This window comes from Jaculus jaculus, chromosome 8, assembly GCF_020740685.1.
Source record: "Jaculus jaculus isolate mJacJac1 chromosome 8, mJacJac1.mat.Y.cur, whole genome shotgun sequence".
Taxonomy (NCBI): domain Eukaryota; kingdom Metazoa; phylum Chordata; class Mammalia; order Rodentia; family Dipodidae; genus Jaculus; species Jaculus jaculus.
Window position 1 is genome coordinate 21,465,076 of NC_059109.1, and position 1,153,433 is coordinate 22,618,508.

The 1,153,433-nt window shown below is 37.7% G+C and overlaps 2 protein-coding genes, 1 long non-coding RNA gene and 1 pseudogene across 44 annotated transcripts in view; 1 reads left to right on the forward strand and 3 right to left on the reverse strand.

Moving 5' to 3' along the window:
* Window positions 1–103,412: 103,412 nt before the first annotated feature.
* Window positions 103,413–589,989, reverse strand: Rims1 (regulating synaptic membrane exocytosis 1). 39 transcript variants are annotated; one of them, XM_045157093.1, is made up of 34 exons: window positions 589,497–589,989; window positions 503,317–503,397; window positions 421,920–421,988; window positions 386,061–386,274; window positions 382,592–382,603; window positions 331,089–331,429; window positions 326,570–327,429; window positions 264,990–265,057; window positions 262,488–262,598; window positions 260,846–260,945; window positions 256,457–256,580; window positions 253,457–253,503; window positions 250,220–250,332; window positions 247,285–247,415; window positions 245,779–245,950; window positions 245,508–245,661; window positions 244,186–244,257; window positions 239,844–240,000; window positions 238,947–239,069; window positions 237,364–237,426; window positions 232,375–232,464; window positions 223,107–223,190; window positions 214,642–214,713; window positions 209,800–209,970; window positions 208,657–208,769; window positions 204,891–204,920; window positions 194,806–194,918; window positions 186,013–186,179; window positions 169,916–170,124; window positions 115,868–116,006; window positions 113,347–113,459; window positions 108,864–108,965; window positions 107,883–108,022; window positions 103,413–105,723 (listed from the first exon to the last, which is right to left on the reverse strand). In XM_045157093.1, exons 1-34 carry the CDS (start codon window positions 589,661–589,663, stop codon window positions 105,505–105,507), a joined length of 4,941 nt encoding a protein of 1,646 aa, XP_045013028.1. In that variant the 5' UTR covers window positions 589,664–589,989; the 3' UTR covers window positions 103,413–105,504. The 39 variants fall into 39 exon arrangements, with proteins under 39 accessions (XP_045013028.1, XP_045013027.1, XP_045013030.1 ...); XM_045157092.1 differs by having other exon boundaries at window positions 169,916–170,151; XM_045157095.1 differs by lacking the exon at window positions 421,920–421,988 and having other exon boundaries at window positions 169,916–170,151.
* Window positions 180,574–181,498, forward strand: LOC101616197 (annotated as a pseudogene).
* A 430,984-nt stretch (window positions 589,990–1,020,973) lies between the features above and the next one.
* LOC123462706 lies at window positions 1,020,974–1,029,279 on the reverse strand. The gene is made up of 3 exons (XR_006638473.1): window positions 1,029,142–1,029,279; window positions 1,024,584–1,024,825; window positions 1,020,974–1,021,153 (listed from the first exon to the last, which is right to left on the reverse strand). It is a non-coding gene; the product is annotated as an uncharacterized LOC123462706 (long non-coding RNA).
* A 122,641-nt stretch (window positions 1,029,280–1,151,920) lies between these two features.
* Window positions 1,151,921–1,153,433, reverse strand: part of Ogfrl1 (opioid growth factor receptor like 1) — a 17,504-nt gene continuing 15,991 nt past the window's right edge. For all 4 annotated transcript variants that reach the window (XM_045156725.1, XM_045156724.1, XM_045156727.1 and 1 more), the window contains exon 7: window positions 1,151,921–1,153,433. This exon is cut by the window's right edge and continues 164 nt beyond it. In XM_045156725.1, the coding sequence (XP_045012660.1) occupies window positions 1,152,937–1,153,433 (497 nt within the window). In that variant the 3' untranslated portion in view covers window positions 1,151,921–1,152,936.

Consider the following 1,153,433-nt stretch of genomic DNA (forward strand, 5'->3'; position numbering starts at 1 on the left):
AATTTAGAATATTGGCAACTTTAGTTGTGAAGACATATATTATGATAAATACACCCATTTCTGGTATATTTCCTGTAACACGTTTTTATAAAACGAAATTAATGCTTCTAAAGCAAAACATTGCAATTTATGTTTCTGAATCTTTCTAAATTTTTGTGCCCTTTAATTTAGCAAATAATGGACAGACCTTCCATGATTAGTATGGATCACTGAAATTCTATATATAATAATATATATAATATAATAAATATATATAATAAATAATATAATTCTATATACAATAATAATTATTTTTTACAAAAAAGCATAAAAGTTGATGTATATGTGCTTGTGAAGTCTCCTAAAACATGTTACTTATTTTCTTCTCAAATACCATGACTATAGGACACATTATTCACAGTGGCAGAACTGTCCAGAAATAAGAAAGCAAAAGAAATCATATTAGAATTATTTTCTGTGTATGTGTGTGTGTTGAACTATTCCTATCACTTCCATCATTTCAAGGAAATTATCCTCTAATTCCATTTTATACTTTTATTGAAAAGCACATGCAGTAGAAATAAATCATCATCAAAGAGGCTTAACTTTTTTCTTAAGGTTTTTATTTATTATTATAATTTTTGAGAGAGAGACAGAGAGAACAAGAGAGAAAATGGGTGCACCAGAGCCTTTCAATTGCTGGGAATGGACTCCTGATGTGTGTAGCCCAATGTTCTACATTGCACAGTTGTGTTACTTTGAGTCTTGCTTATGTGGGATCTGGAGATTCAAACATGCATTCTTAGGCTTTGCAGGGAAGCACTTTAAACAACAAGCCATCTCGAAAGCCCTTAACATTTTTTAAAGAAAGACTTTATTTTTATTTATTTATTTATTAGAGATAGAGTTGGAGAAAGACAGAGAGAGAGAGTGTAAGAAAGAATAGGTATGCCAGGGCCCCTAGCCACTGCAAACAAACTCCAAATGCATGTGCCACCTTGTGAATCTGGCTTATGTGGGTCCTAGAGAATTGAACCAGGGTCCTTAGACTTTGCAGGCATGCAACTTAACTGCTAAGCCATATCTCCAGCCCACCCTTAACTTTTTTGTTATAACAGGACTGTGGACTCAGTGTTTAGACAACAGAAAATTGAAAATGGGCGATAGCTCATGTAACAACTTTACGTTTGTTGCAGGACCATTCAGGTTCCAACAATTTCACTGTTTTAAAGTAAGTAAAAATCATTATGCATTTCAATAGGATTCTAAAATTGTGGTATGAAGTAATTAGTGAAGATCAAAGTTAAGAATTTAAAAAAATGTCTACCAAAGGTGACCGAACAGTTTTGACATTAATTAATCTGTAATTAATCTTTCCCATGAAGATAAAAATGACTCCAAAAGCTGTTGACTATTACTAAAATATAGTGGAGTGTTGGTAGAAGGGTCGCATACTTAAGAAATGTGTTTCAAGTTGCCCTAAAAATGATCAAAAATGTTTATTTTTAAATATGCTTAATTATTCATCAAATTGTGTGACTGAACAGCAATATAAATTGAATGTGGTAAAAGCACCAAATACTCATTCCCCTGTAGAGTACATAGAATATGTTTAATGTTTTTTTTTTCTGCCAATATTTTAAAAAATTAAATAGTTGTAGAAAAAGCTACAAGAAGACATCTGGCTAATAAGGGAGAAGATTTCATTTATATATTTTTATTTCATTGGTGCTTTTACATAAAATATATTATTATGTTTTCTGACCATTTTAAAACACTTAGTCCACAATAAACATGACAAGCACTATTATTATCAGTACTAACTGAATAAATACTTGTTGAATATTCATTACATGCCATGTTCTCTGTTAGAATGTAGAAGATATACAGATAATCTATGTAGAAATCAAGGGTGTCAAAGCATACAACAATATCAGTATCATTTTAGTATACAGTTGAAATTTTAATTGGAGACATTGACTCTAGCTAAGGAAAAATATTCACATAGTGTGTTAGGTCAGCAGCTGTTGCAGTCAGGTGAGTATTGCTGGAAGAAATCACCTGATCAAGAGCAGCTTGTGGGGAAAAAAACTTCATTTTGGCTTCCACACTCCACGGGAAGCTCCATGATGGCAGGGAAAAACAATGGCATGTGCAAAGGGTGAATATCACCTCCTGGCTGAAATTATTTGGACAATAACAGTGTGACGAATACTGGCATGGGGAAATTGGCTGTAATACTGATAAACCCACCTCCCAAAATACACTCCGTCCAGGAGGCATTCAGAACACCTAAGTTTATGGGGGACACCTGAATATAACCACCACATTCTTCCCTGGCCCCCATAAACTGATGACCATACAGGATATAAAATACAATGCATTCACCCAACTTCAAAAGTCCCCATTATTGATATCAGTCCCAATGATATTCAAACATTCCCCATAATCCAATGCCTTTTAACTGAGCCATAATATCTTCCCCCCCAAAAGCCCAGTAAGACAAAGAATAAACACTCACTGCAAAAGATGGTATTGTGCCTAGCAGAGAAATATTCAACCAATACAAGATCCAAATAAGGCAAACATCAAATTCTGTAGCTTTAAATCCCACAACTCCAGTCAGTGTCAAATCTCCAAGTCCAATAATTCTAACCAGCTATAAGTTTATGGAGTTCCAATTCCACCCTTCCAGCTATGCTCCTCACAGTCCTGGAAAATGTAATTTGGGGCCAGAAGCTTTCCTTAGCAGCCACCTCACTGTCCTAGTAACTTTACTGGGTCCCTGTTGCAACCCACAGTTCATCCTCATGGCTCCATCTGGTCTCCATGCAGGCATATAGCAAACCTGTTTCACACTTCCCATGGCCTTTTCTAAAACCCAAGACCATATTTCAAATTCACTGACTCTCCTCCCTGCATTTCCTAGGCTCCATAGTAACAAGTGGGGTGCCAAATTTTTAATCCAGGGGCAATAAGGCAGACTTTGAAGAACAGGACACTCCTTCAGCATTCAGGCCCCTTCAAAAGACTGCATTCTTCCTTTCACCACAATAAAGGTCAGCTGGCCCAATCTCAAAGGTTGTAAGCTCTCATATAATTACAGCTAAACAGGAAGAAATCTCAGATCAAAGATTTCATTTCTGTGCCATATCTCTCTGCTCACACCAGTCCATTTCTATGCAATACAAACCTGCACAAGTTCTCAGGACATAGGCATGCCTCGCACACAAACTGCTTCTAGCCTAGTCCAGGCAAATCTCTTTCTTACCCTCACTAGCCAATCTTCATAGTCTATAGTTCTTACTGCATCTAAGTCTTTCAACTCTTACCAAAGTAGTCCATCAAGCTATACTTACAGAACTTCAAGGTTTCTCTTAATCCAAGGTTTCAAATCCTCCACATTTCTCTTGAAAATCAGCTCCAAAAGGCCAAAGCCACATACTCAGGGGTCTAGCAGCAACCCCACTCCTGGTACCAATTCTACTGTTGCAGTCAGGTTCACATTGCTGGCAGAAATCACCAGACTAAGAGAAGCTTGTGGGAAAAATGGCTTATTTTGGCTTACAGAACTGAGTGAAGCTCCATGATGACAAGGGAAAACAATGGTGTGAGTAAAGGGTGGACATCACCTCCTGGCCAACATCATTTGGACAATAAGAGCAGGAGAGTGTGACAAACACTGGCAAGGGGAAACTGGCTATAATACCCATAAGTCCACCTCCAACAATACACTGCCTCCAGGAGGCATTAATTCCCAAATCTCCATCAACTGGGAACCTAACATTCAGAATACCTCAGTGTATGGGGAACACCTGAATTAAAACACCACAGCACTACTGACTTGTGGCATATGCCATATCATGTTAGCATGAAAAATTGAGCTATGAGCATCTGTAAACTATATAATATCATTTATAACAATTTTCACATACACAGTCATACTGGACTTCTATATCATTTTGTGTTTTGAGAGTGTCTTTAAATATAGTTAAGTGTTAGGAACATGGAGGGGCCCAATAGCCCTAGGGATAAGTAAAGGTCCTGTAGAGGAACTAGTCTTTTTGAGTTGAGAAACAGTTGTGTCTACTTGGATGACCAGACAGTTATTTTTAATAGAACAGATCTAAATTGATCTTTTCCACAGATATATGCTCGTGCAAGTATGTCTTCCTGGCAGTCTTGTTTTATGGAGTACATGGTAACAGGATATTGGGAAAATGTACTTTTTATGAAATTTTTAGGATTAAAGTGATATCTATCATCCTTTCTAGTCACGAAAATTGATTACTTGATATGGGATTAAGAATGATAGCATTTTAGTCACTAATTGATTTTTTTGTACATAGTAAAAAGCTACTTTACAATATCATGCACTTTTAAGTTGGTCCTTGTTATTCCTGTAATTTTTTTTGGGGGGGTGGGGAGTTGAGATAGGGCTTTGCTCTAGCCCAGGCTGACCTGGAACTCACTATGTAGCCTCAGGGTGGCCTCAAACTCATGGCACTCCTACTACATCTGCCTCCCAAGTGCTGGGATTAAAGATGTGAGCCACCACACCTGGCTATGCCAGTATTTTTAAAAATCTTTACTGATAGGAATTAAATGTTGTATTATGAAATATCTTCACTGAAGGAAGGGAAGGCTTTAATGATTTAGTGACTTTTTTGTATAAATAAAATTTTAAGATATTTTAATGTGCGCATCTGTCTAAACCTGAATAAAATACATTTGGATTCTGACTTCAAGGTACAAGCACTGTGCTTGTCTTCAGGAAGAACTTGCTTAAGGAGTGCTGAACATAAGTTCAATAGGATAAGTACTCTGTGTAATAGTTTCCTGAACTAGAAAGCAAGTTATAAGGACTATGAAGTTTTACCTACATGGATGACTTTTTCAGTATCCTGGGCACAAGGTGAGGTTGTGTATGATGAGCCAACAGTGCATGATGAGGGCGGCATAATAAATAGTGTCGTTTCTTTTCCCTCTAAACTGGCAAAGGGCTTCAGCTTCTGGTCATATTTTCATTGTTTTTCCTTCTGCCTGGATGGACATGCATCATCAGCTTTAGGGTTGGAACATGTGATTAAGTGATAACAGTGAGTTATAATCTCATCTTTATCTTACTGCAGTGGTTGAGTGAGCATTGTGCATGTAACAGCACCAGAATCATGCAGACATAACGAAGCTTCCATTTTCAACATGAACACATGGTTCTCTTTCCATTTTACTTCCAGGTTGGGGAAAATATGAGGCTGTAAGGTACTACTGGCATGTTGCTTTCATGAATGAACTTGTGTGAAGCATGACTCCATAGGAAGGGTCTGAGGGATAGCTAGGGTTTTTCTCTGCATCAAGCCACTTCTGAACCTGTGCCCTTCAATGTTAGTTATATGAACTATTGCCTTCATTAATTGCTTTTTTTTTTTTGAGAGAGAGAGAGAGAGAGAGAGAGAGATGTTTTTGGAGTTGGTCCTCTGTCACATATACAAAATGAGCATGTTTTCAAGAAACACTGAGGAAACTCAAAAAGTCATCAAAGTAAAAAATAAGAGACTGTCAAAAGTGTAACACTAAACAAGACTTGTAATATTTCCTCTAAGGCTCAGGGGACATTTAGGAAGAAGAGACAGAGCGAATGTATGAGCCTCAGGGTGGGATGATATACTGAGAAGCATTGTCCTTACCACAAGAACTGACATATGCATTCATGAACCCACAGCAACTGTGGAAACCCAGACCGAGGAGGTCCCTCAGTGGAATAGGTGTAGGGAAGAGGGGAGAAAGGAGAAATGCCTGAGGGAAATATGACTGCTTTGCAATATACTTATATTTTTAAAGTTCCCAATAAACATTCTTATAGAAATTTATTAACAATAAGAGACATTTGATGTACAAAAAGTAGTAATATAGATTGAATATAATTTAGTAAGATACCTTATAGTTATGTGATTTTGTTTTTTAGAACTTTGATTTTATAACAATAAGCAATATTGATGTCAAAAAAACTAAGAGTGACAAAATAATAAATATATTGTCTATCTGTGTTCTGGTCTTTCTCCTTAATAACAGTCCTGAGTAAAAACCTAAATTAATCTCTGAAAACAAAGACCCTGTAGAGGAACCGAATCTCTACAGTGAAATTATCCAATTCAGTAGAGCTATGGTATTTGAACGCTGCCCCTTGTAACTTCAATATTGTCAGTAAGAGACCTCCCTAAGTTTAAGGATGAATTCTTTAGAGATCATTTTTCTAAGAAGCAAAGCTTTCACCACTTAATGGGAATTAGTGGCTTTACAATGTGATTCAATTTTCATTAGAGAATGATTTGTTCACACATTTGCCTTGAACATAGCACAATTTGACATGCTATTCAGACAAATTACAAATTGCACTGCTATAATTATTCATGGTTGCTTATCAAACCTGATGCCTAGGCATCTCAAAAGCCACATAAAATTAGGAAAAAAATGTTTAATTCTTGCTGGTTTATGTTCTCTCAGAAAGTATATGAGAATATGTTGGTCTTAAGATGTACTGTGCCTAGTCAAATCTTTGAGTCACTTGGTTATTTTCTCACTACTGGGACAAACATCTGATCAGAAGCAGCATGAGAGGAAAGGGTTTATTTCAGGTTTACAGATTCTCTGGGAAGTTCCATCATAACAGAAGAAGCTGGATCATTTCCATAGATCCATAGCAAAGACAGAACAAAATCACCCAACAGCCAGCAAACATGAAAAAAAAAAAAAATCACCCAGCAGCCAGAGCTCAAACTGACTCTCAACATACCCAATAAGGATCAACTCAAGATCCATTCCCAGTGACACACCTCTGCCAGCAAGCTTCTGTCCACTGGACACTTAAATTGGAAGCTTAACCTTAATCAAAAATCCTTGAAGCAATGGGGGACATACATTCACATGCAAACCACCACACCTGGTGATATGTATTTAAAGTCCAAGCAAAATCTGGAGTTGTAACAGGAAGTGTTTTCTTGCTCTTGTGGAGAAAACAAATTGAATCCTGAGCTGCAAGGCTGCAGATGAATTTTGTTTCACTTTATGTGTCTGGCTTTTGGGTGGCTTGCGAATTGGACCCCAGCCAGCCGGCTTTGCAAGCAAGTGCCTTTACTAGCTGAGTCATCTTCCCAGCTGCAACCCCCCTTCCTTTTTATTTGGATATGTACATGTGTGTGTGGCGTTTCATTTCAGTAGGTGTTTGGTACCTAACGGAGTCTGGTTGTAATGTAGAGGCAACATGAAAGTGTTAGGAAAAGCTGGATACCACTTTTTTTTAAAATTTTTAATGAGCGATTCACATTCTAGTATTTGTTTTTCCTTCTCTTGTACAGAAAGAGAACTTTGCCTTACTAGGAACTGAACCTAGGTCTTTACACATGCTAAGCAAGTGCTCTACCACTGAGCTACATCCCTAGTCCACAAAGAAGAATTTAAATTTCAAATACTTTCATGTTAGCAACAGTTGAACACAGATTTATCTTTCTTGGTCCTTGCTCCACCTCAACACTTCCAATATGGAAGAAAGCTAATTTCACATAGCCATATCCCATTTAATCTTGAATGGTCTTATAAAACATTTAATCTAGCTGCATTTAATGTATATTAGAGACTCAGAAATACATTGTTACTCAGGTGAACAAAATTATCTCATGTCACAATTAAACTATATTCTAGGTAGTTGAATTTCACTCTGTTTCATTTACCTTTATGCTGTATTGTTTTATTTCATTACCCCCTGTAGGTTTTGTTTACAAGTATGTTAACATGTTAAAAATATTATTCTATTCACAATAATTTAAGATAATTCCTCAAAAAGTGGTTTCCCAATTTTTTAATTAAATTTTATTTTTTTAATAAAAGGTTATACTCTTCTATCCCCTCTCCTCTACTCCTACTCTGCTGAGGGCCTCCCTCAATGGAGTTGTGAGTATTTACTATGGAATTCTGAGGGCCTCTTTCAGGCTCTGTGAGGGAGGGCCAAATCCTGTGACTCTTACAATATTTCTTTTTTAAAAATATTTTACTTGATAGAGAAAGAGGGAGAGAAAGAGAGAGAAAGAGGGAGAGAGAGAGAGAAAAAAAAAAATGGGAACACAAGGGCTTCCAGCCACTGTAAACAATCTCCAGATGTGTGTGCCCCCTTGTACATTTGGCTAACATGGGTCCTGGGAAATCAAACCTGGGTCCTTTGGCTTTGCAGGCAAATGCCTTAACCACTAAGCTGTCTCTCCAGCCCCTCTTACAATATTTCTGCCCCTCCTTCAGCAATGTCCCTTGAGCTTTAGTGGGCATGTTAAAAGTCTGGTTCAGTGTTGAGTTCTCTGTACTCTCTAGATCTCTGCTTTGAAGAGTTTTGAATCACCACAGCATCTGCCACCATCATCCTGGAGCTGGTTGTCGGGTTAGCCATGAGAGCAGCAATCTTGTAGCTGCTTTCTCTGCAATGTCTCCCTGACCCCTTGAATGTGGTAGGCAGGTGGCTATCTTTTCTTATCATATCTATGGATCCTGGATTTCCCCAGTATTCTCTGCTATCTGTAAAATTAAACAGATCCTCCAACCAAAATTGAGAGCAGTTGGATTAAAGGGGATAAGCACAGATATTTGAGAGGCTTTGGTGTGCATGCCTATTCTTCTTATCCAATGAGCAGTGGAGGTATGTTTAAGGCTATGTATTGTCTCCCTTGGAGTAATAACCAGCAAGATTGAAGATTAGTCTTCTACAGGGAGTCTGGCCTTGTATATGTCCCTGTTTATCAGCAAATAGGCCTTGCAGGTATTCCAAACATATCTGAGGCCATGGTTGTTCCCATAATAAATGTAAACTTGAATTATCATTGGCCTATCTCTTCAGTGCAACATTTTCTTCCAGATGGTAAAAGTTTCCCCTGAAAAGAAAAAGCACAGCATAACCATGCTACAAGAATTAAAGATTGCTAATGTTCTCGAATGGTTACATTTTGCAGGTCAGAACAGCATCTATATTTTCACATGTGTAAACACAGCAGATATTAAGTATAAACTGTCCTCCACAGAATCACTTTTGTACCAACTCACAGACTAAGTTTAGTGCGGGTGCCAAGACCTATTCCAGTAATCTTACCTTTCCATGGTGCCAAGACACTGTTTATGAAAGCTCTCTCAACTATAGTATTTATTGCCTGACCTCATGGGTGGGAACAAGTAGGAACCTCACGAATCATCTAATTAAGACATTTATTAAATTGATCATTTTCCTTGGTTTATTTGTTTCATTTTTTTAAATTCAACTTTCTCTCTAAATGTCACTAGGAGGAAAAATGGAACTCCACATAGGATATTACATGCTGATTGACTCATAAATTTAAAAAAAAATCTATTTTCATGATTAGCACATGTTTTGTACTTTGTCCCATACTAATTCTATCAACCTCTCATCTCATCTCTTGCTAGAGTATAAATATTTAGACACTAATATTTTCAATATTAGCAGTAATGAAAATACTGTCATTTATATTTTTGTTTTGAATATGAAAACACTGTCAGAAGCTCGTTTAGTTATTTTCCACAACAGTGCTCTGAGAAGGGTTCGCAAGAAGTACTTATGCTGGGTCTTAGCCATATGAGAAATTGTTCTTTTTATTTCTGTTTCAAGAATTCAGTTATAAGATTGAGTTGTATGCATTTTCAAAAGTCTCCTCCACTCAAGAAAATTTCATTCAGATGAAGAGAAAATAAGAGCTCTCACATGTGTATTCAGAGCTGCTTCTAATTACTTTTTAGTCCAGAAGGAACTATGTGTTTTGAGTAATAAAACATAATTGTCAAGACTTTGATAAGCAAACTTTAATATTTTGAAACCTGGAAAATGATCAGTAGATACATATTACTATTAAATTGTTGCCTCATCTTATTTTTATATTCTTGTTTGATCAATTAAGCTTTTAAATCTTCTTTCTATTATATACGTGGTGTTTTATAACTCATGTTTATAAAATGAGGTAATGTGAGAAATGTATTGCTAGCGGTATTATCCAATTTGTTTATAAATAAGATCTTGAAGTACAAAAGTATACTATTTAGTGATTTAAAGTGCTATGTCTGAGACCTGAAGTATGCGTCTCTATTAGAATAATTTTTCTTAATATATATTTATCCACTACAAAGAAAACAAATGCCAGATTTTTTTTTTTTTTACCACTTTTTGTATCTAGTTTTATGTGGGTGCCAGGAACTGAACCCAGGTCGGCAAACTTTGCAAGACTTCATTAGTCAGGGTTCCATCATTGTGACAAAAATCTGAGCAAACCAAATTAAGGGAGGAGCAATCTATACCGGCTTGCACATTGGTGGGAAAGGTGTGTTTGATCAGAGCACCTCACATCTTGGTGGCCAGGAAGCAGGGGGAGAATATCGGCTAGCTGGCTTTCTCCTTTTCTCCATTTTATTCCTTCTGGACCCCTGTCTATTGGTTGATGCTACCAACTTCCAGGGAAGCTCTTCCCTCTTTAACTAACCCTCCTGCAAATGCCCTCAGAGGCCCATTCAGAAAATTCAGAAATGTGATTTACTAACCAAAGCAACTTGATAGTCAAGATTAACCATAACAGTGACCAACTATCAATCATTACTTACTCATCTACACAGATGATTCTTAAAAGAATACTGGGAAATAAAAAAGGAAAATGAATGTCAAAGGAATGCAGTATAATTGCTCCATTTATTTAAAGTTTGAATACAGGCAAAATAAAACACTATATTGTTTATGGATAAAGAAATGGCAAAATAACAATGAAAAGCAAGAGGATGTGTGATGGAAACACGGGAATAGAGGTCAGCTCAGGAGAACGTGTGCTGGATTTGATCTTGGAGAGGCACACAGAAATTCAAAGATGCTACTCTTAGGATGTATGATGTATACATGTTGTTCATATATCTGCAAAACATATAAGAAGCAAGTGTAAGGGAAACATGAAAATATAGTGTGATAATATCTGACAATCAAAATAGAAGTAGGTGGGTCCAGAGAGATGAATTAGAGGTTAAGGAGCTTGCCTGCAATGCCAAGGGACCCAGGTTCAATTCCCCAGTACTCATGTAAGGCATATGCACAAGATGGCACATGCATCTGGAGTTCATTTGCAGTGGCTGAAGGCCCCGGTGCACCCATTCTCCCATTCTCTCTCTCTCTCTTTTTCTCCCTTTATCTCTGCCTCTGTCTATCTCTCTCAAATAAATAAATAAAATATTAGTAAATGAATGAATTTAGAACCTCCTTCTATTTTAATGTTTTTCAAGTTACTTGAGAGAGAGAAAGAGCATGAGAGAGAGACAGACAGAGAGAGAATGGGTGCACTACAACCCATTGCCACTGTGATCAGACTGAATGCACATGTCTTTTTGTGCATTTGGCTTAATGTGGTTACTGGGGAATTGAACCCAGGTGAGCAGGCTTTGCTAACAAGTGCCTTTTACCACTGATCCATCTGTCCAGTCCTCCAAAATTTTTTATGCAGAGAATATGTCCATGAATTTGATTTTACTTTGCTTTTCAAGAAGTAATAATGTGGGGGTTGGGAAGATGGCTTAACAAATAAAAGTGCTTGCCACGCTAATGTGAGAACCTGAGTTTGAGCCCCAACACCCATGTCAAAGGCTGAGCAGGGCCATGCATGCCTGTAACACAGGCCCAAACTGGACAGAGACAGGGGAATCTCTGGGGCTTGCTGGTTAGCCCATTTGACCAAAAATTGTCAGCTTTAGTCTCAGTGAGAGAATCCATTTCAAGGACATGAACGGAAAGGAATAGTGGAGGATATTCAGTGTTGTCCTCTGACCTCCCCACATGTATGACTGAGACACACATATGAATACCCATGTATATACATGTGGTTCCCTGGATCCTCCGGCCACGGTTCAGGGAAGGCATCCAGGCAACTGAGGAGAACAGGGTCTTGAGCGGCCCTGCGCGGGAAGGGCCGCACACTCGGGAGACGACCTCAGAGAGTAGTTCCGTGTATTCAATAGAGAAATGGGTTTATAAGCAGTTGAGAGCGGGAAGAGGGTCCTAAGGGGACTAGTGGGTTCAAAAGTTGCTAGCATAAAGCATATGTGTCTTCATAGTATGTCCTCACATGTATATAGGAGTTTGGCCTGCAAAGTGAATCAGAAACTCCATCAATCTTTGTTTCACAGACAATGTGAGACAAATATCATTTTCAAAATCAAAACTTGACATAAAGTCAAGTTCAGAAATTTCTGTCCCTGTTATATTTTTAGTAGAAAATAAAGCAAGATACACACACACACACACACACACACACACACACACATATGAATGAGTTTGTCTCAAGCCATGCAGGGCTATTCATTTTATAGAGGAAAAAAAACGAGTTAAGAGAAGTTTGTCCTTTGGAGAATCTGTTCTTCTTTGTCAGAAGATAGTGAGACCAAGGAGATGAACTACCTCTTGCACGTCAGCCATGTTCACAGCTGAATCTACAGAAGAAAGGGGAGAGGAGCAAGAGTGCTGATTCCACGCTGAAGCCGGTAATCAGCACCAGGGTGAAGACAGACCGTGACGATACCCAACACTTACTGAATCAGAGATCCAGAGGCTCCTAAGAGCTCATCACTGAAGTGGACTTAAAACTCACCCACCAGGGCTCAGGGAACTTTAGCAGAAGAGGGGGCAGAAAGATTATAACAGCGGCAGGTTAAGACAATACACCCAGAGGCATTCCCTTCCCCCACTAAGGAACTGACTGCTGATCCCACAAAGCATAACCCACAATCCCCTGGAGAATACCTGCACCCCACTGAGGATGGTCCCCAGTGGAATGGGGCGGGGATGAGGGTGGCAACACATGATATATCCATGCAAAATATGTTGTTAATAATAATAATAACAAAGGAAAAATAAATCGAATATATAGTTTTAAAAAAGAAAAGTTAAATTACAAAGCTACTCAGTCAGTTTGTACACTGTCCAGTGGTGTTTGGATAAACACAAAATGAATACACGCCAGGAAAAATATGGTGTATTGGAGGGTCAAAGGGACGTACGTGAGTGCTCCCTGAATTGACTGTAACTTGCAGGTTTCATTCAGTATCAGGCAGTCTAAGCTATGGGATTCTGAGTTTATGACAGATCTTGAGTTCTCATCAGAGCCTATCAGGAGTTGTTTGTTTATGTTATCAGAATATCTTTGGAGAAGCTGTGAGTCTCCTGTCTTCAAGAAGCTCCATTCAAGGTGCATAGTCTTCCCTGTCCCCAGGCTTAGCCTGTGCAAAGATTAGCTTTTTGCCAATCAGCTTTATCTCCACAAGTGAGCTTATAAAAAGTTAGAAAGTTAGTGTTGAACTAAACTTTTTTTCAGCCTGGTATCTGGCATTATAGTATAGAGGATAAATTCTATGTTAGAGACAGAGTTCAAAATTGGTTGTGTCTACTAACTACACCTTGAGCAAATCAATTTAATATTTCAGAGTCTTAAAATAGAAATAATAGTTCTTAATGTACAAATTTTTATAAGGATTAAATGAGATCATATACAATATAGTATTTTATACATTTGGCTTTTAGTAAGTGCTAAATATTAGACATTAATCTTGTGAGTAAAAATTACAAAACAAAACTAATTATACTCAATTTCAAACTTGTATTAGGTTTTAAAATATACTACCATATATTAATTGTACATATTAGTATGTTGTGATATTTATCTATATTTACTCAGCAATATTACTTCTTAAATGTTCTATAAAGAATATAATAGCCTAGTCACCTTTCCTAAGTGCCTTTTAATTTTAATGTCTAGTATCTCATTACATATGAAAAATATTGAAATCAGGTATACATAGTGCCATTTACTAACCTGTTAACTTTTCTGAGTTTCAGCTTTTGATTAGGCAATAATATGAATTAAAAGATTATACAGAAATGAAATGAGATGATTGATAAGAATGCCTGGGATATTGTGCATGTGCATAAATTTTCTTCATTTTCTATCTTTGTTAATGATATCCAACTATAGTACTGTAATGAGGAAAATTGTCCTTATTCTAGCTATGAGAGAAATTCTCGTAGTAGTACTATCATCATGGGAAAGACTCTTGAAATTCACAAAGCACAGTGGAAATACTCATGGTATTATACCTTATTGTCTGACATGTGCCCCATCTACCATTTAGCCTTTTATTTACTCAAAACAGTTAAATTTTTGAGAGATATTTACTTGGAAGCCAAGACAGTTATTTTTTCAGCTGAAGTCTAGAAAAATGTGTGTGTGTGTGTGTGTGTGTGTGTGTGTATGTGTGTGTGTGTGTGTTTTGAGGTAGAGACTCACTGTAGCTCAGGCTGACCTGGAATTCACTATGTAGTCTCAGGGTGGCCTCGAACTCATGGCCATCCTCCTATCTCTGCTGCCCAAGTGCTGGGATTAAAGGTGTGCACCACCATACCCGCCAAGAAAAATGTATTTTTTAAGAAAATAGTCCTTTGCTATAAATGTACAGAATATTTATTCATAGCCATATAAATATTTTCAATTTTATCCCAAAGTGAAGGTTAGATCACAACAAAAGTATTTGGCCTACAGGTAAATATTTATAATGGTTAATGTATGTGGGTTGTGATACACTAATAATAATCTTTGTCAGAGGTTTATGTTGATAGAGCGTGTCAGATACTGGTTGATCTGCCTCACCTGATTACATAACCAATGGATTCACATTTACCATGGCACTATTCATAAAAGCCAAGTTATGGAATTAGCTTTTGTGCCCACCAGCAGAAGAATGGATAAAGAAGACATATATGTATATATATGGAGTGTTATTTAGCTATAGAAGGAAAGGGTTTTACTGATAGTCCTCATGTTAAATAAATCATGAAACAATCCAGACTCATAAAGCCAAATTTTAGCCATTCTCCTACAAATAGTGAATCCATGTATTATTTTTTTTTTTAAAAAAAAAAACAGGACTGGAGAGATGTCTTAGCAGTTAAGGCACTTGCCTGCGAAGCCTAAGGACCCATGTTTGATCTCTCTCCAGATCCCACATAAGCCAGATGAGCAAAGGTGAGGCAAGCAAAAAGGTTGTACATGTCCACTAGGTGGAGCAAGAATCTGGGGTTTAAGTGCAATGGCTAAGACCCTGGCATGCCAATCCTCTCCCTTTCTCTCTTAAAAAAAATAAATAAATAAACTTACAAATTAAATAAATAAACAGGTAAATGCCAGTCTGTTGGGCTTCCCTCAAAAATAAAAGTTACACTTTGAATATCAGTATAGGCATTCTCACTAATATGAGGAATAATATATCTCTATAGCTATCTCAGAAATTCATTTTGATTAAACATTACTGGTTGTAAAGATTCATAAAATTTTAGAATGTCAACAATGACAGGGATCATAGAAATCATATGATTAATATCTCAGCCTTTCAAGTAGGAAAAGTGATCCCTTCAAAGCAAAATAATCTCTCCAAGTTACACAATAATTCAGAAGATAAGCCTGTACTTGGGATCTGACACCCTACCTCTCCTACTGTTTCCAAGACCACCACAGCACTTATACTTTAGGAGTCATTTCTAGAGATTGTTCTTTATACCAGCATATCTTATCTCATTTTCAAGTTGGGGTTGTACAATGGATGGATAAAAAGAAGGTATCACACATTAGATAGATGACCAGTATTGGCCTAGCCATAGACATATTATCTTGTTGCCAATTTCATCTGTATAAACTTTTATAGAAAGAGACCCATCATCTTTAGCCATGCTTCTATTAATGGCTTCAGATATTCTGGTGTGTGAACCTAAAGGATAAGGAAGGGAATGGATTAACAACAGAATTATATAACTACCAAAAAGAAACTGTAAGAATAACACTGTGAATTGTAATAGCAGATACTAATCAGATATCTGTTATTTGCAAGTCATAAACCAGGGGGTACTTAGTAGGATGGTATTATATATACGTAAGTAGAAGAATAGATTAATGAGGGTGAAAAGGCCCAAAGGGAGGTCGGGGAAGAGATTGAGCAAAGGAAATGTGGAGGGAGGGCTTATCAAAATCTAAGAAGATCTAAATAAATCATATGGAATCCTACTTTTTAACAATGGAACACTCAGGAGCCATAGATTACAGTAATACAACAGTGCCTATCTTTTTAGGTTTCCATAAATATTTGAGAAAATGGGACTTCCAGTTAAGATGGTGTCTGCCTAACCGTGCCACATCTCCTGGGGAAGGAAAGGCAAGACGTTGAGGGTTCATTGGGTCTTCTAAGGGTAAGAAGACTCTAACAGACCTCCAGTGGGAGGGTGTGGAGGAGAAACAAAAGGGAATCTGCCAATTCTCACACTCTCCAGTAGCCCACCAGTCCTCCAATCGCCTCAAGCAGCCACCCTAGTCATAGTCCCAGCCAAAGGTCCCTCCTGCACAAACCGCAGGCTAGCGAACCCAGGCTGTGAGCCCCCACACTCAGGAATACCCATCCACTTACTGTCACCCCTCACCCCTTTGCTCCAACCCAGGCCAGCAGGCTAGCATTCTCCTGGGGACCTCCAGCGTGAACACCTTCCCACCAACCACAGCCCGCCACCCCCATGCAAGGACCCAGGCCAATAGGCCATTGTTCCCTCAGGGAACCTCCACACAGGAACACCATCTCACTCACCACCACCCCCTCCACACAATTGTGCTGACCCAGGCCAGCAGGCTAGAAAACACCAAAGCATATAAACCACCACAAGATGGCAGAGATTAATCAAACCTCAGTGGCCTTAAATCACCCATCAAGAGACATAAGCTAACAGGGTAGATCAGAAAAATTAGATCCCTCAATCTGTTGTCTTCAAGAAACCCACCTCACTACTAAAGGCAGACACCCCTTCAGTGTGAAACGGTGGAAAATGATATCCTAAGCAAACAGAAATAAGAAACAAGCAGGCGTTGGTATACTAATATCAGATAAAGTAGACTTCAAACCAAACTAATCAAAAACAGAGAAAGAAGGCCACTTCTTCCTTATCAAGGGAATGATCCAACAAGAGAATATCACAATCATCAGTCTTTATGCACCAAGCACAGGTGCATCAAATTCACAAAACAAAGCCTACTTAACAACAAAACAGAAATAAACAGTAACACCATCATAGCTGAGGACTTCAATACTCCACGATACATCATTCAAACAGAAAATCCACAGGGAAGTGAGAGAGATCAACAAAACAATAGATCAATTAGACCTAATGGACATCTACAGAACATTCTAACCCAAATCCACAGACTACACGTTCTTCTCAGCAGGCCATCGACTCCTGAAAACACAACAACACACTTTTAAACAAAAATGGGTAGTAGACAAAATAAAAAATGAAACTGCAAAATTTCCAGAAATGAATGACAATGAGAATACACCTTGCTAAAACTTATGGAACACAATGAAGGCGGTCCTCAGGGGAACATTCATAGCACTAAATGCCTTCATAACAAAGACAGAGCGATCCCAAATCAATGACCTAACAATCCACCTAAAGAAGCAAGAAGAATTCAACCCAAAGAGCTCCACATGGAAAGAAATAATTAAGATCAGAGCAGAAATTAATGAATAGCAAACTAAGGAAATAAGAAAATTGATGAAACAAAGAGCTGGTTCTTTTGAAAAATAAACAAGATTGATAAACCCTTGGCCAATTTGATCAAGCAAAAGAAAAAAAAAGAGAGACTTCAATTTAACATTAGAAATGAAAAAGGAGAGATCACAACAGACATAAGTGAAATTGGAAGAATCATCAGGACTTCTTTCATAAACCTGTAGTCTGCAAAACTGGATAATATGGAAAAATGGGATAAATTCCTGGACACATACCACCTACCAAAGCTAAACTCAGAACAGATTAATCTCCTAAACCCACCCATTGAGATTGAAAAGGCTCCCCCAAAAGAAGGGTCCAGGACCTGATGGCTTCCCAGCTAAATTCTATCAAACCTTCATGGAAGACCTGGAACCAATTTTTCTCATACTGTGCAGCACAACTGGAAAACAGGGAAAAATCCCCAACTCCTTCTATTAAGCTGCTATCACCCTTATTCTAAAACCAGGCAGAGGTGCTACAAGAAAAGAAAACTATAGGCCTATTTCCATGATGAACTTAGATGCAAAGATCCTGAACAAAGGCTTCACAAACCGTATTCAATAACACATCAAAAGCATTATCCACCTTGATCAAGTAGGCTTCATCCCAGGAGCACAGGGGTGGTTCAACATATAGAAATCTGTCAATATAATACACCATATAAACAAGCTTAAACACAAATCCCACATGATCATTTTGATAGATGCAGAAAAGGCCTTTGACAAAATACAACATCACTTAATGATTAAGACATTGGAGAGAATAGGCATGGGTGGTTTATATGTCAGCATAATAAAGGATATATATATAAAGCTCCTAAAGCCCAAATAATAGTTAATGGGGAGAGACTGAAGGAATTCCCTTTGAGATCAGGAACAAGACAGGGTTGTCCATACTCACCTCTGCTCTTTAACTACTGTAAATCCTAGCTCAAGCAATAAGACAGAAGATAGAAATGAAAGGAACAAAAATTAGAAAGGAAGAAGTTAAGTTAGCTCTATTACAAAGTGACATGATTCTATACATAAGTGACCTGAGAACCTCCATCTCAGAACTCGTAAAGGTGATTAACTCCTTCAGCAAAGTAGCAGGATACAAAATTAATGCACAGAATTTAGTAGCCTTTCTATATGCAAAAGATAAAGATACAGAGAAGGAAATAAGTGACATTGTCCCATTTTCAATAGCAACAAAAATAAATAAAATACCTTGGAATAACATTAACCAAAGTTGTGAAAGAACTATACAATGAAAACATAAAAACACTCAAAAAAGAAATTGAGGAAGACTTGAGAAAATAGAAAGAACTCCCATGCTCCTGGAAAGGCAGAATTAACGTTGTGAAAATGACAATCTTACCAAAGGCAATATATAGATTTAATTCAATACCTATAACATCCCAACATTGTTCTTCACAGAAATAGAAAAAAAAAAAAAAGAAATCAAAGTTCATATGGAATGACAAAAGGCTTTGGATATCCAAGCATATCCTTAGCAAAAGAAACACCTCAGGAGGCATCACCATGCCTGATCTAAAGCTATATTACAAAGCCATAGTAATAAAACAGTATGGTGCTGGCATAAAATCAGGATTATAGACCAGTAGAACATAATTGAGGACCCAGACTTTGGGTCAAGTAACTACAGCTACTTGATATTTGACAAAGGCCCTAACAATGTAAGCTGAAAAAAATGACAACATCTTCAAGCAGTGGTGCTGGACAAGCTGAATAACCATATGCAGGAAAATGAAACTCCATCCACACATCTTTACATGCACAAAAATTAAGTCCAAATGGATCAAATACCTCAATATAAGATCAGAAACTCAGCTACCACTGGAGAAAAAAAAATCAGAGGGACATTCCATGATATAGGAATGGGAAAAGATTTCCTGAATAAAATACTAGTAGCTAAGGAACTTAAACAATCACTCAAACATTGGGATCTCGTGAAGCTGAAATGTTTCTTCACAGACAAACATACAATAAGTAGAGCCAGTAGATTACCCACAGAATGGAATAAAATTTTTGCTTGTTATACAACTGACAGAGGCCTTGAAAGGCCCAAGAATTCAGAAGCTCAGAAATACTATCACACTCCAAGGGGACCTTAAGCAGGCCCCCTGCATACCTCAAACTCCAGGCTTTACTCTCTGTTGGAAGCAAGTAAAGAATCCCTCTTCTCATTATATCAGAGCCCGCTCCTAATATAAAACTAGGTACAAAGGGCATGAGATAGCCCTCAAGGATGGGAAATGAATAATGAAGTGAACCACTTATTTGGTTTCTGTAAATAGCCTGCACTATAAGCCTTACACTATAAGCCTTAATAGCCCACACTATAAGCCTTAGTAGCTCACACCATAAGCTGTAGCAGCCTGCCTCAGACCACCAAGGTCATAGGAGGCTGATACCATACTCTGCTACCCCCACCTAAGGAATTGCACAAAGGCTGACCTCCAAGGTCATAGGAGACTGGTACCACACTCTGCTACTCCCACCCAAGGACCTGCACAAATGCTGACCACCAAGGTCATAAGAGAATGATTGGTCCACGAGGGGCTTGAACAAATTAAACTAATTGGCTTAGAAACTATGGGGTGGCACAAACTGACTGGCTAACACCCTGCGGGCTCCTGAGATTAAAAAAATGATTGGTCTAATGCACAGGCTTTGTTAGAAACCCTATAAAAACTGTCCTGTTCCTGCATTCAGGGCTCTGAAGTCCTCTACCCCTGTGAGGTGTACGACTGTGGGCCCCAGTGCGCTTGGAATAAAATCCTCTTGCAGTTTGCATCAAGACCGCTTCTCGTGAGTGATTTGGGGTGTCGCCATATCCGGGCAGAGCGTGGGGACCCCCTACTGGGGTTTTTTCCTTCAGCCTAATTTCTAGAATCTATAAAGAACTCAAAACCTAAACAATAAAAAGTCAAACAACCCACTCATAAAATGGGGCAAGGAACTGGACAGGCAGTTCCCAGAGGAAGAAATACAAATGCCAAGCACATACTTACAAAAATGTTCATCATCCCTAATCATTAGGAAAATGTCAATTAAAGCCCCATAAGGATGGAAAACATTAAAAAATCAAATGAAACCCAATGCTGTTGAGGTTGTGGAGAAATAGGAACCCTCATTCAATGTTGGTGTGAATGTAAGGTGGTACAACCATTATAGAAAGCAATATGGGGACTCCTTAAAATGTAGACTATTAGGGGGCATTTACCCTAAAAGCTCTTAATTCAGACAGATTTGCTCAACCATGTTTATAGCTGCTCAATTCATAATAGCTAAGAGCTGGAATCAACCCAGATGTTCACCATTACACAAATGGATAACCAAGATGTGGTATATCAACACAATGGAATTTTACACAGCAGAAAGGAAAAATGACACAATGAAATTTGAGGAAAAGTGCCAAGCCCAAGAGGCTAACATACCTAATAAGCATCTTGAGGACCTGACAACAGGGAGAGAAGGAAGGGTAATGGACCCAAATGGCAATGGTACCATAAAATTACACATCCTAAAAGACTGTGGTTGCAACTCCATTGGGTCCTTAGAGGGAACACCTGAATCACAAGGCCCTGTAGTGGGTAAGATGAAGACTAACCTTAATCTTCTCCTGTTTCTCTCTCTCCCTCTTCTCTATCTCCTTCATATCACCTATCTTTTCTTCCTTCTTTTCCTTGGTCCTGGTCTGTAACTCCCAGTACCAGCATGTAGCTAATATCCACAATGAGCTGTTGATCAGAGAGACCTACAAAGTTTCCCCAAAGTAGACAGATTTTTGTCAGAGTACTTTATGACCCACCAAAGATACCATATGCCATTGGTACAGAACATGGAGTGACATGGATCGAATCTGGAAGAAAGTCAGTCTGTTGACTGTTAGCTTATCTAGCACCAGAAGGTGCTACATGAGCAACTGGAGGAAAATGACCAACATCTGTCCAAGCAATTTGTGGTCTAAACTACACAGCAGAAAACAACCTGCCGTGATACTCACAGAAGCACAATAGTGACACAGAGCCATTTTGTGTAACCAAGTACTCTCCATTCAGCTATTAGATCCACTCAGTGGAATGAGCCAATAGCTGGAGCTGGGAAACAAATCAGCACCATATCCTAAAAGACGAGCCCACTCTCCACTATTAAGCTCCCACCAATCATGGGCTACAAGAGGGCCTACACCTATTAAATTTTCTCTAAAATAATAATGGTTATCCCACTTATCTGGTGTTGACTTCACTCTTAGTTTAGTTGGAGAATTTGCTTCTGTTTTTCAGATGGATGCAAATCCTGATGAGATAATTAGCCCAGCATATTACCTCACCAGTGCCCCAACTTAAGCCAAGAGTAATTGGGGAAATGAGCAAGAGTGCTACTTTCTTGGTGAACTTGGTACCAGCACAAGGGTGAAGGACATAGACACAGAGAACACTCAACTCCTACCAAACCAGATATCCAGAGACACAGAGGCTCCCAAGACTTCATCACTGAAGTAGACCTAAAATGAACCCAACATGGCTCAGGGAAATTTATGAAAGAGGGGTGAAAAGAATGTTAGAGCCACAAGTTGGGTCATTATGCACAGAAACGTTGCTTCTTCCCCATAACTTATGGCTAACCCATCAATGAAAGACCCACATTCTACAACAAAGAGGATCCCTGTAGAGAGGGAGGACAGGGAAGAGGATAACGATGGTACCAACATGACTGTATACACACTGTGTACATAACTAATAAAAAAATTGAGAAAGAATTCTTTGTATGTTGCAAGTGCTCATGAAACATACACTATTACTAACATCAGTAGTGTTTGTATTGAAGCCTATCAAGTCAAAATAATTTTCACAGTCTTATTACTTAATTGATAAATTGATATTATTTTAAATCTTGCATATGTTTATCTCATTTTCTCAAATGTTTTCAAAGCCAGAATAGACATCAGAGTTTTGAAAAAATAAAGAAATTTGGGCTGTGAAGATGTCTCAGAGGTTAATGGTGCTTGCTTAAAAAGCCGATAGGCCCAGGTTCAATTCCCCATAAAAGCTACATAAAAGCTGGAATCACAAAGTTGTATATGCATCTGGAGTTTGTTTGCAGTAGAACGAGCCCCTGGTGTGCCCATTCTCTCCTCCCCTCTTTCTCTCTTCTTGCTAATACAAATATATATATTCTAACAATAAGTAAATTTAAGTGATATTTTTCCAAAATCACACTGACCCCTCCATTCCAAATCTTGTGTGATATTTTATTGCATATGTGTATGTATGGTGAACAAATATATATGTGCATTCATGTTTTTGGGAATACATGTATGCCCATGTATGTGAAGGACAGAAGTTAACATTAAGTGTCTTTCCTCAACCTCTCTCTACCTATTTTTTTTTTTTTTTGAGACAAAGCCTCTCATTTATCCTGGAACTCACTGATGGTCTGAGACTAGCTAGCTAGCAAGTCCCAGGAATTCTCATGTCTCTGTCTCCACAGAATAGGATTATATATGTACATCATTACCTAGCTTTTACATGGGTGTTGGGGATCCAAAGTAAGTTCCTCAAAATGTATGCATTGAGCCATTTCCTCAACTTTCTCCCAAATCCATTCCCCTCTCAATTGTAAGTTGACTATGAGGGTTTTAAGATATCTGGGCACTAGGCTAGTATACAGTGTGTGACAGTTTACCAAATAATCACCCATATACATTGTCCCTTTTAATTGATTCCCTGAAGTGATTTTCCTAATGAATTTCTTTTTTTCAAATTTTAATTTATTTAATTTATTTTTTTCAAATTTTTATTAACAACTTCCATGATTATAAAAAATATCCCATGGTAATATCCTTCCTCCCCTCACTTTCCCCTTTGAAACTCCATTCTCCATCATATCCCCTCCCCATCTCCATCAGTCTCTCTTTTATTTTGATGTCATCATCTTTTCCTCCTCTTATGATGGTCTTGTGTAGGTAGTGTCAGGCACTGTGAAGTCATGGATATCCAGGCCATTTTCTGTCTGGAGGAGCATGTTGTAAGGAGTCCTACTCTTCCTTTGGCTCTTACATTCTTTCCGCCACTTCTTCCAAATTAGAGCCTGAGCCTTGGAAGGTGTGATAGAGATGTTACAGTACTGAGCACTCCAGTCACTTCTTTCCAGCACCATGATACCTTCTGAGTCATCTCAAGGTCACTGCCATCTGAAAAGAGAAGATTCTCTACCACAAGTGAGAGTACCATTAATATAAGGGTATGAACATTAAGAGAACTTCTTACTGGGAAGTTTGATAAGCATAGTATATACATTTAGCCTGACAGCAGCAGATGTTATACCCCTAGGGCTCATGACTATCCCCATTTTAAGTTTTCAGTATCAGGGATGTATTCCCTCCCATGGAGTGGGCCTCTAGTCAAATTAGATGGCAGTTGGTTTCCATTATGACAGACGTGCCATTATTGCACCTGTTGGCTCATTTGGCCTGGTTGGCCAAATATAAGGTTTGCAGTGTCCACTGTTGAGTATCTTCACTGGTGATTTCTCTTTCTCCCATTGAACTGCATGCAGAATGGCTTCTTCCAGCTTTCTGTCAGCATGGTCTACATGGAGGTTATCAGCTCAGTTCCAGCAGGATTTCTCAGTGGCCTTTCAGCCCATGTATGTGGAATCTTCAGCAATAGGGTCTTACCATCTATTCCTGGTGGGAAACCAAGGGCCTCAGCAATGGCCTATAATGTTTGGGGGGCATCATGGATTTCCCTGGCTAACAACTCAATGGAAGGTATCCCATCCCTGGCACTGAAAAATTTCTAGCAACAATCTATGGCTCCTGAGTATTCCATTGACCAAAAAGTAGGATTCCATATGATTTATTTATATCCTCTTAGATTTTGATAAGCCCTCCCTCCACCTTTCCTTTACTCAATCTCTCCCCCTGACCTCCCTTTGGGCCTTTTCAACCCATTAATCTATTCTCCTACTGACATATATGCAATACCATCTTATTAAGTACCCCCCTCCCTTCCCTTCTCTTCCCTTTATAATTCTTTTCTAGTTTACTTGCCTTTGTTACTGGGTTTTCTTCCTTCTCACATGGAAGTCCAATCATCTGTAGCTAGGATCTACAGGCCTTTCTTTTTAAAAAATATTTCTGTTTATTTATTTGTAAGCAGAAAGAGACAGAAAGAAGAGAGTCAGATAGACAGAATGGGTGCACCAGGGCCTCTAGTTGCCGCAAAAGAACTCCAGATGCATATACCACTTTGTGCATCTAGCATTATGTGGGTACTGGGAAATCAAACCTGGGTCATTAGGCTTTGCTAAGCCATCTCTCCAGCCTGACTTTCTTTTAATATCCTAAATCTTTTCTTTCCATGATCATCCAACACAGTATTGAACAGTTTACTAAAACTGATTCTCAATAAGTTGTAATTTTAGCATTTATAGTACAATAGAATGAAGATTAATTTTAAATGCCTGCCCTATTTTTAACTATTTCTAAAGTTAGGTTGATACCCTGTTAGACGTTTGATACCTTGACATTTTCCTGCTCTCTACACTTGAGACTTACAAATCAATTTTTACGTTAGGCACAAATGATGTTCAGAGTGTTTTTCATCTATTTCCAACTTCTAGCAATATTTCATCTCCCACTATTGCCATTATTTTCATCTTCATTAAGCTTAGGTAGTGTGTCAATTTTTCAACATCTCTGAAAAGTGTTAGTGGTTCTCACTATGAATCAGAACTCTGAAATGAAGGCTCTAACTGAGCACAGGAGTGGAAAATTAAGAGTGGAAATTAAGACTATGTAAGGTAACACTTGGAGAAAAGTTAAACAACACCTAAAAGCGAATTGCTAAATTATAGTATGTTTGTGGTTCAATGATTGGAAACTACTGTGAGAAAACGAAAAACCCTTCAAAATAATGGTACAGTTGAAGACACAGAAAATGAAGACATGAGTATTGGGCCTATCAGATTAAATTTATCAACGTAGTTAAGACCAGTTTACTTTTTTTAATCAAAAGAATTACTTCTTCAGTTTTGAAAATTCACTAAATAGCAAACTGTAGCCAAAATGCTGCAGTTACCTTTCATTGCTGGGACAAACATCTGACCAGAAGCAGCTTATACAACACAGAGGAAGTACCATTACTGGTAGAGGAAGCTGACTCACTTCCATAGATCCATAGCAGAGAGAAACCATCAAATATCCAGCAAGCACAAGCAGCTAGAGTTCAAACTGTTCATCTCTACACACTTAGTAAGACTGGACTAAAAGAACCCATCACCCCACTTCGCCAGTGACAACTCCTCCAGCAGACTGCTGGAGACTTAAGTAGGAAGCTTAACCTTAGCCAAGCATCCATGGTGCTATGGGGTCCATACACTTGCATTCAAACCACCACACCAAGGATCAGATAGCGAGATAGGGCTGAGTGCATCTTGGTTAGGTTTGTTACATTCAGTGTACCAAATGAATAAATCAGGGCAATTAAATCATAACCAGAAAGAGCCATGAGGCTAAGGCAGTGAAACAGCTTATGGCCAGCGGGATGCATAGCAATCAAATGCTGCTGTCCGACAAGCAACAGTTATTCCTGAAAGCAGGAGGTTCTGTACTGTATTGCCAGGTGTAACTCCTGGAGTCATTGTTTAGGCAACTTGAGGTCTGGGTCCTGAAACAAACAGAAAGCCAAAAATAAAACAAAAACTGGTACTCTGCTGTAAAAATGAAAAGGTGCCAGTTCTTCCTTGGTGAACCTGTTATCAGCACAAGGGTGAAGGAGATAGACACAAAGAACACTAAACTCCTACCAAACAAGATATACAGAGGCACAGAGGCTCCCAAGACCTCATCACTGAAGTAGAGCTAAAACGAACCCAACATGGCTCAGGGAAATTCACTGACGAGGGGGCAGAATGATTATTAGAGTCATAAGTTGGCACATTATGCACAGAGACATTGCCTCTTCCCCATAGCTGATAGCTGATGCATGACCCATATTCCCCAAGGAGGAGGGTCCCTGTGGAAGGGAGAGGACAGGGAGGAGGTTAAAGATGGTACCAATATGGCGGTTTACATACTGACTATATACATAACTAATAAAGGGGGGGAAACGAAAAGGGAAATCTCAGGGATGTATATTAAAATGGCCAAATCAAAACCTGTGCAGGGCTCCAGAAGACCAAGCAGAACTGTTTGTCACATCAGTTTGTGAATCGCTCCCTCTGAGCCCTTGTCACTTTTCACAGCAATCGAACTTTATTTCCCCATTGACTTTGTACCATGATGCTAGCAAATACTGGAAGGTTCCATATAAACCTAAAGTCATATAGAGTGACTCTGTTTCTTGATCTGTAGGGAATAGTGAATAAAACCAGATACCTTGGAAGGCTGTTTCTACCTCTTTTGTACAGCAGAAGGGTCATAAACTGGCCCATCGCTGTAAATTAGTTATTAAATGGAAATTTTAGAGATCTATTAGAGAAATGCCTCAAAAGGCACTAAAATATTATTCATGGGTGTCAAAATTGATTGAAGAAGCCTAATTAGAGAAATGAAACAGCCAGCCATGCTCCTTGCTCTCCAAAGAGGACATACCCATGTCTTCTCATGTTTTCAAATGTGTTTTCTTTGGATGATTTTCTATTCTGGTTCATTTAAGGTTCCCTTTTGCCCCTTATTCTTACCAAGAATTAGCCCTGATATTCTCTAAGGTCGTTCTTTTTGTAGAATGCATTCAACCATTGCCCGAGTCACTATAAATAGTTGAGTTTTACATGCCTGACAGGAAGAAACGCAAACAGGCCCACATTCTATAATTCAGTGTGCCTCCTCCAGCCTTGCAGGGAACTCTGGCCAACACTGAGTTCTTTCATATATTATTTTAAGTACACATATTTTCTGCATAATTCAGAAAAAAACATATTTTCAGGTACCCATGTGACAATTTTGGCATTTTACCACCCCAAATCTTACTAAACTTTTTGTTTATGTTGTTGTTTTCTCTTAGATAAGAATCGTTTTTTAAAAAAAACTTTTTGGCTTAAAAATCATGACCCTTGATTTTTTGTTTCAAGAAATGCAAGTTTTTTGGTAAAGTTCCAAATAGTAAATATGTTTGCTTTTGTGGGTCATTTGGTTTCCATTCCAATGATTCCACTGTGCTGTTGTAGCACAAATATGCCACACAAATGAATGGAATTGGCTATTTTCCATCATACTTTACTTTACATACACTGCCATTTGAATTTTATAATATTTTCACATGTCACAAAATATTATTCTTTTATATTTTCCCATCATTAAAAAAGATCAAATAACTATTTTTAATGTCTTAGTCCCTACATAAATATGTCACAGACCATATTTGGTCCATGAGCTATCTTTTTTTTTTTTCCCTCTGTTGGGAATTTAATTTTATCTGCTAGACACAGCCCATACTATCCAGAGAAACAACACTGTAGCAATATGCAGAATGTATTCAATTGATAAGGAAAAGCTTTGAGATTGCTAATAGTTCCTAAGGCCTAACAGCAAGATAGCAAGAAACCATTGTTAATACTTTCAACCTTTTGAGTTCTATGAAGGATGAGTGTACATTATCAAATTAATTTTTAAGCAACAGTTATGTATTATAACTGCTCACTTCATTATGGTGAAGAGGTTTTAGAATTACATTTTTTTTGAAATTGTTTACTGCTCTGTTTATTGAGTAATAAAGGAAAATTGTAAATAAATCAGTTACTTCCATCTTCATGTTTGTTCATTTCCAATGGTTCTGACTTCTGGGACAGAAAATCTTGATTTGCTGGCACCTTTCTTCTGACTTAGCAATAGAACGAAACCATCAAAAAGAGAGGATAGCTCAATGTAAGATGGTACTTGATTCCAGTGTGCTTATCCTAGTCATTCCTGTGAATAACAATGTGCATTGCATTTATAAATTTCCAGCTGGTCTTACAGTTCATGGACAACTGGCATGTTTATAAATTCCAAGGGATAACAGCTTTGAAAATATTACTAAACTGCTGCAATATGGCTCAATATAATGCATCAAAAACCAAGCCCATAGTGAAGCATCCACGCAAATGCATGCTTGTTATTACACAAATAACGAGAACATTTGGAGAAAACAGACTCTCTTAAAATAAGGCAGTTTGTTTTTGGCTGGTGTTTACTTAACCTTATGCAACTCACACAATACAGGATTCATCTTTACTCTATTCCCAATAAACAAGGAAAGGGCTATTTGAGTGTGAGCTCTGAGGAGATGTGTACACGTTCCCTAGTACTTGCCATTATTGTGGGGTGTTCTGTGGCAAAGCCAGATGTGTGATTTGTCTGTAATATGTGTCACTTGCTTTTGAGTAATGGATAAACTGTTATAGATTTCTCCCCTCAAAATGGGACAAATACTTTGAAGCTCATGGGTTTTATGTTCCCCTTACAACTTAGGTTGGCCATCTGCTTCCAACATTCAAGGTTTTGCCACTTAAATGAAGATAAACTTCAAGCATTTTATCCAGTTGCTCAGCCTCACGGTAATTTGTTTTTCCAATTAACTATGCTCTTTCATCTCCAACTTACACAATGGTTCATCTATCCCCCTCCCCACGTTCTCCATGTGTTTGAGCTACCAGATTACCTCAGGGCTGCCTGCCAACACATAAGTTTATCAGTGAAGGCCCAAGTAAAATTCAAATTGCCCAAGACTTCTCCTTAAACACACATGCACACACACACACTTATGCTCTTTTCCCCTCAAGTAATTAAAAGCATTTATAGTTGAGTGTCCTTGGCCCTCAAGGCTATAAGCTCATGCAGCATAGGTGTCTCCATCCTAGGCTGCTTTGTGAACATTAATCGATAGTGCAGGAATATCCATTGTTTCAGAATTTATTGTCATCACAGAAGGATTTAGACACTTGTTTAAAATCACACACCTTTAGAGACTGAAGAAAGGAATAGTATATGGTACTTTATACATGCCTTTAATTAAGCCATGAACCTTGATGGAGCTAACAGTAGAAAGTAGAAAGAGTAGGGGAATAAAACATCTATTTTCCATGCACAAGTGCTAGAGACTTTAAATCTTTTTTTCTTTACATATTTTGTTTTAGGTCAAAGATTATGTCTTTTGCATTTGTGTACAGGGATGGAAAACAGAGTTGCTTTGTTTGGCTAGGAATGTGTAATGGAAAGCCCATGGCTTTGAACATTTTAGTGACTTTCTTGCTTTAAATGGAAAAAAAAAATCACTAGAGAGATGATTTCACTAGGGAAGAACTGTTTTTAAGGATGCTAACTTTGAGCAGATAGTAACGGTGGGCAGTGGGGAAGCATTTTGTTTCTCACAGCTCTTTGGAAAACTCGGATAACTGTGACAACTCCCGGGCTGGCAGCTTTAGGACCCTCTAGAGACGATATACACAGTGCTGTTGTTACCATGGTCAGTCAAGAATGTTTGAGGGGGGCTGCAGGAAGATTCACATCCAAAGAAAAAGGAGCATGGAGAATTGGGTCTGTTGAAGAGGATGGAAGACATTGAATAATGGTTGCATTGAAATCAGCTTCATGCCCAGTAAGACCTTAGCCACTATATCCTGGACACTTTGAAGAGGCTAAAATTCTGCTACCATGAAAGAGGTCATTTAGGTCTTAAAAACTGATCTGTAATCATCTTGAAGATATAGGCCAGAATGTACAGTTATTTAATAAGTTTTATTTAATAAAATTTTGTCAAATGCAATTTGAATTCTGAGTGACCAGAATTCTTATTTTAGTGCAATTTTCTCATGCAAAAAGCTTCTGTCTACATTTCTGAGACCAACTCTTGAGATATCCATTAGCTTTGAATCTCTTCCCTTTTCCTTTAGCTTCAAAACAGAAGTGCACAAACCCATCCAAGAAACAAGCTCTGGCAATTTTGACATTTGAAAAGTAAATATTATACCCTTCTTAAAATCTGTACAAAGTGTTCTTAGTACTCAGAAAAAAGAAGTGCTGCGATGACTACTTGACATGTGTGGATTTATACTCCCCTCCCCACTCCTGCATAGTACCTACACCCGTCAGGGCTAGGTGTGGTGTGCTGCAGTCTGTGAGCCAGAGAATGTGGGCTTGGCCAGTGGTACAGTGTACAGTGGTACATCTGCCACCTCAAGTTCAGATCTGTGTGTCCATCTAGCTTCGGCATTACTTAGACACGATGGGCTAAGTGGTATAGCCTTTCACCACAGAAACACTCCACAGTGGCCAAGAAGTTGCCAACAGCTTAGTGCCCCATCTGTAAGTCCATATTTGTTTTCTGAAGTTCTGGGCCCGTCGGATACATTAAAATTTTAATTCAGTTTCAATTATTTTAAAGCTCTTCCCCACACCTCCCACCAAGGCAAACATGTTGGCAACTCAGCATATTGTTTTGTATGAAAAGAGACAGGCTAGAGAGATGGCTCAGCAGTCAAGTGAGGCTCCCGTGCCAGCATGAGGAGCCTGAGATGGCCTGAGTTCAACTCTCCAGATCCCATGTTAACAGCTGACAGTAGCCACCTGTGCTTGGAAACTCAGTCCCAAAAGGGAACAGAGACCCTAGAATCTAGAGTCTCACAAGTTCAGGAAACAGTAGGAATAGAGAATTTTGCTCAAAACAAGACCAGGAAGAAAAGCAATGGGGCAGGATACCCGATGTTCCCATTCCAGCCACCACACGTGAGTGACCCACACTATAGGCTAGCTTATGGGGCACTGCAAGGGCGCGCACACGCACGCGCGTGCACACACACACACACACACACACAAAGATACATCTGAAGTACAATTAATTCTGAAAGCTCTTAAATGCCTTTTCGTCTCTATTTCTTTGACCCTATGCCATCAAATGGTACAATAAAGAAATCGATTAGCCAGATGCATAAGATAATCCCCTTATACTTTGATTTGAATTTCAATTAGAGTATATATATGCAGTGTATATGCCTTTCCTCTGATTTTCTTTTCCTAGTTTTACTTTAACCATGCTTCTTTGGAAAATCGTGTTCATTTTCTTTTGATAGAATATTCTTACATTAATCATTTCATACATGACGGGAAACATTTTAATCCATTTACATCTGTATATTCTCATCAGCCATGAAAAGAAGAGTAGATAAAAGAAAAAAACAGGCATAAATAACAATGTTGAATTTTACAAATTTTCAGGTTTTGTTTTATAAGTTGAAAGTATCACTTTTTCTTTAAGAGTAGGAAGAGAAGAACCCTGTTTTCTCTGGCCAGCTGCTCAATTAGTTTTCTTTTCAGTGTAAAAACAACGTTGGTGTTTCAGTAGCACACAGGGCATCTGAGTTACTTTCTGGAGTGGGAATTCTATGCAGCACCTGGCTTCTGGGGTGCAATGGGGTCCCTATGCTGTCCACAGTATAATGCAAGAATCAGGTGGCTGCGTTCCTTCTCTTACTGCCCCTGGCCACATATCTCTGGGTAATATTATTAAGTAAACATGATTAGGGTGCTTGATCCAACCAGTTTCCAAATGGTAATGTGGATGACCATCTGTGAGCACAGCGGCATTTTCAGTGTGGGTCACTTTTGTCTCCTAAGTCTCAGGCTGCCTTTGGAAACATTGTGCTACACGGAACGGTGACACGCGAGGGGTTGAGAGAAATGCCAGCAAAGCCTGTGACTCTCTCCCACAGGGTAATGAGTAATAGCGGCTCAAAAGAGGGGAAACTTCTTAGCTTGCTTTCTCATTGTCTTTTTGTCCTTCCCAACAGTGCCCCTGATCTTGGTCTGAAGTTTCCCAGAGACCCAGAGCTCAGAGAGCTTCTCTGTCGCTGGTAGCGTGGCTCCCACAAGTCAGTTTGAAGGGATAGTAAATACCCACACCAGAATACCCAAAAGACAATGAGTAATGACAGGGAAGGCACAGAGTAGCCCCCCAGTGCTAACCATGGGTCAGGACATGCATGGAACTACAGCCATACATCAAAGGTGAGGCAGGCCATGAGTGTGTGACAGAGGTTATAACTTCAAATAAAATATAGAAATAGAGGAAGAAAAGAGATTTGGTAGAGAGGATAATTTATTTGTATAAGATGGAGACACTCCATATTGGTTTCAAAGTTAGAAATTAGCGAGAGTCAAACTGAATGTGGGAGAGAAGAAAAGTCTGCATGTTGCAACAGTAAGGCAGGAGAAATCATTAGACCATAAAGACAGCAAACTGTGGAGTTGCAGGAAAAGTGAATTAAATTATCAAAATCATAACTTATTGGGAAAGAGATTATCATATTTAGCCAGACATATCAGATGAGGGACATCCAGGACCAATTTAAATATTGCTTTGTCTCTTCTACCAGATATTATTTTAGAAAGTTCTAGTAGATGCTCTGGAAATTTGAGTCTCGTATTTATTTATAAATCCTTATGCTAAGTGCTGTGTTGTGAAGGCCCCATGCACAAACAGTTACTTTCCCAAGGGAGTCTCATGATTCTGGAAGAACCCAGTTTCTTCACTGTATCATGTTACCACCTATTCATGTTTGATGGAAAGTAGTCATCAAGTAGCTTGTTGAGGACACATTATTGGAACAGTACTATTATTTTCATGGGAAAACTTTTGAGGCATGATGGACTATTCTAGGATAAAAGGGAGAGGAAAAATAATATGTATAATTTGGATGAATTGAAGTTCAAGTAGAAATACCATCCTTTTATCTGATTTGTGAAGAGGGAACATGTGATAGAAGTTGATTTCATGGTTTTCCATGAGGTTCAAAGCAGCAAAATAAACATATGCTCATTCTTCAGGACAATTATCTGGTGATACTGATAATGATGTTTATTTCACAGATGGAAACATTTTCAGATCTGGAAATATAACAGTCAGAACTCAACAACAATATTGCTTAAGGAGAACTTAGGGATAACTTAACCCCATTAAAACCCAAGTAAGCCAACTCACATTCAAGTTCAGACAGCTAGTGTGGTCTCACAGAAGGATTGGCTTAGGAACTCTTGTTCAAAGACAGGACACACAGGTATGAAGGGGCATGAAAGACAGGGCATACAGTTTATGAATGAGTATGTAATACAGGGCACACAGGTTGTGAAGAACAGGTTATGTCTCTTTCACTGACTACATTGAAGTTAAAGAAGGTTTGAGACAACATCAAGAATATGAAGAGATCTGTATTTTGTGATACCTGCTAGGTCACAACAATACTTAGTTACCTAAAAAAGCCGAGAAGTATTATCTACACTAAAAGCAATATTCTCTATCCTCTTGTAAATAACAAGTTGTAATGAATTAAGGAAAGCTTATGTTTTCCAAAACTGGCGAACAAACCCTCTCATCTGTCATGCACTTACAATGTAACCTGCCAGTGTTGTGACCTGTTTTTTCTACCTCCCTACCTCTTACCCTCATTCCCTACCACCACCATATTTACACCTGGTTGCTGGTTGAAAGTGATGCCATGAAACCTCTGAGACACTGTTATGTTGGATAATACTGATTCCACCTCTATTTTAGGATACTTGCCTAGGGACAAGTCACCATTCTGTGGGGAAGAGCACAGGACATCTAGAGAATCCACATATAAGTGTTCCAGGTAGAAGTCGCAGCCAAGGTTCCAGTGAAAAGCTGGGTGTGTGAGAGTGGCTTTAAGATGATGCCAACAGCCACCTCCGTAAGGTGGAAGCTGCATGGAGACCCAGAACACAATGGCCATGCTGAGCCCAGTTTCTCTGCCAAGGAATGCATGATGGAACCAAATTATCACTGTCATTTCACATATTCAAGCTTTGAATTAGTTTGTTATGAAGTAAAAGGTAAGTAAAACACTACTCCTGAAAAATTAAGAACAATTACTATCTTTTTGTAAATATATATATTTATAGACAACTTCTATACTTACAGACAACAAACCATGGTATTTCCCTCCCCTCCCTTCCCCACTTTCTCCTTCATAACTTTGTTGTTTATCATGTCCCCTCCCTCTCTCCATTAGTCTCTCTTTTAATTTGATGTCATCATCTTTTTCTCCTATTATGAGGGTCTTGGGTGGGTATTGCTGGGCACTGCCAGGTCTTGGATATTGAGGCCAAATTCTGTCCTGACAGTTGTATGTAAGGAGTGGTACCCTTCCCTTGGCTCTTATGTTGGCTGTAGGTTTGTCATAAATAGCTTTCAAAGAACCAAGTTTTTGTTTCATTGATTCTTTGGATATTTTTGGTTTCTATTTTTAATTTCTGCCCTAATCTTTGTTATTTCTTCTCATGTATTGCTTTTTGGTTTGCCTTCTTCTTCTTTTTCCAAGGCCTTAAGGTGGAGCATTAAATTATTTATTTGCGAACTCTCTAATTTCTTAATATAGGCACTTAGAGCTATAAATTTCCCTCTTAGGACTGCCTTCATTGTGTCCCAAAGGTTTGAGTATGTTGTATTATCATCATCATTTGATTCTATAAATTCATTGATTTCCTTTTTGATTTCTTCAATGATCCACTGATCATTCAATAGTGTGCTGTTTAGATTCCATGAATTTCTGTATGCTCTGTAGCTTTTCTTGTTGATTTGCAGTTTAATCCCATTGTGGTCAGATAGAGTACAAGGGAATATTTCAATTTTCCTATGTTTGTGGAGATTTGCTTTGTGTCCTAATGTATAGTCTATTTTAGAGAATGTTCCATGTGCTGCTGAGAAAAATGTATATTCTGCAGCATTTGGATGGAATGCTCTGTAGATATGTTAGGTCCATTTGTTCCATGACATCATTTGATTGAGTAGTCTCTGTTCATTTTTTTGCAGGGATGATCTGTAAATTGATAAGAGTGAGGTATTTAAGTCATCCACCAAATTGTGTTTGATGTCATCTGTAACCTTAAGTCTAATAGTGATTGATGAAACTGGAAGCCCCCATGTTAGGTGCATATATGTTTAGGATTATAATGTCCTCCTGCTGGAGAATTCCTTTCATCAGTATAAAATGATCTTCTTTATCTTTTGTCACTAATGTTGGTTTGAAGTCTATACTGTCAGATTTTTATAGCAAACCCTGCTTGTTTCCTAGGCCTATTTGCTTGAAATACCATTTTCCATCCTTTCACCCTAAGGCAGTGTCTATCTTTTATTGAGAGATGAGTTTCCTGGAGGCGACAAATGCCAGGATCCTTCCTTTTAATATAGTCTGCAAGCCTGTGTCTTCTGGTTGGGGCATTGAGACCATGGATATTAAGAGTTATTACTGAACGGCATGCATTTATTCTCACCATTCATCTTATTTTGTAGTGTTTCCTGTTTTCCCTGTACTCATTTGTTTTAACTGTTATTTGAATATGGTTTATTTTTTCTTATTTCCTCCTGTGTGTGTGTTTTGCTTTTTCTTCTGGGTGAAGAATTCCTTCATGTATTTTCTGTAGACCTGGTTTAGCTGTGATAAATTCCTTTAGCCTATTTTTGTTGTGGAATGTCTTTATTTCTCCATCAATTTGGATAGATAACTTTGCAGGATAAAGTAATCTTGGTTGACAGTTGTTATCTATCAGAATTTGGAGTACATCATTCCAAGCCCTTCTGGCTTTTAAAGTTTGTGTTGAGTAATCTGCAGTTATTCTGATGGGCTTGCCTTTGTAGGTGACTTGCTTCTTCTCTCTAACTGCTTTCCATATATTTTCTTTGGTTTGTGGTAGTTTAATTATAACATGGCAAGGAGAGGTTCTTTCTAGATTTTGTCTGTTTGGTGTTCTAAAAGCTTCTTGTATCTGCATTGGCATTTCTTTCCCAATTTGAAGAAAATGTTATTCTATGATTTTGTTGAAAACACCTAATAAGCCTCTGGACTGAAAATTTTCTCCTTCTATTAAACCCTGAATTCTTATGTTTGATCTTTTCATAGTGTCCTGGATATCTTGAAATTCCCATCCATACCTTGGTATTTGCTTATATTTCTCTTGTTGGACTGTATTAGATCTGCCACCTGGTCTTCTAGTTTAGATATTCTGTTCTCTCCTTCATCTATTCTACTACTGAGATTTTCCACAGAGTTTTTTACTTCATTGACTGTATTCTTCAGAGCCAGGATTTAAGCCTGGCTTTTCTTCAGTATTTCTATTTCCTTACTCATGTCTTATCATGACTTCTTTATTTCATTAAGCTGGTTTCCTGTGTTCTCTTTCAGAAGTTTGTTTTCTTCTTTAATTCCTTTGTTTTCTTTTTTGATTCCGTTGATTTCTTCTCTGATTTCTTTGAGTGTAGATACCATCATTTTCTTGAAATCTTTGCCAGGCATTTCATCTAAAACAGTCTCATTGATGATCATTTCTGATGGATTTATAGTTTTTGGTGGGACTGTATTGTCTTAATTCTTTGAGTTTCTTGTATTATATTGTAGCAGCTTTTGCATCCTGAATTGATTTGATGCTTGAGTTTTCTACTTATCTGAGTGTTCACAGATGTAGCAATCCACCTCTATATATCCTTGAGATATGAATTCAAGGTTCCAGGTGATTTGCTGGCAAATTCTAAACTTCAATGGAGTAACAAACACAATCAATAAAAACCATCACATAGTATGCAATTGTGGGGATTAAAACAGATAGTCATATAAAGCCAAAATCCCAAAGCGTGTGTGTTGTTCTACACCCTTAATCTTGTCAGCTGGGAGGTAGAGATTTCTATTCAGAATTGGGTTCCAGGTCAACCTGGATCTGGATCATATCGTGCCCCTAATAATGACAGAAGCAAAAACCAAAGGCCCTATATATATAAAAGCACCAATAAGTTTCAACCCCCAAATACAGGTTATTTGAAAATGGTAAAGCCAACTAAGAATATATACCCCATATCCTGCCCTGACAAGGAAAGAGAGATTAGCTTTTGCAGGACTGTGTACCTGTAGCTTTTTGGTCAGTCACCTTTGTTACCTTTGGGTGTGGCTTCCAATCTCACCAATGTTGAGTGGCTGCCTCGATCCTTCGGTGTTGTGCTGCGCAGTGCAGCTGTACCTCTGATCAGATCTGCTGGCAGAGCTGCCCCTGGGGGCTCAGTGCTGGAGGTTCATGGTTCTAATGGTGGGGGAAGGGAGAGTTCAGACTTCTGGAGTTGCTAGCACTTTCAGTAGCTCTTTACTTGATAACAGCTGTCTTCCCTTCAGATTTCTTAACTTTGCAAGAAGGCTGATGAAGTTGAAAATCTATTGCTTGGTCTCTGCTGTTGCTGCTGCCTGGTGCTCCTGGTGGGACTGCACTGGGAAGGCGCCCATGGATTGAGGGCTGCCATCGCCTCAGTGGGACTCTGGCCATTTTCCTCCTTTCTGGTGGGTGTTGGTCTTTCCAGCTTCTCCACTGTATCTAAAAATAACTTATACTCCTTCACTTTTCAGAAGAAGAGTGTACTTTGCTGGGGTTTTGCTTAAATCCTCCCTAGGCTGGTTTGGCATGGCTCCTAAGTTGCCATCTTACTGGGAAGTTCCTACTATCCTTTTAAAAAGGTTTTTTTTTTAAATCAGATTCTCAATCTTACCATACCAACACAAATTGACTTCAAAGAAAGTATAAACATTAGCAAAACCATCACCTTCCAGGCAGAACTCATTGGCTAGAGCACATAATGAGGGTCAACAACTTTGTCTAAGCCTATCATGGAAAGCTGTGTAAACTCAATAAGTTACATTCACATCTTTGTATTTGCCTAAAAGAAAATAGGCAAGGTGACCTTTTCATCATTTCCACCTCTAAGTTCTGTCATTCTGTCTTTCTTGTGTGGGTGTTCAGTTTGCTGAAAAAGTCAGATTTGAGAACAGCTTTCTTTTGGAAAAGATGCTTTTAAAGTTAAGGGGAAAAAAAAAATCCTGCCACACTGTAGAAGTGGCAGCTATAAAAATAGATACAAAAATAAATTGAAAATTCATAACAATTGTGTTGCAAAATATGAGTTGAGACTGAATTACAAAGTAAAATGAACAAAGTGGGCTTTTGATTAAATGAGTAAGCCGAAGTATTTACAGTACGATAATATTTTGGAAATGACTAGTGATGTGGAAAAATAAATGAAGAAAAGACCATGTGTATAATTTAAAGATTGAGCTACATATAATAAAAAATTTAGGAATTATGATCTTATAACATAAGGCAGGGGTCAGATAGCTGGGTTAATGTTCAACTTTAACAACAACAACAAAAGAATACTTGTCAGGCATGGTGGCACAGGCCTCTTATTCCAGCACTCAGAAGGCGGTAGTAGGAGCCTCGCTGTGAGTTTGAGGCCAGCCTGTGTCTGTATAGTAAAATCCAGTTCAGTCTGGGGTAGAGTGAGACCCTACCTTGAAAAAACAAAGACAAGAAAGTGAGTACTAAATTTTGTGCTTAGAAAACACAAGATAACGGGTTCTACAATATGTCAAAACATTTGGCATCATGGAAAAATACTCAGGTAGAAAAACAAGGGATTTGGACTGGGCTGTGTAAACTGAAAGTACTTTATTTCCTCTCCCTTCAGCCTGCCCCCGCATTGCTCAGCTACATCAACACCATCCATTTTTGAAGAGCAAGAGTGACTCCTTGTTCCTCACGTACTTCTGCACAGATGGCAGTGATAATTCATCATCACTTTCTAAGTAGAGGTGGAAGACCTTAGCTGGATTGAAATTTAGTAAGTTGGAGCATTTTGTTGAAGCTCTTCAATTAACTAATTTTTGTTCACTTAGCGCCTACTCAGCTTGATGAAGAAAGGATACAGAGGTCCAAAATCTATAAGTGCATATTTCCCATCTTAAGAGACAGGTAAAAATTAAAAAAGGTATTGAGAGATAGACAAAATCAATAAGAATATTGAATCTTGGAAAAGTCTAAACAGTGTTAACTTAAAAAACATGCAAGCTGGGTGTGGTGGCACACACCTTTAGTCCCAGTACTCAGGAGGCAGAGGTAGGAGGACTGCCTTGAGCTCAAGGCCACCCTGAGACTACAAGGTGAATTCCAGGGCAGCCTGAGCTAAAGTGAGACCCTACCTTGTAAAAAAGAATGAAAGAAAGAAAGAACTGCAATGAGTGTAAGGTTCGCAATATTGGTAAAAATTGACCAATGAAGGGAGGAAGTCATCCTTAGCCATTCTCTTTCCCTACACCTGGCACAGGGTAAGTACTCAATGCCTACTTAGAGAAAAATTGAGGAAGCATTGCAAAACATTTGAAAAACAGACTGAAATCTGAGAGGAAACAGTCAAGCCCAGCTAGAGGAAGGGGGAATGGTTGGATGTCAGACTAACCAGATTAAGGAGACCTGACAGGAAGGTGATGCATCCATTTTATGCAGGATAAAAACGGAAATCAAGCTGCCCGCTGCTCTAGAGAGATTGCTCTGACAGAAGAATGTGAGGTGGGGCACAAAGAGAACCTGTGAGAGGTGCCATTGGTTTCAGTTCTGCACTTCCTGGCAGGCTTGTTTCAGATGTTTGCAGCTTGTGCTGAGCTGAGTAAAACACCCTCAAGCAAGCAACATGTAGTGAAGAGGGGAAGTTCCTGCAAAACATATGATGAGCCACATCTGGAGCTAGCATGGTGGTGATTCAATGTGGGTGGGGAATGCTGAGATATGGGCCATTCAGTTTAAAGCAAGACTTCTAGAAAAAAAAAATGTTTTAACAGAAGACATATAAAACACAGTCTTAAGTGCTGGAGAGCTGGCTCAGTGGTTAAGATACTTGCCTGCAAAGCATAATGATATGGTTCAATTCCCCAATACCCATGTCAAGCCAGGTGCACAAAGTGGCATATGCATCTGCATTGGTAATTTGTTTGCAGCAGCTAGAGGCCCTGGCACACATACTCATTCTCTTGTTTTTAAATAAATAAATAAATAAAATACTTTAAAAATGCAGCCTCAGACCTCAAAGGATGAGCCAATCGGAGATATTGCTGAACAATTGTAAGGGATCGCCCCTCTATAGGTAGTGATGAGTACAGAGAAGCAGGTTTTCCTATCAGGAGACAAAGACAGCTACACATGTAACTTTTCTAGTATATCTATATAGATATATAGATATAGATATAGATTAGATATAGATATAGATATAGATATAGATATAGATATAGATATAGATCTCTCTCTCTCTCTCTCTCACTCTCCATATATATATATATATATATATTTAAGAGAGCAAGAAAGAGGGACAGGGTCTCCAGCCACTGTAAACAAACTCCAGATGCATGCATCCCCTTGTGCATGTGGCTTACATGGGTCCTAGAGAATTGAACCAGGGTCCTTTGGCTTTGCAAGCAAGCACCTTAACTGCTAAGCCATATCTCCAGCCCATACACATGTATCTTTACCAGAATTAAGAAAGACAGAACTTACTTCAAAGCAAACAAGAGGCAAAAACTTTAGCTGAATAATTCCTGCACTAAAAATTTGGCAGCTTTGTTGACCTACTAAATATCTGGCACTGGGGATGAGAATATCTACCTGTGATTTTGCTGGAAACAAAGCAAGGTGCAATTGTATGGATGTGAGCACAGTGCTAGGTAGGGTTTGAGTAGACCTCAGTGACCTGAGACTTTAGGAAAGTTATTTTATCACTTTCTGTGCCTCCATGTCCTCATCTGAAATGAGAATAATTCTGAAAGCTTCTCTATAAGATTGCTATGGGGTGAAACATTCTTAGTTCTATGTGAAGTGATGAACTGGCATGTGGCCTAGAGGTAGTGATCAATAAATCTTAGCTACCATTATTATTAGACCACCTTTGTCTACACAATCCTTTCTGACTGAAGAAAGCCTAGTCATGACTGTTGTCTTTTCTACTGTCAAATGTGAAAGAAGTGTATCCTAAGTGGTACATTGAATAAGTGGTGGTATTCAGAAAGTACTCTCTTCCCAAATCTTTTTTGTAAAGATAGCCATATTTTCATTTTTACACTACAATGTTAAAAAAAGACAAAGCAAAAGAGAAACATATAGTTACTGAATTGGACAGAACAGAATTGTAAATAAATCAGTTACATTTTGCATTTCCTGTCTGAGAAACCTGAAAAATAATTTTCATTCCTATCTGAATGGATATCCGAAAAGTCCCAGGCCACACAAGGACAACATGATGTCGGTACCTAAAGTAAAATGAATCACTGTAGAAAAGAATGATGTCTGACAGTAGAGTGAGGATATCGTTTTGATTACCCAGTTATTTCCTATGTAAAAGCCACTAGTGTCTTGTAGAGGACCTCATCATTTGAAAAGCACTTCATCTTGCGTTTCCAAAGATTTAAATGGAAATTGGTGCTTTTGGGAAATAGTCATAAAAGGAGAGGTGGCTGTGTTTAAAAGCCTTGATCTATTTGCTTCCAATACCAGTAAGTCCTCCTATCCTATGCCACATGTCTGTCTCCCCCCAGAATGTAATACTAATCTTGCAATCATAAAAATAACTAAATCTTCCATGTGCCAATCATACTGAGTAGTCATATACAGGAATGGTTAATTATTATATACATATATATATATATATATATATATATATATATATATATATATTCATTTGCAAGTAGAAGGGGTGGGGGAGAGAGAGAAAGAAACAGAATGGATGAGCCAGGAGCTCTAGCCACTGCAAACAAACTCTAGATGCATGTGCCACTTGGTGCATCTGGTTTAACCTGGGGTACTGGGGAATCAAACCCAAGTTTTTAGGTTTTGTAGGCAAGTGCCTTATCCAGTGAGCCATTTCTCCAGTCTGGTTTCACAGAAGGACAAACTAAAGCTACAGGGATTATATCTCTTGATCAGATCTCAAGAAGGAAGGAATAGGGAGAGCCATTTTCACTTAGCCTTTTTGTTGCTCCCTCTCAGTCATTGATGCCTGCTTTGGTGGGTACCTACCATTGAAGAATTTCATTCAAAATAATAGAAACTTAATTAAAATGTAGTCGCAGCACTTGGAAATCCCTACCTGATCTTGAACAACTTAACACAAGATTCAGAAAGGAGACTTTGAGCTGCCTGTATGTCATGAATGCCATGTGTCTCACAGCTTCTGGATCTATAAATTCACTGGAAATTCAGTGTTTGGGGAATGTCTTTTATTCTTGGTTTTTCTTTGATGTGGTGTTTCTACTGTTTTGATACCACTATTTTCTCAGTTATACCATTGATATAAAATGGAAAGATTTTTCCTGTGAAAGACTCTGAAAATGTTCTATAGCAAGTAAAAATGGTGATATTTGCAATACTGTTTAACTACAAATGAATGCCCAGGGCCAAGCTGAACGATGTTCTTCATTACTACTTTTTGAGTGTCTCTCTGAGCAAGTGTATCATGTTGGTAATTATTCATTGTACTTTAGTTGCTGTGTGATACTAACAGGGAGAAGTCTCTCCCAGATGCATTGTTTACTTACTTATGCTTGGAATTCTAAAAATATACTTTCTCTTGGCTCATGGAAAAGTTTTTAGAAAATGGACATAATTGCATGACTTTTAGTCTCTCTGCTGAACAAAGTTGAAAAATGGCATGCAGACACTATTGGCCCCTTCTTTCCCATCTCATTCACAGCTCCTGTTATAGACATACAGGACATACAGGGAATGATATTATGAATGATTTGAGCCATTCAATTTTATTTTGCTTTCATCATATTACAAAAAGTAAGGATATGCTTGGCTTTCTGCAATTTTTTTTGTACTAGCATATGTTAATTGTACAAGCTAATGGGCATAGAGCATACTGTCATCATTTATGCTTTCCTCTTTCACTCTTTCCTCCTTCCTTTCTCTTCCTTGGTGTCTCCTTGCCTTTTTCAAATAATCCCTATTATGCTTTCATGTCTTTGAAAAGATATAGAGATTCTAGGCTGGAGAATTGGTTTAGTGGTTAAGGCTCTTGCCTATGAAGCCTAAGGCCCTGGTTTGATTCCTAGTACCCACGTAAGTCAAAAGCACAAGGTGACACATGCATCTGAAGTTCATTTTCAATAGCTAGAGGCCCCTGGTTTGACCATTCTCTCTCTGTCTCTCTCTCTATCTCTCTCTGTTTTTGTCTCTTTCTCAAATGAATAAATAAAATGTTATAAAAATATATTGATTTTCCTATGGGAGAAACCATGTATTTGTCATTCTGAGTTTGATTTAATTTGTTGAAAACAATTATTTTCATAACATCTATTTTCCTTTAGATGCCATGACTTCAGTCTTCCTAAAGAAAAATAAAATTCCATCATGTTCCTTTAGCTACTTATCTGTTGATCTGTAGCTTGGCTATTGTGAATACTGAAGCACTGTATATGGATGTGCAGTAATCATGGATGTGCAGTAAAAATGGATATGCAATAAACATGGATACAGTAAACATGGATAGCAGTAAGCATGGATGTGCAGTAACATGAATATGCAATAAACATGGATATGCAGTAAATATCCATATGCAATAAACATGGATGTGCAGTAAACATGTATATGCAACAAACACAGATATGCTGACTTGCAGTCTTTTGGAAAAATACCCAGAGATGGTATAGTTGGATCCTATGGAAGGTCCATGTTTAGTTTTGATGAGGAAGCCTCACACTTCCATAGTCACTATACCAATCATGAACAACTGTTCCTCTTCCTCCATAGCCTCACCAGCATGTGTTGGCCTTTGTTTTTGGATGATGGCCATTCTGACCAGGGTGAACTGAAATGTGAAAGCACTATTAATTTTCATTTCCCTTGCTGGCTAAGGGTTTTGAACATGCTTTTAAATATTTGTTCACCAGTTGTGATATGTCTTTTGGGAACTCTCTATTCTATTCATTTATCCATTTATTTATCAAATTCTTTAAATTTCTTATAGATTCTATAAGTAATTTCCCTGGTATATGTAACATCGGAAAAAGATATTCTGTAGAATGCCTCTGTATTCCCTGCAGTTTTCCTGTGGTGCACAGAGCAATATATATATAGTATATACACACACACATATATATAAATATATATATTTATATATATTGTGTGTATGTATGTATGTGAAAGTCAGAGGTCAATATTGGGTGTATTACTCTTTCACTCTGCCCCTTATTTTTGGACAGGATCTCTCATTGAACCCAGAGCTCACCAGTTGAGCAAGCTAGCCAGTTTGCCCTGAGTATCCTGTTCTTTGGCTTCTTGGTGCCAGAATTACAGGCACCCAACTATGTACTCAGCTTATACATGGATTTCTGGGGTACAAAGTCAGGTCATCATGCTTTTACGCCATCTTCAAGCTTGATGGGTCATTTCCCAAGCCCTGAAGTTTTTGGACTTTTTTTTTTACCATTGTTTTTCTTTAGTATTTTCATGTCTTCTATTAATGTCTTTGATCCAATTTGAATTGATTTTTTTTTGTACAGAATGAGAAAAATGGATCTAGCTTCAGTGTTCAACATCCAGTTTCCCAGCACTATTTGTTCTAAAGACTAGTGTGTTACTGGAACCTTTGTCAGGAATCAGATGACTACAACTGTGTGTTAAGTTCTTGTTCTTTATTATATTTGGTTGCCCTGAATCTCTTTTTCTTTGCAAAGAAAATGCAGTGTGTGTGTGCAGTGGAATACTATTCAAAAAAAGTATGACATCCTGCCACTTACGATGGCATAGATGAAACTGGAGATCACTCCATCAATTGAAATAAGCCAGACACAGGAAGACGAGTACTTCTTGATCTCACTTCTATGTGGAACTAAGACTTGCTCTCTTAATGATGGTTACTAGAAGGCAGGGAGAGTAGGGATGGGAGGTAATTGGGAAACACTAATTGATTAAAGTTAGATAGGAACAAGAGTATCTGGTATACTATTTCCCAGGTTCTTAAACTATGGGTTATGACCCAATATTGCGTCCTGTAAACCAATATGGGGGAGTCATGAAAAATTTGGCAACAGTAGATGGTGAAACAAAACACAATTCAAAATCAAATCCATACCAAATAGATGTTTCTGGCAGGACTCACCCATCTTGTATCCCATGAGTTCACTGCAGCCTGGCCTGTGAAGACACAACACACATACACTTTGCACAATTCATGCTACCATACCATGCTACACTAACAAATGCTTACTGATACATCTCCATTCAGATTTGAAACTACTGTATATTCTAAAGTGCAGTGAGGTTTTTATACACAAAGTTTTATACTCATGAAACATAATAGCTTAATTATTATAGAATCAATATTTTCCTAGAACCATTACTTTCAAGTGTAAAATTAGCTAATCTGATTAAAGAATATTTTATTTTAAAAATTGGTGTTTTAATTGCTGATATGAGTTTCATAAAAAATCATTAAGTGAATCATACTTATGATAAGAAGTATTATAAGCATTAGTAGTTATAAAATCAAAATAGCTCTGTTAAAAAACACTGAAGATTTTCCATGTAAAACAGTATCAAATATTGAGCCAAGATTTTTACTCTATGTAAAAATAAATACATCTATCTCATTGGCATATATGTTTTTGTTCATCGTTAACATATAACAAAATTTAGTATAAACCAAAAATTTATTTTTTATAGTTTGTTTATGACTTGTTATCAGTAAATATTTCATTCACATATCCATTTTATATATTTTTAAGTTTGGGGTTGCATAAATTTTTCTCAGGTAAAAAGGCATCATTAACAGAAAATGTTTTAACAAGTTTATACTATTGCACAATGGAGTGACTACAGGTCATATTATCAAAATGATCAGGAAAGATTATGAAAGTTGTCATCAAAAATGAATGATAAATGTTTGAGGAGATGGACATGTTTAAGCTGATTAAACTTTATGCAATATATAAATATATTAAAATAAAACATGTCACTCCAGTAATATGTACAAATTTATGTTTTCAAAGTATAAGTTAAAAATAAATTTAAAATCTTTAAAAAGTATAAATTTTAAAGTCATTTTGTAAAATTACCCAGGAAGGGCTAGAGAGATTACTCAGTGGTTAATGCACTTGCTTACACAGCCTAACAACACAGGTTCAGTTCCCTAGTACACACATAAAGCCATATACACAAAGTGGCACCTGTGTCTGGAATTTGTTTGAAGCAGCTAGAGGCCCTAGTACGCCTTATATTCTCTCTCTCTCTTTCTTGCTCCCCATCTCAGTCTCTGTGTGTGTGTGTGTCTGTGTGTCTGTCTGTCTGTCTCTTTGTTTGTAAATAAATAAATAAATAGATACTCATGAAATGATGATATTATTAAAATCCATAATGAACCAGGCTAGCTTGAAACTCACTATGTGTACCAGGGTTGCCTCAAATAGTTGACAATCTTTTTGCCTCAGACTCCTAAATTCTGTGATTACAGACATTATCCACTGTACTCAGCTTTGATAGATTTGGTAAAGGGGGCTGTGCATTGACAGAATCTAAATGAACAAAGTTTATTTGTGCCCTAAAGTTGAACCCCTGGTGAGGCACTGGTTTAATAAGTATACACAATTGAAAAACTTTTCAATCTTATTTGCTTTTTTTAAAAAATTATTTATTTGCAATCAGAGAGAAAGAGAGAGATAGAGAGAGATAGGAGACAGAAATAGAGAGAGAGGAGAGAGAGAGAGGGAGAGAGAATGGGCATGCCAGGGCCTCCAGCCACTGCAAACGAAGTCCAGACACATGTGCCCTCTTGTGCATCTGGCTAATGTGGGTCCTGGGGAATCAAACCTGGGTCCTTTGGCTCTGCAGGCAAATAAGCCATTTTTCCAGCCCTCTTATTTGCTTTTTAAGGAATAGTCTAACTGATTTCCCCATCCCTTCCTTGAGACTTTTCCATGCCTTGGTTGGAAGTATAAACTGATTTAAATTCTTCAAGATGAATTTTAATTATGATTTAAATTACGTTCATTCATTTCAGTACTTTGTGATTTTGTCAGTGACCTTCTTATTGCTGGGACAAAAGATCTGAACAAGAGTAGCTAAAGAATGAGCAGGTTTGTTTTGACTCACAGTTTTGAGGGAAAATGCATCATGGTAGGGAAAGCACTGCAGGAGAAGGCAGCTGGGATCACAGGAGGGGGCTGTAGAGAGAGAACAAGAAGGGCTGAACCACAATCCCACAAGGTCCACCCCAAGCGATATGCTTCCTCCAAGAAAGCTCCACCTCCTAACAGTTTCATAACCTATCAAAACAGTGCCCCCAAAGGTGGACTAAGTATCCAAACTCTAGTGTCTATGGAGAACATTTTATTCAAATCACCACAATGCTGAGGACTTATTTTAGCAAAATGTTTTTAAAATAATGGGTAGTAATTCAATAGATTTTAAAGCTTTATTTAATTTGACAAATCTCTACTGTTAGAGTTGTTTCTACAACATTATCATCACTCATTTTTCTTAGCTTGGTTCATTTTTGAATACAAGATTCTAGTTCAAAAAAGGAGCTGGGGAGTTGGCTCAGCACTTAAGGCACTTGTCTGCAAAGCATAACTACCCTAGTTCGATTCCCCAGGACTCACATAAAGCCAGATGCACAAAGTGGGTATATGCATCTGGAGTTTGTTTGCAGCAACTAGAGGCCCTGATGTGCCCATTCTCTCTCTCTCTCTCTTTCTCCCTCTCTCTCTCTCTCTCTCTCTCTCCCCCCTTGCAAATGAGTAAAAATACTTAAAAACAAAATTAAAGTTGGTCAAGTGGAACATGCCTTTAATCCCAGCACTTGTGAGGCTTATATAGGAGGACTGCCATGAATTCAAAGCCAGCCTGGGCTACGGAGTGAGTTTCAGGTCAACCTCTCTGCTAGAGTGAGAGCCTACTTCAAAAAAATCAAAATTAAAAAAAAAAAAACCCAAATAGAAAAATGAAGCAGTTATGATTTTAAGGTATGTTTATCTGTTTGATGATTTTGAAAGGCACAGGGAGTTTCTTGTGCTAGAAGCAAGGTTTCAATATTTATTAGAGTTAGCATAATGCAGGGACTGATCAAACTGAAATGAAAACCAAAAAAGAGCTCCTGGGAGTCTGTGCAAGCCAAGAGTCCACAGGGTGGCCTTTATAGCCACACAGGTTGTTCCATGTGTTGTATATGGTTTTGACTTGATCAGACTCCTTGAGCCCAGAAAGAAGACAAATGAGATAGAAAAGAACAGAGCCATTGCAGTTTTCAGCCAGTGTGTAGGTTAAATTCTTTTGTCAGCTTGATCAAATCATGAATCCAATAACAGACCTGCCCTCTTAGATGGATCACTGAAGGAGTTTCCTAGATGGATTGGTGGTAGATTGAAGACTTTTCCTCAGAGTGTGTGGTCCTTCTGGTGATGGGTGATAGGAACATGAGGTCTTTTGCCTGGCTAACCCTGATAGTTGTTGGTGCATGTGACTATGTACCTATTACTGCCATCCTTCTTAGACATTGGAACTGGGCTTCCTCAGCCTTCCAATGTGGTCTGAAGAGCAGCAGCTCCCCAAGAGTCCTCCAGGCTTTCACTGCCAGATGGGGACTGCTGAAGCATCCAGCCTCAAGGACTGAACAGCTACAGGGTTCTCCAACTCTCCAGCCAGAAGATGTAAGCAGATCTAATAAATCACCTTTAAAATGCATCTGCAGTCTATCAGTTCTGTTATTCTAAGAGAACCCTGATGAACACACCCAACTTTGGAGCCACTCCCTGGAATGCAGAAAACCATTTCAGTTCAGTTCTTTGTGTGTGTGTGTGTGTGTGTGTGTGTGTGTGTTTCGAGGTAGGGTCTCACTCTAGCCCAGGCTGACCTGGAATTCACTATGGAGTCTCAGGGTGGGCTCGAACTCATGGCGATCCTCCTACCTCTGCCTCCTGAGTGCTGGGATTAAAGCCGTGCGCCACCACGCCTGGCTTCAGCTCAGTTCTTTGAGCACAATTGAAGCAGGGGCATTTGCACTAATTGTGTGCAGTCTCTGCAGGGCTTATTCTTTCAGAACCGTCTTTGCAAGCTTCAGTATCTCAGAACAGCTTCTTCGTCTTTCAGAAATGCCTATAATGGAGAATAAATCTTCCTGTACAGCTCTTGCCAACAAACTGGGAGGTGAACAACTGCAAGTGAGCACATTAATTTGTAACCAAGAATCTGAAAATTTAACAGCTCATAATTGAAGACCACACAGTGAATTGAATTTAAGACTTACGTTCTGCTCACACCTACAAATGAAAACTCTCAAGTAAGACATTTAAGGATAGAAGGGAACAGAAACTGTCTGAGAAGAGACAGATGCTTTTCTAAGCTATCGCATCTGGCACATTACAACCTTGGAAAATGAACTTGGCTCTAAGCTTTCTGGTAGCCAAGAAAGGCAGCTGAGTTCTAGAGGCTTGCATTTTATAAATGCATCTATGGCTAAAACATTTCTAACTTAATAGAGTAGCAACAATTCGGTCTATGTATAGCAACATTGTAGATCCAAATTGGATCTTTAAAATATTTGGTTCTACCTTTGGAAAACTGATTCTTGGGCAAATTTACATGCAATTAACAATCTTGGCAAATATTTTGGGTTAATTCTCTACTGTGGGAATTATAAAGATATTTGTAAAAAGAACAAAGAATTGATTTACTACTACAATGAAGAAAATTTTGGAGTTTGACTAGATCGTCAAATAGCCTTGATTTGGATGAAGAGACTGAGAAACAGAGAAAATTTAAATAATAATGGCAACACACAAGAAACTAACAGGCTTTCTTATTTAGCATGCAGTTGGGAAAGGACACATTCAACCCAGATCTGTCTTGATATCTCTGAAAAATTCTTAAGAATATACAATCAAAATGGTTAGGGTGTTGCTTATTTTTAATTACACAAATATATAAGATAGAAATGTAAGCTATAAGACCTATTAAGCACATTACTGTCATATTTAAATGATCAATAAGAAGCTTACCATGGGCTTAAAATCTTAAAATAGACTAGAACACACAGCAGTAACATACAGAGGACTTCAGTCTAGGAAGACTACCTTTGGAGGAAAGAAAATTTGGAAATTGAGGTTACTAATGTAAGAAACTCAGGAAAAAGCTAGCTTCTTTCAAGCAGTTTCAGTTAGGGACAGAAGTCCCAAAGAAGGAACCAAGAGATGTCACCCCATATGCTGGCCCATCTTGGCAGGAATGGAACTGGTGTCTGATCCAGATTCATTTATGACAGCTATGGTGCTCCCTGCAGCCTGCGGTCTGATGTACTACCTATGTTGGCTGCCTTCTGAGGTCTACTCTCCAAATCTACAAACCACACTGGTCTTCCCCTTAAGTACTTGAATCTGATGAAAGAATATATTTCCAATCAACTATAAAGACTGTTTTCAACCTTTTCTTCTTTCTGCATCCCCTGTGTGTTCCCTGTGAGGTCTGCTTGGATCCATGTGAGTCTTGCTTTTCCCCTTACCCAGCCTGGCTGAGTGGTGGGGAGGAGGGCAGAGTACTATTTCTTGGTCTGGGTAAGTTTCTGCTCTTCTCTGCTTTGTACTTTGGGGTAACTTCTCACTTTAACTACATGTTTGATTTTCCACTGATCTCTGAATCTACTACATGTGCATTTCCCTTACAGTCTACATCTACCAGGTGGGTGTTTTCTCTAAATTCGGGGCCTATTACCTATGTGATTTCTCTATAAAGTTGCAGTAATCATGGGTATAACTCTCTTTTCTACTCACTTCTCATCTAAATTTCTTGGTCTCCCCTTTGATATTTTCCATCTGAAAGTGTTCCTTTAGCCACCACCATTTATTCTCTTAAGTTTCTTTCCATGGGGAAACTCAGGGTGGATGCTGTGTGTGTGTCTCTTACAAATCTCCCCACATAAGCACCTCGGTTTGACCTTCTATGTTTTTCTAGCTCTGCTCCAGTCATTGCTCTTGAACGAATTTCATGGGCAATGTTGAGCCTTCCACACAAGTGTGTGTTTCTTTTAAATATCTCCACCTAGGTCTCATCTCCCATGTGCTCCTGGCTCTGCTCCAGTTGGTTTTCCGAAAAACCTCCATGGCTCTTAAACGAGCCTCATGGACTGCGCTGTGACCTCCACATGAGCACCTGTTTCCTACTTCCCACATGCTCATGACTCTGCTCACACCATCTTTCTAGATTCAAATTTACCTTAAGTCCCATAATTTGCAATTGATCTCTAAATAAACTCTTGAGTCCACTTTTTATCAATTCTTTGTCAAAAATTGAACAGGAGGGCTGGAGAGATGGCTCGATGGTTAAAGTGCTTGCCTGCAGAGCCCAGCAACTTGGGTCCAGTTTCCAGGTAAAGCCAGATGCACAAAGTGGCACAAGCACCAAGAGTTCATTTGCAGTGGCTGGAGGCCCTCCCATGCCCATTCTCTCTCTCTTCTTACAAATAAATAAATATTAAAATAACAATAATAACAGGACCAAAACTTGGGCTTCATAAACTTAGGTGACCCCCTTCTCTCTCCTTGCACATAATTTTTTAAAAAGACTCACAAGTTAAAAAAAAGTTAATCCAAGCACCAGGGAGGCAGAGGTAGGAGAATCACGGTTAGTTTGAGACCATCCCACTACATAGTGAATTACAGGTAAGCCTGGATAAGAGCAAGAACCTACCTCAACAAAATTAAAAAAAAAAATTTTGAGTGCACATCAGACAAGCACATGCTGTGGGTGTCTTCCACAGGTAGGTGCTGTGTACAAGTGAGTCTCTTCATCCTCAAAGAGGTGGAAACACGAGAAAGCAGAATGTTTATTTTTTTTAATCAGAATTACGAAATATTGCATGCCTCATGACTATTCTCGCAAGAAATAAATTTGCATGAGAAAAATTAGGAAACAAACCCATATGGATGAATTGTTCCAAAAATAGATTTAGAAGCCCTATTAAAGAAGCTATTAACACTTGAATTCACTCTCTGATTGATAGAAGCAAGGAATGCAGAAGGAAGGCATGACAAGCAGCTGTCCTATGGCTGTTGCAAATAACAGAAATGTGCTTGATGAATTTCTTCAACAAAACACAAAGAGTAATTCATCATGGGGATCTAGAGGAGACTGAGACCTTTGGAGGGCAAGATCAGAAGAACCTCTGCATGCAGAAGCCACTGCCAAGGTGAGTCTTGCTCCCTGTTGAGTCCATGGAGTCTGCTTTCTACTTTTGTCTGTGGGACCCTTTTATTCCCTCCTTGCCTGTTGCCTTTTCTTGACTACATGCATGTGATCCGTGAGGTCTTTTTAGTACATGGCATCTCATTTCTTGGTGAAGTGTGCAACAGGGAATGACACATTTTGTTCTAGTAGGTGACTGCCCAGGTTCACCTCAGGAATCAGGCAAAAGTTTGGCTTACCGATTTTAAGAAAGATTTTCCAGGATTCATCCCTTTGAGTGAGTGGCTTTTGCTCACAGTCACTTTGGCAGAGCAGCCAGAACCATGCTCCTCATAGTAGTAGGCTATCTCATTGCATCACATGATATTCTCAAGTAAATTGTACTTAAGAAAATGTTATTGTGCCAATTGTCATTTACAGGTGATTAAGGAAGGCATTTTGCCTGTATGTACAAAGTTTTATCTAAAGTTAATGTTTAGAAATATAACAGCAATCACATCAATCTTTGTTTGTGGAGACAAGATTTAGTTTTCATTGCTTGCATCTCAGTACTGAGCAGCTAAATTTAAATTTCTGTGACAGAGAAAGAGTCAAAATGTTATATTTTTGCTGGTAAAGAGTTGTCCAGAAAGATACTGAATACCCAACATGCCACCATTCATAAGAGTGGCCATGCTCTTCAGGCCACTACTGGTACACAGTGTGGACATTAATTTGTTGAAGGAGGCAGAACCTATGCCATTCTGGTCCTGGGGTGTCTGTGTGGATCGAGGGTATTAAGAGAAACAATTGTATTCAAGAAAATAGCTTCACCATATCTCTGAAATTTATTATGCTCCAAAGCAAGGAAAAATTCTCAACAACAGTACACTTTGGAAAAGTGAGAATTACCCTAAAATAATATTAAAGTATAAATCAGTGTTTTTTAAAGCATCATCCTAATAACACATGAGAACTGTTTGCTGATGACTGGTAAAGAATAAAGAGCTTCCCCTGGAAAATAAATGAAATGTACCACCAAGCATTATTCGGTTTATGGTACACTTTTCATAGGAAGACTCTATGATAAAGAAGGGCATATATTAATTTGCATTCTGACATCTGTCACTCACTTGGCATCAACTCACTTGGCATCAACCAGTACTTTAAATAAGCTTGGTATAAACTCTGTGTATTACAAGTGCTCCTGAAAGCAAGTTTACTTATCCCCTAATCCAAAGTCATATATGGACATATTAATGACTCAACAATAACAAGAAAACAAGATTGAGGCATACCATGATAGGAAAAAGAAATCCCTTTTGCCTCATTTCATATTCCATTCAAGTCCTCAAACTAATCATTGACAGGCATTTGTTGTACAGCCAGTAAGAAAATATGATAACATATTAAAGCATTTGCAGCTGAATGTGGTCATGGGTACCTCTAATCCCAGTGGGGTGGAGCACATGAGGATCACTGGGGTGTCTGACTGAAACAGCAACTCTGGATTGAAGAAGGGGCCCATCTCAAGGAAGTATACAGTTCAGGGATAGAGAAAGGCACTTAAAGTTCTCCTCTGGTCTCCACACATGCATATGGTAGGTGTGTCTAGTGCCAACATGCATACACCAAACATTACATACCACATCACCCATAGTCTACCCACATGTGCACACAAGTGCACACACAAACACCACATAAAAACTAAATCAAATGTACACGCAACTAAAACTAGGGTACACTTATCCTTTAGTACTTGATTTATTAGTCAGTTGTGCTCCTTAGAAATATTTTTATATTAACAAGTGGATATCTATGTCATTTAATTCCAGAACTTTATGCTTTGTGCAATTATTATGTTATAGACTGATGTCACAATGCAATGAACAATGATTCATTGTGAATATATGCCATAGTACTGTTTTACAAACAGTAGATAAGCCAGCACATAAAATATGAAATCTTAGTGCCAAAGGAAGCACATGTATGAAATATTACAGCTGTTGCCAAAATGCTCTTCAAAAATGGCATTCATGCATATTTATTTCTTTTAATTTAATGTTTATTTTGTTCCCAATTAGTTCCCTTCCCACTTTCATATCTTTCTCTTTTTTTGTGGGCCACTAAGTTAAATTAAGGTTGCTTACATGAGCATGGCTCAGGGATTATTTACTGGAGCATGATCATATTAACAGTAGCCACATTACTAAATGACTCCCCCCCTTCCAGTAACCATTAACTGCCAATAACACTTTAGGAAAGGGTAGGGCATCATGTGTTTCCTTATCATTTATGATAGGCTTAGTGTTAGGTAGAAAACTACACCACGGTGAATGCGTGTGGATAAGGCAATGTTGAATCCAGAGCACTGTTCCACAGCAATATTCCATAGCACTTCTCCCTATCCTTCTCTCGTTATGATCATTCTGCCTCCTCTTTCCAAGATGTTCTCTGATCCTTGGAAGAGGTGAAATAGATGTCCTATTTAGGACTGAGCAGACAACAGTCACATATTCTTAGCACCTTGGCCAGTATAATATTTTCCAGCTCTATCTGTCTTTCTGCAAATTTTATTTTTTGCCATTTATAGCTAAATAAAATTCCCTTGTGTATCTGTACTGCATTTTCATTATCTACTTAAAAATTGGTGAATGATTGCATTCCCTAGCTATTGTAAATAGAGCTGCAATGATCAGTGAATGTGTAAATATTTCTCTAGGAGGATATAGAGTCTTTTGGGCATTTGACCAGGAGTGGTATACCCAGGTCATATGGTGATTTGATTTTTAGGTTTTTGAGAAACCACCACCCTAATTTCCATACTGGTGATGTCACTTTGCACTCCAATAGTGAATCAGGGTTCCATTTACCTTTGCCATTTGTTTGCTTGATCATAGCCATTCAGATTGGGTGAAGTAGAATCTCGAAGTTTTACTTTTTAAAAATTTATTTGCAAGGAGAGAAAGAAGAAAGAAAGAGAGAGAGAAAGAGAGAGAGAATGTGAAAATGGGTGTACCAGGGCCTCTAGTTGCTGCAAATTAATTCCAGATTCATGTGCCACTTTGTACATCTGGCTTTACATGGGTACTGAGGAATCAAACCTAGGTCATTAGGCTTTGTAGACAAATGCCTCAACTTCAGAGCCATCTATTCAGCCCTCAAAATTGTTTTAATTTGCATTTCCATGATGGCTATGAAACACTTTTAGAAATATTGATTAGTCATTTTTCTTTGTTTCTTTTGAGAACTCTCGTTTGCAGCCCGGCTCTTAGTTTTAGCACAGCCTCGTTATCACTGCATTCTCTTCCAAATTATGCAGATTTTACATTGTTTCACCCTTCTTCTCTCTTCCCATCCATCATTTTCTTCTAGTACATCTCTGGTTCAAACCTAGAAAAAAAATTCTTATCCTCTTGGCCTAATTTTTTGTATGACAGCTTTGAATTCATTTAACCATTAAATTTCTATGCTGTACAATTTTCTTATTAATAGTGTTAGAAAAAGTCCTCAAAGTAAATGGATTATTTAAAGCATGAAAGGTTTTGAGCTGTAGCAAGATGTTCAATGCTGTCACATACTGTGCCTTATTCTCCTTCAGCCTCTATTTGAGTGTCTGCATGTAAGAAATCTCAACTTTGCTAGAGTGATCTCTCTTAAACATCAGCCCACTCATGTCATTTCCTGTGTTGAAACATCTAAGGCTGATTTTCACAGTGATGTACAAAGTCAAATAGCCTCTGCAGTCTGTACAAGGTTCTCCATGGAGTGGTTCTTATTACATCCTCTCTCCATTTGCACTCCACATTCCAGCCAAACCAGTCACTGAGAGATCTCAGGAGGCATTAGCCTGTCTTTTAGAACTGTCTTTGCAATACTATTTCATCCTCGTGAATGTCATTTTTTCCTCTCCCTGTTTAGTGTGCTGCTTCTCATCTTCTTTGTTAGTTCAGGTGAAGCCTGCTGCAAGAAACTTTGTCAGCCCTATACTCTCACACCATACCTTACCCCATTAGAATTAGACTCCTTGTTCTTTCTAATTTTCCGTTCCCTCCTAAGTCCCAGTCTGAAATGCTGTACCCTAGAGCAGAGATTTTATGCTTCTCAAAATGAGGGCTGGAGAGATGGCTTAGCGGTTAAGCGCTTGCCTGTGAAGCCTAAGGACCCTGGTTCGAGGCTCGGTTCCCCATGTCCCACATTAGCCAGATGCACAAGGGGGAGCACGCATCTGGAGTTCGTTTGCAGAGGCTGGAAGCCCTGGCATGCCCATTCTTTCTCTCTCCCTCTCTCTGTCTTTCTCTCTGTGTCTGTCGCTCTCAAATAAATAAATAAAAAATTAAAAAAAAATGAAAATCTCAGCTGCCCATAATAAACACTCAATAAGTGTTTACAGAAAGAATGGACAGACGGGCTTATATGAAGAACAGGACATTCAGTTTAGTAAATTGGGGTACTGGGAGAGACATGGGGATGACTATTACTCAGTGTGAGATCTGATTTCCTCTTTGGTAATTTCAATAAAATCAATAGTTGAAAACAACTGAAAAGTCTCAATCTGCTTAAAAGAGAAAAGTCTGTCCCTCAATTTAGTTGCCTTCAACAATATTTTAGGGAAAATACCATCCTATTCCTTGTAGGTATAATGTGATATTACCACTGTGGTGTTCCTGTCTGTCTTCTTTTTTTGTTTGTTTGTTCATTTTTTATTTATTTATTTGAGAGCGACAGACATAGAGAGAAAGACAGATGGAGGGAGAGAGAGAGAATGGGCGCACCAGGGCTTCCAGCCACTGCAAATGAACTCCAGACGCGTGTGCCCCCTTGTGCATCTGGCTAACGTGGGACCTGGGGAACCGAGCCTCAAACCGGGGTCCTTAGGCTTCACAGGCAAGCACTTAACCACTAAGCCATCTCTCCAGCCCTCCTGTCTTCTATTCTCAATAATAAGTAAGGGAGACACAGTGAATGAAAATCAATACCATACATGCAGTGTTACCTAAAAACTGAGAGCTTTATGAACTGGCAAGCTTTCCTGCAGCATTAGAATGTGTTCAACTGCCCACAGGAAGACCATGTTGGCCAAAGAAAGGATTGCTTATATTTCCATGGAAGAAGAAAGGACAACACAGACATACAGAACTCACTGGCCAGTACTACTGATGCAACTGGGATGGTTGAAAAAAAACTCTTGTGATTATTAGTCTTCACTGGCAATGTGACTAGATTTACAACCAATGTGGAAATATTCCTCTGTGTATAATCAATGAGAATATTTCCAGAAACATTTAACTCAGCATGGAAAATATACTCTGAATGTGAGCAGCACTATCCCTTGGATTGGAGTCCCTGAACACCAGCATTCATCTCTCTCTGTTTCTTGATTGTAGACTCAGCATAACCAGCTTCCTCACTCTTCTGCTGCCAGGCCTTCCTTGTCACATTGAACTTTAGCCTTTTAAACTGCAAACCAAAAAGCTTCTTCTTTCTTTAACTTCTTTCCATGAAGGTATCTGATCATAGAAATAAAAAAAGGAACTAATGTAGAGTCCTATCTCAATTCTACTAAATTGGTATCTCTGGGGGTGAAGCCCACGAATCTAATTTTAACAAGTTTCTCTCTATATTATTTGTATCAGTAATTCAGCTCTGACTTACCCAGTGCTGTGGAGAGCAGAAGGAAGGGCCTGTATGTACAGATGGGTGTATCAGGCTATGCAAACACAGGAACCCTTCAGGCTCTGATCAGAAGCCATACTTCCCTGATTTTGATTCCATGCTCACAAAGCACCTTTTGGGAATTTAGTTTCTGTGTGATAGAACTACTTGGAAGCTGCCAATAAAGCCAATATGAATTGTTATTCTTTTTTCCATAACATTTCTAACTGAAAAATTAACAAATGGTTACAGTTATGCTTATCTAATTCCTTTTGAAGAAATGTAATATCGATTTCTATGAATGGAAACTCTCAAGATGGATCAATTATTTTATAATTCCTTGAAATATGTGATTCACATGTTAATATAGAGATATCCACTTGAAAGTCATTGTCTATATTTCTTTTTTTATTTAAATTGAACCTTTGTATTAAGTAGAAACTTTGTGTGGACACATCATATGCTGGTACCATCATTTCTCTCCTCCCTGCCCCTATTCCGCTGAGGGCCTTCTTCATTCCTGGTCACTTCCACCCGGTCTCCTTTTCCTACATCCTAAATGGTCTTATCTTTCTAAAACATTTATAACAAGTTTAGTCAAGAAGGGTTCAAAAATCATGTGGCTTTAAGAAACAAACTAGTTTCTATCTTTCCTACGGAGTAAGGATAAACTCTAAGACACTAATTTTCAACAAGGGATGATTTTGACCAACAGGGGAGATTTGGCAATCTCTAGTGACAATTTTGGTTTTCACAACTGGGAGCTGCTGCTGGCATCTAGATGAGTGAGAACAAGGACACTGTTAGACCTTTATCTTACAATGTACATGCCAGCTCTCTTTATAAGAGAATTATTGAATGCAACAATGTATGAGAACTTTTAACAACAAACTCTATTAAAAAATCACCTAGTCTCATAAATCAAGAAGCTGAAAGCTGAGATACCATGTCTTGAAGAAAATCATGAGAGTTTTTTTTTCTACTTCTGTATAAACTTCAGTTTAAGAAAATGCTACACAGATATTATAAAGGAGAGTAATTTTTTGTACTTGTTTCCAAGTGAGTTCAAATGTGAATCTTTCCTATTTTTCAAGTCAGATGATGATGTTATAATTGAGAAGCATATGCTCTGTGACATCACCTTCAGTGTGAAGCCTTTTAGCTGCACCATGAATATAAACCATGCTGAGGTGAAAATTGAATTCACTTTAAAAAATATATACTTATGGCAGCAGAGATATGCTAAATTAGAAATAAGAGATGAGAAATTTGGACTTAGAATTGGTTATGAGAAGTGGCCTACTTGGGGGGAGGGAGTCTTTTTTTTTATATGCAGAATCTGTGTTTCCCTTAGCACATGAGTTTTCCTTCACCACACATCTTGCAGGCCATATGGTGCTCTTTGGGGATGACTTTCATTTGATTTTCTCCCTTCTTTAGAAATATTTCTCTTCACTCTGTCAGGAAGTGCTGAGGTTGTTAAGGATCGTTTTGTCCAAATGCTCATCTTGTTAATAGAGTTAAGTGATAACTCCACTAGAACTCTATCAGAACAATATACGTTCTAGAGAAAGTAGAAGGGTAATCCTATTGACAAAACTTTAGAAACATTATATGTAGGGTGAATAAATAAATAAATTCATTCTTCATTTTGGATAGTTAACTTATGGAAAAATTAACATGTCTTTTGGGCAGTGTTGGATGATGGTAAAAAAAAAAAATTGGCAGAAAGGTGACTTCAGAATTAGGACTGGAAAAATATAATGCTACTTCCCAGGAAGTTACTGAATAAAGAAAGGGATTTGACAATGTCCAGGAGCACAAGAGAAAAAGGAGAACATGACTAATCACTGCTTACGAAAATTAAACCAAATCGATGGTAGAACTTAACTACCTGTTAAAATGTAGATGCCTATAGATAGACAGCAGGAGTACATCTAGACTAAATACAGAAAGAAGGACCACTCACTGTCCCAAAATAGAACCACATCAATTACTCAGAAAGCCCACACTTCCCAGGGACTATTTTCCACCCATAGGATGATTTACAGTCGTCCTAGGATGCAGCTCTTTAGCCTCACTGTGACATTCACTTGCTGATGAGGCTTGTTGAAAGCCCTCTGCTGTTTCCTTCCAGAAAGATAGCTGCACTGTGTATTGTGTTATAGTTACCCAAGACCTTTCCAGCTGCTCCAGGATGCCACATTAGCTGAAACTCCTGACAGGGAAGTTGCTTCTTCATCAGAATGCAGTCATTGTACCATGTTTAGTGTGTCAGACTCATGAAAGTAGTTGGGTAGCCTGTAAACCAGTTTTAACATGTGGTTGTAGACAAATGAGCAAAATTTCTGAAATCCAAGAATGTTGGAAAGGAATTTAAATCCTACTACAATGGCTCACTCTAATACCAAAAGGGTTTAAATTCACACCATATAGAAAATAACCTCCAAATGTCTTTCCCAATCTCTCTCCAGCTATCTGTTAAGGTGCATAGCAGTGTACAAACTCAGTCTACGTCAGGCCAGATATCTGCTGCCATCTTCCTTGATCTTGTAAATTCTTCATCAAATAATGTTCCTCCAGTCTGATCTATATTTATTTAGACCTTCACAGTCTTTTTTAATCCTTATTTTATATCCATGACATGGATCAAAAAAGTCCATGCCCAGGCACCTGATGAGCAATGAAGACCTGAAACTTTGAATGTGATTTGAAAGAGAAGAGCTCAATAAACCTCACTTTATAAAATTTCTAGCATGTACACACAGTAACAAGACACTCTGATGTTTTTTTATTTTTTTTTGAAGAAAGAAAAAGACTTCAATATGATGTCAGATCTTAATACAAAGGATTAGTATTTGGTTCATAGATCAAGGCAAATTATTTCATCAAATCCCCTAGAAAGAGGGATTTCATACTGTAAATTTGTTCTTGAAATGTTCTGTTTAGAACTGACTATAAAGGCTACAAAATCAATCCCTTTATGTCTTAATGGAACTAATCTCAGGACAGTAATCTAAGCATGCCCACAGGTTTCCTTCACATAGCATCATCTTAACAGTAAATCAGAATGTTCACCCTGCAAATGGTTAGCTTCTCAGGGGCAAACATTCAAATGAATCTTTGTATGCCAGCCCCTTTCAATCCAGAGGGCATTCTTAGCTGGTAATGGTCATAAAGATAATGGCCAGAGCCCAGGGTTTGGAGCTGGTGATAGGATTTATTCTGCCTTGTCAGCTGGCAACAAAGTTAGAATGTGAATGTTACTGTATGCACATGTCTGTATAGGTGTGTGGATTTTGGAAAACTTCTAGCCCCACTTATTTACACTGAAGAAGTCATATAATTTTATAGCCAAATATTACCTTATTGATCTATGTGGTTTTCTTTTACCTAAGTAAATTTACAACAAAAACAACAAATTAACAAAGGCCAAGACACATTAGCTGGTATTAAAGACTCTATTAATGAGCACTTTTCTACCCACAGAAAGTGTAGATTGTACTTTGTCTTTAAAATTATCCAATTATTAAATTGAGTGATACATATAACATCAATGTAGTTGGGTTAGGAGGGAAATGAATCCTGGAAAGAGGAGAGAGAAACTGGACCTGGAATAATTTAAAAAGTGAATTTAAGTGCACCCCAAAAGCCAGGAAGGAGAGGTACCAAAAAGCTAGTCTGGCTTACATATTAGCATTTCAGTCATGGAGATGCAAGAATGAATCATGTACGGGCTGGAGAGATGGCTTAGCGGTTAAGCGCTTGCCTGTGAAGCCTAAGGACCCTGGTTCGAGGCTCGGTTCCCCAGGTCCCACGTTAGCCAGATGCACAAGGGGGCCCACGCGTCTGGAGTTCGTTTGCAGAGGCTGGAAGCCCTGGCGCGCCCATTCTCTCTCTCCCTCTATCTGTCTTTCTCTCTGTGTCTGTCGCTCTCAAATAAATAAATAAAAAATTAAAAAAAAAAAAAGAATGAATCATGTATGTCCAAAGCCACATTGTTCTGGGCTATCTTAGACCCTTCAGTGACCACTTACCTGCTACCTCTTTTTCTGACTTTACATCCTGTGACTTCAGCAAACCCTATTGAAATGTACTATCAGATCCCCTAGTTTCCACCAATTTGAAAGCTAAGAATGTCATCACATAGCATCTAGAACCTATAGCAGAGACACGCCCACACATTGATGTTTCCATCAATATATGTAGAGTGCCTTGGCTTTTGATCTTCTTTTGTTCTGTAGCTATAAAAATTTCATAACATCGTAAATGTGGAATTTGAGGTAAATAACCTAAATTTGTGTTCATAGGTCATGGTCACATGCTGGGCATGGTTGAAGGCCCCGGATCACTGGAGGTTTAAGCAGCCTTGAGCTGTCAGGCATGACTAAGGGCCCTGTACCCGGAGGTTGCAACAGGCCTAGACCCCGATAATCACCTCGAGATGGGCAGTCTCTCTTCCCCTGGAGGTTGTAGCAAGCCTAGATCTTGCCCTACCCCTGACCTGAGGAGCCTGGACATCCTGATAAGACTTAGGTTTCGCTTTCCCCAGAGCCTTGTGACATTTGCTGCTTGCCCGGAATGTCCACATATGTAAATGAGGTGTCAGCTAGCAGCCTTCGCACAGCCAATGCCCCTATGACCTGTATGCTTTTCCTGCCACTACTTTGAAGTGACCAATCCCCTTATGACACATACCTACCTGTACCTCTTCCTGCTCTTTCACAAATGCGTGGAATCCCATTCCCTGACAAATAGCTGAGCTGCTCGCTGACGCTGTCTCCCAGGTGTTTCTTCCCATTGTACTCACACCACCCAAGACCCTGTTCCACAGTTGCCTGGACGTCCCTGGGAGACAGATGTGCAGCAGAACCAGAGTGGCCAGCAACCACAGTCACAGATAGATATTGTACTACAGAATAAATTATTTTTTATTCCCTTTGATGTGAAAGCTATGTTTTTGCATTAACAGAACTAAACATATAACCATGAGCTCTTTTTTACATGTTTGATTTTTTTTTAATTAAAGACATATACAAATAAATCCAAAATAGTTTAAAACTTTCTATTTTCTGCATTTAGCAAATTGTTCTGAACTATACAGTCTTATTTTATTTTTCATAAAACAAATATTTACTTATTTAATTGAGAGGGAGAGGGAGAATGAGAGTACGGCCATACAAAGGCCGCCTGCCAGCACAATCAAGCTCTGGATGCATGTGCTACTTTGTGCATCTGGCTTTACATGGGTACTGGGAAGTCAAACCCTAAAAGCAAGAGCCTTTTACTGCGGAGCCATCATCTCAGCCCTACATGGTCTTTCATAATAGAGGAAAATCAATTTAACTGTTACTTAAGACAATATAGTAATTGAGATCAAGGGCTACTCTGTAGCTGGATTGTCCAATTTCAACCCTAGAACCACGATTTAGGTGCTATGCCACAAGCAAGTGGGCTATAATTTGTTCCAGTATTTTTGTACACATGCCAATTCTGGGACTCCAGGCACAAGCCTCCATGCTTGGCTTAAAAACTGTTGTGGTTTAAATGTGAAATGTCCCTGAGAGGTTCAACTGTTTGAACACTTGTTCCCCAGCTGGTAGTGCTGTTTGGGAAGCTTGTGGAAACTGTAAGAGATGGAGCCTTGCTGGAGAAAGTAGATCACTGGGGGGGGGGGGGGGGGGGGGGAGGGGGATGGGAGGATGTGGTTTTATAACCGGGCCCTACTTCCTGTCTGCTCTATGCTCTGGCTATGGATGTGATGTGACCAGCTACCTCTTGCTCTTGCCACATGTTGCAGTCAGGTTTGCATTGCTGGTAGAAATCAACCAACCAAGAGCAGCTTCTGGGAAAAAGTGGTTTATTTTGGCTTACAGGCTCAAGGAAAAGCTCCACGATGGCAGGGGGGAAAATGATGGCATGAGCAGAGGGTGGATATCACCTCCTGACCAACATAAGGTGGACAATAGCAACAAGAGAGTAGTGAGCCAAACACTGGCAAGGGAAGGGGACACTGGCTATAACACCCATAAGCCCACCCTCAACAATACACTGCCTCCAGGAAGTGTTAATTCCCAAATCTCCATCAGTTGGGAAACTAGCATTCAGAACACCCAAGTGTATGGGTGACACCTGAATCAAACCACCACATTCCACCCCTGCCCCCCTAAACTGATAACCATCTATGATGTAAAAGGCAATGCATTCAGTCCAACTTTATAGTTTTTATCAATCCCAATGATGTTCAAATATCCCCATAACCCAAGATCTTCTAACTGAACCATAATCCCAAAAAATACCAAAAAAAAAAACCAAAAAAAAACCCATAATGGCACAGAATAAACATTCACACTCCAAAAGATAGCATTGGGCATAGAAAAGAATTACTCAAGCACTACATGATTTAAACAGTCCAACACCAAACTCTGTAGTTCCAAATCCAACAACTCTAGTTAGCAACAAATCTTTTAGTTGGATGACTCTAACCAGCAATAATTCTCTGGACTTCCAATTGGTGCCCTCCCCCTGCCCCCGCTAGGCTACTCACAGTCCTGGAAAACTTCATCGGGGCCAGCAGCTTTCCTTAGCAGCCATCTCATGGTCCCAGCATCTCTACTGGGTCTCCACTGCAATCCATGGATCATCCTCATGACACTATGGTGTCTCCATGCAGGCAACCAGCAAACCTGTGTCACACTGCCCATGGCCATTTCCAAAACACAAAATCATGTTGCAAACTCAATGACCCTCTCTTTCCTGCATTTCTTATACTCCACAATACTAAATATGGTGCCAATTTGTTAATCCAGGGGAAAATAAAGCAGATTTTGAAGAATAGGACACTTCTTGGGCACTCAGGCCCCTCCAAAAGAGTCTACATTCCTTCTGTTGCCCCAGCATAGGTAAGCTAGCCTATTCTCAAAGGTTGTAATCTCTCAATTGCAGCTGTACATGCAATATTTCACCCAAAGATTTTTCTTTATGTGCCACATCACTCTGCTCATACCAGTTCATTTCTACACAAAGCAACCCTGCACAACTTCTCAGGACACAGGCATAACTGCAAGCCTCACACAAACTGCCAGCCCAGTCCAAGCAAAGCTCTTTCTCATCTTCATAAGCCAAACCTCACAGTCCATATTTCTTACTGAATTCAGGTCTTTCAACTGTGACCAGAATAGTCCATAAAGCAGTAATTACAGCACTGCAAGGTATTTCCTAGGCCAAGGTTTCAAGTTCTTCCACATTCCTCTTGAAAACCAGCTTCAAAAGGCCAAAGCCACACAATCAGGTGTCAAGCAGCAACCCCACTCCTGGTACCACTTTACTGTTGCAGTCCAGTTCGCATTGCTGGTAGAAATCACCCAACAAAGAACAGATTCTGGGAAAAAGAAGTTTATTTTGGCTTACAGGCTCAAGAGAAAATTCCATGATGGCAGGGGAAAATGATGGCATGAGCAGAGGGTGGACATCACCCCCTGGCCAACATAAGGTGGACAATAGCAATAGGAGAGTGTGTCAAACACTGGCAAGGAGAAATTGGCTGTAACACCCATAAGCCCACCCCCAACAATATACCACCTCCAGGAGTCATTTGTTCCCATTTCCATCAGCTGGGGATCTAGCATTCAGAACACCTAAGTTTTGGGGAGACACCTGAATCAAACAACCATACCACCATAACTTCCCTTCCATGATTGTAACCATTAGGTTTGTAAGCGAAATTAACCCTTTTATTCTTTAAGCTGCTTCAAGTCAACATCTGGTCACAGCATTGAATAAAGGATTTAACATAGGATCCAAACTCAGGACCTCATGATTACAAGTCACGTACTTTACCAACTGAGCTATTTGCAAGCCCTTTTCTTCCTCCTCTTATGCTTCTTCTAAAACATATTTTATTTCTTTTTTGTGTGTATGTATGTGTCTGTGATGCGTGTGTATATGCATGTCTGCATGTGTGGATGTGCACATGCAAATCCATGTGCATATGTGTGTGTATGCACATGGAGGCCAGGAGTTGACTTAAAGCGTCCTCTTGATCTTATATTTGAGACATGGTCTCTCACTGAAGCTGCAGTTCACAGGCTTTGAGAGACTAACCAGAAAGCAATTCCCAGGGATCTTCCTATCTTTTCCTCTCCAATGGTGGTGTCGTTGTCCCTGGATTTTATGTGTGTGCTGAGGATAGGAACTCTGTTCTTTGTGCTCATAGAATAAGGACTTGAGTACCGAGTCATCTCCTGGGCCACTTTTCTTCCTCTTAATGACATTTTGTCAGGTAACTGATAAATCACATCAAAAAGAATCAAGACTCATATCTAAATCAAATCTTTTTGGTGAACTATTCAAATTTTATACTTCCTAACATTCATAGAGATTTTAATAAGGGCTCAATAAACACTACCACTGAAAGAAAACTTCCTTTCCTGTGATTTAAGTCTTATCATTCATAGATATTTCTTAGATTGTTTAACTATGTGCTTTTCTTTTATTATAAACATATTACAAACACTATGAAATTAGGATAATTCTTGGCTAGTCTTGCAGAACAAACTGATTGATACAGGAAAAATTTTTTTACATACATAATTTATCTCTATTTTTATTATCAATTTTAGGAGCAATTATTTCTTTCTTTCAGCTACAAAGGGAATATGGCCAATACCCAAAATGAGACAATGTGACTTACTTTTTAAAAAACATTTTTTTTAATGTTAATAAAGTTTTATTAAAAAGACAAACCAGAGCTGATAGACAGTCCACTTCTAATTTCCCTCAGGATGCTCACAGGTAGGATGAGAAGGCATCCTCGGGCATACCCCAGCAGGTGTTCCAACAGGGAGCTCTGTAGGCAATCTTTTTTTTTTTTTATTTAATTTATTAGTTTTCTTTTCAGTAAATACAGGCAGTTTGGCACCATTATTTAGGCTTATCTGTGATCTACCCCTTCCCATTAGACCCTCCTTGTTAATGAAAATGGGTCATGCATTGTGGCGTTAGCCCCCAGTTATTGGTATGATAAATGTCTCTGCAAATCATGACTCAACATGTGACTCTGACATTCTTTCCGCCCCCTATTCGGCAAAATTTCCCTGAGTCATGTTGGGTTCATTTTTGGTCTGCTTCAGTGCTGAGGTGTTGGGGGCCTCTGAGGCTCTGGCTCTCTGATTTGGTAGGAGTTGATTTTTCTCTGTGTTGATCTCCTTCCCCTTTGTGCTGGTATCTGGTTCACAGGAAAACATCACCCTTGCTTATTTCGCCAGTTGTCCTTAGTTTCAGTTGGGCCCCTTTTGAGGTATGTTGGGGCAGCTCTCTTCTTAGGATCTGTATCTATCTGGAAAAGAGAAGCAGATTCTCCAACGGAGAGTAAGTTAGCACCCGGAAAATTGAGATAAGACTTACTTTTTTGATAGACAGTATGGTAGGTTTAGGCCCTCTTATACCCCGTGATTGATGGTAGCTTGATATTGTAGAGTGGGCTTGTGTTTGGGTATGGTTCTGACTTGTTTCCCAGCTCCAGCTATGGGTCTAGTACCACTGAGTGGATCAGTTAGCCAAATCAAGAGCAATTGATTCCTCACCATGGCTGTGTACCACTATTGCACTTGTGTGGGCATCACATCTGGTTATTTGTTGCTAATTAGGTTAAACAATGTGTTGCTTGGACAGATCTTGGTCATTTCCCCCAGTTGCCTATGTAGCGCCTTCTGGCACTAGACACGCTGACTGGGGACTGACTCTCTCCTGGCTTCCAGCCATGTCATTCCATTTTACCCGTCAGCTGTGTATGGAGTCTTCAGCAATAGGGTCTTACCACTGGCCTTTGGTGGGTCATCAAGTACTCTGACAGAAGTCTGTCATTGTTTTGGGAAACCTTGCAGGTTTCTCTGATCAAAAGCTCATTGTGGATGGTAGGCCCAAGCTGGAAGTGGGGGTTACAGGTCAGTGTCCACTAAGAAATTGAGGAAAAAGATAACTAATATACAAGAGTTAGAGAGGAGAGAGATAGAGGGGAGAGGGGGAGAGGGAGGGAGGGAAGATGTACGAGATTTAGGTCAGTCTTGATTCTACCCTCTCCAGTGTCTTGTGATTCAGGTGTTTCCTGTAAGGGTCTAGTGAAGGTTCAGCCATTTGGTCTGTCTTTTAGGAAGTAAAATTTTATGGTACCATTGCCGTTTGTGTCCGCATTACTGTTTTCCACCCTTCGATTCCCTCCCCGCCCTCCCATCCATCTTATTGTCTAGTCCATGAGGTGCTTGCTGGGTATGTAAGGCATCTTGGGCAGATTCAGGTTAGGTGTTGCAGATGAGACTATGTGTGGATTTTTTTTCCTGTGATTGGGTAAGTTCACTGAGAATGATCTGTTCCAGGTTCAACCATTTTTCCTCAAATTTCTTTATGTTGTTTTTTCTTACTGCTGTATAGAATTCCATTGTGTAGATATAACACATCTTTATTATCCATTCTTCTAATGATGGACATCTGGATTGATTCCAGCTTTTAGCTATTACGAATTGAGCTACTACAAACATGGTTGAGCAAATCTCTCTGACTTTTGGTTTGAAGGTTTTAGGGTAGATGCCCAGTAATGGTATAACTGGGTCTGTTGGTATTTCTATAGCCAGCTTTTTCAGGAGTCTCCATATTGCTTTCCAAAGTGGTTGTACCATCCTGCATTCTCACCAACAGTGAATGAGTGTCCCTGCTTCTCCACATCCTTGCCAGCATTTATTTTCATTTGACCTTTTGATGTTGGCTATCCTTATTGGGGTAAGGTGGAATCTCATAGTTGTTTTAAGTTGCATTTCTCTGATGATTAGGGATGATGAACATTTTCTTAGGTGTGTGTTTGCCATTTGTATCTCTTCCTCTGTGAATTGCCTGTTTAACTCTGTGCCCCATTTTGTGAGTGGGGTATTTGTCTTCTTATTGTTTAGACTTTTGAGTTCTTTGTAAATTCTAGAGATAAGGCCTCTATCAGTTGGATAACCTGCAAATATTTTCTCCCATTAAGTGGGATTTCTATTGGCTTTGCTTATTATATGCTTGTCTGTAAAGAAACTCTTCAGCTTCATATGATCCCAATGGTTGAGTGACTGTTTAAGAACTTGAGCCACTGGGGTTTTATTCAGGAAGTCTTTTTCCATTCCTATATCATGGAAAGTACTTCCTAAATTTTCTTCCAGTAGTTTTCGAGTTTCTAGTCTTATGTTGAGGTCTTTGAGAAGTGTTCAATAGAAATTATCCTTCCTACTTTGGGTTTTAATCATTTTTCTCTTGGGCTAGTGGTAGTTGATATAATACACTCATGCAATTCTGGATACCAGAAGCAAGCCATAGTTTGTAGTCAGCCATGAAATTGTGGGAGTCGAGAGCTAGTAATTTATAATGTAACATGTTCTCAAACCATGATGTTTGGTAGATTAGATGTACTAACTGCATTTTTTGGCTTACGTTGTTTTTGATTTATGATGAGTTTATTAAGATGTAACCCATTACAAGCTGAGGGCCATGTGTGTGGTTCATGTGGTGTCAAAGGTTGTTAATCACCAAATTAAGTGAAGGAATGCCTTCCAGAAACTGTTCATAGATATTCATATCCAAAATGAGGATGCTGCTGAGCAGAACACCCACAATATCACTACTCACAGAGAACTTTTATTTTATTTCATTATGTTATATTATTCTATTATTGCTATTTTCTTTTTTATTTTTCTTTTTTAAATTTATTTATGTATTTTTATTAACAACTTCCATGATTATGAAAAATATCCCATGGTAATATCCTCCATCCCTCTACTTTCCCCTTTGAAACTTCATGCTCCATCGTATCCCCTCCCCATCTCAGTCTCTCTCTTATTTTTTTCTTTACATTTATTTTCCATTTCTCTTTTCTATTTTTCTTTATTTTGTATATTGTTTTTCTACAAAAGCAACTCTGTAGTACACTAGTACTTTTTCAAGAGATTTTGAAGGATGTTAAACATTTTCTTATGACATCCATCTCAAACTGAGTGTTTTGAAATCATTTCATTCTCTTCTTTCCTGCAATGCCAACTGCAGCTGCTAAACACCCGTGAGGAAGGGAGATGGTGATTTGATGGAGTCAGCAGCCATGTTTTTCCAGGCATGGTTTCAAGAAGTCTTTCCCGGGGCTGCAGAGGCAGCTGAATAAGTAATGCGTTGCTGCTCAAGTGTGAAGACCTGAGTTTGGATCCTCAGTTCCCATGTAAGGTATTTGGTGTGATACTGCATATCCACTATTCCCAGTGCTGAGGCTTCCTGGATCAGCGAGCTCTAGAGTGAGCCAAGTCCCTGCCCTTGAGAATAAGGTGGAGACCAACAGAGGAAGACACCTGATGTCACCCTCTGGCCTGCACACACATACACCTGCATCTTTTCATGCAAGTGAACCCACACATATGAAAACATACACACATGCATGCTACACACACATGAATGCACGCACCACAAAAATATTTTCTCTGCTATCTCTCACTTCCTCCTTCTTTTTTATTTCTTTTAAATTTTTGTTGCTTATTTTTATTTTTATTTTTATTTATTTAATTGAGAGCTAAAGACAGAAAGAGAGAGAGAGAGAAAGAGAGGGAGAGAGAGAAAGAGATAGAGAGATAAAGAGGGCATGCCAGGGCTTCTAGCCACTGCAGACAAACTCCAGATGCATGCACCTCCTTGTACATCTGGCTAATGTGGGTCCTGGGGAATCCAGCCTCAAACAGGGGTCCTTAGGCTTCACAAGCAAGCACTTAACCACTAAGCCATCTCTCCAGCCCTTTTTTATTTTTTAAAATGTTATTCATTTATTTGAGAGAAAGAGGGAGAGAGAGAGAATGGGTGCGCCAGATGTATGTGCCTCCTTGCGCACTTGGCTTATGTGGGTACTTGGGAATCGAACCTGGACCCTCAGGCAAGCACCTTAACCACTAACCCATCTCTCCAGCCCATCTTCTTCTTCTTTTGAAATTTTCTTTCTTATTATTAAGTAGAAACTTTGTACGGATATATCATATGTTGTTACCATCATTTCCCTCCTCCCTGCCCCCACTGCACTGAGCACCTTCATTAGTGGGATTGCTGGTATTCATCATGGAGTTGTGGATTATGATTCGTGAGAGCAGTAGTCTGTCATAGTATGGGGGAGCGATATCTCTGTGTCTTCCTTTGCACGCTGTGGCTCTTACATTTTTTCTGCTCCCTCTTGTGCAAAATTCTATGAGCCTTGGTAGGTGTGCTTTAAGTCTACATCAGTATTATATCTTTTTTTTTTTTTTTTGCTTCTTCTTCAGTGTTAAGAGTTGTAGTCATGTTATATTATGAGTCAATGACCAGGCAATTCTTCCGACTAGACTTTAACACCAATGTTTGTATTTTTCTCACACTATAGGCCTTCTTTTAACTTCATATTTAAAGATTTGTTACATTTAATTATTATTCTTTTTTCCCACATTAAATATACCTTTGAAAATGCAACACTAGAATTATAAAAAGAAAAAAAAATACTGTATATGATAATATTTTATTTGTTAAAAGGGCATTTCAATTTAACAGTGTTCTTGTCCAGCTTCTTCATAAGTAAGATAATCGGAAGACATTCACATGAATTTTTATTACTGTTACAGATTCACAGCTTCCCCACATTTCTGTGAATAGTCAAAGTTTAATCTGTAGTCATATCATGTAGCTCTGCCACCCTCCGGTCATGAGCAAGGCAATCATGCACAATTCTTCATGTCATTGATGCACACACACTTTGAGGATTTTAATATCTGGTTCAGTAATCATCTTTCCCCAACTCCTGCCATAAACCTGAAGGAATTTAATTTCTAAAGGAAATAAATCAGCCCATAGATGAAGTTCAATTTCACACAATCATTTTAAATCAAATTATCTCTAGTTTGTTATTAATAAATGCTATTTCCCAACTTGTTAAATTAAAAGCAATAACTTTGAGGCCCTCCTCTGTAGCCATACCCACTGCTGTCCCATCTATTTCCATTCAACTGTTCAATCTGCCCTGTAATTAGCAGAGACCTCTGGGCCTTTGATTGTTGTTTTTAATTCCAGTTACCAAAGGAAGGATCCTTCACTAGCTTTCTCTTTATGGCTTAAATATTATGATTGAGCTTCCTTAATTGTCTTTCCAACTCATCAGTCATTCTCCTCCTGCATGAAGACTTGGGAAACCTGATAAATGCTTTTTCTTTTATTTGAGTCTCAAAACTTCTCCTGTTGGAGTTTCAACGACGTGTGATCTCCAATGGCAGCCGAATTGGCTTGCTGCTTTGCACCTCTCATTCTTGGAAAGATGGCTTTCCCAAGGTTCCTCTCTTGATCTTAACACCTCGCTGTAACTAAGGGAACCTGCCCTTTCTTTCGAGGCTGACAGTCTGTTTCTTACTTCCTAGTTAAAACAAACAAATAAGCTCCTCTGCTTCCTTCTCCCTGAGTTTGCATATCACAGGAGCAGGTTACCTTCCTTCTTTCCTCCTTCCCTCCCTCCTGTTTATTTATTTATTTATTTATGCATATTGGTCCTAGTCCCATTAGATTATACTGTCCCTTGCCCCCATCCCCCTGAGTACCCTCGAAGTGGGGTTATTGGTATTCCCTGTGAGGTCATGAATGCATCAGTCAGCCTATGTAGGTGTGGCCAGGAGGGATGGACATACCTCAGGATACTCCCTTCTACCCTGTGACTCTTACATTCTTTATGCCCCCTCTTCTGCAATTGTTCTGAAGCCTTGAAGAACACATTAGAAGTCTCCTTTAGTGTTGATCGCTCAGTAGCCTCTGATTTTCTGCTTTGACGAGGTTTGGGTCTCCTCAGCCTCTTCTGCCATCTCCCTGAGGAAGTTCTCAGGTTAGCAGTGAGAGCAGCACTCACAGTTCATCTGCCACTTCCTCTGTAATGTTTCCTGGGTCCTGGCAGATGTGATAGAGATCATTCCTTTAGGGCTAGTTAGTTGACTTTCTTTTCTTATTGTACCCATAGGAGATGGGCCAGTATTCACTTCCATCTGTAAAAGGCCGATTCTCTAACCAAGAGTGAGAAAAGTACAGATCAAAGAGGGTAAGTAGAGACATGTAGAAGTGTTTTAAGGGGCATGCCCTCACCCTCTCTTTTTAGCCAAAGAACAATAGCAACTTCTCTCTGGGGTCTATGACTTTAAGACCCACTCAGTGGGAGGGAATTCATACCTGACACTGAGAACCAAGCCAAAAGCCTATGGCTCTTTTTTCTCTCTTTCTAAGGCTCCCTCATTTAACACTTCTGCTTCCCAAAGGTTTGTCATTTATTATCCTCTCTTTTAGTACTATATCAAGGGTTTTTTCCCATTCCTGATACATAAACTCACATCCATCTCTTCTGTGCTATTATTAAAGTTTGTGATCTATGCCTTTTTAAATTTTCCAAACAGTTTATGCATTGCTTTTGCCACCATGTAAACACAAACAAATAGGATCTTTTCTTTGTCTCTCCATGGACGAACTTCTGGAAAGAATACTGCCATCCTAAATTTACTCTTTCTACTTTTACACTTTGAATCTGTTATTTAGTCCTGTGACACCATGCCGTCCTTGTGCTCACATAGTCTGTGGTAATATTGGACACAACAAATAAAGTAACAGCTCTCTCTCCTTTCTTTCATTTGTTCATCTTGTGTCATGCATCACCGTTTATAGCCCCCAGGTTTCCTCTTCCCCCTCTACGTGGACACCTGGGTGATCCATCCGTGCACATGAATGGCAGGGATACAGGGGCTCACTCAGGACTTCCAGGTGTGTGTCCTTTTGAGCTCACAAATCAGCTCTAAACTCTCATGCAGTATCACCGCCTGGATGCATAGCACAGGCATCTGGGATCTCAAATTCAAAAGTTTTTTAATGGGAACCAATCTTCTGTTCCTCTAAATGCCTTCTTTTTCTATTTTCTCTTTGATAAGTCATTGTGGTAGTTTGAATGGATGTCCCCCAACAGATACAAGAGTTTTATTATTCAAGCTTGTAACTTAGATCTCCAGCCACCTGGCTGGAGGAGGGGTTACTGTGAGTGGATACTAGGTGTGTTTGGGAGTAGATCGGTTTCCAGAAAAAAGATGTGGAGAGTGCTGGGGTTCTGCTGTTATAGGTTCCTGAAATGTGCTTGCTTGTGCTGCTGGTGGTGATGGGTTCACTGTCTGCATGGGCCTGTGTAAGGGGTGGCCAGGTTCTTCTGCCATTATGGAACGCTTCCTCTATCTATAAGCTTCCATGAATCCCTTCCCCTATAACTGTGCCCTGTTTGGAAGTTCATCCCAACAACTAAAGCTGACCGTGATAGCCATTGTCTCTTCTCAGCTAGTGGGGCTATTCAAGTTGATTTGTATCTCATGTCCAATTACTTAGCAAGTTGCATTGCTTCTAACAATGCAGTGGTTTGAATGTAAAAGATACCTCATATGTTTGAATTCTTTTTTTTTTAATTTTTTTATTTATTTATGAGAGAGAGAGAGAAGCAGACAGAGAGAATGGGTGGGCCAGAACCTCTAGCCACTGCAAACAAACTTCAGATGCATTTACCACCTTGTGTATATGGCTTTATGGGGATACTGGGGAATCGAACCTGCATCCTTTGGCTTTATAGATGAGCACCTTAAGCACTAAGACATCTGTTCAGCCTGTGTTCCAATTCTTAATCCCCAGCTAATGAAGCCTTCAGGAGGTAGATCCTTGCTGGAGGAGGTGGATCACTGGGGGTATCTTGGGATATTATAAGTCAGCCCGGCTTTTAACTCTGAGCTCACGGTCTGTGCTTCCTTCCTGATGATGCAAAGGTGTGACACCAGCTGTCTGTTCTTGCCATGCTTGCCCCATCATGACGAAACTTTCCCTGTAAACCCAAAATAAAGTGTTCCCTCCAGTAAGCTGTTTCTGGTCATGTGTTTTGTTCCAACCATGAGAAGAAAATTGCCTCCAACAAATAGTTGTAGAATGTTCCACACTTTTTCTTCCTCTTCTCAACATTTCCACATTAATATAGACCATTTGCTGTGTAACTCTCTTTGGTGAGTGATTGCAAGTCAAAAATACCTTCAATAGACAAGGCCCTTGATGGTCCTGTCCCTGTTACCTCATCCACTTCCTGAATATGAACATCTGATGCAAACTCAGGCCAAATTTTTTCCCTGGAAATCTAAATTATTGATTCTTACAACAGGGACAAGAAGACCAAGAGTACGTAGTGATACAGGAATTTTGGGTTTCTTGTATGCCAAAGTACCAATAATTTGGGGTATTCCTGAATCCTTGTCTTATGAATTTGAAGAATGAAATCCACAGACAAAAGGATAAGGCTCACAGAGATTTTATTATAGCTTAAAGCTTTAGGAGGATGAAGAGAAGATTGCTTAGGTCTAGAATATTAGAGAAGGGAGCAAGTTGACATTCTTGCCCAGAGAGGCAAGAGGGGGTTTGAGAAACTCAGAGCTCAGTGCTGGGCTTTTATGGGGAGTGGCTGCCTGAGGAAGACCAGGCAGGCAGGTTACTCTAGACAAAGACCAGATTTTACAGCTTCTTTGTGCAATATGGAACAATATTTCCAGAAATCTTATATAGGGATCATAGTTTCTGTCATCTAGGAAGGGTGCAAGATTAATCCAGAAATCTTTCCTGGAAGGTTACTTCCAGGGAAGAAAGGAGATAAGGAAAGCATCCAGGTTTCTGTATGGAGGCCTAGTGACATTTCCTGCTTCTTTTCTTTCCTTATTTATTTATTTATTTATTTATTTATTTATTTATTTATTTTTTGCAGGGGGTGGGGCATTGAGGTAGGGTCTCAGTCTTGCCCAGGCTGACCTGGAATTCACTATGTACTCTCAGGGTAGCCTTGAATTCATGGCAATCCTCCTACCTCTGCCTCCTGAGTGCTGGGATTAAAGGTTTGCGCCACCACGCCCGGCCTCCTGCTTCTTGTCAAGGGGAAAAAATACCATTCATTTTTGTTCTTTTACCATGACAGCCTACACAATTTCTGTCTCCTAGAACTGATACATATTAATGTCATTACTTGTCATTTCTTAGGCTTCTGTGGTACTCCTGGTTCTTTACAAAGGTTTAGTTTTTTGACAATTTTTTCAAAGAAGTGAGATAACTGAACATTTTGCAATATATTCCCACTTTATAATTGATTTTGGTCTATTTACCTCTGCTGATTGAACACCAATCTTCCTTAAATTAAGATATAGGAATTCTAACCGTGGAATTAGAGTTTTCTTTCTGAAATACAAGGTTGGTCTTGTTTCTCTTTTTATATTATTCCAGAAGGAATCACTTTCCTGCTGCTGAAAATTCACTCTGGGCTGAAGAGATGGTCTAGTGGATGAAGGGCTTTTGTGACCTAGGTGAGAGTACCTTCAGGTCCTCAGACTCCACATCAAGACAGATTTGATCGTAAGCACCTATGATTCCAGCATGCCTACTGACAGAAAGGAGCCAGAGACAAGTAAATCCACTGAAAGCTAATAGGTCAGCTAGCCTGGTGAGCAGAGAAGTGACCAGCAAGAGGTGGGAGGCAAGAACCAGCACCTGAAGGTTCTACTCTGATCTCACATGCCAAGTCATGAACATGCACACGTGCACCAAAACAAAGGCTGAAGTGCAAGTATTTGTTTACACACATGTTGTCTTTGTCCACGGAATTCCTTCACAGCAGAGCGTGTTAGAGCAGATCCAGTCAGGGAGACACCAGAGACATCATTGTGGAAAGAAGGATGCTGGAACACAGGAAAACTCAAATTTCTCAGGTAGTTTCCAGGAGAAAGTACACACTGAGAAAATACTATGTCATGGGCTGGAGAGATGGCTTAGTGGTTAAGTGCTTGCCTGTGAAATCTAAGGACCTCAGTTCGAGGCTCGATTCCCCAGGACCCACATTAGCCAGATGCACAAGGGGGCACACGCATCTGGAATTCGTCTGCAGTGGCTGGAAGCCCTGGTGCACGCATTCTCTCTCCCTCTCTGCCTCTTTCTCTGTCTGTCATTCTCAAATAAATAAATAAAAATTTAAAATTTAAAACAAGAAAATACTATGTGATGACCCAAGAAACCAATAAAAGGATGGAAACACACCATGAGACATTTTCAAAACCAAAAGTGCATCCCTCACCTGGAGTTAGAGGATTAACAACAGAGAGAAGAAAATCTCAGTCCATGCCAACATGGAAAACAGAATGAAGAGTTTGTGACATTTCGATGGGAGCAGAAGGACTAATGGGTTACAGAACACCACCAGAGGTGATGGAATAAGAGCAAACGGACCCCTGGAGTTGAGTCCTATTGATAGAGCTTCGAAAAGAAACAACTCTCTGTTTTTCTGGGTTTTCTTTGCAACAATCACCAAGATGGCTAATGAGAAGGTCCAATATTCCCACAAATTATTACAAGCATTAATACTGTTTAGACCCCCAAATTTCTGTTAATAGTTGTGAGAATCAGTCTGTGCATATGAATGTGAGTGTATGATTAAGACATCAAGGAACAAAATATGTTGAAAGAAGGTTAATTAAAATGTAAGCTTGGCAAGGACTAAAATTTTGGACAGCTTTAAAACTTTTTAAATGTTGCCACTATAATATGCCCTTAGGCTCCTACTTATTTCTTTAATTGCCATCTGTTAAGTGAACAGTGATAATGTAATAGGATAGTTTTCCCCGAGATGTTTCTATTAAATCTGCTATCAAAATTCACTTCCTTGTGAATGTTTAATTGTATTTATTTACTTTTGATTTGTCGAGTATTGATCTTTCTAAGCCAACTGTCCTTGTTCTTTTACCTTACCAATATTTGCAGCCATATGTAAGCAGTCTCAATGTTCCTGTGATGTTGCAAATGAGAAACCCATATCACTTTTGCCCTGTGAAAAATCCTGTGTTGGACTTGATGACAAGAGGGAAAGGTACTTTTAAGAGCCCAGTATGGATCTAATACTTGTCTTTGCATCTTAATATCTGCCAAGTGTGAATTCTGTTTAGTCAGAAAGCACCATAATGTTTGCAGAAACTTCTATAGGAGTTGGTAGTTATGGAATTTTACATGATTTTCTCTGATGTTATACTTTAAAGCTTAAAATATTAACATGAAGCAATCAGAATATTTACCACAACTTGATGGTTAAGATGAAGTTTGTGTAATCACTTTTATATATCTGGGGTGGTAAATATGGAAAGATGGGTACATATTGATATAGCCTATTTTTCTAGATTAGATATAGAGCTCATGCTTCATGTACTGGAAACTTGTACTCAACAGAAATAAAATAAGTGCTGAGAAGTTACAAGAAAAATCAACATGTTAAACATTTAATATACAATAAAAGAGGTAGTCTAGCTACAGAGGGCATGAGTAATGAACTCATACAGTTATGGGGCTTGTGAAAATTCCCACCATAGGAAGCAGATTTGAATAGCTTATCCTTCGTGCCTTCCAGAAACCATGAAGGCTTTCCCCTTAATATGCACTTTTGTCATTTCTGCCCTAACTCCCAAGTCTTCTATTTCCCCAGAATACCAAAATAAGACCCCATTATTGTGGTTCAATTCAGTTCTACACCAACTGAGATATGGTTTGGAGTTGCAATGCTTTTTGCTCTACCTGAATTACTTCATTAGTTGGTGGGTTGAAGATAACCAGCTCTTAAGTTTATGTAATGAAATATTGTCTAAGACTTCATTCCCTATATAGGCTGTGGCCATTGGAGGTAAGGCACCATATTCATACTTTAGTAGTGTCCACCACAAGAAATTCTTAACATTCATTCAACACATATGTAGTCATTGGTTATATTTTTCCACTGGAGGAACATACTGAGGACATGAGCTGGAAAATTAATTGAAATCTCCCAACATCATAAACTGATAACTACTCATGAAAATCATTTTCTGACACTTAAATCTGTATGAATTTTCAAAGGCTGAAGATAAAAACAGAAGTGAAAGTGGTGGTGGGTATCAACCAGAAATAATTTTGTGTAGACCTCCATTAATTCTGATTGTTTTTCTCTATGAAAATTCATTCTGTTCTAAATATGATTTATAGGCTGTGAAGTACTCGAGAGCTACTAATGCATTGAGTTTTCAATTTAATTCTAATTTTCTGTCCTTTTTGGCCCAAACAGATATCCATTATTGTTTCTAATTACTGGGATTGCCATTGTTACTATTCATCTCTCCCTGGATCTCATAGAGAGGCATAAATGTACCACTGATACTAGATAAGATAGCCATCGAAAGATGTATATAGACAAATTGAAAAATGATAACATTTTAAGCAGAGATAAATTTCAGATAAAAATTTTATTTTTCAAATCTTGGGGGTTTTCAAATATCCAAGACAACACCACCATATACACCATGAGTGTATTGCTCAGATTAAATAAAAGCAAAGCACACAAATGAAGATGACAGTGGACATATTTGACAGCCATGTGGTCAGTATGTACACAGGGAGGAGGGCTGATGGGCATTACTTGATAGTAGGTGATGGCACTCCCAGAATTGGCATGCTGTGAGGTGTGCACTGCAATGGCTCTTGTTGTCCCTCCTCATTCTCACCTCTCCTCTCCCAGCTATGAGCAGTGAATGGACTTTTGTTTGCAAAAAAATTAATATGATATGTCTTAGAAATTTGTTAAATTTCCAAGAGCAGATGCTGGTTATCATTTCGAGAAACTGGTGTAGATGTGGAAACATTTAAGAAAAGTGTATCAGGGCTGGAAAGATGACTTTGTGGTTATAACACTTGTCTGTGAAGCCTAAGGACCCAGGTTCAACGCTACAGGGTCCCGCGTAAGCCAGATGCACAAAGTGGCACATGCATCTGGAGTTTAGTTTCAGTGGCTAGAGGCCCTGGTGTGCCTACTTTATTAATATTATATATATATTATATTATTTATATATATTATTATATATTATAATATTTATATAATATTCTATATATTATTATAGTATATATTACTAATATATATTAAGATATATATATATATATGTATATATATATATATATATATGTATATATATATATATATATATAACTTAGTTTTCATTTACTAACAAGTGGTTACACAGTAGGAACATAGAAAATGCTTTTATAAGCATTCATACAAATTTATTTAATAGATATCTACTGAGTACCTATGGCATGTTCAATGTTTGCTTCCTTATTTTTTTTTCTTCTTATCCCTAAATTTAAGCTTTTCTTACCCACAACTTCTGAGAGGGAAGCTGAGAATTTCATTCTTAATAAAACCAGCATGCTCAAATAATTAGACAGTGGCAGAGGCAGAATGGTGACTCAGAGCCTGTGCTATTAAATCAGATGCCCTGTTGCCTCATTCAAAATGTCATGCCTGCAATTATGATGCTATATCATGCGGCACAATTTTGCTCTCACATAGAAGGAACAGGAGATGAGCCTAATGAAAGCTAACAAAAAAGAAGAAAATAGGGCTGCAAAAGATGACTTAGCAGTTAAGGCATTTGCCTGCAAAGCCAAAGGACCCTGGTTCGATTCCCCAGGTCCCACATAAGCCAGATGCACAAGGAGGCACATGCCTCTGGAATTCATTTGTAGTGGCTGGAGGCTCTGGTGCAACCATTCTCTCTGTTTCTCCCTGTTTGTTCGCTCTCTCTCAAATAAATAAATAAAATATGTTAAAGGAAGAAAATAAAGTCATTCCATTTTTTAAATTTATTTAATTTTTTTAAAAATTTAATTTATTTATTTGAGAGAGAGACAAAGGCAGAGAGACAGAAAGTGAATGGGTACACCAGGGCCTCTAGCCACTGCAAATGTGCTCCAGATAAATGTGCCACCTTGTACATCTGGCTTAAGTGGGTACTAGGGAATCGAACCTGGATCCTTAGACTTTGCAGGCACATGCTCTAACCACTAAGCAATCTCTCCAGCCCAAGTCATTTTTTTTTTTTATTCTTTTAGCTTTATTGGGATGTGGTAACAACATTGACATACATAAAAGAAACCTGCATTGGGCCCAGATAAAATGCCCCTAGCCAGGTAACAAATATTAAGTTTAAATGTTCTACCACCATCTATGAGCAGAGACAATGTTCCCTCTCTAATATCATCTGTCAGTGGATTTCAGATTCTTTTCTTTTTTCAGAGGGAGGAAGAGGCAGAGAGAGAGAGAATGGGCACAACAGGGCCTCCAGCCACTGCAAATGAACTCAGTGCATTTGTGCACCTGGTTTACATGGGTCCTCGAGAATCAAACCGGGATCCTTTGGCTTTGCAGGCAAATACCTTAATTGCTAAGCCATCTTTCCAGCCTGATTGCAGATTCTTTACCACTGTAAATTCTGAGTCTTCTCACTTGTCACCATGTGAAACCACAGTGGCAAAGTCTGAGGAGGGAAGGCCACAGTGGTTAGGGTGCTTTGGAGACATGGTCTTGGCACCATAGAGCTTACTGGTGTTTGCTGAGATTGGTGGCCTGGGCTCAAAGCCAGTAGTGGGCTTGACAGGCTGGTGATGCCACACCCCATACCTCAGGTGGCAAGGAATAGGCACGGGGAAGGACCAACACCTATTCTGGAGGGAGGGAAACCAATAAAACATTCTACAGCAGTCCTGAGAAAGACCTGAATTATGCAACTGCACTTCCTAAGCTTTGTTCTGGAAAACCTGAGTAACCCCTGTCCATCTTCATACTGCAGCCCAGTGTGCCTTATTACCCTCATCCTGACCTCCTGTCATAGCCCCCACCCCAACTCAACATGGGTGGCGCTTCGGCCTTCTAGTTCAAGCTCCTCTTCAAGTATCCAAATGGTCCACATGTTTAGAGTAGATTGTGTTTAACAGGAACCAGATAATGCCCTCACAGGGCTAAAAGACTGGATTTGGGAAGCAAGGAGAGTATGAATGCTGATAGGCCCTGGGGTTAAGCAAAACTCTTCCAGTATATCCTATGTTCATTTCTGGAAGGATGAGTTTAACCAAGTCATTCTTTTTAAAAGTTCTCTACTTTCACAATGTTAAGGTAAAGGAAAAGTTTCATGGATTCATTTCTCTTCTAATTTTACCTCAACAAGTAATATGCTGCTGATAAGCTTTTAATGATAAACTCTGGTTAAAACTTTAAAATCACTGAAATAAATCATCTGACACTTTCTGTTGTGTAAACATAACATGATGGCTATTTTAAAATTATATATATGTGCATATATATATATATCATATATATATAAAATTTTATTTATTATTTATTTGAGAGAGACAGAGAAAGAGGCAGAGAGAGAGAGAGAAAGTGAGAGAATAAATGGGCATGCCAGGGCTTCCTGACACTGCAAATCAATGCTAGAAACATGTGCCTTTTTGTGTATCTGGCTTAGGTGGGAAGTGGTGCATCTAAGGGCCATCAGGCTTTGCAAGAAAGTGCCTTTAGCCACTGAGCCATCTCTCTGGCTGCATGATGCCTAATTTTAAACTACCTTTGCAAGATGGAGCTAGGTGAATACTGAGTAACAGAAAGCCCAAAGTATCCCAAGTAATATCCAACCAAAAAAAGGATGATGGGTCACATCCTAATCCAAATGTCCAAAGGTAAAGACAAAGTGAGAATCTTGAGGGCAGGAAGAGTCGAGAGACTCTTCACACATAAGGGACTTGCATCAGGCCAGTGTCAGCAGGCTTCTCCACAGACACCTTGCAAGTCAGGAGGGGGTGGGGGTGATCCAATCAAAGCGCTGAAATAAAAACCTGCCAACCAAGAAGGCTATGCCTGGCAAAGATTTTCTTCAAAAATGAAAGCAAGGCAGAGACATTTCCTGATGAATGAAAGCTGAGGGAATATGCCACCTCTTCACCTTATGAGCACTACTAAAGGAAATTCTGAGGGAAATGAAAAGGTGCTAATTAACACCATGAGAATACATGGAAGCATAGAACTCATCAGTGAAAATAAAGTAAAATTCAGAACAATATTGTAAGGGTGGAAGGTAAATCACTTAGATGGCTAGAATAAAAGTCAAATGACAAAACTAACATAAATAACTGTAAGTACACTGACTGCTTAGGGAATGTGTGATCTAAAGATGTAAATTATGACATCAAAAACATAAAATGAGGAGGCTGCAAGAGTAGTTTCTGTATGTGGATAACGTTAGTTGAGCAGTTGAAAATAGCATGTTTCAAGGTAGGCCTCACATGGAGAGGTGTGTACTGCTGGTTCTTCTAAATGGGACCCAGGATACCATTGTTGATTCCCTGTCACCAGCAGACACTTGCTACTTGAGAAGTGATACATTCTAGGATGAAAAACACTATTTTGAGGCATGAGAGATTTAGGCTTTGTACTATTTTTGGTACATAGAAGTGACTTCCTGGTAGATTCCATGGTATTCTGTTCAAAACTTAGGAGGTCCTGAAAGTTCCTCAGCTGTTGACCTGATTGCAGAGCCAGGGTAGGTCTTCATCCCCTGTAGTCAGCTGATTCTCTCAATCAGTTCTCTCAGGGGACAGGTCAGCCTTCTGACATCTACTGATAAGGAAAAACATGTAATAAATGAAGCGAAGAAAAATATTCCTAGAAGTGTATCTACGAGGATCTTTAATTTGTGGCGTCTATTCAGCTTTCCCAGCCAGAACCACTCCGCACTTGGCCACTCTAGACCTGTGCCTTCTGGAGTAGCGAGGTTCTCTGGCAGGAGCTGCTATTGGCAGTGTCTTTCATCATCATCATCTCTGTTCATGTACTGGCCAAGGCTTCAGCCAGCCAGGAGGAGGTGCAGGCCTAGGATGCTCAGGCACCCAGCAGAGACGTCTGGGAGATGAAGACTCCTCAGTGAGCTGCATGAAACTCTCCCAAGCCTCACCTCCCGACTACAGTAAAACCCACCACCACTCACTCCTCACTGGGCTGAAGCCTATCACAGTTCCTTGGATGCCCGCCTTGTTCTTTCCAGAAAATTCCATTACGTTGAGTAATCAACATCTTCGTACCCTTTGGGTACACTTATGTCTGCATTCCCCTAAATACACAAAGTGATAGCAAAGAGAAGATTGAGCACTCCCCTAACTGGGCAAGCACAAGTCTCTAAAAATAGAATTACTTAATGCATACCAGAAAACCTGTGGGGAACTAAAGTCACAGGAAGGACCAACCCATGCTTTTTTACTGGGTACTGGGTAAAACAAAATGAGGAAGAGGAGCAGCGGGGTCTGAAAGTTGCCAGTAGTCAGATATGGAACTGATGTTTTTATATTTAGGTCTAAAAAAGTATAAGATTCAAGCTTTACTTCAACTTAGTAGGTTTAGTATGTACAAGAGTATGAGAGCATAAGTTGATATATATATATATATATATATATATATATATATATATATATATATATGTTTGATATATATATAGTTGATATATGTATATATATGTGTGTGTGTGTATATGTATATCTATCTATCTACCTAGATAGATAGATATAGATATATCAATAGTAGCCATTTGTGATAAGGTATTGAAATTCATTATGCCATTCTCATTTGCCATTCTATTTTGGTACGCTTGAGATTTTCTATATATTTCTAAAAAGTCCAGCCCAACTACTGGCAAGACTTTCACCTCTCACCCAATTTACACTTCTTATTCTTTGCCAGGGTCGTTCCAGTTCATGCTCAGGAAGCCACTGCAGGGAGATGGGGAACTGATCAGATGATCACTCTCTCATTCCGTTTCCCCATATTTCTCAACTCCTCCTCCTCTCTCTGTATTGTTTCTGGCTCCTCCAGGGTTATGTTAAAAGTTGTGAAGAGAAGAAAAGAGCCCAAGGAGGTTGTCATGGAGCTTTCATGCAGGTATGAGATATCCAAAGGCTGAAGGCTGGGGCATTTACTTTCATGGATTCACTTTCTGAATCGTTTCATTAGGGAGACCTCTGCAGCCATAATCCCCATATATGTAGCACCATTGCAGGTTGGCCATCTTCAGACACCTCAATCCCACCTGCAACACACACACACCACACACTGGGGGAGAGAGAGAATGAGTATCTCTAGTCCTTTTTCTGCTAGAGATTATTCACTCCTCCCACAAAGCCCTCTGGGAACCCTCTTCGTGAACATGATGCAAGAGTAACTATGTCTATGCAGCACCCCCTGTTGGGGGAGGGGCACCCACACCAGGCATGAGGAAGCCTCAGTGTGTGAGCCTTGAGAGGCAGACTGGCTTTGTCTGGGGATCTGGGGATCTCTGGGGACCCACTGATTTCTGCAGTTCACCAGCATCCCAAAGGAATATAGGGTTGGTTTCGATTTTGACCTATGCCTGCTCCCTCATGAATGGCTCGCTAGGAGCTCCCCTAATGTAGCTTGCGGGAGACAGCTAGTACTGTTTTTCTCCCAAACCGTGTGACAATCTCCACTTCAGCATCCTCCTCAGAGAAAACCTTCCCTCCCAGGCGTGCCACAGTCAATCCTCTTTTTGTAATTATCACTGATGAAAAGTGTCGGGATAAATGTGATCAAATTGTGTCTGGATTATGAAATATTGCTGGTATCTCCATCTAGGACGTGGAGGGATACTTAACACCCTTCAGCCACGAATCAGAAACAAATTCACAGTTAGCTCTTCTTGCATTTGTAAGCATTTTAAAGCAATGCCATCCATAATCGTTTAGGGGGAAAATGCAAATAAACTGCCAAGTAGTGTTGTTGATTGTTTTGTAAAGCCTCTTAGGAATCAATAAAATCCCATTTCAGGTGATTAACATCACACCTTCTGTATGCACCACACTGACAGAAACAGAAGCTGCTATAGAAAAAGGATTGTAATTTATATCTACAATTTACTAGCCGCCAGCTATCTGAAATAGAACACTCCAAAGAAATCGATAGGAATTGGAAAAAGGCTACCTGTTACCATTTCTCCAATTATCACTTAGAAAGGCCTTTGTTGTGTGAAATCACAATACAGAACTGACCTTGTTTTCATTGTAGACAGAAAACAAGGATTAAAATAAAAGATGAGAGGGAAGAGGCCAGTGTCCAGCAATTAAGGTTCTTTTCCAAACAAAAGACCTAGTAAAAGTCCAGTCCTTTTAATGGCAAGAGATCCCACTGAGGAATTTATACATTTGTCATCATTCTTTTTACTAAAAAGAACTATACACCAGTCTGCATATAGGCCATGTTTTGTATTTGTCCTGAGGAACAGTCTTCTGTCAAGCAGTTATTTAGAAATTGCAAGACATTTAAGGCCTATTTAAAAATTCCTTAAGTTCTACCTGTCAGCCATGGGTTTTCAACCCCTTGCAGTACTCAGCTGCAGTTGGGCATGGTCCCTTTCAGTGCCATCTGGATAGATGCTCACTTTGACTTGAGGGGATGAAAGGATGAGGTGAACCATCTGACTCCTTTCCCCTCCTTGTGATGTATTAGAAGTTACTTGGCACACAGTCTAGTCTGGCTGGGAAGGCAGCATAATAAAAAAAATGAGAAACAGAGACCCTCGAGGCAAGCCCTGTTCTTGCAGATTGCTTCCACAGCATGAGGGACATGGCCAGGAGAGGACCACTCACCATGCAGCCCCTCCATTGAGGACAGGTTAAGCTTTAGATTTCTATTGAATAAAGCCCTTCTGTTTCAGAAACACGCCATCAACACGTAATAATAACAGTGACAATAATGACAGTACATTATCCCAGTGGATGGTCCAAACTCCCCATGACCTAGGTTAGGAGATGGATTCTAAGGGATTTGAACATCTTGCCCAAGATTGTGGCATTGCCACGGGAGGCATCCAGACCTGTAACAACCATCACCCAGGCATGTACAGTTCTAGCTGAAGTTACTGAGATTCTGTATGGCTTGCCTTACTCTTCCAAACAACTTCCAATACACAGGCCCACAGGGACTGTACACTGTGAGGCTACTACGTTAGTCATTCCTTTTCCTTCTGCCTACATCCTGAATGTCAGCAGAAGCCAGGAACAAGCAACAGACTCTTTTCCAAAACAAATGACACTCATGGTGCTGTTGTGATTTTTTTGTGTGTGTGTCTTATTTCCTTTGTGTATCTGTGAGCCCACTCCTGTCATTCTGACTCCCTGAACATCTGTCAAGTAAAAATAAGACAGCAAAGCTACCTTGTGCAAATAGAGATGTGACTTCTGACATTGTGACATGTCCCAAACAGATCCAATTCGAGATCTTTCCAGTCAAGAAGTCAACCCCAGAGGCAGAGAAGGGTGGAATTGTAAATATACCCAGGATGCTTACATTTCACTCAATAGGCTATTATATAGAAATCAATACAGTGTATGTGCAAATCAAATTAGATAATGTCTGTGAGCAGTTTGAGCTGTTCATTAACTCTAAAGCACACATACAAAAAAAAAAAAACAAACAAACATGAGACTATAAGACATTGAGGACTTGTACTGGGCTTGATCAAAGAACTTCATTCTGGTTGTGCAGCTAGGAGCTAAAGGTCCTTTTGTCTTTCTAGGCCTGTTTCCTTCCTCTCTAAACTGAAGCGTTTCTTCCAGTTTTAACATTCTAAGATTCAGCAGTCACATTTAGGGAGTTAAGCTAGATTTCTGGCACTGCTATTTTGGAAGGATGATTCTGACCTAAGCATATGCAATGCTAAATATAATGATTTCCCTGCAGTTCTGTCTCTGGTAGTGGCTTTTCTGTTTTTATTCTAAGCAGAGATGAGTCTGCTTGATTCAGAGCTGGAAGCCTGTGTGTGCTGGGTGCAAGCGGGCTGTATTGTCTATGAGGTCTAGAACTGTCTGCAGAAAAGCAGCAGGAATCTCAAGCAAAACGGGGATCTCTGTCACCTGATAACTCAGAGGTAAAGGCTGTAGAAACTGAGCAAAATCCATGAACTGTTGAGCTGAAGTACCTCTGTTTCTGCAGACCGCATTAACTGAAGACCATCTTGGAAATGCAGAAATATTTCAGGGTAAAAATTAGTAGTCTCTGGAGCAGTGGTCACTTGACCAGAGAGTCACTGTGTTCTGTGACTGGCACCAATAAGCCTAACCGAAATGAACCACTGCCGGTCAGACACACAACATTATGGTCTTATTATGACTGCTGGAACATTGTTTTGAAGCCGGAGCTAGAGTACTGCTGACCAGCCATGCATACTTGCTAAGCAGTGAGGACCAGGGCTGAGTGGCTCATCAGAAGTGGAAGCAGAAACTTGGTGGCACTTAGGGTCCATCGGCTCAGCAGCTACTGACAGTTTCTGGTCATGGCCTCCTGACCATGGCACCCAGGGATCTTGGAGGAATAGCAAAGAAGAGCCTCCTAGGCTGTCAGGATACTTGCAGATGGCCTCTCCAGTCATATCAATGAAGACACAGATGAGAGGGTGGCAATGAATTGATGGAATGAGAAAAGCCACCAAGGACTAGGAAGAGTATGCCATGCCCTTGAGAAGTCTGATACATAACCACAAGTTTCATGATGAGAGTGCATGTTTTTGTGACTCTGACAAACTAGGAGAGAGGGGCAGGAGAAAGGTGAGAGCATTCTACCCTGACTGCATTAGGGAGTACAAAAGGAAATGCTTCAGTAAAATTTAGATCATGAGCAGAGATAGAAATAAACTTTCCTCACTGCCATCTGTAAAAAGCAGGTTCTCTAACCAAGTGTGGGAGCAGCATTGATCAAGGGGGGTACACATGTGTAACTAGAAGACTTTTTGATGGGTATAACCTCTCTATTTAACCAGAGAACAGTGTAAGATCCCCTGTGTGGTTTATGGTTTTCTAAGACATAATCTTCTAACTTGGTTTTCATAGGTGATGGTGAATACCAGATCGACCCAAAACCCATCAGAATGACAGGAAGAGTCAAGTGCCTAGCATGAGACAAGCCATCTCTATCTCACCCACCAGGACCCAGAAAGCATTACAGAGGAAGTGGAAGGTTAAATATGACTGCTACTCTCAGAGCTAGCCAGAGACCCTTCTCCAAGGAAATAGAAGTAAACACTGAAGAGACTCAGAACTCATAAAACACACACACAAGAGAGAGAGAGAGAGAGAGAGAGAGAGACTGTGAGAAGTCAAAACTAAAGGAGACTTTTGTTTTGTTTTGTTGTTTTGAGTCAGGGGGTTTCACTTTAGTCAAGGCTGACCTGAAACTCACTCTTTGGCTCCTCACTGGTCTCGAACTCATAGTAAGCCACCTTCCTTAGCTTTCAAAATACTTGGATTAAAGGTATATGCAATACCTAAAGGAGTTCTGTAAAGGAGACTTCTCACATGCCCTCCAAGGCTCAGAGAACCTTGCAGAAGAATGTAAGAACCACAGGGTGTGAAGTGGTACTGTGAGGCCTTGTCCTTCCCACAGGAGGTGACTAGTGCAACCATAACCCTACAATGAGTACCAATATCCTTCTGAAAAGGGTCTTCAGGGGAAAAAGACTAGGGTACAGGGGACATAAAAAGATAACTGATAGCAACATGACCAATTTGTTATAATATGCTCATACATTAAAGTTCCCAATAGAATTACATTTTTGATTTACCTGGAATTCACTTTGTATTCTCAGTTTAACCTTGACTCACGGTGGCCCTCCTACTTCTGTCTCTTGAGTGCTGGGATTAAAGGTGTGCGCCCCCATGCCCGGCTCCAGTAGAATTACTTTTATAGAAAGAATCTCTGTTTGGTACATTTTAGTTTTCAAAGCATGCCCACAAATTAATCTTTATTTTTATTATCTTCTTTTACAGATGTGGGAAAGCTGCCATGTGGTTTATGTAAATCCTATAATGACTTACTTTCATTTGATGATATCAACTGACCAAGAAGCTTATCTTCGTGTTAATGTCTGTTTTTAATCTTTCAGCTTTGAAAGGAGATGTAGTGATACTTACATTGGGCCAGCTTATGTCATGTGGTAACTCACATAATCCCAGCATTTTGAAGTGTGAGACAGGAGGATTGCTAAGAGTTTGAGGCCACTTGGGCTATACAAGACTTTTAAAATTATTTTTAAAAATAAAATAACTTCTTTAAAAATATAGTTTTGGGATGAGGATGTAGCTCACTGGTACAGCACTTGCTTAGTAAGTGTGAGGCCTTAGTAAGATCTCCAGCTCTGTATAAACCAAAACAAACAAAAGCCATAAACCATTAGTTTTTTTTTTGTTTTTTTTTTTTTTTTTTTTTTGAGAGAGAGAGAAAGAAAGAGAGAGAGAAGAGAAGGAGAATGGATGTGCCAGGGCCTCCAGACACTGCAAATGAACTCCAGATGCATGCACCACATTGTGCATCTGGCTTACATGGGTCCTGGGGAATCGAGCCTCAAACTGGGGTCCTCAGGCTTCAAAGGCAAGTGCTTACCCACTAAGCCATCTCTCCAGCCCACAAACCATTAGTTTTTAACACCAAAAAATAACACCTATAACTATCATGATGATATTGATAATAAGGATGATAATTCATTAAATACTTGCCATATATTAGAAATTATGCTAAATATTTGCATATATTGACTAATTCATTTATTTTTAACTTTTTACTCATAATCTCCTGTGATAGTTACCTTCATGTGGCTGGGACAAACACCTAACAAGAAGCAGCTTATGGGAAGAAAGGGTTTGTTTCAGGTTTACTGATTCCAGGAGAAGTTCCATTATGGCAGAAAAAACTGGCTTGTGTCTATACATCCTTAGCAGAGAGAGGAAAACCAACGCCAGCAAGCATGAACAGCCAGAACTCAAACTGGCTCTCAACATACCTAGTAGGGATGGACTCAAGATCTTCCTGCAATGACACACTTGTGGCAGAGCTCTACTTACTAGAGTCTTAATATTAATCAAAAATACCAGAGCCAGAGCTGGGTATGGTGGTGCACACCTTTAATCGCAGCACTCGTGAGGCAGAGGTAGGAGGACTGCTGAGAATTCAAGGCTACCCTGAGATTACAGAGTGAATTACAAGTCATCCTGGGCTAGAGTAAGACTGTACCTCAAAAAACCAAAACCAAAACAAAACCCAAAAAAACAAAAAAAGAAAGAAAGAAAGAAAGAAAAACAGAGTCTATAGGGCCAATACATTCATACCACCATACCTCTACACACACACACACACACACACACACACACACAAAATATAGCATGGGCTGGAGAGATGGCTTAGTGGTTGAGGCACTTGCCTGTAAAGTTTAAAGACCCAAGTTTGATTCCGCAGTACCCATCTCAGGCAATGCACAGGGTTGTGCACGTGCCAGAAGTTCATTTACAGTGGCTAAAGGCCCTGGTACGCCCTTTCTCTCTCTGTATCTGCCTCTTTCTCTCTCAACTAACTAACTAAATAAATAAATATTTTTTAAAAATAAAATAAACCATGATCATAATCCTAAAATTTGTCTCCACTGAATTCTTCTTTCTAGCTGACTTCTTTTCTACTTTAACACCATCATTTTTCCCCCTCTCATTATTTAGGTCTTGTGTAGGTTGCATCAGCCACTGTGAGGTCCTGAGTACCATGGTCACTGTGTGTCTAGAAGACCATACTGTAAGCACTCATTCCCTTTTGTTGGCTGTTGCGCTCTTTTTGCCACCTCTTCAGCAAGGGTCCCTGAGCTTTGGAGGGTGTCATAGAAATGTGTCACTTCGTGCCAGATACTTCACTGTAACTTCTTCTCAGCACTTTGGTGAGTTTGAGTCACCCCAGTGGTTACTACCATCTGAAAAGAAAAGCTTCTCTTGTTAAAAGTGAGAGCTGTATTCATACATGGGCATCAACATAAGTATATAGAGGGTACTTTGGTGGGCATATATTGCCCAATTTAATTCTTATAAGTTTTGAAAGGCAATTAGCATTGTTTACCCTGAAGGATCTAAAAAGCCAGGTGTTATGTTTCTTGTAAAAGGCTACAAACTAGTCAGTGCTGGAACTTAGACTTGATTCCCTGTCTGTTACTGTGGTAGCATCATTAGCATGCATATTAATTACTAGGTCCTTGTTGCCTCACTCCCAATGTGGAACCTATCTCCATGCTTTGTCACCAAGAGCTCCGTGTCTTTTATAGTCCAGCCAATACTATACAGGGCTGTACATGATCCATCACCAGGCTCCAAGAAGTTTGACACAACATTGCATCAGGAAGTCTAGCCGCAAATACTGACTCAGCAATGGGCTATCTGTGATATCTAAAGCATTTAATCTTTCCTGGGTTCAGTTTCTTTTCTGTAAGTGTGAGCAACACCACCTACCTTATAGTGGTACAATACCCACGAAAACCCAGTGTAATCACCATATACATCATTGGCATGTAGTAAAGGTTTTCAAGTAGATAATTATGGTGCTTTTGCTTCCTGGAGGCTTTTTTGCTTGGCTATATGTCCTAGCTTACCTCAGCTTTCACTGAAGGAAAAGAAATTACTGAAATAATAACTGTGGACCCGCTGTGTCAGGCACTGTGCTGGCCACTTGCAGTAGATAAATATGTAATTCTTGATCTCAAGAAAGTTATCTGACTGGTAAAAGCATCAGATACCTCCAAGGTAGATATAACAGAATGTGATATTACAGGCTTGAATAGCATACAAAGGGAGCCTAGAGGAAGGGCTGGTTTCCCTGGTGAGCTGTCAAAGCACGTTCATGGATTGTGTTATGAGCAAGACACATCCCAGTCCTGCATCCCCTCCTAGTGGACAAGATGGCCAGGCAGCCTTTCTCTCTGGATGTTAATGAGCAGTGAGCCAGCATAAGGTAAGAATATGGAGAGTCATCTAGTCATTGAATTCTCAAGGTTTTTCTTTTTCTTTTCTGCAAGAAGAATGGTAAGACTTCTGTGCCCAACTAAGACACAAAAATTCAGGCCCATAGTATTGAAGTCCTGTTTGTTGACCCAAGAAGGAGCCCTAGGGGTCACCATCCTGATGCTCTCTGAGGGAAGATGGACATGATGCCTTCTTGTAGCTATCATTTGCTTTTGCCCTGGTCACGTTAAAAAAAAAAAAAAAAATGTCTTGCTGGTAAGATTCTGCTTTCAGCTCTACCAGTGAACCAAGAACCCAAACCACCCCAATCTCTGCTGCAGCAGTTTCCTTGACAACCAAAGCCCAGTCAGAAAACACACCAACCCACAGTGGGGCCATGCGAATCCCTGCAGCTCGACTTTTAAATAGTAAGTGACCACATCAGGCTTTTCTCCTGCGCAAATGCCAGCCCAGCTCTCATCATTTTGTATTTGTAATGCACCTTTCATCTGGGAAGCTCAAAGCAGGCATGCTTTCACAACATGGGTCTTGCCTTCGTGAGATGAATGTTATCATTATCCACACTGTTCCCATAAGGAATCAGAAATGAAAATTAAAAAAAAAAATGAAAGGGTAGCTTGGCGTGGTGGCACACGCCTTTAATCCCAGCACTCGAGAGGCAGAGGAAGGAGGATCACCTTGAGTTCAAGGCTACCCTGAGACTACTTAGTGAATTCCAGGTCAGCCCGGGATAGAGTGAAGCCCTACCTCAAAAAAAAAAAAAAAAAAAAAAAAAAAAAATCAAAGGGTTCTCCAATGGACTTTTTTTTGCCCTCCTCATCCTCCTCTCTCTTCCTTTAATATGTTTCTTAACCAATATCCTAGGTACTCCCTCGCGGTTACTCTTTTCAGGTGCCTCTGTAAATACCATATGGGAAGGCCGGAGTCAAGATCACAGAATTGTGTGAGTTTTCAGTCAGTGCAGTCCCTCCAATCCCTAATCACCACAACTCCATTGATCTACAGTTACCACAGTCAAACCTGACAGATGTCCAGGCAAATTGCTACTGTTGAGGTTCATGTTCCAGCTGGCTGGGATCTGTCAGCAAAGAAGGGAGGTCAGAGTTACTTCTCTTTGCCTGCACCTGTCTCTGAATCCAGCCACCGCTGCTCATGGCCAGGGTGATCCTGAGGATCTCCTCCCTAGTAGTAAGAAAAACACTGAGAATCCACATTTACAGATAAAACTTGCTAATGATGATCATTCAGAGCAGAGCTTCTCTCCACAATTAGAGTCCTGTAAGTCACATGAATCTGGAGTTTGCAGTGGCTAGATGCCTTAGAATAATACTCATTTTCCCTCTCTTTCTTTCTCTCTTCCCCTCTTTCTTCCTCACTTAAATAAATTTTTAAAAAAGTTAGAGGTGACTGTTGCTATGTAATCCAGCACTGGGGAGGCAGAGACAAGCCCTAGCTGGCTAGTTTAGCCTGGGGTGTGCTGGCTAGTTTAGCCAATCAGTGAATTCCAGGTTCAGTGAGAGATTCTGTCTTAAAAATAAGGTAAAGAATATAGAGGAAAATAGCTGACACAACTCTCTGGCCTCTGCACATACACACATGTGGATGTGTACCCCCACCTGCATGCCTACACACACATGAACATGCATACATATACACACGCATACCATACACACATACACATACAAAGGAAGAAGAGGAGGAGGAGGAAGGGGAGGATCGGGAGAGAATATAGAGATGTGAGGGAGTAATCTACCTGCACTGAAACTTGATTGGATGATGTCACTTACCCCCAGATATGTCTTCCTGGAGTGTGAGAATATGATCATGTTTGAAAGAAGGGTTTTTTTTAATTATAAGGTAAGGATCCTGAAATGAGGTCATCCTGATGCAGCGAGAGCCCAAATTCTGATGGCAAATTCCATTCTAAGAGTCAGAAGAGGAAAAGATAGGAACCATGGTGGTTTGATGCAGGTGTCCCCCATAAACTTAGGTGTTCTGAGTGATAGGTTCTCAGCTGATGGAGATTTGGGAATTAACACCTCCTGGAGGAAGTGTATTGTTGGGGGAGGGGAGGGCTTATGGGTATTTTAGCCAATTTCCCCTTGCCAGTGTTTGGCACACCCTCCTGTTGCTATTGCCCACTTGATGTTGGCTGGGGGCGGGGTGATGTCCACCCTCTCTTCATGCCATCATTTCCCCCTGCCATCGTGGAGCTTCCTAGTGAGCCCATAAGCCAAAACAACCCCCGGCCCCAACAAGCTGCTCTTGGTTGGTGTTTCCTGCCAGCAATGTGAACCTAGTTGCAACAGGGACCAAGGGAGGAAAAGCAAGGGAAGGCGGTGGCAGACACTGGAGTTATGCTGCTATGAGCCAGAGAATGGCCAAGTGAGTGCACAGGCTGGAAGATGGACGGAAGGATCCTCCTTTATTGCTTCTGGAGGGAATTCAGTCTTTCTAACATCACAAGTTCAGAGCTGAAGCCTCTAGAACTTTAAAGCAGTACATTTTGATGTTGTTTTATGTCACCAACGTTGGGCAATTTAGTGCAGCAGACTGAGGACAGTATCCCCTGAGCCCTCCCCACGGTCAGCACGGCACAGCCTGGAGCACCTCCTTCTTCCCTCCGTGCAGGTGGTGCTCAGCTCACCTCCGTCCTGTGTTGGGCTGCAGTTCACTGTGGTGACTTAAGTGCAGCAACACCAGTCCTGGGAATAGAGCAGTTTGCTGCTAGATAATGAAATAAGAATCTCTCACCAGAATCATGGAGGGAATGCATATACAGTCATTGTCCTCTTAAAGGAGGTGAATGAAAATTCAGAATCTACTCAACAAAATGAATCCTACTACTTGGTGTGTGTTTACGTGTGTGTGTATGTGTATGTGTGAGCGCATGTGCATGCACGTGGTGTATGAACTTGTATATGCACATGCACACACCCTATGCATGAGTGTTCAAAAGCCAGGGACTGATACTGGGTATCGTTGTTTTTAATTCCTCTGCCTTATTTCTATGAGCATCTCTCACTGATCCTGTAGCAAATCCATTCATTTATTTTTTTTTTAATTAAATTGGCTAACCAGCAAGCCCAGAAATTTTCCTGTCTTAGGCCACCGCTAGCCTTTAATGTGTCTCTTGAGGATCAAATTCAGGTCCTCATTCTTTGCACAGCAAGTGCTCTTACCTGATGAGCCATCTTCCTAACCTTTGACTATTTCTTTAAAAAAAAAACAAAAAACCTGGGCTGGAGAGATGGCTCAGTGGTTAAGACGCCTGCAAAGTCAAAGGACCCAGGTTCGATTCCCCAGGACCCACGTAAGCCAGATGCACAGAGTGGCACATGCATCTGGTGTTTGCAGTAGCTCAAGGCCCTGGCATGTCCAATCTCTCTCTTTTTCTATATCTGCCTCTTTCTTTCTCTCTCAAATAAATAGAAATTTTTTTAAAATCCAAAAGATGAGTTGGACTTGTTTAAAATTATGAGATTGTTTAAACTCTAAAGATATTGCTATATAATAAAAAGTCCACTCTCTACAAATTTGTCCTTAATCTTAAACTTTAGTCAAACATAACTGTAAATGATCCTCACTTATGACTTCTAAGGTATAGTAGTGCCCCTCAAAAGGTGACCTGACGGCTGTCTTACTAAAGCTGCACGAAGTACTGCTGCCATCTTGTGGTCGACCAGTGCTAGCACATCCCATTTGTTTTCTACTCCCTCTGCCAATAGGGGGATCAGAGCCTGGCACTAAAAATCCTTGTTTATCAGGTTGAGCTTTTGTCATTTAGCTGGTGTGGCAGAGTGAGATTTGTTTTGAAACACAATATTTAGGAGAACCATTCAACACAATTGTTGCTTGACAGCTAATAAAAGAGTGACAATTTACAAATACAACTTTCTCTAAAAGACATGAGAAAATATATTATTTTGAATTTCTAATTTGATGTTTAGCCCCTGCTCACTCTGCGATATAGTGGAAGATGAGAGATATACTTCTGGGATTCAGAGTGTTCTGAGGCTGACACTCAGACTCTGCTATCTTTGAGGGGACTTTGGTTTGGTTGTTTAATTCTTTATTAACTGGGCCTAATTTCCCCAAGAAAGAGGTTAACATAGCTCAGAGTCAAAGTTGGTACACAGAGACTATTAGATTGTTGCAGTCAGGTTCGCATTGCTGGTAGAAACCACCCAACCAAGAGCAGCTTGTGGGGAAAAAAAAAAGTTTTATTTTGGCTTACAGGCTCGAGGGGAAGCTCCACGATGGCAGGGAAAACAATGGCATGAGCAGAGGGTGGACATCACCCTCTGGCCAACATCAGGTGGATAATGGCAACAGAAGAGTGTGCCAAACACTGGCAAGGCGAAACTGTCTTTAACACCCATAAGCCCGCCCCCAGCAATACACTGCCTTCAGGAGGCTTTAATTTCCAATTGCCATCAGCTGGGGAACCTAGAATCCAGAACACCTAACTTTATGGGAGACACCTGAATCCAACCACCACTTAGCTCACTATCCGTTTCTTCTTAAATGTTCATATGGGATTTTCCAGACTGAATTCTTTCCCCCTTCCCCCCAGTAACATCTCCATTTCCCGAACCCCACTTGTATCAGGAGTCAAGGTTCTGGATCAGATCTGTTTGTCTTCTACCCTACATCTTCAAGTCTTCACCACTACTTGACATGAACACAAAGAATGTGCATAGTTCAACGCGTTCCTTGACAGGCCTTCTCCAAGGATGTCCCAGGGAAAGAAATGACTTCCCCAAGCACTTCTCACAGGACATCAACTGACCAGCTTAACTGAATGAATCAGAGATATAAATGGCCAGGATAGCAAACAGGTTTTGCCTAGATTTGGTTCTGAGTAGGCAAACCACAGGAAGGAAGGGAGAATCAGATTCTTTTTTCTCTATAAATTAGTCACTTTTTTGATGGGACAAAATAACTAGCAAGCTAAGGGAGGAAGAGTTTTTTTTTTTTTTTTTCTTGGTAAGGAAGGAGTGGCTCATGGCTGTGGGGGCAGAAACATGAGCCAGCTCATCACATTGGGTCCTTAACTCCCAAGGCTCCCCTCCCGTAACTAGCACACTTACTAAGAAATGGTGAGCACCAAGTATATTAAAAGGATAAGTAACACTCATGAGTTTTCAGATATAATAAAGAGAAGACTGTATGATTAGCTTTACCTATCTTTCTAATCTAGTCCCACCCCTCCTGCATGTGTGTGTGGTAGGCATGTAGGTAGGTGTGTTTTTATGTGTCTGGATGTGTGTACATGTATGTATTGTAGGCCAGACATCCAACATTGTGTGTCTTCTTCCATCTTATTTCTTGAGTCATGTTCTCTAACTTGAACCCAGAGTATACCCACTCAGGTGTTGCACTTAGCCAGCTTGTCCAAGGGACCCTGTCTCCACCTCTCTAGCACTGGGACTAAGGCAGGATGTGCCCAGCACTTACGTGGATGCTGGGGATCCGCACTTAGGTCCTAATGTTTGCATGGCATGCATTGCTCTTACTGAACCGTGATTCCAGCTTCTTTACCTGAGCCTTCCACACCCTGCAGCCTCCCTTCAGTTCCCTACAAGTCATTTATTGCCCTTCTTGGCCCTTGGTGACAGTTACCTTTGGGCTGGAATGTCCCCTTTATCTTATGATCCCCAACTGAGATTTTACTTCTTTTATTTATTTACTTAAAAATAGTTTATTTATTTATTTGTAAGGAGAGAGGGAGGGAGGGAAAGACAGAAAGAGAATGCAACAATGAATATGGGCATTCAAGGGCCTCTAACCACTGCAAGTGAACACCAGATGCATGTGTCACTTTTTGCATCTGACTTTATGTGGGTACTGGGGAATTGGACCTGGGGTCCTTAGGCTAGTTGCCAGCTAGTGCCTTAGTTGCTAGCTATCTCTCCAGCCACTATTTATTTATTATTTTTTACATAGGTTATAATCTTATATCCCATCTCCCCAGGTTCCTATTTCCCTGGGGACCTTCCTCAGTAGGTTTATTGGTGTGCACTTTGGGGTCAATAAGGCCCCAGTCAGTCTCTGGATATTTCTATCCACCCTGTGTCCCTTACAATTTTCCCCAACAATCCCCGAGCCTTGGCAGGTGTGTTAGCAGTTTGCTTAAGTCTTGAGTTCTCTGTAGACTATTCCATGTGTTTCGCCACAGTGCATGTTGCTGTTTCCCTGGAGCTGGTTGTCAGGCTAGCCCCGGGAGCTGCAGTTTCTGAAGGACTCTGGTAAATATGGTAGAGGTGTGGCACATCTTCTGGTGAGCAGTTGATTATCTTTTTATTTTGTCATATTCATATGTCATACATATGAATCTTGGATCTTCCCACTATTGTGTGCTATCTCCTTTCTTCCCAGAATGTTTTAACATGTCTCCTATTTGGGCATCTTAACCAGAAGCCAAGAGTTTACTTCTTTAAGAAAAAATTCATAGCTTCATCACACCACTGTCTCAACTCAGACAGTATCACAGATTCATTTAAGACATGTAAGCTTTTCTTTTTCTTCAGCATTATCTGTTTCATTACTTGGAAGCTTACCGACCTAAAATACATAAATAAATAAGAAATAAATCAAAACCAGAAATTAGTAGATGAGTGACTGGGATACATTCTGAGCAATGCAAGATTAAATTTTTCCTTGTGCAAACACCATAGACAATACCTACACAAACCTGGATGGTACAGCTTCTTCCCTACTAGAAACGGTATGCACTATCATTACTGACAAAAGGACTGTCCGTGTGCTCCACTCTTCCCCACTCTGTTATGAGTTGCAGGCATTCTGTTTCTTCCTCCTAACCTCATGAGTTTGTGACTAAGCCTCATACGCAACCTCCAGTATTGGTGTAGACTTTGGGAGTTGGCATCTTGTTGGGGGGGGGGTTTCTCACTTGGGGTGGAGCTTGAGGTTTATTAGTCCAACTCTGCTGGGTGTTCACTACCTTGTTTACTCTTTTTAAAAATAAATATTTAGTTAATTTATTTATGTGTGTGTTTGAGAGAGGGAGACAGGCAGATAGATAGAGAGGGAGACAGAATGGGTATGCCAGGGCCTCTAGCCACTACAAACAAATTCCAGGCACATGTGCCACCTTGTACATCTGGCGTACGTGGGTACTGGGGAATAGAACCTGAGTCCTTTGGCTTTGCAGATGAACACCTGAACCATTTAGCAATCTCTTCATCCCTAGCTTGCTCACTGTTGCTGCTACCTCCCAGCTGCTGTGGCAAGATGTGCTACCCACCTCTGCTCTGCCATGCCTGCCCTGCTTTGACAAAACTTCCTTTGAGACTGAAGCCAAAATAAATTCTTCCATATGTTGCTTTTGGTCAGACATTTGGTCCACCACAAGGAAACTAACTATAGCACTCAGCTTGGCCCTCCCTTTATTTTTCTGGTCTGTTTCTCCATCTATCATTCTTCCTGCCTTAGAGTCTTTGTACTTCCTGTCCACTGGATCCAAAAGCTCTGCATTTGGTGATGACATGGCTGAACTGGAAGTTCTCTACAACCAGGAAGAGTTCTGTGAGCAGTGGAGACCTGAACCATGGTGCCAGAAACCATCCATCCATATGAATACCAAGTGTTTGTGTGTGTGTGGGAGGGGGTAGCATTGCTTGAACTAAAAAGAGGCTCAGCTATGATTGGCATCTGAGTATCTCCTTGGTAATCCCAAAACACACATAATCCTTTAAAACACTGAAACCTGTCCCACGCTGAATCTTTAGTAATTTTCATAAAGCCAGCCCATACAAGGTGTCATTACATTATGGCCACGATATTGATACTGTTTGGTTTACACTTGGGAAAGTTGAAGATTTGCAAGTTATTTCCTTACAGCCTCTTATGGGCTCAAAATGGACCTATCATGTGGTATAGGAATGAGCATTATACAAGGCACTAATGAGTTCTCAGTCTCTCCCAGAAATGGTACCCTGCAAAGATGAAGTTTGATCCATTTTGGAAGGAAATATGTTAGATTTTAGGATGCCAAAGCTCTTCAGGGCCAGATTCTAAAATGAACAATTCAACTCCAAGACAGGCTTGTGATTTAAGCAAAATTGAGGAAATTGCTGGATTAGGGACAAGTCAGGTAAAAACTCTCAAAAATCAATGTAAATCTAAAACCCAAGGATACATCTGGGACCTAGCTCTAGGCTGTGTCCTTTCTTCCTATTGTTCCTCAGACCTGCTTGTGATGTATATATTCATGAAGTCTGAAAATGCAGGCGGTGACTATAGTCAAAGGCAGAAAGAGAGAGAGAGGGAGGTGAAATGCTTTAGAAAAGGTCTCAGTAAATGAAAATGAGATGAGTTCATCTGCTTCCTTTCCCTATTCTGTCAATCCTCATGGTCATGACAGAGTCATCAAGGCCATGCTAGGCAGGGTTTTCCTTAGAGCGGAATGGACTCGCTTCCATTCCTTTCCCACCCAGGAACAATAAAATCTCAGTTAATTGGTAAGTCAGTGCAGGACACACACATGCACTCACTCCCTCATTACATGCAGTAGTAGTCTTTACTGGGATAAGTCCTGCGGTTGAGTCAGTTTTGTTTTCCTGTGTGCTGTTACTTTTTAGCAGTGTGACTCTTTGCGGGCTGCCAGGTGTCTCTCAGATGCATAACTTGATGTGTCAAGAAGGAGCCATTAACAGCTCTTAACTCATAGGATGTTGTGAGAGTAAAACACAGTCCCACAGAATTCCTTTATATATAAATCATATTATGTTAATCAACTCATACTTCATGTAATGAGTTTTTAATAGGCAGGAAGCTTTTTTGTTAAAGCAGATCCTTTCTTTTGACTTTTATATTCTAAGCATTTAGTGTTTAGTACTTAAGTCCTAAATGATGTTAGCTAAATATAATCATATTATCTACCCTAGGATGAGAGTTCAAGAAATGACCAGATGGATTCAGCAAGACACTGAAGATATAGCAAAGTTGCTGTCTTTTCCATCACTATGAACTAAAAAACGAAAATCCCCAGACTCTTATTTAAAGAGATATTTATGACTTGCGGACTAAAGAAATGTCCAGCTATCTCTAGTTGTTTCTTATTTCAGTGGCACTCTTCTCTGCAGCCCTCACCCGTCAGATGTATCTTGATGCATATACTTTAAACAACTCCATCCCAACAGTTGACTATAAACTGAACACAGCATGCTTTCTCTCATATCATGCACACCAATCAACTGGACCAAGCGTGGAAAAGCCAGGCCATTGTTTTAAAACTCTAAATAACAATAGAGGTCAGCTCTACCATCTCTTTGGTTTTTCAAATGTACCATTTATGAAATTGTGCTTATTAATGCAGTTTAAAAATGCTTAGCAGTAGGAACCAGATCAACAATTATCTTAAAAGTTAACATAAAATTAGTGCTTACCAAGTGTTTCCTGAAGACTGAAAGTCACTAAAGGTATGAGGACACTTTATAGAAACCAGTCCTCAGGAAATTCAGAAAGCTATTTTGTTGCCTTACCATATTAGTTGAAAGACTTGTCTGCCTCTGTTAAAGCCATTATCCTGATGACATAGAGTAAATATATGTCTCATTTCTATTAACTTAGCCCACTCTAAGACAACATTCCTAAGGAAAATACAGGAAGAGGTCCCAGTTTGAATGCAACATGTCCTCCATAGCCTCAAGTGTTTGTGATTAAGCTTCCTTCTTAGTCACAAACAGGTAGAACTTTGCTGGAGGGTGCTGCGGCAAAGCCTTGGGTTTGATCAATCCAACCCACTGAGTATAATGAGCTGGCTTACTTACACTAACTACTCTTGCCCTGCAGCCAGTGTATGGCAGTGTGAGCCAGTTTCCATGACTAAACTTCTCTTAGAAACCATAAGCCTGAAACAATCCTTTCCCTCCCATACACTGCTTCTGGTCAGGCATTTTATCCCAGCAATGAAATGGTAACTGCCACACGGATATTATGATGGTCAGTGCAGGAGCCAGTATTTGAGGATGTAATACAAGGTGAAGTGATTTGGCAACTGGACAACAGAGCTGTCTGATTAGCACAGTCACACAGCAGCAGAAGAACAACCTCTGTTTCATTCGTACTGAGATTTATTGTTTTTAATAATGCCACTTTTCAGAAGTATAGTCATGTGCTCATTTAGACAGGCTGACAGAGTGAGAACTCATACGTGATGCAAAGTACCTTTTGAGCCGTAAGTTAAGACATATATGGTGCAGTGACAAGTCATTCAAATGCCCATGGCACACAGCAAATCCCAGCCTCCCCGTCCCATTTTATGGCTCCAATTTTTCACTAAAAACCCACATTTGGAAATCTGACAAGACATAGAACACAGATGGCTACTGACTGACATGAAAAGTAAATTTTATTAAACATGTTTACATACATGAGTTGGAAGTTTATTTAAAAGCACAGGGGAGTGTTAAGACAAGTGGTCAAAATAGAAAGATACTACCCAATTATAATTGGTTGATCGTTGGCCACTAAGACAGAACGGAATCTAGTAGAAGTGCACCAATGCTTCAGTTCTTCCTGCTCAAACTGGTGAGCAGTGGTCAACCTGTGCCCCACGTAATGATGGGCAGAGAAGTCTGACATGTGTAAATGATAATAAATAATTCACTTGGTGCAGGCAGTATGTCTATGGATTAAAACCTAGTGTGTACACAGTGTCTACATGTGTTACAGCCCCACATTGGAATCTACACCAAAGTATTTATCAGAAGGAATTTGGTCCATACTACATCACGTTTTCCAGAGGGTAAAAAATAAAGTCCATTCATAGACATTTCGCCCCAGATCCACGGAATGAGTCTGGCTAAAACCTGCAAAATGTCTATAACAAAAATGGATGGCTTAGTTTTCTTGGTTATTTCAGTATAGTAATTAACGAGCAAACTGTACAAGTACATGCAACATACAAGCTGGTCTATGTGGAACTAACATACATTATTAAATAACCTTTTGTTCTTGTCTTTTTTCTTTCTTTTTGTTTATTTATTTATTTTTTTATAAAACGTGCATGCGGCTTTGAACAGAGTTCCATGTCATGCTGACCTAGCTGTGTAATCACAAAAGTCGAATGACTCATAAAAGGTGGGAGACCACATCGATGCACCTGCAGAACCTGCAGCTTGTAGCACATACACAGAATGTCACAAGGGAAGTTCAAGGCCAAGAAAAACTCAAAGGAAGAAAATGCAAATTGAAATTTGATTCTGTATTATTTTTCTCCCAAAAAAGTAAGGTACTTTGCATTAAAAAACCAAGCTTTGTGCTTGCATTGACCTTAAAGAAATGTAAACTGAAATTCAATAAAAACATTAGTTTAGTGCAGAATTTTTCAACTGGAATTTCCAGTGGAATATGAAACAGCTCATACCATGCTCTCTTCAGGGCAGATGGGGGAGTCTACACTGAGGCATGGCTGAGAAGCCTGGGCGGAGCTGAATGTGTCTTAGGCTCAAATCCACTCTTAGTCACCATTGTGGGAAGTCGAGAGTATGATTTGTACACAGGAGCATGTTTACTTTTGATATCAGGAAGTAAAAGGCATTGCAAGGAGTTTTCCCAAAGCACAATTATGCAGTTACTTTTAGTTCCCAGCATTAGTTGCAGATCGACTTAAGTCTTCCATGCAAAACAATGGAAAACACAAATGAATTTTCTGGAATGCAAACAGAGATGTTCTTCACTTAAAAGTGATCCTGTGATTGCTAGTTTGGAAGGTAATTTTTGTTGCTTGGGTTTCCACATATGAGACTTGAAGAAAGTATGGCATGAAACCCAGTGAAGCTTCACAGGCATCGCTTGGTCTAACTGTTGAACACTGGATAATGCTACAGAGGTGGCTTCAGCCCTTTTCTTGGTGTATTTGGAAAAAGAAAGGAAGGGTCTCTGTCAGCATCGTGAAGCCGTTTGTGACACAGCCAAAAATAATAAAAATAAAAAAAAGAAACAGTGGAGATGACAAACATGGTGAGCACAAAGCGAAACAAAAACTGAAGGAAACAAGCAAACAAACAAGTACAAAGCAAACACACATAAAGCACACAAAAGAACGAAACCCGCAAGCATCAGCAAAATAACACTGCTTGTGATTTGTGCAGAAATGTGCCAGATACAACTTTTCACCGAGTGAGAGTTTCCAGTTTATTCAATTTGGTGTGTGCGTGTGTATGAACTTGAAGGTTCCTCTTTTTCTATCAGAAGCATCAGTGACTCTCACTACTACGTTGATTCTCACTGCAATTTGATAGATCAACTAGTTCTGTCATATGAAGCCATGTTTTAAACAATTGGGACATATTGAAAAACTACTACAGGCAAAACACAAGTTGATTGTCTGTCTCCAACAATGCTTTTGATCATGAAATATCTGGTTCAGATTATTATCCTGAAAGGTAGAGTTTTGTTGGAATGACTCTGGTGTGAGTTCACTATGATCGAATGCAGGGAGGCCCAGTTGAACTTTCTAGAGATGATTGGGATGCCCGACGCGTCAGGGGTGTGAGTGTGGGATCCACCAGGGAGGACGGTGGGAACAATTTGTACCATCCAATCACCATGCTGGACAGATCAAGTTCTTCCAACAAGATCTGAGCCACACCCATGAAGCATTTGTGGTCCATTCTGCCATAGTCTCCCCAGACAATCACCTGCAGACAGAAATGCAACAGAAACTGAACTTCTTTCTTTTTTACATTTGAATGGCTCAAAATTATTCTATGAAAGTGGGCAGTCAGTGAAGGAGAAGAAGCACAGGGAAGAGTTATTAATGAAGTGCCCAGAGATGCTCCACAATGATTTTCAAACCTGGTAGGTGCAAACCATGTTCCCTCAGTCAATAAAGGGTAATAACGATAAGAGCCATGTAGTAGACAGTTTCAGGTCCCTGAAATGAACTTCCAGACCAGGCATAGTTCTGGAAGAAGGGATTTATTGAAGCTTATAGAGCCAGGGGAAATTCTATAATGGCAGAAGAAACTGGCCTGCTTCACAGGTCCAATGAAAGAGAGAGAGAGAGAGAGAGAGAGACAGAGAGAGAGAGAGGGAGGGAGGGAGAGAGAGAGGGAATGAGAAAAAAAAAGTCAAAAGCAAAACCACACAGCACACTTTAGGAACTCTAGGAGGAACTAATGCATGTTGCATATCTTTAGATTGAAATCTCACACTCACTACCATTCCTTAAGCTCTGCCCAGTGACACTGCCTCCAGGCAGGTGGCTGCAGATCTAAACTATAAACTAATAAAACATGGAATACATTGGGGACCATTTGTTCAAACTACCACAAACCATATGAAGGAAATAAATATCAATATGTGTGTTTATGCATACATAAATTCAGCACTGTCCTTATGTAACTTCTGTATAATAAGCAATGGAAAAGGCTATGGTGATATAGAAGCTAAAACCTGTGAATCTAGGAGGGTGAAACAAGCAATCTGACTTAAGGTACCATGAATTACAGTGGAGCATGCAAAAGGAATGAGATTATCCCATTTCTTTTATAGTATTCACTTGTTAATGAAGGGGTAGGGAGAAAAATAATTGCAGGATGGCACCTTTGAGGAGTTGTCTGACGATCTGATTTGATCAGATGACTAGAAAATTACAGACTCACTGGCAGTTACTACTACTGGTGTCAGACAAGCTTTCCAGTGCACATGCTCCCAGGTCATCTGTAAGTTTGCTACTGAATCACCAGTTGGGGTAGTGCAGCCTGATTTATTTTTATTTATTTTTAATTTTTTGTTCATTTTTATTTATTTATTTGAATGTGACAGAGAGAGAAAGAGACAGAGAGAGAGAGAGAGAGAGAGAGAGAGAATGGGTGCGCCAGGGCTTCCAGCCACTGCTAACGAACTCCAGACGTGTGCACCCCCTTGTGCATCTGGCTAACGTGGGTCCTGGGGAATCGAGCCTTGAACCGGGGTCCTTAGGCTTCACAGGCAAGCACTTAACCACTAAGCTATCTCTCCAGCCCTGATTTAGTTTTTAATGCCCTGAATTACTTTGACAAATTATTCCATGACTTCCATGATCATCAAATGTAATCATTAGCTGGGTATAACAAGGCTTATGGCATATGGTAGTTACAAACTTTAAAAATTGTGAAGTAGCCAGGCATGGTGGCGTACGCCTTTAATCCCAGCACTCAGGAGGCAGAGGTAGGAGGATTACCACCAGTTCGAGGCTACCCTGAGACTACATAGTGAATTCCAGGCCAGCCTAGGCCAGAGTGAGACCCTAACTTGAAAAATAAACAAACAAACAAAGAAAAAACCAAAGTAATAAACTTGGCTTTTAACGTGTTGCTGAGTCCTGCATATGTCTCTTTTTTCTCCCTTCTTCCACTTTACATCTTGTGTCTCATATATTATTACTGTTTGTCTTGATATTGCTGCCTCTACATGTGTCATCTATCATCTCTACAAATCATTTTGTCTATCACCATCTATCTTCATTATCCATCCATTGTCATTCATCTATCATATAGCAATCATCTATCTTCATCATCATCATCATCATTATTTATCTATCATCTGTATTTATGTATGCATCATCTATCATTTAGCAAGAAGAGTGAATAGACGAGAAACAGGGTAAAGTTTGGTGAGGATAGACTAAAGGAAAAACAAAGAGAAAAAATTCTGCTAATACTATGTACTATTCTGTTATAAATTAACCACTTATTGTTCTAGTTGAGGATATAAAAAGGTTTGCCTTCACTGAATTTTATTTTCTTTATGACTATCAACACGTTCAACATGACAAACAGATATTACTATATTCAAAGGGCTGACAAACTCTTACCTGAAGAACTTTACCCTGTGGACTTTCATCAAAAACCAGGGACTGTTGATACAACGGATCAAGAGTTTTCCTTGCAATTCTTGTCTTCTTCTTGGCAATGCAGGCTCCATTTTCCAAAAGATATACTTTGACGTAGGGAGCTAAGTATAAGCGAGTAATGCTTGAGTTAGCTTGATTTTATCAGAGAATTCCTTATCAGCAAATTGGAGATTCTTATTAAAGGCTGCCTGGTCAGCTATTGAAACCATCTTGCATTTCCATTGCTCTATAAACCCCTCTCCTTAAAACCCACATATCACCACTATTGTCACGTTTCTCATGTCAGATCAACATTCACAAAGCGATCTTGTGATTTTTGACTTGCATGCATCATAGCTGACTTTGAACGCAAGTTTATATCTTAAAACTCATTGCTTCTGTTTTCGCTTGTGCTTTTAAATGCAGAGATCAAAATAACTGATTTGCCAGGAAACACCTATAATTAAACTTTAAGCATATCACAATATACTTCTTATTACTGTCTAACAAATAAATCCCAGCTCCATTTTTTTTAAATTATTTATTTATTTGAGAGGGACAGACTAAGAGAGAAAGACAGATAGAGGGAGAGAGAGAGAATGGGCGCGCCAGGGCTTCCAGCCTCTGCAAACGAACTCCAGACGCATGCGCCCCCTTGTGCATCTGGTTAATGTGGGACCTGGGGAACCGAGCCTCGAACCGGGGTCCTTAGGCTTCACAGGCAAGCGCTTAACCGCTAAGCCATCTCACCAGCCCCCAGCTCCATTTTTATAGATTCAAAGATCACAGAAAGTTTCCCGTTTGAGCAATCAGAAAGTGCCAAGTAACACACATACAATTCTAATGAGCCTTTTCTCAGCCTCTTTGCTCAGAGTGTAAAATCCAAATGCAGAAAGCTTTTCATGTTTTCCCTATTAAATACTTTGTGGCCCAAGTTTGGTTATGTTTTTCCCTTTTCCTTACCAGGTGTAGACTTGGAACCAGGCTTTTGTGTGAGGCTTCGTGCTCTGATAACTTCAACTTCTAACTGGCCCTTTTTATCCTCCATTCCAATCTGTATATCACCTGTATGTGGAGGCAAGGCAAAATGTCTCAGCTTTTCTGCAGGCATGAGATACTGAAGAAACAGAGGCCCATTAGCCTGTTCTGAATGTTCTCTATGACCATGACCAAAGCTAATGTTTAGAACCCCCTGCAACCCCATTTTTCCTTCAGTTTCCAAACCAGCTTTTCAAAGTTTTCTCATATTCACTAATACTGCATCGAAACATGGGTGTATGTTGCCAATATGAATATACTAGGTTGTGTTAATTTACATTTCTTTGTTTCCCAGGGAAGCCAAGGTTCACATAGTTCAGGCATGGCTTGATATATAATTAGACTGCATCTAGGATTAGTTAGAAAGTTCTCTACTTAGATCTTAGGAGTATTTGTTTCACAATTTTTATAGTTTGCATTCATGTTTTTTGAACTCATTTGTGAAATAGTCTAGATTAGTTTCCTCAAGTGTTTAGTGGGTAAAATGTTAAATACTAATGGTTACAATTCAATCAGGCTTCGAATTCTCTACTTTCTACAATATATATAAATTCTTTTTTACTAGGTCATATTTTTGTATAAGTGGTATAATTTAGCAATTCCCTATCATTAATTTTTAGAGATATATATACATGAATATACAGACATTTACCTTCTTCCCTTTAATAGTTAAATAATTTTCATTGTGTGATTGTGTCATATTTTATTTACCAACTCTCTGATTGGGGTTGGAATAAATATTTAGCTTCAATACATGTTTTAACAAGTGTTCTACATTAATAGTCAGCAGAGAAATGCAAAATAAAACTTCTGTCTCACCCAAGTCAAAATAGCTATCATCAAGAAACCTAAAACAAATGCTGCCAAGGATGTGAGGAAAGACATACCCTTACTCACTGCTGGATAGAGAGCAAACTAATATAGTGATTATGGAAATCAGTATAGAGGTATCACAAAATATTAGAAATAAGAAGCCCATACAACACATGACCATCAACAGAATGAGTGAATAATGAAGATGGGGCATACATAATGGAATTTATTCTTAGCAGTAAGGAAAACTGAATTATAAAAATTTCAGGAAAATGGCAAGAAGACCTGGAAAGAATTATGATTTTGGGTAAAACCTATGAAGGTGGAATGGCAGAAAACTAAGTATATGGAGGTGGGTAGGAAGGGGTGGGGTGAAAGGACACATGTGGCATGTCAAGATTAGGGGAGGAGCAATAAGGGGCGAGGGAGTTGGGGGAGAAGGGGAGACAAGAATCAATTAAAACACATTGTATTTGAAAATGCCAGAGTGCATGATACTTAAACCTCTGTATGCCAACTAAAAAAAAAAAAAAACAAATAAACAAATAAAAAGGTAAACTTGTATTGTTCATTATCACTTTTCTTTTCATTTCTCCTCTCTATAAAAACAATTAAACAGAATTTGCTCTTGGTGATTTTCTATGGTTCTCCTGGCATTTTTGTTAACTTTAGTTTTTTTTTTTTTTTTTTGGATACTGTTTCAGTATTGCTCACTGCCTTCTGCAATACAAAGGAACTGAACAACTGAGTTTTAAAGTTCACTCATTATAATTCCCAGCCCCCTACTTACTGTTGTTTATTAGTCTCACTAGGTTCTTGCTCTGCATTATATATGATACTTTGTCTGAATAAAATGAATATTTGTAAGTTATTTGTATGTGAATTTTCAGAATTCACTCTATTTTCCTTATCAGTTGTTTGTTTTCTAAAAAAGACTTTATTATTAGTTTCTTTTTAAAAAATAATTTATTTGCGTGTGTGTGTGTGTGTGTGTGTGTGTGTGTGTGTGTGTGCAAGCACACATGGTCTCTTTCCTTGGTAAATGAATGCCAGATGCTTGTGGCATTTTTTGAATCTGGCTTTATGTGAGTGGATGGAGAATGGAACCCAGGTCAGCAGGCTTTGCATGAAAACTTTAACCACTGCTTCATCTCCCCATCCTTTGTTACTAATTTTATGATTATGTTTTAGACTTTAGCCTTCTAGGTTTCTGTTTACTTTTTACTTTTAATGTTTATTAAATTCTTTATGAAGCACAGATGAAAAAGGTTTAAAGGGGCTGGCAAGATTGCTCAGTGGTTAAAAGCATTTGCTTGCAAAGCACATCAGCCTGGTTCAATCCCCCAGCACTTAGTTGACAGCCAGATGCACAAAGTGGCAAATGTAACTAGAGTTCATTTGCAATGCTAGGAGACCCTGACACTGCTCATTCTCCCTCCTTTTCTCTCCATTTGCAAATGAAAACCTTATAAAGAAAAAGTTTTAAAGGATCAGACTGCTCTGTAAAATGTGTCATTTCTGTGAGTTACTGACTTATCCACTTTCACATTGCTTATCTTCCAATTACATTGCGTTCAAATTTTTTTAAATGTTTATGATTTTTTTCACGTTTTTGTATTTTCCTCATTGCTAAAATAATTGTAAATTATTTCTACTTTTTTGTTTTTAGATATTATTGATTTCTAGTTTTGGTCTTCATTATTTACCTACTCCTTCTATGTGTTTGGTAATTTATGTCATCCCATTTTCCTAGAATTCATAGTTAAGTTATACTTTTCAGTTTTTTTAAAAAAAATCAATATTTAAATTTTTTTATACATTTTATTACTCTGTAACCTAGTCATGGCTATATGATCTTGGAAGACTGTTGTAATCACATTTCATTACTTGGACATAGCTTTCTTTTCTTTACTGAACTGGTGACGTTTTACATTTTCATGCTCGTATCATTAGTTTAAGCTTTGTTTGATATTTTCTCTTCCATGAAATCATACACATTACATATGCCACAGACCATTATGCTAAGTATGACATAATGCTACAGCAGTACACACTGCTTCCAAGTCCTGATGCCTGTGTGCTAAGCTCCTCCCTACACTTCCTTCCTGGGTGTCTTCCTTTTGAAGAGGCATTTATTTGCTGGGCATATTCTTCCTCTTTTCTTCATCCAGTTTAAAAGTTGACTTAGCCTATTGTGTTGAAGTAAACCCTTCTGTTGCTTGCTGAAGAATACTGAAATTTTGAATTACTGAATATTGAAACAAATATTTTAGATCTTTTCAAAGTATGTATTTATGCTCGCCTCAAGCATACTTGATAATTTTCCTAGATAATATATGCTAGATTTGAAATGCATTGTTATTCAGAATTTTGAAGGTAATGCATTATAATTTTCTGGCTTGTAGACATGCACACATATATGAGTAACTAAAAAAATCAAAAATCCCAAATCCAAAATGCTCCTGCAAATGAACTCTAGACATGTGCACCACTTTTTTTTTTGTCCAGCTTTATGTAGGTAGTTTGGGTTTGAACCCAGGCAAGAAGGATTTGTAAGCAAATGCCTTTAACGATGGGGCCATCTCCCAACCCCCAGATTTAGAATTTTTAGATTAGAGATGTTCAGTATACAGAACTCAAAATTTTTCAGCTTTAGTGGGATCCTTTGAAGTTCAAGATTATAGACTTTAACTGTAATGGTATCACATATCTTAAGTTTATTTTTCTGTTTTACTATTGATACTGAGCTGTTACATTTTTGTCAGCTGAGAAGTAGGTTATGATTTCATTAATGTTTTGCAATCAGTTAAACAGCTATACCAATATCCTCTTCTGAACAGTCCATCTTCTTTCCCCCATCCTATGAAATGCCAACTTTATCTTACATTTTGTTCTAATGAAGACTCTGACTTGACAAATTTTCTGGTAGTTCAAGGATTTATGACTGCGGTAGTTTGAATGTATGTGCCCCATAGACTCAGATGTTTTAGTAAGCTTGTAACTTGGGTCTCCAGTCAGCTGGTTGGAGGAGGTATTACTGGAACAGGTATTATAGGAACAGGTATTACTGGAGGAGGCATTGCTGGAGGAGGCATTACTGGAAGAGGCACTGCTGGAGGAGTCATTGCTGGTGGAGGTATTGCTGGAGGAGGCACTGCTGGAGGAGGCGTTGCTGGAGGTGGATCCTGAAGTCCAGCCCTAAGGAGTTACTAATGTGGATCCAGCCCAAAGGTATGCAGAGAGGTCTGAACTCTGGCTGAGTTTTTGTGCTTGTTGCAGTTTTTCTCTCTGCTTGCATCTATGAAAAGGAGCTAGCTTCTTCTGCTATCTTTGGAACTTCCCCTGGATCTGTAAGCTTGAAATAAATCTCTTCCTCCTCTAAACTGCGCCTGGTTTGGATGTTCATCCCAGCAACACGAAGCTGACTACAATGACTAATTTTATTTTACGTAAGGTCTTACATAAGAAAATCTATCTAGAAATTAAAATTTTCATTTGTACCCCCAGAACCCTGTAGCTGAAATGTATTTGGATTGTTATTATGATATTTTAAATGACTTTGTCAACCATACGGTTTTAGAAAAATGACTCTTACCCATTGCAGGGGTGGCAAGCGTTTGGCGGCCAACAAGCTGTGCGGGTCCGAGTCCATCAAGAAAATCACTGAATTGACTGTCAGCTCCTAGCCGCACTCCAGGAAATATTAAGCTGTAACATGAGTGTAAAAGCAAAAACAATGACAAATTAAAATTTCCTACAATTTTTCATGTAAGTTTATATTTAACTAATCCTGATAAGGAAACATATTAACTATTTAGACAATCTGTGATCTTACCAATTATTAGAATTTCCTATAAGTTTCAATACTGAGAAAAGGTTTATTATTTCAATTTGTGACTTGATGCTCAATACAGGAGTCAGCTTACAGCTTTTAGTATGCTAACTTCTATAGACATTTATAAAAATAAATCTACAAGTTTTAAAAACACATTTTAACATAAAATATGATCAATATCACATAGATATTTACTCATGAATATAATATTAAGACATAATATAACATGAAAGGTAAACTTTAAAACAGTGATGTGGTAGTTTGAATGCATGTGCCCCACAGACTCAGGTGTTTTATTAAGTTTGTAACTTGGATCTCTAGCCTCTTGGCTGGAGCAGGTGTTGCTGGCCACATAGTATGCACAGTAGCCTGATATCTGGTGGGGTCCCCACTGTTTTTCTGCCCATTGGTGCTAGTTGCTTTTAGTTTTCATGGGCTGTTTGTTTCTCTCTGTGTGGATGTATAGAAACAGGTTCTTCCAGCAGTGAGGGGACTTCTTTCTGGATCTGTAAGCTTGAAACAAGCCCCTTCCTGCTATCATTTTTCCTGGTTTGGATGTTCATCCTAGCAATGTATAGCTGACTATAGCAAGTGGCTAGTAATTTCTATAATAACTATTACAGTATAGTGCAAATTTTTATTTATAAAAGAAATGTTTAATTTATTCACCTTGTAAAAACTTTTCATTATATTTTTATTTATTTGAGAGAGGGACAGATAAAGAGAGAGAATTGGTGTGTCAGAGCCTCTAGCTATTGCAAATAAACTCCAGATACACGTGCCACCATGTGCATCCAGCTTACATGGGTGTTGGGGAATTGAACCTTGGTCCTTAGGCTTTGTAGGCAAGTACCTTATCTGCTAAGCCATCTCTCCAGTCCTAATTTATTCATCTTTGAATCACCTTAGATATTTGAGTCATTTATTCAGTCTAACTAATTGGTCATAGCATGTCTGTTTCCTTTTCGTGTTTTTGCATGTATATGTGTGTGCAATATTTGTGCATAAGTGTATTCTTAAAAATATACATGGATGTGCATGTGACAGTCAGAAATCAACGACAGTTGCCTTCCTCCATCACTCCTATTTTGCTGAAACGGGGTCCTCAATTGAGCCCAGAACTCACTGATTTAGCTAGTCTAGTTTGCCAGCTTGTTCTAGTGACCCGTTTTCTGCCTCCCATGAGCTGGGAATACAAGTGGCCATAGGTGGTAGGGGTCTGATCTTCTGGTCTTCATGTAGCAAGCATCACTGAGCCATCTCCTCAGCCTAAAGCATGTCTATCTTTTATGGCAAATAATTGATTGAAAGCCTGAATGTGTATCCTGTAACAGAGCAGAGACTTCTCTTGTTTGCGCTGATGTCACTGGGTAGTGAGGACAATGCTTACTATGCAGTTGATACTTGAGTATTTTTTGAGTGAATTAAGTTTGTTTTTAGGACTTAATTTTTTCCATCACAGTTTTATGCATGAACTTTCCAGAGTCAAGGGCAGTAGGTTAACATAAATATTATCCCATTTATATACAAAAATTAATAATCTATGAGACAGTGAGTAGTTTATTCATGGTGGAGATAAATCTAAATAAGATACAAATAAATCTAAATAAGAAATCAAATAGATTTCTTACATTGTGCATCAAAATATCTCTAGTCTTTGATTTGGATGTTATTTTATAATACTTCACCCAATTGGCATATGGTCACTTATATTTAACTCAAGAATTATTATACCTGATGAAGTGAGGCATTTTAAACTGTTGAGGCTTATTAGGTAATGTATTAGCTAATATTTACTCTATTAGGTGGTGGAAGCTAGTTAATGTTCCTCTGACAAACTTGCTTAAATGGACATAGAGATGTGCCCAGCCCAGGCTGGTTAAAAATAGATAGTAGAGGGCTGGAGAGATGGCTTAGCGGTTAAGCGCTTGCCTGTGAAGCCTAAGGACCCCGGTTCGAGGCTCGGTTCCCCAGGTCCCACGTTAGCCAGATGCACAAGGGGCGCACGCGTCTGGAGTTCGTTTGCAGAGGCTGGAAGCCCTGGCGCGCCCATTCTCTCTCTCTCCCTCTACCTGTCTTTCTCTCTGTGTCTGTCGCTCTCAAATAAATAAATAAAAAATGAACAAAAAAAATTAAAAAAAAAATAGATAGTAGAACCTTCTGGCTGCATAAAGAATTAGCATAGTTAAGTTTGTGTGGGGGGGGAGGGGGAGGGTATTGCTTTACTGAGTCTTCTATAACCCATGTCCTTAAGCCACATGGACATGCTGAGACCACGTACTTTCCCTCGGAGCTGTAACTGTTGATGCTGCCGTCAGTGGACTCCCGGCTGGGCTGTCTCACCATCTTCCTCATTTCGGCTGCCATTCCTGTTTCTGTGCTTCTCTGTATGGTGCTTTTTAACTTCTTATGGCCCGATTCTGACAGGAGAGAGTAAAAGAAGCCCTAAGTTTTATTCAGTCAGATTTCCCTTCATTAGCAATTGGTTCTGCCCATAGAATGGTTAATTGTCATTAAAAAATTAAATTTTATCAAAAAACTTTAATCAGAAAAATAATGGCCTAGGAGAATCATCTCCTGAATTAAGTCTCTCTGTCAAAGCATGCTTCTTCCCAGCAGGGGAGCCGAGGAAGGCACAACAGACCCCAGCTCCAGAGGTCTCCCGCACCTCAGTGAACCCATGGTGAATCCGTGAGTAACAGCTTCAACCGAAAGTCAGACTTAGTACTGAGCTGTCATGTAGAAACATAATAGCAAGTGAGTTAAGAGGTTTTTCGTAATCGGAAGTGCTCCAAATGTGTGGGAACACACCTAAAAAAAATAGGTTTAGTCCTAGAACTTAAGAAAGATGTTCAGATAAGAAAATACCAGTTCTAGCCTGTCATGCACCTTCAATCTTTATAAAGAGAAGCAGTAACATTTTACTTTTTAATTTGATGCCTTTCACAACACTTCAACATGCATGCTTTAATATGGCATGTGTGTTACTTAGTTTAATAGAATCCATGCTACTTTAATCCTAAGGTCCTTTTATTTCAGCTGCATAGCTTCTGGCCAGAACTTTAGGTATGTGGGTCTCCATTTATGTGGTGAATATAATTGATGATAATTTTTATTCATTTTTATTTCTCAATACGTCAATCTCTGGCTTATGGACCCAGAATGCTTTTGCTGTGCCACTCTGCTGTGGAAGGTATTATTTTCCTCAGACAGTCTTGCAGTACAGCTCAGATTGGTCTCTTCCTCCATAAGTGTCCCAAGCTGGCTTTGAACTACTTCTGCCTCATTCTCCAAAATTCTGGGATTGTTAGGTATGTGCCACCACTGACTCATTTCAATTCTTTACAAACACAGAACAAAACTCATTCCCACTTTTTAGCACCTGTGGAATGCATTAAACAGGAATTGATTTATAACATGGCAAAAAACCTCCACATCCATCCATACATACATATGTGTGTATATATATATATATTTTTTTCAGTATCCATAGGTGAGAAAAGATGTTAGGTTCTTATTTTATCCACACAGACACATTCTACAACATTTCTGGTTTGCTTTTTATGTTATATAATTTAATGAACAATAATATATAAAATGTTCAATATACACAACAGTATATGCACATACAATTTTTATCCATCCAATCCCTCATATATGTAGGTATCTCAGTACACCTTTTGACAGGTCATATGGACTAGAACATTTGTCTCATTTCTGTCACTGTTACCCTTTATAAATTGTCTAACCAAAAGTATAACAGATTAAATGTTCTACATACTAAGAATATATTCTTTTGATAGGTTTTTCATTATTCTACTGTTATCCTCTAATTGTCATTTTTTTGTTGAAGTCAACGTGTGTATATTATTAAATGCTAAAATATTACTGACATGGCAGACAATGTCCCCTGTGATTTCATTCTTCAAAAGACAAAAATGGTTAATAACCAAGATGGCACATTTTCCTTTTATTTACATTTGTTCACTTTGCTCCTGTGAACCACTTGCTCCTTTCTCCCCTTTGCCCTTTTCTCTTCAGCCTCTTCTGCTGTAATCTCTTCCAGTTCAAGACTTTTAGATATAAGAGAGCCCTAGGGACTTAACCCTTACATATTTTCAACACTTGCTTCCTTAGTGATCCCAGCCAGGGCTTTGAGGACTCTTTAAGGATCATCAGTCTTAACCTTCCTCCTAAGTGCTGTTCATTAATCCATTTTGCTTTGTTAGCTCATTTATAAATCTAACAACTTTCCAACATCAGCCTGTCTAAAACAGCATCTTCTCCACCTCCATCACTGCCTTACTGCCAGGCTCCTTTAGTGAAAGTTGCCTCCACATACTCAGTAGCTCAGGCTGAGGTCTTTGCAACCATCCCTGGTATTTCTTTTCCACACATCTCCCATCTGATCCATCATTTACGCTGCCACAAACTTGACCCCTTTCCTCCTCTGCTACACTAGACCTTCTTCAAAGAGTCATCACTCCACACAGCAGTGGTGATGTCCACCAAACTAAGATTGCAGCTTTGTGCTTTTTCACCCCAGAATCTGAATGTTAGCCACTCTACTCAATATCTTATAATAGGTCATCAAAATTAAGACATCCACAAGTTGTTGGCAGGTCTTGCACAATACCAGAGAGCCAGGCACGGTGACAAATGCCTTGAGAAGCTTGTGTGGGAGAGGAAGGCAGGAAAACCACAGCAAGTTACCAGCCAGTCTGGTCCTCGTGGAGAGTTTCAGACCTGCTAGGGCTACAACTCCAAACAAAATGGATGTACGGATCTGGCTCCCTAGGTAAGAGTACTAGTTGTGCAGGTGTGAGGACTCAAGTTCAGTCCCCAACACCCGTGTAAACAGCTGGATACAGCGGTGCTTGCCTGTAACTGGGGTTGGGGCTCTCTGGTCAGCCAGTCTAATCAAAAAAAAAAAAGAAAGAAAGAAAAAGAAAAAGAAAAGAAGAAGAGGCAAGCTCCAGGTTCAGTGAGAGACCTGGCCTCTAGGAAATGAGGTGGAAGAGTAATAAAGGACACAGAAAATTCTCCTGTAGCCTCTGCACATAGGTACATGGGGTGAGGACATCTGCATAAACACGTGTGTTCACACAAACACACACACCACATAACACACACACACACACACACACACACACACACACACACACACACAGACATACACCCCAAACAAAACAAAAAACATTTTTAAAATGTTTCAAATGATAGTCCTCCTCCATTTCGCAAGATCTTGGTTCATTCTCAGTCTTCCTTGTATTTTCTTGAACATTTCTGTCTGTCCTTCCTGATCTGGCCATGTTCCTCCCTTTAAGAATCAGGTCTCTGCTCCCATATCACCTCCTCGGGAAGACATTTTTTGATCCTCACTGTTTTTTGTTTTTTTTTTTTCTTGTTCTTTCTTCAGAATTCATCTGCCATGAAATCTTCACATGACTGACGCCTGTCTCACAGAGGGCAATGGAATGTCTAGAAGGCTGGCCTGTGCAGTGCCCACTGTCATCCTCAGAATATAGGGGATTGTCTTGACAATGGGACCACAGCACACATTCTCCTGTGCAATCTTCTCATTCCACTCTATATTTATTCTCCTTAATGATAGCATTGTTCCATCATAAGGCTATGTGCTTTCAAAAATAAACCACATCTTTATTTATGGGCATTCCAGTTGTTACAGATGAATTCAGTAGAACAGATTCCTGGATGTTGAAACACTAGTGATTACCATAGTGATTACTCAATTGACCACCAAAAAACAACATAGTCATTTACAGCCCTACCAACATTAATATGAGTGTCCCAAATTTTTCCACTGGAGACTCGAAAATTATCTTCCTTCTTTCCCCACTTTTGTTCTATGTCTCTCCCTCTTGGCTTGTCATTGTAGAACATGCTCATTTACGGAAGGCAAGAACTTTATTTATGGCTACTCTAAACGCTGCACAATTTAGTTTAGTTTGGTATTTATTTGTTTATATACTAAGCCTACTTTTCATATGTAGTTTATTTGTTGTGTTAGAGTAGTGTTTCATTCAGGCCGCTATGTTGTTTCAATATCATTTGAGGAATAGGGGTAGGCCCATCTTTATATAGGGTGAGACTCCTCATCCAAAATTCCAAGTTGAAATGCCTTAGTCTCTAAGCTGACAAAACGTCACAATTAAAAAAATACCACTCTTAGTCACATGTGATAGGTTGTAAAACAAAATACAAACACAGATGCACCAAAATATTGTAAAAAGCACTTTCAGGTTATGTGTATGGAACCTATGAAACATAAGTTGTTTAGATTTGGGTCCCTTACTCAAGGCATCTTAATATTTTTTTTTTTGCAAGTATTACATTCTCTCTCAAAACCAACAAATTCTGGTACATTTAAGTCCCCAAGTACTTCAGATGAGGGATGCTTAGTTTGGGTTACTGAAACAGTGAGTCAAGTAGAAAGGGCATGTGAGTTGACACAGCCAGGAAAGAATATAATTTCTTACTGAAAGCTGTAAGAATCGTGGTTAGAAAATTAGGGGAAAGTTTAAAGAGTTAGGTCTTACTGTGAACTAGAGGAGAAATGGTTAAGAGGAACCAGCCATTAATTGTATTTTCATTTACTTTTTCATTTATGTACTTTTATTTATGAGATAGAGAGAGAGAGAGAGAGAGAGAGAGAGAGAGAGAGAGAGAGAGAGAGAGAGAGGGAGAGGGAGCGAGCGAGCGAAAGAGGGAGGGAGAGAGGGAATACAGAGGGAGAAAGGCAGATATATATAGAGAGAGAATGGGCATGCCAGGGCCTCTTAGCACCTGCAAATGAACTTCAGATGCATGTGCCACCTTGTGCATCTGGTTTACATGCATACTGGGGAATCGAACATAGGTCCTTAGGCTTCATAAGCAAGTGCCTGAACTGCTAGGCTAACTCTTCAGCCCATACATTTCATTCATTTTCTCCTCTATGCATTCACTTTTCAATCCAAAAATTATTTACAAAGCACTTCCTATGTGCTACACACTGTTCAAGGTGCCAGGGATGTATTAACAAATGTTCTGCTGTCATGAAGTTTACATTCACTGTGTAGGCAAGGAAGACTCCAAACAAAGATATATTATTGGTGGTAATGAATGCTATGGAAAAAGTACTGAACAGGATACTGTGGGTGGAGCAGCAATGGTTTCACTTAAGGGAATATAAAGTATGCGCACAAGAAATGAAGAAATTTGCAGAAGCAGTACAGGTGGCTATGTTTGGGAGATTGGGCAAAATGACAGCCAGCAGTATAGATGAGACAGTCTTCTTGCAGTCCACAGGTCCCCAAGTTCATCTTCACTCATTCTAGTGTTGACATGGGTTCTGTCCCAGAAACTCTGTGGCCAGAGCTCTCAGGACTCTGGGAATCTGGCTGTATAGATGACAGTGATAAGTCGACCCTCAGCACCTTATTTCCCATGCATTTTCTATCAGAGTTAAATAGCCATCATTCACTAGGTATTTGCTTGATTAAGGGGCAGAAGCACTTTGGAAGCAAATATCCCTTGGGAATTTTGATGGTGATCTGGGCAACAAATAGATAAAATGGGGGAAATTCTTAGGGCAGCATTAAACTTTAATAGTTTTCAAAGTGCAAATGCTACATACATTCTTGGAAAAAATCCCCACCATTTTGAAGTTAATCATTAAACTTTTTTTTTTTTAATTATTAAACTTTTATGCTTGCTTTGTGAATCTGAATAACATATTTTAAGTTTCAAAGTTTTGTTTTAGTTCAGGTGGAAGATGATTAATGGATATAGCTGTGGTTAAATTAATCATATTAATAAATTGAATATTAATACATTTTCATTGATAAAATCTTTGGTAGACTAAGCACTAATAAAGCTAAACATGGATGGAAAGACAGGTTAGTGGTTAAAGCACTAGCCTACAAAGCCAAAGGACTGAGGTTCGAAGGTGGTGCATGGGTCTGGAGTATGTGTGCAGTGGCAGGGGCCATGACGTGCTCTATCTATCTGATTCTTTCTCTCTCTTTCAAATAAATAAATAAAAATCTTTTTAAAAAAAGTTTAAAAAAGTTAAACAGTTACTCATTTCATTTGTCTTATTTAAATTCATAAGAAATCTAATGTTAATTTGTAATGAGATGGTTAGAAAGATTATTGTTCTGTGGTTGTGGAGACTATAAATATGAAGAAATACAACTCCTGAAACAACTTCGTTCAGCATTTTCTGTGCCCAGTCTTCACGAGATGTTGGTGACATAGCAATAAACCAACTGACATAAATCCCTGGCCCCATGGGACTCACACTATACTAGGGAAAACAACTTGTAAAATCATATAAGTTAACAGCAAAAGCATGATTAGAATGCTAGTTTTCTAAATCTCAGTACTGTGGTCATTCCATTATACTACAGTATAGGAAAACATAAAAGTTTGGTCTTAATCAGTTAGTACTTTAACACAGTTTAGCTCTAGATATTCTCACATATATATTCATATAGGAATTCACAAACACATTTGTAAAATTGCTAAAGGCACAGTCTACAATAAGCATGAATGAGTAGTTATCTATACCTGCCTTTCTACATATGTTATAATTTTAAAGACATTACATATATTTGGTATAAAATAATTAGGAACTGTTACTAGTTGTAAAATGAGTACTTTGACTACAAAATGCTGTCTTAAATATTCTATATAGATTAGAAAATTGGTGTATTTTCATATTTATAGCAAGAAACACATGAAAAATTAATTTGATCCATAATGTGTGGGACCAACATTTTACTCAACTAATGTTCCAAAAGATATGATGTCTGCATATGGACCCTCTTTGTATATTAGGAGACACACACACACACACACACACACACTCAGAGACTTACTTTTGTATAAACTTATTTAACACTATCAACCCATAATATGAGCAGCATCATTCTGCAGTTAGAAATGTTACACCAAAGAATAGGAAAGGGAAGGACATACAGACATGCAATCAAGCTTGAGAACCATGGAGAAAAGGTTAGGGCTAGAGACAGACACAGAACGATAGGCAAAATATATCAACATGTGAAATCAACTCAAACCTACAGTGCTCAATTGAATCATCCACAGGGGACATTTAAATAGACACTGAAAGTATAAAATGGGTATGCTGGGTGGGGGTGCATGCCTGTAATCCCAGCACTCAGAAGGAAGAAACAAGAACATCTGGAGTTAAACATCATCCTTATCTACATAGCCAGTTTGAGGAAAAATGGAGATAAATGAAATGGTATCTCAAAAAAAAAAAGAAAGAAATATGAATACAAAGAATCAACACAGTGAAGTTTGAAACTCAGAAGAGAGTCAAGATTGCTAAGCTGGCTGAAAGGACAACCTGTTCACATAGGATGAAAAATATGTGAGTGAAATAATGAAGAAATCAGAAGTGTTTTCATGAGCCGAGCATGGTAGCATGTACCATTAATCCCAGCACTCTGGAGGCTGAGGCAGGAGGATTGCTGTGTTTGAGGCTAGCCTGTGACTACATAGTGCACTCCATGTCAGCCTATATGATAGCAAAACTCCACCTCAAAGAAAACCCCACCAGAAATAGAAGTATTTTCATGAAGTAAACCAAAGAAGAATGTTATTACTTAGAATCTTGGTGAGGAAGGTCTACAAGTGATGACAACATGTGATACTACAGAGATCAGTGGCTTCAAGATGAGCACTGTCAGGTGGAGTGGAGTCAGGAGGCTTTCAGAAAGGAGAGGCTAGTCAAGACTGCATGTGGGAGCAGGTAGTACAGATAGAGCCTAAGACTGTTTTGAAAAAAATAATTCTGTTATGATTGAAAGTAAGTGTAATAGGAGAAGTTATATTTTAGGCTGTGTGATGGCAGAGCTTGTTTCTATGTAGACAAATAAGAAAAAGAAACACATTATTAGGGACCAAATGGTAAATTCAATAATGTCTATTAACTGAAAAAGTATAAAGTAGGTGTTGCATTCAGGATCCTCTGAAATAACAATATGGAGAGAATGACAGGGGAAGGGACAGGAGGGGAGGGGAGAGGAGAGGGGAGAAGGGGGAAGAGACAAATGAGATCACGTGCTCTCCTGAGATGCCTTTAATGCCATGTGGTGTGAAGATGGCCTAGAGCAATTATGCCGTGTAAAATTCAAATATTCACCTTCCCTTTGTTTTGGCTCCTGAAGATGTATCTGCTGATTATTAAGATTTGTAAAACAGACTGACTGCAACTACATGAATGACATTATCTGGTATTGAAACAAAATAGCCACTATGCAGGCCACCTGTAAAGTCTGTCAGCAATGGACTTACTGGGAAACAACAGATTTGCATTGAAAAGACTTTTCTGGGACATGTTAACTGTGTGGATAGTGAATGACTCTATTTAAGGCCAACAGAACAGCATATTTAAAGTTTAGGAAATGAGAAATGCTAACCATTTTTTGAGGTAACTACATGTTCTGTAAGACCAGGTGTATGGTGAGTAAAGAGGGTGAGCTGTGACCATGAGAGCAGAAGCACGGCGAGGGGGAGGGGGGTTGTGGGGGGTCACTTGTAGCCTGTCATCTCGTGCTCCCAAGCGTCAGTATTGTCAGTGCTGTTCTTCACAGTCCCAAGGTCATAGTTTTCCTAATGCCTGTGTTCCTCATATACAATTGGAAGCACTTTATAACAACAAGACCTAATAATGCCACAGGCAACTAAGAGCTTGTTAGTGGTCCCTGACGGTATCTCAGTCTCTGTATAGCTCATATTGCTCATTTATGAAAAAAGCAGGATAATCCAGACTCACAAAGACAGAAACAGACTGAGACTAAGTTGGAAATACATCAGCACACTATGCCAAACTTCTTTTTAAAGTCAGATGCCTGAATAGCGTGCTAACCAGGTAGTCAGAAACTTTCATGAGACACTCTGCCCTCAAAGTGCCACTATTTTCTTTAGTATTTAAACAGATAAGCTAAAACGTTCTTTTAGTGTTGTGCCAAGGTTTAGACTACATTTATCCTAAGCAAGATAAGAACAACTTGTAAAAAGAATCATACTTCTGTGGTTTATTTTTAGACAACTGTATGAGAGTTTTTAGACTTTTATGGTTTTATACATTTTATCTTATTTATTCTCCAAATGATTCCTACAAACCAGAAAGTCTACTATTTCTCTTTTTCCAACCCATTTCCCAGAGATTTGTGATGAAAGAAATATCGTGGGCAAGTAGCTGAAAATAAAAACTATTCAGAATAATTTTGTAACATGGATGGAATAATATCCCTTGGTAATATTTTCCTTCAAAAGAATACTTCAAATGTTTCGTAGTGATGTACTTATCCTTTTTTGTCCACTCTCAGAATCCAAAGTAATAAAATGTTCTCTTTTACTGTGTATTGTGCATTTTAAATTCTCTGCCATGCTACTAGCAAAGGAGTATTCATGTCTACTGAACACTGATGCTGGCGTTTGTCAGATCTTTAATAGCTACAGGTATTCTCTCATAAGCAACAGGTATTTTTATGACTGACAATATTTCTGTTATTACTCAATCACTCTGTTTTCAGTAAAATGGTTGTTCATAAGAGACTGTATTTTCCTTTATCCCAGCTGACAAAAATGTAAACAACAGACTCCAAGGTCATTTTAATATGTTTTAAACAATGTGAAAATTTAACCAAATAAACCTGCCTAAAAATAGTTATGTAAACAGCATCACTGAAACACTCACCTGTACGATAGCTTGCTTTTGTCAAAACCAAGTGATAGAGGAGGATACATTCTAATGCTCAAACTGTTTAATTTCCCAGCCCCCACATTCCACAGTATTCATTAGTAACACCAATACTGGTAAAGAATCCATTCTGCATTCTGTCCTCTAACCACATATATTTAAGGTTTTGCCATAAATATCTCCCAATGTGACTGCATTTGGAACAGGGTGGCCCCAATTGCATATGGTTGTGTTTTTACAAGGAGGTAGATTAAGATGCACACTGAGGTACCCAGAGCACCAGCATATAGAGGTGCCATCCTAGGAAAAGGCAGGAGAAGGCCACTGGCTACAGGCCTAGGAAAAAGGCTTCCAGAAAGACCAGTTCTACAAATGTCTTACCTCAAACTTCAACATTCCCAACCTTTGAAAATTATGTCCTTGTGGCTTAAGTTATTCAGTTTGCAATACTTTGTTAAGACAGCCATAGTAACAAAATACTTGGGGAGTAGGTCACCATTTTAACATTTTAAAGTTGTCAGCTTATTTAATAAATGTGATGATTTAAGTTCAAGTTAAAACATGTGGTGATAGATCATCTCTATGGTCTGAGGATGAAATTCAGTACTCCTTTCTGGGACAGACTTGTCAAGCTGACTTCATTAAAAGTGACCTAAAATATTAACATGCATTAATAGTTCCATATACATATATACATACATATACATATATATACACATAACATCTCAGAATTATCTGCTCAGTAAATATATCCTGTTTTGTTCAATTTTCCTTTACTCTCCTTTACTGTAAGTTGTTATCTTAGATGAAGCTAAAGTTCATTTACTAAGTATAAATAAAATAGCTAGGTGTGGTGGCATACACCTTTAATCCCAGAACACAGGAGGCAGAGGTAGGAGAATCGCTGTGAGTTCAAGGCCACCCTATGACTACATAGTGAATTCCAGGTCAGCCTGGGCTAGAGTGAAACCCTACTTTAATAAACCAAAACCGAAAAAAAGAGGCATAAATATAGAATATCTTCTTCCTATTTGCTGTCGTGACTGTAAAAGACAATATATGCCAGGCTGAAACCCAGAAAGAAGTGAATATTTTATTGCACATTTCAGACTAAAAAAATATTTACTCATTGGACTATTGAAGGGATCTTTTCTTCTCTCCAGACTTAAAACATTGGCTAATGTTCCAAGCAGTGCCTGGACAGGAAGCAGTTTGAGGGCAACTCTGGAATCAGAATGTCTGGACCAGACACCAGCTCCATCACTCACTAGTTTTGTATCCACATGCTGCTCATTTAGCCACACTATGCCTCATTTTCTTCATTATGGATGGTATGAAAATACTTAGCTCTTAGGGTCATTTTACACAGATGATAAGAAAATGCACATTAAGTACTTAGGGCAGTGCTTGGCCCCAGTTAATCCAGTCTATTGTTACAGAATTCAATCTCAAAGTACTCAGCACAGATTGTGTCCCACAGTACAAGGATGCTGACGCTCCTTGCTCTACTCAAAGCACAACTTTCTGTGCATCATGCCTACTCTCACATGCTACTTAGAATCTACTACTCTTATGTCATAACATGCAGCTACTGCCCATGTTCCCAGACTCCATTCTCACCCTCCTCTTTGTGGTAGAACCTTCCACTCACAGCATGGGGCTAGCTGGCCACATTCCTCTTCCCCCGAATGCTGTTGTTGGCATGGGGGCCATGATGGTACAAGCTGCAGCAGCTAGTCTGAGAACATTTACTGAAGCTGGTAAAGCCAGTTCAAGATGATGGAGTTACCACAATCCAGGCTGGACTCTCCCCTTGGCAATTATGTGAGTGTTAATTTAGCCACGAAGGTCTTTATCTTGCCATGGCAGTTTTATTTTTCGTAAGTTGTGGTGAGGTGCATGCAAAATGTTTCCCGTAGGCTCGTGGATTTAACACTTGGTCCTCTTCTGGTGACACTATTTGGAAGATTATGGAACTTTTTGCAAGGTGGACCCTTGCTGGAGGAAGTATTTCACTGGGGGTGAGTTGCGATAATCCAGATCTTCTGCTTGCTAGTCTTTCTTTTCTCTCTCTCTCCTTCCTAACTCTGGTGAGATGTGATAGTAGTCTAGCCAGCCATGCCTTTACTGCCATGATAGAGTCTAACTTCTGGAACTGTGAGACAAAATAAACCCCTTTCCGATACTGTGTTGCTTCTGGTCACAACAACAAGAATGTAACTGTTACTGTCACAGTGGGTAGTATTATCAATAAAACCCAGTGAGCATTTTCTTTATTTTTGTACTAGAGCCTGAAAGGGAGCCTTGCCCATGCTGGTATGCAGTGTTCTACTGTGCTACATGCACAGTCCACTTTTTACAATCTCATTTTGAGATAATGTTCTGAAGTTGTTCAGGCTTGCTTAGAACATGTGATTCTCCTTCCTTTGCCTCTGGGTGTGGTGGCACATGTCTTTAATTTCAAGACTAAAGAGTCTAAGGCAGGTGAGTCACAAGTTTGAGTCAGTATAGGCTACACAGTGATAATACACACACACATACACACTACTATGAAGAGACTGTCTTAGTACAAAATTTTATCTCTGTTTGGAGCTCTACTTTGCTTAGGCTTTATAGGGCCTTCTCTGCCCTCATTTCTTCACTTCCTCATAAGGCAAGAGGAACCAAGAGTATGTGCCTACACTGATACACTGTCTCTCTTCTAATGACTAGATAACAGGGATCCTAGACATTTCTGCCTAAATGGTACTGACTCCACATCTGGGGATTGACCTAAGTATCTGTCTAGGGTCTACCGTCCAAAGGCTGAGTGGTACAATCAGTGTGCATACTTGGACAGAGCTGGAGCACATGCATGAGGACCCTCCAGGGGCATGATGAAGCCAGTGTTTGGAAGCAGAAGGTAGGTGGCTAATATGAGAAGGGGAGGTGAAGCAAGCACAAAGATGTTTTGTCAAAGTAGAGTCTAAAGGAACTTGGATTTGGCGTTTGACAATATTTGGTGTTTAGCTGATTGCTTAGGGCCTTGGGCATGCTTGTCTCTCATGCAGAAACCTGTCCCAAAGGTTCATAATACAATGATGCTGATATACTTGAAGGAGTTATCATTAGAATAAATCTGCTGCATATTTCTTTTTGAAGCTTTTATGAGATGAAAATGTTTAATAGATTTTGAGGATGAAAAGAAAATCCTTTAAAAGAGACTAACCCTATTGTTAGTTTCTCAGAACTCTCTAGCAATCCCTCTTTTTCTTCTATACCACCTGGCCATGGTAGCCTTGGAACTCTGGGTCTACCTTCTGGTATGGTAACTTCATATCCCTCTGGGCTAAGAGCAGGGAAGGTCAATTCATTCCAACCCACATCTCTGCACATCACAAGATGCCCCTCCTTCACAGAGAAGTTTCTCTCCTTTCTCCATAAAATCCACTCCCTGGCCCTTGTTCACTCTCTTCTTGGCTCTCCTGCAAACCCTCCCTCCCTCCCTCTTGTGAACATACCTTTTTCTCTCTTCCTCCTTTACTCTTCCTCCTCTTTCTCTTTCTCTCTTTGCCCCCTTTCCCCTCTCCATTACTAAAAAATACTTTAGCTTCAAGAAACTGTCCATTTTTGTCCTTTACTGTGAACCATGAAACCTAACACTTTATTCTGTTTCAGAGCTTATGCATAGCAAATGCTATTGTTTCTTTTTCCCTAAATTCAGTAATCTTCGGAATATATAAGGGAAGAAGGGGGTGTGTTACAGTAGCAGTTCTCTATAGCTCTGAAGAGTCAATCCTAACTTCTGTCTCTCTGATGGATGATATTCCATGCTGCCGTCCTGCAGACTATGAACCCGTAGATGCAGACAGACTTTTCCTCATGGAAGTGGGTTGGGACAATGACAGAACAGCAGAGAGAAGGTTGATGGGGCACAATCTGCATTTCTCAGAATCAAAGGAGGGCATGCTTATATACACTGCAATGCTTGGTTTCTGATTTTTGCATAATTATTTCCTTACATGTTTTTAATAGAACATGGAACTATTATTAGCAATATTTGATTTAAGCAGAGGTGCTAAGTAAACAGGGATAGCTGGGCCAGTCCTTTCAACATAAGAAAATTGGAAGTCATATAGTCTTTTTTTTTATTAATTCCAGAAATTTTCTGTGGAAGTAGAATTCAGAGGTACTAAATAATTCTCACCTCTCTTGTAACTTATAAAATGAAGAGATAAGAAGTACAGCCAGTCAGAGAACACCTTTACCCTGTTAACCATTTAAAATATTTCAGTTTCCATTCAGTGGCAAGATACTCCTGATTCAGTGGCAGACATTACAGACACTCACTAACAAACTTTCAGGGACCAAGATTCTGTAGAAAGTCAGCTTGGTCTGTATCTCTGGCATCAAACAATCTGAACTAACTGTTCTATCATCACACATTAGGAACACAGGTGCAAATCAACCTTTTTATACATAAATTATATCCTTCCCGGTCATGGAGTCAGTTGCCTAAATACAACCACACAATAGTGTGTGGCGTAGAAAAAGTGAATTCAAGTGTGAAAGGTGAGAACTACTCAAGGTGGCTATAGTCGCCCAAGACTACCATCTGGAAATGCTTCACTCTCATTTGTACCACTGAGTTGGGGCTGGGGGTGATGTGGACCCTTTTCATGCCACTGCTGTAATTTAATTCACTAACTTAATTTCTTTTCTTTTTCTTATTTATTTATTTATTTATTTATTTATTTTTAGCTTTTCAAGTAGGGTCTCACTCTGGCTCAGGTTGACCTGGAATTCTCTATGTAGTGTCAGGGTGGCCTCAAACTCACAGTGATCCTCCTACCTCTGCCTCCCTAGTGCTGGGATTAAAGGTGTGTGCCACCACGCCCCCTGGCTTCAATAACTTAATTTCTAAGACCCAACTGACATACATATTCCAGAGAAATGAAGAATAATTTTATTTTCAAAAGATAAATACTGAGTTGTCAGGAAGAAACTTTATAGTGAGAGGAAGGGGAAAAGTATAAAGATTAGTTAGGAGTTAAAATAGTGAATTTAGAACATATTAGCAGAATGTAAAAGAAATAAGGAGGTTGAACGAATAAAGGAAGGGTGCAAATTATATGAAGAAAATTGTCAGTACAGGGTGACACTGGCCAGGAAGTTCTTTCAAAGCGAAGAATTTCACTACTTCATTTTAGGGTGGCACTAAGGTCAAACTCCATGCCAAGGTTCAGGCATCGCAAGGATAACTGGCACATGTAGTAAATCTTGCTATTCTGACCTTCAGGTGAGCTGTGTGATACTGAGGAAGAATGAATGAATCCACACTGGGAAAGATATAATGTGCATATGAAAGGTTTGATTTGAACCCCTATCTCTAAGAAATTTGAGAAACTGCTGGAGATAAGTGCTAAAAAACAAAACATGAAGTTGTATACCCAAACACTGACAGAAAACTAAAGAAGTAAGATGAAAATATTTGGTGGTCAAAACGGGTCGATATTTGATAATAATATTGTTGGGGCTGGGGAGCTAGCCCAGCAGGTAAGAATGTTTGCTCAAGTATGAGGACGACCTGAGTTCAATCACTCATACAAAAAGCCAGGTGTGGAGCGGGGTGTGGTGCACACCTTTAATCCCAGCACTTGGGAGGCAGAGGTAGGAGGATCAGTGTGAGTTCAAGGCCACCCTGAGACTACGTAGTGAATTCCAGGCCAGCCTGGGCTAGAGCGAGACCCTACATTGAAAAAACAAAACAAAACAAAACAAAACAAAACAAACAAACAAACAAACAAGCCAGGTCTGGACATGCAAGCCTATTACATGCCTGTCAAGGGCAGGGCTGCAGGAGAACAGGAGGCTCCCTGGGGCTCCTTGATCAGTCTTATTGAGAAAAGGAGAGCTTGGGTTTCAGTGAATATTTCCCTCTCAGGAAAATCTGATTAAAGAGGGGACACCTGCCATATTCCTCCGGCCCCAGAACACATGTAAATGGGGCACATATGTCTGCATGCACATGCATGCATCACTTGCATAAACACATGCATCCAACTGATAATATTAACTAGCAGTATATATTAAATTATAGTAAGTATTTTTTATCCTATGACCCTCATCTCTCAAATAAGTAAGAAGTTACAATAAACAGTCTAATAGAAACCAAAAGGTAAAAGGTTTTCCCACTTGGTGGACTGAGATTTCCCACTCTAGAATGAATTCCCTGCATTTTAGGGAATTAGTTTAATTATTGCAAGTGTTGCTTTTAATGATTCCATGGCAGACTGATGAATGTTTTGAGACAGATCTCTAGGTATTAGTACAATGGAGATGCCATAAATATAGGGACAACAAATGACTCATTGATGAATATATTATTGACACCAATTTGACAGTGTTAGAAAAGTCAATTATTTTCTCTTTCTTTAGATTTCAGTTATTACTCTGAAGACATTGTCTTAACTTGACTATAACCACCGAGAGACCTGTCAGTTAGAGGGGTTAGCGATACATCATGAGTAACACAAGATTACTGAATCTGGTTTAGCTACACTTTAGACAAGTGGCGACAAATAAATGTGGTCAAGACTTTGGAGTGGGAGATTCTGCATAGCAAGAAGGTCCTGCCATCAAGCTTGGAACCTGACACTTTCTCATTGGAACAGATGAAAATGTAAAAGCATATCAAATGATTTTATGGGTGTATGACACAATACACTTTTACAAAAACAAAACAAAACAAAACAAAACAAAACAAAACACTGTGCTAAAAACTCAGAGGGCTGATAAGTGGGTTAGATTAACCTAATATAAAATAAAAATATATCAAAAACAGCACTGGGACTTTAAAAAACAAACTTCCTCCAAAGATTTTGTTTAAAGACCTGAAGGTGCAGTGAGGTGTTACACCCCAGCCCCTGATCAGAGCTCCTTACGACTGTGAAAATTAAGAGATTGGATCTTTCTGCTGTATTCTCTGGCTTCTACTATAGAAGAGATTTCTACCCTCATTTTTTAGAAAGAGGAGTCTCATTATGGAAGCCACTGGCTGTGCTCTTTATTCGTAGCATTGTTTGTTCAGAAGGGATATACCTTATCACACTCCAGTTACTCACATCTTCACAGGCCAAGTTTCACAGCCAGTGACTTCAGCATATCCCACTTCAGTTAGTTTTTACACAACAGGTCACAGGAACTACTTGGTGGCACCATATATTGTGTCCCCAGCATGAAGAGAAACCTAGCCATGGGTACGTAGTGCATAAAGAGAAATCACCCCAGGCTCTGCTATTCACCTTAGGGACAGGAAGAATTTACTTAAAACTCAATTCTGAAGTAGGAGAGGGAACGTCTATAGTGATTCCTGAAATTGCCCTTCAAAAGTACAAAAGAAAAAAAAAAAAACATGCACTTTATTTGTCTGGCATCTTAAACTCTTGGTAAGTGGATTGCAGCTACATTTTTGTGAAAATAAATTCACAGCTATAGTTCTGTGAAAATAAATTCACATCTGTTCAAATGTAAAGAAATGGCGAAGTTTTAAATCAATGTGAGTGGAAAAGGGTACATTTATTTTTGTGGGTTTGAAAGCATGGTCTCCTGTATGCCCATGAAGCACAGAACAGAAAACCAGACAGAACCATAAAAGATGATGATGAAAAGAAATACCTCAGGAATATATCAAACAATTCTGATGAAACTTTATGGTTAATTTTGTAAAACTTAAACAACAATGGGATAGAATAGTGAAACATCAGCTACAGAATGAGATGCTGCCCTCTAAGCTTTCTGTGGTCTTTTTAAGGACACCACAATATAGTACTGATACAAGAGCCAACGCACATCTACAGCATGTCCAACAAAGACTGAGCTCTGATGCAACAATTTTGAACAGGCTTCCAGAACCACTAATCTACCTGGATATCTTAGCTGCCCGTGTTAAAACAGCTGTTCAGACTGCTGCCTTGTTCCAACCCTGCATAAAGTGACCGTCTGTGAGCCCAAGCCAGTCTACACTGTGTTCTGGTTACACTGTCATTCACAAAATAATTATAATAAAAATATTAATATTTGTAAGATATTTCCTACTTCTTTATGTGGAAATAATGGTGAGAGGTATTGAATGATTTTGTTATAGTCAAAAGTCTCTATAGGGCTGGAGAGATGGCTTAGCGGTTAAGCGCTTGCCTGTGAAGCCTAAGGACCCCGGTTCGAGGCTTGATTCTCCAGGACCCACGTTAGCCAGATGCACAAGGGGGCGCACGCGTCTGGAGTTCATGTGCAGTGGCTGGAAGCCCTGGAGTGCCCATTCTCACTCACTCACTCTCTCTCTATCTGCCTCTTTCTCTCTCTGTCACTCTCAAATAAATAAATAAAAATGAACAAAAAAAATTTTAAAAAAAAGTTCTCTATAAAAAAGTAAGGGTTATCTCATTTGTCCTGGTGCTAGCTTAGTCTCTGCTGAAGAATCTGCTTCTCTTTTTCAGATAGATGTGGATCCTATGGAGAGAGCCACCGCATCATACCTCAAAAGAGCCCCGGCTGAAACTAAGAAAAATTGGCGAAACAAGCAAGGGTGCTGTGTTCCTGGTGAACCGGAAACCAGCACAAGGGTGAAGGAGATCAACACAGAGAAAAATCAACTCCTACCAAATCAGAGAGCCAGAGCCTCAGAGGCCCCCAACACCTCATCACTGAAACAGACCAAAAATGAACCCAACATAGCTCAGGGAAATTTTTGCGGAAGAGGGGGCAGAAAGAATGTCAGAGCCACATGTTGGGTCAGTATATGCAGAGACATTTATCTTACCCATAACTGTGGGCTAACTCCACAATGATTGACCCATATACCTCAACAAGGAGGGGCCAAGGGGAGGAGGTAGGTCACAGATGAGCCTAATAATGGTACCAAACTGTATTTGTTGAATACAAGACTAATTAATAAAAAAAGAAAAAGAAATGCAAGCCAAAAAAATAAATAAATAAAAAAGCAATGGTGGAACTAGGACATAAATCCAGGAGTCTTAGCTTCAAGGTTCTGCATGCTTTGCAGGTCCTGACTGGATGACTGTGAAATGCCACGTGTGTCTGCACTCTGATTGGATACGCCCTCTTGAATGCTGTCTACGTATTCAGGACATGCATTACCCCAACACATAATGTTTTACACCTCATCTTCTTCACCAGACCTTTCGCTTCTTCCAGCTCCCTAGTGTCATCGAGAGAGAATTTCCTCATCTCTTGTGGTATAAAGTTATCAGCCTTCAAATACATAGTGAGATTAAACACAAAGGTGTAAATTCCGTTATGGGAATGAGTTCTGAGTGTTAATTAGTTGTCATAACAGAGCTCTAGCGGAATGAAAGTCAGGGTGAGTCTTTGCTTTTTGCATCTTAGCATTTGTGCAACATACTTTTCTCAAGGAGATTTTGAACTTTTTTTTTTTCTTTTGCTAAGGTAGGGCCTTGCTCTAGCCTAGGCTGACCTGGAATTCACTATGTATCTAAAGGTGGCTTTAAACTCATGGCAGAGATTCTCCTATCTATGCCTCCCTAGTGCTGGGATTAAAGACATGTGCCATCATGCCAGGCTTGAATTTAATTGTAACAAAGGTTTATCAAAAGAATGACCCATGCATCTATTTATTTAATTTTAGAGAGAGAGAAATAGAAAGGGAGAGGGAGACAGAAAGAATTGGCATGTCAGGGCCTCAGCCACTGTAATTGAACTCCAGATGCTTGTGTCACATAGTGGGCACATGCGATCTTGTGCTTGTCTCACCTTTGTGCATCTCCATTACATGGGATCTGGAGAGAGATTGAACCTGTGCCCTTAGGCTTCACAGGCAAGTGCCTTAACCACTAGGCCATCTTTGCAGCCCTTTTAATTTTTAAAAAAATTTTATTTGTATATAGGGAAACTCATTTTGTAGGGGATATAAAATTTGATTCACTATTTATAGTATGGGTGAGCACAGAAATGAAATATCAGTTAACCAAGTTGTATGGGGAACCCCAAAACTTTAGAGGAGAGAAATAGTTGTGGGAGAGAAGGAAGGAGGGCAAAACAAAATTAAGAAAAAGAAAGGATAACTGCTTGCATACTTGTAAGTACCTTACTTGCTTTATGTCAAAATTTAGTTGCCAAATAGTTTAACAATTTCAATTTTTTTTTTTGGAGGTAGGGTCTCATTGTAACCCAGGCTAACCTGGAATTCACTCTGTAGCCACAAGGTGGCCTTGAATGCACGAACTCACGGCAATCCTCCTACCTCTGCTCCCGGAGTGCTGGGATTAAAGACGTGTGCCACCACGCCCAGCTCAAATTTTTAATATTAAAAAAAATATATATCTTCTTTCCAGGAGGCACATTTTCTCTCACATCCACTGGTATTTCACTTTCTGTGGAAGGCAGATTTCTCCCATCCTGCCGTCCTTCCAACTAAATTATTAACTTCCCCAAACCTCTCCTCTTTGTCTGTATTAAAAGAATAACATCATCCGCCTCCCTTACAGTATTCTTCTCATATAATTCCCCTCCTTTTCTTCTCTACCTTATTTCTTTAAGTTAATTATTTAAACTTCCGATTTACTTAATATTCTCCTTCCATAAGCTACAAACCAACCCAATGCACCCCTCACAAATACACACAGCCAATTTTCATATGCTATCCATTTTCTTGTATACCTGCATAAATGCTCATACATTAATTTCCTTAATATAAATGGATACACACATCAACTGTGTTATTATGGACCATGTGGATTCAGAGTTAAGAGAAGTTGACAACCCAGTGAGGGAGGAAGCCAGGTAAGCAAGTCTCTTTCAGTAGGATGAGAAATGTAGAACATGCCCGAGTCCTGGGTCACAGGACAAGCAGGCATTTCTGCTGGAGCAACTTTAAGAACTTCCCACAGAGGAGGGGGTGCTTGGGCTACATCCTGCAATTCCAGTAAGACTATTGCTAGTTAGGGGAGGAAGTTAAACCAGTGGGACAAGTATCCAGGGAAAGCTTTCCTGTAGATGATCACAGCAATTACAGCTCTAGAACTTTGCTATTTTCTCTGTCTTTAAATATGTGAAATCTGGACTATTTTTTCTCTATATTCACAATATATACCACTACCCAGATGTTAGAAGAAAGCTAGAGAACCCCAGCAAGGTTCCCTGACCTGTGAGGAATTCTGGAAAGCCAGTGAGAGAGTTCACGACAAAAGAGATACATAGCGAAGGCTATATGCTATGTGGTTCTTTCCTTGGTTCATTAACCTTTTCTTATTTTTAGCAAATTTTTCTTTCTTCTGCCACTTAAGAATGCTTTCTACCCCAAACCCACCTTTGATGCAGAGGTTCTGTAACCTTCCCTGAGCATCTTAATTCTCTTGATTGTGTGAATATCATCTCTCTAAAGATAACTTCCATGGTTTTAGCTCCAATCTCCTTGACTTTCCCAAGATTTGATTCTTAATGTCCAATTGTTTTCTAAACATTTACAGTAGGAAATTCCTACCATAATTCTAGAGAGTTTGCAGCACTTTGTGTGTGTGTGTGTGTGTGTGTCTTTATTCTTTCATATTTTACTTTGACTAAACTGCATTTCCTAGTTAGGTAATCAAACACAAATCCAGGCAGTATTGTAAAGGCATATTTGCAGATGCGATTGGAGTTCATATCGGTTGATTTTAAATAATGGAGATCATGTCAGGAATTTGGGTGAGCCTGATCTCCATGCCTCAGAGTGGAGGTCACCTCAACTAATGGACATTTCACCCATGGACTGACTGGACATTCAGCCAGTGCCTGCCAGCTCTAGCAGGCCCATTCCTCACAGCCTGCTGCATAGATTTCAGACATATATGAGCCAACCCCTGACATGACTAGTCTCTTTCAATATGTCTCCTACAGATTCTGATTCTCTCATTGAACTCCAGTAGTAATAGAGCCATAGAGGCCTCTTGGTAATTTCCCACTTTTGTGAAAGATATTGCTATTTTTCTTACTATTAAATCATGGATGGCATTATTACTGCCTCATCTTCTCTAACTTTATTCTTTTTGAATTCCAAATCCTCTTCACACACTGACGTTTTTGTCTTTCAGTTGGCTTTTGTATAGCTATGACATGTTAACTTTCATGGGGATGACATGATAGTCCCTTGCTCCACTTTTATAAGCTTCCCCACAGTTTCACATGTCATTCACAGGGATTAAACAATCAATTCTGACCCACTTTGTTGGGTTACCTTTCCATAAATTCTGAAAGAAACCTCTGTTCCAGGCAGACTGGTAACGTACCACTCCTTCTTTACCAGTATACTGACAGGCCTGTATCTGAGCCTCCCCTGCACTATCACCACCACTTCTGATACCTTACCTTATCCTTACCAATTCTTTAAGATTCTCTCCAGGTACCTATTCATGCAAATAGGCCTGACCATCCTAAACAACAGTGATGCTACCCCCTATCACCTACATTATTCTCTAGCAACTAAATCTGTAACTGCCTATGGCTGTTGAGTGGAAACACTCAACAGGATACACATAACAAACTCTTACTTATCTATGACTTTTAATGTAAATATATATGCTTCCATGTGTCCCCCCTCAGCACTGACATATCATAATGCCTTGTGAATAACAGTGTTCAGCTCTTGCTTATTTAGTAGTATTTGACTCAGCTAATGCTTATTTATTTATTCACGCGTTAGTGATTAGACTTTACTAATTGAAACACAGAACATTACCTTTGTATATATTTTCACGGATGCTCAGTGTCTCCAATTAATTCATAACTTAGGTGACAGCATTGATTCTATCCTATTGACTCTAGTCCAAGTTTTAAGTGAGGGAAAGAAAAGAATGAACTTATTTACTGCAGTAGGAAAAACAGTTTCTTATTGCTTGTAAATAAGCTCCAGTAAGAAGCAGGAGGACATTTCACTGAGCTGGGTAAGTGGATGGCATAAAACTAAACAGATGTTAAGATTCCTTTCAAGACAAATGACTAAAACTAAATTGGGAATTAGGGGAGGGAAGGAAATAAATCCCAAATGCATTACAGCCATCTTAAGTATATTTATGCTTCCATTCCATGCTTAAACCCAGCTAGTAAAGGTAAGCACTAACTGTTAAGATCAAAATTGCACATTGATTCCATAAAAAGTATTTGTCAGAACATAAATGGTATAAGCAGAATGCGAGGTGTGCAGAGACGAGTTGCTTTTGATACTTCATGAAACTCTAAAAATGCAAAGTGTCTTCCATCACTCTGAGTTAAAGTAGTGTTAGAAAAAAGCACAGGAACTACTGACGACTGTAGGAGCTACCATGAAGACTGTGTAGAGCTGCTGAGAAGAGAATGGTGTTTGAATACTCGAATGTGTCCTTTCCAAAGTGTCCTCAGAGTGACCTTGGCACAGACTGTAGTGATGATAATAAGACATTCCCAATTTTATCTGGACTATTTGTGACATCAGTAGATGGATGAATAGAAAAAGAAAAACAAAGTATAGTTCTAAAAGTTATCTCAAGACACAATATAAATATATTTTTTAAATTTCACACAATTTTTAAGGTGCATTTGTGTGTGTGTGTGTGAAAGAGAGAGATTGAGAGAGAGACAGAGAGAGAGAGAGAGAGAGAGAGAGAGAGAGAGAGAGAATTCTAACAAGTTACATTTCTCTGGTCCTTGCTTGAGCAGAACCAAAGAAAAAATTATTTTTTTGGAGACTCATGAGCAATGTAAATAAATTTCTTAATTTCTAAAAGAAGTATCTATATAAAGTATCTACATTTAATTGTATGTACAAAGGTTCTAATCTAGGGAATATGACTGATAGTTTTAGAGAGGAGTGAAACTGCTTGAAAGGAAATATAGATTTGTGATAGCATTAAGAATGCATTCTGGTGCTGATGAGTGTGAACACTGCTGAACTTCAAGTGAGGTTTAAAATCCTGAGAGTTTAGCTTTAGAGCTCATCTCATTTGGGCGGCCTGCTTCTGAAATAGGCCTGCAGTTCCCCCCCACCCATAAGTACTCCAGCCCTGCATAACACTAATTTTTTTTTTCTTTTCATTAAGTCATTGATAATTTCAAGCATCATACACCCTGGAAAACTGTTACACATCACTGAAAGCTGTGGAAAAAATATTGAAATCTTCCTCTTGATTTTAGCTTTATGATAAAGTTACAAATTAACAAACTCACATTAGGAATTAGTCAATATAAACATGGAGCACCGACTTACCTTCGTTATCTTGAAACAATTATGTATCAGCAATAAATTGTTCTCAGGAAAAGTGTACACCAAAGAAGCTTTGACCTGGTTTAAATAACTTGTTCTGTGACTGGATGGAATACCTATCAGAGCTCTCAGGGAACGAGCACTCTCTCTGTCTCCTCCCTTTTCCCTCCTCCCTCCCCCTGCTTCTCACAGACAGACACAAAGTATGATTAAATTGCTTCTATGGAGAGGGTGGGAGTCGTTTTTTGGTTTCCTCAGAGATTATTGTAGAAAAAAGACCATAAAGTCCAGGACCACTGAACAAATTTGTCATGGATCAACTCATAAATTTGAAAGCTACTAAACGTCAAAATTTTTAAAAAATAACTCTTTTACAGCCACAAAATCTTGAGCTATTAATAAAGACCTATTTAAATAAAATTACTTCAGTGAACGTCATAGCTCCTCTAATTCTGAAACACAAGAGGGAAAAAAGTTCAGATTTCTGCTATAAACCAGTGTAAAAAGGTTTTTGACTGGGATTATAAGAAGGTTCCTTATCAATTTTTTGCATTGTATCCATTTAGTGCTTAAAATTGACACACATCTAATGCACTTAGGCTACCACAATCAGCATAATTAAGATGTAAATATTACACACTCCTGAAATTCAGCCTCTCTCCTCATTCCTTTTTCCCTTCTTTCCCTTCCAACCTCCCTGCCAGGAAACAGGCAGGATGGGTAAGGGGCACACGTAACATGATTTCTGGAGGATGCATTGTGAGTTGGGGAAACAAGTGGATGAAGAAAACAACAAAAATAATTTTTGTTTGAAAAATTCTTCATATGCTAATAAAAATTTTAAAAATATAAAAGGATTACATTTTGGGTGATCAATTATATATATGTGAGAGGTAAAACAATATAAGTTAAAATAAATTTGCCTTATAATAACTGTAAATGATACTTTGCAATTTCAGTGAAGAATGTTAAAACGGATACAGCAAAGGAGGGGAGTCTGTGTACGTCAAAACCTTTAAAAATCAGCTAAAGAAGACCTGATGTGATGTGACGAGGAGTTTCTGGCTCCAATATGTGTTTTCCTGAATAGTCTGCTGACTTCTGCAATGTATACATGTAGAGAAGCATTGTTCACTGCATAACAGGAAAGAAAATGCAAACACCTGACCAAAGAAATAGCACTAATGATTGGCAGCAAAAAAAAAAAAAAAAAAAAAAAACAAGCAATTTTGCATGCTTTCTATCTTTCTGTCTGGTTCAAACAGTACTAAATGAATACCATATTTCGAAAGAGACATTGCCAAGAAACAGGGATACACACCAGATTCCTCTTGAGAAGTATTTAATAATTAGGGTCTTTGTATTTCAACTCACTTTTCTTCACTCTGTTTCTTCATTCACTTGGTTCCATTCTTGACTTACCCATTTCAGCGTCAATATTCAAAACAAACAGGAAAAGTGTTAAATCTGCTTAAGAGATCAAACCATGTTTTCTCAGAACTCTTCGGTGGCTTTATTAAAAAAATCTTTTTATTATTGTATTTTGGAAAGACAGAGAGAAAGAAAGAGGCAGAGAAAGAGAGAATGGGTGCACCAGGGCCTTTCACCCACTGTGAACGAACTCCAGATGTGTCCGCCCCCTTGTGTGCATGTGCATTATTGCACACTTGTATCACTGTACATCTGGCTATGTAGGACCTGGAGATTTGAACATGTGTTTTTAAGCTTTGCTAAACAATCTCTCCCACCCAATATTTTTATGTTTATTTATGAGAAAGAGACAGAGATAGATAGATAGATAGATAGATAGATAGATAGATAGATAGATAGATAGAGAGAAAGAGAGAGAGAGAGAAAGAATGGGTGTGCCATTACCTGTAGCCACTGCAAATGAACTCCAGATGTATGTGCCACCTTATGTATCTCACGTGGGTACTGGGAAATTGAACCTGGGTCCTTAGGCTTCACAGGCAAGCACCTTAACCACTAACCCATCTCTACAGCCCTATTCTATGTCTTTCTATTTTATGTCAGGTAAAACTGCTTTGGTACATATGAATGCGGGGCCTTATTGGACCTGGATCCCACTTCCTCTAAAGAATGTTCTATCATTACTCTTTGTACTCTGGAATTGGGTCTTATTTTACTTCTTTAACATTATTTTCAGCTTTCTCATCACAAATCTTATTCATAATCTCATATATATATATATATATATATATATATATATATATATATATAATGTATATATATAAAACATTTTATTTCTTTATTTGAGAGAGAGAGGAAGAGGCAGAGAGAAAGAAAGAACTGGCATGCCAGGGCCTCTAGCCACTGCAAAGGAACTCCAGACACATGTGCCCCCTGTGCATTTGGGTCCTGGAGAATGAAAATGGGGTCCTTAGGCTTCGCAGGCAAACACCTTAACTGCTAAGCCATTTTTCCAGCCCCATAATATCTTTTGTAAAAACGCTTAAAATATTTTATTATTTATTTGACAGAGAGAAAGGGGGGTTGTTCTGCACACCAGGGCCTTGAGCCAGTGCAAACAAACTCCAGACTTATGTGTCACCTTGCACATCTGGCTTGCATGGTATGGTGGTTTGAGTCAGGTGTCCCCTGATAAACTTAGGTGTTCTGGATGCCAAGTTCAGTAGCTGATGGCTATTGGAAATTAATGCTACCTGGAGGTAGTGTATTGCTGGGGGTGGGCTTATGGGTGTTATAGCCAGTTTCCCCATGCAAGTGTTGGGTACACTCTCCTTTTCCTTTTGTCCACCTTATGTGGGCCAGGGGTGATGTCCACCCTCTACTAATGCCATCGTTTTTCTCTGCCATTGTGGAGCTTCCCCTCAAGCCTGCATGCCAAAATAAACCTCTTTTTCCCAGAAGCTGCTCTTTGTTGGGTGATTTCTACCAGCAATGCAAACCTGATTGCAACACATGGGTACTGGGAATCAATCGAATTGGGTCCTTAGGCTTCACAGACAAGTGCCTTAATAGTCAAGCTAACTCTACAGCCACTGTTCATAAGACCTTTTGGGCCTGCTATCTTCTCCATCTACTGAGTTAGATCTCTCAATTTAGTTCTTCCAGTCACATCCCTCAGGTCCTGGGGTTGCTTCTCTCACAGGACATGACACAATTCCTAGCATTTAATCTGCTTTCGATGACCATCCTGCTTCTTTCCTTTTGTTACGTTGTAAAATTATGTGGGCAAAGACCCTATCTGTCCTGGTCATTCATGTATTTTCTAAACCCGGCACAACAACTAATACATTATCAGATTTTTTTAACAAGTATATTTTGAAAAAATAAAAGATAAAGGACTTGATCCTAAGTTTTGACCCCAGATTACATAGTGTAGACAAAAAACAAAGCAAAAAACAGACAATTTAATTTATGGAGAAAGTTTTGTACAGTGGTTAGGAAGCAAACTTAAAAAAAGAGTAATTTTTGAAAGGGTTCTACCTACTTACTTTTAACCCAATCAGAATACATAGATATGCTAAATAAGATATTTTTATCATGCATTTGCTTTATTTAGGAGATGGTTGTATTAAACAATTGGGGATAAAACCAGCTTGGGTTATATTAATTCAGTTTGCTTTCTTTAATTTTTTTTGTTTGTTTGTTTTAATGTAGGATCTCATTCTAGCTCAGGATGACCAGGAGTTCACTCTGTAGTCTCAGGGTGGCCTTGAAGTCATGGTGATCCTTCTACCTCTGCCTCCCAAGTGATGGGATTAAAGCCATGAACTACCAAGCCCATCTTAAAAATATTTTATTTCTATTTATTTATTGAGAAAAGGAGAGAAAGGGAGAGGGAGAAGGGGGGAGAGATAGAGGGAGAGAATGGGTGCACCAGGTCTTCTAGCCACTGCAAACGAACTCCAGATGCATGTGCTACCATTTGCATTTGGCTTACATGGGTACTAGGGAATCCAACCTGGGTCCTTAGACTTCACAGGCAAGTGCCTTAACCACTAAGCAATCTCTCCAGACCTCAGTTTGCATTTTAAAAGGTTTATTTTGCTGTCATTGCCTTTTCTCATGATATATGCATGTATTTTTTAAGTATTTATTTACTTATGCTATTTATTTATGTCACAGAGAATTGCTTTATGTGGGTCCTGGGAAATTGAAACTGGGTCCTTAGGTTTTGCAGGAATATACCTTTGCCACGGAGCCTTCTCTCCACCTCCTACATGTATGTTTTTGATTGTAATTGTATAGTTATTTTGTTTGTGTGTGTTCCTTGGAACCCGAGTGTGCTGTGTTGAGTCCATGGCAAAGGAAACTGGTTGTAGATGGGGTTTCAGTTGTTAACTGACTTTGAAACAAGATGCTTATTTAAGTGGAGGCATTAGAATCACAAAGCCTGAATAAGCAGAAGACAGGCAGAAGAATAAGCATGATCTGAGGTGAGAAAGATGTTTTCCCTTGCTGGCTGTGCAGATGGAGGTTGTCGGCCAAGAAACATGGGCAAGCCCAGAGAATGGGAAGCAAGAAATAGAACTCTCCTCTAGAGTTTAGGAAGAACTCCATTCAGCTAGCTCTTCCACTCTATTGGGATTCTGACTTCTGGAACTGTGTTAAGACATTTCTGTAATGTAATGTGATATAATGTAATGAAACACATTTCTGCTGTTGTAAGAAAGTTTGTGTTGATTTATAATAGCAGCAATAAGAGACTAATACAGAGCTAAAGAGATGGCTTAGTGGATAAAGCACTGGTTGTGCAAGAGTGAAACTGGACTTCTGATCCCCGGCACCCATGTAACTACTGGATAAGTGTGGCAGCTAGCCAGTAATGCCAGCTCTCAGGAGGCTGAAGAGCTTTGCCCGTTCTCTCAGAATCTCTCTCTCTGCAACCCCCTCTCTCTGTCTCTCTCTCTCTCAAGGGGAAAAAAAAAAGTATTCTTGGGACCAGCTGGCTAGGAAGACTATTAGCAACAGTGAGCTCTGAGTTCAGGTAACTGATCCTGGCTCAGTAAATAAAGGAGAAGAGTGACTGAGGAAAACACTGACATGAACTCTGCCCCACACATGCCTCAAACACACACACGACACTTACATAAACAAATAGAAAAAAAGACAAAGAAAAAGTAATAACACAAGCTAATACATATCCTTACCAATAAATTACCCTGAACATCACACTTTACAAAAAAGCATCCCCAAAATGCTTCTATTTCTAGCATGATCTCATTATCCAAACTGAGGAATTATCAAAGAAGCTTCTCAAACTGTAAACAAAACAAAAAATCCTTGCTCCCTAAATTCAAGATTCTGAGACTAGAAAGCATATTTCCTCAAAATGCCCATATCTATGAAATAGATAATTTGAAGTAAGAATGTACTTAGTCAAATATTTGCTAAGTATCTAAGTACATGAAAATGAAAGTCTTTATCCCTATCTTGTTTAGATATTGACTATATACAGAGATACAAACAGAAAAAGCACATATCTATATATATTATATATAACTACAGTATATTCATAAAACACATTGTATATATACACAAAGTTATATAAAATCTCCATTGTTAAGATGTTAAAAACATCTGTATTTACATACAAACATGAACACTGCTAAGATTTTTGGTAAGCTAAATTTTCTCCTAGATAAAGTAGAAATTGCTGTTTGGTGGGACACATTTGAATGGTATATGTAATGTACTCAGGACAGGATCTAATAACTTTAAGCTACTATGCTTAAAATGAGCTGATATTCTACACTACACAATGAAAAACACTGCTTTAGATACTATGCCTTTTCTCACAAATAAGGACTCTGACTCATAGTATGCATGTAACACATGCTTGAAAGCAGTCCCTAATCTTAAGACGATTTTAGAAAAAAAAGAACATTCTACTAAAAAGTTAGTGATAACATAAAAAATAAATTAGGTTTATGAGAATGAGAGCTTGCAATGAACATCGACATGATACTTGAGAGGATGCCTGCCATCCACTGCATGATATGAGTGCCAGGAAACACTGAGAGAGCTGAAGCTTCGTACCGCCTTGCCAGCAATGTTGCAGAGAAGGGTGCAATGTTGGAACACTGCTCAGTCAGGAGTCACAACTAACCATCCTTCCTTTGAGAATCTGGAACAGCTATAACATTTGAATGTCACTGGCAAACAAAACTGCGACTTGCAAGCTATCCTGATTTGTCCCAGTGACAATGAAGGGGAAAACAATTCAACAAACTCTGGTGTTAGAAACCTATGGAGAGCCTGTATATTATTCAGTCCCTTTGTCAAGGATCACATAGTTAAAAGGACATACATGTGTCCAGAAATTTGGCTAAACAAACATTTCTTATGTTAAGTCATTTTCTTCATGTCTAAAGATAACTTTTTAGATATACAGTCTTAGAAAACAAAAAGGGGTTATGTTTTTGAAACACAATATCATGTCCAAGCCCAAAGTTGACAGGCACTTTGAATTTTACTTATGTAGCATTAGCATTAATTTGTTTTACATACCCCTTGATGGAAAATAGGGAACTTTGGTTATTTTGCACATGAGTGAGTGGAAGGGTGTGCAAAATGTAATAAAGACATTCGCTAGTTCTAGGCTGGCTTTGGTGACACTGAGTGCTAAAATGTAGTCTAGTACCTTGCTATCAATTCTGCAGCTGGAACAGCTCTCTGAGAAGAAAGGCCACAGCAGACATATCTATTCAGCTCTGTGCTATTTGGAGAGGTCACTTTCTAGAAAAAGATAATTGTTTCTCAATGGTAAATAGCTCAACAGAGATGAAAGCTTGGCATGTGATGGCAATGGTTTGGAAGGAGCCTCATCTAGTAAGAAAGTCATGGCCAGACTCTTCAGAGCCTACTAAGGGCAATGGTGCACTGTTGAGGACCAGTTTATGGACTGAGGAAGCACTCAGGTAGTGGCTACAGCGTGAAGGACCAGGAGGTCATCATTCCTCCAAATTCCCTGCATCCTCCTCTCCCATCCCAAGCAACAGGCCTCTCCCCTGCCTTAGCTAGCTCTGTTGGTTATAGCCTTTCCTCATCTTTTCTTCTTACAATCTCACTGTCAGTGGAATACAAGTATCTTAAAATCAACACTCTTTCACGACATACTTAGTGACCTCTACTTCTGTGCACAGTCTCTTAAGAATAACATTTCCAATGAATTTTTTCCTTTATCTGTTTCCAGAGAAAGCCCTATAAACTGAACATTTTGCAAACTGGAATTTGTCTTGAATTCATGCAGGCAGTGTTTGGTAGTTAGAAATTCAGCAATCTCATCTGTCATTTCTAAATACTTCTTCCACATTTCATACAAATTTTCAGATTTCCTTTGCATTAGGCAGTTCACTTAAATGTTATACAGAATGATTCTCATAGCAAAGCTATGGCTGTATTGTTTTATTTAGCCATCTTACTTTTTTTTTTTTTTTTTCGAGGTAGGGTCTCACTCTAGCCCAGGTTGACCTGGAGTTCACTGTGTAGTCTCAGGCTGGCCTTGAACTCACTAAAATATCTTTACAGTCTCATTCATAGCTCTGTAAGTTTAGGATTAAGGTACTGGGTCAGGGATGGAGAGATACTTTAGTAGTTAAGGTGCTTGCCTGCAAGGCCTAAGGGTCCAGGTTTGATTCTCCAAGTACCTATGTAAGTCAGATGCAGAAGGTAGCACATGTGTCTGGAGTTTGCTTGCAGTAGCTGGAGGCCCTGGTGTGCCCATTCTCTCCATCTGTCCCTCTCTCTCTCCAATAAATAATAAATAAATAAAAATCTTTAAAAAGACTGTGGATCATGTTCATGGTGAGAATCAAGTGGTTTTCAAAAGATAAAGAACAGTTTGAAATTTAGACAAAAATATGCTTCCATATCTACCAAAGGACTTTAAAATAGAGGCTCATGATTGTTAAGATACAGTTCAAGAACAGTTTATTTTTTCACCTACTCCAAACATGTAAAACAAACCTTAGATGTCAAGCATTTGAGGAGCTTAGTGATGTGGAGTTCACCTGGTTCTTACTTCATACATTCCATGTGTAGAAAACGATTATTTTCCAAACATAGCCTTGAGGTCTTGGATCAAGGTAGAGGGGACATCTTATGGGAAATCACTGTGCCAGCTGGTTAGATATCTGTGGGGAATTCTTGGGTAGCTTAAGACATTCTTCTTCAGATTATCTTCAGATAATGTGGAAGGATTATGTCAGTTATTAAATGTAACCTCATTTAAAATTCTTGAGATGTCAAGTCAACAGTAGTTAGAACAGATACATATAATCATCTGATGATGAACACCAGGAGTCACTGTGCCTGTGGTAAGGGTTAAACAAATTAATATTTATAAAATAATTTGGAAGAAGAAGTGATGTAAAATATGCATATCTGTTTGTAGAAAGGGACAAGTTACAGAAGGCACTGAGCAGTAGAGTGAGACAATGAGACAACAGAGAAAAAGAGGGAACAAACACTGTGTACTTTGTGACATGATCATTTTGCATCAAACTCTCTTCTGTCTAGTCTCTACCAACAGCGTATTCATCCATTCAATATAATCTAGATGCCTGGACACAATTTTTTTTTTTTTTGGTTTGCCAAGGTAGAGTCTCACTTTAGCTCAGAGTGACCTAGAATTCACGATGTAGTAGTCTCAGGTAGCCTAGAACTCTTGGCGATCCTCCTACTTCTGCCTCCCTAATGCTGGGATTAAAGGTGTGTGCCCTCATGCCTGGCTGAAAATTTTGATTTATTTTATTTTTTAGTTTGGTTTAAAACAAAAACAAGGGCTGGAGAGATGGCTTAGCAGTTAAGTGCTTGCCTGTGAAGCCTAAGGACCCCGGTTCAAGGCTCAATTCCCCAGGACCCATGTTAGCCAGATGCACAAGGGGGTGCACTCATCTGGAGTTCGTTTGCAGTGGCTGGAGGCCCTGGTGCGCTCATTCTCTCTCTCTCTCTCTCTCTCTTTCTCACTCTCACTCTATTTCTGTTTCACTCTCAAATAAATAAGTAAAAATAAAAACAACCAAAAAACCAAAAACGACTATACTTCCTGCAATTTATATGACATGGAACTGAAGCTGAACTCCAAGGGTCAGAAAGACCAGGAATTTTTTTTTTAATTTTCTTAATATTGCCCATTTACATTCTATTGATGATTTGTAGATATGAAGTAATCAGTATATTTAACATCACTCTCTATGTTAAAGACTCATACTCTCAAAAGAAGCCAACACGGTTTGGACAAGTGAAGATTATTTCCAGTATACACCAGGCATCATAGTAAGATTCTAATGTAAAAATACCTCTAATCTCACATGCCTCCTAGGAGCCCAAGAGAGAGGGTTAAGCTGTATTATATTTATTTATGTGATAGGCTTAATCACAGAGTGATGGAGTAATATAAGAACTGGATCTATTTCCTTTTTTTTTTTTTCTGTTCAAACTATTTATTTATTTATTTATTTATTAGTTTGGTATTCAGCAAATGCAGTCAGTTTGGTACCATTATTAGGAGTGAGCCCACAGTTACGGTAAGGTAAGTAAGATCAGGAAATATTTAACTGAAAGAATATTTAACTGAAAGAATGGAAAACTTGGGGCTAGTTTTAGAATTTGAAATGATTTGGAATTCTGATACCGAGGCTACTCAATTATATTCACAGCACAAAAAATTATGTTAATGTAATAAAGAAACCACCAGTATTTTCTGACCTTATGTTAGAAAATATTTTATACTCTCAAAAACTTAGTCAATTATAATGAAATACTTTTCAAGTTATATGTGCTAGTTAGTGTGTTCCTTCTTCCACTGTGCCAAACTGATACACATGGTTATGAGCCTGGGCCTGCATTTTCTCATCTTCGCCTCTAGCATGAGGCAAGGCCAGTCACTGATTCATTCTTCCTAATAAGACATTACATACATGGCACATGAAAATTCAATAAGAACGCTTTATTTAAACCAGACCGATCTTTTCATTTCTTTCATCCTTCTCTGTTCTTTGTCCTCTGCCATAGTAGAAAGTGAATAGAATGTACAGACCCCTGGTACAAGAACAGGCACCCAAGGAAGAGATGGCTGTCAGACATGGACCCTGTCTCAATTTGGTAATGAACTTTCATTACCACAAAAGGACTTTCATTAACTTTTCAGCTTTTGTCAATGTTACAGTTAATTATTTTAGCAGCAAGTGTTACGTTAACTTATTCACAAAGGATCAGCTTAGGCCCTTGCCCTCTCTCCATCAAAGCCAACTTGTTCTTGCTGAGTTCTACAGGGCCCATTGTGGATAATGGCCTGGTGCCTTGCTTACATCCGCACCACCCTCTCTCCCACAGGAACAGCAGTCTCTTGTGTTCAGATCACATGAACCAAACAGAATCTCTCACATGTCTATATGGCTTTTCACTCTTGGCTTTCTTCACTTTCTCTTTCCAACCCCTTTTCATTCTAGGATTATTTTTTTTCCCATTTTTTGATTAGCACCTCATTTTTCTGAAAGTAGCTACATGTGCTGCAGAAAGCCAACACCATTGTTAATATTACTTATTACTTTGCAAGAAGATCCAACTTATTGAGGCATGATCTTCTCTGTGAACTCCCTTCCCCACCGGAAATCCTAGTGGAATTTATTAAACTTGCTAATGTCGAGCAAAATCACTTTTATTAAATGTGTAAGAAACAAAATTTTACTGTGTTTAGACACTGTGCATTTTTAAATAGCATAAGCTAAGCTAATCCATTTTGCCTCTGGGGCAGCAGAACAGCGCCATCGTAACAGGGTCAGACACTGGGGACAGTGTTACTTCCCAGGCCAACTTTGAGGACATACCCCACTTCAAGCCTAGCCTCTTCACTCATCTTTACAGTTCGAATTCTCTCTCTCCTTTTACTATATAAACTCAAGCAGGTTATTAACATCTCTGTATATTTAGTTTCCTGATGAGTGAAAGTGGAATAATGAAGTAAGACATATCATTAAAGAAGAAAATAATTGCCAGTTTAAAGCTTAAGAGTGCAGAATTATATATGAATATAGTTTTATAATTTTCTCTCTATAAGGACAATGAAGTACAAATTCTCTAAGTTTATACGTATAAGTTTATATAATGTTCTATAGAGAAGACAGATTAACCAGTGACAATGGATATTCTCAATTTTTATGATAACTGTACACTTAACTAGCATGCCTGAGTTTTTTAATTACACCCAGGCTGTGGTAGTTTGAATAGATGGCCCACAATATATTCAGATTTTATTGTTTGTAGTTTGCATCTGCAGCCACCTGGCTGGAAGCCATTTCACCAAGTGGATCTTAATGTGTGGTGGTGGGTTTCAAATTTCAATCTAAAGATATGCAAAGTGTGCCTAGGTGGAACTCCTGAAGTGTGCTATGTGGCTTTTGGCTTTTGGCTTGTACTTCTCTCTCTCTCTGCTTGGTCCTGTGAAAGCAGGCCAGCTTCTTCTGCCATTATGGAACTTTCCCTGGATCTGTAAGCTTCAATAAATACCTTCCTCCATAACTGTGCTTGGTCTGGAATTTCATCTCAGTGAACCTGAAGCTATCTGCTACAGAACTTGGTACTGAGGAGTGTACTAAGATGAACCTGACCATGTGGATGTTGATCTTTTGGAACTTTTGTTTTGGAGAAATAGGCATGTACTTTGTGATTGCAACTGAAGATGCCTTCTGGAGTGGTAAGCCAAGTTTTATGGACTATTATGATGACAGTTTGAGAATTCTAAGTGTAGACAATATTGAACTTAGAGGCTTGGCTTATGAGCTTCCCAAGGGGAAGGAAAGACTGCAGAGGACTTTGTTGTAATTGAGCTACTGGCATAAGGTCTGGCTGCATCCTGCTGCCCAAGCCCAGAGAGTTTGATCAAGGTTAAATTTGTAATGGACTGATGTGCTTGGCTAGACAAATTGGACTGAGAGATTTAAGATTTTAAGCTGGAAAACCTCAAGCAAGTTAAAATTATAGGCACTGAGACTGGTTTTAGGTTACTGAATCTGCTATTGTCAAACACTTTAGCAATCTTAAGGAAGATGGTCCTATTGCTTTACCATGGAAAGGATGCCTGAGGAAAGACTATCATAGAAATGCAAACACTTTTGGAAAGAGATGACTGGAGAAGGAACCTGCCTTTCAAGGCTATGATTTGTTTCTTCCCTGAATTAAGAATATGGCTGTGTCCTGCACAACTGGTATTGGTTTCAGAAGCATGAAAAATGCATGGAGTGGTCGTGAATTGCACATGGTTCCAGGAGCTGCTGCTGAGATGCAGCATGAGGCAGGGCCTGATGCCCTGATAGGCTGAAAGAGCCTTTGGAAGATGGACCGTGGTTTGCATGAGGACCTGAAGATGTTTTGGATATACCAGGATTGTTTAAGGGCTACCATGGAGTGCACTGTTAGCCTGGAATGGAAGTCTTCCCTGGCTACTCTGTCCAGCTGGAGGGGCAGAATTCGAAAATCTGGAGACTGTTAGTGTCCGGTTGTACTGAACTTAAACTGCAGAAGTTTGATGTTTGTTTGATGGTGGTTGAGTTTGCATTGTTTTAATCTCTCCTTGTTATACATTATACCAGTTGAAGATATTTACTCTGTGTCTTCATATGTTAGAAGTGTTTAACTTGTTATAGGTATTAATATCTTAAATTGGTCAAGACTGTGGGGTCCTTTGAAATTGAACTGAGTACAATTTACAATGTGTGATGGTTATAAATGTATTGGGAGCCAGGGATGGAATGTAGTGATTTGAATAGATGGCCCCCAATATATTCAGTTTTTTATTGTTTGTAGTTTGCATCTTGCAGCCACCTGGCTGGAGGCAGTGTCACTGAGTGGATCTTAAGGTGTGGTGGTGGGTTTCAAATTTCAATCTAAAGATATGCAAAGTGTACCTAGGTGGAACTCATGAAGTGTGCTGGGTGGATTTTGGCTTTTGGCTTGTGCTTCTCTCTCTCTGCTTGGTCCTGTGAAAACAGGCCAGCTTCTTCAGCCATTATGGAACTTCCCCTGGATCTGTAAGCTTCAATAAATACCTTCCTCCATAATTGTGCTTGGTCTTGAAGTTCATCTCAGCAAACCTGAAGCTGTTTGCTACACAGGCTATACCAGGTGAAGGACTGAATATGGGAGCAGAGAGAAATACAAATTATAACTGTATGACTTCTCTTAGCTTCCATTTTTCCCTTTAAACTCTAAAATTAATTAATATATTAAACCATAGTTTCTTGCAGCAATCTCACAGAATGTTTTAGAGGGTTAAATATAATAATACACTTCAGGGATTTTACATATGACCAGTCACATAATACATAGTATAGGAGGCCAGGTATGGTGGCACACACCTTTAGTCCCAGCACTCAGGAGGCTGAGGAAGGAGGATCACTGTAGGTTTAAGGCTGCCCTGAGACTACATAGTGAATTGCAGGTCACCCTGCACCAGAATGAGACCCTACCTGGAAAAAAAGAAAAAGAAAATAGCGTACACTTAGCAAGAATTATATGTTTGTTTATTTTTAATTTTTGGTGCAGGCTTTTAAGGGCCTTATTAGCTCAGGTGGCCTTTAACTTTTGGTCCCACTCTGCACCCTACTAATTTTCAGCACACATCTGATAAATGCTGATTTTACATGTATCGATGAGCATATGTGCTAAACCATTTCTTCATGTGTGTATGGATGGTTGTACATGTGTAGGCAAATGTGTGTTTGTGAATGTACTATGTACGTGGAGGCCAGAAGACAACTTCAGGGGTCATCCTCAGAAACATTGTTTGAGAGACTCTATCACTGGCCTAGGACTGATCAATTAGGCTAGACTATCTGGCCAGTGAGCCCCAGGGGTCCAACTGTCTCTACCTCCCTGTGTCTGGAATTATAGGCATGTGGCTCTACATCCAGCATTTAAAAAAAAGATTTAATTTATTTATTTTAAGAAGAGAGAGAGAGAGAGAGAAAGAGAAGACAGAATTGTCATGCTTGTTTCTCTATCCACTGCAAAGGAACTCCAGATGCATGCGCTCCCTTGTGCATCTGGCTTACATGGGTACTGGGGAATCGAGTCTGTGTCCTTTGGTTTTGTAGGCCAGTGCCTTAACCACTAAGCAATCACTCCATCCCACACACCCAGCATTTTTATGTGTTCTCAGATCCTAAAGCTTATGAGGTCAGTACTTTTTCTCCTGAACTATTGACTGAGCCCTACCATTCTTGTTAGGTGTTCTTAGCTACTGAGCAAATTGTGGAGTGAACAGTGGAGATGCTTAGCAATGTATAAAAACTGCTGCCAGCAGTAAATGGGAATAACATTAGGCACTTAAATTTAGTGGGAGTGGGGGTATTTGCTAGTTTCAGGGATCACTCATTTAAAATTTAATATCTGGGAAAAGAAAGAGTATGTGATATGGCACTGAAAACAGTTTGCTGTCCTGTATGTAACATCTGAAATATTTGTGCTCCTGTAAAATTGTATTTGTTTCTCACACATTATTTTCTGGATGGGAAGAAAGATAATTACTAGTGACCCAAATTTATGGAATCTTTGAGGAGTGCCTCATATAAACATGTGTATTATACTTAACTTTAAAAGGCAATGCCTTCGGGAAACTTTCCTCTGTAATACATTTCTAGACTTTCCCAATATGATCAAGCCCTTATTTTAAAAGCTTTCCATAATTTTGCACTCAAATCTGATGAACATGAAAGGGATTTATAAACTATAAAGTTCTATAAAAAGAGAATATTTCTATGCCTGCTGCTATGTGGGTTAGAAAATGAGTTTGTCAACAACTCCCAGGCAAGGAAATGCTTTCTGTTTTTGTGCACCATGAAAAGCACTCAGTACCAAGTTTTTATGGAAAGAGGTTCTTCTCAAGTGCTTAGCTAAAGGGTATGTAATGAGAGGTAACTGTACAAATATAAAAGCAGAAAGAAAGAACAGGAAAAAATGGCATTGCCTTTAGTAACCTTGCTAAACCATTTACAGAGGAAAAGTATGTGCATTGTCTTGTGTTATCTGAGGCAGGGAATCTAGGGCGTCCTGAATCTAAAGACAAAAGCTCAGGCAATGGTGTCCGGGAGATGTCTGTCTACCCCCAGTGCCATCAGCAGAAGGGAGATCAGATCCACTTTGATTTGGGCCCTCTGGTCAGTCAAGTCACATGCAACTTGGAAATTAAAGTCAGTAGCTGTAGTAAAATTCTCTCATTTGCAGCAACATAGATGGGCCTAGAGTGAAATAAGCCAGGCATAGACAGACAAGTATCTCGTGAAATGAGAGCCAAATGAACAGATAAAAAGAAAGTAGAACAGTGGTTTCAAGAAGTCAGGAAGGGGAGAGGTGAGGGTGGACAGAAGAAGTTGGATGAAATGTAACAAATTATATTTGCTTAAGAAAAATAAAGGCTAATGTTCTACAACATAGTGGGGCAAGTACAGTTCATCATTTCTGTATATATTATTAAGAATCATAATGGAAGAGTTTAGGCTGGGAGGCATCCCTCACTAGATAAGAACATTCTTAGTATGCACAAGGCCTCGGGTTTAATAAAAATCCATATATAACAAAGTGAATCTGTGAGGATATCAATGTTAAGAAATAATAAATTTTTAAGGAAATGGAAATGGTAATTACAGTGATTATATCATAACCTACTATATGTATTACTCCCATAAATATATAAAATTTTGATGTATAAGCTAAAAGTTGGGAAAAGCTATACCTGCAATTAAACTTGGGCCAAATTCAAACATTAGTGAAAAAATATGTTTTATCATATGGGTCAGTTCATTTAAGAAAATGTTAACATTCAGAAATTTATTCAGGATATTTGTCCTTCAAAAGTTAGAGTAAAAACTTTAAATATAAAGAAATTATATAATATGACATGAAGACTGATGATTTTCCCCAACTGATATAATGCTTCTGAGAGTTTATTTTGAAAAAGCCAATCAGGAATACTACAGGAGAAGACACTGGTTACTAAGCATTACATTAACCTAAGAACTGAGCTGACAGTAATTTTTTAATCACTCCTACTCTGGTTTGCTTTTTTTCACTCACCCACTCAATAACTTTCAAATATATATTCCATTCAGTTCTTTCCCTTCAATTATTTGCTGAGGATCACAGAATCGTATACTACTCTATAATTAATCTTCATGATTTTTTTTTTTTGGTCTATTTCTTCCAGTTTTTCCTTTTTAGAAAAGACTGGATAATTGCTGGAGTGACTGTCATGAAGTAGAAGCTGTAAGGAGAAACTGGTACTTTTACCAGCAGGTGGCTCACCTTGGCATTGCTTTTCTCTGGGCTTTTCTTTCCTTGTGGATTTCTAATCGATAGACTTTCCTTTTTGGAACACTCTCACATAAGAGGCTTTGCATCTATTTTCAGCATCCTCAATGGGGGAAGACAACCAAAGATTTTCTTAAATTATTATTATTTTTTTTACTATTTCAAATTCTGAAAGATTACAAATATTAAATTAAGATGTCAATTGATTTTTGACTTTTCTTAGCTATTGTATTTCACATGATAACAAAAGTATCTCAATACACCTTAGGTGCTTCCATATATGTTTAGCTTTAATCTTTTTCATTTGTAATTTTCTTTTTTAAATTTTATTTATTTTTATTTATTTATTTGAGAGCAACAGAGAGAGAGAGAGACTGAGAGAATGGGCACATAGGGCCTCCAGCCACTGCAAATGAACTCCAGATCCATGAGCCACCTTGTGCATCTGGCTTACGTGGGTACTGGGGAATCGAGCCTCAAAACTGGGTCCTAAGGTTTCACAGGCAAGCACTTAACCACTTAGCCATCTCTCCAGCCCTCATTTGTAACTTTATAATTATGCTATGTTTACTCTTTATAACTTATCAAAACTTTATATGTTGTAAAATATTTATTTATTAGCACACATAGGGAGATAGACAAAGACAGAGCGAGAGACAGAGTGAGAGCCAGAGCGTGCACACGCGAGAGGGGCGGGGGTGGGGTGGGGAGAATGGATGTTCGAGGGCCTACAGCCATTGCAAACAAACTACAGATTCATATGCCACTTGGTACATCTGCCATTATATAGGTACTGGGGAATCAAACCTGGGAACTTTAGGTTTTCCAGGCAAGTGCCTTAATGGATATGATATCTCCCCAGCCAAAAACTTTATATTTTTGAAATAAGAGCAAAATGTATAGTCCCATTGGTAAAACATTCTACGGTTTTGAGTTTTGACTGTGAATGTCTTCATTGCCTTGCTTTTCTAGAATATAAAGCCTCCTAAGCTTCACTAAGACTGTGCCTAGTCATTCCATGTGTCACATTCTTTTGTTATAAAAACGAAATCCTGACAACATAATTGGTTTTGTAAGAAGTATCACAATGTGCTGGCCTGATATCAGCAGTTTGTTTCTCAAATAAGAATTTACTAGCTTATTTGTATCCAAGGAGCCTAAGTCTTTATTCCCCACCCTCCCCAAAAGGTAGTCTTACATTAACATCTCAGAGTGCTTCCCCTAATTATTTTTATATGGCTAATAGTGCTTTCATAAGGTTAATATAACACATTATTTTCAAGATAATTACTTCATCAGTAAATGAAGTAAAAACAATGTTGGAAAGTATAATATTTTTATAAATCATCACATAGTATTTCTCAAAAAATGTAAATATTTAGCTGTGCATGGTAATGCTAGCACCTGGGAGGCAGAAGTAGGAGGTTCTCTATGAGTTCGAGGCCATCCTGAGACTACATAGTGAATTCCATGTCAGCCTGGGCTAGAGTGAGACCCTACCTCGAAAAAAGAAAAAGTTTTTAGATTTTCTAAATGTTACTTTATTTTACTTTTATTCTAATGGTAAAGCAGTTATCAACAACAAACATTTATTTACTGTGTCAGAAATCTTAAAATGCTAGTTATCTTTTCTTATTTATAGAAGTGTTGATAGTTAAAAGACAGTAGAAATAACTGATAAGATATGTCCAGACAGCTGTTCAGGTGTTTTTTTTTTTAAGTCATATATAAGCAGAGAGAAAAGGAAGAAACAAGAGGTACAGAAATAACACAAAAAAATCGCTTCCCCACGTACTAAGTAACAAAACCCAGCACAGAAGCAATGCCTTTAAAGCTGATCCAGTAAGAAAAGATCACAATGTTAAATAAAATGCCCTGATAATTAATGATCAATTACCACCTGAGTATGATTTTCTGACCAAGCAAGTACTGTACTCCACCAAGACATTTACATGGTATTCTTCTGCAATGAAGGCATCATTATGCAAGTTTAAAAATACCTGGCACATGGGTACTAGCCTTGAGTAACTTTGAAGTTCATGTTATGACAAGACCTGTTAAGATATTTATAAGCAAAGTGAATTTAAACAGTAGCACATGAGAGTAAAATTTGTTTACAGGATATAAAGTGCTTTTTCCCTTGATGGTAAGTTGAAATATGTAACTGGCATAAACAAAAAGATGTATGTTAACATCCAAAATGACAATTTAAGGGGGCTGGAGAGATGGCATGGTGGATCAGGTGCTTGCCTACAAAGCCAAAGGACCCAGGTTTGATTCCCCAGTACCCATGTAAAGCCAGATGCACAAGGTAGCCCATGCATCCAGAGTTTGTTTGCAGTGGCTTGAAGCCCTGGCAAGCCCATTATCTCTCTCTCTCTCCCGCAAATAAGAAAATAAAATAGAAAGATGACAACTTAAGACCTTTCTAGGTAGAATGATTAGCAACTATGAGGATAGAATGAATGAACCTTCCATACATACCTTGAGGCTTGATGGAAGGAAAATGTGGCTGAAATATAGCAATAACTGAACCAAATCAGCTAGTCATGAGAAATAAAGAATCGTTTACTACGACAAATAAAAGCAGGCATTTTTTTTTTACCTTTTCTGTTATGAATATCTCATTGGTTTTACATATGTGCAATACCCCTTTCAAAACCGTAAGTTAAATTTTACCCAAATAATTTCAAACCTATGGACATCTCTGTGACCTGAATAACAGCAATTTCATAGAAGTACATGGATAAAGTTCAGGTTGGAGCGAGAGGAGTATCTTATAAAGAACAAAGAACACAGGAAGTTCTGCAAAGGCTCCTTTCCTTCAAGCAAGTGTGTTTGTGTCTAGAACAGGAATTGTGCTCAGAGCCACAAATTAGTTGTTAAAAGAAAACACAGTCCCTGGTCTCCTGCTGGGAAAATTAGGATTGAAAACAATATTTCCAGTAAGCAGCTAAATTAGGGCTATTTTTTTAGGGCCAATATTGAAGATTTGAAGATTATTTTCTTTTCAGGGCATACAATCCATTGTGGATATTCACTGTGTCTAAGGAGAACTGATGCTAATAGACATACAAAAATATAAGCAAGTTAGGTAAGTGGAAAACAGACAAAGTCACTCAAGTTGGGTAAATTCTCTCCTGCTTCCAAACAAAAGACAAGGTAGGCATTACCATTATTCACCAAGGTCTAGTATGTCACAGTGACTGAAGCTATAAACCTTCTTTCTGAAGGAGCAGATACTGAGCATTTTTGGCTTTGTGGGTCATACTCTTCTCATGCAGAATGAAAATGAAGAGATATGGCTATATTTTAATAAAATGTATTCTTGGATGCTAATACTGAATTTCTTATAATTTTCTTGAGTTATAAAACTTGTTCCTATTTTGATCAACTTCAACTATTAACACACAAAAAAACTGAATTTTAAATAATTAGGCATTAAAATAAGACCAAACAAACAAAAGCAAGCTTTGACCCCTAACTTAACACAGGAAAGTGTGAGCAGCAAGGTGGAGGGAGGGAGCTGAGAGAGAGGCAACCAAGGTCACTCTTGCAGATTTTCCCAATTTGAGGTGAACACACTTCGAGCTTCCATATACACCTTTCAGTAGGTTCAAGTGCCATTGACTGAGACCAGGGTTCAGTTTCCACTAGATCCTCAAAGGTGACTGGGCAGAAAGAGCTTTGAAAACGCTTGATTAAAAATTAGTTAATTTCCTCACACTTTAGATGTGAAGAATTTGTATTCCATGAGCTACTGCATACATAATATATAAATTAAAATATTTGCTGGATTAACCTGCTTTCAAACCCATTTATGAGTGACATCACTGGAATCTGTTATTTGCCTATTTCTATTTTATCTGGTTCTTCAAAATTATTAGAATTGTGTTTTGTTGTTGTTAACCATTTGTATAAGTCAGGTACTCTGCTAAATTGTTTATGATCAATCATTTCATTTGATTCTTATTGTAATCTTCTGAAATAGCTAAATCTTATTATTCTATTCACAGGGGATACTAGGCTCCAAAATGTCTTTTATTTCTTGGCTTTTAGAATCTCCTGTAGATACCTTTTCTCCTTATACTTTACATTTAGTAAGCAGTCACATTGATTTCAATAGCTTTTTATATGCTGATAACCTCCAACTTTCCCTTAAAAACCTGACCAGCCAATCTCTCAATCTCCATGCAGCTGGAATTTACTAATGTGTCCTTTTCCTGATAAGCATCAAATACCTTAACCTTTAACTTTCCCTCCTGAATACCAACTCTCAGACACAGAGGATTTATTTAAATCCCCATCTCTCAAGAATCTGTCAAGCTCATCCCAAATCCAACTTGACATTTCCTTCCTGCAATTTTTAAAATAAAGAACCACAAGGACCTTGTTAGAACAACAACAACAACAAAAATGGATAAACCTCTGGATGTTGACAAGAGTTATTTATATAAAGTGTTATCATGCTCTGTATACACACACTCAAATGGGATTATAGTGAAGTTGTTAAGAATATATTCTACTTCAATTTCTAAGAATTGTGTAGCATTGCATTAGCCCATGCCTTTCTAAGATGGTAACACAAATAACAAGGTGTTAAGACTGTTTTTAGGACTAGAGAAATTAGTATATGTGAAGAAAATAGAACCTTGGCTTACATGTAGTAATTGTACTATTAATGATAGGTATTATTACTATTAATACAAATTCATAAAATAATAGACAGTAATATATTCATGCATTCATAATGAATTTGATATTTATTGATAATATTACATGAGTTTAGTTCTGGCATGCTTAAATACAAAAAAAATTAATAAAATGTTTTAAAAATAATTGAATGAAGATGCAGTAAAATTGGTCACCAGTTTAAACATGATAAAACTGGTCATGTGCTTAACAATAAGTAGACAAATTTCTCATACTGTTGTTAGTTACCCGAAATTTTACACCTATTATGAAACTGAACTCATGCTTAAACATTATCTTAGTATAGCCAAAATAATTATCACCACATGCAATTTGTTAAATTTTTGGTATTATCCTTTAAAGGCACTTAATAGTTTTACTTATTCTCCAAGTTTCAGATACAAGTTTATTATAAAAACGATTTCTGTTCAAATCAATATTTTTATCAAGCCAATCTAGAAGTACATCTACATCATAGCCAAAGTCAAAATTTATAGTTCAGAGCAAGGAAAAGAACAAAAACAGAGGAGCTGGAGTGTGTTTGAAAATACTAGTCCTTATTAGGGCATCTTCTTAGAAGATGAGGTACTATAGCTGAATTGAATCTCTATTAACAGTAGTGAATTCCTCAGCCAGACAGCAACAGTAAATAAAAGAACCCATGCTTACATTCATTTGATGGTTTTGCAGATGAGAGATTCATTTTTGGCACCATTATTTTACGCTCAGGAAACAAAGAACATGAAACACTATGTTCCTTAGAGTGTTTTTCTGGTGCAGTTAAATGAATCAAATAAATGAGGCACGGATAAGGAATTTAGATGTAAGCAAGATTTTGATCCCCACCAGCTTTGTTGTTGAAAATTTGTTTTCTTTTTGAGGGGAGATACACATTATTATTATTATTATTATTATTTAGTACTTTCTGGCTTCTACTGCAAATAGCCAGTAGGTCCAAGAAATTTTTTCGTAAAAGCTTCACAGACTACCTTGGCCCTTTTCCCCAACAGCTATAAACTTACTCTTGTAAAGGTGAAGCAGAGAATCTTCACAAAGCAGGACTGCACTTAAAATAGACAGAACATCTTGGTAGGCTGGACTGCTTGGAAGGAGTCCTAGGGTGGATGCATACCATTTCATTTTCCTGTGGTAAACACAATGTGCTCTCCTGGCAGGTACTCACACAACTTACTTTATGATTTGCTTTCCCTATGTGACTGAGGAAGAAAACTGAATCAAGATTAGCAGGAGATTTGATATTTCCAGAATTTTCTTGGCTTTATTATTGTCTAGGGACATTCAGAAATTTAAAATAATACTTTAAACACACTGGGAAGTTATGTATTTCTTTGAGGTGTGAGTTATGCTAATACCATCAGTAAGCCAAGGAGAATTTTGTTAGTTTCTATTTGTAATTTAATTTTGGAAAAGGCATTATATGCTTTGGTGATACAGAAACTGATTGATTTACTTTTTTGAAATCAAATACTCATGAATCTATCTCAACTTTCTTAGACAATTTAGATTTTTATTGATACATTCTTGTAAAATATTGAACTGTGTATAATTACTTTACTTTTTGACCTCCTAAATGCTTCATTTGTTTGATAATAATGAAATGATTATTTAAATTAATAGGGATAAATTGCCAAAGGAAAATTTCAGAAACACATTTAAAAATCATATTGAAAATAAGAATAACGATTTGCTCATGGCAATCTTGTTGGTTAGGCGAGATAAAGGGCAGAATCTCAACTTTCTCAAGCAAGGAAAATATTACTTATTCTACCAAGTATAAAACCAAGAAATAAATTGTAGTGAAAGTGTTGAATTTTCAAAACAAGTACTGTAATCCAGTTAGAGCTGGAGGTATAGCCCATGGGCAGAGATGTGCTGAACATGCTCCAGCCACAAGCTGTATCCCAGGAATATATTAATAATAATCTAATCCATACCATCTTTTATCTAAGGGTATTGAATATGGTATTATTATCTCAGGGAATATTAAGAAGGACTTAAAGGTCTGGTTGTGTGTGTGTATGTGTGTGTATTACAGAGAGAGAGAAATTATAAAGTGTAGTACATTAAAGAATGTTCACCAAATGATAAGTTCCTAGATTGTATACAGCATAGGAAAGAAGGGCTGGCCACTTGATCCCTCTACTTTGTAATGCTGATCTTCTGAAAAAGAATTTCTTAATAAGAAACCCCTGTATGTTTTTTTTCCCCTGGACCCATCTTTGTGTCCAGACTTCTGAGACAGTGGTCACAGCCTCAACTGCCCTACTGCAAAGACCCTATAGTCCGTTGCTTGCCTCCTATGCAGACTATCTCCTGACCTTCACTTGCTCATGACAAGATCTCTGCCCCAATTCCAAAGTGAAGGTCGATGTGAGATGCTGGTTAGAGGGAGCCTAAGGCACATAAAGAGGACAGTGAGGTGGACTTCTGCCTGAGCCAATTCCTGTGCCACACTGAGGCACACTGCAGCTTCACCTCAGAATACTCCAAGATGTCACTCCCCTTGCAACCATTCCTTCTCCTTGTTCATTAATTCTTTCTCTAGATCATGTCCCCTAGATCTAATTTCTATATAATTCCTTCCTTAGTAATTGTCCTTGAATGTGGGGCTTCACCTTTCACCTCGTCATCTGCAGAACCTATCTCTGCCCGAGCTCATTTCATTCCATTTGTATAGTGACTTCTCCATGTTGAGCCATAATTTCCTATTCCATCCACTCTATTTGTCTCCACTAGTCTTACCCACAGGGTCTTCCTCTCTGGTTTCCTGAATCTGCTTAAGGTTTAAGTTTCCAGTACAGCAACTCCCATTCTTCTCCTTTTCTAGTTAAGAGTACCCAATCATCGAGACAGCAAGGTCCCTTTCAGGGCTAAAGGCCTAGGCTCCACCCCAACTGTTTTCCCAACTCAGCTCTTTTATTTTAACTTGTTGGCAATACCAGAGGTTGAACAGAGGGTTTTGCCCAGGCTAGAGAAGCTCTCTACTTTTGAGTGACAGTATCTGGTATAGTCCTTCCTCCTCTCTCCCCTTTCCTCTTCTCTCCCTTACTACATTTTAACAATTACTTTAAATAAGGTCTCACTAAATCTTCCAGATTGACTTTGAACTCTGTGGTGGTTTGAACAGAATAGATGGCCTCAGTATATTTAGTTCTTTATTGTTTGTAGTTTGCATCTGCTGGCTACCTGGCTGGAGGCAATGTCACTGGGTGATCTTGAGGTGTGGTGGTGGGTTTCCGATTTCAATCTAAAGATATGCAAAGTGTGCCTAGCTGGAGTTCCTGAAGTGTGCTGTGTGGCTTTTGACCTTTAGGCTTGTACTTCTCTCTCCGCCTGGTCCTGTGAAGGCAGGCCAGCTTCTTTTGCCATTTATGAAACTTCCCCTGGATCTGTAGGCTTCAATAAATATCCCTTCCTCCATAACTGTGCCTGGTCTGGAAGTTCATCTCAGCGAACCTGATGCTGTGTGCTACAAACTCATTCTGTCACAGAGGCAGACATGAACTTGTTATCCTCCTGCCTCAGCTTCCCCAATAGTTGACATCAGACACTTAAACCTCAAGACTTGGCTCCAATATATCTCTTCTAAATCATTTGCTATAGACAAGCTATTCATGGAGTGGAATTAGTTTACTGAAATGTCAAAACACCTATGGCCTTGACCTAATACTTTTTCCCCTTCTCTTTTCCATAAAGTTGTTAGATTTTAAAAAAATATATTTTATTTATTTATTTATTTGAGAGAGAGACAGAATGGGCACGCCAGGGCCTCTAGCCACTGCAAACAACTCCAGATGTGTGTGCCACCTTGTGCAGTTGGCTTACATAGGTCCTGGAGAGTCAAACCGGGATTCTTTGGCTTTGCAGGCAAACGCCTAAACCATTAAGCCATCTCTCCAGGCCTGGATTTTTTAAATTTCCATAAAATTACTAATAATTTCTTGCCTCAGGGATTTCTGAAGAACAGAGGGAGCTCGAGGCAGTGACTCATGTCTTTGTAAATGCCCAACTTTAAAATAGATAACATTAAATGTGTCAGATGAGAAAGAGAGAAAGAGAAGACCAAGTGTATTTTTTTAAGTTCAAATTCTTCTACTTAGGAATGAATGTGGTAATTTTCAAGTTACTGGAATTTTTCTGCTTATTCATGTGAGACATTTTTTTATTTCAAATTTGTGTGCTTTACTGTGTTCACAAACATGGCTCCCAGATTGTGTGTTTTCAACAATTGACAGTGAAGTAATAGAGCTCAGCAGAGGAATGTCAAGAGGAAAAAAAATACTGGTGAATATTGAAATGAAAATGGGCAACTTTTTGGTACAGTCATGAGAGGAAGGATAGGAGGCTGGGCATGGTGGTACATGCCTTTAATCCCAGCAATTGGGAGGCAGTGGTAGGAGGAACGCCTTAAGTTTGAGGCCACTCTAAGACTACATAATGAATTCCAGGTAAACCTTGCCTACAGTGAGACCATATCTAAAAAAATCAAAGGGTGGGGAAGGAAAAGAAAGGCAGAGAGGAGACACATATTGAGAGAGGGTAAAATAAATTTCAATGAAATAATATTGGAAAGGGGCTGAAAAAATGGCTTAGAGGTTAAGGTGCTTGCCTGCAAATCATAACAACCTGGATTCAATTCTCCAGTACCTATGTAAAACCAGATAGCCAAAGTGGCACATGCGTCTGGAGTTCATTTGCAGTTGCTGGAAGCCCTGGCATCTCTCTTTCTCTACTTTCAAATAAATAAGAAAAAAATATATATATATATAAACGTTGGAAAGGTACAAAATATCTATTATTAAAGAAGCGAAGAAGTGTTTTTTAGCACATACTTTATTAGCACATTATATATGTATTTTTTTTGTATATTTTTTATTTACTTATTTGAGAGTAACAGAGAGAAAGAAAGAGGCAGACATATATAGAGAGAATGGACGCCCTAGGGACTCCAGCAACTGCAAACAAACTCCAGATGCATGTGCCACCTTGTGCATCTGGATTATGTAGGTCCTGGAGAATCAAGCATCAAACTGGGGTCCTTAGGCTTCACAGGCAAGTGCCTAACCACAAAACCATCTCTCCAGCCCTAGAACATTACATTTAACTCCAGCTTGTTATAATCATGTAACATAATTAAAAAGCTGGCTTTTTTTTTTTTTTTTTGTATTTTTCTTTTTTGAGGCAAGCCTAACAGACTGGCCTTTTTGTTCAAATGAGAGAGAGCAAGAGCAAGAATGAGAGAGAGAGATTTGGCATGCCAGGGCCTCCAGCCACCATAGTCAAACTCCTGAAGCAATGAGCCACTTAGTGGGCATGTGCAACTGTGCACTTGCCTCACCTTTGTGTGTCTGGCTAACGTGGATCTGAGGAGTTCAATATGGATCCTTAGGCTTTGCAGACAAGCACCTTAACTGTTAAGCCTTCTTTCCATACCTCCAGCAATATTTTTAATAATAAATGGATAATAATTATAGAGACTGGTAATATTTTCCTTCATAGACGTATGATCCACAAAATCTTATTAGTTTGTTAGTTAGTTAGTAAAACTACTAAGGAAAAATCCTTAGCAGTGCATGATAAACTTTTACTAGATGTCAAAACACAGTCATTTGCCCACTTCACATGTGTTGTAGCCTTGGGATGTGCAGATCTTACCAGGTTGTCTTTCCACTCCCTTAGCTAGCATACACAACTAACACTGGATTTTATGTTTGGCAATTTACACACTTTAACCTGTAGCTATTTGTTTCATGTATATTTCAATTGTGAAGTATTTTCATCTTCAAAATAATGATCTTATCCTTTCATTGATTATAGCCAATAAAGGGATGAACTTTCAGAAACACATATATACATTTGTGATTTAGGAGTGTATGTAGAAAAGCTCTACAAATATACCCACAGTTATTAGTATTATTCACTTAGATAAATTGTTTATATTCTTTGGATATTTATTTCTGTGAATTCAGCTGTGTATGCTGAGATTATTCAAATAGATTTATGGACTCTTTTCAATACTACCTTCATTTACAAGTAAGAAGAGAATTATTACTGAAGAAATATCACATAGCATACAAGTGTGGAGGAGACACATTGTCATGTCACATAAGTTGAATCACTGAACTAACATAAACATAATCTCCCTTTCATTCTCTATCCAGCCATGTTTTTCTAAAGTTTCATTCAATTAAAAATATTTCTGGACTAAAAATATTGTTTTCCTTTACTACTTCACACGCTTTCAGTATGATTCAGATACTCTTTGTTGAACAGAGTATTATCTGAGAAGCCAAAAAGCTAACTTGTATTGGTACCCAGATACATTGTTTGGAAATGCCCTTGTTTGTTCCATTATTCTAGTTTAAAAAAAACTGTAGTAATAAATATTATTTCTACTTTGTGCATTGGGCTATAGTGGTGATTTAAAAATGTTATTTATAGCTGACAATGGTGGCATATGCTTTTAATTCCACCACTTGGGAGGCAGACAGAAGGACTGTTATGAGTCCATGGCTATCCTGAGACTATATAGTGACTTCCAGGACAGACTCAGCTGGAGTAAGACCCTACCTTGAAAAATAAAAAATAAAAAAAAGTTGTAATTAAATATGCTATAAGAATAAATGCAGGTAATAGACATTATAGAAGACATGCTAAATGACACATTATATTCCTTAATATAGAATATTAATCATATATGAAATAATATAATAAAACAACAAATTTATATTTACTCATGCAGTAAATACAATTATATAATACATAGTTTATTATGTTTCTTTTTCTTGATGTTTTTAATCAAATAAAAACTTAAAAAATATATAATCCTCTCCTAACACCATCCTTTGTCCCCTCCTCACATCCCTCCACTCAAGCCCTACATTTTTCTTAGTATGAGCTCTTCTATATTGATGTCTTTTTTTTCACTCCTCCATCATCCACAGCAACTTGTTGGTGGGGCCAGTATTATGTAGATACTGATAGCTGTGACACAATCATTAATAAGATGACCAGTTTATGACTTTGAAACAGTTTTCTAAGCCACTTTTCTCCGATCTTTGGCTCTTGCATTCTTTTACTTTTTGGAATCAGAGAATCTTCCAACCCCAGTACTTCATCCTGTTCGCAACTGAGCTCAGCTTCTGCATAAAACTGGGACATCTCAAGTATATACTGATACTGAGTCCATAGCATCCTCATCATTTATGATTTCAATTTTGTTCTACATTGCCCAAGTATAAGAAATAACTTATAAGCTTGCTACATGTGCACCTTGAGGATTTGTTATTTTATTTTTAAAAATAAAACACTTTATAAAAATGTGACACTATCCCTTCCTACCACCTTCCTTCCCCTCCCTCTTATACAAACCCCCAATGATAACCCCTTTTACCCCTACAATTCCCTTTAATATTGAAGTCTCCTTTTTGCCTTGTTCCATCATCTGGACAACCTACTCTGTCTAATATCATGCAGGTCTTGTGCAGATAACACAGCCACTGTGATGGCATGAACACACTGGCCGTTTTATGTCTGGGAGACTGTTCCCTATCAATCCTCCCCATCCTTTGGCTCTTGCATTCTTTACTATGCTCTTTAAAATGTTGAAATTAATTTTATTTGGGTCCTAGGTACAATATACACATTTAAGTATATTGAGGCTATATAAAAATCAACAGGGCAAATTAAAGTTTATTTCTAAGTGATTCACGTTTTCCCAATTTTGAGACATCTTTGCATGATCCAGGGTGTCTTATGTTATCCTTCCAAGAAGCTGACAAGGAAAGCCTTGAATTAAAGATTGTTACATTAAGTATTTAGCTTTCATACTAAGCACAATAACCAGGTTGTTTTAGCAAACATCATTAATCAACTGATACTATGACACAATCTTCTACAACTGTGTAATCACTTAAGAGGGCACCCTGAAGTACCTCACTGGTCCAATGTTAATGGTTTCATTGTGTGGCTAAAACATTCACATCACTTGACTTGAAATCAGAAACCAGGAAGCACCCCCATAGTAAACAAGAATAACACAATCCAAACGAAATGCACCTCCAATTCTGTTCAAAAGAAACCCCACACTGAAGAAGACAATTGATCTTATCAACAAACACAGCAAAGACTTATCTTACTGGGGTCAAAGGCATGTTACCTAACATAGGCTTACTCACATATCCTATGATTTTTTAAGGCAAAAATCTGAAATAAATTGTTGTATGTGCTAATTTAACTTTAAAATGGCTTCAAATTCCCTACTTCTAGTTTATTTGTCAACATATCCGGAGTGAATATTTTAAATGGGTAATCTCCAGAATTCAGAATAAACTATAAGAAGAGTTTTACAAATCCTTTCTGACATAAGTAAAACTACTGAAAAAGGCTCTTACTACTAAAGAGCAGAAAATAGAACTAGCAGTTGTAAGAGGAGAAACAGGTACAGAAAAAAATTAATTTACATAATATGATATCAAACATTATAGCAATTTTATTCTATCATATTTTATAATATGAAAGTTATCAATATTTTTATCTATGCATATATGTTATATATACATATGTTTGTGCATATATGCGTGTATATATATATATATATATATATATATATATATATATATATATATACACACACACATACATACATAAAGTGTTTATATATTCCTTCAAGACAAAAAGCATTTAAGATTTATAAACATATATACACACAGATTCCTTCAGGACACAAAGCTTTTAAAGTTTGTAAGCAGTAGAAAATACTGGAAACATAAATTTATATTAAAATATTATTCTTTACATGAATTCACTGACCCATTTTCTATAAGTAAAAACTGCTTCTGGGTTTGCACTGGCACTGGAACTATAACAAAGACAGTTCAATTATATTCACACAGTACCCTGAAGACTATACTTCAAGTTGCACAACTGACCTCCTTTTCCATAAAAAAAACCAACATAGGCATAGCTTAAAAATTATAGCTACATGATTTATGGAACACTTATAAAGTAAGCAATTGTTTTTATTCTTGTACATGAACCAATTTGGATCTCCAATACTTCTTTGCATTTCCTTACATATTTGTAAACATGGCTTACATTTTCTACCTTAAGGAAAATCATTTGATCATTTTATAGATTATCAACCAATACCTATTTCAGAGAGATGCATGAAAAAAAATTATACAATTAACAGATTTCCCGAAACAGAAAAAAAGGCATTTTTTTGTTTGTTTGTTTTGGCAAATGGGGGCAGATTATGTGTGCAATCCTGCCACACATCTTAGCGTGACGGTCACGGCTTTAGTTTTTCTAGCAAGAATCTGAATGGCCACGTTGAACGAGTTGCTCACCTGTTTGGCTCAGTTGAGATGTGCTTCTACTCCTTCGAGACACTATGGCGACCACTTTGGCACTCAGGCTGGACCTCCGTTTCTTTCCACCTGCTCCAACTGTACCCACGGCCGTGTCCGACTGGCTACCATCATTATGCTCCAGTGTGTACATCTCTCCACTTACACTGGTGCTCTTCGTGATGGCTCTTCCTGAAGTCCCCATCCGTCTGCCTTGCATTTTGGGGGTAAATGAACTATATTTACAAAGTAAAAACATATATGCGTCCATAAATTACAGGTCAGCATACCTGAAACTCTAAATTTACTTTTGAAATTATCCAGGCATTTTTTTTTTAGGGGAAAAAAAAGCCAGTTGAGTCATAAGCCTATGGCTATATTTTCAAGTCATGTAACTCTCTCATCATATTTGTATTGCATAGCTTAAAACAATGGCATTTCAACACAGAATGAGCCATATACTTTTTTTTTTAAAAGAAAGTAAAAAGAAATACAATTCTCTACATGGGGTGGTAATTGTTGATGACCCATGACTATCTTAATTTTATTCTTCTTTACAATATTTACAAACACAGACTCACATGGTCCTCCTTCCTTGTTGATTCTTATATTTCTTCTTTTGAAGTACAAAGTATACATTAGCTAATGAATTATTTAATAGCTACCTTGATCTATTCTGTGATTCAGCATAAGTCATGATTAATACTACAAATGATAGAACAAAACATATTGGAGTTATATAATTTATTTGTGGTCACATAATAATGGGGTTTCAATTATAAACAAGATTAGTTTGAGTTCTGAGACATGGAAAGAAATGGTGAGGAAGACCAGGAAAATTTGTCCTTATGAATGTTCATGGATTATGAAATAAAAATTGAGACATTAGGATTGGAGAGATTTCTCAGCAGTTAAAGGTGTTTTCAAAGGCTGATGGCCCAGGTTTGATTTCCCACTATCCATATAAAGCCAGAAGCACAAAGAGGTGTAAGTGTCTGGATGTTGTTTGCAGTGGTAGGAGGCCCTGGTGTGCTGATTCTCTCCTTTTTCCTCTCAAATATTTTAAAATAAAAGAAATTGAGACTTTATTCTGATATAAGTAATTCCTATTTTAAAATTAAAAGAAAATAGTTGCAAGGAAATAGAGAGAGAGAGAGACAGAATGAGGGCGAACAAAAAGAATGGGCATGCCATGGACTCTAGCCACTGCAAACAAACTCTAAATGCATGAGCCCCTTGTGAATCTAGCTTACGTGGGTACTAAGAGAGTAGAACCTGGGTCCTTTGGTTTCGCAGGCAAATGGCTTAACTGCTAAGCCATTTCTCCAGCCCATAACTCCTACTATTATTCACAACTACAACACTTCAGCTGAGCAGCATCAAAAGTCAAACCTAGGGCCTTACACATAGTAGTCAAGCACTCTTCCATTTACCCATACCTCCAGGACTCAAAGTTTAAAGTCCTTTTAAAATCTCATATATTTTTGCTCTGCATTCTAATTAGCTTCTTTCAAACAGATGTGGATATTTTGTATGACCAATCCAAAACTATTTCCTTTGGAATATGCAATATTGACTCCAATAAACCATTTTTTTTCTGATATTATCATCATTTTCTTGTGTATCTTCAATAATTTACTTGAATGCATTGCCTAAATTTTCTATCTCTATTAAATCTACTGTCTGCTTTTGTACTAATATGTTTGATCAATTATGCTAGTGAGTATATAAAAATTGTTACCATTTCATGAATTTCAGAAACATAATATATATTCTCAAACACTTATATCTAAGATGATATCAATAGATTTTAATCTATTATCTGTATTATATATATTGTATATTATATATAATATATATGGTTACTGAAAACTTATCTTGATTACTTTTTACTTCACAAAATAAGGTATCGCTCCATTGCTTTCATAAAAATGGAATTCTATTATAGCTCTCAATTTGCATTTAACAATCAAAACACCAAAACCCTGTTGGAAAATTTGTAACAACATTCTTGAGGTTAGGGGAGAGTTTAAAGTTATAGAGAAATGTCTTTTTTAAAAAGTATATCTTGGGCTGGAGGGATGGCTTAACAGTTAAGTTTGCCTGCAAAGCCAAAGGACCCAGGTTCAATTATCCAGGACCCACATTAGCCAGCCGAGCAAGGAAGCGCATGCATCCAGAGTTTGTTTGCAGTTGCTGGAGGCCCTGGCACATCCATTGGTCTCTCTCTCTCTCCCTCTTCTTCTGTTAACTAACTAAATAAAAATAAAATATAAATTAAAATAAATCCAAAAAATATATTTCATTTTTATTTATGAGAGAAAAAAGAAAGACAGAGGAAGGGAGGTTAGGAAGGGAGAGAAAAAGAGAATATGGGGCCTCTAGCCACTACAAATAAACTCCAGATTCATGTACTACCATGTGCATCTGGCTTATGTGGTTCTGGGGAATCTAACCTGAATTCTTAGGATTTGCAGATCAGTGCCTTAACCACTAAGCCATCTCTCTCAGCCCAATAAATGTCTTTTTTTGAATCACATTTTAAAATCTTTTCTCCCATGGATATTTAAAAATAATTCAGTGCTCAGAAATATAGGCAAATGAGTGTTTTGCACAAAACACATTCACTTGATAACTATTACTGGGAGATTAAGTTGAGAAATAGGGTTAAGTGATTTGTAAAGAAATTTTGAAACATTTTTTCTTGAAGCAAGAAATACTGATTTAAATGCTTAAATTATTATAATATGAAAATATGGAGTATTAAAAATAATTTAGAGAATTATAATCATCAATGATATACAATCAGAAAATTTTCTATTTTCACTTCTTTCTGCCTAGCAATTGAATTATCCATACTGAGTTCAAAGTTTAAGTTTTTACCATAAATATACCTTCTTTACCTTTCACTTAGTCTACTTCTATTGCCTGAGAAAGGTATCCTATCACTAATGCTTGCCTGAGTCTGTGTTCAATACCTCCTTTATAAAGCTTGTTGGGGTCTCTTGGGCCTCAGACCTATTTGTTAGTTCTTTATTTTCTATTTTGTGCTAGGAATATTAAGAATGTGATGCTATACTTCAGTATATACCTGCCCATCTTTAAGTTGGTATGACTGTCTTCCCACTACTGAATGACTTGATATCTGAGTGAGAAAAGACAAAAAAAAAAAAAAAACAAAAAAACTCACTTTTCAAAACCAAGCACACAAAGACCCTCCTTTTTCCTCTGACACCCTTCCCTCCCAGCTACCAACCTTTGTACTAAAATCTCTCTTCAAGGAATGATCTCTGTATCCTCCCTGCCTCTGCACCTGCGTCAGGCTTCTTTCTACCACTTCATTAAAAACTTTCTTCAAACAGTCACCAATCTGGCATAGTGGAGTGCTCAAAAGATTACAGTTGTATTCACCTATAGTATATTGTCCAGTTTGGAATTTATCTTAGCAGTCTTACCCCCCCCCCCAGTGTATGTGCGTGCATGCGTGATCACATGAGTTCCCCAGATTATCCTTAGAATTAGCTTGTCATTCTGTTGGTTTCCTCTCTAATGACTTAATTAAAACTTAAACATTTCACATCAATGTTTTCTAATACTTAGGTCTTCAACTTGAAAATTTTGTTTTGAGACTGTGGAAGTCCCACTAAATGTGTCCAAATGGATGACTGAGCTGATTCAGCTGTGATGTCTGAGAAGGGCACTAATGGCCTCTCAGCACAGACTGCCTTTGCTTTGCTTTCCGATCTGCTTCTAAGACACAACCACACATCTGTTTCCTTTTAAATAATTTTGATTTCTGACATAGTATATGGATTTATTGTGTATGTAGTTCTGGTTCTTGAATAGTTGGCCTCTTTTTTTTCTTTGTTTGCAGTAGTGACAACCAACTTTATCTGCAATTGGATTTATGGATGGCAGATGTCAATGATGTGTCTAAAATTGGGTTGCAGGTGACAGAAAACTGGCTTGTTAGCCTTTTCTGCAGTTTATTTCCATGCTACTAAAAACTCATGTCAATCAAAAGAAACTATCTTATGAACAGCAATAAAAGAATATTCCTCTTGTAGAGTATGAGGCTAAATGCCTATGTTGATTTTGGCCCTATGGCAGAGTGGTAATATGTAAGTGTATAATAATTTTCACTAACAGTACCCTTCTCAATTGATAATTTAAAAGAAAAAGTTTTGCTTTGTATGTACCCTTGGTGGCTATATGAGTAGACAAATATTAGATCACAGGGTGTCTGAATAGAGATTCTGATTGACCTCTATAGAGTAATGCATATATTTATGATTCTAACACAAAGTATTGAAGAATCTCAATAGAAAAAAAATTAAACTTCTAATATGTTGATTCACACAGTGCTCAGTACTGCAATATCTCTATCACACCTTCAAAGGTTCAGGGTCTAATGTGGAAGAGGTGGCAGAAAGAATGTAAGAGCCAAAGGAAGGGCAGGACTCCATACAACATGCTTCCTCCAGACACAAAATGGCCTGGATATACATGGCCTCACAGTGCCTGACACTACCTACACAAGACAGATCATAAGAGCAGGAAAAGATCATGACATCAAAATTAAAGAGTTGAGATGGTGAGGGGGTATGATGGAGAATGGAGTTTCAAAGGGGAAAGTGGGGGGAAGGAGGGTATTACCATGGGGTATTTTTTATAATCATGGAAGTTGCTAATAAAAATTTGGAAGAAAAAAAAGAATATACATTTTTTTTGAATTATAAGAATTTTAAATATTTATTTATTTTCAAACACAGAGAGAAAGACAGACAGACAGAGAGAGGGAGACAGAGAATGGGTGTGCCAAGAACTCTTGCCACTCAAACAAACTCCAGATGCCTGCACTACTTTGTACATCTGGCTTTATGTGGGTACTAGGGAATTGAGCCTAGGGCCATCAGGCATTGCAAGCAAGTACCATAACCAATGTGCAATCTCTTCAGCCCTTGAATTACAACAATTTTAGTAGAAGACATGAAGTCAACAAAATTGAGATACCAAAGAAGTTTGATAATTTTAGATAAATAGGTTTATAAAAACCACAGTAAGATATCACTTTGCATGAGTTACATGGGCTTAATACAAAAAGTATATTAATGAGTACTGATAAGAATCTGGACATATTAGAATTCTTAACATTTCTCATGGGAATATCAAGTTATATTGGTTCTTTGGAAAGCTTTGGTAGCTCAGTTAAATACAGTAAACTTAGAGCTCCTTGGCTCATCAATTCCACTTAGAAGTTCTCATATGACCTAGAAATTTCACTCCTAGGAATTCAAGAGAATTGAAAACATCTGTCCATAGAAACACATATATGGATATTTAAATTAGCATTATTTTTAACATTTAAATGGAACCAACTGAAATGTCCATCAATTAATGGGGTTATAAATTGAAGTGTACCTGCACAATGGAACATTATCAGCCATAAAAGAATTAAGTATTGATAGATGTTCAAGTTAGATGAAGGTTAAAACAACCTATGTGAAAGAAGCCAGAAAGAAAAGCCTACATAAGGTATAATTCCATCTAAATGGAGTGCCTAAATGTCAAGTACAAAGAAGTAGAATATAGACATGTGATTACACCAGGCTAAAAGAAAACGAATCTGGATGATTGCTCCTAAGCATGGGTTTCATTGACGGGGTTACAGAATGTACACAATTAGATAGTAGTAATGATTGTTTGCACTAAAAATTACTGAATGGAACATTCCATGAATGAATCTTATGGTTTGTGGATACACCACAGCTTTTGAAATCAAGAGCTCTGTGTCTTTTCCTAGACTTTATCCCTGTGACATATACTGTATTGCACACACAGCTTCATTTTATCTAGGTTAGTTTTCTTTGGGATTTCTTTTTATTTATTTATTTATTTATTACAGATAGAGAAAGAGAAAGAGAAATAGAGATAGGGAGGGGAGGAGAGAGAGACAGAGAGAGAGAAAGAGATGGGCACACCAAGGCCTTCAGCTGCTCCAAATGAATTCCAGGTGTATGGGTCACCTTGTGAATCTGGCTTATGTGGGTTTTGGGGAATCAAAACTAGATCCTTTGGCTTTGCAGGCAAGTGGCTTAATCGCTAAGCAATCTCTCTAGCCCATTGGGATTTCCTTATGAGCATTTACCGTAGGGTTTTACATACTAAAGGAATTAGTATTACTTCCAATAATGATTGAAGATTATGATATGCCATCATTATAATATCATAAAAATAAACTATAATTATGAAAAAAAGTTGTGATATCAATAGTGTGTAATATGTAGAGCCAGACTTGCAAAGTCTACATGTGAAACTTGTTGAATACTTTCCATAGATTTAGGAATGCATGTGGAGTGGAGGCACATGCATGCATGCATGCACGTGCGTGCGTGTGTGTGTATACCCACAGAAACCTACAGGTCTATCATGACTTCATGGCAAAACTATAGATACATAATATAAGGTGTAATAAACAAATAAAGGTACAATACACAAATGTTCACAATACTGTTTACAAAACTGTTAAATTTAATAAAAATATTTAAGCTCTATGCTTACATTTGAATAAATAAGGTATTAATCATACTTTCAACTGGGTGATCAATATTAAGTAGCCATACCTGGTATTTAGCTAATTCCCAGGAATGATAACACAGAGACCAATAACTGATACCTAAGATGTATCAATACCTCCAAAATGTGTCTACTAGAATCAGTTTGGTAAGAAGTAGCAGCCAACACTGAGGAATGTATTCAAAGTAGATCAAAATATCGATCTGATCAGGCCAGGCCTTCAGAGTACTGGTCTCTATGTACTTTTCATTGAATATCAATCTCTCTCTCTCTTTCTCTCTCTCTCTCTCTCTCTCTCTCTCTCTCACACACACACACACACACACACGTGGTTATTTCTACATTAGGTTTTAAGCATTTTTCAGTATTGTGTCCCAGCACATTTAGTTACGTTGTTCCTGGGCCTAAGATGTATTTGTGGACATTTCTTGTCATGTGAGCATAGTAAATGTGATAGAATTTTGTAAATTCAATTTTTTATGGTTTGTCACTAGGAAATAAAACAATTATTTTTGTAAATATGACCTTGAGTGCAATGACTTTGCTGAATTAATTAAGTATAGCAGTTGCATTTCAGATTCTTTCGGATTTCAATATGCATAATCATATCAACTGTCAATGACAACTTTAACTCATCTTCAGTCTCATTTTTATTCCTTCGTTGCATTTTGCTTCACTGTTATGTTGTAGAGTCCAACAGTTGCTAGTGCATCTGAATACTGTTAAGTAGTAAATTTGTGAGTGGCTTCAGTAAGGAAGTGCTCTATACTTCACTATTAGTTACTCTTCGGATTATTTCAGATAACCTTTAACCTCATAGTAAGAAAGAACTTTTCTGCATTTCCTGAAATGTGATTTGTGTGTCTGAAACAGGGTTCCACATGGTAGCCCAAGCTGTCCTGGATCTCACTATGTATCCAAGACTAGCCTCAGACTATTGGTAATCTTCCTGCCTGAGACTCCAGAATCTAGTTATTTGACATATAAACCACCAAGCATGACTCAAAGATTACATTAAATCATAATGGTGTGATGAGTTTTACATATGTTTCTAATCTAATTCTATTAGTTGGGTATTAGGTATCCACTGAGATGAATATATGGTTTCTTTAAATCTGTAATGAATTGCATAAGTAGAATGTTAAATCAACTTTGTCACTTTTGTATACATGGAACAAAACCCAAACTGCTTTATTTCTAATGCATTCTCATATTCATATCTTCATTCCAGCAATCTCTCTCTCTCCATAAATTGAACTTGCTGAAGTTTTATTTAAGAGAGCTTTGACTATTTTAATAATAGTTGGTGACCTGGTTTTCCTGTCTCATACATAACATCCTTAGCAAAGTTACCCAGGGCAGACTGTCTTAAAAAATGTTCCTTAGTCTCTCTTCTTTTCATTATTTAGATCATTCTTTAAATGTTTTAAATAATTTACAAATTTTTTGCTGGGTCTGGAGTTTTATTAATGGAAAGGTCTAAAAATAACAATTGTAGAATTACTTGTTTTTTTTTTAAACAAAGATAAAGCTCTGTGATTTTCAAAACTTATCTTTATGTGAGTTTTAGTAAGCTATAATTTTCAAGGAACTTGTACAGTAGGGAATAGCTCTTTTGTGAAGGGCCAACTGGTGAATATTTTTTGCATGGTGGTGATAATGACTGTTGCAACTAAATCAACTTTCCTGTATGCTGTTTGCAGTTACAAGCCTGTGGTGGTTTGACTCAGGTGTCCCCCATAAACTTAGGTGTTCTGAACGCTAGGTTCCCAGCTGATGGAGATTTGGGAATTAACGCCTCGTGGAGGCAGTGTATTGTTAGGTATGGGCTTATGGGTGTTACAGCCAGTTTCCCCAAGACAGTGTTTGGCACACTCTCTTTCTATTGTCCACCTTATGTTGGCCAGGAGGTGATTCCACCCTCTGCTCATACCATTATTTTCCCTGTCATCATGGAGCTTCCCCACTGAGTCTGTAAGCTAAAATAAATCCTTTCTCCCACCAGCTGCTCTTGGTCAGGTGATTTCTGCCAGCAATGCAAATCTGACTCTAACAGTAATGTTGGTAATGAGGAATGGGATTGCTGACTGTATGGCTTTGGCATTTTGGAGCTGATTTTCAAGAGGAATGTGGAAGGATTTGGAACCTTGGCCTAAGAGACACCTTGAAGTGCTATAAATACAGCTTGATGAACTATTCTGGCCTGTGTTGGAAAACCTGAATGCAGCAAGAACTACGGACTGTGAAGTGTGGCTTATGAGGGTGAGAAAGAGCTTTGCTTGGACTTGGCTAGAAGCAGTTTGTGTGAGAGGCTTGCTGTTATGCCTGTGTCCTGGAAATTTGTGCAGGGTTGTAGTGTGGAGAAATGGACTGGTATGAATAGATGGATATGGCACAGAAATGAAATCTTTGGGCTGAAACTTCAGCCCATTCAGCTGTAATTATATGAGAGATTATAACCATTGAGATTGGGCCATCTGGCCTGCACTAGGGCACCAGGAAGAATATAGACTCTTCTGAAGAAGTCTGAATACTCAAGGAGTGTTTTGTTCTTCAAAGTCTGCTTTATTCCTTCCTAGATTAACAAATTGGCACCCTACCTGGTATTGTGGAGTATAAGAAATTCAAGAAAGAGAGGGACACTGGATTTCCAACACAATTTTGGGATTTGGAAATGGCTATAGACAGTGTGAAACAGGTTTGCTGCATTGCCTGCATGGAGACCCAGTGGAGCTGTGAGGATGAACCATGGGTTGCAGTGGATACCCAGTGGAGATGCAGGCATCACAAGAGGGCTGAGAAGGAAAATTGCTGACCCTGCATGAAGTTTTCCAGAACTGTGAGTAGCCTAGCTGGAGGGGCAGGATTGGAACTCCAGAGACTTGTTGCTGAATTATTGGATTTGGAGACTTGTTACTGACTAGAGTTGTTCAACTTGGAGCTATAGAGTTTAATGTTTACCCTGTTAAAATCTTGTATTGGTTGAATATTCTTTGCTAAGCTGAATGACATCTTTTGCAGTGTGTTTCCTCTGTGCCATTATGTGTTTTGGGGCAACATTTTTGGTATTATGGCTCAGTTAAAAGACCTCAGACCACGGGTACTTTTAAAGTTGGACTGAATGCTTTGAATTTTACATCATGGATGGATATCAGTTTATGGGGGCCAGGGATGGAATATGGTGGTTTGATTCAGGTGCCCCCCATAAACTTAGGCATTCTGAATGGTATGTTCCCAGATGATGGAGATTTGGGAATTAATGCCTCCTGGAGGGAATGTATTGTTGGGGGCAGGCTTATAGGTGTTATAACCAGTTTCCCCATGCCAGTGTTCGGCACACTCTACTTTGCTATTGTCTACCTTACATTGGCCAGGGGATGATGTCCACCCTCTGCTCATGCCATTGTTTATTGTGTTCCCCTGCCAGAATGGAGCTTTCTAGTCTGTAAGCCATAATAAACCCTTTTGCCCACAAGCTGCTCTTCGTCGGGTGATTCCTACTAACAATGCAATCCTGCATGCAACAAAGTCCACAGGCATAAAGGTGTCTCAAGTAACCTATAGCACAAAGTAAGCTAAAGTTAGATGCTGGCTATAATTTATTCATCTTTATTTGAGTTATAAAAGTCATAATTTTCTTATTTTTAAAAATATCATTTAATAATCTATCTATCTATCTATCCATCCATCTACCTACCTACCTACCTACCTACCTACTTACCTTTAATCCATCTATCCATCCATGTATTTATTTATTTATTTATTTTTATTTTTTGAGGTAGGGTCTCATGCTAGCCCAGGCTGACCTGGAATTCACTCTGCAGTCTCATGGTGGCCTTGAACTCAAGTGATCTTCCTACCTCTGCCTCCCAAGTGAGTGCTGAGATTAAAGACATATGCCACTACGTCTGGCTTAATTATCTATATTTCTAGCTTCCTTTTCTTGTCTCATGATAATGCATTCTCATATTTGTTCTAGACTATTTACTCAGCTTCATTTGCTTCTTTTTCTTTGTCATGTTGGGAACTGAAACTAGGTCCTTGCAAAAGGTTTGGCCAGAGATTTCCTTTCTCCGGGCGGCATGGGGGGCGCACGGGATGTGGGCTCGGTAGTGGCGGGCTGGTGCTGGGCACCGGCGCCTGGTACTGCGTCTACCGGCTGACCTGTGACCTGTGGTGAGGCTGCCATGGGCGGCGGCTGCGCCCCTCACGCTCCGCAGAAGATCTAACTGATGGTTCACATGATGAGGTCCTAAACGCAGAACAACTGAAGAAACTTCTCTACCTGTTTGAGTCAACTGAGGACCCTGTTATTATTGAAAAAGCCTTGGTCATTCTGGGTAACAATGCAGCCTTTTCAGCTAACCAAGCCATTATTCGTGAACTGGGTAGTATTTCCATTGTTGGAAACAAAACCAACAGTCCAAATGACAGTATTAAAGATAAAGCTTTAAATGCACTCAATAACCTGAGTGTGAATGTTGAAAACCAAATCAAGATAAAGATATATGTCAATCAAGTCTGTGAGGATGTCATCTTGATACCCCGAACTCAGCTGTGCAGCTGGCTGGACTGAGGCTGTTGACAAACATGACTGTTACCAATGACCACCAGCATATGCTGAGCAACTACATTACAGACCTGTTCCACCTGCTACTTAGTGGAAATGGAAGCACCAAGGTTTAAGTGTTGAAACTGCTATTGAATTTGTCTGAATATCCAGCCATGACAGAAGGACTACTCAATGCCCAAGTGGATCCATCATTCCTGTCCCTTTATGATGGCCAAATGGCTAAGGAGATTCTTCTTCGAGTACTTACCCTCTTGCAGAATATAAAGAACTGCCTCCAAATGGAAGGCCATGGAGCTAACCAGCCTTCTTTTGCTAAAGGGTCATTATTTTTCCTGTTATATGGAGAAGAATGTGCCCAGAAAATGAGAGCTTTGGTCTACCATCAAGATGAGGATGTGAAAGAAAAAGTGGTAACAATAATACCAAAGTTCTGATTGGTTGATCATATTTTTCCAGAGAGTAATGCAGCCTATAAGTTATCACACAGTTATTTTTTATCTTCTTTTAAAAGGATTGTTTTAGCCACTGAATTTGAACAATAACTACCATATTTCATCTTTAACACAGTTCAGGTTAGGCATCCCTGATCCAACATGATGGTCAATGTTTGGGATTTTGGAGCATTTCAGATTCGGGATTTTGGGACTAGCAAGTACATTCTGTGAAGATACTCCGTTCTCAAAAGCCCACGACATCTTATACTTGTCATGCTCTCCAAGCTAGTTTTGGATCATCTTGTTGGTACCAGATGAATATGATTGTACTGAACTATTATGTCACTATTTATGAACTGCCATAGTGATTTCCTCCACAAGAGACGGTGTGGCATGCATATGTATATAATCACCCTTCTGACTCCTGGAAGTGATGTGCAGTTACTCATGGGAAACTGCTGGAGGCCTGGTGGATTGGATGCCAGGAACCACCTGTTCTTTAGGGCACTGATCTCTGTCAGTCCACGTGCCAGCCACCCATACTGCCTTCAAGTCTGTTTCAATCATCAAAAACTCTTCTGTGATTTCTAATCAGTTTTTTTAAAAAGTAAACTTTTTAGGAAAAATGTTCTTCAAACTCACTTCTGTAAGTGTGCCGTTGTATAAAGATGTACATATAGAATACTGGGAATCAACCAAAATGTCCATCCATAGAGATCTAGTTACAATTATGTAACCACTCTTTGAAAAGACGGAAGTGAATCTGACTGTACTCATGTAGAAATATACCCATGAAATGGTGGTTTTTAAAAACACATTCTAATAGTATGTGGTATAATCCCATGTCTTTTATGAGCACTATTTACATTTCTATCTAGATGGAACACTTCAAGAAAGACACTCATGCTCCTGGGAGTGGGGTTGGGCTGTGGGATATGGCTTTTCTATGTATGTCCATTTCTATTTGAATTTTTTTACTATGACCATAAATTGAATATTTTAAAAAATTTTTTTTTGTTCATTTTTTATTTATTTATTTGAGAGCGACAGACATAGAGAGAAAGACAGATGGAGGGAGAGAGAGAGAATGGGCGCGCCAGGGCTTCCAGCCTCTGAAAACAAACTCCAGACATGTGCACCCCCTTGTGCATCTGGCTAACGTGGGACCTGGGGAACCGAGCCTCGAACCGGGGTCCTTAGGCTTCACAGGCAAGTGCTTAACCACTAAGCCATCTCTCCAGCCCGAATTTTTTTTTAATAAAAAGAAGGTTTGGCCAGAACTATACATACAGCTATACTCCCAGTCCATTTACTTTGGTTGCAATTATTGATATGCTTTACAGCAAGCCTACAACTCCCTTTTGTCAGTTCTAATCAACACATTTATTTATTCATTTACTTCTTTTTGCCCAAATTAAGCATTTTTGTTGTTCTTCAATTGTTCCAACTGAATTGTACTTTCTTCACTAAAAATTAAATATGCAGTTTGACTTATTAAAGTTGTTACTATTTTTGAATATTTTTGTTTATTTATTTGCAAGGAGAGAGGGGGATAAAGAGAGGGAGTGAGAAAGAGATGGAAAGGGAGAGAGGGAGGGAGGGAGGATGGGCAAGCCAGGGCCTCTTGATATTGAAAACGAACTCCAGACTCATGTGCCAGGTTTTGCATCTGGCTTTATGTGGGTACTAGGGAATTGAACCTCACACATCAGGCTTTGCATACAAGTGCCTTTAGTGGCTGGGCCATCTTCTCCACCTTAAAGTCTTAAAATTAGACATTTTACTTTATATTGTTTTATTTTATTATTATTTTCTTTTGGGATTTTTTGAGGTAGGGCCTTGCTCTCTACCCCAGGCTGACCTGGAATTCACCATGTAGTCTCAAGGTGACAATTCACAGCAATCCACCTATCTCTGTCTCCTGAGTGCTGGGATTAAAGACATGTGCCACTACGGTTGGCTAAATTAGACATTTTAAATTAGGCATTTTATTTGACCCTTTTTTATTTTAAAATATTTTATTTATTTCAGAGAGAGAAAGCAAGAGGCAGATAGAGATAAAGAGTGAGGGAGACAGAATGGGTGCCCCAGGGTGTCTAACAATTGCAAATGAACTCCAGATGTGTGTGCCGCCACGTACATCTGGCTTATATGAGTACTGGGGAATCAAGTATGGGTCCGTTGGCTTTGCAGGCAAGCGCCTTAACCGCTATGCCACCTCTTCAGTCCTTTTTCAGTGTCAGAATATTTTTATTTATATTTTAAAATTGTATGGATGTATGTATATGGGGTATGGGATTCACGGTGGGGTATTGAAATCCTCATTCAATCCCTATGCGGTAGTGGAGGGACCATGACTCAGGATATTCCTACCCACTCTGTGGTGCTTCCACCCCCTCTTCCACAGTTTTCCCTAAGCCATGGCAGGCCTGTTCATAGTCTGATTTAGTACTGACTTCTTTGTAGTCTTGGATTTCTGCTTTGATAGGTTTTGATTGACCACTATGTCTGCCACCATCACCCTGGAGCTGGTTGTCAGGTTAGCCTGACTCTTTCTCTTTGATGCGTTGTAATTATCTCATGGACAACTCATTTTAGGAAGGTGCCTTGCCATGGCAAGTAGCAGGAAGACTGGGCAGATAACCTTGATGTGTCACAAAAATCACTGAATTCCATTATAACAAATAATGGAATGAGGAAGTATATTTCTAAAAACAATGACATGCTAAGATGTTTTAAAATTATAATTCATAGCTATTTTATCCCAAAAGGCAGGAATAGTATCTAAGACCTAATTTCCATAAATAATCCTATCTTGATAAGATATTCCTTGAATGTTGTAACTTCTTAAGAATTTTTATTTATTTATGAATGTGAAAGAAAGAGAAAGATGGAGGGGGCAAACAGAAAAAAGTTGCTCATGATAGCACATTTGATGTCAGGAGCAAACCAGTACAACAACTGAAAGTTTACACAATAAAAGTTTCATTAATTTATTCTGAGATATTCATGTGTCTTTTGTGGTTAGTTGATTTCATAGGCAATGACAAAAATCAAGATTATTTAAAATATCATTTTGCATTTTCGTGTTGTTGAATAAGAAAACTTTAAATCATTTTTGTAACTGTTTGCAAGCATAACTATGAAACTTCCTAGAAGAAATTAAGTCTTTGTATTGCCTATAAAATTTTTAAATATTTAAAAGGTCCTACTCTCATTTAAAATCTCCAAATCAATTCAGACTCATTTCCTATACCTATAATTACATCAAATACTAAGCTTTATTTTAATTATTTGTTTATTTTCCAGGCAGAATCTTACTCAACCTGAAGGTGACTGGGAGCTCATGCAAAACCAAGTAGGACTTGAATTCAGTGATCCTCTTACCTCAGCCTCCAGAGTGCTATGACTAAAGGCATGTCCCATCACACCCAGCTCTATCAAAGGCTTTGTTTTAAGAAACATAGTTAAGCTCGTGGAAAATAACTTCTCTTAAACCTTTCTATATCTTTCAAATGAGGAATACAGACAAGTATAACTAATTTTGATAATAGTTATCTTGTTCTATCAAGGAACGATGAAAAAAGAACAAAGTTCTATTTGCATTGAACTGCCTCTTCAACTTTGTTAAAATATGTCTTGGTACAAAAAGTGAACTTTGGTAAAGCCAGAAAAAATAGATTACAAATCTGGCTATGGTTGGAAATTGCTGTGCTTCACAAATCATCCAATATTATTTGATGTCTAGGAGCAAGGTTAGGATTACATTCACATTTGATTTTAAAGTTTGGTATTATGGAAAATGCTTGAAATTTGTTTGCCTTGAATGACAGAGATACATGATGAGGGTGAAATACTAATAGTTATTTTATGAAAAATTCAGCTTCATTTTGAGAAGATAAAGTAGTCAGATATAATGTGATTTCTTTGGCTTCTAATATGCATTTTATTATCAATTATTCCACATCTACAAGTATATCCTGTTCCTATAGTGTGTTCATATGCAGGGGCATCTTTGAGGACAGTTTAGTCTCTAACCAACTTCAAAATGTAAAGTGTATGTAAACCTAAAGTTTATGTCAAAAAAAACCTAGAAATACTATCTTTGCTGACTATTCTGGGTTTATGCAAAGCTTTCATGCTGATTGTTGAGTAGTTGTGATGGATATTCTCCTATAAAGCCTGAAATATTTGCTATCTAGTGCTTTACAGAAAAGTTTTTGTGACGAGAAAGAAGTTATGCCGATTTTATAACATTATAAGGCTTCCCTACAGTTCTAACTCTGAGAGATTCTGAAGTTATCACTATAAGCTAAAACTGACAGTGGACTTTATGACACACATTTGTTAATGATACCAAAGCAGTTTAGTTACATGCCCAACCCACTCAGTTACGTTAATGAGGTGTTTTCTGTTACATGATCTAAACTGCAATCTAGACAATATTCTAGAATCTAGATACATTTTAAGCCAGGGTTAAGATCTAGTTAATATAAACAGTGTTGCCAACTCACCTGATCCTACCCCTGGGGCGCTCAGATTGCTCTGACATAAAGCTTGTGCTGCTGAGGCGTGAGGCACTGCTGGTTCGGGAAACGGCGGACACATCACTGACATCACTATCTGATGATTTGGCAGAGACGTTATCACAGCTTCTGTACTGATCTTTATGTGTGTTATACTAAAGATTAAAAACAAGAAAGGATGAGCTCCTTCATCAGATCACGGGACAAAAAACAGACCTAGATGGTGAGGTTAATGACTGCTTAACCCATACGAAATCAAAAGATACCTCTGTCAAAGTGGGAGCAGAATCCAAAAAACATCAAAGCAAAAACAAGATATTTGATTTCTAGTATAAAATCTTACACTTGTTCAATGGTAAGAAATTACTTGTGATGAGTGAACACATTGCATAATTTGGATAGTAAAATTCAAGAAATGATTAGTACATACCCTGATCCTGAAATTTTATCGCTGCATGTTTTCTACTACATCAGTTTCTTGTTTCTTGCTTTCCATTACTAAATGTTTTATTCAAATACTATTCACAGTGTAGATTCATTCTGTATGTCTGTACTTCCATAACTATTCTATTTACCTTTGCACTTTACTAATTAAAACCTTTTCCAAATCTTGGGAAATACATTTTTTTTTTCATCAAATCAGGCTGATATCAAGGCAGGGAGCATATGGCAAAGTTGAATGAAGTTAACAGGAGGAATTACTGGGCATTTTTTAAAAAAAATATGGTTTCATTAAACATTTTCAGATTTAAACTGATAACCCAGAATCAAAAGTAAAGTATGGATTTTTTATTCCTATTTCACTATATTATTATATTTAAACGTCTTTAACGTGGCTTTGGATTTCATTTTAAAAGATGTTAGGGATTATGAAGGACAAGGGAGAAACATACACACTGATTAAGGGGTGGATTACTTTATATTTTCCTCTGTAATCAAAATGAACCAGAGTAAATAGATTATATGCTACATATATGATTAAATTATAACAAACAGCAAGTTTATATAATTATGCATAATTAAATAAATCTACATAATAGTTATCTTCAGTACCAAAAGGAAGGATATTATACACTCTTATATAAATAAAACAAACATCACTACACCTAGCTAAAGACTTAGTTATTTAAATTTCACACTAAGCAATTAAGTATTAGAGTCATAGGCAATGAAGGTGTGGAACTATGAATGTTCATTCAGCCTGTCCTCTGTTTTTCCATGCTAAAGAAGTTTTAGTAAATGTGAACTGTTCTGCTAAAACATACTACATAAATTCATGCTATGCTAAAGTTTGGATTTTTATTTACAGAAAAAGTTTTAAAAAATAGTATTTAAAAAGTAATCCCAGAGAGGGTAATAATTTTTACTACACAATCACTTATATGAGAGTGTACTTAAGTATCAAAATACTTAAACACTAGATTGACTTCTTCCCTTCTTATGTGCATGAATGTGTTTTTCAAAGAATATTATAACAGGCACTGATGACATCCAATTTTATAGAATATCTATGAAATATTTGCAAAAGTTTTATCATTATTATACCCACATATTGCATTAAGGATATTCATATATGCTGCTATATTCAGAACTGAGATAGTTCTACAATTTCAAGTTTGCATTAAAATTAATATAGTTTAGATCATTCATTCAAATCAATGTTATACTTCAATCTAGCAGCAAAATCTATCATTTCTGATACTTTTATCCTCCCAGCTATGACTCATGTTAGCCACACAGATATGTGATTAAAACTTAATGTGACTGCACTGTATAATATAATAATTGCTAAGGCTCAGCAATGAGAAAAACGCCTAGATTTCTGGCATTTAAAACTTATAGTGACAAAAAGATATATGGTATAATAATGAGAATGTTTCTAAAAGTGTTATAGCAAGAAATAACTGAGTTAAAATACTCTAACAATTCATTCAGCTCTAGAAGATGTTTGAGCATTGCCTTGACAGCAAGAACAAATAATTGCTGAGATTAGGCAGTGACAATAATAGCACAGGATATTTGGATGTAAAAGCAATTATTTCTCCATTTAAATGTCCCTTTTCTGTAAGCCATCTCTACCTTTGGTTGCTTATAGACCCTTGTTATTCTGGCAAAGATACGAAATGAAAAATGTAATAAAATTTTCTATATTAGGATGCAGAATAATCAATCACTATGATACATTATTTTTTGATCCATTTTAGTTAAATGAAGGAAATAAACGACTTTATGTTTGCTTTTTACTACTACAGTCACTGTTTTTCAAAAACAGTTAAAATTTTAAACACTGAATTTTCATCAAGTGTGATTTTAAAAAAAAATCTTTTTAATAAGTTAATATTCTAGTTGAACTATATTAATTATATCTAGAGGGACAAAATATCCTCTGGAGGAAGTTATACTGAGGCAATGATGAGAGGCAGGCTATAATTATAGGGCTATTGCTTTTGCAACTAAGTAGGAACAAACACTCAGTAGCCACCAACAACACCAGTTTTGTTAGCAGGTCATGGCTTATAGAAGGGTAAGTGATAAGCATTCTTAATAAGGAGCATGGCTGACTGTGAGTTTATCCTCCATTTGTGACTCAATCATCATTGATAGATGCAAATCTGAAAAAAAATGCATAGTGACATATTTCAGCGATACCATAATAGTTTTGTGTCTTTTATAAAGTAAACTTAGTACTAGTTTATTTACTTTTTAACTCAGGATGGATATTAGGGTTATTTAATCTTTTAAAATGTGTAACTGGTTCTCTCAAGAATTCTCAATATTCATCTGGTAATCTTTAGTTTTTTTTTCTTTTCTTTCTTTTTTATCTTTTTATCTGGAGTAGTGTATGGGTGGGAGGGTGTGGTATATGATCATGTATGAGTTCTTGTGGTGCATGAACTTGCCTGCAGTTGCAACAGGGACACTTCAGGCCTTCCTCTCTAATTCTCATCTGCCTGTTCTTAGTTGAGCAGGAGACTCTTAATGATCTCTATCTTAATGACCTCTGAATTTGCCTTTTCTTTTTTTTAATGAGCTCTGATGACTCTTGAGTTTCTTCTCCCTACAGGTCTGGGGTTACAGGTGTGTTGGGATGACAGCCGTGCTCAGCTGCTCATGTGAGTCTCCCAGGCTTCCACAGGCCTTCATGCGTGCACAAGTTTTACTAACCCCTGAGCCATCTCTCCAGCCCCATCTCATAATCTTTTAAACTGAAAGAAGTCTAAAAATCTACTTCTACTAGTGTTTAATTAAAAGTATTTTGATAGTGGTTAAGCAACTTACAAATTTTTAACTAAGTGAAATATTCAATTATAGTGAATTGCTTCAAAAAAACATCATGTGCATCAATACACAAAGAAATATCCATAAAGGAACAGAGTTAAAAATTTAATATATATTTATGACAATACTGGAATTATGTATAGATAAAAGATCTTTGTAAACTAAAGAAAATGCCTTTTTTATAAAAGAATAAAGAACAAAATTCCAAATTTGAAGTATATGAAAGATTTTAGAACTAGATGAAACAGCTGATAAAACCATAAAAAATTTTAGCAATGAACAATTTTGTATGGCATAGCAGTTTAAATAAATTGAACAAAAATTTAATTAGATGTGTTAGTACACACTATGAACATTATGATAGTTGTGAAGATAAATATTTAACTTGACACGTAAAAAAAGACTATTGGCTATTTACCTTACATAATTTCCTCCCTATTATTCTTATCATTTTAATCTCAGATATACTGCTAGCACAGGTTATAACTTTAAATGCCATAACCACATCAATATGGTCTGAATGACAGCTAAATATTTGAAAGAAATGTCTTAGCTATGCTTTTCTCTCAAGTGTATCAAAATTTGAATATGCTTTTCATATTTGTAGGCATATATTTCAGACACATACTCTACACATTTTGTGCACACACACACACACACACGAAAGTGAAAGTGGGACTATATGCATTTTGGAATTGGACCAGCAGAGGGAGTAGGTCAGAATACATTACATTACTTTATACATCACTTAAGAGACTAACAAAACTGAAAGTAATGGGTTTGAAGATATTCAAATGTAATAATTATCTTCTTTAAACACGGAAAAGATGCCTAAGTAAACAGGGAGAAAAGATTGCAAAAGCCAATGTAAAGACTATTGGGAATGGTGGCTTGGACTCTAGCTGATTAGAGTATGAATGAATTTCAGTGGAAACAAAAAGGTATCTAAGTCTCAGATCAATGTAAAAAGGATCCTTACTAATTCTGTCAAATCAACTCCTTTCTTTGAGTCTCTGTCCTAATTTTGGTAAAAAGGTAAGCTAAAATAGATGTTTTGAAGTACTTCAAAGGTCTCTGATCCAGGGAACTGCACATCTTCTAAAATGGACAGTTATCACGTCTATAAGTACAGTGGTACTTTAGACTTTCTTATGAGCTGATTAGTGATGAGCCACTTGTTCATAACTATCTCAGGAAGCCTTCACAAATTTACCAATATTTTTAGTTGCCTCTTGTTCACTTCCCATTAAGACTGCCCTCCCCTTGAGGTTCTATTTAACTTTAACTTTTTGACGTACTATGAACATATCAATAAGGCATTTTTTGGATTTAATGAACTATTTCCACTTAGAATAAATTTCAGAAAACTGAACCTGCTAAGAAAAACAACTAGAAATTACCCTATCTTCTAATTCTCACTGTGTTTGTAGTAAAAATGAACAAAAAAGACATTCATGAAGAGAGAAATGTGAGCTGATTAGTTAAGCTACAGAGAAGATATACAGAGTTGAAACCAGAAATTCTATGGGAAATTAGACATGCAGACTAATATATATGGTCTTGTTTGTTTTTACTTATTATTTTGCTGTATTTATTTTATTTTATTTTATTATTTCCCCCTTTTTTTTGGTAAGTTGATGCAAATATTTTGAAGGTTGGTATCTGTGATAGTTGGATTAAGGTGTCCTGTATAAATTTAGGAGTTCTAAATGCTAGGTCTCCAGCTGATGGCAATTTGAAAATTAATACCTCTTGGAGGCAGTGCATTGTTGGGGGCAGGCTTATAGGTATTAGAGTCAGCTTCCTCTTGCCAGCTTTTGTCACAATCTCCTGTTGCTTTTGTCCATCTTATGTTGGTCAGCTGGTGATGTCCACCCTCTCATCATGCTTTTCCCTGCCATCATGGAGCTTCCCCTCAATTCCATAAGGCAAAATAAATCCTTTCTTCCCATAAGCTACTCTTGATCTGGTGCTTTCTGTCAGCAATGTGAATCTGATGCGACAGTATCCCTGAATATAACTGTCCCCCACAATCTGAGGTACTATGATTAAACTTCCCCAGATGGTGGGAGCCTTTGGGAGTTATACCTTGATGTAGGAAGTGTATAGCTATGGTTGGCTTTGGTATTGAGAATTACAGCTCTACTGTGTGTTCTCAGCCAGCTCATACTTGCTGTTTCCTCTCTGCTGCAGAAGTAAAATAAAGTGATCCAGGTCTTCCACCATGATTAAGCTTCACCTTCTATCAATAAGTCTGAAAGCCAGCAATGAGAAGGTAACTATTGCAGAAAAATTGGTACTGAGAAGTAGGGTCATTACTGTAATGAATCTGGCCATGTGGTTTTTGGTCTTCTGAAATATGTTTGGACTGAAGAATGCTTATAATGTTGTAAGCAGAGCTTGATGGACTATTCTGGCGGGAGTTTGAAAATTTTAAATGAAGAGAGAGTTGTGGAATGTGAAGCTGTGGATTATGAAGCTTCAAGGAAAAAGGAAAGAATGTCATTGGAACTGGGCTAGCTGTATTCTGCCCATGTCCTAAGAATTTGAGCAAGGTAGAATTTGAAAGTAATAGGCTGGAGTGCTTGATGAATCTATAGAACAGAAAGATATAAAAAAAAATGCAAAGTTTGCCACCGGAAAAAATGTAAGCAAGTTTAAAGTTCCTGGCATAGGCACTGGTCTAAGGTTACTTAAACTAAAAGTGTTAATAGGATTACAGCCATTAAAGATGGACCAAGTGTTATGCATTAGGACAATGGAAAGATTCTTTGAGGGCAAAACTTAACACACTGAAGGCTCAAACTAGTCAGAAATCAAAAGCTTTTGAAAGGTAGGGGCTGAAGGAAAAAATATTAAAGGAGTATCCTGCTCAAGGTCAAGTTTTATTCTTCCCTCACTAATTTGCCTATGCTGCCCATTGGTACTGGCTTTGGAAGCATTAGGAATGTAAGAAAAAGGGAAACTGAAATGCACAGGTTTCAGGAGCTGCTGAAATGCATCAAAGTAAAACAGGATTAAAATCCCACATGGAGACCCTATAATGCCATTGTCTAAAACTATGTAAATGAACCATGGATTTCAATAGAGACCCCAGGAGTTTGGAGATGCCAGATCTATGGGACGGATGCCAACAAAAGCTTAGAGTAGCTCTGGCTTGGATGGATTAGCCTGAAGATCAAGCAGCATAGTGAAGGGGCAAAGGTTGCTGAAGGTTTTTGAGCCAAAGGACTTCATCATAGGTCTGAGAATTCAGCTATGGGACTGCAGATGTCTGATGCTTTCCCTGCAGGTTAATGATATGATCAATATCCAATTTCTAACTATTATGCCTTTGTGCAATGGGAATGTTTGCTCTGTGCCATTGTAAGTTAGAAGTGTGTAACTTGTGTTTTGCTTTTACAGGGCTCACAGTTAAGAGATGGTTTTGATTCTTAGATGAGAAGGGACTTTTTTTGTTCTTGTTATGCAAGGTAGGGTCTCACTCCAGCCCAGGCTAACATGTAGGCTACTATGTAGTCTCAGGCTGACCTTGAACTCACAGTGATCCTCCTACCTTTGCCTCTAAGGTGCTGGGATTAAAGGTGTGTGTCATTACACCTGGCCAAGAATGGACTTTTGAACAGTGTTGGGATTGATAAATATGTCAGAGATATTTAAAGTCTGACAGGGTGCATTTTGCTTTGTTGAGATTGTCATAATGCTATGGGGTCCAGCTGCAGAAGGTGGTGGTTTGAGTGCCATGACTCCTAAAGCTCCAAGCATGTTTGATTAAACTTCTTACTTAGTCTTCTGCTGGTTGAGTCTTTGGGAGGTAAAACCTTTCTGTAGGATGTGTATTGATAGGGGTGGACCTTGGGATTGAGGAGTCAAGCTCTACTTCGTGTTCAGAGTCTGCTCATACTCGCTGTTCTGTCTGCTAAAGATGCATGATGAAGTGGGCCTGCCCCCTCCACTATAGTGAAGCTTCCTCTTCTAACTAAGCCTAAAATACACCCCTCTCTCCATAAGCTACTTTTATTTTTGGTCAGGTGTTTTGTCCCAGTAATGAGTGACTACTACACCCTCTGCTGCTCAGGAGGGAACTGTTTGGCACCTAATTTAAGGTATAACATCTAATATGTATCTAACATGCAAGACCTTGTGGGTTATAGGATATGTTTTGTCATGTTCTGTCATTACCTCTAAGTTTTAGATTAGTCACTGACAAAATCACTCACACAAATGTTAGTAACAAAAGATAAAGCCTCTGTTGTTTCATCTGGTATGAAATATTCTCAGTATGTATGTGTGTGTGTGTGTGTGTATATATATGTGTGTGTATATATATGTGTGTGTGTATATATATATATATATATATATATATATATATATATATATATATAAACTTAGTATGTATATATATACACATACATACATACATACGTACATATGCATATGCCAGCTCCAACTTTAATAAATCAGGGCATGTAGGCTTTACTTCAAGCTACATATAGTAATTTAATGTATATTTTATCTGTTTTGATTTCTTGTAGGACAATATGTAAGAATAGGCTTATCCATCTCAAATTATATCAAAGGATTAACTTGAAATTATAATGTTACTTTTGTAGTGGTTTGAGAAATTTTTTTTTTTTTTATTTGAGAGCGACAGACACAGAAAGAAAGACAGATAGAGGGAGAGAGAGAGAATGGGCACGCCAGGGCTTCTAGCCTCTGCAAACGAACTCCAGACGCATGCGCCCCCTTGTGCATCTGGCTAACGTGGGACCTGGGGAACCGAGCCTCGAATCTGGGTCCTTAGGCTTCACAGGCAAGCGCTTAACTGCTAAGCCATCTCTCCAGCCCGAGAAATGTTTTGAAATAAACCAGATAATATATGACAACTTATTTCATGAGGTATAAAATTCAATTATAGGTTATATTTTAATTAAATTTATTAGATATTAACAATTAATGCCAGAATATTCTTTAAAAATGCTGACATATACATTAAATGCATATTGTAATTCTTGGATTACATATTCTTCTAAGAGTATGAAATCAGTTCCATTTATTACTAAACACATATGAAGAAATCTTGTACTATTATATGAATCTTGTCATTCACTTACAAACCAAAATTATATTCAAGAATTTAATTACAATCTTAATATTTAAAATGTAATATTTAAATGATTTTAAGCAATATTAGCTTCATAAATTTTGTTTATTTCTGAAAATTTGACTAACCATCTTTTTGTCTTTATGATCAACTCTCTTTTTTCAAAAGTTACTATATACTAGTTTGTAAAAAAATATTTCAGGCAAGTTATATGCCCATGAAAATATCAAGAGGCTGGAGAAATTTTCAAGATGTAGTAGCAATTATACAAGACTAATAATCAAGTAAGACTATGTAAGTCTAATTACACAAGATGGTGATATAATTCAATACTTGCTAAGCCTATCTAATACACATACTCTACAGGGCAACTACTGTTTGTATACTTCTATCTTTACCTTGGAATATTGCTCGCGATCAAGTTCTTGACTAGAACCAGACCCTGTTGTCTGCTTAAATCGATGCACTTTCATTTTCATCTGTCTTGTTCGCTCCTCCACTACTAAGCTGGCTGCAAAAACACACAATGGAAGCCTATTAAAACACATGAAGTATTTTTTAGAAATTGACTGGCTTAAGATTTTAATGCTTTTGAAATATCTTCAATTAAATGAAATTTAGATACAACACATGGTTAATAAATTTAACAAAATGTAAAATACATAATACTAACAACTGTTAATTTAAAGATGGGCAAACTCAAACTATACAGGATGGAGAACACAAATGTTAGTAATGAAAAAAAGCTCCCTTTGCTTCATCTAGTGTGAAATATTCTTAATTCACCTCAGAACTGTGTACATGAAACCAAAGTTCATTCTTTAATCAACTGGCTGTTACTTGTACATAAATAAACAAATTTATATACTTAACACATCACACATATACTCACATGACTACATGCATGCACACATCCATTTGACATCCTCAGATAAACAGCAGTCATGAGAAAACTACTTAATTGGTATTATGGAGTATTCTTTAAGCACTCTTATTGTATTATGAATTTCTACCTAGAGCTCTTCATAGTTGTTTGCCAGCCACAAAAATCAACTTACATAGGTGAAGATTACATTATTTAACCTTTGATAACTTGAGTGAACCACATATAAAGTTTGTAAGTTTTGAAAATGAAATAGACTATTTTAGCTTTTTAACTCATATGTAAAGAAATGCATTTCCCTTATATATTCATTATGCTAAGCAACAAGTGTGATGGTTAGAGGTTGATAATTGCAACCTTCAATAAAATATGAGTTAGTTGAAGTTAGAATCCATAATTAGTAACTTAGCCTGAAAAACTATCACTCATATTTGTATTTTTAAAAATGGAGGTGGGGGAGCTAAGGATATAGCTATTACAAGGCATTCAAAGGTGTGTGGCTAGCCGGGCGTGGTGGCACATGCCTTTAATCTCAGCACTCAGGAGGCAGAGGTAGGAGGATTGCCATGAGTTCAAGGCCACCATTCCATAGTGAATTCCAGGTCAGCATGGACCGGAGCAAGACCCTACCTTGAAAAACCAAAAAAAAAAAAAAAAAAAAAAAAAAAAAAAAACCAAAAAAAAAAACCAAAAAAAAGTGTGTAGCTGTGCTGAATAAGGAGTAAATATTTTATAACATATGTTGTTAAGTTTCAAGGCTACTTAGCATTCCATGCTAAAGGGTGTGTGTGTGTGTGTGTTTGTGTTTGTGTGTGTGTGTGTGTGTGTGTGTGTACATGCATACACATGTCTGTATCAGAAAAAAAATGGTGACTTATGTACAATTTAACCTCTGATATAGGTAACCATGAATTGTGTGTGTGTGTGTGTGAACGTGTGTTATATGTCCTGGAGTTTCTAGAAAAATGCCTTAATGGTTTAAAATTAAGGAGAAATACTAATATATTAAGTCATCTGACTTGTTATCAGGAGTTGCAGGAGTTTTTAAAGACATTTGCTTACACATTTTTTCCACTGCAATATTTAAATTTGGTCTATCAGCTTTGGTGAACATCAATTTAGAAAGTAAGACAATACACAACCTTTATTGTGTATGCAAAGACAGACTGATAGTCTGCAGGTGAGTACATGAGTCTGAAATTTCTGCTCAAGTGATTTTTTTTTCATTCATTTTTATTTATTTATTTGAGAGCAACAGACAGAGAGAGAAAGGCAGATAAAGAGAGAGAGAATGGGCGCTCCAGAGCCTCCAGCCACTGCAAATGAACACCAGATGAGTGCACCCCTTGTGCATCTGGCTAACATGGGTCCTGGGGAATTGAGCCTCGAACCACGGTCCTTAGGCTTCATAAGCAAGCGCTTAACCGCTAAGCCATCTCTCCAGCCCTGATCAAGTGTTTTAATCACAGTTCTAGTCATATAACATCAATAACTATTGTGTTTTTGCTTTACTATAATCGGTAAAATAATACAGACAATGTTATTCTCTAACATCATAGTTATATATAAGAACTAAGCAATGATACACACTTGTTTTGAAAAGGTTGACTGCAGAGACAAGAAATAGTGACTATCATTACAAGTGACAGAAGGCCCAACAGAGATCTTAAGAAAATAATTCAGAAATGTGTTAGTTACTTGACAACATATAAGGATGCAAGGGACGCCAAAGCAAACTGCCACATGACAGTACTTAGGGACTGTAGCACAGTTGTTGAAAATGTGGATCATATTTACAGAAGGCCATAAGCAATACAGAAGCCATGTAATTATCTCTTCTCTTTGCTTTCTGTCTTTGCCCTAAGTAACTCTGGGTTATGTTATTTCTTTTAAAAAATGTTTTGAGGACGTCAAATGAGCTGTACTCAATTCTTACTATCACAATTAAAACATAACGTAATGGGATGTAGTCTCAACTTCTTAAAAAAAAAATAATGTTAGCTTAAATCTCCTTAACAAATGGTATTTTTAAAAAATGCTATACCATTTACCAGTGTAAAGATTTATAACTTTTGCTTTAGCACCTTGTTGTTGTTAGGGTCGATGCATCGCTACTGATTCACACTGCCCAAGAGCTCCTAGCCTGAGCCAGTGTGAACACCCCAGGGATTGGACTTTCTCAGGACAACACATTCTTTCTCCAAACAGGAATATTTCAGCCTATGAATAGCTTCATGCAAACACTTATTTTCAAAATTAAATATGACTTGATCAAATGGGAGTGTTCCACATTCCCTTAAACAAATGCAATAATTCAAATAATTTCACTGTTAAAATTTCTGAAAAATGATTACTATGATATATACTATTCTTCAGGAACTTGAGGACAACAAATTAACAGGTATGGATTCAGTTCAAATTCCTAGTACAGAACTAAAATGTAAACAATCCTATCATTTAGTTATCTACATTCCAAAGTCCGACAAGAAGGTATGTTAAACAAATTCTTGTAGTATTTCTCATTTTTTCCTAATGACATGTATTTAGTTCACATTCTGAAATAACAAGATAAATTACTGTGTTGATAAAAGGTTTTTATAACCATAGTTTCAGTGTCAATGTGAAGGCTCACTTTAACTTTGTTCAATATTTTGATTGTTTTTCATTTTATTTTTCAGAGAAATAGTGAAACAAATGGATTATACATGCAACTAGTGGTAAATTTATGGAGTAAACAGAGTATCACAAATCTGGACCAGGAGATATGATTCTCCTAATTGCCACGATTTATCTGAAGATTAATAATGACAAAAAGTTAAATGAAGCCTTAAAATGTATTTTCCCTCAATTATGTTAATGTAGGGAAAATTAACCAGAAACAAAAGATTTCGAATATTTTAGTTTTAAAATTATAATTATGGATTATCAATTTAAAGTTTTAATATTTTATCAACTTTAATAGTAAAATTTAGATATTATCCCTTACTAGGCATTTAAAAAAAAATTTTTTTTTAATTTATTTATTTGAGAGCGACAGACACAGAGAGAAAGACAGATAGAGGGAGAGAGAGAGAATGGGCACGCCAGGGCTTCTAGCCTCTGCAAACGATTTCCAGACACGTGCGCCCCCTTGTGCATCTGGCTAACGTGGGACCTGGGGAACTGAGCCTCGAACCGGGGTCCTTAGGCTTCACAGGCAAGCGCTTAACTGCTAAGCCATCTCTCCAGCCCACCTTACTAGGCATTTTATAGAATCATGTGATATCCTACCACGCACATTTTAGAAGTATTCTAAATGCTTGTATATTTGTAAACTAATAAAGTAAGTAAGAGGCCAATTGTTAGTCTTTTACAGAAAGATGATTATGACCCCAGAGGTTTACTTTTATTTCATACTTTTCATATTAGAGTCAAACAATTCATCACATTTCTATAATAATGTAGTTTAATTTAGCTTTTAAGAAAAACATGGCCCTTTTAGTGTAGTCAAAGACATAAGTGTTTAGTACATATTGTATTTCAATCATAGTTATAGATATTATCTTAAAAATTATTTGTCTTGTTTCTCAGGATGTAAATATCTATAATTTACAGAGTGATTTAAAAGTATCACTTAGTGTTAAAAGTACTCAGATCAATATTGCTTTTACTTTTTTCATATTAAGAACTTTGTTAAGAATTCTTAACCTATAGAAAATGTGGAAGTATATTGTTTATTCATAGATTCATTAAAGAGTTGTGATCATAGCTGGATAATCTACCATGAATCTGCAAACAATCTGACATTTGCAAATTTTCTTAATGTGTCAATGTACATTTTCTATGCTTGCCTCTTTCATATCACTTTAAAAGACAATGACTAAAAATGATTTTTAAGTTTACTTTGAAAATCCTTAATAAATGTTTGTTGACTAATGATTTACAACTGCTATAGTATCACTTCCAAAGATAAAGTAGGAACGTTCTTTGATTTATTGGATGTTTTTATTTCAAGTAAACATATATTATAAGTAATATACTTAGGTATAATTTTGTATAATTCTAATTCATTATTATCATATGTTGAGATAAAAATGTTATGAGATTCCATGTTTTCAAGCAATTTAATCCATGAATGAAGATAATGAATCCAATCTTGTAAAATATGATATGGTATAATTTTGTATAATTCTAATTCATTATTATCATATGTTGAGATAAAAATGTTATGAGATTCCATGTTTTCAAGCAATTTAATCCATGAATGAAGATAATGAATCCAATCTTGTAAAATATGATATGCTGCTGCTATATTTTAAGAACAGAAGCAATGACATTTCTGCTTGCCAACAGGCAATACAATGCGATTATGTTGACAGTTGAAAGAACATCCGTCCTCCAAGAGCACCTTTCAAAAACAGTCATGATAACCTGATTCCTACAAGTCATCTGGTAGAATGAAATTTATGAATCAGATACAACAATGACTAGCTAATGGCAGGATTGACCAAAAAATCATTCTCTGAAGCACTGGATCCTAGGAAGTAACTTCATTCATTGTGGAAAACCAGATATAAAAAGCAGTAAAATATAGAAAGAAACACTGGCATGAAAGAAAATTTGTATAGGTATGAGTAATTACTCCACCCTCACTTAGGTGAACGCCACATCAAAGTTTGGGATTTCCAACCCCAGGCATCAGTCAAAAATACCATACTCTGACAGAGCATTGAAAATCCCAGTTCTTGACATATGAGATGAGAAGAGAGGGCTCAGCTCTGGATGAAAGAACTACCCTGACCTGGCTCTTGTGTGTTACTTAAGGTTAAGGAGATGCTACAAATATAGGCTTCCAATTCTTCTTCCTTAAGTACTCCTAACACAGTCTTGACAAAGGGTAGCCAACACAAAGTTAGGTACCTCCAGACGGTGACAAAACCAGTTATGGTGGGGGTCTTAAATGGTCTCTAATATTTCTCTGACATAGCCATTATTCCAGTAATTCTAACCTGTCTTGAAAGGCCTCACATCACAATAACATGCTTAATTCAGGTTTGATTTTTGATAGTCTTATTCTGATTTTTTTAAACTTCATTTTATTTGTTTGAAGGAGACAGAGAGAGGGAGAAGGAGAAAGAGAGAGAGAGAGAGAGAGACACTAGGCACACCAGGCCCTTCAGCCACTCCAAAGGAACTCCAGATGCATGTGCCATTTTGTGCATCTGGCTTACATGGGTCCTTGGGAATCAAATCTGGGACTTTGACTTTGTAGGCAAGAGCCTTAACAGCTAAACCATCTCTCCAGCCCAATTTTGATTTTGTTTTCGTTTTTAACAATATTTGAGAGAAGCAGACAACACAAAAAATATACAAAAGCCTCCAGTTGGGCAACTTATTTCTAATTTCCCCTGGATTTTCCCCATAACACTCAGAGGAAGGGTAAATGATAGGCTGCTTCTTCTGGGTATATCTTTCAAATTAAGGATGAAAGTGTATAAACATCTGGAAGCTTCAATGCTGCTAATACTGTTATATAGGTAAACACACTTGACTCAGCAGAATGGGAAAAGTCAAAATTAAAACTAATGCACTGCTCTATGTGCACTGTCTCACCCTATGAATCCCTAGTTTAAAAAGGCTCCAATAATACATGTATTTATGGGTTTGATGCAAAAAATAAAATGGCATGGATAACACAGATATTGTGTTAACCTTCACAAACTCTTCCTCTCTCTCTTTCCTACTCCTTGCTTGCTCTCACTAGGTATGGAACCTGAGGCCGCTTGCATGTTAAGCAAGCATTTTACCAAGGAATTATATTCTCATATCCTGTACATTTTAAATCTAAATCTACAATAACAGAAAATAATTAACCTGGTACAAGATGCTAAAATATATAAAAATATTTTGGCACTAAAGACAGGTAAGAAAATGTGAATTCTGAAAATAAAAGTTAGTTTACTTATTTTAGCAAAAGTCAATTATATAATCTGCTCCTAACTTACAACTATAGTTCTTTTAATAAAAGAAATGACCAACTACAAATTATATAGTAGTGAAAAAAAGTGAAACAAAAATCCATCAACTCATGTTTTCACTTCTTATAATAATTCCATCTAATTATGATTACAGCCATTCTTCCATAAAATTTATTTTATGTAGCTTGAAATTTAGTTTTTGACAAAGCTCAGTAAGTACATGGGTAGTATGTTTGAGCATTTATTGAAACTTTGTACTTCAAATTACACCTGATTAGTGACAGCCCTTAAATCACTCCCAAAGATCTTGTTTAAATAATTATTACCAGTTTTACTAGGGAATGAAACACAAAAGAGCTATTTTCTTTTCGTTCCTGTTGAAATTAATTTAATTATTCGGGCTCAAATTGCCTTAACTTATTCATATGGACAAAATGCATTTCTTATAACAAAGTATATTTGTAGAAAAGATATTGTGATGTTTTCTTATGGTTCAAAATAGCTTCCAAAAGCCCAAAAGTTAATGCACTTATCTAAAGGAATATAAATCAAAAAATTATCATGACAATAATATTTGTTTTCTCACCTTGAAGTCATTTAATTTCTGGTTCAGTTTTGATCTTCTTATATCATTATTTCGATGCCCCCAAACTACATTCATGGGCTCTTTAAAACTGTCCAAGAAATGTAGCAGAGAGGGAAAAATAGGCTTACTTTTTGAATGAATAACTTAAAATAGGCCTAAAAGTACTCTGAGAAACCTATGATTACATGTTCTCTCAGCTTTCAAGATAAAATGTGTTACAGAGTACATGAAGTTGCCTGATCACTAATTTGTAATTCTTCAGCTAAATGTTCAAGGTCAAGGTTATGTTATCTATTCATATAGACTGAATTTGTTTGTTCTAGCTCCAAGGGCAATTTAAAGCAAAAGCCAGGTATAGATACGCCTGGCGGGATGGGGAACAACTGGGCCATTACGGGAAAAACTCAGTGGGTGTTTCCAGGATACTGATCCTGTGTACTGAGGGACATGCATCACATGTTATGGCGAAGAGGACAGAACATAGCTACAAAGTTAAATTCTAGTTCTTCCTCACAATATGTTAGGAATCCCACTTATACCTCGTGTTTCTGTGAAATATGTGTTTCTGTGTATGTAACACTAGGCACTCAATAAAAGCCACTGAACAGTTGGAAGGCCTATAGCACAAAGTAGATTTGAACATGGTCTCTAAAAGGAGACTTACTGCATACCAAGTGAATGACTGATAAGGTGTTCAGTCTTAAATATTTTGAAAGTTTTCATGTCTTTGTTAGAAAATAAAGGATATACATAGGTATATTCGCTTATTTACAAAATATCACGGATTGTAAATGGCATTTTTACCTGACAACTTATAGCAAGCCATTTGTCTACCATAATCACCTTAATCATATCTCACTTCTCTCTATGTGGTCTTAAAGCATTCTGAAAAGTTAAAATACTGGTCCTGCATAGAGCTATCAGTTGTCTTTCTCCTCAGAATGTTTCATTTTAACACTTGACAGAGGTGAATGCCAGGAAACTTCTCAGTCTCTGCAAAACTGGGAGCTTTATTTTGTACAACAATTTAATCTACAAATTATTGAAAAAAAAATCTAGAGTAATGAGCTTCTTGGCCTGTAGGGTCAACTAAGAATGACAGGTCCCCACTCAGTTACCCAAGGAACAAGAATTCACAATAGAATAAATTTTAGAGTAGAATAACTCCCAGAAGAGGGATCACAGCTCTCAGAGCACCTGGCTTCATATGATAAAAACGATGGCATTCTTCTTGAACTTCCAATTTAACCTTGAATAAGGTTTTTGTGCCTTTCTTTATTGCCTTTGAGACATACTGCTGGTGATAGAACTACACTACCTTAAATCCTAGAAGAAGGGTACTACTTTTTCTGCTGCTCCTGTTGAATGTACTGGCTATGTGCCTCTTTTAATGATTCCAGTCATGGGGTCTATTTTATGAAGCAGTTTTATATCCTGGCTCAAAGACTTGGCAGAGTGATGACACTTCTCAATCTGGGCACACTGACCTTATAAGTTGGAAACAGTTTGATATGATCTGTAGCAAGCTCATAAATGTTTATTCTTCATGCAGAGCTTCTGTTATAACACATGAATTTTTCATTTTGCCTTGTCAATCATGGATTTTGTTTAATACTACTATATATGGAAATGTTCTAAGTAAGGAATTATTGCTTTCTGTATTTTAGAGAAACAAGTTAGGTCATGACCCATTTCCAACATAAAATTCAAAGATATTTATTGTGCTAAAATTATCCTTCCAAATCTAAATAAATTATTCTGCCTGTTAGATCAAATACATTAGCTATTTTTTGTATTATCAGATATAAAGTTTTTCTTACACATGAACTAAAAATATAAGTTAGTCATGAATCTATGTGCAAAAATCAGTGATAACAACATCTATATCTCACTGAGTAGTATTTTATTTTTGCTGGTCTATGTTGCAAATCAAACCTCATGCTTGAATATGTGTAATATATGCCCCAATAAAATTCCAGTGTAATAAATTCTGAGAGAAATATATAAATGGTCATTATCTCCCACACTAAGATTCCTAACCTATCCTAGATATATTAAGGGTTCAGGCTAATACTAGGATATATATCAAATAATTGAAAGGAGTAGAAAATGAGAGCTCTTTTTCATCAACACTGACCAATAACAAAGAGAAAAGAGCTTTAATAGGAATGATGCTTCTCTCACAACTAACATGTGGGTTACTAAGAACAACAAGCTTAATCAATCTGATTTTAAATATTCAATGAATGTACTTTTAATGACATATATGATACCATACACTTAAGTATTAATAAATTAAACTGAGAACCTATGTTCTATTATTTGTCAGGCCCAATATAATTCTGAACAAGATATATGGTGGACAACTTACAAATCTGGGGTGAAGACTGCACCCAACTGAAACTCAACTGCAAAAATAGTGATCCAAATACAATAATGAAGAGGTCAGGATAGCAGGACAAATGATATCAATTTCCTATATCTCTCAAAGAGATAATATTACTACAATATTGAAGTCCACAGCAGTAATATTTAGACAGCTTCTTTCCAGATATCTAACTGGAGTGATAGGGGTGTAAGTTCATTAAGGTTTCTGCTATCTTGAAAGTTCAATCCACAAATTTTCTACTACTTACAGATATTGTCCTGAATAGAAAGTCAGAATCAAATAACTTATTTATGAAATCAGGAAAATGAAAACAAACAAATGAAAAACTACCTAGAAAAAATAATGAATGTCATGAAGTCTTATCACAAAATAAAATATTAGTATATAATACTACATATTAATTCCAAAGAAGATTATTTTTTTGTTACCAATGTAGATGAATAAAATTTGAAAACACTGTTATACTTAGTTTGAGAAATATTTTCCTGTTTAATTTAACCTTCATATGGCATAAAAGAATTAATGAGTGACCTACAATGTAAGTTCATGGAGTTAAATACCTAGTAAATTACTTTGCTCATCATTTCAATAAATAGTTATTTAATGAACGCATAGCATAAAAGAAAAGTAACACTATTAAATGGTTAAAAAGTTTCATTAATATTTACCTTTACTGGAAGACTTATATTTTTCTTGCTCTTCAATGAATTAAATGCACATAATGATGGAAACAAAAGAAAGAAATCAGCAAATTTATAGTTAGACATGGAATATGAATTAACACAATGGCATGAGTAATAAAAATGTGTGACACATAATGACATGAGAAACTGTAATGACAAACCATGAGAAAGTCTCAGTATGGTACCAAAATTAATATTAAAATAAATACAGGAATTTGAAGATTTAAAATAAAACAAAATATAGGGATAATAACTTCTTTGATAATTGAAAATCATGTTCTACAGTATTAATTTTTGCCTTTTTAGAATTGTATAGTTTAGCACCAATTTAACTAAAATGTTTTAACTTATATTAATCAAATCACATATTATAAAAGTTTTCTAAAGCATACTTAATATTTATACAATTTTGTTTTATAATATGTATTCCACATGACTTGAAATTTCATGTGATAAATTCCATTTTTACTGGATAATTGGGTACTTTATTATGAAAACTTCTGTAACATTTTCTCTCTGGAAAACAAACATTCCAATTTAAGAAATCCTCTCATCTTCTTTAAAGTAGTATGTGAAAATACCTTAACATATATTAAGGTATCTTACTTGGCTTATACAGACTATATTTCTTAGATAAATCATAAAAAGTTAAAACTACCTCCTTGGTATTTTATTTACAATAAATTAATGACACCTAGATATTTCTGAGGATAAACTCACAGAGCTTTAGGTGGCAAATCTAATAATGTCACATATAAAACAACTGGCACAGTGTTAACTGCTAATTTGTGAATGATCATTAAACATTTCATTCAAAGGCACCCAACTGAGCCCAAAAAGTCATGTGACTTATTTCAGAACAGCTTGCATGCTTTAGACACACAATTACGCTGCCTTCAGCCTTTTCTGTATAAGAATTATAGTGTAATACAATTTTGAAATAGACTGAATCTTCATGGATGATTTTGTTTTCAATATTCATACATTATTAAAGGTTACCTAAAGCACTGGCTGCTGTCTCAACTTCTTTTGTCTAAAAGTATGTATGCTAAACATCTTCTTGTTTTTCCTCTTCATTAAATTTAGCATAATCAGACTATTTGATAAATAAGCTAACATCTCAACTTTCAAAATAAACTTTAAATTACTCTTTACAAATTAAATAAACCTATCATTTAAAATGATATATTAGCCTTTAAAACTGTAAATATTGCTTTTATGGTCAGAAAGAAAGCAAATCTCTTTTACAAGGAAGAAAACCTAGGCAAATAATCAGTTTATTGATATACATCCTACAAACAATAATGTATCTACAGTTATCTACCTGTCCATTGAAATAATTATATAGAGAACTGTATTATAATTATTGCATTAATATACCAAAATTATATCACTATCTAGGAATCTAAACCAGTTAGCATGTTTGCTCTTACCAATCAGCTGTTGGGCAACCCAATATTTTTGTAAGAACAGTAAACCAGTTATTTGTTAATTTTTTTAAAGACCAAAAGAAGTCAAATGCAGTAGAAACTTAAGACAATTGCAAATAAACACAACAATCTTAATTTCTGTTAAAGAAATAAAGATTCATAGATACTACCAAAAAGGAATTGAATAACATAAGCTGATAACCTTAGGAACAGTAAAACTCTTCCTAAATAAAATGTATTAAATGTTATGTAGTTCATGAGTCAAACTACTTTTGAAAACATATTGTAAATTAAGTGCAATTGTCATGTGAATTATTCAATACGAAACAGATCAAATAAGAAGATAGTACGGAGTATCATAACCAAAAGTTCCAAAGTAGATATCATAAGGCACAGAAAAGAAGAACAATGAGATTAATAATACATGTTACTATCACATTTTTCAAAGCCTTGTTAGTATGACTTTAAGAACATGTTTCAGGAACCTTAAATGACCAAGTGTTTACTAATGCATTTGCAATACTGAACATCAAATTGACTGTCAGTATCAGTCCCAGTCATGCCCTTCTTCGCACCTCCCTTCAACCTGCACATATTGATGGCTTCTCTGAAAGATGAGTAAATATGAATATCATCAACCATAATGCTGATATTAGCAGTGACATCCAATAATCTAATCAACATACAATCCAATTAATTTTGCAATAGCAATTCTTAGAGAAGTAATATAATAGTGATTTCACTGTTTATAACCATATCCAGTACCCTTATATGCCATGGAGTGTTTTACTTACAACAAGAGGAAATGCAAAGAATTTTAGGAGCACAGGAATCTTGAGTATAGACATGACCAGTGACGCTTGTGCATAAGCACCCAAATTTAGAGCTCTTTCAGTTGTGCAACAAGAGTACATGAATGAATAATTCAAATAAATTTGTAAAAGTATTATGTCAATTTTAACAGAATTATTGTTAATTACAGTTTATGTGGCAGGAATTTTGAGTAATCTTCTTGCAATGTTCCCATAAAAGAGAAAAGAAAGTTTAGTAGACTTGAGGATTACATAAAGTAACTGATATCTTAAAAAAGAATTTCACAATGATCTTCTTTTCCTAATTGAGTACATGCATAAATTTATTTGAACCCTGAAAACTAAAGAATGATGAATGAATAGCATACATAACTTTTAAAAACCTTAATTTTATTATACAATTAGTATAGTATCCATATGTTGATACCACTTAAAATCTAAATCTATTGTCCAGAGTTTTCATAATAAACTATGTTACACAAGTCTTTGAAGCAATAAATTTAATCTAGAATCATTAACATTCCTGAGACAGTCAGTAAATCATTCAATTACTTGAGAAAGATGTACTCAGTATCCTTAGTATGGAATGGATTGCAAGTTTTACAGCAGCAACAACCAACACTATTGAAAGAAGAATCCATTATGTTAACCTTTCATGTATTACATGGTGATGGAGACTTCCAGTGCATGTTTAATGTGTTCACTGCCATTTGTACTACAACCCCAAATTAGAAACCATTTCATTCCTTAATAGGAAATATGACAGAAAATACTGATAAATAAATTACTTGTTTCATAGCAAATATAATATTTTAACCTAGTATTAAAACAAATTAGGTCAGACAATTAGGTTTTACTCTCAAATCTCTCTGTTTCTCTCTCTCTCCCTTTCTCACACACACATACACACACACACACACACACACACACATTATACACACTCTTGTATGTGCACATGTATATATTCTCTTTGGAAGATAACACAATGTATAATGTGATTAAATGAGATGATCTTTAGGAAATATGGACTGGTTAAAAAAGATAAATATGTGTTCAGAGATATTTTTAATCATCAAACATATATTAACATACAAGATCTTGCTAGTAAATTAAAATTAAAAAGTGTTAATACAACACTGGAATTTAATTTTAAATATGGTTTTAACAAATATAATGTTAGCTTTCTTTTGACACATTAAATCTTCATCATCTATCGTTATGCCTTTGAAGAAGTAATTATTACTCCACCCATTCTGTTAAATGATTATCTGAAATTCATTAACTCACTATTCAACAAAAACTGAATATATTCCATGAATCACTAAGACAGGGACAAAATTATAAGAAACTTAAATTCTCGAGTTTTTTTAAAAAAATAAAATTTAGAAAATTCTATATAAGATTGGGAAATTTACATCAAATCAATATTCACTTAACAAAAGGGAATGAAAAATGGAGAAATTTCTCAATTCCAAGGTTTTTGGACAATGATTTCTGCATATGGAATACCTTGTTCTATACTGCCGCTTCTCACGGGCACTTGTGGGAGCTGTCTTCCCCTGCGACTGCTGAAGGATGAGTCTGCTGGAGGAGACTGGGTTGGGCTTCCTTGTCGATGCATTCTGTAGGTAAACAGCAAAGCAGAGGTGAAATTCCAATACAGTCTGACAAAAATATGTACCTTTCTCTGTTACTAAAATAAGAATAAAACTACTCACTGGGCCCTTGGAAGCAACAACAAGCATTTTTAATGATGTGTGTAAAGGCATATTACAAAAAGAAGTTAAGAGAGACAGGGCAATGCTTGCCTCAGTTTGCATAATGAGTTCTTGAACTGACCAGACTCTAACTCACATTTCACTAACTTTCTATGCAGCCATGTATCTGGGAGAGGTATTTGAATTTGTATTGCTGTGATAGATCTAATCACAGCCTCTGGATCTTAAAATATAGAAAAATTATTAAGGCCTTTGCCAAACTGGTACTACTGAGTTCTTACAAATATTAGAATTACTGGTTACTGGTAATAATTTCTTCCTGCATATACATTACAAGTCACCAATCACTTGTACTTATATTTGCATAAGAAAAACCTTGATGGGCATTAAAAATAAGCCTGGACACATGGTATGAAATATGCTGATGTGAGGATTGATATTACAAATGAGAACTTGAGAAGCATGCAGTTATTTGACTCCTGCCCATAACTGAACTAACCTCCATCTGCTGGGATTCAAACATTTGTAACAGCAGAAAATTTAAATACTTTAAGGCTTTTGTGAACAGATATAGAATATTATATTAAAATTTCTTTTACATCATTTTATTTTCCAGAAAACTTGGAGAAACATCTTACCGAGAATTTCACATAATAAGTTGTATATGAATTATGGCACAAACAGATGAAAGGACATAACAAAGCCAAATTTAGTGTTCCAATGGCAGCCAACTGGCAGGAATTATAGAATACCACCAGCACAGTGAAGATAGATGCAGGTAATAGAGGATGCGGAGGGGTTTAAGTGCCACAAAGAAAAGATTCAAAACTATGGTGTCATAATGGGTGAAAGCTTCGAGTGCTCAGGAAGGCACAACACCACACCAATACCCTGAGGCAGGACATGAATGTTGGGCTGAACACTGAGTAGCAACCTTGTCAGAAGCGGAGAAGGCGGCGCCGACCCTCCAGGGGCAAGGTGATGCATAGAACACAGTGTTCTGACACTAGAGTGCTCGCTCGACCGTGAGCGAGTGGGATGTTTGCCCCTAGTGACTGGTTGATCAATCGCTCGTGGGGCTGCGTGTCCCCTTCTAGGGAGAACCCTAAATAAAACATTAGGGCCAAAAAAAGATCTTCAGTCAGCAGGTTCACATTAACTTTATACCAACACATTTGTCCAAGGAAAACCTGGTTAGTCTTACAAGTCAGTGATTTTAAAAGAACCAAACAAAACCATCACACAATCACTGAAATATAATTGAAATCAAACTGACAGGTCACTGTTGTTAACGTGAATGTCATCATTTTAAAGGGCCAATCTAGATAGGATGAATATAATCAAACCCTTATGAATTCCCCAAGATTAGAGAGTTTTATCTTTTCATTTTTTTTTTTAAATTGAGCTTTATCTCCAGTTTCTAAAACGTTGAAGAGCTCAGTAAAGATGTGTTACCTGAATGAGTGAATGTCATTAAAATGATGAATGCTGGGATAACTTAGAATGCTTGCCTTCTACTTAAAAATAATTGGCTACAGAAACCTGAGGATATCACAATGCTCACTGGTTTCCTAAAGCTAGTTGGTAGCAAATAGAAAACAGAACTGACATATTTGAGGTTTATTCTAAGCATATTAAAATATGTTAAATAATGCCTTATCAACTTAGTAGGTGGATATATGGGTAAATAATATTCTCTCAGGCATGACAGTATCTGAAATGATTATTTGTTACTATAAAGCAATGTTGTGAATTAAGAATTAAGAATTAAATTATATGTATATATATATTTTTTCACATACATACTTGGTTAAAGTACATGCATTTTCAGTATTATTTTAAATAAAATGTAAGATTGAAATGTGTATTACATATCATCTTGACAGAAAGAATTTAACAGTATATCATCCTCTTAAACCAATGATAAAAAATATACTTATTAGGTGTCTTTGAGTATCTTTAAAATAAAGCAATTTTCATAGCTAAACTGAATTTTGGTACAGGGTATCCCTTCAGAATAAATGAGAAAATGTTGAACTGAAGAGAACAGAATGGTAGACTTTAGATCTTGAATAAATATGCATTTTATCCTCTTGAGCTATGGACCAAGGCTTTATAATATTTTAATTCATTCCCTGAAAACTAGACTATCACTTCATTTCTCCATTTCAAATTATAGAGAAGCTTGCAAAATTCTACATATTAAAGTAGTTCACTAATTCTAAATTGACTTTCATATTAACTCATCTACATAAAACTGATTGATATGGGGAGAATTTATATGACCACATCATTTCCACCAGGAAAAAAAAATTATATCTATTACTCCTTAAAACTCATTATCACAGGGATCAGCTAGTTCAAAATCCATGATGTCAGTGCGATGTAAGAATTAATTTCTATAATTTTCCTCCAGTGATGTAGCATCTCTTGGATACTATGAGTAAATTAAAATGTTGATTCACTCCTTAATTAAATGTCTAAGCCCCCAAAGAATAACCTGCATGTGAGCTGAGACATACATATCTATGTGAACTTCATATTTCACAAAGCTCAATGTGAAAGATTATAAGAACTAGCAATTCTAGGAGCAAATAAATAGTTTTTGGAGGTGAACCGCGTAGAACACAAACACTGGAATATGTGATTTAGGGATCTATCTGACTGAGTTACAGGGAGGCTTGCAGAGCCTGGAAAGAGCTCATCTTGTTTGTCCTTTTACAAAAGGTCTCTGCACATGTTCCCGTAATGAAACACCTCCTGTTATTAGCCCATCTTTAGTAAGCACAAGAGCACAGACAAGAGGAGGCAGAATCTCTCTGCTTGCATAGGAGAAGAACATGGCAACAGGGCTGAATTACAGGAAAGAAGAATGGAGGGGGAGAGATGAAGAATTTAAAGGCATATGGTCAAGGTTTTGCAAAAGACATATTATAGAACCAAGTACGGTTTGTGTGAGGAGGCAAAGGGAAGAGAATCCAGAAATTCTAAGGCATAGTAATGTAAAGAGAATCAAGCCATATGAACCTCGATCTTTCCAACAGAGTGTTATGTGCTGTGAAGGAAAGGATAGAAAGAGAATGGAGAGGAAATAAAACCACCATGCTGGGGAACTGCAGTGGGAGCAGATGACAGCAGTAAGATAAGAGGGTCTCAGTGCTATTTTTTGCTGACTATAGTATGGGGCTGTGTATTCTTGCAAGGCTCTGAATGAATATGTGTTTCGATGCATGGATACAGGTATTTATACAAACATGCATGCCTTTGTTTATTTGTACTACAAACGCTGAGAAGCATATTATCGCTCTTTTATAATTGGAACATCTGAGGGTCAGGGAATGACTTGATAAAGGATGGTTATACTTATGGTGGTTTCTTTTCCAAACTGGTTCTTGCAGGGACAGCCTCTGATAGAGCTGCACAGTCTCTTTTGAATAGTAACAACACAACAAAAAGTATACTGTTAATCAGTTCTAAATAGCCTAGACAAAATATCCTGCAATTAGGATGCAGACAAACTGCCACTAGACTTAAACTCAGAAAGGCCATTCTCACAGCTGAATTCATGTGACGGTAAAAAGCTAGGCTTACTTTATGAGAGAGCAGTCTGAGAGAACATAAAACACTACTTGACCTGGCTCGGCAGAGAAGAGAGAAAAAAAATTCTGCCTTCTTTTAGTTCTAGTCACAGAATATTTCAAACTAATTTCATGGGAAGCTTTTACTCCTGAACACAAGTTTGGTGAGGGAAAAAAAGGGCTTAAAGTTATAATTTTACAATAAAATTTTCCAGAAGCAGGTGTCGAACTATGACTTCATTTTGGAAGTTGTTAACTCCTAACAATTAAGAGTCTATGTACAGTCTAGTACTATTTCCAAATGGCAGTGGATTTGCCTAGCAGTCATATGGCCATGGACTTAACTCCAAGCAGTGGAAAAAGAAGAATTAAGTGAACATGAAAGGAAAGTCAAGGAAAATGGAGAAGGAAGGAGAAAGAGAAAAGGGCAGGAAAAGAATCATTTTCTGAAGCATTTATACTGTGGTTTCAACTCAAATGTAAGTCAGATGTTAACTCAAAACCTTTTTGGCAGAAATGAGAGTGAATGTCACCTAGAAACACTAAGCCAATTATTCTTTTGTATTTATCGAGTTAACCATTCATTTGAGAGCCAAGAATGCAATTTAAATTCCACTTAAAATCAATGTAAAGTTTCACTTCCTTAAAATGAATCCACTTGTATTAAAGGTTAGTGTTTCCTGTTTTAATTAGCAGAGTTGAAATAAAGAAGGAAACGTAAATGGAGTGTTGTTTTTTTTTTTAAACAATCAATCTACCTGTCTCTCTGGTAGAACAGTGTTTCATTTTCTTCCTTGAACTTCATTTTCTTTTTTCTACTCAATACTTTTGATTCTCCTAGTTTCTCATTTCATTGTAAAGTAAATCCTCTAAAGAATCAGTATATGGACACTTATACAAGCATAAATTTCATCTCCATTTTAACCACATTCCCTGACTTGGCTCATATCTCATTCTTAGATCTCAACTCAGTGGTAAATCCTCTGGGAGAGTTTCCATGTTTTGCTGCTCACTTCCTAATTACTTAAACTTGACACTTGGCAGGGCACATATCTGTCATCTGAATTGATCTCTAAATTGCACAGATTCCGTATATACCAAGTCTACTGAGATAGCTTCAATGGTTTTTGCCTTTACCTTTGAACTTTTAAATGTATTTTCTGAAAAATTTTCACAGTGATCTATGATTCCAAAACTCAAAACCAATCATCCACTTCCCATAATTAACCCATCATCAATATCTCATGTCATGAATTTCAACTTCCAGAATATTACCAATTTTATTCTGAGCTCTTTCTCTCTTTTTTCCATCCTCCTATTTTTGTTCCCAAGAACTAGTAGTGTTTCCCCAAACTCAAAATATGTTAGGTGCTTTTTCACACTCTTCCCTTTAATGAAACACACTACCTTTCACCACCAGCTTTACCTATCAACTCAGTTCAGTAAAGAAACCTCTGTGATATATTTTCTAGGACCATCTTTACCCTCTACATTACTGTTTTAATTGTGCCTGCACATACCACTGGACCAGCTATGCACTTCAATGTATGCATTCATCTATGACTCATACATACTACTTTCAATAAGCATCAGAAAAATGAGAAAGTAAACAAAACTATATTATTTGAACTTTTCAAGTATTTCTATAGCTATACCAAAAGAAATGTCAGTATGTACAATCCAAATGTACTCAATCACTTTGTTGAATTGAGAAAACTATAAACAAAACATCATTAATATAACTTTTACATAAAATAAGCAATTATATATGGTTGTAAAACACAAGGATTGTAGATTACCTAGTTGTAGCAAAAACTCAAGATGATATTTTTCAGATATCTAACACACTCTCAAAATATTTGCTTATTTCCAGTTATACTCATTACACTTATTGAAATCATTTGATGGGATCTCAGAAATAAAATAATAAAAAATATCACAGTTCATATTATACATATATATATATACATATATATCAATAATAATCAGAAAGTTCATGAAGTGAACTTAATATTTATAGACTTTCTTCAAATTTCCCTATTCCATATCTTCAGAAGATTATCATATAGGAGTTGATTTATTTCCACAATATTCTTTAAGCATGCCATTTGTGTTTAGCAACAGGTATGTTGGGCGAGGGCAAGGGCACCCCTGAGTCTATGGAAATGCAAGATGGCACAGCACAACACCAAGCCTACCTTTCTGCATCAGGGGCAGTGCCTTTCCTAGTTTGTTTTTGGATGCTAGATCTTTCAGACTTTCTGGAGTGCCTGTGGAATGAAATGTTAAAGAAATACAAAATATATGATGAATAAAGCTGTGTTCACATTATACAATGATAAAAACAACAGATATGAAAAATGACAACTACCTCTCCTAAATGTTCTTGTCAGTCGGTACTTTCAAAAATAAAATAAAATAAATCAGAATGGGTGCTTGGGTAGAAGACACAAGTTGCCAACATGAGACATGAGAAGCTAGCATTGCATGAGTTTAATAACATCTATAGCAATGATCTCATACCAAACCATGCTGAGCAACTTTGCCACTGCTAATGAGTAAAACAAATTAGTGGTGAAGTTAATGATGATCAATATTACAAACAAAATGAGTTAGATGCTGAAAGACCACACAGAAGTGAGTGCTCATTCTTTTATGTTGAAACTTCATGCTACAAATGTTTTTATTTGTTTTTCCAACCTCAAGGTATGAAGAGAAGAAAAAATGCCATAGTGAAAGATGTCCACAGAAGTGACAGCAATTAAGTCAACAATTAACATTGCCTTTTAAATTATAGCCATTATGTATTGATAATTGTGTAGAAACTCTTAAAGCATTTAAAGTCTAAAATTTTATTTTAAAAAGTACACATTCAGAATAAATATTTAAAATCGTTTTCTCCTAAAAATGCTCTTCACAGAAAGAGAGAATGTTTCTTTAAGGCATGTTATATATGCATAGTTAGCTGAAAAAGCCTGAGTACTATGTGTATATTTATATAAAATATATGATAACTACAAGATACATACATGTATATAGTCAAATGGTTACACAGTTGACTAGGTTCATATATCCATCATCTCACACACTTACTTATAGGAATACTACAGATTTTATATAAGCAATATAAAATATTATTGAGTAATAACTCTTAACTTTAAACAGAGAAGCCACAAGAACATTTACTTTTTATTTCTTAGTGATTATCTACAACTTATGCATATTTCATTTCCCAATATCCATCCAATCAGTTTTGAGTCTAATATTTTAATTAAGAGTAAAGTGTTATGGATGCCCTACCAGACACTAGAAACATGAGTCAAAATACTAAGTCTGCTTGTACAGATGTACAAATATCTGTGGCTACTCATTTAATCCTTTCCCTTTTCTTTTGACAGGAACTGTGCATCCCACCTTCCTCAACTAAAGCAGGATACCAGCTGTGTGTTTGGCAGTGGCTTATTACTCTGACATCAGATGTGTGATATGAAAAATTGAATAAAATAGGGGAGGGAGTCTTATCTCACCATGTTCCCTTTCTAGTTGCAAAAGAAGATCTTGGATACTTGTAAACTGTATAAGTCATAAGGAGGTAGTTACTGACTTAAAAAAAAAAAAAATCTGTGAGCCCTGTAAGAAGGAGTCATCTCTGTTTGGCACAGGGAAAGAAACAGGCTTAGGGCCAGAATACTACATCAGAAATTAAAAAAAAAAAAATAAGAACATAAGTCTGGTTCCTTACCTTTTTCTACTACATATAGTCCCAGAAAGGAGCACAGGAGGTAAATTTTGACATACGTCCTGTAATGGTATCCTTGCACAAGAAGTGATTAAATTATGAAATCTAGTGCATGCATGAGAAGTCAGACAGATGGCTCTTCTGATGATTGTAAGGTAAGATAAAATGTTTATTTTCCTGATCATATTGTCAGCAGAGGATATCTTGGGATGTTGAAGAGTAGAGACATACAAAGTGCATTCTGAATCCATGAGAGAAGTTTGCTATGATGGTTGGGGAGGGAAACTTGTTCCTGTAGCACAGGGAAGGGAACTTAAAGCACAGAATGAATTGAAGGAAGAGAGGAGACATGTAGGAAAATCAGCACTGCAGGTCATGAGTTCAAAGTAAAAACCATGTCTTACTTATAGGTAATTTATGACTGGGTCCAACAGTGCACAGGACAACATCCCAGGAGGACAACAGATATAAAAAGCCAGTGAGAACAGATGAAGGAAAGCAGATGAGAATAGGGTTTCAGAAAGAGTTACAGAATTCATTGCCATTAGGATTTTATGTTCCCACAGTCCTTCATTCATGCAGCACGTACTTGGTGAACAAGTTTGTTTATGAGTGAGGATGTTTTCTATGTCTGGAATATGTCAGTGAACTAGACAGATAAAATCTCTGTCTTTAAACAATTTCTGTTTTGCCTGTGACAAGACACAAGTTCAACAACACAAATGACCTCATCTAGCACACTGTGTGGAATGGGAAAAGGGAATAAATTTCAAAAGGAAAAAAAGAAACAAGGAAAAACAGGACACAAGTGTGAGGTAGGGGTGGGGGTTCAGGCCTGGTCAGACTTCAATTGTATCTAGGGTGGTCAGCAAAGGATCACTGACAAGGTGGCATGTTATCAAAACTCAATGTGAATTTTCCTTAGTTTCAGCCAGGGCCCTTTTGAGGTATGATGGGGTGGCTCTCTCCTCAGGATCTACATCTATCTGAAAAAGAGAAGCAGATTTACACGTATATTTTCTACCCCAGTCAAAGTGGACCATACTTGAGGAAGCCCTATGGCAGATGTGCATCTGATTAGTTTGAGGAGCACAACACAATGAAGGACGTGGTGAGCCTTCATGCACACTTCCTTTCTCTGCACAACATGAGTGTTATAGACACCTTGTAGAACTTGCCTGATTTTCTTTCCTAAACTGAATTGAGATTGTTAACTTTGTGAAATTCAACTCTTCTTCCTCTTCTCACCTCCTCAAATTGACTGGATTCCCTCAAAAGACTGGTTTTGATAGTGGGGACAATAATGATGTCAATAATGGAAACAATGTCTAGTACTGATGAGTCTTTATTGGTCCTTGTATGGTCTCTTTCCTTGCATTATGTCACGTGATGTAACCAATCAAAATAAAGGGTGATATTCTTGCATGGTCTAACCTACTTAGCAGCAAAAAAACTGTTGTGATGCTCAACAAAGTGCCATAGTGACACAGTGCCATGGTGGCAAACCAAATGTTCTTGATTTGGCTAACTGATCCTCTCCGTGGTAGGGCACCCATAGCTGGAGCTGGGAAATAAGTCAGAACCATATCCAAACATGAGACCACCCTCCATTATCAAGCAGCCACCAATCGAGGGCTACAAGCAGGCCTACACCTATTAAATTCTCTATTAAAAAATAAGGATTATCCCATTTGTCTGGTGCTAACTTTACTCTCCGTTAGAGAATCTGCTTCTCTTTTTCAGATAGATGCAGATCCTAAGGAGGGAACCATGCCATCATACCTCAACAGGGCCCTCGCTGAAACTAAGAACAATGGACCAAACAAGCAAGTGTGCTGTTCTCTTAGTGAAACGGGCACCAGCACAAGGGTGAAGGAGATCAACACAAAGGAAAATCAACTCCTACCAAATCAGATATCCAGAGACTCAGAGACCTGCAATACCTCATCACTGAAGCAGACCAAAATGAACCCAACACGGCTCAGGGAAATCTTGCAGAAGAGAGGGCAGAAAGAATGTCAGAGCCACATGTTGGGTCATGATATGCAGAGACATTTCTCGTACTCATAACTGTGGGCTAACTCCACAATGCATGACCCATATACCTCAACAATGAGGGGCCAGGGGAAGGGGGTTAGTACATGGTTGAGCCTAATAATGGTACCAACCTGACTGTATTAACTGAGTCCAAAACTATTTAATAATAATATATTCATATATATATAATCTAAATCTAACTTATTTTCTATATTTCAAAGGTTAATAACTACAGAATTGTGGCTGCATACTAACCCTATAATACAAAATCCTACAATAATCATAGGGCACAGAGGAAGTTATTTAAACCTATAAAGGCAATCCAAATGTCAAATATACAATGTTATTTTTTAATGGAACAAAAGCAATGATAATAACCAAAATACTAGGATGTCTCTTCTTAAAACTAACTTATTTTCAAGTTCCATTTATTAGTATTATTCCTTCTTTTCATCAATTTAAGTATCAAAGTTTAATTAAAATATTAAGATAGGCAGTTATTAAAATCACTTTCTCAGTTTCTCTTCCACAACTAATTTTAATTCGAGCAATCCCCTGAAGATAGTTTCTGAACCCATTACAAATCTATTACAGCATACATTAAAGTAGTAATGTTAGTTAAGATTATTCTATTAGAAATTCCAAAATACTATGTTGTGCTTTAGGAAGAAAGATAACACAAATAGAACTCATTGTCTTTTAATTTTAGAACACTGTTATCACAATAAATATATTTCTGAATAAGTGGGTTGAGTTCCAATATGCCTTATGATGTCTTAGTATGGAATATAAATCTCTACCACCAAATTTCCTCAAAAGTGTGGTAAAAATAAATTTAAATAGGATCAAACAAAATGATGGACATATGCAGTAAAATGATTTAAATGAAGTTGATTTAATCTTTAGTTTTTTTTATATATAAATAAATATAGCCATTAAACAGATGATTTTAAATAGTATTTAGCCATATTTCATTAATTGAAATGAACATTTTTGATGAACACATAGTAGGCGGAACATAAAATAATTGACAAATAGCATCCTTCACTGCTAAGTGTTTCTATGCTATCTGTATGTATGTTGCAACAAACATGAACTGCATATGAAAAATGTGGATGCTTTGCTGATTCTGTAAATGTTTTCAGTGCAGAAGATTGCGTTAAATTAAATCTATCTCCTGGATACAACAGGGGAAGCCTTCTTGTAGACAATTAGATGCCACTAACTGACAGGCATGTGAAACTATATAAATTATGTCATTATTAAAAGAAGAGCTGCTTTAGCATAAATATACAAGAATCAACCATAAACCTGGTGAATTCATGTGAGAAAGTTTTGGAAAATAGGGTTATTTGAACAAGCCTGAGCTGCACTGAAACCCTACCTCAAAAAACCAATATATATGTTTGGTAGTTGAGTCACCCACCCTTAAAATAGGATTCATAATATAGATATTCGAACCAGAAGCTTTTCCTGTTAAAATACACCTCAGAGGGTATGTGGTAAAAGCAAGCATTGGCTTGAATAAAGCATTCACCATAATAATGTAAAGCCGAATTAAGTAATAATAATAGGTTTACCCATATATATGTATATATAAATGAATGAATAATTAAATTGTACACAGAAATTCAGAACCTGATATTTTGTGGGTATATTAATATGGTTTTTGTCCCTTAAGCGGTAGTCACAATTCTGTTTAATTTCAAGAGGTAAGTTGATCCATCTCATAAATTATAAAATTGTATCATGCCAGTGATATAACAGTCACATTTTACTAAAGCAGAGGCACTATCATCTGTTTTGTTATTATTAGAACGATTAGTTTTAAAGCCTTATCATTGTCACTAAAACTGTAACAAAGGTCCCACAATTTTAAAGTAAGAAACATTCCGTAGGGATCCAAAGTATGTATTTTAATTATAGTTCTTAAAAATACTACAACTTCTAGGTGTGGTCACGCATGCCTTTAATGCCAGCACTCTGGAGACCAAGGTAGGAGGATCACTGAGTTCGAGGCCACCCTAAGACTACATAGTGAATTTCATGTCAGCCTGGGCTACAGAGAGACCCTACATTGAAAAACAAAGCAAAAATCCTAAAAGCTACAAAAGATATTCTTAGATATAGACAAATGCATCTGCATGTTATTTCAAAAAAAAAAAAAAAAAAAACAGTCTATGGCATCACCTGAGAAAGTACCAAGAATGCTTCCTGTTAATACTGAACTGTGAAGAAAGGGTTCAGTAAATGTGGCATGGGAATGTTTTTGCACTTGTTTGTCTAAGGGAAATGAGAGAACAACTAACTGTTTTCTGACTTATTTGAGATTCCTAGAACATTCTCTTTAGCAACAACTTTTTTTTTTGTATTTCAGTGTTATCCCCACAATTTTAATATATTCTGATATGAGAAGACCAAGTCCTCATTGGAAAAGTTGCTTCTGCTTTTACAGTATTTTTACTACAGTTATGGGAAATGAGAAATTAATGCCTCAATCTCTGTTATTCATTGTACTCAAATGCAATGCCAAGATCAATGCACATAAGTAGGGCCTTCTGAATGAGGAAATAAATTTGGTAAGAGGCAGCATGTGTTCATTAAATTTTGTCAAGTGGTTGATATAAATATTTAAAATTTTACCATCAGTTGAAAGTCACTCCTCTCATTTTTATGAGTATGCATTATTCTTGTAGCTTAATAAAAGCTTATCATAAATGATTTTCTATTCTCCAAAGGAATAAATCAGAATATTAAGCCATTCATTCATTTTTTGTCATTTTTAAGATTTATTTTTATTTACTTACTAGAGACAGAGAGAGGAAGAGAGAGAGATAGAGAGTGAGTGAGAATGGACATACCAGGGCCTCTAGCCACTGCAAATGAACTACAGAGGCATGCACCACCATGTGCATCTGGCTTACATGGGATCTGTAGAATGATACCTGGGTCTTTAGGCTTCATAGGCATACACCTTAACCACTAAGCCACCTCTCCAGCCTCATTCAGTAATTTTTATAGCCATATATACAAATTAATTAGAAATAAATAACTATGTTCCTTTTAATAATCTTATAACTTCATTTATATTCCTAATGCTTATTATTGCATTTTCACACACATATGATTATGCAAAACTTAGGGACTCAGTACAATTAATTCACATGTCATTAACTGAAACTCATCACATCTCATGTATGTTAAGAAGCTACAATTATAAGGGTCAAGTTAATCACATTTAATTTCATTGCAAATGCATTATAATTAATTGTGAATGGTCAGCCATTATGTTAGACTAAATAACTGTCATGTTTTGGAATAAGTTCAATTGCTTATCTTTCCTAAAGGGAAATTCTATGCCAGCACCTTGCATTTCTTCATCATTGTCCTGACTTGTTCCACCAGAGTATTGTACACATTCATTGTAATACTACACATAATCTTTGTGGTATCATATAAAGTCAAGGCAAAGTAAGTATTTATTGAATGAACGAGTAGTAGTGTGGATCTGTGATTTTATTTAGGTTATATAATTATATCATTTCATATGACTCCTCACAACTTAATTTTAGATCAGAGATTTTATCATCCTTTTCTAATTCAACAAATTCTATTCTAAAAATTCATAGGAAAGCCATTTTAAATTTCAAACAAGTAAATATAAGTTGCATTGAGGCAAGTAAGTTAGGAATTAAAACACTCTAAAATATCCTGAACTTGCATTAAACATTAGTTTGTGGACTTTGCTAATATTTTTTAAGGTTTAGAAAGACCTTATTAAATTTAGAAAAGGAAAAGAAAAAAAGTTACAGAGTGCTCTTGCCAATGAGGAGGCAAAAGGGGTTAATAGCCCCTAATATTTGTCAAATACTAAATTTTCTTACAGTGTTGAGGTGTTCTACCAAGTTGAAATTGTGAAGGTACTTGAATCAGGTAAAGATGCATAAAACAATGAATATTAATGCTTCACTGAGGCATTAATTACTTCTTTACTCACATATGCAGTTAACATAAAAGCACCTGTATGAGCATGTATCTGGTGATTGCATTACTAGTTGCATTTTAGATATTCCCATTTCCTTATCTAACAAGTAGCACAAATGTGTACAATGAAATTCAGTTGAAGAGAAACATTTCCGATATCACAAAACCCTATTTCAATCATTCAGAAAATGTATTTAAAGATAAAAACTGTGTATATAATAAGCACCATTAAACAGGAACATGGAGAATGGAGAACAACCGATGCATGGTAGGTCCACATTACTGACACTTCTCACAGGTCAGAATGGAGTGAATTCTAAGCAATGATGCTGGTTTTTAAAAACCTACCTTTTAGACTGCCCTTCGTTTTCAACAATGGTTTGTTTAAAATCACAATATATAAAAAGTACAAGAACAAGAGTCTATTTTATGCCATGTTATAAATAAATCTATAGTCCTAATTTCCATTATTATCAAACTTAAACATAACAAAACAAAACTAGATTAAACTATCAACCAATATAACCAAGAGTAGACATTGTGACATATTTTAATTTTCTGAATCATTAGAAAATCTGTGTTTATCGCCATGTAGATATTTATAATGCATAAATGCTTTTAGGAATTCCAGTCACTGAAATTATTTCATATCAGTACAGATCTCACTGAGTGCTCCCTTAACTGCATTTAAAGCATTCTACTTTCTATGTTTTGCTTAGTTCTGTAAATATTCTGAGGCGTTTCTATCAGACTTGGATCAGCTGCTGAAGGAATCACAATATGTCTGGCTTGGCTCTGGCTCCTGAAATGAAACATGTCAATACTAACATTGCCCTTCATATCCTTCACTTGGTGGCCTGCGCACCTCGAGAAGCCACTTGTCTTTGAGGAAGTGACTAGTACCTGTCATTCTCCGGAGATGCATGCTGGATTTGAATCCTGGGGCTAGGAGGTCGTCTCCTATCTAGGGAGGGGGACCATCTACCCCTGTTTGCCCAGTGAACAAGACAGGAAAAAACAGGACATTTAGTAACTTCCAAAATAAAATGATATATGAAACAAAAGGACTGGAAGAATGCCCCAAAAGGCAAAATCGTAATTCCTCATTCTGCAAGCTCATCTTCACTTCTACAAACATAGATAAGTATATCTGTAACCTTAAAAGTAGGTAAAGAGAAAAATATATGGGAAGAGGTTTAGAATATGTCCATTAAGCTTACTTTTAAGAATATACTTGTGTGTATGCAAGTCTATATACATAAGTATGAACATAACTAAGTGTGAAGGATGTGTCTTTAAGAATCTTCCTCATGAATGAATAGAATAAGTTTAAATACCTCCAATACTTAACTGATTATCAGGTCTTGAAATAACTAGTGGTAACATGAAGTTTGTGAAGTTAATACAAAGCTTGTGACAGTTACGTGTAAGATAAAGTATGTTGTTATAATAAGAAATCTCCCACGGACACTTTGACAAGTTCATTTTTTTCTTTTGTAGAAAACTGCAGTGCCAATTACCAATGAATTAAAGTGGAAAATATTGATAAAAGAAATGGAAAATTGGCATTATGTTTGAAAATTTCTGTCAATCTATATTTGCAAAAGTTTCTCCAGTTCTTTAAGCAGTTGTGCTTAATTTCAAGATTTATAACAGCATTTCTTTTATACAACAGCCACACAAGTTTCTTTTATTAAACTACCTTGAGTTTCATTATTATGTATAACCACAATATATATTTTTAAAACTAGTAGAAAATTTTAGAGGAAATAAATCATTGAACAAGTCAGGCTTTTAAAATTTTAATGTTTTAGACACAAATTTATAGCATGAAAATTTCTCTAAATATTAAATCCCTTATATGTATGAAAGGACTCATTTAGGTATAAGACTTTATAATTATCCAGAAGAAATGAGGATTGACATTTCCATTATGAGAAATAATAATTCTTGCCATTAAAAATTAGATTACTGGATTTATTTGACCATCTGATCAAAGAAGCAGAAAGATTGTCAATATGATTAGGAAAATCTGAGGTCAGCAAATAAAACAGTCCTGAGAGCTCCCTAGAAGCTTTCATTGAGTCTGATTTATATGAACCAACCTGGCATTATTCAAGTTGGGCTCTGTGGAGGTATAATATCAAGACATGAACAAAAGAGAAAACTGTGTGGCACTTACAAATTTATTGCATGTTTATTAAATTTCAAACATTATTTTAAAAAAATTATGCACCCACTTGAAACTATTTAAAAGGTTAGTCTACCCAATCAGCACATTTGAAAGTGTTCCCTTGCAATGCACTAGCTTCATGCTATAGATAAACAAATGTTAGAGCAGTGTGTGTGTGTGTGTTTGTGTGTGTGTGTGCATATGTGCTCACATATGTGCAGGTATTTGTGTATATACAAGAATGCTTGTGTATATGTATGTGAAGTCACCTCCCATCCTTTTTGTTTGTTTGTTTGCTTTTGAGACTAGCCAGGGCGACCCAGAAATCTGACTATCTGTGCATCTGCAGCCAAGGGCTGACTTTTACGTGAGCCCTGGTGAACAATCTTATGTCCTCATGCTTTCAAAGCAAGCATTTTACCAACTAAATTATCTCTCCAGACTCTGAACATCTTTAAGATATCTGAAAAACACCCATAATACCATTTTTATATTGTTACACTCAGTTTTATTAAAATTTCTAATGATATTTTAAAACATAGTTAATAGCTTCTCTAATGTAATAATTTTCACTGGAAAAGATTATGAGTAACCTTGCTTCCTGAGACAAAATTCCAGTCCTTGTGTTTGACTAAACATAAATGTAAAAATAAAAAAAAAACCACCATCATTATGGTACATGCAGTGAAAAGCCTTAAAGATGGAAATACACTGAGAAATAAGCAACTGTAAACACAAACTATTCAAAAGCAAGTTTTAAAAACATTCAGTATAACATGCATTTACACTCAGAGTCCTTTTGAGTATGCTGATATGTGTCATCATTACAAATATCTTTGTTCCCACTTGTAGTGGGTGTGATGACAGCAGTATCAATCCTTACCAAAATTTGGCCCTAAAAGTGCCACCTATGTTTTAATGTCATGAATTTACAAGTTTTAAGTATACCAGCATGTTGTTCATATTTTCAACATATATGAAACTTTTTTTTACTATTACACAAAAGGACTGAAATTAAGATGCTTTTACACTTCTCTCTCCTACTCCAGGCATTGAGAAATTAACTGCAATATCTATTTTATATTATAGGCTACTATGGAAGGCCATGTTAAAATATTTTAAATAGAATATTTAATTAATTCAGCCCTTTCTTGATTTATTTTATTAAGTCAATCTAGTTATATTTTTTGTGTTTTCAGTAAAATATCAGTACTTTACTACAAGGTGTCCTAAATTCACTAATATAGAAACATATATTTTGTGAATAAATACTTTAAATTATTATTATTATTATTATTATTATTATTATTATTATTGTTTTTTGAGGTAGGGTCTCACTGTAGTCCAGGCTGAACTGGAATTAACTATGAGGTCTCAGGGTGGCCTTGAACTCATGGTGATCCTCCTACCTCTCGAGTGCTGGGATTAAAGGTGTGTGCCACCACACCTGGCTACTTTAAATTATTTAAGAGACAGTAAAAAGAAGATACCATAAATTGTTTTAAATGTGCTAGCATGTTTTTCATACTTTCAAAATGTATGAAACTTTTTACTATCACACAAAAGGACTGAAATTAAGACATTTCAGTAAATTAATAGTACTTCTTATTAGAAAAAATAACTAGAAAAATCAAAAAGTACTAAGAATTTCAGTCCTTTGATGAATATAAGAGATCTACCATTTAGAAAATATTTCTTGCTGTAAATTTGTGTCTAAAACATTAAAATTTTATAAGCCTGATTTGTTCAATGATATATTTCTTCAAAAATGTTCAACTAGATTAAAAAAATATTGTGGCTACACATAGTCTGAAACTCAAGGTAGTTTAATAAAAGAAACTTTTGTTGGTTGTTAGAAAAATAAATTCTGTTATAAATCTTGAAATTAAGCACAACTATTTAAAGAACTGAAGAAACTTTTGCAAATATAGATTAACAGAAAATTTTAAAGATAAAGCTCATCTAAAAGTAAATTATTAGAACTTCTTTCATCAATGAAAGAAACAAACATAACCTAAAGTAAGAAATTAACACCAACAATACACATAAAGAGACTCATTAATGTGATATAAAGTAATTAACAGGCCTTTGTCAGAATTCTTTACCATTAAATTGTGGTTTTGTTCTCTAGCACTGGTAAAATTAAAAGTATATCTTCATGAATAAATGTGTACTTAATTCACATACTTGCATATATACACATAATTTATAATTTATTAGCATGTTCTTAGAATTCAACTAAGTATATTATGAGGATATTTTTCAAATATATAGGTCATTTTATAAATCATATTAATCAGAAAGACTAGTCAAATAGTATAATAGAAACTAAAACCAAATAAGGGCTTGTCTAGAGGTCCTGGCAGGGTAGCACAGCTACTCATACACTCTTGACTGAAGAATTATTGTTCTTCTCTATGGAGCAAAGGTTATTCTCTTTGACCCAGAGTGCAGCTTTGGGAGGGATGCACATGGAGTAGTGAGGGAGGAAGGGGAAGCATGCCTAGCCAGTCAGATCAGCCAAATCAATGCTGGTGGTTAGTGGACTGAGCAATGTCACAACCAGATTGCCCTAACATCCTGAAATCAAATAAGATGACATTTTATACAAGCACATATTTTCATTGTACATTCTCATTTTTCATATTAGTCCTTCAATGATTATTGTTTTAAACTGACTTTAACTTATTTAAATTAATAACTGTATTCATAATTCAAAATAAGATTTGTGATTATTTCAATTCAACTTAGGTTCCTTTTTGTTTTGTTTTTTTTTTTTAATTTTTATTTATTTATTAGAGACAGAGAGAGGGAGAAAAAGACAGAAAGAATGGGCATGCCAGGGCCTCTTGCCACTGTAAAGGACTTCTGGATGCATGTGCCACCAAGTGCATCTGGCTTACGTGCGACCTGGAAAACTGGACTTGGGTCCTTAGGCTTCCCAGGCATGTGCCTTAACTGCTAAGCCATCTCTCCATTCCTGATTTTTGACGTAGGGTTTTACTCTAGGCAAACCGGACCTGGAATTTACTACATAAACTCAGGATAGCCTTGATCCTCCTACCTCTGTCTCTTGAGTGCTAGGATTAAAGTCATGTGCCACCATGCCTTGTGGAGTTCCTGATTTTCAGCTAGGCCTCTTGTTTCTAGGTGGAAAAAAATCATTCAAAAATCATTCAAGGAACCTCTTTCATCCACACTAACAAATCAGATACAGGTAACTAAGCCCATTCAGGCTCCCTTCTCCAAATCAGACTGGTAGCAAACAAACTTTAGCAGCCAACTGAGACATGAGACCTTCCTTAGACTGAGTTCAGTGAACTGGAGAATTTAGAGGTCAGTGACTAGCAAACTTATAGCCTTAAGGTCAAGGATTCTGTATCTGCACATTAGATTTATAGCAATAGCTATACCCATGTTACTATGCCTAGGCCTAACTCACAAGTAAGCCAAAATTTGGGAGTGGAAAAAATGTTTTTTTTTTTTTTTTTTTCCTTAAAGACTATTATCTCCCCAATTTAAGCATTAACAAAGCATAATGATAATGTTATAAGTAGATACTAAAAATAAAAGTATCATGTGAACTTTAGCTGCAAGATATTTAGGGCATAATGGAAGAAACAAATGCTACTAGAATGTAGTGTTTTTTGTTTGTTTTTAAACTAGAAATGCATAGAATTGAATAACCTCAGAGAAGGAAAGATTTCTGATCAGCAAAAGAAAGGTAGGAGTAAAGGAGGGTGCTAACAAAAGCCTTACCAAAGCATGGTATTTGGCTTGCATTTTGAAATGATGAATAGAATTTTTAAGGAAGTAACAAAAGAAAAGTATATTTTAATGGAAAAATTGAGAGAGAACATAAAACAGACAGTGACTAGAACATATACAAGTGGTAAGGGTGGGGAAAAGTGATAGTGGAAAAGGAAAAGAGATATATTCAAGGAAAAAGGTCCATTTTGGAGAATTCAATGGAATATACTGGCTAATGAAGCAGAAGTGTTCACATATTACATGGCTAGTCTTGATTGATTGCTGTCTGTTTTGAGACAGGATCTCATTTATAGTTCAAGCTGGCCCAGGCTGACTCACATTCACCACACCCCAAACCCTACCTGCCAAATGTATATACTATCTCATCCAAGCAGTGGTAATAGTATGTTAAAACCACTAAATTAGAGGGAACAGTGAAAATTATTGCTGCAAAGCGATCAAAGAGGAGATAATAAAGGTGTGTTTTGATGTCGTCAGTGTCTAGCTATCATTTAGAAATTTGGTTCAGGTTCTTAGAAAGGACGATTTTACCTAGCCAGTCAAAGTGGAGTGTTGTCTTCATGGGTGGCTGAATGAAACCTTTGAAAAAAATAAATGTAGGAACAGCATGCTTGGAACTACCTTTCATGAATAGGGGAAAAACATTGTCAGCAAGAAAAAATGATGTCATAATAGAGGTATTAATATAGAGTTATGTATTTAGAAAGCATAAATTCTAGAGACTGGATGGTTAGTATATACAATTTGGGAACCAATGTCCGTAAAGGAATGGTGGCATAGTAACAATGCAGTGAGAAAGAATAAATGTCAGACTGCAGAAAATTCTGGAAAGGGTAAAAGAAAAAAAAATGAAGGCCACAAGTATAGACTTTCATGAGCCTTCCATACATAAGGTGATGGTTATTAAAACGACATGGAAGAACCCAAAACTAAGAAAAGTAACCGTCTTCTAATCTTTCTAAAAGTCAAAGTTGTTGCACATTTATGAAATAATTGGCTGCTAAACCTATAATAGAAACAAAGTTTATAGTAAGGATGTAACTAAATCCCTACAAATGAGAGTACATGCACATACATAATCCATCATTTCTTCCTCCCACTGGGGAGGCAGAGGTAGAAGGATCAATTGCTGTGTGTTCAAGGCCACTCTGAGACTATGTGGTGAATTCCAGGTCAGCCTGGGCTAGATTGAGACCCTACCTTGAAAAAATGAAACCAAAACAAAACAAAAGAAAACCCTTAGGGTGGGAGACATGGCTCAGCTTTACAGGCAGTTGCTTATAAACAAACGCCTCATTTCTTGACCTCGAAGCTGAGGTAGTGGAGTAATTTCTGCAATTATGGTTCACTTTACGCAGTTTTCATTTTCATTTATTTATTTGAGGCAATATCTCAATCTAGATCAAACTGACCTGGAATTTACTGTGTAGTCTCAGAATGCCCTCAAACTCACAGCAATCCTCCTACCTTGGCCTCTTGGTGGGATTAAGGGTGCATTCTATCATGCCCTGCTATTTAGATTTTTGAAATCAAGTCACTGTAAATTGAAGAAGCTCCCAACTTGGCATCCTTTCTTTTTTCAACAGACTTGTGGACCTCTTAGTGCCTTTGTGAACCTGTACAGAGATGTACCGACCAGCTCTGGGGTTCCAGCCCTGTCAGAGGGGAAATGTTGCTTTTCTTTTTCTTGTAAATTGCTAATAAAGTATGTGGGTGTGTTTAGAATCTGGACAATTTCACCCTAAAATGTATTAAAAATTTGTGAGAATACTTAGGAAAATAGTATTAAGTTGGTAAAACTAAAAAAAAAAAAAAATCAATATATGTCAGAATTACCAGGCTTTTAATTAAAGCTCCCAGGGCTGTGGAAGTCCTGTCTTAGAAAACGAATGTAATTTTTAAGATTTCTTAGGCATGTTATCTTGTGTGCATATAAGACATTACCCAGAAGCAAGAAAACCTCTGAGTCTCCCTCATTCTGCCCTTTGCGTAACCTCCCCAGGACACTGTAGGCACTGTCCAAAGTATAGTCACTACCTTCCTTCTGTCATGCTACTTCAGAGATGTTCACAGGTGTGCAAAAGACAAGTGTTCACAGTCCCTTTATCTTCAGTCATGCTTGATGGAAACATATATCACTTTGATTTTTTCTTAGCAACAAGAAACCTTAATAAATAAGGACCACTGGTAATATTACCCAACTTCTTCATTTTAATGGAATTTTTCTTTTTTAATTACTATAGAGTGTATACAGGTTTCCAATCCACTTTTTTATTATATGAAATTCAAATATATGCCTTTCAATTTACAAACAACCTGTATAATAATTGCAGTTATCATTATTGTCAATAATAGTATTTTCTGTCATACTAGTATTGGGGGATTTAAGTGTGGACTCTGTGGCTTCCATGTATTAGTTCAAACACACACACACACATACACACACACACAATGTCCAAGGTCTGAAGTCAAAATCAGGATGTGGTATAAATACAAAAAACTACTAGTTAATATACATAATCTAAAATGCAGAGGAATGTAAAATATCTCACTTAAGTTAATGATAAGTCATTATTAAAACATTCTAATTCTGGGTAACAATGTGAAATCAATTCTATTATGGCTACTAAAAGTTTAAAAGCACATCTGTGATTTGAATTACATTTTTTTAGGTAGCACTGATCATAGTATTTTTTTTTAATGTTAGGATAGTGTTAATCAGAAAAAATCCATTGATCTGAATAATTTTATCTTTGTTTCAATATTTACCAGGAAGATATAAAGAAATAGTAATAAAAAACTGTTAAATTTACTTGCTACTAGCCTTATAATTCTGGGATTATAAGATAATATATAACTAAGTAAAATAGTAAAGTGATTTTACTTATGAGTTTAGGAGAGTCTGTAATAAATTCAACTAAAGGTTATACTATAAATATAAAATAATGCAGTATGTAAATATAACTTTTATTATGAATTTTATAAACATAAAATATAATCTAATTTTTAAAAAGTATTTTATTTTATTTATTTATTTGACAGAGATAGAGAGAGAGGAAGCAAGTGGGTGTGCCAGAGCCTCCAGCACTGCAAAGGAACTCCAGACGTGTGCAGCCCCTTGTGCATCTGGCTAATGTGGGTCCTACGGAATTGAACCTGGGTCCTTTGGTTTGCAGGCAAACACCTTAACTGGTAAACCATTCCTTCAGCCCTAATCTAAATATTTTTAGAGAATCATCTTAAGACATTATGAATTTTTCACCAATTGTTGTTTCCCCCCCCCCCCCAGAAATAAATATCTTATAGACTAGAAAGATTGCTAAGGAAATGTTTTAAGTAACCTATGAGGAGGATCACATTTATACAATTGAATATTTTCCTTCAAGATTTTAGTGGTAGTTTTCAAGCTTTCTATGAATGATATCTAATGAAAAAGAGTGATTATAAGCAAACTAATTGTTTCCAGCTAAGATGATTCAACTAGAAGTTCCATTACAATGCAAAAATTACATGCTAATATTCAGAAGCAAGCATATCATAATCAGGAATTGGTCTGAATCAAAATTAAAATTCCTCATTAATCAGTCACTCAAAAAATTTAAACAAAGTCATATTGCATATGTGTATATATGTTGTATTCAATCCTGTAATGTATCAAGTAGTTTCTGATTACCATATTGATTTCTATCAAACTGCAATTTAAAGGAACACATAATAGATATAAGAGTAAATATACATGTTAAATATTTTATCTAACTATAGTTGCTATTTTGAGTTTATGGGAGATTACTGTTACAGCTACAAATATGAGTTTTCAGAATGAAGAGAAAGCAATTGTCTTTTGCAAATACCTCACTGACCTTGTGGCATTATCAGCATACTAAAGGCTCCCTGAGTAGTATAAGTAAAATTAAAAAAAAAACAAAACAAAACACTGAGTGGCGACAGAAGAGGAAAAGCAGCAGCCAGAAGCAATTACATATTACATCACACCATTTGCAACCATATTCATAGAAATATGCATAGGTGTGTTTCGCAGGTGTCCACATACGCATATCTCTACACAGACACATAACATGGGAGGGGAAATGTGCACGGCTCGCGAAGTGAACGTGAATGAATAAACCTGTGATACTGACATGAAACAAAGCAACGTGATAATAGTAATAATAAAAAAAAAGATCACTGTACAAATGATAAGAAATTCAGAAAGTCTATTTTGTATACCTTTCTCGTTCTGGTGAATGCAAACTAGAATCTGGTCTCAAGCAGTTGGTACTAGCACTCCTAGCCCTGTCAAGGGAGGGCTGCAGTTCACTAGTGCCAGTGCATTGCATCCAGTGGTAGAAGAGAAAGACAAAGAAAACAAAGAAAGGAAGACCATGTTAGAGAGTAAAGCATAAAATAATGTTCTCTTTACATAAAGGTAGAATCACTGCGATTCAGTTCATAAGGGTGTGAGAGAGCTGACCGCATGGCAGTGCGAAATTTTGTTTAGGAAATGAAACTAAACAAATATTATGCTTAAATAGCTTCGCATAATTTTTTAAAAAAATTATCTCCGACTGAAATATGACACTAGATCACACCTACTTATGAAAAAAATTGGATACAGGAAAAGCACTAAAACAAAATGCCTAAAACTTCATTACCAAAAACAGATGCCACACCAAAACAAAATGAGGGACATTAGAGGAGAAGTCATGTGACAGCTCGACTCTTTGGTTCACAACACTAGACATGGGAAGTGAAAGACATCCTTGTAGATGTTCTTACCGAACTGGAATCTCATGGGTAAGTCTCCGAACTCTGGAGAGAAAGCATTCCTGCTGAGAGGGAATGTCCTGTCTAGTCACTAAGCTGGTCTTAGGGTGTGCAGGCAGTACTGAGCTTCACAAATCAAAGTCATACACAAATAAAATGAAATGAAATTAATCGTTATAAATAAAATCAACAAAGAAAACAAGCAAATGACAAACAGAATTCTGACATCTGAATAAACAGATTTAATTTGTAGGACTATTGTTTATCATAAGTTCTATTGTTTAGATGGCATTAATATAATGTTGTTTACTGGACATTTAATTCACAGGAAAATATAAATGCTTCATACAATGTATAATATGTATATTATATATATATATATATATATATATATATATATATATATATTTTTTTTTTTTTTTCAAAGGTAGAGTCTCACTATAGCTCAGGCTAACCTGGAATTCACTATATAGTCTCAGGGTGGCCTCGAACTCATGGAAATCCTCCTACCTCTGCCTCCCGAGTACTGGGATTAAAGGTGTGTGCCACCACACCCGGCTTAAATTTTATATTTTTAGTAGGCAGGCATTGGGGTTAGTTTACCTGTAGATATCCCAGTGAGAGTTGCTCTGGAATAAAGGCATCTTGGGTGGCAATGTTTTAGAGTACCTAACAAGATGTCTGGAAGATTGCAACACAAACATGCAGAAAACAGAAAAATATATATGAAGTAAATTTAACTAAAACATTAATAAAGTAAGGAGGTCCTCAAAGCTAGGTAGATTTGTCTATGATATTTTTTCCCCAGGAAAGCCAAAAAATTTATAAAAGGTAACAGGGTTGGTAAAGGGACTGGACTGACATAAAGAAAGAGCAACAACCCCTCTCCCCACCCCAGAAGTGATTTCATAGCAGGACATTCAGCTTTTGAATCTACTTCCAATCATAGGTAACACTTATCAATGGAAACTGGGTTAAGTTCATTAGATGTAAACTAGAATATGAACTTTTATTGGCAGAAACATTTACCTGTGTTCATGGAAAACATATTAGACTTTTTGGACTGCCTATGAGGGGCAAAGTGCATCATATCAATTTTTTTGATAATTTAATGATGATCTACTTAACTGATAATTATGAAAATCTATAAGCCATTTCAGTTTATATTAAAGTATGCTGAATCAGGAACGACAGATATATTTTCAAAAGACATTAACATGAAGCACTATACTACTTTAATCATTATTATGCTCGTGGTCAGATTCAAGGAAATCCTTTAAATCTTCAGCTTAAAAATGGACCTAAGAACTATTTTCTGCCACTGAAATGAAATATTCAACTGGCTTAACAGTGTCATCTTTTCAACTCTTAAACTTGGGAAAACAGCTTAATAACAGGTTGCTATAAAAATTTGCATAGGAATTGCTTCAAAGGTGATTCCCCGCTCCAAGGAACTTTCTAATAGATATCTATATGAAATGGCAAGTAAATATTTAGTGGCTTTGTTGCATATTATCTGAAGATCAGAAAATTCAGGTCAGGAACCTAAGCCTTTTCTTAAATTGTTTCTACTTAAGTATAAGTATTAGAGAGACTATAGTGTGTGTGTGTGTGTGTGTGTGTGTGTGTGTGTGTGTGTGTGCGCGCGCGCACACGCGTGCATGTGTGCGTGTGTACAGTATATATATTAGCTAGGTCACAGTAAGGGAGCTACAGCACTTTCTGTATGAGAACACTCCCTGAAAAATGTGTTAATAAGAATGCATCCTATTTTATGATAAACAATTTGTTGGAAGTGGATTAAGTAATATGAGATGTATTGCTAGTACTTTATTGTTGTTTTTTCTTTTCTTTCTTTTCAGTATGCACAGCATAGGGAGTTTTAATTTGTAAGATTTATAACTCAAAAACTTTAAACAGTACAACATGTCACACAATCAACTGTTATGTTCTGAGAAAAAATAGTTAATTGGAAAAGATGAAGTGAAGCTGATTGTGGACATGTTTTTCTATTTATTATATTAAATATTATCATTTTTCTTAATGGGTAAAGTGCAGACTATCATATTCATATCATTTAATTACTATCACAAGAGAGGTAGACTATATTAAATAGTTAATAATATGTTTGTTTATACAAGAAATGTGATTTTATTATGTTTAATGGAGAGTCATAAACACTTATCTTTTAGTTTTAAAAGTATGAAGATGATGTGCAGTATTTTCAAAACGTTAGTTTTAATTTCATAACAGAAAGTTATATGGTAGTAAATTTCTGTAATTTATATAAAAACAAATTATGTTATTTATATCTCTGTAGAAATATGTTTTTTAAATTACTATATTATAATTAGTTAAATATAAATAAAATTCTTTTCCATATAGCTTTTCTCTATCTTCATTTCTCTTATCAATAAACAGTACTGTATGAAATTCAGGGAAGGTTTTGAAATTTGTGGAATCAAATGATAGTTATTACAATCAAGGTTGTAGTATACTTATTGGTTTATGACCAGTTGAAAAATGAGTGTAGTGGGATAATAAATGCTACTATAGCTGTATGTTAAAAACCAGAAAGGAAGCAGAGAGAGAATGTAGCTACGGTATCTACTGTGGACAGAAACTCTGACTGGATCTGCCTCAGGTGACCATCCTCCTCCTTCACATAATGCATATGAATATAATGAACTGCTTATATCAGGACCTGCAAATCCAGTAAGCAGATTTGATATCTGAAACAAATGAGCTATTCTGAGTTCAAAATCATTAGCAATGCATTACATATTAAGTATGAGATTATAGAAAATTGTAACAGTATACTGTATTTTGAAAAGTGGTATTTCAGGGCTGGAGAGATGGCTTAGCGGTTAAGCGCTTGCCTGTGAAGCCTAAGGACCCTGGTTCAAGGCTCGGTTCCCCAGGTCCCACGTTAGCCGGATGCACAAGGGGGCGCACGCGTCTGGAGTTCGTTTGCAGTGGCTGGAAGCCCTGGAGCACCCATTCTCTCTCTCTCCCTCTATCTGTCTTTCTCCCTGTGTCTGTCGCTCTCAAATAAATAAATAAAATATGAACAAAATATTTAAGGAGTGGCTTCTCTCCCTGATGCCAGCTTTAAAAAAAAGTGGTATTCCACTTTCGGAAATACAGAATAAGGAAATGAAAAAAAAAATACTTATTCTATTGTAATGAGTATCCTTTAAATAAGCACTGAGTGCTAGGCACACACCAGGTGCCTTAAGCAAATATCAAGGTGGGTGGGAATGTCTTTTTAATAGTTTTAGTTGCATGAACAAATATAGGACAAAATTTACAAAACTGGTAAACAACTCATTTCCACTTAGAAACTATATGCCTGAGAGAACAGCTAATGATAAGCTTGGTCAATTTAGTGTAAGAGATAATTTAAGAGGACTAAAAAAAATAGTTTTATATTTTCTCATCAGTTGCAGAACTAATATTTCCTTCTTTTTCCTGCAGCATGACAAAATGGAGTCACTAGTAATTAACAGTTCAGTAGGTTTAGACATGTTTGTTAGTCCAGTTGTATTTCATTACTGACCAGGTTCCACAGAGTCACCATGGATCCTGAACTTTTCTCTGCATCCCAGGATGGTTTTACACTTCTTCCTTCCTACCTTCTACAAGGTAAAATATTTTGAATAGTCTCTGTCTATTTCTCTGTTTTACTACCTCCTCACTTTATATTAATTTTCAATTGAAAATAAATATTAACAAACTGTAATCTGTGACTACTCTGTAAGAATTTTACAGGGGGCAGGTTTGACATTTAAGATATGAGACAATACAAAACCTTGAGTTCTAAGCCCTACTTTATAGGAGAACATGACATTCTGTTTCTCCTTGTCTCTAAAGAAGTACTATAGTGTTATATGACTTCATTGGAAAGTGTGTTTTTAAGCATTCCTGACTCATATAGGAGTAGGGAATTTCAGAACAAAAAAAAAAAGAAAAGAAAAGAAAAGAAACTGAGGCTGGGACACTAAAAATGAGCTGACATTTTTTTTGTTACATAAGCAGATAGAACAACTTAACAAACAATAAAATGATAATAAAAGGAAAAAAGAATACATGCTCTGACAAGGAAGGTGTAATCCTGGCAACAATAACACTGCCATGCACAGAGGACCGAGATTCTTATGACTAGACAGGTGTATATGTGTGCATGTGTGGAAGGAAGGAGCACACAGTGACCCTTCAGAATTTTAGCTGCAGAAACTGGTTCATCAGTTTCATGAATATGAAAATGGGGAGGTACACCAGTCTCTGGATGTTTTAACATACTGACAGTAATGTCATCATCCCAATGTAAAACAAAGTCACTTTTGAATGTGGGGAATTCTTCTTGTAATAGTATCATTAATGGGGAGACGGAAGAATAGTGGAATGGAAAGAGTCATCACACAGTCACCATTACCAATTCCTTGTATTTACCTGGTAGTGTGTAGACATTCTGCACTTCGTCCTCGTTTTGCTCTGGGCAGCATAAGAAGCTCGCTGCACAGACAGGATGGGTGGTGAGTGAAACAGATAAATTATGAGGCATTAAATGACGTGGGTTATGCCAATGGTATGCCAATGAAAACATGAAAAAGGAAGAAACCAGATCATCTGCACTAGCATATATGCTTGAGGTTAAATAAAAAAAAAATAAACATGACAGCATTTGTAACTGAAACAAAAAATACAAACATTATGGTCCAAGTCCTAGCTGTTGCTGATTAGCTACAGTTGTAAAATGATTTTATACAATATAAAAACAAAACAAAAATAACTTTTCCCCAAATAACTTATACCAATATATGTAAAAGTACAATCATCTGTGTTATCAAAATATGTAAGTTTGACCTTCATATATTTATAGGAACTTTTTAATTAAATTTTAGCTATTTATTACAAGATCATTTCCTTGGCTTCTAAGCTACTGAAAAGATAATGTGATTTGTTTTTCATGTCCAACTAAGAATGCATACAATTAAGATTTTTATTTTAAAATTTATATCTTTATGTAAACAAATTACTTCCATATATTAATTACCTTAGCCAGGTTGCCTATTAACTCCACTCACTGAAATTCACAAAGTACCCAGAAGATAAAAGCTTTATTTAACTTAGTTCAGTTGAGCAATCTGGAATCCAGTTCCTCAGACCAATTCTCTGTCCCATTTCCCAATGTGATTCCCAATTGAAGTGCAGAGTGACAATTTTCAGTATTAGTAAGATACCTAACACGGTCTCCATAGCCCTAGCCAGATCATATCAACCATTCATCCTCACTATCCTTTATCTATTCCTCTCTGAATGCTTCTGCACTTCTCAACACCAAAACCAAGCATCAACAAGGTAGGTATTATAGGTATTAAGAAACTTAAAGCCAGTCTCTGCAATTATGCTAATATCTCATATGAGGGTCATTACTTTGATATACAGAAAATAGGTTCATAGTAGAGGTGTATATTAACTACATTCACAAAACATCTGCTCATAATAAGTACAGTACTAGTGTTTATATCCATATAGAATCCATCTCAGTATTTTGTATCTGACAGACATTCATGAAAGACTTTTTAAAAAAGTATAATAGAACAAAAACATTTAAGTAAGATTCTCAGAAACTGTAGTGAGGTGATAATCTTTCAGATGACCAATATTCAAATGTCCAATTACACAAACACATAATTTCATAACTACAAGAGTAACATCCAAAATGCTTTGACCTCATGAAAGAAAACTCTTAAGAATATTGCTCATGTAGGCTCTCTTCTATATTTTAGGTATCTAAGTCAATAATGCCTTAATGTGGCTAAATACCAAGCATGACTTTAAGAAAATACATGTATTAACACAGTGTTCACAAAATATTTTATAAAGGTGCATATATCATTGTATTTATATGGTTGCAGTGTTCAGTTTTTATTAACAAAAATACTTTAATATAATATGCTGCAGTATTTGCATGTATTAGAACAGAACAAATAAATAAAGCATGATGTGGAGACCAGAGCTTGGACAAGTACCTGTCTTGTTCTGATAAGTACTGACTATCCACATCTCTGGATCTATCAACTGGACTTCGGGAGGCATCATGGTGTCTAGTTGGAGAACGTGACCTTCGCGTTGGATGAATTTCATCTAAGCTCCTAAAGTGATCACAAAAGTTCATGTGTCAGAGTGTGTCATCATTCCTCAAACAGCAAACAGACTAAGGGGAAGGAACTGACTACAACTGACAAACACATAGCATGGGTGATGAAGTTGTCATCATACCCAAGCCTATTTTAACTGCTGAGTTACATTATTCCAACTTTGCATCTCTATCAAAAAGAGCCATAATTTTCATGTATACACTTAAATTGCAGAAGGACATTCAGGGTAAAATAAAGTAAAGTACTATATGGTAGATGCTTTAATCTCTCTCTCCCAGCATTTAAACCTACTCCAAGATGCAAAACTGATCTTGTTCCTTTAATTGTCTTTAGAAAATTTTTGTGATTTTAATTCTTTTTTGTTTTCTTTTTTACAATTCTATACCTCCGACCCAGGATCTTGTGCATAATATGCAATTGGTATGACTTCTTTTCTTTTCTCTTTTTTGAAATATTTATTTATGAGAGAAAGGGAGAAAGAGAGAGACAAAGAGAGCGAGAGAGAGAATGGCCTCTACCCACTGCAAACAATCTCTAGACGTATCTGGCTTACGTGGGTTCTGGGGAAGCCTTGGTCCGTAGGTTTTGCAGGTAAGCGCCTTAACTACTAAGCCATTTCTCTAGCCCTCACTGATATATTCTTATAAAAAGCAAGTTGACTAAAACTCAACTGAACAAACCATTACCTCATGGAAGTTTATGGAAATATATTGTATTATCACTTTTTAAAAAGTGTGGTAAGGGATACTAAGTCCATTCCAAGCTTACCTCTGTAATGGCACATTTGGTAAACGTGAACGCGGCCTTCCCTGATCATCGCCGCGATGAGGAGATACTGAACGTGAACGGTGATGAGTGGTTCTTTGCTGCTCCGGCACTGTTAATGTTGTAGATTTACTTTCTCTACCACTAAATCTATAACCCACTGCCAAGAATATGGGCAAGAATTTGTTAGTATTATTTACGATGCAAGCACAAATTCAGAAATATGAAATTGTATCAAAGCAGCCAATCACCCATTACTACTAAATGCCATGCAATCAGTATTATTAGCCTGATCTTCAAAAGCATTAAGTGTACATACATAGAGTGTGAGATACGCATGCATAAGAACAAGATACAGTTCGCTCAAAATTCCCATGGAGATAATAACCATGAGCATGATGGTTGATGCCACAGACATTAAGATGAGTTAAGACTCCAAACTAAAGAATGAGTTAGTTACTTTTCAGCAACATAAAACAAGCACAGTGATAGAAACAGTAGTGTTAATATAAAAGTAAACCCTTAGAATTTTGGGTTTTTTTTTTTACATTTAAATTAATAATTTAGTTGAACTGTTCTAAAGGATAAATCATTTAGTTGGGCTAAAATGGAGTCATTAACTAAAAACTGAAAGTCTTAGAAATTTTAATAAAAATAACAGTATTTTATGATTTTAATTAACGTAAGAGTGGATCTTTACTATTATAAACAATGATCATAAAATTTGAAAACTATCAATAAGGATGCTGCAATCTTCAAATGTGCATAGTGTATGAATGAGGGTGATTATGAGAGTAAGGCAGAAAAGCAAATCCTACTAATATTTCAAAACTACTCTGGGCACCTAAACCTATTCTAGCTTTTTTAAAATTTAGATTAATTGAATGAATGCAGTTACATTAATTACAAGTAAAAACTAATTCTGCTGGTCACTTCTGCTTTGAGATAAGAAGGTGTATGCTATCTCTGGTTTGATCAAAATAAAATAGTAATCTAAAATTCATAGTAAAAATTTAGAGGGTAATGATTTATATATTTCCTCAATGATCATTGTTTTCTATTAGTATGGAAAAGAAAAAAAGTAGTGTGAGGTGAAAGGAAGCAATAGGTGTGTTTGCAAATACGTTAAATGTATATGAACTATGAACACATTACCTAACTGGGCAAGACAAAGTGTTGCTCATTTTTTATTTTGTAATTCTTGCTTTATTTTTAAAATATGCCATAAAACGTCAATTGTGAAGGCAGATTAATAATCCCCCAGGCATTTATCTGGTATCACCTCTACTTAGATGACTCTAAAGTTTGAGGATGGCCTTTAAGAGTCTTCATGAAGGCAATTTTCAAACATTCAACCAAAGAAGCTCAAACTTTGTTCTTTCTATAGAAACAACACTATAATGATGAAAATGATAACATAAATGGTATAAGTCCTCACTATATATTTTAATTTTAGTTTATCAAATACTAGCAATTAAAATATTATTTTGACTTTTGTTCTCAAAAAATTTTTGAGGTTGAAATGTATAAATTGTACTACTAAATTGGGAAAGATAATTAACATGTAATGAATGTACTTCAAACTCATTATTTTAGATGAAAAATACACAATTAAATTCAAGTTACAAATTAAAATTTTATATTACCATTTTTTTTTAAATTTAATTTATTAGTTTTCTTTTCAGTAAATACAGGCATTTTGGTACCATTATTTAGGCTCATCTGTGATATTACCATTTTGTATCAAATAAAATTTAAGGGACACCAATATTGAATTAGAAGAATGTGCCATTTCAAGATTTCAATAAATATTCAGAATATGTAAATAGATTCTATGTAATCATTGTAAAGCAAATATTAACGCACATTGGTATTCGGATATTTTTCCTATGTTATTTGCATTATATATCTTTCAAATTAAGGCCTTTATAAAATACCACTTTCAAGAAAGGACTTTAGTGAAAGCAAGTATTATCCTAAAGAATTTTATATTAAAAAATCTTTTAATATTACTTGCCTTTACATGAAATTTCTAAACTGTACAGAGAGTATACTGAAGGTAATGCACATTAATTTCATGAATCAAAGTCATTATGAATGTATTTATGTGTTGTAACATGCAACAATCAAACTTTACGCTAAGCGATTACACAAGAATATTCATTAATGGTTCCTTTTTTGTTTTTTACAATCATTTGGTTTCCTGATCATTTAATTTATCATAGACAAAGGTACTTCTCCTCCAAAACCATGAATAAGAGGAAACTAAACTGTTTATCTTATTGTTTTACTTGACTCAGAGTTAGCAATTAGAGACATTCTTCCCATTTCCCGAATTAGTTATAATGCTAAAAATGTTGAGGTTGACAGATAACACACTTCAAAAATTGTTTCAAAAGATAAATTATTCATTTAAAATAACAATTAGAGTATAGCTGTAAAGTTATTACATGTAACAGTACTAAACAAGAAAATGTTAGGTTTGTCTGTCCGTCATAGAACATTTAAGTGAAGCTTTTGAGCTTCTTCCAATAATATGAAACATCACTTACATTAGTTTTATCATTGTACTGGGTACTAGGAAAAAAGCAATTTTATAATAACCCTTAAAACCACAGTAGATGGCACTGTGTTCAGTAACTTAATCTTTTACTTCATGATAACTTATTGACCTTTTTATAAAAGGCTCATTTTTTTCTGTTTAAAGGGTGCTTTATGTTATTGCTTGTCTTATTACAATGTAGTTGTCCTTTGCATGTTTGGATGGTATATTATGTGCATATCAGATCAAGAAAGAGTATATTTGAATTTCGTAATGAATTCCATGATTCATGTTGATTTCTCAGAAGCTGATTTTTATATTATAACTCCAAGAGAGGAAAAAGAGAGTAATTATTTTAATAAATGTTTATATAACTGGCTATAAATGCATCCTATTCTGTGTCACTATAAAAATATCAAGTTTCAGGTGAGTAAATGTGAAAACCATCTATAGAAGCAAATTTAATTTTCATAAGTTGGTAAAAAATTAAGGCTAATTAATGGGAAAGAGTATTTTTTACTTCCTTCGCAGTGATAACCTCACACTTACAAATTCAAACATATCAATGAATTAAAATTTATAATCCTTGAGTCATTCAATGCAATTAAAATATATTTTATATAAAACATTTTTGGATAGTGTAATGGCTACGATCTTTTAAGAAATAAAAACAACAAACAGAAAATGCTATCCAATATTATTTAAAAATACCTCACATATACCCCAATATTAAGAGTAATCTCTAAGTATAGGTATTAATAGCATTTGCTACTTTCATGCACAATTATTTTCTAGGAATAATTAAGATTTCCTTTGAGAAAATTCTCCAAAATTTTGCTCTATTTTTAATGAAATTATGTGTATTTGTCAAAATAGTGAACTCTGTCACATTTGCAAAATCTCCCAATTTTACCAAAATCAACAGCCTTGAATGACATGCATCCCTGGCTGAGACAGTGCATAACCAAGGAGAGAAGATGTATAAACTATTAGTCTACTAAAACTCCTTTGTTTATTCACCCTTATATACCTTAGGATTCCCTTTTGATTCCCATTTGAACAGATTTTTTCCTCCTCATATTAGTTAAACAAGAAAACTGTACAGCACTAACACAAAAAATAAACCATCACTACTAGATTTTACATAATTCCTGACAACTGTCAGTTGGGAAAGGTAAATCTGAACTGTAAGATGTCTCGAAATTTTGTCAACTTACATGAAGACAAAACAACATACATGTCAAAGAAATTCAACTCTTTCTAGGGAGTTTCTAGTTTTAAAACACACACACATTGTAGGTTTAATCAGTGGCGAACACATCACAAAAGCATTAAAAGCTACAGCCATGCCTCATGCAATCTGAAACCCTGCCATGCACCTTTCTCAGTATATTCCATGGAAGGCTACAATATTTCAAGAAACGGAGGAGGAAAAATCATAGAAATACAATATAAAACACAGGAGATTGAGTTTTGTGACATAAAATTAACCATATCCTTTCAAAACAAAATTCTTATTTTCACTGATGCTCAAAGCATCGTGAAATGATTTTGGTTTCACCTATGGAGACATGCTTCTAAGAAAGAAACTGACTGAATTCAGGAAATAGAGATGGGGGTTGGTAGATACTAATCCATTTTTAACTTCTTTGAAATTTTAGACAAAAGTCACCATGGAATAACATAATACTGATTTTTCTGCACTACAGACTGCCAGCTCGGTATTCTGAAGTCGAGAAGTTGACAGCGAAAACAAGCAGGGGAGGAGGAGCAGAAGCAGAGCCACGCTCTTCAACCACGCACCTGGAGGAACTACTCCAATACCATCATCAACCTCATAATCAGAGATGTCACTATCACTGATTCGCTGAGATCCTGCACAAATGTAAGGCAAACAGATACCTCTGTGTCTGGTTGGTTTGCGAAAGCAAATGGACCCGGTCGATTGCTTTTAAATCTAATGACATTGTGACTAAATAGTTTTGTACAAGAATACAAATAAACAGTGATCTTTTAAACAAATCAAGAGTTTTCAGAAGTATAATATTACACTGAAGAGAGAAAAAAATAAAGGGTCATCATAGAGAAAGGTTTTGTCTACTGAGACTATTCTTCAATTAAAACTTGTACTTAATACCTATAGGAAAGTGTACGCAGTAACCACACAACTAAGTGGGCATTTGGGAAAGAGGATGGGGCTGTGTGGGAAGGTTCAAAGTGTGTCTTAGCCGGGCGTGGTGGCGCACACCTCTAATCCCAGCACTCGGGAGGCAGAGGTAGGAGGACTGCTGTGAGTTCAAGGCCACCCTGACACTACATAGTGAATTCCAGGTCAGTCTGGGCTAGAGTGAGACCCTACCACAAAAAAAAGGCCCTCAAAAAACATGTCTTGACTCGGGGCTGCATAGAGCATACTGTACTCAAAACACATTAGGGTTACTGATAATTATTAATATTTATTAGACATTACATGAAAGTGCACATCATTTTTATAATTGTATATTAATTCAATTAATTATGTTATATATTAATTAATTATATATATTAATTTCATTGGGATATAATAGCACAAAATGTTAAAGTTTAGGGAGAAACTGATTTCCAGTTACAAAAATGAGCTCTGTTTCTGCTATTGGGTAAGATATTTACTCATAACTCAAAAATTAATGAATACCTATGGAAAAAATGAATTTTCTTAATCATCAGATAAGTAACAGTAAACTTATATTCCCATATTTTAAAACATTTTCTGAGGAAATATAAAACTATAAAAACCAAAGTATCTTTCAATTTCTTAAAACATTACATGTACCAACCTGACTTAATATATTCCAATAGTATACCTCTGAGCAATTTATTGTGCAAGAACTATCATTTTGCATTCTTTCTGCTTTCAGCTATTATTCTATGATTTTGTTGTGAAAATAAAAACAACCATGAAAATTTTCCTATCTCTTTATAGAAGTGACCAATTTCCCAATAGTCTGAGCCCATAAAATATCTGAAAATTTGAAAATTTATCTTGAATGTTAATCTCTATTTTCTGATAACTGACAAAAAATAAACTACAATTCTCAGTATATCATTAAGTTTTTGTAATTCTTAAAAAAAATAGTTTAACCTACTTTGTAGCTTTTTGCTAGAGCTTTCTCCATGAATGTGTCTCCTCGGCATGAAAGGTGATGGCTGAGGCAGAGGTAGTGAAGACTCATCATGTGTCTGAAGTTTATACCAATGGGGCTCATCGTCTAAAAGTGCTGTCTCCAATTCTATGAGGATCTGGAAAGGGAGTTTTCAATTAAATTCAACACCTTGCCAAACACAATGCGAGGGTTGTCATGATGAACACATATGGCAAAACCCTCAGTGAGCATTTGCTTTGAATCTATACATCACCTCTCCAAGGAATTCACTTTCTTCTTCTTGTACTCTTGGTTGATCCCACACAGTTATTTCTAACATCCGTTCTCTAAAATCTCTACGATGTACATGTGAATAAACAAATGTCTGATTCCATTTGGGTTCTAGGATTTTCTTTACTGTTTTGGTCCTCCTTTTACTTTTATCACTGAAAAAAAAAATAAAGATGTTTCATACATGAGCAAATAAAAACAAGCATATGCTGCCATCTACTGAGTTACGTAGAATATCAGCAATATTTTCACTGCTACTGTTTTGATTTTTTGGTTTATTTTTGAAGGTGGATTTGGAGTTCCAATTCAGGGTCTCACATGTGTTACAGAAGTGCTCTATCACTTAACAATATCTTGAGCTACTCTATAGAGTCTATTTAACTTATAAAAATCTGAACAGACTATAAGTTTTCTTGTATAGAAGTTTTCTCTAAATGGAAATACTCCTTTCTGAAGGGAGGAGGGAGTCAAGATCAAGAGGTCTGGAAGAACTGAAACTTGAAATGTCACACGAGCACTCTTCAAGGTTACAGGACTGATAATCTGTTGAGAGGCCAACTTTGACCAATGTTAATCAGCAAATGAAACATTCCCTCCTGGAAGGAGTAATGAAGCTCAAGGAGAATCAGGAAGCCAACAATTCTGGGGGGAAAAAATGATTGAAAGATCTTTAAAGACCCGTAAGGCTATACAAGGGAAAAGCAACTACTTTGGGAGAGGACTATCCAGTTGTGCTGCTTGCAGTTCATTTAGTGTGCTCCAGACTCTCCTGCCAACCAGGCTGTCTGGAGACTGTGCAGTCTGCTCCAGAGATGCAGCTTGTTAAGTCAATACCTATACTAGCAAGGACTTTACATGATGCAGCTGCCTCTGGGTCCCCATGGTCTATAAGTAAGTCATTCAGCCCCTCCTCAGCCCCGGGGCTGAGGGAAGAACATCTGTGTGGGTAATCCCTACAAAGGGTGCTCCACCTAAGAGGATATGGTGATGTAGTCATCTACTATGGGATGAGACTTCTTGGTGATTTGGTTTCTATGGGGTCTCCATTGCTGATGTAAGCAACCCACACCCTGCTATGTAAAGTATCTTCAATCAACCCGTTGTTTTACCAAAACCAGCGTGGGTGCAATCACACTTTGGTTTGTCATCTGTGCCCTATCTGGATGAATGGACATGTGCTTACATCACCCCAGTAGCAAAGTTTCCTGTAACAAGTTTAATACTATTCTGATTTCATTTACACTGTAAACACTGGTTATGACTTTAGGTACATATCAATGATTATTCCTAATTGTACCTCTACAAAAGGGCATACTTTAAATTGGCAGAATGTTTTCAAATAAAAAGGCTTGAGGGATCTTTCTGAGGAATAATGTAGTTTACTTTCTGAGAAAAAAAAATTTAATCAATTTATAGCTCCCAAATAAGAAATTCTACTTTTTCGCTGAACACATATTTTGGCAATCTTTTTTCAAAACTCATTCACTACCTTCTATCTGGAAGAAAATACATTTTCACATAAGGGTTCCTGGGACGCCCATCTACTCTAGGGGGGAGGTCTGTTGCTTGTAGAACATTTACAATCAGCTGATGTCCCACTTTATCATACCACAGCTTCACCTAGGAGCAATGCAGAAAGGAATTAGTATGATAAATATGCTCAAGGGAAAACAATTTTAACTGAATTCTAATGGAAGATGCAGATATTACTTCTATCCACAATCACTAAAAAGTTAACTTTTCTACTTAGGCATTTTAATTGAGACTTATAAATGGCAAACATGTAGCGGTACATCTTAGGCTACAGATAAAAAACTAAAATTACAGCTGGGCATGGTGGCGCATGCCTTTAATCCCAGCACTTGGGAGGGAGAGGTAGGAGGATCGCCATGAGTTGGAGGCCACCCTGAGATGACAGAGTTAATTCCAGGTCAACCTGGACCAGAGTGAGACCCTAACTCGAAAAACAAAAACAAAAACAAACAAACAAAAAATATAAAATTATTTTTTGAGTCCAGGCATACTGAAATGCTTAAAATTGTGTTTCAATATTTGAAATAAAAGTTGATAATGATTTAGTATCTTCATTATAGAGTAGTTAAGACTACTTCCCAGTGCCTTAGGTAGTAAAAACAGGAATTTGAACATTAAGTTACAAGGGCTTAAAGATATCTAAAAGCATTCATCATAGGCCCTTTTTTATATCAGGCACTGCTATTTCCCAGAATCTTCTCACTTAACTTTGATTATTATTATTATTATTTTTTTTTTGAGGTAAGGTCTCACTTTAGCCTTAGCTGACCTTAAACTCACTCTAGCTTCATGCTGGCCTTGAACTCACAATGATCTTCCTAGCTCTGCCTCCCGAGTGCTGGGATTAAAAGTGTGTGCCACCATGCCCTTAACTTAACTTTTTTTAATTTAACTTTTTGATTGATCTACTTAATTATAATAAGAGAAGGAAAAAAAATAGAGGAAGACTCAATATATAAATGGGAGCTACAACTACTTGAAGACCATTTAGTATTACTCAAAAAATAGTGTGTGTGTGTGTGTGATGTATGCGTGCATGTTTATGTTTATGTGTGGGAATGGTTCTGTGTGGGTACAGCACATGTTGGAGGTCAGAAGACAACCATGGTTTTCAGTCCTCACCTTCTACCTTCTTTGGGGCAGAGTGCTTAACAGGATTCCCATGTCTCTGTCTCCACCTTATTTTAGGTACTCCAGTGCTTGAGGGGTGTGGTGGTTTGATTCAGGTGTCCCCATAAACTTAGGTGTTCTGAATTCTAGGTTCCCAGCTGATGGTGATTTGTGAATTAACACCTCTTGTAGGGAGTTTATTGCTGGGGTTAGGATTATGGGTGTTATAGCTAGTTTCTCCTTGCCAGTGTTTAGCATACTCTTCTGTTGTTATTGTCCACCTCATGTTGGCCAGGGGGTGATGTCTACCCTCTGCTCATGCCAGTTTTCCCTGCTATCATGGAGGTTCTCCCTCAACCCTATAAGACAATAAAACTCTTTTTCCCCACAAGCTCCTCTTGGTCGGGTGATTTCTACCAGCAATGCAAACCTGACTGCAACAAGGAGATTCTCATGTCTCTGTCTCCACTCCTATTGTACAAGTGCTGGAATTACAGATGTTGACTATTGCCTTTGATGTGTTTTGAGGCTCTGAACTGAGTTGGTCAAGCATGTTATCAACTGTATCATCTCCCCAGTCTCCCTAGTGGTATTTCCAGTGATGAAGTTTTCACAATAAAGACAGGTAAGAAAACAGCACACTATTACAAAAGACCTAGGTATCGGATTTTAGCACAGGCTGCATAAATGACATATTACAGGTGCTAACTTCACTTAGAAGTAACTTTTGACCGTGAATGAATAGTAAATACATTAACTGGTATGTGTTGGAGTGCATTTATGATTCATGATAAATGAATAAGCTAATTGAATATGAGATCGGCTTTATCATAGTGAGAGACAGATTAAGGATCTGGATTCATATAGATCCTATTCTTTGTTGCTCAGTGTGTTTTTCATAAAACCAAAGTAAGTTTTAGCCCTTTCAAAAACATAGTTTGGAAAATTAAGTAGCTAACATGTATGCACTCAAAATAGATGATAACACAGAAAAAAATATAACAAGTCATAGCAAAGTGTTCCATAACATAAAAGGAGTTTATACCAAGAAAGATTTGAAAATAAAAATGAAATAAAAATAAAAATAAAAATAAAAATAAATTATTACCTTTTACTTAGTAAAGTCAAGAAAAGAGTAGAAAAGGCCAACTACAGAAATCAACATATTGACAAAGAATTAAAAAAATTTAACCATATGTACAACGATCTGAAGTATTTATTTTTAGTCATCAATACATATGTCCTCTTTTTTGCTTTAATATAAGAGCTTTTCCTATCAGTTAGCCAGGTCTGTATCACAAGGTTCCCTGTGTCAGAGAAAAGGCAATTTTTCTGAGTGATGTCCATAGTTTTAGTTGCACAAATAAATACCATGCCCTAAAAAGTTAGAAATTATTTTAAACTTACAATTGTTATGCTCTAGGCTTATATTGTGGTTTAAAAGTATGAACATGACTTTCTGAGTCAACGATGTGTGAATAATTATTTACCCCAGAAATCTTTATATAACACACCAACACTTATAACTATTTAACAAGTGATAATATTTGACTATTAATATTGAAAGCACTTGGCAAATCATAAGCATTAATTAAATACTTCTCTTTAAATGTATGACAGAAGAGATAGTTGAAGAAATGCATGACACAGATGAAATAAATAACAGCGTAAAACGTCTAGGTATTTCCTGTATGTATCAAGGAAAGCTAGGCATATTTTAAAGATGCAGTTAAGCAGAGTAAAAATCCTACTGGCTCTCAAAATGTACAAAAAGCACATACAGAAAGTTGCCCTGGCAGGACTTGTGGGGCATCTTTTAGGGCTCCAGGACTGGTTGGAGAAATAACAGAAATGGAAGGCCTTTCCATCTTTTGAGATTCAAAAGAACTTGAACCTAAAATGAGAAAAATATATATGAAGTAACATTCTTTACTATAAAAGAATAAGTCTTTTATATAAATTTCTAAATGCATCTGTTATTTGTATAAAGACACGGTTAATACTATCCATGAAAGAACTAACATTTTTGTAAAATATTTTTGTACGTTGATTGCAGCTCTTAAGCATGGAAGTTTTTTTGTAAAATACTTTTATTTATTTATTTGCAGCTCAGAGAGAGAAAGAGAAAGAATGAATGGTCACTCCAGGACCTCTTGCCAAAGTTATTCCAGATGCGTGTGCCACTTTGTGCATCTGGCTTTATGTGAGTACTGGGGAATCAAACCAGGTAAGGTTTTGCAAGCAAGCCCCTTTAACACCTGATCCATCTCTCCAGCTCAGAACTGACTTCATGGGACAAGTCTAGAAATTCATTTTATCTTCTTCAATCAATGCTCTTATATTTTAAATGATATAACATGATCTTGTAGTCATCTTTTTCATCTGGAAAGAACTTACCCACATTCTTACTGGCTTTGTTCTACATAGGTTTGCAAACACTCATATATAGACACAGACTTCCCGAATTAGTGACATGGAACTTAGTGCCTGTCGTGTTAATTAGCATGGCTAATGGATCAGATAGTAAATGCTATAGCATGAAGACTTGTAGAACATAACTTGTAGAACATCTAACTTTAGATTTTATTATTATTTTAAAATCAGGTTTATCATATCTTATACTTTTCATCTTACAAATCTTTTAAACTTCCATGAGTCCTGCTTCTCATTCAATCTCCTTCATATGCTGGAGGCTGGCTCTTCCTCCTTGATACTTATTGATGCTTTATCTCTAAGACAATTGGGTGTGTTTCTTTTTCTTAAAGTCTTGGAATATTAGAAAATGTCCCGTGACCTCCTCATGTTTAATTAACATCCCTCCACCCACTAATTTCCACTGCAATATCTAACGCCATGAAGTGGAGGCATTAAAATTATTTGTCACTAGATCTACTCACTAGACTACTCATTGGACTATGCTACTGAAGAATCATGTATCCTGTTTATTTTTTCTGTTTGATGAAAGCAGATTCTCTCTAAGTAGCAGTGGCTGATCTCAGACTTCCAACCCTCCTCTCTCTGCCTGCCAAGTGCTACAATTATGAACCTGTGCCACAACACTCATTTAAAACATTTCCATCACTAGAAGAATGGATAACTAAGATGCGGTATATCTACACAATGGAATTCTATACAGCATAACAAAAAATGACACAAAGAAATTTGAGGAAAATGGTTGAACCTGAAACAGATCATTCTCAGTGAACTTACCCAATCACAGAAAAAAAATCGACACATAGTCTCACTCATCTACAACACCTAACCTGAGTCTACCCAAGATACCTTACATACCCAGCAAGCACCTCATGGATTAGACACTAGGATGGATGGGGAGGCAGGGGAGGGCATCGAAGGGGTGGAAAACACTAATCTGGACCCAAATGGCAATGGTACCATAAAATTCTACTTCCTAAAAGGCAGACCTAATGGCTGAACCTTCACCAGGCCCTTACAGGAAACACCTGAACGATAAGACACTGGAGAGGGTAGGATCAAGTCTAACCTAAATCTTCTACATTTCCCCTCCCTCCCTCTTCCCCTCCCCCACTCTCCTCTCTAACTTTTGTATATTAGTTATTTTTTTCCTCATTTTCTTAGTGGGCACTGACCTGTAACCCCCACTACCAGCATAGGGCTATCATACACAATGAGCTTTTGATCAGAGAAACCTACAAGGGTTCCTAAAAGAATGACAGACTTCTGTCAGAGTACTTGATGACCGAACAAAGGCCAGTGGTAAGACCCTATTGCTGAAGACTCCATACACAGCTGACATGTAAGATGGAATGGCATAGCTGGAAGCCAGGAGAGAGTCAGTCCCCAGACAGTCGGCGTGTCTATTGCCAGAAGGTGCTACATGGGCGACTGGGGGAAATGACCAATATCTGTCCAAGCAACTCATGGTCTAACCTACTTAGCAACAAATAACCTGGTGTGATGCCCACACAAGTGCAATAGTGGCATACAGCCATGGTGGGGAACCAACTGCTCTTGATTTGGCTAACTGATCCCCTCTGTGGTACGGGACCCATAGCTGGAGTTGGGAAACAAGTTAGAACCATATCCAAACACAAGCCCACTCTCCAATATCAAGCTACCATCAATCATAGGGTACAAGAAGGCCTACACCTATTGAACTCTCTATCAAAAAAGTAAGTGTTATCTCAATTTTCCGGGTGCTAACTTACTCTCCATTGGAGAATCTGCTTCTCTTTGTCAGATAGATGCAGATCCTAAGGACAGAGCTGCCTCATCATACCTCAAAAGGGGCCCGAATGAAACTAAGGAAAATTGGCGAAACAAGCAAGGGTGCTGTTTTCCTGATGAACTGGATACCAGCACAAAGAGGAAGGAGACCAACACAGAGAAAAATCAACTCCTACCAAATCAGAGAGCCAGAGCCTCAGAGGCCCCCAATACCTCAGCACTGAAACAGACCCAAAATGAACCCAACATGGCTCAGGGAAATTTTGCGGAAGAGGGGGCGGAAAGAATGTCAGAGTCACATGTTGGGTCATGATATGCAGGGACATTTATCATACCAATAACTGTGGGCTAACTCCACAATGCATGACCCATTTACATCAACAAGGAGGGGCCATTGGGAGGGGGTAGGTAATGGATGAGCCTAAACAATCGTACCAAACTGCCTGTATTTACTGAAAAGAAAACTAATAAATTAAATTAAAAAAATAAAATTGAGAAAAAATGCCATTTTTGTAAACAGCAAAAACAGCTAGTACTAACATACTAACCAATCTCTGAAAAGTTCCTGACTATTGTAATGAAGGAGCATAATGCAATGAGTAAAAAAAGAAAAGTATTAGTAAGGAAGAATTTATTTGAGACACTATGGATGTAAACTGTTCGTATCTGTGAAGACAGACTGCCCATTTATCAGTGACGGTACCCGTTCTTTTATGTCCAATAACTAAAGAAAACATTGGATTTTTATTATCAAATTTAGTTCAATAAATTTTATTATAACAATAACAAAAACAACAAAATCCTATACTCACTGGACTCAAGTGGAGGATGGGAGCTCTCAGGAATCCGGGGGATGTCACTAAAAGAAACAGCATATGGTAAAAATCCGATTAGGAAAACTACTCTGCTTGAGACAATCACAGATCACTTTTATTTCAGTGAGGTGGAACATCTTCTTGGGTCTTTAGAGATGTAGAAATGGAGGAGAGTTACTCGTTTGGTAACTAGTAATGTTCATGAATGTCAAACACCACACAAAAAACTGCAATAAAAATAAGTTTTTATATATTTTATAGCAAAACACTTTAACATGATAACAATCAGGCTAATATTGTGGATCAAATCACCACAATATTTTTACTACCAAAACAATAAGTTTTGGAAATTAAAAATGTTAACGGTTATATTTTATTTCATTTAGAAAATCAAGATGACACAAATTTTACAAATCACTAGTATGTTGTACAAACACATCTGAAAGAGTTTACTGAATGAAAGGATGGGAATATGATTATGATAAAATGAAAGAATGAATATCATGGGCAAAGTTATTAAAATTAAAAGGATGAATTGCTTTGGAAATTAAACATGGTTCAAGCTTGCAACAAAAAAGCCAAAAAATTCATATATGTGCATACAATACATACATATAATATATATGCCCATATATACCCTTTATAGAGATTGATATCTCTATACTGCAATTCACTAAATATGATGGTTAGAAAGTGACTTGTGAGAATACCCATTCCTGCCACACTCACAAATTACTCTGCAGAAATATTCACTTCACCTCAGCTTAATCCATTTTCCACTTTGACCTTAATAACCCTTTAACGTAGACCCCTTGGTGTGCATATTTTACTGTTTAAGACTATTTTTCATTTCTTGTTCAAAAGATAATTTAGTTTAAATTTAAGTAGACTAATAATGAACAAATATTAATATAACATATTAAATAAGACTAGAGCTAGTACTAACATAATTATAAGCATTTTAATTAACTATTTCTAATCACTTACCTTTTGACCTAACTTTATGTTTTAGTACTTTTGGTAAGAAATAAGACAAAAACAGTTTTCTCAGTTTGGTTGTCTTCTTGATGCCTCATTTCCAACATTTTGTGCACAGTAATTTGATAATTACATATGATTTAGATTTTTACAACTGATAAAACATCTCATGTGGTATATTCTATAAAATATATATTTTCAGTTAGCTAGTGATTTATGTAAGTCTTCAACATGAACTTATAATTAAGATTAGTTTACAACACATAAAACATCTAATTACACCCTGGTAATTTCTTTTTAACTCACCTAAGCAGACAGAAATTAATAATTTAAAAAATCAGGGACTATTGCTTTTTACTTGTTATGAATTTTCTAAGATTCTGTCACCCTGTCATTAAAAAATAAGAATGTGGAAGTCTGAAGTATAGACTTTAGATTTTATATGTCATTGATAAGTGAATTGTGTGGAAGCTGTGTCAAACAAAAAATGATTTTGAACAAAAATTTGTTCAACATTAATTGCTTCTGCAGTGTTTGCATGGATAAATTTCCACTTGATGTCTACACCATATACCAGTTTTCCTAATTGTTTCTCCTAACAAGTTATGCGATGAATGCTCCTGTGAGCTACATTTGGAATGATCTTTGAAATCATTAGCCAGTAAGCCAAGAACAAATATTTGCTTTCTACTTCAAGTTAATTTTAGGCACAGAACAGAACGTCATTAAACATGATTACAAAAAGCATAGCTAGAATTATTTTAATAATGTTACAACTGAGTAATTAATGTCAGCTTTAATCTGTAATTCAAATATGATCTGTGCATTCCATAGTCCATGATGTTTTTCTCTATCACTGCAATATTTATCAATCTGAACAGCTCTTGATTTTAAATTTTAGTATTTAAAATTTGTGATTCATTTCCAATTTACATACCTCTTTTCCATTCTCATGCTTACCTCAGCACTGGAACATAGGCCATTTAAATTAGCATAAATTATGTATAGTGTTATTGTAAAATTCTATGAGGAAATGTATAATAATTTTGCAAATTTATTCAATGTTTTAACTCTAGAGATCACCACTTAAGATAAGTTCTAATCTTTTCCTATTTTTAGAGTTTTATATGTTAATATTATTCTTTGTTATACAATTAAGTATTTTCACTCATTTTACATTAATGTTACTATGTTTTGAAAATGATAAAAATCAAAGGTACTATTTTTCCAACATAATAAATCTTGAGCTAATGAGTCTGAAAATTATTGGAAAACTGAAAGAAAATGTTATTTCCAAGAATAAATTGAAACAGTAAGTTAACCATAATAGCATGGCTAAAATATGTTCTAAAAATCATAGATAGGCAATGTGAACATTTGCTTTGCACTTAGTGTGTTTGCTAGAAAAAGCTAATAATGTGGGGAACTTACAGGTACAAGATATTCTATTGGCTTTACATAATTTAATGATGTGAAAACTGAGCTTTTGTAAATATACCAATTATTGTTGGCAATTTAAACACAAATATATTTAAGAGTTTATGCTTGATTTTTAAAATTGGAACAATTCTTTGATGAGAATTTATAAAATATTCTGAAATTTGTTTAGGAATAAGATGTTCATTTAGGTATTTAAAATCACTAATATTTTAAATGTCACATGGAGATGAGTTGGCTAGTGACTAGCAGAAAGAAATAGACTCCATTTTAAGATAGAATTTTTTAAAAAACAAATAATTCTACACTAAAGTAAGTCATATTTCACTTTTTAAAATGAATATCAACATTTTTTTATATTACGATTGGTATCATGTGGAGCATTTAGTATGTAGGAATCAAAATTCATTATTCTACTTTTAAAATTTAAGAAAAAATTTAAAGCCTAATATATATGCCCAAAATATATAAGAAAAAAAAAACTATCCATGTTGACATGTATTGTATGAATGTATACTTTTTTTAACCTTGCTAATAACATGTAATTTACTAAACTTAAGAAGTAAGTTTTTTTAGCCTTACCCAATAGGCCTTGAAACAATAATTTCAACTTGAGGTTCTGATTTTGATTCTAAAATAATGTTGTAAACTTCTTCATTTGTAGCTCCCGGCAGGGGTTTACCATTCCATTCTAGAACTTCATCCCCTTGAATTTAAAAAAAAGGGTATTTTTTACCTTATATATTCTGTTTATTTTTCTTATCTTTTCTCTTTTTTAACAACGAAATGCAAAACATACAAATAGTTTAATTTTCAAGGCTCTGCCCTCAAAAGCAAAATGATTGTCATATAATGTCAAGTTAATGGTTCTTCTAACCACCTTTATTCTTTTCTTTGTTCTTCCTCCCCAAATATCACTGAAAATAGATCAATACAAAACTTCCTCTATCTTCTGAGGTACACAAGAAATAATATAAAAATAATCTCATGCTATGGAATGGAAATTAGCACAGCTTGTTTGGAACATTAAAATTAACCATTAGCAGCATGCCCTCAATACAATTAATGTAGGTGCTTCGTGTATGTGAAAGTTTTTTTTTTATTACACTGAGCATAAATCCTGTTTTAAGTTAAGAAACAGCAATTTATATTTTCTAGCATGAATTTTCCAATTCTAAATCATGCTTCTTTGTCTTCTCCAGATGCACAACAGAATAAAAATGCATGGAAATATTTGAATTCATACCCAGAGGGCAATACAGGTAGCTGTGGCAGAGTTACAAAGCAAGCAGATGTAAAAATTGTTGCATGACAGTTAACCCACTTCCAGATGTTCAAAACACATAAACTCTATAGGTAGCATATAGTGAGTATTAAAATACAGATAGAAAATATTTAAACTAATTGATACAATGCTGAACAGTTTGTGAAAACACCCAAGATTAATGAGGAAAATTGATATACCCTGTGGAAAAATATATAGAGCAAAGACTTATCCTTTTTTAAACTAAACATTTTGAAGCATAAATCATCATGAAACAAAGATTGATTCTCCTAAGGAAGCAGAGTAGTGTGAGATCCCAATGGTCCTCTGTCCAGGACCTTTCATTTCATGTGATATTGAGGTGGCTTAGTAACTCTGATACTTATATTTGCTTTGCTGTTCCTAGTACCTAGAAAAGTTAAGGACCTACGTGAATATGTGATTAACTAATATCATTTATTTATACATTTTAAAGTAACATGCAAATATGATGCATTTTTGATTGGGGCCATATTTTTATAACAAATGGAGAAAATATTACTAAGATTAATTTTTTGCATGCAAATGTGTGTGTAGTATGAATGCATCTGTAGTTTTGTATGTGTGCAATACATGCATTTGCACATGTGTGTAGATGTTAGAGGTCAAAATCAAAGGCTTCCAGTGCTAGAATTACAAGCGTGCACTGCCACACACAAGTTTAAATGAGCGCAGGGGATCCAAACTCAGGTCTTAATGCTTGCAAGGCAAGCACTTTACCTACTGAACCATCTCTCCAGTCCCTACTAGGAATATTTTAAGGTAATTCTTTTCTTCCAAGAGTTTGTTTCCTTAAAGAAAACAACACATGCATTGCTTTGGTTTGATAAAACAGGTGTGAATATTAACAATACTAAAATAAATTCTAATAATTTGACCTAAGCAATTACCTAAATATATTTTTTCAAATAGGCAATAAGAATACTTTGCTATAAATAGAAAAGAAACTAGCTACATATTTTCAACTTATTAGTATAGCAAATGTTAAAAAATTTGACTGAAACAGGGTAAACTTTAATATAATTGTTCAGTACAACATATATAACTTTAATACATATGCATATATGTATTTACATATATGCAGAGGAAATGTTTATAAAACAGTACTTACCCTAATGGTTGCATTTCTTTTTTGTTACATTTAGTTTTAAATGATGAACCTTAACAATTAACTTTATTTTAACCGTAGGTGAGTTGCAGCTAGTATTTGTAAAATTTATGTATTAAAACATCTTATTTTTATAGACAGCAACCTGGAAGCCTAACAGTATCAAATTAAAAGTAATAAATGTGTTTATTTTCAGTTCAATGATACCTAAACCAGGAAGTGGACCATGAATACTGCTTACTTAGCTATGGATAATCTCTTCAGGAAAGGGTGCAGACAATGAAGATCCGAAGATGGAAACACATCCTCCATCTTTACATTTGGTGGTGGGGAAATAATACACAAATGAATACAGAAAGTTTAAATATAGTAAGTGCAATGAAAGGCAATTCCTTTGACAAACAGCAGTAGATCCAGGGGGTACTAATGACATAATTATTAGTCACTGCTCTGTGTGGCAAGACAGGAAACACTTCTGAATTCTGAGTACTGAAGGATGGAAAGGATTTCAGTAGGCAGAGCAGATGGACAGCAGATATGAACCACGTCATGCAGGTGGGAACCATGGATAGGCTGAGGCCTGGGAATGCGTCTAGGGGACACAGCTACTGAGTTTTGAGTTGAAAAAAAGATAAGCAAATTCCACTGTAGGTACTTAAATGTATTGTGTTGATGTCAACTTTGAGTTTTAAATGGTTAAGCCAAGCAGCAGTGAAGAGTACAGCTTTGAAGGGGAGAAGGGCTGTTCAACCTATAGCACAATTCAAATAAAATATCCAAATTTAAATAAAGCTCATATGGAAGAAAATAATGGAACCACAGTTGTTTTTATAGGATAATGATATATGTGTGCAAATAGAAAAAAAAAAACTGGTGCCTATAATATAAACAATAGACTATATGGTTGAGTCTACAAAGAAAAAAATAATTTATTATGTTCAAATGCATCAATAGCTTAAAGTGAAAAGCATGTCTGTCTTTTCTGTAGCTATTTTTTATTTTAACATTTTAGATTTAAATTTCTCAGGCTCTTAGTTTCACCATGATAAACAGAACTGATCACTAAAAAACATTTTATACAAAATGCTTCTCTGACTTCGGGAATCTTCAGGAATCATCTGCCTACATTCAGCTTTCTCTGAGCAAAGTTTGCTTACAGTAGCTAACTTGGGGTTCTCATGCATTTTCAGGTTTACTTTGAGTCATTATGTTAAGACTATGTCTGGTGACATAGTCATCCCATTACTGTCTCATTGAATCATTAACTGATCTCATCTTGAAAAATGGGTAGCAAGGGGAGAAAAAATTCTAAATTAATGTTATTTCTATATAAAATAACAGCATACCATATTCCTATGCAAAGAAAAACACCTGGAATGATTTTGGATTGATATACTTGAATTGCATAAAATTGTCTTCAATAGTTCTAGAATATTTTTCTAAAGTTTTAAGGCATAAGTTATATAAGTTGAAATACAGACTGAAAATGTACTAATTCTGTGTGTTCTAGGTTTTTCGGTATTCCATAACTACAGTTTAGGTTGATGTGTTTTCTTCGTAATTGCTTACCAAATCCCTAAGATGACAGTCTGATCAAAAACTTATACTATTCTCTAAGTGAAATCAACTAAAAAGTAAATAATTTTCAGACATAGATTTCAAAATGTGTTACTACTGAGTATATTTGGATATATTCAGTGAACTTACTGTGACACTTAAGGTTATAGAGCAGTATAAATTCACACAATTCTCCAAATTGTCACTTCTATGTGAGTATAAATTGTCACATTTAAGTTGAGTCAACAGATACTTCTTTTTGTTTTTAAATATTTTTTGTTCATTTTTTATTTATTTAATTGGGGGCAACAGACACAGAGAAAAAGACAGATAGAGGGAGAGAGAGAATGGGCGCGCCAGGTCTTCCAGCCACTGCAAACGAACTCCAGATGCGTGCGCCCCCTTGTGCATCTGGCTAACATGGGACCTGGGGAACCGAGCCTCGGACCAGGGTCCTTAGGCTTCACAGGCGAGCGCTTAACCGCTAAGCCATCTCTCCAGCCCAACAGATACTTCTTAATTTGCATCAGTCAGTATTATAATGGCATGGTATGAATAACAACACACGTGTGTGTGTGTGTGTGTGTGTGTGCGCGCGCGCGCGCACGCACATGCTGGCACCATTATGAAATACTTTAGTAATTGCTGTGTATTAAATGTAAAAATAAAATATTCTGTTTTGGGAATACTTTTTTCTACAGTGTTATTTTGCTTTAATTTTTAAGCTTTGCTGCAATATTTTGGAGCCATGTAAAAAATAAATAATCCTTCATTATCTTATATCTATATGTTTTCCAAAAGGGATTCCTACTCTCACTGTCTCAAAATTGCAACTTGTACATCATATTCTATTCTTGCAAATAGTTAAAGGGTCTTTCAGGTCAAAACTGTATCCACACATTAAGTACTTAGTGACAACTCATGTATAACCTGATTGCAAATAGAAAGACACAACTCATGTGCACAGAACCCATTATTTAAAATGTTAACAATGAAATCTTACCTGCTCTTAGGTGTCCAACTACATCTGCTAGGCTACCCTTCTTCACTTTGGTGATGAAAGCACCAAGGCGTCCTAAGTCGGTCATTTTGCCTCCAACAACCTGAATAATTAACATATTTATAAATTCTCAAGACTCATTCAGAAATGTCTTAGTTTACAAATTAACTGCACATTCTCATAAAATTCTTACTCTTCAGTGTGAGGACATAAATGATGTACACTTCTGTTTAAATGAAATGACATTATAGTATTAAGAAAAAAATCATTGTATTTGAGATGTTCATTTAAGGAAGCTTGTGTACTAACTTTTTACATTGATATAACAATAAGCAACATAATTGTTCATACTTAAAAGGTGCCACATCTCCCTACTTACTACCAAACTACCAATGTTTAGCTCGTTTACATGACTGTCCATTTACTTAGCCTTGAAAAAATCAAGCCTACTATGTAAATTATTGTTTCTAAATAAAGATACTGCTCTATTGTCTCCATAAGTTTATTATTTCCTTTGTATATTGAGGTAGAACATAGGAAAACTACATTGATAACATCTACAGACGCAAGCTGGGTGAAGTCTACTACACATTATGTAAAGTGTAATATCATAAATGCGTCTTCATCTGAATGACTTTCTCATCTATTTATTTGTATACATTTGAGAACTTCTAAATATTTAATATACTCATCAGGATATTTTACTAAATTGAATATATGTGGAAAAAACCCTAAGTTTAATTTTACCTGAAGCACAAGGATCAGAGATCTATAAAGATGAGGGACATAATACTAAATTAATTTTCAGTTCATAGGAACTTACCTATTAACACAGCTTATGAGAATTATTTCATAGCAGGAGTAATTAATAATAATAATCAATATGATTGCTTTAAATATATAAAGTGTTTTTTTAACAATAATTCAGATAAAACCCAGGACTTCATTCATGTTCAGCAAGGACTCTATTCCCTAACTTAGTAGCCAAAGTTTCTGAAAGGTCATGCACAACTTCAGCACAATTTCTTTATTGTTTTTAAAGTGAAATATTTCAAAATTTCTTTAAGCAACTTAAATCAAAACCGTGTGATTTAAAACATATACATCTACATACATAATAATGAGAAATCTGCATGTATATGTGTGAATATATACATACCTTTCTACAAAACAGAAAATAGCTTTGGTAATCTATCATGTTCTCAAATTTATTAGAATATGGGTAGTGTATTTTGAAAGATTAATTTTGCATTTATGGTATTATCTTGAATATCATTACAAGAAAATATTCCTCTGATGTTTCATGTAACTATAAAAAGTATAATTAAAGGTCCACCTTTTCTAACTTTACTGCTTTCTATTAAAATATTTTGATGTAAAATCATCCTTAGCCTTATGTTAGTAGAAAAATAGTTTAGTTTTTCTACATCCCTATGAATTCTTCTAACACAGGAATCAACAACATTAATAAAATGATTTAAGATACTAACTCAGAGAAGGAAATTACATGTAAGACAAGCTGTATTTACTGGATGAATTTTACTTTGGAGAAAAGAGGAAGATACTGAAAACTCACTGTCAGAAATGTGTATGCAGATGGTAATGTACTTGATACTGTAGCATCACCTGAAAGCACGGTACTTACTTTCAGACCCAGGAGTGCACCTGATTCCTTGGGCATAGTTGTTCTTTTGTTAAGAATAACACGTCCAATTAATCGGTCTCCCTCTTTAGATGGTTGCCACGTTACAGGATGCTATTAAAATAGTTTAAACAGTTAAACAAACATTTTACCCCCTTCAGTTACATCATCAAAATGCAGTTTCTTTGGCTAAATGGCGTTTGATTTGGAAATCTAATTTTTTCTCCCCAGGGGATTATAATTGTTTTCATTTAGATATAATTTACTTGCAAAAATACTTATAACATATGATTCTAAAAACAGCAACTAAAGATAAATTCTAAAAATGATTCAGAAATGGAATTAGAAATTTAAAAATAACTGATTATTAGGTTGATGGGCATTCTTAACCAAATAGTTCTTGAATTTCTAATGGTTTGGCATATGTGTTTTTGCTTACTATTCAATGGTGCAAAAGTATTACATATTTAATGGATACCAGACTTTGAATTTTCATCTTTATTTCAGCATGCGATATGTTTTTTGGGTACTCCTTCCTTTGTCAGGATTCTAGGCAGTGAACAACCAATATTCCAGTTTTTTGTGTTAGTAATGTTGCTATTATGACATTAGTGCATTAAATGCATTTTCAATCAATAGTATAATATTTTCTACTTGCAATGGAGTTATCATGATTTAACACTACTGTAACTCAAGGAGATCCTGAGATATTTCTCTCTCTCTCTCTCTCTCTCTCTCTCTCTCTCTCACACACACACACACACACACACACACACACAAACACACACAAGTCATTATTTAATATTTTTTTATTTATTCATTTGTACATGTATGTGTGGCGCACAGACTTGAAATGCGTGGCTAGGAAATTTAACCCAGGCCAGCAGGCTTCACAAGCATTATTGGAAATATTATGATTGCTTGGATCTCTCTCCGGAAGTATTATGCTAGTTTTAGACACCAAAACTGTCACAACAACAGATAAGCCCCAGCTTTTCAGGATAGGCCTGACATTATTTAAGCTCATATGTTCTGCATAATGTTAAAGGGTGTGGAAATGTTCCCATTGCTTCTTCCAGCATCTCAGAAGATTTAAATCAGAAGTTAGCTTCTTGTAAGCAGCAGGTGACCCACTTAGCTGTAACCCACCCAATAGATTGAATATGATTCTTCTTATCTCTGGATTTATAATTTGAAGGGTTAAATTATGTGGTTAATCTTTCCCCTAGAGGAATTAAGTGGATGGAATTCCTCCTTGTATAACCAATGCACTATGACTGATATTCAAATGAGAAGAAATGAAAATCATCTATTCCCCACATTTTGTCCTCTCCAAAAGCAACATTTCTAGGTGACCCAGGACAATGTTAAGTTACTTCTAATTTTGTATGTTATCTCTGAAGAAATCTTATCAAGTGTTATCTCTGGAGTAATTTTGCAAATTTCATGTAAAAAAGTTACTGAACTCCACTGTGGAGTAAGCATTAACATGAGTTCTTGCAATTAAAGTTGATTCCTATCAAATTAGTAATTCAGGAGCTTTTTTGTTAGAATCATTAATAGTTTTATTGTTTTTCAATACAAACAATCAGAAAGTTTTAATAAGATAAAATTTGGTAAACAATACTGTTAACTAATTCTGATGTCAGCATCATCACTTTCATAGCCAACCACAGCCTGTTAACTGATGGGTGTGTATCAATACGTCATTATTATTGCTGTTAAAGCAAGTTACTTTCAGTGTGGAGAATTAACACTGTATTGCTTCATAAGGAACGTCTGCTAAGTTGTCTTCATTCAAAGAGGTAATACAGGGCTGTAGAGATGGCTCAGTGGATAAGACACTTGCCTACGAAGCAAGCTAAAGACCTCGGTTTTATTACCCAGTACCCACATCAAGCCAGATGCAGAAACAGAGGCAAGTATCTAGAGTTGTTTCCAGTGGCTAGATGCCATGGTGTGCCCGTTGTCTCTCTCTCTTTAGTTGCAAATAAATACATGTTGTTTTTGAAAATAAATAAAAATGTGCTTCATTTAATTAAAATAGTTTTGTTGCTGTATGTTTGTGTAGGATGCGAGAATGTGCACACATATATGGGGGGGGGGCATCTGCATGCAATGGCCTCATGTGGAAGTCAGAAGACAACTCTAGGTATAATGGTCTGTGCTTTACACCTTGTTGCCTGTGAGCTTCCAGGCCATTTGCCTGTCTCCACTTGCCTTGGGTGTGCAAGCATTACAGATATCTACCTCTGCATATGACTTTTACCTGAGTATTATTACTTGAGTGACAATTGCATTTTCCACTGAGCCATCTCCCTAGCCCAGCTACTTCAGTATTTGTTATTATTTAGTGAAAACTAACTGCTTTTTTCTTTAAAACTCTAGTGTCAATGATATTTGCTATCATAAAATATGTCATAGAGCAAAACAAGATTATTACCGATTACATAACAGAGAATTTACTATCCCCCAAAATCCCCAAATTATAAACAGAATGCTTACCGAACTAATGGGTGATGTTTCCCGGCTATGCCACGTGGCAGGATCCAACCAGTAATAATCCAAGTCACCTGTGCAGAGGGGAAAGAGTAAAAGTGCAGTGTGATGATGTGGGGAGTACATAACCTTGAGTATTATGTTGTCAGTCTATGAACAGTTTAGAGTACAACTGGATTAACAGGTATAAAAGCATGTATTTCAGGCAATTGAAGAGTAGCCCCCCCCCCTTTTATTCTTCATAAATCATTCTGTAAACTGACAAATCCAGACACTCAGATAATCCTGTTCATTCTCCCTTCTGCTTGAGACTCCAAATCTAGCTCCAGACTGCCATCTTGTGGTGCTGGATAGAAGTTCATCCACTGGGCTGAGATAAATATTATAATTCAGGTTCTTGCTTTCTAGTCTTCTGACCCATATATATTTAATTATTCTCTGTCTTTATCGTTCTTCGTTAACTAAAATCTTGAGGCACGTACACAGTATATAGTGAGGAGTGAACTGTCAGGAATAACATAGCACAAGGCAGCATGCACTGACTTCAAACCAAAAAATGAAGGTATGAATATTTACTTTAATATTTACTAAAGTATAATCACGAAGAAAGCATTTTTTTTTTTGTTTTTCGAGGTAGGGTCTCACTATAGCTCAGGCTGACCTGGAATTCACTATGGAGTCTCAGGGTGGCCTCGAACTCACAGCGATGCTCCTACCTCTGTCTCCCGAGTGCTGGGATTAAAAGCATATGCCACCACGCCCGAAGAAAGCATTTTAAATAAGGAAATTTTATTGGAAAGTATAAGTACTTTAATCTATGCTTATGATCAGAGAGGCTAAAGAAAGGGTATGTGTGAGAACATGTGAGAGAACAGCATATTATAAAAATCTGACTTTTAACTTTAAATACCATAATAACTTATGAAAATTTTATCTCAATTCATCCCTAAAAATGATAAAAATAGAGATATGGCACATGACGCCAGCTAATATCAAGATACACAGCTAGGTAACTATTTTAAACACACGTTTTGCTTCTAACTGTGCAGGTCATAAGCAAATATATCTTCTTGGATGCCAGACATGGTGGATAAGTCACTTTAGAAATGCAAGATAATTTAAAAACTACAAAATCTGCATGTATAAACCATCATCAATTCATCAATTTCTTAGCAGTTGTTTCTTTTTTCTCCATTTTACACATGCCTACATATCTTTAGAAAGATTGAAGGCAAATGTTGTTAAGTACAACAGTAAAAAAATGTTCTTTAAATATTCATGAAGATGACAGTCCATTCTATGCAGGGATGAATATTTGAAGTGGGTCCTGCAAAACCTTTTCTCCTAAAACATCATATATTTAAATGTACCGATGGCGCCATGTCTGCTTACAGACTTCTATACCTCTACTGGACCACTTCCAGTGGATTGTGTCTGGAAGCTATGGAAAAACTAGTTTTCTCTTTCACACTTGTTATCTGTAAAATATCTCATGCTGAAAGTAGTCTCTGGGTCCTCCTGATATAAAAAAAAAAACTATAACAACATTAAAACTGAACTAACACAGATGTTATTACTGAATTGATACTCCTGCTATTTGTAAAAGCTTCTGCCTAAAATCGCATACATGTAATAGTAAGGCTTAGCAATCTATTAAATATTCATTCATCTTCAAAGACTATAATAGGTTAATAGAACTATTGAGATATCTGTCATGAAAGGATTTGGAGAAAAATTTAGTTCTTAAATTGATAGCTATTTTAGGAAGTCTTTGAGCTCATTAAAACATCCTGTTTTAAATACTTCCACAAAACATCCATTCTTTATATTCCTTGGTAATCTGATTCTCTATGACCTTTCTCTGCCAGGTTACCTTCCTCTCACAGAGGTTCAAGAACATGTTTGTTTCACTTTTTCCTAAGTCAACCTAATCATGCCTATCTGTTGAGTATTTCTTGGCAAAATATCTTCTTCATTAAAAACGAAGCAAAAGCTGAAGTTTCTGGTAAAATTCAGGGATGACATTCTGCATATTTTATTATGAAAACACCTTGCCCTTATTGGTACTCTGTTAGGGAGAGGCTCAGAAGGACATCCAACTTGAATGAGCAATGACTTGATTGGTTTGGCATTTGATACACACAAACAGGCAAGCATAAGTTTTGTATTCGTCTAGCTATCACTATATGTACTTTGCCAAGTGATTCCAATATACAGTCAGCACTAGTTACTATCTGATCATACAAAAGCTAAAGATGTTGCAACCACTTTTTATCATACACAGTATTATAGCTATGCACCAAATGTTGGTAGTAAATGCCAAAAAGCCAATAGTTTTAGCATACTATATGCATATATACATATACATATATATGTATATACAATTTAATGTCTTGTATATTCTAAATGATTCTAACTGTTTTATTATCACAAATATTATAATCCATTACCATTAAATCATAAAAGTTTTGTTTGGGTTTGTAAAAAATTACTCAATTCTACACATATAATTTTAATCTGTTATTTGTTTCTTCTACTCATGTAAATTATGTAAATTACATAATTTGAGAAAGTGGATTTTGAAATGCTAATTTTTTTATAACTTACATTTTCTTATTATTAATGAAGTAACAAACACCCCCAAAAAACTTGGTTCTAAACTATTCAAAAGCCCTATAATTCATTAACACATTTTCCTTGATTATTTTTCTACTAGACGATGATTAATGGTGTTGTTGAGTGCAGAGCTTCACACTGACTGATAAGCTCATGGAATCTGCCCATTGACTATTTACACACATCTCAGCTATAATAGTCACTGGATCTTGTAGTGGTTTGATTCAGGTGTTCTCCATATACCTAGGTGTCCTGAATGCTAGATTCCCAGCTAATGGATATTTGGGAATTAATGCTTCCTGGAGGCAGTGCATTGTTGGGGGGTGGGCTTAAGGGTATTATAGCCAATTTCCCCTTGCCAGTGTTGGATACACTCTTCTGTTGCTATTGTCCACCTTATGTTTGCCAGGAGGTGATATCCACCCTCTGTTTATGCCATCATTTCCCTCCTGACATCATGGAGCTTCCCCTCGAGTCTGTAAGCCAAAATAAATCTTTTCTTTTTCCCCAAAGGCTGCCCTTGGTCAGGTGATTTCTGCCAGCAACATGCACCTGACTGCCACAGGTCTAAAAGCACTAATCTACTATCACTGACTTCAAATCAGGAAACATCAGCAGGTGGAGTACATTCATATGGTTCAAATTCATAAATACTTGTGTTAAAAGCAGTATTATAAGTTTAGGTTTTTGATGAGAAACTTTAAGGCAGACCCCATAACTTGGGGAAAAGTGGCTAATTCAGCTCAGGCAGAACAGAACTTTCAGTGCACGAATCTACGCACACTCTACATTTGAAAAGCACAACTTTATTTTCAATTCAGATATCTAAGTGACACCTGAATCTTCTGTAAATAGAACTAGTTCAATGTGGTTATACTGTGCCATAGTATATGAGCATTCATTTACATGATTTAAAATTCCATATCTAGTATAAAATGGATCACAAGGACAATTAATGTCAATGGACCAAAAGTACCTTCTAAATAACATGACTATGGAAACTGTAAAAAACCCACAATTCTTATTTCATATATTACTTTATAACTTATATGACAGTTATGCTTGTTCAAGTTAGGCACAGATGATATAAGTAATATGCAGGTAGCAAAGGAAAGACTATCTACAAAAAAGTAGTGTGCTTTTTGAAGTATTAGAGAATGTGGGCATCTGGCACATCTCTGAGAAAATGAGGCATATTCTAAGATTATAAACATCAATGATGAGAAAGATTATCATGCCATTTAAAAAAAATTGTTCATTTTTGTTTAGTTAGTTGAGAGCGACAGAGAGAGAAAGAGGCAGAGAGAGAGAGAGAGAGAGAGAGAGAGAGAGAGAGAGAGAGAGAGAGAGAGAATGGGTGTGCCAGGGCCTCCAGCCACTGCAAATGAACTCCAGACACGTGCGCCCCTTGTGCATCTGGCTAACATGGGTCCCGGGTAATCGAGCCTTGAACCAGGGTCCTTAGGCTTCACAGGCAAGCGCTTAACCGCTAAGCCATCTCTCCAGCCCTATCATGCCATTTTTAAGAGTGAAATTTAGCAACTTCGCAACAAATCCTAATACAGACCCACAATGGTTACAGTCTCATAAAACACACCAGTCTTCCGACATACATTACGTTGTTGACATCCATAAAAGAAAAATTTCACAAACTAAACCTCATAAGGGCCATCCTTCTCTGACAACACCCAAATTTCTTGAAAGTTTTCCTCTTTTATTTTGTTTAGTCATCTATTGCAGGATCTTAGTTGGGATCAAGTGACATTAAGTCAAACTGAACTATTGTACTATAGCATAGAATGCACATAAACAAAACACAGGAAAAATATGCTTATTTAATATCAACATGCAGGCCTTACACAAAAGCAGCTCAGTTAGAAGAATAGTTTTTTGTTTTTTTTTTTAAGCTGATACAAGGTAAGCATTTTCTACATCAAGTCTTATGGTCACAGCACATGCATAATATATAATTGGGCTATTGTGATAAAATAATTTTAATTTTTTTGCTTTTTCAAGGTAGGGTCTCACTGTAGCTCAGGCTGACCTAGAAATCACTCTGTAGTCTCAGAGTGGTCTTGAACTCATGGCAACCCTCCTACCTCTGCTTCCTGAGTGCTTGCTGGGATTAAAGGTATGCACCAGTACAGCCAGCTTAATATTTTTTAAAATATTTTTAATTTTTATTTATTTATTTGACAGAGGGAGATATAGAAATAGGCACGTAGAGAGAAAGACAGAGAATGGGCGCACCAGGGCTTCCAGCCACTGCAAAGGAACTCCAGATGCATGTGTGCCCTTGTGTATCTGGCTTACATGGGTCCTGGGGAGCGGGACCTGGGTCCTTTGGCTTTGCAAGCAAGTGCCTTAACTGTTAGGCCATCTTTCCAGCCCAATTTTAATCTTTTTAAAGAATATTTTATTTATTTATTTGACAGAGAGAGGGGCAGATAGAGAGAGGAAGAGAGGATGGGCACATACCAGGACCTCTAGCCACTGCCAACAAAATCCAGACACATGTGTCACTGAGTATGTTTGGCTTATGTGGGTACTGGGGAACCAAACCTGGGTCCTTAGGATTCGCAAGCAAGTGTCTTAACCACTAAGCTAGCTCTCCAGCCCTCATTTATTCTTTATATAGGTATTTATTTAAAGAATAGATCATTTAATAGACCAGAATTCAAATGTGAAGTTTAATAACTCTAAATTAACATATGAACATACAATTTGAGATACTTTCCTCATAGTATAGAAGTCTAAAGAAAACTCTCTAACTGCAAAGGGAAAGTGTCTTTGGAATAAGTCAGCAATAATTTGCTAGATCAAATACCTCAATAGCGTAACATCACCTATGTTAACAGTCAATAGCAAGAAACAAATACAACTACACAGAACTTGGTTTTGGGTCTCAAATTAAAATGGGAATTGGACTAGCATTTTTTATGAATTTTTGTTAGAACTTTACTTTGACTAACAAATGTGCTCACCCTTAAAATTATTCACATCTCTAATCACCTGTCAGAATGGCTGAAAATAATATAAAAAGGTAAGTGCCAATAATGATGTGGGAGATTGGAATTTCTGTAGGTTGTTGATGGGGATGTAAAATTGTAACGTCAGGAAACAAAACACCAGGAAGATCTCCAAATTTAAAAACAGTAGTGTTGTGTAATCTGGCAAGACTACTTGGCAGTATATATCCAAGGTAACTGAAATCAATACCCTAAGGCATTATCTCTTATGTTCACTGCAGCATTAGTGACTATAGTCAAAACATATAACCTAAATAGTTATAACAGGTGAATGAATAAAGAAAAATTCATATATGTATGTATGTGTGTATATATATATATAAATAACATGTACTCATACATACATAAAGAGAGATGATAGATGGATGGATGGATAGATAGATAGATAAATTACTTACTCTACACAGAAGGAAATCCTACCACCATTTGGAACAAAACTGATGAACCCAGCAGACATTATATTAAGTGAAATAATTCAGACACAGAATGAGAGTGGCATCATGTGTCACATTTATGTGGAATCTAACACTGTAACACTTACACAAACTGAAAAGTAAAGTAATGATTTCATAAGTTGAAATAGAAGGAAACGGGGAAGTGTTATCAAAGTGTGCAAAGTTTCAGGTATTCAAGGTGAAAAATTCTTATTGTGTTGAACACTCAAAGATCTGCTGAGAGGGTAGATCTTAAGTGCTCCTTTTTACAGTAAAAAGGAAAAAGAAAAATAATAACATGAGGGTATGGATGAAATTTTGAGGGGATTGATCGGTTTATGGCATATATTTTGGTGATAGTTTCACCACTTATACATATTGCATACAATAAACATGTATGAGGTTTTGATTTACAACACAACAGAAATCTCACATCTGGACTTCATTTTAAGTCTTTCAAAAAATCTCTCAACTCTGGAGAATACTACTGCAACATCATATTGTTTATTCAAGGGCACAGAGAGCTCATGGAACTGCTGTAGAAACTGCCAAGCACCGGAGAAATTCAGATTTTCATTAGAGTCTAAAATGTTTACTAACATTATTTCCAATTATTATACAAAGAATCATTTCTATCTATTCTATAAACATTTTAAAATTGTGAAATGTCACTGTTTGTCTGTCCCACACTTATTTGAAATCTGGAGTAGGTAAAAAATCTCACTACCTTTGAATTTAGCTTTTAATATTATCATATCTTATGCTACTTATAATTTGTTATTTCTTTTAAAATGTGCATTATTTTGATAATCTTACTTCATCTTTATAAACCTGGTCCTCTTCTACACAATGGAGATTATATCAGTTTCCTTGAAAAATTTGACAAAGGTAGGTGAATTATAACACTTTCATTAACATTAAAGGACTTAATCAAATTTAATGTAGCATTATTTGCTCCCTGAGTTTAAAAATATGAAATCATGGCATTATAACGATCAGATTTACACCTTACAAAAGCTGTCATAACTAAAACTATATGTAATATCAGTGATCACAGAAAAATCACTCAAAGTATCTCTGAAACATGTTAAAATCATTTCTGCTTAAAATTATTACATGTTATTATTCACCTTTTCTGGCAATATTTCAATAGCTTGCTTTATACCTTACAGGTAACAGCCCACATAGGTATCCACCTGTCTCCATGTCCCCAGTGCTGAGATCACATGCATATTCCACCACATCTGGCATTTTTACGAAGTTCTGGGGAATCAAACTCAGGTATTCGTCCTTTTGAGGCAGCAGTTTACCAACTTGAGCTCTCTCTCTCTAGCCCCTACAACTTCTAGTTTTAGCTTAGAACCCTGGAAAAATTACCTATACAATAAGAGAATTAGGACTATTCTGAAAACAATCAATGAAGGTTTCAGTATGTAATAAGACCATGCCTGGTAATGGGCACTTGAGGAAATACAGAAACCTGGTAGGTTCACTGACATAAACTCATAGGCCTAAGGTGTTCCTGTATTTGAGATAGTAAACGTAAGTTATAAATTTCATCTCTTCCTACTGTTGAAAGCAACATTAATTTACATAAATTTAGATTTTTGAGACTAGAAGAAGTTTCAAAGCCCAGATACCTGACAATGTGCCATAATACTCAATGACATACTTCCTTTTACCTGTTTGCTGCCCTGATACCATGAGAAAGTTACTGAACTAAAATCTTAGTGTTTTGGATAATAAAGCATGTGTGCACACACTTGCACATACACACACACACGCAAAGGATACACATCTGTATGCACGCACAAAACTCCCTGCCTTAGAATTATGAAATAAGGATGTTTATGGTCTTTGGCAGATGTATAACAGTGTATTGTTAGGATTAAATGGTAATAAAATACATATGAAGACAACTCTACAAGTATATTGATTATGGAACAAAAAGTTTCATATATATGTATATGTGTGTGTGTGTGTATGTGTACGTGTATGTATGTATATATGTATGTATATGTGTGTGTGTATGTATGTATGTGTGTGTATGTGTGTGTGTGTATATATATATATAAGACATACAGATGCAGGCCGAGATCAGGTATATGCCAGAGAAAGGTATATAGGAGAGCTGATCAAAGACTTAACGTTTGAAAATATCTTCATCATAGCAATATATATATTCATATATATATTGTTTGGAAAGGATCAATTTAATATATAAATACATGTTAGGAGAAATGTCTGAGAACCTTCTCCCCAGAATCGAAATAGAGGATTGAAGGAGGAAGTAGTGAGTAATGTATCAGAAAGCTGACAACTTCAGGTTCTAACAAAATGACTCTTCATGAGTAAGAACTTGGGACGTGCTGCACACATGAGGGAAATATTTTATACTGCAACCTTCCAACTGACCAGGCTTCCACATTGACACTGAGTATTCCATTCACGGGGAAGAACAGGTTGTCACGTGCAAAGCCTCGGAATAACCAGCCAGGAAACCCTGTGGAAAAAATTGGGGTTTATTTGCTTTCATTGTTTGGGGACTGGATGTTAACCACAGGTTCAAGAAATTGTAGTGCTGCACATGTTCACATTAGAGACATTATAAAACTGCATTGTAGAAGAAATACCTTTTGATAAAGAAAAAAATTTAGCCTTTCTCAAGACCCAGGCAGCTCTGCCAAACACAGCTCTAATGTGAAATAATATTCTGAATATCGAAACAAATTTCTACCTGCCTCTGCAACCAAAGACATGAAAATGAGTAGTATGGAGACTGACATATGGTCTGTCATGGTTACGATGATATCGGTAACAAGAAAAACAGTCAAGTGGTAATTAAGATGAATGTTCACTGTGCATATAACAAAGCAGAAGGGTTTATGATGTACTGATACAGCACATTATTTTAAAAGTACGATTGAGATATAAAAAGTAGAAAATTAGTTCAGACAATAGCAAATATTATTGATAATGTAAGTAGATGTTTTGAAGCCAAACAAACAAACAAAAGACTAGATGTCTTTTGTTGTTGTTGTCATCTTGGTTATTGTTTCACTTATTTGAATTATATTGTCTGTTTCTTTGTTACTATGTTGGTTCTGCAATTTTTTTTGATATACAAAATAACGTTCTCTTTAAACTGAAAAAAATCTTTTTCTGGCATCAGGAAATCACCAGGCATAAAATTTTGGAGGCATTTTTGTGCCTCATCATTTTTCATGAGAAAATTGCTAAGTACTCATTTCTTAAACCTTCAAAACTGCAGCCACAGGAATCTAGGTTGCACGGCATTGCAAGGTCACTGGTCTGTAATAATCTATGCTTCAGTGCAAAGGTAGTGGAGGGCTGTAAACGCAAGGCCCTCTATGTGGTACAAGAGAGAACAAGTTGCAGCCCAAAAGATAGTGACGTAGAAGACATACAGATGCAGGCAGAGATCAGGTATATGCCAGAGAAAGGTATATAGGAGAGCTGATCAAAGACTTAACGTTTGAAAATATCTTCATCATAGCTTAATTTTTTTTAACATAGCAATATCTGTAACATGTTAGAATTGGGCCAGATATGTTAGCTTAAACTTGGAATCCCAGCACTCAGGTGGGTGATGTAGGTCTTCAATGGCAGTCTGGGCTGCAAAGCAAGACCCAGCCTGAAAAAGATAAAAATTCAAGGAAAAGAAAGCAAAGAAAAAAGAAGGGAGGGAGAAAGGGACGGAAGGAAAGGAAGGGGGACTGGACAGAAGAAAAAGAGATGGGGAGGAAAGAAGGAATGGAGGAAGGGGGAAGGGACAAACAGAAAAAACCTCATTTATACATCAATGAACTAGACTTTCGGTGCTCAACGTTAGACTTTTCACTGTCCTGGATACTCTCCTGGAAAGAGATGGCAGTCTGCTCAGGAATGCAAGGCAATCCTTTCCCCCAGCTTTCTTAGTCTTTTTTTTTTTAATTTTTATTTATTTATTTATTTGAGAGCAACAGACACAGAGAGAAAGACAGATAGAGGAAGAGAGAGAGAATGGGCGCGCCAGGGCTTCCAGCCTCTGCAAACGAACTCCAGACGTGTGCACCCCCTTGTGCATCTGGTTAACGTGGGACCTGGGGAACCGAGCCTCGAACTGGGGTCCTTAGGCTTCACAGGCAAGCGCTTAACCACTAAGCCATCTCTCCAGCCCTTTTTTAGTCTTTTAAATCACTGCTCTACAAAGAACAGCAGCACAGAACTAGCATCGAGCACCTCAGACAATAAAGTTTTGAATATACTACACCATAATATTTTGAACAACTTCATTAAGCAACCATGCACATGAATGACATTATACTTCTAGACTCTCCTCCTGTGGCCTGTTTCTCTTTACTGGGTCGCCCTCCACCATTACTACCCCAGGCCTCTTACTCCATGGATCTCCCTATAATGCAGCTCATACCATGTAACCTGTTGTTTCTGTCTCTTTTATGAAGTAACAGGAAGAACTTGCTCTCTGATATTAGTATCAGAAAAAACTGGATGTGCACTTGAATGACTGGATTTTTCTCATTGTGGATACTGTACATTTTTGTAATGAACAGTGCTTTTCTTAAAGTACATATATATGAATGTTTATGATTAAATCTGCAGCCTAATTTTCAACTCTGATTATCATTCATGAATATTTACATGCATTTTGAATGTATTTCACAGTGCTTTATGTTTTACATTTCAGTAGCTACCTTTAAATCACTTTTGGTATTGTGATTAACTTTTAAAATGGGAATTTAAATTTGCTTCACTGAGTAGGAACGAATGTATACTAATTGTAACATTGTTTTTATAAAAGTATAGATTTTTTTCCATCCAAAGATATCAAAATATGTTTGAGGAAACAGGAAACTACTGAAATAAAGTTTGTGTACATGACATAGTTTATCCATAGTTTAACAGCACAATTCAGTAAATAGCAAGTTAGTGTAAGCTATTTGTGTATCTTTCCAAAGAATGAGAAGGGGGAAAAGAGGCTTCACAGCTGACAAAAAATATAAGTAACATATTACAAATTGAAAATTCATATAGTGTATTCCTAGATAAACCACTATGCTCCTAATCCTAATGTTACAGAAAAAGCAAAAAGTTTCTCTGGAATTGAACCTAACAGGACACTTGATAATCACACTGTAAAACAACCAAATAGTCTGCAAAGATAAGCATGTTGCCCATAGAGATTCACCAAAAGGGGGACAGGGATTCTTAAAAAGAAAAGAAAAAGAAATCAAATTTTTATGGGTATCTACTCCTAAAACTGATACTTTGCATACTGTGTGGATATAAATGTCTAAACAATTGGGTGTGGTTTTAACTGGACAAAGGAATACTACGTTGATGTTAGAAGAATATTCAGCACTGGAGAGATGGTTTAGCATTTAAGTGCTTGCCTGTGAAGCCTAAGGACCCCGGTTCAAGGCTCGATTTTCCAGGACCCACGTTAGCCAGATGCACAAGAGGGTGTACGCATCTGGAGTTCGTTTGCAGTGACTGGAAGCCCTGGCACACCCATTCTCTCTCCCTCTCCCTCTCCCTCTCCCTCTCCCTCTCCCTCTCCCTCTCCCTCTCCCTCTCCCTCTCCCTCTCCCTCTCCCTCTCTCTCTCTCTCTGCCGCCATCTCTCTGCCGCCATCTCTCTGTCTGTCCTTCTCAAATAAATAAATAAAAATAAGCAACAACAACAAAAAAAATAAAATAAAGAAGAATATTTACTGGAAAACATATAAAAAAAGAAAAGATATGACATGCAAACTTTTTGTGAAAACAAGGATGAAATATACTCTGTTCCCTTAAGGGTTTAAAAGGGAAAAAGTAGACAAATGTATAATTTTGATCAGAAAGATTTTAACTAAAACAATGTGAAAACACCACCAATAAGTATAAGCTAGGTAGCCAAAATAATTACCATGTCAGAAAACACAGTTATCCAGAGTGACAGTTTTAACTAATATGTTAGAATTCAAAAATTAAAGCATTCCTCATCAACACAATAGTACACAGCAATATATAGCCACAAGTATTAAATATTGCGTCAGACATGTCATTTATGAAGAAAATAATGCACTCATATTCTTATTTTCACTCTTTGCATGTTGTATGTTCTGACATTTTTTAAATTCAGTATGAAGAATGTAAAACACATCATTATGTGATCTTTGCATAATCATCTGAATACTGGCAGCCAAAATGTCTTATAAATATTCTTAGCCAAAATTAATACCTCTTGAGTAAAACAAAAGTAAATGATCAAACTATATAGTTTCTATGGCTTTATGTCACTGAATTAAAATGAGGAATTAGGAGATATTTGGTGAGATAATTGAAGTTTTAGTATGTTAGCATTGATATATAATATATTCCATGACATTAAATCTAAAACTAAAATTACTCTTTGAAAGACCTTCATTAATCAGAGTATTATTTCAATAATTTAACAATAGTTATTTTTATGTAAATTTTCTAATAGGCCTTGTAAGCCCTTAAAAATTTTCTCAAGAGAGACACATATTGATGGTATTTATAAATGTGGTACTTTTTATTGTATTTCATAATAAAATATAGATAATTAAGGTTGACATTGATAATTCTACTATTCTTTTCAACATAAGCTCATTACAATATACATGATTTCCATATGTAAATTTAGCTAAAATACTTTATAGCAATACTCTGCTTCAAAAATATAAGCCATGAGAAATAAACTGTTACAGGGATTGCTGGTAATAACAGTTCCAGAGCCAAGAAAAAATAGTTCACCTTCATCTTTAAATATATATCTGAAACTTTTCTTGATCAATTGATATGTCAATTGATTTGATGATTGGTGTGAAGAATTCAAACGAAGGCCTTACACATACATGCATATACATATGCATATACATACATACATATACATAGTTAAAAGCTGACCTCCATTTCAAAATAAATGGCCAACCAGTAGTATCTCCTAAATTCAGTCTAATTTAATTACATCTGGAAAAAATGTGAGCATTTGTTTTCTATTCATGTATAGAACACCTTTGTAAAGAATTTGGATTGCAAAAATCATTTCAACTCATCCAAATGCCTAAATATATTTATTTTAAAGTGAGATGTCAGTATTATGCTAGCCTGGTCATTTTCTTTATGTTCTGTTGAATAAAAACATCATAAGGCATTATTGTGTTTGTTGTTATCATGTTACCAAGAAGGTACAGTTACGATTGTTTTCAAATAATCCAGTAATAACTTTGCTGACCAAAAAAATAAGCATGCACACACCGAGAGAGAAACATACACAGACACACATGCACGCACACAGTGGATCTTTGGTCCTAACAAAATCTTTCTTGATGTAATCATCACTGCATCATATTTTAGATAAAACATCAAGATGCACCCTGACTTCACAGCATGATAAGTGTTCCCATTTAGCATTGTTAAGCTAGCTAGGACAAATGTGACTGAAGTCCAAAGGCGCTACATAGCAAAGTCAAAAAAAGGAGAAAAAAACTCCAAAAATGAATTTTTCTTCTTCTTAACTGCATGCATATGTTTTTGCCAACACTGTGAAAAGTTTTACAGATTAAACAGGTATCTTTGGTTTTCAGTATGAGCTCCATTCTATCACTTTCATGTCCTTATTGACTAGCTCTGATGACAGTAAAATCTTAAGGATGACAAAAAAAAAAAATTAGATAGATTCTTACAGTTACATGACTACACTTAACACAAAGCAGCAACTGAAGTCATGAAATCACACAACACACTGTTGAGGAAGCCCATTGTGAAAAGCAACTTAGTCATCAGGACCACTCTGGGCAGAAAGAAGCCCTCATTTGTTTTTCAGATAATGATGAAATAATGCATATAAATGCAGCTCTATTTACCCAGATAGCTCTATGTGATTTTTAATTTTTCACTCATTCCTAACAATCCCTTTCCATATACCAGGGTAACTAGTCACTATTTCCTCATGTTTTCGAGATGGAAGCATTTTACTATGATATAAAATGATACAGCAAGTAAAATATCACTAAACATACTTTAAAGCAGGGCAACTTGATACTGTTCTTGGAGTTAATTCTCTGAGGGTAGAGAAAAAATGGTTTACCTCCATGTTGGGAGGGCTTTTTCTACACTTGTATGTCAAGTGCTTTATGGTTGTGACCTTGAGGGTAAGGATTATAACTTGAGTTATTCGAGCAACCATGAGCACATTTAAGAGGTCCATGAATTTTACACAATCTACGTATTGTTGTGTATACTGGCATTTTGGTGCTGCGTGTCTATTACCTCTGGTATTTATTTCTCCAAATTAAGAATGAGTTTTGAAAGGTTCTGGATAAATAGCTGGCTTAGATTGGGGCCTTACTAGATTGGCTGAGTGTTGTCCCCTTATGTCATAGAATTGATTTCCAGGTGTTTGGTCTCAGTAGAATATGCTTTCATTGAGATCTCTGCTTAAGATAGGCACTCAGGAGATCAAGAAAGCACAGTTTAAAAAAAAAAAGAGCTTGTGAATACATATAGAAAGCAAGGGAATTCACCCTTTATTAATTAACATATTTTAAAAGCCAGAATAGGCAAGAAAATACTATAGAGGGACATGTTTATCTTTCTTCCATGATGAGTGCTCTCAATAACTTAAATGGTGTGTATTAAAAAGGAAGGCACTGCCACCCCTTCTCACAATGACTTCAGCTCTCACAACTCATAACCTACAACCCCATGGTTAATAACAGCAACCCCACTGAGGGGTCCTCAGTGGAATGGAGGAAGGGAGGAGGGAAATGATGGTACCAACATATGACATGTCTATACAAACTTTCTACTTAAAAAATAAAATAGAAAAGCAAATTTAAAAAAAAAAAAAACACAAAACAGTGATTTTAAAATTTTGTGAATTCTAAACAAGTCATTAGAACTAATAACCCTCAAATTAACCCAAAATTCGATGTGGATGTACAAGTGGCTCCATTTTGGTCTACTAAAAGTGAAGAATAAGCTTCAAGACATTGCAAGTAAAATAAAACAGAAGTAAGGTATTACAAGTCTAACAGCTTCCAGTTAAATTTGAAGCAAACCTTTAAACAATGAGCCTAAAATACAAATTTATATATAAAAAATTTATACATTTTTGAAACCTGTTTGTCACCCACTTTTCTGAATTTGCTTCGAAGTATGTTCAAAGTTGCATTTCATCATAATAAGAACTTACAATGTTATATATTTGAAACGAATGCAATTAATAAAAATTTAAGATAACTAGGCATTTCAAACTTGTGGTATGATTTTTGCAAGTAATTGACCAAAATCCTTACTTAAAATTGTGACAATTTCCTTAAACAAAAAGATGGCCTATTTAAATCATATAATCAACAAAACCTAAATACAATTACTAGCCCACAAATAGTAATACATACTTAAGTAATCACAATTAATTGTATATTATAAATTGCTAATGTTTTCATTTATTACTCTTATATTTAATTTAGTACTTTATTATAAGACATATGTAATAGATTAGTTTTTAAAAACTTTTTGACAAGCTCCATACATACAGACAATATACCATGATGATAATATTGTCCTACCATCCTTCCTTTCTCCCCTCCCAAACCCATCCCTCACTGAATCCTTTCTTTCCAACTAGTCTTTTTTCCTATTTTTGTGTCATATTTTAAACTTTTATAAGTTGACACATTTTTCTTTAATCTTGTTTTCCTAAGAAATTTGAGAACAACTTAGCTCCTGTATTTTTTTCTAATAGTGTCTGTGGGTTTTGTAAAGTACAAAGGAGATTATATATTTCTTTTTCACTAAACTTAATTTTGTCAGTATTTTCAGAGTGATTTACATCTTTTTTTCCTAATTGCTCACTTGCTCTCGCTTTCTCTCTCCCTCTCTCTCCAGGAATACTGACAAGGAAATACTTCAACATGAAAGTATCTTATTCTTAAAGGTCTTACTACACATGCATGGACAAGACCACATAAACTAGGAAGTTGGAAAATACTAGAACCAATAATTATCTGATTACAGCCACTAGACTATAAAATCATTGCCTTCATAAACGCATCTGTTGAGAATACAAGTCAGACTGGTTCCTCAAAGCTTGGTAGAGCAAACATTGCAGGCTGATTGTCATACAATGAAGGTACACCAGCAAGGAGACCCAGAAAGTATGACCATGAAGACAGTATGTTCCTTCTTCATCAATTTGTAATCATTAGCTAGTCTGTATGCTTTGGTACCAGCCTTCCATTTTTACTAAAGAGTGCACTTACTTGGACTTACGAATGTTTACTATCATCTGACTGGCGTGAGCAGACAGTAGGTACTGCATTCCCACCTGCCTGGGAGCCTTTGGGATCTGAGCTTGCCCTTAGCAGGAAATGACACTCTTGAAAGTCATTCTCTGAGAAGAGAAAAACATAAAGTCTTCTGGTCTGCTCTCAAAAGAACCCACTGAACCTAAGAGGGAGCACAAGAGCAGCTAGGTAGCTTTTGTCTCTGGCAGGTACTCAGAGGCCCCCATAGAGATCTGCAGCATGGCATGTGATGTCTGTTTCCCTCCCAAGGAGTGCAGTCTAATAGCAGGCACCTTCAGGACAGCACAAACCCTCACTGTCTCTCAACATAGTTACAATGGAGCTGAGACTTACCAGCTTAATTTTTAAAAAGCCATGATCTCCTTTCCATAATATCTCAACTGCTAAAACACTACAAATCAATGTGGGAGTTCTATTCCCTGCTATTTAAAGGAAGCCACACTCCTTTAAACAATTGAAATCAGTATCTTTTCATCATTGGTTAACTTTAAACACTTTATGAATCCCCACCAAGAAGAGCAGGAGAGTCTTTCCAGAATGGGAGACTGGAATCAAGAGCTCAAAGGTTGTGTTTCTTTTGTTCCCAAGGTCATGCACTCAAATCTCTCACTCCAGGGTCTATATCCCTTCTCTCTGCACCTGATCTCTGTTCCCTCTTATATGAATACCTTTATCCTTAGTCCAGGTCTTAACATCACACAAAAATGTAGGCAGTTCCATAGATGTGATCTATAATCAGAAGTGTCAATTAGGAAAAACCAGGCCTTGAAAGCCTTTGTCTAAACCCTTAAGAAGAAATATCCATATAAAAATTCTGCTTTCTTATTTTTAAAAGAATTGTGCTATGGAAGCTTCTAATGTTAGTAAGATTTGATAAACATAATAGTCTCCCTTCAGAAAACAAAGAAAAAAACCTGCTTTAAGAATTATCTGTATGTTATATACAGACCATGTTGAGAGTTAAATATAGTATCAAAATGTATAAAATTTAAGGTGCACTTCAGATATGAATTAATTATGAATATATCTTCATTTGCACATCTAGATAATCACTGTTGCATTTTAAAATCATATATCTATGTAGTTTTAATTTTCAAAGGAAAGTACTGTTTGCTTTCTGATAGATTCTAAATGATGCATTTTAATGTACCCTTCTGAATAATTACACAATAAATCCCATTAGTTTTTACATCATCCTCAATAATAGTATTATATTTTGATTTACCTGTTCCCGGGGGCAGTGTATGAAGTAGTAGAAATTGCAGAAACCCAGACAGCATAATAACAGCAGCTTCGGAATGGTTAAGTAAATGCTACTGTCATCAAATCACTAAATTCCAGCTAGCGATGGCAGAAGACCCACAACACAGTAAAATGTCTCCCAAAATTCAAAAGTTAAAAGAAAATTTCCTGTGGCCCCAGCATTCTAAATCAAGCCCCAAAAAGCCTGCAGTGCCCAGCATTATACAATGGTGACACTAAATAAGGCCATAAGTGCTGCTGTCATCAAAACAGATCTCTGCAGTGTACAGATCTCATTGATTCCTGCATTCATCTCTACTGTTCCGTGCTATGCTGAGGTGATTCCTGCAGCAGCAAACACCAGAGCTCTCTAGTCCCACAATTAACCATTTTCTAAAGCAATGCACAGAGTCTGCTACCTTCCTGCAGCCGAAGACAAAATGCTATGGTTCCTGAAAGCTAGCACAGGACAGACACTCAGACAGATAGATGTTGTCTCTCGTTCTATTATTATCCTAATGATACCTCACTATCGTATCCATGACCAACAATGTCCTAAGTTGAGCAGACCCTTGCTATCTTATGGATCCCAGAAAACTCACCTGAAGTGATTTGGTCCCATTTTCAATCCCTGGAAATGGTCCTGCCAAGTCCTGTCTAACAGATCATTTCCTCTGCAGATTTCCTAACTGAGAAATCTCCCTCGATCCAATGGCAACAACGGCAGTAGGATGCATAAACCAGAAGAATGAGAGGAAGGTTAAGAATACAGATGAAAGTGCTAGACCAGGACGTCTACTATGTAGTCATCCTGGTAAATAATGATGGCTCGTTTCCAGGGGACAAAAGGACAACCTAAAATAGGCATATCCAGGGAGCTGGGGTGGGGGTGTTGCACATACTTCTGATAGTCTAAAAGTGAGAATCTATCGTCATGTAATTCATAGCACAAAAAACTTCTAAAAGAGAAAAGTGATTCTATCATGAGGTTGCCTACATTGAGTTGATCCACTATCTTGTACTACAGAACAGTACCAAAATAAGCAAAAGACAAAATCATTGAAATTTTATTTCCTCTGTTACATTTAATTATGGTAAAATAACATTTAAACCCAGGAAAGATAGTGATATACTTATCATATTCATTTGGCATTATTCTGAGAAGCAAACCTAGACTGCTTCGACTTTATTTCAGAGTATAAATTGGTAAATATAACAGAGAAAGACATGAGATACTCTCCATTGATTTAAAGTAAGTGCACTATATTAAGCTGAATTATATGTACTTAAAACAATCTTAGAAGGGAAAATTAATACTGAATCATGCCTCATTTCCTCATAATAAAAACAATTTAAAAATGTCAGTCACAAAATAGCCAGGCATGGTGGTGCAGGCCTTTAATCCCAGCACTTGGGAGGCAGAGGTAGGAGGACTGCTGTGAGTTCGAGGCCACCCTGAGAATGCAGAGTGAATTCCAGATCAGCCTGAGCTAGAGTGAGACCCTACCTCAAAAAACCAAAAAAAAAAAAAAAAAAAAAAGTCACAAACTACTCTAATATTTCCCTACTTAAAAGAACATATCTTAAAAAATACTGGGCTGGAGAGATGGCTTAGTGGTTAAGCGTTTGCCTGTGAAGCCTAAGGACCCCGGTTCGAGGCTATGTTCCCCAGGTCCCACATTAGCCAGATGCACAAGGGGGCGCATGCATCTGGAGTTCGTTTGCAGAGGCTGGAAGCCCTGGCACGCCCATTCCCTCTCTCTCCCTCTATCTGTCTTTCTCTCTGTGTCTGTCGCTCTCAAATAAATAAATAAATAAATAATTAAATTTAAAAAAATATTTAGAAGCGTTTCTTTTTTTTTTTCTTTTTCACAAACATTCTTTAAAATGTATTTAGTCAAAAGTTGAATGAATTATTGCTGGAAAAAAGACAAATAAGCATTGATCAAAACTTTTTATATGACAAACATTGTGGTGAGTGTATTCATTTTATTTAATTGATTTATTTCTCATATGAATATGGAAAATCATATTGCATGTTACAGATGACACTCAGGGAAGCTAATCAGAATTTCAAGGTCGCACCATTTACAGGTTAAGAGAGCTGGAATTTGAACTTGGCTTTGTCTAATTTGAAAACTTACCAAGGCACTTCTTCTAGCACCACAGTCACTTTCTGTTGCTATCTCAGTTTTGTTAAAGCGCTAGTTGACTTGGCAGGGGAAAATGTGGTGGTGCAGGTAGGGCTCATAATCTTATACTTGTATGTTCCTATATTTGGTGTCAGTAGATTTTCCTTAGTAGCTAATGGAGATGAGGTGCTGTGCTTGATAAACTAAGTTTCCTTTCATTATTGGACTGTCATAAAGACATTCAAAAATATGATCTACAGACAGACCTATGGGCTAGTATGTATGTAGACACCAGATGAAATGCAAGGAGAGTCAACACTTTTGACAATATACTCATTTCCTCTAGTTGAAACCACTGCCAGGTCACTTTCCTTTCAGTGAAATTAAAGAAACCGCGGATCTTATAGACCAACTCAACTAAACTTCAGGCATCTATTATTGTGCCTGAGCTTTGAGAACTTTCTTTTTCCTATTTCTCTTCTCCTCTTTTGTTTTTTTCTAATTTGTCATCTGACATGGTTATTCTTAAAAGATCAACTCAGTTTTAATACTATTAATCTGATATATAGCCCTCTTTCTACTTCATACTTTTATATTATTTCAGTATAATTACCTTGAGGTCATTCCAAAAAAGAGATGGCATAAGGAAATTTAACCAATTGTATCAAATTGTATATGTAAAACCTCAATAAAGAATGCATGTCTCTTAAATGGTATTTATAATCTTCAAAATTACAGAATAATAAGAAGGAATTGATACTGAAGCTAATGTTGAGCTATGTCTAAAACATCCTTTCACTCATTTCTGGATAATACAATACTATGAGATCACATGCAAAGTGGCAAATCCGCTGAATACTATCAGCATATAGTAGAAACATTCCTTCTGTTGATATTTTATGGATATAGGAATGTATGTTAACAATATTTGCTTGCTGAAATGTTGCTTTATTGAGAGCAGCACTGCCCTCCTTGAGTGACATACATCCCCCTGGAATATGGATTTAACAATCTCACACTCAGCTGAAAATCTCCCATCACTCCACAGAGCAGCACACTGATTTCCCATGGGAAGGAACACATAAAGTCTAACAGCATTTGCAATTCTGAGCTTGCTGCACGAATATCATTTAACCTTGTGCCACTGTAGTCTAGGTCAAGGCCTGTGTTCATGGAAAAGTTTCAGGTTTTTCACTAAATCCCAGGGTTCATTATTCTCAAGTAGTGAGCAAATGCCTGTTTTTCAATTGAGTTCCACAAATGATAACAGCAATTTGTCATGCTTTCCTCCTTTGCATTAGCTTGAGAGGAAAACATGGGATACACTGACTACCAAGCAAACCCATACACAATTAAAGCAATTTAATAGTGTTTCCTTGTCATAGAACCCTGACTTTCAACTGTATGAATCTTTTTTGCTTGACTAACACACAAGAATATGAATCACAAACAGGATTATATTTTACAATCTTCAATTTTACCCTAAACCCAATAATCTCAAACCAGAGAAGCAGATTAAAGATAAACGTGAGAACAGAAAACTTGACTCGATTGAGGAAAAACAAACAAAATCATCCTGTACCTGACAGAGCGAATGGGAATATTGAGATCATATAAATGGATACAATGAATGGCAGGGATAAATGTAGATTTGGGTGCAACCAGAAAGGTCAGTGAAGTAAGTTTAACATCCCCAAAGCTCATTATCTGTTGCTTACCAGCACCTGCCCGCCGAGTTTCACTTGTTCCCACATCGTAATCAACAGCCCTGACTTCTTCCCACCCTTCTGAAGAGACAGCACACATCACAGCAGCCACGTAAAGTCCAATCTGAGAATGTTTAGTCACTCTCTGCTGCTCCAGCTCTGATCAAAGAAGGGTGTGAAGGACCTCCTCCATCACTCTGCTCTGATCATCACAACAGAAGCAGGAATAAATGGAAACTAAAGGAAAATATTGGAATGAGCATGAGAAAAGTCTCCTTGCATGACTGACTCAGGTCATTGCAGGCATCGTGCAGCTACCCAAAGGAGCGCTTGGATAAAATGCCATGCACAAGTATCTGTAGGTCTGGTGGTGTGAAAGCTGGAAGCATTTCTGAGGGAGAAGCATATTGGCATCTCTGTTGGGTTTTAACCAGATCCACAGGATTCAGGAAATAAGCTCTCGGCCAGATGACATTGTGCTCCTAGCCATTCCTTATGTTTATTTACCCCCCAAATTACTCTAACTAGTGTCCTTTCTCCTGCTGTGAGCTTATTTGTGGAGAGGGCTAAATAAAGGACTTTTATGACAATGAAGTGGCCTTTAGCCCATCGGATGATTTCTGGAAACAATTTTTTTCTGCTTTTGCTCACTACTATGAAAATTAATTAAGTGGGAACATTTCTTATGGTTATAGCTTTGATTTGTAAAACGAAAAGAAAAAAACAATTTACATCCTAAAGGAATATGTGAAACTAGACTTTATGTGAATGTGCAGTATATTCTGTATATAGCATTTATTCCTGCAATATAGTTTTTAAAATTAGGGTCCTATTGTTTTATTTTTGTATTAGAAGCCACCTCAAAATATATAATATACTTAAGGGGAGTTTTTGGTATAATACTGATATGGTACAACATTTCTCAGATACTAAAATTTGGACATTCTGTTAGATTATAAGCATATTCCTACTTTATCAAAAAAGTAATTATGTTTTGTTTTGTCATAACTATATTTTTCATGAAAACAAGTAGATACTTTTGATTTTAAGTATGTTTTATCCTGTAAAATACTACTTTTTCAATTCTTACATGGAAAATGTTGTAAATAGTAAAAGCTCTGCATTCCCCTTGCACACACATAGAGAATACACCAACAGTGATCCTGGAAAAATTGAACTCTCAAGTAATCAGCCTTAGAGCTCTATTTCATCAAACTTTTGTTTTCAAATTAAGTATTAGAACTCTTGTGGTAACTACAAATCACACATGAAATCAACTTCAATCAAAAGCTAGTATTTATAATGTTGAAGTGTTAATTATATATCAGAGAAATTCATTGTCTGCTTTACAATATTAGTAAATTTACTTGAAAAATAAATATGAGTTACAAATCAAAAATCTCTTTTAAGTACATTTTGAAGTAATGGACAATACTGAATTGATTTTTCTCTTCCATATATCCCCAGTGTATTAATAAAGCGGCTCTATAGCCCTGTACAGTAAACGCATACATTATTTCCAACCACTCCTTAAGTACTTTTAGAAGTTGACAAACAACTCTATGTATCTATACCTGACTCACTAATGTAATGTCTTCTTTGATCATAATCATATTTTTCAAAAAGGATATTTCTATATAGACAACTACCAAGCAGTTTTATACAACAAGCATGTCTAGGTAATAGTCACTTGATGAGATACAAATCATGAATCTGATTGTGAGGATACAGAATGAAGATATGGATACCATGCCATTGTACTGACTGGCTTTATCTGTGGGCCCTGAGTGTTGTGTTAATGTATTAACAAAAGAAACAAAAGCAGAAAAAAACATTGGGCAAAGGAGGTTGGTTTTCTTGTCTTTTAATTGCATTTGTCTAAACCACAGAACTTACTAGTAACACCAAGATTATTAATCTATACCACCAGTAGTGAAAAGAAACAATCGGGGCTGGAGAGATGGCTTAGCGGTTAAGCGCTGGCCTGTGAAGCCTAAGGACCCCGGTTCGAGGCTCGGTTCCCCAGGTCCCACGTTAGCCAGATGCACAAGGGGGCGCACGCATCTGGAGTTCGTTTGCAGAGGCTGGAAGCCCTGGCGCGCCCATTCTCTCTGTCTCCCTCTATCTGTCTTTCTCTCTGAGTCTGTCGCTCTCAAATAAATAAATAAATAAAAATTAAAAAAAAGAAACAATCGTTATGAAAGATAATGTCAATAACACAAGCATTGATCCAAAGCATTTCCTCTGTACTGATTCCTCAACTAACCTCAAAGTACATGGAACTTTACCTTGCTTTGCATTTTCCCTACAAGTGTTCAAAAGAGAAGCCTACACTTGACGTTATTCTTTTATCCTTTTCAAGTTCAGTTGCATATATGCATTTGTAAGTTCTTTCATCTAACCAAAATTCTCAACACTGAAAATATTAAACACTGAAATCAGGGGAGGAAATATTTTGACCCGATCTGTGTCTCGAACTCTTTGATGCAATTATGTACATAGTACATATGATATGCTAAGTAGCAAGTCATTAGCAAAACCAGACTTGGACTCACAATAACAATCATAATCTAAGCTAACAATGCTTTAGATCACCATTTCCTTAAATCTAAGGAGTAACTTCCACCTCGTGTTTAACATATGGCTGTATTCTTAATGAGTGACAATTAAAGCAATGAGTCTGACCCAAACACAGCACAATGCATATTACTGGCTTAGGTGTTAGACAAGACTAAGACTCTAGAAAGCTCAGTCATACTTTGATACGAGAGCACAGGTTATTGGTGTTAGTAGTGGCTATGGATTAAAATGAAATGATACCAAATCAAATGACTATATTCAGGGCTAATGCATAATTTATTCCTTTCTAAAATAATCACAATATACATTATCGTTGAATGTTGTGAGAAGTCCTGCTTCAGTAGCCCTTTTTGCCAGTTAAAATTGTGATAGTTGAGAAATGTTTGCAATATTAATGCTTTATATTTTCATTTGTTCACATATTATAAGACACAAGGTTGAGAGGGAAGCACTGGATTCTGTTTTATGGATCTAGAAGCATGTGATCCCTACATCGTGTAAGGGCAGACACTGTTCCACGCACAAAGCACCAGCTCAGCTATCACTTTTCTGAATCACATGGCATGCTTTTGTTCCACTTATTCAACTCTACATATTCACACTGAGGGAACTGTTCTATTAAAGTCTAAGATACAATGAAACATACTTAAAGTTAAAAATAATTATAAATAAATAAATAAGGTGAGGCATGATGGCACATTACTTGAGAGGCAGAGGCAGGAAGATTGTCACGAGTTCAAGGCCAGCCTGTGCTAGGTCAAGATACTACCTCAAAAAAAAAAAAAAAAAGAAGGAGCTGGGCATAGTGGCACACACCTTTAATCCCAGCATTCGGGAGGCAGAGGTAGGAGGATCACTGTGAGTTCGAGGCCACCCTGAATTCACTCCATAGTGAATTCCAGGTCAGCCTGTGCTAGAGTGAGAACCTACCTCGAAAACCACCCACAAAAAAAAAAAAAGAAAACAAAAAGTATATTACATATTATAGGCAGTTTTAATATGTCTAAATAAAGAATGTCAATATTCAAAATATAATTTTGCAGAATACAAATAGCATGAAAAAAGCAAGATCACTTGTGAAGACATGAGGATGAATACAATATTAGGATTTCTGGAATTAATGTATTTACTCATTTTTCCAGTTGCTAGAGCTTTATTTATACTTGTAATTTACTGAGTCATAGTCTCGAAGCTATTTTTATTAAGATTTACAAGCTTCTCAAAAGGGTACTTTGGACCCTAGAAGCAACTTTGACATATAATGTGCAGCCTAGAAAATTTTAAAAATTGTTTTAAAAAAAGACAAAGCAATTAATGATATCAAGGGTTTCGTATCCTTATCAACTCAAATTCAAATCAATTCACAGTTAGGTAAATTTTATTCAGGGTGTACAATTGATATCCTTTGCAGTCAACATAAATGTGAGCAGTGTGTGTGCAACTGTGCAATTCTTTTTTTTTTAATTTTTGAGAGAAACAGAGGTAGAGAGAGGGGCCTTTCACGCCACGGCCTTTCAACCACTGTGGACAGACTCCAGAGCATGTGACCCCTGGTGCATATATGCAACGTTGCATGCTTCTGTCACTTTTTGCATATGGCTATGTAGGACGTGGAGATTCGAACAAGTGTTCTTAGGCTTTTCAGGCAAGCACATGAACCAGTAAGCCATCTCTCCACCCACAGCTATTCCTTACTTTGTAATGTGTTCAAAGCCAAGCATGACATCAAGAATTGACCACTACAATTTACCTCACTTTGTGTTGACTTCTCAGCTAAGGAGTTCCTAAGACTTCTAAACTGAACCATACAGAGGAGACTTGAGGAATACTAGGCATGACATAATGAAAGTCAGATGAAATAAGTCAAAATGATAAATAATGACTTGAAGGATATGGCCCTAGAACAACATTTTTAGGAAGTTAGGGGGAAAGATGACTTCATGGAAAGTAATCAGGAGAAGGAGAAAGTGAACCTGCTACAGTATTTACATTAGTATTAGTCTGACTCTCTTTCCCTGGATGCATCACCAGTGTTTGCCCACCACGGACCCTACGCATTTCTTTGAGTACACCTAGTAAACTAGCACAATGTGCTTTTCAGGGGTGAGGAGATATTTATGAAATACTCAGAACTTGGCCTTTTCAGCCTAAAACTGAGCACAAATTCTTTTTCCATTACTATACTTATCTCAAAGTGATGGAAAACTGTTAAAAGAAAAAAACAAGAAAAAAAACAGTCCAACTGACAGGGACAAAATATTGGCTCTCTAATGACCATGTTATATTTCTTGTCTGTTCCCTGTAACTTAAATAACTGAGTCTACAGGTAGGAAGTGTTCTGATCTTGGAGATAGGCAGGAAAGGTATGAGAGGATGAGGTATCACTGATTCAAGATTAAAATTGGATGTACATTTCTTGGTTTGGGATTACACAACATTGTAAGCACCATGAGGTTAATCTTTAAAAAAAAATTAACTTGGGAATTGAAAGAAATTTTAATTTCTCCCAAGATATTTATTGCTTTGTGGGATTTTTAAAATATATTTTATTTATTTATTTACTTATTTGAGAGAGAAAGAGGTAGACATAAAGGGGGAAGGAGAGAGAGAATGGGTGTGCCAGGGCTTCCAGCCACTGCCAACAAACTTCAAATGCATGAGCCCCTTTGTGTACTGGCTTACATGGGTCCTAGAGAGTCAAACCAGGATCCTTTGGCTTTGCAGGCAAAGGCCTTACCTGTTATGCCATCTCCCCAGCCCTATTGCTTTGCTTTTTGTTTTCTATCCATAGATGGAACAAAAACAAGTTTACTCATTCATCTGAGCGAGGGAAAATTTTATGCTTATTCTTTCTTTGTTGGGGAAAAATCATTCAGAAGGCCTTAACAAAAATGCCAGTCCTTTGTATGGGCATGGTGGATGCTTAAACATCATCCTATGTACTTATGGCTATGGTTAGCCCATTTCATTTCTGGAAGGGAGGATTTCTCATTCACACAAACCCAGCTATGCCTTTTTAAACATTACCTTCATCCATCACTCAAATTTTTGCAGGGAAATCTGTTTCTGTTTGTTTTAAACTTATTTATCTTAGGCACCCATGTTCCTTTACACTAGAAAATGGTTCAAATGGTATCCTGATTAGCTTTTGCTTTTGGATATATTGGACGTTGTAAATGTTATGTGAACTTGCAAAAGCCATTGATGGGATATATTTATTTGTTTTCAAAGGCTACAATTCAAGTAGTGTTTTCTTTATTACCAAGCCACTCAGCAATCTGGTGTCTTATTATTGCCATGGTCAGAAACCTCTATTAACTAAGAAAACAGATTTTCAAAAGCCAAGTACAAACATTAGACAAAAGATAACCTTCAAATACATGTTATTAAATAAATCATGTAGTGAGGTAGAAATATCAGGTAATTTAAATATTGCCTGCACAGACCTACAGTTTCACTTCATTACTTTTGCACTACATTTTCCTTTTCTTTTTCTTTTTTTTTTATTTACCTGCTATCTCTATTTTTTAGTTGGAAGTACTCATTTTTTAGTTAGAAGTACTTTAAACATCTTCTAGGAATTTAACTATCAGTTCATGGCCAGTTATACTCCAAAACATGACTCCCCAAGTTCTATTTCCAACCATTGACAATTAGACCACCAAAAAGCTAATGTTTTATTGGGTCTGCATGTTGTCTAAAGGACTTAAATAGTTGCATATTATTTATTGGTACTTCAATTGTTTTTCAAAGTGTCTTCTTAAAAATTATATATCAGCTCAGGTCAAAACATAAATAAATACTATCACTATCAATTATATTTTCATCATTGTCAATGCGGAAAAAGCATAAGCCATAGATACAATGAAACTATTATTTCTGAAAACAAATCAGAGGCACTTTACTTTCACTGAAACAAGCATGAAAATGAAACTGGACAAATAACTGAAATGCCAGAGTAATGATGGAAAAAGAAATCTGTGGCCAGAAGGATGGATCAGCAGTTACAGGTGGTTGCTTTTAAAGCCTGCCAGCCTGGGATTCAATTTCCAAGTTCTGGTAGAAGAAATTTAAGAAAGAAGCCAGACCCAGATTATATTCTAAGACACAAGTTACTATTCTACAAGTCTTTACAAGGGCAACACCATGACCCTGAGTCCCCCCCACCAACCCTATTTATGGAGCTACAACCTCCTTGTATGCTATTTGGTCAGCGTAGCCATAGAAACAAACCTCCCTGAATAAAAAGCTTTCTGTTGTACACTTGTACTTTCTTATCACTCACTTATTGCTAAGGAATTTCCCGTTTGTCCAAAATCACATAACCTTAGAAATGTATAACCCACTTATATTGTAAAGAATTCAAGGGCGATGTCAGACTGCCTGTCATACTGTCTAGAAAATCTCTGAGCTATCAGAGTTCGGTGCTCAGGCTTTGAAAGTTACTCCCAGAAGTCCATGTCAACATGAATAAATTTTCGGATTCTCCACTCTATCTGCGGTTCCAGTTCTGTGTGCTGCAGTTTCCCATTACAAAGCCACCCACTTAAACTGGAATCAAAAGGTGGCACGAACATTTGGCATTCATTTTTCAGTGACAGGAGTCTCTGCTGCATCTCGTACTTTCTCTATCTCTCTCTCAGTCTCTCTCACACACACAAAGACATCAAAATGACAAATTTCATAAAGCATGTTAAATGTGTATGTCATCCAAAATAAGCATAATAGCAGAGGATAATATTTCCCTTTCTGGTAGTTTTACTGAGAATTATCCCCCATAGTGTTTGTGATTAAGCCTCTTACTTATTCTCCAACTGGTGAAACATTTGGGAGATGGGGCCTTGCCGGAGGATGTGTGTCACTGGAAGTGGGCTAGCGGTATTTTAGTCCAAATCCACTTGATGCACTCAGTTCCCTCTGTGTACTTCCTATTGGTGGAGCTGTGATGCCCGGCTGTCTGCTTCTGCCTTGCTTTTTCTACCATGATGAAACTTCCCCTCAAAACTAAGTGGGAGCAGGGTGTGGTTACACATACCTTTAATCCCAGCACTCAGGAGACAGAGGTAGGAGGATCACTGTGAGTTCAAGGCCACCCTAAAACTACACAGTGAATTCCAGGTCAGCCTAGGCTAGAGTGAGACCCCACTTAGAAAAAAAAAAAAAAGAAAAGAAAAGATAACATAAAACAAAACTATAAGTTGGAAATTAAGCCTTTCCTTCAATAAGTTTCTTCTGGTCAAATGCTTTGTCCCAGCAATGAGAAGGTAATTGTGACACCATCTATTTACATAAATTTTAAAACAAGCTGGACATAAAATTACAGATAACAATACCAAATAAGGTAGAAGTATGGCAGTAAATCTTAAAAGAAAATTAGAGTACTCTAATGGCTTTCCTACAGATGACTATCTAATTTTAGGTTTTGCTTACACTTATACGATTAAGTATTGTGCTGAAAAGTTAAGGATTTTAATTTTTTTAAATAATATTTTTTAATTTATTTGTAAGCAGAGATAGAGAGAGAGAATTAAGGAGCATACAAGCAAGGGTATGCTCAGGGCTTCTTGCTGCTGCAGATGAACTCCAGATGTTTGCACCACTTTGTGCTTCTGGCTTTACCGGGGTGCTCGGGAATTGAATCATGGCTGGCATGCTTTGTAAGCAAGCATATCCAGCTTCTGAGTTATCTTCCCAGCTCCAAGTTAAGGCTTTAAAAAAAGACAGAAACAGCTAGGACATTGCTCAGCACTTAAGAGTACTTTTTAGGTAGACATGACCCCAAGTTTGATCCCTGGCATCTACCTAAAACACCAGCCAGGCTGTGCATGGCAGTAGCCCAGCTCTGAGGACAGCTATGGCTCCTGTGTCACACATTCTAGATGAAGGACAGGGAGGCCCAGGCTCAGTGAGAGGTTCTGTCTCAGAGAAATAAGTGAATGAGCCATAAAGAGGACAACAGATGCCTTCTGGCCTCCACATACACACACATGCATCTGCACATACATTTGCATATACCACACACACGCACACTTGCATCAACCACAATAAAGAAAAATACAGGAAGGAAATATACCATAACCCAAAACTTAATAGAGCCAAAAGGTACAGAGAACAACTAGATCTACTAGAATTCCCTGAATAAAAGACAGAAAAAATAAAAGAATATAGAAAACCTGAATTAAGCAAATACAGGAAAATATGAACATGATAGATGTTTAAAAAACAAGTAAGAGTGTAGCCATGAACCTTCACACCTGGCTCTAGTTCTATCTTGCCATTACCACAATTCATAGAATTAGTAACATTTTACAACACCAGCTAAGCTGGAAGGCCATAGCAGGTCTATTCAGAAGCAGGATGTCCTTGACCCAAAGGACCAGAATGCTGCACAAACCTCATGAAATTTGAACCTCAAACCTCAGGGTTTTCAGGTACTATGTTTCATGGACTCCATCCAGCACTTTTGGGCTCGTGATAAGAGATATCCTGCCCCTCCATTGAGGCTTAGAGATGAAGTCCTGCCAGCCACAGCCATGCAAGAGGCAGAAGGCGCTGAGAAAGCCTTACAGTTCACGAGAATTTGTTAGTCACAAAGGCAGCCCTAGAACGTGTAATCAAAAATTAAAAATGGGGGCTGGAGAGATGGCTTAGCGGTTAAGCGCTTGCCTGTGAAGCCTAAGGACCCCGGTTCGAGGCTCGGTACCCCAGGTCCCACGTTAGCCAGATGCACAAGGGGGCGCACACGTCTGGAGTTCGTTTGCAGAGGCTGGAAGCCCTGGCGCGCCCATTCTCTCTCTACCTCTATCTGTCTTTCTCTCTGTGTCTGTCACTCTCAAATAAATAAATAAAATTAAAAAAAAAGAAAAATTAAAAATGGGGCTTGGAGAGATGGCTTAGCGGTTAAACATTTGCCTGTGAAGCCTGAGGACCTCGGTTCGAGGCTCGATTCCCCAGGACCCACGTTAGCCAGATGCACAAGGGGGTGCATGCATCTGGAGTTCGTTTGCAGCGGCTGGAGGCCCTGGCACACCCATTCTCTCTCTGTGTCTGCCTCTTTCTCTCTGTCACTCGCAACTAAATAAATAAAAATGAACAAAAAAAATTTAAAAAAATAAAAAATGATGCACATATCAGACTTCCTGTCCAGAATACTAAGGAAGGAGGATGCAAGAATGCTGAAAAACTTGGAGAAACTAAACATGGAAATGATGAGTTGGGGGAAGGGGAAGGAAGATGGGAAGAAAAAAGCCTGAAAAAGAAGAAAGAGAATTGGCAAAGTTGAAAATGGACTTAGATTCTTATAAAGCCTGAATGGTAACTGCTCAGAAACAAAGTAAAAGACAGGAGAAGCAGGCTCCCAGGGAATAGCTCAATGGAGCACAACAACTCCTACCTCAGGTATTGCCCAGAGATGTGAGCAGCGCCCCCTCCCATGGGGTCTGTCCATTGCCTCTGAAGCCATTCTGTGAGGAGATGAAGCTTTCATGGTTTATAACTGGACAAACAATGGAGAGCTCTGTACATTCTCTGGATGCGGAGGAGCCTAATTCTGATGAAAATCCGTGTGTGTGTGTGTGTGTGTGTGTGTGTGTGTGCACGTGCGTGCGTGGTGGGTGTGTGTATGTACACACACGCACCACACACTTGCATGTGCTTTGACTGTGATTGGGATAAACACCATGTGGTTGCAAATTCTTGGACAATTGGATTAAACTTTTGAGAAACTTAAAGCCAAGGCAGTTCACTAAACTCAAATTGGCCATGCCAATGTCCCCTGGACAACGTGATTATCAACTTCCAAGGCTTGAAGTATGACAGGGAGAAACCAGGGTTCATTGTTTGGTTATGGTGGCTTTCATGTCACCCAGATATTCACATATATCTCCTATGTACTTTGGCTTTTCCAGCCTCTGGTTTTGGAACCAGAGTTCTTGTCCAGATCAACCTGCAAGTTTCCTGCAACATTCTGGTCATTCCAAAAGAGATCCAGAGACATAGAGGCTCCCAAAACCTCATCACTGAAGTAGACCTAAAATGAACCCAACATGGCTCAGGGAAATTCGTAGAAGAAGGGGGGAAAGACTGATACAGTCACAAGTTGGGACACTACACACAGAGACATTGCCTCTTCCCTATAATTGATATCTACCCCCCAAATGCACAATCCACAATCCCCAAGGAGGAAGGTCCCTTAGGAGAGGGAAGGACAGGGAGGAGGCTAACAATGCTACCAACATGTGCTGTTTACACACTGAGTATGTACACAACTAATAAAGAAAAACAGCCATAACTCCATATAGAGATCTCTGCTTGGAGCTCCAGCAGACTTTCTCTGCTTTGGGGTAGAATATGAATGTATATTTTGGCAAAGAAGAAAAAAAATGTCACAGACTAAGGATGGGCATGAATTGAACTGTATTACTCATTGCTTCCTCTTGGAAGTAATGGTCCCGAGGGGCAAGTTAACCTTAGCAAAGGGGCATCCCCTTCCCCCAAAGTGACGCTTCTCAAATGGCCCACGAATGTGTTAGCTGGGAGTTGGCTTACTTACAGCAACTCCTTGCTCACCACGATGAATAGTCATTTATAACTATGGAAGGTTAAATAAACATCTGCCTCACTGGACAGTGGTTTCCTGAGATAGATCAATTTGAGAAAAAAAAATCATTATTTTCTTAATAGCTATAATTCATATCACAGAGCCAAAATTCAAGTTCATCTTTGTAACCTTTTGGCCAACTTGCTACTTAAGAAGAGATGGAATGTTTTATTTCTAAAGCATCAGGACTCTCACTTTTATGTAAGAAAAAAGAAATAGAATACCAAGACAAGAAAGAAAATAAATACATGTTTTTTACCATGCAAATGTAAGTACACTTAGCATTCTGATGTGCATTTTACCATTTATTTCTCTATGAACATAAGTAAGCATTGTATGAAGTTCTTAAATATCATGAATGCATTTTCATTTCAAATATGATTGTATTTTAATGCTACAGATTGTACCTTTAATCACTGTCTTTTCACCAACATCCTAATGTTGGGAGGTAAGCTGGCTCCAATTTTTATAGTACAAACACTGTGCTACTAAAGAATATCTACATATGTCTATCCCGAAGTATTTATGCTAACATAATACTCTTTGGATACAAACATTATTTTATGAACTAAACACAAGTAATAGCAACAGAAAAGTATTCTAACACTAAGACAAATTTTAGAGTCTACCCATCTAAGCTCCAATATTCCACACAGCAAGTCTACTTGAGTTTGATTATTTCCATCATAATTGAAACTACATCTCTAGTGAAAAACACAAGGTCTTTTCTACTTAATTTAACTTTTGACTTCCCAAAAAGTTCTTGTGCTTTAACTTAACTCATTGTTTCCCAAAGAAACAATTCCTTGTGTAGCCCTAGATCTACTGTGGAGTTTTTATTCTCTTTGGTATTAAATAAACTACATTTTCAACATCTGTCCTTTTTGGTCATTTAGCTACCAATTAGTTATTCTAAATTACTTTGCTTTCCACTGTACATTCACACGCACAAACACATGTGAACACACACAGAAAATATGCACTAAGTTAATATCTAATGACAGGAATAATACGGTCCAAATTACAAAAAAAAAAAAAATTAAGAAACAGTTCTGGTCTGGGGAGATGGTTCAGTGGTTTAAGACACTTGCTTGCAAAGCCTGTCAGTATGTTATCACAAGTTTGATTTCCCAGTATCCATACAAAACCAAATATATCAAGTGGCACATGCATTTGGAATTCATCTGCAGTGACAAGAGACTCTGACATACCCATTCATTCACTCTCTCTCTTACTCTCTTTATCTGCTCACAAATAAATAAAATAAACAATAAAAAGGAAACCCAATTCTAAAAGCCAAAAGTAGGCTATAGCGAAATATGACAAAAAAATAAACTTGTTTGTTGTACTGGAGACTGAACCCAGAACCTCACACATGCCAAGCCTATGATCAACTGAGCGATAGTCCCAGAGCAAACTTGCTGCCATTCAGTGAAGAAATATTTGTCGACTGAAGCACGTTCAAAAATATTTTTATTTATTTGAAAGGCAGACAGAGACAAACAGAGAAAATGCAGGCATACCAGGGCCTCCTGCCCCGGCAAACAAACTCCAGGTGCTTGTGCTCTTTATATATCTGGCTTTACAAAGGTACTGGGGAATCGAACTAGGGTCATCAGAGTTTGCAGGAAACTGCCTTTTACTGCTGAGCTATCTCTACAGCCTGACTGAAGCCCTTCTAACAAATATATTATATAAATGACCATAAGGGAAGTACCAAGAAGACAGGAAATATACACCATCATCCTCAGTAGGATTTTGGTGTACATTTTCTGCTTATTCTGATATATCATATACCCATTTATTATGTTTTCATTACTTCTACAAATTCATAAAATACAATAACGTGAAACTATATTTCTATGTATGTAACCATAAACTATCAAACCAGTAAAGACAGGACAGCAAAGCGGAAGCATAATTTTTCCACTTATGATTATGATAAATTTCTCTTGGGAAAAGACAGATGTGTAAAAATAAAAGCAATACTAAAGACAAAATTAGATACTTTCTGGAGAGCTACAGAATAGGAAGTGACATTAAAGTCTTGCCTAGAGATGGAGGGCATTTTAACAGGCAGAAAGAAATGAAGACAGAAAGTGTGTAATAAGTGTGAAGGCAGGGAAGGAATACTAATCAGTCAGAAAAAGCAGAATACTAGAAAAGGTGAATCTATGAAGACAGGCAGGTTGAAGCTGTGATGATAAAGGACTAATTCTGAATTAAATGCAGACTAGAACAATTAGGTGTGAGAACAATGAAAGTCAATACACTGAGTAATCCTGTAGATTCTGGGGGAGTCCTTGTCAATTGACTATATCAAAGCACGGTAATTTTAGTTTATTTTCCAATTATTTTCAAGGTCACCCATCTGTTCCTTAATACCTCCCTCATCTGTAGAGCCCTCAGCCTACAGGGTTATCCTATGCAAAATTCACTTCTACTAATCTATTTGAAAATGAATTTGAAATAATGAGTTAGAGTTCAAATGCAATTAGACACATGATTGCTTTATTTTATTCTCTAAATGTATGTTGAGTTTATTGGAGCCTCTTTCCAGACAAATTTTCCTTGCTAGATATTGAACTTTTCAAGGATATCATGATTGTTAACTCTAATATCAACTTGTTGGATTGACAGGCACCTAGATAAGGAAAGTTCACCAGAGGATTTGATGTATCAGTGAAACAGAGTCCAGAAATGGTTACCAAGGGAGAAATACCTGCCCCAGGTTTGGACTGCAGCTTGACAAAATTCTATGAGACAAGTGGCATGCAGAGAGAGTGTTAGAATGGGCACTCTGTTCGTCCTGTCTGTCACCAGATGAGTAGCTTCTGCCATGTTCCCATCACTATGATGTGTGCCTTTTACCTCACGCCCAGCTGAGCACAGATTGAAACCTCTGAAACTCTTTAGCATTATGAGTAATTCCTTCCTTAGGTCGACCATGCCAGGAATGTTTCATGGTATGAAAGTGTGACTGTGTGAGTTATGTTTACACCTCTCTGATGAAGCACTTGACAGAGGGTATTTACAAATGGAATACTTTATTCTGGCTCACAATTTATAGTACTATGATGTGGAAGGCATGGTGCCAAGGGGAGCAGTTCATGTGCTGGTACAAGGATGTGGTGACAGTGCTCATGTGGTGCTGACCAGAAAGAAGAGAAAGCTCACCAGAATGAGACGTAAACAGCACCTTCAAGACCCACCTTAGGTGACTTACTTCTAATGGCTAGATCAAAATCCCAATGGGACCACCACCTGCTGAAACAGCTTCATCAGCTGGGGAAAAAAATGCATGAGACTATGTGGGAACATTTCATATTCAAGTCATAACACTTGACCATGATGTTGAGAAGACTCTGAATTAAGTTTTTGGAAATCTTTGGAAAAGCAGGATTTCTATAGAAAATGTTGTAGGCAGAGTTTAACAACTCTGGTAGAGGCTCAGAAGACCACAAAGCAATGTCTATAGGTATGTGAACAGTAAAGACCATTATCATGATGGTTCAGATGGGAATGAAGTCTCCATGGGAAATATACTAAAGGTCATGTGTGCTGCACTGTAACAATGAACTTGTCCATATTGCGTCCATGCCTTCAGTCTTTGGAGGAGATTGAGTTTAATGGTGATTGACAAATTAATCTGGTCAGACAAAAAAAAAAAAAAAAAAAACCCTCAAAGGTAGCCCAGCATTCAAGAACAGAGCAGAAAGATTTGAAGACCGTGTAATTTTTCTAGAAAAAGGATAAGTTTATTGTATAGAGCAGGAATTAAATAAAAAGTAGGGCTGGAGAGATGGGTTAGCAGTTAAGGTACTTAATTGCCTGCAAAGCCTAAGTACCCAGTACCCACATAAGCCAGATGCATATGATGGAACTCGTGTTTGGAGTTCATCTGTGATGGCTGGAGGTCCTGGATTTCATGCTAGCTGTATCTATCTGCCTCTTTCTCTTTCTCCCAAAATAATATAAAATAATAAATTATAAAAACCAAAAGGCTCTTTATCAGAAAAATAGGAAAGATCTTGAGGGCATCCCGGGAATTTTGCAGATCCAAGCCTTCATAGGTTTCAACCCATTTGAAAGACTTAGTTTTGAGATTAGAGTTCTAAGGTTGTCTATTTTTCAGAGGGCAGACATCAAAGTATTTTCCCAGTACTCAGTTCCCAGTTCAGTCACCTAATCATTCAGAGCGTGTTGTAGTATGGTGGCACTACGTCAGAAACAACCTTGATGCTGTCCACGGGTTGGTGATTTTGTGGGCACACATAGAACGCTTGAGGTACAGGATCACAAGGCTTTCGACAGAAATTTCAAAGTAACACTTGGAAAGCCATGAAATATGCAGCAGGGACAGGATCCCTATGGGCAGCCCTCAAGAGAGTGATATGTGAAGCTCTGAGTGAGGGCCAAAAATGTAATGGAGAAACTTTTAAGTTAGATTTGCTAAGAACAAGGAATGTCTACCAAGGAAGGCAATGAACAGAGGGCAGAGCCAGCCAAGGATGAGGCCACATGGACTGTAGATAGCAGGGCCCTAGGGGCAAGGCTGACTCTCTGGATCATATCACATCACAGGTAACCCAGAACCAATTATGAAGTTAAAAGATTGAAGGTTTACCCTCTTGATTTGTATCTCACTTTCACCTCATGAGCGAGTGAGAGAATTGGCATGCCAGGGTTTCCAGCCACTGCAATTGAACTCTAGATATATATGCCATCTTGTGCACATACGTAATCTTGTACACTTGTGTCACCTTGTGTGTCTGACTTACATGGGATATGGAGAGTTGAACATGGGTCCTTCAGCTTCCCAGGCAAGCACACTAACTGCTAAGCAATCTCTCCTGCCCTCATCCTTCTTTTATATATTCATATTCCTCCCCATTTGGAATGCAAATGCTACTCTGTGCCACTGCATATTGGAAGTATGAAACCTCTTTATTTTAATAAGTCTTAGAGCTATGAATTTGTCTTTACTCTCATAGGGGACTTTAAACTTTAGAAAACTTTGAAACTGAAAAAACATGGTGACTCTTAGATATTAACTACAAGCATTTGGCATTATGAAATGAATATGGGTCTTCTGGAAGTGAGAGGAAGAATTGTTAGGCTTTAAGGAGATGTGTTTGGATAGCAAGTTGACAGGTAAACAGCTTGATTATCAGTTTAACTGGCTTGAGAAGTATCACAGAGATTAATAACAAATATTTATGAGGCTGTCTCTTATGGTGTCTCCAGAGAGGATTAAATGAGGAAGACCTGTCCTGAATGTAGGTGACAACATATGATATGTCCAGAGGAATATAGGGGGAGAGGGGAAGAGTGAGTCCTTAGCACAATATTTCCTCCCTCTTTCCTTCTCTGTGGTGGTTTGAATGTAAAATGTCCCCCAGAGGTTATTTAGGACACTGTGTTTGAACCATTCATCCCCAGCTGATGGTGCTGGTCAGGAAGGTTGTGGAAGCTTCTGGAGGTGGAATGTGGACCTTTGCTGGAGTAAGTATGTTACTGGGATGAGAGGGAGTAATCCCTGACACTGCTTCCTGTTTTCTCTTCCTATTTCCTCCTTGCTGGTATGACAATGTGACCCCAGATTCCTGCTCCATTCATGCTTTCTTTGCCATGGAGGATCTCCCATTGAAACATTAAGCTGAAAATCAACCCTTTCTTTCCCTTAAGCTGCTTCTGGTCCAGTACTCTGTCCCACATACAAGAAAGTACAACGTCATAGGCTTCCCCTCTCTTTCATTCAGTACTTTGTTGCAGCTACAAGAAAGTAACCAACATGAGAGCCTCCCTCCATCTTCCATTTTTTCCTTTGTTTCCTCCTTCCTTACCTCCTTCTCTTTTACCCTTACTTCCCCCTCCTTTTCTCCCTCCCTCCCTCTACCTACCCCCCCTAAATACTTCAGCTTCAGGCAGAAAATTTTCAAAATTAATAGTAATCAAGCAGTAAATCAGAACAATTAAATCAGGATGGCTGGGCTTGGGGCCTGAACATTGGTGTCACTGTGTAAGATTTCATGCGGTGATGACGTGAGATAAATTATTCTTAAAACTGTCAATTTAGATACACATTAAAATAATTGGGAAACTGTTCCACCTTGTTGGTTAATATTTATTGCCAACTTGGTAGGATGTAGAATAACCTAGAGACAGATCTCTCGCCCTGTTGGTGGGTGAGGGAGTGTCCAAATTAGATTAGTGGAAGTAGGAAGACCCACTCTGTAGCATTTATGTTCTCATTGCTAGAACAAAATACTCAACCAGAAGCCACTTAAGGGAAGAAAAGGTCTATTTCATGATCACAGTTTCAAGGAGAAGTTTCATCATAGTGGAGAAAGCATGGCAACTAATGCTACCACACTGTCCAAGTAGTAACTGTTTTCATGCTGCCACAACACTGTGTTTTCATAAGCACCCAGGAGGATTTTAAACTGCATTCAAAATTGAGGGTCGGCTGCCATTTTGCATGAATGGTTAACCCTCGCATGCAGGCAGATTCTGCAGAATAAATGTTCTTTGCTTAAAAAAAAAAATGAGGGTGACTGTAATTATCCAACTCAAAATCTGTTACTCAAGTAAAGACCTAGTAACAAAACCTGTCCCTTTGTTTGCTCTTCTGTAATCACATTATTCCGGGATCAATGTATGGCCTTAACATCTCTAACTTTTCATGATGCCTGTCTCTCTGACTAGGATAATATATGTTTCAGCCAGGCGTGGTGGTGCACGCCTTTAATCCCAGCACTAGGGAGGCAGAGAGATGGATGAATCACTATGAGTTCAAGGCTACCCTGAGACTACATAATGAATTCCAGGTCAGCCTGGGCTAGAGTGAGACCCTACCTCAAAAAAAAATATATATGCATATATACATATATACATACATATATATGTGTGTGTGTGTGTGTGTGTGTGTGTGTATCAGTTTCATTGCCTCTAATCCTACCCAACTACCCATATAAACCTCTGACACTCTAGTTTCCTTGCTAATTGCTGTATCAAGTATTATTTATACATCCTATTTGGTGTGAAAATATTTATTAACCACCCTATGTATTATGTACGGTGCACACAAAAACATAAAATATGTTATTCAATGGTAACTTACTCATATGATAGGTACAATTATTTCTAGATTCCGTGTAGTTGCACATTCTGTTTCTTTTTTTTTTTTTTTTTTTTTTTTTGAGTTAGGGTATTACTCTAGCCCAGGCTGACCTGAAATTTATTATGTAGTCTCAGGCTAGCCTTAAACTCAGTGATCTCCCTACCTCAGCCTCCCAAGAGCTCTTTCTGTTTTCTAAAATGGTGTAACTTTCATGTCTATATCCCCCTAGCTTTTAGGAGGTAGATACCAGAGGATAAGGAATTCAAAATCATACTGAGTTCCACTGCAAATTTGATGCTATCATGGAATATATGAGACTCTATCTCAATAGATAAATAAAATACATGATGGGATTTGAGGCCAAGCAAGCTTTAATAACATGTTTAATGTGTTTCATCTCTGTCTGTGCCTAAATTTATTATACTATATTATTTTACATTATATGTTCTCATATTCAAGAATATCAAACAATCTTAAAATGGAACTATTCACCAGGGTTCTTTATGATATTTATACATTTCATATAAAAATGGAGACAAACATAATATATCTGTTTTGTCATGTAGTGTACATACAGGCACAGAACTTGATCTCCCTCTTTTTATAAATATTATTATGCATTAAATTGTGTTTTTAGTCAAACCAATTTACTAAAATACTAACCTCTATTACCACAGAATGTAACTATGTTTGGAGAGGTAATTCGATTAAAATGAGGTCATTAGGGAGGACTCTAATCCAGTGAGGCTACTGTCCTTATAAGAAGAGGAAATTCAGGCACAGACATGCACTGGAACATCACTGACCACACATACAGGAAGAAGAATCACACACAGGTCAAGGAAAGAGGCTTGGAACAGACCCCTCTCTCACCCCACAAAAGAAACCAACCTTGCTCATACCTGGGTCCAGGACTTCTTGTCTCTAGAATGATGAGAAAATATTTGTTTAAGCCACCCAGCCTGTGGTGCTACTGTGGTAAACCTAGGAAACTGATGCAATTGTTATCTCATTGTATACACAGCAGCTTCTGAAGAATTTATTAGCATTAAAATTGGGTGTGACCTTTGGGATTAGACAGGTGTCGGGGGAGAACCTTATCAGATGTACAGCTCAATAAGTGGAACAGACATGCAAAGAAAATGGCTAGAGACATTAAGTATTAGATTCAGATTAGTAGTTAGAGCTGGAGATGCTGCAGAGCATTTGAAGAAGAGAGCAATGGAAGTAAATATTGTGGAGGGTAAAATGTGGATTTCCAACATGATAACTGATACTAATGATGTCAGTAGTTATAGACTGGATTTCTAAATCCTGCATATGGACCTCAGAGAGCAAGAAAGCTTTAGTTCTAGAAAGCCTTCTATAGCAGAATCAGACTCACAAGGGACCAAGAATATGCAACTAATAACTAGAACAAAGCACATGTCCTATAACTGGTCTTGGGAATCCACTGGAAGCCAAGACTGGGTCCCACATTGACTGATAAAAATGACGACATAGAAGATTTGGTTGATGCTTTCAACTAGGAAGAGAAAAGGCTTTCAAGGGTAGAGAAGGAAACAGAAAGATTATTAACATCCATAATGTTTCCAGCTCCACTCAGGAGTGTGTGAAAGGAGAGAGGTTTGTTCACTTCTGAAGTCTCTTTTGGGCCTGAAATCCTGTCATTCTGTTAAATTGAACCAAACATAAGGACAACCTTTTCATTTACTGGGTAAAATGGGCCAAAAACACTGCAGTATGATTCTGCATTTTATAAGCATTCTGAAAGAAAAACTGCAGAGATAAAATAGGTGGCAATAAAATCTCCACTATCAAATCTTTATTTGAATGAAATTTGAAGCACAAATGTTGCCCCTAAAATTCCCTGTAGTTACTCATCTTTTAAAATATTTTATATTGAAACAGTAAATATATATGCCCTGTATGATTATTTTTAAAGTTGTAGCCCAGATGTCAGCTTCTCCTGATTCAAGAATAGAAGTTTTATCAGATGCTACTGAGTGACTAATATTTCTAGCTGTGGACTAATTTGGAAAGAAATATTATTAGGTATAATTATGTTATATTTACAGACTTCATTACTTTCCTTTTTATAGAATTTCTTTTTATTTAAATCTTCTATTTTAGAATCAAGGAGATTTTGGGTCATATATATCAGGCAAAAATTAAAGCTGAAAACAAAATCTCTCTATACTCATTTCCACGTTTTAACACATTATTAGAATTTTGGAATTAGTAATCAGTATGTTAGACCACCACACACATACAATCACCAAGAGTGAAGGAGACAGAAAGAAAGACAGTCATGCTTTTTTTCTGTTTTTCTCCCAAGTTTAAAATTACATATATGATGGAAGCAGCTAATGCCCATTCCATGTCCACGGTAACAAAATCATCTCAAAGTCGCTCCCTCACCCAAATACGTAACATCTGAAATCACATGTTGCTTCTGTAGGTTAAAAGGTAGAATTGGATTTACCTTTCACTCCACAATGCCAGGCACCTGCCTCTCTTTTATGTCTGCCTAATCATACCTTGATGTTTACAATACACCGAAGAATTAATTCAGGTGAACCTCTTGGGCATTATTGCCAATGTCAATTTGTTCAACTGTCCAATTGATATCATATGGTAATCTTTTATTTATTTAGACCAACAGGACATATTAAAGGAGATACTGGGAAATGCAGGAAAGCACTTTGTTATAGGTAAATAAAGAGAGGTAGATGTCCCACAAGGGTGGGTTCTATGGACAGAACTACACAGTGGCAGTGTATGCTAACCATTACATTCAGTAAATGCTGGACATACATAATGAACTAAGTTAAAGATCAATATATAGGTATAAATTAAAGAAAGATTAACATAAAAAGAAAAGTCAATGCTACTAAATTCCCCCATGATCCCATTGCTTTTTTTAAATATTTTATTTTTATTTATTTATTTGACAGAGGGAAGGGGAAGAGAGAGAGAGAGAGAGAGAGAGAGAGAGAGAGAGAGAGAGAGAGGGAGGGAGCGCACACCACAGCCTCCAGCCACTGCAAACAAACTCCAGATGTATGCGCTCTCTTGTGCATCTAGCTAACGTGGGTCCTGGGGAATCAAACATCAAACTTGGGTCCATTGGCTTTGCAGGCAATTGCATAATCCAGGTCCACTAGGTGGCTCATGTGTCTGGAGTTTGTTTATAGTGGCTAGAGGCCCTGGCACACTCATTCTCTCTCTCTCTCTCTCTCTCTCTCTCTCTCGCTCACTCACTCGCTCTCGCTCTCACTCTTGCTCTCGCTCTTTCTCTCTTTCTCTGCTTCTTCCTCTACCTCTTTACTTTGGATTCCTGGGTTAACTTTTTGTTCATTTATTTGCTCCAGTTTCCTACCTAAGTTTTCTCAGTTTGTATATCCTTATGCAGTTCTCCCAGAAAGAGACTGAGAAGCAGATTTCCCAAGAACTTGGAACAGAATGATGGTTTTGATATGCATAGAATTATAAATTCAATGTGATTTTGCTCATCACTGTGATATTGATTATCAACTGTACCCTAGAATTCACTGCCAACATGAATAATAAAGGCAGTTTAACTGCTAAGATCTTGTATATGACCTAGTACTTCCATTTCCCTTAGCATATTTAATGGTCGAAGTTCTAATGTTTGTAATAATGCATTTTGAAATTAATCTCTGCACATGCACAGCTATGCATGGGCTTCCTTATAGGCCAGTTCTAATGCAGTCTCTTTTGCCCCTAAACTACTGCTGTAGATGAGGTCTTAATTCACATTTTCAGAATGTATTTTATTTCCTAGCTATAATGACATGTTTACATACATCCAAGTTTATACCTTGTTCCAGTTGAACCATACTGTATTTTCTACAACTGCTTATGTCAAAACACACCCATGAGAAGCATTGTTGTATTCACACCTTTGTCTTTATTTTGAAAATGGCTAATAAATTTAACATTTCAGAAACATCTGGGTATTCCAGATGTTCTAAATTTAACCAATTAGTTGAACACTTTGTTCTGATTGGCTTCAAATACTCTTCAGCCATCTTGCTTTCAAACTCAGCATATATTGGAGTACCTTGATATCATTCTTTCTGCTGTTGTTTTTCATCTTTCACTTTTTGTCCATCCATATCTAATATTGGGCACTAAATGGACTTTTATATGTGTGTGTAACTGGTAAGAGTTTCCATGTAGGTTTTCTTAATTTTGCTACTCTGGTAAACACTAAGTGTATCTCTTACATTTGTGAATCAATAGAGATATGAGCTGGCTGCCTCCCTTTACAATAAACTAATCCTGGAGCACAATATGAGATGTTAAATCAAGACGGGGGCAGGTGAAAAAGCAGTGATTCCATGCTTTCACTGGATTTCTTCTTGATTTTTACATAGGATTTCAAGGCTGGCTTCACTGTGAAGCTAGAAAGAGGAATGGGGACGACATGAAGAGTAAAGAAGTGTGTTGCAGTTTTCTGAAACAAATTTTGAATGATTCTATTCTCACTTCCAACTCCACTAATGTCTCTGATCTTGAACTCTCAGAAAGATGTGTGGATAGATGGCTTTTTTTCTCTACCAACACACATGCTTTTTCACTTGGCAAGCTATTCTGTCTCAAACCAAGTTCTCTCCTTTACATCTTGTCTGAACATATTGAGACACATAAGGTACCCATATTTCCCTGAGGCACCAGAGGGTTATTAAGCTCTGTTAAAGCATTATTAATATCTCACAAATCAGTATTGGTGTCAATGATTTCTTCCTTCTATTATTCTTGTAAATACTCCTAATGTCTATTCTCCTGCTAACAAAGATACTGAGGGATGGGACAATTTGACTATTTAATATTACAGCTGTTGGGTTCACCCTTGTGGTTCTGAATGATTCGAACATAAGACCCATGTCTACTAGGCACATGGACCAACCATTATGCCACCATCAGCCATCTTCAACACTCCATGGACACCTTAAGGAAACTACAAACTGACTAGAGCTGATTGACCAACTCCTAAAAGCTCAGCCTCCACTTTGGCTGTTTGAAACACGTGACAAGACTTTTTGCTATCATAAACCTTGATGAACTCTGCAGCCATCTTCCCTAGGGAAGATGGAAGCATTTCTCCTAGTGGTGTAGCAGGGAGATTTCTATACTAAGAGAGGCAAGGCTGCAATTGACCCAAAACACAAAGCACAATGACTGTGATTGATGTTAAGAGACAAGGAAGTGATTAGTCTTAACAAATGACAGTGGTTGGTCCTAATATCCCTGTAGTGTTTTAATCACATAACCCTCATTGGCTTATGTTTGAAGCCTTGGTGCCCAAGTAGAGGCAATTGGGAGGTGGAGCCTTTCTGGAGGCAGTGTGATGTTGGGAGCAGGCTTACAGGGTTTCATAGCTATCACCCCCTTGCTAAAACTTGGCTGCTGTTGTTTTACATCTGCTATTTCATAGGTGATGCCCAGCCTCTGCTCATGACATGCTTTCCCCTGCCACCTCAAAGCCTACCATGAGACTGCAAGCAAAAATACTTTGCTCCCATCAGCTGCTTTTGGTTAGGTGCTTTACACTAACAATGAGAAGGTAACCATAAGCCCTTTTCAGGATATATAAGCACACTGTTCAAGCACACTTAAGGAATCAGCTTGGAGACACTTTCATGTACTGGCCCCCAACCCCGTCCCCAGTGTATACAGCTAAGGCTGTGGCCCAATCAAAGGCTTTCCCATGTTCTTTTCTTGACAAATTACAATATAACAAGTTTTCCTGGTGACAGAGAGAAGAAACTGTCAGAGAATACACAGAAAGGCAATGGTTCAGGCGGCTGTGGTGCCCCAAGCTCAAACAGCCAGCAGGTGTCACAGTTTCTACAGATGTGATGGACCCCAGCAGACCCCCCTGGCTAGTACAAGCAGCTGAGCTGAGGAACGGAGCCAGCTCCCTCTAACAACTAAAGAAGAAACTAAACAGTCCACAAGTGGCCAACAGAGGATAAAGAAGGCAACTGAAGTATAGAAACACTGAGAAGGCAGAGAGTGAAAACTAAAGGATAAAAGGCTATTAAGGGGACAGGAAGGAAAACTTTTGGCAATATACACCAGAATTAGTTCCAGAGAGTTGTCAAGTCTTCAAAACCAGGGGTCATGGACCAGTGGTCTGAGGGATCCTGACTTCCTAGATCTACAAAAATGCTGTAACACTTACACAGCTAAGGGTTTTAACAGCAAGGACAGGGCAAGGATGCAAGGATGTGAGGCTAAAGAACTCCACTTTTCGCTGGTGCTGCTGCCACTGCCTGTCTATGAAACACTGTGGAAAACCTGTGACCTCTGGAGCCCATCATATGAAAATCTCTTTTCTGCCCCATGACTTCTATACAGATAGAGCAAAAGAACCTTCAGACTGCCAACTGATGATAATATCATCTGTTAATAGTACAATTAATTTTCTTTGTTTTTATGAGTGCTTTATTGGGGTCTTACTGAGTATAAAAACAAATGCTGAATTTGTCAGCCAATTTTTGGAGAAAACCCCTTGTGGTAGTAAATGTTTTGACAGTTATCATTTTTGAACCATTTATAGCCAAAATCTTACAACATAGCCTCTGCTTCTTCTTTCTCCTCTTCTCTTTCTCTCTCTTTCACAAATGTATCTTTACCTGCTTATCTATGTATTACAAACACTCTCAAGGTTGTAAGAAAAAATCACCAGGATCCCTCAAGAAGAAAAAAAGAAAACAACCACATCCTTTTTGATACCAAGAAAGAAAAATATGTCAACACCTAGTCCGAACTATAAGTATGATAAGACATCACACGTTATCTTAATAGAGCACAGAAAGAATACTCCCAACACTTAGTTTAAGGACTAAGAAGGTAATTACAGAATGTTATGAATGAGTTACATTTATAGAAATTAGAGCCAAAATTTTACAGGTATTTAATTACATTGTCAGGTACCTAACTGAAAAGTCAACAGCTGGTATTTCCCATACCTACTCAAGAACCTCTGATACAACCATGTCTTTAGTGAAAAAAAAAAAAAACATGCTTGTTATTACATAAAGAACTCAGTCTTACTTTTCAAGTGCTCAATGCTACCATTACAGGAATCCTTTCTCATCTACTCTAATCAGGATTCCATAGGCTCCTAAACAGACATCTAAACACTGCCTAGCAATAGCACAGCTCAATGAGTTAGTCAATTTTATGTAATTTGGCCTGAAGAGCCATTCATGAAGGCTTATGCAACCCCAAATGCAAGGACTGGGAGTGTATTTCAGCATAGAACATGCCTAGTATGTGCCAGGGCCCTGGGCTCAATTGCCAGCATACACATACACAAAGTTCACAGTCATAATTAACTTACCTCATGCATTTTAGTTGACTCAAGAGTCAGAAAGAAGATGAAGAAGAAAGGAAAGACCTGTCAGCCACAGCCAGGGTATTCTAACTCCTTTGCACTTAGGACTTCTACGCAAACTTTCTTATAAGAACAGGTGGATTAATACACTGGAACAAACAGTAGTGTTTCTGTTTCATGACGACAGTAGGACCATTTCTATCTTTCCTAGCAGTAGCACAACCATGACCTCTTTCCTTACTTATAGATCTTTCTACTCATTTCTGTAGAGGCACAACTGTTTACTAGACCGACTGACAATGGAATTCATTTATATTTAACATGTGGCTTACAAAACAACCTGGTTGACTGTTTTCTGTTTCTCTTATATGCAGAGGAACTTATACTGGTTAACACTCATACCTTTAATGATATATACTGCAGTCAGCTTCATGTTGCCCGCAGAAAACACCTTCCGAAGAGCAGATTGTGGGAGGAAAGGGTTTATTTTGCCTTAAAGGCTTAAGGAGAAACTCCATGATGGCAGGGGAAAATGATGACATGAGCAGAGGGTGGGCATCACTTCCTGGCCAACATCAGATGGACAACAGCAGCAGTAAAGTGTGCCAAACATTGGCAAGGGGAAGCTGGCTATAGCACCCATAAGCATACCCACCCCCATAATACACTGCCTTACAGGAGGCTCTAACTCCAAAATTGGCACCAGCCAAGGACCTAACATTCAGAACATATAAGTTTATGGGGGACACCTGTACCAAACCACCACATTCTGCCCCTGGCTCCCATAAACTGATAACCGTCCATAATGTAAATTGCAATGCATTCATTCCACCCTTATATGTCCACATAGTTCTTATCAATTCATTGATGTTCAAACATCACCATAGTCAAAGGTCTTTTAACTGAGCCATACTACTACTACTACTACTACTACTAATAATAATAATAATGACACAGAATAAACATTCACACTGTGAAAGATGTCATTAGGCATATCAAATACAAGATTTAAAGCAAAAAGGGAAAAATCAAATCCGTAGCTCCAAATCTGATAACTCTTAACCAATGACAAAACCTGCAAGTCTGATAATTATAGCCAATTTCAAATCTCTGGAGTTCCAATTCCATCTCTCCAGCTAGGATACTCACAATCCTAGAAAACTTCATACTGCATCAGAAGCTCTCCTTAGCATCCATTCCATAGTCCTGGCATCCCCCATTGGGTCTCCACTGCAGCTGGGAGTTCATCCTCATGGCTCCATTGGGCATCTACACAAATAACTCAACAAGCCTGCTTCACACTGCCCGTGACCATTTCCAAAACCTAAAACCATGTTGAAAATTCAGTGAGCCTCTGTTTCATTTGTTATACTCCATAGTACCAGGTAGACTGACAATTTGTTAATCCAGGGGGAAAAACAAATTCAACTTTGAAGAGCAGGAGGACACTCCTTCAGCACTCAGGTCCATTATTTCAAAAGAGTCTACATTCCTCCTGATGTCTCAATGCAGCTTACCTGGCCCAATCTCAATGGCTATAATCTCTCAAACAACTGCAGCTGAACAGGCAGCAGTTTCAGCCCAAAGGTTTAATTGCTTTCTGTGCTATACCCCTCTGCACACACCAGTCATTTCTATGCAATGCAGCCCTGCACAAGTTACCAGGGCATAGGCATTACAGCAAGTCTCTCATAAAACTGCCTTTGGCCCAGTCCAGATAAAGCTCTTTCTTCCCCCTATAAGCCAACTCTCACAGTCCACAGTACTCTGACCAGAATAATCCATCAAACTGTATTTATAGCACTGCAAGGTGCCTCTTAGGGAAAGGTTTCAAATCTGTCCTCACTTCTCCCTCAAATCAGTCCCAAAAGGCCAAAATCCACATAGTCAGGTTTCTAGCAGTAATAACCCTATTCTGCTGGCACCAACATTACTGTAGCAGTTAGTTTCAAGTTGCTGGTAGAAAACATCCAACCAAAAGCAGCTTGTGGGAGGAAAGCATTTATTTTAGTTTACAGACTTGAGAGAAACATCCATGAAGGCAGGGGACAATGATGGCATGAGCAGAGGATGGACATGATCTCCTAGCCAACATCAGGTCGACAACAGCAGCTGTAGAGTGTGCCAAACACTAGCAAGAGTAAGCTAGCTATAACATGCATAAGCCCACCCCCAACAATACACTGCCTCCATGAGGCTCCAATTCCAAAAGTGCAACCAGATGGGGACCTATTAACATGGGAAATACATGAATCAAACTACCACAATATGAAAATGCCAAGTTTTCTACTCAGCAAAAGCAACATGAACATTTAAAGCATGTGGGCCATTAATTTCAATTTTTAGAAAATCCCAGGATAGAGTTTTTTCTTGTCAGGCACTGCCAGGCACAAGGCACAGGCTGGAGCCTTCAGTAGACAGGCCTGAGCTGCAAGGGATGGCTAAGGACTCCCGAACCACAAGAGGCCAACCCCTCCCCAACCTGGCACACCTGAACTTAGGCTTTGCCTTGTGACATTTGGCCGGTTGCCAAGGAAACTCCTTATATGGTATCAGCCAGCAACCTTTGCACAGCCCATGCCCTGTGCCCTATACCTTCCCTTTGCCATTGCTTATGTGCTAGAATGTATGTCCCCATATGCTAATTAGGCATCAGTAAGAAACACTATACATGTAATCCCCTTAGGACCCTCAACTGCTTATAACCCATTTCCCTATTGATTAAACCAAGCTGTTCACAGACTGTCTCCTGAACATGATTCTTTCATGCACTCACCACAACAGTTGCTTGGCCTTCGGGAGAACCACAGCCAGCCCCTGAGGACCCAGGTACCCACAGTTGGCACCCAAATAGGAATCCCATGACATGGAACAGGATAGGTGAGTGCTCTTCCAGAGGGACTGGGAGATATCTGCCCATATTGCCTTGCCTCCACATTTTTGAGACCTGGCAGATTTCAGTTTCTCCTTCCTCCATCTGAGGAAGGCAGGTTCCTCTCTCCATCAGAGAAAGGTAGGTTTTGGCTTCTCCTTCCTCCATCAGAGGAAGGCAGGCACCTCTCTCCATCAGAGAGAGGCAGGTTTCCCCTTTGTACATCAGAGAGAGGCGGCTTTCTCTTTCCTCCATCAGAGGGAAGCTATTTTTCTCTTTTTCCTCCTTTACTTGAGGTTTGCATTATCATCCTGGTGTTTCCACTCTTTTTCTTTCATGAATAATGTTGTCTCCTGCCAAAATGAATCACATGTCTGTAGATCAAGGGCTCTCCTGAAAGTTAGGGGAATTAAACTCTCCCAGAGAGAAGCTATCTCCTTAAACTTAGAAGAAGTCCTCCAGGTTGCCCCCTGGATGATTTATGGGGATCCATGTGTCCCAGAAATGCATAGCTTATCTGGATAGAAGACAGAAAGTTCAGGAAATACATTTCTCCTCACTCCCTTTTCATCTTTCAAGTTTCTCTGCTGGGGCAGCAGCGAAACTGCAAGCCAGCTTTGCAAGCTCTCCAAAGCAGCTTGGGTCAGGCACCAGGCGCACGTACACTGAGAAAATGGCACCTTGGCTGGTGCAGGTGCCATGTCTCAGCCTCCTTTCCCAGCAGTCCACAACCATCCTGGCAGGGCCTCTCCCTTCTTTACCCTTCAGGTAGTCAAGACTGAGGGTGGCAGCTGTCCTGGCCATTACCTCCACTTGTACCAGATTAGACTTGGGTGACTTCTCAGGAGCAGAGTGGGGCAGGAGCAGGGGACTCTCTGAAGGTGTATGTGAGCCACACCCAGCCACTACCTGCATTGCCAGCATCAAGAGACAGAACGAAAAAAAAAAAAAAGGTCTCATTTAACTAAAGCCTATGGTAAACTGAAGTTTTATTTAAACAGTGCCATTTGTTACATGATACCATGAATATAATTACTGAGTTTATGTTCTAGGTCAACTTCAACTTACATAGATGATTATTGAAAACAACAGAATTCTCTCTGAGGTGGTGACTTATAATTTTTCAGGTATGTTAAAATTTAAAAAAATATCGTAATATCCTGTTATTTAAAAGGAGGAGGCAACTGGCCTTTTAGGCCAGCCTGCCTCAAGATGGAAACAAAAATTTTCCTTAGTTATTCCTAATAAAATGTGTTAGAGGTATTATTGACAAAAAATTGTCTTTAATCTAGACTACTTGCTTGACAATGAGTCATAGGATTAATCAATTTGGTGTAGTTTCTCTTAATAGTCTTATTAAAAAGATGGTTAATTATGGGGTGAAATGAGTTGCTTGAAGAAACTGGGAAGAAAATTTTCAATGTTGGAAATAGGATGTTCATTTAAAATGCTTTTTGAGAAGTACTTAGATCAAAATGGTAAAGTATGTGGATAAAGATGTGCGTGTGTAGGAAAGAATTTTCAGGCTAAACCTAAACACCATGCCTAAAGTTAAAGATTTTCAACTATTTACAAACTTTTAAGAAACAAAAACTAATTTTCAGGCTATAACATGTTGGAATAGCTTAGTTAACTTTATCAAATTTAAATCATAGGTAAAACATAAAATTGTTTTATGATAATAAAAATTTACATGGTACATCAAATCAGTGGCTATCAAGATTAAGCTAAAATCATTGGTTGTCAAATGGTGTTTTTTCTTTCAAACTAAATTTATCAAGGGTTATATTAGAATTTAACTAGCTGTTTTGGCTCAACAAAGACCATATTCTGCTCTATTATATGTAACATAACTGTCTCATTTCTGGCATCCTAAGTCCAGCACTTATAATAAAATAAACTTTAAAACATACTCCCTACTTTAGGGTATAGACTCATGTTCAAACAATGGCCCTCATCTGAGAAAAATAATTTCAAGCTCTGTGGTTCTATTTTCAATGTTCTCTGGGTAACTGGTATCCACACATGTAACTAAATTAATCAAAGATGATTTCAAATACAGGTGCTAAGACTTCATACTAGTTTACTTGTCCTTTCCTGACAATTTATAGGTTAAATGAATTGGTTTGTTTGTTTGTAAATTACTTGGTATTGTTTTCAAGATTGATACCAGGTTCTACCTGTATTTATAGCTATTAGACAGTTAAAGTGTAAGATGTGCCAACCTTCTATGCCTCATATATGGCTCATGCTGCCACAGTACAACAAAAGTTTAAAAGGCTGGACAAAATGATTTCAGTAGCTCTTGTGCCATTCTTTAACTAACTCTATCTCAGTAATCAAATGTGCTTGATAAGTGCATACATCCAGGCTGGTGTAACTTCCTTTCTAAGTGTGTTAATCACCTATGTAGAGGTCAAAGGCAATTGGAGTCATCAGAATGAAAACACCAAAATTTTGGCCTGTGCTCCCAGGCCATAAGGCCACTGGAGATGACGTGATATTTCTACACTGGCCCCCTGGTAAGTCACCTGTCTTCCTGAGCAGGAAGGAGACAGAGACCCAAACAAAAATTGTTGTATAGTCTGAAACAGGAGAGTCACAACTGAGGAGCAACCAGTCCTCCTGACTTCCCAAAGAAGGGAAAACTCCTTGGCCGGCATGGCCCTGACTCATCCTAACAGACAGAAAATACAAGTAAGATATAGAGCTACTCCTGGGTTCCTAAAGTCTCCTTGGAGAACCATTAGTGACCTCCAAAATTAATCATTGATCAAATTTTGGCTGCTTGGTCTTAAACACTCAGAGAGAACAGTATAAAGATAAAAATATTTTAAATATATGGATGTCCAAGAGGGGAAACAAGCAAGACTTTAAGACATTTTTTCCATCTCTCGCAGTTCTAATTCTGTAATAAAAAGGGGGATTTTCAAATCTAGAATATATAAGTAACTTTTGAGACCAAAAATATAATCATACAGCCTTTGATGGCACCAAATGACTCTCTATTATCAAGGCTAAATGTGGTGTATATGTTTCTGACAACTCTACTAATACCTCTCACCTGTTTTACAAGCCATATTAAAAACAGATTCAGGCCATGTCAAATACTATAGAGCCTTTCGATGAACGGTTCTGGAAGAAAATATCAGCCAGCTCATTCTCAGATGGTCCTGAGACAATACAACTCTGTCTACGTACCTGGGTTCCCTCAACGACAAAGGACCAGTTTGCTATGTGCTCACTTCTCATTACCTCCTTACTTTTATTCTTTTCCCCAATGTTCTCTTCCAATGCTATCTTCTTGCACTCCATCAACACACTTCCAGGGTCTGTTAAAAATAGTTCCCCTCTGTAGGACTCTCTAACTACTACAACTTCATGCCCCATTCAGCAAGAAGTACTAAGAGATCTGACATCTTCGTCCTTTGTTCCTTAACAGCAGTTAGAGTGTCTTCTCATGAGAGGGGGAAATAAAGGGTGGTAGAGTTAGGGTGACTGGACCCCTGAAGATAAAAAGGAGCAAGAACATTTTTATTTATCATTGCCCAGTTCCAAAAACCTGTTTGTCCTTGTGTGCACCAGGTCTCTGGCTCTGTAAAGGACAGGCCTCACCCTCTTTGATTGATGCCAGTCAAGATATTCCTCTATGCCTCTTCAGCTCCTAGCCAACCAAAACTGAATGCCTATTCAATATTTCCATAACCAGGACCACTTGTGTCAAGATGCCTGCTCTACTATGGGGTGAAGGGGTAACTACCCATGCTTAAGCATTTCTTCTCCCACTTTTTGTTCCCCAGTCTTGATTGTTTCACAGGTGTATCTCTATAATAATAATAAAAAAAAAGTGGCCTACAAACTCCATCTGTGCCAACCAAGAGAGATTTTCATCCCTCTGCTGGTGGGCATCAGCGTGACACTGTCTCTAGGTATCTCCAGAATCCAACAGCCTCAAATCTCTCCAGAGACAAATGAACTCTCTTACGGGTGTGGTATTTAAAAACCATCTAGCCTTAGACTTCATTACTGCTGAACTTTGTGGGGGATATATGTGGTCTTAGGACAAGAATGTTGTTTTTTTTATTAATTAATCAAATGTTATTGAAGAAGATGTTAAAACTCTCAAAAAACTCCACAAGAGCTGCTTGACTGCTACAAGCCTGAGGAAACACCTGGCTCTCTAACCCTTTAGTTACTTTTCTACTCCCACTCCTTAGCCCTCTCCTTGCTATAGGAACCCTATTGCTTGTAGCTCCCTGTCTCATAAAATTTCTCAAACAATTAACTAATATTGCTAAGATTGCTAGCAGTCGGGTCTCGTGCACCACCTAGGTTCTATCTGTTTATGAAAAACTCAGAATGACACTTCCCCATTATAAAAAACAAAAGGGGAGTTGTTGGGCAGTGCCAGGCACAGGCTGAAACCTTCAGTAGACAGGCCTGAGCTGCCAGGCATGGCTAAGGACCCCCAGGCTACAGGAGGCCACTCTCTCTCCAAGCCTAGCACACCTGAACTTAGGCTTTGCCCTGTGACCTTTGGTCAGTTGCCTAGGAAACAACTTATATGATATCAGCCAGCAACCTTTACACAGTCCATACCTTCCCTTTGCCATTGCTTACATTCTAGAATGTATGTACCCATATGCTAATTAGGCAACAGCAAGCAACCTTGTACATCCAAATGCTCTCAGGACCCTCAACTACTTATAAACCCATTTCCCTAATGATTAAACCAAGCTGTTTACAGAGTCTGTCTCCTGAGAAAGTGATTCTTTTGCACACTTACCACAGTTGCCTGGCCTTCAGGGGAACCATGGCTGGCCACCAAGGACCCAGGGACCCACATTCTCTCATACTCATTCTCTCTGTCTACCTCCATCTCTCTTCCTTTCTTGTATATAATTATTAATTATTAACTGTTATTATTTATTATTTTGGTTTTTTGAGGTAGGGTGCCACTCTAGCCCAGGCAGAACTGGAATTCAATATGGAGTCTCAGGGTGGCCTGGAACTCATGGCAATCCTCCTATCTCTGCCTCCTGAGTTCTGGGATTAAAAGTGTGCACCACCACACCCAGCATTCTTTCCTATATATAATTAAATTTTATATAAAAGGTAGTATCGAACATTGAATAGAAAGGCTTTGTATCATTCAGATGTCATTTGGCTGAATTACCATTAGTTTATAAATATCTGAACTTACAGCAGTAACAGCAATGAATCAGAGAGAAATGTCTTTGTACTATTTGTTAACTTGTGCAATTATTCATTCTGAAATCCTGGGGATGAACCTGGGTGCATCTAAATGTAGCTCAGGTGGAACTTGTACTTGCTGTGCAGCCTAAGCTAGCCTCAAACTCTCATTCCTCCTCACAGGAATCATGCTCCAACAGACCAAGCTGTAATTATTCTTTATTACTCCCAACAGAATGTAAACTCTGTGAGGAAAGGGGACATCATTACCACTTCTATCTATAGAATGCTAAATATATACATGTTAATAATAACAAAATCAACCCAGCTAAAAGCAAAGTAAAATGAAAATATTAATGATGGGCTCTAGGAAGGGCTTAGCGGTTAAGGCATTTGCCTGCAAAACCAAAGGACCCAGGTTAGATTGCCCAGGATCCATGTTAGCAAGATTCCCAAGGTGACACATGCATCTGGAGTTCATGTGCAGTGGCTTGAGGCCCTGACATGTCCATTATTTCTCTCTCCCTCTCTCTATCTCTCCCCCCTCTCTCTTGCTCTGTCAAATAAATAAATAAAAATAAAATATTAATGACACAATAGATTACATATAGTAAGGAATATGCAGGAATTGTGTTAAATTTTTAATTTATATGTCACAATCAAAAAATGGAAGAAGTAAATGTCTGGGATATGGTCAAATTTAACTTTTGATTCTAACTGCTCTTCTAAAATTATATATTACAATGATAGTCTTCACAACTCTGAAAATTACAACATGATATCCATGGCAAATACTATTTCCTAAGAAATTTCTTCTCAGATAACCCTTTCCAGTTTGATGGTTGAATGTATGTCTCCCATAGACTTAGGTTCTTTTATGAAAGCTTATAATCTGAGTCTCTTGCTGCCTGGTTGGGGAAGGTATCTCTGAGCTAGGAGGGGGATCAGAGGCAGATCCTGGGGTCCAACATACAGGTGTGTTTTGGGATGGTTCTGAATTCCAACCCAAAGGTATGCAGAGTGTGTTGATCTCTGTGGAGTCCCCTCTGGCCGCCATGTCTAGTTTGCTGCTTTTTGATTTTTGCTGGCTGGTGGTGGTTTCTATCTCTGCTTGGATTTATGAATTGGAGCCAGCTTCTTCTCCACAGATAGCACTTCCTCTGTACATGTAAACTGAAATAATCCCTTTCTTCCCCTAAATTATGTCTGGCATGGATGTTCATCCCAACAATGTTAAGCTGACTAGTACACCTCCCCATCATAAAGGGGCTTAGGAAATAGAAAAGATTCTTTTCCTTCTCTGCATGTTTTAGACATAGGTGATTATCTCATAGTCACTGCAACATTAGATACTGTAATGATATGATTAAGAGATGTCTTCTCAAAAGACTCATGGGTCTTATATTTGTTTTTAATTTCAAATCAGGGTCTCAGCTTCTAGCCCAAATTAGGCTGGAACTCACCATGTAGACTTGGATGATAACATATTTGTGGCAATCCTCCAAGCTCAGCCTCCTGAGTGTTTGCTGGTATTACAGACATCAGTCATCCTTCCCAGCTGAAGTTCATGTATGGAAAGCATGGCTCTAAATGGAACAGTATGCACAGCCAAGACTTTGGAGGGGTGACTAGACCATGAGAGGTCAATCTTTACAAAGAAATACATCCACTGATTTACTTATAATTCGATGGTGCTATTGGAAAGGTGGTAGAGATTAGGAAGAGGGGCCTATTTGGAGGAAGTGGTCCCTGGTGGCATGTCCCGGAAAAACAAACTCTGTTCCCCACCCTTTCTCTCTGTTTATTGACCACCATAGAATGAAGAGCCTCTGCCCTATGCTCCTTCTATCCTGCCCTACCATAGGCACCAGCCAACCATGAACTACATGTAACATCACAAAATTGAAAGCCAAAACAAATTTTCCTTCTTTAAGATTGTTTCTCTTAGGTATGTGTTACAGTCAAAATACTAACACACATCCTCTGTGTGTTAGTATTGTGACTGTGGGATAGACACCAAAGTCAATATGCGTTAAGAATACCCATTTGTGGGCTGGAGAGATGGCTAAGTGGTTAAGGTATTTGCCTGCAAAGCCAAAGGACCCCAGTTCGATTCCCCAGGACCCACGTGAGCCTAATGCACAAGGGGTACATGCATCTGGAGTTCATTTGCAGGGGCTGGAGGCTTGGTGTGCCCATTCTCTCTCCCCCTTTCTCTCTAATTAATAAATAAAAATGCAAAAATAAATAAAAATAAAGAATACTAATTTTTGCTGGAGAGATGGCTCAGCAGTTAAGGTGCTTATTTGCAAAGCCTAAGAACCCAGGTTTAATTCTGCACTATCCACGTAAAGCCAAATGCACTACATGGCACACACGTCTCTTGTTAGTTTGCAGTGGTTAGAGGCTCTGGCACTCCCATTCTTTCTTTCTCTCTCTCTCTCTCTCTCTCTCTCTCTCTCTCTTTCCTCTCTACTCTTTCTTTCTTGCTGTCATATACACATAAATAAAACATGTTTAAAGAATAATAGGGCTGCAGAGATTGCTCAGCGGTTAAGGCACTTGCTTGAAAAACCTAAGGACCCAAGTTCGATTTCCCAGTACCCACTTAAGCCAGATGCACAAGGTGGCACTTGCTTCTGGTGTACTTTTTGCAATGGCTAGAGGCCATGGCACACCCATTCTCTCCTTCTCTCTCTCTCTCTTCAATAAATGAACTTTTTTTAAAAAAAGAACACTAACTGTGGTAGTTTGAATAGATGCCCCCCAATATATTCAGTGTTTTATTAAGTTGTAGTTTGCATCTGCAGCCACCTGGCTGGAGGCAGTGTCACTAGGCTAATCTTAAGGTGTGGTGGTTGGTTTGAGATTTCAGTCTAAAGATATGCAAAGTGTACCTAGCTGAATTTCCTGAAGTGTGCTATGCTGTGTGACTTTTGGCCTGTGCTTTTCTTACTGTGCTTGGACCTGTGAAGGCAGGCCAGCTCCTTCTGCCATTATGGAACTTCCCCTGGATCTGTAAACTTCAATAAATATCCTTCCTCCATAACTGTGCCTGGTCTGGAAGTTCATCTTAGGGAACCTGAAGCTATCTGCTACACTAACTTATCTAGATGTATGTATGTGTATATGTACACATGTATGTATGTATGTATGTATATACGAATGTGTGTGTGTGTGTGTGTGTGTGTGTCTGTGTGTACATTATCTCATCCAAACCATTCAAGCTAGGTACTAACTCCCTTGTGCTAATAATAAAATGAAGACATATGGAGAGTAAGGAATGTACTGTGTCACAGGGTATGTCAGATAGTCATGGCTGGCTGCCAAGATTACCTTTTTAGAGAATTATGTGGCATAGTAATAAAGTTGCTAATAGATATAGATGAAAGCATATGACAGACACACTTACTAATTTTCAAATAGAAACATATGTTACATAATTAAAAGGTATGTTCTTTGTAGTGTCAATATTTCATTTCATAAACATTAATATGGGAGTGAGTAAATATCAAAGTATCCTTAAGAAATTTACTAGAAATTGGTACTCATTTTAAATTAAGAGAAAACAAAACCATTTATATCAGATATAAATACATGAAGTCCCTATGTTCTCAGATGAAGAAGATTCTTTCTGACCTCTGAGGTGTATACATCCCAATAAGGTCTCAGAAGTCCCAGGGAGGTACCAAAAAGATGTTGACAGTTTTTTTCATGACCCAACTTAAGAAGCCATAGGCAGCATGTATCTTACAAAGTCAACTGAATGGAAGACAAAAGACCCAAACTCGTATTTTATACATATAAATCCCAAACACAACTATTTCAAGTTGGTTTGAAGTAAAAAATGATATAATTTTAACTGTTCCCATGTATAGCATGAATTTATCTGGGTATCAGTAAACTGAAGGAATTGCGAATATCCAGGTACATGCATGTCATCCATCTTCTGGCAACAGAAGGTGAGAAAATAAACTGATTTTTAAATAAAATGAAATATATTCAATGCATGAGATTTAGCATTTATAAAGCAAGAAAAGAAAGGGGAGAACCTAAAGACTGATCCTCCCTTACACCTCACAGACATAGCCGTTCAGGAATACCAAATAACCTCAACACTACCAAAAGGATAGGGTACCATGATGACCAGAGTTAGGAGAAACAACAGTAAGATGAGAATGATTTTCAAAATAAGTATGTAGTTCTAATATGAAACTGAAAGTTTTCCAAAGCCAGCATTATTTAATGAGCCTTTGGGGCATTCAATTTTTTGGGTGTTTCTGTGTGTGTGTGTTTTGAGCAATGGGCTGGTAAGATTAAGGAAATAAATTTTAACGTTTATTTAATTTTAATAAAGTTTCAATAGCTATATGTGGTTATAAGATTATAAAGTGCAGATTTAGACAGACAAAAGCCAGCCTATCACCATTCCAAATATCACCCCCCTCCCCCAGGTAGGGACTCACTCTGGCTCAGGCTGACCTGGAATTAACTATGTAGTCTCAGGGTGGCCTCGAACTCATGGTGATCCTCCTACCTCTGACTCCCGAGTGCTGGGATTAAAGTCGTGCACCACCAAGTCCAGCCCCAAAAAGTTTTTTTTTTTTTTTAACATGAGCTTAATACATCAAAATTACTATCCAATATAAGTATGTAAGACCTTGTATGGTATCACTGTAATCTATTCACACATTGTGGGAAGAAGTCATTTGAAATTTGAAAAAAAAAAAATGCTGCCTTTGGGACTGGAATACCCACAAGCGAAAGTTTTATTTGGAAATGCACACCATTTATAGGGCACAATAGTTGTCTTCTAAAACATAACTTACATTCCTCATATATAGATCCCAAAACAGTAACTTCAATATATAACAATGCACGCTAAATTTTCAGAACAGGAACGGGAACCAAAACCAGTTAAAAAAAAAAAATCCACACTAAAATTTGAGCTATTGGTTGTGCTTTAAAATGACACAAATAAATAACTAGGGCTTTCTATTGTCTGCATTACTACCTTCAAGTACTCCCAGCTTTCTCTCTGACCCTGACCCATAACACCTTTCACCCTGCTATGCATGCATCTTTTACGCTGGCACGCATACACATCAAACACCAGCACTATCTGTAACTGGCTCTCAGGCACTTCTGTCTAACTCTGGAACTCACACATCGAACCCTTGAAGCTCTGTGCCCATGACGCCTGCACACACAAACCAGTGATCATGCATCTGTAACCTTGACTCACATGCGCCTCTAAATTCAGCTCACACCCAGTATAAGCATGGGACTATAATCGTGCACATCAAAAGATGGAACCCCAGGGATTTCTAAGCTCAGCATCTCCTATCCAGCACACTTGGTCCAATCACCTTTGTCCTACAGTTCTAACCCCTCAGGTTCCTTAGCTTGGAACCACGTGTCGCTCCTCTCATCTTGCAGCTTCTCTAGACAAGAATGCACGCGCCCCACGCCTCACCCCTCAGCTTCTCCAGCCAGGACCCACAAACTCCTCGCCTTACCGCTCAGTTTCTCCATCCTGGACTCACGCATCCATCCCCTCACTCTTCAGCTTCTTCAGGCCAGAACCCACCCACTGTGCCACCCTACATCTCCTGCCTCAGCATCTCCCTCCAGGACCCAGGGGCCATGAACCCCTCACCTGGTCCCTTGGCTTCTCCATCCTGGAAACTTGCCTCACCTCTACTCACCTCTTCAGTTTTTCCATCCAGGACACCCACGCCCTTCACTTCACGCCCTTCAGTTTCTCAATCCTGAACCACTCCTCTCACCCCTCAGCTTCCCCATCCTGCACCCTCGCGCCCCTCTCCTCAACCCCCTGCTTCCCCATCCTGTACCCTCGCGCCCCTCTCCTCACCCCTCAGCTTCCCCACCCTGCACCCGCGCGCCCCTCTCCTCACCCCCTCTGCTTCCCCATCCTGCACCTGCGCGCCCCTCTAACACCCTCTGCTTCCCCATCCTGCACCCGCGCGCCCCTCTCCTCACCCCTCAGCTACCCCATCCTGCACCCGTGCGCCCCTCTCCTCACCCCTCAGCTTCCCCATCCTGCACCCGCGCGCCCCTCTCCTCACCCCTCAGCTTCCCCACCCTGCACCCGCGCGCCCCTCTCCTCACCCCCTCTGCTTCCCCATCCTGCACCTGCGCGCCCCTCTCACACCCTCTGCTTTCCCATCCTGCACCCGCGCGCCCCTCTCCTCACCCCTCAGCTTCCCCATCCTGCACCCGCGCGCCCCCTCCTCACTCCCTCAGCTTCCCCACCCTGCACCCGCGCGCCCCTCTCCTCATCCCTTCTGCTTCCCTGTGCACCTGCGCGCCTGGCCAGGTCGCCCCTCACCTTTCTCGCTCACGCTCTCGCTCTCCAGCTCCACGTCCTCGCAGCTCGTGTACTCCGGCGTGGACACGCCCTCCTCCTCGGAGCTGCTCACCGACATCTGTCGCTTTTTGCCCCCGCGCCGCGAGCGGTGCGGCTTGGGCGGCGATGGGCGCACGGACTCCGACTGGTCGGAGCTGAGCGAGTCGTTCCTCAGCATGGTCTCCACCTTCTCGCGCTTGGCCTTGCGCATGAGGACGGCCGAGCTGGGGTCCAAGCGGCTCTGCTTCCGCAGGGGTTCCTGAGCCTTGAGTTCGGGGCCTTCGGCTGGGGGGAGCGGCCCATGGCGGGGCGCGGGCGGGCTGTGGCCGGCGAGCGGCTTGGCGGGCGCCCGGACCTCCGGCGTCCTGTCAGCCGCGTGCGCGCGCGGGGACTCGGGCGGCGGCGCGGGGGGCGCGCGCTTGCCGGCCTTGCCCTCGGGCGGCGCGGGCCCCTCGGTGTGCGGCAGCGCCACGTCGCTGTGGCGCCGCTCGTGCCGGGCGCGGGACACCCGGGCGTGCATGCGCATCTGCTGCTCCTCGGGCGGCGGCTTCACGGGGTAACGCGCCAGGTTGGGGTCGCTGCGGTACCGGGTCTGGTACTCCTCCTCCTTCTTCCTCTGCTTCTCGTCCTCCGCCGCCCGGACCGCCTCGCGCTGCTCAGGCACGTCGGGGAAGTCCTGCGAGCGCCCCTTCTCCAGCCGGCGGCTTTCCCGCCTTTCCTTCCGCTCCCGCTCATCCGCGGCACCCTCCCCGGGAGGCCCCGAGGGCTTCAGCGCGCGTTTCCTCTCTCCCTTCACGTCGCCGCCTTTGCCGTTCTGCTCCGACAGCCCCGGAGCCTTCTTCCTGCCGTGGGCGAAGAACGTCAAGGAGAGCAGTTTGTGAAATGGAAAACTTTTGCTTCACATTCTAGCCGTACATGCTTTCACAGAATTATAATCTCACGCCGCGCTTAAAATTTGGGATGATGCACCACACGAGACCTGTATGACTGATTAGCTGATTCTGAGAGGTTTATCTATCCCAGGGCAGCCTCTAGCTGCCACCTCCCAACAGATGTGCATAACCTCAACCTTTCAAGAGGTACTGGGAACTAACTAATCAAGGGATTCCTGCATCCTAGGCAAGCGCTCTAAAGCTTCATCCCCAGATCCTCCATTCCTGTGAGTTTTGTAAATGTGCCCCCATTGCATTACAGCACGTTCAGGGACTTAACTTGTTAACCTTTTGTTGTACCTTTAAGTTTTGCATTTAACTAAGCCAATTAAAAATCATTCATATTAATTCAATAGACAAAATTTATGCTACCCCGTGCTTATGACTAAAAGGCAAAAACATATCAGATGAAAGGATTATACATAATAATAATATGAGCAAGAGCTAAGCCAACGTGTTATTTCAAGATCAAATATGCACTTGCTAAATGTATATATTTACAATTTTGATAAATATATACACATGCATGTATACAGTTTTGGGTTATCAGTGAAACTTTTAATTATTTTTTTGAAACTTTTAAAGAAATGTAACTACAAATATGCTTATTTCAGAAATTAAACCTAATAGTATTTTAAAGGTACATTAATTGTGACTTGGTCATGGACACTCCAACATTTTGTTCCAGAAGTTGTTTAGGGAAAAAAATATGTATATATATAATGTATATATTATATGTATGTATATACATATATACATATATAATATATACATACATACATACCATAGCTTACCTTTGTGTAGCAACCGAATGCTGATTTATTTATCTGCAGTACTGAGGATCAAAAGTCTTGTGCACACTAGGCCAACACTACTACTGAGTTATAACCCTACTTCAGAACTACTGAAAGGGTTGAAACTGCTATTTATTCTCACTCCTTAGTTCCTACTTACTTCAAAATAGGCTTCAAGAGAGAAAAATGATTTTAAGTTCTACCTTTCTCTCCCTGTGCTGTTGAAGGCTAAAAGAATAAAAAAGAAAGAAAGAAAGAAAAGTAATGGAAACAGGTCTACCAGAAAACCTGATATGGAAAGCTTGCTCCAGTCAGAAGTTGCACTGGCTAGGTTTTCTGGACTTATGTAATTTAATGTGCAACTTAAATGTAGGCAACTTCAGGCTTGCTTTGGAATTCTAAATACCACTAGAAATCTATCATTTAATTGTTAGTCCAAAAGCAGATATCATGAATGAAAATAAATAAAAGGGGAGTGGGAAGTTTTTAAGAATGGGTTAGCAAAGTTCAGTGGTAAAATATGCTGTGGGTGGGCAAGGCTGACGAAGATAGAGAGGGTGCAAGCGGCAGAAATAAACAAAACAGATGAGCTCTGCGTGAGACATTTATATCATGTGCACAATGGAAAATGAAAAGAATGTGGACTTGGAGTTGAAAGTGGATGTGTGGGGTAGCAAGTTTAGACCAGAAGTCCAGTGTGGTCACATACCAATAGTTACTAAATGCAGTTTTCCTAACACTGTGATGACTATTATAATCAAATATTTTATTTTTATTTTTATTGCTCTTGGTAGATCTTTATATTGGCTCCATCTACTTTCCTTAAACTGCTGATAAATAATGCTTTCTTACCTTGCAAAGTTATATAAGCATTAAAATAACTATTATCTTTAAGAATGTTTTATGGAATGCTTGAGTATTGCATTCATTTTAAGACCCCTCCATTCTACTTCTTTCTCCACTTGTTTTACTTTTTCTCATTACTAACTTTAATTGTTTTGTTAACACTAGCTTCTGATCAGTGTGCAGAATATGATCAATATATTTTCAGTATTTGAAAACAGTTATCTTTTCAATCCTGAGGTTGCCCCAGACATCACTGTTGCTTCTTTCTCTTCTCACAATACTATAGCCCTGATTCTTTATTATCTGTCTTTATCATCAATAAATGTGTTTGCACCATCAATATGCACATTTTTATAAGAAAATTCAAACCATCTCAGTACTCCTTTTCAAAGTTCATATAGTTTTTTTTACCATGTTTTTAAAAATCATATTTCTTTTTAATCTCCAAAACCATTGTTTAAAGAAATTATCTTCTGACCAATTCTAAACTTCATTTTTAATATTTTTATTACTTCTTATGCCATGGCAGTTTGTCACCAGATATGATAAATTCTGCCTTCATTAATGTATCTCCTGTGTCCTTTCTATCATCTCTCCAAATAGATTGTGAGCATTATTTTTTCTTGTTTGGAAATATTACAAAGCTTATTTCATAAATCATTTCTTTTTCTTTCTCAGGGCTCCCCAAGTAATAGCTTTGAACAAATCGGCATTCTATGTAGTAGTCTTTTCTGGGGTATTATGTAGTCTGGCAACCAGAGTGTGGGAGAAAAGGGGCTATGTCCTAATCATTTTTCTCTCCTCTGGTTCCTAGCAAAGTTTACTTGTACTGAATACATCATGCTGTGCTGGCCATGAAGTCTGTCATATTCAGTGAATGCCTCCCATGTACCATCCTTGGAACACATATTTATTCTCCTTTAACAATTGGCATATGACTACAAAGTGTTGTTGCTGCCTGTTGTGCAGAGTCAGGAATGTAATCAACACAAGTTTAACCTTGAATTCCTTGATCTTACATGTGTTATATTTGCAACTGAGATCAAAATCCTTCTTCCTACCCAATGAGATAAATTTGAACTACACAGACAGAAGCCATCAAGCCGAGTCCAAATCCCAATACTATTCAGGGGCCCCACACTGTGAGCCTCATGAACACAAGGTTTACGCCATTCTTAATAGTACTCTGGCATAGTGCATAGTATTGTTTTTGGCCAAAAAAGGATACTTTTGGATGGAGGAATGGATGGATGGATGAAAGAAAAAGTTGAAGTACATTGTCTGATCACACCTCTTGCTTAAATCTTCAATGGCTTTCCACTATGAATAAGATAAAATCTAGGAAATGTAATTGATTCCCTTACTACCTCATCAGTGACCTCCCCCCACTCTTCCTCTACTCTGTGCACTCTAACCAGTGGATACCCTTTAACAAAAACCTGCCACAAAACAAAGTCCTTCAGGTCACATGCCTTTGCAGACATCTAGCCCTTAACCTGGAAATTCCTACTTTTTGGAGGGCAGAATGAAATAAATGTGTTCAATGGAGGTTCCTCAACATGCCCTTAAATGGGGAGTATTCCCCCATTGTATTCCTTGAGAGAACACTTTTCTTTAAAGGGCCAATTCTATAAGAGAACAGTTGTCCAAGAGGTATTCTTAGTTCAAGTTTGGAAAGTTTTCAGCTCAGCTCAGTAACTTATGTTAGCTTCTACACATGATATGAATGTAAAGCTCTCCTCCAAGGTCTACTATACAACATGCATTCTAGAGATCCACAGAGCTCCTCAGACCTGTGGTTGTTGTGTATGTGGGGTCTAGCAAGTTCTACTCCCACATATTTCTCCTCATAGAAGTGAAATTCTTGAACCCTGAGTTTGCGCTCAAGCAAGGCGTCAAGTTCTACTCACAGGGTTAGTGGGTCATTACCTCTCTCTTGGAGGCTCACTTCTAGACCTGGATGAAGCCTGTTTCTGCTCAGGCCCCAAGGCTTGCTGGGAGGGCTCAGCCCCTTTGCTCCTGTCATGTGGTGCACCGGGAGAAGCAGTGTCCTGGGAAGAGGCAGCTGCTGAGCTCAAGGGTGTCTGAGACCGTGATCTCTCTTGCAGCCGTGCCTTCTTTTCTCTTGGTACATCTGAACCAGCACCTGTGGCCGTGTCGCTCAGAGTTCCATCCTGACTGGGATGCTGAGGGCCACTTCCAAAGAACCATGCCCCAGATTTGGTCAAGATTTCTTGTTGCTTTCGACATAAATTGCATACCCACATAACCTATTTGGAGAAGAAAGAACAATATAAATTTTCTCCACTATTTGGAAAAATATTCAACACAAAAAATGCACTTTAAGGAAAAAGAAAGGCATTTATGATTATCCTTAAAAATTATTGTGAAAATGTTTTTTTTAGACAATTCACAATTAAGGATATATATACCTTGACTAGAAACCATCTTTAAGATGCATATTTCTGGGGAACCAGCACAGTATTGTTTTTGTTACCATCTTTAATGATTCTGAGTTTTTTGTCATATTTTATGTGCCACATTTTGTGTAATTGACACTGACGTTTTATTAAAAATATCTGTTAGTAATGGTACTGTAAATGAGGTAGTTAATTGATTAATAAACCATTGTAAATAGCTCTATAATCAGTATCTCTGGACACAAACTTATGTATCTCAAGGGACTTTGAAAATGCCCACTTTCTCAGAAAACATCCATTACTAAATTCACTGATGAAAATTACTCCAAAATAAGAGATGAGGCTGGAGAGATCACTCAACAGTTAAGGTGCTTTGCTTGTCTGCAAAGCCTAAGGCCCAGAGTTCAATTCCCAAGTACCCACATAGTGACAATGTACCAGGTGGTGCATACATCTGCATTTTGTCTGCTGTGGCTAGAGGCCATGGCATGTCCATTCTCTCTTCCCATCTGCCTCTTTCTCTGTCTCTTTCTCATAAATAAATAAAATAAGAGGCCAATTTTAATATTTCTCTAGCTTCTTAGAAAAAACCCTCAAGTATATTTTATGGTATAAAATGTAATTTGTCATACATATATTTACTAAAGCAATAGATGTGAAGCTGTTCATTCACATGTGACCATATAATGTAACATTTCTCTAGAGAGGTATTTTGAAGTCATTTAGAACTGTATCAATTGATAAAGTATAACATAACTTCTTAAAATGAATTTTTCATATTATTTATGACATTTAAAATGAATGCAATAGCCAGGTATGGTAGCACAGCACATGTCTTTCATTCCTGAATTGTATAGGCTGAGGTAGGAGACTCATTGTGAGTTTGAGACAGCATGGGCTAGAGTGTGTTCCTAGTCAACCTTGGCTAGAGTGAGACTGTGTCTAAAAAAATAAATAAAAACAACAATATGGGCAGAAATACTAGTAAAAATATGCAGAATAATAACAATGAGAGTAACAACTAACAGTCCAGACAATGATAATTCCAGTGACCCCATGAATCTTCTCTTCAAATGTGATAGGATAATGAACAATAAGTCGCATCAGCATATGTCAAAATAAAATTTATAGAGTGTAGTTTAAATTTAGAATAAACTTAAAATAAGAAAAATAAGGCTGTATTTTGCATCCCAGTTCTCCATCTCTTTGATATCTGGGCATGCATGTGAGGTTTTATCTCTTAGGTAAACTGAGATGGTAAGACCCATGTGAAGAGTGGTGGCACCATTCCAGAGACTGGAATCCTGGACTGCGTGAAAGGAATGAGCTGGCTGAGCACAGCATTCATACAACTCTGCATCCCCACTGTGTGCTGAATGTGACCAGCTATGCTTCAAGCTACTGCTGCTATACCTCTCCTGCCATAAAGGGGTATAACTTCAAACTGCAAACAAAATAAGCCCCTCATTCCTTAAACTTATTTTTGATCAGGTATTTTGTACTAGAAATGAGATGACATCTAATACATTCTGAAACTCCATGGCATACAACAGTTAAATGGAAAATAACAGAAAATTTCATACTAGTATTTTAAATTATCTCTTTCCTATACAATAAATCACTATGGGAAGCAGTAAACCATTTTCTATATTTTTGATATTTATTTATTTATTTGAGAGAGAGAGGAGAGAATGGGCATGCCAGGGCCTCCAGCTACTGCAAATGAACTCTAGATGCATGTGCCACCTTGTGCATCTGGCTTTACTAGGTACTGAGATTTGAATCTGGGACCTTTGGCTTTCTAGGCAAGTGCTTTAACCACTAATCCATCTCTCCGGCCCCTACACGATTTTCTAGAAGCCATATGAAATTTACAGAGCAATAAAAATTAATTATTGAATGTAAAAATATGAATCCACAGATAAAATTACAAGTGTGATAGAAATAAAGCTATACTTGACACATGAATCACCATGAAATGTTTGTAGACACAGAAAACAAAGGATATCTGTCATACTCCTGATGCTATTACTGATAGTCATCATCATGGGGTGCGGACATGTTAATACAAAATTTTGTTGAAGAATAGTGTAACAAAATTGTGTGCATATACATTTTATATAGAGACTTTAAAGTGACAAAACATATATGATTGAATTTTTCTTCTATATTTCACGGAAAATATTAAGATATACTTTAATTTCACATCTCACTTAAAATATTACACTCTTTGAAAAACCTGAATCCAAACCATTAACTTTTTAGTTCCTGAATTTTCTGAGCACTTTTGCTTATTCTTCTTACTGCCTCTATTCAGTAAAGAATTTACTCCAGCAGAAAGTGGGAACAAAATAATTAAGGAAATATTTCACTCTGTTGTGAAAAAATAATAATTATAGAATATATGGAAATGAATGAGTTTGCTTTTATTTTTCGTTGCAGTGTGTATGTGTTTTCCAAATATTTTGGTTCTTATTGTTACTATTCCATAAGTTTACTTCTCTGCTTCAGAAGTTTATATACTGCACATATTTATTAAAAATAAAAAATATAATATAGAATGTCTCTTTATAGTGAACAAGGCACTTCCAACTCCACTGATCCCCTCTAGTTTTTTGGTATAATTTTGCATTCAATTCAAAATAAAGGCAATTCCACTGTAACCTTGTATGCTATTTATTTATTGGTACCGTGACAAATATTTTCATGTGACTCTAAATGATTCTATAACATTTAATATCTATAACATAGAAGAATAACATGCCATTTGCTTTGCCTTTCAACATGTGGTAATAGTTTTTGTTATGGGGTTTGTTTCTGTGTGTGTGTGCTTGTGTAAGTGCCCATGCAGAACCCCATGCACTAGCCTGAGCCCATCTTTAGGTGTCTCTTCTTTGGCTCATTCTTATTTAAGCTAGAGTCTCCTACTGATCCTGGAGCTTGCTATTTGCTTTTATTTTATTGTATTAAATTACGATATTTTACACAGGATATGGTCTTATATCCCCTCTCCCCAGATCCCCATTTCCCTGAGGGTCCTTCTCAGTAAGGGTATTGATGCTCACTGTGTGATCATTAGGGCCTCAGTTAATCTGTGGCTGGGGTGTGGGGGCTTTGCCTCAGAATATTTCTGCCCTCCCTGTGGCTCTTACACTGTTCCCTCCCTTTGTTCTTCAACAATCCCCAAACCTGATACTATCAAATCTGCACTTTGAAATGTAGTGCTGTAATAGTACTCCATCCCCTAAACTCTCATAAATGTTTCAACTTTAAACACAACAAAGCAAGATTCCTCTTAAATAGCAAATATAGTCACAAAGCCATAAGTCCAACAACAACAAAAGGAACCTCAAGAAAGGATGAAACACAAATTCCTAGGATCTGCTCAGTGGAAAGGGATGGCGAGTTTAACAAAATGTAGACAAATACAGCTACACAGAAATTGAAGAGGGCTTTCCTTAACAGGAAGCTAATCATAGAATCCAGAAAACTTTAGATTGGACACAGCAGCAACAATAGCAAGTCAGGAGTGACAAGTGAGATTGTTTATTGTCTAATATGTTGTTATTTTCATCTTCAATTCTTTTACTTTCTTTAGCTGAAAAAGCACTTAGCTTCCCACTTTTGTTTTCATTGACTATATGGTTCAATGTTTTCTATCTTTTTCTTCATTCTTAAGGATTGATTTTAATGTATCTTTAATTAGTTTAATTAATTAGTTTTAATTTAATTATTTTTTTCCTCATAAATCATTGTCTCAACAGGATTTATCAGATAATGCGTCATCTTATCCTTAACCTTCAAGAAGTTTGCTCTCAAGTTAAATTACTTAAGTTCTCACATCATATCCAACACTTATATTTAGTTGCCTTAAGCTGACCTCTGTTCACCTTCCTTATAGTATGAGTGTCTATCTCTCTGAACTGACAATTAAATGAAAGCGTCTAAATTTCACAGCATAGTTCTTAAAATTTACAAGTCCCTAATGAGATATTCATGACATAATTATTGCCAAATATTGAAAATTTGTTGCTATTATCATTTTAATAGCAATGCATTATCATTATTTTAATGAGAACAGAAGATACATAAGACAATTATTTTGTTCCATAGAGGTACAATTGTTATGGGCATTTATCATTTTAAACAGGCTAGTTCCATTGCATTAAGAAGATTTGGAGTCTATTATATTTAAACTGAATTTTACACAGGACAACTATTGCTCTGTCATATCCCTATTAATACCAAAAAATGTTTCTAATCTTCTTTATGTAACTGTCTAAAGTTTTATTGTCTTGAATTTGCGTGGTATATGGTAAGAAACAATGAATTGTGAGTGATGCTAGAGGTAGCAGGCCCTAAAGGTAGAAGTCTGTTACTGAATCTTTTTTTATGCTGCCTAAAACAGATTATAACTCTCTGTGTTTCAGCTTCCTTGTTCATGAAATGTAAAAAGTGATAATAAAGATGAGTTTACAGAATCTATGCCAGTATTAAATGAGGTAACATATGCAACTCTTTGTCATAGAAAGCAATAATACTTATGTTATTGGCAACATGTAAGTTTGTCATTGATGTGTCTTCTAATTGATAGTTTATATTATATATTATATTATTATTATATTATAATATTACAACATATTGTGCTTCACTCAGTACTTATTTCTAATTAGGAAAAAGACAAACTTTGAATGCCTGTTATATGATAGACATTTCCCTAGGTATTGAAGGTCAGTAATGAAAAAAATGAACAGAACCATCCATGCTTGGTACTGAAAATCTAGTCAAACACCTGTGGCTGAAGAGGTCAGAAGCCCTCGGGGGAAGCTACTACTGTTGCCTGGGTAAATGGATATACTATGACCACCCAAACCCTTCTAAACACATTTCTTTATGACATAATGCTACTCTCACTTTTGGTTAGAGAAGTTTCTCTTTTTAGACGGTGGTGACCAATGGGGTGATTCAAAAATGGCCAAAGTGCTAAGAAGAAGTGACAGTACACTGTTAAGCACAAAGTGAAACATTTCTTTCTCACCCTCCAAGGCTCAGGGACCATTGCATAAGAAGTAGCACAAAGAATGTAAGAGCCAAGGGAAGGGAAGAGTACTTTGTACTACTGTTTTCCAGACACAGACTGGTTGTGGCATTCATGACCTCACAGTCATTATTGCTGCCTACAAGACCTGCATAAACAGAAGGAGAAAATAATGACATCAAAACAGAACAGGGACTCCATGGAAAGAAGGGATTCAATAGAGAGGAGGCAGGGGAGGGAGAACAAATGAGGGGACTTGGAAGAGGATTATGATTGTGCTACACTGAGTATATGTATGGATGCTGTCAATAATAAAAGTCTTAAAATTTGACAAAATCCCTGCCTTGGAGCTTATGTTCCAGACAAAAACAAATCATCATAGTGAAGAAAGATGAAAGAGTAAATCATAACGAGTGTGGGGACACATAAAAAGGAAAAGGGTATAAGACATTCCATGTGACAGTGGAATTCAGCTCAATACTGGTTGGTCAGAGAGAATTAGTCAATAAAAGTGAAATATGCAAGCATTTTCCCAGGCTGTTAACACAGCCAGGAAAAGAACTGCAAGGGGGCTTTTGCTTATTGGTTTCAAGGAACAGCTGGGGCAGGGCACGTGAAAGATCCTAAGGTAGTTACTAACTGTGTGGGTCTCTGTGGCTGCAACAGAGACTTTGGCTTTTATGAAGTAACAAGTGGGGAACCATTGTAAGCGTTAGTGCAGAGAAGTGGTCTGATATATACCTTGGTATGTAATAGAAATGTTCTGGGGACTGGTGAGAAGCAGATGGAAGGAATCAAGTGTGGATTCTTTGTAAATTGAACTCAATATTGCAATTTTGACTCCTCTGTCAGTTACCTTTCCCCATCCCTTTAGGTTAACTTGTGGTGTCACTTTGTTGAAGATGTACCTCTTATAGGTGGCACAAAGCTGAACTCTACTTATCCACCAGATAAGCTGTTCACTTTAACAACATCTGAGCATAGACTGGTCAGTTTTCTAGGATCTGTTTGATATCACAAGCTATCCATCCTCTCATCTAAATAAATGCCCACTCCCTTTACTGATTACATCCTTCTAGTCTCTTCTTTCTCATTCCACTTTATAACATACTCCTCATAAAAAGTATCTTAAATTCATACCCTCTCCACTTTCTGACATTTTTTTTTTTAATTTCTCACATCCTAGAAAACTGACTACCGTCTTCACAATTGCATTTTTGTTTCTCCACCACTGGTAATACTAATCACAGTGACAACTACACTTACATTAATTCTTCTAGTCTTTTACTTAATGAAGCCTTCCAAGTATCTGGATTTTGTGACTAGCTCTCATTTCTTTTTTAAAAAAATCAGTAATAATTTTCTTCCCTAGTCATGTCTGTCCATTAACTCTCCATGTATTTGTAGCTATAGCCTTCATTATTGACTCATATTAAATAACTCTGCACAAAAATGAACTCTGCCTCTCCTACATTTCTTATCACCATATGCTCCACGAGAGAATCAAGTGCAAAATCCTTGAATTTTTTTGTAGGGTTAAGCATTTGAGAACTTATTTGATAGATGGATTGATTTTTGAGACAGTATCTCATGCACTGCACGCTGGCCTTGAACTTACTATGAAGCAAAGTATGGCTTTAAACTTCTGCTCTTTTTGTCTGCATCTCCAGAGTGCTTATGCTACAGACCAGCACCACTACACCTACTTCATGCAGTTCTAAGAACTGAGTGCAGGGCTTCATGCATTTTATTTTTTTTATTTTATTTTTTTAAATTTTATTTATGTATTTATTTGAGAGCAACAGACACAGAAAGACAGGTAGAGGGAGAGAGAGACAATGGACGCACCAGGGCTTCCAGCCTCTGCAAATGAACTCCAGACGCGTGAGCCCCCTTGTACATCTAGCTAACGTGGGACCTGGGGAACCGAGCCTCGAACCGGGGTCCTTAGGCTTCACAGGCAAGCGCTTAACTGCTACGCCATCTCTCCAGCCCGCTTCATGCATTTTACACAGACACTTTGTCAACAGAGCCACATCTACAGCCCTCTACGCATTTTGATCACAACCCTTTCTAAAGCAACATGTTTACATGTATATAATACCTGGATATTAGTAATAAATATCTATTCTTACTAGATAAATATGGTGCCTTCACTAAGAAGCAGGCAAAGTGGAAATTCAAATGAATATGATAAACGTATGAGACTTTGAATTTTGTTTGCTACTCAAAGAAATTACCTTACAGTATAAAGTGATGACTGTAATATTAATAGCTCTATTTCAAACACTTTTAATGTTTGTTTGTTTGTTTATTTATTTATTTATTTATTTATTTATTTATTTATTTATTTATGGGAGAGAGAGAGGGGCAATGAGAGGAAGACAATGGGCACCCTAGAGCATCCAGCTATTGCAAATGAACTCCAGATGCATGAGCCACCTTGTGCATCTGGCTTATGTGGGTCATAGGGAATTGAACCTGGGCCCTTTGGTTTTCAAGCAAGTACCATAACCACTTAGCAATCTCTTCATACCTCAGACACTTTTAAAATATTCAAGTCCATATATCCTCTCTTTTGCTGCATCTGGCCACTTAAAAACTTAATAGAAGCTGAAACTTAAAAATACACATAGCATACATTGTCCAGCTTTCAAAATATCATGTGTTCTTGTCCTGCTTTATTCATTTCAGTTAACCATGTACAGAGTAACCTAAGCTGTTAATGTAAAATTTATCCTATATCTTAGAAACCTTCCTCTTGGTCAGCTAATTAAAATATAGAACTCTTTTTTTAAAGCACATTTAAAATATTTTTCTTTCTTAATTTATTTGAGAGTGACAGAGAGAGAAAGAAGGGGGAGAGAGAGAGATTGAGATAGATAGATAGATAGATAGATAGAGAGAGAGAGAGAGAGAGAGAGAGAGAGAGAGAGAGAGAGAGGATGAGTGCCTTGGGGCCTCTATCACTGCAAATGAACTCCAGACTCATGTACCACCTTATGAATCTAGCTTACATGGTTACTGGAGAATTGAACCTGGGTCCTTAAGTCTCACAGGCAAGTGCCTTAACCACTAAGCACCTCTCCAGCTTCTAAAATATAGAACTTTTAATAACAGGGGGAAGGAATAATCTAGGCAGAAATAATACTCTGTAGTAGTTAGAGTAAGCTTAACCCTAGAACAATAAGCTCTGGCTGGTAAATCCCAGTGCAAAAACTCGGACAACTCCCACACCGGAGCTATCAAGGAGGTCAATAAGCCCCACACCCCTGCAAACAATGTAGGGCATTGCCAATACACTAGGTTTGGACACCAGGTGTATGTGGTAAGACTCTATTGCTAATGATACCACAAGATGTGGTTGCAGGACACCAAGAGATCATGCTAGAACTGAGAAGCAAGCAAACTCCCTGATGGCTAGCCCTTATAGTGCTGTAAAGTTCTATGGGAGTTGCTTGGGTCACCAACAGTGTGAACAAACAGGAAATCTTGCAAGTTACAAGTCAATCATCCAGTCAAGATGTACACACCTGTTCATGAGTACCACCCAAGTTATGGGGGTAATCAACTACTCTCCGTTTGGATATGAAGCCCTCTCAGTGGGAAGGAATTCATACCTGGTACTGAAAAATCAAGACAGAAGTCTAGGGCTTGAAAGATCATAGACTCTAGAGGAAAATTATCATTGTTCTTTGGCTAAAATGAAAGGTATACTTGACAAAAAGTCTTCTACACATCTCTCTTTATCCCATTTGACCCATAGTGTTCTCTCTCTTGGTTAGAGAATCTACTTTTTTGTAGACGGCAAAAAATACAGAGAGGCAGATTATATATATATATATATTATATATAAACTGATATATATATATATATATATATATATATATATATGTATTCAAAAACATATATATGTATGTGAAGGGGGGAAAATGGGCATGCCAGGGTCCATTGCAAACAATATCCAGATCCATGGACCACATTGTGCACCTGGCTTACGTGGATACTGGGGAATTGAACCTAGGACCTTAGACTATGCAGGCAAACACCTTAACTGGTACACCATCTGTCCAGCCCCTTAATTACTGCTTTATACTTTATGATGAAGACATTCAAGCTATTTTCTTCCAGCTTCTTGAGATGCATAGTACATATCCACTATCCTAGCCAACCTCCTGGGAATATGCACATCAGAACTTATCTAACTAAATTGGTACACTGATCAGCCATTTTTTGTCCCTGCCCTTCCCTGCTCTTTCTAGGCTCTGCTGTAGTAGCTTTATTTTTAAATTTGTCCTTTATAATGGATGGACTAATTTACATGTATACTGATAACTTACAAGGCTTCCTTTTTCTCTATATCCTCACCAGCACTTTTTACCTTCACATAGTTGGATAATAAATATTCTTTCTAGGGTGAGATGATACCTCAATTTGATGTCGATTTGTTTCTTCTTGATGATAGTGATATTGAATCATTTTTCATATAACTATTTGTCATTTGAGGAATGACTAGATATATTGACAACTTTTACGTCAGTCCAGTTATGTAGAATTTTGATGCTTTTTTGTTTTGTTCATCTATTCAGTTGTTTGGAGTCCTTTACATATTTTGGATATTTACACATTGTCAGATTCTTTCTTCCCCTCTGTGATCTGTTCATATTCTATTTATGATTGTGATTGACAGAATATTTGTAGTTTGATGCAATTCCTTTTGTCTAATTTTCTTTCATTTATCATGCTTTTAATGTCATATTCTACCAATCATTTCCTGAACCAATATGAAGGAGATTTTCACCCTGTTTTCTGGTAGTAATTTTATGATTTCAAGTCATATGCTTACGTCTTTAATCTTTGATGTAAGGAGGCATTTTGTTTGCATGTGGATAATCCTATCTATTGAAGAAAAGAGCATTTCCTTGTTGCAAATTCTTGGCATCTTTATGAAAATTAATATTAGATGTGTCTAAAAGCCAGTAGCCTATGCCACTTTTTGCAACCTCATTACAACCTTGGTTTTGAACACATATACACTTTGCACTGTGCCTGCCAATCATGCTACTCTATGTCAGCAACATTGCCTGAAGCACATCAGTTCCGATTCAAGCTTAATGTATGTTATCAATCGTAGTATTTTACTACACTTACAAAGCATGCTGCTTTAAGAGAACATAAAGCTTTAATTATGGAAAAGAGAATTTTTATACTTCCTATTGTTCTTCAGCATATATATATGAAATGAGTGTACCTTTTTATTATATTATATTAGAATATTTAATTAAAACATTAATATTTATTTTTCTGACTTGAATTTCATTAAAAATCATTTAAGGAAGTTTGGCTTGGACTTTGGGAAGGTTTTTCAGATGCCTCTGAAATGGTTCAGAAAATATTGCTCTCATTGTGTACTATGTATTTACCTGAAGTGGTGTTCCCAGTCTTGATAATTACAAATGCAAAATATTAATCATCTCTAAAAAATTGATGATACTCTATATTCTGGATTATCAAATACTTAGACAGAATTTAATTCTTTATTGAAAAATTAACAAACACATCCATCTCAGTATAGAATTCTGCTACTGACTTTAATATATTTTAAAATTGTTGATATACCAAAGAATTATTGTGAAATTAATTTCTTCATGATTTATTGTCATTTAAAGGAGCTGTGAGTTCATAGAGTTATTTTCAGCTACTCTCCTTCTATTCTGTATCATTTAGTTCTTGTATTACAGTTGCAAAATAGCCAAAAAAAAAAAAACATAACCTGAAGAAGGAAATTCTTATTTTGACCAGAAGTTTTAGATGTATCAGTCCATGGTCATCTATTGCTGTGGTACTAATGGGAGGATGAAACATTATGGAGGAAGCACATGGTGCACACAAACAAACTCCTGATAATCCCATGGAGGAGGGATGCAGGGAGAGGGAGGTAGGAAGTATACAGGGAGAATATTCCCTTTAAATACAAATAGTATTATTGTTCTGATAGACCATTCATCCAAAAAGTCATCCATGGGTTGACCCACTGATGAAGTTAAAACCTGAAGGATCCAATCACCTTCCAAAAATCCTGTGGGTCCAAATCTTCATGGGGTTTTGCAAACATTTTATATCCAAACTATAATATGTTTCATTGATGCACCTGTTTGTCCATATGCCAGTAATATTCTGTCATGTAATCGACTTTATCATTGTAATGTAATTTGACACTGGAAAGTGTAGTGTCCCTAGATGTGCACTTCTTGCTGGAGTTTCCTTTGATTGTTTGTTTTCATCTGTGGCTATCTGCCTTTTTCCTGTCCTGCAAAGCCTTTGTAGATCCTGAGAGTCTCTATTTTACTCTCTTGGGTTGTCAGAGCCTGGATTGCTCAACTTAGTGCAAATACAGCTGAGTCATCTGTCTCTTCTGTACTTGTTAACTGAGGTTCATGTTGAGAAATTTATTTGGAGTGATTATTGGCCAGCTGGCTGAAGAATCTTCAGGTTAGGTTTCCTAAATGCCTTGTAAGCAAATTCCCTAATGGAGGCCATAGAATTTTTAGTAGGTCTTGAAATCTCTTTTTCTGCTTCCAGTCTTTCCTAGTCATTCAGCTATGTTGATTGCCTCAGTAATCTGTTGAGGCAATAAAAATAGGCTTTTTCTGTAGTATTCTGTACACCTTGGAGAATCAGAAGCTCAAGCCCAGTGCTCTCATTTTTCCCCACTTGCGAGATCGTAGAGGATACATATGGCACCGAGGGTTGCTGCTGTGGGGAAAGTGAGAAACAGGTCAGATGAAAATGTTTGACCAAACCTCTTCAATACGTTTCTTGGATTCTTGTTCCAATGATATGCAGACGTTTTCTGGGGTATACAGAGACTTATACAGAAGCGTGCTCACTTGTCAGTAGTTGTCAAAGTGATAATTTGGCCCAAGGTGGCATAGAATGTTTCTATTCTTGATGTCACTGGAAGTCACTCACTCAGTGCATGAGTTTTTTTTTTTTTTTCCTCTTCAACTTCCCATGATAAGTTGTTGGGACATTTTTTGTCTTCACATTCCTCTTTAGCTTTTGTTGTTTCTATTGTTGTTATTATATATCTATGAATCATAAACTCCTAAAATGTGGATCTTTTCATCCTAGTTATAAGTGGCATAATATGCTTTATGTATAAGTGCTGTCTTTTTTAAAAATTTGTGTTCTTTTGGCTTATAGTGCAAAACCAATACTTCTATGAATTAGAGTTGTGGTTTGAATGTGAAATGTCCTTGAAAAGCTCTGTATTTGAACAACTGGTCTCCAGGTGCTGGTGCTGTTTGGGAATGTTGTGAAATGCTTAGCAGGTGAAGCCTTGCTGGAAGAAGTAGTAACTGAGGGACAACTTAAAGGTTTTATAGCCCAGGCTTACTTCCTGTTTATATTCTCTTCCTGCCTATGGATGCAGAGTGACTGGCCAGCTTCTGGTATCTGCTGTATGCTGATCTAGCCATGATGCGCTGTACTACCCAGAACTGTAATTTGAAATAAACCGCTTCCTTCCCTGAACTGCTTCTTGAAATTTAGCCTAACAGTAGCCAAGAAAGTACCTAACAAGTCAAATTTTAGCAAGCACAGCTCCACAGCATTTCTTAGGAGGAGCCACAGAGCATACACACATGCACACACACACAAAATAAATAAAATAAAAAGAAAGAGAGAGAGAGAATGATTCCCCCTTTTGTAAACAGTATATTTTTTACATAAGTAAATACCATCCTAAGGTGCATATTTATATCCAGTCTATAATATGTACATACACATAAATGGAACACATACACCATGCACGAGTAGAAAGAAAGAGAGATAGGAAGACAGACATTGTTTCATCTCACAGAATAGATTTTATAAAACAATATGATCACTTCATATTCAAGTTTATAATAATTTATTTGCCTTATTTTATGTGAGATTTATGGTCTCAACAGTGTTTCTTCCTCCATCTTTAATACCTGGAGAGAATGCAAGGAAATTTTGTATTTTTATGCCTTGTACATTTCAAATTTTGGACTTTTTTATATTTTATTTATTTATTAGTGAGTGTGTGAAAGAAAGAATAGACATGTCATGGCCTCCAGCCACTGCCAATGAACTCCAGATGCATGCACCACCATATGCGTCCAGCTTACATGGGTTCTGTGTAATCAAACCTGGGTTCTTAGGCTTCTCAGGCAAGTGCCTTAACCACTAAACTATCTCTCCAGGCCAAATTTTGCACGTTTAAAACACAAATAGGTTCTATAGATACAACCACTTGTACAAACAGACCAATGCAACTCAGCAGATTTTCCAAATAACATATTTAGGAAGATACCTTTGCAGATCGTTATGCTCTATGTATATTACTTGTACCATTCTATCAAAATAATCACCAAATATATTTAAACAGCTGATAATAAATGACATATGGTTTTTCTTTTCTTATTCAAAAATTTTCCACTTTAGTCCACAACATTCTCCCTTGGTGAAAGAAATGCATAAACCAAATTTGGTTTGACAGCAGATGTGTTATGGGTATCTTGACCTGATTAGTTCAATTTAATTGTATAACACACTGTAATAAACTATGAATAATTTTCTTAACATTTTAGTGATAGTCAAGAGTACAAAGGGGCAATGTAAAAATTTAATTTATTAATTACTCTATTTCATTACAATGATAGGTGTTTTGGTTCTTGGAAATTACAGACCTGTTAAAACCTTGAAATGTAGTACTTTCAAATGTCTAGGGTGTGCAAAATGCTAAAGTGAAATTTCTTATTTGTTGCTTTAAAAATCAGCATACACACTGATTCAGGTCTAGAATTTGAAAAAGAAAATCAGCAAATCTAACTCCCTTATTTTGAAGATAAAGTAAATTGGAAGTGAGTGAATTCCATGATTTGCTCAGTGCCTCATGAAACAATAAGGTGTTTTGTGGGTCATGGAATATATGTTTTGCCTTCCAATTTTAGTTTCTAGTAGTAATCTTCATAAATGATGTGTTAATATCAAACACATAAATTTACATATATACACACACGTATATGTAGAGGATCCCACACAATAACTTTAGAAAAGTATGGAATATGACTTAAGGTTGGTGACAGAGTTAAAAACAGAACCATACACAGACATCCTTAATGATATCAGAGAACCACAGTATCCTAAATAGGAACATATAGTGAGTCAGGACCCCTCTTTTCTCCAGTTGTTATGGTCTGTAACTAGCTACATACCTTCTCTATAATTCAGTATTTTTGTAGATTAAATGAATTAACATTGAATGATGTCCGGCACATAGTGAGTGCTATAAAAATGTTTGTTAAAAAATGAACTATGTAGTTTTGAAGTAAGCATTTCACATATAAGCGATGCTTTCATTCCTAAAATAAATTGTTGTCTGATATGAAATGGCATATTCTTATGTTATTCAGGAAGCAGGAGAAGAGAAAGAAAAAAAGAGGATGTGGAAAGGTTAGTAAGGGAGAGTGACCTAGAAAGTTAGAGAAGGAAGAGAGGTGAGGAGAGGAAAAGAGAGGAGAAAGGAGAAGGCAAGGAAAGAAGATATATTGCTTCTGAAGAGCGAATTAGAGACATTAGCTTATATGCTACGGCGGCAGGAGTGAGCATTAGGCATAGGAACTAATTGGCAGCATGATTTGTACCTCAGATTATCAGGGCTTCATTTTCTTGCTTATACAGGTCATTTTGTTTTTCTTTCACAATAATCAAAGCAATTCATGACAAAGGGATCATAGAAAGTCAGAAAATCTCTCATGACACCATCATAAAATTTAAACTTTGACACCACTTATTTATACTCCTATCATAATTCCACTGGTTACTCTTTGAAATAAAAATTAAAATAGAATAGATACCTTTTCCCAGTTTAAATGCTTTCAGAAATCCCAGACAGAATGGATTCAAACCATATTTGTGGAAGTTACTAAGGTCAACAGAAATCAAATACAATTGCAATTTTTGTGATAGTATTCATTGCTCAAAGATTTATATTCAGAAATGGAATGTTAATAGCAGCAATGCACCAGTTAACCACAGAACAGATGCCTTTAATTCAAGGGATAGAGCATGAAGTATGAGCAGTGGCATGCAAAGAAGAAGAAAAAGTAAAGCAGAGGCAGGATGATTACAATTTCACAAGCAGCCTGGGTTGAAGAGTGAATTCAGTGTGAGCCTGAGCATCTTAGTAAGACTGAATCTTAAAGTAAAACTAAAATTATAACTAGGGATGTATCTCAGTGCTACAGCACCTGCCTACCAGGTATGAGGTACTGGGTTCAATTGTTAGTACTGCAAAAAAAAAAAATCAGACCTAGAGAAAGTAGAAATTCAGACAGGGTAAAAAAAATATATCTCTACTAATATTGGTCAGCCCATTTATCCAGTGCTGACTTCACTCTCCATTGGAGAATCTGAGTTTCTTTTTCAGATGAAGGCAGAACCTGAGGAGAGAATCAGCCCATCGTACCTCACCAGGGCCTCAGCTGAAACCATAGTGTATTTGGGGAAATGAGCAACAGTTCTGCTTTCTTTGTGAACTTGGTATCAGCATAAGGGTGAAGGAGATAGACACAGAGAACACTCAACTCCTACCAAACCAGAGACCTAGAGACACAGAGGCTTCCAAGACCTCATCACTGAAGTAGACCTAAAACGAGCCCAACATGGCTCAGGGAAATTTTCAGAAGGGGCAGAAAGATTGTTATAGCCACAAGTTGGGGCATTACACAGAGACATTGCCTCTTACCCATAACGGATGGCTAACCCCACAATGCACGACCCACATTCACCATGGGGATAACTGGCATCCCCAACAAGGAGGGTCCTTTGGGAGGAGGGGGACAGGGATAAGGGTAAGGATAGCACCAGCATGTGCTGTTTACAGACTGATTATACACATAACTAATAAAGAAAAAATGGTGAAAAAAAAGAGAAAGTGCCTAGTCAAAGCACAGCTTTGATTTGAAGTTCTGACATTGATTCAAACTAGGCACAGCTTTCTGCAGTAACTCCTATTAACAAATGGATTCTCTACTTTTTTCTCTATTGTGATGACCTAGAAACTGACCAAGAGAGTGTGGAAGAACCAAACTAGAAAGTTACTGCCTAGTGCAAAGTCTAAGCTGGTTTATCAGAGAATGAAAGAAGACTTCTTGTGAAGAGGGCACCCAGCATCCCCTCACTTCCCAACCCACCCAAATGAGGCCTGAATGTGACAGTGAGCATGGTAGATTAAACGTGTGACAACAGATACCATGAGGAAAGCTTACCTACCAATTCTAGCCCAAACCATAAAATCATGAGCAGATGAATGGTTGCTATTACAATAGGCTGACTTCTAACACAGAAATAGCTAAGTGATTAAGCCCAATTAATCAATAAATGTTTCTTCTCTTGTACTTAATCATAATTTTCATGGCTCAGAAGAAATCTGATCAGACATGTCCACCTTTCCTTCCTCCTTGAATTACAGAGGACTTCCTAATCCTACACTACTTCCACTGTCACACCACCCTGTGTACACAGGGCGGAGACTCCGGGGATTTTGTCCTGCCTTCTGTTCTCCTGGTTATGGCATACGCATGTGTTGAAGTAAATAACAAAGTATTAATGATGTCAGTGAAGGTGTTCCATCTATAGGTGCTGAAGAGAATTCAATTGACTACTATCCATATTATCATGTAAGGCCTCACGGACAAAATCCACTCCAAGATTCAACTCAAACCTTACTGACAAATGAGACTATGTCAAAGTCAACAAATAACGTGAAACAACTTGAAACACCCTGCTATACGTCAGTCCAAAATGATGTCACCCCATGAACAGGACTATGTCCTTTCTCCTGGATTTCTAGCAACCCGCATCCAAGTGCAATAGTTAACTCCAATAAGTTCAGGACTTGTCCATCAGTAAATGAAACACTGAATTGCCATCTTACAAGGACATTGCTGTTTGTTCCCCTCTTCTCAGGACTCCATTAAAAACAAACAAATAAACAAACAAAAACAATCATGACCTGGTGAGGCTTAGAGAAATGAGATATACAAATAGTAACAAACAAAGAAATGAATAAGGAATTATTCTCAAATTTTTGTTTACTCTCATTCCTGCAAAACAATTCTGTGACATTAGATCATCCTTCAGATAAATGTTTATGGTGTGCTAGCCATAAAGATTACAAACCTTAAAATATATTTATAATTCATGTTTTTAAGTGTTTACTTATCAACATGAAAATGTTCCCATGTCTCATATTCCAAGGTCTTTACTGGGGTATGTTCTGGCATTTCATGAGACAGGAAGCACATCCTTTAGCTACCCTCTGAAACTCTACAGTACACATGAAGCAGTGAATTAGGCTTGAGTTTCTGGGTTTATTCTCTATAAAATGTTCATGTGCTAATTTTTCCAAATTTCAGGGCCATTGATGACGTGGTTATTCTGTTATAAAACTTTGTAAAAGTTAATATAAATTTTAAAATAAAACTACTTAAATAAGAATAAATAGATGTGCAATAAATATTTGCTAAACATTTTGACGACATTGCTGTGTGTTTAGAAGCCTGGATAATGACTGGCTGGTAGGTTGATGTCATTTTACATCGACAACTGTAGATAAAAACACCTGGAAGTTGTTAATTAGTCCCTAGAAACTGTGGACCACATCATTTACTGTCTAGTACATCTGTCCTCGCCTCTCATCACTTTTACTTGTCTCAGGCTTCCCAACTCCAAAATCTACTCACTATTTTTTAATTTCCAAAAACTTATGAAATGTTCAATGGTTTCTGTCAAGAAATAAAACTTTGCATGTCATGGTGGCACATGCCTTTAATCCTAGCACTTAGGAGGCTGAGATAGGCAGACCGAGGCCAGCCTGTGAATACAAAGTGAATTGCAGGTCATCCTGGGCTAAGAGCAAGACCCTATCTTGAAAAAAAATGAATAAAAGAAATAAAACTTTATTCATTCATGTGTCATTTTTTGTTAAGTATATTTCTAGAAGAAATGATATAGAAGCATGATGATGTACATATATTTTTTAATATTTAATTTTTTTATTTTTAGTTATTTATTAGAGAGAGAGAGAGAGAGAGAGAGAGAGAGAGAATGGGTTCACCAGAGCCTCCAGCTGCTACAAAGAAACTCCAGAGACAAGTGCCACCTGTGCATCTGGTCCTGGGGAACTGACCTGGGTCATTTGGCTTTGCAGGAAAATGCCTTAACTGCTAAGCTATCTCTCCAGCTCTGATGTTCATGATCTGGCACCATGGTTAGCTCAAACTGGAGTTAGACCTTCATAGTCAATGCAAGAGATCCTTTGACATCTCTTGGCACAGGGGAAAGAGTGTAGCTTCCTCACTGAGGGTGTAACCCGAGGCTTTTGTCTGCCTTCTCATAGAGGCCTAACCCATGGTCAAAGAGGCTGTGAAGTGCTTCAGTCCTGTATTTTGTTGTCACAGCCTTTTATTACCTGTACTCAGATGTCATATTTTCTATAACTGGCTTCCAATAAACAGTCATTATGTTGAGACTGTTTTTTTTTTTTTTAAGAGATGGCTAGAGCCAGACATGACAGTGCACACCTTTTTATAAATATGGCATGGAGGCTCATACCTTTATTATTATTATATTTTATTTTACTTTACTTGAGAGAGAAAAGCCATTGAAGAGGGAGAATGGGCACACTAAGACCTTCAGGCAGGGCAAACAAACTCCAGACATATGCACCTCCTTGTGCATCTGTCTTACATAAGTCCTGCAGAATTGAACCTGGGTCTTTAGCTTTTCAGGCAAGTGCCTTAACCACTAAACCATTTCTCTAGCCTGCTTGAGACTTTTAAAGTGACCTTTTTGCTTTGGAAGTCTTTCATTGTGAAAGGTCCCATGAAATAATAACTACTGGTTGCATTTTCCAGAACCATGTGTTTGAGAAACACTTGGTTTTGTTAGCCTTAATAATCAAAAATAGAAGTTCCCATTCCAATTTTCTAAAATGCCTTTTTTTCTCTCTGGGGACCTACTGCTGTATATTTTAAAATAATTTGTGTCTTTTTGCTCATAGTCTAGATAAACATGACATTCAAGGGAATTTTATGACTAACTTACAAGTTAGAAATTAATAGAACCATCTTTCAATTAAAGCAAAATGGAATCTACAGATGCTTAAGTTACACTTGACACTATATTCTGGGTATAATTTTAGTGACTACATGTGAACACACCACAATAGCATAACCATGGTCATCAGAGAACTTGGAGCAATAACCTGTTTCATAAAACTGTACTTTGGAGAAAGCTACTTGTGTAATTTACTCTTTTTCTAATAAATCACTGCCCTAGTTTTTTACCATGCACTTAATGTAAGAGCTGAAAATTGTTTTCCCTCTCTTAACACCACATACATTATTGCTGCTGGCAAGGATTGTGAAAAATGCCATCTATTTTCAAAGTTTTGTGAAGTCATTGTAAAGTATTCCCCTGCTGTGGATTTCACACCTGCTAACATAATCCTTCCTTTATGGTGCTCTGTTTAGTTACCTTGGAAATGATATCATAACATAGCAGAAACACCTGTCATTGCAACATGATGCCTGCTTAATTTTAAGCTGGAGTTAACCTCATTTCTGTATACATAATGGAAAATGTTATTTGACAGAGATTTCATGCTGAGAGAAGTCTGCAAGTACTCACAAAAAGTTTTTTTTTTCTTCCTACTATCTGTAGAAAAGGTCTGATAAATTTTAGAAACAATATATAATTAATTGCATTTTTCTCAAGTAATGGAAAGAGGTCATAGTATAGACAAGAAATTTTCTGTCTAACTTATTAAAATCTATACTGGTTATTTTCAATGGCTTCCTAATTTCTGGCAGAAAATCACTTTAAATTAGTAACAAAGTAACACATATTCTTTTCCAAGGAATAATGCATTTTCACTTAAAAGTTACCTTTAGAGAACACATACTCTGGAGTTAAGCATACTAGACTTAGTGAGTTGGAATTTTCTTGCCTTCTTAAAAAATTAAAGACAATAATAATAACTTGATAACTTTTTCAGTTGAAATGGGGTTAATTTGTGTTAAGTGGATAGCATATTTCTTGATAACTAGAGGAAGAATAAATTAAATTCTACTAATGTACTCACTTTACAAAATTTAAAATAGTGATTCTCTTTTTTATTTTTGAGGTTGGGTCTTACTCTAGCCCAGGCTGACCTGTAATACACTATGTACTCTCAGGCTGGCCTAGAACTCACAATGAACACAGCAATTTTGGACAAAGGACATTATTCTTTATAATAAACTTAAAAAATACAAATCACCATAATGAAAACCTTAAGCAAGTAAGTATTAAATGGATTGATAATACCACATGAAAATAGCTAAATATAGTGTTTATATCATTTTATATAATGGAGATAAGCCATAATGCTCTGTGACTTGTTCTAGAAAAGAAAATATCATGTGTTTTAAAACTCAAAGTATGTCAACATGTTGCAGTTACCCTTCAGTTACCTTGCTGGACAAACACCCAACTAGAAGCAGACTAATGGGAGGAAAGGGTTTATTTCAGGTTTACATAGACCAAGCAAAGTTCCAGTGTGTCAGAAGAAGCTGGCCCACTCCAGCATGCATTCCAGGAGAGAGAGAGGAAGAGACAGAGAGAAAGCAATTCCAGCAAAAAACAATAGCTACAGGTTAAACTGCTCTGAATAAACCTTTGGGCTGGACATGAGATCTGCCCTCAGTGGCACAACCTGGCAGAGCTTTAACCACTGGAAACTCAAGTTTCAAACTCAGTCTCAACAAAAGATAATGCCCCATTTTATGAGACCATACATTCAAACCACCACAATTTAAATATCTGGATGTCCCCACTACAGACTACCCTCTTGCTATGGTGATTACATAATCTTGGGCTTGCACATGTAGACAAATAAGATTATGAATTCAATAGAACCTGTTTTTTGCTGGTAATTATAAATTAAAGAATGCATTAGCAAAGTGAAGAAAAATATTTCTTTAGAAAATGTAGACTCAAGTCATTTCAGTATAACTCAAAAGTAGGTAGAAATTCAAATTTATTTAACTGATACATTTAAGAAGTCTTGACTATGAATCTATGGTTAAAATGATTTGAGAGATAACTGGAGAGGTGGCTTAGTGGTTAAGGCACTTGCCTGCAATGCAAAGGACTTGTTTTCAACTCTCCAGGTCTCATAAAATCCAGAAACACAAGATGAATGTTGCAGATGTCTAGAGTTCCATTGTAGTGGCTGGAGTCCCTAGTGTGTTGATTCTCTCTTTCATTCTCTCATAAAAATATAAAAAAATAATTTGATAAACTAATTTAGATCCACTTAGTTCACAGTAGGAAGAACATATGTGCTTTTTAGAGAAGCAGAGATAATATTAGCTTTTATAAGGACTTCATGATTTCGTTAAAGCCCAGGCTTTCCTCGTATGTATCCATTCAAAATTAGATCATAATTTCTACATTTATGTATATGTGTGTAAGTTTTTATTTATTTGTAACAAAATAAAATATAGCTTAAATGAATTTCCTGAGAATTTGGAAAAATAAAAGTACAATTGCACATGGAAAATTCATTTAGTTTTCATGGATGCTGATGAAATCTTAGTCATTCACATCACCAATGTATGAGAATGGTCATTTCTCCAAATCCCCAAAACTACATGTTAAGTTTTTCTGAATTTTTGCCAGTAAGATAGTGAAAATGATATCTCATTTAAAAAAAAAATTCTTTATTTTTCTAAACACTCTTTATTTTTATTTACTTGACAGAGAAATAGAGAGAAAGAGAGAGACAATGGGCACTCCAGGGCCTCCAGCCACTGCAAACAACCTCCAGACGTGTGCACCCCCTTGTGCATCTGGCTAACATGGGTCCTGGAGAATCGAAACTTGGTCTTTTGGCTTTGCAGGCAAATGCCTTAACTGCTAAGCCATCCCTCCACCCAGATTTTCTTTATTTATTTTTTGTACCTGTTACAATTATCCTCACATATGTCCCTACTCCTCATCATGTATCCCATGCAAATCTTCAGTGTGTTTTTGTTCAGAGAGAGAAAGAGAGCACGAGAGAGAATGAACAGTTTGGGAAAACCAAGACTTCTTTCCCAAGCAAACAAACTCCAGATGGATATCGGGGAATTAAACCCAAGCCAGTAGGCTTTGTAGGCAAGCGTGTAACTACTGATCTATCTCCCCTGTCCATTATTAGTTATTTATAGAAAGCTTGTTTGTTGGTCCCAAGTTTTGATTTTAACCATTATTTTTGTTTTTCTAAGAAATATAGAAATATGAGGGCACTTGCTTGCAAAGACTGCTGGCCTGGATTTGATTCCCTAGTACCCAAGTAAAATTAGATGCACAATGTGGCCCATGTATCTGGAGTTCGTTTGCAGTGCTAAGAGGCCCATATCATGCCCATACTCTGTCTGTCAAATAAATAAATAAAAAACATTGAAAATAAAAAAGAAACACAATTTTTTCAGAAATTTCCCTTCTGTGGATAAAATTATGTGATTAATATTCATGTAATATTCACAAGTTGCCAGTTTCAATATGGGTCTACATTTCAGTAGATTATCTACAGCTGTACATATACACACAAGGTAACAATTATGCATAATTAAGATCATAGACACATTAATTTGCATGGAACTTGCATCTGAGTTTCGAAACAGAAGAAAAAAAAAGGAAAGTGCTGAAATTAACAAATATGGATGTGGATGAGAAGATGGCTCAGCAAAGAGGTATGGGGATGAGCAGTAGAGTGGAGACCTTGCACCCCGTCTGGCATCCACAAGCATGCACATGGGGCACAGACATCCTCAGGCATAGTACACTCATAATACTACACACAAAAATATATATAGATAGAAGGGTGTGTGTTTGTGTGTGTTTATAATGTGTCTAACTGACTAATATATTTAAAGAATTCTTAAAAATGGACATTAAAATGGCAATCCAAAAGAAAGCTAGGCAAAATTTAATAAATCCTTCTCAGAGAACAATTCCCAAGTAACTCAAATGTATGATTTATTGCATAAAATTAACAAAAGCCAATGAAATGTAGGCAAATAAATAATAAACTGTGAATATATATGTGTGTTATATTGGCAGGAATTTTTTAAATTATTAACATTTTTACTGGTGAATATATGAAGAATGTGTACTTTCAGGTATTGATAACTCATGAAAAGATTTTGGGAAAGCAGTTTGAAACCATCCATTTCAGAATGCATTCTAAAACACTAATAATGACTTGTACAAGAGTTTTAACTGCAATGTTATTGTTTTTTTTAATGTAAAAAACTTGAAAGTAAAAGACTGAATAAATTATGCTACATATGTATTGGATTTAACCATTTTACTTTGCTTCTTCACCTTACTAAATTTTTCAGTAATTACTTGCTCTGCTGATCCTCTCCTTGCCCCTCTCTTTGGTAGACTAATTCTATGATCTGTATGAAAATCTCAGACTTCCCTCAAATGTCACTAAACTATTAGTGCTCATTCTGGGATTATTTTCTTCTGCTTTATGCAAACTATAGGGTTATTACCCAAAGGTCCCATCTCTAAAAAGAATGGATCTCTGGAGTTTGGTTCAAAGTGGATGAGTGCATTCAATGTATTTACTATGTGACCATATAACAGATGCAGAGAGTGGCAATGACCAATAATCATTACTCAAATACATAAAACCTTTTAGCAATTACTATAAAAACAAAAACGGCTATTTTCTTATAATAGAATGCCATAGTGAACTTTTCCTGATGTTTGATTTATTTTCTTCTCTAGTGTCTATCAGTTTTGTATAGCAATTTACTTCAAGCAAACTCCTTAACCTCTGAGCAATCTCCTCAACCTGATTATATCATTTTAATTCAGACTCTCTGATGTCCTCTCATATTCTAACACTCGTATTCAGCACCTTTCTCCAGTAATTAAAGCTTTTACATTATAGTCCACAAGTCATATATGTTGCAGGCTACTGTATCTAAGCTCACAAGAGTAGTTGAGATGGGAGTACTGGACTCTGGAGTACTGGACATCTTGATGTTATTGAAAAATGGCACCAACAGTTCCGCTGTTTTGGCACTTATGTTCAATATCACCAAACATAGTAAGCAATTAAATGTCTAGCTTTTACCTTTGTCATAATTCTCTGTGTTTGTGTAACTGGAACATTGCTTTTTGTTAGTAACTCTCTTGGACATTCTATTAATGCAGGTATCTAAAAAGTTATAATCTAATAATGATATCTTTTCACATTTGAGCTCCATTGTTCTTTTATATTTTGAGAGAGAGAAAGAGGAAGAGAGACAATGGATGCACCAGGGCCTTCAGCCTCTGTGAGTGAACTCTAGACACGAGTGCCTCCTTGTGGTGCATGTGCAGTATTTCTTGCTTGTGTCACTACATCTGTTTAAGTGGGACCTGGTGATTTGAACATGAGTTCTTAGGCTTCATAGGCAAGTGCCTTAACTGATAAGCCACCTCTCCAGCCATAGAACTCTATTTTAATGTCTGTATTTATTTATCTTTTCTAAGCTTCGATTATCATTGATGGTGGAAAGCTATTGGTGTGTACTTTCTGCAGTATCTTAATCCAATCTTTAATGTTTTACATTCATTGGTCTCAGTCCATGATAAATTTTGCTTTTGAGTTTAATAACTTCCAACCAAATGCCACATTCTTGAGATTCCCCTCCCCCAGATTTAACTAGATAGAATTCATTACTCCCCTATACAAATTTAATTAATGAGAACATTTGTTGGTCTTACTGGTATTAATTTAAATACAAGTGTTTCTACAAATTAGGTGTATGATCCTTGAGACTAGGCCAAAGTTAGTACTTTTGGCTTTCTAAAATAAAATTAGTGAATAGTAGATTTTATTATTGCTATCAAATAAAGTAGTACAATACAAAAGAGCCAAGATAGGCACCGGTTAAGAATTTTTGTAATGTGCACCATGTTAGGCACAGTATAAATGCATCAATATGGAAAGTATAGAATATTTTCCCCTCACAAAATGAGAAACAGATCCTCAATACAGCTAAGTACCTCACCCTACCTCACAAAACTCATGAGAATCTAGGTTTGAATTGTGATTTGATTCTAGACTTAGAGACTTAGCTGCTTTCTCTGACATTTTGTTTTTTCTGGAAAATAATAATAACATTCCAACACAAAGTCAATTGAATAAACTGGGTGTGGCAGCACATGCCTGTAATCCCAGCACTAGGGTGCCAGAGAGGTAGGAGGATCACCATGGGAGAGACCATACCTTGAACGACCCCCTAAAAAAATCAATCTACATAAACTAATGCTATGAGTGCTACATAAAACTGTATAATCTTGAAAATCAAGTAAATATCGAACCATATACACATACACATATGACATATATACATATAAATTGCATATACAGATGTGTATATACATACATATATATATACACACACACACACACATGTGTGAGTGTGGATAACACAGGAAAAGTTCATAATATTAAAATATATTTGCTTTTTCATGTGTGAAAGTTGGCCATAAACTTCAAAGCAGGTAAAACCATAAATGAGCAGAACCATCCTGAATGAATTGTGTCGAACAAGTGAGGAAGTTTTTTGCTTTTATCCATATTTCTTTTAGGTTCATTGTATTTTTGCCACTCAAAATACAAATTTGCCTTAAAAATAATGCCTACTTGCAGTCCTTAAAGGAAGATATAGAGGATATCACATAAAATCATTAAAATTACTTTTTATTTAGTTCATTTTTATTTATTTTGTTATTTGAGAGTGACAGAGAGAGAAAGAGGCAGATAGAGAGAGACAGAGAACGGGCGTACCAGGGCCTCCAGTTACTACAAACAAACTCCAGACACGCACGCCCCCTTGTGCATCTGGCTAATGTGAGTCCTGGGGAATGGAGCCTTGAACTGGCTGGGGTCCTTAGGCTTCACAGGCAAGCACTTAACCGCTAAGCCATCTCTCCAGCCCTACAATTACTTTTTATTCAAGGTCCAATGTAGGCCAGGTATGGTAATTCTTCTAATTATCCAAAATTACCCATAAAAGTTTTATTAGCACCATTTTAAAAAGGAAACACTCCCTAAGTGTTAAAGTACCTTCCATGAAGTTTTTCAGCTAATCATTATGCAGCCAGTATCTGAGTAAATGTCTGCCTGACTGCCTATCTCCCTTCCATCTTTCATACCCTTGAAGGATAGCAAAGGAGAGTCATAGATCTGTATGATGTGCTCAGTGTCCTGCTGGAAAATGTGCCCACCTCATACTTACCCCCTCTTTAAGACTAACAATACACAAGATACGACTTTATGACTAAACTACACTCTGTACTTAGGATGTAATAGACTATTGCAAAACAAGTGTTAGTGTCACTTAGACCTGTATTACTTAAACTACAGCCTGTGAACTGGCATAGGTTTTCTGTACTTACCTGAAAGAGTGTTAAATATGCAGGTTTTGACCCTATCTTTTCTGGTATGAAAGAAATAAATCTACATATAAATCCTTCAAGTGATATGTATGCACTGGCCTAGAGTTAATGTGACTCGATTTGAGTACCTCTTTTCTCCAGTGGAAGCATGGAACAGGTCAGACATGACTTTGCACAATTGTGCTGTGACTTAGTTTCCTTATTCTGTCCTGTGAAGGTAACAATTAGGTTTTGATGGTAAATAAAAACACAGTTATATGATACATGCCACCACTAACACTAACAACAATATGTTCTTGGGAAATTTTAGCTCAAAAATGTATGCCTCCATCATTGTTGATATCTTCTTCTGATGCATTTAAAAAAACAGACCTATGATATTATTGACACAGATTGTGATGAATACTAATTTGATGGCATATAGGTCATCTTGCTTGTTTTATCTTTAGGAAGAAACTGGCCCACTTTCATATTTTCTCATTATATGAAGATTATAACTCCCATGATGCTACAGAATGAGGATTGATGAACTTCTCTTTGCTAATCACTATTTGTGCTATCTCTCCACAAAAAGAAAACGGCAGTCAAAAAGATATATTAAAAACATCACAGGTAATTCATCAGTGCCTTTAGAAACTGAGTTGATCGATTCCTATTTATTTCTTAGAACACCTTCTCATTTTTAATTGTGTTCTTTCTGAACTGTTGAAGTCCTATAAAATAAGCTGGGACATTTCATATTCTATGGAGTATTTTAGTGTTTTACACATATTTTTTGCCAATTAATTTACTCTAAAAAGAATTTTTGCAGTAAGAAAAAATGACAATGAAATTTGAGGAAAAATGGTTGAACCTGGAATAGTTCATTCTCAGTGAACTTACCCAATCACAGAAAAGAAAAAATTGCCACATAGTCTCACTCGTCTATAGCACCTAACCTGAATCTACCCAAGATGTCTTACATACCCAGCAAGCATCTTGTGGACTAGACAATAGAACGGGTGGGGAGGGAGGGAAGGACACTGGAGGGGTGGGAAACACAAATCTAGACCAAAATGGTACCATAAAATTCTACTTCCTAAAAGGCAGATCAAATGGCTGAACATTCACCAAGCCTTTACAAGGAACATCTGAACCACAAGACACTGGAGAGGGTATGATGAAGACTAACCTTATCTTCTACAGCTTTCTCCCTCCCTCTCACTCAATCTCTGTCTCTCTCTCAATCTTCTCTCTAACTCTTGTATATAAGTTATCTTTTTCTTCCTTTTCTTAGTGGGCATTGACCTGTAACTCCCACTACCAGCATGTGGCTATAATCCACAAGGAGCTTTTGATCAGAGAGACTACAAGGTTTCCTAAAAAACAGACAGATTTATGTCAGAGTACTTGATGACCCACCAAAGGTTAGTGATAAGACCCTACTGCTGAAGACACCTTATGTGGTCAACACCTAAAATGGAATGGCATAGCTTGAAGCTGGAAGAGAGTCAGTCCCCAGATAGTCAGCTTGTCTAGTGCCAGAAGGTGTTACATGGGCTACTGGGGGGAAATGACCAATATCTGTCCAAGAAACTCATGGTGTAACCTACTTAGCAGCAAATAACCTGTCATGATGCCCACACAAGTGCAATAGTGGCACACAGCCATGGTAGGGAACCAACTGCTCTTGATTCGGCTAGCTGATCCTTCAGTGGTACTAGACCCATAGCTGGAGCTGGGAAACAAGTCAGAACCATATCCAAACACAAGCCCATTCTCCATTATCAAGCTACCATCAATCATGGGCTACAAGAGGGCCTACACTTATTAAATTCTCTATAAAAGAAGTAAGGGTTATCTCATTTGTCCTGATGCTTACTTACTCTTTATTGGAGATTCTGCTTCTCTTTTTCAGATAGATGTATATCCTAAGGAGAGAGCCACCCCGTCATACCTCAAAAAGGCCCCAACTGAAACTAAGGAAAATTGGCGAAACAAGCAAAGGTGCTGTTTTCCTGATGAACCAGATACCAGCACAAGGGGGAAGGAGACCAACACAGAGAAAAATCAACTTCTACCAAATCAGAGAGCCAGAGCCTCAGAGGCCTCCAACACCTCAGCACTGAAGCAGACCAAAAATGAACCCAACATAGCTCAGGGAAATTTTGTGGAAGAGGGAGTGGAAAGCATGTCAGAGCCACATGATATGCACAGACATTTATCATACCAATAACTGTGGGCTAACTCCACAATGCACGACCCATATACATCAACAAGGAGGGGCCATTGGGGAGGGGGTAGGTCACAGATGAGCCTAATAGTGGTACCAAACTGCCTGTATTTGCTGAATAGAAAACTAATTAAAAAAAAAATGATCCCAACATGGCTCAGGCACATTTTGCAGGAGAGGGGATGGAAAGAATGTCAGAGCCACATGTTGGGTCATAATATGCAGAGAAATTTATCCTACCCATAACTGTGGGGCAACTCCACAATGCATGACCCATAAACCTCAACAAGGAGGGGCCAAGGGGAACAGGTAGGTCACAGATGAGCCTAATAATGGTACCAAACTGACTGTATTTGCTAAAGACAAAACTAATAAATAGAAAATTGCAAACAATAAAAAACAAAAACTAAAAAATAAATTTCTGTGTTTATTGTGGACTTGTAAATATTTTTCCCTCAAATAATATCAAAATTCAGGCACTGATCTTTTATAAGCCTTTAAAAATGTCTGTGAGTCTGAATCTTGCCCCTACAAGCCAAATGAATATCATATATGTCTCCTGAAAATATGTTTTGAAGCATTATGTCGCTCATAGTATATTAAATACTAACTCAAATAAAAGTTCTAAGAGAAAATAAAACATGGACAGTGACAAAATAATGTTGACATTGTCATAATGGAATTTAATAGCTTAAATTGCATAATATTTCCAGGAAGGTCTCTAAAGATATTTTCTATTAATATATCCTACTTTAATTTCAGTTTATAACTTTATATTTTACATTTAAATGGATATAGTTGATAAAATATTAACCTAAAGTAATCAAATCTCAAGCAGTGGGATGAATATATGAGTAAAATTAAATATGCTTTTATCTTTAAAATGTAGTTGGTGCACAAAATAATAAATTCCAAACAAAGTAGCTAATAATGTCTTATGCCTCATAAAAATACATGTCATAAAAGTACATAAAAAATAAGTTTCTAAGATAAATCACCTAGCCATAATGTTTTGTTTAATAGAGAAAAAAATGGTATATGTAGAAAAAATAACCTCAACTTAAAAATTGCTATCAAGGGCTGGAGAGATGGCTTAATGGTTAAGATACTTGACTGCAAAGCCTAAGAATGCAAGTTTGAGTCTCCAGGTCCCATGAAGCCAGACACTCTGATGCAAGCTTGCAGTGTTGTATGCACAGAAGGGTGCATGTGACTGGAATTCTTTCTCAGTGGCTGAAGGTCCCGACACCACCCATTCTCTTGTGCCTCTTTCTGTCTCTCAAAATAAATAATAATCAAAACAGTTATCAAGATAAAGCAAAAAATTATTTTTTCAAGAATAACTGAAAAAAATTGGTGAAAATTTCCAGCAACTGATAATGTCTAGGTAAAATGGCTTTTAATTATTTCAATTTAAAATTTTACTTACAAGGAGAGAGAGAGAGAGAAAGAAGGAAAGAAAGAGAAAAACAGAATGAGAATGGATACACCAGGGCTTAGAGCCACCTCAAATGAACTCTAGACATGTGCTACTTTCTTCATTTGTCTTTATGTTGGTATTGAGGAATCAAACCCAGGCCTTCAAGCTTTGAAAGCAAATGCCTTTTCAACTGCTATGCCATCTCTCAGGCTTTTTAATTATTTCTAATCACTTTCTAAGACAGTCATCTCATCCTGAAAAATCATTGTGTATAGAATGTGTATATAGGCAGAGTCATGGAAAACTCATATTCTACAAGAGATGAAGGGAACACATAAGCAACAAAAACTCCAGTTTTACTGTGTGAATTTCCAGGTTACACTGGGCTCATTACAACTCATGAAGACCTTTTTTTTTTTTAAATTTTTTATTTATTTATTTGAGAGTGACAGACACAGAGAGAAAGACAGATAGAGGGAGAGAGAGAGAATGGGCGCGCCAGGGCTTCCAGCCACTGCAAACGAACTCCAGACGCATGCGCCCCCTTGTGCATCTGGCTAACGTGGGACCTGGGGAACCGAGCCTCGAACCAGGGTCCTTAGGCTTCACAGGCAAGTGCTTAACCACTAAGCCATCTCTCCAGCCCTCATGAAGACCTTTTAAGATGCAGCAATGCTATGATGCACTCACCATTTCACTACAAATATTGCAAGCTATCAAAGCCAACTTGTCCAATTTTTAGCATTTAGAAATGAGTCAAACAAACACAGTTTAAGAGAAAAAATTCAAGTATAGACAACTCTGTTAGAAGTGAATTTCTGGTCAAGAAGCTTCTGTTCTTTTTGCTCTTGGTTCTACATTGTTTAGTCCTAGGAAGGAAACTATGAAAGTAGAACTCATAACTTTTCAACACCAGACACCAGCTTTGTGTTTGTGTGTATGTGTGTGTGTGTGTGTGTGTGTACACAAATGTGTGCATGTGTATATGGAAGCCTGTGGCAACTTCAGGTGTTGTTACTTCAAGTTCCATCTACCTTTTTTTTTAAGTGGGGGGGGGGAGTCAGGGCTGCACATTGCCCTTGAACCTATCTAAGTAGACTGTGTAGTCTTATTAGTAAGTCCCAGCAATTTTCTTATCTCTGCCTCTTTAGTACTAGGATGGAAAAGGCATGCCACTCAGCTAGCTTTCCATGTGGTTTCAGGAGATCAAGATAACAGCCTCACATTTGCGAAGCAAGCACGTTACCAACTAAGCCATCTTTGCAGCTCATGTAACTTCTTACTATCTTATTTGTCCACCAGGATTGGCAGGTCAGCAGTGGGTAATAATGTGTCCATGTTCACAAATTAGAAAACTTAGAACAGAGAGGTGGTGATTCTTTTCTCAGGTCATGAAGCTCCAAGTTGATCCCACTCCATTGTATAATGGTTATTCTCATTTTGAAACCATTTCCCTCTCACATTGTGGAACTTTGAGGCCATTTCTTGATAGTGTCATATGCTAATAAGGGTCTTATGGGCTACTCTTCATAGATGGTCCTCATAAAGGCATATTAACAGAAGTGTTTAACACCTTTTGAACTTATCACCAATAAACCATAACATTTCAAAGACCATTTTCAATGAGATAGGAAAAAGTTCCTAGTTTTCTAGAGCTGATAAGGGCAATCAGAAAATGAAAAAAAAAATGAAGAAAGTAATTTCAAATGTATTAGAAACAATAAAAAAATAAAGGTGGGAAGGAAATGAAAGCAATAATTCTGGCAATGTTTCAGACTCCCATGAATTAATTTCTTGTCATAATGGGATAAAGAATTATTGAATTCAAAAGGGAAATGTCAATGATAGACTATTATGCCAAAACTCCCAAACGCATATGGTGCTAAGGTTATAGAAGGAAGAAATGTGTCTATAAAAGATCTTTATTTAGCAATTGTTTATACACTCTATTTACTTCTGTTCCTTTCAAAAGCATATTTAAGAAATAAAAATACTTGTGGTCTTCTGGGGAAGTAGATTATGCTATGAATGTATTCATCATCTCTGGATTTTAAAAGTAATATACAAACCAAAAAATATTATTCTCTTTTTCTTTATCTCAGGGACTTATGTAAAATTAAAATTACAGTATGCATTTTATTCCAGAAGTTGTGAAAGATGGCCAGTCTTGAAGAAACTATAGATTGGAACTAGGAGCAGTAGGAGAGTCACTCATGGCTAGGTGGGTTTGTGGTTAAAGACCTTTAAGTATATGGCGGTATTGTGAATGCAAGAAAGTTGGGAAAGGACAAATACAATTTTAAAAAGAAGGAAAGATGGGGCTGTAGAGATGGCCCAGCAGTTAAGGTACTTGCTTTCAAAGCCTAAGGACCCAGGTTTATTCACCAGTACCTACATAAGCCAGATTCACCAGGTGGCACATGTATCTGGAATTCATTGGCAGTCACTAGAGGCCTTGGCATACCCATTCTATCTCTGTCTCTCAAATAAATAAAATAAAAAATAAAATGTTCATTAATAATAACTAAATGAAATATTTTTTAAAAGGAGGAAAGAGAGAAAAAAACAAAGCAAGAAAATAAGATGTTCTTCCTATTGATTACCTCTACTCCTGCTTTCCTTATACATTGCTTTAACAACTAGTAAGTTCTTTCACTGCCTGTTTGAATGTATGTGAATATTTTAAAATCTCTCATGAATCTCAGATAAAATATTGTATTACTTAAGGAACTGAGGACATCTATTTGAAATATAATCATCAAAGAAGACAGTATCGCCAAGTCACTCAAGAACGGATGTCCAGCTTCAGCAGGCACCCACTCTACTTTGTACAAATCCCTCTTGTTACAAAGGTAATAGATGTTCATTTTCCCTTCAGAGAAAGCCAATTATCTTACTCACATAGCCATTCCAACTACTAGGATAATTTAGCATGAACTGTGGAAGACAAATGGTGCTGTTAAGTGCTCTTACTTGAAGACAAGTTACTGTTTATCTTGAGAACATGTGTGGAATGGACTGGATCTGCTGAGCTGTATAAAGGTGAAGTTTCCTTCTGCCTTTGCAATTTCTTATTAGAATCCAATGGTATGTATCCCATTCTGATTTAATGTTTATTCAGTATTTGTGTGTATTATTTCCCTACTACATTTTGGAGGTGATGTCTGGGTTGAGGGATTTTATTTTAAGATGCATTTTCTGTATTCTGGAAAGGACTCAGTGGTTAAAAGGTTCACATGCAAAGCCTAACAATCTGGGTTTGATTCCTCAATACCCATGTAAAGCCCAATGTGAAAAGTAGTGCATCATCTGGTGTTCACTTGCAAGGCCCTGGAATGCCCATATTCTTTCTTTTACTCTCTGCTTGCAAAATATTAAAAATGATATATTGTCTTAAAACCTGGTAAAGAAATTCAGGGCTTGAGCCACATTAAAGGTAGTGTTTTATGAGTGGCATACAATCTTGGGGGAGTTCCAAGTTAGCTAATAGAGACTGTGTAACTGCTGGGACCTCAGTAATGATCTGGAAGTGTTGAGAAGAGGCATGCCTCTGGAAGTCATGGGACATATAAGGTTAGGAAGGTTAAATCTCAATGTTACTAAGACTGAATATCTTGCTAGCCTCAAAGTATGGACTTTTGCATAAATAATTAAGTTAAGGCAATTAAATTAAGATGATTCAAGTGACTTTATATGTTCATGATGCAGTTAAGTTCATACAATTAAACTCTGAGTAATAGAATATGCTCCAGCACAATGTTTGCATGTGGCACAGTGCATACAATTTGATAGGCAAAAAAAAAACCCCTCAGGGCATACAGTAGTATTAGTCTACATAGTGGAAGACTATGGATATCTCTCAAGGAAATGGAACTGAACGTTATAAATTTAAGGCTGCCTGTTAATTCTTTTTTATTAATGAGAGAAATATAAAATATTAACATTGATGCTATGACCACTAAAGCACCTTTATATATGGAAATACTTTGGGCAATGGATAGATATACATGAAGAAATGCAGAAGATATTCGCATCAAGGCTTTTAGAAGGATGCTGGGTTAATTTGCACTATGTATGCAAGACAAACAATCTAGAAATGCATTTTTATAAATAAATATTGATAAGATTTTGATAAGCTGCTTTCAATGGATGATATATGGCACTCAATATAAGATGAAACCTTCACCAGGCCTTTAGAGGGAACACCTGAGTCACAAGGCGCTGGAGAAGGTGCGATGAAGACTGACATTAATCTTCTACAGCCTCTCTCACTCTCTCCATCTTCTCTCTAACTCTTTTAGAATACTTATATTTTTCTTCCTTCTCTTCATAGGCACTGACCTGTAACTTCCAGTACCATCAAGGGGCTATCATCCACAATGAGCTTTTGATCAAAGAGACCTACAAGGGTTCCTAAAATAATGAAACATTTCTGTCAGAGTACTTGATGACCCACCAAAGGTTAGTGGTAAGACCCTACTGCTGGAGACACCATATGTGGTTGACATGTAACATGGAGTGACATGGTTGGAAGCTGAAAGAGAGTCAGTCCCCAGACAGTCAGCACATCAAGTGCCAGAAGGTGCTACATGGACTACTGGGGGAAAATGACCAATATCTGTCCAAGCAACTCATGGTCTAACCTACTTAGCAGCATATAACCTGCTGTGATGTTCACGCAAGTGCAATACTAGAGCACAGCCATGGTGGGGAACCAACTGCTCTTGATTTGGCTAACTGATCCGCACAGTGAAATGGAACCCATAACTGGAGCTGGGAAACAAGTCAGAACCATATCCAAAAATGAGTCCACTCTCCATCATCAAGCTACCACCAATCATGGGCTACAAGAGGACATACACCTATTAAATTCTCCCTAAAAATAATAATGGTTATCCCATTTATCTGGTGCTAACTTTACTCTCCGTTGGAGAACCTGCTTCTCTTTTTCAGATAAACACAGATCCTAAGGAGAGAACCACCCCATCATACCTCAAAAGTGCCCCAGCTGAAACTACATATAATTGGCAAAACAAGCAAGAGTACTGTCTTCTTGGTGAACCTGGTGCCAGCACAAGGGGGAAGGAGATCAACACATAGAACAATCAACTTCTACCAAATGAGATATCCAGAGACACAGAGGCTCCCAAGACCTCATCACTGAAGCAGACCTAAAATGAACCCAACATGGATCGGGGAAATTTGTGGAAGAGGGGGCAGAAAGAATGTCAGAGCCACACATTGGGTCATGATACACAGAGACATTTCCTCCTACCCATAATTGAGGGATAACTCCACAATTCATGACCCATATACCTCAACAAGGAGGGGCCAGAGGGGAAGGGGGAGGACAGGGAGGAGGCTAACAATGGTACCAACTTGACTGTATACACTGAGCACAAAACTAATTAATAAAAAATGAAATCTAAGTATTTATGTTCATTTCTTAAAAGTTTTCATCAATGAAAAACAACTCTCACACTTAAAGAGAGGAAGATGTCTGCATATATAGTTCAGTTGGTAAAACACTTGACTAGTATGCACAAAGTATATTTCAGTGGTTGGGCTGGATATTTGGTTTATCAGTTAAGGCACTTGCCTGCAAAGCTGAATTACCTATGTTCAATTCCTCAGTACACACATAATCCAGATGCCCAAGGTGGCACATTAGTCTGGAGTTCATTTTCAGTGGTTGAAGGCCTTGGCATGCCCATTTTTTCTTTCTCTCCATCTGCATGATCCTCCCTAATATAACTAATTGTTTTCTCACTCATTTTCTAATGTGTGATGTCAAGATCTATCAGTTTGTATAAAATATAATAGTTTCAGAGTAAAATGGGATCTGCATTATGAGTATGTCATCTAACTATTTTATGGAACATATAGATGTCATAGAGTGTATGTGTTGATTACTAAGTATTTTTATTCGTGTGAGGGTACATGTGTATAGGCGTGACTGTGGAGCCCAGAATACAATATCATATATCATTTCTCAGATAAACTGTCCACCTCTTATTTTTATGGCAGAATTTCTTACTGACTAAGAGCTCAACAATTAGACTACCAAGCTATTTACTTAGCCCTCAAACATTAATATTTACTGATCATTGAGGGTTATAATTTGTCATGTGCCAATAATATACTTGACTTTTAAAAAGTATTTTATCTATTTATTTATTTATTTGACAAAGAAATATGGAGAGAGAGCCTCTAGCCAGACAGATCTAAGTGTGACAAAACAGAGCTCAGTCAGGAGGAAGTGCTCTATTCCCAACTTATATTCCAAGCCTGTAATAACAATATTTTTGTTTATTTTTATTTATTTATTTATTTAAGAGTGACAGAGAGAGAAAGAGGGAGAAAGAGATAGATAATGGAGTGACAGGGCCTCCAGCCACTGCAAACGAATTCCAGACATATGCACCCCCTTGTGCATCTGGCTAACTTGGGTCCTGGGGAATACAGCCTTGAACTGGGGTCCTTAGGCTTCATAGGCAAGTGCTTACCTGCTAAGCCATCTCTCCAGCCCCTGTAATAACAAATTTTTAATGGCAAAAGAATAAATCTAAAGAAATAGTAATACATTATGCATAAAAGCTATAAAATTTCATTGATCATGGGTAAAGTTTTATGCAATCAAATTCACATCCATGTTTTTATTGTCTATGGCTAGTTTCATACTATTAGTACAGATTCATGTAGCTATAACAGGGTATAGACTATTCACAAAACCTAAAATATTTACTATCTGATCACTTACAGAAAACCATTTATTTAAACAGGAGAGTACATGCTGAAATAATTATGCAAATATAACTGAATGGGGGTTTGGAAACACATCATTGTGTAACCATGCACAGGACAGCTGTCTTCAGTCCATTTGCCATTTTCCTGCAGTCTGACAATTGGCTCTTAATCTACTTTCTATTTGAGTCTTCTTTTTATGACATCTTCACCTCCTTTCAAACTTGTTCCTTAGATGCTGAGTAGATTGCTCTGTGGTTAAAAGTGTTTGCAAAGCCTGACAGACAGGGATCAATCCCTCAGTACCCAAGTACCCATGTAAAGCCAAATACACAAAGTGACATGTGCACCTGGAGTTTATTTGTAGTGGCAAGAGGTCGTGGTGTGCCCATTTATTTGAAATTAAAAATAAGAAAATTGTTCCTCATGTGACAGCATTCCATACATGCACATTTACACTAATGTATCTTGATTATATTTGTTACCAACCAACCAAAGACCTCCACAGTCTAAGCCAAGAATTAGGAGGACTAGTCTTGAACACTGGCAATATTCTATATAAAAATTGAATCAACGATAATCAGAGTTCACTCTGGTGGTCCTCCTCTCATGGAGACTGTTTCATCTCTATGAAGTCATAAGAAATGACCATTATGCAAGGGTAGAAAATGATTTTAACCATTCCTAAGAAAAATATTCAGTGATTATATGTTAACATTCTATTATTAAGAAATACCCATATTCTCTAGTCCTAAAATAAGTTTAACCATTCACTATCTATATTTGCACTTCACTTTAGAATGTGATATTTGAAGAGGTCATATTTGTCTTTTGTGAAAGAAAATCCAAGAAAAGTAGATTCAAAAGAAAATACTGTGCCAGCCTGGTGATCCAGGCCTGTAATACTATATAACTCAGGAGGCTGGAAGAGGAGGATCGCAAGGTCAAGTGCTATCTGGGATACAGAGCCAGTGAAGGCCATCTTGGCCAACTTGAGACACTGACTCAAATTAAAAGTAAAAAACAGAGTGAGCTAAAATATGAAGCTCAATGATAGATCAAAAATAAATTTAAAGTAACATTTTAAATAAATGAAAGTGTTTTAGAAAAAATCAGACACAAATGATCACCTGACTGTAGCTCTAGGGAGGTTTGGTACTGTCTATTATAAATTAAATATCATTAGTTCTGCAGTTGAGAGAAGAGTAGGAGAATAAAGATTACATTTGAGGGCTGGAGAGATGGCCTAGTGGTTTTGGCACTTGCCTGCAAAGTCTAAGGACCCATATTCTACTCTCCAGATCCCACCTTAGCCAGATGCACAAAGGTGAGGCAAGTGTAAGGTCACACATGCCCACTAGCTGGTGAAGGATCTGGAGTTCGATTTCAGTGGCTGAGGCCCTGGTGTGCCAATTCTCTCTCTCTCTCTCTCTCTCTCTCTCTCTCTTTCTCTAAAATAACAATAACAACAACAATAACAATAAAAAATTTGAAAAAAGTTGGCATTTGACAAAATTGTTCAGGAGTGAGGCATAGTGATTCACTGCTTCAGAAATGTATCATACCTAATAAATATGGTCAGATTAAAATTTGTCACCCATATAAAATGTAAGAAATAAAGAGAACCTATCTGTGTGTAGGGGAAGAGGGAGCAAATGTGTGTGGTGTGTATATATGTATGTGCAGATGTGCATGCTATATGTGTGTGAAGACTGGAGGAAAACATTAGTTGTTCTCTTATGCTTATGTATTTATTTCCTATGATTCTTCAGTCTCTGTCCCCTCTCCACTGCAGTTACAGATGGTTGAGGCTATGCCCAGTTTATCTTACATGGGTTCTAAGGGACCATTCCATAATGGAATGAGGTAGCAGAAGGAATGTAAGAGCCAAAGGAAGGGTAGAATTGCTTGCATTGCTGTATTCCAGGTACAGAATGGCCTTGATATTAATGAGCTCACTACCTACACAAGAACTTCATAATAGGATGAAAAGATTATGACATCAAAATAGCACAGACTTGGTGGTTAAGGTGCTTTCCTGTGACGTCTAAGCATCCAAGTTCAACTCCCCAGAACCCAGGTAAGCCAGAGGCACATGGTGGTGCATGTTTCTGAAGTTTGTTTGCAGTGGCTGGAGACCCTGACATACCCATTCTCTCTCCGTGTAATAATTAAAAAATATATAAATATTTTTCTAAAAAAATTAAAAAAGAAAATAAAAGAAGTCCTCTTCATCCAAAACTGGAATTTTGAAAACAGGCTCAATTCCAATTGTCAAAGATAAAACAGTGGATGAAAACTACATTTGAAACAAGTGAGACTTTTCTCAGGTGTTGCTGGAAATAATTTTCCTAGAAATAGCTACATTATATAGCATTATAAGAATGTTGGATAAACTGTACATGAAAAAAACCTGAAATTATCTCTGATATCCAGAAAAAAAGTTTGCTTTCAAATGATTCAAAATGCTTTGCAATGATGATCATGTAAGTAAAGATTGGAGAGTTTGAAACAAATATCCGTAATGAAAGTTGATGAAGATGTGAAAAAAAGAGAGAAAAACAGTGCAGGAAAGTATACATACATATAGCAGGAAGAGGATGGCTAAATAGGTCAGGGAGTAACGGTGGTCAAGGAGGTAGCCATATTTGCTGATGAACGATGAAAAGTGCATGTGAAGAATTAAATGGCTTCAGAATTACACTAATCATTAGCTATGCTTTTGTTCAGCTATTTGTTTTACCATGTGGATGCACAAAATTAAAATTACAAACAAACACCAAAAGAGTTGAATCAAACTTCTTTTTTAAATAGCAGTTTTAAGATGGAAATACATCATTATATGCTTTATTAATTTATTTTAGGCATTCCCTATTATTTTTCTATGCCATATTTTAGTAATTCATGTTAATATCATAGCCTTCATACCATCAAAAACAATGAAGAACAAAGATGCAAACATGGTTTGGAATGTAGAGAGGAAAATGAGTTTTACAGCTTGTTAATTTACAATAAGAACAGAATGAATGCTGTAGTCCCTCCATGGTCAGGTGAACAGACAGAACTGAAGAAAAATGAGGACACTATTATTCTGATAGTTATTGAAAATGAGAGGCAAAGTCAGACAACAGTGTTTATATGTTTCTTAAAATGGTTCAGTGTGAATGATGCTGTCCAAGAACTGTCATTAAAACAATTCCTACCAAATCAGAGAGCCAGAGACCCAGAGGCCCCCAATACCTCATCACTGATGCGGACCAAACATGAACCCAACATGGCTCAGGGAAATTTTGCGGAAGAAGGGGCGGAAAGAATGTTAGAGCCACATGTTGGGTCACGATATGCAGAGACATTTATCCTAACTCCACAAGGCATGACCCATATACCTCAACAAGGAGGGGCCAAGGGGAGGGGGAAGGTCATGGATGAGACTAATAATGGTACCAAACTGACTGTATTTACTGAATACAAAACTAATTAGTACAAAACTTAAAAAAAATAAAAAAATCCCTGAGTTCTCTGGGCACATTGATTGCTCGGGCATCTGTGGAATGCACACAACATGGTTCAGGAGTGAGGCCTAGCAATCCACTGCTTCAGAACTGTATAATATTTAATAAAATTTGTCACACATAGAAAATATCAGAAATAAAAACAGCCTATCTGTGGGGTAGGGGTGCAAATGTGTGTGATGTTTGTACATGTGTGTCCAGATGTGCACTCTGTGTGAGTGTGAAGTCCAGGAGAAAATACTTGTGGTTCTATTGTGTGTTTATTTTCTGTGATTCTTTAGTCTCTGCCCCCAGTCCATTGCGATTACAGATGGGTGAGCTGTGCCTAGCTTTTTTTTTTTTTTTATGTGGGTTCTGAGGAGCTGACTTGACAGTCTCTGCCCTCAGAGGTTCTTAGATTTGAGCAGCAAGTACCCTTTAACACTGAGTCCCTGTTCAAGCCCAAGATAAGTCCACACTGTGCATTTCGTGGGAGTGCCATAGATATTTAATTTGTATCAAACATACTTTAAGAGTTTATAAAGCTCAATAACTGGCATGATTGGTCAGTTTCTATGTAGTATAAAAGACACACATAGTATCAAATTCTCTAGAAATAATTTGAAGGGTAATAAAACATACCATTTTCTCCACAGAAATTCTACTTTTACTCCTATAATTAGCCATCATTGTCCTTTATTGGTCAATAAAAAATACTTAATTGAATTTTAGGAAAATTAATTCTCTTATAACACAGATGTTCGTAGATGAAATGTATAAACTCGTTTTTTCTACCATTATAAAACAATTCAAATGAATGATTTAGAACAAAATATTTGATACTGAAGATTGTATATGAAAATAGTGTATGTGCATATCATATAACAACTAATAAACTATCCAGTTTATACCTTTACTTATTAAATGTGACTTTAAGGGAATGTATGAACCAAGAAATCACTAACTTCTAGATAACCTTCAAGTTAATTATAGTGGCATTTAGAACAAGCTTTTATAAATTAAAGCATTTTTCAAAATTACTCCAACAAATTTTGAACATATACTGTAGACACATTCTTGGAAAGCCTTAAGAGCATTTTCAAAATGGCAGTACAAAATAAAATATGAGGAATACTTATGGTATAATAGACTTGCTTGTAAGCATGTAGTAGCTGAGACCTTTGGCACTGAAATGTCGGAGGAGTAACTGTCATTGAGTTACCAGTCATCAATACATTCTACAAAATTATTGGATAATAATAGAATATGTCTTCCAAACACACAAGTACATATACCTTTTAGTTGAATTTATTTGAGCTGAGGAGATGGCTTGGCAGTTAAAGGTACTTGCTTGCCATGCCTGTTAGCCTGGGTTTGATTCCTCAGCCAAAGCAAAGCCAGATGCACATAGTGGTACCTGAGTCTGGAGTTCATTTGCAGTGGCATGAGGCCCTGGTGCATCCATTCTATACAAGTTATGGACTTACCATTTAGTGAACATGTTTTAATGTATTATATTCTGTAAATGAAGATGTAGGAGTAATCTTTCTCTCACTCTCTTCTCTCTCACACACACACATAAATAATAAAACATCTTAAGAATAAGCTGAATTTATTAAATGATGTATTTTTGAAAGGGTTGACTGATATATTTTATATTAAACATAAATAGTCATGATAAAATAACAAATCTTCAATAAATTAAAGACTAGGTGTATGTTACCCAGACAAAAGACTTTTCTCTTAATTATCACAATTATTTTTCATCTCTGCTTGGTTTGGCAAAAGTGAGATTAGTGATTGAATGCAATTGATTTGTTTAATACAGTGTAAGTTTTATGCTGAATTGATTACTGATCAAAAAGCATATTTGGGCTGGAAAGATGGCTTAGCGGTTAAGGTGGTTGCCTGTGAAGGCAAAAGACCCAGGTTTAATTCCCCAGTATCTACTCAAGCCAGATGCACAAGGAAACACATGCGTCTGGAATTCTTTTGCAGTGGCTGGAGGCCCTGGCAAGCCCATTCTCTCTCTGTATCTCCTCTCTCTCTCTCTCTTTCTCTCTCTCTCTCTTTCTCTTTCTGTGTTTGAAAAGTAAGAAAGAAAGAGAGAGAGAGAGCAAGAAAGGAAGAAAAAAAATTTAAAAAGCATATTTGCATGTATCACCAAAAACTTGCATTGATTACAATGAATGAGATAGCTTTATGATAAGAAAATAATCTAAGACTCTGATGGAAGAAAATCCTACAAATAACAAAAAAATTAAAACTCAATAAGAGAATAGATGCATTAAATACAAAGCCATGAAAAGTCTGTTTGAAAAGCTTTCCTTGAATTACAAGATTCATAAAACTCTTTCTAAACAAAGCAATCATAAATTATAAAAACTTATTTTTAAACACAACCATTTAAATTCTCTAAAAGTATACAAAAGGCAAATAACAGATGAGTGAAAACATATATTTAAGAATTATCCCAAATTTCTTCATAAGATTTCAAGAGTGTTGTTCACGAGGCTCCCCCTACCCTTCCAAGATCAGCAAGATGGAAATTCTATTCTAAGAGGTGCAGCCAAGAGAACATTATCTCTTCTCATCAATTCCCAGTATAGTATATGACATAGAGAGGAGGCCTATCGGCATATGCTACCTTGTGCCCTGTTCCATGTTGCAGAAATTCTGTAACAGACATAGGCTGCTGAGTGGCTATTGACTCTTCCTTCACACAGTTCTTCCCCTCATGTGTGCCAAGGAAAATTTTTTTTAAAAATTTTATTTATTTATTTATTTTGAGAGCGACAGACACAGAGAGAAAGACAGATAGAGGGAGAGTGAGAGAATGGGCGCGCCAGGGCTTCCAGCCTCTGCAAACGAACTCCAGACACCTGCGCCCCCTTGTGCATCTGGCTAACATGGGACCTGGGGAACAGAGCCTCGAACTGGGGTCCTTAGGCTTCACAGGCAAGTGCTTAACCGCTAAGCCACCTCTCCAGCCCCCAAGGCAAATTTTTAAGACTCAATCCATATTCACCCCAGTGTGATTGTAAGGAGACACTCTATGTCACACAATACTAGTAAAGATGAATAAGATCTGTTGAATATATAGTGTCCTGCCCCCATATAGCAGAATGATCTTTCAGAGAGAGATGCTGATGTCTCTACACAGGTGTGCAGAAGTTCTGCCCAAGAGTGGAGGGAGATCATAAAAACAGATATAGTAGGTGTTTGACAGAAAGAATCAAGGATACAGATAACAAAAAAGAGTCAGCAACTGCAGCAGGCTTTTCAATATAGCAATATGCACCACAGCATTGTTGGAAATATAACAACTCGGCAAATATAACAACTCTGATAAAAAAGAAGCAAACACAAACAAGTCCCAGGAGTAGAGATAGAGGATGAAATACATAATTGCTGCAATTGATAAAAAACTTCAAATGTGGTGGGAAACATCAATCTACATATCTAGGAAACTCAACAGCTATATATCTGATAGAGGATTAATATCTAGGATATACAAAGAACTCAAAAAGTTAAATAATAAGGAATCAAACAAGCCAATCAAAAAATGGGCTATGGAGCTAAATAGAGCATTCTCAAAGGAAGAAATACGAATGGCATATAAGCATCTAAAAAATGTTCTATGTCACTAGTCATCAGGGAAATGCAGATTAAAACTACATTGAGATTCCATCTCACTCCTGTCAGATTGGCCACCATCATGAAAACAAATGATCATAAATGTTGGCAGGGATGTGGCAAAAGAGGAACCCTTCTGCACTGCTGGTGGGAATGCAATCTGGTCCAGCCATTGTGGAAATCAGTGTGGAGGTTCCTAAAACAGCTAAAGATTGATCTACCATATGACCCAGCTATAGCACTCCTAGGCATATATCCTAAGGACTCATATAATTTCCTTAGAAGTATGTGCTCAACCATGTTTATTGCTGCTCAATTTATAATAGCTGGGAAATGGAACCAGCCAAGATGTCCCTCAACTGATGAGTGGATAATGAAGATGTGGCACATTTATACAATGGAGTTCTACTCAGCGATAAAGAAAAATGAAGTTATGAAATTTGCAGAAAAATGGATGGTCCTGGAAAGTATTATACTAAGTGAGGTAACCCAGGCCCAGAAAGCCAAGCGCCACATGTTCTCTCTCATATGTGGATGGAGCTATAGATGATTAGGCTTCTGCGTGAGAAGGAAAACACTTAGTAGCAGAGGCCAGTAAGTTAAAAAGGAGACATAAAGGGAAGAGAAAGGGAGGAGGGTACTTAATAGGTTGATATTGTATATATGTAAGTACAATGATTGAGATGGGGAATGGCTTAGCAGTTAAGGCACTTGCCTGTGAAGCCTAAGGACCCATGCTTGACTCTTCAGATCCCATGTAAGCTCTATGCACAACGGAGAGGCAAGCACAGGGTTACACCTCTCACTAGGGGGTGGAAGCACCTGAAGTTCAATTGAAGTGGCTTGCCCTCTCACTCTCTCCTTGCTGTCTCTAAAAAAATAAAACTAACTAACTAAATAAATAAAAATTAAAAAAAGAATAGCCTTGGGCTGGAGAGATGGCTTAGCGGTTAAGCGCTTGCCTATGAAGCCTAAGGACCCGGTTCGAGGCTTGGTTCCCCAGGTCCCACATTAGCCAGATGCACACAGGGGCGCACGCGTCTGGAGTTCGTTTGCAGAGGCTGGAAGCCCTGGCACGCCCATTCTCTCTCTCTCCCTCTATCTGTCTTTCTCTCTGTGTCTGTCGCTCTCAAATAAATAAATAATTAATTTTAAAAATAGAATAGCCTTTATGATTTTGGTTTAACTCTCTGTGATAATTTTATACCTTTGTTGTACTCATTTGTTTTTTTAAATAACTGTTTTGTTCAGTCATAAAAATATCTTAGTTTGTTTTCACCCTAAGGATAGTTAAGTCCAGGTAGATAGATAGGCAGATAGATAGATAGACAGACAGACAGATAAATTTTTTGTTTAGTTTTGTTTCGTTTTTTGATGTAGGGTCTCACACTAGTTCAGGCTGACCTGGAATTCACCATGTAGTCTCAAGGTGGCCTTGAACTCATGGCGATCCTCCTACCTCTGCCTCATGAGTGCCGGGATTAAAGGCGTGTACCACCATGCCTGGCTAGGTCGATAGATATTATAACCAAAATGACTACATAGATTAGTAAATACTGATAATTTTTTAAACTTTAAAACTATTTTTATTTAAATATTTGCTGAGAGAGAGAAGAGAGAGAGTGAGAGAGTTAGTTTTGATGGATGGGTGCACTGGAGCCTCCTGTCACTATAAACAATCTCCAGATGCATATGCCATTTTGTGCATCTGGCTTTATATGGGTACTGGAGTATTGAACCCTGTGTCAGTCATCAGGCTTTGCAAGTAAGTGCCTTTATCAGCTGAGCTATCTCCCAGTCTACTGATAGATAATTCTTACTTAGGGAAATAATCACCAGAAAAGAATTATAATTACTTGTGCATGTGAGAGAAACGAGGTTTTGGGTAGCCTCAAACTATGAAATGCAGGCTGCCCACCAATGTACAATCTTTCTGCCTCAGCTACCCCAGATTCATGAAAATCAGCATGAGGAATCATCTCACTACAAATGGAACATCGTTAATATAAAAACAGTCGATAAATAATGATAAAAATCTGTGATGGAATCAAATTCTTCCTCCACTGTTGTTTAGCTAATGAAAAAAAAAAACTGTTTAACAAATTCTCAAGGTGTTATATATGAAGTTACCATATGATCCAGAAATTCTATGTCTGCGTCTATAAACAAGAAATTTGACAAAAAAAAAAAAGTTTGTCACATTAGTCATTAGTTCTGTGAAAGCTGTTGCTAATATAGCCCTTTTCAGATACTATTAAGTTCTCATTTTCCACAGCCTGGTGCTGCTCTGTTAGTTCTATGGTGGATTTTTATTGAACATTGATTTGTAAAATTATGAATCAGATCTTGTAACTATTAATAGATGATTTGGGAAAGGAAACAAAACCAAGAGTAACCAAGCCTAAAAGCTCCCTAACGACATTGAATTTCAGAAAACATTTTCAGAATAGTAGTGTTAACAGTGAGGCACAAAAATTCTTTGAAAACAATAAAGCTAATTATAATTATAATTTAAAATTCACTGCTTTTCTCAATTACCTTAAATAAGGTTTTGCAACTTGATACTTTCCTCCCTTTTAGAATAAGTCCAAAATAACCAGAAAAAAGTACCTTGAGTTAATCAACCAAATTGCCTAACTAATATCACAAGATTCTATTGATATATTTTCATATTTATATAAGTTCTATGAAAATATAGACTATGTCCCTGGGTATAACTTCTAGATAACTGTTAGAATACTCATAAAGGTCTCTAGAAAAAAAAAATAGAAAACATGAAAGTAGGTCCCAGGTAAATTCATAAAGTCACTTATTATAACAAAAATTTTGCTTTATTTTGTTTATTTATTAAAGAGGGGGGAGGGAGAGAGAAAGACAGATAGAAACATAGACAATTGGCATATCTGGGCCTCTAGCTACTGCAAATGAACTCCAGAAATGTGTTCTTCCTTGTGCACTTGGCTTATGTGGATACTGGGGAATGAATCCTAGGTCCTTAGGCTTCACAAGCAAGTGCCGTAAATACTAATCCATCCCACCATCCCAGAGTCACTTTTTGAAATAACTGAAAGTTCTCATTATCATTCATTTCTAGAAATTTTGCAAGTTCATTTTTTTACCCATTTATTGTTTAAAAGTGTGCTTGCTGTTCAGTTTCCCAGAGCTGATGGGATTCTTGATGGGTCTTTTGTTGTTAATTTCTAGCAATATAGCATTGTGAGCTGATATCAGGTAGGGAATTATGTCAATCTTCCTAAATTTATGGAGTCAGGCTTTGTGGCCCAGTATATGATCTATTTTGGAGATGGTTCCATGGGCTGCTGAGAAGAATGTGTAGTCTGTGGATTTGGGGTGGAATATTCTGTAGATATCCATTGGGTCTAATTGTTCCATGGTTTTGTAGAGCTCTCTCACTTCCCTGTTGATTTTCTGTTTGGATGATCTATCTATTGCTGATAATGGAGTATTGAAGTCCTCAACTATGATGGTGTTGGTGGTTATTTCTGTTTTATTGTGAAGTATGTTTTGTTTTATGAATTGTGGTGCCCCTGTGTTTGGTGCATAGAGATTTATGATTGTGATATCCTCTTGATGGATCGTTCCCTTGATAAGTAGGAAGTGGTCTTCTTTGTCTTTTTTGACTATTTTTGTTTTGAAGTCTATTTTATCCTATATTAGTATAGGTATGCCTGCTTGTTTCCTATTCCCATTTGCTTGGAATATCATTTTCCACCCTTTAACCCTGAGGATGTATCTGTCTTTGGTGTTGAAGTGGGTTTCTTGGAGACAACAGAATGAGGGGTCTAATTTTCTGATCTACCCTGTTAGCTTATGTCTCTTGATGGGTGCATTTCATTGCCATATTGTGTTGGTTTATATACTTTGGTGTTTCCATGGACTTTGAAATCACTGGAAGTTACACATCTCCTCATCATGTTAAGTCTATGCATGTTAGTCTAAATATATATGACTTGGAATTTTTTCTTAATAAATATTTAATGCAATTAGGTAAATTATTTGCTTAAATGATTGTGATTTTTCTGACTTGGTTGGCTTTTATCCTAGCTAGAGAAAAAACAAAACAAACAAACAAAAATATTACTTTGGTATTAAAGAGCAGTCTTGATGGGAGGATATTTCCTAAACTTGTAAGAACGGGTAATCCTATAAATAAAGCATTATGATAAGCCTACTTTTACATTCACTGGGCACCATCCTATCCTAAGAAAAACCTGATCTTTTACATTTCAATTAAACAATTTGTCTCATAAATATAACATTAATATGGTTTCTAAAATACCCATGAAAATTTATGAGGGGCCAGTTCTTTTTTTGTGACTCCATAAGTATTGAGCCTTATAAATTACCTTGACACGAAAAAATGCTTTTACATATGATCTTTAGAAGATATGCATTTGAAGCATTTATGTTTTGAATAGCTTAAAACATAGGATTCTGTTTTTGCTGACCTTTTTATAAATCATTCTTAATTTATAAAAGCAGATGCCATAAAAATAAAAAAATAGTAATATAACAAATTCATTTTTACTTATTACATTCATAATGTAATCCTTCTCATTCAAGGGAATGAAATACTGGTGAAATTTTACTGGAAGTCCCACAGGAATTAAATTTGGAGGATTCAATTCTGCTGGCTTACTAGCAGAAATGTGTTAATGTTGTCAAGGGAGCTATCTGGATTCAATCTTCTTCCACCAAATAGAGTAAAACAAAGATAAAAGCAATTTAAACAGGCTGTGGGGAATTTTTACAGTGTCTCTATATTTTAGACTTAAAAGAGGTTTTTCAATGAAATAAAAAAAGACACTCATAAGTTTATCAATGGGTATGCAATAATTTTATACTATTATCTATGCATGTGCCCCACATCAAAACAATTTTTTGTGACAGCTATTTCTTTATAATCACATCTATAATCTTCCAAGTAATTATGAGATATATTTTAGCTAGAGATACAATTTAAAATAGTGTTGGAATAACAATCACAATAATTATCTATGTTCTTAGCTAAGGACATATTGATACTTAAACCATCTTTAGCTCTTCTCTAGAACTAAAGATGATCATTTTTAAAGACTAGTTTATCAGGTTTAGTAAATTTAGTTATTACAATATTGGTCATGAGGAAGACCAGATTTAGAAAAGTTTTCTTTACTCTTTTTCCTAGTCACTTTTCAACCAACACAACACACACACAAAACATATATATACATTTACTTGGAAATTATAATTTCTTTGCCAAAATTAAAGAAGTCAGAGAAATAAGCAAAGAGCCAGCAATCAAGTGATTTGTAAAATACTCATCTGTTTTTCTTTAACTTGTCTATGGACAAAACTGCTGCCAATTTCTTTAGACTGGAAAGGCAATTTACTGAATTGCCTCAGCAGATTAATAAAAGGTTTTTAAAGAAATTATGAGCAAATACTTAAGGAAGCAGTCAATACTTGCATTCCAATTAAAGAAAATAGTTAAAATTGGCTATATTTTTCAGTCTTTCCACTACATTTTCAGGCAAAGGATCACAAAATTTGCCCAAGCTCTCATCATGAGGGTAGCAATTATAATAAGGTCCAGAAGAAACAAATGACCTACCATTATGAGAAGGCCTGTCAAAGGGACTGGCCAGCCCTGTATAAGTAACTGAAGTCTCTCACCAAGTGTATGTTCCCATTACTTACACTTTATTCTGCTAAGCATCATTTCTACTTTTCAAATGTAATCTCATCCAAACTAATATTAGTTATGAAACTCCAGGTATGTTATTCTAGTTATACATTTTCTAATATAATACCTCATTGTATTAAGGTAATACTCCCCTGAAATGATAATTGTTTACATCATCTCTTTTCCATAGAAACTTTGATGGCCATACTTTATCATTCTGTTTTAAAGCAGATTAATATTCAATTTAATGTCATGCTTGTTCACTGAGAACTACAACACCTGGATTAATTTTCAAATATCTCCACAAAGGAAGCTTAAATATTATATTTAATTCAAATATTTACTGTCTATGTCTAATTTTAGAAAATTAGCATGTCACAAAGATGATATAATTTATAGCAAGTAAAGTTAAATTCACAAAGGGAAGACTGATTGAAGATTCCACTGGAATCCTATCTTGTTTAGTACAACCAGCCTTGTGGTTTATGTGGCTGATAAGTGAATTTACAGCTCCCAAGAAGAGAAAAGGGTAACATGTGACTAAACATGACAATGATGCCACTTGTATATTAGAAGAGATAATTGTATTTTTAGATCTTTATTTGAATTTGATCTATGCTCTTTACTGTCTGTCCATTCCATTCATTGTAAAATAAAATTGAAATCATCCATCTTTGCATCTAATGAGTACTGAGAATGATGAAGCCCACTAGAGTTTATCCTTCCGGAAAAGAGGCACAGTAATCGTCAGAACTCAAGGAGATGAGGACAAATGAGTTCATAATAATACAACTTGCGTTACAATCTCACTGTCTTCCTAAACTCAAACTACCACGACTTTATATTTTAGTGTAAAATTCTTTCAGGTTCCTAGGTGTTCAGCTCAGTTTCACTTTCATGAGAATTGGGAATATGCTGTTCCCGAGGCATAATTTCATTGTGAAGCAGAGTGATCAACAATATTCGGTGCTGAGAGATGGTTTACTTGTAAAGGCACTTGCTTCCAAATCTGTTGCTTTGAGTCGATTTCCCAGTACCTATATAAAACCAACAGCACAAAGTGACACATGCATCTGGAGTTTATTTGCAGTGGCAAGAAGCCCTGGCTTGCCAATTCCCTTTTTCTGTCTCATTCTCTTTTTCTTTCTGTTTTCAAATAAATAAGTAAAATATTAGAAAACAATATTAGATGCAATATTCACTTAATAAGGTTCACAATAATATAATAAATAATAGAAAGAAAGCATGGATTCTAACCACTTTGTCCTCCTTTTCGAAAGCATCCAAGGAAGCAGAGTAGGGAAAGAAGAAAAAGGAGAAAAAAGTGAGTTATATATTAATACAATTATTTGAATAAAAATAAAGTGTGAAGATAGATATTTTGAAAAGTAATACATAGATGTAGGTCTTACTGTATGCTAGATACAAGAATTGGGCACAAATGTCTCTCTTAAATTTTTAGAACTAGATTTGTAAATGGGGATCTAAAATATCCTTTAGAGCCAGGAGTCATGACAAACAGCTAGATATCTAACAATCATGAGGTGGAGGCAGAAGGAGTCCAAATTTGAGGTCCATCTGGGCTAAATGTCATGATGATGATATCTCAGAAAAGACAAAAAAAAATCATAAAGAAATGTTAATTTGTCAATGAAGCCTTCCTACTATTTCAAACCAATATTTTCTTTAGCATAAACTGACATTAAAATTAATAAATTAGTGTTAAATATTTATAGTCACAAGATATAAAAATCAAATACTAAGAAATGTTATGATAAATAAAAATGAGGAGAAAATATGTTAACTATTTTAGTGATTACTTATTCCAAAAGCAACGTTTACTTAAGATATTTATGTCAACATTTGTTTCATTGGATAATTAACTCTATTCAACAATGCCTTTAATCCCAGCACCCAGGAGGCAGAGGTAGGAGGATCTCCATGAGCTCCAGTCCACCCTGAGACTACATAGTGAATTCCAAGTTAGCTTATGCTAGAGCAAAACCTTAAGTTGATAAACCAAAAAATGAAAATAATAATAATAATAAGGAAAATATTTCATAATTAGTTCATTTTTGATTTGTTTCTTAAATCTTTTTCTAAGGCTGAGTAATTGGCTGGGTGTTAACTTCAAACATGTACTTCTCAGTTAAATTTTCTTTTCCTTTAGTACTTATATGTGTATGTGTTTCTCTGTGTGTATTCACATGTGTGTTCAGATCTGCATTCCTCATGAATGCAGAGGTCAGAGGAGGATGTTGAGTCCTTCTCTATTACTCTTCTATTTTAAGTTCCTAAGCAGAGTCTCCAACTGAAGCTGGAGTATGCTGCTTTTTAACTAGTCTGCCTGATTAGCTAGGCCCTGTGGTCCTCCTTTCTCTATCCTCCTTGACAGTGGTGTTACAGACATTCATGGAAATGTCTATCATTTATTTTCCATGGGTTCTGGAATTGAAGTCAGGTCCTTATGCTTGTACAGCAAACACCCTTACTCACTGAGCTATCTCCCCCAAACTCTCAATTTTCTTTAAACACTATTTTCTTTTTAAATTCCAAATTTGACCCCAGTGACTTTAATATATTAACAGCCAGTCAACTATATGACTTCTGTGTAACAACTGTGTGGCTTACTTCAAATCTATTGCTAGAAAATAAAAGCTATGGACAGCTCTGGACTCTCAGCTAACACTGGCACTCTGCTGACGTACACTCACTGCTCACCATTTCAGATTGCTAAATATTGTATCATGTCAAGAGCTTACTTGTAAATTCATTCCAAAACATATACTCAGATATTTTAAGGAGGTAATGTTATTTAATTGATCTGAGGTACCATATATGTGTTGGACAACATCATAATACACAACCTTGTTCTTTAAGGTGGCATATTAGGATGAATCATAAGGCATCATTTTTGGAAAGGAACATTAAAATCAATGTAGGCATGAGAAAGGAACATAGAGGTTAAATGTGCATATCATAAAGAAAGACAATGGTTTAATCTTTTTGACTTTATTTATGCCCATAGCATTCATCTAACACAACTATTACTATTTTGTGTTACAGATAACTAATCTGATTTTCATAGAAGTTAATTATCTTCCCTACGTACCAGAAATAATGAGTCTTACAATAAAAACATAAAATATAACTATCAGACTCAGCGTCTTATTCTATTGGAAGAGATTTTACAATATCCTACTTAAAGCACAGATCACCAAAGAATATGTGCTCAACTGAGATTTGTTTTAAATTTAACTGTGATTTTCCAAACTAGAAAGCTATATTTTCCAAACTAGAAAAAGAAAAAGGCAGGTGTACTTAAAGCTTTCTTTTCTTTCTTTCTTTCTTCTTTTTTTTTTTTTTTTTTTTTTTTTTTTTTTTTTTTTGAGGTAGGGTTTCACTCTAGCTCAGGCTGACCTGGAATTCACTATGTAGTCTTGAGCTGGCCTTGAACTCAGTGATCCTCTTACCTCTGCTTCCCGTTTCCCTAGTGCTGGGATTAAAGGCGTGCACCACCACGCCTGGCTCTTATATTGTTTTTGAATACATTTTATAATATATTCCATACATTATAAGATAATATGAGAACTTCTTTGAAGAAATAATTGGATTTTTTTTTCTTTATTTAAGGTAAGGTCTTACTGTAGTCCAGGCTGGTCTGGAATTCACTTTGCAACACAGACTGGCATTGAACTCACTGTAATTCTCCTGCCTTAGCTTCCTGGATCCTGATATAAGTGTGAGCCACAAGGCCTGGTTAATACTTGGAAATTTTAGGGCCATAATCATCATAAACATTCAATAGTATGGTACAGATCTAAAGGAAAAGTTATTTGGATTTATTTACAGACAATTTAACTGTACAAACTAGACAATGTGAGAAAGTTTAACACTGTAATGCACTCTAAATATTTGTTAGAATTAGTTTAGACTTCCTATCAAATAAACTTGACAATAATTTTTCAGGTTTATTTATTTATATAGTGTGTGTGTGTGTGTGTGTGTGTGTGTGTGTGTGTTTGTGTAGAATATGCATGCACAATAGGGTTCTTGCTACTGAAATGAATACCAGATGTTTGAAGACTTGGCCTTTTTTCTTTATGTGCATGTGTGGGGAATTGAAACCTAGGTCTACAGGCTTTAACTACTGAGCCATTTCCCCAGAGCCAGCACTATATTTAATTAACATGATAGTAAGTCTAAAATATTTCCTTAACAAGAGTGTAAATCTTAAATTATCATCATAGAGGCTACCATTCCTTTATAAATGTTATTTTGATTAAATCCAATAACACAAAGTTTACCCTGTGTTTCAGTACCTTCATTTTATCTGAAAACAAATGGTGCCAAAACTAAAAGTAAGCAAGTTCTGTTTTTAGAAGAATTGTTCACAACAACTTTCAAGGGCTTATAATCCATAATGATACATTTACTTTTAACTACATTCTTCAAAAGGACATTTAATCTGATAGATAATCTGTTGGTTTGGACTTGGATTCATTTATTGCAAGCTGCACATATGCAAAGTATCTTTAAAAACATACTCATCACTATTCCACTACTGTGAACATTATGAAAAATGCAAACAAAACAAGGGAGGGCCATATTCATGCACAAATTATATATGAGTCTGCTCTTGAACATGCAAGTGTTTGCTTGCTGGGGTGGTGGTGTAGCAGTTTTGTCTGCTCTTAAGTGCCTGGTGTCTTCACAGGACACTCACATTGTTGGATCGCAGAGACACACGGCCTCCACAGCGTGCACAGAACTTGGTGCGACAGTAGGAGCAAAGATGGCCACATCCATCAGCAAACTTGGTTTTATGACAGATTCCACACGTCGGGGCATCATCTTTGTGCTCGCCCTGGTACCTCCGTGCTTCTTCTCCTATTTTTCTCACTTGTTCTTTATAGCTTTCAAACTGTTGATGCAATCTCCTGGGCAAAAGAGAAAGAGGGAGTAAACTAAGTAAATGATGGAAGATAAGCACAACAATTTTTCCTACAGAAAATGATAGTTGACCTATCATTTTCTATGTGAACAACAGAAACCCACACAAATCTATTTTCCTTACTGAGCTCAAAAACTAAGCAATATATTCAGATGTTATATACCCCAAGTTTTCTTTCTTTCTTTCTTTTTGCTCTTTTTTTTTTTTTTTTTGGCTTTTTCAAGGTAGGGTCTCCATTTAGCTCAGGCTGACCTGGAATTCACTACATAGTCTCAGGGTGTCCTTAAACTCACAGCAGTCCTCCTACTTCTGCTTCCGGTGTGCTGGGATTAAAGGTCTGCTACCACACCAGGCTACCCCAGTTTTTCTTGATCTATATCAATGGTTGCCACTCTGCAGACATTTGGCTGTAGGTAAAAGCCATCGGGGTAAACTGTTTCCAATAAGAATGTTCATAATCAGATTCAAATCTCTCCCCTATTCATTAGTTTCAACCTCTCAGCTTTCAGTTGCTACAACTAGAACTACTTGCTGTTCTGAATAAAATCCCATTGTGTGCAGTGAATCTCCTCAGGAAACCATCTCTTGGCATTCTAATGACAATTAACACATCTGCCCTAAGTCCAGCCAAGAGTCATCACTGGCTTTTTCACCAAGAGAAAAAAATAATGGCTGATATGCAATTGATCTGTGTATCCAAGCTTCTGGCCTGGATTTCAGTATTCCCTAGAAGATGGGTTAACAGATACGATCATTAATTCAGGCAGTTAGCTTATTGCTGTACTCCCTTGACACAGAAACAAGTAAGTCATGGCCAAACTTTGTTGTGTTTCAGGTATTGGGATTTCATCATGCATTTCCTTTTAACATATAACAGCTCTTGAGCAGATCTTTAATCATTACTTCCTGCTTTGCCAATTGATCGTCTTTCTCTTTAAGTGAGATAATTAAAGCAAGCATGTGTGCGCAAGCACACAGCATAGTTTAATATCCATAACCATTCCCAAAAGAATGGCTAGTGAATCTCATTTCATAAAAGATTAATACAGGCTACATTTTCTTTGAGGAACACAAGAATATGTCATCAATAAATTGATGAGTTATTTAACACATTAAATATTTTATTTTTTAATTCATTTTAAGAAGGAAAGAGAAAGAGACAGGAAGAGAGAGAGAGAATGGGTGTACCTGCCTCTAGCCACTGCAAAGGAACTTCAGACAGATGTGCTAATTTGGGTACTGGGGAATTGAACCTGGGTCCTTACTCTTCATAGGCAAATGCATTAATCACTAAGTCATATCTCCAGCCCTAAATATTTTATACTTTGTGATTAATCTAGGAACCACTTAGTAGAAAGCACATGGGGATGTTTACTAGTTCAAAAGTTAACACAAAATAGTATTGGAAATCCCATAGATTTTATTAAAGGAAATAATTATGAAGGATGTAAGCAAGGAAATACCTCCAAAGAAACAGAAACAAACTAAGCATAAATGAAGTATTCATAAAGCATGAATACTTATTGTGTGATCTGCCAAATTACATCTTTATTGTGAGAACCATGAAGTCAAATACAATTAAGTATCTGAAACTGAAGAGAAAAATAAGCTAAGGGAAGAACTTTCCTATATATACTATAATGTAGAACACGATTTAGTATAAATACTGGTAAACTTTTCAAGTACAGACTGTAAGTATTTTAACTTTTATGGACCATAAACACGCAGGTGTTTGTCCTTTTGATGTGCCCCATGTGGTTGCTTGTGCAGAGATTTACTCCATGTGATAGCATAGCCTGAACATTTGGGGTCCCACTCTGTAGCTCTTCTGCCATTCTTAGATGAGCTGGATGAAGTTCCTTACTAATCCCACATCCTGCCATCTCCCTTTCCCCCCAAAACCATGCTCCAGAGCTTCTTTGGTCTCTGCTTCCCCCCAGGACTCGTGTTACAGACATGCACGGCCACAGCTAGCTGTTTATGTCCAGGGTATCAAACCTGACTTGTCTCTCGGGCCTCCTGAAGCCCTCATGCTTTCACAGGAAGTGCTCTTAAATGTGAACCATCTCTTTAGCTCTACTTTAGATCTTATACTCGACTCACAAAGGAGTTACAATGAATATGGAAAAAAAAAACTTGCAAATTAGACTACTTATAGAATTATGAAAGTGTTAGTTACCAAACAACAGCAACTTCAGATCATAGCCAACTGATAATATATGAGCAAAATCTGACTGTAGAAAAGCAAATGCTGTGCTCATAAACTCATTTCATGAAATTACTTTATTTCTATACTTCTGCCCAGTAAAACTTTCCTTCATTTTCCAAGCCCTCCACAGCATTCATTTATATATGCCCTTTTCCCTAATATGATGTCAAGCTACTATTTTCTTTTTTAAAATATTTTTATTTATTTGACAGTAGAGAGAGAAGGAAGGAGGAAGAGAGAGAGGGAGACAGAGAATGGGGGAGGGAGAAAGAGAGATAAAGACAAGAGAGAATGAGTGTACTTGGGCTTAGTGCCACTGCAAACAAATTCTAGATTCATGGTCCGCTAAGTGGGTCTAACTTTATGTGGGTACTAGGGAATCAAACTTGGGCTAGTCCAGCCTGGCAGATTTAAAAAAAAAACAGTGCTTTTAACCATTGATCAATCTCCTCAGCTCAAACTACTGTTTACTGCTGAAAACTTAAAATACTATTTGTACGATGTGTGATTCCAGGGTCAGTTTTGTATATATTTTTGCTTCTCATGCTATGGGTCTTTGGTGCCCTTGTATGATGGGCAGGAACCGAGGATTCCTTATCTAGTGAACACAGCTAGTGGGTGCTTGTGAAGATGAAGCTTCTCCACTGAGGTGTGAAGAAAAGGTCTTTATCATCCTTGGGAAATCTTAGAACTTTTCCCTAAGGAAGACAGCAACCAGGCGGCAATGTCTTCTGCAGCATTAGCATACCCAAGTGTCTAGGACAATCTCTTTGCTAAGTCCTTCACACCCAAGGACTGAAGACCATCCCTGCAGGTCTCTGTTCAAACTCTACCAGCTCTCAATTTCTCTTATTCACTGACTCTGGGATGCCTGTACTCACCTGTGCTCTCTCCTTACATATATTAAAAGTACATTCCTGGATTCCACAGTAAGCCATGTTTATACAAGTAGTTTAGACATATCATAAAAGGGTAGAACGAGAGAGGACAAATTCTGATCTTTCTTAACAAATTATATATGCTATTGATTTCACTACCAGTATCTTGGTTCCAATGGTGTATTTTTTTATGAGGACAGTGCCTTCATAGTGTGAGATTTGAGAGTTTTGTAAAGGAAATATATTGACAATGTCATTAAGATTTGTTTTTGAGGGAGCACCTTTGTGGAGCCCGGCATATTGTGGAGCAGGTAGTTTTAAGTAAATTGGTGCAATGAGTGTTATTTCTGCTTCACTTCTATTCCACTATCTCTCCTTATCTTCCTTTCTTCTTTCTTATAATATTTTCTGGCAAATAGAAGAAGAAATCTAGGAAGTTAGCTCATGAGATTCATAGGGACCTAAGTTGGATTTTTTTTTTCTTTCAGGACATTGTACAGGAATATATACACAAGTATAGAAAAGCATGCAGAAAGAAAGAGATTCAAAGACATATAAAAGTTTCAGGATGAGAAAGATCAGAATTTGTCCTCATTGTGGCTCATGCACTTGGAGATCATTTGCATTGGCTGGAGGCCCTGAAGTGCCAATTTTCTCTCTCTCTTTCTCCTATTTCTCTTTCAGATAAATACATTTAGAAAACCAATTTTTTAAGAGAGTCTTTCAAATACATAGATGATCCAAGAGAAGATGTGATAATGAAAAAAAATTCAATCTTTAGTAGCCTGATATTCATATAATTAAATATTGTTTTCTCCATTAACACCATTGTCACCTACCTACTCAAAGTGACTCTATGATTTTACACAGTAATAGAAGGGTATTAAAATTTCACCACCTCTCAGTATTGGAAAAATGTTTAATGATGGCTGAAAATAATGCCCCCTTGTGTCAGATTTGAAATAAAAGCAATATGCATCACAGACTATTCAGCAAAATAAAAAAGAATGAACACTGAATTCTGTGTTACAAAGTTGTTGGAAGGGGAGCTATGAAGTGAGTCTTCACTCTATCTCTAGGACTGAGGCCCTGGGTGAGGTAGTTACAGAATCAGAATATCAATATCCAAATTGCTGGTGTGGTATACTGACAATTCAGAGGATGTATCCTGATCTGCAAGCCAATATGAGGGCTACCACAAGCCCACTAAATTGACTCCAGGAAAATAGTGCCAGAATGTTGCTGTGGCTCTCTATCTTACTATCTCATGCGTGAACAACTGATGAACGTAGCCTAAATCACATCAGGGTCTGTATCTACAAGAGAGCCCATGAAATTTTGCATTTCTTGTAGTGATAAGATACATAGCACGGATGTATGTTATGAAGATCCTCATTTGGGGGATATATGTGTGCATGCTCGTGTGGACGCATCCATACATGCCATGACACGCATGTGGAAGTCAGACAAAAGCCTCTGGGTTCTGCTTTTTGCCTTCTACCTTGTATGAATCTGAGAGTCTTTCACTCATTGTTCAATTTGCAAGGCTACCACAGCTCATTAAAAATCACCTTTCCAGTAACATGTTTTCCATCACATTTTAAATTGTGTTTGCTGCTTACCAAATATTAAACTTTTACTTTTCAGTAATTTGTTAACATATTTAGATTATTTTTATCATTATACCAACTCCAGTAATACAATATTCTATACACATATGTGTTGACTGTCTTTTGAAAGCAAGTTGAATTATTCCACCATGTTACTTGCTCTTTACTTCAACCCTTGTGACTCTGTTTTGAATTTTAAGAAATCTAGATAGTTATGATAAATTCAAAGTCTCCCACTTGTCAGAACTTGGGATTCTTTCTTTGGCATTTATTTTCTAGTGAGAAAAAATAAAGAATTTCAAAGTCCAGTGGTAAATAAATAGAAAGATTTGGGAAATACAGAGAGAACAGCAAAAGTTATTTCTTTATTTTATTAATAAGAAAATGTAGGGCCCTGATATACAGGACTTACACAGACTGCAAAAATGGTTTGTGCTAACTAAAGTCAACTTTCTTTCTTTCTTTCTTTCTTTCTTTCTTTCTTTCTTTCTTTCTTTCTTTCTTTCTTTCTTTCTTTCTTTTTCTTTCTTTCTTTGACAGGGAGAAAGAGGAAAGAGAGAGGGAGAGAGAATGGGCATGCCAGGGCCTCCGGCCACTGCAAATGAACTTCAGACGCATGTGACACCTTGTGCATCTGGCTGACATGGGTACTGGGGGATTGAACCTGGGTCCTTTGGCTTTGCAGGTAAATGCCTTAACTGCTAAGACATCCCTCCAGCCCTCAATTTTCTATTACAATATCTTGTATTCAGAATACTGATTTAAATTTGGACCAAAGGAGTATACAGGCATTGCTTTGTGAAGGCATTCTAAAATTGCTACGAATGAAAATTGTCTAAAGGCCTTGCTACCATTTAAATACCTAGACAAACCTACAGAGCTTCTGATTCAGTAGGTTTGGGATAAATTCTAGGCCTGACTTTTTTACATCGTACCATGCAGGAGATCCTGTTTGGGCTTATCCAGTGAACATCATGTGGTACACCAGCATGTGTGTCTACCCTTTTAAAACTGGGCTCTACATTGTCATTGACAAACTTAACAATCCAGAAACACACAACTATCTCATAAAACAACTCATGATATTGCAAGTTTATAATTTTATGTAGAGTCACATTCACAGCTACCCTCAGCTACATGTACGACACAACTGTGTAGCCAAGAGGTTATAAAAGAAGGATAAACCTGAAAATAAAGGTACTTCCTAATATAAATATAAGCAGTAATGAAATTCTGAGATACTACTTTCATGATAAAAGTTTAAAAATGTAAATAACATGCCATGCTTACTAAGCTGATGTGACCATTATTTCTTACAATACCATTAATCACAGCTACATACTGATTAACATATAAGTCCCAGAATTACTATCATTTTTGTACACAGTTTATACATACATGCATTTAAAGATATTATTCTAAACATTTTTGTCATTCAGAAATTTATCAGTGATGTTACTTAGTATATGCTATTCATTTATCTCCATTCTGGTATTGAGGATGAAATTCTGCAGTTAGTTCTTGTTAGTCAATTGCTCTTTCCATGAAATACATCAAAGATGGGTAATCTTTAAATGTTACTACACATCAAATAATGTTTGTAGGCTGGTATCTAAAAAGCTTAGTCTTTGCTTTAAATGAAATATAAATATATTTTCACCTATTGCATATGTCCAGCAGGTGGCACTAATGTTTTTATCTTTATATTTCATTCTTCCATAGTTAAATTATGTTTCCTGAAAACATCTAATGTGTCGAAGAAAATTAGTACAATCAGCAGGGTGAGAAATTTATTAGAAAAATATGTTTTTAGGGGTGACTGAAAAAGAACAAATGATACTTATAAAATGTTGTAATTTGTGCTTTTTTTTTTTTTTTTTTTTTTTAAAGATGATTCTCATTTGGCCTGCCCTTTTAGGACACATATATATTATGGGACTTATTGTCTATTTTCCACTGTCAATGGGTTTTCATTTTCTCTTTTTGTCCTCCATTTGCATTGTAAGAATGTAGTTCATCCAATCAGCATCCCACAGTGTTCTGAAAGCACTGAAAAATGACACTTAGGAAAAATGAGAGCATAACTGATGATTAGCTATTAGTGTTTTATAGCCTGGTACTTCAGTTAAGCATTTATTTTTAATTCGTTTTCAATTTACCATAGGAGGCCACTCCTGGGTAAGCACTAAATAAAGACATCTTGAGACAGGGAGGTACACTAACATACATTTTTGCTCCACTCATTCCATGTCCCAAAAAAACATGCTCATTGTGCTCCAGAATATGACGAGTTTCTACCGGTGATGGTCTCGCAAATATTGCTCCAGCATTATGAGGAGATGTCATTGCCTCCTAATACTGGGGACCTACCGCAGCTTGAAATCTTAAAATCTAGCATAAAAGGGGAACATAACATTTTGATAAACATTTTTTACTGATTAGCAGTACATTTCACAAGCAGAAAAAATCACCCAAACTAAGGAAATCATGAAGCCAGGTATTAATAAGAAATGGATTTTTGATAATGAATGGAGTTAATTTTAATACAGTAATCATATCAGTACTGTTGGGTACATCTACATAATAGACATGTAGTTAATCAAGATTAAGTAGGTTTAATTACATCTTTTGTGGACTTCTCCAGCATGTGTCATTTGATCATACTAATTTAAATAACATGTAAAGGGCAAACTCCATGTATTGTCAATGTAGAAAATGGTGATGCAACCAAGGTAGATAATGACCAACATAGTGTTAGGTAACCAATTCATACATCTCCTAGAATGGCTAGCACTCTGTAAATATTGCCTTTCATGAATTCTTGACTTATTTTTTTTAACCAACTTATGTTATGTTCAGAAAGAAAATGAACACACCAAATATATATACTGTTTATATTCATACTGTATAAGAAATCACACCTGAAGCTGGACCCAGTTAGGCTCACATTTAGTTTTAGTTATTTCTGTGACACATGAATATGAAAGAAACATTTAAACTACATTTCTCAATGTCCTAATTTATGGGATTTTGATAATAATAGCAACTAAACTGGATCGCTGAGATAATAAATGTTAAGAGCGTGGCATAGTCTCTAGTACATAGTAAAACCCCAGTAAATATTAGCTATTATTATATATAGACATAGATAAAACATGAGAAAAGAGAGCACTTTTTTTTTTTTTTTTACACTTTGAATACACGCAGCTTATAACTTTAGAAGAAGCTATGGCAGGGCCTCTTGGCAAGTAGGTATCAGTGTGAGTGACTCAGATAATTGATCAATAAACAACTGACCAAGGACAGAAAGGCCATCCCATGAGATGAAAATCAATCCAAAAGACACACCCACCAATGCACCTTGTTTTGAGAAAGCCCAGGTTATGTATATGTATCTATATATGTATGTGTATAAATGTACACCTATATACACACTATACATTTCCCTGTGGTTATGGATATTACTAATCCACAATAAAAAGATGATTCTACAATGTAATACATTAAAAGGCTTTATCACTAGGCTATTTTGAAATTAGCAATGTAAACTGTCTGAATAATAAATATTCAAATCTTTCAAAACAGTGGTTAAGTGAAGGATATTTGGGATACTTCTAATATGTGAAATACATGTTTTTCCTTTAATGCCAGATAAGATGTACACATGTTAATAATATTCTAGTAAGTGAGTAATGCAATTAAATTTTAAACTATGAGTTGTAATATGGTGACAGAGAGTCTTTCAGTGCTAGCTGGATAAGGAATAACTCCCTTTCCCTTTTAATATCTGAACAGAATAATTCCTTTAAATATTAGTGGTCCCACCAAAGTCTTTAAATTGTTTTGTCTCTCAGAAACCACAGAACCATAAGAGAGTGAAAAGTGAAGTATCTCCTATTTATTTTTGCAGGATATCTAACGAACTTGCCTTCCTGGACAACATATATTGCTGCTCAAGTTTGTGTCTGCAAATTTCAGCCACTAGGCTGTCTCTCTGGACACCTAGACCATTTCAGGCTGATCTACAGTGGTTTGCCATCACCTGGTTAACTCCAGTGAGAGGGCAATGAAGACAGAATACCTGTTCTGGGTGTAGAAAGGAAATGTGTTGTCTGATACTTGTTCTCGGAAATGAATATATGAGTGTCATTTCTTTGGTTTTGGGTTGAAGTTACCTATAGTGATACTTAAGAAGACATTAGAACCCAAGGCTTATTAGGGCAAACTTCTGAGGTCCAGGCTTCCTAAGCTCTTCCTTCCTTCAGACTTGTATCTTAGGAAGTTAAGGATTTAATACCCTACTTCTTCATTTTAAAATGAAGAAATAAAATAAAATATTTACATAGGGCACTATTGTGAGGTCGAAAATGGCTGATATACACAATGACCTTGCAGAGGGATCGAACAATTTGAAAGAACCCAGTCAAATATTAGCTGCTTTTATAATTCATGAGGGAAATATTGAACATGAAATTAGATAGAACATCTATTTGTCTCATTATAGCAACACTATAATGGATTGAAACATAGAAATAGGACACAGAAGTATGATATAAAATATCTAAATTGAGTTCAGATTTTTTTAAACAGCACCTTTTTCAAATATTCCACTTTTAGAGCTTAAATTAAATATCTGAGAAATGAGAAATTCCTTCTCAAAAGGCTTAATCATTTTCATTTTTAAAGCAGATAAATGCAAGCATCCTGGTTCTTACTTGCACAGTCACTATATGAGTTAGTTAACCATCATTAGGTACAGTTTTCTCAGCCATTCTAGAGACAAGTGACAAGATATAATTTTCTTCCCATTATATTTGCTAATGATGACATCTGTTTTCATCCTTTAATTAAGACATATTGTTGATATGCATATAAGACAAACTCTCATCTAAGTAACAGGTGTTGTAAATAACTCAAATTCTTTTATACCTGTGAAAGGGAGATCATGGATCAAATAATTCAAATGGTATTACAAGTGTGGAAACCCAAATCCCGAGAATATGAGATTTATATTTTCTCATACACATATAGAATTTACAACTGCCATGTGGGGACTAGAGCCCCAGCACTCTTTGAAAAGCTCAATCAACCTCTCCTACCCCTACCAGCCACACCTGAGGATCATCAGTCTCTTTTAAATGTTAGCATCGTATGTTATACTTAGATGCAAAAATATGTAATCAGTTTTCATAAAACACAGTAAGCACAAAAGGTTATGTTAGGGAGTTCATGAGCTCTAGGAGAGTAACAACTGCTGTTGTCTGCCTAAAGACATATGTTATACCCACCAAACTGCCCTGTAATTACTTTTCTTAATGCTCCTACAGAGATATTAATGCTACTCTCACTTTTGGTTAGAGAAACTTCTCTTTTCAACTGGTGGCAACCACTGGGGTGACTCAAAAGTCACCACAGTGCTGAGAAGAAATGACAGTGGAGTGTTCAGAACTGAGATATCTCTATCACACCTTCCAAGGCTCAGGCTTCATTGTGGAAGAGGATATGAAAAGAAGGTCAGAGCCAAAGGAAGGGTAGGGCTGCTTACAATGCAATCTTCCAGATAGAAAGTGTCCTGTATGCCCATAACCTCCCAGTACGTGGCACTACCTACACAAGATCTTCATAATAGGAGGAAAAGAGGATGGCATCAAAATAAAGAGAGAATAACTGAGAGGGGAGGCATATGATGGAGGATGGATTTGTGAGGGAGAAAGCAGGGGTGCAGAAAGAATTATCATGGTTTATTGTCTATAATTATCAAAGCTGTCAATTAAATAAGTGAACAAAAAATAAACATGACAGTAGGTTGTCCCTCATCATCATGTCTTTTCCTTCTGGCTAAAGTAGTAAAGGTGATTTTTTAATAAATAAATAAATTCACCATTTTATTGTCCATTTCATAATAATGCATTATTTATGAAAAACTACAAAACACCAAATTACTTTGAAGATGAACTATATTTAATTCAGTACAGTATGTCAGAAGCATGGGGAGAAAACTTTGTAGTTTCTGTCACTGTAATGATCAATTACACTAACAACGATCCGATTCTAATTCAACAGCTTGATCATTTTACAGCAGTTAGTTAAAAAGAAAACATTGTTATGTCTTACTTATGAACAATGCCCTACTTTAAAAAAATGCTTTTGCTTGAGTTTGCAGTTAATACTCTTTCGTAGACTAACCTTACAATTTGAGTATTGTCCTCTCTAAAATGAATTACAAACAATTTTTGGAGTGGCTCAGGAAATATATCCTGCTAATTATAAAGAATAAGCTATACCCCTCCACCTCATGAAATTGAAGTGTCCTTTGTCCATTTTGGGGTTGAAAACATTATAGCCATGCAGAACAAAATTTGTATCATAATGCCATGCTAGGCAACATTATTGTTGCATTTGATATTCCTGATTTCTAAAGTGTGAATGGGGTAGTTAGGAAGATTTTACGGAAATGGTCAAATTTCAGCAAATACCTGAAAGAAGTGGAGTAGCAAGTCATGAAGGGTGTGATTTCCCCAAAGAAACAGTAAAAATGAGGGCTTTGAGGTGATAGCCTCCCTGATGAACCTGAAGCAAGCAAGGGCAAAGGAAGAGGAGGGAAACAGAGGCTTCATGTCTTCAGGTTGGCATAAGGTAACGAGTTGGCTTTTTACAATAGATGAAATAGAAGCTGATTGAGGAGAGTGACTGTAGAAATCAGATGGCTGGGCTTATATGTTCCTCAGATTCCTGTGGTTTGATACTTGTAATAGAAGAGGGCAGGAATGAAAGTACAGATGGCAGGCAGGAAGGAGGTCTCTCATCATCCAGGTTAGAAATGATGGGAACTTGACCAGAGCTCTGGTGGTGGAGTTGTTGAAAACTGTTCAAATACTGCTCTCTCCTTCTATCTCACTTTAAAGCTTGCAGGGCCTTTGTAGGTGCTCCCGGACCTCTAGCCACTGCAAATGAACTCCAGATGCATGCACCACCATGTGCATCTGGCTTACGTATGTTCTGTGGAGCCAAACTTGGGGCCTTAGGTTTCACCTTAAGTCAAACACCTTAACTGCTAAGCCATCCCTCCAGCCCTCAACCTGTATTTTCTATCTCATGGTATATATTTTCTCATAATAAAGGCAATTATTACCAGATAAAGAGTTCAACCTTCTCAAGTTTGGTGACACATCTGATGATGTGTTAATCAGAAAGGGATGAAAAAGTATGAAGGTATATTATTTCAGAGTTTTAAATTACCCAAGTGTATTTGATACTTCCTTGTCATCATAGATGAAGTTTCCACCTGGTATCTACAAAATTCCTAAAGCCTGGCACTGACTGGAGCATTATGGCAGACCCAGATCAATATGCTGGCACTACTTTAAAATTTCCTGACATTTGTTTTATATGCATTCTATTAATAGTTTGTAGACAACACAACCACACACCAACCCCACATGTGGAAATCATATGGTGATGCTGTTTTCCCATTGCACTTTCATTCCTGCTCTAATAGCTTGCTATAATGCCCTGGTCACAAATTTTGAGCCTGTAATCTAGTGAAAACAGAAGGGATATTAGATAGCTATTAGAATACAAGTTCCATGAAGAAACAAAAAAAAAATATCTGTAATTATCAAAAATAGCTTTACAACATGCTGCACATGGTTGAGTGGGGATGGAGGGCTAGGTTGAAATCCCAGCACTCCAGAGGCTGAGATAGGAAGAACATGAGTTTGAGGCCACATTGGCTTACTAAGTAACTTCAAGGCCAGCTTGGGTTACATAGTGAAACCTTGTCTTCAAGAACAAAAGTGACAACAGAAGTAAAGTTTAAAAATGTACCACTTACCTTATAAGCTATGTTTTCTAATTGTTTTATAATAGGCTATTTCTTCCCTTATGCAATTACATAAACCTAAACTGTAATATTGTAAGAAAGTTAATACCCTCAAATACATTAATTGCTCCATAAGATAGTATTGTGGGGCTGGAGAGATGGCTTAGTGGTTAAGCGCTTGCCTGTGAAGCCTAAGGACCCCTGTTCCAGGCTCAATCCCCCAGGACCCATGTTAGCCAGGTGCACAAGGGGTGCACGCATCTGGAGTTCGTTTGCAGTGGCTGGAGGCCCTGGTGCTCATTCTCTCTCTCTCTCTCTCTCTCTCTCTGTCTCTCTCAAATAACTAAATAAAAATATATAAAAAAGAAAACGTTTAAAAAAAAGACAGTATTGTGTGGTGTGTGTGTGTGTGTATGAATGCATATATATGAAATATTGATCCAGGTTTGCAGGTCTTTATTTTAATATGAATTTTCATTATATGATTTATAGATACAGCTCTGGAAGAAAGGAGTGAGAAATTGGTTCAGACGGTGAGAATATTTCTTTGAAGAGTGTATCTTTCTCTTATTTTAGGTTTTTTGTTTGTTTGTTTTGATTCTCATGTCCAAGAGAAAGCTTTCACCTAATCTACTAAACAAGGTAGTGGTCCTCAGAAAGGGCTTGAACAGCAATCTGCCTTAATGCTTTTTACTCTAGCAGTCCTAATGTATCGAACCAAATCCCTTTGGTCTTTTTGACTAGGAGTGCCCAGGTCTCATATAGTATCTTCCAGAACGTGACAGGACCTCTGTAGAGTGAGCTCTGGATATGATCCCTAAAGCCACCTCCAGTTTTGTAAAAGCAGGCATGGCGCATTGGCAACTTAGCAAGAAAGTGCTTTTGTTTGGTTGGTTTCTTTTCTGTTTTTTTATTTTTCGTAATAAAAGGTTGATCTACACAACAGAACACTGGGAAATGGTACTGAGAAGAAAGAACCAGAGAATGCTCAGTGTAACTACAGGCAAAGACATTTTATATTAATTACTCACATCTAAAACCTGGTGTGTACAGTATGTCTCTTGTCTAAAAATAATTTAAACAGCCTGGCGAGAAGCATCGCTGATATGTCACTGCATACACCCTGCTGCTCTTCTTTCTGTAATAACCGTGTGAAGGCATCTTAAAGGCTATCTCAACCACACCATCTGAACATCAGCAAGTGGTCAGCTTGCAGGCTTCACTTACAAATGCCCTCAGCTCTAAGAATACATGGATAATTATAGCTTTGTTAAACATATTATTTTGAAAACCCAGATTTCTGGGGTAAGTTTCAGTTTTGAATACCATCATAGTAAACAGAAATGCAAAGGCATGAAGCCAAATGAGAGTGGTTTTGTAAATTCTACAGAACTTTGTTATCACATTAGTGAAGTCAGCCGTTCCTTTTCATTCCTGAATTACCAGAAACCTAGAGTAAAAGTGTTTCACACAAGGGTCATAATCACCATTCCTTGAATAAGGACACTGCTGTCATTTAAAAGGCAAGGTTTGAACAAAGGCTCTGTCAAGGACTTGATAAGTAAGCTTGAAATAACCTTTAAGTATGTCTGAGATTTATTTTTCTCACTTGTGAGTTGAGGATAATAACTATTCTCTCTTAGGATTGTAGGAAATTTTGGTACTCATCCAGAAACATTGTTGATACTCATGAAATCTTCTCTTTTATCATGTGGCCTTTTGAGAGAACATAGTTTTCTAATTATTGTTTGTTCCTACAGAACAGGACAAGAAAGTATCAGACAGGAACATAAAAAGTAAGACTTGAGTTTGAGTCATGTTTTCACTTCTTACGTATCAGTAAGGAAAAATAGCCTCTTGGCATCTCCAAACTGGGTTCCTCTGTTTTCCTAAGTGTGATCAAGCTAGGCTGCTTATAGTCAACCCTCATTAACTCATTTGAGCATCTGATCCATGCCAAGGGATAATAAAAATAAGACTAATTCTTCTCAGAAAATTTGAATTAAGCAAATTTTAGTGATTGCTAAAATGCATGTAAGAATAGTAAATATAACATCAAAATTGGGGAACTTTCTGGGCTATGAAGACGAATGGAAGACTCTAAATGACAGATAATTAATGGCAGCAAAGCATTACTATATGGAAAGGATAGAAGGGGATATGTGGGTGGCAGAGCAGGGAGAGACTGAAGACAAGATCACAGGCAAACAAGGTTAGGAAGGCCTTAAGAACCATGAAAGGCTTTTCATTTTCTTTTAAGTGGGATTGGAAGTTCACCATAAGGGTTTGACTGGCAAACTGGTATGAGAAGGTAAAGAATTCCTCTGTGTGTTGGCTACAGAATGAACTCAGCTGAGCACTTCAGGAGGGAGGGAAAGTAGAGATTCAGGAAAAGAGTGCTCTCAAGTAAATAAATAAATTATTTTTTTTAAAGAGTAAAGATTTCTCAAAATGTCTAAGATAGGCATGGTGGTGCATGCCTTTAATTCTAGCATTTGGGGGCAGATTCAGGAGGATCACCATGAGTTTGAGGCCACCCTGTGACTACATAGTGAATTCTAGGTCACCGTGGGCTAAAGAGACACCCTACCTTGAGGAAAAAGAAAAAGAAAACAGGAAAGTCTAATGGATGATTTTTCTAGCCACTAATGTAAGGAATTACTTTAGCATGACTGGGGCTTGCTTTAGCTCTGACCACTTATTAGTTCTGCTACATTAAGTTACTCGAATTCTATGAACTCTGAGTGTTATGAACTGTTATGTTTATCTCTCTCAAAATGTGTATGTTGAAACTACAAACTCCAAGGAGATGGTATTTTAAGGAGAGGCCAAGTTTAGATGAGGTCTTAATGAGACAAATGACCAACAAGAAAGAAAGATCAGAAGTCTATCTTTTCAAAGGTGTGAGGACACAGTGAATAGATTCCTGTTGCTTAAGTCATCCTAGACTTGATGATTTTTTCTGTGGAAGCCTGAGCTAATACACTGGGTTTCTTCTTGTGTAAAATTTGGTGTAATAATTGGATTGTGGTGAGATTTAAATGCAATAAGCTAAGTAATGTATGTAGCACAATGTCTAGTGCATACTAAATAATAGGTAGTAAGAAAAGGTAACATAAATTTAAACTTCTTTAAGTTGTAATCATTAGCATAAGTTTAAATTCCTAGGAATAATAACTTAAAATGCTTAAAGATTTCTTGGTGACACCTAGTGCTGGAAGGCGCTACATGAACTACTGGGGGAAAGTGGCCAACATTGTCCAAGCAATTCAAATCCTAAGAGACTCAGAAGCAAACAGCCTAGCATGGTGCTCACATACATGCAATAGTGGCACACAGCCATGGTGGATAACCAACTGCTCTTGGATTGGCTAACAGATCCACTCAGTAGAAAGGAAACCATATCCTTAACTAGGAAACAAGTCAGAACCATAGCCTGATAATGATTCTGCTTTCCATTGACAAGCCCCCACTAACCTTAGACTTTATGAGCATCTAAAACCTTTTAATTCTCTCTAAATTAATAATGGTTATCCCATTTATCTGGTGCTAACTTCACTCTCCATTGAAAAATCTGCTTCTCGTTTTCAGATGGGAGCTGGACCTGAGGAGATAAATGACCCAGGGAACTCCACCCCAGCCCCAGCTGAAACCACAGAAGAATTGTGGAAATGAGCAAGAATTCTTCTTTCTTAGTTAATATGATAGCAGCACAAGGGTGATGGAGAAAGATAACTGAAGACACTCAATACCTACCAAACTGGAGATTCAGAGGCTAAGTGCCCATCACTGAAACAGACGTAAAATGCTCCCAGTATGGTTCAGGGACTTTTGTGGAAGAAGGGGCAGAAATATTGTTAGAGCCCAAAGTTAGGACATTTTGCACAGAGACATTGCCTCTCCCTCCATAATGCTTGACCCACAATCCCCATGGGGTTGAGATGCATCCCCAATGAGGAGAGCCTTTTCAGAAAAGGGGCAGGGAGGAGGGAATGGATGGTACCAACATGTGTTGTTTATAAGAAAATATATCCATATCTAATATTTTTTAAAAAAAATGATTCATGGTGAATACCTGATATTACCAGAAATACAGGCTATATGTAATTACATGTGAACAAACAGGTCGAAAAACCTGAGAGAAGTTATTATAAAAATGTGTCTTCAGGGCTGGAGAGATGGCTTAGCGGTTAAGCGCTTGCCTGTGAAGCCTAAGGACCCCGGTTCGAGGCTCGGTTCTCCAGGTCCCACGTTAGCCAGATGCACAAGGGGGCGCACACGTCTGGAGTTCGTTTGCAGAGGCTGGAAGCCCTGGCGCGCCCATTCTCTCTCTCTCCCTCTATCTGTCTTTCTCTCTGTGTCTGTCGCTCTCAAATAAATAAATAAAAATTAAAAAAAAATGTGTCTTCAGTGATAGTATAACATTAGAGAGTAAACAAAACTAGTTCTTATTTTCTCCAACCATTGTTTATTTATTTTGTTTTTTGAAAAAAGTTTAATTTCCTTTTCTTATTTTCCTAATGTTGATGGATATTTTAGAAGTCTAGTCTAAAGAGAATAGCATTTGTGGTAGAACTCTATAAAAATACAATCCTTACTAATACAAAAATCATAAAATTTTCACTTTGAGTGAAAACTATGCAGAACTATACATATATTTACATATATATATTTCTCTGCATATATGTCCCAACATATGAAAATGTTACTCACATTCATGAATTTATGATATATAGTGATTATAAGTTACTAGAGACATTTAAAACTATGGGACCTAATATACTGGTTTTGATTTATAAGTCAAAGCAGCTGCATGAATACAGTAATATTCATAAATTCATATAGTTAAGAAATTCATAAAGTTAAAAAAGAGGAGACCATAGTACAGATAATTCAAGTGCACAGATAAACAAACCCAGGCTACTCCCTACCCAGTAGAATACTGAGTTTTGTTTGACTAAGAAAGATACTCCTTTTGGACAGTTATTTGATCTGGACATGAGTAATATGTTAACATGCATTCTTTGTGAAATAAAATGTGGCAATTTTTCAACAGGGAGAAGCAATCAGATGCCATGTATTAAATTTCATATGAAAGACAAATGTTTGAAGAGTCTGATATCTGATATGAAGTTCAAACCCATCACTTGGTATGAGAAGTATTTTTATCTCTATGGAATTTTTGGCTTGTAATTTGAATTCATCTCAATAGAAATTCAAGTTGCATTCAGTGTTTTCCTCTTTATTCTGCTAGCAGTGAATCTCAGTTTTAACCTTCAAGTATTTGTGCTGATTTCATTGAGATGTGCTGGCAAGGATATGATTTGCATTTTATTTGTATGAAGAACCAATACTGATTCGCACAATAAGAGAGACATTTAGAGTGACAAGAGTGAGGACACAAAGGAAGAAATTTCCAGTTTACATTTGCAGGTGCTAAAAAACAAAAAGAAAACAAACAGAACTGGAATGGATGACAAAAATACAAATGCTACTCAAGAGAGCAGCACGGGTTTAAAGTGACACTGCTGAGCAGTTATGTCATTTTCTTCATAGACAGAACACTTAAATACCCTTCTAAAAGCCCAAGAATTGCTATATTGATTTAGCTTTCTCAAACTTTTCAAAACAGTAAATACTTATTAGAGAACCAGGGAAGAATTAAATATGTGTTTGACTTACATTGTGCATAGTATAAGGGCTCAGTTTATTTTGTGTAATAATAAATTCTCAAAAGCAAAAAATGACACATGTATGCCATAAATATTTGCTGAATGTTTTTTTTTTTTTAAACTGGAGGAACATAGGTGAAGAGATTTCCAGTCATTCTTCTTCTGACCAAATTTCTCTCTCTCTCAAAAAAAAAAAAAAAAAAAAAAAAAAAGGTACAAGAGCTAGAGAAATCACTTAGCTGATAAGGCTCTTGTCTACGATGCATAAAAACTCATGTTCTAATCTCTAGGTCCCACATAAGCCAGACACACAGTGATGCAAGTGCACAATGCTGAATGTGTGCACAAGGGGGTGCATGCCTCTGGAGTTCGTTCACAGTGGCTGAAGGACGTGACATGCCCGTATGCTCGCTTGCTCTCTCTCTCTCTCTCTCTCTCCCGCCCTTTTTTTCTCTCTCTCTCTCAAAATAAATTTTTAAAAAAAACAGGCTATATTATAAAGAGGTGTTGACCATTATCTTCACATTAGTGGACTACAAGTTCCTTTGGAGCAGGAACAATTAACAATCTTCATCTGTGCAACTCCTTATGTCTAGCTTTACATCATGGCTTCCCACAGTATGCCTTCCTTGAGTGTTGGGATGAATAATTTCTGGATGTTACTCTAGCAAGTATGGTTTTCTTTCCATCATACATATCTATTTTCCTAACTGATAACTTGTTCATACTTGTCATATGACCTTGAAACCCTAAGTCTAACACTTCCTATTCCAATACAAGCCAATCTTCCAGACTCCATTCAGAACCCTTTATCATCTTCTTTTTTTTTTTTTTAAGGTAGAGTCTCACTGTATCCCAGGCTGACCTGGAATTCACTATGTAGTTTCAGTCTAGCCTTAACTCTCTGTGACCCTCCAACCTTGGCCTCCCTAGTGTTGCAATTAAAGGCATGTGCCACCACACCCAGCTGAAACCCATTTTATTCTTGATATTGTTATTAGTATTTGTGTCTTTGCATCATTTATCTTGGTAGTTTATGTATTTTTATTTTGTAGGCAAGAATATTTTGTCTTTATAAAGCCACATATATATTCTTTTTGTATTTTTCACAATTACATTTTTAAAAAGTATTCTGCAAAATAGCCAATGTTCAGTGAATACTGAAATGCTTGTATAACCTAATAAAATTACTCTCAGAAATACCTAATGATGAGACAGATGTTAGTTTTAATTTAATTTAAATTCTTTCTGAAACTTGAATCCCAGCAGCAGCACCCAGACCAGAGTTCTACCAAGCTCCACATACAGTTTCCAGGGAGATAGAGAAATTTCTTTTGAGACATATAATTCTATATTTGTTATAACTAGTATAGGTATGTTTCATATTGAGCCTAATATGCCTGGGCTCCCTTTTCCATAAACGACCTTAACTTTCTTGTTCATTTAGAATAAAATGAATCCTTTATCCATATGACAGTCATCCAAATAGTTGAAAACTGCTATCTGCAATGTCTCCTCCCAATCTTCTTTCTTCAGGCTAAGTTATTTGACATTTGGCATGATGTCATATCCCTTCCCTTCACCATCCTGATTGTCTACCTAAAAATACTTCAGATATCTATTCCATTAGGAAAGTAGGACAGCCTAAACTGGAATGAATTATTTAGGTGTATTCCTGCAATTCCTTATTTCAGCTTATATGTTTATATATTACACTAGATTTTATAGTCGTAATTACATAGTTGACATATATTTGAACTTATCATACATGAACTTCCCTAAGGAATTTTTACATTTCCAAGAACTTAATTTCCAAATACTGTGTTGTTGTTTGAGTTACACCACTGTATATTATCACACTGTTTTCCTGTCACATTTTATCTTGCTAGATTTTGGAGCTCATCCCTCCACGCTGAGAAGACTATTTTGGGGTGAGTGTGGATATCTCATTTCTCATTAACTTTTGATGTCCTCTTCTTATAACAAGTGTCTACCATTTTCAGTTAATGACAGATTCATAAATGTTTTAAACTTTGTATGCCGTACTTGCCATTGTCATGAAAAAGCAACCAAATTCATATGACACAGAGGAGGGCAGCTGTGTTCCAGTAAGACTTATTTGTACACAGTGAGATTTAAATTTCATGCAAATTTTCATGTTAAAAGTGTTGTCTTCAGTTTGATTTTCTTTACCCATTAAAACAATAATGGTTAAAAATATCTCATAGTCCTCAGGACCAATAAACAAAAGGAATACATCATATTAAAACTTAACACTAAGACCTTTAGATAATGTGATTTTAGTATGTATTTCCCAGGGATCACCAATTCATATAGTTAAGTATCATATGTGCACCTCTGTCTTACTCCAACACACACAAACAAAATTAAATTGAATCAACACCAAAAGGGAGAAAGTTTGGAGAAAAAAGATCCATTCTAAATGCTCTCCCAATCTAAGGCAAACTTTGAAAATTTACACACATGTGATTGGTCCCATGCTGAAAGACACTATGAAAATAAATAGCTTCATCTCTCAGGCTGAAGAGATGGCTCTGTGGTCAAAAGCACTTCCTGTGCAAGTTTGAGACTGGTGTTTAGACCCCTAGAACCCAAGCAGAAACAGACACAAATAGAACACAGGTGTGTAATCCCAAATGCACCTGGCAATGAGAGGCAGGATTAGGGGAATTGTGAATCTCATGGGGCCAGGGTTTTCTGGCATTTGCAGAAGTAGACAACCAAAATGATCTTGACTCAAATGAGTTGGAAGACAAAGACTGACTTCTGGAAGCTATCCTCTGATGACCTTTGCACATGACACAACACACACACACACACACACACACACACACACACACACACACGAGTTTCATCTCTTGCAAACATCAGGAAGAATGGGAGTTTTGAACTAAAATGCATAGATTGTAGGGTGGGCTGGTAATGCATGTGCCCACTAAACAAAATGTTGATTTCATATACTAAAGAAACAGAAAGAATTACACAAATTTAGAAAATTTTAAGATTATATAGGTACATATAGTACACACACATATACACATATACATACACACACATTTTGTTTTTACCATAACACGCTTCTGCAGAGAGACCACTTCCACAAGGAACTTCAGTATAATCTTTATCCCAAGCATGGCTGACTCCCAAACCACCAAAACTTCAACTAGAGAAACTAACTGGCCAGTGAGTCGCAGTATTGCAGACCTCTGACTGTTTAAGGTTTTCAGGTACCCTTCCCTTTACAATGCCACGAGAGAATTTGTGGTCATTCTACCCTTCTACATTCTCCATTACAGCAGCATTAAGAACAGCAAAGCACCTAGGTGCTGCTGAAATCTCTTACAGCAGTAAAACCAGTGGCAGGGAAAATTAAGACCAGCTTTGTATTTCTCTAACTGAGTACAGTATTAAATTCATACCTCCACGGCACGACAATATTCCATTCATGTCCTTAGCTGCATTGTTAATCTCCACTGTACTTTATTAATCGTATTACTCCCAAGGACTTCACTGTTTCCTATAGTTTCTGCTAGTCTTTGTTTTGGTCATTATTTCTCTGCTTACGTCACTTTTGTCTCTTTCAACATCCCTATTATGTACCTCATAAATCTGTCTCAGGCATTGCTTCTTATGTTCATCATTCATGGTACTGTTGAAGATCCAAGTCATCTCTCCTCAGTCTTCTCATTTCTTGGAACTATTTCTCTCTCATTTAACTCTTCCCATTCCCCCACTTCTCTCAGCTTTATTACTATGTCCTTTCTTTTTCACATAAGCTTTCTGTCTCATAGGAACTGAGCAGACCTACAATTAGTGGCTAAGAATAAAGAAAGGAATTTACCTATGCTTAAATAAGTTGAATTTTTGTGAGTGAAGTTTCTTTTTAAGTTGGCTTGTATAATGACTACACATACCATGTAAATGGAAGATTAATTTTACAACAAACACGAAAGAATCAAGAATTATAGCAGGTTTCTTGGCAGTAATTAGGGAGGCAAATGGGGCACAGTAGAATAACAATGCTAGAATATGTCTGGTTCTAGAATCTAAGAGATCTAAGATAAAAAAAAGTCTTGACTCCTGACACTTTGAATTGTTCTTTAAATTATTTTCCTAGGCATCCAAGCATTGTAGAACAAGAGGCAGTTACTATCAGCCAAATCAGCTATGGTTTTTAAAAATGAACATTATGGAGCTGGAGATATTGCTCAGTGGTAAAGGGTGCTTTCTTGCAAAGCTTGATGGGCCAGATTTCATTCCCTAGCCACTTATCTAAAGTCAGACATACCAGTGGTACATGCATCTGTCATTTATTTACAATGGCAAGAGACTCTTAGGTACACACACACACACGTGCCAATAAATAAAATCTAAAAGAAAAAAAAAGCAGTATGTTTTCACATAAATCACTGTCTATTCCATAATTTATGGGATTAGAAACAAAAGGTTAGGTTGACTCTGAGCTATTCATTATACTGTGACTCAGGAGGTATTGTCAATCCAGTTATGCTTACTGACCTCATCTGTGAAATTGACTGTGGCCCTAATAGAGTTTCTGGGGAACTTATAAATAACTTTTAAAAATGTTTTGCCCATATTAGTGGATATTATCTCAGGTTATAACCATTAGAAGGGAGTATAATGGTAATAATTCACATTTGCAAAGCCTCAATATACCAATTAAGTCATTCTATTAATCAATGTACTGCTTTAACCATGCTGAAAATGTACTAGGTGCTGGTAACCATTATAGACAAGAAAAATGGCATATTGAATAAAGCTTATTCCTTAAATTCAAGAGGTACACATTCTAGATGAGGAGGGTATCCCCACAATAGACAGGGTACAAACAGCAATGGAAGCAAGAGGCTGAGGAGAGACTAGGGATACACAGAAGAGGGCTGTGGAGATAAATTATCCTAAAAAAAAATCCCAACTTGACTACTCTATAAACAAGTAGACTTGAACAGAAATGCATGTAGAGAGGCTTTTATTATTTATTTTTTTCATTCTTAGAAGTAAGGCCCAGGCTGAACTAGAATTCATTGTGTAGTTCCAGGCTGGCCTTGAACACATGGCAATCCTCCTACCTCTGCTTCCCAAAGGCTGGGATTAAAGGTGTGTGCCACCACACCTGGCTTATTAGAGGCAAAAGTCTTTTGAACATCTGAAGGAAAATTCTCCAGCTCTAGGGGATAGAAGGCACATTTTCATACTTTATAAGAATGAGGTTGATGTAACTGGTTCATAGCAGTGAGGCCAGTGGAGCAGCTCCAGTGTGAAAACACAGAATGCCAAGGACGTGGCTGGGGCTGGATGCTTCTGAGCATGCCATCCCTGATAAATTGCATGGCTTCCTTCCTAGTGGGTTGGGTCTTGACTAGAGTATTTAATTGGGAAAGACACAAACGAAAGATGCAAAGGCTCACTCTGACTATTGCTGGCAGGAAGAACAAAAAAAGTACCTAGATCAAGAGTGAGTACAGAGAGACTAGACAGGAATTGCTCTGGGAGAGGATGGTTGCTTGGGATAGGATGCTAGCCAGGAAATTTTAAATGGATCAGACTCAGAACTTCTTGAAAATGGAGCTCACAAAATTTCATGATAAGTTCACTTCAATACCTGAATGGAAGAGAAGATTTAAGAGTGACTCCTAAGAGATTGTGACCCCCACCACCTGCAATAATTACAGAGGTTAGAAAATCATGAGAGAAGTTTATTTGAGATAGAAAAGTTAAGAATGGCTTCTAGAATGTGTTGGGTCTGCAATGCCCAATGATGGATGAATTAAGATACCTAATAACATACCTAGCAGGCAACTTGAAGGGCAGATATAATAGGGATGGAAGAGTCTGGGGAAAGGGGAATGAATGGGCGAAGGGAAACACACACATTAATCCCAAAAGGAACTGGCACCATAGAAGCCTTTCTCCTAGACAGCAGACTAAAAGATATAACCATCAATAGGAGTATGCAGTTATTGTTTGGAAAGATAGGACCTGGAGAGTGTGGGATAAGCCTAACCCTAAAGCATTTGTCTCTGGCTTATAATTCATACAACTATAATTCGGTACAACTCACATTGAACTATTAATCAGAGAGGTCCCCAAAACAAGACAGGCTTCTGTCAAAGCACTTGATTACCCACCTAAGGGAAAAGGCAAGACCCTATTGCTAAAATCACCACAGGCTGGAAATGCATAATATTAAAGATCTGTCTGGAATCTGGAAGGAAGCCAGTTCCAAAGGGGTCTGCACTTATAGTGCTGCAAAGTGCTACATGAGCTGACGGGGGAAAATGGCCAACAACTGTGCATGCTATCCAGAGACACTGCTCTTGGAAAGCAACCAGCCTGAGAAGATGGACAAATCTGTGCAATAGTGGCACCCAGCCTAGATGGGTAACCAGTGGCTTTCTGATTGGCTAAAATATGCACTCAGTGGGAAGGAACTCAGCTGGAACTGAGAACTGAGTCTGAATCCTATGGAGACCAGGATCATGGACTCCAACAAGAACCTCCCACTAGCCTTTGGCCCGAAGAGCGGCTATACCCATCAAAATCTCTCTTAATTAACAATGCATATCCCACTGATCCTATGGTGAGCTCATTCTCCATTGAAGAATCTATTTTTCTTTTTCAGAAGGCAGCGAGTACTGAAGCAGGCACAGGTGAAACTACAGAGGAATTGGTGGGAGGAGAAGAGTGTTGATTCTACCACAAGCCTAACAACATGTACCAGGGTGATAGAGACAGGCATTGAGGATACTCAAGACCCACCACAGACGGCAAGGAAATGTCCAGAGCTACTCCCCCCCCCCCCCAGTGACTAACTGCTATTCTCACAACTCATAATCCTCAGTGGAGGAGGAGGGCCCTCAGCTGAATGGGTCCGAGCAGAGAGAAACGCTGGTACCAACACATGATGCATCCATACAAAGTGTCTACTTAATAAAGAAAATTGCCTAACAAGAAGTTATTTTTGACTACTGGGACCTTTAAAAATCAGTGTGGGGTAGATTTATACATCTAAGTCTTATTTAATGTTCATGTTATTCAAAGATGTAAGAACTATTATTATCTCCATTTACAAAAGAGAAAACAGGCTTGGAAAAACTAAATGATTTGTTTCTGAGAACAGAAGAAGATTATAATAAAACAAAAGAAGAGAAATATCTGAATAGTTTCTTTATAAATAGCTAGGCTCACTCACATCTGAGTTGGCTGAGGGGACACATCTAAGTACAGTCAAATAAAAAAGAAATCTGAAAATGCTTGATGTCAAAACAATCCTGGATATTGACTGAGATTCAAGCACTGCATTAATTATCATACTGAATGGCCTCAAAAAGAAGATTCTTCTTTTATAGCCACTGAAATGCCACAAAATATTTTAGCAAGTCACAGATCTATAATATGTCTTTTCTGCCAAGAATATACCTGGAGAGCAATGAAGAAAATTAAACAAGCCAAACATTTTTGACTTGGAAAACTAAAAATTTAAAATTTAAAAGGAACATCTAAATCTATGAATCTGTAAGAAGATAATGAATAATTTATCACACTTGTGTGTCTCTCAACTGCCCTTAAATCTCTCAGGAAAGGGCGTTGTGTAATTGCTTTAGGTAATCTGAGTTTCTTTATGGCCTTTTCCACCATCCGTTTAAAAAAAGTGGAAAAAAAAAACACCTTTGAGAATAAGTTGAATGAAATGAAAAGATTTCTTTGTGTGTACATACTGTGTGTGTGTTCGTATGTATGTAGGTACAAATGGAGGGCATAATTTGATGTTAGGTAACATCCTTAGTTGCTTTCCAGCTTAGTTTTGGAAACAGGGGCTCTCCCTGAATTTAGAGATTACGGATTCAACTGGACTGGTAACCAGCAAGTCCTGGTGTGTCCCCATACGCAGTGTTTTTATGTGGCTTCTGGGAATCTGAGCTCAGGTCCTCATGCAGGCACAGCAAATGCTTTACCCACTGAACCAACCTCCCAGCTCTGACGTGACTTCTTCCTGCACTACACAACTGGGGCCCTCTCCCCACCCAACATAAATCCAATTAGATTATCAGTATCCAATATCTCCTATCCTCAGCTTCTCATTATAAGAACATCATTTCTGATTATTATTGAGCAAGGACCAATTTATTAACAAATAACTTCCTCCTAAATAGTTTAAATCATATTTTATTTACCCATCCTGAATTATTTTTGGGGCTGGGGAGCAGGTTTCAAGGGAGGGTCTTGCTCTAGCTCAGGCTGACCTGGAATTTACTATGTAGTCTCAGGGTACACTCAAACTCATGGTAATCCTCCTACCTCTGCCTCCCAAGTGCTGTGATTAAAGGTGTGTGCCACCATGCCTGGCCCTATTCAACCTGAATTGTAATGTCAGTTACTCCATATAGTCAATCCAAAGTTGTATAACCTTTATGCAATTAAAAGAATGTTAACTTATTCTCCTATAAGATTACTATGATTTTAATTAAAATAATGGCAAAAATGTACTTAAAAAGTAGCTGGAATTGGTCATATGATCAATGGGTGTTTGCTATTATTACTGCCATTACTATCAGTTCTATTGTATTAGATGTACTTAGAAATCCATCTACTTTTTATCTCCTTTCCCCCATGGAAGGTGAATAAGCAATTAACAAATAAAATTACAAAAAAAAAATAAAAACAAAAACTATCAACTACATATACATTTTGAAATGACAAAACTTAGAATAATTTGATTAAATGATTTGCAATTTTAAATAGTAAAATGTAGCACCGATATTTTCACCTATGATTATTATACAAAAGTCCATAACTAATTATCTCCTGTGCCAATTTATTGGCCACCCTAGGTCCACATGAGAGATGAATTACAGAGAGAGCTTGGAGCTCATGAGATGCCACGAAGTCATTCTCATGCTTTGGTTTGGAGCGACACCTTCACAGCTCCCTGTTTTATCCCTCAATTTGAATCCACTGAAGGTGACCCTGGAAGAGAATATTTCCTAATCACAGATAATTGTAACTGATCATATCACTATATCATCAAAATTTAGGTTGAAAATAGATATGACTATTTTAAAGAAAACTTGAAATAAATATCCTCATACCAGTATTTCTCCTATGCACTGAAAGAGAAAATTTTCAGTTTTCAAAGAAGTGACAGTATTAGAAGACATACAGCATGCCTATATTACAAAAAAAAAAAAAAAAGACGTCTGCAAAAGGCATACACTGGTGCAACTGGAAACATAACACAGACATGAAATGTCCAAAGTAGAACTTCAAATAAAATTCATCATTATAACTTTATTTTAAACAAAACCTCCCACCTGTATTTATACAAGAGACTCCTAGGTGGTCCTTCGAAGACCAACATGCTTTGATCACACTTTAAACATATTGTTAAAATCAGGGAAAAGTACAACAGTTCATTTCAGCTCTTTTATTTAACAGATAAAGTCCTGAAATGTTAAACCACTTGATCAATGCAACATACCCAGCTGTGATGGAACCATATTGTCATAACCTTGCATTCATAATGCCCTACAAAATAAACTCATCTTCCCTTCTCTTAAACCAACAGGACTTCATGCCTCCGTACCTCTTTCCCTTCCCTTCCCTTCCCTTCCCTTCCCTTCCCTTCCCTTCCCTTCCCTTCCCTTCCCCTTCCCCTTCCCCTTCCCCTTCCCCTTCCCCTTCCCCTTCCCCTTCCCCTTCCCCTTCCCCTTCCCCTTCCCCTTCCCCTTCCCCTTCCCCTTCCCCTTCCCCTTCCCTCCCTTCCCTTCCCCTCCCCCTTCCCCTTCCCCTCCCCCTTCCCCTACCCCTCCCCTCCCCCCTCCCCCCTCCCCCTCCCCCTCCCCCTCCCCCTCCCTTCCCTTCCCTTCTCTTCCCCTTCCTTCCCTTCCCCTTCCTTCCTTCCTTCCTTCCTTCCTTCCTTCCTTCCTTCCTTCCTTCCTTCCTTTCTTCCTTCCTTCCTTCCTTTTCCTTCCTCCCTTCCTTCCTCCCTCTCTCCCTTTATTCATTTATTTCCATCTCCTCTGCCCTCCTTTCTCTTCTCTTGAAAGCCCATATTCCTCATCCCTTCTACTTTCCTAAATTTTTTCAAATTTATTTATTTGTACGTAGGGCGTGTGTGTGTGTGTGTGTGTGTGTGTGTGTGTGTGTATGTGTGTGTAGATCAAAGGAGTTGCCTCTGTTCCACCTCCTTTGAGACAGGACCTCATGAGTCAAGCTTTAATATACATGGCTGGGGAATAGAGACCTGGGCTGGCAGGTTTTGCAAACAACTGCCTTTTAACTACTGAGCCATCTCCTGAGCCCATGTTCCTTTCTTCCTTTCCCTAATTTCTTTTCTCCTTCTCTCTTTGTCCCATGTAAGTCTTTTCTTCCTGTTTCCATGAATTTATTAGCCCATTTCTTTTTCTGGACTAGTTCTGAACTTATGTGGAAAGTCAATTATTTTGGGAGTCCTTGCTCCGGATACTTCCATATCTGGAAAGGGGAACATCTAGTAGGCTACTTAATAAATTGTTATGTTAGGATGTGCTCAGATGACTTCTGGGGGAAAATTTTATCAATAGTCTTAACAAGCAGTGGATCCTGTGAACTATACAATCAGAGAGCCAGACAAGATGTGTCCACTGGTGCAATAGTGGCATGACTGTAACTGGAGTAATCAGCTGCTTTCTGGCTAGATTTGAGACCTGCTCCACAGGAAGGAGTTCATGAAGACCTATTCCAAAACCTATGGCTTAGAAGGAAGGTCATAGGCCCTAAGGAGTGGTTAATACTGTTTTTTACCTAAATGGTTATGTTGTGTCTATCTGTCTGCCTCTTAATATTTATGTTTATGTTACAGGTTAGTGGTGCTTGAACCTTGGGTCAGAGTAGCTTCTTTGTACACATGGAGGTGACTACTAGGAACAATCAAAACTGGTCAAAGTTATGACAATAAGAGACCATTGAGTGCTCAGTACTAAATGAGGTATTCGGATCACCCCCTCTGAGGCTCAAGGAAAATTGCAGGAGAGCAGAAACAATGCAAAAGCCAGAAGATGGAGAGGACTGTTTTAGAACACTGTCTTCCAGACATGAAGTGGCTATTGTTTTCGTGACCACACAGGGGCTGCCATTCTCTGCACAAAATTGGGCTCATGGACATGCTGTCTTCAATGGTGGAGGAGTAGAAAATGACCAAAAAAGGCATGAGAACACAGGATGGAAAAACTGAAAAAAAGTAGTTCAGTGGAAGGCATATGGGGAGGGGGGCGGGGAACAAAATAAGGGAGTGAGAGATGACCCAAATACATATATACATGTATGAAAATTATCAATAAAAATGTTTAATAAAGAAGGTGTGGCTTCTGCCATTCCAGCAAATCACAGGATCTTTGAAGGAGTAAGCATAAACTAGAGATGATGACATACTTACACAGACATTTGCTTGGTGAGTGAGCAGGAAGTAGCTAAGAGACGGGAGAGTATCCTGAGATTACAGAACAGCCTATGCAAGCGTGAGACATGAGACATGAGACAGTTCAGGGGCTGGGAATAACTTCTGGGCATTAAGGTGGTAGCCAAGAGGGGCAGAACCCAATAGATTGGAATTTTGCTTCAGTATGAATTATACCTTGAGGCTCATTCATACTAAATTTACATGATATTTAAATGAGATTTGGAGCTTAGTATTTGTGTTTGTGAAGTTTAAGTCAGGGGTTGTAGGAATGAATTGAATGTATGCTGCAGGTGAGAATATTATAACATTTAGATGAACAGGTGCCTAACTTTTTCCCCACTCCCCAAAAATATTCCTGTCAAATTTCTAACTTCATAAAAAGACCATATTTTGAAATAGAGTTTTTATAGAAGTCAACAGAACTTTGAGAGAGTGACATAATTGTGGAGAGCTTTGTTTTGGCAGCCCTTGGATATGGATTCTGATTTTTTATTTATTTCACCATGCATTTGTATATTTTTGGGTGTGTGTGGGTGTATGCAGTATATGTGATATGTGTATGTGTATGTGTGGCATTTGCATGTGTGCAGATGCATATATCCCGTGCTCAAACTAAGGCTACTGAAGTAAATCAAGTATTCCCCTCTAGCATGCTTCTACTTTGCTTCCTTGAAATAGAGTCTCTTAATGAACCTAGAGCTACAAGTTTTTGGTCTGACTGGCACACCAGAGATCCCCAGCCAGTCTCCTGCCTCAGCCCTCCTAAGCACTGAAGTTACGTACCTGCCCACACACGCTTATAGTTTTATGTGGGTGCTGGGGAACAGACTCAGCTTCTTATACTTGCACACCAAATACTCTTAGTCACCGAGTCATCCCCGCCCCTGCTTTTAGTTTTCACAACTAAGCTGAAAACAAACAAATATAGGAATCAGACTGGAGAAATAAACAAAATCATTTAGAAACATGTTAAATGGACTGGGCTCAACCATTTAAAGACTTGCTTGCAAAGCTTGCTGGTCTAAGTTCAGTTCCCTAGTATCTAAACAAAGCCAGATGCACAAAGTGGCATATGTGTCTGGAGTTTATTTGTAGTGGCAAAAGGACCACCCAATCTTTCTTTCTTTCTCTTTCCCTCTCTCCTTGTAAAGACATACATTTAAAAAAGCATATTCAAGGGGCTGGAGAGATGGCTTAGCGGTTAAGCACTTGCCTGTGAAGCCTAAGGAACCTGGTTCGAGGCTCAATTCCCCAGGATCCACGTTAGCCAGATGGAGTTCATTTGCACTGGCTGGAGTCCCTGGCACACACATTCTCTCTCTCTCCATCTGCCTCTTTCTCTGTCTGTTGTTCTCAAATAAATAAATAAAAATGAAACAAGAATTGTCCAAAAAGATGCTCTATTTAAAAAAGCCTACTAAAAACATTAAAACACATGGGTGTGTATGTTCATTTAGGTCAAAGTACATCTAGATGGACAGCCATTCCTACATTGGGACAACCCACAGACAAAGGCCCTTCTCTGCTTTGCCACCCCCAGACCACTTCCCATTTCATCCAGTCTTTGAGCTTCCTTGGTCAGCTGCTCACTAGGTGACCCCACTTCTCAGTTCCTTCAGAAACGCCCAAAGTCCAGCTCTGGTTAACATCTGCTCTTGTTATTTAACTTGCGTTGTATTTCAATGGTTCAGTTGGGTTACTTGTTTCAGGTATTTTCACAGATACTGTTCTTATCTCTTTCAGATTTCTTGCCTTTAATTCACTGCAGACCACAGTTTCTTATTCTGACTCTTCTGTATGTCTTTCCTGACAGTTTTCTCTAACCACCGATTTGCCTGAAGTGCAGGACAGTTATGAAGGAAAATAATGAATATCCTCTCCATCATAAATTGTGGGAATCCGTAGTTATTTCTGTGCGCTTTCCCATGTAATGGGACTCTGAGTACTGCCCCCTCACTGTCCCCACTCTCTTTCATTGTGGCTAGGTGCTCCATGCTGGCTTCACATTTTCTGATTCTCCTGTCTCTGCCTCCAGAGTGCTGGGATTATGGGAATGTGCCACCATGCCTAGCTGTACTTGAATATTTACCTCAAAGTCTGTATAGCTAAAGTATGCTTAAAAACTTTCTCTTTTTTGCCCACGTATATGGGTTTAATTTGCATATGTTCCTGCATGTTTGCATGGGTCTGGGCCCTCATGTTTGTGGTGCATGCACATCACATGGGTGCACATGGAGGTTAGGAGTCAACACTGAGGACCATCCTCAAGCACTCTCAATCTGTTGAAGCAGAGTGTCTCACTGAACCAAGAGTTTTGGATAGACAGGCCAGCCAATCATGGGAATCCTGTTGTCTCCACAACACAGGGATGCGTTTCAGATGTGTGCCACCTCACATGGCATTTGTAGGAAGGAGATATAAACTCAGGCCATTATACTCATGCAGCAAGCACTTCAATGACTAACCTCTCTCCCCAGCATTAAAATACATTTTCCAATTAGACTCTGAGTCCTCTTTTGAGAAAAAAAAATACATAAACATTCTGTTGTTAACAATCAGTTTCTTTGATAACTAACTACATAACCTTCCATGGGTTTGGCAATGGAGAACATAAAGAAGGAAAGCAAAAAAGGAAGGAAGGGAGGGAAGTAAAGGGAAGGAAAATGTAGAGAAGAGAAGAGAAGAGGAGAGAAGAGGAGGAAAAGGAAAAAGAGTTTTAAAATAGGCTGTGAGGAGGGCTGGAGAGATGGCTTAGTGGTTAAGCGCTTGCCTGTGAAGCCTAAGGACCCCGGTTCGAGGCTCAGTTCCCCAGGTCCCACGTTAGCCAGATGCACAAGGGGGAACACGCGTCTGGAGTTTGTTTGCAGAGGCTGGAAGCCCTGGCGCGCCCATTCTCTCTCTCTCCCTCTATCTGTCTTTCTCTCTGTGTCTGTCGCTCTCAAATAAATAAATTAAAAAAAAAATTTTAAATAGGCTGTGAGGATCTAAAGAGTTATTTTCAAGTAAACATAGGCAAATGAAAAATGAATTTAAACCAAGCAAGTGAGTCTGATACTTGGAAATGGACACTATATTGCTGTGTCACAAGGAAAGAATCATATCTTTACTCCTTGTACCTTTTAAATAAAATAAGAAATAATAATATGACATGGACAAAATCCATGTCCAATAAAAAATATGGATGTTTTCAAAATCTATTGAGATACAGAAAAAGCATAAGTTTCAGTCTATTCATATAGGATACAGAGAGGTTTAAAGTGCCCAAATCAAATTGTTTCTCTTCTATTCTGAGTAAAGGTCATCACAAGTCATCTCTATAGCTCCTTCTGACATAGCTATGCTGAATAACTTTTATTTATGCATATGTTAATGAATATATTTATAAGAATTCAACTCTTCCTGTCTCTCAAAACAACTAAAGATCCTCTCTAGAGGAAAAAATGAAGACGCTATTGTATTGTCAATCTCTTGAAGAACTACTGGCAATACATTTAAAATATTAAAGAAAATTTATGAATGGCTACACTGACCCACTTTGCAATTTGTGTTCATTTTGCAGTTTGCAAAGTTTGCAAACTACATGATCTGTGCATGCTTCTCTCTCCACTGTGCAGTCTGTACACAGGTGCAAGCTTAGAGAAGAAATGGAAGTAAAGGGAGCAGAGTGGAGGGTCTGGAGGCTACCAGTGCAAAGCACCTGAATGGATGCTCACCACAGCAGAAAAAATCCCACCCATCTTTCCATAGACATAAGAAATTACAAACCCATACTTTTTTACATCATTTTATAAATGAGACCATACCTTTCATTTGGTAATCATGAACCAGGGAGGTTCTAATAAACTATGACTAAATTTTTGGTGCAATATTTAAGACTTATATGAACTTTAATTTTCCCACCCAAGCCTCATGTTGCACACTGTGAACACAAGATTTAACATCACACAATAGCTTAGAAGTAAAACTTTTTGTTATATAAACATACATGCTATTAATATGCTAGTAATGATAACCAAAAGTAATCTACCAGTCTTAGCAATGACACCAAGCTATCATGTGGTAATTGAGGGGAAGATATTATCTAGAAAAGTCAAATATCTGATTATACAGAAATGCTCAAGCTCTGAATAATTACTTATATCTCAATCAATACTTTAAGTACACATATCTACCATGTATGTCAACCATTAAAATAAAAATGTAAAGAGCAACATCTAAATCTCAGAAGACATTAATTATGTGAAGTACATTGGAACAAAAAGGTAAAATTTCTCATTGGACAAATAATTTTTGACTGTCAAATGTGTTTAAAGAATTGTGAATTGGCTTTTCAGATGGGCCCAATTTTGATAGCCCATAGTTGGGACATGCCTTGATCACAAATATTTTCAACATAAAGTTGCAAGTATTTAGCACTGTGGAAGATGTTATCTGGTCTAAGGGAAGGAAAAACCCATGCCAGTTTGGCTAAAGATATGACTGCCATTCAAACATTTATTTCAACCCCAAACAGAGACTTCTTGTAGTCATGAATGAAAATGAAAGGAAGAAATATCAGAAAGAATAAGATGCATTATAAAACAAAGTGTTGTCCTCCATTAACACATATCCCAGTTAGATCAGAATCATGATCCCTCTACAGAACATAATATAAGGAGAGACAGACAAAGGCCAGGATGGGAAGGCCTTAAAGACCAGGTCGCAGAGTCATTGGGGAGCTGTGAAAGCTTCATGGCAGTGGGCTGTAGCTCATTTCTCAAGATGCAGTCAGTTTTAAGGTAGAATTTAACAGGCACTGGGTTGGAAGTGCTTAGACTGGGAGCTACAAACCCATGTGTTCTGCAAGGCCTGGGGGATGCTTTACCAGACAGCCCTGTGGAGGGTCTAACTTCCACAGCATAAAAAAAAAAAAAAAAAAAAAAAAAAAAAACCTGGCAAGTCAAATTCTGCCAAATACTCTAGCAGTTCCAGAAAAGGTGCAAATCTGAATTTTACTATAAAATTTTATAATTCAACTCTATCAATTTTCAAAAGAAACCTTTTATGACTGATGATTCATCGGTTGCTTAATTCAGTCCATAAACTGCCAATTTTCAACAGGATTGCCACTCATAAATACATTAGTATAACTTGGGCATGTAGTAAAATGGCTTTGAATTGGACACAATGAATTGAATTGATATCCTTGAATTGAATATGTCAAGTAATTCTTTCTTAAAGCTTAGACAATTGATAAACTAGCTTTTAATTATCCTTGCAAATAAATTAATAGATAAAGATACACTAACAGTTAATAGGTCCAAGCCAATTATTTAGAAAATATTTTTAAAGGCATGAAAGGAACATGTTATATAATTGCACAAAACTATGAAATATACACATTGAGTCAAACAGAAATTAATGGAACCGGTCACAATTATATGTGTTATTCAGAAATTTAAAATTAGAAGTAATGTTTGGAAGAAAGTATGGGCGATAAGCAGTTGGCAGTGAGGTTCTTCTTACTGTAACTATTACTACATTACATATTGATTAAATTAACAGCTGTATAATAATCACTGAAGCACTCACTTTGGAGGATGTTTTCCTCCCACACCCAGTTTCAGTAACGCAAATACAAGTATTTATTATAAAAAAAAGGTCAGATGGAATTATTTTAATAAATATTTTCTGACCAAGGATGCTGTTTCCATGTATTTACTTTTTATATTTTATTTCCATGTATTCTATGAAACAAATAGTCTTGCTAAAACCCTGTTTCTCACATCCATGCTAAGCTTTTTCCAAAGTCTATTCGGAGAATTAAGCGTGCTTTGGTAAGGCACAAATTGAAGGAGACCCCCTTTGAGTGGATACTCAGATCTGCTGTAGATTACTCAAGAGGCCTTTCAGGAAAAAAAAACAAAAAAAAACCCCACAAAACTTAGAAAAGGAGACCAAAGCAGGAAGGAGAGGAAATACCAGTTTCTCTCTGGGCCTCCCTCTTCTCTGCCTGGATTTCTGGGAGCACAGACACATCTGAAAATGCTCCTGTAAGGCAAGGGAGAAAGAAGACAGGCTCAGTCAGCTGGAGATAAGCAGAGATTCTGGCAAGCAGCCTAACCTGAGAGGGGCTTCCAATACAGAGACAGATACGATTCAACAAACCAGGTAGTCAAGACCCATGCCACTTTCTGTGTATTTCTGCAACCTCAAAAACTTTCACAGAATTTTGTTCAACAATTAAGATGAGAGGAGTGGATCAACTGTGCAAAGAAGATGAGTGCAGAAAACAGAAAAGTCTGTCTTTGCAGTCTCTCTGAGGCCTGTTTGAGGGTCTCAACTGTGAGAAGTGAGAAACCAAAGGAATAAAGTTCAAATTCAAGAAACCATGCTGTGAAATCATTTTTCCTTATTAATTTCAAAACATCAGTTTGATTTTTATATTTATTTACTTATTTATTTATTTTTTTGAGATAAGGTCTCACTCTGAAGCCCAGGCCAGCCTGGGACTCACTACATATCTTGTACTAACCTCAAATTAAGAACAATCCTCCTGCCTCAGCCTCTTGTGTGTGGTGATCACAGGTATGAAAGATCATTTGCAAGGCATGTGTGCTTACACAAGCAAGCAAGCGTGGTTTCCCTAAGAGTTTAACATTAAATATTAAGGGGTCGGGTAGGTACCTTATAAAACCATGGGATTGAAAGAGCTGTTTTGTGAGTAAATACTGATTTATTTTCTAGATCAGGTGCAACTGTGCCTATAGCAAATCGAGATGACTTTATGTGTGTAAAATCACAAGGGTGTCCTTCAACAGTCACAAAAGCCACTCATGTAGCCAATTTATAAAACAAAATATTACTTTTCTAGTGGATATTTCCCTAGTCTGCCAGGGGCCATCTCTGTTTCTATTTCTTATTTTAAAATGTACCCCTTTTTTCAGACGCCTTATGTAATCACCTTTGGTGGATAAGATTATCTCCGTGGCAGTCACATGTCAAAGTAGCTGAGCCTTAGTTACTGCATCCAAATAGTGTTAGAGATTTTCATCCAGTGATGGCATTTGTACAATCTTGGTACGATAATGCCCCATCTCCTCTATTTTGTTTGTTTATTATTAGATTAGAGGTTCAGAAAGAAATGAATTTATGCCATGTAGTTATATAACAACTTATACTGCATTAAAACATTCCACCCTTGAGGAAGGCTCATTAAGTCTGAGGAAGTAAGGAAAACTTACAAAGGTCAGGAACTAAATAACTCACAAGAATCAGGAATCTCTTAAGACAAGATTAACAAGGTATGTTTTCTACCTTTCCCTACTAGTTCTTCAGGAAAAGAGACTCTTCAACCAGCCCAACTGCTTGCAAGTTCTACAGGAAGTTGCAGGGATGCAATTTAGGAGAGTTATCACTTATGCTGGAATCAGATTTCTAGTAACGCAGTTGTCTGTGAGTCATCCTTTCTTCTGTAAGTAAACCTATTCCCATGCTCTACAAGTAACCCCAAGACACCAATTGGTTGTTTAACTTGAACTTTGATGGAATCATTACTTTGGTTTCTTGCCTAGTACCCTGTCAGAGGTGCACAACATTTGTTTATAACTTCTGAGGGAAAGTCACACAACACCAAATGCAATTCTCTAGTTTGAGGACCACACCTCAATTTGTGTGATCAAAATGTTTTTAGAGCATTAGAAAAGTATTTTAATATCATTTTGCATGATTTTTTTGTTGTTTTGCAATGCAATGTAAAATGTAAATTGTATTAGATTATTTTAGCTACCACAAAGCAGAATGATTCTAGAATTTACAAACTGTGAATAAATCCAAGTGAGATTTTTTAAATGTAGTTGTACCAATCAAAGTATCACCTAGGGATACTTTAGTTTATCTTCTGTATAGTTTAGATTATATTATTTTTACATTACTTGCTTTTTTATTTAGTTATTTTGTTATGTTTAATTTAGAGCAAATTTACTTCATTTTCTATATTAAATATCCACTAAATATTTAAAATTGAGAATTAAAAAAATAGTCTAAGTCCATCTCATAATCTTAGAATCAATACTATATGTGTGATTAGAGACCAAATGTTAGAAAGCATAAAGCTAGCATGGTGGAATGAAGCCCATAGATAGGACAGTAATTCCTTTCTGAAAGTCAAATTTGAAAGGCTCTTTAGTGTATGAATGCTGGAATTTGGTCATGTCCCCATTACTTTATGAATAAAAATTAAAAATAAAATGAGGGACCCAGAGAGATGGCTCAGAATTAAAGGTGCTCTCTTGCAAAGTCTCCTGCTCAGGTTCCATTTCCCAGGACCCATGTAAAGCTGGATGCAAAGTAGAGCAAACATCTGGAATTCTTTTGCTGTTGACAAAGTGATATGGAGTCAGGATCCAAACCAATGCTAAGGCTGGTTATGCTTCGGGTCAGGTTACAGAAAGTCATGGTTCTTAGACATGCTTAAACCTGCAGTGTTATCTTTAGTGATCTTTCAGACAGAATATATGATCATGTTTCCTGTCTCTCCACCCAACAAGCCATTGTAAATGGGTTATACAAGATAGATCCTCAGGCCCAACAGAGTAGACCTGGTGTAACTGCAGTAGCATTTCACTCTGAAGCAAATTTCCCATCAGCTTGTGATAAAAACTTCATGCTTTACTATTTCATGGTAGGGGACAAAGTTACAAACACCTCAGTTAATAAAGTGCCTTGTCTGGTATGATTATATTTGTGCTCAGCTAATTTTTAATGAAGCAAACATTCTATCACAGAGAGAAAAACATACTTGTCAAAGCTAATGAACTAGATGCTTTTTATGTTGCCTTCTATATGGCTATCAGTAGAATCCAGTAAATTTTATTTTTACTAACAAGGAAACTAGGATCAACTCATTCACCCAAACTAGTATAGTTACCAAGTGACCAAACTTAAATACACAATCCATGGAAATCAAACTTCATTGTCTATATTCATTTCAGTTCAATATGCTTGATCTCTACACTAATGTAGATGATTATTTCCCAATTTTACTGAATGAAGTTGAGCAAAGTCACAGCAGTGAGTGTGAACTAAGAACATGGAGGCAAACATTTCTCTCTTGGGAGAGGGGATATGATGGAGAATGGAGTTTCAAAGGGGAAAGTGAGGGTAGGGAAGTCATTACCATGGGATTAAAAAAAAGTTTCTCTCTCCTTCCTCCATCCCTCTCTTCCTTCTTTCTTTCTCTCCCCTCTTTAAAGGATTAAAAACAACTTTAATTTAGCTTGAAATCTTATCTGACCATAATTAGATGCCTTACAGTATGAACATTCTTTGAGTTAGTAGTACATGGGCTGCAAACAGTTCAGTTTCTTTTATTAAATATGTAAATATATTCCAAATATGCACACACAAGGCAATTGAACATAGTTTTTTGTTCAGAGAAATCCATTTACAAAGTACTTGCAATGAAGTACGACTTTGCCATTTGGATTCTGGTTTGACCTATACTTCTGCTGCCATGATTATTTGTTGATTCTGAGTAACTCTTCGCGAGTCAGAAACATGGTGACTTATTTTCCTACTAAAAGAAGTTAAAGATCAATATATTTCCCAGATACAATCATGGTTATTCCTTGGTTGCACAATTTATGTTTTTGAGATATAGTTTATTCAGGAAGAAAATTCTAGATACTCACTAAAAATGTAGCACATCAACATTGCAATGGACACAATCAAAGGTATTAAGGAGACATTCAATCCAATTTTAACAACTTGACATTTAACAAATACACTTCTATGTTACTAAGATATAGTTTCAAATTCTAGGAAATTGACTATTGGCTGTGAACATTTAGCAAATTATATCATGGAAAGTACAAAAAATGGTTGTTTTATACCTCGCTTATATTTTTCATTAATATGTCAACATTATTTAAAATAAACTTATCATCTAATAAATGTGCTTTTATTTCCCTTGCAAATACTAGATTAAGTAAACAGCTCACTGGACATTACATTTAGTAATATTTCATAAACCTAACCAATTTTTGGTTAATTGGACCACTAGAGCAGAGTATATTAAAATTATCATGTTTCAATAAACTTTATTTAGATAGAAAATACACCTAAAATTTTACAAGCCCTGGGCTTGGTATCTGCTGCTGTCTTGTAGGAGACACCAAGCTTTCATGAGACTTCAGGGCAGAATAGTTTGTACTTGCTTGCACCATACAAGGATTGTGCTCAGTATTTTTTTTTTCTTTTTCTCCCCCCTCTTTCTCTCAGGTCCACACTGTTATGTGGATCTCAGGATGTTGTTTACACAGTTCACAAGCAGGAAGCTCATTTTCAAACCCTTAGAGGAAGGATTTGGAGCACAGCTTGTCACCAGATTTACATTTTTTTGCTCTGCCACTTGCTGTCTGAGTGACAAGTTACTTCATCTTTTTTGACCTCATTTGCTAACAAGTTAGAGGGGTACTTCCAAACTCATAGTAAACTTCAGTATCACTGGAAAGATGATACACAATTCTTCAGTCACCTCAGTATTCATATACTAAAATGAAATTATTATAAAGATATTGCTTGGAGAAAAGAAACTAAAATCTCCAGGGTCAAGTTCAAAGCGGGTACTGTTCTTACTCTGAAATACAACAAAAGCCAAACTAGTTCCTAGGTCTTTGTCAGAGTGAGATAATGAAGAGTGAGCAGGAAAATTAAAAAAAAAAAAAAAAGAAAGAAAGAAACTTTCAGAGGGTTACTGAGAAGACATTGACATTGACATTGTGGGGTTATCTACACCCTCCTTTCCACTTCATACTCCCTTTCTGTAACACAACTAGGCTGCATAATTCCAGCCACTAATTTGGGGACTGGGGAGTATGTCTTGTTTTAAGATTATATCTGAGTTGGCTAATGTGGTAGATGCCTATAATCCCAGCATTTGGGATGTGGTGGACAGAGTTCAATGTCAGCCTGGGATACACAAATAAAAATTAAAACTGGGGATCTAGGGCTACTGGAGCTAGAGAAATGGGCAGTAGAAGTGCTGGTAAACTATATTCCCAAAGCTTGGCAAAAAGGGTACCTAGGAAGAAAAAAAAAAAAAAAAGAAGTCTTGCCTGGATTTTTCAGATCTGCAAGCTCCAAGTCCCAACAGCACTGTCAAAGGTCATCATAAAGCCTAGTGAGAATGCACACTTGGACTTGCAGCCCTCAGGAGCTGAAGGCTGTTCAGTGTGAATTAGAGAAGAAGGGAGGATTGCCTAAGAGAGGTCAGGCCTACCTTACATCCCCTATGACACCTTTCTCCTTACACTCCCCTATCCCAGCATTGAAATGCTAAGCCATAATGGAGACATGCCTGAATATCAGAAAAAGCTATGTACCACCAGCAATACCCACACTCTCCACTGAAGTTCTGGACCACAAATAACACTACACGAGAAAACAGGCCACATACTCCACTGAAGGTCTGGACCACACATAACACTACATGAGAAAACAGGCCGATAGCAAGGTAAACAAGGAACGAACCTGGGCCCAGTTGTTGGACTGAAGTATTAAGAAGGCTAAGAAACTTACTGCTAACACCAGTTTTTTTTTTTTTTCCTTGCTAAGTGAAAGTGACTAAAAAGTGACAGAAAAGAGCAGAATGGCATTGAGAGAGATGGATTCACAGCGAGAAAGTTCTACTGAGTCTTAGGGAAGCAGTTTTGACAGAGTCAAGAGGGATAATTTGCTTTCTAGTCCTCCTGAGTTGAAATTTCTCAATAAAAACAGATCTTTTTGTTCTAAAAAAACAGACATTTGGCTGTGGAGAGGCTCAGTGGTAAAAGACACTTGCTTGCCAAGGCTGTAGGCCCTGGTTTGATTTGATTCCCCCAAATCGACATAAAGCCAGATGTACAAAGTGGCACATGTGCCTGGAGTTCCTTTGCAGAAGCACCCACACATACTCTCGATCTCTTTCTCTCTCTGTGTCTCACAAATTGTGAAATAAAAATAATAAAAATACCAAAAAGAATACTTTTGAACTCAGTAAAAATAAATAAGCATTTCAGTTCTTGATATAGTCATTACGTACAGAAAGAAGTACCTAGGATCCATCCCTGGGTAGAATGGGAACTTTGCAAAATCTTTATCACAGTGTAGCCTTTTAAATAGCAATAGTTTCTTCCTTTTCTAAAATTATCTTCTAATTTTGGGGAAGTAAGTAACGGCTCTCCTTGGTTTGTATGGTCACATCCTCAGCATAAATTATTCAATTAGGCTCAAGTAAATTATTCAATTGGACTCAAATAAGTAAGATAAATACCACAAGAATAATATTTATTTACTCATTATGTGTGAAATCTGACTTGGTTTCTGTGATATGCAAGGAGAGCTTTCTCTAAAGTTATCTGGAGAAATATTTGAATGAACTGCTGCTGAAAGTAGGCAGCAAGAATCAACAATGGATGAGTGGAGAGATTCCTGCAATATCCTCTGTCATTAATCATCCTTTAATATTTCCCTCAAATATTTATCCCTGAACAAAAGCTATATATACATCTACAGAGCAAACATATACCTTAGATCATTTTCGGTGTTTATAGTAAAACAAGAAAATATTTTCTTTTCCATGAATAGTTGACTCGACATTGTACCCCAGCATTATTCACACTTAAGCAATGTGCGATACTATTCTTTTTGCACTGCTTAACTTTCACAGAGATACTTCTTTCACTTTCTGACTTTCAAATGTGCCAATGAATGTTATCAGAATGCCTACTGTTTTGTACCCATTTAACTTGAGTGTATTAAAAAAATACCCTATAATGAGATCTGCAGCTTGTGTTCATCCTATTAAAAAAAAGGAACAACATCAAAAGCAATCCTTTTGGCCCTGACATCATCAAATTATCAGAAGTGGTCTATTCCCATATATATGCTCTGAGACCTTGGGACTCATTCATACGTGGTTAACAAACATAATCTCATTTTTTCTCTCACTAACCCCTCTGTCTTGCACCATTTCCTGTCTTCCTCCCTCCCAAGATTGGTGCACCTCTCCTATTTGTTTTGTCTATTACGAAATCCAGGATGCAAATATTTATATAATCTTTCTTCCTGACTTACTTATCCTGGTCCAGATTAACTCATACTTGTGCCTTATTCTCTGGCTCCAAGTCCTCTTGGTCGACTCTAAGGTCAGAGCTTGCTTCCAGACCTACTCGGCCCCTATACAGCAGCATTGCCAACACACCTGCTGTCCTGTGTCCAGGCTTCTGTCTCTACCCACCTTTGCACTGTAGTCCTACATTTTCTTTATTATCTCACATGCCAGCACCGTTGATTACACCACCTAAGATAGGGGCAGGATGGTGTCAGCAGGGGAGGAGCTAAAAGCCAGCACATTGTGTAGTTTGTACAATCTGCAGTGGCCACTTCTTCAAATATTTTAATTTCAATACAAATTTAAATTGTTTAATCTCAGCTATTTTCAAACTATTTCTGATCAGTAGTGTTTAGCAGCCATTAAACCTTTTTGTTAATATTTTTCATGTGGACTATTGCCCCTTAGACTACTGCATCATTTCACCTTAAAATTCAGGTCCTTCAGGTATAATCTTGCACAGTGTTGTAATATGGTTGCTTTTCCTCAGACATCGTTTTCCCCTTTACATTTTTTCTACAGTCTTTGTGCATCATCAAATAAAATCCATCATGTGATTCTTGAGAGAGAGCAACATTTATGTTATATTTTGCTGAAAATACCTGATGAATGGAAAAGAATGATTGTCACATATGAGGGACAGTGGTCTGCTGGCTCAGGGCTCAGGAGAATGCTATAGCATTTAAGGCAAAAAGGAGCCGAGGCTAGGTTGGTGATGCCCAGCCAAGACAGAATCTTGAGAGGAAAGAAAGCACTCTGTCACAAATGCGGCTGTTTGTATTAAAGCCTCTGGGAGATTTTCACTGGGACATCGTGGTGCTTTGAAAAATGAGCATTTCTGAACCACCGATCTAGTACCACACTCTTAGATTGTTAGTCCAAAGAGCTCCTGCTAGTTAATGTGGCCTAATAAAGTTACTTTGAGTATTCACTATCAGTCTTTCTTAAATATATAATTGTATCCAAGACTGTGCATGCATTTTCACTACTATGAAGCAATAATCACAGAGTTTAGGTTTCTTGATAAATATGGCATTTTAATTAAAATGCAATAAATAAAAAGCTTAATGTCTTCTAAGATCTCCAGAGCATCAAATAACAAGTCCTGAGAGAAAATTCAGGTAGTATTCAAAATCAATATAAAGAGATTCATTCTTCTTTATTCTTTGGAATACTTCTTATCAAAATGAAATCCAGAATAAGACTATAAGTTCATTTCAGCAATATCATACTGTGGAATTTTAGAGACTCAATATGAATTTTACCTTCAAGGTAAGCATTTTTTCTTATTAGTCTATGTTTGAATTTTACACTATTAAAAAAGACTATAAAAATATTCTAGGAGAAAATATGCAAATGGGGGAGACTGGTCAGACAGAAATGCAATGAATAGTTAAAATTGGGAACTTAGATTTGCTTAAGAAATAACTATTTACACAGATCAGTGGAAATTATAAAATAATTAATTTTGTGTATATAAAAACAACTACTGGCAATAGTTCACCAAAATCTCCTATAATGATAAGGGGATCTGAGTGATTTATTTAATAAACATTTTGTTTCCTGAGTCATAAGACTACAAAGTTGATTTCCCAAAATAAAATTGAAGGCAGTCTTGGGTAACTTATTTGCATAGTTACAATTTTTAATATCTATTACATGCAAAAACTCAAGTCATAGGAGGACAGCAGTGGACAACAACCATAAAAAGAACCTAGAAGTATAAATATAATAGCAGAAATTGTTAAAAGTATCTGAGACATCTATTTTATGTGATCTGAACAAATATAACAAGCAAATATTTTTCAAGATGAAAGATGTTCCCCAGAATTCCATGTTTTTCAAATGGGGAATTTAAAATTCAAATCCTCAGTATGAATTTTTAAACAAATTATTTTCATTTTATGGTAAGCAACCTTTCCCTGTTCCTCTAAGTAATATAGAGGCCAATGGGCCCTATTTTCCCCTATATCACTGAAAGTGTGTGTATCCCTATTCCATCCTTCTCAATTGCTTCAAAAGGTAATAATTAATTTCCTTCTAATCAAGGAGAATTCCTCCAAATTTTCTTGGATATAGGATCCTTCTGTATTCTCAATATCCTGAGTTCATCGGCCATTTTCCTTCCTTGTGGGTTTGATTTTGTCCAGAACTACTGACTTCAGCAGTTTAAACATTTAAGATTCTTCCAGTACAGCAATGAAATCTCCACTATCACCTTCCCCTTCTCTTCCAGATTTATACTCAGAGGTAGACAAGACAAAGGCAGCCAGAAGCACCTTCCTAAAAGACCTCATGATTATATAGACACAACCTGAAATAAGTTTAATACCCACCTGGGCTGGTCCAGGAGTTCAACCGCTTGCTCAGAGTTCAAAGGCAACGAGTTAGTCACTATTGTACCAATTATTTGGTCATTTATCTGTGACCCAAAGTATTTCATATTTCATTCATAAAAGCAGTGATTTTTTTATGTGAGTGTTTGTGTGCATTGTGTGTGTGTGCACACATATTTGTATGCATGCATGTGGAGACAACTATCTTCTTTGACACAAGGATTCTCCCTTGCCTGGAGCTCATCAATTAATCTAGACTACCTGATGAGCAAGTCCAAGGGGTCCTACAGTATCTCCCTCCCCAGCACTGGGATTACAGGTATGTTCCACCACAACTGGCATTTTATGTGGCTCTGGAAATGAAACTCAGATTGTCAAGCTTGCAAGGCACACCTTATACTAATTAAGCTATCTCCTCTGTCCCTCATTGGTAATTTTAAAAAGAAAATTATCCCCTTAAAACAATTCTAAAAATACATTTACCAGGCTGAAAGAATGGCTTAGAGTTTATGACATTTGCCTGAGAACCCTAAGGACCCTGGTTTGATTCCCCAGGGCCCACGTAAGTCAGATGCAAAATGGGCATCTGGCATTAAATAGGTAATGGGGAATCAAGTTCAGACTGACAATCTTTACAAGAAAATGTCTTAATGGCTGAGCCATCTCCCAAGCCCCAAATCAAAAGTTTTTATTAAGAAAAAAAATGAAGACATTAATGAATACTAATACCAAACAGGGTGAAGGAGGCAAAGAACATGAATTAAAGATTAAAAACAGAAACTTTTCTAAATGAACAATCCTTATTTGGAAAATATATTACTTAAAAAGTGCAAATGAAAATCAGAAAAACAATATACACCAGTCAAATAGCACACACTATTCTATGAAGCTATGGAAATAGTCACTTCCACATATATAACCTTTCTTATAACTTTCTTGGAGGACATTTGCCAATATATAGCCACATATTTAAGCTTTTATGATTTTTTGAATCTGTTCTAATAGCACTATGACTTATTTAATAATCACAAAATATTGAAAGCAATTTAAATAATTTATGACATTTTATCCATGACATAAAACATTGTGGAATTCTTGGGCTCATAAAAAAACAACAACAAAAAAGTACTTTCCTTAGGTTATAGCTGTAAGAGAATACACATGCTATGTGAATATCTGAGCGTGATTCTTTGCTTTCTTTGTATCTTTCTCTCTCACTCTTTATTTTAAGAGAGAGGAGGAAGATGGAGAAAGAAAGAGAGAGAGAGAGAGAGAGAGAGAGAGAGAGAGAGAGAGAGAGACAGAATATGGCCACACCAGAGCCTTAGCCACTGTGAATGAACTCCAGATGAGTGAGCCCCCTGGTGCCCATGTGCAAAATTGTGCCACTGTGCATCTGGCTATGTGGGACCTGGAAATTTTAACATGAGTTCTTAGGCTCCTCAGGCATGCACCCTAACCACTAAGCAATCTCTCCATCCCTGTGTCTTTCTCTCTATCTGTCACTCTCTGTGTCTCTCTCCCTTTCTCGGTAAATCAAGTTGACTTAATAAAATACAATAAATTCTATCCTTTATTGTGTATGTATGTGTATCCAGTATTTGTGGGCACACTTATGTGTGCATTAAAGATGAGTGCATCCCTCAACTGCTCTCCATCTTATTATTTGAGATGGTCTCACACTAGAGTGTAGTGATTCAACTAGGCTAGCTAGACTGCAAATCCCAGGGATCCTCCTGTCTCCACATCCCTAGCTCTGGGATTACAAATTTGCATAATTCTTAGGTGAGTGTTGGGGATCAAAACTCAGGTTGCCATTCTTGTATGACAAACATTTTACCCAGCAAAGCATTCAGTTCCCTGCCCCAAATTCACCTTTTGTTCAGTATAGAAGTTAAGAGTCAAAATTCAGAACATAACCATAATCTTTATCTGCAGTCAGTTTTTTTTTTTTTTTTTGTTTGTTTGTTTTTTTTCCTGCCCCAGAGCCTGGTCATTACTGTTGACTGATGTTATAGGTTGTTATGTGCTAAAGCTATTCATGGGGATTAAATTTTTCAGAACTGGCCTTTTGAATCTGGCTTCTTTTAGTATAATGTTTTGGAGCTGATTCCCCTAAGTTGCAGTATGAATAGCTTCCCATTTTAGCTAATTAGTAGTCTATTGTATAGATAAGCTAGAATTTATTCATTCACTAGCTGATAGGCATTTCAGTGGTCTCCAGAATTTGGCGATTATGAATACAATTATTATGAACATTTCCATATAGGTCTTTGTGTGACCATACTTTGTTTTCCCTCTTAGATAATTTTTTTTTTTTTGTCTATGTCAGGGTTAAACTCTGTAGCCCAGACTGGTTTAAAACTTGTTATATAGCTCAGGGTGGTCTCTAACTTAAGATTCCCCTGGCTCAGCCTGTGGTGTGCAGTGAACACAGATGTGTCACTATACTCACCTCTCTTAAATAATTTTGTAAGAGTTTTATTGCTAAGTAGCATATATTTAACAAATAAAAGCTGGCAATTTATTTTCCAAAGTAGCTGCTATTTTATATTCACAACATAGATCAGTCAGTGTACAGTTGTTCTTTTTATATTTCTCTTTTGTTTCAGCCACATTAGTTGGTATGAAATACCAAAATCAATGTGCTTTTCACTTTCATTTTTCAGATTAACAGAGGTGTTACATATCCTTTCATGGTTTTGTTTGGTGAAATGTGTAGGTGCTTTGCCCAATATAGGGGGATTTTAGTATCTCATTAGTCATTTGGGGCACTTTTTTAAAAAATATAAATGTGCTTTATAATGTTTTTGCTTTATTTTGTTGTTTTGACAAGCTTCTGGCCTGCAGTTATCTTCTGAATAGTGTTTCCCAAAAAGCAAAGTTTTAGTTCTGATGGAATTCTATTTATCAGTTTTCTTTCCATGAGTAATGTTGTGTCCACTCCAAGAAATCCTTGCCAAATTTAAAGGAAAGTACTTTCTCCTATGTTTCCTTCAAATTATTTTCTAGCTTTAGTCTTACATTCAGGTATACAATCCACTATGAGTTAATTTTCTGTGTATGGTGTGAGGAAAATATATATAAATTAGTCTTTCTTTTGCATGGCAATACCCATTTGTTTTAGTATTTTTTTTATTGAATTGCATAATCACTTTTACAAAGTTCCCCGTAATCATTTGATAAAACAGATTTGGTTCTTAAACTTGTCTTGCTTGTTCAGTGTGGTGTGTCCGCCCATGCTGCACCCCATGCACTTGTTTGTAATGGGGTGTGCTCCCTTGTGGTGACCCAGAGCAGAACATCAACCCACTCTTATGCGAGACTTTGTCTCTTGTGGATCCTGTAGCTGTCTCTGTCCCTCTGTGGGACTGGGGTTATAGACATGTTTGGCGTGTTTGGCCACGCCCAGCTGTTTATGTGAGTCCCAACATAGAACTTAAGTAGTCTCTTAGGTTTCCCCAGGTATTCATGCTTGCACAGAAAGTGCTCTTAACTGCTGAGCCTTCTCTCCACCTCAAAACCCATTTATGTTTCAACATTTGTTAGTATTTCGCAGAAATACGCACCACTTTTAGGAAGTGATTTTATAGAACATTATTTAATAAGATACTAAGGGATTAAGGAAACAGCTGAGTCAAAGTTGCTTGACTTGCAAGAATGAGGACATTTGCTCAATTTCCTAAGCCTAGCCTTGGGGAGGTGGAGACATGTGAATCCCTGGGGTTCTCTGACCATCCAGTCTAGCCTAGTTGGCATGCTAGGGACTAGTGGGAAATCTGCCTCAAAGAAGTGGATGTTAGTTAAGGAATAACCAGTTTGTACACTGGCCTCCACTTACTTGTACAGATACACACACAAACACATACACAGATAAATCTTAAAATGCTAATGACACCTTATTAAATGAGAGAGTAAAGATGGAAAATCATGAGGTTCTGCCTATATATGGAACATGTATAATAAATTACAAAGTACAAAAAGGTATTAGGTTGATCCTATTATGGGTAATTTTTATATTCTATGTTTAAATTAAGTTCATTTTATTAATATACATAAAATTATAAACATTTCTAAGCCAGGCATGGTGGTACACATCTTTAATCCCAGCACTCGGGAGGCAGAGGTAGGATGATAAACGTAAGTTTGAGGCCACCCAGAGAATACAGAGTGAATTCCAAGTAAGCCCGGGCTAGAGTGAGACCCTGCATCGAAACCTCCCCCCCCAAAATTATAAATATTTTAGAAATTTTATTCATCAAGATGTTTGTTTTAGTGCTGCCTAGGGTTAGACCTCTATTTAACTGTGAATAGAAGTAATATTATATTTATATATATACCTGAGCTATAGCACTATAGTATGGCAGACAAAAAAAAGGAAGAATTGCCTACTTATAATATTTTACAATTTATTAAAAACAATGCTTGATAATATTTGATGATTTTTATTCTTAAAATTGAATCTCACCAAAGGAGCTGACAGAATTTTAAAGTTAAATAAGATGTTCTTAACAGAACACACTCTTCACAAACATCCAAAGAAAGATACAGTCAGAAAATCCTATTGTACCATCACATCCAGTTTTCGTGTTGGTAATGGTTTTCACTTCTTCTCTTCACGTGCAGTCATCAAGATCTTTCTGCTAATAACACCCCCATGGACAAGGCAATATATCCATGGACAATGGCTTGATTTTTTGAGGAAGATATTTTTCTCTTAGATGTTAAGGTAGAAAGTGAAATGTAACAACTGTTGTCACTTCTTTACCATTTCCTTTTTCCTGCCTTTCATAAGAGTGACAGTTTTGGCAGGGCGGAACTTTCAGGAATTTCTTTCTGCATTCACAGTGTTAGTGATATAGCTAATTTTGCAAGAATGTGTGTTTGCGTTTGTTCTATGACTACAGCATTACACTCCACAGATTCTGAGATAAAATGAAACATGGCAAAAATTATAATTAGTACCAAGTGGGTGTAGTTTAAGAGCTAAAAATGCAAAGCACATGTCAAAATTTCATTTTCATATCCAATTCAGGTGTTGTTTGAGGCTAGCTCTCAGGTTACTGATAATTGTTAACATTATATTTTTTGAGTTGTTTTTATATTAAACATGATGGTTCCTTATTCACCAATCCCACAGAATATTCTTTGGACAAGGTATTTTGAGTAGTCATTTTATATTGTATCCAAATACCAACTCGAGAAGTCCTTGGAACAGTTAAGGTATTTTATGTTTTGCATGTTAGTGACCTTTATAATGTGAAATACAAAGTAACTCCATTAGAAATATTCTGAGTGATAGACTACATTGTATTTACTTGTAATCCTTGAACACAGTTTGATATGTCAACTGAGAAAAGGGGAATGAAAGAGAAGGCAGTATGCAGAGAGAGGATGATATTGCAAATAATTTGGAAAAGTTGGATAAGCTCAAGGGTCTGATGTTAAAGAAGCATTAAATATGTTATAGCATATTTATCTAGTGAATTAATGTGATGGCTGTCTTGATCATAAGGGGCTAATAAATTAGGAGTAATTTTTTAAGTAACAGTATTTTTACTTATTTAGTGTTAAAAAAAAAATTCTTCCCTACAGCTGTGGAAAGTCCTCAGCTCTTGTGCAGCCATTGCAGTTATTTTTCTATAAGACTTTTCTACCATCTGTTTTGTTCATTAGAGGGCAGTTTCTCCTTCCAGGATTCCTTAAATATAATAATAATAATAAGCAGGAGAGATCTCTAGCTTTATCCATCAAATTGTTGGGAAGTGGGCTGGGGAGATACTTAGTGGTTAAGGCACTTGCCTGCAAAGCTTAAGGACCCATTTTTGATTCCCCAGGACCCATGGAAGCCAGATACACAAGGTGTTACATGAATCTGGAGTGTGTCTGCAGTGGCTGGAGGCCCTGGAATGCCCATTCTATCTGCCTCTTTCTCCCTCCTTATTTCTCTCTCTCCAATAAATAAATAAATAAAATATTTATTTTATTTATTTAAGTAACTAAATAAAATGTTGGAAATATTTGAAAAAGAATGACAAAATTATATATTATCTGAAAATAGGCTAGCTTCTGAAAGTATTTTTCATGGTATCAGAATATTTAACTATTAAGTATAGGAAGAAAAGCATATTGTGACAAAGACAGCTTTCCGTAGCACAAGTTTATGGGTACTTGTGGCACCTTTGGGAGGTGGAATCTAAAGGGAGATGCTAGGTCATGAGGGAAGTAGCTCTTGTGGTTTCTTCTGGAAGTTCTTTCAGGAAGGTTGTAGACATAGCAACTCTAGCCCCTCCGTCTACTCCTGCCCCAGGACATGTCTGCTTGCTGCTGCACACATTTGTGCCGTGATGTTCCGCCATCCTCTCCAAAGACCAAACTAGATCCACCACAACTCCTTCATTTCAGTATCTGAACTTCTCAAATGATGAGATAAATAAGACTCCTTTTCTTCATTAAATAGCCCATGTCATGCTTTTCATTATAATGAAACTATTAATGCCAATAAAAATGGAGGATAAATGAATAAATTGGTCTTTTATTCCAACCCCCCCCCCAAAAAAAAAACATTATTCAATTCATTTGAACTTTCCAAATCTTGGTTAGTGATTAGTCAGAGTATAGGAAGTGCATTTTTTCAATGGGTTTAAACACTTTACTATGAAAGGACCTGGAAAGTTTATATTTTGATAATAATGTATGAAAAACATTAGATTCCATTTTGAAAAATTTACTTAGGTCCCACAAATGTTAACCAACAGCCCTCAACTTTAGCCTAAGAATTTTCCTATTTGACTCTATGCTTAGTTCTGAATACTCATTGTTTCTGTAAAATGCAAGACATGGCCTAGAATTAAGGAGTCAAAAATCTAGATGGGGCTTTCTAACCATCCCATTGACATCCTGTTGCCCCTCGGGTTTCCCAAGCCCATGACTGCTAGCTGTCCATTACATCCTGCCACTGCTCTCCCTGAGCTCCAGTAACAACAGATGAGTAGAAAAACACAACTGGACATGAAGGCCTCTTCACTTGTCTTCCAAGGAAATAATCATTCAGAAATGAAAATGGAGTATGAATAGGAATTTAAGCACTAGAAATGCAGATGTAACTTAATAATTCTCATTTCCTAGGGGGGGGAACACTACAGTCCATAGCACCAACAACTGTCTACTTTAACTCATAGAGTGATTAGGAGTAATTCCTAAATATTTTCAATTGAAATATTTCTTATGCTAATAGTAAGAGCTTTGAGCTGGAGGCCTTGTTCATTTGTACTTTCTGTCAGCGTAAAATTACCAGACTGGCTTATGCAAAAATACTCTTTTGCAGTTATGTAAAAATGTTTAAAAATTTTTCAAGAAGAATGGTGATAACTTAAAAGATTCAGTATTGATTTTCTTTTACCTAATAGGTTCATTAAGCTTGTCTACCAAAGACTGTATTAATAGATATTCTAGTTTTTATGATTAGTTTCAGAGATTGTACTGAAATTAAATGTCTACTTAGAAGAAGGCATAGTGTGTGAAAGCTTATTTCAACTATAAAAACTAATCATAATTAGTTTTTCTGAATATAAATTTTAAAAATGTAGCTTTACATCTTTAAATTATATTTATTTATTTAATTTGAAATCAAGAGAGACAAAGAGGCATATATAGAGAAAATGGGCATGCCATGGCCTTCAGCCACAGCAAGCAAACTCCAGACACAAGGGTTCCTTTGTGCATCTTGCTTATTTGGGTACCGGGGAATTGAACCTAGGTCCTTAGACTTTGCAGGCAAATGCCTTAACCACTAAGCAATCTTTTCAGATCCTAAAATGTAATTGTAACTGTTTAATTCATAATTCATATGTTGTGCCAAAGCACTTTCAAATTCAAGATTGCTCTGAGTCGTAGTGCCTTGGAGGCAAAGCATACTGGGAAAATTTATTGTGTGTGTGTGTGTGTGTGTGTGTGTGTATGTGTGCATGTGTTCATGTTCTAGAGTGGGAGTAGACTGTTTTTCAATATTATAACCCTATGATTCACATATAAATTCACCAACCTTTCCTGAACACCAAGGAACATATCTAATTGACTATAATATCAGCATATTTCAATCAATGCATTTATAGTTTCTTCACACTGTTAAAATGAATGTCAGATAGAAAGGAAGATCTCATAGAGAAGAAAAATATTTTCTTCTCCGTGAGATTAAAAATGTGCCATCTATTATTATTTGCTTTTTTCTTACAAAAATATGTAAGAATTGTTAAATTGTTTTCTATAATATCTGACATCAATTACAAAGTTACAATGTTGAACAAGAGATGGTTTTCAAATAGGGACATTTCTTGCCATATTAGTACTTATGAAAAATACTGGTGTGACTTATTATTGGAAAGCATTTCATGAATAATGATTTCTGTGGAAGTAATAGCTATAAATAAAAAGCATTAAAATTCTTTTGAAACTGAAAGGAAACACCACATTGTCATTGTAATCATTTTCATGTTGAATTCTCAGTGAAATGGAATTCAGTACTTTTTTCAGACTATCACTGCTAATTTCAAAGTCATTTATTACATTACAAAGTTTAAACTTATCAATAGATACCAAAGAAATAGTGTAAATAATTATTGTATTTTATAACTCATCCAGCTTCAGGAAATAGGAAAATACCTCATTACTATAACCTCAGGAAATTTCAACACAAAGTACGTCAGAGCCATCTCTATACTTTAGTCCCAAGAAGTTCATACAAAGCCCAGAACAGAGTGAGATGCCCTTGTTATTTCTAATGTACTTATAGCAAGAACACGGTTCCTCTGAGGAACAAAATACTCAGCTGAGACTGTCCCCAAATCTGGTTCTACCATACAAGTGTAGATTTTCTATAAAACTGTCTTCTTGTAATTTCCTTTTCATAGCCTGATCAGTTAAGTATTTAAGTAAATGTTTGTTTTAAAACTCAAAATACCAGACAAACAAGCAAAGCAAAAAAGCTCACTAATAGGGTATTACAATACATTTCTGTATCCCTAGTACTTAGGAGGCTGAGACTAGAGGGTTGCCCTGAGTTTAAAGCCAGCCTGAGCTACATATAAAGACTTGTCTCACAAATAAAAATTAAGACAAAGGCCCTCAATCTTCTCATTATAGCATGCCCTTATAGCTGTACAACATTGAAAACTAACATATATTTCAACTTGAACTTATACAATTGAACTTTTTATGTCTTTACATGAGTCATTAAACATTACACAAAATTATGAAAATTTCAAAATTTCTTCCCAAAGGTTTGAGAATTTTTTTTTTTTTTTGGTATTGTTTTTCAAGGCAAGGTTTCAAACTAGCCCAGGATGACATGGAACTCATTTTATAGTCCCAGGCTGGCCTTGAACTAAAGATGATCTCTGCCTCCTGGGTGCTGAGATTAAAGACACGAGCCTTTAAATTTTTATTTACTTATTTGAGAGAGACACAGAGAGAGAAAGAGACAGAGCGAGAAAGAATGGGCATGTCAGGGCCTCTAGCCAGAGCAAACACTCCAGACACATGCATTACCTTGTGCATCTGGCTTACATCAGTTCTGGGGAATTGAACCTGGGTCATTTGCCTTTGCAGGCAAGAGCCTTATCCACTAAGCCATCTCTCTAGCCCAAAGATGGCCTTTGTTTATGGTTCTGATGTGTTAGTGTTTACAAATGACTATTTATTATTAATACTGTCCTCTTCCCCCTTAAAAAACTAGTCAGTTTTAGAAGTGTCTTTATAATGCCTTTTGGACTAATGTATCATGGTAGTTTACATTTTTGCCATTTTACCTTCTTCATTGAAGACATTTATCTTGTCTTGCAAATTGGAAGGGGGCAAGTTAGTGATTTTTTTTTTTTTTAATCAACAGAGTGCTCAACCAAAACTTTCATTTTCTTTGAATATAAAAGAGGCTGAGGGCTAGAAAGATGGCTTAGTGTATAAGTCACTTGCCTGCAAAGCCTAAGGACCCAGGTTGGCTTCCCCAGATCTGATATAAGCCAGATGCATATAATGGCACATGCATCTGGAGTTTGTTTGCAGTGGCTATCAGACCTGGTGTGTCCTTTCTCTATCTCTCCTCAAATAAATAAATAATAAATAAAATATGTTTAAAAAGAAGCTGAAACCAGGGCGGCATCCGTAATGGAAGAAGCTCCACTGTTAGGCTCATCAGAGTGCTCATGTGCTTTTCTCAAGCAATACAGGGTGTAGTTGAGGATACTTGTGCCACCAGCAACATACTGAAACAGCTTCATTTCAGTTGATAAAGCCTCTAAAACCCACCAAGACCAGGGAGCTCAAAATTGTTTACAGTCTGAGATAGAAAGAACATAAAAGGCCTAACACTGAGCACACAAGGCATTACCTCAACCATTCCTCCATGCCCCAAAGTGAAATGAAAATTATGTGTGTTAAGAAAGTTTGGAGGTAGCCGGGCATGGTGGCGCATGCCTTTAATCCCAGCACTCGGGAGGCAGAGGTAGGAGGATTGCCATGAGTTCAAGGCCACCCTGAGATGACAGAGTTAATTCCAGGTCAGCCTGGACCGGAATGAGACCCTATCTCAAAAAACAAAACAAAACAAAGCAACAACAACAAAAAAGAAAGTTTGGAGGTGATGAATATGTCCATTACTTTGAGGTTGATGTGACTGCCCAATGGACACATGGTTTATGCACATTGCTAAACTCAACAAGCTGTATGCTTTAAATATGTGCAGGTTTATATTTCAGCATGTCAATAAGCCTTTACTAATGACTTTTTAAAAAAAATGATGGTTATCAAACATTTAAATTCTATTCATATACTCTATAAATTGGTAGCTTAGGTAGCAATTTAGGTAGCTTGTTTATCTTTAACAATTGATCCCCAACTAGAGTGACTGTGACATGCTGTGTCTCAGAAGACCTGAAGTCCTGGATTACATCTCTCGTTATGAGAATACCTAAGTATTTTTTACACTTTGAGTAAGAATATGGAATTTTTTTTTAATGACTGCCTATACACGCCCCCAAATGCCACAGATTCTGACAGGCACTTCCTTCTCCATTGCCACCTGTTCCCTGAACACCCACCCACGAGTTGCTAAAATCCTCCTGTCTCCTCAGCCTTGTGCCAACATAGAAGGATGCCTGCCATCCTCACCCCCAACCTACAAACTGTCTTTGAAATAAGGACATAAACGTACATAAATCAGATTGAAGAGGGGCTTAGGATAGCAAAAGTTTCTGGGTCAGCTTTCCAGAACAACTTCGTCATTGTAATATGTACAAACCACAGCTGTTGCATCTGGAATGGATGTGATATTAGTTAGAGATGATGGTTGCTGGGAGAAAGTTCAGGCTAAGGTGCATTTATTGATCAAAATAAAACACAGCACTTAGACCTTCCCATACTTCATTAGAAATTTCCATATTGCCTTCTATTTCTAGCTCGAGAACAAGTTTTTATGTAATTTATAAATTGAAAAGCTTTTTACTTTAGGTGGTTGCAATTTAATCCTAAAGATTACAATGTTTAGTGAAGAATATAGCAAGTTATTCTTCTATTCTTTTAAAAAATATTTTCTTTATTTACTTTTTTGAGAGAGTGTGATAGAAGGAGGCAGACACAGAGAGAGTGAGTATGGGCATACCAGGGCCTCCTGCTACTGCAAACAAACTCCAGATGTATACATCACTTTGTGCATCTGGCTTGATGTGAGTACTGGGAATTGAACCCAGACCATTAAGCATTACATGCAAGTGCCTTTCATCACTCATTCACCTCTCCAGTCCTGGCTCTATTCTTTAAAAAACTATTTATGGGCCATGTACAAAATGGATATAGTGCTGAAGATAAGGTCATTGTTAGTACAGAAGTGATCACTTTTCAGATAACAATATTTTTCTAGATTTATTAATTTTCTTTTCAGTGCCAGACTTACAGGTGCACAATTAGAACTATATCTTCACAAAGGCCTCAACACCAGGAACTTCATTTACATGTCTTTGTATCTCCACTTCTTTTTTTTTAACTTTTTTTTTTTGGTCATCTTTTATTTATTTATTTGAGAGCGACAGACACAGAGAGAAAGACAGATAGAGGGAGAGAGAGAGAATGGGCGCGCCAAGGCTTCCAGCCTCTGCAAACGAACTCCAGACGCGTGCGCCCCCTTGTGCATGTGGCTAACGTGGGACCTGGGGAACCGAGCCTCGAACCGGGGTCCTTAGGCTTCACAGGCAAGCGCTTAACCGCTAAGCCATCTCTCCAGCCCTCCACTTCTTAACGTAATGTTAGTCAATGGTCCATGCATAACTGAGGAGGGTATGAATGGATGGATGGATGAATGAATGCAATAGGTAAGTACAGAAATGCACAGATTAACATATGAGTAGATCTATGAACAAATGAATTGCTAGGATTTTTCACAAAAGATAAGGAAACCAGATATTATTGCCTTTCCTTCCCTCTTTGACACTCCTTGTTCTAGAATTCTTGGAAAGCTAACTCATTAAACATAACTCCAGCTTTTACCAGGAAAATTAGTAACAAGCCTTCCTTCCTAGGCTTGAACCTGGGAATTCATTATCTTAAGCTACTTTGGGTGCTTTGACGTGGACCGTGGGTTTCACTGAGGGCCAGGAACTCACACTCTTCACCACAGTTTTGCTGCTAACTGAACAGGAAGGAAATGGATCTGGAACAAGTTGCCATAAATTGCTTGCAGGATTTTATGGATCTGAGTATTTCAGGAACAAAACTGGAGCTTTCCTGTGCCTTTCAGGATATTATAATGGGTTTGAATCCACCACATAGTGGCATGCCAGCTGTCTACTTCTTTAAATTTAAAGAAGACAAAAATCTTCCATTATTTAAGAAAACAAGAAAAGACCTTTGTGACTCAAATGTCTTACTAGAACTTTTCTACCTCAAACTGTTTCTGAGCTAAATATAGTAATTTTCCCATGTGGCTCTTTGGAAATTTAACACACTCTAGCCAAACATTTGGAAATTTACTCTAAACTTTAATGGTTATATATCACTAACTGGAATTGTAAGACCTGAGTTGGGAATCTGGATTTTTTTCTTTTTTTCTTCCCAGAACTGAAAAATTCAGCATCTTAGAAAGCCACTGGAAAAACCTAAAGCTTAAAATGACTGGATTTGATTTTTGATTTTGTTTTTAATCTCTGTGAGGACTGGGAGACCCCAAAAATCCAAACACTAGCTTACTATTGTGGGCATATTTTTTTAATTAATTGTAAGAAGATAAGAACATGTTATGCTTAGTCCCAACCATGGTATGACTGAGGAGGAAAGGAACATAAGATGCTTATCTTTGTTTAGCAAGAATGAAGGAGAAATCCATTGCCTTTTAAAACACCTTAAAGCTGAAGTCTATAAAATACTGTTATATATTGGGCTGGAGAGATGGCTTAGTGGTTAAGGACTTGCCTGTGATGGCTAAGGACCCTGGTTAGAGGCTCAGTTCCCCAGGACCCACATAAGCCAGATGCACAAGGTAGCACATGCATCTGGAGTTCATTAGCAGTGGCTGGAGGCCCTGGTGTGCCCATTCTCTCTATCTATCTATGTATCTATCTATCTATCTATCTATCTATCTATCTATCTGTCTGTCTCTCTCTCTTTCTTTCTCTGTCACTCTCAAATAAATAAAAATAAACAAAAAATTAAAATACCATTGTATCATCTTTAAAATCACCAAAAACATGCAATTATAGATTTTATTGCACTCCAATTTAATCTGACAAAGTCTGGCAAATTGATATTCATAACCATTTCTAAGAACCTGCTGTATTAATAAGATAATGACTAACTTATTATACTTTCCCCCATGTTAGGTATGTTTAGGTATTCTTTTGTTGATGTTAGTGGTAGATTTTTGTTTGTTTGATTTGAATAGGATTTCATTCTAACCAAGGCTGACCTGGAACTCCCTCTAAACCTGGGCAGGATTGAACTCACAGAGATTCTCCTAACTCAGCTTTTGCAGTGCTGGGATTAAATGCATGCACCACCATGCCCTGCTTTTCAACTATTCTTCATAGAGGCCAATTTTGAGTTTTCCACAATCTTTTTTGCAGCTATCATTATCAGAATCCTTTTGACAGGAAGAGACATTGATAATACTTGGGCAGAGTAACATAAGGGAACGAATCATGAGGCAAGTGTTCAAGATAAGCATCATGGCTTCGCCCCTTACCTACTGACAATAGGTGGCTGGTTGAGTGTAGTCACCAATTAAAGCTACTGGAAATTGCTAATTATGTTCCTCAGTATCCAATCTAACAAATTCATTTCATTTCTCTTAACACCAAAAGCTCTGACTCAATTCCTTAATGCTAATACAAACATTTAAACATAATTGATCTTTAAATTCCTTCCAGCTCCAAATTCTTAGAATTTTGAAGTCTCCTGACATTTTCTCTATCTATCTCTTTAATAGAATTCAGAAAATGAAGCAAACAAACAAAAAAACAGAGTTTAGCAGAGTTTCCTTGAGTGAAAAGAGTATTTTCAGAGGCTGGGTATGTAGTACACACTGGTGATAAGGGGGAAAAAGTATCTGAGAGCCACCAACCATATTTTCATGGTTGCCCAGTATGAGAAACACTGATTCAAACAAACAAACAAAGAAACAAAAGACCTTAGTTTTATATTATGAGCATGTTTTTAAATTGTGAACTGCCCTTACCAAAGAGAAAATTAAGTCTTTCTTACTGACAAATGGTTTCTCCAGATTTAGCCAATAAATATAGAGGGCATCCAGTAAACTGTGATATTAAATGAACTGGAAATAACTTGTTAGTATGCTCTATTGACGGCTATAATGTTTTAGAATGAAGAGTTTGGTGTGCTCAATTTTGGGAATAATAAAATTGACTCATTAGTTGTCTGAAATCCATCTAAGTACCTATATTTTACCTGATAGCTTATTTTATATAATAAATCACTCATTCGCAGTTTAAACAACACAACTTCTCCCCAAATTGGACATTATAAGCCACTGAGCAAGCATCTGATAAATGCTAGCTAAGGTATCATTTCCTTTATTCCTCAGACAAGCATACCTACCCAACACCAGATAATATTTTGTATTGGTAATGACTAAGTAATATTTTTTGATGACTGTTTAAATATGCTATGGGTAATAAATAGTTTTAAAGTCATTTCCGATAAACTAGTCATCACAGTTGTTTTTCTGTATATTTTGGCATGAATGTGTGTGTGTGTGTGTGTGTGTGTGTGTGTGTGTGTGTGTGTGTGTGTGTGGTGTTTGGTGTTTGAACATTTGCATCCCCAAATTCACTTGCAACTATGTATGTTCACCTGTGGTGGCCCTGGGAGGAATGTTGGTGGTCCCCCTTCATTGCTCTTCCATGTTCTTAATTGAGCTAGTCTCTTACTACTAAATCCCAGAGCTTGCTGGTTTTTTGTTTGTTTGTTTGTTTGTTTGTTTTTTTCCATGAGCTCTGATTCTTTGGTCTCTGTCCCCCTTAAGACTTGGAGGTGGGTGAACAATGTTTGTGGCCACTCTCAACTGTTTATGTAGGGTCTTGGGGATTGAACTTAGTGGTCTTTCATGCCTCTTCAGGCTTCACACTTGTACACAAAGTGCTCTTAACCACTGAGCTATCTCTCCGACCTGTGTTGTTTCATAATCCCCTGAGAGCCTTCCTTGGTAACTAGCATGCTAGCAGAAGTGAAGTGAAATGCCTAATGAAAGCAGAAGGATTTGACAAATTTGCAGATAAGAGATGATCACTGGAATTTGTTATTGAAAGGAGGTGATAAAGTCCCAAGAACCCAAATTTAGATACAAATAATAGGAACCCAGCTCATACAACTTGCTAATCAATATGAAAACGTGCCACATACAGGACAGAGCCAATCAGAGGCTGGAGTTTATTTCTTGAACAAAAAAACCCGGATTCATACAGGGCCTCCATCCACACACCACAAATGCCCTGTCAACAGGTTTTCGATCTGGATAGTTAGTGATCAGGAGGTAACTACACAATTCTGATAAAAGCATTAAAAAAAAGAAAAGAAAAGATGTAGATCTAAGATGGACAAATAAAAAAAGAAAGAATCCTAAAAAAGTACAAAGTGAATCAGTTTTCAAGGAACCTAGTTCTTAGGGGAGCTTAGAAAGTTATTTTTCTTCCTCACTTCTGAGAAACTGCTCACTCTTAGGAACCAATGCCAGTGTCCTTTAGGGAATTTCTCTTAGCTTTATGTTATTCTATCTGCATGATTCTCTGCAGGTATATCAAAGTGAATCTTTTAGAGACACAAATTGCTTTGAACAGACCCTATAATGTCCCCACCACAGTCAGTGTCTCATTAGATTTTGTTAGGTGCCTACATGTCTGTTTATTCCTGTACAGATGTGAAAATTTGAAAGTAGGCACAGTACCACTCAGAAGCATTGCCTAAACCCTTCTGAATAAATGTATGAGAATAGGTGTGAGATACAGGATAGAAATAATCAGGCATAAGTCACTGACTCTGATAGTCAACTTTTTTTTTTTTTCTGAGTTTCTACTTTTATGCTTTGCTGCTTCTCCTAAGGAATTTTGTTTGCACATTTTATGTAAAAAGTCTACATTTTCTGCCTTGAAGAATTAGGGTAAAATTTGAAATGCAGTGCAGTATTTCTATTTACAGAAGACTTATACAAATACAAGTCCTTTTAAACAAACTGTTATGAATAATATAAAGCTATGATGTCTCTGAGATATCCTATTTTCTCTTTCCAGACCTCATTCCTAGCTAAATGGAAGAGCTCAGAACTCTCAGGAAAGCCAGATTCCATGCTCACTCACATGTTGGTTTGAGGTGAGCCCTGCAGAGAGAAGTGTAGGAAGCTAACACGTCTGTTTAAGGAATCTGGGTATTCACACATGGAACAAGTGAGGAAAATCAGGAGTGAGTCATAAAGGGCAGAGTCAACTCAACTTTGTGTTCCCAGTCTATTCATACAATCTATTTTTTTTTTCCAATTCAAGATGACCTTCTGCTTCTATGAACACAGACAGTCTCTCAACTAAGGCACTTACCAGACATCACATTCCTACATTTTCTCATGCCAGTAGCACAGTGCCACAGATCGGGTGACTTAAAAAAGAGGCTCATTTGTCTCATGATTCTCGAGGTCCAAAGTCAACGGGTTGCATCTGGTAATGGCATTCTTGTTTGCAGTGTATGGAGGAAGCCTAGGTCATCAAATGTCAGGAAGCAGGAACTGTGTGATTGTGTGTGCATATGCACGTGTGTGTGTTTATCTATGTCTTCATGGTCTCTGAACCTCTAATAATATCCCTAAGATTCAATCCTGGGGGTACAGCTCTAAAGACCATATCTGTTGAAATTACTCCCTAAATATCAACTACCTGTAAACGTGATAGTCAGTTGTAGTTTACATCTTATTTTTCTTTCCTTTTTTTCTTTTTTCTTCTTCCCTTGCTCCCTTTCTTCTTTTCTTTCTTCTCTCATTCTTTCTCTCTCTCTCTCTCTCTCTCTCTCTCTCTCTCTCTTTCTTTCTTTTATTTATTTATTTATTTTTTTGGACAGGGCCTTACTATGTAACCTAGGCTTGTCTTAAACTCATAACCCTCCTACCTCTAGCTACCAAGTTCTCGGATTATAGTTATGAACCACTATGCCCATTCTCAATTGCTTAATGTTTCTGCCTCACTCTACTAAAGATGGGAAGATTTCTACCTTTTTAGCATTGCTGGATGGGCATTAAATTTTAGTATGAGAGGGATGGAGAGATGGCTTATTAGTTGAGGCATGCAAAATCTAAGGACCCAGGTTGTATTCCTAAGTAACCACACAAATCCAGATGCACAAAGCAGCACATGTGTCTAGAGTTTATTTGCAGTGTCTAGAGGCCCTGGAGTGTCCATTCAATCTCTTCTCTCTCTCCTTGCTAATAAATATATAAATAAGTAAAAATTTCAGTATGACTTTTAAAGGAGAAACTATGATTAAACCACATTTAAAATATCTATCTATAGTCTCTCCTCCCTGACCCCCCCCCCCATATACACCAGTTATACAATTCTACCTCATTGTTCCATAGACCCTGGCTCCATCCCCATGCTTCCCCTTTCATACATACAATATGATCCTTTAGATTAAGACTTCATTGGATATAATCACCACTGCCTTCTCTTAAAGCCTAAACATTAGATGAAGTTAGCACACATTGACTCAAGTGTTCTAATTATGCTTGTATTTATGTTTTCTTACTTGTTCTTTCCACCTCTGTTGTTAACAGCTTCAAGCCAAGGGCTTCCCTTTCTAAACTTTTTCTCTTCCTGAATAACAGAGCACACTTCTGCCCACCTAATAAATGCCCAATCATAAGAATGTGACTAATAAACAAATGGCTAAACAGAAATGAACAGATTTTGAGGCTTAAGGATTTCACCACAAATGTATCACAATGACACTGAGAGCAGCTTTTGCCTCTGCATGGCCACAACCACCACTGTGTCGCTCTGAGGCTGGACCACATGCCTCCATCTCCTGTGTACTGCTTCCACTGTGCTTACCCATTGTGAAGCTTTCCCCTACCCAATTATTTTCCCCCATATTTCAGTCCACATCAATTCCAGAGAATCTGAATTCTATAATTATTCTTCCATATTGAGGAACATTTCTGTATTTTAAATCCCGGTTACAAGAATACCAATTCTTTATTTGGAACCACTGGCAAATTATACTCAGATATAAACTGTTATTCTCAGCCATAAATGAAAATACTTTGTTGGGTACCTAAATTGAGAAATAAAGAAAGGGGTACGGGGCCTGACAGAAGTATTGTTTAATCATTTATAAACTGCTAAATATATATATAGGAAGTGTTGAAACTAAAATTCCCACACTTCCGCCAGATAGAAAATTGGGAGGTGATAGCTCTGCTTTTAGCGCTCTTTCAATGCAGCCGCAAGCTGTTGTCTTGTGGTTTGTTCTCACTGCTATTTATGACCATCTATGTAATCGCTGGTCACATGGGAATGGTCATAGGTAACCTAAAGGTTTGGAAAGCAGAGTTCTGCAATCAGAAGATGTACTGTGGCCAAATCATTAGGCTCCATGCTATATTTATGTTACTTGTTCTTATTCCAACCAGAATATTCAAATACATTCACATGATTTTATTAAATGGACAGTGATAAAAGTATCAAGTTAAAAATCCATGAAAAAAGTGTTTTTCATCCAAATCTCTGTTCTTTAGGTTGTGTGTCCTCTTTACCAGCGTTGCACAGTTTGACAAAGAGTGCTCCAGTTAAATCCCTTTCTTTGACGCATGATCTATTTTAGTAGACATATGAATGGAAAAGAAGGTTAGAAATTGAAATCATGGTTCCTAAGATTTACATTTCGAGCTATATGGTATAATGCTATTTTTAAAAAGGTCACATGGTTTCTGGTTTCAAAGTTGCCTTACTGTCATGTAAAAAGTTAAGGAAAATGGAAAAATATAAAATTTCACTTGAAAGTAAATCATGAATTTACTGAATGGCTTAAATATAACCCAGTACTATGCTTTTTAGAATTTATAACATGCAGTGATAATAGAAGTGGTGGTAAAATACCTGGTCAACTTTAACAGAAAAGAAAGCAAGGAAGGAAGGAAGGAAGAAAAAAAGGAAGGAAGGAAGGGTAAGGGGAGAAGGGAAGGGAGAAGGGAAGGGAGGGAAAGAGAAAGGAAAAAGGAGATAAAAAAGTAAACTTAAGAAAATTCCATGAGGCCAGGTGTGGTGGTACATGCCTTTAATTCCAGCAGATGTAGGAGGATCACTGTGAGTTCAAGGCCAGCCTGAGACTATAAAATGAATTCCAGGTCAGTGAGCCTGGGCTAGAGTGAGACCCTACCTCAAAAATCCAAAAAAAGGAAGCCATGATAATTATAGATACTGACATAAAATTATCTTCTGTTGTATTTTGCTATACTGGTTTTAAACATCTACTATCTACTAGTACTAACAATACAATTGTCTACATAAAATTTCAAAAGTCAAAAGTATGTTCTAGGGCTGAAGAGATGGCTTAGCAGTTAAGGCATTTGCCTGTGAAGCCAAAGGACCCAGGCTCAATTCCCCAGGACTCACGTAAGCCAGATGCACAAGGAACACATGTGTTTGGAGTTGGTTTGCTGTGGATAGAGGCCCTGGCATGCCCATTATCTCTCTCTGTGTCTCTCCTGTTTCTCTGCTTGCAAATAAAAAAATAATTTCTTTTTTAAAGTATGCTCTACTGAAAATCTACACTACCCCTGGGATTTTATGACTCCCTCCTTCATCCATGATGAAATAGTGGGTCAAGACAAAGCATGAAAGTAGGCTGAGAATTAATTAATTACAGAAAAAGCATTTTATTAGAAAGAGGGTAGATAAAAAAGGGTACTTTGATCAAACCAAAACACATTATAAGACAAAAATAAAGAATACTCTAGGGAAAGTGTGGGCAAAGCCTCTATAGTAATTAACAGATGGAAAACTCTTTCAATATTAAGTAAGATAATTTTAATAAGGGTTAACCTTATCGACAGTTACAAAGACCAACACTACTGTACTTCAGGAAGCTTCTAGAAAAGGCCAAATATCCTAGGGACCATTATATACTTTTGAATCAAACATCTACTTTTGAACAATAGCCTGAATGTATATATTGAGCTGTAGATATTGAGAGTACATTGATATTCGAAAAAAACACATTGTTAGGAGATGTCAGGACCTAAATAAACTTTCAACTTTGATTGATTTCCTGGAGGTTCCTTAGGAATGTCTCCTTCATGTTTTTTGCCTTCGTGTTTTCTCTCAGGTCTAAATCACTTCATATATATCATTCTCTCCGTGAAGCTTGTTCTTTAAAACGTACCAATCCCCTACCTCCTCCTTCTTCCCCCATGTCTCTCTCATGTTAACAATGTCAATCTGTTTAGCTGTGTGCTTTTCCAGAAGCAAGAGCTATAACAGGGTGACTGACAATAGTTACATTTGCTGAATTAATCCCCTAATTCCGGAGTGAATGCATTCTAGGAACCAGAGTGCTGGGTCTCTAGGACAGGCATTTTGGTACCGCTCAGTCACTTTCATCTCATCACTTCAGATTTTGGTGCTTCCTTGCTTTGAGAATGTCAGAAACTGAAAATTACAACTACAGAGAGAAGGCTGGGAAGGTGGCTTAGTGGTTAAAGGTGTTCACATGCAAAGTCTACCATTCTGGGTTCAGTTCCCCAGTACCAACATAAAGCCAGATTCACAAAGTGCTACACACATCTGGAGTTTGTTCACAGTGGCAAGAGGCTCTGGTGCATCCATTCATTCCCACTCTCACTTAAATAAATAAATGCATGAATAAATATTTTTTTTTTCAAAATCACAGACAACAAAAACTGCACAGGGAGCTATACATCCACTTCATGAAGTTTATAGAACTGTTTTTACTGCATTCTTTTATTTGGTTGAAATATTGTCTACATTTGGCTAAACACCCAAGCATTTTCATAAGAGTCTTGTATAAAAATCACATAAGCAGACATCGGATCGAGCCACACTCTAGGCAGAAATACAGCAAAACCCCATCTGTTCATCAACTTTTTAAAGAAAATGTTTGGAAATTTCAATAAAACCTTTTCTCTCAGGTGTGAGAAGAGGGAAGCCTGACATCTCAATGCCCACCCAGCTGCATCAGCACCAGAGTGACACACTGCCCGTCACTCATAAGCCAGTCCTCAGTTGGCTTTCTGGAACCTGTAACAGTTGGATGGGCATACAGAGGGCACAGGATACACAGATGTTTGTGAAATCTCCCATTTTGCATAGAATCTTCTTCCAGCACCCAAATGACTCTAAGAATGCATATATTTAGTAAAACGAAGATGAATTATGAGTACATCTAAGTACTGTTAATCGCTAACATATTTATAGAAACATCCTATTTTAGCATAAGCAACTTCAATTAAAATAACTAAATGTTATTCATGTTTGCGATTGTCTTTTTAGGAAGGAATTTGGCACTAAGGGGTGAGGACTCATCACCAATGTGTGATGTAGGATTTGAGAAAGGAAACATTTCCTTTTCCAACATGTTTAAAATGGTAAGCGTTGACACAAGCCTGTCAAATATTATTCAGCCTCCATTGTTGGCCTAGCTAGCAGTTTATAGATTCTCAAATTACATGTAAAATTCCAATTCTACAAAAAATATCATGAACTTTCTAGGTATGCACAAATGATAAAATAAAATTTCTATGCTGGAGAGACGGCTTAGCTGTTAAGGTGCTTGCCTGCAAAGCCAAGGATCCAGGTTTGATTCCCTAGGACTCACGTAAGCCAGATGCACAAGGTGGCACATGTGTCTAGAGTTCATCTGCAGTGCCTACAGGCCCTGGCATGTCCATTCTCTCTCTCCCTCTCTCTCTTTCTGCCTTGTTCTCTGTCTCTCTCCTAACTAAATAAACATGCAAGAGAAATATTTGCATAGTTAGGTTACAGAAACAAAATAATCATATAAACTTCTCTAGCCAATATACATAACATTGATTTCCTGCTGCATGGTCTTCTGGAAACAATACATTTGAAACAGAATGACTACAAGATTAAGATTTACCCTGACCACATGCTTTTTTTTCACAAAATTGATGCTGCAAGACCATATGACCAAATTATTGTGATTTCTTGGCAAAATCAAATAATAACTGCATGTAACATAACGTGTCAGAATCCTGAATCCAAATAAGCCAAATGATTGTAATACATTAACATATTTTACACCATCACTTTGTTCATATAAGTGATTAAAATGAATTAACATATTCATTTATTCATCAATTTTAAAGTCAAAATTGGAGAGAGTAGGTGAGGTTGATATTCTCCTCTTATTTTTTTACATATTACAAATGTTCTTAATATAGACATATTTTCCTTGATTTAAAAAAAAAAATGCCCCATATGGTGGCACACACCTTTAATCTCAGCACTTGGGAGGCAGAGGTAGGAGGATCATCATGACTTTATGGCCAGCCTAGACTACATAATGTATTCAAGGTCAGCCTGAATTATAGCGAAACACTAACCTCAAAAAAAAAAAAAAAGGAAAAGAAAAGGGTTAGAAAGATGGCTTAGTGGTTATGGCACTTGCCAGCAAGACCAAAGGACCCAGGTTCGATTTTCCAGTACTCACATAAAGCCAAATGCACATGGTGGCATCTGGAACTGATTTGCAGTGGCTAGGAGGCCCTAGCATATTCATTCTGTCTACTTGTATCTTTCTCTCTTTCAAATAAATACATCAAATTAAAAAAAAAAGAGTTTTGGGAGGATAAAAAATAACTGAGTGCTGGAGTAGATAAAGTGCTTGCTGCTCAAGCTGCAGTGCCTGAGTTTGATCCATAGATTACACCTAAAAATGCCCAAAGCCTTTGCAGGCTTCTGTAGTCCCAGCATGCTGATGGCAAGATGGGAGTCACACAGAGAGAATTTACCATAAGTTGCTGGCAGAGCAAGAATCCTGAGAAAATTCTGCCTCCAATGAGATGGGCAGGCAAAGGCTGACCCTAAAGCTTTCCTTTGGTCTCCACACATGTGCTATGGCCTGTATGCAACCATACCCACACACTGACAGCTATGCATGCACACACACACACACACACACACACACACACACCCCAACATACATGTGCTCACACAAAATTTAAAAATACACAAATCAATTGTATTCTAAAGTGTCTTCCTTACAGAGGACTTTAAAATGAGTCTTGGCACTGGGGAGATGACTCAGTAAATAAAGTATTTCCCATTCAAGTTAGAGGATCCAAGATTCCAAGACCCTATGTAAAATGCTGGAAGCTTGGCAGGACTTCTGTAATCCTTGCACACTGACACTAATACAAATGGCTATAGTGAAGGCAGGAAACAGCAGAGCACATGAACACACACACACACACACACACACACACACACACACACACAAAACAAAAAAATTAGAGTTGAGGGAGGTTTGGATTTTAAACAATGATAGCAGTATTCAAAAGGTATCATGGGACAGTAAAAACCATGCTTAGTGTTTGGGAGGTCAAGTGGGATCATGATAGGAATGATCTGTCAAATATGTTAAGGTATCATTTTGAATTATTTAGGTAGAATTTTGGGGTCCAGCAAGGACTTATGAACCCTAACTCTTGGGCCCATGTCTATTTTAATGAAGAATGGAAAAAACAAGATAAAATTTGAAGTTCCAAATTTATTTAGGGTGAAATTATAAGGTTTATTTAAGGGGAAATTTGGATCCAGAGAGGATGCTCGCAGAAAATGCAAGCCGGAATTAGAAAGGGAAAGGGGCATCATAGAGGAGCAAACACCCACACAGGGGAGGCAAAGCAAAAGAATCAAATTATCCCCTCCACAAAAAAAGAAAAGAGAGAAAGAAGAAATAGTAAAGGACTCAAAGGACTCCCAGGGACCATCCATGTAACAGAGCAAGGAAATACCAAAGGCCAGGACAGGGAAATTCAAACACCAAGAGAAAATGTAGCCAAGAGAGTAATGGCACATGCAGTAGACCCAGAGTAGAAGAAAATCATATAACAAAGTGAAAGGGGCATCTAGGAACATAATACACGTGAGGAATGAACAGACATGTAAAAAGAGTCCTCCCCCATGAAAAATGGAATGTGAAAGGAATGGGATGATCCCTTTGTGCAATGCAGATGTTTACTGTTACCTAAGGAATGGGATGACTCCTCTGTGCAATGTACCATGACCTCTTTGTTTCTAAATATTTTGTGATTACATGGCATAGAATGTTTCTTGCCTCAGTTCTGCCTATGTGACCTATGTATCCTTGTGACTTCTTATAACAACTACCCCTCCCCATTTAACAGTATGTAATTTTGTGGTTTAACTCCCAATCCTGCTTTTACTATAAACATCATGTGATTATTTCCAAAAAAAAGCTGACTCTCCAAACAGATCAGGGCTGCACCTTCAGATCTCAAACCCTGGGATGCAGACCTGGTGCAATAGCTTTCTTCTTTTTCTTCCTTTTTATCCACTTATACTCTGCCTCACATTCCACGAGTCAATGGTCTTACTTGTGTGACACCAGACCCCCTAATACCCCCTCCAACTGCCATGCTGGGAGAGGGGGGAGACACTTACACAATCATATTCAGATGAAAGAAGCACACGTCAGCTAGATTGCCAAAATGGAAGAGAGGGACAAGTGAGCACAGGACAAGACCTTCTGATGATAAAGGATTTTTCTGAAACCTTTGGTCCCTCAAATGTGTAGATTCTTTCCATGTTTGAAAAAAAAAAAAAATCCTAGGGGAATAAAGGTAGGAAAGTATGAGGCAAAATTTTGGAGAGCCTTCAGTGAAGCTATGTTGTTTGCACTGTTTACTTGGCAGTGGAGAATCACAAGGTTTTGTGATAAAAGGGCTCAGTTATAATCTTCCGTATGACGTGTAGCTATTCAGAAATAAATCTGATGGAGAAGCAATCAATATCTGTCAAATTTCAATAATTTCAGTTGTAGGATACTACTTTTTTGTGCTCGATAAAAGAGAGAAAGAATGCTACTGTTTCTCTTGAGAAATGGGGTGGCCAGCTTCCCAGATGACCACCAAAACCCAACTGCACTGATATCCAGGTACTCCTTTTCACACTGAATTAGGACCAGCCCCTCTCCCTAAATGGTATATAATGAATTACAAGTATGTGATTTACGAGCCTACATCGTAAGGATTAATGTGGTTTAATTTTAGCTCCACCACCTGCCTACTGCTTCTCCACACTAAGAGAGCTCTACTAGCCATCACAGTGACCAGTGAACAAAAGAAAATTCAAAGAAGCAAAGTCCACTATGTCCTAGAATCTGTTTAATAAGCAAAGAGTAAGAACAACATGTGTTTTGAGAAACCCTTGCTCAAACCTCGGCTCTGTCACCTATAGTCTAAACATGGATAAGTTATTTTTTTTTTTTCTGAATTTCACACAAAATACAGAAGTAGGATAAGACAAAGAAGATGTATTGTCCCTTTGCCAATAGGTGGCATTACATGGAACAGCCTTTCACATCTCTTATTTGACTTTTAATTATTTTAGTTCTATGAAGTTGAGACTTAGAAGTAATATTCTTGGCAATTCAATGAAGTTGCTTTACATATGACACTGTCTGAAACATACCACATTCTTAACATTGGATCTTTACACAACTGTGCATATGCTATTTATGGGGGAAGTGTATGTGAGCAGTAAATATATTATGTTTATTTCTTATTGAAATGAATTTGGTTTCAGCATTTTGCACAAAATACTTGTATAGTATAAGTATAGTAGATAAGAATTCTGTTGGATTCAAATCAATGTAATTATTTATTTAGTAAGGTACATATAGCATGAAAATGAAAAATAAAACATGTACAGTCCTCTGGGTTCATTCCCCAGCTCTAAAGGAAAATGAAAATCTGCATTATTATAAAGTAAAACAGATGTAACATAATAATGACAGAAATTTTTTGTCTTTCTCATAAAAATATTTATCATATTAGAAATACTCTAGGAACTAGACCTGATGTGTATCTTAGCTATCAGACCAAAAATTTCATAGTATATACCTTGTTCTTTCAGAACTCAATAGTCTGTCCCATGATTTGGACAACTGTAAACCATTATAAAGCTCCCTAAGTGACATTAAGTTACCATTTTCTGTTTTGTTATTGAATATTTCTATATAAAGTAAAATAATCTTTTTAAAAAAATCACCATAAACTTACTTGTGTTTAAAAAATAGCTTGCAAGTCCCAAATATTCCTAAAGATGGATAAATTCAACATTAGAATAAAGCCAAATAAAGTCAGAGTATGATGACCTGAAATCAACAGATTTATATGTATCTCCATGTGTGGTTGAGTCATTGATATAAATCTACTTTGGGTGTTTCATATTGCAATTAGAATGCCTTAACAGAAGATTTTCTCATTCTCATCAGCCCACTTTCCACTGTTCCTTCCTGTTTATTAATTAGAAGAATTCTTCATTTTCTGCATCCATTAAATGTCTGAATATGCACTGAGTAGTGGATTTTATGCTAACATGAGCCTCTCTCTATTCCAGCATTTTAAATGAAAAATTCCCACTCTATCCTCAAACCCCAATATCAACAACTAGAAACAAAACTCTCTTAATATATAGAACAATTATTCTAGGTCGTACAATGCATTTAGAATATTAATTACCTGATTTTAATGCTTAATAAACTCATTAGTGAGTATTTTGCCTGAAGTAAACAACAATACCCTAAGGTTTCACATATTAGTATAATTGTTTTTCTTCTATGCCACAGCAAATAGGTACTGAAATATACATGCAACCTAATAGAAAAAGTGAAAAGATAGATCATCTACTTTCCTCGCAAGCCGTTCAACTTTTCTATTAACCTTCAAACACAATGATTTGACAACAATAGTAAAGATAATACCTAAGTTGGAGCATGGTAAACAGTACTAAATCCTGTTGGGAAACCTGCCAAGGCTCTCCTGCAGTTTATTCTGTCTCCTTTCACTTTTACTTAGAAACAACTGAAATGCTTTGCGGTGGACAGCTATAAACTTGTTATAACAGGTTTTCAGGTAAGCTATAATATTCTATAAATATCTTTGAAAACCATTGTAGCTTATAAGTTAAAATGTTATGTGCACACACTAATACACTCTATCAATGCTGACGGTTTCCTTTGCTTCTGTTACTGGCTAGGTTGTATTTTGTGACAGAGTTCCTAGTTGTCTCTAAGAGCAATTCCTTTTTTCCTGTGCACATGATTCCTTGCAACAATGAACTCCCATTCCTATTGTGTGTTTGTATGATCACATGGCTACTTTTGGGTCAGTGGGATACATGCTGCTGTGCTATGCATAGCTTCAGGAGTGACTCTTCAGCATGCAAGTGACTCCTATACTCCCTCTTCCCTCCATTCTGATGCCCTGATGGGCACCATTATTCATCAGCAGCCCCACCTAAGCAGGAGAAAGCTTGAAAATGAAAGCAACTCACAGAGGAGAGCCTGGAAGAAGCCTTCCAATGTGATGAGGTCTCCTAACCTTCTTGGATTAATTCACATACCCTTGTAGAGTTGGGAGAAAAGAAAACCTTGCTCTTGTTATTTGTGGCTGATATTATTTATTGAGGTACCAAGCAGCTAGGGCTAAAGTTTAGCATTCAGTGTGCTACATGCAATTATGATCATATGATCATCTACCTGTCTGGATTAGTACTTTATGGAAGGGAGAATGTCATATTTCTCCTTGTGTCCCTCAGGTATTTGGGAAAATAATATTGTTTGGATAAATATATGATAAGAGTCAATGTGTACCAAACTGAATATGTTATTGCAAAGTCCTTTTCCTGTGTGTATGGTGTGTATGCATGTGTAGATGCATATTCACATGTGTGCAGTCACAGTGTTTGTGCAGATGCATGTGCACATGTATGCAAGTCTACATAGAGGCCAGAGATAGGCAACTTTTAGGTGCCTTCCTCAGTCATTCTAGATTTTTACTTTTCGAGACAGGATCTTTTCCTAAACCTAGAACACACGAGTTTGATTAGATTAGCAAGCCTTTGAGTGCCAAGCAGTCCTGGCTCTGCATCCTCAGTGCTGACATTAAAAGGGTGCACCAAAATGCCCAGCACTTTTATCTCGTTACTGGGGATTCAATTAGAAAATGGACACAAAATAAGGTTTCTATTAAAAGAAAAAAAAAATCACTTCATGACTTAGCAAAATGCATATTCAGCAACAGTTCATTGAAAAAAATTCATCTCACAGGTTTAACTGATAGAAAAGAATGTAGACAAATGAAGCTATTTTGGGTTATTGCTTTTGGTGCTGATAATGATAAATATAATATATATTTCATGCCAAAATATCCACTATAGAAGCTGCTTCACATAAATCACTATCTTTTAATTTTGACCACAAGCCTGTGGCACGTGCACTGTCATACAGAGGTATAGATAATGGCATCATCATTTCTTAGATGAAGACTTGGGGACAAGGAAAAGGCCGGCAACGTCCCCAACTTGATGCAGTTCATAAATGGAAGAACTGGGATTAAAACTGATGGGATCATAGAAGCCCAGAGCCACCACCACTAGCATTGTTTTGTTGCCTGTCCATGCCAAGTGCTGGAATAGGTAAGTGTAAACAAGAGCCTTATCTTGAACACTCAGAAATCTATCACCGTTGTGTGGAGACCTTCTCTTTCCACAGGCTGCTTCCAGGCAATCCCTGAGCAGCACAAGAAAGCTAAGAGACTTCCTAGGAGAAAGTGACATTATGTTATCACGCTCTGATATTGGATTAATAGCTCTCTAATCACCTAGACTGTATAGTCATCTAGGACATTTTTATCCACCCTCCTCTCCAGAAATCTGGAGCCTGACATATCGGTAAAGAACACCGCAACCTTTTATGACACCTTCTCTGGGTTCTCTCACACAGAGCATTAACCCTAATAAAATCCTTTCATCTCATTTTCGCATCTGCTTCTGGAAGAACTGGACTGACCCAGTTCAGAGGAGTTAGTTCTCCAGGGAGTCCCTGTGGTGAAGAAGCAGTCAAAGTTCCTTGGTGAGAAAGAGAGTGCTTCTGTCACTCCCAGGTCTCCTAAGGGGAAGAGGATGAGGGTAAAAAGCTAGGACTTTTCTTTATTGTGCTTAGCAGAATTTTGTGGCTGAGTCATCACTTACAAAGCACAAAAGAACAAGACCTTCAAGGGGATGAAAACTTTTTGAAACCTCAGTGAGCAGTGTCTGCGGAGTGAAAGCCAGTTAAAACCCATGCAAACAAAGACTTGGTAACAAGAAAATAGAGTGCAAGGTTTGGGGAAACAATGAACCAGGGAAGACTGTAGGATGGTGGAGGGGAGAGGAGTATTTCCATCTACATGTCTACCTTCTTTATCACTAGATTAGCATAGAACATTGGAAACTAGTGATCCCTCTTAGGCTTTGTCTTATCTCCCAGCCATGTCATCCAAAAGACTAATGCCTGTGATCATTAGTTAAATTGTAGTATACCCTTATCATCTACTTAAAGTACTTTGTAGCAGAACTGCATGAAGTGGAGCTCATAACTCATTGAGACCATACAGTCTTTATTCTCGAAGAGACAGTCTGCCCATTCAGTGAGGTCTGCACTGCTAGACCCAATTACCAATTTTCAGCCCCAGTTCATTCATTTTCTTCACTGAAATCATCTTCACTTGGATCACGTTATCACCCTCTCTGGATTTTCTGTTATCAACTCAGGTATCTGAGTATCTTCTTTCACTCATGTGCATGCTTCCTCCAAATGGAGTCTCTTCCTCAGTTCAGACCTGCTGTTTTAGCTCTGGGAGTGCAGGTAATTCTTCAGTCTCTCCCTGCCCTCTCCTATTGGATTTACAGGCATGCATGGCCACCCCGAGCTCCTCACTTACATCCTGGAGAATCAAACATAGTTTATTACAGGCCCTCATGTATGTATGAGAAAACTGTAACCCATTGAGGCACCTCCCAGACGTTAAATTTTTCGTTTTTTTTTTTGACACAAGTCTAATAGACTGGCCTTTTCTTTTTATGAGTGAGAATTGGGAGGGATGGAGAGGAGAAGGAGGAGAGAGAGAGAGAGAGAGAGAGAGAGAGAGAGAGAGAGAGAGAGAGAGAATTAGCATGCCAGGGTTTCCAGACACTGCAGTCAAACTCCAGACATGTGCACCACCTTGTGCATATATGCAACATTGCACACTTGCATCACCATGTGCCTGGCTTACATGGGACCTGAAGAGTCAAAAGTGAGGCCTTAGGTTTCACAGACAAGTGCCTTAACCACTAAGCCATCTCTCCAACTCTCCTAATTTTTTTCTTTTAGCAAATAAATGTTAAATAAAGTGTAAAGTACACGTCCCCTTTACTGTAAAATGCACACCCAACATGGTATATATTTTTCAAAATTACTCTGTTTGAATGTCAGTGTACCATTTGGTGTATTATGTTTATATAAAGGAATATGTTATATAAAGGAATTTGGCTCTTTTACATCATTTAGAAAGATGGGAAAAGCTGTGTCTAGAGACACCCTATACCAACCCAAGAAGAGAGCAGATCCAACAAACCAGCATAGTGGCTTTGTGTGCACCAGTTAACCATAGAACAGAAATCGTTACCACTTCTGGCCATAACCTCAGGCTTGATGTGTTACCATTAGAACTAAATTGTCAGTAACTGAATCAAAATAGTTGAATATTATCACAGAACAGGGCTAAAATGTGTCAAATACTAAGAGAATGGCAACTCATTCTGTAATATATGTCAGGGAAAATATATGTTCTTTGCCAATGTTGTTAACACAGATCACCAAGATTCCACTGCAGCATGTTTGTATGTGTGTATGTATGTTTTTGCATGCACACACACACACACACATTCTGTAATACACATGTTTTATAAGAGGTAATCCTTTAGTGATGGACTCAAATCAGACTAAGTATTTTAATGAATCTATGAACACATTTGAATTTCTTCACTAAAGGAAAAACAATATGGATTCTGACAACTTTGAGAGGCTGCTGTCTGCCAAGAATATACTTTCTCATAATAGAGTTTGAAAAGAATTTTACATTACCATCTATATCATATTTTATATTCATATAGATGTACAACTAATGTCTCTGAAAATTTATTTTAATTTAATTAATGAATTTTTATTTGTGGCATGTGTGTGTGTGTGTGTGTGTGTGTGTGCATGTGCATACACAGATGTGTGTTATCCATGTGCATATATGTGGAGGCCGGAGAATTTGCACTGAACATCTCTTTTATTACTCTTCTACCATATTTCTCTGAAACAGAGATGCTCACTGAACCTGGAGCTCCTTGTTTTTTGTTTCTTGTTTTTAACTTTTGGATACACTGGCTGAGGAAAGGGCCTAGCAATTCTCTCTCCTTCCACTTTTGTGATAGAGTTACAAAAATGCACATACATGTCCATCCTGTCCTGTAAAATGCTTTGGGATGATTCTCTCTTCAAATGCCATTAAAATAAAAACACAGAGAAAAGAGCACATGAAGAATGTGACAGTAAAATTCTGATCACCATAAAGTGAATGGGTACTCTGGCTAAACTTGTCAAAATCCATTTTTATAGCAGCCTGGAAACTGATTACATGTTTGTAATATACCGATGAGTGGTTATTAAAGAAAGAGACTATATTAATAAAATATGTTTATGTAATTTTCATTTGTCCTATTACTAGTTATTTTAATTTTTTTGTTTATTTCATTTTTATTTATTTGAGAGTGACAGAGAGAGAGAGAGAAAGAGAGAGAGATAGAGAATGGACGTGCCAGGGCTTCCAGCCACTGCAAACAACCTCCAGACGCGTGCGCCCCCTTGTATATCTGGCTAACGTGGGTCCTGGGGAATTGAGCCTCAAACCAGGGTCCTTAGGCTTCACAGGCAAACGCTTAACCACTAAGCCATCTCTCCAGCCCTATTACTAGTTTTTAATTCCTAGCACCAAAGTCTCTATGAAAATCAGTAGCCTAGGATCTCAATGTTAGAAAAACTCAAAAAAATAAGATGAAATAAATCAAAAGCAAGCCAAATTTTGGAAACGATACCATCTGAAATCCCTGCAATGGCCACCAAACAATATTATCCTAACACACAAAGTAAACAAATATGTGACATATGTGTGTGTATTACACATTAAAAACTCACCCTCTTTACGTGTGTGTAGTCACCGAATTCTGTGATCAACATTGCCAACTAACAGCAGGCTGCTTTCATTACATGACACAGATGTCCTGATGTCACATTACTGTGAGAATTAATATATGAACTGTATGTTTGTTTTTGTTTTTTTTTTTTGCCATCCAGCCTATATGCCACATATTATAGCCACATGAACTGACCAAGGTAAATTACTCCAATTACTTCATCTTATGTTCTGAATATTCATGGAAGTGAACTTTCTTAAATGTCCCACTTACTTTGTTCCTAATTATGTGTGTACCTGCATATCCATGCATGTGTAAGTATACACATGTGGAAGCCAGAGGATAACTGCTAGTATTGTTCCTAATGTGCAATGTAACATTTTTTACTTTGGGGTGTGTGTGTGTGTGTGTGTGTGTGTGTGTGTGTGTGTGTACATGGTAGGGCCTCTTGCTGCTGTTAAGTGATCACCATACATTTGGCCCACTTGCTGCTCCAGGTTATGTGGGTTTCTTTGGAATTGAATCTGGGCTGGCAGGCTTTATAAGAAAGTGCCTTTAACTGCTGAGCCATTTGCCCAGCTCCTCACCCCCCTCCCTTTTCTAAATAAAAATTATTTATTATTTAAAAGATAGAGAGAGAGACACACACAGAGAAGGAGAAAGGGGGATGAATGAATGCGCCAGGGCATACAACAGCCACTAGAAACAAACTCCAGGTGCGTGCGCCACCTTGTACATCTGGATTACGTGGATCCTGGGGAATCGAACCTGGGTCCTTTGGCATTGCAGGCAGGAGACTTAACTGCTAAGCCATCTCACCAGCACCCCTCCCCATCCTTTTTTGATTGAGACAAAGTCTCCATTGTCTTGGATCTCACAAAGTATGCTAGACTGATAGCCAATGAACCTTAAAAATTCTCTTGTCTCCACCTCCTCAGTGCTGGAATTATAAGTATATGCCACTAGGATTAGCTCTTTTATTTTATTTTTCTTCCTGTGGGTTGTGGGGATCGATCTCAGGTCCTTACTCTTGCAAAGAAAACACTTTACTGACTGAACTATCTGCCAATCCCTCTTAATGACTTTTATCTCTACCTAATACACGTGTTCCGTGTCACAAGAGGCAAATCTATTTATTTACCCACAGTACCTCTAGTAGTAAGCTCTGAGTGGGCATTATATATGGAATTTTTAGGTAAATAAAAATAAGTAAATGTAGTTGGGCGTGGTGATGCATACCTTTAATCCTAGTACTCAGGAGGCAGAGGTAGGAGGATCACCATGAGTTCGAGGCCACCCTGAGACTACATAGTGAATTCCAGGTGAGCCTGAGCTAGAGTAAAATCCTACCTCACAAAACCAAAAAAAATAAAATAAAAAAAAATAAAAAAAGTAAATGTCCCAAAGAGCCACTTTTTTCACTATAGAGTCTCAGGGTGGCCTTGAACTCATAGCAATCCTCCTATCTCTGCTTCCCAAGTGCTGGGATTAAAGGCGTGTGCCACCATGTCCGACAAGAGCCACTTTCTTAAAAATAGTTTTATTCATTTATTTACAGGCACACACACACACACACATACACACGGGGGGGGGGGAGAGGGAGAGAGGGAGGGAGGGAGAGGGAGAGATAATGGATGCAATAGAGCCTCCAGTTGCTGCAAATGACCTCCAGATACATGCACCACTTTTATAGCTGGACTTATGTGGGTATTGGGGAACCAAACCCAGGACATTTAATTCTGCAAGAAAGAGCCTTAACTACTGAACAATCTCTCCAGACACCTTCCAGGAACATTCTTTTTTTGGGGGGGGGTGTTGAGGTAGGGTCTCACTGTAGCCTAGGCTGACCTGGAACTCACTCTAGTCTCAGGCTGGCCTCAAACTCAATGGTGATCCTCCTACCTCTGCCTCCCAAGTGCTGGGATTAAAGGCATGCACCACCATACCCGGCAACATTCTTTCTTTTAAAGCATAACAGACAGTGAGTTATAAAGCTTCTTATAATCATGACCAGTAATATAATATTACCTGGTGCCTTTTCTGCACCCAAAAATAGCTCTAATCTATTTATATGCTTGACTTAAAGAAAAACAATTAAAATATTTTCAAATAGTAATTTTTTTTTAATGCTAGAAGAAATAAGCTGTCCTCCAGAAAGAGATTACTCAGCAAAACTTACTGACCAGCTCTATATTAGTCCCTGAGAAGTAAAGAGAAATTGTCTACTTCTCATATTATTTAAACTGTAATTGAGGAAAGAATGTGAGAGTTGTGGGTAGTTAATTAAAAGTACTATTCTATATATAGTAGGTGTATAAATCTAATTAACATTTAAAAACTTTATTGGAGACTTACATTGGGATATTGTACCCTAGCAGTGATAATTTAGATAATGACCACGTGAGATAGAGACACAGATTGACATACATACACTGATGCACTTATAGCCACAAACAAATCTGCATATCTGATAATTTCTGTAAGGTAAATATTTGGAGGCAATAGAAGTACAGAGGAGTATTAAAGAAGATAACTTTTGTTAGTCATTCATTCATTCATTCATTTATTCATACACTCAGCTAAGCAATAGGTTGTTATGTGAAGTGCTGTGAAAAATAACACAGCTATGACCACTGCGTAGGGAAGTCACAGTCTGGTATCACAGAATATAGGGAAGAAGATCTGTTCAAGAAGATTACCGGACAGTATCAGGTGTTGCAGACATACTAAGAATGAAGGGAAGCAAAGAGCCTTAAGACATGACCATGCAGAGATCACATGAAAGAATGAAGGAGCTCATTTCCTTCACACCCAACCCTCCACACCCTCTCCTCCATAACCCACTCAGAGTTAGTTTTAGCCTTTCCTCAACTCAGAGCCCTGCTTCAATCACTGAGTGGCGACTCGTATAATCTCTCTACACTGTACGCCCAGTGCTAGGGAGAAAGATAAAAGCAGATGTTTCATTAGTGGCCAGAAGGAATATTTGTGACCTACTGCTGTTGGACAGAGATGCAGAAGTGTGGAGACCAGCTGCTTCTGGTCTGCTCTGTTCAAGGACAATGACTTCACTGTGTCTTCATTCCCCTGCAGCATTTCTTATGTGGAGTTAGTCACATAAGATGAAATGGCAAACAGAAATCCAGGTGAGTTCTATCTTTCCTTTACTCTTGACTTTCACCTTCATCTGCTAAGCCTTCCTACCCCACCCAATCCTGTTTTAGTTATTTTCTGCCTGATTCTGATCTGGGTTACCTGTTCACTCAGCCCAATGGGTTCCACAGAAGCTGCTAGTGATCTTGTTTCTGAACACATATTCTTTTTCTGTCTATTCGGTGGAGTGTGACACTGGCACTGGCATCTCCTCATGTAGCCATGCACGCTTCTCTGCCTGCGAGGATACGCACTGGGCAGCTACTGTGCACTCTGACCGTGCCTCTTTGGTCTTTTGTTCTCACCAGTCCCGCTGAGGTATTTTTAAACATTTTATCTTTAGGAAGCTATTTTCATCCTCCCACTACCCCTTAACCAGACTCGAGGATATTCTTCCTTAGTCTGACAACTAATGGTGCCTGGGGTGCTATGTGATACTTCACATTCTACATACTTGAAAACTTTTTTTTTTAATGAGATTATTTTCCCTCTAGAACCCTTGGTGACTGCTACTTTCAATACACAGTTCATGCAACTTTTTATTTTTCTACTTTTTAAAATATTTTCTTGAGGCAAGCCAAACAGACTGGCCTTTCTTTTTTTGACACGAGTCATTACTTTATTTATTTATTGATTTATTTTTCAATGTATATTTTCAATATAGTCCAGGCTGACCAGGAACTCAATTCTGTAGTCCCAGGCTGGTTTCAAACTCACTGTGATCCTCCTACCTTTTTTTTTTTTTTTTTTTTTAATCAGATAATGAACAAGATTGAAAGAGAGAAAGAGAACTGACCCACCAGGGCCTCCAGCCACTGCAATCGAGCTCCAGATGCGTGTGCCACCTTGTGTGCACATGAGAGCTTGCACGTGTGTCACCTTGTGCATCTCATGTGGGACCTGGGGAGTCAAACATGGGTCCTCGGGCTTCAAAAATGTCACTTAACTAGTAGGCCATCTCTCCAGCCCTTTCGCAACTTTTAAAAATTTCTTGACATTTCACAGTTTTTGCAATTTTTTATTGTGCAGTTATGTGTGTGTGTGTGTGTGTGTGTCTGCATTCTCTTGGGGGGTATGAAGAGGTAAATGCATGGAAAACAGAGTACAACTCTGGGCATTGTTCTTCAGGAATGGCTGACACCTTATTTTGAGACAGGGACTCTTCCTTGCCTGGAGTTTGCCAATTAGGATAAACTAGCTGGGGGCCAGGTATCTGAGCTCTAGGTATCTTCCCATCTTTGCCTTGTCAAAGCTGGGATTACAAACCCAATCCACAATATGTGAGGTTATTTTCTTTATGTGGATACTGGGGATTTTTATCTCAGGTTGAGCACCTTGATGTTTAAGCTATCTCTACAGTCCCATTTTCTTAAATTTCCCCCCCTTTGGTTCTTAACCTCTCATATGCCATCTTTTCTACAGTTTACAGCAAGGGAGAGATAGCCAGATCGACTTCTGAAGGACATAAACTTACTTGAGCAGTTTCCATCATATGGCTATGCAAGTCATACAATGGGCATTTTGATTGCTTTTGAAGTCTTCATACAATAGCCTCATCACCTCTTCACTTATTAACTTATTTTGTGGCACTGACTGTACCACATTTTGGGCAGAGTAAAATCCAACCTCCCTCTATCTATAACTCAAAAGGGGTGTTCCTAGTTACTGACCATAGTGAAACCCCAAAGAATACAAATTCATTATCCTTTGTGACAGTAAAAAAAAGGTGGGGGAGTGGCTAAAGAGATAGCTTAGTTGATAAAGTGCTTGCCCCGCCAATATGAGGACTTGAGTTCATCCCCAGTAGCCGGGTATGGTGATGTGCACCTGCAATCCAATACTGGGGATGCAGAGACAGGTAGATCCTGAAACTTACTGCCAGCCAATCTAACCTAACTGGTTAGCTCTAAGCCAATGAGAGACCCTGTCTTAAAAAGAGATGTATGGTGTACCTCAGGGCAACATCCATGGACATCTTCTGTCCTTCAAAAGGTACACAAACACATGCATATGCAACTACATAGACATGTATGCCCACATACACACGAACACACATACATATATGCACAGGCAAAGCAGTAAAATAACACAGAAAATAAAAATGAAGTGTGAAAAAAAAATTAACAATTCCCAATATTAACAGAGATCCAGAAGCATACACTAGTTCCAAAAGATGGAAATTTGCCGCTAAAGCTGTGTTGATCCACCACAAACCAGTAAGATGGGTGAGCTGAAAGGAAAATTAGAAAATCCTTCCCACTTGATGGTGTTTTAGTAACTAGCAATATTTTTCTAACATTAACTATGAGAGGTATATCTATTAAATATGATTAAAGGTAGACAGCTTTTTAAAAAAATTCTTCAAAGAATTATACTTCCTCTTTTAAAAATTCTAGGCTCTGATCATTTCTGGCTGTCACAATGTTGATACACCATCAAAACCATCTGATGGGTGAGGACCCTTGCCAATTTACTAGACAGAATTCTGAAAAGAAAACTTAACAAAATTAGCACTATTTTCATATACATACCAAACAAAAATTAGTCATGTAATTCAATTTTGCCAATCTCAACGACCAGTAGGTAGGGCTGTGTAGATTCCTCACAAATCATGAAGGGGAAAAGGTGATAATCACCATCATTATCATGTGGTATAGTTCTGAGAGGAGTCTTTCCATGTACATTTCAATAAAGTAATTAAGTTAAAAAATCTAAAAGTTTATAAAAGAAAATACTAAGTTTGGTATGACTTTCTAGCATGAAAGAGTTAATATCGTATATAAATATGATGAGACTAAATGTTCTGAAACTAGAAGACTCAATATTGAAAGAGGTAAATTCATTGATAAACTTAGCATTGATCTAAAGAAAACATTTTATTATAACCTAAAAAAAGGTTTCAAAGGTATATTTGGGAAGTATAAATTTGGAAATTTTCAAATACATTTAAAATAATAAAGAAATGAGGGACTATTTGCATTCTAAGGTGTAAAAGTACATCTTAATGTCATATCAGTTAGAATAATGTGGTGTAAGCCAAAGAGATAAGAATAAAAGAGGCACTGAATATCTTTAATATACCTTGAGACACATGGTTACTGTGAAATTTTAAATGAATGGTGAAATACACATTTATTTATCTAACCTCTGTTGCAACAAAAACTTACTGATAAATGACCACACATGGGCATCATCCTTGTTTTTAAAGAGAGATCAGGAATTAAAGTTTTCTGTAGGCTTAGAATTTATACTCTACTGGAGGAGACAAACCAGAACATAAAGACAGAGTTTACTGACCCAGTTGTTTGTCCCATAATGAATAGTGACAGGGCAGTAGAAGTCAGAGAAAGGATATTTCTCTCATTGAAGACACCATAAAGACACTCTTTGAGTCTGGGAGCTAAAAATAACACCAAAGGATAGTGGCCCAAGCACGCTTCCAGAAGGATAGTGTGGTGGTTTGATTCAGGTGTCCTCCATAAACTAAGGTATCATGAATGCCAGTCTCCCCAGCTGATGGCAAACTAAGCCTCCTGGAGGTAGTATATTATTGGGAATGAACTTATGGATGCTTTAACCAGTTTCCCCATGCCAGTGTTTGGCACACTCTTCTATTGCTGTTGCCCACCTGACATTGGCGAGGGGATGATGTCCACCCTTCGCTCATGCTGTAGTTTTCCCTGCCATTGTGGAGCTTCCCCTTGAGTCTTTAAGACAAAATAGACCTTTTATCCCACAAGCTGCTCTTGTTTGGGTGATTTCTGCCATCAAGTTGAACCTGACTGCAATGAATTTTGGTACCAAGGAGTGGGGTTGCTCCTAGACAACTGACTGTGTGATTTTGGCCTTTCAGAGTTGATTATCAAGAAGAATGTGAAAGGATTTGAAATCTTGGTCTAAGAGACAACTTGCAGTGCTGTAAGTACAGCTTGATGAACTATTCTGGTCAGAGTTGCAAGACCTGAAGGCAGTAAGAACTATGGACTATGAGGTTTGACTTATAAGGGTGAAAGGAACTTTGTCTGGACTGGGATAGAAGCAGTTTGTGTGAGAGGCTTGCTTTTATGGCCATGTCCTGAGAAGTTGTACAATGTTGCATTGTGTAGAAATGACCTGGTATGAAAAGAGGGATATAGCACAGAGAAAAAAAAAAAAAAAAGAAAAGAAATATTTGGGTGAAACTTCTGCCCATTCAGCTGCAATTGAGAGATTACAACTATTGAGATTGGGCCAGCTGACTTGCACTGTGACATCAGAAAGAATGTAGACACTTTTGAAGGGGCCTGAATACTCAAGGAGTGTCCTGTTCTTCAAAGTCTGCTTTATTCCTTCCTGGATTAACAAACTGGCACTCTACTTGGTATTATGGAGTATAAGAAATGCAGGAAAGAGAGTCACTGAATGTGCAACACAGTCTTGTGTTTTGGAAATGGCCATGGGAAGTGTGAAGCAGGTTTGCTGGATGGCTGCATGGAGATCCAATGGAGTTGTGAAGATGGAGCGTCAGTTGCAGTGTAGACCCAGTGGAGATGCTGGGACTATGAGATGACTGCTAAGGAAAGCTATTAGTCCCAGATGAAGTTTTCTAGGACTGTGAGTAGCCTAGCAGAAGGGCAGAAATGGAACTTCAGAGATGTGTTGACAGTTAGAATTATCAGACTTGGAGACTTGTCACTGGCTAGAGTTGTTGGACGTGAAGCTACAGAGTTTGATGTTTGTCCTGGTTTTTTAAATCTTGTATTGGTTGAATATTTCTTTCCTATGCCCAATGTCATCTTTTGCAGCGTGAATGTTTATTTTGTGCCATTATTGGTTTGGGGAGGATTTCTTGGACTATGGGAATGTATGCATATTATTAGAATTGATAAAAAAAAAAAAACTATGGGGACTTTAAAAGTTGGACTGAATGCATTGCATTTTACATCATGGGTGATTTTCAGTTTATGGGGCCAGGGGAGGAATGTGGTGGCTTGATTCAGGTGTCCCACATAAACTTGGGTATTCTGAATGCTAGTCCCCCCAGTTGATGGTAATTAGAAACTAATGCCTCCTAGAGGTGGTGTATTGTTGGGAGTGGGCTTCTGGGTGTTATAGCCAGTTTCCCAATACCAGTGTTTGGCACACTCTCCTATTGCTGTTGTTCGCCTGATATTGGTGTGGGGGTGATGTCCAATCTTTGCTCATGTTGTCATTTTCCCCTGCCATCATGGAGCTTCCCCTTGAGTCTGTAAGCCAAAATAAACCTTTTTTTTTTTTTTTTTTTTTTTTGTTTGTTTGTTTCCCCGCAGCTGCTCTTGGTTGGGAGATTTCTGCCAACAAGGTTAACCTGATTGCAGCAGATAGCAATTAGAGGTTGCACCATTAAAATTTAATGCAATGGGTATCCAAATTTAAGAAGCAAAACAACTTAAAATCCACACAATGTAGGTCAATGTAACTTAATACAGTACTGAAGATTATTCTCAGCATACAAATTAAGGAGAACTAGGAGAGCAGATTCCCTCAGAGAACCACCTCTCTGAACCTTGTCAGTAATGAACTAAACATGTTAGATGTCCTTTTTTTTTAACCAATAATTCTGGACATGCATCATTGTCATTTTCTTTCAATGTCTATATGCTTCTATACTATTCTACTATTACTAGTGCCCAAACACAACAAAGCATTTTATTTGTTTTCTAGGAGAGATCAGCACAGGATTAGCCACATAAAAACTAGGGTTAGAAGAAAGTCATGCGGGTATACTGTACTCATTTTCATTTCTTCTCTATATTGATTTAGTATTTAAAATACTGAGTTGCTAGAATTATAGCCTGTGTTGGCTGGTTTTGCCTATAAAAGGATGCACATTTGTAAGGATTCTTGGTGTCCATATCTATATTGAAATTTTCCTCTTTTCCTTTCATCACTTCACATAAAAAAGCTCATCTTGCTTCCTGTGTGAGATATAATTATTTTCATGTTGTCAGTTCTTATGCAATAACACCTCTTTAAAACACCTCATTCCCCAAAGTGATTTTTAACATTTGCGATGATTTTTAACACCCCAGCCTAATTGTTTAGGCTTCAGAGAAGAGAGTAATGGAAGGGACAGCCACTTAAAGCACAAGAGTTTTGTTCACAGTTCATTAAATATTTTAAATGGCTATTTTATTTTATGGCTTTTACATTCATTTGAATTTTATCTTGCCTGCTTTTTATAACCAGGAATTTTGAAACTCTTTTCAAAGAAACCTTGTTGTACTCAAGTACCATCCAGATTATAAATATGCTATCCTGCTAATATTCTGAATTTAAAATGATTTAAATACTCATGCCAAGGCTTAGTTATTTTAGGTTTTATCATTTGTAGTGTTCTTCATTGATATAAATAAGCTTACCTCCTAAAAATGTACATAACTGTAATTAATTGCCTTCAGTATAATAACAACAATTGCCTTTACATAATCTATGCAGAATGGTCACTGAGAAGGGTCTCTGACAAAATGCTCTTAGGAAAATTGACTTATCAAACAAATTTCAAGTTTCAATGAAAACACACTGATGAAAATTGATCTGTAATCCATATGTACACTTTAATTGTTAGATAATAAAACAGCTACTATCTTTGATGAGTTGCTGGTCAATTGTAATATCTAAAAATTAATTTCATCACTATTTGTATTGTATCATTAGTTTAAATCCACTATAATTTCAAAGGCTAGAAAATAGAGTAGTTTTGCTGCAGAATCCACTTTTTACCCCCCAAAACCTCAACAGCATGACAAATCTCCAAGGTCATGTTCTATTTTATTTGTTCTGCATCCCTATGGAGATTATTCATTCTGGTATTAGTCCCATATCTTTACTATTTTTTAGTACAACGACTTTAGACTTCAGCTCAGTGATCAGTGGGACCACAGATTGCAAGAAATGTGGACTCCTTGATGACTGACACTTTTTGTCATCTACATTCAGAAGTGTAAGAAAATGTATCCATTAAAAGAGAATGAAGACACCAATCATGAAAGAGATCTTGAGGTCCTGATGGTATTGAGATGTCCTTGAGTCCTCCTGCTAAGTTCTCTCTTTGTAAGACATCCTAAGTTTAATTTTGCTGCCTGTATATTTGAAACACATAATTATGGAAGTGATAAAGTAATAATACAGAAGCACTAAGCATTAGTTAAGAAGAAAGGTCTCAATATGTTAATATATTTTGGAACTTTGACATACAAATTATTTAGACACCTTGACTAAATAAAAATAAAGATTGACTTAATACTTGTATTGGGAACAAAATTTTAGTTTTGAAAGCATATATGCTGACTATTTTATGGTTTCTAAATTTCACTGTATGGCTGAATTTGAGATGAGAACTCTAAGAGAGTGAAGTTAGATGAGGACAGAAGAGTGTAGATTCCAAAGTAACAATATCCTTATAACAAGAGACACAAGAGGACTCGAAGTCTTTCTCTCTCTGGGCATACACCACGGCATGAAAGGAAGTCTATGTGAGACTATGCAAGGCAGAATACATCTGTCAACCAGGATCAGAGCACTCACCGGAAACCAGCCAAGTTACCACCACACATACACACACACACACACACACATACACACACTGATACACACTAATGTGAACCAAATCATGTAGATCACAACTGGAAAATGTACACAATACATATGTCACATAACACATTAAAACAAAAATTATAAACCTGGGATACCGTAGCTTATCTACATTCAAAATGCCTCAACCTATGAGAGAATAGCACCTTGTAATTCAAAATTTATCCTGGGGAATACAACAACAATATAGTTTAGGTCAGAAGTAGTAGAGTATCTTACTTTAGATGTGGAAATTCAATTTGGAAACAATCATTTCTAAGTTAAATGATTTTCATTCATTTTCAACAGTGCCTTTCAGGTCTAAGCTCAGCCTTTCAAAGCAATGCCTCCTCTGCTCTCTCTTTTTGAATACCTGAGGAATGGTCCAGAAAATGTATAATATTCTCACATAATTGTGATTCTCGTGATGAAGTAGTGGATCTATGGCATGGAGAAATTCTGTGGTCCTAGCCTACTACTTAATGTACTAATGGTTCTAACATAATTAAGAAAATCTATTTCTTTTTAACAAAAGCTTCATTTTCTGTTGCTGAAGATGAGAGCAAAAGAGTCAGTTTGAGATACAAAAGCGAAACAGTGCCCTTTTTGTAATGGATGGGCAGTATACCAACCTTTTCCATCCCCAAAGACTAGGTAGCATAGCTCAGTTTTTGACATAGAAATACACAAGCGAAAACATGATTTTAGAGAGAAAGTGTAATACATCATTTAAATATAGTGAAATGCTATTTCCATTCCACTGATAAAACTGGGACTGCTACTTCTTGTTTAATTTTCATTATTAAAACAATAGTTAATGAAGTTGATGTGCTTTCTGTGTGGTTTTGCTGGAACGTCAGAGCATTATGTTGCAGCTCAGTCCCAAACATACCCAGAATAGATTCAGTGTGTGAGTAAGGGCATTGGTTGAGCTTATTTCTTAAGGACTTGGAAAAAAAAAAAAAACATGTTGAAACTCAGCAAAATGTCCCAGTGACACTGCAAAAATGTTATGCCTAAAGAACACTGCTAAAATGTATTATAAATTATAAATGTGTTCTCTCATTTTGCCAGGCCAGTTGGCCAGGGGACTTCTGAACAATTCTTTCTCTTCCTCTCTTGTTGCCCAGCATGCTAGGCTAGAGCATCTGCTTTTAAATGGGTTCTGTGATCCAAACACGAGCACACAGGATTATTCACTAAGTGCTTTATCCATTGAGCCATCTCTTCAGCTCCACTATTACTTTTTTTGTGGCCTATTTTTCCTTCCAATTTGTGTTACTCAGCAGTTCCATTCCTATTATTTGAAATATTGATTTACAACAGTTGGCCTACCCACAAGGTAAGGGAGGAAAGAGGATTTCTACAACATGCTTTGCAGAAAATATTTTTTTTTCCTGTTTAGTAATAAATTGTATAACCCCCACATTATTTTGTTTATCTGAGGATCAATTTTTTAAGTATTAACACTGAATTCCTCACATAAATCCTCCATACTGAAAGTGACAAAGGTGATAAAAATAAACAAATGTAGCTATAGGGTTTCACATTCATATCTTCAATAAGCCATCTGGATAAAAACCAAATAGAACCACAACTGACCATTCTCCACTGTCACTGACTTAAGACTTCAGGCCCCTAACTTGCACTGACTTGGAAATCTAATCTTGAAAAATAAATAACTTGGAAAAACCAGAATTAAAATGCTATAAAAACTTTTAAAATTGTAAGAAAATATGCCCCTTCCACACCATTATGTGAAAACTTTAACATAATTCCCAAATCCATATGAATGTATTAATTTGCAAATAATTATAAACATGAAAAGTGTGTATACAGGTTAACCTTACAAATAATACAGAACTATCACTGCTTAGAAAAAACAGGGGAACATGTTTACACTGTGGTCATTTTGTTCTAATGTTTGTTGTTGTTTTGTCCTTGTGTATCAAAGACAGGAAGGACAAACACACACACTCCCCGCCTTAAAAAAAAAAAAAATTGAGAAATAGCTAATAAGAAGTCAAGATGCCAATCATATCAAAATAGTAGTGCTCCTGTTTATGTCTCTGTTCTGCCTGTCATGAACTTTGGACATGAGAACAAACAGAAGTCAGCTGACTTCCCCTGGAGCTTTTTCTCTCCTCGCAGAGATCAAAACAAAACAAGCCAAATTTTAAAAAAGGCAAAGAACAAAAAGAACGGGAGTGACTTGGTAACAAATAAAAATCTGATCTATAAGAAAACAGTCTTTCTTTGCATTTTTGAAATGTTGGGCACATGCCTACAATCCCAGGTACAGAGGAGGCTTGGGTTAATGGACATGTCCTCTAATGCAATGATTTTTAAAATGTTGAAAACCAAGTCTCAAAACATGCCTTTACTCTCTTAACAAACTTACACATCAAGAAGTAGCCTTACCTATAATTAATTAACATCTCAGCTGCTATTATTCTATCAGCTTTCTCCTTAACAGTCTGTGTTTAGATAAGAAGAATCAGAAGTTAATGCAACTTCTCAATAAATTCCAATTAATAGATACAGAAAATGAAATGTGATTATTTTAAAGGAGAAAGAAAAATAGTAAAAAGACCAAAGCACATTGGATAAATGTCACACATAATGTCATTGATGCCAAATGGCACAAATGACCCCACTGCAGTGGAAACTCTGCCTTCACTAGGCATGAAAAAAACCAAGTGTCACCACAATTTTCCTGGGTACCACTAGGCAGGAATTCTGACCTTTATGAACCACAGCATCACTGTCTCAAATAAGGAGGTTTGGTGGAATAATCCTTTAAATCTCTGGCAGTTTTAAAATCCTGACCTTCATTTCTTACAATTTGAAAGACCACTATATCCTTCTGTGCATTTTAGTGGTTTCTTTATGGAATTCCAACCCACTATAATTTATTTACACTTTTTACTTAACCTAAGACTTTCCTAAACTACAATACTGTATTTGGTCCTTCAACATAATCCAAGATTTACTTTTCAATAGATTGAAACCCTATTGCTAAATTTAATATTCCTTGAAGATAAAAATAAGGTCTAATATACCTCACAGTATGTAGCAGAGCTTGTATATAACATGTGATTTTGTTTCACAAGTAAGTGATACATGTAATGGTTTATCTCTGCTTGTCAATTTGACAAGATTTAGAATCACCATGGTAAACAAATCTCTGGTCATGTCTGTGAGGGATTTTCTAGATTAGATTAGAAGAGGTGGGTGGATTCATCTTTAACTCTGGGAGACACCATTCCAAAGCTGGGTTCCTAGATTATACAAAGAAGAGAAAGCTAGCTGAATATTCGGCACTCATCACTCTCTGCTTCCTCTCTGATGACCTTGAGGTGATCTTAACATTTCTCTTCCTGCCATGCTTTTTCCACCACCATGGGCCCAATCCTCAGTATTCTAAACTGATACAAACCTTTTCCTTCCATTAGCTGCTTCTAGTATTTTGTTCTAATAATAAAAAAGTATTTAATAGTAAATTATGCTAATCCTTAGAACCATTCACAGAAAATGCAGCCTTTCATATAAGCATCTAAAAAATGTTCTACATCCCTAATCATCAGGGAAATGAGGATTAAAACTACATTGAGATTCCATCTCACTCCTATCAGATTGGCTACCATCATGAAAACAAATAACCATAAATGCTGGCGAGGATGTGGAAAAAGAGGAACCCTTCCACACTGTTGGTGGGAATGCAATCTGGTCTAGCCATTGTGGAAATCAGTGTGCAGGTTCCTAAAACAGCAAAAAATAGATCTGCCATATGACCGAGAAATACCACTCCTAGGCAAATATCCTAAGGACTTATCTCACTACCTTAGAGATACTTGCTCAACCATGTTTATTGCTGTTCAATTCACAATAGCTTGGCAACTGAACAAGCCTAGATGTTCCTTAACTGATGAGTAGATAACGAAGATGTGGCATATTTATATAATGGAGTTCTACTCAGCAGTAAAGGAAAATGAAGTTATGAAATTTGCAGGAAAATAGATGGATCTGAAAGGATTATACTAAACGAGGTAACCCAGGCCCAGAAAACTGAGTGCCATATGTTCTCTTTCATATGTGGATCCTAGCTACAGATGATTGGACTTCTGTGGGAGTAGGAAGAAAACTCAGCAGCAAAGACCATTAAGCTAGAAAAGAGATATAAAGTGAAGAGAAAGGAAGGGAGGAAGGTACTTAATAGAATGGTATTGTATATATGTAAGTAGAGAAATAGATTGATGGGGGTGAAAAGGCCCAAATGGAAGTCAGGGGAAGAGATCAAGTAAAGGAATGATGGAGGGAGGGCTAATCAAAATCTAAGAGTATATAAATAAATCATATGGAAACCTATTTTTGGGAAAATGAAACACTCAGGAGCTGTAGATTGTTACTAGAAAATTTTAACTGCCAGGGATGGGATACCTTCTAGTGAGTTGTTGGCCAGGGAGGCCTTGCTGCCCCCAAAACATTACAGGCCATTGCTGAGGCCCTTGGTTTCCTACCAGGAATAGATGGTAAGACCCTATTGCTGAAGACTCCAAATACTTGTGCTGCAAGGCCACTGAAAAATCCTGCTGGAATTGAGCTGATAACCTCCTCCATGTAGACCAGCTGACAGAAAGCTGGAAGAAGCCATTCTGCATACATTACAATGGGAGAGAGAGAAATCACCAGTGAAGATACTCCACAGTGGACACTGCAATTCTTATATTTTGCCAGCCAGTCCAAATGAGCCAACGGGTACAATAGTGGCATATCTGTCACGGTGGAAACCAACTGCCCTCTAATTGGAATGGAGGCCTGCTCCATGAGAGGGAATACATCCCTGATACTGAAAACATAAAACAGGCATAGACATGAGCCCTAGGGGTATAACATCTACTGTTGTCTGGGTAAATGTATATACTATGCTCATCAAATTGCCCAGTAAGCACTTCTATTAATGTTCACACCTATATATTAAGGCTACTCTCACTTTTGGAAGAGAACCTTCTCTTTACAGATGGCAGTGACCTTGGGATGACTCAGAAGGCATCATTGTGCTGGAAAGAAGTGACAGGAGTGCTCAGCACACCTTCTAAGGCTCAGATTCATTGCAGAAGAGATGGCAAAAAGAATGTAAGAGCCAAAGGAAGGGTAGGACTCCTTACAACATGCTCCTCCAGACACAAAATGGCCTGGATATCCATGACCTCACAGTGCTTGACACTACCTACAAAAGACCATCATAATAGAAGAAAAGATCATGACATCAAAATAAAACAAAAAGTGACTGAGAGGAGGAGGGGATATGATGGAGAATGTAGTTTCAAAGGGAAAAGTGAGGGGGGCGAGGGCATTGCTATGGGATATTGTTTATAATCATGGAAGTTGTTAATAAATAAATAAAAAGAAAATGCAGCCTTTGACCTAAAAATGCAGAGAACCTGGGTTTGAGCCAGTGAATTATAAATAGTACAATAATATTAGGTGCTTAACAAACATTTAGATTTCCTAAAATAAAATATGAATTGCTGTTATTTTTTAATTAAAGGGTATGTGACTCATATTCTTGAAGAAATCTTAAAAATAAATTCTGCAACTTAAAGGAAGTTACAAAAATAAAGTGGTTTATATTTTTTTCAAGATGTATTAGAAAAGGAGTTTTACATAAAATAAATATAGTGGAGGGCTCATAATTTTTCATCTTAGGAAAGACCCACTGGTTTTCTGCATTCATTTTATTTTCTAACTGTATTTTAAAAGAAAATCTAATACACTGAATCATAGTAAAGTGGATGTTGAAATGCTTTCTTATGCATGGCAATATTCTGTTATCATCTTATTTTAAAAGAAACTTCATGAAGTCTTATAAGGCCCTGGTGTTATTAATAAATAATTGGTTTTAGACCCAACCATTCCATGTAAAATAAAATGTCAGTCCTTCCACAACCCTACATAGCTGGACCTAAGCCTGGTCTTCCAGTCCTCTAGGCCTCTTTAACTATTACTCGAAGTGATCCAATCATTGAGGACAATTCCTTCTACTCTCTTTGTGTCCTTCCTGCCAAGCACAACCACATCCCAACTTTGTACAAACTGTTTTTTCTGATTTTGAGCTCCCAGAGCTTAAATACAAAGCCATTTCTGATTACTGTATTAAAATAGGATTATTTGATATACTCTGTAATTTAACCTACTCATTTCATTCCTAGCTCTCATCATACTTTCTAAGTATTCTATGTTTGTTTATATATGTACAAGCATATGTTTATATGGCTATTTTCATGTCACTAGGCAACAGAATGTATCCCTTTTATCTTTACTGTTATATTCCCAGCACAAAAGACTGCCTATGCAGCACATTTTCAATAGACATCTGTAAAATGAATCAATTGATCAATTATTTACACATTAAGACAACACATAACTCATGAGTTCTTAGCCATCTAAAAGAGTAGTTATTTTTCAATATTTCAGAATAAATTTCCCGATGGGGTGATATATATTAAATTAAGTATAACATCTAACTTCATCCTATAAGTACTATGTTCTTGGAGCAAAACAGAACCTGAATACATGCAATGCTATTGGGAATGAAATGTCACTCATACAATTATATTTGTTGTAACTAAGCAGTCCGTCAGTATCAGTATTTCAGTAGTGCAAAGAATGAGGCAGATTCTGTTAGGGAATATCTGGAGTTTATGGACCTTGAGGCAGTCATAATGATGGCAATAACAATTACTAAATATTGAGTGTCTGTTATTTGCTATCCCTGTACTAAGAAGAATCATTATCATTTCAGCCTTTTTAATTACAAAAGTAGTACATGTTTATTTTTGAGTCAAGCAAGAACAGTGTTAAAATAGAATGGTCTTTTCTCTGCTCCAGTCCCATAGGAGTGATAGCCAGTTGCTACTGACAGGAATGTGTGTAATTCCATACTTCTTTTATTGTACATATAAACTGGGCCGTTACTGGGCTAATTACCCCTGGTGTTGGAATCTTGCTCCTCAGAGCCAGCATGCCTCTTGCTAGGTTTATGCTTGTTCATTTTCAAAATACTTAGTATTCAATATTGGTGACTGGTCCACCTTATTCTCATATTTATGGCATTGTTGTTATAATAATTATATTTTACATATAAATGCTAACACAAAGATTATTTTATTCATTTAAAATACACTATCAATCTCTTCGTCATAATAAATACCATAATACCAATAGAAGCGGTAATAGGTAACCTCTTCCTTACTTCCTTCCCTCTATTTTTCTTTCTCTTTTCCTCCCTCCAACCCTCCTTCTCTTCTCTCTCTTTCTCTTGCAATTGAGAAGATGGGAAGTGAACCTAAAGCTTTTCACATGCTAGGAATGTGCTCTATATGCCTTACCCCTGGTATTGGCTAATATTGAATATGCTTGCTGTACTTATCTATTCCAACAACTTTCTTGGTTTACCAAGATAAGTAAAACATTTTATTCTTTACAATAGCTGAAATAGATAAAAAGAAGATCATAACAGAGTAATACCATAACATATTTAGCTATTTTCCTATCAGTGGGTGTTCAGGAATTTTGAATCCCTCACAGTAAATACCCTTGTAAATATGCCACTACATAATACCACCTTTTATGTGACACATGTCCAAAAATATAATTATTCACTCAATGAGTAAAATATTTCTTTCTTTCTTTAAAAATTTCCTAAATGGACCAAGATGTGTGAATTTCACTTTTATGGTCTCCAACAAACTTAGAGCAAGGTATATGATAATTGAGCATGGTGGTACATGCCTATATTACTAGTATTCAGGAGGCAGAATGACTTTTTGTAAAGTCAAGACCAGCATATGTATTTATAGATACTATTACAAAAAAATAAAGGGAAAGAATATACTAGACAAAGATATAGCATTAGGAAATGTCACTGCACTTGTGTCAATCAAGAATTCAAAATTTGTGAAGCTAGTGGTGTAATTTGGGAGCATTTATAAGTGAGCACAGTGTTAATGATATTGGACTATCAAGTACCTTAATATTAACTGGAAAAATTTACATTTGCTGCCATGGGAAGAAAAGAAACATTGATAATTATTATAGCAACATTTGTAATAATGGGCAAAATGAGTAATCATCCTTTCAGAAGTGTGCTATGCTGACCCACACTTTTCAGAGCATGGTGTTCTCTTCTGGACCATATGGGCTTTGGCAGACTTAGTTTCCTCAGAACTCCTTCAGTAGCAAAACTAGAGCAACTCTCTGTGTTCAGATGCAAATGCTGTCTCATCAACTCAAAATTGCTCCTATTATCAAGTTTGAGAACTACAACAGCAAAAGCCCTCTAAGGACATAATCAATGACACAAAAGGCAATGCTCTGTTCACAGCCGCCTTTTCTCCATACTGGGCCAGTTGACTTTGGGCCCTTGACCATTAATTCCACTGTCCTCTTTCTCTGAATATTTTCAGTTTGAGACCTATAAGATATCCTGAAGTGTGTCAGTCAATATGCCCAGCTAATGAGTGCTCATAGAATAGCTCAAGACGTCAAGACTCCAAATATCTGTGGAGCTTGATATTACCTATGTGCTAATGTCTACCTCAAATTGAAGTGTATTCCCCAATGTGATGGGTTAGGGAGATAAGCCCATTAGGAAGTGAGGAGGTCATAAAAGTGGAGCCCTCATGAGTAGAATTGCTATCAAAAGACATGTTAGAACTTTCCTCTCTATTTTTGCATTCCACCATGAGATTACACAGTAATAAAAGCAGCTGACTGAACCAGGAAGATGATCCTCCCCAGAAACTCACCTATTGGCTCCTTAAACTCTGATTGTTAGCCTCTGGGTAAGAAGCAAATGCTAGTTTTTGTTTGTTGTTTGTTTTCTTGCTTGTTTATTTTTAAGCTGTTGAATAGTTTTATACTATAAAAACCAAGGCAATATGTTGTAAAAGAATATTGTATACAACAATTTTAACATAATCAATGCATCAGAAAGAATTGTAGGATTTCAAGGGAAAACAAGATATGCCTCATGTCCAGCATATGTAAAATCTAATTCTTCTATATTTTTCTTAATATTCTTATTTTTTCTGTTGATTATGTAAACATTAATGTAGACCATGATTTTTGTATTTCCTCAATACTCTGCATATCATACTATCTTTGGAGGAAAAAAACGGAATTACTTTTGAGCCAAAGACTCCCAATTGTCCCTAAAGCTGGACCCACAGTTATGATTTTTCCTACCTGTCATCTTCATTGATCTGAAAGCACCTTCAACACAGTAGGAATCTGTTATCTCAGTCCTATTATATGTGTTCATAGTAAACTTTTTACAGTTTTTATATCTTGCCTAGTGAGAGGACACCAAATCTGTTCAGTCCCAAAATGAAGTCCCAAGTTATTTTTACTGCTCCTAATCGGACACACATATTTCTCATTCGACTAATGGCATCAATATCAACTTGACTACTCTAAAAAGGGAACTCAGAGTCATTTCTATTTTCTCCTCATTCAACATCTATATCTAGCGTTCACATCTAAGTTGTTTTCTCTCCAGATTTTTATCCATCTGTGCCCCCTCCCCCATGGCAAGACATTTCAGTACCCTGCTTCACAAGCCATCATCATTCATCCAGGCTGTTGTCTTAAACATCTTACTTGGTGGTCTTAATTCAACCATCTTCACGTTTTTATCACCTCAAATTTACTTTATAAAATTATATGTCATATGTGTTATCACAAATCTCACAATATTATTTCCTGAATCCATGAAACAAAAACATTTAAGAATGATAAAATTAGATGAGGAACTAGATAGGATAACCATTCAAATGTTATTAACAACCCTCCAAAACTTCTATTATAAGCTATTCTTTTTGTTAGATATGAGAACTTTATTTGTTTAAAGGTCTAATGCTACTGAACTAGAAGATAAAATATTAAAAATACTCATGGAAGTAGAGTTGCCTGGTATAATACAGGGCAGGCAATCAATTAGAATTTTTTGGTATACAATGAATAATGTTAACAAATGCAAGCTCAAATGGTGAATGCGACACATTTTAATAAAAGATACCTGAAATTTAAATTTAATAATGGGTGTGCTATTTTCATTTGTTTTATATAGCAACTTTAAAGTTAATAAATGATGTTAGACGCTGAAATACAAGTATTCGAATAACAGAACTGCTATAAAAGAAGGAAATTGATTCTAAAGTCTTTGAAAAGTAGTATCATCAGTTAAGGTGACTAAAGGGGGGAATACTGTGTGTTTCTGTTTGTGTTGAGTCCACACACGTGTGTCACATATAAAGACAATGTTTCAGGTAGAGCAGAGCAATTTCAAATGTAGATAAAAAGAGAGTGTTTGCACTTGTATGTTGATAAATGCTTATCAAGAGGGTTTTTCATGACTACAATGTAAAAAATAAAGAAAAAGGAAATACACAAAATTTAATGATTGCTGATTTATAGTGTTTTCTGATTCCCATGGTGTAAATATTCCTTTTAGGACAGGTTTCACATAATTAATGCAATGTCTCTTTAACAGGTAAAAGAAATGCAGTTAGACTTTCCGTTAGGTGGATAGACCATCTGTGAATCATGCAAGTGCAATGTGGCATGAGGTAAAATAAATAAGAATGGACAATGCTTTCATTTAATGCAGATGGTCAATTTGTACAGTTTATAAAATTTAATTTTTAGTAATAACAATACTTATCAACCAGCTTTCATTTTATTGAGATGAAGAGTTAATTTTCATTACCTAGTTTGACATATCTTGTGTGTGGTGAACTCTACGTGCATGGGATGGAGTACAAAGCTGTATAGGAAATGGAATAAGGTATCAAGGAATCCAAACTTAGACAATACTGGACTCTCTTTTTATACAACACAATTATATATAGTAAATTATATATAATTTATAGATGGATAGAAGAATGATGAATAGATAAACAGTGACATAAAACTTAGGTTTATCACTTAGCTGCACTGGACTCAGTTCTGAATATCCTGCTTGGCTCTGCAAAGGAATCAAGTGACCAATATGTGTCAGAGGCCGAGTAACAACTCCACACCTTACTACTAGTAGCCAGTATGAGTATCAGGTTTTTTCAAAGATAAAGGGTATAAGACAATACCTTCCCTCTTGGGAACACAATTAATCAGATTAATATGACAAGACATTCAAAACCATAAATCTTCAGATAAAAACCCTTGCAGGCATCACAGTGCTTCCCAGCTCCCATTGCTTCTGTACAAGTTAGAGATACACTTTTATTTATTTGCAGGTTCAGCAATAGTTTTTCCTTCCTTTTCTCTGTGCTATTCTTTCAGAGATTGGACTCTTAATATTGGATTTGAGTCCCTTTAGGCATTTCCTTAACCTTTGCCTCTAATTTCCCTTTCTCTGTCTCCATCTATTACATCCATGAATTATTTAGCATTTCAGAATAGAGAGATGTTTAAGTCCTATTGCCTTTCTCCCAAGCAGAGGAATAAACCTATCACAGAAATCCAATTTTAACAATTTTAACAAAGTCCCCTTGATTCTAATACATTCTGCCTACAGCTGCTGAAATAACGAACTATAGCAATTTATAATCAATTAACAAACAAGCAAATATTAATTTCTCTGAATATTGGCACTCTTACCAAAAGCATGCTGAAACTTATGAGATTACAATACCAACCTTCTGATAAGCGCATTCAAACATTTATCTACTTTTAGCTAACTATTTACTAGAGTGGCTTTACAATTTGAAACTTTCACAGAGAAAATTAATGTGACAATTTCTATGCCAGTGTAGGAAGAAAGAAAATATCTCAAGTTCATGTCAATAATAGCTCTTGTTCTGATCACATAGTACTGTCTGGATCTTCTCATATAATGTAATCTTTACATTTAATATCTAAAAGAAATAAAGATTGAGAGCAAAGTATGAGGGGAGAGGCATGTACAATCCAACGTCATTACCAATGACTCTCTCTCACATGCACTAGGAAAACAACAGAGAAGAAAATAGGGCTCACAAACACACATGGTTAAGCGCTTGCCTGAGAAGCCTAAGGACCCCGGTTCGAGGCTCGGTTCCCCAGGTCCCACGTTAGCCAGATGCACAAGGGGGCGCACACGTCTGGAGTTCGTTTGCAGAGGCTGGAAGCCCTGGTGCGCCCATTCTCTCTCTCTCCTTCTATCTGTTTTTCTCTCTGTGTCTGTCGCTTTCAAATAAATAAATAAATAAAAATTTAAAAAAATATATATTTAATTAGTTATTTTTGTGAAATCTATTAGCAGAGGAGGCTTTGTGGAAAAAAAAAATAGGCAGACTCTTGGGCCACGGAGATGGACCACCAGTTAAGAAGCCTTCTCACTTAAGCACCAGGGCCTCTTGGCTGGGAATTGCTGAATTTGACTCCCCAGAACACACAAAAAAGCATGGTATGCACATGCACTTCTATAACCCTAGTCACGAGGGGTTAGGGAACAGAGCAGGGAATCCCTAAGGCTTGCTGACAGGTAGAAATTCCAGGTTGAGGGAGATACTTAGTCTCAAGGGAACAGTGAATAAGCAAGTAAAGAATATCTTATGTTCATTTCTGACATTCTCACACAAATTCGTAGAGCACATGCATGAAGTACATGCATGAAGCACTGCACACACCCATGCATACTACACACACACACACACGCACACACACTCACACATGTGTGTGACAAATAAATATACAGATTAGAGCCAGGCACTGGACAGAGCAGTTGGACTCCTGACAAGGCAGCCTTTCTGATCAAAGAGGGGTGAAATGAATTAGATTGGCAAAAATAATAGGAGACATAAAAGCCAATTAGGTTTTAAACTTCATGAAGGAAGAACTCTAGCCCGGAAGAGGAGAGTGTCAGTGAGAACTGACAGAAGGCACGGATATGAGTGAAGAGTCAAAATTAGACTTGACAGGACATAGTGACTGATTTAAAGGAGTGAGAACTTGAAAATGACTCAGGGGTTTTCTGTCAGAGCGAAAGGGAGAGAGGAAATGCCACAAATGGGATATAGAGGATGAAAAAGGACACATGTGTGACTGTGCCTGGGCTCGTGGGGTGTGATGTGGGAGAAGAGACTGTGCTCAGTTCCATCTTAGAAATAAATGATTTGAGCAAGGAATTGTGTACACAGAGGAAAGAAAATCATGGAAGCTCTCATTTTGTTGAAAGTAATAAACTAAATACTCTCTAATCCTCACCGTAAAACAAAACAAAAAACAAAGACCAAGTTCTATATACACACACATTAATTCATAATTTAGAACCTCACTTTTCCCAAGTTTGAACTTTTCTCTGAAATATAATCCAAAATGGGGGGGGGGGATTGCTTGAGTTCATGAGTTCAAGGCTGCCATGGGCAACATAGCAAGATTTTGTATTCTAAAAAAAAAAAAAAAAAAAGACAAAGATCCAAGCTTGGAGGTATCACAGTAAATGACAATACAAAAATCAAGCAAAGTCATCATATTTTAACATTTTAATGCCTCTCAAGAGAACAGATGGTAGGGATACTTCTGGTACATTGCATGGACAAGCGGAATAAAAATTTTTTGTTGTTGTTGTTCATTTTTTATTTATTTATTTGAGAGCAACAGACACAGAGAGAAAGACAAATAGAGGGAGGGAGAGAGAATGGGCGCGCCAGGGCTTCCAGCCTCTGCAAATGAACTCCAGATGCGTGCGCCCCCTTGTGCATCTGGCTAACGTGGGACCTGGAGAACCGAGCCTCGAACCGGGGTCTTTAGGCTTCACAGGCAAGCGCTTAACCGCTAAGCCATCTTTCCAGCCTGACAGGTGGAATTTTTTTTTAAAAGAAAACATCAACTATGGCTAGGGAATTGCTCAGTGTGCAGAAGCACTAGGGCCTGAGTTCAGACCCCAAGCACCCACATACAAGCCGCCGTGGTAGCTAAGTGTGCACATGTACTCCCAGCACTCGGGAGGCAGACTGGACGATGCTGGGGGCCTGCTTGACATCTACTCTTGATGAACCTGTGAACTTTTAGTTCCCTAAAAGGCCTTGTCTCAATAAATAAAAACAAAGGACAAGAAGAGTAAATGAGGAAGACTTCCAATGTTGACTTCTGGACTCCACACGCACATACACCCACCTGTACATGAACATGCACACAAGCATGTGCACACAGCCACAAAATGCACCACAAACGCACACTCATGTTTTTTTTTTTAAAAAAAAGCATGGATTTTTTTTTTTTAATTAAAGGAACAAAATGCAAGAGGCTTTCTTTATTCTTTCACTGACTCTCCTATTCCCTCTCACTTTTCTGATTTGAGAATTGGTCATGGAATCAAATTGCAATTCAAATGTTAAAAAGAAATTTACATGAATTTCCAATGACACAGAAAATATTATGTATACAAGAAATTCAAAGAGTTTCATACAATAAGCCTCTTTTTAAAGGAGTATAAGCAGAGACAAAGCACAAAAAGTGAGAAAGGGACTGTTTTTTTCCCCCCAGAATACCTTCTGGGGAAACAGATCAAATATGTCCCAAGGTGGCATACTACAGTTTGCTAAATACCTACTGAAAGTATTTGAGGATTAAAAAGTCTTTGTGCTAGCAAACCATATTTTATAAATAAACCCAGTTCTAACGTGTTACCACTAGAAGCTCACCCATTCTTCTAGGTCTCGATCAAATTCACTATGATCCACGAACTCATTTCACCTTGGAGTGAACACTGCATGTGCACATTGAACAAAAAGAAACTCTGTGACACGCATTCATTTCACCCACTGGAGCCTACCCTTGGGTGGCTGGAGCAGAGGACCCTCAGTGGATCTTCACACGGGTAGAGGACACGTGAATTACATTAGTGATGCTTCTGAAGTGCGGAGCATGGGCTCTAGAATCAGCCTACTTTAATTCAAATCTTATCTTTACTATGCGAGAGTGTGTACACCTGGACAAGAAATCTAATCCTCTGGGCCTCAGTTTCCTCCTCTGGACAATGGAGAGAGCCACGTTTATTATGTCAAATCTGTGAGGGTGAATGCACCAACATCTGAAACAGAATGCTGCACAACTGTAGTTTCTGTTCTAAGAACTGATGGAGAACTGACTAGGAGCTAAAATAGACGCTTTCTGCTTCAAACTTTATGCATAGCTCAGTGTGAAATTTTAAAATTGTAGGGGGCTGAGTGTATGTGTGCGTGTGTGCTCTTCCTCTTTGATGTTTCCATATGGAGCGGTCCCCACATTGTGTCATGGGGGTTTCTCCCTAAAAGATCTCTCCAATGAATCAGAAAAGCAGCGCATGTTTTAGGGACTATAAATCTCCACTGTCCATGAGTTTTTCTACTTCCTTATGTTTCATTAACTTTCCCATGATAATCCCCAGAGTCAAATACTCAATAACATGGCTGAGTCTTTCTTCTTACTTGCTCCTTTTACAGGTACATTTTCTTGTGACCACAGCCAGCTAGTTCCTCTCTCCAGATGTTTGTCTCATCCATTTTCCCTGTAACCACAGTCATTACCATTACTATTAATAATCATGTCTGGTCTATTTTAATCATTTACTAATTGGCCTCTTTCTCTCCAGGAATACCCTATTCTCATCTATTATGCATACTTCTTACAAATTCATTATCCAGAAACAGTCCTTTCAAGTGGCTAGTTCCATGTTCACACACTTTCATGTCTTCCTTCAGAGTGAAATCAGTTTCTTTAGGCTGGACTTCAAAGACACCCATGAACTGGCCCCAAACTCCTTTCGCAAGCTTACTTCTCTCCAACTCCTTTGGCAAATGTGATTCTCAAGCCAGACTGTATACCAATGCACTAGTCTGTTTGCTCCATCTTCACTTCTCTGCCTGAGGTTTCATTTTTAATTCTTAAGTAATTACAATTCCTTGGTTTTTTATTTATTTATTTATTTATTTATTTTTTGGTTTTTGGTTTTTCAAGGTAGGGTTTCACTCTAGCTCAGGCTGACCTGGAATTCACTATGTAGTCTCAGGCTGGCCTCGAACTTACAGTGCTCCTCCTACCTCTTCCTTCCAAGTGCTAGGATAAAAGGCATATGCCACCACTCCCAGCTCTAGCAATGCTTGAAAAGAAATGTTTCCATTTCTTCAAGGAATTTCACTTGACATTATCTACTTCATTGCAAATAATATTTATAGATCTATCTACAGACTCATGGACATGACCATCCATCCATCTTTCCATTAAGCTAGTTTCCATCTTCTGCAAATGGATTATTCATAACTTGAAGGCAGATCCTATATAATACATAATTTAATGAGGCTTCTTGTACCCTTCTTCAATTTAGCTGTAGTATATAAAGTATGCATTTCATAGAATTATAAAAACTCATCAGATAACATACATACTATTAAACATGATATAATATACAAATATTGGTGCCTCTACTGAGCTTTCCTGACCTTATTTTTTCAGGTTTGATACTAGTTTTCTATGCTTTCATGGAAACCTTGCCATGCTGTGCTTAAATCATCTTTCTCTTTGTCTCTCAGCTCAGCTAAGTTAAATTGTTTTTGTTCTAATATTAAATGAGTGAATAACACTGAATGAATGTCAAAATACATGCTATACATGCATGCCATTTAAAAATGATGGAAATCAATAGTTAAAAGGAGGTAAAAAGAAAAGACTTAAAAAGTCTGCTTTAGTATGATAACTCCTGCTTTGGCTTCTCAACACATTACTACTAATATTATCCAAAGGCAGTGAAGAGAGTTCAGATATGTTTCCAATGTTTAATATCTGTTATATGCATAATGGATGAGTGTATTCATTTATTCACTGTTACAATTTTTCCCTAAATAAAAACTGATAACTCTGCATGTTTTATCTAAAGAGTTACCCATTATATTCTCCTTTCAGTCGATACTTTCTTATGATAGAGGTAAAGAACTAGACAGTGGGTACAGATTCTCCTTTGGCTCTAAGTTTCCTGTTGTTACTCAACAACCATCTATTTTCTTGGCACAAGCTAACCGTTCACATTCGAATAAATGACTCCATGGAAGAGCAGAGGAAGCAGTAGTGATTCACAGAGCAACCAGGCTGTGCCTCAGGGCTCAGGCACTTTTTAATAATAATATTCCCAACATCTGTACCCATATGCACCCTTTATATATGTGCTTTAAGAGAGAATTCCAGGTCAGAGGTATTTCTTATTAATTTTGACTCCAGGAATTCTCACCATCCAAGTTAACCATTATTTTTACTGAGCAAAGAGGTGGTACCTATCAGTTATTCTAAGTCATAAGGGAATGCAAGCATCATTTGGGGATTTCCTAATACACATACCCAGGTTTCATACTAATGCATAGTAGAAAGCATTTTACATATAATTGTATACTGTGGGATGGGATCTATGTTTATAAAAAGTGTCCCTGTCTTTTATTTCTTGCCTTCCAATAAGGAATACCTAGAAATAAAAGGATATAACCTATATTTTTATTGAGTTGGCTAAATGTTATGTTCAAATTCTTCCAGTATGAGCAAATTTAAAAGTAGATGAAAGAAATATATATGTTAAATGAATCAAATAATGAACAATGTAGAGATTTTTCCACTGTTGCTTCATAACAATAGGTCAATCATATATGCATAGACCTTTTGACAATACATAACTCTCTCATCTCCATTATCTCATTTTACTTCAGAAACCTACAATGAACTAACTAGTCCTGAGAAAAGAAAATTAAGATTTTGGAAGACAAAACAGAAGATATATTACCCAGCCAGTGAGCATCAAAAGGACTGAAATGAATGCTTCTCATACTTAAAACTGGGATTTCATCATTAATCAATGAAACAAGATTAAAAAAAAAAAAACACAAGAAAACAAGTACAAAATTATTCTCCTTGATTATACTTTAGCTCATTTTCTCTTTTTCCTTTATTATTTTTTAAGGTAGCAAAAAAGGTACAGGTTGTCTTGACATTTTTCATACATATATGTCATTATCGTTGTTTCTTTAAAATTTTTATTTTTGACAATTTTATACATGTATATGCTATACTTGTTCATGATCACCTCCTCCTACCTTCTCTTAGCCCCCGCCCCATTCTTTCCCACTGACACCCTCCTTTTAACCAACTAGTTTTGTTTTCTATTTTTATTTATTTATTTATTTATTTATTTATTTATTTATTTGAGAGTGACAGACACAGAGAGAAAGACAGGTAGAGGGAGAGAGAGAGAGAATGGGTGCGCCAGGGCTTCCAGCCTCTGCAAATGAACTCCAGACACGTGCGCCCCCTTGTGCATCTGGCTAACGTGGGACCTGGGGAACCGAGCCTCGAACCAGGGTCCTTAGGCTTCACAGGCAAGCGCTTAACCGCTAAGCCATCTCTCCAGCCCCTTGTTTTCTATTTTTATGTCCTTTTCTTCCTTGTGTGTGTGGGTTACCCACTGAGTTTAATTAGAATTAGTTAAATGAGCATGGAATGGGGTTATTGACTAGTGCACATGCAATTTATCTGTTACATCACTGAAGAAAATGTCTCTCCCACCCACAGCAACTACTAACTGCCCATAACTCCTCAGGGAAATATAGGGGCCTCATGCTCTTCTCTACCATCCATGGTAGAATGCTGATGGTCCAAATATTGTTCATGTTGTGTGCATGTAAAGACAGGCACTGTGAAGCTGTGAATGAAATGAACATACCATGTCAGGGAGACAGCATTCCACAGCAATGCTCCACATACTGTGCTTCTTACATTCTTTCCACCTCCTCTGCAAATACCTGCGATATTCCCTCAGCCTTGGAGAGGGTCAATTAGCATGTTTCGCTTATGGAAATCTATATGTAGAAGGTCAAAACTAGACCTGCATCTCTCACCCTAGACCATTTTCTATTCAATAGCTAAACACACTTAAGACAAGACAATGTATAAGGCATACAAAATTGTTTGGCTTATGGATCTGGAGGTTGAGGTGTCTATGGGCATGGTACTCATATCTGCTTGGCATCTGATGAGGGCTTCCTATGCTGCAACTTCACATGGTGGAGGGCATCATACATCTAGGCAGAGTGAGTGTGGAAGGTCAAGTCTCCTTCAGCTTATTCTAAAGCCATGAATGTCATCATGAGGTCTCAGCCCCATGTCCTTATCTAATACTTATTCCCTCATAAACATCCCACCTGAAAATATTGTTAACATTAAGTTGGAGACTGGCTTCTCATGCATGTCCTTTTTGGGCTCCCCTTGAAATCATAACACCTCCAGTGGAAACGATCTGCATATTTTGCCTTCATCCTCTCCTTATGATCCAGCTCCCACATCTAGCTCTGGGTCTGCCTCTACCTGCGGAGGTCTCTATTTAGCCAGCTGTTGATATACACATGCTTTTCCTTCCATGGGCACATGTGCAGACCAAGTCACACACTTTATCAAATTATAATAGTTCCACCTATCGTATGGCTTAATGTTAAGTTGCCACAAAATAAACCCAGTCAAAAGCCTATATGTGTGATGCCTTATGTTCACTGTCATGTTGACAGGACTTAGAATCCCTTGTGAGGGATTATCTTGGCCAGGTTAACTGAGAACTTTATAAAAAGGAGAGAGCTAGTGGGCCTCTGAGACCCATCACTATCTTCTGCCATGCCCTCCTGTAACCAGGAACTGTAAGCTGAAATAAACCCTTCCTCCCTTAAACAAATTGTTCAAGAATTTTGTCACAGCAGTGTGAATGAAGCTAATACAGTGGGCTTGGATAACCTCCTTGTCTTCCAAACAATTTTTAAAGAAATTCCCTTTTTCTTATGGATTTTATTTTCTAAGAGTGGGATGGAATGAGAACCACTGAGCTAGCTCTTTGAGGCTTGATGTGGACATAATAGGGTTTAGCCATGATCTATATGCTTTCAGACAGAAGAAACAACATAAGGTTTTCTATTCAAAGGAACTAAAATACAGTCAGAGGGCTGGAGAGATGGCTTAATGGTTAAAGTACTTGCATACAAACCATAAGACCACATGTTTGAATCTTCAGGTTCCATGTAAGGCAGACACACAGTGATGCAAGCACACAATATCACACATGCTTACAAGGGGCCACAAATGTCTGGAGTTTGTTCACAGTGGCTGAAGGCCCAGACACCACTCATTCTCTCTCTATCTCTGCCTCTTTCTCTCTGTCCCCCCACATCTCTCTTAAAAATAATTTTTTTTTTAAAAAGTCAGATTGAGTGTACCAGGGACGATAGACTTTAATGTCAGGGTCACAAACATAAATTTTCAGAATTATTAACAAAGCTAATGAGTGCTGAATGTAACTAAGGACTAGTTAAATTCTATAAACATCATTCTTTTATAAAACTATTACAGTACTACACTTACTGAAATATACTCTTAATATCTAAGAATTAAAAGAAGATATCATTCATTCTGAGCATTCAGAAAGAGATAAACACAATATTATCACTCATATAGTTCCAGCAGAAAGAGAGATTTTTAGAAGACTTTGTGAATTGGCATGAAATGATTTGCATTAGCCAGTAAATCAGAGAAAGAAAAGGAAGACTATAAAAGCCACACATTTTTTTAAAAAATTCTGCCACTTTCTAATTATAACCATGAATTGGAAATGTCAGTGTTCCTAGTATTCTCATTTTCAAGTTACTGGCTGTTCTTCTAAAAGGCAAAATGTACAAAATTTTCTAGTTGGAACTTTTATGTTTCCAACATCAATACAAAATTAATATTGATCTGTAGTACAAGTAGTATGAAAACTGCAGAGCATTACACTGAGTAGCTCTTATTGTAGATGAAAAAAATCAAGACAAAAAATAAATTCATCTTGGGCTGGAGAGATGGCTTAGTGGTTAAGCGCTTGCCTGTGAAGCCTAAGGACCCTGGTTCGAGGCTCGGTTCCCCAGGTCCCACGTCAGCCAGATGCACAAGGGGGCGCACGTGTCTGGAGTTCGTTTGCAGTGGCTGGAAGCCCTGGCGTGCCCATTCTCTCTCTCTCCCTCTATCTGTCTTTCTCTGTCTGTCTGTCGCTCTCAAATAAATAAATAAATAATTTAAAAAATAAATAAATTCATCTTAATTTTGAAACACTACTATGAGTAAAATAGCACATAGAAAACATGTCTCAGAAAACACCTTCACTTATGATAAATTATATGGCTAAAAATTCTTTGCTTCTGGGAAATACATTCCATTTATTCTTACCTCAGTTTTACTCAATAAAGAGCACATCTGTTTAACACTGGCAATATTTTAACTTGGTATTTATTATTAAATATTTCCTTTGTCATTAAAATGAATACAAAATCTAAGCTTTATCTTGTTTTCTTTCCTTTTCACATTCCTTTTTATCTTTAAGATTTGGAGCTAGGAAGATGGTTCAGTGGTTACAGACACTTCAAGTTTTGAAGTGTTACATAAAATACCTAACACAAAACAGAAGTGAGTCCTAAAATTTTTAGTTATATATGAATTTTAAAATATTTTATTATGTGTGCTAAAAACATCATGAGGAAATAGATACATTTACACTATGAGTCCATCAGCATTTAAAAGATTGCACTGTGGTTGGAAGCCTCCTCTCCTGGAAAGAAGCTCTTACATTCTGTCATGGCTGCTGTTTTTAGCACACTGGTTTCATCTCTATTATCACTAGCAATACATTTTATCTTAACAACCAAAACTGTGTTCCAAAAGTAAACTTACCTCCCATTAGCCCATTAGTGACACTACATTGGATTATAATCACTCTTCCTTGAGAAGACAAAAAGCCTTGTATAGGTCCCAAAGACTGCAGGATCTCTACAGTGGAACTTCTCTGCTTGTCTAACCTATTACCACCCCTTCCTCCTCATCTTCCTCCTCTTCTTCCTTCTTCTTTTCTTTCTCTTCTTCCCTTTCTCTGGACTACCTTTAGTTCTCCAAACACATATGTTGCATACACAAACCATATAAAGATCATTATGCATCTCTCTTCTCTGCTGGTATTCCCTTCCTGCTGCTCTTCACAGGATGGACTTTGATTTTTCAACTATCTCTTTAAATATCACCACTTCTTAGAATCTCCTATGAGAAAAATCTTTAAATAGCTTCCCTAGCATTGTTTTCCATCACTCCCTCATTCAGTTTAAAACCTTAATAATGTATTCATAGTTATAATAGCTTATGATTCAGAATTTCTCTTATATATTTCTAAGATCTACAAAGATAAGATCTTCAGAAAATACCCAGAGCCTGACCCTGCTCTGGAATCAGTGCCCATCAGGAATTTGTTGGGAGAACAACAAATAGCCCAACTCATGCAAGGAGAGTAGACCGTTAGTCACCCTACTGCCCATGCCCAGCTGAAGTTCACTTCTCCTCCTTTTAAAGCCTTTTCTTCAAATCTGATTTAGTAGGTTTCTACTGAAGGGCTGGACCACATCTGTGCTGAGATGAAATATCAAGAGAACTTGGAAAGGACTGAGTATAATATTCGAGTAATTTCTGGAGCAGAAAAGAACAAATAGTTCAAGAGGAACAGAGGGGCAAACGCTCTAAAAACAGGGAATGGTTGATCATTTCTAGTATTTACAGGGTCTTTCTCAGAGATGTGGAAGAATTATGATATGCATGTTGGGGCTATGTCTGAATGGTGACAGAATGCCAGTGGGTTATCCATTTGTATGTGTTATTCTTCATATTTTGCCATCTATATTTCACCAAGCCATAGATTTGCAAGTAACGGCCCACACAACCTAAAGATCATGTGTGGTATGTAAAGATTAAAGACATAGAGACATAGTGGCAAGAACGCCTGGATATTCACAATATCACAGACACAAATTTATTTTATTTATCAAACATGAGCTATAATAATCATGCCAGATACAGGATTTTAGATGAGATCCTATTCTTAATTGCAAGGATATATATTTTCTGTATGGCTATGGGAATATTTCCCAGAGTTATAGTTTTAGTACTCAGGGTTGACAATTTTAAAGTTCAGTTAAATATATGCTGTCATCATTTAATCCCCACAATTAAATTCACTCTGGACCCACATATGTTGGTCCTCAGATGTCTCTGTGTTATGATTAACTCTGCCCAAAAGTTGTTATTGCTGAAAAACCATAAGCCCAAGATCTGAAAAATAAAAATGCTTATTAAAAGTAAGCTGTGATGGCAGCCTTCTTGTCGACTCCAGACTGACTCATCTAAAGCTGGAGAAAGGAAAGAAACGTGTGTGACCCACATGCCTATGTCAGAAAGGTGGCAAGTCAAGAATACAGACTGCAGTTTTATAAAAAGTTGACTTCTAGGTAAGAGGAAGCAGAGAAATCAAAGAATGGCCAAAAGAAATACTGAGATCAAACAACTCAATTCCTTCATGTAGCACCTGAGATCAATTTTTTAATATTTATTTTTATTTATTTATTATTAGAGAGTGTAAGTGAGAGTGGGCACACCAGGGTCTCTAGCCACTGCAAACAAACTCCAGACACATGCGGCATCTTGTGTATCTGGCTTACATAGGACCTGCAGAATTGAATTTGAGTCCATAGGCTTTTCAGGCATGTTTCTTAACCACTAAGCCATTCTCCAGCCCTCTGAGATCATTTTTTTTTTTTTGACAAATGAATGAAATCAATAATTATAGAATCTACAACTAACACAGAAATGGACAGGTAACACAAAAATATAAAAATAAGTACATGACATCCCAATTTATCTTCTGCCCTCAACACAAATATGTGCATGAACAGATACTGATGTGCACATGCACACATGTAAATAAGTCTACACAAACAAACAAGTAAATATAAGCACAAATGAACACAATGTCAAAACTACATTATGAATTTTACATACCCATGAGTGTGATTTGCATTTTTCTCTAACTTGGTCTTGAAATCACTCTTGGAAGTGGCTATAAACTCTGTCAGGCTCTAATGAGGCTGTAAGAATGTTGACCATGGATGTTGGTAATATACCTTTCATGGCATAACTCATTCCCACAGATGGCCTAATTCATAGGAATGTGACCTGTGATCAAGTATCCCCCTCATAAGAAACTAGTTTATACTAGCAGACAGCCTAGTGGCTCTAGACTGCTCTTTATTTATTTACAAATCTACCTACCCAACAAATAGTCTTTGTTTTTTCTCTTTTTGTGATTAGGAAAGTTATATGGAAAGGTCTTGTACTATATCCTTTTTCAGACTTTTCATTTCCTTCTCAAGCCCAGTGAAATGCAGCATTCTGCCCACTTATCTGTTAAAACTGCTACAGCAAGGCTACCAATTCCCTTTATATAACTGCAACCAAAATACATTTTAAATTGATTCATTTCTGTTGCATGAGACATGCTGGACATTCCTTGTGTAACACTGCACTACCATGCCTGTGAATGTCCTGCTTTATTAGCTGTTATTTCTTAACTATGTTAGGCACCCTCCTCCTTTTCCTATTTCTTAAGGACTTGTTTTTATCTAGGACAATCTCTGCTGATTTTATCTATGTCTCCTTTGTGATGTCATTGATGACTCCATAGATGACTATTTAAAGATGATAGCCTGAGCTGTATGCTGAGTCTATACCCTTGGGTAAGGAACTGGTAACACAAAATCACAATGACTCACCCTTGCCCACCTACCTTATTTAGATTTGCTAAGCTTCTTTAATTGAATGTCTTGATCAGTGTGTCCATAATCTAAGCATGAATATGGTAGTTTCTCTAAACTCATCCCTTACAAACATATTCAACTGGTCATAAAGTGCTGTCTACACAGCTTCATGGACTCTTTTTTTTATTTTTTCCCCCTTTGGTATATCGAGGTAAGGTCTCACTCTAGCCCAGGCTGACCTGGAATTCACTATGCAGTCTCAGGGTGGCCTCAAACTCACGGTGATCCTCCTACCTCTGCTTCCTCAAGTGCTGGGATTAAAGGCATGTGCCACCACGCCCAGCCTTACTGGACCCTTGAAATGTCTTTGTCCCATACTCTGTGTTGCTCCTCTGAGTCCAATCCACATATCTCCCTGAACTAAACAGCAGGCTGTGATTTAAGTGATTTTGTATACAGCACACTCATACCCTATTTTGTCTGCTTTGACTAAAGAAAGCAATAGCTGTTTTATGCACATTGATAGTATACAAACCTGATTATGCCAATCATTTAACTGTGAAACATTAGTGCAATTGTCATGAATATAAAAATTTATGTGTTGATCCATTTACCATATGGAATAAGTTCTGGCTTAGATACCAAATTTAGATGAACTCTTATATTCCATTTCTATTCCGTTCAAACTTTTAAAGAGGATGTTTTGATTTATGTGAGTGTGAGTGTGAGTGTGTGTGTGTGTGTGTGTGTGTGTGTGTGTGTGTGTGTGTGTGTGTCTACCACTGTCTTTTGTCACTAAAAATGAAAATGAATGCCAAATGGGTGCACTACCTTTGTGTCTGGCTTTACACAGGTATCAAGGAATTGAATTCAGCCTTTGCAATCAAGCATTTTTAACCACTAAGGCATCTCCTCAGACCTCTCACCATCCAAACTTTTCAAAACTTTTATTTGTATTTGAGAAAGAGGAAGGAAGAGGAAGATAGAGAGAGAGAATGGGCACAGCAGAGCCTTTAGCTGCTACAAATGAATTCCAGATGCATGCACCACCTTGTGCCTCTAGGTTACATGGTTCCTGGGGAATTGAACTTGGGTTTGCAGGCAAGCACCTTATGACATACTTTAAAAAATTCATCCATAGGCTAAAGCCTGTCCTTTAAAAATCCCTCCCAGCTTACAGGCTGGAGAGGTGGTTTAGTGGTTAAAGTGCTTGCCTATGAAGCTTAAGGACCCAGGTTTGACTCTCCAGTACCCACATAGGTCAGATGCACAAGGTGGTACATGCATCTGGAGTTCATTTGCAATGGCTAGAGGCTCTGGTATGCCTGATCTCTCTCTGTGTCTGCCTTTTTCTCTTACTCAAATAAATAAAATATATTTTAAAAATCCCTCCCAATTTACCTTTGCACTTCCCACATGAGTATAGAAAAAAACATGTATATTAATATGAAGAGTTTGATTCACACACATCACTTTCTGTAAAATAAGTTAATAAAAATAAAAAATAAATACAGTCTTTAAATTTTTCCAGTGACCACTATTTTTATCAGGGAAATATACAATGAACACACTTTCAAAAATTAGATTCAGAGTCCATAGTTTATTATTCTTGTCTAATAAACTCAGAAGTATTACTAGAAAAAGTTATGCTAGATTCAACCTATGATATGAAAGAGTTCCTCAACTATAAGCCTGTGAAAAATTACACAATGAAAATAAAAAAAAAAAGCAAAAGTAACCTAAAGTTTTACTGGAGCAGGATGACGATTTTCACTTTGTATTTAATGTTCAAATGAGCATGGACTTTGAAATGAGTGGGTCCAATTAAAATGGAACCTTGAATTGAGGAGGGAGGTATCTTGGTAATAGAACACTTATTTAATGTACATATGACCCTGGATTTAATCCCCAGTACTAAAATTAAAACAAAAATGGCTATTTCACTATGTGTAATTAAACATCACTTAAAGTTGAATTCTTCCAATATATTATTCAGAAACTATTTACATCCTTCTACAAGGTAGTGTTTCTAATTTTCAGAAGATGAGATATAAAAGGAGAATTCTCAAGATAAATTTCACCATAGAAAAATGGCTTTATTGTAAGGACATGACAAAAGAATCCAGACATGATGCCACATATTTGTAGTCATTCTCCTTGGGAGGCTAAGGAAGAAAGATGGCTTGGGCCCAAGAGTTTATGACTATCCTGGAAAACATAGTGAGACCCCATCTCAAAAAAAAATGTGTGTGTACGTACAAAAAACCCCACACACACATAAGATATGATTAAAAATAAGCAAAACTAGTTTTAAGTTTTCACTTTTATCACAGTAATCATACATTATTTTTACTTTGGTTAAATCAAAGCTATATTACACTTCAAAAAATGCTGATTAAATAAAACTTTTATTCAAATACATTTCAGAGATAAAATCTTAAACACATTTATGAGCTTCCTGAAATCTGTTGTAAGATGTTATCTCCTAAAGCTTAAATAATTTTAAATTATCTACTGCTCTTTGCAACTTACAAAATATAATCATTTCAATACCCAACCAAAGGAGAAAGCAAGTAGTAGAGAAGAAATTAAATAAATAAACTCTGACTTTAAATGTGGATACTTATATCAAATAAACTGTAAAGAGTTTTAAAATTCTGCCAAATATGATTTCGTATCCAATTCTGAATAGACTTATGTTCCTTTTACGAAAATATAATTTCATCAAAATTTGAACCAAAAATTTCCATAGTAAAATATTTACAAAAATTTAATTATCTTTTCCTAGTCCTTTTACTTCTTTATCACTTTATTTTGAGTTTACATCAAAGAATTCTATGAAAGCTAAGGAAATCTATAGATACATTTCTTCAAAGGTCTTTGCTACAAACCTTGGAAGAAGGTTTGTAGCAAAACTTCCAAGTAAAAGCATTTCCAAGTAAAAACCTACTTCATAAGTACATGCTAAGGCTGTTGTTGCTGTAATGATATGTTAAGGAACTTTGAATTTTTCTCAGTGGGAACATAATTACATTCAGTGTATGGAACTGACATAATATTCTTCATATACCATCCCATATAACTTTATATTTAAAGAGTTTGCAAATTTCATTTCTTCTCTACTCCTTGATGCTGCTTTTTCTTGGTCGTTAAAGTAGCATTGTACTTACACTTAATTCAATAATAAAGAATAAACTAACAGGAAATCAATACTTTTAGGGTTTCCTCATTTTTAAAATAATAGTGTGATAGTTGGGTTCATTTTCTTTATTGACTGACATGTTCTTGACCCCTGGTATCATTCTATTTGTCCCTTGACTCCTTACTCCCTAAGTCTTTTGCTCCAGCCTACCATATACTCCAAAACCAATAATAATAATAATAATAATAATAATAATAATAATAAATAATAAGTAAAACAAAACACCAAATTGGTAATATTCTAAATCCCTAAACAAAATTTCCCTTTCCTTTAATTAGTTTTCTCTCTATAATATACTAGAAACATTACTCAACAAAGATACTTAAATCCACCTCATGTTTCCAGATAATGTCATCTAATTGAATAGCAGCCTTTTTATTATACATACACCAGAAAAGCCAGAATATGTACTCCCACATGCAAAGTGAATGTATCAATCTTTAACCACGGATCGGTGTAAGAGATGACATTTGAGGCAATGAAACTGATGCCATACTTACAGTGGAGGTTGTTGGGGCTGGTTTTCAGCATTTCTTGGTGTTTTGCAGGCAGCTGGCTTCGCCATGTCCCTGACAACACACCTGGGGCGCATGATAGACAGCACAACGCACTATTAATTATAAAAGGGTAGAACACACCTGGAAATTAAATACGGTTCTGAAAACAGTCTAAGGAGAAGATTTTCCAAGCCCCTTCAGTGGTCATCTTGGGGCCTTGGAAAGGCCCCCAGAATTGGAAATATTTGACTTGGCCTTCCAAAAGCTCAGTTATACCCATATAAAGTCTGCACTGGCCTCTGTATTTGATTTTCCTTTTAGCATCAATAAAATGACCCTCGGCAGCTTTGCCTACAGCAGAAAAGCTATTGAAAGCTAGGCCTCGCCATAGGAAGACATCTGAAAGCTTAAAAATAGGAACAGCTGCTGTGTTGATATGTTAAAAATTGAGCAGGATTTTCTGTGGCTTTGGCTATTTTACTAAAAGATAAGGACTTTTGTTTACAGCATTAATCACCACATGGGTCTTCCTGCTTATGCTGAAAGAGACCTGAGAGGCTTCAAGACATCCCCCTGTTTCAAAATTCCTTTCAAACTAAGAAAAAGGATGAGATGGACATGTCCTTGTGTAAAGTGTGTTTCTTTGTTTGTAATAAATTATGAACAGTCTCCCTGCTTTCTCGTAAAATAAATGCAGAGGGTAGGCAACATAGCAGAGCCAAAGGGCAGCTGGAGTTGATATTCTTACAGTCCTGCAAACAGAGCTTGCAGAGCGTCACAGAAATTCACCGCCCAAAACCAGAAAATGCCTCTACCTGAGGCTGTATTTGAATGACTCAGATATTTCTTCTCTTCCAAAGCTTTAAACCAAACGCAGCTTTGAGTAGGTAAGTCTTGGTTATAAAAATGAGACCTGGCATTTTAGATATTTCTAGATATAAATGTCCCTGGGGATCCAAATTCCCCAAGCATGAGTCTCATTCTTAAGAACTTTCACGGAGGCTTCTGAGAGACTTGGCTACACTGCTCATGATTAAAACCAATTATGTTGTCCCAGAAGTGGACGACTGGTAGAGCAATAGTCAAGAAGCTGTTTTATAAAAGCTGCGTGGCAAAATTCTCCACTTCTGAAAATCATACAGGGACATGCAGACGCAACACACACACCAGTGCACACATACATCGCTCATTCCAAACAACAGTGGGTATAGAAATCAATATGTAACATGATGATAAAAGGAAAGGTGCAACTTCAAAGCCACAACATTCTTTCCTCCTGTGAGAAAAGTCGAAAATGTGGCATTTTTCAAGCGCTGTGGCTAAACATCAAGGGTGAACAGCAGAAGACATTCATTGAAACCACAAAGTCTTGCATTATAGTCCTGGTTTTGAGAAGAAAGCTTCTCATGCACAGACGTTACGATAACATGCAGGGAGGAGGCAAGCTGTCAGAAGAAGCCACATACCAGGATTTCCAGACTCTGAAACTACAATACTCAATAAGCTAAATTTCATAGCACTGGAAATCTTTGGCAATTCTCACTCAACACAAAATAGCATATTCATCACATTTAGTCTATATGAGCTGGTTTGTGAAAATACCACTAGCTTGGAAAAAATTTTAGTCTATGATAATCTAGACTTCTCTTTTCCCTCTTAAACACCAGTATTTTCATAGAACTTTGAAAGAAAAGAAATCTACCATGTAGAATTTTTCTTCAATATTTTTGAAGTGTTAATTTTCTAAGCAAGACAGAGTAAGCTAAACATTTTTAATTTTTTGTTTCTTTTTTGCTTCTAATTAAAAGGCCAAGAGTCTTACTTAATCTCAAGACCTGCGTTTTTGGTTTACAATTAAGATAGTTGACCTAGGGCTGGAGAGATGGATTAGCAGTTCAGGTGTTTACCTGCAAAGCCCCAGAGGTCCCAGGTTGGACTCTCCAGTACCCATGTAAGCCAGATGCACAAGGTGGCAGGCACATGCAATGTATCTGGAGATTGTTAGCAGTGGCGGGATTCTCCAGCATACTCACTCTCTCTCTCTGTCTCTCTCTCTCTCTCTCTCTCCCTCTCTCTTTCTTTCTCTATCCCTTTTTCTCTTTTTCAAATAAGTAAATAAAAATAAAATATTTTAACAGTTAGTGGACCTATTACTAATATCTTCACGTGCTACTGATTTATTTTCATAATACTTCCTTTAATTTCTGAATTCTAAAATAAATGCATTATTTTTTCAAAAATAATATACTTAAAGTTAAATCCACATGTGCTTTTTTTTTGCATTTGTATGTGTATGTAGTGTGTATCTTTGTGTAAGAACATTTGCATACATGTAGGTATGTGTGTGTGTGTGTGTGTGTGTGTGTGTGTGTGTGTGTGTGCCAGAGGTTGGTGCCAGGTGTTTTCCACGATTGCATTCCACCTTATTTTTCGAGACAGTCTCTCACTGTACCCAGAGCTCACTGATTTGTCTACAATATCTGGTCAATAAGCCCCCAGGGCCCTCCTATCTTTGCCTTCCCCAGTACTAGGAATATATATATATATATATATATATATATATATGTACAAACTTTGCCATCTCCCCAGTTCCCTATGCATGTGTTTTTAAATTAATTATTTGTTGTACTAGAGATTGAAGTTAGACAAGTAATCTACCCCTGACATATATTCACAACTCTCATTTTACTTTTTTTTTTTTGAGACAGGGTGTCACCAAATTATCTTGGCTATTCTTGAGCTCACTCTGTAGCCTAGGCAGGTCTTGAATTTGTGATCTTCCTGCCAGTGCCTCCTTAATAACTGTATGACTAACTGTTTGACCTGTATGACTAAACTAGGCTCAATTTTAACATAATTCTAAAAAGAAGAAAACTGCATTTCCCATATTACTATTTATCCTGACCACAGAACATATGTTCATTAGATTGATACAGCTAGCTATTAAATCTGAATATTGAGGGCAGAAACTATCTCTTTCAGATTGGTAATGCTTCACCCAGTCTGAGGAGAATCTTTGCCACAAAAATATGTAAAAAATATACATACCTGCATTTTATTTTATTTATTTTGTTTATTTTTATTTATTTATTTGAGAGCAACAGACAGACAGAGAAAGAGGCAGATAGAGAGAGAGAGACAGAATGGGCGCTCCAGGGCCTCCGGCCACTGCAAATGAACTCCAGATGCATGTGGCCTCTTGTGCATCTGGCTAACGTGAGTCCTGGGGAACCGAGCCTCAAGCCGGGGTTCTTAGGCTTCACAGGCAAGTGCTTAACTGCAAAGCCATCTCTCCAGCCCTATATATCTGCAGTTTAAATCTGATTCTTGTCAGATGAAATTAGTTCTACATGCAAGAAAGGTAAAAGGATAGATTATGCTTACAACATGACACACCAGAGGCAAAATATCCTCACAGGGTTTCTGTTAGCCTGGGTAGATTAACATCTCTTTAAAATTATAATTGTATTTTATGATAGTTTGGAGGGATACAACCTTAAGAGTTTTGACATTTCTACTGTATGGAGGTTGTTTACCCCCACCCAAATTCCAGTATTTCCCATGTATTGAACTTATAATAATATAGAACCCTTCATCTTTAAGAAAGATGACAATGTGGTTTCATATGCTGCTGCTATAGGAGACCACACATGCAGGTATGTGATAACTTCCTGGAATTGTGAGCAACTGAGTGAGGCACTTTAACTTTTATTCTTCGTGATGTCTTTAAGTACACAGGGATTTATCAGATAGGAACTCTCAGATTCTTCTATCCGCATGCACGCATCCTCTCATCTCTCAAGCATCACTAAAGACTTAATGCAAAGAAGACATTCTGCACCACCTCAGGGGAATGTTCCTCCTGACTCCGCCCTCAGTACTGCTGGGTTTTATGAATGACTGTAATCAATTCCATGAATGGCTGCCAACTGCCCACTCAGCCACTTCTACCCTTCCGTGCACGTACACACACGGGAGAATCGCACATCGCCACAGCCTGCAGATGAGGCTAGGGAAGGCTTTCATCTCTCCAGACAGGAACTAAATGTGCTTCCAGATACTTAGAGTATGTGAATTGAAAATTCTGAATGTCTTCAAGAAACACAATTTACATAATTACTTTCGCTCATTTGACTTTCCATTTTGGTGCCTGTAATCACTACCCTTTACCCAGCTTTCACCAAAGAAACCCACCAAACTATTTTATAAAACTATCTGAATTGAACTTTAAATTGTTTGATGTTTCATAGCCAATGTCAGAAACCTACTTATAGTGCACCAATCTGCCTATAATAGACTATAGCTTTTGACATTTTTTTTTGTTTTTTTTGGTCTTGGGATTTTTATATTATCTTCTCATCAATGAAGATGATTCCATTCAGTGTGAGTGAAATGTGTGTGTTTATGCCTACTTCTCAAGTGTTACTGAACTAAACCATACTTGTCCTTACAGCTTAGGGAAGTTAATATAACAATGATAAAATAAAACATTTTACAATCACATAATGTTCTGTTTTGCTGGCAACTTATTACATGTAGAGAGAAATAGAGGAATGGCCATGCCAGGGGTATATTAACTGTTCGCTTTTCCTTTTAAACGTCCCACTTGGTGTTTCAACCCATTTTCCAAAGTGGTATTAGTTACAAAGTATGCAAAATATATGCAAAATTTCTACATCCAAGCTAATGTTCTCTTCCTAATTGCAGAATCATGTATGCAATTTCCTCTTCAACATTTCACTTGGATATCTAGCAGAACTCTCATAAGCAATTGCCATAAAAAATAACTCATCACATTCTTCCTCTAAATCTGATCCTTCAGCAGGTATCTCTACCTTTGTTGATTGTAAAAATTTTCTCCAGGTGTTACATCTAAACTTTGGAGTTGACTTCTCTTTCCTCTCGCACTCTGTACCTAATCTATTAGATTACTACATTTTCAAAAGAGGTATAGAATCAGACCATTCCTCATCTCCTCCACGATTGTCACCTTGCCCTAAACAATGCCATTTTCACTTGAATTCTTACCATATATGTTTGATGGATTGCTTGGCATGTACCCTTAGCCTTGCCAAATAGTTTAATCTCAATCAAACAAAAAAAAAAAAAAAAAAAAAAAGATTGCTTATGGGATCTTTTGCACCAATCTTTATTTCTATCTGCAGTGCTCTTCCCTAAATTACCATGATTAAATGAACCCTTTTGGGACTTTGTTCAAGTGTCCATCTTTGATTGTTTCTACCTTAGTTATCTTTACTATTACAATAACCTTTGCCTCACCATCCATGCATTTCCTCATTTTAGTATTTTATTTATTTGTTTGTTTGTTTATTTATTTATTTTAGGGGACAGATATTGAGAACGAATGAGCACACCAGGGCCTCTAGCCACTGCAAGCAAACTCCAAATGCATATGCCACCTTGTCCATCTGGCATTATGTGGGTACTGGGAAATTGAACTTGGTCCTTTGGATTTTCAGGGAAGTGCCTTAACCACTGAGTCATCTTTCAAGCCCAGTATCCACTCATTTCTAAGCATTCTCAGCAGTGCCCTACTATTTAGAATTTTGATGTCTCCCTGCTCAAAATTGGAGCTGCTCAAGACATACAGGCCACTCATCTTGTAAATGTTAAGTGAATGAATAAGATAAAAAGATACAGATTTCAAGTTTAAGTACCTAGTTTGGCATAGTAAAATATAATAATTGGGAATGGATCTTAGATAACTATTTTTACACTCATACCATGGTTCTGCAAAATATATGCCACATATAAATTAATGGATAGTCAATAAGCTTTATAAATTAAATAACTCCCCTATCTGTTTGAACATGGTTTGACTAATGTTATTCTCTTTCTGAACAAAGAAAATGGTATTTCTTAGCCTATAAGTTATTGAGTGGAAAAAGTCTCTAGTAAATATTAGTGTAATAATCAACATTATATCAAATAATACTTTAAGTTGCATGATAGAAAATATTGTAATAATAAAACATAACCAATCCCCTTTCCTTCTGTTTTCTCTGTATGCAGCAATAACTTTTTATTTTACTCCTATCATATATGAAAAGGTCTATATTTATCTTCACACCATTGTGCAAGAAGGTACGATTGCTCTATTTGGCAAAAACAAAATGAAGATTTGAAAATAGAATTATATTTCTTACAATGAATGCAATATGCTAATACTTTAAGAAGGTAGAGTATTAATCAAGCTAATGTTCTATCCCTATCCAAGCAGCTCCAGTATTTTTCAGCTATGTTTACGTACTACTGGTTTATGCTATATGTGTACTGCTGAATGCATTTGAATAATTTTACTTATCTGAGTGCTCTTTACACCTTAGCCTTGTATAATCTGACTGTATTCTTCATATATAACAGCAGATATATAACAATGGTGACAGCAGGAGATTTTTTGGCTAAAACAGAGATGCACAGTGATCTTAAAACTAATGGGGACACTGGAATACTGTAGGCTTTAATATGCAAGACAACTTATCTGTTATATAAAGAAAGGGGTTATACAAAAAAGAATCAAAACAGAAAAAAAATATTTCTTTGTAAGAGAATCCAGTTGATAAAATTTATTTCATCTACATTTCTTTCAAGAGACCTTCAAAAGTGATGTTTCATGTCCATTCAAAACTTCTACAAAAGGTGAAGCTTCAAACTCATTTTATATTAGATCATATTACTAATAATAGAAATTATAAATAATATACATAAATAATAAATATTTACATTAAAATTGTATATTTAGGTTTGGAGAGATGGCTTAGCAGTTAAGCACTTGCCTGTGAAGTCTAAGGACCCTGGTTTGAGGTTCAATTCCCCAGTACCCATGTGAGCCAGATGCAAGGTGGTGCATTCATCTGGAGTTCCTTTGCAGTGGCTGTCGCCCTGGTACTCCCATTCTTTTCTCCCTCTCTCTCTCTCTCTCTCTATCTCTCTCTATCTCTGCCAGTCTGTCTCTCAAATAAGCAAATAAATAAATAAAAATATTTTTAATTGTATACTAATGTCGATTTCACAGTGAACAAATAAGTATGAAGACTGTCCCTTAAGATTGGGATGAAACAGAAATTCATACATCAGAAGGGGAAAGTGAATGTTGGGAACTTGAAAAGCCAGATGTACTAATCACAATTCATCAGGGCCTGTTTCACCTCCAGTGTATATTCTGGGAAACTTCAAAAAGCTACATCGGAGTAATTTTTATTTTAAGAAATAAAAGCAAGACAGGTGAAGCAGATTCTTAACCAGAAGGAAACGTACACAGCTAGCCATCCTTCACAATGAGACACTGAGGGATGCTGAACTTACTTGAAGAGAGAACTTTTTTTTCACAAAACCAGACAAAAAACTAGGATTCTAAAATAGAGGTGATTTCCTACTGACATCACTAGTGAATTTTAAATTTTGAAGAAAAAAGGGGCAACTCAAGGAATATTAAGAGAAGAAGATAATAGAAGTCAAGTCTCTGATCTGGGTTATCTAAACCTTCACTATTTAATGACCGCTAGAATTCTCATAGGTTTGATTCTACGAAATCTATTATTGTTCTCATGCTTTCAGCAACATTTCCATTTAACTTTTTTTAATTCATGTTATTATTTTAATGCCATTTTCTCTCTTCTCTTACCAATTCTTGGACTATTATAATAATGTGTGTAATATATCTGATATCACCCTATATTTTACATATATATATATATATATATATACACATATATATATACATACATACATAAATATATGTATATATACATACATACATATATATGTATATATACATATATACACATATATATGCATATATATATTACATTTTATATATATATATATATATATATATATATATGTATGTATGTATGTATGTTACATTTTCTTACTAATCTACCGAATCCACTGCTGCTTGCAAAACACAATACTACTTTAGAAAAACTTAAGAGTACCACTGGTATTCTGTCCCTAAACCAGTAACAAAAAAAGTCATTTCTCTGTCTGTGCTCATAGTACTCAGCTCCTAAGATTGAACTTTAGCTCATAACTTCCTCTCCTCCCCCTCACAACTTTCTTTCAGAGGCATGGAGGTGGAATGTTTGAGGGATTCTCTCCTCCCAGATAGCATCCACTAGCAGTGATGCTCACATTAGCAAGTATAATCACCATGTCTGGAAAGCAGGATGGCGCTATTAGTTTTCTCTTTTGTTTGTTGAGCATAAGATAAAGAACTCATATCCCAGTGGCCCCAACTTTCTATAGGAATCCCCTCTGGGCAGGATTGGGTGGGGTGGACAGGATTCTGACTCAAATTCTTTCTCATGAATGCATTGGCTTTAGTTAGGTAAATATGCCTGGAGCCTTCATGGAAGACTCATTGATCTTTTGTTCTTTTAGATTTAGAGAGAATTTAACAAAAACAATAATAGTGAAAATGACAGAAGTAAATTCCTGAAAGTCACAATTCATGGTAATTGGGAAGAAAACCCAGGAAGACTAAAAGAACATCTAAATGTCTCTAGCAAGGGAGAACACCTAGCTGGTATCAGCGGACCCTGTTTTCCTTCCTCTGCAACTGCTGTGTTCCTCTCCACCCTACCACAGACCACAGACGGTGCTTCTGCGTGCAGCTTATCACTATGGGCTCCAGTTGCACAAATCCAACTCCCATCCCTTTTTTCTACTGAAGAAAACATGTTGGTACAAAAGTGAGACTGATATCATTAGAATAATATTGGTACTAACGAAGGTTATATTTTATTTCTCTGTGTGTATGTGTGTTCAGGTATGCAGGTGTGTACACATGTGTACAGATGTGCATTTTCAATCAGACAGGCTGAGCAAGGAGTCTCAGCCATTCTGTGGCCTGCCCCTCACACAACTGGGGTTACAGACATAGGTGGCTACACCCAGCTGTGTAGTGGGTGCTGGAGAACTGAACTGAGGTTGAATCAGGGCCTCATGTTTGCAGGGCAACTGCTGTAATGTTTATAACTTGTAGTGCTTCCATCCCCATTATTCTAATGTAGCTCAGTCACAGCCAACTTATGTGCCTGGAAGCTCCATTGAGAAACTCTGGTCCAAACTTCTGTGTTTTTCACCAAACAAGCCGAGTGTAATCTATCTATCTTGAGAAACAATCACTGGCTTGAATGGGACAGCTATGAGACACTGCTTTGTCTACGGTAAAACCAATAAGTATGAACACACTCAAAGACAGACTTATAGCTGAAAATATCGTCCTCACTAATTTAAGATATCAGTGCAACAAAATGAGAATTTAGATATTAAAGTAAACAACAAGAACTAGTATCAGTCAAATCTTCCGACTGCTTATGGTGGTCCTGGAAGTACAACATTTCTTTCATCAGATAATCAGGTTCTATGTTATATAGTCTGTTTGGTGTTTTATGAGTTAAAAGGAATGACAATGCTATGCAAATCACAAATTTATTTGTGAAATACAACTCTTCCTTATGTGTGTGATGTGTATGGGAGTATGGGTATGTTCATCTGTGAGCGCGTGTGCATGTGTGTAGGTCAGAAGACAACTGTGGGCGTCAGACCTCACCTTCCACCTCACTCGATGTTGTCTTTCATTGTTCACCACTGTGTTCACCAGGCTGGCTGGGTGTCTCAGCCTCCCTTCTTACCACAGTTGCACCTGGCTGCAGAGTCTGGTACTACAGAGTCCTGTTCACATGGGTTCTGGGAATCTGAACTCAGTTGCTCATGTGCACAGCAAGCACTTTATCCACTAAGCCATATGCCCACTACCACAATTACTACTTAAAAGCACAATTTAGCAATTCAAAATCACGATGCCCATGAATATCATGTTTTGAGCAAATGATTGCGTTGTCATTTATACTTTCAAAAGAGCTATACAGTTATACCTGAGTAGCATAAGTTGAAAACACTTCCATTCATAGACATGCTATTGCCACATTCAAATACCATGCAAGAGTAAGAAGTTGTTAGACAATGGTTTCTCCAGTCTCAGTGTTTATGGTAAAAACATGAAGTGAGGTAGTAGAGGCAGGAATATATGAGGATAATCTTGTAAGAATAATTGCTAGAGCTACTTAAACAACTCACAACTTTTCTGCTTTTCAAATAATGGTTTTGGGGACACTTATGTACCTAAGAATCCCTTTCCTCCCCAAAGCATCCATTCTCTTCTCTCATGTGGAACAGACAGCTAAACAAATATCTGCTGAGAGGGGTATAATTGTTCCTTGGTGGACTTTGAATGGATTTTAAATAGATAGAATAAAAATTTGGAAATCAAACTTGAAAACACATCAGTTAAATATTTCAGGCATTAATTTCAATTAATATTAATTACTCTTGCAGCAAAGTCACTTGTCCAGGTAGTCAAAGGGTTAATGGGGCCAATCACATATGAATGTGTGTTATACATGACCTTTGAGGTATGAGTGAATGTTAAAGTATTAAGAGATATGCACTATTCCTTTGCTATAAATCAATATTTATTTTGTGGTCAAGTGATCATGATGACTCTTTTATTTGAAATGTGACCAAAGAATGAAACCAAATCAAGCTGACACTTTGATAGCAATTCCAATACTTGCATGCTACTTTTTTTCTTTTTGTTGTATATTGTGTTTGGAAGGAGTAAAACAAATAAATGTTACAAGTAGATTTTTTTTCCCATCCTCTCCACCAAATCTGATGAAGATGTGACCAGATACTTAGAAAAACACTCATTTTTGAAGAAAAAAAAATACTGTCTGTGGTGGTTTGATTCAGGTGTCCCCCATAAACTTAGGTGTTCTTAATGCTAGGTTCCCCACTGATGGAGATTTAGGAATTAACACCTCCTGGAGGCAGTGCATTGTTGGGGGTCAGCTTATGGGTATTATAGCCAGTGTCCCCTTGCCAGTGTGGGGTGCACTGTCCTGTTGCTGTGGTCTACTTTATGTTGGTCAGGGGGTGATGTCCACCCTCTCTACATGTCATTGTTTCCCCTGCCATCATGGAGCTTCCCCTTTGACCCTGTAAGCCAAAATAAACTTCCTTTCTCCCACAAGCTGCTCTTGCTTGGGTGATTTTTACCAGCAATGCAAACCTGACAGCAAAATTATCCAACAATGACTTACTCCTCATTGGCATAAAGGAACTTCCTCCAAGTTGTCTTCTCTGTCTTGATCTATCAGGACTGCCATTTTATGGCTTTATCTAGACCTAAATTTTCATTTTCAGATGTTATTATCAGGCGTCAACTCTGCATTGATCCAGGACTTCCCTAAGCATTGAGTATGAACAGGCTAAAAGACTGAATTAAATAGTACTTCTCCTCCCAAACTTAGCAACTCCTGAGTCCTGCTCAATAGTCCAATACATCACTGGAGTTTACAGTGTTGGCACACTATGACCTCTGGCCCTCTCTAGTGGCACAAAATCTTCAGTCAGCTGGATAGTCCTCTGGAAAGGTTGTCAAAGTTATCCTTTTGTACTTGAATTTATGAATCCCCAAATCACTTTTACATGAACAGCTAGAATACTGCCCTTCAACTGCACTTTCTCTCATTCACCAGAATTATAGCAGAAGTGTCTTACATTCCCTGTTGTGCCTAAGTCAGGCATAATTATCTTGTTCCAGTGTTTTTCATGTCCCCGTTTTCCCCTCTACTCCAATCATGTCCTCTTAATTCTTACCATAACACATTAGCCAACCTAGGTGAATCAGCTTCATATTCTTCTTCTTATTTTTTATGAGAGATAGAATTGGCATGCCAGGGTCTATAGCTAGTGCAATACAACTCCAGACATGTGCAACATCTTGCACACATGTGCGAATTTGTATGCTTGTGTTACCTTGTGCGTCTGGTGTACATGGTATCTGGACAGTCAAACATGGTCCTTAGTCTTTGCAGGCAAGTTCCTTAACTGTTAAACCATGTCTCCAACCCCAGCTTCACAATTTTAAAACACCCATTTTCACATTCTTCTCCATCCTATAGCCCATTTTTCCTCCTTCAGACTGCCTGCTCCATCTCTCTTTTAAGTTTGAGTTCTTTCAAAACTTAACTCAGTACCCCAAGCTTTCTGGTTTAAGAACTCATTAATCCTTTACTGAAGTCTTCTAAATAACATAGACATTTTTATGAGTATGAGCGATTCTGTTTAATAGCAGCAGCCCAAATACTGGGAAGGGGGTGGAGAAATACCTACTTTGGAAACATGGCATGAAATTGCAGAGCTTTATAAAAGCCTCACCTAGGAAGCAGTAGTGATGATCATGACATCCTTATGAACTGTTACTACAGACTGGGTGTGCTGACCAATATGTACTGAGAGAAACTAGCTCTCTGCTATGCTGCATTCCTTCTTCTATGACTCCAGTGTGAGGGCAAGTCAGTTTGTCCATCAATCACAGCAATGTTCATAAACTATATTTATCGGCTACTTGGGATAGAAACTCTTTAATTCATTTCATATGCATTTACTCATTGGCTCCTGACACCAGCTTTGCTTAATAAATGGGATAAATAACAACTCCTTGACATGGCATTGACAAAGCTCCGCTTTGTATAATTGTCACACTATGAGTTCAACAAGTTAAACCCTTTTATGTTACAATAGCATTTAGTTTCCTTGAAGTTGTTCAAATTAATTTTAACTTAAAATTATGTTAAAATACATCTAAAATGAAGATTTTTAAGCATAAGGATCTAGAATTAAAAGTGCAATGAAGACTGATTCTGTTTCCTTTAAGCCATTAAATATAACACTTATTTTGTAAAATCAAATTCCACTCTCATGCTTTTAATATGTATAGACACTCTCAGACTGTTTTGTGTTCTCAAGAGTTGTGACTTTAATTTTACTATTATGTAAGGAACTAATATTCATCTTGCTTTTTAGCATTACTTTTAGAATTTCAACCAGCACTACAATGTTCATGTGCCTATTACTTATAGATCTACATGTGTAGAAAAACAGAAATTTAAAAATGCTATGAAATTTGTGATCCTTTCTGGGCAAGCACTTAGGCATCTACTGTAGGCAAACCTCAGACCACAGAGAATTCACTAACCTAGAGAGAACTAATTCTGTGCTTAATTATTTCTGACAATGATAGCATTCTCTTCATAATGCTTACTGAAATATGTCCATGTAATTTGAGAACACTGACCCTAAGCTTCCATTAAAGAGCTATTTGGAGTAACTCTACTGCCTTGCTAAAATTCTATTTCGTACATATTTGAATTCCATTGTCCTGTGTTCCCTGTTTCACACCTTCCTTTCTTATTGATTAGCAGTCCCTCACTAACATGTCATTAAGGCATGAGTCCCAGGGACCTAAGTCATGTATTTGCATAACTCTTGGCTAACAACCCTATTAAAAGTTGCTCCACTTTGTTAGATGCTCATTCTAGATCCACAAGAAAAGAAAATACAAGTTCAATTTTATAACCCTAATAGATTATTTAAAATTCCCAACATACAAAAGGGATGTTTATGGAAAATTAGCTATGCTTTCAAACATGGCTACATATCAGAATATGTATCAATATCAGAATTATCTAAAGAGGTTGTTAAAAAGAAGACTTACTTGGGTCCTGGCAGATTTAGAGTCTTAGGATCTGGACTCTGGAAATTTTATAAGATTAGCTCCCCTTGGTGACTCTAATGTGTTTTGGTGTATGTCAGTTGCTGAAGACAAGCCATTCATTCACTGTACTACAGGGTAATAGTCCTTTCTTTACAGGAGGCTAATTCATAAGAAGCCTCCATAACTTGGGCACCATTATCACAATCTCTCACAAAATTTCCTTCCCTGAATTGTATTTTACTGTTGTACATTCAGCTTTTATGACAACCCGTAGAAGAAACTACTGTATAAAGTCACTTTTTGCCTTTCCTATAACATAGCCATGAAGTCACTGAGTATAACTATATTTGGCTTCTTTGCATAAAACTTCATATTATTTCTTCAAAATGCAATATTAATAAAATTCCATTGTTCTTCTTTTAAATATTTATTATAAAGCAGAACTCCAGAAGTAAGTTGCTGAGAGCTTATCACTAACACAGACTTTTAACACACCTGCCAAAGCTCAGGGGATATTGCAGAAGAGGGGAGAAAGGTTTAAAAGCCACAGAGAGGGAAGGACTGCCCAGAAGGATTACTACCAAATAACTGACTGCTGCTCTCACATGTCATAACCCATAACCCCATCATGAACACCAATAACCCCACTGATGAAGGCCCCCAGTGAAATAAGAGCATGGAGGAGGAGGGAGATAATGGCAGCAACACATGATTTGACTACACAAGGTTTCTACTTAATAAAACAAACAAAGCTGAAAAGACATTAAAATATTTATAAGGATATCCTTTTGTTAGGAAGCTTAGAAAACAGAGCAAAACTTACAATTTATCATAACTACTGACATGGAAGTTCATACTTATAATTTCAGTTCACTTACTATGAAGTGTCCGTTTCTACTACACAATCTTGCTTTGATATGAAATACTTACAAAAAAAGCAAAACAAATAGTATGAAAAGACAAATAATAGTTGCTATCTTATAAGAACTATGAAAGCTTGTATTTCTTGGAAGAAAAAAGTAAATGATTCAATATTTTCTTAAGTAGGGGGGTCCTAATGTGACTTGCATCATATACTATGTCTGGAACCTAGCAGAGATAGTCAGTGATAAATATTACAAAGATGACATGTGTATCCTTTGAAATGTTATCAAAAATTAGCATTTTCCAAAGAATATGACACAGAAACACTCCATATGAATTAAGTAAGTGTCATCACAGAGAGAAAATATAGCTCAAGATTTAGGTTAAATGAATATTAAGGTAAAAATGTTGAACAGTAATTTTTCCCTTTTAGCTGCAAAACCTGATTATCATTCCTCCTTACTAATAGCCAAAGTAACCTTACTAGCTAATATTCCAGCTTTGCTACTAAGAATTATTAGAGTTTGGCATGGATTATATTCTTGTAATGCTGAATTTGAGGCCAGCCTGGTCTATAGAATGAAATGCTGTCTCTAAAACAATGTTTTAGTCACTGCTACTTGACTTGCAGTAACAATTTAAATGTATTTCATTAAGAAGTGTTTTTTTTTTTTTTTTAAGGTGCAAACATCCTTTATTCGTTGCAACAGTAAATGGGGAAAGGTGGGAACGTCAGCAATTGTTCCTGGATCAGCTCCTCCAGACGCCGCAGCCGCGCCGGGAAAGCTCATTAAGAAGTTTTGAAAATCCTCCATAATTCACCATTAATATTGCATATATATAATTATAGACTAATAAAAATATAAGCATTTTATTTCATATACATTGCATACAAATGGTTATACACACACACATAAATATATACATTTGCATATATATATGTGATATATATATATATCCATTGATGTAGATCATATGTGAAAGCGTGTTAACATTCTGATTTGTTTCTCATTATTTTTCCATTATTTTATACTCTCCCATTACCACTGCTTTTAACCCTTTCAGAATTAGTTTCTTTCCTTAATATGAAAACATACTTTCTTCCCAGATAACAGGTAAATTGGAATAGCTTAATTTAGTGACTTCAGCTGACTCGCCAGGAAAATATATATATATGTGTGTGTGTGTGTGTGTGTGTGTGTGTGTGTGTGTGTGTGTGTATGATATTTAGTAGTGCTTGGATTACACACAATATATATAAATTCCTAAAAACCAGTAATAAAAAGCAAAAAACCAGTAATAAAAAGTGCTATGGTCAAGTAATTGATTCCTAGGTGTTTGTACAAAAGAAAAGGAAATTGAAAGCATGTCAATAAAATTATTTGTACAAGAATGTTCATAGCGACCTTATTCACAGCACCCTAAATCAGGAGTCAATACAGGTACTCATAAATATAACAATGGGATTAAAATAATCATAGTATGTTCTTAAAAGAGGATGTAGTTGTGGTGCATATTAAAATGGATTGATCTAAAAAGTATCTTCTGAAAAATACACGTCTTATTGTATACTTCATTTTTCATAAAGTCCAAAAAGACATTGAAAGCAATCAATGGTGACAAATATCAGAAAGTAGGTCCTTTTGGGTGAGAAGTATACTTGTTGGGGATGATAATGGGTATACTTTACCGTGAATCAGTGTGTTAACAGAGGTATATACAACTGCCAACACTCATCAGCCCGAAAACTTCTGATCTGGACAGTTATTGCATTTAAATTTTATATCAATAAAGTATAAGAAGAAGAGTACTGACAGCTAACATCAAAACAAAAATCTATAATTTAAGAATATGTCATTTTCCATGAAAGTTATGTAATTTAATGTTCTTTGGAAAAGCATCATTCCAATAAACTGTGGAAGTCAAATAATTAATATTATTTCAAAGATTGCAACTTGTTCATTTATACACTGTCATAATCACAGAGGTAAGTGTAAACATAGTTGAAGCAAGGCAATCATTTTATTAAATAAACACACACATCACATCTTAAAGGAGCTTTTAATGTAGAGTGCATGCCTTTAATCCCAGCACTTGAGAGGCAAAGGTAGGAGGATCACTTTGAATTTGAGGCCACCCTGAGACTACATAGTGAATTCCAGGACAGCCTGGACTAGAGTGAGATCCTACCTCGAAAAAAAAAAAAAAAGTCGAGTTCAGGGAGGGAAAAAAAAAAACAAAAAACATGTGGCATTATATATTAAAAAGCAATAACTGCGTCAAATTATATGAGGACTACTTTAGTGGTAAGTTTGCAGAGAATATTTGCTAGGTAAGAATAGTTAAGAAGCATACTAGTATACCAGATAGTTTGAAAGAAAAATCTACATTTTCTATAAAATTCTCAACTTATCTTCTGCTATATATCTTATTAGAAAGCAAATAAACACATGATACTCCTTTTACCAGCAATCCTGAATATGTGTTGAATTTTTTTTAAAAAAGCATTATCTCTTACCAAAAGAAAGCTGCAATTATTTTATTGGAACAATACTAAAAAGTGAAGAATATTATGTTGTCATATCTAATCCTGATACTGTAAGTAAGTAAATGTTGTCCATCAGGGTGTCCTGGAGTTCTTTAATGCCCCTTTTCTGTAGGCATAAATAGCTGATGACTCTCTAGGCATTACTGTATAGAGAAATACAGCTGTCCTTCTATCTACTCACAGGGGAGAGGCATGCATAGATCCTCAGAGCTAGAGTTCTGGTACCTTGCTGTTACTGTAAGTCAGTGGTATCAATAGGAGAGAAGGCACACTTGCATTGGCTTACTTTTTCAATAAAAACTCAGCTTTAACTGGCTTGAGAATCCTGGCGAGTCAGCTGAAGTCACTAAATTAAGCTATTCCAATTTACCTGTTATCTGGGAAGAAAGTATGTTTTCATATTAAGGAAAGAAACTAATTCTGAAAGGGTTAAGAGCAGTGGTAATGGGAGAGTATAAAATAATGGAAAAATAATGAGAAACAAATCAGAATGTTAACACGCTTTCACATATGATCTATATCAGTGAATATATTTCGTAAAGTTTTGTTATTTGTGTTTAGATGAAATCGGTGTTTTAAAATCATTCTCAGTCTTCCACTTCTTTGCTCTTCAGACTTAATTATTCCATTTCCTTTAGCCTCATCCTGCCCTTGTTGACCCTTGATGTGTAGCTTGGGCATGTTGCTTTCTTTGGATAACGGGGTCTGGGGGGGGGGGGGCAAGAAAGGCTTGAAATGTACTTCCACAGTGTGTTTCGCCCTTGTGAACTGCCATCACCATCAGACAAACCTGAGAGGCACAAAGTACATACCTGGGCCAACCTGAAACTTGAAGGCAGATCCTTGTCAAACCCAAAATAAATCATTTCTCCTCCCCAAACTGAAGAAGCCAGAGCAAGCCCAGCCAAAGTCAACAGTGACAGTTCAGCCTCCCACAGGCTCTGGGGAAATGAATGCCACAGTCTGGTATTTGTAAAGCTGATTTCTCCTCTTTCGTCCAGAGTCATGGTGTGGCCTCATGTAATATTTTTGTACAGTTTTGAGATTAACCTTTCTTCCCAATGTGGCAGATACAAACTGCCTACCATTTCCTCAAAATAAACAGGTTCCAGATGCTCTGAAGATAGGGCAAAACTTCCTTAGCTAAATTTCTCATTCCCTCTATATTCCCAGTCTTCATAAATGCCCTTGTTTTGGCAAAAGCTAATTCCTAACAATATCAATAAAAAAAAAAAAAAAACATCCTTTAAGACTAGGGACTAGAGTGAAACCCTACCTCAAAAAGCAAAGAAAAAAAAAAAAGGACTAGGCCCTTGTTTCTTACATTGCTTTATTATTAGTTCTTATCTAGCTCAATATTTATGAGTTGGTTAAATGAACATATGCCCTCATATGGTGTCTTTCATATACACTAAAAGGAAAAAAAAATATTAGAGAATTTTGGTATGGGGTTGGGGTTAGAACTGTGGCATAAAAATGTAGGTTCACAAGGAAACTACTTGTCCTGGACTTTCATGTATTACAGATGGGTTTTTCATCAACTCCACAAATAAGTAATCCTTACATTATTTATGTCAGGTCTGCCCACTGTAGTTTCTATGTGTCCTGTACTCCATAGATGTCTTTAAAAAATAATTTATTTTAGAACAAAAGAGAGAGTGAGACAGAAAGAGAGAGAGAGAATATGGGTGCAGTGGGGCCTCTGGCCACTGCAAACGAAGGCTAGATCCATGAGCCACTTTGTGTATCTGGCTTTACATGGGTCCTGGGGAAGTGAACCCAGGCGGACAAGCTTTACAAGCAAACACATTTAACTGAAGAGACATTTCCCCATGCCAAGCCTGTCTCACCATAGTCCATCTGATCTCATTCTTTTCAACTCAGAATGCATCACAACCGCAAGCCCATATCTAATGGTCACATTTCCATCTTATCAGCAAAGAAAACTATTATCTTAGTGTTGACGGAGAGCAGCAGAGTAGGAAGTGGGAAGACCTGAGCTTGAGGTGTGCTTTGTGACTTGACTGGCTAGGAAAATTCAGCTAAACAACTTTACTTTATGTATAGTAAGCATGTATATTTCTGAACTCTGGGAAGGTTCTTTAGTAATAAGCGAACTACTGTGCATATACTGTGTTGAGTATACTCAAACATCATGCAATTGTACTGTTCCTTAAGGAAATATTTTACTACACTTAAAATACTACAATGGGGGCTGGAGAAATGTCTGAGCAGTTAAGACACTTGTCTGCCAAACCCAAGGAACTGTGATTTGATACCCTAGTACCCATGTAAGCCAGATGCACAAGGTGGCACATAAGTCTGGAATTCATTTGCTGTGCCAAGAGGTCCTAGAGTGCCCATTCTCTAATGAATAAATAAAAATAAAATATTTAAAAAATACTCTTTGACCATGAGTTGCTTGGACAGATATGGGTCATTTTCCCCCAGTTGCCCATGTAGCACCTTCTGGCATTAGACGCACTGACTGACTGGTAACTGGCTCTCTTTCAGTTTCCAGCCATGTCACTCCATGTTGCATGTCAACCAAATATGGTCTCTTCAGCAGTGGGGTCTTACCACTAACCTTTGGTTGGTCTTCAAGTCCTCTGACAGAAATCTGTCATTCTTTTAGGAAACTTTTTAGGTCTCTCTGATCAAAAGCTCATTGTGGATCATAGCCACCTGCTAGTACTGGGAGTTACAGGTCAGAGAAGGAAGAAAAAGATAACTAATATAAAAGAGTTAGAGAGGAGAAAGAGAGAGATAAGCTGTAGAAGATTAAGGTCAGTCTTTATCGTACCCTCTCCAGTGTCTCGTGACTCAGGGGTCCCCTCTAAGGGCCTGGTGAAGGTTCAACCATTTGGTCTGCCTTTTAGGATATAGAATTTTATGGTACCATTGCCATTTGGGTCTAGATTTGTTTCCTTCACCCCTTCCCTTGACCTCCCCTCCATCCCCACCCACTCTACTGTATGATCCTTGAGATGCTTTCTGTGTATGTCAGCATCTTGGATATATTTAGGTTAGAGGCTGTAGATGACTGAGACTATGTGACGATTATCTTTCTGTGATTGGGTAAGTTCACTGAGAATGATCTGTTCCACTTTCAACCATTTTTCTTCAAATTTCATTGTGTTTTTTTTTTATATATATATACTGCTGTGTAGAATTCCATTGTGTAGATATACCACATCTCGGTTATCCATTTTTCTAGTGATGGACATCTGGGTTGATTCCTGCTCTTAGTTATTATGAATTGAGCTGCTATAAACATGGTTGAGCAAACCTCTCTGGACTGAGGCTTAAAGGTTTTAGGGTACATGCCCAGTGAGGGAATAATTGGGTCTGTTGGTCACTCTATAGTCAGCTTTTTTAGGAGTCTCCATATTGCTTTACAAAGTGGTTGTACCATCTTACATTCCCACCAACAGTGGATGAGGGTTCCTATTTCTCCACATCCTCACCAGCATTTATTTTCATTTGATTTTTGATGTTTTCTATCCTTACTGGGGTAAGGTGGAATCTCACAGTTATTTTAATTTGCATTTCTCTGATGATTAGACATGATGAACATTTTCTTAAGTGTGTGTTTGCCATTTGTATTTCTTCCTATATGAACTGCCTGTCCAGCTCTTTGCCTCATTTTGTAAGTGGGTTATTTGACTTTTTATTGTTTAGGTTTTTGAGTTCTTTGTAGGTTCTAGAGATTAGGCCTCTGTCAGTTGGATATTCAGCAAATATTTTCTCCCATTCGGTGGGTAATCTATTGGCTTTGCTTATTGTATGTTTGTCTGTGAAGAAACTCTTCAGCTTCATGTGATCCCATCGGCTGAGTGATTGTTTAAGATCCTGTGCTACTGCGATTTGTTTGGGAAGTCTTTTGTCATTCCTATATCATGGAAAGTTCTTCCTAGAGTTTCTTCCCGTAGTAGTCGAGTTACCAGTCTTATATTGAGGTCTTTGATCCATTTGGGTTTGAGTGTTATGCATGGAGAGAAGTGTGGATCAAGTTTCAATTTCCTTCATATGGTTATCCATTTTGTTCAGCACCATTTGTTGAAGATGCTGTCTTTTTTTTTTTTGCAGCCTATATTGTTAGGGCCTTTGTCAAATATCAAGCAGCTGTCATTGCTTGACCCAAAGTCTGGGTCCTCAATTCTATTCCAATGCTCTATACTTTTTATGCCAGTATCATGCTTTTTTCATTATTATGGCTTTGTAATATAGCTTTAGATCAGGTATGGTGATGCCTCGTGTTGTGATGCTCACACAGGTGTGATAGTAGCACACGGCAATGGTGGGAAACCAACTGCTCTTGATTTGGCTAACTGATCCCCTCAGTGGAACAGAACCCATAGCTGGAGCTAGGAAACAAGTCAGAACCATATCAAAAAATGAGCCCACTCTTCATTATCAAGCTACCACCAGTCATGGGCTACAAGTGGGGTTACACCTATTAAATTCTGTCTCTAAAAAATAATAATAATAAGGGTTATCCCATTTATCTGACGCTAACTTTACACTCCACTGGAGAATCTGTTTCTCTTTTTCAGATAGATGCAGATCCTAAGGAGCGAACCACCCCATCATACCTCAAATGGGCCCCAGCTGAAACTGAGAATAATTGGTGAAACAAGCAAGGGTGCTGTTTTCTTGGTGAACCTGGTACCAGCACAAGGGTGAAGGAGATCACCACAGAGAACAATCAACTCTACCAACTTAGATACCCAGAGACACAGAGGCTCCCAGCACCTCATCACTGAAGCATTAAAATGAACCCAACATGGCTCAGGGAAATTTTGCGGAAGAGGGAGTGAAAAGAATGTCAGAGCCACATTTTGGGTCATGACATTTCCTCCTACCCATAACTGAGGACTAACTCCACAATGCATGACCCATATACCTCAATAAGGAGGGGCCAAGGGGAGGCGGGAGGACAGGGAGGAAGCTAACAATGCTACCAACTTGACTGTATTCACTGAGTAAAAAACTAATTAATAATTAAAAATCTTTAAAAAATACTCTTTCAAAATATAGACACTCCAAAATCATCAAGAATGACAAGGTAGCTGGTCATTGGCATTATCATCATCAATACAGTGAATGGTGATGGCACAGCAACTAAACACACAAAATCTCTCCAAATAAATGGTTGAAGTTTAAATGGGACTTAGGTGGGGAAAAAATGCCTCCACCATACACTAACAATCCACCAGAGGCTGTAACCTTAAAGGCCCTCACAGAGGCAGATATAGAAAAAATGTTATGGGTTGGAGATATTGCTGAGTGAACATCTCTGCTTGCAGACCCAGGTTCTATTACCCAGAACCCACATAAGCCAGATTCACATGGTAGTACATGCATCTGATGTTCATTTGTACTGGCTAGAGATCCTGGCATGCCCAGTCTCTCCCTCTTTCTCTCTGTCCCTCTCATAAGAAATTAAATAAAAATAAAATATTAAAAAACTATAAAAATAGGCTTTTAACCTTTAAGTATCTTATTTTGATTCTGCATGTCTTCTAATCATTCATAGCCTCTTAACCAACAGAATGTGTTCTTTTTGCATACTCAATTAAAGAATTAAATTGTTAAATTTTATAGGCACTATTAGTATGATCCTCATTTTAAAAATTATTGTCTCTTGGAAGGGTAGCTTTCTTTGCAAAAGATTTATAGTATACTACATAAACACAACAAAGGAGAAACACACAGCAGATATGCTGCAGGCATCTTCCATTTGAGTTCTCTTTTCTTTAGGAGGAAATTTGTGTAATACCATCACTTAGGTAAAAACAATTCAATATATAGCACTTAAAAATGGCTGTAAAGGTAGTCTATCTAAGGGGAAAAATGTTTCTGGAGGGGAAACTAAAATAGCAAGTTATTTTTAAAATAGCTCTGAAAATGTTTGGACAGATCTTGCTCTGTGGAAAGATTTTTCAAATTTGTTTTTTAATGAAATTTATACGTACAATTTTTCCAAGGAGTTTGTTTGTTTAATTAGCATTTTGACTTAAGTGTCTAATGGTAGCAACCGTAAGGAAAGCTAAACATTCAATCATTGAGTTCTTGGTTTTTCTTATCTATAATTAGTTTAGGGGTTGCAATTAATGTGTGTGTGTGTGTGTGTGTGTGTGTGTGTGTGTGTGTGTGTGTGTGTGTGCATGTGTGTGTGTGTATGTGTATATTGGCATGCATATGGAGATCAAAGGAAAACTTGAAGGGACTCATCCACTCAGTCCAATTTCTTTGAGACAGTGTGTCTCTTTTATGACTACATATGCCAGATTAGCTGCCCTGTGAGCTCTGGAATTCCTCATGCTCTGTCACTCTGTCACAGGAACACTGTGATCACAGACTGGTGTGCCACTTTGTGACCAGCTTTGGTCACTGGTCACCACTTCCCCCCATCTCCCTGCCCAGGGTTTCAATTCTTTTTTTTTTTAATATTTTTTATTTATTTATTTGAGAGCGACAGACACAGAGAGAAAGACAGATAGAGGGAGAGAGAGAGAATGGGCGCGCCAGGGCTTCCAGCCTCTGCAAACGAACTCCAAATGCGTGCGCCCCCTTGTGCATCTGGCTAACGTGGGACTTGGGGAACCGAGCCTCGAACCGGGGTCCTTAGGCTTCACAGGCAAGCGCTTAACCGCTAAGCCATCTCTCCAGCCCCAGGGTTACAATTCTTGACCAGTATCAGTTTTTGTCCTTCTTAGAGGTTTCTGTTATAACCTTCCTTGCCTTCTTAGAGGTTTCTGTTATAACAATACTCTAGCTCTGTTTTTTTTTGTTTTTTTTTTTTTTTTAAATTAAGGTTCAATATATACAATGAAACTCAACCAATGGTAATGTACAGTACAGTGTCCTTTGACAATATATATGTATATATATAGTCCTATTACTATAATACTCAAAACATAAAACATTTCTACAACTTTGAAAAAAATTCTCTCTTCTAAAACTCCAGTAGTTGATCCTAACCTGCTCTCTCTTTGAATCCTATGATAATATAATGTCTGCTTTAATTTTATAAAATGCTCTTCCTTAAATGCCAAATATGCAGAATAGAAGATTTTTGCACTTAGGCTCTTTCATTCTGCATTTTTGAGGTCTGTAGTTTCACATGTCTGAATTTCCACTGAGCATGTGCAAACTAATTCCCATACCCCCATAATGATCATGTGTGTCAGTTTTGTCCATTGCAAATAATGCTATGGACACCAAGGATGGGTATTTGTGAAGCAGTATATTTTCAGTTCTCCTGGGTGAACATCTGGAAGTCGAACTACTGATCCTATAGAAATTGTATGTTAATTCTATAGGGAATTTTCAGTCTGTTCTCCATAATGGTTATAGTGTTTTGCATTACTGCCTACACTGTAAAAGAATTCCAGTGACTCTATCCCTAACTATGAATTAGAAACATTATATAAATTACTATACCTGATGGCCTGAAATCTGACAGGCATTCAAATTAAACATTTTCCAAGATTTTGTGCTTGCCTAGTCATCTGATCTTTTATGTTTCTCTATAAGAAGGATATTTTAGTTATCTTCATTTTTTTTTCTTCTTAACTTTGGGGAAAGGAGAGAAGGTAAGTTTGTTCTTGCATGTTAACTTGCACAGACTGAAGGATCTAGGAGATGATGACCCCAATGCAGAACACTTTCCACTGTAGGGTACTCAGATCAAAGCTGTAAGTCCAGCTCAATCCCCCATTCCTATCTGATTAACATCCTGAATGTGAGTCATAGCTGTCTGAAAAAATACACCCATAAGCACTTAAATGTACAATTTCTAATACCACAAAAGCATATTCAGCAATTTGTAATGCACTTGTCTAGTTGCCAGGGGAAGGTAGGCCTTTGTACATGATGAGTATACTTGGAGCCCTGCTAATTCTTCCTTGCCTGTGTTTTTTATGACTGAATTGGCTTGTTCCCTCATTCTATTTATAGTTTTGAGTAAAATTAGATTCTCTTTACTGTATAAAGATTAAAGGCATATGGGACTATGAATAGCTAACATTTTATAAGGTGAGTGTTTCAGAATCTTTATACTCTCCAGGGCATCTCTGCTCTGACAGCCCAAAGGAGCTAAGGCCCAGGTCACTTCAACATAGAGCATTCTTTCTTACCTTTTCTTCTTGGTCCATTCTAGCCATTCTTGCTAACCAACATTTTCTCATGTATATCAATAAAATTATTATGGCTTCTATAATTACTAGTGATAATTATAAAACTCATTTTATACATAATGAGACTATATCATATACACAAAACATTTTGTTAGATGATTAAAAATCTTAGGTCGTTAGCTCTATTGCTAAACAGATGTGTTGTCAAAATGCCTCTGAGACATTTATCTTTCTATCTGAAGATCAGTTATATAATCAGGGAAGGTGCTTTTTTTAAGAAAATTTTATTTATTTATTAATTTATTTACTTATTAGGCAGTGGGAGGTGGTCAATGCAGAGAATCATAACTGGTCAAATGCTGAAAATAAGTGAATGAGGAGTGCTCAATCCTAAATGAGACATATGCATATTATCCTCTCTGGGACTTAGGAAATTTAACAGCAAATGTGATAGAAATTTGATAGAAAAAAGTAGAAGAGCTGGGGGATGAGGAGGAGCTCATGGAACTCTGGACAAGACAAGACCATTGTACTCATGAACTCACATCAGATGAGATTAACTGAAACACTCTGCATGGGACAGGCCAGTCAACATTCTGCTATAGATGGGAGGTGCTTGTGAAGCCATTGCCCTCTCTCATGAGCAAATAACAAAGTTCTGGGGAGAATATATTTTCTTTCATAGACACTAATAAGAGATGAGAATCACACAGTGAGACTTGGGGGCGGGGAGGGAGAATAGGTGGTACATACAATCAAAATGAAATCTATATGAACACATACATAAATAGTATATATGTATGAACATATACACAAAAAATCAAAATATAATCTTAGGTCCTTTAATGTCCACAGCTTTATAGGCATTAGCTCTTTCTCAATTCAGAGAGTAGAACTGAGTATTGCAAAGCCATGTAGCACAGCTGCCAAGTCAGCGTTTAAATCCAGACAGCCAGTCCTTTTCAGGCGCATGTTCTGTTTCTTCACTGCCCAGTGCCCAGGAACTTTGGATCTGATCTGCACATTTGTTGTGAGCACAGATGTGTACCATCATTTCTCAGGGCCTTTTATTTTTCTGCAAATTTGCTGAATTGCAGGCTGTTTCTCATCTTAGAATGCTTCATAAGACTTTTCTGACTGAAGACCCTTCAAGGTTTATTCAAGGGACAATAGGGTGTTATTTCCATGAGAATCCTTCTCCTAGCTCATGTGGAAGTTTTACTTTTTGTGACTTTGTTGCCTCTCTCTGGTACCTTTTTAGGTTGACATATATATATATATATATATATATATATATATATATATATATATATATATATATGTGTGTGTGTGTGTGTGTGTGTGTGTGTGTGTGTGTGTGTATGTGTGTGTGTGTGTGTGTGTATACATATATATATGTATGTATATATATGTATGTATATATGTGTGTGTATATATATATGTATGTATATATATACACACACATACATATCAATATCTGTATCTATATCTATATATACTGTATCAGGGTTTTACAAAGATAGATTAACATAATTTCATTTTCTTAGAGTATCTTTGTCTGGAGTTTATATCAGAGTATTCCTGGCCTCCTAAAATGAATTTGGAAGTGTTTGCTCCCTCCACTTTTTTGGACACATTTGAAGAGTCATAGCACTGGTTATATAAATGTCTGAGCATTCAACAGTGAAGCTACCGAGTCAAGGGCTTTCCTTTGATCGGGCACTTTTTTCCCTCTTCTTCTTCTTTTTTTTTTTTTTTCAGTTACAAGCAGATGGCCATGGCTGAAACTGGAGGTATATAAACTTCAAGCTCCACAGGTGGCCCTCTATCTGCCAGCTAAGCCCCATATCCAAAAGTTCAAGTACACGAGCCTGGGTTTGGAGCTGTGAGTTTTATGATGAAACCCTAACAATAGCTCTACTAAGCATCACAGCTCCCTTCTACTGGCTCTTCCTGTGTCTCTTTTTCTGGCATTATGAGTTATTTTATTTTTCTGTCTATTCCTCACGATTAAGAAGGCATAGTTTTCCTATAGTCTTGATTGAGTTATTCTCTCTCTCTTGTTGCCTTTCTTAAATACTACCCATTTTCTTTATCAAGATCTTTCCAAATTATCCATTTTATCATATCACTTGGTTTCTATAAGATCCATACGTTTAGAAAGGACAATTTAGCTAGAATTCTTTAAAATATGCATACACTACACTCAGATTGATATAAAGATCAGACTTTTCTATAAGTGACACATACCATCTTTGGAGTTCTATGATTATACATATAGAATCTAGCAATTATTATTTTATAAACTATGTGGTAGATTTATTACAATTATTGAATATAGTATGGCACACATATAGCTGAGTTTAAATATTAAACATAATGGCCCAGGGATATCACTCAGTAGTTAAAGGAGCTTGCTTGTGGGCCTAGGTTCTATTCCTCAATATCCCTGTAAAGTCAAATGTGCAACATGTGGCATGTGTATGCAGTTCATTTCCAGCAGCAAGGGTCCTGGCAAGTATCTGATATAGTGCTTTTATCTTTGATTCTGTTATTTTATATGTTTTATATCTCTTTAATATATTAGATAGCATAGCAACAGATGATACATTTAAACAGATAAAAAACTCAAGGGTTCACAAAATACTATCTTTACATGTTTATTCTTAGTAGATGTTACAATTAAATAAAATATAACATGAAGTTATAATGTTGCATAGCACATACATAATATGTTGCAGAAGAATAAGAAATTGTTTTACCACTCAAGCTTGCATAGTTTTAACATCAAATGAAAAAACTACAACTTCCTGAGTGGGTGAACTCATAAGAACAAAAGTGAATTCAGAGTTATTAATTTTAAGTGCCAATTATAGTTTTTTTATAAGTCTAGTAAAAAAAGACTTTACTGTTTATTTTTCCTCATCATATTAATACCATAGCAAATAAACATATAATTAGCCATGTATTCCAACTCAGGTTTGAAAAGACTGGAGTACTTATCCGTGGTGGCCTCCCAAAGAGGCATATGAGATACTTGTACTAGAATTATTTAAGGTCAAGTTGAGAAAAGCCACAAAGGTCTGCATGATAAAAGAATGGCTCAGTCCACCTTGCACTATGGTGGCTTGCACTAATTTTTTTCTATGTATTTAAAACATAGTTCATAAGTGGAGAGAGGAAAAGAAAGGAAGGGTAAGGTAACTGACAAATCTATGTTCACACATAAATCTACCAAGAAACTATTTATTTAGTTATTTATTGATTGATTGCTTTGCTTTTTTGAGGCAGGGTCTCAATGTAGCCCAAGCTGACCTGGAATTCGCTATGTAGTTTCAGGCTGGCCTTGAACTCATGGTGATCCTCCTACCTCTGCCCCTCTAGTGCTGGGATTAAAGGCATGAACCATGATGCCCAGCTTATTTATGTTTTTTAAAAAGTATAATGTTAAATGGAAGAAAAGTTAGTCTTGCAGACTAGATGCAAGATCACATTCTCTCTCTCTCTATCTGCCATTCCAACCCAAATAAATGAATAAATAAATATACATATATACATATTTATGTATATATATACATATTATTTTTATTTATTTGATATATATGTGTGTGTGTATATACATGTATATATATGTATGTGTGTATATATGTATATATACATATACACACACATCACACACATATATATACATATATATGTGTGTGATGTGTGTGTGTGTGTATACACACACACAAAAAAAATAGGCAGGTAGAGAGAGAGAGAGAGAGAGAGAATGGGCACATCAGGGCCTCCAGCCACTGCAAACGAACTCCAGATGCAAGTGCCACTTTGTGCATCTACCTTACATGGGTCCTGGAGAGTTGAACCTGGATCCTTTGGCTTTGCAGGCAAACTCCTTAGCCACTAAGCCATCTCTCCAGCCCAATAAATATATTTTTAATTGAAACTACAAAACTTAGAGAAACCCAAGTAAAGAAATATAAATAAGATGTAGAATGCGTAATCATAATGACACAATAATCATAATATACTTGCAAACAGCAGGGTTTTTGTTTATGTCCCCTATCTTGTTTTCCTCAGAATTGTTAGTTCAGAAAGCTTATTGTTATAAACATTTTCTGCCCTTTATTTCCCTGTCAGCTCTTGGTTTTGCTACCATGAAATGTCTTGGTGAATGCTCCTGGGCAATCCCTTTAAGAAGAAATCACCAATTGTACAATGTAGATGGTCTAATATTATCAGCCTACCTGGATCTAAATTCTTAAAATTCATTTCCCTTAATGTACTACATCACTTAAAGGTCCGCCTGAAGTTTTTTTGTGTGTGTTTTTTTTTTTTTTTAATCTTCTCTTCTCTTTTTTCAAGTGCAGGCTGTCTCTTTCTTTTCTGTGTAAGTCTTGAACAAAGCCTTCCTTGACTCTGTCAGGACATCTTCTCTTTTACAGACCAGACTTTATTTTATGGGCAACATTACTCTGCTTTAAAAAGTGTGCTCAGGGGCTAGAGAGATGACTTGGTGGTTAAGCACTTGCCTGTGAAGCCTAAGCACCCTGGTTCGAGGCTCCATTCCCCAGGACCCACGTTAGCCAGATGCACAAGGGAGTGCACGTGGCTGGAGTTCGTTTGCAGTGGCTGGAGGCCCTGATGTACCCATTCTCTCTCTCTATCTGCCTCTTTTTCTCTCTGACTGTGGCTTTTAAATAAATAAAAATGAACAAAATAAATGTGTGGGAGATAGTTCAGCAGCTAAAGACACTTGCTTGCAAAGTCTGACAGGCCTGGATTTGATCCTCTAGTACTTATGTAGTGTGTGCATATGGAATTTACTTGGAGTAGTAACAAGAGGCCCTTGTGAGCCCATTCTCATTCCATTCTCCTTATTTCTCTCTCTCTCCTCTTGCAAATAAATCAAATTAAAAAAAAAAAAAAACTAATGAGTTGTTATTTTAAAACATTTTTTGAAGTGAGGAGAAGTGGCATAGTGAGTAAAGTACTGCCTGCTATGTAGGAAGACCTGAATTCAGAGTCCCATCATCCCCATGATGATGGTGCTGCTTTTTGTCCCAGTGCTTGGTTTTTAGAGACAGGGAATCATGTGCTAACTGGTTACCAAGTCTAGCCAAATCTGTGAATTCCAATTTCAGTGAATCAGGTGGAAAATGAGAGTGGAAGACACCTGACATTGAACTAGGGCCTTCACAAGCACATGTATGCACATACACATGCCCACACATATACCACAAACAGAACCATACAGGGAAAAAGAAAATGCTCTCTTTGTCACACTCCATGAAGTACGGCAGGTTAGGAAACTGTCTGTCCAAATGACCCCTGTTTTTCACTCTTCCATCCTCATATCCAGTCTTACGTAGTAAGAAGCAATGGTTCAAGTTTGTGCAAAGAGTTTAAACTTGTGCTAGACTCTGTACCAATCTTGTGTTTTTCCAATTGTGGAAAAAGCACAGAAAATGTTACCAGCTGATAGTGAAAATATATTTGTTTATCTTTTTTTTTTTTTAATTTTAGAGAGAGAATTCACACTCCAGTATTTGAATTTGTCTTCAGATGAGTTCTCTCATGGAAATGTTTGTGAACAAAGCAGGATGAAAAGAAATATGAATGTACTTAGAAGGGCAAATACAAGAATTTCTTCTTCTTTATGTGGGTTTTGAGAAGTCAAACAGTGGTCCTTAGGCTTCTCAGGCAAGCACCTTAATCGCTAAGCCATCTCTCCAGCCCCATTGTGTGATTATTTTAACTTAGATATTTGATGTTGGGGCCAAATTATAAATTCAAGAATTTCAAGAATCTCAACTAAATGGTTGTCCTATAGCCTTGAATATTTTTTTTTTTATTAATAGGGGTGAATATAACTTGAAGGCTTAATAAGACATTTTCCTACATGAAAATTGTCACAAAAGAAGGTAAGAATGATAATTGTGCTCAATCAAATAAGCAAAGAATAATCAGAAAGTTAATGATCATTTCTAAATTTACTGTATATTTAGTAGTAGATAGAACATTTAACCACAGGTCCATAACCTCCACATACTATTGTGTGATTATTTATTTTCTTATTTATTTATTTATTAGAGAGAGAGAGAGGGGGGGGGGAGGGAGAGGGAGAGGGAGAGGGAGAGGGAGAATGGGTATGGCCAGGGCCTCCAGCTATTGCATACGAAATACAGATATGAGCACCATGTGCATCTGGCTTATGTGGGTTCTGAGAAGTCAAACCGTGGTCCTTAGGCTTCTCAGGCAAGCACCTTAATTGCTAAGCCATCTCTCCAGCCCCATTGTGTGATTATTTTAACTTAGATATTTGACGTTGGGGCCAAATTATAAATTGTATTATTAAACAGTCAAAGCTAGTATGGTTTTCAATATGATTACCTCCATTGAGCATACACAGGTATGCCAACGCAGGGAATTCAGTAGACAGTGTCTAACAGGAAAACATCCAGCATGTCCTGTTGAGAAGGGGAGGTAGAGGGAAACTGTTTCTTGGGCTCATCCAAATGCTCACATTTCAATGGTAGATCTGGACCTTAAATTAAAACCAATAATTAAGTCTTTCCTGATGAAAAGCCATTACAACACAGAAGTACTTTTCAGCTGAGAGGTCAGAGAGCTGGAATAGGTTTTGGGAGTAACTTCTAAATCCACATGTACACACAGGACTCCCTATTCATCCAAAATGTTTTTTAAGCTTCCAGAAGCACCCCTATTCAATTATTTTTTGAAATGGACATGATACTAATAAGACAAATAGCCACAAGGAGGCATTTTGTTCCACAAAGACAGAGATAATGTTCCAGACTGTCTCTAATCAACCAGATAATTCTCTAAACTCAGATGTTTATGCATTTAGTTTCTGCTACAAAATGTAGGACAGGCTCCATAGAGGAAGCTCTACTTTCTTAAGATAATTCTGCTCATTGGTCTATTACTATTTCTGAAGGGAAGCGTAGAACTGAGCATCCGGCCTTATGTGGGTGTTTTGCTGCCTTCTTTGTTGATTATTCTTGGCTTCAGTTAGTGTGGGTAGGCAGTTGGTTAACTAATCTGTAAGTACAAAACTCACTCCTCTAGTTTGCAGTTATCAGAATCTTAAAACCATTCCTCCCAAACCCTTTATTTAAAGCCTGGAATTGTATTTCATCAGAGTGAGATCATGCAGTCCTTTGAATTTCTCAGCATTTTTCCCCTCTAAACTGAAAAGTTACCATGTGGCCTCCTGCATAACGGGGGCAGGGATGAGGGAAAAGAGAGTACTGACAAATGACGTCTCCATACAAAATACGTTGTTAATAATAATAAATCATGATTAATTTTTCAGTAGATCACATATTCAGTTGTGATTCCTGGATGCTTAAAATGAAGAATTAATTCAAGAAAGTTCTGCAATAGGATATGTGAGAAGACTACCTCCAAACAGCATCCATAATTGTGTTCATAATCTATTTTCAACCTTGGTAATCTTGGCTTTGACAGGACAGGAGGAAGTCCAGCCAATTCCCGCAGCCTCAGGTCATTGCTGGGGCTTGCTCATATTTTTTATGGCATGTCAAGCTTCATCTTGGACCAGACAGGAAAAATATAATAACAAACTGCGAGAAAGGCAAATAGCAATGGACCAGAGGGGAGGCATGCACTCTCTCACTAGCTCTTCTCTCTCTCCAGCAAGAATGGTTTTGATTAACCCAGCTATTATATCAAAGTGAAGGCATATTTTATATAGGAAATCATGTAATTTTTGAAACATTTTCCAGAGATTACTTATGTGATTATTCACGTTTCTTGTCAAATTAAAGCAGTACATATGTAAAATATATGGTACTATACAAATAATCCATAGTGCTTAAATCAGGAAAAGATTGTTCTTTGACATAGTGTTAATTGGAACATAAAATGCTCTTTTCTGATTTACAGTACTAAATAAAGACTTGGTGGAAAGAAATTTTATTTCACTAGTAAATTTATGTGGCTTGATAAAATATTCACTCGGCATCTTTGCTCTTGTTCAAGAGTTTTTAGCGTAACATCAAACTGAGCATTTATCTGAGAAGTGAGGTACAGGGTTAACTCTCTCAGTTAATCTCTTAAGTTAGAACTGTAAGAAAACCTCCCAGGAAACTAAGCCATCTGGCTCTCTTTGGCTACTATCTCTTTGCATATCGTTTCTTTTCTTTGAACTCTAACTGCACTTACTGTCTAAAATTTTATTCACATTCTTACAGTATTGTTCTCAGTGTCAACAATAGAGTAATTTTACAGAGCATAAATTCTGAATCCTATCTCAACACTTTTGTTAGAGGCAATCATGTAACACACACACACACACACACACACACACACACACACACACACTATCCCACTCATTATTCTGGAAGCAAAAGTGTTTATTTTGTAAGTACAGTTCCGGGACATCACAAAACAGTGTAATAGTAGCAGAGAGTTTTTGACTCCAAAACTAAGATAGGTGTTATGGAAAGACAATGCTGTGACTGAAATGATTAACAGTCAACAGGAGAAATTTAATATTGAAAGTTATTCATAAGATTCCAAGTCCAGAATCAAAGTATGACCTATTATGTTTTCATCTCTCCAGTTACCTAATACTAATGTAACCCAACAAACATGGACTGACTCCACTATTCCTGGTGAATAATGTATTAATCTCAGTAATGCTACTGATGCCCACTCATAATTGTGGGCTATTGAAATACTATATTTACCACAGAAGAAAATCTTATGATAATGAAAAGGTCATTTTAATTATCTAATAAAAACATTGAAGAGTGTTAATGCTACAGCTAAAAACAAACATGACAATTGAAGACTTTTTTAAATGGTTAGCACGGTAAAGAGGTAGAGAAACTGACTGAACACAGTAGGGTATTTTTAAATTTATTTTTTATTTGAGAGAGAGAAAGAGAGAGAGAGAGAGTGAGTGAGTTAGTGCACCAGGACCTCAGCTATTGAAATTGAACTGCATATGCTTTCACCACCTAGTGAGCATGTGCAACTTTGCACATGTAAATGCCTCACCTTTGTGATGTGGCTTAGATGGAATCTGGAGAGTCAAACATGGGTCATTAGGCTTCAAAGGTAAGTGCCAGAACCACTAACCCATCTGTTCAGCCCTCTGTAGGGTATTTCTAGATAGATGTTGGTGTTACTTGAGCACTGACACTGTGATTGTGTAGAGCCCAGGTTCAGTGCTAACATGTTCCATGTTCATCTCCGGCTTTTAATGTAGGTTCAGCAGTGTTTGAACTACTCTAAATATAAATTTGAGAAGACAACATTTATATGTTTTAAATGATTTGCTGAAGCAAATACCAGAGGTAAGGCTGGGTCAAGTTGATGCAAGACTGCTCTAGGGAACTCCTGGAATTTAATTTTAACTGTTTGAGCTAGGCACATGGGAATGCTAACTGTATTCCTCCCACATCACAGATATTCTGCATACACTTGAGAGAGAACTTAAACAGTGCTTGTCATGGAAACTTGAGGAACTGGAGGAGTTCTCTAGGCACTAATTCAAGGATCATTTTGCTTATAGTCATCAAAGGCAGGGATTTCCCTTAAGTTTTAACTAAGGTCCACCAAGAAAAACATTTGAGTTGAACTTTTATAATATAGACTGTTTCCTTAAAATTATAAAATATAGTGAAATATTATTATGATTTCAAATCATGTCAATAGCTAATAATTTGATATCCTCTCTAGAGTGTACTAGAGTATAAACTTGATTGGGACACAGGCTTATAGAACTGTTTTGAAGCTCATTTTTTTAATTGGCTTTTGTTTGTGATTAAAGCAGAACTGTCAGATATTATTTGGCTGGGGAAAGTTGGAGAACTAATAACTCTTCTTCTTCCTGATGTTAATATTTGGTTTGAACATTCCACAGGGAAAACATTTATTAGCCAAAAAGTTCTGTTACAGTTTTCAATGTAGTAAGAATGGTGAAACAGATACATGTGTCTTCACAATAACTTCGCACTTATTCACATAACTGTAATTAATGGTCACTGCAAAAACATTACAGATCACCTACTATATGCTGACTCTGTGATACAAAAATTTAGAAATATACCAACTGAATAGAAAGACAAGAAAACATTTGTAAAACGAGTGTGCAATGATTATAGTCCAGGTAAAACTAGAGAGACCTGCAAGAGTACCTGAGAAGATACCTCATGTTAGAAGTAGAGTTATGACAAGACTCATGAGTAAGAGAACACAGAAATTAGCCCACTTCCCTTTTAGTTTCTCTCTGCTTTTGCATATCCTGTTCTTCCATACTATACATTACTCTGCACTATCCTGTTGTCCATAAGCACTGATGATATTTATCTAGCAGTATACTTTACAAAATGCTAAGTTCCATTGATAAGGAATATTGTCTATTGTCCTTGTTAGACTCACCAATGCCTAGGCACACAAGTATAGACTTGATAAACATGTGCTTAAAAAGGGAAAATTAGAAGCCCTATAAAGAATCTTTATATTCCTTTCCTCTAAACTTTTCATAGCTTTATTCAAAAACTTAAATTTCTGTAGTTTCTTAGTCTCTTCCCCCAAATTATATCATACTTCTCAAATTCATACCATAACATTTCATTTTGGAATCTTTTCACTTATGGTTTAAAAAAAAAAGAAGTTGTAAAACACTTGAATATCAAGTCATGTATCATACATGGATATCCACTAGTCACTGGTAACAATACATTAATTCTTAATATAACATAAATTTTTATCTGTAATTTCTCTTATTAAATTCCTTTAAACAGGGTAGAGCTTACTCATTGCACAACAAGGTCATGTTAATTTGGATAAGTTCTTTAAAACTTCCTATTAGATTTTTCTTTCTGCCCTCTATTTTTTTGTATTTTGTAAGTACATATAAATTAGAATTTTGTTATAATTTCCCTACACATCAGTATATGACATTAAGCAAAGATCTCTCCTGAGGTCTTACATGACCCTTTTAAATGCAAGTGTACTAACCTTCTGATAAAATTATTCAAAGCTTCCTATTTTTGAACTGTAAAAAATTAACTTCCTTAGCATCAATGCATTTGAGTTTGGTACTTTGAATAGGAGTAAAAATACATGAAACTATGATTATAAGAGATCAAAATATTAGTGTCAAAAATAATTGATTTAATTATATAGGGATATATTTTTATTTTGTGTTGTTTCAGGATTTTAAACATAGGGTCAATATGTGGCCAATATGTATATATTTAGCTGATGCTGGTCTTTGTACTTTCTTTCATTCTACTTTTAATCTAGTCTGACTTTTCCAATTCTGACCTTTACCTTAAAATAATATAAATACTTTTACACCAAATACCTTCAGGTTTGGACTGTGCTAACATCATTTCCATTTGCAAATCTTCAGACAAGCTTTAGAGCTCAAGAAGTGAATAATTTTTTATGTTCATGAGAAAACAAATTCTGACAGCTTCAAAGAAAAGGTAAATTTTAGAGAACCAACATTTGTCCATGATTAATTTAAAACTAAGCAATATATGTCAAGAATGAGAAGTAGACATGGAAATAGCGGGTATGGACTCTGATCATGACTCAGATCTTTAGGCCTTTTTGGGTTCTGAACTTTCACCTATAAAATAGGCAGTAGACTCATATCTAGGGTCTTTCTACTAGAATATAATTTAGAGTCAATGAAATGTTCAGACCTTCTAAAATCTGTGAGAGAAAATTTCATTGGGCTTAAAGTTTATTATGTGAAGTTCTTGTTAAGCATAAGGTTGTTTATTTATGAAATACTCTAAAATAACTTTAAAATGGAAGATTTCCTATTTAAATAGTTTCATTTAAATAGTTTCAAACTATGCCTCTAAATGGTAATTCAAACTTAGGTTAATGGTATGGGTCAGCGATAAGATTCTACTCCTTTGTAGTCAGAAAGAGTGACATGGTATTGTTAGACATGCAGATGCTAAAAAGCAATTTGATACATGTTAGTTTTAACTTTTTGTTACTGCCACAAATCACCTGAGAAAGCAGACCTTAAAGGAGGATGGCCTTACTATTTTGGTTCACAGCTTTGGGATCCTTAGTGCCTATGGTGAGCTTGTGCATAATGGTGGGAGGGTGTGGAGGAAAGCTGCTCATTTCATAGTTGCCGGAAGCAGAGACAAAGAAGAGGTTTGGAACAAGATATACCCTTCATGTCATGCCCCATGTGACCCCGCCTCCTTCCACAGTTTACGTCATCTTCCATGAGTCTATTTAAATATGAATCCACTAGTGAATTTCCAATGGTCAGCCATCATGATCCAATCACTTCCAAAAAGCCCACTTCTACTCAGCATTGCATTGAGGACTAAGTCTTCAACATATAAGACTTTTGATGGGGAGGGGGAGGAATTTATATACAAAATATGAGTAATGTCATACATGCAGCATATATATGTGTGTAGAGTAAAAGACCATCCAGTTTGTTTTTTTCTGTTAAGAAAATTATTCTAAATAAGCCAATATCACCCTTAGATTCTGTATTAGTGGCACCTGACAACAGATAATGGCTCTCTTTATCAGGAATAGGAGATATTCTTTCTTTAAAATAAATTTATTTCTTTCTTTGAAAAAGAGAGAGAGAGATAATGGGCATGCTAGAGCCTCTACCCACTGCAAATGAACTCCAGATACATGCACATGTGTGCTTGGCTTTATGGGTCCTGGGGAATTGAACCTGAGCCTTAGGTCCTTAGGCTTCAACAAGTGCCTTAACTGCTAAGCCATCTCTCCAGCCCATGGAGATATTGTTATATGCTTACAGAGATGACTGGTAGTGATTTTTAAAATGGTAACACAAGGATAATTAAAGGTACTCAATCAAAAATGAATGAGCTGGATAATAAAATTTTAACTGCACAAAAAATAGCCTTCATCTTGTAGAAAAACAAATGCTCTTATATAAAATGACCTTACAAAAATAAGTTCATGTAATTAGATTTCCTCTTATTACAAATCTGAAATTGATTTAGAAGTATGCATCTAAAACTGTAAGACACAAATACACAGAATAAATCATTTGTTGAAAATACTAAGAATTATAAACACGAGAAAAGAAAAAAATGCAATTGCACACCCAGTATCCTCACAGAACCACATTTTGTGCCCATACACTTCAAATTTTTCTATCTAATTAACCAGTGAAATATTTATCCTTGCTGAACTATGCTCAGCTATTTAGGAGGCTGAGGTATAAAGATCAACAGTATATAACACTGAATTCAAGACTAGCTTGAACAACTTACCAAGACCCTATTTAAAATGAAATTTAAAAGTATTAGGGATTTAGATAAGTGGTAAAGTATTTGCCTAACATGCATAATGTGCTTAGTTCAATATCTAGTACCACAAAAAAGGGTAGATAGATATCAAAAGAAAGAAGAAAAAGTTAGAAAGGTGAGAGAAGGAAGAAAGAAGAAAAGAGTAAGAGAAGAAAAGCATATTGTAAGTTAGCAAAGCTGACAATATTTATGATAACATGCACAAAGTCATCATTATGATATCACTGAATATCTCATTTTCTCAAACATATAGTGAAAGTTTGCAAAAAAAGGACATTTATTTTCAAGCGTATGATACTTAAATCTCTGTATGCCAACTAAAAAATTAAAAAGTTAAAAAAAAACAAAAATATAGGCAAGTATTGTACTCTTTCACAGACAATAGGAATAAATATTTGATATAAAGTTTTATAGTCCTGGAGTACATGTAATAATTCCTATTCTTCCTTATATTACATTCCTTATATTTTTGCCATGCCAGACCTGTCAATTTTAACTTGAGATAAGAACTTTCATACCATTAGCTGTCTCAACTGAAAAAACATTTTCTTATCATTTAGGGTTTTGAAAGTCCCTGTTCAGGTTGAACTGACCAACACCTTTCCTACATCATCTTCATTCCAATCTAAATCTCCATTATTCTGATTAATACAGACATTCAGGGAAACCAAGCACCGTTTGAATTATTTCTTGCTTAAATAAAAGATGGCTTTGGTGAACAGTGCATCCTTGTCCTTTCCCTTACTAGTAGACATACCTCTTGCTTTACTAACTACATATTCTTTTTCTTCCTAATAGTTTTTCTATTGTTATTATACTCTTCCTTAATTGTATATGATGCAAATCATCCTTCTCCAAAGGCATTTCCTTATAAAACTAATTTTTGGTGAATAATGTTTGCTCATCCCCAAATTCTATACCTCCTGTCTTTATTTGCCTATAAGAGAGTTTGAAAGGGAGAGGCAGAAGCAAAGTACTTCAATGAAGACCTTCACTGATTTCCTTTAACCTTCCTTTTAAGTGCCAAAGTGTTAGTCATTAATTCCTGGAGCCACCCTTGATCAAGCATCCACTGTATCTGTACCACATGGAGCCCTGGAGATGGAGAATAAAATGAAGCTGCCTGATGTCCTGCTCCCATGGAGGTGTCTTCTGCTGAGGAGAGAGGTGTGATTTTGAAGTGATACCCCTAAAAGGGAAATGCAAAATGCAGTGGAGACAAAAGCTCTGAAGGCAAGGTACCACAAGCTAGTCTAGCAGGTAACAGGACTGGCTCCTGCTCTGTGCACAGTAACATGCTAGTGTCATGCTTTATTTATACTATGTATAGCCTGAAAACACAGACTTTCAGGGTCGTGTAAATTTCATATACTTATGCTCTTCATTTTCTTTTAAGATTTAGCTTTTGGACTTTTTCTGTTGGGATTTATTGGAATTTCTTCTTAACTCTCTATAGTTTTTCAGAAGCATTTCATTTTCAAAAAGCTATTCTGTGAATCAGACATTTTCATCATTGGCTGTATCCTGGAATCTGGTAGGCTCTAAAAAATTTGGGCCCCAACTCTAAAGATTCTAACTAAATTACTTCAGCCTGGGAATCAAAATTTTTACATCATCTAATATTTGCCAAGATTGAGACATCCTCTGTTCTCTGATACCTGTGTTACTCATGGGTGGGTTCTTTTTTTTACACCTATTCTTCCTCCTGGTTTTCTATAACTCAGTATCTCATACTGACTTTAATATACCATCCATAGGACAATAAAATCAATCTTGATTTCATCACTTTAAAGAGTATATGGAGAAAGACAATCTCTAAGCGTTATTTCAAATAATGAAAAGAAGTCATCAATAGAGAATTGGTTAACTAAACATTGTTATATGCACACACTGTGATATTACTCAAATAATAATGTCATTATGAACATTCCGAATGGAAGATTAGGCTACACTGCTAAATGGACAAAAGGATCAGATTTTATAATAGTTTGAATAAAGCAATTTCTTTATTTAATTCTATGTGTATATAAAGGTGTATATGTAAATACCTATATGTTGGTTTACATATGACAAATGCAAATAGCATTCCAAGTTCAAGATTCGTTACAATTGTGCAGAGAGTAGTTAGCATAGAGGAAGGTTTTAAATTTTAATTCATGCACTTACAAATTGCTTAGGATTTTCAAAGAACGAGCCTGTGTTTTACTGTAAACATTGAGGATGTGATTTCCACAGTTTCCGCAGAACATACTAACTCTCAGACTCAAAGTGAAAAAGATGAGTGTTTCATCTTCAACCTTGACACAAGTGTAGAATTTTATAAAGGACTGTGTAGTTTTACAAATAAAATTGGCCATGAGCAATTTGTAAGTGTATCCTTTTTACCCAGCAACTTAGTACTGTTTCTCAACTACTATAAAATGGTTTCCAATCCACATATGATGATGATACCAATATATTCCTCCTTTTAACATAACACCAGATGCTTGTGCCACTTTACTTTATTTACGAGAGAGAGAGAGAGAAAAACAGAGAGAGGGAGAGAGGAAGAGAGAGAGAGAGAGAGAGAGAGAGAGAGAGAGAGAGAGAGAGAGAGAGAGAGAGAATGGGTGCAATTGGGCCTCCTGCCACTGCAAACACACTCCATTTGCATCTTTTTTGTAATGTTTAATTTATTTATTTATTTGAGAGAGAGAGGGAGAGAGAGAGAAAGAGAGAGAAGGGACACACCAGTGCCTCCAGCCACTGCAAATGAACTTCAGCTGCTTGTGCCCCATTGTGCATCTGGCTTATGTGAGTCTTGGAGAGTCGAACCAGGATCCTTTGGATTTGCAGGTAAACACCTTAACTGCTAAGCCATCTCTCCAGCCGTGCGTCTGGTTTTATGTGGGAATTGGTACTTTAAACCAGGCCATCAAGCTTTGCAACAAAAGGCCTTTAACTGTTAAGCCAACTCTCCAGCCCAATTCCTCCTTTGACAATGGTTGATAACATTCAAAAAATGGGTTGTCTATTACTTTGCATATAAGCAAAATGTTATGAAGTGTGAATTTCTTTATCAATTAAACATTCTCCTTTAGTATTATTCAATAATGTATTTACTTTGTCATAAAAAATACCAGGTGGTTACAGATCCAGGTTCACAGTTACTGAATTCTACATGGCCTTTAAGAATTTCAATGGATGTTGTTTAATCTGTCAGCTTTTAATGTCTGCCTTTATTCAGCCAAAACTAGCCTTTCATTTCTAATTCATTGTCAGTATACATCATAGGATTCCTTAGTAGATATTCAACATTGTTTGAGATTATTATGTTATGCAGTTAGCTGTAATAATTTTACAAACCACTGCACAAAATTGTGCGGTAACAAGAAAATTGTGTTCAGTCAGGTCTAAATACTCTAAATGTCTTTATTCTTCAGAATAATTCTGTTATATGTACATAATAGTTGAAAATGAAAGGTTGTGAAAATAAGTGTAGAGTAGTACACAATATTAAGGAATATCTACTCCCTATTCCCTTATCTTAGAGAAAAAAATATACATAGGGAAAATAAGTTACCACTGCTGTTCATTCATTTTAAAGTTTTCCTGCCTCCTTTTTTGGAGTGGCAATATGACCTAATGTAAAGAAAACTGCTTTGGACCTAAACAGACTTAGGATCTACCTAGATTTACCATTTATTTGTTATATTAGCTACATTATATTTTCAAATATTTGAAGTTAATAATACTGACTCGACTCTGTGTAGATATCCATAACAAAGGCTGTGGTCTGTAGTTGTCAGAGTAGAATTTCATATTACTTTCTACTTCTGTGAAGTTATAATATGAAATAAATGTTTGTAGTTAAACTCATTTCATGACTCATCTAAAACTCATTAGGGTGATATCAAGTTAAGTAGATATGTTAGGGTGGCTACTACATTTTGAATTCTCTAAAAGATTTGCTCACTGAATTAGCTGAGGAGTATTAGCCATACCCTTGCAGTGACAGCAATATTTGGTCTTTGATTCTGCTGAGGAAATGAGAAAACACTTCAGAACTGTTTGTGTAATGTTAAGCCACAAATATTGCAGACACTGAAATACGGCATGAGCATTATGCATGTTACATTAAAGCTGTTTTAATGTGTTGTGTTTTTATACCTGATAACATTGGATCTTTAAAGTTGTGCCTATATTATTGGCATGAAACAGCAGTGAAAAACATTTGTATAGCTAAACATTGAAAAGTTATCCAGCACAGAAACACATTTTGGTTTTAATAATCTAAAGTTCATATTTAAATTAACTGAATTAATTGGATGCTGAAAATCCTCCACATATTTGATCAAACAAATATCAGAATCTATGATTAATATAACAAAGTATGAGAGGTTTAAACCTAGGTAAATAATATATATGAATAACATCATAGGTTAAATAACAAAATGGATAAACTCAGGATCACTCAGACTAAACATGCTTTTAATTTTCAATGTTTTTGACAAGGCTCTGATGAGTTAATTTCTAACTAAAAATTTTTATTATTGCTCCAAATTAGACTACATAGTAATCTACGCATTCACTTAAGCAGTTGGGTGATATTGTACCTTTGCATCGCTCCCTATTCATTTCTGGAACATTTTAATTTATAGTATCAAAAAAATGTTGTTGGGCTGGAGAGATGGCTTAGTGGTCAAGCACTTGCCTGTGAAGCCTAAGGACCCTGGTTCGAGGCTCGATTCCCCAGGACCCACGTTAGCCAGATGCACAAGGGGTGCACACATCTGGAATTCATTTACAGTGGCTGGAGGCCCTGGCATGCCCATTCTCTCTCTTTCTCTATCTTCTTCTTTCTCTCTCTGTCTGTTGCTCTTGTTCTCAAAAATAAATTAAAAGAAAAAAAGAAAATAAAAAAAGAAACAGACAACGTCATTAAATATTCTCCCTACACAGTCAATTATTTAAAATATTTTATTGTTATATTTTCCATGCAAAGAGAGAGAGGGGGAGAGACAGATAGAGAAAAAAGATGCACCAGGGTCTCTTGCCACTGCAAATGAACTCCAGACACATGCACCACTTTGTGGATTTGCATTTTTACTGAGGAATATCAGGTGGGTATTGGAGAATCAAACCTATACCTTCAGGCTTTGCAAGCTAGCACCTTTAACTGCTAAGATTTCTCCACAGCCTTCAATTTTTTACACAGCACAAAAAAACAGATATCTCAACTTATAGGACACTGTTCCTCTATTAAATCATTTTCCTCTATATTTAATTATGTTTTGCAGTCTTCTAACTATTTGTCCCATTAGAATTCTCGCCACAATTCCTGATTCAAATAAGAGAGAAGGAAAACGGCATTTATCTATGCCTCTCTTTTTCCTGTTTTCATTTCTCATAGACACTATAAAGTTCCATTGTATGCATTTGACTAATGATAGATGGAGCTCTGACACAGATATTAACTAGCACATTGATTTCAGGAGCAAAAACCTACCATGTAGACTTTGTAATAGAACATTAAGGTAAGAAAAGGTAGTGCTAGAGAGAGGTCTCAGTTAGTTAAATGCTTACCTCACAAGCATGAGGACCCGAATGAGACCCTAGCATCCAAATCAAATCCAGGCACAATGGTGCACAATTGTCATCTCAGCACTGGGAAGGCAAAGAGAGTCAAGAGGATCCATAGGGCTTATGGACTAGTTAATCTAGCTGAATTAGTGAATGCCAAACAAGTTGAGAACAAGGTGGGGAGTTACTGAGGGAGACTCTGTATCAATCAACAATGACCTCTGGCCTACACATGCATGTGTACATACATGCATGGGCACACACACACATTTGACTTTGTATATGAACATGCATGCATGTGTATACACATACATACAACATACACATACATTCTCACATAAAAAAGGAGGTAAGTTGTATGTTATTAGTGAAGGTAATAAATTTTCAAAGATGTTTTTAGGGTTAATTTCATTTGTATAAAACAAATGGTGAATATAGTAGTGGGAAAAATGTTTTATATTTTATTGACCTGTGCTAAACGATCATCTCACAGACTTTTAATCTTTAATTTCCTTTACCAGAAGTAACCAAGAATAAATCTCTGCAGATGGTATTTCCAAACTGGTTCCTGGGTCAGTGTGGCCTATTTCCTGTAGAGCCAAAGATAGACATTAGCTTTCTTTGTAATGAATATTCTTTCAGGACCTGTGTACCAAATGTTTTGTAGGCTGCTGAGAACATTATACGTATTTCTTATAATTTAACATATCATATCACAAGCTTTAACCTAGTTCTCAACTACCAAGTACATACATGGTTAAAATTATCCAACAGAAAAATAAAACTGTGCCATGTATGAAATGTATAAGTGCTTAACATGACAAAATGATAATCCAGAAGAAAAAGAGGGAGCAAAAGTAACACAAGGCAAGGAAAGGCAGTTTAAGAAGATTTTGTAGGAAAACATATATAGATTAGTTACCAAAACTGAGCAGAAGAATCAGTTCTTCTTGTCAAAATACAGTTAGTATTCAGTACTAGGAAACTCTGCTTTATACATCCTTACTTACATAAACCAGAGGCAAATACAGAGAGGAGACCAGAGACAGAGGATCCTGTATCAGCTTCTATTATCTAAGACTTCCAGAAATGGGCATTATATCTTCACATTAATTATATCTGCATTAAGTTGAAGTATGTTCCAGGAAGGTAAAATATGCATTTTTAAATTCTATTTTTGTTTGTTTAATTATCAGTGAGCAATGATATTCTGATCTTGTATATGAAATATAAATAGGACTTAACAATTTTTAGAAGGATAGACCAAGCATGAATACAATGCTATCCTTGATTTCATTCTGCAAACAGGCTCCTTGGTGTTGGCCATTGTAAGTATAGATCAAAATATCAACTGAGAAAAAAAGATTACTTGAAAGAGACATTATTAATATTACTATTTACTCTCAAATGATAAAGCCTCGTTTATGCAAAATCACCTTTAAATGAGTTGGGTTTTACAAATAAACTTTTCATGAACTAAAATGGAACCACTTAAGAACTAAGAGTTCATTAGTTATTCAAGTGAAAATGGTTTGGCATTATGCATAATATTAGATGTTTTGGTCATTTTTCTAAACAGTACATATTTTGTTAATTTTGGATAATTTCAGTACATTAGTTACCTCACTCTTTGATATGACCAAATACCTGGCAGGAAATTGCTTAAGGAAGGAAATGGTTTGTTCTGGATTACAGTTTTGAGGAAAAACATTCCATTATGGCAAGGAATGCATGATGGCAGGAAGATGAAACAGAATTGGTCACACTGCATCCATAGTCTTCAAGAAAAAGTGAATAGAATAGGGACAGGACTATGAAACCTTAAGTCCTGATGTCGTTAACCCTGCTCCCTCACCCTCTTCCAGTAGTAACCCACTTCATCCAGCAAGGCTCCTCTTCCTAAATACAACATACCCTTTCCGAACAGCACTGCCTACCAGCTAAGGCCCAACTGCTCAAACAAGCAAGCTTATTGTGGACATTTCACATTCAAACTTCATTGCTTAGATTAAAAATAAATAAATAAAACAAACAACACCAAAAAAAAAAAAAACTGCTAAGACCATAGTGAATTTCCTTTATTCTGTCTCTCTGAATGGGAGTTACTTTCATGCATCACCTCAAACCACAGTTAACTGTCTTTCTACTAATGCCATTTAACTATTCCCAGACCCAATACCTGATACCACATTGCATGATGTACTGTCACAGATCTTCAAACCAAGTATTTTTTTAAATTTTTTGTTTATTTATTTGAGAGCGATAGACACAGAGAGAAAGACAGAGGGAGAGAGAGAGAATGGGTGTGACAGGGCTTCCAGCCTCTGCAAATGAACTCCAGACGCATGCGCCCCCTTGTGCATCTGGCTAACGTGGGACCTGGGGAACCGAGCCTCGAACCGGGGTCCTTAGGCTTCACAGGCAAGCGCTTAACTGCTAAGCCATCTCTCCAGCCCCCAAGTATTTTTTTAATTAATTAACTTATTTATTTGACAGCAACAGACAGAGAAAGAGGCAGATAGAAATAGAGAGAATGGGCACACCAGGACCTCCAGCCACTGCAAATGAACTTCAGATGCGTGCACCCCTTTGTGCATCTGGCTAATGTGGGTCTTGGGGAATTGAGCCTCGAACCGGGGTCCTTAGGCTACACAGGCAAACACTTAACTGCTAATCCATCTCTCCAGCCCCAAACCAAGTATTTTTAATATAAAGTAAATCTTGTGTAAAAACTCTTGTTTGAATATTTCAAACATCCGTTATATTAAACCATAATTCATTGGCTCCTTCACTGTTTGTCAGAATGAATTGTACTCTCAATTTTATACTAACTGGCCCAAGACAGTTATAAATTTGAGTGCATCCTCATGTTTATCATGGTTATTGTCTGTTTCTGTCCCTGGTGGTAAACACAGTGGTTCTCATAGTAAGTGTTGGTCAATGATCAGAGTGGGGCCGCTGTGGTTGCTACCATTGATGTTGGTTTGCGACCACCCATAAATTGTTACATTGCAATTACAAAATCCAATAGCATATTTGTTATTCTTGTTCTTATCACCTTTTTATTTTCTGTTAGCACAAAATATCCTTCCATCCTTATTCTAGTCTCTGAGACTGAGTAAGATTCAAGGCTTCTGTCTTGCTTTCTGGCTAGCTCTCACCAAGCTAATTCTCAACTCCTGCTGGTACTCCTCAACCCCACCCATAAGATAAATATGCTGCAGGACACTAATATCAAGGGAACATCCTTTCTATTCACCCTTTCCTTAGCATTCCTACCCAGGCTTATGACTTCCACCATTAGCAATCCACTAATGACTCCCGAGTGCCAATCTTACATTTCATATTCTGTGCCTCATCATATAATTTGGATGCTAGCAGGCATCTCAAATTCAGTATGCCAAAAGTGCACTGATAATCTTCCCACCCGTATTTGGGGCTGTATCTTCTGTGTCCTGTGGTTATACTTTAGACATCACATTCTTCAGAACTAGCCAAAGTCAAAGCTTCGTCACCTTCTTGACAACACTCTCCTATTCCCTCAACTCCATTTCCAATCAGCAGTCTTTATTGACTATATCTGGTAGCTTCATTAATCTGTCCCCACCTACCTCTTCTCAATGCTATTGTCATTATCTCCAAACACAGTGGATGTTTACCATCTGTAAAACAAACGTAAATTAAACTTTCCCTGTGCTACAGTAGTCTATCTCCACACTGCAGACTCCTTTTCCTCTACGACCCCAGGCTATAGTAGCTCTTCCTGAAACCCACATTTGTCTATGACCTTCTTTTACTCAAAAACTTTTGCCATGTCCTCTCTCTGTCACTCCTTGCTGTCAGAAACTGAAAGGCCTTTGCTGGGCATTAGAATCCTTCCATCTGGCCACAGTCAGGTTCTCTGTTCTCCAGAGCCCTCATTTCCACTGCCTTTGAAGACTGGCAGCCAAAACAGACTACTCGCTATTTTCTTATAATTCCTTACTCAAATACCTTTGATAAAACTCTTCCCTCTCTCCTATCCCTTTGTTCAAGTCCTCTCCATTCTTCCAGGTTCACCTGAAAAAGCACTTCTTTCATGAAACAAAACCATTGTATCCCTCATCTGAAAGGAACTCCAATCAAACTCCACTGATGGTTTTATTTATGTTTCTGTTGTTTCATGCATCACATGACACCCTGATATTTAAATTACTTGTTCTCATTTTCCATCTGGTGCATCTTTTAAACCATGAGGTACTTGAGTATGGTAGGTGCTAAACATTCTTCTTCATATAAATTTCTAAAAATTTACGTCACATTCACTCCATGACCAACATACACCAAGTTCCTTGTAATTTTCTTGGCAACAAAGCCCCATCACTGAAGATTGTTGCTTACTTCCTATATAGTACCCAATTTATTACCAGTCTCAGTCACTAGAATGTGCATATGAATGAATGATCTGAATTCTGGGGTATCAGGAGCCATCATCTCTCTTTCCAACGTCAATTTGGCTGCTGCCACACAGCCACTCACTGCCACATAACCATTCACTCACTGCTACACAGCCACTCGCTGCCACGGTCACTTGCTGGACCCAGCTCTCTCCAGCTATCAACTGTAGGAACTCCACTTTCTCTTATTCTGATCATTCACTGTAGCATCCTCTTCTTCAGTCCAGAAGCATCTATAATTCACTGACTCTATCCACTTACTCACTCAGATTTCATGGTTATGATTCACTATAATCATACTGTGGCATAGGCCCTCAGGGCATTTGCCCTTTTAAAATGTGCTCTTATTCACTTGGCAAAATCCCAACCCTCCATTTGCCCATGACTACAATATTCTGAACATCACTGGACACACACACACACACACACACACACACACACACACACACACACCTCCTAACTGAACTCAGGTTAAATGTATGATTTTAAATCTCAAATAAACCCTCAGTACTTCTGAGAATCCTTTATTTTTTTTTTTCTGGTCATTTCATCAGTCTCTGAAATTTATGTTTCCCCTTTCTCCTGAAGCATCCTTTCCTATTGTTCTCAGCTTGTCACTGCACTGTTGAGAAGAGAAGCAATCAAAGATAAAATCCACATCTTTTTTTTTAACTTTCATATATCTATCTCCTTCTTTGTCTATAATGCACTATTTACATCTCAGTCACAGTGTGAGAACTATCCTTCCACATATCTGCAGCTTACTCTTCTGGTTCCCACTGAAGCTTATCCTCTCTTTCTCATACACCTATTTTCAACCTGATATTATCCCCACTTCTGTACACCATCAAGATTTTATGCTATTCATAAGCTTCAATAGTGCATAAACCTGTGATCTTATTGCCTTCTTAAAAAAATAACTCCATATGAGCTTGAAATTAGACTTCATATATCTGTTAAACTTACATCAACACTTTGATGAGGATATGACTGTCTACTCCAATGAATAACTCGCAGCCCTCATCTAGTCCATAATCCACAGAATTTGGCTAGTTTTCTTCAGTCTTACTGTTCATTTATTCTTCCGTTTCCTCCTCTCTGGCTCTTCCTCTTTCAGCAATACCACAGTTCAGTCCTCCAAACCGTTCTCCTTTTCCTTTAGTTTTGGATGATGAAATCCAAGTTCCATAGTTTCTTAAAATTTCTATAATATATTTCAAGTTTATATCACCAGTTCAAATATTTCCCAGTATTCCAATTTAAATATTCAACTACTTAGTCAGGATCCCAAATGCATATGTAACTATCATCTCAGAGTTATTTGGTCTGACTGGTCACACCATCACTGCAAATGAAATGGTATATCCTTCATCTGGCTGCTTGGACCCTAAGTGGAATACGATTTCTCATTTATTCATACTAATTAAATCTATAAGAAACCTTGACAACTGAAGCTTCAAACTATAACTGGTATTCAATTAATAGGTATCTACCCATCCCTATTACTGTTCTAGTTTGATCTATAATCAGTCCTCACTTGGATTTCTAGGGTGGAGTGGTTTTATGGCTTCTTCTTGTCTGCCTGGACCACTCTCAGTGTATTCTTCAGACAGAATCCTGGCCTCAGTCCTGAGTCAGTCTTCCACTGGATTTTCATTATTTATAATATAACCCACCCACTGGTCAAAGGTTGGTTTCACTAGGCCCTAGGTAACTTTTACCCATTTTTTTTCTCTAGCTTTTCCTAGCTCCATCTCATAAGCAACTCTGAACAGGAATATAGTCAGCTACCTCACAGTATTGTCCATCACTAGACTCTACTTTGAATATCTCTATCTGATATTAGCATCACTATTTCACTCCTTCATTTGGAATTCCACTTCAATTATCCCCTCCTCAAGGAGGGCTATCTTAACTATTCTGTCTGAGATTGCAACTTTATTATTTTTGACTGCTTCACTATAATTCCCTCCTATTTATAACTCTACTTGATGTGATGTTATAATCAATAATAGCAAATGCTTACATAGTGCTTATGTGTCAAGTGCTTCTATAAGAACTTTACATATATTCACACATAAGAAATTTATGAATTAATTTTATGGAGAAGTATTCTATTATTCCCACATCACATTACACAGGAACTGCACAGAGGTTAAGAAGCTGTCATGGTCACATAGTGGGTAGCAGAATAGTAATGGAAGTCTTTAATCAAACACTGGAATGTATATGTCTCCATTCTGTCATATTATGCACAACTTCCATCACAATGTAAGCTGGGGGGATTTATGAATGTTGATTGTCATAATTGTAAGCTGCCCCCCCAAACTGTTGACAGTCAGTAAGTACTGAAGAGATGAACAAATTAATGTATCTGTTTCTAGTCCCCCCTCTTAATAAGCAATATCTAATTAATTAAATAACTCAATTAATTACATCATTGCCTACACAAGTGAGAATAAGTAGGTTCAGAGTGAGACTGTAAAGGGTTTGCCTATAAATAAAGTCCTTTAGATAAAATTTATTGCAAGATCTTTCGGATTCTCAAGATACTTTTTAAAAACTTATACCCCTGGTTCCTAATAATTCTAGAAAGAGAAAAATCACCAGACTAGCATATTGGTAATAAACTCTGGAGCCTAGAAGAGTAGCCATATAAAGATAATTTTTAAATGAGTTCACAATTACACAAAGCTAGAGTGAATTCTTAGAAATACAAGTGGCAATTGGTTTATGTTTTATTAACCACTGGAAGAACAGTCAGTCAGTAAGTGTATAGGAGGGATATACAAACTATTATGACTGCTTGGAGGCACAATAGGGCCTGTCCTAGAGTAGCACAAAGTGGTCTGAAACTTTAGAAACAGAATATAGCATAACACTTCTCCCAAAACTCCAATTTGTGACATAATCGCTATGAATGCTAGTTACTCCAGAAGGCTTGTGTTGGTAACAATCTATCAGGCTGCAAATCCATTCCTGGAACTCTTCCCAGCTTTTCTGAGCTCTAATCCAGGGAATTTGGAAACCTTTGCATTAGGAACAAAAATGAAAAATATATATATATATAAATGCATAAAACACCAATATGTCTTCCTAAATAATACCACTATTTTTTCTTTCCAAATAGCACCGCTGTTTTTTCCACACTCATTTTATTTTATTTATCAGGTGATATGATAGTTCGTATCATGTATTTGACATTGTTTAACATAGCTTTATGATTAAATCATATCTTCCTCAAAATACTATCAAAGAGGAAAGAGAAAACAAAGAGCTAGGTGACATTTTCAGTAATGCCCTGCCATGTTCACACATGAGCATGAAGCAGCAAGTCTGTGTAGCAGATCTCCTGAGTGGACTCATGGCTGTTCAAAAGGAAGAAATGTGAGCAACTGGGAAACAGCTTGGACAACCTCCTCTGGGCAAACATATTCCTCAGTGCTAGCTTTACATCTAGAACTATTGTTTAAAAGAAAGCCATTTTACCTTATATGTCACTGGACTGATTTCCTCTGCAGCAGCCTGATACAGTTGAAAAGAAAATGAAGGAAAAGATAAGGAGTACATGTAGCCAATAGAAAGGAGTCGACATACAGTAGAAAGGGTTTCAGACAGATATGAAAGCACCAGGTAATCCACAAATGAAAACAGGAGGCCTTGGGTTTGTATAAATTATTTGAATATATTGTTTGCTTCACAGAAATTGCTGTCATGATTATAAAAAGCAAATTCCTCTGAAGAATTAAATCAAAGTGGTATATGTACTTACATATTTAAACTCATGCAGTCAAGCATTTTCTGAGTATTCACTACATTTAAGAACTTGAAAAATTATGTAGGAAATACACGGATCATCAACCAAGAATAACTCTGCCTATTGTGACCCAAAACCTAGCAAAAGCAGCTTACATTTATAGCAACTTGTATATTTCCTAACATTTATTCTTTTTATTCTTTATGTTTGGATTTGAGAGGCTAGCCATCAAAGGCCATTTCTTCCTAAAGAGTTAAGGTTGTAAATAAAATACCAGGGTATCTTGGATAGATGACAAAAATTGCTTCACAAAAATAAAATGGAGACTGTAAGGAGGTCACTCTTGATTATGCCATCTTTATTTAGATATAAACATATTTAATTTTCTGCATCATATTCTGAAATAGCTAAATTCTTCTAAGTACAAATATTCAAAACTAATTTGATATCTTTATTTCTAACATCTAAAATTAAATTTCCAACTTTAGTTATGAGAACTGTTTCACATGTAGGAAGAATTATAGGTGGAATGTCTGTTTTTATAGATGGAATTTCTCACTGTGATGTCAATACAGTGACCAGGTTTTGATGTAAAAGACTCCTGGAATACAGTCTTAAATATTTTATGGACAAAGTGATCTCTAACTCTGTGTTTCAGAAGATAAGTCTGGGTTGGTATTCACAATATCTTCTCATACATATCTGAATGTTTCAAAATAGTGAAAGAAAAAGAAAACATTTTTATAGCCGAAGCATAATCAAACTTGTATACAGCAAGCTCTCCAATTTGTATTTTCCTGTCAAAAAGTAATATAAAAGTTACTGTCACAGATGAAAGGAGACACATACACTCCATTTATCCTAGAATATGAAGAGCTAGAATCGGACACTCAGAGCATCATGGAAAGGGCAGTATAATAAAGAAATGAATACAGATGGTCTGACAGCCTTATCCCCCACCCAACAGCACTGCTATGCTTCCGAAGGACTTAGTGAGCACAGCTATGGATCAACTCTTCAGCTATCACAAGGATTCTCACTATCACACCTGAGTTACAGTAGGAACTACCCCTCTAACTCAGCTAAGAAAACCCATTTCCCATGTTAGTCATCAGGATGACAAGAGGACAGCATGCTGACATTACATCCAGGGCTCATTAGAACACACAGAACTCCACGAAGAAAGAACTCCTACATTCCTGAATACCTGAGACCACAAAACACATACTCTTATGTAAAGATCATGCCTATACATGTTTTTGTCTTCTTTAACCTTTAAAGGGAGATCTTGACTCATTTCTGAGCTCCTCTCCATAGTCCCTTAGCAACCATTTTAAGTGGGATTAGATGCAATTGCTCAAGATAATGTATCATGAAAATCTCAGGACAGACAATGAAAAAACAGGGTGGTCGGAAATGTAGACTATATTCTACAAATACATTCAAATTGATTACAAAACTAAAAAAAAAAAGATTTGCCCAAACAGTATATGCTTTTCAAAAGTCATTTATTGTCTGTATTACCATATCAGAAGCTAGCTACATTAGCATTGCTTCAAACTTCAGTATTTATATTGACTTCACTTGTCAGAATTGATGAGCTATGGACACCTCCAATGAATACTTTACGATATTAGTTTAATAATTTTTATAACTTAAACTTATGCTACTAACCTTTAAAATGACAAAATAATTTAAATATTTCAAGTAAACAAAATATATCTTTCTAATTAAAAAAAACAGACAACACAGAGTTCAGAAACTTTATATTCAGACATTAACACATGGTAGACATAATAATCAGAACAAAGGAATTTTAGGTCAAATAAAAAAATCGAGTCTGCTCCATGTTCTTTAAAAAGTTTAAGCCATATCTGAAGGCAGTAATTGCTTTAAAAATAACAAATAGTGTGTAGAATATACAATTTCATATTGCTCATTTATCACATATGATTTTGCCCAGAATTTTGAAATATAGGTATTTAGTAAGTAACATAGAAACATCAACTTCTTTTCCCTGCCACTCGGCTTTCAGTAAAGAGAAAATATTTTTTTTAATCCTATTTATTTCGCTAATATATTTTTCTCTTGGGCAATATGAATTAGTACATACCACTTAATAGTTGCTTAATATATATTTGTTTATTATATTGAATGCTCAAGCTTGTGTTCATTCCTAAGATTTAATATTTGCCAAATGTCTCATAAGGAGTTCATGGACACCTTCTTTGAAAAGAAGAGGGAACATGGTCATTGTGATGTGACATGGCTGTGAGGAAACCATGGAGTCATCCTAAGGAATAACACTGACATTTTAAACACATAGATGAGTGGACAAAAAATAATTATTAAAGACATATGTATTTTACAAATATATTTATTAAGTAGGCAAAATGTGAGAGTGACCAGCGATAAAATATAGAATACTTAGGGCCTGGAGAGATGGCTTAGCACTTAAGGCATTTGCCTGCAAAGCCAAAAGGCTTCAGTTTAATGCTCCAAGCCACACATCAGCCAGATGTACATGTGGCACATGCATCTGGAGTTCATTTGTAATGACTGAAGGCCCTGGTGTGCCCATTCTCTTTCTCTCTCTATCTGCCTCTCTCTCTCTCTCTCTCCATCTCCAAATAAATAAATAAATAAAAGTATATTTAAAATATATAAAATATTTAAATTCTATTCTAACATTTTACTTATTAATAATTATGTTTGCTTTACTAGGGACAACAAAGCCAGAAACAAACAAACAAAAAAAAAAACTTTGTGAAGGACAGAATGGAAATAGAAAGTTTGAGAATTTGTTTTAATTTGTTTAAAATTATATATAAATATACATATATACGTATAAAATTCTATATATACATGCACTCAACCATATATATATATACATTCACCTATACTGTTAGGAGCTCGGCTGTCCTTGCCTCTGTAGAACATATTTTTCTAGTCCTTTCTGATACAATGTCATAAAGTGCAGAAAAGTCAACACTACGCTTATTTTTAAAGGCTATTCCTTCATCTTCAGATCCAAATTCCTTTTTTTCTTTTTAACTAGATTTTGTGATTAGAATTCAACCTAGACCGTTACACATATTAGACAAGTGTTCTATCAATGAAATATAACTGCAGTCATCATGTTTTGACTATTATTTTCAAAATAAAAATCTGAAGATAAAATATTATCTACAAACAGTAAAAAGTTGATTACATAAAGCCTTTATGAAATTGAACTTACAAGTTTTAATACTGGTGAGAGAGGGGATATTTTTCCTTTCAGTAGCACCATGAATAGTCCTACTATTCTTCAATGGAGAAGTACAGTGTGGTGAGATTTAAGAGATATAGCAAAAGCCTAGAAAACGTGCTCCTTGATAATATACTGATTCATCAGGGTCGACAATTATCATATATGTTGCAGGTGCCAATAGATTTTTGTTATATGCATGTCATTTATTATTTTACTTTTTAAATTTTTATTTGTATATTTATTTGTAAGAAGAGACACACACACACAGAGAATAGGCATAGGTACACCAAGGCCTCTAGCCACTAGAAAAGAACTCCTGATGCATGTACTTTTTTGTTCATCCAGTTTTAGGTGGGTACTAGGGCATCAAACCTGGGTTGTTAGGCTTTGGAGACAAATGCCTTAACTGCTGAGCCATCTCTCCAGCCCAATATTTCACTTTTAAACTAAAGTGTTTAGCAAGGTTTGTGCATGTGTCAAAGATGTTGTGATTGCATTCCTATAAGAATATACCTAGCCTATTTCTCTAGAAGTTATCCAATAAGAAGAAAGACATTTATTTATTTTTTTATTTTGGTTTTTCGAGGTAGGATCTCACTCTAACTCAGGCTAACCTGGAATTCACTATGTCATCTCAAGGTGGCCTTGAATTTACGGAGATACTCCTACCACCCTAGTGCTGGGATTAAAGGCATGCGCCACCATGCCCGGCTTTAATGATTTTTTTAATGATGAATATACACTAATATCTTAGTGTGTCTACATACAGGCAGCTTCATTCCTTTCCTATTGTATCTGACAGCAGGGATAGTTCACTTACACCATGCAAGCCTTCATTTATGAGAGTTGAATATATGCATGTAATATAGAAGCATAAGAATGTCATTCATACAGTGGGAATGTGTTCATCCACCATCCTAGTTCTCTTTGGGAACATGAGACTGTCATATCCCTGAGCAGTTCCTGTGTCCAAGCTCACTCACAGAGGATATATCCGAGTTAACTTTCATGACACTGAATTCAGTGACAAAGAGGCACTTTTATTTTATAATTCTTTTGTTTAGTATATATATTTATTTGAGAGTGACAGAGAAAGAGGGAGAGAGAAAGAGAGAGAATGGGCGCACCAGGGATTCCAGCCACTGCAAACAAACTCCAGACGTGTGCGCCCCCTTGTGCATCTGGCTAACGTAGGTCCTGGGGAATTGAGTCTCGAAGCGGGGTCCTTAGGCTTCACAGGCAAGCGCTTAACTGCTAAACCATCACTCCAGCCACATTTTTTTTTAATCCAGCATAATCTTTAAAAGGAAACCCAACTACAAAATGCTCTACAGAACTACAATATTTAATGCTGCTGGGTAAACATCCTGTGGAGAACATTAGCTGAGAGAGGCTTGCCTGTACTGCGATTCTTTCTAAAGGGAATTTCAAAGATAATTTCAACAATACTCAAATTTTACCTTCTCTACTCCTGCCTTTAGTTCCTGATGATCAAATCAAATTTACCTCCCTTCATCCTGGAGCAGCTGTGGACAACTTCCATCTTGATGTCCCTGTGCCCCTCAGATTTTTGTTCTTTCCTTAAGCAAGAATGATGGATCACATCTCCTCATCCAGAAATTCTAGTTCTTCCTGAGAATGTTAGTTGTGTGCTCAGCCAAAGAATAGTAACCAAATACTTAACCCTTAGTTCAAGGTATAGTATCAAAATACTGGAGGGCATATTTTACACACCTTTCCTGTAATAACCAAACACACATAGACATACTTAAAATTGGGGATGGAAAGATAGCTCAGTGGGTAAAGGCACTTGCTTGCAAAGCTTGATTGCCTGGGTTCAATTCTGCAATCCCCATATACAATCAGATGTCCAAAGTGGTATGAGAAGCTGGAATTCATTTTCAAGGGTAGGAGACCCTGGTATGCTACATCCACACATGCACAGACAAGCACACACATACTCCCTCTCTTTTTCAAACACATAAATAAATAATATTTTAAAAATAAATACTGAAAAATTATCTTCCTATGTTCCACACATCTGTTCTCTACCCAATTCCTTTCAGTATGTGTAAAAGTAACACCACACAAATATTATTTGTGACATACATATAGAAAACATGTATCCAGTACCTCTTTAAAAGTCCTAGTATATAATACAGTGCATGGAGTAAATGCTTTTATAAGACCAACAAAGCCATCAAGAAAGAATAAATTTCAACCATAAAATATTGGCAACACTTCCTACTAATGGTAGCAGGAATTCTGTTGAATCTTGCCAACAAAGCATGAAAAAGTATAGATTTTTCATTTTGTAACTTTCAAAATCCATTTTAGAAAACACTTAAAACAGAAAAATGCATACCACTGATAACTGTGAAGATAGAACATAAAACTTCATGGATCAGGTATAAAAGCATAATATTTCTATGTGACTAGTAAGCATAATGTGGCCCAGTGTGTATTCATGTTGAACATTGTGTACCAACTGGACACCATGGACTGTGCCAGACCCTGTGGTCAGCCCAGGAATCTCACCGCCACCATCTTGACTAAAATATGTCTAGTCCAAGAAGGAATGGTATTTTACTACATTCCAAAGCTTCAAAGTTCAAACAAACAAAATCTTTGTTGTATGCTATTTTAACTCCTCCTAAACTTGTGTACTTTAAAAAAATAAACAATGACATTTCCTACTAAACACTAGACTGTCAGCCTATCTAATGGACATTTGATCAAGTGGGCAGATATTTTAAATTTTCTCATGATCAGGGAAATGTGTGTGCACAGGAGTGCCTCGCTTTGATTTTCAAAGCCCTCAGATAGCCCCACCACTAGAAAGTTCTTTGCTGTGCCTAAATTAACTCTCCCCTGCTGCCTTTTAGATCTATGCACAGAGACTTTAGACAGTCAGGCTGAAATCCTCTGACAATCCAGCTTATAATGATTAGAAAGATGTAGCTTGACTCCACAGCCAGGATGCTCTTATGTTCCAGAACAGGAGGGTAGAAAGCATAGCATCAACAAGATGGTGAGTGTCAGGAAGCACATTTTACAGTCCAAGTTACATTTAATCAAAGTCTATAATAATTTTTTTATGATCAAAAAAGGATAAATTTTATTGCCAGCATTACCAATAATTAAAAACCATTCCAGATAAATTAAAAGCTAGCTCTGACATGTACATAAAAACACAGAGCTTCCTGAAAGTTTATTAAGCTAAGCAATACCTTACAGAATCATATCACTGTTGTGAATTTTACTATACTACTGTAATTTCTTGATGCAAGCCAGAGAAAAAACACTATCTTAATTAAGCAATTAATTAATTAAAGTGAATCAAACATTCTTAAAAACTCAGGGACTCTAGAGGGTTAGATTAGAGAAAGTAGAATCCATGACCAGAGTCCTAGGAATTTCTTGGCTAATTTGTGATGTGGATGTCAATTTGCCTCATAGACTTCACAAGCTCAAAGGCAATTAATTCTCCATGTTCACCCAAACACATACCATGAAAGGTACAACAATAGACATACAGAGTGGTTGTTTCTATGACTTAATGTTAACATAAGACAGTTCAGAAACTAGAAAGAGGATCATAATATTGATATGGGGAGGGGGAAATCAAGGAAGTTGAGATTATACAAATTTTAACTTTCTCATTTTACTGTTTAATTATCCCTTATGGGTTTAAATACATACTTTCTGTAAAACAAACATTTACTCATTGGCTTTGGCTCTGGGTCTTAATTTTCTAAACAAAAATATATGGTGCTAGAGAAACACTGTAAAAATGTTAATTACCAGATGAAAAGGTTCATTTAGGCTTGAACAAAACATATTGTAACATCATGCTGAAGGGAAAATAATAGGGGGGTGTACTCCAACTTTACCAATTACTGTTCAGACTGCGAAGCATCCTCTGCTTTTCTAAATCTGCTGTTCTCCCTTGTGCATGGCTTCTGTCTGGGCTGTGACTCCTTAGAGCCTTCAGGCAGAGATGCTCATAACACGAGAGATGACTGTACCTGAGGGCCATCTCCCTTAGAAGAAGATGTCATAGGGTCACGTAAGCCAGGTAAGGCCTACCCCCATGTGTACAGCATGTCTTCAGCCCTGAGGGGGATGGCACAGAGTTAGATGTGCCAGCAGGGGTGAGACAGGAGACAAATCACTACTCTCCGGAAATGACTGGCATTATAGCAATGGATGCTTCATTTATCTCTTCTGGGAAAATTCCCCACTGAGGCTCTCATATTTCTGTCTCCTGTAATGGGGAGGAACAGAGAGCAAAGGAGGGTGGAAAGAAGATAAAATGCCGAAATCTGCCCAACTTACCCATTAATTCTTCCTGAAAGAAATAAAGGCAGAAACTTAAAGCCAAAGAGTGCCCTCGTGTTTGACGGTAGCGATGGTAAAGGGTGGGGAAACAAAGCTCACTGGGACCAACAGTCCAAAAGGGTAAATGAAACAATACCATCTGTTATATCCCACGTCTCCTTACCAGTCACATGGGGAGAAAGACATAGCTATGCCTGCTATGACAAAGGCAAACAGTGGTCTCTTTAATTTCATAACTGAAGAGAACAATAAGAAAGTACTTTCAGAATTTCTAACTTTTAGAGATCATTTCCATCTTAAATATAAAGTCCAATCATCTGTAGCTAGGATCCACATATGAAAGAAGAAATGTGATGCTTGGCTTTCTGGGCCTGGATTATTCACTTAGTATAATCCTTTCCAGATCCATCCATTGGACTTCTGTGTGAGTAGGAAGAAAACTCAGTAGCAAAGGCCAGTAAGCTAGAAAACAGATATAAAGGGAAAAGAAAGGAAGGGTGTGGGGGGTACTTAATAGGATGGTATTGTATATATGTAACTAGAAGAATAGATTAATAGGGGTGAAAAGACCAAGTGAGGTCAGGGGAAGAGATTAAGTAAAGGAAAGGTGGAGGAAGAGCTAATCAAAATCTAAGAAGATATAAATAAACCATATGGAAACCTACTTTTTTGAACAATGGAACACTCAGGAGCCATAGATTGTTGTTAGAAAATTTTCAATGCCACGGATAGGATACCTTCCAGTGAGTTGTTTGCCAGTGAGGTCCCTGGTGCCCCCAAAACATTACAGCCATGGCTGAGGCCCTTGGTTTCCCACCAGGAATAGATGGCAAGACCCTATTGCTGAAGACTACAAATATTTGGGCTGCAAGATCACTGAGAAATCCTGCTGGAACTGAGCTGATAACCTCCTCCATGTAGACCAGCTGACAGAAAGCTGGAAGAAGCCATTCTGCATGCAGTTCAATGGGAGAGAGAGAAATCAACAGTGAATATACTCAACAGTGGACACTGAAAGCCTTGTATTTGACCAGCCAGGCCAAATGAGACAATGAGTGCAATAGTGGCATGTCTGTCATGGTGTGAACCAACTGCCCTCTAATTGGACTGGAGGCCCACTCCATGGGAGGGAATATATCCCTGATACTGAAAACCTTAAAATGGGTAGTCATGAGCCCTAGGGGTGTAACGTCTACTGCTGTCTGGCTAAATGTATATACTATGCTCATCAAACTGCCCAGTAAGCACTTCTCTTAATGACCATGCCCTTATATTAATGCTACTCTCACTTTTGGTATAGAGTCTTCTCTTTTCAGATAGCAGTGATCTTGGGATGACTCAGAAAGCATCATGGTGCTGGAAAGAATTGACAGGAGTGCTCAGCACTGCAATATCTCTATCATACCTTCCAAGGCTCAGGGTCTATTGCAGAAGAGGTGGCGGAAAGTATGTAAGAGCCAAAGGAAGGGTAGGACTCCTTACAACGTGCTCCCCCCAGGCACAAAATGACCTGGTTATCCATGACCTCACAGAGCCTGACACTACCTACACAAGACCATCATAATAGGAGGAAGGCATCATAACATCAAAATAAAAGAAAGACTGATTGAGAGGGGGAGGGGATATGATGGAGAATGGAGTTTCAAAGGGGAAAGTGGGGGGAGGGAGGGCATTACCATGGGGTATTTTTTATAAAAATGGAAGTTGTTAATAAAAAAAATCTTGAAAAGAAAATGAAATAAAATAAATAAAGAAAATGCCTTACATTTAGAAATTTTCCAAAAAGTGTGTTTAGATAGCTCATGAGTTTAAAGTAGGAATTTAGGGGGTTGGAGAGATGGCTAAGCAGCAAAAGATGCTTGCTTGCAAGGATCTGATGGCCCAAGTTTAATTCCCCAGTTCACACATAAAGGCAGATGCACAATGTAGTATATGAATCTGGAGTTCCTCTGCAGTGACAAGAGGCCCAAATCCACCTGTTTGTGTTCTCTTCTCTCTCTCTTTTTCCCCCTCTCTCATTGCAAATAAATATAGAGAAAGAAAATTTAAGTAGCAATTTTTTAATTTTAAATATTTTTATCCAATTTATTTTGTTGCAATTGTTTTGTAACCAGGTCCCAACTTGTAATCCAGGTTACCTAGGAAATTATTAGCTAGCCCAGGCTGGCCGCAAATTCATAGCAATCCACTTGTCTCAACCTCCCAAGTGCTGGGGTTACAGACATGAACCAACATGTCCAGCCTTAATAACATTAAAGAGCATTTTAAAATATCTTTTGATTAAACATGAATTAGAAAACCTTTATTAAAAAAATAAGGCATTAATGTAAAAAGACTTTGTTCAATCTCTGTAGGAGGTATCCCTCCATGCTACAAACTTAAGACTCACTGCATATTCTTCACTCACTACACAGCATATGAATTACATATGTAAATTCCTATGCATTGATCTGAAAGTATAAACTGAAGAGGTGAGCCAGAATACTTCCTTAGTAAAATAACAAATATGAAGAATTAATTCTGTCAGCATAATGCAGAGTAAATCTATCCCAACATGCTGTGAAAATAAGGCTTATTACCCCAGCTCAACAGAAAGCAGCCAGGTTCTTCTGTGTTTTCCCAGAGCTCAGGTAACTACATTGTGCTAAAATCACTACAATGAATATGAGAATTCGGGCTTATCACAATGTGGGAACCAAAGCTCCAATTGTGATTCAAAATTCCTTTGTAAAGTATCAACATGGCAAGTACTGTACTTTTGAGCTGGAACAGGGCTCACACAGAGTGGATGCACTTGCCTTTATATTCATAGAAATGTGAATACTGGGTGCATACTACTATTCAAGTTTATAGACTATTACAGAATAATTATTATTATAGCCAAAAGCTATTAGTGCCGCATATGTATGAGGAGTTTGTGTAAGCATTATTACCTCATCTATTGCTCCAACGTATGCTTAATCCGCAGATGAGGAAACTGTGTGGAGTGTACAATCATGACTTCAATCAGCATCACATAGCAAGTGGCGGTGCCCTAGATTCAAACCCAGGCCTCTTTAATTCTGAAATCCACACACTTAGAGCCTCCTCACCCTGTATCTAATAATAATCACAGCTAGTTGTAGTCATAGTTTACATTAAAGAATGTCTTGTACTATATTCATATAAAATCTGTTATAATAAATATCAAATGTATTCCTCAGTTCCATGGAAAATTTATTATTTTGTTTTGTGATCCTTAACTATATATTTTTTTTCTGAACTTTCTTTGCTAAAGTAGCTACACATAAACCACTGCCACGTTGAATGAATTCTACATCCTCTTGATCTTAGTCAGTATTTAATGTTTTCAGTCTCTTTAACTTTAAACATTTTAGTAAGCATACCTTTCCTTCTTCAAAATACTGTTCCTTTTTGTTTGGGGAGATAATGCTCTCTTGATTTTAATTTTACCTCTCTGGTCATCTCTTGTTCAATGCTTTTACTATTTATTTTCCTTAAGTTTTATTTCTACACCTTTCCCTTCTCTGAATTGAACCCCTGTTCCTCACCTATAAATTATGGCCTACTTGTGTACATTTTCCAGCCCAACTTTTCTTCCAAGTCTCTGACTGATAGCCTACGTAATTTCTGCTCTTGTATTTTTCTAAGTTACCACAAAGCCTAATGACCAAGATTACGCTTTGAGTCTCATATCGATTCCTCTGCTATACCACAAGCTGGTGGTATCTGTCAGAAGTCAGCTGATACTAAACCAATTAAAAAGAACAGTTGTGATTTTGCTTCAGACATCTACCTCAAATCATTACATTTCCCCCCTTACCATCAAAGCCCTTGTTTTAACATCTTTCACCTGGACTTCTTCAAGTGTCTCAGTTGACACCTGTGTGTTGGGCTTTCATAGCATCTGTTCTTGATCCTTCAGCCACAACGTTTTTTTGTTTTGTTTTGTTTTGTTTTTTTCTTGAAAATACTAATAAGGTTGTATAAAACTCTTTAGAAGAATCATTGGGTCTTCACACAAAGATAAAATTCTCTCACCTACCTGAGGTCCCATAAGGCCTGGCTTCTGCCCACCTCTCCACAGACTTCCTGGCTCCCTTCTGACTGCTCTTCCACAAAGCTGGCTTCCTGTTGTTCTGATGGTCTGTTCTTCCTCCCACTAAAAATATGGCAGTTACTGTCTTCCTAACAGGTAGTTTAGCCCTTATTTGCCTAGTATCTTACTCATCCTTACTATCATGTTCACAAAAGCCATGTCTAGAGAGCCTGTCCTTAGATACATTTCATAGTTTGCATTATCTTATCAAGGCTATATGTTTTCCTGTCCTGAACTTATCATACATTCTAACTTTTTTTTATATAATTTTATTTATTTGAGAGCGACAGACACAGAGAGAAAGACAGGTAGAGGGAGAAAGAGAGAATGGGCGCGCCAGGGCTTCCAGCCTCTGCAAATGAACTCCAGATGCGTGCGCCCCCTTGTGCATCTGGCTAACATGGGACGTGGGGAACCAAGCCTTGAACCGGGGTCCTTAGGCTTCACAGGCAAGCGCTTAACCGCTAAGCCATCTCTCCAGCCCATACATTCTAACTTTTTATAGGTAATTATTTAAATAAAATGCTCTTCATCCTATAAAGGGCAAAAAGCAAATGGTTCTACTAAATTCTACCACAGTGCCTGCTGTACCCTAAGTGATTCTCTATTTTTGCTTCAAAAACAAATAAATGAGAATTTTCTCTGACCCTCTGGTTTCTTATTTAACATATGAAACAGGGAAGAGTATTTGGATAGTAAGCAAATCATCAATAATACAGTTATTCATGCAGAGTGGGATCATATGGATATAGATGAGACAGCTTCTTCGAGTATGTCCACTTGAATAAAAATCCCACAGAAAGGCTGGGAGTATGAAAATAATGCAGGTCACATCAACACCACACAAATTGCACACATGAAGTAAAGTTGACATCATTAAAAATAATTTACCAAGGAAGTTTTAAGTCATTAGGTTTATAAGTATGAGAAATTATACATGTGGTACACCGGTAAGATAGAAATATATATGTGAGTACATAGGCGTAACCTCATGGGTATAGCTACCTCCCATCTCATGAACTCTTGCCATGGGTCACTGACCAACTGTACCAGTTGAAGTCAATCTTTTGAATGAAGACAAAACTAGACAACTTTTTCTTCATACAGTGGATAAAATTCAACCATCTTTCAAGGTAAAACAAACAAACAAACAAAAATACCAAAAACCAGATATGGTAGTGTATTCCCTGCACTCAGGATGTTAAATAAAGCAGGAGGGTCACAACTTCCAGGCCAGCCTGGTACATGGTGAGACACCCCCCAACTCAAAAGAAGTTATTTGAGGGCTGGAGAGATGGCTTAGCGGTTAAGTGCTTGCCTTTGAAGCCTAAGGACCCCGGTTCTAGGCTCAACTCCCCAGGACCCACGTTAGCCAGATGCACAAGGGAGCACATGTGTCTGGAATTCGTTTGCAGTGGCTGGAGGCCCTGACATGCCCATTCTCTCTCCCTCTCTCTATCTGCCTCTTTCTCTGTCTGTTGCTCTCAAATAAATAAATAAAAATATTTTTTAAAATATTAAAAATGAAGTTATTTGAATATGTAATTAAAATTCAAAAATAGAAATAGCTATTAAGAATTATAAATAAATTGCTATATATTGAAAATTTAAAATATTTTTTATAATTAAATAAATTAATACAACATAACTATAATAAGTATCACTGAATAGGAAATCTTTAGATGAAATATTTGTCTCTAGTAATTTTCCACATACTTTAACATATTTTAAACAATACTCAAAGCAATCAAATTCAAAATTAACAATGAAATTGGATTCCCTTTGCCATCTGCAGTAACAAAGTATAATTTTGAAAAGAAAGCAAATGAAATAAGGAATTTCAAAAACTGATTGTTCAAAATCATTGGTAAGTTACAACAGTGGAACCATGCACACAGAGAAAGTAACAATAGAAGAGAAAAAAAAAAGGTACTTGCATAGAAAGTCTGCTGCCCTGGGTTCAATTCCCCAGCACCCACAAAAAGGCAGATGCAAAGTGGCATATAAGTCTGTGATTCTAAAGTGCCTGTGACAGCGGGAGCTAGAACCAGAAAAATCCAAAGCTTGTGGATCAGGAAGTTTGATTTTCATTTGCAGTCTGGCATTTCATTTGCAGTACCTAAAGACTTTATTTCAAAGAAGGTGGAGCACAGATACCTTGAAGTTGTTCCCAAAACTGCACACACGCACACACATGTCATGACATGCTTGGCCCCATCCCCACATGCAATAAATATTTTTTTCAAAGCTAGCCACAGCAGTAGTACCAACAATATGTAAATAAACACTATATGACGCCATAGAAGACTTTAGGGATATATTATTCCTAGCTTTTCCACAAATTAATAATGAAATCTTGAAAGAGTTGGAAAAAAATGTTAGGTGTCAGCTGCTGATTTCATTGGTGGCTCTCATCACTTCAGACCCTAGAGCACTATATTCAGAATGGAACTAAGGCATCTGATACTTATTAGGGATATGGCTCTTGGAACAGAACTTCGAATGTGAATTGAGCATTTTCTAGCCCTGAGCATGACAGTCACTAATTTCCCATCTACATGTCAATGGAATCCAGTTTCTGAAACACAAAGAAATGCTTTAACCTCTAGGATGCAGACTGTAATACAGTATGAGAAACACTTGAGCTCCTTGGAAATGTTGGTCACTGGGTGAAGGCACTATAAGTACAGTGATAATTAATAGAAAACACCTGCCTTCAGAAAGCTGTGAAGCCTAGAGGATGACTTAACTGAAGTGTGCATTCTAGTTAAAGAATAAAAGCAGCATAATACATGATGGTCATGTACAGCTGATTTGATTCTAAATATCAAATCAGAAAATGTGACATGCTTTAAACTATTACAAGAGTTAGTGAGGCTTTTATTAAAAACAGCTTCATTAAATATGTCATTCTAGAGGATTACTTTTTAAAATATATTTTATATCCTCCCACACTGACATTCAAATGTCTTCAGAATGCTGTCTTCCACAAAGCTATGAATGATAAATCACGATCACAACAGACTATCTTAAAATTATATTTTATTTTACCTTATAATAACCAAAATCCAATATTTATTTTCTCATAAATTCTGGTCAACCTGTTTCTCTCAATAGACAAAACAAATAGCTCACTCTTTGCTTTGAAAATTTGCTGATTGGATTTTCAGTGTTAGAATAATCATCCCACTCACATCATTAGCTACTTGAGGTGACTCCAGTCCACATCTTTGAATCTACTCCTTCATTCACATACAGCGTCAAAATCTGAGCACCTGTTATATGTCAGCAACTCTACTTATATGAACATGCCACAGCTAATAATCCTACTCTCAGCCACATATTCTATACTGTAAAAGAGAATGCTGGGTGGGAAAAGTTAAGAAAATATGTTCACGGATGACAAACACCAGAGCTGGGCTGGGATGATGAACCGGATTAGGTATCACTTGTGCTAACTTGAAAGACACAGTAAACATTAAGTGAACAAGCAATTGTCTGATCAAAACAGAAGCAAAAACAAAGTGACCAAGACGTGAAGCAGTGGTGAGAAATAACTCACTACCATAGATAACATAAATGAACTGGATTTGAAAGATACCTACAGAATGTCCAACCTTACAGACAGCAACCACAAATTCTCCTCAGTGGCTCATGGAACCTTATCCAAAACTGAAAAGTAATATAATTCCTTGTATCCTAAAAGACTGCAATGGAATGGAAGTAGAAATCAACAGCAAAAGACTTCAGAAACTACACACATATTTGCTAATTTAACTATATACTTTTGAATGAACAGTGGGACACTGGATAAGTCAGTATATATATTTAAAAGTTACTAAAAACAAAAGCTAACACAATCTACCAGGTGCTCTTAAATAAAGCTAATATAGTCCTAAGAAGAAAAACATTAAAACTAAAATAAAAAGAAGCCAGGAAGATGGCTCAGCACTTAAAAAAGTACTTACAAAGCCTGTTGACCTGGGCTCAATTCTCCAGTCTCTAGTACCAATGTAAAGCCAAATGTACAAAATGGTCCATGTACCTGGATTTCATGTGCAGTGCCAGTAGGGCCAGGCATGCCCATATTCTCATTCATTCTCTCTATTTGTCTGTGTGTGTGTGTGTGTGTGTCTGCCTCTCTTCTTTCTCTCTTTAGTTCTCTCTCTCCTTGCAAATAAATAAATAAAAATACTAACATATTAGAGAGATCTCATATAAGTAACCTGATGGGGCATCTTAAAACTGTAGAAAAAAATAAGAAGCCAATGCCAAACCCAGTAGATGACAAGAAATCATTCAGATAAGGTCAGAAATTAATTAAATACAGACTGAAATAACATCAAACACAAAATGGTTCTTTGAACAAGTTAACAATATTAACAAACTCCTAGCTAACAGAAAGAGAGAAAGCCCAAATTAATAAAATTAGAGACAAGAGGGCAGTTATTACAGTAGACTCCAGTGAAATCCAAAAGGTTATTAGGAAATACTTTGAAAATATATTCTTCCCCCCAAACTGGAAAACACTGGAGAAATGGCTTTATTTAAAATGGCATGTGACTTACAGAAACTAAAACCAGAATATATAAATTATTTAAATGGACCCATTACAAACAATGAGATTAATGCCAGAAGTAAGTCTCCCTACAAAGAAAATCCTAGGACCAGATAGATTCCCTGCTAAATTTTATCAGACATTTAAGGAATATTTAATATTAATACTTGTCAAACCATTCCATAAAATAAGAAGTGGAACAACACTACCACATTAATTCTATGAAACCAGTTCTTCCTACCAAAACTGGGTAAAGACAGAACAATAACGAACAACAATAAAATAAAACTATAGACCAATTTCCATGATGAGCACAGATTAAAAAAATAATTCTTAACAGAATACTTGAAAACTAAATTCAAGAATATTTTAATATTATATACCTCAGGGCTGGAGAGATGGCTTAGTGGTTAAGCACTTGCCTTTGAAGTGTGAGGACCTTGGTTTGAGGCTCAGTTCCACAGAACCCATGTAAGTCAGATGCACAAGGGGGAGGCGCATGTGTCTGGAGTTCATTTACAGTGGCTGGAGGCCCTGGCATACCCAGTCTTTCTCCGTCTGCCTCTTTCTCTCTGTGGCTATTGCTCTCAAATAAACACATAAAAATAAACACAAAAAAATTATATATTTCAACCAAGTGAGCTTTGTACCAGGAATGCAAGGCTGGTTCAACAGACACAAATTTATTTGTGCAAATAAAAATATAACATATAAAACAAAGTCTTCAAGGCAGAAATTACATCATCAAAAAACATCTTAGTAGATGCAGAGAAGACATTTGACAAAATTCACCATGCCTACCTTTTGTATTAGAGAAATTATGAGTAAATGGAACATATATCAACATAATAAAAGGTACATAGAACACTGACAGACAATCAATATGATACCAAATCAGGAAAATTAAAAGCATGTCCTCTAACATCTAAAGAAAGCAAGATGCTCACTCTCTACTTGTCTTTTTTAAAAGAAAGAATTTTAAAATTTTTTTCTGTGCGTATATGTGTGTGGGTGTGTGTCTGTTTGTCTGTCTTCATGTGCAAGTGCCAATACCTCTTGTCACTTCAAACAAACACCAGGTGCCTGTGGTCCTTTTTGTATGTAGCTTGCTGTCATGCTTTGTAAGCAAGTATTTTTAACCACTGATCTATCTTTCCAGACCCTTTGACTCTTATTCACTATAGTGACCAAAGTTTCACTTAGAGAAACAAGACAGGGAGAGATACAGAAGGGATAAAATTGGGAAAGGAAAAGGTCAAATATTTCTTATTTGCAGATGACATGATTTCTATATTTAAAGGACCCTGCCACGGGCTGGAGAGATTGCTTAGTGGTTAAGGCATTTGCCTGCAAAGCCAAAGGACCCAGGTTTGATTTCCGAGGACCCACGTGAGCCAGATGCACAAGGGGCATTTGGGTCTGGAGTTCATTTGCAGTGGTGACAGGCCCTGGCATGCCGATTCTCTCTCTGTATGCCTCTCTTCTCTCTCTCTGTCTGTGCTTGCAAATAAGTAAATAAAATAAAAGTTTTAAAAGACCCTGCCCCCCCCCGAAAAATCTTTTAGGTTTAATAAAACCTTTCAGTAAAGTTACAGAATACAATATCTATTTCACATATATCTGTAACATACTTGTTGAAAAGAAATTAGGGATAATTTCACACCCCAGCAGCTCCCAAAAAGACAATGTACCTAGAAATAAGCCCAAACAAGGTAGTAAGGGATGTCTATAATAAAACGTCAAGATGCTGAAAAAGAAACTAAGGTGGCTGGAGAGATGCCTCAGTGGTTAAGGAACTTGCCTACAAAGCCTAATGACCCAGGTCTGATTTCCCAGTACCTATGTAAATCCAGATGCACAAAGTGCTACTTGCATCTCGTGTTTTTTGCAGTGGCTGGTGGCCATGGAACACTCATTCTCTCTGTCTGTCTCTCTTACATGTTTCTCTACATGCAAATAAATGAATAAAAATATTTTTTTAAACAAACTAAGGGTAACACTAGATAATGAAAAGACCACCCATGCACCTGGATTTATAGAGTTAATATTGTGGAAATGAGAATATTTCAAAAAAAAAAAAACTATATATTTGATGTAATTCCCATAAAAATTCCAATGACATTCTTCACAGAACTATAAAAGTCCATATGGAAATGCAAAAGGCCACAAATATCTAAGTCAATACTAAACAATAAGAACATGTCTAGATGTATCAAAATCCAATGTCCCTAATTATACTACAGAGCTATAATGATGAGAACAGAAATATAGATGGTGAAACATAATAGTATAATCCAAAATAAACCTACACAGCTAGTTCCACCAATTTTTTAACAAAGGAACCAAAAACTGGGTAAAAATTGATTATTCAATGTATGGTATTGGCAAAATTGGATATCCACTTGTAGAATAAAATTAGATTCACAGTTCTCACCTTGTACAAAAAAAAAAAATCAATGAAAACTTTATCAAACACCTTAATTTAAAACGAGAAATGATGAAACTGCTGGAGGAAAACATAAAGAACGAACAGGAATACACAAGAATTATTTGAACAGAATTCCAGCAGCACTGGAAATAGACCCAGGAATTAAGAAATGGAACTAGATGAAATCACAAAGTTTCTTCTCAGTAAAGGAAATGTCAACAGAGTGAGCAGACAGTCTATAGACTAAGAGGAAATCTTTGTCAGCTACTCTTTAGACATGCAGTTAATATCTAGAGCATATAAAAAACTTTAAAATTAAACAGCAAAAAACAAAACTGCCAATCAAATTTGGCTAATTTAATTAACAGCTAGCTCTCAAAAGAAGGAATACAGTGGCCAATAAGTATTTATTTCAAATTTTCAACATCCTTAGCCATCAGCTAAATACAACTTAAAACTATTTTAAGATTTCTCCTAGCACCAGTCAAAATGGCTATCATCAACAAAAGTGACAACAAGGCTGGCGAAATGGCTCAGCAGTTAAGTCACTTGTCTGCAATGCCTATGTACTTGGGCTCAATTCCCCAGTACCCATGTAAAGCCAGATGCACAAAGTAGCACAAGCAACTGGAGTTTGTTTGCAGTGGCTGGAGGCCCTGATGCATTCATTTTCCCTTCATCTCCCTCTCTCTATCTCTCTCTCTCTCTGTCAAGTATATATATTTCTTAAGTGACAGAACTGGAGAAATGGCTTAGTGGTTAAGGTGCTTGCCTGTGAAGCATAAGGACTCATGTTCAACTCTCCAGATCCCATGTAAGCCAGATGCACAAAAATGAGGCAAGCACATGGTCACACATTCCCACTAGGTGGCACAAGTGTCTGATGTTCTATTTCAGTGGCTGAGGCCCAATTCTCTCTATGTGTCCCTCTGTCTCTCTCTCTCTAAACTTAAAAAAAAAAAAAGTTTTTAAAAAGTAACAACAAATGCTATCAAGGATATTAGAAAAGAACATGTATTTATTGCTGGTGAGAAAGTGAAATTGAACAACCATTTTCAGATTTATCAAAATTAAAAATATTACTATAATATAACCTAGCTGTCCTACCCCTAAAACATGTAGAAGGCCAAAAGACTTTATTGTATGCCCTAGTGCAGAGATACTTTCACATCCATATTTACTTTGGCATTGTCCATTATAGGGAAAAGAATCAGCCCAGATGTCCATTAATACATGAGTGAATAATGGAAATGTGGTGCCTAGATATATAGAGAGTAAAATTTTATTCTGCTCTAAAGAAAATAGAAATCATAAAACGTGCAGAAAAATGAATGAAGCCAGAAAGTATTTTATAAAGCAAGGTAATTCAGATCTAGAAAAACAAAAATAACATGTTCTTTCCCTTATGAAGATCCTAATAACTAATGTTTACATGTATGTATATAAGTGAAAGTGACTATGGAGATAGGCTATAATAATAGACAGACAATCATAAAAGGCATAATTGACACGAAAGCCCCAAAGAGGCTATCAGGGTGTGTTCAAGGTGCTGCCAGGTGGATGAGGAAGAAGAACAGAAAAAGAGAATTAACATAAACAAATTTTATTTGAAAATGGTATAAAATGAAACCTAATATTCTGCAATGATAATTTAAAATGTTTTAATAAAAATACAAAAAGACTGTAGAAGGAAGGGATGCACAAAGAACTAGATGACCAGGATGGAACTCTACCCTTGACTCTGGAAAAGGGTACTCCATGATAGAGATGCATCCTATCAAGACACAGAAAGCACTCTGTCCAGATAAGCCAAGAGGCTGGCCACAATAAGTCTCAAGTGCATACAAGCATCCACATAAAGTTACCTAACAGGTGACACAATATACAAATTCAGGATTTGGCAGAATTTTGTTGTTATTGTTTTTATTTATTTATTTTATTTTATTTTTATTTATTTATTTGAGAGTGACAGACACAGAGAGAAAGACAGATAGAGAGAGAGAGAGAGAATGGGCACGCCAGGGCTTCCAGCCTCTGCAAACGAACTCCAGACGCGTGCGCCCCCTTGTGCATCTGGCTAACATGGGACCTGGGGAACCGAGCTTCAAACCGGGGTCCTTAGGCTTCACAGGCAAGCGCTTAACTGCTAACCCATCTCTGCAGCCCTGTTTTTATTTTTTATTTTATTTTTTTTTTAAGGTAGGGTCTTGCTCTAGCCCAGGTTCACCTGGAATTCACTATGTAGTCTCAGGCTGGCTTCAAATTCACAGCAATCCTCCTACTTCAGCCTCCAGAATGCTGGCATTAATGGTGTGTGCCACCATCCCAGCTGAAGTCACAAGTAGCATATAAAATGACCTTCAGCAATATAGTAGCCATCACTTATGTGTCTATTATTTTTTCAAAGTGCACATGTCACATGTTTTCACTAAACCATATGATCACATGTCATGTGTTTTAATTGTACCATATTATCAGGTAAGCCATCTGCTTCTTATGGTCCAGGATTGGGTTGGTTTGGATTTCTGTGTGCAGGACTCCCAGAAGCTCTCACTATGCCGTCTTTACAGAACACAGGGTTTGGCCACTGGACAGATGATCAATTTTAGCTGTATTCAGGAGTGACTGATACAACTAAGGCTGTTGGAGTTCCAAATGCCATGGAATCCCTTTCTAATACCTGTGTCTGGAACAAGTCTCAGACAAAGGTGTCTTTTGTCAGATAAAAATTAAATTTTTACCTCAGGTCACCACATTTCATAGCTCCTATTTGGCTTAGAGTACATAAACATCTATAAATTAAAGAAGATATATTGATTCTCTTTATAAGAAGATTATACTGTATTTTATTTTTAATTATACTTTTATGAAAATTGTCATGGTGTTTATGTAAATCAGAGCAGAAGTTATTTATAAGTTTTGCTTTTAAAAAAATATTTATTTGCAAGCAGAGAGAAAGAGAGAGAAGAGAGACAGAGAGAGAATGGGCACGCCAGGGCCTCCAGCCACTGCAAATGAACTCCACATGCCCCTTGTGCATCTGGCTCATGTGTGTCCTGTGGAATCGAACCTAGGTCCTTTGGCTTTGCAGGCAAACACCTTAACCACTAACCCATTTTTCCAGTCCCCTTAAATTTTGCTTTTACCCAACTTTTAATATTCAATTTAGGAGACTGCTTATTTCAATATCTCTCTTTTCAAATACCAAGATGTAAGATATATAATTCTTTTTTTACAGAAAAGAAGGGCTAGGAAAGAAGACTTAAGCTTCAATATATTGCAATACAGAGAAAACCAAGGAAGAAAATTCTGCTAAGCTGTGTGGAATATGAAAGGAAAATTTATTTGGTTACTTTATTATTGTATTCACCTGTTTCTATGCAAACATTACATAATCTTTTTGACCTCAATAGACCTCTAAATAGGGAACATATACCACTCTATAATAAAAATCACCTTATACACTGACATTTATAATATATAAATATGCGCACATATGTATATATATACACATGTATTGTAGATACTTAAAATATTTTTTTCTAAAATGTAAGCTGTAAAATTGGAAACAAAATAGCTACCCACACTTTTAAAGAGTTTATTTCATTTGCCTAAAATTGTGTTTAAATGATACTAGCAATGTGAAACACAATGATTTTTGTGCCAATAATTTTTAAATAATTGGATATTGTTCATATCAAGATTATTATGTAATATCAATGAATAATATGTCAAATAGAGAAATATAAATTTAAAGAAATCAAAGAGGTTATTAAAATCTAGCTAAGAGTTTATGGCAGTATAGATAGTTTAAGTAGCTTTCAATTCATATGTCTCTTCTCTATGTGAACATAGCATCATCCAAATAGTAGTTAGTTAATTTAACAATGAAAAATACACTAAATAATATGTAAATCATTAACAAAGTATTATCTTTTATATTCCCTAAGGATGTCAGTTTCATTTATTATGCTTCTTTAAAGTTGCTAATAGTCTAATTTAATGCATCAATAACTTAACAATGGCATGATTTTTTTCCTATAACACTACTGTATCTTACTAATTTCAAAGAATTTATCAAAATATTACTACTAAAATCTATTTAAATGACTTTACACATTAAGGATATGTTCTCTAAACTAGTAGGTTGAAATTTTTCAAGGTACAAAAGAGTATGTTCATAAAAAGAGACCTGTATCCAATTGTAATTCATTAACCATTATTACTTAGAAAATGTTTGAAAAGCTTAAATTCAGCTGTTCTACAAAATGTAGAACCCAATCAAACTCCATGAAATATAACACCTCATTCTTAGCCATAGCATTCCTATTTGCCAAACAGTGGTTCTCAACATTTTATATCTAAAACTAGCTTACGAAACTTTTTGATCTTATATATTTAAAGGTTTTAATAGCTTAATTTTCATTAATTTAAATGAATAAAGTGGGGCAGAAGAAATAAGACTGATAAGGAGGAAAAAACAATGTAATGGGTCATTTGGATTGATACTTAATATTGAGACTAAGAAATAATGTCCAAATTATAGCAAGAAATTTACCTAAGATACAGACAAATCAATGTGTAAGTCACTCCTGTTTTCAGCAGTCTAGTTTTCCTTCAAATAAAGTTCATATGTGTTGGAAGTTTTCACAAGGTAGTAACTGAATTAGGAAGATCTCAAGCCAATATTGCAGTACATGACCCTGTTGCTATTTACAGAAAATTGACCTACATCAGAACAAATGTACATAAACCTAATACAAGAGTGTAAGAATATAGCAAGCAGAAAAACTGTGGTACTTAGTATACAAATTCAAAAATCTGAAACACATCTATTACACCAGCCAACAATAAGTCCACATGATAGAGAACCCGCTACACAGGAAGCCCATGCTCCACTAACTCTGAGAATAGGTAATATTTCAAACCCGGTGACATTACAGTTAGTCTTTTCTGTTTTCTAGCAAAATATGAGGAAATTATTCTAAGCTAAATGAGAAAAGTCTCATTTTTGAATTAGGGTTGTCTTTTTACTATTTCAATTTTATAATTTAGTCCCATTATTTTTTTTGTGCTATAAACATTTATGAGTTGTTTAATGAGAAATAAAGGAAAATATAAAGAAGGGAAAGAATAGTCTGGGGAGATGGCTCAGTTAGTCAGTAAAGTGCTTGTCATGCAAGCATGAAGATTTGAGTTTGGATCCTTAACCCTCACATAAAAGCTAAGTGTGGTGTCACATGCATATAACAACAGTGCAAGGAAGAGGAGGTTCCTCAGGCTTGATGGATTGCTAGTCAAGCTGTATTTGTGAGCTCTAAGTCCAGGGAGAGAGCTTTTCTCCAAAAGTAAGGGTGAGGAATGATTTTGGAAGAACTAATGGTGCCCTTTGGCCATACACACATATACCCGCCCCCCACCCTGCCCTCGCCTGACACACATCCCATATATAAAAGGAAGGAAAGAGGCTTCTGGTCAAGATGTTGTCCACCTAACCATGCTTCAGCTTCTGGGATGCGAGTGGGACCTGAAGAGATAAATGACCCATGGCACTTCAGCCAAGTCCAAGCTGAAACCACAGAGGAATTGGGGAGATGAACAAGAGTGCTGCTTTCATGGTGAACCTAATAATCAGCACAAGGGTGAAGGAGATAGACACTGAGTACAGTCAACACCTACAAAAGCAGAGATCCAGAGGCTCCTAAGAGGTCATCACTGAAGTAGACTTAAAATACACCCAACATGGCTCAGAGAATTTTGCAGAAGGGGGGGTAGAAAGGTTGTTAGAGCCACAAGTTGGGACATTATTCCCAGCTAACCTGCATCCCCAATGAAGAGGGCCCCTTCAGAAAAGGGGCAGGGATGAAGGAAAGGATGGTACCAAAATGTGTTGTTTCCACACCAAGTATGTCCATAACTAATAAAAATAAATTTTTAAAAAAATTATAAAAGTGTACTGCTAATGTACTGTGTACTTTTCTCCCATCAGTCTTGATAACATGAAATGTATCTGATGCATTCTTCAAATTGTTTAATGGAAACCTCCTATGGATTGCTGAATAGAGCAAATGTCTTTGAGACTGTTAAAAATGTTGCAGTTGAATGCTCAAAGAATATTCACAGATACAGTGAGATGATTAAGAGATAGAAGAATATAACTCTTTGGAAAAAAGCATAGGCCTTACATGAACTTGTTTTTAATATACCTTAATGTTATCAAAGAATGTGGATAACTTGAAGAATGATAACTGGAGGTAGGACTGTGTGGACCGTGAAAGGTCCCTGTTGTTTACATAAGAACAAAGGGATTCCACTGAGAAACTGACACAGTTGTAAATAAATTTGTTGTTAGGGCTGGAGAGATTGCTTAGTGGTTAAGGTGCTTGCCTGCAAAGCCTAAGGACCCAGGTTCAATTCCCCAGGACCCACGTAAGCCAGATGCACAGATGGCACATGCGTCTGGAGTTTGTTTGCAGTGACTGGAGGTCCTGGCACAAACATTCACTCTTTTCCTGTCTGCCTCCCCCCCCCCCCCGACTCTCTCTAAATAAGTACATAAAAATAAAATGTTTAAGGCCGGGCATGTGTTGCACGCCTTTAATCCCAGCACTCGGGAGGCAGAGGTAGGAAGATTACCATTAGTTCGATGCCACCTGAGACCACATAGTGAATTCCTGGTCAGCCTGGGCTAGAGTGAAAACTACCTCCAAAAACCAAAATAAATAAATTTGTCATTACAACGATATGTCTTAATGCATTTGTAATTTAATGCATTGCAAATCATAAAGATTTGGGTATTTATAAAACCTCTCATGAAATGAAAAAAAAAAAAAGAAAGAAAAGAAAAGAAAGAATAACTTCAGTTCACACTCTAACTTTTTATTCCTTGCCAAATTCTCACCTAGGTGTAGCTGTAATCTTGCCCCCACTGCCCTGCTCTCATAAGACTGTGGATAGGATCTGCTCCGGTGAGACTTCATCTCTAAAAATCCCCTACTGTTTTCAGTAATCAAGGATAAAGATGACCTGGTGTTCATTTAAATTTTTAAGTTATAAAATAACCCTGGGGATATAGCTTGGGTACAGCTTGCCTAGCTTGCTCATGGCCCTGGTTTCACGCTCACCCACAGAAACAAAGCATTAGAGTAAAACAAAAATAAAATGTGTTTTCCTAGGGTACTATAACTGATGAGTTTAAATACTTTACTATGTTAAAGTCTCATGAGTCAGAAGGGCAAGTGTTACAAGTTCCACTGTCCAAACTAAGAAAATGATGCCTGGATGGGTTAACTTGCCAATGTTCATACCTAAAGAAATTGATAGTATTGACCAAACTTTAGTCCAAAATTCCATCCAACTTCCCAGGGCTCACCTCCTTTACTAACACTGAAAAGTTTATGAATGGAAAGAAAACAAGCTAGCAAGAGGATGTAGGAAGAGAACACTATCTTTATTCTATCCAAACAGCCAAAGGCCTGACTTATCTTATTAGCTGAAATTTAAGCACCTGGTCTTATTGATGAACTAAATGATACTTGGTTAGAAATATCATGCCTATATATAAAATTCAGAACAATGATATTGAGAAGAGATAGCACTGTGGTTGAGTAGAATAGTTGGAAAACGCTATTGAATTGGGAAGATATATGAGGAAAAGAGCAAGTAGGTCAGAAAATCCACAGGGCACATATGGGGCTAGAGAGTTACATGTGGCCATAAGCAGAGAGTTCAGACAAGATTACTCAGACAAGCATGGCAAATACCACCAGCCACAAGAAATCCCCTGTTCCTTTCAGTTCTCCTCTCTGAACTCTTAGATCAAAGGCCATAAGCAAGGGACCATGAAAATATAGATACTTTACCAATTTCAGAAAACCAATAAATACTGAGAAGACTGTATTGCTCTTCAAGAAAAGGGCATAGACACAATAGAATTTGTAGGCATCCAGTCAAATATTTGAAACAAAGAAATTAAGCAAAAAATGTTAGCTTCCTACCCCAACAGTTAAGGAAAGTTAGCCACAATACCCATACCTTGAGATTTTTATTTAAGACTTAAAAAAAAAAAAATACAGATCAGAATCAGTTTATAGAGGCTTGGGGTTCTATTAGTCAAGTTGTCATGTGTCTCAGGCAAGTTGCCTTCAACTCTGAGAATGAACACTAAAATATCCAAACTCACATTACATTATCAAATGTAAAAGTTGCTTAAAAACAGAATATAGTCTAAGAAGATAAATGGAATGCAACACAATGGAGCTGAGAGGCCATGGCAAGGAAACCTCATCCATGTGCTTAGTTAGAGATGTGGGAGGATAGGACAATTTCTGGAATTCACATTTGGTATCTTTCCAAGAGGCTCATAAGATTGGTTTCCACAAATCACTCTCCCTTTTGAAAAAGTGAAGAAATAACCTTCTGAAGATGTTGTGTTTCTATCATTAAAGTTGACTACAGTGCAAGTATTTCACATTGGTTTGTATAATATACTCCTAATTTAGTAAAACAGTTATATAAATTGCGGTGCCTCTAACTATTTTTTAATTTAATTTATTAGTTTTCTTTTCAGCAAATACCATTGTTTAGGCTCATCTACGATATAACCCCTCCCACTGGACCCTCTTTGTTGATGTAAATGGGTCGTGCATTGTGGAGTTAGCCCACAGTTATTGGTACGATAAATGTCTCCACATATCATGACCCAACATGTGACTCTGACATTCTTTCCACCCCCTCTTCCGCAAAATTTCCCTGAGCCATGTTGGGTTCATTTTTGGTCTGCTTCAGTGCTGAGGTGTTGGGGGCCTCTGAGGCTCTGGCTCTCTGATTTGCCAGGAGTTGATTTTTCTCTGTGTTGGTCTCCTTCCCCTTTGTGCTGGTATCTGGTTAGCCTCTAACTTTTTTGGTTAAGAAAGGACACATACAAATTTAAAGAATGTCCACACAGGGTGAGAAAAATATGGTTTTATTTCATTCTCATTGATAACTCCTCATTGTATTTCCTATTTAAGCATCCCATCTACCTTTCCTCCATAAGAATTTGGAGACTGAATATTGAACATGCACATTTTTTAAGACAGAATTTTGTTAGAAGTGGAAAGATCCAATATAATTCACAATTGAATTTCCCTAAGTTGAACTACATTCACTAAAGATGTGAGGCAGCCAGACACCATGTACGTTTTTGCCTCCTATTTTCTGCCTGATATAGCACCTTGGAACAATTGATACCTATCCACTCATGTATTAACCTCTTTCTGTCTTGACTACTTGCCCTCTCCCTAATTCTTTGCATCCATTCCTGTCTAAACAATATAATGCCTGGGAAAACACAAATATTTTGTCAATAAAATGGTGAACCTATGTCATGGTGATTTATTTATTACCCCTCCCTAGATTACACAGTCTACTTTTCATTCTTTCCCAGACTGGGGAGTGACATTTCTCTAATACAGCCTTTTCAATAAATTTAAAGTTGTAATGCTTGACTTGTTTGGAGAGAAAAAGAGAGAGAAACGGAAGTGACAGGAATTCTCCCTTGTTGTAGAAGTTTCTGTGGATTAAATATTTGAAAAGTGAAGGCTATGTTCCATAGTGTGATGGTTTGAATTGTGTCCCCCAAAACTCATGTGTCTTGAATGCTTGATTCACAGCTTATGGAAATTTGGGAGGTGAACCCTTGCTGTATGAGGTGTGTTGTTGGGGCTGTAATTGGGGGTGTCATAACCAGCTCCCCTTTGCCAGAGTACTGCTCACACTCCTGCTGCTGTTTTGCTGTGCAAAGAAGTACTGTCCAGCCTCTGCTCATGTCATGTTTTCCCCTGCCGATAAGAATCTTCCCCTCAAGTCTGTAAGCCAAGATAAAAAACTTCCATACCATCAGCAGCTTTTGCTCGGGTAGCTCGTCCCAGCAACAAGAAAGTAACTACAACTGAAAACTGGTACCAGTGGACTAGGGTCATTGCTACTAGAAATTCAACAGTGTGGCTTTTGACCTTTTGGAACTGATTTGTTCGAGGAATGTGGAAGGATTTGAAACCTTTGCCTAAAAGCTATTTTGCAGTGCTGTAAGCAAATCTTGGTGGACCATTCTTGTCATAGAGTGGAAAGACATAAAAGCAGCAATAGCTGTGGACTGTAAAGTTTCACTTATGAAAGGGGGGGGGGGGGATTGTCCAGACTAGGCTAGAGGCAGCTTGTGTGAGAAGCTAGCTGCATTCTGCCCATGTCCTGAGAACTGGTGCAGGGTAGAGTTTAGAAGAAATGGACTGGTGTAAGTGGATGGGCTTGGCACAGAAAGAAATGAAAGTTTGGGCTGGAGACAGCCTATGTTCAGCTGCAATTTTGGGGAGATGGCCACCATTGAGATTGATCCAGCAATTCTGCTTTGAGACAGCATAAAGAATTCTGACTGTTTTGAAAGTAGGGGTGCTGAATGCTGAAGCAGTGTCTTACCCTTCATAGTCAGCTTTATTCCCCCCAGGTTAATAAATTTGGTAGCCTACCTGGCAAAATAAGAGGATAACAAATGCAGGAAAGAAAGGATCATTTGATTTCTAACACTTTTTGTATTTTTGGAAATGGCCACTGGGCAATGTGAGTCAGGACAGTTGAGAGTCCTTGTGTGGACACCTGATGGAGCCATGACAATAAACTGTAGATTGCAGTAGAGATCATATGGCATTTTCAGATGCCTGGACTGTTGGCCAGCTGCCAAGGACAGCTGCTGGCTTGGGATGGAGTTTTCCCCAGGCTTTGAACAGAAGCCCTGATTTACCCACTGGTTACAAAAGTCAGATTTGGAGCTACAAGATTTGATGTTTTCTCTGTCGTTTGTTTTAGATCTTGCATTATTTCAATCTTTCCCTGCTTTGCCCATTGCCATTTTTGGCAGTATGAATGTTTACTCTGTGCCATTATGCATTTTTGGTTCTATAGTTAAGAGACCTTGGACTATGGAGATGTTTGAACACTGTTGGGATTGATAAGAACTGTGGAACTTTTAAAGTTGGACTGAAAGCATTACATGTTACATCATGCATGCTCATCAGTTTATGGGGGCCACAGGTGGAATGTGGAGGTTCTGAATTAGGTGTCCTTCATATATGCATGTGTTTTGAATGTTTGGTTCTCAGCTGATGGCAACTTGGGAGGTGAAGCTTGAACATAAAAGGTGTGTTTGGGGCTGAAGGCTTAAGGATGCCAGCTCCCCTTGGCTAGACATAGACTCATTTTCCTGCTGTTATTTTTTCCACCTGCTGTGGCAGAGGTGGTGTCCAGCCACTACCCATGCCATGCTTTTTCCTGCCATCATGACGCTTTCCTTCAAGACTATACATCAAAATTAAAAGAAAAAAAAAAAAAGCCTTTCCTCCCATTGGGTGCTTTTGACTAGGTGGAGCTTCATCTAGACAATGAGACAGTAACTACAACAGCATGGCAAGGGGCCACAGAAGAGAACAAATCCCAAAGTAACTCTTCCTCATACATCAATGGGTTACAGATGTATATGAAAAAAAAATGAAACCTCAGAAAATCCCAATGTACTTTTCCTGCCACATTTACACAGTGAGGGGAAGAACTAGAGCTAGAATATAAAACACCATGGCTCCAGAGTTGCTGTTCCTCTCTCTACACTATGACGCTTTACATCGCCTTTAAATGGGAGAGAATTCCTTTTCACTCCATCCGTAAAATGTTGTATGAACCAGTGGAAGGGAAGGGAAGTAAGTCCTAGCCCTGCTCCACTAAGACCAGCAGCTGATTTTCTGAGTCAGCTTAATCTTTTGCTAAACCACTTCTTGGCAAATGAAAAAAGACCAGAAATTCATCTATAGAAAAAAAAAAAATAGTAAATGAAGCAGAGGCTTCTTCTTGATAGAAAGACAATGTAGTGCTTAGATAGGCTGATATGTAGTGCAAAAGGTCTGGATTCAAATCTGGTTGGGCCAAGTTTTGGGGACAATTTCAGGCAATACTGTAACTTTCAGTATAGGGTGAGAATTTAAAGAATAAGCTTTTATTTCTAAAAAGATAATTTCTTATTTACATCACAGACAATGCAGTTTTCAGTCTATGTAATATATTGGCCCATGAAGTACAGTGATAGCTACTTGAAGGAATATATTCATTCAGGAAGTTAGGTTTCAAAAAGGTTTCCAAACACACACACATGCACTCCTACCAAAATTAGGAAAAAGTCCTCTAAATTATGGATAATTGCAACTAATTCTACATATATGGTAATTGGTTTACAAATTAGCACATTTTGAAAATAAATATTTTATGATGAAGTACTTTAAATTTCACATAACTTTTTAATAAAAATCTGGAAGTGAACGTGATTTTTTTCTACTTATACATATTTAATGGCATTGTAAAATCCAAAATCAGGTAGTAATTTACAACTGTACAGATACATTTTAATTGATGTTTGTAATATTTATTTGGCAGATTCACCCATTCATTTTCCATTTCCGTGAGGTTTTGTTGTTATAACCGTGGGGAGGCAGACAGTATGCACAGTAGGCAGCTCCTGGTAAGGTTTCTGTAGTGATAACAAAAGTGAATTTCAAGTCTAACTGCACTGTGACCAGAACTTTAGTTTTGTAGGGTCTTTTTTTGAAAGTAGTTTCTCAGATATGTCATATTATGCACCAAACATTACCACAAAACTCTTCCCTGATGTAGCAAATATTTCAAAGTCCTGTGTATCCTAGTTCTCAATCATTTCCCTTGCACAATTTAGAAAAGGTCACCAACTTTGGCCAAATATCCCATATATGTGTGTCATATGAATGACTCCCATGTTTCCCAGGTTTTAAGATAGATAGTAACCCACAGGGTGGTGGTGGGAGGGGAGTGTAGTAATGTATAATTAACTGCAGACAATGTGACATGCATGGAACGGCACACTGGGATTTCTAAACACTCTTCCACCCAACACTGCATGAAAGGCCCCAGTATTAACCGAGGAGGCTAATTGATAAAAGTGAATGCAGAAGTCCAGAATTATTTGGGGGCTGTTGTATAACAGCATTACATGCGGTGATATGGTGTGGATCCGTGCAATAAAGGGAGAATATTTGCAAGCCACTGGAGAGCAGTCACAGGAAATCCGAAAAGGACAGAGCTCTTAATTTCTCTGTGTCCACATCAGCCCATACAATCAACAAAGTCCCTAGGTGGCTAGCAGGGTTGGGATTCTATCCTGAAAAGGCATCCACTCCCACTTAGCATCCACCACTCTCCACCCCGCTGCCATCAGCCAATGAAGAAGCACGATAGCTACTACTTGCACCGTGCCTCCCTCTCCTATCCGGACTCTGTCGAGCAGCAGCCTGGATTTATCTCTAGCTGCTGGAGGCCTCCGTCCACCTGCTACATGCACCAAACACCAACAGGAGCAGCGGCAATTTTGCAAATCCTGAACAACAGAATAGGTGTCCAAGACAGGTGGCAGGGGCTGCACCATTGAGGACAGACGGACTGACAACCGGACAGACAGACAGCAGCACTATCAGACACCATCCATTACTTCCAGTCTCAGAAGAGGGGAAGCCTGCAGTACCAGAGACGTCATCCTTCCACTAGGGACAGGAAGCAGATTAACCAGGGCTTTGCCTCCCTCAAGCTGGCAGGCTTAAAGTATTTTTTTTTTTTTTTTTGGATGAGAAGGAGCAGGGAATTCAGAAACCTGCTGCTCTTAAGAGAACCAAGCGGGCTCTGGCCTGAGTTAACCGATTTTCCTTTGAGTCTATCATGAGAGGTCAGGTACGACAAGATTTCTACTATTTTGCTGTGGCCTGACACCCACAGCTGTCCTTCAATCTCACCCTCCCCACTCTAGGTGGCAGTTGCACTAGTTGAGGACTCTCCTCAGTCTGAATGTTGCTCCTTCTGCTCCTCTGCTGTGAAGCCCTGCTGCACTGAGGAGCAGAAACCTTCCCAGGCAGGATCTTTGCTTCAGAGGGCAATTCTAGCAGAGCAGCAAAGGCCATACTGGGTGTGCTCTGTGCCCTGGTCACCCCACTGCTCCTTGCCTGCACTTCTCTGCAATTAGCTAACTCCAGGTGCAACAGGTTTCCTTGGACTCTTCATGCCAAGTGCCTTCCCCAAATGCCCCTTCCAGCTAAGCAGGAGATATCAAGGGAAGAACCCCAGTCAGGGTCTTCTATACCCCCCTATTCCAGTGCAGCAAACTTTCCTGAATACATGAAGTCTTCCCAAGGGAAAGCAGGCAAGGGGGAAGGCAGAGCTCAGCTTGCAGTCAGTGCCTTGACAGCGGGTCTGAGGCAGACAGCACAGTGCCACACTTCTGCACTACTAGCCAAGAAAAATGGGGATCCAAGCAGAGATCCCCTGAAGGGTTGATGAGTTTTAAAGAGGGGATGATGTGTGCAAACATCCACTTCCTTACTGACTTGCTTCCTTCAGGAATTGAAAAGGCTCCAGAGGTCTCTTGGAAACCAGTAAAGAGGAACCTCTATTTTGTTCAGGCCAGAGTCCCCAGGAGCTTCTCCCATCATCAAAAACTTTGTGTGGCCAAGGGCATTATATGTAGTAAGAAAATGTGTCTTCTCACAGACATTATGGTCAGAACATTATGAATAAAAGGCTAAAAGAGAAGCTCAAGAGACAGGTTACCAAAGATGGCAACTGCCCAAAAGGAAAAGAAAAAAAGACAGAGAGACCAACCTTATACTGAAAGATGAATGAGTACCAAATTGAACACTAAAAATAAGCAATTTTATTATATAAATACCAGCACCTTTCTGGGGAAACTCAAGACCTGCTAAAGAACTCCAAAAGAGAAGAGCAGTTGCCTCCATACCTCTCATTCAACCACCGTCTTCTCCTCATGCCCTGGCCCCTAACGTTCCAGTCAGGGTCCTTCATTTGGGTGGGATCAACACCCCTCTCAGCTCTATATATCCCACCACCAGGGGGTGGCCCTCGTCCACTCAATCCTCCTGGGTACCCCAGTATCAAGTCATCTTCCTGGGCTCTTGGATTCTGGGCTCTGTGACACCCTCTCCTTCCTCCAGACCCTCTAACCTCAAGCCCAGGGCCTCTGGCCCCAAGACAGGCACCACCTCCGCCCTCAGCCCGGCATCCTCGCCCGCCCCTCCCCCACTCCCAGGACTGGGTGAGTGGAGTGGTGAATGGACCCGGGTGGAGGCACGGGGGAGGGATGGATGGCGCGGCGGGGGGTGGAGTGGAAAGGGGGGGGTGGTTGTGTGTGGTTGGTGGGGGGGAGAGGTTGGCTTACTTGAGCATGGCTTCTTCTTTTTCCTCCTCTTCCTTCTGCCGGTCCATCACTGCCATGATAATGTTCCTCTCCTCCTCGGTCAGGTGGCTCAGGTCGGGCAGCTCTTGCATGGGGGGAGGCCCCGTGGGTGGGCGAGGACCGCGGGGCCCCACGGCGGACGAGGACATCTTCTTGGCCTGCCGGGGCTTGGGGGTTGAGGGGGTCGGGGGTGCTGGGCCCCCCTCCCGCCTGGCTGTCTTCTCTCACCTTTCGGATTCACGCCCAGCAGCTGCGCCCCAGCTTGTCCCCCCTCACAGCGGAGCCCTGCTGGCGGCGGCGGCGGCGGCGGCGGCAGGAGGAGGAGGAGGAGGAGGAGGAGGAGCCGCGGCAGCCCGGAGAGCGAGGACCCAGTCTCTCATGGTTGTTTTGCATCCACCCAAGCCCGGATGCTGCCTTTGTTTGGGTCACCCTAGCGAGGCTCGGGGGGCCGCCCGGCCGCCTCCCGCAGCCCAGCCTCGGCCGGCGGGGGCGGAGCGGCGGAGCAGGCGCGGCGGCGGCGGCGGCGAGGTGGAGAGCTCGCGCCGGGCTCCGCGATCCGAGCGGCCGGCGTCGCGGGCTGGGCTGGGCTGGGCTGGCGGGGCGGAGGCGGGGCCGGGGCCGGGGCGGCCACCCGACGCGGCTCGCAGGCTCGGCTGCCTCCAGTTTGGGGCTGCGAGGAGGGAAGGAGGTAGAGTTTGGGTGTCACTTTAGGCGGAGTCTCCGACGACGCTTCGCTTCTCTCCCGGGTGATGCTCGCTGCCAAAGCCACTCAGTCCCGGAGCCGCTCCGCCCACGGGCGCCACCCGCCCACTCCCCAGGTTCCGAGCCACGCGCGCCCCTGCCGCTCCCCCTCCACCCCACCCCCGCGCTCGCCCGCGGGCACACTCCGTCGTTCTCTCCCCAGGTACCCCCCTCTCACCCTGAGTCATCATCCTCCCCAGCCCTGTTTTCCCATGGGTCTCTTTAATCACCATCATCTCTTTCATCATCCTCATCACCGACGTTACTCGGGCACCCAAATGTTGGGAAGAGCGGCGTGGAAGCCCCTCTGCACTCTTCCCCCCCTCCTCCCCTTTCCTGCCACCATGTCATTCTCTTTTATTAGTCAAGTATTTACAGCCACAGTAATGTGGTTTTCTAGATAATTTTCAGACACGCGCGCGCGCACGCACACACACAGCATAGACACATCGAGCATCCTGAAATTTCATTGTATTCTGTAACGCGGTATCTTTCTTGATGGGTCCTCACTAAAACTGTTCTGCAGTGTATCCTAATTACCCCCGCAACATTCATCCCGTCCACGCACAGCAACTCTTTAATTTGTCATTTGGGGCACTGGGCAGCCCCATCACACCCACACCTCATAACTGCAAGTTGCTGTGGCTTGTAAACGGATTATCTGCTCTCAATCCTCCCCCCACCCCCGCCACGAGTGAAGCTTGCTATCATTTTGCTCTCATTCGTAGTCTCCATAGGTACTTCTCCAGCATCGCCGATCCAGATAAGAAAAACGCCCACCCATATCCTATTGTACAGAAAAGCTTCTGTTCAATGATAGTCATTAAGCGTGAACTTCCCTTGCTGATAAAGGCAAAAATTAATAGACAATTCTTTCAAAATAGGTAATATTACCGGCTTTGAATCATGGAAGCTGAATTTTGTTAATGTAATTATAAGAGAATCAATACAGAGAAGGGCTGGACTTGAGCAATTTCCCAGTAAGGACGGCTTAGCAGTGGCAATGAGAGAAGTCGTGGGTTTCTCTCCTAGGGAATTCTTTCCGTTGTTCCTGAAGGGAATTAGAATTCATTTCATTCCCCTCCAAGAATAACTTTGTTAATGGAGAAGAAAGTGATGTTGATATTTGCGAGCACAAAAATCTTCACACTTCTTCCCTTTCCTCCACATGCAGGAAGAATTTGTTTCTATGTGGAGACATCTACCTGAATTCTCTGGGCGATGAAAAGTTCACTACCTGTCAATCCCCTTATAGCTAAATCTATCTTCTCACCAAAATTCATACAGCTATTTGAAAGTTTGTTTTCATATCATCTTTAATATTCTGCATAGTAAACCTGGCCAGTTTACCCGACTACTAATTATGTGACATAATTTCAAAGTCAGGTCATTCTTCTGAATAATGTTTTTTTTTCATGTGTGTTGCATGCATGTTTATGTGGGTGGATACACATCGGGGTGCATGTGTGTGCATGCGTGCGCATGTGTGTGTGTGTGTGCGCGCGCACGTGTGCATCAGTGCTTAGCATCAGATGTCTTTCTCCATTGCTGTCCACTTTTATTTACTGAGGTAGAGTCACTCCCTTGAACCTAGGTCTCAATGTTTCAACTAGTCTAGATATACAACTTGTCTGGAGGAATCTCTCTATCTCTATCTGCCCAGCACTATGACTATGGATGAGCTGTCACACCCACCTGGTAGTTATGTGGGTTCTGGGCATCCTACCTCTGGTCTTTATATTTGCATGGTAAACCTTTAATCTCCAGAATGCTCTCCCCGGCCATACTTTTATTATTTTCAAGATTAGCATTTCAAGGAATTGGTTTCATCCAGGTATTGACATACATCTATATAGTCATGGTCTGTTCTCATTTGTTTGTTGTTTGACTTTAGACACATCTGTTTTTCTTTTTTATTTGTTATTAAGTATTTATTTATTTATTTATTTATTTACTTGCAAGTAGTGAGAAGAGTGAAAGAGATAATAGGTTTGCCAAGGCCTCCAGCCACTGCCGACGAACTCCAGATGCATGTGCCACTATGTGCATCTGGCTTTAAACGGATATTAGGGAATCAAACTTTGGTTATTAGGCTTGGCAGGCAAGTGCCTTAACTGCTGAGCCATCTTTCCAGCCCATGTTTGTTTTTCTGTCTAGCTTTACAAAATAGATATAAGAATGCATGTAACAAAAGAACAGTTCTGGCTGCTTAGTTGGTGCTCAGTAATGCTTTATAACCATCATGTTTATTTACACAGACTAATGTTGTTCTTTTTGATAGCCTTGTCACTTGTGAAAATGTCACTGAAATAAATATGCAGTCCACTAATATTGCCATTTATTTTCCATAAGTGCTGGTGTCTGGCCTGACTTTCCCTTTTCTCTAAGAAATTGATGACACACTTGATCAGCATCTTTTCTTCATTTAAAAATATTATCATTGCTTCTCTCAGTCAAGCATATATTTAGGATAGAAAAAAAAAAGGTGGCAACGTTGGCTGTAACTTAGAGTCTATGGTCCAGGTTGAATCACTCAACATTTCTGTACCTGCATTTCTTCATCTGTAAAACAGGAGTGAAGATACTTATCTCAAAATAAAAGTTATGTAATAAGTAAAACATCTATAGAGGTTCTACCTATGTGCAAAGTGCTTTATGTTTGTTTGTAATTTCCAGCTCTCCTGAAGAGATGTGTTAGGACTCCGTTCAATTACTAATGGACAGAAGAGATCTGAAATGTACACAACATATCCATTCTGCCAGGCACCTATCTCTGTGCTAGTCAATATGAAAATGTAAATGGCAACTGGCAAAGGCCCTGTCCTCAAGGGGTTTGCAATCATGTTCATCCCTACAAAATTCTTCTAAGATCCCAATAAGGGGATCATAAGACCTCAGTAGACTAGACATAGCTGAGTAAACCTCATGAAGGCAAGAACCCAATGAACAACTAACAGTGGTGCTCTAATTTGCTTTAGTTTTTACAAGAAAATAAAATATAACATTGATGAAGTGGCTATGTAACAGAAATTTATATTTCAGAGTTCTGAAAGCTAGAAATTCCAGATCAAGATGTCAACAGGTTTGGTTTATTCTGTGGCTTCTCTCTTCAGCTTATATGTGGGCCTCTGTATTCTTGCGACCATCCTCTCAGTGTGTAAGGATTCTGCCCACTTGGACTAGTACCCCACTTCAATGTCTTTATTAACCTGTCACCTAATACAGCCATATTAAATGGGACAGGTGTTTTTGACTTCAACACATAAATTTTGTAGGAAATATACTTCAGTCTATTTTAAGTGATTTATTAGAATTACTTTGGGAAGTGGTTATTTACGTGAATTATCTGAATGACAATAGAAAGCAATTTGTTCTCAGTCATCTTTATATTCTGAGTTATCTCACTGGGCTACTTATTTCACTGTGAAATTTGGGGTTAAATGAATAAATGACTGACTGGGTTGACATGTAAGTCAGAATGTGCCTCAGTGCAGCTCACCCATATTTCTTCTTCTGTCTAAAATCCCATCCCTTATGAACAAATTAAAAACAAGTTCTTAAGCCCAACACAGAAGAATTTATAAATTTGCCTCTAGAAAAGTAGAATATGTCATTACTTAGCTAACAAGCAAGTCAGTGTGTAAGGTGTGTGTAAGAAAGTGTGTGGCACTGCTGGAAATACATGACAGATCATGTTCAATGAACTAGGAAGAAATGTGCACAATATCTTTCCTCCTAGAAATTCACAAGGCATGCTAAGAAATAAAAATGTACTAAGATGCAATCACATACTGCAGTACAGAAACCTGTTTTATGTGGTTCAGCCTGCCATTTCCCAAATGTATTGGATCATAGGACTATGTTCTTCCTTGATGGGAAAACATGCCTCTGGCAAGCTGTGGAGAAAACCCTGACTCACAGAGGTCCAGGACCCAAAGACGTTAATTAAAGGGACAAAAAAATTCAAATATGTTTCTTCTTATTCTACCAATATTAGTTAAAGCCTTAAATATGTAGGTACAAAACATGTATCAAATGCCCCAAAAGCAACATTAATATTGTGTTTAGGATATTGCTCTGAAACTAGCACATAGACCAAGCAGGTTCACAAATTCTCTCCATTGATATTCTAAAATCATTTCTCTAAAACACACTAAGATTGGATTCTGGGGATAACAATTATTTTAACTCAACAACCAAAATTACCATAACAGGTAGTGGACATGTGTTGGGATCAAATTGTCAAACTGCCATTGGGAGGAGAGCTGTACTAAGTTGAATATCATCTCCCTCAAAACCAAGTCCATCCAAAAACCCTTATTTGTGAAAGGATCTAATTCACAGAAGAAATTAGCTTAAATAATGCCATATTGGGTTAGTTTGGGTCTTAGATCCAGTGACTAGCACCCTCAGAAAAAGAAAGGAAAAAACCCACAGTTCAAAGGAGGACATATAAGATGACACATGGAGAGACATTGGGAAGAAAAGCATGAGAAACCAGAGGCAGAGAGCAGAGTTTCCCTCACACAAGCCAAGGAATTTCCAGGAGCCATCAGAAACTAAGAGAAGCAACCCAAGTCACCCATCAACACTTCAAAAGTAAGAGGGTTCTAGCTTTCATAACTGTGAAAGAATAAGCTTCTGTTGCTTCCATTCTGTGGTACTTTATTAAAATATCTTAGGAAATTAATATAGTACTTGCATGTATTTGGATGCATTAATAACTTCCCTTGAGCTTTATGTTTCTTAGCTTTAAAAGTAAAAAAAAAAAATAGCTTTTCTTTGATACTTTTAGTAAGGGTGAAAGACTGTGGAGATATACATATATATGCATGCTTATATACATACACACACATACATGGAACATAAAAGGATAAAAGGAAAACAATTTGTTTATTCTTTGAGTATGTGTTTAGTGAGTTACTATTGGAGGGCAATATAAAGAATTGACAAACTATGGCCAATATATATAAATGTCCTATTTTTTGAATCTAATCTTATAGGGACACAGTCACATGCATTTTTCCATGTGTTATCTACAGTTGCTTTCTTGATACAATGGGAAAGTTTAGTAGATGCAATAGAGTCTACATGCTACATTAAGCTTAAAATATTTACTGATTCTTTATAGATAAAAAGGATAATTGACAATTATCCTAAATGCTTGCTATGTTGCTAGAAGAGGTTGGTATAAAAAACATACATATTAGCATATAATAATCTAGAAAATAATTTTGCAAGATATATTAGAAAGGGATTGTGGGAAAAAGTAAGAACTAATGGAAGTCCTAAGAGGTTCTGTGAGCATATATTTGAAAGATGAAGAAACTGGTATTACAAAGCCCAGTAGAGAGTATAATAAGCAGAGGGAAATGGCAGAGACAAGGCCCTGAGTCAGGAAAGGCCAGGATCCTGGAGGAACAGAAAGTAGGCCAGTGAGGCAGAATCATTGTGAGGGGGTGAAAATAAAGAGATGAGCTCATATAAGACCAAGTCAGCCAAGACAAGTAGTTCTGTTTTATTCTTGGGCAATGGAAAGTCACTAAAGAACTTAACCAGGGAGTTATATTTACATTTTCCTAAAAGATTACCTGTGGGTGGCCGGAAAATGGGTGGCAGAAGGGAAGAGTAGGTACAGGAAGTCTGGTTAGAAGAAATTAAGGTTGCTTGGAGCAATGTGGAGTAATATGAGTGGAAAAAGTGAATGAAGCCATGACATGCTTTATGCCCTGAATATAGTGAGCTGGGTACAGGTGAGCTGTGAAGTGTGAGAAGAGTGGATAGATGATCAGTCTTGGTTTTGTCTGAGTAGCAAATCTATGGGTGATGGATCTTTACACTGAGATATGGAATGTATATATCTCAGAATCTGTATAGATCATGAGACAAGGTACAAGTGATGGTGGTAGGAATAGTAAAACCCTTTCATCATCATTACCATCACAGTCATCTAAAAATCTCAAGACAAGAGTTATAACTGAGTTTAACTTATTATTGAGCCCTCTAAACAAACTGTTTTTTTTTTTTTTTCTTTTGAAAACCTAAAAAATACACCTAGTTATTTTAAACTGCTTCTGGCTGAGATAGGCCTAGATAACTGAAGGGGCCTTTGCTATTCTCTTGATGATGAGAAAAATACAGATTCTATTAATATATAGTCCACAGAATTTAGCATACACATACATGTTTACGAAGGTGCTCAGGACAAAGTAGAAGTTAATTTCTTCTCACAAAAAAATAAGTAAGCAGGACTCATGAGCCAAGAGTCTATGTGCACATGATAATTATTTGTTTTTAATTTTTAGAGGGTTTTGAGGTAAAATATCATCTATGGGATGTCAATGACACCTATTGAGATGTATCTTGGCTAACAGATGAGGTTTCTCCTAAAGCTCTGACTTATCACATCTACCTATGCATGCAGCATTGCTGGTTCCAGGTCCACTAATGTAATCTGTTATACAAGAGCAGCTTTAATATAAGGAAACCATGTGTCCTCCTTTATCAAAGGCCATCTGGGCTTGTACTGAGTCTACTCTCACTATTGTCAATGCCATATCTGTTCACTTAAACATGCCTTAGTTTATCTAAAATATTATGTGGTTGCATTTTGTAAATACATTTATAGTAATTTGAAAAAAAAATACAATCTTTCTGGTTTCAGGGAACACTTGGCACTCAAGAGATTTTACTGAAAGTACTTGGCTGGAAATGGATATCAGACTTTGGCTCCAATGAAGCCACATACCCATTTTAATCTGATTTTTTAAAATGTTTATTTTATTTATTTATTTATTAGAGAGAGACAGGGACAGGTAGATAAACAATGGGCACATCAGGACCTCTAGCCACTGCAAACAAACTCCAGCTGCATGTATCACCTTGTGCATATGGCTTACGTGGGTACTGGGGAATCTAATCTGAATCTTTAGGCTTTGCTAGCAAGTGCCTTAACTGCTAAGCCATATTTCCAGCCCCTTACTCTGAACCTTGGTAAAGTTACATTATTGCCATTTATTTCATGAGGAATTCAATGTGTGGAATGATTCTTCCCCACCCCTCCACCCCTGGCCAGGACATAGAAGTACAATCATATGTTCTGTCCTGGTACATCATACCAGTCTTTCACAAGCATTTTATGAAAGTTAATGTTCTCAGATATTTTCTCTTTGGGTTCTTTCTTTTCAGTTCTTGTCTCCCAATTCAGAACCAGAGTTCATGGTCTCTTTGCATTCTTCTGAGGCTGACCACCATCTATATTAGCCAAACTCAGAATGCTTAATTAGAATAATTTCTCCACATTCTGTTTTCTTGGAACTCCTTCCCTGAATTGAGTAATTTCTTGTATGTCCATCATAATTGCTATTATATGATATGAATAGTCTGTAACTTAGATGCATTAATGATTAACTGGGATGATAATTCTCAGAATGCCTTCTCTGAGTCTCACTAAGTGAATGGAAGTGTCTTCTAGTCCAACTATGTGTTATCCTTTTCAAAACTATGAAAAATTAACTGACTTCAAAATAAATATTACCTTTAACCCACCTTCAGAACTGATGTCATGACCCATATAGGCATGTGGAAAACTTTGCAGAATTCAGGGTCTTGACACATTGGTCTGCCTCTACAGACATGAGGCCCACCAATAGAAACATCACAGTGTTTTCACTCTTGATTTTCCTCATCTTTAAAATGGTAATACAACCTATTTGCATCATAATAATATTTCCTGAGCCCATTATATGTTGCTGGATTATTAATTTTTCTACTTGAATTATTGTATTTTCTTCTTCTAACCATGGACAGGTAGTATTGATTGCTTTGGCAGCATTATTTATTCTGATTGCTTTAGATTTTGAAACTTAAAAAAATCTTTTGTAAAGTATTTACTCTAGCCCAGGCTGACCTGGTATTCACCATATAGTCTCAGTCTGGCCTCCAACTCACAGCAAATCTCCTGCCTCTGCCTTCTGAGTCCTGTCATTAAAGGCATGCTCCACTATGTCAAGCTTGTTTTTAGTTTTGGCATTTGTAATGTTTTAATAACCCATTTTAAAGCATACCAGAAGAAGAAGATGCTAGGGAAAATAGTAAACCTAAAACCATTAAGCAACAACATATGTGCACATACATACACATATATGCACATGGGAAGAAAGCCAGACAGAGAGAGAGAGAGAAGAAAAGAGAAGAGAAGAGGAGAGGAGAGGAGAGGAGAGGAGAGGAGAGGAGAGGAGAGGAGGGAAGAGAGACGTGGGAAAATAAATAAATAAAATGGTGCTAGAACAGGAGACTGGTTGTTTTTATTTTGTTTCCACCAATAATGGTCCTTAACAAGTTATTGATATTCCTGGGGACAGTTTCATACTAAGTGAAATAAAAGATTCTACAAGTATTTTCCTTCCTTCCCTCCTCCTCCCTTTCTTTCTTTCTTTTATTTATTTGGGTGTACGTGTATGCATGCATGGGTATGCCAGAGTCTCCTGTTACTGAAAGTACATGCCAGTTTACCTCTATGTGGATGTCACTGAAAATACACACCAGTCCAGCTCTATGTAGGTGGCATAGCTGAGGAATTGAATATAAGTGTCGTTAGCCACTGAGCCATCTCCCCAGTTCCTCTCCACAAGTGTTCTTTTATTGTCTAGACATCTCTAATAGTACAAAATATGAGTTGATAATAAGCAACAAGTAACAATATTTAATGAACAGTTTAATATTTTTGCATATGAAATTCATTAACACATAATGAAGAGATATACTTCAAAGTCAGAAACAGTAGCCTAGTCTATTTATTTGCATTAAGATTGATAGTTTATCAAAATTTAAGACATTAAATCCAGAATAACTGCCACTACATACACATTTAGCAGATTGGACAAAACTTACATAATGACAGTATCAGATACCGATAAGTATGTGGAAAAATGAGTCTCATACTTTTCTGAAGGAACGTTGTTTGGAAATTAAACAAGTACTTATCATGTAACCTAGCAGTCCCATTCTTGAGCATTATTCCTAAGGAAATCATGTTGGTGAAAAATCACACATAAGCATTTAAAGAAGATAGAATCCTAGTGGAAAAATTGACAAAGAACCAATTGTGCTGTAGAGATGGCTTAGCACTTAAGGCATTTGCCAGAAAAGCCAAAGGATCCAGGTTTGATTCTTCAGGACCCACATAAGCGTGATGCACAAGGGCACATGCATTTGGAGTTCGTTTGCAGTGGCTAGAGGCCCTGGCGTGCCCATTCTCTCTCTATCTGTCTCTCTTCTCTCTCTGTGCTTGCAAATAAATAAATTAAAAGTTCAGCCGGACGTGGTGGCGCACGCCTTTAATCTCAGCACTCGGGAGGCAGAGGTAGCAGGATCACCGTGAGTTCAAGGCCACCCTGAGACTACAGAGTTAATTCCAGGTCAGCCTGGACCAGAGTGAGACCCTACCTTGAAAAACAAAACAAACAAACAAAAAAAGTTCAAAATAAATAAGTAAAATATATTTTAAAAAAGGAACCAACTATCCATTTGTGGTTGGATGGTTAGAAAAATCTGTGAATTCATACTCATGGATATTATTTTATAAGATGGAATAAACTATTAATACATGTAATAACTTGAATATGTGTAAAGAGAATGTTGCTGAGTGGAAAAAAAATAAGTATGAAGGTTCTTATACAATATGATTCCATGTCTATACATTCTTGAAATGATAGAATTGCAAAGTTGCCTGATTGCCAGGATTGAGGGATAAGGATAAAAATACAAAGTGGGGGCATGTGGTAGTTTCTTTGTGCTAATAAAACAGTTCTGTGTCTTGGCTTAAATGGTGATTACCTGAATCTATACTTGAGTTATAATTACATGAAAACTTACCTGCCACATGAATCTTTAAAAATGGTGAAAATAGAACAGGTATAGTTAACAGTATTGCACCAATGGTTTTTTAAAATAATGTATTTTTTAAATAATTAGTTAAGATACCACTATTGAGTGAAACTAAGTGGTCAGTGTTTGGATGCTTATTTTTGCAGTCTTTGGAATCTACATACAGCCCAAAATAAAAATGACAAAAGCTAATAAATCTTACTTCCTCTTTACTTTAAGTGGTGCTCATACCTATAGTGACTTCATCTTTGTAAGCATGTAGCCTTGAGGATGGCCTCAGCTTCAATGTTGGGATGGGTAGCACCTGTCATGCTGTGAAATCTTCTCAACACTGTGTACAGCATAGAATTACCTTGGCCACAGGTACTGACTCAGGAGTTGGCATGCAGTCCTGGATAGGTAGGTCAATTTTATGGAGATGCTGATGAAAATAGTGTATTTCATTCTACATTGGAACACATTTTGTCCTTAACATGACAAATTGTATATTTTATTCCTTTTCTGTCTTATTGTTAAAACATATGCAGTGAGAATAGTCTAGTTGGCATTATAGAACCAATCATGAAATCATGGACTTGCTACTTTCATTTAATTCAAAGGAATTTCAAATCTTGGTCCTTAGGCTTTACAGGCAAGCACCTTACTAGCTAAGCCAAAATACAAAATACCTTTCTTATTTACTTCATGCTTTAAGCTTTTGCATGCTTCCTTCAATCCACAAGCTTAATTGTGTATTTTTCAGTAGACTCCAGAAATATGGAACTCAGTACTCTCTGACATTTCCAGTGGAATTTATCCTTTAGTGAGTGCTACCATGTTACTGAACTGCGGCACTTATGACCTCTGCCAAGAGTTTGACTCGTCACAGATATAGCGGTGTCTCCTGACTAAGAAGCTAGCTTATCTTAAATTTATCTCCCACAAGAAAACCTTCACTGAATGACTCTTCCATGCTGCAGAAGTACAGAAAAAGTGAGGCTTTGAATTTGGCATACTTTAGAGAAACTTGTGCAATTAGTGGGGTTCACAACTTTGTGGCAATTAAATTTCCTCTCCACCCCATCTACTCTCCCTTGCTTCCTCACAGGTATTTTCAAAAGTACATCACAATAAATTTCTTGCATGCTAATCAGACAGTTTTAGAATCTGTTTCCCTGGGAACCCGAACTGCAACAGTTGCTACCAGAAAGGTCCAAGAAAGTAGGTCCAAGAAAGGAACTATGGAGCTGATGCACCTGTCATCCAGCTGTCAGCAAAGGGCCCCTCACTACCATTAGGTAGAATACATGTAGTTCTTGTTGCCCAGCAACAATGTAGTTATTAAAAGTCTTCCTGGAGTGAGCAGGGATGGAACACTGGTGGACATGAGTGCAGTATTATTATCATGAAGGCAGGATCCAAAATACTTAAATAGATATGCATGAAGTATAATTGTAAAGACTGTAGAATTCAATGGCTGCTGCTGGGTTTGACTGAAGCATTGGAAACAAACAAACACGTTGAATGACTTTGGATGAGTAGTCATCAATAAACATCTAGCTCTAAATGTTGAAGGGTATCACTGGTAGTTGCTAGAGTTGTTGTGGCTTAATGGAGTCTACCTCAAATTTCAAGCGTTACCACTGTGGTATTAAAATGTAATCAAAGACTTCACCTTTGATGATGAGATTAATATTTTTGATAATAAGAGTATAAAAGAAGCTTCAGATAACACTTTGTTAATTTGCCCATCCATTTTCTGCCATGTGAGGTTACAGTGTTCCTTCCCTCCTGCATTAAGAAATCATTTGGAAGAAGAGGCCAACCTTCAGTAGACAAGAAACCTGCTGATGTCTCCACTTTGGATTTCCTTTCTGTCAGAAATGTGAAAAAATATATTTCTGCTCTGTATAAATTAGCTTGTCTCTGGTATTTTGCTATAGCAGCACAAAATGGACTAAGGTAGCAGAATATAGGAAAACAGGTAGAAAAAAAAAGGATGTGATGCGATTTTGACCCAGAAAAAATCTCCATCAGTGGTTAAATTCTCAACTTCAGCAAATCTGCTAGAGAAGGCTCAGAACCCTGAGGCAAGTGGTGAGAAGCACCCACCAAGGACCAGCAAATGTACTATGTAAGAATGTGTAGAGTTTCTCAATTTAAGGTATTGCTAAAAGACTAAAATCTTCAAGACTTAAGAGAGAGAAAAAAAATGATGTGAACTAGTTTAGATTCTGGAATGCTCCCAATCTAATTTTTGGCCTAAGGTACATATTCTTCTAATTGCTGAGGCATTGGTGATAAAGGCTTACAGATTCACTGATCAGAGAATTGTGGCTACACTAAACAAACTCACTCACTTGAGTTCTAGTATTTCCCACTTAGATGAAGTCCTCACTCATAGCTGCTTCTATTCCCTGTCTTAGCCCATTTGTGATGCTGTAACATAGCCCCAGAGATGATGGATAATTTTTAGACAATAGTAATTTATTTCTCACGGTGCTGGAGGCTGCGGGGTTCAATGTCAGGATATTGGCACATGGTCTAAGATGAGGATCTCCTTGCTGCATTATAACATGGCAGATGGTAGAAAGGCAAGTAAAGAGAAACACCGTGTCTTCTCATGGTAGCAGACTGGGAGAGGTTAATCCACTCCTTCAAAGTTCGTTGGTAAAGGATTTAATTCACTCATGAGAGGAAAGCCCCCATTTTGATTTTTTATTGTCAAGGCATAGTATCAATCCCTTGAGCATTTGCAATGAGCTGAGTAAATAGCAGTTGACCATCCTCCTCAAAATATCTAGAAAGCAAAAAAAGAAACTTTCTTTCAGAAGCAATTTTGGTTTTAGTGGTGCTTTATCATATTCTAAGCCCCACATATTTGCCTCAATGGTCCCATGTTCTAGTGTTAGCCTGGGTCACCCCCTGAAATCCTTGACTTCTGCCTACATACACAACAGCCTGGTACTGGCCTTCAGCCTCCAGCAGCAGCCTGTGAGTCTTCTCTACTCCTATAATATAGACCGAAGCCTGACATTTCCACTTTTAACATATTTATCTTTGTCATCCACAATTTTCTAATGAGAGAGTGTCTATTGCTTTTACTTTTGACATTCTCTTTGTGGGTCTTGCTTCCTCTCCCTTAACTTTCTTCCCCTTTTCCTTCTTCCTTTCCTCCTTTTCCTCTATCTGTCTCAGATTTGAATATATTTCTAATTAGTAATTTTTATTTTTAAAAGGCTACTTTGGGGGCTGGAGAGATGGCTTAGTGGTTAAGGCACTTGCCTATAAATCCAAAGAACCTCTGTTCATTCCCCAGGGCCCAAGTAAGCCAGATGCACAAGGTAGTACATGCATCTGGATCTCATTGGCAGTGGCTGGAAGCCCTGGCCTATCTGTTCTCTCTCTCTCTCTCTCTCTCTATCTCTAGTTCTTTCTCTCAGCCCCTTTCCTCTCTCAAATAAATTAAAATAAATTAATTAAAATAAAGTAAATTAGTCATAAAAATGCTACTTTTAAAAAATTTAACTTAATTAATGGGATAAATTAGTCTACAATTGATATATTTCAGAATAAATATGTCCATTCAAGCTGAGTCATCCTTAAATTATACAAATATATTTTTTAGATTATTTACTTGTATCAAAGGAAAAACTTTATATTAACTGTGTCAGCACTACAATAGCTTAAATATAATTTTCCTGGTAGTCTTTTGGGTCTCAAGAAATGAAGAATATAGTATAACTTCTTAGAATTGAACTGACAGGTTTTTCTTTCATATAACTTTAATACTAGAATAGATTTGTTTTTCCCAGAAAAGAAGTTAAATCTTGCCTCACATTTTCCAGGAACTATAGGAAAACTTATCATTTAGTGCAAATGGGTGGGCACAGAAATGATTATTTTCACCTTTCTTCTTTTATTGCTCTCTCTTAGGTTTAATCACTAAAGTATCATAAGTTGGACATCAACTGCCAATAAATGTGACAATTTACCCATCCCAAAAGCCTATCAACCACAAGAGCAATGTCTTCTCATGGACTCACCTATTGAAGAGGAGATGTCTGGTGACACACGGCAGTGTTGCTTACATTTGGCCTTCGACTGTGTTTGATACTTAGACTCTGCATCCATTTGGTCAGCGTGTGTTGAAAGCCTGTGATGTCACCAGACAGGTAATATAGCATGGTGATCAATAGAAACATTTGGAGCTGCGTAGATATTTCTATTTCAGTTTTGCATACCGAGGTCTCAGACATCATTACCCCTTTCTTCTTAGTATGCGAAAAGGAACTAGAGAGATGACTCAGTAGTTAAAGGCACTTGTTTGTAGTCTGAAGACCTGGGTTTGATTCCCTAGTACCCATGTAAAACCAGGTGCACAAGGTGGCACATGTCCCTAAAGTTTGTTTCAGTGGCAGGAGACCCTGGTGCCTCTTTACCTTTCCCCTTCCCCCTCCTTCCCTCCCCTTTTCCCTCCCTTCCTTCTTGTAAATAAATAATAAATAAAATATTTTATTAGATATAGACATATTTTGTATATTAACAATACATTTGGGTACCATCCTTTCCCCTTCCCTGACCTTTTTATAAAGAGGCCTTCCTAGTTGGGAGTACAGGTCAACCCAATGGGGATTGTGGGTCATGCATTGTGATGGGGGAGAGGCAATGTCTCTGTGAAAAATGTTCCAACTTGTGGCTCAAGCAATCTTTCAACCCCATCTTCCACAAAATTCCCTGAGCCATGATGGGAGCTTTTAAAGTTTACTTCAGTGATGAGCACTTAGGAGCTTCTGGATCTCTGGTTTGGTAGGTGTTGAGGGTCCTCGGTATCTATCTCCTTCATCCTAGTGCTGATACCAGATTCACTAAGAAAGAGGCACACTTGCTTATTTTCCTAATTCCTCTATGGTTTCAGCAAGGGATGGGGTGGAGTACACTGGGTCATTTATCTCCTCAGGTCCAGCTCCCATCTGAAAAATATAAGCAGATTCTCCAATGAAGAATGAAGTCAGCACCAGTTAAATGGGATAACCATTATTAGTTTAGAGTGGATTTAAAGGATGTAGACCCACTTATAGCCCAAGGTTAGTGAGGGCTTGACAATAGAAAGCAGAAGCATTACCTGGATATGATTCTGAATTGTTTCTCAGTTCCACATATGGTGTCGTTTTCACTGAGTGTATCTATTAGGCAATTGTAGTTGGTTACCCATCATGGCTGTGTGCCACTATTACACTTGTGTGAGCATCAAATCGGGTTGTTTGATTCTGAGTAGCTTAGACAGATGTTGGCCACTTTCCCAGTAGCTCATGTAGCAGCTTTCATCACTAGAAGGGGTATCTGGGGAATGGCTCTCTTCTGGATCCAGCCAGGTCTCTCCATGCTCTATGGTGACAGCATATGGTGTCTTCAGTAGTAGGGTCTTAACATTAACCTCTGGTGGGTAATCAAGTGTTCTGACAGAAACCTGCCTTGTTTTGGGAGACCTTGTATGTCTCTCTGATAAACAATTTATTATGGATGTTAACCATATCCTGGTACTTGGGAGTTATAGGCCAGTGTCAAGGGAAAAGAAAAAAGAAAAAAAAAAGAGAGAAATAGGAGAAATTTAAGGTTAGGATTCATCACACTCTCTCTAGGGCCCTTCAAAATATTTTATTTTTGTTTATTTATTTATTTGACAGTGAAAGATGGGGGAGAGAGGGAGAAAGAGAGAAAGAATGGGCACACCAGGGCCTCCAGCCACTGCAAAAAAACTCCAGATGTATGTGTCCCCTTGTGCATCTGGTTAATGTGGGTCCTGTATAATTGAACCTGGGTCCTTTGGATTTGCAGGCAAACACCTGAACCACTAAGCCATCCCTTTGGCCCATCTTCAGGGCCCTTCAATTCAGGTGCTCCCCCTAAGGTCCTGTTGAGTGTTCAACCTTTTAGCCTATCTTCCAGGATATAGGTTTCTATGGTACCAATTCAATGTGGGTTCAGTTTTCTGACCCCTTTTATTTCCCCAAACCCTACTCTCTCCATTGTCCACACCTCAAGATGCCCATCAGGTATGTTAGTAACTCTCACAGATCCAAGTTAGGAACCACAGATGAGTGAGACCATGTGATGATTGTCTTTCTATGATTTTGTACATTTGCTGAGTATGATCTGTTTCACGTTTAACCATTTTTCTACAAATTTCATTGTGTCTTTTTTTTTTTTTTTTTTTTTTTTTTTTTTTTTTTTTTTTTTTTTTTACTGCTGAGTAGAATTCCATAGTGTGGGTATACCACATCTTGATTACCCATCCATTTGATGTGGGCATCTGGGTTGATTCCATTTCTTAGCTATAATGAATTGAGCAGCTATAAACATGGTTGGGTAAATATCTATGAACCAAAGCATGAAGCTTTTAGTAAAGAGATAACTGGGTCTACTTGTAACTCTATACTCATCCTTTTCAGGAGTCTCCATACTTATTTCCATAGTGGTTGCACCAGCTTACATTCCCAACAGTGAATGAGGGTTCCTATTTCTCCACATTTTTTTGAGGTAGGATCTCACTGTAGCCCAGGCATTCTGTAACTCACTACATAGTTCCAGGCTGGCTTTGAACTCACAGTGATTCTCCTACTTCTGTCTCCCAAGTGCTGAGATTAAAGGCATGTGTCACCATGTCTGGCATCACCAAAATTTAATAACCAAATATACCATATGTCTATTTGTGTTTTATACACAAAAGTAAGTGTAGTTTTTAATTCAATTCAAGACATAGGGTAAGTTTTGGGTCTGGAGAGATGGCTTAATGGGTGAAAGCACTTGCTGCATAATGATGGGGACCTGAGAGAGCATGGTTTTCCCTGAGTTTGATTCCTGAGCACCCATGTAAATAGTTGGGTGTGGCTATACCAGCCTATGATCTCAGTCCTGTCTGGAATGAGAACAGGGAAAAGAAAAGAAAAAGACAGAGAAGGAAGAGAAACAGGAGAAATTTAAGTTTAGGTTTCATCTCACCCTCTCCAGGGTCCTTCACTTCAGGATCTCCCCCAAATATGTTTTAAAAATAAAAAGAGACATAGCCAAGTCCACAAGGTAAGCTACAATTGAAACTTAGAAAGATAGGTGAATGCAGCAAATCACAGCAGAGAGCATCTTCCTGGGATCAGGGGACAGGAGCTGGCAGGAACCATTCCCTGGTAATTCTGAGAGGTTGCTGAATCTATATAGACTAGTGTGAGCATAACAAACACCTGGAGCTGCAGACTAAGGAGAATCCACCTATTTCATCTATTTACCTTGCAGAACTCCATCAGGTTCTCATAGTAAAAGCCAGAAATTTTTTTCTTGCCTCTGGAAAGAGCAAAAGACAAGTGCACACTTTGAAATATACCCAGATTGTTGATCCTTACAAAAGACTGCTTTGTCAGGAAAATAATCTATTGAAGCCTTGTCACTCTTTTTTTTTTTTTTCTTCCTTGTCACTCTTTTGTAAAGAGAAGGTTCTTTATCCAACTCTAGAAGATAGGAAACACTTATGAAAATTATAGCCTATAAAGTAAGCCCAGTGAAAGACAAAGTTAAAAACAAAGGTTATAAAATTCCCCCTTCCATAATATATCACCAAATCAAGAGTGTTCCAGGCTAGCTCTCAGTAGGAAGCAGTGAAGCTTGCTAAAGGTCAAGAAAACAGAGGGGAGACAGTAACGTATACAAGCATACTCAGGAATAACACAGGCTTAGCAGTTATCACCAAGGAATTGAGAATAATTGCTGAGAAAAAGAATAAACACAGGGCTGGAGAGATGGCTTAGCAGTTAAGGTGTTTGCCTGCAAAGCCAAGGACCTTGGTTCAATTCTCCAGGATGCACATAAGCCAGATGCACAAGGTAGATCACACAGCTGGAGTTCGTTTGCAGTGGCTGAAGGCCCTGGCATGGCCATTCTGTCTCTCTATCTCATGTTCTTTCAAATAATTTTAAAAAACATAGATAACATACATGAGTAGAAAAATGAAAATTCCAAGGTACAAAATGTAGTGCTAAAAAGGGGGGAAAAAACCTTAAGGAAAAATAACATGCCTTTGATAGTTTAATCAGTAGACTAGACAGAGAAAAGGTACCCCTTTGATTTTGGAGTTATAGTCACAGCAAATTCTCAAACCAAGCTCAAAGAAAAATTTGGAAAACCTAGAAAATTAAAGAACTGTGGGACATTTTCAGAAGTTGTATGTCTGAGCATTAATAGAAGGAAGAGCTGAGCAGAAGAAATGTTTGGAGTAACAATGCCTAAAAACTTCCCCAAATCATGATAAACATCAAACTACATGATTAAGATGCATAAAGAACGCTGAGCACGAAACTCCTAGGGCAAAGCAACAGAGCCTACATATCAGTACATCATGTTCAGAGTGGACAAGAATATGAATCACAGCGGACTTCTTATCTGAAAACATGTCAGGGAAATGTTTCAAGTATTGAAAGGATAAGTCACCAATACACACTCTATATCCAACAAACCAACTTTTGAAAGCAAAGGAGAAAGACTTTCTGTAACACTGAAGAAATTCATTTCCATAGGTATGTCCTACAAGAAATGTTAAAAGATGTTCTTCAAGAAGAAAGAGAATGAAGGTCAATAATTTGAATCTATATAACAAAACAGAACATTGGAGAAAAAACGAAATGAAAATGAAATGAAACCCTGTGGTATTCTTAATTAACCTAAAATACAACTGCTCAATAGTAATATATTGGGCAAGTATAGCTATGAATAAATGACATTAATGGTAAAAATGTTAGAGAAAGAGATTGGGAACATTTTATGATACCTGATTAGAGTACACATAAATTAGTACAGTGTTATTTGACCATGGTCATGAATTTGGGATAAATTACAGGGAAACTATTTTAAGACGGGGAAATAAATAAAGCATAATTTTGAAAAAGAAGATAAAAAATTGAGTTATGTATGTTTTTATTTAAAACTAAAAAACAGAAACAAACAAAAAACAGAGCCTCTAGAGAAGAGACACACCTGGAATCTCAGTATTTGGGAAACCAAGGGAGAAAATTCTGAGTTTGAGGCCAACTTGGACTACATAGAAATTTCTAGGCAAGCCTGGATGACATAGTAAGACCCTTTCTCAAACAAAATAAGAATTTAATAAACAACAACAACCAAAAAAGAAATCAGAGAAAGAAGAAAAAGAGGAAAAGAAAAAGAATGACCATGAATAAATAAAGTAAATAAAATTACAAATATGGTAGATGTCAACCTAAATATCAATAATAATTTCAAATATATATGGTCCAAGCATAACAGTTAAAGACAGATTATAAAAAATGACAAAAAGAGACGATTCTCATTTATACATTTTCTATAAGGAAACCACTTTAGAAATAGTTGCACAGGTTTGAGGAAGATATACTCAACTAATCCCAAAAGAAAGCTGGTAGCGATCTCAGTTTCAGACAAACTACACTTGAGAATAAAAAATATCACATCACAAATACCAGCCTAAATAATTTAAACGCCATATATTTGTTCTTCACAGTTCTGGAAGCTGAAAGATTTGGTTCCTTGTAAGAACCTACTTCCTAAATTCTAGATGATTCCCTTCTAGCTGTGTACTCAGTTGATGGACACAAGAGCACTGTGGCCTTTCTTCCTCATCTTATAAGAACATTAATCCCATTATAGGACTCTCACCCTTATAAACTCATTTCCACCCAATTAAGCCCACAGACCCTCCCTGCAAATGCCACTATGTTGAGTGTTAGTATTTCAACAAGTGAATTTAGAGGAAACAGCTTTCAATCTACAATAGGATTATACCCTACAAGTAGTAAGCATGTTTATCCTTTTGATACTATATACCTTGGCATCTACAAAGTTTATGCTTGAGAACCGCACATTAGAATTACAAGCAAAACAAAACAAACAAACAAAAAAAAAAACATGCAGGGGCTGGGAGATGGCTCATTGCCTAAAGTGCTTTCTGGGCAACTCTGAGTACCTGAGTTAAAATTCCCAGTCTCAACAAGAAACCCAGAAGCTTTGGCAGGCCTCTGTAATTCCAGTATGCCTACTGCCAGAAAGAGGACAGAGATGGGAATCTCCAAGAAGCTTGTAAATGGAGTGGTAAGCAATGAGAACCTGCCTCAAACTTGTAACCCATAACCCCATGGTGAATATCCCCGATCCCACTGAGGAGGGCCTTTAGTGGAATGGGGGCAGGGAAGAGGAAAATGATGGTACCAACATATGATGTGCCCATACAAAGTTTCTACTTCATGAAAAGAAAATGAGGTTGAAGGAGAGGATTGGAGAATTGACCAGAAAGTGCTCCTCTGACCTCTACAACTGCACACACACACACACAAACACACACACACACACACACACACACACACACACACACACACACAAACACAGAGTAAATTTAATTAACAAAAATGTAGCATGCATGGTGGTGCATGCCTTTTAATCCCAGTATTTAGGAAAGTGAAGTAAGAGGGTCATTCATTGTGAGTTCTAAAACAGCCTGGAAGTATCTAGCACATTATTCCAGGTCATCCAGGACTAGAGTGAAACTATGTTTCAGTAGAGACAAAAAATAAATAAATAACTAAAAATAAAAAACGTTTTAGATAAGTTTATAGTTCTGTGTGGCACTGCATTCTTAGCTATTCTGAACTGTGGGTTTGTTGAAAGTATTTAAAAATCTGTGAGTCCATACTGATATAAATAAATGAATGAATAAATGAAAAATGGGGAGGAAAAAACAAATCTCCCTTGCAGAAGAATTGCAAATAATAATAATAACTTTTGCAAGTAGCTCACCTTCAGGAAGGAGGAACACAATTACTCTTTCTCAGTGTGACCTAGACATATATTCTTCCTTTCTAAGACTATAAAATGAGGAAGGGGGAGGAATGAACTAGTAACTGACTAGTAGAGAAAGATGACATCACTTAACCAGATGATATCAAGGTCAGCATCCACAGTGACTGATCATATTGACAGTAATCACCCTGATAGTATATGATGAAAAATGTATTTCATTTCTTTATTTTTCCCTCACCAAACTCATAATCCTGGTTTCATTATTAGAGAAGAAGGGGTATATTACTATAAAAGGTCTTCCTACAATATGTATTACCAATACCCCTAAAAATTGCCTATCTTCAAAAACAAGGTAAATGTGAGAAATGACCCTAGCCAAGAGAAGCACAAGTCATGATTATGACCAATCAGCTGGCTGAAAAGTCTTTTGCTCTACAGCGATAGGCATCATAGGTAAACAAGGAAAACCTCCTTGGAGGCTGGTGTCCAGCAGGCTTCATTTCTTTTACTGTTCTGCAGTTGTCAACACTGACAAAAGACAGTTGAAAGCGTCACCAAGGTATCTTCTAATGCTGCTGACCTCATGAGTGTACCTTTTTGTATGGGGAGGACCATGTGCCCAGTGTGACAGGGCGGAGACCCTTGGCCATTAGGCCTTGGCAGTCTTTAGTGACCAGGTGCTTTAGGGTCTTCTCTCCACATCCTTGTGATTGGCCTTTTCTTCTTCCTCCTGTCCTAGCTACTCTGTGACTTTTCAACTGCTTTGACTGTCAGGCAGCAGGCCAGGCTGCCTGTTCCCTTCCACAACCAAGCAGCTACTTCTGGACAATTCAGGAAAGCTTTAAGCAACAAAGTTGTGAGCCAAGGTTCAGGAAGAGCCACCCAGGAACTAGGCGTTGACCATGGCTGGGTCTTGAAGGCACAAGCATCCCCTGCTGGTGGTGTTGCCAGGATGCAGCTTCCAGGCAGATAGACAGGGTGGCCTATGGAGGAGTAGAATCCATGGTAAGGAGGTGATCCACCATCCTCCAGATCCTCAGCTGTCAGTAGTGGGTACGAAAAGCTCTCTACTGGGAGCCAGTGCAAATACAAATTGGGCTATTCAGGAACCCAGCTGGGGCACGCAAATATGGGACTCCCGTGGGACTTTTAGCTGTCAAGCCGTCTTGGAGTTTACAGTTTCTGCAGTGATGCAGCCTCTAATGCTATCCTTCTTGTATGATGACCACTGCTGCTCTGTCTGCCACTTGTCTGCTATGTCGTGGCATGCACTCCTTAGCCCATACTGCTGAAGGTAAGTAAGAAAAGAGTACACAGAGAACCTTGAGTGAACCCAATGTTGCAACAGCAGGATAGGTAGTACAGGGATTTCTCCGAGCCAACTCACTGAGTGAGCGTCAAAGCAGCCATTTTATGAGGCCTGAAAAGGGGATAGTGGACTAATCACAACCATTGGTTGGAACCAATCACAGCTATTCGTTTGGGACCAATATCAGATGCATATTGGGGCCAATCATAGCCTGTGCCTGTCAGTACCCTAGGGGAAGTGACCCCAACTCCAGCCAAGGTGGAAATAATTCATCAGTGTTTGTGATTACAAAAGGTGTGCTACATACTTTTTCATACGGAGGATGGGGCTGCAACGTCAGATGCCAGGACGATGAACTGCCATCGTATGCATAGTTGTATCAAGACGTCCATGGGATGTTCCAGATGGCTGGTACTGACTGGCATATGGGTAGTCTGGCTGGATGTTTGATTGATAGTCCTTTTGCTCAAGGCAGCCTGGGCAGCAAGAGAGAGTTCAATAGCTGCTAATTAGGGAGTTAAATCTCCCTCATGCAGTGTCTTGGCTTATACACAGGAAACTGTATCAGAAGTGCTTACAATGTAAACTTAAAGAACCCATCATTCATGCTAACAGCTTTCTTACTAGACTTCTTATATTTTTATTTATTTACTTATTTATTTGAGACAGAGAGAGAGGGGGAGGGAGACGAGAGAGAGAGAGAGAGAGAGAGAGAGAGAATGAATGAATATGAGTGAGCCAGGACTTCCTTCCATTGCAAAGGAACTCCGGATACAGGTGCCACTTAGTGCACCTGGCTTTATGTGAAGAGTAGGGAATTGAACACAGGTCATCATGCTTTGCAAGCAAGTGTCTTTAACCACTAAACAATTTGTCTTGCCCTCTTATCAGATTTTAACAATGTTTGACATCTACCAGTTGCCCTGATCTGCCTCCTGCTATTCTGGATAAGATCCTAAAACAAACAAACAAAAAGACATTAGGGTGCAAGAAAAAAAAATCTGAAAAGCTGTAGACTTTATTTAAGAAGGTATATCAATAGCAATTCGTTAATCATAAAAAATGTGCCCCACTAGTGTAAATGTTAGTAGATGGAAAGTAGGCAAGTATTTACAATTCTTTATACATCTCAAATAGTCTGCACCTCTAAAATGTTCAAAAAATAAAATCCATCTAAAGAAACTGCATGGAACTTATTGTATTGCTCTAAAATAGAATATCGCACACAAAAGATCAAGCTAAGGCTCAGGGAGTGGAGAGGACTAAAGGTATTTGAATCCCCTTAGATAAACTGTACAGAAAAGCTTCCAGTGGGGAAACATCTGTCTGTACATCAGGGCACAAAAGAACTTCAAACAAAACTGTGAATTGTAATGACAGTTGAAATGAAGGAAGTAGAAGGAGGCATTCCAAATGGGAAAGAGCATGATTTTTTTTTTTTTTAATATGGAAAGCCCCAATGTTAGTTTTTGAGAAAAGAAAGAATTGCATACGGACCTATAGAAGAGACTTGTAATATCTTGAATGCTCAAGGATAAGTCAGGTTGGAACTGGGCTTGAGGAGGCTGGATATAAGACTAAGAGCATAATCTGGAAAGGCTCCTAAGTGAGGGAAGGACAGGAAGTGGACCATTAAGGAAAAGTGTGGAGAGGAGTGAAGAAGGGTTCATCTCTGTGGTGCATGCCTCGCATTCTATATGTGCAGGAGAAGGCAAAGTGGTGAATACAAATGACCCAGTGGTATGAGGACTGGAGGGAAGCCAACAGGAGAAAGGAAAGGTAAGAGGGGCGGGGGCAAGGAAGAGGTAAGACATCCTGACCTATTCTGTTTATTGCATAGTGAATCATAACTCTCTCACTTTTCTCTTGTTATGTACAAACTAATTTTATTGAGGAAAACAACAATTCTAATATTAAATGCTTTTCCACTACCCTGCCTCTAGAGTGTCATGTGGTTCAATTCTAGCTAGTGAGAAAGCAGCATAAATCTAATAGGGGAGCTGTTATTTCCCTGATAAAACCCTAAAGTATCTCTGAGTATCTCTATTTTGTTTTCCCTTTCCTCCCTTACTATCCAGAAGGAATGGGACATGATTCCTAAGTTGTAGTAAACCCCTTGTAACAAGGACAGAGAATGTCACATAGTGATGGTGGCCAAAAGCATGGTGCATCTGTCTCTAAACTTTATTTTACATGACAAGAAAAGACCAAATTTAGTTGAAGGAGGATTGTTGCATTTATTTTACATCCCTAATTGAAAGAGTAAAAGGTCATTCTCAGAGTTTAACCACATATTAGGGAATAATGCCATGCTAATTCTCACTTGGATAGAAGCAGAAGAGGACAGATATCTTCCTGAGCACGTGCAGCTCAGCTTGGAATGGGAGGAAAGGCTCAGAACATCATCAGATACATTTAAATTCAGGTTGTAGAAGACTTTGAAAGAGGTTTGTGTGCTGATGGCTAAGGTTCACATCTCTCAGAAACAAACAAGTTGACGTGAATCAGTTTAGTAGGGAAAAATATGAATGTTGACAGTCTATGAGCACATAAATTTTGTTTTAAAAATTTTTTTGTGATTGCCATACTATATGATCAGGAAAAAGGGCAGATAACCTAAAATTCAATTAGTTACGTTAAGCAAACTATAGATATACATTGGAAATAATCTCACTTTATCTAGAGCTACACAGCAAAGCAGGATAGGATACCTCTGTGTACAGCTTTTATTAATTACAACCCACCTCCAAATAATTGTAGCCAGTTGTTAACAAGTCTGTGAGGTCGCAGTTTGTGTTCAGTGTTACCAGTTTCCAAGTTCTGCCTGATTTCTAATTTATTTTTATTTATATCAAAATAAGTACAGCATTGAGTATGTTTCAAGTGCTAGGGTGGTTTTCAATGACAATGATGGTGGTGATGATAGTCACATTTTCAGTCACTATGATGCATACGCAGTCTGTGAGGTAGAAATTAATACTTCATCTTTTCCGGAAGAAGACACTACTGTTTAAGTATGTTATGTTATGCCACTTGCTTACCACAATAATGCTGGAGAACAGTAAAAGCCATAGTATGCATAACTAGATATGTCTACAATGCCCATTTCAACTGCATATGAAAAGGCACAGTTAAATATCCTCATAGAACCAAGGAACACTAGAATTATATTTTAATTGTACCCTCTCTTGAGGGTAAAGTGGAATTGCTACTTTGAATGATGTGTGTGCTAAAGGAAAGCAGACAATGGAGGCATAGGAAATTCTATCATTGGAGTGTTTTGAGAACAAGACAGGTCTTGGGCCGGACACAAAGATGGGGTTCTGCTCAGGAGTCCCTAGATTCCTTTTTTCTCTTACAGCTCCTTTCTGATATAAGACAAACTCTTTTTCCTCCTCCTGAATATTAAGTCCCCATGTGTTTGTTCCCTGTTGCCATTGTAAAAAATAATCTAAAGGTTGGTGGCTTAAACCAAAGAAGTATATTTTGTTACATTTCTGAAGGTCTAAAATCCCACGCGCATTGCATTTAGCAAATGCAGAAAATCCGCTCCTCTTTGAGGTTCCAGCCATGTTCTGTTTCCAGCTTTAAGGGTCTCATTCTAGCTCAGGCTGGCCTGAAATTCACTATATAGTCTCAGGGTGGCCTTGAACTCAAGGCTATCCTCCTACCTCTGCCTCCCAAGTGCTGGGATTAAAGGCATGCGCCACCACACCTGTTTTAAGACCTTCTGTATTCTTTGGCCCATGGTTCTACATGACTCTGACACCAGCTTCTATAGTCACATTTCCTCTGACTCTTCGACCCCCTTTTTATCGTCTAAGAAATTTTGTGATTCCATTAGTTTACTCAGATAATCCAAGGTAATCCCCTCATCTCTAGAGCCCTGACTGAACCACATTTATTTTTGATCAAGTTGTGCACAGCTCTGAGGGGTGATCATCTTGTACAACACAGTCACCACCTTAGCTGTATTCTTAGTTTTGAATGGCATTAAATATTATTTCCTAAAAACATCATTCATTTAAGAATACATAGTAGGCAACCCTACCATTTTCTTACTTTTGTATATGAAGTGTTAGTCAACTGCACTTCAAGGTTCATGACTGAGGGTTTATCAAATGTTAGCTTCTTTAAGGCATATCCTTGTGGCTCTCAACATAGTACCCTGAAAAATCAAGTCTGTGGGCCGTCAGCAGCAAAGAGACATTAGTGAGGTGAAAGTTGCAAGTCAAAAAAATGTGTTTTTGAGCAACCAGTATTAATTCTAACATGATCATATGATGACCAATAGACTTACCTGGAGGGAAAAAGTCCAAGAAGAAAGTATTAGTATTATTGCAGAATAATTCTAATTGAGAGAAATCCATTGGTTTCAAATTTAATCTGAGTATTGAATTAAGGGCCTGGCTGCACATCCTACTGTCTAAGAGGCATATGGCTATGTGTGAGGATAATGAGACTTAATTACCAATCGTGGAATACAGGATCAGGAGACGTGAGAAACGTCTTCAACAAACTATTTGAAGAAGTATGCGTGCTCATGGCAGTTCACTTTAAATGTACATTGTGAAACGGAGGATTGGTTCAGGTGCAACATAGAAGACCCCAAGACACTCTCTGCTTAGTCAAACAAGCCAGTCACACAGAAGCATATACTGATAACTGCATCCAAATGAAGTAACCCAAATGTGCAAATCTATAGAGTCAAAAAGTAGATTAGAATGTGTTTAAAGCAGAGAAAAGCAGAGTGGGAAATGAGATGGTAATTGAATGGAAAAAGACTATAAATCACAAGAATGATTTTTAGCATATTAGAACTGTTCTAAAAATGTACTACAGAAATAGCTGTTGTACCTATGGTATTTTACTAATAATCATGGAATCATATGTCTAAAATGGGTGACTTTTATTGCATATAAATCATACCTCAGCAAAACTGATAGACTGCTAATAAGAGAAAAGCATGACATATTGTTTAGACACCCAGTGTTTATTTGTAAATACATATTTCAAACAATCTCATAATATCACTTGGTGTGAGGTTATTTTATAAGAGGAGAGCTATAAATATCTTAATATGTTCAACAATAGGGATTAATTAAGTAAATTATAGTCAAACCATGTGATGAATTTTGTGTAAGAAGATGATAAAAATCCTATCTGAAAAATTATGAGATTAGAAACTACTCTTGTATGTGTAAAATAAAAATACAGCTAAAACCCTATGTTTTGTGACATTTTTCTTTTCACACCATATGTGTTGTTAATCTTTCATACTGGTCCTAGTACCCTTTTCATCGATTTGGTTGATAGGGTGTGCTGTAGATGCTGTGGTAATTGTTCTAATTCAGAACCAGTAGACACAGAACATCAAGAAAAAAATGTCTTGCTATTTTCTAGTACAAAATCTTTTCAGCAGCAACAAGCAGTATATAGAATGCAATAAAATATGTGAATTTTTAATTGCTGGGGTAATCAGCAATTGTTGAGACAAACCACTGAAAGAAACAAACCCTTGTGATATTCCCATATTCCTTTTATGTGGGACTCGTTAATTTATACATGATGTGAAAACTCCCTTCAAGATTTCATGCTCTGACACACTCTTCCTGCCAATCAAGGTGTTGTCAACTTCTATTGTTCATTTCAACTTTAGGTGAGCCATTGGCTCATTTCTAATGTCTAACTAAACATGATTGGCAGATACTAGCCCCATTACTAGAACCACCAGAAGAGAGGCAGGCATGCTTCAGTCACTACATTTTGCTCAATGCATGCAAAGGCTTCTTTCTCCTTGTTTGACTTTTCACAAGTTCATTTCTTCCTTAAATGTATTTTCTTCCAGTTAACCTTGATAGCTACCTTCCCCCAATGCAGCAGATCCCCTGTGTGATTAATAGTGCCCTTCCAACCTATTTGCACACAACTCACCAGGAATAAATTTAGAAACCTGAGAATTCTTACTTCTGGTGAACAAACTTACAAAATATTTTAATTTTTCCCTTTATATGATTTTACATGCACCAAATAGAATTTTCATTGCCTACCTTCAAGAAGTATTTGCATTTTGAAACTAACAGATGATACAAATTTATTTCTTATGAATAGTATTAGGTAATTTTCTTGTTTCTGAGACAGAATGGCTAACAGAATCAACTTAAGCAAGAGAAGTGCATTTGGTCTCAGGATTTCAGTCTGTTTGGGTGGGAGGGAAGGCATTGCAGAGTTCAGGGAAATAGGAGGGAGAGGTGGGAGTACCTTACATGTTGGCAGATAGGGGAGCAGAGAATCCAGGCTCTTACCAGAGGTGGATGTTCAAAGCCCATCCCCCAGCAACACATTTCTGCTAGCTAGAATCCATGTCCTAAAAATTCAACAACTTCTCCAAACCGTGCCACCAGCTAGGAACCAAGTGTTCACACATGTGAACCTGTGGAGCACACTTCTGGTTCAGATCATGATACCATATTTCTTTTGCATCTTAACCTTAAAAAATAGTCTGCAATAAATAAATAACAGTTTCATGTGCAGAGTTTCCTAAATTTGGCATTATTAATGTTTGTGACTAGATAATTGTTTGTTGTAGAGAATGTACCATGTATGGTATGATGGCTAGTATTTCCCTAGGTCATGAACCACTGAACACCTTTACCACCCTCCTTGTGTGACAATTAAAAATGTTTTCAAACTTTGCCCAATATTCCCTGTAGAAGAGAGAGAGAGAGAGAGAGAGGGGGGGGGGGGGGGGGGGGGAACACTCACAAAATATGCCCAGTTGAAAACCACTGTTTTACTACCCCCATTTATGGCCTTTGTATACTAATTTTCATTGTATATGTTTGTCATCTGGTTTCCCTCAGGATACAGGGTGTAGAATCCTCTGCAGGAAAAACCTGGTTTCTCTAGTCTGTAAATGTCCTGGTGAGCCCTGTGCTGTTTGCCACCTGCGACCTAAGAACGGGAAAATTCTTGTCTGGGTAAATACTTAGGATCATAGAAAACTTTCATAATCTCTAGGTGTCTGCTAAGCCCTTTGCCAACTCACTTATTCTCAAACTTTAGATATGAGTATGAATATTAAACCACAATGATAATGTCAATGGTCATTGAAGAATGAAGTTTGGTTGCAAACTATTACTCACTACATCAATCTGTAAGAAAGTTCATATCTCTATCAGTTGCTATATATTGTACTCACTCTTTAAAACAGCATATTTTCATTGATTTCTTTTTACAGAACTGTCTTTCCAATTCTTTTTTATAGTGAAAATTTTTACCTTAAGGCTTTGAGGTCATTGGGACCTTTGGTGAACTTCTAATTTTTACTGGAATATTTGATTAATACAAATATTTATTTTCCTCAAAAATAAACAACTGGTTTGTATATTCTCAGTAATGAATCATAAAACATCACATGCTTATAAATTTGGTTTTAGTAATTTTGAAGCTAAATTTCTTGCTAAATCAATAATTCACAGTACATCTGTAATAATCATTGCATAATGATCATTCCAAAATCTGTCCTCAAGCTAAGCACTGATTTTAAAAATAATTTTTCATCCCTTAATACTAGCATTATGCTAAACTCACTTCCTTCGTAAATACTGAAATGCCAAATGTTTTCTATAACTAAAAAAAAATCTATAAAACCTGAATAATTTTCACATGAGGTGTCGACTTTTCATTGTTCTATTTTAGATTTGCAGAATGGCGATCATGACTTCAGATGGTGCATTCCCTCTGCCCCACACATCTTCCCCATCTCTGAATGACAAAATAATGTCATTTTTCTCATCATACAGAAGATTTGTTTCTTCTCTGCCTTAAACTAAATTCTCCTTGACTACCTAGGACTGATTCAGTCATTTCTCTGGTGTTCTTATAACTTTCTGCATTTACCGCAGTGTCTGTTACATTGTGTTTTCACCCCTTCTTTCCACGTTGCTCCTCCATTTCCAGATCTATATAGTGTATCAGAGGCCAGAGTTATCTTGTAACAGGCAGTTATTAAGCAGATAATTTTTTCAGGTACCCTGCAAGTAAAGACAGGCAAAGATTAAGAGTTTCTAGTTAGAGTGTTAACCATACAGAGAGGAGACAGGAAACCAGCCTGCAGTGCAATGAGAACAGTGCTGTGATATGCACAGGTTGTATGGAAACAAAGGGTACCTATGTCTTCTCATACAAGAATCCAAGGAAGACCTGATTTAAAAAGTAAGTGGTATTTGAGCTTTCGCAAACTAAGAGGCATGGATGATCAAACACAGGGGAAAATGGCCCATTGGGATCAGAAGCAGAGGAAAGCATTACATGTTTCAGACATGTGCCTGATGTGGGGAGCTACAGTGAAGATCCTGGACCTCTTGCCTTTATCTCTGCATCCCTGTCACTTATAAGATTGACATTATTAGAAATGTAATTAGGGATATGATATCAAGCTTACATGGGTGTGATTCGACAACATGATTCTCTGTGCAATTTCATTTAAAAAAAAGCAGATAACAATTGTTTTGGATATCAAGAGTTTGTGCATGCTGAAGAGGAAGAGGTAGAGTTTGAAGAAAAAGAATGGATAAAGATGCAGAGAATTGGTAGTTGTTAAAATGATGATAGACGTGGGCTGGAGATATGGCTTAGCAGTTAAACACTTGCCTCTGATGCCTAAGGACCCAGGTACTAGGCTTTATTCCCCAGGACCCACGTTAGCCAGATGCACAAGGGTGCACACGCGTCTGGAGTTTGTTTGCAGTGGCTGGAGGCCCTGGAGCACCCATTCTTTCTCTCTGTCTCTCTCTCTCTCTCTCTCTCTCTCTCTCTCTCTCTCTCTCTCTGCCTCTTTCTCCCTCTGTTGCTCTCAAATAAAGAAATAATAATAAACAAAACAATTTTTAAAAAATTGATGATAGATGAATGGTAATGTGAAACAGAAATGACTGGAGATACAGACAAGCATTTTCGGAAAAATTGATTGACTTTACAGAAACAAGAGTGTCTGGTAGCCCCAATCTATACCAATACAGACATTTTGTCCAACAGTACTAAATAGCATGAGTCCAGGAACAGGAAAGATAAAAAGGGTTGTATTCATCAAGATTAGAAATGCTTACTCATGTACTGTATCTTTGATCTGAACATGCAGGATAAGAACACTGTGGATGTTGGTAAACACATATTGAAAGAGCATTATCTATACACATTGCTCATTCACCCAGTTCATTCATCTGAAATATTAACACAAGTTTCTGTTTAATATGAATGTAGGTTGCTTCTTATTTGTAACCAATTCAACACAGAATAAGAAGACCAGGATAAAGACAAGACTGATTCACTTTCTCATACTATCCAATGAATAATTAACCAATGACCTTCTGCATTTAAAGATAACCATGGACCCCCCCCCCCCCATCGATTATTCTTTTATTTTTGAGACAGGAGCTCACTATGTTATTTAGGCTGAGTTCAAACTCACGATAACTCCTCCCTGTCAGTAGCTGGGATTACAGTCACATACCACCAAGCAGTCATTCTAAGTGTGAGTATAATGATGTAAATTGTAAGTACATAATATATTATGCTCACTATTATGTCATTTGCTTAAATTAAGATCTTTATTTTTAAGTAATCTATTTCTTCAAGTAATTATAAAACTAAAAGACAGGGATATAAGATTCAGAAACACATAATGAACAAAAATATTCATAGTTAATTTATCATTAGAAAAAAGCTGTCTGTAATCACTAAATTATATCTGGAAGGCCTATACCATAATAATTAGCAGAAATATTGAATGTGAAATGATGGGTTTTCCAGATGGAATACTGCTATTTGGATCTGTGGAAAATGTTTTAGGGAAGTAGCATAATTACAGTTAGACAGCACAACATTCCCCCAATTTTTAGGGAAATGGTCCTTAGCATATAATGACAGCTTGAATATGCTCCTTTTTCTGAAGAAAGAGGAAATTATTATGCCTTGGAGTTAACTGCCTTAGCTTTGTATTTGGTGTAGGAATAATTTAAACAGCAGTTCAGTAATAGTTACAATATTACAGTTTTTTAAATTGTTTATTAGCATGCTTTGTCTTGATTTATTACATGATATCGTATAGTCACAGCAACAGTAACAAAATGTTAAAGAGACTTCTTTCTTAAAGAAGATAGCTCAACTTCAACTCTAGAGAGATTATGCTGAAGTAAGTGTCAGTTCCCTGAGGAATCTCTTATTATAGCCAGTGACCTAAAAGCAAAACAGAAAACCCCTAGGACTTAAGCCAGCCTTGGCTGAGGAGAAGGTGAAGACAAAACAATACTCCTTGGGGTGAGCTTTGAAGAGCCAATACTCTTAGGAAAGAGAGAACAAATACTCAGATATTAAGCACATGGCCCAACTTGCTAGTTGGGTGGCCTCTTGTTATTAAACCTAATCTTAGCATTGTTCTGATGTTAAACTATTTGAGCTATCATGGGATTTAACATCTTAGGATAATTCTTATTTATTTTACATATTGAGTTTTTAATGTCATTTTTAATTATATGCACTATAGTTTGGAAATAGATTAGGCATATTGCTTCAAAAAACAGAAGAGATGAAGAGAAACTAGGGTCACATCTCACAGGGCAGCTACATTTCCTCTGGCACATTTTTAGAAGCTTATTTGTCTTATATAGTGATATACATAGTATTGTTATACTTGTTTAAAATAGTCTATTTATGACATCATGATGTAGGAGCATGAGTAGATACTATAAAGCCCTGGGCAACATTCTGAGCCAGGGTAGTGACCTGCATCTTCACTCTGCACAGTACTGTGCTAGTTATCATGGTACCTGTAAAGTGCCATCACAGCTGGAGAAAGATGGTATTTGTGAGCAATCGATACTTAGCTGTGTTGCAGGTTTGCCAGTTTTAAGAAGTTGAACACTTAAGAAACATTGGAATGATCATTCTCCCTGAGATGAGAGTTAGAAGCAAGTAAAAAAAAAAAAAGTGGGTAGATTTTGCAGAAATAAAATCTTAGTATGATTCCATGGGACAGGGAGGAAAGAGAATGCTGACAGAGTGACTGGTGGGAATTTAGTTCTTTAAGAGCAAACCACACATGGTGAGCCTTTGTCAAATGGCTCGTAAGGCAAAATTAGTTGTAAAATGCATACAATTTTTCAAGAGCCATATTGAATTTATTTCAGTGCTTGTGATCAATAATTTTACGTATATAAGAAGACAGTTGAACATTATAGCCTTAAGAAGAGTTACAGAGTGGTTTTCACAAAGGCAGAATTATATAAAGCTGAAATAAGGTGACATAAATTACAGCTTTGTATCTAATGCAAAAAATAATAATTCCTTAACAAAATGAACTGCTATTCCTAGTAACTCACAAATTACCTTAACTGACTCTAGGTGAGATAGCAAAATATCTTGGAAGCCCTTGAAAATAGGCAGTACTCACCATATCTAAATGCTGAAGACTTTACAAACTGTGCTTGCAGAACTGAGATGGAAGAAAGTTCCCTGCTGGCTAGCCCTCAGAGTGCTGGAAAGTGCTGTGTGATCTGCTAGGGCATGGTGATCATCAGCAGAATAAAAAAACAGGGGATGCAGAAAGCTATGAAATCAACCATCTAGACAAGATGTACACACTGGTACAATAGTGTCACCCAGGACATGGGGTATGGTGGTAACAAGGTACTCTTTCATTGGACATAAGACTTGCCCAATGGGAGGGAATTCATACTTGTTACTGAGAATCAAGTCAGAAGCCTATAGTTTTGAAAGTTATATCTAGTGGGAAGCTCCTACTCTTCTTTAGATAAAAGGAGAGGATATGCCTATCAAGAGGTCTTCTAAATATCCATGCTTATCCCCTTGGATCCATGCTGCTCTCACTCGTGGTTAGAGAATCTGCTTTACACATGGAAGTGAATGCCAGGGAGACCCAAGACCATGATCAGTATGAAAAGAAAGCCAAATGCTTAATCTGAGATGAGTCATCTCTATCATATCTGCCAAGACCCAGGGAAGATTACAGAGGAAGTGTCAAATGATGTGTGCATCAGTTCTGCTTTTACTGCTGGCCTGAGAACCTCCTCCAAGGAAATGGTGGTAGACACTGAAGAGATTCCAAACATCAAAATCAGAGGCTGATGACAGCTCAGTACTAAAGGAGACTTATAACACACATTATACAGCTGAGGAAACACTGCATAAGAGGAGGTAGAAAAACTGTAAGAGATACATGGTGGGGAGGTAATATTCTGAGGCATTTACCCCACCCAGAGAGACTGATTAATGTATTCATAACCTCACAGTGAATAATGACCACCCCAGCACCCTCAGTGGAGTGGGGGTAGAGGAGAGGTATCATAAGAGTATAACCTAATGGAAATATGACCAACATGCAATATGTTAAAAAAAATACAAACTATTTGGGCAGCCAGGCCAAATGAGACAATGGGTGCAATAGTAGCATGTCTGTTATGGGGGAAACCAACTGCTCTCTAATTGGAATGGAGGCCTTCTTTATGGGAAGGAATACATGCCTGATACTAAAAACCTATGACAGGGGTATTCATGATCCCTAGGAGTGTTACATCTGCTGGTATCTGTCTAAATGTATGTAATGTATATACTATGCTCACCAAACTGCCCAGTAAGTACTTCTCTTAATGTTCCTATCCATATAGTAATGCTCTTCTTACTTTTGGTTAGAGAAGCTTCTCTTTTCAGATGGCAGTGACCTTGGGATAACTCAGAAGGCACCATAGTGCTGAGAAGAAGTGACAGAGATGTATCACACCTTCCAAGGTTCAGGGTCCTTTGCAAAAGAGGTGGCGGAAAGGATGTAAAAGTCAAGAGAAATGTAGAACTCTTACAACGTGTTCCTCCAGACACAAAATGGTCTGGATATCCATGACCTCACAGTGCCTGACACTACCTACATAAGAAAATCATAATAGGAGGAAAAGATCATGACATCAAAATAAAAGAGAGACTGATTGAAAGGGGGAAACATGATGGAGGATGGAGTGTCAAGGGGAAAGTGAGAGGAGGGAGGGAATTACCATAGTTACTGTCTATAATAATGGTAGTTGTCAATAAAAAATTAAAAAAATACAAACTAAACATTTTTTGAAAGAAATTAGGCAAAGAAGAGACTTTGGATTTCTGTTTCAGCATGTAAGGACATTGGAAGTCACTATTCCATCCTAACAAAAGGCAGAGCTTAACAGACTGGAAAACCAGCACTTCTCTCAAAGAGCCATCAAATGAGCGAGTTCAGGGGATAAACTGTGTCCCCATGAATTGGAGACAGAAAGGTGAGTACCAAGTCTTGCCAACTGACCAAAGAGAAATCCTCTGTGAAAACCACTACCATAGGGCTGGGTAATTAAAACTGTCACTAGTGAACTAGTCCAGGTCCAGCATGGGAAAACTGAGAACTCATAGCTGCAGGGAAACCATTGCATAGGGTGAGGCAGCTCCAGCTCTTAGAATTTTACCCCTAAGATCTCAACCAGCTTCTCACAGTGAAGACTGGGGACAAATCCCTTCATGTCATTGAAAGAGAGGGGAAAAGTGACCATTTAAAACACAGCAAAGCTCTCTGCCCTTCTAATGATCATCTTTGAAACAAACTATACTGCCATAGCACCTGAATTGTCAATAGGATTTTCAGAATCTAGTAAAGCTGGGGCAAAGGGAATATTCAACAATAGCCTACTCTGTCTTCCCAGTAGAGAAATGGAAATTCCAAAGTCTGGTCCCTTGTACTCATCTTGTCCAAGTGTAAAATTCAGGTGCAAAGACTCAGTGGAAGACATAGACCTCACATGGCACCATGAAATGCCTCCCACAGCTTATGTCCACATTAATAAATCCTGTTACTATGTCACAGTATTTCCTAAAAGAATACCACGAAGTTGATAAATGCTTAGGAACATATTCATTTCTTATAGTCCTGGAAGTTTTCAAGTCAAAGATCAAGGGAACATTATGAGATATGGACTTCTTGTTTTATCATACGTGGTATGGGTAGAAAGTGGAAAGAACAGAAACTATGTTCTTGAGGAAAAGATAAAAGGCCAATCTTACTTTTTAAAATTTATTTATTTATTTGCTTTTTTGAGATAAGGTCTCACTGTAGCCCAGGCTGACCTAAATTTCACTAAAGAGTCTCAGTGTGGCCTCGAACTTAAGGCAATCCTCCTACCTCTGCCTTTCAAGTGCTGGGATTAAAGGCGTGCACCACCACACCCGGCTTCAATCTTACTTTTTAAAATCAAGGAACAAGTCCTGAAATAACTAATCCATTTTCTTGATGATGCAGCTAATCTGTTAACAAAGACAGAAATCTCATACCCTGATAAACTCTTAAAGTACCACCCATATCTTGACCCTGCTTCATTGGGTATTGAGCTTCCAAACCATTGAACTCTCAGGCACACATTCAAACCATAGTGTATTAATAGTATGATAAAGAATCATTTCAGAGGGTTGAAATGGATAAAGCAATTTCAAGAAAAAATGAGCAATGTATGCAGACAGATATAAATATGGGGGAAGCAAGGATACATCAACACATCAAGAAGAGATTGCCAACTGTCTACTATGGGATAAATCATCTGCACCTCATCTGCCCAGTCACGGATGTCATCACAGAGAAAGCGGTTACATGAATACTGCTATCATGGATAGCCTTAAAACCAGTTCCAGGAAAATGGCAACAGATACTCAAATGGCCACTCAAACCTCATAAAACTGAAGATCCAGAGACTACAGAGTAAACAACACTAAATCACATCCCTATCTCTGGGAGCATCATGGAAGAGGGGACTGAAATGTTGTAAAAGTCTCAAGGTGGGTGAGGTACCATGTCCTTCCTCCACATCAGGGAGTGACTGAGGCTTCTTGGTCCCCACAATGAATACCAATAACCCCACTGAAGAAGACCCTTGGCAGAATTGGCATGGGAGAGAGGAAGACTATGTCTACAAGATTTATAAAACATCAATAAATTTTAAAAAATGAAATACACATATAAAAATAGTCAATAAAAGTTTAAGTCAAACAATGGGAAAAAAGAAAAGGAATTGACTGATACTTAATATGCTCAGGATAAAAAGAGCTGGAGGGATAGTTTAGTGGTTAAGGTGTTTGTCTACAAAGCCAAAGGACCCAGCTTCAATTCCTCAGGACCCATGTTAGCCAGATGTGCAAGGCCAGTACAAGCATCTGGGGTTTGCAGTGGCTGGTATGCTCATTTTTTTTCTCTCTCTATTTCTCTGTCAAATAAATAAATAAATAAAATTATAAAGTGCTCAGAAAGAACACTAACCACCCAGAATTCTGTGTCCTGTGAAATTAGCCTTCAAAAGTGATGGAGAAATAAAATAACTCAGAGAAACCAAAACTGAAGGAATTTACTGCTAGTAAAAGTGCCTCACAAGACTTTAAAATAAGTTCTTCAGACAAAAGGAAAATTATATAGAGCAGAACCTTAGAACTACATACTGAATGGAAAAATAATAGAAAAGGAAGAAATGAAGGCAATACAAGATTTTTTTTATTCTTAACATAAATGTAAGTTGTTAAAATAACAAAGCAACAATATATAGCTATGTATGCTTATATATATACATGTGCATTTATAATACAAAGATCTGATTTACAGACTTATGTATAAATAGAAATATTGACAATAATGATACAAGGTGCATTAAAAGGATAACAAATATTTTTAGGCTCAGGAGGTAGCTCAGTTATTAAAGTGTTCTGTAAGCATAAAGACCTAAGTTGGTTGTGATTTAAGTGCTGAGGAGGTAAAGACAGGAAGATTCCTTGAGCTCATTGACCAGCCAGTCTGCTCAGGTAAGTCAAGCTGGTGAGAGACCTTGTCTTGAGAAAAAGGTCGTTGTTACCTGAGGAATAATACCCAAGATTGCCCTCTGGCCTCCACAGACACACATGTGCCTGTGTAGTTGCATATACATGAAAATCTGAAATATTACGATCAAAATTGTGCCTTAAAAATTAATGGCACAGATGAAATGGACAGTGTTATAAAGGACATCATCATCCAAAACACATAATGGAAGAAAAAGTCAAAACAGTCCAAAATAGAAACAATAACTAAAAATTTCCCAAAAAAGAAAACACTGAGTCCATATTGGTTTAATGGTGAATTCTACCAAACTATTAAGGTATAAATTACACAAAGATTCTACAGCCTTTTCCAAATGATAAACCAGGAGGAAAGCTTCCTAGCTCATCCCTTACGGCCCAATGTTGCCACAATACCAAACCCAGACAAATAAAGAAAAAAAATGTGGAGTAATAAATCTCTTTAACATATGTGGAAAATCCTAAAATCCAATAATGTATCAAATAGCATAACCAAACAGGACTCATCCTAGGTATACAAGCCTAGTTTAACATTCAAAAACCATTTAGAGTAATCCATCACATCACACAGCTAAAAAAAGCAGAATCACATTATCATGTCAGTGGATATAGAAGAAGAATTAGACAAAAGAAAAAAAAATAAAACCCAACTGGTACATTCATGAGCCTACAGTGATTGCTAATGCCCTCACTGAGAAATGCCCTCAGTGGAATGAGGGCAGAGGAGAAGGGATAGGAGAAGACAACCTGATGGGAATATGACAAATTTGTAGGATCTTCATATATCAATGATCCAAGTACAATTATTGAAAAAAATACTCTCTGAAAACTAGAAGTGAACTTTCAAATTTGATAGAATATCCACAAAACCCCCTTACAACTCACATCATAATGGCAAAAAGTAGAGAAATGGCATAAAGATGACCCTCTCATGACTCCTTTTTAACATCAGACTACAAGTTCTTGCTGATGAAATAAAATAAAAAAGGGAGTGAAATGAATAGATTTGAAAGTAAGAATTGAAACTTTATTTCAAAGCATGTTAGTCTATGTAGAAAACCCATAAGAAATGACAAAAGCCAGTTCTGGAACTTATATTATTATAGGAAGATTACAAAGTAGAAGATAAGGGAGACAAAAAAAAAAGGTTGCTTTCTTACATTCCAGAAATGATGAAGTAAAATTTTAAGTTGAAAACAGTAAACCATTTCAATGAACACTAACCCAAATGTAATAATTAAGTATACTAATTAATGTAAGAGTTATGTGAGAAAAACTACAAAACTATTGAAACAAGCAAAAGAAAAAAAATATAAATAAATGGAGGGAAATTTCATGTTTTTAGGAAATCTCATTAGATTAAGATGTCTGTTCTTCCCAACTTGCTTTATAGCTTAAAAATAGCAATTAAAAATCCACCCAAGGTAGTTTATGTATATTAACAAACTAGGTCTGTAGTATATGCAGAAATAGCAACCAGAATAGCTTACATTTTTCTGCTCTTTTAAAGTAGCCCCCTTTTTCTCAGCCTATCTGGGCTGAGATGGTTGAGAAGAGGACTCCCTACTCTCACACGGGTTTTACCCCCTCTGGCCTCTCTCATGATGGGAACTCCTTGGATTTCCTCTTCTTTCCTTCTCTAATCTAGTAAAGTCTCTTTAATCCTTAAGAGAATATCTTACTTCTAAATGGCAGATTGAAATATGGGTACAACCTAACTTCAAGTCTTAATAGTAAGCTATATTAATCATGAAGGTGTAACATTGGTAAAATAGTCTCCAAGTAGACAAATTATATAAACATAGGGCTTGGGCCAAAACAGACCCACATGAATGTCTGATACAAGCCATATGGAAACCTAGTTCTTTGGTAGCCATGTATATATTTTAAGTATATATAAAAGAAAGAGAGATTTTGAGCAGAGGTATCAGGTAGATGTGGATAATGTGCACAGAAGCATGGATTATTATTAGAAGAATTTCAGTGCTGGGTGGGCTATCTTCCCATGAGTTGTTGGCCAGGGAGGAATCTGATATTTCTCAGCAGCACAGGGTATTACCAAGGTTCTTGGTTACCCACTAGAACTAGATATTAAGACCCTAGATGAAGACTCCAGATGCCTGGGCTGCAGGTCACTGAGATATCAAATTGGAGCTGACCTGGAAGCCTCCTCCCTTTGATAATATAGATGCTGGAAAAACCTATGCAGCCTGTTGAGTTAGATAAGTCATAAGTAGTCTTAATCAGAAGTGGAACCTGTACGCTTTAGGTTTGACCAGCCAGGCCAAATGCCATGTCTGTTATGGAGGAAGCCAGCTGCTCTCTGATTGGACTTGAGTCTCATTCCAAGGGAGGGAGTTCTTACATGGTACTGAAAACTTAATCAAAACTCTATGACTTCAGCCGGGCGTGGTGGCACACGCCTTTAATCCCAGCACTCGGGAAGCAGAGGAAGGAGGATCGCCATGAGTTCAAGGCCACCCTGAGACTACAGAGTTAATTCCAGGTCAGCCTAGACCAGAGTGAGACCCTGCCTCGAAAAACAAAACAAAAAATAAACAACAACATCAAAAAAAAAAAAACCCTCTATGACTTCAGATATCATAAGCCCTAGGTGGGGAACTACTGCTGTTGTCTGGCTAAATGAATACATTATGCCAACAAAAGGGTCCTCTAAATACTTGCTTGTGGTATATATTAAGGGTACTCTCACTTTTGGCTAAAACTTCTCTTTTCCAGATGTCATTAACTACTAGGGTAACTCAAAACTCGCCAAAGTGCTAAGAAGAAGTGACAGTAGAGTGTTCAGCACTAAATGAGATATCTCTATCACACTCCAAAACTCAGGGACTATTGTAGAAAACATGGCTAAAAGAATGTAAAAGCCAAAGGAAGGGGAGAAGTGCTTACAATACTGCCTTCCAGACACAAAGTGACCTTGATATTCATGACCTCTTGGTGGTTGAAACTACCTACACAAAACCCATATAATAGGAGAAAGAAAATGATGACATGTAAGTAGGAGAAAGACTAGGTGAAAAAAAGAGGAGATTCAGGGGAAGGGTAGGGCATTATGATCATGGTTTATTTGTCTACATTTCTGGAGTTTTTCAATAAAATGTTTGTAAAATGGGCTATAAACATACATTTTTTTTTCAAAGAATATATACATATAGTCAATAAGAACACCAAAATTCAATCAACATGGATAGTGATCTTTACAACAGGACATTTACCTACTAGGAAATGATTATTTATTTATTTATTTATTATTTTGATTTTTCAAGGTAGGGTCTCACTCTAGTCCAGGCTGACCTAGAATTCACTATGTAGTCTCAGAGTTGCCTAGAACTCATGGCAATCCTCCTACCTCTGCTTCCCAAGTGCTGGGATTAAAGGCATGTACCACCACACCCAGCTTACTTTATTTATTTATTTATTTATTTATTTATTTATTTATTTATTTATTCATTCATTTATTTTTGGTTGTAAATGATTTTAATAAAATAGTAAGCAGCAAAATATCAAGTGTTGGCAAGAATTTGAAATAATTGATCTCTCATGCTTTGTTAGTAGAAACAGGATAGAACAGCCACTATAGAAAGTAGTTTGGGAATTGCTCATAAAAGCTAAACATAGACCTTCCACATGAATAAGCAATCCCATGTCTAGGTGTATAGCCCAAAGAATTGAAAGCAGAAACTCCAAGAGAAGCTAGTATAGCAATGTTCATTGTAACAATAATCACAGTAGAGAAAAAGTAGAAATAATTAATGTATCTACCAACAAAGGATATAAATAAAATATGTTTAACCATACAATGAAATGTCACTCAGCTCTAAAAGTGAACTTAGTTTTATTTTGCATGTGTACGTGTGAATGTAATATGTATACATGCATGTTGGTGTGCATGCATGTGTGTGTGTATGCATGTGTGCGTGTGTGTGCATGTGTTTGTGTGCACATAAGCACATGTACAGGTATGTGGAGAGCTAGAAGTTGAAGTCAGGAGTCACTTTTGTTCTCCATGTTACTTTTTGACACAGGGTCTCACACTGGACCTAGATCTCACAAATAAGTCTAGCCAGGAAGCCCTGGGAATCCTGTCTTTTCCGCCTACCTAAAGGTGGTAACAGACACATGCCACCATACTCCACATTTTATGTGGGTGCTGGAATACAAGTTCAGATCCTTTTGGTTATGTGGTAAGGGCTTACTAACTGAGCAATTTCCTCAGCTTCAGAATAACTTAATTCTGAAAATGGTTACTGAATGTATAAACCATAAAAACCGTTATGTTAAATGAAATAAACCATTTACCATAGGATAAAGATTATACAATTATGCTAGTATGAAATTTACTTGAAATAGGTAGATTTTGTATTATGTAGATGGCTCAGTGTGAAAAGGGGACTTCTTCTCAAGAATGAGAGTCTGAGAGTACCTATGTCTGTCTGAGTTTGATTCCCCAACACCCACATAAATAACTGGACATGGCCAAACATTCTTGTCACCCTAGTTCTGTGGGGAAACAGAGAGTGAAGAATTTCTGTGGCTCTTGAAAATGGCAGCTTCAAGTTCAGAGAAAAGACCGAGTCAAAGAAACATGCAGATGAATGATGGAGAGGGACACCTTATGTTCTTCTCTGTCCTCTACACACATGTGTATGGGTGCTACGTCCACGGCGACCTCGCCTGTGTAGCAAGCAGAGATGCTTCTGCACTGGAAGAGAGCTGAGGACAGAGGGCCAGCACTCCTCGGAGGGATGCCCCTGGTGACCCCTTGGCAGTCAGTTACTGTAATAGTTCCTGCTGCCCATGAAGTCAGGACGACCTGATTACTGGTGCCAATGAGCTGTTTTCTGTGTTCTGTTTCTTTCCTGCTTCCTTCTAGTTGTTTGTCAAAGAACAGCTAGTTTCTACGCTATGCTTACTATTAATCATACATGCAATCAGAGTACAAAAAACAATTTGAATATTGAATGTGCCCCTCCTATGATTAGGGCAATGGAGGAAATGTATAACTCTACTAGGAATAAAAAATTAACTCTAGAACAGTTTTTAGATGATGTAGAGTAGAAACAGCTTATGATGTTTTAGAACAATACTGATCCTGAGAAAGTGAAAGTAGAAATGTTGATCGATAATGTTCATAAGAAGCATGACAGTTCTACAAAAAAGGAGTTACAAAACTTAGGCATTCCCACCAGGAAACTTCCTGGGGGATATGTTCAGTACTTGATCAAGGGTTAATAGTAGACTCCCAGAGCTGGGAACTACCTAGATCCACTCCCCTATGAGGGAGGATATGATGAATTCGGTAATAGATGAATGAGTTATAAAGGAAAAAGGAGGCTATGGCATTCTCTTCCATTTATGAAATGCTTAGCAAAGACATGTAAGCCTTGGTGCTTATACTCTAGACAAGTAAGAAAAAAATTCCTAAAAAACATTAAACCAGCCTTAAAATATTGGTGGTCTTTTGGATAGAAACACTTTTATAATAAATATGAGGATTATATAAATAATCTAATAAGTGGAAAGAGATGGCTCTCTGCTTGGTTTATAAAAAATAAATAACCTATTGTTCACTTTACATTCCTTACCCCAAGCTTCTATTCATGTAAAGCTGTGGTCAATGATGCAAGGCGTCCTTCTTAAAAAAAGGGAACATTCCTGCCTGATAAATGTTACATGTATGCTTACAATAGAACAATACTTAAGATTATTTAGATTAATGATTTCTGAGATCACTTGTTGGCTTGCTAAGTTTCCCTGTTCAATCTGTATAAAATCTTCATGAAACCTTTAGTAAATTGCAGCAGCATATTCAACTTAGAGTGTGTCTGTCTGTCATTTCCTCGCCGAATCCCGAGTTCTCCTTGAGCCTTCGCCCTTGTTCTCCCTCGGTCCTGATCTCCCCGAGAGTCAGTCCGCGGCATATGGGCTCACATTTACAAACACACATTGGCATATATCACACACAAAACTGGCAAATTTTTAGAGATAATAGTTATCTCCATTATTCTAGAGAAGTTACAGGAACTTATAGAAATTGTTACTTAGTGATAATAGTTTCTGTTAAAGATTTTTTTTTTTAAGTTTTGGGGAGAAAAGGGGTGAGTCAAATACAAAATTGTGAATGAATTTCTAAGAAACAAGTGGGGAGGGAGAGACTAAAAAAGAAGAAAGACTAGTAAAAGGAGAAATTCCAAGTATAGAAAAATCTCCCAAACTTTGAACTCATTTTCACTTTAAATTATTTCTCCTCTTCATAGAACACCTAAGACTTTAGGATATTATTAGATCTTAAAAATATGACTTCAGTTGTTGGAGAGCTGGCCCAACATTCAAGGAGTTTGTCTGCAAGCCTCAACCAGGTTTGATCCCCCAGTACTCACATAAAACTAGATGCCTAAAGTGGCACATGTATCTGGAGTTTGTTTGCAGTGACATTCCCATTCTCTCTGTCTCTCTCTTCTATCTCTTTCTACTTGCAAGTAAATAAATAAATAAACTTTTAAAAATATGACTTCATATCAACAAGGCTTCATAATTACTATCACTCAAAGTGCTTTTTAAAAGGATTATCCAATTTAAAATATTTATAAAATTTCAAAATTATTTTTCAATATTTACCTAATTTTTCTGAAGAGTCGTGTTTGATACAAAAAGTGTCTCACCAAACAAACATTCTAATGACCCTCAGGTATTGGTGTTTTCTTGAGAACGGGTAGTTTTTGAAAATCAATTTTGCAATCTGGGTGCAGTGATGCAAGCCTGTAGCTCTTGGGAGGTAGGGGCAGAAAGATCAATATTTCAAGGTTTCCTTGGTTGCAATAGTGAGTTCAAGGTCAACCTGGGTTTAGTGGGAATTGTTTTCAAACCAACAACAACAGCAATAGAAATTGATTTTGGGGAAAAAAAAATCTTTAAAAAGGGTGTGGTGGTTTAAGTAAGATGTCCCTCATAAATATGCAAGTTTTCAGTACTTAGTCCCCACCTGGTAACAATTTAAAAGGTGGAACCTTGATTGAGGAGGTGTGATTTGGGGATTTGAGGTGTTATAACCCAGCTACCCACTTTCCAGAGCTCAGCTCACTCTCTTGCTGCTTTCTACCAGCTTCTACATCAAGAAGTGATGTCTAGCCTCTTCTCTAATATCCATTACTTGCCATTATGTAACTTCCCCTGGAGTATAAGCAGAAATAAACCCTTCCAGTCAGCTGCTTTTGGTTGGCTGTCCTGTCCCAACAATGTGAAGGTTAGCCAGTGGGAAAATGTGTAATTTTTTATATGAGATATAAAAGTAGGGTAGGTTATTTGGGGAAAGAAGGAGGACTAACAATGGGGAGGGGTTGCAGGGGAGGACAGTGAGGGAAGGAGCAAATAAGAACAAAGTATAATGACATGTGTGTGAAAATTAAACCCATTATATTGTATGTGAATTTAAAAAAATCCATGCTCTTATGTCCAAGAAGCTGTATAAGAGTGAAATACAGAAATAACATACACGTGTCTATGGTATTTGAATTCCAAATGCTTAAGCAAAACCCTATTGTTATCACTAAAAAAGACAGATGTTTGGTCATCTACTATTTCAGTAAATTGGTGTCTTGGGTCAGATATTAATTTGAGTTAGGAAAAATAGAAAGTGACTTGCACAGCTAAGTTGGTGGACTGTGATTTATGCCCAACACAAAAGCAAGTGAATACATGCCCCAACTTAATTATAGAGCTGAGTAATTGCTTTGGTGGTGAGCCTAATAAATTAAATTCCTGCAATGTGCACAGTAATGTTTTCAATAGAAATATGCAATATATAGCAAGAATAATCAGAATTTATTCCCTGACTTCAGGGTGGCCATAGACATCATGATCACAGTGTCTAATCTCACTTTATTTTAGGAATGAAAGTTTTGAGCACTAAAACATTTCTGCGTATTCACTGCAACAAACACTGATTGAGCACTGTTATGTAACAAGTAATATGTTAGATTTGTGGATATGTAGCAAATGAAATAAGCAAATATAACCACTCAAGTAGGGGCACTCAAGTACAAGGGAAGGTATTTCACAAACAGGTTATGAGTAAAAATGTAAACTAGAAGGTGACAAGTCCTGTGTAATAAGTACTGTTTCAGTAGAAATGGTAAGGAAAGACCCTTAAGGAGATAGCCATAACAAAGATTGCCAAGGAGGCATGTGCAGGGATATAATAACTTTGGGCAAGGGAATTACTGGATCAGTAGCCTAAATGTTAGCTTTCCAATGGGAGGGTAAGATTAGGGATAGAGTGGTAATCAGGATAAAGTGGTAACCACAATATTGTACCCCATAAAATACTATCATTATATTATATATTCACAAAACTTACAAGTGGAAAGGGGGAGCAGAAAAAGAGATTGTTGTTATGTGAAGTTAACTTGTAGATTGCAGAAGGGAGTCCTAAACCAAATAATAAAGGCAGCCATGAGGAAGTAGAAAAGCTCTGCTGGCACCCTCATTCTGAGTCCAGTGATCCACAGAAGGCTTCCATGGAAATCTACATTTGAAACAAATGTGTTCTTTCAAGTCACTAACCCTGTGGCAGTTTGTTATATAAGCAAAACCATAATACCAATTAGAGCTCAATGGTTAAGGTGCTTGACTGCAAAGACTAAGGACCTGGGTTCAATTCCCCAATGTCCACATGAAGCCAGATGCACAGAGTGGCACATGTATCTGGGTCTCTACTCTGAATAGGCAAGTCATCGTAGACTTTGAACAAAGTAGCAACGTGATTTGACATGTCCCGAAGGATCCTTTGGGCTGCTATGTGGATAGCAGATGCATAAGAGAAAACATAGAACCAGAGACATTTGCAGAGAGAGTTGTGGTCACCACGGGAAGACGATATGTGACTCCTATCAGAGGGTAACATTGGAGGTTATGGTAATCAGTCAGATTCTGTCTTTATTTGGACGGTGGTACATGGGATCTCCTAACCAATTGTATGTGAGGTCAGAAGTAAGAAAAGTCAATGATGACACCCAAATATTTGATCTGAGCTGTCAAAAGAAAATAGGTAACATTTACTAAGACAGGGAAAAGGAATGGGGGAGTGATTGTAATATAATTTTGGACCAGTTGGGTTTGTATTTTGGTAGCAACGTTGTCTAGGCAGTTGGATACATCTGTATTTAGAGTTGTTGAGAAAGGTTAATGTTGGATATATAAAACCAGATATTATAGGCTTTCTGATTTAGATTTAAGAAACCATATGAGACTATGAAAGTACTGGTGCAGGTAGAACAGAAGAAAATCAAGGATTGAACAATTTTGGTGGTTTACCTCATCTGGGGCTAAAGAATTTCTAGCATTCTACATCTGATATAGTAAATTTCCATAATTAGTAATTATTTTACTCATCTTTAGAAGGAGTCTTTTCAATGAAATAAAATTTTGTGTCAATTAATCAACTTGCTAGATCACGAAAGAGAAGCGCATGTGCGTGTGCGCGCACACACACACACACCAGACACACACACACATATAGTCAAAAATTAATGATTTCTCAGACAAAAGGTTCAAAGAACTTCACTCCCAAAACTGACAGTAACTATTGATCAAGATTTTTGCCTTCATAAAAAAACACAATTGCATTCAGACAGTGCAGATCTGTGGGAGAACTAGTAATTAGTGTGGGGTCATATGTACTAGTCGGTTCCTGTGAACAAATGTCTCACAGTATGTCTTCTCACTTCTTTCCAGCCCCTGTTCTACAATGTTTTCTGAGCCTTGGAGGGCATGCTAGAAATCTTTAGTGTTGAGCTTTGACAGCCTCATATTTTCTGTTTTGATAAGTTTTGAGTCTCCTCGGTGTTAACTACCCTCTCCTTAGAGAAGATCCCCTGACTAACACTGAGAGAAGCATTTATGTTCTTTCCATCAATTCCTAAGCAATGTTTCTATTTTGACATCAAGGACCAAAATCAAGGAAAGGAATGAGATGATAAAATAGATGAAGGGGGCTGGAGAGATGGCTTAGCGGTTAAGCGCTTGCCTGTGAAGCCTAAGGACCCCAGTTCGAGGCTCGGTTCCCCAGGTCCCACGTTAGTCAGATGCACAAGGGGGCGCACACGTCTGGAGTTCGTTTGCAGAGGCTGGAAGCCCTGGCGCGCCCATTCTCTCTCTCTCCCTCTATCTGTCTTTCTCTCTGTGTCTGTAGCTCTCAAATAAATAATAATAAAAAATAAATAGATGAAGGGCTACCTTGAATAAGGAGTGTCCTGAGTGGAATGGAGAGGGGAAAAGGGGACAAAAGATAATAAAGTGATGGGAATATGACGACCAAATTATAGCATGTTCATACATTAAAGTTTCCCCCACCTGCCCCCGCAAAAATCCCGTAGGTGTTAACAACATGCACACAACACAATTTTTGTAGGTTTCTCTGCTGCTCTTTTACTGACTCCACCACACCTCTGTGAACACTAGTTTTCCGTCTTGCATTGATTTACATTATTTTTTATCTTATGCTGACAGCTAGTCAGTGAATGTGGTGTTTGAATGAAATATCCCCCATAGGCTCTTGTGCTTTGAATACTTGGTCCATAGCTGGCAGAGATTAAGGAAAGTTGTGCTGTCTTTGGTAGGAAGAGATATGCTGCTGGAGGCTGGCATTGGGGTATTATAGCCCTATACTTGTATTACTTCCTTCCTGCTGCTGTGGAGACATGATTCCCACATGGCTCCTTGCTCTTGTCATGTTTTTCCCATACTGATGAAAGTCCTCAAAATTGTAAGCTGAAATAAACCCTTTACTTCTATAAGCTGTTTCTGGACAGGTGTTTTTATTCCCAGCAATGAGAAGGCCCCTGCTATAGTTCATTTCACTAATACACCTGTACAAGAATTTGCCTAGAAAAAAAATTGCCCGAGATGACCAAATTTTACAGTAATTAACAAAAAATTTCAAAAGAATATCCCACTAGTGACATTTTATGGGGAGATAAAATTACCTTGTCCAAACCCTTTATTTTGATTTTAACTTGAGGAGATGATGAAGTTTTCTGGTACACAAATTATTATTTTTGTTGTTCAAATGACAAAAAAAGTAGAAAGTATTGTTTTTTTCCTCACACTTTCTTATTATATTCATTAAATGGTTTAGTGGTTTTCCTTGTAAAATCTTGATTAAACTCTTAAAAATACACTTTAAGTCTTTCTTTTCAATTTATTAATACATTTGTAGTCATCAAGCAAGTAAAACTCAGTTTTCAAATTGTTTAAAAAATAGTTTGTGGTTTGGAGAGATGGCTTAGCAGTTAAGGCATTTGTATGTGAAGCCAAAGGACCCAGGTTTGATTCCCCAGTACCCACTTAAGCCAGATGTACAAGGTGGCTCAGGCTTTTGGAGTTCTTTACAATGGCTGAAGACTCTAGTGTGCCCCTTCTGTCTTGTGTCTGCCTCTCTCTCTCTCTCTCTCTCATAAATAAAATAAAATAAAATAAAATAAAATAAAATAAAATAAAATAAAATAAAATTGAATTTGGGGTGCTGGAGTGATGGCTTTGCTGTTAAGGCATTTGCCTGCAAAGCCAAAGGATCCCAGTTCAGTTCTCTAGGACCCACGTAAGCCAGAAGCACAAGGGGGCACAAGCATCTGAAGTTCATTTGCCGTGGCTGGAGGCCCTGGTACTCCTATTCTCTCTCTCTCTCTCTCTCTCTCAAAGAAATAAATAAATAAAATATATTTAAAAAACATTTTGTGTATATATGTGTGTGTGTGTATGAAGGTGAGTACATATGTGCTATGGCACAAATATGGAAGTCTGAAAACAGCTATATGTGTCAAGTCCTCACCTTCTACCTTGTTTAAGGCAAGGTTTTTGGCTGACTATTGCATAAGCCAGGCAAGTTAGCCTGTGAGCTTCCAGGAATTCTCCTACCTCTGCTTCCTATCTCACCATAGGTTCACTAGGATTACAGATGCACACTGTCAAATCCAGCTTTATGTGAACTTGGTATATGAACTCAGGTAGTCATGCTTACACAGCAAGCATTGTTACCCACTGAGCCATGTTTCCAGTCTCAAATTTTAAATTAAATATGTAAATAACTTAATATTATTATGTATAATATTCTCCAAAATATGCTAAAAGTTTATGGTTAAAACATAAACTGTGAAATCTCAAATGATTCCATTTTACCCAACCAAGGATTAATGTTCTTAAGAAGTAGGAATAATAAAATTGCTCTCCTCTATTAAGCTATATTTTATGGATATATGAAAGATTTTTGTGACCAATTGTGATTGTGAAATAGGAATAAAATCATTTTAAATTACACTTTAAAGCAAAAATGTTTTATGAAGCACAAATATAGACTTCATCAAATATGTTTTGGTATAAACATGAATGCTCTGGGATTATGAAGAGCAGGATAGAAGACTATTAATGACCAAATATGATTGCCATGTTCCAATACATCTTTATTTATAGATATTTAAATTTGAATTTTATGTAATTCTCAAGTATCATAAAAAGTTCTGCTTCACCTCCCCAAACATATAAACACATGCAGACAATCCTAAGTTTAGTGACTGTTCAAAAATAGGTCAGGTGGATGAGTTTAATCTGCAGCCACATTTTGTCAACCCTTGCTCTAAATGTAGAGCCTCTACAATTGGACAAAAGTCCTTGCTTTTTAGATTCTTAGTCAGTTTCTTGTCCAACCAACCACTGAACCTGGTTCAGCCTGACTCCTGCTAAACTAGCCCCAATGGATGGTGTTATGAGCCTTGTTCCCTTCTAAAGAGCAATGCTTTAATTTAGCAGACTTATTGTAAGAATAAGCAAATGAAAAGAAGAAAGAAAAGCAATGCTTTGAGCTTACCTGTCAGTATGAAATTTTTCTAAAAACAGTGATCAGATAGTTTTAGGCCCCAAATTAATTTCTATCTATCTAGTTTTCTTGAAGGATATATATAAATATATATATTATATATTATATAATATATATATTATATATATATAAAATTTAGATATTATATAATTTAGATATATACATACATATATAAATATATACATATAGATAGATAGATAGAGAGAGAGACAGAGAGGGAGGGAGGAGAGGGTTTCACTTAGCCCAGGCTGACCTCCATTTCAATAGGAAGTCTCAGGTTGGCATCAAACTCATGATGATCCTTCTACTGTTGCCTTTCAAGTGCTGGGACTAAAGGCATGTACCATCACTCCTGGCCCTCATATAGGATTTTATGTAATGTTGATTAGGTCTTATTTTAGACCATGATTCCTCATTATTGTGTTATTCTAAATTACCCACTTTGTCACTTGACATGCTACTCACTCTTCTAGTCCTCCTGCATTTAGATATGTTAAGCATGGTATTCTTATCTCCATAAATGTTGCTGGTGAAATATAAATGGTTCATTCAGATGTAGTTACTTGCACCTCTGAGCAAGACAAGGAATCCACTTAATGAATTATACCATGCCCACGGTGTATTTATGAGTTTGTCTAATTCTTTGAAATGTCACTTATACAGTTAATATCATTGGTATACTTGCTCTTAGAGAATTCATATTTCCAGTGAATTCCTCTTATCCACAATCACTTTAATATGCCCAATAAACAGTTTAAGAATTTTACTGAGCTTCTATGTTAAACATATCTCTCGCCACAATCCACTATCCTTCTGAATTTTACAACTTAAAAGTTTGTTCATCTCATATATTGTTATCTCTTCCTTGATCTACAGCACCATAAAATAACTAGCTAAACTTGTTTTAGTTTTTCTTTTAAATATAAACAAATGGGTGCAATCTTAAATTATTACCACTCTGCCTATGAATCACAATGCTTACATTCTCTCTCTCAAGTTAGACTGCCTTTTCTTTATCCAGGAAACCTGCCTCCTCCATTTTTCAGAGTGATTCTAAGGTTGAAAAAGTCAAAATTGAGTTGGGAATGGTGACACATTTGTGAAATCTCAGTAATAGGGAATTTGAGGTAGATGAATCCATAATTCAGTGTCGCCTTGGCCTACATAGGAAGAACATAACTTTAAGTAACAATAAATATATTCATAAGGATAATCCTATTCCTTAAAGTTTTCTCCCTTCACATGCCACATACAGTACGAAGTAGAATCCATGAAGAAAAACTTGTCATTTTGACAGCATTTAAATAAAATGTCATTAAAAGCTGGAGTTTGTCATAGGAAACATGGTTTAGAATAGCTGTATTCTATTTGTAAGGATTCTGGTAAAATCCCTCGGAATTCTATTGTGAGATAACTGTATGGCTATGCATTCAACTCAGGATGCTAATATGAATCACCTCTGTAAACCTCTGGGCTCTATTTATATCAATTAGGAGCCTGGTAGCTTTCTCTTGGCAACACTAGAACTCTCACCTGATTCAGCCTCATTTAAGATGCCTACAAGCAACAACTCCCATGTCAACTTCCTGCTTCTTTCTCAACTTACTATGGCCTTAGCACCTGTGAGCTGGTACTTTCTGAGTCAGCTACTTGAACCCACCATCCAATCAGGTCCCTCTTTTACCCACCTGAGCCTGATGCTTAAGCTCATTTTAATGGGGTGCCATATTCATATAATAGAACCTGAGCCACATGTGTGCACCCTTCTTCTTTGCCTCTTAGCCTTCTTGCCATCTTTCTTCCTTCCCTATATGAGAGGGATTTCTTTGGCCTCCCACACCCCTTCCCAGAAGAGAATTTCTTTTTGCTTGTGCACTTTGCTTCCTACTTTGCTTTCCTAATTAATGATAACTCTCCATAAAATAAGCATATCTCATAATTTCCACTTCCCATAAATCTGTATTATAAATTCTTTGTGGATAAGAACCCAATATTTGAGAACTGCTGGTATGGGAGTTCTAATCCTACCAAGATCTCTCCCATATCAATATTAGATTCTGAGGTTGCTGCCCGAAGCTCCAGGCTCCCACCAAATTATGACTTAAAGAAGTTTAAAAAAAAAAAAACAAAACAGAAAGCAAAACCTCCATAAAATAATAACAACAATTATCAGAGCCTCAAAAAATTGGTGATATTGAAGACTGAGGCATAAGGCTTTCAAAGCCACATGATGAAGCAGGATCTTAGCTTCTTTATCTCAATTTACTATAGGAATTATAATTACATGATTCCATAGGTAAACTGAAAGCATTATAAATAAAATGCATAGGAATGGCTTTTTAAATACCTATCATGCATATCAGGCCTAAAAGTTTTAATAATGTCCTTATCTAAGGCATTTGAATGGTTAAGTCACCTCCCACCCTGTTCTGTCCAGAGCATATCATTTTGGTTAGCTCCAGCCTACCACATTATGCCTGAAAACATATTTTATATTCCTATTGGCTTTATGAGAATTGATGCATATTTTCTACTGTCTTCTTGGTCAGATAAAGAATAAAGGAAGAGGCAAGCCTTTTGGAAGGGCTATGCAGGCATTTCCTGGATAGACTGACATAGGGAGGAGGACCTTCCCCTGTAGTGGGAATTCCTTCCAGTTGTGGACTATATATAAAGATGCTCAGGATGGGGCACATAGAGCCATTTGCCTGTTCTACTCACTGGCGCACGGATCTACTCTGTTGCTGCTATCCTTCAGAGTAATCTGAAGTCAGTTTCATCATCCTTCCAACATGGACTGAAGACCAATGGCTGTCCAGGAATCCTCTGGACGTTCAGTGTCAGATTGGGATTGCCAGGGCATCCAGCCTTATGGACTGAGCAGTTGCCAAATTCTAGGGCCTGCTAGTCTATAGAAAAATATTGTTGGACTGCTCAGCCTTTATCCTGTAAGCCAATCTAATAAAGCCCTTTTATTATATATTCATTCTAACAGTTCTATTCCCCTAGCAAAATCTGAATATTGTAGGTCTTTGCTCCTGTGCTCTAGCAATGAAAACCACAGTTCTGTAGATATTAAAGCTTTAGATCTAGGTCTGAGGATGTAGGTAGCTTGGTAGGCTGTCTGTTCAACATGCACTGTCATTGGTTTGATCCTTAGCACTAAATAAGCTGGGTAGGAAGTTCAAGGCCCACCTTGGCTACATGAAAGCCTATCTCAAAAATATAAGGTGTTAGATTTAAATCAACATGTGGTCCATCACAATCTTACTTATAGAGAAACCACTCATTTCCTTCTACTTTTTCTGTCTTCAGTTTTCTTATTAAGCCCCTGTGGTAGTTTGAACATGTGTACGCCAATAGACTCATGTGTTTTTATTAAATTCTTGTCTCCAGCCACCTGGATGGAGGATGTGTCACTGTGGATAGATCTGATTTCCACCCCAAAGGTTGCTTGCTTCCAGTTCCCTGCTCTTTTGCTGCCCATTTGTGCATGCTTGTGGTACTGGCTGTGAGGGTGTGCCTCTGTGCTTGGATCTGTGAAAGAGGCTCACTTCTTCGGCCATCAATGAATCCTTCCCTGGATCTGTAAGCTTCAAATAAAACCCTTATTCCCATAAACTGTTTCTGGTTTGGAAGGTCATCCCAGCAGTGTGGAGCTGACTATGACAGCATCCAACCAGCTTACATAGACTATTACATTTGCGAAGAGTACATGTTTGTTTATAAGAATGCAAGGTCTTATCTTTTGCATTGGACTTGCAGTACACAGAATAGAGTGTAGTGGGTAGTGGGCAATAAATAAATAAATATTCAATGGAAAAATAACTACATCAGAGAAGTACAGCCAGTTGAATTAGGCCTTATTAATCTTCATTTTCAACTTAACAAAATTTAGCATAACTATGGAAACCCACTTCTCAGTATGTCTTCAAAGATACCTCCAAAAAAGTTTTAAGTAAGAAGAGAAGACCCATCCTAAATGTGGGTCACATCATCCCATGGCCTGGGGTCCCACCCTTAATAAAACAGAAAAAGCAAGCAGAGCACCAACATTCATTTCTTTTTGTTTCCTGACTTGCACACAATGTGACTAGCCACCTCACACTCCTGCTACAATGCCTTCCTCATGATGGACTGTACCCCTCCTTCCTTAAGTTGTGTTATAAGATGTTCTGTCAAAGCAATGAGAAGAGTAACTACAGGAAATTGGTAACAAGAATTGGTGCCGTGGGAAGAGGAGTTGGCTTAGTGATTAAAGGTGCTTGCTTGCTTGCAAAACCTGTCAGTCCAGAGTTCAATTTCCCAGTATCCACATAAAGGCACATGCACAAAGTGACAGAAACATATGTATGGAGTACTTTGCAAGAGGCTCTGGTATGACCATTCTCTCTCTCTCTCTCTCTCTCTCTCTCTCTCTCTCTCTCTCTCTCTCTCATCTCTCTCTTTTTCTCACTAATAAATAAAAATAGTTTCAGAATTTAGGTCATTGCTGTGATAAACCTGGAAATGTGGTTCTTAGGCCTTAGGAATTAGTGTGCAGGAGAACTGTGGAAGAATTTGGAACTTCCAGCCCTAACTGTACACAGAGCTTAATATGGCATTCTAATGGAATTTGAAAGAGTAGAAAGATTCAATAAATGAAGTGGAGACCCATCTCATGAGATTACAGAGGAGAATAAGTGCAACATTAAGAACTGAGGTAGATGCCATTAGTGTTGCATTTTAATGAATAACTTGGCAGAGTTTTGCCTGTGTCCTGGTACCTTGAGCTAGTCAAGCTGTATTCAAAAGCAATGGACTAATTTTTGAGGTGGAAGATCTTACAGGACAAGATAGCATTCAGAATGCATGGTTACTGCTCACGACTAGTATTCAGGGGAGGGAGCAACAGATGGAGCAAAAAAGATATGGGAGGAGTGCAGATTGTCAGGAAAAGTAGCATGAGTGAGGTAAAGAGGCAGATGAGGGCAAGAAAGATGACTTAGTGGTTAAAATACTTGTTTGTTAAGCCTAAGAACCCAGGCTCAGCTCCCTAGAACCTACATAAGCCAGATGCACATGGTGATACTTGCATCTAGAGTTTGTTTTCAGTGATTAGAGAGCCTGGCATGCCCATTCCCTCTCCCTCTCCTTGTCTCTTAAATAAATAAATAAATAAATAAATAAATAAATAAATAAGATGAGACTGGGCAAAAAGAGCTGTAATTATTAAAGGGACTAGATTCATGGAAGGAAAAAAAAACAGTGGTTTTCACTGAGATGACAAAAAACTATTCTCTGGAATATGTTTTCAAAGATTTAACCATGGTGACATATAGACGCCACTACTACTGTGGTCCATGGAGGACAGGCTACAACTCAAAGATGGAAGTGTCATCTTCATCACTGGCTTTTCAAGCATGAAAAATGCAAGAGGACATGGAGACTTGCAATCAAGGGTCCAGTGAGCTTCTGAGGCAAGGCAATGTGTACCAGGGTTGAAGACCTTGAAAGCATGTCCTGAGAGTCTATTGCATGAAGCTGTGAAGATAAAGCCTGAGTTGCAAAGGAGTCCCCAGGATTTTGGAGATATCAAGACCATATCTACTATGAAAAGCTATCAGCACAGAGTGGCATGGAACCAAGAGAGAAACTATGTCTGTTACAAACCTAAAAGCTGGTGGGGTCAGAGATGAAGACTGCTGCACACAACCAAACATGTCAATATTACACCGCTCACAGAATTAATAGTGACATAAAAAGAAATAGATTATCTGAAAACTCTGTTCATTAAAGAAATGAAATTCATGATTAACAACCTTATCTGAGGAATCTCTAAGTCCAGAAAATCTACAAGTTTTTAAGAAAGAAATAATAACAAGTATACACAAACTCTTTTAGCAAGTGAAAGAAATAGAGAATGCTCCAATGTAGCATTTGAGTACCTCATTCGGCAGAGACAAGAACAAAAGACACCTTACAAAAAATAAAGTGATAGAACACTTTTTTCATGACCATACTTATAAATATCATTAATAAGATTTTTAAATCTATATTTTAGTAATGTTAAGGAGATAACATATAATTTTGATTATTAATTCCCCAAAATCACATATTGGTAAGAGAACTCTTCTGTTTAATGTGTATTTTTAATCTATCGATTGCTATTTATAAGGTTTGTCATATTTCCTAAAAATTTACCCCAAATTAAACCAAATAGAATATTTTATGTGAGATTGTATTAGAAAAGACCATATGAAATTACTATTACTACCAGTGGTTATTTGTCATGATTTAGTCTACCATGTGATCAGTTCAGATATCTGCTTCCTCACCATAGCAAAAAAATTATCGAGTATAATTATCACCTACACATACATATATGTATATATTAAAACACATGCATACAGATTTATATAAATAAACTTGGGGCTCATTTACTAACTCTTCCCATTTTTATGCTTCGTTTTCAATTTGACTACTGATTTTTAACTTCTGAAATAAGTAATAAAATGTAGCACCATCAATTTCATTTATTAATTTTCGGTTCTGAGTATTTTTCTAAAATTTGTTTTATTGATCAAAATGCAAAGAGTTTGGATACACACATTACTACTCCCTATGAAAAAATTTCAGAAACCCTTTATAATTGTGTGGGTGAAATGAATCAATATGTAGATGTCAGTCATCCTTTCTCAGCCCTCTGCTGCTTTCTAAGTGGGCCCAATTGCAAAGTGGCCTTGAAGAAAGTGATGGAGGTTATGCATGGACTTAACGGGGACACCTCCAAACCAGTGTGACATACCTACTACCACTGTCAGTAGCTCAAAGAACCAACACCAGAAGTCAATGCTGCTGCTCCCGTGGTTTCTCGTATCTTATTGATGAGCAGGTCACAGGTGCCCTTAATCTCTCTAATAGATTGCAATGAATCCATTTCATCGTAAAAGGGCCAATGATTAAGCTTCAGAACAATACCTGTGTCTCCTCATATAGACCTGCTTTTGCTGGCAAATCTCTTCTAAGACTAGCATCTTCATTCATGTCCTTCAAAGTTACAATTCACAACATTCATTTGCCAGGTAGTATTGTTTCTACCCAAGGATATTAATTCACACCAAAAGGGTTGTAGTAATTGGGCTAATCCTCCTGATATTCTTATCATTTATTCTAATTCTTAGAAACTGCTGGAACTGCACACTGATGGACATCCCTGAGGAAACTGTTACTCTGCCATCTGGGAAATTGCACCTCACAGAATCAGTGCTCAGCTGTGTTCTGAGCTCTAGCAATCAGTATAACATGGTTGTCCTGAATTCCTGTGTGAATGCATCCAGGAATGAAGAGGAAGTCTTTCTACTTCAGATCATCTTCCTCCAGTGGTCTGGCTTCCTACTTATGCATTTTTGTTCTCTATTTTTCAGTTTCATTTTTTTCAAGAAGAGACTCTTCTAGCTAAAATATTTTTTATTAGAGACTTCATAAATTAGGAACAAACAGAAATGCAAGACAGCATGTTAATCCCATCATTGATACAACACATAAATAATAGAATAATTTCACATGAATAAATTGCAGCTCATTTAATTCATTTATTCCCTCAAAAGTTAATCATTTGGACTGAAGAGATGGCTTATCAGTTAAGGCACTTGACTGCAAAGCCAAAGGACCCAGGTCCAATTCCCCAGTAAGCACATTAAAGCCAGATGCTCAAGGTGCATGTATCAGAGTTTGTTTGCAGTGCCTGGAGATGGCTGGTGTATCCATTCTCTCTCTCTCTCTCTCTCTCTCTCTCTCTCTCTCTCTCTCTTCCTATTTATCTCTCTTAAATAAATAAATGAAGATACAATATTGTTTTAAAGTTAATAATTTAAGTGAGAGGTTGGTAAAGCATAACCCATTGGCCAAATATAGGTTCTCTGTCTGTGTAGAGCCTACAGCACAAGAAGGCCAGCATTATTTGCTATGTAGGAGACTAAGAGAGAGAATTAGTTTGTTCTGCTCCTGTCCTGCTCATGCCCAGAGCCTGCCTCGCCAGCCTGTAGCAGTGTGTACTGCCACTGGGGCGCCTGCCAGTGGGGTCACCAAGTAATGGCACTTCAGGGAGTTATCTGGTCTACAGCCAACTGCCAGGTAGAAGTGGCCAATGTTTCCATAGGAAAGATTTTTATATAAATTGTTTATTTAGTTTATAATTTGTTATATTACAATATGTAGCCATAAAATTAATCTGAAAATATAGTGTTATTAGTTTTAAATGCTAAGAGTTTATTGACAGTTTCTGTACCTGTGCATAATGTACTTTGATCATAATCCCCTCCCATTACCTTCTCTTGTTCTCCTTCCCCATTATAGTTTTTTAAAATTTATTTTATTTTACCTATTTGAGAGAGAGAGAGAGAGAGAGAGAGAGAGAGAGAGAGAGAGAGAGAGAGAAAGAATGGGTGCACCAGAGCCTGCAGCCAATGTCAACAAACACCAGATGCATGTGCCACCTTGTGCATCTGGCTTACAGGCAAATGCCTTAACCATGAAGCAATCTCTCCTGCACCCAAAATTACTTTTTTTAACTTATGTTTTACTTGAAAACTTGTCCTTAATCTTTTATTTTTATTGGTTTGTGTGTAGTACGTGTGGTGTGGTATGTATGTGGTGTATGTATGCTAGTATGCAAGCTGTTCATGCTCTGTGCATGCACACATGAAGGCCAGAGAAGAACTTCATGTGTCTTCCTCCATTGCTCATCATGTATTGAGATGGAGTCTCTCTGTAAACATATAGCTGCTAATTACAAGAGCCCCAGGAATTCTCTGTTCTCACTCCTGACAGGACTGGGATCATAGGCTGGTATGGCCACACCCAACTATTTACATGGGTGCTGGGGAATCAAAATCAGGGAAAACCATGCTCTCTCAGGTCCCCATCATTATGCAGCAAGTGCTTTCACCCATTAAGCCATCTCTCCAGACCCAAAACTTACCCTCCATCTTGAATTGAATTAACATAGCTATGCTTACTTTTGTGCATAAAACACAAATAGACATACAGTACATTTGACACAGTAGCATATGGTTTTAATTCCAGCACTTGGAATGTGGTGGTAAGACTATCAATGTGAGTTCAAAGCCAGCCTGGGACTATAGAGTGAGTTACAGATTACCTGGGCTAGAGTGAGGCCCTACTTCAAAAAAAAAAAAAAAAAAGTAAAGAAATAGGAACCCTCATTTACTGTTGATGGGAATGTAAGCTGGTACAACAACTATGGCAATCAATATGGAGACTCCAGAAAAGGATGAATATAGAGTTACAAATAGACCCAGTTATTCCTTTACTGTATATTTACACTAAAAGTTCCATGCCTCGGTTCATAGATATTTGCTCAACCATGTTTACAGCTGCTCAATTCATAATAGCTAAGAGCTGGAATCAACTCAAATGGACATCATTGGATTACTAGATAACCAAGATGTGGTATATCCACACAATGAAATTCTACTCAGCAGTAAGAAAAATGACACAATGAAATCTGTAGAAAAAAATGGTCGAACTTGGAATAGATCATACTCAGTGAGCTCACAAAAGACAGAAAGACAATCTCATGGTCTCGCTTATCTGTGGTTCCTAACTTGAATCAGCACAAGTTACTAAGGTACCTGATGGGCATCTCAAGGCCTGGACAATAGGGAGTGTAGGGCTTGGGGTAGGAAAAAGGGGGCACAAAACTGAACCGAAATTGAACTGGTACCATAGAAACCTATATCTTTGGAGGATAGACTAAAAGGTTGAGCCCTCCCTTAGCGGGAGCACCTGAATTCAACGGCCCTGGAGAGGGTGCGATGAAGCCTAACAAATTTCTCCTGTTTCTCTTTTGTTTTCTTTCTTTCTTTTTCTTTTTCCTTTTCCCTTGACACTGGACTATAACTCCCAGTACCAGTATGCAGTTAACACCCACAATGAATTATTGATCAGAGAGAACTACAAGGTCTCCCAAAATAAGACAAACTTCTATCAGAGCACATGATTACCCACCAGTATGGTAAGACCATACTGCTGAAGAAACCATATGCTGTCAGCATGAAGCATGGAGAGACCTGGCTCGAATCACCCAGACAGTTAGCACATCTTACGCTGGAAGGTGCTACATGAGCTATGGTGTGGGGGAGGGTGGTAGGGGGAAGTGGCCAACATCTGTCTAATCAACTCAAGGTCTAAGCTACTCAGAAGTAAACAACTTGACATAATGCTCACACAACTGCAATAGTGGTACACAGCCATGGTGGGTAACTGACTGCTCTTGGATTGGCTAACAGATCTGCTCAGTGGAAAGGAAATCATTTGTAGAACTATGAAACAAGTCAGAATCGTATCCAGATAATTATTTTGTTTTCTAATATCAAGTTCCCACTAATCTTGGGCTATAAGAGGGTCTACACACATTAAATTCTCTCTGAATCAACAATGGCTATCACATTTAACCTGTGCTGACTTCACTCTTCACTGGAGAATCTGCTTCTCTTTCTCAGATGGGAGTAGGAACTGAGGAGAAAAAGTGACTCATCACACTTCATCCCAGCCCCGCTGAAACTACAGAGGAATTGGGGAAATGAGCAAGAGTTCTGCTTTCTTGGTGAACCTGATATCAACAAAGGGTGATGGAGATAGACAATGAGGACACTCAACACCTACCAAACAAGAGATCCAGAGGCTTCTAAGAGCCCATTGCTGAAGTAGACTTAACACACCCAACATGGCTCAGTGAATTTTGTGGAAGAGGGGGTGGAAATATTGTTAGAGCCACAAGTTTAGACATTATGCACAGAGACGTTGTCTCTCCCCCATAACTGACTGCTGCCCCATAATGCATGTCCCACAATCTCCATGGGGATGACTTACATCCCCAATGAGGAGGACCTTTCAGAAAAAGTACAAGTATGAGGGAAATGATGGTACCAACATGTGTTGTTTACATGCTATGTATGTCCATAACTAATAAAAATAAATAAATAAACAAACAAACAAAAAATGGAAAACTGTTGGGAAAAGACAGGTAGTATATTGACAGGTGTGGTGTCACATGCCTTTATTTCCAGCACTCACACTGGGGAGGCTGAGGTAGGAGGATCACTGTGAGTTCAAGGACAGCCTGGGCAAGAGTGAGACCCTACCTAAAAGTTTTTTTTAAATATTTAATTAATTTATTTATTTGAGCAAGAGAAAGAGGTATATATATGTAAATATATATATACATATACATACATACATAGATATAGATATAGATATAGATATAGATATAGATATAGATATAGATATAGATATAGATATAGATATAGATATAGGTATAGGTATAGGTATAGGTATAGGTATAGGTATAGGTATAGATATAGATATAGATATAGATATAGATATAGATATATATATAGAGAGAGAGAGAATGAGAGAGGAAGAATGGGCAAACCAGGGCCTTTAGACATTGGAAACGAACTCCAGAAATATGTGCCACCTTGTGCATCTAGGTTTATGTGGGTTCTGCAGTATTGAACTTGGGCAGCAAGTACCTTAATTGCTAAGCCATCTCTCCAGCACCCCCATTAAACTAGTTTTTGTGAAAAGATGATTAGTTATAACAACACATATTTGAAGGGCCAAAGTACCCAGGTTCAATTCCCCAGAACCCACGTAAGCCAGATGCACAAAGGGGCACGTGTGCCTGAAGCTTGTTCGTAGTGGTTGGAGGCCTTAGTGTGTCCAATATCTACCCTTCTCTCCCTCACTCTCTCTCTCTCTCTCTCTCTCTCTCTCTCTCTCTCTCTCTCTCTCTCCTCTCTCCTCTCTCTCTCTCTCTCTCTCTCTCTCTCCCTGTGTGCGTGTCTCCCTCTTTTCTGTCTTTCCCTCTATCTCAAATAAATAAATAAAAATATAAAATATATCCATGTTATTACTCTGTTTCACTGTTTCTTCTCAGTTTTCAAAAAATTACCTTATGTACTAAAACTATGCTATCATTTGCACAAAAATTTTCTTACACCTTCTTTGAGTGTTAAAGTTCTCATAACTACAAGTAACCCTTATTAACAGAGTAAATATTATTACTTTAAAGCCTAATTTTGTGATATTAATAAAATGGGTCATTTTATTTAGTATTTTATTTTTTCTATCACTTTCAACCTTTCTTCGTACATATTTGTAGCTCTCAAGGTTGTGATAATATGTAGCTAGGATTTTTACTGGCAACTCTACATAATTTTACTTCTTGTTTATTTTATCCTCACGCCATTTCTTTGCTTCTATCATATAGCTTATTTTACTATTTTAATAAACTCTTTTTTATTTAAGCCAAAAGAGAAAGACAGATGGGGATGGGCATGCCAGATACTCTTTCATGAACTCCAGATGCATGTGCACTTTGCACATCTGGCTTTAAGTGAGTACTGATGGATGGAAGCACTGAGCCATCTCTCCAGCCCAGTTTCCCTTATTTCAATACTAATGCCAGAAATATTTAAGGTTTCCATATCTCAGTCTACTATTAATTAAAATCTGCTCTTCTTTAAAAAAGCATTCAGCTTTGATATACTTACAATGCAATGAACACCTTCTATTCTGAATGGTAGTGCTGTAGATTTTGACTCTGTTGAAAATCACTCAGAGTATTGCTATGATTGCTGTTCATCTAGTCAGTGTCTATTTATTTGCTATTCATTCCCTGCTCATCATTTATTCCTGCAGCTGAGAGTTATCTTCTGGAATGTTTTCCTCAGTCAAGTGCATTAGTTCCATTTGGCTTATTGGGAAAAAAGCTTTAAATAACACACAAGTGTAGATATGTCTGAGATCTTACTTTTCTTTCCTTTGTATATTTACCCAAAAGTGGGATTGCCAGTTAATGTGACACTTCTGTGTTTTTATTTATTTTCATTTATTTTTTTACTTTTTAAGGAAGTGAAATAACCTGTTGTAGAAGAACAAATGCAACATGACTACACTTAGATGAGGCATTTAAAAGTGAAACTTGGGTTAGAGAGATGGCTCAGCAGTTAAGGCACTTGCCAGCAAAACCTAATGATCTGGATTTGATTCCTCAGTACCCATGTACAGCCAGATGTGAAAAGTGGTGCATGCATCTGGAGTTTGTAGTGGTTGGAGGTCCTGGTGCACCCATTTTCTCTCTCTCTCTCTCTCTCCCTCTCTCTCTCTCTCTCCCTCCCTCTCTCCCTCTCTCTCTCTCTCTCTCTCTCTCTCTCTCTCTTTGTCTCTCTTCTATGTTGCTTTCTCTCTCTGTGAAAATAAATAAATAGAAATATAAAAGAGTCAAACTTATAGAAATACTGTAGAGTGGTGTTTTGCCTGGGGCTGAGGACAGGGAGAAAGTTGCTGTTCTCTGGGTATAAAGTTTCAGTTCCAGTTCATCAGGAGGACTCAGTTCTAAGACCCATTGTGTAACATTGTGCCTGTAATTAATAGTCTATTGCACACCAAAAGATTTGTTTAAAAGGCAAATTTCATATTAAGTGTTCTTACCACAATGGAAAAACGTAGAATTGACTTTACTGAGTGTCTCCTGGTAGCAAATTGTTCAGTTTTAGTTTGCATTAAATGTCTGCATATAAACCTTACTTCTGAAAAGTATTCTTACTGAATATATAAATCTGGTTTAAGGTTATTGTTTTTGTGTTCTTTTAATATCCATTGCCTTCTAACTCTCAGTATTGCCGTGGAGTCACCATGTAAGATAAACACAAGTTCTTTGAAGTTTAAGCTATTTTGTCTTTGATTTTTCTTGGGTAACAATAGTGTTACTTGATATAATTTTGATTTTCAAGACTTTTCTTTTTCACAGGCTTTATGATTCTATAACATGAATTTCTTGACAGTCTTGACGGTTCCTTGTATATCAATCATCTCTTCCTCTTGTTTTCTTCTTGCTGCTTCTGGTTTTGATTGGATAGATATTAAATCTTTGCTTTATTCTTTATATCTCAACTCTTCTTCATTTTTAACTTATTTTACTGCATTGTAATTTATGAGAGAGATAAAAGGACACACACACACATACACGCACACACAGAGAGAGAGAGAGGAAAGGAAAGAGAATTGGCACACTAGAGCCTTAGCCAATGCAAAGTAATTCCAGATGTGTTCATCACCTTGTACATCTGTCTTATGTGCATTTGGGAGTTGAACTTGGGTCCTTCGGCTTTATAGCCAAGCACCTTAACTGCTAAGCTATTTCTCCAGCCCCTTCAACCTTTTTTAGACTGCAATGAGGATCATGGTTTCCATTTCCATGTCTTAAGTCTCACTTTAACTCAGGAAGTCTCTATCTTGGATTCTTAATCTATATTCATATTATAGTTATATTTAACCCTTTATTTAAATATGTTCATACACTATGATATTTTCCCATGCAAATGTTTTTAGTTTTTTTAAATTTTATTTATTTAAGCATACTAAATATTTTTGATATTCTGGTCTAACAATTTTTTCCAAATGTTATTTACTACGCTAAACTTAGTATAAGCTTTAATGTTTGTTCTTATTTATATTTCCTTCTAACCTCTTCTACATTTTTTTTTTTTTTTGGTTGTTTTTGAGGTAGGATTTCACTCTGGCCCAGGCTGACCTGGAATTAACTATGTAGTCTCAGGGTGGCCTTGAACTCACAAGGATCCTCCTACCTCTGCCTCCCAAGTGCTGGGATTAAAGGCGTGTGCCACCACGCCCGGCTCTGTTCTACATTTTTAAAGTGAGTTGACATTTTTTCAGATTGTCATCTTATGGGATGCTTTTATGCCTTTGCTGATTTCTTCAGAGAGACTTAGCATTCATTTCTGCAATTTCCTTGTAATACTACCAAGCAAGAATGATTTTAAGTTGAATTGTTGATTATGTTCTTAAACTATATGAGAAATGTGAATTTTATCATTTTAAGTAAAAAATATTCATAGTTGAAAAATCAGGAGAGAGTTTTTTCTTGTCAAGATTTAAGACAGGGCACTTTTCTTGGAGTTGGTTACATGCTGTTACCACTTCAGCAGGGGTCCTTCTAAGTCCCAGGATTTTCTGAAGATGGTTCCAATGATATTTAGCTCACTGCTTGCCTCTGGACTTCATCTCCAGATGCAGTACCCTATATGTCATAAAAAAATAATGCTTAAATTTAATCATTTTTATTGCCAACCTGACACCCATTAAAGATGAGCTCTCTTTCATTGCCTCCTGGTAATACGTTTAGGTTTTTACTGTGTTGCTCTTTTACTGAAGAGTTTGCCTACTTTTCAGGCAGTATTTAGAAATGGTTTCTTTATAACCCTGCACATGACCACTCTTTATCCATTACTTGCACTTGTTTTATTTGAAGTGAATGAGCTTAATAAATACAGGTTGTAATGCATATCTGAAAATACATGAGGCTTAGCAATGCTTTTCAAAAGTTTGTTCATTTCTGCATGTTTTGTGCTGGGAATTCATTAAGTCCCTATCATTTTATTTTAGTCTTATGCAAAACAGTATTTCTGTCAAATAGGCCACATCATTTCTAGCTAGCTACTTTGTACAAAATTACAGTTTTATTCTATTACAAATAAATATACAGTTATTTTAAAAAAGAACTACTGTTTGAAAAGTGAAAAACAAAAATAACATGAAATAAAATAATGCAAGCATAAGCTACTAAGGTTAGTATATAAAGGAAAACCAGCAGAATGTTGAAATAATATGAAAAAAAATCTTTACAAACAAGCATAACTAAAAAGGTGACATTCTGCAGCTTTAGGGCCATTCTACGATTGTGTTCACAGAAGGTGACAAGTCTTTGGACCAGACTGTCCAGCATTCTATTCACTTTTTTTGCCTTAATGCATGTTGAAAGCTTTCTGCCAGAGCAGTGGAATTGAATGCATTTTTAAAGTTGACCAACCAGTCAAATAGTCACCTACATGTTGGAAATGACAAGTGACTCAGCCTTACATAAAATGTATACAAATACAGAAGAGTTAAAATAATACTCACATGATGTTTGTCTCTTCTAGTTTTCTCAATTATAAACCATCTCAGCTTTCTTTTGTGTGAGGTATCAACATACTTTAAAAACAAATACCCAAGTTGATACACTAAAGATTTTATTTTCAGTAAAATACATTCTCTAGAATAGGTGCATAAAGCCCATTTGTAAATTACCACTAACATGAATATATACCAGTACTTCTATGTAAGTAGAAGAACAGATTGCAGGGAGAGGAAAGGCCTAAGGTACGTCAGGGGAAGAAATTGCATAAAAGAAGGGGGTGGAGGGCCAATCAAAATTCAAGACATTCTTAATAAGATATATGAAAATCTACTTTCCTGAATAATGACACACCCAGAAGCCATAAATTGTAACTAGAAAATTTTTAGTGCAAGGGATGGGATACCTTTTAGTGAGTTGTTGGCCAGGGAGGACCCCGTTGCTTCTGAAACATTATAGGCTTGCCAAGGCTCTTGCTTTTCCATGAGAAAGAGATGGTAAGACCCTATTGCTGAAGACTTCACATGCTTGAGCGGCAAAATCACTGAGAACTCAAGCTGGTGCTGAGCAGAAAACTTTCTCCCTGTAGCCCAGTCAACTGAAAGCTGTAAAAAGCTGCACTGTATGCAGCCTTATGGGAGACAGAAGTCATCAGTGGTGCAAACAATGAATAATAGAAGCCTCAAGTTTGGCCAGACAGGCCAAATGACTGAACAAGTGTAAAGGTAGTATGTCTGCTCTGTTTAAGCCAACTGCTTTCTAATTGGACTGAAGGCCCGCACTATGGGAGGGAATACATGCCTGGTACTGAAAACCTAATCAAAAGCCTATGGCAGAGGTAGTCATGAGCCTTAGGGTTATAAAGCCTGCTCTTGTCTGGATAAATGCATATATTACTCTCACCAAATTGTCCTGAAAGCACTACACTTAGTGTTCATATTCATATATTAATACTAATCTAACTTCTGGCTAGAGAAGCTTCTCTTTTCAGATGGTGATGACCACTAGAATGACTCAAAAGTCAACATAGTGGTGAGAAGAAGGGATGGAGGAGTGTCCAGCACTGAAACATCTCACACCCTCCAAGGCTCAAGGTCCATGGCAGAACAGCTGGCGGAAAGAATGTCAGAGCCAAAGGAAGGGTACCACTCCTGAGATACAACTGTCCGGACAGAAATTGGCCTCGATATCCAAGACCTCGCAGGGCCTAGCAATACCTTCATAAGACCCTCAGAATAGGAGAAAAAGATGACATCAATTTTAAAAAGAGACTAATGGAGAGAGGGAGGGAATATGACAGAAAGCAGAGTTATAGAGGGGAAAGTGGGGAAGAGGAGAGAAATACCATGGTTTGGGTTTGTTATCTGTAAGTATAGAAGATGTCAATTACATAGATAGATAGATAGATAGATAGATAGATAGATAGATAGATAGATAGATATAAAAATACTCCAGTACTTATATATTTGCTCTATATTTTAAAATAAGGGCTGGGAAAATGCCTCCAAAATTAAAGAGGTTTCTGCTCAAGTTGAATACTCAAGGTCAGATCCATAGACCTCATATTAAAACCAGAAGTTGTGGGTTTTATGTTTTCCTGTCATGCTTATTTCCAGATAGGAGATGGAGGCTGGATAATTTCCCAAAAACTCATGGGCCAGTGAACAGAAAACAACAGAAGTGAGATATTCTACCTTAAAGAACATAGAAGGCAAGAACCAATATCCAAAAGTTGTCCTTTGATCTACACACACACACACACACACACACACACACACACACACACTCGTGCAGGCACATAGGGGAAAAATATAGCAAAGTAGAAGAACGTCTAGTTGGGAAGAAAGGGTTCAGTGGGAGGAGGGTGAGGACAGGAACAAAAGAAGGCAGTGGGAATAGACTGTGATCGAAATACATTATATGCATGTAGGAAAAATTGTCAATAATTGAAATAAGTTCTTTTTTTTTAAAAAAAAGAGGGAATCAGGGTCTGCAGAGATGGCTTAGTGGTTAATGAACTTGCCTACAAAACCAAAGAACCCAGTTTAAATTCCCCAGGTCTCAAGTGAGCCAGATGTACAAGGTGGCACATGCATCTAGAGTTTGTTTGCAGTGGCTGGAGGCCCTGGTATGCCCATTCTTTCTATCTGCCCCCCAAAAAAATAAAAAAATACTAAAGAAGGAGGCATATATACAATAATCACAGTCCCAAGTCATCTGCTATATACCTGAGAGCTAAGCAAGAAAACTAAAAATGGAAAAAAAAAATATGTGAGTCCTAGTTTACACAAATGCAAGTTTACAGCTCATCCTGGCTCATATATTAATTGGAGAGATATCAAGTAAGGAATGAGAACAGAATCATAGCCTTACAGCTTGATAACAATAAGGGAATATAGCAATGCTGGGACTATACACAGGTGAAAAGTTCACCTTGCTGTGTTGGTCTGATTTTAATTGGTTAAGAGAACTTGATTTAGGAGAAGAAAGAATCAGTTATGCTACATGATCTGTTCACAAGCCTGGGGATGTTATCAGGCCATTACTCCCCTTTCCTGTCTAAGGTCAGAATTAAAAGGTGTGATTTTGGTGGAAGATTATCTCTTTTCCCTGATCCAGCTTCATTTAATCACATGCTTCTTAATTCCAAAGAGTTTCTGGGCTTTATTATTCATGAAGTGCAGGTAACAGGATTACAATTCGACAAGGGTTTCATATATTTTAACACAGCAAAGTTTTTTCAATGAAATATACTTCTTAAATAGGGGGGGGGGTGACTTTTTTCAGCCATGAAGCAATGTATATTGATTTTTTTCTCTTATAAAGGAAATCATGGGTTAAACCAAAAGCAACATTACTTAATCTTAAAAGATAGCAACTGAAGATTACAAGAAGAAATTGACATCCAACTACCAAAAAATGTTCAACAAAATGTACAAATTACTCCCAGTTATTTCTTAAGTGTTTTCCAGGTAATTTTTAATACCAATACTTATGGACATGACAATCACAGAATTATTGAGGAAAAGAATAATCTTCGTGGACCTGGTGAAGCTCATGAGCAGAGCACTCTCTTAGAGGTCATGGGCCGTAACAGAAAGTTGTTGGAGGGACTCTTAGCCCACTCTTTGAAACCTTTGTGGGCAGCTAGAGTAGATGTGGGCATCATTCTTCCAATCCTGGAAACCAAAGAAAGAGAATTTTATAGCCAAATATATACTTTATAATGTGAAATGTTGCTTACAAGATAAAAGAAAGCCTATGGAGTTTTAATTGGAAAGGCATAGTTAACATGATTGTGTCAGTTATTTCCAAACTAGGATAGTTCTGAGTTTGAGCCATACTGATGCTTATCATGACCTGAGAAACCAAGTCTATACTGGCATTGCTCCTGGCATAAATGAAACATGCTCCCTTAAGTCATGTGTGATCTTTGCTGGAACAAGATTCAGATAGTGAGTTCAGAGGAAACAGGAGTTAATAACAAAGCAAATGTCTCATACTAGTTTTCTTTGTCCCCACATAATAAGTAGTACTTTTATTCCCTGACTCAAAACTACATAGATGAGCCCAGCATGGTGGCACATACCTTTAATACCAGCACTCAGGAGGCAGAGGTAGAAGGATAGCTGTGAGTTTGAGGCCACCATGAGAATACATAATGAATTACAGGTCAGCTTGGTCTAGAGTGAAACCCTACCTCAAAAAGCAAAACAAACAACAACAAAAAAAAACATACATAGATGGATTACAGTGGCAGCCTGAATTTTTAGGATTCTTAGGATAAATACAACATATGTTAGGAAGACATATTTCATATGGATAATAGAAACTAAGAAAAAATATAAAGGAACATTTAAAGATAAAACCGGGGCTAAGGAAACAGATATAGAAAAGGTTGTTTTCCAATACTTGAATTGACATTTCAAATCTGCTAATCATATAGTGAGAGTGGTCTTGCTAAACAACAAGAGAAAATGTATACAAAGTGAACAAACTAAAGTGATAAATAGAAACAGATAAAAGAGTCAGAATTCTTGAACTTGAAAGCATCCTTGGGATGGTAAAAGCTATAAAAGTGTGAAGCTGGAAATAAAGTGAAACCATGAGTTCCCAGGGATGCAGATAAGAAGTTGTTTGGTCTCTGCTCAGTTCTTTCTACGGTGAAAGCTACACAGAGTTCATTGATGTTATCATCTGTTTGCGTTTCAAAGCACTGTCTTGCTTTATAGTCCTAAGATCTTATTGATTTTGACTCAGCCAGCCATTTGTGATCCAAGAAATCCTAGCAGACATATTTGAAAACACCACTGGCAATTCTTCTCAGTCATAGCTCCTGTGCACTAACTTTTAAGTCTTGGTGTCAGGAGGTACTAACAGCTATTCAGTGACTTGGATATAGAATATATCTGAGGGCTGGAGAGATGGCTTAGTGGCTAAGTACTTGCCTGTGAAGCCTAAAGACCCTGGTTTGAGGCTCAATTAACCAAGAACCACATAAGCCAGATGCACAAGGTGGCACATGCATCTGGAGTTTGTTTGCAGTGGCTAGAGGTCCTGGCACACCCACTCACTCTCTCTCCCTCCTTCTCTCTCTCTCTTTCTCTCTTTGTTGCTCTCAAATAAATAAATAAAAATAAATTTAGAATATATCTGACAGCAGAGAATGGGCTTTCTATGCAAAGTGAATGCAAGAAGCAATAAAAATGTGGTCCAGCATTATACATTTGGGTGATCTGGCTAAGGAAACATGTCCTTAACTCAGAATGACCTAAAGAGATGGTTTACACTCACATTTTTCACCTTTGGCAGTTAAACTTTATATATACACATTTTATCAGTTCTGTGCCTCTAGAGAATCCTTACTAAAAAAAAACACCTGAGCATTTTAAAAGCCTTAGAATAGGATAATGTGTGGTTTCTCTCCTACTCTTCAGTGCTTTCCTTCTCTCTCTGAACAATGCTCATTGAATACCAAGCATCCCAGTGGTTAGAAACATGGGTGCTAATGGGTACTTACTGCAGAGCATCTGTTTCCTGTCACTGTGACCTTTGGTTAAATTCCTTAATTCCCATGCAGTTGTAATGTTATCATTTGTAGAACAGTTGTGATTGTTGTCCTTGACTCATGTTTCTCCTTCCTTCTCCTTCTGCTGTTTCTCCCAGAATTCTTGACAGCATGACCAGTGAAGGGAGCTTCTACTACCTAGAGATAATTCATGTCACAAGTCCCCACTGAGGTCACTGACCGTGTCACCACCTTTAGTCATCTGAACAATCTCCCTTCACTGGTCATGCTGTCAAGGATGTACAGAGACAGGAAAGAATCTGCTCATCACTACACTGTAAACCATGAGACAAATCAGTCATACCTTTTCCAAAACATAAAAAAGGATTTTGTGTTTGAAATCAATGTTATTACTAGAGCTGCACAGGTCAACATCCCATTTCTATTGTAAACTTTTCTGAAAGGTTAATGCCAAGTCTTATACTTTCTTGTAATTCCCTTTTCCTGCCCGATACCTAGCACCCTGTTTTACATTGCAGGTTCTCAGTATGATTTTGTTTAAGAAATTGTAGTTTCATAAAACAGCCTGATGCTTTCATCTAGTGAAAATTTGGAACATTTGAGATTGTGTTTTAGATTATCTTATTTTAGTTTCTCAACAATTAGTCCTCCATCTTTCTTAAGGTAAAAGGAACAAAAAAGCCAATTCCAATTTTCAAACTTTTACCATAGTTTAATGTGGGAATTTCAGCTGACAGTTGGTTCATGTTTTATATCCTCTTCATTTCAAGCTCCCTAAAAGTGATATCCAAAAATATAAAATTCAATAAAAAGATGTGTGAAAATTAAATGCCACTTGATTTCAGTATTTACTTTGTGATGGAATTGTCACTTCATATTTCTTGAAGCAGATTCCAGTTTTCTAAATGTTGAATTCCCAAAATAAACATGTAAACAATGAAGTGTAGATGACAAATTTACAGCCTTAGAGTTGGAGAAACCTGGAAAAAAAAAAAAAGAGTGCTATAGTTTAGTCATAATAGACTCAATTTTGAGTTTATAGAAGCATATGTTGGCTCAAGACATTTATTTCTAGTGTTCCATCTTACATTATTGTTAAACATACACGAAGTTGCTTAAAGTATTGCTTTGCCATGGATATAGCAAGATATATTAAAAGTTTTAAATGTCTCTCTGTTGATAAAACATACAGTAAAATCATTTTATCCATTTAATTATATATTCCATATTGAAATAGAAAAGCAGAGTTATGTATCTACACATGCATTCAGGCTGTGCTTTAATAAAAAAAATAAAAAAGGAAAGAAAAACTATTTCTACGATAAATGAGGACAAGCCTATGCAAACATGTATGTTCAATTTCAGCTTTTTCATGTTATGGTTGGTATACTTTGTCTTCCATTCTCTGGCTAAACGAAGTGCCAAGTTCAATGCTACAAACTAATACTGTCTTGATCTGCTCTATCCTTCAAATTTACACCCCCCAAACACTATCCAAATATTTTGAAGTAACTTTAAATGACTGGGCTAGGAGACATGTGGGAGGTGGGGATATGGAACAAGGTAGTTGATGGGCAGAAGAAGTCACAAATATTTCAGACTTTCAGAGATTTTAGAGAACTTACTTCAGTCTTAATAATTTTCCACACTTTACACTAATGTGGAGAAAAATGATCTCAAAATATTAAGTATCTGCAATAATGCCTTAAACAGTGGCTGTTATATATGACACACTAAATAAATATATTAAATTATACTGCACAGTAAATAAATATACTGCCCACTGAACAAATATACTACAGACTAAACAATACTTTTGACTGAGTGAATACTTGTGAATAAAAAGTATATCTGGGTTGGCGAGATGGCTTAGAAGTTAAGGTGCTTGCCTGTGAAGCCTAAGCACCCAGGGTCTCCAGATCCCATGTAAGCCAGACACACAGTGTCACAAGCACACAAGTTCTCACATGTGCACAGGATGGCACGTGCTTCTGGCGTTTGATTGCGGTAGTTTGAGACCCTAGTGGGCCAGTTCTCTCTCTCATAAAAATTATTTTAAAAAAAGGAAAACGTATATTTAAGCAGAAAGGTAAAGTGCTTTGATTTGCATGGTTCAAATGGTGGGATGAGCAGATATAATTAGGCTGTCATTATTGACACTTTGCACATCCATTTAAAGCTAAACTTCCATTAGATGCACATTTAAATCCTTTTCTCCTTGATAGAAAATTTGATATTTCATCTCCCTGATAGAAAGTTTAATATTTCAGAAATTTGTGGTTATGAAGAATTTTACCAATCATCCACTTACTTTTCTGCCAAACCCCTTCTTTCCAACTAGTCCCTCTTCTATTTTACTTTTTTTAATTTTTTTTAAATTTCATTCATTTATTTATTTATTTGGAGCGACAGACACAGAGAGAAAGACAGATAGAGGGAGAAAGAGAGAATGGGCACTCCAGGGCTTCCAGCCTCTGCAAATGAACTCCAGACGCGTGCGCCCCCTTGTGCATCTGGCTAACGTGGGATCTGGGGAACCGAGCCTCGAACCGGGGTCCTTAGGCTTCACAGGCAAGCGCTTAACCACTAAGCCATCTCTCCAGCCCACCCCCCCTCTTCTATTTTAATGTCATCATTTTTTTGTTGTTGGTTTTGCCCTCATGTTATACAGGTTCTGTAATAACAGAAACTCTGAGGTCATAAATGCAAGGACCGCTTTGTGTTTGGAAGATAGTGCTCCAAAGTACTCCTCTCCATCCTTCGACTCTTACATTCTTTCTTCCACCTCTACCTCAATGGGCCCTGAACCATGAAGGATGAAATAGAGAGTTTCATTTAGTGCTGAAGACTACACTGTCATTTCTCAGAACACTGATGAGTTTTGAGTTTCCCTAGTAGTCAACACATTCTGCAAAGAGAAGCTTCACTAACCAAAGGTGAGAATAGCATTAATGTATGGACCCAAGCATAAATGTTTAGACAGGTTTGATGTTCAGAATTTAACCTTTTAGACAAAAGACAGGAGTATCTAAGGTTTATTACCTTCTAAGCCATCGGTTTTTTGACTAGGTTTTCAGTACCAGGCATGTACCCCCTCCTCTGAAGGCCCCAAATCCCATCAGAGAGTTCCTTTCCATAACAGACATGCCACAATTGTACCAGTTGGCACATTTTTCCTGGCCAGTGAGGTAAAGCTTGCAGGGCCCACTGCTGATTAGGACCATTGATGACTTTTCCCCTCCAGCACCCTGCATAGCATGATGACCGTTAGTTAAAAGGGAGGAGGCTTCCAGGTCAGCTCCAGCTTGCTTTCTCAGCCAGTGCATGTGGTCTCTTCAGAAGAAAGATCTTATCATCTATTTCTGGTAGGCAACCAAAAGTCTTGATGACAACCTTAGTGTTTACGGGGCATCAGAGTCCGTCCTGATCAACTAAGAGATATGCCATCCCCAGCTTTAAAAATTTTTATAACACTCTATGGTTTGTGAGAACAGTATTATCTATTCCTTCAGGACACTTCTGCCAAAATTCTCTTTTTTAACATATATATTTTTCAGCTAGCAAAGGAGTAGGTTTCCATATGGCTTATTCATAACATCTTAATTTTGTTTTTAACCCTCTTCCTTCTCACTCCTCACTTCCATCCCCCTCCTCTGACTCCACGAAGATGATTTCATCCCTAGTATATTGTCCCTCTATTATATAGAAATATACAACACTTAACTACTGCTATTATATCAATTGATATTAATTGCATATAGAGGAAAAGAGGAAAGAAAAGCAAAGGTATCTTAATAGTTGTACATGTACACACTCTTAACAAAGTTGAGTGGCATTTATAATCTTTGTTTCTGTAACTGGTCACATGGTCTTACCTGGTAATTTCAACTCCCTTCCTCTACAAGATAGTCTATATTTCATCCACCTTCAGCAAGAACATCAGCAGGTTTTTTTTGTTTGTTTGTTTGTTTGTTTTTTTTTTTTTGAGGGTTGCCAGTACCTTTAGTACTGAAGAGTCTGAGCCGTGTATCACCCTGTCTTTATTAATTGGGTGGTAGTTTCCCACTGACCTTTATCACAGGAGATGGTAACACTTAGAGGTGCCCTAAAATAACTACACTTCAGACATACTCTTCCTTGCCTCCACTGTGGGCGGGGGGGTCCAATTGTATCCTGGTAGTCTGACTCTATCACCCCTGATAACATTGTAAATCTTTTCTTAGTCTGTTGACCCAAGAACATCAGGATCCCCGAGAGACTAGAGGGAAGTCTTAACTTCCAGTTAAATGGAATGTTTTTTCATGACTCCTGGCAAAAGCACTATTCCCTTCAGAACCAAGAACACTAGTCCAGCAATGAATAATGCTGCAGAAACAGGAAGCAAAACAATTCCTCACTGGGTCACTTAGGGTGATGGCAAGTGAGCGTTACCATTCCTATTCCCACCCCTTGATACCTGACCTGTGAATCCGCTATTCCACTACCAATGCAGCTGCTCTAGGCTGGAGGGGAACATGGTAAGATGAATGAATTCCATGACCAAAAGCCCACTGTCACACTTCTCTCTGACTGTGACGTGAGTTCCTTTGTCAGAAGCAATGCTGAAGCCGGCAGTGGTGGCACATGCTTTTAATCCCAGCACTGGGGAGGCAGAGGTAAAAGGATCGCAGTGAGTTCGAGGCCACCCTGAGACTACATAGTGAATTCCAGGTCAGCCTGGGCCAGAGTGAAACCCTACCTCAAAAAATAAAAATAAAAATAAAAATAAAAAAGCAATGCTGAGTGGAATGCCGCAACAGTGGATCAGTCATTCTGTAAAACCATGCACGGGGGCTGGAGAGATGGCTTAGTGGTTAAGCGCTTGCCTGTGAAGCCTAAGGACCCCGGTTCGAGGCTCGGTTCCCCAGGTCCCACGTTAGCCAGATGCACAAGGGGGCACATGCATCTGGAGTTTGTTTGCAGAGGCTGGAAGCCCTGGCGTACCCATTCTCTCTCTCTCCCTCTATCTGTCTTTCTCTCTGTGTCTGTCACTCTCAAATAAATAAATTAAAATAAATTAAAAAAAAAACATGGACGGTAGTTTTGGGCAGAAGTTTTATGTGCAGGAAAGGTAAATAACTGCTCAGAATGAGTACATGATCCAGTAAGAACAAAGTGCTGCCTCCTCCATTATGGAAGTGGTCCAATGTAGTCAGCCTACAACCATGTTGCTGACTGATCACCACAGGGAATGGTACTATATTTGGGGCTCATTGTTGGTCTTGGTGCCTGGAAGATTTAGCACTCAGTAGCAGCTGTAACCAGGTCAGCACTGGTGAGTGGAAGTTCATATTATTGAGCCCATGCATTAACTCCATTACTGTCACCTTGGCTTCTTCATTCTTGGACCTGCTGGGAAACAATGGGGATGGCTGGGAAAAAGGGTAACTGCTTTCCCCAGAATGGGTTAGCTTATCTATTTGATTATTGGCATTTTCCTTTGTTGAGATCACCTTTTATGGGAATTCACATGAGAAAGAAGTATTTTCACACCCTCTCCTCATTTGGAGAGATCTATGCACATATGCCTTCCCAAAACATCTTTTTCATTAATTTTCCAGATGTCCTCCTTCCAGTTCATGGACCATCCAGGTAAACAACTGGCATAGCCCATGAGTCAGTATATAACTGCATGTCTATCCACTTTTCCTTCCAAGAAAAATGCACAACCATATGCAGTGCCCGAAGTTCTGCCCAATGTGAAGGTTTCCCTTCAACACTGTCCTTCAGGGTTGTCGCAGAAAGGGGGAGTTCCTGCATAATGTGCAGAACCATCTGTGAATCACACCCTAGTCCTCTCCTCCTCAGTCACTCAATCATAGGACACACCTCATGATGCTATAGGTGTGTGCATGGGGACAGAAGGCATTATAACAGGAGTAGAAGCTGTAAACATCCTGGCAACTTCTTCATGTAATATACTTGAGCCTTCAGACATGCTAGAGCCCTATCATGTATTTACCACTTCCACCTGATGATAGACTGCTGCTGTGCATGTCCAGCTTTATGGCCTGGTGGATCAACTAACACCCAGATCCTAATGGACAGCTCAGGTCAAATGGTAACTTGGTGACCCATCATCAGGTATCTAGTTTTCACTAGAGCCCAACAACAGGGCAAGAGCTATCTCTCAAAGGGAGAATAATTGTCAGCAGATGACAGCAGGGTCTTTCTCTAAATTCCGAGGGTTTTTCTATGACCCACACATGGGGGCCTGCCAAAGTCCCAAACTGCATCCTTGCTTGTCACTGGCATCTCAAGTACCATATGATCAGCTGAATCATATGGCCCGAGTGGCAGAGCAGCCTGCAAAGCAGTCTGGACCTGTTGAAGAGCCTTCTGTTCTTCTGGGGACCACTGAAAACTAGCAGCTTTCCAAGTAATCACTTAGTGTATGGGCTGCAGTAGTAACACACCCTGGTGAGGAATATGTTGCTTGCAAAATCCAAAAGGTCCACTAGCCTCTGTGCTTCTTTGTTAGTGGTGTGAGTGAGGGCAAGTGCAGCAACTTCACCTTCATTTTAGGAGGAATATCCCTTCATGCTCCACACCACTGAACTCCTAGAAGTTTAACTGAGGTAGAAGGTCATTAGCTTTCATTTCCCATCCTCTGCTTGTGCATGTGCTGTACCAGCAACTCCAAAGTGGTTGCCACTTCCTGCACACTTGATCCAATAAGCATAATACCAACATAATGAAACAACATGATACCTTGATGAAGGGACAGGTAATCAAGATCCCTGTTAGGGGACAAAAGGTGCAGAATTAACAGAACTTTGAGCTAAAATAGTAAAAGTGCACTGCTGGCCTTGCTGGCTGAAAGCAAATTGGTTTTGGTGGTCACTATGGATGCATATGGATAAGAAAGCATTTGCAAGATCAATAGCCACAACCAGGTACCAGGATCTGTGTTAATCTGCTGAAGTAAAAAAAAAAAAAAAAAAAAAAAAAAAAATCTGGTGCAGCAGCTGCAATTGGAGTCAGTACTTGAATAAGTTTTTGATAATCAACTGCCTTTCTCCACAATACATCTGTCTTCTGGACAGGCCAAATAGGAGAGTTAAAAGGGGGTGTGGTGAGAGCCATCATCCCTGCATCTCTAAGGGCCTATGTGACAACATTAATTTTTGACAATCCCCCCATGGATGCAATACTGGTTTTGGTTCACTATTTTCTCTGGTACCGGCAGCTCTCATGGCCTCCACTGGGACTTTTCAACTGCAACAGCCCTCACTCCACAAGTCAGTGAACCATTGTGAGGATTCTACCAACTTCTAAGTATGTCAATCCCAAGTTTGCAGTCTGGCACTGGGGAAATAAACTTCCTTTTCATAAGTGATACTTTCTACCTCTCTTCTAGGGGTATGCTTAGCCTTAAGTCTGGCTATAGGTCTAGAGGCTAAGATGGGTGAACTCTGAGGGGCGCCTACATGGTCTTGGTTGCCATTTCCTTCAAAGACAGTATTGTTGGTTTACTGGGTTAAGTTACCCAGGCAAAGGCAGAGAGGGCAACACTAGAGGGTGTGATCATGGGGACATGTTTGCTAAGGGTTGGGAAGCTACTTTTCTGGCAAAACCCATCAGAATTTGAGAGCTCAGTGCTTTTAGCTTCCTTGGGATCTTCCCAAACATCTCCATCCCACTTTACAGAATCCCTTTTTTTTTTTTTTTTTTTTTTTTTTCCCAATCAGTGCCCTCACTTCAACAGCTGACACTATTTGAGGCTGGAACTTGAACTTGAATTGTAAGTCATTCAGTTGTATAATGAGAGCTTGGGTTTGGTTTTCTGCTATTTGAGCACTCTGGCTACTGGAATGAAGACTCTTTCAGGGCACTTCTACAAACCTTCAGATCACTGATGTGCATCTTGAGCAGGGAAATTTCATCTCCAATTTTGTTCTTTTCCCTTATTACTTTATCCAGCAATACTAGAGGAACTGGCCAATATCTTTATATTTCTTACTTATTTTATTTATTTGATAGGAAGAAAGAGGGAGAGAGAGAGAGAGGACACTCCAAAGGCCTTTAGCCACTGCAAACTTCAGATGTGTGCTCCCCCTTGCGCACATATGTGACATTGCACACTTGCATCACTGTGCATTTGGCTTACATGGAACCTGGAGATTCAAACATTAGTTCATAGGCTTTGCAGGCAAGCACCACAACTGCTAAGCCATCTCTTCAGCCCTATTTCTTACTTTTCCACAAATACTCAGAGATTATATGTACAGAGATACTACATTGCTTGCTCCTCACAAGAGGTGATCCAGGATTGTCAAATACCTCTCCCTTAAATATTTCTTTAAAATGTTCAAAAGTAAAATGAAATAAAATACAGTAAAGGAAATGATTAAGTACTGAACAGCACACTGTATCAGTGATTTCCTTGCTACCAGGAAAATGTTTATTAATACTTGAATTGAAGAGCCAGATAATATCAAATCCACCCTTACAATTGTATTTCTCTAGAATCGTGCCTGATACACCATCAGTCAAGTTTCTTTACAAAAACAGGACCAATAGAATTAATATGTATTATACAGAGAATTACTGGATTAGTTTATAGGATATAATCTGGGCATTCCAACAACAGCTATTGAAAGCCTGAGCTTTGAGGAACCCATTAGTGCTCAGTTCACATGGCTGGATGCCTCATCTGATCTGGTGCTGAAGACCTGAAGGGTCCTTTGACTGCCTCTTATCTACAGCCCACATTGTAAGGCTCATGAAACTTAGTTCCTATGTCCATGAAAGATAGCTGAAATGAGAGATGTATCCACGATGAGAAGCAAAGGGGCAACCAGGCAAAGAAACAACACACACTAGTGTTTAGTATGGCAGCCAGGATAAAAAGGGGGTGTCCTTTCTCAGGACTTTATATGCAGTCTACGACTGGGAAGTCTGTTTGCTCTGGAGGAAGGACTTCCTCCCTCAGTTAATCCTTCTGGGAAACAACCTCAAAGACCTGACCAAGAGGTGTACCTCTTACTTAATTCCTAATCTGATAAAGCTGACCACAGAACTTAATCATGGCAGTATTTATGTTCATAAAGTATACTATTTGGTCATCTTGGTATCATCTGGCTATAAGGTCAAAGTTATGCCTGTAGCCTTGGAATTTACCTTTCTGTTCAACTGTTCCCCTGCTATTGGGTGCTATTTATTCTCATGCTTTCATTTTATAAAAGTGAGGACATTGCAGCTTAAGGTTAACTTGATTTAAGTTCTATTATGGGTCTTCTATTGTAGTCTTTATATATCCAGCTGTCAGGAGAGGGTAGATACAGAGGAATTCATGGAGGGGGTGAGCCCAACTGGAGGAAGGCATGCGGAGTAGATATTCAAAGACACTAGTCGAAAGGCAAAGCAGGGCAGAGCAGAGCCAGTCTAGAGAAGGCTTACTTTTTATGCAAGTCTAGAGAAGGCTTACACTCCACACAATGAGTTCATTGACATGTGAGCACACAAGCACACTCCATACAATAATTTCATCTACATGAGAGGTGCTAAATCATAGTTATTGTATGTTTGGCTGGAAGCCAAGCTTATTAAAGGTATATGCCCCTAAACCAATTTGTTACACATACTAAAAATAAATTGTTGGATGAGTAAGCATATAAGAAACTGCAATAGCCATAAGAATAGCTGTTGAAGACTGTGCCCACCAGTCTGAACTTTTATAGTCGTATCAAGCAATTCTGAAGGGACAGGAGTCAGCTCTTCCATCCTCATTCACTATGGAAGCTTGGTCCACAGCAACTCACATTATGATAAACAATAGCTTTCTGAGTAAACAAGTCATGCTCTGTCTTCAGTTTGGCAACACAGTAGACATTGATGAGAAACTACAAAGGGCAGATAAGTGCCTCTCAGCTTACCAATTTCCAAGGTGTCAATAGTCCAAAAATGTATAACTGCTTTCAACTATTTTTCAAACTGACTTTCCAAGAAAGAGTTTACAATGTGTCTGTGGCAAAAAGAACTATCAATAAATATAAAAAAAACATTACTGCATCTTTTCACCATGAAACATCAATGAAAAGATATAAATGTGATAAACAAAATTCCATTACCTATCACATACTCTTTGTAGATATGATCCTGACTGTGGCCAAGAAGGATGCTGGTAGATTGCTGGAGGGAAGGTGCACCCTGTGTCATCCTTGCTGAAGGAAACAAAAGACTTGATTTTAATAGCTCCTTTCATAAGGATTCTGAGGCAGAATGCATTTTAAAATGGAGTACACAAACATATATGATACATTTTAAAAAATTCCATACCTGCATTAAAATTAGATATTATTAGTGAGAAAATTGGCTTTATTACTATTCAATAAAATAAAATCTTAACTAAAAAATTATGAGGACAAATTAATGGTCACTTGCAATTTTGACTAGTGCTCTGTGTCATTTTAATTATAAGGTTATACTGGTTTTAATAAAGGTGAACAATAAAAATTATGTCATATAATCCAGAAAATGACTGTGTGGATGTACTAAAATGTTGTATAATGTTCAGACTTCTAGGAAGGTTTCATGACAGAATTATCTTTTATACAAACACTTTTCTCTGAAAATTAACTGACTGGAATGTCTAAATACAAGAGTAAGGAGAAGTAACCTGAGAGAAAAAAAAAATCACATCAATGATTTAAAAATTATAAGTTGGAGCTACTAGTACCTGCTATAAAAATATACTGCAAAGTAAAATTACATGCCTGACAGCAAGTATATAGAAGCAAAGAATGGGTCCTCCTATTATTTCAAAATAAACTTTAAAAACTTTAAAAATAGGTGACTCAGAGGCAGGCATGCTGGCACACATCTGTAGTCTTTTGTTTTCCAGGAGATTGAGGCAGCAGGATAGCTTGAGCCCAGGAATTTAAGGTTAGTTTGAACAACATAATGAAACAGATCAAAATAATGATGATGAAAATAATAATAGGATAAATAAGGCATTATTTCCACTTCCATCCAAACTAGAGTACAAATGGTTGGATTTAACTTTCCAAGGGAAATTGTCAAAATACAGGAAACACAGAGAAGTGATCTCTGAGAAAGAGCAAATAAATGGGGTAAGTACTAGAACTCACTCAGCTCACATCTTTTAAGAGTATAAGATGAAGAGCAGGGCTGGAGAGATGGCTTAGCGGTTAAGTGCCTGCCTGTGAAGGAGCTTGGTTTGAGGCTTGATTCTCCAGGAACCGTGTTAGCCAGATGCACAAGGGGACTCACGCATCTGGAGTTCATTTGCAGTGGCTGGAGGCCCTGGTGTGCCCATTCTCTCTCTCTCTCTCTCTCTCTCTCTCTCTCTCTCTCTCTCTCTCTCTCTCTCTCTCTTTCTCTCTGTCTGTAGTTCTCAAATAAATAAAAATCAACAAAAAATTAAAAACTAAGATGAATATTAACCTTAATCTCCTGTTTCTCTCTCTCTCTCTCCCCCTCTTGTCTCTCTTCTATCTCCTTTATATTACCTATCATTTCCTTCCTTATTTACCTTGGTGCTGGCCTGTAACTCCCAGTACCAGCAGGTGGTTAGCATCCACAGTGAGCTGTTGGGATACTACAAGGTATTCCAAAAGTAGACAGATTTCCATCAGAGTACTTGATGACCCACCAAGGGTTAGTGGTGGACTCTACTGCTGAAGACACCATATGCCATTGGTACAGAACATGGAGTGACCTGGCTGGAATCTGGAAGACAGTCAGTCCTCAGTTCCTTTAGTACCAGAGGGTGCTATATGAGCAACTGGGGAAAAATGACCAACATCTTTCCAAGCAACTCATGGTCTAAACTACCCAGCAGCAAGCAACCTGATGTGATGCTCACACAAGTACAACAGTGGCACACAGCGATGGTGGGTACTCAACTGCTCTTGATTTGGCTAATCAATCTGCTTAGTGGAATGGAACCTACAGATGGAGCTGGGAACCATAACCAAAATACGAGCCTGCTCACTATCAAGCTCCCACCAATCGTGGGCTATATGAGGGCCTACAACTATTAAATTCTCTCTCAAATAATAATAGTTATCCCATCTATCTGGTGCAGATCCTGAGGAGAGAATCAGTCTATCACACCTCAACAGGGCACCAGCTGAAACCAAGAATAATTTGGGAAATGAGCAAGAGTGCTGTTTGCTTGGTGAACCTGGTACCAGCACAAGGGTGAAGGAGATAGATATAGAGAACACTCAACTCCTACCACCAGATATCCAGAGACACAGAGGCTCCCAAGACCTCATCACTGAAGTGGAACTAAAACAAACCAAACATGGCTCAGGGAAATTTGTGGAGGTGGGGGTGGAAAGATTGTTAGAGCCACAAGTTGAATCATTATGCACAGAGACATTGCCTCTTACTGGTAACTGACGGCTAACCACACAATGCATAATTCATATTCCCCACTGAGGAGGGTCCCTGGGGAGAAGGGAGGACAGGGAGGAAGGAGGCTAACAATGGTACCAACATGACTGTATATACACTATGTACATAAGTAATAACAAAGTAAGTATACAAATAAATAAACCTTAAAATAAAAATAGAATATATTTGGGAAGAGAAAGTTAACTGAAGTGGAATCTGACACTCTAACTTGATGATGTGTAGCTGAAGACAGGAAGACTAGGGCAGCCAGAGCATGCAGGAGTAACAGAGAAGAGAACTGCCCCAGAAGAGGACTTTGCAGAGGATTCTCACCTATTCAGCTGAGTGCAGACCAGCACATATGTGGAGAAAAACTATATAAAGTTGAAGAATTGTAATAATTGTACTAGCACATGGAATTCATGAGGGGGTGAAAATAATACCTATTTTCACCAGAAAATTGAAACACTTCATAATTTTCAGGGATATTAAATCAATTGGTCAGGTGGGACCTAATTGAGTACAGAATTATTACCTACCATCTGTGCACTGAAATAAGATGGTTCTGTGGTTAAGTCACTTGCCTGCAAAGCCTTAAAGATCCCGTTCAATTCCCTAGTACCCACATAAAGCCATATGCATAAGGTGATTTATGTGTCTGGAGTTTGTTTGCAGTGGCTGGAGGTCCTGGCATGCCCATCTCTCAATCTGTCTCTTTCTTTCTATCACTGTCTATCAAATAAATAAATAAAGTTATTTTTAAAAATTAAAATGTTAAAAGATAATTGAAGTGTAGTTCATGGGGAAAGTGTTTTCATATCATGTTCAAAGCCCTGGGTTCAAAATCCATCACTGACAGAAAAAAAAGAGAGAGAGACAGAGAGAGCAGAATAAGGAGATCATGCATGTGGCTGGGATGTAGTTCAGTAGTATTGCACTTGCCTAGTATTTTGAGGCCATAGCTCTAATCCCCAGCATTATCCAATTGAACAGACAGAGAGACAGACTAAAGGAAGAGTTATAGGGACTGTGAGTACAATCTGTAGTAAAGTACATGTTTAGCACATGGAAAGGTTCAGTACTCAAAACATTCAAATAAATAAAAATGCTGTAAACACAATCCCAAAACTCCATCTATTTATAATAACAACCCTTTCATCTCAGCATGAATTTCAGGGGAGTATATGTATATATATATATACATATATACATTTCAAGCATAAAAGGTAAAATTCACAATATTATCTATCCAATCAAAAGTTAGTAGACATGCAAAGGAACAGGAAAACAGAACCAGAAATGAAGACGGGATTGAATTTATTAAAACCAATACAGATGCTACAGTTAGCAAACAAGGACATCACACTACTTCAAAAAAAATTCCTGGGCTGGAGAGATGGCTTAGCAGTTAAGCGCTTGCCTGTGAAGCCTAAGGACCCCGGTTCGAGGCTCGGTTCCCCAGGTCCCACGTTAGCCAGATGCACAAGGGGGCGCACGCATCTGGAGTTCGTTTGCAGAGGCTGGAAGCCCTGGCGCGCCCATTCTCTCTCTCTCCCTCTACCTGTCTTTCTCTCTGTGTCTGTCTCTCTCAAATAAATAAATAAAATAAATAAAAAATATATAAAAAAAATTCCTTACAACATTGGAAAGTTGTGTTGAAACATAGATAATTACAAAATACAAAGAAAACAGTGTCTAGTGATGAATGTCAAAATGAAAAACATATGGGATTCAATTAATGTCAATTTAATGCCATTACAGAAAAGTTGATTGAACTTAGAATATGGTAACATACACTGTTCAAAAAGAAACTAGAATAGAAAAAAATTAACAAAATTCAAAGACTATCAATATCAGAGAGTTCATGTGTACATACTCTCCAAAGTAGAAGAGAGAAAAGATGGAAGAAATAATGGCCAAAATATTTCCATAGTTGATAAAAAAAAATTACAAGTATGCAGACAGATGAATAAATCCTAAAGATACATGAGAAAGATTATATCTAGGGCCTGGCTAAGTTATACAGGCTTGCCTCAAACTCACTCTATAGTTCAAGCTGTCCTTTACCTTACTGTTCTCCTGTCTCAGCCTCTTCAATACCTAGGATTACAGGCCTGCATCACCAGATCCAGTTAAGAGATCTACTCTCACTTTGGGTAGAGAATCTTCTCTTTTCAGATGGCAGTTACCTTGGGATGACTCAGAAGGTATCATCGTGCTGGAAAGAAGTGACTGGAGCATTGAGTAACATCTCACCTTCCAAGGTTCAGGGTCTAATGCGGAAGAGGTGGCAGAAAGAATCTAAGAGCCAAAGGAAGGGTAGGACTCCTTACAATATGCTCCTCCAGACACAAAATGGCCTGGATATCCATGACCTCACCATGCCTGACACTACCTACACAAGACCATCATAAGAGGAGGAAAAGATCATGACATCAAAATAAAAAAGAAACTGATTGATATGGGGAGGGGATATGATGGAGAATGGAATTTCAAAGGGGTAAGTGGAGGGAAGGTATTACCATGGGATATTTTTATAATCATGGAAAATGTTAATAAAAATTGAGAAAAAAAAGAAAAACCAAAAAAAGGCAGAAATTGCAAGAATGTATAAAAGTATAAAAAAGTAATACTCTGCTATATACTGCATAGGAGAAACTGATGTTGTCAAACACAGGAGATGAAAACAATATGTCATGCTAAGAGTAATTAAAAGTAAAGCTGGGGCTGGAGAGATGGCTTAGCGGTTAAGCGCTTGCCTGTGAAGCCTAAGGACCCCGGTTCGAGCCTCGGTTCCCCAGGTCCCACATTAGCCAGATGCACAGGGGGCGCACGCATCTGGAGTTCGTTTGCAGAGGCTGGAAGCCCTGGCGCGCCCATTCTCTCTCTCTCCCTCTATCTGTCTTTCTCTCTGTGACTGTTGCTCTCAAATTAAAAAAAAAAAAAAAGTAAAGCTGAAGTGGTCATATTCGTGTGTGACAGCACAGGTGTCTGAACTGAGCCTACTACCATGGATAAGCAACATCATTTCATAATGAAAAAGTCACAAAATTATCAAAAGGACTGGGCAATCTTAAAGTTTATGTAGCTAATACAACAAAGTATTAAATCCCATTCAAGAAGAAATAGATATTGTAAGTAGCTGTCTGTCTACTAAATAAACTGAATTTGAAACTTGAAACTTTTTGTTTCTCACACCTACAGATACTAGGTTCACTAGATTTATAAAGCATTTGAAGAAGAAAATATTCCACAAGTGCAACCAAATTCGTCCAGTAAAAGGCAACAGCTGTTTCCTCTTGTTTCTGGAGCCAGGATAATCCTGAGGTTAAAGGCAAATAAAGAAGTTACAAGGAGACAAAACTATAAACCAATATACCTCATGATTCATGTGTAAACAGTGTTAACATAATAAAATGCCAAAACTATTGTTAGTTTTAGCACAATATTCTAAATAAATCAGCAACTACACAATGATTCCCATTTCATTAAATTATTTAACATGCTGCTAACGCAGAAAACACCGAGAGTATACTGATTTAGCCTTAGGGATTCTTAAGTTTAATGAAATTGCCAGATGTTTTGGTAGAATATGGAGATGAATGGAGGAGCCTAGGGGCAATGGGACAGATAGTGGCTGTGAGCTGTTGTGCCCAGCAGCCGACCCTGTGTTACCAGCTCTAGTTTTCTTCTCATCCCGACAGTCTGTATCTCTTACATCAAGCAACCGCTTCATCAAGATAAGTGATGCCTTCCTTGTTGAAGAAAGGACGTTCTTCTTAGTCCTTCTTCCCTAATATCAAGAAAAGCATAATCTCCTAAGCCACATACAAAGGGTCATTGGGAGTGACTTTACCTTTAGTTGTTTAGATGTATCTCAAACCGTGCAAAACTTTGCTTTCCAAACCTGACTGTTACTGGTGGTCTCTCCGTCTGGGGTTTCCAGGTTTTTGACATCTTGTTCAAAGTTTTGGAAAAGATGCATACAAATAGTGAAGCAGGGGACTGGAGAGATGGCTTAGCGGTTAAGCGCTTGCCTATGAAGCTAAGGACCCCGGTTCGAGGCTCGGTTCCCCAGGTCCCACTTTAGCCAGATGCACAAGGGGGCACACGCGTCTGGAGTTCGTTTGCAGAGGCTGGAAGCCCTGGCGCGCCCATTCTCTGTCTCTCCCTCTATCTGTCTTTCTCTCTGTGTCTGTTGCTCTTAAATAAATAAAATTAAAAAAAAATAGTGAAGCAGTAAGAAATTTTATGAGAGGGTAACATGAAAGTTCAGGTTTGGAATGCACTTTGCAGAAAAGTAAGGGGGCCACGTGAGTGAAAGAACTGGTGGGCCCAAATTGTATGGTTGAGAGCTTCTCTGTGAGATCTAGGAAGAGGAGGAGCTGGTTGTCCGGAAGTATAATTTAGTTGGTTCTCTGTTTGGATTGACAGACTTGAGTTATGTGAGCTTTTCTCTATTTTCATGCCCTGTCTCATGATAAGACTGACTTTATATGTGATCATATATGCCTGATCTTGTATAGGTACAAGATAGTAAACCACAGATTCTCCATAGACGTTCACTCCAAGACCACAGTTTGCCTTATTGCACATGGTCTCAAAGCTGGTTAAGGCTGGATTGGCCCTCTGTCTCCTCATCCTGGATATATAGAGGAATGTGTTTAAATAATAATGGTGTTCCCAAGGGGCTAATAAGTAGTGCAACTTATTTCAAATATATATGTGCGCCTTGTTGCACATGGGGGTCCTAAAGAGCAAAGACATTGCTAGTTGCATTTATTAAGAAATGGTGTGAAGCCCAGCATGGTGGCACACACCTTTAATACCAGCGCTTGGGAGGCAGAGGTCGGAGGATTAACCATGAGTTTGAGGCTTCCTTGAGACTAAATAGTGAGTTCCAGGTCAGCCTAGGCTAGAGTAAGACCCTACCTGCCCTCCCCCCAAAAAAAAGTAAAGTAAAAGGAACAGGTGTGGTTGCTGCCCATTACAAGTGGTACTTGGGTTACTAAGCTATGCTCTATTCTTGTCTGCCTCTTAACCATTGTCCTGGAACTTTTATATCAGGAAATATTGACATTACTCATCTGGAGACCCAAATCAGAAACTGGAGGAACTTCTACTCACTCTATGTATCTAACCAATCTCAAATTCCTCTTCACTATACCTCCTAAATGTTCCTCACTTTTTTTCTGGTAAGTCTTTACAATTGATTGTCATCTCATTAGCAGTTATTATTCTTCTAAAAGGCAATTTATCCTGACCTCCACTGCACAAGGTGCTGTAAGGTTCCCTCTTGGCCACATTATCTGTTTTGAGACTCCTTTCCCTATCTACCTCTCAAATGTTGATTTCTAAACCATCTGCTCATCTCATTTTTGCACGTATTCTGGCTACACATTAACTCCCATATCTTCTATTAAAAGTTTTGTTCCTAAATCTATATTTAAAAAGTTTAACTGACTTCCTGAGCTTCAGGCTATAACTGCCTGTGGCTCATATATCAAAACATCACATGATAACCCATGAATATGCACAACTTCAACATTTATATATACTGGTCAGAATACATTCAATTTAAATTACTGTAAAAATTCTATGTAATAACATTGAACACATAAGAAGAAATAAAAAATATCCAGGTGTGGTGGTACACACCTTTAGTCCCAGCACTCAAGAGGCAGAGGTCGGAGGAGCATGATGAGTTTGAGGCCACCCATAGTGAATTCCAGGTCAATTTGGGCTAGAGCAAGACTGCCTTGCAAAATCAAAAAAGAAAACAAAAGAAATAAAAATTAGAAGAGCATCAGTTTTCCATTTCTCTGGCATGTGTAACAGTATATGTGCTGTGGTATGTATGTGTGTTGTGGTGTGGGTGATATATACATATACATATATATATATATATGTATATATATATATATATATATATATATATATATATATATATATATATGTATGTATTCCATTCACATATGCGTGTGGATGAATGTGCCATATGCGCACATATATGGAGGCCAGAGGAGAATAATAATGTTCTTTTATGTCACTTTTCTGTTGCTGTTTTTACAGTTAGGTTGGGTGATCTGTGAGTCCCACAGAATCTCCAATCTCTGCTCCACACAGGGGTCACAAGCATAAGTAGCTACAACCAACTTCTTATGTGGGATGTAGTTCAGTGTATCTCAGGCCATCTCAAGCCCTCATGCTTGCTTGGGAAGGGCCCTTACCCACGGAGTCATTTTCCAAATATCATGTTTTTTTTAAACACCCATATCAACATGCAGCAGGCAACAGACAAAACTTTACAAAAAAAATAATGAAATAACTGTCAACTTATATTTATATATACACATTAGGAATATTCATCAAACATTAAAGAAGTACAATTAAAACACTTGTATATTTATATGCTCATAAATTTTGTCTTCTTAGCTTCCTTCCCAAGGAAGTTAATCCAGAAAGTTACCAAAAAATTACACAGGATAGATCCTGGTGCCCGGATACTCTACACAGAACAGAGGCAACGGGAATGTTCTGGTTCCTGGCACCACATGATTAACAGTTGTAAATAAGAACAGAAAGCTACCAGTCCACAGTGAAGGCAAGGGCTCAGCATTCCATAAAAGAAGCCTCCAAAAGGAAATAAAACCAAATAACCAATTACATCATGATAAAATTGTACAATTAGTAGTGAACTTTATAAAGAGAACTAATTAAATGACTGAACCACATTGTATTAACGTCAGCATAATCAAAATTTGTACAGGAAAATAAATTACAAGGCAATAGTTATCTTAGAAAAATGGCATTTTCATATACATAATAATTTAGACAAGGAATATTAATTCACACTTACTGGGATGGTGGCCATGTGAGGAGAAGGCTAGACTAATGTGTTGAGTTCTCTGCTATTTTCAGATAAAATGGTAATGGCTAGACTTCATCAATGAATAAGCAGCATTTGAACAGTGGTTAAAAATATGACTGTTGATTCCAGAGAACCAAGTAAGAGTTGAAAGTGGTTGGTCCTGAGAAACAGCACGTGAGGCTAGCGCAAGAGTGCAGCATGTTCCTCTGAACTGTTGTGTTAAGCTGAGTATCAGTTTTGTCAAACATTTCTTTCAACTTATCATTTAAATTTTTGGAAAGTGAGATTATATTTAATAAAAGTAAAACAGACAAGTAGAATTAATATTAGGAATGATGTTGATTTTTATTATAGAAGCATTTAATCTATTGTTGAATTCTCAGTCTCTGCACAAGGGGAATTCTGTTGGGATTTCCTATTTTCTTTGACAAACTTTAAGTGTTGCTCCAGATAAAGCCTTTGCTGAGACCTCTAAAAGTGCTGAGCACTTTTTCAAGGTCAGAAGCATGTGTGACAAGGACTATCCAGAATAAAGAGAAAGGAAAGGGAAACTTCCAAGAAAACATCAGGGACAGTAGAAAGGCCTGTGGCTCAAAGAATGAGAACCTGGATTAAAAACACTGCATTGAATGGGTTAATCTCATAGCGTCTCACTCCAGTCCACAGTAGTGAGAAGATTCACTGTCCAACCTTTGAGGGGAGCCCACATGTAGCTTGCTGCCTATGGGGAAGAAGGGGAGAGAAAAGAGGGAAACTACAAGCAAGTTCCTCTTAACTGTATGGAGTTACCTCATTTTTCATCTAAAACGTTTACTATAAGGCTCTCAGGGAGCCTGAAAGTTTCCTTTATGAATAGTCATTGATACTTGATACATAATTCTGACTTATTATGGTCGTTAAATTAAAGATCCCAGTAGTTTCACTCTCCCCAAAGACACCCTCTAAGAAAATCTTGAGGACTTTAATTCTTTTCAATAAGTAGGATCAAAACCACCTGCTGGAAGTGTCCTTTGTATAGAAAGGAACTCGACTAGTTCCACTTCTGTTTTGATGTGCTTTTATTTGCTCTCTTCCATCATCTGTAGAAGAATGTTCATGGGCCAAATATTGGTCCAGGAATGACAGCTGCTATGAGGTTATAAATGCAATGGCACTTTGTGTCCAAAAGACAGTGCTCTAAAGCACTCCTCCCCATCCTTTGGCTCTTACCTTCCTTTTTATAAAATATTTTGTTTCCATATTTATTTATTTATTCATTTAACAGAGAGAAAGAGGCAGATATAAAGAGGGAAAATGGGCAAGCAAGGGCCACCAGCCATTGCAAACATACTCCTGATGTATGTGCCACCTTGTGCACCTGGCTTATGTAGGTATTAGGGAATTGAACCTGGGTCTTTAGGGTGAATAGATTGCTTACTGGCTCTAACATTCTTTCCTCTCTATCTTCCATGGTGTTCCCCAAACCTTGGAGGATGTGTTAAATATGTCTCATTTAATGCTTAGAGCTAAAGTCCCTTATCAGTACTTCGACAAGTTTTGAGTTTCCCAAGTGGCCACTACCATCTGAAAAAAAAAAAAAAAAAAAAGAGCTTCTCTGTCCTAAAGTGAGGGCAGCACTAAGGTATGGGCATAAACATGCATATTCAGAGAACAATTTGATAGACATATCCATTTAGCCAAATAACAGTAGAGGATTCCCCACTAGGGCCTGCCTATGCCTTTCCCAACCATAAGATTTTGACTAGCTTTTCAGTACTAGATATTAATTCCCTGCAATGAAGTGAGCCTCAAATCCAAAGAACACTAAGTTACCAGTGAAAGGAGGATAGGGTGGAGGAAGGCAAAGCAAAAATGTTTTACTTTATTAATGAAATTGAAGTTTCAAATAATTGTAAAATACATTGCACTATGGGTATGAATTAGTGGTCAGGCCATTCCTAATTAAAAAGAAAAAACTCCAAAATAAAACTTTTTAAATGGAATGGAATCCTTATAGGCAATATGAGTAACAGAATCAGAGAGAGGTCTTCCAGATGCTGGAATTCATTGGTACCTCACAGAAAGTCATATTATAGATGCATATATTTGGAAATATTTGGAGAAACAGGATTTGGTATGAATGATTTTGCTAGATATGCTATCTTGATGGAGACAGAAGCATACTGTTAAGTCCTTTCCAACATGACATAAACTAATGGCAATGTAGGTCACGAGTGGAAGGATACCATCAGCAATTTCAGATTCAGGAAAACAAATGTAACAACCCCCCTTTAGAGATGACCATTAACTTTTTAAGCCCTTTAGCTTCTATTAAAAAGGAGACTATTTCTGTCCGTGCATGCTTCTCTAATTTTGTTTTAGAGTGCTTGTCTGAAGAGGAGACTTGCTAGAGTAGACCGACAGAGGTCCTGACCAGGTACAATGATCCCCTGCTTTTCTGGGGATGGGTGTAGAAGCCATGGGCTGGATTTAAATTGTGTCTTTGTCCTACAACTGCATCACCTTCTCTTTCTGACAAGCACTCTCTAGACTCTCTATCTCAAAGTGCTGAGCAAACCTCTCACATCTAAGTGTTAATGACAGATTTTGTTCTCAGTGTTTAATTTAGAAGATAAAGATGGCTAAGAAGTGATTAGATTTCTTGCCCTGATTTTAGGGAGGATTATTTTGGGTCAGAAGTTCTCATTTAGTTTCCATCAAATTGGAGACTTTTATATTTGCAGCTTCTGATAACTCATACAAGGGTGATTACAAAATCAGCTTCTGCATTACTTGTCATATACTAGGTAGTTAAAGTATTTCTCAACTTACATTTAGCGGAAATCTCTGAAAGATATGGGCTGTGATGAAGAGGTGTGAAGAGGTTGGACGGCATGCCTCTGGCACTGATTAAAAGAGGGCTTGCTGAAGAAACAGGTTCAGAATTCAGAGTCAAAGTTAGACCCTAACTTACTGAAAATGCAGGAAAAGAAGACAGGCATAGGGATTATTTTGAGGAAAAAGTCAAAAAGTAGGAGAGGAGATCCATGTAATACTACCACCATATAATACCCAGTGTCAGTGTTTTATATTCTCAAAGAAGATGTCATAAATACTGATGGTTTGGCAGCAAGAGCAGCCCCAAGTGGCCTCTTCAAGGTCTAAGTAACATCAGAACTTCGTTTTCAGTCACCTTCTGCTTCACTCATTCAGTTAATGAGCTGCAATAAGTCATTTTCATTCCCTTCTACTCTTGGGGGCCCTATGACCTTCCTTAGTGGAGATCAAAATTTGAGAGATGAATTAACAAACAAGAGAATTAAGTATATTTTATGTTAAGTGCCATGTTGATAGCTTTATGCAATTTAAATAGGTTCATAGTCTTGCAAAGAGAATATGGTAATTTGTCCCAAAATAAACAAGCACAGGACAGACTAGAGAAGTGCTACTCTCTATAACAAAACAACAGATCTTGTGAGTCTACATGGATGCATAGTTAATAATAAATAAGTGAAATAAGTGATTTAACTGGGCTTGATGGCACATTCCTATAATGGTAACACTCTGGAGATGGAGACAGGAAAATGAGGCATTCAAGGTCATCTTCAGCTACCTCAAAAACTTAAGGCCAGCTTGGACTACATGAGACCCTGTATAAAAGAAATGAGAACATTAACAAGGAAAGGGACTTGTTCATCTTTCAAGTGACACTGAAGCAAGATCTGCCATGAGATTTGAAGAAGAGTATTGTAAGATTTCCTACACATTGGTGTGTTGTATATATTTATTACTGTAAACTTCTGTATTCACCTTTAGGACTTGAGTAACAAGTAAAACTAATACAGACAGAAAATGTTATTTCTATTATCACTTTAAGGTTAATTTAAAAACTCAGAACCTTGTAGGTGTTAGGAAACATGGTTTCAATCATCACTGCCACTCAGGGAAAAAGTTAAGTGTGAAGGTGCAGGCCTTTCATTCCAGCACTTGGGAAGTAGAGGCAGGAGGATCAGTAGTTCAAGGCCAGCCTAGACTATAATGCAAGTTAGACAGGATTGGTTAAAGGAAATCCTGTTGAGAGGAAGAGAGAAAGAGGATGGAGAGGCAATAATCTTTTTGCCCCCTGCAATCAGCAATGCTGTACAGACAGATTTAACATATAGCTGTTTAAAACATCTACTCTTGAAAAGGGAACATGTCACTCCTATTCTATATTTTTGAATATTTTTATAAATAACAGGATATTTAAAGTTGCCCCACCATTTTTCTGATATAATGAATTTTCAGCAACATTAGAGGCAAATTATTTCTTTCCTTGTTGTGTCAGGGAAAAACGCACACACACAAAAACCATTAAATTGACCTTTTGATTTCTATTTATATTGCAACAACTTTGAGACTTCACATGTTGGCACTATAGTAGTCCTTATATATAAAATTGAATGGGCAACATATATATTTATGAGCATTTTCAAGTCAAAATCATATTGAGTCATATACATACATTTCTTAGCTGCTTAAAAGTGAGAAAAAAATTATGATTATAGAGAAAGGAGCATTTGGTTCAGCGTTGTACAAGCTGAACTCATAGAACAAGTAGGGTCTTTCTCATCTGGTGCTAACCAAACTCTACATTTTATAAACAAGGAAGTGAGGAAGAAGGAGTGAGCATCCTGGTGCTACATCCATTACTTCTGTTCATGAAGAACTCTTTCCCTGGACGAACCCAGTACCTTCTTTAGATAGCTAACTCTAAATGAGGGATGGTAGAGACTTGGGGTAGATGCTGTGAGGGTTAAGACACAGAAACTTATAAACTGTGCACCAATAGGACTATTACAAAACAGAGGGAAAATCCCCAAGCTAAGTTGAATCGCATGGAAACTAATTCCAATGTCAGCAAACCACTTCTGGATTTACCATTCTTCCAAAGCAATCCTCACCACGCAGTGAGCAAATGATTCCTCCACGTGCCACACTTTTTCCTGAAACTTCATGACTCTAGGGAGACCTGCAAAAGCTCCTTTCAGACTGTGATGGTGAAATTCTATCCTCAATGAGATCACATTGGGACTCCCATAAGACATAAAGGAAATCACATAATCTCCTTTAAGACATCTTAGGCTGGTCAGTTAAGGTGGTTTGAGGAAGTATTAACACGGGGAGGAAGACTCCCCTGAAGTGGAAGGTGGCCTTTTCAGTGGTGCACTATATATAATGAAGCTTGGGAGCAGAAGGTAGGACCTTCTGCCTGTCTGCCTGGGCTACTAGCTGTTACATGCAACTACCCTGTGGCAGTTATCCTCTGTGGACACTGGAACCTAGATCCATCAGTCTTCCAAAGTGGACTGAAGACCAGCAGCTATCCAGGAATTCCTCAGGCCTTCTGTGCCAGATTAGGACTGCTGAGCCACCCAGCCTCATGGCCTGAGCAGCTACTGGGTTCCCCTACTTTACCACCTTCAGACAGTTATTGTTGGACTGCACACCCTGTATCTTGTAAATTAATCTGATAGATCCCCTGTGTAATACGTATGCAGTCTATTGGTCCTGTTTCTTTAGACAGCATTGACTTGCACACAGATCTACATATGGCTTTTCCTGCTTATGAAAGACTGACAATGTCACAGTATAATACACACTTCTTCCTGGTTCACATTATTTCATGTCATTCTTCAGTGCTTCCCACCTTTTCTGTTGAAAATAACAAACAGAAGAGTGAGCTTGTTTTCAGCATGCTGTTAAAGGAGAAGTAAAGCTTTACTGACCTAATTGCTGACAGATATAGTAGAAAATATGTTTCATATGTATGATCTCAATATATTTTCAAAAAGGCTATATCAAGTAGGTCATTATGTTGATATACAGAAGAGCAAAGTAAATCTCAGAACAGCTGTCTGACTTTTTTTTCATTTCACCATCCTAAAAATTTTAAAAATTTGGGCTGGAGAGATGGCTTAGCGGTTAAGCGCTTGCCTGTGAAGCCTAAGGACCCTGGTTCGAGGCTTGGTTCCCCAGATCCCACGTTAGCCAGATGCACAAGGGGGCGCACACGTCTGGAGTTCGTTTGCAGAGGCTGGAAGCCCTGGCGCGCCCATTCTCTCTCCCTCTATCTGTCTTTCTCTCTGTGTCTGTCTCTCTCAAATAAATAAATAAATAATTTTTAAAAAATTTTAAAAAATTTTAAAATCCATTTTAAAATCCAGAGCTTTTATGTTTCAGTTCAACACTTGTTATATTGAGAGAGAGAATGGGTGTGCCATGGCTTTCAGCCACAGCAAATGAAGTCCAAATGCATGTGCCAACTTGTACATCTGGCTTACATGGGTAATGGGGAAATGAACCTGGGTCCTTCGGCTTCACAGGCAAGCACCTTAACCACTGAGCAATCTTTCCAGCCCTGTGTCTTTTTAATAATATTTATTTGCAAGGAAAAAGCAAGAAAATGGGCACATCAGGCTTTTGGTAGGCAAATGGCTTACCCACTAGCCTACCCCTCCAGCCCAAATCATGTTTATTTCCAATAAGAGAGGTTGAATAGTATATCTATGGAAACTGATCACATTTATTGAAATGGCATTTCAGGTGTTGCTTGTACCCCAATTCTAGACATAAATGTAGAATACAAATTGGGAGATCCAAAGCACTGGCGCTTTTAAGTATCCATGTTTCATGCTGAAGAACACAGTTTGAGTTTTATTACTTAACAGAAGGCATACCACCATGCAACTTGTGTGATGTGTGTGTCTGTATGTTCTGAAGTTTTATAGAAATGCTTTTGTCACATTTTAAGAAAAATGCTCCATCAGTGGTTTTAGTGATTTGAATTGCTTCCAAATTGTTATCATGAGAAATTCTGGCTATGAAATGGAAAGGCTTCATTCAGGAAATGAAATTTGATTTGGGATTTAAAGGATATTCAATTGCTTGTAGTTTCCAATCTGCTGAATTAAATGCTTTGTCTGTTTGGTGATTAAATTCTACCCAAGGAAAATATCTGTTTCCTGAAGTAAAGCTCAGTAAACTAGAATTTTATGCAAACAAAATACAAACACCTTTGGTGGAATGAAATAATACATTATTTGCGATATCAATACCAGAAATACACTTTCACAAGTAATTATTTCTTGTCTTATGAATATAAACTCTTGACTCCTTGTTCTTAAGAAAGTGAGACATATCTGTTATACAGATTTGGAATTTACACAGGATATTGAAATGAGTTACATGAAATTATTTTTCTGTATTGAACCTATACTGAATTTATGGGGGTGAAACACATGTGGTTAGTTAGTATTTATTTCCCTATTTGTGCCCATATTTATTTTGCCTTTAAATTATAAATTAATATGATTTTATTTTGCTTTTTAAAAATATTTATTTGATGGGAAGAGAGAGAGAAAGAGATAGAGAAAGAGAGAACAGGCAAGCCAGATCCCTCCTATTTTTTCAAACTCTACATGTGTGTGCCACTTTATGCATCTGGCTTTTTATAGGTGCTTGGGAGTCAAGTCTGGGCCTGCAGGCTTTGCAAGCAAGTGCCTTTAGCTGTTGAGCTATCTCTCCAGTCCCAATAATATGAATCTTTGATGGAAATTGTTTAAGGCATGTATTGGAACTTTTAGCATGTGCATATTTGGTGTGTTTGAGTGTGTGTGTGTGTATTGCACATGGTTGTGGGTGCATGTGCAAGTACATGTAGAGGCAGAGGTTTAAGTAGAGTGTTTCTCTCTCTTGTACTCTCTCTTTCTTATTGAGACAGGGTTTCTCACACATGTAGTACTTGCCGATTCTACTAGTCTAGATATCCAGCTTGCCCCAAGGATGCCCTGTCTTCATCTCCCTGGGGCTAGGATTATAAGCAGACGCCCACAACATACAAACTCAGGTCCTTATGTTAGTACAGTAAGCACTTTATCAACTAAGCTATATGGCTCTATTGTAACCTGAAAAAGTAAGCAAATAAGACTCTAGTGGACCCATCCATTTAAAGTCCTTGAAGAGTTTCTTTTCTGGTGAGGTTTCACTTCTCTGACCAATATTATTTCTATAAGGCTGAACCAAATTGCCTCTACTCCATCCACTCACTCGTATTTCAGGCTTACCCCAGTTTTTGGCTATCTCTCTTACTTGATACCTCTAATTGCAGGTGTAAACCTGATCCTGACACCTGGTTGAGACCTTTGAATGACAAGTTGATTTGAAGTCTCTTTACCTCAATATTTTCCTATACTCATTAAATCAATACCAGTGATTCAGCAGAAAGGTACATTTCTAGTGTAGTTTGTATAAGTCTGCCAAAGTCTATGGGCAGGTAACTGGGTCCCTAACACAGTGATGCTGTGAGGTGGGACATCAGTCGTTTACATAGATTGAGAAATATTTCTTATCCTCTTTCTTACCAATGTGGAGCATTCTACCATGTTATAATGTAGGATGGTGCTCAGTGCTTTGATCTTGGACCAAGTTTCTGGGACTGTGGGAAGTAATACTCTATATTTTATAATTTATAGTCTCAGAATATGACACTCTAATTGCTCCCACACAAGTGGCTATTGTAACCTAGAAATTAAGCAAAACTCACATTTTCTTTATTAATTCATTGTGTTCCAAATATAATTACTATAATAGTTATTTAATGAAAATTTGCTATTTTTCTTTTTCAGAAATCCAATGTTTAACTGTTACTATTGTTTAATTATTGTTACAACCACTGGTCAAAGTGGTCATTATTTTTGCATTCACTAAAACTACTTATTAAATATGTTATCAACTACTACTGGGGAATTTAAAAAAAGGAACTTTTTTGCTAGGCATGCTAATGCACACCTTTGATCCCAGGACTTGGGAGACTGAGGTAGGAGGATCCTAGTTTGAGGCCAACCTTAAATTCACTATATAGTGAATTTCAGGTCAGCTTTGGCTAGAGTGAGACAATACCTCAAAACAACAACAAAAATCTTTTTCATTAAGTATTGACTGAAAAGAAGTAAAAATATGGGTAAGAAAGTACATATGATCTTAACCCCGTCAAAGTTTGGTTATGGTAACAGCTGCGAAAACACATCAATTATACTTTAAACTTAAATGATAAAAGAATATGGAATTCATGGAAACACAGATAAAATGTAGTTAATTTCAGGGTTTGTAGAATGTAGTTCATTTACATCTTATGAAATGTTTAATAAAAAATAACTAGCACTTGAGCTTTAACTGACCATTTGACAAGAAACTGAGAAGATATTAAAATATGTTATGTCAGATTTGGTGAAGGATCACCGGAGCTGAGCAGAAGGCTTTGGGGGCTATAGAAGGAAATAAGTCAGAATTGAATGTCACCTTTGTGCTGACTTTTATAGACACAAAGCCACCAGGATGAATGGCCTGCTTTGTGGCATATATAGGACACCAGGGAGTATCTATCACATTGATCCCAGCCCTGTCCTTTTCCAGCACACTATAAATTGCAAACACTGGGAAAATACGGTGGTAATCCATGAGCTCCCTGGGGGTCACTTCCTCCCTTTTTCCAAAGTGCAGGCTTTCTTAACTGATGAGGAAATCAGAAGGCTGGTCTCTTCTCAGGCCTACAGTGTCTCTAGAACATATTTGTCAACAAGTATGTCATCCTGGGAGTGATGCCTACCTGGAGGTGCTCTCTAGTGTGGTCTGTCACTCCTGTGAGTAGCCCTGTGTGCTCACATATCAGCTCCCCACTCTGCCTCCCTGCACAGAGGCCCAGGAAGAAATGGGTGAGAAAGTGCATGCTGGTTGCCATTATATTTCTTCCATTTCCAGTATAGAACACTCCAGCCAGCACACAAACATCGGGATACCTTTACTCAAGGGGTAGAGGAATTTAATAATTTTAACATAAGGAATAAGGCTGAGATGTTTTCCTTAAATTCCAAATCTAAGTAATTTGGTACAATGGTCAACCAAAGGAGAAAGGCTCAAAGTGAAGTCATTAGAAAGAGTAAGAAAGCCATGCAAAATGAAGAGATCTTAGTCCCCAACCCAGTGTCAGTTTTATATTTGATTATATGTCATTTGTAGAGCTCCGATCTCCACAATAAAAATCCTAAAGTAACACAATAATGCTACTGAGAAAAAATTAAGACTGAAAATAATTTTATTTAGCCTCATATGTATAACCATATTCATGGAAAATAAGTCAAATAAGCACAGAATTTAGCACAGTGGGAAAGCTCTGCCTAGCGTAAGCATGGTCCTGGGCAACAGGACCTATGGAAACAAAACAAAACAAAAAGGTAACAAATTGTTACTATGAACATGTTGGGTCATGATATGCAGAGACATTTATCGTACCAATAACTGTGGGCTAACCCCACAATGCACGACCCATATACCTCAACAAGGAGGGGCCAATGAGGAGGGGGTAGGCCACAGATGAGCCTAATAATGGTACCAAACTGCCTGTACTTGAGGAATACAAAACTAATAAAAATAAATAAGTAAAGAGGAAAAGAAAGTGTGGCAAAGCATAAAAAAAGAAAAAAGAAAAATATGATAAATCAATGTTTTAATAATGTTTCTATATAGTGAATAATTCTATTTCTCAGTTTCAGTTGTAATTAGTATCATAACTCGATTAATAATCAATTGAAATGCAACTTAAAATTCAAACTCTTGATATTTTCAGTATTAAAAGTTAGTAAAGAATCTCATGAGGGAGGAAAAATGTGTACTTTCTAAAGAAAAATATTGGACTTTTCAGTTTGTATCTGTTTCACTGTTTTAAATGTTGAACACAAATGAAAATTTCAAGGAATTACAATGAATAACAAAATTGAAGCACCTTTTGTTCTGTTTCTTTGTCATTTTGATTATGGTTTTCTCACTATTTAGTTTGATTTATTATCTAAATCAAGAATATGTAGGTGCAGCCTTACAAATGATACTTGAAATGAGCTCCAGTCATCTCACATTACCATGAAGTTATTCTCTGAAAAGGATCTATGCCTGCCAGGGGGCAACTTTATAAATGGAAAAATAGGAGCTCTCCAAATAAGTGTGCTCATAGAGTATAATGTTTGCTGAAGGATAAGTAATTATAATATGCTAATTTTAAGCCTGCAATGTATAATTAATATTGATAAACTGCAGCAATTATTTAGACAACAAAATTTTTTTCTTATGAGGAATAGTTGACTACTAACACTATTTAAAATAATTAATTTCTACCAAGAACTTTAAACTAAATTTTGGTCAGTTTTATTACATTTTAGAATTTCCTATGTTCCTTCATATTGCATGCACCTGGAAAGGCATCTTTGGTTGGTATTGTCTAGCCAAATAGCTAATAAACTGCAGAAATTTCAATATTCTTATGATCTACTAATAATGGGGCCAAAGCAATACTGGGATAACTTGATATCTGTACTCAGGAGTATTAAAACTACATGTGTAAAATCATGAGAATAGAAAGGGGACCATGAGAAGGAGAAAGAGAAGTGGGGAGAGTAATGGAATACTTGTAACATGAAAGCAGAAAGAGTAATATAGGTAGAGGAAAGGGACAAGTAAAAAGGAATGGGGGGGCTGGAGAGATGGCTTAGCAGTTAAGCACTTGCCTGTGAAGCCTAAGGACCCCGGTTCGAGGCTCGGTTCCCCAGGTCCCACGTTAGCCAGATGCACAAGGGGGCGCACGCATCTGGAGTTCGTTTGCAGAGGCTGGAAGCCCTGGCGCACCCATTCTCTCTCTCTTTCCCTCTATCTGTCTTTCTCTCTGTGTCTTTCACTCTCAAATAAATAAATAAAAAAATTTAAAAAAAAAAAGGAATGGGGGAGTTTGAGGGGTGTGAGAAATATTGGTAAGAGCAAAGTGTGATTGAAATTTCCACAATAAACCCCATTCTTTTTACGTTGATTTAAAGCAAACTTAAAATAATTTTTACAAAACTACATATATAGAGCCTTCCATCTGCCTTTTACTTCAACTCATGTCATGGAAAATGACCCCAGGAAAGTGTTTTGAGGACTACAGGGGAGCCCAGGAGAAAAAGAGAAGACATTTTCCCAAAGGCAAAACAGCCCAAGCAAGCACAAGCCCTTTGGGGGAAGCCTGCAGTGTGCAGCTTCGCGTGGACTCGTGTGTTCACCAGCCAGGACATGCCAGCTGGCGCGAGGGAATCACCAGATAACGCAGAACACAGTTCTCTTGCCTGCCCTTCTTCTCTTTCTTCCTTCCTACCCCACCTTCTTAAATTTGAAGAAACCAGAGAAATAGCTGAGGGCAAGAATCAAAGTATCAAACAGGTGAGGCAGCTCTATTCTTAATGCTTATTTTCAATTTACAGACCAATCTTGAGTTCCAAAATGGAATTATCTAAGAATGAATTTAGGCAGGTGTTTTTTCTAGAGGTACTTGTGTGTGTGTGTGTGTGTGTGTGTGTGTGTGTGTGTGTGTGTGTGTTTGATATCTGAAATGACCTAAACTCCTGATGTTAGCCAAGGGCAAAGAGATCCATTGGTGCTTATTTCAAAACACAGTAAAGTGTTCATTGCTGAGTTCAGCCCATCAATACACTCACAAGATAGTCACACTCACAGGATAATCCCACTCACCCACTATACTGTCTCAACATATAGGAGGCTGATGAGCTACCTTTGTCATCCCTGAGACTATTGGACATCTTAGAAGTTCTCAGTGTTCACAGATATGCAAGGTTCTCTTGCTTCAGGTCCCTTGATAGCTTTTTCCACCAATAAGATACCCTATCTTGTCTTTGATTGCTGAACTTCCAGCTATCCTATGACCAAGTTTGGTAGGCAGACACTCCGTGTTCATTCCTTAAATGTTCAGAAATCTCCAGACACCGTGCAAAATGGCCTCTGTAGAAGGAAAGGGAGAAAATTGTACTCCTTTACTTTCCCCTTTTCTCTTCTTCCTATGCAACATCCACATTCGTGCATTATGAAAGAGGAGTGAGTTTAGGCTGTACTTGGGATCTGCTCCATCTACACCATCTCTAACGGTGACTGTTCAGGGGCAGGCTCATCTCCGGTGCTCTAGCTAAGCCCTCTGCTCACTTTCCTCCCGTACTTGCTGATGTCTTACTCTAGCTCCTCTTTCTAATTCTCTTGGCTGTTTTTTTTTTTTTTTTTTTTTAATACTTAGGATGTTTTCAGCTATGTTAGGATGCATTGTGTAACTCTCAAAATAGTCTCTAAACCAAGTCAAATTGTAAATTAATTTAAATAGCACACCAGTGTTTTATGGCATTTTAATGGGAGTGCTATAGTGTTAAAAAAAAAACAGTTTGAGAAGTGTTATATCACAAATGTTGATTCTGATTTGTTTATAGCCTTGTTTCTTCCAAGTCAAAGAGAAAGCTCCAAAATATATGTTGAGCATGTTCAAGCATCAGAGGAGGGGTTCTGGAAGATATCCTTTGAGTTGCAGGGATGGGTTTTAGCAGAGGGAGTGCAGAATGGAGTCAGGGATGAGCAGTAAAATATATTTAAAAAACTGTGGTCATTCATGAGGGTGTATCCAAGTTCTGAAATGATAGCTGTGAATGTATTGCCCTGTAACTCCTTAAATGCAGCAATGGCCCTGTCCTTATGAAGTGTGATGAGGAAGACTTGGTGTCCATTGTTGTAGTTAATGTGTCCGACAGGTAAGGATGCAAATAAAGCTACAGTCCTTGCTTTCCAAGGGAGGAAAAAACAAGCAATTAACTCTGAACTTTCCCCTCTGCTCTGAACACTGGAGTGGGTATTTCTCACAGTACAGTTTTTTGTTTTGTTTTGTTTTCACAAGACAAAAAATTTCTGGTGAATTTATCTCCCAGGACAGGAACCTTACACAATGTTTAAGCATTTCAGCTGTCTGTAGCTAAGCAAATGTGTTCTGAAGCTAGCTTGAGTTTAATTTTTTTTTTAAGTTTTGAATCGGCCATTAGTAAGTGTTGGAGACACAACCAACTGGAACTGAGGCTCATCTGAATTAAATACATATTCTTTTCTTTAATATTCTGACTTAGTATTCATATAAAGGTTTGCTATTGTGATTTGATGCTTAGGCTTTTCAGTTTGGTTCTACATGACCAGTCAGAATTCCTTTGTCTCTCCCTACATCTGGATTGTGAGTGTTCAGTTTCAGGTGTAAGGCAATCAACACCTCTTGCCTGTCCTTTTTGCCTCTCTCCTCACCCTTGCTATCAGGGAAGAAGAGAATCAAATGTCTAAGTGCTAATGAGAATGGTGTTAAAATAAAAAGGGGTTGATGTTCAAATCTTCATTTGAGTGCTTTCTAATATGTGGTTTTAAGCTCATTCTTCTACCTTGTAGGATTGCTTAGATATTGCATGTGTAGGCCCTTGATGTGCACACATGGGCATGTGCGCGCGCGCGCACACACACACACACACACACACACACACACACACACAAGACATGCAGCCAAGGATTCAAAGTCAGATGTTCTAAGGACCAATTCAATAAATGAGTGACTCTGGCACAATGACAGGTGGCAGTAAGTGGCAGGAATAGGGGTGAACCAAGCAACATATAACCAACATGTGGCTCCCATACTAACTTGCCTGCAAAGCAAATTGAAGCTAGAGTCTTCTTGACTGAAGTGAGCCCAAGATGAAACTGAATAAATGTGGCTTTTCCATAAGTACAAAAACTTGAGATTTGCTTCATTGGAGTGCCAATAGCTGCATCCATTTTAAGTTTGGTAGGTAGTTCTGTAAGAAAATCTTAGGGTTAATTTCTGGCTGATAACTTGACAGGATTTCAAATCAACATGAGCATAAATTCCAGGGAATATTTGTGAGGGATTTTTTTTTTATATTAGGTTCTTTGAGGTGGGAAGACCCACACTAAATGTGGCCAGTGCCATTCCATGGGATGCTGTCCTGGACTGCATGAAAAAGGAGAAGTCTTAATGAATACGCATGATCATTTCCTGCCTTCCCAAGTCCAGTGCTATTATATATACATCATATATATATATATATATATATATATATATATATATACACATATATGTATATATATATATGTGTGTGTGTGTATGTATGTATGTATATAAAATTTATTATATATATATTATATACATATATATATATATTATATATGCTGCATGCTCTTGAAGACATGCATTTACCACCACAATGGGTTGTAAACTTGAACTGTAATCTGAATTAAACCCTTCCTCCTCAAATTGTTTTTGTCAGGCATTTTGTCACAGCAATGAGAAAGTTAACTAATGCAGAGGGAATGGCTTCATTTGGTGTGCTTTTAAATTAACCCAAGCCTTTTCATCTCTCATATCATTGATGCCACCCTTCACCCACCTATCTTCTTCTAGATGCTTTGTATCAATAAATCTGCACTAAAGCAAGAAGTAGCAGACCATTTGATTCTCTTTGTTTTCAACCAATGACAAAAATCCCAGTTGTGGGGCTGGAGAGATGGCTTAGTGGTTAAGCACTTGTCTGTGAAGCCTAAGGACCCCGGTTCAAGGCTCAATTCCCCAGGACCCACGTTAGCCAGATGCTCAAGGGGGTGTATGCATCTGGAGTTCCTTTGCAGAAGCTGGATGCCCTGGCACACCCATTCTCTCTCTCTCTCTCTCTAACTGCCTCTTTCTCTCTCTGTGTCACTCTCAAATAAATAAATAAAAATACACACACACATACACAAAAACTCCCAGTTGCTATTCCATATTCTTTATGTGGAATCCCTATTGTTTCCTTTACTGATAAAGAAGAGATGGAATACTTTGAGAAAAATCTAATCATGTGGTAAACTTTGGGGACTTTTCAATGTAAAGACATGGGGAAAATGGAAATGAAATAGAGATAGCACCAGGGTTACAGCTCTGTCTCTGTTAGTTGAACATGTATTATTTTTAATGTGAGTCCATGTTTGTATGTGTGGAATTATGCATATCAGTATGCATGCACATGTATGTAAAGATCTGAGAACAACCTCTGACCTCATTCCTTAGAAATGCCACCCACTTTTATTCAAACAGTATCTCTTAATGACCTGGCGCATACCAGGCTAGACTGGCTTACCAGGGAGTCTCAGGAATCCTCCTGTCTTCACCTTCTGAGCAATGGAACTTCAGGTATATGCCCCATGCTGGGCATTTTAACACTGGTACTAATATTTGAACTTAGGTCTTCATGCTTATGCAAAAGGCAAGCACTTTACTAAGTGAGGTATCTCACCAGCCCCTAGTTGAATATGTTTTTAACAGTTTCCAGCTTTCCAGCTTTTGATTAGCAGAAATGTAGGTTACAGCCTGTTTACACATTGTTAGAGTATAGTTCAGTGTGTATGGTGAAACCTTTCATCAGCAATGTGAGCAGGTATTATAATGAACTTGGCAATTGTTAAGGTGTCAGTAGTACCACTTCATCACCAAGAAAATGACGTAGAAATCAGAATATTGTTGTTTCTAAACATTAGTGAGAGTGGAGAGCAATCAAATCTCCTGCCGTCATGGTGAGAATGAAAGTTATTCAAAGCATTTTTGGAAGAATGTTTGATAATGTTAATGCTGATCACATGCATGACCTATTATTCAGCAATAACATTCCTAGATGTGCATTTAACCGAAATGCATAATATATTTACTAGAATTTGTATATGAGGATGTTCTGGACACTATTCATTACATTCTAAACTCTACCACTACCACATAATTATAAGCATTAGGGAATTTAATTTAATACCAGAATATTTATAGTAGGATGCCAGACAGCAAGGAGAATGAATAATCAGTCTAAGACTGTGAGCTATAAAATTAATGAACTTAATACACAGAAGTTTGAGTGACAGAAGCAAAGAAATATATTCTCTATGATCTCCCTTTGTCTAAATGCATGTTCAAAAGTAATAAATGCAGTTACCTTGGGGTGTGAGTGAGTATAGGACAATTTCTTGTCCTTGGTTGCTGATGCATTCATTTTCTTCATCTGAGTCTGGGTTACATGGGTGCTCTAAAGTTTTGAAAAATTTTTGAAACTGCACATTTCTCTATGCATGTAATATTTAACTGAAAGTCTTGAAAATATCTGCCCATTAAGTATCAGCTTTGTACTACTTTGTAGAAGATGAAGCTCTAAAAATGGAAAATGTTTCATAACTAGAGAACAAAAATAAAGCTAATACAATCTCTAAATACCAGCTTATTTTAAATTAATTGCTACAGTGGTTGCCTTATTAGCAAATACAGTTTCACAAACCACTTTAGCATTTTAACTGCCTGATTTTTCTTTCCAAAATAACTTGTGTTTTAATTATAAACTGATGAATACTTTTTTAAAAAAAAATTCAGAAAGAGCCAGGCGTGGTGGTGCATGCCTTTAATCCCAGCACTGGGGAGGCAGAAATAGGAGAATTGCAGTGAGTTCAAGGCAAACCTGAGACTACATAGTGAATTCCAGCTCAGCCTGCACTAGATTGAGACCCTACCTCCAAAAACAAAAAGAAACAAAGAAACAAAAAAAAAATTCAGAAAGTAAAGAAAGCTAAAAAGACTATTTTAGAAACCTTGTACTAAATACAATATTTAAGCACATTTCCTTTTGAATGTTTACATGATGCTTTGTGTACTTCCACATGTGTGTACAGTTACAGTCTTTTCTCCAAACATTAGATGTGTGATCTGTAATTCCATTCTGGTGTTACTTTTTACATCAACTGCTAAAAGAGTTCTTAAGTTTTGGATCTTCTCAAATAAAATTTCCAGACTATAATAATCAGGAATGGACTAAAGTTTAGTTATTTAGCTTACTTGGGAAAAAATGGCAATTTATTTATTTATTTGAAAGAAAAAGAGAGAATAAGTCTAGGCACACCAAGGCCTCTTGCTACTTACTACCAACAAACATGATGCATGCACCACTTTGTGCATCTGGATTTACATGGATACTGAGGAATTGAACCCAGCCTTCGGGCTTTGCAAGTTAGTGCTGTTAACTACTGAGCCATCTCCCTAACCCTACTTTTATTGATTTTGACACTAGTAATTAGCTGAGAATTATTTTATAGGTCAATGTAGCATCTCCTCATTTTCAGTATTCTTGATTATTCATGAAAATGAATACCTTTGTGTGATTAGTGCCTGCATGTACTTCTTTTCAGCATTGTGCATAATGGTGAGCAGATCTGTTCCAGCAAACAGTTGCCAAGTAATGACCACAATAAGCAAGGTTTGTCATTGGCTTGCCCAGTAAATGTAAAGTTGGCAGCTGTGCACAAGCTGACTGAGATTCTAGCTCCTGTTCCACTCTTGCTCAGCCATCGCCACAGCTGTATTGTTTAGTATGGGCCACACCATACAGGTACACGGGAATCCCTTGATTTAGGAAAAGCCCTGGCCTCACAGTGGTACATCAATTCATTTTCTCTTGCCCTGGGGAGAACATAGAGATTCAGCCATGAGTGAGACTGGAAATGAACCCACTGACCACAATTTTGTTACTTTTGAAAAAAAAAAAAAAAAGAGGGTGAATTTTTGTTTTCATTTGCCAGCTGGCACTCTCTGTCATGGTGCCCCTTGCCCACCTTCATCTGAAAACTGATTGAGTTTTCTCTACCAAATCTTTATATTTAAATGACCACAGTTTATTATATGCATCATAACTTTGCCTTTTAAATTAACCTGCTTTTAACTTTGAACTATAATAATATCTAGAACTCTCTGCTTATAGAGTATAAGTTAGTTCCTTTTGAATGTTTATATAATAGTGTAGAAATGTTTTTATTTGATGATGGGTTTTAGGTAGCTCATGTTGTCCTCCCTCCCCCAAAACATACACACACACATAGCCAAGGCTGACTGTTATCTCATCAACCTGCCTACACCTTTGAAGTGCTGGGATTACAGGCATGTGCTACCACATCCAGCCTTGTATGTAGAATTTAAGATTAGTGAAATAGCCTTCCATACTGTTTTTATTTTTTCATAATAGTTTAATTTTGTTCATTTATACCTCTGGAATTTATTTTGTCAAAGAATCATTGGTGAGGAGTAAATTTATATGCATGTGTGTGTGTGTGTGTGTGTATTTGTAAATATATATGCAACATCTTTTCTCATATACCTTGTGTTTTATATCTTTATATATATGTTTTTATATACTTTAAACACTTCATAAATTTATAACTAACCTTGTATGGTTCTGATTTATCTGATCATCTGCCTTTGAGCTACCAAGTCTTTTCTGAGAACAGCATTTGTGATAGTTGATGTTGATTGCCAACTTGACAGGACCTAGAATCACCTGTGAAGAACAATTTAGATTAGATAGTCTCAAGTCCTGTGAGGGCTTATCTTGATTAGGTAAATCGATTCAGCACTATTAATGGACTGGGGTCTTGGACTGTATATAAAGGAGAATGATAGCTGAGCCTGGACATTTATCTCTCTCTGCTTCCTCACTTTACTGAATGTGACCAGTAGGCACAAGCTCTGGCCACCTTGCTATGAACTATATCCTAAATTGAATAAAGCCTTCCTCACTTGAACTGATGTATTTTTCAGATATTTTTGTCTCAGCAATGAGAAGTTGACTAATATAACATCTTTATAGTTAGTGCCATTTTTGTTATCTGGTATGGTATTTTCTACTTATGACAATTTTGTCCCAAAATTTTGTGGCTGCTTTTATCAAAATAAACTTGACCTCTCCTTCTATGTTTCTAAAACTTATCAACATAACTATCAGGGTTTTATTTTCTGGGTAACATGGTAATTACCTATATTTTACTCTTTAACTTTGTACAAGACTAATGTCTCCTATTGTAGCAAGAGTTAATAACCACAAGTAGAAAGATAAAATAATAGACATTTAATGAGCATGTATCATGGTTATTGCAACTAGATAAAATGGAAAAGATACCGTTCTTTTCCAGAAAAAACTTATAGGTTCAGAGGCTGAGGAGAGAGCTCAGAAGATAAAGCACTTGCCAAGCAAACATGAATGCCCAAGTTTAAATGCCCAGAGCCCACGTACAAATCCAAACCCTAAAGCAGGAAAGCATCTATAATCCAGCACATCTACAGAGAGAAGAAAGGAAGATTCCTAGTACAGAAACTTTCAAGCCAGATAGCCTGGTGAACACAGTGGTGAACATTAGAAGATCCAGCCTGAAATGAGGTGGAACACAAGGACCAGCACTTGAAAGTTTTCCCCTGACGTGCACACATGCACCCTGGCACTCATGTGCTGTCTAACCCACCCACATACAAAGAAGATATAGACCCAGTCATTGAATCAAAATTATGGATATATTACTATTTTCTAATAAATGTAGGATCACATGTATAAGTTGCATTTAGAAGCCTTTTTACAGAATATCTCTTTATAAACTTTCCTTACCAGTTCTTAACATAACAGCTAGTTCATTCAGCAAGAAGTTAATTATCTACAGAGTCTGCATACATTCCCTCTCTGATGATGAGCCAAAGCAGAGTGTGGAACGTGACCATCAGTGAAGAAGACCAAAAGCAGCCCCAGGAATGCTGACTCTAGTGAAAGTGGAATCAATAGTTCAACATTCGATACTTCATAGCCATAAATATATCACAAATAGTCAACTGGAACATATCGAACAACATGCATCAACCAATATCAGAACCATCAGCTAAATAACTCAAATAAAGAGGAAAAGCCCAGGTGATAATTCCTCTTCTGATACACTACTTAACCTGCACATTTTTATATTATCTTCTTATGACATGTTTTTGAAATTATTTTTTTCTGCCTTCCAATGAGTTTCTTTCTTCTTTGCTTTATTGACAGCTTCCATAATTGTAAAAAATATCCCATGGAAATTCCCTCCCACCCCCCACTTTCCCCTTTGAAACTCCACTCTCCACTACCTGCCCCCCGATCAGTCTCTCTTTTATTTTGTTGTCATGATCTTTTCTTCCTATTATGATGGTCTTGTGTAGGTAGTGTCAGGCACTGTGAAGTCATGGATATCCAGGCCATTTGTGTCTGGAGGATCACATTGTAAGGAGTCCTACCCTTCCTTTGGCTCTTACATTCTTTCTGCCACCTCTTCCAAAATGGACCCTGAGATTTGGAAGATGAGATAGAGATATTTCAGTGCTGAGCACTCCTCTGTCACTTCTTCTCAGCACCATTGTTCCTTCTGAGTCATCCCAAGGTCACCACTGTTTGAAAAGAGAAGGTACTCTAACCAAAAGTGAGAGTAGCATTAATAGATGGGTGTTAACATTAAGAGAAGTGGTTACTGGGCAGTTTGGTGAGCATAGTAAATACATTTAGCCAGACAGCAGCATATGTTACACTCCTAGGGTTCATAACTATGCCTGTTGTAGTGTTTTCAGTATCAGGGAGGTATTCCCACCTATGGAATGGGACTCCAGTCAAATTAGAGGGTGGTTGGTTTCCCCCATAGCAGACATGCCACTATTGCTCCCACTGATTCATTTGGCCTGGGTGGCCAAATGTAAGACTTGCAGTGTCCACTGTTGAGTACCTTCACTGGTTATTTCTCTCTCTCTGCCACTGAACTTCATGCAGCATCGCTTTTCCCAGCTTTCTGTCAGCTGGTGTACATGGAGGAGGTTTTCAGCTCAGCTCCAGCAGGATTTCCCACTGACCTTGCAGCACAAGTATGTGGAGTCTTCAGCAATAGGGTCATCTATTCCTGGTTGGAAACCAAGGGTCTTGGCAATGGCCTGTAATGTTTTGGGGGCATCAGGGACCTCCCTGACCAACAACTCATTGGAAGGTATCCCTTTCCTGAAAATTTTCACACTGAAAATGTTCTAGTAACAATCTATGTCTCCTGAGTGTTCCATTGTCCAAAAAAGTAGGTTTCCATGTGACTTATTTGTTTTCTCTTAGATTTTGATTAGCTCTCCCTCCATCTTTCCTTTACTCAATCCCTTCCCCTGACCTCACTTGGCCTTTTCACCCCCATTAATCTGTTCTTCTACTTACATATATACAATACCATCCTATTAATCCCCCCTCCATATCTATTCCCTTTATATCCCTTTCTATCTTTTTTTTTTTTTTTTAATTTTATTTATTTGAGAGCAACAGACACAGAGAGAAAGACAGAGAGAGGGAGAGAGAGAGAATGGGCGCGCCAGGGCTTCCAGCCTCTGCAAACGAACTCCAGACGCGTGCGCCCCCTTGTGCATCTGGCTAACGTGGGACCTGGGGAACCGAGCCTCGAACCGGGGTCCTTAGGCTTCACAGGCAAGCGCTTAACCGCTAAGCCATCTCTCCAGCCCATCCCTTTCTATCTTACAGGCCTCTGTTACTGAGTTTTCTTTCTACTCACACAGAAGTCCAATCATTTGTAACTAGGACCCACAAATGAGAGAGAACATTTGACATTTGGCTTTCTGGGTCTGGGTTACCTCACTTAGTATAATCATTTCCAGATCCATCCATTTTCCTTCAAATTTCAAAACTTCATTTTTCTTTACCACTGAGTAGAACTCCATTGTGCAAATGTGCCACATCTTTGCTAAAATAGATTCTCCATATGACCCAGCTATAGCACTCCTAAGCATGTATCCTAAGGACTTGTCTCACAGATCTTAGAGATACATGCTCAACCATGTGTTTTAGCACTCTATTCATGATAGCTAGGAAATGGAACCAGCCTCAACTAATGACCTAGATGACCTAATGACTAGATGACCCTCAACTAATGAGTGGATAATGAAGATGCAATTAATTTCTAAATCTTCATATTATCCAATCATTTATGTTTATCATTCCCACATCAAACAAGGTTTGATTTTCCTCATTTTGTAAATGGCCTGAGCTATTTACATAGGGGTGGTATAAAATAAAAGTAGAGGGAAAATCAAATCCAGAATATGCAGAGCTTCTTGGCCTGCTGAGAGGAGCTTCCCTTGCTCTCTTTTCTGAGGCTTTCTGAAGAAGAGGCATTCCCACTCTCACTGCCCCAGCTTCATGTATGAGATGATGGCTGAGAAGATGTGATCAGGGCCCTTCCCCAGGCCTTAGCTGCCTTCTTGACAAGATTGTCTTATCATGAGCTTTTGTTCTGAGTGTGTGTTGGTGGATGTTGGTTATTTCCACAAGTCATTTCTAATATGCTGTGTATATTGCTAAATGGCTAAAACTTTTTATTCAAGAGGCTGCCTGATAAATCCAATATAGTTAAAACCACCATATCTGCTGACAAAAAAAATAATGGAATTATAGGCACATTCTTAGTTGGTAGTTTTTATTCACAACCTGTATTGATAATTATTCATTTTGAAGTGTTGGATACATTTTTATTAGCATTATGGTTTGTAAAGGGTGTATCCTAAACCTTAATTCATCTCAGATTCTCAGCACTAAGTCTCAATCAAGAACCTAGTGGATGCTTAGTAAACTTGGAGTTGTACTGGACTAAGCTTAGATAGTTCCAGACTTAGAATTTAGAGTTTATATTGTAGTTGCAATTGGACTCTAAAAACAAGGTAATAGGCAGGTATGGTGGTGCACCTTCTTGTGATAGCAGTCAGAGGCTGAGGCAGGGAGGAATGATTGACCCCAGAAACTCAAGAGTATCTGGGATAACATGGGAAAACCCTTTAACAACAACAATAAAAGACCAGAGAATAAGGAGTTATTCTCAATGTGGTCTCAAAATGGTGCTTTAAAAAGTTTTAATCATTACAGTAAAATTCTAATATAAATTATAACTTTCAGAACTTTAATATAACATGTCCTCAATGCAGCAATATCTATAGGAATTCAAAATGTCTACAAACAATATGTTCTCTAGGGTCTATCTAATTAATTTGTGTCATAGAACACTTAGAGTTTACTTCAGGGAAAACATCCAGATGTTTTCTGTTTCGTACTCTGTTTCCCTAAAAACATGCCAATGTGCCACAGTGATAACAATGTTAGTACCTGTGTTATATTCATCAGTTCTAAAGTTACTCATTACTAACCAGGGCAAAAGAATCTCTAAATGAGCTATTATGGAGGTCTTGAACATTAAATTAAAATAAAAGTAATAGAACAACCCAAAACCTTCTGTAACAATATCCACAAATGAAAAAGAAGTCATGATGTAACCTTTAATTGACTTCCTTTTGTAAATGTTGAGATCTGGGAGGGGGTGGTCCCAAATGAAAAATAATTATTTTATTTTGAAAAAAAAATGTTGTGGGTGTATGGTATATATTAGGATTTCAGGCATATGTCACCACACCTGGCTTTTATATCGATGCTGGGGATCCAAGCTCAGGTTCTCATACTTTAGTATCATGAATTCGCTAATTACTTTACACGCTAAACCATCTTCCCAGAGCCAGAAAAATAATGACAAGTTATGTTTATAATGTGTCTACAGATTTCAGACCAGAGGTAGCATATTAAGATGGGGGCAAATGCATGTGATCAGTTCTGGGTTGGAAGGACTGGAAACAAATATAAGGGCTGTCAGTAGCAGTGTCTCTTGCAGGTTAGCTTTCTGACACATCACCCTTGTATGCTATCAATCACTCTCAATGTAGCTTCCTCCTGGCATTACTTGTTTAAGGGTTTGAACCAAACCCCAAATGCATCTCTCCCAACAAGCCACTGCTTATGTTATGGACTTTCTCCAACATTTGCTTGTTCATTTTTTTTTTCCTTCCTGTGGCTCTTGGCTGCCCTGGCATGTTCTTTGTTGTCATGGCAACACTCAGACACACCATTCTGATGCATGCAGATAACATTTAAATACTAAACTGTTTTATGTATAACCTATCTAAGAGATCGAGAAATCCTCTTAATTCCATTTTTTTAAAAAGTTACCTCTTTTCTTTGCATATTAAAAAGGTTAATCTTCCTTCAAAATATTTGTAATAGAATTAGGAAATATGCTAAGGAAAATTGTACTTGATTTACAAGGTAATAAGAATAAGTTAGCTTGTAACAATTTGATGAATACTGATAAAAAATATAGGAGATATATTGTTGTCAGCTCCATGGTGTTGGGATGAACTTTCAAACCACACACAGTTTATGGAACAAAAGGATTTATTTGAAGCTTAAACCCAGGAGAAGTTCCACTGATAGTAGAAGAAGCTGGTCCCCTTTCACAGATCCCCATAGAGACAAACACCACCAGCACTTTGAGCAAAAGCAAACCCTGCAGGCAAACAGCAGGGAACCCCGGGCAGAACTCACATTGCATAGACTGGAATTCAGATCCACCCCCAATGACACCTCCTCCAGCCAGAGGGCTGGAGAAAAGCTTTATAATAAAAACACCTGAGTCTATTGAGGGGCATTCAAACTACAACACATATAGATCACAGATAAAGAGTTTGTCAATCACAACAGTAGCAGCCACCAGAATGATACGACTTATGTCAGTTTCCAGAGCCCCAGTTCCCACAGTGTGATGTGTTGAAGATTGGGTAGCGCTTGCCCACACAGTGGGTTGTATTACAAGAGAGGAGCACAGGATTATGGAAGTACAGTCGTTCAGAGTAGACAATATATGTGTTTGCCTTGAAAGAAGAGTGCTACTATTTTACTAGACTGTCAGCAAATCTTCCCTGTGTTCTAGAGAAAGATCATACCCCTGCCTTCCAAGTACATTTTGGGAAGGTAGTCTAAAATGGCTTATAAGACAGTTAAAAATATGGACTCCACTGGCCGTGGTGGTGCACGCCATTAATCCCAGCACTCAGGAGTCAGAGGTAGGAAGATTGCTGTGAGTTCAAGATCACTCTGAGACTACATAGTGAATTCCAGGTCAGCCTGAGCTAGAGTGCGAACCTACCTTGAAAAAAAAAAAAAAAAATCCCTAAATAAAGAATCCCTAAATAAATTGTCTCCAAGCAGAGGAGCAGTGAAAACACTGCAGATGACAGAAGTCTACCATGGGTGTATGTAACAAAGACAACCAACAATTCTAAGTAATGCCAGTGAAAAATGCTTTTCCTAAAACCAAACAAGGTAGTTGTTGCTCTAATTTTACTTCTGCTGTAATTATACATACCTTTGAATAATATATGTGTAAATCCAAGCTAGTTGTTAGTTATCATAAAATCAAAGTTGTATGTATATCAAGGAAATTTTAGGGTTATGTGATTCCAATTCTATAGTTGGATTCTCAAAGAAACAGAACCAGTGTTACTTTTCTGAACGACTGGAGGCTAAGGATGGCTTCTCCAAAATCCTTGGGTGCAGAAGTGCTTCAGATTTTAGGGTTTATCAAATTTTGGAACATTTACATGGAGTTTACTCCATAAATTTTAAATCCACAGTGCTCTGATCTTCTTTGCTTATTCCATTGATACCCAGACACTTTTGAATTTCAGGTTTTAAATTTCTCAGGTTAGGAATGGTTGACCTATATATGGTGTTTTTGCTATTGGTTTTGTATTTCCATCAGAGAGACATGTGAATGCTGCTATAATTAATCTGGAAAAATTGTAGGAAGATTCGGAATGTATTATGAAATGTGATATTATCAGTCTCTGTTAAATGTTTACTTATGTTTAAAACTTTTTTCTAATAATTGTAGCACCTATTGCCTCTGAAAAATAAACTTTCTGAAATAAAAATGAATATAAGTTTTGATGAAATATAAGTGAAGGTTGATCAACAAATTGACCTAATCTGCCGGGTGAGCATGTACAGACAAAAACAACTAAATCAATTGTCACAAAATCATTAGGAAATATGCAAAATAGAAGACTAGAGTTAAGAACTATAATCTTTCTACTTATTACTGTGATAGACCAATAAATAGATACTTTCTCAGAAAAATCATTACAGTAATTTAAAAGTATAAAACCATTAGTTTTTCCTCTTTTCTATATTTATGGTCATTTTATTTTTAATTAAAAATTTACTGGTGTGATTAAAAAGGAAAATTTTTGCTGTCTGTATACCTTTCTAGCCATTAATGTAATCTTTTTAATTTCATGATTATTGCTGAACATAGCTGTATTTTATAAAGCTAAAGATGATAAAAATAAATTCATCTGTGGGGGTCAGATGTGTTAGTTAGGGGCCTATCAAAAATGAGCCAGATAAGATTATGAGAAACTATCTCTCTAAATCAATGGACCCAGGTTATGAATGATGAGAATGACTAAAAATCAGAGGATTGGTTGGATTTGTTAAGAGGACTACTCTGTAGAGGAAAAGAGGAATGTTGCACCTTATAAATAACATCAGGTCAGAAAATTCATGTTTCATTATTCTTCAACAATCCATGACTCCTTATAATATAAGTTACATCCTAATTCCTTATTCTAGCTGTTGCAAGAAGACCTTGAAACAGCCTTTCCTGGGCTAGAGAGATGGCCTAGTGGTTAAGATGCTTGCCTCCAAAGATTAAGGACCTAGATTTCATTCCCCAATACCCATATCAGCCAGGTGCATCAGGTGGTGCATGCATGTGGAATTTGTTTACAGTGGCTAGAGGCCCTGGCACACCCATTCTCTCTTTCTTTCTCTATTTGCCTCTCTCTTTCTTACAATAAATAAAGAAAATAAAGAAAAAGAAACATTCTTTCCCTATAACCTAATGATATCAGTTAACAAGCCTGAAGAATATTGTATTTTTAATTAACCTATGTTTCATTTTGCTTGCTGCAATAATTTCAAGGTTCAATTCATATACCCAATTTCTCTGTGAAGCCATTTAACCAAGTATTCTCCAAGAATTGATGCAAATGGAAACACTTCCGGGAAGCCCAAGAAGAAAATTTCACCAAAGGATTTTACCACACATTAAATTAGCTAATATAGAAGTCAATAAGCTTCTGTAAAAATCCTAAGTACACATAGGTAAATGATAGGTAAATATGATAGATTACATGCCTTCTTGGGATTTATAGTTACTGTTAGTAAAGAGAAAACTACAGATAAAATGAAATTGTGCTTGTTGTTTGGTAATATGCACAAATATATAAGTGACATATATTGATACACAATTCAAATTTAGGGAGTTAATCAAGGCCATATATAGACTATACTTCTTCTCTACTCAATTTTCTCTAACTGTAAGGCTATTTTACGTGATCTTAAGCTAAGGTCTTTTTCTTATACATTAATATAAAATATTTCAAATGGATGTAATGTTTGATATTAATTGTCAACTTGATGAAATTTAATTTTTTAATTTTACTCATTTATTTTATTTATTTGACAGAAAGAGAAAGACGTAGAGAGGTAGATAGAGGGAGAGAGAGAATGGGCATGCCAGGGCCTTTAGCTCCTGCAGATTAACTCTAGAAGCATGCACTGCTTCATGCATCTGGCTTATGTGGGTTCTGGGGAATCAAACCTAGGGGCTTTACAGACAAGTGCCTTAACCACTAAGCCATATCTCCAGCCCTTCATGAAATTTTAAATTGCCTTTGAGACATGCCACTAGCCATGTCTGAAGGATTTTCTAAATAGGATTAACTGAGGGAAAGAGCCCCTTTCAAAGTGGGTGACATCTTCCAAAAGGTAGCCAAGATTTGAGGAAGTTTAAGGGAAAAGGAATGTGTGCCTGCCTTGGTTTCTTCTTTCTGAACAAGTGTATCTTATCAATGTTGCTATTGACTTCTGAGGCCATCAGAATCCAGTTTGTCCAGCCTTCCACATGGACTCAATACCAGCAACCTTCTGAAAAGTTCTAGGCAAAGCCAGGCTGAGATTTCTTGCTTTTTCAGCATACAGCTAGTTATTGTTGGAATAATTAGACCCATGCCACCAATCTAATAATTCCCTTTTTGCATTATATATGCATTCTCTTAGTTTGATATACCCTCAAGTCCCTGCCTGATACAACAGCCAAATTAATTTTCATAAAAATATAGATTTTAAAATTCTAGTATGACTATCAATCATGCTACATCAAATTTAGTGAAGCAATGTAATTGTCTTCTCTGTATTGTAACTTGAAATTGGTACCAATATGGTAGAGCTGAGAGGATAGTTTGATTTGATGTTTTCCCCATCTCTGTTTAATCAAAATAAAGACACAAGTAATTTTATCAAGTGGGCGAGAATTACAAGGTACACACAAAGTGCCTGCTCGTCTTGATAGGTCCTAAATCAGTCAAAATAAGAAGAAAGCATTAACAATTCAATATGCTTTCCTACCGGACAGAAAAATAAGCAAGAAGAGAGTGATTTGACATGTTGTTCTGTTAGATTTTGCTTATATCTTATTTTAATGACATCACTTAAGCTAGAAACACTAACAAAAATCAGCCAATAATGCAAAAAAAAATGGAAATGATTAGAAACATTAAGATGGGAGAAAACTACTAGAATTTGTCAGGAGGCAAAGAGCAACTCTGAAAATAAGTGAGGTCTTAAAGATAATCTCTCCTTCATAGGCAATCTGTCAGTGTCTTAAATCCTTTCCTGCCTTACAATTTTACCTCTTCCTAATTGTATAACATAAGCAATGTTAAGAGAGCAACAGATCCATAGTATGTCTTGGGGTAGACAATCAACAATTCTACATTTATTGCACATCTCTCAAAACCTGTTTGGGGGGATCTCAATGATCAAGCAAGATATAATTCTCTGAGCACTAAACAGAAGAGTAGAAATGTGACTGGTCTCTCAGACATATTAATGGCTGTTCAAATCAAGACCCTATTAGTATATCCCAACAGAAAACCACCTGAATTATTTAGAAGCCTTCTTTCTAATAATGTCTCTCTTCTGGATAACAGCATTGAGACAGGGAGGAATAGGAATAGGGCAAGGGGAGGAGAGAGAGAAAGAAGAGGGGGAAAGAGGGAGAAAGGGAAAGAGAGGTAGAGAACTAAGGAGAGAGGGAGAACGAGGGAAAGTAGAGAGAGAGAAAGTGAAAGAAACACAAAAGTTTGTAGGATCCTTAGAAGTTCAGGTTGCAGAAAGAAGGCAGTATTCAAAGTAATTTGTAAGGAGTCCTAAACTTCCTAAAGCCATCTCTCCAGCTCCCTCCTCCCTGCCCAGAATTGAAATTGAAATAGGCTGACTAATGAACTATGATCCACCCCAAATTCATATCTTAAAGCCGTAACCTAAAGCATCTCATGATTTCAGATTCCTGAAAAAGTATTTTCTTTATTTCTTTGCAAGCACAGAGTGAGCAAGTGAGTGAGAGGTGAGGAGGAGAAGACAGATAGAAAGAATGGTCACACCAGGGCTCCAGCCATTGCAAACAAATTCCAGATGCATGTGCAACTTTGTGCATCTGACTTTACAGGGGTACTGGAGAATCAAATCAGGGAATTAGACTTTGCAGACAAGTGCATGAACCACTGAGAAATAACTCCAGCTGCATATTGAAGATTTTCAAAGAGTCCTTAAAGTTATAATCAAGTTAAAATGAGATCATAGGAGTGGATCGTGGCCTACTCTGACTAAGTGTTCATATGAGAAGAGAAGATTTATCATGTAATCACAGAGAGTGTACAGCCTCAGAAGAAACAGTCTCAGAAGAACCATCACTGTTAAGACCACAATCTTGGACTTCTAGACCATCATATTTTGAGAAAAAATGTATATTGCTTAAGATATTATGGTGTTGCTACTTTGCCCTGGTAGCAAAACTAATGCAGTGGGTATGAGCCTCTGCTTTGGTCTAGTACTGCTGTAGCAGTGACTTCTCTCATGCTGTTCAAAAGGCATTTTGGGGAGAGGATCCGACATGTGTGGTGCTGGCATCACAGCTAAACAGAACCACAGGCTCATCAGCATCACCCCTATCATACATTTTCATGACGAAAGCATGGTGCTCCACTGAGAGCAAAGAAAAGCCTGGGAATGTTCTTCTAAAGGACTCATCTCCCCAGAGCACAGGCTTCCTCCTCTTCTACATTCTGAAGCTTCTACTACTAATCCTTTATGTGAATTATCCATACATGAGCAGTAACTCGGAAAACATTCGGCCTTGAATAAATATCTGAACAGATGTTTCACTAATCTCACTAATACATAAGAAAATTCAAATGGAAACAAAAGAACAAGGGGATGTGACTTTTTAACCCCTCTGCTTTGTAGACCTAGGAGGTTCAGGTTATTTGAAATATTTGCACAAATGTTTTTAAAATATTTTAATGTTACATCATTGTTTCTTGAAATATTATAAATGCTGCACAAAGAATGAACCATCATGTTTAAAGTTAGACAATGAAAACAATGCATTTGCTACATTACTCCTGGGTGTCTTCAATGTGCTAATGAATTTCAAGAATCCATGAAACAGGGCTCTATAGTAAAATCTCCCTAAGACTCAAGATAAAAGAAATTCTGATGCCTGCCTTAGATCCTTGGGGTTTGTAACTCAATGGTTATGATACAAACTGGACATCTGAGATTTTAAACATACCCTGGATAATTATTGTGCAACCAGGATGTAGGACCTCTGCACCTTGTATAAAGAAACAGCTTAAGAAACCCTCCAAGCCTAAGCTCATTCTTTCAAATGGTGTAAGTCTGATCTATTGTGAGCATAAAAATATGGGTACAATACTGATACCTCTTTTTGCTGCCATTATACCTGGAACTTCAAACCTTCTACCAATCTCCTCCATCTTATGTAGTTTTTCCCAGAAAAATGTGTTGAGTTCCTCAAGTCCCCCTCTAAGATCCATAGTGTCCCTTTTCCTATGTGTAACTCTAACATTGAAAGTAGCAGTGTTCTAACCCAAACAAGCCAAGTTCTCCTTGTTTCAATCCATCACTAGATGTTCAGTCTTCTCCTCTCTGGACTGTTCCTTCACTCTGATTCACATTGCCTCTAACCCTTCACCACACCAGCCTCCCCAGTCCATTACATAAATCATTTTGTTCCTGCATGTAATGCCCACTGATTTTGTATGTACTATGTGATAGTAACAAACATTTGTCTAGGTCTTGTGAAAGAGTAACAACTCAAAGAAAGGAACAAGTGTTGCCCTAGAGGAGTTTATCTGCTGACAAAGGAGCTAGATAATATGCTAAATAAATAATAATAAACAAACAGTACATTCTATACAACATTGAAAACTGCAAGAACAGATGTACACAAAAGGATATATGGAATGTTGGGAAAGAGGAAAGGATGAAATTTTATCTAGAGTCTCAAGAAACACTACTTTACAAGAGTTATATTTTTGTGGAATAACTCACCTCATACCACTCCTCTACTTAAAGTCATCTCCTGGCATTCGCTGAAATTACCATAACATAAAGCCAAAGCCCTCATCCATGCTCTATAAAGTTCCTTATTTTCTGATTTCTGCCCCTTCTAACTCCCTCTTTATACTCTCTCCTGTTTCAGCCAACAAGTCCTAGTAGGCAAATGTACTGAATGCTGTACCTACCTCCATCCTGTCATTCTGATTTTAGCATAAAGTTTCTGCCTTCACTTTAGAGTCCTTATCTTTCACTGATTTGGCTGTCTCTGCCTTTTAAACAGCCATTTTGCCTTTCTTTGGGTCATAAATTAAACAGAACCTTGGCTGAGTTCACTTCTCTTTTGCCTCTGGGTTTATCATGTCTTACTAAACATGGCTATACTTTTCTGTACATTAGACTTTATTGGGTTTCACTGTGTTCTTGATGCTCATTTCAGCAATTGTGACATGTGCTAGGCACCTTCTTAATGACTGAACACATAGATAATGATTATGTTCTCTTTCCACATAACTGATGTGATATCTGTCTTCTACCTTGGCTCTAGTTGAATGCCAGAGTAAATATGTATTGATTGGATCCAAAAATTTATTTTTTTTTTACTGGGGCTTTGCCACAAACATTTCAGGCAAACACCTATAGAACTCCTGATGTGGAAATTCTTATCAACTAGACCTGATGCAGTGAATATCCTGTTAAAGCTTCACTTGTTCTTTGATCATTCTTTTGTGTCTTCTCTCTTAAATATTATCCTGTCCTTGTAGCCATAGCTACTCCTCTACTTAGCTCAGAAGTCTATGTTCAGTATGGAATACTGCATTCAGAGTCTAAAACCAATGATATACTTGCTTTATGATACCATTGTTACATAATGAAACATTTCTTCAATATTCACTATATCACTTTCCACAAATATAAGGGAAACTGTTACATCATGGAAATAAGATAGTTAAGGCTTAAAATAGAAAGAGTAAACTTTAAGAAAATTCAGCGTTTAATAGGTACAGAACCTGCTAAATACCCAGTGTTCTCCCTTTTTGTAATTCTCATTGAAAGTGACATTGAGAACATCCCATGTCAATTTTGAACATAAAAGTTAACATTACCCAAATGATCTTACTTCTGTTCAAGAAAAAAAAAAAATGCTTCCCAACAATCTGACAACACATTGTTGAATTAAATGTGGCATCCCCTTGGCATATTAGCCAGTTTTGAAATCACAGACGAGAACTAAATGGAACTTAAAGTAACACATTACAAGTGAAAAGGGAGCTCTATTCTCTCCTGATTTCTACACTATAAAAAATTAAATGGATGTTGACATTCACATAAAGTTTAATTGAACTTTTTTTCTTTTTATTATTTTTTATCTGAGAGAGAGAGAGAGAGAGAAAAAAAATGGCATGCCAGGGCCTCCAGACACTACCATCAAACTCCAGATGTTTATGCCATCTTGTGCACATGTGCAACCTTGCACCCTTGCATCCTGTTATGTGTCTCACTTATGTGGGACCTAGAGAGTCAAAACTGAGTCCTTAGGCTTTGTAGGCAAGCACCCTAATCACTAAACCATCTCTCCAGCCCTTAATTGGACTTTTATTTTGTTTCTAAACATAAGATGTAGTTTTTGATACATGAAACCTGTAACAAAGGATTGGACTTAATCCAGTGCAATATATTCACAAAGATACTGAGATAGAAATGTTTCTGTAGCTAGAACACATTTCACCACCCTCTTCGAAAGTGTAGAACTTGTTCAAAATACGTATATTGGTTATTTTAACAATATTTTCCTGCAATAAAAGTTTTGCATGTGTTTTGTGTATATGCTGTCCGTGTGTGTACACATGTTCATGTGTGGGCACACATGTATGTGCAGATGTGCATGCTGAGGGCACAGGCTGACATCGGGTGTCTTCTTCAATCATGGACTATGTGCCTTATTTAAAGACACAGGGTCTCCTACTGAACCCAGAGCTCAAAGATTCAGTGATTCAGCTAGTTCAGGTAGCCAGCTTGTCCTGAGAATCCCTTTGTCTCTACTTCTGAATGCTGGGATTATGGATGCCGGCCACCACACTCAGCATTTACTTCAACGCTGGGGTCCTGACGTTGGGTCTCACTGAGTCATCTCCTAAACCTTTAGGTGATGGAAAGTTCTTTCATTTTATAATTTAATTGTATCCATCTTAATCTAAGAAGATCTTTAATATTATTGTCATCTTGTTGATCATGTCTACTGGATAATTTGCAATTGAAGATGAAATAATTAGGGAATTTAAAGAGAAGTTGAACTCAGAAAGTCATTTCGTCAGAATGCTCTTTTCGTCTGCTATCTCCCATGCCTTATTCCCTGGTAATAGACATTGCTGTGTTTATAAAAGGTGAGGATACACATGAAAGAGGTGCTGTATTTAAATGAGATGCTGTCTCTGAAAAGAGCACACAGAGGTGACATCAGAAAGAACTCAATCAGCCCACGATTTTGATAATCAACTCATCAGGTCTTGATTTCCCATGTCTTTAGCTGTTGCTTTTGCCTACTCCTGGACTCATCATTTCATATAGGCTTCTGTCAATAGAAACTGTACATTCATGTCTTCTCCTGTCAGCTCTGAGATTAGGAGGCAATCTTGGCTCAGAGAGGTAGTCCCTGTCACTCAAAGCTGTACTTCCAGTGTCAATCCCCTTGGTGGGCTCCGGTTTTAGTACTCTTTAGTACAAAGGAATTGCAATATTACCCTGCCATTAAAAAAAAAAAAAAAAAAGTTGCATTAAAAAAAAAAAGTTGATACAATGAGAAGCATGGTGTTTGATAAGCAGGACACTTGTAACATGTCACTAGCAGAGAGGCGTGCAATTTTATAGTTCCAATTCAACATTAATGATAAACAAGGTAAGAAATATACAAAAACAATGCTGAAGTTTGGGTTCTTCTCAATAAAACCAAGTTATATCCAAATTTAGGTTCTTGCCTTGTCATTAGCTAAGCCACAGTTGTTCCTGGGTATAACAGCACATATGGTCTGGGAGATCACCCACAGTCTTTGGGCTCTCTGATAGATGACCATATGGACAGACTGAAGTCCCACGGAGCAAGCGAGCTACACCAGCATTCCACTACCTGGCACTACATGCAGAGTTTTCATTTTGTGAGCTTACCAAACTGTATTTTTCCTCAGCATAGGTTTTCTAAACCACACCATTTGATTTGGTTTTTTTTAGGACACTTTGATTTTCAAACTACATTTAAGCCTTCCTTCGTGATGAAACCAATAGCATGTCTTTGCATACATTTGAAAAACCATAACAGCATGTGGTCAGCTAACAGTACAAAAAAAGTCTTAGCATTTAAAAAAATATTAATTGAGGATTTTTAGCCTTGATGAAATCATTTCACTATTTATGATTTTTGTTTTTTCAAGGTAGGGTCTTGCTTTAGCATAGGCTGACCTGGAATTCACTATGTCGTCTCAGGGTGGCCTGAACTCACAGCAATACTCCTACCTCTGCCTCCCAAGTGATGGGATTAAAGGCGTGCACCACCATGCTGGGTTTAAATATATTTTTTTAATTTAATTAATTTATTTTCTTTTTCATACTTTAAAAAGTTTACTTATTTGTTTGCAAGCAGAGAGAGTGAGAGAGAGAAAGAGTGGTCACATGAGGGCCTCTAGCAACTGCAAAAAACTCCAGATGTATGCCTGCTTTATGCATCTGGCTTTGTGTAGGTACTGGGGAATTGGAGTGTGGGTCAGTAGGCTTTGCAGGCAAGTGACTTAACTGTTGAGCCATCCCTCCAGTTCAAGTCATGTTACTCTTCATGTAAGTGCTCAATTAAGTATTTTATATGAATTCTTATAAAGTATATTGCATGTAATTAGTAACAATACAACATACCTAATGCTTTTGTTTTATAGTATTTCTTATATTTTTATTAAATATATAATGTTGTATGTTATAAAATGACATATATCATATAAAAGGGTTCATGTGTGTGTGTGTACATATACTCTAAGAATATATGGTAAGAATATTTAACTGACCTTCATAAATTTTAATTAGCATACAAAGAAATGGAGTTCATTATGTTGTTTTCATATATACTTAATTTTGTTGGCTCTCCACACTCATCTCCCTATCCTCCCTCCTGCTGGTGCCTTTCATCCCACCAGTTCCACATCTCTGCTTTTAAATTATGTCAATCTCTTTTGGTATTGTTATTTTATTTCCTTTCTAGCATGTGTGTGTATATGGTGTGCCATATATGACAGCATACTCTTATTGCATATGTGTTTGTATGCATGTGTATTTGTGTATACATGTATGTGGAGACCAGATATCAATGTAGGGGTTTCCCCTCAATCACTATTCACTTTATTTTTCAAATAGTCTTTCGCTGAGCCTAAAGGTCATCAATTAAGCTAGGCTAATTAGCCATCAAGCCACAGGAATCCTCCTGTCTCTGCCTCCCCGGTGATGGAATTATAGGCATGTCTCATTATGCCTGGCATTTCACCTGGGTACTGATAATCTAAACTCAGGTCCTCATGCTTTGCAGTAAAATACTTAAATGACTAAGATACCTCCTCATCTCCAATCTGTTGTTTGTTTTTATTTGGCCCTTTGTTCTTCAGATAGTATACATGGTCCTATACCATATGATGAATTTTATGGCAGTTAGACTGATGTTTACACAGGTATATTTATAACGCAAGATCCAAGAGCATCAATTACATAAAATCAGATTTTGATTCTAACCTTGCTGTACAATTATAAGCAAATATTTACACTTTCTCCTCAATAAAATAGACAAAGAAACCTATACTTGAGTGGATTGTCTTGAAGATTGATTCAAATCATTTATGTAAAGTACTTCCAAGAGATACCTATCCTTTCTTCTTAGCAGTTGAAATGCATTTACCTGCATTCTTACACTTTGTTAAAAACATAATGATGGGCTGGAGAAATGGCTTAGCGGTTAAGCGCTTGCCTGTGAAGCCTAAGGACCCCGGTTCGAGGCTCGGTTCCCCAGGTCCCACGTTAGCCAGATGCACAAGGGGGCGCACGCATCTGGAGTTCGTTTGCAGAGGCTGGAAGCCCTGGCGCGCCCATTCTCTCTCTCCCCCTCTATCTGTCTTTCTCTCTGTGTCTGTCGCTCTCAAATAAATTTTAAAAAAAAAATTAAAAAAAAAAAACACAATGACAACTTCTGTCCTCAAAGTGATTTCCAGAACTTAAAATTATTATATATATTAATTAACTTTAATGCATAAGAATTTATTGGTTTTGATCCTGGATGAGAAACAATAGTTGAGGCATTTCTAGCAGGGAACCTGCATTACTGATTGTAAGTAGTCATTACTGTGGATATGTCCAGTGAATTGAAAGCACTCATTTCCTCCCTATCCTGTGCCCCAAAATAAATGTGCTCAAGCCTGTTTGTTCTTGACCTGCACTGAAAATTTCAGAGGACTTAAGTAGAATGAGGCTTTTCTATCTGTGACAGTTTTTGATTGAAGAATTGCAAATACACGGCTTTGGATGCCTATTAAGAGAAGCCTGGCCCCATACAAATATTGTCTGACCATTGGCAAGTTGAGACTAGACCATTCTGTCTTGCAAACAGCTGCTGCTCTTATCATTAAGTTTGCATAGTTTAGTTTGAAATTGATTGTATAGACGAAAGGCAGCATTTCCATGAATGCTGCATTATTCTGCTGTTCTCACCTCCTGGTTTCAAAGTTCAGTTCTTATAGTCTTAGAGGATCATATTTCTTATTCCGTTACTAGCTGTTTGCCCTCAAGAATGGTGAAATTTGAGACTAGAGAAATAGGCAGTATAATCTTGGTTTGATCAGAGCTGGTTGAAATCCCTCTATTGTCTAGACATGCTTCTCAATTCCTACTGCATAACAACCTCTCAATCTGTCTACTTTCTCAATTTGATATCCCCACCTGGCCATCTATCTTGCTCGTGTTGCCATAAAGGCCATATAGTCTGACCTTTTAAACCTAGACATAGAATTCATGTCCAGGGTAACTGGGAAGTTTGGGAAAACTAAAATAATTCCCATTCTTAGTTGCTCATTTAAAATTTAACGTGTTGTTCCCTTGTTTCAGCTTTAGGGGAAGCTAAAGACCTAATCTCTTTCTTTCCAGATTTTGAAGTTTGGACTACGGACAATAGAGCCACCTGCATCACCTATCCTGAGAACATCACCTAGCCTTTCATGAGCTAGGCCAATAGATCCCAAGATCCAAACATAAGATACCTGATTACTGCCTGTTCCTCCCATGATCTGCCCACATGTGTCCTAACTGGCAAGCCTGGAAAAGAACCTCAGTGTCCTTTCATTTGACCTATATCAAATTCTTTCTGAATATGAATCCAACTCAAGCCATTGATATGCTATATGGATCTACAGATCTTGGAGAAGTCCCTCTTGAGAAAATAGCATTTCTTGAAATTGAGAATCTATCTTTGGGTACTCAAAGATGTATATCATCTACACTTTCCTGTTTCCATTCATTCTGTAACGATTTTAATTTCTTTACCCTAACTCCATCTCCCGAGAGGTGGCTCTGAGTTACTCAGGTGACATTCAACCTCATGAAAGCAGAGTAAAAGAACTATATTAATACTTATCTTTAGCTATTACCCTTACAAGCTTGGATTTTGATTTAATAAAGAACATTTCTGGATTTTTTTCCTTTAAGACTATTTCAATTTAGCAGCCACAGCAAGGTTGGCTATTATTAAAAGTGCTCAGAAATGTATTAATATTAACTCATTTTCCTACTTCAAAATCAAAGTTAAGCATTTCTCCTAGAACCACTCAAGTTTGTGCCATGATCCTGGCATTGTAGTTCTGGCTTGCAATAAAGACATTCAAGATCTTGTCTTCCTACTCAAAGAACATACAGCCTACTGGCAAAAGAAAAAGGACAATAAGTAAGATAAAAATAAGTATTTGTAGAATATTTTTAAAAATGCTATTTATTTATTTGAGAGCGACAGACAGAGAGAAAAAGAGACAGATAGAGAGACATAATAGGCTCACCAGGGCATCCAGCCACTGCAAACGAACTCCAGACGCATGCACCCCCTGTGCACATGGCTAACATGGGTCCTGGGAATCGAGCCTCGAACCTGGGTCCTTAGGCTTTACAGGCAAGCCCTTAACTACTTATCCATTTCTCCAGCCTAGTGTTTGTAGAATTTTTAACATCAGTATTGTTGTAGTCAGCTTTGCATTGTTGACAGAAATCACCCGACCAGGAACAGCTTGTGGAAAAAAAAAAAAAAGAAGGACTCAACTGGAGGGGAAGCTCGATGGTGGCAGGGGAAAATAATGGCACGAGCAGAGGGTGGACACCACCTCCTGGAAAACATCATGTGGACGACAGCAACAGGAGAGTGTGCCAAGCACTGGCAAGGGGAAACTGGCTATTTTGCTCATAAGCCCACCTGCAACAATACTGCCTCCAGGAGGTATTAATTCCCAAACCTCCATCAGCTGGGAACCTAATGTTCAGAACACTTAAGTTTATAGGGGACACCTGAATCAAACCACCACAAGTATCCAGTGAAGTATACTATGGGAATGCATCAATCAGAATTCTGTAAAAGTACACAATGGATGTAAAAAAACAAAAATACCAGTTTGGCTTAGCAGGTTAGGTGCTTGCTGACAAAACCTAAGTACCCAAGTTTGATTTCTGAGGGCCCACATAAAGCTAGATGTACAAGGTGGCACATGCATCTGGAATTTATTTGTATTGGCTGGAGGACCTGGTGCATCCATTCTCCTCCCTACACCTGCAGTAAAGAAATAATTTTTTTTAATTTTTAATTTTTTAAGGTTTTTAAAATTTTTTAACAACTTCCATGATTATAAAAAATACCCCATGGTGATACCCTCCCTCCCCCCACTTACCCCTTTGAAACTCCACTCTCCATCATGCCCCCTCCCCATCTTAATCAGTCTCTCTTTTACTTTTGATGTCTTGATCTTTCCCTCCTCTTATGATGGTCTTATGGAGGCAGTATCAGGCACTGTGATGCCATGGATATCCAGGCCATTTTGTGTCTGGAGGGAGCATGTTGTATGGAGTCCTGCCTTTCCTTTGGCTCTTACATTCTTTCTTCCACCTCTTCCATATTAGACCCTGAGCCTTGGAAGGTGTGATACAGTACCGAGCACTGTGGTCATTTCTTTCCATCACCATGATACCTTCTGAGTAGTCCCAAGGTCACTGCCATCTGAAAAGAGAAGATTCTCAGCCAAAAGTGAGGGTAGCGTTAATATAAGGATGTGAACATTAACATAAGTGCTTACTGGGCAGTTTGATAAGCATAGTCAGTACATTTGGCTAGACAACAGCAGATGTTACACCCCTAGGGCTCATGACTACCCCTGTTTTAAGTTTTCAGTATTAGGGATTCATTCCCTTCCTATGGAGCGAACCTCCAGTACAATCATAGGGCAATTGATTTCCCCCATAACAGACATGCCACTATTGCACCTGTTGGCTCATTTGGCCTGGGAGGCCAATTATAAGGCTTGCAGTGTCCACTGATGAGTATCTTCACTGGTGATTTCTCTTTCTCCCATTGAACTGCATGCAGAATGGCTTCTTCCAGCTTTCTGTCAGCTGCTCTACATGGAGGAGGTTATCAGCTCAGTTCCAGTAGGATTTCTCAATGGCCTTGCAGCCCAAGTATATGGAGTCTTCAGCAATAGGGTCTTACCATCTATTCCTGATGGGAAACCAAGGGCCTTGGCAATGGCCTATAATGTTTTGGGGGAGTCAGGGATCTCCCTGGCCAACAACTCCCTGGAAGATATCCCATCCCTGGCACTGAAAATTTTCTAGAAAGGGAAGGGAAGAGAGGGGGTTACTTAATAGGATGGTATTGTATATATGTAAGTAGAATAGATTAATGGGGGTTAAAAGGCCCAAATTGAGGTCTGGGGAAGAGACTGAGTAAAGGAAAGGTGGAGGGACAGCTAATCAAAATCTAAGAGGATTGTTGCTAAATAATTTTTTTTTAAAGGGCCTGGAGTTTTCTCCCCACAACTCAAAACAGCAACTGAAACAGGAAACCTGTAGTACATTGGGTTAATTTATGTGTTCTCTAGTATACTTGCTAAAATGTTTTAGGCAAAGTTCTATAATTCAGTTGAGTGGTCCCAAAGGAGACCAATCCATAAAAGAAATTTCTCAGAACTGAATACAGATTACTGGGAGTAACACTTGTCATTTCAAACATTTGAGTTTTTATCCAAGGGAACACAGACAACATATCTCTATCTTTTATTGTACTATATTAATATTCTAAAAGATTCTAATTGTTTTCAAAAGGTAGATGGTTTCTGAAAATGACCAGCCTAAAACCTAATGCTATGTTTCTGTTTGCTTTTTGCTGACCACACTTGAAAAGAAAAACGGGGGGGGGGGGGGTTCACAAAGTGTTTATCTAGCATAAAATTTGAAATGAAGCAAGAAAGTCTCCAGAATTGGACCCACAGCAAGAAGAACCCTCTTTTCAACCAGCAGTAGGCAAGCCTACTAATATGTTATTAAGTATATTTACATTATTAAAACAATTAGAACCCCAGTGTTCCCCCATTCTTTTCTATTAGAAAAGGTTTTACAAAATTAAGGCACGTTCTTGCAAATCTTCAGCCTACAGTCACAAGAATATTCCAAAATAAGAAATTTGTTTAGGATTCCATTTGTTTTCACACATTTCTAATTAAAAATCTGTCCACGTACTGCAAGTAAATTTAGAAGACAAATACTAATAAAGAGTAACTTAAAAGTTTTAATTATCAGTTGCAAACTTTTGCATTTCAGTCTTGATTTAAGAGGACATTAGGGAGGGGTCCGGTGGGGAGGGGGATTTGCAGCATACATTTTCAGAACATTTTCTTTCTTCCACCAGGCAAGATTAAAAAACAAAGAAGACAGAAGGCTAGTGTGTAATAGCATCTTATTGTTGCAAGTCTTTTTAGTCCCTGGTACAGAGGTTCATAAGAAATGGAAATGAATCAAAATTGGCAGAACACAAAGTACGTAACACAGAAGACAGGCAACTTCAGAGGCACGTGGTACTTCATGAAAAAAATGTGTTGAGATTTTTGCCATTGCACGCACACCCTTGGTCCTCTGGGAAGAAAAACAAATACCCTGAAAGAACTCACCTCCAGTTGAACCCAGGTGAGAAAGTTTTGTATCCAAAGACACATAATTATCAACAAATGTGATTTTCTTGAGCCTATTAAGTAAATTTGTAATCTGAAAACTAGCCCAAAGGGCACCAAAGAATAATTACCTTTTACAGGCTAGGATTTGTTCTCTTGAACTTTTTAATCTTTGCACTTCAGAGTCTCCACCACTTTAACAATTAAATTTCCATCTACTTTTGTATATGAAAATTTCATGGTTAATGTTTAATTTTCTTAAAATATCCCACTGAAGTATTTTGATAATCTAGTATGGATAACCAGGTGTGATCGAATTCCTCCACAAATCTTCTCATATAAACATTCCCTTAACTACTTCCTTTTCTAGAATTTCCTAATATAACACATTTAGCAATAAATAGAAGCTATTAAAAGAGAAGTTATGACACTGGAAGGGATTTATACTTGTCACTTTCTAAATGATTGGTACAGATACTCTGAAATAAACAAAAGCAGAAATGTTATTGTACCTGGATGAGTACACTTGAGCAGACTGAGAAACAATTTGATTGGCCAGATTTTAAAATTATTTGAGAAAGTCATTTCTCATGACACATGTATTTGTTACTCTGGACCTTTAAAATAAAGGATGCAGTCTTCCCTTTAGTAATTTCACACCCTTAGTCTAGAAGTACCAACAATAGTAACACATGTTGTGCAGTTACTTAAAAAAAAAAAAAAAAAAAACAGGAGGAAGAAGATAAGCTTAAACCAGTCATGGTAGTGCAAGCCTGTGGTCCCAGCTACTCCGGAGGCTGATGTAGGAGGATTGAGCCCAAAAGTTCTGGGCTGTAGTGTGCAGTGCGGATTGGGTGTCTGCACTAAGAGGAGCATCAACATGATGACCGGCTGGAAGCAAAGTGAATGGTCCCAGGTTGGCAATGCTGCAGGTCACCATCATTTAAGTCAGCATCACTGCCTCCTCCATGCGCTCTGGCACACATTTCTGAACCTTTCACTTCCTCCCAGGCAGTGGTGGAGGAGTCCCTTCTCTGTGAAGCACGTCCTTGGACAAGCTGCAGCTTCTCTCCCCCTCATCTCTGTCATAGGAAGGGAAGGGGGTATGAGTCAGTCAATGGTGTTCCTGAATAAAAATCAAAGTCACAAAAACCATAATGAGGGGGGTGGCTGCAAGGAAGACAGAGCAGGATAAGTGTCAGGGAAGTGTCCTTAGGTCTCATTCCCTTACTTGCTGATCTTCCTGTCATTCATTCTCCTAGGATATTTTTTAAAAATATTTATTTATAAGAGAGAATGGGGCAGATAGAGAGAGAGATAATGGGTGCACGAGGGCCTCCAACCACTGCAAATGAACTCCAAGTGTATGTGCCACCTTGTGTATTTGGCTTTACCTGGGTACTGGATAATAAAACTCAGGTCCTTGGACTTTGCAGGCCAGAGACTTAACCACCAAGCCATCTCTCCAGCTCTCTCCTAATATATTAATATGGAAAAGCAAGAAAACTTTGCTTTTGATTCTCAAGTCTGGTTCCATTTTCATTTGGATTTTGGGTTTCCTTTTCTGTAGAGTGATATGATTTTACAAAGGATCACTCTTCACTCTAACTGGGTCACACTCTGACACAATAATTTTGTGAGGATTTCAAGTATTTTACAAGAACATTCTGGGAGTGGTCCTTACTCAACATTGAGTGCCAAGGCTCATTACTATACAAAACTCTTCCAAGCAGTGCTACCTAAAGCAACATCAAAGAATCACTAGATTAATAGCATCAAAACAAGATTAGAGGGCTGGAAAGACTGCTTAGTGGTTAGGGTGCTTGCCTGCAAAATCAAAGGACCCAGGTTTGATTCCTCAGGACTCAACATAAGCCAGATGGTCAAGTTGGTGCATGCATATGGAGTTCATTTGCAGGCCTCTCTATCTCTCATAAATAAATAAATAATAAAATATTTCAAAACGACATTAAAATGAGAACTTCAGTTGTGGAGGCATAATTAACCTTACCCAGGATAGGGCTGAAATTGAAGTTACGAATGAGTAATGGGCCATGCATGTTGGCACACACCTTTAATGCTAGCACTCGGGAGGCAGAGGTAGAAGGATTGCTGTGAGTTCTAGGCCACCCTGAGATTGCACAGTGAAATCCAGGTCAGTTTGGGTTAGAATGAGATCCTATCTTGACAAAAAAAAAAAAAAAAAAAATGGATAATGGGTTCCTAGGATCAGACTATGTCATTCCTAAACATGGGTAAATGAATGAGAATGACTAATGACTTATCTCTCCCCCATTCCTCCCTCCTACACTCCCCAAATACTTATCCTCTGGTTTTCCTTCTTGTGGATACATACCATAAACTTCCTGGTAACAGATTATGAAGCAGACTCTCTTATATCACCTACAATCCAGTTAGCACCAGTTCCTACTAATAACACTTAGCAGATACATACCTCTACCTCTGTAGTCAAATATAGTTGTAGAAAACAGTTTCACCATATTGCTGAAATAAAACCCTTCTACCTGCAAATACATTCTGGTATAAATAGTGAAAACTTGGAAAATGTCATTACCACTATCTAGTGAGGTGATCTCCTGCTAAAGGGCATCCTCATCCATCATTGCCTCCAACTTCACTGGCACCTTTCCTCATTTCCTAATCTTGTCCCTGCCTCAAACTTACTGTGTCCACATGTACTGATTATGAAGTGGGGAAGTCTTCTATCTGCCGGTCAACTGAAATGCTAGAATGATTGGGAGTGACACAACTTTTGCTATTGAACAAAATAAGAGATATCTTACATATGTCATTAATAGTCCACATAAAATACACTCCCGTACCCTTAACTATAAAATATGTCATAGGGATGAGAAGCTGGAGGTACATATTATTTAGTAAGTTTCTGATTTTGCATAGGTAAAATTTTTCCCCCTCTTAAAATTCACATGTTGAAACTTAATCCTAAAGTGACAGTGATTGCAAGTGGGGCCCTTGGATGCTTGGGTCATGAGGGCAGTCTTCATGTACAGCCTTAGTCCCCTTCCAAATGAGCCTCTAGAAGACTGGAAGATAGCTTAGCAGTTAAAGCACTTGTGTATTTGGGTACTGGGTACTGGATAATAAAACTCAGGTCCCATGTTCAATCTCTCTCCAGATCCCATGCCAGCCAGATATACAAAAGTATGGCAAGCACAAAGTTGCAAATGCCCACCAGGTGGCACAAGTGTCTGGAGTCCTATCACTGGCTGAGGCCCTGGCGAGCCAATTCTCTCTCACAAAAAAAAAAAAGAAAAGAAAGAAAGAAGTGAGCTCCTAGAGCTCTCACTTACCTCTTTGTGAGGAGAGTGTGAGAGATGCTGTCTACCACACACTGAATCTGCTAACATCTCTTAGCCTCTAGAGATTTTAAATAAATTTCTGTTTTTATAAACCACAGTCCGTGGCATTTTGTTGGAGTGGCACAAACTGGCCAGACAAGAACATATTTGCAGCTCAGTGTTCTTGTAAAGTCCTGCAGAACTCTTGGCATAGCCACCATAACAAAAGCATTTCAGATCCCACCATGTTATCTCGGAGTTCATCGAGTGGCTATCTCTGAAAACCTCACCATCAGGGCACTTTCTTAGATATGGAAAGGACAGAGATACTCAGTGACAAACTCCCAGAGTCCTTCCCATCTACTACATGCACAGGGACCTTTGAGCACTCCCTCAGTTTTTTTTTTTTTTTTTTTTTTTTTTTTTTTTTTTTTTTTTTTTTTAAGGTAGAATCTCATTCTAGCTCAGGCTGACCTGGAATTCAATCTGTAGTCTCAGAGTGGCCTCGAACTCATGGTGATCCTCCTAGCTCTGCCTCCCGAGTGCTGAGATTAAAGGTGTGAGCCACCACACCAGCCACTTCCTCAGTTTTGATGTGCTGTTTTCTCCAGCAACAGCTCCTCTCTGCTTATGTAATTGTTAGCACCCAAGTGAAGCCTCACCTCCTCCCTGACTGCTTTTGGGCATGGCCTCTGCCTCCCTGGTTGCTTCTTCCCTTACATCCTGCAGCATATATGCCAATATCCCGATTTAGGCATAATTTCTCAATATTAAAACTTTCTTAAACTCTTTACATGTATTCCCAACTAGACCAAAGCAATTTGAAAGCAACATTATCAAATCCATAGTTTCTTTCATTCAATACTGTTGGTATTTTTTTTTAATTTTTAATATATTTTTTTTTACTTGAGAGCGACAGACACAGAGAGAAAGACAGATAGAGGGAGAGAGAGAGAATGGGCGCGCCAGGGCTTCCAGCCTCTGCAAACGAACTCCAGACGCGTGCGCCCCCTTGTGCATCTGGCTAACGTGGGACCTGGGGAACCGAGCCTCGAACTGGGGTCCTTAGGCTTCACAGGCAAGCGCTTAACCGCTAAGCCATCTCTCCAGCCCTACTGTTGGTATTTTGAGGTGGACATTCTTTTCTGTGAAGACCTGACCAGCGAACCACAGGACATTTATCAGCATTCCTGACCTCTCCTGTCTAGATATCAGTAGCACCCATAGATGCGACAAGGAAAAATTCTCCAGGATTACTTAAATGGCCCCTGGGAGACAACATTGCCTTCAGTTAAGAGTCATTGATTTACCCTGATGTTGGAATATATTTTATTGTTAATGATTTAAAAATAAATTCAGGGGCCGAAGAGATGGTTCAATCATTAAAGTGTTTGTCATGCAAACATGGGACCTGAGTTTGTATTCCTGGCATGCACATAAAAGTTGGGCTTGGTGAAGCACACTGTAATCTTACTGCTGAGGAGACAGAGACAGGTAGATCCGTAGGTCTTGTTATCTAGCTACTCTAGATGAACCACTGAGCTCTTAGGCTCAATAAGAAGAGAACCTGCTTTAAAAAATACTGTGAAGAATGACTGAAGAGATATCTGATATCTACCTCTGGCTGCCACATGCTCATGCATACGTACATTTGCCTCCAGATGTGCACCCTCACACATACAATTATGCATATATACATGTATGCATACCACAAGCATAATACACATGCAAAAATAAATAAAATTCAGATATGACACTTGATTTCCTCAATCCCATCCTCTTTTGTAAATGTTTCATTTTAGTTCGTGTAGATATGTGTATTGTGTGTGCATGTGCATATGTGCATGTGTGAGTGTATGTACTGAGGTTAGAGGACAACGTTTAGGTCTCGGTTTTCACCTCCCACATGGTCGGAGGCAGTCTTGTTACTGTTATTCATTGCTGTGTTCACAAAACTAGCTGGTCCATGAGCTTCTGAGGAGCTGTCTCTGCCGCCCAACCTGCTGGTCTGCATACCAGGATCTGGAAACCTGCTGCTTTTTTACATGGGGCCTGGAGATCCAAACCGAGGTGCTCAGCTTGTGAGGCAGGCATTTTATCCTCTAAGCCATCTCCTTAGCCACATCTTCCCATCTTAATGTAGTGCAGGTTGTTTGTTTGTACAAGTTTGCAAACTATTGGCCTACAGCAGGACTCTACGATTGCCACACAAACCCAAATCCCTAAGAAATCCAGGGTCAGCTTCTTTCATAGATCTGCTCCTAATGGTAAAGAAGGAAGACAAGAGGTCATAAAGATTGTTGTAGATAGAGATGGCAAGTGTCCTTCCAATCCAAGTTGGAGGGCTGGTCCACTCAGCTGAAACTCCTTGGGCTTGGAAGTCTTTGAAACCTTGAGGACACTTGGTGACACTGGTTTTTCCTGGATGCCACCCACCTCTGCTGGCCCCAGAGAATTCTGCTCCACCAGTGCTCTGACCTCAGCTCTCAATATGTACTGTTACCTGACTCCCGCACCACACATATTTGACATTCGGTTTCACAGTATGGATTTGATCTCCACCACCTGAGATGCAGTATAGCCTACGGTGAGGTGGCCTTGAGTGCAGTTTGCTACTGGCCTTAGGCAGACAAGACTTCCACTTCCACATTCCAGGACCGAGTCACTGATTGGAGCCTAATCCTGCCTTAAATGGTATATCACTTGCTGAGTTGGTCAATGGCTGAGGCCTAGGGAAATCCCTTAGATCTTTTGTGTGGGCTTCTTGTCCCTTTCCAATCATTAAGGTCAAAGTCAGCAAGTTATTTGCTTTATCCCACTCAGGAACTCCAGGCTCTTGCAGCCCCAGAATTTCTTTCCAGATTCTATTCATAGTACCTTTCTGTCTGGACACTGAGAAATAAAGACAACCCGGTTCATTCCTATTCCTGTACACCCTCAAGAAAATAGGTTGGCTTGCTGTGTTTTAATTGTAAAGCATCTTGTAAGAAAAGCCAGGTAAGTGTTTGTTGGTAGGGTAATTATTTCCTAAAGATGGCAAAAACTTTGGTTCTACCAAGCAAATCACTCCACTAGGGACATAATTTAAGTCACCATTTTATCTTATATATTGAAATTAAGTAAGGGGAGATATGCTCATTTTAATTGTCTCTTTCAAGTAGGCTAGAAAAGGCCAGAACTTTTATATATAATTCCTACAAGTGGAAAATTGCTTTGTTTGTTACTTTTCCCTCTCAATTTATTGTTGTCATATTAATGTAGATACATACATGAAAGAAGACTGCTGAATGAAAACACATGCTACACTAATACTTCCTTAATGTGTTTTTGTCCATTTTCCTTTAAAAAAAAATGATTTGAAAGAGAGAGAGAGAAAGATAAAGATGCAAATAGAATGGGCATGCCAGGGCCTCCAGCCACTGCAAAAAAAAAACTCTAGATACATGCGTCACCTTGTACATCTGGCTTATGTGGATCTTGGGGAATTGAACCTGGTCCTTTGGTTTTGCAGACAAAATTAACCACTAAGCCATCTTTCCAGCCCCATTTTCCTTTTTGTTTCGTGAGTGGCACACATGCCATGGTGCATGTGTACAGGACAGAAGACAGCCTTGGGTGCTGGTCTTTCTTTGTCTTCCACTTTCTTTGAAGCAGGATCTTTCTTGTTTACCACTGGGTATTACCCACAAGCTTCCAGAGATTCTTCTATTTTCACTGCCCCCCCCACCCATTTTGTTACAGGAATACTGCGATTACAGAAGTGCACTGCTATTTCTAACTTTTGTGTGAGTTCGGAGGGTCTAAGCTCAGGTCAGCATGCTTGCACATGAAGTACTCTTGCCTACTAAACCATCTCCACAGCCCCCATTTGCTTGATTAATGGTGGCCTTTTCTTGGCATTATAATTCAAGTAGATAGCAGAATGAGAGGCAGGTAAAGATGCGCCCTCAACTCTCACTTAACCAATGTATTTCCATCGGTCATTTCTACATAGTCTTATATGTCCAACTCAGAAGACTTGTAGACCGCATCTTTAGAATGATACACTTCATGAAGACTTCTGTAAAATACCTGCTGCTTGGGGTTTTCACTTCTACTATAGTTACCTACACATTTCTAAGACAAAGCATCTGACCGAAATCAACTGATGGATTAAAAGGGTTTATTTTGGTTTACAGCCTCTAGAGGAAGCTTCCTGATGGCAGGGACAGGATGGCATGAGCAAAGGCTGGCCATCACTTCTGCCCCAGCAGGTTGGAAACAGCAGCAGCGGAGTGAGCCCAGCTCCTGAGTTCATGGAGAACATCTGATTCAAACCACCACCATGTCCTTATGCATGCTCAGACATTTTATAAAACTTGTTATAATCTGACTTTCGCCAAACCTGTAATCTCAGCACTTGTGAGGTAGAGACTGGAAGATTAGGAGTTCAAGGCCATCTTAAAAAGTTTGAGACCAGAATGTTTTACATGAGACACTGTCTAAAAAAAGTAAATATAATAAAATAACTTATGTTTTAAAAGTTTATGCTATATTATGATCAGCCAGGCTTATAGGGGTAGAGAAAATTTTTGATCACTTCATAAATATCCTCTTAGAACTTCCATGGGCAAAATAGAAGCAGCATGGGGCTGGAGAGATAGCTTAGTGGTTAAGGCACTTGCCTATGAAGCCTAAGGACCCTTGTTTGATTCCCTAGTATCCATGTAAGCCAGATGCACAAAATGGTGCATGCATTAGGAGTTCAATTGCAATGGCTAGAGGCCCTGGCATGCCTGTTCTCCAACGCCTCTCCCAAATAAATAAGTTAAAATATATATTTTAAAAATGGAAGTAGTATGATCTTGCTTGGATAGAAGGCTCAATAACCAACATTTGAAATTTTCAGTGTAAAGAGTCAAAAATACCAGTGTGTTCTACTTCTCTTTGATCAATGGGTAGCATTAAGGGTGTTTACTTCCAACTTGCTATAACTTCTTCATAAAAATCTATAATATTCTAAAAATTATAATCTTATTTGACAGAATTTGTGCTAATGGTTTTATATTAATAATTGGGGAAACAAGCAAGAGTGCTGTTTTCTTGGTGAACCTGGTACCAGCACAATGGTAAAGGAGATAGACACAGAGAACAATCAACTGCTACCACCAGATATCTAGAGACACAGAGGCTCCCAAGACTTCATCACTGAAGCAGACCTAAAATGAACCCAACATGGCTCAGGGAAATTTGTGGAAGATGGGGAGGAAAGAATTTCAGAGCCACATGTTGGGTCATGATATGCAGAGACATTGCCTCCTACCCATAACTGATGGCTAACTCCACAATGCACGGCCCATATTCCACAACAAGGAAGGTCAACTTGACTATATTCACTGAGTACAAAACTAATAAAATATATATATGTGTGTGTGTGTGTGTGTGTGTGTGTGTGTGTGTGTGTGTGTAATGAACTATAAAATATAAAATAAATATATTCAAGCATTTTAAAATTAGAAACAGGGCAAAAAGACATCTCTGTAGATCTGCCATATATCATTCAGAATGACCAGTTAATCTGCATTTCAAATGCATAGTCAACATTTTTATTTATAGTATATCTGAAACATTTTTGTGATGTACTTGCTCTTAAATAAAAATAAAAAATTTGTTGGGCTGGCAAGATCAGTTAGCGGTTAAGGCACTTGCCTGCAAAGCCAAAGGACCCTGGTTTGATTCCTCAGGAACCACATAAGCCATATGTACAAGGTGGCACATGTGTCTGGAGTTCATTTACAGTGGCTAAAGGCCCTGATATGCCCATTTTCTCCCTCCCTCTATCTCTCTCTGCTTGTTTTTCTCTCAAATAAAAATAAAAAGAATTGTTTATCTGAAATTTAATTTAATTTTAACTGGTATTTTATATTTAAATTCATCCATGTGTACCTATTTACATGTGTTGGGGGGATATGCATGCATGTATGTTGTAATTGTGGGTGAGGACAACATTGTGTGTTATCCTCAGAAACAATGTATACCTTTTCTGAGACAGGATCTCTCATTTGTTTATATCTAGTTTTCTTATATGGATACTGGGGATCAAATTCAAGTCTTCATGCTTATGAAGCAATAACTTAACTGGATGAACTATTTCCCCATCCCTTATTCTACTAAATCTTACAACTGTAAATCATAAATCTCATAGGCTAAATTTTAAGCATGGTAAAATTTGAGTACGGGCTTTTAGGAAGAGAATCCAGATTAAGTAAGTATTCAGATAATAGATTTATAATTTAGCCATATTAACTAAATTCATAAATGTTGATTTACTTATGGTATGAACTAAACTAAATACAGGGGCTAGAAAATTGGCTCAGTTATGAAAGGCATTTGCTTATAAAGTCTACCAGCCTGGGTTCCATTCCCCAGACACCCAAGTAAAGCTGGGCCCAAAGTGGTACATGTGTCTGGCATTCATTTATAGCAGCAGAAGACCCTGAGACCCTGAAATTCTCTCTCTCTCCCCCCCTCACCCACATGTACACATCTACACAAAGAAAGAAAACATAAGTAAAAATAATAATAATAAACTAAACAGAACAAAAATGGCAGGCTAATGAATGCCCAAGTTAGCCTGCTATGTCCATAGAACCTCACAATCAAATGTATGTGACACTGCAGACAGCTAAAATTGGCTCTCAGACAAGAAGAGCACTTTGGAATATGTGAACATTTTATGGTTTAAGACTCAGTCTGAAGTATTAATCCCACAGTTGGGAGCTTGGCAGGAGAAATTTAAGATTTAAACATGCTACTGGCTTAAATCCCCCGTTTCCTGAAAGTGCCCAGATGGGCTTCGCTCATATTTGTCTTGGTGGCTTCTCTTCTTCAGTTGCCATGGGTTGTCTAACCCCCTACCTCAGAGTGACACATCCTTCCGTTAGCTGTATTAATAGCTCGTCATATGACGTCAACTCCTGCTGCCAGAAGAGATTGTTTTTATCTGCTATGTGATGGTTTTGAAGTTTAACTCTCAAAAGTCAATCATTTCTTTTACTTCCAAATTCTTAAAAATAATAAACCTCCCTCTCTGTACACTTCCTATATTTATTGAACTTCAGAAACAGAACTGGTCTGTTGCTATTCTCTCTAAATAAACAATGCCAACAATATTTTGGTTTAACTTAAGTGTTTTTCTATATAATCTCATTTAATGTGCCCTAAAAGCTTGGGAGGATGATAGCATAGTGAAATTGTATTAGAAAAAATAGATAATTCTAGGTTTATGTGATTGGAATTTGCTATACTATGATAGTACTAACTCCCATTTTGACATAAAATGTTGTCTGTAATTTACAAAGTGAAAATGGTACTGTCTGAATACACCATAGCCAATGACCAAGATGATATGATAAAGAAATAAGCACAGGGTTTGCTTAAAGACCTAGATGAGGATCACATCTCCATCAAATGGGCAGAATAAAAGGACAGGGAGATCAGTTCAAATGTTATCAGCTGAATTGTTGATCCAAATTCATATGTTGATGTCCTGACTCTTAGTACCTTAGCATGTGACTGTGCTTGGAGATGGAGTATTTAATAAGATGAAAATGAGGTCATTCATGGGGACTCTAAGGTAACATGACCCATGTCCTTATTCTATGTGGAAATTAGAGTGACCACCTACAACCCAGAAGGAGGTCATCACAGAAATAAATTCCCATTGGTTTCAGATTCCAGCCTCAAGACAGGCAGAACATAAATATCTAGTGTTTAAGCTATCCAGTCTTACTTAATTTGTTATGAGAGTCCTAGGAAATGATCACAAATGGGAATTTTAGATCCCATTTTTTTTTATAGCTGTCCCTGTCTCTCTTTCTTCCTTCTCCATCTCCCTCTTTCCTCCCTTTCTTCTTCCCTCCATTATCCCCTCTTAATTTTCTTTACTTTTTCTCTTTTTTTTTGATGTTTATATGTAGCCAAAGATGACCTTGAACTCCTGATCTTCCTGTCTCTGCCTCCTCAGTTTGGATTACAGGTTCACATCAGCACATCTGGATTGGGGTTTTAATTTTTTCAAAAAGGCTTAATCTTCATGGGCTTGATGTGATTAAATGCCTAGCATGACACTTTGAAAAACAAAGTAGCAAAATGAATGTACAGACTATCTCTTTATTTCGGTTCACAACATTAAGTCACATATTCATTAATTATCCATGACAAACTCATTAAGTGTCTGTCAGGTGCAAATGTACCAGTCAATATCACATTTCCAGTGTTTCCTCAGGTTGAGAATTAAAGGCTAGTGTTTGTTATTCTCTATTGATGATTTATGAACTGTGTCTTGCTGATTCCTTTATGCGTATTTTAAAACATACTTAAGTATTTTGCATATATATATGTGTGTTGCATGCATGTGTGGATGTGTGATCACTTGTGTGTGGGTTCAGATATATAGGTACTCATGTACATGTATGCACATATATATATGGAAGCTGGAAGTTGATGTTGGGTTTCTTCTCCATTACTCTCCACCTTATTTACTAAGCAGTATTACTCATTTGAACCCAGAGCTTGCTATCAGGCTTGCCCAAGTAATTGCATATTAACCATTTCAGTTCTGAGATTACAGATGGACTGCCATGCCCATATGGCATCCATGTGGGAGCTGCAGATCTAAACTCTGCTCTGCATAATGACAAGGCAGGTGCTTTATCCACGAAGCCATCTCCCCAGCCCCTTTTTAAATTTTTAAGTCATTATAGATTGACAAAAAAAATCACAGATAGGGTAGATCATTCCTATATTCCCCAAACCCAGTTTCCCTATTATTAACATCTTACATTAAAATGATACATTTGTTACAATTAATAATTAACAGTGATGTATTATTAACTAAACTCCATTCTGCATTCAGGTTTCCTTACTTTTAACCTAATATCATTTTTCTTCCCCAGTGTCTCATCCAGATTTAGTCATTCTGACTCCTTAGTCTTTTGTTGCCTGTGACAGTTTCAGGGACATTACTTTTTATGGCCTTGAGGGTCCTAAGGGGAACCGGTCAGATATAATGCAAGATGCTCCTGTGCTAAGGTTTGCTAATGTTTTCCTCATGATTATACTGGAGTTCTGGAGTTCTAGACTTTTAGGGGATAGACCATAGAATGTTACAGAGGTAGGGTGTCATTGTCATATACCAAGTGACTTTTTTTTTTTTTGTTCACCCTGATTATCTGGGAAGGATAGTGTTTGTCAGGTTTCTCCAATAAAAAGTCATTCTTCTCCCCACCCTCACCCTCACTGTGCAGGATTTTGGAAAATTTCTGAGGACTTCCTTGAGAAAGTACATCTATATAAAATATTTGATGTTTATTCCTAACAAACTTTATATCTTCCTCCACTTATTTATTCAATCCTTTATAAAGCATAGAATTTCACAGATATTTACTTTATGCTTTGTGCTGTGATACAGTTCAGCTAATATTGTTGCTTTTGTGTTCTGGTTTTGGCCATTGGAAGGTGTGCTGGTTTGACTCAGGCGTTCACATAAACTTAACATGTTCTGAATGTTATGGTGCCATGTGGTGGCACCTCCTGGAAGGGGGCGGACTTATGGGTATTATAGCCAGCTTTCTCTTGCCAGTGTTTGGCACACCCTCTTGCTGCTGTTGTCCACCTGATGGTAGCCAGGAGGTGATGTCCACCCCCTGCTTATAATTTTCCTTGCCATTATGGAGTTTCCCTTTGAGTCTGTAAGCCAAAATAAAACTTTTCTTCCTACAAGCTGCTCTTCCTCATGTGTTTTGTGGCAGCAACATGAAGCTGCTTGCAATGGGAGGTCTTTCAGCAGGTCTTTTAAAAAAATGTTTTATTTATTTACTTGAGAAAAAGAGACAGAAAAAGAGAGAGAGAGAGAGAGAAAGAAAGAGAGCAAGAATGGTTGTGTTCCAGGGTCTCTAGCCACTGCAAATGAATTCCAGTTGAACGAGCTATATTGTAGATACTTGGGAATCAAACTCAGGTTCTTAGGTTTTTCAGCCTTAACCACTGAGCCATCTCTTCATCCCTCACTTGGCTTTTAATATACACTAGTTATCTAGTGATTTTTTGTTGTTGTTCTGATATTTTCTCTGAGCAGTATTCAGTATCAACAATTGATGCCCAACATCATATGCATTTTTCTTTCCATAATAATAAGTATTTCTCACTTCTGAAATTGGTATAACTAATAAAGCCCCAAATTATAATTGGCATTATCTTTTTCTTACTTAGTCATATGTAACTAACAGTGCACCTTCCAATTAACATATTAGAGTCAATGAAAGTAAGAAATTACTAGGCAATAAGAACCAATTTTCCAGAGTAATGCTTTCAATTCTTAGCACCCTTTCCAAGTAAAGTTTTGGAATTTTGTAAATATCATTTTCTTCAAAAGTTCTCATTATTTTGATGTTTCTTTTTGATTGATATAGGCATGTTGTTGATCTCTGTTGATCCTTTGAACACATACATGTGTATCTCTCAAAACAATGATTTTGTGCTCAGATACAAGAGTACCAGTAGTGATTATTTGTTATTATTTTGGCTAACTCTTATGAGTTAGATGATCTTAACATCCTAGTATCCATTTTAGGTCATTTTTGAGAGGGAAAAATCATAAATTATTTGAGTAGTTATAAATGGGACTTATTTTATAATCCTGGTTTCCTCTGCTTAAATGTTTCAATGTGGATAGGATAGGGTTTAAAGTGATTGTTGTACAATTTTCTTCCACACAACTTCACAAATATAAAGATTTATCTTTCTGCCTGGGTTTATACAAGAACACAATTACATTAAGTCCCTGTATTCACTTATGAATACAATTAGTCAGCATCATCTACGTCCCTGTTCTGAACTCTGAAGTTGATCTTTAAGTAGTCAGTGTGAATTTTATTAATCTTAGAGCATCTAATCATATTACATAACAAAAATATTTTAATATGCTATCTCCAAAAATTCTAGAAAATGTCAAATGGGTAGAATATATTTTTTAGAAGATGGGTGCAAAATGCTTTGAGCACTGGGTATCTTTCTATAACCCAGACTAACATAACGCACCGTAATCTTCCTGCTTTAGCCTCCCAAGTGCTCAGATTACAACAGGCAGGAGCCACCATGCCCACTCAGTGGAAAATGAATACTTCGTTTCAGTTTTCTAAAATATCTTCTTAGAGGGAAGTTTTGGAAGTCCTAAGGAACTGAATTTTTCAATACAAATTAGTTTTCCTTATCAAATAAGAATATCAATTCTCATATGTAGGATATCAAAGCTTAGAGAGGTTAAACAAAATCTGATGTAAAAACAATACTAATAACATATAGTATCAATAGACTAAAAAAAATCATCACAAATTGGGCCATACACCCCTATTTCCTTTACTCACTAACAGTGTTAATGAAAATTAGCATTTAATAAAATTAATCACCCAGGATATCTTAAGCACTTAAAACAGCAAAGATAATATGTAATTTTCCATAATATTAATATTTCCTATCAAATATTTTGAAATACTTGTAATGGAGCCTAATAGGGACTGAAGGGTTATCCTTCAAATATTGATGATAAGGGTATATTAAAAATGGAATATTCATTAAGAAAGACCCTATTAATGTTAAATCAAATATGATCTACAAAATATAATCTAATGAAAGGAAACAAAAATTTAACCCAATGCAAAGATTAGCACATTTTGTTGAATAATGAAGAAAAATTTTAGTACCTAAAGAACATATTAAACTTCCAAAGCACTTTGTATTCATTAATTATTTCCTCCAGAAGCCCAGCATGTAAGATGACTTGGGCAATTTTCAATAATGCCTGTGGGTTACAAATTGAGGGTTGAGAAACATGGATGAAGGTAATTTGACTAATGCAAAGAACAATGAGTCCTACAAAACATACATCATATTGGAGAATACTCACTTCATATTATCATTACTTGACTTAGAATTTCCCATATACCCTATGCAAGAATACAGTTCTATGAGCAATCTCTTTTGTAAGTCATATTAATTAATTAATTAATTCACATTAATTAGTTACTAATTAATCATGCTGCATGTGAAAAATTAAATCATTAAATCAACTCTTTATCCCAAATAATTAAATGTTTGGAAGAATATGCATTGTGCCACATTGATTCCAATAAAACAAGCATAAATTTATATCATCAGAAGATATATATATATATGCATATAGATAGATAGATAGATAGATAGATAGATAGATAGATAGATAGATAGATAGATAGATCGATCTTTCAGTTATTTTCTTTTGACAATTTTAGCTGGTCCTTAATGATTTTAGCTGACTGAATTGCCTTTTGATGTGATACTATTGTGGTCAATATTAATTCTCTATTTTGTATAGGGTTGGATATGGTCACTATGTTTTCAGCTCCATTGCTCATATGCAGGACTGATTTACAGTATGCCACAGCACAGAGAGACAGATTTCAGTCAAAAATATGGTAAAGATCAAGGACCTAGTCTTGTTTATCATCTGTTCTGGTGTTGATCACAAATCAGTTAAATCTGACTTGCTTAAGTAAATTCTAAAAATGAATAACATAACTGTGACAGTTTTTTTAAATAATGTATAATTTTAGAGATTTTAAAGGAAAATATGTATAAATTATTCAGCACAACTATACATATATATATTCTACACTCTGTGTATTTAAGATAGTAGATTTTAAAATTGTTCTACAAAGCATTTTGGTAATGAAGAAAAGTTATTATTAGATGTGAAGACATATTGTTTGTTAATGTTTATATTCTTGTCTTTGAACAAACATGCTGAAAATTAATGATCACAGACAATAGAATTCTGTACATAGATTATAATTCCCATGATATACAAATTGAATGATCTTTTAGAAAAAACAGATTCTATTTCTTCATGTATCTTATTCGTGACTGATAGTCACTGAACCATTTTAGTTATTGTACAGGAATTTGAAGCACCCAGAAAGCTTATTAAGATACAAAATTCAAGACTTCTGGTTAAGATGGTGGCATAGGTACCACGCCAAAGCAGGCTGGGGGGAAAAAGGCCAAAAAATCTCAGCAAAATCTCAACCCCTACAAGCACCTTTGTAGATACTCTGAGAGTCTTAAGAGCCACACCTAACACCTTAAGCTCCTACCCTGAAAATATATTACATCAAATCAATTGATACAGCTAAGAATATCCAGCTAGCTAGAAAATCCAAGCATTAACTTAATCCAAGATGCAAAAATATATACATTATAACAAAGAAACACTAAAAAGCAAGACAATATAAATCCACATAAAAGTATTAATGCATCAGAAATGACCTCCAGTGAGAACGAGTTAGAGGAAATGCCTGAGAAAGATTTCAAAAGAATGATTATAAATATGTTCAAAGAAGTCAGAGAACAAATCAAAGGAGTCAAAGAGGAACTTAAAGAGGAAATCAAAGGAATCAAAGAAGATGCAGGACACCAATTTCATGAAATAAAGAAGGCAATACAAGGGCTGGAGAGATGGCTTAGCGATTAAGCGCTTGCCTGTGAAGCCTAAGGACCCCGGTTCGAGGCTCGGTTCCCCAGGTCCCACGTTAGCCAGATGCACAAGGGGGCGCATGCGTCTGGAGTTCGTTTGCAGAGGCTGGAAGCCCTGGCGCGCCCATTCTCTCTCTCTCCCTCTATCTGTCTTTCTCTCTGTGTCTGTCGCTCTCAAATAAATAAATTAAAAAAAAAATTAAAAAAAAAGAAGGCAATACAAGACATAAATAAGGAAATAGAAATAATAAAGAAAAACCAGTCAGAATTACTAGCAATGAAGAACACAGTTAATGAAATAAAAAACTCTGTAGAAAATCTCAACAGTAGAATGGATGAAGGAGAGGACAGAATATCTAAGCTAGAAGACTGGGTGGCAGATCTAATACAGTCCAACAAAGAATAAGACAAACTTATAGAAAAGTATGAGTGGGAATTTCAAGATATTCGGAACACTATGAAAAGATCAAATATAAGAATTCAGGGCATAGTAGAAGGAGAAGAATTCCACTCCAAAGGCATAGTAGGTGTCTTCAACAAAATCATAGAAGAAAATTTCCCCCAAATTGGGAAAGAGGTGCCAATGCAGATACAGGAAGCCTTTAGAACCCCAGCCAGACAAAACCTGGAAAGAACCTCTCCTCGCCATATTATAATCAAACTTCCAAACACACACACCAAAGAAAAAATATTGAAAGCAGTTAGAGAGAAAAATCAAGTTACCTACAAAGGAAAGCCCATCAGGATTATAGCAGATTATTCAACACAAACTTTTTAAAGCCAGAAGGGCTTGGAGTGATATATTCCAAGTTCTGAAAGATAACAACTGCCAACCAAGGTTACTTTATCCTACAAAGTTATCCATTCAAATAGACGAAGATACAAAATTCAAGAAAAAAATGGGATAAATATTTTGAAACTACTACAATAATGCAGGTCAAATTCTAGATCACCTATAGAGTGTACTCAGGACTTTAGGCTATTTTCTTTGAATGATTGTAGCTGAGCCTTAGTGACGTTAGCTGGTTGACTTTTGCAAATTTCTTACACACAGTTATCATGTGACATAATAATCCCCTCCTTTGTATTTTTTCTAAGTAGGTGCAGAGTTATATGTTCATTAAAAAAAACTACAAAATGTATAGCAGGCTTATTCATTATTGTCCATACCTAGAAATAAGCCAAATGCATAAAGCAATCCTGCTGACTGACAGACCACATAACTCAGCAATCAAAATGAATGCATGCACCAATTTTTAAGAAGCTCAAAGACACCATAGGAAAATAAAAAAGACAATCTCAAACTGGAACATACTTTGTTTCCACTTATTTATATTTTTGACAAAAATAACACTATAGTCATGAAGAACAGAGCAGTGACTATAGCGGTAAGATAAGAATAGTATGAGGGACATTTGGTGAAGTGATAGAGCTATTCTGTATTCCGATTATGATTGTTATGTGAATTTGTGCATGTGTTAGTAGTCACAGAATTTTCTACCATGACAATCAACATTGAAACATGTATAAAAATTAAAATTTAAAGCTCTATCTCTTAAAGTGTGATTTCATAGGCCTGAGATAAGGTCTAGGAATTTGATTTTTTTTTTTTTTGCACATGTGAGTATGAGTGTGTGGTGTGCTCATGTGTAAGTATGTTCATATGAGTTTGGCATGTGCACAGCCACATGTACATATATGTGCATGTATGTAAATGTATCCCTCAATAGCTCTCCAGCTTTTTGTTGTTGAGTTGTGCAATCTTTCAGTGAATCTAGAGCTTAAAAATTCAGCTAGACTACCAGGCCAATAAATCCCAATGATCCTCTTGTTGCTGTCTACCTGATGTTGGGATTATACACTGCTGCACCCAGCTTTGATGTATGTGCTTGGGTTCCAAACTCAAAAAACTTATGCTTGAGCAGCAAGCATTTTACATATTAAGCCTTAATTTATACATGAAAGTTTGTGTTTAACTGGTTCTGAAGATGGTGATTCATATTTTAGAGAACAACTATACAAAGACAAATATTGCATGATATGTCTCATGTAGAATCTATACTTATAAATAACAAACATGAAAGTGAATGCAAACTAAAAGAAGGGAATTGGAGGGGAGTTGAATATGATCAAAGTACACTGAATGAAATATCAACATAAAATTCATTATTTAGTACTATTAGTTTACACCACTAAAATTTAAAAAGTAAACATTTCTTGAGAAGAGCATTGAAATAAAACTAACAAGTTGAAGCATCTAATGCCTCTGATTAATTATTTCTGGGACTGTCATGGTTCAAAACATGACACCATGTATGTATGGGAGTCCTAGTAGTAAATGTGACTTTATTTGGAAAGTTGATCTTCACAGAAATAATCAAATTAAAATGAGACCATTAGGTTAGACATGAATTCAGGATGAGTATTCTTTTAAAAAAGAATAAAATTTGGGCACAGAGATATACGCACAAAAGAATTCATGTGATTATGATAAAGATTGGGCTGGTTCTTCCGCAAGCCAAAAAATGTTAACAATTGCCAGTGACTGTAAGAAACTAGGGAAGAAAATGGACTCTACCTCTCATGCTTGGAAAAAATCAAGACTGTACATAACTTAAGTTCACCCTTGAATCACCCCAGAATTGCGTGGCAATAGTAAATTTCTGCTCTTCAAACTGCTCCATCTGTGGTACTTTATGTGCCGGCTTCAATACCCACCTAAGGGTGCTTTATTTCAACTCTCTGGCTTTCAGCCTCTTTATAAAAGGGAAATGATAACAATTGTATTATTCCTATCACAAGGAATTGTTCATAAAAAATGAGATAATAGTTACACAGCAAATGTATTTTTCTTGGCCACAGCAAAACACATTGAGTAGCTGGGACTGGTTTGATGTTATCAGGAAGTTCCATCCTTATACCACAAATCTTGTCCTTTCTCCTGCAATATGGATGCTGAGTTTTGTGCAGAAGGAGAAGAGCAAAGAAAAAAACAAAATGAACCAGATTAAAAGCAGAAAGTAACTGGAATCCCTATCCTTCACAGAACCCTCTGAATAGCCTATGCAGTAATTTCTAATCATATCAACTCAACTCTCTTATCAGGTTGAAGTGACTTATCAGCAAAAGAACCTCAACATTTTGCATTAGCTTATAAATGTGAACTCTATCAAAGCTGTACTTTTGTGAGTATAAAAGAGAGAAAATATATACTAGAGAGGAAATTATCAATCATTGTCACATTATACAAAGGCATTCTTCAAATAATTTCACATTGTATAAACTGGCATACATATCACTGGCATATCCTTCTGTGTTTTTCTTTACAAACACACACCATCTGAATTAATCATCCTCAATTTTCTTAAATCTCAGAACCCTTTACACTATTGAATGTCACTGAAGATTTGAAATAGCTTTTGTTTGTATATAGTATATGTATTGCTCTATTAGGAAATACATTGTTAGATTAAACACTAAATATGTCATATTAGAAAGTTAGACTAAGTGTTTCATAACATTTAAAAACAATAAACCATAAAATAACCTTTTATGGACAAGAGAACACTCAGAAACTGTAGATTGCTGCTAGAAAATTTTCAGTGACAGGGAAGGGATACCTTCCGGTGAGTTGTTGGCCAGGGAGGACCTTGATGCCCCAAAATATTATGGGCCATTGCCAAGGCCCTTGTTTCCCACCAGGAATAAATGGTAAGACTCTATTGCTGAAGACTCCACATACTTAGGCTACAAGGCCACTGAGAAATCCTACTGGAACTGAGCTGATAACCTCCTCCATGTAGACCAACTGACAGAAAGATGCAACAAGCCATTCCGCATGTACTTCAATGGCAGAGAGAGAAATCACCAGTAAAGATACTCAACAGTGGACACTGCAAGCCTTATATTTGACCAGCCAGGCCAAATGAGACAACAGGTGCAATAGTAGCATGTCTATCATTGTGGAAACCAACTGCCTTCTAACTGGACATGTTGGCCCGCTCCATGGGAGGGAGTATATCCCGGATACTGAAAACTTAAAACAGGGGTAGTCATGAGCCCTAGGGGTATAACGTCTGCTGCTCTCTGTTTAAATGTATATACTATGCTTATCAAACCGCCCAGTAAGCACTTCTGTTAATGTTCATACCCTTATATTAATGCTACTCTCACTTTGGTAGCAAATCTTCTTTTTTCAGATGGCAGTGACCATTGGGATGACTCAGAAGGCATCATGGTGCTGGAAAGAAGTGACAGGAGTGCTTAGTACTGCAATATCTCTATCACATCTTCCAAGGCTCGGGGTCTAATATGGAAGAGGTGGCAGAAAGAATGTAAGAGCCAAAGGAAGGGTAGGGCTCCTTACAACATGCTTCCCCCAGACACAAAATGATCTGGATATCCATATTCTTGCAGTGCCTGATACTACCTACACAAGACCATCATAAGAGGAGGAAAAGATCATGACATCAAAACAAAAAAGAGACTGATTGAGATGGGGAGGGGATATGATGGAGAATGGAGTTTCAAAGGGAAAAGTGAGGGGAGGGAGGGTATTACCATGGGATAATATTTATAATCATGGAAGTTGTTAATAAAATATAGTTAAAAAATAATAGTAAGCCATACTAACATAGCTGACTTATTTTTAGGAAAAACGACTATATTTTCAAAAATAGTCATGAGGAAAAAGATATTGCTTTACAGTATTGCTAGTCTTTCATAGCTTGATTAGTGAAACACAACGAATTAGAAATTATACATCATTCAATCTATTGTGATGGTTTGCTTTGGTTGCAATCTATAAAGAAAATCTGGCTTAGAGTCAGAACAGGAGAGGTAATTTTATTAGTATTTTCAAATAATCTCAGATCTCTTTATTCTACACCAAGCCTTAATACATAACTTTTTAAAGACTGTTTGCCATAGGGAATCTGAAACCATAATGATCAGTTTTCCCACTGTATTACATTAAAGCCAATCAGTCTACCTTTCACTATGGAAGAATCGTCCTCACATGTATAATTTTTGAGCTCACAGAGCTCTCTGAAAAGGACCTGTGGAACTCCCAAGGTTGTCAGACCACACCTTGAGAATATGGACTTTAAGTAAATCACTAATTATTCACATTGAAGGGGAAGCTCCATGATAGCAGGGGAAACATGGCATGAACAGACTCTCAACATCACTTCTGCCACAGTAGGTAGAAGACAGCAGCAGGAGAGGAACCCAGCTCTGGCAAGGGGGGGAGGTGGCCATAACACCCCCAAGCCAGGCCTCAAGAACACATCTTCAGCAAGACTCCACCACCCAAATTGTCAACAGCTGTGACCAAGTATTCATAACACACGAGGTTATGGAGAACACCTGATTCAAACCACCACAAAGTATTTTCAGGCCTCATATCACTAGAGGAAATTTTAGAGCCATAAGAACTTATATATGAAATTCCATTTCAAGACTTGAAAGACTGAAAAATATTAACCTCTTATTGAACAGAGAATGTTTCTCCTAGTTTTCCAGCTACCATGAATGAAGGGAGCCCATGTGACTACTATCGAAGGCAGACTTGACAAGTGTCATGCCTAACCCAAGGAATTTAAAAGATAATGAGATAGAATGACCCAGTTATTTCTTTTGTCTTGCCTAAGCATATACAGAAGCCTTGAAATAAGATGTCAAGCCACACTTTAGAACAGACCTGATTTTTTTCCACTAATTATATATGGAAACCTGATTTAAGAATGTTTGTGGAATTTGCATGAGAAATAACTTTGGCTGTTCTTAGCCACTGAGAATTGGCTAAACTTAGAATTTATTACTACATCATAGCCTAGCCTTTCGTGACTAATAAAAGGGCAGAACTAAGAAGATTAATTCAACATGATTAGAAGTAATCAAATAAATTGTTTAATTAAATGTTTTGAGCCTGATAACAGTTCTAATTCCCAGTATAGCTGCTTTCTATTTTCTTCTGCGGGAGGGAAAGAAGATGAATCATAAAGCAGAAGATTATACCTTCTGTAATGAATGAGGTACAGCCACAACAGAGCTCCCATGCAGTCTTAATAAATACACAGGAAACTAACTAAAGCAGTCAGGTCCATAAAAACACTCATTGCACTTACAACTTTTATTTCACCTTTCATTAATATAAGAAATCTAAGGCTACAGAGATGGCTCAGTGGTAAATGTGGGTCCTGTGCAAACTTGCCTGGAGGGGTCTGAAATTTCTAGAGTTCGAATCTCCAGATCCCCTGTAAATAGCTGTGCATGGCCACCTGGGCCTGTAACTCCCCCCAATCTTTCAGGGAAGCAGAGACCCAAAAATCATTGGAGCTATGCTCCAGAATTAGTAGAGACTGGCTCAAAACCTAAACAGGCAAAAGAGTAAAGGCACAGAACACCCAGTGTTCAGTATACTGGCCACCGTAGGGCAGAGCCACCACCCCAGTGGACGACCATACAGAGCTCCATACCACAGACCACACCATACACACATACAAGGAAATGCTGCATATATCTCATATGACATATCAATTGTAGTTTAGAATATCAGTTTTACATGTTAGATTTATAGTGCTGTCACAATAAATTGCCATTCATGTGGCATGGAAGGAACACAGGCAAGGCCCCAGGTTAAAGCAAGCCTAAGCTGTCTGACAAGAAGGCTCCAGACTATGGAGAAATCACAGCAGCCTGAACTGCTGGTCACATTTTGGGGACCACACAGGCAGGGGGGCTCCTCCCCCCACTTACGGGGGTCTCAGTGAGCCAGGCACCTTCCCCCATTCTTGGGGGGTCACAGTTAGCCTGGACCCCTGAACAAAACCTAGGACCCTGATATTGGCAGGAAGCAGGGCCACTCCCTCTCCAGGCCCAGGATATATGCACATTTGGATAAGAATTAGTCTTTGCTTGTAGCCCTGTGACTTTTGGCCAGTTGCCAAGGAAACTCCTTATATGGTATCAGCCAGCAGCCTTCACACAGCCCACCTCCTGTGACCTTCTTCCTGCCACTATGTAGATCACCTGACTCTCCCTACATGCTGGAATGAATGTTCCTAGGCAAGCAACCTTTGAACCCACCAATCCCCTTAGGACCCTCTTCCCACTCTCCTTCTCTCAACTGCTTTTAAACCCATTTCCCTATTGAATAAACTGAGCTACTCCCTGAAAAGAAAAGAAAAGAAATTTTAATATCTTATAGATCTGTAGTTCAAAAGTCTGTCCTAAGTATCACTGGGTTAAAATCAAAATATCTGTAGACATTATTCTCTTTTTAGAGACATTAGTGAACAATTTTTTAAATAATTTTTTTATTTATTTGGAAGGAGCTCCTTTTAGATGCAATTCCTCACTTCCAGAAAATATTGAACTTTTCTAGGCCTTGCCTAGGGGAAATCCAAAACCAGCTGGATGAAGATGATAAATAGGACAACATAATTTCTGTGGGTTCCTGCTTACTATAAAATCTGTGATCAGGCTATTTTAATATGGGAACCCAAATACATATTTTGAGAAATATATGCATTTACTTATGTATACAGAGTGATGTCATTTTAAAATTTATCAGTGCCTTCTAGTGCATAATTAAGATTCTCAGAAGCTCACTACCAAGAATCCAACTTACCAAACTAAAACTTCCCATGTTCCTTTTCTGTTGGGTAATATTCTATAACAAGTGAACTGGTTTAGTTAATAGCTTACCATGCATCTGTGCTGTGACTCAATTGTGTGATCAGAAGGCCTGGATGAGTGACCCATATCGTAGGAATTCAACACAACAGCCTTGCCCCCACCCGCCCACCACATCACTGGTTTAATATGCCATTGATGGAGTCCTCCTCAGCGGCTCTGTGGAAGCAGTTGTGGTGTTCAGAACACAAATGTTAAAGTCAGACCAAAGTGTGATTCCCTTCTCTTCCAGTCTATTTCTAAATTATATTTTGGACAAATTCTTTAACCTCCCTGAGGTTTTATTTCATTGTCTATAATAACAGCTAATTCACAGGGCTACTGTAAAGATTAAGTGAGATCATGTATATTAAGTGGTCATAATCCTACCTGGCAAAATAGTACATTCAATAAATAATGACTGTTGTAGATACTTTGCTGCTCTTGCATTACTGTATCAACCAAACCCCCCAGTGGGCTGATGCACTCAGGATTGCAACGTTTCCACTTCCTTTCACCAAGAATTCATTGAGCATCTGGCTGCACAAGGCACAGGAAATGGATATGGGAGCAAAACAGACAATATGCATCCCTTAGTGGGATTGACATTCTAGTAAGAACTGATAGGCCAAAGCAAAAACAAACAAACAAAAAGAAAAAAAAAGTATACCCAAATGCTATTGCTTGAGATTACGATTATTACTATGGAGAAACAAACAGGGTCATATGACAATGTGTTCAAGGAGCTCATTCATAGACTAGTCATACCAGTTGTCACAGGACAAGGTGAGGTGTATGAGGCACAAATGTGTTCAGGATTCTGCTACTAGTTGAGTAGGCTGAGGTTGGAGGTTCAGGATTATTAGGGAGGATCTTATTAAGGAGATGAAATTTTATTGCCAACCTAAAGAGAAATCAGGACCAAGGAGAGTGAACAACAAAAGTAATAAAACCAAGACAGGGAAGCATACAACACTGAAGAAACAGAAGCTAGTAATGATGGGAAAAGAGGAATGAAATGTACTGAAGAGAGAGGCAGATTTTCCAAGCCTTTGCAGCCTTGAATAGACACTGGAAATTCTATTCTAAGAGCAACCATGGCATCAATCCATCAATCCATGGCATGAAAGGACAACATGTTTTAAAGTGTAGCTTTACAAAATGATAAACTTGAGGGGTGGAGGGGGGTACATTGCATACAGAGGGTAAGCAGCAGATGAGCTTGCAAGAATGGAGTCAGAGAGATTGGGAAGGTACTGTGGCATTCCTGAAAAAAGACTGTGAGCTGATGTGTAGGACAATAGGACTGGCCTGTGGACTAAAGGCTCAACTGTGTCATCAAACAGGAAGATCTTCATTCTATGAGGGATAACTTCTTAAAGGAAGAAGACCTTCTCAGGTCTTTGCCTCAAGTTTGTGTACACATGGCAATAGTATTCACTCCATTTGATAAAATAGAATATGGAGGATTTGCTCTTCAGAGTGGTTGGAAAAACTAATGCACGGTGAGATTTTGGATATGTTTTTGAGCTGATGAGTCCTGATAGCTACATGGTTGGGGACAGGAGAGATTTTCTAAGAGTGGATGACAATCATATCAGAGTGGATACCCCTTCCTTCTTGTATTGCCAATAGTGTCTTGGCATAGCTCAGTCACACCCTATGCTTGGAAAATTGCACTGAAGACCTAAGCCCCATGGCATGGTGAGTGAGCAACACTCAGTTCCTATCCTAACACAGTAGCTCTCCCCACAAAGAATTGCTCTCCAAATAAGTAGATGCATTGTGCCTGGTACTTTACCATTTCTATATCCAAAGAGTCTATTCTCTACTTGAAAAGTGTCCCTTTGGAAGGTAAGTAGAATCTTCTCCAATGTCCCCTAATGATTTCATGCACATCCAATTAATGTTACTAGTACTATTGCCAACAATCTATCTCTGATAACAGAGAGAAAAAGAGCTTCCTTGTGCCTCAGAAAGAAGATGATCAGATACAGAGGAGTGCTGTCTAACTGGACTTCTCCAAGCTGGAAAACTTAAGTCTTTTGGTGGAGAAAGAATGACCTGGATCATAAAAAATCCCAGAGACCTTCAATATGACATCCTTCCAAATCTTAACTGGGGAAGAAACTACTCAAAATAAGAGATTCCTGATATAGTCAGAGGGTGAAAAACTAATTAAATGCATGCATCCCCTTTCATAATAACTCACAATGCCTCTCAAACTCTCCTGTTTAACTTTTATTGGTATAAAATTTCCCAGATTTGTTTCACCCTTTCATCCCCAGATATATATATTTCATGTGTAGGTAATGTGGTGGTATTGGTGGTATGTGTTCATGGTTGACATGATGCATGCACCTATATGTGTGCATGAAGCCCCCATGTACTCAACTGCACATGTTGAAGGGTGCACAGGCCTGCATGCTTGGCCAGAGGAGAATCTCAGGTGGCCATGCCCCATCACTTTGACTCCCATTCTTTCTTGAGCTGAAGTCTCTCGCTAGTCCTGGAACTTGCCATTGTTTTTCGTGTGTCCTAGTAATTGTCCAGACTGGGTTACAGATGTCCATGTCCACACCCAACTGTTAGTGTGGGGCCTGGTGACCGAAGTTAGGCTGTCCCTCAGAGCTTTGTTGGCTGTCATGCTTGCACAGGAAGTGCTCTTAACTTCTGAGCCATCTCTCCAGCCTCGTCTCAAATACTTTATTTTTATTTTTAATGACACATTTTAAAGTAGTGTATTTGGAACACACAGACCTGTCACAGCACTGTTAGTGATTGATGAAAGGGCACTCCTGGCCAAGAATGCATGCACTTTGACATAAATAAAGAATAAAATAGATAATTCCACAGAGCAAGGGTACTATGATACTTTCATGAGCATACAATAATTCCACCTGATTGGAACTGAACATTCCATTAGCTCCTGAGAGCCCTCAACCCTCCTGCACGCTGGCTGTATGCCTGCAGGCTCACCAAGTGATGCATGCTACAGCTCATTCCTGAAGCTTCAGTACCCAGGGGACATCTCCTCTGTCATGCATGATGCCTGCACTGGCACGCCAGCCACTGTCCTCAGATCAGTATCTCACGGTTATTAACTTAGCAGCTTTCTCTTGCTTTGTCACTGTTAGGCATTTTCTCACTTAGCCAGAGTAGAGAGTAAATGTTCTTAACAACACTTCATTGAAGAAGACAAGGTAGTATTTTTCTCTTATTTATTTTTTTAAGACTACCATGTTCTGGCAACCAACAACCTACAGAAAACAGAACTATCACTACTGTGTATATTTCATACTTTTACCATTCAATTTGTTGGCCCTATAAGTTATTCCACTAAAATGGCTCTCCTTAATATAAATTAACACATTTTTTCCTGTGAGGAAGTTGGTAATAACACTCTACCTTATTTTTCATGAGAAAGCTTCTATTGCATCTAACCCACTCAGTTCCTTCTCAGCCTTCATGCTCCAGGGTAGAATGGTGCAGTGTAGAAAGGGCCTCACTCATCTTCATTCCAGTGCTTTCTCAGAGGCCCTTTTCTGAGAAGTAAGGTAATGCATTCTCAAGTGGGCATTTCCTCTTGCAATCATTTGCATAATCTTCTGTCGTACTGAGTCAATATACAGTCAGACACACCTTCAGTGAGATTTTTCATCATACTGTTTCTTTTAAGTGTTAGTACCCTGATGCACACTGAGCACTGATTTCTGAATGACAAAATTGCCCACTTTTCCTTAAATCAGTTGTGTCAACCCATCTTTTCATTAGTGAAAAACTGAAGTACATACTAAGTTGACGTGTGTGTGTGTGTGATTGTCTCAGAAGCTCACATCATTCTCCTCTTTTTGAGCATTATTATGGACTCGTGACTTTCACCAGACTCAACTGATTCAAGTTATATCATTGTTTTCCCTTAGATGCTCAAATCATCACCACTAGGAAACTCAGCAGTTCACTTTTCATATCATCTTCTCCCATACTGCTCCCCACAGTTCTTTCTTTATCCTTTGCAAAGCTGCTTGCTCCCTAGTAATAAGAAACTGAATAAGAAACTGAAGATTGGGGATTTTCTCATCTCAAGACATAGAAGGTGATTGTTCCTATGCCTTTTCTAGGTAAAATATTCAGAAAAGGGGTAACAAATCTATATTCAAATAGTGTGACCAGGCCAAAATGGCATTAACACCTTACAAATAAGACACAGAAGGGCTGGAGGGATGGCGCGGGGGTTAAGGTGCTTGCTTCCAAGAGAGACAAATAATAATTACTTTCCGAAATTATCACGTGTCTTCATGGCTCTACTTTATATCTTCCCTATTTCTTCGTGTGTGTGTGTGTGTGTGTGTGTGTGTGTACGCATGCATGAGTGTGCGCCATTTTTAATGGCTTGAAGGGTATGACAACTTTAAGAAGCAGAACATTCTACAACTTTAAAATTTGTGGGACCTTTACCAAGCCAACTCTCACTTCTACCATCTCATTTTACCATATATCACTGGCAATGTATTCCTAAGCACCTTTGCTTTATCTGTTTTTAAAATCAATAGAATTTATATCCTTCTTGTGTCCTGCATTTTGCTCAATATTGTTCTTGAGATTTATCCATCTTGACCCTGGAAGCACAGCATCATACATACCGGAACTTATTCCTGGGAGATAGAAATTTAGGTTCTTTTTTCTGAAGTTTCATTTCTTTATTTACCTCTTCCTCTTCTTCTTCTTCTTCTTCTTCTTATTATTATTATTATTATTATTATTGCAATACCAGGGTCAAACCCAGGACCTGTACACACTAAGCAAGCACTCTCACTGAACTAAACCCCAGCCAAAATTTAGATTCTTGGCCAATGTTTTACTGTAATACATACTTCCATTAGAAGTACTGCATTTATTTCTGAGTATACATGTCAAGTAATTACTTTAGAGTATATAGTTCAAACTGGAATCCTTACAAGAAAATAAATGTCCATGCTCAGCATTTTGTGTGGGTGCTGAGAATCAGAACACAGGTCCTGATGTTTGCTTAGAAAGCACTTTACCCACTGGTCCCCAAGTTTTCTATCTTTTTGTAAGTCCATTTAGAGAGTATTAAAATAATTAGAATTTCATTTGAGGTTTTGTATTTATTGATATAACTTTTTTAACCTATATATTTCTACTTTTTAGGCAATAAAACTCGAGTTATATGTTCTATTCCCTCACATTAAATATTTGGCTCTGGGATGAAGAGATTGCTTAGTGGTTAAGGTGCTTGCCTAAGAAGGCTATGGACCTAGGTTCAATTCCCAAGTACCCACATAAGCCAGATGCACAAGGTGACACATGTGTCTGAAGTTAGTTTTCAGTGGCAAGAGGCCCTGGTCTCTCTTTCTCCCCCCCCCTATTTCTTTCTCTCAAATAAGAAAGTAAATAATAAAATAAATGGCCCTTTTCTTTATATTGTCCTTTCCATTTCTTTTAATAACAAAAATTTCTATCAAGCAATATGCAAATTTTATTACATTTCCAAAGAGCCATTCTTTGGCATTGTTGATTTTATGATGTGGGGTCTTAAATAACAGTATCAGGGAAATTTTAAATAGTAATGGCTTAATTTATAAATATGGTATTATATCTGCCTTACTCGAAAGTTCAGAGAGGGTGCTTTAAGTCCCTATGTGGCTTTGTTCATGAAAACCTCAAGAAGATGGATTATTTCTATTATATCACTTTACCTTTGTTCCCTTGATCCAAGGCAAAAGGAAAAAATAAGCAAGAAAAGGGCAAAGATTATCCAAAAGTCTTAGTTTAGGGTAGATCCCACAAAATATGTTCATGGATGTGTCATTGTCCAGAACGTGTTCTCATTACTATGCCTCAACATTGACGGCAATTACAGTCCTGGACTGTCATATACCTACCTGGATACTGGGTAATGTATAAATAAAGACAAACCAGAAAACTAATATTTCCTGAAACAAATACTTTTGCTATTACATATAAATTTATACTTCCCTTATTTTCATTTCTATTCTTCTACAGAAAGAAGTATTCTTGTTTATCTCTTCCTGAGTTGTAAAAGTAACTAATATTTGGGAGCTCTGTGCAATTTTTTACTTGTATCTTAGTTTAATAACATATTTCGAATTTCTATCAATTAAACTTGAAAATTGACAAAATGTTGGTTCTTCTATGTTCAAATTCATTCCTTTATTCTTCCATTTGTCATCTTATAATAATTTATCATGTGCAATAAAAAGACTGATCATCATATTGTCATCTTATACTGTTTTGCATATTCCAATTTTCTTCATTAAAAATTTAGTGGCATTTTAATCAAGAAAAAAATATTTAACCAAATATAATAAGAATCAAAAAGATTAAATTATTTTATAAAATATTAAAAACAGAAATTAACTACAATCCAAAATACCAAAAATGAACAAGATAAAAAAGAATAAGAGATATCTAAGGAAAAAAAACACACAAGAATTCCTTGATAACTACTGGAAGTTTGTCAAGAAATATTATTTAAACAAGAACGTATTCAATTAAAATATCAAAATCAGGGCTAGGGAGATGGCTCAGCCGATAAATCACTTGGCACACAAGACAAAAACCTGAGTCCAGATATTCACATCCACATGCATGCCTGGTGGGTGTGGCTGCCATCTGTGCTGGCATCCATCAGAACACAGGAGCAGGGAGGGACTGCCCGGGGAAAGCTGTCTTCTAGACCACATGAAATCACTGAGCTCGGGACTCAAGTGAGAGACCCTGCCTCAGTAAAGATAAAGAGGAAAGAAAATTGGATGCCAACCTCTAGCCTCCACACTTATGCATATGAAGGCACATAGCCACAAGCACACAAATACCACACACATATATACATGCAAGAAAAATACAAATAGCCTGATAAATTAAAATAAAAGTAGTTCTGATATTGCTGATTGCAGCTAACAAACATGCCAGTCTAGTCATAGAGCCAGACTATAATTCTTGGAGGGCTGAAGTCACAGCCCAATCAATATTTGCCAGTCATGTTGTTAGCAGAAATGCTGATTAAAAGTTTCCTATGTGAGTCTCATTAGTGTATTGGCAAACCCCATGTACCCTCATCGTGACTACACACTCCTCCAACAGCTAATCAATGGATGTCTCCTTCTCTTCTGAGGTGAGGTGTAGCACCTCTCAAGTTACTATTGCACCTCCTGAAGAATTCTCCATTTTCATCCTTGGCCAATTAAAATATTTGGCATATTGCCTACAGAATACTCTAGAACTTACATGCAGAAAGTTTTTAGAATTAATGAACAGATGCTGTGTTTTCTGCGGAATACAAATCAAGATGAAGGAAAAGCAAAGACATTTAAACCTGGAAATCTTAAAGGATATAAAATTTAATATTATAATGAGGAAGATCACTAAAAATAATTTGTGAAAGAAGATATTATGAAAAGTATTCTGATTTTATATAGAACATCTTAACACATTAACAGATACACATCATTTTTCAGGTCACTAGATCAATTGGCATTTATGTCTTGCATTTTTATTTTTCATGGAAGTATAAAACTAGAAAAAAAATTACTGTATTATTTCTAATTCATAGCCCTCATGTTTCCTTCTAATTCTGTATCTTGCTGTGCCTTCAGCATCTCCTGCTTCTAACATCCTTAGCCATTTCTGTCTCTCTTAGACTTCAAGGGCCCAACTGGCCTCAAAGTCCTTTGCCTGATTTGGTAGTTTGGTTCAGGTGTCCCCCATAAACTTAGGTGTTCTGAATGCTAGGTTCCCAGCTGATGGAGATTTGGGAATTAACATCTCCTGGAGGGAGTGTCTTGTATGGGTGTTATAGCCAGTTTCCCCTTGCCAGTGTTTGACACATTCTCCTGTTGCTATTGTCCACCTGATGTTGGCCAGGGGGTGATGTCCACCCTCTGCTCATGCTATTGTTTCCCCTGCCATTATGGAGATTCCCACTTGAGGCTGTAAGCCAAAATAAACCTCTTTTATTCCCACACGCTGTTCTTAGTAGGGTGATATCTGCCAGCAATGTGAACCTGGCTGCAACACCTAACTTATATCTATGCTTTCCTTGAAATGGTTTCCACATTCAATCCCATCACCTGTGATAAAGGCAGAGGTGGTGTGATAGCAGTCAGACTACATATGGTGAAACTTAGTATGCTTTCCTTGTCAGGAGACATGTAGATTTCCTTAGAAGCTTCTGAACCTGGCAGTCATTCTGAGGCTAAGTTTCCACCTGGAATAGGGGTATGACTATATCGCTAGACAATAATGCATACAAACTAAATCCTTGTGTAAGGCACAAGGCAAATGAGATGGCAGCTTCCTTGTGCAAACTTATCCATGATAGACACAACTCAGTGGAAATGAGTAGCACCTATAGAAAAAGCATTTCTATAGCATTTTGCCAGAAGGGTAAAATACACTTCGTTTTTCTCATCTTCGACAAACAGACACAGAGACATGCATGCAATTCATCATGCTCAGAACTTATTAATAGGTGAGATGGTATGAAATAAGTGTTCCTAACATCTATGTTATTCTCCCTTTGTGGTGTGGAATAGCTGCTGGTGCCAAAAAATCTAATTTATATAATCTTCTCTTGTTTGCTTCCACATCCAGAATGCAAATATATTTTATATTATATATTTTATTTTATTATTATATTTTATTATACATACTATATTATATATTATATTATTTATATTTATTATATTATGTATATTTTATCATCATCCAAAATGCAATCGTAGTGATTGTCTAAAATCCTCAATGAAGAGCAATTCAGAGGGCTTATCTTGGCTCAATGGATCAAAGGCTGGTGGTGTTAACAGAAGGACTCAGTAGCCTGATTGAAGTTCTTTGAAAGGGAGGATGGTAAACTGACCAGACAGCATGGCATTTGCAGTTTGGTTGTGTGTGAATCCTTTTTTCCTTTATAACTTTTATTTACTTTTTCACTTTTTATTCATTTATTTATTTATTTGAGAGAGAGAGGTAGGCAGAGAAAGAGAGGGAGAGACAGAATTGGTACTCCAGGGCATCCAGCCACTGAAAAAAATAAAAAAAACTCCAGATGCATGTGCCACCTTGTGCAACTGGCTTACGTGGGTCCTGGAGAATTGAACCAGGGTCCTTTGCCTTTGCAGTCAAACTTCTTTACCACCAAGCCATCTCTCCAGACCTTAATTTTTTTCACATTTTATGTTTAAAATGTTAGTGATGGTTTAAATATAATTTTGAATTTTAATCGTTTTTGTTGATGGGAGAGTCACTCAGTGGTTACAGATGCTTGCTGATAAAAGTCTGATGACCCAGGTTCTAATTCCCAGTGTCCACATAGCCAGATGCATCTTGAGTTCATTTGCCATGCCAAGAGGCCTTTTGTACACATGCTCCCCTTCCTTTCCCCTTGAAAATGAGTAAATACTTTTTTTAAAAAAATTAATTATTTTAATAGTTTATGTACAGCAATCACTGTTTTAAGTAATGCTAATACAATGGTGAACAAGAAAATAATGACATGAACCCTGATTTACACATACACATGATATACAATGACCAGATGGCCATAAAAATAAGTATGCATTATGATTGAAAATATCCATGAGGAAGGACAAATACCAAATATCACATACATTTATACTAAAATGATATCACAAAGTGAATTTGGACAAAGTATTCAACCAGTTTGAGCCTTGAAAGTATGAGAGTTAGAAGTATGTAATAAATATCTGTGAGAGCAACTGATAAAAACTCAACATACATGTACAGGTCATGAATGGCCATTATTATGACAATAAACATATAGCTATGGACTAAGACACATTCATTGAATATCCTATTTAGTAATCATACACATGAAGTGATATGTTACCTGCTATAGATATGCATAGATAAATTTTCTACTGCACATATATATCCTATGTGTTCTTCATAATCTGTGTTAGTAGAGCATGTAGACAAAGAGAAATGTTGAAATTAATGTTATGTAGCATATTCATTTAAAAAGGGAGGAAGAATTATCAATCGTCATAATCTCACAAAATAGCCAAGTTCTAAGAGTGGATTTCAATGCTCTGGGCTAATCAGAAGTACCCAAAGGAGGAGCTACTTGAGGCTCTCCATCCACTTCCTCTTGAGAGATCTTGATTCTGTTTGATCTTACCTTAGAATTTGATGATTATAATTCACTAGTAAGGGAAATATGTGGCAATCTGGACTTCTTTCCTCCCAGGAGGGCACTCTGGGATAGAACTGGGAAAGCAGCTGACGGCAGGGGCAAGTGGAAGCTTCCTGAGAACTCTGGGGAGACGTGGCCATGTGATCACAAGCTTTGAAGGAGAATCCAAGTTCTGAGCTTGTTAATAATCTCTCTGTAATTTTTAATTTGTAATTTTTAATATAAAACTAAGTAAACAAATGCAAACATGATAACGTCTTATTGGGATAAATGAAATAACAGTGAAAAATAGTGCTTCAAACATCAAATACTATAAGGATATTTAATTGTTATAACTAATGGCATGATTATCAAATTATAGATTCCTTTAGATGAATGCACCGCAGTAGGTGTGAATGGTAATCCAGAATTCTCATCACCAATTAGAATAACAGTGATGACTTATTAATGTCTTAAGATACTAGTGAAAACATATTCAGATAAACAATGCTTAATTAATGAATACATTTGATACCTTACTTATAATTAAACTAGTGATAGCAGGTTATAAACATTTTTCAGGTGCTCAACAATGTCACCAAACACTAAGGCTTTTATTATCTATCTTCCTCACCCATCCTCAGCCTATATTGCCTTTTATCTCTTGATCACAATATGGCTGTCACAACTACAACCTTAGTGTCTAAGAGACATAGAATTCTGTTAAGAAAAAGAGATATATAGCTCATGGGCAAGGTAGACAATCATAGTAAGACAATCTTATAATTTAATGTGCTCTGAATGACTAAGACAATCTTATAATTTAATATGTTCTGAGTTGTATTTTTTGAAGGCACAGGCAGTAACTACCTGTAACAAATTGAAAGTGAATGTAATATTTAGATATAAAGATCATAAGGGATGTGGATGAAAAAAGGCAGAGCTGTCAGTACTTCGGGCAAGCTTTTCACAGTGAATTTTAAGTGTAATTGTGTGCATAAAACATCAATTTATTTTCAGAAATGCAAATGAAGCACCTGGGATAACTCAAAATAATATAGCTAGGTTTCTTATATTAGCACTCCCAGTAGTATGGATTATCTGAATTATCAGAAATGACTTACACTCTACTTTTCCTAAGTCCTTCTCTGAAAATCTCTCCTTCCTTTACCTCCTTGCGCTTCAAAACTCTAGAAAGAAAGTTAAATCCTCTCTGTATTTTTTCAGGACAATGTTATCTCTTCAATATTGTCAAGTCTCTCATTGCCTCCACTTTGCCAAGTGCAGTGGTCACTTAAAATGACATAAATTCATCACACCAACTTTGAAACCCTTTCTTGTCTCTTAAGAAACCAAGAGTGCCCATTGGTCCTCTCAGGTTCTCAACTTGAAACAGCATCCTTAATATCTTAGGTGGGTGAGTTCCTTGGAACTCAGCAATTCTTCAACCACACACATACTCTCTAAAGAGCAAATTCAGTCCTGTTGTTTCAAATACCTCCTCTAATGACAAGTAATCCAAAAATAAAATCTCTAGTCAAGACATTTCACATAAACTCTAGAGTTCTGTGTGCTAACTGGTTATCTCAAACTTAGGGTACTCCAAACAATACTCCTAGCAATGCCACCACTGCCACTGTGGTAGTTTGAATCAGGTGCCTCCTCCCATAAACTTAGGGATTTTGAATGCTTGGTCCTCAGCATGGAGTAATCTGGGAGGTGGGGCCTTGCTGGAGGAGGTGTATTGCTGTGGCAGATATTAGGAAGTTATAGCCAGCTTCCACTAGCTAGAGGTCAGCTCACTCTCTTACAAGTGTTTTACACATGCTATGGCAAGATTGTGATGCCCAGCCTTTGATCATGCCATGCTATCCCCTGCCATCATAAAGCTTATCCTCAAAACTGTAAGCCAAATTCATTTCCTCCTGTCCACTAGTTTGTGCTGGGTGTTTTGTCCCAGCAATGAGAAGGATATTACAATAGCCACCAAAGCTTGAGTACTCCCAAGATTAGTACATATTCACCCAGTTACTCAGGCCTGAAGCTTTGAAATCCTACTTGACCTATGTCTTTCTTTATCTGTTTCCTCTTAGCCAGTGGATTGGTAAGACTTATGGAATCTGTTTGCAAAACACATCTTCACTATGACTGCTTATCATTCCTATACTTCTACTCTTCTACAAACCACCACGTCTCACTTGTCTTATTACTATAATTGGTATCTCTACCCAACAGTCTCTTCATGCAAGACCATAATTCTAAAATATGTAGGACTCTGTCACTTTCTACACCAACTTTTTCAATACTCACTTATTTCTTAACAAGTAAATCCTAATATCCTAAAGGATGTAATCCTCCATAGACTCTCAACCCCCTTTCTTTTTACCCTATTCTTAGATTTACTACATCCCATTTCTTCAGCTTCTAGCATTTCTGGATTATTCCAAGCATGGTCCTGTCACTTTCAACCATCAGGTTTACATGACTCATTTCTTTTCCCATGTTTCAAATACTTCATTTCAGATGAAGCATCCCTAATTATGAATCTAAAATATTGCTTCTCATTTGTCTCTCTATTCTATTTTTTTTTAATTCCCCTAGCCCTTATAACAAACTAACATGTATATTGGCTTGATTTTGCCTTTGCCCTCTCACAAAAGAGTGTGCAACACGAGATTAGGGGTGTGCATCTGTTAGTTCACAACTATTCCCAGAACATGGATTGCATCTGGATCCTGGTGTTACTCTATTCATGAGGGTTAGAGGGGAATAAATCAGTAAATGGATACTTGCTGACTAACTACTTCATATTTCTTTAATTCTATATAAATATATAAATCTCATATTGTTATTGAGATTGTTTTCACTGTAATAATTAGCACTTCAACAGGCTAATTTCTGCCAAGCAAATCATATATATAAATATAAATAAATAAATAAATATATATATATATATACATATATATATATGTATATATATATATATAAAATAAAGTGTATCTTGTAAATTCCAATAAATATTTGTACTGTAGCTTTACTAATTAATGTTATATTTTTATATGCTAATAACTCCTATAAACTGAAGTGTGGACATGTTTTATCTATATAAAAAATTCCATCAAGGCTGGGTGTGGTAGTTCCTGCTTCTAATCTCATCACAAAGACATGCAGAGAGAGGCAGATTGCCTTAAGTTCGAGGCCACCATGAGACTACATGGTGAATTTCAGGTTATCCTGGACTAGAGTGACTGAGACCCCACCTTGAAAAACCAAACTAAAGAAGAAAAATTGTATCAAAATTGCAGTGTTAAGTGCAATCGTGGCATACAGCCATGGTAGGTAACCAACTGCTCTTGATTTGGCTAACTGATCTGCTCAGTGAAACAGAACCCATAGCTGGAGCTGGAAAACAAGTCAGAACCATATTCAAAAGTGAACCTGCTCTCCATTAGCAAGCACACACCAATCATGAGCTATAAGAGGGCCTACACCTATTAAATTCTCTCTAAAATAGCAATGGTTATCTCATTTATCTGGTGCTAACTTCACTCTCCGTTGGAGAATTTGCTTCTTTTTTTCAGATGGACAGAGATCCTAAGGAGAGAATCACATCTCAACAGGGCCCCAGCAGAAACTAGGAGTAATTGGGGAAATGAGCAAGAGTGCTGCTTTCTTGGTGAACTTGGTACCAGCACAAGGGTGAAGGAGATAGAAACAGAGAACACTCAACTCCCACTCAACCAGATATCTAGAGACACAGAGGCTCCCAACACCTCATCACTGAAGCAGACCTAGAATGAACCCAACATGGCTCAGGGAAATTTGTGATAGAGGGGCAGCAAGAATGTTAGAGCCACACATTATATACATAACTAAAAAGGAAAAGAAAAAGAAAAAAAGAATGAAGAAAGGAAAATATTAAAAGTTTTAGGGCTAGAAAAACTTGCAGTGTTTTGATTTATGTCATCTTTGCCATGTGGGGGTCATTTTCCTATAGACCAGTAGTATATAATTCTAATGAAAATATCCCAAACATCAAACACTATAATTTTCCTGAATATACCAATTAACACCTTGAAAGCACAAGGCATTTTATTTCACTGGTAGGTTTGGCACCATTACATAATCTTTAGGGGGTTGTATGTGTAATACTTTGATGACTTTAGTTTAGCACAATCTTATTAAGATTATAGCCCTTATACAAATGTTAATAGTTTTATAAAATAAAGTGGCACAGTAATGTTTAAATGTAATCATTAAGACATCTTTTTGGAAAATAATGGAGAAACATTGACAATGTTTTCTATTAGTGACTTCTCATACATACTAATAAAGTTATCCACATTTCTTTCATGGAAGAGAATTTTCAAATATTGACTTGAAATGTCTTTTACATCTCTCAATTTCATCCCTTCCTACCCATTTTCTGGTTTGTGCCTGCTTTCCAATACAAACCTAATGTTTGGTTATAACAGGGTTGGCTCATAAAATGTCTGCCATTCCGTTTAAAGAACATTCCTGTACACACATTGAACATCACTGTCTCCAGTCTTCTTCCTTTCACCCAGCAGCTTCTTCCTTGTATTGATTGTCTTCCCTCATCCTCATTATCACCTACAAATAGCATAGTAGTATGGTTTTTCATCGTAGTTCCTGACTTTCTATTTTGTTCTACAGTAATTTGATATCATCACACTTAAACTAACATGAGTATAGTAAATAATCACAATTTGGATCATAATATCTGATTTTATCTGTGTGAATGACGAGATACCAAACTCAAGTTCAATATGTCTGAAATAGAACATTTGTCCTTTCAATTATTCTCATTTGTTTCCCAATCTGCATTATTTCTTCTCTTGTAGACTTCTTCAACTTATAAGCCTGATATATTTACTACTTTGTCTTCAAAATTACCAACTTATAAGAGTTATTAACTGTTTATAAAAAGAACAGTTATAAAATAACTGTTTCTTTTGAATTGGTTAATTGTTAGCTATAAATTATACAGTTGGGTTTAAATGGACCCATGAAATTTTTTTAAATACTATAGCTAAAATAAAACAACATATAATTATAGGCAAGAAAATCAGACATAATTACTGCACTATCAAGGTAGCTTATGCTAAAATAAACTTTTCAGATCTTATTTATTGTTTTTCCCTTGGCTCTAAAATATATACTTACCTCTCATCTTGTTAACTGAAACATGTTTTCACATAAACTTTCATAATTACCTGCTTCCCACCGGGTTTTAAAGCTTGTTCACTAATCCCTCTCAGTTGTACAGTATTTAGGATTTAAAATTGCTAATAGCAAACCATAAGTCCATGTACATACAGATTCTTAGAATGCTTGTCACATAGTTCAGAGGGATATCAGAACTAGATAATAGGTGTTCCAACCCCTGGAAAATTGTTAGCTATGATGATCCGGATGAGATGTTTCTAGAGTCGAACATTAAAAAAATAGCTAAATGTAAAATACCTTCTCAGTCATTCAAGGAGTAGTGTTCTAAAGTGGTATTGAAAAATAGTGATAGATTTTGTTTCACTCTCTGCATGTATGTAAGTATATAATTTCTTTGTTGGTATATGATTACATTTTCTCTCACAAATATTCAGTAGTAACATCTTTCTATTTCTGAACAGAGTTAGATGTTTGACTGCTTTGTTCATGAGGCAGTTATTATTTTCCTTAAGGTAACCAAGTTAGAGTCTATTAATGTATCATTCATATATATATATATATATATATATATATATATATATATATATATATATATATATCCTAGTACCTTAGTGCTGTCATTAAAGTTCCTGGGACTCAGTTTTCTCATCTGATAAAAAGAAGGAAGGAGAAAATCTCATTAAAAATAATACTATAGTGTTAATAAAAAGATACAAGGAACCAACTGAGTGCCTATTTAGGATAAGCAAATATTAAATCTTTGCAGTAATTTTTTAAAATTTGTAGAAATTTTTCTAAAAATAAGACCATTTTCTATGTTTTCCAATGCTGAAATTGAAACCTAGAATTAAACTTCATGAAGGGCATAGATGACTTTGTGGGATTTTGGCTCTGGTCTACAATGTCTCTCAAAGTGGCACGCATGACTCCCTGGTTGTGACACTTCTCAGGGATCCACCACCCCATGATTTCTGTTTTCTATTAAATAGAGATGAAAGTATTTCCTGATTTCTCATTCCCCACTGAAACACTTTGAACCTTTCCCCTTAACAATGAAATCAATATTTATTATTTGAGTTAAAGAACTTGGCAAATGGCTGGAGAGATGGCTTAGTGGTTAAGGTGTTTGCCTGCAAAGCCAAAGGATCCCGGTTCACCTATCCAGGACCCACATAAGCCAGATGCACAAGGGGGCAAATGCATCTGGAGTTCGTTTGCAGTGGCTGGAGGCCCTGGCATGCTCATTCGCTCTTTCTCCTTCTCTCTGCTTCTCTCTCTCTCAAATAAATAAATAAATTTTTTTTTAAAAAAAAAGAACTTGGCAAAAAACCAATAATGTGAAAAGTTATCATTCAGCTGAAGTTCTTATGTCGATGTTAGATGTTGCTAAGTTAATAAATCTCATCATTCCAAGTGACATTTGTTTAAAAATCTCAATTAAGGGCTGGAGAGATGGCTTAGCAGTTAAGTGCTTGCCTGTGAAGCCTAAGGACCCCGGTTCGAGGCTCGGTTCCCCAGGTCCCACGTTAGCCAGATGCACAAGGGGGCACATGCGTCTGGAGTTCGCGCCCATTGTCTCTCTCTCCCTCTATCTGTCTTTCTCTCTGTGTCTGTCTCTCTCAAATAAATAAATAAATAATTTTTTTAAAAAAATCTCAATTAAAACAAAAAATCATATTGCTGTCATGAAAATAGAAAAAGTACACAAAAGGCTCTATAACATGCAGAACATTTATGTCTGAACAGCATTTCAATTGTACATATTTGAAAATCTTGCAATTGAAAGTTCTAGATTTCCAAAATGTTCAAAATATATAATTATTCATCTTAAAGAATGTTAATATTATATTAAACCATTTAAACTTAAAGGCATAAAAGATCAATAAATCATATAAAATGTTTTAATATGATATCTTAGTTGGAAAAAATTATTTCCATATTTAAGGTTGTTATTTTTATTAGAATTGGCACAAAGCTAATAATAACCAAATTTATTGTCATTTAGTCTTTGTTCCTAAATAACTAAACATGAGATTCTGGCATTAACTCTATGACAGTTCCTATTCTAATTCTAATTTTAATCTTAATATGCTTGATTTTATATAATATTAAAATTCTCTTTTAAGGAAAGAGAAATATATTTAAGAAAATAATTTTACTATCTAAACTATTAAAATTGGCTTTGAAACAAATTACTATGGCCTATATGTTTACAGTAATCTGGAGATAAGAAACCAATATCTTTTTAAAATCTAACTTGATAAGAGAACATAATTTGGATTTAGGGGATTGTTTTAATATTTTGAAGTATACAATAGTCAAGCACTTCATACTAAGAACTTAGAGTTTCAGTTTATAAATCTAGAGAGTATAAAATAGTGAAAATATTGGCAAATTCCAAAGGTTAATAATTTAGGGTTTAAATTTACTTTTACTCACAATAGTTTTAAAGAACTTATGCTATATTAGTACTTAAAGTAAATCTTCAATAATATATATATATATATATATATATATATATATATATATATATATATGACATGAATATCTATTTCATATCCTTAAAGCCCTTAAAATGCATTCTTAATTTCAGCAGGCTTGAAAAGTAAAAAGTAATATGATTGTTTATGGAAAGTTCTCTTCCTCTCTCCCTCAGCTCTCTCTTTCTCTTTCTCTCTTTCCATATGTGTGTGTGTTTGTAAAGAAGTAATAAATAGTGTCTTCTGCAATTTCTTGCTTGAGACTTTTAAAGTTCTCATTGTAGAGATTCTTTACTTCCTTGGTTAGGTATATTCGAAGGATCTTTCTTTCTTTATTTATTTATTTATTGATGCAATTGTGAATGGGAATGATTCTCTGATTTCATCCTCTGTGTGTTTGCTGTTAGCATATATGAAGGCTACTGATTTCTGTGTATTTATTTTGTATCCTGCTACATGGTTGTAGGTTTTGATCAGCTTTAACAGTTTGCTAGTAGAGTCCTTAGTGTCTTTTATGAATAGGATCATGTCATCTGCAAACAATGATAACTTGATCTCTTCCTTTCCAATTTGTATCCCTTTTATGTGTGACTCTTGCCCTATTGCTATGGCTAAGACTTCCAGAACTATATAAAAGTGGGGACAGTGGACACCCTTGTCTTGTTCCTGATTTTAGTGGAAAAGCTTCCAGTTTTTCCCCATTTAGTAATGTGTTGGCTATAGGCTTGTCATAAATAGCTTTTATTATATTGAGATATGTTCTTTCTATTCCCAGTCTCTGTAGGACTTTTATCATGAAAGGATGTTGGATTTTGTCTAATGCTTTCTCTGTGTCTAATGAGATGATCAAGTGATTTTTGTCCTTCAACCCATTTATATAATGTATTGCATTTATAGATTTGCGTATATTGAACCACCCCTGCATCTCTGGGATAAGGCCTACTTGGTCAGTTTGAATGATCTTTCTGATATATTCTTGTATTCTGTTTGCCAATATTTTGTTGAGAATTTTTGCATCTATGTTCATGAGGGGGATTGGTCTGTAGTTTTCTTTTTTCTTCTATCTTTGCCTGGTTTTGGTATCAGGGTAATGCTGGCTTCATAGAAGAAATTTGGTAGAATTCCTTCTTTTTCTATTTCCTGGAAAAGCTTAAGAAGCAATGGTGTTAGCTCTTCCTTGAAGGTATTGTAAAATTCAGCATTGAATCCATCTGGGCCTGGGCTCTTTTTAGTTGGCAGATTATTGATAACTGTTCAGATCTCCATGCTTGTTATAGGCCTATTTAAGTGATTAATCTCATCTTGATATAATTTAGGTGGTCCAGCCATTGTGGAAATCAGTGTGGAGGTTCCTAAAACAGCTAAAGATTGATCTACCATATGACCCAGCTATAGCACTCCTAGGCATATATCCTAAGGACTCATCTCATTTCCTTAGAAGTACGTGCTCAACCATATTTATTGCTGCTCAATTTATAATAGCTGGGAAATGGAACCAGTCTAGATGTCCCTCAACTGATGAGTGGATAATGAAGATATGGCACATTTATACAATGGAGTTCTACTCAGTGGTAAAGAAAAATGAAGTTATGAAATTTGCAGGAAAATGGATGGATCTGGGAAGGATTATACTAAGTGAGGTAACCCAGGCCCAGAAAGCCAAGCGCCACATGTTCTCCCTCATATGTGAATCCTAGCTACAGCTGATTGGACTTCTGCATGAGAAGGAAAATACTTAGTAGCAGAGGCCAGTAAGTTAAAAAGGAGACATAAAGGGAAGAGAAAGGAAGGGAGGAGGGTACTTAATAGGTTAGTATTGTATATATGTAAGTACAATGATTGAGATGGGGAGGTAATATGATGGAGAATGGAATTTCAAAGGGGAAAGTGCAGTGGGGGGGGGAGGGTATTACCATGGGATATTTTTTATAATCATGGAGAATATTAATAAATTGTGAAAAGATAAAAAACAAAATAAAATTAAATTAAATTAAAAAAGAAGTAATAAATAAATAAATAGAGAGAGAGAGTTAGAGCCAGAGATTGCTAAGTGGTTAAATGATCTTGCTTGTAAAGCATGACAGCCTGGGTTTGATTCCCCAGTTACCACATAAGGGCATATGCACAAAGTGGCACATGCATCTCGAGTTCACGTGCTATGGAAAGAGGCCTTGATCCATTCATTCTCATTCTCTCTCTCTCATTGAAAATAATAAATAAATAATAAAATTTAAAAACATAAATGCTCTTCATGCCTAACAGAGACTTGAGAGATAGCTTTCATCTGTCTACAAATTAACTTTCTTCCCAATTTGCTCAAAGCCCATACATGAGATTTCCATGTCATCACTCCCCATTTTTACCTGATGCCAAAAAGACACCTGGTTTCAGCCTTTTGTAAAATGATTCACATCTTGGTCTCCAAGAACTCTTGCTCTTTTTACATAAATTTCACAGTAGATTTGGATTTGATAAAGGCCCTTGCCTTTTCCCCCTAAGCACTGTTTCGATTTCACCCTCTTCTTGTCTGGAATTCCAATTCTAAAATCCAAAAATCATATCTACAGAGAAGTTTCACCCACATCCCTTCACATCTTTGAACAGTGGTCAACAGACTATTTCAATAGAAGACGCTGGACAATAAATGTGTGCATCTTTCATCAGGGGGAGGCTCAGAGCAATGGGGGGTTTCACCAATAGCATCTGGTAGAACAAGCTGGGAATTTACCTAGGGAAATACCCTAGTTAAGAAAAAAAAAATCTTTGAAAAACTTCTTTAGGGCAATACTATAACAATGAAAACAAGAGTGGAATGGTAACCATGCAACATAATGTGTTTATTTGCTCCAATGTAGTAACCATTTTACTACTGATAGGTATTCCCAAATAGCCTGTATACCATAACTGTACCCAAAAGAGTTATTGAAAAAGAAAGCAAGATAAAATCATAGTGAATAGTGAGAGCTACAGACTAAAGGAATGGCAGAGGATGTGTCAGTGAAAGTCCCAAGGACAAAAACTTTAACGATCTTTACAGCTGCTAAAGGGAAGGATTAGATAGCAATGGTTAATTCCCATAAGGGCATATTTTGGCTTCTTCCAAACAATGATCTTAGTCTTCCTTTTCATTTAAAAAAATAATAATAATCTCAACCTTACTCTCTGCTAATTTAATCCTAAATAGAAAGTATGGATTCCCAATGAGAAGGTATTTCTACATCTGGAGAACTGCATTTTGCCCTTGTAATATTATGCTCTCTTTAGTGTAATCAAAAGACTGAACAAAATCTTTCTTTGAATGAAAACCTCAGTAACAATTTTTTTTCTTTCATAAAAGGGAATTCATTCCATCAGTCCTGATTCATCAAAAAGGATTGAAATTGTGTCGACTTTGTCTCTACTGACCTTCATCTTTGAATGAAACCTGGTGAGCTCTTATAAGAAATTTCTCCAGGGATTTTGGTGTCAGTTGTAATTTCTAAGAAGAGAGAGAGGAGAGGAGAAAGAAATACCTTCAGAGAATATAGATATATATGAAGAAGGCCCTGCATCCTCTTGCAGGTTACTGTCATAAAATGAAATGAACACTGAATGAGTCAGAGTTTAGGTTGAAGTCCCAGGTCTTCAACTTTCCAACTGATTCCATACAAGCTGCTTCAGTTTTCAACCTCAGCTTCTTCCTCAAAAGAAGGAAGACAGTGATGCCTGCCAAATAAAAGAGAAAGCAGATGATAAACACATCAATGTTTAACCTCATTAGTAATCAAATACATAAAATTACATACCTTTTGAATTACCAATCATCTCTGCCAATACCGTCACTGTTGGTGAAGGAATTTTCATACACTGTTGGAAACAAAATGTTAATGTTTTCCAAGGACCTTGAAAGGGTCCATGAAATTTGAATTAGCAAATTGATTTCTAGGACTATAGGCAAAGAAAATCATTTGACAGACACAAACTATTTTCACAAAAATGTTATGAAAGCTATAACAGGGAAAGTATATATATTCTTTATGGTAGTGGTTTGTTTCTGGTGTTCACCATAAGCTTAGGTGTTCTGAATGCTAGGTTCCCAGCTGATGGAGATTTGGGGATTAATGCCTCCTGGAGGCAGTGTATTGTTGGGGCCAGCTTATGGGTGTTATAGCCAACTCCCCCTTGCTAGTGTTTGGCACACTCTCCTGTTCCTGTCGTCCACCTCATGTGGGCCAGGGGGTGATGTCCTCCCTCTGCTCATGCTGTTGTTTGTCCTGCCATCATGGAACTTCCCCCTCGAGCCTGTAAGACAAAATAAACCGCTTTTTTTTCCCCCCACTAACTGCTCTTGGGTGAGTTCTACCAGCAATACGAATCTGACTGCAACAGTAAAGTGGTACTGAGGAGTGGGATTGCTGCTAGACACTTGACTGTGTGGTTTTGGCCTTTTGGAACTGGAGAGATGAGCAAGAGTGCTACTTCCATGTCAAGCCTGACAACCTGCACCAGGGTTATGAAAATAGACACTGAGGACCCCCAAAATGCACCAAAGCAGAAATCCAGAAGCTGATGAGAGCTCAACACTAACATAGACTTAAAGCACATTCACCAGGGATCAAAGAACTTTGTGGAAGAGGAAACAGAAAGAATATAAGAGCCACAGGGTGGGAGGGACTACCCAGAGGCATTGCCTTCTCTCCTCCTCACAGTGACTGAGTGCTGCTCTCACAACTCATTACCTGCAACCCCATGCGGAATACCAGCAATCTCATCGAGGGCGCATAATGAAGTGGGGACAGGGAGGAGGGGAATCATGGTGCCAATGCATGATGTATCCATACTGTTTCTACTTACAAAAAAAAAAAAAAAAAAAAGAGATAGAAGTGATAGTTCCAACACATAATGTGTCCATTCAAAGTATATTATTATTTTTGTTTGTTTTTTGAGATAGGGTATCACTCTAGCTCAGGCTGACCTGGAATTCACTATGTAGTCTCGAACTTGTGGTGATCCTCCTATCTTTGCCTCCCGAGTGTTGGGATTAAAGATGTGTGCCACCACACCCAGCTCCAAAGTATAATCTTAATAATAAAAAGATTTAAACAGAAAATAAATAAATAAATAAATAAAAATTTAAAAGATTATTTTAAATAACAGCACCCATCCACTCTACATGAAACCAAGCAAATTTGTTACATTACTGAAAAAAGATAAAAGTTTTATACTGTTACTATTTTTGCTAAATGAACATGTTGCCAAACTGTCTCTAAATATTTATATTCACAAACATAGACCAGTTCTGCTTTCAGCCTTAGTCAGAGAAGCAGGCACTCCTAACTGATCTGAGTCCTAATAAGTGACTCTTGAGTTCTCAGTCCCAAGCTGGACATCTGTATCTGTCAGTTCCTGGATTTGGGATAGAGGGAACTAGAGACAACTGTTTCTGTTGAGAACAAGACTGTTATTTAATGCCAGGAGAAACTGGTGGGATGGAAAGTGATATGGGGTGGGAAAAACGCTCCTGAACCCTGAGTAAGCGGAAGACAGAGGGTTATAAGTTATGGGAAGAGAAGGAAGGAAATCAATTTGGATGATGTGATTTAGGTAGGGGCTAACAGAAAGTAGCATTTCTTCTCAGCACAGGTTTAATGAGGCTTGCTCAACTCCAAAATCCCATATATAATCTGATCATAAGTGGTGGGGGGAGGGAGAGATAGAAGCGGAGGTAGAAACAGCTCTCTTGAACTCTTATATAGAATATTGTTGTTTTTAGGCAGACATTAGGTGTAATAAAAGCCATTGAATGAGAGAGCCCACCTCTTGTTTCTCTGGTAACATTAGAAAACCTCACAATAGGGCAGAGCCACTTCCTCCTGACTGCAGAAATAAAGTACTTCGGTCCTGGGTGGAGCCTGTCACTCACTTGCCTGGTCAAGAGCCCTCCCCTTACCTACAAACATGCTAAGGAGGTGGGAGGAATATTTATCCCTTTAAATAAATAATGTATGCTACCCCCAAGAAGCCACACCCTTGGTGCATTTGCTCTTACACTCTAACTGCTGAGTCGGCCTGCTTCTCTAAGTTGTAGCTCAAACAGCATAGCCTTTCCTTTTATTGCCTTCTTTCTCATCTTTGGATGCTGACCAAAATCCTAAGCATGCTTGCCTTGACACTTCAAGGTTTTCCCACGTTTATATTTCCAACCTCAAGCCCCTGATCTTCCACCACCCTCTCTCTTTTGGGGGCCCCCTTCTGCTCTCTTAGAACTCTTTTTATATATTTTCCACAATCGGTCTAGATGTCCATCATTAGACGAGTGTGTAACTAAGATGTGGCATATGTACACTTGGAACAGATCATTCTCAGTAACTCACCCAGTCACAGAAAGATAATCATCACATGGTCTCACTCCTCTATGCCTCCTAATCTGGATCTGTCCAACATGCCGACATACCTAACAGGCATCTCGAGGACTAGACAATTGCGGGGGGGGTGGGGGGACACAAAAGTGGACCAAATGGAACAGGCACCATAAAATCTTATACCCTGAAAGACAGACTAAAAGGCTGAACTTTCATCAAGTCCTTAGAAGGAACACCTGAATCAAAGGGCCCTGGAGAGGGAACAATGAAGACTAACCTTAATCTTCTCCTCTTTCTCTCTCTTTCTCCTCTCCCCTCTTTCTCTTTTATATTGCTATCTTTTTTTCTTCCTTCTTTTCCATTGGCACTGGCCTGTAATTCCCAGTACCAGGATGCAGGTAACATCCACAGTGAGCTGTAGATCAGAGAGACCTACAAGATTTCCCAAAAGAAGACAGACTTCTGTCAGAGCACTTGATTACCCACAAAGGTTAATGGCAAGACACTACTGCTGAAGACACCATATGCTATTGGTATAGAACATGGAGAGATCTGGCTGGAATCTGGGAAGAGTCATTCCCCACACAATTTGGTCATCTAGTTCCAGAAGGTGCTACATGAGTGACTGGTGGAAAATGACTAACATCTGTCTAAGCAATTCATGGTCTGAGTTACTCAGCAGCAAACATCTTGGCTTGATGCCCACCCAAGTTCAAAAGTGGCAGACAGCCATGGTGGATAACCAACTGTTCTTGGATTGGCTAATGGATCCACTCAGTGGAACAGAATCCATATCTGGAACTTGGAAACAAGTCACCAGGGCCCCAGCTGAAACCACAGAGTAACTGGGGAAATGAACAAGAGTGCTGCTCTCTTGATGAACCTGGTATCAGCACAAAAATGAAGGACATAGACACAGAGAACACTCATCTTCTACCAAACCAGAGATCCAGAGACACAGAGGCACCCAAGACCTCATCACTGGAGTAGACCTAAACTGAACCCAACATGGCTCAAGAAATTCACGGAAGAGGGGGGCAGAAAGAATGTTAGAGCCACAAGTTGAGACATTATGCACAAAGACATTGCCTCTTCCCCATAGCAGATGGCTACCTATCCCCACAATGCATGACCCATAATCCCCAACGAGGAGTGTCCCTTTGGAGGGTGGTATACGAGGAGGGATATGAAATGCTATTTTCTGGATACAACATGGAGGATGCAGTCATGAATTTAAGCAGCTTTCATTACAAAAACCAAACAATACAACCACATTTTTTTCATGGGTGTAGAGGGGCTCATGAGAGTCCCACCCCTTCCTGAGGAAATTAGGCAGCTAACAGTTGCCAGAGGATGGGGAGTCATCTTAATCTTCTAATGTGGATAACCACTTATGTTCCAGTAAGTAACCCCCTACCCATGCTCATACAAGCATCCCTAATGAAAATCAGAGTGCTACCCAAAAGAAAAGAAAAAAAAAGAGACATTAAAATAGGAATGGAACTAGTTGGGAAGAAAAGATTTACTGGGGAAGGGATAAGAGAGAGTAAAGGGAATGAATATGATGGCAATATATACATACATTCAGTTGTCAAAAACAAACTGGGTTTGAACAGCCCTCCTATGATTGTTGATATCCTGATCTTCATGAGAAGATCCTTAGACAAAAGGCAGAAGGAAGCAATCATCTGAGGTAGGAGTTAGCAAAGTAGGCTTGCTGATCAGATCAGGATAGCCATCCTAAATTCATAAAGCTGTATTGGGACAGAACCACGATCATTTACATATTGCATGTGGCTGTTCTTATGTTGCAGTGACAGAACTCAATAGTTGAAACACAGACCATATGGCATCTAAAGCTAAAATATTTACACTGTAGCCCTTTGAAGAGAATGTAAGCCAACCCCTGATCCCAGGCCAGGAATTGTAGCCCAAAGGAACTGGAGGGTTGGCACCTGGTCAATAAGCTCAGACAGCTAAGGTGAACCTGTGCTGTAGAATTCTAGAACTAGTTAAAGAGAATCAAGCAAGAAGACACATTAAAAGAAAATGAAGAAAGAGATTCAGCAGCTCACCCTGTAAGTAGGTGGCTGACTGTATGGAACCAGCTATCAGAGGGACAGAGAAGGCAGACTCCCTCCAAGAGTCAAGGGTGTCTTGTTACAAAAGCCCCTCTCTACCCTCTCCCACAGAGATTAAGAAGTTTTGCCAACACAAAGCAGTTTGGAGATCAACGTAGTCCAAAGATGTTGAAAACAAGGGCTGTAGATTCCAAGGTGCATTTTGGGCATATAACACTCTTCTTCACCTGGCTTCCATTGTGACTCCGGATTAAGAAAGCCAACAGTAGGAGTGTGAGCTCTACTGCTCCAAGAATTGGGTAGGACCTAAGGGCAGGATGCCATCTTACACAAAGTGAGCATATACAAGGTGGTTCTCTACTTTCAGAACTCTAATTTGCCTATATTTTAACAGTGCCCCATCTGTCTTCTTGCTGAGGTTGCCCCTGCATTCACTCAAAGAATCAAGTTTGCAGTTCCATCAGATTTACTGAGAAAACAGCTCAAAATCCCTGGACCTCCAAATGCTATTTCAACTAGCCACTTAGTTGTCACTTATTTCTGTTTGAAAGTTTCCTGCAGATTCAGAACCAACATCTTACATTTATTCTCTCCAATCTCAATACTAAAGGACTTATTCTGTTCCAGAGAACTAGGAACTTGTGAGGATACCTAAGGCCTTGGTTTCCTACACACTTTATAGAAAGTGTTGCTTAGGACTTGCCACAATCCCAGGGATCTACTATGGATTTAACTAAGAGAATGCACCATAAGTTTTCTCTTCTATCTGACCCCACCAACAGTCTGATAGAACTCAGGAGTCAGGAGTGGTATTCCTATACAAATTCCTAAGAAGAGAGAGAGCAAAGCACTCAGATCACTTAGACCATCCCAGTGATGAAGAATAGGACATAGAAAATGGCTAGACAGATTAGGAACAGAAAGCCCTGAAAGTGAAGTTTGTTGTTATTGTTTTGTTTTGTTTTATTTTTTATTAACAACTTCCATAAGTGTAGATAATAAAACATGGTAATTCCTCCCTCCCCCATTTTTCCCTTTGACACCCCACTCTCTATGATATCCCCTCCCACTCTCAATCAGTCTCTCTTTTATTTCGATGTCATCATCTTTTCTGCCTATTATGAGGATCTTGTGTGGGTAGTGTCAGGCACTGAGAGGTCATGGATATCCAGGCCATTTTGTGTCTGGAGGAGCATGTTGTAAGGAGTTCTACCCTTCCTTTGGCCCTTACATTCTTTCCACCACCTCATCCACAATGAACCCTGAACCATGGAAGATGTGATAGAGATATTTCAGTGCTGAACATTCCTCTGTCACTTCTTCTCAGCACCATAGTGCCTTCTGAGTCAACCCAAGGTGACTGCTATCTGAAAAGAGAAGCTTCTCTAACCAAAAGTGAGAGTAGCATTAATTTACGGGTATTAACATTAAGAGAAGTGTTTACTGGCAGTTTGGTGAGCATAATGTTTTGTTTTCTGTCTTGGCTAAAAACAGCCAATGTCCATATGCCTGTAAAGGGTGATCCAGATTTTCCTTATCTTTTTGTTTCCTAAGGAAATTCCCAGAAGCCTCCATTTGCTAGTGACCAGATATGCCAAAGAGAGGGTCTGTTTTTATTTCTCTTCATCTCTTTTTTTTTTTTTCCATAAGTGTTCTCCTTCTCTAGAAACCAGATGTAAGGGTATGACTAAGTTTGCAAGGTTCCTTGACACCTGGCATTGGAACTGACTACTTTATCCCTATCACATAGTGAAGCCTTATTCCTGCTAAGAAATGCAGATCAGATTCTCCATATGGATTACCCACTCGGGACCCTTCCTACTATACAAGAGGTCTGCCTTCTCTCCTCTGAAGCTCAACAATAAAATCTTTCTAAAGCCTCACCTTAAATGGGCAGTGGATTCCTTTCATCAAACTCATGAGATAAGAACCTGGAGGCCACTGATTCAGTGGAAGTTTTGTGTAATCATGATCATCCTGAACCTAACTCCCGAGTTAAAAGCCCAATCAAGAGCTAAGACGGGCTTACTTGCTCTCAGAGACACCCCAACTTTGCATACCACTGGTAACTAAGAACACTTTAACCATTCACCTACTCCAAAGCAATACCATTTTTGTTTTGCTTTGTTGTCTACTTAGGAAATAGAAAGACTAATACGGGATCCCTTAGTCTCTTTTATTATTCTGAGTCCTGGGAACTTAAAAGGCAGAAATAGCATTTCCTTTGCTCTTTTTACCAGCGCATTCTTTCCCCAAAGCAATGAGTTCAGAACAGCCTTCAAGCTTGAATTGGGAATAGAGGACCAAAGAGGAACAGGAACTGCCAACAGGTATGCTGTTAAAATTTGGTTAATATAACATAACATAATCCCACTGAAGCCAATTATTCTCCCTCTCTAAGCAATGCAATATGCCATGGATCATGTCTTTTTCTATCTGTTTATCATAGACATAAAACTACCAGTCTTCCCAGTGTTGTTGGGGTCACAGCCTGGGCCCTGGGAGCCCTAAAAAGCTAGGCTTGGCCACCCACCATTAATATGCCAATTAAGGAAATGATAATGAAAAGCAAAAAAGGGAGATTTGTTCAATATGGCCACATTAGGAAGAGGAAGAAAGAGATACAGTGACAAATCAAGTCCATCTTTGGGGTCCTAATATGAGGCTTAGTTTTAAAAGTGGACAGAGGTACATGTGCCTGATACTCCAGGTCAAGTTCCTGCCCATTGACTTTTTCCAGCTCTAGGCTCTTCAGCAAGGTGGTCTGACATGTGACATGGTCTCAGAAAAGTTGAATCTCTTTCTGAAAGACACACTCCTCATCTGGCTGGCACCAGCTCTTCATGCTTTTCCTTTTCCAGCTTGAAATTCCAGAGATCATTCAAATTCTTTGAAGTCCATTGTTTCAATAGTGTGATAGCAAGAAGGAGGGTGAGGTGGTTTGATTCAGGTGTCCCCCATAAACTTAGGTGTTCTGAATGCTAGGTTCCCAGCTGATGGAGATTTGGGAATTAATGCCTCCTGGAGGGAGTGTATTGTTGGGGCGGGCTTATGGGTGTTATAGCCAGTTTCCCTTTGCCAGTGTTTGGCACACCCTCCTGTTGCTGTGGTCCATCTTATGTTGGCCAGGGGGTGATGTCCACCCTCTGCTCATGCCATCATTTTTCCGTGCCATCATGGGGCTTCTCCTTGAGCCTGTAAGCCAAAATAAACCTCTTTTTCACAGAAGCTGCTCTTGGTTGGGTGATTTCTACCAGCAATGCGAACCGGACTGCAACAGAGGGGCACAAGTGTCTCTTTCCAAAATCTTCATTCCTGTCAGGAAGGATACACTCTTGCCCAACAGAAATGCACATGCATGAACATAGCAACAGCATGTGGGAATGTTTTTGTAATATACATAACAAACCAAAGTTAGTATCTGCTGATGCAGGAGAGATTTCTGTGATTTCATGACTCCCATGCCAGCAGCACTCAAGTCTTGTGTTCTTATCTGTGTTAGCAAAGAATTAAGGATGCATATTCATGGGAAGGGAAAGTTATGAAATTTATGTTAATGAAACATAGAAAACACCAGCAAAACGAAATTCTCCCTTTCCCAGCCTTGCTAGGAAGGAGGAAGGAATACCTAGAAGATTCCTACTCCTGACACAGGGAAGGACAGAAGAGGCTGGGAAGGGAAAGGGGCAAAAAGATGTCACATAACGTGGCTCAGGTCCAATTATATAAATCAGACATCGAATTAGAATGACCCTCATCACCAGACTCAGGTGTGTAAAGGTGGGACCTGATTGGTTGGTAGACTCAAGAGGCTGACTCAGGAAAGACCAGCCCACAGGTATTAATCTTTAGAAAGGTTGAAGACGAGACAAGAAGCCGGAGTTGTCATTAGAGCCATCTTGTATGAGACTGAGTCAGACATGAGTTCTAGTCTTGCTAGAGCAGGCAAAGTGTTATCCATATTTTGTGAGCCAATCCGTAGCTAACTTCCTATAAGGAGAAATGCTATACTACTCCTAATCTGTATCACTCTTTACCAAGATATACATGTTAGTATAATCTTATTATAGGAATATTGCGCTTCCTTGCCAATGCACCAATGCCATACACCAATGCTGATAAATTCAGGGTGTTTGTAGATACTCGGTCTTTTGAACTCAAAGAATGAAATCCACACACTAAAGGATAATATTCATATAGAATTTAGTCTAGCTTAAGGCTTTAAGGACAGCCTGAAGAGAAGGGAAGGTTAAAAGGAGAAAGAAAGATACAGTGAAGCCCAGAATTTAAGAGAAAGAAGCAAGGCACATTTCTTGCCCAGGGCATTTTAGAAGCCTACCTCAAGATGCAGGGTGTGAATTTTTAGCTGAGCTTCATGGATGGGTGGCTGGTTTATCCAGTCAAGTCCTTATGTCAGATGGGATGAGGATTTCTGGAAAAGGGCAATCTTCTCAGAAATCTTGATCCTCTAGGAAAGGCCTTCTTGGAAGGGAGTAGAAGGACTCACTAAAGGAGCAGAGATAAGGAAAAGCCAGAACCAACTGACATTTCTGACCTGTAGTGAAATATAATGACCTAAATTTTCTCATACAAGCCCAAAGATAATCCTACATTAGTCAAGGAGAAAGCTATTCACTTCGGGATCCTGTCACCCCTAAACTGCTTCGATATAAATATTTGAGGATGACATATATGTCAATATTACTTACAGATACTGACAAAATTTAAAATCGCCAAAGGACACAAAGTAGGAATCTACAAAAGAAACAACATGAATGCCATATAAAGATGACTTCCAAAAACTATCAATAGTAAACACCCAATCTCCTAAGCAGATAGGTAAATGTTAGAAACCATTTCCAAAAACCCATCCCTGGTAGACTTACAGAAAATTTGACAAAACAAGTTGGGGTATGTTTATTTTCAGGCAAGTACCCTAAATACTTTCAGAGCCTCCTGATGTTTGTATACTCCTGAGAAATTTATAATTGCACAGAGATGTTACAAGTCTGACTAAATCAGCATGACAAATGATGGCACACTAAAAGCTTAAACTTTACATACTCTAAGTAAGAATCAATACTAACGCAAAGCAAAGATGATTACCTCCACCCAAATCAGTAATAAATAAACATGTCTGCAGATGACATATCCTACCAAGAGAATGTTTCCATCTCTTCCATTATTTTATCTCCAGCATCCAAATATGTCTTCCTGGGAAATTCTACTCATACCACAATATTTCCAAAATATTTAAAATTACAAAAATAAATGGGCTGGAAAGATGGCTTAGCAGTTAAAGTGCTTGCCTGTGAAGCCTAAGAAGGCTTGCTCCAATCTCTAGGTCCCACATATAACCAAACCAAAACTGTCGCAAGCGTGCAATGTTGCACATGCACACGCGTCTGGAATTCCTTCACAGTGGTGGAAAGGCCCTGGTCCATTCTCTGTGTGTGTGTGTGTCTCTCTCCCTCTCTGCCTCTTTCTCTCTCTGCCTCTCTTTCTAAAATAAAATAAAATAAATTTCAAAAACCAAACATGTTGCTGCTATTCAAATTTAAATATATACATGTTCACAGATTTCTCCCTATTTAAGATTTCTTCTGCCTCAACGTGGAAAGGAGAATTATTAGTTACTAGTTTTCAGATATTTAGGCTTATACATAATTCTTTGATTAATCTGTAGGATTCAACTGGTATCATAAATAACTATACTAGTTGCCTAAATAAACATATGCTTTACATAAAACAAATGTGTTTAGTAAACCTGTTACTGTGATAACTAGAAGCATATAAAATGGGTGAGACAATCAGCACCCTATAAATAAATGTGAGTCAAACATAGCCTAAATTAAATTATCTGAAAACAGAGCTGTTTAAAGGCTTCTTCAGTGAGGTAATTGCATTTATATTTTATTAACCAAATGTAAACAAGGCATGACATAAAGAAAAGGAAACTCTTTCAACTGTTCTGTCACCACAAGAAGATGCCACTTAGAAGATTTGTTAATCCTATCCTGGCAGAAATACCTTGTTGGCTTCATGGTGGAGCAGATTGCTTTGATGCACCCCCACCTCCACTCCATTCCAGAACTTAGGTGCCAAGCTCTGTCACCAATATGCTAATGCCAATGTTTGTTATCTTACCAGAAAACAATTTCACACTCTAAAAACTGTATCTGTGTTATTACATCATCTTCTACCCCTAAACCACAACTGTAAAGCTATTATAAAATTTCACAGGAAAGTCTGGTTTGAAAAATAACAGAATAAGTATATATGCTAGTTAGTACCTTTCCTAACCTACTCAACATCCAAATTACATGTCTGGTTTCATGCATAAATTACACTTTTAAAAGTCTGTGTTAATGCTCAGTGTTCTGTCTCTCTGTCCTTTCTTTTCTTTATCTCCTCTCAAAGTATTTCTGTGTTTTTAGCATCTTGCACAAAGAATTGGAGAAGTGTGCACACAAGTAATGGAACAGCCAAGATTTTATTTGTAGCAAAACAAAAAGCAAGATATGAACACACTGCCAGAAGGGCAGCAGGTCACCTGAGTGGCAAACACTCGAGGGCCCAGGGTGTGGTCAGGAGCTTCTCTTTACAGGACTTTTAGGGGAGAATTGATTGGTTGCTAGGCTGGGTTATATAATATTTTTTAAATTGCTTTTCCTTCCCATGATGCAACTGATTTTAATCATATGTACTCTAGTTATGCATAGGAATAGGATTGTAAATAGAGGTCTCTTTTTAAAAGTTCACTTAGAAAACACAGTTTTCCTTACTTTTCATATATCCCATATCAGTGCAGGCTGGATGGCCCCCTTGTTGAATAAACCCAAGATTAATTCCAGAACGTATCTTAAAATCTTCTTTTTTGTTTATTTTTATTTATTCACTTGACAGTGACAGAGAGAAAGAGGCAGATAGAGAGAGACAGAATGGGTGCACCAAGGCCTCCAGACACTGCAACAGAATTCCAGATGTATGCGCCCTCTTGTGCATCTGGCTAACGTGGGTCCTGTGGAGTCGAGCCTTGAACCAGGTCCTTAGGCTTCATAGGCAAGCAATCAACCATTAAGCCATCTCTCCATCCATCAAGAACATATCTTAGTAGAGAATGGTCATGAATAATGGTTGCAAAATGGAGAAAATTAGTGCATTGCTTGAAGTAGGGTGTATGTGAAGCTTGGTAATTGGGCTGGGTCTGAGGTGGTCAGTAGGTTGCTAGGTTCAAGGTTTAGTGAAGGGATGTTTTAACTGCCAGTTCCAATTATTGTGTGGAGTGACTAAACTATTCCCTATGCTTGTCTTCCTCAACTTCTCTCATGAGAATCCCCTCTAATTCTTTAGGGGATTCATAGGCACAAGGTTAGTCTTCTTGGAACCACTTCACACTGAGTAGGGGCCTAGGGATGAGTACGGCTGAAATAGTCTCACCTCCTCTGTCCCTAAAGCTGTTCTACTTCCAAGGGCCCTGTTAGAGAATGTTCATAGATTCCCTTAGCCCATTAGTCAAGAGTAGAACAGGTGCCTGCAGTTCTCTTGTACATGGTGGGAGCCATTGGTGGAGGCTCAGTCGCAATGAAACTGGATCAACTGTGGAATAAACAAATTGTATGAGCTTATTGAGAAGAGATGGCCCAAAATTAAGCAAGAGACAAGGACAGGAGGGCCACTACCAAGTGAAGAAGTGCTGACAATATTCAGCTTTTCCAGACTGTTAATAAAAGGGTTGGTAGCCAGATTTTCATTGGAATTAATGCCACAAAGGATATTTGTGATAGTTTCTTGCACTTCTCAAGATTTATTAACATTATGAGACTTAATTAATAGTCACAAGGATGTCAAGTCACCTACAGAGGGGGTAGCTCATTGACTATTTAGAGGGACAAAGATAGTCAAAGATAATTTTTGGCTCCCAATTTGTAACATTTTAATCCTTCAAAACCACTAAAGTTCTAGTTAATCAACCTTTATTTAATTTATTTTATTTGGTTTATTTGGGCCACTGCAGTTCACAGAGCACCTTGTTGGCCAGGCATCACATTTTGTGAATGCAGAGGCCAAATATTTTCTTATGGTTCTAGAAAGACTCATTCCTAGGGTCTGGTAAGATTGAGGTGGAAGGAAGATAGTCTTTAGGAAAGAAAAAACACTGGTAAAGCCATTTAGAAAGAAATCCCTGGATCATATCCAATCTACTAGCCAATATGAATCAAATTGGTGGGGTTTATTTTCCTCTGTATGTGATGCAACGTTTACATGTTACACATAATAGGAGTATTATACCTAAACTGAGAACAATAAGGAATGCAGTGTGCCCAAAAGAAGTATAGGTATCAGATGAAGGAAACAAAGATCACCTAACTTCATGTGCCTTTTTGCCCATTAACCAGACTGAATGAAAGCTTCTTCTGTGTCAAAAAAAAAAAAAAAATCTGTTTAAACTGGTAGAGTTAGTGTGGTTGTTCAAATCAAATGTCTGTCATATACGCATGTGTTCTGAATGATTGGACCCTAGCTGGTGGCAATTTAAGGGGGAAAAGGTGTGTTGTTGGAAGAAGACTTTTGGGGATTATAGTCCGCTCCCCCTTGCTAGATATCAGCTCACTTTATTGATGCTATTTTTCACCTGCTCTGGCAAGAAGATGATGTCCAGCCTCTGCTCATGCCATGCTTTCCCCTGTTATTATGAAGCTTCTTCTCAAGACTGTAAGACAAAATAAACCCTTTTCCTCCCATCCAAAGCTTTTGGTCAGGTATTTGGATTCAACAATATGAAGGTAACTACAATAGAACATTGCTGGAATGAACTTCCAAACATTTTTTTTATGGGAGGAAGGGGTTTATTTCAAGTTTACAGTTCTAGAAGGAAGTTCTATCAGTAACAGAACAAGTGGCTTCCATATATGAAGTTGCTTTCATACATCCAAGCAGAAAGAAACAACCAAATAGCCAAGAAAAAAGCAAAAGCAGCAAACACAAACCAGCAGCAAACAGGACCCCAGAGCTGACACTACTCTCTTATAACTTTGGGCTGGAATTAAGGTCTATCCCCAGTAATTCCTTCTCCAACCAGTCAGTTGGAAATCCAAGTTACAAGCTTTAATAAAACACCTGAGTCTATGGGAGATAGACATTCAAACTGCCATACTATTTCTATAATAGATCTTACAATGTACCCTTTTCTTGAGTGTGTGTTTTTAGTTATTTGCTGATGTGTGTAAGAACCGGGGGCTTGAGAGCTGCTAGTTCTAACTCCAGAAAGCTCTCTTCTGCATCAATATTAATATATTTAGTGGTAACTTCTTCCTTTCACGACCAATATGTATGTTTGGAAGTGTCTTATCTTTCCTAGAAGTCTTTTTCTTTAATCATCTTGTTTAAAGTCTGTTAAAAATGTCTTTTAAAAACTGTAACTCTCTCTTGAGAAGGCTATGCCCACAGTTGGGGACATTCTTCTTTCTTCCAGAGTGCCTGTCTGTCCATCAACCCTCATACTTAATATCTATACACCTTTAGTAAAAATTCTAGTCTACTTCACACTTTCTCATTCAGAAATGCTTTTGTGCATGGAAGCCATGATCCCTGGATTTACCTGAATCAAAGTTCCTAGAACATAAAGGTAACTCCTCAGGCCTCTGAGGGTGAGAGATTGAAGCTGTGCCTCTGTTCCTTCAGTAGTAACAACCTTACCAGACTAAGACAAGCGGGGAAGCTTCCACTCAGTGCCGTGACAAAAGGAGAGACCAGAATACTCTGATCGCAAATTTGATCTAAGAAGGGACCCAGAGAATTTTTAATTGCTGAGGAAGGGTGGGGGAGTATAGCAGATATAAGCGATATATTTGCTAATTCTACTTTTCCAAAGGAAAACTTAACTTTTCTCACATCTTTTGATGAAAGTAGATTTACAACTGCAACATGCTAAAGCAATTTAGACTCCTTTCCTTCCTCCTGCCAGTACAGTCAGAAACTTATAACCTGGCAGCCACTTGCTAGAACTAGATTCTATGATTACATTTCAAAAGGATACCCACCCCCCAGATCCATTAAAAACAGCAACAACAACAACAGCAAAACTAAATGAAGAGCATTCCTTGGCTGGGACACCAGCAAGAGGTTGGAAGATTTATTTACATTTCAAAGTGACAGAGAAACAATCTGTGACTATAAGTTCTCTGATAAAAGAAAGATCAGGGGTTTACAATTAGAAATAGGAAGTCCTAGAGGTTAGACTAGCTGAGGGGAGAATTGCTGCCAGGAGATATTGGCCACATAGTTATACTGTTCCTTTGACTCACTATCCTAAAAGGGTAATTCAGACACTGTTAAAGAAGGATAATTAGAACACCACTATGTCCTTAGATCACTGTCAATAAAATTCTATTTAAAATGTATTGTCCTCAAGTTAATTGAAGAGAAACATGTTTGTTTTTAAAAAAAACCACTTAATCTCCAACAATACACGGAAAGCTTACAATGGAATCCATTATGATTTTGAAACTTTCCTTGGTAAATGTTGATTACTGTTGAAAAAGGATTTAATTGTGTTAAATAACTGTGAAAACAAAGTGATTTTTATTTGGAGATGTCTTTATTTAGTGGTTCAGAAGAGTACTCAAATACTTGAAATAAACATTCAATTTGGATGGGTGAAAATCCCATTTCTCCTTTCAGGCTATAGTTAACCTTTCAACAACTATTTTAAATTCTTATTATAAACAAAAGATAATACTTCCTGATTTTGTTTGATTAAAAAATGAGTATGTAAAATATTTGCTCCTAAAAAATCACACAACAATAAAAGGTGAAGAGGAATTAGTTAGGATTGGACCCAAAAGGGGAATCAAAATATATAACAGCACTTGCCTGCTACAAAAGAACTAGGATGTAGCATCTAATCCACCTCTGTGGCCCCTTACTCTGGAGCCAGCTCCAAGCAGAAGCCAATCATCTCTCTGACTCACCTAAGCCTGAGAGTAAAGCACACCACAATAACATTATAAATAGATGCTTACCAGGTGGGCAAGGCCACTTGTTGGCTTTTCACCTCACCTAAACCTCCAGGTCTCTGCTCTGGTAACCTTCCCCCCTCACAGATTGGCTGGGCTGAGATGCCAGGGAGGGGGCAATGGGTTATGAGAGACCCTAACCCTACTCCCACAGGGGCTCCTTACCCCCTTCTGCCTTCCCTATGGCAGGGACATCTGCACTTTCTTCCTCCCTTCTTTTAATCTAACAAAGTCTCTCTAAACCTAATTCTCTGATCTATGAATTAATTCCTCAAATTCATAAGCCAAGAATCCAGGGTACCCTAAATGTATTGGAACATTGGCAAGGATCCCCAAAACTCCTGTTACAAATGGATTACACAAGTCATAAAATAGCTCAAATATCAGGCAGATAGGAATTAGTCACAAAATTTTCATTACTGTCCCACTACTGAAAAAGAAAAGACTAAGTCAAACACTACTGAGTCTCTTTTTGTCACCATTATCTTGATTAAGTACTAAAAGGGTACAAGAAACATAAATCTTCCCAATTTCTTTCAATAAGAAGGGCTAAGCATGAGCAAATGAAAATTTATTACATGGAACCAAAGACCAAACTTCAGAAGCAAATGGATACAGAAACCGATAATTACAAACCAAAAGTACTCTCTATCTCTCTACAATGGTAAACTCTTCTATTCCTGCTTATTTTCCATTAATTTTTCTTTTGTCCTAAAATGTGCTTTCTCTAGTTTGTTAAGCACATAGCTAAGTAGATTGAGGATGGCAGCTATCCACCTCTGTGAAATAACATCTAAGATCATTTAAGAGGAAAGGTATATTTGGGATCATGGTTTGAGATATTTTAGTTCATGTTCACATGGGCCAAATAACTATGTCACTATGAGTCTATGGTAAGGCAGAACATCATGGTGGAGGGGCCATGGTAGAGCTAGCTGAATATCTAATGGGATCTGTGAAGGAGAAAAGAGAAAGAGAGAGAGAGAAATCCCAAAGTTACAAAGACCATTCCCTTCAGATATACACCACCTCTCAAGTTTCTATCACCTTCCAATAACACATCAAATAATGATCCCATGACTGGATTAATAATTAAGGTCAGAGACTTTATGGTCCAATCGTGTCTCAAAAGTTCCAACTCTGCATTGGGGGCCAAGCCTTAATACATGCACTTTGGGGGAATCATAACACAGGGCTGGTCTAGACTAATTTGCATCATTACTCAGTTCAATAGTTAATAATGGCTAATTCATGTCTCAGATACCCAAATCCAAATATCCTGAAATGAGACTGAAATATTTCATGGTTGTAGGTATCTCCACTTGCTAGGATGAACATCCAAACCAGACACAGTTTATAGGATGAACAGGTTTATTTCAAGCCTATAGATCCAGGAATAGTTCCATTGTGATGGGATGCTCAGGGTTCAGGAAAGTCCTTGTACCCTAAACCCTAGGTTCATGCCCAATTTTAATCAAAGAATTGAATAAAATGAAACTAAGAAGGCTAATAGTTAAAAGAAAAAGCACCCATATGGTTGGAGATCCCACGTGGAGGGCCTGGGAAAACTGTGGGGAAATAATAGAAAGAAAAGAAAGTTCAAAGCCCTCCTGCCATGTGGGGAGCTGGAGGGTGGAGGGAAGAGCCCATGTGGAGAGTAAGGGCTAGTTGGGGGCAGTTGGGCCAAGTTGAGGAAGAATTCAGCAGCAGCTGGAAGCTCATAAGTGATCAAGTGGCTCAGAGAGCATGGGTCCTCCCCTTGAAAATGTATTTCTAATCTTATATTGGTGAGCTCTACTTTCTGGCTCAGGTGAACCAGATAGACAACTGATTGGTTAGGGATAGGGGGGCTGTCTCAGAAAGAAGTTAGACAAGTTCTGGAGTCTGGGATTGACAAAGCACAGTATAAGGATTAGATTTAAATCCTAGGAAACACCTCCCTCCCAAGAGGTATCCAGGTCGTTTGTGCAAAAAGAATAGGTCTAGGGAACCAGGCAAGAGATAAAAAGTCACACAATCTTTTATTTCTAGCAAGTGCAGACTTCCCTTCTTTTTTGTTTTTAATGGCCCAGTCACCCTAACTGCCTGTTCCCTCTCACCATCAATGGTGGAGGAAAGCTGCTTTCATATACATGAACAGAGAAGCAAAAAATACCAACACCAGCAGACAGCACCACAGCCTAGCACACCCAGAGCTCAAATGTCTCTGCATACTTTTGGCTGGAATTCAGGTCTGACCCCAATGACACCTTAGGGCTGGATTCCAGGATCCACCCCCAGCTAGGAAACTGGAGATCCATTACATGTTTAATTTTAATACATGAGTCAATTGGGGACAAACATTCAAAACTAACACAGTACCCAAGCCCAAATTGATATCAGAAATAACTCTTAAATTAATCAATCTGCTTGCACTGAGGGTAGGAGGAGGTTCAATAGGGTCTCTTGTCACTGCAAACACAATGGCAAGATGTTTACACCACCTTTTGTGTTAGGATTTATGTGGGTGGACTGGGAATTGAACCTAGGCAGGCAGTCTTTGCAAGGTCAGCCATTGTCTACTAAGCCATTATCCCAGACTCAGAAATAACTTTTTAATTTGGATCCCCAAGAACTTACAGAATGCTAATGAACCCTCTTTTCAGGTGACTATCATTCAAGAGGTCTCTAGGGCACTAGATATACAATATGGCTTCCATGGCACCTGATAGCCACAATCTTCAGGAAGAGTAGAAAAGACAAATGGGGGCTGGAAAGATGGCTTAGTGGTTAAGCACTTGCCTTGAAGCCTAAGGGACCCTGGTTTGAGGCTTGATTCCCTAGGACCCACGTAAGCCAGATGCACAAGGTGGCACATGCTCATTTGCAGTGGCTGGAGGCCTTGCAACCATTCTCTTTCTATCTATCAACCTCTCTGTCTGTCACTCTCAAATAAATAAAAATAAACAATTTTTTAAAAAGACAAATGGTATCATTAAAAGAGAGCTCAAGAAGTTATCCCAGAAATTCACCTCCACTGGACTTCTCTCCGTGGTCTTGCTGCACATTAGAAATACTCCCTCAAAAATAGGCCTGAACCCATATGCAATGCTATATGGGTAACCCTTTCATTGCAAAGGATGTTCTAATGGGCAATGAAACCATGCACTAGGAAAACACATCTTTGGCCTAACTCAATCGCAACCATACAATTGCTTTTTCTGATCCAACTCAGAGATCTAGAGCCCTCCACCCCAGTCCTAGTGGCGTTTCTCTCTTCCCTTCTTCCAACCCTAGATACCATGCGGCAAGGATTTTTTTCTCACCCTGGTTCCTTCCAATCCCTCCACGATAAAAGTTTCTGGATTGCATTCCTGGATTTATCATTCCAGAATAAAAGCCATGCATTCCTGAGTCGGCTGAGAGTTCAATGCAGGAGACAGTGCTGAGGATGAAGGAGACTATTCCTGTGAAGCTACAGAGAACCTGACTGGCATTTAAGAGCGAGCGAATATAAGCAGATAAACGGATATTGAGTCAATGCCTTAAAACATTTGTTTTTTTTTTTTTTTTTTTTTTTTTTTTAGCTCCTTTTAGTCCTTTTTGAGGGATTCATAAAATTAAATGAATGCATGAGGACCTGGGTACTACTCACTGGATGGAACCACTTTTCCTGTAGTTGGCTGGAGGAGGCCAATACAGAAACACGTACCCCTTCTCTCCATGCTGATAATCTTGCCTCTTTCCAAGCCTTTCCCTCATACCTCAACCCAGCTGTTCCCTCGCTGCATAAATCATAGTCTTTTCCTCACCACATCTGCTTAGCCTTGTCTTGCCTTCCCTCTGCCTCTCCAACCACCAGAACTCCTTCTTGCCATTCCAGCAGCAACCCTTAAGTGAACTGTCACCTCAGCTCTCCTAACTATGTGAGAAAGAAAAAGGCCCAGTGTTTTCTTTATTGTATTGTACTCTATATGATTCTTTGCTGAGTAAATACCAAAGAAAGGTAGAGCCTTGAGGCATTTACTGATCAAATACCACACCAGCCATCTTTTTGCCATAATGGGGTCACATTGGGCACCATTGTCCACACTTATACTCAGTCCCCTTCCCCTTTGTATCACCCACTGTAGATTTACTGCAGGCCACCACTATGCCACCCAACCTTTAGCCATCAGGGTACACTCAACCCCTTGGGAAATTCAAGTCACCTAAGTTAACACCTAAAATGTAACGTTGATTTCCTTTATTGCCAGACTGCTCAGCCAGCCCTTGGCACATTGTTGGTTTGGCTTTCTAATAAAGGGGAATCCACCAAGTCCTTAAAGTTCCCCATCCCATTCAACAACGACAACATCCTGCTATTTGGACACATGAATTCCAGCTTGAACTCCTGGAATCAACATTCCAAACGTCCATATCCAGTCTCTCAATGGAGCAGTCTTGGCATGGTGCCTGGAATTCTGAGCCTTCCCAGACAAGTATGTGACCACTGTGGTAGTTTGAGTCAGATATTCCCCATAAACTCGTGTGTTCTGAAAGCTTGGTCCCCAGCTGGTGGCAACTTAGGAGGTGAAACCTTGCTGGAGGAGGTGTATTGCTGGGGGTAGGCTTAGAGGTGATATAGCGACCCCTGGCCAAAGTTTGGCTCACTTTTTTGCTGCTATTTTCTAGTTGCTGTGACAGATTCTAATGTTCAGCTTCTGCTCATACCATAATTGAGCTGCAAATTTAAAGTTAGAGAGGGCCAAAGCGATGCCAGAGTGGAAAGGAGGTGCCTCCCGATTGTGCAGGATGAATGCATTAACCAAAATACTACCATGTAGGCCAGCTTGGGTGCTCCACTTGCTTCCTTGTGCCAATGTAAAATAGTTATCTCCAACTCAGACTTCTGAGTGGTCCAACAGAATTAAGCTCTAAGCCTTGTCATCTTATAGAGCACCTCCACACTTTCATCCTATAAAGATATGCTCAGTCCACTCCTCCATTTTAGATATGTATACAAACCCCTAGGCCTGACCTCTCAGAAGATAATACACCTCCATGTGTCCCCCAGGCCAGCTGACTGCTTTCAGCCTCTAGCACCTTTCTGTAACATTCAGTCAATCTTTGTTTTACTGTGTCCTCCTCCATGTGGCTCTTGAATGTAAACAGACAGGGACTAGACAGTAAGAAAATCTGCAACAAGATATAACTAAATATTAAGACATTTAGATGAATTGAGGCCTACACTTATAGAGGGGATGAAGAATTCTCACAAAAAAGGAAAATAAATTTTAGAACACTACCACCAAAAATTGGATCAATAAGCATGTTCTGTAAGGTTGCCTCTTCACAAAGAAGTAAAAGTTGGATGCAGTGGTGCCTTCCTGTGATCCCAATACTTACACCCTGTGATCCCAACACTTAGGAGGAAGAGGCAGGAGGCTCAAGAGTTGAGGGTCAGCCTTAGATACAGAACAATTTCGAGGCCAACCTTGGATGTATGGATGTTGTGAGATCCTGTCTCACAAAACAAACAAACAAAAAATAATATGATGAGTATGAACAAATTTGCATTTGGAATACTTTGTATACCACTGAATTCCTTCATTCATATGGCTTTATATATTAAGTCCTTCAGCTACAGTTGACACATAACTTTGAGCCAACTGGCTTGAACAAGAAGGAAAAGCTGCCGTACACAGTAATCTCTAGTATTTCTCAATTTATCTTCTCAGTGATACTATAGGAACCAAAATTCTTTTCATCTTTCTGGTCTGCCATGCTAGCAGACTGGCTTCTCCAAGTGAGCACTCTCTGTCCTTACAATAATCATAGTAGACCAGGGTGTCAATCCACACAGGCTAGTGTGCAAAGTCATCCCTTTCTTCACGATATTCTAGGAATGATGGAAAACCTTTCTCAAACCCTCCACTCTCAGTAGACCTTCACAAATCATAGTCAGAAATGATGAACCACCCCTAGTTAAAAACCATGGAGAGAAGAGGGGGGATGCAAATAATAGGTTTCTAACACTCAAAATTTACCCAGGAATCATTATAAATAAGCCAATATATCAAACAGAACCCGACCCTTTCAATATGTAAGAAGAAAACGGGTAATTCTGAACTTATGATACTCTTGGTTCCAACAATGTTCATCAAAATAAAGCAGAAATAAACTTCAAGGTCACTATAGTCCATGGAGTATAAGATCATTGAACCACAGAAGCTATTGCCTGTGCACTGTTTATAGCTATTCTAGGATCAGAAGGTTTGAAGTATGCTTTGAGGGCCTCTTGTCAAGGACATACAGGAGGATCTAAAGCCCCTAAGTAAAGATTAAAGAAATGGAGTAAAACTATCATTTTATTCCAAATGGGAGATAGATGAATAACTTAGGCAGCTTGTTGAAAACCTTTTTGATAAAATCGACATTGTTCTTACCATCCTAATTATTCCATTACTTATGTCACAGGTGTATTAGAGAATCATGCTATCCTCAGAGCCTGTGGGGACCTGTCAGTGAAGACTGAGGACTTTATATCATGTCACTTTTCAAACATCAATTGGATCACAGTCTGGATGACTATAATATCTACCTATATTTGCCTATTTCCACTAGATTCTGTGGAGGGTTCTGTGAGGGGTGGGGAACTACACTATCCTGTGAGAAGTTTTCTCTTGACAGAAAAACCAGTATCTCAAAAATTTTGTCCAAATTTGTATAGTGCAATTTTTTTATTTTAATGGATTTAAAAAAAATTAGTTATTTGCAATCAGAGAGAGAGAGAATGAGCATGCCAGGGCCTCTAGCCACTGCAAACAAACTGCAGACCCATGCGCCACCTTGTGCATCTGATTTTACATGGGTATTGGGGAATCAAACCGAGACTAATCTTCAAGCAGTCACCTTAACCATTGAGAAATCTCTCCAGCCCCAAATTTGTAATTTTTAAAGCTGCATTTTATATATGTTTATTATGCTTAATTATCATGGGGCTGCAGACTAAGTCTAATTACTCAGTTCTTTACCTCATACTGGTTTGAAATAGTGAGGGAGCCCTAAACTCGGGCATTTGAATAGCTTGTTAGTTCCTATGACTCATTATCTAGATGACACACACACCTCCTTCACAGAAGCCTGAGTCAAGCCTGAGGTTGGAGGTCAGATGTGTTAATCTAGTACATGGTATAAGAGAAGCACTCAGCAGCTGCAGATTGCCTCTTACCAAGGGGGAGGAAGGGGAATGTGGAAAAGCCACTAATGCTGGCTCATACATGCAATGGAATTAACCCAAATGTCTCCCCAACTTTTTGTTGCTGTTGCTATTGTTTTTCTAAGGCTACAGCCCAGGCTGACCTGGAATTCACTATATAAGTCTCAGGTTCAGGTAGGCCTCAAACTCATGGCAATCCTCCTACCTCTTCCTCCCAAGTGCTGGGGTCAAAGGCATGTGTCACCAAGCCCGGCTTCCCCTCAAGTTTTATCTTTTCTGTCTCCAGAGATTTTGTCTCCTCAGAAACAATGCGATGTTTTCTGCAATGAATAAAATTCTGCAGTTTATTTTAGAATTTTTATATTAAATTCATTTTAATGGATACATGAATGCATAGAGATTATACATATTTATAAGATACTCTACAATGTTTTGATATAATGTGCATATTGTATGTATATATTGTATACATTGCGTACTATTTAAATCAGATCAAACATATCTATTTTCGCAAATATTTTTCTTTTCAATATGGTAAAAACATTCAAGATTCTTTCTTCTAGCTTTTTTTATTCTGGGTTTATTTTTTCGAGGTAGGGTCTTATTCTAGTCCAAGCTGACTTGGAACTCATTCTGTAGTTCTAGGCTAGCATCAAATTCACAGCGATCCTCCTACCTCTGCCTCCCAAATGCTGGGATTAAAGGCATGTGTCACCCGGATCAGCTTAGCTGATATATATATATATATATATATATATATATATATATATATATATGTATGTATGTATATACACACACACACACACACGCATGTGTGTGTGTGTGTGTGTGTGTGTAATTTATTTATTTATTTATTTGAGAGAGAGAGGCAGATAGAGAGAAAGAGAGAATGGGTGTACCAGGCCTTTAGCCATTGCAAACAAACTCCAGATGCATGTGCCTCCCACCCCTTGTACATCTGACTTACGTGGTCCTGGGGAATCAAACTGAGGTCCTTAGGCTTCAAAGGCAATTGTCTTAACTGCTAAGCCATTTCACCAGCCCCAGCTTAGCTTTTTGAAATATGTAGTATATAACTGCCATCTATAGTCATTTTGTTATGTAATAGCATACCAGAAATATTTACTAATGTCTAACCATAACTTAACAGTCACTGCTCAACCTTTCCCTGTTCATTCCTCTCTCTTCAGTTTCTATCTCCACCACCCTACAGTTCACTATATTCTTCTCAACAACATTTTATAATTTAAATGCTTAATTTTTCCTCTAACACTTGTTCTCTTTCTGTACTAGGGCTTCAGACATGCTAGACAAGCACTCTATCACTAAACCATACTCCCAGCTTTCAAACAAGTGTTTAAAAATGATAATATGGACCCAGGTGTGGTGGTGCATGCCTTTAATCCCAGCAGTTGTGTGGCAGAGGTAGGAGGATCACCAGGAATTCAAGGCCACCCTGAGACTACATAGTGAATTCCAGGTCAGCCTGAGCTAGAGAGAGACCCTACCTTGGGAAAAAAAAAAAAAAATGGCAATACAGGTTCTAAAAAGACACAGAGACATGTAAATAAGATTACCCATCATTGGTTTTTTTTGTGTGTGTGTTAGTTTTCAGAATGAAAGCATTCTGATTTCTTTCCATCTTTCCATTTGAGATATATATTTTGTTTCATTCATTTATAAAAAAATTAAATTATGTCATTTGAAGGGAAAAAGATACAACTAGAGATCCTCATGTTACCTAAAATAAACCAGGCTCAAAGACAAATATGTTTCTCTTACATGTGGAATATAAACTTAAGTGTGTACATATGCAAGTACACGTGTGTGTGTGTGTGTGTGTGTGTGTGTGTGAAGAATAAAATAAAATGGGGACAATATGAGGGTAGGAAGAGGACTAAAGGGAAGGGGGAAAGGAAAGAAGAGAGGGTAAATGTTGGTATTAAAAAAACCCCACAATATCAAATGTTTTCTCTCACTGGTGGAAAGCACAAGGGAACTATTTGAAAGAAATAAGGGGACCACTGGGGGAAACACAGTAGAAAGGTAGTGGTCAAACAAATATGACCAATGTGCAGTGAAACATGCATAAAAGTATCATCTAAAACTCACTTCTTACACTGCATGTGGTCGACACATAAAATGGAAGGGCATGGCTGGAAGCTGGAAAAGAGTCAGTCCCCAGACAGTCAGCACGTCCAGTACCAGAAGGTGCTACATGGGCGACTTGGGGAAATGACCAATATCTGTTCAAGCATCTAACCTACTTAACAGCAAATAACCTGTTGTGATGCCCACACAAGTGCAACAGTGGCACACAGCAATGGTGGGGAACCAACTGCTCTTGATTGGGCTAACTGATCCCCTCAGTGGTATGAGACCCATAGCTGGAGCTGGGAAACAAGTCAGAACAATATCCAAACATAAGCCCACTCTCCATTATCAAGCTATCATCAATCGTGGGATAAAAGAGGGCCTACATCTATTAAATTATCTATAAAAAACGTAAGGGTTATCTCATTTGTCTGGGTGCTAACTTACTCACCGTTGGAGAGTCTGCTTCTCTTTTTCACATAGATGCAGATCCTAAGGAGCGAGCTGCCCCATCATACCTCTAAAGGGCCCCAGCTGAAACTAAGAAAACATGGTGAATCAAGTAAGGGTACTGTTTTCCTGGTGAACCGGATACCAGCACAAGGGTGAAGGAGATCAACACAGAGAGAAGTCAACTCCTACCAAATCAGAGAGCCAGAGACCCAGAGGCCCCCAACACCTAATCACTGAAGCAGACCTAAAATGAACCCAACAAAGCCCAGGAAAATTTTGCAGAAGAGGGGGTGGAAAGAATGTCAGAGCCACATGTTGGGTCATAATATGCAGAGACATTTATCCTGCTCATAACTGTGGCTAACTCCACAATGCACAACCCATATACCTCAACAAGCAGGGGCCAAGGGGAGGGGTAAGTCACAGATGAGCCTAATAATGGTACCAAACTGACTGTATTTTCTGGATACAAAACTAATTAATTAAATATAAATAAATTAATTGATTAAAAAATAAAAATTTAAAAAACCCTCACTTCTTTGTATACTAAAATTTAATTTACATAAGAGCCTCATCCAATAAAAATAAAGTAATATTTAATGACATAAGTATACTCAACATTAAATTCCAACATTTTTTCTCTAGGTTAATATTCTAACAGAAACACTCTGCTTCTTTATATTATAGATCAGTATATTTTGCCACAACTTTTTTAAGCTGTTGGTTTGTTTGTGGGTCCATTGTGTCCCAGGATTGTATCACACTCCTGATCCTCCTGTTTCAGTCTCCTGAGTGCTATAATTATAGACATGTTCCACCACGCCTGGCTAATTTTGCCATAAATTTTAAGTTAACGTAGTTACATTCTTACTTTTTTGGGGGTGCAGGGGAGCTTGAGGTAGGGTCTCACTCTAGCTCAGGCTGACCTGGAATGAACTCTAGTCTCAGGGTGGCTTCAAACTCACAGTGATCCTCCTACCTCTGCCTCCTGAAAAGGCATGAGTCACCATGCCCAGCTCACATTCTTAAAAAATTAGTTATTTGCTAAATAAATAAAAAAAAAATTTTAAAAAAAGGGCTGGAGAGATGGCTTAGCGGTTAAGCGCTTGCCTGTGAAGCCTAAGGACCCCGGTTCGAGGCTCGGTTCCCCAGGTCCCATGTTAGCCAGATGCACAAGGGGGCGCACGCGTCTGGAGTTCGTTTGCAGAGGCTGGAAGCCCTGGCGCGCCCATTCTCTCTCTCTCCTTCTATCGGTCTTTCTCTCTGTGTCTGTCGCTCTCAAATAAATAAATAAATAAATAATTAGTTATTTGCAAGAAAAGAAAGAGAGAGAGAGAGAGAGAGAGAGAGAGAGAGAGAGAGAGAGAGAGAGAGAGAATGGGCATATCAGAGCCTCTACCCATTGAAGATGTACTCCAGATGCATGTGCCACTTTGTGCATCTGGTTTTTGTGTAGGTACTGGAAACTCAAACCTGGGTCATTAGGTTCTAAAGACAAGTGCCTTAAACACTGAGCTATCTCTCCAGCCCTTCATTCTTACTTTTAATAACTTTTAATATTGTGTTTGAACTCTGTCACTTCTAGCTAATTTTTATATTTTTGGTTTACCTCTCAGGGAGGATAAATTCTTCTCCTGAGGATTGTGCCTCATGTCCTCAGATCCTGGGGTTTATACAGCTATATCTAGCCAGTTTTCCTAATTTCTATAGTTGTTAAGGTGCAAGATTCTTCCTTCATTATAACACTCCATTTCTCCATTGATTTTTCTTCTGTCTTTAATGTTTATTGTCCTTAACTAACTTGATCTATTTCTTTAAAGTATGTGAAAAGAAATTTTTTTATCTGCCAAGTTTATTCACAAAACAAGACACCCTTGGGTCAGCCAAGTTAACTACTGATGAAAGAAGTAGACTTTGTTAAATTGTTTCAGACAATAGATAGATGTAACAATTATATTTTATAACCCAGAGTCATTACCAAATGTGGGAATATCAGATATTTTATGTTGGAGTAGGTTGCTTACCTATTTTGCAGAAAAAGAATCTCAGTACTACACTTGTGTCACTTGATAATGAAGCATTAGAGACAATCACAACACATCGACATATCCTGAGGTTAGGAACTGTAGATTCCTAGAGAAAGTTGAGTTTAGATTCTTACATTAGTTAAATTCATCTATCTTTGATTCAGTTTAAAACAAATAATTGGAGAGGTAGAGAGATTCTTAGTGGTTAAGGCACTCACCTACAAATCCTAGGGACCTGAGTTTGATTCCCCAGCAACCACAACACCAGATTACAAAATGACACATGCATCTGGAGTTCCTTTGCAGTGGCTGGAGACCCTGGTGCACCCATTCTCTCTCTTTCTATCTGTCTCTCACTCACTCTCTTTCTTTTTTAAATAAACAAACAAACAAGTGAACAAAAATTTGCTTGGGTTGCTAACCAAAACCTACATATGACTGATTAGAAAAAGACCACATAAACTACACATTATAATCTTCACTTAAAGGAACATTTCTTTTGTCCATGAAAACCCAAACATAAAAGACACATTTTTATTTTGTCAAAGCTGACAAGTTCAGTTTTTGATTTAGAATACACAAATTTTCAGTATTCGTAAATTACTTTTAGTTCATTTTTCAAAACTAGTAACAAAGATGTATGAAATATATCCATTGTACTCCCCAATAACATTTACATTATTTATTTTATTATATACCTTTTATAAGTATATGTATTAATTTTGATATGTGTATATATGTCCATAATTTTTATAGTCTGTTCAACTTTGATCATCTTGGCATGCTAATGATTCCTAAAGGAATCTCAATGCACAGCTAGGAGTGGGATAAAATGAGGAAGGTACAACATACTGTTCATTCATTTGCTCAAAGACACTTGAACATATACAGCTAGCTTGTTTCTTTAGGCATAGTGAAGGATGGAAAATAGCTTACTAGTACAAATAAGTAGGATACTAACATTGTCAGAGATGAGGTGCACATAATAAATAAATACATATTTTATTTATTCATTTATTTTATTTTGAGAGAGAGAGAAAGAGAGAATGGACCTGCTAGGGCCTATAACCACTGCAAACTAACTCCAGACACATGTACTACCTTATGCATGTGGCTTATGTGGGTCCTGGGGAATCAAACGTGGATTCTTAGGCTTCACAGACAAATGCCTTAACCACCAAACCATCTCTCCAGCTCTGAGAGAATGTTCTAGAGACCTCTTGTAAATATCCTGATAATAATTAGTGTAGCTTACCCAATAATTACCTAAATGATAGTAAGGAAAATGGAGTGGCAAGGAACACAGCTGATTTTCTGGATTAGAATATTATTAAAATGGTGTCAGGTGAAGTGTGACAAGAACTCATAACTAAAAGTCATTGGCTGATCCTGTTATGATTTTCAAATTAGCAATCCAAAAATGTGAATAATATGATCCTTAAGACATGCATGTTGGTTTCACTGAGTAATTTTATACTATAGAAATATCCTCTTAAGGGCTGAAAAGATGGCTGTGGTGGTTCGATTCAGATGTCCCCCATAAACTTAGGTGTTCCGGATGCTAGGTTCCTCAGCTGATGGAAATTGGAAATTAAAGCCTCCTGGAGGTAGTGTATTGTTGAGGGCAGGCTTATGGATATTATAGCCAGTTTCCCCATGCCAGTGTTTGGCACACTCTCCTGTTGCTATTGTCTGCCTAATGTTAGACAGGGCGTGATGTCCACCCCCTGTTCATACCATCGTTTTCCCTGCCATCATGGAGTGTCCCCCTCGAGCCCGTCAGCCAAAATAAACCTCTTTCTTTCCCATAAGCTGCTCTTGGTTAGGTGATTTGTACCAGCAATGCAAACCTGACTGCAACAATGGTACAGAGATTAAGGCACTTGTCTGCAAAGCATAAGGAGCCAGGTTCAATTCCTCAGTACACGCATAAAGCCAGATGCACAAGGTAGTCCAAGTATCTGACGTTTGTTTGCAGTTGCTAAGACCCTGGTGTGTCCATTATCTGTCTTTCTCCCACTCTTTCAAATAAATAAATAAACTATAAATAAAGAAATGTCCTTTTATTTTATTCTTATTTTACCTCTCATCCATACAAACTATGTGCCAAAAGTTTTGGCACTAATGTTCAAATTGTTTGGTCTTTGCTTCAGACTATGCGTAAATTAGGGGTCTGGGCTAATCAATTTGACCAGAAATTTAAAAGCTTTGTTAACACATAACATAAAAACTTATAGTAGAATAATAATGATGGTAATAAATGTGACTCATGATTACCACTAGAGTTATATAAAAATTTGGTTAATGATGATGTTAAAACACAACCTAACATATCAGGCTAAAGGAGATGGCTCAGTGAATAAAGTGTTTGCCCCACAGCCTGCATATCTGAGTTCCAATTCCCAGTACCTATGTAAAATGCCAACATGGTAGTGGATACCGATAATTCTAGCACCAGGGAGGTGGAAACAAAAGAATCCTAAGGCTCTCTGGCTAGCTAGTCTATTCTAATCATGGATTCCTGGTTTAATGAGATACTCTGTTTCAACGACTAAGGTGGACAGAGGAAGAAAACGAACATTGCCATGTGTCCTCTGCACATATGTATGCATAAATACATATTCCCCTACATGTATATATGTACCCACACACATATAAACATGTATATACACATGCACTGCACACATACTCATACAAAAAAAACATGAATTGATCACATCTTCTTTTATACTCAACTTTTTAAAATGTATTTTATTTATTTATTTGAGAGAAAGAGAGAAAGAAAGGGAGAGATAATGGATACACTAGGGCCTCTAGCCACTACAGATGAACTCCAGATGCATGAGCCACCTTGTGCTTTATATGGATACTGGGGAATGGAACCTGTGTCCTTTGGCTTTGAAAGTAAGTGCCTTAACCACTAAGTAATCTTTCCAGCTGACTTCCTCTTTTAGAACCCATCTCACCCATCTACTTTAATAAAGGTCTTGGTCATGCTCTACTTTCTTTTCTTTTTTTTTCTTTTTTTTTTTTTTTTACTCTCTATAATGCTCAATCCCTTCTACTTTCCATCCAAATCTCATTAATCTGAAAACCTGTGATATTGTACTCTATCAAATCAACATGTTCTATATATGCACTATATATATATATATATATATATATATATATGTCATTAAGATATAAACATAACATAAATTTGTCACCTTAAAATCATACACTTTTTGTAAAGTATCTCTACTATTTGTAATTCTCTATTGGAGTTACTATAAATGTTTAGGAATCTATATAATTTTCATATCCTCATTGTGAAAACAATCAAAATTCAGTAAAAGCCAAGTCAATCACACTGTCCAACAGTAACTTCAGGTTTAAGAAAGCATGCCAAGGTCTGGAGAGATGGATCAATAGTTAAGAATGTTTGCTGCATAAGCATGAAGACCAGAGGGTTTCTGAGATGCCTGAGTTTGATTCCTTGGAGCCCTTGTAAACAGCTGGGAATGGCCATGCATGTCTGTAACTTGGGTCTTAAGGGACACAGGAACAAGAGACTCTCTGGGGATCACAAAAACATATGTCCCTGAATCAGTGAAGAGACTCTGTCTCAATGAAGCAAGTGTTTAAAAGTAGAGGGAGACATCTGACATTCTTCTGGTCTCCATGCATGCACATGAGTGCATACTGTACAAACAAACACACATTTATAGACCAACTGCACATACCACATTACATGTACTACACACATGCACATGCATAAAAATGTGTGCCAGTGTGAGACCATAACTCCTATGTCATTTTGTAACTCACTCTGAGAGCAAATCCAAATTTTAACATTCTAAACTTTTTATGCTGTGTCACTACGGGCAGAATCAGCTGATGGATTTACTAAAGAGTCTCACTGAGTGGCAATATTTTAATTTATGAATTATATTTTATATTTTAATTTTCCCAATCTGCCACAAGTCATTAAAATTGATTTTCTATGTGTTCTTCTCAGAAGCAAAGATTGTAAGCTTCCCAAGAGCACTCATGTGTTCCTGTCCCTCACAATGCCCAGAAGTTTTGTCAGTGATGAAGTAGCCTTTGTTGGACATACTAAAGAAGTCGGTACAAGGTTCACAATACTTCATCAAATAATTCAAAAATAAGAGAGATGGCCTTCATGTAGGAAATGACTCTTGATTTGGTTATGAGATATACAGAGGGACTCTGAATTATAAGAGCTACAAGTCTCTAAAGAATAAAGCCAAAAGCAATTTTAAAAAATAATGAAATGGTAAACTGAATTTGCAGAATTGCTTCTGGATACGAGAATAGACATGAAGTAAATTAATGGAAAATACTGAAGTGATAAGTTTAATATTATGATCCCAAGGGACATTATTATACCAGCAAAACTAATCAATTTAGATTATTCAGTTTAGTTATTATTTTCACTTCAGGGGAATCCCTGAGTCATTAAACTTAGTAATTTCTATCACTACTACGGGTCTCTGATTACATTGCTCACCTAATGAAACAGTAAACAGATTACCAAATTAAAAGATCCCAAGAGGAGGAAAGCTAAAATATTTTATCTTTTCAACTATCAAATATGTAATCAAGATTATTAGCTATCTAGGGTAGGCTTAATGAACATTCATCATGTAACTAAACTCAAGTGTAGATTTCAAGAATATGTCATATTTTACTTTGAAATATATGACAACATATTTTTATAATATTTTAAATGAAGGTGTATATGTACAAAAGAACTGCAGTAAACATTTATCAAGACAAAAGAATAAGCTCTTGAAGTTTAAGTAAAAATCTGAAAGTTTAATTCTGCACTTCGTGGATGCTTTCTTCACCTTCCCATATTTATGTCCCATTTTCTTTAAGCAAGGGAGTTCCTTTGCTAAGGTGTTGGTCATCTGTGGGACCTTCCCCTACAGGATGCATTTCCATTCTTTTAATGGAATTTCTGTAACAGCAAGAAAACAATTGCCAGTCAGGACTGCACAAAATCACTGGGTAGAAGCTGATACCATCAAAGTATTTCTTTTTGAATTTTGTTTTGCTTCTGTGTGTGTATGTGTGTGTGTGTGTGTGTGTGTGTGTTATGTGGAAGAGCATGGTGTGTGATGTGTGATGTGTGTGTAGTATATGCATGTGTATGTACCTATGTGGCATCCAGTGCCATTTCCTGTGGCAGGGTGCATCACCTGTGGTGGCTAGAGCAGAACATAGGATGTCCTACTCCATACCTCTTCCACATGTTCTTACTTGAGGCAACTCTCTTACTGATCTGGGAGCTTGCTATTTTTGTTTTTGTTTCTTTTTTCTTTTCTTTTCTTTTTTTTTTTCCAAAGGCAGGGTCTCACTCTAGCTAAGGTTGACCTTGAATTCGCTATGTAGTCTCAAGGTGGCCTTGAACTCTGAGTGATCCTTCTACCTCTGCCTCCCCAGTGCTGGAATTAAAGGCATGCGCCACCACGCCTGGCCTTGCTGGTTTTATTTGTGTTTTTATTACAAGCTCTGCTCCTCTATGGGGCGAAAGTTACAATGCATGTGGTTATGCTCTCCTGTTTATATGGGTTCCAGGCATCAGACTTGAGTGGTCTCTAAGATCTCCTCAGACCTCCGTGCTTGCACAGAAATTGCTGTTAACTGCTGAGTCATCTCACCAGCCCAGACTCCATCCAGGCACTTTTAAAAATCTGTCTTTGAAGTCTTGTGGTTAGTTCAGTGTGGATTGATTTCTACACATACAGAAGTTGATGTGATTTTCAAGGAAGTATGGTAAGTGCACTATACAGCTTACCAATGAGTATCCAATAATATATAGTCATAAGTTAGAAACGAATAATCAAAGCATACAGATATAGATTGCAGGAAAAAAAAAACTGCATAAAACTCTTTGAATGTAGTGTGGTCCTGATTTAGAAGGTTGAGAAATATGGGTTAAGCCATTTACAAACAAATTACCTAATCTTGGTAAAGTTTGTTTACTCTGATCTCACTGATCAACTCTACTCTGTTTTTCATATTGTTCTATGTGAAATACTTGTACAGACAGTCCACACATATTTAGCTTAGCCTGCTGACATACGAACATTACTCTAAATAGGAAAGATACATTATTAATGTTATATTTCATTTTGCATTAAGGAGTTATAATGTCTCATTTTTTAAAAAAGAATTCTTTTTAAATTTTATTTATTTATTTGAGAGATAAAGAGAGAAAGAAAGAGAATGAGACAGTATAGGTGTGCCACAATGTCTTGCTGCTGCAAATGAACTCCAGATACATGAGCCCCTTTGTGCGTATGGCTTCACATGTACACAAGGGAAGCAAACTGTAAAGTGAACAAAATGTTACATTTCTCTACATTTCTTTATGCCTAGCTTAGAGAAAAATAGAAGTCACTTCCTTGTAGGAGCTCATAAAAGAATAGGATGAAACAATTGTTTAAGCAGATGGAGATAATAGATAAATAGGAGATCCTGGGATGAATAGCATTTGCTGGGGCCTGCATTGTTGAGCAAACTCCTTAAAATAAGCTGGGCTCCTGGTCATGGGCCTACCTTGCATCCCCAGGTGGCACTTCCTGCAACTGACCAACAGATCTGTTTACAGGTTCCTTTTTTTTTTTTTTTTTTTGATTTTTATGGCTGTAACTGTCACATGTAAATTGTGATTTATGGTTTAACTCACATCCTGTTTTTTCCTAACATCATGTGGTTGTTTCCAATAAAATCTGACACTCCAAACAGTTCAGGGTGGCCCCCCTGAGATTACCTCTGGGGCACAGACTTAGTATACCAGACTTTCTTCTTTGTCTTTTCTTTCTTTTTTACCCAATAAAACTTTGCCTCACATTCCATGAGTCAATGGTCTTACTTGTGTGACACCGAACCCCATAGTAAAACCTAGATTTGCAAGCATGTACCTTTAACCACTGGACAATCTCTAACTCCTTAAAGAGGAATTCTTAAGGTTGTTGTACACCAAAATACATTTGTGGAGCATATTAATATATGGATTTCCCATGAATATAAAAGAGACATGTACCCTGGCCCTGCCATTCCTATTATTCTGGGCAACCAAATATTTTATTAAACTAATCCTCTTCCTGCTTTCTCTAGCATGCATACAAAATATAAAGGAAAATACACCTGGAGCCAAACAAATCTATATTGTTTCCAAATGCTTGCCTCATGTGAAGATGTATATTTAGGTGCATATTTGATGTTCGACTTGTAACTCCTCCAGAAGACAATATTATGTGCTTTATAGAGTGATTTGAGTCTTGAATATTGTGTTGACAATACTGTGTAAAACCAATTAGGAATATAATACACATTTCCAAAAAGTTTCAAAAACATTCTCTTTAAAAAAAAAACAAAACTTTTTTAAACATATTTTATTTATTTGAGAGAGGGATATCAAGAAGGAGGCAGATAGAGGAGAGAGAATGAGTACACCAGGGCCTCTAACCACTGAAAATGAACTCCAAACACATATGCCATCTTGTGCAGCTGGCTTTACATGGATACTAGGGAATTGAGCCCATTCTTTTTTTAATGGAGAGAGATAAGTAGCATATATATGAGACACACAGAGAGAGAGGTTGAGAGAGAGAGAGAGAGAGAGAGAGAGAGAGAGAGAGAGAGAGAGAAAGAATGGGCACACCAGTGCCTCCAACCACTGCAAACTAACTCCAGACGCATGAGCCACCTTGTGCTTATGTGAGTATTGGGGGGATCAAATCTGGGTCCTTAGAGTTCACAGGCAAGTGCCTTAACCACTAAGCAATTTCTCCAGTCCCCACAAAGCATTCTTAAAGTCTTTTCAAAGTATTTTCACTTACCTCTCAAACAAAAAAAAAAAAAAAAGGAAAAAAAGATTGTACATGTAGCTTATAGTAAAAGCTCAATAATTATTTGAAAATGAACTGCTTCTTAAACTAATCATGTGTTTTCAGGAAAAATAACTGCTGCAGTCAGGTTTACATTGCTGGCAGTAAACACCCAAGAAAGAGAAGATTGTGGGGACAAAAAAACAAAGGTTTATCTTGTCTTACAGACTAGAGGGGAAGCTCCATGATGGCAGGGGAAAATGATGATGGCATAATCAGAGGGTAAACATCACCTCCTGGCCAACATCAGATGGACAACAGCAACAGGAGAGGGTGCCTAACACCGGCAAGGGGAAGCTGGCTATAACATCCATAAGCCCACCCCAGCAATATACTGCCTCCAGGAGGGGTTAATTCCCAATTGCCATCAGCCAGGAACCTAGCAGTCAGAACACCTAAGTTTATGGAGGACATCTGAATTAACCAAGCCAAGCAAAAATCTAGAAATTGCCAGAGATAGCCCACTTCATTTCAAATTTTACCTGATTGTTTTGAAGTTTAGTACTTGTAAGTCTAAGATGTTGCTACTGAGAAAATAAGGAATGCACAGTCTAGTCAGAAAGAATTTAGACAAATCCCATCTCAGCATGACATAGGCTGACCATTGTCAGGTAGACTGCTAAAACAACAAAGAAAGAACACACAATTTGGCTTCAAGAGAGGGAATGGAGAGTTATAGAGAGGAAATGCTTCTGAGAATGCGTTTTAAAGACAGAAGTGGGAGGGAGAGTGGATTTGAGTGAGGGAGGATGCTGGTATCAAAAACAGCACCTTAGAGACATAGATAAACTTAGCAGACTTAGAGATACAGACAGAGAGAGTTTGTCCCAAACACTCCAAATATTTTGGGAAGGGAAACAGAACAAGAAGATGGAGAAGAAAAGGGTAGTAGTGAAAGGGAGTAAGTTCATTTCCTGCTTAAGAGTTGGGGATGAATCTTGGTGATAGGAAATTCTTGAAGATTTGTAGACAGTGCTGTTGTCTTTAGTCCAAGCTGCCATTCACCATACTTTCTTCTATCATGTTGGTCATTAATATTGAACCCAATGCTTCTACCTTAAGATGCTGACGAAGATGGTGGGAAAGAACTTCTTAGGAGGAAGGGCCCAAAATATTGCATCAGACGATCTTGGTTTTGGCAGCTCTAGCTGTGTGGCTTTGGGAAATCCCTGAAGTCCTCTGAACTGTGGTTTTCTCACCTTAACTTGGAAACTGAAATAGCTACGTGGCAGGATTTTACTGCAGATCATTTATGCAAGGCCTCTATCTAGCATAAGGCCTCAGTGAACTCTATACATATTTATTATTTAAGGCAAAATAGCATAGGCAAATTACTGATTTTTCCAGTTTCCCTCTTAAGATAAATACACACTGGCAGGAGTTTAGAGGACTAATCCTGGGACTCACTGTCACTTGAATTCCAGGTCATTAGTGCCTCCCAGGAGCGAAACAGCTGAGCCTCTCCAGAAACCTATGCAAAACAGACTTGTCTCTAAGTATGTAATCAACCTGACAGGGCCACAGCTAAAGTCAATGGGAACTCCATGGCCAGGTAGCCGGGGGCTTTAGAGTGCAGTTAACCTGCCCACTGCCACTCCCAGAGCCTGTCAAAGAGGCAGTTGTGTGTCACTGGCTGCCTTTGGATGGGGTTGTTAATTCTATGAACTTTTCTGCTCCCATGATCAGTAACACAGAGAACAGAGTACAGTACCACAGGCTGTTTGAGGTACCCACTCCCAGATAAGCCTGCCAATCTCAAAGAAAACCATTGAGCACAGTGGTTTGAGTCAGCATCTCTCTTACCATGAGACCAGAATGAGGAGAGCCACTGCTTTTGAATATGGTGAGGATCTAATCCACAAGATCAGCAGAGTAACCTGAGTAGAGAGTAAATGGGGAGTTTGATCCCCAGAAATGCAGCATGATAGGTTGGTTAGAAGGTACAGAACTGGGAAAGGAAAGGCTTCTATATCACTGGCTTCCAATTCACATCCATTTAGTACTGTTTCTTTTTTCCTTTCCTAAAGACCAGGGGGGAAAAAATCCATTCTTTGTGGCTGCAGCTGGCATTTTTACAGTGATTATTACAACATGTTGGCAGTGGAAAACAGCATCAGCACTTGCAGAACTGGCTGTCATTTGTGCCCAAAGCAAATAGAAATAGAAATAGCAGCACTAATATTGTTATTACTGTACCAGGCTTCAGCTCACTCCTCCATGCCTGCATACTTTGCAAGTAGTGCTGAGTAGCCTTACCATGCAGGACTTCTAGGCACCATTTGTGCAGGTGAGATGGATGAGTGGGGAAGCGTGAGCTGGGAGTAGGAAATTTGTCACTGAGTTTGAACACCTAGCTTAGGCTACATATATGACTGTCACTTCCCAAGAGGCTTGCCTCTTTTAATTGTGGGAAAAACTTAACAAGTCAGTTTTAATGGAAATATTAATTTAAAAAATTCACAAAGCAAATTGGATTTTTTTAAAATTTTTATTAACATTTTCCATGATTATAAAATATATCCCATGGTAATTCCCTCCTTCCCCACCCCCACACTTTCCCATTTGAAATTCCATTCTCCATCATATTACCTCCCCATTACAATCATTGTAATTACATATATACAATATCAACCTATTAAGTATCCTCCTCCCTTCCTTTCTCTACCCTTTATGTCTCCTTTTTACCTTACTGGCCTCTGCTACTAAGTATTTTCATTCTCACGCAGAAGCCCAATCATCTGTAGCTAGGCAATATTTGTCAAGAGGTTTAAATAATATTCATTTCTTTATTTGAGAGATAGACAGACAGAGAGAGACAAAGAGAGTTAGGTTGTGCCAGGGACTCTAGCTACTGCAAAAGAATTCTAGATGTATGCAACACTTTGTGCATCTGGCATTACATGGGTATTGGGGAACTGAACACAGGACCTCAAGCTTTGCAAGCACATGCCTTTAACTGCTGAGTCATCTCTCCAGCTCCAAGAGCGTTTAAAGATATCACATACTTTACTCAGACTGTCATATGGAAGAACATACGCTAAAAGAAATGGAGGCAGGTGGGTAGGGAGGAGAGTTGGGTCCAGGAAACCTTAGATAAAATTAAAACAAAAGAAAAAAAAATCTGTTGGCAAAGAGGAAAGCTGGAAACACCTTGACTGGAACTGGCCAGGCCAATGTCACAGGCGCAGAGGCACACCAGAGTATCTAAAGATAACCTGTGAGTCTTAATGGCAAAATGCACACCGGTGGGTGGATATTTAAGATACTAAATTGATATAAGCTGCAGACCAAGCATTTGTGAGATAGCATGTACTATTCCTAACAACCCATGAATGTGACATCAAAACTCTTCCTTTGTACTTTTTCATTGAGCTTGCAAATATTCTGCTTTGCATAGCTTCCTATTCAATAATAACTTCTCTCACTTTTCTTGCTGCTATCAATATTCCTCTGTTCAGTTCCTTGTTTTGGGACAGAAAACACTGGAACTGGGAGCACCTATCAAACCTTAGCAGCCATCCATATCACAATTATTGGAAACACACACATTTTTAATATTCTATTTATTTACTTGCGAGGGAAAGAGAGAATAGGTGTGTGTTTCTGACCACTACAAATGAATTCCAGAAGCATGCACCACCATATGCATCTGGCTTATATGAGTCTTGGGGAATCAAACCTGGGTCCTCAGGCTTTGCAGGCAAGCCACTTAACAGCTTAGCCATCTCTCCAGCACAACACACATTTTTAAGTCCAAAATGTGTATTTATAGTTAAAAACACTGAACAAAAACAATATTACATTAAATAAACTTCCATTAATCCATAGTTAAAATAGTCAGCTCTTAAAGGAGTTTAGGACCTAGGGAAATGGTTCAGGGAATAAAGTGGTCATCATATAAGCATGAAGACCTGAGTTTGGACCTCAAGCACAAAAGTAAAATCTGATCATGGCTGCACACACCTGTAATTGTAGCACTAGGGATCTTGCTGATTGACTAGTGTACACAAATCAGTGATCTACAGTTCCAGTGAGACCCAGTCTCAAAAATTAAAGTTTGGTGGCACACACCTTTAATCCTAGCACTTGGGAGACAGAGGTAGGAGGATTGCTGTGAGTTCAAGGCCAGCTGGAACTACACAGTGAGTTCCAGGTCAGCCTGGGCTAGAGTGAAACCCTGACTCAAAAAACACAAAACAAAAATATTTAAAGTATAGAGCAATTAAAAATTTAATCAATCTCTGGCCTCTACACACATATATACACATATGTACATGCACACATATAGACACATACATGCATGTATACATGTACAAAAGTAAAGGGTTTTATGTATCTTTAAATCACCTAAGTCAATTCAAGTCAGAAAGTTTGGGGAAGAGGTTAAGGATATATATGCAGTGAACCTATCAAGGAAAAATAAAAGCCATCAAGAATTATAGTGGCTTGGGGGAACTTCTAATCTGACCACTCTACATTTCTGCCATTTTATTGATCCTGGTTCCATCAATTGTAAGGCTGAAGTGTGTATGCTCACATGTGTCTAAACATGGCTGTTCATTGTCTTTCAGTGTAGGTTGTACAGAATGCTTCCCTCTAAACAGCCTATCAGGAGGGTTCACACTGATGGCAATTTCAGAATGAGTAAAGTAGGATTCAAAACTATATTCATAGCATCCTCAGTCACTTAATCAAACAAAATGAATATATTTGTTGCATGACATTTCCTGGGAGACATAAGCAAACATCTGTTCACCACACACAGGATACTGAGAACATAAAAAGAAACAATTTCACCCTACTGTAGCTTGGTGGACCCATAACTTTACTTACAGGAGTATGGGTGAAGGATTACCAATAGGAGCATGAGAGACTCAAACACAGATGTATCAGCCAAAGTTCCACCCCAGAATAGGAGGTGACATCATAAAATCTTTAGCAAATGGAGCTGGGAAGACAGAATATCTACATGTAGAGGAACAATGTTTTATCCCTGAGGTAGTATAAATGCATGGGCCCATAGACTCAGATGTTTTATTAAAAGTTTCAACTTCAACCCCTTAGCAGGCCAATTCCTGCTAGAGGGGGCATGTCACTGGGCTATCTGAATTCCAGCCGAGAGATGTAGAGAGTAATTCAAGCATTTGAGCTGGTTATTTGATGGCTGGTGTTGGTGTTTGCTGCAATTTTATTTTTCTTTCTGATTGTTTCTATGAGCCAGCTTCTTCCACCCTTGATGGGACTTCTGGATTTCTCAGATGAAAATCCTTCCTCCGTATACTGTATCTATTTGGAAGTTGGTCCCAGCAAGATGGAGCTAACTGCAAGAATCCTCCCTCATCTCTCATCCTCTGCAAAAGTCACATCTCAATGGATCAAAGAGCATGACATAAGACCCAAAACTCTAAAACTACTACAGGAAAAAATAGAGAAAACATTTTGAGATCTAGGAATAGGTACAGATTTTCTAAATAAGACCCCAGTCACTCAGGAAACAGGCCAACAATCAATTGGATGTTGTACAAATTAAAAAAAAAAAAAAAAAAAAAAAAACATTAAATGAAACAGATGGCCAAGTGAGAGATACGGTTCAGAATGGGAAAGTTTTTTCCAGTTATACATCTGCCAGGGGATTGATATCTGGAATATACAAAGAACTCAAAAAATGAGGCAGCACACACACACAGCCAGTGGGCTGAATGACCGAACAAAGAGTTCTCAAAAGTAGAAACACATTGTATAGATTCTTTACTTCCTTGGTTAGGTTTATTCCAAGGTTTTTTTTTTTTTTTTTTTTTTTTGATGCAATTGTGAATGGGAGTGATTCTCTGATTTCATCCCCTGTGTGTTTGTTGTTAGCATATAAGAAGGCTACTGATTTCTGTGTATTTATTTTGTATCCTGCTACATTGCTGTAGGTTTTGATCAGCTCTAAAAGCTTGCTAGTAGAGTCTTTAGGGTCCTTTATGTATAGAATCATGTCATCTGCAAATAATGATAACTTGATTTCTTCCTTTCCAATTTGTATCCTTTTTATGTGTGTCTCTTGCCTTATTGCTATGGCTAAGACTTCCAAAACTATATTAAATAGAAGTGGGAACAGTGGACACCCTTGTCTTGTTCCTGATTTGAGTGGAAAAGCTGCCAGTTTTTCCCCATTTAGTAATATGTTGGCTGTAAGCTTGTCATAAATAGCCTTTATTATATTGAGATATGTTCCTTCTATTCCCAGTCTCTGTAGGACTTTTATCATGAAGGGATGTTGGATTTTGTCAAATGCTTTCTCTGCACCTAATGAGATGATCATGTGATTTTTGTCCTTCAACCCGTTTATGCAATGTATTACATTTATAGATTTGCGTATGTTGAACCATCCCTGCATCTCTGGGATAAAGCCTACTTGGTCAGGGTGAATGATCTTTTTGATATACTCTTGTATTCTGTTTGTCAATATTTTGTTGAGAATTTTTGCATCTATGTTCATGAGGGAGATTGGTCTGTAATTTTCTTTTTTTGTTCTATCTTTGCCTGGTTTTGGTATCAGGGTGATGCTGGCCTCATAGAAGGAGTTTGGTAGAATTCCTTCTTTTTCTATTTCCTGGAAAAGCTTAAGAAGCAATGGTGTTAGCTCTTCCTTAAAAGTCTGGTAAAATTCAGCAGTGAATCCATCCGGGCCTGGGCTTTTTTTAGTTGGGAGATTATTGATAACTGTTCGGATCTCCATGTTTGTTATAGGTCTATTTAAGTGATTAATCTCATTATGATTTAATTTAGGTAGGTCATATAGATCAAGGAAATCATCCATTTCTTTCAGATTTTCATACTTTGTGGAGTATATGCTTTTATAGTATGTCCCTATGATTTTTTGAATTTCTCTGGAATCTGTTGTGATGTTACCTTGTTCATCTCTGATTTTATTAATTTGTGACTCTTCTCTCTTTCTTTTGGTCAGATTTGCTAAGGGTTTATCAATCTTGTTTATCCTTTCAAAGAACCAACTCTTTGTTTCATTAATTCTTTGGATTGTTCTTTTTGTTTCTATTTCATTTATTTCTGCCCTAATCTTTATTATTTCTTCCGGTCTACTGATTTTTGGTTTTCCAGGCAAATGACTTAACCACCAAGCAATCTCTTCAGCCCTGTAAAATGGAAGACTTTAATTTCCAAAACACAGTGCAGAAACAACAGACAAGGCATATATCAAACGGTGGATAGTTCAATTGAAAATGTAAAGAGAAAACCAAATAAAAATATAGAAAAAATACATTAAAATGTGAGAAAAAATGTGGGTGAAAATTCTTAGTATACATACAACTTTAAGTGTAGAAAAACAACAGAAAATGTTTGGCAAAAGCAATAAGGAGATAATGGCCAAAAAAAGTTTCCAAAAATCATAGAAGTTATTAAGCGAAGATTCAATTTCACAGAATTTTAAAATATTTTATTTATTTACTTATTTGCAGGCAGAGATAGAGGGGAGAGAGAGAACGAAAGAGCACCAGGGCCTCTGGCCACTGTAAATAAACTCCAGACTCATGCACCACGTTATGCATCTGAATTTAAGTGAGTACTGGGTAATCAAACTTGGGCCATTAAGCTTTGCAGGCAAGCACCTTAACTGCTGATTTATTTCTCCAGCCCCAAATTCACAGAATTGAAAAACAACAACAACAAAACACTACCCAGTTTATCATACCATGGCTGAACTGGTGAAAACATTAAAGACATTTTTTATGTATGTGTATGTGTGCTTGTGGGTGCATGTGTGTGGGTACATGTGCAAATTTGTGTGCATATAAGGGCCAGAGGTTTATGTGTGCAGTGGTTTGAATGAATATCCCCTAATACATTCAGGAGTTTGTGAAAATTTGTAATTTACATCTTTAGCTGTCTGGCTGGAGGAGGTGTCACTGTGGGTGTATCCTAGGGTCCAGCTCTAAGGTGTGGGGGTGATTTTGGAATTTAGGGTGAAAGAAATGCAAAGTACCTGATCTTGGCCTGGGGTTCCTAGAGTGTGTATGATGGATGTGGACCTGGGAAAGAGGGCCAGCTTCTTCTGTCATTATGGAACTTCCTCTATATCTATAAATTGCAAGAAATCCCTTCCTTCTATGAGTTGTGCTTTGTCTGAAAGTATACCCTAGGAACTGGAGCTGTCTACTACAATGTGTGTTCCTGGATTGCTCTCATTTTTATTTTATTGCTCTTTATTTTATTGAGGCAGGACCTCTCACTTGCAGTTACTCTTGCTAGACAGTTTGTTCCAGGGATCCCTTGTTTCCACCTGTTGCCTGTTGGGATTACCCAGCTTTTAAGTGAATTGTGGGTATCCAAACTCAGCTCCTCAGGCTTGCAAAGCAAGTTTTTACCAATTAAGCCATCTTTAAAATCCCCCTTTTATAAATAGCTGGGCATGGTGATACACACCTGTAATCCAACACTCCAGAGGCCAAGGCAGGAGGATCATGAATCCCAGCCTACCTTGAGCAATATACCAAAGCCCATCTCAAAATATTAAGCTTGGGCCAGGCATGACAGTGCATGCCTTTTATCCCAGCACTTGGGAGGCAGAGGCAGGAGGATCACCTTGCGGTCACTTGAACTCATATTTCAAGGCTACATAATGAATTCCATGTCGGCCTGGACTAGAGCAAGACCTTAACTTAATACCCCCCGAAAAAATTATTAAGCCTATTCTCAAAACTGAAAGAGAAACTGAGAAAATTATAATAGAACTTTCCAAAAGAAGTATTATGGTTAGGGAGGGATATGGGGTATAGAGTTAATTAACAGAGTGTTTGCCTGGCACATGTAAGGTCTTGAGATTAATCCCCAGCATTCCTTCCATCACTACCACCAATTAAAGCAGCTGAAAGAAAGTGGTTATATAAATGGTGTGTTATTTCCTGATGATCAACAGTAATACTGATAAGTCTTCTCATTAGAAATTATATCAGTCAGAGAAAAAAGAATATCTCTAAGGGGATCAAAGAAAATATCTATTTGGAATTCTATAGCCTAGAAAAGAATCTTACAAAATAAAGAAAAAAAAAAACCTTAAAGGGAAATGGAGAAAGTTATACTAGAACTTCTCTAAAAGAAATATTAGGGTTGGAAAGGCAGCTCAGTTGTATAGTGTTTCTTTGGTGTTCATGAAATGCTGAGTTTGAGCCCCAGCATTGGCAAAGAAAGGAAAGAATAAAGGAAAGAAGGGAGAGAGGGAGGGAAGGAAGAAGGAAGGAAGGTAGAAATCTGAAAGAAAAAACATTTGTTTATTCAGAAGAAAATAATAATTCATTCATGGAAAATAATGAAAGGCTGAAAATGTTGGAGAGCTACTAAAGGAATGAAACTTGTTAAAGGTTCAGGTGCATTAATCAACATGATATCCATGCAACAATGATATTATGGTCTTCTGTGTATTAGCTAGAGAATTTTAATAATCACAGCCACAATCTCAAAGTGGTACAGTGTTAAGAGTTAATGTGTTCTAATATTTTTCACTACCTATATTCCAATTCATTTTTATTCTACTATGATAATTCAAACAATCTCTAGTTAGCCACTAAAAGAAAATAAAATGATGTATGATTAAGAACCTATCAGATGGCTGAAGAGATGACTTAACAGTGAAGGTATTTTTCTACAAAGGGAAAGGACCCAAGTTTGATTCCCTAGGACCCACATAAGCCAGATGCAGAGGTGGTGCATGCATCTGGAATTTCTTTACAGTGGCTAAAGAATGGGTGCACCCATTCTCTCTGCCTCTTTTTCTCAAATAAATAAAACAAAAAGAAGCTACTAGAAAGTAAACAATGAAAATTTATCTCGATATGAGGAAGAAGAAAAGGAGGAAGAAGAGAAAGAGGGTTGGAGAAGGAACAAAAGCAAAAAAAAGAACAAAACAATTGACCCACCAGGAAACAAAGTATAATAATAAAGCAAGGATAGAAAAATAATAAATATAAATCTAAATCTAACTGATTTGGGGGTGAAAAGGCCTAAATGAGGTCAGGGGAAGAGATTAAGTAAAGAAAAGGTGGAGGGAGGGCTAATCAAAATCTAGGAGGATATAAATAAGTCATATATAAAAATCTACATTTTTGGACAATGGAACACTCAGGAGCCATAGATTGTTACTACAAAATTTTCACTGCCAGGGATGGGATACTTTCCAGTGAGTTCTTGGCCAGGGTGGTTTCTGATGCCCCCAAAACATTATAGGCCATTGCCAAGGCCCTTGGCTTCCCACCAGGCATAGATGACCCTATTGCTGAAGACTCCACATACTTGGGCTGTGAGGTCAGTGAGAAATCCTGCTGAAGCTAAGCTGAAAACTTCCTCCTTGTAGACCAGCTGACAGAAGGCTGGAAAAAGCCATGCTGCATGCAGTTCAATGGGAAAGAGAAAAATCATCAGTGAAGATTCTCAACAGTGGACACTGCAAGCCTTATATTTGGCCAGCCAGGCCAAATGAGCCAATAGGTGAAATAGTGGCACATCTGTTATGGGGGAAACCAACTGTCCTCTAATTTGACTGGAGGCCCACTCCATAGGAGGGGATACATTCCTGATACTGAAAAACTACAACAGGGGTAGTCATGAGCCCTAGGGGTGTAACGTCTGCTGGTGTTTGGCTAAATATATATACTATGTTCACCAAGTTGCCCAGTAAGCACTTCTCTTAATGTTCATACCCACATATTAATGCTACTCTCACTTTTGGTTAGAGAACCTTCTCTTTTCAGATGGCAGTGACCTTGGGATGACTCAGAAAGCATGATGGTGCTGAGAAGAAGTGACAGAGGAGTGCTCAGCACTGCAATATCTCTATCACACCTTCCCAGTTTCAGGGTCCATTGCAGAAGAGGTGGCAGATAGAACGTAAGAGGCAAAGGAAGGGTAGGACTCCTTACAACTTGCTCCTCCAGTCACAAAATAGCCTAGCCATATATGACCTCACAGTGTCTGAAACCACCAGCACAAGATCATCATAATAGGAGGAAAAGATGCTGACATCAAATTAAAAGAGAGACTGATTGAGAGGGGGAGGAAATATGATAGAGTGGAGTTTCAAAGGGGAAACTGGGGGGAGGGAGGGAATTACCATGGGATATGTTTACAATTATGGAAGTTGTTCATAAAAATAAATTAATAGGGCTGGAGAGATGGCTTAGTGTTTAAGTGCTTGTCTATGAAGCCTAAGGACCCCAGTTGGAGGATTGATTCCCCAGGACCCACATAAGCCAGATGCACAAGGGGGTGCATGCATCTGGAGTTCATTTGCAGTGGCTGCAAGCCCTGGTGTACCCATTTTTTCTCTCTCTACCTGCGTCTTTGTCTCTCTGTTTGTCTGTTGCTCTCAAATAAATAAATAAAAATAAACAAATTGTTTTAAAAAATTAATAAAAATATTTTAAAAGAGGATTAAGTATTTCAAAGACAATACAAATTATGTTGCTGTTTTTTTAAAATAGGCAAACATTTATATACTGAAAATAAACATTGTTTTAAAAGAATCAAACAATTAGCAAAAAAATAACTGGTATATCTGTACAAATTTCAAACAAGTGAGATTCAAGGTAAAAATATTCAACACATTTACAGTATAGTCATAAAGGTAGAAGCTTCAATCTATACAGAGATGTGATCGTTGTAAACTTACATGCACATGATAAACAATCCTCAATAAAAATAGGCTAATTGCTGAACACTAGAATAGAACACCTATTAAGTGACTTCCTGGGGAGAGAACAAATGCCTGTTCACCCTGCTCAGTCATGGCAAACTTACCAAAGAAAGAATTATACCTTAGTATAGTTTGGTGAACCTGAGTTTATTGATGGCAGTTGCATCACCAAAAGTTTTACCCCATCATGTGGAATGTCTCACAAAAGCTACATCTCTGGAGCTCACCATGCAACCAGCAGGGAGCTCCATTGGAGAATTTTTTTTCTCCCTAGCAATTGTTTGGTGTTATAAAACCATGGAGACACCCCCTTGTGAATTTTGCAACTTTTTGAGTTACCTGATCCTTTCAAATTTCCATAACTTCCTCTTATGAGTCTCCCTCTTCAATTGCTCCACAAGGAAAATTTCAATTTGGAGGAAATAGTTATAAAAGAAGAAATAGTAAATTCAGAAACACATAGTAAGGATCTTACTTCATAATTAAGTTGTATTTATCCATATGAAATAAAATATTTCAACATAAATAAACAATAACTTTACACACCACATTAATAGAACATAGGATAAAACACAATCATTACAATAGATGCAGAAAAGAAAGAAAACATGTGACATAATTCAGCATTCATTCTTGAAAGATATTCTCAACAAATCAGGCAAAAGCAAATGCACTTCAACCTAATAAAGGACATGGGCATGTATACAGCTCACACAATCAGCAGTGAAAATTTGAAACTGCTTTCAGTGAGATCAGGACCAAGATGTTAATGCCCAGTCTCCCTGCTTCCATTCAACATGGCACTAGGAATCCTAGGTAGAGCAATTAAGCAAATAATCTCACTTATAATAATATAAAAATAAAGCCTTGATAAATTTAACTGAGAAGGTGAGAGATGGTTCTAATTTGAATACTAAATGACCCCAAAATGATTGTGTGTTAAATGCTTCATTCCCCTCTGGTACCACTATTTTTGCAGGTTCTAAAAACTTTAGGAGTTGGAGTAAATATGTTGCTAGGGTATGCTTTGAAAGTTATACTTGGTCCCAAACCAATTCTTCCTGCCCAGCATGAGATTAAGAACCTCCTCTGCCATGCAATCATTCTTTATGCTGTTCTTTATAAGCACATGGAGCCTAGCAACCTCAGATTGAACCCTCTGAAACAGCCCAAATCAATCTTTTCCCCTTTAAGTTCTTTTCAAATATCTGATCACAGCTATATAAAAGTAACTAATATTGACATGTACATTGAAAATCATAAAGCATTTATGTAAGAAATTGGAAAACAACACAAGTAAGTGGAACGGTTTCATGAGAACACTAATTGTTGGAGTTACCTTTCCTTTGCTTGGGAAAACACCCAACCAGAGCAGATTTTGTGAGGAAAGGGTTTATTTCAGGCATATAGATTCTAAGGCAAGCTTCTCCATGGTGGAAGAAGTTGGCTCACTTCAGTATGCACAGCAGAGAGGGGAACAAATGCTAGTGAGCCCAAACAGCCAGAGATCAAACTGGCTCGCTACACACTTCTTAGGGCTGGACTCAAGATCCACCCCTCAGTGACACACCTCTTCCCCAGGAGGGCTCTGCCTGGTGGAAGCTTAATCTTAATCAAAAAAGACTTGACAGCCGGACATGGTGTTGCATACCTGTAATCCCAGCACTTGGGAGGGAGAGGTAGGAGGATCACTGTGAGTTTGAGGCCACCCTGAGACTACATAGTGAATTCCAGGTCAGCCTGAGCTAGAGTGAGACCCTAACTCAAAAAAAAAAAAAAGACTTGAGGCAATTAGTCGACACATAGTTGCATTCACATCACCAAACTAATTATCAAGGGAATTCAAAATAAGGTCATAAGGAGATATCACCTAACATATTAGAATGACTACTAACAAAAAGATGCTGGATAATTTTTATTGGCAAGGAAGGAGAGAAAGGAGAATTAAGAGCGTAACATATACAGCCTTTAGAGAAGCACATAGAGAAGTCTCAGAATTTGACCAGAAATCTCATTTTTGGATTACATATCTGCTATGATTTGAGTATGTTCTACCTAATTCATTTGTAGGAAACTGATTGCTCAGGACTTGTGTCCCCCATAGTCTCAGGTATTTTTAAGGTTAAACTTCCTACTTAAATTTCCAGGATCCTGCTAGAGAAGGATCCTAAAAGTATAGGCAGGGAGTTTCAACTCTACCCTGCTTACTGCTTTTGGTGTTTCTGGCTATTTGGTTATTTCTCTCTGCTTAGATCTGTGAAAGGGAGCCATTTTCTTCCACCCTTGATGGAATTTTCCTTGGATTTGTAAGCTTAAAATAAATCCCTTTCTCCCAAAGTCTGTGTTTTGCTGGATGCTCATCCCAGCATTGTGGAGCTGACTTTAAGTATGGAGATGTTTCTTTATATATGTATAGTATACATGTGCCTGTATGTGCGGATGTCATAAGTTGATGCTGGATGTATTCCCTGATCAATCTATGGCTTATATTATTTAGGTAAGGTCTCTCCTGAGAGCTCAGAGCTCACTGATTTAGCTAGTCTAGATAGCCAACTTTCTCTGGGGATATCCTGTCTTCATGCTGTGCTTAAAGGTGGGTCATCACTTTCACCTGGCACTTATATGGGTGTGAAGAATATGAATTCCAGTCCACATGCTTGCTTTTACACCAAAAGTTTTATCCTGGAGCCATTTCCCCAGGATTAGAAGGGAGGATTTTCAACTGGTGCTTAATCAGTAAGAGCTCTACTCTCATAAATGGATTAGTGCAATTGTCATAAGATTGGGCTCCTATGTAAGACAAGCTTAATTCATTCTCTCTGTCTTGCATACACACACATGTGCATGCATTGTCTGTATCCCTGTCTTCCTCCCCTCTGTGTGTTTCATGCACTTGCTCCCATAAGATGATATAGCAAGGAGGACTTCAGTAGATGACCAGATACTATTGCCTTGTTTTGAATTTCTTCACCCCCAGAGTCATCAGAAATAAATTTCTGATTATTACACACTATCCAGACTGTAGTATTTTATTATAGCATCACAACATGGGCAAAATTAATATTTGAAGGGATTGATATCAGTATATTGAAGAAATGTCTATACTGTACCCCTATTTGTACTGCTGCATTATTTATAATAGCTAAGATATTTTGAAATTAATCCAAGTATTTATTGAAAGATAAATAACATGTGGTACATAATACCATGGGATACTATTCAGCTGTAAAATGTTATGTCATTTGTGACAAAATGTGTGAAATGAGAGATATTATGTCAAGTTAGACAATCGAGGTACAAAAACATAATTACTACATGATCACCCTTAAAAGTGAGCCCTACTCAAATTGAAGTGGAGAGTTAAATAATAATAAAAGTTGCCACAGAAGGGTCAAAGGGCAGAGAACAGATATTGATCAAAGGTATAATGTTTTAGTTACACAGGAGGAATAAGTTTTAGTGCTCTGTTAAATGGAATGCTGAGAATGGTATATCATGTAATTAAAATTTGGTAAAGAATAGATTTAAATATTCTTACCACAAAACATATGTTAAGTAGTAGATATGTTAATTAGCCTTATGTAAGAATTCTAAAATTAAACATTTCAAAATTAACATTGTTTGCTATAATAATCTAAAATTATTTATTAATTAAATTACTTTAAAAAGTAATTTAAAGAAGAAAATGTAGAAAAATGGCTGGAAATGTTTTCGTTGATTTTCTTTTTCTTTTCTTTTTTTTTTCTTTTTTTTTGAAGTACGGTCTCGCTCTAGCCCAGGCTGACCTGGAATTCACTATGTAGTCTCAGGGTGGCCTCAAACTAACAGCAATCCTCCTTCCTCTGCCTCCCATGTGCTGGCATTAAAGGTGTGTGCCACCATGCCTGGTAACTGATTAAATAAGCAAATACAAAGGTGCTTCTAATAAAAAATAATTTTATCCTATGTGGAATATTTCTTAAGTCCACTTAGTACATGTTGTGGTTTAGGGTCATGGATTTGGACACTTTGTCCTCAGCTGATGTTGGTGTGAAAGGTTGTACAATCTTTGGGAGGTGGAGTCTTGCTGGAGGAAGGTATTCACTGGGCTGATCTATGAGGTCTTATAGCTTGGCCTCACTTTCTGTCCTCCTACTGCTTCCTGTCCGCTCTATTTCCTGTTCGTGGATGCAACATTAAGAGCCACCTCATGAACTTGCCATCATAACCTATCTAAAATGATGGATGAAGCTAGGCTTGGTGGAGCATGCCTTTAATCCCAGAATTTGGGAAGCAGAGGTAGGAAGATTGCTATGAGTTCAAGACCACCTGGGACTACAGAGTGAGTCCCAGGTCAGCCTAGGCTAGAGTGAGACCCTACCTCAGAAAGACAGGGAGGGGGGAGCAGATGGGTAACCTTTCTTAAACCATGAGCCAAAACAAGCTCTTTCTTCTTTCCTTAAATTGCTATAAGAGTATTTACTAAAATTGATTGTAAATATGAACTATAGAAAAGTTTCACAAAACAGTCAAAGAATTAACATCACATACAATATGCCAGCTCTCAAAATACTTCTAGTTAGTAAAATCCTTGGTATTCTAATCAGTACAATGAGATTAAGAAAAAGTTAACCATATTAGGTCTGCTTCCATATTGAGATCTTGGGTGCCTCTGTGTATCTGGATATCTGGTTTGGTAGGGGTTGATAGTTCTGTGTCTATCTCCTTCACCATTGTGGTGATTCCTAGTTCGCAAAGAAACAGTATTCTTGCATGTTTCTCCAATTATTCTTAGTTTCAGCTGGGGCCCTTTTTGAGGTATGGGGGTGGTTCTCTCCTTAGGATCTGCATCTATCTGAAAAAGAGAAGCAGATTCTCCAATGGAGAGTAAAGTTATCACCACAATGCATGACCTATATACCCCAACATAAGGGTCCCTGTGGAGGGGGGAGGAGGCTAACAATGGTACCAACTTGACTGTATTCACTGACTACGAAAATAAAAAATAAAAAAAGCTAACCAGTATATAAATTTGAAAAACAAAATATTCCTAGATAACTTTGTATGCACGGAAAAGTTAGTAGAATCTGTAAGCAGGGTTTGGAAGATAACTCAGGGTACAATGTTTGCCTTGCAAAAAAGGACCTGAGTTCAATCCTCAGAACACCAAAAATGTGCAAATTTCAGTGTTCACTTGTCATCCTAGCACTAGGGAGGCAGGAAGATCCTTGGAGCTCACTGGCTAGTCTAGCCTAATTGGCAAGCTTGAGCTCTGTGCCATTGAGAGACCTTACCTCAAAAAAAAAAATTTCCCCAGAGGTGCTTGCCTGCTGACATCTACATGCAAGTGCACACATGTGCATACACACCCACACACATGTGCACCTGTACACAAATATATACATGCACACCACACTGCATCTACATATGCATGCAAAAATGAAAAATAATCTATAAGCTATTCTAATTAATAAGTGAATTAGCAGCATGACTAAATGCAACATCAATCATATCTCTGGGCACCAGAGCCATTTAAAAAATGAAATTAAACAAACAAGGTAATGTGAATGTACAATATTAATTAATTAAGAGAAAGAGATAAAATATAATCTTATAATTAGATATTGAGTAAAATGTGGCCTGAAAACAAATGGAATACACATAGAAAAAAATTCAAGCACAAACTATTCATTTACTAAAATTAGTATAACATTATAATACAAAATAATACTAAAACTGACAGTTAAAGTCTGCTGACAGAATACAATTTTATTATCAATAATATATTTTATGTATTATTTTAGCTTCTGTTGTTTAGTTACTTTTTTCAAATTTTAACTTTTGTACTGCTATTCTTCTTCCAAATATGTTTTTTATTAACCCTTGTACTTTCCACTTAAACTTTGAAATCTTATGCTATATGAAAATATACACAAGCATTTATACCATATCATATTGTACTTATATTTTTATACAAAACATATTATAACACATAAGTACTTAAAGAACTTATGATATAAATAATTTAGTAAATAGCTATTATCTAAATGCATGAATTTTATAATTCAATTAATATTAATTGCTAATTAATATTAATTATCATTAATAATAAATTTAATTAATCCCCTTTCCTACCATAGTAAAGCTGCTGCTACATTAGGTTTGTCCTGAAACCTCAAAATCACAGAGGTATATGCACCTCAAATAATATACCCTAAGTTTATTACCTTCCATTTTGAAAGTTGTTTAGGAGATGTTATGATTTATATTGATCATCCATTTGGTAGGACCTAGAACCAACTATGAGGGAACAAGCAGATTACATTAGCCTCTGTGCATGTGGGTTAGGGATTATCTTGATAAGGTTAATAAGGTAGGAAGATCCAGTTTAACTGTGACCAGCACTGTCCTATGCACTGGTGATGTGTCTCTCTCTCTAATAAATAAACAAATTTTAAAAAACAACACAAGACCATTCTTCTTCTCTTAAACTGATTTATGTTATATTTTGTCCTAGCAATGAGAATTTGACTAATGTATAAAATTAAGGAATGGTGGTACTTTTTAAGGCACATCTGATGACAATAAGTCAAAATGAGGTGGCTCTTACCTGACTATGTCTTAGAAAATAAATGTGTCTATCAACAATTACAGAACATAAAAAAGAAAACCAAACATCAAAGGCAGGTATGTTGTGTGGGGTGTTGATTGCTATATAAGGGCTGGCTACAGGCCTCATGTGGATAAAGACAGTGAGGCTTCCAGCTTTTGCCTTCTTATGCATCAGCTACTCCATGCATGTTCTTACCCTTGCAGTAGTTCTTTGATAAATTCTGCCTGAGTCACTCACTCAATTTCATCCTGCATACATTTCTGATTGTTTTACATTCTCCTGTGATGCATAGCCATACTGCTGATGCTGTTGTCCTAATGTTAGCATATTCAGGTAACTTGGACCACTGTAAGTTATGTTCTGACCATCATCTACTCAAGGCGGAATGTGCATAACAGTCATGGGTCATGAAGTTATGTCAGGCAAGTGAGTGAAAAATGCAATGATTAGACAACGTCTTCCAGGATGCAAAGGTCAAAATGATGATGTTCCTTACTTAAGTAATAATAATGATGGGACCAATCTGAGAATATAAGGTATGCCCTCTTTTCTGTAGATTAAGTTATATGTTTGTATACCCACCCTATTTCTTACATGCCCTCTGTGTAGGCTTCAAGGAGTACCAAAAGAACTCATGATTGACCTCCTGTATGTATTCGAGTACTTTATTAGTAAAACATGAAATGAAAATGCTGATGTCTCATTACTTATTTTATCATATATATTCCTATAAGTTCACTAGATGTCACCTAGGGAGTCACATTTTTAAAGGCTTTTGTCTGGATTCACCACACTGCTGTCTATTTTTTTCTAAGACAGGAAATGAAAGTTTTACGTTATGAAAACAGATGTGATGTTCCACAATTCCCAGGCCATGACAGAGTGTTCTAGAAACTGTGTCATTTCCTTTTACTGACTTCCTCCATCTTACAAATTTTATCAATGTCTTTATCTTACAAATATCAACTAAATGTAATCTTTGTAAAAGAACACACACATAGAAAGGAGAGTTGTACCCAATTCATTTCAAGTACAAATGTGTGTATTTTTTAAAAGTATATAAAGTCAGTACAGAATGCTTCATTTCTTGAATGTTTGAAATGTTTAGTTTTCATTTATAGTTTCTCAATATTTGGATGAAGAACTCTAAAAGCCAAAGACAATTAACAGAAATTAATCCATAATCAGCACTAATCTTTCACTTATTTAAGTGTAAATAGAAATTTTAAAAAAATGTAATAATTAAAGAATCCAAAGTACAAATAACTTAAAAACTTTAAGAATTTCCCCAATCCATATAAGTTTTTATTTAGATGGAAAACATTGAACATATTAGACAACTAGGATAGTTTCTAAAGTCTCTCGAAGTTTACATTACAAAGAGATGATAGGATCTCCTCTTCATTACAAAGTGCATCGATAACCCAAACATTCAGTAACCATTGACAATTTTTCTGTTCTAGTTTTCAACTCTCTGGTCTGTTTCCACAATTTTAACATTTAATTACTGTTTATTCTCCATCATCTTAGTTGTTATGCTGATCAGAATCTGCGTATCTATTACCAGTCCCACCCACTTCTGATTTAGATTTCTGCAAAAATGCAAGTTTCCAGGTCTCAGATCTTCATCATCAAATATTCCTGAGACTATGTTTTCCCCATCTGGAAACTGAATTCTAGAATTAAACTACCTGCCTGTTTAATTAATCTTTGACTACACCAACTAGTACTGATGTTTCCTTTCACTTTTTTTTTTCTCAACAAGGGTAAAAAATAATTGTGGATCATATTTCTTACTTTAGTCAGGCATGGTGGCACAAGCCTTTAATCCCAGCATTCAGGAGGCCAAGGTAGGAGGTTATCTGTGAGTTCAAGGCTAGCCTGAGACTACATAGTGAATTCCACGTCAGGCTGGAGACCCTATCTTGACCGGCTCTTGCCAAAGCACTTGGTTACCTGTAAGAACTAAAAAGTAAGTCTCTATTTCTGAAGACACCACAGCCTGCAGCCACAGGACATCAAGTGGTAATGCTGGAACATAGTCCTGGAAAGTGCTATGAAAGCTCCAAGAGTATAATGGTTGCCAACTGATTGATTAAACAGGAGATCCTGCCAGTTACAAAATCAACCAGCTGAGCAAGAGGTGTACACTTGTGCAATAATGGCACACAACTGGTATCAGTAACCCTATCAATTGGACATGAGACCCACTCAATGGGGGGAACCCATATCTAGCTCTGGGAACCCATCCAGATTTCCTAGAACAGGAAACCAATAGGCTCCAAAGAGAACCTCCAATGCTCTCTAAGAAGAATGAATGCTACCTCAATGTATTCTAATAGTTCTGAATGCATTTTTTCTTCAGAAAATTTCTCCCTTCATTTTTCCTTATAGTAACTTTAAATAAATGTTATTTCTTCAGACTTCTGTCTTTCCAATAGAACTTGTAAGGAAAGAACTTTCTGGAAACTGCTTCTTCTAAGATTCTAGCAATGTTCACAATAACCCATTAGATGATGGAAAGCTATGATTATTCGTAGGGTAAAACTTTAAAAATGCCACTCATTTTCCTTTTCTTTTCTTTTTTAAAAAAATATCTTATTTTATTTATTTGACAGAGAAAGAGAGAGAGAGAGAGAGAGAGAGAGTGGGCATGTCAGGGCCTCTAGTCATTGCAAACAAACTCCAGACACATGTGCCACCTTGTACAGCTGGCTAACTTGGGTCCTGGGGAATCAAACTTGGGTCTTTTGGCTTTGTAGGCAAAAGTCCCAGCCACTAAGCAATCCCTCCAGCCCTCCTTCTCCTCCTCCTCCTTCTTCTTTTGAGTGGACTACCTTCAGGAATGTCACCTCTTAATAATAGAAAGACGATTATCATCAGAAAATACTTAGTATCATTTGCAGAAATTCAGTTTTAGTCCTAGAAACTTTAAATTGATCTTCCCACCTGCCAACTAGTTGGAGTCCTGGAAATACTGATCAATAAGAAACAATTTGCCTTGGCAAATATCGCAGCACACTGTCTTTGAAGGATTTTGACTCTGTGGAACACTGCTGTTCATCATTTTATGTATAAAAATATAATAGAAACAAAACTTAGACTAGCTACTTCTTGTTGGAAGATTTAAAAATATTAACTAATGTTTAATATTGTTTGGTGTAGCTAGTCCTCCTTTTGCAAGATGAGAAGTGTACTCAGATAGAAAAAAATCTTTGGTGACTTTGTGGAATGTTCATATGTTACACAAACTTAGTTTGCCTGACAGCAGCCATACTATTACCCTGTGGACTGGAAATATATATCAAGAATCTAAAGTCTCAAAACCTTTCAAGAAAACAAAACTAAAAACAAAACATTTTAAAAATTGAATTGTGTCCTAGTCCCGAAAGGTTTCTTGGTGATTGTTATCTGGGATTTTTTTCTTTTTCTTTCTTTCTTTTTTGAAGGGGAATAAGCAAAGGAAAACATATTTTAGGACACAATGGTGAGAATCAAAGAAACTCCATGGATTTATCACAGATAAATTTCCCAAGGAAGTTGCAAGGCTGTGTTCACCCTTAAAATTACAAACATCTGAGAAAGTCAGGTGGATGGTTGCTTTAGGTCAAGAGGCTGCTTTAAAGAGACAGACCAAAGAAAATGTAATCTATTTGTTATAAGCCTTATATGCCAATGAGTACAAGGTAACTTTTATTACTTTTGTGACTTGTCTTCAACATGCAGTTTTCAGAAAGTCAAGCAGGAGTGACATGGGAAATAAATTTAATAACATGTAAGAGGGGAAAAAAAGTAGTGTCATTAAACCAAGGAAGTTCTATAAGAAGTATTAATCTCCTAACATTTGAGTAGTCAGAATTATATATGGGACTGAATTTATTTGTAATATTAAGATTTAAAATTTTCTTCTTAAAGAAAATTAAAATCTTCTCATTTATGTATTTTTGAGGAGGGAGAGAGAGATATATGAAAAAAGAGAAAAATGAGAGGATGAAAATGAGCACTCCAGTACCTCCTGCTCCTGTAAACAAACTCAAGACACAAGTGCACTTTGTGCATCTGGTTTCTCATGGGTGTTAGTGATTAAACCTGGCTGGTGGGCTTTGCAAGCAGATACAATTAATGGTTGAGCCATCTCCCAGCCCTTAGTAATTATTTTAAACTATTTTTACTTCTACACAATAAAACACTGGACTATGTAATTTATAAACACTGAAATTATTTCTCTTGACTCTCAGTTTGGGTGGCTGAAAAGTTCAAGATCCTAGGCATGTTTGTTGTCTTCTTCTCTTTTAAATATTTTAATCATCTATTTATTTGAGAGAGGACAGAGAGAAAGAGGGAGAAAATGGGTGTACCAGTATCTCTAACCACTGTAAATGAACTCCAGATGTATGTGCCACCTTGTGCATCTGGTTTATGTGGGTATTAGGGAATCCAACCTGGACCCTGAGGCTTCTCAGGCAAACACCTTAGCCACTAGACCACCTCTCCAGCCCCTTCTTCTTTTTTTTTTTTTTTTATTAAATAGAAATTTTACATGGACACATCATGTATTGGTAACATCATTTTCTTCCTTCCTGCCCCCATTCCACTGAGGGCCTTCTACAGTGGGATTGCTGATATTTACCATGGGGTTATGGGTTAGGAGTGGTGACAGCATCAATCACTTAGTCATTGTGGAGAGAGGGGGCATTGCTTCTGGATAATCCCCCTCACTCTGTGGATCTTACAATCTTTCTGTCTCCTCTTCCACAAAATTTCCTGAGCCGTGGTGGGTATATTTTACGTCTACTTTAGTGTTGAGCTCTCAGCAGCTTCTGGATTTCTGCACTTGCACATGTTGAGTATCCTCTGTGTCTGTCTACATTACACTGGCATAATTGTCAGGCCAGGGTTGAAGCAGCACTCTTGCTCATATTGCCAATTCCCCTGTGATTTCAATTGGGCTCTAGGTGATACGTGAGGGGTGGTTCATCTCCTGCCAGGGGGTCAGCTATCTTTTCTTGTCTTCCATTTCATCCATCTGAGTATATGTATTAGATTGGTTTATTACATAGGATTAATTATCTATTTAACCCATCACTTGTGGTAGTTTAAGTGGATGGCCCCCAATATATTCAGTGTTTACGGAAGTTTGTAATTTAAATGTGCAGTCACCTGGATGAAAGGAGGTGTCACTGGGCCTAGCCCTAAGGTGTGGTTGTGGATTTGGAATTCCACTTTAAATATATGCAAACTGCCTTAGTACTGCCTGGAGTTCCTGAAGTATGCTTGTATTTGATGTGGCTTTTGGGTTTTGGCTTTTCTCTCTGTTTAGACCTGTGCAAACAGGCCAGTTTCTTCTGCGATTATGGAACTTCCCCTCCATCTTCAGTAAATCCCTTCCTCCATAGTTGTGCCTGGTCTGGAAGTTCACCTCAGCAATATGAGTCTATTTATCATACTTGTGTTCCTTGGTTAACATGAATCTGTAATCTACAGGTTCTTAAATTTTCCTTTTGCACATTTTTTCTTGAATTTCATGTGACATTTTCCTTGTATCTGTCCAGAAACTTCTCTCCTCACACCTCATTCTCAGTTGCTGCACCAAAACCTCTTCTCACTCAGCCAGTGTTTTCTTCTACTCTCCATTTACTCCATATTTCTTTTATTTAAAAAAACAGGAGGGCTGGAGAGATGGCTTAGCGGTTAAGTGCTTGCCCGTGAAGCCTAAGGACCCAGGTTCGAGGCTCGATTCCCCAGGACCCACGTTAGCCAGATGCACAGGGGGGGCATGTTTCTGGAGTTCGTTTGCAGTGGCTGAAGGTCCTGGTGCACCCATTCTTTCTCTCACTCTCTATCTGCCTCTTTCTCTCTCTGTCACTCTCAAATAAATAAATAAATAAAAATCTTAAAAAAAAAAAAAACAGGAAACATCCTACCTGTGAATAGGCAAAAAAAATGTTGCTTATGTCCTAGTTTTATATATGCAATGCACAGAGCTCTAGAGAAGTGGTGTACTCTGTCCACAGAGTGTAGTCTCTTAAGACTACACTTCTCCCAGCATAAGACTGATGACACTTAACTGTCACATCCTAGTTCTTATTACAGGGATAGTGTAGGTAACACTCTTGCTATTTCAGTAAATCATTGACTCAGTGATTGATTGATTGACTCATTCATTCATCCATGCATCCATTCATTCACTTAAAACTATTGTACCAGAATTTCATTAGTAATGTAAATTTTGGCTTCTGCTTTGAAGAATTTCAAAATACAGTAAAAGCTACATGAGAATAATGTTTATGTTTCTGATTAGTAAAAAAAAAATAATAATAATGCAACTAATCTTTGTTTTTCTCTATTCTTTCAGCCACAGTGTACAAAGATTTAGGGATATAGTCATGGACAGCATAGATATTAATAATATAAACTTGATTCAGATAGAAAGTTAAGTACAGACATCTAGGAGATAACAAGATATCCATGAAGAAATGATCTTCAGATTGTACCTGAAGAATGACCAGGATTTGGGGCTGAAGGGATGGCTTAGCAGTTAAGGCATTTGCCTGCAAAGCCAAAGGACCCAGCTTCAATTCCCCAGGACCCACATTAGCCAGATGCACAAGGTGGCGCATGTGTCTGGAGTACATTTGCAGTGGCTGGAGGCCCTAGCATACTCATTCTCTCTCTCTCCCTCTCTCTCTCTCTTGCTCTCGCTCTCTCTCTTTCCCTTTTCTGTCAAATAAATAAAAATAAAAATATTTTTTAAAAGAATGACTAGGATTTTGGCCAACTGAGGGAAAGGATTTGGTGTGTGTGGAGATCCAGAAAGTAGGCAGAATCATTGCATATAAACAGCTGAGAAAAATGTATCATAGAAGTCTAAAATGAAGATGGGAAGAGGGATATACTGAAGAGCTTTGATGCATGAGAAACCTAGTAAAACCAACAGAGGCTGAGAGTTTTTTTTCTAAAGCATACCAACAAAGCAGTCCTGTGGATATTTTGTGGACAGTCCACAGAGTGACTTGAATATTGGGGGATTAGTGCAGAATTCTTCTCAATAGTCAAGAAAGAAGTGATGTAGACTAGAGGGTGATTTTTCAGATGGGAGAGAGTTTCTGTGTTTAGATAAGGTTAGGAGGTAAAATTAATAGTGCCTCAACTTGATTTGATGAAGGATATAGGAGAGAAAAATGGGATGTGGGGCTTTGAAAATGTGGAATGAGTAATTGAGGTAAGGACTCTGAGAAAGAAACAGATTAGGAGAGAAAGTATGCAATCAATTCCATGTATTAGAGACTTCTAGCCAAAGACTAGCTATGAAGCTCATACATACTGTCAGATGCTGCCTGAGGTAGAATAAAGGAAGTGAAAAATCCAGTGAGTCAAGGGGACTAATAGGCTTAACTATACACAGACCATTAAAGATTTTAATGAAAGTAATTTCAAAGGACATTTGTAGAAAGAAAGAATGCAGGAAGGCAAAAAAAACCAAAAAAAAACAAAACTAACTTGTTGTGATATTAGCCCCATAATATAATGAACTTTCCTTTTCCTTTCAAACTATAACAAACCTAAGCAGTGACACAAGCACCTCTAAACCGGTGGTGCCACCATCTTCTATAAATGTCCTTGGGATCATAAGGGCAAAGGCGAATGAATTTTTGCAAGTGAGAGCCTTTTATCATGAAAATGGAAACCTTCATCTCTTCCCTCTATATTTCATTGACTCAAAGCAAAATGATCCCCCTTAATGTCCAGGAACTGGAAAATCATTTAATGGGCACCTGGGAAGAAAGAGAAAAGCCAGCACTCACCTGTGAGCAAGCAACCCCTGCTTTAGTGGGATGAGATCAAAGCAAGGGCAGAGTGGGGGTTTCTGTGGCACTTAAAAGGAAAGTGATATTCAACCTGAGTGCTCAAGAGAGGTATTTCTGGGCAATTATGGAGGGATTCTGGACCTCAGGGACACAGTATGCTGCACACATAGATTATTGTTTATTGACTATTGATCAGAACGGAGATCCAGAATGAAGGGTGTGGTACCGTCAGAAGTGACTGCTCTGAATGTGTGGATAGCCACTTGTCAAAATAATTCTCACTACTTCCTCTCGAGCATATTTCCAGACAAGTACGAAATTAGCTTCAAAGATCTCCCCTAGACACTAACAGTGAGATAATTTTAAGCTGTTATAATTTATCTGATAGTTTCATGTCCTTTCACAATACTTTTCACATTGTGCTACATGTAATGAACTATGATCACTGGTCTTACATAGAAATACTTCTCACAGACTCCTTTTCAGGTTAATTTATTTATGTATTTCATGTGTTATGTTTTATCTTCTGGGAATATTGGCTAGTTCCTTGGAATCTTGAGACTTTTTTTGCTGTCACTTTCTTATTATATAAGAATTATATATAAAAATTATCACCTTCCCAGCGTGTGATTTTTTATTACAACATTTTAATACCTTCTTTAAATAATTAAAATTGTCGTTAAAATGAAGAAGCTGAAAGGGCACGTGGGGACAATATTTCTCATTTCGTTAAGAGGCAGCAACAACAAAATGTGATCCATGGTGCTATTAGGGATAATTGTAAGTCTAATTATTCCAGAGAATTTTGTATTTAAATTGTCAGCTCATTGCACATGCTAGTCAAATACCTGCCAATCTCTCTCTCCAAAATCAATGACAAAAACAATCCCTGATTAATTGATTTTAAAGACTGTATATTTAAAATTACCATGTGCTAAATTTTATTTTATTTTTTTTAAATTTTTTTTTTATTTATTTATTTGAGAGCGACAGACACAGAGAGAAAGACAGGTAGAGGGAGAGAGAGAGAATGGGCGCGCCAGGGCTTCCAGCCTCTGCAAACGAACTCCAGACGCATGCGCCCCCTTGTGCATCTGGCTAACGTGGGACCTGGGGAACCAAGCCTCGAACCGGGGTCCTTAGGCTTCACAGGCAAGCGCTTAACCGCTAAGCCATCTCTCCAGCCCTGCTAAATTTTAAATAAGAATTATATGTATTCCAACTAAAGACTAAATTAATTTTGGTTTTAACTAACCATTTTTTAGTAAAATTGCAATCGTAACGTTTTTCTACTACTTGACTATAAGATGATAGAGAATTAGAATAAAAAATTTTTGTATTAGTTACTTTTTTGCTGCTGTGACAAAATACCTGACAAAAACCAACTTAAGGAAGGAAGAGATGGTTTCAGTTTACAGTTTAATGGAAGGCATGGTGGCGAGCTTTGAAGCTCACATTCTGCCCACATTGTAGAACCAAAGAAAGATGAATGTTGGTGCTCATCTTACTTTTTCCTTCTTATACAGCCCAGGCAGGATCTCAGCCCATGGAATGGCACCACCAGTATTTAGGGTGGACTTTCCCACCTCAGTTAATCTAATGTAGAAAATTCCTCATAGGAATGCCCAGAGATGTGTTTCCATGTTTTTTTTTGTTTTGTTTTGTTTTTTGTTTTGTTTGTTTTTCAAGGTAAGGCCTCAGTCTGGCCCAGGCTGACCTGGAATTAACTATGTAGTCTCAAGGTAGCCTCAAACTCATGGCGATCCTCCTACCTCTGCCTCCCAAATTCTGGGATTAAAGGCATGTGCCTCCACAGCTGTCTCCATGGTAATTTTTAAGAGCTGTCAGCTTGACCACTGAGGTTAACCATCAAAGTCCACCCCTTGCCAACTTGACTCTAAACATATTTTAAGGCATAACTTGCCAGCCCTTGTCCTTATAGCCTCATGGCCATTAATATGAACTCTATCCAACTTCCAAAGTCCCTATAGACTAATGGTGCCAACACTGTGCAAAGTGAAAGTGCACAGTCTCTTCTTCTGAGACCCAGGGAATCTCTTAACAATGAGTTCCTATTACATCAAAAAACAAAGTCTATACCTCCACTATATATTGGCAAAACTCCACTATATATTGACAAAGAATAGACATTCCTATTCCAAAAGGGAAGAGTGTTGGGGTGGGGTGGTATGGCAAAGAATAATCAAAGCAAAACAAGATCAAACCCAGCAGAGCATACTACGAGTTTTAAAGCCCCATGTCTATCATCTGACATTCTTGCTGGACGCATCCAGGCTCAAGAAGGCTTGGCTGGCCCATCACTCCAGCGCTGTTGCTGAAACACACAGCCTCTCCATTGGGGAAGCTCCACTCCTTGCCTGCAGCATTTCCCAACTGAAAAAAAAAAAAAAAAAAAAATGATTCTGACATTCACAACATCTTGGGGTCCCCAGTGAAATTTAAAATTCATCTTTGTAGCTTTATGCAGTGGTCTCTCAGAGCCTCCACAAAAGAACTTTGATCCTGCCACATATACCCTGGCCTTAGCAGCCCTATTGCTTAGTACCAAGTGTATATATTAGTTACTTTCTTATTGCTGTGACCAAATATCTAACAAGCAGAAATTTCAGAAAGGAAGGGTCTATTTCTTCTTATAGTTTAACGTTACAGTTCCTTATGGTAGGAAAAACATTACCTGAGAGCTTGAGGCAGCTGGTCACATTCAGTCCACAGTGAGGAAACAGAGAAAAATGGATGCTGGCATTTTCTCCTTTTTATGCAGGCCAGGATCTCAGCCTATGGAATGATACCACTCACATACAGGGTGGGTCTATCACCTCGGTTAACCTGATCTTTAAAAGCCCTCATAGGCATGTCCATAAATTTGTTTCCATGGTGATTCTAAATCCTGTTAAACTGAATTACAATTCCTATTTCCAAAATGAAAAGATGAAATAAATTTTCACTTTAACTGATGAATTTCTAATACTAGATATAACAAAAATGATGAACATCTCCCAAGAATTGGATTATTTTTCTAAATTAAATGAACAATTTGCAAATATAAGCAAAAATGGCACAGCAAAAAGAATTCCAGAATTTACCTATGAGAACGGCAATTATTTTGTAAGCATTTCTCATGTCACTTAAAAAACCATATACTTAGCATTTCTTAAACCACTCACAGGACAGAAACACCATGCTGTCTCACGATGTAAGCTTTTATATCATACATCTGGAGGAAACTCAAAAATTCAAGGGTAATTCCAAATATCCTGCCACTTACTGTGAAGTCCCTGCCAAAGAAGAGAGTGCCACCTAGTGAATTCCTTCAATAATCTTTCCAACCAGTCAATTCATTTGATGCCCTTTTATGGAGTATCTATGTCCTGCATCCACTCTTCCCTTAACCTATTCATGTGAACATTTTAGTCACTTAAATGCTCCCACCAGTCTTTTCACGGCCCTGTGCCCTTTTGTCTCGTGTCCTTTATCAGGAAGGTCCATGCACCTTCTTCTTACCACTAAAATTTTACCCACTCCTTAAGACATACATAATTTAAATAGTGCTTCCAAAGTTGGGCATATAGTTTAATATATATGGTTAATATAGTTAATAGTTAAAGGTTCAATTCCTAAGTCCCCCCCATGTGAAGCCAGATGCAAAAAGTGGCACAAGCATCTGATATGCATTTGCAGTGGCAAGAGCTCTTGTTATGCCAATACACACAGACACACACATAGACAAACAAATAAATCAGATGTGCCATTTTCTGCCTACTACTTTGCACTGCCTTTTTTTCCATCCAATTACTTCCTGTGGATTTTGTTCTTCTGGGGCATTATCTACTACCTTCTTTTTCATATGTATGTGATCATGTAACATTCTGCTACTATTTTCATGTGTCTGTATATCCCACTTAACTATATTTTAAGGGTAGAAAATATGTTTATAATATCATGAACAATTAGTTTTTGTTTTCTAAGTCAAAAGACTATTTACTTATTTAATTTATTTGCATACACAGACAGAAGAGAGAGACAGTGACAGAATGGGTGTGTCAGGGCCTCTAGCCACTGCTTTGCAGGCAAGCGAGCCTTAAACTCTGACCCAGCTCGCCAGTCCCCAAAGGATTATTCTTAAAGTTATTTCTCTTTGGTTGTATTATTAACCACTGCTATGCCTTGGCAGCATAGATTCTAGAATATGTTTTGGCAGAATTAAAGATACTAATAATAAGTATTTACATTATATCTTATAACTTGGAAATCATTGTCTCAATGACTATATAAAGATGTTTTTCCACTATGGAATTTTTACTTCCTGATGACAATGTAGTAATAACTAGAGTCTCAAAGTATCAACCATTGAATATTTTATAGAACTAAAGGCAGATTCACAAGATAATGAATTAATAAATTAATTCTGTTAAGAACTCTATGTAAAGAGGTACATTAGAAAGATAGGTGAAAATAAAATGATCATGAATAAAGGTAGAGAAACCCTTAGGAACCAGCACTTTCCTCACTTTTTTACCTGGATCATGCAAATTCTCCATCTCTCCTCATCTCAGTGTTATACCACAGTATATAGAAACTGCAGTATATGAGGCAAGGATCAAGAGGTGAAGGCTGCCAAACAGCTTAACAGAACAAGGCCCATTTAAAAATCCTGTGTGTTTCTTAAAAGTGCTATGTAAATGTTTAAATTCCAAAATACAGGCTGCATGCCAGGCTAACTAACTCAGAATCTTCAGAGTTGGAACCTGGATTGCGATACAATGATCAGTCAGGGTTGAAGACACCTGCTTTGGTATGAGAGGACCTAGCCTCATGGACATCTTATGACAAGTCCCTGGCTGACAGCCAACCAGCTGCCTTCAAGCTGTGGACCAGAGAAAGCCAGGATGTTCAGCATACTACTGGATGGGCAGAGAAGGCTGTGAGAGGGTGAGACCTTGAACTCCAAAGAACCAGTGCAGGACTAGAGCAGAGTACAGATAAGTCTGGCCTAGATCTTTCTGGAAACGAGCAACCAAGATAGAGCTATGGATCAGAGTGAAGGGAACAGTCTAGTGTGGACTCATGACCATGCTCCAGATATTAAATCAGAGAATTGGTGCAGACCTTCCTTAAGATAGTAGTTCAGCCGGGCGTGGTAGTGTACACCTTTAATCCCAGCACTCAGGAGGCATAGGTAGGAGGATCGCCGCAAGTTCAAGGCCACCCTGAAACTACATAGTGGATTCCAGGTCAGCCTCAAGTAGAGGAAACCAAAAAAAAAAAAAAAAACCATGCACACACAAAAAAAAAAACAGTAGTGCAAGCACTTTATCCACTGAGCTTTCTCCCTACCTCCTGGAAAAATGTTATTGCTAATGAAATATGAAACTTTAGTTTCTTCCAGGTTTGTTTTTGCATAGTAGACAGGGTACTGGAATTTTTTTTTAATTAGGAAAAGAGTTAAATTAATTCAGAATAATTTAAATAATAAAATTTAAATAACTATTATTCAGACCTATCTTTGTTATTCTCATTTTAAATAATCTATTTTAAAACATGGATGTCAGTCTACTTGTACATGTATATATTTATGATTTATTTCCCTAAAACTATTTTACATCCTATTATGTATGACTAATTCTGAATATGAAATCCTCCAAAAAATGCATAAATAAACTCACTAAAAAATGAGTATAAATATCAGGTTAAAAAAAGCAAGTGATCACAATCTTTAAAATAGACTGGCATTCTCCATTAGAACTGATAGAATCTTAGAAATACATTTGAGTGGTATCTTAGCATCAGTTGCTTTCACCGTTTAATATTTCCTTACATTTACTTACATTTTGAGAATCTCTCTTTGAACATCAAATTTTCCTGTGTCAGGAGATAAAAATAGTCAGCAGTCTCTTTATTCAAATACAAAATCCAAAGCCAAACTAAAAATCTCATTCAACTGTACTACAATGGAGAGAAGTGCAACAATGTGGATTATCCTCATAAACAGTAAGTAGTGAAGGTGAAACTCAATGAGACCATGTTGTGCACTTCCACTCGTCAGGAGAAAAGCAGGCAATGCTGATGTAATTATATATCAGAACAGCATTTAGCCTTGAAGGCAAGAACAAGATGAACTTTTGGAATTGCTGGTAATGTTCTATATCTTAATCCAGGTTATCTGGGATTGGTCATTTTAAGAAAATTTAATATTGTACAGGCTACTAATAGGTGCACTTCTCTGCACACTTTTATCAACCATTTATAATATTAGTAGAAATGCCTCTACAGATGGTCATGATGTTGCACGCCAACAGGAAATTGCTGAAGAGGTGGAGGCAGGAGGATCACGCCTCTACATCGTGTGTTGAAGTATGAGAAGCAGCCTGCAAAAGTGGGTCCCATCTTGTATTTTGAGTCTGGTTTCTGGCCTCTACAAATTACACTCCATGTGGCCTTGGGGAATAACCTAAGTCCTCCAGAAACCAGGCACCTCAGTGGTAAAGGTGGATTATAAAAGCCTCACCAGACAGTGATGGAAAAGTACAAGTCAGGGGAAGACTGTGACAGTGCAGTTTCAGGCACATGCTTTGATAATTGTGAGTTGTTGCTCCATGACATCTTTATTTCACATTTGGAGGAGCATTAAGTATTTTCAAACAGCTACCAGAATTGTAATATTGGATACCCTTTTTTGTTTGTTTTGATTCCAGTTGGAAGTACTGGGCTAGGGAACACAGCCTCCTGAAGACCTGAAGGAATGAGCCCTTGGATGCCAGCCAGCCTCTACCTTAGAGGACACACTGTTTAACATCAAAGCCACTGCAAGGAGGTAGTATTTGATTCTCTTGCTGAGTAGAAAAAGAAATCAAGGAACTTGTGGTTTTCACCCACTGAAGGAAAAGAGAAGGCAACCTTGTCAGTGATGGAACAGATGTGAACCTTTAAGGGGATTGCAAAGATTGGGAAGTCTATGTAAGACAGGCTATGAATCAAATAGCATATGACCTATGTTTTATATCCAACTGAGGACAATCTCTGATGTACAGGAAAGGAACTGTTGCCTGCAACTCCTTCTGGCCTCCACTGCAGCAGAGCTTACCAACAGGGAACCTGGAAGATGAAGGAAGAGGCAGTGCCTGGATTTATGATCTAGTGGCCCTCTTAAATTTAAAGTTAGTTTTATGAGGTAGTGGACCCATAGGCTAGCTCACCAGGAAGTATGAAAGAGCAGGCACTGCGTGAAGAACTAGAAAGCCTTGTTAATGGGCAGATTTCAGGGTGTGCAAAGTGAAGGATGTTTCTGAACTATTAGACTCAGAGTGAGGAAGCACTTGTTGATGAGAACACAGACATTTCATCCTTTCAGTGTAGCCCTCTGCTTTTCCACCCATAAGTTTTACTTAAAACAAGAGAAACACGTGGTATAAATAATCCAGTTGTAGCTTCTGACTCCCCCAGCAAAAACCAGCTGAGGCACAGATTTGTAAAGTGCCTTAACTTATTAATTTATTTTGTTCTGTAGCTATAAAACCTCCATGAAATTGTTAACATGTTGGAACATGGAATTTGGAATAACCTAAATCTGTGTTCCCAGGCCATAGCCACTGATATTTGACTCCAGAATAAACTATTTCTTATCTCCCCTTGAAGAAAAGCACATGGCACAGAATAATTATGGTGTTTAGGTAAGGTCCGCATTAATTTCCCAGCTTTAATCTGCAGCACAGCCATGACCCTACATGGAACTATTGCCTCTACTACCTGACCCTGAGCATTCTCTCCATTAATACTTCTATGTTTGAATTAAACAAAAATAAGAAACAACTCCAACCTAGAAGAAACAGCACAAGACACAAAGCAGAGTGCCTTTTGATGGACATGTATAGACAGAAGGACTAAAATAAGACAGCACCATGAATGTGGGAATGCTACAGATGAGTTCACACAGCAAATCAAATTGATTCCGTTTCTAGAAAAGTGGGGTCTTCTTTGAGGAAATCAGGACCAAAAAACAACAACAACAAAAATCAACATAAGTGGTGTTGGTCCTAAAGGAAGAATGAAGGAAGCTGCTGTTTAATGCATGCTCATCATATAACCCTCATTGATGAAATAGCATTGAAAAGGTAGCACGCTCGCCACAGAAGCCAAGAAGGGACACAGAAGAAGAGTGTCAAAAAGAAAATAATCAACAAGCATTTCCTGGTGTGGAGCACAGGGTTGAACAAAACTGTTTAACTCATGGTGGCTGAGGAGGACAAAGACATGGGAAGCAACAATGGTCCCAAGACCTTCTTTCTTTTCTTAATTGTTTTGTTCATTTTTATTTATTTATTTGAGAGAAACAGACAGAGAAAGAAAGAGGCAGGTAGAGAGAGAGAGAGAGAATGGGCACGCCAGGGCTTCCAGCCACCGCAAACGAACTCCAGATACATGCACCCCCTTGTGCATCTGGCTAACGTGGGTCCTGGGGAATCTAGCCTTGAACTGGGGTCCTTAGGCTTCACAGGCAAGCACTTTAATGGCTAAGCCATGTCTCCAGCCCCCAAGACCCTCTTTCAAAGCACACTTCTATTACTCTAACTTTCTTGCACTAGGCTCCACCTCCTAAAGCTTCCACCACCTCCCAGTAATGCCGGAAGGTGGTGATCAAATCTTCAATATACAAACTTTTGAGGATATTTAGGATATAAGCCAAGCCAGGGCTACATATATTGCTCAGTGGGTAGAATGTTAGCCTAGCAAGCACAAGGTCCTTTCTTCAATGTAGAGAACTACATAAACAGGGGTGAGGAGGGTGGATACCTGTAATCACAGAATTTGAAAGGTAGAGGCAGAAGTTCAAGATTATCATCACCTGCAAAGTGAATTCGAGGCCAGCCTAGGCTCCATGAAACCCTCTCTCTCTCTTTCTCTCTCTCTCACACACATACACACAAAAGAAAAACAAACAACAAAGAAAACAATCACAGAGTTGTAAATGATTCAAGCCATAGTAATGTTTCCTCAAAGGCTTGGAGAGCAGGAGAGACATATTAATCCAACTTGTTAAAGGTCTTTGGTAAGAGCTCCTTGTCACTGCAGTGTTTCCAGCAGACACTAGATTAATAGTCACTGGGTCTTAATAAAAGCCTTCTGTTTTGACATTTAGTAGATCATTCAAAATGAAAGCATATCCTTGTTCCTTAAATCTTAACGACTCTGATCAGCAGATCTATAAAGGAATTCAGGGGTCATTATCATTTATTCAAGCCGCTTAAATGTGATTCTGAATCGAAAGGTCTGCAGTCTGTAACTTGGAAATGTATTTTGACTTGAGATATTGCCTTAGATAACCTTGCCACAAATTTGTCACAACTCTAATTCATCTATACTTTGGGTAGCAAACTTCTTAAAAGTATGAAAGCACTAAGCAAAGATGAACAGAAGCATGCTGTATGCATTTACTATAATTTTCAAGTTATGTCACATATCCTTTTTAGCAGCAAAACTTTATAATCTTTCTTAAGTCTTTGGCTGCTTTGTGAAAATTAGATGATGGGTATGTGAGCGTGTGTGTGTACATGCATGTGTTCAAGTACACTTGTGCATGCATCATGCATATGTTGGAGTGGGAAGAACAGACAAGGACAAAAGGCCACCTAAGAGTTACTTTGTAATCCAAATAAGAGAGCACAATATGTAAGTGGTCAGAGGGATTCACCTGTTCACATGCATTAGGGGTATAGCAAGAAAGATTTATTATTGGATTAAATATGGGATGTGATAAGAAAGTTAAAGAAAACTTCAGGCTGGAGAGATGGCTCAGTTGTTAAGATGCTTGCCTGCAAAACCTAAAGCCCTTAGTCTGATTCATGTACAGCCAGATGCACAAAGTGGTGCATGTATCTGGTGTTTGTTTGCAGTATCTAGAGACCCTGGTGTGCCCATGCTTGCTCTCTCTCTCTCTCTCTCCCTCTTTCTATCTCTCTCTGATTGCCAATAAATAAATGAAAAAAAAAATAAAAGCTACAAGGCTTTTGGCCTATGGCACTGAAAGAATCCAATAGTCATCTGCTTAGATAAGCACTCTCAAAAGTAGGTTTCATGGAGAGAGAATTTGAACCAAAGATTTGGGTTTGGCCAGGTTTGGAGATTGCTAACAGGCATCCAAGTGTAGATGCTAATTGTATATGCCATTGAACAAATGATTCTGAAGTTCCCAGAGGTCTGTATTGAAGATATAAAACCAGAAGGCATCAGTATTGAGATGTTTCTCCAAACCAGTAGGTGATCTCACCACTAGGTATAAGGATAGATGGTAAAGAAAATAAGTGTGAGAATAGAGGTCTGGGCCACCATAGTATTAAGAGACCAGGCTATTAGGAAGAATCAGCAGCAGCTTCTAAGGATAAAAGTGGCCCAGTGGGCAAAGGTGCTTGTTGCACTAGCTTGGAGACCTGAGTTTGATCCCTAGCATCTGCATAACAAAGAAGCTAAAGTATGGTCACATGAGCCTATGACCCCACTGTTGGGAAACAGAGGACAGGACTCACAGGCTGGACAGCCACTGTAGCTGAAAAAAAAAAAAAAATGAGTCCAGGTTCAGTGAGTGACCCTGCCTCAAGGGAATAAAGTGGAGAGTGATAAGGGAGAATAGCTGACCCAGCTTCCTCTGCCTCCATGTGCAAACACCACACACACACACATAAGAAGAGAAGTACACCACCACCACCCACCACCACCACAAAAAGAGAGAAAAAAAAGATGTATAAGAGTGGCATGTTATCAGGCAAGTAAACAAATGAATAAAAGTTTTCCCAAAAAGGAATGATCTTACCAGCTCTGACAAATGTTGTTAGGTTACTTACCCAAGAGGCTGTAATGGTCTCAACAAGAGCTATCACTGTGGAGGGTAAGAACAAGCCAAGACAGGTTGCTACTATTTTTTTTTTATACAATAGAAAGGAAGTCCATCAAAGGTAATGACCAAAACATGGATATAATTCTATAAGAATGGAAAATATAGATTATTCAGAAAAAGGTTGTTCTAGGAGAAGGCCAAGATTTTTTTGTTGTTGTTCAGATGGAAGCAGAGATAACTCTTCCAATAACAGGAAATGCATGGTGCATAGAGTCATGGACATCATAGGCTAACAGGGTAGGGGAATCTGAAACTTTTATTTTGAAAGTGTGTTTGTAAAACAGACTAGTCATAAGAATGTGGGGGATTCAAGAGAGGGAAAATGATAACAACACTGCTGCTGTGGATGCTGTTAGCCAAGGTCAGAAATTTACAATAAGTTGGATCTAATGTCTTATACTTTTACCTAGAGGGGCTTGGCTTCTGCTAATTTCATTGATAACATTTTTGTTTTATCACTACAAATTTGGGAAGGCTAGAGCCAGTGAAACAGAGATTGAAATTAGAGAAGAAAGACAAAGACTCTAAAGGAAATAAGGCATGGGATTCAGAGCAAGAGATGAGTAAAGTCAGATGTGATGAGGATGTATATACCAAAAGAGAATTCTTTCTAAATAGAAATCACTTTTCTCAGCTGAAATACTTACAGCTGAGAATGATGGAAGGATGGAGAAGACAAAATAAGGAGAACAATTTGGATTTAGAAGAGCATTGTTAGGGAATTTGAAGGTGCTCTGAGTATGAGCCAACGGGGACAAAAGTGCCACTAAGTTAAGCTTAGATAGTATGTATTTTTGTGGGCAAATATCTGACTTCCTTTACCATTCTCTAAAGCTGTAAGATAAATGTCCTCTTAAGCACAAGGAGAAGAAAATGTAGGCTGGCTTTCTGATATAAATGCAACACTTATGGAATATTAAATACATGCTCATTGATTCATTCATTCACTGAAAGGTTACTGAATGTCTTCTATATGCTATGAGAAAAAAAAACTGGAACCTGTATAAAAATGAAAATAAGGCATTAATCAGACTAGCTGTCAAATAAATGAGAAATGGCAAAGTGGGCCCACTGCAAAGGAAACGAGGAACTCTGACAGCATATAGTACCTCCCATGGCAAGATGGATCGAGAAGGCTGTATACAGGAAGGAAATAAAGATTGTGCAGACATTTGAATAATGAGTAGGAGTCCCTTAGATGAGAAGGTGAGCACACTGTACCCTGGTACCCTGGGCAGAAGAAAAAAACAACATATGTAAAATGGGAGTGATATGGAGGGGGGTACAGTGAGTAATGGGGGCTGAAAGCCAACAACAGGAAAGGAAGTAGGGTAAGAAACCGAGTAGGGGTGAGAGCTGTGGTAAGAATTTTCCTCTTATTTTCCAGTAAATATCAACACTGAACTTGTTAGCAAGAGTGCACAATGATAAGATTTGCATTTCTCAAAGGCCATCTTGGATGGAGCAGGAGGAGTGGAGGTTTGGAGGCCTGTAGGAATCATTAGAGGAGATAATGGGGCTGAAGTTGGAGAAAGAGAGGAGTGATGGAGGCGGAGAAGAAAGTGGTTGCAAGAGCTAATTGGAGTTACAATGATAGAGTCTCGTGATAGATTTTATAAAAAGTGTGGGGGTGGGACTCAGTAGCCACCCACATGGCTTCTGTTCTGCTCAGTAGTATAGGTCATACAGCTTTGGGGTTTGTGGAGGAAGTTCAGGTTGTATCGTGCTGAAATTGCTATGATGGGAGTGGAAACATAATTTAGTCAGCATTGAACAGTTTCAGTCAGTAAATTTGTGCTGGTACTAAGTAAAACCTGCTTTCTAGTACTTGCTTCTGATATTACCTGTGTTGATTTGGGGTTTTGCCTTCACTGTTATTATTATTGTTATGATTATTATTTGGTGAACAAGGACTGACAATGCTGTTCTCTGCAGAATTAGTTTTTTGTTATCGTAATATGTTTTCTTTTATAAAGCTAAAAGTTAATACTATGTTGTGGCTAGGGAATTGTAAAGGAAGGAATTTACATAGAGTGAATATTCTGTTAGCTTTCAAAAGTCCTACACAGCTTACTGGTTAGTTCTCTAACTTGTGACCAATCACTTAACCTTTCTACACCCCACTTTATTTATTTTTGAATGCAGCATATAAACAGAGAATAAATAGGATGAACCATGATCTTCCCAAAGTGTCCTCAAGTCATAATACTAAAAGAATTACTTGAGAACATAAAGGGCACAATAAACAGCTGAAGGCTATTTCTGTGTTTGGATATCTGAGTTACTATGTGAGGGCAGAGTTCTTTCTCCAAACATATCAAAAAAATAAAAATAGAAGAAGAAACAGGCCCTAGAGTGACAGGCTAGATAAAAAGGCAAAAATAAATCAAGACATAAGCAGGAACACAAAAATCATAAGTATTTATTATTAAAAAACACATTATTGAACTAATGAGTCAGATTTACCCCCTAAATGGTAAGAACAAGGCTACTAAAGAAACAGTAGAAAGAATGTTAATGGAAATGAACAACAACAAAATAATTATAATTAGCTATTTTCAACAATTACAGCAACATGCCTATAATTTATTAGCACATACTATGCTACACTAGGGCAAAATAAGATTTTCTTCAATGATATGACTATAAGTTAGCACTCCCATGACAAAATTTCTTTCTTTCTCCTGAGTATTAAGATAATAAACATAATTTTAAATGTCAAAATGTAACAAAAATACTCATAAATTCACCCTACTTTTATTCCTTTTTACTCTTATGACTCAAGTTTTATAACTATTACATTATCTTTCACATGTTCACAAGCATCTTAATATTTTATATTAAAAATTTATATTATTTTTTCTAAATATTACCACAACTTTGTTTATGCATGTGTAGTAAGTAATTATGTAGATACTTCATTACTTGTTAAACTTATACCAATATTTAGGACTTTAACTTTTCTAATTGCTCAGAGTTATGAGTAATATAATGAAAATATTAACATAAAATATTTGTTTGCCTCTAATATAAAGCCAAATATTATAGCAAATGACATGAACCACTTTATGATTTTATATATACTTAATTTTATGATTTTATATATACAAAGCTATTGTACCAAATTGCTTTTCTATCTACAACGTAAGAAACACATGCCATTTATGGAGCTGCAGATTTTGATGCTTGTTATGCTGGTTTCAGAAACTACTTTGGTCCAGTCTTTCCTTGCTAGGGTTCTTACTTCTTCCTTTTTGGAATGGGAATGTTTACTTTGTGCTACCTGTTGGAAGTGTGTCAACTGTGTTTTTACTTCACAGGACTCACTTTTGTGCAGTGTTGGGATTGGCAGACTATAGGAACATTCAAAGTTGAACTGAACGCATTTTGCATCATTATTAAATGGCCTTGAGTTTATGAGGCTTGGGCAGAATGTGACAATCTCCATGTAAAGTGTCCCCTCCATGTATATGTGTGATTAAAACCCATACACAATACCAGGTGGTACATAGAGTCTTTAGGAGATGAAGTCGTGCTGAAGGAGGTACAAATGAATTTATTAAGTATTTTACTAACCCAGCCATCTTTATTTTTCTTAGTTACAGCACTCAACTTGTTTTATCCAGAAACACAAACACAAATGCAAACTTCATTTCTCTTAAAACCTTGTGAATTTTACATAACATTTCATGCAAAGAGCTTTTTACACAAGCCACTCTACATAGTTGCTTTTCTTCTTAAAACTTTTGCCCTGGTAGGCAGCTTTGCGTGTCTAGGTAGGAAAGTTTCTCTGCTTTCCCCCCAGTTCCTTACTATATATCTGTTCTTCATCTTCTCTGCCCCTCCAGGTGTTCACTCTGTGTGGGACCCTTTCTACCACGCACATGGTTGAACAGCACACATATATGCTTAATGAATACCTGAAACTTTCTAGCTACAAGAGGCATGGAGTATGGCCAGAATGGAAAAGAAAAAAGAAAGAAAGGCAAGGGCAAAGAATAGAGAGCATGGACAACATATTTTGTTGAAACCAGAGAATCTACTTTCTGACCTATCTCTTTCTTGTCTTTGTGGGCATTCATCAGTGATACTATGAAAAGTTTCATGAAAAAGAGCCTTCCAGGTTGGCAGGCCTAAAGAGCTGTTCTCTGTCTGATACATTGCCAAGTTCTCCCCTAATTATTAGCTACTTTCTCCAATCATGGCAATGAAGGCATAGCATCAGAAGTAGAGGCAGATGGTCACATTCAGTCCATAGTGAAAAAGAAGACAGCAGTGAATGCTAATGCTCATATAGGTTTCCCCTTTTGAGCCAGTCTAAGACCTTACCCTATAGGATGGCACTGCTCATGGTTAAAGTGGGTCTTCCCATATCAGTTAACCTAAACAAGATAATCCCTCCTATACATGCCAGAGGATCCTGCCCTAGGTGACTCTAGGTCCTGTCAAGTTGACAATAAATATATAATATCACACATGTATTTTATAATCAGTTCTCTTCATTACAATCATGGAATTAAATGAAGTCATTGCATCTGGTTCAGGTGGCAGGAAGTCAAAAGCTCTAGCATTTTCATTGGTCAATACACAAAAATTCATTATTAGCAATTATCCTAAATCTAAGTAGATTTTTAAAGCAATGTTCCTATGTGAGAACAAGAAGTCTTTCTCCTTTCACAACCACGGTGCATATTCCTACTCCTTGAACAATGACTATTATTACGTTCAAAACTAACCTCACTGATTATAATAAATATTTTTAAAAAGCACCTACAAGTGGGGTTGACCATGAGGAAGAAAAGGCAGGAAGGACCCATTGAACATTGGAGAAATCATCTGTAAATCATCTGTCAGTATGTGTGTGCACATGCACAAATATGCATATCAGGTTACGTTTGAAATTCTAAAGAGATTTTGTTGTTGAACAATGCAGCCAAAATTCTTCTTAGACATCATTATGATACATCATGAAAGCCCTCAGAAATTCATGTGTGTTCTCTAAAGTTTAACCAGCTTCAGATATTATTAGAATAAAGAAACGACCTGTGAGGGGAAAATATTACATTAGGTTGTGCTATGTTGTGATATGGATGGCCAATAAATCTTCATATATGAACTTGTATTAGGACCTGTTAACTACATTCAACCTGACAGGTACATTCAATAGATGGTTATAACATATATCAATAAAAGGCTAATGTTTACCAAATTAAGTCTATATGCATGACTACTATTATAAGACATAAACAAATTGCTTTGGTAGTTAATAGGCCTGTAGAATAAATAACTTAGAAAAAAATTCTGTATTTTATTAACTGAACTTTATTAACTGAGCTAATGGCATATTGAATCATGGTGAATATATATATATATATCTTTTGGTAGACCACTATATAGCCAACTGCAATATATATATATACATAGTATTACTTTAAACAAAAACCTCAGTCTTCCTGCTATCTTCATTATTATTGGAGTCAAACCAGGTGATCTTAGGTTGGCTTCAATTTCTATAACCTATGTTTCAGACAGCACAGAGAGCATTGTGTAATTCCAGTTTTGTGCGCACGCACACACACACACACACAAACACACACACACTCAAGGTCTTAATTTCATAATTTTATAAACAAACTTTAAGAGAGGGTGAAGAAGAAACAAAATTAGCCAAAACCACTATCATTTATTAGGTTAACTTTGTTTCATATAGTGTACTTATAAACTTACTCTACCAATGAATCCAATCAAGAGGCAGAGACTGCAAGGTGGAATAGACAACAGAGGTGGAGTACTTCGATGTTCAAGAAAAGACAATCATGGGACAAAGTTAGATCTCATTGTGTTAAGTATTATTTAGCCAGCCGAGAAATTTGGTGATTTGACCATGTTAGAGTCCGTCTAGATTTGCTAAGTAAATGACAGACCTCTCTCTTGAGTGTAGGTGACAGGCAGGTGAGCAGCAACTGGGGCCAGGAGCACTAGCTGGAACAGAGGTGCTCAGTTTGCAAGAAATGAGATAGACCTTGCAGAAGAATTGACTCCCAAGCATGTGATTCTCTGAGTCATGATGGCTTCAAACAGTTCTGGATCCATGGCCACAGAACCACAGAAAAAACACTGTAGAGCCAGGGCTTCAAGATCAAAAATGATTGCATACGGTGTCTTTGGCTTGGCCAGACTTTGCCAAATTTCCTCATATGCAAGCTGCTGAAGTCCCGAGCTGTTGCAGCCAGGTAAGCATTGCTGGTAGAAATCACCCAACCAAGAGTAGCTTCAGGGAAAAAGAAGTTTATTTTGGCTTACAGGCTCGAGGGGAAGCTCCGTGATGGCAGGGGAAAACTATGGCATGAGCAGAAGGTGGACATCACCCCCTGGACAACATAAGGTGGACCACAGCAACAGGAGAGTGTGCCAAACACTGGCATGGGGAAACTGCTATAACACACATAAGCCTACCCCCAACAATGCACTGCCTTGAGGAAGCATTAATTCCCAAATTTCCATCAGCTGGGAACCTAGCATTCAGAATACCTAAGTTTATGGGGGACACATGAATGAAATCACCACATTCCACCCCTGGCCCCCATAAACTAATAACCATACATGATGTAAAATGCAATGCATTCAGTCCAACTCTAACAGTTCCTGTATATTTTTCAATCCCAATAATCCAAGATCTTTTAACTGAGCCATAATACCAAAAAATCCCCCCCCCCAACAAAACCCATAACGGCACAGAATAAACATTCACATGCAAAAGATGGCACTGGGCATAACAAAGAATATTCAAGCAATACATGATTTAAACAGAGCAAACACAAAACTCTGTAACTCCAAGTCCACTAATTCTAACCAGAAACCAGTGTCTGGAATTCCAATTCTGCCCCATCCAGCTATGCTACTCACAGTCCTGGAAAACTTCCTCAGGGCTGGCAGCTTTCCTTAGCAGCCATCTCGTGGCCCCCAAATCTCCACTTGGTCTCCACTACAATCCATGGTTCATCTTCATGGACCCATGGGTCACCATGCAGGCAACCAGCAAACCTGCTTCACACTGCCCATGGCCATTTCCAAAACACAAGACCGTGTTGCAAACTCAATGACCCACTTTCCAGCATTCCTTATAGTCCACAATTCCAGGTAGGGTGCCAATTGTTAATCCAGCAGGAATAAAGCAGACTTTTAAGAACAGGACACTTCTTAAGCACTCAGACACCTCCAAAAAGAGTCGACATTCTTCCTGTTGCCCCACTGCAGGTCAGCCAGCCCAGTCCTAAAGGTTGTAATCTCTCCATTGCAGCGGAACAGGCAACAATTGACCCAAAGATTTTTCTTTCTGTGCCATGTCCCTCTGCTCATGCCAGTCATTTCTACACAAAGCAACCCTGCACAAATTTTCAGGACCCAGTCACAACAGCAAGCTTCCCATAGAAACTGCCAGCCCAGTCCAGGCAAAGCTCTTTCTCACCCTCATAAGAAACTTCACAGTTCATAGTTCTCACTGCATTCAGGTCTTTCAACTGTGACCAGAATAGTCCAGCAAGCTGTACTTACAGCACTACAAGGAGCCTGCTAGGCCAAGGTCTCAAATCCTTTCACATTCCTCTTGAAAATCAGCTCCAAAAGGCCAAAGCCACACAGTCAGGTGTCTAGCAGCAACCCCACTCTTGGTGCCACTTTACTGTTGCAGTCAGGTTTGGATTGCTGGTAGAAATCACCCAAACAAGAGCAGCTTCTGGGGAAAAAAAGGTATATTTTGGCTTACAGGCTTGAGGGGAAGCTCTGTGATGGCAGGGGAAAACGATGGCATGAGCAGAGGGTGGACATCACCCCGTGGCCAACATAAGGTAGACAATAGCAACAGGAGAGTGTGCCAAATACTGGCATGGGGAAACTGGTGATAACACCCATAAGCCCGCCCCCAACAATATACTGCCTCCAGAAGCATTAATTCCCCAATTTCCATCAGCTGGGAACCTAGCATTAGAATACCTAAGTTTATGGGGGACACATGAATCAAACCACCACACTAGCACACACTGAAAACTTCAGGAAACCTCTTCCTTCCTAGCAGCCAGTATTAAGAAAACTTAAGACTGTGCTTAAATTCAATGAAAAAATACAGGAATTTTCTTATTACATAGCATACATTGAAGGGTACATTTGAACTGAGAAGGCATAAATTGACAACTGATATAATTGCAATGTAACCATTATCTTTAATCACAGATACACACACCAAGACTAGGAGACAAAAACATAACCACTACATAACAGAGGCAGCAAAAATATCCCCAGAGCAATAAATGAGAAATAATTCTTGAAACTGGATATGAACTACACCCAAGAGCAGTAAGATGAAAATTGCCCACTTATAGTATTTCATAGATACCTCTGTATGTTTATACCATCATTACAATTATGCCTATAGGGTAAAACTTCATTTCATATATATATGATTTGATCTATTTAAATAGTACTGGATGCTACTAAATTATTTTATATGCAAACATCTTTGAATCTTGAAACACATTCTCTTAATATATTGGGAGTTTCTTTCCCCTATATTTTTTGTTATTAATATTGATTCAGCATATTCCTAGCTATGACTGTTTTTTATATACTATCTTCCATCCTTTTGTTTTCAACTTTTTCTGGATCTTTATGCCAGAAGTAGCCCATGACTGCTTGATTTTGTTCAACTGTTCCATCTGGTCTGAGAATCTTTTTAATATAAATATTTAGTCTATCTATATTTGTTATGGTTACTGATAAATTACAAGTAGTTTTCCATATTTTATCTCTTTTAAAAGAATTTTCTTCTTCCCTCCCTCTTCCTTTCCTTTTTCTTAGAACAACAGAATTTTGATGCACCAATATTTGCTGTGAAGACACGTAATGAGACTCTGGAAGGGGTCCACATTCAGTAAAGAACGTTCATAAAGTATTTCCCACATGACTCCTAACTAAATTTTGAGCACCACTAAGTCTCCCATAATTTATTAGAAGTACTAAAAGTTTTTTAATTCTTACTTTATTTCTGACATATATAAAATTAGAATAATTGGACTTTTACTTCCAAATAGGTCATTAGGAATAGATCTAGTCACTGTTCTTAGACAACTGGAAAATCAGTCAAAACATGTTTTGTTTAGGTTTACTATTTTTATTTCCTTTCTGGCTGCAGTTATGAGAAAAGAAACAACTGAACTGGTAATATGAGTACCAAAATCAACTAATGAAAATCAGTAAGTGTCAGGTCTTCAGAGTATGAATATAAAAAAAGACAAAAGAAATATAGATTTAGTAACTTCATTTAACATGCTTATTCTTATTCTCAAAATTCTCCTTTCCATTAAGACTGAAATTCTCTTAAAACATAACCCATCTTGATAATTTAACTAAATGAGCAACTTCATACTTCATTATATATACAAATCAACTCTATCAAACCTCTATCTAGTTTTTAACTCTTCACAACAACAAAAAGCCACAAAGCCATCCTAACTGGAAATGTTGAATCATTTTAGCAAGTCCTGGAATTTCTGATATAGTACACTCCTCTGGATTTTTTTTTTTTCTTTTACAACAGGTCTTACAAATGGAATAAGAGGGCTGGAGAGATGGCTCATTCATTAAGGCACTTGTTGCAAAGAATAAAGACCACGGGGTTTGACTCCTAGTACCCACATAGAGGCAGATGCAGGAAGTGGTGCCATGTATCTGGAGTTAGTTTGTAGTGGCCAGATGCCCTGGCACACCTATTCTCTCTCCCTCTCTCTCTCTCTCTCTCTCTCTCTCTCTCTCTCTCTCTCTCTCTCTCTCTCCCAAGTAAATTTAAAAATATATAGCCAGAACAGCAGACTGCTGTAGTAGTGCCACAGACCCAGTGGTCTTCCTGAGCTGAGGAGACAGACTTAAGAATTTGGGAAAGCAAGGTAAATCAAATTTGCATGGCAAAATACCGTATGGAGAAGAATGCCCAGAGAGGGATCGCAGCCTGGAGACTGAGAGTTGCTCAGAGAGGTGTGCGGCAGGAGGACAGTACTCCAGAGACGAGCAGAGGGCTTTTGGGTGCAGATGAGCATCTGTGTATACGGAATGAGACATTAGATGGAGCACGCAAAGCAAGCTCCAGCTCAAATAGGCTTTAGAAAATAAAACAGTAGGAAAAATATTGGGTAGAATATTTAGAAGGATTTCCTTATTGCTTTGATAGTAAAGAATCAAATACAGCCCAGAACAAAATTTGATAGTATTTATAAGAACATAAAACTATCCATGCTTAAAAGCATAAAATTCACATCTGGCATCCAATAAAAAAAAAACAGACATACAAATAATTGGGAAAACATAACCTATTATGAAGGGGAAAAAAATCAATCAATATAAAACCTACAAAACAGCATTGATTATAGAATTAGGAGGAAAAGAACATTAAAATCAGCTATTTTAGCTATATTCCATATGGTTAAAATCTGAATAAGTTAATTACACTTGGCTATCACACTGCACATTGAATTTCAAGTTTTGGCAATATGTCGGTCCAGGCATGCTTATTTTATTGTTCTTGTTACAGAAAATTTGAAGGACGGTAGCACTTACATAATTATGGCTTTTCTTTTCTCTTTAAGAAGAGAATACACTCTTCTGCATTGGGTAAACTAATAAGTTAGGAAAATATTTCTGTCTACTTAATTCAAAAGAAAAATTTATTGCTGTTTGGGCATATTTCCCTATATTCTTTACTGCTTTATGACTTCCAGTGCTAAAGCACACTGGATGTTTTGGGGAAAAAAAAAAATAACTAAAAGCATGAATCATTCTAGAAAACCTTCCAGGTAGTGGGATTTGTTAACAGCCAAAGTATAAATGGAAAATAGTCAAATCCTACTGTCATCTTCAACGGGCAAGGAAACCTGCCATCCTCATGATGTGGGTTAATAAGGTGTTTGTATATCCTGAGGTCTGGCAGAGTCATTGAGCCCTAAAGTGAGTATGAAGCGTATTTAGACAACAAGTTACTCCCACTTCAGATATCTAGGGAATAATTCAACTCATTTCATACCCTGGCTCACAAGAGTAATATCTTCTCAGCAGAGCTAAATTACTCAAGCCTCTTTAAGTTCTCTATAAATGGGACCCAGTATAGTTTCTTCAGCTAATTCAGAAAGAAGCTAAGTGAGAAAATGTAGTTTTAGGGAAGGATGGGCAGTGCTGTTCAACTTTAGACCATGTTTAAAATATGTTAGTAGAGCCGGGCGTGGTGGCGAACGCCTTTAATCCCAGCACTCGGGAGGCAGATGTAGGAGTATTGCCATGAGTTCAAGGCCACCCTGAGATGACAGAGTTAATTCCAGGTCAGCCTGGACCAGAGTGAGACCCTACCTCTAAAAACCAAAAAAATAAAATAAAATAAAATAAAATAAAATAAAATAAAATAAAATAAAATAAAATAAAATAAAATAAAATAAAATAAAATAAAATAAAATAAAATAAAATATGTTAGTAGAAACAAAAAACAAAATGCAGATGGATTTAAGAAAGTCATGATAAGATTATGTGTGTATGTGTATGTGTGTGTGTGTATGTATATATATATATATATATATATATATATATATATATATATATATATATATCATTGACTTCTCTTTCCTATACATGCATATATATATATATATATATATATATATATATATATATATACATATATATGTATATAATTTATGAGAGAGAAAGAGAGAGAAAGGGCATGCCAAGGCCTCCAGCCACTACAAATGAATTCCAGATATGTGCACCTCCTTGTGCATCAGGCTTACTTGGATCCTGAAGAGTTGAACTGGGATCCTTTGGCTTTTACTAATTCATCTCTCCAGCCCTTCTCTTTCCTTTTATTTCCTTCTTACTAATTTCATAGCCCATTACAACTCACCCTATGTATATAGCTCTCATAGGCTGTCTGCACAAATCTTAGATGTAACTCATTTCTCACTCTAAGAGGTACAGTCATGGCTTTTCTGTCACCTTCCAGCATCCTCCTGGAGAAGGAGGCTGGCTCAGCAGTCAAGCTCACTAGGTATCTATTCTGACTCCATCCACCACCCACTGACTAAGGACTCTTAGCCACAAGCTCCAGTTTCCTCTTCTGTGCAAGGAATATGAAACTAATGATGCCAACTTTACAAGCTCTAGGTAAGGATAGAGTGGGATATTTTGTGTAGGCCACAAATTGTAAGCACTTTATAAATCATAGGTATTTTTCCTTATTCAAATATACTTACCAGTATTTCAGAATGGGGATATACCCTCCTTTCAAAGTCTCTCTCTCTCTCTCTCTCTCTCTCTCTCTCTCTCTCTCTCTCTCTCTCACACACACACACACACACATCTCATACCCAACTGTTTTTCTTCATACTTTTCCTTTTCTAAATATTCTCTGTACCACTTCTTGATTCAAGGCTTATCACAAATCCCACCTGAAATAATAATTCATCTTAGCTTTCTAAATCTTGTAGAAATTCACAAGTATTGCATTCTCTTCTAAGACAATTTCTATGAACTACTTTTCAACTAAAAAAAACACCTGATATTTTGTTTCCCAGACACTAATCTGAGATCCTTAGTGAGAGAGAAGTACTTAATGAAGATTCTTTGTACCAGAAGGTAGATATTATAGTGCCAGTTTCAGGAAATCACTATTGACTTATTAACTATATGACACAATTAAAAAGAGATGGAAAATATTTAATGGACTTATATGGTAAGAGATGAGCTTCAAGGTTTTGAAGAGGGCAAGCTATTTATTTGGCCTGAGTGACATACAAAAGAAGAAAGAATGAAGTAGAAATACATGGTACAGTTAGTTTTCTTTTTTCCTCCACTAATAGAGCTTGAAAATGAAGTGTAGTAAATTTCTCTATCATAGTGCTTTGGTTTTTATCTTTCAGCTTTAATCACATTATCCTCTTCTTACCAGAGATATGAAGCTGAACTGTTTCTTCCCTGCCAACATGTATTTAAACACAAGAAGCAGTCGGTACTAAATATGTAAATGAGTTATTAAACCTCGAAGAGATAAGTTGAAAAACCTACTCAAACTTCATACTATGAAGGTTAACAACATGGAAGAGGTAATTTACTGTGGGAAAGGTTGATAACATTTTTGTCAATGAAAGAATATAGCACACTGAATCAAGAAGAAGACCATGGCTTAGAAAATCAGAGGCTGCTGAGAGCCCTACACTAAAGATAAGGAGACACTTATATTATAACATGCCCTCCAAGGCTCAGAAAACATTGCAGGATAGGAAGTAAAAAGAATATAAGTTCCCCAGGGTAGGAAGGTGTACTCTGAGACATTGTCCTCTCCCCCCTTAAATAGAGACTGACAGGTACATTTCTGACCCCACAGTGATTACCAAAAACACCACTAAGAAGGATCCTCAGTGAAATGTGAGCAGGAGAAAGGGAACGTAAGAGTACAACCAGATGGGATTAAGACCAATTTGCAATATCTTCATATAATAAAGTTCTCAATAAATAAGAAAAAGAAAATCACTGTGACTCTTTAAGACAATGCACATTACTATAGTTCTGGTGTTAGAAAAGTTGTGGCCAAACCAATCATAATATAATAACATAATTAACATATTATCAGACATCAGGGCATGCTAACTTAGGCTCCTAGTCCTCCACTGATTCTCAAACCAGGAAATCATGATAATAAGTGACAAGATTTTCTTCTGCTGTCTTCAGTAAAGGATGCTTTTTCTCATTTTCAAGAACAATTTGTGTTATTTAGATTGGAAACAAATAGGACATCCAATAAAATAATTTAGATGGATGGAAATGACCCTTAGAAGGACTTCTATTCCACTGGCCAACCAGCATTTTGTCTCTCACTGAATTTCCTAAATGGGTTTAACTAGCGTGGAGGGGTTAGAGTCTCTGTGGGTTTATAGTCAGTGAGCCATTGTGCCAGATTTCAAGTCTTGTTTGCAGATAACATGATTTGTCTTTGAAAAATCAACATCTTGGGAGTTGGTAATCACATGTCAACAGGGAGGCTCAGCTGACACATGGGGAAAAAATAATAAAATTATGTTTTCAACTCTCTCTATTCCAGCCCCTGAGTGAGCCAGAGTGACCCATCAGAATATGGTCTACCCACCAACCATTTCATTTCATGCTCTTTAGCTCTTCCAAACACAACATAGCCCTACCTGAGGAGATGGTTTATCAAACATGTTACAAAATCTGGGAATTTTTCCAAGTCTCAGAACCCTTCCTCTCTTCCAATTCCAGAACTATGACTGCTTTCTCTAGGTCACAGTGAGGATGCTCCCTCTGCCAGAAATACCCTTTCCCTCCTCATTAATTCCAGTAAGATTTTTTTAAACCTCACATGCATTCCTGTATTTGGTACTTTTACCTAAAAATCTTTGGCAGGTCATATGGTCATTGTTTCAAAGTAATCTGCTTGTCAGTGCACTAATGGCAATGTTCCTTAAATGAAGCATAAGTCTGATTCATCACAATTTGTAACATTTTACCTAATGTTTAATGCCTAGGGAGTGCACAGTACACTGGATAGAAACATTCTTGTTGTTTGTTCATAATAGGAGCCAATTGGCTTCTCTACCCTCCAAGCTCCATTACAGAGATTTGAATTAAAAATTTCACTCAAGTTCAACCTTCATAACATTTCATAAAATGCTAGTTCTGAATATGGGATGATACATGGGTCAGCATATGGTTATATTTCCCAGTAAATATATTTAGGATGCATATTTTATGTGATACTTATGTAATACTTTCTGTGCACTGGGAATAATTATAAGTGCTTTATTGTCCCGACCCGCGGGACCTCGTTATTCGTGGGGGCGAGGAGGACCCCAACCTGAAATAAGATGGGCGAGAGAGAGGAAGGGACTCAAGCAAATGTACACTTGTCAAGAGTCCAATTTTATTGAGCCACAGCGGCCTTTTTAAGGGTTAGGGTTAGGGTCTTGGGTGAGGGGGGGCTGGAGGAGGCAGGTGGTGGAAAGTTACAGAATCTTCTTGGCCTTTGGCCTAGGACAGTTTGCAGTTATTCCAAGAATTCCCGGTATAGTTCTCACGTCTCTGCAGTCACCAGGCAGGATGTTAATTAGTTAGGTGTGGCGGGGTGAGGGGATGCAATCAGTTAGGTATGGCAGGGTGGGGGGATGAGGAAAGGTCGGAAGTTGCTCAGGGCAGAAGTTATCTCAGGGCAGAGGTTATTTCAAGGCAAAGATCTGTTCAGGGCTCATCTCCTCGTCTCCAACACTTTATAAATATTAACTTGAATTCTCATATCAAAACTATAAATGACATCACTATCTTTCAATGATAGTTGGGGAAGTAAAGATACAGAGCAGTCATATACTTGTGCTCAATTGTAAAGGGAAGGACCAGGGTTTGAATTTAGGCAACGTGGCTCCAGGCCCAAGGCTTCCAACGTAGGCCTAATGGACTTGTCAGTAATTCTTCAAAGAGGAAGTGATTGGACATATTTGGTCATAAAAGCTTTGATGTAAACTCCATTTCCTCTCCTTTCCCCTTTATTTCTAACATTCTTTAACAGATGTCTTTTAAACATTCCAGTTTAGAAAAGAAATTTATTGGATTACTTTCTTCCAAGGAGCCTAGGCTATTTTACAAAAAAAAGAAAAAAGAAAGAAAGAAAGAAACAAAAACAAAAGCTCAGTAATCCTCATAAAATCCACAGAGGAATATGCATGTAAAAAAAAAAGGATGTATTTTAAATGAGTATTAGCTAAATGCTCACCCCTTCAGGACAAGAGAGAATAGTGATTTCCTGAGGTTAAAAAGAAGTATTTATTTAAGTTTTGGAAAGGGTGCACAGAGCTCTAAAGGTTCTTTCCCTCAAAATCTATTTTCATTTTTTTTTTTCTTAAAGTTCAAATCCTCTGTTGTGGTGAGGAAGACAAAGAGTGTCATAGAAATTAAATTAAAAAAAAATTCTTGCTTTAGGCAAACACTTCAAACTGCAGCAAAAAGAAAGCATTTAGAGACTAGTCAGTCCCCCAAATTTTCTTCAGCAGTTTCTTTGTCAAAAGCTGTGAGCTTCTTTGCTCCATCACAACTCAGTCATAAAGGAGAACCGCAGTAAAAAGAGAAGCCGCCAGTGCTAATTGAAAACTGCATAATAAAAGGCACAGTATCAATTAAATTGTTATGTTCTTAAAAGGATCAATAGGGTTCATAGAAAAGATGTTTTGCCACTATTTAGAAAATTGATGAGGAAGATTCCTCAGGAGATTAACTTGGAAAAGTGTGTCTTGAGCAAGCAAATAGATAAGGAAAGATTTGTATGCCCAAATAAGCCCTTATCTTTTCTGTTAGGGAAATAAATAAATAAATTTTCAGTTATAAAGGAATTCATCAGTTGCAGACCCTCAGGCTATGAGTGAAGAAAACAACTGGCAGAAATATAAGTGGGTGACCTAAACAGAGAAGAGAGGGACACCAGACACATTAGCACACATACGTACATGAACTGTTACTCTCACATCTCTCTCTGTCCGAGGAGTTTCGTGTTCACTCATGTTCACTCACATTCATACCCTGGAACTCAGCTAAGCACTGTAGTGAGCTTTCCTTTTCTAATACCTAGAATTATCTGTGGGCATCTCTGCCTTCCAGGCACCCCCAAACCCAAGAATTCCAGTTGGCTTGTTGTACTGAACAGAGACTCTGCTGTGCCCCAGCTGGTTTGCACTTCCCTACTCCATGCTTGGAATGTCTCTCCATTCAGCAAAGAAGCAAAATCAGGCCTGCTTTATTTTTTCCTTGTCTTTCAATGACTGCCATGTTTTGTTGTCTGAGTTTTGGTGACTTGAAAACAGTTCTGTTTTAATATTTTTTTGCATTTTGGTTATTGTTCCAGATTGGTCCCAACTGTCTCAACTTTGCAGTTGACAATTCCATCCTAACCTTGTGTAGTAAGAATTTTCTTATTTTCCAACAGAAAAGATAAGAGCTTATTGGTACATACTACTTATATGTTACAAATTAGCTTACAAAAGATAATTTCCAAGCTAATCTCCTGAGCGGACTTTATTAGTACACTTCATATCATATGCAAAAAATAACTTAAATGGATTATTGGGATAAAAATCTGAAAAAAAAAAATCATACCTAGGATTAAGCAAAGATTATTGGCTAAAATACCAAATGCCAAATACCTAAAACTAAAGTGAACAAATTGGACTTGATCATAATTTAAGCTGCTCTTCAAAAACTCTATTTAAAAAATATGAAAGATGGGTTGGAGAAATGATTCAGCAGTTAAAGTGTTTGCCTGCAATGCCTAATAACCCAAGTTCAATTCTTCAATACCCACATAGGCAGAAAATGGTGTATGTGTCTGGAGTTCATTTGTAGTGGCTTGAGGCCCTGACACATCCATTTTCTCTGTCTCTTTTCTACCTCTCTCTGCTTGTAAATAATAAAAATATTTTTAGAACTGTAACATAAGCACAGGTGTGTAAAAAATACTTTCCAAATCTTATTGTATATAAATTATAACTTAATAAGGCCACTTTTAAAAAGAACACATTGTTATGTTCTTATTTTCCTCTAATTACTCTAACTAAACTTACAACAAAGGTCAATTTAATGAATCTATATTTAATTATTTTTTCTCAAAGTAAAGACTTTTTTATTAAGAACATACTTTGTATGGCTACATCATATGTTAGTACCATCTTATCCCTCCTCCCTGACCCCATTTCCTCATTGAAACTGCCGGTATTCCCCATGGGGATGTGGTTTATGCATTGTGGGAGCAGCAGTCAGTTATTGGGGGCAGGCAATGCCTCTGGGCAGAACATCCCAACTTGTGGCTTTTACAATCTCTCCACCCCCTATTCTTCAATGTTTCCTGAGCCTTGGTGGGTGAGTATATTTTAGTGATAAGCCCCTGGATTTCTGCTTTGGTAAGTGTTGAGCATCCTCGGGGTCTGTCTCCTTCACCTGGCACTGATTGTCAGGCTCACCACGGAAGCAGCACTCTTGCTCATCTCCCCAACTCCTTTGTGGTTTCAGCTGGAGCTTGGCTGAGATGCTACAGGTAGTTTATCTCCTTGGGTCTTGCTACCTTCTGCAAAAGAAAAACAGATTCTCCAATGGAGAGTGACATCAACATAGGTAAAATTGGATAAGCATTATTAATTTTGGGAGATTTTGATAGACAAAAGTTTTAGACAAAAACTAGTGGGAGCTTGCCATTGGAGAGTATAATCTTTGTTTCCATAGGATTCAGACCTGGTTCCCAGTTTCAGGTATGGATTCCTTTCCATGGATCAGGTCTCTTAGCCAATCAGAAGGTCATTGCTTACTCACCAAGGCTGTGTGCCACCATTGCACTGGTGTGTACAGAATTCTTGTCAGGCTGGTTGCTTCTGAGTAGCTTCAACCACTGCTTGCTCACAACCTCATGGGTCACTCTAGAAAGCACTACATGACCTAACTGCCTAGAGACTGGCTCTCTTCCAGATTCCAGGCAGGTCTCTTCATGTTCTGTGTTGAGAGTATATGGTGTCTCCAGCAATAGGTCTTACCTTTTAGCTCAGGCAGGTAATCAATTGCTTTGACCAAAGGCTGTCTCTTTTGGGGGACCGTGTGTAGGTCTCTGCTATCAGCAGCTCAATGTAGGTAGCACTGTTTTCTGATACTGGGAATTACAGGTCAGAGAAAAAATTTGTTTAAGGTTTGGCTTCACTCCACCCTCTCTAGGGCCCTTCTTTTCAAATGCTCCCCCTATATTCCTGTTGAGGGATATATCTTTTCATGTACCTTCAAGGAGAAAGGTTTCTATGGTACAAATCATTTTGGGTTTAGTTTTGTGTTTATTTCCCCCAAACCTCCCTTCCTCTTCCACAAAATCTTTCTGTCTGTATTGTCTGGGCCTTAAGTTGCCTGTCCTGTATGCCAGCATCTGAAGCTGATCCAGGTTAGTAACCTTAGATGAGTAAGAACATGTGGCCTGTGTCTTTCTGTCATTGTGTGTGTTCACTGTTTATGATCTGTTCTAAGCTCATCCGTTTTCCTAAAAATTTCACTGCATCATTTTTTTTCTTACTGCTGAGTAGAGATACATTGTGTATATGTACCAGAACTTCATTATCCATTTATCCAATGATGGGCAACTGGATTGACTCCAGTTCTTAGCTGTTATGAGTTGAGCAGCTATAATCATGGTTGAGCAAATGTCTCTGTAGTGAAGCATCAAGCATTTAGGGTAAATGATCAGTAAGGGAATAACTGGTTCTATCTTCATCTTTTCCAGAAATCTCCATATTTATTTTCATAGTAGTTGTACAAGTTTGCACTCCCACCAACAGTGAATGAGGGTTCCTATTTCTCTATATCCTCACCAACATTTGTTGTTTGATTTTTAATGATTGCTATCCTTACTGGGGTAAGGTGGAATCTCATAGCTGGCTTAATTTGCATTTTCTTGATGGTTAGGGATGATGAACATTTTCTTAAGTGTGTGTTAGCCATTTGTATTTCTTTCTCTGAGAACTTTCTTCAATTCCTACCACGTTTTTTGAGTGGGCTGTTTGATATTTCATTATTTAGTTCTTTCAATTCTTTAGAAAGTCTAGATATTAGGCTTCTGTCAGTGGTATTGCTGGTGAAAATTTTCTCCCATTCTATGGGTAATCTACTGTCTCTGATTATTATATGTTTGTCTGTATAAAAGCTTTCCAGCTTTATGAGATCCCATGGGCTGAGAGATTGATTAATTTCCTGTGCCATTGAGGTATTGTTCAGAAGTCCTTCACCACTCCTATATTGTAGAGAGTTCCTCCTATTTTTTTCTTCCAGTAATTGAAGAGTTTCAGGTCTTATATATTGAAGTCTCTAATCCAAGAGTGGCAAAAGAAAACCCATCTCAAAAGAAGGTGGAAGGAGTGGAGAAAAACCCTCAATGTAGTCCTCTAACTTCCATGTGTGTACCCATACATACAAATAAATAATAAAACTACAAAAAAGGCTCAAACAAAGTAACCATATGTAAATAATCTGAACAATTTCCCAACATCTTTAACCCATAGGCACATTTGTTTTACACTTCAGTTGGAAGAGATGAATATCTGCTCTTGTTTCATGGGATATTGGAATAAAATGTGAGTGTGCATTACATAAATGTAAGTCAGGGATAGGTGATGAAATTAGTCACTAGTAGTTTTACTGTTGCAAATGAACATGGCTCATACACTTGCCATGAACTATAAAATGAACTCTGTTTACCATCCAGTATTGTTTGATTATTAGAAAATAACCTTGTGACCGTACTATAATCTTGTTGAAAATCTAAATTATCAGATGGCATAAGTTATGAGAAGTTCCATTATGTATTCTATTAATTTATGCAAGAGATAGAGAGAGAGAATGAGCATGCCAGGGCCTCTAGCCACTATAAACAAACTCCAGATGCATGCACCACCTTGTGGATCTGGATTATGTGAGTGCTGAGGAATCAAACCTGGGTCCTTAGGCTCTACAGGCAAGTGCCTTAAATGTTAAGTCATCTCTTCAGTCCAAGAACTTCTATTTTGAATTGTATTGTGCTCATAGTCACAGTAATAAGCAACATGGGCTTCCAAGAATGCTTTTTGAATTATTAAGAATAACGGCTACTATTTTTACATTTATGGAAAGAACAGGTTGCAATTTTATAAAGAAAATAATTTTAGAAGAAAGAAGGCTATCTATGGCTAACTCATTCAACAACTTCACCTTTTATATAAACAAGATCATAATTCTTGCAACATATTTATGAGACGGTGGCCCTGAAATATATAAACCAGATTGAAATTGTGAATATGAAAATAGTTGGGAAGTTGAAGTACTTAATCCAAGTGAGAGGGGAACATTGTACCAATATTAAGTTGCTGGGAAATTGCTTATCCATGTTTATTGAGCTAAGATAATTCACTGACAACCAATATATACAATTCCTTGTGAAACAGCAAATTTATTCTATTTTTTTCATGCCATCAATTTTATAAGTGACTGTCATTACTCATATAACAAAGCTCAAGTTTTAAGTACTAAAACGAATATGCTTGCCAATAAATTTCAGAGCATTCTTAGCAATCCATGCCTATACTAGCACTTAATAAAAGGCAGTCTTATCCTACATAATGGCATTTTGGTCAACCACATATATGATGTTGCATCCAAGATGATTATAATGGAGCCAAAAATTTCCTACTGCTTGGTGATATTGTTGTTGTCATAACATCATAATCAATGCATTACTGATGTGTTGTGATGGTGCTGATATAAACAAATGCATCTTGCTACCAATCATAAAAATATAGTACATGCAATATGCACAAGACATAATACTAAAGGTTAACTATAATAAATGACTCTGTCTCTGGCTTATGTGTTCATTATATTGAACTTTTAAACATTGTTTTGGATCATATGCTTTCTATTTATTTAAAAAAATTTGTGCCCACCACAGTATACCTGTGAAGCTGACATCAGCTCACATACTTGTGTCTAATGTCTCTAGACAGCATAACTTTCCTTACTGCTACATTTAACCTCATATTGCTTTATTCATTGTGGCTCAAGAATCCATGAGCTATACCATCCAGCCTAAACATGCATAAGTAACACCACTGAGTTTGTTTTAAGAATACTCAGTGGTATTCACACAATGACCTGGTCACCTTATGATGCATTTCTCAGAACATGTTCCCATCATAAGTTACTTCTGACTATTTATTTGGAGACATGTTCTTAAACATTCTTTTTTCCCAAGGTATGGTCTCAGTCTAGCCCAGGCTGATCTGGAATTACTGTATAGTCTCAGGGTGGCCTCAAACTCACAGTGATCCTCCTTACCTCTGCCTCCTGAGCACTGGGATTACAGGCATGTGCCACCATGCCTGACCTATGTTCTTAGACACTCTTAAATGATCATTTATGAAAAGAATCCTGCATCTACTTTTAAAATTACCTTTATATTTTATTTAGAATTTAGTATGCTTGACTCCTTTAAACTGGTGAATATATATACATATATATATATACATTATTTTGACTACTATTAGAAATCTAGGGAGAGAAAAATCAATTCCCAATAAAGAACACCCATGCACACAAATCTGAAAATATTCAAATATTGTGCAGCCTTAAAAATTGTCTCTATGCCAGAGCTACCTGAATAAAAACTATCTTAAATTTGTATGAAAACATCATAACTATAGAACTTAGAATAAGTTGTCTTCTTATTTTTTATGGCTTTAAACAACAATTTACACTTACAAATTTGCAGCTTTTCTTTTGACTGCACTGGCCCATCAGCAAATAAACAAACCCAAAGTCATTACTCAATGTGATATAACATTTGTAAACAGTAATGAGGTGGAAAATTAATTAATGTGGCTGAAAATTATAAATTATTTAACATTACCTCAAAATTCTCTGAGTGAATAGCTGCGGTAGGGAGGCAACAAAAAGCCTTTCTGAGAGCCCTTTATCTTTATAGAAATTATACCTGAAACTCAAAGTGACACAAATGTTCCAGAAACTTGGGCCAACACCTTATGAGCAATCTGCTAAGTTTCAAATAGCATGCATATTCCTATATATTGAGATGTGATATAAATTTTATCTGCTAAGTATGTATACAAATGTGTTTATGGACACCACACCCTCGTTGCCAAGCCCTTCCAGAAATTTGACTCTGCTCCAATCATGTTGACAAAAAATCCCACGTAAAAATGTATGCAATGTGCACTGTGTTATTTTCTACCAAAGCAAAGATGCAAACTTGACAGGAAATGTATTTGAATTACCAATAAATTCTGTACAAATATACAAATCAGCATAAATGAGACCCTTTTTTTCAGGATTATTTAGGGTAATTAAGCCACAGATCTTTGTTTGATTTTTATTCTTATTTCTGGAAAACCTTCTGCATAGAAAACAGATTTTTTTTTTTTACCTGAACAAGTCCTTTTTTATAGTTCTAGTCAGTAAAATATGCTTCTGTTAACTACGACCAGATTTTCTTTTAATTTGGAAAGAGCTTTTCACACATGCCCCAACCAGGAAAATCCATTTTGAGCTTAAAATTGAGCTCTACTTATGTTGTAACAGATTGTGTAATCCCTGGGTCTAAAACATGCTGCAGCCTGTCTACATTTATGAGGCCAGAATCCATATTCCAGCAACAAAATTGTAGATTTTGCTCAGGAACTGGTTTCCATTCTCATCCTCTACCATCCCCCATCACCAAAAACATTCATTTTTTTTTTAACCCAGAAACTAAATTTGACCAAATTTCTTTTTTGCTCAGACAATAGTATGCCTAAAATACATTCTGTTTTAATCCTAAAGCATGGGCCAATAGTGCAAAGCTCTAGCACTATAAGTTAGGCAGACAGTAGTCTGCTTGCTGTATTTTAAAAAAAAATGTCTTCAATTTTAATGAAAATAAAAAGAAATTTGAATCAAGAATTTGGCAAGCTGAGGAGATCTGACATCCAAATATTTTTAAAATATTTTAACTTGAAGTAGAAACATGTTCTCTCCCATCAACCCTATCACCACCCCTATCCATGATGCCAAACAAGCAATGTAGATCCTATTTTCAAGCACAGAAAGAGAATGAGTTTATCCTTAAAAGCAAGAAATAGCAAGTATATCTGATAATGTTTCAGTACAATGAGGGCACTTTAGAGTGGTATCAGAAGGAATTGTAAGTGTCTCACACCCCATATGGCATTCAAACAATTTTGTAACAATGCCACTAGTTCCAAGTTGCAAGGAAGGACATTCTATAGATTAATTCTTCTTGTTGGCCTTGATTTCTTTACCTTGTGACAACTCAGCACTGCTGGATTCTCTGGGCCCACCACCACAGAACCTTCACCACAAATGACAATGAAAAACCACAACAAATTTCCTTATCTGCAAAGGGGAGGATCAGATCTGTATCAGACAGTATCCTTGGCCTTCTTGACCTTAAATGGTAGATGCTTAGTCACCACTGACTGAAAGAATGGATAGCTTTGACTGAAAGGCAGCAAACGCACTCATATTCCCCAACAGTAAATTTAAAGAATGATTTTGAACATTGCTATAAGTACAATTTTGTTTTAAATGCTTTTCATTTCTTAAGTTCATCTTTCAAATGATTCTAATGTGGATTGTACTGTTATTTTCCCATGCCCCATTCCATGAAGAAACTATGCCCTGAGTAGTAGAGTTTATAAAGCATAGAGCCAGAAAAAAATAAATAAAAGAAATAATTATGAAAGGCTCACAATCTGTCAGGGTTTTATATACAATTTCTCATTTATATCTCACTACTACCATCTGGAATAATTTTATTATTATTTTCATTTACTAAAAGTAGAAAACAAGCTTGATATGGTTTTATCATTTGCCCAAACTTACACAGCTAATAACAGCAGCAGAATTCAAATCCAAAGATGTAGGATTCTAATTCTGATATTCCCATAGCAAGAAGGGAAATAACTTTAAAAGGTTCAGGCAGTTGTTTGGAGTCAGAACAAGAGAAGATGGGCCATTAATCTAGCCTAGGAAGATATCCTAGCTGGAGAATAAGTCCTGGCTGTGAATCATGGAGGGACAGGCCAAGCTCCAGGGCCAGCCAGAGAAGTACCAGCCAGGCACTGGACAGTGGAGAGACTGCCAGACTGCATTAGTCCTAACAGAAAGAACTTTGAAAGAGCTCAGAATGTAGAAGAACAGCTCCATGATGGCCTTCCCCTCCAAGAGAGAACTCCAGTGGAACTCCAGTCCTGCTTCATCCTCCTCCTCCCTCTACTCTCCCTTCTCCTTGTCCTCCTCCTCTTTCTCCTTCTCCTTCTTCCATTTCCTCCCTGGCTCTCCCTCTTAGACCTCTTTCCTTCATGTGTGATAGAAATCCATCTGACTGCTCTCTAGAGGCAGAAAGCGTTGCTATCCTTACTCTACTTGTACATTGTGTAACACCATTTATATCATCATTTTACCAATTTGTGGAATTGATAAGCCATTGAACCAAATCAAATTAACTTTTAATTTTTACTGATTTGCTCTCTCACTGACAGTCCCACATTTTTAAAGTATTACCCATTAATCTCTCGGGAAATGGACAGGGGTAGGGGGACAGTTGAATGTATCTCCATATAGAAAGGATCCATGCATCCCTCCTGATTTCTAACTCAGCAGTGTTGATATGACCATGACTCATAGAAGCAATGAAGAAATTGTGTTAATTAACTAGGTTATAATTCTCCACTTATGCACCTAGTGTGATACGTGGTGTGTTCGACCGATGGGGGGAGGGAAAAGCTAAATAATAAGTAATACCTTACACTTCAGTCTATTTTTTTTTGACAGTAAGTCAAATATATTGATAATAAAAATAGGATACCTTGAGTATATTCAGAGAGCCAAAAGTGATTTTGAGGAATTTAAAGCACAATTAACTAAAGGACAGTATAAAGGGCTGAGTGCTTGATAGGTAGGTTCTGGAGGTTCCATAACATTCCAAAAATAGTTAGAAATTTCAGAGTGTTAGAATTATACAAATGGTCTGATTGCTACAGGTTTGAGATAGAAAAATCATGAATCTTAACTAGAGGGACCTGTGTCAAATCTCAGAAGTGGAATTCTGGTCTTCAGCAAGGCATATCCTGATGGCACCCCTGCATTGGAGGCTGCCCACTGTATGAAGACTTTAGGGTTGCAGGTGCCCCTCAGATGCCCCCACCAGGTCTCTGGGCATCTACTATCTGCCAGGAAAAAATGGAATCCCTTCCACTGGGGATCTCTAGGGGGTCTTAACCCTAGTAGGCTACTTGTTCCCCTCCCATAAACTCACTTCTTTGAGTAGTTCAACTACACTGGGAGGCACAATGGAAGCTGGGCCTAATCTGCTCCCTTAGTGCAGGACCCTTGTGAACTGAAAGAGAAGGAGCCACAGCTGGGCTGAGCTTTGGGAACCATATTACATTGTGGCTAAGAAGCAACAGAGAGCCAGGAGCTGGGCAGCATACTGGCTGAGGTGGCTGGCACATGCTTTGCTTTGTGATTGCTGCCTGCTGCTAACATGCAAGTTGCCAGATTTTTGGCATTTATTTTTTGTTGTTGTTTTTGCCTTTGTTTAAAAAGTACATTTTACGTGTGCATGTTTATTTCAGTCATTGTTAGAGTTGGGAAGAAACAATTTGAAGGGTACAACACATTTGAAAATATGTGACTCTTAACTTAGACATGTTGCCTTATTATTGAGTAGGATATTAAGGAAAGGCAATAGTAGCTTGGAGGTAGAAAGTTTTAAGTGGGCATGGGATGGGGTGGTGGTGGGGTTATCTGGCTGGTCAATTGTGTAGCTCATGGAAACCACTTCTGGGTAAGATTGTTGATGACTTTTACCTCTCTTACCTCTCTTGCACACTCTTAAAAGAAAGACAAATGCCATATGTTCTCTCATATGTGGAGCCTAGCTTCAAAATGTTAGATTTATATGTAAGTTGGAGTACAAGTCGGTAGAGGCCATGAAGTTAGAGAGGGGCAGTGTGGTGGGGAGAGTGAATAGGGCTTAATGGAGGCAATATTAACCTGGTGGTGGGAAGGTTTAAGTGGGGATAGGGGAGTTGAGGGGAGGAGGGGGATGAAAGAAGGGTTAATAAAAACTATAGATGTATTAAAAAGCCATATGAAAGCCTGATTCTTTGATTCTGCTTCCAGAAGCCGTAGGTTTTTATAGGAAAACCCCAGTACTAGGAGTAGGATTTCTTTTAATGAGTTGTTGGTCAGGGAAGCCCCAAGTCACTCAAAACAATACCATCTATCGTTAATGCTCTTGTTTGACCACCAGAGCTAGATAGTAAGATCCTATTGCTGAAGACACCATGTGCTTCTGTTGCAAGACATTAAAAACAAATGAGGACTGAGCTGGATGCCTTCTCACAGTTGACTAGATGCCATAGTGCTAGAAAATGCTATTCAGGCTTCTGAGAGGTAAAAGTCATCAACAATCTTACCCAGAAGTGGTTTCCATGAGCTACACAATTGACCAGCCAGATAACCCCACCACCACCCCATCCCATGCCCACTTAAAACTTTCTACCTCCAAGCTACTATTGCCTTTCCTTAATCCCTTCCCCTTTTACTCTACCACACGATCCCTTTATAACTTCCTTGCCTCTATTAACTCATACTCCAATTCATACAACTACACAACTGGCTGGTGCAATAGTGACATGACTGTTAAAGGAGTAGCCAACTGCTCTTGGATTAAATTTGCTTCATGGACAGGGGTGAATTCATGCCTGGTCCTGAAAATCCAGTCAAAGCCTATGGCTTAAGCTTAAGTCATAAGCCCTAGGAGAGAAGCTACTACTGTTGTTTGCCAGGTGGGTATGCTGTGACCATTAAGTTGTCCTCTGAATATTTGTGTTTATGCCAATATATTAGTGCTGCTCTTATCTCTGGCCATAGAAACTTCTTTTGAAAATAGAAGTGACTATAGGGAAACTCAAAACTCACCAAAGTTCTGAGAGTGCCTGTTGAATGCTGGGAACTAAAAGAGACATCAGTATTTCCCCTTGTAAGGCTCAGGAAACATTGTGGAATAGGAAGCAGAAAGAATTTAAGAGCCATAGGACAGGAGTGTTTGGAATCCTGTTTTCTGGGCATAAAGTTGCTTTTATGATCTTATAAAAACTGTCATTACCTGTATATGACCTGTGCAGTATAGGGCCTGTCAACATTCTCTTGTAGATGGTGGAGAAAGGCAAAAAAAAAAAAAAAAAATAGTCGAAGGACTAATTAGAAAGAAGAAGGGGTTTAGTAGAAGGAAGATGGAGAGGAGGAGCAAGAGAAGATAATGAGAGGGGATTATGACCAGCAAAAGAAATACCTCTGGAGGCATCACCATACCTGATCTAAAGTTATATTATAAATCCACAGTAATAAAAACAGCATGGTACTGGCATAAAAACATGAGCATATACCAATGTAATAGAATTGAGAACCTGGAGTTTAGGTCAAGCAAATATAGCTACTTGATATTTGACAAAGTCCCTAACAACATAGGCTGGAAAAAAAGACAACATCTTCAACAAATGGTGCTGGACAAACTGGATAACCATATGCAGGAAATTGAAACTTGATCCACACATCTCTCCATGCATAACACTCAAGTCCAAATAGATCAAAGACCTCAATACAAGACCAGAAACTCAGCTACTACTGGAAGAAAATATAGGAGGAACTTCCCAAGATATAGGAATGGAAAAAGACTTCCTGAACAAAACCCCAGTAGCACAGGATCTTAAACAGTAACTCAACCAATTGGATCACATGAAGCTGAAGAGTTTCTTCACAGACAAGCATGTACAAAAATTGTCAATAAACAGTCAAAAATAAAATCTGGTGTGCCAATTTTCTTTGTGTGTCTTACTTCTCAGTGTGCAATAAGGCCATTTCTCTCATGATTTCACATGACTGCTGACTGTCCTTCAGCTTTTTGATGGGTAATGCCACTAGTGAAAACTACTACGTCCACCGAAATGCATATGCACATCCTTCATCATTGATCATGAACATTTAATGATTAAAAAAAGTTATGATTGAAAGAATGCAAACATAGCAAGTTATACTTTTCTGACAGGAAAACTGAAGTCAACAAATGCCAGTGTGGCAGCTGTGAGGATGGTACTCGGGGATCTTCTTTGCAATGTCACAGGGAAGAAAGCCTGAAAACCCCAAATTAATCTTTGCATCAGTGAAGAGATGCCTCATCTCTTGAATTAGTAATATAAATCTCACTCTTCCTCAGGTTTTTGTCTCCACACATGCATGGAAAGATCTTGAGATGAGCCATATCATCAAGTTGTAAATGTTGTGTTCTGGGGTAGCAGGTATCAGAGTTTCAAGGTGGGTGAGAACACCACTCAGAACCCCTTCTAGAACACTGAGTCATTTGATTCAGTTCTGTCATTCCACAGGGGTGCTCTGGAGCAAGGAAACTGTCACAGAAGCACCCTGAGATGGTTGGTGACCAGGTGGTAAACAAAAGCCAAATCCTGAAAAAAGTGAACTGTAGCAAGGCTTAAGAAGGTGTGATTTTAAGTATGGAAAAGACTCAACATGTCACACACACACATAGGATAAGTATAAACTAGGTAATATATTTGTTAGTTTGTTTTTGGTTTTTCAAGGTAGGGTCTCACCTTAGTCCAAGCTGACCTGGAATTCACTCTGTCGTCTCAGGGTGGCCTTGAACTCACAGCAATCCTCCTACCTCTGCCTCCCAAGTGCTGGGATTAAAGGTGTGTGCCACCAAGCCAGGCTGAATAAAGTAGGTATTATAAAAACATTGCTTCCACACTATCTATTTAATGTATGTATTATCTCCTTGCTGGATCAGACCTTGAAAACACAGCAGGACAAAAGCAGATATTTATACCTTTTGGATTACTGCTCTACGTTGTCCACAGTTTCCATAATGAATATGCATGGTTTTATAATGAAAGCATGTTTTTAAAGCATACATGTCATAATTTGAGATTTTATGTTTATAAGGGGTCTTTTCCACGTAGATACCTACAGCAAATGAACTTCCTGAGAGACCAGATTAAAAGGCTTATTAACATCCCCAAACTGCAATGATAAACTGGAAGACAGACAGAGGTGTGCACATAAGAACATCTTATCAAAGGATTTCTTTGTCAGGAGAGCTGGGATTACAGCCAAAGTCCTCTAAGTCTCCACATCCGGGTCCTTTCCACTGCCTGACAGCGTCAGTGTCTGGCAACAACTTCAGTACATGCTCTCAAGGATTTCAGTAAGAACTGCGATATTTCAGTCATCAAAACACGCACACACACACACACACACACACACACACACACACACACATATACAACTTCAGTACATGCTCTCAAGGATTTCAGTAAGAACTGCGATAATTCAGTCATCAAAACACGCACGTGCGTGCAAACACACACACACACACACATATATAACTTCAGTACATGCTCTCAAGGATTTCAGTAAGAACTGCGATATTTCAGTCATCAAAACACGCACGCGGGCGCGCGCACACACACACACACACGTATATAACTTCAGTACATGCTCTCAAGGATTTCAGTAAGAACTGCAATATTTCAGTCATCAAAACACGCACGCGGGCGCGCGCACACACACACACACACACACACACATATAACTTCAGTACATGCTCTCAAGGATTTCAGTAAGAACTGCAATATTTCAGTCATCAAAACACGCACGTGCGTACAAACACACACACACACACACACACACACACGTATAGCTGAACAAAACAAAAAACAACTTCAAGCTTTGCCCAACACTCTTGTTTTCACTTTCGTTGCTCTTCGTCTTTGTAAAAAATTCTTTCCTTATTTTCTATTTCTTCCAAATGCATGTCACTCAATAGTATTTAGAATGTAAATAAAACAGATGAAAAAAATCACATATTCCACTCTAAATTACTGTTATCAATAATGCACAATAATTACTTTTACCTTTATTTCCTTGACATTTTTGTTGTTGTTAGTAACACAATTATACTGTATACTTCGTGGGAAATTTTTGATGGATTTCTGTTGCAATTCCCCAAGTTATTGTGAAATTTTTATTTAACAATAAGGAAACAGCTCTAAATTAAAAGGGCTAGTAAATATATTAGATAAAAAATCTTAGATCAACATTCACTTAAGAATATGTCATAAAACAATAAATCCATGAAATGCTCATTAAGAAAAAGGTTCAATACCTTTTAGGGAACATTTTTTATTCTTGCCTCATTTTAGGGATTCCCAATGGACTTTGTAAAATTTCTGATACATTGTTTAAGAAAATAAAAACTTGGCTGGAGAGATTACTCAGTGTTTAAAAAAAAGAAAAAGGCTTATATTCCAATCCTGCTGGCCTGAGTTCAATTCCCCAGAAGCCACATACAGCAAGATTCAAAGTGGCGCATGCATCTGAGACCCCAATGCAATTACGATAGTGAAAAGTAGTGGTGGCAGGATAATCGGAAGCTCACGGGCCAGCTATGCCAAGCCTTAGGTGAAAAGCCATAGAGGCGAGCTGGAGAGATGGCGTAGTTGTTGAGTGCTTGCCTGTGAAGCCTAAGGATCCTGGTTCGAGGCTTGATTCCCCAGGACCCACGTTAGCCAGCTGCACAAAGGGGTGCATGCTCTTGAGTTTGTTTGCAGTGACTGGAGGCCCTGGCGCACCCATTCTCTCTTTCACTCTCTAACTGCCTCTTTCTCTCTCTGTCTTTCTTTCTCAAATAAATAAATAAAAATCTAAAAGATCTAAAGTCTAGAAACTCTTCATACAGGCCACTACCTGCAGGATGAATATCAGTATCACATAATAAATTTTCTTCATTTTCCAGTTCTTTCTCTACATTCAACATCCTCATCAGATTACTAAAGTGAAAAGAAATAAGCGATCAGTGATGAGCCATGGGCTGACAAGTTCTCACATTTCCACAGAATCCTACAATTACAACCGTTTGGGCTGTGACTTCTCCCTCTGGTCTCCTAGCATTTACTTTGTACCTGTGTTAAAACACAAATCAGGGTCTGTCTTGAATTAGAATTATTTATGCATATGTCTATTTTCTTCCCTGGATTATGGACCCCTTCTGAATTAGGTTCATATTTTATTCATCGTGCCTCACCCACATTGGGCAGGGGCCTTCTTGCACTGAGCATTTGGGAAAACATAGAGAACTGTAAATCTGATCACTTGCATCAAATGTGTTCTGAAGTATACGGCGTACTTTGTCACTGAGGGTCATTACCGCACCAATCCTAGAGCAACGTTTGTGCAGTTTGGAGTTAGGAAACTTCCCTTTGAGTAAAGAGGCAAATGTGGATGACAGAAATGCTAGCCCCAGTGCATCTGCCCCCACCTCTCTCCAAGATATTCCACTTTCCTAAAGAAGCAACTCTTTATAGGCCTTAGTCACAGGGTAAGCAAATATAAGCCATTTCTCCTAATGAGACATTTCTTTTTACATGAGTCCTTACGCAAGGACATGATGCATGCATGAAACTTTCCATTATCTAAATAACTGGGGCAGGGAAGAATAAAGGATGTACTCAGGAAAATATATGGCTGTGACCTCTTTTTAAATGTTATCAAGAAAGACAAAACCATGCAAGGCTATTCCTGCAAATGACCTTAGCACTTACTCAATTTGAGACACTTTTCACAATTAAGGAAAATGAGATGCAGAGAAGAAACCTGCTCAAAAGTCATGTGCTGAGAGGAAACACATCTGTTCTGAAATGAAATTTAGGTCAGCCTATGTGGAAAGCAAGGGGTCGACTTGAGACACTTTCAGAATCTTCTAATTTTAGTCATCATACTTTCTTCGTCCCAAGGGTTATCTGCCCCCTTGTTGTCAAAAATCTGACAGAAGGAGAAGCCAAAATGAACAGACAAGCAAAACAGTTCTTTTAAATGTTACCCCTGATGGTTTCTAAGAATAAGAAAGACCAAGAATTAACACTGCTATGGAGCAGGTCACACTGAAATTCAAGTTTCAAGAACATTGTGTGTCCTTTTCCATCTTAGACATCTGAGAAAAGATGATTTTCATTGTTCAGTGGAGCTTGTAGGTAGGAGTGTCAACTGCAAAATGCCCTCCCACCTGGATTGTGCTTCAGTTCAGAATGAGGTGTCACTGACATGTGAGACTGAAATACTGACTTTATTTCTTTTTCATCACACAGCCCTCCTACTTGTTCATGCTGTCAACTGTGCAGGCATTGAGCATCCTTAGTCACACTCACCTCTACACTCCATTACTCTTGGTTCCAGTCTTCTGCCCACCATAGTTTATATCACTGTGGTAGTTTGAATGTGATAGTGTGAATGTATGGCCCCATAGACTCAGGGGTTTTATTAAGGTTAAGATTTTTGAAAAGTCTACAGCAGCCTGGAGGGGGCATGTCACTGGGAGGAGTGATCTGATTCCAGAGCAGAGGTGTGGAGAGCGCAGCTTTGTGCTCTGACAGTGTGCTTGCTTGTCATGCTACTTTTGTTCATTTGTTTTCCCATCTGCTTGGATTTCTGAAAGGGAGCCAGCTTCTTCCACCATTGATGGAACTTCTCCTGGATCTGTCAGCTTGAAAGGAATCCATTCTTCCCATAAACTGTGTCCAGTTGAAAGCTTGTCCCAGTAACGTGGAGTGACTATGACATTCACCATGCCTAGTTTTTGTCATAGGCCTTACTGTCCTGTAGTACACAAATCTTCCCATACCCAGAATAATTTCAACTGGAAACTTTACCTGTCCCCAAATGCAGAAGCAAAATGCAGTCAACCACACAAAACTCCTGGGTTAAAAGCAGTTATGTACAAATAGATGTACCATTGTATCAGAGACAGAAGGTGATATTTAAGAAGGCAAAGCCAAGGAAATTTGTTACAATCTTGAAAGGAGGTAAACCCTATTACTACTTTTAAAGCCACACTCCTTTAAGTTTAAATCCTAACTTTATTACTGGTTGTATGACCTCAGACAAGTTATCTGACCTCTGTGTGAATTGGAGTTGTCATCTAAAAAGAGTAATGGTGACCGTACAAACCACATAGAGGAATTATAATGATTAAAATAATATATGCCTAAAGTTTTACTGCATTGTGAATGTTTTAACACTTAAACTTTATATGGCTTTATTCTCCTCCAAACTCTTTTCTTTCTACCATCTCATTTGGTCTTCACTGGAGTTCTTAAAGAATCAATATTCCCATTTTAAAGCCATGAAAAAGGAGACTCGGGGTTAACTTGTACAGAGGTACTTTGTGTACAGAAGATCAAAGGATGTAATTTGCGTAGCGTCCAAGAGGGTTCACAAACTCCTGCAGATACTTCTGATACAGTAAAAAGATTCTCTGTGTCTCAACTGAAAGAAGAAATAAAATAAATGACATGAAATAACATTCCTAAATTTGCCAACCCTATAGACCATAGGACCAGAGAACACGTGCATACCTGAATACTTTTCGGAAACAGTTTCCCTCCAACAGGAAGAGAAGCACTCCTGGCGATGGTGCAGAACCTTAGGTAATGTGGTCCCAGCAGCTCCTTCTATGGTGGTGTCCATGATCTATGTCATGTAGCCAAGTCTTCCTGCATACCCATGACTGAGCAAGAGGAAGCACATGAATTGAATCAAGGTTACGCCAAAGCTTTGCCCAGAGATTAGAGGCACCTTTTTTTGAGTCTGTACATGAAAGGAGGCTTATTCTTATGCCCTATGAAATTCCTACCCTCTCCTCTTAACTGCTCAAAAATGGGTACTTTTGTCAGTCATAATGCTAAGAAGTTAGGAGTGAAGTAACCTTCTTTTATAGGTAGTCAGCTGTAGACACAGGTCCAGAACATAAACCATGGATGCCACCCTGTACTGGTGAGACTGGAACTCCAGTCTGATTCTAGATGGCAATAAAGAGAAGCTTCCTGAGTCCCCTTAACTGTTCTGGGCTTGTCCCTGCCCCTAGCCCCAACCCTTCACCATAACCCCCATTGGCATACCCTTTCTGAGTCTGTACTCTCCTCCTGAACCCACCAACCAATCAAGGTCCCACATATACATTTCAACTTGGAGATGAGTTTCATCCTAAATTGGATGCCTGATTTATTTATTTAAAAAAAAAAATCCCTGATGCAATCTGACATGTAGACTTACCAAATTTTCCTTCTCAGGACCACTCCCACCTGGGGAGTGGGTAACTCCCTCAGCTTGGGAACCTCTCTGATTTTGTTCTTTTATTTCTACTCTCTTAAAATAAATATTTTATAATCAATCCTTCTTCCTGTCTGTGTTTTGCTCAATCCTTTACTAATCATAAGTCAAAAGAACTTGAGACTTGAGCCAATGGGCTGCGGGGGGGGGGGGTACTAAGCCCATTCAGAGTCCAAAAAGGCATTCAACTATGTATCAATGGAAATGTCTTGTTAGAGCTCTTGTTCAGACCTAAAGTTAGCCCTTGAGTCCCACATACACAGAACTTCTGAAGGACGCATTGCAATGGGACTTGAGTAGTTCTTACCAGAGTAGAAGCTGAAAAGTATGTAGAATTCAGTAGGCCAGTTGCCCAGGGGAGGGCACACTAATTATAAAAAGTGCTTGGGCTGGGTTGCACCAATGGCATCTATAGTTGCAGAATGGGCTTCCAAGTCACATTCAAGGAGAAGATAACAAATTTCTACTTCCTGGAAGAAAAAAAGCTAACTTAGTCCCCATTTATAACTCAGTGTTGGATCCTGCTTATTTGGAAACCCACCATTCTGCTAAGATATGCAGGCTATCCTTTTGTGTTTTGTATAAGTGGTACAAGGTAATTTGGTTTAGTGTCTGCTTTCTTATAACCAAAAGCTTAAAAGAAGACATGTCATATATATGTACAAACATATATTATGACTTTGAAATGTGAGTGGTCGACACTTTACATTTTAGACTGTAGTGACAGAGAAGCACAGGGAGCTTGTATACAATGACAGTCAGGCAGCAGAGGCACAAAGAGAACAAGGAGAACAATGTAGATGGTCAGAACTCTTCTTTCCTTGGGATTTTTTAAATGAGATACCTAATGGCATTATAACATATTTTTTTCTTTCCTCAAGCTAGTTCAAGTCAGATTTCTGAGTGTTGCTACCATAACGGACCTATGCTTATACTTCTTATCCCAGAAGTTGACAGGAAATTCAACTGTTTTCACTTGATGTGATATCCAAATAAGAACATATACATGGGGCCTCATATAGACCAAGAAGTCTAAGAAATCATTAGTCTACCCTGAAAACTCTAAACTTAGCATTAACTGTCTTTGGTTTTAAAAAGTTAGTTATGCAACACCAATGATGTTCAACTAAGGGGACAGTGTTTTATAGACACTGCCATGAATATTGTCATTATTATCTTAAGCAAAGAGCACTGTAAACTGGATAAGAAGGTCATTAAACAACCCTAAAAGTAGAACCTTCCATAAAACTGCAGCTGTTTATCCCCCTGGAGCCACTTCTTTACATCTGGACTAACGAAGTAATGAACTAGACACTTGTTCCCTCTTCTCCCAAGGACTTGCTTATGCCAGAGAGCAGATATATCTCTATCTCAGTCTACCTATCTCTAAGTCTTCTTTCTTCATCAAGCACAGCCTCAGAAATGAGGAGGAGCACATGTGCCAGCTGTCCTTCCTAGGTGAGTTCTGAGTTTCACAATGCAGCACTCCCTTCTGGCGCTACCTGTGCACGTGCCCCAAAGCTCTTACAGAGCTCCCTCCCAAATTTTGGCATAGGAAACCAAGACACATGCTCTGGGAGGGAAAAAGCCTATTCCCTGGTCCATGAGCAATTTTTATGTCTCCAATAGAATGGATTTTGTATATATGTAGGTTTAAACATTTATATACACACATATACATTATATGATAGGCTAACATGTTAGCTTATAAGTATGGCAATATCTCACATTCCTAACACTTCATTTCAGATTGTCCAAGATAGTCCTAGTATACATTTGTTATCCAGAATAATTAGTATTTCTCCTTACACAAGCAAAAGCATCTCTGTCTGGAAGGTAATTTATTTGGTCATCTAACGTGTAACCCACAAAAATCTCAAGAAATTACTCTAGGAAAGTGCAACATCTCAGCTTTGATATTGCTAATTCACTCCTTTGGCAATAGACATTACTCAGACAGTGAAATTGTTCTTTGAGTCTTCTCCCTCTCAACTCCTCTAGAACTTGATACCAACACTGAGACAAACATACAACACCTTCTCCTTGATCATATAGAATGTTTCATTGGTACTTTTGTTATCTATACTTAAGTATATTTTTCTCCATGTATGTTCCCATTGGCATTCCTAGTATAGAGCTAAGCAAATAAATAATATTTCACTAGGTCAGTGATTAATCCCAATTTAACTGCTTAAGGAGTCAGGTTGTTCTCAGAGTTACTGAGAATATAATGTACTAATAAAATTGTATATCAACAACTCTCATCTTGCAACCTAAACAGGTTTGATGTTGGGTTTCTTCCACAAGAATAAGATTGAGATCCAACATTAAATCATTTATACTAGGTTAGTAGCAAAGGGGAAAAACCACACAACATATAGCTACCAAAATTTTTCTTTGGCATTCCTTCCTCACCATGACAGCAGGTTATTATTCTCTGTATGCACTAGTGGATATTTCTGTGTTTTGGTATTTCACTTATTATATGACAAGCCTCTAAAATAGTGTGCTGCTTTCAGTCTAACAAAAGAGCATTAGCAAAACTTCATTATTAAGAATCATGTTTTATAAAGCAAATGAGGGCAAAAGTAAAGTTGAAGGAGACAGAATCAAAGAAGAGACCAACAGCTGAAGACTCCTAGTAAAATTAAACCTGAAAAAGAAATAAGAAAGAAGATTTTGAAAAAGAAATAAGAAAGAAGATTTTGCTATTATCATTGAATAGACACAGAACCATCTTTTGCATTTGGGGTCAGGGAAATGAGTCTCAGGTCCCCTGGTTGGATGTATAAATCCTTTTTTTCATAAATAGCATATGATATATGTACATTATAATATGTACTTTAAGTCATCTCTGGGTTATTGTTAATACTTGTTATAATGTAAGTACTTGTTGCAGTTACATTATTGTTGCTGGGATAAAGCAAACTAGCTGATGGAAAGAACGTTTTGATTTTGGCTTATAATCTCAAGGGGAAGATTCATAATGATAGGAGAAAGCATGGCCTCATGATGATAGGAGCAGAGCCCACACATCATTAGTGCCACAGAAGATGGAAAACAACAGCAGAAGGTGAGCCAAACTCTGACGAGGGAGAGCTGGCTATAATAGCCCTATGTGGCCTCCAACAACACTTCTCCTCTAGCAAAACTCCACCTCCCAAGTTGGCACCAGCTGAGAACCAAGCATTCAAAACCCATGCCTTTATGAGGGACATCTCATTGGAACAAACACATTCCACCCCTGGTCCCCATAAGATCATGGCCATACATGATGTAAAATACAATGCATTCAGTCCAGACTGTAAAAGTCTCCATAGTTTTCATCAATCACAGCACTGCTCATACATCCCCATAGTCCAAGGTCCCTTAACTGTGAATCTATGCAACAAAAAACACATAAAACAGAGTAAATATTCACACTGCAAAACAATGACATTAGGCATAGGAAAGAAATATTGTACCAGTGGAATATCTAAAACCAATAGGGCAAATATTAAATCCTGCTGCTACAGGATTTAATCACAAGAAAGTAACCACCCATGGCAGCCATCCCATACTCTCAACATTACCAAATAATCCTAGAGTCTACACTACAACACATAGTTTTCCCTTATAGCTCCACCAGCCCTCCATGCAGGAACAACTCTGCCTCATACTGCCAAGAAGAAATCTCCAAATAAGGGTAGTGTTAATCCAATGACCCTTCTTTCCTCCATTTGTTATTCTCCCACAGTATCAAGTAGGCTACCATATTTGTTAAACCGGGGGAATTAAGCTGACTTTGAAGAGCATGAAGATGCCATTAGCATTCTTCCTTCAGGCACCATAATTTTAAAAGAGTCAGCGTACTTTCTGCTGAAGCAATGCACAACAGCTGGCCCAATCTCAATGATGATAATCTCTCAAACAATTGCAGCTGAACTGAGCTATTGTGCCCAGCTTGAAACTTTCATTTCTTTCTATGCCATATTCTCCTGCTCATTCCAGTACATGTCTTCTAAATTCAACCCTGCTCGAGTTCTCATGACACAGGTTGAGCACAGCCAGCCTCTCACATAAACTGATTTTAGCCCAGTCCAGACAAAGTTCTTTCTTCCCTTCATAAACCAAGCTTACACAGCCCACAGGTCTTTCTGCATTTAGGTCTTTCAACCCTGACCAGAATAGTCCATCAACCTCTGCTGACAGCAGTGCAAGGCAACTCTTAGTCCAAGGTTGCTAATCCTCCCATAAATAGCTCCAAAAGTCCTAAAGTCAAACATGGTTCTAACAGACATGACCCCACTCTGCTGGTACCAATTTTCTGTTAGTTAATTTCTTGTTGTTAGCATAAACACCCTATCAAAGCAGCTAGTGAGAGAATAGTTTCTGTTTTGACTTATAGTGTTGGGAAGAAGCTTCACAATTGCAGGGAAATCATGGCATAAGCAGAGGCTGAGTATCATCTCTGCCACAGCAGGTGGAAAACAGCAGCAGGAAAGTGAACCAAAGTCTGGAAAGGGGGAGATGGAAAACTCCCCTCTGAGCCCAACAATCACGCATCTCCTTGAGCATGGCTCCACATTCCAAATTGCCATGCACTAAGGACCAAGCATTCAGGACACTAGAGTTTACGAGTTGCCTCTAATGTAAACCACCATAGTTGTCATGCTATTTATTTATTTATTTTTGTAAGAATAAAAATTCTGTGAGCTAGGGAGATGACTCAATGAAAAAAAAAAAAAAAGCTTACTGTTCAAGCTTGCATACCCACATTGGGACCCAAACCCCAAAGTAAAAGCCAGAACCTATGGCAGGCTTCTGCAATCCCAGAACACTGACAGCAGCATGGGAGGCAGTGACAGGAAAACTTATTAAAGCTCATGAACCAGCTGGTCTGCCAAAATGCAGCAGTGAACAACTAGAACGAGAGATCCTGCATCAAGTGATAGGGAAGGCAATAAATGACGTGCTTAACAGGGCATGCATGCGCACACACTCACACACATGAATATACACATACATGTCATACACACACATACCTCATTATCCACAATAAAAAAGTCCATATTTGTTCAGTAAAGACACAACTTTAAAAATATTCCATTTGAAGTTGTTTGACTCTGCAGGTGTGAGGAGTAGGGATATGAAGTCTGATGGTAGATAGACATACAGATGACAGATAGGCAGATAGCTTGGTAGAGTTATAAATGCTGTTCAAATATGGAATAGGAAAACATTTACTTACATTACAAAATTATCTTACCACTGGAAGAGAGTATATTCTTCCCTCAGTTTTAAAAACTAATCTATATTCAAGTAAGTTTCGCATATATTACCTCAGTATTTTTGTAATTGGAAGAACCTAGTTGACCCCTCCCCCAACTCAAAAAAATGATGTGATACATTTGCTATTCATTCCCAAACAAAAAAAGGAAAAATTCTGTGAGACTACAGGTAAGCAATATTTACAGATTATTTAACAGGACAGTGTAATGGTAGAACAGCTTCATAAAGAGAAGAAAACATATTGAAATTATTCATTATGTAATCTAAGTAAACAAAGCATTTAGTGGACGAGCCCGGTTCTTTTATTTTACAGAAGCCAGAATCATGTACCAGCTTAGAGAAAAGAGCTACAATTAGATATCAGATGAGCTAATGTTCACTGGAATGCTACACTATATCCACGTGATTCAGGAGGAGGGGGAGAGAAGAAGGAAAAAAAAATCCATTATCAAGAGTGTTTGTCCTGATACCTGAAATAAAACTCAGACAGTCTGAAAAATGAACCCAGATTTTTATAGTCTTATATAAACACTACCTCCTCCAAAATAGTTAATGTTAGTAAGTAATTTATATATTGCTTTAAAATCTGTCAAGTTTAGGTGATTATATAGTAATTTTAATTTTATACAGTATCTAACCTTTGGTCTAATGGGGTTAGAAATACCCTTTCATAATATTATGTACATCACTAAGACAAATGTTGATGTTATATTGTGTTGCCTATGTGGGTAGTAGATATTATTGTATTACTATAAAGATTCTTAGTTTTGTTCTAGAACAGAGGTCAGTCACCTGTAAACAGTTTTGACTATTTCAGGTCTTGATAATATTTCAGATAGGACTGAAGCAGAACTCAGTCTAAATTGAGTTATTTGCTACAACTGAAGAAGGACCCTGTGTTCTCTGCTTAAGGTATAAATATGTGGTTGTCTAGTTTTCCAGGTAGAAATTGGCACTATTCTTGGCCCTGTGTGGCTGCCAGGCACCACTGCCTCCCAGTCTTAGTGGAAGTTCCTTCCCTGAGTAGCTTGTTTGCTGAGTACAGTGAGCAGAACTCTTGTGACTATGGAAGGGCTGTGTTCTGCAGATCCCCAGAGCCCCTTCTGAGTACAAAACTCTCCCACCCAGTACTCTGTCCAGAAACCCTAGAAATTCTACTCTCCTGGAATCCCACCTCTTTCTCCTCAACTCAAGGTATTCACTGGGATTCACTGGGATCAGCCTCCATTCTTTCCCTTGTGTGGTCCCAGGAACCCAAGTTCTGCTATGACACATGACTTAGCTGGTTCACTTCCTTTCTCCTAAGGAGCACTGTGCTTCTTGGCCAGATGTTCAATGTCTAGAAAACTATTGTCTCATATAGGTTGAGCCGTTTTCTTTTCAGGCCAGAATGTCAATCAAATCTCTTTGTTATTTCATCTTGATTGAAAGCAGACATTGCTATCGATTTGGCTTATTTATTTGGTGTTGTGTATGTATGTGTGTCATGGCTCAGAGATAGTAGTCAGAGGACAACTTTCAGGTGGCTGTCTCTCCTTCCACATCCTGTGACAGTCTTTCATTCATGGTTCTGTTGTCAAGTTCAGGGAAATTCTCCTGACTTTGCTCCCCTTCTCACTGCAGACATGCTGGGATTACAGAATTGTTCCACTTTTCATCCTTTATATGAGGTTTGAGGATCTCAATTCAGAAACTCAGAGTTGCAAAGCAAGTGCTTTATCCACTAAACCATCTTCCCAGCTCCGCCCGCCACCCCCCGCCACCCACATTTTTAGCAATTAAACTGTAGTTACTTCAGACATGGAAGCATAAGAAGTAAGTAGACATGAAGACAATCCTCCTACCCTGGCACTGAGCCCAAGGGCAATACAAAGACACAGGAAGTGGGGAAAGCAGGAGGAAACAGCATGCTACAAATCTTTCTGAATAAACAAAGCCCAAAGGTTTGTCCTTTTGAAACATTCCACCCCACAGCACTTGCAGCCTTATGTGGTCACCGTACTGCCTTAAAATGCAAGAACCAACCTTTGTTCAGAATTAAGTTTTGATCCTTTGCCCTTTTATGAATTCTTAGCTTCAAAATGTCAGCATGCTTCAAAAGTTTAATCGAAATGATGTCATTCTTTCTCATCAAGAAAGTCTATACCATGTCTTTTTGGAGTGCTATCACACCAGCTTTAATGCTCATTAACTAACTTATAAACATTATATTAACTTATAAACATTAACTCCTTATAAAGCATTAATTGAAGAGAGTTAACATCAGTTGAATGTGCAGCAATGTCACAAACCTACAAATATGCTGTAACACCTGAGCCATCAATCCAATTTTAGAACTGATCTTGGGGAAAAAAATTGAATATGTAAGAAAACACATCCCATTATTTTATGCTTTTTCTTCTCTCTTTGCATATGCTCAGTTTTGTTCTGAGCTCTGCCCTATGCGCTTGGACAAAGAAAGGAACCCATGCAGGGGCATCCAGCTTCCATTACTGTGGGCTTCACCAGGTAGGAGTCAGGAACTTTAAACCCATCATAAGTTGGGGTGACTTAAATAAATTGTGCTTTAGTTGTCTAGTGTACTCTCATCAGTTGACATGTGACTAAATTTCCAAGCACTGTAAATATGAATCATTGAACATCAGCGACAGGAAGTGAAGGAATTACCATACACAACCGAATTAAGAGAACCCAGGGCTCTGAAAGATAAATGCCAGAGGTCTTATCCAGACCTTTGCAGCCAAAAACCACAATTAAATTTGAAATAAATTATACGTAAGATAAAAAATAGTAGTTATTAAATACCTGTCAAGTATTTATCTGGCACTATCTTTACCACATGACTTATGTACCTAACAATCCTCACAGCCATTATGTGTCGTGTTGTTCACATTTCACAGATGAAAGGACTGAAAGACTAATTATGTGGCAGAATCATTATTTGAATTCAGCCTATTCAAAAATGTTATTCATGTTAAATACATAGTAGTTGTACAAAGAATGGAAGTAAAAAGAATAATTAGAAATGACTTAAAATAAAGCTGCTCTCCTGCCTCCATCCCCAGACACAATTGCTTTACAGTGACCACCATTTTGCTAATTTGTGTGTGGTTGTATAAAAATCTTCCCTACTTTAATGATGCACTTGTTCTTCCTCCTTTGGGTTCTACTGCATTTTGGTGACTGTTTTGCGGGTTATAAGAGCTGAGGAATTCCCAGTGTGGTAATACACACCTTTGGTCCCAGCACTCAGAAGGCAGAGCTAGGACTGCTGTGAGTTCAAGGCCACTCTGAGATTACATAGTGAATTACAGGTCAGCATGAGGTAGAGTGAGACCCTACTTAGAAAAGCTAAAATAAATAAATAAATAAATTAATTAATTAAAATAAAAGCTGAGGTTTTATATGTCTTCTCAGAGAAGGGGGTCTTGGATCATTAATTAGTAAATACCCATTCTACCCCTAATAGTTTTCCTTGTTATAAAGTTTACTTTATCTCATATAGAAAAAGAATTTCCAGCTTTTCTTTTTATTTGCGATCACTTTAGCCCACCTTCTTCCATCCTTTACTTTGAGCTTATCTGAGTCTTTATGTTTATAATAGATTACTTGTAGATAGCATGAACTGGAATCTAGCTTTTGTTTATCCTCTTGGGCAATACATTTCATTTATTTGATGTATTTGGTTTACTTAAACCACATGAAAAATGATTTTTTTTTTTTTTAGGCTGGGCATGGTGGCACACACCTTTAATCCCAGCAGTTGGTAGGCAGAGGTAGGAGAATCACCATGAGTTTGAGGCCACCCTGAGACTGTAGAGTGAATGAATTCCAGGTCAGCCTGAACTAGGACAAGACTTTACCTTGAAAACCCCCAATTTTTTAAAATTTAACTTTTTATTTCATTTGTGCGGACGTGGATGCTTGTGTTTGTATGGTCATACTCATTCCTTAGTGCATGCATGGAGGTTAGAGGACAACCTTGGGATATGCTTTCCTTCCATCTATTTTTTATTTTTCTTGCCACGGGGAAGTCTAGCCAGCCCCATGAACTTCGGGATTCTCCTGGCTCTGGATACTATGGCCTTAGGCACATTGGGATTATAGACCAGTTTGTCACTTTGAGTCTGGCTTTACATGAGTGCTCTGGTCAACAAGTTTAAAGAGCATACCCCTTTAACCACTAAGTCATCTCCCTAGCTCCCTAAAATACTTTTTTAAAAACAAAATAGGATTAATAATTGTTATCTTTAGCATATTTTCTATTTTGTTAAATTTGTTGTTTCATTCCTTTCTTTATTATTCAATCCTGAATCTCTTATTGGATGGTATTTGGAGGCAGGACCTATGGGAGATAAGGTCTGTGAAGATGAGAATGAGACATTCATGACGGGATCAGTGCCCTGTCAAGGAGCAACATCAGACAGCTTTCTATCTTTCTCTCTCCCTCACTCCTTTCTCTCTCTCCTCTCACTCACTCTTCTCATCTTGTCTCCTTCTCCTCCCCCTGGCATAGGAAGAAGGTAGCTACCTGTAAGCAAAGAACCTAGTCACATCAGTACACTGATATCAGATTTCTGTCCTCCAGAATTGTGAGAAATAAATTTTTTAAACAGAGTATACTATTCATAGTATATTTTGATGACAGCCCAAACTAAGACACTCACTTTTTATTCCTTCTGTGAGTTGAAGTCGGTAACATACTACAATGATTACACTGCTTTTCCTTTACCCTGTGTGAATTTTCTCCTGGATTTTAACCTTGAGAATCTGGTAAGTTTCCTGATGGCAAAACTTATGAAAGAATTGGGACCCTGTTGTGAATGCAGCACTCATTATCATTTTATCCTCACACTCAGGCTCAGCCTGTGACAATTACCCATGTTGACTTTTGAGCTTTCTTACTAGAGGCTTCTGCTCCTGGCTGGCAAGTCTCAGCTGGAGCTTGAGTGCATGCATCTATCCAAACTCTAGGAGTGTGGCTTGTCTTACCACGTCAAGTCTCTTTGAGTCCAAGGAGTATAATTCATATTTTTTCTTTCTTGCCTGTTTGCTGGCTTCCTTTTCCTTCCCTTCCTTTCTTCCTTCCCATCATTCTTGCTTTCTTAAAAATAAGAGAACCAACAGGGCTGGAGAAATGGCTCATTGGTTAAAGCCAGATGTGTATGCATCTGGAGTTCATTTGCAGCTACATAGAGGACCTGATGCACCCATTCTTGCTTCCTGTCTCTCTTATCTCTATCTCTTTCTAATTGCAAATATATAAATAAAAATATCAAAAAAAATATTTTGGGGCTGGAGAGAGAGATGGCTTAGCAGCTAAGGTGCTAAGAATTCACATTCAACTCTCTAGGGCCTTCACACTTGTGCAAGCATGCAATGTGGCAATGCACCATGGGGGGAGAGCATGTTTCTGGAGTTTGAAGCAGGCTGAAGATCCTGGTGCTTCCATTCTCTCTCTCTCTCTCTTAGAGAAAGAGGCAGAGAGAGAGAAAGAATGGGCACCGCAGGGTTCCAGCCACTGTAAACAAACTCCAAACCCATGTGCCACCTTCTGCATCTGGCTCATGTGGGTTTTGGGGACTCAAACCTGGGTCCTTTGGCTTTGTAGGGAAATGCCTCAATCACTAAGCCATCCCTTCAGCCCTATAAAAGAAAATACATTTACAAAAAGTGGACCAACACCTGGCACTTATTTCCAAGCTCTGTATAAATCAAAGCTGAAACCAAAAGTTTCCTTCACTAATAATCAATTCAAGGTTATTTCTTCTCAGACAGAGACACGGGCCATATACTTTAATGAAAATAGTCTTTTCCAAAACTTATTTAAGTATGTGCATGTGTGTGTGTATGACTGGGTTTATGTGGGTAGTTGGGGAATTGAACCCAGGCAAGCAGGCTTTGCAAGCAAGTGCTTTTAACTTCTAAGCAAACTTGCCAGCCCTGAAGATAGATTTGCATCTTTCCGTTAATTAGGGAAGTGCATGAAATTTATGTAGGAGCTATACACATTTGAAAATATATAATGGTGAGTTAATAGAATTTAATTCTATGTATCAGTTAAGGTGTAAGTTTTTATTGTCACAAGAATGTCATTATCTGTTTGCCACTATCTTTGGGAAAGCATTAGAGTCTAGGAAAGCTATCTTGTATCATTTGAACTGTATTTCATTTTTTCTTGCAATAGAGTTCATAAGGTTAACTTGATATATGCTGCCAATAGCCTTGAAGTGATCCTAACTGCTTCCTTTTCCACAATTTCCCTTGAATATAAATCTTGCTATTGATTTGCTATCAAAATATTTTTGTTCTCCAAGCTGAAATTCTGTAATGTATGAAAAGAAACTATCTATATGTTTATAGAAATGCCATGAATCTAATCAGGCTCAGTTGTTGCCCTTGGGCTTTACATATGAGTTATCACATTAGTGACTCTTGGCAAGGACAAATGAAGGGCCCAAACAATTGAGACAACAGTAAAACACCTGGTGGTTTTTCCTTGCTTTTGTTCATCTTTGAGTGATAACAGAGATTTCTTTCAGTAGAAAAAGTTACTAACCACCAAAGACCAGAATCAAAATTGACACTGTTCACGGGAGTTTTCTATCATTCCCAAATTCCATGAATAAATCCTCCTCTTGATGAAGATGTAGAGTTAGAAAAGGTATCATTACTGACTGACAAACTATAACCACTCTCCCATAAGCACATTTTTGAATGAACTTTCAAATTGAATATAGCTTCTAATTTTATTTATATTACATTGGTTAAATAATCACCCTAAAATGTAGTAACTTAAACCACAATAGTTCACTGTTTCTTAAGATCCTTCTCCTGGCTAGGTGTGTACTTATTTATGTGGATGCATTGTACTGGTGAGTACCTGGGAAGGTTGGGAATGCCTGGAATTTCCAGACCAGTGTCTCCTGTGATCTTCCACTACCACCTCCACCATCATGTCATACTAGCTGAAAGAAGCACATGCATTGATGGAGAAACTCTTCGTACGCCACCAATCTCATGATGCTTGATTGCTGAGATATCACTGGCCTGTTGTATAGCAACTTCCTCTGAACTGAAACATTCCCTCCAGTGGGGAGGAAGAGTTCAGGAGACTGAACAAGTCAACAAGTCTGGTGGTAAGGCTTATATCACTCCTCCCTACAGTGATATGAAGGATAAACAGGTGCTTAGAAACTCTTCCACTAGCAGAGCTATACGCAGGTGGTGCAGGTGTGCTCGCGACTGTGACCTACCCTGCCAAGCAGCCTGCAGGCTGTGCAGGGAGCTGCAGAGATGCACCTCCCGTGAGTTGCCAGCTGTACTGGATGGGCTTTTCAGTGACGCAGCTGCCTTTGAGTCAACCATTGCTCCTGTAAGGAACCCCTCACTCTGCTCTGTAATAACCCAATCAGTTCATCAAACTGGTATTGGTGCAATGGTATTTTTGGTCTGTCATATGAGCTCTACCTGGGATGAATAGATGTGTAGTCGCAACCCCCAGGGAAAAGGTTTCATGCAACAGGCCAGAAGTCACACAATCAATATCAGTGATAAATGAAGGAGAAATATGTAAGGGTCTTGAAAAAAGGAGCTTTTATTTTTATTGGGGGTACATTGTTGTAAAAATGGATCCCAGTCCTATTTTCCCCCATAGACTTGTATCTTTTCAAAATGTGAAATATACCCCCTTGTTCCTACGACTTGCAAAATGGTATCCAGTTACAGCATACAGATGAACTACAGTGACTAAGTTCGGGGCTTAGTAATATTATGAAGTCCTAAGAGCAAATGACACTTTTTGGTGAAGTCTCTAATTCAGCTGTTTGGATGCAACTCTTTTTTAAACTGTATATCTTTGGGAGGGGTGAAGTGTTGGCTCAGAAGTTAAAGGTTCTTGCTCGCAAAGCCAGGTTCAATTTCTCAGTGTCCACAGAAAGCCAGACACACAAAGCGACACATGCATCTTTTTCCATGGCAGAAGGCCCCATGGCATGCCCATTCTCTCTCTCTCCTCACAAATAATTTAAAATATTAAAAGAATAGTGATGCATACCTTTAATGCTAGAACTTCAGAAGCTAAGGTAGGTAGGAGAATCACTGTGGGTTCAAGGCCAGCCTGAGACTACATAATGAATTCCAGGTCAGCCTGGGCTAGAGTGAGAACCCACCACAATAAATAAATAAATAAATAAATAATAAAATAAAAATTAGCTGTACACCCTGGACTAGAGAGTTATTTTAAGCTCACACGTTCAAAACACTCAACTTCCTAAAAATGCTGGAAGAGGACAGCTACAAGGAGACATGTACACTTTACAGATTTAGAAAGAGAGGCACCTAGTAGTCAAGGATCCCTAACTATTGCACAGTCTTGGCAGTCAGGGGCCATGACAATGAATATTCTTTGAAAGAGATTTTGTGTGTGTGTGTGAGTGTGTGTGATCTGTGTACTCTGTATGGGTATGCATGTGCCATGTGGAGGTTGTAGAACAGCCTCAAGGTGTCTGTCTTCATATTTCATCATGTTTGAAGACAAAGTTTCTTGTTTGCTGCTGCAAAAGCCTGATTAACTAGTTTGCAAACTTTGGGATTCTCCTGACTTTGCCTTCCATTGACATGGGATTACCGATGCATGAGCCACCATGCCCAGCTTCACATGGATTCTGGGTACCTGAACTCTGATCATCAGCCTTGTAAGAGTGTTTAAGCCACGAAACAATCTCCCAGACCAAGAGATCAATGACATGCTAGTACTTACTTCCTTTGACTTTTAACAATTTTCATATATATATATATAAAATTATATATATATATATAAAATTATATATATATATATATAAAATTATATTATAGATGTTATATATAATATATAATGTTATATATATAATATGTTATTCTTTTTACTAGATTTGGATAATGATTCCTGAAAACTTACTTTTGTAGAATTTATTGTGGCTATCTCTGCCTCAACCTTTTTCTTACCTCTATGAAATTTCAAAATTATAAAAATTCTAACTCACCTGAGTCTGTTTTGAATTGCACTTTCTTTTGCTTTTGGGGGAATTACAGTTTCTACCTAAATCCTGCCAAAAGTAATACAACCCTGGAAAATGTATTCAGTAGATCTAAGGTGAAAGGGACATCCCAGCATTTGATCCAGGAGAATTTTTCAACATCCAGACTCTTTAATCTGAGGGGACAGAAATCTGAATTTATGTTTCAGGAAAAAGCTAATGCTATTCTCTGGCTAAAGATATAAATTAGATGCATCTAAAACAAAAATGAAAAGCCTGAACTGGTTTTAAATAAAGCAAATAAAGGTGAGGAAAACAGGAAGGGGGAAAAGTACATGGGGCGTATTGTACAGAAACTGAGCTTTGAAATATTAGCAATTCTCTTTTTGTATCCAGCATCTTCCTCCATGGAAAAAATTCTTTCCAGATGTTCTAGTCCTGAGTGATATGTTATTATCTACTTTTTATTAGTAAGTATGAAACTAGACAAAAGAAGAAAATATAAAAGACTAATATATACATATGTATAATACCTAATATATGTGTGTGTTTACTATACAATATTCAATAATTTAGGATATAAAAAACTTCATGGGGCTTCCTCTTTCACAGCTGTTTTAAAGACGGAATGTTCTGGATGGCCAGGACAATAAAAGGCTTCCACTATGTGTAACTTAAATGCAGTTTAAATTGGTAAGAGTGAAGGACATATACTGTAAGTCAGCTGCTGTAATTTACACTTGAATACCCCACAAAGACCTGTGTGTTAATGACTTGGTCCCTAGTCTGTGGTGCTGTCTGTAGATGTTGGAACGTTTAGGAGGTGGGACCTTATGGGAGGGACATAGCCACTGGAAGACTGTACTTGAAAGGTAAGGCCCCTTCGTCTCGCTTTGCTTCCATCAGTGAGCAGCTTCCTTTCACCACATTCTCCTCCCCCTGATGCTCTGCTTTACGATCGGTTTTAAGCACCAGGACAACTGAAAGTACCTGGAGCCAACAGATATATAGCTTGCTTATCTGAGATATTTTGCCACCACAAAGATGCCTAGACGCAGCATCAATTGTTGACAATTCACAAATGGTTTATGCTTATTAAAAGATAATTAGGCAAATTAGTATCTTGTAGGAGCCAGATCAAGTAAGACATGAATTGACTTTGCTTCCTCCAAGTGAAGGATATTTTGCCTGTATTCACTGCAAAACTAACTCTATTTTGTTTTCATTGACAACTTCCATAATTATAGTCAATAAACCATGATAATTATCTCCCCCCACCACCTTCCCCTTCGCAACTCCACTCTCCACCATATCACCTTCCCCTCTCAATTAGTCTCTCTTTCATCTTTAATGTCATTATCTTTTCCTCCTAGTATGATGGTCTTGTATAGGTAGTGTCAGGCACTGCGAGGTCTTGGATATCCAGGCCATTTTATGTCTGGAAGAGTGCATTGTAAGGAATTCCAGTTTAAGAATGCAAAACAAATTAAAAAAAATAATCAACAAACATAACATTCCTGGAATTCTGGCATAGCAAAAATGTGCTGGCTTTAGGCCCCAATTCTACTCAGATATGTCATTTAGTAATTTGTGACCTTTGGCAAAATAATTCAACATGAGGCTGCAAATTTTACAACTTTGAAAGAGAAAGGGAGATGCATGCAAAGTCTATTAGTATTTTGCTAGGAAGATAAGATAAGGCACATCAAAGCATTTTATAAAGCTCTGAGCATGTTCAAATAAAGACATTGTTTTTGTTCTGATACTTAACATGAGAAAAATAAAAGATTAATTCGAGACCACTTTTTATGGTTATGAAAAACACTCAGTTATTGTTAAGGAGCTCCATCGCTCCATTGGCGTGAACATTTAATTAGACACGTAAAAAAAGAGAGCGGGCGAGAGAGAAATACACCCACAAGCGCTCAGCCTAAGAAGTGATCAAGCTGTGTTATGCCTTGCCTTCTTCTCCATCTTCCTTCAGCTTCCTCTCACTCTCCCCAGCTGCAGACTTTACACATTGAGAGTTTAAAACCTCTGAAAATATGCATGTTTCTTGAATGGAAATGATGCCATTGCAAGCAATGTTATGACTGCGGCTGGTAAAAATATAGCTTCAAGGGCAGCATCTGAAGTCAAATGTGCAGCTACCCCAGTGATCCTGGCTTGCTCTTTAACAGAGAAGGCATGCTGAATCCGCGTGTTCAGAAAGAACAGTCTCTCCCTTAGGACTTCATCACTGCTGCCCAACGCACCTTGCTGGTTTTTATCCTTTGGTTCAACGTCTTAAAATAGGAGAAAAAATACGCAATTACTGGTTAGGATAGAAAACATGGAGGCCCCATAAATGAAATTTAATCTTGTTGCTTTGCACATTATTGCAAATGTAGGCATGAAGCAGAGACACAAATGTTCTTGCTTACTTAGCAATGTCCTATTTTCCTTAGCTATTCTTAAAGACTGAGTAAGAACACCTTTTTATACCATTCTCTTTCTAGATTCTAAAAATAGTGGGTGAAAAGTAATGTAATACTGATAACATAAAAATAGCCACCATTTACTAAGTGCCTATTCCCAAACAGGCAACACACACGCACACACACACACACACACACACACACACCCTTTATATTTACTTTCCTGAATTTTCATAGATTAACTTATTTTCTTAATTATTTATTTATACATTTGACAGAATGGGTGCACTAGGGCCACCTCCAGATGCATCTGCCACTTTGTGCATCTGATATTACACAGGGAATCAAACATAAGCCTTCAGGATTTGCAAGCAAGTAACTTTAACCATTGAACCATCTCTCTAGCATGAAGTGATTTATTTTCTGCCATTCCAATCAAATGGACACAGTTGGTCAAAAGAAATCTCACTGAGCTTCCCATTTGTTCTGAATAGATATACCAAGATATCCAGGAATAATAAGATGCTTATTTTGAGTTTGTACTGTCTAGGACATGAAATCAGCTACTCTCCTAGGAGTAGTGAAGCCTCTCTGTGAGATTAAGCCTATCATGGTTGTGTGGATTAAGCAAGTTGCTGCACAGGGAAAGTTATTCTTTTTTTAAGATCCCAAGTTTACTCTGGTATTTTCAATATGATTATGATTGCAGAATTATATTTTTTCTACCCACATTTCTTAAGGACTAAGACCAATTAGGGAACTTTTATCTAGACCAGGCTCACATGCCGTCCTTCCTATGTATAGTTGCTGGGATACCACATTGCTAAGAATACTCCAGAGCATTTCTTGCCACTTAATTGCTTGCTATTCATGGTTCATTACTGTTAAAAGTCTGACGTTTTTCAATTGTCTTTATTTTACTTGTATTGACAATGTTTATACATGTGTATAATGTGTTTTGATCATAATCCACTTACCACCTTCTCTCAGCCCCCATTCCCAATCCTCTGTGAAAATTGAGATTTTTTGACAATATGCACCTAACAATTTTGTCTCACCCCATTTTAGGTAACCATCTGAAACCTTCATTCTGTTGTTGTTGTTGTTTTTAAGCAGGGTCTCACTCTAGCCAATGCTGAATTAGAACTTACTCCATTGCCCAGGCAAGAGCCACCATGCCTGAGTTTATTTATTATTATTTTTTAGATAGTGTATAACTATGTATCCCAGGATGCCCTTTAACTGTAGACAATCCTCTTGCCTCCACCTTCCAACTGCAGGGATTAAATTCATGAACCATCATGTCCAGCAATCTTTCTATTGTTTCTTCCTTCTGAGGAATGAAAATGTCTTTGTGACAATTCAAGATCTTTCAGAAATTCTGCTCTAAGCAGAATTATATTTCTGAAAGATTATTATATTTTGATATTTCCCTCTTTCAGCTGCAGGTAAATTTTCTTTATTAAGAACTAGTACCTTTCCCAAGTCACAAGGCTTTAGGAGAAGTGCAGTGAAAGAATCTCTTATCCATCACTTCTGGCCCTGAAGGATCCCTACACAGAAAAGTAGACCCACAAGCAAGCTACTTGGTAGACGTGTGCCCTGAACAGCAGAGGCTCTTCTCCTCTTGCTTATTCCCTAGGAAACATACAAGTTCCTTGCATGAAATACTTAACCAGTTGCTGATTCCTTGGGTAAATAGCAAGAAAAAAAAAAAACTCTGTACCTTTATGGGGTCCACTGTTGCTTAATGCTATCCAAGTACCTCCTGGAATAATATAATGTTATATATTATATTTATGTATCAGTATGTTATATTAATATATTAAAATAATATTATTATGCTCCTAGAATAATATAATAGCTTGGGGATATTGATATCATTCATTATTATTCTCATTGAGTTATGAAACATATATAACACATTGAGCACTCTTGTTCCATGTATCCCAAGAGCTTCTTGAAATAATACCACTTTTACTTCCATAGAGGAGTGAGTGGGCCCAGCTTAGAAACAGCAGTGCTGGCATTAGAACTCAGCTCCATTCCTGAGTCTATATTTTTAGCTACCGGATTTGCTTGTTGCTTTTCATCCTTTCTCATACCCTAATTTCATGCTGATAGAATGAAGCCCCAAAGAGAATTCATATTCTATTAGTCCCATCATTGCATGATTCTATTTGGATATAGTCATAGCAACATCAACTCCTTATTCATATATTGTAATTGACAGGAACCTAGAAACCACATGCTGTTGCAAAACTATTCTCATTAAGCTTATATTACATCAAACACTCAACTTCTCCTATTGTTCACCCACAGCTTCCCTTCTGGCCTCTTATCAGTGAAATCAATTACAGCCTCATGTTCTTGCCTTTCAGGTATTGTCAAATCCATTATCACACTGCAGGCTTAGCCTAATTGTGTGAATTCCATCCCCTGAGTCACTAGCTTTGAAAGGTGGTGGATCTCCTCACCACCTGGACGCCAACACACACACACACACACACACACACACACACACACACATTTTTCCAAAGATGACATTTGGGTACTTTACAGGTAATCTGGGGGTATGTCTTCTTTCAGGTCCGGTTTCCCTTTCAGTAGCAATTTCATATTCAGATTTGGTACCAATATTAATATCCTCAGAGTTTCTGAATAGAAATAAAGTGGGGCCCCTCTCTTTTTCTCTCACTCACTTTCTCTAACACATATACACAACAACCAACTTCTTGGAAGACAGACACTTATGTATAAAAGATGAGAAGAAAAATCAATGCTATAACCAAAACCAACATGAGACAGACAAGGATATATGTGTGAGCAAGTTTTTTTTTTTCCATATACTATAAGTTCTCATGAGTACCAAATGTTTAGAAACTCAATTTGAGTACATGATAACTTTTAAATGCTCCAATTTTTGTAACTCATGTTACCATATCACTCTTACCTCTTAATGGCATACAGCTATATAATTTGAAGGAACCTCAAGCTTCTCCATCAAGCACATACATTCACCTTCTCACATTCTACGATACACATTTCTCTGTATATTCAACCGACTTTCACAATAGATAAAACTTTAAGAGTCTTGAGTTTCATCTCAGTTTGTTTCCACCTTATCCTCAACATATATCTTAAATGCCCATATATAATAGTAGTACTGATCTCTTTGATCATGAGGAATTAAATATCAAAGAATGCCTCCTAGGTATTGTAATGGCATTTGAATGGTACTCTAAAATATTTCCAACTTGCATTAAATAATTCTTAACTGGGAAGACACTTCTGATCATCTTAAATAATTCCTTCATTCTATACATTAGAATTTTAGGTGACTTGTAGGGACTAATGAACAATGGGCATAGATTTTAATTAACAAGAATGCATTGCATTAACAACTGTAACTTGGGAATCCCTTACCAAATTTAGAAGCAAATTTAAAACTCCTGGATGGGCAAGTAATGTGAAAATTGTAAATATCCATAGCATTTCTAAAATAATATTGGCTCCATCTGGTGGCCAAAATACTAATTTCCAGTACCATCTATGCATATAAAGTATGCATTTTTAATTGAAAGTATCTGACTAGATACAAATATTGAAGAGCTTATAATATGAATTTATTGTCATGAATGTTGTCATTTCTGCATATGATAAAGCATTTTCTATGGAGAATATAAGTAGTAACTCCTTGTTAAAATTTCAATTTAAGTAAAGGTAAATCTTGTATAAGAAAATCAAAATAACTCCCCCGAAATCTTATGATAAAAATTTGTGGTCACTTAAAAGCATATATAATATGTTCATTTTGAAACCCAACCAAAAATCCATTTACTATTTTAATTAAAGCAATATAATAAAGTCAACTTTCTGAATATGCACTACCAATTAAGATGTGTACAAAGCAAATTAGTAATTCAAAAAAATCCATGGGATTAGTGTATTTTCATTGTGTTCATTCTTCGGAATCAGGTACTAAGATTGGGTAGGTATACTGTTCTTATAGGGAAAGAAAACCCATGTTGTGTTTACTTAGTGATGGAGTTATCACCTGGGTTGTGTAGAAATTGAAACTTGAAGCCAAACCTTCTGTGCCTTTGTTTTCCCTAGGACAAGCAGCAACAGGAAGCCGCTGTCCACTTTGAATTTTCAGAGTTTGGTGGCTCCTTATTTGGTATGAAGCTCTGTGCTTGTCTTACAAGTGGACTAGGTTTATGCAAACTCATCAAGTATGCTTATATATTGCACTCGAAAATATATACTTTATGAAATTAATAACCAATTTTTATATCTCCTAACTTAAACATATAATAACAACCTTCCTATGTGTTAAGATAGATAAATGGTAAATGTTATTTAAAAACCCTTTGGAACAGAATGCCTCTAATGGTAAAGTGTCAATAACTTCCTTGAGTTATTGTTAAAATTAGCCTATAAAATAAATGCTATTTAAAACTTGATTTCTGCTTCTAATATCCTCCCTAGTCCACTCACAAATTTTGGCCATGTGGTTGGTCCAGTGGTGCTTAAAATCAGCCGTGCTTCACTGCCTCAGAAGGAGTTTGATGCATATTCTAGTCATCACCACCAAAAATGAAAGGACACTTAGGAAAGCAAAGAACATGATGGATGTGTGTACTTTAGATACGACAACAACAAAGTTTAATAAAATGTTATGCATGTCTTCTTTTGATTAATATTGCAGCTCAGTTTCAAGTGTACCTCGTTTCCTTGCTCCATCAATGGGCCTGGGCTCTTTAAATTTGAAGCTTTGTGAGTACAAGATGCTGAAGAAACATAGCAGAAGAAAAAAGAAAACACACCATTTGGCCTTCTGGTCCCAGGGTGCTCACACAGCTGATTCCCACTAGACTCACTGCTTCTTCAGCGCTAGGTTCCTAACATACTTTCAGTGTCTCTGGTGTCCAGTTTCTGGTCTGTTCAGTACTCAGTAACTCCTTCCAGCAGCCCTTCCCTTCCACCAGAGGATTTGTGGCAGAATGTCTCTAATTCCTCTAGTACTGTGATATGCCACGTCCAACTTCTGAAGTTCATGGTGAGTGGTAGTACCCAGAAGACATCTTGTTCCCGCACCTATGCCCCCTAAGTGGTTTTGAGGTGGATTCACTCCTGCAAGACTGCTTTCAATGAACAGTTTCCATTGGCTTTTTAGAATGCATGTTGCCAGTAAATTCTGCTACCTGGTAGTTTCCAGTTATCCACTGAGCTAGAGTATTAAGCCTTCCTAGGGAAGCTTGAAGAGCACTCTCCACCAAGCTTTCTAGCTCAGCTCCAGTGTAGTGACTGCTCCTTACAACGTACATATCTTTAGTTCTTTCTAACCTTGCTAACCAATCCTTGAACTCTAAACCTTGCTGGACTTAATATTTGTTTATATCAAATCTTCTGTAGGTTACTCCATTCTAAGTGGGAAAATACTGATATAGCCTTCTACTTTTCGCTCAACTAAAATATGTGAAGCAAACTATCACAGATGTGATAGAACGCTTACTCCACCTCATGGTTTCTATGGAACACTGCTTAAACACTGTTGTATGATTTGCTTATTTTTCTTTACAATTATGTTATGTTATTTTATTTTATTTTATTTTTTTAGAGAGAGAAAGAGAGAGAATTGGAGTGCCTGGGCCTCAGTCACTGAAGTCAAATCTAGATTCTTGAGCTACCTAGTAGACATGTGCCACCTTGTGCTTGCCTCATCTTTTGTGCATCTGGCTTATGTAGACTCTGGAGCATAGCACATGGGTCTGTAGGCTTCACAGGCAAGTGCCTTAACCACTAAGCCTTCTCTCCAGCCCTCTTCACAAGGTTTTAAAATATGTGAAAGGCAGAGATGAAGCATTAATTGATAAGTCATAAACAGTACCAGGTTACACATGTGCCATTGACATGTTTAAGTCAGATATGTGCTCCATGGACCTTCTTTAACCAGTCAGATATGGTTGTTTACCCTTAAATATTCAGAGACATATTGACAATAAAAGCTGTGTAAGACTGGTTTACTATGGTGGCCATTTTCCATCAGCAAACTAGGCCCCTCCCACTCTGGTCTGTTAACTGTGTAGTTTGACTTAGCCCATGGCCTACATCCTTCTCCACACTCAGCTCCACTGCAGCCACAGGAATCAGCTCTGCCACCCTCTGAACATGACCATCTGTTCAAGATACATAGATGAAACAAGTCTGTCCAATGAGAAAATTTGCTGGAATTTTTGGAGAAGACATTCTCTTTATGCCGGGGTTCATGAGTTATTATGATACAAGTTTGAATCTGCAGGTAAATATCTTTGGCAAAACATAAGACAAATTATCTTATTAAAAGGGAAACAGAAGGAATAACCAAAAGTTGAAAAACAGAGATTGCCAATGACATCATCTGAGGACTGGGATCTGGCTATAGGTATCTGAAGTTTTCAGGAACATAACACAATAAATGCCATAAATTACTTGGTCCTATTACTTGTACCAACATAGTACTGACCACTACAATTATTAAGTGAAGTTTTTTCTCTGAGACCCTTAAGCCATAGACTTAAGTACTTCATTGATTCTCAAGGTCAAAGCTCAGGAGAAAAGTTCAGTCATGTATGCACAAAGCACTTAATGTGGAAGGAGCATTCCATGTTAGACAACAAACATCAAAAGGAGCAAATCTAAAAGCAGGCTACAGTGATGATGCCATTACCAGAGAAGTCTCTTCAGCCCCGTGATGGTCCGTATCAAAGCTATGCTACTCTGGGGAGGACAACTTTTCTTTGAATATTTGGAACAAATGCTAGATTAAATAGACAAACACAACATTTTGTGACTTTTTTTCTTTTGTAAGCTCTTACCTAGTGTTTCTTCTTATCAGCTCAAAAAGAACTGAGATAACACCATATGCTGTGGGTATGGAACATGGACCAACCTTATTGGAATCTAGAAGAGAGTCAGTCCCCAGACAGCTAGCTTGTCTAGTGCCAGAAGGGCCTACATGAGCGACCAGGGGAAAATGACCAACATCTGTCCAAGCAACTCGTGGTCTAAGCTACTCAGCTGCAAACAGCCTGACGTGATGCCAAGTGCAATAGTGGCACACAGCCATGGTGGGGAACCAACTGCTCTTGATTTGGCTAACTGATCCACTCAGTGGAATGGAACACATAGCTGGAGCTGGGAAATAACTCAGAACCATATCCAAAAAAGGAGCCTGCTCTCCATTATCAAGCTCACCAATCGTGGGCTACAAGAGGGCCTACACCTATTAAATTCTTTCTAAAATAATAATGGTTATCCCATTTACCCGGTGCTGACTTCACTCTCCATTGGAGAATTTGCTTCTCTTTTTCAGATGGACGCAGATCCAGAGGAGAGAATCAGCCCATCACTCCTCAACAGGGCCCCATCTGAAGCCAAGGGTAATTCTGGAAATGAGCAAGAGTGCTGCTTTCTTGGTGAACCTGGTACCAGCACAAGGGTGAAGGCGATAGACACAGAGAACACTCAACTCCTACCAAACCACATATGTAGAAACACAGAGGCTCCCAAGTCCTCATCACTGAAGCAGACCTAAAACGAACCCAACATGGCTCAAGGAAATTTGCAAAAGAGTGGGAGGGAAGATTGTTAGAGCCACATGTTGGGTCATTATGCACAGAGACGTTGTCTCTTACCCATAACTGATGGCTAACCCCACAAAGCACAACCCACATTCCCCAATGAGGTGAGTCCCTGCAGAGGGGGGAAGACAGGGAGGAGGCTAACGATGGTACCAGCATGACTGTATACACACTGTGTGTATAACTAATACTAATTTTTAAAAAGCGCTAATAGAGAAGTCAACTGCACACACCCAGCTTTGATTGCTAACAGGTAAAAGCAGGTAGGCGTAGACAGTTAAAAGTTAAGATTTCTCCCCTCCCTATCTCTCTTATGAAGTTAGCATGCTGTGCACACTGCCATATCTCATGTCACCTAACATGATGAAGTAACATATATTTAAAATTTTATAACTGTCTTTGTTTTTATTTTTTTAATTTCTAGACTGTCACATGCACCAGATCTGCAAGAGGTTTGTATAAAGTATAAAAGCATATTTTTAAGAGAAATACAATGTGTGACATAATGACAAAAGCCAGAACATGGTAAGTTCCAATGGACGTGCCACTCTTCTCGCAGGTTTCCATTTTGTTTTCTTTGCATGAGAGAGTGAGACAGAAGAGGGCCTGGCGTTTGTCAGTTTATGTCACAACTGTGAGATTTAAACATAGACTGCTTTGTTGTTATTACTTTCTATTCAAAATCTCTTTGGAAATGTGCCCAATGTACATTTTCTCAAGTAAATACAAAAGGTTAACTTTTGTCCCTGCTGTCCCATTTGAAGCAAAATGCCACTGAGTTGTAACCCCGTTGCTAATGTTAATTTTTATGGTCTAATTTGTTTCTAGATTTAAAAATTCTCCTTTATATGCTCATTTCTGTTTATCATAATAACTCTTTTAATCTTTTTGTGTGCAAAATTGAAAACTTAATGCCATTTTTTTTAAAAACACTATAATTCATTTGAGGAAAGACTCTCACTATGTAGCCAAGGCTGATCTTAAAGCTCCTGGGCTCAATCAATCCCCTGCCTCATTCTCCTAAGTAGTTGGTATATAGTGTAAGCCAACACTTCAAATTTCTCATTGGCTTGAGGTAGTATGCTAAGGCTAATGATTTCATGACAATCTTGGAAAAAGTTAAAGTTGTTTCCATGTGTCAGTTAATAAATGTATCAAAAGATACAATCCTGGGGCTAGAGGTGGTTCAGTCAGTTAAGTGCCTACTGTGGAAGTGTGAGGACCTGAGTCTGGATCCCTAGACTCCTCATGAAAACCTGGAATGGTAGCACATAACTATAAGCCCATTGCTGGGGAGGTAGAGGTGAAAGATCCTGAGGCTTGCTGCCTAGCTAGTCTAGCTTAACCAGTGACCTCCAAATTTGGTTAGAGCTCCTGTCTCAAGCGGGAAGGTGGAGAACGATAGCAACTGAGGAAGACACTCATTGTTGACCTAGGTCTAGGGACATGGCTCAGGGGTGGAGGGCAAAACCAGCTGGCCTGGATTTAATTTCCTAACACTCACATAAAGAAAGAGACCCTGTCTCAAAGAAAGTGGAGCACAGACACCTTAAAGTGTCATTGTGCCTACAAGCATGCAAATAAATAAATGAAACTTTAAAAAAAAAACTTTTTTGGGGGGAGGGGCTGGAGAGATAGCTGGTGGTTAAAGATGCTTGCTCATAAAGCCTGATGACCTGATTCAATTCCCTGGTACCCACATAAACCCAAAGTGGCACATGCATCATGAGTCGGGTTTGTTTACAGTGACGTGAGGCCCTGGCATGCTCATACTTTCCCTTTCTTTTTTCCCTCTCGTAAATAAATAAATAAATAACTTAAAACACTTTTTTCAAAGATACATTGCTATAAAATTTTTATAGAATGCTATGAACTTCTATTACAATATACTGTATGTTAAAGGCTATTTGTCAGCTCTAAGAACTATGGTTTCTAAATAACCTAATAATAAGATAACATATGTCTTGCTGTTTATTTGTTGGCACTTGTCCTAGAAGCTGACACTTTTTTTTCTTGATATTTACAGTAGTCATTACAACACTAGAACCTGTTTCTCAAATGCTCTAAAATAAAGTAGATACACCCTTGACTCAATGGGGGCCTGTCCCAAGAGACCACAAAAGTTGAATTTAAGCTTTTTGAAAAAGTAAATGTACTTCAAATAGATTTTAAAATTTCTAAAGCAAATTGAATTATGGTTGCTGCATGGTTACTCATACTTTAATTTTTATTGATTTGGGAGAGATACAGTGAAAGAAACAGTTAGAAAGACTGGGCATTACAGGGCTTCTAGCCATTGCAAACAAACTCCAGACACATGTACCACCTTCTGCATCTGGCTTACATGGGTGCTGGGGAATCAAACTTGGGTTCTTTGGCTTTGAAGGCAAGCACTTTAACTGCTGAGCCATCTCTCCAGCCCCCATACTTTATTTATTTATATCATACTATCTTTATGGAGTTTGTTTGTTTTGCTCTGGGGTTGGGGTATGTGTATGTGTGTGTGTGTGTGTGTGTGTGTGTGTGTGTGTGTGTGTGTTGGGGGAAAAGAGTTTCTGTAGTATAGGCTGTCCTGAAACTTATTATATAGCCCAGCTAGCCCAAAACACAACAACCCTCCTAGTTCAGCCACCTGTGTAGTTGGAATATAGGTATGAGCCATTACGACAACAAACTATTTCTAAAATAATCTCAAGGGTTCACATTAAAATAGATCACTAAGCGTATCAGGATAATATAACCAGCATGAATGGTGGCCTTAGCTTAGGAGGCTGAGTCAGGAGGGCTGTGAGTTTGAGGTCAGCTTGGGCTAAATAACAAGTTCCAGGCTAACCTGGGATACACATAATACCCTACTGCCTCAAAAAAAAAAAAAAAAAAAAAAAAAAAGGCAGGAGAAAAAATAAAAATTAAGAAATAAAGAAAAACTACTTACAGAGATATCAAGATACTGACAAGAAAAAAAGAGAAAGACTTAAGTAAAGTTAATATCAGACTTCTGGATAAGACGGCTGACAAGAAGCCATGTCTGTATAGCCTAGTGAATGAGGAGTCAGACTAAGGAAAAAATAAAATAAAATAAAATGCAGTCTATTTCAAAGAAAGAAACAGAAGAAGCATCTCAGGAAGTCACAAAGGTACTGACAGCGTACCTGGAAAGACAGACACAAAGGTGGGTGGAGAGGCACAAAGAAGTAAGCCAGTGCAGACAAAGCAATGCCTCATCACAGGCGTAAAACAGGAAGCTCACATGCTGGCCAGTGCAGACAAAGCAAAGGCCTCATTGCAGACGAAAAACAGGAAGCTCGCATGCTGGCCCAGGAGTCCTCACAAGTCTCAAATCCAGTTGTGTGTTTTGGTGAGAGAATGGGAGATGGGATAGGAGAGACGGGTCAGCAGTAAAGAGGAATCCCACGATGACAGCGAGACCTCACAGCAACTGGAAAGGGAACCTGTTGTTTAAAGCCAACTACCCTGGTGACCTGAGAACAAGACAAAATTTAAAGTCAAGGAGAATGCTTTCGCCTGCTGTGGCTTTAGGATGAGACGTAGTCCTGGGAGGCAGCTGTGGAGGCTTGAGGTTGACAAGCCAAAAGTTTCAGGCTGTAGAAGGCTCCACTCAGGCAGTGATGTACTTGGGGAAAAGTAGCCCTGCCCTTGGTGCTTGGGAGCAGAACTCATCAACTGAGAATTATTCAGGAGCTTAATATCCCTGAGCCTGAGGTCAGTGGGTAGATAAATTTCTGGAGCCGCCTGTCTGCAGTAGAACCTGAGAACTCTTAAGCTCCAGCAATTTATTTGATATCCCCAGCTATATCTCTCCTGTGGATGATTTAATCCTTAGGAAATCTTAGAAGTATGAGAAAAGGAACAGTCTGGAGAGGGCTCAGTACTGTGTTTGCTTCACAGACTCCCAACACACTGGTGAGACAACCAACAGCTGGAGCATTAGGCACCCAAGGGATGTGATGTGGGGAGTCTCCCGAGGGGAGAGACCCTGCCCAGTCTACAGACTGCAAAGCTAAGTGTGGCCAGCAGAGGCCCCTGGTACACAAAAAAGGGAAGCGGCTAAAGTGAAGACAGCTCTGTCAGACATCAGACACTTGTCCAGCACTGGCTAAGAACCCGCATAAGCCACAGGCGAGGGTCCACCAGCTCACCTTCCCCTCCTACCATGTACAAATCCGGTTGTCCTCAATATTCAAGGACCCCAAAGAAGCTGCTCCAAGCTTCATTTTTGCCCTTTTCTTCCTTTTTGTCCCTATGCTTCTGCCTTTTCCTACACTTTTAGCCACATTTTTACTTTATTGTATTTTAAAACATACGTGTTTTATTGTCTTGCATACAAAAATTCACATACTTTCATACCTTCATACAATTAATATAATTATTTATATTTTTCACAATTGGGTAATATCTTTTTCCTTTTCTTCTTATTTACATCTTTCTCTCTTTTCCTTTGTACTATATTATTAGTAGTATTTTGACTCTATGGTTTGTCGGGGGGAATTGTGTGCGTGGTGTATGCCATTTGTGTGTAGACGTGTATGTGGGTGCATGTGTGTTTCCATGTGGATGCATGTGTGTTTGCATGCTGTTTGTGTGTGGATGCATGTGTTATATTCTGTTTGTGTGCAGGTGTGTGTGTGTGTGTGTGTGTGTGTGTGCATGTGATGGAAGGCAGTGTGCACATATGTGCAGGTCAGAGGACAACCCCGAGTGTCATTCCTCGGGTACATTGTCCACCTCTTTTTGAACTGCACTCGCTCATTCAGAGTGGCTAACAAGAAAACACATGACAACACATGCTGATGAAGATGAGGGAAAGGTGAATTCTCATAATACTGCTGGTGGAATTATAAACTGACGCACTCAGTATGTAAATCAATGTGGAGTTTTCTCATAGAAACAGTACTAGAGCTGGACAGATTGCTTAGTGGTTAGGGTGCTTCACCAACCAGGTTTGATTAGCCAGTACCCATGTAATGCACATGGTGGTGCATGCATCTGGAGACTGTTTAGAGTGGCTGGAGGCCCTGGCATACTCATTCTCTATCTGCTTCTCTCTCTCTCTCTCTCTCTCTCTCTCTCTCTCTCTCTCTCTCTCATAAATAAATAAAAGTGAAATGTATTTTAAAAGTAAAAGAATTACTATATGACTCAGCTATACTACTTCTAAATATATACCCAAAGCAAAGGACTGTAAGACCAACATACCACAGAAATATTTGCATATTGCTGCACTAGTTGCAAAGGAAATGGACCAGACTAGATATCCATGAATAGATAAGAAAATAAAAAATAATTTTAAAATGTAGTACAAGTATACCAATGTCATTTTATTCAGATATATCATCTGCATGAAAATGAATGCCATTAGAAATCATTATGTTAAATGAAATAAGCTAGACTCAGAAAAATACATAGTACATGTTTTCTGTCATATACAGAACATAGACACATAGACATATCACATATATACATGCATACATACATAGATACATACATATATGTGTACATTTGTGTAGGAAGTGAAACTACAAAGGGGGCCATGAGAGGAAAGAGAGAAATCTAAAGACAGAACAGAGGTAAAGGAATACATGTAACATGAAAGCAGAAGGTGGTACTATTTGGAGGAGGAAGAGGAGTCTAGAGAAGATGGCAGGCAGGAATGAGGATGAATTAAAAGAAAGTATAATGACACATGTGCATGAACATGCTGTAAAGAAACATATTACTTTCAGATGTGAGGGTGATCTGGCTGCAACATCTGTCACCCATTGATTGCCAGGGTTGACTCGGCTGATCTGGCTGGCTAGGCGGGTGTCCCCTTCCTCCCTCACCACTCCATGTGTGTCCCTCCAGAAGCTGTACACTCAGTAGAAAAGGACGACCTTCTGCGAAGAGAGGAGGACCGGTCTTTGGTCAAAGGTATATGAGTAGCTGCACTCCCCTGCTTGAACCTCCAAACAAGCTCTCAAGAAACATTACTTTATATGTTAACTTTTAAAATAAATTATTAAAATTTGAAGAAAAGACAAATAGTTTTAAGAGTAGTTAGCATAAATTTACCAGGTAAGATTTTAAAAAAAAGAAGAACATTTGGCTGGAGAGGTGGCTCAGAAGTGAAGGCACTTGCCTGCAAGGCCTAAGGACTCATGTTCAATTCCCCAGTTTCCATGTAAGTCAGATACACAGGTGGTGCATGGAGTTTGCTTACAGTGGCTAGAGGCCCTGGCACATGCATTCTCTCTATATATTGCAAATAAATAATAAATAAAATATATAAAAAGCATAGTATATTATATGATGGTCATGTAACATAATAAAGTATAATAACTTAATAGTGCAACTTTTTAAGTAGTAATATCTAAAATGAGATTAATTCTAAGTAGACAAAAGGTAAATATGTCACTTTTCATAACTGTTTTAAAAATGCTACCACCTATGCACACATACACACACACATATATTACATGCATAGACACAGAGAGAAAGATTTTAGTGATTCACTATTGATGAGAGGAAACTGAATAAGACATTAAGTTTTCTTGTTGGGAAACATTTATGCAGCACTAAAATAAATTGTTTCAGTAAATGGCTTTGGTCAATCTATAGGCCATATGTATGTGGGTAAAAACAAGTATGAGGTGGATTTCTAACTGGTCTGGTCCCAGCTATAGAAATTCATTTCTGGATCTTAACAGGGTCATGGTCGAAAGAACCCCTCTCCCCTATTCTCACCACTTCACAATTCAGCAAAATCAACTCCACATTTATGTGATTTAGCCACTGCATGGGATTGTTGAGTGCTGTTTCCAAGTTCAATTAGTAAGTTATTCAGATGCAACCTTATACCTTGCCAATGGCTGTAGCCAAGAGTGGATAATAGGTTCTAATAGAAAAGTATAGAGTTCTAGGATAGAGAAAGAGTGGCAGCTCTGGATGCAGCAATGAGAGGAGAAAGGTGTCAATTCCCTCTCCCACATGAGGGGTGGGAAGGGTATGAATCAAAACATGACTTGTGGGGAAAGCCAGGTGACAATTCAAAGAAAAAAAAAAGGCAAACAATTTTTAGAAAAGGGTGGGGACATGGATTTGAACTGATGCCTGAGCAAGTGTTCCAGAGGGCATGGAGCAAGTGTTTGAGATGCTAAGGTGAGGGAGGAGATGGAGTTAGAGATATAAGATGCAGAGTTACAGAGGTTCCAGTGTAGCCAACAAAAAATGGAAGCATGGGCTTGGTAAGTTTTTCCCAGTGGTCCCATCAAAGCTATGAAGACAAAGCTAAGAAGCTAACAAGGGAATAAACAGGGCTTGGCAATCCCAGATAATTAAGGTTTTCATGTGACTCGGTGATAGAGTAATTGAGATTATAGAATTATGGATTTGCACCGAGTATCTGTGTTCACCTCTAGGGTCTTCATATTGAACACGAACCCTAGGGAAGTAGTCTCACCCTTTGTGTGGGGGAAGGGCTTCCACGTGATCCTTTCCACTGCAGATGAAGGTACGGGAGGCTGTCTGCACTCTAAGTGTCAGGTGTGTTTTCTCCTGACATTTGCCAATGCAAGAAGTTCTTGAGCTTACAGCATAGGACCAGGTGGCAAGAGAACTCTCTCTCTGGCCTATAGTGAATTTTTCCTGGGAAGAAATTCTGAGTGGTCCAGTTTAAGTCTATGAATGGAGCCCATAGATCTTGTAGGCCTCCTTGTATGAAAACAACAGCAAAAGTTCATCCATGTGGTTGTCAGAGACAGAGAACAGTGTTTGCACTAGTGAACATGCTAACAGGTGGCCAACATGGGTTTGGTCAAAAGCAAAGTTTAAAAGTTGTTAAGCCTGTCAACAAAGGATCTTTTAGTAATAACAATAGTAGAAAAATGGTACACATAACTGTGTCTAAATTTCTGTGCCAGACTTTATTTGCTAAAAGATTTGTGGCACTGAGTCCTCAAATTATTTCCCTTTTACATTTTCCAGGAATTACTATTTTGTGGCTAAAGAGGTATTTCGACTTGTATGATGCAAGATTAAGAGGAGAGAGACAGAAAAGGGACCGGAATTGTTGAAGGAGTTTGGAGGATAAGAAATACTTGGAAGTAGAATTTTAAGGAGTATTAATGTATACTACTGATTATTTCCTAATGTTTAATAATCTCAAGAAAATTATTTTAACTGTTTTGGAAATATTTTGGGACACAGGTGAACGTTCGTTTAGTTAGACACCAAACTCAAGCCAAGAAAATTTTCTTCAAATTATTCTCACTATTTATGACATGAAAATGACCCCTGTCCATTTCATCCAGCATATGAAGTGTGGCTTCAGTGAATATCAGTGACATAGGAGAGAAAGCTAGGCTCCTTTCAACAGGAAGACCATGCAAATAACTAAGCACCTCATGCAGCTGGATATGGGCACTTGGATCTCAAATGGAAGAACAGGGTCAGATTTGAAATGTATATGCATATAACTAAAAGTGAAACTTTGAATTAGTTACGCACATTGTTAGTTTTTAAGAAAGCAGCTTCTCCTGTCCAACCCCCTCTCCAGAGGTATGCCCAGGACCAGAATACTCCTGATCTACTGCTAAGGAAATGGATTAAGCCTTATTGTCCTGGGATCTGGAGGAGGAATGAGACCTCCTCCCACCTACTGCCTGTGGCCCTGGCTGGGATAGTGCTAATCCAAACCTCACTTCCCTAAAGAAGTTCTTTGCAGGCACTCCAGCTAACCCTAGTAAATTACCATAAAATGCAGACCCAAAAAAAGAATGCCTCCCCCCACACACACACATCACGGGTGTCTGCCTCCCCCTCATCCTCCTAAAATCCTTAAAAATCTCCTGAGATAGGAAGTCCCAAGGCTTCCTTCTCTCGAGTTGGGTCTCCTCAGGCTTTCCTGGCATTCTGAAGCTCTCTTCTTTGCCTTGGATCCCACTGGTCTCTCCTGGTGAGCCTTGAATCTGAGGGTGGGTGGGAATCATAGGAAAAAACAGACAAGGAAGAACTGAGTCTCATACAACTCACAACAGAGAAGCACAGAAGAAAACAAAGGCAGAAAAAAAAAACATCAAGGATTTTGTGGGCTGGTGTGAAAAAGCTAGAGAATGTTCCAGGAACAAGGAATAAGTAAGGTAATGTGCTTTCAAAGAACTCAAGTTATATAATTTAGGACCCAGCACAGGATAGCATGCATATAAATATCTCTGGTGAGAGTCTTTCTAGGTGAACATTTCCTGTCTTGGGAAACTCATCTTACAGAAGGTTAACTTTATTGAGTAGAAGTCCTGTGTGTCTCTGTACCACATCTTCATTGTCCATTCATCAGTTGATGAGCATCTTGGATGATTTCATTTCCTAGCTATGGTGACTAGAAAAGCAACAAACATGGCTGAGCAAGTATAACTGTACTAAGGAGTAGAGTCTTTAGGATATATGCCCAGAAGTGATATAGGTAGATCAATGGATAGATCTATATTTAGTTTTTGAGGAATGTTTATACTGCTTTTAACTGTGGCTGTACCAGTTTGTACTACCACCAATAGCAGATGAGGGCTCCTCTTTTCCTACCCCTTCACAGGCATTTGCTGTCATTTGATTTTTTTATACCTATTCTAACCTGAGTGAGATGGAATCTCAAAGTGCTTCTGTGCTGTCTCTGAATCCTATCAGGAACATGCATAGAGAACACAAATGTCTTCTACTACAAGTTAACACTAAGAGTGCAATCAAATCATGTTTCTATTACTGTAGTCAACTCCCCTTGCAAACAGGAGTTGGAAACAAACTCAAATGAAGACAGTTTAACAGGAACACTCATAAAATATGACAAACAAAGAGCAAGAAAAGAATCTGGGAGACACATCCATCAGACAAGAGTTTAATGTTTATACCATAGAAAGAACTATCAACATAAACACCAAAGATCAGTGCTTTCTGGGGCAGGCAGATGGCTCAGCAGTTTGCTTGCTAATAAAACCTGATGGCCAGTGTTTGATAACCCAGTACCCACATAAAGCCAGAAATACAAACTGGTGTTTGCATGCGAAATTTGTGTGCAGTGACAAGAAGTCCTAGCATGCCAGTCTTCTCTCTGTCTCCCTCTCCATCTTTTTCTGTTCTCAAATAGATTAAAATATTTTTTAAAGATCAATTTTTCCAATAAATAAATATGCTAATGAAATAAACAAACAATAAAAATCAGTATGGAAGTTTCTCAAAAAATTAAAATAGAACTTTCATTTGAATCAGATATTCCACTCCTGTGTATATATCCATTGAATTGTTAGACATATACTTCATGTTTTCTCTCTTGTGTGGATCTTAGGTTTTCATTTGTACATATATGTATAAATGTGTGAAGGGGAATGTGGGTCATTGTTTAATCACTTTCATGTTTCTGGGGTGAACATCCAAACCAGGCATAGTTTAGGGGAGGAAGGGATTAATTAATTTGAAGCTTACAGATCCAGGGGAGGTTTCATAATGCCAGAAGACACTGTCCACCTTTCACAGATCCAAGTAGAGAAAAACCACCTAGCCAGCACCACATGCAAGCACAGCCAGGCAGCAAGCAAGAAACCTGCAGCAAGCAGCAGGTTCCCAGGCAGAGATCAAACCACTCCGCATACTTCTACACTGCAATTCAGATCCACTCCCAAACACACTTTAGGGCTGGACCCCAGGATCCACCCACAGTACCACCTTTTCCAGCCAGGCAGCTGGAAATCCAAGTTACAAGCTTTAATAAAACACCTGAGCCTACTGGGAAATGTACATTCAAACTACCACAGTCATGAAAGTATAAAGAAAACCATAAGAAGGAAGGAGAGTTCTTAAGCGAGAGAAGAGATAGTTTAGGTAGATGGGTAAGGGCAGAGGGGAAGAGGTAAAATAAGATGAAAATATTATGAAAACGTCATAGTGAAATCCGTTACTGTATATTATACTTTACATAAGACCCCATGGTGTTAAAAGAACAATGTGGGGCTGGAGAGATGGCTTAGCAGTTAAATGCTTGCCTGTGAAGCCTAAGGACCCCGGTTCGAGGCTCGGTTCCCCAGGTCCCACGTTAGCCAGATGCACAAGGGGGCGCACGCATCTGGAGTTCGTTTGCAGAGGCTGGAGGCCCTGGCGCGCCCATTCTCTCTCTCTCCCTCTATCTGTCCTTCTCTCTGTGTCTGTCACTCTCAAATAAATAAATAAAAATTAAAAAAAAAAAGAACAATGTGGATGTTGCTCTAAGTCTTCCATAAAGATCTAAGGGTGTGATGGATATTTTGGGTGATTTCAGCTTAGACTGTCAGTCATGGGCTCAGTCTAACAAGTGACAAGACTTTGTGCCTGGTGCCTTCATGGAACACATTCTTGGTGGTGACAGAAGCACCTGGAGAATCGATCACTGGAGTTTACTACCTCAGCGTGGAAGTCACACCCATTTCTTCTATTCGTGCTTCACTGTCCAAAACAAGACACATGCACTGTCTACATTTAAGAGGATATGAAAAGGCAGCAGAACACCTTAATATGATCTGCTATGAAGACATTCTGTGAGCTCAAAGGTGCCTCTCCACAACACAGTGACTCTTGTTGCACACAGTTAAGAAGTTAACTGCCCTCCTGCTAGTCCTAAATTCTCAAAGGGAAAAACTGTCTTTAAATTCCTCTCACTGTTTATGACATGAAAAATGACCCACATATTTATCAAACCATCTCTTCACAAAACTTTGTATAGTCTGCCAATAAGTATTTAAAATATTTCATTGAATCCACTTTCTGGTGGAGCCACGTAAGGCAGTGAGCAGAGCTGTAGACTGAAGAAATCAGTATAATCCCATCTCCAGCCTTAACAATAAGAACCATAGAGAAACCCCACCTGCTTGGCTCTTGTATTTTAAAGAAACTGATTCAACTACAAAACACTTGTGATTCCACAGAAAATTAACTCCCATATAATTGCCCATGTTTCTTTGTGAAACGTAAAGTATGGTGGGATTATTTCTCTAAGGGTTTGAGTATGAACTCCTCAATGCAGTTGGATTTATTTTTCTTCTTTTGCATACAATGCTATGCTCTGATACTAAGCTGTGGTCAGCTGAAACCTTGACCTAGTTTTTAAAACTTCTGCAGTAAAGGAAGAAACTCTGTGTTTTATGAAAGGTTAGGAACTGACAAAGAATATTTGTTAATGTGCTATCTCTGTAATGCACTTTCAATAATAAGTTGTCTTATTTCCTTTACTTTCTCTCCTGTTTGAGAAAAGTTGAAAATGAGGATAGAAAAAGTATGGAGCATTTAAAACTCGTTACATGTGTGTGTGTGTGTGTTTAACAGGATCTCATGTATCTCAGATTGGCTATGTAGCCAAGGCTAACTTTGAACTTCTGATTCTCCTGCCTCCATCTCCTGAGTTCTGGGATTTCTGGCACACTCCACCACACCAAATTTATGACATGCCAAGGATAGAACCTGGGCCTTCATTCATGCTAGGCAATCACGATGTTAACTTAGCTACATCCTCAGCCATGCAATTTATTTTTAAAATTATCTATTATACAAGAGCTAAGCTCTGTCATTGTCTTTGTTGTATTTTAGCTATTCCTTCCCAGAGCTATTGAGGCTTGCTCCAAGCACAATAGTTAATCAATTAGGTAAAACTCGAGTGGCTGGCTTTCAACAGCTTTTATTCTCAAATTTCCTCTTTAGTTCCAGGGCAATTATGATTGTGCTCCCAATCCCTTTTCATATTCTCTGTCTGTATCAAAATTCATATTTTGTACCTTATATAGAAAAAAATCAAACAACCCACTCCAAAAATAGGGCAGAGAATGGAAGAGAGTTCTCAAGAAAGAAATACAAATGGCTAATACACACTTAAGAAAATGTTCAACATCCCTAACCATTAAGGAAATGAAAATTAAAACAACTATGAAATTCCATCTTACTCCAGTAAGGATGTCAATCATTAAAAACATCTAACCACAATGTTGGTGAGGATGTGAGGAAAAAGGATCCCTCATCCACTGTTGGGCAGAAATGTAAACTTATACAACCACTATGGAAATCAATATGGAGGTTCCTGAAAAGGATGAAAATAGAGCTACCAAAAGACCTAGTTATTCCCTTACTGGGCCTTGGTTATAAATGCTCCATGCATCACTACAGAGATATTTGCTCAACCATATTTATAGCAATTCATTCTAGCAAAGAACTAGAATCAACCCAGGTGCCCATCATTGGATGAATGGATAAAATAGTTGTGGTTCATTTACACAATGGAATTATACTCAGCACTAAGAAAAAAAAAATGATACAATGAAGGTGTAGGAAAATGGAAGGACTTAGAACAGATAATCCCCATCTGGAATAAAGTCAGAGTTGTTAAGTGATGAATCCAAAGGCCAGAAGACCTGGTACATCATTGCATACAGCTGGTACAGAGGCACCTGAGCTCTCAGGTGTGGGTCTGATGATGACCTTCCTCAGGCTTCTGTGGGTTGTCCCAGCTGCTTTTGATAAAATCTAGAAATAGTTGTTTACTGTTTTCAGTGCAGAGGAATTTTATCATTCAACACAGAGTTATCACCTGTAGGCCAGAGCTTTCATTAGACACAACTGATGGTGTTGGTACTATATTTTCTTTAAAAATTATTTTTCCACATTTGCTTACCTCTGTTTTAATTTTTTTGCAGTCAGTAAATATGGACAAGTTGGTACCATTTTTAGCCTCCCCCACATCCTCCCCCACCCAAAGGGACTATCCTTGTCGGGGTATATGGGTCATGCATTGTGGGGTTAGCAATCAGTTTTGGGTAGGAGGAAATGTCTCTGTATATCATGACCCAAAGTGTGGCTCTGACATTTTTTCTGCCCCATCTTCAGCAAATTACCCTGAGCCATGTGGGGTTCATATAAGGCCTGCTTCCATGTTGAGATCATGGGCACCTCTGTGTCTCTGAATATCTGGTTTGGTAGGGGGTGATTGTTCTCTGTGTCTATCTCCTTCACCATTTGCTGATTCCCAATTCACCAAGAAAGGACCATTCTTGAATGTTTCCCCAATTATTCTTAGTTTCAGCTAGGGCCCTTTTGAGGTATGATGGGGTGGTTCTGTCCTTAGGATCTGCATTTATCTGAAAAAGAGAAACAGATTCTCCAACAGAAAGTGAAGTTAACACCAAGTAAATGTGATAACCATTCTTTTTTACAGATAGTTTAGTGGAAAGCAGGCTCATTTTTGGATATGGTTCTGACTTATTTTCTAACTCCAGTTATGATTTCCATTCCACTGAACAGATCAGTTAGTCAAATCGAGAGCACTTGGTTTCCCACCATGGCTATGCGCCACTATTGCACTTGTATGAGCATCATGTCAGGTTGTTTGCTGCTAAGTAGATTAGACCATGTGTTGCTTGGACAGATATTGTTCATAATCCCCTAGTCGCTCATGTAGCATCATCCAGCACTAGATGCACTAACTGTCTGTGGACTGAGTCTCTTCCAGCTTCCAGCCATGTCTCTCCATGATACATGCCAACTGTGTATGGTGCCTTCAGCTGTAGGGTCTTACCACTAACCTAAGGTGGGTCATCAAGTGCTCTGAAATAAATGCATTTGTTTGCATTTGATTTCTTTAATGTTTGCTATCTTTACTGGGGTAAGGTAGAATCTCATAGTAGTTTTAATTTGCATTTCCTTGATGTTTAGGGATGATGAACATTTCCTTAAGTGTGTGTTTGCCATTTGTATTTTTTCTTCTGTGAACTGCCTGTCCAGTTCCTTGCCCCATTTTGTGAGTGGGTTGTTTGACCTTTTACTGTTTAGGTTTTTGAGTTCTTTGTGGACTATATAAATTAGGCCTCTGTCAGTTGGATATTCAGCATGTATTTTCTCCCATTCTATGGGTAATCTATTGGCTCTGATTATTGTATGTTTGTCTTTGAAGAAACTTTTCAGCTTCATAAGATCTGATTGGTTGAGTGACTGTTTAAAATCCTGCGCTACTGGAGTTTTGTTCAGGAATTCTTTTCCCATTCCTAAATCATGGAATGTTCCTCCTAACTTTTCTTCCAGTACTAGCTGAGTTTCTGGTCTTAAATTGAGGTCTTTGATCCATTTGGACTTGATGGTTGTGCATGGCAAGATGTGTGAATCAAGTTTCAATTCCTGCATATTATTATCCAGTTTGTCCAGCATCATTTGTTGAAGATGCTGCCTTTTTTCCAGCCTATATTGTTAGGTAGGGCCTTTGTCCAATATCAAGTAGCTGTAGTTGCTTGACCCAAAGTCTGGGTCTTCAGTTCTATTCCATTGGCCTATACTCCTGTTTTTTTATGCCAGTACCATGATTTTTTATTACTATAGCTTTGTAATATAGCTTTAGATCAGGTATGGTGATGCCTCTAGAGATGTGCTACAATCTCAGTGTGTCATTCTGGACTGGGAGTCCAATTGTTGGCAGAAAACACCCAACTAAGAGCAGCTTGTAGGAAAGAGGTTGATTTTAGCTTATAGATACAAGGGGAAGCTCCATGATGGCAGGGGAAAACAATGGCATGAGCATAGGGTGGCCATCACCTCCTGGACAACATCAGATAGACAACAGCGAAAGGAGAGTATGACAAACACTGGCAAGAGAAATCTAGTAATAGCGCGCATAAACCCTCCCCCAGTAATACCCTACCTCCAGGAGGTTTCAATTCCCAAATCTCCATCTGCTGGAGACCTAGAATTCAGAACACCTCAGTTTATGGTGGGTACCTGAATCAAACCACCACATTCCACCCCTGTCCTCCATAAACTGATAACCATACATGAAGTAAAATACAATGTATTCAGTCCAACTTTAAAAGTCCCCATAGTCTTTATCAATCCCAATAATGTCCAAACATCCTTATAGTCCAAGGTCTTTTAACTGATCAATAATAACAAAAAAACCCTCAAGAAACCTACGATGGCACACAATAAACATTCACACTGCAAAAGATGGCATGGGTATAGCAACCAAATATTTTACCTATACAAGATTTAAAACAATTTCAAACTATGCAGCTTTGATCCAACAACTTTAGACAGTGACAAGTCTCCAAGTCCGATAATTCTAACCAGTAGCAATTCTCTGGAGTTACAATTTTGCCCTTGCAGCTAGGCTACTTACAATCCTAGAAAACTTCATCTGAGGCCTTCAGCTCTCCTTAGCAACTGTCTCATGGTCCTGAAATCTCCAGTGGGTCTCCACTGAAAATCACAGTCCATCCTCATGGTTCCATCAGGTCTCCATGCAGGCATCCAGCAAACCTGCTTTAGACTGCACATGGCCTTTCCAAAACACAAGACTGTGTTGCAAATTCAATGACCCTCTCTTTCCTGCATGTCTTATACTCTAGAATACCAGGTGGGGTGCCAATTTGTTAACCCAGGGGAGGAATAAAGTAGACTTTGAAGAACTGGATAGTTTCAGTATTCAGGCCCCATTAAAAGACTCTGTGTACTTTCTGTTGTCCCAATGCAGGTCAGTTGATCAAATCTCAATAGCTATAATCTCTCAAACAATTTCAGCTGAATGAGCAGAAGTTTCAGAGCAAAATCTTCTTTCTGTGCCATATCCCCCTATGTACACCAGTCCATTTCTACCCACTGCCATTCTGCACAAGTTCTCAGGACAAAGGCATAACAGGAAGATTTGCACACTAACTGCTTCTAGCTCAGTCCAGACAAAGCTCTTTCTCACTTCATAAACCAAACCTCACAGTCCATAGGACTTACTGCATTAAGGTCTTTCAACACTGTCCAGAATAGTCCATCAAACTGTGCTTATAGCACTGCAAGACATCTCTTAGGCCAAGGTTACAAATCCTTCCACATTCCTCTTGAAAATCAGCTCCAAAAGGCCAAGACTATGCAGCCAGGTTTCAAGCAGCAATGATACCACTCTTAGCACCAATTTTACTGTTGCAGTCATCTCATATAGCTGGCAGAAAACAGCTGACCAAGAGTAGCTGGAATGTATTTTGGCTTACCCACTTGAGGGGAAGCTTCATGATGGCAGGAAGAAACAATGGCATGAGCAGAGGGTGGACATCACCTCCTGGGCAACATCAGATGGATAACATCTACAGGAGAGTTTGCCAAACACTGGCAAGAGGAAGCTGACTATAACACCCATGCCCATCCCCAACAATACACTACCTCCAGGCGGCTTCAATTTCCAAACTGGCATCAGCTGGGGACCTAGAATTCAGAACACCTAAGTTTATGGGGGACACCTAAATCAAATCACCACAAAAGTGTACACATCTTCCTAGGTCTTGGAAGCCTGTTTTCTAATGTAATATTACCAGTTTATATTCTTACAAACAGTTACATTGTAAACCTCTAAATTTTGTCCATCTGATAGATTTTTTAAATATATTTTAAAATATATTTATTTATGTGTTTGCAACCAGAGAGAGAGAGACATAGACAGGAGAGAGACAGGTAGAGAGAGAACAGACATGCCAGGGCAGCCAGCTTCTGCAAACTCCAAATGCACACACCTCTTTGTATATCTGGCTTTACCATGGGTACTGAGGAATTGAACCTGGGTCATTAGGCTTTGCAGGCAAGAGCCTTAAACTGCTGAGCCATCTCTCAAGCCCTATCTTGTACTTTCTATTTTTTAAATTTTATTTATTTCCAGGGAGGGAGAGAGAGAGAATGAGCATGAGGACCACTAACTGTGGGAACCAAATTCTAGATTATGCACCACTTTATGCATCTAGCTATAAATGGGCACTGGATAGTTCTCAACAATGGACTTCTTGTAATTTACATTTCTCTGATTGCAAATTAGGAAGAAAATCCTTTTAAATCTTTTTCATTCAGACGACATTTTCTGAGAACTGCTCTGTGCTTCCACTAGGATTTAAACCTTTGTCAATGACTATAGGCATATAAGAGTCCTCTGTGTATTTTGATTACTGACTTACTACTTGCTCAAAGTGCGCTCTTAAGTTTGTTTTCTTGTTGTTGGCTTATTTTTAACTCTATGAGTTATATCTAATGTCAAATTTTTAATTTAACATATCACATTCTTGGAACTTTTCCTTTTTGGTTTATACTGTATCTGTACTTAGGTTAAATTCCACAAAACAGAAATGGGCCTTAAAAGTGTAACATTAACATTTTGAAACTGTAAAGGAAATGTTCAGTCTTTCCCCCCCAGAATTGTTGAAGAGTTAATATACCTGCCATGAAATGAGAGTAACTTGTAAACAGTACTGGTTTATTTTATGTGTCAAAGTGGGCAGGCCATGATGCTCTGATGCTTGCCAAGCCCATCAATATATGCTGTGAAATAATTATTTTTCATGGAATTAACTTTCAGTTCAGTAGATTAAATAAAACAGACTTCCTTCATAATGTGTCTAAATCACTAGTTGGACATCCTGAGGCAAAGGCCTGCTCTCCTAAGGGATATGAGATTTAGCAGCAGAAGCCTCGGCTGATCTTCAGTACCATCTCTTCCCTGAGGCTCTAAGCTGCGGGTCAACTTGCAGATTTTAGACTTGCCAGCGTCCAGTCATGTTGTTTATTCCTTATCATAAAGCTGTCTATATATGATTCTGCTTCTCTGGAAAACCCTTACTAATTACTAATTATGATGCACTTTTTATTTTTTATGCAACTATGTGTATATGTATGTGATATGTATATGTATTAGTTAGCTTCTCATTACTGTGACCCAAGACCTGACAAGAAGGATTCCTTTGTGCTTGGAGTTCAAGGATATAGTCCATCATAGTAATAGGACTTTTAAGGCAGCTGGTCACATTAAGCTCACAGTGGTGAAGCAGGAAGCATGAATGCTGCTCCTCATCCCTCTTTATCGTTTTCATTCATTCTGGAACCCCAGCTCATGAATGATGCCACCAAATTAGAGTGGGTCTGCCCACCTCAACTCACCTAATATAAAAAAAGAAAAAATTGGGCTGGGGAGGTGGCGTAGCACTTAAGGCACTTGCCTGCAAAGCCAAAGGACCCAGGTTCAATTCTCTAATGCCTACATAAAACCAGAAGCACAAGGCATTGTATGCATCTGGAGTTTGCAGTGGCTACAGGTCCTGATGCACCGATTCTCTCTCTCTCTCTGTCTCTGTCAAATAACTAAATAAAATTATATATATATGTATATATGTGTGTGTGTGTGTGTGTGTGTGTGTGTGTGTGTGTATCTCCTAACAGACATGCCCAGAGATTTGTTTCCATGTTGATTATAAATCCTGTCAAATTAACAACCAAGATTAACCATCACAACTCTATTCCTTGTCAATTTGGCACTCATATATAACAGTTTTAAGCCATGACCTTCTACTTCTTGTTCCCATAGGCTCGTGGCCATCTCAATGCTAAATATGTTCAGGCCAACTTCAAAGGTCCACATAAGCTTTAACAGTCCCAACAATATTCAAAACCATAAATACAGTCTTTTTTGAGGTTCAGGAAATACTTTTTTTTAAATATTTGTGATGGTCTAATTCAGGTACCCCCAGAAACTTAGGTTTTCTGAATGTAAGGTCCCCAGGTGATGGTAATTTGGAAATTAAAGCCCCTTGGGGGCAGTGCATTGTTGGGGGCAGGCTTATGGGTGTTATAACAAGATTTCTCTTGCCAGTGTTTGGTACACTCTCCTGTTCCTGTTGTCCATCTGATGTTGGCCAGGAGGTGATATGCACTCTCTGCTCATGTCATTGTTTCCTCTGCCATCATGGAGCTTTCCCTCGAGTTGAGTCTGTAAACTAAAAGAAACCTTTTTTTTTTTTTTTTTTTCATATAAGCTGCTCTTGGTTGGATGCTTTCTGTCAACAGTACAAACCTGACTATAACAATATTTTTTAAATGCTTCATTTGTTTATTTATTTGAGAGAAAGAGGAGGCAGATATAATGGGCTCACCAGGGCCTCCAGCCACTGCAAATGAACTCTGGACATATATGCCATCTTGTGTACCTAGCTTTACATAAGTACTGGGGAATCAAACCTGGATCCTTTAGATTTGCAGGCAAGTGCCTTAAGTGTTAAGGCATCTCTTCAGCCCAGGTAATCTCTTAACTATGAGTTCCTACAACATCAAAACAAGTTACATACTTCCAGCATAGAACAGAATAGATTAAACATTCTCAAACCAAAAAGAGAGAGAGAGAGAGGGGGAGAAGGAATAGGGATATATCAAGGAAAGATGAGACCAAAGAAAGACAGAAAACCAACAAGATATACTCCAAATCCTATAGTTTCATGCCTGACATCTGCAGTTTATGATGGAATTATTTTAGCTTCAAACCACTTGGGTAGCTCTACCCACTCCAGCTATGCTGCCTACATAACTTATAGATTCTGTCCCGGGGAAGTTCCCCTCATTGAGTGCTGCTTTTCCTACTCCATGGTCCATGATTCTATCACCTCCAATATCCTGGAATCCCCCATTGCAATTTAGAATTATTTTTCATAGCTTCATGCAGTGATGTCTGAGGGCCCTCATCCAGGGACTTTGGACTTTCCCACATTACCTGGCCTCAGAAGATCTCTGGAACTGTGGAGAGAGATACAATGACACCTTCAATCTTGCATCCTTCATGCCTCTAAAACCATTGTGGACAACATGACCAAGTTCTGTTGCTAGCTTGGGTTGAAACCAGGCCAAGGTCATACATAGATAATATGACATGTGAAGAAGCTTCCTGATCTAGTTTTCCTCATAATGGTGAGGTTTCCAGGTCAAGCATAGTATTTACTTCCTTCTTGTCTTTTGATTATCATGGCATTTTTGTTTTGTTTTACTTTGAACTGGTTGACATTTCATTGAGATGAAATTCTTATAACCTTGTCCCTATTGATAAATATTTTATACTCAAAATCCATTTCCACACATCAAACTTCTTCACATTACCCTTATTCCCCCAATCATTGACATATTCATTTCTCTGGAATATATTTATGACTTAACTGTGCTATATCAATAAAATACCACATTACAAGAGAAATCTAATTTCTAATTATTGTTAAGTGTTTGAAAATGAGTCAAGGGGAAATTTTTACATAAGTAAAGATTACAAAATAATTGTTTTCAAGTTTAGGAAATATTTTGGAGTATGTTATATATAAGCTTTTGTAATATTATGTATGATTGTAACTATGAGCAGTATATAGAAAAAAATCAATTCATGAACTATATAAACTATTTTTTTTCATTTTAATATTATGATTTCTTTAAAATGTAGTTTGGAAAGCACAATGAATTTTCAGTGAGCAATCTCATAGACTGAAGAATAAGAACTTTCTATTGTTCTAATTTCCACAGTAACCAAACCATCTCTATTCACATTCTGTACCAAAAGCCAACATCATTCATGAGACAAAATAATTGCTGATAGCAAGAGAAATATTTTTAAACTACTTTCCTTTTATTCACATCTGTTAGATGTTTGAATGAATGTTCGTTTTGCTTTAGAAATGTGCTGAAGTATATGTTAATCAGCAAGGGTCTATGTGTGAATGGCAAAAGAAGAGCTGGTAGAGGGACTGTTATGGGACTGAATGAACATGCCACAGTGGCCTAGACTGGCTTTGCTGTGTAGTAAAGGGCAATAAAGCTCTTTACTAAATATATGCCAGACATAAATAGTACACATAGCTCTGTGCCTTATCATTTTCAAATCATCATGCATTATTCTTGGAATTACTGACATTAAAAATAGGTAATTAATTCCTAAGGTCATTTAAGGACTGGATTATATTACACTGTAAACTGCCTTCCTTTGTGGAAAAAAATATATAATCACTGAGAAATAAACTACATTTTGTTGGAATCCTCATGAAGTAAGAACTGTAGGTGAGGTGTTACCTAGAAAAACCTTAACATTTAAATAACACAAACTTTTAGGTAAAATGGCCAGTATGTTAATTGTAATCCTACACATGTTTATTTTTTTGAAGTAAAGAAATTTCCTTCTCTAAAAGCTCCTTTTCCTTTAAGAAATGTGGCCTTAATACTTGATTCAGCCTAAATCTATTGCCACTGGGGACAGTGTATTTTGCATACAGTAGTTAATAAGGCTGCTTGCTGAATCATGAGTTCATCCCACCAGCCAAGTTTGTACCAGTATTTTCTGCCTTTCCCAAGAGTATCAGCTCCTATGAACTTGAGAGAGGTCATTAGAAATAAGAATTCTTAAAACTATGAAGAACGTTGAATTCTTTTTAAAGAAAAATCCCATGGAGTATGTCAGACCTTAAGAATAGATCCAAGCTGCTGGCTGGTGTGGGGCTGCTGGCTGGCATGGGGCTGCATGAACTCTGTGCTCATGCAAAGGAAGTAGGTCTGGGTTCCTGGTTTCCTACCTCCCAGTCTCCAGGCTTCTGTTTCCCCTGCCTGGAATGTGAGGCTACTTGGACCCTGGGCATGCATGTTTTGAGTAGGTCTGGGCTCCTGGTTCACTACCTCCTAGTTCCCTGACTCCCAGGTCCCCTGCATTGGTGGATACACAGTAGGTGTATGCATGGGATGGGAGGAAGCCTAAGCTCCTAGTTCCCTACCTCTCAGTTCCCTGGCTCCCAGGTTCCCCTGATTGTGGTGCGTAGTAGCTGGGACCCTGAACATGTGTGCAGTGAGTGTAGGCCCCAGCTTCCTATTCCCCAGTAGGATTGGTAAGGAACTTGTTGATGCAGGACTCGGGGGTTCAGGATGGATCCCACAGAATTTATGAACCCCAAGTTTTTGCATTCTGTCATACCTTTAATGAAGAATTAATGGAGAAAGCCTCCTCAACTGGGACCAGGTAGACACATGTGAACCCAAGTCCAACCACAGCCACCTTCTCTGATTGGTGCTAAGCCACAACTCCTGTTACCTCCATATTCCTACATTCCTGCCCCATCACCTCAGCAGACCAACATCCCCACGGAAGCTACCACTGCAGACCATCAGTCAGGCCTATTCCCTAAATCCCAGCTCCACCATTTCTCCCAGCACCACCAACATCCCCTGATAGGTACCCCACTGCCTCATTAGCACCTTTCTTCTGCTCCAGATGGGAAGCACATGAGTATCTGGCAAGCTGAAGGGAGTATCCATGCACCTCCAGAACCTGCTCATCTGGGGTACATTGGGAGAGTAGGGGAAAGTGCTATTTCTCCTGAGCCTCACAAGCAAGGCACAGCTGTAATCACAGCCTGAAGAGATCCTGAGCCACCAATTCAACTGTGGCATCATCAACCAGCCCAGAGCTGTTGGTGGACTTGTAACCTCCACAACCTGCACATGTGAGGTTACACATACCCCCACCCCATTCCAACCCAGTTCAAACCTGAAGCAGCACACTCACTGAAGAACCTATAAGGGCAACTAATTGCTTCCTCTTAATAAAATAAAACTTTGACCCCAATGTAGGTAGACTCCAATGCAAAACAAAATGAAACAAAAAACCTGAGAGATCTCCATAAAGGTTGCCTAGTCCCACAGTGGAAGCCTCCAATGAAAACATAGAGGAAACAACAGAAATTTAATCCCCAAATGAAAGCACAATAAGCTATGTGACCATGACCAAGACAATCATGAAACTGAAAGCAAATCATTAAAAAAAAAAACAACCACTGCATAAATGAAATATACACTGCTATTGTCACTAGGCTTACTTAATTGAGGAAAACCAGAGAGATATCATAAGGGAGATAAATGAATTGAAGATGAGTCAACAAAGAGAGGATCTCAGTAAATAGCTGATTAAGCTTAATGAAAACATGATCAAATGCAAGAATTAATTCCAGGAAGCATCAATAAAATAAAATCTCTACAATATCAAGCTACCATCAATCACGGGGTATAAGAGGGCCTACACCTATCAAACTGTCTATCAAAAAAGTAAGTGTTATCTCAATTTTCTGGGTGCTAACTCACTCTCCGTTGGAGAATCTGCTTCTCTTTTCCAGATAGATGCAGATCCTAAGAAGAGAGCTGCCCCAACATACCTCAGAAGGGGCCCAACTGAAACTAAGGACAACTGGCGAAATAAGCAAGGGTGATGTTTTCCTGTGAACTGGATACCAGCACAAAGGGGAAGGAGATCAATTCAGAGAAAAATCAACTCCTACCAAATCAGAGAGCCAGAGCCTCAGAGGCCCCCAACACCTCAGCACTGAAGCAGACCAAAAATGAACCCAACATGGCTCAGGGAAATCTTGCGGAAGAGGGGGCGGAAAGAATGTCAGAGTTACATGTTGGGTCATGATTTTCAGAGACATTTATCATACTAATAACTGGGGGCTAACTCCACAATGCACGACCCATTTTCAATAATAAGGAGGGTCTAATGGGAGGGGGCAGATCACAGATGAGCCTAAATAATGGTACCAAACTGCCTGTATTTACTGAAAAGAAAACTAATAAATTAAATTAAAAAAAAAATAAATAAAATAAAATCTTGAAAAAAAAAGATGATGGAGGGATAGAGATATGGTTTAGTAGATAAGGTGCTTGTCTGTGAAGCCTAAGGACCCAGATTCAGATCTCTATTACCCATGTAAGAAAGATGTACAATGTGACACATGCATCTGGAGTTTGTTTGCAGGGGCTAGAGGCCCTGGTGTGGCCATTCTCTCTCTCTCTCTCTCTCCCCCTCTCTCTCCCTGCTTCTTTCTCCCTCTCTCTCTCAAGTAAATAAACAAAAATAAAAATATAAAATACTTTTAAAAGATGATGGGCATAATGCAGAAAAGCACAACAGAAAACAAAAATCAAATAGAACTTTTAAAAGCCTCTCTAGAAGTCTTCACTAACAGAGTCAATCATGTGGAGGACAGAACTTCTGGTCTGGAAGGCAAGACAGAGGAAATTGATTAGGAACCCCAAAACTTTCATGAGTTCAAAAAGATCATAAGGGAACTGTTGGGTACCATAAAAACCAACTGTCCAGATCATGGGTATATAAGCAGGGGAAGAAATCCATGCCAGAGGCATAGAGAACATATTAAACAAAATTATTGAAGAAATTTTTTCCCAGTCTTTCAAAAGAGAGGCCCATCCAGATACAAGAAGCTCACAGAACACCAAACAGACAGGATCAAAGAAAGTCTCCAAGGCACATCATAATTAAAACTCTAAACACTGAAAACAAAGAAAGAGTACTAAAAACAGCAAGAGAGAAACAACTCATTACATACAAAGGTGATTCCATCTGAGTTACCTCAGATTTTTCAGTGGAAACTATGAAAGCCAGAAGGGCTTGGAATGGAGTACTTCCAAGCCTAAATGGCTTCCAACCTAAACTAATGCACCTAGAGAAAGCATCCTTCATAGTAGATGGAGAAAGGAAAACTTTCTATTATAAATGCCAGCTCTATAGTTATATGAAACCAAAGCCAAACCTGAAGAGAATACTTCAGGAACTATTCTACACAAATGGCCTTAACTCACCCAATAGTGGGGTATCTCACTGTGAATTGCTGGTTGGTCCCCGATGTACCTAAAACAATACAGAATATTGCCAATGGTCTTTGTTGTCCACCAGAATTCATTGGCGAGACTCTTGCTGAAGACACGATGTACTTTACTTGCAAGGCATTAAAAAATAGGACTGAACTGAAAGCTTCCTCACTGCTGACTTAGCTGTCATAGTGCTGGAAAGTGCTATGTAGCCTCCTAGAGAAGAAAAGTTCTCAACATTCTTAACCAGCTATGGACACTTCAAGCTACAAAACTGTCCAAACAGGCAAGATGTGCCCACGAATGCAGTAGGAAGGTCACTGTTGTTTGGTTAAATGTGCCCATCAAATTGCCTTCTAAATATTGATGTTTACGCCCATCTATTAGTGCGCTCTCACTTTTGGTTCAAGAAGCTTCTTTTCAGATGACAGTAACTGCATGGGAGACTCAAAACTCAATAAAGTGCTAGGAAGAAGGGGCAGTTGAGTGTTTAACACTAAATGAGATATCTATCACACCCTCAAGGATCAAGAAGCATTGCAGAAGAGGTGGTGAAAAGAATGTAAGAGCCAAGGGAAAGGATAGAGTGCTGTAGCAATTACTTTCTTGTTGCTGGGACTAAACACTCACCCAGAGACAGTTTATGGGAGGAAAAGGTTTTGTGTTGGTTTCATTCAGTTGTCCCCCATAAACTTAGGTGTTCTGAATGCTAGTCTCCCCAGCTGATGGCAGTTGGGGGTGGGCTTACGGGTGTTATAGTGAGTTTCCCCATGCCAGTATTTGGCACACTCTCCTATTCCTGTTGACCACCTTTTGTGGGCTAGGGGGTGATGTCCACTCTCTCTGCTCATGTCATCAGTCTCCCTGCTATTGTGGAGCTTCCCTTCAAGTTTATAATCCAAAATAACCCCCTTTTTTTTCCCAAAAATTGATCTTAGTCAGGTGATTTATGCCAGCAATGCAAACCTGTTTGCAACAGGTTTATTTAATGCTTATAGTGTTAAGGGAAAGTTTCATCATGGTGGGAAAAAGCAACCAACTCACATAACACATCCTAAGATGGAGAAAAAGGCAAGAGTGACCTAGCTTTGAACATCCAGTGAGCTAGACTAATCAATGTCAATGTCCACCCCTGGGAACAGACCTTCCCTAGCAAGGCTCTACCTTCCAAAGGGTCTATCAGCTGGGTATGAGGTTAATATGACCTAAGTATGAGGCTTAAATGCAAACACTTGATACTATAAGGCACATTTTCACTTGAACCATCACAAGTGCTTTGAAATGCTGCATTGGTGACCCATCAGCAATTGTTACCTGTACAAGACTTGAACAATATTGGGCTCATTAACCTGTCATCGTGGCTCATAGAGAAAGAAAAAAACTACATGAAAACAGAAGAGAGACAAGTTAGAAGGAAGAATGGCTCCCATGGAAAAGGTATAGAAAAAGGAGTGAAAAGAAAGTGATGGAAGGAAATTAGGATCAAAATCAATTATGTATATGTATGTAAACTGTCAACTAAAATGTTGTTTAAAGGCACAAAGCAAATCACAAACTAATAAAACAAATCTGAGGCCAAGGATGTTTTCTCAGTGACAGGCCTCATAGCTTACAGTTTATAGCCAGCACTTTCCCACACACCTCATAACCATCCCACAGAAAGACCTGTGAGCCATAATATTAAGCTGTGTCCAGATTCCAACCAGACCTCACTACTCCCCCTGCAACTACCCAGTTAAGTTAGCAGCTCTCTGTCTTCCAAGCAACTGCAATAGCTTCAAATTGGTCTTCACATCTGCCTCTCTATTCTATGGCAATCCCATGCCTACTCAGCAGTATGGGGATCTTTCTAACATAGAAATCAGATCACGTGTCTCTGTGCCTGAATGTCTTACGATGGCCTTGATGGCTTTTTGTATGATAGTTCTGCCTGTTTCTCTTCCATTCATTTCTCAACTTTCTGCTCCCTAAGTCATAGCATTTGCTTTCCTCTTGATTTCACATGTGCTGGAGCCTTTAAATGACATCTACTTCTTTCTGAGTTTCTTTTCCCAACATTTCCATGATTGCCTCTTCATGATTCACTGGGTTTCATTTCAAATGTAACATTTCAGAGTAATCTTTCTTTCTTACCCTAAGCCAAGTAGTTCCTCCCTCATGTCCCTAAAATATTTTTGATTTGTTTCCTTTATAACACTTACTACTGCTTGAAATTACTGTACTAATACATTTATATTATCACCTCTTTTCTAATAGTTATCAGCATTGTAAAATAAATGATCCCAAACTTACAAGGTTGAAATAAAAGCAAGCACTTTTATCTTACATAGTTTTTATGAGTTAGGAACTTGGGCATGGCTTCACTGAATAGTTCTGGCTCCAAGTCCCATATGAGGTGGCATTTACAAGTCATCAAGGATTGTACTCATCTGAGGGCTTAAGCTCATGATCACTGACACACAGAGTTGGCAGGTCTGTTCTCCGTCTCAGACACAGGTCTCAGTTCTTTACAGTGCTGTTAGAATACCTCACAATGTGGTGGCTGGTTTCTCTAAGTGCATTGCTTTAAGAAAAAGCTAGACAAAACCTGCAGTATGTTTATGATCTACCCTTAAAGGTGACACACAAGGGGCTGCAGAGATGGCTTAGTGGTTAAGCGCTTGCCTGTGAAGCCTAAGGACCCCGGTTCGAGGCTTGGTTCCCCAGCTCCCACGTTAGCCAGATGCACAAGGGGCGCATGCATCTGGAGTTCGTGTGATCCGAACCTCAAAATCTGAAGTTGCTATAGCTAAAGCAACAGATAGCACAATGCAATTTGTAGACACCTTTAAACAACAACACTATAAGATCATGCCATTTAGGTTAAAAAAGTATATTCTGGACTGGAGAGATTTCTTAGTAGTTAAGGTGCTTGCCTGTAAGGCTAAAAACCCATTTTCAACTCTCCAGGTCCCATGTAAACCAGATGCACAAGATGATGCAAGCTTGCAAGGTCACACATACACACAAGATGGCACATGTTTCTGGAGTTTGATTGCAGTGGCTGGAGGCCCTCATGCAACAATTTTCTCTCTCTCTGTCTGTCTCTCTCTTCCCTCTAACATAAAAAAGCGGAAAAAGTTGCTATTGTGAAGGGTCACAACACAAGTCAAACTGCTTAAAATTGTAAGGTGTTCTGACTGAAGAGGTGGGACCAGTTCAAAGTAAATCCACGCAGGCTGAAAAGAGCCCAAGGAACAACTGGAGCGATAACTCTGACAGTAACTAGAAAACCTGATTTCATTCCATCAGGAGGTTGCTACCACCTCACAGTTTCTCACATTTGCTTTCCAACACATTGAAGTGGCTTTTGAAGTTTCTGACTTTGAAGAACCAAAAACTCAAGCAATATGAGGAAAACATTTTTTAACCAGGGCCCAAGAGGGCACCCTTGCACCTTTATAGAACGAAAGAGAAAACAGCCCCAACTACAGGTCACTGTGTTTTGTGCATACTATAAATACATACTTGTTTTGGAATTCTACTCAGCTTCCCTCAGGCCCTGTGTGTACTCACAGACTTCTGCCAAGAACAGTCCCCTTCCCCCAAACTAAGAAATCTTCAAAGGCCACCAAATCACTAAATGCAAAAGACGCTTGTTATGGCTGCTAGCTCATATGCTTTCATTTAAAGTTCTTCTGTTTTTGTTTGGAAACTGTATTAGAAGTTAGTAGGAACTGAGACACTAGCACCCAGCTTATTTGTACATCATTCATGTTTACTTCCTGGAGAACATTTTGAAAGCTAAAATCTTTAGGTCTTGTAAAAATAATTTTCTTGACCTCTCACCAGTCATTAATCTTATTTAAAAACAGCTTCAGTTTTGGCAGTTGTGATTCATTTGATCTTCATAGTGGGCAAAACAATGAGACACACAGAGACAGACACAAAGACACAGAGAGACAAGAAGACAGAAAAGCAAATGCCTAATGGAATTTTAGTGTTTGTATCTTACAAGAATACCACATTCCCAGGCTTTTAAGAACTTAGAAACATCTTTCATTTGTGTTTAGAAGAAAATCTTGATCGTAAAATTCTGGACAGTGATGTAACTGATATATTTGAACAAACATCTGTACAGCAAGATAAAGTGTCACTGATTTGTTTTTTGGAACTAGGCCATTTGAAGTAAAGTGTGAGGATTTGTCAGCATTCTTACCAGTTGTAGCTGGCTAGAATAAACTTAAAAAATTTGAAGCATATTAACACAGCTCTGGATGTAGGACCTGAAAGAAAACATTAGAATCCAAAGCAATACAATCAAAGCTACCAATTGCACTATATGGCAGATCTTAAATGTTTGATGCTCAAAGCCACCTTGAGCCATGTGCTGAAGCCACCAAGAGTGTTGAATGTAAAAAAAAAAAAAAAAAAATCCAGAGGGATTATGTAGTTATTTCCGCTACAGAGAAACACATTTTCTCAGCTGTTCTGGTCTGTATGAGGAGGGATTTTCCTTAAACACTCCAGCCCTCTTCCTGTCCTTTTATGTATTTTTCTTCCCTTTCCCCTGGGGAGTTGAATGATTTATCATATTTGTGAATTTGAGTAAAGATGACATGTTCAGCTCTGTTTTACCCTCCATCATTAGGGGGAAAAGCCCTCTGCTCTTCCACCTTTAAATCCTGCCTGACGCCCCCACCCCACCAATTCAACTGGAGAGCCCCACCTGCTTCCAGCACTATAAATAGAGTGGACAAGTTTCTGGGACCCACTAGTTAACAAAGCTATCTTGACTTTGCCAATGTTTTGAGCTTCCATCTATCAATTTTTATTTTACTTGTCAAGACCCCAACAGTGTTCAACAAACTAACTACTGCAACATCTTGGCAAGTTTCCATACATGCCTTCATCACCCTCAAGCTAAGCCTGTACTTGGGGCTAAACATGCTGAGAGGTCAGATAAGGTCATGACCTACTCAATACTATGTTAAGTGAAAAGATAATATGAAAAAATTTATATTTTATACATTTCATCAAGAGCCCATGAAGGATGCTCTCTTTGTACATACATAAAGCATTTTAATTGACTTTTACAAAAGAAATATTTCTTTAATTTAGTTAGCTCTTTCCCTACCAAAATATATTTTACAATATTTCTAAACAAATAGATGTCCTCAACAGAGTTCTCTCAACAACCATAGCAATTTTTGCATACACTATAGTGCCCTTTACATAATTATTTTAATTTTGTTTATTAAATTAATTTTCTTAAAATAAAATAAATTTTGGAACTGGAGAGGTGGCTCAACAGTTTAGGCAGTTGCCTGCAAAGTGTAAGGACCTAGGTCTAATTCCCCAGTACCCACATAAAGCCAGATACACAAGATGGCTCATGCATCTGGAGTTCATTTGCAGTGCCTACAGTCCCTGGTGTGGCTATCCTCTGTCTCTCACTTTATTTTCCTTCTTCCCCTTCTTAAATAAATAAATAAATGAAATGAAATTTTTATTTGGTTCACAGGAGTAAACATACATCTATATGTATAAGCAGAAAAGTAGCTGTTTTTTGAAAAAGCAACAAATGAAATAAACACTTGTTTATTTTATACAATCACCTGCTGTTCTCCTTCTTTGTCTGTTCCTTTACCTTTACTTCCCACTTTGCCTAACACTTTGAAATATTGGTCAGAAGTTACACTTCCCCAGTGACAGCCACCATCTGGGCCTCCAATCTGGGTTAGACAGAACTTGGTCTAAGATGTGTCAGTCTTTGAGAACTTCCTCAATTCAAACACATGAGTTACTATATGAGACTCTTCCATTTGTAACACCTATACCCAAACTGATATTTGAGTCATGAAGCCAGGAGAAACAAACATATTTCACTGAGGTGGACTACCCATTGTACTTAGATTGAAAAGAATACAAAATGCTCATTTTCTAACAACTATTTTACATCACTATGAATGAGTTTATGTTGATTAATATTAAGTCCTGAATTTATTAATGATTCCACATTTTAGCCTAATGTTAATACATTTTGAATATCTGTGCACAGGGTCTCTGTGTGTGTGTGCATGTGTCTGTATGTATATAAGGAGCAAGTATGAACTGATATTTCTTAGCTTCTCCTGCAGTCTACCTAATATCTGAATCTAGTTTTTCTGACCTCACTTGAGGCTGTGAAAGACTTGTCATTTGCCTTCAAATAAGTATTGCCTTGATTCTCTCCTGAAAACCATGATGTTTGTTTTTTTTAAAAAAAAAAAATTCAGTATACAACCAGGAACAGAGAAAGATCTGCAACTTTTTATTACTCTTCCTTTGAAACTACTTAAAGACTTTGGAATTACCCTGTAGATATAGAAGGACACTGATAAATGCCACTCTTTGGCAGAACTGTGAATATAGAAATCAAGTGATAAGTCCTCTCATCAGAATTAAGTGATTTTCTATTTATTTGGACTATAAGAACAAAGTCTAACATTCTTTCAAAACCACTATCCATTAGGTTCTCTTTGACAAGATTTCCATTTCTTTCATGGAAAGAAATTTTTTTATTATTTGTTATTTGAAGTGTTTGAAAACTTTAGAGGAAGTTTTAAAACACGAAAACACTGTTTACTGTGGTCCTAACACACTGAACTTGCACATGTAACTTCCCTCAACCTTCATCCACTCCCTCCCTCAGAGAGATCAGGTGCCCTGCTTAAGGCAGTCTGTGTTTGTTTTTACACATTTAGTCCCATACAGCATGAGTATTTTATTCTTGATTTTATGTCTGGCACCTAGCATAGTGTATGACATAAAGTAGGTATTGAATATATATTTTTAAATACAACTAAAATAATTAATGAGTATTCTTGTCAATTAATTATCCTTGAAACTCACATGTTCTCAGTCTCACTAGTTGGTAGACATGAGTGACAACATTTAAAGTACTAAACTTTTCTAAGGCCTCAGTTGTTCCAGCATGAGTTTTTGATCTCTACAAAGTTTGTCCTCAATATTTAAATTTCCCCAGGTTCTTCACAATGTATGCTGCTTCAAAGAATAGCTCTCTGTCAGTCATATGAACACCATGGTTCTCAAAGCCATAGCAAAGAAAAATATCTATTTTCTCCCTTTGTTCCTCCCTCCCCACTTTGATATACTTGGTTATATCTCCCTCTGCCACTTCACTCTTGGTTCTGAAGTTTTTAAAAGGGTAACAGTCATGCAGTCCACTTCCTTCCCTTTGAAAGTTGGTGCTGACAGATGCCAGTCAACAGACTAACCTCATCTGTGTTCATCTATTCAAACAGATACTACAGAGACAGTGGGGTCTTCTGGCCCCAATTTTGGCTTTTCTATCTTTGTATTTATGAGACCAGTTGCACAGAAATCTGTTCTTTTTAAAATAGTTTTTAATAAATATATTATTTATTATTTATTCAAGAGAGAGAGAGAGGCACATAGAAAGAGAGAATGGGTGTGCCAGGACCTCCAGCCACTGCAAATGAAGTCCAGACACATGAGCTCCTTATGCATCAGGCTTATGTGGGTCCTCGGGAATTAAACCATGGTCCTTAGGCTTCACAGGCAAATGTGTTAACTGCTAAGCCATTACCCCAGCCCAGAAATCTGTTCTTGATGGGGAAAATAAAAGATTATTTTTTAAGATTTAAAAAGAAATATTTTGTGTCTGTTTCATATCACTATATCTAATCATGCAATCTGTATAATTTGCTTCTTCCATCCATGTTGAAATCTCTGGGAGCTCTTGTAGCTTTCTAGTTCCCTTTCATCTTAACATTTTAAATTTGACTTTCACATACCCTCTCCCCTGTAGCTTGTGAGACCTATAGCTCTTAGCAATCATGGTTTACTCACTTAACTTCTTCCATCCTTTTTCCCTATCTGTGTCAGGTGGAAAGAAGTTGTAGAAGAAAGTGACAAGGGTCTGACATAGCTGGCTACCCAATGATGAATGAAGCAAAGAGAGCTGCAGAATATACTTCTGGAGGTTCCCCCACAAGAAGGTTTAGTAAAACTACCATGAATGATTTCTGTGGGAAGTAAGTGATCTCTGTCTTTCTTCGGAACCCTGAAGAGAGGATCAATTGTATCTCTCTTTACCAGGGATCTGGGCTTCCAAATCCTTCCCTGAGTGAAGGCATCCTCTTTCCTGACCAGAAACTGCCCACATACCTTCTGCTCTTCTTCCTCTCTCTTATGTATTTTCTTCCAGAGTCATGGAAACTTGTGAGGTTCTTTTGTGGATTGGGAACATGTCTCTACTTTTTTCCTTGTGTCCCATACCAAGATTGCTTTACACTCCACTGATTCAGGTATCTAATGAGGCTTCTACTTCATGAAATCAGCAAATGAGAAATAACCATAACTCCAGGGTCCACTTATCTAGATTTCCCAGATTATTATTCCCATAATATCCCCTAACTTCTGTTTCAGGAGAAATGTCCAAATGACTCTACTAGTTCTGTGTCCAATACACATTTAGTTGGGAAAGAGATGCTCACTAGCCCCTCCTTATAATTCATACTCCTATCTTCAAATATCTTTCCCACTTCTCTTCTGTAAAGAAACATTGCCTATGAAAATTTATACTTACTTTTCTTTCTTAACACACATTTCTTGAAGACCTTCACCCAGTTATGGACTACATTTTCTAGCCCCATTGATATAAAGATGGACCATACAATTTGGTCTTATCATTGGTATATAAATAGAGGTGTTACCTCTAGGCCCAGGTTAAGAAGCTGGCAACTTCCCCCTACTTTTTCATTTTGTTAGATATTTGGATGCCAAAGAAGATTTTGATGTCCTAGGGAATAGTTAAGGCACAGTATGCATGACACTTTGGCTCTTTAGTGACTCTACACATGCAGACTTTATATAAGGAAGAAATAAAGTACTGTGTCATGTAAAACCTACTCTAATTTGGAGGTGTTGTAATAGAGATAATATGTCTAAGAAAAAATACAAGGAGTTGGTGGTCACTGTGTTTATAAGACCAATATTGTAGCATACAAAGCTAGACCTGTAAGTGAGCTCCATAGATGCCTAGATACTGCACTTAGGTATTAACATCTGTGTATATGTCAGGAATTTACCATTATTTCTTCATCTTTGATCGTAATCATTATCATCATCACTGCCTCATGGCTACATGGCATGCTAGAAACTATTCTGCTCCTGTATATTAGTTCATGTTTCCTTGCAACATTTTACTGATGAAGAAAACTAAAACACAAAGAAGTATATGGAGTCTAGAAAAGGTTATAGATGAAAACAGCACAAACAGGATTCAAATTCATGTACTTAGTCTTATGTAAAGTACAAATTCATAACAGCTAAATTATATACTGTTTGATTGCAAAGCACTCGTACAGGACCTCAGATTTTGAACGTGGTCCTATTCAATACCTAAGTATACCTGTATATGTTTCTGTAGCCCATGGTTCCACAGCCCAAAGGCAGTAAATATTCACTCCTCAGAGTAAGTATGCCATATATATGTGATTATGTTCTCCTTTTTATATTAATAATTAGTTCCAAGTATATAGAAATCATTCTCTTTTAAGGGAACTTAAACTCCTTTTTGTAACATGTACCAGGAACGTTTTGCCTTTATAAGACACACACACACACACACACACACACACACACACACACACACACACACACACAGTTTATTATTTCAGTTTTCATTCCAGATTTGGTGCAGGTAATTGGAAATAATATAAAAGGCTATAAAGAGTTTGAAGGAAATCCAAATGACATATATTTGCTAAATATTATGTTCAAATTCACACACTTTTACCCCCTGCCCCACCCAAGCTTCCTCCATCCTGTCTGCACCAAGGTTATGTATCATGGTTCTCTCTTCTGGTTATCCCATGAATATCTCAGTGGCACCATGCAGTCCTTGTGCCTTCTTCACCCTCTTTAACTCCATGTTTATTGTTTCAGTGACTGAGCTCCATCGTATTCAACTATTGCCTCTTTGGAAATGCCACTCAGATTCTCAAAGAACTAGAATCCTGTTGTGACTTGAATGTTAAAGGTCCCCTCAGGTGTTTGTACACTTAGTTCCCAGCAACTGGCCCCATTTGAGAAGGTTGTGGAACTTTAGAAGGTAGAGCCATGCTGAAAGAAGTGGGGCACCATGGGTGGGCATTGAGCTTTTTCAGCCTGCACTTGCTTCCTGTTCATTGTTTAATTCCTGGCTAAGTGCAATGTGACCAGCTGGCTTCCCACTCCTGCCACCCTACCTTCCCTACTGTGATGGAATCTGTCCTCTCTAAACCATAAGCCAAAGTAAACTCTTTCCTTCCTTAAGCTGTCTTTGTCAGCCCATCTACAAATGAAGACTCTTTCTATCAATATAAATTCAAAGGGGCTAGACACTCTACAACTATGAGTAAAATTTGAATTTTAGCCATAAGACAAATTTTTCTGCCCTTTCTGCTACTATTCTTCCCTGTATCAGTGTTGTCTTCCCAATTTTTATCTTAATATTTTCATAATGTTACTCTACACAATTAAGAATTATATACTTGAAATTGAGGTGTAACCTAACAAAGAGCACTTATATAGTATGCACAAAACATTAGGTTCAATTTCCAGCCCCAAATGTAAAAAAAAAAAAAATGAATTTACTATTCTATTTTGTAGTATTCATTTGAACTTTGGAGGAACCTAGCTTTTTGTTATTGTTGTTGTTTATTTTTATTTATTTATTTATTTGAGAGTGACAAACAGAGAGAGAAAGAGGCAGAGAGAAAGAGAGAGAGAGAATGGGCACACCAGGGCTTCCAGCTTACTGCAATGAACTCCAGACACATGTGCCCCCTTGTGCATCTGGCTAATGTGGGTCCTGGGGAATCGAGCCTTGAACCAGGGTCCTTAGGCTTCACAGGCAAGGGCTTAACCACTAAGCCATCTCTCCAGCCTGGAACCTAACTTTTATTAATGAAAAAAATACTAGCACAATGTCTTAAACATTAATAAATCTAATTAACAAAATAGGGAATCACAAATGAAAGTGGGCACAAAAAGGAAGATGTTATAAGAGCTAAACAGGAGAATGGTAAATGATAGTTGAAGACTTTTTATAGTTTTGTGTCCAAGGATTTTAATCTTAAAAATAATCTTCTCTGAAAATATAATTGGCTTATAAATGTTGACAAAATTTGAGGATATCAATAACCATCATTCACCAAGACATAGAAGTTTGTCAGATATTTACCTTTTATACAAATGGCTCTTTTGCATTCAGTTCCTAAAATGTTTTAAGAAAAAATAAATCTATGTGCTATAGAAAAATACTAAGAAGCTTAGAAACAAAGAAAATGGCATTGAAGTTTACCAAGTGCCTTTTCACTATCCACTGTTATTTTCTATGGCCTATTGATTTGATTTATATTGTTAGTAAACCTTATATTTAGAAGTAAAAAACAAATTATTGAAATATAATAAATCCTGTTTCTCTAGCATAAAAGTTACCTCCATGAAGGAGCCATTCCCTACAGGATCTCAGAGTAGCCAATTAGTATGTGTTCCCAGACACTCCAGTCAAGTCCATAAAACTATGTGTGGTAAGTTAAAAACTATTTGTTAATAACAAACTTATGAACAAGAGTTTTCAAACATATTTACTTGGGAGTTCTGAAGATTCTGATAGTGCAAACATTTGTGGAAATTCCTTAATAATCTAAGTATTCCTAGAATTTTTAGTATGTTATGATTTTTTGATCATCAACCTTAACTTTGGCCAGAAGGTAATGATAGGTGTTGGTCTTAATTGCTATTAGTCTATTTCATTCCCTGTTAAGCTGAGGTTTTATGCTGGGACCAAATTAACACAACAGGACTCAGAAATGAGTAGTTTACTGAGGGAAAGAAGCCTGGGCCCTGGGTTAAACCTAGATTTTGGAGGTTTACTGTGACTAAGAAGATACAGGGAATTGAATTTTCCTTGGACCAAATTTTGAAAACCAAAATGTAGCCAGAAAACAATGTGCAGTTCAAAGAGCCATGTGAATGTATAATGGGGTCAGAATTCTAAAGAGTGGAGGAAGGATGGGGTTAATATGAACAGAACCTCCAGGAAAAGGTATAGGAGGGCAACTTAAAGGTGGGAACTAAGACCTAAAAACAGCATAATTATAGATCAAGGAGACTACTTACATAACAATAAGTTGAAAATGATTTAAAAAAAAAGACCTAGAAATGCCCCCAAATGAGCAATTTAAACATTTCATCACATCTAAAGTGCTATCTTGGGTATGATGCATTTCAATGTTAGACAACTAAAATATAGAATAGACTGCAACTTAGAATCCAAGAAATACAGTGAATTGAATTATACTAATGATAATTCATAATGCTGGATATTTTATTGTATCATAATTTTGTGGAAATATGAACATATGTAGTCCATTTGGCAGCTATTTATCATTCCACAAATTATTTAATAAATGCTACAAGACATGTCTGAAGATGAAGAATTAAGAGTCTCATGCAGACCAAGTTTCCCAGAAGGAAATAATTCAATTTTCCTGAAAAATACTGTAGGTTATCTTAGGATGAGCTAAACTACAATGACCACAAATTAACCCTCAAATCTCTCTATTGTAACCACAAGAAATTTTCCTTTTAGCTCCTATTAGTCTAATGCCTTCCAAGAAGTCTTCTTGGAGCTACACCAGCTGGGGAAACAAACCTATATTATTCCAAGCTAACATAGCAGGTATGAGAGGAGGCATAGGTAGCCTGAACAGCCTGGCTTGGTGTTGGACTCATCTCTTACTGTCATTGAAGTATTCAGCTAGACCAATGACCTACAAAAGAAACTGAATCAAAATAGATAATGTTGGCACTATTGCTGACATCAGAATAATTAATCAAAAGGCTTTACATGGATAGAAATTCTAACCACCACATGTTTTCATTAACAACAAACATCTGGCTCAGTGATTGGCATCTGTTCCTCAATGTTTTCCCTCCTTGACACATCTTTTTTAAACTAAATAGCATCTTCTTGTAGCTTATTGTTTTATGAATGCCATTCTTTCCTATAAAATATGTGTTTATTTAGAATACTTTCACTGAACATAGAGCTCCATTATAGCACCTTGACAAAATCGTCAGAAGCAGTTGTGAATAAGCTTCCCCTTAGACCTCAAGCTTTAAAAAGTTAGACACAAAACACACCAGACCATGGTAAGGTGGGACAAAAATTTCATGTGTCATCTTTAGAGTGTCTTCATGTATGCAGTTGGTGGGGCCAGGAGGGGTACATCACAGAGTCATTTGAAATGTGCCAAGCAAAGCCACATCTATACCCGAGGCACAGAGCAGCTCTGAATGGCTACCTGGAAAAATATTTATTTTCATCTTCATTGAAAAATATCTGCCTAGAAATGGTCACTAAGGACTCAGAAAAGGAACAATTATAAAATTTGAGCAGATTTTTTTACCTAAAACATGCTATTTGAAATGAGGTGAAAATGAGCTAGTGAAGAGATTTGCCTGCTGATCTGAAATTCTGAGTAAAAGTTGTCATCCGTAATAAAACACACACAGTTCCCAATGTTTTGGAACCAGGCCAGAAAAATGGGCACTCTAACAGCAGAGAAGCATCAGAACTCCTGAGGTCTCACAAGGCGGGCTTCTGTACTCTGAAGGAGGCTCAGCTACTTCTCACTACTCTCTTTCACAAGCTGGTTACAAAGTAGGGCTCTTAATTTTTAACAAACGCGCCAGAAACTCACTCATCCAAATGAACGTTTTTTTTTGGGTTTTTTTGTTTGTTTGTTTGTTTTTTTCAGATGGAACAGCCATCTTTAGAGGTTGTGGGTTAATTTGATTACATTAACGCTATCCAAATATTTTTGAGAACTACTCTTCTGGGATTCCCTTCAGTGTCAGCAACAATTCTTTGGAATGGTAACAAATCAATGTCCTAAAGAGAAGAATTTAAATGAAGACACCAGGTTTCATCTGAAGTACAGCTTGAAATACTGAGGAACACTGAAAAATTTCATTTAGCATACTGTTTGATCCTTTACAGCACTGTGACAAAATACTTAGCAAGAAAATCCTGTGCTGAAAAATATTGTTTTAAAATTTGAAATATACAAAAATCAGATCTTTTTATTTTTTTATTTTTATATTTTATTAATTAGTTTTGTATTCAGCAAATATAGTCAGTTTGGTACCATTATTAGGCTCATCCATGACCTACCCCCTCCCCTTGGCCCCTCCTTGTTGAGGTATATAGGTCATGCATTGTAGAGTTAGCCCACAGTTATGGGTAAGATAAATGTCTCTGCATATCCTATCCCAGCATGTGGCTCTGACATTCTTTCCGCCTCCTCTTCCACAAAATTACCCTGAGCCACGTTGGGTTCATTTTTGGTCTGATTCAGTAATGAGGCTCTGGCTCTCTGATTTAGTAGGAGTTAATTTTTTTTCTGTGTTGGTCTCCTTCCCCCTTGTGCTGGTATCCAGTTCATCAGGAAAACAGCACCCTTGTTTGTTTCGCCAAATTTTCTTAGTTTCAGCTGGGGCCCTTTTGAGGTATGATGGGGTGGCTCTTTCCTTAGGATCTACATCTATCTGAAAAAGAGAAGCAGATTCTCCAACAGAGAGTAAGTTAGCACCAGGAAAAATGAGATAACCCTTACTGTTTTATAGAGAACTTAATAGGTGTAGGTCCTCTTGTAGCCCATGATTAATGGTAGCTTGATATTGGAGAGTGGGCTTATGTTTGGATATGGTTCTGACTTGTTTCCCAGCTCCAGCTATGGGTCCCATACTACTGAGGGGCTCAGTTAGCCAAATCAAGAGCAGTTGGTTCCCCACCATGGCTGTGTGCTACTATTGCACAATTGTGTGGTCATCACAACAGGTTATTTGCTGCTAAGTAGGTTCAACCATGAGTTGCTTGGACAGATATTGCTCATTTTCCCCCAGTCGCCCATGTAGCACCTTCTGGCACTAGACACACTGACTGTCTGGGGACTAACTCTCTTCTAGCTTCCAGCCGTGCCATTTTACGTGTCAACTGCATATGATGTCTTCAGCAGTAGGGTCTTACCACTAATCTTTGGTGGGTCATCAACTACTCTGACAGAAATCTGTCTTTTAGAAAACCTTGTAGGTCTCTCTGATCAAAAGCTCATTGTGGATGATAGACCCATGCTGGTACTGAGAGTTACAGGTCACAAATCAATGTCCTAAAGGGAAGAATTTAAATGAAGACACCAGGGCTGGTGGAATGGTATGGCAGTTAAAGGCATTTGCCTGCAAAGCCAAAGGACCCAGGTTCAAACCTCCAGGACCCATATTAGCCAAATGCACAAGGGGGCACATGCATTTGCAGTGGTTGGAGGCCCTGGCATGCCCATTCTCTCTCTCTCTCTCTCTTTCCCTCTTTTTCTGTTAAATAAATAAATAAATAATTTTAAAAAATAAATGAAGACACCAGGTTTCATCTGAAGTAGAGTTTGAAATACTGAGGAATACTGAATAATTTCATTGAGCATTCTGTTTGCTCCTTTACAGCACTGTGACAAAATATTTAGCAAGAAAATCCTGTGCTGATAAATATTGTTTTAAAATTTGAAATATAAAGAAATCATATCTTATCATATAGAATGAAAGGGATTTTATTTAACATTCACACAGTTATAAAAGACACTATGCTAAAATGTTTGAGGAAAGATAGTTGGTATTACCACTGGAAACTGAATGAAGTCTACTATATTTACTTAAAATACTTTCCATTTTTAAAATTATACTGCATGAGTGCATTAGTTAATATTCTTGCTATTATGACCAAATACTTGACCAGAAGCAGCCAAAGGAAGGAAAGATTTGTTTTGGCTTAGAGTCTGAGGGACAGTCTATCATGACAAGCAAGGCATGGCAGCAGGAACTTTAAGTGGCTGGTCACACTTAATAGTCCACACTCAGGACACAGAAAGCAGTGAATGCTGGTGGTCAGCCAACATTTTCCCTTATAAAATATTTTGTTTATTTATTTATTTATTTATTTGAAAGACACACACACACACACACACACACACACAGAGAGAGAGAGGGAGAGAATGGGTGCACCAGGGCCTCTAGCCACTGCCAATAAACTCCAGAAGTCCAGAAACATGTGCCACCTTGTGCATCTGGGGAATTGGACCTGGGTCCTTAGGCTTCAAAGGCATACACCTTAGCCACTAAAGCCATCTCTCCAGCCCAGCTTTCTCTTTCAATACAGTCCAGGACACCCAGCTCATGTGATGGTACCACCCACATTTAGGGTGGGTCTTCCCACCTCAATTATCCTAATCTAGAAACTTCCTAAGAGACTTGTTTCCATGGTGATTCTGAAACCTATCAAATTGACACCTAGAGATTATCACAATGATTTAGGTACAAATTTCTCTCTTTTGCATCAAATCAATAACATGAAATACTACATCTATCAAATCTCCCATTTAAAAAATATACTGTTTTATTCCTACTGCCTCATAAATAAGTATATAGCCAGATTAAGCATCATCATTTTCTTCTATCTAACTAATATTAGAGACTACTTGGAAAAATATAATTTATGTTGTCATTTGCAAAAAGCATGAGATGAAAGAAAGAAACCACAGGTTTGGGGATGCAAATCAATGCCAAGCACTCAATCTGACTGAAACCAAGAAATAATTAGAGGAAAAGTCCAGGTCACATGTGCCTAGATATTCCTCTACAGCTCATTTGTCTAGACACTCCTCTTGTAAGTCCTGTGTCCCTAGACAGGCCTCCCACAGGTCATATGTCCCTAGATACTTCTTTTACATCAGTCAGCAGTGGGCCCTCTCCAACCAGATCAGAACAGCTTTCCTGGATGCCCTACTGACTGTCCCTCAAACCATGCAATAAAAGCACCTCCTACTTGGAAAATTCTCTACGAAGGTTTACTTCCCCACCTAATGCCACTGAAACTCATAATTGGTATCTGGTCATAGCCACCATCTAGGAGGGTAAAGTCTGTACATTTATTGAATCACCAAGAAGTCTTATTCCTTTCTTCCCCAACCCACAATTTGAGGAAAGACAGGAAAAGTCTTTGAGCCCTGATTTTGCTGAGTGATTAATATAAACATCAATGATTTTAATAAATATAAAATATTCCATAGTGCTACATCATCTTATTCAACCACCCAGCTTGTTTCCAGATTTTTATCTCCTTAAAAAGCTTGTAGCAAGGAGCTGGGGAGATGGCTTAGCGGTTAAGCACTTGCTTGTGAAGCCTAAGGACCCCGGTTCAAGGCTAGATTCCCCAAGACCCGCATTAGCCAGATGCACAAGGGTATGCACGTGTCTGGAGTTCGTTTGCAGTGGCTGGAGGCCCTGACGCGTCCATTCTCTCTCTTTATCTGCCTCTTTCTCTCTCTGTCTGTTGCTATCAAATAAATAAATAAAAATAAATGAGAAAAAAAAGTTTTAGTGAGGTCTGTAGAAATGGTTTTTATAGTTAAGGCCCTTGCCTGCAAAGCACAAGGACCCAGGTTTGATTCCCCAGTACCCATGTAAGCCAGATGCACAAGGTGAAGCATGTGTCTGGAGTTCCTTGCAGTGGATGGAGGCCCTGGCATGCCAATTCTCTCTCTCTCTTTCTTTCTCTCTATCTGCCTCATCTCCCCCGCTCTCTAAAATAAATACATAACTAAAAGTAAAAGTATTTTTTAAAGTTTGTGATAAATGCTGTAACACATATGTTTGTGGACTGGTACTTAAAGATTTCAAAGTCAGAATCATTAAAAACACTGGTATATAAGCTGTAAGAATTACTGACAGATTGACTTCTAGAAGATAAAAGCAATTCCTTCTCTCAGAAACTATATTCAAGATCACCTTTACTGTTATTGGAGGGTGTTGTTTTTTTTATTAAAGTCTGTGCTTATGTCATTATGAAAATTTCCACCTAATTTTTATATACTTACTCCACTGTCTTTGCATTTCTCTGATTCACTAGTGAAAAATCAAATATCTGTTATCTGCTTTTTCATTATTGGCAACGTGTTTTTAACATATATATATGTATGTATGTATGTATGTATGTATATAAAATCAGGAATATAACTTATTATCAAACATCTTTTTCCCTTTTAGTTTAATGGATTGAACTCAAAGCAGTGTGCATATTTAGCAAGTGTTCTACCATTGAAATATACCCCCAGTCCCCTTTACCAGTTTTCTGTTAAAAATTCTGATTGCATATATTTTTCATGATCAATTGTTGTATATAAGGTGTATATTTAAGCACGTACATTTATTCATTTTAAAACAGTTAAATAGGGCCTGGAGAGATGGCCTAGCACTTAAGGTGCTTGCCTGTGAAGCCTAATCACGTAGGTTTGATTCCCCAGTACCTACATAAACCAGATGCACATGGTGGTGCATGCATCTGGAGTTTGTTTGCAGGGGCTAGAAGCCCTGGTGTGTTCATTCCCTCCCTCCCTCTCTCTCTCTTTCTCTTTCTCTCTCTTTTCCTCCCCTCTCTCTCAAAGAAATAAATAAAATATTTTTAAAAAACCATTATATAGCCAAATGTGGAGGAGTTCACCTTTTTTTTAAAAAAAAAATTGTTTATCTTCATCTATTTATTTGAGAGCAACAGGCAGAGAAAGAGACAGAGAGAAAGAGAGATGGGGGGAGGGAGAGAGGGAGAGAATGGGCGCGCCAGGGCTTCCAGCCACTGCAAAGGAACTCCAGATGCATGTGCCCCCTTGTGCATCTGGCTAACATGGGTCCTGGGGAATCGAGCCTTGAACCAGGGTCCTCAGGCTTCACAAGCAAGCGCTTAACTGCTAAACCATCTCTCCAGCCCAGGAGTTCACCTTTAAATCCAGCATCGAGGGGCAGGGATAGGAGGATGACTGTGAGTTCAAGGCCAGTCTGAGGCTAAATAGTGAATTCCACATCAGCCTATGCTAAAGTGAGACCCTACCTTGACATAAAAAGGTTACATACAACCACATTTTCTAAGTTTCCTATATACTTTACTATTTCTACACTGATAAAAAAAAGTCCACATATTTCCAAATACATTCTTTATTTTATATATTTAAGCTTTAAATTTGTATTTATTTTTGAGAGCGAGAAAGGGAGAGAGAGAGAATAGGTGTGCTAGGGCCTCTAACCACTGCAAACAAACTCCAGACACATGTGCCACCTTGTGCATCTGGCTTACATGGGACCTGGAGAATCAAACCTGGGTCCTAAGACTTCACAGACAAGCACCTTAACCATTAAGCCATCTCTTAGCCCCTAAGCTCTATATTTTATTCATATTAAGTTTTCAGTTAAGACAGATATAGAAACTCAGACCCACGAGCCTAGCACTGAGGGGGCTGAGGTAGAAGGATCACAGCGTATTCAAGACCAACCTAAGTTAAAGAGTGAAGTTTCATGTAAGGACAGGTTCAATGAGGAGCCACAAGAAACCAGTGTTTTAAGTTCCAGGAGTTCCTGCCATGTCTTTGTGTCATCCCTTCCCCATAAATCATTCCTTTCTCATCAGAACATCTGTACTAAGTATTCCATTAAGATATTTCATTTATTCATTTTAGTACATGTGAGTATGAACAAAGGCATGCCATGGCTCATGTGGAGGGGACAATTTTTGAGTGTTGGCACTAGACTTCCACCTCCTTTAAGGTAGTCTCACAGTTCTCACATCACAGTTCACTGCTGCTTTTGCCAAACTAGCTGCGTCTGGGGCTTCTGGCAGATTCTCTTGTCTCTGCCTTCCTTCTTGCCTTTAGGCATGGCTGAGATTACAAAGGCCCGCCACAGGCATTTGGCTTTTTAAGTGGGTGCTAAGGCTCTGAACTTGGGCAATCATGCCTGTGTCAAATGTTGTATCCACTGACCTCACAGCCCCAGGCCCCATTAAGATGTTTAAAATTAATAAACCCACTTTCTTTAAAACAGTAAATACAACATTTTCCTTTACTGTAGTTAAATAAAATAAATTTTGCCCACTGCTATCATCAGTGTGTGCCAGGTGTTGAGGAGACTTTGGCTAAGGTTCAGACAACACTATGTAACATTAAGTCTTCCAGAGGGCACTTCCAAACTCAGAAGAAAGACTACCTCTTACATAAAAGCTCTACAGAGTTTATAAAAGTAAACTTCTTAATAACAGAACAATTTTTCATACACTAAGTCATTATTTAAATTTCAGTAATAGGAAAGAAAATGATGAAAGAATGCGGCAAGGGGAGGTGTCTTTTTGTCCTCTTGTGGGAACAAGTTAGAAATCTAATTCTTGCTTCCTCCTGACCATTTCCCCACCCCTGGGTTTGTATGTGATTTAGAGGAAGGAAGTCTTCAGAAGAGAAATCAGTTTCCTAAAGTTTTTACAACCAAATGACTTAGGGGAATGGATTTTTCTTTTGCTAAAATAACAACTGCAAACGGATATTTATATAAAGAGTTAGGTCAAGCCTAAGAACTTAAGAGTTTATTTTTAGGTTTCTGCTTAGCCAAGGGGGAACTATGGTAAATGGACCTTATGTTCTTAAATGGGCATGCAGTTGGATTCAAAATATTTCAGAAATGTGACAGGAGGTACTCAGGAGTACCAGCCTTAGTAGGTATTTTCAGAAAATCCAGGACAATAACAGCATTGCTTCTGGGCGTTTTCTTTCTTCCTTTTCTTCAAGCTTACTTTCACTTTTAATATTCCCTCCTAGACTGCAAAGTTTTGAAGATAATAAGAGAAAAACAAGATTATTAATAGGAAGCCTTGACACTCGAGCTGACCAGCAGTAGAAATATGCTATCTGGCATGAAAACCACCAGCCACATAGACATTAAGACAGAACTTGAAATATGGCCAGTCCAAATTAAATGCTGTTAATTACTCATTAGCTTCAAAATTAAATAAATGTATAGCAAACATGAAATAAGCCATTAAAATGTGGATAGAGGGCTGGAGAGATTGCTTAGCGGTTAAGGCACTTGCCTGCAAAGCCAAAGGACCCAAGTTCGACTCCCCAGAACCCAGATAAACCAGATGCACAAGGGGCCACATGCATCTGGACTTCGTTTACAGTGGCTGGAAAGTCCTGGCACATCCCTTCTCTCTCTCCCTCCCTCTTGCTCTTTCTCTGTACCTCTCTCTCTCTCTCTAATAAATAAATTCAAATTTTTTTTTACTGTGTAAAGACAGCAGACTGAAATCGTAACACCTAGATATAAATGGTTGTATAAAATATATTGGAGGCTGGAGAGATGGTTTAGCAGTTAAGGTGCTTGCCTGCAAAGCCAAAGGACCCAGGTTTTACTCCCCAGGACCCACGTAAGCCAGATGCACAAGGGGGCATATACATCTGGAGTTTGTTTGCTGTGGCAGGAGGCCCTTACATGCCCATTCTCTCTCTACTTGCCTATTTCAGTATATCTCTCTTAAATAAATAAATAAAAATAAAACATTAAAACATAATATATATATTAAATTTAATATATATATTAATTTATATATATATACATATATATATATATATATATATATATATATATATTAGTAAAATTAACTGTGCCTGCTTCTTTTTCCTTTAAAAAAAAGTGACATAAGGAGGCTGAAGTGATGGCTTACCTGTTAAGGCATTTGACTGCAAAGCCAAAGGTCCCAGGTTCACTTTCCTAGGACCCAAGTAAGCCTGATGCTCAAGGTGATGCATGCATCTGAAGTTCACTTGCAGTGGGTGAAGGCCCTGGAGTGCCCATTCTCTAACTCTCTCTTTCTCTCTCCCTCTACATCTTTCTTTCTGCCTCTCTTTCTCAAATAAAAATAAATTTAAAAAATTAAATGTGACATAAGAAAAATTTACATTTCATATGGAGATCACAAAAACTTTCCACTGCTCCACAGTGCGATACAGCACTGGAATTAGGAGCCAGGCCCCAAAGCATTGTTCCTGGACTCAAAGTCAGGCTACCAATACACCAGCCAGGATTTCTTGGGGAAGTTGCATAGATAGTCTATAATAATTTGTTGTGCATAAGTTGTGAGCCCTGCATCAGAAGGCTATGTGGGCATTAAGTTTGCAAAGCCCACCACAAAGCAAAAATTCAGTAAGAGTTGGTGATGATTTTCGTACTTCAAAATTCAGATGGGTGAGTTGTTTTATCTATATGAGAGAATTTTCCTAAAAGGAACTGAAAAAAAAATCAAGAATTTAAGTGCTACATTCCCTATTTACCCAACTCTACCAAGAATTTAAGTGCTACATTCCCTATTTACCCAACTCTACTGCAGAACTAGGCAGAACTCAACCAATTCTATAATCAAACATTTTTATGATATGTAAATTTCCTGTTGGATATTTTTTACCTGTTTAGCAAAGCCATATTTTTTTTATTGAAGAGACCAATGCAATTAGACATCCTACAGATATATATATATATATATATATATATATATATATATATATATATATATAATTTTTTTTTTTTTGATATACTGGCACACCTTACTGAGAGTGAATGGCTGTGGCACTGTATGTGACTAATACAATGAACAATAAAATGTCTCTCTGATGCCCCAACGTTAACATTATGGGAGCTAGCGTGAATGTAATAATCCAGCTACTTCTGTTGTGTTTTGCTACTTACTAAGCATTACTTTTGAATGTTTTGACTAGGTATTGTTATTTTCTCCATCTCATGACAAATGGCATCTCAAGGAGGTTAACCGATTGTTGGAATGCACACAGTCAGTGGCAGGGCAGGACTACGTTGAACTCATTCCACCTGAGGACTTGTATTGCTAAGGAGTAATATAATTTCTCAAACACCTCCCAACAGGTGTGCATAGCACAGATCCCATCATGGGGAGAAAAAATAAACTGTTCTATAGCCAGAATATTGCATAAGTAAAAATAGAAATCGTCATTAGAGCCATCACATTGTTTGTGCTAGAGCATGACTATTTTCATAATTTCTTAAACTCATTTGGTGTGATGTTTCTGAACTAGACAAGAACCTTCTTTCCATTCGGCTCTAATTTCTAAGCACGTAATACAACCCTGAGCCCATAGTAACTGTTTACTGAATGTGTATTGAGTGAATAAGTATATCTGTAACAAAGACTTTCCCAATAAGGGCTTGTCATCTGAACCACTGAATGAAAGAAATTATTTACTCAGTTTTACCAAGGGTGTTCATAGAAAATGCTATTCTGGATCCATAGGATGAGTTGGTTAATTAAACGCATGGGTGTCTTAGGACAATAAGGCTTAATTCCTTCTCAGGGTCCCATTCAAGTCAACTCATCAACTTTGAGGACTACTTTGGCTCTAGTTAGGTATGACAAATGACATTCTATAACAAATATGTCCCAAAGTCCCTTTGTGTAAGGCCTTTGATCTAAGAAAGCTAAGGCTATTTTAGCATTTATATAAAAATACAGAAATAATATGCAACTGAAACTATATGTGGCCACATAATGCCTAAAATATTTACTGACTATCTGAAAAAAATATGAATCACTGACTTTATGGGATTCCAGTCAAGATGGCATATGTCTAACCATGCCACAACTCCCAAGAAGGAGACATAAGGAATTAAGGGGTCACTGGGACTTTTAGGGGAGAGCAATCTCTAATATATCACCAGTGGAAGGATGCGGATGGGCAAAAAGGGGAATTGGCTGATTCCCACGCTCTCTCATAACCCACCAGTCCCCCAGTCACCCCTAGCAGCCATCCTAGACAGAGTACCAGCCTCAGGCTATTTTCACAGTAACTGCAAGCAAGGAAACACAGGCCAGTAGTTCTACCTGCAACCTCAGGCACAGGTGATTGCTGGAATCCACCCCCTGACACACATGCATTCACAGATCACCCCCCCATGTGTCTTTGTGTCATCAGATATTCAAGCATATCTTCAGCAAAAAAAAATACCTCTGAAGGCATCACCATACTTGGTTGAAAGCTACATTACAAAGCTATAGTAATAAAAGCAGCATGGTATGGCCATGCAAACAGGAGTATAAACCAATGGAATAGAATTGAAGACCCAGATTTTGGGTCAAGCAACTACAGCTACTTGATATTTGACAAAGGCCCTAACAATACAGGCTGGAAAAAAGACAGTATCTTCAACAAATGGTGCTGGAAAAACTGGATAATAATATGCAGGAATTAAAACTTGATTCACACATCTTGCCATGCACAACAATCAAGTCCAAATGGATCAAAGACCTCAATATAACACCAGAAACTTCGCTACTACTGGAAGAAAAGTTAGGAGGAACATTTCATGATTTAGGAATGGGAAAAGAATTCCTGAACAAAACCCCAGTAGCACAGGATCTTAAACAATCATGCAACCAATGGGATCTTATGAAGCTGAAAAGTTTCTTCACAGACAAACATACAATAAGCAGAGCCAATAGATTACTCACAGAATGGTAGAAAATATATGTTGAATATCCAGCTGGCAGAGTCCTAATTTCTAGAACCTACAAAGAAAGAACTCAAAACCTAAACAATAAAAAGTCAAACAACCCACTACATAATGGGGCAAGGACCTGGACAGGCAGTTCACAGAGGAAGAAATACAAATGGCAAACACACTCCTAAGGAAATGTTTATCATCCCTAATCATCAGGAAAATGCAAATTAAAACTACTATGAAATTCCACCTTACCCCAGTAAGGATAGCAAACACCAAAAAAAAAATAAAATAAAATAAAATGCAAACAAATGCTGGTGAGGATGTAGAGAAATAGGAACCCTCATCCACTGTTGGTGGGAATGTAAGATGGTACAACCAGTTTGGAAAGCAATGTGGAGACTCCTAAAAAAACTGACTATAGAGTTTCCAACAGACCCAGTCATTCCCTTACTGGGCATGTACCCTAATAGTTCCATGTCTTACCTTAGAGAGATTTGCTCAACCATGCTTATAGTTGCTCAATAAGATGTGGTATATCTACAGAATGGAATTCTACACAGCAGTAAGGGAAAACGACACAATGAAATTTGAAGAACAATGGTTGAACCTGGAACAGCTTATTCCCAGTGAACTCACCCAATCAATCACAGAAAGATAATCGCCACATGGTGTCACCCATCTAAAGCCCCTAACCTGAATCTACCCAAGTTCCCAGCATACCTACGAAACATCTCAAGGACCGGACAGTAGGGAGGTTGAGGAGGGATGTGAGGGTAAGGGAGGGAGGGGGAAACACAAAACTGTACCCAAAAGGCAATGGTACCATAAAACTCTACATCCTCAAAGACAGACCAAATGGTTGAAACTCCACCAGGCCCTTAGAGGAAGCATTGGATTTCCAAGGCCTTGAAGAGGGTATGACAAAAATTACATTATCTCCTCCTGTTTCTGCCTCTCTCTCTCTCCCTTTCCCTGTTCTCTCTCATCTCTCTATGTCTTTTATATCACTTCTCCTTTTCTTCCTTCTCTTCTTGAGTGCTGACCTGTTACTCCTGGTACCAGCAGGTGGTTATCATATACAATGAGCTTTTGATCACAGAGACCTACAAGGTTTCCCCAAAGAAGACAGACTTATGTCAGAGTGCTTGATGACCCACCATAGGTTAGTGGTAAGACCCTACTGCTGAAGACACCATACACTGTTGGTATGTATCATGGAGTGACATGGCTGGAAGAAAAGCATGTCTACTGCTGGAAGGTGCTACATGAGTGACTGGGGGACAATGCCCAATAGCTGTCCATGCAACTCATGGTCTAACCTTCTTAACATCAAACAACCTGACGTGACGCTCATACAAGTGCAATAGTGGCACATAGCCATGGTGGGAAACCAAGTGCTCTCGATTTGACTAACTGATCTGCTCAGTGGAACGGAACCCATAGCTGGAGTTGGGAAACAAGTCAGAGCCATATCCAAAAATGAATCTTCTCTCCATTAAACTCTCTCTCAAAAACAATGGTTATCACATTTACTTGGTGCTAACTTTACTATCTGTTGGAGAATCTGCTTCTCTTTTTCAGATAGACACAGATCCTAAGGAGAGAACCACCCCATCATACCTCAAAAGGGCCCCAGCTGAAATTAAGAACAATTGGGAAAACATGAAAGAATGCTGTTTTCTTGGCAAACCAGGAACCAGCACAACAGTGAAGGAGATAGACACAGAGAACAATCAACCCCTACTGAACTACATATACAGAGACACAGAGGTGCCCACAATCTCAACATGGAAGCAGACCTAACATGAGACCAACATGGCTCAGGGAAATTTGTGGAGGAGGGGGTAGAAAGAATGTTAGAGCCACATGTTGGGTCATGACACACAGAGACATTTCCTCCTACCCAAAACGAAAGGCTAACTCCACAATGCATGACCCCTATACCCCAACAAGGAGGGTCCCTGTGGAGTAGGGAGGACAGGGAGGAGGTTAACAACTTGACTATATTCACTGACTACAAAAATTTAAAAGAAGAATCACAGCTTTAGGTGCCAGTAGTCATCAACACATAATGAACAAGAGTTGACTTACCTGATAATAGTTGAGGATGCTTCTAAGAGTCATTGTCCACAGAGTCTCCCTTTCAATCATGCTCCTATTTTCATTTACACAGAGCATTAAAACAACAGCTTTTCCATTCTCATTTCTCTAGCTGCATAGCCTAGGAATAGTACTTTGGACTAAGGGACACATGATTTCTAATTTCATTGTTGTTAGGGGTGCTTTTTAGGTAGGAAAGTTCATTTCTGTTATATATTAATTTATTTGCAAGCAGAGAGAGAGGAAGAGAGAGAGAAGGAAAGAAAGAAAGAAAGAAAGAAAGAAAGAAAGAAAGAAAGAAAGAAAGAAAGAAAGAAAGAAAGAGAGAAAGAAAGGAGGGAGAAAGGGAGGGAGGAAGAAGGAAGGGAAAGGAAAGAAGGAAGGAAGGGCACCCCAGGGCCTCTAGCTGCTGCACTTTGTGTATCTAACTGAACATGAGTACTGGAGAACTGAACCTGGATCCTTCAGTTTTGTAGGCAAGTGCCTTTAACTACTAAGCCATCTTTCTAATCTCTCATTTTATTAGATAAGTAAAAAAGTAGAGCAAATCCAAAGTTAATTTCCTCATTTACCAGTTACTTGGTTCTTGATAGTCCTGACTATGATGCTTCTGTATACACACCATGTGCCTTAGTTATGTCCTGCTGTGTAACAAATGACCCCAAAATTTAGTTGTTTAACACAATATTATCCATCTCATATTTTTGTGGCTCAGGAATGTAGGTAAGATTTAGCCGGATCATCTCATTCATGGCTCCTCATAAGATATAATGAAACTATCAGTTAAATCTATAATCATTTTAGGGGTCAACTGGGATAAGATCTGATTCCAAGCTCACTCATCAGTTGTTGGCCAGGTTCATATCTCTTGCAGCTTCTCTTCAGAGTCTGCCATTGTTTTCCTGCCACCTGCAGCTCTCTAGTGGGCCCATCACCATATGACAGCTGGTTTCATCAAACTGAGAGAGCAAGCAAGAGCAAAAGAATGCCAACAAGTCAGAAGTTGCTGCTTTTTATGATGTATTTCATCAGCTTGGTTGTATTATTTTAGAAATAAGTTACCAAGCCCAGTCCACACTAAAGGGCAGGGAGATTACACAAGGTCATGGACACAGCATGAGGTAAGAAACATAGGAAACCCTTCCCAAAAGCCACTTACTAGATCATGATTATTATGGGATATAAAAAATCTAGACAGGAAACAGATTGGCCTGGTGGGACCAGAGAACATGCAAACCTCATGCAAAGCAAAGCACAGTTGCATCTCATGGATGGCAGGTATTGAACATGATAGTCCTGAAATAGAACCGAAATGAACGCACTCACTTCTTCTGTGACTTACACATTATATATAACCTTGCATAATTTATTTTTGCCTCCTGTGACTCTGTTTTTTAAATTGTAAAATGCATAATTTAAAGTCTACTTTGCTGAGTAAACATGAAGATAAATCAGATCATACCCAGCGCAATATATGACATAAGTTATATGGTCAATATTAGTAGTTTTTATTTTCCTTCTTACCTATATACTAGTCTATCAAGACTTACTGTAATAGATTTGTATATCAGCAAGGTATACAAAGCAAAATGTACACAGCTTTTGCAAAGTCAGGAGGGTTCATGGGTGATGCTTCCATTGCAATAAAATAATAGATTTACAATTTGCTTAACTTTTTGTACATAAAACAATATTTTCCCATGTTCTATCTTAATTGATGCAAGTTGTAAGAAAACAACTTTGGAAATATCTAGACTCATAAAATGGGATGGCTAAGGAGCTAAGGAAGGTTACATGAATTGCCTCCTGTTAATCAGGACAAAGGCCTTTGAGCAGACAGAAGAGATTATGGGTGTCTGATTTCAGTATGTTGTAGGATCAACCGCACACTGAAGCAGGAAGTACTAGTGGTGTGGGGGAGTGGGGATTAGGCTCAGGAATCCAGAGGGTTTCACATCCAAAAGGATAGAGAGAACACGTGAGTTAGCAGTCTGGACGGCAAGAGTGGTCAGAGCTTGCCCCAGGAGCGCTCAGAACAAATATGTAAATGAAAGGAAATGAACTCAAGACTAACCAGGTTATACATGCAGAAGACTAAGGGAAGGGAAAGCCTGGTAAAGATGATTTTTTCAAATTTTTGTTCATTAAATATACTGAGACCTATACAAATAACCAGACAAGCAACTGGGAGCCTACGAATCATCAAAGAATGTCAGAAGCTTATGCTGGCAAGCGGGGAAAGGATTCAGAATGGAACTGACAGTTGTTATCTGTAGAGCTCAAAGTGCCTACCCCTCTGCGCCTGCTCTTCATTGTACCACAAAAGTGAACCACACAAAAGCCCCCAGTAGGGAAACTGTGGCCATTCATAGAGCACTCAACAAGCAAATTTACAGAAAATACAGTAGTTTCACAAGTTATGTAGTTTAGAATTGTTTTCATGGGATGGCAATCTAACAATATTCATTTGGAAAATATGATAGTGCTAACCTATTTGCCAAAACACAAACTTAATCTTACCAAAGACTTGACTTCAATAATGTGTTCCAGCAAGTATAATAATTTTGCGACTCTTTATAAAACGATGAAACAGCAAATTTCTCCTCTATGAGACATATGTTTTCTGAGTTAATGGCATAACCTAACTTACATGAGAAAAATATATATGGTTCTCTTAGTATACAAAGATAAGAGAACTGAGTAAGCCTCTATTCCCTCAGCTTTTATAAAATAAGATACAATGTGTCAATTCACAAAGTCAACATGTCGTGGTATGAAACACAACCCATATTTCTTTTATAAGGTACAATTCCTGCCCCCCTCCCCATTGCCAAAAAATTTGGGAAAGCAGAAAAACATAAATCACCTATCCCATAACAGTCAGTGAGTAGATAGTGTTGAGAAGCTCTAGAGGAATTAAAAACAAAGAGAACTGAGCAGAGAGAGCATTCAAGTGGCACTTTGAGAGACTGGTAAAAACTGGAAGGGGGGAGCTGGAACAGAGCCATTAGCTCAATTGCTGGAGCGCTATTCTATTTGCAGAGGGAGAAGGTTAGCCAGGTAGGGCTATTATAACAAAACACCACAAAGTAGGCAACTTATACACATCTTAAGTTCAGTTCTTAGAGCTCAGAAGTCCACAATGAAGACACTGGCAGACTCACTTTGTGATGAAGAACATACCTTCTGGCTGAAGGAGATGACGTCTCTCTGTGTGCTCACATGGTAGAAGGAGCAAGCAAGCCTTCTCTGGGACTTTTGTAAGAGGACTAAATTCCTCCATGAATCTCTTCCTTCATAACCTAACCATTTACTAAAGGATCTGCCTTTTTAAAATTTTTAAATGCATGCCTGTGTGGGTCAACGTAGCTGCCGTGTGATCACAAGTGAAACCGTACTTTATGTTTGGAAGACAACATTCCAAAGCACTCCTCCCATTCTTTCAAGTTTACATTCTTTCTACCATTTCTTCCCCAATGGTCATGAGCCTAGGATTGTATGATAAATGTCTCATTTAGTGCTTAATAGCCAACTACAACTTCTTCTCAGTGGACTGATGTGGTTTTTAAAATTTATTTATTTATGTGTGTACGTGAGAGAGAGACTAACTATGTGAGTAGCGCCAGGGCTTCTTGTTCCTGCAAACAAACTCAAGTGGCATCTGCCACCTTTTGTGTCTGGCTTTATATGGGTACTGGGGAATAGAAAAAGGGTTGGTAGGCTTTGCAAGCAAGTGCCTTTAACATCCTAAGCCATCTCTCCAACCCAGAGCTAATGAGTTTTGACTATCCCCAAAGTAGTCACTGCCATCTGAAAAGAGAAGCTTCTTTGACCAAAAGTGAGAGCAGTTCTAGCTAACATGTGGGCATAAACAAATATTTAGAGGGAAATATGATGAATGTAATATACCCATTTAGCCAAACAATAGTAGTAGCTTCCTTGTAAGAGTTTATGACCTTTCCTAATCATAACCTTTTGACAAGGTTTTCAATGCCAGGAATAAATTCCCTCCAATGCTGTCGGGCACTGCCAGGCACAAGCTGAAACCTTCAGGATACTGGCCTGAGCTGCCAGGCCAGGTTTAGAACCCCCAAGCTATAGAAGGCCACTCCCTCTCCAAGCCCAGCACAACGAACTTAGGCTTCGCCCATAGCCCTGTGACCTTTGGCCACTTGCCTAGGAAATTCCTTATGAGCCAGCAGCCCTCTCTCAGCCCATCCCCCTTGAACCCTCTTCCCACCACTATGTAGATCACCTGATTCTCCCTAGTGCTGCACCTGGCTCTCTCCCTATGTGCTGGGATGCACATGGCTAGGCATAGACTAGCAGCTACCTTTGAACACATCAATCCCCTTAGGAACCTCTTCTTGCTCTTAACTGCTTATAAACCCATTTCCCTATTGAATAAGCAGAACTACTCTCTGAAGCCGTCTCCTGGGTGTACATCCCTTTGTGCTCATGGCTGTTCCTCAGGGTTACTTGGACACCTTTAGGGAACTGTGGCCCTGAGGATCTAGGGAACCACACACAGTACAGTGGGCCTTAAATGCAATCAGAGAATGGTTGGTTACCTCCATAATAGACATGCCACTATTGCACTAGTGGACACATCTTGCCTGGCTGGGCAGTTGTGTAGCTTGCAGGGTGCACTGCTTGTTAAGACTATTGATGACTTTTCTGCTAAGAGTCTATATAATACTTTCTAGCACTCTGAGAGTCAACAGGAAGGAGTCTTCCAGGTCAGTTCTAGCTTGATTTCTTGGTGTGCTGCAACCAAAGCATGGAATGTCTTTTACAACAGGGACTTACTATTTAGTTCTGGTAGGCAACAAAGATCCTTAGCAATACCCTGTATTGTTTTGTGGATCTCAGTGGCTTCCCTGTCCAACAACTCACTGGGAGGTATCCTGCTCCTGAAAGCTTAGGGTTTCAAGATTTCAGTATATGAATTTCAGAAGACATGATCATTTAGACTACAGCTGCCATTAATGAATTGATATGGAGAAGTGAAGGCATAAAGCTTTAGGATCTCAGGAATTAGGACTCGTTTGTAATAACAGCCTAGTCTCATACAGTCTAATTTTAAATACGGAAATGATAAAATTAGAATTTTGTTGTAGAAAAATCACTTGGAATCACAGATAAAGATAAGATAATAAAAGAAAGATTTTAAGCAAAATAATTTATTCCTAGAAAAGGTTTTGAGAGAAGCATGTGCCTAATCAAAACAATCTAATTTTATGCACATTTTTCTGCTGTGTGCTTTATACCTGGTTCCATTTTTAACCCAGTTACTGATTCCTGTTACAGACACATCTATTTTAAACCAGAAATTACTTTAATTGGTTCACTGGATTATGCATCCTTTCAGAATGAGAGGTATTGTGATTAACTTCACTTATTTATTAACTTCCTTGAGAAATTTTGCTGAACTGAGGTTTGATGGCCACTTTATTGTTTTGTCATTTATAGATAGATTTATATTCTATGTCAGAATGATAACTGAAAAATTGCAGTTCTTATGAAAATAATGAGCCACAGAAGAATTTTTACCATTTGCTGGTGACATCTGTCAGTCTGCTTGGAAATGCATGCAATAAACATCTTTCTTGTTTGGAAATGACAAATTTAAAAGTGACTTCACTTTAAATGTATTTGGAAGGAAATGAGCTATATATCATTCATATCACAGGTACAATAAAGCATAAAGGAGTTTCACCTCTCATGCTTTTTTACAGATTTTTGGACTGTCTCAGTAATAAGAAAGAAAAGGTATGGAAATTAGCAAATGACACATGGCAGGCACCAGGCTGCAGACACTGGAAGAATTGTGTGTAATTCTGTGACCTTAGGGAATGAAATGACTGTAGGGGATTGGAAAGCAGGGACAGTGATGCAGGATCCAGAAAGCAAAAGCACTGCCACGGACCAACGATTTATAACACTGGTGATCTTAAACTATTCTTTCTTCCCCCAGTTTCTTTCCTAAGTTCTAGAACTAAATACAAATTATTGAGAGTTCATTCTGCATGATAATGATTAGTGCTGGTTCACAAAAATGTTGGCTTCTTCTCTTCTCAAGCATATGAGAAATTTTCTGTCCTTTATAATTTGAAAACACCATGTATTCACTCTGAACTATAAACCAGAAAAACAGTTGTGTGCCATCATATCTGAGAAGTTTCATTGTCTTATTTTATTTCATTTTAATTTAATTTTTTTTTTTTACTTTTGAGATAGGGTCTTTTATAACCCAGGACAGCTTTGAACTTGCTATGAACTGAGATTGTTCTTAAATTGATGACTCTTTTGCCTCCACCTCCCTGGTGCTAAGAACATGGCTGCATCCCACCACATCCATTTTCAAAAGTAATGGCTCTTCCGTCCTTGCAACATGGCACGTGGGCATGCTCCACCTTATCTCCATCAGTCTAAAGTCTTGGAGTGCCAACAAGAAACCAATGACAGGAGATTCTGTAGTATAAGCAAGAAAATGGATGCATATTATTCTTACAGAAAAGCTAGAACCAAGCAGGTAGACATGAATGTTTTCAACAAATAAGCCTAAGACACATGGTAGTGGCTTAGGGCTGGGTCGTAGAGAGGAAGCTATCACCAGAGACTAGAAATGTGGTGATATGAGTCATGTGGTAGCAAAACCCTCAGTGAAACTATTTACTGTGAAAATACTGAAGGCAGAAAATGTGGAGGGGAAAAAGGAAAACAATGTTAGTGGTATGGATTGAATACAATTGGATATGTTTGACAAAGCATCACAGAAGAAAAAAACGACCTCCAAAACTGCCAGATAGAAAACATCAACATATAAATAAAATGTGTCTATAAATTTGGGTAGGAGTAAGCAATTTCATCTCTCAAACAAGTAAAAAGTAAAACTAAAGGCAAAGGCCTAACAGCATCTTGACAAGAGCCATATCAAGAGGGTCATGGTCTACATAGTGTCTGCCTCAGAGTTCTTATGAAGTTCCAACCTCCAGTACCTCAGAATAGTTCTACTTGGGAAATCAGCCTTTCTAAGGTTTGGTAAACTAATGAAACTGTTACAGCGGGGCTGAAACCAATGTGAATATTATCTTCCAAATAGGGAGAGAGATGATGGTTAAAGGAAAGGATGGCAATGGTTAAGTCAATGGACCAAGTTATTTGTCCCTGATTGACTATTATTTCTGGGACTGTGAAAGGGTTTCCAAATAATGTGAATCCTAAAAATCAGCAATTTGGGCACAATTCACCACCTTCTCCAGTGCAGTTGGATACTGTCCAATCTTGTGAAAGCCAGACTAGTACAAGAGACAGAGGAAGAAGGAGTAACTCACCTCTTCTTTGCCTGTCTCCTGCATCATCTGGGGCATCTCATCTTTTACCCTGGGACTGGGATTTACATATTAACTCCTCTGATTCTCAGTTCCTAATACTTGGATTGAATGGGCCACCACTTTTCTGGTTCTACATTATGCAGGTTGCAGATAGTGTGACTTATAGCCTCCATAATCATGTGAGCCAATTCTGATAGAAGATAGGAAGGTAGGTAGATAGATAGATAGATAGATAGATAGATAGATAGATAGATAGATAGATAGATAGATAGACAGTCAATAGCTAATAACCAGTCAAAGAGGTAGCTACAGATCTCCTATTGGTTCCATTTCTCTAGTGAACACTGACATCAGAATTCACATGCAGAGATAAGGTCATGCAAGTGCTAAGCAAAAACCTGACCTGCAAACAAAGGAGAGAGGCCACAGAGCATATCAAACCTCCAGACCTTTGTGAACATAAAGCACCTGAACCGCTAGTTTAAGTATGTTGTTAAGGCAGCCCTAACAAACTATTCAAAAGTGAATGGATACACCACTGATTCATAGAATAAAGCATTTCAGGGGAAAAAAAATAGTAAATATTTCCTATTGAACCAGCTGGCACAGAGCTAAAATTTTTCAAAATTAAGTCAAGAAAGAGTGAAACCGAAGACATATGTCAACAAAAGGTCATTGGTTATACATGAACACAGCTAGCTATCTAAATCAAATAGATAAAAAGCCATATTTATTATGCTGGCAGGAAACACATGGATACCCAAGTCATTTAACTTAAGAGAGTTTAATAGAGAAACAGTTTACTGAGGTGTTTCTGGATTCAAGTACTAAATAGGGAAAATTAGTCTCTCAGGAACTAGCGGCCACAGAACATTCCACCTCAAACAGAAGGATAGCTCTGAGTGGAAGATTCTGGGGAGATCTGGAGTCTTGGAAGACAGACAGGAGCCTGGAGCACATAAAGGCAGCCACCATAAGGATGGTGGTATCTGACATGGAGTTCTCTCTGAAATCCTGTCTTTATTTTTTGTCATCTCGGTCTCCAATTATACAAACCAACAAAAGCTAGATGGCGGGAAAGCCTGGATGATGTGGTGCATAGAGGACACTCAGGAAGACAGAAAAAGGAATATATCTGGTTAGACAAGAAGAGAATATCTAATTTGTAAATTTACTAAATCTATTAAGTTACAGTGATACAGATTAGGAGCAGAATAGTTTTGTGTTGGTGATCAAGCAGGAACAAGGACCTAAAGGAACATGGATGCCACCCTGCCCTAGCAAGACTAGAACTCTAGTCTGTTACAAGTTGTGAAGAAGAGTAGTTTCCTGATTCTTCAACATTTTTCAGCTTGTACTCCCTATAGGCAGGCCCTTCCTGTGACTCCATCCCGTTCATGGGCACTCATCAACCATCAGTGTCCTTCATATACATGGGAACTTGGCAATGAGCTCATCCTTATTGGATGTGTAATTTATAAAAGGACTTGATACAAGTTTCCATGTGAAGATCTTCCTAGTTTTCCCAGCACAGTTGGGAAGAGGAAAACGTCTCTGGTCTTAGGAGCTTTTCTGCTTTTCTACCCTCTTATCTCCACTCTCTTAATACATCTTTCCTAACTTACCCTTCTCCATGTCTGTGGTTTTTAATTATTTGCTAATAACAGAAAAAAAAAAAAAAACCTAAAAGCCAAAAGCTTGGCAGCTTGGAGAATTCTTTGAGAGTCCCTGTGTTGGGGAGTGCTAAGTTTACCCAGAGGTCTCTCCACAAGATTGGCAAAGAAAGAGTGAACTTTGATTAAGAAGTGACTAACACTTTAAATGGCCAGATCAAAAGTACAAAACTTGGTTGTCATTCCTGAGTGATGAGATTGGGCTTTATCAAGTGCCCGATGTCCATGACTTTTACACAGCAGGTACATATGGGTCATTAATGACCTCCCTTCCTCCCCCATTTCTGAATGGGTGTGTACTATTACAGTCTAGCATTTTATGTCCAGCTCATGCAACTTGTCCTTACATTTCCTACTTCTCAGGATCTTAAGGAAGTATACTGGACCTGCTTGCTGTGGTGGTCTGATAGTATTTCAGTTTTTCAACCTCAGGGAGTAGAGGATCAGTGAGTGAACGTATCGTGTGGGAAGGAAACAGAATTGAATGCTGGCTAAGCTTAGAGATGTCTGGGGGTAGATATAGAGATATTCTTGTTCTTTTAGTTTCCCACCCAGTGGTGACAAATTTACTTGGACAAATGAAATGTGAGCAAAGGTGACATATGTCACTTGCAAGCAAGATAATATAAAACAGTATATAACTTATTGCACTTGTTGTTTTTTTTTTTCTTCCTTTTTCTCAGTATACAACTTATCAGCTCCATTTGATTAGGTCACTTTGGAGTCTACAATAATCAGAAGTGAAGAAAGCATATTATGAACAGGACCCAAATTTCAGTTGTTTCTAATCACTAATGATTGGTTTACTTGTTTCATTCCACACAACAGTGACTTATAGCATAGATACTGGATTAAGAGCTATAGTTTATATTATGTAGTACTAAGAGATAATGTGTACATGATGACTTAATAATGCTTATTATGAATATCTCTATTGTTGTTTTTTGGTCCCAAATGGGGTAATTGTGAAATAGAATGAATTTGATTACTTCCAGACTATATCCCCCTCATGCACAGTAAAATACTATTATTCTTGTATTTCCCTTGGGCTCCAGTTTAGTTGGTTGGTTATGCTTTGAAATGATCTGAATCATAATGGCCAGTTACAAGGGTTTGTTTCTCCTTTCACCAGTATTCAGTGGCATCCACTTCTATGTCAGCACATTTATTGTACTCATGTACACTTAAGTGAGCAAGATGTGTAAGGCCCCTTGGTTCTAGAACCTAGCTTCTATCAGAAGGAATAGGCAATGTGTTGTATGTGAGTGACTGGACCACTTTACTAAGGATGCCAGAGGAGTATCCTCCAAAGAGATGATGTCACAAATAAAATCTTAATGGCAGGAAACCAGGCATGTAAAGAAAAGGAAAAAGTAAATCAAGGGTAGATGGAGGTGGGGAGAATAACTGATGCAAGGTGCTGTGCCACAGAAATTGACATGAGTGAGGAACATCTGAAGACCTCAGTGTGATTGATGGTTCATCTTCACTGCCATCTTGATGGCTCCAAATCATCTAAGATATAAACTTCTGGGAGGGCTCTAAGTTAATTTAAATGAGGGGAAATCACACCTTAAATGTGGGTGGCACCATTCTACAGGCTAGGGTCCTACGCTGAATAAATAGGACAAAATGAGTGGAGCATTAGAATTCATTTCACTCTACTCCCTAACTGCAAACTCAATGTGACCAGCTACCTAATGCTTCTGCTATCATGACTTTCCCACCATGGTGGCCTGTATCCTCAAAATATAAGCCCAATTCAATCCTTATTTCATTTAAGTTACTTTTGTCAGGTGTTTTGTCACAGAAACTAGAAAAATAACCAACAAAGAAAATTGGTACCAAGCTGTGAGGTTGTTGCTATGAAAAATCTGACCACATGATTCATAGGTCTTTGGAATTTGTTTATAGAAAAAATATGGAAGAGTTTGGAACTTTGACATAAAAAAAAACCACTCTTTCATGTTGTAAGTGAAAATTAAGCAGACATTTTAGGAGAGTTTGAAAGACCAGACTGCTGAGAAAAACACAAACCATAGAGGCTCAGCTCATAAAGTTTCAGAGGGGAATATGGATTCTGTGGGTAACTGGGCTAGAGGCTATCTGTATTATATTCTGCAAATAATTTGGCTTTATTTTACCCATGTCCTGATAATGTGAATTAGGCTGCATCTGAAAGGAATTGCCTAATTTGTTCAGCAGGGGACTTTTTAAGATAATGTTCAGGCTATGCCATAGTTTATGACTCAAATTTTGATCCAGGTTTATTTACAGTAAAATAGAACAAAAACCATAAAGCAGTAAGACATGAAAAATGTATAGCTTGGTGAGGAAAAGAGTATAAGTGGGCTTAAAGTTGCAGACCAGGTGGGTTTGAAAGTAGCTATACTTGTTATAGAGACTAGTCTCAGAATTGATCCCTGGTATCCTTCACTAAGAAAATAGGAAGAATGTTCTGAGGGTAAGGCCACACCTACTGAGGGCTCCACTTTGTTAAAGAACAAATTCATTTGAAATGAGAGAGCCTAATTGGGCATGCCTCTGAAGGAGTTTCTTACTCAAAAATAACTGCATAAGGAAAAGTTTCCCCAGGGTTATCCTCAAGGGAAGACAGAAACCATGGCAATATGATCCAAGGGTCCAGACTACATATTGAGCTGTCCACAGAAGATTATAGCATTGTCCATATGAGACTGGTTCTGTGGACATGAAAGCTGCAAGAGTGAGAGGGTCATGGAGACTTGTGGCAAGATTCTGGAAAGCTGCTTGAGATGAGGCACTGTGAGTAAGAATTGGACTCAGGCCACAGAGGCCCTGAGATATCACCGCACGAGGCTGGGAAGGTGAAGCCTAATTGCAGTGGAGGTCATGGAATGTGGGAGATTCAGGACTGTGAGATTTCTACCAAGAAAAGCTGCACACATGAAGGGGAATCATTCCAAAAAAGAAGCTACCTGTGTTTCTGACAGCAGAGTTGGAAGGACAGGGCTTCTCAAGGCTACTGAAGCCCAGATGATTCTATCACAAGGCTTAACTACCATACATAGAGCTGCAGGATTTAGTATTTGCAATCTGAGGCTTAGGTCCTGCCTTGACCCAACCTTTCCATGCTACCCTATCCTTCCCGTTTGGAGTGGAAATGTTTCATCTGTGCAATTGCATGTCTGACCTATGTAGCTTGTCTTTGATTTTATATGAGTGCACAATTAAGAGATTTCTTACATCTCGGAAGGGACACTGAACTCACACTTTTGAACAGAGGTGGAACTGTTAAGGGCTTCGGTATTTGTGAAGTTGGGTTGAATGCACTTTATATCATGTGATGGCCACGTGACTAATAGGGCCTAGGGGTAGAAGGTTATGCCTATAAAGTGACATGTTTTGAGGCAGTTAAGAGGTGACATTCCCCCCTCACTGCAGGCAAAAGAGAGGAATGTCCTAGAGCATGTAAAGGGAGAATCTGGGTCATTCTTATCTCCTTCCCTCTAAAAAAGACCTTGCATTCTCCACTTTGCAAGAGGCCAGGAATATAAGGAAAGAAGTTTGATTTTCCTTCTCATTCTTTCCTAGAAGAGAAAATTAAGAGGTGAAGCTATTCTCCTTCCAGAAAAAATTGGTTACACCTAGACACCTGCACTCAGGACTTGATCAACTAGTTCAGCCCCATCCTGTGAATGCTTATAAAAGACCCTGACTTTGGCCTCTAGATGGCTATACCATTTCCAGAAATCCTACTCCACCTCATCTTTGAGCAGGCACTTTGCCTTCTACTCTTTTCTTAAGCCCTATAATGAAATAAACTTTGTCCTCTGGTCTATGGGTCTCATTTATTGAAATTCATCATAGAAGAACCCAGAGGTCACTATTTCAACAGAAGATTTGTGTGACTGAGTATAGGGAAGCCTGCCTCCTGAGTTACTGCCCACCCAAGCACTGAGAAAGGCTCCGTAAAAGGCAACCCAAAGCTTCTGTGTCATTTTGAGTGTCTAGTAGATAAGGGATGGACTTGTGATAGTTAATACTTGACAGACAGCTCTACAATGGCCTATGAGACAAACCTCTGAGAATATATCTGAGGGAATGTCAAAATTGTTTCAACTGAGGAGGAAGTACTCACTACAAATGCAGACAGCACCATTCTGTGGATAAAGTACTAGACCACATAAATATGAGAAAGTGAACAGAACACTAGCATTCATTTCATTCTGTGTCCTCACTCTAGACTCAATGTGACCAGCCATCTCATGATCCTCCACCATGGTCAACTATCCCCTCTCACTGTAACCCCCCAAAACCCTTCCTCGTTCCTTAAGTTGCTTTTGTCAGGTATTTTGTCAGAAAAGGAAGTAACCCATACCACTCAGCTCGAGCTGGAGTATGGTATTTCAATGGGAAAGTATTAAGAAGAAGACTTTTGAGGGACAGGCAAGTCCAGATGATACCAGGTAATATAAGAAGCTTGGGATGTGTTCTAAGCAATATGAGACACCATTACAAGTTTTCATCTCAGGAGTTGAACAAACTTCCTGAATTGTAAAAGCTAACCTTAACTGTTATCTAGATAATGAATTGAAAGAGGGCCAGTGTGAAAGCAGCTGGAACTGATCAGAAAGGTTTTATATCAGTCCAAATGAGAGACTATGGTGATAAAAAGAGGAGGGTGGCAGACTCAGGATCATTAAAGGTAAATTTGGCACATATTCATGGCAATTAAATTGAGGGATGAAAGGATCAGGAATCACTCTAAGATTTTAGGTTCAGCAACTGATTAGAGGCGGGGCTATTTAACTAAGCTAGGCAAGATGTCAACAAGGGTGTGTTGACATTTGTATTTAATTATGACTTTTAATGTCTTAAGTCAGAACCATGAATCCTTGGGGAATTACAGAATGAAAAGGGGAATTTTTGAGATGCTGTGGGAATAATGCCTCTTTCCTTAAAAAAGGAAAGAAAGAAATTAAAAAGAAGAAAAGACAGTCAGTTTGGCCTTTTCCCACTAGATTCAACCATCTCATTGGCAAAATCTTACCACTTGGCCCAAAGAATTAGAAAGGAAGACAAATTCTGGTTTTTCCTTAATGGTAAGTGCAAACATGGCCATATGAACATCTTGATATCTTTGGAGTCTATCTTTGATGTCATGTAACATGACTTCTTCATTGAAGGAAACAACTGTGAATTAGGGATTTTCTAGTTCAATAAGAAAAAGTTCTCCCTCATCTTGTCCATTACAGGATCTATTTTAAATGCCTAGTCTGTCCCTAGGAGGCAGGGATAGTGTGTCGTAGGAGACATTGAGATCTTAGCACATCCACTACTCAAATCTTCAGGTCAAGACCTCGATTCTCATGTCGTTCTGTGCACAAATGGAGCATTCTCTTGCTTGTACCAGTCTCCCTTTCCTGAATGATTGATGTTGGATGACCCCTCCCTCTTCAGAGAACTAAGCTATCTGTCTCTTGTGGTTCAAAAGAATCATGCAGGAATTATGCATATGCACTTACCAGGGAAGGAAGGGGTGGGGCCCTTCCCTTCCTTAGCCCTTTGGCATCTCAAAGCAGTTTATGTCAAAGGCTTTCTCTTTATAGACACCTACTAGTAAAGAACTCAGATCCTGGAAGAAAAATCACTAGTTTTCAAGTCTTAGTTTTGTTGCTTATTAGATGAGTGAACTTAAGGATTTAATAACTTTCTGAGTCTTAGTTCTTTGTGTAAACGTCAGGGATGATAATGCCTATATCTCATAGGGTTGTGTTAAACAACATAAAAAATGTTTATTCCAGTGACTAATAGTAAATTCTCAATTTACCTTAGCTATTTCTGTTATTGTTGTCAGCATCCTTGATGATCATCAGCATCCTCATCATCATTATACAAGTTCTGCCTGAAACTAAAGCAACACTACAGGATTTGGAAACTTTTCTTAATGTCTACTTAGAAATTAAGTACTTTCTTGCAATTTATGAGGACTGTGTATAGATGAACATCAATAACTTGGTAAATATTTCCTTTCTGCATTTTCTTTGGCAATCTAAGCTATGTATTTCTTTCTTATACACACACACACACAAAAAAAATTAAGGTTGGAGAGATGGGTTCGAGGTTAAGACACTTGCCTGAAAAGCCAAAGTACCCAGGTTTGATTCCCCTGGACCCACATAAGCCAGATGTACAAGGTGGTGCATGCATCTGGCATTCTTTTGCACTGGCTTTATGCCCTGGTGTACCCATTCTCTCTCTCTCTCTTCCCCTTTCTCCCTCTCTCTACCTCTTTCTCTCTCTCAGCTAAGTAAATAAAAATAAATTAAAATATTTTAAAAATAAAATAAAAAAATTTAAATCCATGGTGTCAAAAAACCACGAGATATTAACTCTTTTGTTCCTTTATGTAAAAATCTCCCCTAGCCTCAGCTAACAAGGCCTTCAGCTTAATTATCATGAAGTTGCCTCTTTCATAGTTGCCCTCTTGCAATCTCAAATGAGCATTCTTCTGTGACATGTTCACTATAGAGTCGTTGTTTGCTGACTGCTCTTCATAACAGTGAAGTTTTGTTCTGAATCTAAGATTCATGAACAAGTTTGAAAACAAAACTGGCAGAAGATGAGCTGTAAATTCTAGCTATTAGAGAACAAGGCATCTCAGATATATGACCTGCAAGGGGAGGGGGCAGATTTCTACAATGGATAAAGAGATAGCTTACACAACCATGAAGTAGTAAAGATCCACTGGAGTAAAAATAGCCTCTCGAGTTCAGCTGTATGCGCAGTAAGACCCTTTGATGCTCACAGTTCTCTAAAATATCCCTTCATTTCATTCATGGTCCCTTTAAAAGAGAAAGGATAAAACACAACAAAGCAAAAAAGCAGAGGTGGCAAGTTATATAATCTACACACGGGATGTCTAACCATTTTTATTTCTTATTGCAGTTTGAGTTAAAATGGAACACTCCGTCCTAGAACATGGTAATTCATCTCCTGTTTCTTTGTCTGCAACAAGAACTAGGAGATAGTTCAGAGCCATTGCCAATCAGAAAATACAACAAAGCTGTGTTCGCTACTCATGTGTTTACTGCTAGAGCACGGGCCACTTCCCTTGGATCTCAGACATCCTGTTGGGTCTGAGAGGCTCCATCCACGAATACCCTAAGTACTTCAGAAAAGATAGCCTCCTCTTTTTGTTCCGTGAACGTGTCATCATTGAGTAGAGGTTTTAAAATATTCTCCACCCTTGTTTGTTTCTTAATGCAGCACCAAGATGTAATTTGTATGGGAGCCAGAACTAGAGACATGCTGAATATGTGAATGCCGAGGAGGAAGTGGTTTCCTTAGCAATAACAGGCATGTGAAAGTCAGAACTTCCTTTCCTTCTCATGTGACCTTTTTTTCAAAGCAATTCCAATAGAGGACAATGGAATTGAATTCCAAGCACCCACAGCGTTCATGAATTGCTAAACAATGATTCACCAAGTACCCAAATTACTCTAGACTACTTGAGCATTTTATTAGTGAAATTGCTTTGTTTTTAAATTTTCCTGCCTCATTTTGCACATCAGCTTTCCTCATTCCTACCAGCCACTTATATGCCACTTTGAGAAAGCAGAGATATGCAAACCAGTCCGAAGTAAAGATTAATACAGGACTTTAAAATATCAGAATGTTAGAGGAAGAACACTGTGAATAATAGTCACAATTGTTTTCTCCCTTTGGTTACATGAGATTCTAAATACATTTGGAAATTTTATTTCATAGTTATATATCATTTATTCAGAATAAATAATATAATTTAATTTGGGGAAAATTCTAGTTATAGTTTATAAAAACTGAAGTTTTCATTCATTCTAATTACTGATTTTTCTTGGCCCATTCATTCTTTAAAAAAAGACAGGGAGGTGGGGCACTTGTAGCTAAAAATTGCATGGCCTGCTTAGTTCTCAAAATTAAATGTTAGTAACCTATTTAGAAGTGCACTAACAAGCCAGGATCTAAATGTGACAGGTTCTTTTGCCTTCAATAAAAGTATAGTGTTCTTGGAGAACATACATAAGGTTACCCTAGGAACAACTTTTTTTTGTATAGCTCCTTTTTTATTTATTAATTTATTTTTTAAAGAGATTACACTCTTAGATCTCATCCTCCCCATCTTCCTTCCACTGAGGGCCCTCCTCAGTTGGTTTATTGGTATTCACTGTGCGGTTCTGAAGGCCTCAGTCAGTCTCTGTGGGGGGAGGGAGCTGTGCCTTGGGATATACTTACCTATCCTGTGGCTCTTGGCAATCTTTCCACCCCTTCTTTTGCCATGTATCCTGAATCTTGGAGGGTGTGTTTGAAGTCAGATTTAATTTTGAGTTCTTTGTAGCCTCTGGATTTCTACTTTGATGGGTTTTGAGTGAACAGGGTCTCTAGCCATCTCCCTGGAGCTGTCAGGCTAGTAGTGAGAGCAGTGCCCCTGGTGCTGCTTCGCCAGCAATGCCCCCTGGGGCCCAGCAGATGTGGTGCATGCAACAGTTCTCAAAGCAGGCAGCTGGCTGTCTTTTCTTGTCATATTGATGGATCTTGGATCTCCTCAGTATTCTATGCCACCTGTAAGATAAAACAGATTCTCCAACCAAAAGTGACAGTAGCTTAGATTAAGAGGGATAAGCATGGTTATTTGAGAGGTTTTTGCCAAAGCACTTGGTTACCTGCCAGAGCTAAAAGGTAAGAGCCTATGGCTGAAGACACCTTAGGCTACAGCCACAGGACATTGAGAGAACTTGTAGAAACTGAGAGGGAAGCCAAGTTCCTTCTGGATAGCCCTCACAGGTGTGGAAAGTGTTGTGGGAGCTACTAGGGGATAATGATCACCAACAGCATGAATAAGCAGGAGGTCCTGCAAGTTACAAAATCAACCACCTGGCAAGAAGTACACACCAGTGCAATAGAGTACACAACCTCTGTTGGTAACAAAAAAGTCAACCAACTAGTTTAATGGTTCAAGTGGACTCAGAAGTGGTCCAATATATAGCCTTTGATATAGGATTTTTAGGGTGTCCTTGAGAGTGACCAAGCCTTATTAGCTCTCTGTAACTCAGAAGCCAAGGTGCTGGACAAGAAGTACACACCAATGCAATAGTGCCACACAGCCTATGCCAACTCCATGCTGCTGGGATGACACAGTTTATAGGAGGAATGGAATTTATTTCAGGCTTACAAATCCAGGGGAAGTTCCATAATGGCACAAAAGGAGAAAATCCACCACCAAAAGCAAGAGCAAAAATTGGCAGCCAAACAACAGGGAATCCAGGCAGATCTCAGACTGCTTTCTACACATATTTTAGGGATGAACCCTAGGATCTGCCCCCAGGGACCCCTCCTCCAGCAGATGGCTTGAAATCCAAGTTGCAAGCTTTAATAAAACTCCTGAATCTATTGGGGGACATCCAAACTACCACACCAACTATTCTCAGATTGGATATGAGGCTCACTCAGTGGGAGAGAACTCACACCTGGTACTGGGATCCAAGTCAGAATCCCATGGCTCATAGACTCTAGAAAGAAGTCCCCACTGCTCGTTCAATAAGAGGAACATGTATACACATCCCATGAACTCTTTATTCTCCTTTGTAATTCATGAATTGTGAATGACAAAAATCACTCACATGACTCAACTTCTGAGCATTGAAATCTGTAGTGACTGCAGGCAGAGTAACCATGCAGGCCTACGACCATTTAGCTGTGGTCTGTGATCCTGATGACTGTGTTACAGAGCTGTAATAGTGGTTCTCACATTCATTGTGTTTTACGAGGATTCATGGATGGTAGAAGGGAAGAGCTAACAGTAAGTGTTGCACAGCAGCTGCTCAATAAGCATTCATTCTTCCTTCAGCCTACTCTTGCTTCTGATATCTTCTACACATTTACATCTTGACTTGCCCCTAGTTTAATGGTACAAGTGGACTCAGAAATGGTCCAACATACAGAATTTGATATAGGATTCTTAGGGTGTCCTTGAGAGTGACCAAGCCTTATTTCAACTCTTAGGTCTCTATAACTCAGGAGCTAAGGCGCTGGAACTCATGGTCACACAGAGATTCCCACTTACTTGGTGGCCTTCTTGTCCTATTGCCTTATGAATTCAATGAATGAAATTCACAAACCAAAGCAGGGTTAAACATTGAATTTAGAAGAACTTTGTTAGAGCTTGATATGAAGGCAAGACTCCTGTCTATACAGACAGGAAGGAGTCTCCAAGGAGGAAGAAAACTCCTTGGGTGATATTGGTTAGGGTTTTTATGGAATGTGGCACAGGTTGCTATGTGACAAGAACCAGATTTCAATTTCTGGGATAGAAAGACTGTGTTCCTGAAACAATGGGGCAGTATGTCCAGAAATTTCAGGTAGGGATCAGAGTTTCTGTCATTTAGGAAGGGTGCAAGCGTAATCTAGAAATCTTTCCTGGAAGGTGTAACTTTCCAAGGAAAAAAGGAGATAAGGAGAGCATCCAGGTGTTTGTAGGCCTAGTGACATTTCCTGTTTCTCCTCAAGAAGAAAAAAAGTATCATTCACTTTTGGAGTTCTGTTACCCCTACTGCCTAGCCAATCTCTGTCTCCTATCACCTTCATTTGCATGTGGGTCCCGACTTTATCATACCTAATAGCAAGTAAGGAGCAAGTCTTAGTAAAACTGTTAGGACCTCCAGCAAATTCACCCTCTGATCACTCTCTTCAGTGCCTGTGAGATTATTTGGAAAAGACAATCTGTGCTGTGCAAGCAACGGGGTAATTTTCCATACCCTCAGACAAAGACAGCAGACATCAAAAGTTTACAGTGTTCTCATTCGCCTAGCACACTCTGCACTCTGGCAGCACAGGAAGCTGGGCTCTGAGGAGGTTATTTCTCAACCTGCTCATGTGTCCCAAAACGACTGTGCCCTGTTTGCCTTACATGAAAACTGAATGGCACTTTTAGTGCCATGAGTCCTATGAGCATCCTGTTCCTTTTCTAACCAAGGCCGGTTTAAGGAGGTGGGCACTAGCCCACACTGCTGGATTAGCTAGTCCCAATGTCACTCAAGTCCCTGGGAAAGTACTGAGGTGTCTTGATAAGACCATGGAAAAATGTTTCAATGACAAGCAATTCCTGAACATAATATTTTTTGCATTTATTTCTGGTGGACAGTGATGGTCAAAAAATGTCACTCCAGAGGTTAGGAGTGAACTTGGCTAAGTCACTTTATTTCTCCAAGCACTGGAACCTTGAATTAAGTAACAAGATTTCATATCAGGCCCAATGGAGCTTTAGGACTCTGTTATGCTAAATTTGGGTGTAGGAAGGGTTTGGGGTACCCAAGATCAGAAACTTTGCTTAAGCTTTTTCTATACTTACTCAATTTGTTAAATGTCCTTTGGCAGAAAACAGGAAAAATAAAGTTAAGAAGGTAGGCTAGATAATTTCTAATTTTCTTTGAACCCTGACATTCTAGAATTAAGCATGCAAAGATTTATAAACTGCAATTCATATAAAAGGAAGCAAGAAATAAAAACAACAAAAGCCTAGACTACAAACTGTTTCATGATGAAAGGGTATTCTTCTAATCTTGGAATCCTTTTAATTTACCCCGTTTTTATTAAGTAAAAACTTTGTGTGGACACATCATGTGTTGATATCATCATTTCCCTCCTCACTTCCCCCATTTCACTGAGGCCTTCCTCAGTGGGATTGCTATTCCCCATGGGGTTATGGGTTATGAGATGTGAGAGCAGCAGTCAGTAACTGTAAGGGTGACAGGGGCTGGGGGGAGAATGCCGCTGGATACTGCCTTCCACTCTGTGGCTCCTATAATCTTTCCACCCCCTCTTCCACAAAATTCCCTGAGCCTTGGTGTGTATGTGTGTGCGCACGTGTGTGTACATATGTGCGTGCAGGGTGGCATCAGTGTATTTGTCCAGCATGAATTGGGAAAAATAAAGGAAATCCAGGATAAATTTGTTACAATTAGTACAGGTAATAACGACAAAAAGTACAAGAAGCACAAGGTTCACATGCTCCAATCAATACTGTTTTCACTCCCATCCAGAGGGGAAGATCCTAATGCTAGCAATGCATTGTGACCATCTCACACTTTCTTGTGTCAGTAATGCTTTCTGATCTTTGGAAACATCCTGGCCACGGCTGAGTTCAAAGTGAAGCTCTTAATCATAAATGACACTTTCTGTATATCATCAGGAACACTCAGAGTGAGAGCCAAAAGGTAGAGACACTCCTCTTTCTAGCCATATCAGTCTGTGGGTGATAGCTAGAGTCACTCTCGCATAGCATTTTTTAAGAGGTGAATTGTTTGATACCTGTTCCCCATTATCCACAGTCTTCAAAGAAGGCTGGAAGTAAACCAGCCAATCTTCCTGGCACCACTTTACCCCTATTAAAAGGGCTATTGTTGAAATGTTCAAATTGGGATGCTTTGATTGTTAGCATGTTCAGCAAGCTGTGATTACAGTAATTATAGACCTGTGAAGGTCAAATTGACAAAACTGAATATAAACTGGAACTGAATGTAACTGTAACAACCCCATGCACTAGTTCTTTCTTCATTCTTTGACACCACCCCCCTTCTGTTGTTGTAAGAGTTTTTAAGTAGCAAATCTGTAATAGAAAGTAAAAATGAAAGTCATTGATTTCACAATTAGGCTTTTACTACCTTGAGTCACTATTCAAGGGACTGAAGTGAATGCTACATTGCACTGTCTGGTCCAGGTATATTTTAACCTCTTTATTTGTTATGGCCTTGAGTTTGTGAGATGTATCTAGGTATTTTTTCTAAACTATGTCATAGATCTTTAATTTTTTATTAGTTATGTACATACTTAGTGTATAAACAGCCATGTTGGTACCATCGTTAGCCTTCTCCCTGTCCTCCTCCCTCCTCAGGGACCCTCCTCATTGGGAATTGTGGGTCATGCATTATGGGGGTAGCCATCAGTTATGGGGACTAGGCAATGTCTCTGTGCATAATGTCCCAACTTGTGGCTTTAACAATCTTTCTCTGCATCAATTAAGATGATCGTGTGATTCTTATGGCTCAGTTTATTTATGTGATATATTACATTGAGAGATTTTTGTATGTTAAACCATCCCTGCCTCCCTGGGATGAAGCCTATTTGATCAAAGTGTATAATGCTTTTAATGTGTTGTTGAATTCAGTTTGCAAGGTTTTTTTTTTTTTTTTTCAGAATCTTTGAATTTAAGTTCATTAAGTATATAGGCCTATAATTGTCCTTCCTTGTTGCATCTCAGTCTGGTTTTGGTATTAGGGTGATACTAGCTTCATAAAAGGAGTGGGGGATTTCCTGGTATCAAATTGTGCAGAGCAGTTTAAGAAAAATTGTTTTCAGTTCTTCTATGAAGGTTTGATAGAACTCAGCTGAGAAGCTATGTGGTCCTGGAATTTTATTTTGGGGGAGGTTTTTTTTTTTTAATTACCTTTTTAATCTCCATCATGGTTATGATAGGTTTGTTTAGGAGATTAATCTGCTCTGAGTTTAGTCTTGGTAGGTGGTATATGTCTAGGAATTCATCCATTTCTTACGGATTGTTTAATTTTGTGGAGTAGAGGTTCTGGAAGTATGCTCTGATGATTCTTCCAATTTCATTGATGTCTTTTTTTTTTTTTTTTTGCTTGATCAATTTGGCCAGGGATTTGTCAATATTGTTTACTTTTTCAAAGAAATATATCTTCATTTCATTAATTTTTAAAATTGTTTTCTAAGTTTCCAATTCATTAATTTCTGCTCTAATATTGATTATTTCTTTCCATCTAGAGCTCTTTGGGTAGGATTCTTCTTGCCTTTCCAATGCGTTTAGGTGGACAGTCAGGTCATTGATTTGTCATCTCTCTGTCTTTGTAATGAAGGCATTTAGGGCTATTACTTTTCCCCTAATAACTGCCTTCAGTGAGTCCCATCAGGTTTGGTAGGCTGTGTATTCATTATTATTCAATTCTAGTAATTTTGAAATTTCTTTTTAATTTCTTCCATGACACATTCATTGTTTAAAAATGTGTTTTTTACTCTCCAGGAGTTCGTGGAGTTCTTGATGTCTCTTGTTAATTTCTCGCTTCTTGAAGACAGTAGAGAAAAGGGTACAGTTTTTGATCCATCTTAATAACCTGTGTCTTTTAGTGGGTGAGTTAAGACCATTAATATTTACTAGCATTATGGTGAGGTTTGAATTAATCCCTGCCACAATGAGGTGTTTTATGGGGTTTGGTGCTTTCTTATATTATGTACTGTTTTGAGCTTGGTTTATTTTGGTTATTGTGATCTTCTTGTTGGCTCTTGAGATTGGTTGTTTGACTGCTCTGTATGGAATAGTCCATCAAGTATTCCCTGTAGGTTTGGCTTTGTGTTTATATAATCATAGCATTGACGTTTTTCATTAAAAGTTTTTCCTTTACCATCTATTATTAGGGATACTTTTGCTGGGTAAAGTAGCTTGGGTTGGAAGGCATAGATTTTCAGACTTTGAAGTGTTCCTTTCCAGGCATTTCATGTTTCCATTGAGAAATCTGATGTTATTCTGATGGGATTGCCTTTGTATGTTGTGAATTGCTTCTCTCTTGCTGCTTTTAACATTCTCTCTTTGTTTTTGTTGTTAAGAGTTTTAAGTATGATGTGTCTTGGAGAGTTTTGCTCTTTGGTCCTGCCTGTTTGGTATTCGGTGTGCTTTTTGTATCTGGATAGGCACCTCTTTTGCAAGATTCAGAAAATTTTCAATAATTTTATTGAGTATGTTCTCTATGCCTCTGGTCTGGATTTCCTCTCCTTCTGGTATACCCATGATCCAGATGTTTTGTCATTTTAAGGTGTCCCACAGTTCCCTCATATTCTGTTCACTTGAGTTTTTGAACTTAGCAAAGTTTTTGGCCTCCCCATCAATTTCTTCTGTCTTATCTTCCAGGTTAGAGATTCTGTCTTCCACATAAGTAATTCTATTGGTGAGTGTTTCTAGAGTGCTTTTATAATTTTTATTTGATTTTTCATTTTCTGTTGTGCTGTTTTGTATTGTGTCCATATCTGTTTTGAGGTATGATTTCAATTTGAGTTCTGATTTTCTTGATGCTTTCTGCAATTCATTCTTGCATTTGATCAAGCTTAATCACCATATTTTTTTTTAATTTATTTATTTATTTATTTGAGAGCAACAGACACAGAGAGAAAGACAGATAGAGGAAGAGAGAGAGAATGGGCGCGCCAGGGCTTCCAGCCTCTGCAAATGAACTCCAGACGCGTGCGCCCCCTTGTGCATCTGGCTAAAGTGGGACCTGGGGAACCAAGCCTCGAACCGGGGTCCTTAGGCTTCACAGGCAAGCGCTTAACCACTAAGCCATCTCTCCAGCCCAATCACCATATTTTTAAGTGTTCCATTTCTTTCTTTCTTTCTTTCTTTTTTACAAATGTATTTATTTATTTGCAATCAGAGAGAGATAGAAAAGAAACAGGCAGAGATAATGGGTTGGCCAGAGCCTCCAGACGCAGCAAACAGACTCCAGATGCATGCACCACTTTGTACATCTGGCTTTACATAGGTACTAGGAATCAAACTCAGGTCATAAGGATCTGCAGGCAAGTACCTACCACCAAGCCATCTCTCCAGCCCATTACTGGAATTTTCATTTTTTTTTTTAATTGTAGAAGTGTTCCATTTCTTGACTTATCTTCAATTTATTCATATCTCTTTGGAGGGTTCTAACACTTTCTTCAGTCAAGTTAAGCCTACTGTCAAGGGCTGAATTCTCTAGGAGACAATTCTATTCCATTTCATTAATACAACTGTTGTTTCTTTGATAGTTTGCTTCAAGTTCAGCGACTTTTTTTAAAATCAGGGTCTTGTTGGTTGTGTTTTCATTTGGGGAATGAATTTCTGTTGATTTCTCTATGATTTCATTAGAGGCTTCCATAGTAGAACTAGGCAGCCTTGGTGGAGCTCTCTCAGTTTTCTGACTTTTGTTGGCTTTTTTGCATTATTGTGTACTCATTTTAGGAAGACTCTTTTATTGAGGAAGAAGCAAGTTTTCACCCATTGGCCTGTTCAACCTCTGACTCAGGTGAACAGCAATGTTGGTACCTAGTGGCCAGTCAGGACACCCAAACAAAAGGCCTGATTTCACAGCTCACACAAGGGCCAGGACTCCTGAATCAAGGTGCAATGGGACCTACCAGGACCAGGGGACTAGGAGAAGCAAGGGAAAAGGGATATGATCTACTTTGTATAGTGCCCTCCAGGACACAGACCAGTGCAGGCAAGCCAGACTGGGGAGGTGAGAGGAGCCCAGATACAGGGGTTTGGCCTACTCACTCCAGAAAGCTGTGCCAGCCCACCTACTGACCGTGGAAGGAACTCAGACTGGGGAGGAGATGGGAGGAGTCTAGAAATGGGTCTGGCCTACTCCCTCCAGACTACCATTCCTGCCCACACACGGTTTGTGGAAGAAACTCTGAACCAGGAGGTGAGAGGAGCCCATAAATGGTTCAGGCCTACGCACTCCAGATCGCTGAGCCTGCACACACTCTGACCGAGCAAGAGACTCAGACCTGGGAGGTGGGCTAAAGGAGCACTATTAGGAAACAATGATGACCCTTATGCAAATTTTAAATGAACCCAAGCCACAGGTTTTATCTTATTTATCAATTAATGGGAAAAAACAGAATAAATGGTAGCACTAGTTGAAAAGAGGATTTCAAGAAGCACACATATACACACCAAGTAAGGAATTTTGTAGTAAAATTATAAATAAATGCAAAGTGGATCTACCCATAGGGAAATAGTCAACATATTTTTAGCAAACACAGTTATTTTTTATTTCTCTGACAAGTCATTTTCATTATCACGTTTCTTCAACTGTCAGTGTTACAGTGTCAAGACAATGGAAGGGAAAGATAATACAGGAGTATCCATGAAATAGGGCATACATATTCCTACTCAAAATCTTTCATAATTTTCCATAAATCTTTGTTTAAAGAAATATTACTTTGACTTAGTGCCACATAATTTTTTGAGGCAAGCCCAACAGAGTGGCCTTTTAATGAGAGAGAGAGAGAAAGAATTGTCATGCCAGGGCCTCCAGATGCATGTACCACCTTGTGCTTATGTGCAAACTTGCACATGTGTCACCTTGTGTCCCTGGCTTATGTGGCATCTCTCCAACCCTAGTACCACATAATTTATCACTTACTTGGGTATATTGTTGATTCATGTGTAAATCTTGCCTCAGAGGCTACACTACCATCCCTTGCTACGGTTGTCTTCATTTCCCACCATACTGAAGGAGGAATTTTGATATAGGGATGGCTACATTCATGATCATAGACACTAAACAGATGAAAGCACTGGCAGTTGCATGGTCACATGCTCAAAGCACTAAGGAGAGGGACAGCAGGTCATGTAAGGCCACCATGGGCCACAGGATCCTACACTCAGGAATAGAGTAAGCTGCCAGGATTGTGGGAGGCAGCTTTGCAGAGTGAAGAGGATGAGGTGCTCCCTGATTACCTACAGAATATGTGAGTGGCTTATGTGGATTATCTCACAGGCTGGTTAAGAATAAAAGCTCTATGCAGAGATAAACAGGCACTGAACATAGTCAGTTTGATAGGGGAGACTTTTTAAAAAAATTTTACTTATTTATTTGAGAATGACAGAGAGAGAAAGAGGCAGAGAGAAAGAGAGAGAGAGAGAAAGAGAGAAATGAACTCCAGATGCATGTGCCCCCTTGTGCATCTGGCTAATGTGGGTCCTGGGGAATCAAGCCTTGAACCATGGTCCTTAGGCTTCACAGGCAAGTGCTTAACTGCTAAGCCATCTCTCCAGCCTGATGGGGGAGAGCTTTTGCTCAGGGTCCCTTATTCAGAGGAGTAGAGTCAGGGAGGAAACATGGCTAGATCACTTGAAGTACTCCCCATTCTGTGTGATATTCATGCATATTGCCAATGTTATCTGTTGAGCTTCTCCTTTGTGACAAGTAATATTTAGAAAAGTTTTAAAACAGCTCACCTTTCATTCTTGTGAGAGCCAATAAATAAGAGTGTGAAATACATGGTATATCAAAGCACTTTAAGGGCAATAAAAAATTTGAAGCAGGCAATTGAGATAGATGTGCAGAAGAATGGTGATGGAACACTGCTTGAAATTTAAATATGCTGCTGGTCTCTCCTAGAACTTGGTACTTGAGATAGAGCCTGAAGGAAGAGGTCATGAGCACATACAGCAAAAGGTCTTAAAAATGGTGAGATCAACAAATGCCATAGCCTATACAACAGAATAATGTCCTCACTTTCAAAGAGAGGTAGTAGTCTAGTATGTTTTGAATACCATCAACTAAAGAAGTAAAAAAAAAAAAAAAAAAAAAAAAAAAAAAAACAAGGAAGGAACTGAGGTCCCACTGAGATCCAAAGATTGGAGCATGGGCTGTTAGGACTGACAATCGTTCCTGGAAAGATGGGAACCTACTGAGTGGATTTAGACAGAGAAACAGTCCATATATGACTACTTTCTTCATTCATCTCCCAAAGAATGTAATAAAATACTAATCACACCAATAAAAGTGGTCAACATAACAAGGCTGGAAAATTGAAATGCCTTCCTTCACTGCTTTCCATAATTTTCTACCACAATTACAACTAGATACTGATACCTTCCTTACCTATATATCATGTCCTCTGCAAAGTAACAAGCATTCAACAATCAGCCTACACATAGTTAAGTTTTGGCAGCAAAAAGCACTGGCTAAAAAGACCTGGGTCTCTCTGAGACAGAAAACATGGCCGTAGTAAGAAGTGTGACATCTACACACAGCAGGGACAGTCTCTTCTTGATCGTGCACATTCTGGGACTTCCTATAGCTTTCTGCCACAGGAAAGGCATGTTGAAACTGTAATATGTTAAATGCATTTCAACTAGCATTTTATTCATACATTTTGTTTATATTATGGAATCTATTTCAGTCTATAAAACATTTATAAATTTATATTGGGATAGACTCTTAACTTTTTTCTACTATGAATAAATTCATATGAATTTATGTAACATGTAAAACAGCAAACATTATATATTCTAACACCAGAATTGAATGTTGCTTGTGCAGTTTGACAGACAGAGTGCTCATGCCTTTTCTGAGCACATACAGATTCATCACTGACAAGATTATCCCATCTTCATTAAAGATTTGGTGTTTAAACCATTAGCATTTACAGAGAGTTTATAATACAATCAAGATTTTGATATGGATGATGCAGGGACAAATGCCTATAATTCCAGGACTCAGAAGGCTGAAGCAAAAACATTGTCAGCTGTAGACCACCCTGAGTTGCATATTAATACCTACTCTCAAAAAAGAAAAAGGAAAGAAAAATATTGATTGTCTATGGGAAGCAAAAACTGCAAGAATCATGTCAACATTGTGTCATTCCAAGCCCTGGATCCTGACACTGATTTCATTTGGATTTATCCAAACTACCATCTTCAAATTAAAATGGGGATGTCTCAGGAATACAAACAATTAAGGAGCAAATATCTAACACAGTTAGACAAGGAAGGGCTCATATGTATATTTTGTTGCATGTATCACCCAGACACACCTTCACGTTCACCCCCAATTCACTTCAGTGACCCTAACTTTATCTGCCTGAACTTTATTATCAGGAATCCTGAACCTGATCTAGAACTTTCTTCCCACATTTCTCCCAGAATTCACAATCCATTTGTTTTACCTTACGTGCAGTTTTATTACTGATGCCATGTGCTTACAAGCCTTTTTCTCCTATAAGTCTGCAAGCCCTTCAAGAACAGTGATCATACATTAGTTTTTAACTAGATTTATCTTTGATACTCATCACAATAATTAATACTTTTAGGGTTATAATAATTATTAATAAATAATAGTTAATAAAACACCAAGTAATATAAATAATAATTGTAGTTCAGTCTTATCACATTCACTAAATATTATGTTAGATAGGTCATTCTTACAGCAGCATCAATATATAACAGAGCCCCTGCTAATGCCAGTAGATTGATGAAATGAAATGGGATCTTGACCTTTAATCAATTCTCTATTTCAGCATTATGTTATGTTTAAAAACATTTATTTAAAATATGTTATTCTAGGGGAAGCCCTGCCTGGCAAAATATCAACACAACACATTCATACTTGTGAATGCAATTTACATGTAATGCATTTTTTAAAGGAATATTTTCTTCTTGGCCAACAGATGGATACTTCTGGGACTGTAATAATGACCAGTAACATCTCTTGCATCTTCCTTTTATAGGCCCAAATAAATGGGATTAGGATTCTCTGTTCCAGGAAGAAACTAAGAAAGGAACTATAGACTAGGCTTGAGTACCATTTTGCAGGGGTTTTCCAGGAAGACAGTAGTGGATAGTAGATAATGACTGTGAAAGTTTAAAATATTATGTCCATCCTATACTGGAACTCTCCCATATCCTGCAAATCTTCACTTAGGTGGTTAAATGTGATAGCTTTGTGCTTGGGGATTTAGAAGGATAGTGGCAGCAAGCTTGGGGATTTACAGTACCCGGTGGACTGATGAGGTGTGGCCTTTGCACTGTGGGTCCCAGGAAGGCACATGAAGCATTCATACTCACCAGGTATGCTGAGAAATACTTGGGGACAGTCCTGGGTTTGCAACAGCCAGGCAAGCTGGGAGCTCAACTGCTTGCTATTAGACTATGAAAAGAAAGGGCAGAGTTCTGGAAACTGAGGAAAGGAGGTGTTACTGTGTGATAGCAAATGCCTTTTTTGCTTCTGTAAGCATTTAATGTAAAGCTAAAGTAGGTCCATCTTACTCATTTTTTTTTTTTTTTTTTTTTTTTTTTAGTAAAGGATTCAAGTGAGGGTTGTGGTTATGCTAAAGTCTTTACTTCTTAGGCCTCCCAAGTTCAGTGCAGCCTCTGGGAAGCCCAGGGTCTAGTCAGAAGAAAAATAAGGGAGAAGGGTGACAGAGCAACACAGAAGGGAAAACATAGGTGAAAACAGCAAAGAAAGTTGTTGGCGAGCCACCTCTTCCTGGCTCTCTAGGTGTCTTGAATTAGGAGCAAAGATGACAGTTGCTTTAGGGAACAGGTGAGCTGACCTATGAGGATGCCCAAACCAATGAGAATGGATAGGGCTGTGGTTCCTGGTGAGGCCACCTGGAGCCGAGCAGCCAGTTTCTCTGTGTCATTGGCCTTGAGATAATTGTCCTAATCCTACGGCTGTACAGGAGTGAAGAGTCTGTAGTGAACAATCATTCTGAAGGTGGATCTAGGCACCAGGGTAAGGAATTCTAACACTTTGTTCAGTTTCCATCCCCCTGCATGGGCCCTTCCCCCCGGGGCCTTGCTCAGCTCATTTATGAGTTGTTTTCCCTGTCTCCCACTTCTGTGTGGCACAGTGTTCACTCAGCTCTTTGGAATTCTGTGGGTGGCAGGGGTTTTCTCCTCCATTTCATCTGCTCAGCGGTGTGGAAAGAAAAGTATGAACTCTTGACACTTCTCTTTGTGAACATTTTGATGGGAGGACAAGTGACAGTCACAAATCTTAAACCAGGTGGCAGGGAAGATGTGGAAGACACCTTGTTACCAGCAGCAGCTCCTTTCTCCAGTCATCCCACTATTCTGGCATGTACCCAACAGCTCAATTTGGAAAGAATCCTATTTTATTCAAGCCCCAGATGGGATATGCTGTAAATGGTTCATTGGCTAAATACCCATTCTTTCCCTCCACTAAGCCCTAGGTCGGTCTCTCTTGCAACCTAGTCATCATTGCTGTTCCTTTTTCATTAAATTCCTTTGAAGTTGTGGATTATATTTTCTGTCTTTGAAAATTCCTTCTGGCTCATGGATTTCAGAAGTGCCAGGGCTTTAAATTTTTCCCTCTTCTTTTGAATTAATACTGTACTCCACTTCTTTTTCCTTTCCATTTTTGGGGACCGACTACTGTGTTGTTTTATATTACATTTTCATTTCAGAACTGTTTGAAAATGGAACTCATGCCATGCACGTGAATATTTTGCCTCCTCTTAGCTGATTTAATCAGCATGGATACCATTATTCAGGCAATTGCATGAATAATTTATTTCACTGTTGTAAAAGTTTAATAAAAGTTTTCTTGTCTTTATCAAATTTCATGTTACTCTTTGTTCATTTTATAGCAGCAACATAATCAGAATATAAAATAGTTCATATCAAACATGATGACATGGATTTCATTAGGACTTTGTGGGGTATTTCTTATTCCTCTTTTACTCATGATTAAACAAGACTTTTTTATACATGGAGAAAACATAATTCTCTACAGATGCAAGCATGACCAGCATTAACCAATCCATGCCATTGAAAGACTTGAAAAACTTGGAATTACATTATTGTAAGTATGATGCCTATCCTTATTTGGACTAAGCAACCTCACATATGGTTCTTGTCCTTGAATATGCATGGATATCTGTGTAAATCTTCTGCCTACTGTGTAACTCACCATCATCCACTTTCCTAATCCCAGATGATTATTTCTGACATAAGCAGAGTCATTAAATGCAGTATGATTTCTTTGTAGTTAAATTTTCATTTACCACCCCAAAGGAGCCAGTGATACTACTCTATAGGTCATCTCATTAATGTTTGGTTGTTTTCCTTTGATACTGAGTGACAAACTGTCTAAATCAGAGCCCTCAGCATCTGCATCTTAGTAAAGTCATATGATAGCCACACAGTAGATGCTGAACCTGCATGCATGTAATTCTTTTTCGCACATCAGGCTAAGTTCTTGAAAGAGAGAAACTTATTCAAGGTTGCTATGGAATATCCAAGGAGACACTGTTCTTTTGAAGCATGAAGACACATATGACATCATTGGTCACAATCCAGAAAATGTTCATTGGATGACATAAGTCCACAGTGGTTCATCTTAAATGTTTGTAGCAGGATGAGATTTAGAAATGAGAAGTTGAGAAGTTTTAGGGAGGCAGTACAGTGTATACTTTATACTTGGTGTAATGTATATGCACCTTTACCCAAGGAGCCCAGAAGATTATATTATAACACAATGTTTGAAAGTTCTTTGGCCAAAAATTATAAATACTCATTATGTATAGGCTAATTCATGGCTGAAAATATTTGTGAAGGAGTTCAAACAAATTTTATTGTCAAATGAGTTCAGATCATAGCAAATTTGGGAAGTATTTATCCACTTTACCTTTCTCAGATTACAGATGTATGCTGACATATCAACAGCCATGTATTAGTTCCTGCTGCATTTTCAAAACTGGGCTAGACTGTATGCTTTAAATATGTCAAGGGCCCTTCTCCTAAGTATCATTATAAGACAACTAAGAAACTTATACTTACATGTTTGGTATAAACAAAAGGAGAAGAAGGAAGAAATAGAAGAAAGGAGAAAGAAGAGGAAGAGCATGTGGATGAGATTGGGTACTTAGGGAAAGTTTGTAGATAAGTTTTCATCTCTAATCATATAAGAAATACATTTTCATTAATGAAAATACAGAAATATAATCAGGTTTAGAACAATGGTAGTTCCTTGCTGATTGTGGTAGCCAACAATTAATACAGTTCAAACCCCCTCAAAAATCATCTATAACGGGCTGGAGAGATGGCTTAGCGGTTAAGCGCTTGCCTGTGAAGCCTAAGGACCCCGGTTCGAGGCTCGGTTCCCCAGGTCCCACGTTAGCCAGATGCACAAGGGGGCGCACGCGTCTGGAGTTCGTTTGCAGTGGCTGGAAGCCCTGGCGCGCCCATTCTCTCTCTCTCCCTCTACCTGTCTTTCTCTCTGTGTCTGTCGCTCTCAAATAAATAAATTTAAAAAAAATTAAAAATAAATAAATAAATTAAAAAAATCATCTATAACAAAAAGTATATTTTAACTTATGCCAAAAAAAGTTTCAAGATTTCAATGGCTTACCAAAGAGAGGTTTAATGTTTGCTCACATATCTTCTTTTCTCTAAGAGACAACCTCACATGTTTGCTATTAACTGGTAGTTTGCTCTTCTTATAGTAGGGCAGAACCATGCAATGATTGTTGATGCTTTTGCTCAGAACTGGCACATGCCATTCCTATTCACTTTTCATTGATCAAAGCTATTAACATGATAAAAACTGACATCAGAGAAGTATAAAGTTCCAAATAATAGCCTGTGTATATGACCAAGAAAAGGAATTATTAATATATACACCTTGTCTTGCCACTCTATGGTAATATCTTTGCTCCATGAGGTGTCCTGTTGCCTCAATAATCTCTAAATGAAACAAGTGGTAAATCAAACTCCTTCAACCAGAGAGAAGACTGCTCTTCCAATGAGAAATGTTTCATACACAGAAAATGGTGGCATGGCACTATGGAGGTTGGTAAGTGTACTAAAGGATAAAAAGCTTACTAGAAACTTTACAAAACACTGATTTAGGGGGGATGGTTGGGGGCTGGCACCTCACTGCTTCCCAGGCTAGAATGAAATTCCTGGCCTCAAATGATATTCCCATGTCAGCCTCCCAAACAGTTGAAACTACATGTGGATGTCACTGTACCCAGTTAAGAAGACTCATTGATAAGCAAAAACCTATAGGACTGTTAGCAATGAGAAGGAAGTTCTATTATCATTAAATTATATACTAAGAGTAATAGCAGCAAAAATGAAAAGAAGTTCCATTAAACCATGTCTGGTATCATATTGTAAACTATTCAAAATTTAAAAAAAATATATCTTGCATAGAAATATTTCAATTTTTTTTTTTTGAGAAATGAAGTATAGGGTTGGGGATCTAGTTCCATGGAAGAATGCATGCCTAGCAAGTACAAGGCCCTGAGTCTGATTCCCAGCTCAAATCATAAAACAAACAAGCAAACAAAAAAAAAAAAAAACAAGTATAGTGCTTTGTTGCATTGGATAAACACACTGTTGATCATTTAGAAAGATTAAAGCTAGGAAATTAATCTTTTTTTTCTAGTTATATGTACACTGGATACAAATCATAAAATAAGATGCAAGGATATATTTGAGATTAACCAGCTAGTCACAAGATAAACTCATGGCAAGTTAAAATAATGGCATTCTGTCTGTGCAATGGTCAATGATCCTTAGAAGGAACAGCAACAATTCTACCAAGGAAAATTAAACTAGCATAGATTCTAGTACTGTCCTCTCTTCTACCTCCATGCCTCTCCATTTCCCTTTCTTTAACATAATTTAATAATAAAACCTTATTTTGGTCTTCCTGTGATCATAAATTATATAAAAATGTAAAGGTCTCAGAAAAAAGGGCCAAATAAAATTGTAAATGGCATAAATATGTATGTGCATATAAAATATTAAAGAAGTCAGACTACATGAAATATTATATCCATGTATTTATGAAGACAAGCATATGTCAATTTTAAATTTTGAGAAATGTTTCTTTAGGACAGGATAAAAATAATGGATTTTAGTTGAGTATAAAGATTTAAAATAGTGGGGCTGGAGAAATGGCTTAGCGGTTATAGATGCTTGCAGCAAAGTGAAAGGACTCAGGTTCAATTCCCCAGGACCCCATGTAAACCAGGGTAATGTGAACTAACATCAGTACAATGAATAGTCATTAGATACAGATATTAATGTGGCCAAATGTCATTACTACCAAAAACATCTAGTATATAAATATGTTAAATATGTGTTTTAATCAACTTATGGGAAATTGGGTCAACATGTCATACATGAGAAATTTCATTTTAATAGAGCACCTGAAACATAGAAACAAACAAAAGTACTAGTACTAAAAATAAGACAGCATAAAATGAAGAGCTTATGCAACTTATTTTATAGCAGTTTTGAAAATAGGAAAGGGTAAATGAATTCAGAGATGAATTACTTAGTTGAAACTACTCAAATTGAAATGAAGAGGAGAAACTAACTGCTGTGAAAAAAAAGTATCCAAAGATTGTTGGATAGTAACAAATGGCCAAATGTGAAAGGTTCTATTCCATGAAGCAGAACCAAAGGAAAATATAGTAAAAATAAATCTGAAGAGATATTTCCCAAAAAGTAGCAAACTCTAGTTAAATATATCAACCTACAGCTACAAAATAATGCTATAAGTCCAGGAAGCAAGAATATAAAATCAAGCTTCTGAAACCAATAAGAAAAAGAAAATATTAGAGGCAGATGATAGACAGATAGGTAGGTAGATAGATAGATGATAGATAGATAGATGATAGATAAGTAGATGATACACAGATAGATGATAGATACATAATAGATAGATAGATAAACAGAATGATAGAGGAAAGAAAGACTAGGGTTTTTGAAAAGACAGTAAGAATTAAAACAGCCTTATTACCAAAAAACTATGGAAATCAACTGGCAATTATGTAACATCTTTAAGTTGCTGAAAGGCAAAAGGAAGTTGTCAATTTGGACATGGAAAATTTCTCCCAAAACTCAACTGAAATAAATATATCTTATGGTGGGCAAGTTTCAAGAGAATTTGGCTCTAACAAAAGTATACTTTAAGAAATAGTAAAAGAAATTCTCTGTGTCAATGAGATATTCTAGGTTCGTCTGATAAGTTTCTGAGAAGCATGTGTAGTAAACCGTAAACTGTTTTCAAAGGAACAGTATCCTGGTGAGGGAACGATTTTAATTCAATCTCTGCTAAGGTGTTTTGGTTTAGTCTCACCATGAACTAGATCCTTATCTTATCTTGATTTGCCATAAACATTTCAATTTTCACTGGATCAGCTGTAATTGTTCAATGACAGAAGCCCAGACTATCAAAAGACCCTTTCGCTTTTGCTGGGACACATTCCTATGAGGTCATATCTAAATATGGCATAAAATTAGAAAAAAAAATATGTATGGTGATTTACACCATACTCTAAAGTGATATGTCCTCTTCTGGTAATTTATTTCTCAGTGCCAAAATACCTTCAAATCTGGTACTTTTTTTTTTAACTTATTTATTTGAGAGCGACAGACACAGAGAGAAAGACAGATAGAGGGAGAGAGAGAATGGGCACACCAGGGCTTCCAGCCTCTGCAAACGAACTCCAGACGCGTGCGCCCCCTTGTGCATCTGGCTAACGTGGGACCTGGGGAACCGAGCCTCGAACCGGGGTCCTTAGGCTTCACAGACAAGTGCTTAACCGCTAAGCCATCTCTCCAGGCCCAAATCTGGTACTTTAAAATAGCAATTGTCAATAAATTTCCTCACAAATGTGCAATTTATGCAGGCCATGCCAAAGGCAATTCATCTCTGTTCCACATTGTCAGCTGGAGTAGCTTAGGGAGGCTCAGTACTGCAATTACAAGATGGTTCAGTCACATAACTAGCAGGCTGTTGATTACTACTGGCTGAGGACCTTAACTGAGGCATTTAACTGAGGTTCTCCAGCTTCTCACACAGATCTCTTTCCTGGTCTGCTTGAGCTTCTTCACAGCATGACTCAGGTCTAGGAGCACAATGTCCTATATAGGATACAGACCCTACCAATATTTTAAGGTACAGTCCAAGACACTCCCAGCATCAATTCTGCTAAGCTCTCTTACTTAAAATTATCATCAATCCACCTAACTTGAAGGGCAATATAAGGACTTCTCCAGTTAATGAGAGAAGTGTCCATCTTTAATGCACCACACATCCTTTGCTCCTTTGCATTTTTGTAGCACTGACAGCTTTCCAAATACTTTGCCAAGATTTATCATTGGATTTTCATAGCTACCATTAACATAGAAAATTGAGATTTATCCTCAATTAACACACTAAAGTTGAGAGACATTAACTGACTATTCTATCTTGTCCTGTAAAGACAGAATGAATCTAATTGTTAAGTTTTCTAACACCAAATCTAGATTTGCTGTTACCTTCATTACAACATAGAAATTCTTTTTTTTTTTTAGTTAAGTAGAAAGTTGTATCATCTTTTCCATCCTCCCTGCCCCCATTCTGCTGAGGGCCCTCCTCAGTGGGAATGCCGGTATTCCCCCTAGGTTTGCATGGCATAGATGTGAGACCATAAGTCGGTCATAGCAAAGGTGGGCAGTGCCTCTGGACATTCCCTTCCACTCTGTGGCTCTTACATTATTTTTGCCCCCTCTTTTGCAAAATTCTCTGAGCCATGGTAAGTGTGTTTTAGTGATGTGCTCTCAGCCAGTTCTGGATTTCTGCTTTGGTGTGTTTTGAGTATCCTCGGTGTCTGTCTCCATGATGCTGGCACTGGTTGACAGGCTCACTATTGAAGTAGCACTCTTGCTCATCTCGTCAATTCCTCTGTGATTTCACCTGGGCCCTGGCTGATGTATAAGGAGTGGTTAAGCTCCTCCTATTAGCTGCCTTCTGAAAAAGACAAACATATTCTCCAAAGGGGACTGCAGTCAGCATAGGTTCAATGGGATAAGCATTATAAATTAAGAGCACTTTAGGTGGGTGTAACCACTCTTTCAACTAAAGACTAGTGGAAGCTTCTTGTTGGAATTCATGATTTTGGTCATAGGCTTTTCTTTTTCTTTTCCTGTTTGTTTGTTTGTTTGTTTGTTTTTTTCAAGGTAGGTTTTTCCTCTAGATCATGCTGACCTGGAATTAACTATGTAGTCTCAGTGTGGCCTTGAACTTGCAGCAATCCTTCCACCTTTGCCTCCCGACTGCTGGGATTAAAAGGCATGTGCCACCACACCCAGCTCTTACAAAAGATTTTATTCAGGTGTGATGTATACTAGTAACCTCAAATTTCTACTCATTATTTTTATGAGAAATGAATTTAGCATCCAATTTCAAAATTATGTCTCCCCAAAGTTTCTTAAGAATGACTCCCTGTGCATAGTGGTACCTGCCTCTAGTCCAAGCACTTGGGAAACAGAGGTAGGAAGATTGCTGAGTTTGAGACTAGCCTGGAGGTAGAGCGAGTTCCAGACCAGCTTGGGCTAGAGTGAGACCCTGTCTGGTCTAATACAAACAAATGAACTAACAATAAAAGAAACCTACAACATAAGAATCCCTCAACTTCAGCTATGGGTATATGAAGAGACCCTTGCTACAAATGAGCTTGCTGTGTTTGAAGGGCTAGTGTATGGCTGTTAGACTTGGTATAAATGTACCTATGCTTCCCTTTTCTCCAAGATGGGTCTGAGAATATTCCTTTGACATTAACTCTCCTCATAATTATCCTAAATAGAGTTTCTGTGCCCTTTCTCCAGGTTAATTCTCTGCCTTGCTTACTGCTCTAGCCCTCTTGGCATGTGGCACTAGTTCTAATAAAGCACTTTGAGTACATCTTGTCTCTAAGATTTAACATTATGGAGGGCAGAGGCTGTGAGGCAGTGACTCATTTTTTCTTTCTTTGCCTACAGGGACCAGCATGGTAGTTTGTATGTAGTAATTGCTCAATAAGTGTCTGTTAGAAGAAACAGATAAGCGATGTCTAGAGAGTGTAGGGAAAATTATTGATATAAATGTTGAAATATCTTTATTAGTTCTAAAATAATTCTCTTAAGAATCCTAAATTGCTTAAGATTGAGTAAACTATACATTATACTCATCCAAATGATAACTTTCCAAGTCTGATAGTTTTTATTGAAACCTAATTTCAGCCTTGGATACTAAGTTTAAGTCATTAAATGAGTAGCTGCTGAGTAAAAACAAATTACCAAGAGACTACCTAAGTAGTATTTAATTTCACATTAAGGTTAAATAAAACGTTACAATTTTATTACTAAAATACAGCTTGTTTTCAGTTTTAAAAACACATGAGTTGATTATGTGGAAATACATTTCATGAATAGAAAATTTCTGCTTTCTCCTGACATACAGAATTCAGTGCCACAGAAAATCATAGGGTTCTCTCTTCTGAAAACACTTTTAAAACAATTGTTAAGAGAATGGGTCTAAGATAACAGTATGCCCATGCAGCAGTACATTAATGGAAATAACAGTGGGCTGGAGGGATTGTCTAGTGGTTAAGGTGCTTGTCTGCAAAGCCCAGGGACCAGAGTTCAATTCCCCAGTACCCACATGTGGTGGTTTGATTCAGGTATCCTCCATAAACTTAGGTCTTCTGAATGTTAGGTTCCCAGCTGATGGAGATTTGGGAATTAATGCCTCCTGGAGGGAGTATATTGTTGGGGGAGGGCTTATGGGTATTATAGCCACTTTCCCCATGCCAGTGTTTGGCACACTCTCCTGTTCTCATTGCCCACCTTATGTTGGCCATTGGTTAATGTCCACCCTCTGCCCATGCCATCATTTTCCCCTGCCATCGTGGAGCTTCCCCTCAAGTCTGTAAGCCAAAATAAGCCTCTTTTTCCCAGAAGCTGCTCCTGGTTGGATGATTTCTACCAGCAATGTGAACCAGACTGCAGCACCACATAAGCCAGATGCACAAGGTAGTGCATGTGTCTGGAGTTTGTTTACAGTGCCTGAAACCCAGGTGTGCCCATTCTTTCTCTCTCTGTCTGCCTTGACCCCCCTCAAATAAGTAAATAAAAAACTAAATAATTTAAAAATCATAACATTAGTTACAGTAACATGAATGAGATCTTGGAAGGGTGGGCAACACAAGTCATCTTTCACTAATACTACAGTCAAAAGTGAGTGTGTCATGCTACACAGTGACTTGGAACTCAGTTTCATTCTACCTAGTGGTTCTTCAGCAGATGACCCTCAGAATTAATCCAGAAATCAAAAACAGAGCAAAGACTTTAATAGGAAATCAAAGCCAATTTCAAGAAAATGGATAATTACTTCTTTTGCTTCCATAGCCATTGAATAATTAACAGCTAGACATTGACCAAAATGGGGGTAAAATGGAATGGTTTGGGGGTTATATGAAAACTATTAGCAAACACTGGTAATAACATAAATGAGAGTTTATGCTTTCTTCATATAATTGTCTATTCTTTGCCTTGATAAAATGGAGTGCTCTGCTAGATGACCATTTTTTTTTGTTTATTTTCAAATGCAGAACTAGGGTTTTGTGTTGAAATCAGTCTTAAATAATGTACTTTGAAAATAATTTTATGTTGAATATTTGATTTAGTTAAATATTCTATTTAATAAAAATTTCTATTTAAATGGTATAATTTTCAAAATGTGATGCATCCCATGAGGAGAGTAACTTTGAATTAACTTGGCTTATAATGACCTCATCAGTCACTTTTGAGTTAGATTCAATGCTTATGATTTCAATTGCAAAGTAAATCAATACTAATACACAATACACCGTGTGTGTGTGTGTGTGTGTGTGTGTGTGTCATTTCCAGTCAAGGTAGTGCCTTATATTCACATCTTGTGTTCCTGTCTGTACCAAATATGTGCAATGGTATATTTAAATTTTTTAAAGAATGCTAAAAACTAAGGTCTAGAATTTAAAGCACAAGTATCTGTGTGATTGTGAAACAGCAGAAGGGAAAGCGATGGGCAGAAAAAGGCTACAAGCCCTGGTATAATTCTAGTGGAGAAGCAGCCAATATGGAGTAGATGCATTGTCCTGAATAAATTCTATCAGTGATTTAAACCCTCTTCCTTCTCTATGGGAAATAGATTCAAGATGCACTACTAGTAATTACCAATGGCAAGGAGTCACAGTAAGGTGTGAGTGTAGGGGAACACAGTGAGGACAGTCATGTGACTGACAAGGTAATCATGTTTTATGATAGCTTCCAGGTGAAATTAATGTTGTAGAACAATCTGACAAGGACTTTTTTAAAGTATGTTTAAAATGATCAAATTAAAAACTGAAGTTCTACAATTTGTCTAAAGCAAATAAGTATAAACGTTTTTTGGTCTGAAGTGCCAAGTAATAGCTATTCCTTAGCATGATTGTCCAGAGTCTCTTGTGCAACAACTCAGCTCTACTGTGGCACCAAGAAAGTAACAGTGTGTAACTGAATGGGCATGGCTGTGGGCTAGGGAGACCTTTATAGAGAAACTAGCAGAAAGGTGGATATGGATCCCTAACATAGTATATAGACCCATATGTGAAGAAACATGCAATCATGAAGCAAAATCAGGCATAAATGTAATAGAAACTGGAGATAGGTAAATAAAAATATGAATCTTAAAATTAAAATTATAGGCATTTGTATAAAAACATACTTCAAAGGAATATTGATACACATTCAAAAGAAATAACAGTAAGGATATAGTGAGGAAAGAGTGAAGGAGGAAAGAAAGGAGAGAGGGAGAGAAGCCCATCAAATTTTCTGACAATTTTAGGTAGAAGATTATACATACACAAACACACACACACACACACACACACACACACACACACATTCACATATATACATTTAAATTTTAGCAGGAAAATAAGTATAGTGAAGTGACTATATATAAAATGTATGAATAATCTTTAAGAGAATAAGAATATAGTCTGTACTTTCAACTAAAGAGAGAAGAATGGGAAGTCAATAAATGAACACAATATCCTTTCAATCTAGGTTTATGATGGCCTTGCACCATGGCACATTTTCATTTAGTTGTGCCCAAGGAACTTCTTTAGGTAATGTCTGGTGTGACCAGACTGTGCATATACCTTCTCATTGCCTTTCTTAGGGAAGTCTATGTTGAGATAGAGCCTTCATCAGTTTGGGTTTCTGAGTGACTAGCATAAGCCAACATATAATGATTATGCAGAATGAGTAAGAAACAACTTTGACTTGAAGTCACTGGGAGTTTACATTCCATTATTTTAGTATCTTGAGATTTTCCTGAATCTAACTGAAAACACAAAAAGGGACACTTAAAGTTAGAGGGAAAGACTGGCAAACAGAAAACAATAAAATGACAAGACCAAGCATACCATAAAAATACCATAAAGACAAGTAAATTAAACTCATGCATGAAAATATATCAGAAAATGCTGGGCGTGGTGATGCATGCCTTTAATCCCAGCACTCAGGAGGCAGAGGTAAAGGGATCACCATGAGTTTGAGGCCACCCTGAGACTACATATTTAATTCCAGGTCAGCCTGAGCCAGAATGAGACACTGCCTTGAAAAAAAAAAAAAAAGTCAGAAAATAACCTGTGCAAGCATGATGGTGGTAGACAATGAGGATTTAAATGTGTTGAGGGCTAGAGAGACAGCTTAGCAGTTAAGCACTTTCCTGTGAAGCCTAAGGACCCCAGTTCGAGGCTCCATTCCCCAGGACCCACGTTAGCCAGATGCGCAAGGGGGCGCATGCATCTGGAGTTTGTTTGCAGTGGCTGGAGGCTCTGGAGCACCCATTCTCTCTCTTTGTTTGCCTTTTTCTCTCTCTGTCACTCTCAAATAAATAAATAAAAATAACAAAAAAAATGATAAAAATGTGTTGAAGCAGAAATCCAGAAGATGGTGAGAACTTAACACTAATGTGGACTTACAACACAACCACAAATGCTCAGGGACCACTGCAGAAGAAGGGGTATAAAGACTGTAAGATTGGAGGAAGTATCCAGAGGCATTGCCCTGTCCCACAATGACTGACATGCTGCCAGTGGTATCAGAAACTCCACTGAGATGGGCCCCCAGTGGAATGGGGCAGGGAGGAGGGGAATGGTACCAACATATGATTTGTCAATACTTAATAAAAGAAAAAATTGTCGGAGAGTACTTAAAATCAATCATATATTTCTAGTCAGATGTGTTGGTGCATATCTATAATCCTAGGACTAGGAAGGCTGTGCCAGTAAGATCATGAATTGTAGCCCAGTTGGGTCTACAGAGGAAGAGGGTCTCAAAATGCAATGCCATATAACTCTGCACAAGACATATACTTCTTATAAGTACACTTTAACACAACACAGAGCTGGAGTTACATCTCAGTGGTACAGAATTTGCCTAGAAGAGAAAGGCTCTGGGTTTGATCCTCAACATTGTGATAGATGGATAGATGAAAGATAGATAGATTCTAAATGTAGCTAGATGATAGACAGACAGACAGACAGGTAGATAGATAGATAATAGATAGAGAGATACTTGGATGGATGATGTATGATACATAAAGGTACATACACAGAGCAGTAGTTCACATTCCTTAGAATAGAAAGGACTAGATGTGTAAGGAGTTTTGGAGGAAATGCTTGTGAAGAAAGCAGGGGAAAGCAAAAGCAGAGAGGGGATCTAAAAGTGTATTGTAGGTATGATACTAGAAAGGGCACAGGAAAGGAAGTACTGGCACTATGATGTAGGTCGAATACTGAAATATGTAGATCTCATACTGAAAGTATGATGTAGTCTAATGTCTAAGAAGGGCAGGGGAAAGATAATTGGTAGAACCTCAAAAAGGCTAAGGCCAAGACCTTAGTAATCCTCTTCTAAGCACAACTATTATTGTTTTATATAAACCTTTGGAGAAAACTACAAGAACCATCAAAGCATAATCAATCATCAGTATTAGGCAAAGAATATGCAAGAGACTATTAACACTCTCATTTATAAGAATAAATGCAACAATGCTAAATAAACTACAAGCAATTGTAATTAAGCTGTCTAATAAAAATAAATGTATAATGGTGGGTTGGAGAGATGGCTTAGTTGATAAACTTCTTGCTGTGTAAACACAGAAATTTGATTTCATCACCAGAACCCACAAAAGTGCTCAGTTTTGTAGGACACACTTATAGTCCCAGCACTGGAGAGGTGGAAAAAGGAGGATCTCTCAAGCACCAGGCCAATGAAAGCGCCAATCTCAAAAAGGTGAATAGCCTTCCTGAGGAATAACACTTAAAAGTTGTCCTCTGGCTTTGACACATGCACACACATGTGCACCCAATGAACGGATGTGAGTGGTGGTTTGATTCAGGTGCCCCCCATAAACTTAGGTGTTCTGGATGCTAGGTCCCTAGCTGATGGCAATTGGAAATTAAAGCCTCCTGGAGGTGGTGTATTGTTGGGAGTGGGCTTATGGGTGTTATAGCCAGCTTCCCATTGCCAGTATTTGGGACACTCTCCTGTTGCTATGGTCCACCTTACGTTGGCCAGGGGGTGATGTCCACCCTCTGCTCATGCCATCATTTTTCCATGCTATCATGGAGCTTCCCCCTTGAGCCTGTAAGCCAAAATAAACCTCTTTTTTCATACAAGCTGCTATTGGTTGGGTGATTTCTACCAGCAATGTGAACCTGACTGCAACAGTAAAGTGGTACTGAGGAGTGTGACTGCTGTTAGACACCTGACTATGTGGCTTTGGCCTTTTGGAGCTGATTTTCCAGAGGAATGAGAAGGGATTTGAAACCTTAGCCTAAGAGATGCCTTGCAGTTGTTTAAGTACAGCTTGATGGGCTAGTCTGGTCAGAGTTGAAAGGCCTGAATGCAGTAAAGACTATGGACTGTGAGGTTTGGCTAATGAGAGTGAGAAAGAGCTTTGCTTGGACTGGGCTAGCAGTTTGTGTGAGAAGCTTGCTGTTATGCCCATGTCCTGAGAAGTTGTGCAGAGAGTTGCTTTGTATAGAAATGAAGTGGTGTGAGCAGAGGGATGTGGCACAGAAAGAAAAATCTTTGGTTGAACTGCTGCCTGTTCAGCTGCAATTGAGAGATTATAACTTTGAGATTGGACCTGCTGATCTGCACTGGGACAACAGGAAGAAAGTAGACTCTTTTGAAGGGGACTGAGTTCTCAAGTAGTGTCCTGTTCTTCAAAGTCTGATTTATTCTCCCCTGGATTAACAAATTGGCATCTACCTGGTATTGCAGAGTATAAGAAGTGCAGGAAAGAGAGGCTCATTGAGTTTGCAATACCGTTTTGTATTTTGGAAATGGCCACAGACAGCATGAAGACCCCATGGGACCATGAGGATGAACCGTAGTTTGCAGTGAAGACCCAGTGGAATGCTGGGACCATGAGATGGCTGCCAGGCAGAGCTGCCAGTCCCAGATGATGTTTTCTAGGAGTGTGAGTAGCTTAGCTGAAGGGGTGGAATTGGAACTCCAGAGACTTATTGCTCCTTTGAATTATTGGACTTGAAGATTTGTCAGTGACTAGAGTTGTTGGACTTGGATCTATAGAGTTTGATGTTTGCCCTGTTTAAATCTTGTATTGGTTGAATATTTCTTTGCTATGCCCATTGCCATCTTTTGCAGTGTGAATGTTTATTTGGTGCCATCATGGGCTTTGGGGGATATTTTGGTATTATGGCTCAGTTAAAAGATCTTGGATGATGGGGATATATGAACATCATTGCAATTGATAAAAGACTATGGGGACTTTCAAATTTGGACTGAATGCACTGAATTTTACCTCATGGATGGTTATCAGTTTATGGGGGCCAGGGGCAGAATGTAGTGGCTTGATTCAGATGTCCCCCATAAACTAAGGTGTTCTGGATGCTAGGTCCCCAGCTGATGGCAAATGGAAATGAAAGCCTCCTGGAGGTGGTGTATTGTTGGGGGCGGACTTATGGGTGCAATAACCAGCTTCCCCTTGCCAGTGTTTGGCACATCCTCGTGTTGCTGTGGTCCACCTTGTTGGCCAGGGGTGATGTCCACCCTCTGCTCATGTTGTTATTTTCCCTGCCATCATGGAGCTTCCCCCTCAAGTCTGTAAGCCAAAGTAAACTTCTTTTTTTGCCCCACAAGCTGCTCTTGGTTGGGTGATTTCTACCAGCAATGCAAATCTAAGTGCAACAATATGCATACACACACGTATACACATGAAAGAAAGGCAGATATATGATAGACAGACAGACAGACAGATAGATAGTAAAATAAAGGAAGAAAGAAAGAAAAGAGGAAGAGAGGTGAGCTAGAGGAAGGAGAAAGTGGAGGGGAGCAGAGGTAAATCAAGGAATACTGACAAAGAAAGGTTTATCCCAGGTGCCAAGATGATTCAACATCATAAATTCTCTTCCTATACACCAGGGTAACAAGCAGATAAATGATATAATCATCTTGGCAAATTCTGAAAATATATACAAATGTTTCAGTTACATTTGTAATAAAAATTTAATTCATTCAATAGAGAAGGCTGCTTTCCTTTGACTAATTAAGGAATGTCTATGAAAAGCCTAAAATGAGTACAGTCCTTAATTATAAAATTTTGGAGACATTACTTTAATCCAGAATCAAGGGATGGAGAGATGGCTTCGTGGTTAAGCGCCTGCCTGTGAAGCCTAAGGACCCTGGTTCGAGACCCGATTCCCCAGGACCCACGTTATCCAGATGCACAATGAAGCGCATGTGTCTGGAGTTCATTAGCAGTGGCTGGAAGCCCTGGCGCACCCATTCTCTCTCTCTCTCTCTCTGTCTCTTTCTCTCTCTGTCACACTCAAAAAAAATAAATAAATAAATAAAAATGAACAGAATCAAGACAAAGGTAGATTATACCACCATTTAATTGAATAATTATTTGAAGTCCCAATTATTACAAGGAGTTAAATATATGAAATATACAAGTATTATAAAAAGACAGATAGATGTGGCTGTCTTCAATTGTTAATGATATGATTCAATAAAATCCATGTAGATGTGCACATTATTTTAAATATTGAGAAACCAATAGTATACCAATTTTGAAACCAGCACATAAAATAAAAGTAAGTCAATGGTCTGGATAGATGATTCAGCAGTTGGAGGCGCTTGCTTTCAAAGCTTGATGGCCTATATTCAAATCCTCAGTACCTAGTTAAAGCCAAACTCACAAAGTAGCACATGAATTTGGGGTTCGTTTGCAGTGGCAGGAAGGCATGGCATGCCCATTCATATTCTCTCTTTCTGTCTACTTGAAAATTTAAAAAATAAACTTAAAAAAATCAATACAAACACTCAAAATAGCCACTAATAAAATATTACAGAAACAAAATTCTATTCCAAATGGTATTAATGTCTATAGAGACCAGGGTTCTAACACTATATCCATGGGAAGACACAGTAGCTGAGCCAAGAGGTCAAAAAAGGTTTAAATTAACAATTTCCCTCGAATTCTTCTATAAATTCTGTATCAATCAAGCTCTAATCTATTTAAAGGAATGTGACAAGTCCTGAAGATGAATGTTGAATGTGTCTGTCCAATCACCACGCTCTGTCTGCAGTGATCTAAACAGTGGGGTATTAGCCCAAGTTTAGAAAACTTGGCAAGGTACAGAATCACCAAGACAAGAATAGACTTGGAGGAATCTCAAAAATATTAGGTCATTATAAATTAGTTGGAAAGTGTGAATTATCCAATAAATGACATAGCAATGAGTGATTTTTTTCCCCTTAAAATCAGGTACCTACCTCTCTACTATACAAAAGAATAAATTTCAAGTGGATTAAATACCTACAAGTTAAAGCTACAAATGTTAGAATGAAAACATAAAAAGTAAAATAAAACACTTCTTTTTTAGAGGTAAGGAAATTATTATTTTTTTTCTGAGACTCAATGAACAAGCCAATACCCCTGAAAGATTTATAAACTTACCCACATTAAAATTAAAAATGAGGGCTGGAGAGATGGATTAGTGGTTAAGCGCTTGCCTGTGAAGCCTAAGGACACTGGTTCGAGGTTTGATTCCCCAGGACCCACATTAGCCAGATGCACAAGGGGGCGCACACATCTGGAATTCATCTGCAGTGGCTGGAAGCCCTGGTGCGCCCATTCTCTCTCTCTCTCTCTCTGCCTCTTTCTCTGTCTGTCGCTCTCAAATAAAGAAATATAAATAAACCAAAAAAATTTTAAAAATTAAAAATGAAAATTGTATCCCAAAACACTATGAACAAAATGGAAATTGAAGACTAGAATATGAGATTTGCAAAGGTTCTGAGTTGTGCTTTTACATGAAATCAATTTACATAATCTTTCTTTATTTTAAATTTAAACAAACTATGATATGTAGACATTGCACCTCTAATGATAAGCCTATTAGTTTTTGTTAGTATCTTAGCCTATTTTTTTAAATTTAATGTGCATTTCATAAAATTAAAATCCTATTGCATTTACATCAAAGCTACCTTATCACTTTAAAAATATTATTTATTTATTTGCAAGCAGAGAGAGAGGGAGAAAAAAAAAAGAGAAGAGATACAGACAGAGAATTGGTATGCCAGGGACTCTAGCTACTGCAAACAAACTCCAGATACATATGCCACCTTGCACGTCTGACTTTATGTGGGTCCTGGGGAATTGAACCTGGGTCCTTTGGCTTTGCCAGAAAGAACCTTAACCACTAAGCCATCTCTCCAGCCAGCTTATCACTTTTCTGTTGAAAATATTATATTACTGTTAGTGTTAACTTGAAGAGCTCATGTCCCTTCTGAATTATTCAGTAAACGGAAATCAAATGAAATATGATGATTCAAACTTAAGTTCTTATATTGACCGCAGTGTGTAGTGTCTTAACGACAACCTTTGAGTTCTGTTATTAACCAGAAATATGTTCAAAAAGAACTCTCAGAATTCAATAATGTGTGCTCCATGGACTTGGGTCCTCTGAGGTGTAGCCCTCAGGCCCAGGGCAACTACATCAGGAGCAAGTCTTTATTTTCTCTCATAATCCTATTCCTTCATTTTTTTAAGCAAAGACGATATATTTCTAGGCCAGTACTAAAGAGTTCTTTAAATTAAATGGAGAATGATAGCACTGGGAACACAGGGAGTCTAAATTAATAGCACTGATACACTCCCATTTCTGGTGCCATATGTTTAAAATAAGCTGAAGGGAAAAGTGGCATATGGTTTATTTCTTTCCCTAGAAATTTCGATTTAGTAGTGACATACTTGGAAGCAGTTTGGAATGGAGAGATGGTGTTTGAAGAAGCCAGAGAATTGTTCTATTAAGTTCATTGACAATAAAAGTGCGACAAGGATCTCATCAAATGCCCCCCACTGTCAGCACAGGCGTGACATAGTGTCAGAGGAGCTGGGGTGTGGAAACAAGGGAATCCTTCCGAATACGGTGATTCCTAGCAACCAGTGACATTTACAAAGGAAGAGGTAAGTCAAGTGAACCACCAAAATTTATCAACTCCCACTGTGCTTCAATTACAACCTGAACCACAATGGAATGACTACGGTCAAATGATGATAAAAATAAACCATGTTCTATTGTTCTATCTGGCTCAGAATATGCTTTGTCTAGCATCTCTCTCCCTTCTTTATTTTTTTTTTTATTCTTGCCTACATAATTATAGGACCTGTATTATTCTGATGCTAATTCAAGGTTTTCTATGAGGGTAGAAGTAGGGAAATTTGCTGCTTGTGTGTAATCTTTCATCTGACACTGGTGTGATTGTATCTAGAGATAGTGTCAGATAGAAACTAAGGTTTGAACCTGCAATGACCTCTAGTTCTTGAATTTATGTATTGTGTCCTGGACAAGTTACTTAATGACTCTTAATTTTCTCATCAGTGAAATAAAATCTATAAAGTCTATTGAAGAACAGTTACAACAATTAAAGATTGTTTAAATATGTAAAATATATATCACAAATTGAATAATCTCTTTTACTGGTTAGGAGAAGTTAATAAGGGGCTGTCAATTTTTCAGTATTCTCATAGATTTTTAATTACTTTTTAAAATGCTACTTATCTAAAAGAATTGACATCTGTCTACAACTATAATAAATCCCTTCAATGAAAATTCCTTAAAATATAATTAAGTATTATGTTCACATTATGCTCACAGTTTATACTCTTCATAATTAATTTCTGAGACCTATAAACTTGGTTTAAATGTTGTTACTAGGAATTTTTATGTAGACATAGCCACATCTTCCAACAACAACATAACTGGACTTTACTAGGATCTTCTGTTTTATGAGACATTGTGTATGTCATTTAATGAAAATCTAGACTCCAAACAATAACATATTTTAGCTTAACTTTCTAAAGATGTAATCTAAGATCCACCAAAAAATGGATTAGAATATTATCTCTGAATCAATGCATTCAAAGCTCTGTCTTATAAAAACTCACTTTTTTATTCACTTAGCAATTTATTCATTTAATCAATCAAGAAAAAGTTATCAAAAGCCAACTGACCTTAATTACTTCTGTATTTGATCTCTAGGACACAAATGTCAGAGGTCATGGGTCTGTCACTTCCTCATTACGTAACAATTGTCCTCATCCACTAAGCATTTCCTGAATTACCAACTTATTCCACACAAAACTCACATTGGGCTAGAGAGCCATTCAATCCTGAGTATCAACATAAAAATTCCAGAGAAGCCTTCTTTACCCCGTATCAGGCAGGAACTAGAAAGAAGGTCTACAGGAAGAAACCAGGGCAAGATATATTCCATAGGAACAAGCCCACAATATTCAACTTCCAGCGAAACCCCATCTCCTCAAGTTTCCCAAACAGTGCCACCAGGTGGGGATCAAATACTTAATGTAAGAGAATGGGCAGGGAAACCTCTCATTTTCAAACTATAGTACAGCCATTGGTTACTTGGGATAATAACAGCAATAGCAGATGGCATCATCTTTCCAAATGGCCAAACTCTCACCTGGCTTTGGCCTTCCTTAGATATAAAGGTAGTTCCAAAGTTCTTGTTGGAATTTGATCATTTCAAACTTAGAATTCCTAGTTTCTTGGCTACTACAGCATAATGGTAGGGAAGTATAGTACTCATAGTTTTAATAAATGCTTCTGAATTGAATTGTGGGATAACATGGAGCTATCGTAGCTTCCTATATGAGCTCATTCAGTTTCACTAACCTATTACGCCCCTGAACATGGAGCAGAACTATACTGATGCATATAGAGATTGCCTCAAAAAGCCTGATTTTTTTTCTAATAATAGTTCTTAGAAGTAAATTTCAGAACTATGGTTTATCCACGAATCTGTATTAATCATTCATATGCTATAAAAATACATAGACAGACAGACAGATGGCGCCTCACTCACACACAGTTCATAGTAAGATAAAGTTGATAAATAGGACTGGGTTCATGAGGACCTCTGGGACACATGCATCTTTGACTGTAATTCCATAAATCATTTCTAAGGAGTTCCTATTTTTATGCATTTTGATATAGGACACAATGGAACAGCATTATGTCCTCTTGTGAGCAAATACTGCCTACAATGCTTTTCCTACCTTGTTGGACAGATTTTGAATTTTTATTATTAGAAAATTTAAAATGTATAAGTAACTTTCTCTAACATAAATACATAGACTCTGCAGGCTACACTGATTTGGGCTGGAACACTGGTGAGTTAATTTCCCCTATTTTTTTTTTTTTTTGAAAATGTAAAAAACTCTCATTTCCACTTTGATTATAGTAATACATAGGCCCTATGTGTCTGAGGATAAATACAGGAAAGGCAAAAGCTATAAGCTATTGTAAAGCCCAATAGGCTCTAAGAGAAAAAAACTCAGAAACAGCTAATGTGGCAACAAGAATATTTGGCTGGGTTTAAGGATATTTCAAGGACCTCAGTTACGAGAAACTACCTTTTGTCAATGGGGCTTTTCTGCACAGCTACTCCACTTTCTCATCCACTAACCCTTTGCCTATAGTTGTCAGCCACTCTCAGGTAACCCGTCTGCATGATGCCAGTTGCTTCTGCATCAACAAAGGTAACAGCATTCTTACAACAACCTTAGGATTTGTGCTGTTTAAATTCTCACCACACATAGTGTATTTGATGCAGCCTGGATCCTCCTTCATCATGCCATCCTGGTACTCATCAGTTGGGATTTTCCTCCAGAAGGAAGCATGCCATGCCTGTCTTCCTTGTTGATAAAATGATCTTTGTTCTGATCAGTAACACTGAAGGTCTAGTTGAGCTCCTGAATCCAGAACTGACCAAGCATGGCAAGCTCACCAGAGGTAGGACAAGGAAGATAATTTCTGGTGATCCTGGTCCTTGCCCATGTGCTCAATATGGAGGTAGTTAAGTCCTTCCACCACTGCATAAATCTGAGAACCCTCCTGCTGCCACAACCACCACTCTTCTATCCAGAAAGATGATACAATCCTGTTGGATGGTTTTATTGCTCTGGCCAAGCTAATGTTCCGGCAGTCACATCTATCAGGTCTGTTTGTCAGAGAGCGCTGTGTGGCTTGTGAAGATGCCTTTTCAGTTGACATCTGGCTACTGTGAGGCTTCTCAGTGGGTAAGCAGCTCTGAAAGTAACTCTTTGGACGATAATGTTTGCTAAGCCATTCAGTTCAAATCCTTCCTTGCTTGGTTCTAAGCTTTACCAGCTGCACACCCCAGAGAACTATGATCTTTCCAAGTATCTTTCTCACTGATAGATAAATCTATGACTATTCACTAACTCAGTACTATAATGTGTGCTTATTTCATTTTTTTTTTAATTTTTATTTATTTGAGAGCGACAGACACAGAGAGAAAGACAGATAGAGGGAGAGAGAGAGAATGGGCGCGCCAGGGCTTCCAGCCTCCAGATGTGTGCGCCCCCTTGTGCATCTGGCTAACGTGGGACCTGGGGAACCGAGCCTCGAACCGGGGTCCTTAGGCTTCACAGGCAAGCGCTTAACCGCTAAGCCATCTCTCCAGCCCTTATTTCATTTTTAATGCTTAAAACTTTCTATTAAAGTGTAACCATTGTATAAAAGTACACATATCATAAACATATCCTATGTTAATGAATTTTCACAAAGTTTCCCTATATAACTAATGCATAGAGCAATGCAATCATCCCAAGAGGTTTTTTTTGACACAAGGGTAACAATTATTCTGACCTCTAATAGCACAGATTGCTTTTGCCTAATTTTCTATTTTATATAAATGGAATCATACAAATATATGGTTTTGTCTGATTTTTTCCACTTCATGTTTGTCAGATTCCTCCCCATTGTCAGGAGTAGTGATGGGCATTTTGTTCACATTGCTGTTTTGCATGCCATTGCGCGTACATATGCAACAATGAAAACAAAGTTGTTTTTCCTTCTCAAGCAAAGAACAATGGTTCTACATTGCATTCTACTGTTAAGAGACACTGGTGTAGCTTCCACTCTAGGATTGCCATGACTGTCCTTCTAATCAACAGTGCAGAACATATGCCTGCTTACCATACATTAGCATTTCTGTTAGGTAAATATATATTAAAGGAATTGCTGAGCCATATGATATAAATATGGTAAGATATTTAATACATCACTGTTGAATCTGCCATAAAATAAAATTACCATGACCTATTCAAAACTACCATGTAAATAAGGTTTCCTGGGAAAATGTGTTCATATTTTCAATTTAACTCATGCTTACAGGTTATTTGATGCATATCAGCCTGGCCTTTTAGTACTTTATAAAATCTATTCATTTCACTACTCATTTGCCCATGCTATGGATTAGCACAGGTAATGAATGGGAGAACCATAATTTAAATCCAAGCAGCCTGACACAAAACTTCAAGATCTAAAATATTTTTATAATACACTGCTAAAATTCAATAAATACAAGTTTCCTTCATTCCTTGACACTTAAGTGACCAAGGATGTTTATTGTCAAGGAGGTTACTACTATGGCAACCAGAATATCCTTGAATATAATTTCTCAGTTATGGGGTCCCAATGTCTTTCCTGCTATGGAGACTGGTTTACCACCTACCTTTGTAATCTATTTGAGATTCCAATGACAGTCTCTTTCCCCTGCCCACTAAGAAACAAAACACTGTCCAATTTCTCTCTGTACCCTGAAAGCCCTTGGAAATGACTGTAGTAGGACTGGGTGGCATGCACCTGCTTTCTTCTCAGGAAAGCATGCCCCTCCTGTCCTCCCCTGAGGCTTCCCACAGCTGTTTTTCTTTCACAGGGAAAGATAAGAAGCAGAGAAGAATATGCTCCCAATATTTATGATTCTTCAGTTCAGGTCACAAGTGTACTTGGTGCTTACTATGGCCCAGAAAGAGCTAGGCATTATGCAATTAAAGAACCAATGATCATGGGAAGTATAGTAAAATAAATGAGTAGGGCTTCATTGTAAAAGTATAGTATGGGGCACGTATGTGAGACTGAGAAGATCAAAAACCTGTCAAAGCACAGGGACTGACAAATCAGGATGTGTGTGCATATGATGGTGAGGCAGTGGTCGTGTACAGCTTTTGAGTATTAGACTACCATGTCTGAGTGGTGAAACCAGACAGATCTTGGACAGACCATAAGGCACTACAAATGCCAAGTGACTTCATTCTCTAGCCCCTACTGAGCCCCAGAGCATGGTTATGATATAATACAGTTGTGTTTGTGGCTTGTTTCCCAGCCTTTACCCTACTGGTAGCTCAAAGCTACAGAATAAAGACATGGTTTTTTCTTGTTTTTGTAACCTTATTTCTCAACAACCAATGACTCAAGCACTATCATATTTTTTTCCACTTATTCTAGCTTGTTTGAAATCTATGACGACCAGGGCTCATTAGTAATGCATAGATATTTGGGATACTGAAGAGATTTCATTCTTCATCAAAAGCAGATAGCCAGCTGAGCTTCTAACTTGTGTGTGCCAAAGAACAACTGAAATAAAATGCTCGTGAGGGGATGCACAAAATGACTGGAATGTCCCTCTGCCAGCTGGCCACTGTGACACTTGTGCTTCTTTTCATAATGTTTCCCACTTTTGAGGCTGCTAAGCCAATGAAGCAAAGGTTAAGCTGGGGGCTGGGCATATCCCAGTGGAGTGAAACAAACAGAAAAATCTGGAAAGTTGTTTCTTTTGAATGAATCCCTACAGGCACAATGTCCCCTTTAGCTCTGTTACTTTCTCTTATATTTGCCCTTTTGGGAGAGAGTCTCTTAATTTCTCCCATATGAGCTGGGTAGTGTTTCATCCACTGAGGATTAGCTGCTAAAACTTAACAGCTTGACTTACAAAACAGTGCTGAAAAATCTTTTGGCTGGTGATTTGCAGGCAGGATGGCTGGGTGGGAAGTTTGCTGGCACCAATGTAAGACTGTCTGCATGTGACTTCTGGCTCTGCCACATGCTTGCTATGAGGTCTTGGGAGGGTTTCTTATAATTATTTTTTCTCTGTAAAATGAAGCTAATAATATTTGCTGCAGCTAGGTGCAGTGTGATGCACTTGTAATCCCAGCTACTCCTAAGGCTGAGGTTAGAGGATCATGAGTTTAGGGTTAGTGAGTCACCTTCTCAAAAAATAAAATGATAATAAATAATGTTAACATCTCACTTGGGAGGAAATGAGGATTAAATGTATTATATCATATGAAAAAGAACCAGCATTTAATAATCATATACAAAAGTGAGTTGTTTCCATTTTTATTATTAATATTACTGTTTCAGGTCTCTTTGCATTTCTTTATAGGGATAAATATGACTTTGTTAATGAAACTTACAGGGATCCACCAGCTACTATGGATACATGCTTCTCTCCTAAACACACCACTCAAAAAACTAAACTTTTAGAACTGTATGAGAAAGTGAGAAAATCTTACATATTTTTTTCTTCTAAGATAACAGGCCTTTATTAACCCCTTTTCTAATTTTCAGGACAAGCAAGAGTGACTGAAAACAACTAGTATATCTTCAATCATAAAAATGCTCTAAGATCATTAAAATGCTTGCTAAGTGGAAATATGTAATCAATAATATTAATTATTCCTGCAATACTAAATGTGAGGCTGTCACACAGGGTAAAAGGGGTGGGTCTTTCCTCTGTCTATTGCCAGGTGTACCTGAAAGCATGCTGGCAGTGAGGAGAGAAAATGCTCTAGAAAGAACTTCAGAAATAGTTACAAGTACCTACTTTTTGTTTTGTTTTTGTAAAAAGATGCATGCCCAGATGCTAAGAAAAAAAGACAAACACTTCACCCAAATATCATGAGTTGGATTATGCTGTTGATTTTTATACTGGCTTTCTGTTTAATTATAGCACAATACTTTTTGCCTCATGTTATAAGATGGGAATGCTTTTAAATTTTTGTGTAGTGATCCTACACTGGGAAGAAATGATGAAAGAAAACTGTGAATTACTTTGAGTTCTGCAAAGCAGTCTGGGATAGACACTGGAGAACACACCATGCACTGGGACAGATGGCACTCTTTGTTAGCATCAGGAATGTCTGCAGGAGCAACAAATTGTTGTTATTTCATAAGGAAGTGGGTCAGCAGGAATCACCAAACTGGGGGGGGGAGAGAAATGCTAGCAAGCGTGTGATCAATTCTTTGAATTATTCATTGGCATCATTGATTGCCTAATTGAGTAATGTAGAGATGAAATTCTACAGTGCCCTCTGGAATAAAGGTATCAGGATTTGGTTGTACAGGAGAACCTGGCTATCAGTCAGTGTGTTGCTTTTTCAAATTTAGTGTGGAGTGTTGCTTTTTCAAATTTAGTGTGGAGCTTTTCCAAACTCCTCAAAGTTAAAGAAAAAATAAGACTACAAAGACAGATGTAATTGCTATCAATTCCAGCACTCCCAAGGACAAGGTCTAGACAGAAAGATGCTTAGTCCTGTGGAATTTTGGGTTACATTAAATAGAACTCAGGCCCTCTCCCTTCATCAAAATGAAAATAGAATAAAAGGAAACCAAACTCTCCATTAAAACTGTGGCAGCATTCAAGAGATATCTCTCAGAATGTCAAGGAACTGGGCAGAAAGTATACTGGGAATTTCAGTTTAACATGTATTAGAACATTTAGGTGGATGGAAGAAAGAAATTTGGGTTTAGGGATATTTGACCATAAGCAATAAAATTGGTGATCAGAATATCTGATATTAATTGGATTATGAGCTGGAACATTAGCCTGTGCATTTTTAATCAGTTAAACAGGGCTGGAGGGATGGCACAGCAGTTAAGGCACTTACCTGCAAAGCCAAAGTACCCAGGTTCAATTCCCTAGGACCCACGTAAACCAGATGCACAAGGTGGCACATGCATCTGGAGTTCATTCGCAGTGGCTGGAGGCCCTGGTGCGTCCATTCTCTCCCTCTCTCTCCCTCCCTCCTTCTCTCTCTTAAATAGATGAATAAATAAATATCCAAAAAATTTTAAAAAAATAGTTTAAACACAAAGCAAAATCTCAATAATAGCTGCTGACATGGTTGTAAAACTAGAAGCCAGCAAATAAAGTAAAATATTAACGATAATGATCTGATATAAAGTTGTAGGTTACAGTAAGAGACACATGGCAGTGAGAGAAGATAAGACAGAGATGTTTGAAACTGAGATAACTTCCTGATTTTGGATGAAGAAAGCAAAAGTCTGTCTTTACTTTTATAGTTCTGACAACTAGGAAATACAAATGACACAAAAATTTGGTTTTTAACACAACAAAACCAAATGATTATCTTCCAAAATATACAAATTATAAAAGCTCATAAGAAATGTAAGAAATTACAAACCAAGATAAAAAGATGAGTAGATATATATTAATTATAATATAAGGCCAGAATAGTTCAGATCCATGGTACTTATAAGACTGAGTCTAAAATGAAATGAAGATAATTTAAAATAACAGCATGGACAACTATTCATTAGGCATTCATGATAGAAAATAGAAAACTACAGGACCAACAAATACTGCTAGCCGAGAGAATGATTGCATGGCAATAAATATGCACTTCAAAAGGAAAACATAATAGTCAATCTTGTTTATAAGCTGAGTAGGAATATGTATGTCTGTGTGTGTATTACATTAGAAACTAAAAGAAAATGATACTGTTGTAGGAGCTTGTAATTTACCTTTTATTAGCCCCAGGTACATATTTAAATGATATTAAAATATACTGATATACTGACTTGCCTATTCTAAGTACAGAAAACACACTTTTTAAATTAATGACATGACTTTTTATGACTAATCAAAAAGTAAAAAATTGTTTAAGTTCAAAAATCAGAAATGATAGAGTCTGCACTTCTCCAACCACAATGAAATCATACTACATTTCTTTTGAAGTTTAAACAGTCAAAACTGTAAACCATTTGCAAGTCATCAATGCTTTCCTTAATACCTTTTTAGAGGATAGAGATCAAATATAAAATCACAAAAGTACCTTGAAATAGGACCTGAATTATCAAATTTCAAAGACACATATCCAAAGACAAGTATGTGGTCTGGCATAGTTTTTGTTCTAAATTAAAAAAAAAAAAACAATAATTGAATTCTACTTTAATTCAAAAAGTTAGAACAAGGCCAAGGGCCAGAGGCTCAGTAGTTAAAGGCACTTTTTTGCAAAGCCTAATGAATCCAGTTTGATTCCCCAGTAGCCATGTCAATTCAGATCCACGAAGTGGTATACCCATTTTCCTTCTCTCTCTCGCTTTCTTTTTCTCTCTGTGCTGTAAAATACAAATTATCTATCTATCTATCCATCCATCCATCCATCCATCCATCCATCCATCCATGAACAAAATGATGTGACCAAAATAAGAGAAAGGGAATATTCAAAATAAATATAGAAATCAATGCAAGAGAAGCAGAAATATAGTAATATAGGTAAATAAACCATAGCATAGAATTTCTGAAAAGCAAGAACTAACACTAAAGAGGTATTAACAAATATAACTGAGGAAAAAACAGTAAACAAAATTAGCAATAAGAAGGAATATGTACTTTTAAGAAGCTTTAGTGATGGAATTAAGTGTTATTTTAAAATGTGGCTGTAAATAAAGTATTCTTTTTATTATTTATTTATTTATTTATTTATTTATTTATTTATTTATTTATGAGAGAGGAAGATAGAGAATAGATGTACCAGAGCCTTTAGCCCCTGCAAATGAACTCTAGAAGTATGCACCACCTTGTGCATCTCACTTATGTAGGTCCTGGAGAAATCAAACCTGGATCCTTTGGCTTGGCAGGTTAAGTGCTTTATCCGTTAAGCCATCTCCCCAGCCCCAAAAAGGATTCTTATAAATCAATTAGCTGAAAACATTGAAATTTTTATGAAGAGGAATCAAAATTAATGAAGGAAACGGTTGTTTGTCAAATCCAAAAATATGTAGTATCTACAAAGGAACTTCCAAATGTTTTCAACATCTACATCCAGACAGGTAAAGAGGAGGATAACCTTCTAGTGAGTACTTACCAACATTTCTTGAGAAATAAATCACTCCTACCATGTATATTCTTCCTGTTCACAGAAAAACATCATGGGAAACACACCAATTCTATGAGACTATGATGGCCCTCACAACAAACCTTAAAATATGCTTAATAACATTGCTATGAATATTTTAAAATGATTCACAGATGTAAATTCTAAACAACAAACAGTATACAAATAAGTTGCAAACTAAACATGTGACCTTCTCAAAGTGGAAAATAATGTGACAATATTAAATAAACATTATTGGACCTCAAAATTTACAAAGTAACCTTACAATCAAATGATATTTCATTGACATTAACAAAGAGTATTTACCCACGCATGATAGTAAAAACCTGTAATACCACCATGAAGGAGGTAGAAGCATGAGGTTGGTGAGTTTGAAGGCAGTTTGGGCTCCATAATGAAATCCCTTAAAGAAAAGAATATTTATTCATCTTTAGAATATAGCTAACATCATAGTTCATAATAGACTGTATCATCAAAAATTCAAGAATACTTATTATATTCATTCATGATGATTTCCAATATTCAGAGGAGGGTGAGTGACAAACACACAAATAAAATTCCAAAAATATAAGGTATATTTGTTCATGAAAAATAAACCTATGAGGGCTGGAGAGATGGCTTAGTGCTTAAGCGCTTGCCTGTGAAGCCTAAGGACCCCGGTTCGAGGCTCGGTTCCCCAGGTCCCACGTTAGCCAGATGCACAAGGGGGCGCACGCATCTGGAGTTCATTTGCAGAGGCTGGAAGCCCTGGCGCGCCCATTCTCTCTCTCTCTCCCTCTCTCTGTCTTTCTCTCTGTGTCTGTCGCTCATAAATAAAAAATTTTAAAAAAATAAACCTATAAAATAGATAAATTGTTTTCAAATAATATATTTGTTTACCTAAGTGTCCTAGAGGCATTAATTTTAAAAAAGCCTTAGATCAGGGGCCTGATTTGTAGAATGCTTTAGTAGAATGTACAAGGCAATGGGTTCAGTCCTTAGCATCATATAAATAAATTGGATGTGGTAACATACATCTGTAAGCCTACCACTAGAGAAATAGAAGGAAAAGGACCAGGAGTTCAAGGTCATGTTTGAGTACATAGTGAGTTGGAGGCAAGCCTGGGGTACATGAGACCCTGTCTCAAAAAATAAATAGACATATAAACAAACAGAAAAACAAAAAACAAAAAAACATTGGCTCGAAGTAGTAGTGGTCAGGAAAGTGATCAAATGCAAAACACATATGAATAAATAAACTGAACTCCTAAAATAATGCTCAATAAAAATGAATGAAAACATCCATTCACAATACAATACAATAAATAGCACAAAGTACAATTATAACATTAATCTTTAAAAGACTTATATAGGGAAATTAAATAAGGCTATAGGAAGAAATAAGACTTTCTTATAAAGAACATACCTGCTGATGAATAGGAAGAAAATAGATTTAACTTAATCAAAACTACAAAATAAATCCTTGTATAATAGAGTATACTTAAAAAAAAAAAAAAACCCCAACCAGAGAAATAAATGGGAGAAGCTTCAAAAATAAAAGCTTAATAAGAGGTACTTTCTCAGTGGAATATTAAATATACATATACATACATACATACATACACATACATACATACATACATACATATATATACATACATATATATGTGTGTGTGCGTGTGTGTGTGTACATATATATATATATATATGCATATATATATATATATATGCATGTTTGTGTGTGTGTGTGTGTGTGTGTATGGTATAAATTTCCCCTTGGAGAGTAAAATTTAAAATTTTTCAACAAAATGAAACATCAAGAAGTGAACTATCTACCCCTCCCTCCCCCCTCCCTCTCTCTCTCTCTCTCTCTGTGTGTGTGTGTATATATATATGAAATTTGTTCTTTTGAAGTTGGGTCTCACTCTAGCTCAGACTGTCCTGGAATTCACTATATAGTCTCAAGGTGACCTTGAACTCTCAGAGATCCTCCTACCTCTGCCTCCCAAATGTTGGAATTAAAGGTATGTGCCACCACACCCAGCTTCAAATAGAATTTATGATAACATAACTTAAGAAATACTTGATAGAGATTTATGATTTAAAAAGTGTAATACAGCTGGAGAAATGGCTTAGTGGTTAAGGCGCTTGCCTTAGAAACCTAAGGACCCAAGTTTGATTCACCAGGACCCAGGTAAGCCAGATGCTCAAGGTGGCACATGATTCTAGAGTTCATTTGCAGTCGCTGGAGGCCTTGCCATGCCCATTCTTTCTCTCTAAGATAAATAAAATAAGTTAAAGAAAAAATTTTTAAAGAAAAGAAAAAAAAAAAAAAAGATAAAGGAGCCAGGTGTGGTGGCACAGGCCTTTAATCCCAGCACTCAGGAGGTAGAGGTAGGAGGATCACCAGGAGTTTGAGGCCACCCTGAGACTCCATAGTGAATTCCAGTTCAGCCTGAGCTAGAGTGAGACTCTACCTTGAAAAACCAGAAATAAAAATAAAATGGCAAAAGATACTCTACTCACTACTGTAGCAAATACCTGAGAAAGGCAGCCTCAGGGAAGGGTTATTTTGGCTCACAGTTAAGGGTACAACCCATCGTGGGGAAGGCAGACGGCAGGAGCTTGAGACAGCTCATCACAGTGCGTCCACAGTCAGAAGGATGGAGAACTAAGACATGAGTCCTGGTGCTCAGCTTGATTTCTCCTTTACATTCAGTCTGAGATCCAGGCACATGGAACGATGTCACCCACAGCTAAGGTGGGTCCTCCCACATGAAGTAATCTAATCTACACACTTCTCCAGAGACATGCCCAGAGATTGGTCTTCTGAGTGATTCTGGATCCTGTCACATTGACAAGATTAACCAAAACACAGAGGAACATACAAGAAAGAAGAAAGGGATGAGGGAAGCAGGGCAAAAGGGAAGGAAAAAAAAAGAACATGTTAATGACCTCTTCTACAGAAACAAACATACAATAACCTTCATTGAAATTCCTGCACCAACCAATAGGAAGCATCATTTTTAAATGCCCTGAAGAAAAAGAGATGGGATTGTGGGGTTAGTACAATACAAAATTCTGCCCAGCTTCTAGTTGCTTTCCTAACCCAGGAATCTCTCTAAGACAGTCTTCACAGTATAGTTGAGAATGACTTTGCACTATGTTCATGCATCTCTCACCCTACATTGCCTTTTCCAGTAATGCAAGATCCTGAAGGGCACATAAAACATTGTAATAAGTGCATTTTGTGTTTTCATTTGTTTCGTGAGAGAATAGCAGCCATTATTAATGCGTGTTCTTGACAGATCACTGGATTCACATTCCCAACGGTTTCAAATTACCAGTTAAAATATTCTTTTGAGGACTTTTTTTTTAAGCCATTCTCAACTAACTTGCTGCAGCACATTTATTTTCTGAGTGTCATACTATTTCAGTTCTACTTTTTCAAACCTTAGGTTTCTTAAATTTCTAAATATAATTTCAGATCACAAAAATGTATTAGAAGTGCTTCCACTTTGAAGAACAGGGAATAAAATTTCTATTTCCATTGCTTAGAGGAAAACGGAACATAAAAAGGTTTCTTTTTCTTTTATGATAGATTTTGATGTTGATGGTCCTATTAGTTTATCTGTAAATAATTAGGTGTTTAAAGTAGGATTTCTCAACCTATGTATTGCTGACATCTGGGCTGAGTGTACCTTTACAGCAGAGAGCTTGCCTGTGTGGTAGAGGATCAATAGCATCTACAAACTAGATGTCAGTGGCACATTCCTTTCTCATAAGTAATACTCATAAATGTCACTAGACACTGCCAAATATCACCTGGACAAGGTGGAGGTAAAGGCAAAACCTCACCTGGTTGAGAACTCTGTACTAAATTATATCACAATATGCTACATGCATATTTCTGAGGTAGGGTCTTGCTCTAGCCTGGGCTCACCTGGAATTCACTATGTAGTTTTAGGGTGGCCTCGACTTATGGCAGTCCTCCTATCTCTGCTGCCCAAGTGCTGGGATTAAAGGTCTATGCCAACCTTAAAACTACTAATGACCTCCACAAGTGAAAACCAAATCAGTCTTTCAAACAATAGGACTGGCTTCTATTATATTATTTTCTAGTCTTCAAATATTCTGTCCATTTAAGCTACCAAGAAAAAAAAAAGGTTTACCATATTCCTTAAAAAAAAAAAATAAAAAAATAACCTGGAATAACATTTATGTCAGAGGTAACTGTTATACTAAATTTTATTCTACTTCTCTCTACATTGTTTTCTTGCTTTCCTTTAGTCATGAATGTCACTGTAATTATTTTACCACAACGAATATTCAAGATTTTGCTTCAGAAGACCTAGTAAGGAGATTTTCAATATTTTTTATACACATATACTTTTGTTCACAAATTTAATAATAACTAATGTGGAAAATGAGAAATGGGACTTTCTCTCTCTCAATTTTGTACCTTTAAAAAGGCTTTTTAAATTGTTTTAATTGTAAAATATATTGGAAAAATTTTAGAAAGATCAGAAAGACACATAGATTACCATCATCCTAGTAAGACAATCATAGTTAATGTTTAGGTGCTTATGTTTCCAGATTTTATCATATTTATACCTTGTGTATATTCTTGGCAAACAGCAAGTTATACCCTGTCCCCTATAAATAAAAAATATTACTGCTGGTTAATACATTGATATCAAACTTTGTAATAATAAATGCATGCAAATTTCTCAAATGATTATTTTTACAGCAATAAAGCACATGATAATATGTTATGTAGTCATTATTCTACTTTTAGCAATAACCTCCACATACTGCAAAATTCTTTTCTCTTTCTCTAACCCACATGTTTTAGCAATAAGATAAATAAATCATAAATACAATCAGGCCTTTTTAATTTTACTTAAACTTTTTTTGGTTCTGTTGAGGATCCAGTTCAGGCCATGACACCTACTAAGTAAGTGCTGTCCCAATGAACTATGAGCCTAGCCCTGCTTTTTAATTCTATTCTATATGTCATCTAGAGATATATGTCCAAAGGTCTGCTGATGTTTTAAGAATTTTAAAGAAAGGAATAAAGCAGCTTATATTTTCATAGTCTAATTATTTTCCTATGCTTCATATGATACCATTTAAATGAACCAAACTAAGTAGTATATATAAATGCCCCTGCCTACAGATGCTTTTTGGGTTTTTATTTATTTGCCAAGATAACCTTGAAAAAAAACAATTTATATGAATTAAACATAAAGTTTGATAGATGTATTAGTTACTTTCTTGTTGCCATATCTGACAAGAAGTAACTTTTTAGGAAGAAGAATTATTTCAGTTTATTTTTGAGGTACCAGTTTATCATGGAGACAGGAACTTGATGCATCTGGTCATATTGAGGCCACACTGAGAAAGCAGTTAGCAATGAATCATTATGTTTAGCTCCCTTTCTCTTTTTATTCAGTTCAGGACTCTGATCCATAGGATAATGTTGCCCACAGCTAGGGTGGGGCATCTTATCACAATTAACATAATATAAAAAATCCCTCACAAATGGCAATCTTATCAAATGTAATATACAGATTTAATGCCATACCAATAAAAATCCCAACATTTATCTTCAGAGATAGAAAAAGATAATCTCAAAATTCATATGGAATAGCCTCGGATATCCAAGCACATCCTCAGCAAAAGAAACACCTCTGGAGGCATCACTATACCTGATATAAAGCTATATTACAAAGCCATAGCAAGAAAAACAACATGGTAATGGCATAAAATAGGATTATAGACTAATGAAACAGAATAGAGGACCCAGACTTTGGGTCAAGTAACTACAGCTACTTGATATTTGACAAAGGCCCCAACAATGTAGACTGGATTAAAAACAGCATCTTCAACAATGGTGTTGGACAAACTGGATAACCATATGCAGGAAAATAAAACTACATTTACACATCTCACCATGCATAAAAATCAAGTACAAATGGATCAAAAATCTCAATTTAAGACTAGGCATTCTGTTACTACTGGAAGAAAAAATAGGAGGAACTTTCCATGATATAGGAGGATGAAAAGACTTCTTGAACAAAGCCCCAGTAGTACAGGAACTTAAAACAATCACTCAACCATTACGATCTCATGAAGCTCAAGTTTTTTTCACAGACAAACATACAGTAAGCAGAGCAATAGACAACTGGAAGAATGTTAGAAAAATTTTGCTGGCTATACAACTGACAGAGGCCTAATTTCTAGACTCTACAAAGAACTCAAAAACTTAAACAATAAAAAAATCAAACAACCCACTCACAAAATGGTGCAGAGAGCTGAACAAGGAGTTTTCAGAGGAAGAAATACAAATGGCAAACACACACTTAAGAAAATCTTCAACACCCCTAACCATCAGGGAAATGCAAATTAATACAACTGAGATTCCACCTTACCCCAGTAAGGATAGCAAGCTTTAAAAAATCAAATGAAAACAAATGCTGGTGAGGATGTGGAGAAATAGGAACATCATCACTGTTGTTGGGAATGTAAGATGGTACAACCACTATGGAAAGCAATATGGAGACTCCTACAAAGGTTGACCACACAGTTACCAACAGAGCCAGTTTACTGGCCATTTACCCTAAAAGCTCCATGTCTCAGTTCAGAGAGATTTGCTCAACCATGCTTATAGCTATCTGCTCAATTCATAATGGCTAAGAACTGGAAGCAACCCAGATGTCTATCATTACATGAATGGATAAGAAAGATGTGGTCAATCTACACAATGGAATTCTACACAGCAGTAAGAAAAAAACTGACACAATTAAATCTGAAGAAAAATGGTTGAACTTGGAACAGATCATTCTCAGCGAACTTACCCAATCACAGAAAGACAATAGTCATATGGACTCACTTATTTGTGGCTCCAAACCTGGATCTGCCCAAGATGCTGACACATCTAATAGGCATCTTGAGGACAGGACAATAGAAAGGGTATGGTGGCAGGGGAGGGCAAGGGTGAGGGGGGGCACACAAAAGTGGACCCAAATGGAACTGGTAGCATAAATCCTATATCCTGAAAAACAGATTAAAAGGTTGAATTTTCATCAGGTCCTTAGAGGGAACACCTGAATCAAAGGGCCCTGGAGAGGGTATGATGAAGACTATCCTTAATTTTCTACTGTTTCTCTCTCTCTCTCTCTCTCTCTCTCTCTCTCTCTTTCTCTTTTACATTACCTATCATTTTCTTCCTTCTTTTTCCTTGGTGCTGGCCTGTAACTCCCAGTACCAGGATGAAGTTAACATCCAAAATGAGCTGTTGATCAGAGAGACCTACAAGGTTTCCCATAAGAAGACAGACTTCTGTCAGAGCACTTGACTACTCACCAAAGGTTAATGGTAAAACCCTATTGTCATAGATACCATATGCTGTTGATATGGAACATAGAGAGACCTGGCTGGAATCTGGAAGAGTCGGTTCCGAGGCAGTTAGCTTGTTTAGTGACAGAAGGTGCTACATGAGCTACTGTGGGAAAATGACCAACATCTGGCCAAGCAACTCATAGTCTAAGCTACTCAGCAGCAAACAAACTGACGTGATGCTCACACTAGTGCGACAGTGTCACAGAGCCATGATGGGTAACCAACTGCTCTTGGATTGGCTAACAGATCTGCTCAGTGGAATGGAATCCATAGCTGGAACTGGGAAACAAGTCAGAATCACATCCAGAAAACTAGGATGCTCTCTAATACCAAGCTCCCACAAATCTAGGGCTACAAGAGAGCCTACACCTATTATCTCTAAACTAATAATGATTATCCCATTTATTTGGTCCTGACTTCACTATCCATTAGAGAATCTGCTCTTTTTCAGATGGATGCAGAACCTGAGGAGAGAATCAGCCCATCTCACCTCACCAGGGTCCCAGCTGAAATTATAGAGTAATTAGGGAAATGAGCAAGATTTCTGCTTTCTTGGTGAACCTGGTATCAGCATAAGGGTGAAGGAGATAGACACAGAGAACACTCAACTTCTACCAAACCAGAGACCTAGAGACACAGAGGGTCCCACGACTTTATCACTGAAGTAGAACTAAAATGAACCCAACATGGCTCAGGGAAATTTGTGGAAAATGGGGCAGAAAGATTGTTAGAGCCACAAGTTGGGACATTACACACAGAGACATTGAGTCTTCCCCATAACTGATGGCTACTACCACAACACACAACCCATAATCCCCATGGAGATAACTGGCATCCCCAACAAAAAGATCCCTTTAGGGGGGTCGGACAAGGATGAGGGTAAGAATGGTACCAACATGTGCTATTTACCCACTGAGTATGTATATAACTAATAAGGAAAAAATGGTAAAAACAAAATCCCTCACAAAAATTCCCAGCGATTTATTTGTTTCTATGGTGATTCTAACTCCTGTCAAAGTGAAACGAGCACTTAACTCACACAGGATGATACATTGAGGTAAAAGTGTGTAACGATAAACTTTCTCAAGCAAGTTGTTGTTGTCATAGCTTTGAAGATTTCACAGAAAACTTGCGCTTGAGTCTTAGAAATCCTTTCTGCATCCCCTTCTATCGTCAGGAACTCTTTTAGTTTGGATCGCCTAACTTCAAGCCATCTTCTTTTTTTTTTTTAATTTTTATTTATTTATTTATTTGAGAGAGACAGACACAGAGAGAAAGACAGATAGAGGGGGAGAGAGAGAATGGGCGCGCCAGGGCTTCCAGCCTCTGCAAACAAACTCCAGATGCGTGCGCCCCCTTGTGCATCTGTCAAGCCATCTTCTTTTGGGTTCTTTGCCTCATGTCTTCTTTGAAGAAGTAGGGCCCCTTCAACACTGTTTGGATTGCCTGTAGGACTTCCAAAGCAACAGGGACTCCTAAAGTAAAGAAAAACCCAAGTATTGTAGGATTTACAGCCAGAACACCCTAGTCACTACTTTATCTAGCCCTTCAATTCCAAACAGAAAGTAAAGAAATTACAAGTCTTAATTTTACATTTATTTACCACTATTCAAAATATAGTGAGCACCTGTGAGTAATTAGGAGATGCCATGGACCCAACCTTATATTACTACAATAATTATATATTGATCACTACATGTCTTTTCTATTGCCTGCGATAAGAGAATACAACTCTTTCTAGAGAAGAATATTAACCAACTACAAAATGTCTACAAAGCATGTCCACACAAACTAGTGCTCCAACTCTTGTAATATAATAATAAGATACCCCATTCACAATTATTATCCTCAGTTGAAGTCTCAGAGAAATCAGTGGCAACCCTACTGAAATGGCAGAGCTCAATCATGTCTTTATATCTAAATACCACATCCAGCTGCCATCTTATCATCACAAGGAAAAGTTATGAGGAGGCAATGACATTATATACTTGAAGGTACTTTCCAAGCTAACAATATTAAATGAGGGCTAGCATAATAATAAATGATGGTTTGGCAAGTAAGAATACTTGCCATAAGTTGGTATCCTGAAAGTGCCTGAGACCATATGATTTGATTCCCCAGGACTGTATATACAGCTGGGCACACACACCTAGAACCCCAGTCCTGTGGGGAGCAGAGACTAGAAAACTTGCTGGGTCTCATAAAAGCCACAGTCTTGCACTGAGAGAGAGGAGAGAGGGAAATAGGAAGGGGGCATTCCAGCTCAAGGATATATATGGATGAGAAATAGAAAAAGGACACCCAATATTCTGGTCTCCAGAAACCTGCAAGTGCATCTGTACACATGCACACTTACACTATTCACACCCCACATACTATAAAACACATTTAATAATGAAAAAAACTCCTATATTTTCAAATAACATAGGGACGAGTCCATCTATATGGGAATGCTTTGGCTAAAGTACTTATAGCTTCCACAAAATGGCAATATACATTATGAAATACAATCTTGCACACTGGAATCAAACATTACATTTAACTGAAGTTTTGCAATTCTATCATGCTTTTAACTTAGTCCAGCCTTGTGTTATTATCCCTCTTACTTATTATCAACTGATAGTGATTATTCAGCTTCATTCCTTACACACACACACACACACACACACACACACACCCTCTCTCTCTCTCTCTCTTTTCTTCTTACATGATTTCTAACAGTGATACTATTTTTGTCCTTCATTACTCACAATACAGCATGCAAGCCCAACAATCTGATCACAAAACACAGTGATTCTTACAAACCCCTTAGAACATTTCACATTGGGCTCAACAATTTCCTTCATTTACAGAAAAGTAACACTGAGTTTTATATCAGAATCTGAAGCCTCAAAAAATTTTACAAAAAGATAATACTTCACATCATTTACATTTCAGATTTCTAATTCCTTTTGGTAACTTTCCACAGGATCTACACCATAATTTCATTCATTTCTCAAGCTCTGAAGCTCACAATGTGCATATTTTAAATTGAGTTTTCCTGTTTGCTGAGTCAAACAGTTTTAAATGATACAATGACTTCATCAAAAAACAAATAGGCATTTAGGAAGCACTCTTCCCATATCCAGTCTTGCCCTGGAATCTGTGAGACCCAAAGGCACTGTTGTTCTCAAGTACACACACACACACACACACACACACACACATCTACTTTATTATTATTTGCTTGTGAGGTACATAAAATTATTTCACTCTGTATCTATAATGGTGCCGTATTTAAAACTGCCATCTAAATTCCTTACTGGTGTTCATATGATAGCACACGGAGCCCCATCTGCCATTTTACCATCTTCCAAATATTTTACAGTTGCTGTTTCACAACATTTGTTAAAGTCTGCATTTAATTTTTAATATATTTATGCTAAGATCTTTTCATTGCGATATATACAAAATCAAAATAAGATCACAACCCTCCTCATACCCAACTGCAATAATCCTCTCAAAATGAAAAAAGTCATATTTTTTGAGGTACGGTCTCACTATAGTCTAGGCTGGCTTGGAAATCTACAGCCCAGGCAATTCTGAAATTCATGGTGTTTCCTACCTCAGCTTCCCAAGAAGTGCTATGATGAAAGACATGAGCCACCCTGACAAAGAAAATTTCTATGAATCATTTGGGTTTTAGTTTCTGTAAACAGAGAGCTAAATTAAACTTGTCATTATTATTATTATTATTATTTTGGCTTTTCAAGGTAGGGTCTCACTCTAGTCCAGGCTGACCTGGAATTCACTACGTAGTCTCAGGGTGGCCTCGAACTCACATGATCCTCCTACCTCTGCCTCCTGAGTATAGGGATTAAAGGTGTGCACCACCACACCCAGCTAAACTTGTTATTTTTAAAATAATAAAATTTAAATAATGTGAAATATTTCTGATTTATCTTGTTGATATTTAGCTATGTAAAGAGGAATAATTCTCTTAGACCTTCTCTCAATACCTCTGTAACGTTAATCAATATTATTTTCAGTTTAGTGCTTGTGATTTAAAAGTATCATACATTTGTTTCTTTTTTTTTTTAAATTTTTTATTTATTTATTTGAGAGCGACAGACACAGAGAGAAAGACAGATAGAGGGAGAGAGAGAGAATGGGCGCACCAGGGCTTCCAGCCTCTGCAAACGAACTCCAGACATGTGCGCCCCCTTGTGCATCTGGCTAACGTGGGACCTGGGGAACCGAGCCTTGAACCGGGGTCCTTAGGCTTCACAGGCAAGCGTTTAACCGCTAAGCCATCTCTCCAGCCCTACATTTGTTTCTTATCCAATAAATTTCAGTTTACTGACACCCCTCTAGGTGGAATGATGTGGCTACCACCTCTACACATCTTTCTACTTTTTATCCTTCTTTCATTCTACTTTCTGCCTGCTATATGTACCTTAACTTTTACTTCATTAAGGCTGTGGAGCTCAAATTTTATGAGATAATAAATGTATTTTAATATTTAAATAATATTGAGTTTTCTGTCATTTATGAATGAATGCCTCCTAACCCTTCTGAAAACCTCCTGCATGCTGAACTGCTGAGCTATATGAGATTCTATGCTTGTGAACTACTTCAAAAGCATGTTTAATAGTTTCAACCTTTAACTTCTAGGCAATTAAAATCTATCTCAGAAAACAAAGCAAAAGATGAAAACATTAAACTCTGTGAAATTCTAAGTCAACACCTTACTTAAGAGAAGCCTTTTAAAAATGACTAACTTTCAAAAAATAAAAGCAATAATTTTTTTCCATCTAGTATTTCTTTACTGTTGTACCCCTTTTGCATGACTTTTCCTGAGGAGACATGAAATAACATCTCCTCACCCCATATAGGGCACCAGTGAGACAAAAGAAACAATTCTACCTAGCCACAGCTTGGTGAACCAATGAGTAACATGCCTGCCCAGCTCAGCACACAACTCCTCCTCCAGCAAGGAGACACAGCATCAGAAGCACCCAGAAAAGGTACTATCCTTGTGAACACTCCACTCTCAGATGGCTCAGCCTCAGTTGGGTGCTTTTTCATCCATCAGCAGAGTCCAGGCAACCACTCCTCACTGTCTTTGGTTCTGTCAGTCCCTGTGCAGGTACCACAGGTGCTTCTTCCTAAAGAGACATGATTAAACAACTAATGATAATCTCATACAACAGAAAGTTCATGACAGAACAAATAAACAAGTCCACCCAAGTCTAGCTTGTAGTGCCAATGATTTGCACTGGGGGCACCCCAACCAGTACAGTGGACCATGGAAGCTGTACCACCAGAGCTCCCTATCCAACTTTACTCCCCAGTACCTGCTTACTGCTTATATATCCTATGGGAGGGGCTTGTGAGTTTTGTAAGTTTCATAAGCTTCTTGACTCTCATGAACCTTCCTCCCCCTCCTCGCTACATAACATATTCTGAGAAAGGTTTTGAGATGGTTGCTGGACCTCATGATCAGATTCAAATTCCTCTGTGAAGAACTCTGGTGGCATCCTTCATATTGCATTTATCATACATAAATTATGTTTATTTAATTATATCCAAGGGCTATATACACCTCAAAATATGTTATTCATTTAAATTTCATTTCAGTTCAGAAGATATTTTGGAGTGTGCAAATAAAATCTATCAAAGTAAGCTAATAATACTTGTATGCAAACTAATAAGCCAAGACAAAGTAAAGATTATGTTTATTAAAAAATTCATGTCAGAGATTCAAGAGGCTTAGTCAATAGGATCACTTTTGCCCAGAATTTCAAGATCAGCCTCAGTAGCACAGTAAAACATCATCTGTAAAATTAAAATATTAACTATAGTGAGTCAGTAAGGCTTGCTCATTAAATTACAGATTTTGTTCTGTGTTACTAATACTTGGAATATGTGAGAATTTTTTAAGAGTTCTGAAAATTTGTAACTAAAATACCCTTTTTTCCTGAGGGACTATGATCCAATTTAAAATGGAGAAAGGAGGCAAGCATGTACGTCAAGGTTTCTTCATATACATAGAAAAGATTCCTGCCATAAACACCTCACACAATGAAGAAACTGCATGGTCAGACTCCAGAACTCAGAAAAATATATTTCATAAAAGGAAAGCTAAAAAGATCTGAAGTGAGGCTCATAGGCAATTTTCCCTCATCCATGTTAGAAATAGAAAGAAAAATGAAGCTAATTATTCTTCTGTTCTCTATACAGATATTATTTCATTATTAATAATAACATCATTTTCATATGAATGAATAGGATTCAGTGAATTGAAGAGAAGCCCAAGACACAGAAATTCAGAAGCATTTCAACTATTAGGATCCAGAAAATATGAATCCAGGTGTTGGTTACACTTTTTGATGTCAATACTAGTACCTTCAGTGTAAAAAATAACTAGAAAATAATATTGTGGTTATTAATATTAACATAGATCATGCAAATCAACTTTTATAAAAGATATTATTTTAAAAATATATTTACAAGCTGGAGAGATGGCTTAGCAGTTAAGTGCTTGCCTGTGATGCCTAAGGACCCTGGTTCAAGGCTGAATTCCCCAGGACCCATGTTAGTCAGATGCACAAGGGGGCGCACGAGTCTGGAGTTCGTTTGCAGTGGCTGTAGGCCCTGGCGCACCCATTCTTTGTCTCTCTCTGCCTCATTCTCTTTCTGTTGGTCACTCTCAAATAAGTAAATAAAAATAAAACAAAAAATATATTTACAATTCCTAAAATAATCCCAAGGTCACAGTTCTCCAAATCCATTCTAAACTAGTAACTCTCTTTCCCAGTACAACTCTCTTATTCCATACTGGACAACTAATGAGGAAGCCACCAATGGAAGACATACAAATTATCACTGAGTCAATGACATATCACTACACTAGAATCATAAGTGCCATCCATACACCCAAGGAAATAGTCATTGCCTGTAATAAATAGGTGTGGATTTGTCGATATAAGGAACTTGTCAAACACTGCATTTGACTTAAATATACCAGTGGATTTCTACTGATCAATTCTTCCACAATTTTCATTCAGAAAGTGATTTATGTACAGTTAATGAATAGGAAACAAGTGGTAATTCAATTAAATTTAGTAAGTTTCACATTCTAAAGCTACCATATGTACATGTGTTTGAAGTAATAATAAAGATTCTGTACTATAGTGCATGTTTTGGAATAAACTAAACAAATTGCATTATAACACATGGGCATATCTAAAAATACATGTTTACTTTCCTCTTTGAAAATTAAGCACTTGATTATATGCATATAAATGAGTGCAAAGCTATTAATAACTTCCATGTAAAATTATGCACATTAGCAAACACAGGATATATTACTTTTTATATATTAAATTTTCATAAATTTTACATTACATTTAAGAGAGTATTAAATTGAACAGCATGCTTCATCTTGTTTTTGAGACATATGTTAAGAAAATTTCTTAAGCTTTCTCATCCACAATTATTTCTTAAAGGCATTCTTGTCTTTTATCCGAACACTTTTTCTATTTAGAAACAGGAGGGTGAGGAGATAGGAAAAAAAAAAAAAAAAAACAGAAGAGAAACAGGAGTTCTGATATGTTGCCCAGACCATTGTCAAACTCCTGGATTCCAAAGATCTGTCCTCCTTGAGTTGGGGAGACCACCCAGCAGTGAAAGGCACTTGATAGCAAAACCTGCCAGCCTGGGTTTGATTCCCAAATACCCACAAAAAGCCAGATGCACAAAGTTGCACATTCATCTGGAGTTCATTTGCAGTGGAAAGAGGTTCTGGCATGCCTATACACACACACACACACACACACACACACACACACACACACACACACCTTTCTTAAAAAAGTAAATAAATAAATACATATTTGTTAAGAAGGTCCACCCTCCTAGGCCTTCAGAGTCGCAGCACCTAGCTTTAGAATTCCTAGGCAGAAGTTTCATTTACATCTATTTTGAGAGAAAACTGATGAATTAAAAAAATCAGATTGACATACTGTGCAGTCTAAGGAAAGTCTCAGGCTGCGGGTGGGCAGTATTTTGACAGGAAAGCCAAGAATAATGATAACACATGTAAGCCTGCTTGGCACTTGGCACAATGTATTACAGAAAACAACGTGCTTGACAACCACTATGCTAGCTGGATCTCACCCAGTGAGGCAGGCAGAACCTGGCATATTGTTCTGTTGTTGCAGAGTTAGTCATTAACGGGTATGCTAACTTGGTTCACTTTTGACAAAACAGACTTGGACTTCATGCTTTCCTTCAAGCTCATGTGGTAATTCGTGGTGAGTTTCACCCACGAAAGTAATGTGGTAATACAGTAAATTTTTTTTCTAATTTGCTTTTTTTTCTCTCCCTTTGGTTTAATGCTAGATCCTCCTTTAAAAATCAAGTTAATCATCAAACAATTTATGCAAAAAGAAAATATCATGTGTACAAAATTTCTTCAATGTAGCTTGTTGCCAAAATAAATAAGCTAAGCATGACAGTTCTTTGGAGTATATAAATAAGGGAAATTTTATATTAAATATGCAAATGTGGGGTACCAGATATCCTTTTCATCATAGTGTAGTCCAATTTTAAGCTCAATCAAGCTTACTAGCTTTTAATAAACAGTAAATACAATAAAAATGATAAATCCAAATCATATCAAATAAGCAGGTTACTCTGGAGTCTATTAATTGCAAGTCACTGAGATAGAAAGCTACTGTCATTTTTAGCCAGCATCTTCCTCAAGTGTTGTCTGGATAAAATGTGGTACTTTACAGATATACTATTTGTATCTCTATTGTATTTTTATTATTCTAGTCAGATAAATATCCACGGAAGATAAATTTCCACTAAAGACGGTTCATGTGACTTGACTATAGAACTATGGTTCGCATTTCAGCATGGTGGCATATGTAGGTAAAACCGGCACTCAGGCGGCTGAGGCAGGAGGATGATGTAGCCTCCATAGGCTACATGGCAAGATCCTATCTCAAACAAAACCAAAAACTTTCCAACAATAAAATAACATGTTTTATAATATAAAAGTGCTTTACATACTAAGCCCATCTTTTCGTTCTTAAATGCATTTTTTTTTTTTTCTCCAGAAAAACATGGAAGTTCCAGTAACAGTCTGGATATTCGGAGCAGAACAGAAACTCACTTTTTTCAGGTACTTGGCGTCCTAGCTAATTTATTACGAATACAAATGTTGTATCGTGCGGATACACCGGCGTGAACGCAGCCTGTTTGCAGTTTTAAAAGCAAACGCCTTAATTTTAGCAGTCAATGGTAGTACCAGGCATTTGCACAGCTTTCTTTTCTATACAAACTTTAGCCAGGAAAGGCGTTTAAATTGAGGGAAGGTTTCTGATGACCTCCAAAAGTACTGTGTCCAGCGTAACCATTTGCGTCAACTCCTAATAATGGTCATCCGGCACCGGACCTCCCCCTTCAGACTCACTTAGCGACATGGCTCCGGCTGGACTTAACTTGCTCGCGGCGCCAGGATCAGGTCCCACCTCTGCGCTCTGAGCGGTTTGTTCCTAGTGGATCAGGGCGGGTGTGTTGCCGGAGTCGCGTTCCATTGGCTGTACTCTCGGGGACGGTACGGGCATCCCGCCATGTGATTGGACAGCACGGCCCCGTGTAGGCCGATGTGATTGGAGGACGCTGGAGCCAGGGGGGCGGAGCCGTCTCCCCCCTTCACACTAGGGTTCTTGACGGAGCGCGCCGGTCCGCGGAGCCGGGCACGGGGCGCGGGAGCAGAGCTGGTCGGGCGGGCGACGGCGGAGGAGATCGGGGGAGACTCGGCTACGACCCGTTGACGAAAGAGGGAAGCGCGGGGTCCCGGGGGACTAGCGGCCGGCCGCGTCTGTGGAGGTCGTGTCGCCCGCGCTTCCCCGCTAGGAGACAAGCATCTGTCAAGCTCGCGTCTCCGGCTCCTCAGGCCCGGCCGGGCTCGGGGCCTCGGGGACGCGGGAGCCGGCGGCGGTGGGGCCGCGAGTCCCTCAGCTGTCAGGCGAAGCGGCCCCCCGAGGGCGGCCCAGACACACAAAGGCGACACTGGGCGGCGTCGGCGACACGGGGCCGGGCGGATCCAGCCGAAGCCGCCGTGGGAGACAATACGCCGGGGGGGATGGAGGAGGACATGGAGGAGGAGGAGGCGGAGGGCGAGGACCCGGGCCCCGCGTCTTCGGGTACGGGGCGCCGCGCTCCGCCGGCCCTAACTTGCCAGGGCTGCGGGCGGGCCCACCTCCGCCTGCTGCCGCCTCTCCTCCTTCCCTTCCCGGGGCTGGGGCGCCCCCTTCGCCCCGGCGGCCGGTGGAGGAAGTCGGTCCGCGTCTGCCGAGCCCCGGCAACTTGCGAGCCGGGAGGGAGGAGGAGGAGGGAAAAGTTTGCGGCGCCTCCGCGGGGCGGCGCGGCGCGGCCGGGCCTTCGCCCTGGCGTCCGCGGACGCCGCGGGTGACTTTTCTCCAGCTCGCCGTCGTCCTCTCGGGGGTTTGCGGTCGGGGGCTGGTGGCCAAGGGGAACCGGCGGCCCGGAGTGGATCCGCGTCCGGGCCCTGGCTTGGCGGGTGAGTCGGCTTCGGGATCGAGGAGCGGATGGGGCGCCCGGGTGTGTCGGGTCGCGGGGGGAGCGGGACGTGAAAGGAGCCTCGGAGAGTTTGTGGAGCGGGCGGGGAGAACAAATCCAAGTGCCACGGGGGTGAGAGGCACCGGCGTGCCACCGACTCGAGAAACCGTATCCGTGGGAACCCTTCTGGAAAAGCCTTCGGGGGGCCGATGGCTGCCCGGGCCTGGGCGGGGGCGGGGCGGGGCGGGGAGGTTAGAAGGTCGCGCTGCAAGCCCTGCCTGCCACTGGCGCTGCTTGACCTTGGACCAGCGATTGAGCCGCTCGGATCTGCTCTCGAGTGTGTGTGTGTGTGTGTGTGTCCGTCCGTGTGAGTGTGATCGTGATCCGTGAGGCCACAGCTACTCCATGGTGTCGTCCAGCTTTGAAATCCATCTCCGCTGGCCATTTTCTGTCCCCCTCCCTGCCCCCCCCCGGGGGGGGCCTGTCTTGACTTACTGCCAGAGTTCTGAAGTGGGGTAGGCCGGGATATATTTATGTGCGCCCGGGATTCACCCTTCAGCCTGCACAGAAGGCTCTTTCAAGTCTGTTGTTTTAAAACACTAATGCTTGAAAGGTTATCTAAAGGGAGTACTAGGTATCCGTTGCTTATTTTGCGAGTCTTCTAGACTGGTCTACTTTGCTGAAGGGTTCGGAGTTGTAGGCACCTGCCCTCCTGCGATCGGTTTTAGGAGAAGCACAGGGAGTTTATTAATGCAGAACAGAGAGACGTAAACGGGGCAGGTGCTTGCGTTTGTCATGTTGGTTCTATGTTGCTTCTCTAGAAAACTTTTGTTGGGGGTGGGAGGCGAGGTAGGAGGGTCTCTTACAAAGGAGAAGAAAGTGTTCTTAGCAATCAAAGTAAGTAGTAAAGAAATGTAAATCTTTCCTACTTACCAGAACAGTAACATTGCTAGTACATCTTGGTCTGAATTTAATGAAGGATTGAAAATAGCAACTCAGTATCACTGACGCCAAGACAGCTCACTTACATAATCTTCTTTGTTGAGATGTGTTAGTGGCATGCATAATTTTGGTAAATAACTAAAAGTTAAAGGTTTGCTCTGGAATTGTTATTGAAATATTGGCATTGCAGACTGTTTTGCAAAGTAAGAGAGCGTTAGCTGTCGATTATACATAACCTACATTTTCTCATAAAAAATGAAATCAAACTTTTTTGTAGCTGAAATTCTCCTAAATATTTTATACACTTTTCAACAGCAGTGTATAAAGAAGAAGGTATTTGTTCTACAGGATGAAATCCCAGTTATCTCACCGTTTATGAGAGAGCTTCCTACTTGTCAGGTGTGGTACTCGCCCTTCCATCTCCCCCATGCAGTTTATAGCTTATAAAAAATGTAAATATGTCAATTCAGCAAATATTTGCTGACTAAAATACCCCGTGCTCAAGTAAGAATTATTAAAATCCCTCTTGCCTCTTTTAAAAGAGAATTATCCTCATGCATTAGTGGAAAGAAGCTGTGAAAAGAAGAACCTGCAGAACAAGTGAGCTTAATTCTCATATCTAGCCTGAAAGTTTATAGCTTAAAATAGGCATACACATTTAGAAGGAGACAAAGACAACTGGCTGGGTTTCTAGATGAATGAGCGATAGCAATGTTGACTTAACATAATACATTTCATGGCCTAGTTTTATTTGAAGAACATGAACCTTTGACAAGGTATGTTTCATAAACAGTAGTTTATGAAATAGTCAGTAGTTGCTTGCAATTGTCATTGAAGGTCTAATTAAATGTCTTAATTATAACCACAATATTTCATTTGAGTGCTGTCTGATTTTCAAACTCATTTTTTGTTAACTAACTTGAAAGCTTTCACTCATATGAAGGAAAATGTACTAAGTCTTTAATGGGAAAAATTGTCTCTACTCATACCAAATGTAAACTGAGTATAAGAAATAGCACCTGGTCAAGTTGTTTGCCCTAGACAAGCACTGTGGAAAACATCCATTGTGGACTACAGTGAGATCTGCTCTTATTTCTGATGGGCCTGTGTATTCTATTTTGTGTATGTGTTTGAGGTGGGGGGGGAGGAATATAGAGATAGAGATAGATATCAGGAGAATGCTAAAGACCACAACATTTGGAAACTTCTGGAAAGCCTACTGGCAGCCTTTAAAAGTGACCCCTCCACCTAGACCCATATCTGAGCAATAAGTGGCCTGTAGAATTTGTGTTCTTCACTTAGATGTTATGCTTGGGCTGTCTTGTCAGAGGTACCAGCAGAGTTTGTAAGGGTGTGAGTTTTGCACAAGTACTAAGATCCCTTGTAGTACTTGCAAAACTTCAGACTCTATCAGAATATCTTTGAGTGGAACCTAAATGTGTATTCTTTTTTTTTTTTTCTTAAATGTGTATTCTTATGCTCCTTTCAAAGTGGGAGTTAATGACAATTTTAAGAATTAGTGATGTTCTTACCAATGTTGTGATGGAAGCATTTCTTTCTTCTAAGAAAAGGTTTTTGTTGTTGTTCTTTTCTTTTCTTTTATTCTCTTTCCTTTTCCAAGTTCTTCAGATGCTCAATAATTTTACCTCTTGCCCTGTGGCTCCAGACCTATTAGTCTCTCTTTGAGTTGGGCCTTGTGCCTGGGGAGGCCCTCATGTGCCACTTTTGCAGCTCAACCAAGATACCAGCTACAAAGCCATTTTAAGACTTCAGAACCCAAGGACTAAGAGGAGCTAGAGTATCCCCCCGCACACACACACTCAGAGGATATCTGCTACTATCATATCTGGCCTGTTTGTGGGAGTAACATTCCTCTTCAACTAGATTTTAAGCAAGTTGAGAATGGACCCTAAGGGCTGGCAGCCTGAGCCATTAGAAGTGCTGATGGACAGCTGTCCCTTTAGTACTCTTCCAAACTTTCATGTGAAGCTTTTGCTCCTAAAGCTAATAATAATTTGGCAATCAAGTATGGTGGCTGCAGCAAGTCCCTGCTATCTACTGCCAATTTTTGTTTATAACCCTATTCATATAAGGGCTCCTATAAGCTCTGTATTCATAAATGCCCCAACATATTTATTGAAAAAAACCATGATAAGCATATAGCAGAGAGATTCAAAGAACATACTGAGGACTCTGCCAGACAATTTTCTAACCCTAGCTTTTGACATTGGCAAACCTTCTTTACTGTGAAGAGGATAATTCTACCTGGCTTATAGTAGTTTATGACACTGTATCAGATTGCAAATTAAAATACCATCAGCTAATAATGGCCATACATACAGTACATAGTTGATACATATAGCTTTTAATTTTAGTAATGTTTTCTTTTTTCTTTTTTTCCTAGCCCTTGAGAGTTACTGTAGAAGCAGGAAGAGAGGAAACACACCAGTGGAGAGAAGTAGGTCTGGACACAGTGCAAGGTCACATTACTAAGTAATAATTGTTGCACAGAGGAGGGGCAGAATAGAGAAAGGTGTGGACTGCAGTGCTAGGTACTAACTTAGGTTTTATCATTATGAGCTTCCTGGCTCAGGTGCTCCCTCCTCTACCCTCTTCCCGTTTAGTACCATCTTATTTAGCACTTAATGATATACTACTTTCCAGGCTTACTTTGAGAAGCACTGATTATATGGTCTGCTTCAACGTTTTAATCCTAGTTTTTGATTTTAGTATCACTGATTCTCAACTTTCTAGGTGCATAATGGTGGCAGCTGGAATTAAAGACATAGGATACTGTGCTTGGAACACTTGTTTTATATACACGTATACATTTCCATATACTATACATATATATTCAATCTACCATAACCAGAATTTTACGGGTGAAAATTTTGCATTTCATTTTCATTGACTAGTGTTATAATAATCCTCTTGGGATCTAGCTTTTGGAATTGTTGAAGAGCATAGATTTCTGTATTTCGAAGTGAATAGATCTAGAATTTAATGCTAGATTTGCTTTTTCAGGAAAGCATTTGCTACAAACATAAAGTGTATGGAACAGAGAAGCCCCTGCTTCCAGGCTTTTAACATTACTTAACTTTCTAGAGCTGGTGATATGTGTCACAATACTTCCTCTCATTGGCTCCTTTGTTCCTAACAGCAGCCCAGTAAGGTACTATTAATATTAGTAGGAAGATTCATGGAATGTACCCCAGACCTCTCTGGCCACCTCTGCTTTCTCTTGTGTATCTGTTTCTAGACTAGACTTTCATACATCAGGTTTCTAAAATCAAAATTTTTTCATCAACTGAATTCTTCCTTCTATAAAGTGGCCTTAGGATCAACCATTGTGACTTAGCTCACTGGTCATATCTCTTCTTGAACCAACCAGAATATCTTTTCATTCTTCAATTTCTGACTCCTCAGAGCTTTGGTAGCCATAGCTGGTTGGGTAGTTATAAGCTGGTTTTAAAGTCCTAAGGGAAAACTATGTATATATAGTGGATTTCATATAAAGAAGAAAACACTGGACTAAATCAATTGTAAAAATCTTGCCAAGGATCTGCATGAACCAAATCAAAGTCTGTGCATGCTGAATACAAAGCTCAGTCGTTATTTACTCAGTCAGTTATTTACTTCAGATAGGGTCTTGCTATATATCCCAGAATGAATTGGAACTCAGTATGTGTAGCCCATTTTATGACCTACTACCTCATCCTCCTGAGTGCTAGAATTACAGGCATGTGACCCTGTGATTGGCACAGTTTTGTACACACAGAGACACATTTTTATATATTTGATCTACAATAACTGGAATTTCATGTGAAAATCAACTCTATTTTGAATTTTATTTTCATTTAATAACTCTGTTATGTTTTCTTTGTAAATCAGTGCATAAGTAGAAAACATATAGATAGGCAAAGCTCTTGGATAGCTATTAGGTAACTTTACTGGTTCTGGCTGGTGAAGTCAGCATATATATGTACATATATTGCATACACATTATGCCTAAATTAAGAGGGATAGCCTGAAATTATGAGATGCTATTATACATTGGCCAAACTTTAAGAATATCTCTTTAAAGTGTGTTGACATTTAATTGACCTTTGAAGGTTCATTCTGTTAATCATACTCAAAGTGCTAAAGCTATGGTTGACTGCTCTGGAATTTTTACATTCAGCCGTGCTTCGCATATAAATTCTCCAACATAATTGCTACTTCTTTAGCAAAAGTTTCCTTTCTTCCCTGAAAATCTGAGTTCTGCTTGCATTTTTGAGTGTTTTCTTTTTTCAATTTTGCTTCAGGCTGAGCAGTGCTAGAGGTTTGAATTGAAATGTTTTCCTGTTATTAGTTGTATGGGGTGTGGCTTCTTAATATACAAGTAATGGAAATTTCTTACCTCTATGAAGGGAACTTTTATTCCTACAAAAACTAGAACTCTTGAAGGTATAATATTTAAATATAAATAAGCATAAGCATAATACTTCAAGTTATATGTGTGTGTGTGTGTGTGTGTGTGTGTATGTGTATATATATATATATATAATACTAATGATAGGAGCCCTTTAGTTTCATGTATAGATTAAAACTGTCATTACTTATAACTTTTTATTGAATAAGACCAATGGAACTATTTTCATAATAAACTATATTCCTTGCATTGTTGTGAGTACAATTTTATTTTAAAAATTCAATGTGTTTCTTTTTTCAGTCTTAGCATTTTACTATTTTTATTACTTTCACCTAAAGAGCATTGGCTGAAATGATTTCTGGGACTTCAACTTAATAAAATTGATCTTTAGAATTAATTTTTGATATGTTTAGGTAAATTGATATTTTTTGTTTTTCTGTGTGTCAGGTTAGCCCTGTGTATCTTAGGCTGGCCTTGCACTAATGAGCCTCCTGTCTCAGCCTCTAATGTAGTAGGATTACAGATATATACCACCATGCCTAGCTAAATTAATATTAAACTAATATTTCTAGTGACCATGGAAATATTGCTAAAGATTTGCTAAATTATGGTTAAACTTATAATACATCTGTCATTTTTTAAAATATTTAATTAATTAATTTATTTGAGAGAGAGAGAAAGAGGCAGAAGGAGAGAGAGAGAGAAAAGGCATGCAGTCCTGGGGAACTGAACCAGGGTCCTTAGGCAACACAGGCAAATGCCTTAACCACTAATCCATTTCCCCAGCCCATATCTGTCATTTTTATTCATTTACCATTGAGACCCCAGACATATTTTTGAATGTTCTTACATTAGAAGTTATTAAATGGAAGCTGGAAGGATGGTTTAATGGTTAAGATGCATGCCTGCAAAACCAAAGGACCCAAGTTCATTTCCCCAGGACACATGTAAGCCAGATGCACAAGGTGGTACGTACGTTTGGAGTTCATTTGCAGCAGCTGAAGGCCCTGGTGTGCCCATTCTTTATCTGCCTCTTTCTCTCTCAAATAAAATTAATTAAAAACAATTAAAAAGTTATTAAATAGAAAAATTGAAGCTTAAATCAGAAATTTTATTATGATGTGGTAGTTTTCCATGTTTCATATATTAAGCCCCATCTTTGAAATATATTCTGCTTTCTGTATGTTATGATGCTACCATATCATTTAGTGACTCACTCCTGACAAGCAAAGAAAGTAATAGTTCCATTGCCACAGAACTTGATGCTCATAATATTGTCCTGTCTTCTCTGTTTTTTCATGTTCCCTATTAGAGCTTTGCCTTCTATTTTATAATAGTCTCAACACCAAGTGAAAAGTGGGTCATTTTCTGTTAGTCAAATATTTTAACTTACACAATGAAACTTCTTAAATAGTATTATCTCAGTAATACAAAAAGAATACAACTGATTTCAGTAGTAAACTGTCAGATACCATATACCACAGGCTAAGGGTGAAATCTCACACTTCTGTTATGTAAGCTATGATTTTAACAATGAGACATCTTTCTTCATGTATAATATGTACCTCAGGATCAGCATATAAATTTACAATAAATCCTGGTTTTTTCAGAAAGCTTTCACAATTTTTGATTAAGTCTATCAAGTGAATAATGCATAAGCAAAATCAGTATACCTGCTATATTTTGATTGGTTGAATCTGTTTTGGCATCATAAAAAGGTCTGCTATATACATCTAGATATATGTGTTTACAGATGGCTTATTTTATTTAACAGTGCTTTGTATTTTCATGTCCTAAATACTAAACACTTTGTCAGTGTTAGTGTTTAATCCTCTTAGCTTTAAAATTATAAATTTGTTTACAGTTAAGGATAAGGTGTAGAGTTTCTTTTTACAGCTAAAGCCTTAGTCGGGGGAGACTGGTAAGTGTAAGAGGATAACAGCATCAGTACTAAGGGACAGCAGAAAGATGTGCAGGAAGCTGGGGAAGGTGGATCTACTTGGAATGGACCAGGGACTCAGCCAAGCCATGTTACAGAGCAGTGTGTCCTCCCTTTGGGCTCTGGAAGTGAAGGGCAGATGTGGAAAGAGGAGATGCTCCTCAGATTTCAGCTGCTGCTCCAGTCAGACAAGGTGAACCATCTGGGCTCATGTGATTCTTGTAGGGCCGCAGGAACCCTTACCTCTCTCTCCTCCTAGCATTTTTTTGGCTGACTTAGGCAGTTTTGTCTCTGGAGGGTTTAACTTTTCCCTCAGCTGGAAACTTGGGCTTTGCAAATAAATAATTGGAGGGTTTTTTTTGTTTTGTTTTGTTTTTTTCCCGAAGCCTTAACCCCAGCTTCATCCTACTCCTAGCCCATTGGTGTACCTTAAAAATATTAATCTGTAATGCTTATGCCTGAATGATGTGTAAAGTTTAAAAGTTGATCTTAAGCCACAGTTATAAGGGGCAAAGCTATCTTTGCAGGTGGAATTGAGGGAGAAGATAGAACAGTTAAAAGCTGAAACAATGGCAAAAAGAGACACACTGTAGAAATGAAGAGATAAATTGAGAGGGGGAAGGATGGTGAAAAATGAATTGCTGATTTGATTCACACCCACACCTCCTCCCGATTCACAGTAACAGGCAATGTCACTCTCTTTTGCATGACATGTGCTGAACCATGGAGTTGAGAGTCGTGGGGGTGGAATATTTCTGCCTTTTGCATTTTGAGACTTGGGTGTGCTGCTTTAAGATGCCACTGGTTTCTAAGTAATGTTTATTTATACTGGATACTTTTCTCTGTAGCCTTTGTGGATGGGGCTTGTAATACAAACAAGACTGTTGCAGAACTGCAGGTACTCGGTTGCTATGTTTGTTTTATTAGTTAAAAAACTGCCAGAGCCCTAGGACTTCTGAGCACATTTAAAAAATACCAGAGACAGTTTAAGAATAGCTTTAGAGAAGAAACAGTAAGAAAAAAACAGTAAGACCTACATGCTTTAAAATGCTAACCAACATGGTAGGCCTTTTTCTTTTTTATCAAAGATTAAATTAAAGTAGTCCACTTGGTAAAGAAAAAAAGGAAAACTCTGTAAATAGTATTCTTGTACAAATGTTTCCTTAATAGTGTAGGTAAAATAAAACTATTGCATATTTTTTTGCATAGAATGTTATAATGTAAGGATAAAAGTTTTAGAGGGATTTTAGGGTTTTTTTTTTTTTAATGCCTCCTGAATCATCTATAAGCGTTTCTGGTCAGAACATGAATCATAAAGTACTTTTTCCAGATTTATGAATAGGACAGAATAGTTGAAATTGTGACCTTTTCATGAATCTGAGATATACAACCAATTTTACTTTTTAAACTTTTTGATAAGTTATTTAGGCTCCGAAGAATCACTTTTTATCCTATTCTTATAAAAAAGATACGATATCTGTTATCTTTTATGAAGAATATTTTGTTTAAGTAACCAAAGACTGAGCTAATCTAAATGGTGAAAGTGTTGATTTGAAGAAATTATTTTTAAATAGTTGTTCCTTTTCTACATAGAGAAATAGGATCTTAAAATATTTGTGTGGGGACTGGAGAGATGGCTTAGTGGTTAAGCACTTGCCTGTGAAGCTTAAGGACCCGTGTTCGAAGCTCGATTCCCCACAACCCACATAAGCCAGATGCACAAGGTGATACATGCATCTGGAGTTCGTTTGCAGTGGCTGGAGATCCTGGCACTCCCATTCTCTCTATGTCCCTCTCTCTGCCTCTTTCTCTCTCTATCTGTTGCTCTCAAATAAGTAAATAAAAATAAACAAAAAGTGTAAAAATATTTGTTTAGATCCCTATTCATGAAATAAAGATTTTATTTTTCCTGATTGTAGTGTGGCAATGGCATAGCATTCAAATATTGGAGAAATCACAAAAATTACCCTTTGCAGAAAGGAGCAAGTATTTCTTTTATAGATATATTTGCCCTTTCCTATTGTCATGGAAACTCATTTCCCTCCACTGTCTTCTGCATTTGTGTATCCTGGATTTCCACTTACCAGACTTTGTGTGTGTGTGTACATGTGTGTGTTCATGTGTATATTCATGCTCGTGTGTGTGGATTCACGTGTATGCAGGTGTGCATATGTGTGTGTTGGAGGCAAGAAGTCAGAGTTAGTTTTCTTACTCACTCAATCTCCACCTTATCCTGAAGAGATGGGCTTTCTTCTCCTTAGACCTAGAGCTCACTTACTCTGCTAAACTAGCTAGCTAGTAAACCCTAAGATATACCTGGCTGTACCTCTCCAACATCAGGCTTGCAGATGCATGCCAGCATATCTGGCATTTTACATGGGTTCTGGGAGTTCCAACTCGAGTCTGCATGTAAGTAAGCACTTTGCTCACAGAACCTTCTCTCTGTCCTATATGCCTGGTTTCTCTGTGATTAGGTAGAAATGGAACCTGGGCCTAGAAGCTAGTGGAAAATCTCCATGCTTTCTCAGACTTTCTTTCCTTCCCAGAGGCAGGAGGAGTAAAGCAAATGGTGGTCTCTGTGGCTCTACTGTTTTATTGGCCTGCCCTTTTCCACCCTGATCTTAATGGTTAACATTACCAGTGAAATTTTTTCCAGTCACTCTGATTTCCACCACCAGATATCCCAAGTGCTTCATAGCAGTAGCAACCTATTGTGAGTACTTATTGATTGGGTGGATTCAGTGGAATGCAGGCACAGTGTACAATTTTTGATAAATATTGTTTGAATAGAACCTTATAGGCTTATAGTTATTTTGTAGAGAGTCTAGAACATTCTTATTTGAGCAATTGAGCTTTAGATAGCACAAAGCAATTTTAGTCAAATATTACCTTGTCCTAAAACTACGGAAAATGTCTTTGATTTTCAGTTCAGTTAGTTATTCCAAATTAAAATGCTCATTTTTTGTCTGTTTAAAATTGTGGTGTGATGTCATCTGCAAGTGTGTCAGATGGATAGGTATCCTGGAACACATGCAGTTTATGAGCCACAGGTTAGACATGCCTGGTGTAGAGTCTTGAAACCTGATACGATGGTTGGACTCTGAATATGAGGGGGGTTTTGGCCCAATTTTCTTACAATCCATTTCTCTCATCAAACTGCTGAAGAGAACTAAAGTAAGTTGCTGTCTACTGTGTCTGTAAAAATACTTAAACCATTTGTAGTCCTATTGTTTAAAAAAAGTGAAGGTGTGGGAGGTGATGGTGTATGAATTCAGGGTTAATTGCTAACTCTTTATTAAGAAAAATCATACTAATTAAGGGAGGTCTGCTTCCATGATTTGTATGTTTTAAAAAAATTCCAATCCTCCTTCATTTCTTTCCCCACTGTATCTTATAAATTCAAAAAATGAAGGAATTAGTGTCATAGCATCTTATATAGCTGGAAGAATTGTATAGAGAATATAATTAACCCTATTACTATACTGGAGAAAATTGATGTTCACTTAGGTCAGATGAGATCATGGAGCTGGTTTAAAAGGCCAAATAACATTTCAGTGGCTTGTTTACATTAGTAGATGTGGTTCTACTTAATCTCCTCTAACATATTCATAATAAGGAAACATAACTTGCGTGCATGCAGCACTTTCTCATACGTACCTTAGTCACTTCTTAAGAGTTCTGTGAGATGCAGGTACTATAGTTCCTGCTCATGTAGAGAAAATTGGTTTGGTTTCTTGAAATAAGAGATCTGCCCCTTGCCTCCTGCCCCTTGCCTCCCACCTTTGAAGTCACTACCTGGTCTCAGGACAGTTCTCATAGGATGGGGAATAGCATCTTCATGTTACCACTTTGGCTATCAACTGAGAACAGTGATTAACTTTCATCTCTATTTCATCACCTTTTAAAATAGGGGAAAAAAAAAACACATTTTTTAAATAGAGTTGTGAGCTAATTTATTTTTACTTTTATTTAGTTATTTGAGTGCAGAGACAGAGATGAGAATGATTAGAGATGGAAAGGACATGCTGGGTCTTCTGGCAGTGCAGACTAATTCCAGATCAAGCACCACTTTGTACTTCTTGCTTTACGAGGGTACTGGGGAATTAAACTTAGATCAGTAAAAGCCTTTAACCACTGAGCATCTTACCAGCCCAGGCTCCTAGTTTTTTTTAAAAAAGAAGTAATGGATAATTGTTTTAAGAATTCTTATCTATGTCTTAAATCCAAGCAGGATATACTGAGCATCCACCCCCTGCTAGGCACATTGTCCCATTCCCTCCCGCCCTCCCCCACATAGATGCAGAGGGAGTCTCAAGAACCCCAACCTGTAGATAAGGGGCTGGAGGTAGGATCATGGCCTGTAGAGAAGAGACAAATGAGCTCTTCCTTCTAAGACTTGCCTTTGTAGAGAACTGTTTACAAGAAATTTCTGTTGAGGTATGAAAGATACTGTTCCTTTTATCTGAAATGGGTAAGATTCTGTAAATATCTGTGTGAAAATTCACATTAAAGAAATGTGCAAAATAAGAGAAGTATGGAAAAGATCATGATTTGTATGGTGTCTTCTCTACCATATCCCTCCCATCCCCCCCCCCACATTCTCAGGTTTCCTTTAACTTTAAAACATAGCTAATGTTCTCTGTCATTGTGTAGCTTTAAAAGTATTTTGACATTTTCATAATTTCAGAATGGATCAGGTTGGAAGTATGTCAGCCCAAGCTGGTCTTGAACTTCTGTGTTCAAATAATTCTTCCAACCCTGCTTCCTGAGCAGTAGAACAACGAGTGAGCAGCAGGCCTGATTCTACTGTTACTGTTGTTGTTTTTAATATTTTTATTTCTTCATTTACAAGCAGAGTGAGAGAGAGAGAGAAAGAGCTGCAATTAAACTCCAGATGAATATACCATTTTGTGTACCTGGCTTTACATGAGTACTGGGGAATTGAACCTAGGTCATGAGTCTTTGCAGGCAAGAGCCTTAACCCTTGAGCAATCTCTCCAGCCTTGTTGTTCTGAGTCAGAGTTTCACTACGTAACTCTGGCTGACTGAAACTCCCTACATAGTCCAGACTAGTCTTTAACTTGTTGCAGTCTCCTTGCCCTTTGCTTCCCCAATGCCATGATTACAAACCATGTCACCACACCTGACAAATAAGTACTTTTTATAAGACCGTTTCTATTATAAAATTGTGCTCCTCTAAAGTCATGTATTATCCTGAAGGAATAGTATTGATCATGTTGAGTTTTTATTGTTTGGAGAATTACAGCTTTTGTTTTTTTAAGTTCTTATTTTTGCCATTTGATTATTGAAATGGAACCCATCTTCAGTTTACCAGATTTTTTTTTTTTTTTTTGGAACATGATTTATTTCAGCAGAAGTCAGAGGGAGGGAGAGTATTTCTTGGTAAGAGCTGCTCTTAGGGAGGAGTCTAATGGAGCTGGAGACAGGAGGGAAGAGCTGAGCCAGCAGCAGGGGTTTTGAGGGAGGCTATCTGGGAACTGCTGACTGAGAAGTCCCTGAACTTTTGAAAGGGAGGGAGCTGAGGTGGGCAGAATGGGATGGAAAGTCCCTATTAACCTGGAGGCTGGGAGGCCCTGACCTTCTAGAATCTCTTTTCTTTGTGAGAATACCAGCCAAAGTAGGAGAGGGCAGTGGTGAGTGAAGAAAGTAGAATGAGAACTCCAAAGCTCACTGGTAGCTTTAAGAGTGCCTGTCTAGAAACCATGGTCTAGGTAGTAAAGTAGATCTATTTTATTACATAGGGCATTTTTTTTAACTCTCATTGTTTTGGTTAACAGTTTTTACCGAATTTAAGATGAAAACACAACTATTGAACTGTTAACTATCTCATATTTATTCAAATGCATGTCCTCTCCTATACAAGTGATCCAGAACGTCAGCCAGGAGTGTGTCTTCAGTGCTCTACCCCTGGTCTCCATATTAGCGTATTGATGATGTATTTTGATGGTAGCTGCTTTATCACATTGTAGCAAAAGATACAATGAGGTGAGCTTAAACATTGGTTGATAAGAAATAAATATTTAGTTGAAGTTTATTAAACAGGCTATGAACTTGAGCACACATGCTTTACTGTAATTTTTCATTTATTTTTCCTGCCATTTTAATAAAGAATGCTACTTGAACAAAAATATTTATTACCAGAGAAGAGATTATAATTTTTTTATAATAATAAGCTCTATATTACCCAGGGAAATGCTTTACTTCCTAACATTTGAATTTCTGAACAATCTTTCATATATGCATAATCCAGTGAAAACTTGCTAGTAATTTCCTATAGCCTCCATTCATTTCCCAAGGAAAGGGCCAGTTAAGTCATTATTTGTATTGCTTAACAAAAACAACAAAAATGTCAAGGGAAGGTTCGTCATTATCATTAGCTGGCACTGTAATTAGAATAAGCTCTTGAACAAGCCTAGAAACCATGAGGACAACTGAGCTAAAAGAATGAGTAATAAAAAGGTGAAAATTAGTTTTGAAGTAGGATTCTGTCTGTACAGTTATGCTAGGTCTGCTTCAGCTGGGTGCATGCTTGCTTTCTACAGAAGGGACAGGGACCACTTACATTCCTTCTTTTCTGTATGTCATAGAAGCAGGACAGAAGCTGGATGCCAGTACTATTAATGCAGTTGCCTGGTCTCTAGGGCCCCAAAGAAAAGGAGTGTGGAAGGATGGAAAGCCTGGACATTGAGCCTGGTTCTGAGGGAGCCTCTCATTCTTACAGTGCCACTACAAACACCCAAGACAGAGACCTGGGAGGTTAGGTGGACATGGCTAGAGAAAGGTAGAGGCCAGGGAGACATTGTTTAGATGGGCGGTCACCCACATGCACTTTTTCATTTTCCATGGCTACAGCATGGGGGAAGGGCAGCAAACAATGGAAACCTCCCATCAACTGTTAAGTGCTTACAATCTCACCATTCAAATATGAGACACTTAATTTTAAAGATTCTGATCTTTTAAAACCCCATAGCATTTGCACATTTGAATAAAAGAAGAATTGGAGAGCTTAGATGGCTAGTATTTTTAACTGTTAGGCATGAGTAGATCTGCCTGGGGAAAGTACATTATAGGGTCAGTCAGTTGGAAGAATTCAAGACTGAAGCAATAAGAATAGCTAAGAAAAAGTTTCCCCACTCCTTAAAGGCCTGGGCCTAAAGCCTACACTAGACATTTATACAGTTAAAACAAAAGGCGAGGAAGGTTCTAGAACCTTTCAAATAAACCCAGAGCTCTACTTTATGAGCAGAAAGACACTTAGAGACTTTACTTATGGGTTTAGATAAGATTGCTTTTTGCATTTCAAGGATTGTACAAGATGAACGTACTGAGCACAATTGAATCTTATTCTGCCATAGTTTTAATGCATTATTATTATTATCAGTCACATTCTTCATATCATGGCAAGAATTTGTTTTTAGTCTTAGGTCCACTTATATAGTTCATATCTTGTAAGTCAGTGGTTTCTTTTCCAGGAAGGTATAGTAGAACCATTTGATAGCTTTTGCAGTATATATATCCAGTAATGTATATATACTCTTATCCACTGAATAAGAATTGCAAAAATCAATAAAGTAACTGAAATCCAGGTATGTGAGGTTAGACAAAGCTGAACAAATAATCTACTCACCTTTTAACTTTGAGGATTATGTCTATATAACAAAGTATGTCCTGAATAGTTCAAACATCTGGACAACACTGAATTTCGCATAAAGTGTTAGTCATTCAGCAAGCATTAGAGTAAGTCTGCCCTCCACATGATTTAATCTTGGTTGTACCTTGTTAAAGAAACCTACGTAAAGGTCATGAAGTATAATATTGATGCTTGTTAAGTCATTTTTCATTTTTGAACTCTTAACTAAAATTTTATAATGTTTCATGCTTTGTATATTTTTTCTGTTTGTTTATTCATGAAGTGCTGAACAAAAGACTGGACTTTCAGAGTTATGCTGAGGTTTGATATTTCTTCCATTGAGTTGTCATTGAAGGATGTATGCTTTGTGTACTAAATCAGTCATCTTTGATTTAAAGTTGTTACTCAAAAATGGAAAGGTTCCAAGGTGAGCAGGAGATCTTTAACTTTGAGAAAAATGTATGGGAATAAAAGAATTATCTTTTTGTAAACAGTCACTGTTGTACCATATCCTCTTAGGGTGTACACCTTTGTATTTATCTGTTTTAATTAGTACCCTGCCTGTCTGTTTGTGGATCAACTAAAATAAGTGGGTGTCTTGGTGGGAAGTTTAGGAGGTTGGAGGATTGACTCAAGCTCTGGTCAACAGTGGCATATGAATGCCAAGTACTAGGAATTTCTGGAATGTAGAATTGCACAGCACTGATAAAGTTTGCTTTGTTCCCCTGTGTGACTTGACCCATTGAGAAAATGTGGTTCCCTAGGAAGTTTTAATAGTTCAAAGTCCTAAGTTAATAAAGAGAAAGAAAGGCCACAACATAACTCAGCGTGTTTTCACCTGCTGCTTCAAAGATTAACTTTCTTAACCTTAATGGACAGAGCTACCCTTTATTTTGAAAAAGTAATTTGTTGACCTCTTCATATTTGTTACTTTCAGCAAACATGAAGCTATCTGTATGGGAGGATTTTATTTTCTGTATCACAAACTCCTAAGCTGTCTGCAGTTTAGGCTTGTGGTAACTTCATCCAAGAAGAAATCTCAGGGAAGGGCACACCCACTTTCCTGTACCTGCTGGATCTTTCACTAGGTGCAGAGGGTTTTGAGTTAGTTCAGGAAAAGTCGTGACTGATAGAGCTTAACTTTCCATTTTCCTCATTTATTTTTATTTTATTAGAGAATGGGAGTGGAATTCTGAACATTCAAATTTGGAGTTAATATGCGTCACACCTGCCAGTGATTGGTTCTGTGTTTTTCCAGTGGAGGCTTGGATCTACATACTGACAAACTCCGGGTGCATACCTTCTTACTCCTTTCTACTTTTCTGATTGTTGCTTACTCTTTCAAGTCAGCCAACTGTGCAAGTCCTCCTGGGAGCAGATTCCAGAACAACAGTGATCTGTGAAAGCACCACGTAAGTCAGTCTCTCTCTCTCTCTGTCTCTTTTTATTTTTATTTTTTTGTCAGTTTATGACTTCCCTGTTTCTACTGAACTACAGATTTAATGTGATATATGCACTTCATGCTGTTAAGAAATTTTTTTAGTTTTTGCTTGAACACTTTTTCTGTGGAAAGATTTTGATTACATTACTCACATTGTAATCATCATAAGTAACCTAATCACTTGTCTATTTGTTTCTTATAGTCAACAGTAACAGATGGAACCCATTTTCATATGTTGTTTCAATACATCACAAAATCGTTTTTAGGAACTTGGTAGGTGAGTAGTAGACATCCATGAAGCTTTTGCTTGTTTTGAAATAGAGATATTTTCTAGAAGATTTCTGTTGGAATGAGGCTTTACAATTAATTTTACACAACTGTGCCTGTACATTTAAAAACACTTACTGGGACTCTTCCTGAGGTTAAGGAAGCAGAAAGCTGAAGAAGGTGTGTGTCCCTGTTGACAGTGAGCGACTGTAAACATCCTCGACTGGAAGCTGTGAAGCCACAAGTGGGCTTTCAGTCGGATGTTTGCAGCTGCCTACTGTCTCCCACTGCAAGGAGACCCTGAGGAGCAGTGTCTAGTTTACTAGACCAGCCGAGCTTTCTCTTTGATACTTTTTTACACATCTTGTGTGAATAATGTATAAATTGAGTAACTTTTAAAAACTGCCTTCTGGCAATCTTTAGATACATTCAGCCTGGTTCTTTGGGTGTACATAGGGCATAAAATGTGTGTGTGTGTGTGTGTGTGTGTGTGTGAAGATAAAGTATTAAAAGCAATGAAAAATGTTATGATAGTCTTACTTTTAAAAAAGTTTACTAGGACAGTGTATCAGAATTCATTCTAAATAGTGTCTTGTTTGATCCTTTTTTTTTTATCTGAAATTTCAATGTGAGTATGTTTTTAGAATCATTCACAAAATATTCTGTTAATGAAACTAATTTATTTGAAAAGAGAGTAAGTAAAGGCTAAATAATTATTGTTTTCGGAGTGAACCTCCTTTATTTACTTCTTGGTTTAGTCTAAGTAACAAAGTAGCAGTTTTAAACTTAATGACATGTTTAATGAAACTAACTTTGAGCCAGCTAACTTATTTGAAAAAAAAAATCTGTTTTGTTTTGCTGATCAATATAGTATTCTAGGCATTGAGATGGGTCCTTTTAGTTGAGCAGATAATCCAGTAATGCATCTCAAAAGTAATAACTGCATCAAGTTTTAACCTATAATAAGAACATTTAAGATTGAGAAGGCTATAATAACTATGTAAAAGAACATGCTTTCTAATTTCTGTAAAATCTATATTTTTATTATGGTACATTTTCTTAATATGTATTTATTTGTAGAAAGAAGAGACTTTAAAAAGAATTGGGCACATCCTTTAACTTATAAAACACACTTTTTCAATATAGTATTTATTAATTTAGAAATGACAGCTTTTGTTCCAGCACTTAATACCCATTGGAGATATTGGCAGGTGATACTCAAGTGGTGAGATCATTCCACTTTGCTAAGTGCTGGGCAGGCTAATGGCTGGGATAGAGAGACGGATGTATAGACATGCTTTGAGTTGCCTTCATACGTAAAAGCATCAAGTGAGCAAACTCAATTAGTCACGCCAGGCATGAGAGGTTAGTTAGCTATCCCTGACACACAGGGGGGTTGGGTGGAGGAGCCTGAGGGTCTACCGTTGAAAATGTGGCCTGTTTTAATAGGTAAACTGAAAACACTTAGAGCAAATAACTCAGCTGTGTCCCAGGGAACCTGGCAGTATTTCCCAGGGAAAAAGATTATAGGGTTGAAGAAGTTCTTTGACCTTCATTTACCTTTCTTTATGTTCTTATGTGATATTTCGCACCTCTTTCCTGTCTTCACTACCCTCTAAATCTTCCACTCTCCACTCCTAGTTGAATCTTTCCTTCAAATAAATAATTACTTACTGGAGTTTTTAACTTGTAGTTTGCCATATTCTAAGATTTTCTTAAACCAACATATGTGGAGCTCCATAAGATATTGCAATTATTAGAAGTTAATGCATGTTATGTTTTGTGCCCCACAGTTCTGCAGTAACAATTTAAAATGTCATTTATGATTGAAATAAGATCTATATTTTTTAAATTTTGTTAAAATCTAACTTAAACATTACAATATTACATTTCTAAAATTGTATGGACAAAAAGCATATACTTAAGATAAATTATCATTTCATATAGGTTATAAACTATTGCTAATTGTTTTATATGCATTTTTTCTTTATAATTTTAAAATTTGGCATCCATAACAGCAAAATAAAATATTGTAAATGAATTACAGTATAAAACGATTCTCCTCCTCTTCCTAGTCCTCCTCCATGCTAGTTATGGGCAGGCTAGGCAAGTGCTCCGAAACTCATCACACACTTGGTCCTCTAAGATTTCTTTTTTATATTAGCCTACAAAGTATTAGGTTTCATTATGTTGTATTTCACAGAAATTTTATTGCTTTGCTTCACTCCTTCTCCTTTTCCTGCCTCCTCCTCACCCTATAGTAGGTCAGTTACTGAGAATAAAACACTATCATCATGGATGCTAGTAAATATGACTGAAGTATTGCAATACAGTTAGTAATGTTTAAGAAAATAGCACCACACTGAGTAAATATAAGTGTTGAATGTTTGGTTTTTATTTATAATTCTCTGGAATAGTGTAACAGCTTTGAATGGAAGATTTCTAAAGGAAGTAGAAATTCTAAGTGGCAGTGGTGATTCAGCTAAATGATCCTTACCTTTCTTGATCTGTCAACTCTGATTTGAACCTGCACTTGATTTTTTAATTATGCTCTCTATAAATATCATGTGTATGTAAATCCTTTCCTCCAATAGCTAAGGAGTGAGGACTGGGATGGCATGCATCTCTGCCTACATGGCCTTGCTTCCCTTCAGCTGATATGCTAGCTCAGTGTTACCATATCAGAAGAGAGTAATAGAGTATGACGGGTTCTAGGTTCAAGGTAGAGAAAGTGGAGATAAATCATTTCTCAGGCCCCAGACTTTTATTTTAGTGTCAGGAGAATGGTGTAATTTGAAGCATAGAGAGGGGAAGGTAGATCCAGAACAAAGGTGAGGGAAGGGTAGTCTAGAACCCTGGGTAAAGAGAAGAAGGAATTTTAAAGGTTACAAGATATGCATGAGCAAGCATTTTCCGTTAAAGCCAAAAGTACAGAGATATATTTAGAGTGTTTTTAGCAGTTTAAAATACATATAGCCACAATGTAAAAATAGAGTTCCATGGTCATAGACTTAGTTATGTAGTTTGGGGGCATGAAACACATAAAATGATGTAGACACATGACAGTGGCTGACCAGCCTTACATGTATGATAAATATTATGTAATGTGATTCAAGGGAAATGAGATACCTTTTATCTTTTAAAACTCTAGTTGAGCCGGGTGTGGTGGCACATGCCTTTAATCCCAGCACTCGGGAGGCAGAGGTAGGAGTATTGCTGTGAGTTCGAGGCCATCCTGAGACTCCATAGTGAATTCCAGGTCAGCCTGGGCTAGAGTGAGACTCTACCTCGAAAACCAAAAAAAAAACCTCTAGTTGTACTATGAATTGAAAGGAATTTGAGCTAATTTAGCAATTTAAATTTATATGAGTACTGACTTCTAAGCCAGTATTATCATGTCAACAGTAGATACAATGTATACATCCTTAAGTATAAAAACTAAAAGACCCAAAAATTTTTTAGCTTTTATTTATTTTTTAATATTTTATTTCTATTCATTTGACAGAGAAAGAGGAGGAGAGAGAGAATGGGCACGCCAGGGCCTCCAGCCACTGCAAACGAACTCCAGACACATGCGCCCCTTTGTGTATCTGGCTAATGTGGGTCCTGGGGAATCAGACCTGGGTCATTTGGCTTTGCAGGCAAATGCCTTAACCACTAAGCCATCCCTCCAGCCCTTTTAAAGCTTTTAATTAGATCTCTAGTTTTCAATTTTAAGCAGCTGCTCTGAATAAGTATTCTTTAACTCTAAGCAATGTTTAATCTAAAAATCTGTATTTTAATGGTATGATTATAACTAGAAAAGTTACATCTTAAAGACAGGACAAGTACAGGCAGTTTGAATTTAAATGACCTTTTTACTTTGCCTCAGCTGGGCAGCAACAGTCATGTGGGAGGAGTTTACACATCTAGGTTCACAGAGCCACTGGAAGTCTCCCCTCATCCAACTCACCAAAGTCACCTGGTGAATCAGTCTTCATGGTGTCACTGTGATGCCCATTAATGTGGTCTCATTTTAGCGAAAGCAAAACTCTTGGAAATCTGCAACTGCAAATTGCAGGCAAAGCCACAAGCCACACAGTTTGTTCCTTTGGCTCAAGAGAAACTGTAAATCTTGACTGCTTACAGTAGAGAGGAAGGTGGGCCATAGACAACCATCTGCAATTGAGAGGAAACTCAGTGTAGTCACAGATTTGAAACTTTGGAAGCTGAGCTTTTGAAAATGTGGTTTGTACAGAAGAATAATAGCAGGAGATAGAAAAAGATACTGTCACTTGCTGGTGTTCTGTTTGAAACAATGGGTTTAACTTCAGAAATTCTGCATCGTTCTTATGTGGAGAAAATATGAGGGGAGAGTTAGAAGGGAGTGTGATAAGCTGTGCTAATCAATTGGGTGGAGAGAGATAGAGGGTGTAGATGTATCCATATCCCCCTTAAATCTTTCCAGTGTATGTGCAAAAGAAGAGCCAATATCTTTGTATATTGACAGTGTTTGGGAAACAGGGAGATCTCAGACCCCTGCCTAAGGGATATGTCACCTGATAGAACACTGAGCACTTTAGGAGATGGCAGGTGTCCCACTAACCTGACAGACAGACTCCTCAGAAGATATTGGATCCCAGTGTTGGACATGAAGATGCACTGGAAAAGGCAAGAAGAAGAAAGGGGAGAAAGAAAAGGGACAGGGATCCAAGAAGTCAAATTTCTCCCAATAGTACCTCCATCCAGGTCATGGACTATCTGTCAAGTTCTAGATTCAAGAGAGAGGGCAACTGGAGACAAACCATTTCTTGGGCCCAAGACTTGTATTTTAACTCCAGGAGAAAGCAGGATCCAATGCCATAGGGAGGAGGGGAACTCCAAAGCAAAGCAAGGGTGTATGTGTGTATGTGGAGGGGGTGGTGCTTTACAACCTTAGGTAAAGAGAGAAAAAGGCATTTAAGTATTATGGGAAGAGGAGGAGAGAAACTGCCATGCAAAGGAGGCACCTTGCATGATGTGACTGAGGTGGGACAAGGGGGCATGAGTACATCTTCACTGCCCAGATGTACTCATCACGGGATGATCCTGGTAGTGTCCTACTGCACAATTCTAGGACAGTTTGGCCATTCGAAGGGAGGATAGGGTTACGGTCTAAGTGTTCTGAGATGAAAATGTCAGTATGGGCACTCAGTGCCTTCAGGACCTGTTCTGTCTTAGAGATTTAGAAAGTTGTCAGTTTTCTACTATATGCCATTTCCAACAAGCTTTTTAACCAAAAGGATTCAGGAAAGAATAGTTAAATAACAGATTGAATAAATACCAGGATGATAGATATTAGGGGCAATAAATCATTGTCCTTGTGAATGATTTACTATGGTGAAATGAGTGGGGTCAATTACTGAGGAGATGTTTCCAAAATTCCAGACCTAGTTTCGGCATGGTAATGTAGAAGGAGGAAGATGGGTGAGGAGGAAGAGACAGCCAAGGGACTCTTGCAGGATGTTAATTATTTCTTTTAATTTTTGAAGAGACGCTGAAATCTTAAAGGCAATTCCTAATGCACCATCTTAACAGACTACTGAAATAGTGTAAAGCTTTCTTTCCATGCTTCTGTAATTGGCCTCGTGGTGCAATGGTGGTGTTTCTTACTCCATAGTTCTATAATCAGTATTAGAAAATAAACACTGGGGAATCTCAGTAGATATAAAGGTAGATTTGATAATGTATATGGTAGTTGTATATACTGCCAAACAGCAAATTAAGCTGTTATTTGAGATTGATTTTTTATGATTATTATTTTTCTTCATTTTTTCCCCTGTGGCAGAAAGCCAATGAACTTTTTTTTAAGTCTCTGAATATGCTTATTATTATTACTAGGAGGAGGAATCAATGAAGTAAATAGTCCGTAAAAGGCTTCCTCAGTATTTATTCAAAGACAGGTTATCTGTCATTAATACACACTTGAAATGTATGGTTTTAATGTAATAGACAAGGTAAGTTTGGCAAGTAATACTCTGCTTTTCCTACCTTGCAGATTTAGCTGTTCTATAAGTCTAGTGATGTAGTACCTTGAGAATGAAGGCTTTTTGATGCAAATTAAAACCAAGTAGACTGGGTATTCATTTAGCATTTGTGAGCTTTGTGGCCCCACTGACTTCAGTTCTTCCCATGATTAGAAAAATTACTGAATGAAGTCCATCAGGTGTGCTTACACCTCTGCATAGCATGAGCATCTCTCCATAAGTGTCTTGTGGAGCACTTGAGATTCACAAAGTGTTGTGCAGTTTGATAATATTCAGAAACTACTTACTTTCATTGTGCTTCTTTGTAGGGCCTGACCCCCAGATCTGAATAATAGACTTGAAAAATATAAATGATAATACCAGTAGTCCCTAAAGGAAAATGAAATTTATGTAAGTTTAAGAAACACACACACAAAAAAGAAATGCTCACTCACATACATACATATATATGTCTCAGTGACCATAAAACAGAGCACTTAGGGGCATAATTCCCAGTCGGTAGAAATATATTTATTGTCAGGATGTAGGATGTTAATGCTGTGTTAATATTGTTGTCTTATTTAAGATTTATTTGCACTGAGTAAAACTGTACTGAAGTAATTTGGAGACTTGGTAAAAGTTAAAATTCAAATATTCAAGTCAAGATCATGTTGTACACATAGTAGATTTTTCTAAGTACAGACCAAGAAAGCAATGTTGCCCAATTACTGAGTTCTTAATTATTATGTTAGGTTAAAATTATTTTAGAATTATGGGACTGAGGAGAATGCTCAGTGGTTGCTTGCAAAGCCTGCAGGCCAGGGTTCAGTTCCCCAGTATCCATGTAAAACCAGATGAATAATGTGACACATGTGTCTGGAGTTGTTTGCAGCAGGCATGCTTTCTCTCTCTCCTTTGTAATAAGTAAATAATTAAAAATATTAGTTTAGAGTTAACAATCTTTTAACTGTGAAATAGTCCTCTAGAAAATCTATTTTTAAAAAATATTTCTACTCTACCACATGCTTTCAGTAGCTTTTTTGGTTGTACCAGGTACATAGCTACTACTTCCTTATTTTCATTATGTTCTTTTACCAGTAAATCTGTATTTTACTTAAAATAATTCTATTTGTCAGAAGTTGAATACAAAATTATAAAATTTGCATACTGTTTACTCACAGCATAATTTATTTGTTCTTTTTATAAAATGGAATATATTTAGTTTGTTGATATAAATTTAATTATTATTGAATGTTTATAATAGTCTAATAGCTAATTAAAGCTACCTTAAAAAAATCATTCAGGGGCTGAAGAGATTGCTTAGTGGTTAAGGAGCTTGCCTGTGAAGCCTAAGGACCTAGGTTTGATTCCCCAGGACCCACGTGAGCCAGATGCACAAGGTGGCACATGCTTCTGGAGTTCATTTGCAATGTTTGATGGCCCTGGCATGCCCATTCTGTCTGTCTGTCTCTCTCTCTCTCTTTCTCTCTTCCTCCAATAAATAAATAAATAAAATAGTTAATAAAAGAAAGTTTTAAAAAGTCACTCAGGCTACCATCTGAGTGGTAGAACTAGTGCCGTAGATGTTAGGGTGATGTCTAGGGTTAGAAGACGCTCAGGCTTTTGTGAAAGAGCTCTGTTTCTGAAATCTCAGGATGTTTGTTGTAAGTCAGTTTCCTAAAGGAAATTGTAACTCCTGGGAATGAGCAACATCTTTCTAGCACCATTGGTGATTTCTAGGTTAAAGAACAATAAGCCAGAACCAATAAGGACAGAGGGCATTTTTAGCATCATAATGATAAATGTGTTGCTCTGTTAACCTGTCCATTAAGTGTCAAGGTGCATAAACACTGTACTGCTCTTTCAGAGCCTCTTGTGAAAAGGTCTTTCTGAATGGCTAGTGTCCATCTTTTGGTGTCCTCGGTTCTCTAAGCTCCAGTTGAACCGACTTTCAGTTCTTTAAGCAACCTTGCTCTAGTCCTTTAAGTCCTGTCCTTAGTTCCTCCCTCTGCATGGAGGAATGCTCCAGTTTTATTCCTGTCTTTCCTAAACACACTCATCTTTGCACACACATGCATGTGCACTTGCATGCATACACTAATGCTTTAGGTTGGTTCTTAATAACATGTCCTGTGGGAACAGTTCCCTTATTCTCCTGCTACAGGTTCCTTTGTCCTGTGACTAGAATTATGAGGATCAGCCCCCATGTGAAGTGCTGGAAGATAAAGGAGAAGGGAACAGCAAGGAAGTGGCCAGAAGTTGTATTCATCAAAAATTACAAAGCATTTATGGGATAGGGTGAATAAAACAGACCCAAACAGTTAAGCAAAGGCCAGGTAATCTAAAGCTTTTTAAGAAATATTTGTGAGTTGGAGGCTTATGAAGGCACATTGGATTAGTACTTGTTACTGTGATGTAAAATAGTGTTAGGACCATAATAATTGAATCTAACCCTGCCTAAATGTGGCATTTTTTAAAGAAGATGAATGATGATCTGCTTGCTTCAGTAAATATTGAATGTGTACTTGTGTAAAAGATAGTGAGTGTTAAGATAGTTTGATCCCTGTGATGCTAGTAGGTGGGATGGTAGAATGTTAGGTGGATCAGAAATCAGAATTACAGGCTGGAGAGATGGCTTAGTGGTTAAGGCTATTGCCTGCAAAGCCAAATGATCTTGGTTCAATTCCCCAGTGCCCACATAAGCCAGGTGCACAAGGTGGCACACAAGTCAGGAGTTCCTTTGCAGTGGCTGGAGACCCTGGTGTGCCTATTCTCTCTCACTGTGTGTCTGCCTTTCTTTCTCTCTCTCTGTCTCTCTCTCAAATAAATAAATAAGAAAAAAGAAACCAGAATTATTTACATCCCACCTGAAACTAGCCCATCCTCCCTGAAAAGTTCCCACAAGAGTTACATGCTAGGAAGAGGAAAGCAAACAGAATAACATTGCTAAGAAGGATATATTCTAGGTCAGCATAATAATTTTATGCTCTTTCAGCCCCATATTGGAAAGTTAGTCATGTAAGTTTGCATGTATATTTTAAAAAGAAATGAAACAAATGGCATGGTGGCTTATGCCTGTAATCCCAACACTCAGGCTAAAGCATGCTGGTCACCATGAGTTCAAGATAAATTTGTTGTTCTGTGCATTGAGTTTAGAACAACCTAGGCTATAAAGTGATAGGCTCCCAAAAAAATTGGGGGGGAAGGGGGAGAAGGGAGGGAGAAGGAGAAAAAATGAGAAGAGTACTTGAGAAAATAAAAGAAATAAACATCTGGACCAGTCCATACCATACAACTTATTATTAGGAGGAAGAACTTCCACAAGAGATGTATGTATATGGATGATAAAGGTCATGTCCATGTGCTCTTGACCATTCTGCTGAGCAAGAAAATGTTCACAAAGCAATGCCACACTCTTCTCCCCATGTGGGTGTTTGGGCAGGAGAGTATAGAGAATGGAGAAGAGGTGGGAGAGGAAGAAAGCATGCTAACATACATCTTTACTTTCTGTGGATACCAATACTTGCCTTCAAGCAGCTTTTCCCATGTTTCCATGGTTATATACCCTTAGAGAGAAAAATAACCTTGCTACCTGATGATAGTAACATAGTGGTAATGACATTCGAGATGACATTTATTGTTTGCTGTGCTCCCATTACTGTTCTAGATACCTTATTTACTTCAGCTACAAGTGAATCATCATGATAGCATTGTGAGGTAAGTGATGTCACAGTTACATATAAGGAAACTGAGGCAAAGTAAGGCTAAGTTATTCAGGGTTATTCAGTAAGTGGCAGTGAACTTAAAGTAAGAGTAAAATGTGGTAAAGATGCTGAAGAAAGACCAGCCAGTTTAAGAAAGGATTGTGGCAAGTAAATGAAGCATGCTTTTCTCAGGTTGAGGATGTGAAATACAAGGAATGTAGGGAGAGAGAGAAATGTTTGAGGGCCCAGAAGGTGTGTGCCTGGAGAGATAGTGCTGTCGGGCAGGTCAGTGGGAATCTAGAAGCCATGCAGTGAGAACCTGTTCTAGAATATTTTGGAAGTTTTGAAAATGTGCAAAAATAACCCAAAACTTTTAGCAAGTTATACTTCAGAATAGTGTTGAATTATAAAGTTATTATGCAGACATATTTTGCATCCCTTGAAAGCTGCAAAACAAGGGACAGCTCTTGCTGCATCTGTAAGTAGGCTGCTATCTGTTTCCCTTTCTTTTTGTAGTTGCAAAGAATCATTCATGCCAGCTCAGTTAATGAGCTTCAGCAGCTGTTAAATGAAAATTATATATTCTGTTCAACCAGGGCCTTCTGATGCTTGCATTGTCTCCTGACTTGTCTTGGTGTCTTCTCCAGCTCCAGTGCTTCCATGTCACAATGGCTGAGTTCTTAGTCCAGCAGAGTGTGAGCTCTGGGTCAGACTGGGCCTGCAGAGAGGCTTTCAGGCACAGAGAGTCATAGTAGGATATTTATTTTTCTATGTTACAGGGCATTCTTCACCAAAGACTGCAAAGAGTCATACAGGGCAATTATTCATAGTTTTCTAAACATTTGTTAAGAACAAAATTATTACCCATTCAGATTTTCAACCTTCTGATCTGTTATTGCTTCAAATTCAAAGGTTGTTTTTTGTTGTTGTTCTTTTATTTTTTTCCTTTTGTGGTACTTAGGATTAAACCTAGGGCTTCACACTGGCTAGATAAGTGTAATACCATTGAACTATATCCCCAGCCCTGAATTCAAATTCTGACATTTAGTCTTCATTAACTATTCCTCTGAGGTAACACTTATCTGTACTGTGTTCTTTTATTTTTCTTTTCTTTTTTTTAAAGCCATTTCCCTATGTACCACCAGGAAGCCACTCTTCATTCTGGTATCACTAGGCTCTGGTTTGTCCTGTCTTGGTTTGGGCTCAGTGGGATTTCCTTCCCTGATGTGCTGTGAGTGCTTTGCGGTAGAAAGGAAATAGCTCCAGGATGGGCTTCACTGCACAAATTTTCTCACCGCCCAGGAGTTATGAAGCTCTGTAATGTTTTATGAGTAGAATACCCCTCTCTTTAAACACTGATAGAATATTTACAATTTTCCACAAACATTTGTACCATACATTTACCAGAGGGGGAAAAATATTTAGTAGGATATTTGCCTGTGAAAACAGGTCTGTGAGTTCCAGCTTACTATAAAATATTTAGTAAGTGTTAAATCATGGTGAAGTGGTAATTTAACCATTTAAGTGATAGTTAAGGGTTAAGTATGAGGGAATCAGAAAATAACAACAGAAATAAATACATTTTATGGGTAGGAATGTATAGTAGATATACTGCAACTACATAGCCTCTGACTTTCCATTTCTTTGCATGTGTGACTCTATATGGACCTTCCATAAAGGAACAATTGTTTGCTACTGCATTGACCTGTTTGCACAAGTAATCTAATTGTGCAGCTGTGATTATAAGTTACGTCCATCTGCCTTTAAATTATGGCAGTGTATGGATGCTTTTAAAACCTTTTCACTTTCACACCTCTTTTGAATAGAAAGCTATTTTAATGAGTGTTAATGACACAACTATTCATGATGAGTGAAACACTGCTTACTAAAAAAGGGAAACCACAGAGTTTTCCTGCCCTCCCCTCCATTTTTATTACTAAGAATATGTTACAGTCATAGCATGGAGACTATCCTGTGCTTTATAGAGAAAACATTACTGTCTGATGACACATAAATGCTTTGAAATACAGCTTAATAATACATTTCAAGGACTAAGGCCATCTCAACCAAATTAATCTCTAAACAAGACTTCTTTATGCTTTATAGAGCTCAGAGATGTGTAGTAAATGCTATATATTTAAGGCCTCTTCTGAAATAATAGTTACATAGCTACAAACATTTGCCCACAACATAGTGGGCATTTAAGACGAAGGCTATCCCTAGCATTGCACAACACAGTGGGAACATTGACCTGCTGACTAAATGTATATGATTGCAAAAGTGAATTATTAAATTCCACATGGCCTCACTTGCTATAAAATTTTACTCCTTTCCCCCTCTCACAGCTTCCTATCTTTTTATTAAATGAAGAGTTTTCAACTCTGGCAAATAGTTGTTTTCTTTTGCTAGTCATTGCTATAGCAATTTCCTACGGTTTATATTTTAAAACTAGTACTTATCACTACTTGGATGAGTTTCATTGCAACAAAATAAATTACTCTGTGTGAATTTGTACCAATGTTCATCTACAAGTACATTATTAAAAGTCCCATTGTCTAGAATGTGCAAGGCCCTGGGTTTGACCCCAGCTCCACAATAAATGTCCCAAGCAGCTCCGGCTCTAACCACTGAACTTGAGTCACTGCTGAGACAAGTGTCTCATCGAACTACTCTACTTTACTAAACCAGGGTGACTTCATTTCAGTATTTCCTTCAGGGGACTGTTTGGGAGACTCCCTTCCAATAAAGGAAGTGGGCTGATGAGGGCCAGTGTTCTCATTCCAGATCCTTCACATTTTTGGAAAGCTGCATCCTTTGTAGAAAATAGATCTGTATGTGTGCCAAAGTGTAACCCTGAAATTTGTCAGTGCAGGGGAGGAGGTCACATAGTCCTTGTCTCTTTGAGCTGTAATCCTCCCTTTTGGCAGAAGTCTGAAAGGAAGTATTTAACAATGGGATTTTATAAAATTCAATGTCGTATAGAATGTTTTTATATTTGAATGGATCTAAGGAAATTTCTTTTTCTACTGCCTGATAAGTAGAGGGTGTTTAAGGCTAAGGATATCTGTGAACTTGCCAAGAGCATTTGGCTGTTTCACTGGACCTTGTGGAATATTTTTGTTCATTTTATCATGCCCATGAAAGGGAGTTGTCAGAAGAGTTGTAATTTCTTAACTTTACACTGATCTCAAATTTTTTCTTAAGGGAAATTAGTGAGGAAGTAACCATCTCCAGAAGGTGATTTTATTTAAGAGGAAAAAAAAAAAACAGCCCTTTAACTGTCTCTAACAATACCAGAATCAAAACGTTATTCTATTTTATACATGCATTGTAAGCCCTGGTTTTTGAAAAATCCTTAAACACAAACAGCTTGGTATTAAAATTTTAAATTACACAAAGTAGTGGAAAAGATATTCTTGTGATTGTCCCTTGCTCCCAGGTACATGAGTTCTCCAAGGTAGCTGCAGACACAAATTTCCTAGGCCTTAGTGTTCCCACCACTTAGTGTCAGGTAGTAGCAGGCAGTTACTGTAAACAGAGGACTTCTGCTAAATAATAGTGGTGAATCTGTTTCCTCCATGTCCTATAAGGTTTGTATTATGGGATATAAGAGCAGTGGGAGTCTTCGCTAACCAGAAATCCATGTCACCGTAGCTCAGGAAATGTTACTCTTCTGTGGTTGAACTGTTTCAGTGTCTTCTAGGAAAAAAAAAAAAAAAGGTTAAAAAATATAACCAGCAAACTTTTTAACTTAATATACAACCTACTTTTGACTATTAATTTTCAGAAATTGAAGGTAAAAGATTTACCTGGTACTACAGGATTATCATGACATCATGGACTCTTCCTCATAGTAGGAACATTAAGGTACTTGCTCCTCAGGCCTGCCCCACCAGATCAGTGTTTGGATATCTCCAGAGGCAAGGCATTAATAGTAGCATCATACTGTGCACATATAAAATTTGTTCATTTACTAAGTAGGTGTTTGTTGAGCCTTTGTCATATAAAGATAGAAAGGACAGTGGAGACTCCATGTCCTCTGTTGACATTTAAAACAAAATAAAACAGAATCAATTGGTGGCCTAAGAATATTGATGGTAGAGATGTTAGTGAGAATTTTAGGAGGTGTGGACAGAGAATTTCTTGAGCTCAGTATGAAAGGAAAGTACCTGTTCAAGATACACTGAACATATGAAAGGCAGACAGAGCCGGATACATGGAGAATCAGTGGAGTAGACAGGCCAGAAAGCTAGCATGTGTGGGGGGAGAGGTGCAGAAAGCAGGGTCTGCTCAGGAAGAACTACTAGTGGGTCAGGCTGCCAGGTCAGTGTACCAAGGTTGTGACAGAATCGGGAGCATGACACTGAAAAGTGAGCAGAGGATGATGCCTCATAAGGGTCCTTGAGCAGAGTAAGAGAAAAGAGAAGGCAAGGAGGGAGAGCTCTGTGGCCTCTACAGCTGCAAGATGGAGTTGTCCTAGGAAGAAAAGAGGCAGCTATCCTAGGAAGAAAGATTGGGGATGGGGGAACTGCAGGAATGGCTCAGCAATTAAGGGCACTTGCTTGCATAGCCTAAAGGCCCTGGTTTGATTCCTTAGTACCCACATAAAGCCAGATGCATAAAGTGGTGGATGCATCTGGAGTTCCTTAGCAGAGGCTAGATGCCTTGGTGTTGCCCTTTTCCCTCCCTCCTTCACTCTTTCTCCTTGCAAATAAACATATTAAAAAAGAAAAAGAAAAAGCCTAGATGTCCCTCAACAGATGAGTGGATAATGAAGATGTGGCACATTTATACAATGGAGTTCTACTCAGCGGTAAAGAAAAATGAAGTTATGAAATTTGCAGAAAAATGGATGGACCTGGAAAGTATTATACTAAGTCAGGTAACCCAGGCCCAGAAAGCCAAGCGCCACATGTTCTCTCTCATATGTGGATCCTAGCTACAGATGATTGGGCTTCTGCGTGAGAATGAAAATACTTGATAGCAGAGGCCAGTAAGGTAAAAAGGAGACATAAAGGGTAGAGAAAAGAAGGGAGGAGGATACTTAATAGGTTGATATTGTATATATGTAATTACAATGATTGAGATGGGGAGGTAATATGATGGAGAATGGAATTTCAAATGGGAAAGTGTGGGGGTGGGGAGGGAGGGAATTACCATGGGATATATTTTATAATCATGGAAAAAATAAAAATTTAAAAAAAAGAAAGAAAAGAAAAAAGAAAGATTAAGATGGTGCGTGAGAAGGAAAATACTTAGTAGCAGAGGCCAGTAAGCTAAAAAGGAAACATAAAGGGAAGAGAAAGGAAGGGAGGAGGGTACTTAATATGTTGGTATTGTATATATGTAAGTACAATGATTGAGATGGGGAGGTAATATGATGGAGAATGGAATTTCAAAGGGGAAAGTGTCAGGGGGGAGGAAGGGAATTACCATCGGATATGTTTTTTTTATAATCATGGAAAATGTTAATAAAAATTAAAAAATTTTTAAAAAGATGGGTTTGAGATAGGCCAAGGGAAAGTGGGAAAAAGGGAAAGTGAGGGAAGTCACAAAGAAGGACAAAGTGGAAGTTCAGAAAAGCTACTGAGGCCGGGCTTGGTGGTACACCTAATCCCAGCACTTAGCAGGCAGAGGTAGGAAGATTGCCATGAGTTAAAGCCACCCTGAGACTATATAGTTAATTCCAGGTCAGCCTGGGCCATAGTGAGACCCTACCTCGAAAAGAAAAGAAAAGCTATCGTGAAGATAGAAAATAATAAACCTGGCTGTGAAAGATACTGTGAGCTTCACTAGGACCAACCACATATTTGGGGTGGCATATATCTACTTGATGGCATGGTGTTTTTTCTCCTAGCATTAGAAGTCCAAATATAGGCACCAAGAAGGGAGAATATTGTATACTGAAAATCCTGCCTGCAAAGGAAACTCACCATTGTCTTAGTAGATAGAGTACTGTGGCTATAAAATATAATAGCATGTCGCTGATATTTTGTCAAGTTATAGTCCTCTTTTATGAAGCAGTAGCTATATCTCTTCTTCTCATATCAGGTCACCAAAGGCTTTGCTTGTACCATGACATGTAAGTACTTGGAGCCCACAGACATGACTTGATTATATAATAGAGTTTGGTATGGAATACCTTGTTTCTCTGACCCATTAGTCTCATTACCTGCTTTTCTTAAGCATTTACAAATTGTATACTTTGGAGCTTAACTATGTACAATGCCACCAGATAAAGTAGTTCTTTTAGGCTTGAATTAATTCCCATAATTTAATTTTCCACATAGATGAATTATATATTGTTTAAAATTACATTAACTAACCAAAAAAAGATAATATCTAAGGTATAATTCTATTTCCTACTTTCTCTAAAAAGAGTAATGGGCCTTATTTTCATCAGGTTGTGTATGAGTTAAAGTTGTTCATACAAGCATTATCTAAGGAGCCATGTTTGATTCATTGAGGCCTCTGCTGGCTATGGCTTGGGTTTTCAGCTGTAACTGCTACTATTCCTGTGACTGACTCATGCATTAAAAGCAGGGATTATGTCTGATATTTCTCTGTCCTCCCCAGCACCTAGAACATTGCCAATAAAACTTCCATAAATGCTTCATTTCTAAAGATAGCACAGTTCTCATAATGTTGCTCTTGTTGACAACTGATTGTTTTATTTTGTGTGATAGTCATCAGTATTACTCAGGTAAGACTTAAAAGTTCTGTTTTGTTTTTTTTTCCCCACATAAATTGCTCTTTTGCCTAAGTATTTATTCAGTTCATTACCTGTACTTCAATGGGTACTTACTCTTTTTCCTGGGACTGCACTGAAAGCTGCTGCTGCTGTGGCATCTGCCCTCCATAGGAAATTTTTAGGCACACTGCCTCATTGCTAAGTTAAATAAGGTGCATATTGGTTAACTGTCAGAGTCCATTAGGGTCCCAAATCATTCAACAACATAATTACCAGCCACTTTAAATGTATGTTAAATTGAGAAAGCCTTTTATTCTCTAGCTTAATTGACATTTTTTCAAGTGCTGCACAGGGATGGCTAAGCAAAGGCTGAGCAGTGAGGCTAGCACTTGGCCCTCTTCCGGGTTGTATCTGTTGGTCATCAGTTCCTCTAGGGCATATTGGTTCATTGTGAATCTTCTAAATTATTTAGGATTCAGTTAAACTTCCCCATAAGGACATCTTGAGTGAGTTGGCTAAATATGCTTTGTCTAACCTTTTCTGTGTGTGTCCATCAAGAAATCATTTTACAAAGAGAAGAACTAGAAATCAACACCCATATTATATAAATATAATATCTTTTCTCCTGGACCCTACTACAAGGCAGAGAGTTTCAGACATTTGTCTGCCCATTTACTAAATACTTGTTAATGTGTTACTCCGAACAGGACTTTGTGCTAGGAATGGGGAATACAGCTGTGAACAGGCCAGGCATTAGCCCTGCCCTCCCTAGAAATGTTTCTTCTTGCCAGACTCTCAATGGGGTTGGCAGAAGGGCTGAATGAATGCAGCTGCTGCATGGTGGACAGACTAAGCTGTGGAGAGTGCAGGGATGGGAGCTTGTCAAGTCACCAACTCTAAACTCAAGCATGTCAAGGTCTAGATAAATTGGGAAACAATTGAACTTGTTAATAAATAACCCGTAGTAAACGGGAATCTGGAGCAGACTGTTTTCTAAAACATTGAGTATAGTGAATCTTTTCATGCCAGTATTCATGTGAATTGTAGTGACCATAGTTATAGTCTGGTGAACGTGCTCTACAAGGGGTGCTGTTCTGGGAAGTAGACATCTTTTGAGCTCAGTACCATCATATAAGAATTTTGATTCTTTTGCTGCAGCAGGAGGAATTCTAACAGAACACTGAGTCGGTTTTTTACTGCATTACCCAAGACTAATGTTCTTTTGAGAGTTTTTAGAGAATTGCTTGTACAACATCCATGCTCACTGTTGTATCAGATGGGTCACATTAGCCATCTGAGTTCTCAAAGTCCTTCTTTGTTTATATGTGTGCCCTACCTAAGCTCACTCTCAGCCTGATTTTCACTTACTCAAGGCTGCCTACAGGCCTCAGTAGGCCCAGGGAAGGAGAACCACTCTAACCTCATTCTTTTACTTCCAGTGCAGCTCTCTTCTAAGATGGAAGTTTGGTAGCTCTGCTAAGAAAGACTAGAGAAAAGGGGCTCTCTTTGCCCTATGGAGCTTGCTGCCTGCAGAAGCCTGATTCTAGCTGTCCAGCTCATGTGCCACCTACTGGGGACAGTAGACAGAATACCTGTGCTCAGACTTAGAACATACATGTGAAACACCAGTGGTCTAAAGGGAAAGAAATGTCCCCTCCTCTCAGCACTGCTGTATGCGTCTCCTCTTTCTTTGCTGTGCTGGTCTGTTTGCTTCCTGGATTCCTTTCAATCTCATTCTCTGTAGTAGCTTCCTATACAAATTTATGTCACACTTAGATGTGGAAACATTTTTACATGAAATTAGTCTGGTAGCTATGCCAGATACACACACATGACTCTCTCCCATGCTTCATGTAGTTTCCTGATCAACTATCACTTTAGTAAGAATGACTTTAATTTAATGACTCCTTCCTCTACCCAAAATAGATTCCTTCCCAACTGATAATCTGTCAAATCATACAATTTTTTTCTTTTGGGTATATGTGGTGCATATGTATGTTTATGTATGTCGGTACATGTGTGGGTGCACATGTGTGCATGCATAGGCCAGAGATTGGCATTGGGTATCTCTGTCATTCTTCACCTTATCTATTGAGACAGGGTCTCTCACTTGAAACCACAGCTGACTACTTGAGGTAATCTAGCTAGCTAGATTTCACAGAGATTCCCTCTGTACCATACCTGAGTGCTGGAATTCTAAGCAGACCACCATGCCCACCCAGCATTGACATATTTCCTGGAAATCCAATCTTCATGCTTCTGCAGTAGACACTTTAGTGACTAGGCTCACTCCCCTCCCCCAAGATATGTTTTGATTTCTTAATTAATGATCTCTTCATAAATAGTGTGATAACAGAGGCTCACTGCTAGGTCCTTACAGCTTAGAATAGTAAACCCTCACTTTCTTTTTAAATCAAGAAACACCACTTACATTCTGACAATTGAGAAACTATGTTTAATTTAATGGCAGCTGTAGTCAAGCTGGAGAGATGGTTCAGTTGATAAAGAAAGTGCTTACCCTGCAAGCATAAAGACCTGAGCTCAGATACCCAGCACCCACATAAATCCCAGGCATAATAGTTCCTGTAATCCTTGCTATGGGGAGGCACAGGTAGATCCCTAGGGCTTGCTGGCTAGCTAGTCTGGCCAAATTGGTGAGCTCTAGATTCAGTGAGAGAGACCCTGTCTCAAAAAAATCAAGTTGGAAAGTAAAAGAGAGCTGATACTTTGATACCAGGTAGGAGGATCATTGGGGAGTTCAATGTTACTCTGAGGCTACAAAGTGAATTCCAAGTAAGCCTGGGAGCCTAGGTGAGAGTGAGACCCTACCTCAAAGAAAAAAAAAAAAATACATGCCTTTACAGAAAAAAATATAATGAACACGAAGAACCAAACTTCTTCACAAGCAACTTCCTAAATGTGGCAGCTCCTTATCAGAATGAAGAGGCCCAGGACATCAAATGTACGTGAAGCCTGGGTGATCTCAAAGTTGTGTCTCAGGCAGTTACCTTCCCTCTATGAACTTACAATATCAAATAGTTAAGAAAAGGAAATGTCTAATAGGGTTTCACTTTTCCTTTCTTTGGCTAATTTTCACATGACTCTCTTTAATCCTAAAGATATAACAAATGTGGTGGAGGAACACAGTGTTCCACTTTGAAAGCTCTGCTTCTCTCATCCTCTGAGATCCATGTATGTCTCTTGCTGTCTGGAAGCATTTCCCACAGGGGAGTAAGCAGCATTTATGTAGGCATTTCAATTTTCTCATGCTTCCCTTGCAAACGCCTCAGCTTTCTGATGGGTTGAGAAGGAAGTGTACAGTTCTTACATAAATTTTAAGATGACAAGATTCCAGCTTTTTCCAAAGATAACTTTTTTTTTTTTTTAAGTGGGGAGGAGCTGGAGTAAACTGAGCTTCTAGTTACATTTTTGTAAAGGTAACGATAACATGTGCTTTCTTGTAATAGTACTTTTTAAATTAATTAATTAATTTATTTGAAAGCAACAGACAGATAAAGAGAAAGAGGCAGAGAGAGAGAGAGAGAGAGAATGGGTGTTCCAGGACCTCCAGCCACTGCAAACGAACTCCAGATGCATGCACCACCTTGTGCATCTGGCTTACGTGGGTCCTGGGGAATCAAGCCTCAAAACTGGGTCCTTAGGCTTCACAGGCTAGCGTTTAACTGCTAAGCCATCTTTCCAGCCCATTATAGTACTTTTCATCATAAGTTTTTTTTTCAACTGAAATTCTTTCAACTTTAATGGAAAAAGTAGGATATGTGATAGATTTAATGTATGTATAAACACTGCAAAAATGACTTAAAAATTAAGTACTCACTGAGACAACTGCTGACAAACTCCATACACATGTGCCATGTTGTGCATCTGGCTTCTGGTGGTCCTGGAGAATTAAACCTGGGTCCTTTGGCTTTGCAGGCAAGCACCTTAACCACTAAGCCTCTCGCCAGCCCTAGTCTCTCCTTTTTATCAAAAAAAGAAAAAAAAATTTTGTCATTGTTAATATACAATAATTTCCCTCTCTCTCTCTCCCCCCCCCTCACACACACACACACACACACACACACACACACACATGCACACACAAAAAAAATAAAATAAAATAAACCTGCGCTAGAATACCACCATTGATGTTGAGAAAAGCAATCTATGTCAGTTTTCATAAAGTGTAAGGATTCTGTTCAGCTTTCACTGAACAATGAAGTTGCCTGAGGAATTTTGACCTTGTTATTATGTTTTAAAAGTTGTCTGTTGCTGGGTAGAAAATAAACATGTGTGATTTGATGTTCTTGAAAAAGAACTCTCCATGATAAATGTCACCATCGTGAAGCTGTGCTCTCAGTCCTGCTTTGTCTTAGAAATTACTGAAGCACTGAGTAGCCAGCAAAAAGTCCCCAAAGAAAAACAAACTATAACCCTTCTATTAAAACCTTCATGTTTAAGGGAGCTTTTTGCACGTTACCTCTTAGTGCCTGCCCATTTTGGTAGCAGTGAAATAACATGTTATTCTGAACATAATTGCGTGCTCTAAAAATATTACATACAGATGTCATACTGATGATTTAAGTGAATGTATCCTATCAATACACTGCATTATGCCAGATTCCTCTGAATTGCTTTCATTTTGGTGACTAATAGTCTCTCTCTCTCTCTCTCAATCTCTCTGGATTTTTTGTTGTTGTTGTTGTTGTTGGTTTTGTTTTGTTTTGTTTTTTGGTTCCTATTACTTTGCTCTTAGGACAAACTACCTTAAGCCATGTAATCAAGTCAAAAGTGGGTTTTCTTTTCAACTTCACATGATAAGAACAGACTTGTGAGTCATATCAGTATTCTGCATTTTGCTGGTTTAGTGGTTGTAAACTTCTAACTCAAAAAAAATTATTTACTTGAATTGTTTTAACCTCAATTTTTACTACAAAGTAAAATAATTATGTCTACAAGTTATTATTAACTTTTGCCACATATTTACAGCTCTTGAAGTAGGCTTCTTGGTTCCATAATTGTCTACTGCAGCATTGATTGACAGGGATGGGAAAAGGTAACCCTTGGTCTCCTGAGTACTTATAAGGCCTACCCAGGTAGAAGACTGTGCAGTTGGCAGAATAGTAAAGGAATATTGTTGCCTTTGATGACCAGTACAATCCAAAAGACAATCCAGTAACATACAGTTGTTCTGTCATTCACAAGTTGATAATGGATACCTTATAGGAGACAAGTTATGATTATTTGATAAATAGTTTTGAATAATATTATTATAATAGTCATTTAAAAAGAATCAAATGATCAGAAAGGAAAACTCAACTGGATGGATGAAAACTTGAGGAAAAAGAAATGTAGCAGCCATGGGGAACGAGAGGTTAAATAATATGTCTCTAGAGGAAGGAACAGATAGTTGAGTTGAGCTGCCACTTTGCTATTTGTTTTCCGTGTTGTCGTATGTATTGCTTATTTCTGTCCTTTATTTTCTGCCCTTTATGTTAACCAACATTTTAAAGTATCTAATTTTAATTCTGGTTTCTTAGTGCTACATTCTTATAACAGTCAGCCTAGGGATTATAATATGCTTGTTTAATTTATCATAACCAATTTAAAATTATTATTGAATTAGTTGTAATACAAACAATTACAAATATATAATTTTATCTATTTATATAAACTTTGAAATATTATATGTTCATGTACTTCCCCTGCATCCTTTAGAGTATAGTTTCATGTACCTCCTTACAGACTTACTATTACACACCCATGTATGTGTATAGCATCTATGTTACTTACTTTAAAACACAATTGCAGTGTTAACAGGTTTTTCATTATGAAGTCGTACTTTCAAGAAGTTAAATGAAGATAAGAAATTCCATAAGATGCCTGAATTGTTATTAAAATATGTTGTCATACATAATTATGACTCTTATGCATCATTCTAGTTTATTATTTATGAACATTTCCAGCTGTTCCTTTCCCTTCGTGAGTCTGGACTAGCTGAGTGACCAGTTGGCTGATGCTTTTGCTGTCTGACCATGTCTGTCTCTATCAAGCATCACCACACTTGTATTCCTTCAGATTTGCCTGACAAAGACAAAACTAAAAAGAGAAGGCCCTTGACTTCCAAAACATTATTCAATGCATTTGAAATCATTTAGCATGCATTGTCTTAATGACTCTTGATAATATTTTTTAAATTGAGTTTTGTGCATTTACTCATCTATTTCAAATAGGTGGTTTTATCACCTTATAACAGCATAAATCATTACCCTGGGATGTTTTCTTCTTTATTGTAACATGGAATGCTTTCTTTACCTTCCAGTTCAATAGAAAAAATAGTAGTGCTGTGGCTTGTAGTGACACCTGGTGGTACGTTTTAAAATTTTTTCAATTTTTTTTTTTTTTAATGATCAAGCTGACTTTCTATTTTTTAAAATTATTATTAACAACATATTTTATATGGATACATTGTGTGTTGGTACCCTCTTTTTCCTCATCCCTGCCCTCATTCTTCTGGGGACACGCTTCTGTGTTCAAATATTTTTACAGATTTATTTGAGAGAGGGTGAGTGAGAAAAGGCATAGCAGGGCCTCCTGCCACTGCAGACAAATTCCAAACACATGAACCACTTTGTGCATCTGGTACTCAAACGTGAGGCCATTAGGCTTTGCAAGCCATTAGGCTCTGTAGCCACTGTTTAATTTAAATTGTTTTTCTGGATTTTGTGAAGGAAACATTTAATCGGTTGTAATGTGTCTTAATAGGCCTTGCTTTTCCTGGACCCACATCCTCTTCTGTAGCAGAAATACTTGGGCCAAAAGCTTTGTTGGAGGGAACTACTAATGTATCTTACATTGCTGCCTGTGGCTTGAGAAAGAACTATGCTTATATAACAGGAGGAAATTAGGCCAAAAGAATGAAGACATTGTTACATGGTAAAATTGAAGTTGTATTTGTTCTAATTGAACTTATATTAACAGTGTGACATGAAGACCTTCTTTAGGTCTTCGTTCACTTTGGTAATGAGTTTGAAAATATACCCTGTGATATAGACCACAGTATTTTATCATTTAAAACGTAGACACTCTGAGGAAATTACAGACAAGGCTCAGTCCTAAGTTAGTCAGCTTGATTAAATTTCTACAGAAGCCAGAATTTTTAAGGGAAACCTGTTTCTATTTTGGACCAGAGAGTTTAAATTTAAATGTACTCATGTAAATTTTAAAATTGTAAATATGTCACGTGAGATGTTTAGAAAATTAATATTGACAATAATTGAAATTTTCTTTAATACTCCACACCCCTTCTCTTTTCTCTCATAATGACCACTATTGCTTTGGATTTTTTTTCCCAGATAACCCTTTCCACCACACATATCACTCTTGTGTTAAATAGACAGGGGTATTTGCCTATGGACTTGAAACATAGCAGTAGTATTTGGTAGTACTGATCAAATCTTGAGCTGTGGGGATTTGTCTCATTAACACCTAATCATGCACTAACAATTTGATATTCTATGGCAGTGACCATTAGTTCTAAAGTTATCCAAGTATGCCTTTTATTAACTGTATACTATTTAATTAAAATACTGGCAGGTCTGTCATTTCCAGTTAAATTAGAAAGTAATGATAGGGGCTGGGGAGATGGCTGAGCAGTTAAAGATGGTGCTTGCAAAGTCTGATACCCAGTTTCAATTCTTATCACTCACATGAATCAAGATGCACCAAAGTGGAACATGCCTCTGGCATCTATTTTCAGTGGCTAGACACCTTGCTGAACCCATAAACACATACACACTTGCATATAAGTGAAATAAACCATTGAAAAGCAATGATTTCCTTGTCAAAGTTTTTCAGTGAATGTTCTGATTTGGCAACACCAAACAAAATTATTTCTCTGTTGTTACCATGTAAGATCCCCATAGCCATAGCCAGTGTTAGGTAACTTTTAAAAATAAAACTCATAGTTGTTTGTTGTGGCTAAAAGTATAAAAGTGGTCTATAGATTATAACTTCAGAATAAATAGAAGATTACAGAAATTATAAGAAAATTCTGTTTGAATACCTTTTTTATCACTTTAATTTTGATTGACAATCCATATATATGATCTTTAAAGCCCTCAGGCCTCCATGTGTTTTTTTTTTCAGAAAACATGGATTTTCCATGCTTAAAAAGAAACATCCATAAGCAATTTAAAAATTCATTATAAAATGGTTTTCTCTTTTCCTCTAAGTAAAATAACAAAACAGTAACCATAAAAGAAAAAAAATGGAGGAATGAAAAACCCATTGTTTATATCAGACTGACTAATCTTTTATTAATGTTCTTTTTTATTATATTCACCCCTACTACTGTCTTTTATCTCCCTCCCACTCTTACTGTAAATCCTCTTCCCCACTAATCCTCTCCTAGTGCATAAGGGGTTTTTTTGGGGGTGGGGGGTTCTTGGTTTTTTGTGATCCACTGAGTTTAATTAGAGTTGCCTGCAAGAAGATGTGTGTGTGTTGGTGGGGCGGGGGGGATCCTTTGCTAGAGTATTGACAACTGACCAGTGGTTAAACAATTGAAGAAGATGGCTGTCCTATTCGAGCAACCACTAACATCCAATAGCTGTTTGGGGAGAGGTGGGGTCTCCTGAGCCCTTCCTTCATTCATGATGGAATACTGCCAGACCTAGTCTTGTGCACTAAACTACAGATACCTTGAGTTCATGAATGTAGTAGTCATATCATGCTGAAAGGACAGCATGACAGCACTTTCCCCATCCTCTAGTTCTTGACTCTTACATCCCTCCCAGTTCTACAGTGTTTCCTGAGTTGTGTGTGGGGGGGGGGAGGGGGGTGATATGGATGTCCCATTTAGGGAAAAGCACTTAGCACTCACTTAATGCTAGGAGCACTTTGATCAAACACACATCTGCATCAACTGCAGCCCACTGCAAACAGGCTTCTCTGCTCAAGGCTGAGAGCAACATGAATCTGGATATAAGTGTAGAACTCTGAGGGATACAGAAACAAAAGGGTCACTGGGGCTTACTGGCCAGCAAATCTAACTGAAAACCTATGAGCTCCATGCTCAGTGAAAAGCTGTGTTCACAGGACGTAAGGTGGAAGCATCCCAGAGGGGAATATCTGACATCTTGGCGCCTGCAAGCATGTGCATGGGGTGTATGCATCTGTGCACACATGCATGTACATGTCCTGCACACACACCACACGTGCTACACACACAGGAAGCAAAACTAGATTAAGAGTATTTTAAGTTGTAAATGAAGTTACTGTGAAGTAGAATATGTACTATTAGGTTTGTTGGGATTTCTTCATAGTAGATCCTTTGTAATTTCCATATAACTAACTCTTCCTGGAAAATACATTTGTCGCATTGTGGGAAGTTGGGATTTTGGTCTGATGATGCCATATTTTTTTTTTCAATGCTGGCAAAATGAAAGTGGGATGGAAGGTGGCAAGATACATATTGGCTTAAATGAAGTCTAAACAAGGGAAAGGACCAGGGGGGTGAAATAGTTTAAGGGACACATTCACAGAATACCATGCTAAGAAGCCTGCTCACCAAGGAATGGCCTGACTAATAATTAGGACACTCAGGCAGCTAGAAACTTGGCATACAAATACATTAAGCTACAAAAGTGTACAATGTTATATAAAAAATAATAATGCATCATGAATCTTACTTTGAGCTGCTACGATTTAACTTAAAATGAGAAATACAGAAGGCTACTATATATCATAAAAGATTGTGTACTAGCAATTTTTTCTAGGGATAAGGAATACCCCCCAAAAGCCCTGGGCTTGCTTCTTATACCCACACTAATTTATTTTGAATACTGAATTTGCCAAGTATGATCATATAGAATGCACATTTAAATTGTGTAATTTTTTGTATTTAGACTTGAAAATAGTCAAACCCTAGTTTTATCAGAAATCAATGTTTATTTATATATTTATTTTGGTTTATTGGGATAGGGTCTCACTCTAGCCCAGGTTGACCTGGAAGTCACTCTGTAGTCTCAGGGTGGCCTCGAACTCATGATGATCCTCCTACCTCTGCCTCCCGAGTGCTGGGATTAAAGGCATGTGCCACCATGCCCAGCAGAAATCAATTTTATGTCACCAAAATGTCTGAAATATCAATCAAATTGAAAACTTGTGTCTCAAAAAGATCAGATTCCATGTTTCAAAAAGAACTTTTAAGGAGTTCAAGTTATATAACAAGTTATTTTAATGACTGGGTTTAGTTTACTACGGGCATGGTTCTTTACAATTAGGACATTTTAAACTCTTAAATGATTATTCAGCATTCAGTCCATTAAAGTTGTTTCCTTTCATTTTTGCCTGTGTAGGCAGCATACACTGACTTGTGTACTTACTTTTACCCTGACTTTTCTTCCCTTGGGATCCATCACAGAAATAAAATGTAGAAGTCAGGATGCATTCAGAAAGGCTAACTTTCCTCTAGCTCTTCGGGTCATGTAAGTGATGGAGGGACAGGCAGATGTTAGCAAGAATCAGCAGAAGCTGCTTCGGAGGAGAGAGACTTGAGCTGAGACACTATGGGACCACTAGCAGGGTGAACAGAAGAGCAGAAACAGCAGAATAAAGAACAAGTATGTGTGACTGAGGCCTCTAAAATGTCATCCCTTCAGTTAAGGCAGAAGTCCACAGTCAGCATACATGGGCTCACAAACCTCCGGATCCAGACCCTTGCTCACACTGGTGCCTCTTGCAGCTCTTTCCTTCAGCGCTTCCATTTGCACTCACTCCTTGTTACAGGAGAAGCCTCATTGTCCAAGTCGGAGTTGGTGCTTACTCAACTTCCCCACTCTTCAGCTAGTCACTCCTCGATCTTTGTACTTTCTCAGGCTTGGTGTGTGCAGTTTCACTGCCTGTTCCCCAAGTAGAGTTTTCATGGGATAATTGTTTTTCTGTTTTCTGTCCCTGAAGCACAGACATGGTCATATTGTTTACCTGCCCATCTTCTCTCATTGCTTCTCTCTGGCCTCTGAGATCCTTCACCCATTTGCATCTTCCACTCTTACTGCTAAATTCTTAAAGGTCTCAGCATATAATATCTGGTTTTTTTTCCATCTATGTGACAGTTAATTGCTTCTGACTAACTTCAAACTATGCTATATTTTCAGAATTCACCCCTTCCAAATCTCTATAAGCACATCTTCCCCTAAATAACTTTATCTAATATTCAAGATAGCATTGTTTATAAGACAGTTTACCACCCAGCATAATTCTTCTCACACTAAGACACTAGTAGATGCATCTATCTCACAGATTAGGCTGTGTCTTGAGGACAAGGGTGATACTATTCCATTCTCATTGCCTAGAGTTTAAAGCATTGTTGGCATATGGCTGGTATCTGTCGATGTTTGTTGAATGCATGCATAGAAAATAATAACCCTGTGCTGGCTTAGAGTTGTATAACACTTTGCTTCACATGTGTCGTTCTCATTATGTAGACTTGTTTGTGTCATACAGCATCAGTGATGATTTTCTTCTTCACCCAAGTGTTCTGTGCATCAAAGAGCAATTTAAGCCAGGCATGGTGGCACATGCCTTTAATCTCAGCACTCAGGAGGCTAATGTAGGAGGATTGCCATGAGTTGAAGGCCACCCTGAGACTACATAGTGAATTCCAGGTCAGCCTGGACTAGAGTGAAACCCGCCCTTGTGACAAAGAAAGAAGGAGGGAAGGAGGGAGGGAGGGAGGGAGGGAGGGAGGGAGGGAGGGAGGGAGAGAGAGAGAGAGAGAGAGAGAGAGAGAGAAGGGAACAGGAATTTAGTAAGTGAACTCTAAGAACCACTGGACTATATACAACTCCATTTGTGTATCCCTCCAATTACAGATTCCCTTTCTTCCATTATGGTAGCAATTTTAGTATGCATATGATACATACCCTAACATATTTACTTTTTGTTCATTTGGCTGAATTTGTAACTGAATAACTCATAATTAAGGTAAGTAACGTTCAGTAATTAAGCCATTAATTAAGTTAATTAATTAAGTCATCTGCCTGCTGACACAGTTCATCCATTGTCCTTAGGTCTCTGTAGCAGTGGGATAGAACAGTCATAGAGCTGAGAGAGTGAGGAGCTGGGGTTCATGTTGTCTCATAGTCAGAAGGGAAATGTGTGCCTTTAAAGACAGAAAGTAGCGAGACTTTTGAAACTATTTTGGGGAAGCCCAGAATTTCAGAAGTCCAGAATTAATCAAACACATGAGTGTATAAAAATCCTGCGGTGTTCAGAACAGAAATGAATAAGCACTGAACAGGTAGCATGCAAGCAAGTGGCCTCCTCGCTCAACCCAGGCCCCAGGTCTAACAGGACCAATTCAGTTCCAGGTATCCTGCTTTTCATCTCCTGTAACACAGGCTATCTTCAAATGCTTATGGGTTTCCTGAGCCTTGTGCTGCTAACTGCCAACCTACCTTAGAGAGCGCTGAGTGACAGATACTGTAAACATCCTACACTCTCAGCTGTGGAAAGTAAGAGAGCTGGGAGAAGGCTGTTTACTCTCTCTGCCTTGGAAGTCAACTAAGGAGAAATAAAATTGATGTGTCCCCCATGTCTTACAATTGATCCTACCAGTAAATTTTTGACTCTAAAATGAAAAAGAATGAATTAGCTAATTTGTGTTAAAAATATAAAATAATATGTTAGTTTTTCTATTTTTGAACTGTATGTCCTTGTGTAAAAAGACCAGGCACAGTGGTACATGCCTGTAAGCGACTGAGGTGGCTGAGGCAGGTGGATACTGAGTTCAAGCCAGCATGGGCTACAAAACAAAGTTTAGGGTCAGTGTGGGCACAACACGAAACTTAAAAAGAGAGGAAGAAAGCAAAGGCCCCCAAATGCCCACAAGATGAAAGTTTCATTAAGTACTATGAGGCTACACTTGGTGGCTTACTCTGGAGATTGGTCTATGACAGGCACAAAACACATTAGCCAGCCAACTTTCCATTATCCTGGCTCACAGTTTATACACTTAGTTTGGCTTTTTTTTTTTTTTTTTTTTCTATTTAAGCAAATGTCCTGATGTCTGAGACTTGCTGCTTTATCAGGGATCAGAGGCATTTTGGATCTCCATGCAGAGTGGTGATGACACCATGTGACTTAAGCCTGCTATTTAAAGCTGGAGTGCAATTATACATTTCATGAATTAAGATAGGCTTATTGGGGGTGGCTGGAGGTCGGGGGTGGCATGCAAAAAGAGAATTTTAAGCAAAGCCAGCAGAATTAATTTCCAGGTTCAGTTTTAACAAAGAAAACCACACTGTTTCTTCTTCCAGTAAACCACATATCAAATATTTATTAAGCACCTAATCTAGAGTTCGACTCACCCAAAATTTAAGTCTTTTTCTTTCACATGCTAGGCTAGCTCTCTATCCCTGAGCTCCATCTCTTTTCCATTTTGCTTTTGTTTTAATCAATATTAAGCCTTCTTTTTAGAGAATATGTAATAATATGGTTCATTATTATATGTAATAAGGTGCATGTCTATACAACAGGCCCTTAAATTACAGTAATTATTTTAACATTTGTATTAAATATTAATTCTGGACACATTTATATGCATTTATAGTCTTGGAATAGTATGCCAGTAATTTAAGTGGAAATATGCTTTATTAGTTTAATTAATTAATCAGATAGGTTTAATAATGAATTAGATCATTTATTAGTTTAGTAAAATATTTGATGGGCTGGAGACATAGTTTAGTGATAGAGTATTTTTCCAGTCAGCCCAAGGCACTTGGTTTAATTCCCAGTACTGCAAAAAAAGAAAAAGAAAAAAAAAAGACATTTAATTTCAACCCCCCCCCAAGTTTAGAGTATAAGACAATAAGGACTATTATTTCATATGAATCTGATAAAGTGTATATTAATACAATGACCTTAGTAAATGCTTTCAAGGAAGTACTTGAATAAGCTGGACTTGCATCATGTACTGTCCAAGTGTTCACTAAAGAACTCAGCTTGGCTCAAGTACTTAATCTTTCTAGAGTTTGCCTACAGGCTAAAGGAATTCCTCTTTGAAATAACATGTGCAGTCTTTTCAGAGAAAAAACAATATTGTAAATATTTGAAGTTTTGTATTTTGCCAGGAGATGCAAACTAACATGGGTAAGAACAAAGACTGTCAGGAGTAGAAGGGGAAGGATGTTGTATATGTTCTCTCAAAGCTTTTTAGCTATGCAGCCTAAATTAAAAGATGGGAACACTGGGATATTCCTGATCTAAGTTCATGCTACTTTCCAGGTTTTCAAAGCTTATTGAAATATAACCAAAATACATTGTTCATTATTCAAGAAGTATCTCTTACCTGCTCTGTGCCAGTTCTGGGTACAAGACATAGAACAGTAAAAAACAAGTCCATGCTGCCACAGACTTAGAAATAAATATGTATCATGATATGTCTTGTTTATTCTAAGCATCTGTGTACAATACCCAGTTTTATTAAAATTTGTGGTATTTATGCCCCTTTTCAGTCTTCCAAAACCAGATGAGCTTAAATATTTGAGCACATTTATTTCATTATCTGTGAAACACTTCTAGACAGAAGCTGTGATTGTAACTAGGCTGTTTTGTGATATAGTTAAGTAATATTAATAATTATATGCTTGAGGGGTCATTGTTTTATATACATAATATGTATGTGTTCCCTGTTTGCAGGAACAATATTGTTAAGCAGTTATATAAGTTTTATCTGTGTAATTAGTGTATATATTATTACCATTGTATGTAGTACAAGTATTTTAACCCTTTGTTCAACTCTGTATCTCTGTAAAAACTGGTAACAGTGATTTGGTTATATTAACATTATATTTGTATATTTATTCCTGAAAACTTCTGTAAGGCAATGTAAACAAATATGACTAAAGATAAACTTTTTATTTGGAAAAAATAAGCTTTATAGGTTCATTGTAACCTAATTATGTGAATAAAAACTCAGCAGAAATAAAAATGTTTCATTTATTTATGAATTCATTACCTCCTTGTCTGTATTTACTTAAATGAGTAAATGTGTAATACCCTTTATGATTATTGGTGGTCTATTTCTGGAAACCTTTGCATAGATTTCTGAAGATTTAAATATAGGAACACTTTTCTTCATTTTGAAAAGCTGTCAAGCTGTCCAAGTGTAAACCTAGTGAGAAGTATAAGACTTCTAGAAAGGAAATTGGATATTATTGATAGAAGACCTGAATGCATGGAGAGATAGCAGGCTATTCGAGAACAGACTCAATATGGTTGGGGCACATTTCTCCTTAGCTGATCTGTAGATTCAGTGCAACTCAAATCAAAGGTAAACAGTATGTAAAAAAGGTAAAAAGTATGTTTGAAAACTGATTCTAAGATGTATAATTCAAACATCAAAGAGTTAAGGTGATCTGACAAAAATGTAAGTTAGCCTATCACATAGCATTAAAACTGCAGCAATTATGAGACTATGGTACTAAAATACCTACAAGCAGATATAGGATATGGTGTTATGAAACAAGATTACACAGAAATACACGGAAATAGTCAATGTTCCAGATAAGAAAAATTTTACTTTGTAAACGTAATTACCACAAATTTAAAGTGTAACAAAGTATGCTAGACGTAAAAGAGAACATGCAGTTTAAGTCTTTCTACTTCTGTTCACTAGAATGTTAGGCAAAACTAGTCTCCATCTATGAGACAGAAGTCAAGACATGGTTTCCTAGAAGTGTGGGCACTGATGGGGCATGGGGACCAGGATTGCTCTGGTGCTGAGGAGTCTGAGTACTTGTGTACAGGTGTCACACACGAGAAACTCTCCTGCTAAAAGTTATGCAAGTTTTCAACTGAATGCTACACTTTAGTAAGTTTTTTAAAACTAAACATTTAAAATCATAATAAATCTATAGCACATTTGGAACACATACCCAATCACTAAGAAACTCTCTCAGGACATACTTCTCCCAACACAGCAACAGCAGACATCTTTAAGAATGTTATTTGAGGGAAGATGTAGAAGATTTAGGTTAGTCTTGATCCTACCCTCTCCAGTGTCTTGTGGTTCAGGTGTTTCCTGTAAGGGTCTAGTGAAGGTTCAGCCATTTGGTCTGTCTTTTAGGAAGTAGAATTTTATGGTACCATTGCCGTTTGGGTCCAGATTACTGTTTCCTACCCTTCGATGCCCTCCCCGCCCTCCCATCCATCCTATTGTCTAGTCCATGAGGTGCTTGCTGGGTATGTAAGGTATCTTGGGTAGATTCAAGTTAGAGAAGGACAATTGGCGAAACAAGCAAGGCTGACGTTTTCCTGTGAACCGGATACCAGCACAAAGGGGAAGGAGACCAACACAGAGAAAAATATCTCCTACCAAATCAGAGAGCCAGAGCCTCAGAGGCCCCCAACACCTCAGCACTGAAGCAGACCAAAAATGAACCCAACATGGCTCAGGGAAATTTTGCGGAAGGGGGGGGGAAGAATGTCAGAGTCACATGTTGGGTCATGTTTGCAGAGACATTTATCATACCAATAACTGGGGGCTAACTCCACAATGCACGACCCATTTACATCAACAAGGAGTGTCCAATGGGAGGGGGTAAATCATAGATGAGCCTAAACAATGGTACCAAACTGCCTGTATTTGCTGAAAAGAAAACTAATAAATTAAATTTTTTTAAAAAAAGAATGTTATTTGAAACTGGAGCCACAATTTACACCTTCCATAGCTAGGTGACTTTGGGCAATCATCTTTTCTTATATGATCCCCTTTATTTCAAATAGCATCACTTCCCCTGAAAGTCTCTTACTGGTCTAATTCCCCATTTTCCAGATCACATAGGTTGCAAGGAAAGCAGGCTGATGTTGAAAAACACTGGCTTGTGGCCATACTGCTTTGTTTACACAAGGTTGGGGGAAGGAGCAAGAGAACTGGCTTACCTGGGTTTCAGTAGGCTGTCAGTAGCTATGGAAGTCTGAAGGAGACTACTGCTAGCTTCTGATTGACTCTCTAATGCCTCAAGGAGTTTCTGTAGCCCTCTACCATCATGTTAAGCGTTTGAAATAAAAATTCCTTACCTCAAAAGGGCCCCAGCTGAAACTAAGGAAAATTGGTGAAACAAGCAAGGGTGATGTTTTCCTGATGAACCAGATACCAATACAAGGGGGAAGGAGACCAACACAGAGAAAAATCAACTTCTACCAAATCAGAGAGCCAGAGCCTCAGAGGCCCCCAACACCTCATCACTGAAGCAGACCAAAAATGAACCCAACATGGCTCAAGGAAATTTTGTGGAAGAGGAGGCGGAAAGAATGTCAGAGCCACATGTTGGGTCATGATATACAGAGACATTTATCGTACCAATAACTGTGGACTAACTCCATAATGCACAATCCATATACCTCAACAAGGAGGGGCCAATAGGGAGGGGGTAGGTCATGGACGAGCCTAATAATGGTACCAAACTGCCTGTACTTGCAGAATAGAAAACTAATAAAGTTAAATTTTAAAAAGCATGTGAATGGCCTAACTATTTAGCATTCTTCTTTTTTTTTTAATTTTAGAATGGTTTTTGTGGTTGAAATTTGGTCATTTCATTGGGGTTGGAGGAAAGAAAATACTTTATGTGAGCCAATGAAAACATTGTATTTGCAAATGCCATAAAAACAATATCATTTGTTTGGGGAAAAGACAAGAGAATGCCCTATGGTTGTTAAAATTGTATGAAATTTTCTTTTAAGAAAAAATATTTCATTAAACATGTAAGCTTTCAATATATTTGTGTGTGTGTGTGTGTGTGTGTGTGTGTGTGTGTGTGTGTATAACCAAAAAGAAAAAAGACTTTGACTCCGGTTATAGGTTTTCACATGCACTAGCAAGCTCTACACAGTACTTCTCACCTAGGAACAGTGAAACTCCATGAACTGTCCTTTGTTCATATGTATACCTTGGAATATCACAATTTATGAATGCTATCCTGTGATAGTTGGAAGAATCCCATTGAACAAAAACATAGATTCAGCCAAAACCGCAGTAGTGCTCTGAATCAAGATTGAACGTCTTACACATAACTTATTGTCAGAAGAATTTACCTAATCATTTAGTCTCAGTCTTAACAAGCCTGCAATGTACTACCTGACATACTATAGGTCTGTAAAAGAAACAAGTGCTGTATAACTTCAGAGTGACCCCCAAGCATTCTGTAATGTTGAGTTTATCCAAGGCTTTGCCACCCAGAAACAAGGTATGGATTTAAAGTATTTGGCTCAGAACTAAAAAATAGTGCTTTAAATTCCAAAGCTTATGCAATCAACCAGTTATTTTAGTTATCTTGGAATGTCCATTGCTTGAGAACCTGACAACACCCAGCACTTCACAGTGTCATTCAGTCATTAGAAAGCTATGAATGTTTTTTGCTATACTAAAAGGGTCTTGACACTAGGCTTGGATGCTCCTCTAAATATATCTTTACAAGCACCTTTGAGGTAATAAGATAAAAAGACAATAAAGCATACAATATAAAATTAAATAAGTTGTATAGTGTTAGACAATAGTGAAATTCTATGGTATCAGTGGCAATTGGAGGGGCAGTTTATAGTTTGCTCTGTAAATATCTTTTTTCAATTTTTTTGTTTATTTTTAATTTATTTATTTGAGAGAGACAGACAGAAAGAGAAAGGCAGAGTGAGTGAGAGAATGGGTGTGCCAGGGCCTCCAGCCACTGCAAATGAACTCCAGACACGTGTTCCCCCCTTGTGCATCTGGCTAATGTGGGTCCTGGGGAATCAAGGCTTGAACCTGGGTCCTTAGGCTTCACAGGCAAGTGCTTAACCACTATGACATTTCTCCAGCCCCTGTAAACATGTAGCAGAAAGAACACCTTTGAATTTTAAAATGGTTTTAAAGTAGCTGCCAGTAGAGAATCCTACTGGTGATTAACATGCTGGATGGTTTCCATAATAAAAGCTCTATTTCCTTCTGCTCAGCACTGATTTGTCGAGTCCTTGAAAAAGAAAATTCATTTAGAAATCTAACCAGATTCCCCAGGTAGAACAAGAATCAATTCTTCAATGTAAAAAGGTTTACTGTAGTATGCATTTAGCAATAACTACAGGTATTATTCCCACAAAATTAGAACCTTCGAGAAGGTAGGACATTCACTTGTACTTGAAATTTTGAGGTTCAAAACTAATTAGTTGCACCATATCATATTCTTGTATGCATATCTCACTCTCTCTGATCCCTTTTGTTAAGCAATGCCTAATGTGAGGCTATTACTAAATAGTGCTCCTATGAGCCTTTTCCATGAGGATGGGACTGGAACATTGTACTGATTTCTGTGGATAATGACAACTGTCACATGGCATGGGGACATAATATGTTCTAGGCATTCTAAATATTTTGTTTATATTCACTGATTTAATTCTCTCGAATGATAAATGTAAATATTTATTTTCACATATGAATGAGCCCAAGGTAAAAGGGATTATGAAAGTTTTCCAAGGTCATATGGTGCCAAGCCTGGGTTTTTTCAACCCAGGCAAGGTTGCATCCAATCTACTCCTAACCATAAAGTAATATGTACAAATGTCATCTACTGTAGGTATTTTCCTGTTTTTCAAGGGAGAAACAAATTAAAAGAGTAAGGAAAATGTGGAGGTGGCTGGAATTGTTCACAAATACCCCAGTTCTCTCTTGACACATGAGAAAGTTGTACTTTTCATGAGGTTGTGTGTGGTGGCATGGCTTCCTTTCAGCAACCAAATGTAAACAGCAATGCCAGGAAGCATTAGAACCTCCCTACAGGATTGTGCACACTTCCTTGTACACTGGTGAAACTTTTTAGGGTCCTGTTCCCATAACATGATATGGCCATTGCCATCCTGACATCAGAGCAGCAGGAGACCCTCACAAGACTGGTCCTTTACTATTCCCTCATGAAGCCAAAGGTACATAAACCACCACTGGCCCCAGGACATACAAGCTTAGGGGAGAAGACTGCTCTTTGCTGGCATAGCTTCCTATAAAGTGCCCATGCTCTGAAAACAACCCCAATTTAAACTCACCAATTTGCCAAGCTAAACAAAGTAAAATCATTTATTTGGGCTATTTCCCTCTGTTTGGGTATCTGGTATGAATAGAAGTGAATTTCCCAAGAAAAATCATGTAACACTTGTCAAGCTAGCCTTAGTCACCACAGATTTTGATATGACTATTGGACAGCCCCTCTCCTGATTTCTTGAATATGGAGGCAAATTGGTAAATTCTCAGTTTCATGGTGGTAGGGCTGTTGAAAGAGGTTGCAACCGAAGCATAAAATAGCCTAAGCATAATTTGCCTAAATTACTTGCCCAAACAAGTAGGTTCTTGCTAGTAGTTCTAGAATTCCACTTCATTCTTCGTTTTGTTTTTCATTATCTCTTTTTTTTTTAATTGCATGAACTGAAGGACCCTTTAATTTTAAATTTATAATAATGGAAGTGCTTCAAATGTTAAACCTTATATTTCTGCTTAGTCTGGAATTAGCAAGGAGAAGGAAGGTCAGTGATTGGTCTGGAATTTAATGCCATGATCTGTAGCTGCTTGAGAAAATTTTCTGGCTTTTTAAATCTGAGATTCAAGTTCTAGCCACAGATGACCAGCAAAAGTGTTAGCTAAAGAATGTTACTTGTCCTCTGTTTTAATTCAAATGACATGACTGCACTTAATGGTTTTACAGTACAGGCTAGTACTTTTCTTTTTTTTTTTTTTTTTTTTTTTTGACGGGGCACACCTTTAATTCCAGCATTCAGGAGGTAGAGGTAGGAGGATCACTGTGAGCTCAAGGCCACCCTGAGACCACAGTGCATTCCTGGTCAGCCTGGGCTAGAGCAAGACCCCGACTCAGAAAAACCAAAACAAACAAACCAAAAAGCAAAACAAAAAACCAAAAAACCCAAAAGCCCCATCCTTCAAGATCATGAACCCTGTCATCCATGACCACACCCTGTCCTTGTTGACCATGCCTACCCTTCATGCCCACACATCCTTCAGGACCACACCCCCAAACTTCTTTTTTTTTTTGTTTTTTTAATTTTTATTAACATTTTCCATGATTATAAAATATATCCCATGGTAATTCCCTCCCTCCCCACCCCCACACTTTCCCATTTGAAATTCCATTCTCCATCATATTACCTCCCCATTACAATCATTGTAATTACATATATACAATATCAACCTATTAAGTATCCTCCTCCCTTCCTTTCTCTACCCTTTATGTCTCCTTTTTAACTTACTGGCCTCTGCTACTAAGTATTTTCATTCTCACGCAGAAGCCCAGTCATCTGTAGCTAGGATCCACATATGAGAGAGAACATGTGGCGCTTGGCTTTCTGGGCCTGGGTTACCTGACTTAGTATAATACTTTCCAGGTCCATCCATTTTTCTGCAAATTTCATAACTTCATTTTTCTTTACCGCTGAGTAGAACTCCATTGTATAAATGTGCCAAATCTTCATTATCCACTCATCAGTTGAGGGACATCTAGGCTGGTTCCATTTCCCAGCTATTATAAATTGAGCAGCAATAAACATGATTGAGCACGTACTTCTAAGGAAATGAGATGAGTCCTTAGGATATATGCCTAGGAGTGCTATAGCTGGGTCATATGGTAGATCAATCTCTAGCTGTTTTAGGAACCTCCACACTGTTTTCCACAATGGCTAGACCAGATTGCATTCCCACCAGCAGTGCAAAAGGGTTCCTTTTTTTCCACATCCCCACCAACATTTATGATCATTTGTTTTCATGATGGTGGCCAATCTGACAGGAGTGAGATGGAATCTCAATGTAGTTTTAATCTGCATTTCCCTGATGACTAGTGACGTAGAACATTTTTTTAGATGCTTATATGCCATTCGTATTTCTTCCTTTGAGAACTCTCTATTTAGCTCCATAGCCCATTTTTTTGATTGGCTTGTTTGATTCCTTATTATTTAACTTTTTGAGTTCTTTGTATATCTTAGATATTAATCCTCTATCAGATATATAGCTGGCGAAGATTTTTTTCCCATTCTGTAGGTTGCCTCTTTGCTTTTTTCACTGTGTCCTTTGCGGTGCAAAATCTTTGTAATTTCATTAGGTCCCAGTGGTTAATCTGTGGTTTTATTGCCTGAGCAATTGGGGTTGTATTCAGAAAGTCTTTGCCAAGACCAATATGTTGAAGGGTTTCCCCTACTTTTTCCTCTAGCAGTTTCAAAGTTTCCGGTCTGATGTTAAGGTCTTTAATCCATTTGGACTTAATTCTTGTGCATGGCAAGAGAGAAGAATCTATTTTCATCCTTCTGCAGATATATATCCAGTTTTCAAAACACCATTTGCTGAAGAGGCTGTCTCTTCTCCAATGAGTATTTTTGGCATTTTTATCGAATATCAGGTGGCTATAGCTACTTGGGCTTACATCTGGGTCCTCTATTCTGTTCCACTGATCTACATGTCTGTTTTTGTGCCAGTACCATGCTGTTTCTGTTACTATGGCTCTGTAGTATAGGTTAAAATCAGGTATGGTGATAACACCAGCCTCTTTTTTTTGCTCAGTATTATTTTAGATATTCGAGGTTTTTTGTGATTCCAAATGAATTTTTGGATTGTTTTTTCTATTTCCATGAAGAAAGCCTTTGGAATTTTGATAGGGATTGCATTAAATGTGTAGATTGCTTTAGGTAAGATTGCCATTTTCAGGATATTGATTCTTCCAATCCAGGAACAAGGGATGTTTCTCCACTTTCTAGTGTCTTCAGCAATTTCTCGCTTGAGTGTTTTAAAGTTCTCATTGTATAGATTCTTTACTTCCTTGGTTAGGTTTATTCCAAGGTATTTTATTTTTTTTGATGCAATTTTGAATGGGAGTGATTCTCTGATTTCATCCTCTGTGTGTTTGTTGTTAGCATATATGAAGGCTACTGATTTCTGTGTATTTATTTTGTATCCTGCCACATTGCTGTAGGTTTTGATCAGCTCTAACAGCTTGCTAGTAGAGTCTTTAGGGTCCTTTATGTATAGAATCATGTCATCTGCAAATAATGATAACTTGATTTCTTCCTTTCCAATTTGTATCCCTTTTATGTGTGTCTCTTGCCTTATTGCTATGGCTAAGACTTCCAAAACTATATTAAATAAAAGTGGGGACAGTGGACACCCTGGTCTTGTTCCTGATTTTAGTGGAAAAGCTTCCAGTTTTTCCCCATTTAGTAATATGTTGGCTGTAGGCTTGTCATAAATAGCCTTTATTATATTGAGATATGTTCCTTCTATTCCCAGTCTCTGTAGGACTTTTATCATGAAGGGATGTTGGATTTTGTCAAATCCTTTCTCTGCGTCTAATGAGATGATCATGTGATTTTTGTTCTTCAACCCGTTTATGTAATGTATTACATTTATAGATTTGTGTATGTTGAACCATCCCTGCATCTCTGGGATAAAGCCTACTTGGTCAGGGTGAATGATCTTTTTGATATACTCTTGTATTCTGTTTGCCAATATTTTGTTGAGAATTTTTGCATCTATGTTCATGAGGGAGATTGGTCTGTAATTTTCTTGTTTTGTTCTATCTTTGCCTGGTTTTGGTATCAGGGTGATGCTGGCCTCATAGAAGGTGTTTGGTAGAATTCCTTCTTTTTCTATTTCCTGGAAAAGCTTAAGAAGCAATGGTGTTAGCTCTTCCTTAAAAGTCTGGTAAAATTCAGCAGTGAATCCATCCGGGCCTGGGCTTTTTTTAGTTGGGAGATTATTGATAACTGTTCGTATCTCCATGTTTGTTATAGGTCTATTTAAGTGATTAATCTCATTTTGATTTAATTTAGGTAGGTCATATAGATCAAGGAAATCATCCATTTCTTTCAGATTTTCATACTTTGTGGAGTATATGCTTTTATAGTATGTCCCTATGATTTTTTGAATTTCTCTGGAATCTGTTGTGATGTTGCCTTGTTCATCTCTGATTTTATTAATTTGTGGCTCTTCTCTCTTTCTTTTGGTCAGATTTGCTAAGGGTTTATCAATCTTGTTTATCCTTTCAAAGAACCAACTCTTTGTTTCATTAATTCTTTGGATTGTTCTTTTTGTTTCTATTTCATTAATTTCTGCCCTAATCTTTATTATTTCTTCCCGTCTACTAATTTTTGGTTTGCCTTGTTCTTCTTTTTCCAAGGCTTTAAGGGGAAGCATTAGGTCGTTTACTTGCGACCTTTCTAATTTCTTAATATAGGCACTTAAGGCTATAAATTTACCTCTTAGAACTGCCTTCATTGCGTCCCAGAGATTTTGGTATGTTGTGTTCTCATTATCATTTGACTCTATAAATTTTTTGATTTCCTTTTTGATTTCTTCATTGACCCACTCATCATTTAGTAGTGTATTGTTTAGTTTCCATGATTTTGTGTATGCTCTATAGCCTTTCTTGCTACTGATTTGTAGTTTAATTCCATTGTGGTCAGATAGAATGCAAGGAATTATTTCAATTTTCCTGAATTTGTTAAGATTTGCTTTATGTCCTAATATATGGTCTATTTTAGAGAATGTTCCATGTGCTGCTGAAAAGAATGTATATTCTGCAGCCTTTGGATGAAATGTCCTGTATATATCTGTTAGGTCCATTCCTTCTATGACCTCATTTAGTCCAGATGCCTCTCTGTTTATTCTTTCCCTGGATGACCTGTCAATTGATGAGAGTGGGGTGTTAAAGTCACCCACCACCACTGTGTTTGGTGTTATCTGTGACCTTAGTTCTAATAGTGTTTGTTTGACGAATTTGGGAGCTCCCATGTTAGGTGCATATATGTTTAGGATTGTAATGTCCTCCTGTTGGAGTGTGCCCTTAATCAATATAAAGTGACCTTCCTTATCTTTCTTGACTAACGTCGGACTAAAGTCTACCCTGTCTGATATTAGGATAGCAACCCCTGCTTGTTTTCTAGGCCCATTTGCTTGAAACACCGTCTTCCAACCTTTCACCCTAAGATAATGTCTATCCTTTGTAGAAAGGTGAGTTTCTTGGAGACAACAAATTGTAGGATCCTGCTTTTTACCCAGTCTGCAAATCTATGTCTTTTCGTTGGAGCATTGAGACCGTTGATATTAAGAGATATTATTGAAAGGTGTGTATTTATGTTTGCCATTTTTGTGTGTGTGTGTGTGTGTGTTACTGGTTCTACCTGTGCTCTCTTCCGTTAACTGGTATTTGAGTATAGCTGGTTTTTTCTAGGTTCCTTATATGTGTGCTTTTCCTTTTGTTCAGCATGGAGGATTCTATCAAGTATTTTCTGTAGAGCTGGTTTTGTCTTCAAATACTCCTTTAACCTGCTTTTGTCATGGAATGTCTTTATTTCTCCATCTATTTGAATGGATAACTTTGCAGGATAAAGTAACCTTGGTTGACAGTTGTTATCTTTCAGAACTTGGAATATATCACTCCAAGCCCTTCTGGCTTTAAAAGTTTGTGTTGAATAATCTGCTGTAATCCTGATGGGCTTGCTTTTGTAGGTAACTTGATTTTTCTCTCTAACTGCTTTCAATATTTTTTCTTTGGTGTGTGTGTTTGGAAGTTTGATTATAATATGGCGAGGAGAGGTTCTTTCTGGGTTTTGTCTGGCTGGGGTTCTAAAGGCTTCCTGTATCTGTATTGGCACCTCTTTCCCAATTTGGGGGAAATTTTCCTCTATGATTTTGTTGAAGACGCCTACTCTGCCTCTGGAGTGGAGTTCTTCTCCTTCTACTATGCTCTGAATTCTTATATTGGATCTTTTCATAGTGTCCCGAATATCTTGAAATTCCCACTCATACTTTTCTATAAGTTTGTCTTTCTCTTTGTTGGACTGCATTAGGTCTGCCACCTGGTCTTCTAGCTTAGATATTCTGTCCTCTCCCTCATCCATCCTACTGGTGAGATTTTCTACAGAGTTTTTTATTTCATTAACTGTGTTCTTCATTGCTAGTAATTCTGACTGGTTTTTCTTTATTATTTCTATTTCCCTATTTATGTCTTGTATTGCCTTCTTTATTTCATTAAATTGGTGTCCTGCCTCTTCTTTGATTCCTTTGATTTCCTCTTTGATTTCCTCTTTGATTTCCTCTTTGATTGTTTTCATGTGTTCTTTGACCTCTTTGAACATATTTATAATTATTCTTTTGAACTCTTTCTCAGGCATTTCCTCTAACTCTTTCTCACTGGAGGACATTTCTGATGCATTAATACTTTTAGGTGGATTTATATCATGTTGCTTTTTAATGTTTCTTGTGTTATAATGTATATATTTTTGCATCTTGGATTAAGTTAATGCTTGGACTTTCTAGCAAGCTGTGTATTCTTAGCTGTATCAATTGATTTGATGTAATATATTTTCAGGGTAGGACCTTAAGGTGTTAGGTGTGGCCCTTCAGACTCTCAGAGTATCTACAAAGATGTTCTTAGGGGTTGAGTTTCCCTGCTATAGGAGTATTCAAGCAGGCTGAGTGGAATAAAATACAGGTAGATTCTAAAATTTAACTAAACACTGTACACATTCAATCAAAAACAGCCCCGAGTATGTATGCAAGAGTAGTTATTATAATGACCAGATCCTCTATCAACAAAGAGGTTAAGATTTCTGGTCTGTTGAGGGATCCAAGTCAGCTTGTGACCAAGTGAGACCCTTCCCTGGTGCAATCCCAGTTACTTTGGGTGATTTTGGTCTCCGTCAAGTTGCTGCTTGGGTCGTCGGGCTGCTGTTCTGATTTCTGGAGCTGGACACTTGCTTTTCCTGCGGGGCAAACTGAGCCGCTGCTGCTGCCTCTGCTGCTGCTGTAGCTGCCACTGCTGGAGCCACCACTGCTGCTGAAGCTGCTGCTGCTGTGTCCACTGCCGCTGCTCGCCCTGAAGCTGCTGCTGCCGAGTCTGCTGCTGCTGGGCCACTGTTACCGGTGCTGGAGCCGCTGATGTTGCTGCTGAACTCTGCTCCTGCTTGGGTCCTGCTGTCAGCCCAAGTTGGCATGGCCGGTCCCGGGCCGCTGCTCTGTTTGCCGGAGCTGGGCTCAGGCGGTGGGGGAGGGGAGGGAGCCACAGCTGCTCTGGTTCTCTTGCTGCTCCAAGCGTTCTTCTACCTTGCAGTCTGCTCCTCCGCTGCTTGCTGCCACTCTCCCCTCACGTTTCCTGAGTTGCGGAGAGTGTGGTGTGAGGGGAAGCGCCCACACCTGGCTTTTCCTGGGGCTCCAGCCGAGTCTGGCAGCTTTCTGGTGCGCTGCGGTGGTTGGCCGAGCTGCCGGAGCCACTTTTCCCGCCTGTGCAGGCTCTGGATGCTCTGGAACCCTTCTACTTCTCTGCTGCCGCTTCAATTTCCTATACACCTCACTTTTTAGTAAAAGTGTATATTTTGCTGAGTTTTTTTGGTCTTTTTCCCCCCTAGGCTGCTTTGGCGTGGTACCTACACCGCCATCTTAACCGGAAGTCCAGGCTAGTACTTTTCTTTAAGACAGTTGTCACTCTTAACACTGGCTCTGTTATGTGATCATGTGATATAGAAAGATGATAGATATCGAGATATGCATGTGTATGAATGAAAATATATACTTATACATCACATTATTTCACTTTTTCTATATACCTTTCACAAAACACCACGTTAGCTTGGTTTACATATTTCAATTTTGAATGATGCACATTTCCAAACCTACTACTACCTTTTTGCACAAAAGAAAAAGCACATAAAATTGTACATATCTTTCTATAGTATTATCATCCTAAAACTGAAAAAGCAAAGTAGACTTTGGGATCACGGTCTCACATTCAGTTTGAATGATAAGGGACATGAGCTTGGGTGATATGGAGAAGACACAAGGCTGTGTCTCCTCAACTAGCAGGGTCGGGCTGGCTGCTTAAAGACTACTGCTTTTCCTTTCTCTTACTGAAAGTCAGCTGATTTCCCTAAGCCGTATTCATGTAACCAAAACATCCCCAGCCCTCCATTCAATAACTGTTTTCTTATGTTTTTTTTCACAATCCTGTATCATTCCAGAAATGATTCCAGTCAGTTGCTGTGTACTTATGTTTGGCAAATATCTACTAAAGGATCTGAGCTAGCTGCAGTAAGTTACATAAGTGGGGGTTCTCTTATTTTGAAATATTACAGATATATAGAATGATGAAAAATAGTATGTCAAGCCAGGCATAGTGATGCATGCCTTTATCCAGAATTCAGGAGGCAGAGGTAGGAAAATTACTGAATTCGAGGCCAGTCAGGAACTAGAGTGAGTTCCAGGTCAGTGTAGGCTAGAGTGAGACTCTACGTCTAAAAACAAATCAAATAATGTTTTATATCCCTGTGAATATTTTACCCAGTCTTTCCCAATGGTTATACCTTTCAAAGTTAAAGTACAGTATTATGAAATAGATATTGTTATAATGTATACACATAGTTTTGTGCATTCCATCACATGCATAGGTTCATGTAGTCACTGCTACAACTAATGTACTGACTGCTCCATTGCCATGAAGATCTCACTTGCTATTATCACACCCATTCCTCTTTCCTAGCAGCCACAAATGCATTGACCTTTTTTATTTCATCATTTCAAAAACATCCTGTAAAACAAAAAGTACTCTAGGGCTGCCTCAATAGTTAAAAAGTACCCACTGCTAGGGCCTGAGTACTCAAGTTTAATCCCCGGTACCCATTTAAATGTTGGGTGTCAGGCTGGTAAGATGGCTTAATAGTTAATGCACTTGCCTGCAAGGCCAAAGGACCCCAGTTTGATTCCCCGGGACCCATGTAAGCCAGATGCAGAAGGTGGTGCATGTATCTGGAGTTCATTTGCAGTGGTTGAAGGCCCTGGTGTGCCCATTCTCACTCTCTCTCTCTCTCTCTCTCTCTCTCTCTCTCTCTCTCTCTCTCTTTCTCTCTCTCAAATAAATTGAAATACAAAATATTTTTAAACTTTTGGGTGTGGCAGTACATGCCTAAATTCCCTGCACTGTGAAGGTAAGACAGGAGGATCCCTTAAGTCTACTTAACAGTATAGCTTAATTAGTAATTTTTTGTTTGTTTGTTTTTATTTTTCGAGGTAGAGTCTCACTGTAGCTCAGGCTGACCTGAAGTTCATTATGTAATCTCAGGGTAACCTCAAACTCATGGTGATCCTCCTACCTCTGCCTCCCTAGTGCTGGGCTAATTGGTTGTTTTTAAGCCAATAAGAGAGATCCTGTGTTAACAAAAGAGAATGGTCTTCCTTAGAATGACACAGAGGTTGTCCTCTGACCTCTGCATGCGTCTGCACACAGGAACACACACACATCATGCAAAGTATTCTACACTAAGTTTTTGCATAATTTCCAATGTGTAAATTAAACATTAGAGCTTTAGAAATTCTAGTGATCTCAGTCATATTGATTATTCACATGAAACTGATGTCTAACATACAAATTTACTTTGTGATATCATTTTCAATCATTTTTAATTAAATGAACACATTTTTTTCTATTTTAGAGGATGGTAACTTGCTTAATACCTTAATGTCTTAGTATTTCAGTCACAACAGCTAGCAAATAGCCCTTAGATAAAATTTGAACATGGCTATACAAAATGCTGTGCTTCCAATAGACTGTTTAATCTAAGGCTCACTTAATTACAGCCAGTCAGTCTTTGGGTATATATTGTTGTTCTGGGATTAGAATTTGATATAAATCCAAGTATGAAATGTTCCATTTAGAGAATCTTGACCTTTAGAACAATAAGGTCAATAATTATACAGAGCTTATGTAAATGTATATTGTGTAAAAAATATAGGAGATACGTTCTTGAAACCTACATTGGGATCTTAACTAGAAATGCCTTTTAATGTCCTATCATAGCTGATAATTCTCCCACGGTCATTGAATTAACCGGTGATCAGATCATAGTCTGTTAGGAAGACATGATCTTCTGGTAAATTCATGGCCATCTTGCCTAAAGAGGAGTAAAGCAAACATTATGGTAAAATCAAAATACTTATAAGGGGGCTATTGAGATGGTTCAGTAATTAAAGGTGTTTGCTTACAAAGCCTGCCTGCTGCTATTCAATTTTCCAGTACCCATGTAAAGCAGAAGCACAAAGTGGCACATACATCTGGATGTAGTTTGCTAAGTAAGAGACCCTGGAGTTTCTTTTCTCCCCTCTCCATCCATTCCTCTCTTCCTTTCATAAATAAATACTTTTTTACAATGCTGATGCATGTGAGACATAGCAGACAGAATACAAGTGCTTCCCTCCCTGCAGCAATGCTGAGTGAAGAGAGCCTGTTGGAAAGTGGCTGTGTGGACATTATTCTTTGAGAAATGGACTAAGGTAGGAGATAAGAAAGAATGAAGGCAGCCTATTCTATTTGTTGGAAATCAAAGCAATCCTAAGTTTATAAGATCCTTGAAAATATTAAATGATTGATAAGTTATGCCTATATCTATACATAGTTGGCTGATGTTATATACTTAATTATTCATGAGTCTTAAAATAGTGCATTAATAATTAATTATAAATAATAATAATATTATTGCTGGGTGTGGTGGCAAAGGCCTTTAATCCCAGCACTTGGGAGGGAGGGGTAGGAGGATCACTTTGAGTTTAAGGCTAGTCTGGAACTAAACAGTGAGTTCTAGGTTAGCTTGTGCCACTACCATGACAAAACCAAACAGACAAAAAGCCAGAGCTGGAGAAATGGCTTAGTGGATAAGGCACTTGCCTGCAAAGCCTGAGGACTTTTACTCGACTCTGCAGGTCCCATGTAAGCCAAATGCACAAAGTGACACCAGTGCACAAGGTTGCACATGTACACAAGGGGTGCACATGTCCCTAATTGTAGCATTCCCATAATAAAGTGGAAGGTGAAGATAGTAGAATCCCTGGGAACATTCAGACCTGGTATCCTTCCTTAGGAATGCAGCACTGAACAAGGTATCATTCCTGAAACAAGGTGAGAGGCCAACACTGGACCCAAGGTTGTCTGGATGCATATGTTGGCACACGTATACCCACACTCACACAGACATGGGCATGCACAACACACACACACACACACACACATGTTACATGGAATCTCTCACTAATATCTTCATGAGAGTTCTTTTGGGGGGAGAATTTTTAATTATATTAAAACTGAATTATTACTTTAAAGTGAAGCATGTGCACTCTAGTTAAACGAAGCTAAAAGCAGAAAAATGAAACTATGCTATTTAAAATTTATATTTGAGGGGGTAGAGGTAGGTAAAACTAAACAAAGTAAAACCCAGTCTAGCCTAACAGTTTCCTCCACAGTGGAGGAAGAAGTTGTCACAAAGAAAGTAGGGTACTGTGTTCATAACCTTCAGCATTGTTCCACTACTGTTCACTTGATTCATTTAACTGTCCACTTATGCTTTAAAAAAACAGTTTACAGAAAATGTGTTAATCTGCAGGGCATAGTTTGTAGGCCCTCAGTCTAAAAGTTAAAGAAAACTTAATAATGGGTTCCAAAAAGTAGAAATAGTTGGCAACAATTCAATATAGCTGGCAATTAAAAATGAAACAAAAATTTTAAAATCTTGAAAATTAAAAGGCTTGCATTAACTATCTCTTGGATGAAAAGAGCAGCACTGAACTGGGGAGAAATATTCTAAAAACACAATATCAGAAACCACTGGATAAATTTAAAGCAATGGTTAGAGAATAACATGCCAATAAAAATAAAAGAATTAAGTTCCCAATTCAAAATACCAAGCAAACTACAAGGTAAATCAAATGAAAGTATAGGAGTTATGAAAGATAAAACCAAAAATGGGATTTAGGACAGAAAATTATTAGGCCAAATTAATGAAAACCTTAGGTTTTCATAAAATAAGAAGGGATAAATACCTAGATAATTTAACCAAAAGTAGGGGTAGAAATCAAAAAATAAATGTAAAACAAGTAATAGGGAAATAATTTTACTAGAAGAAGCTCTGAATATCATAAATAGCTACCTTTACCTAGCTGCATGCACATCTAAAACCTAGCAGAAATGGAAATTTGTTAGACAAATGTTCTATCCTAAAACTGGATCCAGGAAAGAGAACCTTTATTAGTATTTATAGAAATGAAAACTTTACTAGCTACCCTCACATACTAACCAGGCTCAGCCAAACACACATGTAAATTTTACCAAATCTTTAGAAAATAGACTATCCAACTGCTACACAAATTATCATAGACTATAAGAAATCAAGAATAGATTTTAACTTCTTTTGTGATGAATATATAGCAATCATATCTAACCCTGATAAAGAAAGTGCACAAATTCCAGGCCAACATCACAGAAATCAATATAAATTTCTTTAATGGCATACCAGAGAACAAGCTCTGAGAACATATTAAAAAATCAATACACCATAACCAAACTGGGTTGCTACTAGGACTGCAAAGATGATGTATGCCAGAAAATAAATTAATATAATTCATCATTTTAACAAGAATTTGGAGAAAAAAAATGACTTGATCTTTGTAGGTGGTGAAAGTTAACTTTAACAAAATTCATTCCAACTTAAAAAAAAAAAAAAAACCTTAGAAAAGGGTAACGGGTAACTATTTTCTTACTTAGAAACACTAAAAAAAAAAAAAAAAAAAAAAAAATCTTTCTGAGGTCAGTAACTAGGTTGGGATGCCCAAAAACCTCATGGGTATCCAACATTGTTCAAGTTAATGACAAATTCAAAACTAGAGGAAACATCCAGAGGTACAGAAGTAGGATGTAAGAAAAGCATCTGTCCCTATGCAGAAGACATGATAATATAGGTAGACAATCAGTGATGAGATGAACTCAACTTAAAAAAAAAAATCAGTAAGTTAGCAGAAGGTAAAGTTGGCATGTAAAATCGGTAGCACTGGGGGTTCGGGAAACCTCTGTGCAACTGTGACTACCTGTATTCAGATCCCCACATCCCACTTAATGCTGGCAGTAGTCCTGGCATCTGTAGGTAGAGACAGGAGAATCATCTAAAAGCTCACTGGCCAGCTAGCTTGTCATAAGGGCCTCAAACTTACCAGCATATGCAACCAAATTCTACCAGTATGCTACAGAATCACAGAGGCCAATTTATTCCCAAACCTCTATGAAGCAATACTACACCGATGACACTTACTTCAGCCTTGTGCATCCAGAGGAGAGCCAGCAAACCAACCAGATGCCTAGCCTATAGAAACAGACAAGTATCACATGAAAACTACAAACTGCTGAACACGCAAACTTAGGCTACAGACACAAAGCGAGGTGTGTAGATGTGATACTTTTGGAACAAATTATTGACTCCATTACATAATTTGGTTGGCGGGGGATTTCAAGGTAGGTTATCGCTATAGTCCAAGATGACCTGGAATTAATTCTGTATTCTCAGGGTGGCCATAAACTTATGCTGATCCTCCTACCTCAGCCTCCCAAGTGCTGCTATTAAAGGCATGAGCCAATATACCTGGCTTCATAAAGCTATTTTTTTTTAACTTTTTCCATTTTTTTTTTAATTTAGAGAGAGTGAGAGACAGAGAGAGAAAGAGAGAATTGGCATGCCTGGGCCTCAACTACTGCAATTGAACTCCAGATGCTTATGCCACCTAGTGGGCATATGCAACCTTACACTTGCCTCACCTTTGTGCATGTGGGATCTGGATAGTAGAATATGGATCCTTAGGCTTTGCAGGCAAGCACCTTAACTCTTCAACCCAAAGCTATTTTTCAGTGAATAAGGAGGCTTTAAGATCTGTTCAAGGTCCCTTGCCTTACCCAAACTCAAAGTATATTGTTAGTGCAATAATTAAAAGGAACAATGCTGTTCAGAAATAGGCAAACATGCAAATGAAATAGGACAGCCTAAGTAAAAAAAAAAAAAAAAAAAAAAAAAAAAAAAAAACTACATTGTTATAAACTGTTGGATGAAATATCAATAAATAATACTAGGACAACTGCCAAACTATTAAAGAAAAAATAAGCTAGATTTTTACCTTATACTGTATATAAAACTAAATTATCACAGATTAAAGAGTTAACTTTTTAAATGGGGAAAATGTATAATATTTATATGATCTGAAGAGAGAGAAGCCTTCCACACATTGGAGCATTTTCATAAATTAGCTACATAGGGAACTATATAAATATAGAGGACTTAAACTTCACATATCAAAATATGCTAAACAAATTAGCATCATTAAGACACACCTCACAAAAAAAGACATTTACATATCTACTAAATTTTTAGAAGATTCAACAACAAGAAAAATGACAAAAGTTTCAAAAATTAAAATTCCGTAACACTGAAGACAGTGTCTTTTGACTGAAAGTTAAGCCTCCATGCAGTGGTCCATTGTCTTGCCAAAGCCACATAGTATTTAGAATCTAAGGTAGTGTGTCAGTCTTTGAACTCCATATTTTAGACTATATCAATGGACACATGCACCACATTATGCATCTGGCTTTATGTGGGTACTAGGGAAACTGGAGAATCAAACCCAAGCTACCATACTTTATAAACAAATGCCTTATTTTCTCTCAGGCCTATTTTCATTTAAAAACCTTTTTAAAATATTTTTATTTTTTGCAAGATAAAGAGGCAGACAAAGAGAGAAAAAGGAGGAGAAAGAAGAAGAAGAATGGTACAATATATTAATAGCATACTCAAAACCATCTTTGTGACGATTAAAAATCAGTTTTATTAAAAATTAGAAACTCAGGGCTGGAGACTTGGCTCAACAGTGAAAGGTGCTTGCTTGTAAACCCAGTACCCACATATAGCCAGATGCATAAAGTGGTGCATGTGTCAGGAGTTCGTTTGCAGCAGCAGGAGGTCTTGGTGTGCCCATACTCACTCATACACTCACATACTCTCTTTCCTCTCTCTCATAAATAACTATTTTTTATTTTGTTTATTTATTTGAAAGCCACAGACATAGGGAAAAAGAGGCAGATAGAAAGAGAGAGATGGGCTGGAGAAATGGCTTAGCTGTTAAGCACTTGCCTGTGAAGCCTAAGAATCCCGGTTCAAGGCTCGATTCCCCAGGACCCACGTTAGCCAGATGCACAAGGGGGTGCACACGTCTGGAGTTCGTTTGCAGTGGTTGGAAGCCCTGGCGCGCCCATTCTCTCCCTCTTTCTCTCTCTCTGTCTGTAGCTCCCAAATAAATAAAAAATATTTTTAAAAAGAGAGAGAGAGAGAGAGTGGGTGAGAGAGAAAGAGGGAGAGAATGGGTGTGCCATGGCCTCTGCAAAGGAACTCCAGACGCGTACGCCCCCTTGTGGATCTAGTTAACGTGGGTCCTGGGGGAATTGAGCCTCGGACCTGGGTCCTTAGGCTTCACAGGCAAGCACTTAACCACTAAGCCATCTCTCCAGTCCAATAAATAATTTTTTTTTAAGAATATCACTCTAGGAGTGTCATGCCTATAATTCCAGCACCAGGGAGGTGGATGCAGGAAGGTCAGAAGTTCAAGGTCATTCTTGGCTACTTAGCAAGTTCCAGAGCAGCCTAAATTACATGAGACCCTGTCAAAAACAAACAACAAACCAAAAAAAAAAAAAACAACAAATTCCTGTGGGAGGTAGAGCCACTTATAGTTATTAAAATTAAAATATACTGCAAAACACTTTCATTGAAGAGTTTGATAAACATTTGGTCCTAACACAAGAATGAACATTCAGGTCATTTGAATAAAATAGTCTCCAGAGGTCAGACTCAACTACATAAAAGTCCTGTATATGATGAAAGTGTTACTTCAGGTCATCAGGACTCTTCAATGCAGCATGGGCTCCAGAAATAGAGCCATCCCTTGCCCTTCCTTCACACCCCGAAATAAACTTAAAATGGATCAGAATTCTAAATATAAAAAGTCCAACTCCAATACCCAAAGAAAATACAATTTCTCCAAAATCCATGTATAAGAAAAGGCTTTCTAACTGTAGCTAAAATCCCAGATACAATGAAAGAACATGTTTCCTAGCTTTGACATCAAAAATTCGCTGTGGTGTTAAAAATATATATATACCACCACTAAATAAGCCAAAGTCAGCCATCAAGTGGAGTGAAAATAATTACAGCATATATCATAGACAAATAGTTAAAATTTTAACTTATTGAGATTTGTCTAAAGCTATGGAAAAGAAGCTTATAGAGACCGTGTGGGGAAACAGGCAGGCTTGAACAAATAACTCAAAAAATATAAAGGTGTCCTATAGTCATTTCAAAAGACAGACAATTTAATCCACACAAAAATAAGTGAAAACTGAAACTACAATGAAGATCTATTCTTCAAATTGGCAGAAATTCAAAAGTTTCACAGAACATTCTGTTGATGATGTGGCACAGAAATAGGTAATGTCATTCTTGGCCAGGGGATGTGGAAAACAGCACAACCCAGGGGAGAGGGAATTGGCATTATAACCCAACACAGGTAACTGTTGTGTGTCTGTACCTGGGGATATGTAAACAGTCATCTATATACTTCAGATAGATCATCAAAAACCAGATCAAAGAGCTGGAGAGATGGCTCAGCAGTTAAGGCACTTGCTTGCAAAGTCTAAGGACCCACGTTTGATTCCCCATTACCAACATAAAGCCAGATGTACAAAGTGGTGCATGCATTTGGAGTTCTTTGGCAATAGCCAGAGACTCTGGCACACTCATATTCTCTTTCTCTCTCTTTAGAAAAATAAAAATAAATAAAATATCCATGATGGATAGCCATTACAAAACAGAACACAGTAGGCACAAGTCAAAAAAACAAGTGACTTTCTCACGAGGGGTTTGAAAAATTGGACAGAAGACAGTAGAGAAAGAAGTGACATTTCTCTTATTATACCTCTTTACATAGTCAGGTTTTGAGAGCATGTTAATATTCTGTAAATAAAGTCATTAACAATGAGGTATGACTAGGTGATTAGTAAAGTGAACACCCATCGTGTCACAATAAAGGGAAGGGAAGGAGGAAGTAATGACTAATCTAAACGCAATATTTTATTATGTAGAGAGTGGAGGGAGAACTCCAAGCAAACCCTTAACTTCTTTTAGTCCTATCTTGTTAGTGTTCTGAACCTTTTTATTGTGTGTGTACTGCCAGCTGAATAAATGTGCTGAAGCTGTGGGAGAAGACTGTGCATATGGTAGGAATGGTAGCAGGCAAGGACCCTTTTGGAGTGGAGTGGAACAGGAGGCATTTTCTGAGCTCATGATTTCTAAAGTATGCACATGCACATGCATATGTATATGTATATGTATAATGTGTATATGATATATATGTATATGTATATTGTAGGTCTGTGTGATCATGCACATGCATATAGACCTGTGTCTATCTGCTGGTATGCATCCAGATGTGTGCTCTTTTTAATTAAAGAGCCAAAGAAGCAAAGCCTCCATTAGCAATGAGCAAACCTACCTAGCTCCTGGAGTGTGGTTCTTACTGGAAGGAACCAAGGCTTCTAGAGGAAATCAAATTTCAGGCCTCACGCTTAGTTCCTAAGGAAAAGGTTTGCCTGTGGCGTTTGTGTCCTTTTCTCTTCAAATCCTAAGAAGCCAGCCACAATTTCTTCCACCTACTCTATGGTGCTATTATTTTTAATGGGTGCATAAAAAAATAAGAAATACTAATGAGGTTCCATGTTATGTTTTGTTAATATACACATTGGCTAACATTTAAATCTCCACCTACGCATGAAAATGATTGCCAGTCTGTCTTTCTCTACTTACATGAGGTTTATCATGAACCTCACATCGTTGATTCCAACTAATCTCAAGTTGTAATTTATTTTTATCCTGCATTTCTGCAAACATATATTTTTTAATTTATTTATTTATTTACTTATTTGAGAGCGACAGACACAGAGAGAAAGACAGATAGAGGGAGGGAGAGAATGGGCGCGCCAGGGCTTCCAGCCTCTGCAAACGAACTCCAGACGCGTGCGCCCCCTTGTGCATCTGGCTAACATGGGACCTGGGGAACCAAGCCTCGAACCGGGGTCCTTAGGCTTCACAGGCAAGCGCTTAACCGCTAAGCCATCTCTCCAGCCCTGCAAACATTTTTTTGAAGGCCATGTCACACTTGAATTTTAATATTTATCATAGTAAGCTTCCCTTATCTGTAACTGATTCTTCATTTCTACTTCTACATGCTTCTGTCAGAGACTATAGTTCTGAAAATCTTGCTAAAACATAAATAAATATTCAGGCCACACCAAACTGGACAATGCACATTGTTAAAGAAGAATGGTACTGTGGATATCCTGAGCCTTAATGTATATGCCAGGAATATAAACCAACCACAACATGAGGAAAATTTATTTTGAAAAATGACATTATAGCAAGCTGTCCCTTTCAACATCTTCTAGATATTCACATAACATTTTTATTGTCAGCAGGATTTGAGTGAAGACTACAGTCCTGGTCCCTGGATGCCCTACCTGCAGTGGAGTTACCTCACCCAGAATTGCAGCCATACAGGGCCAGAAGCCTTCATACCTCCCTTGAGGCAGGGCTGATCTCTGATCCAGATGGGCTGAATTCGGGGATGTAGGCTCAGAGCAGTTACCAACCAGCCAAGCAGTATTTCTTCCCTTTGAGGAAAGCCAGTTAAAGGTGGGGAGGGGAGCTGAAAGCTTTTTTTCCCCAAGACATCCAAAATGGTGAAGGTGTTTAATTTACAGGCCCAAGAAGGACCTGTGCACCAAGGAGAGTTGTGCAGTTGGGTTAAGTGTGAATTTCTTACCTTCTGGAAGGCGCTTCATGCCTCTGCCTCACATTGCTGAGCCATTTTCCCTGTTCTGTGAGAACTTTCACCTCTACATCTAGATGGTAACTGGCACAAGGAAAGAGGCTCAGATGACTACATTACAAGATCAAAGCTTACCCAACATGTCTAGCCCAAAGCACTTTATCACTCCCAGTTTGAATGTTTGTTTGCTTAACTCACCTTTTGCTGGATAAAAAGACATCATGAAGGGAACACAAGCTTTCTTCTTCTCCCTCTGTCCCTAAACTACCTATTACTGTACTTTCACTGGCTTATGGAAAGGATTAAAAGCAATGGGTGAAAATGACAAACACTGTTTCTATTGTCAGCCTCTGAAGTTCCATGAACAGACCAAAAGTTCAATTGAGGTCTATGAAAATATTAGCAGATGCCAAAAGGCCAGCAGCCAAGATGTGTCTCTTTGTGAAAGAAATGAACAGCTACCAACAGCTAGAAAAATCTTAAGGCCTTGGCAGTGATGGAAAAGTCCTATAAAAAAGAGAGTAAGAAAGAGAGTAATGTTTCTGATTTAAGAGCTTTATAATAGATTGTTTTCTACCCATTGTAGGCCTGCTAAGTGTGTAGATAGCTGAAAATTTAAAACCTAGAGACAGCATTTATTTAGTTTTTTAAATGATGCTGTTAGTATAAGTGATTGACATAAATCAGAGCTTGGAATGTTTTAGTGAGAGGAAGTTAGTACCCATACTAGTAGAAATAAAACTTTGGGGTTTGGGAAATGATTCAGTGGTTATAGTCACTTGCTTGCAAAGCCTGATGGCCTGGGCTTAATTTCCCAGACCCATGTAAAGCCCAGTGTAAAAAGTGATGCAACTTTCTGTAGTTTGTTTACAATAGTAAGAAGCCCTGGCATGTTTCTCTCTCTCTCTCTTCCTCTCCCTCTCTCTCTGTCTTCCTCCCTCTGCTTGCAAGTAAAGAAACAATACTTAAAAATTTAAGGTTTACACCAAAGAAATATATACCCCTGTAAAAGTATTCTGTAATCCAGAATGCTAACATGTGACATCTTAAGAGATCATTCTCAATTGTAAATTTAATTAATTACAGTAAGAAATCATAATTTGTTTTCATAAATTTTACGCTTTTGGTATTTGAATTGGAAATATCTATTTGCCTAATTTTATTTATTTATTTTATCCATTTTGAGAGAGAAAGTGAGAGAGAGAGAGAGAGAGAGGCAGAGACAGAATGGGCACACCAGGGCATCCAGCTGTGCAAATGAACTCCAGGGGCATGTGCTCCCTTATGCATCTGGCTTATGTGGGTCCTGAGGAATAGAACCTGTGGTCCTTAGACTTTGCAGGCAAGCATTATAACCTCTGAGCCATCTCTCCAGTCATATTTTCCTAATTTTTAAAAGATACTAAGCATCACTAAAATAGGCTGCATAAAATGAGCTGAAAAGTGCTAAAACTTGAAAGTGTTTTACATTAATTGCAGTTTAAATTTTTAAGACAAAGTACATAAATTATCAAGGTAAATATTGAGGACTTTTTAATGACTGACCAAATTACTATAAGAAACATAAATACTTAACAAATTTTAGTCAATAATTTCCATCTTTATAAGTAGACTCCATAGTTTATCTTCATTACATGATTGTATTGCTTTTATTTCTCTAAAAACATCTTTTCTATTAAATGAAAAGATATTTGACTGTATTGGCAGGAAATAAACAGTAGAGGGCATTCAAGCTCTCTAACAACAACAAAATAAATTTCCAAAATCTCTTCTCAAGCAACAAAATAGTGAGGTTTGAATTACTGGGTAAACGTAAAAAAGACATGTAAATTTACTTCTTCTGCTTCCTACATCCTAACCAAAGATGTCTCTCGTACACTGAAGCCTCTTTTAGTCAGACTGTAAAGAGTTTGGGTGGACTAGGAAAAAATAGAACTGTTCTGATAGTATAAATTAGAAATGCATCATTTCAATCTTATTTCATTAATTAAACTCATGTCTATTTTTAAATCGCCTGGTAACAAAATGTACCTTATTTAAATCAGTAAGTTTACACTATCCAGAAATTTAAGAGGTAAACAGATAATGGTAAGGAACCAACGTGTATCACCCTTTGGCCTGACTTTGAAGTTCACTAGCATTTAGCCTGTGAATTTAGACATGTTACTAAGCTTTCACCAAAATCATCTTTAGTCATGATCCTTGTCATGATTGCTATTGTCAGCATCTCATATCACAACTTCTATTTTCAAGTATGTTCTACTCTATTCATTTTTAAATGAGTATATGAAAGTGAAAACATTACTGAAGATCAAGGTCAGTTATATCTGAATTCTGTTGGTCAGTGTGTCAGTGATGTTGGGAAGTCACTTCAACTTCCCAGGCCTCAGTTTTTATGTTTTATAAGTAAAATTCTATATTTATTTATCAATCTCTTCACCATTGTCATCTATTCATAGTCTGTATATTGTCCTGGTGTCTTTGATGACCTGCCTTAGGTCTCAACACATTTATCAGGAATCTTAAACCTTTAGATTCAAAGATATCTTGAAATCTTATCAAAGATATGTCCATACAATGATGCATTCGTTACCTTTCTTGTTGCTGGGACAAAATACCTGACCAAAAAATAAATAAATTTACAGGAGTTATGGGTTGATTTTGCTCTACAACTCAAGGGTATCATCCATCATGAGAGGGAAGGCATGACAACAAGCACATGAAACAGCTGGTCACCTTCTTAGCCCACAGTCGGGAAGCAGAGAACAAAGAATCTTAGCGCTCAGCTAACTTCCTCTTCTTATCCAGTCCAGGACCCCAGCCTTGGAAATGGGGCAGCCCACAGTGTCAGTGCGTCTTCCCACTTCAACCTAATCAAGATAATCCTTCATGTGTATGCCCAGGTGCTTGCCTAATCGAATCCCTGGAAAGCATATCTCAAGGCTCATTTCCTAAGTGATTCTAGGTCCTGTCAATTTAAACCATCACAGTTGCTAAATGTGTACCTTACTCAAAATGGTCACCCTTTCAGGAGAGCCTTAGAAATCAATCAGTAGATTTCATAAACACAGCATTGGGAATCTCTGACATTTAGGAGGGACAGGCAAGATGATTATCAGTTCAAGGCTAGCCACACTTTCTAAGACATTTGTACTCAGATGTTTGTATTGCTACATATTGCCAATCTTGTCTGCTTCTTATAAGAAAAGGAAAAGATCCTAGTGAGTTTCAGGCAAGTCTGGGCTACATAGGACCCTTTCTCAAAAAATGGAAGAAGGAACCAGGCATGATGGCACACACCTTTAATCCCAGCATTTGAGAGGCAGATGTAGGGTCACCATGAGTTCAAGGTTATCCTGAGACTACATAGTGAATTCCAGGCCAGCCTAGGCTAGAGCAAGACCCCACCTTGCAAAGGAATAAATAAATAAATAAATAAATAGAAGGAGGAAGAAGAGAAGAAGAGGAATCTCTAATAGGCTCAAATTATAGTTACTCTATATTTTGTATATCTGGGGGTTGTTACTAGAAATTATATGTGTGGTTTCTGGGTCAAGATGAGCATGATGCCAAGAGGTAGCTATACCATGCCAAGCAAATTTGAACTTTTTACCATTAGGAATACAGCAGGAACACACAGAAGTGTTTGAACATACAGGTGACAGATGTTCACTTTGCAACAAAATCAGAGAGTAGGGTTTAAAATAAACCAGATAAGAAAGAAAGAAAATTGATCATTAGTCTATGAGCATAATAAATTGTATGAGACAAAGCGATATCCTGTTTAATTTTTTTTTCAAATCAGAATGTTCTTTTTTCTGAAATGAATCTATTCAGATCCTATACAATATAAAAGGAGATAAAGTTCTAAAACCAAAAATCATTTTGAATCACCTCCCCTAAAATTTTGGGGCTCTGGATTATTTTACAATTGTAGAACAATATATTCATTTTACATTTGAGACAACCAGTAGATTTCAGATGCATGGATTTTGTATACATGGGGCACTTCAAAGAGTGCTTCAAAAGTTTAAGCAGCCTAAGATTCATTGAGGTATGATAATTCATACTGAACAGATAACATGTAATGGGCTTTGCTCTGCCTCCACATCCAAGTTCAATGGCAGGACCTCAGACCATGTTAATTGCATCATTTGTGGATGAAATGATTGACCACACATGATACTATTCGAAATATCAGAAAATATTTCACCATTCTCTGGAAGCCAAACTAAGATAGTCAGAAATTTATTGATTTGTTTTGAAGGAAATGATATCTGTATTCAGAGATTAACCTCTGTAATAGTCAGCTCCATGCTGCTGGGATGAACCTCCAAAACAGACATGGTACATGGGAGGAACAGGACTTGTGAAGCTTACAGATCCAGGGGAGCTCTCATAATGGTGAGAAAAGAAAACCTACCACCAAAAGAAGAGCAAAACCTAGCAGCCAGACAGCAGGGGACCCAGGCAGAACTCAGGCTGCTCTCTGCATACCTTAGGCTGGAATTCCAAATCTGTCCCCAAACCTTAGGGCTGGACCCTAGGATCTGCCCACAGTAACACCTCCTCCAGCCAGGTCACAAGCTTGAATGAAACACATGAATCTATTGGGGGACATCCATTCAAACTACCACATCTTCTAAGACATTTGTACTCAGAACCTTATATTGCTACACATTGCCAAACCTGTTTGCTTCTTATAAGAAAAGGAAAAGACCCATTTGAAATGGTGAGGATGGAAAACAAAAATGCCTTCATTATCATAAAGAGGAACTTGGATAGAGGCCTCCAGAACTAGTGGCAGAAATCAGGCAAACTAATGGAACTGTAGGAAGTGAATTAGGTTTCAAATATTACTTTGTGGAGTCTACTCGAAAGTTACTATTTAATTCACTGTCGGAAGTGAAACTAGTAGAGCCAACTCTATTGGTCAAAGCTCATATGTTGTATTCAGGACACATCACAATCTGGCCCAACTCAACTTCCAGTTTCATGTCTACCCACTGCCTCTTGCATTTGTGTTAATGAATTTCTGATCACTGATGGATCAGTGAAAGAGGATCCTGTTCTAGCTCATAAGTGTCTTTAGCTTATCTAAAGCCCCTTAAATATGTGTGCTGGTAAATCTCCCAACAGAAGATCGATAGCTATCATCATATTCATCTGTAAAATTCTCAACAGCCACAGCCAAGGTATCAGTTAACTTGCTAGATTTTCAAATGACAGTACGTGATCTGGGTTACATAACATATTTTATGCAACAGTAATCATGCCTTCATTTCCTACCTCAAACTAAGTGAACTTTAGTTGTCATTGGAGCTCTGCAAAACTCAACCCGTGCCACAAAGAAAATTCATGATACATACTTCATCTAACACTGAACTTGAAGATAAGTCATGACCCAATTTAAGCAGCTACTCATAGGGAAGAAGTAATTGGGACACCAATAGCCTCTTTTTCATTCTACTAAAAGATTATTTCTTAGTAGAAGATGCTTCCACCCTCAGTCCAGACAATGCTTTAAGCTAGCCCACTGGGAGATGGAGGGAAAGCACCTCCAGCAGCTGTTCTCAAGGAAAAGGTGTATGTCAGCACCATCTAAATCAAGTACACTCAGAACATTTGTATCAGCAGTGTAGTGCTGGTATGTCAGCATCTCTTATTTCACACATCCTAAAATGTGTACACTTTAATTAGACCAAAGCCCAATGGAATGGTTTGTTGATAGCTTAACCTGGAAGTAATGACTTCCTAAGGGAGACATTCCTGCCTCACCCTGGGGAGCTGTATAATATTTGTCAGTGCAAAACTAACCCTGCGTGTCTTATTCCCCATAGGAAACAATCTCAGAATGTGGTAACTTTATCCCTGAATCTAATGGAATATTCCTAGTGAGTTGGGATCAATAAAGTATATGGACACCTGCAGCTATCTGCTCTGCTGGCACCAACTTCAGCCAGGTGCTCCATGTTCTTCCCTAAGTGGGTTATCTTGTTTCTGTGCTCCATTCATATGGGAATGGTATGGGGAGATAAACTGCAAAGAACAAACAGAATCACATACCGTCCTAAAGCCCACAGTAGGCTGGATTGAGTGAGGCCTCTGAAGAGAGAGCAATTTTCTCTTCAGGCAGCGAAAGACTAATGGAGATTTTTCAGTGTGGACTCTGTTTGGTTCTTTCCTTTGTGGAAAAATTCTTGCTCAGTCATCTCACTTTCTTGGTTCCTAGGAAGGGTGAGTGATGATTTTGAAAAGAGAAGCTCAAGTTCATTGTTGAAAACCCCAGAAGAGATTTTGTTGGGTGAGTATAGAAGGGCAGTTATGTATGAGTAAGAATTAAGTCCAGGCAAGTCTGGAAAATACTTGCTGATTTGAAGCCCTTCCAGTGGAGACTAAGGTCCTAGAAATAAACATCAGAAGGCAGTTAAAATGGTTCAGTCTTTGAAACAGAAATATGATAATGACAATAGATATTAATTTCTAATAAAACTAGATTGCACTTCAGAGAAGTTCTTTCTTGACCACCAGCTGAGTTTCTTATAGTTCATATGTACTGAAACTTTTTTGTTGTTTAAAGAGTAATCTCTTACATTGTGAATCTAAACACATGTTCTGGAGTGCACATACATAGGTGTGTGTGTGTGTGTGTGTGTGTGTGTACACTCACACACATACTTGCACATGAACATATAACTACAGGTAGACACTTTTAGAGCCTAGTCTTTTAAAAAAAATTATACATGATATCACTATGTCACCCAGGTTGGCCTTGAGCTCAAGATCTTCTTGCCTCCTCTTTCTCAGTACCAAGACCACAGGTGTGCACAATTATGCCAAACCAAAACATTGTTTTTCATTACAGTGAGTGTATGGAAGAAGTCATCACGTGCAACATGGTCATCATACTGTCCTAGATCAAATCAGAGTTCTCTCTTTGTAATATTTATTTATCAGAGATAGACAGACAGAGAGAATGAGAATAGGCACACCAGGTCTTCCTGCTTGTGTATAAGAACTCTAGATAAATGTGCCACTTTGCATCTGGATTATTGTGAGTACCTATGATTAGAAACTGGGCTGTCAGGTTTTCTCAGTAAGGGCCTTCAACTAGGGAGCAATCTCTCCAGCCCCAAATCAGGGTATTTTTAATCTTGGATTTGAACTATTTGCTGAAAAATTTTTTACATCAGAGCCCTGACAGAGACTCAAAATAGATAATTCAATATTCAGCATGGAACTTCCTGACCACATACCCCACTAGCTCTTCTTAGAAAGGATAGAAATATTTCCAATTATAACCAAGTATTTCCAATGTGTCTTCCACATCTTAAAGATATGTTTACAGAGGCATCATTCTGGAATAACCAGAGTTATGGACATGAGAATCAGGGTGTAATATATTGGGTGTCATGTGTTACTTTGTTAACACAGTAATAATTTTTACTTGTCCTGCATCTTTTTGAAAGATCACAAATTGCTTTACTGCTGTCACCACATCGTCACTATTCAATCACTTTGAAGAATTATAAAGAACCCTCAAAAAATCTCTGAAGATGAAAGATGGGAAATTCTTTTCCTGTGTAATAAGAAAAGAAAAAGGGGTGTCACAGACTGCTGGTCTTATAGAAGCTCCTGAGCAAATGATCAAACAAATCTTTGCAGTACCTCCTAAGGAGCAGTGAATACAACTTTGCACAGAGCCACAGGCTAAGTTTTGTAGGCCTTGTTTTGTTTGAAGCAGTTTTAATACCAATAGGCTTTGGAGTCCATTGTGTTGAATAAGCACAGCATGGTGTGCTAAGGCAGAAGACGCAGGGCTAGCTTTCTATCTTCCACAAACTCCTATGTGATTCTGAAGAAATCATGTATCCTTTTATTTGTCGAATTCCTTTCAGTAAAACCTATCTGGACTTGTTATGGCTCAATGTCCCTTGAATTTTGAGGAGATTAAAACCCCAGTCCAAAGCCACAAGGATATTTGTATCTATAGTGAACATCACCTCTGGGGGCTGCTTGACTCACAGAATCCTTTCATGCTGCGATTTGTCCCTTTGATGCAGGATGTTTGAGATGGAGATGCTCATATCTTGACCATAATATCCTGTTCTCTAGACTGTTTATCCAGGGCTGGTTAGTGCACACATGGATAGATACTTCATGCAAACTTAGCTGGTACTACAGTGCTGCATAGGGACCCATTTTCAATTCCTTCTCTTTGAGGCATTAAATTCCACAAGTCTTCACTCCTCCTCCCACCTACAGTCAACCAAATGCCACGAAGAGTTGTGAGACCCAGGCTTGTGGGTCCATCTTCAAGCCCCATGACTTGACCCTGATTCCACAAGGTGTTCAGGTAAGGGAATTATTTTGACTGGTTCTATTCTATTTCTTCCATGGGATTGTATGTTGTCAACACATGGATTTGAGTCCTTGTTAGAGTATGTTATCAGAGCTAATAATAAAGTTTGCTTTGTGAGACTTTTGTCATATATATATATATATATATATATATATATATATATGATATATATATATCATATAAATAGTAAGATATGTGTATAACTATTATATAACATTTAATAATATTAATATAGATACTTTACAAGCATATTTACAAGTATTTTTTTAACATACAATAGCTTTTTATTGTAGGGCAACATAAAAATATACTTCCCTGTGTGAACTGCCATGTTCACCAAAAAAGATGCTACTATATGCAAATCCAGTGTTGGTAAAGGGCAATAGCAGCAGCACCTAATACACTTAAAGTCAAATTAATTCATCCAAAGCTTTTAGTTATTTAAGTTAGTATTGAAGGAAAAACATCATGAGTTGTTTATTTGTAACCCCACTCATACCATTTTGTATCCATTTGTGAGACAACAGTAGATGCAGCCTTCCTTTTTAGAACTGGGCAGAGCTAGAAACACTCAGTTTGAAACAGTCAAGTCATACAGGGGACAGGGGTATGACTGTATCTCTTAAACTGAGCCAATCAAGACACCCTCCACCAGATGATCAGGTGTCTAATCTAAACATAAATGCAAATCTCCTGAAGTCTAACCTTCACATTCACCATTCATGCCTTCTGCTTTACATTTGCCTGAGTTTTCAACATGACAAACATTTTAAGGTCTCCTTTAATCTACCCAGTCAATCCTGTTGAGCATCAATGCATTAGCTCTTCATTGACTGGTCAAGCCTGCAAACATCAAGCTCTGTGACTTGGGGCTAAAAGGAAAGTTTTAATTCTGGCAAAGCTGTCAGCTAACTCGTGATTTCTTTCCTGGTTTATGAAAGCTCATTCTAGCAGCATTTATTCATCTCAAAAATTTATCCATGATTTACTGTCAGATAATTCACCTTCAATTGAAGGTTATTCTTCCTGATAATGTTTCCAAACATATACTCCCTTTTCCTTTAAAAAGTGTGAAGTAACTAACAACTGTGAGAAAATAAGCTTGATCATCACATTTGATGACAACATAAAAAATCAGTCTCCCGACTAGTTATTTTTCTGTCAGACACCACAGTGTTCGATGCTCACACTGCCTGCATGTTTATGACATCTATCACCACAAGCCACACCTGCCAGGATAAAGGCATGGTGCAGAGGAGGGAGAGACGCTAGTGGCCAAATACCCTGTAGACTGTGTCAGGGTGACTGATGATGGGGCAAGCTTACAGAAGAACAGCAGAACCTGCAGGATTCTAGGATGCTTTATCTATCTCACAATTTGTGCAAATCTCCTGTGCTGAGAGTGTTCAGAGTATTTTTCATATTCAATATAAGCCAACATTCTATTTTTAAGAGTAAATCATTCAACATCCCAAGTTACTTGAGTTAAGAATATTTTTCAGTGTTTTGTTATCTGACTTGATGGGTACACAGTGATTTTGTATTTTATTCTAAATTCAATACTTTTAGGAGAGGATCACAATCTTACATGGAAGGGGTTATAAAGGATGGAAAAATCTAAGTATTGGATTGTACTTTCCAGTGGCTTTTCTCAGAAAGGCATATTACCTAACTCCATTACATTTATTCCAAATTTCTGAACATAGTTGTGAGATCATTCATGACTTGTCTCATCTTCCATTGTTGTTTAGTTCTTATAGTTCCTAAAAAATTTATCAGATATTATAGTGATTTCATCCATCCCCAGTCACTTTTGGCTTACATTTACCTGCATATACTCTATCCAGGTGCATATGAGCAGGGAGGTATCCAAGGAAGACAGCCATTTGGCTATGGTGTGACCTTGAGAACCACTTCAATGTGAGGATTTTGGCATTATGTCCAGATGATATCATAGTCACATAAATACAATCAAAGGATACTCATAATCATGTGATGAATTTTTAAAATGCCCTGTTTCTGGTCCATGCCTCTTATATGACCTTTAAAAATAAAGTCTAGGCTTACCTGTGAATTGCATTTGGTGCGTATGAATGGTTATAAATATCAACATTTAAAATATTCCACAGCTGTGGAGATGGCCCAGTGAGTAAACTGTTTGCCATGCAAGCATAAAGACCTAAGTTTGGATCCCCAGCACCCCTTAAAACCTGGGGTCCAGTGGTATGTGCCTGTAATCCCAGCATTGAGGAGGCAGTCAGAAGAATCCCTGGGGCTAGATGGATAGCTAATCCAACCAAATGGGTAAGCTTCACGTTCAGCAAGAGATCCTGTCTCAAAAAAATAAGGTGGTGAGCAATTGTGGAGGATACCATATGTCAACATATGGCCTTCATATGCACACATGTGCACATGTACCAACATACTGTAGACCCACACATATATGAACATGCACAACCACAAGTACACACACAAAATACAGTCAAATAAAATAAGGCAAAATTTGCCACAATTTTCATAAACCTCCTGGCATTTCCTCAGTGTTTAGTAATCCAGAACCCTGGCCAAGTGGCAGTTCCTCAAGCTCTGAGGCATTCTTTTGCCTGGTCCTTTTGTTGTTCTCAAAGGTGCAGTTCCAACTTGTCTCATCCTTGGAAAGGATGGTGTGCTCTGCTCTCATACTGTAGTGTTTTGTATGTAAGGTATCCGCCATAGCCTCAGGTGTTTGTGTTGAAGCCTCATACTCAGTGCCCAGCTGGTGGACCCTTTGAGAGGTGGAGCCTTTTCTGAAGGGGTGTATCTCTGGGAGCAGGCCTTGTGATTTTTATAGTTCATCCCTGCTTGCTTCCCTTAGCTAGCTCTTTCTCTCTACTTCCCGCTGCTGCGGAGAGGGGACGCCTGGCTCTCTGCTCCTGCATGCTTTGTTCACCACTACAAAGGTTCCGCCCCAGAGTGTTAAGCTGAAAACAAACCCTTTCCTTCTATACACCGCTTCTGGTCAGGTGTTTTGTCTCAAAAATTAGAAGGTAACTGTTATGCATATCTTTACAATAACTTGTCATATTGTGTGCAATATGTTTCATATGGATATATCCGCCCTCCTCACACACTATGAACACACACAAAAGCAGATATTACATTGTTAAGCCAGAAGAGCAAATATTTCTCATTTACTTCCTTAGAAGACCAGCTGGTAGCCATTGGGACAATAGCTGGTACTACCCAGAATATTTGCATACTTCAGTCACTGCTTTTGAGTTATAAATTCCAGAGCCAATCAAACGTATCCCTATGCTTTTATGCCTGTTTCATTAGTTATTATAAACATTTAATCCCATTAAACATTAAACAAACATTAGGTAAGTAGAGCAGAAAGGAAAGTTTTGTTTTCACAGAGAGCATCCTCAAAGTTTTGCAAAACCCACAAAAAGGTAAATCATAAAAACAAACAAAAGCCTAATCAAGCACCCCTGAATGAATGACAAGAAATGTCATTATATACAATAGAGGGGGCTTTTAAAAGAAGCTTTTAATTAATACTTTTCATGAATGTACATAGTGTGTTTGGATCATGGTCACCCTTCTCTGGTGATCCTTCTGCTGTCCCTTTTCTACTGAACTCCTTATTTCTAACTAGTTCCTATTCTCCTTTAATGTGTTTCGCCCTCTCCTCCATCATCCATGACATAATGTTGATGGGCCTGATACTGTGCAGGTCTTGTGCAGGTAGCAACAATCACTGTGGGGGTTTACCCCCTTTTCAGCAGTGTTCCAATTGAGAAGACAATCTTAAACATCTAGATGAGTGTTCTGTACTCAGTTTCCAAGTGTCTATAATTTGGCTCCTCCTCCAGTAATTTACAGTTAAAAAGTCTGAAGCATGAAAGGGGATTAATCTGCATTTTTTAAAGAAGATAGCACTCCAACCCATTTCAGACAAAAAGAAAAAGTCTGTCTTGTAATAACAAATTATAAAATCAATTAGTGTATAGTAAAATGCTTAAAAATAGTATTTTGAAGCCTTTTCTACTCACTTTTAAACATAAACTAGTAATTTTTTTTAAATGTGTATGTTTTTGTGGTTTTCACATATGATTGCATGTTTGTATGTGTGTGGATGCATGTGTGTACAAGTTGGGCACCACATGTATGGGCATGCATTAGGAAACCAGAGGTTGAAGTCAAGTGTCTCTCTTCACTTTGCTTTCCACCTTATTTATTGAGACAGGGTTTCTCACTAAACCTGGAGGTCAGTCATCTTGCCAGACTAGCTACCAAACCAACACTAGGGTTCTGCTTGTCTCTGCCTCCCTAGTGCTGAGATTATAAACTTGGCTTTTACATGAGTAGTGGGATATGAACTCAGGTCCTCATGCTTGCATGGAGAGTGCTTTACTGACTGGGCCAGATATCTCCATATCCCCCAAATTCTTTTATTTTTTTAAATTTTTTTTGTTCATTTTTATTTATTTATTTCAGAGCGACAGACATAGAGAGAAAGACAGATAGAGGAGAGAGAGAGAATGGGCGCGCCAGGGCTTCCAGCCACTGCAAACAAACTCCAGACACATGCGCCCCCTTGTGCATCTGGCTAATGTGGGTCCTGGGGAACCGAGCCTCGAACCGTGGTCCTTAGGCTTCACAGGCAAGCACTTAACCGCTAAGCCATCTCTCCAGCCCTCCCCCAAATTCTTAATAAAATACTTTCTCTTGAAATTTTGTCCAGGTTCATAACCTGGCCACTTACATCTAAAATCATCCATATAAACCAAATGCTACTCACAGGTCATTATGTCCTTTGTTTTTAAAAGCCCTTTCTCCAAAAGCTAAAACTAAAGAGAGAAGATGGGGCCAGAAGGATGACTTAATGATTAAGGCATTTCCATGCAAAGCCTAAGGACCCAGGTCCAATTCCCCAGTACCCACGTAAGCCAGAAGCACAAGGCAGTGCAGGCATCTAGAGTTCATTTGCAGTAGTTGGAGGCTCTTGTGTGCCTGTTCTCTCTCTCTCTCAAATAAATAAAATAAAATAAATCTTAATATTTTAGAAAAAGAAAGAAGATGCTGTGTCTCTAATGGTACAACTGATATAAGTGAAGTGCTGCCTACAAACACCATTTGTGGAAGACACCAAGAAATGGACACAAGGCCTATGGATTTTGATCCCTTAGTGTCATTCCTATGTCCAGGCACACTTCTTCCCCCTAGGGCTGACTGCACCAAAATCATATACTCCCATTATAACTAGGCAATATGATTGGATATCTCCTTTTTGTTGGGATCTGAAGACAGAAGAATAACAAAGAAGACTGCAGTCTAGGTTTTCCTGGTACTTATTCCTGGTACTTATAGCTGCCCATGGCTGGAATTAATTGCCAATAAGTCTCATATTTATATCACCACAACATTTGCATTATTGTACAATTGTTTTCATGATGCATTAATGGGCTGGCAGATCCAACACGAAACAGGCTAGAATAATTTCAGAGAAATAGTCACAGACATCTTCAAAGAAATGCCAGGCAGAGTATGAACTCCAAATCATATGCTTATGCCATTGTCAAACTCAGAATCTGGTAGCTGAAGAACTATAAGACTTAATAAGAAAATCAGCTTCTTATGAAAGCATGGTGTGTGTAAACAGAGAGTAGCTTCATTTGGCTCAATCACTGCTGTGTGACTGTGCTGGCAGAATTCAGAACTGGAGGTGGGCAGGTTGGCAGGGGCGGGGGGAGGCATGAGCAATGAAAGGAAAGCACAGAGGAATTAAGGGACTCTGTATGGCCAGCCAGGTTGAAGGTGCTATATACCCAAGCCAGGAATGAAGATACCTGGTAGGCCATGGTGGCTTAGAAGTGTTACATTGGTAGTTTGGTCCCAAATATAACATTGTGCTAGTTGAAACATACCATTTTATTCACAAATTAGCTCAAATGTATGATTATCCTTATAACCTGATGCTCATTTGCATTCCAGAGTATATTTGTGAGCAAGGGTGAACAGGATGGATCTCTTCCCTGTTAATGAGTCCTGAATGGAGCACTCCCTGCAAAGCCCTTGGGAGAGAGCTGTGCAAGTCAGTATTGCCAGCCCAGTGTTTCTGTCACAGGGAATGTAGTGGCTGAGAATCATGTGAGCTGGTGATAAAATTCAGGATCTGACCCAATATCCTGAATTTTGTATAGTGTTATGTTTTTAAATCAATTCAGACCGAATACCTTGAGTTTTATAGAGCATTATGTTTTTAAGTCAATTCATAATAATGGATAGGATGGATTTGCAATCTTCAAACAGCAAAAGGGAGAAATTTGGACATGTACTTATTAAATGGCCTAAGAGAAATGAACTCATATGAGATGAAGAAGAGTCTATTATTTTTATAAAGCCTTCTCTTCCTCTGTTCCTTTAAGAGCAAGCATAGTGATCTTGAAGGAATTTTGTTTTTATCCTTTCTAGCTTAACTTCTGTTTATTGCAAAGGAGGTTAATATCTTCCCTAAACTTGAGTTTTGTAACATGGCATTAGGACATGCCAATGAATGCCTATTCAAATACCTGGGATAAAACAAAGAATCACTGGCTTGGCCCTGTTCCTATACACATCAATTTTCAAAAGCTCTCAGTGTCAATTACTTCCCACCACAAAAGCAGCCCAGAGCCTCCCGATAATGCTGAGAGTGTCATTTTGTCAATTGCTGGCCTGCTTATACTTCACAGTAAAATCTGATTTCTTGTATTTACTGTTGAAAGTTAGGCTGCATTAATCAATTGAATTCCTAACGAAAACAAGGACCTCAGAAGTAGACCTAAGCTTATTACAACAAGCCTGCAATCAAAATTTCCAGCAGCTATGAGGTTTCCTAATTCAGTTCATTCAATATATGCTACTCAGCAGTTTTAGGGATGTATTTTCAAGAATATACTAAGGTCTCTTCCCATTAGAGGAAAAAAAAATTGAATAGAATGCAAGTCATACAATATTAATAACTTGCTCTATTTTACAGCTTAGTAATAAAGTTATTTATGCTGCCAAAGGCATTTCATGACATTAGCAGTGGAAAGACAGCAGTAGACTGATAGGCCTGTGGCATCTGCAAAGAGCAAAACAGCAGCCTCTCTCTGTGAGGCTACATAGCAGGACCATGTCCAAGAATAATGACCTTTGGGTCAAAATCCTTGTATGACACAATTGAAAAATATTTAATGACTGAATCAATCTCTGTCCTATCTTTTGGAACAAATAAATAGCAAACATTGCCATTTATATTATCCATATGATTGTAGACCAACCAGCTGCCAATCATAAATGTATCTTTCCCAAATCAAAATTATCCTTTCAGGATTTAAATTACATATATTGCACCTAACTTTTCACATATTAACATAAGTTACATCATCAACCATGATCTCCTCATCCTCATATATGTATGTTTATCTTCAATTGTGAGCTGTAATACTCAGTTCTAAGTGAAAGCAATGCTTACATATTATTCACACCTTCTTCATCTCCCTAGTACGTGCCACAACAGTAAATGAAAGACTGACATTGAAGAAATATTTGTAACTAAATAAATGGAATGCCAATGTTTTGTCTGACAAAGGTCATAATACAGTCATTTTCCATGATCAGATGTAGAGTGTGTAAAGACAAGGATGTTGTGCCATAAATAATTCAACATACAAGATAACTGTAAAGTCATTTATATTTTACTTTGAAATGCATTATGACTAGCCACAGCCTTATAGAATAGGCCAAACATAAAATAGCCAAGAAATGTTGAGCCATGTGCTATAGTCAGCAGAAAGATGAAAAGGGCATGAGAAACAGCTATTATATTTTGTCTGCTCAACCTTCATTTCCCCCAATTTCTTACAGCATTCTAATATCACCCTACATAATTATCTACCTTATCTTGCACAACCCTATCAGGAAAGGGAGTTCTAGAATTGCTTATGCCAAGTTCCTTTCACAAATCTCCTTGTAACTGCCTAATATACCTAACAATAGTACCTTACCAACACTTGGCCAATGCAGTCTTCTTTGTCAGGGCTTTGAATTTCAGGCCATTCTATGCAAAGTCAGAAAAAAAAGAATACTTCAGCGCTGGTGCACACATGGGACATTCATTTGAATCCAAGGTCCCATAAACATCTACCTTTAGTAATAAATTCATTTTTAATAAACTATCCGAATTATTTTCTGTTGTTTGAATCCTAGCTGCCAGCTTAGAACAATGCTTTCCTGAGAAGGGAATAATGATCCAAGAGTGTTGTGGATCCAGGTCAATGAAGGCATTCTCTGTGAAGGAGGAGGGTCATTGTCAGCAGTGAGGGGAAGAGGGCAGGCTAACACACAGGTTGGGAAAAGCTTAGCAGTCATACAAAGAAACAGATAAGCCCTGGAAACACAAACCCCTGCAACTGCTCAGTTGTCCTGGATCTGGGTGGCAAGCAATTCCCAGCCCTACTTCTCAGGACAGCCTAGGGTATATTTCTGTGGAATTTTATCACTTTAATAAGCCTTCTGCGCTCTCCCTCAGCTCTTTCAAAAACAAAGTACACTGGTTAAGGTGTAGGCGGTTGGGCCCAACTTCTTACATAAACATCTCAGTCCATTGCTTATTTAAATTCTCCTCTCTCCAAACTGTGGGTAATACAATTTACCTCACAGAGCTTTGAAAGTGGCTTAGTCAGTAAAGTAATTACCACACAAACATGAGGACCTGAATTCACACCCCCAATTACCTGTCAGAAGTCCCTGGTGGACCTGCAGAATTACTAGCCTTGACCCCTAACAGCTGCCACCAAATGGGATGTAATGTTTCATGTCGTCTTGATTCCCAATAGGCTCCCCATGGTTTCCCTTCCTCCTAGCTCCTCTCAATTTGCACCTCTCCAGTGAAACTCAGATCTAAAAATTCCTTGGTACCATAGAGCCATTGGGTAGCATTGAAAGCTGTACAAATATATTTTTGGTCTTAGGACTTATTTAAGGATGTCCTAGCACAAGTGAGAAGAGAATCACCATTGCTCCCGGTATAAGGACATCTTTTGAACTAAGCAGCCCTTGGTCAGAGTCATCTATATATATTCTAGACTTGAAAATAACCCTTTTGACATTTATGTTTTTTTATTATGGAATGAAAACTATTGGAGGTGAGGACAACATGTCTTAAGGCCTTGTTTGTTTCCCCTCTTGGAACTCTCATGTTGTGTTACTTAATAGGCCATTCATATATTTGAGGTATCCCTTTATCTTTGGTTATACATTTCTCTCTGAGTGTTTAAGATCAAGCAGGTAGCCAAAATTTAATCAAGGATTAATTTTGGAGGTCACTAATGGCTCTCCAAAGGAGACTTTAAGGACCTAGGAGCAGCCCTATAGCTTTTCTGATACTGGTGGTGTCTATCTGTCAGGACAAGATACTTTTCCCTTCTTTGGGAAGCCAGGAAGACTGATTACTCCTCAATTGTGGCTCTCCTGCTCAAGACTGTATACCAATTTTTTTTGTTTGTTTCTGGGTCTCTATACCCTCCTTGATCAAGAAGGCAGGTGACTTACCAGGGGACCAAGTATAGAAGTCCCATCATTATCTCCAGTGCTCTCATGACCTTGGAGCAGGGGCCAAAATATTGGCTTATTTATGCTCTGATGATTCCAGTTGGCTTTGGATTCTACATAGGTTATTAGTACACTGAGAAAGGAAGTTATACCAACTGTGAAGGGTGTATATATATGATGCACTTGATTATTGAAACCTGTTCAGTTAAAGAATGCCATCAATGTTTTAAATTATTTTGTTTAACCTCTAAGTTTAGTTATCCTGTGATAGCACAGACCATATCTGAAGCATATAAAATAGATACATTTTATACTTTATTTACCTAATCGCTATAAATACAGACAGAACCTGCTACCAGTCAAAAACAATACAAATCTAAAGCAATTCATTTAACCTAGAAATTGTCAGCAAAAGGACAATTTAGACAGTAGAAAGTTTTAGCACCAATGTTTGAAAACATCTTTGATTATTCCAGATACCCATATGGGTATCAGTTACCCAGGGAATGCTGGAAATAGAACCATAGCTTGAAATTATTTCTCTCAGATGAGGACCATTGTTTCTGCATGGAGCTGTACCCTAAAGCAGGGAATGTCTTAAGAGTTAATTTTGTTATAAACACTGGACTTGAGATGCCAGAAATGAGACAGTTACTTTACATATAGTAGAGCAGAATCTGGTCAGTGGTGTGACAAAACAGCTAAGCTTTGATACAACCCTTGACAAATCTGTTTTGAAAGAAAAACACCATTTAACACCAGTAATTTTAGCTTAATTTTGATATCAATTGATTTTATGTACAACAGGATTTTTTTAATATAAAACAATTTTATGTCTTACACATGACTTAAAATTGATAAAGCTTAGGTAAGCTATCCCAACATATTTTACTTAATGGGAGGATAAAGGTTAGGGTGACTGAAATGAAATAACTTAAACCTAAGTGATTAAGCCTAGAGATGACTACTTGATAGAATTAGCATGAATAAAACAAGCTATCTTTAAAGTCACAATGTCTTTAGGTATGAGTATCTCATCCTTGGAAATTAAACACTTATATGTGATCCTTTATCTCAAGAATCCATTTCTCCAATACTTAAAACCTTGACAAGTAGAGGAACCTAATTTACTTCATTGAGAACCTTAAAGCCAGTTTTCATAACCCTTAAACCATAGAGTAGTTCCCCTCTCTAGGAGAGACTCTCTAACTGCCACAACTTCGTGCTTCATTCAGCAGGAAATAGTTTATGATCTGATGTCATTGCCCCTTGTCCTCTAACAGATGTTAGTGTTTTCTTATGAGAGGGAGGAATGGAAAGCAGGTACAGTTAGAGTGACTAGACCCCTGAAGGTAAAAAGTGCAGGCAAGTTTGCACTTGCTAGAAATCAAAGATGATCTGACTTCTTATCTCTTACGTAGTTCCCTACACCTGTTTTACCACAAACAACCAGGACCCCTCTTGAGAGGGAGGTCTTTCATAGGATTTAAACATTGTGGTTGGTCAAGTTTAGCCCCCAGAACTTGGTGTCAGGGATAACCTCTTCCTGAGATAATCCCTAACCCTAACCAACCAGCTGTCACTCTGGTTCACCTGAGCTGGAAGACAGCCTACCACTATAAGGTTATACTTTTGCAAGGAGAGAGAATCTAAGGTCACATCCACAACATCCATGTAAATGCTTAGATGAGTAGAGCAACCAGTAATCCCAGTTTTCAAGAGGCAGAGACAGGCAAATAGAACTTTCTGGTTAGGTAGCTGAGCCAAATTAATGAGCCTTGCATACTGTGAGAGACCTAGGTGGTGAGCAAAAGAGGGAGATACTTGATGTTAATTCATAGTCTCTACATATATAGACATATATGTGCATGTATACCCATACACATGTATATCCACACACATATGAACACTCATACACACATACATACACACCAAACATGCACATGTAAAAGATTCTCACAATGTTATTTGTTGGCTAGTAAACAAAACATGATCTTAGGTTGATGTTTAAGGTATAGACCCTGGATCAAGGCAGAACTACACATCCTTTCTCCTTGCATTTTAATTGTGTGACTTTAACCAAGTTGCCATATAGTCCTAAGGTTTAATTTTCTTCTCTGGGCTGGAGAGATGATTTAGTGGTTAAGGCACATGGCTTCAAAGCCAAAGGACTCAGGTTCAATTCCCCAGGACCCATATAAAGCAGATGGCTCAAGCATCTGGGCTTTGCTTGCTGCAGCTGGAGGCCCTGGAATGCCCATTTCCCCCTCCCCCTTTTTCTCTCTCTGTCAAATAAATAAATATTAAAATAATTTTATCCTTTGTGTTATGATAGCTATATGAATAATGTAGAACTAGCAATATGAGTTAAATGTATAGATAAACACAGATGCATTATGGTTTGAATATGAACTGTTCCCCACAGAGTCATAAGTTTGTGCTTGGTGGCACATTTCAGGTTTTAGAAATGTTAGGAGCCTAGCTAGTAGAAACAGGTCACAGGGTGAGTATCCTTGGGATATAATGTTCCTAGTCCCTTCCTGTTATATGTTCTTTCCTTCCTCCCCACCATAGGGTTAAGGGCCTCCTACACCACATGCTCCTGCTAACATGATGTTCTGCCCAACTTCATAGGGCCACACCATCATAGACTAAACCCTCTGAAACCATGAACCAAAATAAATGACTGCTGCTGTATGCCACTCAGATATTTTGGTCACAGCTATGCAACAGTATGCTGGATAAGGTAGACATAGTGATAACATACATAGATGAAAGAATAGAACTATATCAGTTACTTTTTCATTTCTGGGACAAAATATACGACCAGAAGTAGCTTACAGAAAGAAAAAAGTTTATTTTGTATTATATTTCCAGAGGATAGAGCCCATCATGGCTGGAACAGAAAGCTGGTATCACATCAGCAGGGAGGGAGTAGGGACTTAACTGCCCACTGGGGCCTAGCTAAATACCTCAAGGCCCACCCCCAGTGACACACTTCCTCCAGCAAGTCTACATCTTGTAAAGGTTCCACAACCTTACCAAACAATGCCACCTGGAGAATAAGAACTCACACACATGAATCCGGAGGGGACATTTTACATTCAAACCTTAAGAACCCACTTAAAGGACCATTGTGAGGAATAAATAAAGTTTTTCTAAGTTTAATCAACATTGCCATTTCTTATGGGATTATGATAAAATACATTATATACATGTATAAAAATTGTCAATATAGCCAGTCATGGTGGCGCAAACCTTTAATCCCAATACTTTAGAGGCAGAAGGAGGAGGATTGCTGTGTGTTCAAGGCCAGCCTAGGACTACAGGCCAAGTTCCAGATCAGCCTGTGCCGGAGTAAGATTTGACTTCAAAAAAAAAAAAAATTGTCAACACACAAGTAAAATATTACCATTAAGTACTGGGATGGGATAGTCTTTCTTTATTCTACCTTCAGCTGTGACATCTAACCCATCACATTTCCTGTTAATTCTCTCTGTCTCTAAAATGTATCCTACATCAATTTTTTTCTTTTCTTTCTTTCTTTCTCTCTCTCTTTCTTTCTTTCTTTCTTTCTTTCTTTCTTTCTTTCTTTCTTTCTTTCTTTCTTTCTTTCTTTCAGAGCGACAGACACAGAGAGAAAGACAGGTAGAGGGAGAGAGAGAGAATGGGCACACCAGGGCTTCCAGCCTCTGCAAACGAACTCCAGACGCGTACACCCCTTGTGCATCTGGCTAATGTGGGACCTGGGGAACCGAGCCTCGAACCGGGGTCTTTAGGCTTCACAGGCAAGCGCTTTACCACTAAGCCATATCTCCAGCCCAATTTTTTTTCTTTTCTATTCCCACTACTTACAATAAAGCCAGCAGCAGCAGCCTAAAGTACAGGACTACCATCTAATTGTTCCATCCTACTCTCCATATAATCTATTATCCACACCACAGCAAAGAGTTGTTTTACAGCGTGAATTCCATCATGCCACTCCCTGCTGAAGCTGTCATAGTTCATGTAGGTATAAGGATGGTGTTTATAACCATGACTGATGTGCTCTAATGACCTCGCTTTGGTTACCTTAACTGTTTCTCCCTCTAATCCTTAGCCCCAGATCATGTCACTAACTATAGCACATACACTTTCCTAATTCTGTTTTTCAAGTAAATCCGGACCATTCTTGCCTTAAGATCATCATGCCTTTCCTTACTTCTGGAGTGTTCTCCCTTCAGGTCCTTTCAAGACTCTTCTCATTCTCTTCATTCTGATTTTGTTATAAATGTTGCATTTTCAGGCAGCTTTAAAACACCCCATGCCGTCATTCTTTGTTGTTTAATACTGCATTATTTTCTGAAATAGTGAAGTACTATTTGTAACTCTCTTGCTTATTTAAGTTTTTATTGCCTATTTGCCTCATTCAAATTTAAAATCCATGAAAGCAGAAACAGTGTTTATATGGTTCACCACTCCGCTCCTTGGACTCAGTGGATAAATTAATGTGCTCTGCATGGTATCATTTTCTTCTGTCATTTCTTAATGTAGGGAACTGTTTTCATAACAGGAAAATAAGCTGCCTTTTCTTTAATCAGCAAATGTAATCCTTAAACATCTTCATGTCCTCTGACATGAAGTTCTTGGAAAATTCATTTTTTATATTTTATTTTTATGTATTTGAGGGAGAGAGGAAGAGGGAGAGAGACAGACAGAGAAAGAGAGAGGGAGAGAGAAAGACAGAAAAAAAAACAGGTTCACCAGGGCCTCCAGCCACTGCAAATGAATTCCAGATGCATGTGTCACCTTGTACATTTGGCTTATGTGAGTTCTGGGGAATCAAGCCTAGGTCTTTTGGCTTTTCAGGCAAGTGCCTTAATCACTAAGCCATCTCTCCAGTCCAGAAAAGTCATTTTTCTACTTGTCCTTTAGTGGCATCTCTGGATTTAAAAATGAGACCTAGTTTCTAAAATGCCCTAACTTTCACAGGACAGTTAGGCGTGCATAGAGTATAGACATAGTGAAGTTCAGACAACATGGAAGGCCAGCTGGCCAGGACAGACAGTTGCCAGGAGAAGATGCAAAGGAGGGAACATGCCACAGGGGACATGCATGCAGTAAAGGAACTGGGAAACATGGAGTATAAAGAGACGAGATACACTGACTGTGAGGTAAAGAGCCTTCTTTAAATGATGACAAGAAGAACAAGGTACTTGGGCCAGCAAAGCCGACCAGAGGCCACTCCCTAAAGCATCCAGCATTCCCCTGCTGGGAGACACACATGCAAGTTGCACTAAAAACCAGGTAATTGAGAGCCTTATTAAGGAGTATGGGTCTATCTGCTCTGAGGCACCATACATTTTGATTCTTGCTAAGTATTCTGCAAATGACACTCACCTTCTCAGGTGCTTTTAGATCTTATCACGTGTTCCATACCTTATGGTGGTTTTCTGTTTTCCTTTCATCAGAGTTTCCTCTGAAAGAGGACTGCATTCCTTTCCTCCAAATTCTGAGTCAGGGATGTGAGAAGACAGGGACATGAGGCTGTCATGAGGCCCATCCTTAATATGCATGGTCAAGGAACCAGATAGATCCTTTTGGCCAGGGTCTCAAAGATAATGAGGCTCTGAGAGAACCTCTAATTCTGCATTGAAATAACTCCCTAGTCTGATCCTGAATGATCAGAAAAAGGTTTGCCAAGTCCCAGGAAGAAAGCTCAACATTTACCAGGCAACACTAAGCTTCCCTCCCACACACCTTCCAATACCATCTTCATCCAGCCATTTCCCACACCCTTTCCAATGTCACCTGCAACCAGCCACCTAGATTAGTGAGCACTGCTCCCCAGGGCCCCAAACATCACCATAATCCAGATCCTAACAAAGCAGTTACCATACACACAAGAAGTACATTCAAAGGTAGAAGAAAGGGCTTTATAGTGTTAAACTATGTGTTAAATATGTGTAACTTCTGATAATAAATGGATAAGAAGGTATTTGAAACTGGTACTGAATTGGCTTTGTGTTTACAGTGGAACTCGATTGCTTCAACATGGTACTTAATAAGGACATAAAACTCCACTTAAAGAAATACATTGAAATGTTGTTTGAAAAACTGTAAGAAAAACTATTTTTTTCTTTATTTATTTGAGAGAGAGAGAGAAATAGGCAGGGGGTGAGAGAGAGAGAGGGAGGGAGGGAGAGAATGGGCGCACCAGGGCTTCCAGCCGCTGTAAAAACAAAAACAAAAACAAAACAAAAAAAAAAAAAAAACAAACAAACAAAAAAAAAAAAACTCCAGATGCATGTGCCCTCTTGTGCATCTGGATTATGTGGGTCCTGAGGAATTAAACCTGGGTCCTTTGGCTTTGCAATCAAATGCCTTACCACTAAGCAATTTCTCCAGCCCAAGAAAAAGTACTTTTTAAAATATTTTATTTTTATTTATTTATTTAACAGAGAAAAGGGAGGGAGGGAGGAAGAGAGAGAGAGAGAAAGAGAGAGAATTGTCATGCCAGGGCCTCTAGCCACTGTAAAAAAAAACTCCAGATATGGGTGCCCCCTTGTGCATCTGGCTAACATGGGTCCTGGGCAACAGAACCTGGGTCCTTTGGCTTTGCAGGCAATCGCCTTAACCACTAATCAATCCCTCCAGCCCCAAGACAAACTATTTTTATGTGGCTAAAAATAAAGACAATGGACCAGGCAGGGTGGTGCACACCTTAAATCCCAGCACTTTGGAGGCAGAGGTAGGAAGATCACTGTGAGTTTGAGGCCAGCCTGAGACTACATAGTGAATTCCAGGTCAGCCTGGATTAGAGTGAAACCCTATCTCGAAAAACCAAAAATAAATAAAATAAAACACCAACACAAAATATAGAGAATGGTAATTTTTATGGCAAACAAGCATATTGTCTCAGTGTACTGGATTAAAACATTTCAAATAAGATACAATGTTTTCTTAATACTTTTATGAATCAAGTGAAGCAGGATGAAGCTTTTTCTAGGTTTATTGAAATACTTTAGACTTCTGAATAAACTTGAATAGCATGTGAAACATTCTGGCAAAACATTTAGTACACATTTCCATAACTCCTCCATGGAGACATGATTTGCTGTCTTGATTAATCTCTAACTTCCAGACCTTCTGCTTCTGCACTGAGGATTGCCCCATGTGCTCTTTCCTGTTTAGACTTGGTGACAAAAATCGAAGCAATTACAACTACTGAAATAGCATAGGTTAACTGCTAATGCTGTAATATTTGGAGTTAGTCCATCTGGGGTCAAACTCAAACTAGGTCCTTTATTAGCTATGTGGTATTGTGTTAACTGACTTTACCTTTCTGTGACTTTGTTTTTCTCTCTTTTTAAAAATCTTTGGGGCTGGAGAGATGGCGTAGCAGTTGAGCGCTTGCCTGTGAAGCCTAAGGACCCCGGTTCCAGGCTTGGTTCCCCAGGTCCCATGTTAGCCAGATGCACAAGGGGGCGCACGCGTCTGGAGTTCGTTTGCAGTGGCTGGAGGCCCTGGCGCGCCCATTCTCTCTCTCTCCCTCTATCTGTCTTTCTGTGTCTGTCGCTCTGAAATAAATAAATAAAAATAAATAAAACAAAAATCTTTGTGTGTGTGTGTGTGTGTGTGTGTGTGTGAGAGAGAGAGAGAGAGAGAGAGAGAGAGAGAGAGAGAGAGAGAGAGAAAGAGAAAGAACAAAAGAAAGAAAGAAAGAAAGAAAGAAAGAAAGAAAGAAAGAAAGAAAGAAAGAAAGAAAGAAAGTTTTCTGAGTTCAGGCGTGTGCATGCCATAGTGTATGTGTGAAGGTAAAAGGAAAACTTTGGGCATCAATCCTTAACTTTCACCTGTTTCAGGCAGAGTCTCTTTTTGAAAAAAGAAAAGATATTTAATTGATTTATCTATGAGATAGAGAGAGACAGAAGGAGAGAGAGAGAGAGAGAGAATGGGCACACCAGGGCTTTCAGCCATTGCAAATGAACTCCAGACACATGCACTACCTTGTGCATCTGGCTTATTTGAGTCCTGAGGAATCAACCCTGGGTCCTTAGGCTTCATAGATAAGCACCTTAACTGCTAAGCCATCTCTCCAGCCCCAAAATCTTTTTTTTTTTTTTTTTTAATTATTTGAGAGTGAAAGACACAGAGAGAAAGACAGATAGAGGGAGAGAGAGAGAATGGGCGCGCCAGGGCTTTCAGCCTCTGCAAACCAACTCCAGATGTGTGTGCCCCCTTGTGCATCTGGCTAACATGGGACCTGGGGAACCGAGCCTCAAACCGGGGTCCTTAGGCTTCACAGGCAAGTGCTTCACCGCTAAGCCATCTCTCCAGCCCCAGAATCTATTTTTGACCACAATCTTCTGGAGATTCTCCTGTCTCTGCTTCTCATCCTACTGTAGGGACACTGAAATTACAGACATGAGCTGTTACATTCAGCTTTAAATGTATACTGGGCCATCAAGCTTATGCCTTAAGCTACCTCCCCAGCCTCAGTTTTCTATCTTTTAAGATATAATACTACCTACTTCAAAGACTGGGAATTGGTGGAAAAGTAATCTAAAGATCCCTTCACTAGGGTCATCCCACTGGAAAAAAAAATCTATCCAGGATTTGCAATGCTTTAGAATATCAAGATGCTAAGGCCTCTTCCTAGACCCCCAGATCTAGTAATTTGTACCTTCTTCTTCTCTCCTCTACTCTGTCAGTTCTGTTTTCTGAAGTGCCAGGCACAAAGCAAACACTCCAGATAAACATCATCCAGATAAAGAAATAACACTTTATTGGAATTCCAAAAGTCCCCCTTTGCTTCTTGTCACCAACTCCTGCACAAGGGGAAAGCAGTAGCCCCACAGCATGTCTTCTTGTGTCTGTACTCTATACATTCAGGTCCCCAAGGCATATACTGTGACTTTTTCACTTAGCCTTGTGGGAATCAGCTCTGTTGCCTTGTATAATATAAGTGGTTCAGGATTGCTACTGTATAGAAGTCCATTCTTGAATACACAATAATTTGCTTATGAATTCTGTGATTGGTGGGACATTAGAAATTATAATGAATAATCTATGCCCTTTGTACACACACACACACACTCTAGTTGAGCACCCACCCAAGAGTTACTGCTGAACCACAGGGCACACATATGTTCTTCTACAGCAGCTACTGCCAAGTAGTTTTACTAAATGAGTTGACACTGTCAGAGAAGGAGAATTTAAGTTCCTCCAAATATTAAACAGTATTTGGCATTTTCAATAAAAATATTCTCATTAAATGTGTACCAGCTTATCTCTCTGACCTACTTCTAAATCAGAGTCATTAAACCTAGTTTCTCCATTTGGGGTACACAACCCCTGGTGACGACACTGACACACCTGGAAGACGACCTCTGCACACAGCCTGAAAAGTACAAATCTCACACATCCACATCCTGGCCACATAGGTTTTCCTTAAAGCTCCTTGGCTGGGAGAATTCCAACACCCAATACATAGCAATACCTTCTAGATAGCTCTCTGACATCCCTGCATACTCCAGAATCTTCCCAGGACCCCTTAGCTTCCTCTGCCTTTTATGATGGGGCTCCTTCCCTTCTCTCTCTTCCTTGGTGCTCTCCTTCACGTCTGGGCTGTCTCCCCCACTCCTTCCTCATCCTGGACTGCACTCCTAAAGTCCAAGGTGATGGTATGGCTACAGGGGTAGAAAGAAGGGTTAAACCTAAACACCTTGACTGAATTCTTCCCTGTGATGGTTGTGTGGTTAGGATTCTGACTTATTAGTGTATTGCTACACTCTTAATTTTCATCTATCTCCTTGTCCAAACTGGTAGCTTATCTTGTAAATTCCGCTCATGGGTTTCCTGGCCAGGCAGAGTAAAACAACGTGAAGCTAAAGCCCTTTGCTCTCCTTTGAAGGATCCCTTGGATGCAGGTTTTGGAAAAGAAGAGAGCAATGCCTTGAGAATCAGCCATGCTAAGAGTAGAGAGAGATTCCCTTCTCACATCACGGGAAGTAGACAAGAGATCTGAGGGCTCTACAAGGCAAAATTTCTGCTGTGTTCTATGACAATGCCTCAAGGAGGCTAAATGCAATTAATCTCTTAGGATGCCCCCTCTAGCACATATGGCTTGACTACATAATTTTTTGTTCAGGAGATTAATCAGTCCTCCCCATGCCAGAGCACAGGGCCTGGGGGGAAGGATGCAGACTGGCTCAAAGTGTCCTCAGCCCCTCAGTTTAGCCCTTTGTGCAGAGGAAATTTACAGTATGTTCCTGTAAAAATGTAGCACAACCTCAAAGACATGGTTTTCTGGTGCAGTAAAGAGATCTGAAGTGTTGGAATACTCAGCCTTAGCAACAAGCCCATACCTCTACTTCCTATGGATCAGAGAGCCATGAAACTCTGAAGAACCACCAACTTTGAAGTTTAGCTGTATTTGTCAGTTGGGACCATGATGGTTAGCAAGGAAAGACCTTTTCTTCTGATGCCTCACCCAAATACTGATGGTAGTGATTTGGTGACTGCAGAACCAATACAGGTGAGTTGCTGGCATTCTTCTGAGGAAGAATCAGAGTGTTTCATTTGTTTTATAGGCAATAAGAACTAAGATGTTTCTTGCACACAAGTTTATTTGCTACATCTGTCACACTTCAATTTTACTTCCTCATAAAAAATAAACTGGGTTTTGCTCAGTGAGAGTATAAAATACAACCTCAAAATGACAACAAAATTGTTCCTGAATAAGTCCATATAAATAGATTTTGATTTAGTGCAGGTGAACATTAGAATACAATCTTAACTTTGTACGTAATTCTGCACAATTTAATCAACATGAGACCTAACAAGAAGTTAAAATACTCACCATATAAAATCTGAAGCATGCAACATTATTAGTATAGGTCTGACAGCATAGGTCTGACATTTCCATGTGGATACTTAAGCAAATTTCCTGTGAAATGGTTTAGTTTTGTTCCCCTGCTTGTCAAGGAGGAAGCAGCAGTGTTTACATGCTAGTACCAGTTCATTAACAGATCCTCTGAGCTATAGTCAAGTGTCTGCAATGGAAATGCTTAAATTGTTAACTTATATTCAGTAGTGATTAATTTTAGTGACAGAAGAAAGAGGTATTAGGTAACCTGATTTGAGATAACAAAACTCACAATAGTTGAAATTGAAAACTAATTTTATAATTTATTGAGAGAAATAAACATGACAGAACACTACAATCAGAAATATCCAAAACCACAAAAGAAAAAAATATATAAATTAGTGGCATTCTCACTCAACCTAAAATAAGTCTGATTATTACAATAGTTTTTTTGTGAAGAGAAGTCCAGATAATAAAATAGATATTAATTTAAAACATGTAATACCCTTCTTCCTATGAACTCTTCAAGGAAAGGACTAAAAGAATTGTCTTATTGTAACAAAATCACATTTTAAGAATGATAAGATGGTTTATACTGATTGCGAACTTGACTATAATCTAGAATCACCTGTGAGGGATTATCTTCATTTGTTTAATTGATCTGAGAAGACCCACCTTAATTGTAGGCAGCACCATTGCATGAGCTGAGGTCCTAAGCTATAAAAAAAAAAGGAGAGAACAGGCTGGACACCAACATTCATTGCTTTCTGCTTTCTCACTGTGGACTGAATATGCTGTCACAAGCTCGTGCTGCCCTCCCTTTCCCATTATGATGTACATAACCTGGAACTATAAGCAAAATTCAACCCTCTGTCCCTCCAACAGATTTCTGCCCAACTATTTTGTCCCAGCTGTCAGAAGGTAACGAATACAAATAACAAAAATTGATATGCTAGTTAAGCTAGTTAGTGCCTTTTCCTTTAAAGAATTCAAAACATTTGAAAATGCATTATCTTAATATGTCCCATTTTCCAGAATGAGAAAAGACAAATATCCCCAAATTGTAAGCAAGGAAATTGGAGCACAAATTTTTACTATATTCCTTAAGACCCACAGCCAACCCTTATTATTATGCATGTACATGTCAATGGCTCCAATGTTTTTCTTTTCCCATAGAACATTTTCTCTTATTCCCCATGCCTCCAAATTCTTTTTATGCTTTAAAACAAATCTGAAACATTGCTTCTATCACAACACCCCATTTTGAGAAAGAAAAAAATGAATGAGCTGACTCTCACCTAACAGTTTTTTGATCCCATTTTGAATTTTAAAAAATTTCCTTAACTTTTGCCCAAATATAAACCCCCACTGGGTACAAAATATACCAGAAGAAGTAGTCATGATTGTGTTATTGGAGAATTGTTGCATGCATAACTTTTCAAATTAAATACTATTGCTGTAGTATTAACTAGTCTTCTGAAATATTCAAATTATTGTCCAAACCATTAAAGTTCATATAATTAATGGTTGGAGGTGCCATGTTAGGACAGTAGGTAGCATGTTGGTCTCATAATTAATGCTTAGAAAATAAAACATAACAGAAACTGGGAGGACATATTAAGCTTTATGAACTGTCACTTTAATTTGTAGCTAAGTGTATTAATCAGGGTTCTCTGGAGAAACAGAACTGCTAGAATGAATTATATTAAAAAGGGAATTTATTGGATTAGTTTACGGTAGTCCAATAGCAGTTGCAGGCCCAAGAATCAAGGAATCTTATAGCTGCTCAATCCATGCGGCCAGATTCCTCAGCAGTCCTAATCTGGCACTGAAGGCCTGGAGGCTTCCTGAGGAGCCACTGGGTTTCGATCCACCTGGATCTTCAGTTGGTGCTGGTCTTCAGTCTGCGCTGGTCTTCAATCCAGGCTGAAGGCAGCAAGCAGCTCCAGCAGCCATGTGGAGGAAAGGAAGGGGCTCTTTTAACACAGAGATTCCTTACATAAAGTCTCCCTCTGAGAGGAGCTGTCTGCTCTGGGGGAAGGGCTCACTCTGGGGGAAGGACACCAGGACATGTAAGAGACAGTTAAGTAAGTGGGGAAATACTGTTGGGTAGAGGAGGCATAAAATCATCTGCCCACCCAAAATTTTACCCACCTCTCATTTTGTGTCTAGTTGCTACTCTGGCATAACAGATAGCTCAAGGATATGTCAAGAAAAGCCAGGGATAATTGTGTCAGGATCAAGAAGGAAGATTCAGTGAAGTGTCCATCTCAAATGACTGAGGTCTGATGCTTCTATTTTCAAAAAAAGCTGAACTCAAGAGGGCTAACTATGCCTGCTTATGTGCACTCGCTAGGAGAAACATCAAACTTCCAAAAGCATCCCCCAAACAATAAAGTAACCTAAATAAAAATAAAAATAAAATGAGACCCCCTTTGTTTCTCCTTCTTTCCCTCATGAGCAATCTTGAAGCAAAGGGTTTGTTCTGTGTGTAGCTCTGTATCACACAGTCATTTAGACAACCAGTTTCCTTCAGTAATTTCTTCACCCTAGAGCAGAGAATAGAAAATTACAGGTCCTTTAGCCCAATCCCACCTGCCACCTGTTTTTATAGATATATTTTATTAAAATTCAACCATGCCCTTTTATACATGTGGCATCCTCAGCTCTTATCACACCACAGGGAGGGATGAGTGGTCATAAGCTGAAGAGATTTACTGTTTGGATCTTCACAGGAAAAGTCCTCCTGCCCCTGCTCTGGAGCACTGGCCTCGCTGAGGAGAGGAGACTGGCCCGTGGGCATACAGAAGCTCCCACTTGTCCATGGAGAAGAGCACACAGTAGCACAAGGCCCAAGCCAAGGGGCACTGCACCACCTCTCTCACACTCTGCTGCAAGATCAGAATCATAGGACCTCCTGTTCCGGCAAAGAGGCTGGAAAAATGCTTCCTGGTAGAACAACCAGGAGTCCTGCTTCATAACAGTGAAACAAAAAGAGAATGGATCTTGTTTACAGATGACATCTCTGCTGCATGGTGCATTCATTTTTTTCATGTGCTACAACTTGGACCATATCATAGGCAAATGGTCATGGACTTTTGAAAGCCTATAAGAGGGGCTGGAGAGATGGCTTGACAGTTAAGGCATTTGCTTGCAAAGCTAAAGGACCCAGGTGCAATTCCCCAGAACACAGGTAAGCCAGATGCATAAAGTGGTGCATGCATCTGCAGTTTGTTTATATGGCAGAAGGCCCTGGGGTACCCATTCTCTCTCTCTCTCTCTCTGTCTCTCTCTCTCTTTCTCTCTCTCTGCCTCTTTTTGTCTCTCTTTCAAATAAAATCCAGTAAAATAAAAAATTAAAGCCTTTAAGAAATGAATTGTTGGGCTGGAGGGATGGCTTAGTGATTAAGGCACTTGCCTGCAAAGTCAAAGAACCCAGATTCAATTCCCCAAGACCCACATAAGCCACATAAGCACAAGATGGTGCATGTGCCTGGAGTTCGTTTGTAGTGGCTGAAGGCCATGAAGCACCCATTCTCCTCTTCTCTGTATCTGCCTCTTTCTCTCTCAAATAAATAGAAGAAAAGAAAAGAAAAAGAAATTAGCTGGACGTGGTTGCACATGTCTTTAATCCCAGCTCTCGGGAGGCAGGGAGGCAGAGGTAGGAGGATTGCTGTGAGTTAGAGACCACCCTGAGACTACATAGTTAATTCCAGGTCAGCCTGGACCAGAGTAAGACCCCACCTTGAGAAACCAAAAGAAAAAAAGAGGACTGTTGCTACAACCAAGACAAATATACTCTCCAGTTTTGTCTGTCAGAAGGAACTTCAGGGTATAATTTGGTGCTAGGAAAGGGCAAGCAGAGGAGCTATAGTGAATGTCAAACCAGCACAAAGTGAGATTGTGTTTTTATTAGACCATGCAATGACACAAGCAACCTGATCGCATAACAAGTTTGAGATCCCATTACAAAGTATTGATCACATACAAAACACAATCTGAAGCATCCAGCAAGGTTTCATCCATAAAAGGGAAAAGTATATATAGTAAAAGACCTAATGTAGTCACAATTTTGAAAGGGGACTTTACAGTCCATTTGCTATGCTATTATATAAGATTTGAAGTTTCAGAGGCAGCTAAGCAGATCTTTCTACTAGTTTAATTTCTTACAGCAAGCTTTACTGCCTTCTTTGATTCTTTCAGAAAAGCTTAAGGCAATGTGCACTTCTCATCCTTCCCCTGAAGGCGATTCATAGTCCTATGGAAGATTTCCCTAATACCTGAGTTATAAAGTGCAATAGAGTGAGGAATGAGGAGTCAGAGCTTCTGATCCTCCCTGGCACTTCTCAACCACATGAGCTCACTTCATTCCACACACTTAACATTGGGCATCTTCCCTTCTGTAGCCAGGTGTGCTCTGAAAGAAACAAAGGTGTCAGAGACTAAGCCCCAGTCCCTCAAAGAGTTACAATTTAACACAGGAGTGTGTAGGCAGATGCAATCCCATCTGTGCTAACGGATGGAGGAAAAGGCACCTATAGACTAGTTTAGAAGGTGAGATCTGGAACACAACTGTGGAAACAGATAGGGGTAAGAAAGGAGACCTTCTGAGAATGACTGGAAGTCCGATTCAGCCAGAACATGTGTTATTCCTAGGAGGACAAGAGGAGGTCAGTAAGCAGTGTGGAGCCAAACAGGGAAACTATCAAATCTAATGCCTTCTTAATAAGCAAAATAACTAAAACTTTCTAAGAATATGGGAGATTTAATCTAGAAAAGTCTTTAAAAGGATAATTCTTGGCAAATGGATTGGGGGTAGGGAAGCTACTTAAGATAAATTTGGAAGAAAAGTTATAAGTAAGGAACAGGTTCAAAATATACTCCTGCTGAACATGGTTCAGTTGATTACTTTAGAGGATGAAGCAGAAAATACAGCACTTAAGACTAAGAGGATAAATTAATTTAAATTGATATGAAGAAAATAAATAACTGAATATAAATGTACTTACTGCTGAATTTGATGTTTGTAAGAACTTATAACCACTTTTGAAGCTAAGACAGATGACAAAATCAAAACCCCAGAGAGTATATAGGATCGATTTCCTTTGATCAAGAGGACAAAGGCATAACAAAGTAATTAAGGACTACGGAGATGATTCAGGAGGGTAATGGCACAAGCAGGAGGGCCTGGGAAGGCCTGGTTTGCCCTGAAGTCAATCCTTAGCACCCATGTAAGCTGGACATAGCTACACATATCTCCAGTCCTGTGGGACTGGAGAACGGGTGGGGCTCACAGGTCAGCCAGTCTGACTGAAAAGTAGAGCTCTGGGTTTGGTGGGAGACACCCCAAGGAAATGCAGTGAACATGAGTGACAGAGAAGGCCACCTAATGATCTTCTATGGCCTCTACACATGGGCACATAGGGCATGAACATCTACATTCATACATAAATGCATACACCACATACCCACCATAAGATGCATATCAATGCACATCATATATACTACACCCACAGAGTGAGAGAGAGAACTATCTTCTCTAGGTCCTTGATATAGAGCTTAAGTTTGATGAACCTTCTAGACTGGACCCACGTTAGCCAGATGCACAAGGGTGGGCACATGTGTGGCGTTCATTTGCAGTGGCTGGAGACCCTGGCATGCCCACTCTCTCTCTCTCTTTCTCTCTCTGTCTGTTGCTCTCAAATAAATAAATAAATAAATAAATAAATAAATAAATAAATAAATAAATAAAATATTAAAAAAAAAACAGGTCTAAGGAACTAGGCAAGAGAAAAGAAGTCAGATCATTAATAAAAGGTTTAACTGGGGAGTCTACTTCCTTTCTATTTTATCAAACCACATTTTACATCCAATAAAATATACATTTTTAAAGTGAACTTGATGTCTTTGACAACATGTACACTGTAAAATCCCTATAATAAAACTATTAGATACTTCGGTCAGCCTCTCTCAGACACAGTCCAGCCCTACCCCAGTTCCCTCATGTCTCTTTGCAGTGATCCCATTCTCCATCCCTTTCCCAAGATCTTGCTCAGTTTTCTGTAACTATAGGTTGGGTTTGCCTACACTACAACTAGTTCACACTAGTTCAATGATTCTTTTTTTGTGTCTGGCTCCTCTGGTTAGAATTTTTTTTTTTAATAATCATCAGTGCTATTGCAGATGAGTGCTGTATTATTTTTACAAGTTGTATGAATGTTCCATCACTTGTTTTGATGCTCATCTATAAATAGGAATTTGAATTGTTTGCAGTTTGGAGCAATTTTGAATGAAACTGTGATGAGCATTAATATTTAGGGGACATGAGTTTTCATCTTTTAGATGTAGGCTTTCCTGCATTGCCATGTGACTTAATACTCAGTCACACGGAAGCACATATTTACTTGATTAGAAGCTGGAAAATTGTCTTCCAAAGTAGAGTATTTCACATTCCCCCCAAAATGTCTGAGAGTTTCAGCTGCTCTACATCCTTCCTAAGATTTAATGAATCAGCCTTTTGCAATTTTAGCCATTCTAGCAGTTATAAACTAATGCTATGTTAATAATTTTTTCCTGATGATAAACAATGTTTTCATGCCCTTCTCACCCATAATATCATGAATTCCATCTTGACAAAGTTGTCCTCTGGTTCTTTGATCATACTTGCATAGATCTATAGATCAGTGTAGAGTGAAATGGTGTCTTTAAAAAAGTTTCTCATCCAAGAATATGATATCCTTTATTTTTATTTCTTTTTCCTGGTTTTATAAGCATGTATTAATTGTACCATGCAATGGGTTTCATTATGATACTTTTTTACCTGCAATAATGTACTTTGATCATATTCATCCTTCTATTCTCCTGTCTTTGCCTCCCAGTACTAAGACTACGGGTATGTACAGTAATACCTGGATTTTTATGTGGCTGTCTGGGATGGAACTCGGGTACTCATGTTTGGCAGTGAACACTCTGACCTACTGAGCTATCACACTTGGCTCCCATTACTGACTTTTGAACTGGTCATTCACTATGGAGAGGGGAGGTCTTTGTGACTTGGAGATACAGAAATCAAGGCTCCTGTCCCTTACCTACCAGCAGAAACATTTTACTGTGAGGCTTCTCAAGATGGTTCCCTGTCACAGCACCAGTGAGTGAAGCAGGAAGCCAAGGAGTCCTCAAGTATTTGCTCGCTGTGTACATTGCTGACTTCTGACTTAATCTATAGCTGTGAAGAATGCAGGTTCCAAGTCTAAGGCTCACTGAAGCTTTCATTTTCTCTGTTATTTAAAGCACTGCTCCAGGGGATTCTCTTCCTTTACAAATATTTTGCCTAGTCCCTAGTGTTAGGGCCCAATATTTCCTCCACAAATCCAAAAGTTCAGTGTTTCTGGATTTTGCCTGGTTTCTGTTTACTGTTATCCATGCTTCTACCTGCCATCAACCACTTTCTACAGCTACACCCAAGACTTGGTTTTAGACCCATGGGGCACACGAAAAGTGCTTGGTTTCTCCAATACACCAATTTAGAACCTTTTCTTCAATTTATTTATTCTTTAAAATTTCTCCTAAGAATGTTTTGTCATGTCAAAATGCATAGAGATCTTGTACATATTTTGCTTAATGTATCCCTAATTATTTTAGATATCTGTCTTAGAAGTTGACCATTATGGAAAGTAATGACACCCAGTATTTGACAGTCATGTTAATAAGTCTTGATATAATTTCTTCAAACTGGTGGTACTAGAGAAAGGGTGGTAATAATGGGGGAGAGATACTCCACAGTTGGAAGCATATCCAATTAGAAGTTAATTTCCTGCCAGAGGAGGGAAAATTCTAAGTGAAACTTCAGTCATGCACAACTTCCAAGAAGTCCAGTGTTCAGTGAGTAATGTGAACAAGTCTTCTGGTGCCAATAATGAAGCTCCTTACAAGATGATTAGGTCCTCAAGGTTGAAAGCATCTGCTGCATGGATGACCCAATCTACAAATCTACATACACTTACCACTTCAAACCCATCAGATTTATCACATTAATGGGCACTATGAAAACTTTTCCTTATGCCTACACATTTCTTTGAATGGAATTCTCATGCTTCAGTTTTTTTCTTTTAATTATTTATTTATTTATTTGAGAGTGACAGGCACAGAGAGAAAGACAGATAGAGGGAGAGAGAGAGAATGGGCGCGCCAGGGCTTCCAGCCTCTGCAAATGAACTCCAGACGCGTGCGCCCCCTTGTGCATCTGGCTAACGTGGGACCTGGGGAACCAAGCCTCGAACTGGGGTCCTTAGGCTTCACAGGCAAGTGCTTAACCGCTAAGCCAACTCTCCAGCCCTCATGCTTCAGTTTGAATCAGCAATAGCATTTGTGCAATTAGAGTGCTTGTGGGAGGCCTAGCGACTAAAAGTAGATAGAAATGTTTTATCAGCAGAGTTTTTACCTAGATGGACAAAATTGTCTTAAAAACCCTTTTGGGAAATCTAACTACCTCACTGATGTTTTTGCTTTGCACACAAAAATATTGAAGAAAAAAGAGGGGAGCAACTTTATGAAGCATCAAATATAGTATTATTTCTCTTACCAGTCCCCTGATGGGATTTTGCTTCCTTAATTTAAAAAAGAGAATATCCAAGAATCCTATGGTAATTAAATTATAAATATCACATATTAACTTACATGTTTCTGTTTATGGTCTCTATCTCATAGCAATCACATTAGATAAAGAATGACTAATTGTCATTTAATTAGAAAATAAACTCTAAACAAAAAAGTCAAATGGTGAGATCTGAAACATTATTATATAGAGAACTGGCTAAGTATTTTTCTTCCTGATTTCCTGACTGTTCTTGATTCTTGGCCTCAAGGAACATTCATAAGCTACAAATACTAAATAAATCCTAGCAACATCAGTAATTGGATTATCTACTCTGCCTTGGGAATAAACATTGTAATTCTATAACCTTCAAGTCCATCCAAGATATTATTTCCATATTGCAAAGAAGTCAAAGCTCATCAAGTGTTACTGCCCTTTCCCAAGGTCATGTGGAAAAATAAAAGACATAGATACATATTTCCCAGTCACGCGCCTCTCCACCTTGCAGTGGCTTCCTGCACTGCCCATGACCTACAAGGGTTTGGAACCTAAAAGATGTGGGAACCTCAAGACTGAAGGCTTTCTGCTCCACCATGAGTAGCCAGATAAAACCAGTTGGAGCTTAGCAGTTACTGTCCAGGGAACAGCTTAGCTCATTCACTCCCCTTTTGTGACTATTGAGAAACCAGAAGACATTGCATAGCTGGTTTTAGCTGTTCTCTGTGGCCACGGATATCCAGTGAGACCTGCTTAACTCCCATTTCCCCAGAACCATCTTGTGCAAGGAAAGAAAGTAGACAGTGGAGCCCAGATGACTAGTAATATATGAAAAGAAAGAAGGTTGTTCCAAAGAGGCAGTTTTACTGGCCCTGACTGGGATTTTGAAAAGTCTGGATGATTAAACCAGGAGGAGAAATACAAGCATAAATAACAAAAACAACAGTCCCATTTGCCAAGTCTAAGAAGTCCCCAGCAATTAGCAGAATGGGGCTTATGAAGATCAGATGAAGCATTAAGAACTATGAGGATCATTTCTTTTTTTTTTAATTTTTATTAACATTTTCCATGATTATAAAATATATCCCATGGTAATTCCCTCCCTCCCCACCCCCACACTTTCCCATTTGAGATTCCATTCTCCATCATATTACCTCCCCATTACAATCATTGTAATTACATATATACAATATGAGGATCATTTCTTAACATATCCAAGTTTAGTGTGAATGGATCTGTGACCTTGTCATACCTTTATCACGATTTTATTATATGCAAAAGAAGGACAAACAAAGCCAGGAGCCACCCTTTGAACAAAGTCAAGTTCAGCTCAGGTATCTTCTGAGTGTATAAAACACTTAAGCTTTACCCAGGGCTTGCTCCTAGAGCTGCTCAGGGCATATTGAGGGATTTGAGCACTTCCATCCACTGAACTTCTACAGACTTACCACCTGAAGAAACCTTAACCTGTTTATTTTGTTGTTGTTGTTGTTTGTTTGTTTTTATTGTGTCTCTTTGGTTAGATAGCAGAGAAAGAAAGAAAGAAAGAAAGAAAGAAAGAAAGAAAGAAAGAAAGAAAGAAAGAAAGAAAGAAAGAGAAAGAGGAAGAGCACAAGAAAGAAACAAAGAGAGAGAGAGAGAGAGATAAAGAAAGAAAGAGAGAGAGGAAAGGAAGGAAGGAAGGAGGGAGGGAGGAGGGAGGAAGGTAGAGAGAGAGAAAGAGGGGGGGGAAGAAAGAAAGAAGAAAGAATCAAACCAAAAAAAGCAATGCAATCTGAAAATTAAACATTATGAGAGAAAGTAATTTCTTCACTCATTGCCTTTACCTTAAATCAGAATTTGGAGCGAGTAAAAACACAGAGTGGAAATTAGGGTTAAAAAAATGGCTCAGCAGTGAAGGTGCTTGCCTGCAGAGCCTAAGGACTAGAGTTTGATTTCCCTAGTACCCACATAGGGCCAGATGCACAAAGAGGAGCATGCATCTGGAGTTCATTTACAGCTGGAGGCCCTGGTGTGCCCATTTTCTCTATCTGCCTCTCTTCTATCTCTCTCAGTTTGCATACCAATAAATTAATTAAATATTATTTTAAGAAAAAACAGAGAAGGGAAATCATCTTTGCTGTGAACTGCTAAAGGAATTGGCCTTTATCCTGTTAAATGTTCTAAATGGTTTCTTACAGACTTCCATCTCATGCTCACACTATCTCTATGAATATAACTCAGAAAGAACCTGAATCAGATGCTTTGCCAATTTACATAATTTGATTTTTATTTATTTCATTTTATTTAAAAATTTAAGCCCAGAAGAAAAAGCATGTCTATGGATTCCCTTTTCCTTTTTTAAACCTCAAATGAAACTGCTGTTAAATCAGCTTAAAACAAAGTAATGACTCTAGTTGCTATGTGACCCAAGAAACCAGGAAACATTTCAATATAAATATTTGTGCTATCATACAAATAATTCAATCTTAAGGCTAGTTATCTTGAGGATGACATCTTATTTTAGTCAATGATCATAAATAGGTGCCTATACACATATATATCTTGTTTTAAGATATTATTAGTACACATTTAAATTGCAATGGATGCTGAGGAGATGAAATGGCTCAATGAATAAAATATTATTAATCGTGTGAGTGTAAGGACCTGAGTTGGGATCCCCCAGCATCCATATAAATGCCAGGTAAACATGGTAGCTTATTTATAATACCAATACTCAGGAGGCAGAGACAGGGACAAGCTGACTTGCTATACTGGCTGAATCAGTGAGCTCTAGTTTCAAGTAAGAGATTGCCTTGGAGTTCACACACATGCACAGAAATGCACATGCATGCACACTTGTGAACCCACACACATACACACATGCACATAGTGCGATAAACATAAGCAAAAAGTGAAATAAGTCATGGAATAATGACTGAGCAATTATGAGGCTTACATTAGATAAAGGAAAGTCTATAGCATTTTGTGAAGGTTCCATTCTCCCTTAGAAGCAGAGGGAGGAATTTGGAGTCTTATGAAAAAGACATCACTATGGATGGAGTGATGGCAAAGATGAGTGAGTGGGCTGAAAACAAGTTGAAAGAGTTACATCAAGAGAACTTTCTATATTAGATATTTTGATGCTGATAAAAAGTCAAAAGTAGCTGCCTGGGGCTGGGGAGATGGCTCAGTGGTTAAGGAACTTGCCTGCAAAGCCTTATATCCCTGGTTCAATTCGCTAGTACCCATGTAAAGCCAAATGCACAAAGTGGTACATGAATCTGGAGTTTGTTTGCAATGGCAGAGGTCCTGGTGCACCCAGTCTCTCTCTCTTAAATGTTTATCTACCTCTTTCTCTGTCTTTCACAAATAAATAAATGAAAATGTTTTTAAAAACTTTTAAAAAAGAATAGCTACCTAGTTTCCAGTTTGGGCATCAGTCAATGCCCTTAGATTAATATAAGATATGTCAAATTGCTAGGCATGGTGGCTCACACCTTTAATCCTAGCACTCAGGAGGCAGAAGTAGGAGGATCACCATGGGTTCAAGGCCACCCGAGACTATATAGTGAATTTCAGGTCAGCCTAGACTATAGCAAGTCCCAACCTCAAAAAAACCAAACCAAACAAAACACCAAAAATGATGTTAGGTTGTTTATGGCCATAACACCTTGAAACCTTGAATACAGAATCTCATGTGATGAGGTATGAGTGAGGGTTGAACCTGGTTTAGTATTTGGTTGGGAGAAACATAAGTGTGGAAGCAGTATCACAGGCTCTATGTCATCCAGATGTAAGATGAAATGAAATGAGCCACTCTGTAGTGTAGCAGTCTGTCAGAGACAGCTGTCTTCCAGGACCATTTTCAGAGTCCCAGTAAGAATGTTTCCATAATGGAAAGGTTTGAACCTGCTCAGTGTAAGTACCAGCTGGGTGACCATTGCACCAAGTGCTGAGAAAGCCTCTTCCATGTACTTTGGATTACTACCATAGTTTATAGGTTATTCCATAGCGTGGGCCGATGCTCTGAAATCCATTTTGATTACAGAAGGGTGTACACTGAGTTGAAAGGGTCTTCAGGGTATGTCCACTGTGCTGAGATGCCCCATGCTTAGGTTCCACTTTAGGCACTAGTCTAAATCCCTCCAGGAAACTCACAAACTAGACATTAGCAAAGAGAGCCTAGAGACTCAGAATTTTCATGAACTGCAGCATTGGGGTGCAGAAGTTATGACACCTCTCACTGCCTCAGCTGCATTATCTGTAAAGTTCTGTAACATTCTGCCAACTATAAAAATCTATAATTTTCCTCCATGTTTCTGGATGTCAAAAGATAAAGTTAGGGTAAATGCTTGAAGTGAATCTACATGTTTGTTTTCCAGAGGAAATTAAAATGTTGAATTTGAGAAATTACTTCCTATCTTGTTGATAAGGTATGTGTGACATTTACAGAGGGAAAGGGCAGCACAAGAAAAATACTCATGATCTAGAGACCCCATTTCAATGTGAAACATGGAGACATCTATAATTTGGAATTTTAAAGATGAATACTCATTTACCACAAGATTATTCATCTTTCTACCTCTGATTATAAAAAAAAAATAGCTCTTAGGCCATCATGCTCACAGAATTAATTGCACATACATTTTAAACTATTAACTCCAATTAAGATAGGAAGTATTTATGGGGCACGTTAAAAATTAAAATTCCCTGCTTTCAGTAGGAATCAAAGGTATTGTTGTGAAAAAAGGTAAAATCAATGTAATTATCACATCTCTACCTCACACATCAGCTCTTTACCCAGTACGGAAGGAACCACTCCAAGCCATCACTGAAGAAAGAGTGAGGGCTGTCTTTTATAGTTAGTATAGGAAGTTTCTGTCGTGGCAATATCAATATCAATACATCTGGTATAAAACCATTAGTTTTATGCCTGATAGCTGAGGTGCATTAGAATTATATGTAACACAGAGTTTGTTTTGCCTTATAAGCCTGCTTAACATGAATTAGGTATTATTGATTTCCACTGAGATAAATGCTCTATGATTCCTGCTGTGCTTATGGATCTGGATCTGAATTTCTTTTCTCTAAAACATTAGCAGCTACTACTATGAAGGAGTACCTGGAATGTGTCCTTGGACTTTCACACTCTTCCTAGTCCTTCCAGGAAAGTCACAAAGCACACATTACCAAAGAGAGCCAGACTGAGGATTTACATGGTGTGGTGGTTTGATTCAGGTGTCCCCCATAAACTTAGGTGTTCTGAATGCTAGGTTCCCAGCTGATGGAGATTTGGGGATTAACGCCTCCTGGAGGGAGTGTATTGTTGGGGGCTGGCTTATGGGTATTAAAGCCAGTTTCCCCTTGCCAGTGTTTGGCACACTCTCCTGTTCCTGTTGTCCACCTTATGTTGGCCAGGGGGTGATGTCCACCCTCTGCTCATGCCATCATTTTCCCCTGCCATCGTGGAGGTTCCCCTTGAGCCTGAAAGCCAAATAAACCTCTTTTTCCCAGAAGCTGTTCTTGGTTGGATGATTTCTACCAGCAATGCGACCCAGACTGCAACACATGGCTTGGTCAAGGCCACACAGCCAACTGTAAGTGCTAATGTTGTCAGAGGTACCCAAGTATGACTGCAAAGCCTGCTCTGTTTCCATGAAGAAATCTTTTTGCCATTACTCTTCCCCCTTCAGGACTATTTTTCTGTCTGCCTGCCTCTGTTAAGTCATTCATTTTAAGGTGTCAAACAACCCATGTTCTTCCTCTCACCTTTTAATTTTCTGAAGCTAAGGGGAGATTAGATCAGCCAGTTCAATCATGTATGTTAAATACCATGTGAGAACAAAGTTCCTGTATATTTCTTAGTAATGTTGAACATGTGTTATCAAAATAGAAAAATATTAAATTGTAGTAAATTTAATGAAGCCAGTGTTCCACAGTAGTTAAGTCAAATCCTGGCTGCTGCTCTAATCTCTTTCTTTAGTGTCCTATTTTAAAATTATGTTCCAGTTGACCTAATATACATGGAAATAATCTCAAGAGCAAGGTCATCCTTATTCATCCTCTGTATTACTCTGACAACTCAGTACTCTGAAAGCCCAAAATCACCCAAGAGAACCACGCTGCTAGTGGTCACTTTATCCATGCTGGGATTTCCTTCTACCCTGGGAACTCTAGCATGTTTGCCTCAAGTCCGTTGGAGATTTAAAATAAAGAAAATTTTGTGAATACTTTCTCCAAAATCCCTCCCTTATTAAAGTTTATGTTCTTATAGAAATGCAGACTCAGCCCCACATTTCTTGCTATTCTGGAATACCCATTTTCACTAGATTTCACACCAGCTTCAGACTATCTGTGGGGGAGAACCCAGAGGGCTGGTTTTACAACTGCATTCCAGCATGACTGTGGCTGCCATGTCTTTTCTCTGTCAGTTTCTCAATTACGTGCGTGACTTCATTCTCTTAGCACAATCTGCTCTGAGTTCTTTCAGCCTGTCTTTTCCTGCCTAGATGGATCAATGAAACCAAGTTCAAACTGCTTTTCCTCATTTTTGTCCACCTTGTCTTGTGACTTCTAAAGCAAGCCATGTCCTCTCTGATTTCACAACTGCATTTTTCTTAACTAGAAACTTGATTTCCTTCAAGTGCTGTCTGGCTTACATGACAAACTTCATCTCCACCATCTACTCATATTCATTAATCTGTAAGGAGATATCTCTTTAAGACTTTGTATCAGGAAAAATAAAGACAGTCAAGTATAATATACATTCAAGCATGTGCACACACGATCCACTCTATAAAAATCTCACAATGAAAACAACTGCATACATACATAAGTGTTTACCCTTCATAATAAAATATTTATTTTAGAGGATAAAAGGAAGTATTAATCTTATAGGCTGATCATAAAAAATTGCTTAGTCATTCATTTGAAAACAGCAAGCCACTTTTTTCCAGCTCTTTAAAAATATTTTAATCATGCAAAGTCATCATAATGTACATGATCACAATGCTAAAATGTGGGCACTTTTATTAATTTACAGGGTATATATTTGGCAATACTTATTAAAAATAATTGTTCTAAATGAACTCTAAATATATTATCTTACAAACAATATTTTAAAATACAGCAGTAAGCAACAGCAACCATTGCTCTTTTTACTTTTTTGGCATAACACTGCCATACAGTTATAAAATTATAAAATAAATATTTGATAGTACCATACAGATCCAGAAACTGGTTACAACTTCTACCACAAACGCATGGTATTTGTACTGACAAACATGAACAGCATTTGGCAGGTCACACTGTAGCTGAGTACAGAGCATGAAAGGCCCTGATGGATGACAAGGTAGACACACATCTTTGTAAGAATCATACCCATTCCCCTGAAGTTTGCAAAGTACATGAGACCCAACAGTTTCCCACTTGAAGCAGTGAATAGTGGGAGCTATCTTCTTAGGTCATATGAAGGAACAGCCAACTATAGTCATTAGAAAACAAGCAAAAGTCCTCTTTAAGACAAACATAATTAACTTAAAGGTTTGTCAAACAGTTTGCTTATGTTTTCCTCACTTGTTTCTATTATTTGAAATGCCACCTAATTATTCTGCTATTAATGGGACAGTGTGGGAGACAGATACTCCTTCTTAACCCACCTGTCACTGAGTCCTCTCACCAGCAGCCTGGCCTTCAATTTCTTGTTAGTAAAATCCCTGACTGTGGGCACAAATAAAAAGGAATTCAATTTGGTATTTTGTCATTTAATTACTTCTCTCAGCCCAGTGGATGACGTCAATGTGGGGTAGGCAGAATTCACAGATCAAGAATATGAATGGATCTGTTTAACATCAACCCCCAACTCCTTGGCAACACAGCATCCAGCTGATCCTTAAAACACACCCATCCCAGGGCATCTCTACGTCCACCATACTTATTACTGCCAATAATTCCAGCATTCGTAATTTCTAATCTTTTGTCTCATTTATTTCTTTCACATGAAACCAAGCCATTTAGCACTAAAAAAAAAAAAAAAAAAAGCCAATTGGCCAATAAGTAGAGGATGTGAACATTTCTTAGGTGCAAAGCTTAACCTAGAAATGATCTCTCTGAGTAGTATAAACTATTCTACAAATGCCTTTATAACTTATAAAAATAACCTATTTAAAACATCATCATCTAAATATTTTCCATAAGGTTATGTGGCTAGAAAAAGTTATTTTAGCATAATAACTGAACATTAGTGTTTCCTCTCTGAATCATTTTACGAAAAAAATTTTGTATCAACTAGGAAAGAAAAACTCAAAGGAAATTGTAATTAAAGAACCAGAGGCAGAAGTGGTATTTCAACGTTTCCTAGGACATACATAAAGATATAATTAATTTGCACAGCAGATGTCCAATTGCTCACAACTTTCTAAGATTTATAAAATGTTGACATTTTATATATCACAATAGATATTCTGTGAAAATTGATACCCATTAAAATTCGACATGGAACCCAAGGTGGTTTATTATCTCCATAAATCAGAGATCATAGCTCAAGGCCCTCTTTAACCAGATGAGGCTCTGAAGACCTCCCCTGACAATGGCAAAGGTAGAACCCAGGGTTGGTTACACATCCCAGAACGCCCATCCCGACTCTTAGCCACCACCTCCCTCTCTGAACTCCACTTCTAGACAGTCATGGTTTGGGCCATAATACAGGCATGTCACAGGATTCTGCACATGCATACTTTAATTCAAGAAAACCAACATTCAAAAATTATTTCATACAAATAACTGAAACAGTAAACGTCACAACAGATTAGGAAAAAAAGTAGATGACATAAAACACTTTATTATAGAAGAAAAGCAGATGGCTTTTTATCTAATGAGAATGACATAAATATTTAAAAATGAATTTCAGATTCCTCCACACATCTATGAGAATCAAACTTTAATTTCTCTCATAAAATACCATTTTCTGCATCCATCTAAAATCTGAGAGCAAGAAAAACGTAGATAACTACTACATATAGTAACCAAGGAGTGTTTAACATGGCATATATGCCAAACAACTAATAAAATTAAATAAACAAATGTAACAACACTGTGAATTTTCTTACTCTGAAACTTTTTGTCAAATATAACTCATGACTGGATATTGTGGTGAATATATGTCTTCATGGACTTTTGCTCTGATCTTAAATGGCAATTTCTCCAAATAACAAAGCACCTCAAATAAATTTTTTTTGTTGAAATAACTGATGTTCACAGGTTTGGAAAGCTCCTTGTATGATTGCACAGTGGAGTATAAAGATAGACTTCTGAATGAAAACCATTTACATTCATTAAGGCACATCGGAACCTCCAGGCATTCATATTTATAACTATGTTATTAATTTCAGTAATAAAGGATTTCTAAAACAGTCTGTCCCCGAACACAATCTGCTGGGTGGGTTGAATCACTAGAACAAAGGAAGAGACATGGTAGTACTCACTGTCATCTTAGAAATCACCCACACCAATCTGTTCTTATACTAAACCACACGGGACTCAATGCTTGGTCAGAAGACATGTGTGCCTAATTTCCTAGGCCCCACATTGATTCAGGCCATCTTCTACAACTATACCTGCCTTTGAAAAATTTTACTGTGTCCAATTTCAGCTTACCTTATATTTAACAAATGCATCCTGAAACAAACAGTGGTATTTGCCAGGCATGGTGGCACACACCTTTAATCCTAGCACTTGGGAGGCAAAGGTAGGAGGATCACCATGAGTTCAAGGCTACCCTGAGACTACATAGTGAATTCCGTGAATTCCAGGTCAGCCTGAGCTAGAGTGAGACCCTACCTCAAAAAAACAAACAAAAAAATGTGGATTTTTTTTCTATGTCAAAAAACAAAATAAAAATATTTCTAAACGCTCCTTAACAAGGGACTCTTGCTCACCCCAAACACTCATTAAAAGCCTGTAGCTGTAATTGCAATTAAGCAAAACCAACAATTCCCTTCTCCTTTTAAAACAGATTTTAGAAAAGCCTCAAGAATTGTTTTAAAGTTGTTTGACTTAGTTACATTGTAAACTCAATCACCATATCATGAATTAGAATTTAATAATAAAACAATTGACCAAATATTTTCTGTCATTTTAACCAACTGATCATTTGATGTGGAGATTTGTTTACTGAAATGGCTTTTTAAGGACTAACTTAGATGTTGCACTGGACCTTTTCACCACAATATCCCTTCATATAAATTAACGTATAAAAACTAAGACAGGAGAGATTGCTTAGTGGTTAAGGTGCTTGCCTACAAAGCCTAAGAACTCATGTTTGACTCTCCAAGTCCCATGTAAGCCAGACATACCGTGATGCGAGAGTGCAATGTTGCACATGCACACAGGGGCACACATGCCTGGAGCTCGATTTCAGTGGCTGGAGGCTCTGATGTGCCAATATTCTCCCTCCCCCTCTCTCTTTCTCTCTCACATTAATAAAAAGCCAGTCTGGTGGGCTTGCCTCAAAACAAAAGTATAAGAACTAGAAGCAGAGTAGATAATTTTATATGACAAAATAGGAAACATTGAGACTGTGGCAGGTTTTATGACATCTTTATATATTTATATTTTTATCACTTATAAAAAATCTTAGTACTTCCTTAGTAACTCCTGAGTTTTAACTTTTTCTCCTTAAAGCTGACAGAGCAGTCTCAAAACTTAAAACAAAAGTATATAATATGATTTTTGAACTGACAACTAGCCTTTAAAGAAAGTAGATATATTTTCATTTCTATCATGATCCTTTTGAATTTCTTATGAGACTGAGCATAAAAATGAATGACTTAATCTGAATGTTAGAAAAAGCTCTACTATACAGAAATATCTTGTAATTGTGTATCACTTTTTAATATTTCAAAATATTTTCACATATTTTCTCCTTTGAAATATGAAAACACAAAATATTAGAAATGTACTAGTCAAGCAATATAACATCTATTTGTCATGAAATGCATGTATCACCAGTCAATATTTAGTAATCTTGCAGCCCACGGTATAATAATAAACACTATATGAGTACATTTGTAAATACTCAGTAATGTTTCTAGCTATTTTGCCATGCTACATACCATTTTCTGTAATAGCTTCTCAGTAAATTTCAGCAAGCATATGGTAGTTTTAAAAATACAAAACCTAGAAGTCAAATTCAAATCCAGGGGTAGTTTTATATCTAAGACACACATAAATACATATCTATAGATCTTAATTTTTAAAAAAAAACTATTAAATGTACAAAGGTCATAATAGAAAAAAATCTAGACACTCATTTTTTTTGTCAGCCAAAAGAAGGGCATCCATTAACTTATTCTTCACTAAATTATTCTTTTTTATTTACAGGTTAATTTAGGAAATGGACTGTCACTTATGAATATGCATTAAGAAAATTATTGTTGAAAAGGCCACTAGTTTAGATGGGAACCAGGCAGTTTTCTTGAAATTAGATATTCTCAAATTATATTGCACATTCTAACAAAATCCTCAATAAGGGATAGTATTCTAAAATCCAACTTGTTCAATGAAGTGTTTCATTTCTAAGGACTCCAGGATACTATGTCTAAGTACTTCAAATTAAATTATCTTAGTATCTGGTAACTTTTCTGTATAATAGCTTTAGTTTTAGTACCTGGTCCCATATTTTTGATGTTAAATCCATCCAACAAGTGGTCTAAGTGGTTAGTCATATGTCCAAAGTTGGTAGGATATTTTGAATTAAGTGGACCCTATACTTAAAAAAAAAAAAAATCCATTCTCATTCCCTAACCCTGTGAAAATGTTTCCTGAGACCTATGAGGACAATGCTTCAATGTGAGAGGGTCCATGCATTTCTTGCATGTAAGAAAGAAATTTTAGTGCAAACTTAGACAGTTACCTTAAAATCCTAACACTTTATAAAACACTAACAAGCAAAACTTGGCACACTATAGGAACTAAAACAGTTAAGTATTCTACTTACTGAGTATGGTGAGTGCCACTAAGAGTCATACAAAAGATCAGGATTAAGCAACTGGGATGTTTTTGAGTATATTTCAAAGCAATAAAACCTTATTTCTAAAAGTGTATGACTGGTATACGTATTTTCTAGAATCCACTACCGACAGTGTGGAGCAGAAAAGGCAGCCTAAGATTATATGATGTGATGTAAAACAGGACATATTAAAAATTCTCTGGGAGATTAAAGTGAATACAACTTTTCTTAGTAGCCTGGGAGAGATTTTTAAAAATTCAATTTCTTTCTAAATAAAATAAGGTATTTTTTTCTATTCACTTGTATGAATGTTTTGAAGTTGTCATCACAGTGTTTTTGGATTTGTCATAACAAATAAAATTGTTTTTAACCCACGTTATATAACATATCAAGTATTTACTAGAACTGAGCATATGTAGTTTTGAACTTAATTGTTCTCAATTTCAGTTTGACATGTTAAGGTGCACAAATATATATATATATATATATATATATATATATATATATATATATATATATATAAAATATGTGCACATACAAACACACACACACATATATGTGGACATTGTGGACTAACAACATTAGAAATTTCATAATCCTCTTAACACCAACATATTAACGGCTTAAGAGACTATATACTGCTTATTGGAAGTGCAAGATGATGTCTCTTAAAATGAGTTTTTTTTCTCATTTTTTAATTCATGCCACCTGCATTCAGAATCAACCACTAAATTTGTAAGGAACCACCACAGAAAGCTCAGGTATAACTCATTCCTTTCTTTCTGTTTGTCATTTCTTTTCCTTCTGTCTTTCTTTTGGACATTTGTACAAAAAATGCTTTTAAGCACTTAATACAGAAAATATTTTTATTATTTTAAGCATAGAAAATTCCTTCAATTAGACAATTAAAAATTCTCCTCTGTTCCATTTAGATAACATATAGGAGACCATACTAATGTAAAATAGAAACCTGTGTGACAGCTATCAAGGGAGAGGGAAAAGAGAAGATCACAGGATGAGAGGTGAGCTGGGGAGGTCAGAGCTCCCCAAAGACAACCAACTGTGCTTCCCAGAATCCAAAACTAAGCACAGTGAGGTGGTGTAATCAATGGTATGTTTGAGAATACCTAACTCATTCTTTCAGCTTCAAAACTAACCCAAACATCATGTAAAAAGATAACTATGTAAGGAAAGTATCCTTTTGAGTTTCTTCATATAGATTGCAATCTCTCAAGAGAACATATTTGACATGTCAAATTCTACACGATTATTTCTAGATACCTTGAAGACACTTTAAAACTAATTGTTATATACAGAATTTGAAAGCCTCACATCCTAAATACATTCCTTTTCTAGATCTATTCTTAAAATATTAATTGAATAATTCATTGTCATCCAGATTTTTTTTTTTAAAAAAAAGCACCAACAAAGTGCTTCCAGCAAAATATCACAAACAGATGGCTAGCATTTTAAGGATGACCTCATCTCTTGCTCTTCGGGATAAATTACACAGGAGTTCTTTCCTTCCTTAACCGAAACTGGTTTATGAGAATTCACGGAGATACTACCTCGTCATGGCAACTGGTGTTTTCATGATCATCAATGTCTTTGTTAGGATTTTCACCATCTTCATGTTTCTTAGGAGACAAATTCTCCCTTTTTTCTGTAGTACTGATGATGATTTTTTCAGGTGGAGGACTTGGATTTTCAGCATTTTTGTCCTCGGTGTTACTGGGCTGGGCAGCATCCTTGCTGGGCTCGGGGTTGGGTCCCTCTGTCTCCTCCCCAGGTTCTTTTGGTGCCATTTTTTTTTCTTCCACTGGTTTGCTATTTAAATGAATAGCTGAGGAGGAATTTTTGGAGTCCTTGGATTTCTTGTGCATAGAAGAGTGCTTGTTAGGACTGGAGGCAGGAGGGGTAGACACTTTCTGGGCCTTGTTTCCCTCCAACTGTTCTTTCTTAGGTGGTCCCCAGATAAAATTCTCTGAAGGCCTGTAATGTTTCTGGGCAAAACGCAGCAGCTTTCTCCTTTCTCTTCGATCTCTAATTG

Bases quoted from the DNA above. Each gene is read 5' to 3' on its own strand.
- Rims1 (XM_045157092.1), bottom strand. From the start codon at position 589,663: ATGTCCTCGTCCGCCGTGGGGCCCCGCGGTCCTCGCCCACCCACGGGG. The intron at 256,581-260,845 runs GTAAGATTTCAT...TTTAAATTCAAG, and splicing joins AGTTGGACACCTAAGAGCAG to GGGATGAAGTTCTAGAATGG. The intron at 113,460-115,867 runs GTACGTGGTCTC...CTCATGTTACAG, and splicing joins AGTTACAGCTCCGAGGGAAA to CTTAATATTTCCTGGAGTGC.